At 42.2% G+C, this 973,627-nt stretch overlaps 14 protein-coding genes, 1 long non-coding RNA gene, 1 other non-coding gene and 2 pseudogenes across 43 annotated transcripts; 9 read left to right on the top strand and 9 right to left on the bottom strand.

Moving 5' to 3' along the window:
• The first annotated feature begins 882 nt into the window (after window positions 1-882).
• ETFA (electron transfer flavoprotein subunit alpha) lies at window positions 883-86,090 on the top strand. Its single transcript, XM_022580136.3, has 12 exons — window positions 883-1,005; window positions 14,571-14,717; window positions 16,954-17,035; window positions 17,129-17,211; window positions 21,809-21,908; window positions 23,004-23,114; window positions 23,762-23,863; window positions 25,039-25,107; window positions 30,670-30,752; window positions 68,024-68,089; window positions 75,070-75,150; window positions 85,786-86,090. The coding sequence occupies exons 1-12, from the start codon at window positions 967-969 to the stop codon at window positions 85,822-85,824; spliced, it is 1,002 nt and encodes a 333-aa protein (XP_022435844.1). The 5' UTR covers window positions 883-966; the 3' UTR covers window positions 85,825-86,090.
• On the bottom strand, window positions 70,718-238,615 carry TMEM266 (transmembrane protein 266). 3 transcript variants are annotated; one of them, XM_089906944.1, is made up of 12 exons: window positions 238,502-238,615; window positions 234,538-234,607; window positions 183,207-183,338; window positions 180,542-180,730; window positions 164,306-164,460; window positions 161,322-161,395; window positions 143,840-143,896; window positions 142,278-142,416; window positions 140,305-140,420; window positions 126,745-126,934; window positions 98,582-98,644; window positions 70,718-97,199 (listed from the first exon to the last, which is right to left on the bottom strand). In XM_089906944.1, exons 3-12 carry the CDS (start codon window positions 183,242-183,244, stop codon window positions 96,598-96,600), a joined length of 1,623 nt encoding a protein of 540 aa, XP_089763070.1. In that variant the 5' UTR covers window positions 183,245-183,338; window positions 234,538-234,607; window positions 238,502-238,615; the 3' UTR covers window positions 70,718-96,597. The 3 variants fall into 3 exon arrangements, with proteins under 3 accessions (XP_089763070.1, XP_022435841.1, XP_089763071.1); XM_022580133.3 differs by lacking the exon at window positions 234,538-234,607; XM_089906945.1 differs by lacking the exons at window positions 234,538-234,607; window positions 238,502-238,615 and adding an exon at window positions 222,790-233,523.
• A 98-nt stretch (window positions 238,616-238,713) lies between these two features.
• Window positions 238,714-371,255, top strand: NRG4 (neuregulin 4). Of its 16 annotated transcripts, none has more exons than XM_089906953.1 (10): window positions 238,726-238,878; window positions 241,451-241,512; window positions 246,877-246,967; window positions 283,224-283,397; window positions 287,380-287,455; window positions 288,344-288,387; window positions 289,360-289,453; window positions 343,995-344,144; window positions 352,305-352,384; window positions 361,994-371,255. In XM_089906953.1, exons 5-10 carry the CDS (start codon window positions 287,436-287,438, stop codon window positions 362,008-362,010), a joined length of 405 nt encoding a protein of 134 aa, XP_089763079.1. In that variant the 5' UTR covers window positions 238,726-238,878; window positions 241,451-241,512; window positions 246,877-246,967; window positions 283,224-283,397; window positions 287,380-287,435; the 3' UTR covers window positions 362,011-371,255. The 16 variants fall into 16 exon arrangements, 13 of the variants coding, with proteins under 13 accessions (XP_089763079.1, XP_089763083.1, XP_089763081.1 ...); XM_089906951.1 differs by having other exon boundaries at window positions 238,727-238,878; window positions 246,880-246,962; window positions 283,224-283,376; XM_089906949.1 differs by having other exon boundaries at window positions 238,727-238,878; window positions 246,880-246,967; window positions 283,224-283,376.
• On the top strand, window positions 252,883-275,975 carry LOC149750154 (surfeit locus protein 1 pseudogene; annotated as a pseudogene).
• Window positions 371,256-373,735: 2,480 nt separating the features above from the next.
• FBXO22 (F-box protein 22) lies at window positions 373,736-404,288 on the bottom strand. Its single transcript, XM_022580141.3, has 7 exons — window positions 404,128-404,288; window positions 403,618-403,756; window positions 393,340-393,427; window positions 392,438-392,533; window positions 388,279-388,443; window positions 380,274-380,439; window positions 373,736-375,203 (listed from the first exon to the last, which is right to left on the bottom strand). Exons 1-7 carry the CDS (start codon window positions 404,286-404,288, stop codon window positions 374,786-374,788), a joined length of 1,233 nt encoding a protein of 410 aa, XP_022435849.2. The 3' UTR covers window positions 373,736-374,785.
• A 2,308-nt stretch (window positions 404,289-406,596) lies between these two features.
• UBE2Q2 (ubiquitin conjugating enzyme E2 Q2) lies at window positions 406,597-477,951 on the bottom strand. Of its 3 annotated transcripts, none has more exons than XM_022580143.3 (13): window positions 477,510-477,941; window positions 466,991-467,092; window positions 462,585-462,689; window positions 455,320-455,376; window positions 452,319-452,459; window positions 449,358-449,442; window positions 447,958-448,018; window positions 447,118-447,208; window positions 425,312-425,370; window positions 416,032-416,080; window positions 415,482-415,577; window positions 410,121-410,187; window positions 406,597-408,249 (listed from the first exon to the last, which is right to left on the bottom strand). In XM_022580143.3, exons 1-13 carry the CDS (start codon window positions 477,696-477,698, stop codon window positions 408,218-408,220), a joined length of 1,134 nt encoding a protein of 377 aa, XP_022435851.1. In that variant the 5' UTR covers window positions 477,699-477,941; the 3' UTR covers window positions 406,597-408,217. The 3 variants fall into 3 exon arrangements, with proteins under 3 accessions (XP_022435851.1, XP_089763072.1, XP_089763073.1); XM_089906946.1 differs by lacking the exon at window positions 406,597-408,249 and adding an exon at window positions 408,256-410,006 and having other exon boundaries at window positions 477,510-477,945; XM_089906947.1 differs by lacking the exons at window positions 406,597-408,249; window positions 447,118-447,208; window positions 447,958-448,018; window positions 449,358-449,442 and adding an exon at window positions 408,256-410,006 and having other exon boundaries at window positions 477,510-477,951.
• Window positions 425,296-426,214, top strand: LOC111177866 (eukaryotic translation initiation factor 1 pseudogene; annotated as a pseudogene).
• A 103,830-nt stretch (window positions 477,952-581,781) lies between the features above and the next one.
• CHRNB4 (cholinergic receptor nicotinic beta 4 subunit) lies at window positions 581,782-600,268 on the top strand. Its single transcript, XM_089906943.1, is given in 6 exon segments — window positions 581,782-581,929; window positions 586,211-586,359; window positions 593,502-593,570; window positions 593,572-593,759; window positions 594,843-595,830; window positions 599,234-600,268. Coding segments are annotated over 6 exon segments (1,590 nt in total). The 5' UTR covers window positions 581,782-581,874; the 3' UTR covers window positions 599,375-600,268.
• Window positions 600,269-603,694: 3,426 nt separating this feature from the next.
• CHRNA3 (cholinergic receptor nicotinic alpha 3 subunit) lies at window positions 603,695-630,801 on the top strand. The gene is made up of 6 exons (XM_022580145.2): window positions 603,695-603,902; window positions 605,582-605,721; window positions 605,835-605,879; window positions 607,032-607,141; window positions 620,513-621,524; window positions 628,354-630,801. Exons 1-6 carry the CDS (start codon window positions 603,806-603,808, stop codon window positions 628,480-628,482), a joined length of 1,533 nt encoding a protein of 510 aa, XP_022435853.1. The 5' UTR covers window positions 603,695-603,805; the 3' UTR covers window positions 628,483-630,801.
• Window positions 630,802-631,377: 576 nt separating this feature from the next.
• Window positions 631,378-692,714, bottom strand: CHRNA5 (cholinergic receptor nicotinic alpha 5 subunit). 3 transcript variants are annotated; one of them, XM_089906942.1, is made up of 8 exons: window positions 692,339-692,714; window positions 682,301-682,311; window positions 658,357-658,463; window positions 644,714-644,865; window positions 639,973-640,017; window positions 638,304-638,413; window positions 635,827-636,658; window positions 631,378-633,021 (listed from the first exon to the last, which is right to left on the bottom strand). In XM_089906942.1, exons 1-8 carry the CDS (start codon window positions 692,486-692,488, stop codon window positions 632,860-632,862), a joined length of 1,569 nt encoding a protein of 522 aa, XP_089763068.1. In that variant the 5' UTR covers window positions 692,489-692,714; the 3' UTR covers window positions 631,378-632,859. The 3 variants fall into 3 exon arrangements, with proteins under 3 accessions (XP_089763068.1, XP_022435854.1, XP_089763067.1); XM_022580146.3 differs by lacking the exons at window positions 658,357-658,463; window positions 682,301-682,311 and having other exon boundaries at window positions 692,362-692,714; XM_089906941.1 differs by lacking the exons at window positions 658,357-658,463; window positions 682,301-682,311 and having other exon boundaries at window positions 632,894-633,021; window positions 636,365-636,658; window positions 692,362-692,714.
• LOC115802790 (small nucleolar RNA SNORD116) lies at window positions 661,998-662,090 on the top strand. The gene has a single exon (XR_004023340.1). It is a non-coding gene; the product is annotated as a small nucleolar RNA SNORD116 (small nucleolar RNA).
• Window positions 692,715-707,284: 14,570 nt separating the features above from the next.
• On the bottom strand, window positions 707,285-714,443 carry PSMA4 (proteasome 20S subunit alpha 4). Of its 2 annotated transcripts, none has more exons than XM_022580150.3 (9): window positions 714,155-714,283; window positions 712,914-712,940; window positions 712,646-712,688; window positions 712,202-712,364; window positions 710,801-710,878; window positions 710,388-710,476; window positions 709,816-709,946; window positions 708,953-709,076; window positions 707,285-707,833 (listed from the first exon to the last, which is right to left on the bottom strand). In XM_022580150.3, exons 2-9 carry the CDS (start codon window positions 712,914-712,916, stop codon window positions 707,679-707,681), a joined length of 786 nt encoding a protein of 261 aa, XP_022435858.1. In that variant the 5' UTR covers window positions 712,917-712,940; window positions 714,155-714,283; the 3' UTR covers window positions 707,285-707,678. The 2 variants fall into 2 exon arrangements, with proteins under 2 accessions (XP_022435858.1, XP_022435857.1); XM_022580149.2 differs by lacking the exon at window positions 714,155-714,283 and adding an exon at window positions 714,361-714,443 and having other exon boundaries at window positions 707,287-707,833.
• A 136-nt stretch (window positions 714,444-714,579) lies between these two features.
• On the bottom strand, window positions 714,580-744,134 carry HYKK (hydroxylysine kinase). Its single transcript, XM_089906940.1, has 4 exons — window positions 738,203-744,134; window positions 737,163-737,302; window positions 727,863-728,046; window positions 714,580-720,646 (listed from the first exon to the last, which is right to left on the bottom strand). Exons 1-4 carry the CDS (start codon window positions 738,546-738,548, stop codon window positions 720,186-720,188), a joined length of 1,131 nt encoding a protein of 376 aa, XP_089763066.1. The 5' UTR covers window positions 738,549-744,134; the 3' UTR covers window positions 714,580-720,185.
• A 1,976-nt stretch (window positions 744,135-746,110) lies between these two features.
• IREB2 (iron responsive element binding protein 2) lies at window positions 746,111-795,939 on the bottom strand. Of its 3 annotated transcripts, none has more exons than XM_022580151.3 (22): window positions 795,840-795,939; window positions 793,679-793,768; window positions 776,342-776,507; window positions 774,790-774,927; window positions 773,684-773,902; window positions 771,272-771,341; window positions 770,600-770,783; window positions 769,408-769,547; window positions 766,764-766,935; window positions 764,728-764,828; window positions 762,542-762,658; window positions 761,310-761,469; window positions 760,381-760,516; window positions 759,122-759,206; window positions 758,603-758,759; window positions 758,167-758,291; window positions 756,013-756,117; window positions 755,774-755,916; window positions 752,964-753,111; window positions 752,756-752,878; window positions 749,939-750,124; window positions 746,111-749,227 (listed from the first exon to the last, which is right to left on the bottom strand). In XM_022580151.3, the coding sequence occupies exons 1-22, from the start codon at window positions 795,856-795,858 to the stop codon at window positions 749,117-749,119; spliced, it is 2,895 nt and encodes a 964-aa protein (XP_022435859.2). In that variant the 5' UTR covers window positions 795,859-795,939; the 3' UTR covers window positions 746,111-749,116. The 3 variants fall into 3 exon arrangements, with proteins under 3 accessions (XP_022435859.2, XP_089763063.1, XP_089763064.1); XM_089906937.1 differs by lacking the exon at window positions 795,840-795,939 and adding an exon at window positions 780,586-780,656 and having other exon boundaries at window positions 793,679-793,766; XM_089906938.1 differs by lacking the exons at window positions 771,272-771,341; window positions 774,790-774,927; window positions 776,342-776,507; window positions 793,679-793,768; window positions 795,840-795,939 and having other exon boundaries at window positions 773,684-773,797.
• A 72,964-nt stretch (window positions 795,940-868,903) lies between these two features.
• Window positions 868,904-875,804, bottom strand: CRABP1 (cellular retinoic acid binding protein 1). Its single transcript, XM_022579477.2, has 4 exons — window positions 875,576-875,804; window positions 874,844-875,022; window positions 872,698-872,811; window positions 868,904-869,259 (listed from the first exon to the last, which is right to left on the bottom strand). Exons 1-4 carry the CDS (start codon window positions 875,643-875,645, stop codon window positions 869,209-869,211), a joined length of 414 nt encoding a protein of 137 aa, XP_022435185.1. The 5' UTR covers window positions 875,646-875,804; the 3' UTR covers window positions 868,904-869,208.
• Window positions 875,805-908,425: 32,621 nt separating this feature from the next.
• Window positions 908,426-925,873, top strand: SKIC8 (SKI8 subunit of superkiller complex). Of its 2 annotated transcripts, none has more exons than XM_022580159.3 (11): window positions 908,426-908,446; window positions 912,178-912,228; window positions 912,926-912,953; window positions 914,737-914,842; window positions 915,214-915,386; window positions 919,558-919,706; window positions 919,928-920,021; window positions 920,861-920,954; window positions 922,695-922,787; window positions 923,511-923,589; window positions 925,557-925,873. In XM_022580159.3, exons 2-11 carry the CDS (start codon window positions 912,217-912,219, stop codon window positions 925,644-925,646), a joined length of 918 nt encoding a protein of 305 aa, XP_022435867.1. In that variant the 5' UTR covers window positions 908,426-908,446; window positions 912,178-912,216; the 3' UTR covers window positions 925,647-925,873. The 2 variants fall into 2 exon arrangements, with proteins under 2 accessions (XP_022435867.1, XP_022435869.1); XM_022580161.2 differs by lacking the exon at window positions 908,426-908,446 and adding an exon at window positions 908,480-908,645.
• Window positions 925,689-943,490, bottom strand: DNAJA4 (DnaJ heat shock protein family (Hsp40) member A4). Of its 3 annotated transcripts, XM_022580154.3 has the most exons (8): window positions 943,297-943,490; window positions 942,770-942,908; window positions 937,333-937,513; window positions 935,312-935,416; window positions 933,974-934,201; window positions 932,732-932,962; window positions 928,894-928,994; window positions 925,689-928,797 (listed from the first exon to the last, which is right to left on the bottom strand). In XM_022580154.3, the coding sequence occupies exons 1-8, from the start codon at window positions 943,365-943,367 to the stop codon at window positions 928,582-928,584; spliced, it is 1,272 nt and encodes a 423-aa protein (XP_022435862.1). In that variant the 5' UTR covers window positions 943,368-943,490; the 3' UTR covers window positions 925,689-928,581. The 3 variants fall into 3 exon arrangements, with proteins under 3 accessions (XP_022435862.1, XP_022435863.1, XP_022435864.1); XM_022580155.3 differs by lacking the exons at window positions 942,770-942,908; window positions 943,297-943,490 and adding an exon at window positions 938,950-942,763; XM_022580156.2 differs by lacking the exons at window positions 942,770-942,908; window positions 943,297-943,490 and adding an exon at window positions 942,247-942,763.
• LOC149750153 (uncharacterized) lies at window positions 942,723-950,577 on the top strand. Its single transcript, XR_016392027.1, has 3 exons — window positions 942,723-943,750; window positions 944,058-945,435; window positions 945,612-950,577. It is a non-coding gene; the product is annotated as an uncharacterized LOC149750153 (long non-coding RNA).
• Window positions 950,578-973,627: the final 23,050 nt, after the last annotated feature.

Genomic DNA, 973,627 nt, shown 5'->3' with positions numbered 1-973,627 from the left:
GGAGAATAAAGTCTGGAAGGGAACGCCCAGTCAGTTGTGGATATGTGGGTCTGAGGTGTTGAGGAACATCCTGAGAAGATGCCCAGTAGGCAGGTGGATAAGCTGATCCAAAGGTCAGAAGAGATTTGGCAGTCAAGAGCACTGAAGCCAGGGTGTGGGTGGGCCTGTCCCGGGATAGGAAGAGTGGGGAGAGAAGAGGGCTAGGGTGGGGCCGCATGTTACTCCCCCATTCAAGACCTTTCCCAATCTGCGTCCTTCTACGGGCAGCACACAGCATCCTGCCCCTTGTCCTTGGACCTTCCTGTCATGTTCCTTCCCTGTTTGTGCTCCGGAGGTTCCTCCTTCTAGAACCCAGCTCAAATATCACCAATTCCAGGAATCCCTCCTCCCATAATAGTAATGATAGGTTTACTCGTATGTTTCCTCCAGAGTTTGGTGAGGTCAACATTTTATGCATACTTTTATTATATTCCCCTGACCTGGAAAATGTATTTAGCACATTGCAGGGGTTAACATTGATATCCGTGAGCAAATGAACAGGCAGAAGAATGATTAGAGTGAGAGAGGTGAACTTCGTCCAGAGGTCTGGGAAGCCAGGACAGTGACGTCATCAGCTCAGTGGGAAAGTTCAGTCTAACAAGCGTTGCACACTGGGGCTGGCAGACAGTCTGGGCTACGGTCAGCGGCAGTTTGACCGCTTTGCCCGTGCCTTTCTTTAGCCTGGCTTCCCCCTACGTCTCCTAGTTAAAAGCCTCACCTTTGCCCCACTCCCAAGTCCAGCCCCTAACTTTCCGCCGGCCCCATTGGCTGCGCGACCGCCCAATGGGCAGGCAGAAACCGCGGGCTTGCTCTCCTCGCCGGGGAGTCCGCTCTCGTTCCCGAGTCTCGCGAGCGTTACGGTGACTCGCGGAGGCGGTGCAGTTGGGTACGTTCGCGGCTAGTGTGAAGCGAACGGGTGCCGTGACCATGTTCCGAGCGGTGGCTCCTGGGCAGTTCCGGCGGGCGGTGAGTCCGGGCGGGAAGGGTCGAGCCCGGTGACGGTCCAGCCTCGATCTGCTGTCCCTGTGAAGGTCTGGGCGAAGGTCACCGCCACCCCCGGACCTGATTGGCCCTCGCGCTGGCAGGCCCAGCCCGGCCTGGGGCTCGGGCTCAAAGTTCTGGGGCCTGCCCTTGCCTCCTTTCGGGCCGCCAGGTGGGGGTCGAGGTCAGAGGTCAGGGTACTGAACCTGCGCTCCCGCTGCCCCTCCTCTTCCCCGTCTTCTTCCCAGCCCCTCTCCCAGCCTCCAGCACTGACAGGCCGCCAGTTTCTCCACCTTTGACGGGGAGCGAGCAGCTGAGTCCCCGGGGAATCTTTACCCGAGGGAGGAAAATGTCGCCGCCGGCATGTCCTCTTGGAAAAAGTTTAAAACCTGAATTCAGCTTGGAAGGTGACGTTTCTGGAAGAATTAAACATTTTCCCTGGATGCATTGCGGTTCTTCGAATCCACTCACTGTCAAGTGCTGGGGCGAGCGAGGGGCAATGTGGTTTTGGAAACTTGCTCTGCTCTCTGGCTAATGGGGCAGTGCTGCGTTTAGGTGATTGTGCTGACAGCTGTAGCCAATTTTGAAAGGCAGGCGTCTTTTTACTGCAAGCTGACCTGCTTTTAAACCAGCAGATTACTGGTTAAATAGCTAGGGAACGATATTGGTAGCGGTAAGTTTTTGATGCTTTCATTAGTTACAAATCATAAGTTTACCACATTTTGCTATTGTGAGAAAGACTGATAGAAAATATGTGTTTGTCCTAATGCTATGGGACAGTAGTATTTGGAGATTGACCAATTACAAGTCAAGTAACAATTTATATTGTAGATTCTGTAGATATTCTGATGGTTAAGTGACAAGATTGCTAAACTTGGGTCAGAAACTTTCCTGACATTTTGTACTTTTTCTACAATTTTTCTTGTGCATGCATGTTTTCATACCCACCGCTGGGATTTTCTCCCTGAAACATAGTTGGCAGTATTTCTAGATATCTGTAGGCCCTTTTCTTATGTATTCTTGTTCCCTTAAAAAAAAAAAATCCCAACCCCGCCCCCCCCATACACTCAAAGTTCAAACCCACATCCTTCAGGTCAGTGTTCAGTCTTCCCCAGAAATTTTCCTCAGATGACTCAGACATAAACAAGTTAAAGTCATGGATTTGGGAACGTTCCAGGTATCAGAGCCAGATTCTTACCTATACAGTAATTGGAAGGTAGTTATGTGGACAGGTTAGAAGTCTGGCATAAGTGAAATAGTTGTGGAGGGGGAATTTAGGACTCAGTTATTTTGTAGCACTAACAGAAAAAAATGGAATGACTAGCTTAAGTCATTATAAACACTGCCAATATACATAGGCAGTATTTCCAAATCTTTGCTGTGGTTTGCCAAAGACTTTGACCTTGACTTTATTTTCAGAGTTTGAAGTCATGCTAAGTAGAGTAGCTCCTCTAAAGTCATTAAGAACATTTGAGAGATTTGAATTTCAAGGGTATAGGAAAACAGCGGGAACACTTGTAAAATGGATACGTAAATACACATACATATTTAACTTTAAAAATTTAGAAATTTCAAGCTTACAGAAAAGTTGCAAGAATAGTACAAAGAATTCTCAAAACCCTTTGCTGAGTTTCACCGGCTATTAACAGTTTGGCACATTTGCTTTCTCTCCTCATATATACATGTTATTTTTCTGATATAATATGTATGTTGCAGACATGCTCTATACTCCTAAATAATTCAGTATATGTTCTATGAACAAGGAGGTTCATCTTTCATTATCACAGTATAATTGGCAAAATCAGCAAGTTTAACAATGATACAATACTATGATCTGTAGATATTACTCAAGTATTACCAATTGTTACTCATTTGTAGCAGTATTTTTTATTGTTGTTTTTTAGTTGAAGTATAGTTGATTTACAGTGTGTTAATTTCTGCAGTACAGCAAAGTGATTCATTTATATATGTGTGTGTACACATTCTTTTTTATATTCTTTTCCATTATGGTTTATCAGGACACTGAATACAGTTCCCTGTGCTCTACAATAGGACCTTGTTGTTTATCCATTCTCTATGTAATAGTTTGCATCTGTAGCAGTATTTCTTATTCTGGTCTAGGACACTCTGGGATCATGCCTTGCATTTAGTTCTCATGTCTCTTCAGTCTTTGTTAGAAAACTCCTCAGCCTTTCTTTGGCTTTGATGGCACTGGCATTTTTGAAGAGTACAGGCCTTCTATTTTGTTGACTGTCCCCCGATTTAGGTTTGTCTGGTGTTTCCTCTGATTAGTTTCAGGTTACGTACTGGCAGGAGTATCACAGAAGTGGTATTGTGTTCTCAGTGCATCATATTAGGAGGCTCATAATGTTGGTTTATCCCGTTATTGGTGATGTTAATTACTTGGCTAAAGTGTTCAGCAGGTTTCTCCACTATCAAATTACTACTCATCTGTTCCTGATTTTTAACTAATTTGTGGAGAGACACATTGAAACTATAACCCTTCTGTTTCTCATCAGACTTTCACCCATTAGCCTTATCTGTTGATGATTCTTGCCTGAGAAATGAGTACTGTGATGTAAAATAGCGATTTTTCTAATTTCATCATTCCTTCTACTTTTTAAAAAATTAATCAATTTTATTTTATTTTTGGCTGCGTTGGGTCTTCGTTGCTGCACGCGGTCTTTCTCTAGTTGTGGCGAGCGGGGGCTGCTCTTCGTTTTCATGAGCGGGCTTCTCATTGCGGTGGCTTCTCTTGTTGCAGAGCTTGGGCTCTAGGCATGCGGGCTTCAGTAGTTGTGGGACGTGGGCTCAGTAGTTGTGGCTCGTGGGCTCTAGAGCGCAGGCTCAGTAGTTGTGGCGCACGGGCTTAGTTGCTCCACGGCATGTGGGATCTTCCCAGACAAGGGCTCAAACCTGTGTCCCCTGGCAGGCGGATTCTTAACCACTGCGCCACCAGAGAAGTCCATTCCTTCTACTTTTATTAGCTTTGTATAATTATAAGAAAGAACATTTTCTTCTTGCTTATTGATGTATTTATTTATGGACTCATGTATCCTTACTTCATTCAGTAGGTTACTTCATCCATTACTACTCTTAAATGTTTTGGTGCTCAAGTTGTCCCAGATTTCTAAAGTGCAAGTCCCTCAGTCTGGCTCCTGTTTACTTATATTTATGATACCGTAAAGTCAAAATGAGTTATCTGAATCCCCACTCTTGCAATTTAAATAAATTGTTCTGTAGCTAATAAATTCAGGAAGATATGTTTCTACAAAACCACATTTTTAATAATAGATTTATCTATTAAAAGATTAAAAAGATTAAACTGTTAACATCATAATGTGAATATAGCTAACACTATTAAACTGTACATTTAAAAATGATTAAGATGGTAAATTTATTGCAACTAGTGAAAAGATACCTTAAACTGTTAGAATGTCTAACACTATTAAACTGTACATTTAAAAATGGTTAAGACGGTACATTTATTGCAACTAGTGAAAATAAAAGAGATACCTTAAACTGTTAGAATGTAAGTTAAATGACTCGCATTTGGTATCTAAATTCCATTTTCATTTTGATTTATCTGTGGCCTTGAGCAAAGTCTCTTGGTGGGGGGGGGTGGTCCTCAATGTTATCTGTTAATGAAAGTGTTTTCCACCTACAGTAAAGAGCTGGGGAACACAATAAGAGGAAAATAGGTAGTTAACGTTCTTGCAGGGTTATTGATTTGAATTATTAGTATTATTTTACTCATTTGCATTTGAAATTGATTTGTTGACAAAGATACCAAAGAGATGTTTTACATGGAGAGTGAAGCAACACTTTTCAAGGTTATTTGAGTCTTCCTGTTACTATATTCATTGCCAGACAGGAGGCATATCTACCTTGATTCAGAAGCTATGAAACTGGTATGAAGGAACATGACATTTTTCAGAGTCCCCGGTCTATCATTGATGAATGAGATTGAACTCTGTAATTCACATGCAAATTTTAATTTCTTTTGAAAGAAGAAAGCCAAGTTTGATGTGGTACTAAAACATTTATTGCATAAGGGGAATTCCGTAAAATTATGCTTCCTGCCAACGTGTCTACTTAAGGGTCTTGTCTGTTTTTAAAGTGAAGTAAATTGACTGTGTTTTTAATAATATAATCAATGTCATATGACATTTCTAGTCATGATTAAAAGCTATCATATTTTATTACTAAGGAGGTTAAAGTACAGAAATGTAATATACATTTTTAAATTACAAAATATATGTTAAAATAGGGATGGGTAACTTTAATTATATATTTATCTTTTTCGGTAGAAGTTGGAAAGATTTTATAGTTTGTTCCTGCTTTTTAATTTTTGAGTTAAGCAAAACGACCCCCACCCCCTTACCATTACCCCACTTAGTTTTCAGAAGTGGGGGAGGTAGATTAAACTTATTCTTACTACTTTAGGTTTTGAGTGGGTTTGTACAGTAGGGAGTTAGAGTCCAACTTTTTTTTTCCTTCTAACACCTGTGGTAGTTTGCTACCTGAACATACGGTTAAAGGCACAGCAGGAGCGCCTGAGCAGTGAATCTCCTTTGTTGCTCCTAAAAACACTGAAAAGCAAAAACAGTGTCAAAACTGTTAAGGTTGAATAAGAAAAGGACCAAAATGTGTTCACTGGACTTAGCTATCCCAGGTTGTTGGTGACTTTGAAGAGACTGGATTCAGTGTTGTAGTGGAAGTGAAAGCTGGTTTGCTGTGAGTAAAGGGGAAAGAGTGAGGTGAGGCAGCAGAGTTTATGCTTAAGGACGTTGTTTTCAAGAAGTCTGGCTCGGAAAGGGTGGAGAGAGGATGATGACCCCTTTAATCCTATCTTCAAGAATGCTGTCTAATTAAGGCCAGTCAACTTAACAAGGATATGTGGCAGGTATGCAGAAGAAAACTTCACATTTTACTGATGGGAACTAAGTCTAGTTAGTAGTCTAGATAAGTTCTGTAAAAGTATGATGGGGTATTTCTTTAGTGATTTAGCAAGTTTGCGTACTGTTCTTGGTAGATACACATATTAACTGCTTAGATAATTAAGTTATCAATGAGAGAAAAACGGTTGCTGTTTTAGATTTTGATCATTTAGGGGGAAACTTTTCAGTTAGTCGCTAAACATTCATTGAATGCCCACTATGTGTCACGCTCAAAGATAGATACTGAGTTCACAGTGGAGGATGAGACAGACCGAATCCCTGCCCACATGGTGCAAACAGACTGGGAGAGACAAATATTGAACACATTATTTTAAGTGTGATCATTGTGACGGAAAGGTGTATAGGGTGTTTGGGGAATATGTAATTGGGGAGAGGATTAATCTAGTTAATGGGCTAGAGAAACCTGTGAAATTACTTTGTAAACTAAGGTGCTTTACCACTGTTGTTATTGGCTGATGGAGTAATAGTAAGGGTGAAGGATTTTCTTTAGATAAGAAGGCCACTTCATTTTTGAGTTTTGGCTATCTTAAATCACCTGTTTACCATTGTTTTAATTCTGTACATATTGTATGTGTTCTTATTTGATCATATCTTGCTTTTTTTTTTAAAACATGGCGTTATTTCCAGGGTTGAATTAGAAATAAAAGAATGCGTCAGTCATGTTAGTTTGATTATTCTTAAAAAAAACCCAAAAAACCACCCAAAGTCTGTGGCCCCCTTGCTTCAGTTCTGGACAACTCTGAAGGGCCATCCTAGTTCCAGGGTTCCTTGTGAGATCAGCCGAGAGCTTTGTAGTGACTGCACTGCAATATTGCAGTTCAGCTTCTTCCACTGCCTAGTTCTATTTCCTTGATGCCTCCTGAGTGTCGTTCTCAAGAGTACTCCCCAATAAACTTCTTGCACACCCACACACACAAAAGGAAGATCTAAGTGTAAGGTGGCAACAAACATTTATAATCCTTAAGCATTCACTGTATGTAATTAAATAACTTCTTACCTGTGAATCTGGAATGGTCCTAGCTATGTTCATTCTCAGGAGAATCAAGAAAACAGTTATTTGCATCATTTTCTGTGGTTCAAATGAATAACCTTGAGGAGTAACTAATCTAGAGTCTTAAAATTGTTTTTTTATAGCTCAGTGTATAAAGTAGAAGTTTAAAAGGATGTTTTTAAAGCAACAGAAGATTTTTTAAAAATAGACTTTATTTTTTGGAGCAGTTCTAGGTTCATAGCAAAATTGAGCAGAAAGTACAGAGCATTCCCATATTACCCCTTCTTCCCTCCCTCACTATCAACGTCCTGCACCAGAGTGGTACATTTGTTACAATTGAAAAACCTACAGTGACACATCATTATCATCCAAAATCCATAGTTTACATTAGTGTTCACTCTTGGTGTTATACATTCTGTGGGTTTTGACAAATGTACGGTGATAAGTATCCACTGTTATAGTATACAGAATAGTTTAATTGCCCTAAAATCCTCTGTGCTCTTCCCTTTCCCTGCCAACCTCTGGCAACTACTGATCTTTTTCCTGTCTCCATAGCTCTTCCTTTCCAGCATGTCACATTGGTCAAACCGTATAGTATGTAGCATTTTCAGACTGTCTTCTTTCACTTAGTAATATGCATTTACAGTTCCTCCATGCCTTTTCATGGTCTGATGGCTCTTTTTTTTATTTTAAAGCATTGACTAGTACTCCATTTGCTGAGTGGTACCACAGTTTATCCGTTCACCTACTGGACTTTTTTTTTTTTTAATTAAGTAGGTTGCACTGGACCTTAGTTGTGGCTGACGGGCTCCCTCATTGTGGCTCGAGGGCTCCTTAGTTGTGGCTTGAGGGCTCCTTAGTTGCAGCAGTCAGGCTCCTTAGTTGCGGCTTGCGGACTCCTTAGTTGTGGCATGCGAACTTTTAGTTGCGGCATGCATGTGGGATCTAGTTCCCTGACTAGGGATCAAACCTGGGCCCCCGTGTTGGGAGTGCGGAGTCTTAACCACTGTGCCACCAGGGAAGTCCCCTGAAGGACGTTTTGATTGCTACTAAGTTTTGGCAATTATGAATAAAGCTTTCATAGATATCCGTGTGCAGGTTTTTGTGTGGATGTAAGTTTTGTTTTGGCCACACCACACAGCATGTGGGATCTTAGTTCCCTGACCAGGGATGGAACCCATCCCCCTACAGTGGAAGTCCAGAAGAGTCTTAACTGCTGGACCACCAGGGAAGTCCCATTGTGTGGATGTAAGTTTTCAACTCATTTGGGTAAATACCAAAGAGTGTGACTGCTGGATTGTATGGCAAGAGTATGTTTAGTTTTGCGAGAAAACGCCAAACTGTCTTCCAAAGTGGCTGTACCATTTTGAATTTACACCAGAGTTCCCATTACTTCATATCCTCACCAACATTTGGTGTTGTCAGTGTTTTGGATTTTCACTATTCTAATAGATGTGTAGTGGTATCTCATTCTTGTTTTAATTTGCAGTTCCCTAATGACATATGATGTAGAGCATCTTTACGTGTGCTTATTTACCGTCTGTATATTTTCTTTGGTGAGGTGTCTATTCAGAACTTTTGCCCATATTTAAATCAGTTTGTTTCTTATTGTTGAGTTTTAAGAGTTCTTTGTGTATTTTAGATAACAGTCCTTTATCAGATATTGTTTTTGCAAATATTTTCTCCCAATCTGTGGCTTGTTATCCTTTTGATGAAGAAGTTTTTAGAAGCAATTTTCAACTCATTTATTAGACATCTACTCTGTGCTAGACATTGAAGTAGAAGCTGGGGTTGTGGCAGTAAGAAGACCAGACATGACCTCTGTACTCAAAATCAAGAAGGGAAGACAAAGTAATCAGGTGCGTGTAGTCAAGTGCTGTAATGAAGTCGATTCAGGGTACTGTGTTGGTGCTAGGAAAGTTAACCAGTTGGAGGAGATCCAGGAAGCTTTCATGCTAACTTTTACTGAGCATTTATTATGTTCCAGGAACTATCCCAAGAGCTTCATTTTACAATTACTAATTTAATCCTTCCCAACAACTCTGAGATTATTACTGTTGTTATCATCATCTACATTTTATGATCTGGGAACTGAGGCACAAAGAAGTAATGGTGGAGGTGGGATTTAAACCCAGGCAGGAATTCCCTGGCTGTCCAGTGGATCAGACTCTGCACTTTCACTGCCCGGACCCAGGATTGATCATTGGTTGGGGAACTAAGATCCTGCAGGCCGCACAGTGCAGCCAGAAAATTTAAAAACAAAAACAAAAAACAAGAACAGGCAGGGGAGCTCTAGCGCCTGTACTCTTTACCACAGCACTGTACTAAAGTTTCTTGGAGGGGTTGGCATTTAAGCAGAAAATCTAAGGGTGATTGGAAGCTAATCTGATAATAGAGGAAGAGGTCCTTAAGTCAGAGGGAACAATGTGAGGACAGGCTAAAGGTCAGAAAGAGCAGGGCAAGTTCAAGTATCCGAAAGTAAGTTATAAATAGAGCAAAAGATATACGGCTAGGGAGGTAGATCAGGCCATAGAATAAATGCCTGGTAAGCCAATCTAAGGAGTCTAGTTTACCATATCCTAAGGAGGCAGGAAGCAGTTGACTTGTTTGAGCAGGAGAATAACGTTGGATTTTTATCATTTAAAGATCACTGAGAGAAGTGGATTGGATGGGAGCAAAGTTGGTTTGGGAGTCAGTTGGAGTAATAAGAGAGGGTTAATGGCCTGCACTAGGTAGTGGAATTAAAGATGGAAAGAAGTGAGTGGAGTTAGGAGATACTATATTTAGAAGGAAGAATTGTTACAGCTTTAGTGGTTGATTGGCTGTGAGAGTTGAGGAAAAAACCCAGATATGACTCTCAGATCATGGTTTGGGCAACTTGTTAGGGGATGGTGCATCCCCTGAAGAACTCCAGAGAAGCAGTATGGGAGGGGACTGGAGGATCAACGGAAAGATGAGTTAAGATTTGGATTTGCTGAGTTGGTGAGTGATTGATGAGTCAAGTTAAGCAATTGGATATGCAGGTGTAACCTAATTATATAGGTCTAGCACTTAGGAGAGAGATTTGATACCTCTATCTCTGTCTGTATATCTGTCATTTTTATATAGATGATAAATTATAAATTAAGCAATGGAAGTAAGAATGGACTAGTCAGTAATTTCAAACATTTTGAGAGAAGAAGTAAGCATGAAAAGTATTTGTTGGTAATTTTGGTGAGTGCAGAAGCCAGGATACAGGTACAGTAGTTGAGGTGTGTATGGGAGATGAGGAATTAGCTGGAGTGAAAGGTGGGATAATGGATTTTTAATTTTGGGTTTCATTAAAATTGGGAGAGCTTCAAACATGTTTTAAAGTTGACGGGAAGGAGCCCAGGAAAAGGGAGAGGTGGGAGAGGTTGGAAACGTTACTGAGAGGTGATTACAGAATGAAGTGTTTGACTAGATTTGAGAGGATGGAATCCAGAGTCCAGACGAAGGGATCAGATCCAGGAGGAAGGACCTGCAGCAGCTTCTACTGTGATAGAGCAGGGGTGGGAATTTCTGTGTTGGATATCAGGAAGGGGAAGCAGTTCTTTTCTGATGGCTTCAGTTTTCATTGCAAAGTAAGAAGTGAGGCTTTCTTCTGAGAGTAAGGAGCAGACTATGTTGGCAGTTTGAAAAATGTCAGAAGGGGGTATTGGAAATAGTTGCTGTGGAGAGTGAGTGAGAGTGCCAACAAGGATGTCATAGTAACATTGCCAGGCAGAGGGCCCAGATAAGGTTGATGACCAAGAATATATGGTGGCACTGGTCTGCATGAATTAATTTTAATTTAAGTAGCAGTGTTTTGAAGAGATTGAGATTCTTTTCTGAGCAGCTATCTTACTGATTTCAATAGTTACCTTCAGATGTTTAAGATTTGGCTCCTTTTTTCCCCATAAAAGAGAGGGCCCTAAAGTCTACAGATGCAATGAATGGGTCATAAGATAATGAAATGACTTTCATTTAAAAACCTTTTCAGTAATGGGACCTGTATTTTTTTTTTGCGGTACGCGGGCCTCTCACTATTGTGGCCTGTCCCGTTGCGGAGCACAGGCTCCGGATGCGCAGGCTCAGCGGCCATGGCTCATGGGCCCGGCCGCTCTGCGGCATGTGGGATCTTCCCGGACCGGGGCACTAACCCGTGTCCCCTGCATCGGCAGGCGGACTCTCAACCACTGCGCCACCAGGGAAGCCCGGGACCTGTATTTTTTGTATCTTTTGTGATATTCTATACCACTTCTATTTAAAATAGGATTTTAGGGTTACAGAATTTTTAGAGCTGGAAAAGAGGCCTTTGATATCATCTTTTTGTTTCTTTTTGACCAGTGCTATTTTTTTTTAAACGAGAATATTTGCTAAGTGAAACATTACAGGAATGACCCATATATAAAACAGCTAAAAATGATGGTGCTTTGATGAGAGCTGGTAATTAAGAACCCCAAATCTGGAGTCCAACTACCTGGACTTTAACCTGGCTCTGTTTCTTAGCTATGTAGCCACTAAGCTCCAATTCCCTCATCTGTAAACTCAGGATAATAATGGTACCTACATCATAGAGGTTTCTTGAATTTTAAATACAATTTTATCTTAGTACAGGGCTCTATAATATTAGTTTGGTTAATTTGGTTAAAGCAAAGCTGGGGACCATTCTGGCAGCCCTACCTGCCTGGTTCTCACTTTATTCTATGCGGTTGTTCCTGAGGTGCCTCCCTGGATGGAGTATAGTCTGAAAACCATTGATCTAGTTTGTCTCCTTCAATTTGAAGATGAAGAAACTGGGCTCTGGAGTGAGGAATAACATTTTAAAGGTCACAGACCAGTTTTTTCTGCTGTAGGCTACACACAGCTGTTATTGCTGAATTAAGCTACATAACCATGTTTAGATGCTGCAGCTTCTCTTTAGGTGGTATCTGAGAAATAGAAGATGGAACATTGAATTAGAAGAAAGCGTAGTATTAAAAAAACTATAAAGGAGTCAATTGATAAAGTAATATGGAGTGCCTTATGATATATGTAGTACTTAGTAAAGATTGATCAGATAGACGGACTGAGTAGTTTCTTATGTATATTCTTTTGTTGTTTATTCTTATAAATTTAATTTTGAATAGTCTTTTAGAAAGAATATGCAGTGATCCCTTGGAAGTTCTAAAAGGCTTGACAATTCCTTAGGACACTACCTAATTTATCTTATGTTAGAACTATAATTTATAGCAAATATGGGCCTTTTGCCACCAAATCTTGGATTTATTCTTTAAATGGTGATGAAAAGCTCATAATTTTTATGGCAAATGATGTGTGAAGCATAATCAAAAATATGGTGTCTGATATATATTGGTAATAAATAGTTTGTTACTGGCAATTCTTGTGAAATGTGATTTAAATCATAAATTATGCCATTGGGTCCTAATTACAAAGTTCTTTACAAGATATTGTGCTCTTCTGATTAAAAAAGAAGTACTGTATAATTCTACAGATGTATATTGGAAACAATATTGTTCTAGACTATGGGGATACAAAAGTGAACAGGCATGGTGTTTGTCTTCTAAGAACTTTCATGCCATCCCAGGAATTGTGAATTGTTGTGAATTGCTACAACTTTTCTGGAGAACAGTTTGCGTCAATCTGTATTAAAAGCCTTGAAAATGTGTCTATCTCTTGATCTAACACTCCTAGGAATTTGTCATAAGAAGAGAATCTTAAGAAGTGCATAAAGATTTCTAACCTTAACCATAAAGAATTTCACCTCTCGTGAGAAGGCAATTTTTTTTTATCGTAAAAAAGGAAAAGTTATACAAACAGCGACTTGATTTGGCAAAAACAAAAGTCTAATTTTCTCCCCTTTTCTTGCTCCCTTTGAGTGAACAGAAAGGGAGGAAAAAAGACAAGAAATGCTATCCACTGATACACAATGCAGCAATTTCTTCCTCTGGCATATTCTTCAGTGCTGTCCTCTTCCTCTTTCCATCCTCATTCTGTGGCTCTGGAAGCATTTCTGCCCTTGAAGGCTTGCCTTGGAGTCTCTGGCCCCCAGCTCTGGGATTAGGTTCAAGGATAGAGGGGGTTTAGGGGGCTGAGGAGAAGGAAGGGGTTGCAGTGGTAGAAGTAGGAGGCTTAGAGGAAGAAGGGCCTATTTTGTTGAAGGTTGCACAGAATCTGACTTAGTCATCCGTGGAAGCAGAGCAGGTAGAGTAACTTGGCTAAGTTTCAGCCAAAAAGGTCTTACTGGACTAAAAGGAACTCTTATCTGTTGAGGATAAGTGCAGAGCTTTGGCTATGAGGATGCTCGTCTCTGCATTATTTATAATAATAAAAAATTACTAATAACCCAAATGATTATGGAAACTAGTTGAACTGATATGCTCATATATTAATAAAAAGGTGAAGAATATAGCAATTGATATATACAATAGAGTAAACAAAAAAATATGTATTTTGTCAATTTAGTTGTGCAACCAGCATTATAGTCCTGTATGTACCTGGCTTCCCTTCATTCATACCCTCTTTGTAAATTTTAAGCTCTGGGTACATTTTACACTCTGCTTTGTTCACTCCAACTCCAGATCTGAAGATTATTGCTGAATTTAAAGCCACAGAACCATGACATTTGATCATCAGTGCCCCTTTTTCTCATTTCTCATTGCCGTTTTCCACAAGGATAGTTCCCAAAATTTTCTCCTTTCCTCGTGCCTGTGGTATGCTTCCTTATCCTTTCACATGATAGGAATACCTAAACTTCCTTCCATTCTTCCTCTTGATTCTCTGCTTCATGATCGGCAGCTGCCAACATTTTGGCTCTCTTCATTAATTGAAAACTTATAATTGTATGTGAACAAGTCTTATAATTGTATGTGAACAAGTCTTAATTTCTCTTGAAAACTTTGAGTGCAGGGACCATTCTTGTTCACCTTTGTGTTTCTGGTGTTTGAAATTATTTCAAATGACCATGAACTATTGGTGGTCTCTTGATAGTCCACAGTAGCTATGGATGGTTATTAGTTGGTTCCAAGATACTGTCCAAAAGCTTCTCTTTTGAAGTTGGAAGCATATTTGAACAATTGAAACTTTAGCAAAATTGCTGTGTAGTATTGTATTTTAAAGGCAGATTTACATTATCAGTTATTTTGGTATTCATTTTGCCTGAAGCAACAGAACTTTAGTAATTGATTTCATAATCATTATTTCTAGATACACTGTACTGTTTAGCAGTATTGCTGCAAGTGAATGTAATTGGTAGTAGCTGATTCCTAGTTTGATAGTTAATGTGTTCTAAGGATTTTAAATTTAGATACATTTATCAGTTTGTTATTGAACATGGATTAGTGGGAAAGTTGCTTGGAAATAATAAAATTTTTTTTCTAACAGTAGAATACTAATTTGTATTCTCTGTTTTTATTAGGTAAGACTATCAGTAATAGAGTGATAGACACAGCCCAAATTTTTGCTACTGAGCAAGTATTTTATAAATACATTTATAAAACTGAATATTGCATACAGTTTTCTTTAAAGCACACATGCTTACCAATTAGAGTAAAAATAAAGTTTGTATTACAACATTCTTTTTTTCTTTCTCTTTTTAGGCCTCATTGCTACGATTTCAGAGTACCCTGGTAATAGCTGAGCATGCAAATGATACCCTAGCACCCATTACATTAAATACCATCACTGCAGCCAATCGTCTTGGAGGTGAAGTGTCCTGTTTAGTAGCTGGAACCAAATGTGACAAGGTGAGAAATTTTTAAGGTCAACCATAGCAAATATAATCTCCATCAAGAGACAGGGAAAGATGGAGACAGAGAATTATGCTGAGGACTGTAACCCAAACTGGTCTCTGGTCCTCATTAAATGCTGAATGTCACAACCGTTACTACGTGTGAAAAAAGGAACTAAAAGGTTTGCTCACCAGGCATTTTATCTTTTGAAATGAGGTAGAATACTTAATTTAGTTCCACTGGCACCATCATGTACCATCAGGTACCAAGTGGAGTGATAATATTTGAGTCCCCTTAGAGGTTAATAGCCGATCCCTTTTTTGTATTGATGAATATACTTGCTAATTGCTTTTAATTCCTGTAAGTGGTAAATCTGGAAAAAGTATCATGCGTGTTAATTTTTAATTGGTGTAAGAATTCAAATGTAAGTGTTATGCTTTCTAAACTATAGCTGCTACTAAAAGGTGTTCTTCATTTTGGTTGTTGTTGAAATAAGACAGTGACAGCTTTGTAAACTAACCCCCTGGAAAGGAGCTCTAATGTGGTATGCAGAGTCTGTACCTCTGGGCTGTAGTGTAGTTGAAATTGTGCTTCAATTAAGCTTACCCAGCTTGAGCCGCCCGTTCCCTCTCACTATACAGGAGTTGCCAGTTGTATAGCTGGGGGCTTGGACCTCAGAGGAAGAAATCCCTAATAGAGCATGTTTCTTTTTAGAGGGTTTAATTTATTTTTTATTAAATGGCACTGTTGCAGAGCATGTGATGTAATGCAGGTTCAGAATGTTAGTGTTGCTTCTGTCCATATTCTTATGTGAAATTGGTATCTTAAAAGAATGTATTCAAGCAGGTTTGCGGTTATGTGGATTTCTTTACCAAAATCCTGCTAACACTTGTTGAATCTTATATAGTTATTAACCACAATGTATGATGATATAGCTAAACTATCTTTTTGGTTGCCCTACTTTCAGATATACTAGTTCTGGATTTGATTATTTATTTTGCTGTGATTTTAAATAATTATTCTAATATGACTTAAAAATATTTGATGCTATTTTATTTACATTATTTTGAGAAAGATCAAAACAAATCACCTTTTCTTCAGTTACAATTTTATTGTCGTGTCACATTTTAATCTTAAAGAAAAACAATCAGTACCTGTACATAGAGACTCTGTTAATAGCCTAGGCGTATTTCAGTTTTATATTGTTTTCTGTAGGTATCATAAACAGCAAGTGACTCTTCTGTGTAGTGCCTGAAGTTTTTGCTGGTTTTTGTTTTTTTTTAAAAAAAAGATGGTTTTGATAGTACAAGATTGTCTTCCAGTGAACACTTGATTCAGAAGAGGTGCTTTTGCACTGCATTCTTTCTTCAGTGAATATTGTTACAATCTTACCCTCCATCAAGGGAGGGGACAGGAGGCACAGCATTTTATGCCTACACCTCAGTGAATCAGCATGGAGGTAAACAAGAAGACAGTAGACCATAATATGATTACCATGTTTCTCCTAAAGCAGAAACTAGTTATGCTGTAATTAAAGAGATTTAAAAGGAGGAATTCTAATTGCCTTCTGTATACAGGAAGTCTGAGTGGTCAGAAAGCTTTCCCAGAACCCCATCCTGATTCTAAACAGAAGAAATGAGGATTTCAAATACAAAATATTTTGCTTCATCATAGATAAATATATATCAGTGAGTAGGAACTCAGTGGTTCACAGGGGACTGTTATATAAGATTTTCTTTATTGCCCAGATTCACTCACTAATTTTAAAATCAGCAGAAATTATTATTGCCAGATAAAGTGCAGTAGTCTGTATACCAATGTGGTTAACTCCTGTTCTTTAGCTCTAGGAACCCTGAGTCTGAAGTGTGTTGGCTGTGTTGTTATTGTGAAAGAATCTAACTGTTGCTTCATTTTCACCATTTCTAAAATGTGAATTTACATTTGCACTGAGTGAAAGGAAAGAGCACAATGTACAACAAAATTTGAGTAGACAGCCGTGTTGATTTTGGTTTATCAATTAGTACTTCTCTTTTTCAAGGCAGGAATTTTTGTTTAAGGTCAGTGGACAGTAAGATCAATTGGCTTAAGATTTTCTTTGTTAAATAATTTTTTAAATTCCCAAATAGTCCTTTTTCCCATAAGAACAGTTTTTACAGTTGGCCATTAAGATTTTATGCTCTGTTGATAATTGTAGTGGTGGATCTATCAATATCTTTCTGTTAGATGGATAATTGAAAACTTTTATTCATAGGTGGCACAAGATCTCTGCAAAGTAACAGGTGTAGCAAAAGTTCTGGTGGCTCAGCATGATGTGTACAAAGGCCTCCTTCCAGGTGAGTTTTTCCAGTAGAAATAAATAAGTTTATGAATTTATGAAATAAATAAAATACTATGAAATGTGTTTATCAAATGTGTTTAATTCTCAGAGGAACTGACACCATTGATTTTGGCAACTCAGAAGCAGTTTAATTACACACACATCTGCGCTGGAGCATCTGCCTTTGGAAAGGTGAGAAGATTGAGACTGTGGAATCTGATGTCACTCCTTGGAAGCATTAGATTTCATTGTGCTGAAAATGTACAGCAGACTTTGTTTAGATAGCTAATCCTGGCTTTCAGAATTAATGTGATAGTTTTGCTAAAATGTATTCTTTCAAGATTTTGTTATAATTTCTGTGAAAATGCTATCTCCAGGCTTTCCATTTTGTCACAGAGACAACTCTGTTCTTTCAAGATTTCGTCATAATTTATTAGAATGCCTCTTCCAGATTTTCAGATTTTGTTATGGAGAAAACTCTATTTAAAAAAAAATCATTTTTCTTTAAAAACAACGTTGAACTTTCTTATTGTGTGAATGTCATTTGTATTAGTAACCCATCATAAGAGATGGCTTTGTTTGGGTGACTGATGGATATTTAGAAAGGCCAAATTTATCTGCTTGGGGGATTTGGGAAGGGCTGTGTGGTGGCTGAAGACATCCTTAGGGTAGAGAAAGGTGTAATCTGATCATGTGCATTGTGATATGTCTGAAGAAAGAATGTGCTATGAGATGGGTCGTGGTCTGCATGAAGTTTAAAAAAAAGGGAGGGGGAATGTAGGGGGAGCCCAAGAGAAGGAATTTGTCAGTGGGTCTTTCTTGCTCTCCCTGTGACCATGGGTATTATTCTAGCTCCCTTTTCTTTTATCCCATTCTTAATAAGCTGCAGCTTGTAGCTTTTATTTTTACCTTTAAAGATGGTAAATTAAGTTGTACACAAATACATTCTTATTATAAAAGGTGCATACAGTAAAGCAGTATGCAGAGCAAGGTATCACAATTCCCCTTTCTTATTCCCAACTCTCTTCCCTCTTCCAAAGTACTGGTGTTAACAGTTGTACATTCTTTTAAGCCTTTTCCTGTGGATTTTCAAATTATAATAAATGTACTTTTTTTTTTTTTTTTTTTTTTTACTTCTAGAATGTGATAGTATAGCATGAATTGTTTTGTGACTGGTGGTTTTCACTTAAGAGTATATCTTGAAAATATTTGCTCATAATGTGTCTATCTCATTTTTTAAATGGCTGCATAATATTTCATAGTTAGCCAAGGATGGACAGTTAGGTTGTTTCTAATTTTTTGTATTTATGAACTTTGCTGTGAAGAAACGTCCTTGTATATACCTTTGTATACATGGGCTGGTATTTATTTAGAACAGAGTTCTAGAAGTGAAATAGCTGGGTCAAGACTACGTGCTTTTAAAATTTTGATGTATATTGCTAAATTGCTCATGAAAGGATGCCTCAGTTTGCACTCCACCAGTTACATAGCTTGCCAACACTTGCTATTGTACATTTTAACATTTCCCCCCAATCTGATGTGTGAAAAATTACATCTTTAACAATTTTGCATTTCTCTGATTGATAGTGAGATCAAATATCTTTTCATATAGTTATCAGTCATTTAAATTTCTTCTTTGAAGTGTCTTGATTTGACTTTTTTTCCTTTTACATTCACAATTGTAATTGATTTTTAAATATGAGTTTGGGGAATAAGATATAAGCTCTTTCATCAGCTAACCATGTCGAGTGGTATTAGCAGTGAGTTCCCAATAGATTGATCTCTTTTCTTGCAAAATGAATAGTGTTTGTGAATATTTATATGTAGTGCAATATTGCTTCTAGACGTGAATCACTGCAAACATGTAGGGATCTTGCACTGTCACCCATGTGAATTGCTCTAGTTTGTTTTTAAGCTCAGAATTATCACTTTGAATTCATTAAATTTTTTCTTTTAAGATTAGTAGAATTTCTAGGCAATAACAGAATTTGTAATCTACAATGTAAATACATGAGTTTAATGAATAATTGTCCTTTTACTAATAACAATGTGACAACAATTAGGTTGTCACATTGCAGACTATCATAAGTTTTCCCATTTTTGTGTGGGGTTTGGTAATTGCTAAGTAAGATGGTTCTTATATATATGATATATGACTCTGGGCTAGTCATTCACCTTCCTGAAATCTGTTTTCTGATATGTAAAATGATGCGGTTTGGCCAAGTGATGTCTATGATCTACCAACTAGAAATGTTAAAATGGAATGGGTTTTTTCTATGGCAGGTTTCACTTCCCTTGGAAATGATTAAGTCAGAGGCTTGACATCCAGCTCCTGTACTTTGGATTGTTGTACATGAGCATTGAACTAAAAGATCTTTATGGACCATTCCACCTCTGAGAGTTTGGTTCTGTGTTGGGTGATTTAAACAATTTCGTGAGTCTGAGTTTCTGTGATGAGAGTTTACCTAAAAGATTGTTAAACCAAGAAGGGGTGTTTGTTGTATCTGATTAGCTAGATTTTAATACTCTAGCCTTGGTTTGTATGTTGTGACATATGGGAGTTTTGAGAACAAAGGTCACATAATAGTAGCTGTTGCTGCAGCCTCTGAATGGATTTGGAATGAGGAAGAGTCCATCAGATTAAGCTAAACAATTGGCTGTATAACAGTTCTTCACCAATTGTGTTTTCAAGATACCACACCTTTGTACTGGTATGCTAGAGTTTAAAAATCTGTCATCTTTTTGTGAATCAAAAGAAAACTGTGTTAGTTATTGCCTCTCCTTCCCTGAAACCATGTGGTTGAGCCTGTTGGATAGTGTAGAAATAGATCTGTTTACCATCCATCCTCTCAGGACATCCAGACAGAAGATCAGACCTGGAAAAACATGTGCCTTTAAGTACTGTGGTAAATTTTTTTTCAAGAAGTGCTAAAATAAAACAAGGGATAATAGAAGTACAAAATATATTAAATTTCAAGTTTAGAAAGTTCTAAAACTTTAAAAAGAAGCACAGTCTGCATATCATAAAATTTGTAAGAGAATCTGCTCAGCCAGGTAACAATATTCCAGCAGTATTTCCTGAACAATTTAAAGAAGGTGGCTCAGGAAAAAGAGTTACTTACTGAAGTAGACTTTAAATGCTGACAAATTTGGTTTGTTTTAAAAGCACGTGTCTTCTAAACCTCTTATTTATCAAGTTAGAGCTATGTTTAATGGAATTTTAATTATTTTCCCAAGCCCTTTATTTCCTATGAAATCTTAATTTTTTCTAATTGTGGATTTATAAACTACAGTACTTTTCAGTAGCTCTTTTATCATGGTTGAAAGGGGATTACTATATAACATAGGTAGCAATAGATTGAAAATTAGAAAATCTTTATAGATTTTCAGATGCAACAGGAGGAAATTTGATTCAGGCTTTTAACACTTGTTAGCATCCATTTATGTAGAACTGCTTATTAGATACGGGGCAGAGACACAAGAAGCAGAAGACACACAACCTCTGTTCTCAGGGTGCTTTATAAATTTAGTTGAGGGTCATATAGTATGTATATTAAAAAGTATTTTAAAACAAAATACACGTTACTGCCAATTAAATAGTATAATTGTACATGCGTGCAAGAGGATGAAGAATAAAGGAGTGATTAGACGATAATCCTGAGAGAATTCTTAGAGGAACAGAGAGAGTTTGGGGATGGAGTGAGGAGAGGAACTTGAGTACTGTCATAATGAAAGTTTGCCTGCTAGAGGTAGTATCATGTACTGAGTTTAGGAGATGCCATGGAGTAAGCTCTCTGTAGAAAGTAGTGTACAATTCACCTTTTCTATTTATGTGATCAAAGCAACGCTTCACTTTTAAAATTACACTTAGATGGTGTCATCATCTAAGAGAACCTCTGAATCTAGAAAGCATGGATATTCATTCTTCACTAACTGATTCTGTTTTAGAGCCTTAGAGTCAGACAAATTTAGAGTAGAAGCATAGAGATTCTCTTCCTCTCTTTGTGAGGTGAAGTAACTAAGGCCTGGGAATATTGTGGCTTGCCCAATGGTCCCTGCTAGTGGGAGCAAAGTTACCACATGTATCTATTCCAAAGATGTTATATGCATATACAAGGAAAAGCACGTACATTAATTTTTGTTGAGATATATATGTGTGTGTGTGTGTGTGTATATATATATATATATATATATAGAAAGAGAGAGAGAGAGAGAGGCATTGTGCTTTACTTTTCTCATTTTTTAAAATTATATGGATGAACTATAATTTATAAACCTATCCCCTATTGATGGACACTTAGGTTAGTTTTGGTCTTTTTAAATGCAACATCACTTTTTAAAAAGGTGAAAATGTCTGCTTTGAAATTTTTTGTTTCATGTACATTAAATAAACATATACAAGTATGTTCTTTCTCAGTATTTGAGAATTTTACTACTACTCTGAATATTTTTCTATATTATCTAAATTCAGTAGTCTATAACTGTCACACTTCATAAATGATGATCATTAAAGCAAATATCGTATCTCATAATTCAGCATACTGAGTTAAGGTAATTTATTGCTATAAAACTCTTAATGTAGTTAGAGTAATCATCGACTCTTACTTATGCTCAAAGACAATCCAAAAAGTTGTGCTTGAAATTGTGGTATGTCTAAAGATGCATGTGAGATACAAAATATTCAAATTAAAATTTCTACAGAATTTCCATTTAGAGAATGTTATTGCTTATACTTTATAGCCATCCATCAGCATGTATGTGTGTAACTCACTACTTATTTTGCTTTTAGAACCTTTTGCCCAGAATAGCAGCCAAACTTGATGTTGCCCCTATTTCTGACATCATTGCAATCAAATCACCTGACACATTTGTGAGAACCATTTATGCAGGTGAGTACCCAAGGAAAATAATTAATCAGTATGTTACATTTTTGAAAACTTTAAAAGCAGAGATTAATCTTGAAGATAGGATTTTGAAATATGGACCATCTTAAAGATTTCTGAGGAAAATCTTAGTCTTAGAATTGCTGCTGGACCATGACATGACATTCTCTCTGGTAAATCTGGAACACACTTCTTTCCTTCCTGATCATTCAGTGTACAGAGTGAGATTTTTCCAGTGATCAATAAAAATTAGATTTACTATTTAGTATATTTTGTAAGTGGCACCTGGAAAAGAAAATTTTCTATTTTTTTTAAGTAGTACTTTTTTTTTTTTTTAACATCTTTATTGTAAAGTAGTATTTTCAGTCTTCTTTGCTGCTTCTACTTCATTTCCATCTGCATTACGATATTCATTTTGGTATCTCTTTAGTTGATCTTTTGGTAAGCATGCTGGTCTCTAGTGGGGCTGGAGAAGGCAGTGAACTCTTTGTTCTTTCTGATCGAAGTTGTGTGTTTCAGTATAAATGGGCAATTCTCAAATCAGATCTTTCATCGTTAGTAGTGTTTAAAGGAAAATATTTGGTCATAGTTTAGGTCACTCTTAATGTGATTGCTAATCCATAAGAAATGTTTCAAATCCTTTAAAAGTCTTGATGCATCACACTTCCTGTCCTTTGTGCCTGATCATGTTTTCACTTATTTTCCTCCCTTAGCAAGGCATAGTAGCTTCGTTCTTATTAAGTTGTCGCAGCTCATGTTGTTGAGTTACTGATTATGTTGTTTTTGGAGAAGGAAGCTTTTGTTTATATTCCTTTTAGGAAGAGTGTACCTGATTAGTGTGACTGCCTTTTCCAGTTTGTTTCTTCCACGCAGGTCAGCACTTGTTCTATTTTTAAAGACATCCAAGGTTATACAGAGAGCCACTGATATGTTTCTTCAGTGTGTAGTCCTTTATCCTATACTTAGTAAAGGTAGAAAACAAGTAACTGGTCTACAGTTTTTCTTCCTTCTCTTTGTGAAGTAAATTCTGAACCTCAAAGGAATATTTGGGAGGCTTTTTGCCTTTCATGGTGGTTTCTTAAAAATAAATGTGTATTACAGGAAATGCTTTATGTACAGTGAAGTGTGATGAGAAAGTGAAGGTGTTTTCTGTCCGAGGAACATCTTTTGAAGCTGCAGCAACAAGTGGAGGTAGTGCCAGCTCAGAAAAGGGTGAGTGTTCCTTTGAATTTGTTTGTATTTATTTCAGTTTTTTAGTTTTTAGCTCAGAGATTATATTAGAATAAGAGAAGGCTTCTAGTTAAATTTCTAATGCAGAGTGTTTGAGAGCTCAATCTAAATATTATTCCCAAGTTTATACAAAAATAAGAAATATTTATATCGTTTTTGGTCCTCAGATATTTGCTTTGGTGTACATCAAAAGGGTAGGAGAGAGGGGGGTGCATTAAGATTAATCCGTTATGTTGATGTAAAGAATTTTTACTCCCCTCTCACTGTTGCCTGTTATAATAGAGATTCAATATAATGGAATAATGTAATAATAGTAAACTTATGGAAGGTGTTATACTTTAACATATACAGTATCTTGTTGAACCCCATAGAGAGAGGCTTATTCCAGTTTTATAGCTAGACTCAGAGAGTTAAATGACTTCTCAATGAGCTAATGAGGTGAAGGCTGGAATCTAGTTGTCTTTCATAAAATCAGAGAGAATGAAATTAGTGGCATAAAAAATTCACAGTAACTAACAAAGTTAAATTTCCTGGAATTAATTCTTTGTGTATTTCTCTTAAAAAATTAGTTTTTACTGTAGAACTTGAATTCATGCTCTGTGTTTTGTTATATGTATCAATATATGCAGCGTCAAGTGCTTCCCCAGTGGGGATATCAGAATGGCTTGACCAGAAATTAACAAAAAGCGATCGACCAGAGCTAACAGGTGCCAAAGTGGTGGTATCTGGTGGTAAGTGGAATATTGTAATTTATTAATTTTAAAAAATAATGTAAACTTAAAATACTTTGCTTTTATTAGTTCTCATTTTAGAGGAGCACAGGTGTTTTTTCAAATGTAAGAAGTAGGTAAGTTGCGAATATTAGTCCCATTTTACCGATTAGGAAAATGAAATCATGAGTTTAATACACAGTTTGGACTTTCTGTTGCAAATCTGTGTCATTGGCACCAGGGGGAGCATGGTACAAATCTCTCAACTCCATAGCTTTGTCTTTTTGACTGACTTCTGTGTTATTCAGAAGAGTATGGTTGACTTCTGAAATCACAGAAAGAACTGGTTGGAATCTCAGGGCTGTGTTGTGTGATTCCCACCTTTCACTCTACTTTGAAAGACCTCCAGTGCAGTCCAGGTCTCTATGGATAACTCTTTGAAAGTTTTTTCACATTTAGTATCAAAGCTGTTAATATTGCACAAGACTTGCTTCTTTTTGTATGTCATGTTTCTTACTTAAAAAAAAAAAGACCAAGAAACAAACAAAAAGGCCCACATTTTATAGCCTGCTGGCTTTTTAAAAAAATAACTGCTGTGATTTAAAAATCTTCCCAAACTAAACATCAAATGAAATAATTAAGCTTCCATACAGCCTCCTATTGCAAGTGGCATTGAGAGGAAATAATTTAATATTTCAAAAAAGGTATATCTGACTAGTTTATTCACTTATTTTTTTAAGAAATGTTTATTGGGTATATGTTCTCTGCCAGGCGCATTGCAAAGTGCTGAAGAAACAAAGAGGAAAAGGCAGATTGTTCTTGCTGTTAGGGAGTTGAAAGTCTAGTGGAATGACTTCCATGAAAATAATAACTTCTTTCAGTTGTTCAGCTAAGTATTGCTAAAAATAGCAGTGACCAAGATAGGTAAGGATCTTGTATTGAAAGAGTTTTTCTTCTAGTGGGGAACACTGATTTTAAAGACTGATTATACCATTAGTTAACCAATTAGTTAATTACAGTAGTGTTGAATGCTTTATAGGAGAAGTACAGGAATATCATGGGAGAACTCAGGAAAGGCTTTATAGAGGAGATGGCAGTTGTGTAATATGAAGATTCACTCATGTATACGAAGTTCAAAATTTTTATGGAATGGAGTTTATATTTGCTCAATTTTTTTTTTCATCTTTTTAAATGAGGTCGGGGTTTGAAGAGTGGAGAGAACTTTAAATTATTGTACGATTTGGCAGATCAACTACATGCTGCAGGTAAAGTTACTTTCCTTAGTAGAAAAATGTTCCCATTTCGTTGGAAATATTTTTTCTTCATTATTTCTTTTGTATATAAGTCATTCAAAGCTGCAGATTTTTTGCTTTCTCTGGTTTTCAACTTTTCTCTCTGAAACAGTTTTTCTTAGTCTCCAAGTAAATGGTGTAGCATTCAGTGAAGAGAGGTTGTCTATGTTCTTTTTTATTATTTATATGACACACTTAACATTTGCCCCATTTTAGTAGTTTTTTCCATTAAAAAAAAATTAAATGTCAGCTTCATCGCCTACTTCAGATTCAGGAATGCCTTATTTTTCCCTTTATTGGTGGTCTAACATAAATCTCTCATACAAGTAGAAACTAACATTTAACATTATTTTTTAAATTTATAGGGAAGAGACATCTTGTTATTAAAAGTATATTGAGAATGGAATGATGTTTTTTGAAAAATCAGAAAACTAAAAATATTTTAGTTTTTAATTATACAACCATTACATGAATATGTTCTTCTTTTTATAAAAATATCTGTGTTGTTCTCCCCCTTTTGAGAGTTTTGTGTATAACTTTCGAAGCTTTTCCCGTGCTTTTATATTACCTAATATATGTACCCATAGAAACAGTTATGGTTTTGTCTGAATAAAGGCAGGATATCGACTCTTTATAATCAGATGGTGGTATTTGACTGAGGATATTTCATTCATTCATTCATTCACTGAACAAATATTTATCAAGTGTCCGCCATTTGGCAGGCACTATTTTAGGAGCTAAGCGAAAGCAATGAACAAAATAAGCGAAATTATTCTTTCACAGCTCTAGAGGCCACAGGTGTGTTGACATCAAGGTGTTGGCAGAGCCACACTCCCTCTGGGGGTGAATCTGTTTGTTTCCAGTTACCAGAGGCTGCCTTGGCATCCCTGGGCTTATGGCCGCATCACTCCAGTTTCTGCCTCTGTCCTCATATTACTTTCTTCTCTCTGTATCTGTTTCATATCTCCTTCTGTGTCCTTCTTACAAGGATACTGTGATGACATTTAGAACCCACCTAGATAATTCAGGATAAGTGCCTTCTCCCAAGATCCTTAATTTTTTATCCTATCTGCTGTCATACAGGTAATATTCACAGGTTCTGGGTATTAGAAAGTGACTATATCTTTGGAGAGGCCATTTTTCTGCCTACTACAGACAGTAAACACAATAAATTAGTAAATAATATAGTGTGTTAGAGGGTAGTAAATGCTATGAAAATAATAGAACAGGAAAAGGAGAAGGAGGAGGATTGGAGGGGGAGGATTGCAGGTTTAAATAAGCTGGTCAGAGTATGCCTTAATGAGGAGACATCCGAATAAAGGTTTGAAGAAGGTAAGGAAGCAAGCCATGAGGAAATCTGAGAGAGAGTGTTTCAGGTAGAGGAACCAGTAAAGTGCAAAGGGCTTTTTGCTAAGGCAGGAAGGTGTCTGGCCTCCGTGATGAATAACAAGGAGGCCAGTGTGGCTGGAATGAAAAGTGCAGAAAGGGAGAGTGGTAAGAGATAAGATTGGAAGTAATAGACCAGATCACATAGGGCTTGTAGGCCTTCGTAAGGAGATTGGTTTTCTCTGAGTAAAATGGGGAACGATTGAGCAAAAGAGTTGCGTGATCTGACACATATTAAAAGCATCAGTCTGGCTACAGTTTTGAGAATAGACTATAGGGTGACAAGTCCAGTAACAGGGAGATCAATTAGAAGACTGTTTCAATCATTCAGTGAGAGATGCTCATGGTTTGGACCAGGTTAGTAGCTGTAGAGGTGGGGAGAAAGAGTTTTGGGATATATATTTGAAGGTAGAACCATTGGGATTTCCTGATAGACTGAATATAGATTATGAGGAAAAGTTTTTATCTGGCAGCTGGTAGGATGGAGTTGCCATTAGCTGAGATGGGGAATACCCCAGGTGGCACAGTTTCCAAGGATAGACCAGCAGTTCAGTTTTGGGCATGCATTCAGGCCACCATATGTGCAGGTTCTGCATCCATGGATTCAGCCAACCATGGATCAAAAATATTCGGGGCGGGGGCTTCCCTGGTGGCGCAGTGGTTAAGAGTCTGCCTGCCGATGCAGGGGACACGGGTTCGTGCCCTGGTTCGGGAGGATCCCACATGCCGCGGAGCGGCTAGGCCCGTGAGCCATGGCCATTGAGCCTGCGCGTCCGGAGCCTGTGCTCCGCAATGGGAGAGGCCACAACAGTGAGAGGCCCACGTACCGCAAAAAAAAAAAAAAAATATTCAGGGGGAAGAAATTCCAGAAAGTTCCAAAAACAATATGAATTTACATTACACTGGCAGCTGTTTATATAACATTTACATTGTATTTATAATTATTTACATAGCATTTACATTATTCAGTATTATAAGTAATTTAGAGATGATTTAAAGTATAGGCATTGCACTTCGCAGATATTACATTTTTTACAAATTGAAGGTTTGTGGCAACCCTGCTTTGAGCAAGCCTATTGGTGCCATTTTCCCAACAGCATTTGATCACTTAATGTCTCTTGTGTCACATTTTGGTAATTCTCGCAATATTTCAAACTTTTTCATTACTGATATATTTGTTAACGATATGTGATCAGTGACCTTTGATGTTACTGTTGCAAAAAGACTGTGACTTGCTGAAGGCTCAGATGATGACTAACATTTTTTAGCAATAAAGTATTTTTAAATTAAGGTACGTACATTATTTTGTTAGACATAATGCTATTGCACATTTAATAGACTACAGTATAGTATAAACATAACCTTCATATGCAAAAAAATCCATGTAACTTGCTTTACTGTGGTGGTTTGGAACCGAACCAGCGATATCTCTGAGGTATGCCTGTATACGTAGGTTATATGCAAATATATGCCATTTTATTGTACATAAGGGATTTGAGCATCCTTGGATTTCAGTATCCTTGTGGGGCGGGGTTCCTGAAACCAGTCCCCTGCGGATACTGAGGAATGATTGTACTAAGTTTTGAGATGTCAAATAATAGACATCCTAATAGAGATGTCAGTTAAGCAATCGGTATAGGAATGTGGAGTTCAAAAGTTTGGGCTGGAGATAGAAATTTGGAAATCAATTGCGTTTATTTGGCATTTGAAGCCATGAGACCAGATGAACTCACCAAGGGAACTAACTGAGTGTAGATATAGAAGAGGTCCCAGGACTAAGCCTTAGACTCTGCAAGATTAAGAGGTAGGGGAGAAGGGGAGAACGAAGACCAAAAGGAAGGGGTAAGTAAGGCAGGAAAATCAGGATAGAGAGTATGATGTTTTGGAATCCAAATGAAGTGTTTCAGTAAGGGAAAGAGTGATGACCTATGTCAAATGCTGCAAGGACAGAAGGTCAAGGAAGGTGAGGACTGAAAGGTGACTAATTGATTGAGACACTTAGAAGTCATTGGTGACTTTGAGCAGTTTTAGTAATGGGGGTGGTGGGTAGTGGGGGCGAAAACCTGATTGGAGTGGGTTTAAAAGAATGGTCCTAGGTAGTAGTTACCTGGTTGTATTCACTTATGATCAGCCATTGAGCAGTAGCACATTTGTGATTTGTGTGCTTTTCTGTATGTGTGTTATATCTTAATAAAAAAGTTTTTAGAAATAGAATGGGAGGCCTGGCATTAGAGACAGTGAATGCAAACAACTCTTTAGAGGCTTTTAACTATATGGGAGAGCAGAGAAATAGCCAGTAGCTAGAGGGGGAGTGGGACGAACAGAGGGACTTTTCAAAGATTGGACAAATAATAGCATACTTACATGCTGATAGGAATGCTTCATTTAAGAGGGAGAGATTAATCATACACGAGATAGACAGGAGAGTTACTGGAGGGATGTTCTTGAGTAGATGAGAGAGAATATGAACACAGCTGCAGGTTGATGGGTGAATGTGTTAGTTGGAGCACGTGGAAATTCTCTTCTGATTGTTTCAACTTTTTCAGTGAAATAGGCAGAATCTTAAAGAGTATTGGAAGTTTGAAGAGAGAAGGAAAGATATGAAATTATATCGATAGTTTAAGAAAGATGGAGAGAATTAAGGCCTATTTATTTAAAGTAAAACCCAGTTAACATGGCTGAGTATTGGTGTTTTTCTCCAGCCATGCAGAACTATAGTAGGACAGGTATGGAAAAGGTGGAAAGATTGCTTAATCAGTAACCAGAGATGGAGGATTTCCACTTGAGTGTGATGGTATAAGAGGAGGGCAAAGAAATTAAAGACATATGCAAAGGAGTGATTAGAATCACTGATCATAGAAATTAAGCTGGGTAAAGAAAGAAGAGAGAACATGAGGGGAGAGAGGGACAATGAATAGAATTGTGGATCCCAGTGTGGTCAGAGGGTTGTTGGAGTAGGGTACTAAAAATAGTCAGCTAGAAAGGGGAGGTCACAGAGAGACTTTGGAAATCAAGATTATTGAGGGAGGTTGCTAATGGGCTGGTTGGGGATTTGACCATGGGCAGAGTGAAGGACAAGATGACTGGAGGAGAGTTGCTCAAGGAACTGAGAAGCCAGGGTGTCAAAGTCTTCAAGAATTAAGACTAGTATTGGAGAACGTGACAAAGACCCAGAAGCTAAAAATCATTGAGGGATGAAGGGGATTGACCTGCTGGTTGATAGATGACACAGCAATATATGGGTGACATCTGATGACATGAGATTCGAAGCTGAAGGGTTTTAAGGAGGGAGGAGGGGAAACTTTCTGAGAGTGGCAGTGAGGGCCTGGTGTACCACCTCTAGGCCCAGTGGTATGAAGATGGTGGCAGACAAAGCGACATCTGCTGGAGAGGGCTGCAGGGGAATCCTTGTCCTCAGGGAACATTTAGACAGATAGGTGGAAGATACAGAGACTTGTGGTTTGCTGGTATCAAGCTGTGAATTCCAGAAATCATAGTGTAAGGTTTCAGGAATTGGGGAGCAGTGGGAGAAGGGTGCAGATTGGGGAGCTGCAGGGCATTGTGGGGATCAGTGTATGGGTTATGAAGGATAACCTTTGAGTCTGGGGCTTGTTGCAGTGACTAATGTAAGTGAAGGGCAGAATGTGATCAGTCCTGACTGACTCATGATGGGTAGTGGAGGTGAATCTGTGAGTGTTAAGAGGTAGTGAGGAGTATTCACTAGGGCTCCCCCTTTTTGTCCTCTCTAGATGGAGATGAAGAGGACCTGAGGCTCATTGTTGACCCCTGCTGGGAGTGGGGTACCTTTTCTCCAAGTACAGGGCCCCTTTTGACTCCTGCTGAATGAGGATAGAAGGCTAGTTAAATTCTCATTTTTATTTTTAGATAGAAAATACTGGTTAAGCCTTTATCTTGTGTTGTATGTAACTCTTTTCTTTATCTGGTCCTAGGGGTAAAGATATTATAATACCTTTCTTTAAAAGCTGTGAAGTTACGGTGTAAAGGAGCATTATATAATGACGTCCCAAACAGGTTATAATGTATGTTTTATGTATGTACTATATCAGTATTTTTTTTTACTGTTATCAGTGAATATTCCAACTAGTTGAATAATAGAGCTTAAAAAAATGACAAATATTTTTTCCTTAGTTGGTGCGTCTCGTGCTGCTGTTGATGCTGGCTTTGTTCCCAATGACTTGCAAGTTGGACAGACAGGAAAAATAGTAGCACCGGTAAGTATCGCAATAAAATATGCCATGCAGAATTCTATGGGGATAAGAACTGTATATATTTGTGGAACAATCATACCTGTGATTGGTGCCCTATTCAATGTACCTAAGCAGTTAGCCATTACCATGGTGAATGTGTCCTTCTCACAGGTCTGTGGATTTCTTGGCCTCAGTAAAACACAGAGCAGTTCTTAAATCCAGCATTGTTTTTCACATTTTTTAAAGCAGTGGAATAGTTTGTCAAATTTATGTCACAACACTAAATATAAAATTGATAGAAGCAGCATTTTATTATTAAATGGATTTTACAAGTTCACGTTAACATTTATTTACCATAAAGCCTATATATTATAAAATCTATCAGTAAAACTGATGAATCTATATTAATGAACACAGAATCTCAAAATTGGGAGCTGTGAGTGACAACTGTGGTCTTATATCTTCCTGAACACCTAGTTTATTTCTGTATTATGTCTAGTTGCATGAAATTCAGAAAATTCTTATCCATATGGGTAAGTGATACTAGACTATTCAGTTAAAACTATCCAAAACTTACAAAAGGAATACTTTGGTTTCAAAGTTGAATCACTAACAATATCTAATGATTGTTCACATTTCTTAGATGATTCAGGTTTTCAGTGAATACAATTCTCAGCCAGTTTAAGTCTTTACTGTATGGAGGAAAATGAATTTTTTTATATATTTCAAAATTTTTTTAATGTATTTCAAAATTTTTTTAATGTATTTCAAAACAGGATATTAAGTCATATCCGTTTTAAAAAATCTCATATCTCAGTGCCCTGTTCCATCAGAGGTTCATTCCAAGTTTCAAAATAGGCAAAAAATTTGTCTTGCTTTTGAAGTTTGTTTTGAAGAGTGTTCAGTCTTTTGCCCATTTTAAAATTGGGTTCTTTGTCTTTTTATTGCTTCTTTATTCACTTTCTTTTGAAGAGCAGAAATTTTTAATTTTTATAAGATCTAATGTATTGATGGTTGTTAATACTTTTTGTGTTATTCAGCTTATTTGAAGTCAGATAAGATCTCAGAATGTAAAATAGTTACTAAATAAACAAAGTCACAAAACCATGTGACCTATTTGCTTGTGATACTGCATTAGTGAGGCTGTGAGAGCATTTATGGAGCAAGTAAGCTCAAGCCTTCCCTAGCATTTAATGAGGTGTGGCACATAGGTATTTTTTTGGTAGAAATCTTGTTTGTCCTAGTTTACATGAATAGATAATCTTTAGGCTTGAATTTATTTACAAAAGATCAGACCCACAACCTTCCTAATCAATAATGCTTCTACGAGGAAGTATGGTGAGAGGCAAACTTTTATTTACATTGACTTTTCAGTAACAACACACTTGTTATTAAGTAGGATAGCAGAATGACAGGGAATGACCAGTGGCATCCTTACCTGTATTGTAAATAAATGTCATACAGTCAGCTTTCTTCAACATTACTGTCATGAATATAGGATTATTGAAAATTTTTCATAAGGAATTTAAATACATTAAAGGCTTTGAAGACTTTCTTTAACATAAATCGTGTAAGCCCCTGAGATTCTGATTCATTAACTCTGAGTTAGAGTTTGACATGTATATATATGTGTACATATTTATTTGTGTGTGTGTGTGTGTAGTTTTCTTTAAGGCTTTAAAGCCTTTTTGAGATGATCTCAAGTTTACAGAAAACTTTCAAGGACAGAGTAAAAGCCTTTATTTTTGTGGACTATTTGAGAGTAAGTTGCTGAGATGATTCTCCATCATCTCCAAATATGTAGGACATTGTCCTATAAAGCCACAATACAACTTTTAAAATTAGGAGATTAACATCAATTTACATTAATACTATCTAATCATTAGCCCTTGTTCAGGTTTTGCCAGTTGTCCCAATAATGTCCTATATAGCAAAAGGATGTATTTCATACTGTCAGATGGTACACAATTTCATTGTGTCTTATTAGATTTTCACTTTGACCATTTGGTTAAATTTTTCATAAGGAATTTAAATATATTAAAGGCTTTGATATCTGTCAAACTTCTCCACTGTAAAGTTATTTTTCCCTTTGCAATTAATAAATGTTTTATGAGGAGGTACTTTGAAATGATGTGAATATTCCAGTTCTCCTCACTTTCAGTTTATATTTATTTATAAATGAATGTTAAATAAATATTCATTTCTTTATAATAGGACTTATGGTTCCTGTTTTATTCAATGGGTGAAAATCTGTTGTTATTATTTTAATTGATGTAAAAATTGTTCCACATTTGGCCAGTGAGAACCCCTTCAAGGTGGCTTCTGTATCTTCTTGACATGTTCCCATAATTCTTTGAGGCCTTTCTTACTTACTGGCAGAATAAGATGTTCCAGGCTTTTTGTACCTTTCCTATCCCAGCCCTGGCATTAGTCTTTTCTCCAGGGAGTCCTGGCTCCTTTTAGTGAAGAATAGTATGAAGCTGACATCTGGATATTAATTGTGCTCGTTGCTATTCCCAGGACCCCTCAGTGAAAAAAGCTAGGGAATGTGTGTAGGTATGTATATATGTATGCAGATATACACACATATGTATTCATATACACATACAAACATTTATATGTATTTCACTATCAGTCTATCTACATTGAAAACCATGAGTTCACAGTGACATCACCAATTCCAGTCCAAGGTCAATTCTGACTCTCCCTTTCCCTGTTTGTAATGCCTTTCATTGGCAGTAAAAAACCTGGACCCTGCCAATACGCTAACCTGCACAAATGCTCTCCTTGCCCCACTCAGGCTCCCACACCCTGCACTGAACATTCAGCCCTCCTATATAGATAACCCTACCTACCTTGCTTGGACTCTGACACCCCTCTGGATCATTTCTTCCCAAAGTAGTTGTACAGTTTTATATTTCCACCAGCTATGTATCTGGGTTCCACTTGCTCCTCATTTTCACCAACATTTGGTATTTTAGCTGTTCAGGTGCTTGTGTAGTGGTGTACTTTATTGTGGTTTTAATTTGCATTTTCCTGATATCTGTGATGATGAACACTGTTGTGTTATTGGCCACTCAGATGTCTTCCTTACAAAGTATTTGTTCAGATGTATGGCACCTTTTTTATTGAATTGCTTGTCTTTTTGTTATTGAGTTGTAGAAGTTTTTTAAAAAATCTATTCCAGATATGTTACTTGTCATATATGTTTTGCAAATATTTTCTCCCAATCTGTGGCTTGCCTATTTATTTTAATGGTATCAAGATGAGGAACTTCCCTTCTGTTCCCGATTTGCTGAGAGTTGTTATCATGAATGGTTGTTGAATTTTGTCAAATATTTCTCTGCATCTGTTGAAATGATCATGGTTTTTTTCCTTTTTTCTGTTAATTTGGTGAATTACATTGGTTGATTTTTGAATGTTAAACCACCTTGAGTTACTGTGGTAAACCCTACTTGATCATGATATGTTATCCTTTTAATACATTGCTGGTTTTGATTGACTAATATTTTTTTAAAGATTTTTAGGCCTGTCTTTATCAAAATAATCTGTAATTCCCCCCCGCCCAATATCTTTGTCTAATTTTGGTATTGGCATTATGCTGGCTTCATAAAATGAGTTGAAACATACTCCCTCCTGCTATATTTTCTGAAGGAAATATCTGTGTAAGATTGGTTTGTGTGTGTGTGGGCTGTTTTTACTTTTTGGCTCTTATGAATAATGCAGATAGGAACATTCATGTACAGGTTTTTGTGTGGACATGTGTTTTCATTTCTCTTGGATATGTACTGAGGAGTGGAATTGCTTTTCATATGGTAACTTTATGTTTAACCTTTGAGGAACTGCCAGACTGTTTTGCAGAGCAGCTACACCAATGAACCAACTCTTAGCTTTGTTAATTTTTTTCATTGTTTTCTTTTTATTGATTTTTGCTCTTAATTTTCTTCCTTCTAATTACTTTGGGTTTACCTTGCTCTTAAGGTAGAACTTTACTTCATTAATTTTGTATTTTCCTTGTTTTTAAATGTAAATATTAAAGATACAAATTTCCCTCTAAATAGGACTTTAGATGCATCCCACAAATTTTGATATATTTTCATCATTCGTTAAAAAAATTTTCTAATTTAGAAAATTAAGAATGTTTAATTTCCATATATTTGTGATTTTTTTTCCTAGATAGCTTTCTATTACTGATTTCAAATTTAATTTTGGTGAGCATCTCTTTAATATTTCAGTATTAGAATTCATTGAGTCTTATTTTATGGCCTAACAAATGCTCTATCTTGGCGAATATACCTTGTGCACTTGAAAAGAATGTTTATCCTGCCATTAGCCACTACAAGAATAAAGATTAGTGAACTTGAAGATATGGCAGCAAAAACTGTCCAAAATGAAACACAGAAAATTTTGAAAACACAGGAAAAAAATGGACAGAGCCTTGGTGAGCTATGGGACAACTTTAGGAGGCCTAATATATGTGTAATTGGATCAGGAAAACTATTGTAAGAAATAATGACCATAGAATGTCCAAATTTGATGAAAACTATAAATCCACAGATCTCAGAAGCTCAACAAACGCCAAGAACAGGAAACAGGAATGAAACTACAAGGCGTATAATAGTCAAATTGTTTACAGAATGATAAAAAGAAAAACATTTTTTTCAGAAAGGAAGTCATTTTATTTTTAGTACATTTGCTTTGGAGGGAGAGCCAACTAATTGGAAAGAGTCCATAATTTAACCAACATCAGATCTCCTTGCTGCATTCCCTATTGAAACTTTTTTCTTTTTCAAATTCTTTTCCCATTTAGGTTATTAGCAGAGTACTGAGCAGGGTTTCCTGTGCTATACAGTAGGTCCTTTTTGGTTATCTATTTTAAATATAGCAGTGTGTACATGTTAGTCCCAAACTCCCAGTCTGTTCATACCCCCCACCCTTTTACCCTGGTAACCATAAGTTGGTTCTATAAGTCTGTGAGTCTGTTTCTGTTTTATAAATAAGTACATTTGTATCATTTTTTCTTAGATTCTGCATATAAGCGATATCGTATGATATTTGTCTTTCTCTGACTTACTTCACTTAGTATGATGATCTCCAGGTTCATCCATGTTGCTGCAAATGGCATTATTTCATTCTTTTTAATGGCTGAGTAATATTCCATTGTATATATGTACCACATCTTCTTTATCCATTCACCTGTCGATGGACATTTAGGTTGCTTCCATGTGTTGGCTATTGTAAATAGTGCTGCATTGCACATTGGGGTGCATGTATCTTTTTGAATAATGGTTTTCTCCGGGTATATGCCCAGGAGTGGGATTGCTAAATCATATGGTAGCTCTATTTTTAGTTTTTTAAAGAATCTTCATACTGTTCTCTGTAGTGACTGTACCAGTTTATATTCCCACCAACAGTGTGGGAGGGTTCCCTTTTCTCTACACCCTCTCTGACATTTGTTGTTTGTAGAATTTTTGTTGATGGCCATTATGACTGGTATGAGGTGATACCTCATTGTAGTTTTGATGTGCATTTCCCTAATAATTAGCAGTGTTGAGCATCTTTTCATGTGCCTCTTGGCCATCTGTATGTCATAAATGTTTCCAGATTCACTGACTTTGCAGTTTTCTCCAGCTAATGATCAGCAAACACCTTTTATTACTTTAAATGAGAACAAAACGAAGACCTAAAATCTCATGATCAAGAATTGTTTTCTGACGGACAAGCAGAATTGTTTGGTCTATTTTTATGGTTGATATAATTGTATTCAAAACTCATAAACAATGTACATCCACTTCAATACTGATAAAAATAAATTCTTAAAAGCAGTGAGAGAAAAGTGTAAATGAACTCAATATTCCAGTCAAAAAGCAGAGATTACCAGATGTATACAAAGCAAGACTCAGCTATATGCTACCTAAAAGAAATATATTTTAGATAGAAAAAAATACACCATACAAATAGTGAGCATAAGAAATCTGGTTTGTCTTTTTTAATATCAGATAAAGCAAACTTCCAAGACAATGGGTACTGCCAAACATAAAGACGCCATTATGTAATGATAAAAGGATCAATTTATCAGAAAGAACTATCATGAATGTGTAACTGCCCAATAACAGAATTTCAAAATACATCAGGCAAAATCTGACAGAACTAAAGTGAGGAATAAACAAACCATAATTATAGTTGGAGGGTTTAATACCTTCTCCCAGTAATTGACAGAATAACTAGATGGAAAATTTCAGTAAGGACATAAAAGATCTAGACCAGGGGACAGCAAGCTATCTGTAAATCACATAGGAAGTATTTTTGGTTTAATTGGCCATAGTCTCTGTTGTAACTACTTAACTCTTCTGTTGTAGAGCAGAAGCAGCCATAGACTTGTAAGTAAGTGAATGAATTGTATTCCATTATAACTTTATGTACAAAAACAGATGGCGGTCCAGTTTTGGCCTGTTGACATAGAACACTATGCCACATTATTTTTCTCTACTTTTATTCTAGGACTCCAGTTGCACATATTTTAGATATCTTTATATTCTTCTGTAGGTTACTTAAGCTCTGTTCATTCTTTTTCATGTTTTTTTTCCCTCTGTTCTTCAGATTGAATAATTTTATTGGTCTATCTTCAAGGTTACTGACTCTTTTATAATTTCTAATATACTATTAAACCCATCTAGGAAATTTCTGATTTTGTATTTTTTAGTTCTAAATTTTCATTTGGTTCTTTTTATAGTTTCATTTCTCTGCTGAGATTTCTTATCTGTGCAGTCATTACAGGTATCTTGCTTTACATCCTTGACCATACTTGTAATAGCTGCTTTTAAATCCTTGTGTACTAATTCCAAGTTCTGGGTTATTTCAGGGTTGATGTCCTTTGATTGTATTTTCACGCTTTCTTGTTTCATTATGTGTGTAGTACAGTGGTTCTCAAATTTTTTGTCTTAGGGCTCCTTTTAAAATTTATTTAGGGCTCTCAGAGCTTTTGTTTATTTGGGTTATATCTATTGATATTTCTTATATTAGAAATTCAAACTGAGAAAATTTTAAAATATTTATTCTTTTGAAAATAACAACAGTAAAGCCATTTCTTTTAATATAAATAACATTTTAGTGAAAATAACTGTCTTCCAAAACAAATTTAATGAGAATAGTGGTATTTTTTTACATTTTTGACTTGATATCTGGCTTAGTAGAAAACTGCTAGATTCTCGTTTCTGCTAATTGTGTGTTGTTTTATATTGGTTTGATTGAAGTATATGAAGAAAATCCAGCATCACACAGATATATAGAAAGAAAGGAGTATTTTAATAGCCTTTTCATAAAATTGTAGATATTCTTCTTTTACACTACATCAGAACTTGACAAGGAGTAAATTCTTAAAGGGTATTGGCAGTGTGGAATCTGAAACATATCAATGAACTTTTCATACCCTTACATTAAAATCTGTTGGTCTGTATTGTACTTCGAATGGATCTTTCACTATCCTGTAACATTTAGAAAATAACCTTTAGTGAGTTTTGTAGATCTTTCAAATGTTGACACATTTTATCAATATCAAAACATTACCTTCATCATGAGTATCACCACTCATTAGAGGAGTCTTTACAGTTCATATTCATGGATACAAGTTTTTAAAAAATTCTAATTATCAACTTAATTCACAAATTTTGTCCATGGCAACAAAAACTTTGTTTTCTAGGAATTGATAAGCTCACCTCATTCATTTTCAATAAAATGTCTGCCAAAACTCCAAATATCTATCAGTTGTTCTTTGAAGTGGAAATGGTGATCCATGAAAATGTGGGTGGTTTACTCAAACCATCACACGAGCCATTTTCCTCAAGACAATCGTGCTTTTGTATGCAATGGAAGTACTTTGCATACTTCGTGATTTGTCACACAGAATACTAAAAAGATGTGTACTCAAAGGTCAAGATTTAATAAAACTAATAATTTTTACTACTTCATCAAGGGCATTGTTAAGTGAAACCAGGTTTTCTTTTTCTTTTTTTTAAACTGTATGTGGCCATGAAGAATGCAGTGACAACTAGTACAGTTTGGTGCAACTGTCTTGCTTAAGGCTAAGGCAGCAGCTTTACCCACTGTTATTTTTACATCATCAGTGCAAAAGTCAATACAGTTTTTCTAGGATAAACCATGAGATCCAAAAATGTTACTTAATACTTTGAGTTTTTCAGTACCACTTTTGTTTGTTGCCAAGCATTCACATAAAGGAATTTCAGTATTTAGTTGTTATTGATACTGGACAAATACAATTAAAACACAAAACCCAACTGTATAGATTTGTCTGTTTGTTAGGCAGAAGTACAATTTTGCAGATGATTTATTAACTTAATATTCATGTTTACAGTTAAATCTTTTATTCAGCAAGTTCCTGTATCATTGGAATGTGGCAGTGCCATAGTAGTTTCTTTCACTGATTTTTCATCTAGCAGGCATTTAGCAAGGTCACCTTTATTAGTCTTTTAGCAACTGTGCTTGTCTAGCCAATGAAATATGATAACCCATATGATGCTTCAGTGACTTTTTCCTTCCTGGTTTGAAAAGCTAAACAATTTTTTACTTTTAAAGTCATCACATCTGTGTTAAAAATAAAACATTCAATTAATTTTTCTCTAAATGGAATTATTTTCAAAATGGCCATCATTTCTGTTGCAAAAGACACAGTAACATAAATTATTAACATCTCCGAAGCCAAGAGAAAGATAACTTTCATCACGTTTTCACTTATTTTTAATTTTACACAATATTTTTTAGAATACATTCCTCTTTTCCATAAGTTAGAGATCTCTGTTATCAGTTTCATCTTTATCAGCATCTTTTGATGTAGATGTTGGAGCTGTGGGTTGGGAAAGTGAGTCTTCTCTATTTTAGTATAAATATTAGCAAAATCTAAAATTATAGTTTTAGATAAATTTTAAAATATGTAAAAATTTACAAAACATTTTTTATTGCCATATAAGGTAACAAAATGTACTTCTTGTGTTTCCTTGTAGGCACAGGGAAATCTTTGGGATTCCAAATATCAATTTATTGGATGATAATGAGGTTACAGAAATTACAACTATAAGAGCACAAGCTACTGTACTGAGAACAAACTGAGTTAATCTCTCTAAACATACATATTTATACTTAAAACCTACTACTTTAAACATTTTTAGGTAACACAGAAATACAGATGCATACCTTCTGGTAGTTACCAGAGAGATGACTTCCTCAAACAGTCATGTAACCACTGGAAAACTGCACTGTAGCATTGTGATAGAATGAGAGAGAAAAGGACAAATAACATTTTAGTATTACTATGAAAATATTTTTGACCTTGCAGACCCCTGAAAGGGTCTTGGGACTTACAGGAATATGCAGGTCACATTTTAAGAATCACTGGCCTAGTACTTTGGGATCATATTATGCACATTGAATAATATGTTTAGAGATTATGGGTTCTGTTATATTTCTATTGAGAATATTCATTTTTGTTTTCGCAGGCAATTAATTTGACTGCACTCAAACCTCAAATCCTCTTCTCTTTTGGCCTAGCCAGCTGGCTTAGAGGCTACCTGACACATGTCCAGTGTGTGTCCGGGGGTGGTCAGCCAGAGTTTTGAGCAGAATATGTATGCAGAGTTTGTGGTTGTCCCTCTGGAATATTTTCCTCACCTTCCAGCTAATGTTGCAGCCATACATACTGTCTTGTTTGTTCCCTCCACTAATAAGACTGCAGGTTTCTGTCTAAAGTGGCTGCTTTCTGAGGGGTTTTTATTCCCCTTGTGGGAGATCTGCATATGTCCCAAGGGAAGAAGTAGAGGTGTACAGTGGGCTGTTTTCATTGTGCTTCCCTCCCCAACAGAATTCTGGCTTCTCAAGTGTCCACTATCTTGGTTGATCTCCAACGTATTTAAACAGTTGCTGCCTTTATTTTCACCAGGTTTCACAGTTTTTCTCTGCAAGAGGGGGGTTAGTCTGATACAAACTATTCTCAGGGCCATAAGCAGGAGTCCTGAGGCTTAGAATTGAGCACATTACTTCATGTGTGCTCTGACTAGTACAGAGTTGGATTATTATCTTCCTAAATAATATTTTAATTAGTGCTACTTAATATTGCATTAGATTCTTGGCAGCCAGATCCTACTGTTGGCATTTGAAGACATCCAAAATCTCTCTTCTCCTTCCTCCATATTTTATTGTCTGCTGTTAAAACCGTGTCTAGTAATAATGCAATGTTTAGTAATAATGCAATGTTTCTTAGTGTTTAAAGCTGAACAAAGTACTTTCAGTTATCTTTATTAAATTTGGGTCTGTGTTGTCTTACCACCAAAACCTCCTGAATCTTTTAAAGCTTGATTTTTTTCATTCATATTCCTTTTAACTTTATATTATTTGAAGATCCTATGTTGTATTTTGTTGCCATTCTGTTACAGCTATGGAAAGAATCATCATAGTTCTCTCTGATGATGAATAGTAAGAAGTTCCTTATTTCACGTAAGGGGACACTTAAAGGCAAATTCTGTTATTTCACAAAATAATTTTACTTTTATTATCAATTTTTTAAGAAAATATCTGATACCTCAGAGATTCTATGAATTTAGTTATACTTTTAAATACATTTTTATATTATCATTCATAGTAGTTGACACGTACATATGGAAGATTACTGAACATTTATTTATATGGAACAATCTGGTATGTTTATGGATTCATGCTCCATGCAAGAATTCAGACCCAGTTATGGGGATCCACTAGTCTGTAGCTTACTGTTGCAACAAAGACTTCTTTTCCTTTCTTTTTTTAATTAACTTTTTATTTGGAAATAATTTCAAACTTATAAAAATTTGAAAATCAAAAATAATACAGTGTGTGTGTATGTGTACACCTATGTACACAGTTTTTTTCTGAACTATTTGACAGTAAGATCATGACCTGTAAATACTTCAGTGTGTATTTCCAAAGAGTAGAAATAGTCTCTTACACAAATGAATATGAAAACAACCATAGAAAATCTATGGAATGCAGCAAAAGCAGTTGTTAGAGGGAAGTTCATAGTGATACAGGCCTGCCTCAAAATACCAAGAAAAATCTCAAGTAAACAACCTAACCTACCACCTAAAAGAATTAGAAAAAGAAGAACAAACAAAACCTAAAATTGGCAGAAGGAAGCAAAGAATTAAGATCAGGGAGGAAATAAATAAAATAGAGATTAAAAAAATGATAGGAAAAAATCAACAAAACCAAGAGCTCGTTCTTTGAAAGGGTGAACAAAATTGACAAACCTCTGTCCAGGACCACCAAGAAGAAAAGAGAGAGATCCCAAATAAACAAAATAAGAAATGAAAAAGGAGAAATCTCAGCTGATACCACAGAAGTACAAAAAACTGTAGGAGAATACTATGAACAATTATGTACCAAGAAATTTGACAACCTAGAAGAAGTGGACAACTTTCTAGAAACATACAGCCCACCCAAAATTGAATCAAAAATAAATAGATAATTTGAACAGACCGATCACTAGAAGTGAAATAGAATCTGTAATAAAAAAAAAACTTCCTACAAACAAAAGTCCAGGACCAGATGGCTTCACAGGCACATTCTACCAAACATACAAAGAAGAACTTACACTGATTCTTCTCAAACTCTTCCAAAAGATTGAAAAGGAGGGAACACTCCCAAAGACATTCTCTGAAGCCACCATCACTCTGATACCAAAACCAAAGACACCACCAAGAAAGAAAATTACAGGCCATATCTTTGATGAATATAGATGAAAAATTTCTCAACAAAATATTAGCAAACTGAATCCAGCAACATATAAAGAAGATCATATACTGCAACCAAGTGGATTCATCCCAGGTTCACAAGGATGGTTCAAGATATGCAAGTCAATGTAATATACCACATTAACAAAAGAAAAGTAAAAAGCCACGTGATTATCTCAGTAGAGCAGAAAAAGCATTTGACAAAATTCAACATCCATTCATGATAAAAACTGTTACCAAAGTGGAAATAGAGGGAACATATCTCAACATAATAAATGCCATTTATGACAAACCCACAGCCAGTATAATACTCAAGGGTGAAAAGTTGAATGCCTTCCCACTAAAATCTGGAACAGGACAGGGATGCCCACTCTCACCACTTCTCTTCAACATAATAGTGGAAGTCTTAGCCATAGCAGTCAGACAAGAAAAAGAAATAAAAGGTATCCAAATTGGAAGGGAAGAGCTAATATTGTCACTATATGCAGATGACATACTGTATATAGAAAACCCTAAGGACTCTACACAAAAACTATTAGATCTAATAAATGAATTCAGCAAAGTAGCAGGATACAAGATTAACATTCAGAAGTTGGTTGCATTCCTTTACACTAACAATGAAATACTAGAAAGGGAATGTAAAAAATATATATACCTTTTAAAATTGCACCTGAAAAAATAAAATACCTAGGAATAACCTGATCAAGGAGGTGAAAGACTTATATGCTGAGGATTATAAAACATTAATAGAGGAAATAAAAGAGTATTCAAAGAAATGGAAAGATACCACATGCTCTTGGATTGGAAGAATTAATATTGTTAAAATGGCAATACTACCCACAGCAATCTACAGATTTAATGTGATCCCTATCAAATTACCCATGACATTGTTCACAGAACTAGAACAAATAATTCAAAATTTTGTATGGAACCATAAAAGACCCAGAATTGCTAGAGCAATCCTGAGGAAGAAAAACAAAGCAGGAGGCATAACTCTCCCAGACTTCAGACAGCACTACAAAGCTACAGAAATCAAAACGGGCATACGGATCAATGGAACAGAATAGAAAGCCCAGAAATAAACTCACACACCTACGGTCAATTAATCTTCGACAAAGGAGGCAAGAATATAAAATGGGAAAAAAACAGCCTCTTCAGCAAATTGGTGCTGGAAAAGTTGAACAGCTGCATGTAAATCAATGAAGTTAGAACACCCTCACACCATGCACAGAAATAAACTCAAAATGGCTTAAAGACAAACATAAAACATGACACCGTAAAGCTCCTAGAAGAAAGCATAGACAAAACATTCTCTAACATAAATCATACCAAAGTTTTCTTAGGTCCATCTCCCAAGGCAATAGAAATAAAAACAAAGGGCACCTAATCAAACTTACAAGCTTTTACACAGCAAAGGAAACCATAAAAAACAAACAAGCCCCAAAAGGCAACCCTCAGAATGGGAGAAAATATTTGCAAATTAAGCAAATATTAAGCCCAAAAGGGCTTAATCTCCAAAATATACAAAGAGCTCATACAACTCCATAACAAAAAACCAAACAACCCAATTGAAAATGGGCAGAAGACCTTAATAGACGTTTTTCCAAAGAAGACTTACAGATAACCAGTAGGCACATGAAAAGATGCTCAACATCACTGATTAATAGAGAAATGCAAATCAAAACTACAGTGAGGTACCACCTTACACCGGTCAGAATGGCCATCATTAAAAAGTCTATAAATAACAAATGCTGGAGAGGGTGTGCAGAAAAGGGAACCCTCCTACACTGTTGGTGGGAATGTTAGTTGGTACAGCCACTATGGAGAACAGTTTGGGGGTTCCTCAGGAAACTAAAAATAGAATTACCATATAATTCAGCAGTCCCATTCCTGGGAATATACCCAGACAAAACTATAATTCGAAAAGATACATCCACCCGTATGTTCATAGCAGCACTGTTCACAATAGCCAAAACATGGAAACAACTAAATGTCCATTGACAGATGAATGGATAAAGAAGATGTGGTACATATATACAATGGACTATTACTCAGCCATAAAAAAGAATGAAATGCCATTTGCAGCAACATGGATGCAATTAGAGATTATCATACTAAGTGAAGTAAGTCAGAATGAGAAAGACAAACACCGTATATTACTTATATGTGGAATCAAAAATGTGGCACAAATGAACCTATCTGCAAAATAGAAATAGACTCATAGACATAGAGAACAGACTTGTGGTTGCCAAGGGGGAGTGGGGGAGGGAGAGGGATGGACTGGGAGTTTCAGGTTGGTAGATGCAAACAATTACATTTAGAATGGCTAAACAACAAGGTCCTAATGTATAGCACAGGGAACTATACTCAAAATCCTGTGATAAACCATAATGGAAAAAATATTTTAATAAATGTGTACATGTGTATAACTGAGTTACTTTGCTGTATAGCAGAGATTGGCACAGCATTGTAAATCAACATACTTCAATAAAAAAAAAAAGAAATAGTCTCTTACATAGCCAAAGTACAGTTTACATTCCATATCTGGATTTTGTCAGTTGATATTCCAATTCCAGTTTTCCATATTCTAATGGAATATTCCTATTTTATTAGCCTGTTGATGTTCATGATAATATATTTCCCCTCTCAGTACAGCATCTAGTTTAGGGCCAAGTATTGCATTTAGTTGTCATATCTCTTTAGTCTTTGGTTGTGTTAAGGGGTGGTTCTCAGTTCTTATTTAACCTTATCTTAGGCAGGTCCTCTGCACCTGGGCCTCAGAGATAGGGATTTCTTAGTGTTCCTGCTCTGACTTTCCACTCCCATACTTGTCACAGCCAAACTCTGCCTTGTATCTCTTGGGGTGAGGTGGGGGGGTGGCTGGATAGCAATTTGAGTGGTTTTGAGAAAATTCAGGTGGAGGGTAAACAAAGGTTGGAGATATGTGTTGAAACTAGGAGAGAGATTTTAAAGAAAATAAATTCTGTATGTCCTTGTCCATTTGTTAGACCCGGGCTGCCAATTTGGCACTAGGTTTTCTAGAAGCCAGTTCATATTGGGAAACAAGATCAGTGTCTTCATTTACATTGTCCCTAAGGTAGAAACAAACTAATTGCACATGGGAAGCATAATTTGGCCTGGTATCAAGATCAGAGAAATACATTTATCCCTTGAGCCCTTATACAGAGGACACTATTGATTAACATCCTCAACAATATCTTTATTATAAATAGGACAGTGGTTTCATAGGGCAGGTTTTTTTTTAAAAAATAGTATTTTTCAGTGTCAGCCAATTGCCTAATATTTAAGTGTACTACTGTAAGGAGTCAAAATTATTTGCTTTTGGGCCTGTAGGTCTGGCTAGGATAAAATTTCATAGTGGTTTCGTTGTAGAGCCCTTCTTCATATGAAATCTTATCAGAAAGCTCCATACATAACATAAGAAAAAGTGGGATTGAATTGGGACCATGTATCTGGAGTGCTACTAACTCAGCTCCCTCCCTTTCTCAGTATTCTGAGAGATTTCCTATGGCACCTTTGCAGAGTGATTAGAGCCCTGAGCACGTTTTGAAAATCACTTGTCCAGAAAAAATTGGTGGATTGTATAGCCTCAGACAGTTTTCCACAAGTATATCTACCTGAACTGAATTTTGATTTGTTAGTATATATCAACTACGTTATTTTATATTGTACCAATCTTTTAAACCCCTTATTTAGTATCATTTCCCTTATTCTTGGACACTGACCTTTCCTTCTGCTTCACAAGTCAACTTATTGTCCTCTCTATGAAAGCAAAAAACAATACAAAACAAAAACCAAGGTTACCTGTATATATCAGAGAAAGAGGTGGCCCTTTTCTTATTTAATACTAATATGTCTACCTGTCGTTGGATCCCATCACTTCTTACCTCCTTTGAGATGGTATTTCATTAATTACCCCCATACTTTGGGTCCAGGGCACCTCTCTACTGGCTGCTATTTATTTATTTATTTTAGTTTTATTTATTTATTTATTTGGCTGCCTTTGGGTCTTCATTGCTGCATGCGGACTTTGTCTAGTTGTGGCTAGCAGGGGCTACTCTTAGTTGTGGTGCGTGGGCTTCTCATTGCAGTGGCTTCTCTTGTTGCAGAGCACGGGCTCTAGGCACACAGGCTTCAGTAGTTGTGGCTTGCAGGTTATAGAGCGCAGGCTCAGGAGTTGTGGCGCACAGGCTTAGTTGCTCCGTGGCATGTGAGATCTTCCCAGACCAGGGATCGAACCCGTGTCCCCTGCATTGGCAGGCAGATTGTTAACCACTGCGTCACCAGGGAAGTCCCTGGCTGCTATTTTATAACCTTAAAAAAAGAAAATTATTCATCTACCCACCCAGCAGCTCTTTTTCCCTGCTAGCTACCACCCTGTTTATCTCTCTTGCTAGGCTAAGCTTGAAAAATTAGCTTATGTTTACTAAATTCACTTTGTTTCCCATTCTTTTCTTTTTATTTAAAAAATATATATGTAAATATATATTTATATATAAAATAATACAGTAAACACCTACGTTTTTACCACCAAATTTAAAAAGCAGTATTACAATTGAAAACCCCTGTAACTCTTTGTTCAATGCATATCCTTCCCTCCCCTCAAACGTAACCATTACCCTAAATTTGATGATTATTTTTTCAATGAATTTCATTTTTACTTTTACTGTATATCGACAGATCCCTAAACAGTATATAGCTGAACTTTTCAACTTGAGTGCCGTGGATGATTTACAAGTTTGCCAAGATGTTGATCCTCTCAGTCTTTGGAAGAGTAAATATTATGACTAGCCTTGTTCATTTAGCCTAGTGTACCATACAAATATTACTATTTTCTGTGTGCCATGATATAAATAAGTTGGGAAGCACTGATACGTACTACTGTTTTGTATATTTTAAAAACTTTATGTTAATAATAACATGCTGTTTTTTTGTTAACATCCATCACCATATATCGTTATAGAATTTTTTTTCTTCTGATGAGTACTTTTAGGATTTACTCTTGTAGCAACTTTCAAATGTGCAGTACAATATCATTAACTATAGTCACCATGCTGTGCATTACATCTCCATGACTCATTTATTTTATAACTGGAAGTTGATGCCTTTTTGACTCCCTTCGCTCATTTTGCCCACCCTCTGACCCTTCCTCCCCACCCCCAGCAACCACCAATCTGTTCTCCATATCAATGAGCTTAGAGTTGTTTTGTTTGTTTTTTTAGATTCCACATTAAGTGAGATAATATGGTGTTTGTCTTTCTCTTATTTCATTTATCATAACGCCCTCAAGGTGGCAAGATTTCATTCTTTTTTATGGCAGAATAGTGTTCCATTGTATATATGTACACACCATATTTTCTTTTTCTTTTTGTTTTTTTTTTTTTTTGCGGTACGCGGGCCTCTCACTATTGTGGCCTCTCCCGTTGCGGAGCACAGGCTCCGGACGTGCAGGCTCAGCGGCCATGGCTCATGGGCCCAGCCGCTCCGCGGCATGTGGGATCTTCCTGGACCAGGGCACGAACCTGTGTCCCCTGCATCAGCAGGCAGACTCTCAACCACTGCACCACCAGGGAAGCCCCACACCATATTTTCTTTATCCATTTATCCATTGGTGGATACTTAGGTTGTTGCCGTATCTTGGCTGTTGTAAATAATGCTGCAATAAATATCTTTTCAAGTTAGTGTTTTTGTGTTCTTTGAATAAAAATCCAAAAGTGGAATTGCTGGATCATATGGTAGTTCTCTTTTTAATTTTGTTCTCCATAGTGGCTGTGCCAATTTACATTCCTGTCAACAGTGCACAAGGGCTCCGTTTTCTCCACACCCTAGCCAGCTGTCGTCTCTTGGGTTTTTGTTTGTTTTGTTTTGTTTTTCATAGCAGCCATTTCTAACAGTGTGAGGTGCTATCTCATTGTGATTTTGATTTGCAGTTCTCTGATGATTAGCAACATTAAGTATCTTTTCATGTACCTGTTGGCCATCTTCTGTGTGGCTTCCTTGGGAAGAATGTCTGTTCATAACCTCAGCCCATTTTTTAAATTGGATTCTGTTTTGTTTTTTCTTTGCTATTGAGGTGTGTGAGTTGTTTACATGTTTTGGATATTAACCCCTTATTGGATATATGATTTGCACATATTTTCTTCCATTCAGTGCGTAGCCTTTTCATTTTGTTGATGGTTTCCTTTGCTGCGCAGAAGCCTTTTAGTTTGATATAGCCCAACTTGTTTATTTTTGCTTTTATTGCCTTTGGTGTGAAATCCAAAATACCATCACCAAGACTAATGTCAAGGAGCTTACCACCTATGTTTTCTAAGCGTTTTATGGTTTCAGGTCTTATTCGAGTCCTTAATCCATTTTGATTTGATTTTTGTGTATGGTTTAAGATAGTGGTCCAGTTTCATTCTTTTGCCTGTGGCTGTCCAGTCTTCCCAGCACCATTTATTGAAGAGATTGTCCTTTCCCCATTGTACATTCTTGGCTCCTTTGTCATAAATTAATTGACCATATGTGAATGGGTTTATTTCTGGGTTCTCTGTTCTATTCCATTGATCTATATGTCTGTTTTATGTCACTACCATACTGTTTTGATTACTATAGCTTTGTAATATAGTTTTAAATTATATTACAAATTTCTGATATGGTACCTCCAGCTTTTTTATTCTTTTTCAAGATTACTTTAGCTATTCAAGGTATATTTTGGTTCCATACACATTTTAGGATTGTTCTAATTCTGTGAAAAATGCCATTGGAATTTTCATAGGGATTGCATTTAATCTGTACACTGCTTTGGGTAGTATGGATGTTTTAACAATATTAATTCTTCTAGTCCATGAGCACAGAATATCTTTCCATTTATTTGTGTCTTCTTTAATTTCTTTCATCAGGGTCATAGTTTTTAGTATACAGGTCTTTCACCTCCTTAGTTAAATGTATTCCCAGTTATTTTATTCTTTTTGATGCAGTTGTAAATAGGACAGTTTTCTTAATTTTTCTTTCTGATAGTTTGTTGTTAGTGTGTAGAAACACAACAGATTTCTATATATTGATTTTGTATCTTCCAAGTTAATTCATTTATTAGTGCTAACAGTTTTTTGGTGGAGTCTTTAGGGTTTTCTCTTTTTAATTTTCAGACATTATTTTATTTTTATTTTTTAACATCTTTATTGGAGTATAATTGCTTTAAAGTGTTGTGTTAGTTTCTGCTGTATAACAAAGTGAATCAGCAATATGTATACATATATCCCCATATCCCATCCCTCTTGCGCCTCCCTCCCACCCTCCTTATCCAACACCCATAGGTGGTCACAAAACACCAAGCTGATCTCCCTGTGCTATGTGGCTGCTTTCCACTAGCTATCTATTTTATATTAGGTAGTGTACATATGTCAGTGCTACTCTCTCACTTTGTCCCAGCTTACCCTTACCCTTCCCTGTCTCCTCAAGTCCATTCTCTACATCTGTGTCTTTATTCCTGACCTGCCCTTCGTTCATCAGAATCATTTTTTTTTTTTAGATTCCATATATACGTGTTAGCATACACTATTTGTTTTTCTCTTTCTCACTTACTTCACTCAGTATGACAGACTCTAGATTCATCCATCTCACTACAAATAACTCAAATTTGTTTCTTTTTATGGCTGAGTAACATTCCATTATATATGTGCCACATCTTCGTTATTCATCTGTCAGTGGACACTTAGGTTGCTTCCATGTCCTGGCTATTGTAAATAGAGCTGCAATGATCATTGTGGTACATGACTCTTTTTGAATTATGGTTTTCTCAGGGTATATGCCCAGTAGTGGGATTGCTGGGTTGTATGGTAGTTCTGCTTTACTTTTGTAAGGAACCTGCATACTGTTCTCCATAGAGCTGTATCAATTTACATTCCCACCAACAGTGCAAGAGGGTTCCCTTTTCTCCACACCCTCTCCAGCATTTATGTTTGTAGACTTTTTGATGATGGCCATTCTGACCTGTATGAGGTGATACCTCATTGAAGTTTTGATTTGTATTTCTCTAATGATTAGTGATGTTGAGCATCTTTTAATGTGTTTGTTGACAATCTGTATATCTTCTTTGGAGAACTGTCTATTTAGGTCTGCCCATTTTTGGATTGGGTTGTTTGTTTTTTTGATATTGAGCTGCATGAGCTGCTTGTATATTTTGGAGATTAATCCTTTGTCAGTTGCTTTATTTGCACATATTTTCTCCCATCCCGAGGACTGTCTTTTCTTCTTGTTTATGGTTTCCTTTGCTGTGCAAAAGCTTTTAAGTTTCATTAGGTCCCATTTGTTTATTTTTGTTTCCATTTCCATTTCTCTAGGAGGTGGGTCAAAAAGGATCTTGCTGTGATATATGTCATAGAGTGTTCTGCCTGTGTTTTCCTCTAAGAGTTTTATACTGTCTGGCCTTACATTTACGTCTTTAATCCGTTTTGAGTTTATTTTGGTGTGTCGTTTTAGGAAGTGTTCTAATTTCATTCTTTTACATGTAGCTGTCCAGTTTTCCCAGCACCACTTATCGAAGAGGCTGTCTTTTCTCCATTGTATATTCTTGCCTCCTTTATCAAAGATAAGGTGAACATATGTGCGTGGGTTTATCTCTGGGCTTTCTATCCTGTTCTGTTGATCTATATTTCTGTTTTTGTGCCAGTACCATACTGTCTTGATTACTGTAGCTTTATAGTATTGTCTGAAGTCCAGGAGCCTGATTCCTCCAGCTGTGTTTTTTTTTCTCAAGATTGCTTTGGCTATTCAGGGTCTTTTGTGTTTCCATACAAATTGTGAAATTTTTTGTTCTAGTTCTGTGAAAAATGCCATTGGTAATTTGATAGGGATTGCCTTGTAGGTTACTTTGAGTAGATTACTTTGAGTAGTAGAGTCATTTTGACAATGTTGATTCTTCCAATCCAAGAACGTGGTATATGTCTCCATCTGTTTGTATCATCTTTACTTTCTTTTATCAGTGTCTTATAGTTTTCTGCATACAGGTCTTTTGTCTCCTTAGGTAGGTTTATTCCTAGGTACTTTATTCTTTTTGTTGCAGTGGTAAATGGGAGTGTTTCCTTAATTTCTCTTTCAGATTTTTCGTTGTTAGTGTGTAGGAATGCAAGAGATTTCTGTGCATTAATTTTGTATCCTGCAACTCTACCAAATTCATTGATTAGCTCTAGTAGTTTTCTGGTAGCATCTTTAGGATTCTCTATGTATAGTATCATGTCATCTGCAAAGAGTGACAGTTTTACTTCTTCTTTTCTGATTTGGATTCCTCTTATGTCTTTTTCTGCTCTGATTGCTGGGGCTGAAACTTCCAAAACTATGTTGAATAATAGTGGTGAGAGTGGACAACCTTGTCTTGTTCCTGATCTTAGAGGAAATGTTTCAGTTTTTCACCATTGAGAGTGATCTTGGCTGTGGGTTTGTCATATATGGCCTTTATTATGTTGTGGCAGGTTTCCTCTATACCTACTTTCTGGAGAATTTTTATCTTAAATGGGTGTTGAATTTTGTTGAAAGCTTTTTCTGCATTTGTTGAGATGATCATATCGTTTTTCTCCTTCAGTTTGTTAATATGGTTTATCACATTGACTGATTTGTGTACACTGAAGAATCCTTGCATTCCTGGGATAAACCTCACTTGATTGTGGTGTATGATCCTTGTAATGTGCTGCTGGATTCTGTTTGCTAGTAATTTGTTGAGGATTTTTGTATTTATTTTCATCAGTAATATTGGCCTGTAGTTTTCTTTGTGACATCTTTGTCTGGTTTTGGTATCAGGGTGATAGTGGCCTCGTAGAATGAGTTTGGGAGTGTTCCTCCCTCTGCTATATTTTGGAAGAGTTTGAGAAGGATAGGTGTTAGCTCTTCTCTAAACGTTTGATAGAATTCACCTGTGAAGCCATCTGGTCCTGGGCTTTTGTTTCTTGGAAGATTTTTAATCACAGTCTCAATTTCAGTGCTTGTGATTGTGCTGTTTATATTTTCTGTTTCTTCCTGGTTCAGTCTTGGAAGATTGTGCATTTCTAAGAATTTGTCCATTTCTTTCAGGTTGTCCATCTTAAGAATTGGCATATAGTTGCTTGTAGTAATCTCTCATGATCCTTTGTATTTCTGCATTGTCAGTTGTTACTTCTCCTTTTTCATTTCTAGTAATGTTGATTTGAGTCTTCTCCCTTTTTTTCTTGTTGAGTCTGGCTAATGTTTTATCAATTTTGTTTATCTTCTCAAAGAACCAACTTTTAGTTTTATTGATCTTTGCTATTGTTTGCTTCATTTCTTTTTCATTTATTTCTGATCTAATTTTTATGATTTCTTTCCTTCTGCTAATTTTGGGTTTTTTTTTCCTTCTTTCTCTAATTGCTTTAGGTGTAAGGTTAGTTTGTTTATTTGAGATGTTTCTTGTTTCTTGAGGTAGGATTGTATTGCTATAAACTTCCCTCTTAGAACTGCTTTTGCTGCATCCCATAGGTATTGGGTCGTCGTGTTTTCATTGTCATTTGTTTCTAGGTATTTTTTAATTTCCTCTTTGATTTCTTCAGTGATCTCTTGGTTATTTAGTAGCATTATTGTTTAGCTTTCTTTCAATTTCCGTTTGCATGGAACATCTTTTTCCATCCCCTCACTTTCAGTCTGTATGTGTCTCTAGGTCTGAAGTGGGTGTCTTGTAGACAGGTTGTGTACGGGTCTTGTCTGTGTATCCATTCAGCCAGTCTATATCTTTTAGTTGGAGCATTTAATCCATTTACATTTAAGTTAATTATCCATATGTTTGTTCCTATTACCATTTTCTTAATTGTTTCGGGTTTGTTATTGTAGGTCTTTTCCATCTCTTGTGTATCTAGAGAAGTTCCTTTAGCATTTGTTGTAAGGCTGGTTTGGTGGTACTGAATTCTGTTAACTTTTGCTTGTCTGTAAAGGTTTTAATGTCTCCATCGAATCTGAATGAAATCCTTGCTTGGTAGAGTAATCTTGGTTGTAGGTTTTTCTCTTATCACTTTAAATACCTCCTGCTACTCCCTTCTGGCTTGAAGAGTTTCTGCTGAAAAATCAGCTGTTAACCTTTTGGGGATTCCATTGTATGTTATTTGTTACTTTTCCTTGCTGCTTTTAATATTTTTTCTTTGTATTTAATTTTTGATAGTTTGATTAATACGTGTCTCAGCATGTTTCTCTTTGGGTTTATCCTGTATGATACTCTCTGTGCTTCCTTGACTTGTTTTGACTATTTCCTTTCCCATGTTAGGGAAGTTTTCCGCTATAATCTCTTCAAATATTTTCTCAGTCCCTTTCTGTTTCTCTTCTTCTTCTGGGACCTCTATAATTTGAATATTGGTGTGTTTAATGTTGTCCTGGAGGTCTCTGAGACTGTCCTCAATTCTTTTCATTCTTTTTTCTTTATTCTGCTCCCTGGCAGTTATTTCCACCCTTTTATCTTTCAGCTCACTTATCCGTTCTTCTGCCTCAGTTATGCTCTTATTGATTCCTTCTAGAGTATTTTTAATTTCAGTAATTGTGTTGTTCATCATTGTTTGTTTGCTCTTTAGTTTTTCTAGATCCTTGTTAAATGTTTCTTGTATTTTCTCCATTCTGTTTCTGAGATTTTGGATCATCTTTACTATCATTACTCTGAATTCTTTTTCAGGTAGGTTGCCTATTTTGTCTTCATTTATTTGGTCTTGTAGGTTTTTACCTTGCTCCTTCGTCTGTAACATATTTTTTTGTCATTTCATTTTTTTTTTGATGGGTGTTGCTGTATTCCCGTCTCACTGGTTGTTTGGCCTGAGATGTCCAGTACTGGAGTTTGCAGGCAGTTGGGTGGAGCCAGGTCTTGGTGCTGAGATGAGGACCTCCAGGAGGCCTCACACAGATTAATATTCCCTGAGGTCTGAGGTTCTCTGTTAGTCCAGCAGTTTGGACTCGGGGCTCCCACCACAGGAGCTTGGGCAATACCTCCGGCCTGGGAGCCAAGATCCCGGAAGCCAGTCACTGGGGGTTCCTCCTGTCCTGTTAGGTGTCCATGGTCCCCCTCCGGTGCCTGATAGGTGCCCTTGAAATCACATAGAATGATGAGAATCTATTCAGGTCGATCTCTAGGATGGAAAGGAGCCCATTCATGAACATCTCTGGAAAAGACCTCTCAATATCCCGAGAGATCTGCTCAATGGACGTATCATCGCGGTGGGGACTCGAGGGCCTTGCTGGCAGTGGGAAATGATGCCACAGCTTGGGCCACTGAGGGGCAACCCGGAGCACTGCAGGGGCACCACTGAGGGCAGGGCGAGATGCTCTCACACACTGAGAGGGGTGCATGGTGGTGGCAGGACACCCCCGCCCTTACCCCACTGTGGGGAGGGCCTATCATGAGACATGCAGCGAGGCTAGAGTGCCCATGGCATGCGAGGCAGTGGTGGAAGACCAAAGGCAGGCCGGGGTCCACACCCCTGCCTTCCATGCACCACTGCCGGGTGGGCAGGAGAGCTAGGGTTTTCTGTATATAATATCATGTCATCTGCAAATAGAGACAGTCTTACTTCTTCCTTTCCAAGGAATGCCTTTGGATGCCTTTTATTTCTTTTTCTTGCCTAATTGCTGTGGTGAGGACTTTTAATACTATATCAAATGAGATTGGTGAGAGTGGGCGTCCTTGTCTTACTCCTAATCTTAGAGGAAAAACTTCCAGCTTTTCACTGTTGAGTATGATGTTACGTGTGGGGTTGTCATATATGGCCTTTATTATGTTAAGGTATATTCCCTCTATACCCACTTTGTTTACTGTATGTGTTCTTTATCCTGTTTTTAGTCAGTTTTGTTTGTGAGATTCATTCATTTAATGCAGGTAGCATTTTTTCATTTGTGTTTCATTGATTTATGGTATTCTAGTATATAAATATATCATAACTCCACCATTTTCCTATTAATGGATGTTTATTTAGGTAGTCTATAAATTCTTGCTATTACAAGTAATGTTGCTGTAAAGATTCTTAAATGTCTCCTTGTATGTTAGTATTTCCCTAGAGAAGTATGCCTAAGAGTGGAATAGCTTAGTTACCAGTAAATGTCTAGCTTTACCAGATATTGACAAATTATTTTCCAAAGTGGTTATTTACACTTAACAACAGTTTATAAAATTTACCTTTATTCTCATCATCTCTGTATTTTGGTATTTTCTCTTTTTTAAGGTTTTGCAGTTCTAGAGATAGATGATAGTTCCAAAGATAGGTAGTGGTGATTGTTGCAGAGCAAGGCAAACATACTTAATGCTACAGAACTACACTTAACAATGATTAAAATGGTAACTTCTTTGTTAGTTATGTTCTACTACGATTTTTTAAAAGTTTTGCTAGTCTTATGGGCATGAAATCTCACTGTGTTTTTTAATTTGCTTTTCCCTGATTATTAGTGGGGGATCTTTTCATATGCTAAATGTCCATTCATGGTTTTTTTCCCTGTCTGAGTTTCATGTTTATATCTTTTTTGCCCATTTTTCTATAGAATTGTCTGTCTTCTTATCAATTTCTGGAAGTTCTTTTATATATTCTAGATACTAATCTTTTGTTATGTGTGTTACATTTCCTCTCAGTTATGGCTGTCTTTTCCATTTTTTAAATCATATTTTTTGATAAACAGAAGCTTATAATTTTAACGTTGTTGAACAGTTTTTCTTTTCTGATATGTGCTTTTTGTGTCTTATTTAAGGAATCTTTCCTAAGACAGGGTCTTAACAATATTAATCAGTATTTGTTTTCTTTAAAGTTTTGCTTTTCCCATTTTGGTTTATAATCTGCTTGATCTGATTTTTTGTTTGGTGTGAAGTAACTATTTAATTTTTCCTCATGTAGCTAATCATTTATTACACATTTCCTTTCTCCCCCACTGATCTACAGTGTTACCTCTTACATATCAAGTTTACATATATGCACAAGTCTATTTCTGTGTTCCCTGTTCTGTTCTATCCATCAGTCGTTTATCATTGTACCAATACTGCACCTAAAGCTTTATAATAAAATTATCTAGCTGGGCAATACCCCTCTCCCTCATTCTTCTCCAAAACTGTCTTAGCCATTTTTGGCTCTCTGCCGTTCGCCACAGTTTTAGAATTAATTTGTCAAGCTCCACAGTTGGAGTTTTGATTGATAAACATCCCTACCTCTTATTTTCAAGGGAATTCTAGTGTTTCACCACTAGGTATGATGTTAAAGTAGCTTCCTACAATAGACAGTGTCATATAATGGTTAAAAATGTTAACAGTCCAGACTTTGTAGCCAGATTGTCTGAATTCAGTTCTTAGTATTACCACTTGCTTGCTCTGTGACCTTGGACAGATCACTTAGCTTCTCTGTGCCACAGTTTTTTCAGCTGTATAATGGTGATAGTAACAGTCTGTATAATTCATATGGTAGTTCTAAAGATTTAATGAGTTAGTATATGTAAAACACTTAAAACTGTGCCTGGCATATAGTATAAGTACTGTGAATTAGCTATTTTTATAATTACTATTATAAATCCTTGTTAGATGAAAGTTTGTTTGTTTTGAAATCATGAAGAGGTATTGAATTCTTTAACGAATACCTGATAGTTCGTTAGGACATTAATTAACATGTGTTGAGCTTAACAGAGTGTCAGATTTATGCTCTGACTAGAATTTAATGAATATGGCTTTTTAAGCCTTGTCATAGTTAGTGGTAGTTCCCATTTAACTTTTTTTCTGGATTGCCTTTTAGAAGCCCTGTTGATGACTTTATGTTCCTAATCATCCAAACATATAAACATATTGCAGTCATTAAAGAATCTGTTACCTAATGCCAGGAAAATGTGTTTTTACACTTAGTGGAAGTAGATTACTTTGTATTTTGGTATTTTACTAACAGATTAGTGGTTCATTTATAATTCTAAGACAAGGTGAATAGTTACTAGATGAAGAAGCAGTTTTGGGGAGAATTTAGCAAGACAAGAAATTTTGTTTTGGGGTTCTCTTGAAAAAATTCACTAATGTTGAAAAATCTGTGTATGAATAAATTTTATGGAGTTATTTGTACACAGCTGGGACTGAATTTATGGACTGCTTTTCTGACTTGCTAAAAAGCTAAAGATTGACAACCCCTTTCATACTGTATTATCCAGCTTGGCTTTTAACTCCAAGAGAACAGTGTTCACAAATTGATGCTCTGTTCCTTTGGGGTTGGTGTAGAAGCATTAAATTGTACTAAAATATTCATATGTGAATGCATTTAGCTGAAAGCAATTGATGTTCTATTCCCAAGAGGACAAAGAGAAATGCTGTATGGACCTGTAGTCCAGAAACACCCTAAGCATGCTTCTTAAAGGTAATTACATGGCCTGGATGATCGAAGCCCTTACAGTGAAGCTTAAAATGACAAAGGAGAAGTTGTAGAACTAATAAACTGTGATTTGGACGTATAAATAGTTTGGTTGTGCAATAGTTAAAAACTTCTTTGCTAAAAGTTAGTTGTAATTGTATCTTTGGGTTCTAATTATATCTTTGCTTTATTTTCTTAGCTAATTTTTATTAGACTGATTTCTCTAAACATTTATTTCAGAGGACAAATATCAGCCAGGTTTTTTATCCATTACTACTTTATATATAAAGTTAAATTTTTTAAGTTTTGGAGAGACAATTGAATTTTTTAATGTATATATTAGAACTTTAAAAAAAGATTCCACTGATATAATTGCCATGTAGGTGGTCAATCTCATTTAACAGCTGGCACGAAAATCAGTAAGAGTAGACAGCAAATCTTTGTTGTAGTTGTCGTGGTGTGGCAACTTGAATAAAACTATTCTAAATTTCTATTCTTATTCTAACTGTATTTTTGGTTCTTTCATATAAAAGCTAATTTTTTTCTCATGTGTAGTTTCTGATAAGATAAACTTGCACATTCATGTCAGAGAACATAAGACACTGTACTAAAAGGAAATGTTTATTTAATGATGGTTGATCAGTTAGAGTATGTAATTCAATCCTTGTGCTTACTTTAGGGCCAAAGACATGAGTACTTGGATCTTGTATAAAACATTTTAATAACTTATCTTAATATAATTATATATTAATATTAACTAAACTTAGTCTGAAAAGGAATTTGGGAAATGGTATTTGGGGCAGGGGAATATCTTCCATTTCCTTAAAGTGAGATTACTTAGAAGGTCTCCAGTAAGGTTGGAAGAATAGTAAATTTATTATTGTGTTATAGGCACTTTCCTTTTCTACATTACTAGCTCTGCTCAAATTCTTATAACTTTAAAATGTGCTTCAAGTGCTTCAAGGAGTCTTTGTGTAACTTGGGCTGAACTTCACAGAGAACTCTAGTTGCTTTTTAAAAAAACAAAACAAAACATTTTAGAACAGTTTTAGATTTACAGAAAAATTGCAAAAATAGTACAGATAATTCCCATCAATCTTTTACCTGGTTTCACCTATTGTTATTTTTTTAATGTTATGTTGAACTACTTACTTTTGATAGTTGTTGAAACCATAGGATTCTAGAATTAAGTGTTTTGAAGATGGATAATTATGTAAAGGATTCTGTCAAGGAAATTACTTTTTGATGATTTTATTGTGGTAAAATCTAACAAAATTTACCATTTTAACCATTTTAAAATGTACAATTCAGAGGCATTAATTATATTCAGAATGTTGTGCAACCATAACCACTGTCTGTCTATTCCCGAAAGTTTTCACGGCCCCAAACAGAAGCTCTATACCCATTAAGCAGTAGCTCCCCATTCCCTCCCACCCCAGTCCCTGGTAATGCCTAATCTACTTAATGTGTCTATGATTTTGCCTATGCTAGATATTTCATAAAAGTGGAATCATACAATATTTGTCCTTTTGTGACTGTCTTCTTTTAGCATGTTTTCAGATTTAATCCATGTAACGTGTGTCAGAACTTCATTCCTTTTTATGGCTGAAAAATATTTCAGTAATAGTCCATGAACATTTTTTTTTTTTTTTTTTTGCGGTACGCGGGCCTCTCACTGTTGTGGCCTCTCCCATTGCGGAGCACAGTCTCCGGACGCGCAGGCTCAGCAGCCATGGCTCACGGACCCAGCCGCTCTGTGGCATGTGGGATCTTCCCGGACCGGGTCATGAACCCGTGTCCCCTGCATCGGCAGGCGGACTCTCAACCGCTGCGCCACCAGGGAAGCCCCCATGAACATTTTGTTTATCCATTTATCTGTTGATAGATACTTGCGTTGTTTTGTTTTCACCTTTTGGCTATTGTGAATAATGCTGCTATGAACATTCACATACAGATATCTGTTTGAGTCCCTGTTTTAAATTCTTTTGGGTGGTATACCTAGGTGTGGGATTGCTGGGTCACATGGTAATTCTCTGTTTAGCTTTTTGAAGAACCTCCAAACTGTGTTCCTCTGGTTACTTTGTACCTTTCATAAGCTCCTTGGCACAGAAGTTATCTTAATAATTTTAGATTAAATAATCATCAAGAAAGGCTGTGCACAAACAATGGCCTTCTTAGTAATTTTGGGAAAGAGGTAGCTTGGTGAGTGAAAAGAATAGTACTTGGAAGTCAGGTTCAATTGCCAGCTTTGGTTTTGGGGGCCTCTGTTTTGTTATTGATTAAATGAAAAGGTTATGCCTAAATTCGTAGAGGTTCCTTACTACTCCAAAATTCTATATAGGTATATATAATTTAGCATGATCTAACTAACCATGTCAGTTAAAAAACCTTACTGATAAAAAATTTTATAGTCAAAATTTTTATTTGATCTGCTAAAATGCAAAGTTTGTAATAGACTGATTGTATATCTAAATATTTTGATGTCATACACCCAAATATTTCATTGTAATTTAATCATCTGAATAATTTTATATAATAATTTTATATAATATGCTTTGCTTTCTATCATTCTAGGTATACTTGAAGAATATCTCCCCACCGTAGAAAATCTGTGAATTAGTATAGAAGCTAATTACATAAATGCTAAGCATTTAATTGCAAAATAGTTAAATATTAAAAATTTATTGTCAAAATATTCTCTTAAGAAAAATTTAAGGTTAAGAAGCCTGCCTTTTACTAGGTGTATATAACTTTGAACAACTCAGCAGGCCTGCCTGAGCCTGTGCTTTCTGTTCTGTAAAATGAGAAGAATTTCCACCCCTTAGAGTTGTCATAGTTAAGTGAGTTAATGTATATAAAGTAGAATATGGTTACTGGCAATATCATAGACAGTTCATGTAGTTGTGATGATTACTATGCCATCTTGAATCCTGATAAAACCTGAGTTAGTCCTAGTATAGGAGCATTGTCTGATGGATGGGACATACCTTCAGCTTCAAACCAAGAGTATGGGTAAAGTTCTCTATTCATGTAAAATTCAGTTTAGCCATAATCCTGCCTGAGAATTTCATAATATAGGCAGAGAGCTGTTTGAGAAAAGAGCCACAGATAGTTGTGCTTTGCGTTTTGGGGCCTCTTCCAAATAGAGAAGAGACTTAAACACAATTTGGCAAACAGAGGAAATAGTTTGGCCTTTTAAATGAGTAGCAGGATGAAATATAGCAATATTAATGCACAGGAGACTTGCCCTAATTAGAAAACATAGTTCAGTTAATCTACTTCTCAAAGAGACGTTCATTATTTGTTATGATGAATTCCATTTAACTCCTAACCTGGCATTTGTCCTGTGTATGTGTTGTGTTTTAGCTGTAACAGTTGCTGTTTAAGTTTATGCCTCTGTAGTCTTCTGAGTAAACAAGGTTGAGAGAGCATGTGCCATTCCGTAAAACTTGTCCTGTCTGAGGTAGTCATAGGGTATTGTTTTTGAGCACGTAACATTGGATTGCTGAACTCTAGTGAGAACTACTTATATGACGTCTTTAAAATTTTTTATCTTTGAGTAAATGTAGTTTTTTACATTCCTTCCCCAACTCTATTTAGAAAGGGAGACTTGGTAGGAAAGATATTTTAAACCTGATTTTTAAAGAGATGGAAGTAATATTGGCCTGGTTTTTCTACTTGGAAAGCTCCAGATTTAACTACTCCTCTCATAGCCATATTTCATATAAACAAAAAAGTAAATGTTTAAATCTTTCCTTTCTACTTTGTTTAAAGTAAAGCAGATCTGAAGTTGCTGCAGCAGAATACTGTTCCAATTCTAGAAAAAAAAGTGTAATTTCAACTTGATATATGTATTTTTTGTATGACCAATTTGATATGTCTTGGTACCTGTATGAAGATTGTGTTAGAATTTTGTAAAGAAACTCACCTCAACTTCCTAGGCCGGCCAGCACTGTCTAGAAAGTTGGGCAGAAATTCAAACTTTACAGCTAGTACTAAATGCAAAACAGAAACTAACAAATATCAATAAAAAGAAATTTCCTCAGTACATTATCCCAGAAGAATTGTATCAAGTTAAGTAACAACTTGCCTTGAGATAGTAATAGTTACTATTACAATAGTAAACTACTTAAGTAGTTTAAAGTGGAATTTATATGGTAGTTGGTTGTCTAATGCCTTCTAGTTTAAAGATTTAGTGATCATTCAGTAATAATAATAATAGCATTAATGTCTAATATCTTGAGCACATCACATGCATTCTGTTATTTAATAATCACAGCAATCCTTATTAGCTGCAGGTATTTATCTCCATTTTACACGAGGAGATTGAGCCTTTGAGAGGTTAAGTAACCTACCTGAGAACACAGATGTTAAGTGGAAGAACCAGGATCTGAACCCATCTGTCTCTGATCTTATTATATTTGTTATGGTGATCTGTGAAGAGTCACCTTCAATGTTACTACTATGGCTTGCTGAAGGCTCAGATGATGGTTAGCATTTTTTTAGCGATACAGTATTTTTAAATTTAGATAGGTATGTTGGTTTTTTAGACATAAAGTTATTGCACAATTAATAGGCTACAGTAGAGTGTAAACATACTTTTATATACATTAGGAAACAAAATTCTTGTGACTCGCTTTATTGGAATACTCGCTTTATTACAGTAGTCTAGAACACGCAAAATCTCCACAGTATGCCTGTACCCTTTTTTAAGAATTGTGAGCTTCTCAGGATAGATTTTTCAGGTTTTTCTAAAATTTTAAGAAAAAATATCTTACTAGAGAACAAAATTTGATAATTAGTTTCAGAGTATAAATTTACTGTTTTTAAACCAGTCATTTTCATCTGCTTTTGGTTTTCCTGTGATGGTCTATTGTACCTGAAAATTGATGGATTTTTGTCATCTATTTGTGTCTCTATTGGCTGCTCCCTTGTTTAATCTTGCTGTCTCATGTCTCTTACGCTCATCTTTAGCTTCGTCATTCTGCTGACTTTCCTTTTTGGTTCTCTCAGAGTTTGAACAACCATAAATATTCTTGTTCTGAGATAATACAAGCAGAGCTGACACGAGACTAATGTTATTCTATCCTGAGGCCTACTATCAAACTATGCTCTGCAGTACCTCTTAGAGCTTACAAGAAGGCTCTTCTTTAGCGTGTTTTTGTTTGTTTTTGTTTGTTTGCTTGTTTTTTTGTTTGTTTTTTTGTCCATGCCTCATGGCTTGTGGGATCTTAGTTCCCTGACCAGTGATCAAACCCAGGCCCTCAGCAGGGGCCCTGGACCTCCAGGGAATTCCCTTCTTTAGCTTGCTCTTAAATCATCTTGGATCTGTGCTGTCCAGCATGGTAACCACTAAGCTACATGTGGCTACTGGGCCCTTGAAATGTGGCTAGTCTTAATTGAGATTATATTATTTAAATTGGTTTCACCTATTTCATTTTACTTTATTTAATGAGGCTAATAGAAAATTTTAAATTATGTAGCTCACATCATATTGTATATCTCTTGGATTTAATAACGTTAGGCAAAAATCACAATGAGGAAATAAGAAAGTTTTCTCCTTAGCTTTTGCACCAGAATCCTCTAGAGAGCAGCACTCAGAAATAAATACCTCTTGGAATTCCAGATTTCCTGCACAAGGTTTGGGTAAAGCAGGAGAATGATGTTAGCACATACTTTCTGAAGAGAGCAGCCCAAACCCAAATCATCCACCAGGGAATACTCTGACCATGTCGATTCCACAGGTTGGTTAGATTTCTGTAAAAGTGTTAAGATTTCATTCCAGTCTTTCTGTTCTCAGACATACAGATTTATCATCAGGCTAGGATCAATAAAACTTCTTCTAAAAGCTTATTTTGCTTGAAGGACTAAGGGAACAGGAACAGATGGTTATAAAAGTGGACTCCTGTTTGGCAGAGGATAGAAATGACTACAGAGGACTGTCATCCTGCGAACTGCTTCCTGCTTGTAAAGGCCTTTCCACTTCTCGGTGGCAGAAACAGAAAGTAAGGGGTTGCATAAGAGACCAGAGCTCTATCACACCCTGATTTTTTCCTGTAATGAATTACAGATTTTTATTATCTTACCTTAACCTACATTGTTAGACTGTGAGCTTCACGAGAACACAGGACAAAGAATTAGTTGTCTTTATATTGCCTGTAACGTATAACTGTACCAACAACAGTAAAACCATGTTATGGCATCCTTAAGACAATGACAGTGTTTGTACCACAGGGGGTTCTTGCTGCCCTGCACTTCTACTAGTCCATACAACTCTTCTGTATGAATTAGGAAAAAAATACCCCTTTCTCAAGTTACTTTACTGCCATCTGTTGGAAAATTATTGTAATAAAATGCAGGTCTTTAACAACTATGATATGAATGATACCTCCCTTCAGAGTTGTTCAGTATACAGCCTGCTCAGCTGTACATGGTAGCCCTGGGACCACCCCAGGAGTCCACTGGTCACCCAGTGGGCTGAGAAAATCAATGTTTGAGCAAATCTCAATTCATGAGTGGCACACCGGTGTCTTGGGAAACCAGATACTTATGCTAAGAACTGAAGCCTTACAGTAACCCTATGAAGTGGGGATTCTTAGAATCCCAGTTTTTCAGATGAGCAAGCTGAGGCATAGAGAGGTTAAATAATTGGCCCACAGTCTCATGTCTGTTAGGTGGCTGAACTGGCATTTAAACGTAGCAGTGAGATTCCAGAGCCTAGGTTCTAAACAACAATAATATGCTCCTCTTGCAAACCTCTGTTAACCACACTGGATGCAGAAGTTTCCAAGCCCCATTCTTGTTTTTATCTGAGCCCACTCTAGAGTAGTTTAGACATCTGCCCGTAAGTTCTTTGGATGAGTCTACAGCTGTAGTCTTTTTTAGGCTTTGGCAAAGGAAGAGAGATTTGTGTTTTCTTCTGCCAGAATTTGTTTGTATTGAAGAAGGTGCTGTCCCTTCTTTATATTTCAGAATAACCTCTGGTTCTCTTACTGCTCTGTGGCTTTATTTCTTCCCACCAGTCTCCATCCTTGAATTGCAGGATGATCCACCCAGACTGCTACCAGCTGTGTAGTTTGTCCTAGTCTCTCACTCTTCAAGATTTCCCTCCCTTTGTAAAGGCTACTAGGATTTTATCTCCAGGACTACCCCTCCTTCCTTTTGTGTCTGTTCCTTTCTTTAATCCCACCTCTTCTTGAAACCTTAATTGCTGTTCTCCCCTCCAACATCACCTCTCATTTTCTCTCCAAATTATCTTACTGATTTAGAAAGAAAGTGCCTCAGGGCAGGCATTGCCTTGTTATGTTGTGAAGCAGTGTCTAAAGTGCTCCATAAATTAGCATCTGTGGAGAGTTTTGTACATACTAATTATTATTATTGAAATACAGAAGTGCTTTCTGAACCCTGAGGAAGCATCCTATGACACTAGTCTAATTGCCTGTACATGTTTTTTAAAAAAGAAGAAAAAAGCCTCTCTTCCTGCCTTAGAGAGCTATCAGATCTCAGAACAGCAGCCAAAATCTCAGGACTCGTTCAGGGCTGTTGTTTCAAAGCTTTTATATTTATTAAGAGAACCATGTTTGCAAGATAGTATAAAATAAGGTCCTGTTGGTCATGTGGACCTATTTGGGCAATTTATGCTGGTCAGAAAGGAGGGAATGACCCTGGAACCACTTGCCTTTGGTTTCCTTTGCCCCAGAATCTGTTATTTCCTTAGTGACATTTATGGATAAAGCCAACAGTATTCATTTCTCAGGGGGTTTAAAGTAAATTTCATTTATATCATATTTATGTTGATGTGTAGTGCCAGAGTGAATCAGCATTTTTTATTAGCATTTTATAATGCAAATGGAGTAGCTTTTAAAACTGGCTGAATTTTCTTTTTTTTAAAATAAATTTATTTATTTATTTTATTTTTGGCTCTGTTGGGTCTTCGTTTCTGTGCGAGGGCTTTCTCTAGTTGCGGCGAGCGGGGGCCACTCTTCATCGCGGTGCACGGGCCTCTTGTTGCGGAGCACAGGCTCCAGACGCGCAGGCTCAGTAGTTGTGGCTCACGGGCCCAGTTGCTCTGCGGCATGTGGGATCTTTCCAGAACAGGGCTCGAACCCATGTCCCCTGCAGTGGCAGGCAGATTCTCAATCACTGCACCACCAGGGAAGCCCAAACTGGCTGAATTTTAATGAAGACATGTATGTCAGAAAGACTCATTTACAGAACTATTGATCCTTCCCGATACTTGCTTTGAGAATATACTTAAAAGAGTGGTTAGTGAGACAGTGTCTGTCTAAATATCTTACTTTAAAAATCTTTACATTAGAACTTTTTGGCCTGGTTTTCCTGAATGTAGGATTTAGTAAGTATATTTTGATTAATAATTTAATGAATGTTCTTTCTTGAAAGAAATGCTAGTCAGAATAAACTGAAATGATGCTAAAATTATCAATTGAAGTTACCTGTAAAATCTTCAATGGAAAATAGTGGTGCTTGTTTATTACTCATGTGAGTGTCCATGTCTAGTAAGACAGTATAATGACAGGGCCTTATTGTATTGTCCAGCTGTGTATGGTCATAATTGACACATTGGATTATGTTTAAGATAGAATCATGGAGCATGGGATTGCTTTTTATCCTCACCCATACATTTTACTTTCTGCAGTATACCCTCCACCCTAAGACACAGTCTCTTTAGGCCAAATTGCTCTTTCTCATCTTCAGGCTTTTGATGGTTAACTATAGAGCAAGTTGAATCAGAAAACAAGCCCAGCTCATTTTAGATTTTTAGATGATTAACTCACAATGGGGGCTAGGTTGTGTCCTTTCCGGGGTACACAGTGTATCTCACTGCTTTAGAAGCAATGGACACTTTATGCCTTTAAAGATGAGACCCAGAGATACGCTGTCAGTGTGCTGTGTCGAGTTACAGGTTTCAAGCTGCACAAGAACTGAGGATCATCTGTTTTACTGGGCCTCAGCTCTAGCTATACATTAGAGCGTCGTGGGGAGCTTTTTAAGAAAGGTCCAATGCTCATAAATAAGATTATGAGCAGTACAGAAAACAAAGTGGGACCACCTGACACTGTCACTGACTTCGAAGTATCTGCCCTGTAATAAAACTGAGTGTGACAGAGCCACCTTCAATGCCTTCCATGTTATTCATATTGAGGAGAAACTTTACTGTCATTTGTGACAAAACTGTAGTGTTATTTTGGTTACATGGTAGGTGCACCCCCTACCCAAGCCAGGACTTGTTAGTTCAGTTTATGTGTGGGAAAAGCTTTTCAGTTGAAGCTTTAATTATCCCTACTAGACAGAATAGAGCAGCTAAGCTCTTTTAATTAAGCACTTATTAAGTCAGTTTTCCATGATAATAGTGAATTTTACTTGTCAAACATGGATACTTTAAAAATTTTAGATAAAGGGACAGAGAGCAGCAGTAAGTCATCATTCCCTTTGTAATTAGTGGGGGCAGAGGGGTAGGAAGAGATGCAAATATCATCAACATTTACTTAGAAACTACAGTGCGGTGACCCACTTATTAGGCGTTAGAAATACAAAGGTTCATTCTATGCCTTTGAGAAATTTGTTATTTTTTAGTTAAGGAGGTTGTGTGTGTGTGCATGACTCTTGAGACTGATTTGTATTTTTGGTTTTTCTAAATATGAAGCTTAATAAATATACCCTAATTACCACTTCCACAAATATCCATGAGAAGGCAAACAATTAAGTCAAAATATATTTTAATATGTGTAAGTGTATGTGTCTATATGTTAATATACAATGTGTGTGTATTGTGAATGGTTACATACAGAGTGATGAGTTGAAGTGTGGTTATCCAAATGAGTAGCATAGACAAAAAAGTGCTACCTCACAGGAAATTGTGAGATTAAGTGAAACAGTTGATGTAAAATGCTTAGCACAGTGGTTGACACATAGTTAGTGCTCAGTAACTCTCATTATCCATGTATTTATTATTATACCACCACTACTATAGGAATTCAGAGGAAAATGAGGACTATGGGTTAGGGAGATCAGAGAAGGAGGAAAGCATAATTTAGGTAATACATATTGCATCTATTCTATTTAAAATACTTCTGGTGTAAGACTCAAGTTGCTAATAGCAAATACTTTGGAAGGTATAATATAATATAAATACATACTAATGATATGGTCTCTTTTGTTTCAGGAACTTTATATTGCTGTAGGAATATCTGGAGCCATCCAACATTTAGCTGGGATGAAAGACAGCAAGGTAACTACACAACAATAAAGATGCTAAGAGGAAAAGTTTTCATATTTTAAAACTTGGGTTTGACTGGTATGTTTCCATGTAGTTATAGTGTGTATAGTGGAACCATTCACATGAACACAAATCTAGGAACTGAAAGATAAATAAGCTACTGTACCCTGCCTGAAGATGTACCATTGGTAGGAGAGGCAGTGCTATGTCATGGAAAGAGGTGTGAACCTGAATCCCAGCTCCACTGCCAACTTACCACGTGACATGTCCTATTGGTACCTCAGTTCTGTGTCTGCCAAATGCAGGTGTTGGGTGCTGATCTCTAAGATCCCTTTCAGCTCTGACAATCTATGGATAGAAAATGTGGGGTGAAAACAACTTGATGAGGTTCTGACTTATCTAGTTTATGAGGTTCTGATGCCTGATTCTCTCTCTGCTTCACCCTAGTCCCCTAACGTTTCCACCCTCATACCTCAGCAAGGCCCCTCTTCTTGGGTTGTTACTAAACTGCGACTGACATGTTTTGGTTTGGAGTGTCTCAAAACCTCAGTAATTGTCAAAAATACAGAGTATAGAGGAAACACTTGATTTTAACTTGCTACTTGGACTCTATGTGTGATGACTCTGTGAACATATATTTCAGAATATGACACACTAATTCATGCATAACAATGCACAGTTTGAATTATGAACTTAGTCTTTCATGAAGTCAGAGATGCCTCTGACACTCCTGCTTTTATCCATTCAGATGGAAGTTTGATATAAAAGGTAATAAAACTTTTAATAGGTTTAACTTCTAACTTGAAAAGATGCGTGCACTACCTCCTTGTAACCTCTAAATGAATTGGCCCCAAATCAGTCAGATTTCACAGTTGGATGGCAGGTTTCTTTACTGAGCTCTGAAAACAGCAGTGCCAATGGGGAAAATGTTATTGCTGCATTAGAGGAAAAAAACCACTCCAACACCAGCAACCTTAAAAAATATTTTTAGCTGGGCCAGTTCAGACATATCTAGAATTCTGCTTCTCTAAAATAAAAGACTCTACCTGCCTAGATGATCTCGGTGAAGGTTCTCATTACATGCCAACAGGGCTGGATTGGGAGAACTGGACTAGATAGTCAAAGCAAAAAGAATAATTGAAGTAAGGAGACCAGTGTTGGGGAACAATCCATAAGAATAAACTTGAGCCAAGAATTTGTCTCTCCATGCCATCAACAAATATTTATTTAACATGTGTACTTTGTACTAGATGCTGGAGATGCTCAAATGAAAAAGACATAGTCCCTGCCATCACTGTCTTGTGTGGGAGACACAGCAGTCTTAGGTTGTAATTTTGGTTAAGCTCTAAAATGGAATATTAAGTGATTGGTTTAAATCTGATAGTTGCATTACATATAAGCTGTAGTTTTAGTTAGCATTGTGGTCTAGTTGAAAGAATATGAAATTTGATGGAACTGTATACATATTAATATGGTTGAATACAGTCTGTGCTTTAAAAGGTCTGTAAGGAAGAAGAACATGCATTTATAGGGACATATTAAAAGAGCTCTAAGGTGCAAGTAAGATTTTATCATAGTTATTTACAGTTGATAATTCAGGAATATTCTTTTAGTAATATGAAAAACTGTGAACAGCCCAAATCTTTTTTCTCGAATACTATATTGGTTCCTTTCCCACAGTTACGTGCTCTTTCTTTAAAAATAACTTTTATATAGTGGGATGAAAAAGCTTTCAGATGATTAAACTGTCAGACGTTTGACTAGGTGGCCTCCAGGAAAATCATTAACCATCGTTAATTTAATAAATCTCTGCTAGTAGCTGTGAAGCAGGCTACATATTCCCAGAAGAGAAACACCTCGATGCAAATCAATGCCTGTGATTCAAAATGTTTGTCCTTGTGACTTTGGATTTGAGGCTCATATTGAAACCCTCATTTATCGTCTCTGACCGTACTTTAATATATATGGCATGTTTCTCTGGATCACTAGTTACCTGGACTACAGTGTGCGCCAGTTTTAGATATTCTGGAATATTCCGCCTCAGGGCCCCTCTAGGGGAATTACACATAATGTCATGTAGCCTATATTTTAAGTCAGACTATATCAAAATACTTTAAAAAGGTGTTCCAGCTGTTTGCATGATGAGATGGTGTAATAGGCAGGGAAGTACTTAATTTTTCTTCTAGAGATTCACATTATTATGATCTTTTTATTAAAATAACAGCATGTTAGAGTCAAAACTCTAATTTTACTTTAATTGCAATGGTGTTAGAAGCATCTGTGGGGAATACCAAACTATTTGTAACTTATAAATAAGTCTGTTGTTAATCGAATAATTGTGTAAACATAACACCTTTTTTAGTGACTATTTCTCCTTAATCTGTTACTGATCTGTCATTATAACCTTTTACACTTAAAAATTTTATAGGGGATAAGAAGAACTTGTGGTAGTTTTTGTAGGAGATGTCATAATTTACTTGCTTTATCACATTTATTTATATTTGCTGCATACATAAAGACTTAAACTTTTTTGTTTTAAAGTTCATCTTAACAGGCTGACTAGATAGTTAACTTTTGTATTCTCACATAGACCCAGAATAGTAATTTTAAAATACTAAATTGAATGCAATACATGGAGGATAAATAGTGAGCTACAAAGCCTATTAGGATTAGGATATGGATTAGGAATTAGGATATGGATTTGTTACTTTTTTAAAGTTGAAATCTAACATTTATAGTCACAAGTTTAAATATATATACTTGTTAATAGGAGATAGAAAATACTAATCATTTTATAAGTGAAATAAGATGAGGATTGACTCTAATATGTATCTCATGATGATTTTATAAAGTAGACTTCTAACTGTCTTATTGAATAAAGCACTCCAAATACAAAATAATTAATTTTTCATCCATGGTTTTCATTCAGTATATCTAAAATTTTTCGATGAACTGCCAAACTTTCCACTTATATTTGGTTTGTTTGGTTTAAGTCAGATTATTGAGGTATAATTTATATACAGAAAATTCAAATTTTTTAGTACACTGCACTTAATATTTTTTGCATGGTAAAATACACAAAAAATTTACCATCTTAACCATTTTTAAGTGTAAAATTAGATGTGTACCCACTGTCAGTGGTATTAAATACATTCATAATGTTGTGCACCCATCACCACTATCCAACTCCAGAACTCTTTTCGTCTTGTAAAACTGAAACTCCATACCCATTAAACAGTAACGTCCCAGTCTCCCCCCACACTCTCCAGATCCTGGCGACCACAGTTCTATTATTTTTGTCTCCATGATTTTGACTATTCTAAGTACATCTTTTTTTTTTTTTTTTTTTTTTTTTGCGGTACGCGGGCCTCTCACTGTTGTGGCCTCTCCCGTTGCGGAGCACAGGCTCCGGACGCGCAGGCCCAGCGGCCATGGCTCACGGGCCCAGCTGCTCCACAGCATGTGGGATCCTCCCGGACCGGGGCACAAACCCGTGTCCCCTGCCTCGGCAGGCGGACTCTCAACCACTGCGCCACCAGGGAAGCCCCTAAGTACATCTTTTAAGTAGAATCATCATTTGGTATTTCTCTTTCTCTGACTGGCTTATTTCACTTAGCATAATGTCCTCAAGGTTAACCCATGCAGCATGTGTCAGAATTTCCTTCATTTTTAGGCTAATAATATTCCATTGTATGTATGCACCACATTTTGCTTATCCATTCGTCCATCTATGGATACTCGGGTTGCTTCCAAGTTTTAGCCTTTGTGAGTAAGGGTGCTATGAACATGGGTGTACAAATATGTTTTCAAGGCCCTGTTTTTAATTCTTTTGGGTATGCATCCATAAGTGGAATTGCTGGATCATATGGTAATTCTCTTTTTAATTTTTTGAGGGACCACCATAATGTTTTCCACAGCAACTGTACCATTTTACATTCCCACCAACAATGCACACGGGTTCCAATTTTTTCACACCCTTGTCAGCACTTGTCTGTTTTTTTGATGGTAGCCGTGCTGATGGATCTGAGGTAGTATCTTATTGTAGTTTTGACTTGCATTTCCCTAATGATCAGTGATGTTGAGCATTTTTTCATGTGCTTATTGGCCATTTGTATATCTTCTTTGGAGAAGTGGCTATGGAAGTCATTCACCCAATTTTTGAATCGTGTAGTTTGGTTTTTTTGTTGTTGAGTTTAGTAGGTTTTTGAATATATTCTGTATATTAATCCTTTATCATGGGACTTCCTTGGTGAAGCAGTGGTTAAGCATCTGCCTGCCAATGCAGGGGACACGGGTTCGAGCCCTGGTCCGGGAAGCTGCCACAGGCCACGGAGCAACTAAGCCCGTGTGCCACAACTACTGAGCCTGCGCTCTAGAGCCCGTGAGCCACAACTACTGAAGCCTGTGCGCCTAGAGCCCATGCTCTGCAACAAGAGAAGCCACTGCAATGAGAAGCCCGTGCTCCACAGCGAAGAGTAGCCCCTGCTCGCCACAACTAGAGAAAGCCCACATGCAGAAATGAAGACCCAACACAGCCAAAAACAAATAAATTAATTAATTAATTTTAAAAAATCCGTTATCAGATATATGATTTGAAATATTTTCTCCCATTCTCTGGGTTACCTTTTTACTCTGTTGATAGTGCCTTTGGATCCACAAAATTTTTAAATTTCCATGAAGTTCAGTTTGTCTGTTTTTTTATTGCGTATACCTTTGATGTCATATCCAAGAAATCATTGCCAAAACCAACATCATGCAGCTTTTGCCCTATGTTTTTCATCTTAGAGTTTTGTAGTTTTAGGCCTAATGTTTAAATCTTTGATCTGCTTTGAGTTAGTTTTTGTATATAGTGTTAGGTAAGGGGCAAGCTTCATTTATTTGTATGTGGATATCCAGTTTTCCCAACACCATTTTTGAAAAGGCTATCCTTTCCCCATTGAATGATCTTGACACCCTTGTCAAAAATCATTTGACCATATATGTGAGGGTTTATTCCTGGGCTCCCTCTTCTATTTCATTGGTCCTATTTAGGGTCCCTTGAGAGTCCATATGAATTTTAGGATGAGTTTTTCAATTTCTGCAAAAGTCACTGGAGGGACAGTTTTGATGGATATAGGATTATTGGTCGACAGTTTTTTTCTTTTAGCACTTTGAATATATCAGCTCACTACCTTCTGGCCTCCAAAGTTTGTGATGGAAAATCTGCTGATAGTCTTATTGAGGGTTCCTTGTGTGTAGCAAATCAATTCTCTCTTTCTGTTTTCAAGATTCTCTTTTTATCTTCAGCTTTTGAAAGTGTGATTTTGTGTCTTGGTGTGGATCTCTGAATTCATCTTACTTGAAGTTTTTTGAGTTTCTTGGCTGTTTCTATTCATATCTCTAATCAAATTATTTCTTTAAATATTCAGCTATTATTTCTTTAAATATTCTCTCTGCCCTCTTCTCTCTCTTCTCTTTCTGGGACTCCCACCATAGGTATTTTGGTCCTCTTAATGGTGATCCACAGGTGCCTTAAGCTCTGTTCACTTTTCTTAAATCTTCTTTCTTTCTGTTCTTCAAGCTTGTTAATTTCCATCATCCTGTCTTCAAATTTGCTGATTCATTCTCCTGCATGCTCAAGTCTGCCTTTGGGTCCCTCTAGTGAATTTTTCATTTCAGTTTTTGTACTTTTCAGTTCCAGAATGTCTTTTTGGTTTCTTTTTGGGTTTTCTCTTTATCACTATTTCCATTTTGTTCACACATTGTTTTCTTGACCTTCTCCTCATCTTCCTTTAGTTCTTTTAGCATCTGTAAGATGACTGTTTTAAAGTGTTTGTCTAGTAGATCTGCCATCAGGTCTTTTTCAGGAACAGTTTCTGTTGATTTTTTATTTTCCTTTGAATAGGCCATACTTTTTTGTTTCTTTGTATGCCTTGTGATTTTTTTTGTTGAAAATTGGACGCTTGAATCTAATAATGTGGTATCTCTGGAAATCAGGTTCTCCTTTTTCCCCAGGTTTGCTGGGTTTTTGGTTATTGTTTTTGCTTATTATTGTTCTTGTTTTTTTGATTGTTGTAGGCTGTCACTGTGCCAAGTATTTACCTGAGGTATAAACTTACTGTCTTCTTGGGTCTTTTCAGAGCCTGTGCCTTTCCCTGGGCATGTGTGGTCACTTTGTAGTTTTCTCCTGATATGCATTTGCTTTTCAATGTCCTAGGCTTTAATGTCTGGCTCCCAAAAGGGGAAAAAGAGAAAAATGAAGAGCACTGATCCTTTAAATCTCCTGGAAATAACTTTGACGGGAGAGGGAAGGCATGAACAATGTTGGTTAAGGTACAACAGCAGTAGCCACTGTCCTCTTTGCACCTTTGTGATCAGAAGCAGCATTCCATGATCAAAGCACAGATCCTCAATGTTTGGAGAACAGGGTCCTTTTTGCCCACTCTGGCTCCTGTAAGCTGTGTGAAAGCTGCCCCAGGAACATGTGCACAGCTACCTGCCACTAGGGCTGGGAGTTGGGGGGTGGGTAGCAACTATTTTGCTAAGAGCTACAGTTTACCATGCAAGTCTTCCCCTGGAAGTTGCAAACCTTTAATAGATTCCAAAGTTCCAAAATGGTTACATTAGAAAGATTCTGCCAGTTCAGTTGTAGTGTACGTGAGGAGACAGATTCCCAGTGCTTCCTAGTTGGCTGTCTTCCGAGAATCTGCTCCTCTGATTTGTTACTTACCTAAAACATTTATTTTTATAAGTAAAAAAATAACTTTAAAAAATAATGATTTAAAACCTTTTTAGTACTGCAGTGGGCTAGTGGTGGGGGTGGGAGATAATCTTGTTATGTTCCAATCCAGAAATTTCTAAACTTACAATATTGGCATACATTAATCAAACTAATCTTATATGGTAGACATTTTTAAGAATACAAATTTGTTGTTAGGGAAGTTAGAATAGAACCATCAATCTGTGTGGTATGTTTTCTTATAAAGGCCAAACTCTTTCTTTTTGTTTCACAGACAATTGTGGCTATTAACAAAGACCCAGAAGCTCCAATTTTTCAAGTGGCAGATTATGGAATAGTTGCAGATTTATTTAAGGTAAGTTGGCCTTGAGAGTGATGGCTGTTATCTAGGTTGTCATCCAACAACCTCCAGGAGTTGGTCAGGAGGAAGCTATTATAGGAAAACATTGTGTGTTTGTGTATCTGTGTCTGTCTGTGTATGTATGTATTAATATACGCAGTTTTGAACTACTTAAAGTGAAGAGTTGTTCTGCTTAATATATGATGTTTATATAGAGCATTATAACTTTCCCTTTAAGAAGTCAATATTATCTTTCAAATATCCACATGGCTCTTGGCATCTCATATGCCAAGTTAGTATACAGTGTGAAATGACTCAAGTAACTATAACCTAGAACCATATTTGGCAGGTACCTTAAAGAAATTCACATCATAACCCCTCATTCAGAGATTTACTAGTGATGCTGTAGCTTTTCATGGGGTGAGTGGGCACTCAAGTCGACTTTATCTACTCAGCAAGTATGCTCTGCTTGCTCAGTTTGAGAGTCACAGGCCTTCCTAACAGTGACAGCTGTAGAGAAGGACACTTATTTCCCACTCCTCGCACTCTTCGTTTCTTTGAGTGTTCATTCTACCCTGCTACCACCCCTGTATTTGCCCTCTCCGTGAGAGAATTACTTTAGCGATATTGTTGAGCACCTGATATTCATTTGGCCACATTTAAAGGTCATAGCTTATGCATAGCCTGGCGTCTTTTTGTCCCTCAGGGCCTGTCTACTGGCTTCCAGGACACCTTGTGCAGAAATCACTCATGCAGGAATTGAGGCTCTGAAAGTAGCATCCAACCCTGGGTTTACTGGAGTGAGGAACCCCTTGCATAGAAGTATAATGAGCTACTGTGGGCCTTAATGGAGAGGCTGCAACCTGAGAACAGAGCCGGGGTGGTCTCCCCAGCAAGAGGATTGGCCCATTACCATGGCTTCTCCAGCACTGTTTATGATCCAGATGAACTAATGAGTACACTTGGAGAGCACATCTGTATTTTGAAGTGTGTGTTCATGCTCAGTGAAAGGTGGGCCCTTCAAATGCTCAGAATTATTCAGTAATGGTCCAGACTTCATGGAGAGACTAGAATTGGGGCTATTGTCCTGGGTTAGCATAGGGCAGCTTTCCGCAGGGAACCTCCCCCCTCCCAAAAGAGCCTTATATTGCATGGGAAAAATACGCCCCCTCTTCTGTGATCCTGGGGTTCTGTATCTGAAATTTAGGGTTTAGGTAGGTTAGCTGCTCCTGTGACCTGGCCCAACTATGTAAGAACAAACAGTAGTGGCAGTCATTTGACCAAGATATCCCAGTGGGAGGAAAAGTTAGTATGAAAAAGATAAATGTTTTTGTATTTCTGTATAATAATACCTTTGTTCAAGTAGAAAGCATTTAGTTCCAGTGAGATACAGATAAAGGAATAAAGACCTTTTAATTTAAAAATGAAAGCAAACACTTTCTGAACCTTAACCATGTATCATGTTGATATGTTTGCAGACAGGCATCTACTGTAGTTAGCTTTTATTTTTCCTCGAGAATATTTGAGTAAATCTATAAGTAATTTTGTTTAAGTTATGTTATTCTGTCTGCTTGTGTACTGTGTATTGCTACTCACATGTGGGGCTTACTGGATAAAAGAATGAAGAGTTAGACAGTCGGAAATTTGTGATGTTCATACTGTGTGGGGCACCATTGCATCTATCATTGCTACAAAGATGCTCCTGCCTCAAGGCAGGATATCATTGCTATCTTTGTAGCAATGATAGATGCAGTGGTGTCCCACACATTGTGCATTAACATGAGAGAGTGTATGTATCTATATTGTATGTGTGTGTGTGTTTGTGCGCATGCACATGATCAAAGAGATATCTCATTGAGAGTCCTAGGACAGTAAAAGTGGAAAGGGACCTCAAAGATCATCCAGTCAGCTGATTTCCAACCTGAGATTCTCAAGCTATTTTTGGTGTTTTAAGAAGCGCACTTCTAAAAATTTTTTGAAAAAATTTTTTATTGAGATAACATAGTTTTATAACATTATATAAGTTTCAGTAATTAAGTTTACATAAGTTTCATATTTCTACTTCTGTATACCCTACAGCATGCTGACCACCAAAAATTTAGTTTCCACCTATCACCATACCATTGATCCCCTTTACTCATTGCACGCTCCCCCAAGCCCCTTCCCCTCTGGTAACCACTATTCTGTTCTCTGATTCTATGTGTTTGTTTTTATTTGGTGCGTTCATTTACTTTGTTTTGGTGGGGGGGGTATATTCCACATGAGTGAAATTGTCTTTCTCCCTCTGATTTATTTCTTTAGCATAATACCGTCAAGGTCCATCCATGTTGTCATAAATGGCAAGATTTCATCTTTTTTATGGATGAATAGTATCCCATTGTATATGTATACACCACATCTTCTTTATCCATTCACTGTTTGATGGCCACTTAGGTTGTTTCCCTATCTTGCCTGTTGTACATATACTGCAGTGAACTCAGGAGTCCCCATATATCATTTCTTTTCTTTTTTTAAAATTTTTAAAAACTTTTTGTTTTATATTGGAGTATAGCCGATTAACAATGTTGTGATAGTTTCAGGTGCACAGCAAAGCAACTCAGCCATACATACACATGTATCCATTCTCCCCCAAAGTTCCCTCCCATCCAGGCTGCCACATAACATTGAGCAGAGTTCCCTGTGCAATGCAGTAGGTCCTTGTATATGGGTCATTTTAAATACCCATATATCTTTTCAAGTTAGTGTTTTTGTATTCTTTGGATAAATACCCAGGAGTGGGATAGCTGGTTCATGTGGTAGTTCTATTCTTAATTTTGGGGGGAATCTCCATACTTTTTTCCATAGTGGCTGCACCAATTTACATTCCCACCAGCAGTGCAGGAGGGTTCCCTTTTCTCCACTTCCTCACCAACACTTGTTATTTCTTGCCTTTTTGATAATAGTCATTCTAACAGAAATGAGGTTTTGATTTGCAAGCCCCTAATAATTAGTGATGTTGAACATCTTTTCATGTGCCCGTTGGCCATCCATATGTCTTCTTTGGAAAAATGTCTATTCAGCTCCTCTGCCCATTTTTTAATCAGGGTGTTTATTTTGTTGTTGTTGAGGTGTATGAACTCTTTACATATTTTGGATATTAACCCCTTATTGGATATATGATTTGCAGATATCTTCTCTTGTTTCATAGGTTGTCTTTCCATTTTATCAATGATTTCCTTTGTCATGCAGAAGCTTTTTAGTTTGCCATTTGTTTATTTTTTGCTTTTGTTTGCCTTGCCTGAGGAGACATATCTGGAAAGATGTTGCTAAGACTAATATCAAAGAGCATACTGCCTATGTTTTCTTCTAGGAGTACTATGGTTTCAGGTCTTACATTCAAGTCTGTGATCCATTTTGAATTGATTTTTGTGTGGGGCATGGTCTATTTTCATTTTTTACCTGTGGCTGTCCAGTTTTCCCAGCACCATTTACTGAAGAGACTATTCTTTCTCCATTGTATGTTCTTTGTTCCTTCATTGTAAATTAATTTTCTATATATGTGTGGGTTTATTTCTGGGCTCTCTATTCTCTTCCACTGATCTGTGTATCTGTTTTTGTGCCAATACCATGCTGTTTTGATTACTATGGCTTTGTTATATAGTTTGAAATCAGAACATGGGGTACCTCCAGCTTTGTTCTTTTTCCTCAGGATTGCTTTGGTTTTGGGGGGGCTTTTATGTTCCATGTAAACTTTAGAATTTTTTGTTCTATTTCTGTGAAAAATGTCCTTGGGATTTTGATAGGGATTGCATTGAATCTGTAGATTGCTTTGGGCAGTATCAACATTTTAACAGTGTTAATTCTTCCAGTCTATGAGCATGGAATATCTTTTCATTTATTTATGTCTTCTTCAGTTTCTTTCAGCAATGTCTTACAGTTTTCATTGTACAGGTATTTCACTTCCTTGGTTAAATATATTACTGGGTATTTTATACTTTTTGTTGTGATTGTAAACAGGATTGTTGTCTTAATTTCTCTCTGCTAGTTCATTGGCGGTATGTAGAAATGCAGCAGATTTTTGTATGTTGATTTTGTACCCTGAAGCTTTGCTGTATTCATTTATTACTTCTAATAGTTTTTTGGTGGAATCTTTAGGGTTTTCTATATATCAAATTATGTCATCCACAAATAGTGACATTTTTACTTCTTCCTTTCCAATTTGGATGCCTTTTATTTCTTTTTCTTGCCTAAATGCTCTGGCTAGGACTTCCAGTACTATGTTGAATAAGAGTGATGAGAGTGGGCATCCTTGTCTTGTTCCTGATTTTAGAGGGATAACTTGGTTTTTCACCACTGAGTGTGATGTTAGTGGGTTTGATACATACGACCTTTATTATGTTGAAGTACATTCTTTCTGCACCCACTTTATTGAGAGATTTTACCATAAATGGATGTTGAATCTTGTCAAGTGCTTTTTCTGCATCTGTTGAGATGATCATATGGTTTTTGTCCTTCATTTTGTTAATGTTGTGTGTCACGTTAATTGATTTGCAGATGTTGAACCATCCTTGCATTCCTGGAATAAATCTCACTTGATCATGGTGTGTTATCCTTCTAATGTATTGTTGTATTTGGTTTGCTAATACTTTGTTGAGGATTTTTTCATCTATATTCATCAGAGAGATTGGTCTGTAATTTTCTTTTTTTGTGTTTTCTGTGTCTGGGTTTGGTATCAGGATGATGTTGGCCTCATAAAATGAGTTAGGAAACGTTCCCTCTTCAGTTTTTTGGAATAGTTTGAGAAGGGTGGGTATTAAATCTTCTTTGAATATTTAGTAGAATTCACCTGTGAGGCCATCTGATTCTGAACTTTTGTTTTCTGGGGAGCTTTTTATTACTGTTTCAGTCTCTGTACTAGTGACTGGTCTATTCACATTCTCTATTTTTCATGATTTAGTCTTGAAAAGTAGTATGATTCTAAGAATTTGTCCATTTCTTCTAGGCTGTCCAGTTTGTTAGCATATAGCTGTTCATAATATTCTCTTATAATCCTTTGTATTTCTGTGGTACCCATTGTTATTTCTCTCTTTTGTTGATTTTATTTATCAGAGCCTTCTTTTTTTCTTGGTGAGTGTAGCTAATAGTTTGTCAATTTTGTTTATCTTTTCAAAGAATCAGCTCTTAGTTTCACTGATCTTCTCTATCATATTTTAGTCTCTATTTCATTTATTTCTGCTCTGATCTTTATTATTTCCTTCCTTCTACTGGCTTTGGGCTTTGTTTGTTCTTTTTCTGGTTCCTTTAGGTGTGAGGGTAGATTGTTTACTTGAGATTTTTCTTGTTTCTTGAAGTAGGCCTGTGTTGCTATAAGCTTCCCTCTCAGTACTGCTTTTGCTCCATCCCATAGATTTGGGTATGTCATATTTTCATTTTCTTTTGTCTTCAGGTAATTTTTTATTTCTCCTTTGATTTCCTCATTGGCCCAACAGTTGTTCAGTAGCATGTTGTTCATTCTCCACATTTTTATGATTTTTTTCTAGCTTTCTTCTTGTAGTTGATTTCTAGATTCATACCATTATGATCAGAAAAGATGCTTGAAATGATTTCAGTCTTCTTAAATGTATTGAGAGTTGTTTTGTGTTCCAACATATGGTCTATCCTTGAGAAAACTCCATGTGCACTTGAGAAGAATGTGTATTCTGCTGCATTTGGATGGCCTGTTCTGTACAAATCTGTCAAATCAGATCTGACTTTTCATTTAAGGCTGCTCTTATTGACTTTCTGTCTGAATTATCTATTGGTTGATGTAAGTAGGATCTCCTACTATTACTGTGTTGCTGTCAATTTCTCCCTGTAGGTCTGTTAATGGTTGTTTTATATATTTTGATGCTCCTCTGTTAGGTGCATATATGTTAATAAGTTGTGTCTTCTTATGAACTGTCCCTTTTTCATTATACATTGTCCAGTTTGTCTCTTGTTAATTTTTTTGTCTTGAAGTCTTTTTGTCTGATATGAGTGTAGCTACACTTTCTTTTGGCTGCCATTTGCTTGGAGTATCATCTTCCATCCCTTAGGAAGTCCACATTTGACTATAGGGAGACTCTTTGGAGTAAGACATAATTTTTATTTGCCTTTAGCTAGAATTATGGTAGTGTCTATCTCATGCTGCTCAGAAGTTCTGAAGTACAGTTATATGCCTTTGATTAATACAAAGTGAGAAAGTTAATCAGTCCTTAAAAATGCAGTTTGGGGAAAAACTAGTAAAGAAGATACTAAAAATTCTGCTTGAGTTGCAGCCTCCCATTTATTACTATATGAGTAACATGCAGGGTGTGTTCTTCTTAAGTTGTCTGTGTCCCAGAGAGATGTGATTTGGGGAAGCTGCTCAGCAAGTTATTGGCACAACTAAGCCAGGCTCCTGATTCTGTTCGTTTTCTCATCACTCTGCCTTTCCAGCTCATCAGGTACCACAGCTGGGTGGTTCACCGCTACTCCTGTACCTTAGATAAGTTGCAGTAAATAGAACCACATCTTCGACAGACTAGCAGCCAAGGCAGAACTAGATAGAAATCAAATCGTTTTCTCAGTTGAAATCAGAATGATTCCAGATGAATATTATAGTAATTCTGACAGAAGAAGAGACAGGGTGGCTCAGTGAATATACTTCTCACTGGAGCCACCCTCTCTTTAAAAATCAAATATTTAAAGGTATAACAACTTGAAAAATACAAGTATGCAAATGATGAATGAAAATTATTATCTATTTGGGATTATGATCTTAACATCATAAATCAAATAATAGCTGTATAAAAAGGGCTTTTTTAGATCAAATTTTTGTTTAAAAATTAAAAATTTCAAACTGTATCACACATAACAAGTGTATATAGCTATTAGACTAATAATTCTCTAAGGGATACTGTGTCCACCAAATTTCATCATGTCTGGAGTAAAAATGTATATGCATAACATTTTATTTTCTTATATTCATCCTTTCAGTTTACCCTTCAACAATCATATGAGTTAGGACAAGGTTTTTTTTTTTTCTTCATATGACAGAAATAACATGGTATGGTAATTATGAGCTTTGTTTCATATTCTGTCTTGGGCACATTCTAATTAAATTATCTTAGCCAAGTTATTTAATCTCTCTGAATATAAGCTTTCTCATAGATAATATAAATATTATACTACCTTGTAATGAGAATTAAATGAGATTATACTGCACCTAGTATAGTCTGTGTTAAATATTAGCCTACCTGTTTGTATTTCCTATCATACATTTACAGAATAGGTGCTTAATAAATGGTAAATATCATAATCAGAGTTAGAGTGATAGGGCAGAGGGCACCACCTGACTGGTAGTGGGGTCTTTGTTTTTTTCTTAATATAATAGCTTTACTGAGATGTAATTCATATACTGTAAAATTTACACTTTTAAAGTGTACAGTTCAGTGGGGTTTTTTTTTTTTTAGTATATTCACAGAGTTATGCAGCCATCACTACTGTCTAATTCTGGAACATCTTCATCACACTGAGCGGAAACCCCATACCCATTAGCAGCCACTCCCTATTCACATTCTCCCCAGCCCCTGGCAACAACTAATCTACTTACTGTCTCTGTAGATTTGCCAGTCTTAGATATAGAATCATGTAATATATGGTCTTTTGTGGCTGGATTCTTAGCATAATGTTTTAAAGGTTCATCATGTTCTAGCATGTATCAGCACTTTATTCCTTTTTATTGCCAAGTAATAGCCATCATATGGATATGCCGCAATCTGTTTATCCATTCATCAGCTGATAGACTTTTGAGTTGTTTCCATGTTTTGTCTGTTGTAAACAATGCTGCCATGAGCATTCATGTATGAGTTTTTGTGCACTGATTCGTCTTGTTTGGATATATATCTAGGAATGGAATTGCTGGTTTACTTTATAACTCTATGTTTAACATTTTGAAGAACTGTCAGACTGTTTTACAAAGTGGCTGCCTCATTTTACATTCCTACCAAATAATATACAAGGGCCCCAGTTTCTCCATACGCTGGCTGACACTTGTTATTGTCTTTTATTATAGCCATCCTAATAATGGTTGCGAAGTGGTATCTCATTGTGGTTTTGATTTGCATTTTTCTGATGACCAGTGATATTGAGCATTTTTCATGTGTGCTTTTTGGCCATTTGTATATCTTCTTTAGAGAAGTGTTTATTCAAGTCCTTTGTCCATTTTTTAATTGAATTGTTTGTCTTTTTGTTGTTGAGTTGTAAGATTTCTTCATATATTCTGGATGTTAAACCCTTGTCAGACATATGATTTCTAAATATTTTCTCCCATTTTGTAGGTTGTCTTTTCACTTTCTTGATAATGTCCTTTGATGACAAAAGGTTTTAATTTTGATAAAGGCCAGTTCATCTATTTTTTCCTTTTGTTGCTTATGTTTTGGATGTCATATCTAAGAATCTGTTGTCATGATCCAAGAGTCTTATGGTTTTCGCTCTTATAATTAGGTTGTGGATCCATGTTGAATTAATTTTTGTATATGGTGTGAGGTGAAGGTCCAATCCAACATCATTCTTTTGTATGTGTGGATATCCAGTTGTCCATCTCCGTTGGAGAGACTATTGTGTTCCCATTGATTAGACTTGGCATATCTCCTGTCTTTTTAAACCTTTTTCACCTCTTCCCAGCATAGTCATTCACTGGAGTCATTCTAATCCCTTTACTGTCTCTGGAACCTGCCGTGTTTATCTGTTTGCCTCCTTATTTTTTTGCTCAGTATCTTTTTCTTCTCCATGGTAATGTCCTGATTTTTCTTAGTCTGCACCAGTCTCAACTTTCCTCAGGACTCCTGAATTTGGAGCTTTTAGTGCCGTTCTTCTCATCCTCTTACATTACAGTGGAAGATGAGCACGTTTCTAATTGGGTTGTTCATAGGCCTCTGGCTCTTCTCTCCAAATAGTGAGTGGAACTCCTCACGGCCAGGAATCAGGCCTGAACTTCTTTATCTCCCATAGTGCTTATCCTGAGGAAATACTAGGTAAATGAGTGAAATATAGTTGTGCTGTGACTTACATCAGTAGATTATCGTATTTTAAACATAAATTCACTCTCATTTGGTCTTACCTGAATAGGGAACTGCCTCTGCAGTATCTAAAATAGAATAAAAATAAGAATCCAGATCTTTCAGTGTGCTAAGACCATCAGATACTCAGTAAACTGAGTTGACGTGTTCTTTTTCCTAACTAAGGCATTGTGTGGTATGCTTGGAAAGTCTGAGGTTGATCTAATAAAAAGGATGTAGAGGATGGAGAGAGAAAGACCCTTCGACTCTTTTTTGGGGAGCGTGGCAGCGGGACATTCTGTAAGGTTTTTAAAAACTGTGTTCTAAACCAAATTAATGTTTTATTTAAAAGAAGTTGAGCTCTAGCCTATTTTTCATGAAACATGTAGGTCCCACATGAAGCTCATTTAGCATGTCATCTGTATGACTGGCATAAGCTCAGGGTCTCTCCACCGAGAAAAGCTGGGAGAAGTGGTGCCAGCACTTAATGCTGCCCCTGAGCTAATGCCTCCTGGCTCCATGGTAAACATGGGCCTTTAATAGTCTGGAGACGAAGTGACATTCGGAAGGAACAACATGTCGACAATTTCCTTAATAAATTTTGTACGAACACATTATTTCCACCTAATGGAAATGTAGCTCTCTTAAATAATTGAGAGGCTATATTCATCAGTGGCGAGTTCAGCTGGGATCTTTGTGAGCTAGGGCAGTCGACAGCTCCTTGGAAGACTGAGTAATTGATATTTTACATGAGTGGCTCAGCTAGTTTTCAGGTGGGCTCTGTGTGACATTCCCCTGCAGTCCCCACATGTAGCCCTCCTCTGTTGTCCAGGCTGTTACAAAGCAGCTCCACACCAAAAGCTCCAGTTGCAGCCACTAAACTGCCAAGACCAAGGGTTAGTAATTAATCCTTTTTAAGGTGGGAGCCAACTCGGTCAGTTTCCCTCACTGTGGTTTCTTACTGTGTCTGCTGACCAGCCACTGCATCAGCACAAGGCCTTGATTTTAATAAAGAGTGATGATGGGTAATGTTCAGCATGCAGCTCATTTTTATGTGCCAGAAGATAGTAACATATGCTGAGGAACAACAGCCACAGTGTTTGTTAAATGAATGATGAATGAATGAATGAACAATGAGAAAACAAGTACTAGAGGAGGTTGATAGGAGTCATGACTAAGCAAGAGACTCTGGTGTGGACTTTGAAGGAAGGGCAGGAATGCAGTGAGGGAAGGAAGAATGCTAGAAAACACGAAGGTAAAAAATATACACTATTCTCAGCGCAGAGAAAAGTTGGACTTCCTATTTTCTGTGGTGCCTTTCTGAGGTTTGGGGTTGTGTCAGAAAGGCTCCTAGGCCATGAGTGGGCTTTGGCCCTGCCAGCCGTGTGTCCCAGGTGACCTTTCCCTCCTAAGGTTTATAGTTTCCCCATGGATGGGAAGAGAGGCTGTGGGTGAACCGGGAGTTCCTGGGTCGGGGAGAGAAGGGGGCACTTTGTACCTCTGTAGTGATTCACATTGTTTCTTTTGGTCTCTTTTTACTTCTTAAGGAGCTGTGACCATATCACAGTGAAGACTCAAGTTGCTTAATAACATTTTTTTTTTTAATTTGCAGGTTGTTCCTGAAATGACAGAACTATTGAAGAAAAAATGAGCCATGACCATGTCTTAAGAAGGAAAATTGTATCAAAGTATATTCAGCTGAAATAGAAATTCATGGCTAACGTAACAATCATTGGAAAGCGTGGAGAGCTACATTTTGTAATTTGAGGGAAAATTCTAACAGGCGCCGGAATGCTTTTTTATGGGGTTATTTTTATGTTTCTTTTTAATTATTTGTGGTTCCACACAGTTATTTTTTGAAATTTTCTAGTTCTGTAATAAAATATATAATAAAGCCTTTTCACAGCTTTAAAACTATTACCAGAAATATGCCTATCTTTGTAAAGGAAGAGAGAAAATTGAAAAAAAGGAGTGAAAGTTAATTTATTATTTTATCTTTGCCTGTGTTGTTCATGGAAGGCTCTGTGTTTTAGGCAAAATTGTAAACATGAATGTTGCCACCAGCCTAATCAACATAATCTAGTAACAGATAAGGGAACTAGAATGGCAAATTGAGAGTTAAAAAAGCATGGCCACAAAGCATGGATATTATCTTAAATATATTCCAGTCTTCCGAAAATCATAGCTAATGTGACAAAAGCAGACCTGACTTAAACCTGAACCTGCTGAATATATTTAGTTGGCTGAAGTTAATTTAATTTTCCATTTCATTTTAAGGTTTTGTCAGCTGATAGGACTTTGTGTCTATAAAGGAGAGGGAAGTGGAGAAGGAGGGGCTGCTTTGAGACAGTATGGCCTCTTACGCTAACAGATAGTTTGATATTATTGTAAATGTTTAAAGTCCTGCTCAGAGAATGCTCTGGCTTTTCTTTTGCCCTCCTGGTGGCTTCCTTTGGGCTGTCTTAGAAAGCAGCCAGGTATGTGAGTTGGCCACATGTGTGGTGAGCACTGGCACTCTCCCTTTGCTGCCCTAGGGCATGGCTGAGGTTGAGAGTGTCGCAAGAGGCCAGAAGCTGGTGTGAATGCAGCCCACAGAACAGAGGCTGGTGAGGCTTTGGCCAAGCCTGCAGGAAGGCGTGGGCAGGTATCTGGGGTCATAGAAAGGCCAGGAGTCAGTAGGCAAGTTGAATGAAGAGAACTGCCACCCTGAAGCCAATCTGTAGAAGGTATAGTAGTTGACAAGGAAAATGGCAGGGAAGAGATGGGAAGTGACTAGTGATACATAAGGGGAAGGAGCAGAGGGGCCAGCCAGTCCCTTTGTGTGGCCAGCCTGGGACTGACTAGTTGAACCCTTTTTGATGTGTCATAATCATTTGCTGTGAAACACTGGCATTTCTGCCTTCTTTTAATGAGATGAGAGGAGCATCAAAGTGATGCTCTGCTAGAACTGTAGAATCCTAGAATGCAGAGCTGAATGATCATCAGGTTCACACCTCTTGGACAGGTAGGGATACTGAGGCACAGAGAAGAAGTGAAGGAGGTAAAGTGACTTGTCCAAGGCCACACAGTTTGAATCACCCTTGCAAAAGTAGTTCTCATATCTTTTTGCTATCTTTGGGGCTCTTCTGAAGAAAGCTAACCTTGCTCATTGCCTTCTCCTTTTACTCCTCATCCCTATTGGACACTGTAACTGGGGGAGAGGAGAGACAGCAAAGGTGATGGCTGCAGAGGTACCCCCAGTATATATAGGGTGTGCTGGCTCACGGAGGACCATCCCAGCTGGTATCTCTGTGTGGCTCCTAGCCTCAGGGTTGAACTGGTTGGCCTTTCTCCCTTTTGGCTCCCTCCTATCATGACTGCCCTGCCCCAGCTCTAGGCAGCTGTTCACTTAATTTACTGGGTACAACTCATCACCATCTTAATAGCATTAAATATGGCGCTTACTATATGTCAGGCACCATTCTAACACTTGAAATATATCAAACCCCTTAAGTCCTCACAATACCCTGTAAGATAGATGCTATTATTATCATCCCTGTTTTACAGATGAGGAAGCTGAGGCACAAAGAGGTTATATAACTTGCCCAAATTCAGACAGCTTATAAATGAGAGCCAGGATTTGAAACCAGGAAGTTTGGCTTCAGAGCAGTGGCTTCAGCAGTATGCGATCTGCCTCACTTCGGCTCACGGAACAGGGAGTCGCTGCACAGTAACCTCAGGTAAAGGGCACTCAGTGCTTGGTGCTGGGTGGGCAGGGCACATCCTGAGGATCCTAGTTGAGGAGAAGAGTCAGTGTTCTGGGCTTGTCTTTCCAGCAGGAATTCGTTCAACTCAGAAGCCCCTCTAAGTGCCCACTTAAAGTTTACCTTAAAAAGGCAGTTGTGTGAGATGGGGGCAAATTGTTAAAACTACCGTATATGCCAGAAGATGCAATTTGACGTGCCCTTTTTTTCCTTACGTTTTGTTGGAAACCAAGCTGTCAGTTCCAAATGACTGCCCCTGCATCTGGCTTGAGGACCCAGAGCAGTAGCTCTGGAAGCAGTGTGGGGAAAGGTGTTAGGAGTAGCTTTCTATTCTCCCTAGTTTTTTGAGGTCTTCGGTTAACCTCATACGGCCCCTGGGAATTTGGTTAATTAGGCAGAACCCGGAGTCCCTGAGAGAGCAAAAGTACGCATGTAGAAGGGCAGCCCTGTGAGGGCAGAGCTGAGTAGGTCCTTGAGGCCATTTAGATCAAGCGAACAACTCCTTACTCTATGGACTGAGGCCCAGTGAGGGCCCTGGTCTCAGCTTTCCAATAGTTGAGAAAGTACAGAACCCAGCTTTGCCCCGGTCCCACAGTCTCTCAGCAGTACTATGGGGCATATTCCCTGGTTCATCCGCCAGCTGTGCTGTGTGGGATGCTGGAGCAAACACCTGGAAGTCTGGCCCAGCCACTGTCCTGAAGCTTGTGGTCCTGACAGGGAGAACAGCTTCCTCCTGGGCTCTGAGAATACAAGCTGTCCCTGCCCTCAAGATTTGCAGCTACCAGGGAAGATGAGACCCAAGTGATTAGAAAAGCAGATAGCATGTAGTCAACGCATACAGGGAGAGCTCCCTCAGTGGGCCAGCTGTGGTTATTCCTTGGGCGTGGAGGCATTAATATTAGCATGTGGGGCAGAAGTAGAACAGATAAGGGCTCACGTGGATGCTTGAGGCAGTGACGGGTGGAAACACAGGGCGTCAGGAAAGGGGTTGATGGTGGTAGGTAGTTAAGGCCAGATTGCAGAGGACATTGACTGATAGGCTGAGGAGTTTGTCCTTTTTCCTTATGGGTCAGTGATTCTCAAACTTTGCCCTCAAGGAATACTGCCATTTCAGGAGCTGGGCTGGGGATGGTACTGTGAACGGTCTTTTCCTGATTTACAGGAAAAAAAATAATAGAATTTCCCAATCTAAGTCTTTCTTGCATACGTTTTTCTAAAACTTTGGTTGCTGCTATGTCGTCTTAATATAAGTAGATTCCAAAGTGAATGAACAGGTAGCAAATAGATATTAACTAAGGAGGTCAGCAGCCACTGACCCTCCACAGCTTTTGTTCAGTGGACATGTGTTGAATTCTTAAAAATGCTCTCTGCTGGTTGTTCTGTTCCTTGTTTGTATGTTAGAATTAAACATGTCAGTATATCCAGAATGTTCCACAAATAGCTGCATATGATGTCTTGAGGCCCTGCCACCTGAACAGGTCTTAAGAAGCACCCTCCGGGCAACAGGGAGATACTGACATATATAGAGGAAGGCCTGTAACCTGATCTGGAGGAATAACATAACCTAGAGGAATAAAATAACCTGGCAGTGTGTACAGGATGGAGGGAGGGAGGAGGAGAAGATGGAAGTGATTAGGAGGCTGTTGCAGGAATCCTCCGGCCTTATGTCCCGGATGGGCTTGGCTGAAAGCTCTTTGGGTACAGAATGGGTCCCCTGAGACTGTGGAAATGGGTCCGGTGCTGTGGGCGAGGCTGGCAGAGACTGGGACTCTTCCTCCCAGGACAGAGTGGGAGCCATGCTGCCGGCAGAGCCTGGGCGTGTCTGTACTGGGCTGGGGGGCTTTGAATGAAACCTCAGCCATAAGTGCTCTCTTTGCTGTCTTTCTGAAAGGGATAGTCAGCTTGGTTGCGTTTCACACTGTCTCTCACGGGGGTAAGAGGGGTTTTTGTTTTGGTCCACATAAAAGCGTGCTTAAGAGGCTGGGAAACGCGGAGAACACTATTGATTGTAACAGATGGATTTGGTTAGCTGTTGCTGAACTAAAGGAGACTTGACTGATAACCTGTAAAAAAAAGCCCATATAGGGTGATATAATGCCACAATTCGTATAGCCCTAGGGTTTTAAAAATACTTTATGGGAAACCCAAATGAAGAAGAGTTGCTGATAATCCTTGGTTTATAAAAGCACTTTCATGTAAGTTACTCCAAGAGGTGGAAAAGGTAGGAAACAGTGAAGAAGTCAGGGTCTCAGGAGAGGTGATTTGCCCCAAGGCACAAAGCAGATGGTAGAGGTAGAACACAAACCAGAATTTCGGCAAATGTTACTTGTTAAGAACCTACTAGGTGCATTGTATATCCTTCTCTAATACTGTGATCCCCAAATGGGGTATCATTAACCCCTACTTTCTGGCTGAAGAAATGGGCTGAGAGGTAACCGAGCAGAGGCAGTAATTGAGATGTGGAACCTAAGCTGACTCCAGGTTTGGAGGGCTTGGCCTTTGCACCGTGCCAGGCTGCCCCCCAGCATCTAACAGCTTCTCCAGGACTTATCCTCTGGCTTGCACTGCCTCAAAACAGCAAGCTCGTCATTAGAAACATGGATGTGTGATGGAATTAGGAATTTATTGGGAAGGAAGCTGGCATTTACCTTCTTTGGTGCCCGACTGGTGAGCAGTCAGGCCATGGTGAGGTTTTACTTGTCTGGGCTTCACCTTCTTTGCCTACCACAACTGGTCACGTGGTTAAAGGCAGCTTACTGCTGCCTTTTTGTGGACTCAAGTCCAGCTTGGAGGGCTGTTTCCCTTCCCAGCGTGGGGCCTGCACGGGGAACATTGGGGTCTGGGACCTGGGGACCACAGGAAGGGCTGAGCACTGAGTGGGCTGGTCACCAGGACCCTTGGATTCTTGTCCTTGTTCTGATATGGTCTCAGAGGTACCCTGGCCACATTCCTTCTCCTTTTAGCCTTCATTTTCCTCATCTGTAAAACGGCAAATTGCACTTGGTAATCTTCCAAGATATCTTCAAGCTTTGACCTGTGTGAATGTGTTGGCAGATATCAAGCAGCTTAGGTAAATGGAGACAGTAACCACTTTTGAGAGCTTTTTATGCCCAAGATGCTGTGCTGAGGGCTTTACAGACATTATATTTCATTTAAGCTTCATAACCCCACAAGGTATAGTAGTATTCTCCATTCTCCAGTTGAGAAAACTGAAGCCTACAGAGCTTAAAACATTTGCCAAAGGATTCATAGCTAGTGAGTGGTGACCTTGGGCCAAAGTTTACTCTCAACCACATGCCATATCCTGAGTCCCTCTTTGGGAACACAGAGGATGTACCTAATCCAGCCTGACTGGGGCAGGCTGAAGTGGAGGGGAGCAAGATGAGACAGCTAAGCCGAGCTCAGAAGGACCAGTCAGAATCAACCCATAAAGAAATGTATCCCAGGCAAAAGGCCCAGCGTGAACAAGGCACGGAAGCACCAAGAACGTGACACACTCTGGACCCCAATCCCTCAGTCCCCTTTTAACCTGATTCCTCCATTCTAAAACGTTCCTTGCCGAGGGAAGTAGGGGGTCTTTGTACTAGAATCTGGATCTAGTCTGCACACTGGCTATCTTTTGTGGCACTTAGCAAACCCAGGTCCAAGAACCCCATGCCTCTTCTTTATGCAGTGGAGGTGGAGGTGAGCCTACCTAGATGTGAGGCTAATTGATGTTGGGGAGGGTCCTAGAGCGCTTGGTGAAAGGTGCCCTGTAAATCTCGGACACTGAAGAATTCTGCCACATTCATCACAGTGTTTAATGTCCTGATTGATCTCCAGGGTAGTCCATTTCATTTGCTTGTTTCAGGATGAATAGGCAGCCTGCTCCCCTATGCTATATAGCCTGGGGCTCTGCGTAAAATTATGCCAGCCCTGTCTCTTTGGTAGCTTGCAATAAATTTAGCGGCAAATGTTCCATCATTTTCTTTGGATAATTAAATTAACTATTAACCAGGAGACAATACTAAACTTCTCAGTGCTGGAGCAAAAAAAAAAAAAAAAAAATTCCAGAGTAGATATGAATTCATCACTCAGTTTATGCCATGGAAATGTATGTTTTTGGCTTGTACTGGAAAAGGGAGAGGAAAGCAGATAAGGTGGCTCCTGTCTGGGGAACAACAGTGCTGTAACTTGGGGTGACTCCAGGGCATTACTTACAGGGGAACCAGTGGGGATACAGTGCCTGAGCTGGCTACTGGGGCTGGGGGGTGGGGCACACGTCCTCTCAGCACCCATCTACCACCCTCTCCCCACATCAGACTATCAGTGGCAGCAAATGAAATAGCTGAGCATCTCCTGGGAAGCCTTCCCCAGAAGTGCTGAACGTGGGTAGGCAGTGAAACACCCCAGGCATCCATTATTAATAAGGATGGTTTCTGTTTGTGTCTCCCTTGAAACATTCTCAAAGGGCTTTCCCTTCCATTATGTCATTAGCTATCCCAGCAACCCTCACGGGGATGGGGGCGGAGGGGACGAGAGTTATTATTCCTGCTGTACAGGGTGAGGAAGCAGGTCCAAGGATTCGCTTGGAGCCATGTAGCAAACCAGAAACAGAGCTGGGCTGAGAATCCAGGGCTTTGGCACACCCTGTACGCACCACAGCATCTGAGATGGAGGGTGGAGGTGGAGTGATCCAGACTTCTCTCCTGCCCTGAGATGTCCTTTCAAAACCTGGGGTTAACTCCCAGGGTTGTTGGGTATCCTTGTTAAGCAACTCTGTGCAAGTGTCCTATTGACTTGTTAGTAAGATACTTGGTTTTTAAGAAGGCTTCCTTGGACCTCATCTTATCTGAGGCTCTCCCCAGCTCACAGAGTGTATGGCCCCACCTTTAGTCTCTTTAGAGATGAGAAAATTACACCAGAGAGGAACGGAGGCAGCACCAGTCAGGAGCTTGGAGTCAGAAAGGTGTTCCTGAGCTGAGAGTCACTGATGGAATAAACACCCACCACGCCAAAGAGAATTCCTGGCCACCAGCCTCTAATTGTCCAGGGTCTGTGAAAAACCCCAGTCTGTGTGACTTGATCTGAAAAACCAGGGTTTGGGCTGGAGGACTTGCCCAGGGCTGACTGGAGAGGGGCCAGTTGTGTCATTCAGGGAAGGTCTTACAGCTCCCCAGTCCTGGGTGGACTTAGAGCCAGGCCTGCAGGTCTCTGGCCAAGCTGCCTTGGGGGCTGGCCACCAGTACTGGTGGCTCTCAGCCTTGCCTTCGCTGCCAGGTTTGGCAGGTCAGGGTGGCACCCTGGCCACAGGATTGGCTCCTCTCCAGCTTCGTGGCAGGGCGGAGCCAGGAGGCTGGCCCTGTGGAAGGAGCCACAGGGCTCTGCAGAGGGGGTGGGCGGGTCCCTCCAGCCTGAGGGGCCACGTAGGCTGATTTCTCTCTCTGGCTCTCCTGACGACACCTGGTTTATTTCCCCACAGTTCGTTTCACCATATCCAGCATGGCATCTAACCTAGACAGACCTGGGTTTGAATCCTGCCAGTAGTTTAGCTGTATGCCCTTGGGCAAGTCATTTAATTAATCATTCTGTGTCTGTTTTCTCCTCTGTAAAGCAGGGAAAACAGCACCCAGTTTGCAAGGCTGTGATCAAGACCCATCACAGACCCAAAGAACACCCATCACAACAGGAAATGAATAAATGGGAGCCATTACTGTTATCACCCTCTTGTTGGCTTATAGGAGACAGCAGCTGTTACCAGACCCTCCTGTCTCCTGGGAGATTACCAGAGTGGGCTCTCTGAATGGGCTGACGAGCAAGGGGAGCTATTTCCCAGAGCTGCAAACCTCCCAGGGAGTGCTCAGGCTCCATCTCCACCGGTCCCCAGCTGCCCGCCAGCCATAACTCTGGGCTGTGGCACCCGGGGGAACCGTGAAAGCCAAAGCTTTTACTCTCCACCTCCTGCACTTCAGGCTGTGAGAGACTGCCCTGCGCCTGTCCTCAGGTGAGTGGCTTCCTCTGTCTGTGTGCACCCTCTAACTCGGTGACTGTAGACTGTTCTCAGAGAGGTGGGACCACCTCTCGGCATCTCTGTCCCCAGTCTTCATCTGCTTGTGCGGCAGTTCTAACACTGCTACTGCCTGTTCAAGCAGGAAGGCAACAGTGAATGCTCAGGCAGAATTCCACCTCACAGCAATTTGTAAATACCCTGAGAAACCAGCTTTTAAAAGTGGAGGTCTTCTAGGTGGGGAAACTGAGGCAGAGAGCAGGGGCCACTTGCCTAGCATCTTACCCCATTGCTTTCCTCCCTGTCCTGTGGTTTTCTCTGCAGTAGAAGTCCACAGCAGAGGCGGTGCCAGCTAGGAGCTGGGTTTCAGCTCTGGCACAGGACGGGCTCATTTACCTGTTTGGGTAGCCAGCACTAGCCCATGAGCTGGGGTGACGGGAAGTCAGCAAAGAAGGCATCACAGCTTAGCAAGTTGGGCCTGGCCGAGGAGGGTAGCTGTTTCTAGTCCAGCAGGTGCAGACCGCTAATAACAGACCCTGCTGACTCCTGCCCTAGAGATTATAAATCAGGTAATGCCCTCCAGCCCATCATGTGACAAAACCTAAGAGTGACCACTTTACTTCCAAAGGCTCTAAAACGGGAGTCCTAGCACCTAGCACACTGCCAGGCAGATTTGGGCTCCAGTTTCAGTGCCTCTCTTATTAGTGTTTGACCTCAGAGAAGTTTCTTAAACCTCTCAGCCTTGGGTGCTACACCTGTAAAATGGGCCGTGTTACCACCTCACAGGGTCATCAGAAGGTTACAGGAGCCCAAGTGTGTAGAGGCCTTACAGAGTGCTCAGTAATGGAAGCTGTAACTATGCTGCTGGTGACTGGAATGCCTCAGATTACACCCCAAAACGGCTTGGTTGGACACTGCCCCCTTTAATATCTTTTTTGACAGGTGCTGATCTCCCCACAAATCATGAAGGTGTTCTTTGTCTGCATGTGGTAATTTCCCTCCTTTTTTTCCAATTCAGCCGTCTTTCCTGAGTGACTCCGTGCCCAAGCCTGTGGCCTTACGCGGGCTCTAGGGTTTTAGTGGGACTCGGGCCTGATCCCTGATCTTGAGGACCAAGGGGACGCAGATGCTGACCAAGCCAGGGGATCACTGACTGCACTGTCAGGGTGAGTCCAAGGGGCCACAGGAGCTGGGAGGACACCCTGACCTACTAGTGAGACACATGAGTAGTGAGAACCTGCACACACACGGAGGGGAGAAAGAGCAGGTTGGGAGGGGCGGCCAGGGGGCAGGCAGGTGAGCTCATTTAGGAGTTGTGACCCCACCAAGAAACTCAGTTGAGGCAATGGGAGCCCTTGAAATGAAAAAAATTACCTTCCCTTTTTCTTCTGGACATGGAAAATGAAACATAGTGGTCATAAAAATCCCTTGGAGGCTTTTCAGCAAGGGAGACAGTGACCAGGCTCAGCAGCCCGGGTGGGGACACACTGATTGGAGGCGGGTGGAGCCAGAGCTGGGCCTGGGCCTTAGCAAGGCTGTGATGATGGGGTCTGGGGCAGGTGACTTGGAGTGCAGAATGGCCAGCGTTCCTTGACTGCTTGTGGGGGATGAGAAGGGAGCCAACATTCATTCACGTTCATGGCTGGGTGGATGGTGGTGCCCTGGCTGGGAACCCGGGAGGAGGCGCAGGCTGCGGGCAAGATATCTTGCTCAGCTTTGGACCTGCTAAGTTCAAGATCCCTGAGGGATGGAGCCCTGGGTCAGTGAGCTGCGTCTGGGAGTTGTCAGCAAGGAACCCAGTATTCTGAGCTCCATTTTGGTGGGGAGATGAGGGAAGGGAAGGTACTAGTTGACAGTCACACAGGCAGGCAGTGTGAGCGCTTTCCTCCCGGGGTCCAGGGCTCCTTCCACTCTATAACGGCCTCGGGGACACCAGAGAGGGGTTGGGGCTCCCTGGGTTGGTTTTCAAGGCCAACTCGAACCCAAACAAGCTACGCTGGGGTCCTCACTTGGACTAGCAACCAAAGGAACACCTCTGCCAACTGGAAGTCTCAGTGCAGGTGGTTTTTATTATTAAAGCCAAGATTGGAAAATGGCTGTCCCCCCACCCCCCTGACCCTCCCACCCACCTTCAGATCCATCCCTTTATGTCCTGTGAAGGTGAAAACTAGATTTGTCTTGAAAAGACTCTCAGAAATGCTCATGCCTAAATGAGAGAATGAGGACAAATGAAATAGGCTCAGATGGTGGTCTGTGTGTGATTGTGTTGGCTCCACCCAGGATTCCTGGAAAAGACGGCTTGGGGTTGGGGCTGGATAGCCCCTGCTCACAGTGCTGTTCCCGGGGGTCCGGGGTGGGCATCAGGAACAAAGGCAACGGAAGAGGCTGAGCTGGCCCCCGCACTCTGCCCTGCTGAAGCTGGGCCACAGGCTGGTTTTTGTAAAAGTGGTTTAAAAAAACCCCAGCCACGAGCACCACCCTCCCCTGAGCAGGGTGAGAGGAGGCGCCAGCTCTGGGCTTTGAGGTCTGAGGCGTGTGGCCTCCTGGCCTGGCGTCACCTCCCTGGAGGCAGGCAGCACCCTGAGGGAGGCCAGGGGGGCTCCTGGGCCCCTTGTGTGGCCCCGGTAGCCTCCAGGGCCCTGGGAGAGCGTGAGACGGCTGGCTGCCCCGCTCCCTCCCAGCCTGCCCGGAGGCTCTAGGCTTCAGGGACCCTGTGCAACTTTTGCTCTTTGGATTCCAAAGATCTGAACTTCTCCTCCAGCACAGGTGCAGCAGGCTGGAAATGGATGACAGGCTTGATCTGAAAGACAGTGAAGCCCTCCTGGTTCTTCTGGTTGAACAGACTTACCCTGTGCTCCAGCTCGGGGCTGGTTTGGGCCAAGCCCGCTGTGCTGGGCCGGGCAAGGGAGGCTGGGTCCAAGGCCCTCCGGGATGGGCAGGGGTCCTCTGACAGGGAGGACAACAGTTCCTGGACTGTGGCCTCTGCCGTCTCCTGCTGAGGTGGTGGCGGCAGTGGCGGCAGTGGCAGGGGGGAGGGGCTAGGCTCAGAGGACGGCTCCTCGCGGGCGGTGCTGCAGTCCATGGAGGAGCCCAGCGTCTGGCTGCTGTCACTCTGTGCCTGGGTGACGGAGCCGTGAGTGGAGCGGGAGGCGCTCTCAGAGGTGGCGCTGGCGCAGGTACCATCGCTGCCAAGCTTCAGGGGCACATCGACAGAAAAGAGGTCAGAGGAGATGGGCTGGTGGATGTCTATGGCCGCCGTGGTGACCACGCACACAGCTGGCTCTGGGGCACCGCTGTCTGCAAGGAAGGAGGGGATGTGGGTCACACTCCGCCCTTGCCACACCTCTGCGTGCCCTGATGGGGGCGGGTCTAGGAATGGGGCTGGACGGTGGGCAGTGAGTGTGAATGGGCTTTGCTGGGAGACGTCTTGGTAGGCGGTCCAGTTGTCCAATAGTCACTGACCGCCCTGAGGGAGGATTATGCCTCCCCATCTTGCTGAACTCAAGTGCGGACACGTGACGTGACTTGGCCAATCATCTGTGAGAACTGACCAGTGGCATTTCCCAGAGAAGCTATGTAAACCAGACGTGCTTTGCTCTGGCAGTCAACACTGTTCTGGAAGGGGTGACAGGTGTTCTGCCTGCTGGGTGCTAGAGTAAAGATGACAGCCTGGGCACAGAGCCCCTGGCCAGTGTGCCATGGGCCTTTGTTGATTTATTTAAACCACACAGATGTGGGGTTATTGCCACTGTGGCATAACCTAGCCCATCCTAACTCAGAAAGCATGGTGTGCCACGACAAGGAATTTGAATTTCATGGTCAGAGGGGGTCAGAGTTTTAAATGGGTCCAGTGTGATAGTGACATGACCAGAGCTGTGCCTTCAGAAGACTGATTAATCTCTATATGATGCATTGTAGGGGGAGGGTGGAGGACGCCTCAAAATGTCTTTTCTCTAAGTGAGAAGTATCAAGGGGCTGAATCATAGTGGGTGTAGTGTGGTCAAGGTTTCTCTCTAAAGTGGTGGGGAGACTGTACTGGGAGATGGTGGTCTTTGAGATCAGCAGGTTAGATAAGGCTTTGGAAGAGGAGACAGAAGAGGGAGTCTAGCCTTACAACGGAGTTTACCAGGATTTAAGGGCTGTGAAACCCAAACTACAAGATTCAAGACATTGGCTAAGGAGAAACAAGACGTTGAAGGACTGAGTATTATTTTTAAACTCAACCTTTTCCATAAGTGAAGACCACTAGGTCCCCTAAGACTTTCTGAAGTGCAAGAATGAAACATAAATCAAGCAAGGACATGCCCAATGCCTGTGGCTTCTCGAGCCCAATTACGCTGCTATCTCACCCCCATCATGCTCATCCTGAAAGGTTCTCAGGTTGGGAGGCGCTGAGGTCACTTAGACGTCTAGATTCCAGCCCCCTTCCATTCCAGGGTCGCCCACGCAGCTCTCTTTGGCGATCCCAGAGCATTCCCACCCCGGCATCCACAGCTCTAGCGCTAGAGTTTGCTGGGAGCCTTGAACCCTGCCTGCAGTTATGGTTCACAGGTGCTGGGAGATGGACAGCCAGGTCGAGTTGTCCCTAGCCTGGATGTTAGGGGTTGCCAGGGTTACCTCTGGCACAGGGCCACACAGAAGTTCTGGTACATGCAGAACAGCCGCCGACACACACTTACCACTGCTGGGCCCATTGTAGTACTGGCTGATGTAGCTGTTCATGTCATCTTTCACTGCAGCTTCTATGGAGGTGGGGACAGAGAAGGGTGAGTGTGATGGTAAGCCAGAGAGTCCAAGAGGCAGGGGCTGTGGCCGGCTCTCGCTCCTCCCCCAGTATTCCTGCCCCTGCCCCCCATTACCACGAGGGGAGGCAGGCACTTGTCTCCCACAAGCTCTCTGACGCTTTGATCCTCCGTGGGGGACTGCATATCTCATCTGCCCCAGGGCTGGGCTGGACTGGGTATCAGGGAGCATCTCCAGCTTGCTGTGTGGTATGTACAGGCCCTTTCCTTCTCTGTCCTCAGTTTCCCCCTCTCTGAGATAAGGGGTGTGGAAATAGTTCCTCAGGGCCTTCCCTGCCTGGATGTCCTGAGTCTCTGAATCCATCTGAGGTTCTCAGGGTCACCGGGAATGCTGTCCTCAGTGCAAAAGCCTCAAAGCCCCATTTGCAGCCACACACAGCCAGGTGCTGATCATCAGCGACAGCCCCCTCGGTCTTCCACGCTGTACAGGAAAGGACATGGGCGCTGGGCATGCCCACCCCCTACACTGTTCCCAGCACATGGTAAGTGCTCACTAAACAGTTATTGAATGAATAACAAATGAGAAGGTGTAAAGCTGTCCAGGTCAAGAGAGATGGTAGGGGAACAGGGTCTCAAAGAAATGTTGGTTCATTTTCCTGAAGGGGTGGGGAAGGAATGGAGAGAGGAGAGGTGAGAACTTCACAGAGAGGCCTGCCCATAGGAGGAAAAGCAGATGACAGGAGACCCCAAAAGCCATCCTAAGGAGCTTAGCTTTGCCTCAAGTACAGTGAGGAGCCACCGGAAAGTGTGAACATGGTCAGGTGTGAGTCACTCCCAAGGTTGTGGAGAGAGTGGCTGGGAAGGTGTCAGACTTTAAGACAGGAGAACAGAGACCACAGTGCCCGGGTGAGGAAGACAGGCCCTGAGGGAGGCTGGGTGGTGCCTGATGGGGCAGAAGGGAAGGACTGGGGTCCACACCCCAAGAAGCCATGGTCTGCAGGTGATTGGGCCTGATGCTTTCTGTGCCCACCTTCCTGGGCACACCTGAGATGGCTGCAGAAGCCAGTCTGCCCTGACACTGGGAGACTAGGTGGCAGCACACACAGCAACCTGGCTCTTAAAAGCTTTTTTGGCCTCTTTTGATCGTTAAATGCCTGTGGTCATTTCATTTTTTTTTTAAATGAAAAAAGGTGTGTTTTTCACTAATGTCTGAGCTGAGGGAGGGGCCCCAGGCTGGCTCCAGGCCCTGCTTCAGGATCAACCAGCAACACTCCCTCAGAATCAGACAGCAACACTCTTCTCCATGGTCCTTCATAATTTATGTTGTAAATGCTGTCTAGCCCTGCAGGCCACCCTGGGTAGTGGGAGGTGGGAGGTTCTGGTCTCTTATCATCTTGGTTTTATCCTGAGGCCATGGCAGCAGGCACCTGTGATGGGGCTGTAGAGGGCCATGTGACATGGGCAGGACAATGAACTCAGCTAAAGTATCCACAGACCCATGAATCCCAAAGGGACCACTCTCAGGGGGTGGCCTGGAGTGAATGAGAAAAACCCAGAGCCTGGGCTCTTGCGCCCACCATGGGAACCTGGGCACGTCACAGCCCCTCTCTGGGCCTCAGTTTCTTTATCTGTACCACGAGGGGGCCAGCGGGGCTCTTAGAGATTGCAACAGCCGGCTCCCAACCCCTCTGCTAGCCCTGAAGTTCCAAGAGGTGGAGTCAGAGCAGAGTGGGAAGGGACCGGAGGCATCTGAGCTGTGTCCCGAACCCCCAGTGCAGGAATCACCTCAACATCTGCCTGACGGGGGGCTCTCCCCACCAGGGCCTGTGCACCTCAGGGAAGGGGACTCCTACCTCTTTGGTGAGCAGCTCTAATAATCAGGGTCATATCACTGATGAACATAGATGCAAAAATCCTCAACAAAATACTAGCAAACAGAATCCAACAGCACATTAAACGGATCATACACCATGATCAAGTGGGGTTTATTCCAGAAATGCAAGGATTCTTCAATATACGCAAATCAATCAACATGATACACCATATTAACAAACTGAAGGAGAAGAAGCATATGATCATCTCAATAGATGCAGAGAAAGCTTTTGACAAAATTCAACACCCATTTATGATAAAAACCCTGCAGAAAGTAGGCATAGAGGGAACTTTCCTCAACATAATAAAGGCCATATATGACAAACCCAGCCACAGCCAACATCGTCCTCAATGGTGAAAAACTGAAAGCATTTCCACTAAGATCAGGAACAAGACAAGGTTGCCCACTCTCACCACTCTTATTCAACATAGTTTTGGAAGTTTTAGCCACAGCAATCAGAGAAGAAAAGGAAATAAAAGGAATCCAAATCGGAAAAGAAGAAGTAAAGCTGTCACTGTTTGCAGATGACATGATACTATACATAGAGAATCCTAAAGATGCTACCAGAAAACTGCTAGAGCTAATCAATGAATTTGGTAAAGTAGCAGGATACAAAATTAATGCACAGAAATCTCTGGCATTCCTATACACTAATGATGAAACTTCTGAAAGTGAAATCAAGAAAACACTCCCATTTACCATTGCAACAAAAAGAATAAAATATCTAGGAATAAACCTACCTAAGGAGACAAAAGATCTGTATGCAGAAAATTATAAGACACTGATGAAAGAAATTAAAGACAATACAAATAGATGGAGAGATATACCATGTTCTTGGATTGGAAGAATCAACAAGTAGTAGATTGCTACTACTCAAAGCAATCTACAGATTCAATGCAATCCCTATCAAACTACCACTGGCATTTTTCACAGAACTAGAACAAAAAATTTAACAATTTGTATGGAAACACAAAAGACCCCGAATAGCCAAAGCAATCTTGAGAACGAAAAACGGAGCAAGAGGAATCAGGCTCCCTGACTTCAGACTATATACTACAAAGCTACAGTAATCAAGACAGTATGGTCCTGGCACTAAAACAGAAAGATCAATGGAACAGGATAGAAAGCCCAGAGATAAACCCACACACATATGGTCACCTTATCTTTGATAAAGGAGGCAGGAATGTACAGTGGAGAAAGGACAGCCTCTTCAATAAGTGGTACTGGGAAAACTGGACAGGTACATGTAAAAGTATGAAATTAGATCACTCCCTAACACCATACACAAAAATAAGATCAAAATGGATTAAAGACCTAAATATAAGGCCAGAAACTATCAAACTCTTAGAGGAAAACATAGGCAGAACACTCTATGACAGAAATCACAGCAAGATCCTTTTTGACCCACCTCCTAGAGAAATGGAAATAAAAACAAAAATAAACAAATGGGACCTAATGAAACTTAAAAGCTTTTGCACAGCAAAGGAAACCATAAACAAGACCAAAAGACAACCCTCAGAATGGGAGAAAATATTTGCAAATGAAGCAACTGACAAAGGATTAATCTCCAAAATTTATAAGCAGCTCATGCAGCTTAATAACAAAAAAACAAACAACCCAGTCCAAAAATGGGCAGAAGACCTAAATAGATATTTCTCTAAAGAAGATATACGGACTGCCAACAAACACATGAAAGAATGCTCAACATCACTAATCATTAGAGAAATGCAAATCAAAACTACAATGAGATATCACCTCACACCAGTCAGAATGGCCATCATCAAAAAATCTAGAAACAATAAATGCTGGAGAGGGTGTGGAGAAAAGGGAACCCTCTTGCACTGTTGGTGGGAATGTAAATTGATACAGCCACTGTGGAGAACAGTATGGAGGTTCCTTAAAAAACTACAAATAGAACTACCATATGACCCAGCAATCTCACTACTGGGCATATACCCTGAGAAAACCATAATTCAAAAAGAGTCGTGTACCAAAATGTTCATTGCAGCTCTATTTACAATAGCCCAGAGATGGAAACAACCTAAGTGTCCATCATCGGATGAATGGATAAAGAAGATGTGGCACATATATACAATGGAATATTACTCAGCCATAAAAAGAAATGAAACTGAACTATTTGTAATGAGGCGAGTAGACCTAGAGTCTGTCATACAGAGTGAAGTAAGTCAGAAAGAGAGAGACAAATACTGTATGCTAACACATATATATGGAATTTAAGAAAAAAAATGTCATGAAGAGCCTAGGGGTAAGACAGGAATAAAGACACAGACCTAGTAGAGAATGGACTTGAGGATATGGGCAGGGGGAAGGGTAAGCTGTGAGAAAGCCAGAGAGAGGCATGGACATATATACACTACCAAATGTAAGGTAGATAGCTAGTGGGAAGCAGCCTCATAGCACAGGGAGATCAGTTCGGTGCTTTGTGATCGCCTGGAGGGGTGGGATAGGGAGGGTGGGATGGATGGAGACGCAAGAGGGAAGAGATATGGGCACATATGTATATATATAACTGATTCATTTTGTTGTAAAGCAGAAACTAACACACCATTGTAAAGTAATTATACTCCAATAAAGATATTAAAAAAAATAATATAATCAGGTTCATCTGTGCTCAACACAGTCAGTGTGCCTGACCCTCTAGCTCCAAGGAACACAGTCAGGGCCTCCTAGGGACGTCCACTCCTTGGTCAGGCAGCCAGTCTCTGTCTCCTCAGGAAGAGCCTGCTATGTGAAGCCTTGCAGATCCTGCCCCCACAGGTACGAAGGCTAAGCCCATTTCTACTCACAGTCTGTATGACAGAACTTCCAGCACTTAAAAAGCCCTCACATCCCTCCTGAGAATTCTCTTCTGAGAAACCCCTGTCCATTTTTCACCCCTCCCCAGTTTTCCAGCCTCTCCACTCTGAAGCTTTCACTGTGGGCTCTAGATGAGACCAAGATGGGGGGAGGAGTAGAGAGGAGGGAGCTAGCGTTTACTGTGCCCTTCAATGCTCCAGACTGCAGGTTCGGCACTTCACACACCAACCTCCTTTAATCCTCACTGCTGTCCTGCAAGGCTGGGATTGTTCAACAGATGGGTCCTTCCCAAGATCCGGTGTGATCATTCCCCTAATGCAGCCTAACCTCCTCCAAGTGGGCTTAGCAACCACCCTACTCTGCTGACTCACGAGCTCGTGGCCAACATCAATGCCCAGGTCTTCTCTGCAGGAGCTGGGGTCAGGCCAGCCAGGCCTTTGCCATTCTGTAGCTGTGTAACCCCCCTCCGCCAGAGGACTTCATGTTTATCATCTCAGGCAAATGTCAGCTTGCTGGTTTCAGCCCAGAGCCTGCTGAAAGCATTCTGAATCTTGATTCAGTCTACTAAGGTATTCTCTCTCTCTCTCCTGTCTCAGTGTTGACTATTTGAGGATGCTGACATCTTCATCCAAGCCATTGATAAAAATAACGTAGGCCAGGTGACCTTCAGCCCAGATATCTCTCCTGAGCTTTTGACTTGTCTGGCCAACTGGACAGCTTCACCTGGATGACCTCCAGCTACCTCTGACTCAACATGTCCAAAATAGAACTCAGTTTCTCCCTCCACCTCCATCTTGGTGAATGGTTCCCTTGCCCACCCAGGCTGGGACCCTGGTCACTTCTCCATGCTTCTTCTCCATCCTTACCAACAATGCAACTGCTGCTGAATCTGACCAGCTGAGGGACCCCAGATACCCTCTGCTATGGCCCATAGTCCAGCCTTAGGTCAGACCTCTTGCTTTCCCCTTTGGACTCTCGTCATGCCTGCGGGATTAATGAATGGGATTGCTCACTCCATGCACATGCCTGACACAGAACCTAGGTCTCCAGGCAGCCACTGCAGGCCTGTCCAATCTGTATTTGCTCCTTCTGCTCCAAACATGTTCCCACACAGGGGCCTCAGAGTGAACTTTTAGACAAGTCAGAGCAAGGCCTGCCCGGGCTTCCCTAGCAGTGCTAATGCTGCCCGCCCACCCCCACCCCCGCCCACCCGTCTCTGCTTCAGGTAGGCCCCCTTCTCCACAACTGACCACTTGGGCTGGAGTTCTGTCCCCATCCACACAGGGGCCCAAGAGCCTTAGAGGGCAGGGGCCACATTTTACTCAGAGTCTCCCCAGCACTTAGCATGGGGCTTGGCGTATACCAGCGGCCAATAAATAGGATGACTGAACAGTGACTATGGCTGGGTCAGGGGCATGCAAGACCTCCCAGGACTATTCCCCTCACCCTCTGAGATGCTCTTTGCACCCTGCAGCACACAGCCTTGCTCTCAGTCCCTGGTACTTCCTGCCCAGAGACTAGTGACTACTGGGTGTCTGGGAGCTTGAGGGGCCGGGAAGAAAGGCAGGCACAGATGCTTGTGGCCAGGAAGAGGCCATCAGTCAGCCTCAACATGGGACTACCCACCTTCCATTTAAGAATAACCCCCTGCCCCACAGTTTGTTTTGATTTGGCACCAAGGAGCCCTAGGGCCATGTAGGAACTGCCTCACAGGGAGACTGGGTTGGCTGACCCTGGAGGGGTAGGAAAGAAGGGTTGGTACAAACACAGGCTCCAGGACAAAAGAGCCCAGATGCCAACCTCAACTGTGCAGACATTTGCTGTGTGGTCTTAGGCAAATCCCTAGCCACTCTGAGCTTCAGCTTCCTCATCTGTAAAATGGGAATAAGAAATATCTACATGCAGGTGAGCTGTATGTTTCACTGAGATAATGAAGGTCAAGTCTAACCTGAGGCTGTTTCTCACCTCCCTGAAAGCCCGGCCCATGGTGCTCCCTGCCAGCCCCAAAGTCTTGGGTCGTTTCTGTGGCAGCTGCTCTCAGCTGCCCAGCACCTTTCTTCCTAGGGTGTGAACATTCTGCGAAGCCATCCTGACTAATCCTCCTAAAGCCGGTCAGGTGCTGTGGTGGCAATGCTCATTATGTGGGGTTTGCTCCTTGGGCAGGGCCCCAACCTGCCCAGCGAGGCAGAGGTGGAGCAAAAGGGTGGTGAGTCAGCTGGGCCTCCCATAGGCGACAGGACTGGCCAGCCTGGGGGTGGGGGTCAGGACTGCACACCCACACGTCCTGTGTAGATCCAGGCCCCAAAGCCCAGAGGGAAGCCCTGATTGCTGGTCGGGACTCCCACTCCCAAACTCCAACTTGCTGCTCCACAGCTCAGCAAGCCTCACTGAGCGGGGACACTACTATTCACTGAGCACCTGCTATGTACCAGGCTGAGGGCAGAGTGTATGACTGAATGTTCAGTTCCTCTCAGTGAAGATGTGCTTCCACTACTATTCTCATTTTGGAAAAATTAGGGTTGAGACACAAGACCAGCTGCATAACTTGTGGGGCCCCTTGTTTAAAAATCATTAAGGTTAGGACTTCCTGGTGGCGCAGTGGTTAAGAATCCGCCTGGCAATGCAGGGGACACGGGTTCAATCCCTGGCCCGGGAAGATCCCACATGCCACGGAGCAACTAAGCCCATGCGCCACAACTACTGAAGCCTGCGTAACTTGAGCCCGTGCTCTGCAACAGGAGAAGCCACCGCAATGAGAAGCCTGCACACCGCAACCAAGAGTAGCCACCGCTTGCTGCAACTAGAGAAAGCCTGTGTGCAGCAACAAAGACCTGATGCAGGCAAAAATAAATAAAATAAATAAACTTGTTTTTTTAAAAAAAGCATTAAGGCTCAGAAATAAACCTACCCATGTATGGTCAACTAATTTACAAACAAGGAGCTAAGAATACACAATGAGCAAAGGACAGTCTCTTCAATAAGTGGTCCTGGGGAAACTGGACCACTCTCTTACACCATAAACAAAAATTTACTCAAAATGGATTAAGATTTGAATGTAAGATACCCTCATCCACCAGAGGGAAGACAGCAGAAGCAAGAAGAACTACAATCCTGCAGCCTGTGGAATGAAAACCACATTCACAGAAAGACACACAAAATGAAAAGGCAAAGGAATATGTACCAGATGAAGGAACAAGATAAAATCCCAGAAAAACAATGAAATGAAGGGGAAATAGGCAACATTCCAGAAAAAGAATTCAGAATAATGGTAGTGAATATGATCCAGGACCTCGGAAAAAGAATGGAGGCAAAGATCAAGAGATGCAAGAAATGTTTAGCAAAGACCTAGAAGACTTAAAGAACATACACCTAGAAGAATTAAATAACAAACAAACAGAGATGAAGAACACAATAACTGAAATGAAAAATACACTAGAAGGAATCAATAGCAGAATAACTGAGGTAGAAGAACAGATAGGTGAACAGGAAGACAGAATGGTGCAATTCACTGCTGCAGAACAGAATAAAGAATGAAAAGAAATGAAGACAGCCTAAGAGACCTCTGGGACAACATTAAATGCACCAACATTCACATTATAGGGGTCCCAGAAGGAGAAGAGAGAGAAGAAGGACCTGAGAAAATATTTGAAGAGACTATAGTTGAAAACTTCCCTAACATGGGAAAGGAAACAGCCACCCAAGTCCAGGAAGCACAGAGAGTCCCAGGCATGATAAACCCAAGGAGAAACATGCCAAGACACATAGTAATCAAATTGACAAAAACTAAAGACAAAGAAAAATTATTAAAAGCAACAAGGGAAATACAACACATAACATAAAAGGGAACTCCCATAAGGTTAACAGCTGATTTCTCAGCAGAAACTCTACAAGCCAGAAGGGAGTGGCATGACATATTTAAAGTGATGAAAGGGAAGAACCTAAAACCAAGATTACTCTACCTGGCAAGGATCTCATTCAGATTTGACAGAGAAATCAAAGACTTTACAGACAAGTAAAAGCTAAGAGAATTCATCACCACCAAACCAGCTCTACAACAAATGCTAAAGGAACTTCTCTAAGTGGGAAACACAAGAGAAGAAAAGGACCTACAAAAACAAATCCAAAACAATTAAGAAAATGGTCATAGGAACATACATATCGATAATTAACTTAAATGTAAATGGATTAAATGCTCCAACCAAAAGACGCAGGCTCACTGAATGGATACAAAAACAAGACCCATATATATATGCTGTCTACAAGAGACCCACTTCAGACCTAGGGACGCATACAAACTGAAAGTGAGGGGATGGAAAAAGATATTCCATGCAAATGGAAATCAAAAGAAAGCTGGAGAGGCAATACTCGTATCAGATAAAATAGACTTTAAAGTAAAGAATGTTACAAGAGGGGCTTCCCTGGTGGCGCAGTGGTTAAGAATCTGCCTGCCAATGTAGAGGACACTGGTTCAAGCCCTGGTCCAGGAAGATCCCACATGCCGGGCAGCAACTAAGCCCGTGTGCCACAACTAGTGAGCCTGCGCTCTGGAGTCCATGAGCCACAGTTACTGAGCCTGCATGCCACAACTTCTGAAGCCCACGCACCTAGAGCCTGTGCTCCGCAACAAGAGAAGCCACCGCAATGAGAAGCCTGCGCACCACAACAAAGAGTAGCCCACACTCGCCACAACTAGAGAAAGCCTGCATGCAGCCACGAAGACCAAATGCAGCCAAAAATAAATTAATTAATTAAAAAAGAATGTTACAAGAGACGAGGAAGGACACTACATAATGATCAAGGGATCACTCCAAGAAGAAGATATAAAAATTATAAATATATATGCACCCAACATAGGAGCACCTCAATACATAAGGCAAATGCTAACAGCCATGAAAGAGGAAATCAACAGTAACACAATAATAGTGGGAGACTTTAACATCTCACTTATACCAATGGACAGATCATCCAGACAGAAAATTAATAAGGAAACACAAGCTTTAAATGACACAGTAGACCAGATAGATTTAATTGATATTTATAGGACATTCCATCCGAAAACAGCAGAATACACTTTCTTCAGTGCACATGGAACATTCTCCAGAATAGATCACATCTTGGGTCACAAATCAAACCTCAGTAAATTTAAGAAAATTGAAATCATATGAAGCATCTTTTCTGACCACAACGCCATGAGATTAGAAATAAACTACAGGGAAATAAACGTAAAAAACACAAACACATGTAACACATGCTAAACAATATGCTAAACAATATGTAACTAAATAACCAAGAGATCACTGAAGAAATCAAAGAGGAAATCAAAATATACCGAGAGACAAATGACAACGAAAACATGATGATCTAAAACCTATGGGATGCAGCAAAAGCAGTTCTAAGAGGGAAGATTATAGCAGTACAATCCTACCTCAAGAAACAAGAAAAATCTCAAATAAACAATCTAATCGTACACCTAAAGGAACTAGAGAAAGAAGAACAAACAAAACCCAAAGTTAGCAGAAGGAAAGAAATCATAAAGATCAGAGCAGAAATAAATGAAATAGAAACAAAGAAAACAATAGCAAAGATCAATAAAACTAAAAGCTGGTTCTTTGAGAAGATAAACAAAATTGATAAACCTTTAGCCAGACTCATCAAGAAAAAGAGGGAGAGGACTCAAATCAATAAAATTAGAAATGAAAAAGGAGAAGCTACAATGGACACCACAGAAATACAAAACATCCTAAGAGACTACTACAAGCAACTCTATGCCAATAAAATGGACAACCTGGAAGAAATGGACAAATTCTTAGAAAGGTATAACCTTCCAAGACTGAACCAGGAAGAAATACAAAATATGAAGAGACCAATCACAAGTAATGAAATTGAAACTGTGATTAAAAATCTTCCAACAAACAAAAGCCCAGGACCAGATGGCTTCACAGGTGAATTCTATCAAACATTTAGAGAAGAGCTAACACGCATCCTTCTCGAGGAAGGAACACTCCCAAAACTCATTCTACAAAGCTACCATCACCCTGATACCAAAACCAGAGAAAGATACTACAAAAAAAGAAAATTACACACCAATATCACTAATGAATATACATGCAAAAATCCTCAACAAAAAACTAGCAAATAGAATCCAACAACACATTGAAAGGATCATACACCATGATCAAGTGGGATTTATCCCAGGGATGCAAGGATTCTTCAGTATACACAAATCAATCAGTGTGATACACCATATTAACAAACTGAAGAATTAAAACCATATGATCATCTCAATAAATTCAGTAAAAGCTTTTGACAAAATTCAACACCGATGTATGATAAAAACTCTCCAGAAAGTGGGTATACAGGGAACCTACCTCAACATAATAAAGGTCATATATAACAAACCCACAGCAAACATCATTCTCAATGGTGAAAAACTGAAAGCATTTCCTCTAAGATCAAGAACAAGACAAGGATGTCCACTCTCACCACTAGTATTCAACATAGTTTTGGAAGTTCTAGCCACAGCAGAGAAGAAAAAGAAATAAAAAGAATACAAATTGCAAAAGAAGTAAAATTGTCACTGTTTGCAGATGACATGATACTATGCATAGATAATCCTAAGGATGGCATCAGAAAACTACTAGAGGTAATCAATAAATTTGGTAAAGTTGCAGGATACAAAATTAATACACAGAAATCTCTTGCATTCCTATACACTAACAACGAAAGATTAGAAAGAAAAATTAAGGAAACACTCCCATTTACCATTGCAATGAAAAGAATAAAATATCTAGGAATAAACCTACCTAAGGAGGTAAAGGACCTATACTCAGAAAACTATAAGACACTGATGAAAGAAATCAAAGATGACCCAAACATATGGAGAGACATACCATGTTCTTGGATTGGAAGAATCAATATTGTGAAAATGACTATACTACGCAAAGCAATTTACAGACTCAATGCAATCTCTATCAAATTACCAATGGCATTTTTTACAAAACTAGAACAAAAAAAACCTTAAAATTTGTATGGAGACACAAAAGACCCCAAATAGCCAAAGCAATATTGAGAAAAAAAAACAGAGCTGGAGGAATCAGACTCCCTGACTTCAGACTATACTATAAGGATACAGTAATCAAGACAATATGGTACTGGCAAAAAACAGAAATATAGATCAATGGAACAGGATAGAAATCCCAGAGATAAACCCACGCACCTATGGTCAACTAATCTATGACAAAGGAGGCAAGGATATACAATGGAGAAAAGACAGTCTATTCGATAAGTGGTGCTGGGAAAACTGGACAGCTACATGTAAAAGAATGAAATTAGAACACTCCCTAACACCATACACAAAAATAAACTCCAAATGGATTGAAGACCTAAATGTAAGACTGGACACTATAAAACTCTTAGAGGAAAACATAGGAAGAACACTCTTCGACATAAATCACAGCAAGATCTTTTTTGACCCACCTCCTAGAGTAATGGAAATAAAAACAAAAATAAATAAATGGGACCTAATGAAATTTAAAAGCTTTTGCACAGCAAAGGAAACTATAAACAAGATGAAAAGGCAGCCCTCAGAATGGGAGAAAATATTTGCAAATGAATCAATGGACAAAGGATTAATCTCCAAAATATATAAACAGCTCATGCAGCTCAGTATTAAAAAAACAAACAACCCAATCAAAAATGGGCAGAAGACCTAAATAGATATTTCTCCAAAGAAGACATACAGATGGCCAAGAGGCACATGAAAAGCTGCTCAAACATCACTAATTATTAGAGAAATGCAAATCAAAACTACAATGAGGTATCACCTCACACAGGTTAGAATGGACATCATCAGAAAATCTACAAACAACAAATGCTGGAGAGGGTGTGGAGAAAAGGGAACCCTCTTGCACTGTTGGTGGGAATGTTAATTGATACAGCCACTATGGAGAACAGTATGGAGGTTCCTTAAAAACTAAAAATAGAATTACCATATGACCCAGCAATCCCACTACTGGGCATATACACAGAGAAAACCATAATTCAAAAAGACACATGCACCCCAACGTTCACTGCAGCACTATTTACAATAGCCAGGTCATGGAAGCAACCTAAATGCCCATCAACAGACGAACAGATAAAGAAGAAGTGGTACATATATAAAATGGAATATTACTCAGCCATATAAAGGAAAGAAATTGGGTCAATTGTAGAGATGTGGATGGACTTAGAGACTGTCATACAGTGTGAAGTAAGTCAGAAAGAGAAAAACAAATATCGTATATTAATGCATACATGCGGAATCCAAAAAAATGGTACAGATGAACCAGTCTGCAAGGCAGAAATAGAGACACAGATGTACAGAACAAATGTATGGACACCAAGTGGGGGAAAGCAGGGAGAGAGGGTGGTGGTGGGATGAACTGGGAGATTGGGATTGACACATATACACTAATATGTATAAAATAGATAACTAATAAGAACCTGCTGTATAAAAATTAAAATCAGAGTCAAAAAAAAAAAAAAGACTTGAATGTAAAACCTGAAACCATAAAACTCCTAGAAGAAAATATAGGCAGTAGGTAAACTCCTTGACATTGGTCTTGGCAATGCGTTTTTGGATTTGACACTAAAAGCAAAAACAAAAGCAAAAATAACTGGGACTATACCAAATTAAAAAGTTTCTGCACAGGAAAGGAAACCATCAACAAAATGAAAGGCAACTTACCGAATGGGAGAAAATATTCGCAAATCATATCTGATAAGAGTTAATATCCAATATATATAAAGAACTCATACAACTCAATAGCAAAAAATCCAATTAAAAAATGAATCTGAATAGACATATTCCCAAAGAAGACATACAATAAGGCAAAGGTACATGAAAAGGTGCTCAACTTTACTAATCATCAGGGAAATGTAAATCAGAACCACAGAGAGATATCACCTCACACTTGTAGAATGGCTATTATCAAAACGACAAGAGATAACAAGTGTTGGAGAGAAGACAGATAAAAGGGAACCCAAGTACACTGTTAGTGGGAATCTACATTGGTGTAGCCACTGTGGAAAACAGTATGGAGGCTCCTCAAAAAACTAAGAACTACCATATGATCCAGCAATTCTACTCCTTGGTATATATCTGAAGAAAACAAAAACACTAATTTGAAAAGATACATGCACCCCAATGTACATAGCAGCATTATTTATAATAGCCAAGATATGGAAACAACCTAAGTGTCCATCAATAGATGAATGGGTAAAGAAGATGTGATATATACATATACATACATACATACACATATACATACAATGGAATGTTATTCATCCGTAAAAAAGAATGAAATCTTGCCATTTGCAACAACCTGTATGGACCAGAGGGCATTATGCTTAAGTGAAATAAGTCAGACAAAGACAAGGTACGATCTCACTTTTATGTGGAATCTAAAAACAAAACAGGAGGACCTTCAAGATGGCGGAGGAGTAAGACGTGGAGATCACCTTCCTCCCCACAAATACATCAAAAATACATCTACATGTGGAACAACTCCTACAGAATACCTACTGAATTCTGGCAGAAGACCTCAGACTTCCCAAAAGGCAAGATACTCCCCACGTACCTGAGTAGGGCAAAAGGAAAAACAGTGACAAAAGAATAGGGATGGGACCTGCACCTCGGCGAGGGAGCTGTAAAGGAGGAAAAGTTTCCACGCATTAGGAAGCCCCTTCACTGGTGGAAATGGGGGGTAGGCAGGGGGAAGCTTCAGAGCCACAGAGGAGAGCACAGCAAGAGAGGTGCAGAGGGCAAAGCAGAGAGATTCCTGCACAGAGGATTGCTGCCGACCAGCACTCACCAGGCTGAGAGGCTTGTCTGCTCACTCGCCGGGGTGGGTGAGGGCTGGGAGCTGAGGCTTAGGCTTCAGATGTCAGATCCCAGGGAATGGACTGGGGTTGGCTGCATGAACACAGCCTGAAGGGGGCTAGTGCGCCACAGCTAGCCCGGAGGGAGTCTGGGAAAAAGTCTGGAACTCCCTAAGAGTCAAGAGACCATTGTTTTGGGGTGTTCAGAGCACCGCCTAAATGAGCTTGAGAGATGGTCACGAGCCACGGCTATCAGTGTGGACACCAGAGGCGGGCATGAAACGCTAAGGCTGCTGCTGTAGCCACCAAGAATCCTGTGTGCAAGCACAGGTCACTATCCACATCTCCCCTCCCGGGAGCCAGTGCAGCCCGCCACTGCCAGGGTCCCGTGATCCAGGGACAACTTCTCCGGAAGAACACATGGCATGCCCCAGGCTGTTGCAATGTCACGCCGGCCTCTGCGGCCACAGGCTCACCTTGCATTCCGTACCCCTCCCTCCCCCCGGCCTGAGTAAGCCAGAGCCCCCTAATCAGCCATTCCTTTAACCCCCTCCTGTCTGGGCGAAGAACAGATGCCAGAGGGCGACCTACATGCAGAGGCAGGGCCAAATCCAAAGCTGAACCCCAGGAGCTGTGCGAACAAAGAAGAGAAAGGGAAATTTCTCCATGCAGGCTCAGGAGCAGCAGACTAAATCTCCACTATCAACTTGATGTACCCTGCATCTGTGGAATACCTGAATACACAACGAATCATCCCAAAATTGAGGCAGTGGACTTTGGGAGCAACTGTAGACTTGGGATTTGCTGTATGTGACAGACTAGTAACTGATTTTTATGTTTATCTTAGTATAGTTTTTAGCACTTGTTATCACTGGTGGATTTGTTTACTGGTTTGGTTGCTCTCTTTTTTTTTATTACTTTTTATATTTTTTTTATTTTAATAACTTTATTTTAATTTTAAAATTTTTCTTTCATTTTTTTCTCCCCTCTCTTCTGAGCCGTGTGGCTGACAGGGTCTTGGTGCTCCGGCCGGGTGTCAGGACTGAGCCTCTGAGGTGGGAGAGCCAAGTTCAGGACATTGGATCACCAGAGACCTCCCGGCCCCACGTTATATCAATCAGTGAGAGCTCTCCCATATATCTCCATCTCAATACTAAGATCCAGCTCCACTCAATGACCAGCGAGCTCCAGTGCTGGACATCCCATGCCAAACGACTAGCAAGACAGGAACAAAACCCCACCCATTAGCGGAGAGGCTGCCTAAAATCATAATAAGTTCACAGACGCCCCAAAACACACCACTGGATGTGGCCCTGCCCACCAGAAAGACAAGATCCAGCCTCATCCACCAGAACACAGGCACCAGTCCCCTCCAACAGGAAGCCTACACAACCCACTGGACAAACCTTACCCACTGGGGGCAGACACCAAAAACAACAGGAACTACAAACGTGCAGCCTTCAAAAAGGAGACCCCAAACACAGTAAGTTAAGCAAAATGAGAAGATAGAGAAATAAGCAGCAGATGAAGGAGCAAAGTAAAAACCCACCAGACCAAACAAATGAAGAGGAAATAGGCAGTCTACCTGAAAAAGAATTCAGAGTAATGATAGTAAAGATGATCCAAAATCTTGGAAACAGAATGGAGAAAATACAAGAAACATTCAACAAGGACCTAGAAGAACTAAAGAGCAAAAAAGCAATGATGAACAACACAATAAATGAAATTAAAAATTCTCTAGAACAAATCAGTAGCAGAATAATGGAGGCAGAAGAACAGATAAGTGAACTGGAAGATAAAATAGTGGAAATAACTACTGCAGAGCAGAATAAAGAATGAAAAGAATTGTGGACAGTCTCAGAGACCTCTGGGACAACATTAAACGCACCAACATTCGAATTATACGGGTCCCAGAAGAAGAAGAGAAAAAAGAAAAGGATTGAGAAAATACTTGAAGAGATTATAGTTGAAAACTTCCCTAATATGGGAAATGAAATAGTCAATCAAGTCCAGGAAGCACAGAGAGTCCCATACAGGATAAATCCAAGGAGAAACATGCCAAGACACATAGTAATCAAACTATCAAAAATTAAACACAAAGAAAAAATATTAAAAGCAGCAAGGGAAAAACAACAAATAACATACAAGGGAATCCCCATAAGATTAACAGCTGATCTTTCAGCAGAAACTCTGCAAGCCAGAAGGCAGCGGCAGAACATATTTAAAGTGATGAAAGGGAAGAACCTAAAACCAAGATTACCCTACACACCAAGGATCTCATTCAGATTTGATGGAGAAATTAAAACCTTTACATACAAGCAAAAGCTAAGAGAATTCAGCACCACCAAACCAGCTTTACAACAAATGCTAAAGGAACTTCTCTAGCCAGGAAACACAAGAGAAGGAAAAGACCTACAAAAACAAACCCAAAACAATTAAGAAAATGGTAATAGGAACATACATATTGATAACTACCTTAAATGTAAATGGATTAAATGCTCCAACCAAGAGACATAGACTGGCTGAATGGATACAAAAACAAGACCCATATATATGCTGTCTACAAGAGACCCACTTCAGACTTAGAGACACATACAAACTGAAGTGAGGGGATGGAAAAAGATATTCCATGCAAATGGAAATCAAAAGAAAGCTCCAGTAGCAACTCTCATATCAGACAAAATAGACATTAAAATAAAGACTATTACAAGAGACAAAGAAGGACACTACATAATGATCAAAGGATCAATCCAAGAAGAAGATATAACAATTGTACATATTTATGCACCCAACATAGGAGCCCCTCAATTCATAAGGCAAATGCTAACAGCCATAAAAGGGGAAATCGACAGTAACACAATCACAGTGGGGGACTTTAACACCCCACTTTAACCACTGGACAGATCATCCAAAATGAAAATAAATAAGGAAACACAAGCTTTGAATGACACATTAAACAAGGTGGACTTAATTGATATTTATAGGACATTCCATCCAAAACCAAGAGAATACAATTTCTTCTCAAGTGCTCAAGGGACATTCTTCCAGGATAGATCATGTCTTGGGTCACAAGTCAAGCCTCGGTAAATTTAAGAAAATTGAAATCGCATCAAGTATCCTTTCTGACCACAACACTATGAGACTAGATATCAATTACAGGAAAAATTCGGCAAAAAATACAACCACATGGAAGCTAAATAATACGCTACTAAATAACCAAGAGATCACTGAAGAAATCAAAGAGGAAATCAAAAAATACTTAGAAACAAATGACAATGAAAACACGACAACCCAAAACATATGGGGTGCAGCAAAAGCAGTTCTAAGAGGCAAGTTTATAGCAATACAATCCTACCTCAAGAAACAAGAAAAATCTCAAATAAAGAACCTAATCTTACACCTAAAGCAATTAGAGAAAGAAGAACAAAAAACCCCCACAAAGTTAGCAGAAGGAAGAAGTCATAAAAATCAGATCAGAAATAAATGAAAAAGAAATGAAGGAAATGATACCAAAGATCAATAAAACTAAAAGCTGGTTCTTTGAGGAGATAAATAAAATTGATAAAACATTAGCAACAGTCATCAAGAAAAAAAGGCAGAAGACTCAAATCAACAGTATTAGAAATGAAAAAGGAGATGTAACAACTGACAGTGCAGAAATACAAAGGATCATGAGAGATTACTACAAGCAACTATATGCCAATAAAATGGACAACCTGGAAGAAATGGATAAATTCTTAGAAAAGCAAAACCTTCTGAGACTGAACCAGGAAGAAATAGAAAATATAAACAGACCAATCACAAGCAACGAAATTGAAACTGTGATTAAAAATATTCCAACAGGTGCTTCCCTAGTGGCGCAGTGGTTGAGAGTCCGCCTGCTGATGCAGGGGACACGGGTTCATGTCCCGGTCCAGGAAGATCCCATATGCCATGGAGTGGCTGGGCCCATGAGCCATGGCCGCTGAGCCTGCGCATCCGGAGCCTGTGCTCTGCAATGGGAGAGGCCACAACAGTGAGAGGCCTGCGTACCGAAAAAAAATAAACACCTTCCAACAAACAAAAGCCCAGGACCAGATGGCTTCACAAGCTATCAAACAATCCTATCAAACATTTAGAGAAGAGCTAACACCTATCATTCTCAAACTCTTCCAAAATATAGCAGAGGGAGGAACACTCTCAAACGCATTCTACAAGGACACCATCACCCTGATACCAAAACCAGACAGAGATGTCACGAAAAAAGAAAACTACAGGCTATATCAGTGATGAACATAGATGCAAAAATCCTCAACAAAATACTAGCAAACAGAATCCAACAGCACATTAAAAGGATCATACACCATGATCAAGTGAGGTTTATTCCAGGAATGCAAGGATTCCTCAATATACGCAAATCAATCAATGTCATACACCATACTAACAAACTGAAGGATAAAAACCATATGATCATCTCAATAAATGCAGAAAAAGCTTTCGACAAAATTCAACACCCATTTATGATAAAAACCCACCAGAAAGCAGGCAAAGAGGGAATGTACCTCAACATAATAAAGGCCATATATGAAAACCCCACAGTCAACATCGTTCCCAATGGTGAAAAAATGAAACCACTTCCACTAAGATCAGGAACACGACAAGGTTGCCCACCCTCACCACTATTATTCAACATAGTTTTGGAAGTTTTAGCCACAGCAATCAGAGAAGAAAAAGACATAAGAGGAATCCAATTCAGAAAAGAAGTAGAACTGTCACTGTTTGCAGATGACATACTATACATAGAGAATCCCAAAGATGCTACCAGAAAACTACTAGAGCTAATCAATGAATTTGGTAGAGTAGCAGGATCCAAAATTAATGCACAGAAATCTCTTGCATTCCTATACACTAATGATGAAAAATCTGAAAGAGAAATTAAGGAAACACTCCCATTTACCACTGCAACAAAAAGAATAAAATATCTAGGAATAAACCTACCTAGGGAGACAAAAGACCTGTATGCCGAAAACTTTAAGACACTGACAAAAGAAATTAAAGGTGAGACAAACAGATGGAGAGATATACAATGTTCTTGGATTGGAAGAATCAACATTGTGAAAATGACTATACTACCCAAAGCAATCTACAGATTCAATGCAACCCCTGTGAAACTACCAATGGCATTTTCCAGAGAACTAGAACGAAAAATTTCACAATTTGTATGGAAACACAAAAGACCCTGAATAGCCAAAGCAATCTTGAGAAAGAAAAACAGAGCTGGAGGAATCAGGATCCTGGACTTCAGACTGTACTACAAAGCTACAGTAACCAAGACAGTATGGTACTGGCACAAAAACAGAAATATAGATCAATGGAACAGGATAGAAAGCCCAGAGATAAACCCACGCACATATGGTCACCTTATCTTTGATAAAGGAGGCAAGAATATACAATGGAGAAAAGACAGCCTCTTCAATAAGTGGTGCTGGAAAAACTGGGAAAGCTACATGTAAAAGAATGAAATTAGAATATTCCCTCACACCGTATACAAAAATAAACTCAAAATGGATTAAAGACCTAAATATAAGGTCAGACACTATAAAACTCTTAGAGGAAAACATAGGCAGAACACTCTATGACATAAATCACAGCAAGATCCTTTTTGACCCACCTCCTAGAGAAATGGAAAGAAAAACAAAAATAAACAAATGGGACCTAATGAAACTTCAAAGTTTTTTCACAGCAAAAGAAACCATATACACGACCAAAAGACAACCCTCAGAATGGGAGAAAATATTTGCAAATGAAGCAACTGTCAAAGGATTAATCTCCAAAATTTATAAGCAGCTCATGCAGCTCAATAACAAAAAAACAACCAGCCCAATCCAAAAATGGGCAGAAGACCTAAATAGACATTTCTCCAAAGAAGATATACAGACTGCCAACAAACACATGAAAGAATGCTCCACGTCATTAATCATTAGAGAAATGCAAATCAAAACTACAATGAGATATCATCTCACACCAGTCAGAATGGCCATCATCAAAAAATCTAGAAACAATAAATGCTGGAGAGGGTGTGGAGAAAAGGGAACACTCTTGCACTGCTGGTGGGAATGTGAATTGATACATCCAGTATGGAGAAAAGTATGGAGGTTCCTTAAAAAAACTACAAATAGAACTACCATATGACCCAGCAATCCCACTACTGGGCATATACCCTGAGAAAACCATAATTCACAAATAGTCATGTACCAAAATGTTCATTGCAGCTCTATTTACAATAGCCAGGACATGGAAGCAACCTAAGTGTCCATCATCGGATGAATGGATAAAGAAGACGTGGCACATATATACAATGGAATATTACTCAGCCATAAAAAGAAACGAAATTGAGCTGTTTGTAATGAGGTGGATGGTCCTAGAATCTGTCATACAGAGTGAAGTAAGTCAGAAAGAGAAAGACAAATACCGTATGCTAACACATATATATGGAATTTAAGAAAAAAAAATGTCACGAAGAACCTAGGGGTAAGACAGGAATAAAGACACAGACCTACTAGAGAATGGACTTGAGGATATGGCGAGGAGGAAGGGTAAGCTGTGACAAAGTGAGAGAGTGGCATGGACATATATACACTACCAAACGTAAAATAGATAGCTAGTGGGAAGAAGCTGCATAGCACAGGGAGATCAGTTCGGTGCTTTGTGACCACCTAGAGGGGTGGGATAGGGAGGGTGGGAGGGAGACGTAAGAGGGAGGGGATATGAGGATATATGTATACATATAGCTGATTCACTTTGTTATAAAGCAGAAACTAACACACCATTGTAAAGCAATTTTACTCTAATAAAGATATTAAAAAATAAAATAGAAAATAAAAACAGAACAAAACTAAAAAGAAACAGATACAGAGGACTGATTGGTGGTTCCCAGAGGCAGGGGCTGGGGTGTGGGTGAAATGGGTGGGTGAAAGAGGTCAAAAGGTACAAACTTCTGGTTATAAAGTAAATGTCATGGGGATATGATACAGCCTGGTCACTATAGTTAATATTGTATTTTATGTTTGAAAGTTGCTAAGAGAATAAATCTTAAAAGTTCTCATGACAAGAAATAAAATTCTGTAACTATGTATAGTGATGGATGTTAACTAGGGTTATTGTGACTCTGCAGTATATACAAATATCGAATTATTACCTAGTATACCTGAAACTAATGTCAATTATATATGTCAATTATACCTCACTGAAAGAAAAAAAGCATTAAGAATTTCAAGAGTGACAGCAGAGCATCGAACCAAATGTGAGGCCCTTGGTGACTGTATGGGTCACCCCACCATAAAGCCAGACCTGCTCAGAGAGTTTAAGTAACTTGTTCAAGGCCAAGTTGAGATTCAAACCCAGCCCTGAGTCTTAAACCCACGTCCTTCCCTCAGTACCACCCACACCAGCTCTGCCCTGTCAGCTGTCTCGCTGCCCAGTTCTAGTTCTATAGCTCTGGGGCTCCCCGGCGTCCCCAGGGGCCCCCATCAGGCACACACATCAGGAGGCCAGTGATGGCAGAAACCCCGGCTTGCCTCCATTGGCACACAGGCCCCTCCTCTCCCAAGGTTAAACACTGGTGCCAGCTCTGCGGGCCTGGTGCACCTCTGGGGGAGTTTCTCTGAGCGCTGGTGCAGCACGGGGGGACGCCGAGGCTCACTGTGATATATGGTGAAAGCTGCGGCACTCCCACCAGGGGCTGTAATTCAGAAGTTATGGGTGAGCTTCAAGACTAATAAATTTGGGAGGGAAGTATTAATGACTACACAGGGGCACTGTGAACTTGGCAGGCCCCAAAGCCTGCAACTTTGCCGCCTGGGTTTTAAAAATGATTTGTGCTGGAGCAAGTTGAAACAGAAGCTGGTCGGCATTAGTCTGACTGTGACCTGCTGGCAACTGTTGAGACTGCAGGAGCCACTTCTGCCCGGGCTGAGGATGGCACTCCCGCCCTCCTGGGCTGCCATCCCCCACTGGAGCAAGGCCCTTGCCCAAGGGTCCTGAGACTTATCGCTGTTGTCTGCAGGTTAATCCCCAGATGGTCTGTGTACTAGTGTGATATGGTGAGCTTCAGGGCCCTCGCTGGCCTGAAGGTCATGGTGAGCAATGAACGTTGACCTTTCTCCGTCTCCAGCGTGGCCCAGAGCGCCCCTAGCTTGTCTAGCCGTAATTTCTAATGACGTGGAAATCCCTCCCTGGACACAGCTCCTGGTCAAAGAGAGATCAGCTGGGGTGCCCTGTCTCCCTGGCCCATCTGAGGCTGTGAATCATGCATGCCACTTGCTAGCCCCCCAGGCTTCTGCCCTCTGCCTCAGAGGCACTGCCTTTTCTATTGACAGCTCTGGGGGTTGGCCATCAAGTGGCAGACCAGGAATGCGCTATGCTCTACTGAGTGGGCTGGGGTAGGCAGGTGTGCATCTAGAGAGCTGGGAGGTAGGGGGTGTCACAGAGGAGATAAAGGAGAGCAGGGGTGGGATTCTAGGACTAGATGGGAAGGGCATTTGCAACTGCTCCCAGGGGTGCACGTTTGCCACCTCTATGGGAGGCCTGAGTGCCTCGTTCAGGCACACCTCTAGTTTCCGGGAGGGTCAGCACAGACCCCATAACACCCTAGCTGGCACATGCAGCCAGTCACTTTCTCCCTTCTTATTCTGTGTCCCTCCACTTCCTCCTGGAAGTTGCCCACTATGGGGACTGCAGAGAGAGGAGGAACAGGGTAGAGAGGGAGGCACTCAAAGCTTCACAGCACTAGAATGTGTGGGATTATTTTAAAGGCTTTGTTTGTTTGCAGACTCTCTGACCCCCGATCTTGACTCCCTGTGAATCCAAATGTGGCATCAGGTGTCCAGGGTCTGGAGGTCATTGGCTGGGGGATAGCAACGGGCCATGCTGTTATCTCAAGAGCTCAGTCTCCTGATGAGAGAGACAGAGAGGTGTTGCAGAATGTGTGGCTGTACTGGAGGTGCTCAGCTGTGCTCAGGTGTTTCAAGGTGGGCTCAGCTGAAGACAGAACAGCACCGGGCAGGCTCAAGCATCAGGTGAGCAGCTGCCATGGGCAGGGCAAGGAGGCTGACCACTAGGGAGAGCAAGGAAGCGGCTGCTCCCGCCCCCTCTGCTCCATCAGGAGGAAGGTCCTGTGATGGACCAGGAGACTGTAAACCTGCTCTTTGCATCCTTGGAAAGCAAGACAAAGTGGGCAACAGCTGCCACTGACTTCCAGGAGAACTTTCAAAAAGAAGATTCTTATATTCTTGTTATATTATATTCTTTTATTCTGGATTCCATAAGCACCAGCATGGGGAGCTGAAAGCCAGGAGTGGGGTTTTTGGAGTGGGCTATTGCCAGATGCCCCCGAGCTCCGAGAGAAAACCCAGGATTGCAGGACCCAAGGGAAACAAGTGATGTCCACAAGCCTTATTTTGTTCTTCGATCAGTTATGGGCTTGCAGATTACATTCCATGCAACAGACTTTAAGGGGAACCTGCTGAGGGCCAGGCGCAGTGGGCCCCGAAGGTAAAGTGTGGGAGCGACTTGGCATACTTGGGGCCTTGTGGGAGATTGTATAAGGTCTCAGGAGAAGGGCGTGGTGACGGGGAGCTCACTCTGGGACAGGTTTTAAGGATGTTTAAAGAAGTTTGGCAGGCAGGCCTGTCCTGCCAGTGAACAACGTGTGGAAAAGGCTCAGAGACTTACTACTGCGCAGAGCACTTCCCAAACGCAAAGATGTTTCACTCAGCTAGAGTGCAAGTGAAGACAGAGTGCAGACTGGAAGGAAATGAGATGGCGGGGGTCGGGGGAGTGGCCAGCCTGGGACAAGACCAGCAAGGGTCTTATATGCCACCTGTTATGAGTTGAATCATTGCGTCCTACCCCCCAAAGTCATATGTTGAAATCCTAACCCCCAGTACCTCAGACTGTGATCTCCTAATATGGAAATGTGATTGTTGCATATATAATTAGTTAAGATGAGGCTGGACTTCCCTGGTGGCAGAGTGGTTAAGAATCCGCCTGCTGGGCTTCCCTGGTGGCGCAATGATTGAGAATCTGCCTGCCGATGCAGGGGACACGGGTTCGAGCCCTGGTCTGGGAAGATCCCACATGCCGCGGAGCAACTAGGCCCGTGAGCCACAACTACTGAGCCTGCATGTCTGGAGCCTGTGCTCTGCAACAAGAGAGGCTGCGACAGTGAGAGGCCCACGCACCGCGATGAAGAGTGGCCCCTGCTCACTGCAACTAGAGAAAGCCCTCGCACAGAAATGAAGACGCAACACAGCCAAAAATAAATTAATTAATTTTTTAAAAAAAGAATCCACCTGCCAATGCAGGGGACACGGGTTCGAGCCCTGGTCCGGGAAGATCCCACATGCTGCGGAGCAACTAAGCCCGTGCGCTACAACTACTGAGCCTGCGCTCTAGAGCCCACAAGCCACAATTACTGAAGCCCGCACGCCTAGAGCCCATGCTCCGCAACAAAAGAAGCCACTGCAATGAGAAGCCCGTGCACCACAAGGAAGAGTAGCCCCTGCTCACCACAACTAGAGAAAGCCCGTGCGCAGCAACGAAGACCCAATGCAGCCAAAAATAAATAAATGTATTAAAAAAAAAAATGATGAGATCATACTGGAGTAGGATGGGCCCCAGACCCAACATGACTAAGGTCCTTATGAAAAGGGAAATTTGGACACAGACACACACTGAGGGAGAACACCATGTGAAGAGAAGGCAGAGGTCAGAGTGATGCTTCTACAAGCTAAGGAATGCCAAGGATTAGCAGCAAAGCACCAGAAGCTGGGGGAGAGGCCTGAAACAGATGCTCCCTCACAGCCCTCAGAAGGAACCAACCCTACCAAGACCTTAATCTCAGCCTTCCAGCCTCCAGAACTGTGAGACAGTAAACTTCTGTTGTTAAAGCCACCCAGTTTGCAGTACTTTGTTTCGGCAGCCCTAGGAGATACCAGCCAAGGTGTTAACTCAGGGAGCGACATGAAGGATTTATGAAAGATGACTGTGTGTGTGTAGGGGGGGGACAAAGGACTGAAGAGGGCATCTATGGGGGCAAAGCTGAGGTCAGGGAGCCAGCTGAGGTCCAGAGATAAGGAAGGCTGAACAATGCACATGGAAAAGGGGAATGTTTCACGATATATGTAGGCAGTAAAACCGGAAGGAACTGGTGACGAGTCAGGATCTACAAAGTCCTAGAAACCCGGAGTAAAGGCAGGAATCAAACAAGCTACAGCTAAACACAAATGAATGTCAAAATACACACAGGGGGTACAGAAAGTGCGCTGCCCAAGGATGGGCCACAGGGACACGGAGCTCGACAGAGCCATGTGGGCCTGGGTCACCTGTGAGCTCAGGCCAGGCAGCCATCACAAGGCTCAGGAGTTTTCTGGCCTTGTCACAGGGGTCTTGGGTCCAGAAAAAAGGCAGGGGTGGCCCCTCGACACTCTGCCCTGGTCTTGCAGCTCCCCAAGAACTGCGTGACTGAAACACTGGGATGCTCAGGGAGGGGCAGGACAGCAAGAACTTGGAGAGCTTGTCCCCTGAGGACTGGTTGTGGGAATGCAGGTGACAGTCTCTGGAGGAGAAAACACTCAGAGGCCAGTCTCCGAAAGGATATCTCAGCTGGGAGGGCACCCACCAGGCCTATATATAAAAGCTTCGTCCATGTGGGAGAGGTGGGTGCCGGGGGCGGACCTCAGCACAGCCTGAGGAAGAATTTTCTAACAGGCAGAGCCATCTGATGTTGGGTTGGCATGGGCTTCTCTGGGAGGTTCGGGGTACCTATTCTTAGAGGAAGGTAAAACTCTTGGCAGGTGTAATAGATGGGATTAACGTATCAGCTGAAGAGCTGGACTCAGAATTCCCTCCTACCCCCCAAATTCTACAGTTCTAAGGTTGGAAGTTCTCTCAAAAGATCATAATAGCAATCACCCCGCTCCCCAAAACCTGTTCACAGTGCCTTACAGCCTACAGAGCTTTCTCACATCCATCAGTTCCCCAGACTTCCTGTAAGGCAGACAGAGCTGGAGTGACGAGTCCACTCTGCAGAAGGGAACACGGAAGCCCCAAGTCACAGAGCCGGGGAGTGGCAGAGTCTGGAGCTCTGGCTTCCTGCTGCCCAACCTGCCCAGCCCTGCTGGCTGCCGCTGCCCTGGCAAGGAGCACACAGCATGCCAAGGCAAAGCGGGCCCCAGATCAAGCTGGAGTTTAGGATCCCACAGCCTCGGTTCCAAGCCCAGCACCTCCACTTCTTTTGTGTGACCCCATGAAATTCTCTCGACCTCTTTGGGTCTGAGTTTCCTCCTCCGTATGAGAGAAAGGAGGTGTGAGGACGAAATGAAATCACACTGTAAAAAGCTTCTCTTGGAGGTGTCTGATGAATCTTAGTTCCCTTACCTTTAGGTAAAAAATGGGGACCCAAAAATGTATTCTGAATTATTAGGGGACATCGATACTTTAAAAAAATATCTTGGTAAAGTGAAGAAATCCCTTAACCATCATTTTAGTGATAACATTTTCAGGTGCAAGTTGGGGCAGGGAGGACTCAGACATGAGCGTTCATGTTCAGGCTCCCAGGATTCCCCCGGGGCTCCAGCAAGACCACAGATCTCCCCCGCCGTGCCCCCTGAGCCGAGGCTGATTCCTGGCCTGAGCCCATGAGAACACAGTCTCTCCAAACCTCCCAAAGGCCCAGACCTGACACGGCTGCATCACCAGGTGAGGGTACTTTCACCCCCAATCACGAAATAATACCACCTGACATTTGCAGGACTACTTTGCAATTCTGGAAGCCACTTTCACCTGCTTCCTGGAGCCTCACAACAACCCTGTGGGGAAAGCTCAGCATTGTTCCCATTTGACAGCTGGTAAAACCAAGACCCAGAAAGGTTAATTCCCCTCTACAAGGTGACACAGCTGGTCTTCTACAGAGTATTCTGCCCTAGGGTATGGCCGGCACTCCCATTCCCACCAACATCACCTGCCCATCAATTTACTACCATCCCCAAAGCATAGGTTCTGGGGTGTTCTGGGCCCCAGGCCTGAACTTACTATCTGGGCCTTAGTGGGCTGGGCAGTCCAGTAGGAAAGTCCTAGGCATCTGGCCGGAAGCCTAGCTCTGCCATTTATTACTGAGGCACCTTTGGACAACTTTTCTGGGTCGCAGTTCCTTCATCCATAAAGTAGGAAAGTCAAGCCTCCTGCAGGCGGTTACCGCGAGGACTGGGGAAATAGTGCACGCAAAGCAGCCAGTGGCCCACAGGCATGAAATGAGTACACGCCACTGAGATCATGTAGAGGTCGGGTCAAGGGAGCTTACCTGAACGCTTTCTCCGAGGCTCAGAAAGGTGGTCCCGGGGGCACTGATCTGAGGGTCACCACCACCGCCACCGCCACAATCGTGGGCCGAGATGGGGGCACGGTCCTGCCAGGAGGCGTGCTCCAACTCCGGGAAGCTGTGCACAGAGCCCTAGGGCAGGGGTGGGGACGGGGCTCCCCACGACGGGACCGGGGAGGCCGCGGGCGGGCTCACCTTGCACGGGCTGCAGCTCCTCCACGACGCTCTCATCCGCGGTCTCCTCGGCCCACGTACCGGCCTCCACCACCTTGTAGCGGCTGCGCGGCTGGCTGAGCACGTGAGGGGCCTGCAGCGCCGCCTCGCGCTCGGCCGCCAGGTCTAAGTCCTGCTGCGCCAGGTGCGCCCGCAGCTGCCGGATCTCAAACTGCAAGAAAGAGCGGGGCGGTGGGTGGTGGGCTGCGGAGGGGCGGGGTGGGGGGGGGGGGCGTGGACCCGGCCCGAGCCCGACGTCTGGGCGCTTTGCTCTTGGGGGAGCGGGGAGGAATGGGCTGAGCATCCCAAGGCTGGAGGGGGCGTTCCTTACAAATCTCCCAACGACACTAGTCGCAAGAGTCTCTGACGTTTCTGGAGCCTTTTCCGAGTAATAAAAAACACGTTCCTGTGTCTCACCTCGGATACTGTGTAGTCTGGCCCCACAGTGAAGACAAGATGGCCGTGAGAGGAAACACAGCCGTGGTTTGCGGGAAGAGCATCGGAGGAAGAGGAGTCAGGGAACGGGATTCGTTCTGGTTACTTGCCTAAACGTGCCACCCAAGAGCCTTATTCTGGTGTCCCACACTGATGATTCGTGGAAGACGGGAAACCCCGCAATACTCAGGGTCAGTGTAACTAGCCAGTGGGAGCCCATTGTGGCTTACTGGGCTGCGCCTGACCCATCTGCCTTCCAGCAGCGCCCATATCCCCTCTTCTAGGAGGTGTTCCGAGGGCTGGCCAGACTACACTGGACTCTAGTTCCCACCCTGCGGCGTACTGCCATGTGTTCTCATCTGTAAAACAGGGGTTATCACCCCACAGAGCTCTCTGAGGACTTGAGGGCTTCATAAAGGCTTTGTAAAAAGCTGCACACATTTTTATTTTGGTTTCATTTGTTGTTGTTGCTGGGGAAGGCTGCCTAGAGAGGCTTCCAGATGCCTCTTGAGTCTGTGGCTGAGACGGCTGTTCACACTCGGGGGCCTCCCTGGGCCATCTGGGTGAAGGCAAAGTTTGGGTCTGACCCTGAAGGGCCTGGCCGTGGGCTCAGGAGGAAGGAGATCTTTCACTGCCACCTAGTGTTCCAAACACACATTGCATCGCTTTTGCATAACCCCACAACTTCCAGTCAAACCCCCAAAGGCCTGAAGCAGGGAGGCGGGTAGAGGAGTCCCAGGGAGTCCCCGGGCCTGGGCTCCCTACCTAGGAGATTACCTACTTGCCCATGATCCCAATCTCCAGCCCTGGCCCGTCCCTGCAATGTCAGATCAAATCTCCAACTGCCTACCTGACAGCAACACAGAATTGGGGCACAGGTGTCACAAACTCAACATAGTCTAAACAGGACTCTTCGCTCTATCCCCACACCTGCTCCTTAGGTGTTTTCATCTCATTTTAGCTGTATCCCCAAAAATGCAATCTCCTCCCTTGCTTCCGCACTTTCCCTTATCCTTGCCATCCAATCTGCCCTCAAGTCCAGCTCCCTAAGTGCTACCACAAGCCTGCCCACCTCCCTCCACCTCCACTGACAGCTCTCACCTGGATGACTGCAGCCCTACGGCCCTCTACCGTCCATTCGCCAACAGGGGTCAGAGGGATTCTCGTAAACCTAGATCAGATCATGTCACCCCCTTGTCCATAGACCTCGGGTGGGAGAAAACCCAAACTTTTACCCTTGGCTTACGTAACAGGTGCATGTTCTGGCTCTGCTTACCTGGTTCACTTCACCACATTCTTTCTCCCTTTACCTCCTGCTGTGACACAGGCCTTCTCGTCATTCCTTAAACACACTAAGTGTGTGTTGGTCTCAGGTCCCTTTCCCAGGGACCTCTGGTCCCATATCACACGGCTGGCTCCCCCTCTTGGAGGCCTTCCCCGACCCCTGACCTAAGGCAGCCACCCAGGCACTCCATCACATCACTCTGTTTGAATTCTCTACATTGCACTTAGCACCTTCTGGTATTTTTGTTTATTTTAATGTTTTATTATTTTTCTTTTGACAAAAGTGAAACACACAGTTGAAGCATTCACTAACACTAGGGTGGCCAGGCATCGGGGCAACTTCTCAATGTCAGTGTTTACAAATTTTGTCTCTGGGAACACTCAGGTTTTCCCAGAGTTCATCAGCCTCCTGCCAGAGGACACACCTCTGGCTGCCTCTGTGCTGGGAGCAGGGCAGAAAAATGGGGCAGAGGGTCCAGCCATTAGATGAAAGGACTTTCACCTAATCCTCATTTTCAGCCCTGAACCTCTCCCCAGGCCTCTGCCTCACCCAGTGCCCACCTGCAGAGCCCTCTGGTTCCATTTCTCCAGGGGACGAACCTCTTGCCTCTTGTATGATGGGGGAGTGTGCAGAACTTGGGAGGGGACGTGGAGGGTTCAAATATTATGTGTACAGACTTCTAGCCAACCCCTCTCCCCTGGGGTCAGCTTCACATTCACCCCGTTCCTCCCAAACTCTAAAGGGTACTGAGGGGGGAATTAGCCCATTTCCCTCACTATCCACCTCTTTAGACACTTTAGGTATAGATTCTCCACTCTGCTAAATCGCTCCCCGTTTCCCTAAATCCACTGAAATGTGTCCTCTTTGTCCTGATGGACAGGACTTAAAGAGAGTTTCTTAATTCTTATGTGTTTATGATTTTTTTCTTTACTATCATCTCAGTGGAGTTTGGGGAAGGAGATCAGATAAACACGTGTGGTCGGTCAGTTCAGCTGCAGTAGTGTGCTGGTATAGAAAAAAAGAGGCCTGATTTATAGTACATGCTAATCTCTGGTATAAATACTCCCACCATGGCCAATTGCAAACTACCAACATGATGTCATGCAGAATTGTGAAGAAATGTGCACAGCTGGCTCTCACGAGTCAGTGGGAGCTCCAGCACACCACTGCCACCCTCACCGCTCTGTAAGAGCAGGGATATAGAATATAATCTATATAAGAATAGAATATAGAATATAATCTCTGTAAGAGCAGGGATCTTGCCTGTTTTGTTGCTTGGTACACAGAAGGCACTCGGTAAATACTGCTGAATGAATCAATAAATCAATGTGTGAAACTAGTCAGCTTTGCCCAGCTTTTCTCTGCGGTTTCAGGCTGAGCCCTAACTCCAGCCACAAACTGGGCCCCAACCTTAACCCAAAGCTGAGGCAAAGCCTGAGCCCCAACACTGAGCCCCAAGCCTGGTCACACATTGAGTCCTGACCCAAGCCACACACTAAGACCACATCCTGATCACACACTGGGCCCTAACTCTGGTCTCAGACTAGGCTCAGACCTGGATCTCAACAACCCAGTACTCGAATGAGGCCACTGGTCTCAGAAAGTGAGAAAGCGAGACTAGCTTATTATAGAGTGGCCTTCTGTGCAGGGGGAGAGGGCTCAAGCCACCCTTCTTGCAGCAAGGTCTCAGATGTCACGTAGGGCCCATTAGGCAACCCTCCTTAGCTCTGCTGGGGCTGGGAGCCCCTCCTGCCCAGGCTGATCTGAACTTCCCATGGGCATACCCAGCCCACTTTCTCCAAGGCCGCTCATCAGGGCCGGCAGCCCTAGCTAATGGCCTCCTAGGCCACTCTGAACAGATGCATTATTGATAACTTGTAATTGATACAGAGCTGCCCATGAGTGTCCCACTGGAATTCAGGCCAGACGCCAGAGGCCATGGCTTGCCCAAGCCCACATGTGCAGACATAGGCATGTACACTGAAATAAGTTTTAGGCTAGAAATATGAACCCGAGTGTATGGTAGTTCCCCCATTCACTCCTTTATTCATTTATTCACTAAGAAGTCAGGTAAAGCATGGTGAGGGAAACGTTAAAATTCTGTTACGTGTATTGGAATGAAACTGCCTCTCCCAGCTTCATAGTGAGTCCTGGGTGGCCCCGGCGACAGGCACTGTCTGTGGCACTGCAGGGAACAAATGTCCCAGGAGAGTTCTAAGGGCTAGCTCTGGGTGACATTTGTGGCAGAAGAGGCACGGTGTGTCCGGGAGACAGAGACCGGGAGGTAAGAGGTGTTGGGGGAGGTCAGCAGGGGTCACACCAGGCAGAGCCTTGTAGCCATGGTAAGACATTTTAAGGACTTCAGCCCTTATTTAAAGAGAAACAATATACCACTGAAATCTTCTGAACAGAAGGGTGGAGGGGTGGAGGTGGAGGAGTGGTGATTCAGATGAGCATCTTGAGAGGACTGTGCTGACAGCTGAGCGGGGAATGAACTGGATGGGGGTAAGCCAGGGCGGACATGGGCATACCAGCTGGGAGGCTGCTGCAACAGTGCAGGCCAGGGATGACCAGAATTTGGACTAGGGTAGAGACAGTGGAGATGAAGATGAAGACTTTAGGAGGTAGAAGTGTCAGCATGGGCATGGATTGGAATGCGGGTGAGGGAGGAGGCAACCTGCTTTGGGGACATATTTTTACAAGCTTCACACCCAGAGGGCATGGGGTGGCTGGATGCTCTGATCCCTCACCCTGAGAAGGAATGGCTGACTCCTTACGGAGACACTGCAGATGGGTTAAATGGCTCTCAGCTCTGGTCACTGGCTGTGACAGCCCAGGGGACTGTCTGGATGTTCTAGCTGGGACCCTCAGAGCCTGGTTCCTGATTCCCATATGCTGAACATGGCCACATGTGCTTCTCCAGTTGATGAAGGGTTGTCAAGGGGTCCTAGGAGAGCAGGGCCTCTTTAGTCAGATGGGTGAACTGAGGCCCCGTGATGGGCAGGAGGCTTTTGTGCTGGGGGACAGTGTGGGGTAAAGGCTAGGACTACATGGTGCATCAGAGCAAAGTTGGGCCCAGAACCCATATCTCTGGCTTCCAGCCCCCCAGACCCTGTGTCAGGGAACTTGAAGCCTTAAGGGAGAGATGGAAGCGACCCAGCTCAAACAGAATATGGGGGAGCTTGATGGTAACGGGGGCCAGGAAAGAGCAGGAGGGCCCCCATGTGGGGAAAAAGCCAGGGCTGGAGGAGGAGCCTCAACTCTCGGCCCATCACCCCGCCCTCACTCTGACTTTGGTAAGTCTCCTTTCCTCTTTGGGCCTCAGTTTCACTGTGTGTTCAGTAAGGCTAACGGAGCAGCTGAATTCTGGTCTATAACAAGCTCTGGGACTCTAACTGGGAGGGAACAAACTGCAAGGGCCAGTTAATTCTTGGTGCTGTCTTCAGGGCCATCCCCTGCTCCTACGGAAATGCCTCACTGTCAGACAGCCAACTCTTTAGAGAAAGATAACATAACCCAGAGCCTCTAAAATGCATCAACAATGTGTAGCGTACAATAAGAATTACTATTCATGCAAACAAGCAGGAAAAAGGGATCGATTATCAAATCATAAAGCAGTTAGAGAAAAGTGTGGGAAAAGATGGACAAAATAGTTGTAGCATTTCAGTGGAGAAATAGAACCTAGAAAAAGAATCAAATGAAACTTTTAGGACCTTAATATACAATATTTGAAATTGAGCACTCAGTTGGATGGGTTTAACAGCAGACTGGACACAGTAGAAGACAGGGATGTTGAACTTGAGGATAGGTCTATAGAAAAATACTAAAAGTTACAGCCAGGGATTTCCCTGGTGGTGCAGTGGTTAAGAATCTGCCTGCCAATGCCAAGGACACGGGATCGATCCCTGGTCCGGGAATATCCCACATGCTGAGGAGCAACTAAGCCTGTGCGCCACAACTACTGAGCCTGCGCTCTAGAGCCCGTGCACCTAGAGCCCGTGCTCTGCAACAAGAGAAGCCACTGCGATGAGAAGCCCGCACAGCGCAACGAAGAGTAGCCCCAGCTCACCGCAACTAGAGAAAGCCCATGCACAGCAACGAAAACCCAACACAGCCAAAAGTAAAAATAAATTAATAAATTTATTAAAAAAAAAAAGTTACAGCCAGAAAAAGAAAAAAGAGAGAGAATGGGGGAACAAAATAGGGTATAAGGAAAAAGTGAGGCATGATCAGAAGGTCTAACATATGTAATTAGAGCTCCAGAAGGAGACTGATAGGATGGGACAGAAGCAATAAATAAATGATGGCCAAAAACTTTGCAAATCTAATGAAAACACCAACCCACAAATCCGAACCCTAAGGAGGATAAATACAAAAATCCCACACCTAGAAACCCTATAGTCAAACTGCTAAACACAGATAAGGAGAAACACCCATAGCGCTGAGGCTCTCCAGGTTCACGTGAGCCTGGGCCTCTGGGACAGAAAGTGCATGGTGGTTTTGAGGATAAAATGAAGCAAATTTTCCACTGACAAACTGGTCCAGTGGGGAAAAAAAGACCATCCTATGACTTGGGAAGAAGGAAAGTACAGTCACAGCCCTTCTTAATGCACATTATTAGCTAAGTATTTCTAATCAGATAACCTGACCAGATCTGCTGGGATCCACAGGGAAGCCCTCAGCGTGCATTACTGGAGTGAGTCAGGCCCCTTCCATTGGGCTGGGCTTTTAATGCATGCCCAGGCGGGGCCAGACCCCGGTGGGGGCGGGGGGGGGGGGCGGCGGGGCGGGCACACCCAGCCCATCTCTGCCTTTAATGGTCTGGTTTGTGAAGTACAACTGACAGGGCCTTGGCCTGATCGATGCACACTTTGGCCAGAAGCTCGATGGTATCTAATGCAATAGCAATAATTTTCTTCCATCCTATTAGCGCTGTCTGCACAGACTGCCCTGCCTTCAAACCCATCTGCTATTGGGATGGCATCCAATGTTTATTTCCATTAGTTTCGCCATTGTTGGTAACAATAAAACTCAGGAGACAGTTGCAAACTAATGATTTAGGAGCAGGGTGAAGCTGAATTCGACCTTGGCCCCTTTCCATCCACTGTGAAGATGACTGGTAGTTGGCCATAAATTTAAATTATGGCAAAAGGATAACATAAATTATTCCTCTGATGGCTAATTTTATCAGCTAAATAGGCTTGTCATTAAAGCTATCGGCTGTTTTACAAATCACTGCCCATGTTTAAAAAAAAAAAATTCACTTCCCACAGTGCGGATCTTGAATAATCCGGGTAACAAAGACTATTGTGCTGAGCTGGGGGCTTGTGGCCTCTGCAAGAAAAGAGGGGGCTCTCTGGAACAAGTCAGCATCTAGCGACACCCCCAGAGCCAGGATAGAACCCCTTTCCTGCTGCTCGTGACCTGCTGAAGGGGCTGCTGGCCCTCGAAGGACAGTGGAGTGGACACCGCCCCCCACCTGCCTCCAGCGGGAATGCCTATCGCTTAGGGTCCAGGTTATCGTCCTGTTTCTTCAGGAAACAGGCCAGGGAGACTTGCATCATCCAGGAAGGATTAATCATTGTGATGGTACCTCCTGCTAGTGGGAAGCGGGGAATGGAGGTAGAAACATCGTGAGCCTATTAGGTGACTGTGCAGGTGACTGTTTTCTCCTTGGGCACTCAGACTACTTTTGTCAGCATCTGGTGCCTCAGGTGTGACCGTGTAACTGAGTCCTCCCACGAAATGGGGGCAGAAACAATGTCACCGCTTTCAGGCCCAGCCAGTAAACATCTGTGCACAATTCTCTACCCTCCCTTTCTTCATCCCCTGGCTGAAGGGAGAAAACTCCAAACACTTAGAATAAGAAGGAGCCATGACACGGGAAGAGCCTGGAGGCCAGAGTGACTGTGTGGAACAGTGTCCCTTAACCCCCTCCCCAAAGTAATTGCATTGGGCTGCGGTGTGGGTGACAAACACGCTCCTCTTGTGTTCGGCCACTGAGATGTCTGGATTTGTTTAATGGAGCAGCTTGTGTTACTCATTCTAACAGTGACTTGTACGGATGCCCTATTTCTGGTGGAGGAAAATGGACACTGAACTCTGAGTTCCACCCCAGCCCTTCCTTCCATGACAAACAGTGAGACACTGGGCAGGCAGCAGCCTCTCGCAGACTCAGCCTTTCCATCTATAAAAGGATTAATAATACCCAGCCTGCCAACTTTGACCATCAAAGTCAAAATGAGCTAAAACACGTGGCAGCACATTTGTAAATGGTCACCATTATATAAATGATTTAGTATTATTTTTGTTCTCTCTCTTTTTTAACATTTACTGAGAGACTCCAGTGGGCCAGACTTTATATATTACTTGAATTAATCTGATATTCACAGCATCCTTGTGACATAAGCCTTGTTTCCTCCATTTTTCCAATGAGGATCCTGAGGTCCAGGGGTTAAGAGGGTTATTGGTGGAGCTGAGGTTAGAATCCCACTTGCTGATTCCCACGGTAAGAGGATGCTCTCCACCCTCCCAGCTGCCCCCGCACAGAACTCTTCTTTCAGAGACCACCGCCTGCCCCAGGTCTAAGGCTGACCTAAGGGGCTCACAGAGTTCCACTGGCCTCCTTGCTGGGCCTCAAGTCACCCTAGACTGAGCCCCATCTCCCTGGGTCTTTTGCCAGTGGTCTCAGGGTGGATGGTGCTGAGGAAGAAGAACTTAACTGGTCCCACAGGGCCCAGCAGGGAAGAGAAACAAACTTCGACCATGAGCTGAGTTGGATCATATTATTTTGGACCAAAAGTTGTTGCAAGGCTTATAGAGCAAAGAGCAAGTACAATGGGGACTTCAGAATATGTTTTGGAATCAGAGCAAGGTCCTGGGCAGGGATGTACTAAAACCTCAGAAGTGGTTTCTTAAAACAAGTTGGAAGAATATATCACTGCATTGATTTAACCACTGCATCTAAAATAGCTTTGATTTCTGAAGCAGTCAGTACAAAGAAAGAGACAAAAAGTTCACACCATCTCTCTGAAGGGCAGGAACTAGCACCCCACCTCTGGAATCCATCTGTGTACCAGAGAGATGAGTGCCTAAGAAAATTCTGGCTGGACGGGCAGAGAACAAAATCCAAATACAGAGCAAAATAAAAGTGAAAGGGCCTTCCAGTCGAAGGACTGTTGAATGCAGGGGTCTGAGGCGACCTGCTTCCACCACAGAAATGAGCCATCTGGAAGAAGGCTGCAGAAGGTCAGCCAGGGCTTGGGAAAGGTGAGACTGACCAACAGTGTCCCCCTCCCTCCCCCCGCCCCAACCCTGGCCCCTCTGGGCTCCTCTTTCCAGTAGGAGTCTGCTAAGGATGAGGTGAGCCAGTAGTCAGGAGAGATGAGGGAACGAGGGAAGTACTGAATCCTGTCTCCCTGTGAAGACCAGAAGGCCAGTGTGATCCGGGGGGAGGAAAGGATTAGAATGAGCTGTAAGAGACCCCTGTTCCATCCTAATCTCCTAACTGGCCTCAGATTCCTCCAACTGCCAAATCCAGGGGCCCCTCATCTATAACACAAGGGAGTTCTGGGGCACCTTGGGCGTGGCCTGTGGTAAGAATGAGATGCCATGTGGCACAGAAGATAAAATGTGCAAGATATTCATGCAAGAAGCTGGCAAAGCATGTCACCCAAGAGTCTCCACAGGGTCACAGTAAGAAGCAATTTAAGCTTTCTAAAAAAGCTAAGATGAATTTAAAAAGAGTCACTTTACAGCGGAGAGACCTGACAAACACTACGTCAGCGTCAACATCCACGGTGATGTCATAGTGACAGTATGTACCTTTGATATGATGGGATGAGAATGGCACGGGACCTCTGTCTCCCTCCCCAAAACCCAGAACTCCAATCTAATCACGAGAAAAGCATCAGTCAAATCCCAACAGAGAGACATCCTATAAAATACCTGACCAGAACTCCTCGAAACTGTCAAGGCCATCACAAACAAGGCAAGTCTGAGGAACTTTTATAGCCAAGAGGAGCCCAAGGAGACATGATGACTCAATGTCATGTGGTGTTCTGGATGGGATCCTGGAACAGATCAAGGACATTCGATAAAAACTAAGGAAATCTGAACAATATGTGGGCCTTGATAATAACATATCAATATTGGTTCATTAATTGTAACAAATGTATGATACTAATGTAAGATGTTAATAATGGGGGAAAGGGGTACAGGGTATATGGGAACTCTGTGCTATCATCACAATTTTCCTATAAATCTAAAACTGTTCTAAAAAATAAAGTTTATTTTTAAAAAGAGCTAAGATGAGTGAAGTGTTGGCAAACAGTTTTACAAATACATGCCAGGCAGAGAGCAAGGTGAACGCAAAGTGAGTGTTTTGTTTAAACTGAGATTCTACACACTTCATTGTAATTTTGGGTAAATTTCAATTTCTTAGGTAGCATATACAAATTCAGTTTGGAAATTGCTTCATTAAGCCCTAAGAATTCCTGCTGGCAGAGAGAGAGAGAGCGCATGAGTTTGTGACAAAGATGAACAGAATGACCTGGAATGGGGTTGGGGGAGGTGGGAGTGAGGGCAGCAGCAAGAGACTCTTTGGAAATGCTATTGAGAGAGCTGAGGGCAGCCAGGTTTGTGCCTGCAAGAGAAGAGTTGTCCTCAGGCAGTGGTTTAAAGACACCCTGGTGCACAGTCTAATCAATGTTTTCACCGAGCCCTGAGAAGTGACATGGGTATAAAAATGTCATAGAACATGATCCTTAGCAAGGTGGGCTGGGGAAGAGCACCCTTCACAGATAGGACGCCTGGATCTACTCCTGGCTCTAAAAGCCCTCTCTTAGCTCTGTGCTCTTGGGCAAGTCACCACTTCTCAATTTTCTTATCTGTAAAATGGGTGTACGTGGAGAAATGGGTGGTTAGTTCCCATAGAGTCACCATTTATCACGTGCCAGGCTTTAGGCTAAGCAATCACACAGCCATCCTTCAAGGATTGTATTATTATCCCCATTTTTCAGATTAGGAAAACCAAGGTCCACAGAGGTCCCCTTGGTGCCCAAAGCCACAAGTAGCCAAGCTGGCTTTGCACTCAGGTCTGTCCCTAACATCCTAACCATTCCAGGCACTATTCTCTCAAAGGGCCTAGCCATCCCTGGCATTCCACGAGCCAGCATTCACATTTCTTTAAGGGCATTTTTTGCTCAGTCAAGTCCCAAGCCTGGTCTTAAAATCCAGCTGAAAATGAGGTGTCTATTTGCTCCACCCTGTGGAGCGGGCACGGCTCTGGGAGAGCAGCGTTCGTGGTTTCTCTGCTGAACCCAGTGACCCAGCGTGTGGCTCTGGCCAGCCCCTCCCCCCTCCCTGGCAGCCTGCCATCTGGCCCTTTTTTGCTGTCTTAACTAAGATGACAGGCTTCAGGTGTTTTTTAAATTAAAATGGTTTGTTTCTGTTTATCTCTTTTCCAGATGTCACTACGTAGAGGGAATCTGTCTTTATTTATTGGCTCTTTCCTGTGCAGAATCCAAGGGAGTCTCCCTCTGGCCCAGATCCCTGGGAAGGAGGCCACATATAGAGGGTGACGTGAACCGGGACGGCAGGAAGGTGGGGTCCCAGGGGGCTCAGGACGGGGTCACAGTGGAAACCAGGAGGGGTGGCCTGCCATCAGCCACGCAGCACGTGGGCTGTTAACGTGGCCATGCATTTATGGAGGGCAGATGCGGCGCTGTGTCTGTGTCTTTCACGTGGCCAAATGCAACGAAGCAGAGCATTCATTTTCCTATTAGACAGCAGACTGAGAGCTGCCTGACCACGCTCTGGCCGGGTCCTAGACGACACTTGAGCTGTCCTCTCCCTGACCCCTCCACCTCCCTCTGCCCCAAGCCCAGGCCACATTCCCCTTGGTGGTTCTACCACCTCTACCGGGCTTCCCGTCTCCACTCCTGCCTCTCCCATCCGTCCTTCAAAGGCTTCCAGAAAGATGCACCAAAAACTCAAATCTGAGCAAATCCCCCCGGCCCTGCTTCTAACACTCCAGGCTTCTTCCCTCACAACTAGATGAAGCCCAAACTCCCTGGTCAGCCCTGCAGCCCTCCCCAAGCCTGCCTCCAAATCCCCGCACTCCCCGCCTCTGCTCACACCCTGAACAGCCTTGATTCCCCCAGCACAATGCCCACTCTCGTGTCTCACCTGTCCCCTCTACCTGGCGCCCTTCTCCAGGGGTCCATGGCTCAATGTCAGCGCCTCTGGAAACCCGTCCACCCCACCGCCCCCAGAGCCCCCGACGTGTCCTTGCTGAAGCATGCATTACACGGGACTGCTGCTGTCTATCGTGGGCCTGCTAAATGCCCCGAGTCACCCAGAGCCTCCTGAGGGCAGGGGCCTGTCCTGTGCACACTCCTGGCTGACCAGACGCACGGGTAAGCACGAAGCTGATGCCAACTGCTTCGGGACTGGAGCATCATTCTTCTCCCCAGCCTAGCACTCCGTGTAGACGGCCCCACTCCCGGGACCCCATGGACAATGTGCCCCTGGGGACTGTGTCCCCTGATGGCCCCTCCTGTCACTCATAAGCGTTTTGTGCTGAAGTGAAAGGCCGTGGTATTCCCCAAGTAGATAAAGAGATAAATGTTCCCGGACAGACATTCCAAGGGGATGACTTGGAAGACGTGGCCTGCGTGTTCCTGTGGGGTAATTCCACACACTCCCCACCCGCTCCAGCGCCTCCTCCAGCCACGAGAGCCTGGGGCTGGGGAGCCAGGAGACCCACACGTATGGGGTGCTGGGCTGGGGACAAACACGAGTTGGACGAAGCCCGCCCTAGGGGAGCATCCAGTTTAGAGGGAGAAGCAGCTCCGGGTGCGAACGAGCATGGCCCGCGGCAGTGAGTTCCCATGACCCCTGGAGGCTGACAGCGAGGGCTTCGGGGCTGGGGCCCATCCTCCCACACACGTTCCCACCACCTTGCGAGCTAGTCGCTCTGTGGCATTCCCACCCTGCACGGCTGGTACTAGAACATTCCCTGCACTTGAGGCTATGTTTCTACAGCGCTTTGCAGCCTTGCTGCAGGGCCCTGCTGTCCTCCGACCTCCTGAGCACCCCAGTCCCCTCCCCTAAACTCCTATAGAAGGGGCTGTCTGTCCCACTCACATGGGAGCGGTCCCCTCATCTTAGGGAGGAAAGAACTGAGGGCAAAGAAGTGTGTGACTTGGTTGAAGTCCGGGGGGAGGGAGCAGAGGATTGGGGGGCTGGACCTTGAGAGAAGCCTCTGGATTCCCAGACAGACCCTCTCCGAGCCCCGGTTGCCCGTCCCCCTGGCTCTGCCCAGCACAGCCTTGGAGGGCCCGTCCCTGTCTCTGAGTCTTTGCCAGGGTTCCTAGAGGGCAGAGGGCGCTGCTGAAGCCTCTCTAGTGTGTCTGGGGGTCCTGGGTGGCAACTGGCCCACAGCGGTGCCCAGCAACCTCTGTACACAGAATCCGACCCCTGCTTCATGAACCGCCGTGCCCAGAAGACCCTGATAACTGAGGGGATGACTCAGCCGGTTCAGGTTGGAGAGCTGACTGGTCACCACGGAGAGATGAAAAGAAGCCTGGCCTCAGAGCCAGGGCGGAGTCCGGGCCTGGCTGGGCTGGGCTGGGCATGAGTGACCTTAGAGATGCGTCTCCCCACTCTGGGCCTCAGGTTCCCATGTGTCTGTGAAGGGGCTGGAGGAGGTCGCTGACCGCAGGGCACCTGCAGCTCTGGCACCCTAGGGGACTTTAGAAACCACTAGGGTCCTCAGCCCTGGACGGAACTGGGCAGAACTGAGAGTGGCCACGTGTTACCCCTTGCTCCTGACAGATCTGCGTCAGTCTCTCCAGCTGCTCGTCCTGGATGACCTTGGCCTTCTCGTACTGCTGGATGACCATCTCCATCTCCACCTTCACAGGCAGGACGTAGGCTGGAAAACAGAGACAGCCCCGTGAACAGCTTGGCAGCGGCAGGGCTTGGTGGGGGAGGGGCTGGTCCCAGCATCCAGCCAGCAGCAGGCTCAGGCCCAGGTGTGGTTCCTGGAAGAACTGGGGCGGGGGCGGTGGTGTCAGGTACCCAACAGCACCCAGAAACTATAAGAGGGCTAGAACCCTAACCCATCACGACTAAGATATCGTTGTTTTTTTTTTTCCTTTTCCATAGTGATAGAAGAACCCTTAATTTTGGCTGTGTGCACAGCTGCCTGGTATGAGGACTATATTTTCCAGTCTCCTTTGCAGCTGTGAGAAGCCATGAGACTACATCCTGGACGACAGGATGCAAGTGCAGGTGTTGTGCAGCGGCTTCCAGAAGCCTTCCTTAAAAGGCACCTGGAGTTGAGGAGGAAGTGGAAATATTAGAACCCTCCCACATTGCTGGTGGGAATGTAAAATAGGGCAGCTGCTCTGGAAAACAGGAGTTCTTCAAAATATTCAACAAGGAGTGACCATATGGCCCCAGTAATTCCATACCCAGGAATCTAAGAGAAATGAAAACATATGTCCATACAAAAACTTGTACATGAGTGTCCACAGCAGCCCAAAGTGGAAACAGACTAAATGTCCATCAACTGACAAATGGATAAATAAAATGTGGTATATCTATACAATAGAATACTATTTGACAATAAAAAGGAATAAAGTACTGATGCATACTACAACGTGGATCAGCCTTGAAAACATTCTGTTAAGTGAAAGATGCCAAACACAACGGACCACATAAATGATTCCACTTATATGAAATGTCCAGAAGAGGTAAATCTATTCAGACAGAAAGTAGATTAGTGGTTGCTTAAGGCTGGAGGGGAATGGGGAGTGACTGCTAATTAATGGGTATGGGTTTCTTTTTGAAGTGATAAAAATGCTCCAAACTTAGATTTTGGTGATGTTTGCACAATTCTATGAATATACTAAAAATCATTCAATTGTGTACTTTAAATGTGTGTTTTACGGTGTGTGAACTATATCTCAATAAAGATGTGTAAAAAGAAAAGGCAGCTGGGGCTTTCCTTTTGCTTCTTTATCTTCTTCCTCCCTTCCTTTTTCCTATTGGCCGAAATGAGGATGTGATGGCAGGCACTGAAGCAGCCATCTTGAACCATGAGGGTGACTTTGGAAAGCAGGCCATGCGCAGCAAAGCAACAATACAAGAGGAACCTGGAATCATGACTTCAGAAGCTCCTTATTGGCCCTGGACTGCCTACCTTACTGGCTCAGGCTTTCATGTGGGAGAAATAAGCTTCTGTTTTGTCTTAGTCACTGCTATTCTGAGTCTCTGTTACTCACAGTGGATCCTACTTATAAAAGACATATATTGAGACCCAGAGAGAGAGCCTGGACTCTGGATTACGGGGCCCCATGAGCTCCCAGCCAGTGGCAGCCCCTCAGGGACAGAGCCAAGAGCAGAGCTTGTGCAGATGGGGGAAGCTGAACAGCTTCACAGCTGTTCACAGCTTCAGGGGTCCTGGGCTTCACTGCTGACTCAGAGCTGGTTTCCTGTGTGACCCTCATCCCTCTTGGCTTCAGTTTCCCCATCTGTGAAATGAGAGGAATGGACTAGATGATCTCCCAGTGCCTTTCCTGTGTGGGCCTTACAAAGCTGGACCTGATCACATCTCAGTTTGATGAGGACTCTGGATTAGGGGCTCCCTGGCAAGATGTCAAACCCCACAGTGTTCACAGGATGGGACATGGGGCTGGGGACCAGGGAGAGGGTACCCCGATAAGGGGATGAGAGACCCCAGAGACCATCCTTCCTGCCTCGAACTCACCCCTTTCGGGCCACTCACCATCAATGACCCTCTTCACCCGCCAGATCCGGAGCATGACGATGAGGCTGATGGCATCCCAGGGGCTCCTGGGCCCATTAGCCACAGTGGACGCCACCATCGGGGCCAAGGACAGGATGATCACAGCCCCATCAAACACCTGTGAGAGGAGGTGGATTTCAGTGCCCTGGGCCAACTTCCTGAATGTCCTGGGACCAGAGACCAGGTCAGGCAAAGCAGGGGTGCTGGCCAGTGATCCCCTGCACCCCCCCCAGAAGTTCACCCCCATCCCTGGCTGCCTCTCGTGACCCTCCTTAGTCTTTAGGGACCTCCCACCCCAGACGTGCCCCTGAGCACTCTCTCTCCTCCAAGTGACCTCAGCCCATCGCCAGCCTTGGTTCAGACGGCCTCGGGCTGTTCCAAGCTTCTTTTGCAAGCATATGTCTCCAGCATCTTGTCCCTTCTCGGGATGGGGCTTGCATCCCGTGTCGCAGGTTTCCTGTGCTGGCCTCACTGAATCCCTCACTGGCAGTGGAGGCTGAAGGCAGGCCCCTTCCCCCTGGGAAGCAACGGCCTAGAGCCCACGTCTCATCTGCATCTGGTGCTGGTGCTGAGTCTCTAACCCTGCGCGGAGGCAAAGCTCGGAGAGAAGGGGACCCAGCCTGTGCTTCAGCTCTGGGCCTTGACCTTCCATCTGCCTGTTCCAGCCTGGCCTGGTCTGAGACTTCCACAGGCCAGGCCCCTATGTCTGCTCCCAGCATTTGGCCCAAAGAGGCTAAAAAGGGTGTGTGGTGGGGAATGGGGTGGTGAGGAAGGAGTGGGCAGCAGACACTGACAGCCTTGCCTTGTCCTGTGCACACCAAACTCTGGGGGTCAGCCAGCCTCTCCCGCACCTCATCTCCACCCACCACACGCCACCTGCTTTTATACAAAACAAAGCAACCGGTTTGCTCTGCAGAAACCCAGGCTGAGAAACACTTTTATGGTTCCCCCACTCAGCTCTCTGATCATGGGGCCATTTTAGAGTGGATTTGTTTTAAAACACATTTCAAAAGCTTTCCAAAATGATTCAAGAATAACTTTTTATGGCATGGACATATAGACACCACCAAATGTAAAACTGATAGCTAGTGGAAAGCAGCCGCATGGCACAGGGAGATCAGCTCCGTGGTTCGTGACCACCTAGAGGGGTGGGATAGGGAGGGTGGGAGGGAGACACAAGAAGGAGGGGATATGGGGATATATGTATATGTGTAGCTGATTCACTTTGTTATACAGCAGAAACTAACACACCGTTGTAAAGCAATTATACTCCAATAAAGATGTTAAAAAAAAAAAAAGAATAACTTTAAAAATTTTGCAGAAAGTCAAGGAGATTTTTTAGACCATTCCTTTGCTGGAAACTTTCTCAGTTCACCCCCCTCCCCACCCACCCAAAGGCACAGCTGAACAGACTCCTGTGTCCAGTGTGGGAAGGAGATGGCCTTTGTTGATGTCTCCCACCCTGGGATGGATGGGACAGTGACATTTCCTGGCTTCCAGGATGGCTGGCTTGGGGGGTACAGATGGACATTGGTCTTTACCTCTATTTTGTTTTCAATGTAATCCCAGATCCCGAGCACCACTATCCGAAGAACAGTCTGAGAGGAAGTGAGAAAAGAGGTTATGGTTATTGTTCTCCCTCCCCCCTCCTCCCGGCGGAGAGGATTCCAGAGCTCGGAATCAAGGGCTCTGCTTCCTGTTCAATAATGGGAGAAGTCTTCACCACCCCCTAAGTGTTTCTCAGCCCACGTGCTCTCTCCACCCCCGCTTTGAGTGCCCTAGCTCAGGTCTGCGTCACCGCCTGTGCCAGCCCCTGGCTAAGCACCTTCAATGCTCCCATTACATACACATACACTCTGAATCCTTGGAATGATACGCAGGACCCTGCCTCCTTCTCCAGTCATCTGTTGCACTCCTGTCATGTCACAAACCACTTGCAAATCAACAAATATGCAAGCTCTTTCTCCTTTGCCTTGTCTTTGCATGTGGCTTTGACTCCCGCATTGACTTCCCCCCACCCCCAATCTCTCTTCTCTCCTTATACAATAATTGGAATTTCAGCATGGCCACCCAGATAAAGACTACATTTCCCAGCCTTCCTTGCATCTGTAGTGGCCATGTGACCAAGTTCTGGCCAATGGCTTATAAGGAGAGAAGCTCTGTGTACCACCTCCTGGTTGCGACCTTTAAGGGATTAGGCTCGTCCTCCTATTTCCTTCTTCCCAAAGACTAGAATGTGGGTGTGTAGGTGTGGTGGGGAGGTGTCTTCAGTTAGGGAGGGCTGGCAACAAGCATGCTGGGCCCCCACCAGCCCCAAGCCACCACGTAAGCCTTAACTGCCGACCCCACCTTGTTTAATTAAGTCCATGTGTTTTTGGTTTTCTTGTTATAGCATCTTGGCCTGTGTGCTAACCAGCAGGGCCTTTTCCCCTTCCTCTTCCTGGAAAGGCCTTCTCCTTCTGGCCACGGCTCAAACGTCACCTCCATGAAGCTTTTCTACCCTCCCCAGGCTCGGTGCCTCTTTCCTGGGTGTTCCTATAGGCCTTGGAACATCAATCACCACCCTCCCTCCCTTGGACTTTATCTTACTTTGTGGTGACTATCTACCTGATCCCCCAACTCAGGCTCAAGAGACACCGTCTGATTTCTCTCCTTTACCCCTAATCCCTGGCATAGAGTGACACTGAGTCATTACAGGTTGGGAATGAATGAACAAATGCATGCATGTCTGATTCCTTAAAGCCCTCAGGAACTCACTCCAATGCCTCCGCCTTCTGTGGCGGTTTCCTCACCAAGAGTACATCTTTCTCCAAAGAAGATACTTAAAAGCTGGTCTCATATGACCCTGGTACAATTGTCATAGGCCCTTCCTTGAACCAAGATGAGAAGTTCACAGTAATTCACGCCAGGTGAGGTCCCTGCTCCCGCATGCCTATAGTACAAGGCCAGCCATCTGAATGTGGCAAAGCTGTAGAAAGCCTAGGGATCTCTACCCACACTTAAGCCACAAAAAGGCTTGGCTGCTAAAATTTACCTCTTCCCCATAAAGGACTATCCTGAAGAGATGAGAAGGAGGGATGCTGGTGGCGGCCAGCTCTGTCACCACGTTTGAGAACACACAGGGACATGTGGCAGCCTGATGCCCATTCCACGTGGCTTCCCAATCTCTCGCTTAACTGCACCACAGCTTCGAGTGGGTGCAGAGAGATCTGGGTTGGAGTCCAATATCTTGAGGTCACAGCTCAGTAATCGGCTGGCGGTGTGGCCTTGGGCAAGTCAAATAACCTCTCTGGGCCTCAGTTTCCCCTTCTGCTAGAGAGATGAGTTAGAAGATACAAATCTTCCAATTCATTATGAGACTAACATTTGCCATCTGGTACATATCAGTAGGTTGCAGATCCTGGGCCAACCCTCCTCACACATGATCCTCATTTTACTGAAGGGGAAGCTGAAGCTCAGGGAGGTTAAGGAAGCTGCCCAAGGTCACTCAGGCATTGGGAGGGGAGTCGGCCTTTGGACCCGGAGGTGTTTGACTTTTGGGCCCAAGCTGCATAAGAACGCCAGATACTGTCCTAGTTTCTTTTGCTGCTGTTCACTCCCTCGAACTGTGCTGACTTTGAAACTCAGTATTTGTCTCCTCTGAAATGATACACCAGCCACATCCACCTCAAAATCCCAATTCTGGGGCTCCCACGGCAAAAAGTCCAGGCTAGCACAGAGAGGAACAGGGCCTGGTCCGGATGTGACACCCCCTTCTCCCCGCCCTGCTGCTGCTTCGTCTTTGGAAATTGTGGTCAAATATACAAACATGAATTATACCATTTTAACCATTTCTAAAACTGAACTGCGGCATTACGCACATTCACAGTGTTGTGTAACCGTCACCACCATCCACCTCCAGAACTTTTTCATCACCCCAAACTGAAACTCTGTGCCCATGAACCATCAACTCCCCCTTCCCACAGCCCCTGGCAACCACCATCTACTTTCCATCTCTATGAATTTGACTCCTCTAGGTTACCTCATTTAAAAGGAATCATCCTGCTTTATAAACAAAGCAGCATTTACTAAAAAGTCAGTGTGGGTATGAGAAAGGGAGCTGGCCAGGCTGAAACTCAGCCAGGAACCCCAGAGAGGGGATGAGCAGACAGCAGACAGCACCGGCGGGGCCTCTGTGCTCTAGGAAGGGATGGAGGTTGCATGGGCTTATGGGTCAAGGTGGTACCAGGTAGGCAAGTGGAACAGCGGGAGTACTGGCCACCTATTTGCCTTCCCTCCTTGCTGGCCCATCCACAGGGGACCCACCCTGTGAGGGAGACGTTCCTTCCTAGCCCAGCCCATGGAAACAGAACAGCCAAAAGGCAGTTGTGGAGATGGCTTGGGAAACAGCTCCTGGGCCAGCCTCCTGCTGTAGATGGGAAATGGCCTGGAACTGGCTGTTCTGAGTCAGGGTCAAAGGTGGAATGAGAACCCAGCTCTGAAACACTCCACCCAGGGGTTTTTCCCCTGCAGCATCCTTAGCTGTCCGTGGAGGTAGGGACCTGGCCATGCTGCCCTGCCGCGTCACGGCCCCCAGCACAGGTCTCATCCAGACTGACTAACCCATTGTTGGCCTGTGTGTCTCAATGTGCAGGCAAGGACCCCCTGCTTTAGCAACATCTGGGGATTTTGTTTAAAATGGAGATTCCTGGGCTCTCATGAAGATCCAGGATGTCAGGATCTCTGGGTGCAGGGCCCAGAAATACGCCTTTTTTTTTTTTTAACAAACTCCCCTGGAGTATCCAACAGAACGGCAGGGATGTGTAAGGTGACAATGCCCTGGGTAAACCCAGGGAGACCACATGCCCAGATGCAAGAAGGAGAAAGAGAGTTAGATCAGGAGTCAAAGGTCAGGTCCCCCTTTTGGGCTCTGACTATCCCTTACTAACCATGGGACATCGGCCGAAGCCCTCAGTCAGCCTGCAGGAAGGCAGAACTAGTGACCCCGTGCTGCCTGCCTCAGGTAGCCAGCTGCTACAAAGCTCTGTTGGAAAGAGCTTTGTTAACAGAACTGCAGGAGGACACTAAGGAGGGGTTATTTTTATCACCCACCCCCACCCCAGGGCCCATGGCCTTGAAATCCTGCCCCCAAGATTTGCAAAGGGCTTTGAGGGGGTTGGGACTGAGGGACCTGGACCCTCAGCTCCAGCTGCCTCTGTCCCACCTGGGACTAAGGGTTTTCGGCCTCCTTCATTCCAGTCTCACCTTCCAGAGATGAGGATGCTCTGACAATCAAGATAGGCCAGAGTCTTGGCAAAGTCTCCAGGATGGCACCATTTATTATTTACTATAATCCAAGCTCTTGTGCCATTTTACAGATGCACAAACTGAGGCTGAGAGGGGCAGGTAAACCTTCTGGTCCCCAGGCCCCTCTTCCTTCCCACCCCAGAGGCCTCATCTTTTCCCTCGGCAAGCCCCGCTCTCAGGAGGGACTCCCCTCATTTCTCCCAAGGGAAGGGGCTCAGGCTTCAGGCAGCACGAGGGGAGGATGGGAAGTCCTGACCCTCTGCATCTGCTCCAGGCCCTGCCTTGCTCAGGTGGCAGCAAGGACTCCTGGCCTCCTGCCGCCTGAGGCCTGAGCCCCTCCCCTTAGGGGAATCGGCCTCTTTCCCTGGGATGAGGCCTGATGAGTTTCCTAGGGTTTAGGAACCCTGGGAGATGCAGGCAGAAACACCTGCTAGTCTATCAGACGCCTTTGAGCAAATTTTTCAAAGGCACCCCTTCCCCAAGCAGAGGGAGATCCCCTGGCTCACTGCCTGGTGAGCAGAGTGGGGGCTGGCACCCTTGCTCCCTGCAGAGCCATCCCCAAAGCCAGGCCCACCAGCCAGGGAAAAGGGAGCAGCACACATCTCGCCCTGAGCTTGTGCCCCTGCAAGGCTGCAGCCGGTGGCGTTGGGGAGCGGGGTGCTGCACGGCTTAGGGGAACAGCCTGGCCTGAGGAAGACACACGATGGGCAGCAGGCCGCTGGGGGCTGACCCCTGGTACTTCCTCAAGAAGCAGATGTACCCTTGGGCAAGTTTTTGCTGCCAAGACGGCTACAGGCTCCCTCCTCTGCAAGCCCCCGGTTAAACTAGAGCAGCAAAAGGAAGACATGGAGTCCAGGATCCAGCTACAAGGAGAACTTAGGAAATGTGAGGAACGTTTGTGGGGGCTAAAAGCAGTCTTGAACTGGTTTGCAAAAGAAAGCTTTGCTGGATGACATGCACAGGTTGAGGGGTGATTGCAGGCAGCACAAGGGTGCCCCGTGGGGTTAGGCGTTGATAAAACAGGAGCAGAGCCAGCAGCCACCCATTCCCTCCTTCACCCTCATTCTTCCAAATCTGTGCGGAAGAGGATGGTGAATGGAGACTGCCTCCTCCCTAGGGGTCTAAAGAGGACCCCCTTCCGAGAGGCAGCAGCTCATATCTCCAGGGACCTGGGCTCCCAGGCACACTGGCTGCACTGTCTCCCGCCATGCTGGGTTCATTTTGGCAGGAGGTTCCCGGCTACCTTATAAGAATGGGTTCAAGACCCACAGGGTAGAGCACAGTGGTGACAACATGACCAAACGGCAGTGAATTAAGCACTGACATGCCCTGGCTGTGTGCTCACCGTGCAGGGGGCACCGTGCTAGGCTTGGGTGACGAAGAGAGAAACTGGAACCCACATGATGTGCAAGGTTTGTCCCAGAACTCCCTCTGGGCATATGAACATCTCCACTTCCTCCATCCTGAAACATCTCTCACTGACCCCATGTTCTCCCAAGTTTCTGAAGAGCTGCCTCCACTAAACCCACTGCAGTCTGATGCCAGCACCCAACATTCCAGGAAAACTGCTCGCCCCCGGTTACCAATGACCCCTCAGCAGCTTCAGGTGTGCTGCCGGCTTCCTTGTTCTAGAAGGCCTCCTTTTGTTTCCAGGATCCCACACCCTCTGGGTTCTCCTCCCACCTCCCTGGCTACACCTTCTCAGTCAGCTTTCCATCCCAAAATTGTTTCCTGGGGCTCCATTTCTTCTCCTCTCACGCTCCCTTATCCCCGGACAATTGCACCCTTGGCTTCAACTCGCACCCGACACCCTGAAGCCCCACCCAGTCCACGACTCCAGCTGAGACCTCCTCCTGCAGCAGTTCCCAGGCTTAGCACAGGGCATCCCCACCCCCTCTTAGGAGGCCAGCATCCCCCGGAAGTCGTGCTCACCCTCACTCTCGCTCGCACGTGCCCCCTCCCCCAGGGTGGCCGGTCCCCAAGTCCTGCAGAGTTTAGTTCCTTCAACTCCGTCCAGCTTGTCCCTTCCTCCGTCCCACTTCCACTGCTCTGGGTCAAACCTTTAACCTCTTACAGCTAAATGGCACCTCCTAAATAGTCTCTAAATTCCAGTCTCCCCCCACCTCCAACCCCTGCTCCTTACCAGCTGCCAGAGGGATTTCTCTAAAAGTCCAACTTCATCACCCGCTCCTCCTGCCTGGAGCCTCCTCCCCACTGCCTTCAAAACAAGACCCCCACTCCTGAGCAAGACATGGAAGGTATTTCATGACCTGGCCTGGTGCCCAGGACATCTCTCACCATTCCCTGCTGTAGTCAACAACCAGGCATGCTGTGGTCGCTCACGCTGTCCCTTGTCTGCTCTGTGACTGCTGCCTGAAGGTCCTCTATCCCCACCATGCACCTAGCACCTCACACATCCGCAAGCAGCCTGCTTCCCCTCTGAGGTCTCCTACTGACTGCAGCAGGAGACTTAAGCTCCATTTCCGGTTCTCTCATTACACACGTCCCCTTGGCGGCTTCCCAGTAGACTGCAAACACCTGAGCTGGGCCTGCATCTTGATTATCAGGGCAGAATCCTCACGCCCAGTACCACCTACAGCACCTGGCAAGGAGTCACTCAAAAATGTGGGCTGAATGAATAAATTAACAAGAGCTTCCATTTATCAAGTCTTTCCTCTGTGCCAGGCTCTGTATTAGGAGCTAGGAGGTTAATTTTACGTGTCAACTTGGCTGGGCCGCAGGGTGCCCAGATATCTGGCCAGACCTCATTTGGGGTGTGTCCGGGAGGGTGTTTCGGATGAGATTAGCATTTGAACTGGAAGAATGAGAAGAAGCTGATTGCCCTCCCCAACATGAACGGGCCTCATCCTATCCAATCCACCTGATAAAAACAAAAGGCAGAGGGAGGAAGGATTTGCTCTCTCTGCTTGACTGTCTTTGAATTGGGACATTGCAGACTCCGACGTGCACTGAGATGCATATCATCAGCTCTCCTGGGCCTCCAGCTTTTGCCCCCTACAGATCTGGGGCATTTCTTGACCTCCATCACCACGTGAACCAAGAAGTTGTAAATCTCTTTTATTACATAAATATACACATCTAGGTTATATTTGTTGGTTTTGTTTCTCTGGAAAACCTAGACTAATAGAGGAACTTTATACACATTATTTCATTTCTCACAGAATCCCTCTAAGATGGATATTTTTAACCTCCTCTTACAGACGAGGAAGGCTGATGTTCAGAGAAGCAAAGTGACCTCCCCAGGACCAGAAAGCTGGCAGGAGGCTGAACCAGGAGGCTCAGAGCCTGGGCCTGACCTTCCCTCTATGCCACTGGCCCACACGAATGAACTGCCACCTGGGTGGGAGGACCTGCCACGACAGCCAGAAACAGCCAGAAGTGGTGCCAGGCGAGGGCGGAAGGGAGAACTCTGGGCAGGAGAGGAGCAGGAGGTGGCGTCACACGGGCTCAAGGGTCACTGCTTTTAAACCCAAACTGAGTCACACTGAGATGGGGTGAGTCTTCAGGGCTGTTGCTGTTTATAACAGCAGAAAACGGGGAGAAATCCTACAAGTCCAAGATGAGGGTTAATCTGGGGACATTGTACAATGGCTGCGGACACTGTACAATGGCTGCAGCCATTGTATGGCAGGGGATTGCCAAAATGTTAGGATTTGACAAAGCTGGGTGGTGGGAACACATGTGTGCATTAAATGATTCACTATGTTTTTGATGTGTTTCAACTATTTGCTAATTAAAAAAAAAAAACACTAGGTAGAATCCCAAGCATGTGGTTGTAAAAGTATGTACATGAAAAGACATTTGCAAAATATTCATAGACAAAAAGTGGGTTCCAGAATATCAGGTCCACTATAACCCCGTTTTTCTTAAGGAAAAGGTGTGTACATACACACTTGGGCATTGAAAAAGGCTCACTGGGCGTAAACCAAGTTAATAGTGGTTGTCTGTGGGCGATTTGTTTTTTCTCATTTTGTCTTGTCTGTATTTTCTTAATTTTCTACAATGGGCAGAATTATCTTTGTAAACATGAGGATTGTTGTTATACATCAGGGTGATGAGATGGAGACTTGTGCTTATCCAGAGGAGTCACCAGGGACCCAAACTTTGGGTTGTCTGTGTGGTGGCCTCTCAGCTCCTTCTGAATGTCACCCTGACAGCCCGGCATGAGGTCTTGGTCTGTGTCTGAGGCCAAGGGTCACTGAGAATGTGCTTCTTCCCTACTAGGTCCCTCCTCCAGGAGGTAGAAGTATTAGCCCAGCTCTCCCCACTTGCACGGATCAGTTGTTGCTGAGAATGTGGTGTTAAGTGGAATGTTCTGGACCTGGGATTATTTCTAGAATCTCAGAGCTGGAGGGAGGACCTTAAAGGTTATGTTGCATGGCCCAACCACCTTCCAATGATTTTTCATCCCTTGTCTGGTAGCCCAATGAGCTGGTCATCTAGCCTGAGCTTGCAGACTTCCACCAACGGTGAGCTTGACATTGTCTAAAGCAGTACATTCCAACTTGTTTAGAAAATTCATCTCTATATCCAACTTTCATGCTCCCTAAGATCATTGTCAAGGTCATGGCAAATGAAGAAATGAAAACAAGATTTTGAAAAAGAATTTCTCACATGTTTAATTTATTCACGCCTTCATTGGTGGGTGTCAGATGCTCAGCCCTATGCCAGGTGATGGGGGAGACAGAAGACTATACAGGCACACCTTGGAGATATTGCAGGTTCAGTTCCAGACCACCTCAATAAAGCGAATATTGAGTATGGTAGCTCCTCAAAAAACCAAAAATAGAGTTGCCATATGATCAAGCAATCCCACTCCTGGGCATGTATCCAGACAAAACTATAATGCGAAAAGACACATGCACCCCTATGTTCATAGCAGCACTATTCACAACAGCCAAGACATGGAAGCAACCTAAATGTCCATCGACAGATGAATGGATGAAGGGGATGTGGTACATGTATACAGGGGAATATTACTCGGCCATAAAAAAGAATGAAATAATGTCATTTTCAGCAACATGGATGGACCTAGAGATTATCATACTAAGTGAAGTCAGAAAGAGAAAGACGAATACCGTATGATATCACTCATATGTGGGATCTAAAATACAACACAAATGAACATATCTAGGAAACAGAAACAGATTCACAGACATAGAGAACAGACTTGTGGTTGCCAAGGGGGAGATGGGTGGGGGAGGGAAGGATTGGGAGTTTGGGATTAGCAGATGCGAACTATTATATATAGGATGGATTAACAACAAGGTCCTATTGTATAGCACAGGGAACTATATTCAATATCCTATGATAGGGGAATTCCCTGGTGGTGCAGTGGTTGAGAATCCGCCTGCCAATGCAGGGGACACGGGTTCGAGCCCTGGTCTGGGAAGATCCCACATGCCGCGGAGCAACTAAGTCCGTGCACCACAACTACTAAGCCTGCACTCCAGAGCCCATGGGCCACAACTACTGAGCCCGTGTGCCTAGAGCCTGTGCTCCACAACAAGAGAAGCCACTGCAACGAGAAGCCCGTGCACCGCAACGAAGAGTAGGCCCCACTCGCCGCAACTAGAGAAAGCCCATGCACAGGAACAAAGACCCAACACAGCCAAAAATAAATAGACAAATAAATAAATTTATTTTAAAAAATCCTATGATTGGGGCTTCCCTGGTGGTGCAGTGGTTGAGAGTCTGCCTGCCGATGCAGGGGACACGGGTTCGTGTCCCGGTCCGGGAAGATCCCACATGCCGTGGAGCGGCTGGGCCCGTGAGCCATGGCCGCTGAACCCGCGCGTCCGGAGCCTGTGCTCCGCAACGGGAGAGGTCACAACAGTGAGAGGCCCACGAACCGCAAAAAAAAAAAAAAAATTCCTATGATAAACCATAATGGAAAAGAATATAAAAAAGTATATATATGTATAACTGAATCACTTTGCTGTATAGCAGAAATTAACACAACACTGTAAATCAACCATACTTCTAAAAATTTTAAAAGCGAATATTGCAATAAAGCAAGTCACAGGAATGTTTTGATTTCCCAGTGCATATAAAAGTTATGTTTACACTACACTGTAGTCTATTAAGTGTGCAATAGCATTATGTCTAAAGAAATAACGTATATACCTTGGTTAAAACATAGTTATTGCTAAAAAATGCTAATAACCCTCTGAGTCTTGAGCAAGTTGTAATCTTTTCGCTGTGGAGGATCTTGCCTCGATGTTGATGGCTGCTGACTGATCAGGGTGGTGTTTGCTGAAGGTTGGGTGACTGTGGAGATTTCTTAAGATAAGATAACAAGAAGTTTGCTGCTTGGATTGACTCTTCCTTTCACGAATGATTTCTCTGCGGCAGGCAATGTTCTCTGATTGCATTTTACCATAGCAGAACTTCTTTCAAAACTGGAGTCAATCCTCTCAAACCCTGCTGCTGCTCCATCAACTAAGTTTATGCAACATTCTAAATCCTTTGTTGTCGTTTCGGCAATCTTCACCAGCAGTAGATTCCATCTCAGGAAACCACTTTCTTTGCCCACCCATAAGAAGCAACTCCTCACCTATGAAAGTTTCATCATGAGACTGCAGTAATTCAGTCACATCTTCAGGCTCCACTTCTAAGTCTAGCTCTCTTGCTACTTCTACCACATCTGCAGTTATTTCTTCCACTGAAGTCTTGAACCCCTCAGAGTCATCCATGAGGGTTGGCATCAACCTCTTCCAAACTCCCATTAATGCTGCTATTCTGACTTCTTCCCATGAATCATGAATGTTCCCAATGGCATCCAGAGTAGTGAATCCTTTCCAGAAGGTTTTCAATTTATTTTGCCCAAATCCATCAGAGAAATCACTAACTGTAGCAGCTAGAGCCTTACAAAATGTATTTCTTAAAGAATAAGACCAAAAAGTCAAAATTACTCCTTGATCCATGGGCTGCAGAATAGATGTTAGCAGGCATGAAAACAACATGAATCTCCTTGTACCTCTCCATCAGAGCTCCTGGGTGACCAGGCACATTGCCAGTGAGCAGTAATATGTGGAAAGAAAGTAGGTATCAACAGTGGGCTTAAAATATTCACTAAACCATACTGTAAAGAGATGTGCTGGCATCCAGGCTTTGTTGTTCCATTTTACAGCACAGGCAGAGTAGACTTAGCATGACTCTTAAGGGCCCTAGGATTTCCAGAATGGTAAATGAGGATTGGCTTCAGCTTAAAGTCACCAGCTGCCTAAGTCCCTAACAAGAGAGTCAGCCTGTCCTTTGAAGCTTTGAAGCCAGCACTGACTTTTCCTCTCTTGCTATGAAAGTTCTAGATGGCATCTTCTTCCAGTAGAAGCCTGTTTCGTCTACATTGAAAGTCCTTTGTTTTGTGTAGCCACCTTCATTCATGATCTTAACTAGATCTTCTGGATAACTCGCTGCAGCTTCTACATCAGCGCTTGCTGCCTCACCAGGTACTTTTACGTAATGGAGATGGCGTCTTTCCATCAACCTCATGAACCAAACTCTGTTAGCTTCCAACTTTTCTTCTGCAGCTTCCTCGCCTCTCTCAGCCTTCACAGAATTAGGGCCTTGCTTTGGAGTAGGCTTTGGCTTAAGGGAATGTTGTGGCTGGTTTGATCTTCTATCCAGACCACTACAACTTTCTCCATAGCAGCAGTAAAGCTATTTCCCTTTCTCAGCCTTCGTGTGTTCACTGGAGTAGCACTTTTAATTTCCTTCAAGAAAGTTTCCTTTGCATTCGCAACTTGGCTAACTGTTTGATGCAGGAGGACTAGTTTCTGGCCTGTCTCTGCTTCTGACATGCCTTCCTCACTAAGCTTCACCATTTCTAGCTTTTGAGTTAAAGTGAGAGATGTGTGACTCTTCTTTTCACTTGAACACTTAGAGGCCGTTACAGAGTTATTAACTGGCCTGATTTCAATACTGTGTCTCAGTGAATAGAGAGGCTGAGGGAAGGGAGAGAGACTGGGGAACAGCTGGTGGGTGGAGCAGTCAGAACACACAAAACATTCATCGATTAAGTTCGCCGTCTTACAAAGGATTCATCTCCAAAATTTACAAGAAGCTCATGCAGCTCAATATCAAGAAAACAAACAACCCAATTCAAAAATGGGCAGAAGACCTAAATAGACATTTCTCCAAAGAAGACATACAGATTGCCAACAAACACATGAAAGGATGCTCAACATCACTAATCATTAGAGAAATGCAAATCAAAACTACAATGAGGTATCACTTCACACCAGTCAGAATGGCCATCACCAAAAAATCTACAAACAATAAATGCTGGCGAGGGTGTGGAGAAAAGGGAACCTTCTTGCACTGTTGGTGGGAATGTAAATTGATATAGCCACTATGGAGAACAGTATGGAGGTTCCTCAAAAAACTAAAAATAGAGTTGCCATATGATCCAGCGATCCCACTCCTGGATATATATCTGGAGAAAAACATGGTCTGAAAGGATACAGCACCACAAAGTTCTTTGCAGCACTGTTTACAATAGCCAAGACATGGAAGCAACCTAAATTCCATCGACAGGGGAATGAATAAAGAAGATGTGGTACATATATACAATGAACTATTACTCAGCCGTTAAAAAGAATGAAATAATGCCATTTTGCAGCAACACGGATGGACCTAGAAATTGTCATACTGAGTAAAGTAAGTGAGATAGAGAAAGAGAAATATCATGTGATATCGCTTATATGATACAAGTGAACTTATTTACAGAACAGAAACAGACTCACAGACTTAGAGAACGGAATTTATGGTTACCGGGGGGAAGGGATAGTTAGGGAGTTTGGGATTGACATGTACACACTGCTATGCTTAAAATGGATAACCAACAAGGACCTACTGTATAGCACGGGGAACTCTGCTCAATATTATGTAACAACCTAAATGGGAAAAGAATTTGAAGAAGAATAGATACGTGTATATGTATACCTGAATCACTTTGCTGTACACCTGAAACTACCACAACATTGTTAATCAACTATACTCCAACATAAAATAAAAAATAAATTTTAAAAAAAAGAAGCACAACCCTCTTGCCTTCCATCTGATGACTGAGGCTCACCAGGGCCCCCCTGGGAGGAGGAAGCAGGCAGGAGAGGGACCCCTCACAGATCCAGAATCTTGGGGTGGCTGCTGATGTGCACAGATGAGGGAGGCCCTGGCTCAGTTTAGTTTGGCAACGGCCCTCGCTTGGCACACAGCACAGGTAACCCAGCAGGCCAGACTCCCTCGAGACCCAGCGCAGCCGAGGACAACTTTAAGAGGCAGTGCCGGGGAGAACGAGGTGGCCCTAATAGCTGATGTTAAAGGAAACCTTGATCAACTGACAGGTGGATACACAAAATGTGGTCTATCCATACAATGGAATAGTATCGAGACATAAAAAGGAACAAGGCACTGATGCATGCTACAACGTGGATGAACTTGAAACCGTGCTGCATGAAAGGGCCAGACACAAAAGGTCATACATCGGGCTTCCCTGGTGGCACAGTGGTTGAGAGTCCGCCTGCCGATGCAGGGGACGCGGGTTCGTGCCCCGGTCCGGGAGGATCCCACATGCCATGGAGCGGCTGGGCATGTGAGCCATGGCCGCTGAGCCTGCGCGTCCGGAGCCTGTGCTCCGCAACAGGAGAGGCCACAGCAGTGAGAGGCCCGCGTACCACAAAAAAAAAAAAAAAAAAGTCATACATCATACAATTCCGCTTATATGAAATATGCAGAAGAGTTAAGTTCATAGAAACAGATTAGTGGTCGGCGGTGGCTGGGGAAAAGGGGGGATGGGGGAGTGGCCACTTAATGGGGACAGGGTCTCCTTTGGGGGTGATGAAAATGCTTTGGAACTAGGAAGGGGTGATGGTCACACAACACTGTGTGTGTGCTAAATGCCACTGAACCTCTAAAATGTTTTGTTATGTAAATTTCACCTCACTTGAATCCTAATGATAATAAATAGGAGGAGGACGAGGAAGAGAACGCTGCAGCTGCAGCCACTGCCTTGAGGCTCCTGTCTAGAAGGCCAGCCGTGGGTTGGCTTTCTCCTCTCCCAGGAAGAGCAGGGCCTCTCTGCATCTCCACCCCAATTAGGGGATGGGGCCGACACCCCATGACCTGTACTAAGGCCCAGCCTGGCCGGGCCCCAAGGCCTCATGCGGTCTCAGGAAGAGAAGCTGCTGGCCTCCCTGGTGGCAAGTGGTTGCTGGGCCTGGTCTCAGCCAAGGGCAGGGGGGCACTTTGGAAACACCGTTAGCACAATTCTCCATCTGGATTCCGAAGGCTCTGCCCCATCTCGGTGCTGCAGGGCCCCATGGAAGTGGGATGACCCTGCCTGACCTAGCACGGCAGGACCCAGAAGCCTCCCAGGCACCCATTTTCACCTCGGGCCCCTGTAGGGCACCCAGACAGCCTGACTGGGTGCGGGGCGCCTGCTCTCACCGCTTTGAAAAGCACCTGCCTCACTGGTGAATAGCTCGGCCTATTTGAATAGATGTCCTCAAACTGAGGCCAAACCAGCGCTGCACTTCTCTTCTGTGGGCCTAGCTCTGTCCTCCGGGGCATCTTCCCTGGAGCCGCCCTCAGAGCTCTGAGACGGGCAAGGATGGGCTGGCCCACTGCACACCCACCCCGAGGCCTGCATCTGTCCCACCTGCAGGCCTGGCAGGTTTCTGCTCCTCCTATAGGCCTCAGTTTCCTAACTCACAAAGTGTCCCGCCCAATTCAGGGGCTGTCCTGAAGCTCAGTTGAGACAAGGGGTGGAATATCGCTCAGCACAAGGTGAAAGGCTGCCTGGCATCAGGAGTCCTTTGGGTTGGACTTTCTTGGAATTTGCCTGTGACACCACACCCATGTTAAGTCATCTGGCTCGGACTGACTCCCACCCTTGGCCTGCAGCCATTTCCCAGAAGAAGAAAGGCCAGCCCCGAAGGGGTGGCATTCGCTTCTCCCTAGGTGAGGCGGCATGCCAGTTGTGCTGGGTTTGTAGTCAGAGGTATTCCAGGGCTGGGCTTTTTCTTTCTCAGTTGCTGGCCCAGGCCCTTCCCCCAGATACTTGGTCTGCTCCCCACCTGCCGGCACTAGGGCCATGGGGAGGATGCAGTGGTGACGGACCAGACGAAGAGTCCAGAGCCTTGGGCCGCTTTTGGTGGGAACTGGCTGTGTGACCCTGGGCTGCCGTCCTCGTCCATGTGGTTTTAAAGGGACATTGCTGGCATTTTCAGCAGGCAAATAACGCAGGGCCTGCTCTGTGGCTGAGGGATGTTTGGCTGCCCTGGCCCTTCCCACTAGAAAGGGGGAGTCATTGTGCCCCAGTCATTGTGCCCCAGTCATCGTGAGAAGCACAGACACCTTCGCACATTTCCAGCCCACCGGGGAGCAGGGGGAGGGGGCCTCTATGGGACTGTTCTAACCTCTTCGGATGCTAGGTTCTGCTGGGAGCTCCGTGGAAACCCCGGCTTGCTAGCTGGGCTGCCTCCTCACGAGATCACTGGGTACCAGCCCCTCTGCTCACGCTGGGCTGGGTGTACTGGGGGAGGCAGGTCTCCCTGGTTACTTTCCTGTTACGCCTCTGTTACCTCTCTGTTACTACTCTGTTACCCCTCTGTTACCCCTCTGTTACTCCTGTTACCCCGTTACTCCTCTGTTACTCCTCTGTTACTCTCACCTTACAGCTCCACCCCCACCCTCACCATCTCTAACCAGGTCCAAGGTCACAGTCATCCTCCGCCAGCCCCCAGCTCTCCCTGCTGAGCCTGTGGGAAGCCCAGCCTCTTCCTTGGCTTGGGGGTGGGGGCGGAGGGGGGATCTGAGGCCGCGATTCCTCTGCACTGGCGCTTGTCTGTTTCAGGTGGCTCGTCTTCGGCAGTGACAGGAAGGGAATGCCAAATTAACACTGGGTAATAAATTCTGCAAAGCCAATAAAACCAAAGCAGAGGGACGGACGGAAGAACCACAGCAACTGATGAAACATTTTTGTTGGCAGTCACAGACACATGGCACATTTTCCAAGGTCTGCATCAAGGAGACATCTGGCCACGGCCCATGTGTGCATGGGAGGGAATCCCAGTGAGCGGAGACAAAGGGGGCCAGGAGGGCAGGACCCTCCAAGGGGCAGCAGGCTGGGGAGCAGGCACTATTCGGGGGTCTGAGGCGCCTCCAGGGCAATGACCTCGGCGAGCTGTTAGGGACGCTTCCCAGGAAGGGCAGTGTTGGAGTCCTCGCCTGCCAACCCCGTGGGCTACGGGAGCCGAGGCCTGGGAAAGAATGTTCCATGCTTGGAATGCCTGCTGATCAGCCCCACCACACCCCACACCCCACACCCAGACTCAGGATTCTGGATTCAAGGCCTGAGGCCCAGGCCTCCCCTGAGTCTGAGAGAGAAAGTGCGTGCCATTAGATGGGGTCAGAGCCGGCCCAGGAGGACCCTGGGGTGCCTAACTCCTTGGGCTCCCTGATCACAGTACAAAAAACTTTTCCTCCGTACCTCCACCCACAGCATTGCTCTCCCGGAGCATCCTTCCTCCTTCAAGGCCCCGCTGGGCTCTGGGACTCAGAGCCCCCTCTGCCTCTGAGACCCTTCCTGGTGTAAGCTGTGTGTGTGTGTGCGTGTGCACGTGCACACGTGCAGGCATACATGCCACCCCAGCAGGCTCTGTACCGTATTCCTTTCTTTCCGCCCACGGTTGCTGACCATGCTGAAAGGCCCCACTGGGGCTCTGCATGGGCTAATTTGGACCTGTGGTCGTGGGGCTGAGGGCACACACAGGGAGTGGGCCAGTGGCCAGCTGACTTGGGCCTGTCTTCTGTTAGGAGGAACAGGATTTCCACACAAAACTCTCCAGTCCTTCAAAGACCCGCCACCGCACATAGGATGAAGCCCAGTCTTCTCGGCTTCCCCTGAAGAACCTGCCGGGAGCAGCCCCAAGTCAATGCCCCTGAAACACAGGCCAGGGGGTCACTGTGAGAGGCTGGGAGCTGCTCAGAGGATGCGTCATTCACCCCCATGTCAAGGTGGGGGAACTGTTCCCACACATTTCAGACCCACTCGGGGCTATCAGCTCCCACCAAAACCCAGGGTCCACGAGCTTCCAGGTGCTTTTTCCCTCTTACCTCACACATAGAGATACGGACTCGGGCTTCATCAGCTGGCTCTAGCAACGGCGCAGGGTGCCCATGCTCCCTCATCCCAGACACGTGCCCCTTTGCTCCCACAGAGGGGGCACAGCTCAGTCTAGCCAGACCGTGTACCCACTGAAGCACTGGGTCCAGTCCACTGCCCAGCCCTGCGACTCCGCCCTCTCTGCCCCCTGGGCCTCGGCCCCGAGGGGCAAGTCACCTCTGTACCCAGGACCATGGCCACAGCGTCCTAATTAGTCTCCCTACCTCCAGCCCCCTGGGCTTCAGCCCGGCCTCCGCCTTCTCCTTACCAGTCACACGAACTATTTGCTCTCCTTCAACTATGTCTCACTCAGTCTCACCTTCACAGATGTCACCATCTACCCTCACCTGGACGACACCTGCTCACCGTCTGGGTCACCCGCTGAGGCCCAGCACAGAACTCAGCTCCCTGCATCGTGTCTCCCTCTTTGCAGCCTCAAGGTCTGGCAGAGGGTCTGTCACTAGAAAGTGTTTAGAGAATAAAGTTTGGTCTCCCCGGGCCAGGAGTTGCCCTAAAGAGACGGTCACAGGGCCCAAGTCTCGACCTACCTCTGAGAAGAACACTGAGAGAATGACCAGACTGATCCAGTGTATCACGCCAGCAAACTGGAATGCACTGGAAACTGCAAAAGCACAATAACAGGGGCCAATTTTAGGAGCAAGGAATTAGGTGCAACTGTAGAGGGGGCCTCACAGCGTGGAGGCAGGCCTCCAGGAGCCCGGAGCATGAGTATTTAGAACTGGATGCATTCGGGCCAGAGAACACCAGGCAGCTTTAAGGGGTGTCTGTGATGGAGGTGGTGGGAGGCTGGTGGGCCGGTGATGCTGTTCTTCCCTCCATCCAACGGGCTGCCTCTCAGAGCTCCAGCTCAGTCCCATCAGCCACCGTGGGCTTTGTGCCCAGAAAGAAGCCTTCCAGGGGAGCCTTCCAGAGGGAGCAGGAAGACATCTCAGACCTGGGTGGGCAGCTTCGGTCAGATCTAGGCGAGCTTCCAGAAATCCCCACAATTCACCCCCAAAGCACTGTGCACTGTGAGTGGGGCTTAAGGCAAGCTTACTCTTCTCATTCTGAAAATTCTGAGTGGCTGAGACGGCGGCGTCAGCCAGGGTCTTCTGGGGGAGAAGGCAGGAGCCGGGACTGGCGAGGACACCAGTGGTGGGGCAGGGTGTCAGCCTCCCGAAAGTGGCAGAGCGAGCAGCTGGGGGCTGCCACACCTCCGGACGCCAGAGTATGAGCGGGGAGAGCTATCGGCCACTGAAAGCTCCCACCCCACCTTCCACCAGGCAATTCTTGGCATTAAGGCAGCACCTCTGGCAGGCCCTTTCACAATACAGGGGCCGTGACCAGCCTCTGAGCTGTAGCGGAGCATTGTTTATCAGGGAGTAAGGCCAAAAGTAGGGTGCTGGGGCCCAGGACAAGGTCAGGTGGGCTCTGATGGAGAGCGGGTGGGAGGGGATGCCCCCTCAGAGGGCCAGCCTAAAAGAGATACTGGTAGAATGTCCCCAGACAGTGGGGCAGGAATGCAGCTGGGAGCACACTTCCCTCTGGTCAGCACGCAGCTCAGATCCCCTGGGGGACAAGGAAAGATGCCCAGAGCTATCAGTGGGGTGGGCTGGCCGAAAGAGAGGAACCCACAGCCTCCCCCAAAGCTCTGACATCGGCAAGTCCTGGGGGTGGGTGGAAACAAGGTCCTGGAGCATGTCCTGGGGGAAGGAGGCTTCAAAGACAGGTTCCAAGTGGGAGACTTTGGGGTTCCTGGCTTTGGACCAATACGAGCTTCAGAAGGCAAGTCCTGCCACACTGTGGATTCTTTCCGTCCTGGGTCACATGAATACGAGTGGGAACCGGGAGGCTGAGGCCTGTGTGACTCTGAAAAGACCTCCAGATGATTCTGGAAGCATAAAATCTCTCCCCATTATTTCTCAAATGAATTCCTGTGCCTTTTTTTATGGTTTGCTTTAGAAGAGCAATAAATCTCTGATTGTGCATTTTATGGAATTTAAGATGCCTTTTATGAGCTGCTAGTGGATCTCCCACCAAAATCAATCTCCTGGATGCTTAGTTTTAAGCAAAATTCCAGTGTCGGCCGTGTTCTCAGTTCTACTCAATGCCTGAGTGGCCAGGAGCCCCAAGTATAACCCAGGAAAGAATGACTCTGTTATGGTCAGACCTCATAAAAAGCAGACATACCAATGAGTAGGAGGGAAAGTATACAACATGGTTTAATTGAAGACAGGTTGACTGTAAAATCAGTGCTAGTCACTTTCTGCTGGAAGATACTTTGATTGGAACCAAGGGGCCACCAGCTGTACAAAAGCCAACGAGGCTTATCAGACAAAAGCAATTCTGCACTCCCCGCCATCCTCTCTCAGAGAGTAGGGAAGGCTAATAGGACTTGGAACCCTGAATAGGACGGACCCTGAATACAGAGACTCCAGTAAAGGGTCTGGGGGCATTTGAGAATAAGCCTAAGATGACTGAATGGGTCCGGGGGTGGCCAGATCTACAGTCCTGGAAGTTGGCCAATGGCAGGAAAGGAAATCTCTCGGGTGGGGGGCGGTCAACAATTTCATTTCTTCTTTTAATTTGCACTTGAATGAGCCGTCTTCTGACTGGGGGACCTCTGGGGAACCAGGAGCTCTACCAGAAACCACTCACTCAGCCAAAGCCAAGAGTCAAGACCCTTGGCCCCCTGCTGGTGCACCAAACAGGGGTCTACAGGGTGGGAGGCAGGAAGAGGGCCCTCCGCTCTGACAGACGTGCTGCCAAGGGACACCTGGAAGGACAGAAGAGGTGGCAGACAAGCTATCTGCTGCCATGTGCGTCAGGCTCCCGTGAACATGAAACTAGGACGAACACCAAGAGGACCAGGTTGGGAAAGAAAACTGGCCTGATGGCTTGAAGTCCCAGCTCTAATACCTCTCAACTAGGAAAAGTCTAACTTCTCCCAAGTTTAATTCCCAAATCCATAAAAAGGGAAAATACCAGTCTTGCTTGTCTCATAGGGTTGCTGCTAGGGTCAAATACATGGAGAAGTGCTTTCAAAATGATCACGTTATAGATAAATAACACTGCCAACTTACAGATGGATAAAAATACAAGGAATCATAGCGTCATTGTGGCTGCTGTCATTATTAGTTACTACAAGGTGAGACGCCTCCACACATGGGAACTCTCTTTAAGCTACAGCAAATTCCAACCTGGAAAATTTCAAATGGGAACAATAAAAAAAAAAGGTGCACACAGGGGTCCCCAACATTTTGGATCTCATCAGTTTCTGATCATGGAATGCTGGGGAAGGGGAGTGAAGAGGCCACATTGGGCGGAGCAGGGCAAAGCGATGCTGGGGGTGGCAGGGAGAGAAGCTGCCAGATGCTTTCCTCCCAGTGGTCATACCCATGAGCCATGGGGCCGGGGTGGGCAGTGCCGTCAGGCTGGGGGCAGATCACACTGCTAGTTGGGGACCCCTGATGGATGCACATGGAATATTGACATCATATGTATTTACATATGTATCTCTCTTGCTACTCACACTGGAGAAGCTTTATATCTATTAGAAGTTCCAGAGTCAGGAGAATCACCACCAATATTACACAGGCTACCAGGAAACTGTTGACACTTGCACTGAGCAAAAATACCTGCCACACGGCTGCTCTCTTCCCACAGCACGGCTTCAGCCAGGTAGACCTGCGGGGACAAAAGTGGGGGAGGAGGCACTGAGAGGGGGTGACGTCCCCACCACAGCCCTGCTCTCAACACCTCCCCGGCTCTGTGCTTCCTGATGAAACACAGCTTTCTTCAAGGGACCACTAGGTAGAATGATGAAGACCAGAAACATCTCATTAAGAGATGGAGCTCGGTATACAGGCTGACCCGGGCAGCTCACAGCATCTCCCTGTGCTTCAGTCTCCTCATCTTTAAAATGGGTACAAAACCACATCTCATAGGCTTCTTGTAAAGATGGAAGACCACAAAGGTTAGTGGAGAGCCTGGCTATGTGGTAAGTGCTGCATGAATTATTATTATTACACTTATTATATTATACTTCCGCATAGGTCTCAGAACCTAGCACAGGCTCTGCATTTAGGATACCCTCAGCCCACCTCTAATAAATGCTCAATGAATTCGTAAGTGAATTTTCTGTTTTTTCAGCTATACAAGGAAAGATTTGAACTGATCCCTGTTTCTCAAAGTAGATTGTAAGGAATGCTAGTTCCACAGAAAGTTAATGATTGTTACTCAATAAAAAGTTACTAGGGTTGGATAAGTTTTAGAAAATTTGGGTCAAATTTAAGTGGATAGGGCTTCCCTGGTGGCTCAGTGGTTAAGAATCTGCCTGCCAATGTAAGGCACACAGGTTCGAGTCCTGGGCCGGGAAGATCCCACATGCCACGGAGCAACTAAGCCCATGTGCCACAACTACTGAGCGTGCGCTCTAGAGCCCGTGAGCCACAACTACTGAGCCCGCGAGCCACAACTACTGAAGCCCATGCGCCTAGAGCCCATGCTCCACAACAAGAGAAGCCACCTCAATGAGAAACCCGTGCACCACAATGAATAGTAGCCCCCACTCGCCACAACTAGAGAAAGCCCGCGCACTGGAACGAAGACCCAGTGCAGGCAAAAATAAATAAAAATTTTAAAAAATTATAAAAAAAAGTTAAGTGGATATTTTTCTCTGCAGGACCTTTTAGTGCCATTAATATGCTATCATGCATCACTGTGCTCCAAAAGGGATTACAGTATCAGTTTTTCCCAAACTCACTGGCCCACGCACCCTTTTCTCATGTAGCACCTGGAGGGACTAGTGTTCTATGGACCGTCTTTTGGGAAACCTTTGACTAGATGATCGCGAACGTTCACACATAGACATGAGGCCACCAACAATGAAATCTTTCCTGAGTAGGTTTGGAAGTGGAGAGAAGGCACAGAATCTCAGAGCTGGTGGGCCCCTTAGGGCATTTGATCCACTCCCTTCAGGAACACAAGATCCTGGTGAAAAGGGGGTGCCTCTAAGGGGGCATGGGGATGGTGAAGTCAAACCTCACCGCCTTGGTGGGTTGTTTACAAGCTGGACCCGCCTGCCTGCCTTGATGAGGAAGAATTAGGTGCCCTAGAACACCAGAGACAGCACTGGCTGGGGAGTCCTCACTTCTGGCTTGGCCTTCAGCCTCCCGGGACCATGTCAAAGGCACTCCGGACGTCAGCCTCCCCATCTGTAAAACTCCTTAGCCTCCAGGGTTATTGACAGTTAAATGAGAAGATGCATCTGACCTGTAAAGCACCATGTAGTTGATGGTGATGGTGATAATGATGATAAATTATCTGATGGCCCAAAGATTCGGCCGTCACCCACTGTCCTTCCTGTCCAGAGGGAGCAATTGGCTGGAGCCTGCTGCAAAGCGGCCGGTACCCATCCCTGAAGATCCCGAGGGTGTCTCTGGAAAGGGGAGCTCTGCCTTGAGGTGCTCCCTTCTCCTCGAAGGAATAAGGTAGGTGCTTCAGGGAGATTTCTTCCCCACGGTCCATCAAGGGAAAGCTTGAAGGAGGCCCCAGCTGTTGGAAAGCGGGACAAAGCTCATGGCTCTTCAAGGAAATTTGGCTTTCAGGTGACGGGGGAAGAGGAGGGAGGCATTTTTGGACAAGCAGAGGATGGCTGAAGGGAGACACCCTCGCCCATGGCCAAGAGCATGGGGCAAGAAGCGAGGAGAGCTGCCAGGCAGAAGAGAGGGTTCTCACTGAGGACAAGCAGAAGACAGGGGGACAAAGGTGAGCGGAGGCCAGACAGAAGGCCATCGATGAAGGCCTGCAGATGGGTTTCAAAGTCCCCCATGGAACCACTTCTCTCCACCTTCCTGCGGGTTCACGAGGGCCACCCAAAAGCAACAGGCTACAGGGTAAACCCCAAACTGATACCATGTGGAGCTCAGTAGGGTTGCCAGAGAAAATACGGGACAAGCAGTTATATCTCAGGTAAACAATCTATCAACGATTTTCTAGTATAAGTATGTCCCAAATGTTGTATAGGATATACTTACACTAAAAAAATTGATTCATTGTTTATCTGAAACTCAAATTTAAATGGGTGTCCTCTATTCTTATTTGCTAAACTGACAGCCCTAAATTCAGAGCAGAGGGGTCTTGAGGGGGCCTGGTGAGGGTGGCTGGGATTTGGTCAGAGGAATGCATGGGATCCCTGGGATACAGATTAGAAGACAGTGTCAGGAAAGGAAAGACCACGCGAAGGACACCTGTGGGAGGGCTGAGCGTGTCTGTCCAGGAGGCCAGGAAAGAAGGACCAGAGTGGTCAGGGACAGCCGCGCCCTACCTGGCACAGAGAATCCTGGAGGCTCCACCCACAGGTGCTATCAGCTGTGTATGCTTTTGCCTATGAAAGACCCTTTGAATTGTAAGGTACCTTTGGCCATCATTACTTGGCTGACCTCCTCTCCTCCTGATACATCCCGAGAGTGTCACCCCTCCTTTTCCCATAGTGTGACATCCCCGCCCCCTTCCGCTGGCCCTATTTTAATCTTTCGCACCTCTCACCCCAGTTCTCGCCCAGCCTCCAGCTGCCTCGGCACTCCCTCTGGAAGTTTCCTGCAGCCTCCTACCCTCCTGCCCTCCTCCCCGGTTCCCAAAGGAGACCCAGCTCCAATTCCACATCCTCTCTAAAACCCAGTCCAATCGTCTGTAGCCCCTACACTGATGCCATTTCACTGTCACCTGAAATCTGAGGCAAGCACCCTCCGCAGTGATAAATGAAAAGGGCAGCTGCCAAAGCCGTCTGCCTGGGCTGGGCTGCCATGCTGAGCAACCAGAGGAAGACTCGCCTGCACGTCCAGTGTGAGAAGCGGGGCACCTGATCTCATCTGTGTCTTGTGCACCCCAGAAGCGTGGGGTGCATCCCTCAGAGACCGGGCCTTCTACCCTGAGAGGAAGGTCCCAAGGGGAGAAAGGCAGAGAAAGGGATGAAACAAACCATTTGTTTCTTCAAGTGGCAGGCTTTGCCTCTAAAAAGGAGACTCCACACTTGACCTGCCTCTCCATGGGAACGAAAAGTCATTTTATGTTGCGGCTTCAAATGTTAAGATGTTGCTTTTGGGACTTCCCTGGCGGTCCAGTGGCTAAGACTTCACGCTCCCAATATAGGGGGCACGGGTTCTATCCCTGGTTGGGGAACTAAGATCCCGCGTGCTGCAAGGCGCAGCCAGAAAAAAGAAGAAAAGATGTTGCTTTTCATTTTCTTGTTTGATCAGAAAAACTTCCTAAGCAGACCCAGGTTTGGTTATTGGGAAGCAGTCGGTGCAAAGTGGGGACCTGTAGTCCAAAGCTGGCAATGCGAGCCTTGCCCTGGCACCACGGCACTCCTCGGCCTCAGGAAGCAGCCAGGGAGGGGCCAGGAAGGTGGCAGGACTCAGAAACCAGGCAGGGAGGGGAAGGTCTGGAAGTCAAGTGAACGCCAGACACCCCATGTGCTAGTCAGGCACTGTGCTCAACACAGGCCACGGCTCTAGGGCAGCTGACATTCCAGTGGGTGAGGGTCAAACAATAAACATAACGAATTAGGAAACGAGATGGTGTCCTACAAGGTGGTAGGTACTGTGGGAGAAAAGGGGGGCATGAAGGGTGACATTTTAAACTAGGTGATCAGGGTAGGCCTCACCCGGAAGGGCTTCCCCTTCAGGGCTGGGGGCAGCTGACCTAACCCCACCCCGAGCAGGTGTTGCAGGTGTTCCCACAGCCCACGGGGCAACCAACGCAGTTCCCAAAAAAGCCCAAGGCAGCTGCAAAGTGGAGCCCATACTCACTGCCCTGGTCCTGTGCTTCCACTCCCGCACCAGCCCAGTGGTTCCCCCCACCTCTGCTCTGCCTTCCACTACAAACCCCTCAACCATGCCCGTCTGGGGGTGACTTCCTGAAACCCCCTTTGTGCACAAGTTCAAGGGGTGCTATTTGCACACACTCTATGTGAACCCCAGGACAATACACACAGGGGAGGACTCAACTGAAGCAGAAGGAGGGAGACCACCCATCCAAGAAAGGATGGTGTCCAGGGATACAGTAGCGGCTGAGGAGTGGTGGCAGGGGGGCTGCAATCTGTTTCCAGGTCAGTGGTTCTCAACCCTGGCTGATCCGAGGACCACTAACAGAGCTTTTAAAAATCCCAGTGCCTGGGCCACACACCAGACCATGCAAACCACACGCTATGGGGTGGGACCCAGGCCTTAGCATGTTTTGATCTCCTTAGGTGATTCCAATGTGCAGCTGAGATTGAGAACCACTGTCCTTGGTCCTTGATGCTCAGTGGGCTCCGTAGACCAGCAGCATCAGCATCACGTGGGACCTTGTCAGAAATGCGGACTCTTGGGCCTTCCCATACCCACTGAAAAGTGTCTGCATCTCAGTGAGATCCTGGGTGATTCAGGTGACAACCACTGCTTTGGATTTAACAAGAGGTAACGGGTAGCTCAGGAGGTGGGCAGGGCATGGCAAAGGGAGTCTGGGTGCAGGAGAGATGAAGCAGTGAAGGCAAGCAGGTCCCCAGCCAGCCCTTGGGGCCGAGGTGCAGGACCCAACACTGAGGGAATGGGGAAGCAGGTAGGCTCCCTGGGGAGCAGAAAGTAGCACTGAAACTGAGCATATGTGTTTGGGGGCATCGAGGGCTTCTTAGCCTAGACCTGAGGCTGAAGCTGGAGTCCAAGCAGGCTCTGGGCTTCCAGCTCCCTGAAGAGCAGGACCATGGACCCCAAGACTCCAGAAAAGAGGCTGGGATGAAGCAGAAGACTTTCTGGCTGCCCCAGTGTTTGGAAATCCCAGCTACTAATAAAATTTCCTCTGAAATTCAAATGACTCAGATATTCCTAGGAGACTGGGTTTTAGTAGAAAAATAGAATCTTTCCAGCTTCAAAATATCCCTGAGTGATTAAATAATGACTCAAGGAGTTTAATGGGTCAAAAGGGAAATCAGCATTGACTCTTTAATTAGAAAAGATACCTTCCTCCATCTCTTGAGCGTTCAGCCCATCAAAGCCCTAGAGCTGGTTTTCAGGGTGGCGTTATCCCCAGGATCACCACCAGAGGGCAGGCGTCTCTCAATTTCCTATCGGTGCAGTGGCAGCGAGGGGACAGCTCCAGGAGGCCGGCTTCGGCTGCCAAAGTCTGTAAATACCAACCAGATGGCATCTCCTGGCAGGCAGGTGACTGTTCTGCTGTGTGGGTGCACCAGTCACTCCTGCGGCCTCAGAGAAACCCTGGAGAGGGAGGAGAGGCCGAGTACCCTTACTTCTTCTGCTTTCTATACTTAGGTGTCTTCATACAAGTTGGAGAGGATAACTTTTAGAATATTAAAATGAACTCTGGCAAGTTTCTGATGAATCCTTTATATGAGGTCAAGCCACGAGAGTGGCCCAGAAGGAGGCGGCTCCAGGTCACTGCTCCATCAGGCAGCATTCCCAAGCCTGGCACTGAAACAGCCCCGTTCTGAAAGGTAGAGCAGAATTGCTCTGTGCAGTGCCAGGATGGCAGGGGCTGTGTTTGCTCCTGGGGGGGTCTGGCTTCTCCCACCCTGGCAGTCCACAGTGTGGCTGCCAGGCTGGCGTGGCTGGGAGGATGCACGATGGGGGGAAGGGGCGGTGGCGAGGTATGGGGATTGTGGAGACCCCCAAGTTGCTTGCAAAGTCCACAGGCAGGGGACAGTCATGATGTCCCTGGAGGAGGCAGAAGATCACAGAAGAGCTTATTTCCCAGTAGGTGGCCAGACCAGATGGCCTGCCAGTCCTACTCAATGGAGACTTCCATCCATCAAGTCCCCAAAGAAAGGGCGTGTAGTTGAAGCCTTAATGAAGTCTGGGGTGCTGAGCCTCCCCAACCTGTCTCAACTATGACCTTGGGAGGCACTGCTAGATCAGAGCCTCAGAACCCTTCTGCGTTGCAGAGCTCTCCAGGGCATGAAAACCGTGGCCCCATACCTGAACAGTGCACAAAACCACAACACTGTGCATAACATTCCAAGGGGTGCACGGACCCCTTGATTCTCACTGATAGGTCTTCTAAGGATACCTGGGATCCGAGTTCAAACCCCGGGACTGGGCAGTTGAGACCCGTCCAGGCCCTGAGATGCTCCAATTCTGTGATGCTAAACACCTGCAGCCTGGAGCCACAGACTTGGTGGTGTTTTTGTCAGCAGAACCTCCTATGGCCCCACTTGATTTTTCTTTACTGTATTTATTCCCGAGGATTAAAATACTGTCAGAGAAAGCCACGAAGCTGACTTAAATCCAACTTCTGGCACTGACCTGGGTTTTATTTTTATTGATTTAGCAAACACTTATAAGGCACTTACTATGTATGTATGCTATTCCGAGCACTTTACAAATGTTAACTCATCTAGTAGTTTTAGAAGACAATTCCTTCTATTTTTTTCTCTGTTGACAAACAATGGGGAAAGCCAGACCCTTCCAACTGTCTAGGTTTTGGTGGTAACTGTAGCCCCACCACTGCCTGAACTCTGAGTGCGATCTTTGATCCCCAGTTTCCTAAGCTCCCAAATGGGAATAAGGACTATCTTACTGCAGAATCGTTGTTCTAAAATACTAAAAATAACATACATAAAGCCCATAACATAATGCTTACGACACGGCTACCATTCGTATGTACTATGATGATTTAGGCATGTGAGCATTAGAAAAGGGACTAATCATCTAGATATGGGCAGTTTCGACATCCGTTCCATTCTGCACGTAGTCATTACACGCTCACCAAGTGCCAGGCACTGTAGAGTGCCCAGGGCCTTCATCCGCATGGAGTCCGCAGCCTGATAAGGGAATTCAGACTATGCAATGAGCTCTTTGCCCCAGACTACCCTGAAAAGCTAAACACATAAAGGGAGAGGAAAAGGCAGGAGAAGGAAATGAGCTCACATGTGCAGAACTTCTTCAGAGAGACAAAGACCCACCCATGAGAACCATCAACCCAACACCCGCAGGGACACCCTTGGACTTCTTTCTCACTCTCGCAGGGAGAACCAGAAGAGCAGGAAAAGCACTGTCAAGCATCCCCTTTGTTCCTGTACCCAGTTCCAAGAGGCAAGCCACAGCAGCACAAAACGCCCAGAAATGGGAGCACACAACACACTGCAGTCACGAGGACTCTCAGGTTGGAGGTCAGAGGTGACTCTCCCAGCCCTTGGGGGAACTGAAGAAATTGAAGTTCCCATACGAGCAGCTTCCGTTTTGCAATCAGAGCTAAAGGTTAGCCCCACTGCCTTGGGGCGGAGGGAGGGAGGAGGGCTGTGTGCAGCTGGGGTCACGGGAGTCTGACATGTTCCTGTTCCAGAATCTCAGATTTCTTGCACCCTGGGAAATGCAAGGGCTGGGAAAGACAGCAGGGTGTGGTGGCAAGAGCCCAGCCCAGGAGCTGTCACCCCGCTTGGCGAGCCACCAACCCCCCTCTGGGAACACAATGACTAATACGCACCATCGACTGGCTGCCCCTACTTGGGGGAACCCAGGGCATTGCCCACACATCTCTGAAGGGCTTCCATGGGGTTCAAGCCTACTCAGGGGAGGGAGTGGGGCCCTGCTGGACCAAGGGGCCACAAGACCCTCTCCCACCTCGAGTCCTCAATTCTGGGAACTGGCCAGAAGCCTGAGAGTCTCCTTCACGCTATGCTTTGTAGGCAGGGCTGCCCGAATGAGGTCAGCTTCCTACCCTGGTGGGAACCAGTGGGCTACGGCTTTCAGGCACACCCCACGCCCACTTCTCTGTCCAGCTCTCTCTGGTTCTGAGATGTGGCTTGGCAAATCCCGGGATGGCCAGCTCCCTCTTCTTCTCTTTGGCTAAAGTTCAGATCTCAAGGGCCTCCGCAGATGACTGGAGACCCCCAAATCCCATAAAGTCAGCTCACTTTCCTTGGGCGACCTGGCCTTGGCTTCGAGTCCCCCACCCCATTCCATGCAGCGCTCACGCACCCACGCGAAGGTGGTCAGAGGTGCTCTGCCGCCACCTAGTGCTCTCCAGAGGCTGTACACCCTGCCCTGTGAGTAGGTGGGGACAAGAGGTTTATTTCGCTAAGAAATAATGTATCTGTGAACTTACTGTCTTCTTAATCAATACAAAATCTTTGCAGTTCTTGGACTACAGGAAATAGGCTCACCTGTGCTTACCAGAAAATACTTTTTGATCTGAATCAAATCTTTATTTCCTGTTTGGGACATCAAGAACCCTCACGGAAGCCTAAGCCTACAAAAAATATAAAGAGTCGTGGGTCACAGGGTCAGCTTGGGTCCAGGGACAGCTGGTGTGCCAGAGGAAGAGGCAGAATTTTATTAGAGACAAATCTCCTTGGCATCAAGCAAATGGAATAAGGAAGCTCTTTTTAACTTTTTTTCTTCCTTGAGGGAAAAATGAATCAAAGACTTCACAAGCCACGTGATGCAGAACTTCTGGACTTTGCACTTGCAAGGTCATGGCAGGGATGGAAATGCCTCTTAACCCTGAACCCCAAAAAGCCTTCCCTTCTTCTAAAAGGATGCTAAGATTGTACTAAGTGAAGTGGGCATGTTCTGAGGCAAATCCGATTTATTTCTTTTAGGATGACTTTATGGAGGGGGTGTGGAAATAGCAGGGATGCTCAAAGGTGGGCCAGCCACAGACCATGGCCTTGAGTTGTGGGGAGTGAGAAGCCTGGTCCCTTCCTGTGGTTCTTCCTGGATGCCACACAGGTCTAGAGCCAGCCCCCAACTCTCCCCAAATGGAAGTGGCCTTCCCCTTCTCTTCTAATCCTTATCTTAACCCAGCCTCACTCATCCACTCACTCGCTCAAGTCATTCCTTCATTTAATCAACACTCCTCACGTTCCAGGCTCAAAGGATCTGATCTCTGCCCTGAGGGAGCACTTGGTCCAGTACCAGAGTAGAGTTCAGTGTCATAAGTGCTGAGATAGAAGAAGGTCAAGGGCTATGGGTGCACCAAGGTGAGGCTCTGGCCTGGGTGGGGTGGGAGACAGAAGACTTTCTGGAGGGGGTGGTCCTTGGGCTGGACAGTATGGGAAAAGAGAAGGGAATTGGGGGTTATGGCTCAGGGGGTACCTCCCCTCCTCCCTCTTTGCCTCCAGCCTTTGTTTGCTGGCATATCTAAAATTATTTCAGTCCTTATTTAAAGATGTTGCTATATTGGACCCTGTCATCTTTTCCTAGCCTGACATCTCAAAACCATTAGGTTTTCTTTCTCTGATTGTTAAGTTCCAGCAGAAATGTGCCATTGGCATCATCTCCAAGCAATAACATCCCTTTCTGTCTACCCAGCCTTCCTCCAAGCTTCTCCCATCTGGGGGTCTGGCCCTGACCAATCAGGTCAGACCTCTTAGAACACTAAAATGTAAATAATTACAAAAGGCTGAATATCTTTCATTTCTTACTTTGTTTTTATATTTTGACAAAGACTATCCTACCTACTCTTCCATGACCCTCTCTGCACCCTCTTTCCACTAAAAAGATGGGTAGCACTATCTCTCGATGTGGCCCAGAGTCTCCTCTATAAAAGGGGGTGATGACCCTTGCCTTCACCGCCTTCCTCACACATATATTGTCACCATCATTTTTCCTATCGGCTGTGAGCTTCCCGAGGGTGGAGGTTCTGCGCTTCTCCGAATTTTCTGCCTGCTGTGGCCTCTTGTCTAGCCCAGACCCTGCAAACCAACCAGGCCTTCAATGTAGTGTAGCTGGTTGAGAAAGAGTAGAACTTCCAGTCTGTGCCATGAGTTAGCCTCCTGCAAATCCAGTGTCCCTCTTCCAAAGGTGGACAGTTGGTTCACTGAGAAGCAGTTCTGTGTCTAACTTTCCCACTGTTGAATGGGGTGATGTACAAAGGCAACCAGGCAGAAGGGGCTCTGGTTACATGGAAACACAAAGCGTTGTCCCCTGGGATAGTGGACACAATTCAAACTGTATCTGAGCGAAATAATCGAGCCAACCAAGTTACTGAAGAAACAGTCTGAGAAGGCAGACATGCTTCTAGATCTTTTCCAAATCGAACACTGACTAGAAAGGAAAAAGGGAAGTTCTAATTCTGGATCAAAAGCTATGAATGGAGGCTTGGCTCTCTTAGAGACTGTGGTGTATTGCAGGCAATTCTCCAATATCCATCCCACCCTTGACCCATGGGGTAACAGCAGTGTGTTTTGGGAAATGACACAGTTCAAGGGGTGGCCCTGACTGGGCTGTGGATTCCCATACCCCTTACCATGTGACCCAATTCTAGCCAATGGGACATGAGGAGAGAGCAACTAAAGGATTCTGGGAAAGTTCTTTGCTGCTCTTAAAAGAGAATGATGGGTAGCCATTCTCTGTTGCCAGACATGTATGAAGAAGGATGTGGCCAGATTACCAAGGGCAGCCCTCTCAAAAAATAAGGGGAACCTTACAGCATCAGGATGAAGCTAACACTGTTGACAGCAGAGTGGACAGATAGAAGGAATCTGGTCCTTGTTGCTACTGTTGAGGGTCTGGACCAACCTCAAAGCTGCCCTAGCTCTGGGCTCCATGGGCCATGGGCTGATGAAAACCCTCATTGTTTGAGTCTGAGATAGGCTTCCTGTGGTATGCAGTCCAAAGCACCTGGCTGATAGGGTTACCAATCCTTTGTGAGAAGGATGATGCAGTGGAGAGATATTAGGGCAGTAGAAAGGTACAGGACTTGGAGATGACAGAACATGAGGATGAAGGAGAAGGAATTAAGCTGCTCTCTCAGGGTACCGATGTAGTGGGGCGCTGTGGCTGGCTCAGCTGGGGCTCAGAAGTGCTCAAGAACGTCCTCTGTTCCCCTTCCCCCTCCTCTGTCTGTTCACATCTGCAGACATTCATGGAGATCCGTGTTTTAGCACTATTGAAGGAGGAGGAGCATGGCTGGGGGGAAGACGCAAGGAGGGAAAGGATGATAATGATGGTGAAGGTGATAATGATGGTGATGGTGATGATGATAACCATGGTGATGGTGTAGCTGGCATGATGTGTCAGTGCAGCCCCTTGGATTGAACCGGAGACCTGGGTGTAGAGAAGTGAAGGCCAGAAGCAAATAGGACCAGAGCAGTGGCCATAAGCAGAGACACTTCTGGGCTCACTGATAGCTTGGTACAGAGTCTGGGGGGAGGGGAGGCTTTTCTTGCCCACCTTGCATGGGCATCCTGTGGGATTGTGGTTTCTGAAAGGCCCTGAACTGGGCACTAGTGTTCCCACAGTGGACACTGTCAGTGTCAGCGGCTTCATGGGCAGTGGAACATGGACAAGAGGGAGCCAGAGCAGGGGAGGAAGAAGGATGCAAGTTCCAGTGGTGACTATGCCTGACCGACTGGCTTCATGGATCTTTGGTGTCTTGGAAGCCACTGGCTCCTGTTGAGGCAGGAAGGAGGCTGAGGGTCATTGTAAATGAGCCAACATGCACATGTGACTCCCTCTGGTAATGGGTTGGGGAGGCCAGCCAGGTAAGTCTAGATCCACTGACTGGGGCCAGACAGAATACGTTTTGGGAAAAGACAGTTCAGTTTGGGGCCTTGTTGGGTTTGAGATGGTCAGAAGTCCTGGTTGGGCAGATAATGGTTCCTCAGGCGGGATTTAAGTGCTGTCACCAAAAAGGCTATTTTTAGCAATGACTTGGGTGGAGACAAGAACATTTGCTCAATATTTGCTCAAATATGCAGCCAACTCAGAGGTAGAAGAACAGATAATTCCACAGACACTTGTTAGGATTCTAGGTGTGTCTGGGATCCTGTGGAGATGTCCAGGAAGTAGTTGGATGTGAGCCAGAAGTTTGAGAGAGAGAGAGAGAGAGAAAGAGAGAGCAGCTGTGCTAGAGACTCAGCTTTGAAAGTTACAAGCTGAAGAATGTGAATTTTGGTTATGGGGGTGGATGCAATTACCCAGTGGGTAGAATTAGTAGAGCTAAACTGGCCAAAGACAGAAAACGAAGAACCCCAACATCTAAGGACAAAGCAGAGAAAGAACAATTTTAAAAGGCCTAGAATGGACAGCCAGAGGGGTAGGAAGAAAATCCAGAAAGTGTGATAGAGCAGAGGACACACAAGGCTGTGTTTCAAGGGCAGGGAGTGGATGACGTTTTCAAATGCTGGACAGAGGACAGTGTAAGGACCCTAGCAACACGGAGGCCGTAGATGACCTTGAGGAGAGCAGTTTCCACGGTGTGGATGGGGCTAAAGCTGGACTGCAGCAGGCTGAGGAATGAATGGGAGAGAGCAAAGGGGGCATGGCTAGTGCAGATGAGGCTTTTAAGAAGTTTGGCTGCAAAGAGGAAGAGAGAGATAGTGGCAGCTAACGGGGGCATGGAGTCAAGGGGGGATGTGAGAGACCTTGTGTGTGTGACGAGTCAGTGTGAGGATGCAACTGATGCAGCACAGTTCATGAGAAGGTGTGAGGGGAGGGGAATCAGAACTGAGGTGAGGTTGGCCCTAGAAGGGAGGAAGCGAGGGACTGAGGGGTGGGGTGAAGCTCATCTGTGACTGCTTCTACTTTCTTAGGGAAGGAGGAGAGGAGGTCATCTGCTGGGGGCAAGAGAAGGCTTGGGGGAAATGGAAACAATCTGAAATGGCCACCTGGGGACCAGGAGTGAAAGCTAACCAGGACCACAGAGAACTGTTAGGCAAAACTGAGAAGCAAGTTGAGACTGGAGGCCTTGAGTCTGGGAGGTGCTTTTATAGACTGAATGTTTGTGTCCTCCCCCCCCACCCCCCCAGTTCGTATGTTGAAGCCCTAAGCACCGGACCCACCCCACCCTGATGTGATGGTATTTGGAGGTGGGGCTTCTGGGAGGTAATTAGGTTTAGATGAGGTCAGGGTGGGGCCCCTAATGACTAATGATGGGATTAGTGCCCTTATAAGAAGAGGAAGAGACCAGAGTTCACTCTTTCTCTCCACTCATGCACAATGAGGAATGGCCATGTGAGAACACAGCGAGAAAGCAGCTGTCTGCAGCCCAAAGAGAGAGCTCTCACCAGCCACTGACTCTGTTGGCACTTCAATCTTGGACTTCACACTTCCAGAACTGTGAGAAAATAAATACCTGTTGTTTAAGCCACCCAGTCTGTGGTCCTTTGCTATGGCAGCCCCACCAGACTAAGACAGCACCAATCTGCACAGTTGTCTGACTTTCCTACCTGAGCCCTCAGCAGTCTGTGTGTAGAAGCAAAGAGGGTAGACAACAGATAGCTCTGCAGTTTAAGATCTGCTAGGCAGGTCCACGAGAAGGACAAAGCACTGTTAGGAAAGTCAAGGAGCTTGAGACAGATGAAACTCTTCCACCTGTGCCTAGGGGTTTACCTACATCTCAGTGACTGCACGCCAAAAAGTTAAGGGCCTTTGACGGTATAGCCTAACAGCGGTATCATGTACAATGCATGCTAACCATAGTCACAACTGTGATGTTGTAAAGGGACAGGTGACAAATGGAAGCCCAGTAGTACCAGCCTGGATCAGGAGCCAGAGCTCTATTTTTGTCTCTGTCACTGTGTGACCTTGGGCAAGTTCCTTCCACTCTCTGGACTCTGCTATCCTATTAGAATATTTAGAATATATACTTTCTAAGGATTTTTCCAGCTCTAAAATTCTCAGATTCTGGGAAACTTAAAAGCACTGAAATACCACTGAGCTCAAAAGAAGTAAATGGTGGGGTGGCTGGGCACTATCTTGCTGGGGTCCCTGAGGTCCCTTCATTTCCTACAGAAAAGATTCATTCCTATATATAACACTTCCCTTACTAGGAAGAGGTGTATTTGACAAGACTTACACCAAAGCTTTTCGAAGACCTACCAGAACTGTAAATCGTGTTGTTTTGCATCATTTCAGAAAGGGCCAGGTTGGATATTTGGGGAAAACCCCAGGAAATGCAGCAAAAGCCAAGAAGCTTGTGAAGAGAGGCTTTTTCCCCCCTTCACAGTGTGCTTTTGTTCTGCTTCCTTGTCACCTGGCTTGTGTCCTGTGCCTGCTCTTCCTTCCTCCAGGAAGCCCTCTAGCTGCCAATGGAGCCCGCTGCCGAGAACTCCAGCAGCGAAGCAAATCTCCTCATCCGGCTGCTTCCTATTTACCCAACAGGAGCAGCTTTCCAGGGCACACCTGGAGACTCAAACCAAATCAAGAGCCTCTCTGCCTTGCAGGCATCCCATTTGTATTCTCCCTGCTCAGAAGAAATCTTGCAAGGGCCTGATTCAGAAGCAAATGGAATGACAAAGCAGAGACTCTGCCTTCTCCAGTTCAGGCTAAGGAGTGGTGCCCCCAAAGTCTGGACCACCTGTGGTGCGTATGCCTACAGGGTGCAGGTGTGGATAGGGTCTGGAACTAGATCCTCCAAGGTCTTCCCGCTTCTTTCCTTGCCTTCCGACTATAAACTTGAAAAGAGCCTAAAGGTGGCGCTGGTGGGGCGGGAAATGAGTCCATGAGAATGGCTGGGGCAGGATACCAGGCTGCACTACCAATTTTGACCTCCAGAGGGCAGTGGCACAGTAGCCAGGTGCTCAAGGAAGGCTTGACCGCCAACATCTCTGGCGGAGCCAAAGACCTGGAGACCTGGAGAAGCTGGTCGGATGGTGCTGCCCACGCTCAGAATGCTGCCACCCTCTGCCAGGCCACCCTGAACTATTTCCAACCCGTTTGCCTACCCTTGTTTCCAATGCCTTGCTGACTCTAAGCACAGTACTTGGAAAAAATTATATTTTCAGAGAAAGCCACTGGAGTGAAGCTTTTGCAAAAGGTGTATGGTTTCACAATTGTTAGGCAATTTAACTTAGGAAGGCGGGGAGGCCCTTCAAAAACACTTACAGGGAATCCAAGCTCTGAAAATTTAATTGTAGCTAAGGCTTCTCATTTGCTTCTAAAATAACCTGGCAACCCTTCGTTTTTATATTCAAAGCTGTCAGCATGTTCCAAAATATTTAACGGTGGCATCTGAGGAAGGAGAGTAGCCCAGAACTGGCTCCCAAGCTCCTGGCCAATGTTTAAAAGTCTATATCTAAGAGCAACAGGGTGGGGCTGGGGAAAGTCTGACCTGCCCTGTGACCCCAGGACCTGTTCTTGCCTTTGTCCAGCCTTCAGCTTCCCCCACGTGAATGGAGGGTGTCACTGCTGTGTCTCCCCTGTCCAGATTGAACAAAGGCATCCAATCTGATTGACCAGTTAAGTAGGAGTAGGTAGGGGCCGCTCCTTTGAATCAGGGGCCAGCATATGCTATTTGTTCTCACTGGAAAAAGCAGCAGACCTTTTTAAGGTCTGCAAAGCTCCTGGCTGAATGGTGCTAAATTCCCTCCCACCCTTAGCATGTTACTGCACACATGCTTTCTTCCCCATCTCGTCCCTGGTGAAAGAAGACTTGATAAAAAGAAAGTATATTCTAAATCCATTCTTTATAGGCACTGAGACCTTGGGTGAGTCACACTAAATCCTGTTGGTCTCTTGATTCCCAGGTGTCCAGATTGAGTATTGGATGGGCTATTATGCAGTGTGACAGCCTTTAATTTTATAATTCCCCGAGTTCCAAGCAAATGTCGCTTAATAGGTTGTCTAGCAGCGACAGATACTTTCTGTGCCCACAGCCTTTTTCTGAGGAAACAATATCTGAGGAGAAGAGCCGGGGTGGCCTGATGTGAACTTCTGGTCTCTTACTATTCAGCACCTCTCACCTCTGGGCTGCCTTGCTGTAGGTACCCATGGAAACCCAGGGAGTTATGCAAGAGACGTCTTAGCTACTCAATGGTACCAACACCTACCCTTCTCTTTGGTAATCTTCATCCAGATTTGACAGGAGCTGCGAGCCCACCGTGGAGAGGTCAACCGCAGCCAGGGGCAAGTCCCGATAGGCAAAGTTCACCAGCTGCACGGGAGCAATGCTCTTGGTTTCTTCGTCTACTTGTTGGGAGATGATCTCAACTTCGGAAGTTCCTCCTTCTGTGGCAGGCCTGAGTTGGGGATGGCAACAGGGCAGAGTCATCCCTCAAGAACAAAATGATTTTTCCATTCCCCAAGGCAAAGAGGGAGAATGCACCAGAATCTGTGCTGGAGGAGGGCAGGGGAAGTGTGAGGTCACCATTCTTCCCCGCTGGCCAACCCAGGGACTGGACTGAGGCCCTACCAGCCGCATCTCCCTCACGAGCTGGGGAAAAGTGGAAGCATGCTCAGATCTTAAAATATGAGGTTTGGGGGGCAGAGTCCTTCATCAAAGGGAGGTAAAGACCCAGATGGAAACTCTGCCAACCAGCAAAGCCAGGACTTATACTTTTAGGCTTCTCAATAACTAGACTTTATGTTGGAGTAATACATTCTTTTAAATTGTCTTCCGTGTTTCTTTGTAAAGGTCCTCGGGAATGTTTCTACCATCTGTACCACAATAGAGAAGAGAGGTGTTTGTTCACAACTGGATGTACTGCTGGTGCTTGGGGAGCTGACCTGGAGGCCTGTAGGGACCAAGTGAGCCTTGGGGCAGTGAGGACAGGAGGGGCCAGCTGTTCTGGGTGCCACTCCCTTCCTACTTAAACTGGTCCGACTACAGCTCCCTTTATAAGGTTGACAGTAGGAAATGGGGGTCACTTGAACAAATGTCTGAGGGGTTTTGGGTCTCCTACTAGGTTACCATCAGGCTCACCTAGGGCACTGCAAGTAACCCACAACTCCATTGGCATTACAGGGCATCTCAACCAGAGGCAGGACTACCTCCCAACCCACCAGGGGTATTTGACAATTGGTGGAGGCATTTGTGGCTGTCACATTACCAAAGGAGGTCACTAATGACATAACTAAGAAAGGGGACATTACACATCCTGCAGTGTGTTCAGTAACTAAGAACTCTTCTTCCCAAACACCAACAGCTACACCGTGAGGAGATGGTGGGCTGGATCATTTTCCTTTAACTTCCTGGGCTGCCATCTTTGGTTCCCCCAACACATCCTTGACCCTATTTCATCTGTAGAATCTGAGGGGCTGGGTCTTGTGCCTCTGGACAAACAGTGGAGAGGAGTAAAAATTAAACATTTGAGGGAACACTGAGAGCCCAGTTGTAATGCAGCCCAGTCTGCGATAAACTGTTCAGGGGCTCTGGTGCCGATTCCAATGCTGACTTCTGCGGACCTCCTCTGGGGCCTCAGTTTCTCCAGCTGAAGCATGAAGAGGTGGAATAGAGGCTCTATTCTTTCTCTGTGATCTGACATGGATGTGAGAAATATGGAGCAGGTGGGAGGGGCTCTGGAGTGATAAGTTCCTACACTTGGCTGGACAGTACTACATTCTAAATTTTTCCAACCACCATTGAAAGCTAACCAATAATACACAGTGGCAGTTATCCAGAAAGTTTGGAACTGAATCTGCCTACTTCTCTTTTGCTTGAATCATCCCAGATAATTGAGAAAAAAGTGGGATTTTTCCTTGAACACCACAGATTGGCTGCCTAAACTACCTGAATTCACCAAGTAATTTCCAATGCCCCACTTCTCTTTTGTAGGCTTTATTTAAACCTTAGCTCTTTGCTACCTGTCAAGCACAGATAATAGTACTCATCATGGTGTGGCATTTACAAAATGACTCAAGATCTTCAGACAGAACAGTCACAGGATGTGAAGCTTCTGTGTTTCTCAACAATTGAAATGAAAGTGTGGGTGTTCATGGGGGGAATCCTGGCTCTTCCAGATGTTTCCCAAAAAGTAGATGCTAGGTCGAATTTGTTCTTTTGGAAACTGTGGACTGCCAAACTGAACAAGTAGAGCTTTCTGATCAATGAGATGTTCATGGAGGGCTGGGGTGAGTTTCTGAAACTAACAGGATGTGGCTCTGAGAAGCATGGGATAAGCTACTCCTGCCTTCCTGCCCTCTGTTCCCCTCTTGCCAATGGTCATGGTGGCCCAGCACCATCTCTGGCCATGGATCATCTCAGCAGGAGGAGACAAGGCCTCCTTTAGGGGGAGTGAAGGTCTCACAGTTATAGCCTGAGTACTGGGACTACTCCCTGGTCTTGAATATGAAGAACAGTATGGTGGACAACACATATCAGTGGCTCTGCTCTGCACCCCTCACTTTGCCACGTGACTTTGGAGCTTCCCATCAAAGGGAAGAGTATATTTCTCCACCCTTGATGCTGTGTTCAGTCATGAGACTTGTTTCGGCCAATCTGATATTAGCAATCCCACTGGATTAGCAATGGGATTACAATCCCAGTTTTGGATTGCAGAATTCCTCTGCCTATTTGAACTAAAAGATGAGATGACATGAATAAGGTAACTCTGAGAAAAAGTAGATTTTAACACATTATTTTAATGTCAGGCTCAAGGACAAAACCACCTGGAGCCCCTCCATCTCTACAGGGCTGGGGAAGGAGCTATTGGCTGTACCCCCAATCCTGATGTGCCAACTCAGTATCCACAGAGAGCCGATCCCAATGCTACTTACTGCGGACTGGTCATGTTGAAAGATGCAACCAGAGCCATGGGTTTTTTGGGTGTCTAGTGGGGCTCAGCTGTCTTGAAGCCTGATGTCAGCATGTCCAAGTGTGGGTTCTATAAGGCATACAAATGTGGTGCCCTGAAAACAAATAATTGAATAGTAGGAATTGATTACACTCAGATGTCAAACCAAAGTCCTCCTAGGCTCATCTAAAAATGGAAGCCCTTAGAACATTCTTCCATATGGACTTTCCTTCAAAGTAATAGTGAACAGATTCCTACCATTACCTACGGCGGATAGCAATAGGCATAATTTTACTCTTTTTTAGAGATGAAAAAACAGGCCCAGAGTGATAAAGTGACTTTTCTGTGTCACACAGAGATGGCAGAGAGCCAGGTTGGACCACAGCTCTTTCTACTAAATAGACAAGGAAAAACCAGGGTAACTTTACACTTCAGCTTTAGGAATCTCAAAAATCAGGTTTGTCTCAAAAATCTCGTTTTCCGGGCTTCCCTGGTGGCGCAGTGGTTAAGAATCCACCTGCCAATGCAGGGGGCACGGGTTCGAGCCCTAGTCCGGGAAGATCCCACATGCCGCGGAGCAACGAAGCCCATGAGCCACAACTACTGAGCCTGCACTCTAGAGCCTGCGAGCCACAACTACTGAGCCCACGCGCTGCATCTACCGAAGCCCGCGCGCTCTAGAGCCCGTGCTCCGCAACGAGAGAAGCCACCGCAATGAGAAGCCCACGTACTGCAACGAAGAGTAGCCCCCGCTCGCGGCAACTAGAGAAAGCCGCGCACAGCTATGAAGACCCAACACAGCCAAAAATAATAAATAAATAAAAATAAATAAATTTTTTTAAAAAAAAATCTCATTTTCCCAGAAATTTCTTTCTCCTGAGATTTCCCTCTCCTCTGGTAGTTCTGTCTCTCCACTCTTCCAGGTGCTCCTCGCTTCTTCCCAATTGGGTCTCTCCAGGAGACAGGCAGCACACCCTAGAGCCAGCCTGCCTGTGGTCATGAGTGAGGAGATAGATGGGCCCCTGGGCTGGACAGCTGGTGTCTGTCAAGTGGAGTAAAATGGAAGCTTTGTTCTCACCCAGACGCTTCAAGGACAAAGCTAGTGTCAGACGCTGAGCTCTGCTGAAGTAAAGAGATAAGATGACCACTCCTGAGGTCAAGGAAAACTTCCCTGTCTGCACATGCACAGGAAGGCTCCTTGGGGGTCAAAAAGGGAGGGGGCGCCACCCCATAATAAGTGTGGACATACCCCCACAGGCCTCTGCGGTGGGATCCATCCTAGCAAAAAGTTGTGCAAAAAGTTGGGGAGGGTCCCAGGGCCAGTCAGGTGTGAGAAAAGAAACAAGATAATTGGACAAATGTAAACAAAGACCAGAAAGACTGCCATATATAAGCGATTTCAATCCCCTCTTTACTGCCTCCTCATTCAGGACGCCTGCACTCCTCTCTGGGTGTGTATTTCTGCCTTGCTTCTGACTTCGATAAATAAACTGTTTCTGGGCTTCCCTGGAGGCGCAGTGGTTGAGAGTCCGCCTGCCGATGCAGGGGACACGGGTTCGTGCCCCGGACCGGGAGGATGCCGCGGAGTGGCTGGGCCCGTGAGCCATGGCCACTGAGCCTGCGCATCCGGAGCCTGTGCTCCGCAACGGGAGAGGCCACAACAGTGAGAGGCCCGCGTACCGCAAAACAAAACAAAACAACAAAAAAATAAATAAACTGTTTCTCTCTGTGCTCTCCCATACCGTTGTGCTGTGCCTCTTATAATAAACTTTGTATCTGTTTTGCAGTTTTTGCCTCCTTGAAACATTTTTGCTTTCAAAGGAGGTAAGAACCAGGGAACTTTGCTTCTGGCCTCTAGCCCCTGGTGGACTAGCCACTAGGTTCAATCCCTGGGCAGGGAAATAAGATCTGCTTCAAGACTGCTGTCCCAAAAATAGTCAGAGCCTGGCTCCCACTCACTAGCCCTCTGTCCTCAGTTTGTCCACCTATAAAATGGGAATAATAATAGAACTAACTAAATGAGTTAATACATGTAGAACACCTAGAATAGTGCCTGGCATGTAGTGTTGGCTTTTATGGACATAGTTACTGTTTTATAAATTTAAATTGCACGGTCTGTTGAAAGCATTTGGATGGCCGAGTGTAAGATTTCTTCTTAAAATCCAGACTAGGTATATAGAGTATACTTTTCTATAAATGGATGCTGTGGTACCACCTAGAAGTCTTCTGGGAGACAGTAACAATCAGGCAGAATGTACAAAGACAAGGAGACAGACCCATGTTCTGGGTGATTTTGAACAAGTTACAAGGGAGGTTACTCCAAGGGGCGGTCCTTTTGTAAGTTATATTCTAATTGCAAACTGCTTTTCCTACAAGACATCAACCCAGGATGAATACCCTCTCCCAATCCTGAAGCTCAGGAGGGACAAAGGGATAGAACTGTTACATCACGCAGAAGTAAAAGGTGCTCCTGGAGTAAGCAGTGATGGTAAATTTACAAAGTGGAGAAGTGTCTCTAACTTCTGTGTAATTAAGAAAAGTGAGAGGCTTCCCTGGTGGCGCAGTGGTTAAGAATCTGCCTGCCAATGCAGGGGACACGGGTTTGAGCCCTGGTCCGGGAAGATCCCACATGCTGTGCAGCAACTAAGCCTGTGTGCCACAACTGCTGAGCCTGTGCTCTAGAACCCGTGCTCTGCAAGAAGAGAAGCCCACGCACCGCAATGAAGAGTAGCCCCTGCTCGCCACAACTAGAGAAAGCCCGCGTGCAGCAATGAAGACCCAACGCAGCCAAAAATATAAATAAATAAATAAATAAATTTAAAAAGAAAAAGAAAAGTGAGAGCTCAAGTTAAAGGAAACTGAGGAAATCCTGGGAAAGTCTGAACTTCGAGCAACCGGAAATAAGAGAGATGGAGAGCTTTCTAAAATCATAAGGGCTTTAATACAGGGGACCACCGTTTTCACACCAGATGTTTCTGAGGCAAAAACAATAACAACAACAACATGGAACCAAGAGGCAGGGACAACAGCAAAGAGAATTTGGCCAGACATTTTGTAGCCACACCTTGCCAGTGGTTTCACTTTACCTTATACTTTCGTAAAGAGGGTCTACATGTAAAAGCCAGAACTCTCCTGTAGTATTTGTAGTATTAACTGCATAGTAAATTTATAACGGTCTCCATTCCATAACACAGATTTAGTCAGTTTCAATCGTTTCTGTTCTCTCTACAAAGCCTCAAGCTAACCAACTCCTCCCACTGGTAGGAATGGTCGTGTGGACTGTCCATCCTCCACTAACAATGAAGTCGGGATGGAGGTGTCCACAAATAGGAGACCAGGTGAGCAATACTCCCTTCTGGAATGGTGCTTTAACGAGCTGTATTCCCAGGGTGGGCACTTTACACGCTCCACAAGGTATTAGCTCTGTGGAGAATATACTAGGAAGGTCTCTGCTTCCATGGACCTTCCAGTCCAGCTGGGCAGGCAAGTGTGAAAAATAAAAAGCTCCAAAATTTTGGGGTACGCTTAGCAGTGAAGAACAAGTAAAACTTGATAAATCTATATTTATTAAAAAATAAACATCAACTCCTATACTAATATATTATGGCTAATATAAAATATATATAAAAAATAGAAAGTGTTTTAATTTGACTTTTTAGGAAGGAAAATTTCAAATATAGAGAGTTGTAGGGAACTGTACAGTGAAATTCTAGTTAGTCATCACCCACTTCAACAGTTAACAGCTCAGGGACAGCCTTCTCTGTATCCTGCCCTTTCCCCACCTCTCATGATTATTTTGAAAGAAATCTCCGACGTCATTTCATTCACCTGTAAATGTTTCAATACATAGCTCTAAGAATAAGGATTCCTTTTAAAAGATGTAACCACAAAACTATCATCACTACTAAATCAACAATATTTTCTTCATATTATCAAATATCCAGGAATTGTTCACATTTCCTTTTTTTTCCTGTAATTTTTAAAGGTTTGTTGAATCAGGAGCCAAACAAGGTCCACACATTATGATTGGTTAATATGACTCTTCAGTCTCATTTAATCTATAGGTTTCCCCCTGTGTCTTATGTTTTCTGTGCAATTTGTTGGAAAAACTAGATCATTTGTCTTAGAAAGTTTCCCACAGTCTGGATTATGGTGATTGTATCCCTTCATTTTCATTTAACATGTTCCTCTGTCCTCTATATTTCCTGTAAATTTTAGTCTATAGACTTTAATCAGATTCAGGTGGAACTTTTTTTTTGCAAGACTATAGGCAGTGTCATGACTTCCATTCAGAGACACAGAATGTCTTCTTTTTTCTCTTTTTGTGACATAACAGCCATTGATGGTTGCCTCCTAGATCCATTAATTCATTAGGCCTTGCAAAAAGATCATGCTATGATTTCACCTTTCCTTCTTCATTTATCAGCTTCTATGAAGAAAAACTCCCCCTCATCAACTATATGATTAGCCTAAGGTACAGTTCATATAGAAAAGGAAGGATAAATGCTTAACTTTTCCCACTTTATTTATTGGTTTTCAAAATAATCTTCCAAAGTCAATCAATGAGGTGTTGTTGTTTATTTTCCACAGTGTCACGGATTTAAACACTCACTCAGGGGTAGAGTGGGGGAACAGGCTCGCTGGAAACAGGGACTGCAGTTTCCTGGAAGGAGATGTGGGAGTGGGGAAGAAATGATTGGCATCTCCTGTACAAGGCAGAGATGAGGTAGGAGAGAGGGTTAAAATCATATTTGGATGGACAGCAAGTAGGCTGCTTCAGAAGTTTTGATCCTTAACAAGTAGCACACTTTAGAAGGCAAGATGCCTTAAGATGATATTCTTTAAAAATAATATTTTCCAAAGGAAAGAACGCCCAAAGCACAAGCCTAGCGTGAAGCAGGTGTAGTCTAGCACTCTATAAATGAACATCTGAAGTGCAAACCTGCTGTGTCTCATAAACCCGGTAAAAGCAGAAGAGAAAACCTGTTTTGGATTTACTGGGTCTGGCAGTGGTGGGGAGCAAGGCTGCTGTTTAAACTTTAGTAAAATTCCAGTCCTTTCCACTTGTTGCTCATGAGTCTGTCTACGTAATTTGCCAAGACCATAGTTGCTTGTTCCAGCCAGATCTGCAAAGTTCAAGTGGGCATCCTAGGAACCTTAGAGCTGAAGAAGACTTCTAAGATCAAGCAGTCAGTTCCCTTACCTACCAGGTGAGAAAATCCATAATTCAGCTCACCTGTCCCCGGGGTGACCAGGTCTATTCCTCATCTCTTACTAGAGTGACAGCCCCTTGGCATAGGTGACCTGCTTTCATATGCATTCCATTGGTTACCAAACCTGGTTTCACTGTGAATCACCTGGGGGCCTTCTGGGAAATATAAATTCATAGGTTACACTACAGAAATGCTGAATCAGAACTCTGCCGGTGGAGTTTGAGAATCTTTTTAAAGTTCCCCTGGTGTTTCTGACATGCAACCACTCCAGTTGACCCTCAGTATCAGTGGTCTTACACTTTCCATTGCAACTGAATCACCTGGAAGGTTTATGAAGACACAGATTGATAGCTCTGGCCATGAAATTTCTAATTTAGTGTGTCTGGGGTGCAAGCTTGAGAGTCTACATTTTGAAGAAACCCCAGGGGATAATGATTTGCTGATCCACAGACCACGCTCTGATCTTGTGATTCAGAAAGTTTGCTTGAGGTAATAAGGTATTTTTTCCCAACATATTTTGCAGATGAAGTTAACTGGTTACAAAGCTAGTGTGGTGGAATTGTCAGCAAAACCTACCCTGGCCAGGCTGAAGATGACCAGATGTATCAGTTAGGAATACTTTTTATTTGCCAGTAACAGAATATCTGGCTAACAGTGACTTAGGCAGTGAAGACTTTTAATTATCTTACATAGCAAGAGGCCTGGAGGCAGTGGCTCAAAGGTATCACCAAGGACCCAAGCTCTTTGCATCTTTCCATTCCCCCATCCCCTGTGTGATGCATTATTCACACCTGTTGCCTTGTGGTTGCAGAATGGTTGCTGCAGCTCCAGCTTGCACATCCTCACACTAGCTCCCAAACAAGAAAAGAATCAAAGGTTTACTCCAATTAAGATGTAAAAAAAAAAGAATCAAAGGCTTTCTCCTCACGAAGCTTTGATCTTTTATTCAGTCAGCATTATCTCTCCAAGTCCTCTAGTCAACACCTGATGTCTCTTGTGCAGAGTGCGGTCACACGGCTGCAAAGGAACCGAGGACAACGCACAGCTGGCCAAGGGAGTAAGGAGTGATATGAGAGCCTAGACCAATCATGCTTCATCCTTTGGAGCTGTGCATATTGTTTCCATAAACAAATCTCAGTTCTCTTAACAAGCAAGGACAGGAAGGAGCTATTGTGTGTATAACCAATTGTCTGCCAGACCAGGTTTGGACACTCCGCTGAATAAGTTTCCTGGGTCTCCAAACAAGACTGGCCAAGTGTTGGTAACTGGTCGGCAGGAGATGTGAAAGATGTGTTCTTACCAAACCTTGGGGCTCTTTTAGTTTGAGAGCATTGCATGTGTGTGGGGTTCAGTTTTGACATCCTAAAGCTCGCTGTAGAATCTGCTCCTAGGGAGAAGCCACTCAGGCACCTTTCACAGACATGATGTTCCACACCCCCAGGCGGAGAAGGGTGATTCTTATGCTAGAAGAGAAAGGTTGGTGTATAACAACATGAAGTCATCCTTGTTGCTACCCTGACCCATTCACACCTTGCTCCGTTAACAAGAAGTGAAAATGAAGAAAATCAATCATGTCTCCGAGCATTCTCCCACTCTGATCTCCAGTCCACTGCACAATCCTTAGTGGCTAAGCAAGTGGGCAGGGAGCGCACAGTGGCTCTCTTTTCTAGGTGAGGCACAGTCTCCCGTGGACCCCTCTTACTTTCTATTGTTTGCGCCTCCTCACTTACACAGCCTCTCAACTATTACCAGTCTCATAAAGCAGGGGAAACACAAAACGAGATCACACAAAACTAGATCTGAAATTACTCAGGTATTCCGAGAAGAAAACAAAGAGGACTGTTATTCTAATCCTTCCCTTCCTCTCGATATTCTTTTTCCTAACAAACACTCCCCTAAGTTGTCCCTGCTGGGACAAAGGACCTACTGGCTCCTCACCCCTGGCTGGCCTGGGCAGAAAAGGATGCCCCCCCAGCAGGCATTCCTCAACCCCAGCCTGATGTCATTTTCCCTCCAGAATTCTGCAGAGCTCCTGGGGAACTCAAATAGCTGTGATATGGGGAAGCACCAACAATGAGCTAGGACTGCAAGTGGCTGCCCTGTTAACCCTACGTTTCGCCTTTTCCGTCCCAGTCAAGCAAATCTTAAGCGTAAGATTTAAGATCTTAAGCGTAAACGCCGCAATTTGCAAATCTCTGAAGCAATCTTCACCTGTATGTGATGTTGACTAAACATGTTAAGAACCCAGACATAATTAACTTGGCAACTGAATTCTACATGGCACCAGGCAAGTGACTCTTCTTTGGTAAATGGAGGGACAAAGTCCTCTTTCTTCAACACTTTTTGGACTACATATGGTATGATGCAAAAATGACCCCATTCTCACCCTTCCTGTATTTGTCATTGTTACAGACTGAACGTGTCCCTCAAAACTCATATGTTGAAATCTTAAGCCCCAACGTGATGATATTAGGAGGTAAGGCCTTTGGAAGGTAATTAGCTCATGGGGAACGAGCCCTCCCAAATGGGATTAGTACTTTATAAGAAGAAACACAAGAGAGATGACTTCTTAGCCATGTGAGAATACAACCAGAATACCACTGGCTGCAAACCAGAAGAGTCCTCACTAGACACGAGATCTGCCAGCACCTTGACCTTGGACTTCCCAGCCTCCAGAATTCTGAGAAATAAATGTGTGTTGTTGAAGCCCCCCAGCCTAAGGTATTCTGTTACAGCAGCCCAAATGGATGAAGACAAGTCACATAACTTTCCAATGCCCCTTCACCTGTCACTGGGCTTGGCCATATGACTTGCTTTGTCCACGTAGGTTGGAAACTGTGATGCTTCGTTTTACGTGTCACCTTGACACATAAAGGGATATTTGGTTAAATAGTATTTCTGGGTGTGTCTGCAAGGGTGTTTTGGATGAGATTAAAATTTGAATTGGTAGACTGAGTAAAGTAGGTTGCCCTCCCCAGTATGGGTGGGCCTCATCCAATCTGTCAATGGCTACAGAGAACAAAAGGCTGAGTGAGAAAGAATTCTCTCTCCGCCTCACTGACTTTCAGCTGGGGCACCAGCCTCTTGTTTTCAGGCTCAGGCTCGAATTTACACTATGGGCTTTACTGGGTCTGGACTTCTCAGCTTCCATAATCCTGTGAGCCAGTTCCTTATAATAAATCTCTTTATTCACACACACACACACACACACACACACACACACACACACAGACAATACACATATATATCTATCCTATTGCTTCTGTTTCTCTGTAGAACCCTGACAACCGTATAAGCAAACATGAAAAGCATTCATGTGATTGGGACTGCCCTCTCACGTACACATTTCCATGACAGCCTGCATGCCTGGTCACCCCAGCCAAGGACAGCCAACAGCCAGCTGCCCACCTCCCCTCCCCCCCCACCCCCAGGCATGTGAGTTGGATCAAGACCAGAAGAGTCACACAGCTGTGCCCAGCCTAAATCGCAGGCTCACAGACCCAGGAGGTGAATAAAACTTTGTTTTTTTAAAAAAATCATTCTTTAGTCATTTATCAGCACCTGTTGTGTTCTAGGAAGTATACCAAACATTGGGGTTATCAAGATAAAAGAGATGCACTCAAGAAACTAGTGGGCTAGTGATAAAGACAGACGCATAGATAGAAATTAAAATTCAAAGAGGTGAGAAGAATGAAGCATTACAAAGGAGTGTTTTGAAAGCTCTAAACTTCCTTATAAATATTAGGTAGCTAACGACTGCTCACACTGGCAGGAACAATCCTCCTCTTCCTTCAGCCATCTGTTAGGAAAGGTTTGTTTCTTTAAGCCCACCAAGTTTTGGGGGTGGTTTGTTATGTGGTATTATTGTGGCAATAGATCACTGATACATTATAGATAAATGTCCACTGCAACACATAAAATAATACAAAGATGTATATTTTAAAAAAGATAAACCTCTCTCCAGCCTCCATTTTAACCCTCCACTTCTCCCTTGAGGTCTTATGTTAATACCCAGGTGTGGAAACCCTTGCTCAGAATTATGCAAGCATGTACTCACATATATAGGCTAATTTTTGTGGGTTTGTGTTTAACAAAACAAAACCAACTTTGCAATTTGCTTTTATCACTTAGCAATATATAATGGACATCCTTTCTGATCAATAGGTAAAGACTGACATTTTTTCTAACTTCTTAATTCATATATATACACAGGTACAATATATAATTTTATATAAATTGCTTATCATAAAATTCATGTCTTTAGTGGCACCTGTGTTTTCCTTTTTGCCTGCTTCTCCCTCCCTTAATATACATATTCACAAACACACACCAGTGTTAAGCTTGTGTATATTTTTCCTTACTTTTCTTTGTGCTTACACAATTATGCAAATAAACATCTCATTGTTTGTTTTATTAAAAAAATACATTATTCAAACTTAACTGCTCTTTGCTTTTCACACTCAACAGCGGAAACTATAGAAATCCCCCTCTCCCAAGTCAGGCAGTAAAACTCAAACTCATTCTTTCTTTTATGCTACATAATATTCCATGGTATGAATGCTCCATAATTTAGTTAACAATGTTCCTGTTGATAGGCAGTTTTAGATGGGTTTTTTTTTTGGCCACTGTGAAAAATGCTACAATAAATATCCTTGTATACATTTCATTATGTACTGGTATTTTTATTTGTATGGGATAGATTCCCAGGAGTGAGACTACTGGGCTAAAGAGTATGTATCTTAAATTTTAATGGTTAAAACAAGACTGCTTTGCAAAGGGCTATAGCAATTCACACTCCACAGCAGAGTATGAAAGTTCCCTTTTGAGGGAGCGTCTTAATCATTTGCAAGCTGTAGAGGGTGGCTGTGGACCAAATAAGTCCAAATACTTGCTTAATTATACCCTCTTCTCCATGGGCACTGGAGTGAAAATGGAGGACAGGATGAAACCAAAAATAGCAATAGATATCCTTACACCACAAGAAAAGACATAGTTGACTTAGGAACTACCCTGTCACAGTATTTCTGAGCTGTTTCAGCAACAGTCAAGGCCCGAGGATCCTGTTTCCTTCCTTGTGCCATAAACCCTAACCTTTCCCAACTAAACCAACCACATAACCAGGTCCTGGGTTACCACCCGTGCCCATCTCCTGCCCACCCCCAGGAGTTACAAGCTGTGATCTATGGAAGCAGATCTGACTTTCCTGGGAATGAGGACAGAAGAGCACCACAGTGGAGGGGGAGACTACAGGAAATTCTGGTGCCACTTTCTAACAGTTTCCAGTAATATTTGGGGCACTAACATATATATTGATATACTTACTTGTTAAAAAGAGAGTGACTCTTGCTAAAATTCTCCTTTGATAATGATTTTTATCTAGTTGGTCAGGAACTATATCTAATTTAAGTCTGCTATATTTCCACCCACACTCTCTGCCAGCTTAGAAGTCTAAATGACATGGACCTCCTCAGGTGTACCTGCAGGGGCAGGTCCAATCACAGGAGAGACTAGGACCAACCCCATCCTTGAGGGGCTTTCTCCAACATGGCTGTTCAAGGGGAGGTAGGGGGACTTCCAGGGTGGTCCAGTGGTAAAGAATCTGCCTTACAATGCAGGGGACACGGGTTCAAGCCCTGGTCCGGGAAGATCCCACATGCCGCAGGGCAACTAAGCCCATGTGCCACAACTATTGAGGCTGTGCTCTAGAGCCCGCGAGCCACAACTACTGAGCCCGTGTGCCGCAACTACTGAAGCCCACGTGCCTAGAGCCCGAGCTCTGCAACAAGAGAAGACATCACAATGAGAAGCCCACACACCGCAACGAAGAGTAGCCCCCGCTTGCTGCAACTAGAGAAAGCCCATGCGCAGCAACGAAGACCCAACAACGAAGACCCAATGCAGCCAAAAATTAATTAATTAATTAATTTAAAGAAAAGGGGGGCAGGAGGTAGGGAGCTGTCAGGAACCAAAGGATGACCTTTGTCCCACTTTCAACAGGACAGGATGTCCTTCCAGTTCAGTGGAGAGAGCCCGGCCACAGCCTCACTCTGAGGGGTGAGGTCACGGGAGTCTGGCTTCTGGGGCCGTGATTTCCAGAATAAAATTCACAGACGCTAAGTTGGCCCACCTCATCAGTAAGCAAAGACACATAAATTCAAAACATTTTTTCTCCTAATGGACTGGGAAAGACTTATAATCCCTAGTGCTGAGGATGGTGTGCGAAAATGGCCATTCATGCACATTGTTGATAGAAGTGTAAATTGTTGCAAATTTGCCGATGGGTAATTTAACAATATTTATCAAAATTATCTTAACGTGCACACTTTTTGGCCCAGTCACTCAGCTGTTAGGGGATACACTTTAGGGAAATAATAAATGCATACACACATATATACATATAGAAGTTCACTGAATTGTTATAATAGCACCATGCCTAGCACATAGTAGGTGCTCCACAAATATGTGTTGATAAGGAATCAATAAAACAATAAATTGAAAGCAATGTAAGTGTCTATCAATAGGAGATTGGTTAAATACATTAAGGAACTTCTATATTATGGGATTGTCATACAGCTATTGAAAAGGATGAAGTTGAATGGTTGCCTAGAGCTGAAGATTGGGAAGTACTGACGGCAAAGGGACATGAGGGAACTTTTGGGAATAATGGCAGTATTCTAAACCTTTATTGTGGTGATGGTTCCAAGTGTGCATTTAAAATGGGTGCTTTTTATTGTTTATAAATAGTTCTTTCACCAATGTGGCTGATATTTTTTTAAAAAATGGATGAAGGTGTACTATTCTCATTAACATGGAAAGTTGTCTGCAATATAACATTAAGTAAAAACGTTACAAAATGACAAGTAGATGATGATCCCACTTACATAATATATAGAGAAAATATGTGTGTGGCAGGGTGTGCAATAGGACTTTTCCTGTTGTCTCAGAGTTTTGCAGATGCCCAAAAGTTGAGGACAAAATGGTAAGTACTCACATTTTCTAAAGAGAGATGTCAGACCATATATTTGGAACATACTAACAGATGGTGAAGCTGGTCCAGTAACTACTACTCCTGACAGCCTGCAGGAGAGAAGGCAAGAGAAACATATGCCAGACTCCCAGGCTGGCTGGGGCATGGGAGGTGGCCAGGTGGGGACAGAGAGCATTGGTGGGAGCAACCTGCCCTTAACCACCAGGCTAAGCAAGGATGTGGCATCAGTCAAGGATCTTAGTAAAAATTAAACTCAATAGTTTAAGCAGAGTACGCATTTTTAAAGGATGCTGAATGCCAGGTGGGTCAGAGAGCCAGGCATCAAAACTCTATGGTCAGGAACAGTGACTGGACCCTGGCGCTGCTCCAGCAAAAGCATCGCTGATGCCACTGCACCACACCAACATCCTCTCCTTCTCAGCTTCCAAATCCTAGGTCCCAGCTCCTTCTGATAGGCAGAGATAGAACACACAGCTGTATCCTGGCTGCAAGGGAGGCTACCACCTTGCACGGGGGGTGGACTCAATATGGGGATTTCCCCAGATCTAGAAAGGCCACTAAAAGGATGCAAGATGATCATATATATGGCAAGTGCCCTCTACAGTTATAGATTCCAGGGGACATCTTGACAGGACTCCACCCAAGAAGGCCAGAGGGGTTCCAGGGGGACAGTGTCAAAAGGAGGAACTGAAGGTAGCCCTCCGAAGTTAGGCAAGTATCCAGTGGAATAGTGCATGCAACTCCCCTACTGCTCCCAGAGGGGTTAGAGCGGGCAGAACACAGGAGGAGGGTTTCTAAGGAACTTACAAAAGCATCCCAGGATTAGGCTGAGTGAATTGTGGGGAAGGAGCAGAAGGGCTGATCTGCAGGTCAGGCTGTGTGGACTGGATGGAAGTTTTGATTTACATGGGATATTTTAACACCTGAAAATGAGCCTGTCCTAAATCCTGAAAGTGACTAGAAAAGCTAAGGCATCTTCCCACATTCATGTCAGGTGATGGGAAGAGAGAGACAGCAGAATATGTTGGAAGGACGTATTGCTTGATATGTTCATCTAAAAGGTCCAGATGCTGTATCCAAAATTATTAACAGGTAGGGAGGTAGGGAAGTGGAAATCTTGAGGAGAGGTCTTGTTTCTCAGTGCTTTTTGTTCATGAGCATCTTTTGTTTAAAAAAAAAAAGGATAATCTAGATATAATGAACCTTGAAAACACTGTGATAGGTAAAAGAAGCCAGATACAAAAGGCCACATATTGTACGGGTCCATTTATATGAAATTTCCAGAACAGATAAATCTCTGGAGACAGAAAGCAGATAAGTGGTTGCCAGGGGCTGAGGAGAGAGGAATAGGGAATGAATGCTTAATGGATCCAGGGCTTCCTTTCGGGGTTATGAAAATGTTCTGGAACTAAATAACAGTAATGGTTGCACAACACTGTGAATGTATTGTCAATAATGGTACATTTCATGTTATGCGTATTCTACCACAATTTTAAAAACTGGGAAAGCAAAACCAAAAACCAACCAAAACAACAACAGAAATCTAGAAATACTGATTGACAAGGAAAGATGTTCACTGTAAAGTAATTTTAAAAAGTAGGCTTTAAGGGCTTCCCTGGTGGCGCAGTGGTTGGGAGTCCGCCTGCCGATGCAGGGGACACGGGTTCGTGCCCCGGTCCGGGAGGATCCCACGTGCCGCGGAGCGGCTGGGCCCGTGAGCCATGGCCGCTGAGCCTGCGCATCCGGAGCCTGTGCTCCGCAGCGGGAGAGGCTACAGCAGTGGGAGGCCCACGTACCGCAAAAAAATAAAATAAAATAAAAAATAACTTCTAACTTAAAAAAAAAAAAGTAGGCTTTAAAACTATGCTCATATTTGTAAAAAAAAAAAAAAGCCAATATAGTGTGATTTATATAATGTGATCTGAAAGGATAGAGCCATAATGTTAACAGTAGTTATCTCTGGGTGGTGGGACTACAGGGAACTGTTTACTTTATATGTTTCTATGTTGTCTAATTTTCCTTAATAATGAACTAAATCTACTTTTAAACTAAAAAAGATACATAAGGTAAAAATTGATAAGTGTATACAAGAGATACAGGTAAAGGGATATGGGAATTGAGAGGCTGAAGAGACAGCTTCCAACTTCCTGGGTTCTTGATACTTCCTCAAAGTGGTCTTCTGACAAGTATCCTTACCTCCAGGCTTCTTTTCTCTGACACATCTTATATGCTGCTACCACATGACTCTTCTGAAGCACAGCTGGGGTTTGCTTGGTCCCCGCTGCTTACTGAACATGGTCTCAATTCCTTGGCCTGTGATTCAGAGGCTGCCACCAACTGGCCATAACCTTTGAAGCCATTCTTCCTCCTCTTCATGTGCTATGGTCCAGCCACCTTGTGCAGACACCACTTTTCCCAGGACATGGACACATGCACACACATTATCCACCTCCCTGCCTCTGCTTATGGAATTCTCTCTGCATGGAACATGGATTCCCCTATTCCACAGGCCCCAACCATAATACCTGCTCTCCCATCCAATCTTCTATAACCCAGTGTCACTGCTTCCACCTGAAGACAGTGTGGGGGAAGGGCATCTCTCTCCCAACCACTTTAATGGTACCTCACTCAGTGCATGTATCACTTTTCTATCTTGTGTTATAGTGGTTTAGGCTCCTGCACCATCTACTCTAGACTACAAGCTCACTAAGGTCAGGGTTCATATTAGCAAATTAAAAAAAAAAATCTCAAAGCACTTGAAAAAATGCTCAACATTGCTAATTGTTAGAGAAATGCAAATCAAAACTACAGTGAGGTACCACCTCACACTGGTCAGAATGGCCATCATCGAAGTCTACAAACAATAAATGCCAAGAGGATGTGGAGAAAAGGGAACCATCCCACACTGTTGGTGGGAATGTAAATTGATACAATCACTATGGAGAACAGTATGGAGGTTCCTTAAAAAACTAAAAATAGAACTACCATATGACCCAGCAATCCCACTCCTGGGCATATATCCGGAGAAAACCATAATCCGAAAAGATACACGCACCCCAGTGTTCATTGCAGCACTATTAACAATAGTCAAGACGTGGAAGCAACCTAAACGTCCATCAACAGAGGAATGGATAAAGAAAATGTGGTACATATATACAATGGAATATTACTCAGCCGCAGAAAAGAATGACATCATGCCATTTGTAGCAACATGGATGGAGATCATCATACTAAGTGAAATAAGTCAAAGACAAATATCATATGATGTCACTTATATGTGGAATCTAAAAAGATGATACAAATGAACTTATTTACACAATAGAAAGAGACTTACAGACTTTGAAAACAAACTTAAGGTTACCAAAGAGGAAAGAGGGTGGCAAGGATAAATTAGGAGGTTGGGATTAACATATACACACGAACATACATAAAATAGATAAATAACAAGGTCCTACTGTATAGCACAAGGAACTCTACTCAGTATTGTGTGACAAGCTATATGGGAAAAGAATCTGAAAAAGAATGGATATATGTATAACTGAATCACTTTGCTGTATACCTGAAACTAAAACAACACTGTAAATCATCTATACCCCAATATAAAATAAAAATTAAATTAAACCTTTAAAAAGAAAAGAAAAATCCCTCAGGCACATTTCTATGTGCCAGATTTAGTTCAGCAGCTTTTCTAAAGGCAGAAAAATAATTCAGGGCCCTTAGATGGCCCCCATGAGTATGCTTTCTGCATTCAAAAAGTATTCCTCAGTAACCCATAAAACTCGAGGACAATTCTCAAACCAAGTCAACGCTTTGAGGCAGGCAGCTTTTGGAGGGGCTGTCAGCAGTGAATGTGCAAGATCATCTTTGCACCTAAGGAGAAACATGGATGAGCAATTACCCAGCAACTGATCTCCCCTTGGAATTCAGTAGCACATTTTAAAAAATTTAATAGACTTTATTTTTTAGAGCAGTTTTGAAGTTTACAGAAAAATTGAAAGTACAGAGCATTCCCATGTGACCATCTCCCCACCACCCCATAGCTTCCAACGGTATATCTGTTGCAACTGATGAACCAGTATTGATACTTTATTGTTAGGGTTCAGTCTTTGTGTTGGACACTCTCTGGGTTTTGACAGATTCAAAATATCATGTGTCCACCATGACAGTACCATACAGAACAGATCCACTGCCCGAAAAATCCCCCCCACCAATATCCGACAACAACTGCTCTTTTTACTGTGTCTATAGTTTTGCCTTTTCCAGAAAGTCATATAGGTGGAATCGTACAGTATGTAACCTTTTCAGTGTAACCATATCACTTAGTAAAATGCATTTAAGCTTAATCCATGTCTTTTTGTGGCCTGATAGCTCATGTGTTTCTATTGCTGATTAAGTTCCATTGTCTGGGTACACCTCAGTTTGTTTATCCATTCACCTATCGAAGGACATCTTAGTTTCTTCCAATTTTTGGCAATAATGAATAAAATTGCCATAAACATTTGTGTGCAGGTTTTTGTGTGAACACAGTTTTCAACTCCTTTGGGTATATACTTAGGAGTGTGCTTGCTGGATCATGTGGTTAAGAGCATGTTTATTTTTGTAAGAAACTGCCAAACTGTCTTTCAAAGTGGCTTCACTATGCTGCATTCCCTGCAGCAATGAATGGGAGTTCTTGTTGCTCTATAGCCTCACCGGTGTTTGGTGGTGTAAGTGTTTTGGGATTTTAACCATTCTAAGAGGTGTGTAGTGGTATCTTGTTTTAATTTGCCATTCCTTCATGACATATGATGTGGAGCATCTTTTCATCTCCTTATTTGACATCAGCATAGCTTTTTTGGTGAGGTATCTGATGTTCTGATATTTTGTCCACTTTTCAACTGGGTTGTTTATTTTCTTATTACTAGGTTTAAAGAGTTCTTTGTAGACACTGATGAAAGAAATTAAAGATGATACAAATAGATGGAGAGATATACCATGTTCTTGGATTGGAAGAATCAACATTGTGAAAATGACTATACTACCCAAAGCAATCTACAGATTCAATGCAATCCCTATCAAACTACCAATGGCATTTTTCACAGAACTAGAACAAAAAATTTCACAATTTGTATGGAAACACAAAAGACCCCGAATAACCAAAGCAACCTTGAGAACGAAAAACGGAGCTGGAGGAATCAGGCTCCCTGACTTCAGACTATAATACAAAGCTACAGTAATCAAGACAGTATGGTACTGGCACAAAAACAGAAAGATAGATCAGTGGAACAGGATAGAAAGCCCAGAGATAAACCCACGCACATATGGACACCTTATCTTTGATAAAGGTGGCAGGAATGTACAGTGGAGAAAGGACAGCCTCTTCCATAAGTGGTGCTGGGAAAACTGGACAGGTACATGTAAAAGTATGAGATTAGATCACTCTCTAACACCATACACAAAAATAAGCTCAAAATGGATTAAAGACCTAAATGTAAGGCCAGAAACTATCAAACTCTTAGAGGAAAACATAGGCAGAACACTCTATGACATAAATCACAGCAAGATCCTTTTTGACCCACCTCCTAGAGAAATGGAAATAAAAACAAAAATAAACAAATGGGACCTAATGAAACTTCAAAGCTTTTGCACAGCAAAGGAAACCATAAACAAGACCAAAAGACAGCCCTCAGGATGGGAGAAAATATTTGCAAATGAAGCAACTGACAAAGGATTAATCTCCAAAATTTACAAGCAGCTCATGCAGCTCAATAACAAAAAAACAAACAACCCAATCCAAAAATGGGCAGAAGATCTAAATAGACATTTCTCCAAAGAAGATATACAGACTGCCAAAAAACACATGAAAGAATGCTCAACATCATTAATCATTAGAGAAATGCACATCAAAACTACAATGAGATATTATCTCACACCAGTCAGAATGGCCATCACCAAAAAAATCTAGAAACAATAAATGCTAGAGAGGGTGTGGAGAAAAGGGAACACTCTTGCACTGCTGGTGGGAATGTGAATTGGTACAGCCACTATGGAGAACAGTATGGAGGTTCCTTAAAAAACTACAAATAGAACTACCATATGACCCAGCAATCCCACTACTGGGCATATATCCTGAGAAAACCATAATTCAAAAACAGTCGTGTGCCAAAATGTTCACTGCAGCTCTATTTACAACAGCCCGGAGATGGAAACAACCTAAGTGTCCATCATCAGATGAATGGATAAAGAAGATGTGGCACATATATACAATGGAATATTACTCAGCCATAAAAAGAAACGAAATTGAGCTATTTGTAATGAGGTGGATAGACCTAGAGTCTGTCATACAGAGTGAAGTAAGTCAGAAAGAGAAAGACAAATACCGTATGCTAACACATATATATGGCATTTAAGAAAAAAAATATCATGAAGAACCTAGGGGTAAGACAGGAATAAAGACACAGACCTACTAGAGAATGGACTTGAGGATATGGGGAGGGGGAAGGGTAAGCTGGGACAAAGCGAGAGAGGCATGGACATATGTACACTACCGAACATAAGGTAGATAGCTAGTGGGAAGCAGCCACATAGCACAGGGAGATCAGCTCGGTGCTTTGTGACCGCCTGGAGGGGTGGGATAGGGAGGGTGGGAGGGAAGACGCAAGAGGGAAGAGATATGGGAACATATGTATATGTATAAATGATTCACTCTGTTATACAGCAGAAACTAACATACCATTGTAAAGCAATTATACTCCAATAAAGATTAAAAAAAATGATACAAAGGATCTTATTTACAAAAAAAAAAAGAGTTCTTTGTATAATATGGACACAAGTCCTTTATTAGATGTGTGTTTTACACATGTTTCCTCCAAGTTTGTGGCTTATCTTTTCATTACATATTGTTTTTTACCTTTATGAAAATAAGTACCACAGCACACAGACAGAGAGACTGGGGCCATCTTTGACCTCCAGCATTTATTGGGCAACTCCATTCGGCCCCCCAGGTCTATGGGCTTATGCTTGGTCCTGTGTGTGCCCTGAACAGACCTCGATTCACTGGGGTCAAAAGAAAAACTAATTTTTAAGTCAAATAGAAAAAGCCTGCCATTACCACTTTTGAAGTGTGCCAGGAAGTGTGTAAATCATCACTAAGCATGTGGAGTCTTTTAATATGTTTAACTATTGCTGCTGCATCTTTTTTGATCTTCATTTGTGCATTTATTCAACAAACGTTAGAGCCCCTGGAAAAACTCGGTGCTGGGCCTGGGTCCTTGCTTCCAAAGCAGCCACACTGCCTCTGCCCCACGCCCTGGGCACCACATAATGAGCTGAGCCCGCAGCCTTCCCTCTCTATCCGTGGACTGTGTTCAGAAAGACTCCAAGCCTCTGCACCTCTTCTAACTCCCAAGCTACAAGTTTCCACTTCCATCCTCACCTTGCCCCTCAGGTCTGGTACCTGCTGAGGTCTTTCTAGTTCCAACTTGGGCTCCACCTCACTGCGCCTCTGATCCCAGGAACACCTGGTACCAAGACCCTCCAAGGCACAGGCCCAGGTACATGGGCTTTCACAGCTCATGCAGCCTCTCAGAGGGGACTTCAAGGGAGATACACAGAAGAATAAGATATATCCTTGCTTCTAACAGTCTAATTGGAAGAAAAGGATATTAATACAAAGTAGTCTGTGATAAGTGCCAACAAATTCTGCAGACAGCAAATACAGTTGGTAAGTATAGTTAAAATTTAGAGGAGACTTGACTGTGAGTTTAATTAATCCCTCCCCCCTTAGTTTTCTCACCAAAATCCTAGCTTTTCTGAGTGTGGTCCCTAGACCAGTAGCAGCATTGACATCCCCTGAGAGCTTGTTAGAAATGCAGATTCTCATCTCATTCCAGACCTACTGAATCAGAAACCTGCATCTTAACAAGATTCCCGGGACACTTGTAGGACATTACAGTTTGAAGAGCAGTAGGATGCATGATGTTTAAATTCCCTTTCAGTTCTAAGCTTCTACAATTTGTGACCTTTACTATGACCTGATCAGGAAGGAGGCTGCTAGGAGTTCCCTGGGAGGATGCTGACTGGCTAGGCCTGAAGTGAGCCTCAGGGTGCCTCCCTAACCAGGCTCCACGGCAGGCATCCAGGCACGGCAGGCAGCTGCTGGCGGCTAGCTAGCGCGACCCTGTTGTAAATTCGTGCTGCCCTCCAGCCAAGGAAACAGCGCAAGTTGTCACGATGGAGCGTGACCCGAGATGAAAGCTGGGGGTGGTGCCCACGTGCAGTGAGCTTTGCCGGTTTATGCGGTTTCACTTGGAGACCTGGAGTCCCGGTCACGGAGCAGGCTCAACTGCTCTGCCCGTCCTTTGGGCTGCTGGGTAGGTGGAGTTAAGAGAGAAGGGAATTGCAAGGAAGATCTATGGCGCGTTCCGAGGCTGTGGAGATGGGGAAGAATATGCCTGCTAAAATCTGTCCCTGCAAATACGAAGAAAGCTTCAGATATCAAATTCCCATGCTGTTTTGGCGTTGACCATCTGCATGACAGAAGGACACAGAAAAAAAGCAGTGCGGTGGGAACCAGCAATGTGGGTTCTAGCTCCTGACTTCCCTCTTTTTTTTTTTTTTTTTTTGTGGTACGCGGGCCTCTCACTGTTGTGGGCTCTCCCGTTGCGGAGCACAGGCTCCGGACGCGCAGGCTCAGCGGCCATGGCTCACGGGCCCAGCCGCTCCGCGGCATGTGGGATCTTCCCGGACCGGGGCACGAACCCGTGTCCCCTGCATCGGCAGGCGGACTCTCAACCACTGCGCCACCAGGGAAGCCCCTGACTTCCCTATTTTGATTGATTTGGACAAGTCTCCCCGCATTTCTCAATTTCCACATCTGTGAAGTGAGACCAGATTCGCTCATTCAAGTATTTGAGCTCCTGGGATGAGCCTGACACTGGGGCTAGGTGCTGAGAACACACGTGATATTTATGGAGTTGACATTTGGATCATTTTCTAAAGAAACTTCCAGCTTAAATATTCTATTTTAAGGACAGGATTTGGACCGAGACCTGGGTTCAAATTTGAGCTTTGTGACTTAGCAGCTGGGTACAAGCAACCTCTTAAATCTCAGTTTTCTCATCTAGAAAATGGGATAACAGTTCCTCTTTCATATGGTTGCTGTGAGGGTTGGACAGTAGGTGTGAAGCACTTCACAAGGAGGACTCAATGCAGTCACTTAGTAGGCAGCTACCACCACGTGCCCTGCATGAACTACGTACTCTAGGGTAGCTAGCCCAAACTAAGATGTTCTGTCCATGCAAAATACACACTGGACACTGAAGACCTAGTATGAATAAAATCATTTTTATATTGATTACACGTTGGAATGATAATATTCTAGATATATTGGTTATATAAAATACATTAAAATTAATTTCACCAGTTTCTTTGAACTCTTTGTATGTGCCCCTAGAAAATTTTAAAATTGTGTATGTGGCTTACATTTCTATTGGACAGTGCTGGTCTCAGAGAAACAAAAGCACACGCTGCTGTCCTTGTGCTCTGTTAGCGTGCACTGTGATGGGGAGATGATATTTACATGCGAATCCACACCCAAGAGAACCCCAGTGCGGTGCAGAAGCACAGAATTGTGAAAAAGTAGAAAGGAAGGGGGAATCAGGCGGCCTGGGGTGGCTATGGCAAGCTTTCAGGAGGAGCTCAGGTGAGTGTGGTGTGGGTAGGCAGAGGGCGTCCCTGGAGGGATGCACAGACTGTGAGTGAGCTTCTTCAGGGAAGGGCCTATGATTCTCCCACCATGCCTTGCAAACGACTGATGACTGTTTGTTCTTTGCAGGGGCCGAGGGGTGGTGGGCTGAAGGGGAACACAGGAACCATGCAGAGGGAGAGTGAACACAGAGGGCTTGTTTGTGAAGAGGCTGGACCCTCAGAACTGGGGGGCTGTGCACCTGGGAACAAGTAGGAGCGAGGTTGGCTAGACAGGGTGGCAGCTTAGGCCATCTCCGATCTTTCCCGGGTGTCCAGGGCTCATGCTCTCGCGTGTAATCCTTCCCTAGTCGCAAGGTGACTGTAATGACAGACCACTGACAAATAGACCAAAACTTGCATGTCTGAGGGAGCACTGTCTTGTAATCTAAGCATCTCGGCAGGCCAAGTATTTATTTCAGCACATCCATTCATCTTTCATCCATTCAAACATTTCCTGAGCCCCTACCCGATACCCAGATCCGACAACAGATATGGGAGCCACAGAGGTAACTGAGACACCATCTCTGCCATCCCCTTGGGCAGGGGCTGGCAGACTATGGCCCGTAGGCAAAATCTAGCCCACTGCCTGCTTTAGTAAATAGCATTTTACTGGAACACAGTCACGCCCAATCTTTTCTGTATTGTCTGACTGCTTTTGTGCTACAATTTGTGCAGAATGAATAGTGTGACAGAGATCAAACAGCCCACAACGCCTAAAATATTCACTATCTGGCCCTTTGTAGAAAGTGTTTACTGACCCCTGTCTTCGAGCAACACCCATGTAAGCAAATAATGATAATGTGACACTACCAGAGTTCTGGGAGAAGGATGGGCACTGCTGAAAAGAAAGGGAAGGAGGTATCAGAGGGGCTGATGCTCAAGCTGTGCCTTGCAGGACCACGGGTTGGCTGGGCAGACAAGGGAGCAGAGAAATGGAAAGGACCCTCCTATGAGAAAGAGCTGCATATGTGAACACACAGAGGTAAAACAGGGCAAATTCTGGAAGTTGGCTCTGGCAGGACCACAGGCCTTTTCTTTATTTTAAAGATAGATTTTATTCATTAAAAATTTTTTTTGTTTATTTATTTTTGGCTGCGTTGGGTCTTGGCTGCTGCGTGTGGGCTTTTCCCTAGTTGCGGCGAGCGGGGGCTACTCTTCCTTGCGGTGCGTGGGCCTCTCATTGTGGTGGCTTCTCTTGTGGAGCACAGGCTCTACAGCGCAGGCTCAGCAGTTGTGGCACATGGGCTTAGTTGCTCCGCAGCATGTGGGATCTTCCCAGAACAGGGCTCGAACCCGTGTCCCCTGCATTGGCAGGCGGATTCTCAACCACAGCACCACCAGGGAAGCCCAGGACCACAGACTTTAAGCAAGCCCTTGGTGCAGCCTGGCAACCCCACATCCATCCCCTAATCCCACCACTCTCGCGCTTTCCTGGATGACTACTCGATGCCTTCCTCTCTCTCCTCACACCTCCAACGCCTCTGTTCACACTCAGCTGATGAACTCCTTACTGCCCTGGGGGAACTGAGGCAATCACAAGAGAACCTCCACATGCTCCCCAGCTTCCCTCTTACCTGCTGCCTTGCCACCAACTCTGCCCTCCCTCCATCCTCCAGATGAATTGTCCATATCTAACCAAAGACCATCCTACCGCTGGGGATTAGATCCTGTCGGCTCTTCCTTACTCAAGGCATGGTTTTCTCAACTGTCTCTTGCATCATCAATTTCTCCTTCTCCATTGGATTAATCTCAAGTGCTTCAAACATGCTATACTCCTCCTCTTGTCCTGAAAATTTCCCTTAACATCATAAGCCTCTGCCCCTCTCTCTGCTCCTTCACAGCACATTCATCTGAAAAGGTGTGTGCATGTGCTGCCTCCAATCCCTCTCTCCTCCTTCTCTCTGGAATCTATCTTCCTTCAAGCTTTTGCCTCCCCCTCCTCAAAACTGCTCTCACTGAGGTCACTGATGACCTACTTGTTGTTAAATCTACTGGTCAATTCTTCCAAACAGGCTTTTTTTTTTTTTTTGGCCACACCACATGGCATGTGGGATCTTAGTTCCCCCCCCCGGGATTGAACCTCTGGGTCCCCTGCAGTGGAAGCGCACAGTCCTAACCACTGGACTGCCAGGGAAGTCCCTCTACGGGTCAATTCTTTTTCTTTTCTTTTCTTTTTTTTTTTTGCGGTACGCGGGCCTCTCACTGTTGTGGCCTCTCCCGTTGCGGAGCACAGGCTCCGGACGCACAGGCTCACTGGCTAACAAATGCATTTGACCTCTTCTGCAGTACACTTTCTTTACTGGCATCTAGGAATCTATCCTTTCCTGGGTCTTCCTCCTCCTGTACAGGTCACTCTTCCTCACCTTGCCAACAGATAAATGCTCACTTTTCTCCATTTACTCCCCTGGGAATCTCATCCAGACATATACGCACTGTCCAACGAGCTTGCTGTGATGATGGAAATGTTCTATACCTGTGCTGTCCAGTATGGTAGCCCCTGCTCACATTTGGCTATTGAGCACTTGAACTGTGGCTAGAGTGCTTGAGGGACTGAATTTTAAATGTTAGTTAATTTTAACTTGTGTCAAATTTAAAAAGCCATTCGTGGATAGTGGCTACCATACTGGACAGTGCAGGTCTATTTGCTGATGACTCCCAAATACGTCTTTACCCTCAACTGTTCCCCTTAATTCCAGACTCGTGGAACCAACTGCTGACCAGACAACTGCACTTAGATGTGTCACCTGCCTCACCACAGCCTTTCCCGTCTCTGTGAACAACAACCCCATCCTTCCAGTTGCTCAGGCCAAAAGGCCTTGGGGTCATCTCTGACTCCTTCCTTTCATGCCCCACATCCAACCTGTCTGCAAATCTGTCAGTTCTGCCTTCAAGATACATCCCAAAATTTAACACTTCTCACCACCTCTCTACTCTGGTCCACGCCCCCCATCATCTCTCAGCTGGATTACTGCAATAAACAGCTCACCTGTCCCCCTGCTTTCTCCTTCGCCTGTCCTTCACCCAGCAGAAACCCTTTTAAAACCCAAGGCAGATTCATCACCCTGCTGCTCACCACCTCCAGTAGCTCCCTACCCTGACTGCCGAGTGACGGCCCTCAAGGTTCTGTACCCTGCCCCCTGGAGCCCCTGCAACTTCCACCTGTCTCCTCTGTGCTCACCTCTCCAGCCATGCTAGCTTCGTTCTTCAAACGTGTCAAGCACACTCCCCGCTCTGGGCCTCTTCTCTGCCTGGGATGCTCTTCCCTGAGACGTCCCAGGGCTTGTGCCCTCACCTCCTTCAGGTCTTTTCTCAAATGCCACCTTATTAGCAAGGTCTTTCTGGACCACCCTAATTCAAATAATACGCTCTGCCCACATTTCCTGTCTCCTCTACCAGCTTTATTCTTTTCACAGCACGTCTCACCATCTGTATAATATACTATATGATTAGTAATTATTTATTAAGTACCTCCCCCACTAGAACATAAGCTCCTTGAGAGCAGGGATTTTGTGTCTCTCTCATTTACCACGGTATCCTCAGCACCCAGAACAACAGGTACTCAAGAAATATTTATGGAATGAATGAAGTATAAGTGGCAATGAGCACAGGAATGTGGAGAGGCTTGGGAGGTAGATGGCTCAAGAACAGGCTGGGGGACACGACCCTCAGGGACTGGGCATGGATGGAGAGTCACCAAAGGTCGCCAGATCACCTTGCCCCTCTAGCCAGATGGCTTCTTTATCCTCCCAGCACTGCTCCCAGAACTGCTGACCTCCTGCCAGCCCCCATCTTCATGGAGTAGGAGACACACCCCCCGCTTCCAGCCAAGGAACCTGGCTCTTTGTTTACCACGCTAGTAGCTGGAGCGGTTCCCGAGTGCCTCCAAAGGGGGAGGCAGTCTCTGAAGAAGAGCACCTGCTCCTGGCCCCACTCCCACCTCACCTGAAGTGGGCAGCTGGCCAGGGTTGGGGGGTCTACCTGCCTTCGGGCTGCCCTCCCACTGCTCCGGCTGGCTGTCAGAGGGGAGCGGAGTCTGTGTGTGACAAAGGGGTGCAGGGAGGGATGTCTCCTCTATGTGGGTCTGAGGCTGGAATCCCAGCCTTTTCTGGATTCTGACGAGACATGTTGCAATTGGTGTGGCCTGCAATTGCAAAGTGTCAGGGCATTTTCACACTGGAAGAGCCCGTGGACATCACCTAGGCACTAGTCCAACAACCTCACCTCATAGGTAAACAAACCGAGGCCCAGGGTCCTGCCCAAAGTCACTCAGTGAGTTAGTATCTGAGCCAGGACTGGAATCTGGGTCCGCCTCCTGCATCTCTTCACCACATGGTGCTGTCTGGATAACAGTGTCCTTTGGATCCGTTTCCCTTGGCCCCTCTTTCAGACCAGGCGTGGTGGTTTCAACAAAATGCTGATTCCTGAGTCTAGCCTGGGCTGTGCCATCACAGCCTGGTAAGGAGCATCCTCCTTTGGGCCTTAACCTCTGAGCCTGTACGTAAGGGTCTGACCCTGATCCTCACATGCTCTGATGGAAATTAGAGGACTACTGTAGTTGTCATGGCAACTCAGAAGTGCTTTTGCGTCAGGTACTTGGCATCCCTCAGTGAGATGGTTTGCTACTGTCACCGACCAGCTATGTTATCCTGGGAAAGTCACTAATTCATCCATTTATCCACCCATCCATCATTCACTGACATCCAAACAGAATCTGTGCCAGCTTAAAATATCACATACAAAGCATGACCTCTAAGAGAAAAATAAAAGCTCAAAACCATGTTCAGGTAGAAATAGAGAGAGATTATAGGGGGTTAAAAAAAAAAAAATACCCAAGCTAAGCATTGAACATGTATTGCTTTGGTAATTAGGAAAAAAACCCTTAAGAACCTAAGCTGATACAGCTATTACAATTTAACTGTAGGTTTTCAAGTCCTTTCTGCTCCCTGGCCTTAGTTTCCTCATCTGTAAAATGATGGGGTTAGACATAATGACCTAAGGTTCATTTCAGCGTTGTCATTTTGTGACTTTGCTCTTATAGAAGAATGAGGCAGAGTGTCCACTCCATACCTCCTTCTCTTCCCACCTCCCTCTTCCCCAGTGGCAGAACAATGACTGACACATAGACATACTTAAGCTACATTTTCCAAGTTCCCCAAATTGAAAGAAATGGACATGATCTGGTGCTAAAAGAAGCCACTCATCCAGTTCATTCAATATTTACTGAGCATATACCATAGGCAGGGCATGGTGCCAAGGCTATGGTGATCAGTCAGATAAATCTGACAAAGATGCTGTCCTCAAGGCATTTTCAAAGGCAACTGTAGTAAAGTCAGAAGTAGTGGGTTCTAATCAACTATACTCCAATAAAAATTTTTTAAAAACACAAAAATTAATAGAAAAAATAAAGAAGCAGTGGGTTCTAAAGAGGGCAGAGACAGAGACAAAACCCTACAGGATCTCAGAGGATTGAAAGCCCATTTTTTACTAAAGGAATTAGGGAAGCTTTGGGAGGAAACTTTTACCCTAAAGGAAGGGTAGGAGTTTTTTTTTTTTCGGTACGCGGGCCCCTCACTGTTGTGGCCTCTCCCACTGCGGAGCACAGGCTCTGGACGCGCAGGCCCAGCGGCCACCGCTCACGGGCTCAGCCGCTCCGCGGCACGTGGGATCCTCCTGGACCGGCAGGCGGACTCTCAACCACTGCACCACCAGGGAAGCCCAGGAGTTTTAAATGATGAAACGAATCTATGCACATAGTAATAACAATTCAAATGGTACACAGGTATACAATATGACAGAAAGTAAGTTTTCCTCTCAGCCTCCCACCCCCCAGTCCTAACCTGCAGAGGCAACCACCTCAGGTTACTTTTTAAAATATATGTTTCCTGTCTGCTGCATCCATTTGGGTCAGTATCTCCTGTCCCTCCAGGATGTGTGATGAAGACATTGGCCTGGACACTTCTCTCGGCCTCTCCTGAGGAGACAGGACAGTGGATTGTATGTAGATGTAGGCTCTGGAGCCAGATGGCTGGGGTGCTAATGTCATTGCTTCCATTTTCTAGCTGTGTGACCCTGGGCAGGTTACTTAGCCTCTCTGTACTTCAGTTTTCTTATCTGGAAAATGGATATAAAAATAGCACCTAACTCATAGCTTTGTTATGAATTCAATAACCTATAGTAGGCTTAGGATAGGGACTGGGACATAGTGGAGAGTCAATAAATGTTAGCTATCAAATTACTAATACCCTTCTCCACATTCCAACTTTCGATTAGCTGATTGATTGATTACCAATGCTTCTTTACATGTCAAGGTTTAAATCATTCAGAGTGTGTTTTGGAGCTACAAGAATTTTTGCATGCTTTGCAAATTGCTCATAAATTGCATCTAAAACTTGTAGAGCAATAAGCAACATTTATATTTATGATTATATCCACTGCAGAATCAGGTAGTGTGATTAAATCAGGACAGAAAGGGATGTAACACTATTTCTATCGAAGTTTCTGGATGGAAAAAGTTCAAGTATATAGGTTTGTTTTTCTTTTCTTGTACGCCATCAAGCTGCTCAAAATCATTCTATACTTTAGTATGCTTCGCGCTTAGTCCAGACGTCTTCCGCAGGTTTTTCTTTATACTTCTGAAGTTTCTCACTGCCTTTTTTTCTTACAGAAAGTATATATATATATGTTTTCTTCATCTTATGGTAAGATCATCAAGATTTCTAATTTTCCTGTTAAATGGTCAATTTTGGACACATTACTCTATGGATCTGCTGCACAGCTGTTATCCTGGCTTGGTTCCGGACGCGCAGGCCCAGCGGCCATGGCTCACGGGCCCAGCCGCTCCGCGGCACGTGGGATCCTCCCGGACCGGGGCACGAACCCACGTCCCCTGCATCGGCAGGCGGACTCCCAACCACTGCGCCACCGGCAAAGCCCGGTTCCATTTTTTTCCACCTCAGATACCATGTCCTCCTCTTTGCTGAATTCCTTTTATTTACGCTGGCGTTACATCCTCAAGTAATTTTCCTGAGTAAAATTATGTGGAAAGGAGATGTTCTGAGTATTTGCATGCCTGAATGTGACATAATTTTACATTATGCTTTTTCTAATTTTTCTCTTCCTACTTCAACACTGTGGTTGCCACCCCTGCCCTGCAATAAAAATGATCTTGATATGTTAGTCAGGAGCCTCCTAACTACCAAACACAATGGACACCTTTAGTCCTAAAACTTTCTGTGAAATTTGACATTGCTGATGACCGTGTAATTATTAAAACTCTTTATTCTCTTGGTTTTGGGGATTCTTTGTTCTTTCCTTCCTTTCTGCTTTTATTTCCTTTAAAGTTTTTACTTCTCTTCACAACCCTTCAATGCTGATATTCTTTGATGCTCCATCTCTGCCCACTGATGGTCTCTTCTACATGGGCTTTCTGAAAAGGCTCATCTAACACCAGGACTTCAGCCACCATCTCTGTGTTGAAACAGAGCTCTAACTAAACTCTGCATAATAATTTCAAAATTAGTACGTCTAAGGAGACAAAAGACCTGTATGCAGAAAACTAAGACACTGATGAAAAAAATTAAAGATGATACAAACAGATGGAGAGATATACCATGTTCTTGGATTGGAAGAATCAACATTGTGAAAATGACTATACTACCCAAAGCAATCTACAGATTCAATGCAATCCCTATCAAACTACCACTGGCATTTTTCACAGAACTATAACAAAAAATTTCACAATTTGTATGGAAACACAAAAGACCCCGAATAGCCAAAGCAATCTTGAGAAAGAAAAACAGAGCTGGAGGAATCAGGCTCCTGGAGCTCCAACTATTCTACAAAGCTACACTAATCGAGACAGTATGGTACTGGCACAAAAACAGAAATATAGATCAAAGGTACAGGATAGAATGCCCAGAGATAAACCCCCACACATATGGGCACCTAATTTACAACAAAGGAAGCAAGAACATACAATGGAGAAAAGACAGCCTCTTCAATGAATGATGCTGGAAAAACTGGACAGCTACATGTAAAAGAATGAAATTAGAACACTCCCTAACACCATACACAAAAATAAACTCCAAATGGATTAAAGACCTAAATGTAAGGCCAGACACTATAAAACTCTTAGAGGTAAACATAAGCAGAACACTCTATGACATATATCACAGCAAGATCCTTTTTGACCCACCTCCTAGAGAAATGGAAATAAAAACAAAAATAAACAAATGGGACCTAATAAACTTCAAAGCTTTTGCACAGCAAAGAAAAACATAAACAAGACCAAAAGACAACCCTCAGAATGGAAGAAAACACTTGCAGATGAAGCAACTGACCAAGGATTAATCTCCAAAATTAACAAGCAGCTCATGCAGCTCAATATCAAAAAAACAAACAAGCCAATCCAAAAATGGGCAGAAGACCTAAATAGACATTTCTCCAAAGAACATATACAGACTGCCAACAAACACATGAAAGGATGCTCAACATCACTAATCATTAGAGAAATGCAGATCAAAACTACAATGAGGTATCACCTCACACCTGTCAGAATGGCCATCATCAAAAAATCTAGAAACAATAAATGCTAGAGAGGGTGTGGAGAAAAGGGAACCCTCTTGCACTGCTGGTGGGAATGTAAATTGATAGAGCCACTATGGAGAACAGTATGGACGTTCCTTAAAAACCTAAAAATAGAACTACCATACGACCCAGCAATCCTGCTATTGAGCATATACCCTGAGAAAACCATAATTCAGAGAGTCATGTACCACAATGTTCATTGCAGCTCTATTTACAATAGCCAGGACATGGAAGCAACCTAAGTGTTCATCAACAGATGAATGGATAAAGAAGATGTGGCACATATATACAATGGAATATTACTCAGCCATAAAAAGAAACGAAATTGAATTATTTGCAGTGAGGTGGATGGACCTACAGTCTGTCATACAGAGTGAAGTAAGTCAGAAAGAGAAAAACAAATACCGTATGCTAACACACATACATGGAATCTAAAAAAAAAGTTTCTGAAGAACCTAAGGGCAGGACAGGAATAACGATGCAGACGTAGAGAATGGACTTGAGGACACAGTGATGGGGAAGGGTAGGCTGGGATGAAGTGAGAGAGTGGCATGGGCATATATACATTCCCAAATGTAAAATAAATAGCTAGTGGGAAGCAGCCGCATAGCACAGGGAGATCAGCTAGGTGCTTTGTGACCACCTAGAGGGGTGGGATAGGGAGGGTGGGAGGGAGACGCAAGAGGAAGGAGATATGGGGATATATGTATATGTATAGCTGATTCACTTTGTTATAAAGCAAAAACTAATACCCCATTGTAAAGTAATTATACTCCAATAAAGATGTTAAAAAAAATTAGTATGTCTAAATCTTTTTTTTTTTTTTGGCTGTGCTGCACAGCTTGTGGGATCTTAGTTCACCGACCAGGGGTCGAACCCACGCCCTTGGCAGTGAAAGCGCTGAGTCGTAACCACTGGACCGCCAGGGAATTGCCGAGTATGTCTGAATCTTAATCATTAGTTTACCTACATTCAAAGGCTATTTCCATTCTTGTGGTTTTAATTTGGGATCATGGAGTCACCATTGACCCAAATCTCCCTATTTAAGAACTGTGCCGTCATCCTCAACCTCTCCCTCTTTCATATCTCCTAACCAGTTGCCTAATCTATTCAAGTCTATATCAGAAATATCTCTGGAATTTCATCACCTTCCCTATTCTCACTGCTACCTTAATTCGAATCCTCATCATTTCTCACTTGAATTACGGAAACAGCCCCCTAACTGGCCCCTCTGCCCCCAGCCTCCTCCCAGTCTCTCTATCCTTCATTCAACTAGTTACCTTCCAAAAATTTTTGTGTGTGTGTGATCATACCTTTCCTCTGTTTAAGACCCCAGCTGGCTCCCTACTGCTTATATATATAGAACAGTACTTAAACTCCTTAGGATTATACAAAATACTTTGCAATTTACCTCTCTACATTTACATTTCCAACCCTCCTCTCACCCTTCACCCCCACATTTTCTACATACACTTCAGCCATAGAAATTTCTGAGGATCCCATCCCTTCCTAGACTTTCCCCTTCACGGCTCTATGCATTCTTATTTACTGTTTCATTCCTAACTTTTTCAGGCTCAGTTGTCCTTCCACATTCCCAGACAACCCTGCTAATAACTTTCTAGCATACAATATTGTTGAGATCTATTTTCCTCTTCCTCTGTGGCTATGCTGTCAACTCCTGGGAAGCCAGGCGTGTGTTACACTTACTGGTATCATCAGCACCCAGCACAGATCTAACCATGAGAAGATGCTTCAATTCGATGTCAAGGGAAGAAAAGGCGGCAAAACCTCAGGGAACGAGTATGTTCAGGAGCAGGAAGGGGAACCATGGAAAGGGTTGCGTGAGGGTAATAAGGACCCTATAGAGTCACAAAGGCCTAGGGGAGAGAATTTCAAGGAGAAGGAGATGGTCAGTGATGTCAAATGCTGCAGGGAGGTTGAAAGATGAGGCTGGGAATAGGTCATGGTATCTGGAGACTTGGAGGTCTCTGGCCACCTTCAGGAAAAAGCATTCCAGTAGCATGAGGAAGGAGCTGATGAGATCTGAAGGGCTTAGGAGAGAGGAAGTGGTGTGGAAGCAGTTCTTTTCTGACCTGACTGCTACAGCATTTGACATCAACCCTGCCTATTTATTGAATCACTTTCCCCTTCTTTGGCTTCTATGAGGCACATTTTTACATCCCCTCAGATTCCTTCATGGGCTCCTTGTTCTCTACTGCCCTTTAAATGTCAAGGTTTCCAAGGTTCTGTTTTTAGGTCTTGTCTCTGCTCCCATTCAAGATGATTTCAATGATGCCTACCTCTTGGCGACCCCACATCCTTATCTCCAGCCTTGGAATATCCCCAGGCTTCAGACCCATATTTAACTCCACCTGTTGGATATGTAGATGCCCCAGGGGCACAGCAAGCTCACATTTCTGGAACTCAACTCATCTCCCACCACCAAAAATCTCCCTCGAAAACTTGCTTCCCAATTTTCACCAACTATACCTACCTACCAAAGGGTACAACCCAAAGTTTTCTTAACTCTTTCCTCTTATCACTTTTTAAGTTTTGTCATTCCTATCACCTTCATTTTATACACTAAAAAAGAACCATCAGAAAGAGAAATCAAGAAAGCAATCCCATTTACAATCACATCAAAAAGAATAAAATGCCTAGGAATAAATATAACTAAGGAGGTAAAAGACCTGTACTCAGAAAAACTATAAGACATTGATGAAAGAAATCAAAGATGACACAAACAAATGGAAAGACATACTGTGCTCATGGATTGGAAGAATTAATATTGTTAAAATGAATATATCACTCAAGGCAATCTACAGATTCAATGCAATCCCTATCAAAATGCCAATGGCATTTTTTCACAGAACTAGAACAAATAATTCTAAAATTTGTATAGAAACACAAAACACCCTGAATAGCCAAAGCAGTCTTAAGAAAGAAGACAAAGCTGGAGGTATCACACTCCCTGATTTCAAACTACAAATCCACAGTAATCAAAACTATATGTTACTGGCATAAAAACAGACACATAGATCAATGGAACAGAATAGAGAGCCCATAAATGAACCCACACTTATATGGTCAATCCATCTACGACAAGAGGCAAGAATATTCAATGGGGAAAAGACAGCCTCTTCAATAAATGGTATAAGGAAAACTAGGCAAAACTACATGCAAAAGAATCAGACTGACTACTCTCTTACACCATATACAAGAACAAACTGAAAATGAATTAAAGACTTAATTAAATGTAAGACCTGGGGGACTTCCCTGGCGGTACAGTGGTTAAGACTCTATGCTTCCAATGCAAGGGGTGAGTGTTCAATCCCTGGTCAGGGAACTAAGATCCCACATACTGTGTGGCAAAAAATAAATAAATAAAAGATCATCATAGAAAAAGACCTGAAACCATAAAACTTCTAGAAGAAAGCATAGGCAATATGCTCTTTGACATCAGTCTTAGCAATACTCCTTTGGATGTCTCCTCAGGCAAGGGAAACAAAAGCAAAAATAATCAAATAGGACTACATCAAACTAAAAAGCTTTTGCACAGTGAAGGAAACTATTAACAAAATGAAAAGGCTGCCTACTGAATGGGAGAAGATATCTGCAAATGATATAACTGATAAGGGGTTAATATCCAAAATACACAAAGAACTTACACAACCCAACATCTAGAAGACAAAAAGCCCGATTAAAAAATGGGCAGAGATGGGCTTCCCTGGTGGCGCAGTGGTTGAGAGTCCGCCAGCCGATGCAGGGGACGCAGGTTCGTGCCCTGGTCCGGGAAGATCCCACATGACGAGGAGCGGCTGGGACCATGAGCCATGGCCGCTGAGCCCGCGCATCCGGAGCCTGTGCTCCGCAACGGGAGAGGCCACAACAGTGAGAGGCCCGTGTATCGCAAACAAACAAAAAAAAAGGGGCAGAGGAGTTGAATAGACATTTTTCCAAAGAAGACACACAGATGGTCAAAAGACACATGAAAAGATGCTCAACATCACTAATCATCATGGAAATGCAAATCAAAACCACAATGAGATATCACCTCACACCTGTCAGAATGGCCATTATCGGAAAGACAAGAGAAGACAAGTGTTGGTGAGGATGTGGAAAAAGGGAACCCTTGTGCACTGTTGGTGGTAATGTAAATTGGCGCGGCTACTCTGGAAACCAGTATGGAGGCCCCTTAAAAAACTGAAAATAGAACTACCATACAATCAAGCAATTCCACTCCTGGGTATTTATCCAAAGAAAATGAAAAGATATATGCACCCCTATGTTAATTACAGCATTATTAACAATAGCCAAGATATGGAAGCAATCTAAGTGCCCATCAACAGAAAAATGGATAAAGAAGTGGTGATATACAGATTTATAGATACACACACACATACATACATACACACAATGGAGTATTACTTGGCCATAAAAAAGAATGAAATCTTGCCATTTGTGACAACATGGATGGACCTAGAGGTGCTAAGTGAAATAATACAGACAAAGACAATACTGTATGATTTCACTTACATATGGAATTTTAAAAACAAAGTAAATGAACAACATAACTAAATAACAGAGGCACTGATACAGAGAGCTGTGGTTGCTAGAGGGGAGGGGGTTGAGGGGAGAAGAGAAAAAAAATCCTATCACCTCAATAATCCAGAAATATATCCCCTCTTTTTCCAAACCCACAGCTTAAATCCCAGCCCTAAAAATTTTCAGCTGCATTGTTACAATCTCCCCAATTCAATTCTCAATCCCTCTTCCAGCATTCTCCAACTGCTTCCAAAGAAGTCTTTTTCCTCTAGTACTTAAAAAAATGGATGCATAATTTACACACAATAAAACACACAAATTATAAGTGTAAAGTTTGATGGGTTTAAACAGAACCACCACTCGAATCAAGATATACAACATTTCTGTAGTCTCAGAAAGTTCCCTTGTGATTCTTTTCAGTCAAGCCCCTGATACCCAGAGGCAGCTGAAATCTTGATTTCTATTACCATAGATTAGTTTTGCCTGTTCTGGAACTGTATATAAATGGAGTCACGTGGTATGGATTATCTTGTGTCTGGATTCTTTAGTCAACACAGTGTCTGTGAGAGTCATCTAGGTTATTGCATTTTCACTAGTTTGTTCCTTTATATTGCTGAGTAGTGTCCAACTGTATGGATATACCACAACTTATTTTTCTATTCATCTGTTGATGAAAAATTGAGTTGTTTCTAGTTTTGGCTCGTATGAAAAAACTGTCATGAACATTTTTGTGTAAGTCATTTTTGGACATAATATTTTCAATTTTAGAGAAGTATGCAGGAGTAGAATTGCCAGTTCACGGGATAGGTGTACGTTAAATTTTATAAGAAACCGCGAAACGGCTTTCCAGTATGGTTCTAGTATTTATAATTCCACCAGCCGTGTCTGAGAGTTCCAGTTGCCAAAACAAGTCTTTTTCAAATGCAAATCTGTCATACTATTTTCCTACTTAAAGACCATCTCTGGCTCTCTCCACACATGTTCACATTCCAAAGGAAACAGGCAAGGCTCTCCATTATCTGTGTCCCAATTGTTCAGCTTCATCTCTTGCTACTTCTCCACATGTTCCCTTTACTCCAGTCATACTAACCTCACTCAGTTCCCTCAACTCATGAAGTTCTTGCACTTCTTTGTTTAAGTCCTTCCCTCTGCTGCATTTGCATAGCGAATGCCCACTCATCTTTTCAGAGCTATGTGCTGATTACTTCACACCTGTACCCACACCCCTGTGAGTTAATTGCTGCTATTCTGTGCTCCCTTAACATACAGGATATAACTCCGTTAGAATACTCTGCTCAAAGCACTAGAACACATTATTTTCTACTTGCTGCCCGACTAGCTCCTGGAAGACACTACCACCACTATTTAATGATGGTCTACCACCAGACAGACACTATACTAGCTGCTATGCCTAGAATGAGTAATAACAGTCATGGCCCCTGCTCTCCTAGAGCTTAGGGTAGGGTGGAGAAGAATGCCAAGTAATCACACTCACAAATGCAGAATTAGAAACTGAGTTAAGTGGTCTGAACACAGGGAATGATGAGTCTACGAATACGTAACCAAGAATCTGTCCTAAATAGGGTGGGGAGGGGGCATGGAAGGCTTCCCTGAGCAAATAATACTGGAATCTAAAGGAGACACAGGAAGGAACTAATCAGGTGAAGTGTGTTGCTCCTTATTGTGGGAGAGAACCTGAGACTGTCCAGGAAACTGAAATTAAGCTGGCGGAGGTTTGAGAACAGAGACTAACGGGCCCCGTGTGAGGGAAAAGAGTTGGGCAAGGGCCAGACCGGAAGCTGCTCACATGTGGCCACCGTCTTGGTCAAGACAGAGCAGCAGCAGACCTGGCAGTATCATCCTCTGCTGACAGCCATGACGGCTGTCCACTGTCCATCGCTGCACCCGGCACAGGGTCACGTGAAACAGACATTTGTGAATTAGTCAATTTTAGAAGTGTTCAAGGAGTTGAAAGAGAGATTACATGTATCCTGGGTGGGCCGCAAAGTTGGGGGAAGAGTGTTTTTAAGCAAAGGCACAACTTGGGTTTGTTGAGGGAATACAGCCAACAGAGGTAAAGGGATGAAATATGTAAATACAGTTCTGCCATAGGTGGAAAGGAATCACGAATACAGAGATTTTCAGTTTTGAAAAGGAAGAACAATTCTTCCTTTGAGGTAAGAGAAAAGGGCAGGAAAATGGGGAAAGATCTAGAGAAAAGACACTAACCCTTGGTAGTTATTACAGTCACGTGGTTCACTGGACATTTTCCTGAATCTGCATGGTGCTATCAGACAATCACTTTTTGTCAGCTGTGTCATGGATTCTGCCCATAATCACGGTAGCAGGTTTATGGACTGGTGACTGTGCAACCAGCACAATGCTGGGAGTTTTCACATACATTCGCCATCTCACTAAATTTTCATAATTTTTCAAAGTATATAGTTTTAGGCCCAATTTACAGATAAATTACAATTTACAGAACTTGGGTTCAAGGAGGTTAAAAACCTTTCCTGGATCTACACTGTCAGTGAGTGGGTGACCTGGATTTGGAACTCAAGTCCTGTGGCAACCTGGGAGCCACAGAACTTGAGTTCTTGTCCCTTCTCACTGGTTTCAGATGTTTTGCTCCAATACAGCTGTAGCCTAGGCACAGTGCAAGGTGGGACAGGCAGTTTTTGCCTATAGGGTCGGTTTAATTTGCATAATGTGCCCTCCAGGGTCTCATACCAGTGTATGAGGAATAAGAAGACAGTTTGGGAGGCTAGAATGTAACACTTTGGCATAGAACACATTGTCTTCTTATTGAGATGGGAAGGATCAGAAAAAAAACCAACACTGGAGTACATCACAGGTTAACCTAGCTAAAGATGAGGTCAATAGCTTCTCCACAGAGTCCCATGGGGTCCAAGAGTGCCATGGAGACATGCCTTCATGTGACCTTTTGAGCTCGGGGCACAAATGCCAAGATGGCAATAACTTGGGTGATAACCAGAGTGACTATGGGTGGGGCAGCCCTTAGAAGACAAACCTATCCCAAGAGGAGAAAAAGAGCCTTTGGAAGAATTGCCAGTGTCCATGGAAAGCTACAAAGCTGTGAAGATCCTGCACCAGGAGACAGGTATCCACACCCACAGAGAACAGCAGGCGATGTGGGAACTTGTTCCACCTGTAGAGAGCAGTACTGCTGGAGTGATCTGAATTAGAGGAGGGCAGGAGAGCCAGATGGGCAGGTTCCCCGTTTGGAGAGGTGCCTTTAGGGATATTAACAGGAGACATCATTGTGTATCACTGCTGCCACCAGAGAGGGTGGTCTCTTGATCATTACCAAGCTTCCTTATTATCTTATAGCCCATGCACTTAACAAATTGGTATCTACTTAGTCTGTGCTGTAGTTGACTCACATTTATTTTAGCATAACCTAAGACTCATTCCAGCCCTGGCAGCTTTTCCAACTTGAGGAGCTATATAGTCAGTTGAATAGTGTCCCCACAAAATTCATGTCCACCCAGAACCTCAGAATGTGATCTTATTCAGAAATCAGTCTTTGTAATTAGTTAAGATAAGGTTATATGGAGTAGGGTAAGCCCTAATCCAATGACAGCTTTCCTTATAAGAGACAGAAGAGGAGACAGAGAAGGTCAAGTGAAGACAGATGCAGAGCTTGGAGCGATGAGGCCACAAGCCAAGGAAGACCTGAATCCACCAGAACTGGCAAAGAAGGATTCGCCCCTAGAGCTTCTGGAGGGAATATAGCCCTGTTGACTCCTTGATCTTAGACTTATGGCCTCCAGATCTGTGAGAGAATGAATTTCTGTTCTTTTAAGCCACTGAGTTTGTTGTACTTTGTTACACCATCCCTAGGAAACAAATACAGGAGCTGAGGTCATTCTCCCTAAAGGGCATGTTAAGGAGCTCTCCAGCCCCTAGCTACACCCCTATATGTGAGTGCCAAGAAAAAAATGTATGCTGAATAAATGCATTTCCCAGATCTTAAATAAATGCATTTCCCAGATCTTAAATGAGGGAGAAGCATGATGTCCCTGAGTTAGCATGGAGGGATCAACAATAACACTAGATAGTATCTGGAAGACCCGAAGGCTGTCTATCAAAAAGTCTCATCGTGTGGCTTTAGCTGCCAAATTCAGTAAGTGTCAGGATGCGACTTCTAGTTTTGTCAATCTCAAGGTTGAGTCAACCTTAGCATGATTAGCTAAATCATGCTAATCAAATTCCCAAGGAATAAAAACAAGGCTGCAAATGTATTGATCTGTATGTGTGTGAGAAAGAGAGAAAGCTTCTCTTTCAGGATCCAAAATGCTCAAGTTCACTGGCAGGGGCCCAGAGTCAGCACACCTGGAAGCTGATCAGTGACTGTAAGTTGTATGGAATGAAAGCAAGGAGGCAGGGCACCACCCAGCAAGCAAAGAGGAAGGGACTCCATCCAGGCCACAGAGAGGCCCAGTGGCCTTCCCTGTACCACGACAGACCACAAAGTTCAGGCCCACCTGTCTGCAGCATTCACTGCAAGTTTCTGGTTTTCTGGCTCTTCTTCTCCATGGTCTGGGGCCAACTGCCCCACTTCCATTCACATAGCTGTCCTCTAAACAGGGTGTTAAATGATTATGTTTAAACTTGCTATATTACAGTTATGTCTGCACTTGCCTCCCTAAGATCACAAAGCAGGTAATCTTAACTGAAGTTCCGGGTTCTTCCAAACCCACATTTACAATTTGTTTAATACCATAAGAACTAATACCGCCTGCATTAGTTTCCTGTAGCTACTATAACAAAGTACAACAAACTTGGTGGTATTCTTTTTTTTTTTTTTTGGCGGTACGCAGGCCTCTCACTGTTGTGGCCTCTCCTGTTGTGGAGCACAGGCTCCGGACGCGCAGGCTTAGTGGCCACGGCTCATGGGCCCAGCCACTCCGCGGCATGTGGGATCTTCCCGGACCGGGGCACGAACCGATGTCCCCTGCATCGGCAGGCAGACTCTCAACCACTGTGCCACCAGGGAAGCCTGGTGGTATTCTTTTTAAAGGATAGAAATTTATTCTCTTACAGTTCTTGAGGCCAAAGGTCCAAAACCAGTGTGTCAGTGGGGCTGGGCTCCCTCTGAAGGCTCTGGGGAAGAATCTGGTCCTGGCCTCTTCCAGCTTCTGGTCACTCCAGGCGTTCCTTGGCTTGGGTCTCATCACTCCAATCTCTGCCTCCGTGGCCACACTGCCACGTCTTCTTCTCCGTGACTTTCATACTGATAATCCAGAATTACCTCATCTCAAGATCCTTAACTTAATCACATCTTTTTCCAAATAAGGTAACATTTACAGGTTCTGGGGACTTCATGTGAGTATCTTTCGCAGTTGGGGGGATTTGGCGCCACCATTCGAGGCTTTTGAACACTGGACCTATCTATCTGTATTCATACATCTTCAGTGTCTCATACATGAATGAGACTGAAGAGCTAAATTAAGGCAATCTTATTTCTAAATTCTAAGGCACCTCACTACCTCTATATACCATCAATATCCCTCTGAAAGGAAATGTAGAATCTTGATATCATAGGCCTCTCAAGCACAGGCCAGTGTGAATGGGTTTCATGGGCTCATGATTCAATGTGAATTATCTCTGACATCTCTTCAGGCCAATCTGTCACTATAAACTGTAATTGCAATTAGCATTAAATTTGACTATGATATCAAATATCTGGCATGATTATCTTTTACTCTACCTCTTCAAATCCTTTCTACCTTTTGAGGCCCAGCTAACCCCTCACCTTCCCAGGGCATGACATTTTCTCACTCTCCACAGCTTCTCACAATCCTGCTTTCCTCTGAGGTCTTCCTACCCTGACCGTGGGAATCACTTGTGCCTGGGACTTGATAAACTCTTCCTGAGAGTTTCTTTCTCCAATTAGACTCGATGCATATAATACAGTCTATTGTCGGAATTTTGTTAAATAACTGTTGGTTGATGAATGTAAGGGGAACTAGTGTCGGTTAAAGCACAGATCACACCAAAACAAGACTGCTCTCCATTGTGAGGCAGGAAAAAAACACCTGTTTGCTTGGAAGGTCCAAGAGAAGAGAGAATACTTGTTTTGAGTCAACTGATTTAGAAAATTAGATAATTATCTCCTAGAGGATGAGATGTTTAACATTCAGCTAAAAGGTAAAGTTCTTTTACATAAGTGGTAACTGTTAAGACAGGGAATGTGATTTTCTATCAAGAAATATGGCATAGATCTTTCAGGAAGGAAAGTTAGAGGACCCAAAATGTCTTCCTCTCCTCCCAGACAGGATTTGGTGAAGCATCTGTGTAGACAAAATATAGCCCCAATTTCAAAATGTATGTGAATATCTGACAGAAGAACAGTAAGAATCAGAAGCACTAAAAGGAAGGAGAATTGCCTGATTCAGGAGTCCCCCCCGCATCATTGGTTAGACACAGACCCTGGTGACGGGAGCCGCATCCCAAGTACGAGCCATGACCTTCATGTTGCTAAATACAACACTCAGTTTCTCAGCCTCATTGGACACAACGGACCACTCCTTCCTTCTCCTTGAAATATTTTGTTCTCTTTTTCTCTGCCCTCATTGGATGTTCCTTCTCAGTTTCCTTCCCTGGGTCCTCCACCTCCTCTTGACCTCTAAATGGTGACGTGCCCCAGGGCTCAGTACTCAAGCCTCATATCTTATCCATCTATCCTCTCTGCCAGGGCCTAGGTGAGCTCATTCAATCTCACGGCTTAAAATGTCATGCACACAGGCTTTCTCCAAAATTTCTATTTCTGGCCCCATTCTTTCCCCTGAACTCCAGACTTGCATATCTGCCTGCCTACTTGAACTTCTTTAGTGAGACATCTAATAGACTGTAAAAGTTAACGTGATTGAAACAGAACTCTTCATTTCCCCCCACCTAAAATCTCCTCCTCCTCCGTCTCCACTTCGGGAAATGGCAATTTCATTCAGTTGCTCAAGCCCAGAACCTTTAAGTCAACCTTGACTCCTCTTTCTCTCCCACCCCACATCCAATCCATCAGCAAATCCTACCGGCTCTACCTTCAACATATATCCAGAATCCAACCACTTGCCTCTGCTTCCACTGAGAGCAACCTGATCCACGCCACCATCAACTCTCACCTGAAAGAGCCTCCCCACTGCTCTCCTGTTTCCTCTCCCAACCCGTACCAGTCAAGCTCCAAGGAGCAGCCCAGTGAACCTTCTGAGACTAAGTCATGTTACTCCTCTGCCCTCCACTATCCAAAGACGTCCCAGTTAATTTTAAATGAAGTCCAAGTGCTCACCATGGTCCACAAGGCCCTGCAAGCTCCCTTTCCAGTTTTCATTTCCTACCCCCTTCATCACAGCACTTTGGTTACACAGGCCTCCTTGCTGTCTTCAGCAGGTTATTAAACTGAACGTATACTACCTAAAAATGTAAGATATAAAGAGAAAATTTGTGACATCAATAACACAGAGTGTGTGTAGGGGGGTGTGGAGCTGCAAAGGAGTTTTTGTGTTTAACAGGTACAGAGTTTCGGTTTCACAAGACGAAAAGAGTTCTGGACGTGGATGGTGGTGATGGCTGCACGACAATGTGAATGTACTTAATGTCACTAAACTGTACATTTAACAATAGTCAAACTGGGGCTTCCCTGGTGGCTCAGTGGTTGAGAGTCTGCCTGCCGATGCAGGGGACACGGGTTCGTGCCCCGGTCCGGGAAGATCCCACATGCCGCGGAGCGCCTAGGCCTGTGAGCCATGGCCGCTGAGCCTGCGCCTCCGGAGCCTGTGCTCCGCAACGGGAGAGGCCACAACAGTGAGAGGCTCACGTACCGCAAAAAAAAAAAAAAAAAAATTAGTCAAACTGGTAAATTCTATGTTATGTGTATTTTACCAAAATAATAATGAAAAGAAAAAGATAATTAATATATGTATACATGTATAACAAGTCTGAAAGGATAGGAACAAAAGGGGAATAATAATTATCTTTAGGGTTACATATGATTACATATGATTTTCTTATTGCAGGAAAAGTATTTCTAATTTATGTATTACTTATGTGTGATTTTTATATATTACATATGTAATAAAATACATAAAGAGCTGTGTATAAAACGTATACCTAGTGTGGTGATAATATTTAACTACATACAAACTCTGGAAATAAATACGTGTCACTAGCTATGGGCCCCAAACTTCCTATTGAGTGTCATCAATTTCAACGGACCCATCTCCACAGGAACCAGACAAGAGGCCTTTAATCTAAATACAGGAGCCCTCAGGTTTTCAAACGCAGACTCAGGTGAAAACGTGGATGCTACCTGACACAGGCCAATCATGCTACAGATGAACAAGCTGTTGCAAAAACTCTGAATATCTCTACCATGTGTCATTTGATAATGTGGCATCTTTTGACACAGACCAAGCTACAGAGCTGCCTATCGTGTATAATTAAGGGTTTCGGGTGTACTAAGGTTTTCTCCTGCCAAATGCCATTCATCTATGCTTGAGTCTTCCAACAAATAGAACCGAAGTACAATTTGAAAAGCAAACTCACTGTGCGAATTATTTTGTCCTGCTGTTTTAAGTCACTGCACGGTTCAGAGGAGTAGAGAAATTATTCTGGGACACATAAACCACAAAGCACAATCCCATCATTTGGGAAGAGGATGCCAAGACCCAGGAGAGTAAAGTGACTGTTCTAGAGCTGCCCTCCTAGCGTGTGGAATAGCTGGGGCTGGACTCCAGAAATCCTCGTACCTTAGTCCCGTGCTTCTTCTCAAAAGTTGGAATGTTATCTTTGGAAAAGGAGAGTAACAACAGCCTGAATGTGGTTACGACTAGAAACAGCTTTATTTCTCTCCAACCTTTGCCTTCAAACAGACTCTATAGCTTTCTGGTTACACTTTGGAGAACCACCTCATTTCAGCCATTAAGACTAATTTTCAGGTGTTTCAAAAAAAAAAAACTCATCTGGTCTAAATCAAGTTTTCAATCTCACATCCAGCTCAAAGCTCTTCCCCTGATCGTGGCTCAGACTGTGATCATGGCTCACAGCTTGCGGTCTTGTGATGGGGAAGGGGGTGAAATCTGCTTTCTCTCCTCCTCCCCTTCTTCCATGGCTCTGGCTTCCCAGGATCACTGGTGGGCCTGGGGTGGGGGAGTTGTCAAGGGTTGAAGTCAAGGGACTAAAGTCTCTGCACTTGACTGTTTCTAGATCTCCCTCGGCTGACAGCATTCTCTGGGCTGGTGTCCAAATGCCGAATGTGCCGTGGGATGCAGCTATGGCTTCTGAAAAGGCCTTATGGGAATCTCCAAAGGATCTGAGTCAGGGGCACCAAACTGATGGTGCTCTGGGAGCCCTCTCCCTTGGCTGGGAGGAATCAAGGCTCTCCCCGCTCTCCCACCCCCCACCATCGCACTGTCCCTCACACTCTGCCCAGGGAATCAACTCTCCTTGAATGTCTAGTCTTTTCTTCACACAGGCTATATAGGTGGGTGATGGCAGCCAGAAAAGTTCAACCACCTTTACATAAATCTTGAGCGGTTGTGCCTAGCTGTTCCTCTTTAGAAGGTGGGGATACGTACCACCTAGTATCTTCATTAAAAAAGTCCCAGTCAGTATTCTCTTAGAAGAGTCCTAAGTGTTGTTTGCAAGGTGGGAGGGTAGTTCTTACTTTTGGAAAGGAAGACATTACACAAAGAGGAAGGAGCCGCTGGGAAGGTCCTAGGGAGAGAAAGGGAACTGCCCACGGACTGCTGGGAAAAGGAGGGGCTGCCTCCAAGGACAAATCCCCTCACCTTAGGGAATGTCAAGGACTCTGAGGGGAAGACTCTGAGGGGAGCTGCCTCCCTGGAACCAACCAGATCAGGTGCACGAGGATAAGACAAAACCCCGCCTCTGCCCTTCACCCACTCAGTGGTACAGCCTGAGCCCTTTCCTCCTTCTGGGCTCCAGGGTCCCCATCTATAAAATAGGGGGATGGTGAATATTTGTGGCTACAAAGCATTGGAGTATCCTCTCGTTTTGGAGGAATTCCAAGATGGGATGCAGGCAGACTCCCTCCTGGTCCATCATGGAAGCCCAAGAGGAGGCCATATAGTCTCATTCCCTACCCCTCCCATATACTACAGCATGGAAATGTGACCCAGGCTCAGCTGAGGACTTTGAATCCTTAAGAATGCAAAAGTCTAGCTGTGGTGGAATGAGAAGTCCAGGGGTATGGCATGAATGCTGACTGGAAGTGACCAGCCTAGAAGAGTACAGGAGTGCCCAGTGTCCTTGAGCTGTGCCTGGCCACCTTGCTTATTTGCTGAGGCTGGCTCTCTAGCCCCCTATGATTCTGCAGAAATGCCATGTTCTTCTGTGATAGTTATTTTAACTTGACTCACAAGCCCCATTCAAACTCTTTCTCCCTTGTTTCCCTCTACCCTAGAAGCTAGAAAGCAAAATACTTGAATCCCCAGATGCCTTTGCATTAAGAAGTGGTCATGTGATACAGTTCTGATTATTAAAATAAAGGAATAAGTCCCTTCCCCCAAATGAAGGCAAAACCTGGAGAGGAGAAAGCTTTTGCACTTCACATTTGTCCCTCTCCTTCCTCCTGCCTGGAATACAGATGAAATGCTTGGAGGTGAAGCAGCTGCTCATGACCACGAGGAACAAAATGCTAAATAGAACCCTAGCCTCTGATGATATCTCTGAGCAGCAAGGCAAGCCTGGACCACCACCTTTAGACTTCTTACACAATAAAAATAAGTTATTTACCTATTCAAGCCACTGTTTTTCAGACCTTCTGTTACTTTCAGATAAGCATATTCCTTCATGATATATTTTCAATAAATAAAAGTTGAGAATGGTTGTATTTACATTTATAAAATATTTTGTAGTTCATAAACTGTTCTGTTGTTTACCACCAGGAACTCCAAATGGTACCACAAGCTCTCTTTCAGCTCTGATATTCTGTCCTTATAAGAGGGACATTTCTCTTACTAGGCAAACTCACATCACCCACAACTTTTACAATTCAACAAAAAAGAGCAGTTGTCTTGCTCTCAGCTGTTCTTTGAGATGGTACACCACTGAACCAGGTGCCCTACCTCCTTCTGCCTTCTCCGTCCTCTGATTCATTCCCTAAAGCTAAGGGCCAGCCCCCCTACCTGAGACCTCCTAGCCTAATACTACCTCACAGAAGTTCCGACTTGACTAGAGGTCAACTTACAATTTTCAGAGCCAAATAGATTCCTGCTATCCAGGCACAATCTGAGTTGAGTATGATATTTATATTAGTAAAATATTTTGTAGTTCAGAAACTTAAACTGCCTTTTTTTGTACCATCTCACTGATCCTCACAACAATGCTGAGATAAACAGGGCAAGTATAAAGACTGTGATGAGCCACGGGTTCTAGAGATAATGAATAAAAGTGCTATATGACCCAAGGCAGTGGGGAAAGGGGAATAGACATTGGACTAGGAGTCAGGAAACCTAGGTTTTGTGTTCCAGTTCTACCATTAACTAGTAGCTTGACCGTGGGAAAGTCGTTTACCTCTCTGGGTCCAGTTTCCTCATCTGTACAATGAGGATGCTGGATGTATTAGTCAGCTCGGGCTGCCATAACAAAATACCATAGACTGCATGGCTTAAACAACAGAAGCTTATTTCCTCAGAGTTCTGGAGACTGAAAAGTCCAAGATCAGGGTGCCAGTATGGTCTAGTTCTGGTGAGAGCTCTCTTCCTGGCTTGCAGACAGCTACCTCCTAAAGATCCTATCTCCACATACAATAACACTGGGGGTTAGGGTTTCAACATATGCATTTTGGGGGTCCCCATCCAGTCCACAGCACTGACACGACACTGGAGTTCCTTCCACCTATTAGCACAAGTCTGGAACATTGAAGATGATCACAATTACCTGTGGAATCAGTAATTCCACCTGACCTTCTTGATTCAAGAAACTGCACAAGGCTTATTTCTCTACTCTCGGGTAGTGAGCATCTTGGGGTCTTCTTGTGTATGTTTTTCCTTTTCAAAGGCAATTAATACACCAAATGTGATCTCTGACCAAAGCAGGTCTCTCCTAAGGTTGGAGCCTTAACATTTTTCAGAAAGCTGTATATTTAACTATTACTTTCAGTTTTGGGGTGTGGCATGCAAATTAGCTACTGCATTTAGAAAGAACACAATGGTGACTGTCAGTTGGGGGTGGGTGTCAAATCACAAGTATACAGTTAAATTTTCTAATAGCCATGGAGATCGCTGATCAATTGTTGCCCTTCACCAAAGCCCAAAGTGCCTTGTCATTCCTACTTCGCCCCTGAAGTGCCTGAAAGTGCTGTTTTCAAGCAGGTTTGTGATCAGAAGCAGACTCTGGTGAAGAGAGCCAGCCTACCTTAGGTCAAATATAATTTTCTCCATTGGTAATCAACCAAGATTTCACTAGAGGTATTAATGATTTTTGGTTTAATATACTTACTGTCAAAGGCCTAAAAGTATGTGGGGCACTTAAATACAATTCCGACAAAAATACTCCAGGGATGATTGAAACAGTCCTAGAGTGTGCTGCTGTGTTCAGACCTGAATGGTCTCAATTTCTGTAACTGCTTCATTTGTTTACTTCTTCTTATTTATGATGGAATCTATAACTGCTTATTAACACTAAACTTTCTCTGCGTTAGTAATTTCAAACCCAAATTTACCTTTCATAGCTATTAAAATCTTTATCTTCAATTGCCCCCAACTGTCTAAACTCTGGTATTCTACAAAATGGTAAGATGCTGAGTTTTCTTGATTGATTCTATAGAGCAACGGTTCTCAAATGGGAGATGCCAAGTGTTCCCAGGGGGGCATTTGGCAATGTGTAGAGACGTTTTTGGTTATCACAACTGGGGGAGGGTGGTAGTGCAACCGGCATCTAATAGGTAGAGGCCAGGGATGCTGCTGAACACCCTACAGTGCACAGGACAGCTCCCCCCAACAAGGAATTATCCGGTCCCAAAAGTGCTGGTCCTTAAAAACCCTGCTATAGAATCTCAAGATGCAAAGAACATGGTCCTTAAGGCTTCCAGGGGAGCACAAATTCTATTGGTTTTATTGGTAGCCCAGCTCTGTGACTGTACACGACCTCAGATACACAGCAGAAACTGATGGAATATTTGCCATGCCAGCGAAGAACGAAGAACGTCAGGAATGGGATTAATTTTTTTTTTTTTTAAGTAGGCAGCCCTTCCTTTGATCTTCATTCAACCTCAATGTCCTCTTCACCTGGGTAGTAAGGGGAAAGAAAACAGGACTAGAGCACTGGCTCAGGAGCAGGCCTGTGACAAGGTCTGAAGATTTTCCACTTATACCCTCAGAACTCACTTTACTTGGGAGTGATGGTGTGAGGACAGAAAAAAGCTCCACACACTATAAAATCCTAACAGCTTCATGGGTTGGTAGGATTTCAAACTCCTTTTAAAAAGCATTAAATTACTCCCTGTGATCCCATTGTTTTAATGATTTCTGTATATCCCTCCTCATTCCAAAAACGTTGAAGTGGTTAACTCGCCCTGTGGTGTTGACTCAATTTTCCCATATAAAGCTTAAATGGGCTTTAGGACTGATCAATAGAAGTTTCAGTGTAGGAGGAAAAAGGATTTTGGAAGGACTAAGAAAACCTATAATGTTTTGGCAGTCCAAAGATATGAGTTAAATTCCTACTATGTGTAAAGTATAGTGCTAAATGTTGAGGCGTATATTTTTTTTTAAGTATAAATCACAGCTGGTGTCCTTAAGTAATTTATAATCTGCCTGAGAGGGATAGGCTTGGTGCCCAAGGGAGGATGTCTTTCATTACAAGGCGGTCTGTGCTCAGAGCCTCCAGGCAGGCACAGCCCTCAGCTCTCTTTCCCTCCTCTGGCCAGGGAAGGAGGGGCAGAGCAAAGGCTCGGAAGTGGGCACACACTGGAAAGGGTCAGGGGCAGGAAGCAAACTAACCAGGTGCTAAAGTTACGGTTTTATCTTGCAGCTACAAGAGAGTCTCCAAAGGCATCCAAACAGGAAGTTATAATGATAAAAGGTGACACTGACTGAGTGCTTACTGTTTTCTAGGCACACTCATTTCATCCTCTTCCTGACAGCCTTATGACATAGCCACTCTTCTTCTTCCCATTTTACTGAGGAGGAAACTGAGGCACAGGGTTGTAAATCACTCCTGCGAAGTCACACAGTTAGCAAGGGCTAGGGCCAGGATTCACCCTTTGGGCAGAGCCCACACTCTTAACTGCTTCTCCAGACTGCCTCTTGATAGAACAGGAAGGATAAGAGCTGAGGAAAGACCAGACACATTAGGAAGAAGCTGCCAGCATTTCAAGGAGTGGAGTCCATGGGGTCAGATGTTGCTGAGCCATCAGGAACGAAATCTGAGAAAGGGCCACTGGATTTGTGATTAGGCAATCAGGCGTGACCTTTAAGAGTTCTGTTTCGTAGAAGGGTGGGGACTGGGGTTCCTGGCAGGACATGAAGTGGGGAGTGATACAGTCCTGGGTAGAAACTGACAATGGAAGGACAGGGAGAGATGGGAGAGAATTTTCCAGGCTTTTCTTTTGAGACTATGCTCCCCCCCAAACAATGGAACATTTTCTTTATTTGAGGGATTACAAATATAATTCACCTTGTTCTTTTGTTTTGAAGGGCAAAACAAATTTTAGTAGCCATGGTTAAACGAGAATTAGCAAGTGTCACAGAAATTTTTTTTAAAAACACTGCGTTAAACTCAGGTAAAACCAAAGATTTAACTGTTTGAAGGGAAATCGTTATGGGAGAAAGGTACTTGACCATACTATATACGGCATTGGCTGGACATGATGGCAGTTCTGAAACTGGGGTGGGAGGCTGAGAGAATCACGGATGAAATAACTTGCTTCGGACTTGTTTCGAACCAAGAGTAGCAGAAAGCATTGCATGCCTTATGGCTTGAGAATGAAATCCAGAGAAGAGCTGCCTGACTGCAGTCTGGACTTCCAAATACCTGGGCTGCAAAAGGCAGAAATACTTATTAAAATTCTTTGCTTTAATGAGCTGTGGGAACTGAGTTATCAGCCCCTGTCCTAGCTACCGAGTAGTTTCCATTACAAATCAAAAGCAGTTTTAGGGAGGCTGCATTTTCTTGGAGGGGAATTCTGTCCTGGCAGATAATTCCGACTGCCTAAGGCAGCAATTAAAGACACGGAAGAGGAGGAGGAGGAGGGGGAAGAGGAGGAGGAGGGGGAGGGGGAGGGGGAGGAGGAGGTTGAGGGGAGGGGGAGGGGGAGGGGAGGGGGGAAGACACCAACAGGTATTTAAAAAAAAAAAGCAAGATGCTGATGCTTGGTAGTGCAGTGATTAACCTGCCTGTGTGAACGTCCACAGATTCCTTTTCCTTTCTAGTGACTCAGGCCATGGGAAAGTTGGTGGAATCTGGAGCACCATTCTTGGAAGTCTTCAAAATATTTTGCACTCCAAATAGAGGGGAACCCACACAGGTCTCCTCCCCAACCCAGGCCATCTCCGCATGTAGCTTTTGCTGCCTTGTTATACAGCCCAGCCCTCAGGAGACTTTCTTTCCATCTTTACGGGGCTGACTCTACCTGGGAGGTTCCTCTCTTCCTAACCTCGACTCAAGAGTAAGACAACATCTCTCCCAATTCTTCTCTACTTTCCTTGCTGTTCCCCCCGCCCCCAAACACATATAAAGCCTTTGCATTTGAGAGGTTTCACTGCTTCACTACCAGAACTGTAAGGGCTACAAAAACCAAAAAGTGTGGGAGGCTGGAAATACTCAAGGATGCCACTGTGACCTGTCAGTTCTTTTCCACAGCACCAGGATTAGGGGAGTGAACAAAATAGACAAAATCCCTGTGCTCTGGAGTGTTCATTCTCTGTGGGAGATTTATATAGTATATTTAGAAGGGCTATGAATAAAAGCAAAGCAGGGAGGAGGAACAGGAATGCCTGTGGGAGGGCGTGTAGTTTTAAAGGAGTGGTGAGACTTTGAGCAAAGCCAGAAAGAGGTGAGGGCGCAAACCATGCAAGAATCTGCGGGAAGGGCAGTCCAGGAGACGGAAGCACTAGTGCTAAGGCCCTAAGGCGGGAGAACAGTAAGGAGGCCCGTGTGGATGGGCAGAGGCAGAGGAGGATGGGAGGCCAGAGAACGATGGGACACAGCACTCTCCATCCTGCAATCAGAGTGAAAAGAAGGAGAAGGCCCAGATTTGGGGCGACACTGACCTGGGTCTGAATCTCAGCTCTGCTCCTTATGTCATGGACCTTGGGCTCTTCTCTCCTAATCTAGAAACAGCTGACCACAAAGGGTCATTGCAAAGGGTTAAAGGAGATATGGAATGTGAAACTACCTATCCCAGGACACAGCTAATGCCAGGTTCCTACCCAGCACACATTAGTTCCCTTCCTCTACCTCTGGTTACAGGGCTCCTCTCATCTAGTTCCCATTGTGGCCGTGTCTGAAAGTATGCCATTCAAGGGTCTTCTAGAGGTCCAAAGTCTACTACCAAGTGCAAGAAGAGGAACTACAAAATCGTGTGCATCTATGTATAGTATTGCTGGCAAACAGTAACATTTTAGTGTCCACATTCAAAAATCCAGAGAAATCTATACCAAACTATTAATGGTGGTCTCACTAAAGTATAAGAATATCAAAGATTCTAACCATGGACCTCTACCTTCTCTATTTATGTAATGATCAAACATTTTATAATGAATACATATTTGCAAGCAGAAATCACAATATAGACTAGTGTTGGTACAGGAGAAGTGATTTCCTGACTCTTTCCTACAAGTAGCCTCCATCCTACCTTGCACCCAAGGCCCACTGGTGTGAGCTCACTTTAGGACCTCTTACATCTTCCATATGGGGAAAATGAGCACATGTAAGTCCAGCAGGAGGTCTAGGGTTCTCTATAGGAGAAGGTCCTACGGTGGGTGTGCCTGGCCAGCATTTGTGAACTCTGACTGGTTCAGTCTGGAAAGGGGATGGCTTAACTTGCAGGTTGTGAACTGCTTTCTAAATAAAATTAAAACCCTTGCTATAGCTTCCATCAAGGAGAGAAAAAGAAGACTGGTGAAAATCAAGTATTTCAGAGTAAGCTGTGAACTACTGTGATTCAAGATTGTTGACACTGAAAAAAAAAATCTCATTTTAGAGACTACTGAGTTAAGAAATACTGTAAGAAAACAAGACATTTCACAACTAAGTAGCCTACAAGGTCAGTCAAGGAAAGACAAATATGCCAGTTCCCAGTGTCTTACTCAACAATGCATTAAAATGTGCATTACAATCAGTCACTGCAATGCATGCTAGTTATATAGCTTGGAAAAATTTTAGTTGCTTCCCCACTTCCAAAAATAAGAAAAAAAAACCCTTGATGAGGGGAATAAAAAAAAATAATGCTTAAGCATCCATAGTTGTTCATATGGCTTTTCCCAGTGTAAACATATGTTTCAAGAAAACAAATATGTAGTCAGAAACATTTTAACATTCCTCAAATTGACCATTGCACCAAAAAAGGGTGCTCAGCTCTGCAGTAAATAAAATCCTGCTTGAACACAGAAGAAAGTAGACTTCTTAGATGCTTTTTAATTATGAGATTTCTGACTGAAGAAGATAATGGTGCTCCCCATAGGAAAACCAATTTGCTCCCCAGAATCAAGCAGTACCTCTCTTTGCTTTCTGCTTTTTTTCCAGTAACATAAGGACTCATCTTGAGTTTATCTGATCATAGACTGGAAATCCCCAGGGCAGAAAGACTCCATCTCAGCATTTCCATAAGCACTGGGGCTGAGCTCTTCCAAAACCGAGTGATTTCCATGAGGCAAAATGGCTATAACAAATTGCTTTACTATCAACAGAATAGAGTATAATGAAAAAAGTAACATCATGGTGTCCTAAAACCAGTCAAGAAAGAAAACAGACCTTACAGAATTTACAAGAGTCTTTTATTTCTGACCTAATATTATTCATCAATTTATCATTAAAGCTGTAATTTCCATGGGATATAATTTTCAAATAACCCCTTCTACTTAGCTGTACTTTTCTCACCACCATCTCAAATATATGATCTGAGCATAAAACTTTGTAGCCCCCCTGAGTGAATTTCCCACTGATGCAACTACAGTGATTTCTAAGTCTGTGAGAACTGTTAGGAATGTGTAGCACAATCCAATACCTGCATTATAATAATGCATTTACAAAAAAGATTAAATTTATATCCATTGTTGACTGTACAAATTCCAAAACTTTCAAATGAAGAGCTGCTACAATCACAGAGACTGGATTATGGTTCACGACTTGTATGGATTCCTTCACCTGGTTAAGGCACTCACACACAAGCATGACAGACAATGTTGTTCTAATGACTGGCAGCGAGACCAGAAGATAGTGTGCAGGGCAGCAAGAAGATTGGAGTAGGATGTGATAATGAAAAACGTAATTCATTCTACCTGATGCATATACATTTTACAGATTTAAATCTGAAGGGAAACAACTTTTTGAACTTAATTGCTTGTTTGGGAGAGCTGAATGGAAACATCTTGAACCCCATGTTTATAGGCTCAGTGCCACCTTAAAAAATTCCACACAAACCCATTCTGAAACAACAGTTTCTCGTACTGGAGAGCCACAAAGGTTGATGTGAAATCTATGAAATGGAAAATCAGATCCAAGCTTGTATGCTCATGCATAAGCTTTGATCTTAATGAAAATGTAGATGGAACAGCAGCACCAGGGTTAAAGGCTACTCTCATCCCCCCCCACCCCCCAGCAATCAGATGCACTAGAGTTTGCATCCTTATCCTGTCCCTGGCTGTGTGACCTTGGGCAAGTCAGCTAACCTTTCTTAGTCTCTTTATCTTCAACATGGAGATAACAGGTTTGTTATGAAGATGAAATGAGATATGTACCAATAGCTTGTAGCTCAGTACCTGGCACATATGAGCATTTAAGAAATGTGTTCTCATTATTAGATGTGGCACTCTACTATATATTTTAGAAGAAATTACAGTCCTGCTGTCATACCCCAACATCTTGTGGTAACCATTTTCATTCTATATTTCTAGCTTTTACTATTTTTTTCACCACAGTATTTCGGGGGGTGGGGGAAGAAAGGTAATCAGTTACATACCTCCCACTTTTTGAACTGTTTCTTGAAGCAAGGTGAAAAGCTGGGGAAATAGGCAACATATACACTGAAGAGAAATTTACTCTTTAGGATATGATGTTATATGTGTATGGAATATAAACAAATCATGTAATTTCAACCTATAACCTACGGGGCATCAAATCATAGGTAGGTTTTATTTTAAAAGAGACAAAAGCCAAGCAGTATTAAGGAATATGGAAGGAATCAGTATGGGCCTATTGCTATCTCAGTATTAGTGACTGAAACAGGGATTGGTGGGCTAGATTACGGGGGATTTCATGGGGTCTAACTTCCAACAGGTGGCAAGCTTTAGTCATCTTCAGATGCAAAACCTTAATGAGTTTGAGTATGCAAGTCTCAGGGATTCTGTTCAAGGCCTCCTCTCGGCAATCAAGGGAAACAATTTACTGGTTTTAAGCCACCCTGGCAAGTTAGCAAGCAGGGAACTGTCCGCCGTAGCTTGCACCTGTCCCTAGAACGGGGTTTTGGCCTGACGGTGAAAACCCACCATCCTTTCCTATCAGTCCATCCTGCCGCTGTGGCGCCTCCAGACAAATGGGGGAAGCCCACTAGGAAGTGGTCACGACCAACAAAGCTACAAATCCCCAGGGTGTGGGATTTCCACCTCAATACCACGCCTGAAAACCTAAAATAGGCACCCGCTTGTTATACTGCAATGGGATTCCCCCCAGCAGCAATCCCCAACCCCCAGCTTGCATGTTTTATTAATAAATGCAAGATGGCACACAGAGGCAAAGAATGGGAGGTAAGGCATCTGCAGCTGGACCCGAACCAGGGCAGTTTGCAAAAATAAATAAGAAGCATGTGACAAGAAGCAGATCCCCAGGCTGGAGCTGAAGCCCTAGGCTGCCCCAGGCACCCTCGCCTTGCTACAGCGACCAGAGGGGATGAAGGTCAGTGGTAAGATCCCAGCCCTCCCGGACACGTACCCTGCAAACCCTGACCGGCCCCCACCCCCGGACCCGGGAAGAGTGGCAGGGGAAGCCCCGGCCACGGCCGGCTGCGGGGACACATACCTGCTGCCCGGGCTGTGGATTCGCTCGGCTCTGCAGCGGCGCCGGCCGCGGCTCGCGCTCCCGGGGCTCCCCTCTCCGCCCCCCCGCCCCCTCGCCCCCTCGCGGCCCGCCGCTGCCTCCGCTCACTCCGCTCCTCCGCCCACCGCGATCGGGGGCGCGCGCGGCCACGCGCCGGCGGCTCGCCCGGGCCCGCGCCTGCGCCCTCGCCTCCCGCCGTCGGCGCGCGCGCCCCGGAGGCAGCGGAGCGGCCGCGCGGCTGTCTAGGAAACGGCGGCCTCTGCGGGCCGGGCAGTCGGCGGGAACTGGGCAGGGGGATGGGGGCTGGGGACTCGGCCGGCGCCAGGGCCTGAACGGAGCGCGCCGGTTTCGTGGCGTGGGTGAGGGGGTCGCGGGGCCGGGGGAGGGGGGTGCTATGCGTGCGCTTGTGGAGAGAGGAGGGGGTCGCGGAGAGAAGGTCTGAGGTGGAGGCCGGCGGGGCCGGGAAGCAACAAGTGCGGAGGCCGAGGGGGCCCCACCCGGGGAATTTCGTGCAGCCGAGAATAGAAACCTCCTCTGGCTTTGGTGCAGCGCTTTGCGGTTTCCAAAGCTCTTTGCTAGTTGTTGGGCACATCCACACACGGCACCCCGTGAGGGAGCAAACGGCGGGCATTCACTGCCCTCTGAGGTTTGAGGCACGGAGAGGAAAACACCTCTTTGTGGCCGAGATCGAACCAGAATCAGAGACCCTTGACCCTTAGGCTTCTGTCTGGGAGAAAATTACCTGTCAGGACCTTCATTTGATGGTTTTAGCTCAGGACACTTATAGGACAGTGTTACTCAGCCTATTTTTTTTCTTTCCATTATCGTTCTCTTAAGAAAAGCCTTTTTAAACGTTTTGTTCACCAGTCCCTTCCTCCCCACCCGCCATGAAATTATAATACCATTCATATCCTGAATAGCTGTTTATGTACCATACGTGTATCTGTGCTTTATACATGAAAAGAGTAAGATTTCGCCCCTTGGAGATAACAACAACCCCGTGGAGAATGAATGCTTGCTTTAGGACCGTGGCTCTTGGTTTTAGCGGGTGGAGCAAGTGGAGTACGTGAGGGCTGTGGATGCACCCATAATACTCTCTGTAGGTTAAAGTCCTCCCATACAACTCTTTCTAATGTCTGCAGGTGCTGCTGTGAGCAGTGGAATACAATCACTTAAGCAGCTTCTGGATTCGGAATACGTTTTGTTACTCGTCTCAATTCAGGCTAAACTAGCCATTTTCCAGTAGGGTCCTGACATTTTTGCTAAAATACTTGAAAAGATTGGAAACCCTCTTTTCTAGAACGCTAAGTTCCAGGATGGGCTGTAGCTCTGCAGACAGCTTTGATTTACGGTTCTCACACCTCTTCTAGAGTGGGTTTTTTGTTTTGTTTTGTTTGTTTGTTTTTTGGTTAGGCCTATTTGGTCTCCCAGGAATGTCTGAGTCATTCTTGCCTCTTCCTCCTCCCACCTCAGCTTTTCTAGCTAGAAGATGGAAATCAAAACCCAGGTCACAGAATTGCCACAGGGGCTTGGATCATACTTTTCTTAGACACAGGAATTTCTAGGTAGGGAATGAGTATCGAATTTTGGCAAGTTGGGAAGTAAGTAAAATTCCTTCTTCAAGTCCTCCTTCATCTTTCAATGTTTCTTAACCCAACTGTAATGGAATTTCAGAGGAACACAAAGCCCTTGGAGGTGATATTTGTAGAAGCTACCTGGGTTGCCAGAGGATTTTTTTCTACATTTAATGTGGACTGGAAAAGAGAAAGTGGGGATGAGTCAAGAAAACTTGGGAGGATGGATGGGATTGCTGGGTGGGTGGGTATAGTTTTTTGACAGGTGGTGGCAAAATTTCAACTACACTTTTAAAAAGTGTTAAAAAAAAAAACAGAACCTCGGCATAGCTTGTTAAAGTTGTTTTCCACCCCATTCCCCCCCACCCTCACACTTAGTAGAACTCTAAAGACTTGATTAAAACCATTGAAAAGCATCCAGTTACAATGCTAGTTAAAAGAGTAGGACAAGTATTTTGAAACTTGCAGACAGAAAAATTGGAACACCACTTTGGTTTACCTGGAATCTTTGTAGTCTAATACCAGTTTTGGATTCAGGTGCAAGGCTACTTCAAGGGAAATGTTTTCTTATAACAGCTGTCAATGAAGACCCTCTAGAGAGAGAAAACTGGAAATTACATGCTAACATATTTTATCTGTGTCTTTTAAGTGTGCTGCTTTGGGGTTTTTGTTTGTTTGTTTTTGTTTTTTTGTAATCTGAGTTCATGGAAAATGTAGGTACACCATTTTATGTGGTAGTGTGAAGTCAAAAAATCCCCAAACATGTGTAATTTATCAGCTCTATGCTGCTCCCTGGTGGTGTCGTACTTCACATCACCTATCCAAACTAAAATCTTCCACTTCTTTAATTCTTTAGGATGTTGGAAACCTAAATCAGAGTTGTAGACAAGATGGTATTCTGCTTTCTCCAAACTTCTCCTGCTCTATTTTCAAATACCCTATGTCCTAACACCCAAAGGAGGATTAGCCCTTGAGACTGATCAATTTGGAGGAACTGTGAAGATCTCTGGCAGGCCTCTTTAGTTTATTCTTAAATGTGTCTGTAAGACTCTCTTGAGGATACTTGATTAAAATCAGATACCGGAGCCTCACCTCAAACCCATTAAAATCTAATTTACGGGAGTGTGGCCTGTTATTTTTATTTTTAACTGTCCCAGGTGATTCTTATCAATGGGAGAGGTTGGGGAATCCTAGAGCTATAAACGGAACAGGTGTGGCTTTAGTAGACTGTAGGTGACTAGTGAGAGGGATTTTGTGGGTGAAGGAGCCCCACAGCATAAAAGAAAATAGGACCTATACAGCAGGAGTAGAAGAAATTAACTGTAGTTTTAAGGCTTGTGTGTCACTTTCTTGCCAGATATATCTGCTTCTAATGTGGCTGTAATTGGCACGCTATCCCATACCAAAGTACCTTTTGAGGTAAGTCAGATTTTCTTTCAGTTAAAAAGACTGTCTTTTCAGGAGTACCAGAATCACATAACCAGAAAATTTGTGCATGTATGCAGCTGCAAGATTATGAGAAGGCAGACTGGAGATTATGTTGATCCTATGAATGAAAAAGATTGCTATTAGAGTTAAAATTTGTTCTCTTGAGATAGCTGCTTGAAAAAGTAGGACATATGAACCTGATGCCACATGAGTTGTGAAATTTTAAAATATCAAGAGATTTTAAGTTGTTAATGTTTATGTAAATGTTAATATTTTAAAACCTCTTCTGAATGTTGATTTCTGATGCACCCTCACTTATTTGGAACACACAGGGAGAAAGCCAATTTAAGTTAATGAAAAGCTTGAAAAATGGAATATATGTGACTCTGATAATTATTTAAAAATTTAAGTATACATAATAACTGCTAACAAAATAGCTTTAAAAATTCTGCTGAGAGGGCTTTAATGAATAAATGTGATTGACTTGTAACTAGCAAAATTCATGTGCTTACATTCTATGTGGATAAGACAAAGCACAGTACCGTGCACTGAATAGGTCCTCAATTAACATTCTTTTTAAAAACGTTTTCTCATAAGTAGCTTAAATACGCTTAATGTAGCGAGCCCATCTTCAAGGATAGTACCTCAGTGGCAGATTTCACCTTGAGCGGTGGCATGCCAGGAGTGGGGGCAATGAGAGCATCACTTGGGGTGTAGGCAACAAAAATTCTCATTGTCTGTAGGGAATTAAACTATAATAAACCCACTAAAAGTCTGTCCAATTTTTATTACCAGCAATTTCTATGTACCAGAAATTCTAAACAGTGTCAATGATAAAATATTTCTCCCTGAAAAATTTCTTATGAGTCTAGGTTCTAAACAATTACTGTAGTTACTGTTAAGTTTTAGTAATGTATATGTAAGCTTCAAATTAGCACATTTTAATTATTGATCCTTTAATAAATATCATATTCTACATAGAAGTTAAATCAGAGAACTCCCAGTTATACAGTTGGCCTTCAATAAACATAGACTCAGCTCTACAGATATTTTTCCAAATAAATTCATAAAAACTCAGGGTAATTCAAGGCTTCAGGTGCAGTTCATGTCTGCAGCCCCTTTGGTCCATATCTTTGCATTTATATAGTAGATTCTTAAGCAGTGATTGCATAGCGACTATAAGGATGAAGAAACAGACTTGATGACTTCAGTGTTGTCATTCTGTATGACCACTTAGGGTTTTCATTTTGCATGTAACATTTGAGGGAAACAAAGTCTAATATTTTTGGCTTGTAAGTACAAGTTTAGTTAATATGTGAAATTATTCTTCGGAATAATTGAATTAAAAAAATCTTTTACTTTGAAATTTGTTCTTTTTAAATTATTAATGTTTACTTCAGAACTGAAGAAGGAATCAATAGGAGGTGCAATGTTATTACTTAGTACTTCCACAAAACAATATGTAGGTTTAAGTTATTCCTTTTTTCAGAAACATGAATTCCGTTGCATTTTTCCTTTTTTGTACTATAATATTTATTTTATATCATATAAGTGGAGTTGAGTAAAAGAATTTTCACTGTCTGTTTCTTTCCTGGCTATTATTATTTGTTTCATTTCACGGTCATTACTAAAAATAATTTTGTCACGTAGAGGAGGGTGTGTTAGAAAAAAAAATGATCCTTTTGGGTGTCATATTCTGAGTATACCACTGGGCTCAAGTGATCACAAAATAAATGGTATTCAAATTAAGTGAGCTTTATTATGTGCTTAATATCTGGAATTTTGCATGTACTTCATGAGGAAACCATTTTGGGGGCACTGTTTGTATGGCAAAATGAAATATCGGTGATTGTATATGTATTTTAAAACAAAAATGATCTAGTATTCCAATTCTAGTCTAATTAGGCTATTTTAAAACCTAGCAAGTACATGTCCATGTGTTTATTGATAGACTCCTAATGATTACTGACATTTGTTAAATGCCTACAATGTGTCAGACATCATTCTGTGAGCTTTATTTGTATTAACTTTTTCATAAGTCCTGTTGGGAAGGTATAGTTGTTATCTCATTTTACAGATGAGAAAACTGAGGCACCGTGGGATTAAGTAGTTTGCTCAAGAACACCCAGATAATAAGTGGAGGAACTAAGATTCAAACCTGGACAGTCTGATTCAGAGACCTCAAGTTCAACCCTACTGCCTCACTGCCTCACATACACACACAAAGTTGTGTCTCAGTAAGCTTGAGGAATTAAGTGGGAAAAGCATTCTGGATTCCAGGGTTTCACCTCCAATTCATTCTTTAACTTTGAAAAAGGCAATTAAATGAATGTCTCTGATTTGGAGAGGATTGAACTTGGTACATCTAGAAATTCTCTAAATTTCTTTCTAGCTCTAAATTTTTCTGATTCTATGATTATTTTTATGTAAAGAAGAAAATTTGATTTTTCACTTATCTAACAGACTAAAAATGAACCAGAGGGGGAAAAAAAAACTAGCATGATTAAATTTGAAGGTAGATAAACTTTTGATATTTTGTAGTTACAAAATTATACTACTTTTTTTGAAAAAAATTTATTTATTTATTTTTGGCTGTGTTGGGTCTTCGTTGCTGTGGGTGGGCTTCTCATTGCAGTGGCTTCTCTTGTTGTGGAGCACAGGCTCTAGGCGCGTGGGCTTCAGTAGTTGTGGCACGCGGGCTCAGTAGTTGTCACGGGCTCTAGAGAACAGGCTCAGTAGTTGTGGCGCACGGGCTTAGTTGCTCCACGGCATGTGGGTCTTCCTGGACCAGAGCTTGAACCTGTGTCCCCCTGCATTGGCAGGCGGATTCTTAACCACTGTGCCACCAGGGACGTCCTATGCTACTATTAAACTTTTCATGTTCATTATTCTTGTGACTACAGAAAGACCATAAACTTCTTTTTTTTAATTGAAATATAATTGCCTTACAATATTGTCTTAGTTTCGTGTGTACAGCACAGTGATTTTGGTTTTTTGCAAATTATATTTCATTATGGATTATTATAAGATATTGGGTATAATTCCCTGTGCTGTATAATAAATCCTTATTGTATCTATTATAATTTATCCCTCACCCTCTCCCCTTTGGTAACCATAAGTTTGTTTTCTATGTCTGAGTCTGTTTCTGTTTTGTATACAGATTCATGTGTATTAGTTTTAGATTCCACATATAAGTGATAGGTAGTATTTGTCTTTCTCTGACTTATTTCACGAAGCATAATATTCTCTAGGTCCATCCATGTTGCTGCAAATGGCAATATTCCATTCTTTCTAATGGCATTGTATATATACATATACACACATATGTATATATATTCCACAATTTATTTATCCATTCATCTGTTGATGGACATTTAGGTTGCTTCCATGGCTTGGCTATTATAAATAGTGCTACTGTGAACACTGAGGTGCATGTATCTTTTCGAATTAGAGTTTTCGGTTTTTTTCCTGGATATATACCCAGGAGTGGAATTGCCAGATCATTTGGTAGATCTGTTTTTAGTTTTTTTAAGGAACCTCCATACTGTTTTCCATAGTGGTTGCACCAATTTATATTCCCACCAATGGTGTATGAGTGTTTCCTTTTCTCCATACCCTCTGTAGCATTTATTATTTGTAGACTTATTGATGATAGCCATTCTACTAATGTGAGGTGATACCTCATTGTGGGTTTGATTTGCATTTCTCTAATAATTAGCGATGTTGAGCATCTTTGCATGTGCCTATTGGCCATCTGTATGTCTTCTTTGGAAAAATGTCTGTTTAGGTCTTCTGCCCATTTTTTGATTGAGTTGTTTGTTTTTTTGATACTGAGTTGTGTGAGCTGTTTGTATATTTTGAATATTAACCCCTTGTGGGTTGTATCATTTGCAAATATTTTCTCCCATTCCATAGGTTATCTTTTCATTTTGTTGATGGTTTCCTTTGCTGTGCGAAATCTTTTAAGTTTGATTAGGTCCCATTTGTTTATTTTTGCTTTCATTTCTTTTGCCTTGGGAGACTGATCTATGATTTATATCAAAGAATGTTTCACTTATGTTCCCTTCTAGGAATTTTATGGTGTCATATCTTACATTTAGGTCTGTAAACCATTTTGAGTTTATTTTTGTATATGGTGTGAGAGAATGTTCTCATTTCATTGTTTTACATGTAGCTATCAAGCTTTCCCAGCACCATTTGTTGAAGAAGCTGTCTTTTCTCCATTGTATATTCTTGCCTCTTTCGTTGTAGATTAATTGAACATAGGTGAGTGGGATTATTTCTGGACTCTCTGCTCTGTTCCACTGATCTTTGTGTTTGTTTTTGTGCCAATACCATGCTGTTTTGATAGCTGTAGTCTTGTAGTATAGTCTGAAGTTTGGGAGGGTTATACCTCCAGCTTTTGTTCTTTTTTTCTTCAGGATTGCTTTGGCCGTTCTGAATCTTTTGTGGTTCCATAAAAGTTTTAGGATTATTTGTTCTAGTTCTGTGAAAAATGTCATGGATATTTTGATAGACATTAAATCTGTAGATTGCTTTGGGAAGTATGGCCATTTTAACAATATTAATTCTTTCCGTCGAAGAGCACAGGCTATCTTTCCATTTCTTTGAATCATCCTCAGCTTTCTTTATCAATGTTTTATAGTTTTCAGCATATGGGTCTAGAAAGACCATAAACTTCTGAGGGATTGATTATGCATTCTGATAATTGGCTTGATATAAAAATTTATATTATTCATATATGCCACTTTTATATACTTAAGGTGTTCTGAGCCTTGACCTTCTTCTTCATGCCATATAAAGTAAAGCTCTTTGGGAAAAGGAACTTTTAAAGTGGAAGATAGATCATATTTTATACCACTTTTTCCCTTTCTTTCTCATGAAGGTTACCACTTTATTGAAACGACAATCCTTATTAACTCTCTATCCATAATATTGTATGTAAAATTTTTTCTTGGTGGAGACATAACACAAAAAGTAACTTTCATAGAAAAAGAAATAAAATTCCTTGCCATCCCCCAAAAGTCTCTGTTTGAAAGGGTTTTTTTCCTCCCACACAATAATCTTCTAATAAAATTCTATTTCCCTCTTAATCCAGCTCCTAGCCTAGTATTTAGAAGTATTAACAATAAATAGTTTTCCTGAGGCTTAAAAAAGGGGAAGCAGGAGAAATTAAAAATATTAAAGTTTCTGTTACTTATTACGAAGTTCTTTGAGAGTATTACTAAGTAAAAGAAAAAGCCCATAAAATTTGTAAACAGATTCTACTCTTCTCTTCCATGTGTTGCTAAAATTGTTATATAAAATATTTTCTGTTTTTATTTTTCTTTATGGTGGCCACAATTTCTATCAAAGCAGAAGAAAAAGAGGTGAACTATAAAGTGAGAGCCAGTTTCATCTCTACTCTGCAATCTAGGAGAAAAACTTTCACCCGAGGACAGGTCAGGTAAGTAATTATTTGTTAATTTATTCTTTGTAATGTTTTGGGGCCATTTGTGGAGCCATAATTTGTCAACTCTAGCCATAGATCATTGTTTTAATTCAACTAAGAGAAAATAGTGGTAGACTCCACAATATGGAAAGTTCTTTAACTTTTAAATTACAGAAGCTTGGGTCTCCATTCTAAAGTTGGAAAGGTGTGTGTGTATAGAACCATGTTCAAGTATGTGTTAACTATTCATAAAAACATATTAAAAAAAACAAACTTGTAAGCTGGTCTGGTCTTTGTAATTTAAAAATAATATGAATAGAATTAAAGAAGATTAAGAAAGCCTTGGAGAACAAGAGTCTGGAAAATAGTTCAAGTTGTTGAGTTTAGAAGAGTGAAGGCTAAGGGATGATATTGCTTTTCAAGTAGTTGAGATGCTGACTTGCTGAGGATGGTGCCTGTCCTTTTTCCATCTCTATAGAGGAAAAACAGCAGGAGAAACTTAGATAAGAAGAGTCAAAGCTTTTGAAATTCAGGATGTGTAAGATTAGAATGATTTACCTTGGGAAGTTGCAGAATCCTCTTTTTGGAGGGTCTTCTAAGCACACTGATCATCTGCCAAGAACAGTTTATATATCCATCGTCAGGCCTTCTCATTTTCTGTTGCTACGGTTTACTTTGACAAACGTGGTGATTTATGTCTAAGGCAGCAGCTAACACGATATATTTCTAATGATAGAATACATGAACTAGTAGAACTTGACTTTAGGAGTATTATAGAAAATTATAAAGTTCTTTTATGAGCACAGAAGTAGTCATGTGTTTTATTCAGTTTGTTCCATTGCTGACCATGTGATCACCATTAACACGTTTAATTTTTCTGGTTCGTATAATGCTCTTCAAATACACATGTTACTGTCAACAGAAATTGAATCACCTCTATCAAGACTAGAGAGAAGGATGGGAGGATAAATTTAAAGATGAGTGCGTTCAGATAGGATTGTTGAGAATGGCTCTCTGTAATGTGAGATAAGGTAGAGATTTCAAACAGTGGAGAGTGGGCCACAGTGTGATGATCTGAAAATGGCATTTGGGAGCAAGGAAGAGGCTGTTCCTCACTTCTTCCCATCGATTCAGAGAAAGCAGAAAGTAAGGACTAAATAAGTTACAGTGGAAAAGGTACCTTGTGATCTAAGGAGGAACCAGATTTTTATTAAGAGTAAACTGCAGAGGGACTTCCCTGGTGGTGCAGTGGTTAAGACTCCACATTCCCAATGCAGGGGGCCCGGGTTCAATCCCTGGTCAGGGAACTAGATCCCACATGCACGCCACAACTAAGAGTTCGAGTCACAACTGAGGAGCATGCCTGCCACAACTAAGGAGCTGGTGAGCTGCAACTAAGGGGTCCTTGAGCTGCAACTAAGGAAGCCATGTGCAGCAACTAAGACCTGGTACAACCAAATAAATAAATAAATTAAATATTTTTTAAAAAGAGTAAACTGCAGAAAAGTGAAAAATAAATTTGGATAAAAGAGTTTTTCCTCAAATAAATGGACTGTCTAGTAGATGGGGGATAGGGCAGAGGGTAAAGAATGACAGAAGTTGAAGAATTGGGTGTGGAATGAGCATGGTTGGGGGAGTTTGAGAGTGAAGATGTGCCAGTCACATGCAAAAGGGAAAGAAGACTTGTGCTGATGGGGACGAGTAAATAAAACAGAAGGGAAAGAAGTATTTGAGTAGGAGAGAAGAGTAGACATAGGTTAAAGGAAAATCAGGGCCACTTAGGATAATATTTCTTTGTGAGCAAGGAAGTATTAAACTTGACCAGTTAGGGAGGGTGGGAGGGAGACACAAGAGGGAGGGGATATGGGGATATATGTATATGTATAGCTGATTCACTTTGTTAAACAGCAGGAACTAACACATCATTGTAAAGCAGTTATACTCCAATAAAGATGTTTAAAAAAAAAACTATGTACAGTAAGGAAAATGGGAATGGATGGTAATTACTCCGGGTCTGAGAAGGGTACACACATGTGAAAAACAACCAGGCTGAGTGACCCCTTATTTCAAGAAAAGTTTTCTGGGGCAGTGTTCAGAGACTTAATTCTGTTTGGATATTGGTTGTAGAGTTTCTAGGCTCCAAGGACATAGGTAACCTCCAGGAAGACCAGGATCAACACTGAGAGGTCAGTGGGGTTGGGAAGTGCTATGATTATTATCTCCTTCACATCTCTGTATAGAGCTGTAGCCTTTTGTAGGAGACATGCGTAATTCAAGACTATTCCTGGCAGCAAAGAATGGGAAGTTTGCTATTGCCATGTGGGCAGTAGCTTAAAAGAGTTTATAAGTCAATTACCAACCAGCTTTGAAAGAGTGGTTCTTTTTTTTTTTTTTTTGAGGTACGCGGGCCTCTCACTGCTGTGGCCTCTCCCGTTGCGGAGCACAGGCTCCGGACGCGCAGGCTCAGCGGCCATGGCTCACGGGCCCAGCCGCTCCACGGCATGTGGGATCTCCCCAGACCGGGGCATGAACCCGTGTCCCCTGCATCGGCAGGCGGACTCTCAATCACTGAGCCACCAGGGGAGCCCGAAACTGTGATTCTTGATGAATTATTAACTGGGGGGGATTTTGTGTTCTTTCATATTTTGCATATAAAGTGAATCTTTATTATCAAATCATTTTGCATTAAATGCAACCATATACTATTAGATTTTCCAGTGAAGAATAATGATAGCTAACACCTGTTGAGTGCTTCTTGTGTTCCAGGCACCTTATATATATAAATTCATTTTATTTTCAGACAACTCTTTGAAGTAGGCACTATTATTCTGTCCCTCACTACCTCAAGCCTCACATATGGATGAGGAAAATTGGCACAAAGATTTGTGCCCGATTCTATGGTAGAATGTTCTAATGTGGAACTAGGATTTGCACTCTAGCCTTCTGGCTCCAGAGCCCATGCCCATAACCCCTACACTACTTATCTTTTTATACATAAAAATGGTGATTTGAGGGTTGCTTGGAAACTATTTTACTTTGAATGGTTGGTGACTCGAGTATATTTATAGGTAGCACAATTTACATCAAAGAAAGTGGCTCTTGTGAGCAGCTACATGGAATGAAAATTGATTAAATGTTTTAAAGAAGTTCATGCCAATACACTCAGTGATGTAAAGGGCTATTGCTTGGGGCAGGCCAGCTGCTTTTATTCAAAAGACCACATTGGGTGGTATAACCTTAGTGAGTTTACTAGGGTCTAACTCTCAGTCTTGTGGTCTTAGAAACCTGATCTGGTCAGTAAGTGTCCCAAAGAGGATTAAATTAGTCTAACGACCTCATCAGCCTAATATGTAAAGCCAGAAAGCAAATTAATTTAAATATTGGGTTGGCCAAAAAGTTCGTTCGGGTTTTTCGGTAACATGGAAAAACCCAAACGACCTTTTTGGCCAACCCAATACAATGAGATAAAATTGTTACAAAAACCGGTTGTACCAGTATGATCAGTGTATTTTCTTCCAGGTGGTGGATATAGATGGGAAACCAAATTATAAGAGGTTTCTTGGTGAACAGCAGGCACCATGAATATTTCTGGTTTTGGCTTTTCACAGTATTTATCTGTTTTATACATTTCTCAAGGATTTCATCAATAATAGCTGCTATTGGCATGTACTGTCAGTTCTTAAATTATAAATAGCCTCCACCCCTGTGCCCTTCCACCAGGGGCTCTGCTGCCGTAGAAACAGCTGTTGAATAAACATAGGTATTTTAGAGAATCTGTGGGTTCAGAATTGAAGGAAGGGAAGAGTCTGTGAAAAGCCCAGTTACTAAAGTGTGTTAATTTAAGGGATAGACTCCTAAGTAGGATGGGTATGCCTGAGTAGAGATCTCTTTACCTAAAGTGTATTTCTATAGCACTGCCTGAGGAGCTTCCCCCTGCTTCTCTTATATTGCTTGAAATTTCACCAAATGGAGATTGCTTTTCATTTTTCAAACATTCTCTTAAAACTGTAAATGTCTATGTGTGGAGATATTCTTAGTGACCTTCCTTATACCCATTCCCTATTGCTTACCTTCATTTTGTTAGGGACAGCAATGTTCCCAGCTTCAAGCAAAAAATCCTGACTAGTTGAAGCCAGTCATGACAATCCCTTTCTCCTTTGCCAGTGGTCATGAAGGGAAGGCTTCCAAGTTCAGGGATGGCTTTTGCTTTCCTGATAAAGAGAACAGTGATGGCTGGTACTCTCCTCTTTCCCCCTTCTTTGTGCCTTAAATGCAGACATGAAGCCTGGAGATATAGCAGCCATCTTTGCAACTATGAGATGACAAGTATGAGAGAGAAAAGATGATTCTGACAAGCTGAGGACCATGAAGGAGAAGGATTGAAAGAGTCTGGACATTGTTGAACAGCTCTTCCAATCTTGGACTGCCTACCTCCAGACATTATGGAGAAAAATAAGGAAAGTTGTAACCCTTGTTATACAGTAGCAAAGCATTTGATTAATCTGTACCTGCTGTTCTGTGGAAGGCTGACTATGCAAACTGAGACTGTAGTGTTAGAAGAAATGAAAGGAAGCATTTGGAATATTGTGCTATATTGGTGACTTCTTGTGGCTTTTCAGTAGGATCCTACAGAAGGGAGTGAACTCAAATTAGTGCTCCTCAGCCTGAAAGCAGAGAGGGCAGAAGAATATAGCTTTGCTCCAGAGGTATTCTGCCTTTAGCTTGTACTCTAAATTGACAAAAGAGCCCTGTAATTTGGAATTTTCTAGGGATTAAGGGTAGGACCTTCTTACCTAAGACTATTGTTGGAATTGCCTTGTCTGTTATGAGAGCTCAGAGGTCAGCGGCTAAGAGATTAGAATCTCCAGGCTTAAAGATTATTTCTGGAAATGTTTTTTGGGTGTGGTTGCTCACACAAGGAATTGATCTGAAGCAGACAGACCAGAAGCTTGATATGTTTTTGAGGGAACCTGCAGTACAAAGCTGGCGATTCCTTGTGATTGTCTCTACCTTCCAAGCAATCCTCATCCTTTCCTCCCTGAGTCAAACCAGTATGAAGTAGGCTACAAAAGCTGTGGATCCCCTGGGAAAGACATCTGCTTCAAAACCTGCCTTAGAAATGGCTACAGAGAACAATGACAAAGCAGATCCTCCTGAGACTTAAAGTAGGCGCTGTCAGATTGACTGGCCAAGGGATTTACTTTATTGCCTGCCCAGGAATCTGTGATTTCTGTCTAGGAAGATATGATATAGATTGTGGATTGTTGACTACTGTGTACTTCCTCTTATCTCCCTTTCTTAATGGAATTTTTTGGGGGTCACTCTGTTCTTTCTTTTTCATCGTTGTATATATGTGAGGGGAGTGGTTAAGAGACAGCTTCCCTTTTAGCCATACAAATGGTCAGATAAGAGTTGTCATATTTGGACTTGATAGAGCAGACAGAAAATCAACCAAAGATCCTGCGTCATGCAGTAATTGGATGAGATAGTGGGGGATGAGTATGTTGAAGAGAGGATGAGTATGTTGTGTTTAACACATGTGTAAGAAGTATGTGTGTGCATATTGAGTTGAGGACTGGCAGACACTGTTGGCTGGCCAATCCATATCCCTTTCTTACCTCTACCATAAAAATTAGCAAAGTTAAATATTTGATTTTCCAGTCTTCTTTACTGCTACAGTAGTCATGTAATACAATTCTAGCCCATAAACCTGCTAGGGGACTTCATTGAAGGCTTTCCCTTTTTCTGATAAAAGGGTCAGACAGTGCTGGGGTTAACTTTTTTCTTGCTTTGACCTTAGATGTGATGCTTGGAGCTGCAGTGACCATCTTGAAAGCATTAGGCAACAAACACGAATATTAAAAGTAAATACACTCAGGATGGTGAAGCAAAAATATTGAAGATATGGATAGCACCATTGATGGGTAAACACCAACCTTAGCAATCACCAGTTCAAGATTTTTTGTCTTGTGAGAGAAGTGAATCCATATTTGTTTATGCTGTTGTGAACTGAGTTCTCTGTTGCCTGCAATCCAAAGCATTCTAAACTGATGCAGTATAAATGTCTCTTTCCTATACTGCAACCTCAAGGATAGTTTTTATTTGTTGGTTCATTTTTACCATGAAGTCTTATTAGTAAATAGTTATATGAAGTGAGGAAAATATTTTTTTTACAATGGATAATGGAATTTTTAATGGTATATTCACATAAAAGAACACTATACAGCAGTGAACAATCTACAACTGCATATGGCAATATGGATGAACCTCAGATATATAATACTGAGTGAAAGAAGCAGACATAGGACTTTCCTAGCAGTCCAGTGGTCAAGACTCTGTGCTTCAAATGCAGGGGGCGTGGGTTTGATCCCTGGAGGAAAAGATTTTTTTAAAAAAACTTTGACAATAGCCTGATTCACATATAAATTGCATTATTGATGCGTTACTGTTGACAGGCATCTCCTCCATATGTGACTTATCTTACATTTTTACTTTTTGGAGTAGAATATTGGCATGGCTCAGCATGCACATTTAATATAATTAGGGAACACCTTTTGGAAATTGGTTTCTCCTGGTGAGGTATACAGCAAGAAAAGCTAAAAATTGTTACAACCAAATAGAAGTCTTCAGGAAGAAATTGCTGACAGGAGTAGAACAGGTTCAATGTAAGTCTTGACTTTTGTATAGGACAATCTTTTATTTCTGCATCATTGACTACTAGTAAATGTTTACTACTTCCAAAATGATGTTTTACTCTAGAGCCTTTATATCAGAACATGTACTTTTTCTTCCAGTGTCCTTTTAAATGTTTTTGTTCATCATTTCAGAAAAATTTTTTATTCCAGTTTTTGACTCAACCATATGAGGTTCGTGATTGTTCTTTTCTATTTTTGCCTTTCTTAAAATTAATTAGTGGTAATAGCCATGTGTGCCAGCTTTTTATATCAAAAGGAAATGCTTGAACACTAACCAAAGGTAAATATGGAATTAAGGAGAACAGACATATTTATTTGGGTGTATTTTATAGAAAAATTACATTTGGCTTCAAGAAAAGGTAGCTTTTTAATTTGTGTTCACATATTGACAAAATGTGATCCAAATCATTTTTTTCACTTCCTAAAAAAGTATTTTAATATGAAAGTTTCTTTTAAAATACATTAAATTCTAAAAACAAAAGCTTTTATTTATTTATTTATTTTATTATTATTATTTTTTTGTGTGTGGTATGCGGGCCTCTCACTGTTGTGGCCTCTCCCGTTGCGGAGCACAGGCTCCAGACGTGCAGGCCCAGCAGCCATGGCTCACGGGCCCAGCCGCTCCGTGGCATGTGGGATCTTCCCGGACCGGGGCACGAACCCGTGTCCCCTGCATTGGCAGGCAGACTCTCAACCACTGCGCCACCAGGGAAGCCCTAAAAACAAAAGCTTTTAAATTATTTTTAGAATAAGCTGGAAAGGCCTGACACTGAAGATCCTATTATTACCATATCTAAATATACATGAAGTGATTTTGGCATATTGAGATATATTGGCCTCCACTGTGATTTTCTTGCTTGCTGGTTTCATACATAATATTTTGCTTTCCTTTCCTGATGTACCCTGAGTCAGTCCTGCCAAAAAACTACTAATATTGTAAGACTAGCAAGCTAACATCTAAGTGGGAAATTCTTAAATATATGATAAAGATATTTTTAGCCAACCGATGAAAGCTATTTTTGATCTATTTCTACTAAGATTTGAACACTCTATAGAAAGAGTTTGAAACAGGGTGTAAAGCTTGGGGATTTTCTTGATTTAAATTACTCTTATTTTTAAGCATGTATTATTATTGGAGTGGTGGCTTTTATGACTACTGTATAAAGTCTGCTGGGTGATTCTCTGTCTACTTTTTATGGTTAAGTTTGCTGGCTTAAATCCTATATGATGTACATGTGCCCATCTTCTTTCACTATGAGAAGCAGCCTTGCTAGGTGGATGCCTCCCACTCTGGCCTCATCTTATGCCATTATCTGTTCAAACTTCACAGGTGGTCTTTTAGTACAGGTACCCTAGTTATCTGACTGTTATCTAAGTTCCCACAGTTATGAGATTCCAAAGGGAAGCCAAAGTTATAATAACATTTCACTAATGAACAAACCACTTATAAAATTGGTTGTCCCTCATGCATGCATCCTCGTCTAGCTTAGAGGCATTGTTGGCCAGTCTTTTTATGATTGTTGAACACTCCTATAAAACACAAATACAATACAAGTGATTTTAGGGCAAAATTGTGAATCTTGAAAAGATGTAGGAGAGATGATGAAAATGATGTTGGTGAACTCAAATCACAAATGAAACCAATGACAAATGAAGATTTGGCAGAGTTAGGCCACAACAATTGAAAAATAGAGAAACTGCAATGATGATGACTCTCATCTCTTAAAATATTTGGATATCAGGATTAAAGGAGGGCCTTGGGAAAATTGTCAACAATGTCAAAATTTTTACAGCCTTCTTTACAACTGTCCATATGGAAACTAGACATTAGATGAAATCTGTTTATATATAACACAATTTTGTCAGAAAAATTATGCCCAAATCCCCACTTGATTTGTTCCTTCTAAGAATTAGCACACACTGGTATCGCTTATATGTGGAATCTAAAAACATGGTACAAATGAACCTATTTATAAAACAGAAATAGAGTCACAGATGTAGAAAACAAACTTATGGCTCCCAAGGGGAAAGGGGGGGTGGGAGGGATAAACTGGGGAATTGGGATTGACATATAAACACAACTATATATAAAATAGATAGCTAATAAGAACCTACTGTATAGCACAGGGAACTCTACTCAATAGTTTGTAATGACCTATATGGGAATAAAATCTAAAAAAGGGTGGATATATGTATATGTATAAATGATTCACTTTGCTGTACAGCAGAAACTAGCACAACATTGGAAATCAACTATACTCCAATAAAAATTAATTCTGGGGCTTCCCTGGTGGCTCAGTGGCTGAGAGTCCGCCTGCCGATGCAGGAGACACGGGTTCATGCCCCAGTCCGGGAAGATCCCACATGCCGTGGAGTGGCTGGGCCCATGAGCCATGGCCGCTGAGCCTGCGCGCCCGGAGCCTGTGTTCCACAATGGGAGAGGCCACGACAGTGAGAGGCCCGCGTACAGAAAAAAAAAAAAAAAAAAATTAATTATGAAAAAAGAATTAGCACATAATTACAATTATAACCCAAATTTGTTAAATAAAAGATGAAATAAACGTCAAAATTCTTACCACTATTTTTTTTAATTTAATTTAATTTTTATTTATTTATTTTTGGTTGCATTGGGTCTTCGTTGCTGTGTGCAGGCTCTCCCCAGCTGCGGTGAGCAGGGGCCATTCCCTGCCTCTGTGCGTGGGCCTCTCATTGCGGTGGCCTCTCCTGTCGCGTGGCACCAGCTCCAGGCACGCGGGCTTCAGCATCTGTGGCATGCAGGCTCAGTAGTTGTGGCTCACGGGCTCCAGAGCACAGGCTCAGCAGTTGTGGCACATGAGGTCAGTTGCTCCACACCAGCATAGTTGCTCCACACCAGCTCAGTTGCTCCGTGGCATGTGGGATCCTCCTGGACCAGGGATCGAACCTGTATCCCTTGCGTTGGCAGGCGGATTCTTAACCATTACGCCCACCAGGGAAGTTTCTTACCCCTCTTTTTATACGAAATTTTCATCTCTTTTAAGTAGACTTTTTTTTTGTTTGGCTGTGCCATGAGGTGTTCAGGATCTTAGTTCCCCAGCCAGGAATCGAATTCATGCCCCCTGCATTGGGAGCGTGGGGTCTTAACCACTGGACCACCAGGGAAGTCCCTACGTGGACTAACTTTAAATGGCTTTTTTTTATATAATAGCAATCCTCTTCAGAGAAAGAGGATCTCAGATACATTCTGTACCTGGGATTTAAAAGAATTTTATATATCCTATATCTTGGATTTTGAGAATATATTTACATATTCCATTTATAAGTAAATTCATAAGACTAAGTATGTATAGTTTATTTACCATGGCAAATTTTTTAAAATTCTGCCACTTACAAGCTGTACCTTGGGAAAAGCCACTTCACTTCTCTTAGCGTCAGTTTCCTTTGTAAAAAGAAGATAATCCCTACATTGTAAAACTATTGTTAAGTCCTGTATAAGGTACATGAAGCTTTTATTATTTTGTCTGGCATACTGTGAGTGCACAGGAAATGGTAGCCATTATTATTAACTCACATGGATATTAATGTCATTCACATGTGAACATTTTTTTGACTTTGATTTTTTATCCACAGTTCTTGTTCATAAAATACTGAGAGGGCATCGAGCAATTCTGTGAAGGCAAAATATCATAGATCTAATTTAGGTTCATTCTTTTTTTTTTTTTTTTACGTCTCTATTGGAGTATAATTGCTTTACAATGGTGTGTTAGTTTCTGCTTTATAACAAAGTGAATCAACTATACATATACATACATCCCCATATCTCTTACATCTCCCTCCCTCCCACCCTCCCTATCCCACCCCTCTACGTGGTCACAAAGCACCGAGCTAATCTCCCTGTGCTATGCGGCTGTTTCCCACTAGCTATCTGTTTTACATTTGGTAATGTATATATGTCCATGCCACTCTCTCACTTCGTCCCAGCTTACCCTTCCCCCTCCCCATGTCCTCAAGTCGATTCTCTAGTAAGTCTGCGTCTTTATTCCCGTCTTGCCCCTAGGTTCTTCATGACCATTTTTTTTTTTTTAAGATTCCATATATATTAGGTTCATTCTTGAGTAATCAGTTGTATTATCTGAATCTGATTCACATTTGGGGGCTAACAAAGATTTTCTTCTTGACCAGTCTCTAGCCAGGGTCCTCTAAACCCTCTTCTCGACTAAGCCTCATCCTTGAACAGAACAGTAACATACCTTCTAACAGCTGAAGGCCACATCCCTAGAATTACACTCCCTCCCACCCCCAAAGTGCCTGCCTCAGGAAACTCAAGGTTGCCAAAAGAATTTACCCAAAGATAGGGTTCCTATCTCCCACCCTCTATGGGAGTGTAGGAGCCTACCTTAGATAACTGACAGTTAACAAACCCAGATGGGACGCACATGGAAAAACCACCCCACCTTCTTGCTTTGTGTAATTTTTCAATTCCTCAACTCTATTAAGCCCCCATTCACCTCCCCTCCCTATTCCCTCATTCTCCCTTTAAAACACCCAGTCAACTTTGTCCAAATCAAAGTTGAATTCAGTTCATGTTACCTTTTCATTTTGTTGATGGTTTCTTTGCTGTACAGAAGTTTTTTAGTTTGATACAGTCCTACTTGTTTTGGCTCTTGTTGACTTTGTTTTTGGAATCAGATCCAAAAAATCATTGCCAAGACCATATCAAGGTACTAACTGCCTAAGTTTTCTTCTAGTTTTATGGTTTCAGGTCTTACATTCAAGTCTTTAATCAATTTTGAGTTAATTTTTGTGTATGCTATAAGTTAGTAGTTTCATTCTTTTGCATGAGACTATCCAGTTTTCCCAATACCATTTAGTGAAGAGACTGTCCTTTCCCATTGTATATTCTTGCCTTCTTTGTCATAGATTAACTTACCATATAGGCATGGGTTTATTTCTTGGCTGTCTATTCTGTTCCATTGTTGTATGTGTCTGTTTTTATGCCAATACAATACAGTTTTGATTACTATAGCATTGTAATAGAATTTGAAATTGGGGAATGTGATGCCTCCAGCTTTGTTCTTTCTCAGCGTTGCTTTGGCTATTCAGAGTCTTTTGTAGTTCCATACAGATTTTAGGGTGATTGGTTCTATTTCTGTGAAAAATGCCATTGGGGTTTTGATAGGGCTTGTCATATATAGCCTTTATTATGCTGAGAAACGTTTCATCTACATCCACTTTGTTGAGAGTTTTTATCATAAATAGATATTGAATTTACCACCGTGTTCTTAGTTTCTTTACCATAGAGTTCTTCATTTCTTCTTGTGGAATCAGGCTTCAGTCTGGGATCATTTACCTTTAGCCTGAAGAAATTTCTTTGTTGTTTTTTTGTAGAGTAGGTCTATTAGCCACAAATACTCTCAGCTTTCATTTTAAAGTGTCTCTATTTTGTGTCATTCCTTGAAGAATATTTTTCTTAGGTACACAATTCTGGGATAGAAGAATTTTTGTTTTTTCTTCAGCACTTGAAAGAGGTCCTTATTCTTCTCTTCTGACTTATTTTGTGATGAGAAATTAGCCATTGGTTTTTTTTTAAATAACATCACCCTATTTCCTGCACCCCCCAGTTCCTGGCAACCATTGTTTCACTTCCTGCCTCCATGAGTTTGACTTTTCCAGATTCCACATACAAGTAAGATGATGCAGTACTTGTCTTTGTGTGTCTGGCTCAGTCTACCCAGTGCTATGTCCTCCAAGTTCATCCACGTTATCACAAATGACAGGATCTCCTTCTTCCCTAAAGCTTAATAACATTCCATTGTTATACACCACACCAGCTCCAACCATTCATTTGTTGATGGACACCTAGATTGACTCCATATCTTGGGTATCATGAATAACGCTGCAGTAAACGTGGGAGTGCAGATATCTTCTCAAGATTTGATATCATTTCCTTTGGATGCATATCTAGATGGGGGACCACTGGATCACATAGCAGTTCCAATTCCAGTCTTCTGAGGAACCACCATACTGTTTTCCATAATGGCTGTAGCAGTCTACATTCTTATCAACAGTACACAAAGGCTCCTTCTCTCCACATCCTCACCAACACTTGTTATTTTTTGTCTTTTTGATAATAGTAATTCCAACATGTGTGAGGTGATATCTTACTGTGGTTTCAGTCTGCACCTCCCTACTTTTCATTGATGTTGAGCATCATCCCGTATATTCATTGGCCATTTGTATGTCTTCCTTTGAGAAATGTCTATTCAGGTCCTTTGCCCATTTTTAAAATCAGGTCCTTTATTTACAAAATAAGTTATCACTCAGAACCTTAATTCATTGGCCGTGTTAACAGGTTTAAGACATTTCAATTTACTAAAGATAAATAATTCAATCTTTAAATAAAGAACTATAAGGTGTTTGGGAAAAAACAAAAACAAAATAAGATCAGGTCATCTATCTTCTTGCTATGGAGTTGTTTGAGTCTCTCATATATTCTGAATATATTCTGAACTCCTTACCAAATGTATGATTTGCAGACATCCTCTCCTGTGCCATAGGCTGCCTCTTTACTCTGCTGAGTGTCTTTGCCATGCAGAAGATTTTAGTTTGATGCAGTCTCATCTGTTTATTTTTGCTTTTGTTGCCTGTGCTCCTGGGGGTCATATTCAGAACGTCCCAGACCAATGTCAAGAAACTTTCTTCCTATGCTTTCCTCTAGTAGTTCTACAGTTTTAGGTCCTATGTTTAGGTCTGTAATCCATCCTGAGTTGACATTTGTATGTGGTGTGAAACAACGTTCCAACCCCACTCTTCTGCACACAGACATTCAGCCTTCCCAACACCATTTATTGAAAAGACCATCTCATCTCTGTTGTGCACCCCTGTCAAAGATCAACTTACTGTAAATGTGAGAATTTATTTCTGGGCTTTGTATCCTATTCCACTGGTCTCTATGTCTGTCCTATGCCAGTACTACGCTGCCTTGATTACCATAGCTTTATAGTATATTTTGAAATCAGACAGTGTGATGCTTCCAGCTTTGTTCTTTCTCAAGATTGCTTTGGCTATTCAGGGTTTTTTTGTGGTTACATAGGAACTTTAGGATTTTTTTTTCTATTTTTTGTGGAAAATGCCATGGTATTTTGATAGAGATTGTTTTGAATCGTATATCTTTTTTGGGTAATATGGAGATATTCTTCCAATCCATGGAGATGGAACATCTTTCCAATTATTTGTGTCATCTTCAATTTCTTTCATCAGTGTTTTATGACTTTCACTGTACATTCACCTCCTTGGTTAAATTTGTTCCTAAGTATTTATTTTTTGTAAATGGGATCGTTTTCTTAATTCCTCTTTAGATAGTTCGTTGTTAGTGTATAGAAATGCAACTGCTTTTTGTATATTGATTTTGTATCTTGCAGCTTTACTGAATTCATTGATTAGTTCTATAGTTTTTTTGGTGGCGTCTTCAGGGTGTTCTATATGTGATATCATATATCTGCAAACAGAGAATTTTGTTTCTTCCTTCCTGATTTGGATGCCTTTTATGTCTTTTTCTTTCCTAATTGCTCAGACTAGGGCTTTCACTACTATGTTGTCTTGTTCCTGATCTTAGAGAAAAAGCTTTCAGCTTTTCACTGTTGGATATGGTGTTAGCTGTGACCTTGTCATATAAGGCCTTTATTATGTTGAGGTACATTCCATCTATACCTAATTTGTTGAGAGTTTTTAATCATGAAAGGACCTTGAATTTTGTCAAATGCTTTTTCTGTAACTGTTGAAATGATGGTAGGATTTTAATCCGTCCTTTTGAAACTGCACTCCTTCTTGGGTGGGACTCGAACCCACCCGCACCTCAGAGTGGGGCTTGAACACACAATCCCTGGCTTAGGAGGGGACTTGAACCCACTGTCTTTTGATTAGAACTGCTCACTTGGTGTCAATACTTACTGAAGCTCAGGTTCTTTTGTCTCATTACAGAAACAATTCAGCCTGAGGCAAAGAGTGAGTTTACTAGCATAGGACACTGGTGAGAGATACAAGGAGCCCTGCAAGGGAGCAAAGCCCCAAGAACAAAGAGGGATACATTTTTGTAATCAAAGAAAAAGTGGGGAGGGGAGAAGACCACCTACTTCCTCATTCTTTGGCAGACATCAAGACTTACATCATTAGTTCCTCCTTCGGCCCTCCATGGTTTAACCGGGACTGTCATGGTGCTATTTAAATCATACATATATTAGCAAAAGGGTGGTGACATATACTAAAATATGGTAATTAATGTTAGGTTTCAGTATAATGTCCCCTTTCACCTAATTTATTTCCCCTGTCAACTATATTTCTGTCTTGGCTACATGTAAAAATGCTACTCTTCAAGGACTATTAACTCTCTGACTTCACAAGATTGAGACCCTGTATCTATTGTCTTGTATTTTAACTGTCAGGGTTAGTGGCTTGAGTGTGTTGGCACTTGGACGCACCTGGTCTTCCTTCAAGGTAGTGTAGATTGTTGCTAGGTTACTGGATTCTTTTCTTGAGTGGTCATTAGCTTACAACAGTCTCCAAACCTCCCTTAACATTCCCTTTCTGTCTTTAATCCCCTAGTGGGATTTCTAAACTGACTCTTTAATTATCCTACTCTATCCCTATTGTTAATATAGTGAATCACATTGATTGATTTGCATATGTTGAACCGCTTGCATCCCAGGAATAAATTCCACTTGATCATGGTGTATGGTGACTTTTAACGTGCTGTTGAATTGTTTTGCTAGTGTTTTGTCGAGGATTTTTACATCTATTTCATCAGGGATATTGACCTGTAAGTTAAAATTTTTTTCTTGATAAATCTCAATAAATGTTAGTCAATTTTTCTAGTCTTTGCAAAGAATCAACTTTTGGCCTTGTTAATTCTCTCAGTTGTATGTTTGCTTTCCATTTTATTTTTTTTGCTTTTTATTTCCTTCTTTAAACTTTCTTTGATCTTGTTTTTCTTCTTATTTTTAGTTGGATGTTTAGCTTATCATTTGTAAGCAATTTTTCCCCTTAACATATGCATTTAAGGTTGTAAATTTTCCTCTAAATGTGGCTTCAGTTTCATCCACATGTTTTAATGTACAATATTTGCAAAATTGAGTTAAAATATGTTTTAAATTTCTTCACTGACCCATTTAAAATTTCTAGTTTATTCTCACTGTGGTCAGAGAACTTACTCTGTATGATTTTAATCATTTAAACGTTTCTGAGACTTGTTTTTCAATAATGATATGTTTTTTATAAATGTCCCGTGTATGCTTAAAAAAAGTATATTTAGCAGTTGTTAGGAGCATTGTTTTGTATATCTTCATTTGATCAAGTTTGTTTATTATGCAGTTCAAACGTATATCGTTGTTCTAACTTTTTACCTAAATGAAATAATCTGCCAGTTACTTTTCCAGCAACAAGAAAAGTGGGTTTATTTGGGATCAGCAGAGAATTTCAGTTTGGGGTCTGCAACCGTGGTGAGCTACGTGCAAGTCCCCACACAGCAAAGGAAGGAGAACACTTTTATAGAGGAGAGAAACAAGTTGGAAAGGCTATAGTAAACAGAGTCCGTGACTTTTTCATTGGCTGAGTTCCTAAGAGGAGAGGGGAGAAGTCTTCTTCCTGTTTACTCTGTCTCATCTGTTTCATATTTATTTTCTCTCCTTTGCCTTCGTTGGGATTTTTTTTTTTTTTCAGTTTTCCCCTCTGCTGGTTTGAACTTAAACAGTTTCTATTCTGCTGGTAGTTACCTTATTAAGTACAACATACATTCTTAACTTAGCAAAGTCTAATGTTATTCAATACTTTTGCTGTCATCCCAGAAAATAAAAGGACACTAGGATACATTTAACTTACTCCTTCCTAACTTTGATGCTTTTGTTTTCAGGTATTTAATGCTACATGCATATTAATTAAACCCAAAGGACATTTCCACTTTTTATATAGTGTTTATTTAGATTTACCACCATATTCACAGCTTTCTTTGCCCTTAATTCCTTCTCACATCTATATCGTTAGCTAGAATCATTTTCCTTTCTTGCATTCATTCTTCAGTACTTTCCATTCATACTTTAATGCAGTTTTTTTAGTGGAACTTTTTTCATGTTTGGTTTATCCAAAAAGTGTTTACATTTTAAAAAATAAATCTGCTATGAACATTTGTTTACAAATCTTCTAGTGGACATATGTTTTCATTTCTTTTAGGTAGACTCTTAGGAGGAGGATTGCTGGGTTGTATGATAAGCACATGTTTAAATTTTTAAGAAACTGCCACACTTTTCCAAAGTGGCTGTACCATTTTACATTTCCACCAGTTTTGTATGAGGCTTCCAGTTTCTCTACATCCTTGCCAAAACTGTATTGTCAGTATTTTTTATTATAGCCAAACCATTCTAGTAGGTATGTAGTATTATCTCACTGAGGTTTTTTTTTTTTAATTTATTTTTTTTTTATTTATTTATTTTTGGCTGCATTGGGTCTTTGTTGCTGCTTGCGGGCTTTCTCTAGTTGCGGCGAGCAGGGGCTACTCTTCGTTGTGGTGCACAGGCTTCTCAATTCAGTGGCTTCTCTTGTTGCAGAGCTCGGGCTCTAGGCATGTGGGCTCAGTAGTTGTGGCTTGTGGGCTCTAGAGCCCAGGCTCAGTAGTTGTGGCACATGGGCTTAGTTGCTCTGCGGCATGTGGGATCTTCCCAGACCAGGGATTGAACCAGTGTTCCCTGCATTCGCAGGCAGATTCTTAACCATTGTGCCACCAGGGAAGTCCTCTCATTGAGGTTTTAATTTCAATTTCCCTAAGTTGAAAAAGTGGTTGCCCATTTTTTGAAATAGGTTGTCTTCCTTTTATTTCATTTGTAAGAGTTATTTATAATCATCTGGATACAAGTCTCTAATCAGATATATGATTTGTAAATATGTTCTCCCATTCTGTGGCTTGCCTTTTCATTTTCTTAATTTTTTTTAATTGAAAAAGTTTTAAATTTTGATAAAGTCTACTTTGTCAATTTTTTCTTTTATGAATTGTGCTCTTGCTGTCATATCTAAGAAATCTTTGTCTAACCCAAAGTCACAAAGATTTTCTTCTAGAAGTTTTATAGTTTTAGCTCTTACGTTTAGGTCTGTGATATATTTTGAGTTAATTTTTCTGTATGCTTTAAGGTAAAGGTATAAGTCTGTTTTCTGCACGTGGATATTCAAATATCCCAGTACCATTTGTTGAAAAGACTATCTTTTCCTCACTGAATTACCTTGGTTCTTTTGTCAAAATAATATAAGGCTTTATTTTCAGTGCACAGTTCTTGATCTGTAGATTCGACACATTCCCTATCAGTATCCCAACAGCATTTTAAAAATAGCAATTGTCAAGCTAATTCTAGAATTTATATAGAAAGGCAAAGGACTTAGAGTAGCCAAAACAGTTTAGAAAAAGAAGAACAAAGCTAGAGGACTTACACTACCTGATTTCAAAATTTGCTGTTGTAGTAATAAGGGAGTATGCTTATTTCCAGGAAGAAAAGAGAAATGCCAACTTTAGGCCACTGTCTTTATTTTTGAATTCTTTTCCATTATGTTTTATTACAAGATAGTGAATATCGTTTATGTATTTTATATATAGTAGTTTGTGTCTGCTAATCCCAAACTCTTAATTTACCCCCCCCCAACCTTTCCCCTTGGTAACCATAAGTTTGTTTTCTATGTCTGTGAGTCTGTTTCTGTTTTGTAAATAAGTTCATTTGTATCATTTTTTAGATTCCACATATAAGTGACATCACATGATATTTGTCTTTCTCTGACTTACTTCACTTAGTGTGATCATCTCTAGGTCCATCCATGTTACTGAAAATGACATTGTTTCATTCTTTTTTATGGCTGAATGGTATTCCATTGTGTTTATGTACCACATCTTCTTTATCCATTCATCTGTCATCAGACATTTAGGACATTTACTTATTCCATAAATAGGACATTTATTTATTTCATAAATAGTGCTGCTATGAACACTGGGGTGCATGTATCTTTTCAGATTATGGTTTTCTCTGGTTATATGGCCAGCAGTGGGATTGCTGGAACATATGGTAACTCTGTTTTTAGTTTTTGAGGAACCTCCATTCTGTTTTCCATAGTGGCTGCACCAATTTACATTCTTACCAGCAGTGTAGGAGGGTCCCCTGTTCTCCACACCCTCTCCAGCATTTATTATTTGTAGACTTTTTAATGATGGCCATTCTGACTGGTGTTAGGTGATGTCTCATTGTAGTTTTGATTTGCATTTCTCTAATAATTGGCGATGTTGAGCATCTTTTCATGTGCCTTTTGGCCATCTGTATGTCTTCTTTGTAGAAATATCTGTTTAGGTCTTCTGCACATTTTTTGATTGGGTTGTTTTTTTGATATTGAGTTGATTGAGCTTTTTGTATATTTTGGAAATTAATAGACCACTCTCTTTAAAGCAGAAGTTTCTCTGTTTAATTTCTTGTTATCAGGACTGTAATCTATTTTGGATATTGCAAAGGCATAACCATCATAGGCATTGAAAAATTTCAGAAAGTTTTCTGGTTGTTGGGTTTTTATCTTTTTGAGATAAGACTAGTGGCAGCTAACATTCTTTTCTTGTGTTTGGGAGGTGAACCAGAAGAACCTGTAGAACCTGTAAGAATGAGATTTAAAGGTGTGTCACTGGCCAGTACATTCTTTTGTGCAGTTCCAGTTCATTCCATACAGAATTATTTTTTAGGGTTTATGAAACACACACTTCTATTCAGCTTATGTGTAAGAAGATGAAGTTTGAGGTGTTGATAATTTTTCTGTCTTATTTACATAAATTAAAATGAAATATGGGAAGATTGATATGCTCTTTTAAGAAATCCCCTTGATAATTATTAAAAAGCTTGTCATTTTTTAGTAAAACATAAGAAATTACAAGTCAGTCTAGCAGTCAACTATCAGCAATAAATTCATAACAAAATATTTGTTAAACATCTACTGTTAATAAGGCAGTAGGCCAGATTTAGCCTAGAGGGATAAAGATAAATAAGACACTATTCCTGTTTCAGGAAACCTATAGCCCAGTAAGGAAATAAAGCATCTTCATATAGAGACTAAAGAGAAATCCAGGGTAGTAAATTAAGAAAGTTATTGAGTTTCTCCCTTTTATCTTTTCTCTAGGTGATTCATTCTCCATTTTTCTTCCAGTGCATTCCTTAGAGTTTTATTCCCTTCATCAACCTGGTAGTATCCTGTGGATATGTTCTAGTTTCAGCCCTAAAAGATATTATACAGCACAGAATACCATAGACATTCAAATTGTAGACTAATGTGATGGTTCTCAAAGCGCCAAACTAGCACCATACCATCATCTGGGAACTTGTTATAAATGCAAAATTTCAGACCCCACACCAGATCTACTGAATTAGAAACTCTGAGGGTAGGGCCTAGCAGTCTATTCTTCAACAGACCTTCCAGATAATTCTGATGCTTGCTGATTTATCCCTTCACCTGTTGACGGACATTTGGGTTTTTCCAGTTTGGGGCTGTTACGAATAATGCTACTGTGAATACTCATGTACACATCACTCTGCAGATGTGCTTTTTACTCCTCTTGGGTAAATATGAGAGAGTGGAATTTCTGGGTCATATGGTTCTTTATTAGTTATCTATTGCTGCAAACAAATACTCAGAGGCTAAAAACAACAAAAATTTATCATCTCACAATTTCTTTAGGTCAGGAATCCAGGAATGACTTAGCCAGATAGTTCTGGCTCAGGGTCGGTCAAGGTGTCAGTCAGGACTTGTGCTCATCTCAAGGATGACTGGGGGAAAATCCACTTCCAAGCTCACACATGTGGCTATTGTCAGGCTTCAGTTCCTTGTCATGTGAGCCTCTTTATCAGGTCTGCCTCATGACATGGCAGCTGGATTCCCCCAGAGTAAAGAAATCTAAAAGAGGGAAAAAGAGACATCTAAGACAAAAGCCACCATCTTTATAATCTAGTCTTGAAAGCAGCACGTCATTACTTCTGCCGTATCTGTTCTGTAGAAGTAAGTCAGTAAGTCCAGCCCACCCTGAAGGGGAGAAGGTTATACAAGAGTGTGAGTATCAGGAAGTGGTGTTCATTGGGATGCACCTTAAAGGCTTTCCACCACAATAGATGTCTGCTCAAATTTCTAAGAAATTGTCACACTGTTTCCCAAAGTCTTTATACCACTTTACACTCCCACTAGTGATGATGAGAGTTACAGTTGTTCCACATCCTTGCTGACGTCTGATATGGACAGACAGCCTTTTTAATTTTAGGCATTCTAATAGGGATGTAGATTTTTATTGTGCTTTTATGTTGCCTTTGGTGATTAATGATGTTGAGCATGTGCTTATTATTTTCATATGTCTTTGGTAAAATGACTTCACATTTTTTTGCCCATCTTTTAATTGAGCTGTCTCATTATTGAGTTGGAAGAGTTCATTTATATATATATATAAACATATATAAAAACATAAAATATATAAATATAAAATGCAAATCCTTTGTCAGATACATTTATAGGAAATATCTTCTCCCACTTTGTGGCTTGCCTTTTCATTGTCTTAATGGTGTCTTTCAAAGAGCAAAAGTTTTGGGACTTCCCTGGTTAAAACTCCATGCTCCCAATGCAGGGGGCATGGGTTCGATCCCTGGTCAAAGAACTAAGATCCTGCATGCCACGCAGTGTGGCCAAAAACGAGCAACAACAACAAAGAGCAAAAGGTTTTATTTGCTCAAGTCTAATTTATCCATTTTTTTTCTTTTATGCCTCATAGTTTTTATGTTCTACGAAATCTGCTTTCTCCAAAGTTGCAAAGATTTTTGGAGATTTTCTTTTTATTAGTGTGAACTGATGGAGGATTGGGAACCTCTCAATAATGTTATAGCAAAATACTATAACAACTAACTATTTTTATAATTCATGTATATGTAACATGTAGAAACTGCTTTGTATGGCTATACATTTGCTGTTGAACTTTTCATGTTTCTCATCAGCTAGACTATATGCTTCTTAAGAGTAGGAAATGATTTAACTCTTTTGCGATTCTTTTGTTGTCTGCTACAGAGTAGGGACTCAGTAAGTATTTGTTGGTTTGAATTCTGTATTTTGAATTTAAATAGAAGTGGGATATTTATGTGTAAGAGTTCAAAAGTGGAGCTTATAAGAATGATTAGGGCTGTAAATAAAAATGAGAGTTTTTTCCATAGAGGAGTAATTGAAGCCATGGGAATGGACTAGATCTCCAAAGGAGAGAGTGTACAGAGTTGAACCTTGGAGCATAGCACCTTTAAGCTATAATCAACAAGGATGCTTTATATGATCTGTTCTTAAGAGGAAGGATGAATTTGGTTCAGTTTTTTGCGTTTTTTCTGACATCTCTGCTTGTACTATATCTATGCCATTGAATATTAAAATAATATTTTCAGGGCTTCTCTGGTAGTGCAGTGGTTGAGAGTACGCTTGCCAATGCAGGGGACACAGGTTCATGCCCCGGTCCGGGAGGATCCCACATGCCGCGGAGCGGCTAGGCCCGTGAGCCATGGCCGCTGAGCCTGCGCGTCCGGAGCCTGTGCTCCACAACGGGAGAGGCCACAACAGTGAGAGGCCCGCATACCGCAAAAAAAAAAAAAATTAATAATATTTTCAGTTCGAATAGTAAGAGTAAAATCTTTCAGTAGTCAAAAATTCATCCAGTTCAAGTACTGAATTATGAGGAAGCTTTAATTTGGCCTTAAGGCCAAATTTTAGCAATGTTTTCAACTAATTATATCTAATTGGTCATAGTATTTATTTATTTATTTATTTATTTATTTGTGGCTGCATTGGGTCTTTGTTGCTGCACGCGGGCTTTCTCTAGTTGCGGCGAGCAGGGGCTACTCTTCGTTGCAGTGCGGGGGCTTCTCATTGCAGTGGCTTCTCTTGTTGCGGAGCACGGGCTCTAGGCATGCGGGCTCAGTAGTTGTGGCACACAGGCTTAGTTGCTCCGCGGCATGTGGGATCTTCCTGGACCAGGTCTCAAACCTGTGTCCCCTGCGTTGGCAAGTGGATTCTTAACCACTGCGCCACCAGGGAAGTCCCGGTAATGCTATTGAATTCAGAATGCTGCTTTTGCATTGTACATTGTTTTAAGTTACAAGCCCAGCGCTTCTTAATGTACAGTCTGGGTATTTGGATGCTATTCTCTCTCTTTAGATGTTTCATCCTTGAGGTGTTTTGTTTTTGTTTTTTGGTTGCATTGGGTTTTTGTTGCTGCGTGAAATTTTTAGAGCAATTTTAGGTTAACAGCAAAATTGAGCAGAAAATACATGGAGTTCCTGTATGTTTCCTGCTTCTATACATGCACAGCCTCCCCAGCTATAAACATCACATTGACACATCATTATTACCCAGAATCCATGGTTTATATTAGAGTCCACTCTTGGTGGTGTACATTCTCTCAGTTTTGACAAATGTATAATGACATGTATCTACCATTATAATATCCTGTAGAATAGTTTCATTGCCCTAAAAATCCTCTGTGCTCTGCCTATTCATCCCTCCCTCCCCTGTAACTGCTGGCAAGTACTGATCTTCATACTGTCTCCATACTTTTGCCTTTTCCAGAATGTCATGTAGTTGGAATCATACATCGTGTAGCCTTTTCAGGTTGGCTTCTTTCACTTAGTAATATGCACTTAGGGATCCTCTATGTCTTTTCATGGCTTGTTATTGCATTTCTTTTTAGCACTGAATAATATTCCATTGTCTGGATGTACCACAGTTTAATTACCTGTTTTTCTACTGAAAGACATCTTGCTTGCTTCAGAGTTTTGACAGTTATAAATAAAGCTACTATAAACATTAATGTACAGGTTTTTGTGTGGACATAAGTTTTCAACTCCTTTGGGTAAATACCAAGGGATGCGATTACTGGATCTTATGGTAAGAGTTATGTTTAGTTTTGTAAGAAACTGCCAAATTGTCATGCAAGTGGATGCACCCTTTTACCTTCCCAGCAATGAATAAGAGTTCCTGGGACTTCCCTGGTGGTCCAGTGGTTACGACTCCATGCTTCCACTGCATGGGGCACAGGTTCAATCCCTAGTCCGGGAAGTTCTTCTGCATGCCGTGCAGTGTGGCAAAAAAAAAAAAAAAGAGTTACTGACATTCTACTTCCTCACTAGCATTTAGTATTGTCACTGTTTTGGATTTTTGCCCTTCTAATAGGTGTGTAGTTGTATCTCGTTGTTTTAATTTGCAGTTCCCTGATTACATATGATGTTGAGAATCTTTTCTTATGCTTATTTGCCATCCGTATATTTTCTCTGGAGAGATGTCTGTTAAAGCCTTTTGCCCACTTTTCAATTGGTTTGATCATTTTCTTATATGAATTTTAAGAGTTCTATGTATATTTTGGATAACAATCCTCTATCAGGTATGTCTTTTGCAAATGCTTTTTCCCATTCTGTGGCTTGTGTTCTCATTTTCTTGACAGTGCCTTTTGTAGAGCAGTTTTCATTTCCAGCTTTATCAAGGCATTATTGACAAATAAAATTGTAATATACTTAAAGTATACAATGTGATGATTTGATATATGTGTGCATTGTGAAAGGATTTTCAAAATCGAGTTAACACATCCATTACCTCATATCATATTTACATTTTATTAAAATGAGGACCCTTAAGTTCTACTCTCTTAGCAAATTTAAGTTATACAATACTGTATTATCAACTATAGTTGCTTTGTTATACATTAGATCCTCAGACCTTGTTATCTTACAACTGAAAGTTTATACCCATTTACCACCTTTCCTCATTTCCCCTACCCCCAGCTCCTGGCAACCGTCATTCTATTCTCTGTTTCTATGAGTCTGAGTTTTTAATTTAAAAAAACTTATTTTTAGACTCTACATATAAGTGATACCATGCAGTATTGGTCTTTCTCTGTCTGGCATATTTTACTTAGCATAATGCCCTCCAGGTTCATCCGTGTTGTTGCTAATGGCAAGATTTCCTTCTTCCTTTTTTTTTTTAATTGGAGTATAGTTGCTTTACAGTATTGTTAGTTTATACTGTACAGCAAAGTGAATCAGCTATACGTGTACATATATCCCCTCTTTTTTGGATTTCCTTCTCATTTAGGTCACCACAGAGCACTGAGTAGAGTTCCCCGTGTTATACAGTAGGTTCTCATTAGTTATCTATTTTATACATAGTATCAGTAGTGTATATATGTCAATCCCAATCTCCCAATTCATCACACCACCATCACCTGCCCCGCCCCACCCCTGCTTCCCCCCTTGGTATCCATATGTTTGTTCTCTACGTCTGTGTCTTTATTTCTGCTTCGTAAATAAGATCATCTATACCAGTTTTTTCAGATTCCATATATATGTGTTAATATACAATATTTGTTTTTCTCTTTCTGACATACTTCACTCTGTATGACAGTCTCTCAGTCCATCCATGTCTCTACAAATGACCCAATTTCGTTTCCTTTTATAGCTGAGTAATATTCCATTGTATATATGTACCACATCTTCTTTATCCATTCCTCTATTGATGGAATTTAGGTTGCTTCCGTGTCCTGGCTATTGTGAATAGTGCTGCAGTGAACATTGGGGTGCATGTGTCTTTTTGAATTATGCTTTTTTCTGGGTATATGCCCAATAGTGGGATTGCTGGGTCATATGGTAGTTCTATTTTTAGTTTTTTAAGAAACCTCCATACTGTTCTCCATAGTGGCTGTATCAGTTTACATTCCCACCAACAGTGCATGAGGGTTCCCTTTTCTTCACACCCTCTCCAACATTTATTGTTTGTAGATTTTTTGATGGTGGCCATTCTGACCACTGTGAGGTGATACCTCACTGTAGTTTTGATTTGCATTTCTCTGATAATTAGTGATGTTGAACATATTTTCATGTGTTTGTTGGCCATCTGTATGTCTCCTTTGGAGAAATGTCTGTTTAGGTCTTCCGCCCATTTTTGGATTGGGTTGTTTATTTTTTTGATATTGAGCGCATGAGCTATTTGTATATTTTGGAGATTAGTCCTTTGTCAGTTGCTTCATTTGCAAATATTTTCTCCCATTCTGAGGGTTGTCTTTTTCTCTTGTTTATGCTTTCCTTTGATGTGCAAAAGCTTTTTAGTTTAAAAAGCTTTGTTTATTTTTTGTTCTTGTGTTTATTTTTGTTTTCATTACTCTAGGAGGCAGATCCAAAAAAATATTGCTGCAATTTACTTCATAGAATGTCCTGCCTATGTTTTCCTGTAGGAGTTTTATAGTGTCCAGTGTTACATTTAGGTCTTTGATCCACTTTGAGTTTATTTTTGTTATGGTTTTAGAGAATATCATATAATATCACTTATATGAGGAATCTAAAAAAATGATACAGATGAACTTATTTACAAAACAGAAATAGACTCACAGATACAGAAGACATTGTTACCAAAGGGGAAAAGGGGGAGGGATAAATTTGGAATTGGGGATTAGCAAATACAGACTACTATATATAAAATAGATAAATAACAGGGACCTACTATATAGCACAGGGAACTATATTCAGTATCTTTTAATAACCTATAATGGAAAAAAATCTGAAAGAGAACAGATACATATATGTGTAACTGAGTCACTTGGCTGTATACCTGAAACACTGTATATCAACTATACTTCAATAAAAAAATACAAGTTAAAAAGATAGTGATTATTACTGATATGCTGAATTCGGTAATAGCTCTAGATTTGAGTAGGAGGTAGAAAGGGCTTTGGAAAGGATGTCTAAGAAAATGAAAGAAGACTACATGTAATAAATAGTATGATTAGGAAGCTGAATATCTGAGGGCTGTTGCTGTGCAGGGTGGGCACCAGGCCGGTGTCATCAGGAGGAACATTCTTGGGGTTGTCCTGTGCCCAGGTGAGGACTCATCCAGGTATGCCCTATGTACCTAGGAAAAGCTGCCCTGTCCCTGCCCTCCACTCTGCCCAGGAGGGTCGGTGAGTATGGGCATTGCAATACGCTCTGGAACTGCCCCCTGAGCCTCTGAATCAGGCCCTGGTTGCGTACCCGCTCTGGTTAGCACTCTCTCCTCATGAAAGCCCCAGGGCTGGCTCCTCCCGCACTCCTGTATTATACACTTGATTGTAGACATGCAGTAACTTCCTATGCCTCCTTGGGCTAGTGCCGGGCCAACCCAAGACTGAAACCCAGGTGTCTAGGATCCTAAAGGAAAGCATAACTAATCATCACAGTTGGCATGTTCCTCCCAAGTGTTGGCCTAGAGACCCAGTAGGTGTGGCAGCTCTTAAGCCGAAGCAACTGCCACAGAAACAGAAGACGACGCCTTTCTCTAGTGGCTCCTGCTTCTCATTCCTATTGCTATCTTTGGCCCAAGGACATGGCAGGTCCAACGTCAGAAGTGGAAGCTAAAGTTGATCACAGAGCTAGTCTAGAGTGGTGGCCAAGCCCATCTCACTGCCAGCAGACCCAATGGAACTGAAAAATCTGGAGTACAGGCCAGTGAAGGTCAGGAGGCACTTTGACCACTCCAAGTTGCTGTCATGATGTTTTGGACCATGGTGAACCCTGCCCAGGAGGCTGGCCTACTGGCTCTCTTTGTTTGGTGGTGCTACCTTTTTACTGTGCTGACCTGGGAATTACCATCCTGCTAAACAGGCGGTTTGTGCCCAAGAAGAAAGTGAATCCTGAAACATGGTGTAAAGGACAGATTGAGGGAGAAGTGGACCTAGTCGTGATGGTGAGGCTGACAGAAACCAGGAAGCCCTTTGTCTCTGAGAATAATCCAGACAGGAACCACTGGCATTACCACGACCTGGAGACCACGTCCAGGCTCCCAGGTGCAGACCCCATTTTCACTGATGCTGACTTCCAGAGCACAGTTCTTAAAAGACCTATTGGAGGGCAAACTAGAGTCACTCTGAGGAATGAGCACCTGCAGTACATCATTCACCTGGTACAGACTCTGTGCAGCCACGTCACACCTGTGGTTTAAGAAATTCCTACCTTGGACTCCTGGTGTGTGAAGAGATTAGCTGATGAGCCCTGTCCCTGAATAATTAGGAAGTCACGGAGTAAACATTTCAAGAGATTTGGTTTTATGCTGGATCATGTGCTATCGGTATAAATAAATCTCTACACTACAAAAAAAAAGCAGCTGAATGTTTGGGATGTTATGATAAAGCACATTATTTTTCAGTCGTCTCGCCCGCCCCCCAAAAAGAAGGAAACTGTAAACTCTAAAGCTGTGCAAAAAAAAACAAGATACAAATAAGATGCAAATTCAAATATAGCATGATTTTAATCAACCTAGAGTTTAAGAAAAGAGAATTTATTTTATCTTGCTTTTGGGAATATTATCTTATGAATGGCCCAGGTATGGTGACACTGAAACAATAGAAGGAAATGTTATTCCTTCACACTGCATGGATCTGCCGTGAATACTATTTACAGTTATATTGACAGAACTGTAGTTTATTGGTTTTCAAGTTTTACGTCAAAGGCAAAGTTATGAAAACACTTCATTAAGGTCACAGACGAGAATGTAAATGTTAAAAACCTTCATGATGTAAGAGTCAAGGCATGCTGCTAAGGCAGAAAGAGGAAGTGGGGAGAGAAAAGGTGGAAGCAAAGTTAGCAGTACAGTTACTTATTTTACATGTTAAGAAGTTAGTCTGTGAATTGACTCAAGTTCATTGATGAGGAAGGAAGTATGAGTATATTATTTAAAATTACAGATATAACAAAGAGAAGAAATAGATAATAGTGTAACTTATCAAACGTTCATATTAAAGAGGTAGAGGGTAGTGTAAGAGAGCTGAAGCCTCATCTTTCATCACTGGGAGTTAGATGTTGTCTAGAGTGCTAAATCTAGAAATAGAGAGGATAAGCATTTTGAATTATGGAAGAAGAGCTTGCCATTGGTCATATTGGTTCTTCTCTTATTTTTCTGATAATTTCTTAGTGGGCTCCTTCTCCAACCATTAAATATTTTCCAGGGATCAGTCCATGGCCTCTGTCTCACACATGTGCACACTCTGAGCTAATGACTTCAGCAGCCACCTGTGGAATTTGAGTCCCAAATCTCTTATCTCTAACCTCATTCTTATCGTACATGCAAGATCTGCATTTTCAGACATTTCCTTCTACATGTCCCAGTAACATTTTAAATATACCATGACTCGAGAGAAATCATTATCTTACTCATGACATCTGTTTTGGTATTCCTTTATTTTGTTTTTAGCAGCTTTATTAAAGCATAATTTATATACCATAAAGTGCACTTATTTTATATTTTACTTTTTTTTTTTTTTTTTGCAGTACGCGGGCCTCTCACTGCTGTGGCCTCTCCCGTCGCGGAGCACAGGCTCCGGACGCGCAGGCCCAGTGGCCACGACCCACGGGCCCAGCCGCTCCGCGGCACGCTGGATCCTCCTGGACCAGGGCACGAACCCGTGCCCCCCGCGTTGGCAGGCGGACTCTCAACCACTGCACCACCAGGGAAGCCCTATATTTTAGCTCAATCAAATTTGCGACCACCTCAACAATCCAATTGTAGAATATTTCCATCATTCTAAAAACATCCTTTATGCTCATTTGCATAATTTCCTTTTCCCAGCCCCAGTCCCAAGCAATCATTAATCTATTCCTGTCTCTTCTGATTTGCCTTTTCTAAAGATTTCTTATAAATGGAATCATACAATATGTGGTTTTTATGACTGGCTTCTTTCACTTAGCATGTTTTGTTTTAATTTTTATTAAACTTAAAGGATATTTTATTGGTTATAAATGTCTAGGTTCAAAATTCTATACCTTTAACACTCCAAATGTTATCCTATTGTCTTCTTTTTTTTTTTTAACATTCTTATTGGAGTATAATTGCTTTACAATGGTGTATTAGTTTCTGCTTTATAACAAAGTGAATCAGCTCTACGTTTACATATATCCCCATATCTCCTCACTCTTGCATCTCCCTCCCACCCTCCATATCTCACCCCTCTAGGTGGTCACAAAGCACCGAGCTGATCTCCTTGTGCTATGCGGCTGCTTCCCACTAGCTATCAGTTTTATATTTGGTAGTATATATAAGTCCATGCCTCTCTCTCACTTCGTCCCAGCTAACACTTCCCCCGCCCCGTGTCCTCAAGTCCATTCTCTACATCTGCGTCTTTATTCCTGTCCTGCCCTGGGTTCTTCAGAACCTTTTATTTTTCTTTTTAGATTCCATATATTTTTGTTAGCATATGATATTTGTTTTTCTCTTTCGGACTTACTTCACTGTGTATGACACACTCTAGGTCCAGTCACCTCACTACAAATAACTCAATTTCATTTCTTTTTATGGCTGAGTAATATTCCATTGTATATATATGCCACATCTTCTTTATCCATTCATCTGTTGATGGACACTTAGGTTGCTTCCATGTCCTGGCTATTGTAAATAGAGCTGCAGTGAACATTGTGGTACATGACTCTTTTTGAATTATGGTTTTCTCAGGGTATATGCCCAGTAGCGGGATTGCCGGGTCGTATGGTAGTGCTATTTTTAGTTTTTTAAGGAACCTCCATACTGTTCTCCATAGTGGCTGTACCAATTCACATTCCCACCGGCAGTGCAAGAGGGTTCCCTTTTCTCCACACCCTCTCCAGCGTTTATTGTTTCTAGATTTTTTGATGATGGCCATTCTGACTGGTGTGAGATGATATCTCATTGTAATTTTGATCTGCATTTCTCTAATGATTAATGATGTTGAGCATTCTTTCATGTGTTTGTTGGCAGTCTGTATATCTTCTTTGGAGAAATGTCTATTTAGGTCTTCTGCCCATTTTTGGATTGGGTTGTTTGTTTTTTTGTTATTGAGCTGCATGAGCTGCTTATAAATTTTGGAGATTAATCCTTTGTCAGTTGCTTCATTTGCAAATATTTTCTCCCATTCTGAGGGCTGTCTTTTGGTCTTGTTTATGGTTTCCTTTGCTGTGAAAAAGCTTTGAAGTTTCATTAGGTCCCATTTGTTTATTTTTGTCTTTATTTCCATTTCTCTAGGAGGTGGGTCAAAAAGGATCTTGCTGTGATTTATGTCATACAGTGTTCTGCCTATGTTTGATTCTAAGAGTTTTAGACTGTCTGGCCTTACATTTAGGTCTTTAATCCATTTTGAGTTTATTTTTGTTTATGGTGTTAGGGAGTGTTCTAATTTCATTCTTTTACATGTAGCTGTCCAGTTTTTCCAGCATCATTCATTGAAGAGGCTGTCTTTTCTCCATTGTATGTTCTTGCCTCCTTTGTTGTAAATTAGGTGCCCATATGTGTGGGGGTTTATCTCTGGGCATTCTATCCTGTACCTTTGATCTATATTTCTGTTTTTGTGCCAGTACCATACTGTCTTGATTAGTGTAGCTTTGTAGAATAGTTGGAACTCCAGGAACCTGATTCCTCCAGCTCCGTTTTTCTTTCTCAAGATTGCTTTGGCTATTCGGGGTCTTTTGTGTTTCCATACAAATTGTGAAATTTTTTGTTCTAGTTCTGTGAAAAATGCCAGTGGTAGTTTGATAGGGATTGCATTGAATCTGTAGATTGCTTTGGGTAGTATAGTCATTTTCACAATGTTGATTCTTCCAATCCAAGAACATGGTATATCTCTCCATCTGTTTGTATCATCTTTAATTTCTTTCATCAGTGTCTTATAGTTTTCTGCATACAGATCTTTTGTCTCCTTAGGTAGGTTTATTTGTAGATATTTTATTCTTTTTGTTGCAATGGTAAATGGGAGTGTTTCCTTAATTTCTCTTTCAGATTTTTCATCAGTAGTGTATAGGAATTCAAGAGACTTCTGTGCATTAATTTTGTATCCAGCTACTTTACCAGATTCATTGATTAGCTGTAGTAGTTTTCTGGTAGCATCTCTAGGATTCTGTATGTGTAGTATCATGTCATCTACAAACAGTGACAGCTTTACTTCTTTTCTGATTTGGATTCCTTTTATTTCTTTTTCTTTTCTGATTGCTGTGGCTAAAACTTCCAAAACTATGTTGAATAATATTGGTGAGAGTGGACAACCTTGTCTTGTTCTTGATCTTAGAGGAAATGGTTTCAGTTTTTCACCATTGAGAATGATGTTGGCTGTGTGTTTGTCATATATGGCCTTTATTATGTTGAGGTAAGTTCCCTCTATGCCTACTTTCTGGAGGGTTTTTATCATAAATCGGTGTTGAATTTTGTCGAAAAGCTTTTTCTGCATCTATTGAGATGATCGTATGGTTTTTCTCCTTCAATTTGTTAGTATGGTTTATCTCATTGATTGATTGTGTATATTGAAGAATCCTTGCATTCCTGGGATAAACCCGATTTGATCATGGTGTATGATCCTTTTAATGTGCTGTTGGATTCTGTTTCCTAGTATTCTGTTGAGGATTTTTGCATATATGTTCATCAGCAATATTGGCCTGTAGTTTTCTTTCTTTGTGACATCTTTGTCTGGTTTTGGTATCAGGGTGATGGTGGCCTCGTAGAATGAGTTTGGGAGTGTTCCTCCCTCTGCTATATTTTGGAAGAGTTTGAGAAGGATAGGTGTTAGCTCTTCTCTAAATGTTTGATAGAATTCACCTGTGAAGCCATCTGGTCCTGGGCTTACGTTTTTTGGAAGATTTTTAATCACAGTCTCAATTTCAGTGCTTGTGATTGGTCTGTTTATATTTTGTATTTCTTCCTGGTTCAGACTTGGAAGGTTGTGCTTGTCTAAGAATTTGTCCATTTCTTCCTGGTTGTCCATTTTATTGGCATATAGTTGCTTGTAGTAATCTCTTATGATCCTTTGTATTTCTGCAGTGTCAGTTGTTACTCCTTTTTCATTTCTAGCTCCATTGATTTGAGTCTTCTCCCTCTTTTTCTTGATGAGTCTGGCTGATGGTTTATCAATTTTGTTTATCTTCTCAAAGAACCGGCTTTTAGTTTTATTGATCTTTGCTATTGTTTCCTTCATTTCTTTTTCATTTATTTCTGACCTGATCTTTATGATTTCTTTCCTTCTGTTAATGTTGGGGGTTTTTTTTGTTCTTCTTTCTCTAATTGCTTTAGGTGTAAGGTTAGGTTGTTTGAGGTGTTTCTTTTTTCTTGAGGTAGAATTGTATTGCTAGAAACTTCCATCTTAGAACTGCTTTTGCCACATCCCATAGGTTTTGGGTCGTCGTGTTTCCATTGTCATTTGTTTCTAGGTTTTTTTTGGATTTCCTCTTTGATTTCTACAGTGATCTCTTGGTTATTAAGTAGTGTATTGTTTAGCCTCCACGTGTTTGTTTTTTGGTTTTTGGTTTTTTTTGCTGTATGCAGGCCTCTCACTGTTGTGGCCTCTCCCGCTGTGGAGCACAGGCTCTGGACACGCCGGCTCAGCCGCCATGGCTCACGGGCCCAGCCGCTCCGCGGCATGTGGGATCTTCCCTGACCGAGGTACGAATCCATGTCCCCTGCATCGGCAGGCAGACTCTGAACCACTGTGCCATAGGGAAGCCCCATGTGTTTGTATTTTTTACAGATTTTTTCCTGTAATTGGTATCTAGTCTCATAGCGTTGTGGTCAGAAAAGATACTTGATATGATTTCAGTTTTCTTAAATTTACGAAGGCTTGATCTGTGACCCAAGATATGATCTATCTTGGAGAATGTTCCATGAGCAGTTGAGAAGAAAGTATAATCTGTTTTTGGATGGAATGTCCTGTAAAAATCACTTAAGTCCATCTTGTTTAATGTATCTTTTAAAGCTTGTGTTTCCTTATTTATTTTCATTTTGGATGATCTCTCCATTGGTGAAAGTGGGGTGTTAGAGTCCCCTACTATGATTGTGTTACTGTCGATTTCCCCTTTTATGGCTGTTAGCATTTGCCTTATATATTGAGGTGCTCCTATGTTGAGTGCATAAATATTTACAATTGTTACATCTTCTTCTTGGTTTGATCTCTTGAAAATTATGTAGTGTCCTTCTTTGTCTCTTATAATAGTCTTTATTTTAAAGCCTATTTTGTCTGATATGAGAATTGCTACTGCAGCTTTGTTTTGATTTCCATTTGCATGGGATATCTTTTTCCATCCCCTCACTTTCAGTCTGTTATGTGTCACTAGGTCTGAAGTGGATCTCTTGTAGACAGCATATATACGGGTCTTGTTTTTGTATCCATTCAGCCAGTCTGTGTCTTTTGGCTGCAGCATTTAATCCATTTACATTTAAGGTAGTTATCAATATGTATGTTCCTGTTACCATTTTGTTAATTGTTTGGGGTTTGTCATTTTAGGTCTTTTCCTTCTCTTGTGTTTCCTGCCTAGAGAAGTTCCTGTAGCATTTGTTGTCAAGCTGGTTTGTTGGTGCTGAATTCTCTTAGCTTTTGCTTGTCTGTAAAGGTTTTAATTTCTCTGTCTAATCTGAATGAGCTCCTTGCTGGGTAGAGTAATCTTGGTTGTAGGTTTTTCCCTTTCGTCACTTTAAATATGTCCTGCCACTCCCTTCTGGCTTGCAGAGTGTCTGCCGAAATATCAGCTGTTAACCTTATGGGGATTCCCCTGTATGTTATTTGTTGTTTCTCCCTTGCTGCTTTTAATATTTTTTCTTTGTATTTAATTTTTGATAGTTTGATTAATATGTATCTTGGCATGTTTGTCCTTGGATTTATCCTGTATGGGACTCTGTGCTTCCTGGACTTGATTGACTATTTCCTTTCCCATATTAGGGAAGTTTTCAACTATAATTTCTTCAAATATTTTCTCAGTCTGATTCTTTTTCTCTTCTTCTTCTGGGACCCCTATAATTCGAATGTTGGCGCGTTTAATGTTTTCCCAGAGGTCTCTGAGACTTTTCTCAATTCTTTTCATTCTTTTTTCTTTATTCTGCTCTGTGGTACTTATTTCCACTATTTTATTTTCCTGGTCATTTATCCGTTCTTCTGCCTAAGTTATTCTGCTCTTGATTCCTTCTAGAGAATTTTTAATTTCATTTATTGTGTTGTTCATCATTGTTCATTTGCCATTTAGTTCTTCTAGGTCCTTGTTAAACGTTTCTTGTATTTTCTCCATTTTATTTCCAAGATTTTGGATCATCTTTACTATCATTACTCTGAATTCTTTTTCAGGTAGACTGCCTATTTCCTCCTCATTTGTTTGGTGTGGTGGGTTTTTACCTGCTCCTTCATCTGCTGTGTGTTTCTCTGTCTTCTCATTTTGCTTAACTTTCTGTGTTTGGGGTCTCCTTTTTGCAGGCTACAGGATCATAGTTCCCGTTGTTTTTGGTGTCTGCCTACAGTGGCTAAGGTTCGTTCAGTGTGTTGTGTAGGCTTCCTGGTGGAGGGGACTAGTGCCTGTGTTCTGGTGGATGAGGCTGGATCTTGTCTTCCTGGTGGGCAGGACCATGTCCGGTGGTGTGTTTTGTGGTGTCTGTGACCTTATTATGATACTAGGCATCCTCTTTGCTAATGGGTGGGGTTGTGTTCCTGTCTTGCTACTCATTTGGCATAGGGTGTCCAGCACTGTAGCTTGCTGGTCATTGAGTGGAGCTGGGTCTTAACATTGAGATGTAGATATCTGGGACAGCTTTCGCTGTTTAATATTACGTGGAGCCGGCAGGTCTCTTGTAGACCAATGTCCTGAACTCAGCTCTCCCACCTCAGTGGCACAGGCCTGACACCTAGCCAGAGCACCAAGACCCTGTCAGCCACACAGCTCACAAGAAAAGTGGAAAGAAAAGGAAGAAAGAAAAATAAAATAAAATAAGGTTATTTAAAAAATCGTTAAAAGTAAATAATTAAAAAGTAATTTAAAAAAAAAGAAAGAAAGAAGAGAGCAACCAAACCAAAAAACAAGTCCACCAATGATAACAAGCGCTAAAAACTATACCAAAAAAAAAAAAGGACAGACAGAAATCTAGGACAAATGGTAAAAGCAAAGCTATACAGACAAAATCACACACAGTCCACCACCTCAGTTTTGGGATGATTCGTTGTCTATTCAGGTATTCCAGAGATGCAGGGTACAGGAAGTTGATTGTGGAGATTTAATCCCCTGCTCCTGAGGCTGCACGGAGAAATTTCCCTTTCTTGTCTTTGTCCGCTCAACTCCTGGTGTTCAGCTTTGGATGTGGCCCCGCCTCTGCGTGCAGGTCGCTGGAGGGCGTCTGTTCTTCGCTCAGACAGGACGGGGTTAAAGGAGCAGCTGATTAGGGGGCTCTGGCTCACTCAAGCCGGGGTGGAGGGAGGAGTACGGAATGCGAGGTGAGCCTGCCACGGCAGAGGCCAGTGTGACATTGCACCAGCCTGAGGCATGCCATGTTCTCCCAGGGAAGTAGTCCCTGGATCACAGGACCCTGGCAGTGGCAGGCTGCACAGGCTCCCAGGAGGGGAGGTGTGGATAGTGACCTGTGCTTGCACACAGGCTTCTTGGTTGCTGCAGCAGCAGCCTTAGCGTTTCATGCCCGTCTCTGGTGTCCACGCTAATAACCGTGGCTCACGCCCATCTCTGAAGCTCGTTTAGGCAGTGCTCTGTCCCCTCTCCTTGCGCACACTGAAACAATGGTCTCTTGCCTCTTAGGCAGTTCCAGACTTTTTCCCGGACTCCCTCCCGGCTAGCTGTGGTGCACTAGCCTCCTTCAGGCTGTGTTCATGCACCCAACCCCAGTCCTCTCCCTGGGATCTGAACTCCGAAGCCGAAGCCTCAGCTCCCAGCCCTGACCCGTCCCGGCAGGTGAGCCAACAAGCCTCTCAGGTTGGTGAGTGCTGGTCGGCACCGATCCCCTGTGCGGGAATCTCTCCGCTTTGCCCTCTGCACCCCTGTTGCTGCGCTCTCCTCTGTGGCTCCGAAGCTTCCCTCCCGCCAACCCCCATCTCTGCCAGTATAGGGACTTCCTAGTGAGTGGAAACTTTTCCTCCTTTACAGCTCCCTCCCAGAGGTGCAGGTCCTGTCCCTATTCTTTTGTCTCTGTTTTTTCTTTTTTCTTTTGCCCTACCCAGGTACGTGGGGAGTTTCTTGCCTTTTGGGAAATCTGAAGTCTTCTGCCAGCATTCAGTAGGTGTTCTGTAGGAGTTGTTCCACATGTAGATGTATTTCTGATGTATTTGTGGGGAGGAAGGTGATCTCCACATCTTACTCCTCCGCCATCTTGAAGGTCTCCCCCCACTTAGCATGTTTTTGAAGTTAATTCATGTTGTAACATGTACCAATACTTCATTCCTTTTTACTGCTGAGTAGGATTCCATTGTCTGGTTGACCCACATTTTGTTTAGCTATTCATCAGTTGATGGACATTTGGGTTGTTTTCTAGCTTGGGGCATTATGTATAATGTTCTAAGCATTACACTCCTATCTTTGTGTGGACCCATATTTCCATATCTCTTGGATACATTTATGGCAAATTTATGTTTAACTTTTTAAGAAACTTTCAGACTATTTTGCAAAGTGACTGTACCATTTTAGTCCCACCAGCAATGTATGAGAGGTCTAGTTTCTCTTTGTTATTGTCTGTCATTTTTATTATAGCCATTCTAGTAGGGTGTGAAATGGTATCTCATTGTGGGTTTAATATACATTTCTCTAATGGATACTTGAAAGTTAGCCTTGATTTTTCTTTCTTTTGTGCCCTGCTCTCCCATTCTGTGGGTGTACCTATTAAGTATATCTTTAGTTCTCTCCTTTATCCTCATTCCCATTGCTTTATTTCTTCACTATTCTTGATTATTAAAATGTCCTCCAAATAGTTTTCTCTGATACCAGTTCCTCGGCAGGTTGCAATCTATTTTCCACACCACTATCAAAATGAATTTTCTAAAATGTAGATGTGATCATGCCACTTCTTTGCTAAAAACCTTTCAAAGTATCCCTATTGCCTTTCAGATAGAGTCACTATTTGAACCCTGGTTATTTTACAAGATCTATTCTTACCACTCCTTCCCCCACCATCCTATCCTCTTACGAACTCATGCACACTCCACACACATACTCTGCACACATCCTGACCTGTAATCTACCTGCAGTTATCTGAATACATTAGGATTTTATTTCTTCTGTGCCTTTGAACATGCTGTCACCTCTGTCTAGAATGTTCATCCATCTCTGTTTACAAACTCTTACTCATTCTTCAAGGCTCAGCACAAATAAAACTCCCTCTTGGAATCTTTCTCTGATTCTCCTTAATAGTTAAGCTTTGTTTTTGTGTGTGTTATTATAATGACATAAATAGGTGTCTTTGAGACTATATTTGGTTGAATTGCATGAAATTATCATTTTAAGCCCAATTATCATTTTAAGCCAAAATATGGTTTATATGTCAGCCTACAACATTTTTGTAGTTACCTGTTTTTGTTCATGTGTCTATCATTTGTTAACAAGAGCCTGCCACTTACAACATATTTGTTGATAGATGCATGAACAAATAAATTATTCTTAAAGACCATGGCTTTTATTTAGAGTGAAAAGCCAACTTGAAAAACATTAGGTCTTCTTTAGAATCATGTAACCTCAAAGGTTAAGTTTATTTGTATTGTGTGAAAAATTATTAATACCAAACCAACTGCCATGGTATGTCTCCTAATAAATACATCTTTAATATCCTGAATGAAGTCACAGATTATTACCTCTCACATACAATTTAGTAGTAATTTTCATGTTAGTGGACAGCATCATAGTTCCATAGTTCAAATCAAATAATAAAGGTTACTGATTTTTCATAAAAATACCATTTTAAAATCGAAACACTGTAAGCTAACAAAATTTTATATATGTGTGTGTGTATATATGTATGTGTGTGTATGTATAAGATAGTAACTATGTAAAAATTGCCTTTGAATGTAGAAGATAATAGTAATGAAAAGAATTGTTCTCAGAATATGAATTATATGAGATTATTTTAATATTTTCTTAAAAGAGCAAATGTACTCACTTCCATGTTTTACATCACACAAGGAGTCATGTCTGAATTGTGGTTTTAGAAAAGATAACCATCTGAATGGTTGGCATACTTTAGGTAATTACGTGCTGAAGAACCCCGCACTTCATTTTAAACAAAATTATAGTTTTTGTCAATATTTTAAGTTATTTATGATTTTTAAACCTCATAGCTTCCCTTAATGCATGTATTACAGCTTTGTTATAGTTTGCAGATGGTTATATTGCCATCAGTATTAGTCATGTTTAGTGATTATATTCACTTCATATTGCACATGGCATTGTACACATGCTGTATTATAAACATTACCTTCTTTCAGTTTTATAAGTACTTCAAATCACCGTTTGTATAAACGTTACGCGTTTTGTAAGGAAATTCCTTTTTTTAAAAAACCCCAGGGAATACTTGTCCACTAACTCCATATTCAAATTCCTTTTCTTCACAAAGTTGTACAACACTTTGGAATTATTCAGACATGCAGAGATAAATTAGCAGTCTAAAGAATGTGGTTTACTTTATAACTTAAAGAATTGGACAGTGATTTGAGAGCGCAGCTTTTAGTACAACTTCTTTTCTAAATAAAATTCTGCTCCATTTGCAACTCTGAACATGTGGACTGAAAGGGGTGGTTCCCTTGGCTGGAGCCTGACCTCTGTGCACACCTTGGTCTTTGTCTCCACTGCGCCCACACTGCACACTGCAGCCATATAAATCAGATTTTTGACGTGTTATAAAGGGCAAGGCACAGCTGCTGCAGACTGCATTGTTCAAAAACTTTTGAAGCGCTGCATATCCAACAAAATTTATTGTTTGTATGAATGTGAGTTTTTATTGAGGTAAGCCTTGTTTCTTTAGAAAAAGAAACTCATATGATGAGCCAGTGATTATTTCAAATTAAATAGGTTTAACTTCTGTCTTTCTCTCTCTCATTGCTTGTCTGTTTAAGAAAGAGTGACTGGCTTTGAGAGAAGGCCTTGATTATTACACCTGTGTTAATAGGAAGTTGTTGATTGAGATTTCTGTTACAAAGTCTTTCTGCTTAAGTCAGGAGTGAGTCTCTTTTATAAAAAGAAATTGAGAGCATGTAATCATAATGTAAGTATAAATCTGTCATCTTTTCAACTGTATTTTGTAATTCCTTTGTTTCTGTTACAGCAGATAACTTCATATATAGCTACTTTGCTTTGCTAGATGCCAGATATTTTTTAAAAGGCATTTGTATATTGGTAAATGTAGTGCAATCTACAGTAAATTTGAAAGTACTTTTATAAAATTTTTAAAGTTTCTATAGAAATGCAGACCTTTTAAATGCAGTTTTTTCTGTAGTGTGTTTTTTGGCCATTTTTAATAAACTGAAAAATAGAAAGTTGTTCTGTTAAAGTCAAATTAGAAATAGGCTTTATGAAAAAGTTGAAAAGTCAATTCAGGTTATTCAGTTTCACTTACTGACTCATATCTTTCATATATAATCTCATATAGTATACTACTAATTTAACAATGTTTATTAAAAGTAAAACATTAGATGTTTCTTCAAAGAGAGATTTAAGAGTACATTATATTATTTAGGCAATGATTTGTATCTGGTGCATTTATACTGCTTGTTGATCTTTTAGTTTTATCTGTTCAGATTTTTTTATTGATATGTGATAAGTATCTAAAAAAATAGATGCTCTAACCAAATAATTTTGTCCTAGCCTTTAAATGTCTTAATTATTTTCATCGTTTAAAAGAATATTACTGTTACAATATTTGACATTTTATAATGCTCTCAAAAGAAGATAATTTTTCCTGAATTGTTAATTTTAGGTGCTGTTTTTCAACCCTAAACTTTTGACCAAGAATGAAACTATTTAAAAATTAAGATGCCAACAGGTAATTTCTTGTAAGTTTATACTTTTGTCAATGTGTGTCACATAGAAATAGAACCAAAAAACAAATGTATATTAACACAAGACTATATTTTTCTCCATCTAAAATTGTCCTAGAAATATGGAATACCTTGGTTTTGAAAGACCTTCCTTTATAACATGAAACTATTTTATTTTAGACCTATATTTTATCACTTTTTACAAACTGACAAATTCTGGCTTACTCTAAATCTGATAACAACTTTACAAATAAGTAAATGAAATCAGAATAAAAATAGATTCAGAGATAGTGATTCAGGTTAGATGAGTATTCTTTACTGACAAAACAGCAAGTGCTGAGTCAGGACTGGTTGTAATCTTATTAAAAACAAGGACATTAATTTCAGCCACAGGAAGCATTCTGTGATAAAGTTGACACTCCACCCTCAGTGGAGAAACCCTATGTGATGACTTCCATGATTCTAGCATAATGTAATGTCAACTGGGATTTTATTTGTTAGCCAAATTATTCCTGAAGAGTTGTAAGAATTATCTTATTAAAAGTTGTTTGGTTGTAAAGAAGCATGACATTGTGTAAAAAAGAAAAAAATCTAAAAGATTAGTTCTGGTTGGTTTACTTTCTTCTTTTCCACTTAAATTCTTTATAGTTCTGTTTTCCTCTTTACATTTTTATACTTTTATAATTGTAATGTGATGGTGAAACAGAATCCTCTCAATTCTAAAGCAAAAGGAAAGTTTTAAAATTTCAAATTCTGATAGTGAAGACATCTGGTTCTACAGCAGTTATATCTTAAGGGTATTGATATCTTAGTGGCAAATAAATGCTAGATAACTTTTTAAAATTAGTATGCTATTTTTTTAAATGCTAAATTGGAATAATGCCATTTTCTTCTTCACAATAGATTCTATGTCACTTTCTGGACAGAACCAATCAGGAACCAACAATGTACGATTTTAAAGCAATGTGATTCCCCCTTCAGGACCAAAAGATAAATCATTCAGCAATTTGCTTTTCTAATCATAAATAGTAGTATACAGTAGTATAATTACTCAATGAATTCTACTATGTTAATTCTAAATTCTTCTGTCTGATGGTTTTGGTGGGATTTTTTTTTTTGATGGTGGAGGAGGAGGTAGAGGCTGGAAGGAAGGAGAGGTACCAAGAGAGAAAGGGAAGGCAAAGAGAGAAAGAACATAAAGGAAAGGTCAAAGATAAAGGAGGAAGAAAGGATGGAGAAAGAGGAGGAGAGAAAGGAAGCAAGAGAGAAATGGAGGTTTATTTTCTTAATATTATGAAAATTTTTGCTATTTATCAGATGATGACTTAGGTTTTCAATAGTTACTAGTTATTACCTAAAATTCCCTTGCAAACCAAAACCTAATAAGATTATATTTTTGTTTTTTTGATGTTAAAATTGTCATATGTAGAAATATTTAAAGATGATTTTGGACATCAGAATTTATTTAATAATCTAATTTTTTTCCCACAACAATTTCAGACTTTAATGTATTTGAGACCTTAAAGGAAAGATAGGAATCTAAATATACACTTGGGACAGAAAAACTCTAAGCAAAGCTCCAGAATCTATGTACTAAATGAGAAAAGCCACTATTTATTTTAAGATCATAATGTCCTCCTTTTAATCTATTATAGAGATTCCCTATTTCTGTAATATAGCTTTTAACTCCATCATAATTAATGACCATATCTTCAAGACAGATTAATTTTTTTCCTCAAAGGGATAGAAGTCCCTGCTTATCAAAGAAGGAATAAGATTAAGTCCTTCATTTTAAGAAACAATTCTTCATTCTAATTTTTAGAATTACTACTTCAGTATAAGATACTTGGTCCTTTTCCTTATTTTATTAGAAAAACTATAATTTGTTTTTCTCTATTTTATTTATGTATATGTTTTAGATCATGAAGAGCCCTGTGGTCCCAGTCATAGGTCATTTTGCCTGAATGGAGGGATTTGTTATGTGATACCTACTATTCCCAGCCCATTTTGTAGGTGAGTGAAATGGACTGGGGGAGAGGGTGATTTTATTTTTTATCATCTACTAACTTCTTTGAGAAGTGATAAATATTGAACAAAGGGTATAAGATGAAAAAGTGTGAGGAACAATCTTCATATTTATGTAGAACAAGATTATGGTTTTAAAATAAAAACAAAGCAAAGTGGCAAATCACAATCTCAAAAGTGTTTATTTTGAAAACTGGTAGTGGTAGCTTCAAGCCTATTCAGATTTTTTAATCCATTTTAGTGAATGCTCTATGATTTTAGCAATTTAGGGAAGACAGTCTATACTTATTACTGTCAAAACAGCTATAGAATTCACTAATGTAAGAAAAGCAACATGAGATATTTTGCTTTGATTTAGAATACATGATAACTGTGTTGGTACCAAAACTTCATTTGATATATTAAAAAGAAAATGAAGAGTTAAGTTTTTCTAATGGTAGCAGCAAATTTTAAAAAGAAGGGTATCTTAGCCATTATTGTTTTAAAATAATATTATTCACTTTAGGAGTATCGTTATAGCCAGTGATCAATAAAAGACTTGAAAATAGTACGTGTGTAGCTGGCTTCGTGTGAGTTTGGTTGAACAGGGTTTAAGGGGGTTATAATAAACCTCTTTTAATATGTGAATGAAAAACAGCACTACCAATAATGTCCACAGATTTTAGCAGAGCTAACATCTAAAGATACTTTGTAGCATGTGCATCAATTACTCTGTTTTTGTTACTTAACTGAAATGTGAGAGGTATAGAATCTAGATTTAAGATCTTACTAAAGGATAGGAAAGTAAAATTCACAGGAAAAATGAAAGGTACTGGGATTTAGTGTGGAGGAGGAGAGGCAGAGAAATAACCTTATAATTATCTCAGGATGTTTTTAGAAGTTTTCATGGAGGGAATAGTGAGTGACTGTTTTTAAAAATAGGCATTTTTTCCTCTCAGGTAAAAAAGGAAGGGGATAAAGGAACAAATTAGCAATTATTTCTCACCCACCAGGAGCTTCTACATTATTTTACATTTTTAAATCCATTTACTGAGATATAATTTATGTATGACAAACTACATTCATTTTTAATTTATTTATTTATTTATTTATGGCTGCATTGGGTCTTTGTTGCTATGCACTGGCTGTCTCTAGTTCTGGCAAGCGGGGGCTACTCTTCGTTGCGGTGCATGGGCTTCTCATTGCAGTGGCTTCTCTTGTTGCAGAGCACTGGCTCTAGGCGCACAGGCTTCAGTAGTTGTGGCTCGTGGGCTCAGTAGTTGTGGCTCACGGGCTCTAGAGCACAGGCTCAGTAGTTGTGGCGGACGGGCTTAGTTGGTCTGCGGCATGTGGGATCTTCCTGGACCAGGGCTCGAACCCATGTCCCCTGCATTGGTAGGTGGATTCTTAACCACTGCGCCACCAGGGAAGTCCCTACGTTCATTTTAAGTGCATAACTGATGAATTTTGACAAATGTTTATACCTGTGAAACCACCACCACCACAAAATACAGAACATTTCCATTATCCCCCCAAATTTCTTTACTGACCATATTCTTTATTTACATTTTCATGTTTCATTCTCAGAAAAACCTTAGAGAAAAGGGGGAGAGGAAACCTAAGGAAATAGAAAAATAAAGGGAAAATGAAAAATTAACTGACTTGCCAAAAGTCATACAACTAGGAAAAAATTAAAGAAATGGTCTTTGAGTACAACTCCCAGGGTTCACTTAATCTTATGATATATTCATTCTGGATTCTTTATAAGGGGATATGACATGTGACATTCATAGAACAAAACCAAAATGCTTACCAGAAAAAATAAATTTAATAATTAAAAAATAGTAACATTTTGTATCTTGATCTTGGTGTAGCTATATGGGTGAAAAGGCTATCCTTTCTCCGTTGAATTGCCTTTGCATCTTTGTCAAAAATTAATTGACCATATATGTGTGGGTCTACTTCTGGGCTATTCTAAATCACTGATCTGTATTTCTGTCTTTTACCAATAACAAATAGTCCCAATAACTGTAGCTTTATAATAAGTGAAGTCAGGCATTGTGAGTCCTTAACTTTGGTCTTCAGTTCATTGATCTTTAGCCTTCTTTTTAACAGACAGTATTTAATGTTAAAAATTTCCAAATACATTTTAACTCCTTCCTACAGATTTTATAGCCTGTTGTTCAGTACTGAGTTTAAAATTTTTTCCATCATGATTTCTTCTTTAATGTATGGGGTTTTTTTTTTTGGTTATACTTTAAGATTTATATCTAATTTAATTGCATGGTAGTCAGAGTATGTGTTCTATTTAGCTGTGTACTTAATACTTGTCTGTATACTAAATAAATGTCTGTTATGCTGCAGTGAATAAGTTGAAAGAAAGAGTTCAGAGTACTGAAATTTGGAGAATCATTGTAATGGGAAGAAATCTAGGGTCTTAGTTCAGGCTACTATAGCAAAATATCATAGACTGGGTGGCTTCTAAACAACAGAAATTTATTTCTCACAGTTCTAAAGGCCAGAAGTCTGAGATTAGGGTGCCAGCCTGGTTGGGTTCTGGTGAGTGCCTGCTTTCTGGTTTGCAGATGTACCTGGGTAGAACTTTTGACTGGCAGATTTATTTTCTGGAAGAGCTAGTAAGGAGCCAGCTATCAGACTGCAGAGACAACATATGACAGAACGAGGAGTACCTTCTTCTAGATGTAAGCAAATTACAAACCACAGACCAGATCGTTTTTGTATGACCCTCAAGCTAAGAGTATTTTTCTTGCTTTTTAAAGCGTTGTAAAAAACACATGCAAAAATATGGAAGATTATGCCATACATGGCAGGAAGAGAGAGCTTTCTAGAGCCTCTTTGGACTTTCTTTCAAACCAACCTCCTCTCATTTTTCTTACCTATTTTCTTTATTTGGTGATTTAGCACAGTGATTTTCTTTTTTTAAGCTAATATTTTAAAGTTGAGGAATACGTGACATCAGTTCGTTAGTGTTTGTTGAGATTTGCTCTGGAGCCTGGTTCATGTACAGTATTTTAAATGGTCTGTGTCTCCTAGAGAAGAATGTATATTCTTTAATTGACAGATGTAGGGTTTTATATATGTACCTAGGATCAAGCTTCTTATTAATGTGCTGTTCAAATCTTACATATCCTTACTAATTTTCAATCTTCTTGATTTATCAATAACTGAAGAGTTATGTCAAAATTTCTCACTGTTTTTGGATCTTTAATATCACAATTTCTGTTAATTTTTGCTGAAAATATTTTGAGGCAATGTTATTAAGGCTATATTAATTTAGAATGGTTATGTCTTCTGGTGAAGTATCCCTTTTTATCATGATATAGTGACCTTCTTTATCTCTAATGTTTTTTGCCTTAAAATCTATTTATCTGACATTAAGATAGCTGTACTAGCTTTCATTTTTCAGTATTTGACTAATACACTTTTCTCTTCCAATTTTTCAATGTGTGTCTGTAAACACATACAGTTAGTTGAACGTTACCTTTTCTGTCTTTATTGAAATGATTGAGTTTTATTTTTCCACCCTACATTCTATTTATTTTCATTGATATGTCTTGAAATTAATTTTGTTGTGTCTGTCTTTTTTAATGAAAAGAATAGAAAAAATATTAGAATAAATAGTGCATAATGAGTGTAAGTATTATTTGTGAAACTTGTGCTTCAGGTGTGTGTGTGTGCATGTGTTTGGAGTCATGGCTATTATTTTTTTGATTCAGTGGCTCAGTATTTTTTTTAATTGGAGTATAGTTGACTTACAATGTTGTGTTACTTTCTGCTGTACAGCACAGTGAATCAGTTATACATACACATATATCCACTTATAGTATTGAGTAGAGTTCCCTGTGTTATACAGTAAGTCCTTATTAGTTATCTGTTTTATGTATAGTAGTGTGTATATGTCAATCCCAATCTCCCAATTTATCCCTCCTCCTCTTTCCCTCTTGGTAACCGTAAGATTGTTTTCTACATCTGTGACTCTATTTCTGTTTTGTAAATAAGTTCATTTGTACCAACATCTAATTATTTACAAAGTCCTGGATTAAATGGAATTTATCCTTACTTCTGTATCTCTTTGCTTTTTCCTTAGTATTGTTTCTCTCCTGAGGTATTGCAGTAGCTTTCTTTCTTCTATCCTAGTCTCATTCACAATACTGCTGTAGTTGTCTTTGTCTTTTCTGTTCACAAAATATTTCAAAAGATAGAGTGTATCTCCAAATTTCTTAGCCTGGCATTCAAAGCTTTTCATCGTATTGGTCTGTTCTGTTGACATCCTCTCCTATAACTTCTTCATACATACCTTGAGTTCTAAACATCCTGAACAATGTGCAGGTTCCCAAACATGCTAAGCCTGATTCCATGCTTTGGCATATGTCAGTTCGCCTGCCTGAAATGCCTTTCCTCCCTTGTCTGTGAAGAGAGCTAATTTATCACTTCTTCTGTGGAGCCTTCTTTGTCTTAACCAGGCAGTTTCATGGGCTCTTTCTTTTGTACCCCATAATACCTTGTGCATTTCATGCATACCTTTATTATGCCACTGATTAATATTTTAACTGTTTATTTACTGCCTTCCTCAAAATTATGAATGCCTTGAGGGCAGAGATTTGCCATCTTACTGCTTTTTGTGCCTAGCAAAATACATAAATGAATAAATAAGCATAATGAAGGAAGGAAAGGAACAAATTATACCTATGTATTGCTGCAAGTAATTACAGAAAACTCAAATTTTAAATTGTTTAGTAAAATGTACTATGTTATATTAGCCTTACAAGATCAGTATATAATTTTTATGCAGTGATTATGGGTGGGTTTTTTTACACCTTTTTTGTGGTTTTCAGTATATTTCATATAAAAAAGAAAATGAGGCAGTATAAATGGCAGTATAAATATATTTTACATACTATTTATTAACTGAAGTTGTGAATTTTACTTTATGAAAGTATGATTCTTATTCACTATAATACTTAATTTAAAGGTTTAGGTGAATTCTAGTATTGTTTGAATTATTTTTTATTGTAGTAAAAGATAGATAACATAAAACTTACCATTATGACCATTTTTAAGTGTATAGTTCAGTGACATTAAGTACATTCACATTGTTATGCAGCCATCACCACTATCCATCTCCAGAACTTTTTCATCATCCTACATGGAAATTTGTGCCCATTAAACAATAACCTCCCATTTGCCCTCTTTCCAGCGCTGGTAAGCATTGTTCGAATTTGTAGCTCTATGAATTTGACTATCCTAGGTTCCTTAATAAGTGGAATCATAACAATACTTAGCTTGTATGTCTGTCTTATTTTACTTAGCATAATGACTTCAGGGTTCTTCCATTATAGCATAGTGTAGAATTTCCTTCCTTTTTAAAGATTAATGATATTCCATTGTATGTATGTAACATATTTTGTTTATCCACTCATCCATTGGGGGACATCTGGGTTGTTTTTAACCTCTTGGCTATTCTGAATAATGCTGCTATGAACACGGGTATACAAATATCTCCTCAAGACCCTGCCTTCAGTTCTTCTGAGTATATAACCAGGAGTGGGATTGTACGGTAATTCTATGTTTAATTTTTCAGGCACTGCCTTGCTGTTTTCTACAGTGGCTGCACCGTGTTACATTCCTACTAGCAATGCACAAAAGTTCCAATTTCTCCACATCTTTGTGAACACTTGTTATTTTCTGTTTTTTTGATAATAGCCTAATGGATGTGAAGCGGTATCTCATTGTGGTTTATTTTATTTTTCTAATTTTTGGCTGCGTTGGGTCTTCGTTGCTGCGCCCGAGCTGTCTCTAGTTGTGGCGAGCGGGGGCTACTCTTTGTTGCAGTGTGCAGACTTCTCATTGTGGTGGCTTCTCTTGTTGCAGAGCACGGGCTCTAGGCACGTGGGCCTCAGTAGTTGCAGCAGACGGGCTCAGTAGTTGTGGCTCACGGGTTCTAGAGCACAGCCTAAGTAGCTGTGGCACATGGGCTTAGTTGATCTGCGGCATGTGGGATCTTCCCAGACCAGGGCTCAAACCCATGTCCCCGGCATTGGCAGGTGGATTCTTAACCACTGCGCCACCAGGGAAGCCCTCATTGCGGGTTTTTTTTGTTTTTTACGTCTTTATTGGAGTATAACTGCTTTACAATGGTGTGTTAGTTTCTGCTTTATAACAAAGTGATTCAGTTATACATATACATATGTTCCCATATCTTCCCTCTTGCGTCTCCCTTCCTCCCACCCTCCCTATCGCACCCCTCTAGGTGGTCACAGAGCACCGAGCTGATCTCCCTGTGCTATGCGGCTGCTTCCCACTAGCTATCTATTTTACGTTTGGTAGTGTATATATGTCCATGCCACTCTCTCGCTTTGTCACAGCTTACCCTTCCCCTTCCCCATATCCTCAAGTTCATTCTCTAGTAGGTCTGTGTCTTTATTCCTGTCTTAACCCTAGGTTCTTCATGACATTTTTTTCTTAAATTCCATATATATGTGTTACCATACGGTATTTCTCTTTCTCTTTCTGACTTACTTCACTCTGTATGACAGACTTTAGGTCCATCCACCTCATTACAAATAGCTCAATTTCATTACTTTTTATGGCTGAGTAATATTCCATTGTATATATGTGCCACATCTTCTTTATCCATTCATCCGTTGATGGACACTTAGGTTGTTTCCATCTCCGGGCTATTGTAAATAGAGCTGCAGTGAACATTTTGGTACACGACTCTTTTTGAATTATGGTTTTCTCAGGGTATATGCCCAGTAGTGGGATTGCTGGGTCATATGGTAGTTCTGTTTGTAGTTTTTTAAGGAACCTCCATACTGTTCTCCATAGTGGCTCTACCAATTCACATTCCCACCAGCAGTGCAAGAGGGTTCCCTTTTCTCCACACCCTCTCTAGCATTTATTGTTTCTAGATTTTTTGATGATGGCCATTCTCACTGGTGTGAGATGATATCTCATTGTAGTTTTGATTTGCATTTCTCTAACGATTAGTGATGTTGAGCATTCTTTCATGTGTTTTTTGGCAGTCTGTATATCTTCTTTGGAGAAATGTCTATTTAGGTCTTCTGCCCATTTTTGGATTGGGTTGTTTGTTTTTTTGTTATTAAGCTGCATGAGCTGCTTATAAATTTTGGGGATTAATCCTTTGTCAGTTGCTTCATTTGCAAATATTTTCTCCCATTCTGAGGGCTGTCTTTTGGTCTTGTTTATGGTTTCCTTTGCTGCGCAAAAGCTTTGAAGTTTCATTAGGTCCCATTTGTTTATTTTTGTCTTTATTTCCATTTCTCTAGGAGGTGGGTCAAAAAGGATCTTGCTGTGATTTCTGTCATAGAGTGTTCTGCCTAGGTTTTCCTCTAAGAGTTTGATAGTTTCTGGCCTTACATTTAGGTCTTTAATCCATTTTGCGCTTATTTTTGTGTATGGTGTTAGGGAGTGATCTAATTTCATACTTTTACATGTACCTGTCCAGTTTTCCCAGCACCACTTATGGAAGAGGCTGTCCTTTCTCCACTGTACATTCCTGCCTCCTTTATCAAAGATAAGGTGACCATATGTGCGTGGGTTTGTCTCTGGGCTTTTTATCCTGTTCCATTGATCTTTCTGTTTTTGTGCCAGTACCATACTGTCTTGATTACTGTAGCCTTGTAGTATAGTCTGAAGTCAGGGAGCCTGAATCCTCCTGCTCCGTTTTCGTTCTCAAGGTTCCTTTGGCTATTCGGGGTCTTTTGTGTTTCCGTATAAATTGTGAAATTTTTTGTTCTAATTCTGTGAAAAATGCCAGTGGTAGTTTGATAGGGATTGCACTGAATCTATAGATTGCTTTGGGTACTAGAGTCATTTTCACAATGTTGATTCTTCCAATCCAAGAACATGGTATATCTCTCCTTCTATTTGTATCATCTTTAATTTCTTTCATCAGTGTCTTATAATTTTCTGCATACAGATCTTTTGTCTCCTTAGGTAGGTTTATTCCAGATATTTTATTCTTTTCGTTGCAGTGGTAAATGGGAGTATTTTCTTGATTTCACTTTCAGATTTTTCATCATTAGTGTATAGGAAAGCCAGAGATTTCTGTGCATTAATTTTGTATCCTGCTACTTTACCAAATTCATTGATTAGCTCTAGTAGTTTTCTGGTAGCATCTTTAGGATTCTCTATGTATAGTATCCTGTCATCTGCAAACAGGGACAGTATTACTTCTTTTTTTCCAGTTTGTATTTTATTTCTTTTACTTCTCTGATTGCCGTGGCTAAAACTTCCAAAACTATGTTGAGTAAGAGTGGTGAGAGTGGGCAACCTTGTCTTCTTCCTGATCTTAGTGGAAATGCTTTCAGTTTTTCACCATTGAGGATGATGTTGGCTGTGGGTTTTTCATATATGGCCTTTATTATGTTCAGGAAAGTTCCCTCTATGCCTACACTCTAGAGGGTTTTTTATCATAAATGGGTGTTGAATTTTGTCGAAAGCTTTCTCTGCATCTATTGAGATGATCATATGGGTTTTCTCCTTCAATTTGTTAATATGGTGTATCACGTTGATTGATTTGCATATATTGAAGAATCCTTGCATTCCTGGAATAAACCCCACTTGATCATGGTGTATGATCCGTTTAATGTGCTGTTGGATTCTGTTTGCTAGTATTTTGTTGAGGATTTTTGCATCTATGTTCATCAGTGATATTGGCCTGTAGTTTTCTTTCTTTGTGACATCCTTGTCTGGTTTTGGTATCAGGGTGATGGTGACCTTGTAGAATGAGTTTGGGAGTGTTCCTCCCTCTGCTATATTTTGGAAGAGTTTGAGAAGGATAGGTGTTAGCTCTTCTCTAAATGTTTAATAGAATTCACCTGTGAAGCCATCTGGTCCTGGGCTTTTGTTTGTTGGAAGATTTTTAATCACAGTTTGAATTTCAGTGCTTGTGATTGGTCTGTTCATATTTTCTATTTCTTCCTGATTCAGTCTTGGCAGGTTGTGCATTTCTAAGAATTTGTCCATTTCTTCCAGGTTGTCCATTTTATTGGCATAGAGTTGCTTGTAGTAATCTCTCATGATCTTTTTTATTTCTGCAGTGTCAGTTGTTACTTCTCCTTTTTCATTTCTAATGCTATTGATTTGAGTCTTCTCCCTTTTTTTCTTGATGAGTCTGGCTAATGGTTTATCAATTTTGTTTATCTTCTCAAAGAACCAGCTTGTAGTTTTATTGATCTTTGCTATTGTTTCATTCATTTCTTTTTCATTTTTTTCTGATCTGATTTTTATGATTTCTTTCCTTCTGCTAGATATGGGATTTTTTTGTTCTTCTTTCTCTAATTGCTTTAGGTGCAAGGTTAGGTTGTTTATTTGAGATGTTTCCTGTTTCTTAAGGTGGGCTTGTATAGTTATAAACTTCCCTCTTAGAACTGCTTTTGCTGCATCCCATAGGTTTTGGGTCGTCGTGTCTCCATTGTCATTTGTTTCTAGGTATTTTTTGATTTCCTCTTTGATTTCTTCTGTGATCACTGCGTTATTAAGTAGTGTATTGTTTAGCCTCCATGTGTTTGTATTTTTTACAGATCTTTTCCTGTAATTGATATCTAGTCTCATGGCGTTGTGGTCGGAAAAGATACTTGATAAAATTTCAGTTTTCTTAAATTTACCAAGGCTTGATATGTGACCCAAGATATGATCTATCCTGGAGAATGTTCCATGAGCACTTGAGAAAAATGTGTATTCTGTTGTTTTTGGATGGAGTGTCCTATAAATATCACTTAAGTCCATCTTGTTTAATGTATCATTTAAAGCTTGTGTTTGCTTATTTATTTTCATTTTGGATGATCTGTCCATTGGTGAAAGTGGGGTGTTAAAGTCCCCTACTATGAATGTGTTACTGTCGATTTTCCCTTTTATGGCTGTTAGTGTTTGCCTTATGTATTGAGGGGCTCCTATGTTGGGTGCATAAATATTTACAATTGTTATATCTTCTTCTTTGATGGATCCGTTGATCATTATGTAGTGTCCTTCTTTGTCTCTTATAATAGTCTTTATTTTAAAGTCTATTTTGTCTGATATGAGAATTGCCACTCCAGCTTTCTTTTGGTTTCCGTTTGCATGGAATATCTTTTTCCATCCCCTTACTTTCAGTCTGTATGTGTCTCTAGGTCTGAAGTGGGTCTCTCGTAGACATCATCTATATGGGTCTTGTTTTTGTATCCATTCAGCCGATCTGTGTCTTTTGGTGGGAGCATTTAGTCCATTTACATTTAAGGTAATTATTGATATGTATGTTCCTATTCCCATTTTCTTGTTTTGGGTTCATTATTGTAGGTCTTTTCCTTCTGTTGTGTTTCTTGCCTAGAGAAGTTCCTTTAGCATTTGTTGTAAAGCTGGTTTGGTGGTGTTGAACTCTTTCAGCTTTTGCTTGTCTGTAAAGGTTTTAATTTCTCCATCAAATCTGAATGAGATCCTTGCTGGGTAGAGTAATCTTGGTTGCAGGTTTTTCTCCTTCATCACTTTAAACATGTCCTGCCAGTCCCTCTGGCTTGCAGAGATTCTGCTGAAAGATCAGCTGTTAACCTTATGGGGATTCCCTTGTGTGTTATTTGTTGTTTTTCCCTTGCTGCTTTTAATATGTTTTCTTTGTATTTAATTTTTGACAGTTTGAGTAATATGTGTCTTGACGTATTTCTCCTTGGATTTATCCTGTATGGGACTCTCTGTGCTTCCTGGACTTGATTAACTATTTCCTTTCCCGTATTAGGGAAGTTTTCAACTATAATCTCTTCAAATGTTTTCTCAGTCCCTTTCTTTTTCTCTTCTTCTTCTGGAACCCCTATAATTCGAATGTTGGTGCATTTAATGTTGTCCCAGAGGTCTCTGAGACTGTCCTCAGTTCTTTTCATTCTTTTTTCTTTATTCTGCTCTGCAGTAGTTATTTCCACTATTTTATCTTCCAGGTCACTTAAGTGACCTGGATCAATAGGAATTCTGCTATTGATCCCATCTAGAGTATTTTTAATTTCATTTATTGTGTTGTTCATCATTGTTTGTTTCATCTTTAGTTCTTCTAGGTCCTTGTTAAGTGTTTCTTGCATTTTCTCTATTCTTTTTCCAAGGTTTTGGATCATCTTTACTATCTTTACTATCATTACTCTGAATTCTTTTTCAGGTAGACTGCCTATTTCCTATTCATTTGTTAAGTCTGGTGGGTTTTTAATCTTGCTCCTTCATCTGCTGTGTGTTTTTCTGTCTTCTCATTTTTCTTATCTTACTGTGTTTGGGGCCTCCTTTTTGCAGGCTGCAGGTTCGTAGTTCCCGTTGTTTTTGGTGTCTGTCCCCAGTGGCTAAAGTTGGTTCAGTGGGTTGTGTAGGCTTCCTGGTGGAGGGGACTAGTGCCTGTGTTCTGGTGGATGAGGCTGGATCTTGTCTTTCTGGTGGGCAGGTCCACGTCTGGTGATGTGTTTTGGGGTGTCTATGGACTTATTATGATTTTAGGCAGCCTCTCTGCTAATGGTTGGGGTTGTGTTCCTGTCTTGCTAGTTGTTTGGCATAGGGTGTCCAGCACTGTAGCTTGCTGGTTGCTGAGTGAAGTTGGGTGCTGGTGTTGAGATGGAAATCTCTGGGAGATTTTTGCCGTTTGATATTATGTGGAGCTGGGAGGTCTCTTGTGGACCAGTGTCCTGAAGTTGGCTCTCCCACCTCAGAGGCACAGCACTGACTCCTGGCTGCAGCACCAAGAGCCTTTCATCCACACGGCTCAGAATAAAAGGGAGAAAAAGAAGAAAGAAAGAGAGAGAGAGAGAGAGAGGGAGGGAGGGAGGGAGGGAGAGAAAGAGAGAGAGAGAAAGAAAGGAAGGAAGGAAGGAAGGAAGAAAGAAAAGGAAAGAAAGAAGGAAGGAAGAAGGGAGGGAGGGAGGAACGAAAGAAGATAAAATAAAAGAAAGTAAGATAAAATAAAATAGTTATTAAAATAAAAAATAATTATTAAGAAAAAAAATTTTTTAAAGAAAAAACAAAACAAAAAAAATGGACGGATATATCCCTAGGACAAATGGTGGAAGCAAAGCTATAGAGACAAAATCTCACACAGAAGCATACACATACACACTCACAAAAAGAGGAAAAGGGGAAAAAATAATAAATCTTGCTCTCACAGTCCACCTCCTCAATTTGGGATGATTCGTTGTCTGTTCATGTATTCCACAGATGTAGGGTACATCAAGTTGATTGTGGAGCTTTAATCCACTGTTTCTGAGGCTGCTGGGAGAGATTTCCCTTTCTGTTCTTTGTTCTCACAGCTCCCGGGGCTCAGCTTTGGATTTGGCCCCGCCTCTGCGTGTCATGTAGGTCGCCCGGGGGGTGTCTGTTCTTCGCTCAGACAGGACGGGGTTAAAGGAGCAGCTGTTTCGGGAACCCTGGCTCACTCAGGCTGGGGGGAGGGAGGGGTACGGAGTGCGGGGCGAGCATGCGGCGGCAGAGGCCATCATGACGTTGCACCAGCCTGAGGCGCGCCGTGCGTTCTCCCGGGGAAGTTGTCCCTGGATCCTGGGACCTTGGCAGTGGCGGGCTGCACAGGCTCCCCGGAAGGGGGGTGTGGATAGTGACCTGTTCTCACACACAGGCTTCTTGGTGGCGGCAGCAGCAGCCTTAGCGTCTCATGCCCGTCTCTGGGGTCTGCGCTCTTAGACGCGTCTCACACCCGTCTCTGGAGCCGCTTTAAGCAGCACTCTTAATCCTCTCTCCTCGCGCACCAGGAAACAAAGAGGGAAGAAAACATCTCTTGCCTCTTCGGCAGGTCCAGACTTTTCCCCGGACTCCCTCCCGGCTAGCCGTGGTGCACTAACCCCCTGCAGGCTGTGTTCACGCCGCCAACCCCAGTCCTCTCCCTGCGTTTGACCGAAGCCTGAGCCTCACCTCCCAGCCCCTGCCCGCCCTGGCGGGTGAGCAGACAAGCCTCTCGGGCTGGTGAGTGCCGGTCGGCACCGATCCTCTGTGCGGGGATCTCTCCGTTTTGTCCCCCGCACCCCTGTTGCTGTGCTCTCCTCCGCGGCGCCGAAGCTTTCCCCCTCCACCACCCGCAGTCTCCGCCCGCGAAGGGGCTTCCTACTGTGAGGAAACCTTTCCTCCTTCACAGCTCCCTCCCACTGGTGCAGGTCCCGTCCCTATCCTTTTGTCTCTGTTTATTCTTTTTTCTTTTGCCCTACTCAGGTACGTGGGGACTTTCTTGCCTTTTGGGAGGTCTGAGGTCTTCTGTCAGCGTTCAGTAGGTGTTCTGTAGGAGTTGTTACACGTGTAGATGTATTTCTGGTGTATCTGTGGGGAGGAAGGTGATCTCCGCGTCTTACTCTTCTGCCATCTTCCTCTCGTCTCTCATTGTGGTTTTGATTTGCATTTCCCTAATGATTAGACATGTTGAAATCTTTAAATGTGCTTCTTGGCCATTTGTATATCTTCTTTGGAGAAATGTCTATTTAAGTCCTTTGCCTATTTTTGAATTGGGTTGTTTTTTATTTGTTGTTCTTGAGTTTTAGTTCTCTGTACATTCTGGGTATTAACACATTACCAGATGTGTGATTTACAAATATTTTCTCCCATCTTATGAATTGCCCTTTACACAGTTGATAGTGTCATTTGACGCATGAAACATTTTAATTTTGATCAAGTCCAATTTGTTGGGTTTTTTTCTTTTGTTGCCTGTGTTATTGGTATCACTTCCAATAAATCCTTGCCAAGTCTATGTCATGAAGCTTTTGCCTTATGTTTTCTTCTAAGAGTTTATGTAGTTTTAGGTCTTATGTTTAGGGCTTTTTGTATTTTTAGTTAATTTTTATATATGGTGTAAGGTAAGGTCTTTTGCATATGACTATCCAGTTTTCCTAGCACCATTTGTTGAAAAGACTGCTCTTACCCCATTGACTGGTCCTGGCACGCTTGTTGAATGACCATATATGTGAGGGTTTATTTGGGGGCTCTCTATTCTATTCCATTGGTCTTTATGTTTGTCCTTATGCCAGTATCATACTGTTTTGATTACTTAGCTTTGTAGTAAGTTTTGAACTTGGGAAGTGTTAGTCGTCTAACTTTGTTCTTCACAATTGTTTTGTCTATGCAGGGTCCCTTGAAATTCCATATGAATTTTAGAATCAGTTTTCTTGTTTCTGTGGAAAACATCTATTTGGTTTTTAATCAGATTGTCTTGAGTACTTACATAGGTAGTTATTTTTTAATGTGTCAGACATTTTGTGTGAAAACTGTAGAGATATTTTAAGGTTTTTGATGGTGTTATCTTCTTTTAGAGAGGATTTACATAAGATTCTGACAAGTGGTTAGAGGCACTAGTAATCATAGATTACCTAATCCAATTAATGATTGAGATTGTTCAAAGCAGGGCTTCAGCTGCTGTGTAGAAACTAGTCTGTCTGGTTTACCATTTTGTCTAATTTAAATTTTGGAAGCAGCTTGTCAACTTCCAAAAAATCCTGCAAGGATTTTAACTGGGATTGAATCTTTAGGTCAAATATGAGAATTGGCCTCAAATAAAGTTGAGGACTTCCAATTCATGAACATGTTATATACCTTGATTTTATGTCTTCTTTTTTTTTTTATAACATCTTTATTGGAGTATAATTCTTTACAATGTTGTGATTTTATGTCTTCTTAAATTTCTTTCAGCAATATCTATTTTTTAGTCTTGGTGTTATGATCTTGCATATATTTCATTAGTTTTTAAAAATAGATATTTTAATGGTTTTGGATGGCGTTTTCAATGGCATTAAAAAATCATTTTCCAAATGCTAACTGCTTGTGTATGGAAATAAAATTATTTTTATACTGATTTTATGTGTAATGATCTTGCTGAATTCACATATGAATTATGATAATTGTGTGTCTAAATAGTCCTAAAGAATCTGCAATCTTGTCATCTTTGAAAATGGCAGTTATACTTCTATCAGATCTTTATACCTTTTTTTACTTTGTTGCCTGCTGTATTGTAGTGGCTAGAATCTGTAGTATATTTGTTGAATAGAAGTGGTGAGAGCGCTCATCCTTGTCTTGTTTCTGACCTCAAGGAAAGAAAGCTCAATATTTCATTTTTAAGTATATCAACTGTAGGTTTTTTGTTGATATCTTTTAACAGGTTAAGGAAGTACCCTTCTATTCTTTGCTGAGAGTTTTATCATAAATGTGTTTTATATTTTATTAAATGCTTTTTCTGTGCCTATCAAAATGGTCATATGATTTTCTTCTTTTATTTGACTAATGTAGTAGATTATATTAATTTTTTACAGCTTGATATGGTATATTTAAGGTATATTTTATACCTGTATTAAAGCATATTTAAAGAATACATATTTAAAATGTACAGTGTGAGTTTTGACATAAGTATGGAGCTATGAAACCACATGCGTAATCAAGATAATGAAAATATCCATAATCTCAAAGTTTCCTAATTCCCCTTTGTAATTCATCTCTTCCTACCATCCCTGTGTTCTCAAGTAAATGCTGATTTGCTTCTTGTCACTATTGATTGATTTTGCAGTGGCTAGAATTTTATATAGTAAATGGAATTATACACTGTGAACTCTTTATAGGGTAATGCTAGCCTCATAGAATGAGTTGGAAAGTTGTTCCCATCTCTTCAGTTTTCTGGAAGAGTTTATGTAGGGTTTGTAATATTTCTTTCTTAAATATTTGGTTGAATTTAAAAATGAAGCCATCTGGGCCTAGAGTTTTACTTGTGGGAAGATTTTTAAATATAAATTCAATGCCTTTAATAGATGTAAAGTTAAAGTTATCTGTTTCTTCTTGAGTAATCTTTGGTAGTTTGTGCCTTTCAAGGAATAATTCCATTTCATTTAAGTAGTTAAATTTATTGGCATAAAGTCATTCTTGATATTCCCTAATTTAGTATGAAAAATTCAAATTGGTAAAAAGCATTTCTATAAAGAATACAGGATTAGAAGATGCAGGGAGCAGCTACTACCTCTAAGCTGAGGGAGAGTACTCAAGAAAGGAAAAAACTTGGGGATGCTCCATCAATGCTGAGATTCAGATCTTGATGGAGAGAGTTTGGCTATGGCCTATTAGATGGTGGAGAAATTCTCAGGCCAAGGCTATTAAAGCAGAAATCACCCGTTGGGTTGCTGGTGAGTCTCACTGGGAGGCTGCTTGCTAGTGTGTGAGCAAGACCTGCTGGGGTGCTGTTGAAACTTTCTGGAGGGTGTGTATAACTGGGTATACCACCAGAAGACTCCAACTGGCCATCACACCATAGGAGCAAGAAAAAAAATCCCTTCTTACGGTGTCCTTCCAGTGCTCTCTACTGACAAGGCCTAACATTATGCCATCTGGCAAAGGAGAAATAGTATACTTTCAAGCCCAAGTTTCACAAAGCTTGGACAAAGTCTAGATTTAGAGGTGAGAGGCAGTAAATTGATAACTGGCATATCCCTCCTTTGGTTACCCAGCTTCTATATGTACATCTTACACTCACTTGAACTTCCACACACCAAGAAATTCTCATACTTTCCCCAAATTAAGAGGCATTCAGTCCCAACAGTAATTGCTTTTATAGCTGGCAATATTAATTACTCCTCAGATTTAGTCATAGTGCAACTGAATATACTATAGTATAAAGACTAATCACTAAGTTTAACCTCCAGTAATGGTAAGATGGAGAATGAAAAGAAAATGGTTAATATCTCCAAATAAATACATACATATAACAAGCAGAAAAGATACATATTACAATCTTTTTTGTAAGTAATTTGTTATGAGACCGTAGGTGATATCTGTGGCTTCCTTCTCCACTACCCATTCCATACTCCACTTGTCTTCAGCCATCGCATCAGTAGATTTCTTACCAAGTGGAGTAACCCAAACCTTCTTTCCTGAGGGATATGAGTCCTCAATATTCCAGCCTTTTTTTTGATTGCTGTAATTTGCCATTAACCTGCACTATTGAGAATTGACATAGAGTATTAAGAGGCGGCCCAGAGAATTCCCTGGGTTCCAGGTATAGTCTTCCTTTTCCCCATTATATGCCAATAGCCCAATTTCCTCTTGATAGTTGGGATCAACTGCTGAAGCCAATAGAGTAACCCCCTCTTCTTCCTTTTGGTTCAGTTGCATGTGGAGCCCAAAATGACCATGTGGAAGTCTTACCTTTCAATTCAGTAGACCATTTGTGTATTCCTTGATGGAATTGTTATCCTCTTTGGGTCTAGCATCTCTGAACTTCATAGGCATGAAGTTCAAAATTGTAAGGTGAGAATAAAATTCAGCAAATGGGTTATTAGGTATAATAGTGAGTGAAGCCACTATCAGTTCCACCTCTTGATTCCCAGACCCATGCATTCTAACTGTGGGGGAGTCAGCACCGTGTACAATGATATCTGTCTGATTCAAAGCACATAACCAAATCCTGTAAAATGGAACCCCATCCTTTCAGCTTTATTTTTCTCCCATTAGTTTTTTTTTTTTTTTTTTTGCAGTACACGGGCCTCTCACTGTTGTGGCCTCTCCCGTTGCGGAGCACAGGCTCCGGACGCGCAGGCTCAGCGGCCATGGCTCACGGGCCCAGCCGCTCTGCGGCATGTGGGATCTTCCCGGACCGGGGCACGAACCCGTGTCCCCTGCATCGCCAGGCAGACTCCCAGCCACTGCGCCACCAGGGAAGCCCTCTCCCATTAGTTTTATTTCATTTTTAATTAGGCCAGATGCTTCTAAGTGATAGCATATGTGGTAAAACCATTTTCATTCCATGGATATGCACTCAGAGCGGCACTTCCTTAGAAATGAGTTCCATGATCAGAAGCAGTGTTATGGAATACTGTGATGGTAGATAAGGCATTCTGTGAGTCCTTGGATGTTTGTGCTGGCAGACCATTATGAACAAGGAAGGCAGATCCATATTTGGACTATGTGTCATTTCCAGTGAGAACAAATCTCTGCCCTCCTCTGTGATGGAAAATGTACCATGTAACCAACCCACCACCAAGTAGCTGACTGTTCCCCCAGAAAATAGTTCCACATCAGGGACTCAGTGTTGGTCTCTTTGTTGGCAGACTTGGCACTCAGTAATAGTATTAGCCAAGTCAGCGTTGGTAAAGGGAAGTCCATGTTGTTGAGCCCATTCATATCCTCCACTCTGCCACCATGGTCACTTTGTTACCGGACCCTTTAAGCAAGCACTAGGACAGCTTGGGAAAGAGGGTGACTGACAGAGCATGTCATTTTGATTTGGAGCACATCACCTTATTATTAAGAGTACCCTCTGCAGTGAAGGCCATTTGATATGCAGTCACATGGGAACCAAATATCTTCACAGTCTGTGCCCATTCTGAAATACCCATCTACCTACTTCTCCACATTTTCTTGTCACCTATCTTCTATTCTTGTTACTTCCTTCCCTGACCATACAGCCAAATTGTTAACAACTGCCCGTGGATCTAAATAGATCTGTAGAGCAACTGCCCGTGGATCCATACTTCTCGCCATCTTTTTAGACAAAGTGGATAGGCAATGTACTGCTCAGAGTTCTGCCCACTGGGAGGATTTTCCTTTATCACTGAATATTAGTCACCCCTGAGTAGGGGTGTAATGCTGTAATTGTCCACTTTCAGCACCAGCATATTGTACAGACCCATTTATAAACTAGGCTTGAATATTTGCTTCCTTTGCTAGTTATTAGGAACTCCTCAGGAGACTATAAGCATAGATTTGAGAAGAGGTAACACAACAGGAATCAGAGTCTGAACTACTTGCTCATGTAACTTATTGTACCTTATGGATTTGCCTATACTTGGTCTCTTATATGCCATTTCCACTTGACAATGAATTGTTTATGCTCAAACACAGCTAGTTGAGTCAGACAGCACCCAGTTCATGATGGGAAGCTCAGACCATATGGTCATCTGATGTCTCATGGTGGCATCACCCATAGTCTATGTGGCCTACACAGGAGAGCAGCCACGGAGCTCCTCAGAGATACAGGTGCTGCCCTCACTAATGAACTTACCAATGCCTTAGTGACAGGAGTGCCTTCTACGCCTTCTTGGGAGATATAGTGGTGAGGTAGTCATGTAGCTCACACACGATAAATCCACTCCAGCACTCCTAACCCTAAGATTTCATGCTCTCTCATGTACAGCATGCTATGGGAGCTCCAGCATTTTATTTTCATTAAATGTAGGCTACTGAGTCCAAGTTTCAGTCAACCAACCAAGCTGTTAGCTCATACAATGGGAAGAAGCTCTAACACATTAAATCCAGAATCTCTAGTAAGTGCACCCATATCAATAAACTTATCCCTCTTTGGTCTTTTCTTAGAATCTACTCCTGCACATATTCCCCAGGATACACACACACACACACACACACATAATGTAATTCTTCTGGTATATAAGCTTTCTCCTCTCGGGTCATAGTGTATACATTATGTTTGGAGTATGCTGATGTTTGACCCTAGTTATTGGCCTAGTAGAAATAAGGGTTGATTTTGGTGGGTCTTGAGAACGAGTGTCCCCTTGCCAGGCATTTGCCCCATGTAAAGTTATCACAGAGTTCTTTAAACAAAGGAAAGCTCCTTTCCTCAGACACAGGAAGGCCAGCTACTTCCACAATTAAGGGACTAGGGTATTTAAGATTGCCAGTTTCATCTTGCCTACCAGATGTCCCCATTTCAAGTTTTAAGGGCTCATTCTTTATCAGTCAGTGCCCTGTTATTCACATAAGAAGCTTGGAAAGACCATAAACTCAACTAGTATTGTAATTCAATAGCCTGAACAAAGTAAATTTCACATTAGATTTTCAGCAAAATCAGCTCTGTGGCTATAAGAAATGGATTATTTTAGGGTGGCTATGGGAGCTTTTTAGTTCCCAGACTCGGATTTGAGTTTATCATTTTCTTTCTATAAGTGCTCTAGTGCATTCAAGACAATCTATCCCATACCTTGTCCTATGGTCAACATTACTGCCATAATACTTAAGAGCTCTTAATTTGCTTTAATTGGTACAATTACAATGAATTGTGATTCATCACAATTAATTGTGATGCTACTGCATGCTATGGATTAATAGCCTCCCATTTCCTGTTGTCAGGGAGTTTATTCCTACGCTTAAACCTAAGGGCATGACCAGATCAATCCCAAAATCTTATCCTTGAGGTTCTATCTCCTGCCATCACACCCAGTACCAATTCTGTTTTAGTTAGGTTCAGTCAGGAGACAGGAACCAAAACAGTAACTTGAACAGTAATCTGAGTGTTAAATATATAGAGAATTATTAAATATGTAAAAGAAGTTTAGCTTCTAAGAAGGGTATAGTGAAACCTAAAGAATACAGGAATAACAGGTGAAGAGAGCAGCCACTACCTCTAGCCTGAGAGAGCCTACCTAAGGAAGAAACAAACTTAGAGAACACCTTGCCCAATACCCCAGTTGTGGTTCAGATCTTCTTGAAGAGGGTAAGGCAGTGTCTTACTGGATGGGGAAGAAGTTTGCCAAGGTACCTTAGGCCAGTGTTGATGACCTTTCTTCTTTCTTAAATAAACATCTAGTGCTATAATTTCTTCTGAAAGCACTGTTGTTGTTTTTTTCTTTTTTGGCTGCCTCGTTGCTGCACACAGGCTTTCTCTAGTTGTAGAGTGTGAGGGCTGCTGTTCATTACAGCACGTGGGTTTCTCACTGTGGTGACTTCTCTTGTTGCGGAGCATTGACTCTAGGTGCGCAAGCTTCAGTAGTTGCAGCACGTGGGCTCAGTACTTGTGGCACACGGGCTCTAGGGTGCACAGGCTTCAGTAGTTGTGGCACACGGGCTCAGTAGTTGTCTCTTGCAGGCCCTAGAGCGCAGGCTCAGTAGTTGTGGTGCATGGGCTTAGTTGCTTCACAGCATGTGAGATCTTCCCGGACCAGGGATCGAACCCATGTCCCCTGCACTGGCAGGTGGATTCTTAACTACTGTGCCACCAGGGAAGTCAGAAGTCCCCTGAAAACACTGTTTTAGTTCCCATTATTTTTGATAAGTTGTGTTTTCATTTTCATTTAGTTTATTTACTTTCTAATTTCCTTGTGATTTCTTCTTTGACTCATAAGTGTGTTGTTTAGTTTCCAAAGACTTGGCGATTTTCTAGACACTTTTGTATTATTGATTTTTAATTTAATGCTACTATGTTCACATTTTATACTTTGTATGATTTGAATTCCTTTAAATTTATTGAGCCTTGTTTTAGGGTCATAATATGTCTAGCATATCTATCATTTACCATGTTCCATGCACACTTGAAAAGTACATGTATTTCTGATTTTAATGAGTGGAGTGTTTGATAAATGTCAATTAGATCATATTAATTGATAGTGTTCAGGTTTCTATATTTTTGCTGACATTCTATCTATTCCACTGAAATTCACAACTGTAGTTGTGGATTTTTCTATTTGTTGTTTCTTCTATTGGTTTATGTTTCATGTATTTTGAAGCTTTGCTATTAGGTGCAAAAGCAATTTAGGATTGTTATGTTCTCTTGATGAATCGGCTCCTTGATCCTTAGAAAATGACTCTCTTTATCCCTAGTAATATTCTTTGCTCTATGCCTGCTTTGTCTGATTTTAACATAGACATTCCAGCTTTCTTCCCCTTCGTTTTAGCATGGTATATATTTTTCCATTTTTTAATTTAAAGCCTATTTATGTCTTTATATTTTAAGTGAATTTCCTTTTGACAGCATATAATTGGATTTTTAAAATCCAATGGACAATCTCTGCCTTTTAACTAGATTGTTTAGACTGTTTACATTTAATGTAGTCATTGATACAACTGGGTTTAAATCTGCTATTTTGCTCTTTGTTTTCTACTAGTCCCTTCTGTTCTTTGTTCCCTTTTTCCTCTTTTTCTGCATTCGTTCAGATGGAATGTTTTTGTAATTCCACTTAATTGCCTTTGAATCAGCTACAGTCTCTTTGCTTTTGTTTTTTTTGGTGGTTGTTTTTGGGTTTTATAGTACATCTTATCATCATCTACTTTCAATTAATATTATACTACTTCAATTATAATATAAAAACCTTTCAATAGTACACTTATATTTCCCCTCTTTGGGCCTTTCTGCTATTATTGCCATATACTTTAAGTCATTATATGTTATAAACCACACAATACATTGTTATTATTTTTGGCATTAACAGGAAATCATCTCTTAAAGAGATTTATAACATATGAAAAAAAAAACTCTATATCTTTCCTTAACATGATTGTACTTTCTTCCACCTTTTTGGACATATGGGATAATTTGTAATAGCTGTTTTAATATCCTTGTTCACTAATTCTCTCCTGTGTCACGTCTGGGTTTGTTGTGTTGTTTGTATTTATTTAAATAATTTTGAGCTTTTTCCTAGGATGTTGTTAATTTATTTGAAAACAGTATGATCCTTCAGATTTACTTTTTAAACTTGGTGAGATTAGAGAAATTTTTAATCTAGTTAATAATTTACCCCCACTACTGAGCCAATGCCATTCTGAATACACTACCTGATACCTGTGTATTACAAGGTTTCTCTGTTCTGGCTGCCAGGAGCATGAACTGTTCAACCCTGTGTGAATTTCATGAATTTTTCCACCTGCTTTTTTCCAGTGTTTTCTTTTTTTTCTCCAACCTTGTTTTCCTTATGTGTGTGCTGATCGGTATTCAGTTGAAGACTTAAGTAGAACCCTCTGAAGATCTGTGGAGTTTTCTCTCTCTGGACAATTCTCTATATGGTGATGTGCCATGTGAATTTTAGCTTCCTTGGCCTCCTCAGATCCTAAACTCTGTCCCTCAAATCAGGAAGACCCATTTCCACGTGAATACCCCTCCCTGTGCTGTGGCTTGAAAATTTTCTCCAGCCAGTAAACTGTGGTAATCATAGAGTTTACCTCATTTATTACCCTTCTCTCAGGGATCACCATCCTGTGTTGCCTCTTGTCCACTATGTGTAAACATTGTTTTATATTTTTGTCTTTATTTTTTAGTTGCTTAAGGTAAGAGGATAAATTTAGTACCTATTACTCCATCATGGCTGAACAGAAGTCTCTACATTGATTTTCAAATGTTTAACCAATCCTGCATTCCTGTGATAAACCCTGTTTATTTATGTTATTCTTTTTATATATTACTAGACTTGATTTTCAAGTATTTTGTTTAGGATTTGTGCATATGTATTCAAGAGAATATTGGCCTGTAATTTTTTTTCTTCTAATACCCTTTCTGGGTTTTGGTATCAAGGTTATACAAATCTTATAAATTGAATTTGGTAGTGTTCCCTTTTTCTCTAGTCTCTTGACAGAATTTGTGTAAAATTGATATTATTTATTCGCTAACTGCTTAGAAGAATTTATAAGTGAGACCATCTGACAATAGCACTTTCTTTGTGAGACAGTTTTGAATTGTATACTTAGTATCTTTAACAGAAACAAGAAATTCAGCTTTTCTGTTTATTCAAGTGCTAGTTTTGGTAAGTTGTATTTAAGGAATTTTTCCATTTCATAAGATGTCAAATGTGTTGGCATAATGTTGTTTATATTATTCTCTTATTACCTTGTAAACATCTGAAGAGTCTGTAGTGATGTTCACCTTTTAATTTCTGATGTAGAGTTTTGTGTTTTTTTCTTTCTTTCCTAGAGGTTTATTTATTAATTTTTTTCAAAACCAATTTTAAGCTCTGTTGATTTTTCTCAATTGCATTTTTTTTCTATTTCACTGATTTTTTTTTCCATTGAAACTTTTCAATTAGAAATTTACTTCAGTCCCCATCCCAAATCACATAACTTCAAGTCAGTTCAGCCCTTAGGCTGAGCCTCATGACCAATTGTTTTTACATAGAAGAAATCAAATGGTGTAGTCAACTTTTTCCATTTAACATTATCTCATAAATGCTTTTTTACATTGAATCGTCTACTTGACAGTGATCACTTTAATGTCATTTTTTAATGAAGTATAGTTGACATACAACATTCCATTTGTTTCAGGTGTACAACATAATGATTCGACATTCATAAGCATGAATCTGGATGTCTGTGTCCTTCCTTCAGTTAGGGAAGTTTCAGCCATTGTTTCTTTGAATAAACATTCTGCCCCTTTTTCTCTCTCTTCTCCTTCTGGGACCCCTACAATGTGATTATTCTACTTGATGTTGTCCCATTGGTCCTTTAAGCTGTCTTCACTTTTTAAAATCTTTTCTCTTTTTGCTGCTCTGGTTTGGTGAGTTCCACTGCCCTGTATTCCAGACCACTGATTATTTCTCCTTCATCTAATCTGCTATTGAACCCCTCTAGTGTATTTTTTAATTCATATTGTATTCTTCAGCTCTGTGACTTCTCTTTGGTACTTTCCTATATTTTCCCTTTCTTTGTTGAAGTTCTCTCTGTGTTTATCCATTCTTCTCCCAAGTTTGGTGAACTCATTGTTGGATGTTATTGCTTGCACAGTGCTGAAGTATATAACCTTGTACATAAATCTGCACATGTATGAAGTTATTTATCTGTAAAATAAATTCCTGGAAGTGAGATTTCTGGACTAAAGGTATATACATGTTTGATTTTAATAGGTGTTGCCAAACTGTTCTCTGTGGGGATTATAATACCATTTTGAACTCCCACCAGTAATGTATTTGAGTACTTGTTTCCCTTGCAACAGAGTTGTCAAACTTCTGCATTTTTGCCAATATGATAGATAAAATCATGGTATCTCAGTGTTCTTTTCACTTATATTTTCCTAATTATAAGTAAAGTCAGGCAACTTTCATTGTTTAAATATTAACTATCTTTTTTGATAAGTATTTGTTCACATATTTGCTTATTTTTAAAAATTGTGTTATTGATCCTTTTTATTTCTAGAACTTTTCTTATATTAGGGAGATTAGCCTTTTCTGTGTAATGTTAATTTAAAATAATTATTTATAGTTTATTATGTTTCTTTTTACCTAGCCTATGGTGTTTATTTTTCCATGCAGTAATTTTTTTGTTTGTCTGCAGTCAAAATTTTCAATCTTTGTTTTCTTAAACTTCGAGTTTAAGTCATACTTAGAAAAGCCTTTCCTATACCAAAGTTGTAAAGAATTTTCCCATGCTTGTTTCAGCTTCCTTTTTTTTAATTAAATATTTTTTCTATTTGGAATACATATATGGTATGAGGTATGGATCCAGATTTATCTTCTTCAATATAGCTACCCAGTCCTTCCAATATTTGATTTAAATGTCATAATCCCCATTAGAATGTCATCCTCATGAGGGCAGGAATTTTTATTCATATGTTTACTGCTAGAATAGTGCCTGAAACATAGTAGGTACTCAATAATTATTTATTAAATGCACAAATGCCCCCACTGATTTGAAATGCCAACTTTCTTATATACTAAGTTTCATATGTATTTAAATTCTTACTGGAATTTCTCTCATTTTCCTTTGGTCTGTCCATCTGTTCATGTGCCAGTAGCAACCTCTTTTAATTGATGAATCTTTATAGTGAGATTTAATATATGGTAAGTCTAGTTTTTGTACCACCACACCCCTAACCATCCTTGCTTTTTAATTTTTTCATATGAACTTCAGAATTAGTTTGTTTGTCCAAAAAGAAAAACTGTGGACTTTTTGAGGGGGTAATTGCATTAGTTTGATACATTCACATAAGGAAAAATTTTTTATAGTGCTGAGTCTTTTTATCCAAGAACAGTACATATCTTACTTATTCAAATCCTCTTTTGTGTCTTTCAGGGGTGTTTTAAAAACATTTTATATAGGTTTTGCACATTTCTCTAGTTTTTTCCTATAGATTTTATTTTTTGCTACAAATGTAAATCAATTTTTATACATAAACTTAATAAATATCATGTTACTTCTATATTTAAAACTCTTCAGTGACTCTCCATCTCTGTCAAATAAAGATCAGAGGCCTATAAAACCCTAATGATATGGCCACAGTATTTCTCTGCCCTCATATCCTTCTCATGTCCTGTTGTTCAATCTACTTCAGCCACACGGACATCCTTGCTGTTCTCAATGCCAAGAAAATTCCTGATCATAAGATAACGTCCTGGTTTTTCTTTCCATGTGGAATGCTCTCCCCCAGGATATCCTTATGGCTAACTCTCTCACATCCTTCATGTCTTCACTGTCAACTTCTGGATGAAGCCTCCCAGACCACTTTTTAAAAAAATGAAACCTATTCTTCTCCCACTTCCACTCTTTCTTTCTCCAAATCTCTTATCATCTACTAACATGCTATGATTTTTTATTTACTTTTTTTATTATTAGTATCTCCCCAAGCTAGATTATAAACTCCATGGATTTTTTTTAATTTAAAATTTTAAGAATTTTTATTTTATTCAATGATGTTTCCCATGCATCTAGAAGAGGCATAGAGTAAGCACTCAATAATTATCTATTGAATGAGTGAATGCCCAACTACTCTGCTGAATTCTTTTATTGTTCGTAATATTTTTTTCAGTTGATTCTCTTGGCTTTCCCATCATGTATGGTGGAAACTGATAAAGTAGAGTGATCTGATACCCAGCTCAAGCGTTACATTTTCTATGAAGTTTTTCCAAGTAGAATTAACTGTTCTCCATTTGACACCCTGTGGCAGAGCCTGTTAGTGTTCAATAAATATCTATGGGGTCCTCTACATTTCCCAGCCTCACTTATCATTAGGTTGGGTCCACGTGATTGAGTTCTGGGACAGTATGCTTGCTATGGGAAGAGATTCAGGCCACTTTGAAACCTGGCCCCAAACAACCATCTCCTGAAAAACTCCAGCCTGTCTTTTTCCTGCCTCAGTGACCTTGGAGGCCATGTTTTCCAGGTAACAGATGTAAGAGATGGAGAAGTGCTGCCTGTCACTGGGCATTAGACTGTAATGTAAACGAGAAATAAACCACTTTTCTTGTATTAAACCACCAATATTTGAGGGTTTACCTTAAATGGCATCTAGTATTAATTTTACTGACTATTATATGCTCACGTCGTACTCAGACATGTTTCAGACATCTTTATAACTCTCTACTTCACTTAATGATTTATGTATATGCTGCTCCCTAATAGAATATAAGCTTCTTAGAAGAAATGCATCCTCTTATTTGTCTTTGAATTGCATCCATCCAGTATAGGTCCTGGAATATAATAAATGCTAAAAGAAAATGTTTTTTGAGTAAAATGTTGAGGAGGAAAACCAGGATGGAGAAGAATTTGGAAGTCTTATCACAGAAAAATAGGGATATTTAATACCAAGCAAACAAAGCTAAGATATAATAAGACATTCTGTGAGGAAGATCTTTGTAATAGAGTAGATTTGAAAATAAAAGTTATTTGTAATTTTCTACAGAGATGTTACTGAATTGTTTTTTTACCCTTCTTTTTTAGTTTACATATTGCCTTCTCTCATTAAGTTTATAACAAACCAGTGCTTCTGAAGAGATCAAAAACTTTTCTTAATCTCAATAGAGTATTAGAGTGGGAAAGGGCTCATATGGGGGGAGGGCCGTGGAAAAAAGTCTTAAAAATATCAATAAAATAATTTCCTTTGTTTTACACCTGCCTCATCCTTTTTACAAGGCATCTTAACCAATATGTGTTAAATGGAAATTCAAAATGTAGAGCTAATTCTGGCCATCAAGAGGAAATGTGTAATTCTGATATTTATAGATCTTTATGATGCAATTCTCATAACACATTTCACTGGGAATATTTGAGGTTTGATCTAGGACCTGTTCATTTTCACATTCTGATACAACCATTTTGTCTGATTTCTACCAAGACAGTACAAGCAGATGTAGTAATAATAAATATAATATTGAGATCTAGCACTATCATTATGTAGATGAATGGTCTAAGCAATTCACTAGTTGCTGTAAAAATAAATTATTATAAACAAGAATTGGGCACTATTTTCCAGTTTTGTGAATGAATCTCTTTTCTGTTACGTCTAAGGGATAGCTTATGTTAGGGACTATGTCTCATTTCCTGACCTTTTGCCAATGTTCTCTTTTGCCAGCAGTATCTCTTTATTCCACTGTCTTATGTAATCAAGCACATCTGTTAAAAAGCAAAGTTTTTTAATAATATGAAGATTTAAATTTCAAACTCTTGTAATTAAAAAGAAAATGATTTGAACGACTCAGTGAAGTTCGTACACCTAGGAAATAAATAGCCTCATGAAGTACTGTGTGACCATGGTATTATCATAGTCTGGAGATCTCTCAGCTTCTATGCTTAGGAACCTAATTAAGCATATTGTGATGGGGGGTGGGTCTCATCTCTCATGAGCACAAACTAGACTTACAGAGACCAATGTCTAAAATAACTATTCTAATTTATTAATTTATGAGTGGTAGTTTACACAGACCTGAGTTAATGTGAGTCAGATATCCTCTCTCTGTGTGACTGTCATACAAGGGAAGTCAAGTTTATAATTAGAATGTTATTTAGTGAATATAGAGTAGAAACAAGAAAAATTATATAAATTGAATTTGTCACTAGCCTGATGCATTCATTTCCACAAGAGGAATAATCTTACCTAGGACTGTACTTGAAGTCTTCGGGCCATAACTTCTCTGTTAGTGCTTAGATGAGCACTGCTAAGGTTTGCCTCTTGTGCCTTTTTTCCCTTGGTTTCTCTTGCTGACCAACAGCTCCTCAGATTGACAGGCTTTTTCTTTAGATATGTTAATATATATTCAGCCATTCTCCATTTTTTTAAAGGACCTTGGCTTTGTTCAGTTCTGACCCATAGACTTTATAATTTAGCTTTCGTTAAATAACCTTGTTTCCTTCATTTATCAGTAGTGTAGAGCATCTTACAGTTGTACCCTTGTATTTAATACACAATCTAAATGTAGTTGAGGTATGTTGCAAGTATTACATATTCTTGTATTGTTTATTTTTCTTTAAGTGTCCTTTAGCCCATGACTATCAACAGTATGATTCTTATGGCTAGTACCATTCAAACTGACTAAACATTAAAGTAGAATTTTAATTTATCTGTAAGCCTTTTAACTACCCCTGTATTATTATATTTTTAGTTTTTGCTCCAAGGCTTTGAATGTACAGACTTAACTTTACAGTTAATATAATTATATTAACTTTCATATAATTTTCACTTCATATAAGATGCAGAAATCTTGCAACCGTATTGTTCCATTTACTTCCCTGTTCTTTATGCCATCATTATTGTAGGTATTACATCTACATAAGTCTATAAACTCCATAATACAATGTTATTGTTTTTGGTTTAAATAGTCATTGTATTTTATCTAAATCGATATTTAAGTGACACTTCTTTTTTTAACTGTTTCCAATGCTTATCATTGCTTCCTGTAGATTCAAGTCTCCATCTAGTTATTTCCTCTCAGCCTGGAGACCTTCCCTTTACATTTCTTACTATGCAGGCTTGCTGACCATGAGTTATCTTAATTTTCTCGTATCTAAAAATGTCTTTATATTGCCTTCAGTCTTTTTTTTTAACAGCTTTATTGAGATGTAAGTCACATACCATATGATTTGCCCATTTAAAGTAAACAATTCAGTGTTTTTTCATATATTCACAGGGTTATGCAACCAGTTATCACTGTAATCTAATTTTAGAACATTTTCATCTCCTCCTAAAAGTATCACAAACATTAGTAATTAATCCCTATTCCCCACCACACAGTTAATCTACTTTCAATCGCTATAAATTTTCCTATCTTGGACATTTAATACAAATGGAATCAGACAATAAGAGTTACTTTGTGAATGGCTTCTTTGACTTAGCCTAAGTTATTTTATGTTGTAGACTTATCTATGTGTAGCATGTCTCAGTACTTTATTTTTATTGCCAAATAATACTGCATTGTGTGGATATACATTTTATTTATCCACTTATCAGTTAATGGATATTTGAGGGTTTTCCTACTTTTTGGCTATTTTGAATAATGCTGCTATTATTGCCTTCATGTTTAAGGCATATTTCTGCAAGATACAGAGTTCTGGGTTCAATTTTTTTCTTTCATCACTTTAAATATTTCCTTCTACTATCTTCTGGTCTCTATGGCTTCTGATACAAAATCAGCTGTCATTCATATTACTGTTTCCCCATATGTACTGTGTCATTTTCTCTGATGGCTTTCAAGATTTCCTCTTTTCCCCCAGCCCTTTAACTGTGATGTGCCTAAGTTTGCTAGGTGTAGGCTGAGTTTCAATATGCAAATTTGTCTTTCACTGAAGTTGGGAAATTTGGGGCCATCATTTCATTAAATATTCTTTTTTCTGCCCCATTCTCTCTCTTTTCTCCTTTTGGGTTTCCAATTACAAATATGTTGACCTTTTAATACTGTTCCACAGATCATAGGGTTTTTCTTTCTTTTTTAAAAATTTTTTCTGTATTTTAAACAGATAATTTCTACTTATCTGTCTTTAAGTTCACTGACTCTTCTGTTCTTTACAATCGGCTGTCAAGCCCATCCAGTCAGTTTTTTATTTCAGATATTGTATTTAATAGTTCTAAAATTTCCATTTTAATTTTTTTTCATATTTCCTATTTTTCTGCTGAGCTATCCTATTTCTTCATTGATTACAAGTATATTTTCTTTTATATCCTTGAGCATAAAGCCTTGAGATATAAAATTCTTGTCTGCTAATTCCAACATCTAGGTCATCTTGGGGTCAGACGCCATTGATTTTCTTTCCACTTGAGTGTAGCCATTGTAAAGTATGTATCCTAGTAGGGAAGAAAAATATTTTTCCTCTACCCATCTTAGGTTCATTGGTTGAGGCCTTGCAAATTAGACTGACAAAGACAGGTTAAAAAAGAGAAAAACAGAAGTTTATTAATGCATATATTGTGAAAAACACATGTTAGTATTGGTGATGGGTAACTCAAAGGGTTAGCTTAAATTTGGGGCTTATACAGCATCTGAACAAAGAACCACAAATTTGCAGAGAAGTAACGACGAGAAGGGATTTTAGGCTTTCAAGGGTGGCAACCTGTGGGAAAGTAAATATATGAGGAAAACTTAATGAAAGATAGGGACTAGTTAGTAAGTTTTGCTACATAGATTCCTCTGATGTCAACCTACAGGTTGATTAGAATCTAGAGTAGTCTGGAGATGAAGAATCGTCCTGCTCTTCCTGGTAGAGAGGAGAAGGACAGATAATTTTTCTTGTGTCTGGTTCTTCTCACTTTCCTTCAGCTGAAAATAATCCTTATTTCAGAGTGGCACATTTTGGGGTGGCATATTCTGCTACCCTTCATTCCTCTTGAGGACTACAAAGTTTTCATAGCCAAGTCCCAGCTGTTTAGATTTGGAGGTCTAGAGATTGCTTTGGGATTTGAACAGGCTTTTGACTTGTGGTTTCTTCGGTAATGCAGTCCACTTAAAAACTTAACTGATGCCGAAAGCTCAGCTTCTCTGTACACCGGTGCCGAATCAAATCTTGGAGACAGTTTTGGGTGAAGTAGAAAAGGATAGCTTTATTACTTCGCCAGGCAAAGGGGGACACAGTGGGCTTCTGCCACGAAAAACTATGTGTCCCCCCCCCTTGGAGAAGATAGAAGTTTAATAGTAATTGTTCAAAGAGGGCGTGGTCGGCTCATGGACATTCTTCTGATGGGTTGGTGGTGAGATAAGTAGGAGTCAGCATCATCAACGTTCAGGCCCAACTGGTCTGGGGTCTACATGCTTGTGGGCATCATCTGCTCAGTATCATTACTAGGCTCTAGATGTGTCCTTGTTTCCACTCAGTTCCATGTGCGAATAACCATAGCTAGAGACCTAACATGAACAGTTTTTTTAACTTTAAATTTTAGGTCTTTCACTTAATGTCCTCTTAGTTTATCCTTTCCATTCCAACTTTGCCTCTGAGCTGGCTACCAGTGTCTGGCAAAGATATGAACAACAGGCCTGGGGCATGGTCTTAACTCATGCTAAGATTATTCCGTAAGCAACCATCTCCTAAGGTTGCTTCAGTTTTGGTTACAGAATACATTGACATTTTAAAAATTTGATAATAAATTTACATGGTCCAACAATTAAGCAATAATAAAAGATATACAGTATAAATTGTTTTCACCTATTTTCTACTCACAGGTAACTAATATTATGTATTGTTTATCCTTAACATATATTTACACGTGTATAAGCCAAAACCAACGTGAAATCTTATTTTCTATAAATCATAACACTGTTTTCTACTTTGCTTTTTTCATTTCGTAATACATGTTAGAGGTCTTTCCATGGCAAAAAGCAACAACTTTATTAAAATTGCATAGTATTATGTTTTATGTATGGTGTATTTAACCCTTTTGATGGACATTTGGGTTGTTTCTCATCTTTTGCTAATGCAAATAGTGCTACAGTGGATAACCTTATATGTATGTAATTTTATAGAGTGCAAGTAAATTCCAAGATTTGACTGGGTCAAGGGTAGATGCATTTGTAATATGGGTAGATATTGCCGAATTGCTCTGCACAGGTGTTTGAATTCCTACCAGCTGTGTTTGAGAGTGCCTCATTTCCCAGCAGAGTATGCTGTCTAACTTTGGACTTTCACCAATCAGATAGGTGAGAAATGGTATCTGAGTGTTGCCTTAATTCACATTTATCTGTTTTTTTAAGTTAATATTTTTTGGAGTATAGTTGATTTACAATGTTGTGTTATTTTCTGCTGTACAGCAAAGTGAATCAGTTATACATCTTTCTACTCTTTTAGATTCTGTTCCCATATAGGTCATTACAGAGTACTGAGTAGAGTTCCCTGTGCTGTACAGTAGGTTATTAGTTATCTGTTTTATATATAGTAGTGTGTATATGTCAATCCCAATCTCCTAATTTATCCCTCCCTTCCTTTCCCCCTTGGTAACCATATGTTTGTTTTCTACGTCTGTAACTCTACTTCTGTTTTATAAATAAGTTCATTTGTACCCTTCTTTTAGATTCCACATATAAGCGACATCGTATGATATTTGTCTTTCTCTGTCTGACACATTTATCTTATGGTAGGTGAGGTTGAGCCATTTGTATTCCTTTTTCTGTCAATGTTTTTGTTTTCTTCTCAGTTTTTCTATTCAGTTCTAGTCTTTTTAGGGTTCATTTTTCAGGGCTTTTTATATAATAAGGATTTATAAAAAGATATAGTATCTTTTTGTCTGAGATGTGAGTTGTAAAAATTCTTTCACAGTTTCATAAATTTTCACTTATCTGTAAATTTACTCCTAGTGAATTTTGGCCACAAATAAGATTTTTAAAATTTTTACATAGTTAATTTTATCAATCTTGTATGGTTTTTGGATGTTGACTGATAATTAGGCTTTTCATATTCAAGAAGTGCAGAAAACAGTTAACATAGCAGTCCTGAGACTGCTGTTCTTAGAAGGACCAGTTTGTAAGGTTGACCCATTCTGTTGTCTGGGAACTTGGCTGGTAAACAGTTCCGTATATTTATATATACTTCTTATATGGTAAGGGTGTCTCACTGTGCCTAAATTGTTTCTATAAATAGTGTAGTTTATGCTGAATACATGCTTTCCTTTTGAGAGTCTGCAATTCTGGTATGTGTCCTGGGCACTTAGTCTCTGATGAGCTTCCGTGGCAAACAAAACTTCACATATATTGTCACAGTTCATTGCTAGAGGACTTAAGTATGTCCTTTGTGTCTCTGCTAGGAGAGCACTCTTGGAAGCTTTTGCCTGATTTCCTCTGGACTTCACTCGATGTGCCTTTTCCCTTTGCATGTTTTGTTTTGTATCCTTTTGCTGTAATAAATCATAGCCAAGAGTACAACTATATGCTGAGTCCTTTGAGTCCTCCTAGCAGATCATCAAACCATAGAATTTACCTATGTTTTCTTCAGGAACTTTATAGTTTCTGTCTTTGGATATTGGGATAACATTTACATTCGTAAATTAACTTAGAACTTGTGCTTCTGAAGTTGAGTCTGTTTTACTTAGAATATCTTTAAAAGTTTTCCTCAAATAGTTTTTACATATTTCTTAAATTTGCTCTTAGTTATTTCATTATTTTGTTTCTCTTGTGATTGAGACCTTTTCTTCCTATCTCTAATTATTGTTTATATGTAACAAAGCTGATGATTTCTATATATTAATTTTCCTCCACTCTCTTATTGAATTATATTACTATTTGTGGGAGTTTTTGATTCCCTTGGGTTTTCAAGGTATACAATCATAGCATCTATAAATAGTACTTACCTCTTTCTAATTGCTGTGACATTTATTTCTATATCTTATATAATTACACTGTTAGGACCTTCAGTACAATATTAAATAATAGTGATGGCAGTGGTGTCCTTTTTTTGTTTCGACTTTAGTGGGAATGCCTTTAGTATTTCCACCAGTAAACCTGACGCTAACATTTGGTTGTGAGGTAGATAAATTCTATCACGTTAGTAAGTACCCATGTATTTCTATTTTGTTGAATTTTTTTTTTAATTCGTTCTTGGATTTCCTTTTGTTTGTTTGTTTCTGTGTCTCTGCTGAGACCTCCCATTTTTCTGCTGAGATTTTCATGCACTCCAAACATGTTTTGCTTTACTTCATTAAAGATAGTCATATTAGTGGCTTAAAAGATTCTAGCCTTTTAAGGACTCTGCACTTTCATTGCCAAGGGTGAGGGTTCAATCCCTTGTCAGGGAACTAAGAGCCCACAAGCCAAGCCGTGTGGCTAAATTAAAAATAAAATAAAATAAAATTCTGGGCTTTGAGTTCCAATATATGATTCATCTTAACTTTGAACTCAGTTCATCTTTTTTTCTCTTGAAAATGTTCTCTTTTTTGGGTGGGGGGTTGGTTCTTTGTATGCTAGGTAATTTGGGATTGTTTCTTAGACATGAGTGTTAAATTGTGGAGATTCTAAATTCTGTTCTCTCTGATGAGCATGATTTTCTGTGTTTACTGCAAACGCTGTCTCTTATTTGGTAGCTTCAGTCTCTGTTCTGATACTTTGTTTTTACCTAGGTTGTTTTGAATTTGTTCTGAGCATGCATGGTTCAGGGGTCAGTTTGAGCTAGGTGTAGACAGAATTTGGGGATCCCCTCTCTGGCTTTTTCTCATCTAGGATTCTCCCACTCTTTCAGCATTTGTGGCTTCTTAGCTTCTTTTTTCTGGCTTCCCAGACCAGGAAGAGTTTTTCCATGCAAAGCCCCCACTGCTGCTCTACTCACTACTTAAGCCACACTCAGCCCCAGGCTAAAAGCTGCAGAAATAGGAACTTACACTATCTCATTGCCTCTCTTCCTTCAACAGAGCATGAACTCCCCAATAGACTCTGTATTTGTTCATTCTCTGGGACTTTCAGGTAGTTGCGCTTCATATTTTGTCCAGATCTTCAGAGTTTTCTGCAGGGGCTGGGAGTGGTGGTCATCCTGTAGCATCTTAGCAAGTCATACCCAGAAGTGAAACCTCTCACATTCATCAAATGTCGTTGTTGTCAAGGATGGCTATTGAATTTTATCAAATACCTTTTCAGAGTTTATGAACATGAGTGTGTTTTTTGTTTTTAACTTTACTTACGTGATGAATTATGTTGTTAGATTTCCTGATTTTGAGACATTTTTGTGTTCCTGGAATACAACTCACTTATTCTTTTAACGGTCTGCTGATTCTTGTTACTTAAGCTTTATTTAGGATTTTTGCTTTGATATTTGTAAGTGAGATTGGCCTATTGTTTTCTTATTTGTAAAATCTTTGTTAGGTTTTGGGATCAATGATTATCCTATTTCATTGAAAGAATTTGAGTATTTTCCTTCTTTTTCCTTCTTTTTTGTTCTGTAACTGCTTTGGAACAGTTTAGCATTAAAATGATCTAATCTTTAAAGTTTGGTACAATTCTCTATGAAACTGTCTGGGTCTAGTTTTTTAGGGATAGCTCCTTGACAAATTTGTTGTATGGAGAATGGTCTGTTTGGATTTTCTTCTTTGGAAATCAACCTGTTTAGATTTTGTATTTCATCTGGGGTCATTTTTGGTAAATTATATTTTGTTATACAATTATCCAATTCATCTAGGTTTCCAATGTTATGTGTAAAGAATTTATTAAAATAGGCTCTTTTATGATTTTAAAAAGTATTCTTCATCTTTGTGGTTATATTTCCTTTATCATGTCTTATGCATTTGTATTTTGGTTATCTATTTTGTATAACAAACCATTCTAAAAATCAGTAACTTAAAAACAACCATTTTATTTGCTCATAATTTCATGGAACACGAATTTGCACTGGTCTTATGTAGGCAGTTCTACTCCACATGGTATCAAAAGGTCACTCATTGGGCTACATTCAGCTTCCAGTAGCATTTCCTCACCATACTTGTAGTCTCTACCAACAGTCTCTGCCCCTGAGGCCTCCACGTATTGTTGGTGCAAATCTAATGCCACAGATGTTAGGTTTTTAGTTGCACCAACACCTTATTCTAAGGTTATCTGTTTCTGTGTAACATCCTAAAACTCAGTGGCTTAAAACAACAACCATGTTATAATTTGCACACAATTCTGTGGATTAGGAATTCAAGCAGAGTGATACTGGGTTTTTCTTCTCCTCTATGTCGTATAGGGCTGTGTTCAGCTAGGGGCTTGTTGGTTTCTGAAACATCCAAAGTGGATTCAAGTCTCTGTCCCAACAGGGTAGTCAAACTTCTCACATAGAGATCAAGAGGGAATATTCAAATAGATGCAGGCAGATCTCTTTCAAGGTGTAACTTTGAAAATTATGAAGCATTACCTCCTACGTTCTACTTGCCAAAACAAGTCATAGATTCAAGGGGAGGGGAAATAGACTGACACTCAGTGCGGAGAGTGACAAAGACTTTATGGCCATCTTTAATCCACCACAATGTGCTTTCTCCCAAAGTTATTTTACTGAGAACTAGCTCATAGATTTATTTATTGTTGGGTTTTTTTTTCTGTTTTCTAACCCATTTATTTCTGCCTTTATCTTAAGTTCTTCTATTTCCCTTTTAATTATTTTATCGTTTTTCTTTTTAATCGAGAGGACTTATTAACTTGTTTTCAGTTTTTCCTTCCTATTAATGTAAGTATTTAGAACTAATGAACTTTGCTTTGAACACTGCTTTAGCCGTATCCTATAGATTCTAATATTTGTGATTTTCTAGAAATGCTATAATTTTGCTCTTAATTTCCTCTTGACCCATGGAACTTCCACTTGGAAAGACCTTTTGTTTTCTGCTTTTATTTATCTCCATTTTTTCCCTGCAATATTATCAGGATGGTCTCTGTAATATTTCTCCCTTTTGGAATTTATTAAGGTTCTGTTTTGATTTTTAGTGGTTTAATATTTAGTATTTTGAACTATTCCTTGGATATTTATATAGAAGGATTATACTATTTTTAGGGCAAAAAGTTTAATGTATCAATCAGGTCATCTTAATTATATTATTTGGTTCTTTATTCTTACATAATTTTTGTCTATTTTATTTGTCATGGACTGTGAGAAGTAAATTACAGTCTTCTACTACTACTCTTATTTCTGGCTTTTCCTTTATCTCTTGCAATTTATATTTCATGGTTATTGCTGCTCTGTTATTTTCTGTGAAGATATTAATAACTGTTATGTCTCCATTGTGAGTTAGATCTTTGTATTATGGAAGTACCTTTCTTCATCTAATTTAATGCTTTTTGGCCTGAATTCTACCTTGTCTAATATTAAAATCATGACTCCTGGTTGCCTTTCCTCTATCTTCCACTTTCTTCCTTTCTAAATTACTTTATTCTGGATGTGCCTCATAAATGCAGCATAGAGTTGAGTTTAGCATCGTGAGCAATATGAGCATCTTTTTCTTTGAAACCCCTTTTTATTTATTGATGCAGCACGTGTTTGGTTTTAATTCAGCCATGTTATTTTTTGTTCCTGTCATCTTTCCAAATCCTCCCACCCCATTTCTTTAAGTAGCATCTATTAATTCCCTACTATGAACAGTGATGAAGATGAGCATCCTTTCTCTTCTCCCCGCCTCTCCCTTTAGTTTTAGACAGTGATATTCTTTTTCAGTTTTTTTAAATAACATCTTTATTGGAGTATAATTGCTTTACAATGGTATGTTAGTTTCTGCTTTACGTTTTCAGTTTTTTAAAAAAATCTTTAATGTGCTTATACTTCTCTACTACTTGATGTTTCAATGTTAAATACATGCCGTGACTGCCAGCCAACGTATGCTTTAGATCTCAGTCCTCACTTTACCCCTATCCTCCTTACTCTCTTCCCAGTTTTTGTAAATGGTACAGTTTCTACTTTGTCAGAGTATATGACATTTTCGTATGTTTTGTCACTACTTTCCTTCATCCGTTTTAGTCTTTGTTCTGTAGTTGAATATATTCAGTGCTCCTTGCTTGCGCTTTTGCCAATGCCTCTGCAATCATGTCACGATTAGCTGAAGTTTGTCTCCTAGCTGCCTTCCAGAAGTTGGGCTCACAGGTTCAATATTTCCTCCATGCTCTGCATACTTGCACATTTCTGCCACTGTGTCTCACCATTCCTGTGCTCCTGGTTCCTTCTCAGGCCACTGCAAACAAGAAACCAGATTCTTGGAAGTCAAAATGAGCCTTTCACCTTCCAGGAAGCAAATGGTACACACGGAGTTCTCCCTCCTTCATAGTCCCTCAAGCTCTTATTTTGTAGCGCCTGCCCCATCTCAGCTTCTTTTGATATTTCTCACAGATATTTTAGAATCTGTGGATTACATCTTTTCAAAAAGTAGGAGGGAAGAAAAGGAGACACTTCTACTCCTTTTAAGGATATTTTCTCGAAGTTGGAAGTTGCACCCATCACTTTTCTCACACTCTATTAGTTGGAACCTAGTCACATGGCTATACCTCAGTTAAAGTGAGATTTAGAAATGCAGTCTTTACTTCATGCAGCCCTGTGCCTAGCTAAGGATTCTGTAATTGGAGAAGAGAAAGGATAAAAGGATAATGGGGGTAGGGGATATCTAGCTGTTTCTGCCATATTTCCAGTCTTATTAAGGAAAAGGAGCATTATTGTCTCAAACACACGTAATTAAATGACAAAGAATAACATATATAACATTGGTAAGGATTAAAGGATAGATGTGTATTTCTCAAGCTAGAATATGAAATAGTCCTTTTTTTCTAACAATGATCTAAATTGAGAGGAGCCTTAGTTATATAGAAAGTTTTCCTTGATGATATCTAAATTCTTTAGGTGGTGATTAATTGCTCAACTTCCCTTTAGTGGGAATAAATGTAGCCAATTATTATTACCCAAATCTAGCTAAATGTGTAAAGATCTTGACTGATGTGACTTGATTATTTTCTGTGAATTGTGAGGTCCTCTGTTATATGCAAATAATCCTCCAAGGATTAATGCTTTGGTCATTAGTATTACTTAGTATTAGGAATCAATTTATCAGAACTGAGCAAAGTGTCTCTGATGGATGGAGGGGGCAGAGAGTGGTCTGGAGCATGGGATTTTTTCTGGATATCACTGCAGTAGGATGTCCTAAGTACCTTTTAAGACTCAAGGCTTTGGGAGTGGGTGCCATGTGGCAACAGAAAACTGAAAAGTGAGGTGAAATGATGCCAGAGATAACCCTGAAACAGTTTGCCATTTCGTTTGGGAATACCCCAGATTGTGTCTGACATTCATACTGGGGGTATTCTTCCTCATACTATCTATTGGTTTGCTGTATTTGATTATACTAATTAACATCAGTTAAGAAGTCCCCAAAGAAAACTTTTTTATTTATTTTGAATTTATCCAATATTTTTCAATACACCCCCACTATTCCTTTCACTAATCTCTATTTTCGCTTTTACTATCCTCTGGAGTCAAGATATTTTGGGAAAGCTGACAGTTTCTTATGTGCCTAGTAAAAAAATCCTTGAAATGCATTCTTATCAGTTAATGTTTGTTCTGAAACTAATTTGTTTTACTACCGAACAGTTGGTTCATGTTGTCCAGTTTTAGACTGTGGACTCTTTTGAAGCAAAATTCTTTCTCATATATGTGTTTTGAATGGGTTATAAGATTATCAGATAAAAATAGTAAAAAAACAGTTAAATTTCAGCTATTTTGGTCTTGACAAATAATATTTTCAAAATGGCACCAAGATAGAATTATTTGTTTGTGTGTTCTTACTCTAAACCTACATACTTAGGTTCATTAAAACAGAAAATTGTATTTCCCACATAATACATTGCTTGGAAATAGAGAAGTAAGATATGTTTGTGGGGATATATAAATGTATTTTATATGCAGAGAGAGAGAGTTATCCCAACTACAAAAGAAAGGGGGGGTGTCAAAATCCATGCAATTTGGAGATAAGAAAAGAATAATATAAAGAGTTTTGCTGATATAAGCACAGGCTAATGCTATTACTGCCTAACTATAGCTATGCTGAGCTGTTCCACTGTTATTCAGGTGTCAGCATTTCTATTATGGACTTATGTTGTCATTATAAGAGTTTACTGTAATTTATAGTCCGGAGTAAAAGGATACTATTGTTTTTGAACTTCAAGTGAGAATGTTAATACAATAGGAAGAAAATATAGCACAAGTTTTAGATTTTCAGTCATATCATTAGCTTTTTACTCACTTTTAAAGAAAATGTATGTGTAACTACTTCAAAGTTTTTAAAGAAATTTCAGAAAACTTGAGTAATTATTATACATCTTCATAGATTCATATGTATATAGTATATTTTGTAGTTAATCAGATACTCTATATAATTTACTCTGGTTTTACAAATAAATTTCAGAAATCCACATACTAGGCTTTTGTTTAGTGTGTCTAATTTGCATTATTCCTTTTTCCATTTATTTATTCATTTCCTTCTCAGACTTTCTCTGCTAACACCATTCATAAAATTAGGAAAACAACAAACAGTCAGGCCACAGCTCATATTCAAGAGTTTGTTCGATCATTTATTTGTTCATAAACATTTTTGATCACCTTGATATGCCAGGTGCTTTGAAATACATGATCTCATTGGATCATCCCAAGGTCCCTTTTAGAGGGTGTGAGGCCCCAAGTTTGAGTAACTTATTTCAGGCCACTAGCCCTTTCTACTGCTGTACTCCTTCTTACCTTTGTATACCCAAGACTTCTCTTAGGAACACGTATTCTAATTTCTGCCCAAGAAAAAGGTGGTTGTTAATCAGGGGCCAAGTGTGAAGTAGCAAAATTTTATCTTTTTACCTCTTTTTGTGTCATGATTCTTTTCCTTCTATTATACATTCTTTCCATGTTCTTTCTGTTTTAAAAATTCTTTCTGAAAATTACCGTACACATGGAGATTTAAATGACAGTGTAGCTTAATGTATTAGTTTTCCCAAAGATATTGGCGTTTTAACTTCATCTGCAGAAAGAGAATTGAGAGAAGCTGAATCTCATGGCACCAATTGCCTAGCTATTAGGAAGTCCTTTAACCATATCTCATCAAAGCTGCCACTAAATTTGTTAGGCCCACTCTAGATGGATTTTACTAATTTATCATTTACTTGTTTGTAAGATAAAAGAAATTACAGTTGATTTATTGCTTGACATTCCTTTTTATATTATTTTTGAGATTATTTTCCTGTTATATTACAGTGTACATGTGGCAGAAATAAACCCATGGCATTTTTTTTTAACATCTTTATTGGAGTATAATTGCTTTACAATGGTGTGTTAGTTTCTGCTTTATAACAAAGTGAATCAGCTATATGTATACATATATCCCCATATCTCCTCCCTCTTGCGTCTCCCTCCCACCCTCCCTATCCCACCCCTCTAGGTGGTCACAAAGCACCAGCTGATCTCCCTGTGCTATGTGGCTGCTTCCCACTAGCTATCTGTTTTACATTTGGTAGTATAAATGAGTCCATGCCTCTCTCTCACTTCATCCCAGCTTACCCTTCCCCCTCCCTGTGTCCTCAAGTCCATTCTCTACATCTGCGTCTTTATTTTTTATTTATTTATTTTTAAAATTCCATATATATGTGTTAGCATATGGTATTTGTTTTTCTCTTTCTGACTTACTTCATTCTGTATGACAGACTCTAGGTCCATCCACCCCATTACAAATAACTCAATTTCGTTTCGTTTTATGACTGATATTCCATTGTATATATGTGCCACATCTTCTTGATCCATTCCTCTGTTGACGGATGCTTAGGTTGCTTCCATGTCCTGGCTATTGTAAATAGAGCTGCAGTGAACATTGTGGTACATGACTCTTTTTGAATTATGGTTTTCTCGGGGTATATGCCCAGTAGCAGGATTGCTGGGTCGTATGCCATGGCATGTTTTGATTCTGAAAGAAATTACATTTTTCTTTACTTTTACATACTTAGTTGTTAAAAATAGGGTAGTAGAAAAAATTGCAAAAGTATGGTTCTTTTCTAGTAGAAGAGTTTGATCCAGGGTAGTTTGTTTTATCATGACTTTTATCTTACCTTTAATTTTCACATATAATATGTTCCTGAAAACATGTTTGAAGGTCATTGTCTGAAAGTCGAATGATAGTGTGGTGTAAGGTACCCTCAAGGCCTAATGTGTCATAAAATTCCCAGATATGATCATGTAGTTTCTGCTCCCCTCTATCTTTGCAACCTAATTGGAGGGATAAGAACCTTCCCAGGCTCTGTAGCCTTGGGTCAGCCTTCCTGATGTTATAACATAATTTTTTTAAAAAAACGGTGAAGGCCTGACCTCATACAAATGTAAATGAATACATGAAAGACATTGTTTAGTTCATTAATTAATGAGGGGACCAGTAAGATGTTAAAACCAGTTCAAAGCAACAGATGCATATATAATCAGGAATGCTGAAAGAAGTTTACAAATACATGCAAAACTATTCAGTATCTACAGGGCAATAATCGATTGTATTCCACCAGACAAAATTCATTTGAATTTCTATGGAAAAGAATCATTTGTATTACTCTAAGTTTTCTATAATTTACAGAGTTGTAAAACAGCTGGAAGACAATGAAAGATGCAGGCCCCTAAAGAATCAGATCATCCAGAAGGATGGATTGGACAGAACATCCAGTAGTCTTTTTTTTTTTTTGGTCTGTTTCAAAGTCTTTCATAATTTTTCATAACGGTCTTCCCCCTTGTAGTTATATAATCCCAAAAAATTATTCTATATTGGAAAGTGAAAATCCCTTGTAGTTATATAATCCCAAAAAATTATTCTTGGTGTAAAAAATGCTAGTGCAATAAGAGCATTAGTTAAATATATGGAATTACTGAATTTTGCAATTCAGTACTGAACATCCATGACAGTTACAAAATTAACTTCTGTTTGAAAGTTTTCATAAAGAATCTTGGAATTGACTTTATAAGCCTCTATTATTTGTTTTTGTGGGGCTAGAAAACCAAGCCTAAGAAACTAACTATACCAGATTTCACTTGTAGAGTACCTGTAAATTTGGTGAGTTTCTCTTTTCTCAGAGTCCCCCAAATTTGCTAAGGTTCTTGGCCTGCCAATAAGTGACTTCCTTACCTCCTGAGGGCTTGAACCTGTAAGCCAGGTACCAGGCCATTTTTACTGCTTTGTAGATTTTGGATCCATATGTAAAGTCAGCTTTTGTTTTGTAAAAGTGGCTTGACTTACCTAATTCAAAGAGAGTCATTCTCAGAAACGACAGTCCATGGGAGGCCTTGGTTGATCAAATGATTTGTCCAGTTTTGTCCTAATGAAAAGAAGAACGGGTTCTTGTTGGACATATGCAAATAACTATATTGCCATGAAGAGTAAGGAGACTCAGTAATAGTTTATGAATTTGCGAGTCAGGGGATGCTTAATGAGAATCAGATAACATTTCAAAGTATTTTGTTGCATTTTACAGAAGTACTATTTACTAAATTGTTGTGGGTTATGGATAGCTTAAGAAAAAAGAGAAGGGTTTTTTTTTTAATATAAGAAAAATAGATCATTACAGTATTAACACTGTTCTAAACAAATAACCACAATAAATTCTCATCAATTCATTCAGTCCTGTGCTCCTTGAGATCTTGGGTTAGCAACCTGCTTTCACGAGGCTGTCTGATTTTGAACTATAAAGAATCCTGATTCAGTCCAGTCACCTCAGAAGCTTGTACCCAAGAATCTTTTTTTTTAAGTGTCAGAAATTTGCAATCCTGGTACATTCTTTGTCCATGAGGCTCTGGGACTGTCCTTTTTAGTTCAGAATACAAACCCTGCCTTATAACCTGTAGCAGTGCCTTCTGACACGCATCACGTTAAAACAAAACTACATAGATGACAGATACGTAATGGCTGTGAGCCAGTTAATAATATCAGGGTGAATAAGGGTAAAATTCTCTGTTGGAAGTATAGTGTACAACTATTTAATAAGAGTTTTGATTGGCATTTGCCCTGAGATTAAAAACACTATGGACCGGGAATTCCCTCATGGTCCAGTGGTTAGGACTCTGTGCTTCCACTGAAGGGGGCACGGGTTTGATCCCTGGGAAACTAAGAATCTGTACGCTGCACAGCGCGGCCGAAAAAAAAAGAAAGTAAAAATTATGTGCAGCAAAGGCATTGACAGGTCTCCAGGAAATTTCATAGATTTTTGTTCATTATTTTACTGTTATAATTATTTCTATCATCTCTGTTTTTAAAAGATAAAAGACAAAGAAAATTTGTGATTTTCTGGTTGTTCTCTGAGAAACCTCAAATACAGTTTTGGGTGACTTTTTATTTTATTTCTTCTATATTTAGGATCCAGTTTTGAGAAGACAAAATCAAAAAAGTTGTCAGAGGAGATTTTGGCACTTGGTTAAGATAGGTGCCTGAGAACTAATATTTAATAACCTCTTTCATCAATCGGACAAAATAAAGTTTATTTTCTAAATTCTGTTCACTACACTTTCCCATATTCTAATTAGAACAAACTGACCTGGTTTTCTTTCAGGGGTTTTACCCGTCGAAGCCATTTTTATAATACTGAGCTGTTATTTATAACACACTGTGTGTTCATATTATTATCTTCAAATGAATCAATAAAGTATTTGTAAATTAAATAAAATAATAAAAGTATTTTTGTAAATTTATATTTCACTTTCCAATATAATAAATACCAATAGTTTCTTAACCCATGTAAACAAAAGCTCTCTGGAGTCCTCAGTAAGTCCTAGAGTCCTTTGGACTAGAGACTAAAAAGCCTGAGAACTACTGCAAACTGCTGCTTTCAGACACATCTACCCTTGGAAAACAAAAGTACACACAGAGTTGTGTTTCTCCATCACAGTTGTTCCAAGTATAGTCTCATTACTCATATCTTTCAGCCAAGTAACTATAACTAACTTCTGTTTCACAGAGAACACTGGGGTAGTGGATAATTTAGACCTGTATGGCATACACAAGCAATTTAGTAGACCTGCAAAGTCATGAACTCACATATTACAACTTTCTACTGCCACACACATCTCTTCTATGACTCCTTAAAGTGGCAAAAATGCATATGTTCATTAACATGACCAGAGCTGTAACCTTAAGAAGCAAAGTTATATAAACTTGAAATTATACTTCATGATTAATGTTTCAGTATTCTATCTTACTTAAAAATTATCTGTGTCTAATAATATCCATTAATTCAATTTAATATAAATTCAGAGTGGCAGGGACATACATACCTTACCAAATGTAAAATAGCTAGCTAGTGGGAAGCAGCCACATAAAGTAGAAACTGACACACCATTGTAAAGCAATTATACTCCACTAAAGGTGTTTAAAAATATATATATAAATTCAAGCTTTTACCTTAGAAATTATCTACTACAAAACATAAATACTACAGAACATAATTATGGTTGAAATAAATGTTTGTCAGAATAATGATTGAATTTAATTGAATACAGTTTTCATTTTTCATAGTTTTTAATAATATGTAGAGTAATATTAGCTTATTTGATCAGTAAACCTGTATAATTTTAGGAAAAGCAAACCCAAGTGGAATAAAATATATGCTTCTGTTATACTTAATACTGATAAAGATATAGCTGTTTTATTAAGCCAAAATTATTAAGCTAGTATTGTTTACCAAAGATTTACTGTTATTAATGTGAACTTGGATTCTTAAAATGTTTCTTAGTTTTAGCAAGAAGAATTTTATTTAAGTTTAGTATGTTTAAAGCATTAGAAGTTCAAACAACAAGGTCCTGTGTTTCGCACAGGGAATTATTAATATAGTCAATAAACTGTGATTAAACCATAATGGAAAAGAATATGAAAAAGAATATATATGTATAACTGAGTCACTTTGCTGTACAGCAGAAATTAACACAACACTGTAAATCAACTATACTTCAATAAAATTTTAAAAAATAAAGTATTAGAAGTTCGATTTCCTATTCTGGGAATTTTAGCAATACTGAATTTATTTAAGAGCTTATTTGTAAGTCAATCAGAACAGAACTTCTTTAATTTAAGAGTCTTTATACTATCATTTTTTAGTATCCTCTGGAGAAAGAAAGAAATTTCACACAGAGTAAGAGGTAAAGGCCTTTCTGAGTTTGACACATAGACACAGAGAGAGCTTATAGCTTCAGATCTATAACTTTGGCACAGATCAAGTAAACACAGAAACATAAAATCTCACTGGTCCAAATGTCCAAGAGGTACTCTCCTTCCCAGTGGATATGTAATTTTTAATTGATTTGAGCTAAAAAAATAGAGAAATAAATTTTTAATAAGAGTCTGACAAACCAGTTTCTCTATCCTTTCACCTGGTTGAGTAGATCTCTATCATCCATTTACAGAGATCATCAAATTGTCAAACTATAAAACCAAACTTCTTACCATTGCTCTTACTAATGGGAAAATAACTTATCAGTAGTAACTAAACCAACAACAAAAAAATAAAACATAAAGTTAGTGGAGAGGGGAAAAAAAGCTAGAGAAACAGAGAACCAGCAAATTTTAAGTCCTATTGCTGAGTGGGATTCACCTCTGGGAGCCAGGAAAAGACATGCCTGGGCTTAAGCTATTAAGGAGGTGCACTTCACTGGCAACTCCATTTAACTAGCTCTGTCAGATGAATCCATCTCAGTGGGCAACCTTCAAACTGGTAAAAAATTTTTATATAAGGGAAAATCATGATTTTCATACAAATATAAAATGAACATGTGTCAAAGACATATTTAACTCATTCATTAACAAGGGAACAAATAAGACATTACAACTGACTTAAAGATGAATTCAAACAACACATACTTGGGTGTTCCCTGGCTGTCCAGTGGTTAGGACTCTGGGTTTTAACTGCCGAGGGCCCGCATGGCATAGCCATAAACAAAACCAAAAACAACACACACATGTAAGTATAGGTGATCAGCCATGTTGAAATGAAATACTAAATACTTATCAATATCCACAGGGAAATCTCTTGTATTATACTGGATGAAATTTATTTATTGTAGGTTTTCTACAATTTACAGAGTTTGTAAAATAGCTCAAAGACAATGGAAAGCACAGGCCCCCATAGAATCAGATAACCCAGAAGTGTCGTTAGACAGGCACCTAACAATCTTTCTTGTCTTTTTCAAAGTCTTTCACTGAGAACAATCCAGGCAGAAGCCCTTTCCAGCCCTTGTCCTCTTCGCCAACTTGGGCACAACGTCAGAAAGCCCCTAATCTTTCAACCTTCCAACTAGAACTTTATAGGTTCGTGGAGCAAGGATGGGGGAAAGGATTTGTCTTCACCTATGTTTGCATCACTAGCTGGATGAGGCCTTTCCTTGCTGCCTCACTTTCCTCCAGGCTTCTTGTGATCACCGTGAAGCCAATCATTGCACAGTGTGGAGGTGGAGTGTTAAGACATCAGGCAAAGGGGTATCTGTTGGTATAGTTACCCAGAGTGACTTAGTAACCTCCAGTTCCCTGAGCCTGATTACCAGAATTCTCCCAGAGGGCCACAAGCTCAGACCAAAGCAGGCCCCTGCTGCCTTGACAGAAGCCAAGCTTTGTCCCCTATCCACAACAGTCAGTGCTGGCTAGGTAAAAATCATCATTTGTCAGGTGATAAAATAAAGACTGAGTTCTATTTAAGAGAGGCAATTTAGGAGTACCAACTTATAATATATGAACGGCTTGTTTTATGAAAGTAAAATAATTGAGGTTGAGAATCACAATTGGAAAAATGTAAGAAAATCAACATTTATTGTGCTTCTGCATTTGATACGTTGCCTCTTTTAATTGTATATTGCGTGTGTGTCTGTCCACAGTTTTGCTGGACCTCAGTGTGCTTTTTCCTAAACTCAGTTTCCAAAAGGAATCATCTGGGTTTTATGAGTTGTTTTATTAACCACATAAAATTTTAAAGTTTTCTTAAGGTCAGTTGGTTACCATAGGCTAGTTCTTGGCACTCTTTTTAGGTAAGACTTCTGTCTTTTCATCTGTAAATTTAGTAGAAGGTTATGGTTCAAAGAAAAAAAATTCAAAATGCTACTGTGATATTAATCAGAACAAAGTCCTTTTTACTTTGACTTTTGGCACTGTGCAATATGCTTTATTAAACATCAGGATTTAGATTGATCTTCAGAACACCTTTACAGAAAGGAAATCACAGCCTTGAAGCTGATAATAGAACAGTCACAAAAAGCACGAAACAACTGCTCTATTTAGCTATGCATTTTGTTAACACTTTTCATATTAGTAACCTTACTTCTGATAAAGCTTTTTCATTAGTATTCTCAGCAGAAACAACTGACATATCTTTCTTGACCTCACCATGCTTAGAACAAAAACTTAAAAGAGGATCAATCTTCTTGAAACCATGTTTTTCCAGATCATCTGCTTGTCAAACATAGCAGAATATGGTTTTGAAACAGCGGAAACATAACTGCTCTCTTAGGTCTGCTTGTCTTCCACCAGCATTTGTCTTACTCAATTGTGTCACTTGTTCAAGAGTAGAAACTACTCTTCAGAACTAACTAACTCAGGTTAGCTCATTGCTGTTCTAGGAAGCAGAATGCCAGTGAAAGATAATGAATGTCCTCCTTTAAAGCTCCTTCATTTTCTTCTTATTTGTTGCATAATAAGTTATATCAGATTATGCATTTGCTTCTGAATTTTGGTTATCCTTTTAGATAGTGTCTTTTCATCCACTATTTCCTTTGAAAGGCCCCTGAAAAATATCCCAGTTTCTCACCAGTAAGATTTCATTTTCAACATAGGAATACCATGCAAAGTGACAACTGTGACTTTTGTTCAGCTCTAATACTTAACTTCTTTTGTCAGGAAGTGAACTGATGCTGGCTTCTCTTTGTCTTATTCCAAGTTGGGGCATGAGATTTTCCCTGCATTAGAAGGTTGTTGAGACCTGAAGCCTGGGAAGGTAAGATGCCAGCATGAATATTGTCCATTTAGAACTGTGGTTTAATTGAGTGTCTGGTGATTTAAGAGCGTAAGTCTTTCCATTTGTTCCTGGATTTATGGTCTTGATGTCCTTTAAGTTTTATCAAAACATGTGAAAAATGTCTACAATTGGAAGGCCCATTTATCATTTATAAATTCTAAATATAGCTTTATATTTACTGAAATTATTACTTAAAGGAAGAACTGACCTATACCAGTTTTTATGTATAAATAAATCTTTGTATATACAAATATATGTGTATTTTTTACACCAAGGATCATAACAAAATAGAATACAAAATATATATATGTATTTTCTGCTTGTAGTTTTACTTTTCCTCCCTGATCATTTTTTTAAAACATATATATACCTTATCTGTCAAGAGCAGTTTTGGATTTCCTCCCTGATTTTTTTTTTTTTTTTTCTTGAGGAAAGCAAAATAGGGTGAGAATTGAGATAATTATTTTTCTCACATGGAGGAAGACAACATTTAAGAAACATTTTTTAATCCCAAAATTTTCCCCAAGTACTCTGGTGAACCCGGCAGCATTCTATGGGTGTCTCTCCCAAAAAGTCTTAATTGGAAAAGAATAGCCAATGCATGGATTCAGTAATGAAGGTTGTGTTTTAAACTACTGCTGCTCATCATTTGTTTACATGCTTCCTTCATTCACTGTGCTTTAGCTAGTTTCAGTAAGTAAAATATTTCACATTTTCACAGTGATTTACTTAAGCAAAATAATTATAACCCTTCACAATAAAATTATAACAATACCGTACATAATGACAAATATGAATTATTCTCTATGCAGGATGTTTTATTCATTTATATACAGATATAGTCTGTAGTCCATTTCAGCACATGAATTATCTTGTTCATAGTCAATCTTGGAAGAACCTAATAGATTTTGCTTTTTTACTAGACTTAGATTATACTTACACGCTTGAAGCGTACTAATTATTGGTTTTAATTGGTGCTAATATCATATAAATATTAAAACTTTTACAAGATCGAATATTAGCTAAGTATCTCTAGATACTATTACGAATCTAATAAATGCTTAGTGAAGTTACATTTATGGCACTAGCTAATAAAAGAGTCAGTCTTCCCTGAATTCTTGGCTTATAAAAATCCAGTAGGAGTTTCATAGGATGTTGGCATGTTTGTGTATTGTTATCTAGCCCTGGAATGCTAAAGGGATTTAAGCCCATGTGGTTGATTTGTGTTTCTTGAACAATCTAATAGTTTTATTTTATTTTGGTTTTGTTACCATTTTTCATGGGTTTCAGATTGAACTTTGATTACTACAGAGTAGGAATCAAACTTGGAAGTCAATTTTGGCATATGCCATTATTATACTTTTTCTTTCCAGGATAGATTAGCCCAAGTGAAGGGGCATTGACGTTGAATCACTATTTGGTTAGTGGACTCTTATAAAGTTGTTTATTGTTTCTGAAAAATATTTAATAATAATAACACATTTATTGATCTCCATGCTCTTAACTTTTTCTGGCTGTAATTTTTCTTGAGCATTTTATTAACTACTTTAATTTCAGTTTCACTTGCATAGTGTGTTTCAATGTTCAAAGCACTTTTAGACATTATTTGATTCTGACAGTAGCCCTATGAAATAGCAAAAGCAGGTGTTATTTTGATTTTTACAGTGTCTTAGAGAGTTTGAGTGGCCCACCCAAGGTCACACAGCCAACAATCATGAGTGGGATCAAGAAATCAGTTTTTTCTAGCTCATAGTCCAATACTCTTTCTTGAAGCTAAATGGCACTGTTTGTTTACATGACTAAAAACTTGGTTCTTACAACTTACCTGGAATGCTGTAGAATCTAATGAGTTCATTTCATGTCCAGTGTACTAAACATAGCTTCTGGGTTTAAGGACAAGATTGTTGGTGGTATTCAGCCAGAAAACCAGCACATATGACTTGGATTCTGAGTTTTGGAATTTCTCACCTAGTTGAGCATTTGTACCTGTTCCAGCATTCGTCTTTCAGTTCCAGGAGAATGTGTGTGACCCTAGTGCTTGGTATTCACCTCATTAGGTGGAACAACTGTTTGCTACTTGGCAGTCTGTGCAGAAGTGATGTCCGGAAATAATTTAGCAAGAAAGTTACATAAAGACTGAAGGCTACTTAGTTCTGCATGAAATGGTGGTACAAATGCCTCACCTTTCTGTTTTGCTTCATCTAGTACTACCATTTAGTTATCTATCTAAATCTTCTTAATTCACCCTTATTTATCCTTAAAGGAGCTGACTTTGCCTAAAGTTTGATATTTGTGTCATAACTGGGTCATAACATTTTCATAAATGAGCTTGAGCTTTAAAAGTGGAATCCTTGGGCTTCCCTGGTGGTGCAGTGGTTGAGAGTCCGCCTGCCCATGCAGGGGACATGGGTTCGTGCCCCGGTCCGGGAAGATCCCACATGCCGCGGAGCGGCTGGGCCCATGAGCCATGGCCGCTGAGCCTGCGTGTCCGGAGCCTGTGCTCCACAACGGGAGAGGCCGCAGCGGTGAGAGGCCCGCGTACCGCAAAAAAAAAAAAAAAAAAAAAAAGTGGAATCCTTGTACATACTCATCAGTAGGCTGTGTTTACTTTTTTGTATGATAAATATCTGAAATTTTTAAATTAATTTTTAGGTTAGCCATTTCTACTTCTTAGATAACAACATAATATTTAAATTTCTTTGCTTTTCTCTAAATTCTGATTTGACTAGTTAAATAATAACAAGATGTGTTTATTCTTCACTTTGCTTTATTTAAAGATACCATCAGCTTTTGACTTTCCCACAAGAGCATGTGTTTGCCTGGCCCTGCTGTAAGGCAACAGAACAACACTGTTGATTGTTTTCCTTTATATGCCTTTTTTGTTTGTTTGCTTATAGCCTGATCTGACCACTCAGCTTATATTTATACCATTCTCTTGACTCCTTCCAGCTCAAAGTAAACACATAGGGTTAGTTACATCAGCTAGTTTGTCATCTTTTTCCTTGAAGTTCAATCTTACCTAAACTTGAACAGCCTTGAGTAATGAGTTTATAGCATTTTAAAAAAGAAATCTTCCTTATAAAGAAAAATTATACTGTTTCAATTCAGAATTTATTTCTTTAGAGTTCTAGCTATATTCAAATGGAAACTGAACCCCATTTTAATATCATTTCAAAACCTGAGAGTTATTTTAAAATGATGACAGTAACTTTTCCAGTGGCTAAATCTTTTCTTTAAAAACCTTCGGAAGTCATAAATAATTACTACTTACTGAATTCTGGTTTTGAAAACTTTAGAACTTTTTTTTTTTTTTTTTACTGTGTGGAATGCCCCTTTCCTTCTTTGGTTATTTTGTGATGACATATGTATTGATTTTTTTGGTAGTCTCTATATTAACTTTCTAGGCCTGTGTGTGTCTGTGTGTGTGTGTCTCTGTGCGTTATTTATTCCCTTTTTTGGAAGTGGGATGTGGGGCTAGAGGAGAAAGAAACAAATTATTTTCATTTAATCTTTTTTCTCCTCATACTTATTTAACTGACTTGATCTTTGGAAAAAATAAGTATTTTTTATTTAGACGTTAGGTAATTGTGTTTTGTAAAGTATTTTACTTGCATTTCAGTTTGCCACTCATATTCTGTCCTTTCTTTTCCTTTCTATGTTTCCTCAACTCCATCTTTACAGTAGTTTGAGAGAATCAAAACTGCTTCTTTGCTCAAACTGACACCCCTCCCCCCTCAGTGGAGGCCGTAACCAATAACACCACTGCCTCACCATGGGTAGGGCTTGAGGTTCATAAAACATCTTTCATATGCTCATTTAAATCAAATCGATCCCTTGTGCTATAACTTGATATTCTTTTCTCTTATTTATTTGTATACTGCTTTATTAGCCTATTGCGTTAGTTGCCAAGCTTTGTTAGTAATCAGTTCAGCATGTAACTTTCTAGGACTGCATCCTTGTTAGACTAGGGTGGGAGAAAAGAAGATAACATTTGTAAATACTCCCTAAACTGGAAAGAGGTGAGGAGGAGAATTAATTTAGTAGAACAGATATTTCTATTTTGGGTAATACTAGCTTAAAGAATATATATACACACATATATATACACACACATTTTTTTTACGCAAAATTATTGCTAAGTGTAGTTTACTCCAGCGGTCCCCAACGTTTTTGGCACCAGGGACCAGTTTCGTGGAAGACAGTTTTACCACGGAGCCGGTGGGGAAGGGGGATGGTTCAGGCGGTAATGTGAGCGATGGGGAGCAGCAAATGAAGCTTCACTTGCTGGCCCGCTGCAGACCGGTACTGGTCTGTGGCCCGGAGGTTGGGGACCCCTGGTTTACTCTGTAACTTCATGGGTTGCTTTATAAACAAACATTAGTATATATTAAAATACTATTCTTTATTTTAACTGCAACTATGAAATAATGAAATTGATCTGGTGCCAAACTCATTAGTTCATATCAATCTCTAGTTTTATAATCTCTGAACATATTAACAGGGAAAAAGGAACTGACTGATATTACCAAAGATTATGGTTCTCTCTATGGTCACATAGTTTTAAAGAGCTGAAAGTAATTGGCTTTAAAATATTTGGCTGGCAAATGAAAATACCACAAAATCTCTAGAAAAGGAAAGTAATAAGGTAAGGAGTAGAACTACCAGATACTAAAGCATATTATAAAGCAACAGTATTGAAGCAATATGGTAGAAGCCCAAGATTAGATGTATAGATCATTGAAGAATAAAGAAATGCTGTTACTTATACAAGTTTGACATACATTAAAGGAGGCACTGTTAAACAGTAGGAAAGGGAATGATTATTTAATAAATGGGGTTGGAATAACTAGTTAGCAATGTCAAGGAAAAATATACTTAGAACCACATCTATACCAGAAATAACAAAATAAATTTCAGATAAACTTAAGTGTGGATAATTACATATTGAAAATCTAAAAGATAAAAGGACTGAATATTCTATAATTTCTCTGGAATTTCTAAACAATTTGAAAACTGGAAAAGGAAGATAGCAAAGATTAGACTGCACATGCTAATTTGTTTTATTATAACTGTAGCTCTGTGAGCATTATAGGAAAGCATGCCTATTCTATGTTCAAAATCTGAAAATTAGTCTTATTTTTTTTTCATACCAGCTGGAAACCTTATGCTTTCTATACTAGTTAATGGAACAGAGAATGCAGTTCTTTATCTAAAATTTTATTCTGTAGATGCATTGAAAATTATACAGGAGCTCGTTGTGAAGAGGTTTTTCTCCCAAGCTCCAGCATCCAAACTAAAAGTGACCTGTTTGCAGCTTTTGTGGCATTGGCTGTTCTTCTAGGAACTCTTATCATTGGAGCCCTCTACTTCCTTTGCAGGTAACCAAAATAAAAACATGCTTTTGAAAAGAAAAAGTAATGCATAAAGTAGTTATCCTACTAAATAATCAATATGCCCTTTAGCTCTAGATTATTTTTCCAGATTGTTTTTCTGTTTAGAGTTATTTCTCTAATAGAGTTACTGTTATTAAATTTTATTGTTTATTTATTTTTGTTATTAAATTAATAAGTCATTTTTGAAAGGATCTTAAGCAGTCTCTATTTATTCTTTGTTACTGTCATCATCATTATTTACCTTGACTTTTCTAAACTAGTAAGGTAGATCCACATTCACTAAAGTCATCATGCCAAAAACACCTAAATATTTGGACTAGGTCTATTTTAAATAGATTTTGTGAAAGAAAAGAAACAATTTATGCAACACGCTGTAAATATAAATTTAAGACATAGTTAATATCTAGGATCAGCTCTTTATTTAGTGCCTACTATGTGCTAGACACTTTATGCTGATAAGCATAAAGAATATAATAGTGAAGAAAATAGACATGTTCCCTAACTTCATAGAGATTTAAATCAATTTGGAGAGACAGATGAATTGGCAGGCAATTAATTTGAGAAGACTAGTAACTCATAAGACCAAAGGAAAATTTATTCACATGAAACAACGCTTTGCACTGAAGATTACTTTCATTCATTAGTTTTGGTCTTCAGCTTTTTCTGAATTTTTGTGAAAATAAGTGGATATAGAATTTATTAAATTTAGGAGTTATCTGGTATCATAACTCTCATTATTAATTTTTATTAAATGTACACTGTATGCTATCATAGATATTTGTGCAAATGGAAAATGGAGCTGAGGGTAGTCATAAAAGAGATACAGTGGGCTTGAGAAATTTATATTCTAAGAAAAGTAACATATGTAAAATTATATTTCATAAAATCCTCAATTCTGAATTACTTTACACCATGGAGTAAATAAAAATTGGAGATTGTGCTTTTAAAATATGTGGTATTGGTATTACATATTTTATTCTAAAATATATTATTTAGGCAATCTAATATGTTTTATCTCTCATAATTTTAGCATCTTACCACAGATACAAAAATTTAAATACGAGCTCATTGTGTCAGATTATATTTCCCAAAGATAGCCACAACAATATCTCTCATTCCCACATGCTCTTCTGCAGTGTGACCTTGCCACTCCTACATCAAGAGGAAGAGTTATTTCTCTAAATCTTTGAATCTGGGCAGGCATTCAGACTGCTTTGACCACAGAATATTGTGGAAATGGTGCTGTTCTAGTTAAGGGCGTAGCCTTTAAATGGCCTGGCAGCTTCCATCTCCTGTCACTCATACTTCCGCTGCTCTTTCACATAATCAGCTACCATGTTGTGAGAACAGAGAACCAGCCTCAGCTGATCTCCCAGCCGACAGCCAGTGTCAACTACCACCATTTGAATAAGCCACCTCAGACATCTAGCTCAGTTGAACCTTTAGTTGATCCAGATTTAGCTGCCAGTTGACTGCAACCACAGAGATCCCAAGCAAAAACTGCCCAGCTGTCAACCCACAGAAAACCATGAGAGATAAATTGTTTTAATCTACTAAATTCAGGTTGATTTGTTATACTGTTATAGATAACCAGAACACCCATGTTTGGAATTAGGTGTACTCTTGACTTTAAATCAAGTTTGGAAAAAGAATGAATAATGATTTATTATTTTATTCTATCCCTCTAAATATTTTGTTGGTCTAATATGCTAAGGAGAAGACCAACTGACTAATTCCCTCATTAATCACTCTAGTGCCAGGTTGGAAATATAGCATTTCATGTGTTATTGATTGGATAATAAATACTTTTGTAATATCAATCAGGATAGGCTAGGTAATTATCAACCCTAACAGTTTAGTGGCTTAAAAAAATAAGACTATTTCCCATTCATAGCGTATAATTATTATCATTTGGCAGACTGGCTTTTATAATCATAGTCACTTAAAATCTCAAACTGATGGAGCAGCCACCATCCTGAATGCTGTGGGTTGCTCTGCCAGAGGGTTTCATATTTGAGTTGAAATGATCTGTCTGGCCATGATTCATTGGCCAGAATGAGCTGCATGGTCCTACTTAATTACAAGGGGTACCAGGAAATGCAATTCTACCATATGCCTATAAGGTAGAGAGCTAGAAATACATGTCCTACATAATGACCAAAGGATTTATTAGGAAATCTAATATTCATTCCACTGGGAATTGTTAAGAGGGATTTTTTTTATTCCATAGAGCTTTAACATTGCTGTAATTGTCTAAAAATGAAACTCCTGTGCAAACCCATTGAGTTTGTGCCATGGTATGTTGTACCCCACAGGTGCTTAATGACACAGAGTTTCAGAGGAGACCTTCTAGAACACAGTAACTCTGCAGGCTTGAGCCAGAATTTAGCAATATTGCTAGTATGAGCAGGCTAAACAATACCTTTTTGGTAGAAAGTATAGATAAAAGGAAAATGAAAGTACAGTTGACCCTTGAACAACACAGGTTTGAACTGCATGGGTTCACATATATGCAAATTTTTTTCAATAAATACTACAGTACTACATAATCCATGGTTGGTTGAATCCCTGGATGTGCAATCGTAGATATGGAGGGCCAACTGTAAAGGGTATATGTGGATTTTCAACTGTGTGATGGTCAGCACCCCTAACTGCTGCATTGTTCAAGGGTCAACTGTATATAAGAACAAGAAAGGACAAAAGGAACATCCAATCACAAATATTATCTGGTTTGCATCCTGATGCAGTCTGAATGTCTAGGGAAAAAAAGCTAGGAATGTTGAATAATCCAGGCTGGCGGTGCCCCAGGTGGTTGACAGAAACAAATGCAAATTAATTCTTGAAGAACCCACTTTCATCCTTTACCTTAAAAAGTATCTCACAGTACAACAAGATTACCAAACATATAAGAAAAGAAGCACCATGAGTTAGAACCCACAGAAACAACTGATAGTAAAATCAGATATTCAAAATCTTTATTTTTTGGAAGACTCAGATACGTAATATAAAATACATATATTTAATATATACCAAGAAATAAATGAGAGACTTGTAAATAAGCAAATTTGACAAAGACCAAAACAGAAATGTAATGCATAAAATATAATAATTGTAATTTTTTAAAAGCCAATACATGTCTTAGTTCAATAAAATTTTTTAACCAAGAATATGTTTTTAATAGCAAACTAGACACAATAAAAGATTTAATGAAGTGAAAGATATAGATAAGAAATTACCCAGAAGGTAATTCTGAGAGGAAAAGAAATGGAAAATGTTATAGAGAGGTCAAGAGAAGTCAAGAAAAAGGGAGACCAGAGAGAAATTACCTAGAAATGTATGATAGAAGAAAGGGGCAAAGGCAGTATATGAAAAGGTAATGGCTGAGACCTTTGCAGAACTGATGAAAGTCAACCACAGATTCTAGAAGTCCAACAAATTTCAAGCAGGATAAAAATAAGTTTACATATGGGCACAGCCCAGTAAAACTGTAGGATGCTCAAAGAGAACACTGCAAAAATGTTACAAAAGAATGACAGGGGCTTCCCTGGTGGCGCAGTGGTTGAGAGTCCACCTGCCGATGCAGGGGACACGGGTTCGTGCCCCGGTCCGGGAAGATCCCACATGCCGCGGAGCGGCTGGGCCCGTGAGCCATGGCCACTGAGCCTGTGCGTCCGGAGCCCGTGCTCTGCAATGGGAGAGGCCACAACAGTGAGAGGCCCGCGTACCGCAAAAAAAATAAAAAATAAATAAAAAAGAATGACAGATTATCTTAAAAAATTTTACTGAAAGCTGGCTGCTCAGTAGGAAAGAAGCAAAACCAGAAGACAGAGCAAGCAATGATATTTTCAGTATCCACTGAAAATAACCATCAACCCCAAATTTCTGTATCACTGAAAACATCTTTCAGGAATGAGGGTAAAATGAAGATACTTTTATTTATTTTTTTTTAAATTTTATTTATTTTTGGCCGCATTGGGTCTTTGTTGCTGCCCGTGGGCTTTCTCTAGTTGTGGTGAGTGGGGGCTACTCTTTGTTGTGGTGCATGGGTTTCTCATTGAGGTGGCTTCTCTTGTTGCAGAGCACGGGCTCTAGACGCATGGGCTTCAGTAGTTGTGGCACAGGGGCCCTAGAGCGTGTGGGCTTCAGCAGTTGCGGCACACAGGCTCTAGAGCACACAGGCTTCAGTAGTTGTGGCACGCGGGCTCAGTAGTTGTGGCTCGCGGGCTCTAGAGTGCAGGCTCAGTAGTTGTGGTGCATGGGCTTAGTTGCTCCACGGCAGGTGGGGTCTTCCCGGACCAGGGATTGAACCCACGTCCCCTGCATTGGAAGGCAGATTCTCAACCATTGGACCACCAGGAAAGTCCCAAAGATACTTTTAGATAAGCAAAACTTGTAAGAGTTTGTCCTCTCATATTTTCAAGCAGAAGGAAATTGATTCTGTATGGTATATTGAGATGCAAGAAAGAAGACAGATCAGAGAAAGTCATTATGTGAATGAATCAAAACAAATATTGTATAGATTTTAATAATAGTACTGTACTGTGTCTTTGAAAAGAGGAATTAAAACACATGATGGCAGGACTTCTCTGGTGGCACAGTGATTAAGAATCCGCCTGCCAATGCAGGGGACACTGGTTCAAGCCCTGGTCTGGGAAGATCTCACATGCCGTGGAGCAACTAAGCCCGTGCGCCACAACTACTGAGCCTGCTCTCTATAGCCCACTAGCCACAACTACTGAGTTTGCATGCCACAACTGCTGAAGCCCGTGCTCCGTAGAGCCCATGCTCTGCAACAAGAGAAGCCACCATAATGAAAAAGAAGCCCATGCACCGCAACGAAGAGTAGCCCCCACTCGCTGCAACTAGAGAAAGCCCACATGCAGCAATGAAGACCCAATGCAGCCAAAAATAAATAATTTATTTTAAAAAAGAAACACATGATGGCGATAGCAAATAAGTTGAAAGGTTTGTAATTAACATATACTAAAGGTTTTTAAATGGGAGGAGGATAATATATAGGTTAATGTGAGACCTTGATATATTAGGAATGAACATGTCTAGGGTGACAATTGAAGAAAAAAATCAAAACACATAATTTACAAATTAGAGGAAGGACAAAAAGGAATAAAAAATGATCAATTGATTAAACATAAAGAAAAATAGAGAAAAAAGGATAAATAGAAAGTATGATATAACATGGTAGATTTAAATCTAAATATATCAGTAATTATTTTAAATATAATTGTACTAAAGATTCCAGGTAAAAAACAAAGATTGTCGTAATACACCTATATTTTAAAATCTAAATTCTAGATGCTAAATCCTTCCAGATAAGGGTACAAAAAGATTAGGAGTAAAAAGGTCATATAACTATCAGACAAAATAACTGTTATGGTAAAAGATTTAGTTCACTAGGAGGATTTAACAATTTAAAAATGTATGTGCTCTTATAAGCAAAATCTTAAAAAGTATAAATCAAACTTTGAAATACAAAGGAGAAATAAGCAAAACCACCATCACAGTTAAATTTTAATGTATGAGTCTCAGAAATTTATAAGAAAGGAGATAAAAATCAGTAAGGCTTTATAAGATTTTAGCAATGTAATTAACACATTTGATCTAGACTTATTCTAGAGCACAGTACAAAATTCTTTACAAACTCATACAGAATATTTATGAATATTATTCTGTGCTGGGCAGTAAAACAGTTTTCAACACATTTCAAAGGTTTGATGTTATACCACATGCTCAGTCTTTAGTGTGATTAAGAGGAAAGTCAGGGACAAGAATAACTATCAAAGACCTTCACATTTGGAAATTAAGAAATACATGTCTGTATAATTCATGGATCAAAGAGCTCACAATGGAAATTGGGAAATATTTTGACTGGAACTATAATGAAAATACTATATAACAAATCTGAGAGATGCAAATAAACCAGCAGAGGAAAACTTATAGCCCTAAATGCTTATATGAGAAAAGAAGAAAGCCTGGAAATAAATAAGCTAAGCATTCATCTCACTAAGTTAGAAAAAGAATAGCAAAATAAATGCCAGGAAACTAGAAGGAAGTAAAAATAAAGAGTAGGAGTTTAAGATAATAAATGTACAATAGGTGTAATAGAGAGGAACAACAAAGACAAAAATTGGTTCTATAAAAAGATTAATAATATTGACAAATCTCTTTCAAAGAAACGGGGGGAAGGCACAAATGAATAATATTAGGAATGAATAAAGATACAATAACTCAGGTGCCACAGACATTAAAAAGATCAAATAACCTACACATATCCTCCCATATACTTTAAATCATCTCTGAACACCTAATACAATGTAAATGGTAGTTAAATGGTTGTAAATATGATATAAATACTATGTAAATAGTTGTCAGCATTAGGCAAATTCAAGTTTTGCTCTTTGGAGCTTTCTGTATTCTTTTTTTTCTTTTTCAAATATTTTCGATTTGAGATTGTTTGAATCCACGAATGCAGAACCCTCTGATACAGCCGGTCGACTGTACAACAGAAACGGTTTACAGTGCAGTGGGGAAATAACGGACTTTCCAAAAAATAGTCTTGGCATTACTGTTTATCCACATGGAAGAAAGTAAAGTTGGATCTTTGCCTCAAAGCATACCTCAAAATCAGTACAGGTAGATTAAAGACCTAAATGTGAAATGCAAAATGAAAACTCTCAGAAGAACATTTAAAGAATGTCTTTGTGCCCTTGGGGGTAAGGATAGATTTCTGTAACAAGATTCAGGAAGTACAGATTGTAAAACAAATGGCAGATAAATTTGACTAAACTTCTAGTTATCAAAAGACACTATTGAAAAAAAGCCTGTCTACAAAGTGGGAGAAGATGTTTGCAACATGTGAAAATAGATGCATCATGAACTCCTACAAATCAAGAAAATAGTAAACCTGTAGACAAATGGGAAAAATAAAAAAACTTACAAAAGATGAAGAAAATTCCATAAAATAAACATGAAAAGATGCTCAATCTTCTTAGTCAGGAAACTGCAAATTCAGCCTGCAATTATCTCGCCCATAAGATTGGCAAAACTTTTTTTAAAAACCCAAACAATATAAAATGTGAGATTTTAGAGTTTGGACACTTTTGATTCAGTTTGCAAATGTCTTGTAAAGTTAAAAAACTATATGTGCTGCAACCAAGCAGTTTCACTTCTGAAATTCCTTTAAGCTGAGGGCCTTTTGAAATTTAGTAAGTAATTAATGCCATATTTGAATGAGGTCCAAAATGATAACCCACTAATGCTGAACTCCAGGCTAGAATCAGTTGTGTTTCATGAGGAGGAATCAGTATATTTTTACAAAACACTTTCATTTTGCTATGGTAAAAGTGGTTTTGAATTAATTTTTATTAATGTAAGGTAATATTTTAGGCACTGACTTATTGAAAAAAACTGAAAGGAAGTGTACATTCCAAAATCTCATTTAATATTAAAAGTAGTTGTTTTTGTTTTTGTTTTGCGGTACACAGGCCTCTCACTGTTGTGGCCTCTCCCATTGCGGAGCACAGGCTCCGGACGCACAGGCTCAGTGGCCATGGCTCACGGGCCCAGCCGCTCCGTGGCACGTGGCGTCTCCCCGAACCGGGGCACGAACCCGTGTCCCCTGCATCAGCAGGCGGACTCTCAACCACTGTGCCACCAGGGAAGCCCCAAAAGTAGTTTTTTAAAACTCTGTCATGACACCTGAATACAATTAGAACCTATATTAATTGACTCGATGACCAAAAAGATTGATGAACTGAAACCTTATAAAAGTGCAAATGAGTTTTTCAATAGTTGACTAAAGCCACCCCATGTCACATAAGGGTCCCAACGAATAATTAAAGCTAGTCACTTGGAGAAGAGCACAAAAACATTACACTAGAATACAACAGTCCTGCTGTCTTAAAGGAGGAAGACTAAGTGGCATCATCAGCGTCTGAGGTCCCCACAGATGACCTACCTGGCCTGGGGGATTTGTTAAATAATGGGGCATGGTTTTAGGGAAGCTCTGGCAGTTTCAGAGAGCTGTGGAAAAGAAAATGTACCTCCACATATTCAACTTTAAACTTTCTTTCCGGTTTTCCACTTACCCATTTTCCATTGGTGTGTTTCTTTCCTCTTTACTGTCAGGAAGGGCCACCTTCAGAGGGCCAGTTCGATCCAGTATGACATCAGCCTGGTAGAGACAAGCAGTACCAGTGTCCACCACAGTGAGTAAATTCAAAATGAAGTGCTTATTTTAAAGCCCTAGATTAGATGGTGGTTGTTACATGGGATTTGGATCTATGCAAAAAATGGTTAACCCAGAAGTTTTTTCTGTGGGTTTTTCATGTGAAGATGAATTTCTTACTAGCTATATGACACAAGTCACCTTTTTACCCCAAAGAAAACCATGTTATCTCAATATGTGAAATTACGATGTTAGCTATAATGTGTTACATAGATTACTGTAAGGGACTGATCTCTCCAGAAGTAATCTGAAGTGGGCTGGTCGACAGGGAGGAGGAGGAGGAGGATTTTTACCTACAAGTATAGGCAAATCTTTGGGAAGCTTGTAGGTCAGTTCATGTTTTAAAAGTATTGTGAGACTTCTGCTTCTGACCAAGATGGAGTAATAGGGCCTGGATTTACCTACTACTTGAAAAATTTAAAAATGGACATTATACATTAAGCAATGGTTTTCAAGACATTGGACGACAGGAAACAAAGGAGCGTGATCCCCGAGAGATGGGAAACAGTTGAGATGAGCCAATGATTGCCTCAGATTATTGCCTTGAAGGAGTTTCCAGGCTGTGGCACAGGGGTTTGGGGGGATGGCCCAGGCTGAGCTTGGTTGATTCCCTGAATTGAGAAGATGAAACTGAGAGTCCAGAAACATCAATGTGGCTATAGTTCACTGAATGGAGTACTGGAAAAGAGAGAGCTGCAAAGAGAGAGAATTTCAGAGATCTTCAGTTCAAGTATTCAGCTGAGTAATAATCAGCACATATATAGTAGGAAAATACTTGAGGTTAGGGTAAGAATTACCTGACAGGATTAGAGGTACCCAGTACTCACACAAGGCTAGGAAAAGTGCCTGTTCCCAATAATAAGGCTAAAAATCCTAAATATTCATTGGGTAGTAGGTAGCGTACACAGGAGAGTGTTTCCCCAGTAGTGGGGAATAATTAGCCCTAGATTGAGCACTGCTCCAGTCCTGCCTAACAAACCTTAAAAGCAAGAACTGAAAGAATCAACTTGTTTCCAAATAACTGCATCTGGGATCAAAGCTCAATAATACAAAAAAAAAAAAAAAAATCCAGTACCCAACAGGTAAAATTCACATATCTAACATCCAATCAAAAATTACAAACCTGTTAGTTTAACATATGAATATCAGTCAATGTGATACACCACGTTAATAGAATGAAAGATAAAAACCACATCATCGGGCTTCCCTGGTGGCGCAGTGGTTGAGAGTCCGCCTGCCGATGCAGGGGACGCGGGTTCGTGCCCCGGTCTGGGAGGATCCCACATGCCGTGGAGCGGCTGGGCCCGTGAGCCATGGCTGCTGAGCCTGTGCGTCCAGAGCCTGTGCTCCGCAACGGGAGAGGCCACAACAGACCCATGTACCGAAAAAAAAAAAAAAAACATCATCACAGTAGATGCAGAAAGAGCATTTAACAAAGTTTGACATCCATTTATGATAAAAACTCTCAACAAAATAGGTATAAAAAGATACTTCCTCAACACAATAAAGGCCATTTATGAAAATCCCACAGCTAACATTATTATCAATGGGGAAAAACTGTAAGGTTTTTCTCTAAGATTCAGTATAAGGCAAGGATGCCCATTCTCACAAGTTCTGTTTAACATAGTACTGGAAGTACTAGCAAGAGCAATCAGACAAAGAAAAGAAAAGAAGAGAAAGGAAAAAACATCCTGATATGAAAGGAAGAAGTTAAATTATCTCTGTTTGCAGATGACATGATCATATATGTAGAAAACCCTAAACACTCATTAATAAACTGTTAGAACAAATAAATGAATTCAGTAAAGTTTCAGGATACAAAAATCAGCATATAAAAATCAGTTGCATTTCTCTACACAGTGATCTATACAAAAAGGAAATCAAGAAAACAATCCTATCTTCAGTAGCATCAAAATGAATAAAATACTTAGGAATAAATTTAACCAAGGAGGTGAAAGATCTGTACAATGAAAACCATACAATTCCAATAGCATTTTTCACAGAAATAGAAAAAACAATCTTAAAATTTGTATGAAACCGCAAAAGACTCTGAATAGCCAAAGCAATCTTGCAGAAGAGGAGAGTTGGAGGCAACATACTTCCTGGCTTCAAATTATATTACAAAGCTACAGTAATCAAGGCAGTATGGTACTGGCATAAAAAGAAACACATAGATAATGGAACAGAATTGAGGAAACCAGAGATGAATCCCATCATGTACAGTCAATGAATTTTTGACAAGGGTGCCAAGAATACACAAAGGATAGTCTTCTCAATAAATGGTGTTGGGAGAATTGGATATCCACATAGAAAAGAATGAAATTGGACCACTATAGTGCATCATACACAAATATCAACTCAGAATGAATTAAATACTTACATGCAGGACCTGAACCATAAAACTCCTAGAAGGAAATATAGGAAAAAAGCTCCTTGGCATTTGCAATGATTTTTTGGATATGACACCAAAAGCTCAGGCAACAAAAGCGAAAATAAACAAGAGGGACTACATCAAACTAAAAATCTTCACACAGCAAAAGAAATAATCAACAAAATGAGAATGCAACCTAAGGAATGGGAGAAAATATTTGCAAACATATATCAGAAAAGGGGTTAAAACCCAAAATAAATAAGGAACTCATACAACTCAATAGCAAAAAAACCAACCAACCCATTTTCAAAATGGGCCTCTCCAGCATGCTAAGCTCATTCTTTCTTTGAGTTCTCAGAGAAATGTACATGGAATGCCTTTTTACCGCTATAATTCTAAATATATGAAATATTAAAATAACTGTTTATAAAGCAGTCAAACGGGATTTTAAGTGTAGGATTTCTTATGAGTTAATCGCAAGTTTTATTTTTTTTAAACCTTAAGTTCAAGTAAGATTCCTCTCTCTTCTTACTGAGTGTCATAGGACCAATTACATCTTAATACATAAGCCCATGAAGGAGACAAAAAATTTCCCAGAGTTTCCAGAAATTAGTTTTTTCCTTTGTGTATGTGACCAAAAAGGAGGAGAGGAGCAAAGGACCTGAATGGACATTTTTCCAAAAAAGATATACAAATAGCTAACAAGTATATGAAAGGTATTCACTATCATTAATCATCAGGGAAATGCAAATCAAAACCACAATGAAATATTACCTCATGACTATTATCAAAAAGATAAAAGATAAGTGTTGGCAAGGATGTTGGAAAAAAAGGAAACTTTGTACACTGTTGGTGGGAATGTAAATTGGTTAAGCCATTATAGAAAATGTTATGGGGCTTCCCTGGTGGCACAGTGGTTGAGAGTCTGCCTGCCAATGCAGGGGACACAGGTTCGTGCCCCGGTCCGGGAAGATCCCACATGCCACGGAGCGGCTGAGCCTGTGAGCCATGGCCACTGAGCCTGTGCGTCCGGAGCCTGTGCTCTGCAACGGGAGAGGCCACAACAGTGAGAGGCCCACACACCGCAAAAAAAAAAAAAAAAAAGAAAATGTTATGGAGTTTCCTCAAAAAATTAAAAATAGGACTACCATATAATCCAGCAATCCCTCTTCCTCAAACAGATAGCTGTGCTCCCATGGTTATTGTAGCATTATTTACAATAGCCAAGATATGAAAACAACCTGTGTCCATCAATGGATGAACAGATAAAGAAATGGTGGTATATACAACGAAATATTACTCAGCCTTTAAAAAGGAGATCCTGCCGTTTGCAACAACATGAATGGACCTGCAGGACAGTATGCTAGGTGAAATAAGCCAGACAAAGAAAGAAAAATACTTCATGACCTCATTTATATGTTTTTTTTAATCTTTTTTTTTTTTTTTTTTGGCCACACTGCCTGGCATGCAGCATCTTAGTTCCCTGACCAGGGATTGGACCCGCGTCCCCTGCAGTGGAAGTGCAGAGTCCTAACCACTGGACCACCAGGGAAGTCCCACATATGTTTTACCTACAAAAAGTTACACAGAAGCAGAGAGTAGAAGAAGGGTGGTTATGGGGGTAAGGAAGTGCGAGAAGTGGGGAGACGCTGGTCAAAAGGTTGCAAAGTTGTGCTTATGTAGGGATGAATAAATGAAGAAATCTAAAGTACAACATGATGACTGTAGTTAATAATGCTATATTGTATACTGGGAATTTGTTAACATGTATATTTGTTACATGTATATGTAAAAAAGTAAAATTGAGTAGTGGAAATCACCCAAGCTGAACAGAAAAAAGAAGAAAAGATTTTTAAATCAGGATAGTTTGAGACTTTGCGACAACATCAAGAGTACTAACACCCACATTATAGAGGTCTCAGAAATTGAGAAGAGAGAGAGAAAGGGGCAGAGAATTTATCTGAAGAAATAATAGTTGAAAACTTCCCTAACCTAGGAAAGGAAACACATCCAGGTCCAGGAAGCACAGAGAGTCCCAAACAAGATGAACCCAAAGAGGTCCACACCAAGACACATTGTAATTAAAAATGGCAAAAAATTAAAGGTTAAGAGAGAATCTTAAAAGCAGTGAGGGAAAAACAACTAGTGATGTACAAAGGAACTCATAACACTGTCAGCTGACTTCTCAGCAGAAACTTTGCAGGTCAGAAGGGAACAGCACAGTATGTTCAGTGTGAGGAAAGGAAAAAACCTACAACCAAGAATATTCTACCCAGGAAGGAGAGATAAAGAGTTTTTCAGACAAGCCAAAGCCGAGAGTTCAGCACCAGTAAACTGGCTTTACAAGAAATGTTAAAGGGACTTATATAAGCAGAAAAGAAGAAACCACAGCTAGAAATATAAAAATTACAAAAGGAAGAATCTATAAAAACAGACTCATAGATGCAGAGAACAAATGGGTGGTTGCCAGAAAGGAGGGATGGTGGACATAATAGGTGAAGGACATTAAGAGGTACAAACCTCCAGTTATATAATAAATAAGTCATGGGGGTGTAACATACAGCATAAAGAATGTGATCAATAATATTATAATCACTTTGTATGGGACAGATGATTACCAGACTTACCATTATTTCATAATGTATGCAGATGTCAAACCATTATGTAGGACACCTGAAACTAACATAATATTGTACATCAACTATATTTCAATTTAAAAAAAAGAAAAAAGAAGAAATAAATAGTATAGCTACTGTGGAAAACAGTTTAGCAGTTTCTTAAAGAGTTAAACATAAATTTATCTTAATATCCAGCAATCCCATCCCTAGATAACAACCCACAATAAATGAAAACATATGTCTACACAAAGACTTGAATGTCCATAGTGGCAATATTCATAATAAACCCAAAGTGGAAATAATCTAAATATTCATCAACTAGATATGGTATGTCCATAAAATGGAATACTGTTCAGCCATAAAAAGGGACAAAGTATTGATACACTCCGTAACATGGATAAATCTTTATGCTAAGTGATACCAGCCACAAAAGACCACAAATTGCATGCTGGCATTTATATTAAGGTTAATGCTATAACATGGATGAACCTTGAAGATCCTATGCAAGTGGTTGCCTAGGGTTGAGTTTGGAATGGGAAGTGACTGCAAAAAAATTAAACATAGAATCACTGTATGATCCAGCAATTCCACTTCAGGGTATATACATAAGAGAATCCAAGCCAGGAGCTCAAATAGTTATTTGTATACCACTGTTCATAGAAGCATTATTCACAATAGCCAAAAGATTGAAACCACCCAAATGTCCATCAAGGAATGAATTGACTGGACAGCTGCATGTAAATCAGTGAAGTTAGAACACACCTTAATACCATACACAAAAATAAACTCTAAATGGCTTAAAGACTTGAACATAGGACATGACATCATAAAACTCCTAGAAGAGAACATAGGCAAAACATTCTCTGACATAAATTGTACCAAGGTTTTCTTAGGTCAGTCTCCTAAAGCAATAGAAATAAAAGCAAAAATAAACAAATGGGACCTAATCAAACTTATAAGCTTTTACACAGCAAAGGAAACCATAAACAGAACAAAGAGACAACCCACGGAATGGGAGAAATATTTGCAAGTGATGCAACCAACAAGGGCTTAATCTCCAAAATATACAAACAGCTCATACAACTCAACAAAAAACCAAACAGCCCAATCAAAAAATAGGCAGAAGAACTAAACAGACATTTCTCCAAAGAAGACGTACAGATGGCCAACAGGTACATGAAAAGATGCTCAATGACTCTAATTATTAGAGAAATGCAAATCAAAACTGCAATGAGGTATCACCTCATACTGGTCAGACTGGCCATCATTAAAAAGTCTACAAATAACAAATGGTGGAGAGGGTGTGGAGAAAAGCAAACCCTCCTACACTGTTGGTGGGAATGTAAACTGGTGCAGCCACTGTGGAGAACAGAGGTTCCTCAAAAAGCTAAAACCAGAGTTGCCATATAATCCAGCAATCCCACTCCTGGGCATATATTCAGACAAAACTATAATTCGAAAAGATACATGCACCCCTGTGTTCACAGCAGCACTATTCACAATAGCCAAGACATGGAAACAACCTAACTATCCACTGACAGATGAATGGGTAAAGAAGATGTGGTACATATATATACAATGGAATATTACTCAGCCATGAAAAAAGAATGGAATAATGCTGTTTGCAGCAACATGGATGGATCTAGAGATTATCATACTAAGCGAAGTAAGTAGAAAGACAAATATGTGATATCACTTATATGAGGAATCTAAACTATAACACAAATAAACTTATCTATGAAACAGAAACAGACTCAGAGACATAGAGAACAGAATTGTGGTTATCAGGGGGTGGGGTGGGGGAGTGATGGAGTGGGAGTTTGGCGTTAGGAGATGCAACCTGTTATATATAGAATAGATAACAACAAGGTCCTACTGTAGAGCATAGGGAACTATATTCAATATCCTGTGATGAACCATAATGGAAAAGAGTATTTTTATAAAGATTGTATATATATGTATAATGGAATCACTTTGCTGTACAGCAGAAATTAACACAACGTTGTAAATCAACTATACTTAAATAAAACATTTTTAAAAAAAGGAATGAATTGATAAACCCAAAGTGGTACATAAATACAATGGAATATTATTTAGCCTTAAAAAGGAATCAAATTCTGATTCATGCTACAACATGGATGAACTTTTAAGACAGTATGCTAAGTGAAATAAGCCAAACACAAAAGATAAGTATTACATGATTTCACTTATTTGAAGTATCTAGAGTAATCAAATTCATAGAGGCAGAAAGTAAAATGGTTGTTACCAAGGGCTAAGAGTAGGAGAATGGGGAGTTATTTAATGACTACAGAGTTTCAGTGTGGGATTATGAAAAAGTTTTGGAGATGCATGGCGGTGATGATTGTACAACAGTGTGGAACTGAACTGTACAGTTAAAAATGGTTAAAATGGTAAATCTTATTATGTATATTTCACAATAAAAAGCCAGAAAGAGATGCTGTTATTAAATGATACTGTCACATGATTCATTTTAATATGCTCAAAATTAACTTTTGAGTTACCAAGAGATTGAGATGTGTTCCTCTACTTTGTAATTGAGTGAAATCATGTATTTTAATGGTTTGGTGAGTTTGTTGATTTTTGCTAAATTTGTAATGATATTGTCTGGAACTACATTCATTTGTAAAATGCCTGATGGTAAAGTAACCAGTGAAGAAATTCTCAGAGAACTGAAAATTTATTATTGAGCATGGTTTTAACTGGGAAGATTAACACAAATAAGGCTAAGTCTGACAAGAAAAAATGTAGGAATGGTTGACTGCACAAGGATCTGTGTTTGTAATTCACCAATAACATTTCTCTTCAAAAGGTTTGCCTCTTAATTTTTTTTTCAGAACGTTCAATGGGATGGTAAAAACAATTATTTTTTAGAAAATGTACACACATAAAAAACAAGTCGACCTCTTCCTGTTTATAAAGACATGTTTGTAATAAAATAGAAGCTACCTTGGAGCCTTTCCACACAGAGGTACTCTGGTTTCATTGAGAAAAGAGTTTTGGCACTCAAGTATTAATTTGCTGCTTTCTTTTAATGGAGGCAGAAAATGTCACAACAAAGGGTAAAAATCTAGATAAGGTATTGGGCATAGCTCACAAAATTAGCTGACTGACCACTTATTTTTTCAAGGTCAAACAGTCTATCAGTAACTGCAAGGCCATTACTTTAAGAAAAGCAAAAAGAAATGCCTTTTACCGCATGTGACAAGATGGGTGTCATGAAAATAAAGTTGATCATGCGGACTGGGAATTGCTTAATGCTATTAGCTCGTATTTGTTATGAAAATCACAGCATGATGGTACACTCTATTTTAAATTTTATTAATGACCTGCTTTCACCAGGAAACTCCTCTTGCCACCACACCATAAAGCTTTATTCATTTTATCACTCCATTCTGATAGGTTTGTTCGTGTCACCCTGTGTGCCTCTGGAATATAAACCTCCCTAGGCAATCTTTTCAATTCGTTCATTAAGTAAACCTACAGCCTAAAGTCCTAGCATACATTTAGATTGTGATTATGTATCCCTATTGCCATAATGCACTAGTTCTGAAAGTACAGCTCTTCGAATGAAAAGAAAGCAGTGTAATACGTAATCATGAACATCAGGTGTCTGTAGGTGCCAGGCACTGTGGTTGATATTTCATTTCGGAGAAGGAGAACTCTTTTAAGTCCTAACACCCATTGTGAGGCAGGTGATATTATTCTCACTCTACAAAAGAGAAAACTGAGGCTTAGAGAGGTTAACATCAAGATCACACATGAGGTGGTAGAACAAGGATTTAAACCCCAAGTCCAAGTTTTTTGTACTGCACTTATGCTTCCACAGATATGGGTTACAGACTTAGGGCTCATCGGCTATGGAGGGAATTGTCCCTAGATTAAATAGTCCTAGCTAGCCACAGGGTTTTTTTGTTTTGGTTTGGTTTGGTTTTTAGTCCTGATTTTTGTTTTGTTTTTGCTACTTTCTTCTGTTTTCTTGCCATCAGTTATTAATTTTTATTGCCATTAGAATGACTCACTCTAGCAATCTTTTCCCCTTACTCTCTTTATCATTTGTAATATCTTTTAAAAAATTCACCAACGGGGCTTCCCTGGTGGCGCAGTGGTTGAGAGTCTGCCTGCCAATGCAGGGGACACGGGTTCATGCCCCGGTCTGGGAAGATCCCACATGCCGCGGAGTGGCTGGGCCCGTGAGCCATGGCCACTGGGCCTGCGCGTCCAGAGCCTGTGCTCCGTAACGGGAGAGGCCGCAACAGTGAGAGGCCCACGTGCTGCAAAAAAAAAAAAAAAAAAATTCACCAGGCTTGTTAGAACTTCAGGTAACAGAAAACAGGCAGTGAGGAAAGGCAGGGACACTTTCCTCTGTGAGATCTGAATGGAGGTGCTGACACAACTCTTCTGTGTTCTGAGGAGTGTTGTGTGGCTTATTTGGATGTTCTAGGCTAGTTCACCTCAACTCTTCATATCACAAACAGAAGGGGTGGATGTATATGTGTGAATAAAATAAAGATGTGTTGGAAGGTGTGCATATAAAGAAAAATTGAGATGGAGAAAACATCTTAATTCTTATTTTCTATAGGTCATGGAGAACATTGAAGAAATATCACAGTGAACCCAAATCACTGCTTTTTTGTTACAAAGGCAGAAAATGTAACACCAAAAGGTAAAAGAAATTAAACCTTAATCCTTCCTTGTTCTCTAAATAAAAGACTGAAAGTTATCATACCCTGAAACACCGTCTGTCCTATTGCAAGGTATGTGTGTTTCTGTCACGTGTATTATTAGCTCATTTGCAGTAGGTAAATAGGGGAGTAATATCAATCCTATGTGAAAGTTGCATTGGTCAAACATGATTTTTCCCAGTAAGCTAATGTGTTGAAGCATCCAGAGGCAAACTTTCTCACAGCTAATGAGAAACTTTTAGCAAATATACCAAGACCCTAAGAGAAAAGATGAAAATCCTAATTAAGGGCAAGGAGTGGCTTTAGTGGCTTTCACTGTGTTAAGCTGTCTGGGGAAGTTGCAAGTACAGGTAAGGCATGAAGACATTTCACCCGGTGATTAGAAAAAAAGCATTGATTGATGAAGGTGAAACCACACAACTTGTCTCGGGACTTTAATGACTCACAGGTGCTTATGTCTCGGTGCAGAAGGAATTCGGTGAGGGACAAAGTGGGAGGTAAGAAGTGGATTTATTAGTATAGGATGCTTGTGAAGGATACAAGTGGGCAGGCAAGAGAGCTCTGCCCCAGGAACTAAGTGGGCTACGTTTTTATAATCAAAGGAAAAGTGGGAAGTGGCAGAAGACCACCTTCTTCCACATTCTGTGAGTAGACATCACGCTTACATCACTAGCTCCACCTTTGGGTGGGTCAGAGGAGTTTTTGACCCTATTTGGTCAAACGGGGACTGTCATGGTGCTATTCAAATCAGCAGAAGGGTGGTAACATAGACTAAAATATGTTAAATCATCTCAGGTTTCAGTATGAGGGTCTTCTACTTTGGAATGCCACCTTTCCCCTGTATTCCTGGCCTTGGTACATGCTCAGGTGCACGTCCTAAGGATCATTATCTTGCTGACCTTGACCAGCAGGCTGCAGGCCTTGTTTTTTCACTTAATGGCCTGGGGCATATCTCGTGCTTTTATTGCATGGTTTCATTGTTAAGCAGACCTGTTTTGTTTCACAGTGTTCTGATTGCTTTCTTGAGTGTTCATTAGCTTACAATGGTCTCTCAAAGTTCCCTTTGTGTCTATAATCCCCTAGTGGGACTTGTAAAACTACCTGTGTTAACTATCCTGTTCTATCCCTATCATTGGCAGCTACCTTTAGATCGTATTTTTAATATTGATGAAAATCATTTCTCTATGAGAAGCAATTGATTTCAAGGATCTATGTCTGAAAGAAACACAAGCCCCAAAGTTTAAGTACACAGAAGACGGACTAATGCTCAGTGGATTCTAGTGGAAATTTAGGATTCTAGCTTTTGTTACTGCTCAGGTTACAAAATCCCAAACTTATTTTCCCCATAAGGCTTTTAATTTTAGGGCATGATTTTGCAGAACGTTAGGTTTTCATCTTATTAGGAGCAAAATAAAGAATTCATTAGGCCAGAACAGTTTCTTCAGTTTTTCCAACTGTGTAGTTACCCTGAAATATAATAGAAAAAAACCAATGGCAACTTTCAGGACATACGAAGAGTTGTGGAGTAGCTTGGAGCAGTGGGAGTTCTGAACACCAAAGGTCTAGGGCTAGTAAATAGCTGAGGCAGAGGAGCAAGCTCTGGCCAAATGAACAGCCCACCTGTGAACAACTTCCCCTTCAAGCCAGTTCTCTACATCCTTGCCAACACTTGTTTTTGTTTGTTTGTTTTAATAGCCATCCTAATAGGTGTGAAGTGGTATCTCATTGTGGTTTTGATTTGCATTTCCCTAAATAGTGATGTTTAGCATCTTTTCATGTGCTTATTGGTCATCTGTATATCTTCTTTGGATATCTGCCTATTCAAGTCCTTTGCTTATTTTGAACTAGGTTTTCTCTTGCTGCTGTTGTTGCATTTTAGGAGTTCTTCAGATATTCTGGTTATTAATCCCTCAGTCGGTACACACTGACTTTTCCCAACAGTCTAGCCCAGTGTGAGCACTGTGAATTGAATCTGTCACTAGTGCCACTGATCCATTCATTCACTCATTCATTTACCCATCATTCACTTACAACTAATACTCATGAGCTTGAGGCACTAGAGTATACAAAACGAAAAACCCTCATAGAATTTTTAAAGACTATTTTTTAAAAAGGTTACACATTTATAGAATGATTGAGAAGACACTGCAGAGAGTTCCCATATACTTCCCTCTCCCACACAGCTTTCCCTACTATTAAACATCTGTGTAAAATGTACTAGTGTGCTACATTTGCTAATATAAATGAAACAATTATAAATTAAACAAATGAAACAACATTAACAAAAGTCTATAGTTTACATTAAGGCTCCTCTTTTTGTTATAGTTTTATGGATTTTGACAAATGCATCATTTTATGTGTCCACCACTACAGTATCATGTTGAATAACTTCACCACCCTAAAAATCTCCTGTGCTGCATCTACTCAGCCTTCCCAATCTCACAGTGATAACCACTAATCCCTTTACTAGCTCTATAGTTTTCCAGAATGTCATATAGTTGGAGTCATACAGTATGTAACCTTTTCAGACTGTCTTCTTTCACTTAGCCATATACAAATTAAACTTCCTCTGTGTCTTGTGGCTTGATAACCTTTGTGTTTTTTAAAAATAGCTAGGTTATATGACTTTTGGTGGTTTAAAGAAGTTTTTATGGTAGAAAAATATACGTAAGATGTACCATTTTTACATATACAATTCAGTGGCATTAAGTATATTCACACTGGTGCAACCAACCATCACCACCATCCGTCTCCAGAACTTTCTCATCATTCCATACTGAACACTGTACCCATTAAGCAATAACTCCCCCTTCCTCCACTCAACACCCTGGTAGCCAACATTCTACTTTAAGTGTTTGAATATTCTCAGTACTTCATGTAAGTAGAATCATGTATTTGTCCTTTTGTGTGTGGCTTATTTCACTTACCATGTCTGCAGGGTTCATCAGCACTATCGTATGTATCCAAATTTCACTCCTTTATATGACTGAATAATATTCCACTGTATCTATCTACCACATTTTGCTTATTCATTCATTAATCAATGAACATGAGTCATTTCACCTTTTGGCTGTTGAGATAATGCTTCCATGAACATACATGTGCAAGTATCTGTTCAAGCCCCTGTTTTCTGTTCTTTTGTATCAATACCCAGAAGTGGAATTGCTGAATCAAATGCTAATTCTGTATTTAATTTTTTGAGGAACTGACATACTGTTTTCTACAGCAGCTATACCACTTTATATTCCTAGCAGCAGTGAACAGAAGTTCCAGTTTCTCCACATCCTTGCCAACACTTTTTTTTTTCCCCAATAATAGCCACCCTAATGGGTATGAAGTGGTATTTCATCATGGTTTTGATTTGCATTGCCCAAATGGTTAGTGATGTTGAGCATTTTTTCACGTGCTTATTGGCCATACTGTATCTTCTTTGGATACCTGACTATTCAAGTCCTTTGCCCAGTTTTGATTTGGGTTGTCTTTTGTTGCTGTTGTTGCATTTTAGTTTTTTATATATTAATGGATATTAATCCCTCATCAGATATGTGATTTGCAAATATTTTCTCCCATTCTGTGGATAGCTTTTTTCACTCCATTTATAGTGTCCTTTGATACATAAATGTTTAATTTTTGATGAAGCCCAGTTTGTTTTTTCTTCTGATGCCTGTGACTTTGGTGTCATATCCAAGAAATCACTGCCAAATCCAATGTCCTGAAACTTTTCCCCTGTGTTCTTCTAAGAGTGGAGTTTTAAGTCTTAGGTTTAGGTCTTTGATCCATTTGAATTAATTTTTCTATATGGTGTTAGATAAAAATCCAACTTCATTCTTTTGCATGTGGATATCCTATTTTCCCAACACCATTTGTTGGAAACACTGTCCTTTCCCATTAAATGGTCTTGGTGCACTTCCCCCAAATCATTTGACCATATATGTGAGGATTTCTGGATTCTTTATTCTACTCCACTAGTCTATATGTCTGTTTTTATTCAGTACCACAGTTTTGATTATTGTACCTTTGCAGTAAAATTTGAAATCAGGAAGTGTGAGCCTTCCATCTTTAATCTTTTTCAAGATTGTTTTGGCTATTTGGGGATCCTAGATATTCTGCTTATTTTTCTATTTTCTGTTAAAAATGTCATTGAGATTTTGAAGTGGATTACATTGAATCTGTAGATCACCTGACATCATACCAGTATTAAGTCTTCCAATCTATGAACACGGGATGTCTTTCCATTTATGTGTCATCTTTAACATCATTCAGCAATGTTTTGTGGTTTTCAGTGTACAAGTCTTTCACCTTCATTAAGTTAATTCCTATGTATATTATTGTTTTTGATGCTATTGTAAAGGGAGGTATCCTAATTTCTGTTTTGGGTTGTTCGTGTTAGTGTACAGAAAGGCAACTGATTTTGTGTGTTGCTTCTGTATGCTTCAACTTTGCTGATTTGTTTCTAAGTTCTAACAGATTTTGGGGTGCAGGGAACATTAGTGTTTTCTACATATAGGATCATGTATTCTGCAGAGATAATTTTACTTCTTCCTTTCTAATTTCAATCTTTTTCTTGACTAATTACTCTGCCTCAAACTTCGAACACTATGTTGAATAGCAGTAGTAAAAGCTGCATCTTTGTCTTGTTTCTTTCAGTCCTTCTCCATTGAGTATGTTAGCTGTAAGATTTTCATATGTGGTCTTTATTATATTGAGGTAGCTTCCTTCAGTTCCTGGGGGGGGTGGTTTTTTTTTTTTAATCAAAAAGAACTTTGTCAAATTCTTTTTCGGCATCAACTGATGGGATCCATGTGTGACCCTCATTCTGCTAATGCAGTGTATTGTATTTGATTGGATTTTCATCTGTTGAACCATCCTTGCATTGCAGCAATAAATCCACTTGTTCAAAATGTATAAAACTTTTAATGTGCTCTTGAATTCAGTTTGCTAATACTTTAAGATGTCTGCATCAATATTCATCAGGGGTATTGGTCTTTTTCTTTTCTTGTGTTGTCATTGTCTGGCTTTGGTATCAGCAATACTGGCCTTATACAATGGATTAGGAAGTGTTCCCACCTATTGAATTTTTTTGAAAAGTTGGAGGACTGGAGTTATTTCTTCTTTAAATGTTTGGCTGAATTGAGTAAAGCCAGAGGTTGCAGGATTTTCCTTTGTTGGGAGGTTTTTGATGGCTGATTCAATCAATCTCCCTTCTACCTATAGGTCTATGTAGATTTTTTATTTCTTCATTAATCAGTCTTAGTATGGTTGTGCTTTTGTTTTTAGAAATATATCCATTTCATCTAGGTTATTCAACTTGTTTAAAACTGCTCATAGTACTCTTATCCTTTTTATTTCTGTAGACTCATTAGTAATAACCCTACTCTTATTTCTGTTTTTAGAAGTTGAATCTTCTCGTTATTGATCTAGCTAAAGGTTTTTCCACTTTGTTAACCTTTTCAAAGAACTAGCTTTTAGTTCAAAATTTTCTATTGATTTTTTCAGTATTTTGCTTATCTTAGTTCTAATCTTCCTTCTACTAGCTTTGGGTTTAGTCTGTTCTTCTTTTTCTAGTTCCTTAAGTTATAAAGTTAGAATGTTGATTTCAGATTTCTTTTTTAAAACGTGAGCATTTACAGCTAGAATTTTCTGTCTTATGGGGTGCAATGAAAGCAGTGCTGTTTTGGTATGTTGTGTTTTGCTTAATGTATTTTGAGGATGTTATTAGATGTGTAAATGTTTATAACTGTTACACTGTTGTATAAAACCTTTTAACATATAATGTACTTTTCTGTCTCTTTAAATCCAAAAAGGTTGTAAGTCTATTTGTCTCATAATAATATACTGTTCCCTTTTGGTTACTATTTGCATGGAATATTTTTGCTCCTTATTTTCTGTGTTAGTGTCTTCTTTTGTGTTTTGTTTTATAGTGAAACATTTAAATTCTCTTTTTTCCTTTTGTGTGTATTCTATAGCTATTTCTTTGTGGTTACCATGGGGATTCCATTTAACATCATGAAGTAATGACACTAATTTGAATTTACAGCAGCTTAACGTCAATAGTGCATAAAAACTTTGCTCTTATATAACTTTGCCCTCACTCCCTTTCAACTATTACTGTCACAAGATTACATCTTTAAGCATTGTGTCTAAAAACATAAACCAATTAACTGTATTTTTATATGTTCATTCCTAAATTGTGTGGAAAACAAAGAGTTACAAATCAAAGTTATAATACTAGCTTCTATAATTGTTCATGTATACCTTTACTGGAGAGCTTTACTTCTTCATATGGTTTCCTGTTCCTATCCTTTGTCCTTTCATTTCAACTTGAAGAATTTCCTTTAGCATTTCTTGCAGGGCAGGTCCAGTTGTATCAGTGTCCGGTAATGTTTTAATTTCTCCCTCATTTTTGAAGGAGAGTTTTGCCAGATAGAAGATTTTAGGTTGACAGTTTTTTCGAGAAATCTGATAATCTTATTGAAGATCCCTTTTTTTTTTTTTTTTAATGTGGTACGCGGGCCTCTCACCGTTGTGGGCTCTCCCGTTGTGCAGCATAGGCTCCAGACACGCAGGCTCAGCAGCCATGGCTCACGGGCCCAGCCGCTCCGCGGCATGTGGGATCTTCCCAGACCGGGGCACGAACCCGTGTCGCCTACATTGGCAGGCAGACTCTCAACCACTGCGCCACCAGGGAAGCCCTGAAGATCCCTTTTATGTGATGTTTCTTCATTCTTGCTGCTTTCAAGATTCTTTCTCTTTGTATAGCTTAATTATACAGATTTTCCTCCAGTTGCAATGGGGATGTATCTTGATAAACCCATGGTAAGTTGAAAATATAAGTTGAAAATGCATTTTATATACCTAACCTACTGAACATCATAGCTAAGCCTATCCTATCTTAAATGTGCTGTGAACAATTACGTTAGCCTATAGCTGGGCAAAATCAGCTAATACAAAGCCTATTTTGAAGTGATGTAATTTACTGAATACTGTACTGAAAAACAGAATAGTTGTACGTGTATTAGATGTTTACTCATGATCATGCAGCTGACTGGGAGCTGCAGCTTTCTGCCACTGCTAGGCATCATAAGTGCATATCTTACTGCATACTGCTAGCCTGGGAAAAGATCCGAATTCAAAACTTGAAGTAAGTATGGTTTCTACTGAATGCATATCATCTTTACACCATTGTAAAGTTGAAAAAATCCTAAGTCAAATTGTCCTAGGTCAAGGACCGTCTATAATGTATCTTGGTGTCTCTTTTGACTTTACCCTATTTGGAGTTTGTTGAGCCTCCTGATATGTACATCCATGTCTTGCATCAAATTTGGCAAGCTCTTTTGTCATCATTTCTTCAAATAAACTTTACGTAGCTTTCTCTTTTCCTTCTGGGACTCCTGTTTCTTCTTCCATTTGATGGTATCTTACAAATCCCTTCGATTGTTTACTTTGCTTTCTTAGACACAGTTACTTCAACTGTCCTGTCTTCAACTTGCTGATGAGTTCTTTTGCTTGCTCAAATCTGCTGTTCAACCCCTCCAGTAAAAATTCTGTTATTGTAACTTTCTGCTCCAAAATTTGTTCGGTTCCTTTTTATAATTTCTCTCCACTGGTATTCTCATTTTATTCATCACTTTCTTGATTTCCTTTAGTTCTCTGAGCATATTTAAAGGTCTTTTTCTAGTAAGTTCAATGTTCCATTGAATAGGCCTCGTTTCCCTGTTTCTCTGTCTGCCTTACAGACTTTTTGTTGTTGAAAATTGGGCATTTCACTATTACAGTACTGTAATTCTGGATATAACATTGTCTTCTATTCCCAGTGTTTACCAGTTGTTGCTGACTGCTGAATGCTGTTGTTCATTTGTTTTTGAGACTTCTCCAAGGTGCTTTTACAAAGACTATCCCTTGTGTGTGATCACTGAAACCTCTGTTCCTATTATCTCATGTTCAGCTGTTTTTAGAGATTTCCTTGAATGCCAGTTCTCCTTTTTGCATTTCAGCTGTGTGCTAAGGCACTCCTGCAGCTCTTAGCTTAGGCCTGCTTCTATCCTAGGGATCAGACCAAGATGAACACCTAAGGCTCTCTTAAATCTTTTCTGAGCATGTTTTGCCTGTACATTCATTTGGCATTCTGTATCTTCCCCTGGGTACAACTGCTTTTGAATGCCCGGTTTCTCAAAAATCTCACCCCAGCTTCTCCTCTAGGCCTTACACAGCCTGTTTTATGTCTTCACCAGGTGAAGGTGGCTGTGATTCTAGTCATCTTGCAGCTTTCACAAGCAGCGCCTACTCTTTCTTGCCTGATTTCCAAGTTATGCAAAACAGTGATGAGCACCTTGAGTCAGTCCTTCTAATCCCCCCCACAGATTAGAAATGACAAACAGTGATTTGCAAATAGTCTATTCTTCCTCTTCTGGTTTGAGGGAGGGAACTGGAAACCATCCTTCTGTCATTTTAAGAATAAGAGCACCACTGCATGGGAGGCAAGGGTGAGTAAAAAAATCACAAAACTTTCCTACCATTCTGAGGATGGGTTTTCTTCACTGGGCACTGTGTTAGTTGCTGTAAACCTTTGTTTTCCAGAGCACCAACAAATTTGGTTCACACAGTTGCTAGTTAGTGTCACTCAGCTCAATTATGTTTATTCCTATCTGTAATTCTAGTATCCTGACTAGGCCTTGAACAGAGTTATGTTTTAGATACATGTATGGTGACTGAATTTTGGTTAGATGTGGAGGTATTGTGAAAAGGTTAAGAAAATGGTCTCAATTATCTTCACTGATTTACATTTAAAATTAATGAATATATGTATTTTTTCCAATTTCTTGTAATTATCTTGCCTTTTTTACTGGCTGTGATGTCACTAGAGAACAGTAACTTTTATAAAAACTTTATGAAGTGAAATGCTCCATACACTCTTAGTACCAAGACATTAAATGAAGTTTATTGGGGCTTCCCTGGTGGCGCAGTGGTTGCGAGTCCGCCTGCCGATGCAGGGGACACAGGTTTGTGCCCCGGTCCGGGAAGATCCCACATGCCACGGAGAGGCTGGGCCCGTGAGCCATGGCCGCTGAGCCTGGGCGTCCGGAGCCTATGCTCCGCAACAGGAGAGGCCACAACAGTGAGAGGCCTGCATACCGCAAAAAAAAAAAAAAAAAAAAAGAAGTTTACTGGCCTCTGCCAATGTTTTCTACTTTAGAGTAGCATATATTCTTCTATTCTGTCTCCATCATGGCGTAAGGCAGAAATGAAACAAAAATAACATGTCTTGTAAATATTTGACTATTTTTCTCTACACAGGCTAATATTAAAAAAAACTTTCTGGTAACATTCTTTACATAGCACATGTATTAGTTTTGTTTATTTAACAAGGATGTTATTACTAATACTATGTTTTGTTATTTTAGGATTTTCATTAAGCAGACTCATTCCCTTTCTACAAATGAAAACCAAGTCAGTCATCTAAAATCTCAATTTCAAATCAAGAGGATTTAGTCTTCTGTTTTCATTAAAATGGAATTTATGGTGGTGTTCAAATGGGTTAGACTGAGCACAAAATGACAGAAGTAGATTTTTTTCTCAAAAATTTCTGCAGAATGCCTAGGAAATTCTCAGATTTGTAAAAGTTTATTTTACATTCTTTGCATGTTCATTGTGTTACATTTGTAATATAAATTAGTGGCAAAACTCTTGCTGTTTGGCTTCTCTTACTAGGTTGAAAAGTTGTTTTATTTACCAATGATGCAGGTTTAAGCAAAGTTGAGAATTAATTACAGTAGTGAACTGGCCTTCTGGACCTCCTTCATTACTCTAGCTCACAGACTATTAATTATAACAATGTGTAGGGTGTCTGTTTTGAGATCTTAATTCCAAGCTTCCTTACTCTTTTTTATATTGCTACTTGGCGTTTCAAGGAGTTTATTCCTTTGAAGCAGCCTTTAACAAGGCAAATTGTAGCTGCAGAAAGATTCTGCTTTGAAAGCACATTAAGGAAATCAATATTTTTTAAACACCTTGATTAAACTATCCTATCCTTGTCACTTGATAGAAGACAGCTCAGTATTGTAAAGAAAACAGTAAGGGTACATCTTCTCTTTTTGTGCTCATGTCAACTTTTTCATGTGATCATTTTTCCAGTTTCACAAATAACTACAACAGTTGCCATTTCTAGGAATTATGTTTTTAGCTGAAACAGTAACTTTTTCTTTAACGCCTGCTTTTAAGACAAGCCTTTCAAAACCATAATAAATTGTTTTAACTTTGGTTAAATTATCATCCCCCCCCCCACTTCCACAGAAATGTCAAAGCCTCTGAGAGGCAGGGCCAATAACTTTTGTTTTCATCAGTACTACTCCTTCAATTGGTTCAACTTCTTCCCTTTCTATTTTGCACCAGGGTTACAATCTTGTGGCCAAATGAATTTACTGTTCCTAATAAGCTCCAAAGTCTCAGCTATAAAAAGGAGCCATATATTAACCTCGAATACTGTATGAAATGACCTTGCAGCAGACTCTCCTTTGAGTAGTAATAAAACATTTTATGTATTAATTTGAAAAAAATAAAACAGTTCATTCAACCAGGTGCATTTTGTTCATATTTCCATTTTCAAAATCTTTTTTCCTCTACTGTTCAGTCAACTCTGGTTAATATCAAGGACAAAGAAAATTTACAAAGTATTTTCCTTATATGCTATGTAAGCATAACCAAGGACTTAAATTTTGAGATATTGTCTACTTGATAATGGGTACCAATGTCAAATAATAGAAGAGTTAATAAATAAAAATGGCTAAATATTAATATTCACAGATTAAAAGTTCTATGGCAATCAAACTTTTCTTTGGACTTTCTTCAGGAACTAAGATTGAGTATAACCATAAATAAAAGAAACTTCTTTTAAGTATTTTTATCATTTATATAAATAAACAGCAAGAAAAAAAATCTTTTGAAGTAAAAATTGGTTTAAAAAAAGTGATTAAAAATAGAAAAGCAGGGGCTCCCCTGGTGCAGTGGTTGAGGGTCCGCCTGCTGATGCAGGGGACACGGGTTCGTGCCCCAGTCCGGGAAGATCCCACATGCCGCGGAACGGCTGGGCCCGTAAGCCATGGCTGCTGAGCCTGCGCGTCTGGAGCCTGTGCTCCGCAAGGGGAGAGGTCACAACAGTGAGAGGCCTGCATACCGCAAAAAAAAAAAAAAAAAAAAGCAGGAATGTTGTTAACATATTTGATTTCACTTACCTTTCAAGTTTTCTTCTATCCCGTTAAAACCACTATTACAAAAGTGCCATATATTATATCATACTGTATTAGAATATGCTAATACAGATATCCTGTAACAAAGACCTGGAAAAAACAAGTGCCTTAGGCAAGAATGATGTTAATTTCTGTCTTGTAAAACAACACTCTGGAGATAGGCAGTCCAAATCAGTAATGGTAGCAGTCAACAAAACTGTATGGCAACCTATCATTCTGTGTGATCTCTTCCACAATAGAGCATTGCCTCTTCTGTAGAGTCTAAGATGGCTCACAATCATATACACTTCTAAGCAAAAGGATCGAAAAAAGGCAAAAAAAAAAAAAAAAAAACCAGTCTGTTTTAAAGGACACGTTATCATTTCCCTCACATTTCACCAGCCAGAACAGTCATACTTGCAAGGGAGACAAGGATGTAGTCTTTATTCTGGTGTGCATGTGCCTAGCTGAAAAAATCAAAGGTTTTATGACTGTGTGAAAAGGAAAGAATGGATATTGGGGGGTAAACTGGTGTTCTCTACACAGATTTCATTTTGATATTTACATAATGAGAAATTTAAACTTGAAAAACATTTTACTGGAAATATGCCAGGATTTGCTAACTAACAAATACCATTATTCTGGGTTTTCTTTTCTAAAGGATTCGTTCACTCACTCACTAAAAGCAATGAAGTACACAGCTATCTGAGTTTCCAAGGTATGTTTTATTGGTATAAAACCAAAATAAGGTGATGTAATTGTCTCATCTGCCAATTAGTTAGTTACATAGAAGTAGGTGAAAAAAAGAATTTTCTGTTGCAATCTCTTTATTGAGGGAAAAGGAAAATTTTTTTCCTTATAAGGTAATAAAATACTGATTAGTCTTGGCAATTTATTTGACTAAGCAACTTTAGAGTACTAAAACAAAAATAGTTCTTTAACGTTTATCAAATAAGTAAAAAGTCAGCAATTTGTTACAGCTTCTGAAAAAAATGGTAAAATTGTAAAGCAGAGAAAAATTTCCCAAGCCATCTGTGTATTTTTCTCCTTTATTAAGGGAGAAAAATATCTTCATGAGTCTGCTGAAAGATCATCTAACATTGCAGAGGCAGTCATGGAATGTCTTAAATCTCCTTTCTGTTGATGAATCCTTTTTCAGTCTTCCTATGCAGAAGACTATTTAAAGTCCTATCACACAGCAGCTACATATCTGGTGCAGTATAGCCATAATTGGTTCACTTGTGCCTGATGCAAAAGCTCTCAACTCCCGGTCTTGCATTACATTATGTACAAACTTGTCCTTCATCTAATATATTAAAAACTACCAAATAATCTTCAGAATGTCAAAGCTACAAAACAGATACATATAAAGTTTTTTGTTTGTAATATACATATCCCAAGTTTCCATTTTCTGGAAAAGACAGAGCCCAAAAGTTATACATTGTGAAAGCCACTTTACAGGTGGCTTTATTTAGATGACCCAAGATGAATTAGTGCCATTATTGTTGTATAGCTGTGAAATAGATCATCATCCTTTACCTCATTACATTTCTTCAATATAAAGTTTCCAGTGACTATGCGATCACATCCAATTTCTCCATTTCCAAAGAAGCCAAATAAAGGAACACTAGGAAAAAACTTTCTAAATGCATCAGCCTCCACATTCCCCTTGTCTCTATAATACTGAAAGCCCCTGCCAACACACGCAAACATGAAGCCAATGGTATTCTGCTCTGGAATGTTGGCTGCTTTGAGGCGCTGCATCGCAGCCTCAGCAGTCTTCTCGTCATTGACATCCTCATTGAGAAGCACTGTGGCACTCTGGATACGATGTCCACTAAATGATAGTCCAACCACACCGGTGGCATCAATATCCAGAGGGTTCCTAGAAAATTAAATTAGAAAAGTGGTAATATATCATGAAACACCATTCAAATTTACAGTATAAAAGAAAAATCCTCCTGATTCATTGGTTGGGAAGTGCTGCCTTAGTCTACAGTTAGTCTGAGGCTCTCTCTCCCTGATCAGAGGACTGTAATAAGGGTTAAAAATTAAACTACTGAACTTAATATATTAAAAGAATGCAGAAGGCAGATCTACAGAGAAGAAAGCAACCATTTCCTCAGTCACAGATACAAAGGGGCAAATGCATCATCTCCACAAAGATTTCTAAAATCCAACCTGAGCTTTAGAAGGGTACAGAGTATTCTTACCTTTCTCACTTCCCTGAAAAAGGAATCTTACAGTTTTATGCATATACACTATGATATAAAGATTTATATCATAAATCTTTATATGATATAAAGATTTTGGTATTATTTACCTCTTTGGTATCTTTTCTCCCCTACCTCAGCTGTCAAATTCTAAAAGAGGTGTATTAAATATTCAATCATGGAGGATAATTTTATTAAGAACCCATAATTCCAGAAGTTTTAAGCTCTATACTGTTTGGTCCATAAAGGAATAGACTATATTGCTGTGTCTTATTTATTGCTTTGACCTGATAATTTAGCTTAATCTGAAGGTAAAATCATACATTTTCTTTTTGTTTCTATTTGCCTGGTATTTTTTTTAATGAAATATTTTATGGCTACTACAGAAAATAAAAATAAAATGCCAATAAAGCTGTAAAGCATAATACAGTGAACACCCATTGGGGGAAAACCAAGTAAGTACCTAACATTTCTATCAGAGTTTACAAAATGGACAGGATTCACTGGGTTAACAGGAAACTAAGACTTAAAAAGCTTAAGTACTGAGCAACTTAAGGCTAACTAGTGGCAAAACCAGTTTCTGAGGGGCAGAATCCATCTTCTGAAGTCTGCTGCTGTTCCTTTAACCTTATTACATTTCCTCTTTGGTATACAACTGCAACACGAGTCTCCTGCCTAAAAGGAATTATTCACCTTTTTTTGGAGGGAGCGGGGCTCCTATCTGGACACCATTAACATGGAGCACTGATTTACTCAATGGCTTCCCTTACTCCATGACACAGTGTAAAGACCACGTTAAAATTAATGTGTCATGTAAGAGGTAATGATTGTTGAGGGTATATTTCCCACATTAGGTATAAAGAGTAGATTATATACAGACAGCCACGCTAACAGGCTAGCACCTCAGTTATATGTCTGAGTGAGTTGCATTTCAAAAATCAACTGTTTGTTAAATTGCCATTGCCCTATCTGTATATAATTTCAAAGTAAAAGCAAAGACAATAAGGAAAATTAGGCAAAAGGAGAAATAACCCACAGATAGCTAACAAGAATCAGGTATACTTATGCATGAAATCCAGTGCTTAGAGTTCAGTGCAGTTGGCTTTCCTCCCTTCTTCCTCAGGTTCCAGGGAACTCAACTTAGCTACCTGCTTTCCCTGATCCATCAGTGCTGACTACCAGGAGGGAGATGATGACTGGGACGATTTAAGCTGCTCTTAATGATACTGATCTCTAACAGTGTGCCTCCATGTCACCACTCTAGGATCCAAATACTAAACACAAATATAGAGAGAAACAAATAATAGTGCTTGCAGGAAACATCTGGAGAATGGGGGCGGGGGGGGGGTATCTCATTTTCTTGCTTTTGGAAACAGCTGATATTTATGTCCACTTAATTAGCTCAAACTCAAAATACTACATACTTTCATTGGAAATGGAAAAGTAAGTAATGGTTCAAGATAGAAGAGCAAATATTTTTTATCTTTGAAAACAAAAGCCCTAATAATAAAATGAAAGATGCATCATTTTTGAGCTTGAAAAAGCCTTTCAAAAGATCTAGTATAGTACTTCCAATAACGTGGGCCAAGTAATATTGCTATATGTGGAATCTAAAAAAATGGTACAAATGAACTTATGTACAAAACAGAAATAGAGCCACAGATGTAGAAAACAAACTTACTGTTACCAAGGGGGAAGCGGGGGGGGGGGGGATAAATTGGGAAATTGGAACTGACATATACACGCTACTATATATAATATAGATAATAAGGACCTACTGTATAGCACAGGGAACTCTACTCAATACTCTGTAATGACCTATATGGGAAAAGAATCTAAAAAAGAGTAGATATATGTATATGTATAACTGATTCACTTTGCTCTACAGCAGAAACTAACACAACATTCTAAATCAATTATACTCCAATAAAGATGTTAAAAAAAAAAGATCTAGTACAGTATTTCCAAAAATGTGTGCCAAGTAATACCAGTCAGCCTGCAAGATGCTCCATGGACAAAAGGTTTTGTGGCCAAACAGATTTAAAAAGGGCCACAGGTAATAATATTCCCCCTCCCTCTAAAAGATCCAAAGTACTGAGCACAGTATTAGAGGCTCTGAGAAGTTTTACCATAAAGATGTACTGTTGAACCATGCATTTCCTTTAGAGGAGGAAAACAGAACCAGAGGAAGTGACATACATATGAACCATACGAAGTCCCCTACGTACGAACAAGTCCCCTACATACGGACAAGTTCCGTTCCGAGAGCATGTTCTTAAGTCCAATTTGTTAAGTCCAACAAAGTTAGCCGAGGTACCCACCTAACACAATCGGCTATGTAGTACTGTACTGTAATAGGTTTATAATACCTTTCACACAAATAATACATAAACACAAAAAATAAAACATTTCTAATCTTACAGTTCGGTACCTTGAAAAGTACAGTAGTGCAGTACAACAGCTGGCATACAGGGGCTGGCATCCAGTGAACAGGCAAGAAAAGCTACTGACTGGAGGAGGAAGAGGAGGTGGGAGATGGTAGAGCTGAAGGATCGGATCGCTCTAGGAGATGGAGGGAAGCTGCAATTTCACTCACGCCTGACGCTGATGGCACAGGTTCTGGTTCCTTGCTGGATTCAATTCTATCTACCGTCTTGAAAAAGTGATGTCTGGGTAGTAGCTCTTTTTTTCTCGTCACAGATGACACGGTAGCACTGGATGGCATTCTGAACAGCTGCTACAACCTTTGTGTACCATTTTACGTCCGGGTCCTATGCCTCAAAAAGTTAACAGTGCCTCCTCAAATAAAGAAAATCCCCTTGGCCATTTCCTGTGTCGTGAATCTCTTCGGTTCTTCAGTTACTTCTTCTTCCTCTTGTTTCTCTGTGCCCTTTCTCTGGGCCCCCAATTCCATCAGGTCTTCATTAGTAAGCTCCTCATGTTGCACAGCAAGGAGTTCAGTGAAGTCGTCCTCTTGCAGACCTAGCTCCAGCTTCTCGCTGAGGGTCACTAAGTTGCTGAAGACCTCTTTGGATTCCTCATCCACCTTCTCAAATCCACAAAAGTCATGAACAAAGGTTCTTCCAAACCCCATTCATGGTGACGGCCGTAACCTCACGCCAAGCAAAGTCAATGTTTCTTATGGCCTTGTATATGTTATAGTCCTCCCAAAACTGTCACAAGGTTGTTCCTGATTTGTCACTTGCCTTTACTGCCTGACGAAAAGTGTGACATAAATAATATTTCTTGAAAGTCATTATAACTCCCTGGTCCATAGGTTGGATGAGATACATTGTATTCAGTGGCAGATGCACTACTCTGACGTGGGATGAAAGCCGTCTGTGAATGGGGGGGTGGCCCAGAGCACTGTCAAGGAGCAAAGGAATGCTGAACGGGATGTCCTTCTCCAAGCAGTATTTCTCTACCTTCAGGATAAAGTGGTGGACAAACCAGTCCTGGAAAATGGCCTATGTAACCCAGGCTTTGGGGTTACTCTTCCACACAACAGGAGGAGAGCCCCTGGCTATGTTTTTAAGGGCTCTTGGGTTCTCTGAATGATAAACTAAGAGAGGCTTCAGCTTCATATCGCTGGAAACACTGCCACCAAACAAGAGTTAGCCTATGCTTTGCTGTTTAGAGCCTGGCATCAACTTTTCTTCCTTACTGATGTAACTTCAGTCTGGCATCCTCTTCCAGTACAGTCTCATCCACATTAAAAACCTGCTCAGGTAAATACGTGCCTTCATCAGTAATTTCTCGAAGCATTTCAGGAAATTCCCGGGCAGCTACCATATCTGCACTCGCTACCTCACCACTTACTTTTACATCATGAAGGTTGACTCTAGTCTTGAACCAATGAAGCCAGCCGTGGCTGGCATTAAAAGATGTGCCCTCTGATTCTTTGCCATGTTTCTTCTTCAAGTCTTCATAAAGGCTCTTAGCTCTCTCTTGAATCAGCATTAAGCTGAGCGGGACTTGACACTGAGGCTGATGCTGCATCCACACACTGGGAAGCTTCTCCATCTCCTCCATCACTCTTCCACACTTCTTCAATAATATTGTCAACATCACCGGCACAGCAGACTTCACATGTTCTTGTCCTTGTCCTTTAGAATCGTGCCTATGGTTGAACGATTCATGTGATGATAATGAGTGACGTCTACCATCTTTTTGCCTCGCTCCACTCTCTCAGTTCTTTTCGCCTGGCGTTTCGTAGCAGTATCAGCTACATCACCACTGCTTTTACGCTTGCTTCCGGACATGCTGGGCTTTAATTAAAGACGCTCTACTCCTGTGCTCTATACAGTCCTGTACAGTACGCAGAAGCACCACCACCTGTAGAGGATGCACGCACGTGACAACGTATGCCCGTCACGTGAGCTAACTTACATGACTGGACATGCAAACGCACAAAAGTTTTGCAACTTGAAGGTTCGTTATGTAGGGGACTTACTGTATTGCAGTTACAGAGTACAGAGCTGCCAAGGGAGCTCAGTAGACAATGTTGAAAGTCAATTTTGAGGAGAGTGTAAGTCCAACTAAGTTCTTAAAGGATAACATATATAAATTTCATTCTTCAAAGATAAGCAGAATTACATTGTGTGAGCCCCTCAACCTATGTCTATTGCAAAACGGAATTAACTATTAGCAATTCTTTAAGCATGTTTTTTAAAAACCCAAACATCTCCCATGAGAACATTTCCCATGATGTGCAGAAGAAATCAGAAGCACATCAGACATACTTTTCAGAGGTCAGCGATGCCAGGTTGTCCACCTGGCCTCCAGCCAAGATGACATTCATGTCACTGAAAGTGCTCACTACGTGCTGCAGATAATTACTGGCTCCCACTTTACAGCAATTATAGCCAAATACAAGGACCACACGAAGCTCAGGGTTATCTAAAAGACCTGCAAAGAAATGAAGAGAAACAATTAAAGATAGCCTTAAAAGAAATCCTTAAAAAGGACTTCTTCATTTTATTATTTTGCAAAATGAAATGTTACTACTAATGTCCTGTAAGCCTAGTTAAGTGCAATTTACTGTTTAAGCTGTCAAGTCCTCCATTTTTTTTTGCAAACTTTAACATTACTCAAAATCTTTGCTATAATTAATTTTTCATCATTAAGAAAACTAAATGGCTATTTGAAAATAATACAATCAACACTCAACACAAATAAGGAAGCAGCTATGTAACTGAGCAGCACCCTTGGTGGGCCTTGGTGCAAGCCATTCCACACAGCCACCACCTGGAATGGAAGGGAACACTGGTTTACGAAGGACAGAGTTAGACGCAGTGGGAATTTAAACATCCAGAGAAAATGGACAGAAACAGCACTAACCACCTGTAGTGGGTTGAATGTGGTCTCCCAAAGACATATCCACACCAAATCCCTGGAAAGAAGAATGTGACCTAACTTGGAAAAGAAAAAGGGTCTTTGCAGATGTAATTAAATCTTGAGATGAGATCATCTGGATTATCCATAGGCCCTAAATGCTATACAAGTATCCTTATAAGAGAAATAGAGACAGACAGAAGAGGCAATGTGACCACAGAAGCAGAAACTAGAATGATGCAGCCATAAAGAATGTCGATGGCATCAGAAGGTGGAAGAGACAAGAGATTCACCCCTAGAGCATCCAGAGGGAATGCAGCCGCATCAACACCCTGATTCCAAACTTCTGGCCTTCTGTACTGTGGTAGAATAAATGTTTTAAGCCACTAAAGTTTGTGCTAATTTGTTACAGCAGCCTCGGGAAACTAATACACCATTAAAATACAGGCCTTATCCGTATATTCCAGGAAAGGGAGTGGGAGTGAAGGCGGTTTAACCATTGGAAACTCGTTCCAAAGCAGGGAAATACTCAATTCTGCAGCATATGGATGAAAAGCAGCTACCACTAGAGGGCAGCATAGTCTATCAGGAGGCCAGGCAGTACTCATGCTCTCCCCTACAAGCTCCCAGGCTTCCACATGTGCCTCTTGCACCTTGTTTATACACTATCAACTTGAAATTTGCCAAAGAGGTGGCTCTGGGACACAAAAAAGAAAAAAAATCGAACACCTGACTCACATTTGAGTTTCCACTGACTCAGCCACATGACTTCCATCTTCACAGACGTAAGGGTAAATAAAGGTTGCCAGAAATAAGGCTCACTTAATAAGGAAACGGGGTGGAGTGGAGGTGAATGACCAATTCCTAACACCAAATAATGATTTATCTAGGGAGACTGCCTCTGGTCCATTTCTAATTCTCTATACAGTACATCACTGATTTGGAGAGTAAGAAGGATATTAGTACAAACCAGTACTTTCAAGATACCACATACCCCAAACCATTACTAAAAGGTCTTTTTCTCCACACAGACCAGCCCAGCAAATTTTCAGGGAATGTTTTTTTTTTTTAGAATGAATTTTCAGAGTCAAAAGAGGCCCGCGGGATCAACAGTTTACGATTGTTTTACAAAGAAGGGCTGCTAATCCTAGAAAAGTGACTGGCCCAGGATGGCATCTTGGCAGGCTCTAGACCCACATCTCCTGACTCTCAGTTTTAAGTTTTAGAAACCTAAAAACTTCTAAGTCTCTCCCTTTCCTGATTTCTAAGCTCTAGGCCCTCTTTTACAATTGCCTACTAAAATTTTCATCTGAATGTTCTATAGGCACCGCCCTTATTCATCCAACGCACACTGAGTGCTTTCAACATCCTCCTCCAGTGGTCCTGTTCTGCAGCGGGACCACACACACAAATCCAGAAACCAGACTCACTTCCCCCACCCAGCTTAGAGAACAAATCTGCCTTAGCCCAGGCTGGCTGCCTGACAGAGCAGACAGGTCTGTATCATGTACCAGAAGGAAGGTACAATTCAAACTCCTTGCCACTAAAAATTGAGGCCTAAGGTACACGAGCCTGAAAAGACGACTACCCAGCTCATTCTGAGGGAAATCCTGGCACTGCCTTCAGTCCTGCCTCTGGGGAAACAAGAGGGCCCTCTGCTCACTACCAGCATCTGAGGACTTTCAACTTCAGGAAAGCACGCTAGCCGTATTTCTCAGCTCCGATGTTTGTTGGGCAGATGACGTACTCAACCAGCCCAACTATAAAAGGTGCAAGTTCCAGTTCACTGTTCCCTGAAATCCAGCATGAGATCTAAGTCACAGCAGACTGAGTGGCTGAAGAGCACGTGGGCCATCCATTCCTTTGGCAGCTCTAAACATTTTTAGATTTCGCAGAGAGCTCAGTAACCAGACCTCATTGGTTTGGATCCTACAACTGCTTTTATTTTAAGGAGACATAGTTGGGGTGATGCCATTGGTGTTCATAGAGCGACATGGGGTAAGAAACAGCTTGAAAAACAAGCTATTTTTTATAAGGGCATATGGATCCACTAGAATTTATCTCAGTTCTCAGAAAACTGGGAAGAGTTAATGCTTCTTCTGCCCTAGCTCAGCCAAACCTGTGGCCCGCATCTAGCAAATGATGGTCTGTATCTCATGTACTACCCTCCATCCTGGCTGCACTATATTCCTCCTACCCATGTCCCTCAACTCAGAATTCCTCCACTGATAGTCTATGTATCTTTGTATGCTGCCTTAAATTCATTTTCAAATAAGGCAGAATATAAATTCATTATAGCTATGCTCAAGCTGGAAGGTTAAATAAAAGGAAAAAAATCAAATCTAGACACCCAGAGCAGCATCAGATTCAGGAAAGCCAGCTATGAAGAACTATTCCAAAGATTGGCTAGGACTGCTTGAAAAGGCTTTAGGTCTGCATGTTCAGATTTCTACTCTTTTTAGGGAAGCCTCTCTGAAGACAGCTGTTTTATGGCCTGTTTGAAAGTGATGTAATCTAAATGCATGTAGAAAACCTACGTGAAAGATAATGTCTACTTGAAATGAGAGGCTAATACCATGAACAATTCATAGATAGAAGCTGTGTTCTCTCTTCCTCACAACCTTAGTTTTAGCATCACTTCCTTCCCTGTATCTTTATATCCATCTTTTTTACACTAAACATGTATAAATATGAAGTCAGCATGCTAGGACATGACTTTTGGAGTCAGACCTGGATCAGAACTCAGGCTCAACCCCTTGTAGCCATCTGACTGAGCAATTTACTAGACTTCTCCAAGTGCAGCTTCCTCCTCTAAAACCGGGGCAGGAGCAAGTCTCAAGAGTGGTTGTGATGATTAAATACGATAATGTCATAAAGAAGCATCCAACCCTGCTCAGTGCCTGGCCCCCGGTAAGGGTTCAATAGAGGAGAGCTATCAAAACATGTTCTGGCTAAACTGAGGGCCCCGACCACGAGTTACACAAGTTATCAAATAACAAAATGACACTCAAGATGCTATTTCCCCTTGAATCAAATGAATCTGAAGTAAACATCATATTTAGAGGGAAAATAAAGAAGCCATGCATCCTATCCTCCAAACCAGCTAGGGGTCACCTGTGCTGCTCTGGCTATCACGTAGTTGTCATGCTTTTTTGAGATGCACCTTATCCAAAAATCTCTCTGATATCGTTCAATGAGAAGCCGTGTCACTTTACGTACATGGTAGGGGATTAAAAAAAAGAGAAGCACCACACCAGTCAGCTCCATGAACATGAGCCTACGGCCCGGGGGCTCAGGGGCTGTATCCTGCCAGCACCATAACCTGGGAGCTGGCCCCCACCAGGCCCCTTACAGCTCTCTGCTAGTTCTCTGCTCTCTCCTAGCTCTTTGCTCCTGGAGCTGAGTGAAATCCACCACAAAGGGCAGGAAAGCCTAACAAAACACTGGCACCACCCTCCTTCTAAGTCACCTTCCTGCTTTAGAAGCTGCCCAGCTTTTTCAAGGGCTAGGCAGCTTCTAAAGCAGGACAAGTTCCGTCACTTAACTTTTAGCACCATTTTTCTCTGCTTTGCACCTGATCACTGACTGTGGCCCCCCTCAAGATTCTCTATGAAATCTCCAGATAATTTAAAAACTTAATCCCTCAAATTTTTTTTGGACTCTGACTTAACAAATAATTAAAATTTAGTTTTTACACCTCTCAGTTGCTGGCAGAGTAGTCATCAGAAGACCAAAATGAAGTAAGCAGAAAGGACCTGAACAACCACCATTAATTACCTGATATTCCTAAATTTGTATCTGTGGTCGAGACCATTCTCCTGAGCTCCAGACCCACATATTCAACTGTCTAATCAATGTCCCCATCTCAAATTCAATGTGTCCAACCCAGAACTGATCATCTGACTCCTCCAACCTGCACCCCCGTCTATTCCTTACCTCAAGGAGAAGGTACTGCACACCTGCCCTGGCAGAAACCTCGGTGACAACACTGCCATGGTCCTCATTCTCACCCCACAACGTTTTAACCCATCACCTCACCCTGTGGACTCACGTGGGAACTTCATCTTGAATCCGCCCATGTCTCTACAACACCACTGCAATAGCCACAACAGCCCCCCGTTCTCCCTGCCTCCTCTCTTGTGTTCCTCCAAAGCCATCACACCACAGCCAGAGGGGCATTTTCCAAACACCCATCAGTTGTGCCACTCCTTAGTTTAGAATCCCTGCTTCCGCTGCCCTTGGGCACGTCAAGATCCTCAGTGCTGAGCGGCCCCACCCTGCATCCCAGGTCCACCTCACACCACACCCCTCCTCACACCCACCACTCTCCAGATACGCTGGAACTCCTTACATTTCCTATGAGCCGGTGAATCCACAGCACCTAAATCCTGAAGGTGACATGCCAGGCCCTTTCTATGTCCTGTCCTTTCATCTATTTTTGTCAGTAAGCTGGAAAGAAGGTACAATACTCCTACGATACTCTTCCTGACTCCACATCTGAGGGACCTCTCCCCACTCTAGTTCACTTCTACCCAGCGCTCTGCCCAAATGTAACTTTCCCAACACCCCAGAGTGGATTAAGTCCATGATTACGCTTCCTAGCACCTCTTCTACTTGGTAACACTTACACATCTGTGGTACTGTATTCAAAGTCGGCCTGGCCTGCTAGACTGGAAGCTCCAAGAGGCAGGACAGTGTGTCTCCAACAAGCATCTCCAGAGCCCCGCACATACAGGGACTGGCATATGACATGCACGTGAACAATTTTTGAATGAATGGACATTGGCTTTTATGGCACTTAGGGAACAGAGGTATTTTTGCCTTCACTCCTTAAGAATTAAGTGCTAGCCCACATACACATACACACACACACACACACACACACATATATATATATATATATTTTTTTTCATTCCAGAGACTATTTTTAACACAGGATACCATACAGACTTTAAAACAACCTATGCCTTGTTTAAGAAATGCACCATTTTGGTAAGTTCTTCAAAAAGAATATAAAAGGAAGTGTGCATGTGTATGTATATATATAAATTTATACGTACCGTGACAGTGGGTCCGATTACGACACTCCCTATACACAGGGTCTGGAAAAACTATAATATCACACACGAGGTCCCTGCGCACAGAGGCACTGCCTATTTCACAGGAGGCCGAGCTGCTTTGTTTGCTCACACACCACCTTCTAGTCAGAGTGGCCAAGTCTACAACGCAGGGGGAGACAGACCACAGCCCAGGGGCCAAATCTGGCGCCCCTGCTTTTGTATAAAGTTTTATTGGAACAAAGCTGATTTTTTTACGTACGGTCTATAGCTGCTTCTGCACTCCCAACGGCAGAGTTGAATAGATGCAACTGAGGCTGTATCACTGGCAAAACCTGTAATATTCACTATCTGGCCTTTACAGAGAAAGTGTGCCGAGCCTGAGGGACACTACCAGGAACGGGGTGCCTTCCACTGTCATGGAACATAGATAAGAGCTGCTCCGGGTGTCTGGTTCAGGAGTGCAGGCTGGGACTCTGTGGAGAAGGCACGTCCCACAGGCTCCAACCACACTCCTTGCCCACCTCAGAGGCCTCCATCTTCTCGTCCACATAAAAGACAATGGTCCAATTTTAGAAGTGAAGAAAATAGTATGGGAAAGAATAGAGATTATCATCTCAATCTAGGCAAAGCCTCAATTTCCAGAAGGCCACGAACAGGATGAAAATGATGCCTTGGAATAAGCCAAACTTGTCGACAGCAAACAGCTTAGGGAAAGGACACCAATAAAAACGCTTCACACAGCAGAAAAACGTGGGGCTCTTTTTCATTTCAGTTTTCTGATTCCTATACTTACTTAGCACTATAATGCAAACAAGGTCTAAAACAAATCTAATAACTATTTTATCATAAAATAGATGGTTCCTTCCACTCAAGATTTTGGGTCTTTCTTGTAAATGGACAAAACTAGGCTTCTAGCTTCAAGCATACCATGAGGACCTCAATCATGGATTCCCCAGGTTGCTATAGGGCAGAGGGGAGCATGCCCAGGAGGCACCACACTTACTTCTGGACCCAAAAAGACAGTACAGAGGAGGCTTGGCAATACGACCTTCAGCAAAAGCACTGAGTCAAAGGCCAAACAAGCTTCTCTAACAAGTTAACCCCAATCAGTTCATCTGCAGAGGTAGATGCAAGGCCTTAACACTGCTTTGCTTGAATAATTAGTTTGTTGCTTACTATATTAAATTAAGCTTTCTTATCAGAGCTTAGAAACTGAGCTAACCCTTTACCTCTTCAAAATCACCTCATGGGGCTTCCCTGGTGGCGCAGTGGTTGAGAGTCCGCCTGCCGATGCAGGGGACACAGGTTCGTGCCCTGGTCCAGGAAGATCCCACATGCCGCGGAGCGGCCGGGCCCATGAGCCATGGCTGCTGAGCCTGCGCATCCGGAGCCTGTGCTCCACAACGGGAGAGGCCACAACAGTGAGAGGCCCACGTACCGCAAAAAAAAAAAAAAAATCACCTCATGCATGACCTGTCTACTCCAGCCAAGCTTCCTGCCTGACATATCCTACTAAACCGTTGTTTGATATACTCTGCCTTAACTTACACTACTTCTAAAACTTATCAAGTTCGTTACACTTATTCCCGTCTTTCTAATTAGTCAATATTGAACTAACCTGTATCTTTTACTTTTTGAAAAAACAAATGCTTATACTAGCATAAAAGAGAAATAAAACCTTAAACTTTTCAGCTTCAAAAAACAAAATAGGGCAAAATGATAAGAAAATGTTCAAGGGCTTCCCTGGTGGCGCAGTGGTTGGGAATCCGCCTGCCAATTCAGGGGACACGGGTTCGAGCCCTGGTCCGGGAAGATCCCACATGCTGCAGAGCAACTAGGTCCGTGAGCCACAACTGCTGAGCCTGCGCTCTGGAGTCTGCGAGCCACAACTACTGAAACCCACGCGCCTGGAGCCGGTGCTCCGCAATGAGAGAGGCCACCGCAATGAGAAGCCTGCGCACCGCAATGAAGTTTATGTAGCCCCTGCTCGCCACAACTAGAGAAAGCCCACGCGCGGCAACGAAGACCCAACACGGCCAAATAATTTAAAAAAAGATAGAAAATGTTCAAAGAGGAAGAAATCCTTCAAAATTCAGAATTAAATACAAGTAAGTTTATTATCAACAGAGTATTTATGGAAAATTCATCTCTGGTTCTCTCAGGCGTTAATGTAAGTAAAATAATTTAAAAAGTAAATCCTTTCTACCAAAAAAAATATTGCACTAGCCTCTGTTAATCACTAATTTGAATTATCCACATCTGAAGTAACGTGTACTTAATTCAGACTCTCTCAAAGTAACAAACAAAATCAATCAACAATACGGGCAATTAATGGTAAATAATAACAACTTACCTACTTCAGTGAGTTGATGCCTTTCTAGGGTTAATTTCTTTGGATCCATAATAAAATGAAAGGGTTTTATTTTTATTCCTTCAATTTGAGGAAATAATAGAGCAAAACCAGATTCTCCAATTTCTATTTCCTGAGGTGGATTGCTACTTGATCCCATTGGCGTCACTAGGAAAAAAGTTAAACAGTTTTGTGAACAGATTCAATAAAAACAGAAGTTTCATCTGGTGTAAATTACCCAGCCACATCTAGGTAACTTCAGTTTAGGTCACTAACATAATCAATAAGGTAACAGGCCACTATCTGAATAAGAGTTTCTCAGCTTTGAAATTTTTAGAGGTATAAGGTCATGATGCCTAAAATTTACTTTCAAATTGTTCAGAAAGAAATGTTTTCATAAACAAAGACAGAAAAAGCAAATGTTGCAAAAAGTTTTTACAACAGTGAATCTAGATGAAGGATATATGGGTGTTTATTGTACTATTCTATTATTCTTTCCCCTTTTCTATAGGTTTGAAGCTTTTCTAAATAAAAAGTTGGGGGAGGGTAGTAACTACATCTTCACAGCAATTCTACTTGTAAAATTTACCATAGAATATTTGACAATTATATACACTATATATATTGTGTGTATGTAGAACTGAAATACACACACACATATATATATAACTGTATTTGGAAATAAGGCCTTTAAATAAAGAGGCAATTAAGGTTAAATGAGGTCACACGGGTCAGGCCCTAATCCAGTAAGATTGGAAGAGGAAGAAACATCAGAGATGAAGGCATACAGAGAAAAGAGAAAAAGCTATGTGAGGACCCAGTGAGAAGGCAGGTGACTATATGTAAGCCAAAGAATGAAGCCTCAGAAGAAAGGAAAAATGCCAACACCTTGGACTTCCAGACTCCAGAAATGTGAGAAAATAAATTTCTGTTGTTTAAGCCATCCAGTCTATAGTATTTTGTTATGGCTGCCCTGGCAGACCGATGCAAATACTGCAGATTACAAGTTCACTGAAAACTGTATTTTATATAAGCATATAAATACATATTTTATGCACGCACATACATATACACACATATATACATATATCTATACTACATACCTATCTGTATCTATACTCTGTACTACATACCGAAAGTCCGGAAGGTTATGCATCATAAAATTAACAGAGTGGTTAACTCTACTTAAAGCTTAAAGTAGCTAAATTTTTTTCTTTTTTGCTTTTCTAATTTTCCTTTACTTTTTTTAAAAAACAGTAAATGGCTCTTACTAGTATAAAAAAGAAACTCTTAAAAAAAAGTGTCAATAAGCCTTTTAGAAACCAAAGATAGAACAAAATGGAAAAAAAAGTTTTCAAAGAGAAAATTTCAGAATCTAATCAAACCCCACATAACATATTCTGAATTTAAAAACATGAAAATAAAATTTCAGAGTTTATTATGAGGCCCTCTTCTACAAAAAAATATCAAAACATAAAAGCAATTTTTTTTGTCCGTAGCAGGCCTCAAGACAATCCGAATTAAAAGCCAATAGGCTTTGTTATAGAAATTGACAGGATGCTTCTAAAATATATGTGGAAATGCAAAGGACCTAGATAGCCAGAGCAATTTTTAAAAAGAAGGACATCAAGATCTATGGAAATCAATCTTTAAAAAGAACATCAAGACCTACAGTAATATGACTCTGGCTTAAGGATACACAAATAAATCAATGGAACAGAATCAAATCCAGAAACAGACCCACAAACATACAGCCAATTATTTTTGACAAAGGTGCTGAGACAATTTAATGAGGAAGAGAAGTCTTCAACAAATGGCATTGGAATACCTAGATAAACATATGAAAAAAAATTAACCCTGAACCTACCTTATACCATACACAAAAATTAATTCAAGTTAAGTCACAGAATACTACTCTAGAATTTTTTTAATTAATTACTCATATGCAAAATAACATGAGTCTCAAAAATATTACGTTGTTAAAAATATTTATGTTGAGTGAAAGGGCCAAGATAAAGAGAGTATATAACATGATTCCATTTATATTACATTCAACAACAGGCCAAACTAACCTATGGTCACTGAAACTGGAACTGGGGTTTCCTATGGAAGTAGGGAATGGCAGGAAGAGGGCATGAGGGAACTTCCTGGGGTGATGGAAACATACTAAATATTGACTAGCATGTCAGTTTCACCAGGATATGAATTTGTCAAAACTCATTAAACTGGGGCTTCCCTGGTGGCGCAGTGGTTGAGAGTCAGCCTGCCGACGCAGGGTATGCGGGTTCGTGCCCCAGTCCGGGAAGATCCCACATGCTGTGGAGCAGCTGGGCCTGTGAGCCACGGCCGCTGAGTCTGCGCGTCCAGAGCCTGTGCTCCACAACGGGAGAGGCCACAGCAGTGAGAGGCCCGCGTACCGCAAAACAAAAAAAAAAACTCATTAAACTGTACACTCAGGATTGTGCATTTCACTGTAAGTAAAGTTTACCTCAATTAAGAAAGAAAATGATCTTTGTATATATAAAAATGAACGAATTCTGAAACTTGACATTTTTCCAACCTAAAGAAGGAAGAATGGGTTAGTAGCCAATGGCTATTTTAGAAATAATCACTAACTGTGGCCTAAGAAAAAGGAATCCAATCAACTGTCTTGGAAGTTTTTCTGTGACAATATGTGGAACAAAGAAAGTGCTCAGCTGTGGGAACAAGAATCAATAAGAAGGGTAAGGAGTAGGTCCAAGAAAACACACGAGGACAGGTCCCGACTAAAGGGAGGTGGAATGATACTCACTCCCGACATGAAGATCGTTAAGAGAACTTAGAAAGATGACCAACTGCTCTGAAACATGGCAAACATGAGAGGAAGGCTTCAGGTAGACTGCCCACCCCTCACTATGGGGTCATGGAGGCAAGAGTGTTGCCTAGGTTGGCCCGCCCTCTCCTGTCCCTAACCCCCAGCTGAAATTTTAAAGAGGAGAACCTTAGTCATGCTTTGAGGATGCCACAGAGTGTAGGGTGGGGAGGTCTAGCCAAATGATGTAAGAAATGAAAGCTATGTTTCTATAGAAGCATTTGTTAATAACTAATAATGGTAAAAACTAGATCACTCATTTAAGGAAAATTCGAAAGTTAAAAGAAAATCAGTCACTGCCGTCATTTTTTTTAATCCAATGAGAAACAAAACTTGTGGTGATGGGGCTGATATAATAGTATAGGGGTGGGAGCTGATAGCAGGAGGGATGAAACAGTCCCCCATCAACCATACATTTACCCTTATTCATCTGTAAACACTTGAAATCCTTTGTAGTTCATTGTACAAGACTCCTAAATTCCAATCAAAAGTCTCTCAGTGAAGATTAAAAATGCCATTTACAGAGTGCAACAAGAAATAATAATAGCTAAAATTTAGTTACCGCTTATTGCATATCTTTATTCTAAATGCTGTACATGTGCTAACTCATTTAATCCTCAAACCCTCTGAAGAAGGTACTATCAATCACCCCCATGTAATAGATGGGGAAACTGAAGCCCCATGAGGTCAGCTAACTCGCCCAAAGTCATACCGATACTAAAGTGGTACAGCTGGGATCCCAATCTAGGGATGCGAACCACTGCACCATGACAGCTTTAACAGGATCTCGCTCCCCCCATTAGATACAGAAGTCAAAATAATTAAAACCAGCAAAAATTCACCAGTAGCAAACTTGGAAAAGGAAAGTTCCTGCTATAAACTTCAAACAGTGGCAGCCAAGCAGAGAAAGAGAAGTTTCCTAGTAAGGCCTACTGCAGCTCCTGATCCCAGCCCTACCTCACCCCATCCACCAGAAACAGTTCTGGCTGAACTGACAAAAGTAAGAATGCTTGCTAATACTTTCCAGTTTGTAGAAAGGAAGAATGAGATCTCTGTCCTCTTATGAATGGCTCCTGGAAAGATATGAATTAGATTTGGTTTACATGGACAGCCCTGAGACTTGAAATATTAACCACAATAACCTAAGGAAAATTAATATAAGTGAAATATAATACGATGGTATATATGACCAACTTTATTGTACTTTGGATGGCCAAAAATATAAACATGCTGTTAAGCTACAAATAACCCACCAATCTATAGGACCCCACATTAACGCAAAGCATGGAAATCAAGTTGGTATTCTCTCACCTACAATCCCTGGGGTCACAATCCCAAGGACTTGGCATTGTTTTGGAAATAGCTTCTCAAGGGCAAATGCTGCTTCCATAGAAGTTCTTTTCCTGGCTGTAATAACACGGGAAAATTATTCATTGTCATCCATTTAAGGTCAAATTTGATGAGGAAGGGGGAAAAAAAGCAAATATTAAATTATTTTACACCAGAACACTTTACAAGGAAGTCTAAAAGCTTTGATTAAAAACAAAAAAGTTTTTCTGTTTTGAGCCCTTGTTTTATATGTTAAATTCTAAATCTGACCTTAAACATTGCCAGTTTGCCTTCTTCTACTCGTTCACATACTGCTTCTGCCTCAATGACATCAGCAGCAGAGGCTGATTTTCAGATTTACTATTATACCTTTCTGTTCAGCTGATATTAAAGCATAATGACTTTTCTACCACACTGTCACCTGGATTCAAATCAGACAATGATAATCCACTATCCAAGTCTAACTCTGGGCGTCAGTGTGCCCAACATGGGATATAGTCTACTTCTTCGTTTAGCAAGCCAAGAATGCACAGTATCTACAGATAACCTTGGTAAATGGTCATCCAATACAATAAAAGGCTTGAATACCCAAAGACATCCTGTTTTAATAGTAAAAAGAAGTGCCTGGAGGATTAAAGTATTTCAAAAAGAGAAAAACACCTTACTAAAGAATTTGTTTCAATTGTACCACAAGGTTTAGAAATCAATCTTCAAAGCAAAAGGGCTTCTCAAAGTTCAAAGACAGCATATTCATGCATTCTCCAGGGAGTAGGCCCATAGCCTCAGAAAGTCAGTAACTCTCAGAATGAGAATAGTATTTATCTCCAGAAAGAGGTACATAGGGAACAAAAAAAAAATCCAAAACTTTTTCCTTTGATATTCACCTCTCTTATGGCCACGACACTCCTCCAGACTAATGAAAGTTTCTGAATCAGCCATGTAAAGAACTGTCTGTGGTAAGATATGGACATTCTGCAAAGGAAAAAAAAAAAAATCAGAACCTGATCACACAAATCTATGAATGCTTTTGTGGTCCCTTAAAGTTCTGCCCTGCCTGGTCCAAACTACTGTTGCCCTACCCTCCCTTCAGGTCAGTATTGGCATTCTGAGTCGATCCATTTCTCACTCATTTTTCACTCATGAGCTTTCATTTTCAGTTCATTCATTTGTTGAGCATCTATTATTTCTTCAAGTCAAACTCATTCCAGCTTGACTCAAGAAGTTCATTTTCACAATAATTTAAGCTCTTAAACAAAAACATTAAGTACCAGCAAAAGATTCCACTTGCTTTATGTGAACAGGTACCACAGCAACAGAAACATCTCAGCAACAGAGGGAAGGTATACAGACCGTATCATTCCTCTTTTTATTGCCTACCGAATTAAATAATCCAGGCCTTCACTTCCAGCTTGCCAACTAGTTTCCTACAGGAATCTATTGCTCACTACTATCCAGACAAGCCCGCTTCTGTATATATTCTTCTGCAGCTCTCTTCCTTTTGGACTTGATTTAAGATGGTTTCCCTTAAGAAACAGCGTTAAGTGCCAGACCCACTATAAAACCTTTTCCTAGACTTCCTTAGGACCTCTGACCTCATATGCGACATCCCTGACATCCCAGTCATTCTTGTTTGTGTCTTATCTCCACTTACTAGGGAGGGCTGTAAGCCCTTACAACCTGGGCTATTTGTTTTCCACCAAAATTCATAACAGACAAGTGGCAAAGTGGCTCAACTAAATGAAAAGGTGAACATATTTTTCCTCCTAAGCTGGTTATTTTCAAAGATTTTTACTATCAAAATGGAATGAAAAAGTGAGCATATAGCAAAGCCTCAACACTGACTAAATGAAAAAGAAATGTTGATTTCGGAAAGTTAAGATGTTTCAGAATAGATTCCATATAGACAAACTCATAAAACATACTGAGATAGAATGATGACCCTGAGGTCGCTTAAGGGCTGGATAAGACCTGTGGATATAGTTTCCTTGGTCCACAAGGCATTTTCAAAGAATATAATTTGGGGAGGAGTGGCTAAGATAACAGAGTGATAAGACCTTGACTCACATCCTACCACAGGCACTCTAAAATTACAACTATTTATAGAGGAACTATTGATGAGAACAACTTCAAGACTAGCAGAAAAAATTTTCCACAACTAAAGACATAAAGAAGGAACCACCATGAGAAGGGCAGAAGGGGGAAACTGGAGATACAGTATAGTCAAGACCCACACCCCTGAATAGGTGACCTACAAATGGGAGGATAATCACAATTGCAGAGGTTCTCCACAAGGAGTGAGGGATCCGAGCCCCACATTGGACTCTCCAGCCCAGGGGTCCTGCACCAGGAAGATGAGGCCCCAGAACATCTGACTATGAAGGCCAGCGGGGCTTGTGTACAGAAGAGCCGGAGGGCTGGAGGAAACAGAGACTCTATTCATAGAGGGTGCATGCAAAATCTCATATGCCCTGAGTCCCAGCTAAGAGGCAGTAATTTGAAAGGAGCCTGGGTCAGACATACTTCCTGATCTTGGAGAGCCTCCTGGAGAGGCAGGAGGCAACTGGGACTCTCCCTAGGGACAGAGACACTAACAGCAGCCATTTACAGGAACTTGTTCTAGCAGGAAAACACTGATGCTGGCTAGCACCATTTTGGAGTCCTCCCTCTAGTCTACTAGTGCCGAGGGCTTACCTACCCACCAGCTCCAGCCCCTTCTCCAGGCCACACAGCCAACTTCACCAGGACCCAGCCCCACCCACCAGCAGCTGGCAGCCTCCACATGAGGAGCACCTGGCAGCCAATAAGGCTGGGGGGCCAGCCTTGCCTACCAGCACACCCACAGTAATCAGCCCTGCCACAACAGAAGGGCCCTTGCAGCCCACATAAGGGGCATCCCTAGAGGATACAGCTCTGGTGACCAGAGGAAACTGTGCTCCTGGGCCCCACAGGACATCTCCTACTTCTCCAAGATCAGGAAGCATAAATGACCTGCCTAATACAAAGAAATAAAAACAGAAAAATCAGGCAAAATGAGGTGACAGAGGAATATGTCCCAAACAAAGGAACAAGACAAAATCCCAGAGGAAAAAGTAAGTGAAGAGAGATAAACAATCTACCTGATAAAGAGTTCAAGATGACGATCACAAAGATGCTCAATGAAATCAGGAAAAGAATGGACGCAGTGAGAAGTTTAACAGTAAGTGATAAAGAAGAATCAAACAGATCTGAAAAACACAATAGCTGAAGTAAAAAACACACTAGAAAGAATCAACAGTAGCTTAGATGATACAGAGGAATGGATGAGTGTACTAAAATATATAGTACAAACTACTCAAGCTGAACAGAACAAAAAAAAATTGTTTTAATGACAATAGTTTAAGAAACCTCTGGAACAACATCAAGAGTACTAACATTCACAATATAGGGGTCCCAGAAGTCGAGGAGAGAGAAAGAGGCAGAGAACTTATTTGAAGAATAGTAGCTAAAAGCTTCCCTAATCCGGGAAAGGAAACAGACATCCAGGTCCAGGAAGCACAGTCCCAAACAAGATGAACTCAGAGGTCCACACCAAGACACACTGTTATTAAAAGGGCAAAAATTAAAGATTAAGAGAGAATCTTAAAAGGAGCAAGGGAAAAGCAACTAGTTAGGTACAAGGGAATTCCAATAACACTGTCAGCAAATTTTTCAGTAGACACTTTGCAGGCCAGAAGGGAACGGCATGATATATTCAATGTGATGAAAGGAAAAAATACACAACCAAGAACAGTCTATCCGGCAAGGCTATTATTCAGATTTGAAGGAGCGATATAGAGTTTTACAGACAAGCAAATCCTAAGAGTTCAGCACCTGTAAACAGCCTTTATAAGAAATGTTTAAGGGACTTCTCTAAACAGAAAAGAAAAACACCACACTAGGCAATATAAAAATCTAGTAGGAAGGTTAAAAGACAAAAGTAATAAAATCATCTATATCCACAAAAAGTAGTTAAGGGACAAACAAACAAAAAAGGAAAATATAATGTAAAAAAACAATAAAAGGTGGGGGTGGATGCAGGTTTGTTAGAATGTGTTTGAACTTAAGAATCATCAACTTAAAAGAATCACAAATATATACATGGGCTGTTATATATGAACCTCAAGGTAATTACAAACCAAAAATCTACAACAGATACACACACAGGGCTTCCCTGGTGGCGCAGAGATTAAGAATCCGCCTGCCAATGCAGGGGACACGGGTTCAAGCCCTGGTCCGGGAAGATCCCACATGCCGCAGAGCAACTAAGCCCGTGAGCCACGACTACTGAGCCTGCCCTCTAGAGCCCATGAGCCACAACTACTGAAGCCCTCACGCCTAGGGCCCATGCTCCACAACAAGAGAAGCCACCATGATGAGAAGCCCACGCACCTCAACAAAGAGTAGCCCCCACTCGCCACAACTAGAGAAAGCCTGCGCACAGCAAAGAAGACCAAAACGCAGCCAAGAAAATAAAATAAATTAAAAAAAAATACACACACACACACACACACACACACACACACACACACACGATAAAGGAATCCAAACCTAACATTAAGGATAGTCATCAAATCACAAGGGAGGCAAGCAAAATAAGCAAAAAAGAACTACAAAAGCAACCTGTAAACAATGAACAACAGCAATAAGTACATACTTATCAATTATTACTTTAAATGTAAATGGACTAAATGCTCCAATCAAAAGACACAGACTGGCTGAATGGGTGAAAAAATAAGACCCTTATACATAGTGCCTAGAAGAAACTCACTTCAGATCTAAAGACACACACACTGAAAGTAAGGGGATGGAAAAAGGTATTCCATGGAAATGGAAATGAAAAGCAAGCTGGGTAGCATTACTTTGATAAATGGATTGATCCAACAAGATAAAACAATTGTAAATATATATGCACCCAAAAAGGGAACACCTAAATACATAAACCAAATAGAAACAAAGGGAGAAAGTCCCAGTAACAAAATAATAGTAGGGGACTTTAACACCCCACTTACATCAATGGACAGATCATTCAGAGAGAATATCAACAAGGAAACACTGGCCTTAAATAATACATTACGATAGACGGACTTAATAGCTATAACATATAGAACATTCCATCCAAAAGCAGCAGAATACACATTATTTTCAAGTGCACATCAAACACTCTCTAGGGTAGATAATATTCTAGGCCACAGAACAAGTCTCGATAAATTTAAGAAGACTGAAATCACATCCAGCATCTTTTCTGACCACAACACTATGAGACTAGAAATTAACCACAAGAAAAGAAAACACTGGTGGGCCAAACAATATGTGACTAAGTAACCAAAGGGTAACTGAAGAAATCAAATACCTGGTAACAAGAAAAATATACCTGGTGACAAATGAATATGGAAACACGATCCAAAATCTGTGGGATGCAGCAAAAGCAGTTCTAAGAGGTAAGTTTATAGCAATGCAAGCCTACCTCAGAATACAAGAAAAATCTCAGTACAAAACCTAACCTTATACCTAAAGGAACTAGAAAAAGAACACACAAACCCAGTTAGAAGAAATCATGAAGCTCAGAGCAGAAATAAATGAAATAGAGACAGTAAAACAACAGGAAAGAGCAAAGAAACTAAGAGCCGGTTCGGTGAAAAGATAAAACAAAATTTAGGTAAACCTTTAGCCAGGCTCATCAAGAAAAAGAGAGCTGAAATCAGTAAAATAAAATGATCAAGGAGATGTTATAACTGACATCACAAAAATACAAAAGATGTGAAGAGATTACTATCAACAATTACATGCCATGGGCTTCCCTGGTGGCGCAGTGGTTGAGAGTCTGCCTGCTGATGCAGGGGACACAGGTTCGTGCCCCGGTCAGGGAAGATCCCACATGCCGCAGAGCGGCTGGGCCCATGAGCCATGGCCGCTGAGCCTGTGCTCCGCCAACGGGAGAGGCCACAACAGTGAGAGGCCCATGTACCACAAAAAAAAAAAAAAAAAAAAACCAATTACATGCCAATAAAATGGACAACCTAGAAGAAAGGGATAAATTTCTAGCAACATATAATATCCTAAGACTGAATCAGAAAGAAACAGGAAATATGAACAGACCAATTAGCAACACTGAAACTGAATCAGTAGTTTAAAAACTCCCAAACAAAAGTTCAGGATCATGGAGCTTCACGGGTGAATTCTACCAAACATTTAGAGTTAACACCTATCCTTCTCAAATTATTCCAAAAAAAAGAAGAGGAAGAAATGCTTCCAAACTCATTCTTATGAGGCATCACCCTGTACCAAACCAGATAAAGACACCACAAAAAAGGAAAATTACAAGCCAATACCCCTGATGAACATAGATGCAAAACTCCTCAACAAAGTATAAGCACACCAAATTCAATAATACATTAAAAGAATTATACACCATGATCAAGTGGAATTTATCCCAGGGATGTAAGGATGGTTCAATATCTGCAAGTCAATCCATGTAATACACCACATGAACAAACTTAAGAATAAAAATATGATCATCTCAATAAATGAAGAAAAAGTTTTTGACAAAATTCAATATCCATTTATGATAATAACTCCAGAAAGTGGATATAGAGGAAACATACCTCTACATAATAAAGGCCACATATGACAAACTCACAGCTAACATCATACTAAATAGACACCATACTAAATAGTGAAAAGCTGAAAGAAAACATTTCCTCTAAGATTAGGAACAAGACAAGGATGCCCACTCTTGCCACTTTCATTCAACATAGTATTGCAAGTTCTAGCCATGGCAATCAGACAAGAAAAAGAAATAAATGGAATCCAAATTGGAAAGGAAGAAGTAAAGCTCTCACTGTTTGCAGATAACATAATACTATATATAGAATACCCTAAAGAAACTACCAAAAAAATATTAGAGCTATTAACTGAATTCAGTAAAGTTTCAGGATACAAAATTAATATACAGAAATCTGTTGTGTTTCTATACACTAACAAAGAACTATCAGAAAGAGAAATTAAGAAAACATCATTTACATCAAAAAGAACTGGGACTTCCCTGGTGGTCCAGTGGTTAAGACTCCATGCTCCCAATGCAGGGGGCCCGGGTTCAATCCCTGGTCAGGGAGCTAGATCCCACATGCCCCAACTAAAAGAGCCAGCATGCTGCAACTAAAGATCCTGCATGCTGCAACTAAAGATCCCACATGCCGCAATTAAAATGATCCCACACGCAGCAACAAAGATCCCACATGCCACAGCCTAAATAATAGATATTAAAAAAATAATAAAAGGGACTTCCCTGGTGGTCCAGTGGTAAAGAATCCGCCTTCCAACACAGGGAACGTGGGTTCGATCCCTGTTTGGGGAATTAAGATCCCACATGCCGCAGGGCAACTAAGCCCGCACACCACAACTATTGCGCTCACGCACCTCAATGAGTGAGCCCACATGCCGCAAACTACAGAGCCCACCCACCACAACTAGAGAGAAGCCCAAGCGCTGTAATGAAGAGACCGTGTGCCACAATGAAAGATCCTCCATGCCTCAACGAAGATCCCATGTGCCTCAACTAAGACCCAACGCAGCCAAAAAAATAAAGAAAATAATTAAAAAAAAAAACCCTAGGGATAAAATAACCAAGGAGGTAAAAGGTCTGTACTCAGGAAATCATAAGACACTGATGAAAGAAACGGAAGATGACACAAATGGAAAGATATGCTGTGGTCATCAACTGAAGAATTAATATTGTGAAAATGACCATATGCCCCAACATACTATAGGTTCAATGCAATCCCTATGAAAATACCAAAAGGCATTTTCATAAAACTACAACAAATAATTCTAAAATTTGTATGGAAACACAAAGGACCCGGAATAGCCAAAACAACCTTGAGAAAAAAGAACAAGGCTGGAGGTGTCACGTTCCATGATTTCAAACTATACTACAGTAATCAAAACACTGTGGTACTGGCACAAAAACAGACACATAGATCAATGTAACAGAATAGAGTCCAGAAATAAACCCACACTTACATAGTCAATTCACCTATGATGAAGGAGGCAAGAATATACAATGGGGAAAAGACAGCCTCTTCAATAAATGGTGTTGGGAAAACTGAAGAGCTACATGCAGAAGAATCAAACTAGACTACTTTCTCACACTGTACACAAAAATAAACTCAAAAGGCATTAAAGACTTAAATGTAAGACCTAAAACCATAAAATTACTAGAAGAAAACATAGGCAGTACACTCTTTGACATGAGTCTTCACAATATTTTTTGGATATGTGTTCTCAGGCAAGGGAAACAAAAGCAAAAATAAACAAATGGGACTATATCAAACTAAAAAGCTTTTGCACAGTGAAAGAAACTATCAACAAAATCAAAAGGCAGCCTACTGAATGGGAGAAGATATTTGCAAACAATATATATCTCTTATGGGGGTTAATATCCAAAATCTACAAAGAACTCAGATAACTTATCCAAAAAAACAAACAACACAATTAATAAATAGGCAGAGTAAAGCAACCATACTCCAATAAAAATTATTTATATATAAAAAAAGGCAGAGAACCTGCACAGACTCCAAAGAAGACTTACAGACAAGCAACAGACACATGAAAAGATGTTCAACATCACTAATCATCAGAGAAGTGCAAATCAAAACCATAACAAGATACCACCTCATACTAGTCAGAATAGGTACTATCAAAGAGAAGAAACAATAAGTGTCGGCAAGGATGCAGAGAAAAGGTAACTTCATGCATCGTTGATGGGAATGTAAAATGATATAGCCAACTGTAGAAAACAGTATGAAAGTTCCTCAGAAAATTAAAAACAGAACTACCATATGACCAGCAATACCACCTCTGGGTATTTTTCTGGGAGGAAAAAGAAAACAAACAAAAACACTAATTTGAATAGATATATGCACTGCAGCATTATTTACAATAGCCAAGATACAGAAGCAACCTAAGTGCCCACAAATAGATGAATGGATAAAGATGTGGTATACCTACAATGTGATATTACTCAGCCATAAAAAAAGAATGAAATCTTGCCATTTGTGACAATACAGTTGGACCTAGAGGGTATTAGGCTAAGTAAAATAAGTCAGAGAAAGGCAAATATCATATGATTTAACTTATATGTGGAATCTAAAAAAACAAAACAAATGAACAAATGTAACAAGTCAGAAACAATCATAGATAGAGAATAAACAGGTGGTTGTCATTGGGGAGGGAAGTTGGGGGATGACTAAAACAGGTAAGGGAGATTAAGAGGTACAACCTCCCTGTTACAAAATACATGAGTCCCAGGGATGAAATGTACAGCATGGGGAATATAATCAATATTATAATAACTCTGTATGGTGACAGAGGAGAACTAGACTTATGGTGATCATTCTGTAATGTATAGAAATATTAAATCACTATATTGTACATCTGGAACTAACTTAGTGATGTAAGTCAAGCATACTTAAATTGTAAAATAATTTTCCCGAAGAAAACAAAGCAGACAGACAGACAGACACACACACGTATTTCGGTTGCCAACATTTAAAATTCCCACAAAACATTTATATAAAATGTGGATTTATTTTGAAAAAGTAGACATTCTGGCAACACTTATTAGACTGCATTCCCCTTGACTGGGGCCAAGGAGAAGAAAGCACTATCTGGTCTGCCATAGCCCTATCACTTTTTATGATGTCACACTGAGTCATCCACCCACTGTGAGTTACCTAACTCTGGAGTCATTTGAGTTCGTGATGCTGGGTATAGTGAGTAAAGGAGAGAGAATTTAAGAGATTTAGGTGTTAGTGCTGACTCTGCCATAAACCAGCAGAATAACCCCTGGAAGTGCTTAGGCCCTGGGTTTCCTATTCTTAAAGTTTGGAAGTCTAACCCTGAAGTCTAACCCTGAGGTTTTATGATTCTCTTTTCTGGTACGTACTGAGAAGCAACTGCTGAATTTTCCTTCCCAAGTCTCACTAGAAGTGACAGTGGCAATCATCAACATGAAATGTTCTCAAAGCAAAATAGAAGACAACTAGAACCTCATTTAAAGAAGTTCCAAATGACAAGATGTCTTATAAAATTTTCAGTGGATTTTAAAATATTTCTAGTAAAAATGCTAAATCAACTTTCTTTATGGCTATGAAGTATCATGTCTACTAGATAATCTGGCAAACACAAAGAAAAAGAGCATGAATGATTTGGACAAGGTTTTCATGTTTTTGTCTCCACACTAGAGTTTTCTACAATGTATAAATTTCTTTAAGGGTATTAGTATATGAATTTTAGTAATGATATTAATAGAGAATAATACTTTCAATTATTGAAAACATTATATTCCTGGCACTGTAGGTAATGTTACATGGGTTAACTTTTCATTATTTAATCCTTACAACTCTGTAAGAGTGTAAACGGCATTATTTTCTTTTCATTTTACAGGCTCAGAGAGTTTAGGTAACATTTTCAAAATCACACAGCTAGTAGTATGTGCCAAAGCTGGGTTCACACCTATGTCTGCCTGGCTTTAACAGCCATTGCAATATATAAACTTTTAAAGCTAAATAAAAATAATACTTGCAGTGGTAAAAATCTGAAGGAAAAGAAACAAAAGTTTTTAAAAACACAGTGTACACACACACACACACACACACACACACACTTCTACCCCCAAAGGAAACTGTTGCTAGCATTTTGGCTTATTTCTTTTCTGTTCTTCCTTTTTTGCTTTTAATAATTTAGATTATACTAAACATATAATTTTAAACAGGACCAGGGATTGAAATTTTGGGGTTTCAGTATTGGTCCTTGGCATTTTTATGTGACACTATGCAATAGAGAGCCTTCAGTTACCACCCCTGCAAAACAGTGACAAGGAAAGCAGGTAAAAGTATGGTTCTAAACAGCATTTTCATAACAGTGGCAATCTGGATACATAAAGTGCCCAATACGTGAAGAACGGTCAAAGCAGCCATGGTACATCCTTACAATATAGTCATTAAAACTGATGTTTACAAAATCTTTTCATGTCACGAGAAAAACCTGCCTAGATTACAAAAAGTAACGTCATATACAAAATTGTTGCATTTAGTTCTCAACGACTGACCCACCAACCCTGCAAAGGACTGTACACAACACCTTACCTCAAGCTTTTCAGCTACCACGCGGACCAAGCAATGCTCCTCCAGGTGGCCGGCAATCGCCAAGCGCGCGGAGATCCAGGTCACACTCCGATGGGTCCGCAACACTCTGCGCACACACTCCCTCCATAAGCGACACACGCTGGGGACGCAAACGCACAAAGGGCTGTGAACGGACGTTCACTTCTCTCTCTCCCGCGGCTCACAAACCACCGGCCCCCACCACCCATTAGCGCAGCTGCAGGAGATTCCTGCGGGATCCAAAGTCCCCGGGAGGGGGAGGCGTCGGGCGCCGGGTCGGAGGGAGAGCCGGGGGCAGAGAAAACCTGGCTCCTCTGGGAAAGGTCCACGGGAGCACTACGGCCGGGGTACCTAGCTTATGGGGCCACCACCTGGGGCAGGGGTAGGGATAGGGATAGGGAGCCCGGGTCATCCCTGGGTCCCGACGGTATCCGCCCACCCCGCCAGCCCAGGCAAGTCCCGAGGTAAGCTTCCCGCCTCCTCTCCCCTCACCCGGCCACCCGCAGCAACGCCTTGGCGGGCAGGAAGGTGAGGACACGCTCCACCACCTCCGCTAGGTTACTCAACACGAAGGTGCTTCGCGGGTCTGCGGGGGAGAAGCCGCGGCGATCACCGCCACCGCCACCGCCACCGCCACCGCCCACCGGCTCCATGCCTCACCAACCCGACGGGGAAGCAGTACGGCGGCTCCGAGGGAGCGGCGTAGGCCGGGCCGCGCGCGTACTGAGCAGGCGCGCGCGCCACTTCCGGCCGGTCAGGGGAGGTGGTGCCGCTGAGGAGGCGCCCACGTGACTCCAAGCCAAAGCGTTTCCGGCGCTGGTCTGGGAGCGGCGGCAGGTTCTTGGAGGTGGTAGCCACGCGTCCTGTAATCCTCCCGTAACTTTCCAGGAGGCTTTCCACAGTCGAACCACATCCACCTCCTTCTGTGCCTCTCACTGCACTTGCAGCGGTATTTTCTTTGTCGGTACAGGTCTTTCTCTAATTCATGAGTTCTGGAAGGCACAGACTAAATAATGGGTCTTCACAGTCCCAATGCCTGTTAACAGCATGAGTCCAATTTTTGAACTGGCAGTATCTGCTTTAATAAACTGTGAAAATCACCATCTTTATTCAACACCGTGCAGCCCTCAAGTGCTGAATGTGTTCAACGGCTTAAAGAGCACCTACCATTGCTATGAAAGCACGCCCCCAAACACTAGTTCCCTGCTAGTAGCATCAGATTCACCTGAAAAATTCTGTTTGGCGTATTCTCGGTCCTCACCCCAGGCCTACTTAAGCACTTGGGGGTGGGGCCCAGCAGTCGTAGTTTTAGCTTTACTGTGATTTAAGCTTTCCCGTGATGCAAGCCCAGCTTGAGAATCACAGATAGAAGGAATGTAAGCACAGCAGATACTGCTGTATCCCCAGCTAACATCTATTCCTCTTGCCCCTTCCTGGCTAACAAGGGCCTGATCTGATGCCCAGCTCTTGACTGGTATATTTGGTTGGTCTAAACAAGCTGGTCTCAAACATTCTGGCCTCAGGACTGCTTCACAATCTTAAATATTGGCAACACTAAAGAGCTTCTTTAGATGGGTTATGACTATATTTACCATATTAAAAATTAAAACACTGGGGGCTTCCCTGGTGGCGCAGTGGTTAAGAACCCGCCTGCCAATGCAGGGGACACGGGTTCGAGCCCTGGTCCAGGAAGATCCCACACGCCTTGGAGCAACTAAGCCCGTGCCACAACTACTGAGCCTGTGCTCTAGAGCCTGCCAGCCACAACTACTGAAGCCCACGCTTCTAGAGCTGGTGCTCCTCAACGAGAAGCCACCGCAACAAGAAGTCCGCGGACTGCAACAAAGAGTAGCCCCCGCTCGCCGCAACTAAAAGAAAGCCCGCATGCAGCAACGAGGACCCAACGCAGCCAAAAATAAATAAATTTTATTTTTTTTAAATTAAAACATTGTAATATTAATTCACTTAAAATTTATGACACATAAACAAAATAACTTATGAAAAAATAACTTTACCAAATCTCCACCACTCTCCCCCTCCAATATTGAATAAGTGTAGCATCTTTACATCTTGCAAACCTCTAATTTCTGGCTTAATAGAAGACAGCTTGATCTGCTTCTGAATTCAATCTGTTGCAATATCACATCTATCACATCACATAGCCTCTGGAAAACTCCACTGTACACTTGTGAGAGAATGAGAGTGAAAATAGCAAATAATGCTTTAGTGTTAAGAGAATTGTTTTGACCTTAAAAACCTCCTAGATGGGTCTCAGGAGCCTCCAGCTTTCTCCAAATCATAACTTGAGAACCACTGGTCCATATTAATCATGAAGGTCTCATTCTTTTCACCAGCCATTAGTTTAGGGGTAGACACAGGCCCGAGTTGTAGCCAAGGAAAAGTGAGAGGCAATAATGCTTTGGGGGTGGGGGGGACTTCTAAAGAACTCCTCACTTCCTAAGGAGACACTAGACAACAGGACCATTATCTACCTCTGGATGGATTAAGGTGGCTGCACATCCAAGACAACAGTCTATCCAAAGATGAAACCAACATGGAAAAATCTCAAAGCAGCAGAGGTACCATGCCTAGAATTTTCCTACCTCTGGATTTCTTGTATGCGAGATAAACTGACAATTGTGTAAGAGGCTATGGGTATACTAAAGAGGGAGCAGATTACTGTAACTTGGAGAACTAGGGACAGCCATAAAGAAAGTAGCACTTGAATTTATATTAAAAAATGAGTGTGGGAGAAGGAATAGGTTGAGGAAGCCCTGAGTATGCCAAGTCTATACACACCAATTCTGGATTCTCTAGCTTTCTCTTGTGAAATCAATCTGCCTCTCTTCCCCTCAAGCCTCTCCTCACCGCATCCCACCATATATAATCCTATTCCAGAAACCCAACAGCCTGTAGAAACTTGAAGCAAAGACTATCTTTTATGAGGGAAAAGTGACAAAGTTACTTTTTAAATGGTTCTTTATTCATAAACTTGATGCAAGTTTACAAAATTTACTGTACATTGCCAAATAAATCTGCAATGAAAAATAAAGTCCCAAAAAAACCAAAAACCAAAAAAAAAAACCAAACAAACAAAGCATGCCGAATGTGCAGCTGTCAATCTGCTAGCCATCAGGATATTAAAGAATTCAATAACGTATTCAAGATTTAGCCTTAGGTTTAAGGAACTTTAATGCTTTAAAGAATTCTTCCTTTTCACTTATCTGAGCAACTGGCAATCATAACTTTATACAAATGTAACCAAGTGAACAAGAATGCCAGAAAATCTTTTTCTACTGTCTTCTTAACCAAAATAGAAAAAAAATAAAATAAAAGGAAATTAAACACAATAATGCAGAAGTGCCAAGTCTCTCAGATGTGGTTTACAAAGTTAAAAACTGAGTCTCAAAGCATAAGAAACACTTTTGAACTTTGTAATTGGTTTGTGCAGAAAAAAATGTGCTTCTGGATTTCTTTTTAAAAGTGCTTAATAACTAGAGTTTACTTTTAAATCAAATTTGGGTATATAAAAAAATCTACTACCAACCCAACAGGACTGATTCTGGTAAGGCAATAAAATGGAGAGTACACTGATTTAAGTCAGGTTTTATAAAAGAATTAATATATGTAGAGTTCCTATTAGTCTTTCAATGTAAAAGCCATTGTTATGACTATAGCAAAAACTTTAGGTCTCCAAATTAGATACTTTTTGTACTTAGCTGTGCAGTTTTTGTTCAAAGAATCTTTGTGCCAATCACTTTATAAGTTTATTAGTTTACAACTGATTGCAACATCCCGTTAATAAAATGGAAACGTAAAATGACTTAGTATTTAAAATAACTTCAAGCTCTATACTTCAAGCTCTTCTTCATAGTAAATATTGAACCAACAAGAAGCAGATTCAGCCCAGCAAGACTCTGATGCCCCAGTGGAAATGACTACTTACAAGCCTGAATTGGCACAGCCTTGCTTTGCTTTGCCTAAAAAGTACAACTTACTAAAGAGCAAATCTTGGAAAAACAATTCAGATCTTCATAGCCATAAAAAATAAAAAAACTTTAACAGTTTAATAAGTATGTTTCCTGTCATTATTTTGGCAATATCATAAAATGGTTTTAACCTGAAAAAGCTACTGTGATTTAGAACATCTTAAATTTTCTAAACCAATATTAAACATCAATTGAATTTTTATTGGCTTTAAATGGAACAATATATTGCAAATCCTCATAACACATGAGCTCAAAATGGGAAAGTTGCCCTCAAGTTGCAACTTCAGTAACCTGATGCTGACTTGTCTGCTTAACACATTTCACCTTTCAAAGAAAGAGATAAGGAGTGGCCAGTATGTGTATTTATCAGGAAAAATATAGTAAAGGCCCCACTGCTCAGTCCAAGATACCTAAAATGAGAAAAATGGAAAGGCTGTAACTTATACTGGATCAGTTGACAGATTATCCACTAAAATATCTATTAGCTAACATCTTCGGTACTGCTGTTATAGGGGCACTCAAAGCTTGTGTCTGCATGTTGGAAAGATTCTCTTTAAAGCAACATTGGTCCAAACATACAAAAGTCAACACATTTAGCCATCTTCCTTTGGAGGGGTGTACCAGCCTGAAAAAGAATGGGGGAAAAAACAGTTAAAATATTTTAATTCTTAAACCAACTAAGAGCAATGGCATTTTACCAAGGTTAGATACTTTCTCTACTCATAATTTTCCTCTGTAAGCCTACTTGGGTTGGTAACATAGCACTTTGATATTTATGTTCACAATATAAAGTTATTTTCTATGAATAAACTGTACTTGAGTTTTCAATATAAGATCTCTATATTAATGGCATTTCTACCAAAAGAGAACAGTGTGGAAATATTAGGCAACAAGCTAGGTTTTATATTTCATTTCAATTCGGTATTTGAAAGGAAACCACACTGAAAATAGCTATCCCCCAAACAAAATCCTGGTATTTTAGAATAAGAGGAACTTGGACTGTCATCAGGCAGTGATGTCATTTTACCAGTGAGGATGCCATCTCAGCAGGTGCACTGATTAAGTAAGCCCAAGATCAGATTTAGCAGAAGATACCAGAAGCCATCTCCTGAACCTGAATCTATCGCTCTTTCACCATAGCTAATTATACACACACCCACACTTTCTCAAATACAGTTTCCATAAACATTTTTGAATGCTGACTACAACATCTAATTTAACAAAAAATAAGACATAAGAAAAAAATATGTTTCTAAGCTCAACAAAAATATAAGCTCTCTCTAAAAAGGCAAATGAGATTAAGTATTGCTTGGTACGAAATTGCCATTGGAACAGTATGAATATACCAAGATTTGTGAAGCATCCACGTGGTTAATGAAGTAGCATACAGGAGTCTTTGGGTCTGTTAATTTAGGGTGCTGGAGATTATTATTATGAAAACCCAGCTTTGTCCTCAAGTTTTTTATCATTTCCCTCTTCAGAAGCTTGAAAATTGTTCTGAATACTACTCTTTCAGAAGTAAGCAGTCACTGCAAAAGTGGCAAGTTTGCTCTCTCATTAAAATAAAAGTGAGCACAGACAAAACACAAATCCTAAGCCACAAACTACCACATTCTAGCAAAGTAAAGAACACTTTACTGTAAATACTCTTGAAGAAAACTACTTCCTATCAATTTACTTACTCTGCACAAAAAAGCATCAGTTTCACTACCCCAGCTACCACGAATATCAGCACTTGGTTATAAAATGCTGTGCGTACACACTACTTGCTTTTTCCTCATGTTCGGCAAGACAGACATCATGCCAATTTTAGAGATGAGGAAACTGAGGCTGAGCAGTAATGGGACTAATTACCCATTAGCTAATGGGTGACACAAATGCCACTTGATAATAGGTCTCCTGATTCCAGGTCTACTTGTTTATTGCCTCACTATTAGAGACAAAAGCTCCAAACATGCATTGTGAAAATAAGCAAAATTTTAAAAGGCCAATAAAGTTTTGAAAGATATTTTAATATTTTTTTAAAATTTACAACTCAAATATTCTTATGTATAAACTGAAATCAGTACTTTTTTACTTGAATAATAAATGTGTACAATTGTCAAAAAGCATTAAGTAGTCTGAAGATGTTTCAGAAAGTGGTTCATGATCCTGATTGCATTTACTCAGTATTAACAGCAAGAACTCCACCTTTAGAGTTGCCTTTAACTCAATTCCTATCCCAATACCATACATTTCAAGTGAGTAAAGTGATCCATTCCTCAATCTACTCAAAAATCTTGACTCTGACTCAGAGGTTCGCAGGCCAAGTATTTAGGATACAAAGATTTTGAATGAAACACTGTGTGTGTATCCTCAGGTTAAACTTTTTCACTGTAGTGGCTGTACTTTGTAAGAAATTAAAGCAAAAACAGAAGAATAAAACATGATAAATATCAACAGTACATTATGTAAAATTTCATAAATGGCAATAAATACTTATTTAACTAAACATACCATTTTTCTCATGTATCTGTACAATGGAATTATAGGATTGTTGGGCTCTTGCTAGATTATATTGATTCTGAAAGAGAATTATACATTTTATATCAAAACTATAAGTAGATGAAAATCATTACAAATAATTTATGGATGCATCACTGCTGTACTTAAAAGAACACAGGAAACTAAGTTATATTTCCATTTCCAAAATAAATTTCTCAATTTCATTATTCTCTACCATTTTAGAGGGACAACAAAACCGTAACTGTTCTCTAGGAAAGATCTACAAAATTCACAGTTCATTTTTATAAGTCCTCCTACCACTGCACAAGTACAAGGCTTTATGAATAAACTTAAAGGATGCTATTTGGATGCAAGCAGAAAAACTCTTCCTCATAACTTCCATCAAAAAAAAAAAAAAAAAAAAAAAGAACGACAAAATATTACCTTCAGGTAAGGAAACATTAGGCTTTAAGGACTACACATATGAATGACATTTTGAGTTAAAAATCTAAAGAATGTCCAAGTGGCATCAAGCCATTACTAAAGGAGTCTTCTTTTGTTAACCTCTAGATCAGAACCTCTTTTAAGGGGCCAAGTTTAGCATTAATTTTATCCCCATGAGTACAACTGGCCTACATCTTAACTTCCAGTTAATACATCATAAGCATTCTCCATAGTGGTACACACCTATTATATTATGTCACAGAATTTTTAAATAAATTCACACAGCATAAGAATAAATGTATAAACATATTCTAAGTAACAACTCTCCTTCCTACCTGTCCTGAAACCACCCAGTTCCTCCCCTATCCACCTTCCTTCTTCTACCCAAATTAAATACTGTTATTAGTTTCCTTCTTCTACCCAAATTAAATACTGTTATTAGTTTCTTTCTTGTATAACCTTAAGGTTATACAAGAAAATTAATGTACAGCCTATTGTTGTCAGTCACTGTCCCCTGCTTTTTCCTCTCAACAAATGATAGGTAGCATGACAAAGTAAAAAATTATATCCTCCTGGTTAAATGAGACTTTCATCATTAAGTAGTTGCTAATGCTTTCTGTTCCAAAATCAAATTGTTTGATACTGCAGCTACATCATCTTTTTGTTAGTGTATACAGGCAAACCTCATTTTATTGCACTTCACTTTACTGCACCTAGCAGATATTGCCTTTTTTACAATTTGAAGTTTCTGGCAACCCTGCGTCGAGCAGGTCTATAGGCTCCATTTTTCCCAGCAGCACTGGCTCATTTTGTGTGTCTGAAATATTTTGAATTACCAAAATGTGACACAAACTTTTTCATTGCTATATCTGTTACAGTGATCTGGGATCAGTGATCTCTGGTGTTACTACTACAACTCACTGAAGACTCAGATGATGTTGTCAATGTTAGCATTTTTTAGCAGTAAAGTTTTTTTTAATTATGGCATGTACATTGTTTTTTAGACATAAGGCTATTGCACACTTAATAGACTGCAGTATAGTGTACATTTTGTATGCACTTGGAAACCAAAAAGTTCATGTGACTTGCTTTATTGTGATACTGGCTTTATCGAAGTAGTAGTCTGGCACTGAACCCATAACAGCTCCAAGGTATGCCTATACTGGCCTATCTTTATCGTTCTTCTTTAAAAAAAATTTTTTTTTCAATCTCTTTGTATCCTCACAGTTTAAATATACTTCTTGTGACAAACCATAATGTAGAAGAATATAAAAAATAATATATTTACATATGTATAAATGAGTCACTTTGCTGTACAGGAAAAAATTAACACAACATTGTAAATCAACTATACTTCAAAACAATTTTTTAATAAAAATAAACAAATACACTTCTTAAAGACCACTTTATTTTTCTTTTTCTGCGGTACACGGGCCTCTCACTGTTGTGGCCTCTCCCGCTGCGGAGCACAGGCTCCGGACTCGCAGGCTCAGCGGCCGTGGCTCACGGGCCTAGTCGCTCCGCAGCATGTGGGATCTTCCCAGACTGGGGCACGAACCCGTGTCCCCTGCATCGGCAGGTGGACTCTCAACCACTGCGCCACCAGGGAAGCCCAAGACCACTTTTTAATTTGAACTGTCTAACTGGTAACTTTAGTCCATTTTTATTTGTTATGACTTATTTATTTGGGCCTGCTTCTACAACTTCACTTTCTGGTTCCTATTTCTCTCTTTAATATAATTTTATTATCTCCTCCTGGGATTCGAATAAGACATGTTTTAGACCTCGTTCTGATCTCTACAACTTCTGCTGTACTGTCTACCCCCAGGTCTCTCTGTGCAACATTCTGAGTTATTTCTTCTAATCAATTAATTCTCTCTTCTGATGTCTAATCTATTGTTTCTCATTTCAACATTTTTCATTTCTATAAATTCTATTTCATTCTTTTTCAGATCTGTCTCATCATTCCTGGTCTTATCATTTGCTCAATTTTATGATTCTTTTTTCTTTACACTAGATTTTACATATAATTATTCATTTTCTCAAAATTCTAGTACCTGCTAATTCCAAAACCTCAAGTCTTTGGGAATATGTATCTCTTATTCATCGTTTCTGCCAGTTCTCATGTATGTTAGGTTGTCTACCTATGTGCTTGTCCTCTTTCGCTGAATTCGTATTTGCTTGATCTTAATCTTTGAGAATCTTACAGGCTTAAATTAGAAATGCTTTCCTCTGAAGATTGTGTCTGCTGCTGATGAGAACTGTGGATACAACTAACATGAAACCACTTTAGTCCCCTTGGAGAATCTCGGGATTATTCAAGGTTCCCAGATTCGGCTCCCCAATCTCGCTCATTTTATAATAGAAGACTGGAGTGCTTAGCATAGGTAACAACTTCCCCCGGGGCGGGGGGGAATCAGTTCTCTCATCTGAATGTGATCACTGACTAGGGGATCCTATAGGTAAATAACTGGAGGTCTATGTGCTGTAGAGAAGACAGATGCCTTTCCTGATGATAGAAATAGCTAGTTAGGGCTGTGTGCTCTAGGACTTCACTATTTAGCTCAACTACCATTACCCTCCAAACAGTGAACAGAAGCTTCTTAGAAGGCACTGTCTTGCCTATCTAAACCCCCAATTCCTGCTAAAAGTCATATGATCAGACCTCTACTTTAGAAGGCTTTCTCACTACTATAGCCTAGAGTTAATGTTACAGTCTATATTCTATTCCATGTTAACTGAATAAGAAAACCAGCTTTGCCAAGATCCTTCTGTCCCAGGCATAGCTGCAGATCCTCAGCTCTATCAATCTGACCCTATCTCCAAATTTCATGTGTGTGGATGGGCAACTTTTTCTGTTTTTCAGTACTTACGTATATTTATCTCATTTTAATAAGATTTTTTTAGGGTACAAACTCATTTATTTTGAACCAATAGCTGACAGTATTTTTTTATATTTTAAATATTTCTGAATAGTTGTATGGCAAAAAGAAATTCAAATAGCACAAATGATTTACAGTAAAGTCTCCCTCCCAATTCTAACCTGCCCCCTCAATATTTCAACACTCCCTTGTCAGAAATAATCGTTATTAGCATTTTCTTGAATATCCTTTCAGAGATATTCTCTGCTTATAAAAGCACATCTATAATATGTCCTTGTCTATCCCTCTTACACAAATGGTAGTGTATTTTTAACACCATTTAGCACCTTACTTTTTTGATAGTAGTATTTTTAAAGTTAACATTCAGACTATTCCCTGCTGAGTAGAAGGGAAGGTAAAACTCATATTACATCATGCAAAGTTTCTACATTCTTAACTGACAAATATTTCTTAATAAGAAAAAAAAATAGAAGGGTAAGGTTTCACCTTGACAATTAAAAAAATTCACCTTCTAAGACATACTCTAATATGCAAACATATTTAGCTGCCTAACTTGGCACTCTATATAAAATGGTTATATTTACTTGCTAATAAAACTACAATTATGAAAATGTAAAGGTTTAAGGCAATTATATTGAAATTGATTGATTCCAAGGGGATTACAGCACTGAACAAAGATAGCGTATTGTTATTACAGAATGTTAAAACTGGAAGAAACTTAAAATATCCAGATCAATTGTATTTCAGGTAAAGATACAGATGCCCAGAGAGGTAAGTTTACAGTGTGAGTTATTGGTAAAAATGGTCTTTCAATTACTCAAAAAAAAATCACTGTTCTAAGCCTTCTGTATTTTCTCTTAATGGGAAAACACGCTAATTAAAAAAAAAAATGATGAAATTTAACATCAAGTTCTACATATAAATAAATGCCAGGAAGAAAATTTAAAAGACTGGAAGTACACCAAAATGCTAATAGTATTTCTAGACACTCAAATTACAGATGACTTTTTTAGTTTGTATTTATTTCTATTTGTATTGTATAGTGAGCATAAATTGTCATTTAGAAAAACAAAGTTTTGATGTTCTAATACATCATTCTATTGCCGCATTTAAAATACCTAAAATACATACACTGTTAAGAAACACTAGTTAAATGTAGTTATAAGCAATTCACTACTTTTCAATTAACTTCTAGATTTTATACAAAATTGTACTTTGTTCTAATGCAAAGAAATAGCTGTTTAAAAAGCTAAAAGTAAGTTATTTGATAATATTATCCCAAGTATATAATTCTGTAAAACAGCCTTTTCAATTTTTTGCTTCCCCTGTGAGTTAAGATTCTAGTGGGCTCACGATTTGATGTGCAATACAGTTATAAATACCTATGTAGATTTAGTACTATTTGGATAGGCATTTAATACAAAATTCACAAGAAACTTTAGGAACATCCAGATTTTTTTCAATGTCAGGTCAGGATGATTTCCATCACATATTTTTGCAAAACATACTAACTTCAGAGTACATCCTTAAGTGTCCACTTAAGTGTTTATAGATAACTCCAATTAGACATGAAAAGATACTTCTGATATAGTAAGTGAATAAAGAAAAGAACTCAGTGGTTAAGAGCAGAGACTAACGGCCAGAAAGTCTGGTTCCAATCCTCACTCTGCCACCTGTGACCTTAGACGAGTTACTAACTTCTGTGTGCTTCAGTTTCCTCATCTACAAAATGAGGACAATAACAGCACCTACTTTTAGGTTATTAAGAGGACTGAAAGTTAATACAAATAAAAAGTTTAGATTACAGCCTAGCACGTATATGCTCACTGGGAATTAACTATTACAACATGATCTCAATTTTTGGAAACTTACAACTACATATAATTTTTTTTACTTATTAGTATATATAAACCAAGAATAAATTTCAAATTATAGACATATTTAACTATAGTAGAAATAACAAAGACTAAGAGAACAGAAAGAAGCCTCCTCATAAGATAACAGGAAATATATCTTATAGTTTATGTGACATTCTTAATAAAAGTACCTTATTTGCACCAAACTGCACTCTGGCTTTGCCTTTGACTAAGGTGGCATTGATTTGCATGATGACCGATTCTATTGAATAGGCACTGCTCCAGCCCTACAGAAAGAAGAAAACACTTTTTTAAAACACAGTGGTATTCTTGATTCCCAGTTAGGAAAGCTTAAGAAAATGGCATATAAATGACTCAATAACAGCAAATTAATGTTAAGAAGTTTGTGGTCAAGGAGTAAAAGTAAAGTTGGACCATTTCCAAAATCTCACAAAAAACGAAGCAAAGCAAACCAACATTCGAAGTGCTAAAAATGAGCAAATTACAACTTTAAATATACATCACTCTTATTGCCCATCCTAGCATAGATTAAGCAGCAAGTACAATGTCATTTTACTGGTTTAAAAAGCTTTCATTATTAAAAGTAGGTGCTTTTAGCAAAAAACAAAAATTATGTTAAAGTAGGTACTATTACAAAGAGCTCTGTCCACTTAGAATCTAATTTACATAGTTAAAACACTCTATGTTTGAAAAACACGAGTACCATAAGAAAATAGTCACCTGTTTCGTGAGTAGTTCCATGCATAATGCTCCACCACCCAACACATACCTTAAAAAGAAAAAGGAATCATACAAAATTCTCTAGATCTTGGTATTCCTTCTTCATCAATTTTTAAAGTACCATTACTAAGAAAGTATGCATACAAGTAAAGATTAGAAGATAACATGCAAAAATGAAAATAGTTGTTAAGAGTTACAGGACTATGGGTAATTCTAAAATTCTGATGTCATCGTCTAAATGTCTTTTTTTTTTAAAATAATAGTTCTTAATAACAGAAGACTTTTAAGGTATCAGAAACTAAGCCCTAAATATTCCAGAGAATGGGGGAGAAAAATTTCCTTATATGGCCTTCAACTGTTCTCCTCAACCAAAGATTTCTCCACCATCATGTTACACAGCCAAAAGTTTTTCCTCTGACAGGAGTGACTTTACCCTATCTATAATAATGAACATCTGCATTTATATTTATAGTTAAAAATTTTTTTCATTCTGTTTTGAGGATCAAATGGTTCTGACCATGGAGCCCCTCTCTGGGACTCCCCTATTTCTCTTCCCAGTCCTGAGGACTGTTCTCTGAACCAACGACAATTACTGGGGATTTCCCAGATCTCTGTTAGGAAATCATTATTTAGATCAAGATTCTTCAGCCTTTTAACACTTTCTCAAACAAAGTAATTCCTCCTTTAATGTTAAACTTTAAAACACATTAGGACTTCCCTGGTGGTGCAGTGGTTAAGAATCCGCCTGCTAATGCAGGGGACATGGGTTCGAGCCCTAGGTCTGGGAAGATCCCCCATGCCGCGGAGCAACTAAGCCCGTGTGCCACAACTATTGAGTCTGTGCTCTGGAGCCTGCGAGCCACAACTACTGAGCCCATGTGCCACAACTACTGAAGCCCATGCTCCGCAACAAGAGAAGCTACTGCAATGAGAAGCCTGTGCACCGCAACAAAGAGTAGCCCCCGCTCGCCACAACTAGAGAAAGCCCGCACGCAGCAACGAAGACCCGATGCAGCCAAAAATAAATAAATAAAAATAAATAACTAAATTTATTTTTTAAAAAAAGAGCTCGAATCTTTAAAAAAAATCATTAAATATCATGCTTAAAAATAAAATCAAAGGAATGGTAATTACAGAAGAAAAACTGTGGTAATCTTGAAAATACATAAGGTAAGACCACTGATCAGGTCTAGGTGAAAAGTGAGTCTACCACAAATATTTTTTGTCCTCTGGGACTTTGCCCATGCCTTTCCCTTCCTTGCCTGAGATTCCCACTGCTGCCTACTCTTCCAAATGCCATATTCCCCCCTGCCCCATAAAACTTTCCAAGACCATTCTAGCCAGCAAATTTTGCATTCTGGCTAACCAAATGCATCCTTGTGTTGACTAAACCAAATTACACATAAGTAAGCAATCTAAAAACTTCTACTGTAGACCATTAGTAAAAACAGTTACAGTGAAATTATTCACTATCATAAAGTAGTCAGTAACTACCCCCATCCTGAAGAATTTAGGCAACTGTCTCTCTTACTTGCTTGTCCCAACTTCTGGGAACTTTCAAAGTAAAAGTTTAATACAAAGGAAAGAAAAACACTCCAAAAAATTAAATTAGGGAGGAGAATCATGGGATTTTAAACTTTGTATATTCTCTTATGTTCCTGAAACTCAGAAATCTGTCTCCAATTCTCTGAATCTCCCACTGGGCTCAAAGTGCATCTTGTATATAGTCAACTTTAAACAAGCACTTGCTGATTTAACAGAATTACAAGATCCAAGTTCTCATTTGGATTTTGGCTCCTCCAAAACTGCTCAAAGTCTAGTAATCTGTTAATGAGTTAACACTCATTACACTCATTGGTCCTTACACTTCAGAAATGCTAAATAGAAACATTTTAGCAAAAGGAGATTTGTAGATGACACTGAGTCACGAATTATCTAACCACCACCTTCCCTTTTAGCACCCCACTCTTCATTTTGGGGTGGAGAGTCTTGTCAGGAGGGAAGAAGGGAAGTTTTCATACTTGTAGATCAAAACAAAGTACATTTTCTACAAGCACATAATAGCTACAAAAATGTTTGTTGGATGTCTAACAAGACAGAAGTAGTTCTAGTACCTATACAAAAAGTGAGCTAAGTATATATTAATGCATATTAAACTTTTCCTTAATATACACTTACTAAACTTTTCCTTAATATATACTGTCAGCAGCATTTACACCTAAAAAAAGTAGCCAATTCTACTTTTGTACTGTATCATTTTATCAACTCTACTTCTGTACTGTATCATTTTATCAATATGTTTTCCAAGCGCTTATTGCTCTTTGCCTCCAAAGAGTTCCTGCTGAATATTGAGACAATCCAAGAACACTACAAAAAAAATAATAATCTAAGAGTCATCTAAAGATAAAATGCCATATACATGGGCATAGTAATATTTTCAACTTAAAAAAAATTTCAATTGCCAAAGTTGTAAAGCAAACAGTATCCTAAGCTCAGCCTCTTCAGGCATTCAATTTATAGAATTTTTGTTTTACTAGAAGGTTCCTGCAAGAATGTTTGCCAGCTAACCTCCCCACCCACAGTCTATGATGATCACTTAATTGCTTTGAGGGGACAACAGATACCATTAATCAGTACTTAAGGGGACAACAAGTAACATTAATCATACAACATGATTCTTAAATCATATAACATGATCCAAAAAACAGAGATGAGAAATAAAATTTTTATATTATAGTCAAATTCTTGATAATGACATTAAGAAAAAAGACAGGCTTATCAGCCCACATAGAACAATCATAATCCTCCCCTTTCGAGGTAAGGAAAGGGGCAATGGATTCTAAGAACAGAGCCCTAAGAGAGGGATAAAGAAAATGCTGACATTTAAAACCAGTTTCTTAAGATAATGTTCTCTCAATAAAGACAGAAACAACCCATGGTCATCTAGAAGTAGAAGTATTTTCTTTGTGGATGACTGGGACACAAAGAATACTTCTTACTATATCAACCAATAAAGCATCTTCAGTAGCCTACAAACAGCTCTCTCACAATATATTGTATTATCATCAAATAATCTTTCTGATTCTCACTACACTACGCCCTGGACTAAGCAAGAAAGATGGTCAAGTTTCGATGGCTCAATAATATAGCTCATAAAAATACCAGTGGACTGGGAATTGTATATTACCCTAAATTGCCTACATCTTGCTAACTTACTATATTTTCCTATCTCGTTCATTCATTCAAAAATATCTACTGCATATATAGTATGGATGCTAAAGCACTGAACCAGACACAGAGCATACAATGAAGAAAACTGACATGACCCTGCCTTCATGATGTTTACAATCCAGTAAAGATAACAGATGTTAAACAAATAAAGTGGGGGATGGAGACCCAGAGTTCTGTGAGAAGGAAAAACCAGGAGGCTTATTTTAAATTTGCTGGTCAGGAACAGCATATCTAAAAGTGACACACAGGCTGAGACCTGCAGGAATTGAAGTGTGGGTGGGAATAACATTCCAAGCAGAGGAAATGTATATGGAAGTCATGAGGAAAGAGTCTGCTCGGCACTAGGGGCTGAAAGACAACTAGTGGGGCATTAGCTCAGAGAGGAAAAGTGTAGTAACAAGATGAAGAGGAAAGCAAGGGCAAGATCACAGAGGGCGTGCAGAATATGGTAAGGACATCAACCTGTAGGAGCAGTGGGAAGACATGTGAAGAGCTTAAGCAGGGGAGCAACATAATCAGAACAAATTTGTAAAAGCTCACTCTAGAGAAGCTTTATGAATGAGGGAATAGAAGCAGGAGTCTGATCAGGAATCCTCTGAAGTGATCCAACTGGGAACTGATGGTGGTAGCAACAAAAATGGAGACAAGTAATTGGATCTGAGAACTCTTTAAAAGGGAGAATCAAAGGAAAATGAGGAAAAGGTGATACAAAGAATGACTCCTAGGTTCATTAATTAAGATAAGCAAGACTGGGGAAGGGAAACTGAAAAGAAGATGGGTTCAAGTTTTTGTCCTGAAGAGTTTGAGGTGCCTGTATAAGAGACATTCAAGTAGAGGTGTCAAGAAGGCAGAAGGATATTGGAAGCAGAAAAGACATAGGGATGTGAGATACGAACCTGGGAGTCACTGGCACATAGAAATATTTCAAAAGCCATGGGAGCTTTTTCAACGAATCATGCTAGAGCAACTGGACATTAAGCAAAAATCTATGACCTACACCTCATACCTTATGCAAAATTTAATTCAGAATGATTCACAGACTTATCTGTAAACTGTAAAACCTTGAGGAAAAAAAGGTAGGAGAAAATCTTTGGGATCTAGGACTAGAAAAAAAGTTTTTAGATTTGACACCAAAAGCATATCTATATAAGGAGAAACATCTATAAATTTGACTTCATCAAAACTAAAATATTTTGTTCTACAAAAGATTCTGTTAAGAAGATGAAATGAAGCTACATACTAGAAGAAATTAAAAAACCACATATCCAGGGTTTCCTGGGTGGCGCAGTGGTTGAGAGTCCGCCTGCCGATGCAAGGGACACGGGTTTGTGCCCCGGTCCGGGAAGATCCCACATGCCGCGGAGCAGCTAGGCCCGTGAGCCATGGCCGCTGAGCCTGCACATTCAGAGCCTGTGCTCCGCAACGGGAGAGGCCACAACAGTGAGAGGCCCGTGTACCGCAAAAAAAAACAAAAAAAAAAAACAAAAAAAAACACATATCCAGCAAAGGACTATTATGTAGAATATATTTTTAAAACTTTCAAAATTCAACAAAATACAATCCAATTAGAAAACTGGCAAAAGACATGAACAGATATCTCTTGGAAGAGTATGTAAAGCTGTCAAATAAGTATGTGAAAGATATTCAACACTGGGGAATATTAGGGAAAGCAAGTTAAAACCACAATGAGACATCACTACACACCTAACAGAATGCCTATAATAAAAACAAGTGACATCACCAAATGCTGGCAAGGATGTGGAGAAAGTGTGTCACTCACACATTCTTGGTAGGAATGTAAAATGGTAAAGCCACTCTGGAAAACAGTTTGGTAGTTTAAAAACTCTATATGCAATGACCATATGACCCAGCAATTGCATTCCTGGACTTGTATCCCAGAAAAAGGACAATACATTCACAAAAAACACCTGTACACAAGTATTCATAGCAGCTTTACCTGTAATACCCAAACACTGAGATCAGTCTAGAAGTCCTAAAGCAGATTACTGGTTAACCAGACTGTGGTACATGGTGCACCATGGAATACTACTCAGCAATAAAAAGGAACAAAGTAGTCAGATGCTTAGATGACTCTCTAATTATGAGTTAAAAAAAAAAGCTAATCCCTAAAGTTTGCAATCCAAAAATGTATGATTCCATTTATGTAAATTGTTTTTGAAATGACAAAATACTAAGAATGCAGGACAGATTAGTGGTTGCCAGGAATGAAGGGAAGAGGGGGCATTACAGTAAAATGGGTATGGTTTAAAGGGGCCTCAAGAAGGATCCTCATGGTGTTGGAACTGTTCAGTACCTTGACTGTGGTGGCGGATACATAAACCTACTCAATATAGAACTTAATACACACATACACACACGAGTTATAAGTAAAACTAGGAAGATCTGAATAATCTCTACTTATCGTATCACTATCTCTGTATCACTGTCTCATACTGTATCACTGCCTCCTCGTAATATTATACTACAGCTTTGCAGAAATGTTACCACTGGGGAAAACAGGCAAAGGGTACAAGGTATTTCTATTATTTCTTACAACTGTGTGCAAATACAATTAACTCAATTAAAATTTTAATTTTTAAAAAAAGGCAAAGGAGGGCTTCCCTGGTGGCGCAGTGGTTGAGAGTCCGCCTGCCGATGCAGGGGACACGGGTTCGTGTCCGGGTCCGGGAAGATCCCACATGCCGTGGAGCGGCTGGGCCCGTGAGCCATGGCCGCTGAGCCTGCGCGTCCAGTGCCTGTGCTCCACAACGGGAGAGGCCACAACAGTGAGAGGTCCGTGTACCGCAAAAAAAAAAAAAAAAGAGGCAAAGGAATGACGGGAAAAGAAAAAAGGACCCAGTACTAAATTCTGAAGAACTCCAAGAGGTAGAAGTTAAGTGAACAAGGAGTTTCCAGCAAAAGAGACTGAGAAGAGGCAGTCAGAAGCCAAGGGAAAAATGTTTCAGTGTTGCTGAGAAATCTGATAATCAGATATGACAGAGCCTGAAAAGGGACTTCTGTCCAATACCAAAGTCCCTATCAGCTATACCAGTTTCTTAGGAACACTAACAGCCAATGCCAGACTACATGGGGCTGAAAAGTGAACAGGAAGTGAAGAGTGTGGTTATATACACATTGCTTGTGGGAATGTAAATGGCGCAGCCACTTTGCAGTCTGGTACTTCATCAAAAAGTTAGTTACCAAAGGACCTAGTGCCTCCTCACATAGGTATATGCGAAAGAGAAATGAACATGTGCACACAGAAGCGTGTACATGAATATTCACAGCATTATTCATGATAGCCCAAGGGTGGAAAAAACAAATGTCCATGCATAAATAAAATGGAATGAAGTATTGATACATGCTGCAACGTGGATGGACCTTGACAAATTTTTTTTAATATAAATTTATTTTATTTATTTATTTTTGGCTGCATTGGGTCTTTGTTGCTGCACACAGGCTTTCTCTAGTTGCAGCGAGCAGGGGCTACACTTCATGCGGTGCGCAGGGCTTCTCACTGCGGTGGCTGCTCCTGTTGCGGAGCATGGGCTCTAGGCACACGGGCTTCAGTAGTTGTGGCACGCAGGCTCAGTAGTTACGGCACACAGGCTTAGTTGCTCCACAGCATGTGGGATCTTCCTGGACCAGGGCTTGAACTCATGTCCCCTGCATTGGCAGGCAGACTCTCAACCACTGCGCCACCAAGGAAGCCCACAAATTTTGTTAAGTGAAAGAAGCCAGTCACGAAAGGCTGTAATTTGTTTGGTTCCATTTAAATGAAATGTCCAGAACAGGCAAATCCAGAGAGACAGAAAGGAGATTAGTGGCTGCTGGTGGGTGGGGTGTAGGAGGGAGGAATGAGAAGTGATTGCTAATGGGTACAGAGTTTCTTTTGGAAGGTGCTGGAAATTAGTCGTAAAGGTTGCACAACTCTCAGTATACTAAACCACTGAATTATATACACTTTAAAAGGTAAGTTTTATCATATGTGAATTGTATCACAATAAAGCTGTTATGTTTAAAAAATTTTTTTGACTATGACAAGAAACAAATAAGGGAGTAGCTAGGAGATGTGGGATATAAAATATCTGGAACAAAAATTGCTTAATAATCTATCCAGAGTCACAGTGTTCAAGCTTTAGCCTTATTCTAAGATTGCAAGCTCTGTTCTATCAGGCTTCACACTTTTTAGTTCTTCTTTAGTTCTTCCCGTGTCAGCCAGTAATTCTTCCTCTTTACTTAATAGTAGATTGTTATTTTGATTTTGCCTCAAAATCATTTTGATTCTGCCTCAAATCAGCACTCACCTTTCATTCATCTTTCCATTCCCATTACTACTGTACCAATTTAGGTTCTCATCACTTCATCCTAAGACAGTGGCCTCAGCTCTAGTTAACAAGGCTCGCATTCTTCCAGGTTTTGTGAATATAAGTTTGTCCTGTAGTCTCTTCTACTGTCACCATATTTATCTAAAACATTCTCTTTACTGTTATTTCCCTGTTCCTGAACCAGTTACAGAAAAATAAATTCAATATCCATGGGAAATAGTTTGCTCACCAATCCATGCTCCTATATAATTATAAGATATTGTCAACACAATTTCTTATAATTCTCCTATATGAATTCTACCCCTCTTGTGTTATAGCTCAAACTGATCTGGTACACTTTGAATACATCATGCTCTTTCCCAAATGAGTGACTGTGTTTACTTTTCGCCTACACAGACAATTTTCCTTCAACCTCCATCAGTTGACCAAACCCCACCGAATACTTCATGGCCTAGCTGAGATCCCACCTACTTGTCCAAGTCTTCCCAGATCACTATCGCCAGAAGCAATCTCCTTCTCCTTCAACCTCAGAGAACTTAAGTCCATATTTAACATTTGACAATCAGCTGAGTACTCAATACTTTTAATCTTTTACATTGCTGGCTTTTCGTATAATGGAAAAATACTTTATTAGAAGTTAGAAGATTTATCTGGATAAGTCACCAGCTTATTATTCCAGTTATTCACTTGAATAATGGGAAAATAACCCCATTTGGTAAAAGGAATCAATGAAGAGAAACTGTTCAATATATAACAGATTTTTAAACTGAAAATGGCATTATTCATAATTTCATGTGTTTTCTCTACAACAAGGTGGTAAACTACTAAGATCATAAATTCTTAAAATTCTTGGGATTTTTCACAACAGAATGTGAAAAATCTATGTCAAGTTTACATGAGATTTCAAAATGATCTGATAAAAATATTTTTATATATTTATCCTGAATTTACAAAAAGTTTCCAAATATTTTCCTCAATCATTTATAGCCACCCAGATTGCTTTAATCTAAATGAAACTATTACTATATCAACCATAGAGATGATCAGAGGACTGGATATTTTTAGGTTTTAATCACCATAATATGTCTCACAAAGTAGAATTGATTAGCTGAGCATATCAGAATTCTCAAATTAGTTTAACTGTTCTTACTTTGAGGATCTACAGAACATTTCACAACTAACCTAGGTACAAATTCTGATCTTTTCCCCATCCTTCACATGACTTCTAATCACCAAAAGGCAATATAAGCTTCAATTAAAAAATGGATGACAATTACCATTTGATCCTACCAAACTGAGACAACTACCTTTAGAAGATCAATGACCAGCTCCATAGGCCCATGAGATTTCCTGTGATTATTCCTAGGATCATAGGCATGTGGGAATCACTCTAATGCTAACTTTCTCTAAACCCTCAATCACATCTTACATTTGAAAAACTTTCGATTTTTCAAGGTGAAGTATATACAAATAGAGGTCATTAAAAACTCTACCTGTAAACATAATGGTTTATGCCAATGATTCTCAAATTATGGTTCCCAGCCTAGAACATCAGCTTCACCTGAGACCATCTAACACATGCAAATTCTTAGGCCCTACCCCAGTCCTACTGAATCAGAAACCTTGAGGTAAAGCCCACCACTCTAGGCATCCTAGCATTTAACTACCCCTCCAAATGATTCTGATGTAGACTATCAAAGAAAACAATCACTTAAACTTACCCTCCTGAGAGAACAGGTAACACCACTCGAACAAATGGAGGATCAAATGGAAAGTTATCCTAAAAAACAAATAAGCAAGTTTAATTTTAAGAATATCCTTAATACTGTATTATTTAGAAGATTTAAAAATACTCTACAGCCCAGTCACTGAGCCGCCACCAAGGACTCAGCAGCCTCCCCCTTGAGCCCCCTCACTTCCCAACACTCTGTCCCCACAACCCGCCTTCTCCAGCCGCCGCCTTCCACAGGCCGTTTCCACCGAGGAAAAGGGATTGCATCGTATGTCCACTATCCAGAAGCTCCACACTGTCTACCCCTTTGCTGATGCAAGGGTGATGATCTGCTTCCTACTGGCACTGAGGATTATATCCATATAAGAATTCAACAGGAAAACAGCAGGAAGACCCTTACTACTGTCCAAGGGATCACTGACGATTACGATAAAAAGAAACTAGCGAAGGCGTTTAAGAAGAAATTTGCTTGCAATGGTACTGTAATTGAGCATTCAGAATATGGAGAAGCAATTCAGCTACAGGGTGATCAGGGCAAGAACATCAAAAATATATGCCAGTTCCTCGTAGAGACTAGACTGGGTAAGGACGATCAGCTCAAGGTTCATGGGTTTTAAGTGCTTCTGGCTCACTGAAGCTTAAGACAGGATTTCCTTGCAATGAGTAGAATTTTCCTTCTGTCCCCTGTCACAAGTTTAAAAACCTCACAGCTTGTATAATGTAACCATTTGGGGTCTGCTTTTAACTTGGACTAGTAACTCCTTCAGGCAATAAACTAAAAACAGCCAAAAAAAAGACATAAACATTAAAAAGAAAAAAAAAAGTTTATAAAGAATGTATACATCTATTATCTAATGATGAATGAGGGTCATAAACATAAAAATAGTCCTCCAAAATGAAATGAAATGAAAACGAAAGCTAACATAAATGAAGTTAAGATCAGGCCCAACAAAAACAGAAATATAGAAAAAATATGGAACAGGATAGAAAGCAGAGAGATAAACCCACGCACATATGGTCACCTTATCTTTGATAAAGGAGGCAAGATTATACAATGGAGAAAAGACAGCCTCTTCAATAAGTGGTGCTGGGAAAAATGGACAGGTACATGTAAAAGTATGAGATTAGATCACTCTCTAATACCATACACAAAAATAAACTCAAAATGGATTAAAGACCTAAATGTAAGGCCAGACACTATCAGACTCTTAGAGGAAAACATAGGCAGAACACTCTATGATATAAATCACAGCAAGATCCTTTTTGACCCACCTCCTAGAGAAATGGAAATAAAAACAAAAATAAACAAATGGGACCTAATGAAACTTAAAAGCTTTCGCACAGCAAAGGAAACCATAAACAAGACCAAAGGACAACCCTCAGAATGGGAGAAAATATTTGCAAATGAAGCAACTGACAAAGGATTAATCTCCAAAATTTACAAGCAGCTCATGCAGCTCAATAACAAAAAAACGAACAACCCAATCCAAAAATGGGCAGAAGACCTAAACAGACATTTCTCCAAAGAAGATATACAGATTGCCAACAAACACATGAAAGGATGCTCAACATCATTAATCATTAGAGAAATGCAAATCAAAACTACAATGAGATATCATCTCACACCGGTCAGAATGGCCATCATCAAAAAATCTAGAAACAATAAATGCTGGTGAGGGTGTGGAGAAAAGGGAACACTCTTGCACTGTTGGTGGCAATGTAATTTGATACAGCCACTATGGAGAACAGTATGGAGGTTCCTTAAAAAACTGAAAATAGGGCTTCCCTGGTGGCTGACAGTCCGCCTGCCGATGCAGGGGACACAGGTTCGTGCCCCGGTACGGGAGGGTCCCACATGCGGCGGAGCGGCTGGGCCCGTGGGCCATGGCCGCTGGGCCTGCGCGTCCGGAGCCTGTGCTCCGCAACAAGAGAGGCCACAATGGTGAGAGGCCCGTGTAACACAAAAAAAACCACAAAAACCTAAAAATAGAACTACAATACAACCCAGCAATCCCACTACTGGGCATATACCCTGAGAAAACCATAATTCAACAAGAGTCATGTGCCAAAATGTTCATTGCAGCTCTATTTACAATAGCCAGGACATGGAAGCAACCTAAGCGTCCATCATCAGATGAATGGATAAAGAAGATGTGGCACATATATACAATGGAATATTACTCAGCCATAAAAAGAAATGAAATTGACTTATTTGTAGTGAGGTGGATGGACCTGCAGTCTGTCATACAGAGTGAAATAAGTCAGAAGGAGAAAAACAAATACCGTATGCTAACACATATATATGGAATCTAAGGAAAAAAAATGTAATGAAGAGCCTAGGGGTAGGACGGGAATAAAGACACAGACCTATGACAGCATGGACTTGAGGATATGGAGAGGGGGAAGGGTAAGCTGTGACAAAGTGAGAGAGTGGCATGGACACATACACACTACCAAATGTAGGGTGGAGAGCTAGTGGGAAGCAGCCGCATGGCACAGGTAGATCAGCTAGGTGGTTTGTAACCACCTAGAGGGGTGGGATAGGGAGGGTGGGAGGGAGGGAGATGCAAGAGGGAAGAGATGGGAACATATGTATATGTATAACTGATTCACTTTGTTATAAAGCAGAAACTAACACCTCACAGTATAAAGCAATTATACTCCAATAAAGATGTTAAAAAAATAAAAAGATCAGGCCCAAACAGGACAGTATATTGTAAACTTAAGAAACACACAGAGATAGCCTCACCCACCAGAGGGCAGCCAGCAGAAGCAAGAAGAACTACAATCTTACACCTGTGGAACAAAAAGCACATTCACAGAAAGACAGACAAGATGAAAAGGCACAGGACTATGTACCAGATGAAGGAACACTATAAAAGCCCAAAAAAACAACTAAATGAATTGGAGATAGGCAACCTTCCAGAAAAAGAATTCAGAATAATGACAGTGAAGATGATCCAGGACCTCAGAAAAACAATGGAGGCAAATATCAAGAAGATGCGAGAAATGTTTAACAAACATCTAGAAGAATTAAAGAACAAACAAACACAGATGAACAACACAATAAGTGAAATGAAAAATACACTAGAAGGAATCAATAGCAGAATAACTGAGGCAGAAGAACGGATAAGTGACCTGGAAGACAGAATGGTGGAATTCACTGCTGCACAACAGAATGAAGAAAAAAAAAGGATAAAAAGTAATGAAGACAGGCTAAAAGACCTCTGGGACAACAATAAACGCAACAACATTCGCATTATAGGGGTCCCAGAAGGAGAAGAGAGAGAGAAAGGACCCGAGAAAATATCTGAAGAGATTATAATCAAAAACTTCCCTAACATGGGAAAGGAAATTGCCACCCATGTCCAGGAAGTGCAGAGAGTCCGATATAGGATAAACCCAAGGAAAAACAGGCCGAGACACATAAATAATCAAATTGGCAAAAATTAAACACAAAGAAAAATTATTGAAAGAAGCAAGGGAAAAACAACAAATAACAAACAAGGGAATTCCCATGAGATAAACAGCTGACTTCTCAGCAGAAACTCTACAAGCCAGAAGGGAGTGGCATGATATACTTAAAGTGATAAAAGGGAAGAACCTACAAGCAAGATTACTCTACCTGGCAAGGATCTCATTCAGATTTGATGGAGAAATCAAAACCTTTACAGACAAGAAAAAGCTAAGAGAATTCAGCAGCACCAAACCAGCTCTACAGCAAATGCTAAAGGAACTTCTCTAGACATGAAACACAAGAAAAGGACCTACAAAAACAAACCCAAAACAATTAAGAAAATGGTCATAGGAACATACATATCGATAATTTCCTTAAACGTGAATGGATTAAATGCTCCAACCAAAAGACACAGGCTTGCTGAATGGATACAGAAACAAGACCCATATATATGCTGTCTACAAGAGACCCACTTCAGACCTAGGGAAACATTCAGACTGAAACTGAGGGGATGGAAAAAGATATTCCATGCAAATGGAAACCACAAGAAAGCTGGAGTAGCAATACTCATATCAGATAAAATAGGCTTTAAAATAAAGAACGTTACAAGAGACAAGGAAGGACACTACATAATGATCAAGGAATCAATCCAAAAAGATATAACAATTATAAATATATATGCACCCAACACAGGAGCACCTCCAATACATAAGGCAACTGCTAGCAGCTTTAAAAGAGGAAATTGACAGTAATACAATATTAGTGGGGGACTTTAACACCTCACTTACACCGATGGACAGATCATCCAAAATGAAAATAAGAAAGGAAACATGAGCTTTATATGACACAACAGACCAGACAGAACTGATATTTATAGGACATTCCATCCAAAAACAGCAGATTACACTTTCTTCTCAAGGGCGCACGGAACATTCTCCAGGACAGATCACATTTTGGGTCACAAATCAAGCCTCAGTAAATTTAAGAAAACTGAAATCATATCAAGCATCTTTTCTGACCACAATGCTGTGAGATTAGAAATCAATTACAGGGAAAAAAACATAAAAAACACAAACACATAGAGACTACACAATACATTACTAAATAACCAAGAGATCACTGAAGAAATCAAAGACGAAATCAAAAACTACCTAGAGACAAATGACAATGAAAATACAACGATCCAAAACCTATGGGATGCAGCAAAAGCAGTTCTAAGAGCAAAGTTTATAGCTATACCAGCCTACCTCAAGAAACAAGGAAAATGTCAAATAAACAAGCTAACCTTACATCTAAAGGAACTAGAGAAAGAAGAACAAAGTTAGCAGAAGAAATCATAAAAATCAGAGCAGAAATAAATGAAACAGAAACAAAGAAAACAACAGCAAAGATCAATAAAACTAAAAGGTGGTGTTCTGAGAGGATAAACAAAATTAATAAACTTTTAGCCAGACACCTCAAGAAATAGAGGAAGAGGACTCAAATCAATAAACTTAGAAATGAAAAAGGAGAAGTTACAAAAGACATCGCAGAAATACAAAGCATCCTCAGAGACTACTACAAGGAACTCTATGCCAATTAAATGGACAACCTGGAAGAAATGAACAAATTCTTAGAAAGGTATAACCTTCCCAGACTGAACCAGGAAGAAATAGCAAATATGAACAGACCAATCACAAGCACTGAAATTGAAACTGTGATTAAAAATCTTCCAACAAACAAAAGTCCAGGACCAGATGGCTTCACAGGTGAAGTCTATCCAACATTTAGAGAAGAGCTAACACCCGTCCCTCTCAAACTCTTCCAAAATATTGCAGAGGAAGGGATACTCCCAAACTCATTCTATGAGGCCACCATCACCCTGACACCAAAACCAGACAAAGATACTACAAAAAGAGAAAATTACAGACCAATATCACTGATGAATATAGATGCAAAAATCCTCAACAAAATACTAGCAAACAGAATTCAACACCACATTAAAAGGAACACATACCACAATCAGGTGGGATTTATCCCAGGAATGCAAGGATTCTTCAAAATACTCAAATCAATCAATGTGATAAACCATATTAACAGACTGAAGAAGAAAAACCATATGATCATCTCAATAGATGCAGAAAAAGCTTCTGACAAAATTCAACACCATTTCTGATAAAAACTCTCCAGAAAGTGGCCATAGAGGGAACCTACCTCAACATAATAAAGGCCATACACGACAAACCCACAGCAAACATCATTCTCAATGCTGGAAAACTGAAAGGATTTCCTCTAAGATCAGGAACAAGATAAGGATGTCCACTCTCACCACTATTATTCAACATAGTTTTGGAAGTCCTAGCCACAGCAAACAGAGAAGAAAAAGAAATAAAAGGAATACAAATTGGATAAGAAGAAGTAAAACTGTCACTGTGTGCAGATGACATGATACTATACATAGAGAATCCTAGAGATGCCACCAGAAAACTACTAGAGCTAATCAATGAATTTGGTAAAGTTGCAGGATACAAAATTAATGCACAGAAATCTCTTGCATTCCTATACACTAATGATGAAAAATCTGAAAGAGAAATTAAGGAAACACTCCCATTTACCATTGCAAGAAAAAGAATAAAATACCTAGGAATAAACCTACCTAGGGAAACAAAAGACCTGTATGCAGAAAACTATAAGACACTGATGAAAAATATTAAAGATGATACCAACAGATGGAGAGATATACCATGTTCTTAGATTGGAAGAATCAATATTGTGAAAATGACTATACTACCCAAAGCAATCTACAGATTCAATGCAATCCCTATCAAATTACCAATGGCATTTTTTACAGAACTAGAACAAAAAATCTTAAAATTTGTATGGAGACACAAAACACCCCAAATAACCAATGCAGTCTTGAGGAAAAAAATGGAGCTGGAGGAATCAGACTCCCTGACTTCAGGCTATACTACAAAGCTACAGTAATCAAGACAATATGGTACTGGCACAAAAACAGAAATACAGATCAATGGAACAGGATAGAAAGCCCAGAGATAAACCCACGCACCTATGGTCAACTAATCTATGACAAAGGAGGCAAGGATATACAATGGAGAAAAGACAGTCTCTTCAATACGTGGTGCTGGGAAAACTGGACAGCTACATGTAAAAGAATGAAATTAGAACACTCCCTAACATCATATACAAAAATAAACTCAGAATGCATTAGAGGCCTAAATATAAGACCAGACACTATAAACCTCTTACAGGAAAACACAGGAAGAACACTCTTTGACATAAATCACAGCAAGATCTTTTTTGATCCACCTGTTAGAGTAATGGAAATAAAAACAAAAATAAACAAATGGGACCTAATTAAACTTAAAAGCCTTTGCACAGCAAAGGGAACCATAAACAAGACTAAAAGACACCCCTCAGAATGGGAAAAAATATTTGCAAACGAATCAACGGACCAAGGATTAATCTCTGAAATATATAAACAGCTCATGCAGCTCAATATTAGAAAAACAAACAACCCAATGCAAAAATGGGCAGAAGACATAAATAGATGTTTCTCAAAAGAAAATATACAGATGGCCAAGAAGCACATGAAAAGCTGCTCAACATCACTATTAGAGAAATGCAAATCAAAACTACAATGAGGTATCACCTCACAGCAGTTCGAATGGGCATCATCAGAAAATCTACAACCAACAAATGCTGGAGAGGGTGTGGAGAAAAGGGAAACCTCTTGCACTGTTGGTGGGAATGTAAACTGATACAGCCACTATGGAAAATAGTATGGAGGTTCCTTAAAAACCTAAAATAGAATTACCATATGACCCACCAATCCCTCGACTGGGCATATACCCTGAGAAAACCATAATTCAAAAAGACACATGCACCCCAATGTTCACTGCAGCACTATTCACAATAGCCAGGTCATGGAAGCAACCTAAATGCCCATTGACAGACAAATGGATAAAGAAGATGTGGTACACATATACAATGGAATATTACTCAGCCATAAAAACGAACAAAACTGCGTCATTTGCAGGGACGTGGATGAATCTAGAGACTATCATACAGAGGGAAGTCAGTCAGAAAGAGAAAACCAAGTATCGCATATTAATGCATATCTGTGGAACCTAGAAAAATGGTACAGATGAACCAGTTTGCATGGCAGAAGTTGAGACACGGATGTAGAGAACAAACGTATGCACATCAAGGGGAGAAAGTGGCGGGGTTGGGTTGCGGGGGGTGTGGGATGAATTGGGAGATTGGGATTGACATGTATACACTGATGCGTATAAAATAGATGACTAATAAGAACCTGCTGTATAAAAAAAATAAAATTCAAATAAAAAAGAAATACACAAAGGTGTTCCATGTCCAACAGAACTATATAAAGGAACCATCCCAATAATGATAGACTAGGTAATTTGGATCGATCCTCTGGCTAAGAATTAGAAAAGATAGGCAAAAATGTACAATTACAGAGCTAAGATCAGGAAGAGAAAGGGAACCCCAGAGAGTGGGGCCTTTTCTTTCCCTTTGGGTTTTCTTTCAATTACAGGAGAGGAAGATAAGAGGTTAAGAAGCTAGGGCTAAGAAGATAAAAATTGGATCTCAGGGTCCACCAAGGGAGACCTTTATTAGGCTCCAACACTTTAGGCTGGGACCCTGAAGGACAAACCACAAACTGCCCTGATGGAATGAAGCCAATCTTTACATCATCTCAATGCCTTTCTGGATTCAGTGATCCTGGATTGCTACTGCCCAAGCACCTGATAGGGGCAAAGGTACATCTTCTCTGTAGAGCAACAGCATCTAAGCCTTTGAATTACCTCTCTAGTTTTTCATATATAATATCTATCATCAAAAATAACCAGTCATAAAAGACTTAAAGACGGCCATGTGAGGCCTGGTCTTCTTGCACTTGAGGCTCCACGTGAGTTGCTTACATGCAAAGAGCAGCTCCTCCAGGTTCCTTCCCTGTGCTAAATGTGGCCCTGCAGCTTGTCAGTACCCTGGGCGGTGCTTGTGGCCTCGGTGACCTGGGTGCCCGCGTGTCTGTGGTACACCCGAACCAGGGGTCTTTCTAGCTTCTGTAAAGTCTCCAGGGAAAGCCATTTTTTCAATGCCTACAATGGAATGGCAAGGCCTCTGATAAGCAGGTGTAGAAGATATGCTTGCTCTTCAGGGCACAGTTGAGAAGAGGGGACCTTCAACATGGTGGAGGACTAAGACATGGAGATCACCTTCCTCCCCACAAATACATCAAAAATACTTCTACAAGTGGAACAACTTCTACAGAACACGTACTGAACCCTGGCAGAAGACCTCAGACTTCCAAAAAGATGCCTGAAGGCAACCTACACGCACAAGGGGGGCCAAAACAAAAGATGAACAGCAGGAGTTGTGCGAACAAAGACAACAGGAAATTTCTCCGTGCAGCCTCAGGGGCAGAGGATTAAATCTCCACAATCAACTTGATGTACCCTGCATCTGTGGAATACCTGAATAGACAACAAATCATCCCAAAACTCAGGCGGTGGACTTTGGGAGCAACTGTAGACTTGGGGTTTGCTGTCTGCAACTGATTTGTTTCTCATGTTTACCTTAGTTTAGTTTTTAGCTCTTGTTATCAGGTAGATTTGTTTATTGGTTTGGTTGCTCTCTTCTTTTTTAATTATTTTTTTATGTTAATATATTTTTTTTTAATTTTAATTTTCTTTCTTTTTTCCCCCCTTTTCTTCTGAGCCATGTGGCTGACAGGGTCTTGGTCTCCGGCCAGGTGTCAGCCCTGAGCCTCTGAGGTGGGAGAGCCGAGTTCAGGACATTGGACCACCAGAGACCTCCCGACCCCCCATAATATCAACTGGCGAGAGCTCTCCCAGAGATCTCCTCCTCAACGTTAAGACCCAGCTCCACGCAATGGCCAGCAAAGCTCCAGTGCTGGATGCCCCATGCCAAACAAGGCAGGAACACAACCTCACCCATTAGCAGAGAGGCTGCCTAAAATCATACTAAGTTCACATACACCCCAAAACCCACCAACACACGGCACTGCCCACCAGAGAGACAAGATCCAGCCCCACCCACCAGAACACAGGCACTAGTCCCCTCCACCAGGAAGCCTACACAACCCACTGAACCAACCTCACCGACTGTGGGCAGACACCAAAAACAATGGGAACTAAGAAGCTGCAGCCTGTGAAAAGGAGACCCCAAACACAGTAAGTTAAACAAAGTGAGAGGACAGAGAAATATACAGCACATGGAGGAACAAGGTAAAAACCACCAGTCCAAACAAATGAGGAAATAGGTAGTCTACCTGAAAAAGAATTCAGAATAATGATAGTGAACATGATCCAAAATCTTGGAAAGAGAATGGAGAAAATACAAGAAATGTTTAACAAGGACCTAGAAGAACTAAACAGCAAACAATGATGGACAACACAATAAATGAATTTAAAAATTCTCCAGAAGGAATCAATAGCAGAATAACTGAGGCAGAAAAATGGATAAGTGACACGGAAGATAAAACAGTGGAAATAAAAAAAAAGAATGAAAAAAAAAAAAGAGTGAAAAGAATTGAGGACAGTCTCAGAGACCTCTGGGACAACATTTAACATACTAACATTCGAATTATAGGGGTCCCAGAAGAAGAAGAGAAAAAGAAAGGGACTGAGAAAATATGTGAAGAGATTATAGTTGAAAACTTCCCCAACATGGGAAAGGAAATAGTCAATCAAGTCCAGGAAGCGCAGAGTCCCATACAGGATATATCCAAGGAGAAACACACAAAGACACATATTAATCAAACTAACAAAAATTAAATACAAAGAAAAAATATTAAAAGCAGCAAAGGAAAAGCAACAAATAACATACAAGGGAATCCCCATAAGGTTAACCGCTGATCTTTCAGCAGAAACTCTGCAAGCCAGAAAGGAGTGGCAGGACATATTTAAAGTGATGAAAGGGAAAAATCTACAAACAAGATTACTCTACCCAGCAAGAATCTCTACCCAGCAAGGATCTCATTCAGATTCAGTGGAGAAACTAAAACCTTTACAGACAACCAAAAGCTAATAGAATTCAGCACCACCAAACCAGCTTTACAACAAATGCTAAAGGGACTTCTCTAGGCAGGAAACACAAGAGAAGGAAAAGCCCTACATAAACAAACCCAAAACAATTAAGAAAATGGTAATAGGAACATACATATCAATAATTACCTTAAATGTCAATGGATTAAATGCTCCAACCAAAAGACATAGACTGGCTGAATGGATACAAAAATAAGACCCATCCTACAAGAGACCCACTTCAGACCTAGGGACACGAACAGATTGAAGGTGAGGGGATGGACAAAGATATTCCATGCAAATAGAAATCAAAAGAAAGCTGGAGCAGCAATTCTCATATCAGACAAAAGAGACTTTAAGATAAAGACTATTAGAAGAGACAAAGAAGGACACTACATAATGATCAAGGGATCAATCCAAGAAGAAGATGTAACAATTGTAAATATTTATGCACCCAAAACAGGAGCACCTCAACACATAAGGCAAATACTAACAGCCATGAAAGGGAAAATTGAGAGTAACACAGTAATAGTAGGGAACTTTAACACCCCACTTTCACCAGTGAACAGATCATCCAAAATGAAAATAAATAAGGAAACACAAGCTTAAAATGACACATTAAACAAGCTGGACTTAATTGATATTTATAGGACATTCCATCCAAAAACAAAAGACTAAACTTTCTTCTCAAGTGCTCATGGAACATTCTCCACAAGAGATTATACCTTGGGTCACAAATCAAGCCTTGGTAAATTTCAGAAAACTGAAATCATACCAAGTATCTTTTGCAACCACAACACTATGAAATGAAGTATTAATTACAGGAAAAACAACTGTAAAAAACACAAACACATGGAGGCTAAATAATACGTTACTAAACAACCAAGAGATCACTGAAGAAATCAAAGAGGAAACCAAAAAATACCTAGAGACAAATGACAATGAAAACACGATGACTGAAAATCTATGGGATGCAGCAAAAGCAGTTCTAAGAGGGAAGTTTATAGCAATACAATCCTACCTCAAGAAACATCTCAAATAAACAACCTAACCTTACACTAAAGCAATTAGAATACTCTGATTTCTCTTCAGATAGAATAAATCTTTCGTCTTTTACCAAAAAAAAAAAAAAAAAAGCAATTAGAGAAAGAAGAACCAAAAAAACACAAAGTTAGCAGAAAGAAATCATGTAGATCAGAAATAAAGGAAAAAGAAATAAAGGAAACAAGAGCAAAGGTCAATGAAACTACAAGCTGGTTCTTTGAGAAGATAAACAAAATTGATAAACCATTAGCCAGACTTATCAAGAAAGAAAGGGAGAAGACTCAAATCAGCAGAATTAGAAATGAAAAACGAGAAGTAACAACTTACACTGCAGAAATACAAAGGATCATGAGAGATTACTACAAGCAACTATATGCCAATAAAATGGACAACGTGGAAGAAACGGACAAATTCTTAGAAAACCAAATCTTTCCGAGACTGAACCAGGAAGAAATAGAAAATATAAACAGACCAATCATGAGCACTGAAATTGAAACTGTGATTAAAAATCTTCCAACAAACAATAGCCCAGGACCCGATGGCTTCACAGGTGAAGTCTATCAAACATTTAGAGAAGAGCTAACACCTAGCCTTCTCAAGCTCTTCAAAAATACAGCAGAGGGGGCTTCCCTGGTGGCACAGTGGTTGAGAGTCCGCCTGCCGATGCAGGGGACACGGGTTCGTGCCCCGGTCCAGGAAGATCCCACATGCCGCAGAGGGGCTAGGCCTGTGAGCCATGGCCACTGAGCCTGCGCGTCCGGAGGTGCTCGGCAACGGGAGAGGCCACAACAGTGAGAGGCCCACGTACCGCAAAAAATAAAAAGAAATAAAAAATACAGCAGAGGGAGGAACACTTCCAAACTCATTCTATGAGGCCACCATCACCCTGATACCAGAACCAGACAAAGATATCCCAAAAAAGAAAGCTACAGGCCAATATCCTGATGAACACAGATAAAAACCCTCAACAAAATACTAGCAAACAGGGCTTCCCTGGTGGCGCAGTGGTTGAGAATCTGCCTGCTAATGCAGGGGACACGGGTTCGAGCCCTGGTCTGGGAAGATCCCACATGCCGCTGAGCAACTAGGCTCGAGAGGCACAACTACTGAGCCTGCGTGTCTGGAGCCTGTGCTCTGCAACAAGAGAGGCCGCGACAGTGAGAGGCCCACGCACAGTGACGAAGAGAGGTCCCCACTTGCCACAACTAGAGAAAGCCCTTGCACAGAAACGAAGACCCAACACAACAAAAATAAATTAATTAATAAACTCCTATCCCCAACATCTTCTTTAAAATACTAGCAAACAGACTCCAACAGCACATTAGAAGGATCATACGCCAGGATAAAGTGTGGTTTATCCCAGGAATGCAAGGATTCTTCAATATACCCAAATCAATAAATGTGATACACCATATTAACAAACTGAAGAATAAAAACCATATGATCATCTCAATAGATGTAGAAAAAGCTTTCGACAAAATTCAACACCCATGTATAAGAGCTCTCCAGAAAGCAGGCTCAGAGGGAACCTGCCTCAACATAATAAAGGCCATATATGACAAACCCACAGCCAACATTGTTCTCAATGGTGAAAAACTGAAACCATTTCCTCTAAGATTAAGAGCAAGACAAGGTTGCCCACTCTCACCACTATTATTCAACATACTTTTGGAAGTTTTAGCTACAGCAATCAGAGAGAAAAAGAAATGAAAGGAATCCAAATCGGAAAAGAAGTAAAACTGTCACTATTTGCAGATGACATGATACTGTGCAGATGACATGCTACTATACATAGAGAATCCTAAAGATGCTATCAGAAAACTACTAGAGCTAATCAATGAACTTGTTAAAGTAGCAGGGTACAAAATTAATGCACAGAGATCTCTTGCATTTCTATACAATGACAATGAAAAATCTGAAAGAGAAATTAAGGAAACACTCGCATTTACCACTGCAACAAAAAAAATAAAATACCTAGGGATAAAACTACATAAGGAGACAAAAGACCTGTATGCAAGGAATGAAGACACTGATGAAAGAAATTAAAGACAATATAAACAGATGGAGAGATATACCATGTTCTCGGATTGGAAGAATCAACATTATGAAAATGACTATACTACCCAAAGCAATCTACAGATTCAATGCAATCCCTATCAAACTACCACTGGCATTTTTCACAGAACTAGAACAAAAAATTTCAAAATTTGTATGGGAACACAAAAGACCCCAAATAGCCAAAGCAATCTTGAGAACGAAAAACAGAGCAGGAGGAATCAGGCTCCCTGACTTCAGACTATAGTACAAAGCTACAGTAATCAAGACAGTATGGTACTGGCACAAAAACAGAAAGATAGATCAATGGAACAGGATAGAAAGCCCAGAGACAAAGCCACGCACATATGGTCACCTTATCTTTGATAAAGGAGGCAAGAATATACAGTAAAGAAAAGACAGCCTCTTCAATAAGTGGTGCTGGGAAAACTGGACAGCTACATGTAAAAGAATGAAATTAGAACACTCCCTAACACCATAAACAAAAATAAACTCAAAATGGATTAAAGACCTAAATGTAAGGCCAGACACTATAAAACTCTTAGAGGAAAACATAGGCAGAACACTCTATGACATAAATCACAGCAAGATCCTTTTTGACCCACCTCCTAGAGGAATGGAAATAAAAGCAAAAATAAACAAATGGGACCTAAGGAAACTTCAAAGCTTTCACACAGCAAAGGAAACCATAAACAAGACAAAAAGACAACCCTCAGAATGGGAGAAGATATTTGTAAACGAAGCAACAGAGAAAGGATTAATCTCCAAAATATACAAGCAGCTCATGCAGCTCAGTAACAAAAAAACAAACAACGCAATCCAAAAATGGGCAGAAGACCTAAATAGACATTTCTCCAAAGAAGATGTACAGATTGCCAACAAACACATGAAAGGATGCTCAACATCACTAATCATTAGTGAAATATAAATCAGAACTACAATGAGGTAGTCAGAATGGCTATCATCAAAAAATCTACAAACAATAAATGCTGGAGAGGATGTGGAGAAAAGGGAACCCTGTTCCACTGTTGGTGGGTATGTAAATTGATACAGCCACTATGGAGAACAGTATGGAGGTTCCTTAAAAAACTAAAACTAGAACTACCATACGACCCAGCAATCCCACTACTGGGCAAATACCCTGAGAAAACCATAATTCAAAAAGAGTCATGTTGGGCTTCTCTGATAGCGTAATGGTTAAGAAGCTGCCTGCCAATGCAGTGGACATGGGTTCAAGCCCTGGTCTGGGAAGATCCCACATGCCATGGAGCAACTAAGCCTGTGTGGCCCAACTACTGAGCCTGTGCTCTAGAGCCCGTGAGCCACAACTACTGAGCCCGCGTGCCTAGAGTCCGTGCTCCACAAAAGAAGCCACCACAATGAGAAGCCCGCATACCACAATGACGAGTAGCCCCCGCTTGCAGCAACCAGAGAAAGCCCGCACACAGCAATGAAGACCCAACACAACCATAAATAAATAAATAAATTTATTAAAAAAACAAAAAGAGTCATGTACCACAATGTTCACTGTAGCACTATTTACAATAGCCAGGACATGGAAGCAACCTAAGTGTCCATCGACAGATGAATGGATAAAGAAGATGCGGCACATACATGCAATGGAATATTACTCAGCCATAAAGAGAAACGAAATTGAGTTATTTGTAGTGAAGTGGATGGACCTAGAGTCTGTCATACAGAGTGAAGTAAGTCAGAAAGAGAAAAACAAATACCATATGCTAACACATATATACGGAATCTAAAAAAAAAAAAGGTTCTGAAGAACCTAGGGGCAGGACAGGAATAAAGACGCAGACGTAGAGAATGGACTTGAGGACACGGGGAGGGGGAAGGGTAAGCTGGCACGAAGTGAGAGAGTAGCACTGACATATATACACTACCAAATGTAAAATAGATAGCTAGTGGGAAGCAGCTGCATAGCACAAGGAGATCGGCTTGGTGCTTTGTGACCATCTAGAGGGGTGGGATAGGGAGGGTGGGAGGGAGACACAAGAGGGAGGGGATATGGGGATATATGTATACATATAAGTGATTCACTTTGTTATACAGCAGAAACTAACACACCATTGTAAAGCAACTATACTTCAATAAAGATGTTTAAAAAAAAAAAAAGACTTAAAGACAACATGATCAGAAAACAAGAAGCAAACTACAGACAAAACTACAAGGGGTCAAAATAAGAGAGTTATCAGACACAGATTTTAAAATAACTATGCTGAGTATGTGTAAGAAAAGGCAAGACTGAAAACCCTGGCAGAAAATTAAAATTATAAAAATGAACTATATAGGAATTCTGAAGCTTAGAAATACAGTTACTGAAATTAATAACTTAATGGATGAGTTTACCACCATGGAGACTTGGAAGAGAAATTCAGTATGCTAGAAAAATAGGTCAGAAAACATCCCAAATGAAGCCAAGAGAGAGAAAAATGTGGAAAATGCAGATAATAAACAAGACATAGGGAAATGTATTGAAAAGGCTAATCATATATGTAGAGTCCTAGAATGGGACAGATGCAATATTTGAAGAGATAATGCCTGATAATGTCTGAAAAATTTCCAGAACTGATTAAAGACTTCATGAGATTTATGCTCTATAAATACTTCAAGAGAAACAATGGAAGCTATAATAAGGGAATGATATCTTTGAGGTGCTGAAAGAAAGGAATCTCCAACCTAAAAATCTATACACAATAAAAATACTTTCCAGGGGCTTCCCTGGTAGCACAGTAGTTGGGAGTCTGCCTGACAATGCAGGGGACAGGGGTTCGAGCCCTGTTCTGGGAAGATCCCACATGCTGCAGAGCAACTGGGCCCGTGAGCCACAACTACTGAGCCTGCGCATCTGGAGCTTGTGCTCCGCAACAAGAGACGCCGCGAGAGTGAGAGGCCCGTGCACCGCGATGAAGAGTGGCCCCCACTTGCCGCAACTAGAGAAAGCCCTTGCACAGAAACGAAGACCCAACACAGCCAAAAATAAACACATAAATAAATAAATAAATAAAATTCACCTCTTAAAAGAAGAAAATTTAGGGCACTGAAAATTATATATATAAAAAAAATACTTTCCAAAAGTGAAGTCCAAATAAAGATGTTTTCCTATAAGCAGATCCACACTGAAGGAAACAAAAAAGGATATTCTTCACGCAAGAGAAAGAAGATCCTAGATGGAAACCTGGAGAATAAAGACCATGAAAAGAGCTAATATGTACAAAGATCCAAATGAATACTGATGTATTATGTAACAATAATGTATAAGGTTTTAGATAAATATAGAACTAAATGCATGACAACAACAGCACGTATTTGGCAGGGTGTACATGTTCTCAGGTCTTTGTCTTGACAAGGAAAAGGAAAAACACAAATTAACAAATTTATATTATACTTTGACAAGCTAAGGATATGTATTATAATTGTAAGGTAGTAAATCAGAGTAAAGGATGATAAGCACCAAGCTAACAGAGGTGGGAAACTGGAGTAATAATAAAAAAAACCAAAACAACATCCAAAAGAATGTTGGGGAAAAAAGCATGGAGCAAGGACAAGTAAATGAGACAGATTTAAACCCGAATAGCAATACCAACATTAAATGCAAATAGATAATTGCTCCAATTAATCTGACAACGATCATCAGACCTGATAAAAATATATAATGGCAAGATGAGATACTAGAACCTCAGCTAACTCTCTGGCTGCACAATTCTCTGTTTCAAATTTTCAGTCCTGGAAACTGAGGTTTCCAAAAGAATAAAACTTTTTCTCTCAATGAACTGAAGTAAAGATGGTAGCTGAAGTGGCCAAGAGTGTTAGAGGTCAGTCTCTAGTGGCCAGGAGGCCAAGAAGGCTACCCCTCACTTTCCTACAACAGAGGAGCAGAGTAAACAGCATACTGCTTCCATGAAGATACGTCAGAAAGTCTAAGAGAAATTACTTCTGATTTCTGTGTTCAAATAAATGAGAATTAAGAAACTAACATCTCTTAAAAAATCAATTTGCAAGTAAAAGAGCTAAACAAACATTTGTTTCATCCAGTTATTTCTAAGGAACACAAAACTACAGTTTTAACTGGAAAAATAACCAGCATAATTCCAGTACCTTACTACCCATCCTCAAGTAAGATTCTGAGAAACATGTAAACTATGTAAATTCAATCCTAATAGGAGAGGGAGATAAAAAAGCACACTTCTGACCGCTAAAACAGATAATCTTAGCTATCTACTGCAAGGCAGAAAAAGAAGAAATCTACCCACACAAGAAACCAGCTTAATGACAGTTATTACAATCTACTTCCAAATAAGTAGCTTACCTTTTATCTACAACTTAACAGATAAAGAAAGGCATAGATGCAAAGCTTGGTAAAGTACAACATCATTTAATTTCCTATATTTCAGATCTTTAAATATGTGATCCCAAATGAGTGACTACCACACCTTGTTTTTATATATATATATTTATTTATTTTATTTATTTTTGGCTACACTGGGTCTTCATTGCTGCATGCGGGCTTTCCCTAGTTGCAGCGAGCGGGGGGCTACTCTTGGTTGCAGTGCACGGGCTTCTCATTGCATTGGCTTCTCTTGTTGCGTAGCACGGGCTCTAGGCACACGGGCTTCAGTCGTTGTGGCTCACGGGCTCTAGAGCACAGGCTCAGTAGTTATGGCGCACAGGCTTTGTTGCTCCACGGCATGTGGGATCTTCCCAGACCAGGGTTCGAACCCGTGTCCCCTGCATTGGCAGGCGGATTCTTAACCGCTGTGCCACCAGGGAAGCCCCAAAACCTCTTTTAATTGATTATGTGACAGTGAGAACTCCCTTCATTTTAAGTAATCCTTCAGATTAACTATTCTACATCAAAACACAAGGATTCTATTCCATAAACTCTGTACCTTGGAACTCAGTAATCAAGATTTTACAGAAATAAAAAGGCATGGGGTTGTGGGGGGGGTTGTTTACAGGCATTGGTGGGTGGGGTGGAGGAAGGTTTCTGTTTAAATAGATATGCAAGAGGGAATTCCCTGGTGGTCCAGTGGTTAGGACTCTACGCTTTCACTGCCAAGGGTCCGGGTTCAGTCCCTGGTTAGGGAACTAAGATCCTGCAAGGAACTAAGATCCCACAAGCCGTGCAGTGTGGCCAAAAAAAAAAAAAAAAAAGATATGCGAGCTATTGTGGTATACTAACTCAGAAGCTAAGAACCTCAGGTTTTACAAGGATGTCATAAAGTTATCCGATTTCCAAATCAACATCTTGGGCTTCCAAGCTATTCTCAGCCATGAGGCACATTCTATTTTTAAAAGACTAGAGCCATCATCAGATGGCTCTAAATAGTTATACATCACCTCCTTATATTGAATTGAAAATTGTCTCTTTACAGTTTGACTTACTAATTCTATTGTCATGCCTTGTGTTCATCAAAAACTAATCAAACTAATATTTATACACATACAGCCCTTCAAATAGTTGAAGACAAGATATCAGGAACCCCCATGTTCTCCTCTCCAAATCTATAATTTCACCTGCTATCTTAGGACACGGTATGGAATCTTTCTAATCCTTGCTACTATTCTCTAAATAAACCCAGATTTGTCTAAATAAACCCTTCTTAAAGTACTACCTCAAAATTCAAGTACTACCTCAAAATTCAACTCAGTAGATCAGATGTGGCCTGAAAAGCCAGACCACCACTTCCTTACCAAGTTGCTGACAAATCTAACAGGTCCCATTCCCTCCTACCCCTTCCCCTTCCCCATCCTTGTGTCATGTTACATCTCAAGTTTCATTTTCTTACTCTTCATGACCCTCAAGTTGTCACCATGGCCATCCAAGGCCCTAAATACTGTTCATGCTCCTTCTGTGACTCCTTCTTTCTGAGTCATACTTGCTAATCCTCCAAAGTCTATGAATCCCGATACTAGTAACTTGGCAATTGAGTTTAAGATCCTCTTAGTAAGGGTCAGTTAGCTCAAGGCAATCACATTTTTCCCAGGCCTCTCAAGAAATACTTCAACCCTAGCAAAGGCCCTTCTTTCTGGTATCAGGAACCATGGTTCAGAAACAAATCCAACAGAATTTCAGCCATTTACCTCCCAGATCATCCCCTCCCTGAAGTTCTACCTAGAGCAGGAAAATATAATGAAAACGCTATCTGCAGTCACAAGACCTTCAGTTTCCTGGTCAAGATTTCAGATTCCCTTAAAAGATATCTCTGAAAGACGAAGTAAGAGGGGAGGGGCCCACATCAGTCTTCAAAGATATTGATACGGTTCTATTTCTTAAGCTTGGTGTTGGGCCTATGGGAATATGATTGCTTAGATTTCAGGTTAAAAATATTTTGCACGTATTTTTTAAAAAGATACATTCCTAGGGTTTTTTTTCACCATATGCATCAGTAACAATACAGTCACTAGCAATGTCAGTAAATATATACCAGATTCACTCTCTAGGAAGACAACCCAGTTGACAGCCACAATAATTTCTACAATAACAAAGCTGTGGGAAAACAATGACATTTGGGCTATTTGAAGAAAGTTCAATCATAAATGAGGATATAAGCCCAAACAAGAATATACACACACAAAAGCTAAGTAAGCAGCTTTCAGAAAATTACCCTTTTTGCAAGTATAAAAGTATCCTTTCATGTCTTTTGTTTTCTCCCTTCAAAACATCTCATATCCATCTATTCTCACCTATTCCTACCACTACCAACCTTCATTGCTCTTTGCCCAGATTAAAATCAAAGTCCCCAACTAGTCTCCCAGAAATCTACTCTATCCTATCTACTCTGATGCTGAAGGCATACTAATTCTTTTTTAAAAATAAAATAAAAAGCCTAACAGATCGATCATGCCCCTGCCTAAAAACCTCTGTTGGCTTTTTACTGCATTAAGGTAAGCTCCCAGACTCTTCACCATGATCTCCAAAGCCCTATAGTTTTCCTCACAGATTTCTCCCCAGAAAGACTACAGGCTCTTGAAGAACAGGGATTATTTAGATGCCCCATGTCCTCAAGCCTTCTATAGCACCTAGTGCATTGAAGTCCACCTAACTGAAATGGGGGGGGGGGAGTTTATCTGCAAGACAACTGTTACACAATTTTTTCTCAATTTCAAAGAACAGGTCAAAAAGAAGCTCCAAATAATTAAAATATAACCCCTTAGAAACACTTCCTAGTTTTTTTAAACAAAGATTTAAAACCACTACATTTTACCTAGATTCCATTGCTTTAACCTTTATTTTTTAAGCATCTTTTAAAAACAAATATAACACATAAATTTAGAAAAGTGCATAAAATATAAAGGTACACCATTACAAACTAGCATGAAATAGTATCCATGCAACTACCATCCTGGTCAAGAAACAGACTACAGTCAATAAACAAGAAGCCCCCAGGTGTCCCTCTCAGCTCACAACTCCCTCCCCGCTTAGCTAGATGTACTTGCTATCCTAAACTGTATGGTAATCACATCTTCGCTTCTCTTGATAGTTTTATTGCCCAAGTATGAATCCATAAATATTTCTCATTTTTGTTCCACTAAGAAGCCTTTTTAGAATAATTTTTTCCTAACTCCTCCCTGTCCTGCTCCCCGACAAAACTTTTAATACCACAGACATACTGTGTATCTATTTATGTATTGTGGCCCTTTGAAGGGCTACAGACTATTGTAATATTTAAGACTTTTTCACTCCAAGGACCAATTTTCACCCCATTCGGGGGAATACTGCCTCCGATGAGAAGGCATGCTTAAATAATATAATTCCGTTTTACCTGTTTTTGAGCTGTACTAATGAAATTGTACAAAACATGTTTTGGGAATATGGTTTCTTTTGTGTTTAAGATTCATCTATCTTGTTGCACATAGCTCTATTCCGTTTTATGAATACCACAGTGCTCCATTCGATTGGAACAGACACTTGGGTTATTTTTATTTGAGGCTATTATAAACAAGGCTGCTTTGAACATTCTTGTGTTTGTCTCCTGGTGCATCTAAGTACTCATTTCTTGCAGGTTATATGTCTAGGAGGAGAATTCCTGGACCACAGGATATGAGTATCTTCTACTTTACCAAGTTATGCCAAATGGTTTTCCAAAGCAATTGTACAAATATACGTTGCCATTAGAAGCATATGGAGTCCCCTTACAATTTTCTTACCTTAAAAGAGAAGTTAAGCAAAATATATTCTATGCCTTCTTTTTCTTTTAAGATCTGAAGATCACTGTGCAAAGGACTATCAGGATCAACCCTAAGAATTACAAAACAAAAAACAGTTCAAACAAAAAGTCAGATTTTTTTTCTCACTAAACTCAAAAATGAACCATTCCAAGAGCTAAAACAGAGCCCCTAGGGTAAATTCCAAACAGAGAAGGTCTAAAGCTGCTCTATGGTTCCTGGAAAAACAAATTAACTATAGCCTCCAATGCCTTGGGATTAAATGTCCAAAAAGAGATCACAGTATTCTACACCTACTCTCCTAAGGGCATGCAAAGTTAGCAGTTATTCTAAAGGAAAGGGTCATATGTACATAATCTTCTCAAGAAAGTCTGCTTCTCTCAAACTGTATTATTAGACAAGGGGTTCAAGGAGAGAAATTTACCATGGACAAGACCAGAAAAAGTGAAATCACTAAAAAAATCTAAATTTGTCTACAACTGTTCTATATATTCAGGCCCTACTCAAATTTCTTATTTCAAATATAAACTGGTTGTCACAGTCAATCTCATCAAGTTATTTATACACTTTTGTTTGTATAGTTCCTAATTGTCTCATTAACTCCATGAAACACTTTTTCCCACAGCTGGCTCTTTTTCTCCTCCTTCTTTCTCACTTTACTTATTAAGCCCAAGAAACAGCTCATTTTAACAACCTAGGAACTATTTCTACAGAAACAGTAAGTAAAAACCACAGTAAATAGGTATCAAATTAAGGGGGAAAAAATCTCCACTGTGATAGTCTACCATTAAAAAGAGTGGGTTAGCATAAAAAAGCACTTACTTCTGCAGTTTAACATGCCAGTCATATAAACTGTCATTTATGAGTTCCACTGAATAAATCCCTGTAAAGGTATAGGGCATGTTAGTTACTCTTCATTTGATCTGATAACTATTGCTCTGGTGTAAATATATACACTAAATAGCCAACAAAAGCTACAAATTTTGCCATTAAAACATGGAACAACTAAGCTGTATTATAAATATTTTGGTGCTGGAGCTGAGTATCTTATACCGTTAACAGATGGACAACTAAAGCCATCAATGAAGAGGATTTTTGGGGTTGAAAAACTGTTTACCATTAATTGTAAGAGGAAAAAAAGCTTATGCAAAATCATATGTACTTAAGACTTTTCTCCTATGCATATATGCAAACAGTTCTATTAAAATGGAATCCCTCTACATACAGTTTTATAATCTTTCTTCAACTTTTTGGGACATCTTTCCATTAGAATATAAAAATTTATTGCCAATCTTTTTAATAACTGTAGTAATTTATTTTATGGATAAGCCATAACTTAATTCCACCATATAGCTGGTTATTAATTTAATTTTTTGCTACTACAAATAATGCAGTAACAAACAAGTGATGACTGAACATTTTAAGGTAAACCAGTATTCAAATATTTAACTTTATTATGTTTCTACACACAAACTTTTAGATTTCTTATAAGAGGAACTGTTAGGACACCAAAACTTCTAACAACCTCAGAAACAAATTTGACTTATCTTGGACTCTATAAAGTAGGGGGGTTTTTTTGCTTGTTTGTTTTTAAGTAAGCTCTAATGATTTAGACTTGATCACTCTGAAAAATTCTTAATGGATCATAATGCTACCTTTTCAAACAAACTAAAGTTTGGCTCTTTCTCTTATTCAGTACTGTTAGACTCTCTGCAATAATTTGAGGGAATTTTATTTCAATTAGAGAGATTCCATAATATTTAAGCCTTATTGGGTAAGAAAGAACTCTTAAGTCAAACTATAAATTGTTAATACCATTAACTACAATAAGAGTTGATTGTTGTTTTCAAAAAAATGAAAAAAGAACATAAAAATCAACTTGACAACAGTTCTCTGTTCATACAATAGAACATATACTCATTTATTTTCCAAAGCATATATTACTTGTACCTTTCCCAGAAGATAAAAATCATGAGTTAATCCCCATCAGCAAGAAGATAAAAAATTATGTGTCCATAAAAACATTTTTAAAAATCCAAACAAGTGAAATCATCCTATTTTACCCCCGTCTTTTGGTAACTTGATTAAATTTGTGTTTCACATTCCTAAAATAAAGTTAATAAACATTTCTGTTTCTGTCCAGTTATACTATAAGAAATGAAGTTACTATCTGAAAATTTAAAAGGGCATAAGGACAACAGCAGAGATCCAGAGGTCCTTACCTGTTTTATAACTCTGTGATCTGTATATGTCCCTGAGCTCTTTCATAAGTCTATCTGAAGCTTGTACAGACCCAGACACTGCACCCTGAAACATAAAATTTGCTGTTTACCAGGATCTACTGATTTCAATAACTAAAGATTTAAGGTATCTGAACCTGAAACAGGCGTTTACAATGATATCGTAAAAATGGATCACCACTCAACATTTTAAGAAGTCAAAAAAGTTAAGTTCAATTAAATCAATGATCATGAAGTTTCAGTAGGAATATAAATTTGGGGCAGGTCTGATTCATTTACTATTTGTCATCTGAAAAAAATAAATAAACACCTAACCTATGTTCAGATCACCATGGCCACTCCAATAGCCTAGAACTAGTAAGGGTCTATTTCAAATTCCATCAATTAAAAAAAAATTTATTAATTTTTTTCTTTTTTACGATTTTATTTGGGGTGGGCAGTTTTAGGTTCACAGCAAAATTGAGAGGAAGGTACAGAGATTCCCCATATAGCTGCCCCTCACAGTGCATAGTCTCCCTCATTATCAGCATCCTTCGGAGGTACATTTCTTACAACTGATCAACCTATTTGGACACATCATTACACCTGAAGTCCATAATTTACCTTAAGGTACCTTTACCTTTTCGTGCTGTACATTCTATGGATTTGGATAATGACAAGTATCCGCCCATTATAGTAACATAAAAAGTATTTTCATTGCCCTAAAAGTCCTCCATGCTCTGCGTATTCATCCCACCCCCCACCCCGAAACCCAGGGCAACCACGGATCTTTTTACTGTCTCCATAGTTTTGCCTTTTTCAGAATGTCATATAGTTGAAAACACAGTCTGCAGCCTTTTCAGATTGGCTTCTTTCACCTAGTAATATGGATTTTAGGTTCCTCCATGTCTATGTCCTGTCCTTGACAGCTCATTATTTTTTTTTTTTTTTTAAGCAGGGACTAATATTCCACTGCCTGGATGTACTATAGTTTATTTATCCATTTTCCTACTACTTCCAAGTTTTGGCAATTATGAACAAAGCTGCTATAAACATCTACGTGCAGGTTTTTGTGTGGACATAACTTTTCAATTCATTTGGGCAAATACCAAGGAGCTCAACTGCTGGATTGTATGGTAAGAGTATGTTTAATTTTGAAAGAATCTGTCAGACAGTCTTCTAAAGTGGCTGTGCCATTTTGCGTTCCCATCAGCAATTAGAAAAGTTTCCTGTCGCTCCACATCCTCACCAGCATTTGGTGTTTTCAGTGTTCCAGATTTTGGGCATTCTAATAGATGTGTAGTAGCTCCATGCATTTTTGAAAATACTAGAAGACCCTCAATGTGATACATTAACTAAAGCAGGTCCCTTAATCAGACTATAAGAATCTTATACTAACAATCTAGTTTACATATTAAGAAATTGAGAAACAACATGTCCACATATATGCAACTGGTTTCAGTTCTTTTCAGTGTTCCACCTTCTCTGAAGATGAAAATGCACCAGTATCTTATCCTAAGACTGAATATGAATGGAACTATTTATCATAAGACAAAAACATTTAGAATGTCTTCTGAATTAAAAAAACCTGACCTTGTAAAATTTTAAATGTTGCACCTTCAAAAGTTGCACTACACTTTGAGGTGGGGTAGAAAATCAGGTTTACAAAAGATATTACTTCCTGGCTGTGTGACTTTGGCTACGTTACTTGATAGGTTAAAACCCCAGTTTCACATCTATAGAATAGGAAGAATATTTCCTACAGCGGTTATGAAATCAAATGGGAAGGCATATAAACGTTAAAAGACTTTGCTTAGTTTGTCATGTGATAGTGTTCAATAATTTGTAGTTGTTTTGACTATAACACACAAACTGGAAGCAATCACAAGATACAGAAAGTATCGTAAATATCTTTAGCTTAGATACAAGCTTTTTTTTTTTAAATAATCAAGATATGGAGTTGGCTAAATTTCTTTGCTCTCTAAAGATTTGCCAATTACATTAATACAGTAAATAGGACTGAAGAAGTGAGAGTAATCTACCTGTTTACAACACTTGTCATCTCCTTGCATAACAATTCATTCCCTGTGTTTGAGAACCTATGCTCAGGACAAAAGAACTGGTTCTCAGGTTTCATGGGTTTGATAAATAGCTCTAAAACAAAGGCAGTAAGTAAATAATAAGTGTTGAGATGGATAGCTGGACTTTCATTTGATATTTCCCTACTCTGGGCATTTTATATACGTCGTTCTCATTTATTATTTACAGGAATCATCTAAATGGTACATAATGTCCACATTATAGAATTGAGGAAAATGAAGCCGCACAGCTGTGTTTGTCACCATGCTGCTTCACATAAAAGATGTTAAGTCAAAAGAAAAAATTACTTTTGGTTCAGTCAGGGCAGGATAAACCAGATGGCAGCTTCATGAAGAAGGAAGAATTTGAATTATACTTTGTACGAGACTGAATTTAAATTTGCACATCCCACAGGAGAAGGGTAAGGAGAGAAAACAGGGTAAACAAGTTGGAAAGTGAATGATTTCAGATGAACGGGGTAGAAAGTGGCTATCAATATATGAGAAATGTTGTGGGGGGGGTGGGAAACTAGGGCAACAAAACATATGGCTGAATCTACAACCAAGGCAGGGATGGAGGGGGGTGGCTTTGATTGGTATCTTATTGAATTGCCCTGTATTTATATTATTCCTATACAGCTGACTCTTGAACAACACAGGTTTGAACTGCGTGGATCCACTTATATGCAGATTTTCTCAATACGTACTACACAACCTGCAGTTAGTTGAATCCTCGGATGTGGAACCGTGGATATGGAAGGCTGGCTGTAAAGCTATACGTGGATTTCGGTGCAGGGTCAGCACCCCTAACCCCAGCATTGTTCAAGGGTCAACCATAATTACTTAACCACAAAAGTCCAGGTTCTATACATTTACACATACTTACATTTAGATGGTCTTGCCTTTGAGTCTTCCTAATTTTCTCTAATATTGCCAAATTTTCTTTTTCAATTCCTTCATCCTCTGACTTTTTCCCACTAATAGGCTCTTCTTCCTTCATTTCATAATGATCTAAGTCTTCTATATCCTATAAAAAATTTAAAAATTTAGCTTATTCAAGCTCATGTCAAAAGCTAAATTATTCCTGACTCAGAGAACAAAGAGGAGAGAATACATGTATCCTAAAAAAGCCTTCACATTCCATTCAAAAGGTTCTCTCCTTTTATATACTATACTTTAAAGCTAGAATCGGAGTAAAGCATATTTAATAGTTTTACAAAGCCATAACTACTACCAAATGAGCCATCTTAAATTGCTTTAAATCTCCTATTAAGGGGAACTTTTGCAACAGTTTAGCATGAGGTACCAAGAACCATAACTCGACTTCTAGAAATCTATTAGATTCAGTTTAGAAATTAGTCTAAAATGTGAACACAGATTTAGGCATAAAGATGCCTATTTCAACTTTATAACCACAAAAACAAAATCTTCATGTGCAAAATATCAGAACAGTTAACTTAATTCAATGGAATACCGGAAGACCATTAAAATGCCAACACAGCATAATGGTTTCTTCTGTATCAATAATGAAATGAAAAACACAGAATACAAAAATGAATATATAGAATCTTAGTTATGCCAAAATAAGCACAGAAAAAAAGAATAGAAGGACACATACTGAAATACTAATAATTATCAATAGAGACATTTAGTGCTTTTCCTTTTCCAAGTTTTCTGTAGTGAGCACCTATTGATTTTTATAATTAGGAAAAAAGTTAGAAAAAGAATTTGAATATCGCTAAGCCAACATCTTTAATCACTACATCATTCTTCTCCCTCCCTTCCCTTAGCATCAGCTCTTACAAATTTAAAAATTCTGCATAGATTTGTATAATAAATCCTAACCTTTTTTATTACCTTTCTTCTAACTTCACCTCAATCATCAAAATCTCTAAAGAAGTAGTTTATACTTTATCTCCACTTTATCAAGCAGACTAATTCACTGTGATTTCTAGACCAGGTTAATAATTTAGATCACTTTCGTCCAGACTCAATGGTCTTTTTCTTGGACTGCCATCTCTTCAACTCCTATTACATTCCTTTCTTATTCATACTGTGTCTATGACTGCATGCTTCATAGAGCTCCCTTCCCCTGGTTTGCACCTTTCAGCTACAATTTTCCGTCCTACACTTGTTTTCTTCAGAGTTCTCACAAATACCCTTGGCCTGTACCTCCTCCTCCTCCTCCAACTTCAACCTCAGTCATGTTCTAATCCACAAAATTTCTCCACTTGAGTATTAATCAACACAGAACAGAACTCATCATTATCATCTTTACAAAACAATATTCACTGTACACTACTCTCTGCTTAAGGCCTTACCAACAATCATACCAAATATAAACATATTCGTCTCTAATTCAAGACTTAGCCATCTGCCTTTTCTAGCCAAACTTGCTTTCCAAGACTCCAATACAGCAATGTCCTTCTCCCAAAAGGACAGCCTCCAATGCACCCAAACACAGCATGCCCAGGCTTGTTCTGGGCCTTTTTACCACATTATTCTAGTTGCCTAGGATATCTTTTCACCTATCCTAATTTGACATCTCCAAAGTCCATCCTACCTTTCTAGATTTCCCTAAATGCTGCTGTCCTTTCTTCATATTATCTTGTGAGGGGAAAAAAGAAAGGTACATAAACTCTTTGAGTACAATGTCTACTTTATTGTACATTGGACCCATGGTAAAGGTTTAATTTTTTTTTTCTTTTTTTTTTTTTTTACTTATTTTTAATTTATTTTTGGCTGTGTTGGGTCTTTGTTGCTGTGCACGGGCTTTCTCTAGTTGCGGCAAGTGGGGCTACTCTACATTGAGGTGCACAGGCTTCTCGTTGTGGCTTCTCTTGTTGCGAAGCACGGGCTCTAGGTGTGCGGGCTTCAGTAGTTGTGGCACGTGGGCTCAGCAGTTGTGGCTCACGAGCTGTAGAGCGCAGGTTCAGTATGTGTGGCGCACGGGCTTAGTTGCCCTGCGGCATGTGAGACCTTCCCAGACCAGGGCTCGAACCCACGTCCCCCTGCAATGGAGGGCAGACTCCTAACCACTGTACCACCAGGGAAGTCCCAGTTTCATGTTTTCTTGCAGTTTATTCCTAAGTTAAACTGCATGAAAACATTAAAAAAAAAATCTATCCCCCCAAAAATCATTCTGACTGGACAATGTTAAGAACTATTTTACTTCCAGACTCACAAAACAAACCAACAACTACTTTAGTTCTAAGGCATTCTAAGAAGTGTATTTTAGATTTAAGGTAATAACCTAAATTAATTCTAAGATCCAAACAGAAAAATGTTTTAAAACCAAGACTGTAGAACTCAAATCCCTTGTATCAGGTCAATGTAGAGACACAGATTCTTCATTATGAAGTTTGAATTTAAATGCAAAGACTCAGAGCCTGAAAACGTCTAAAATTTTATCAATGGCTGGCAACTAAACTGACTTAAGCTCAGTGTCTTTGGAATTTCCTCTTTGATATTCTTAGATGATTTTTCAACATGAGATAGTTTTCATTACTTCTAGTGAAGTCGCTGAAATGTGGTTAAATTCTCCTTTTATTCAAACACAAAAATTCTGAAACTTCGTAGTTCCTATTCTTAAACCAAATCAGGTTAAGTACTGATTACTATTAAATGTAAATATAATTTTAGTGCTAAATGTTAAGAGCTCTTATTTTCCATGAAATAAAATCCAAGGACATCAGATAAGAAATTTGCTAAAAAGTATACCATGAATTAGAGGTAAAGCCAGATTTTAGAAATTGTATTAAATTACAAATTCAATGTGCTTCTCATTATTCCACATTAACAATGGTTTATAAAGGAGATTAGAAAATTAATAAAATGTTCAAAAGTGAAGATAGTTATGAAATGTTATTCTTATATAAAATACCTACTTCAGCCATCTCTTCCTCTTCCTCCTCTTCTGAAGTCACTTCTTCTGCTGTCCCATTCTGCAAAGAGAAAAGAGTTTGCCAGGACTACACAGAATAAGTAAGCAAACACTGAGTACTTCAGAAGATTTTAGGGACAAAGTATCAATCATCTGTCACTGCAGTTCCACTAAGAGCTTATTAAATTTGAAACATTTACTCTTAAATTCAGCTTTGATTTGACAAATAATATTTATCAGCTTTTTAAGAAGAAGTAATTTTGAAAAATTCAACTTAATAGGTGCCTTAGAAATTAAGAAAGGCAATTAGTCAAATATAAAGCAAAACAGAAAAAAAATTTAAGCATATTCTAATTTAAAGTCAGAAAACATTTTACACATATAGCTACATGTATAAGGCTAATGGCTTCTTTTGCTTAAAATACCCCAGACGATGGGTTTCTTAAAATATCTACCTTTTTAGCTTTGAAAAGCCTGAATCTTTCCATAAATTCTACTGGCTTACATTTTAAAAGGTCAAATGTGTTACACACGCATAGACACTGTACAAAACTAAAAGTTATAAAGTGATCACCATTTCACTAAGGAGCTATTTTTCTTTTATTTTTTTAAACAACATGTCATTTAGCACAATATTTCTGTATAAGACACAACTTAACACTCATTCACAATGAATCTGACGAGGTTTCAAGAAGGGCCTTCATACCTAGTTTTGTCAGAGTTCATAAAGACAAGCTTCCTGGACCACAGCACAGTTCTCTACGACACAATATATAAAAATTTAGTAGGATTTTTTTCCCCTAGAAATTCTTGCTGTATTTGTTCCAACTACAGCTGGTAAGGATCACACTCATATAGGACGCCAACCTTGCTGGCCTCTTAGTGTGTCAGAACCAGAGAGAAAAGACAATTTTTTAATGTAACTCAATGCAGCAGCAAAATTTCTTAACAGATTTATCTCTCCCTTTTACTCAGGAGTTGTAAAAGTCCACCTGCCAGCACCTCCCCATTCACGTGCCACAGGCAGAGCACAGGTGTGCAAAACCAGAAAGGGGAGGCCATAGCACAGAAGACTGACAATTGCTGAGGACACTCATAACAACTGATACTGATCAACGGTATACCTCATCTATAAATGAGTAGATAACCAAGCATCACCAGATATTTGAAGAAAACTAGCAATCTGAAAGGCACCAAGTTGAACAAGCAGAAAAAGTGACCTGAAGCATTATTAATGAAGGCAATAAAACAGAATTTAAAAATCTAATAATTGGAATCTTTAGCAGTAATTGAGAAGATACTGCATCCACAAAACCTAACAAGATTATTATGTAAAGAACAAGAAAGTTCTGGAAAATCAAAAAGATCTCCCCTCAAAGAAAAAAAAAAACTCAGAGGGGCCAGAGAGAACAATGGACCTAAATGAACAAAATATTTATGACTGAAGAAGACAACCAAACTGTGACATTCCCCTAAAATGTGCAGAAAAAGGAGGTGGGGGACGGGGAGAAGGTGATTAAAATAAGAGAAGAGTTAGGGAAATGGAAATCGGAATACAGAGATCAAATATTCATCCAGCATTCATTCAGAAGATGAGGGAAAGGGACAAATGTTGCCAACCTAAAGAAGGACTTCATAATAGCAAGTGGCTCTGAATGCCCCAAAGGAATGTTGGAAATTAAAACCCCATACTTCACAGTTAAAGAAAAAAACCATGCCGACTTCCAGAAAGAAAAAATATAAACAGCTAAGAATCAGACAGGCATCAGCCTTTTCATCTCTAACAACAAATACCAGAAGAAAAAAGTGTAAAGAACTTGGAAGAGACTCAATTATGAACTTAGAATTTGATATCTAGTTCCATCAGGATGGGAGCCATACCTGTGTTTGTTCAGCACTGGATCCTCAACATTTACATAGAGTACATAGAGTGCTTTACACAGAGTCAAATAAATACTTGTTAAATGAATAATAAAAACAGACACAGTATTCAAGGAACACTCTTCATACACATCCCCACAAATCCTTTCTAGAAAAAAAGACATTATTCAGGGATATAGTTCAGAAAGGGGCAACCATGGAATACAAGAAACAGCAATAAGCGGAGACAACAGCAACATCAATGGTTAAGTCTAAGCAATTGCTGCTAATGCAGCTGAAAGGTTACAGGCCATATTCTCTGGCCACAGTGAAAAACGAAAAACCCCAAAGCTGTCTGAGAATCTCTAAAAACATTTTTTTCTAAATAATTCTTGAATTTAAGAAGAAATGGACCCTCATGCCCCAGTAATCCACTCTTAAATACATGCCCAGAGACATACTTGCACGGGTGTACCATGTACTACAGACAAGAATGATCATGGTAGCACTGTTCCTAATAGCAAACTGGAATTAACCCAAATGTCAGTAAACAGTCAAATGGATAAGTATGTTATGGTACATTCAAACAATGGAATAAATACAGCAATGTAAAAGAACTACAGCTACACACAATATAAATGAATATACTCACAATGGTAAGCAAAGACAAACATGAAAGACTACATAGTATAACTTAATATGAAGCTCAAAAAACAGGCAACACTAAACCATATTGTTCAGGGTTGCATATATGAGTGATAAGACTAGAGAAAAGTAAGGAGAGGATTAGCATACAAGGGAATGATAATCTGAAAGGAGCCTGCAGAAGATTCTGCAGTGCTAGCAATGTTCTATTTCTTTACCTGGGTGGTGGCTAGGTGGTATAGTTGTCAGGTATTCACCATAACTTTTATACTAAACTTATGTCTATATGCTTTCAATACATATTATTTCGAACTTTTTCTTGTAAAATATAAGAGTGATACGAACAAGAGATGGAATCAAACTACTTAGAAAACACAAACTATTTAGAAAATAAGTATACTAAATTTTAAAACCTGTGCAATAAAGTCAAACAGCACTCGGGAAAAAACAAACACCCTTACATGTTTGATAAAAAAGCACTTTAAATCATATTGATCCAGTAAACTAAAAATGTAAAAGGAGACATTATTAAGACTGGACTGAAAAATAAAAACATTCAATTTAACAAATAAAACTAAGGGCCAGTTCTTTCAATAGACCATTATAATAAAACAGACAAGCCTCTGACAAGTAATCAAGGAAACTTCAGGATTATAACCACAGATGAAGATGATGCAAAAAGTGAATACTCTGCACATCTTTCCAACAGCTTCAAATGTATAGATGAAGTTACCAATTTTTTAGAACCTAAAATTACTAAAACTGACAGAAGAAATGGAAAATCTAAATAGACTAATACACAGAAGAGAAAAATGGATCAGGTTCAGATCTTTGTTTAAATCAGGCTTTCTCAACCTTGGAACTATTGATATTTGGGGCCAAATAATTCTTTGTTGTGGGGAACTGTCCTGACATTGCAGGATATTTAGTAACATCCTGTCTACCCACAAAAAGCCAACAGCACACTCCTCCAACCAGGCCAGCTGTGACAATCCAAAATATAGCCAGATACTTCCAAATGTCCCATGGGAGGCAAAACTGCCCCCAGTTGAAAATTACAACTGTTCTAGATCTTAGGAAAAAAACACAAGGCTTGGGGCTTCCCTGGTGGCACAGTGGTTGAGAGTCCACCTGCCGATGCAGGGGACACGGGTTCGTGCCCCGGTCTGGGAGGATCCCACATGCCGCGGAGGGGCTGGGCCCGTGAGCCATGGCCACTGGGCCTGTGCGTCCAGAGCCTGTGCGTCAGGAGCCTGTGCTCCGCAACGGGAGAGGCCACAACAGTGAGAGGCCCGCGTTCCGCAAAAAAAACAAAAACAAACAAAAAAAAAACCACAAAGCTTCCCAAGTCATGAGACTGCTTATACCGTGATACCAAAATGAAACAAGAAGAGCTTAACGGGAAACAGACTATATTACAATCTCACTTAAAGTAGAAAAATCCAAAAATAAAGTATCACATCTATTGTGTTCCACCCCCAACTACCAACCTATGTAGGCGCCGAACGTTTACTATGGGACTGCAAGGATGACTCAAAATTGGGAAATTTCTTCATGTAATTCACAAGTTATATCTTGTGAATGGAATTAAATGCAGTCGTGAAAAACAAGGTAGATCTATATGTACTGTGTCCACGATATATTAAGTTAAAAACCTAAGTTGCAAATATTCTAAAGAAGCAGATTGAACATAAAATATATTCTTCTCCCATCTCTTTCCTGAGGCTCCACTAGAATTACAATGAAGACATACGATGAAGAATAAACACTGTACAAACACATAATGGTAACAAAAAATAAAAGGGGGCTACCAGCAGAAAAAAGAATTCACTCATGCTAGAAGATGACAGTGAATGGAAGAATGGTAATTAATGGAGCAAACAAGTAAAGCCATAGGATAGGCGATAATCAGGTGGCTAATTTGTCCCACAGCACCCTGGAGAGGCTCTAGACTCAGACACCAGGTACATTCGACAGCAGGAGTGATGGATAGGATTGAAAATGTAGATTAACTGAAAGCCTATATACAGAACAAACTGTCCAGCCACCAAAACACACTGCTCTCCTTAAGCAAAACTCAGGCATACATATCTACCTCAAGCAAGAGATTATAAGGTTTCATGTCCAGAGAAACCAAATAGTTCCAGCCATCATTTACGATTATGCCAGGAAATAGGGGGTGGGGGATAGGGGGTTGAAGTCAGCTTAAATTCCTCCTAAAAGCGATCAGTTGACAAGTCTTGGCAACAAAGAACTCCCAATCAGCCTTTCAGTACACCTCTCTCAAATATGAATGAAGAAAAAGAAGGAAAAAACATGAATAAGCAAAAGAGAATAAATAGATATATGAGGAAAGTCTTCAGAAAGAAAAAAAAGACCAAGATAAACTAAAAAAAAAATTATTAAAGACTTATTAAACTTATTAAAGAAAAATAGAGATGCTTGAGGGAGAGTATCAAAGTAACTCCTTAAAGACACTCACGAATATATTACATTGATAAAAACAAAAACAGAATGCTATCAATAAGGAATCATCAGAGAACAAGAACTTATGGTTCATCTTTGGAGAGGACCCACAATGAACGACACCTCCCAGCATTCATCCCTTATATGGACCCCTCCCACCATATGGGCTGGCCCTGTGACTTGCTTTAACCAATAAACATGGTAGAAATGACACTGGGCCAGTTCCAGATCTAAACCTTAAGAAAGCCTGGCAGCTTCCACTTTTGTGCTCTTAGAAGCCAAAAATAAAAATTCTGACTACCTTCCTAAATAAAGAGAAGCCACGTAAAGAGACCCTGGAATGAGGAGATGTCATGTGGACAGAAGGGCCATGTGAGGAAACAGCAAGGCACCAGACATGTGAATGAAGAAGGCATGCTGGACATTTCAGTGCAGTCATGTGTCCAAATAACTACCAGTCCCAGCCACTATCCGGCTGCACAGTGAAGTCAGCAGAAAAACTGTCCAGCTAAGCCTAACCAACTCACACAGTCGTGCGAGACAGAACTGTTGTTTTAAGCCATTAAGTTCTAGTGTAACTGGTTAAGCAGCAATAAATAACCAAAATAAAACTTAAAGTTATGACTGTTCAAATAAAATTTCTAGAAGTTGAAAGATAAGAAAAACGTTCCAGAATTTGAAATTAAGACAAAGAGACAGAATACAGTGATAATAAGAAATACAAAGACTCAAATGAGGAGGTCTAACATCCTATTAGTAGGCATTCCAAAATGAACAAATAAAGAATGGAAAGGAGAAAGTTACCACAGAAAAAAATACAAGAACATTTACCCAAGAAGAAAGATTCAAGAATCCAGATTTGAGAAGGTCCATCCATACTGCGTACCCAACAAAAATGGAAAAAACAAACAAACAAAAAAGCTCAGTCCACCACTGTGATATTTCAGAACAGCAGGGAAAGGACAAAGTCCTAAAAGCTTCCCGAAGTCGCACAGAGATGACTAAGACTCAGAATGGCATCAGGCTTCAATACCATTGACTAGAAGACAACAGCAGTTACCATTTATTCTCAGGGAAAATTATTCTCAACTTAGAATTATATATTCAACCACACTATCAGTCAAGTGAAGGCAGTTACCATTTATTGGGCATCTACTATGCATCAGGAACTGCTCTAAATGATTTACATGCACCAACTCATTTAATCTTTATAGCTCTCCCCAAATATAGGTATTACTACCATTTCCCCATTTTGCAAATGGGAAACTGATGTACATATTGCTAGGTAATTAGCCCAAGCTAATTAGGTAATTAAACCAAGATTCAAACCCATGGTGGTCTGGCTATACATATATATATTTTTTTTTTTTTTTTAAGAAGTTAGAACTCAGAAAACGTACTACCCCTTGACGTTTTTCTAAGATTTTACTTGCGTAAAATCATTTTACTCAGGCAAAATGAGAAAAGGTAAGCCAAGAAAGGAGACATGAAATCTGGAAACAATGGATCTACTACTCCAGCAGAGGAGACAAGAAAAATTTCAATATGACAGCTTAATAGCCAGCCCAGAAAAGAACCTGCCAAGACTGGTGCAGAAGAGCCAAAGGATCAGAAGAGAGGGAGCTCTCATAGAAAAGAGACAGAACATAAATTTTTTAACTAAGAATTATTATTATAAGGAAAACATTGCAAAACAAAAAACTGTACAGATGAAATATAAAACTCTACACTACAAAGTCCTAGTGATAAGTGGTGATTATTCATATTGCTAAATATAATGTTTTAGGAAGGGGAGGTGGGTGGGTAAGTGGGTGGTATAAAAGCTAAATCTTTATTATAGTACAAATCAATAAATTATGCCTAAATAGGTAAATCCAGAAATCCAGAGAGGTTAGAAGTGGTGGTGAGCTAGTGGGTACTTCTGCTGCCTGGAGGAGATAACATTTGAGTTAGGACTTAAGAAGCACAAATGGGTATAGAGAGATGGCATTCCAGGTGAAGGTAAGTGAATAAACAAAAGCAAACAACTGCAGAAGCAAGGAACAGTTATCGAAACCAGGAACATTAACAAAAAGGTGGTGGTAGGGAGGAGGCAACTGTTTGCCTGTCATAGTAAATAAGAGCAGCTCCCAAGAATGAAAAGGTTATTTTTAGTACCTAAAACAAACAAAACAATTCAACAGGAAAACAAAAACTAAGTTCTAAATAAGTTGTATAATAATGAGAAATCATCCTAGTTTTACTTGTGCTTGAGACGATTTATTTTAGCTCTTGAACACTAGAGAATTTTTACTTTACCTGACCCGTGGGTAGTGGTTGATCTAGCATCTCAACATCCAGGTGCTTAGGAAGGTTATATAATCTGCAGAGTTCACATATCAACCACTTCAACTGCTGACGAAGCTACAAAACACATTTCAGTAAATAAGCATTATGTTAAAGAGCCCTCAGAGACATGAATAACACTATAACTACCGTAACTAATCCAGTAGGAAATGAGAAAAGTTTATTACTGCTCAATTACAGGCTACAGATAAAATAACAGTCTTTAAAAAATATTTTAGGGGCTGCTAGTGTAAGAAAGTTACTATGGCTTAGTGCAATCCCTACAACTGATACCTAGCAGAATGACATCAACAAAATGGCAGAGGAAGTGGAGCTCCAGACATTGTCTAATTTTCAGTTGTTAACTTCTTTTCTTAGTAACTTACAAGAGTACATTAATACATTAATGAGGCTACAAAAAACAGAGGCAGTGTTGCTGCACACAGTTCATAAAATTATATATTTCAGTCATTCATTTGAAAGTAGAGGCAAATGTGGTCTAGCAAACAGAGCCTTGGAATCCAGGTGACCTTGGATACAGTATCTAACGCCCTGAGTTTTGAGTCTCCCCATCTATAAAACAAGGAAATTAAAACCTTCTCATAAGGGTAAAAATTAAACGAACTCTTCTGTGAAAACACTTGACATTTAGTAGGCTCTTAAGTGTTTGTCTAAACAAACAAACAAAAAAAGACCTTACTAGGAAAACTGCAAAGAATAACTCGTTTCCATTTTTAAATCCAGATTTTTAAGCATATTTACTTTAAGTAAGCAAGGTAAATTATGTGCACAAACATGTTTTTCATTGTTTAAAAAACTGTTTTCAATGTATAAGTTTAGAATTATGATTTAAGAAGAACGGTCACTATCAGTAGCCATGATTGGCAGCAAGTAAGGTAACTTACTTCACTTGGTCAGGAACAGTTTCCTGGATGTCTCTAACCAAGAAAAGAGATGAAGAGAAAGGAGCAGGTTTATGAAGGACTGAGGAAAACAGACACAGAATTAGAATGGGTTAAACAAAGCAAAGAACAAGGCTTTCCAAAGTGGACAATGGAGCAAGTAAAAATGAGGAAAGTTGAGCAGTAAATTAGTATAAAAAAATATCCTCAAGCTTAAAAAGCAGCAAAGCCCCACCGTGGATTTGTTATCCATCCAATAAGCTCTGTTTTGTGCTCAGTACATAACAAAGATGAGGCAGGGTGAGCTGGACACAGACCCGACACTCCAACCCCTGGTACAGGAAGAGCTACGGTAGCACTGTGGGAAAGACAGCAGCGTGGTGGAGATGCACCAAGCAGTAAGAAACAGGGCAGCACAGCTTCCAGGAATTTCAACTTCACACTCCACCCAAAAAAGTGTTTGAGGGATCGAAGGAAGTAACTAAGACCATGGGGAAGAATTTAAGAAATACTTATAGAAGGGAGACGGACAGGTCTTAGAAATTTACTAGATCGTCTGGGGTTGAGGGGGTGGGAGTCAGGAAACACTGGTATAAAAAAGAACTCTAAGGTAGTTCCCAGCTTCAGACATGGGTAACAAGTTTCATTATTTCATTTTGCCCCATTCACAATCACAGAGAGAATTTTAGAGGGGAAACATGATGCGGGAGGTGGAGTACTAAGAGGTAGATGAGTTTAAATTTAGATGTAATCATTTTGAACAGCCACAGCACATCTGAGTAAGATTCCCTGGATCTACGGGTTTCAAACTCAGGAGATAAATTTTATCTAGAGATACAGATTTAGGAATCACTGGAATATAGGCCATGATTTAAGTACTGGGGGTAGAAGAGATTACTCAGAGAAAGCGCAGAATGAGAAGAAAGAGGCAGACCAAGGAATAAGAGCTCAGAGGAGACCAAGGCAAGGCAATAATAAGAGATAAAAACAGGAGACAGTGATCTGATGGAAATCCTCATCAGATTATCAGTTCCCAGAGGACAGGGATATGACTTGTCTTTTATACCCACCACTTACCACAAAGCCTGGCATAGAAGCCAATATTTTAAAAAATACTTTTCTGCGTTCTACTACTAATAGTTTCCTGTATCCACCCAGGTGGAAAAAAAGGTACGTATAATCCAGCATAGATAGATTTATTTATTTATTTACTTCGTATACTAAAGGAGCCAGATTATAGACAATATGCTATGCCCTGCTTTTTCACCTTAGTATATCTTGGAACATTGTATGTGCTCTTGTGGAAAGACTGGCTGCATTCTTCTTAACTTCAACATGATATTCTATCATAAAACTATACAGTAATTTTTATTTAACCAGCTCTTTATTGGTGGACAATAAGGAATACGTGTTTGTTGAATGGAGGAATGTTTCAATAAGGAAAGAATCAACAGTATCAAAATGCTGCAGAAACTTTAGGACTAAAAAAGAAGTCCTGGATTTGGCAACTAGAAGTAAAAATTTTAGTACAACAAAGATGGCAGAATCCAGATTATAATGAATTAAATGAATTAAAGGTGAGGAAATATAGCTTATTCTTATTCAAGAAACTAGGTTATAAAATAACTGGCAGAGAGTATAAGAAAGAGTGAAGCATGAGTTTTGGCTTTTTTCTTTTATGTAAATATTTATTTATAAAATTGGATCCCATTTTATATCCTATGTCAATTTACTTTATGAGCATTTTTTTGATGGATACTTTAGACATCAAAAAATAACCCCACTCATTTCTACTATTACAAAACTTACACCTTTAGATCTTTAGAGGCAACCTCCTAAGCAGTAAGGGAGCTAAGTCCATCCCTCTTTACCTGTCCTGTTGCCCCCTCCCCTGCTGGAGATGTGAACATATGTCTGTCTAGCTTTTAATTTTTTCCTCTTTCATGGCTCTCTTATTACTCTTATAATACTCTATAAACCAATGTTCTTCTGTTCTTAATTTTAAGGATAGATGTGCTTAAACCACCTCTAACTTATGGTGACAAAAATCTGAGGTAAGTCTCTAAATTCCCCAAATCATTAGTTCTCCCATTTATTATTAATAGAATAATCTATCCTTTCCTTATTGAGTATTTTGGTTCAATTTAACTCATTCTAAATTCTCAATTGCATGACTCTGTTTCTAAACTTCAAACTGCCTTTACTTGTCCAGTTCGGTGCCAGTACTCAATATTTTACTTTATTCAATATCTGGTCAGACATGTCTCTCATTTTTTTTCAACTCCATTATTGTTTTTGATTATTTACTCTTCAAAAACTTTAGAGTCACTTGTCAAGTCCCAAAAATAAATCTGTTGGGATTTTTACTGGAATTGCATTCAATTTATAAACTAACATGAAGCTATACAGATAACTGACATATTTATAATATGGAGTCTGCCCATCTAGGAACACAGTAGTCAAGTCTTTCATTTTACTCAGCAAATTTTTGTAGTTCTCTTGATACAAAACCTGCACACCTAACCTTATTCCTAGGTATTTAGAGTTGTCAATAAAATACTTGTCCACCATATTTTCTGATTATAGCTGATATTAGGGAAAACTTGATTTTTATATAATAGAACTTTTAACCAGTCATCTTAAAAATCGCTTTTTCAGCTGACTCCTTTGGATTTTTTTTTTTAAGGTAAACAATCATGTCACCTGCAAATAATAATTGGTATTTTTCTGTAAGGACTTTGTGACATCGTGGCAAAATGTAATGATAATGTTAACTTTAAAAAAGCATTTAAATTATATAAAACATAACCTCAACTATTTAAACATATGTATAGGAGTATGTATATTTTACTAGCAAGGGAAAAAAATACCGATAAAAAATAGCCATCATGTCAACAATGGTTGTATCAGGTAGAGAAAGTAAGATTTCTATTTTCCTTTTTTTGTTGTTTTTAATTTTATTAGTTCTCTCACAATGGTCACTTATAGTTTTATAATCAAAGAAACCAGGTTTCTAAAATGGAAAGTTAGATTGTTTTATATATTAGAAAATAACTTTTTATTTATATACCTTTGACTTTTACCTCAGAGTTATAGAGTCTTGACAGAAACAGCAATTGGTGTCATTCTGTCATTATTTCCCCCTCACATCTACCTTGATCTTTTTCCCTTTTTCTACTTCCTACCTTGGCTAGTGGTCCCAACCAAAAAGGCCTGCTTAGTTTAAGGATTAGGATTCATGGAAAAGAGACCACCTAATTCCTGATCTAAATTAAGACTATACCTATGGGGAATAAAAATGAAAAACCAGGTATTAAACAGTAGAATATGAAGGACAAAAAAAAAAAGAAATCTTAAAGGAGCTAAAAACCAGGTTATCAAATAATCATTAATCAGGCTTCTATATCATATTACCTCTTAAGACTTAAATTCTATATGTTCATGAGAAACAAAAAGTAGTGTGGCTTATTTTCTCACCGAATTGTTGTTCTTAGTGTCTTCTAGACGTTCCAGAACTGATGTCAGATTTGGGTCATCAGAGTCCACAAACCATATTGGTGAAGAAGATGGGTAAGATTCCTGTTACAGAGACACCTACGTTAAACACATTTACAGACAAGATAACCTGGATATGCAATTAAACCTCACCACTAAATGGCAAGATGACCACAAATTTAAGTAAAGCATATCATGGAAAGAAAAGTAACACATTAAAATCCATGTGTGGAGAAGCAAAATTTTTAATGGATTTTTTAAAATAAAAATTATGTTTTACAGTTTAATCTTTCCTGTTCCATGTTACATAATTTATTAGTCTTAAAAAAAAAAAAAAGGACTTTAACCAGTAAGCAGTATGATTTAAAACAAACAGAAGAGAATACACTGCAAAAGTTATGTTTCATCAAAAGTATGCAAGCACCAAGGAAGACAGGCTTCCTTTCTTTACAAAGAAAGGTCTATCTTGGCCTGGATTCACCAGCTTTAACATTTAAGGGCTTTAAAATCTGGAATCACAATAAATCCCTCAAAAAGCAAAAACAAATTAAAAGCAAAAACTAAAAAACCCCAGCCTTGAAGTAGTCTACAGAGTTAAACCATACTACTTTTTGCCTTTTAATATAATAAAACTACATTTCTAAGATTTATCTAGATGAGATCTAACTCTGAATTTTTTAAAATAAAGCAAAGGGATACATATCTAGGCACATGTTTTTAAATCCTTACAAATGTTAAAAATGATTTTTTAAATCTTCTACTCACTATACTACTTGCCTTCTGAGTAGTGTAATTACAGAAGCTACTTTGAGATTTCTCTCCAATAGAAAATTGGCCCCTATTGGCCCCTAAAAATCAATCCCATTTAATTTTGCCTTTTTCCTAATAATTTCCCATCCCTTCTTAGACTGCAAGGAAGACTCTGGCTTCTAAAGGACAAATTTCTTAAATGAGGTTAAGATTACTTCTTCAAGACAGCAAGGTGTTAGAAAGGCAGAATAGACAGCAACATAGCTGTCTTAGGCCTACATTAGCCACTATGACATTAGTCAGAGTGCTCACTAGCCACTGGAGTTGGGCTCTGAGACAGGCATTCTCCTTGTACAGCTACCGTCTGCGTGCTCCAGCTCATCCAGGTCAATGATGTTCTTGAACACTGTAATAGGCTGCCTCTAAAATGGCTCCAATAATCTTAACCTCCTGGTAGTCACACCCTTGTACATGTTTCCACCTAATAACAGACATTTACTCTGTTCATTTGTACTGTTTTCTATTATATATTAGGGAAAAGCCATTATTATTAGTATTAGGTACAGTTAGATTCTAGTCATAGAGAAACAACAATTTTGCAGAAACAGTTTAAAGAAGCATTGCTTTGAGAACTCTAATCTCAATTATAATATAGTTGGAGCCACAGAAACTGACTATTTTTAAAGCATTTTACAAAATATTCTTTAAAGAAAGAAAAACTGTATTGAAGTAGGACATCATTATATCCATTCAGTAATGGTTTATTTTTGTATTCTCATTCCTCAAACTCTTACTGTGTCCCAAACCTCTTTAAGGCTAAAAGGTAAACAGACTGTCTTCAAAATTAATCCTATTCTTAAACAGAATTACTTATTACATTTTCTTTAAATTCTTCAGCCTAGTTTGAGAACACACCATCTAAACCATTTTTATTGTTTTAGATTTGTATTTTCTTTAGCCTTAAAAGAAAAAAAAAAGCACTAAATTCTCTGCTTCATTATGTAGATTAAACTTCTGCATAAGCAAAAGAAAATATATGAACTGTTGCTCTGGACTAAAACCCCTCAAAACCGTATTATAAGAATTGCAAAAAAAGAGAAAAACATAAAAGAAATACTGAGATCAGTTACTACCTATGCCGTATTTCTCTAATCCTGTACAAAAGAAGACAGGATATATACTAGGTCTAAGCAACTATGTTAACAGTTCTCAAGTGGGGCCCTTGGACTCCTAGGTCCAAACTATTTCTACAAGAATACTAAGATGTTAATTGCCTTTTTCACATTGACATCTGTACCAATGGTGCAGACATAATGGTGGGTAAAACTAACTGCTGGTACCTTAGCACAGATAAAGGCAGTGACACCAAACTATACTTGAAGACATGGTATTCACCACCAGTCATTCAAGGTGTTTAAAAGAAAAAAAAGGCATTTCACTTATGAATGTCTGTGATGAGGCAGTTATTTTACTAAATCTCAATCCTTATGTCTTTTTAATATTGCAAGTGATGAAATGTGAAGCACACATGAGCACTCCTACAGAACACATGAGAAAAAGCACTTGTATGTCAATTGTGAGCTGAACTAACCACTTTCACAGGACACAATTTTCACTTGAAAGAATGACTGACAAACAATGGTTATTCCAACTTGGATTTTTGATAGATGTTTTCTCCAAAAAGAATGAAGAGAGCCTGTCATTTCAAGGAAAACACACGACAGTATTTATTGCCAATGATAAAATTCAAGCTTTCAAGCAAAAATTAGAATTTTGCAAAACCTGTATCTACCACTGTGAGCCTGACAGCTTCCTAATAGTATTCTGATGAGGTTGATGGTGATATTAATGAATATAATGTTTCCATGTCACCTAACGAAATGTATCAACATTTAGAAGATTTCAGTGAACCAATATTTTCCAAATGACCAATGCATGATGTCATAATATCATGGGTAAAAGATACATTCAAAGTTCAAGAAAAAAACAAGTTTGGGTAGAGTATCCAAAATGAATATCTACAACTATCTAAAACAGCTGTTACAATATTCCTTTTTCCAACCAAGTATCGGTATGAGGCTGGATTTTCTTCCTATTACTTCAACCAGGACAACATATCACCACAGATTGAATGCAGAAGCAAATGATAGACCAGACATCAAAGAGATTCACCTCAAAAAATGTAAAATTGTGGGGCTTCCCTGGTGGTGCAGTGGTTGACAGTCCGCCTGCCAATGCAGGGGACACGGGTTCGTGCCCCAGTCCAGGAAGATCCCACATGCCACTGAGCAGCTGGGCCCATGAGCCATGGCTGCTGAGCCTGTGCGTCCGGAGCCTGTGCTCCACAACAGGAGAGGCCACAACAGTGAGAGGCCCGCGTATCGCAAAAAAAAAAAAGTAAAATTCTGCCACTATTCTCATTAAAACTTTTTGGTTTAGAGCATAAGGTCATTTTCCACAAAAACATTTATATTAACATGTAATGAGTTTATCTTAATGAATATTTTAAATATTTGTTTTAATTTCTAATGATAAATATTGACAACCTACATAAACAAAAGCTCCTTGGGACCTCAATATATTTTTAATAGTGTAAAAGAGTCTTGACTCCAAAAAACCTTGATAACTGCTGCCTGCCCCCATCTCCCAACCTTTCTCCCCCTCACTCTCAGAATTTCTTCCTTGGAAGAAACATCCTTTTATCATTCTATATTAATGTGGTTCTACTGAGGTTAGTTTTCCTATCTCCTTCCCATCTTCCTACCTGCCTCCCTTGACCCAAAACCTGATCACAGGTCTCTACCAGCCTATCCTACTCCCAGTGGTTAGCTGTCAGATGAGCTAAACCAGGCAAATCTGGGTCTTCTCTGGGACCAGAGCCGTCTTTCTTGGAGATCCAGCATCACAAGGACAATGTTGGCCAACTGGGGTAGCCAGCATATATCTTGCCAAAATAGAGAGGGTTAAAAGAAACCAGACTGTTTTCTAAAGGGTCATAGATACTTATACTATACTTTGTGCCATGACTGTGAGAACGCCCCTTCCACTTCACACCTGCTAACGTTTTTACCAATCTAATAAAAGCTGCTACCTGGAAGAAAAAAAAAAGTTCCTATACAATATAATGTGTTACAACATCTCCAAAAACCAATTCATCAACAAGAACAGAAAGCTATCACTTCTAGGAAAATTTCAAAGGATATTACCTATATGCACAAGGATTTAGCTCTAGCTATTAATGCTCAAAGCATTACTTAAAATAGAAGAAAACAGAAACCACCGATAGTAGCAGACACGACTGACTCAATGCTGTAGTCATGTAACAGAACAGCACATGATAATTGAAGACATTGGAGGAAAAAGTTTATGACAAAGGTCTACAATATTACTGAGTGAAAAATCAGATAACAAAATAACCTGATTTTTTTTTTAAAGGGAGAGGGAATCTACATAAACATAAGAGAAAAAAGATGACCAGATGACAAGATATGTACCATAATTTTGACAGTGGTGTCTTCTGAGTGGTAGAATTACAGGTGATTTTTTTTTCTTGTTTTGCTTATCTGGTTTTTAGACTTCTTAAATGTCTTATTTTCCACATTATAAAATATCCACTACCACCACCTCTGGAAACTGAATCTTCAGCACAAATTTCACATCATGGTCAAGGCTTGTTCAGTGTAATATTTAGAAGACAATCTACATACTTTGAAAGGCATCTAAAATTATCACCAATACTTAAAACTAAGCATTAATGCTTTCAACCTCTCATATACCTCAAGCTTTTAAATTTTTACAAGGTTAACAACTAAGCTTTGTATCTATCTTGAAAAGATAGTTTCCTTACTATTTCTCTTTAAAATGACCCATGATATACAATTTTTAAACAACAGATGGTGCTCTAAAATCCCAGTGTAAGTTCAAGCAGCTTTCCTTACACTAAATGTTTAAGTGCTTCTAACACCTCTCTTTCTCGCCAGTTATGAAAATTTTAGACAATTATCTAAGCATCTAATTACTCAGGGACCCTGTTTTTCCTCAATTCTACTATTAGTTTTATAGTGATTTTAAGGCTTGAAGGATGAAGTTGTCTGTGACCACCACCATAAAGGTTACCATAAGTGGACAAATTTCAAAGAAATTCACCACCACGGCCACTGCCACCATAAAATGTTGTGTTATCCTAATCTAAGGCAACATAACTCAAGGTTAATCAAACCAACCTCTTCGCTTGTCATTGCCTAAGGAGTTTGTCTTGTTCAGAAATAGCTTTACCTATTTTTCCACATAAACCCACTAAGAGACCGATGTGTGGCTCTATATCAAGCACCAGCCAGCAAAACTGCCTGCCAGAATGCTCAGTTTCTGGCATTTTTCCAAATGACATGAAATCCTTGGAGATGGCTGTATCCTAACTTTTTTTGAAAATTGATACACATACTTCTTGTTGAAGGTTCAAAGGTATTAACAGTTTTAATTCTTCTGGAGAACAGCTATGGGACACTCTATTTTCACACTTTGCCGTTCAATAAATGTGGGATGGAGAGTGAAATAAACTGACAGAATTACCATATGGTAGCTTAATAAAATTCTAAATGACCTGACAACATAAAAAAGCTACCCAAAAAAAAGAAGAAAGAAAAAGAGATTGCTCCCTGATAATCATTTTACAAGTAAATAACATACAACTAAATATCTAACATGACCAGAGCCCAGAGAAGCAGAGTAAAAACACTAACATTTGGTAAAAGAAAAATGCATATATACCCCTGTGATCTGAAAAAAATTCCTAAGTGTTTGTTTGAATAGCAAATTACAGCTAATCAAAACATCATTCTAAAGACACTGAGGCAGAGAAAACAAAAGTGCTGAAGAGAATTCAAACCACCTAATCTGCAGAAACCACTGGTTTCCTTGGTTCTGAGTCCGCTTTGTCTTTCAGAACGATCTTTCAGAAGAGAACACAGAACACTATTACAATGGCCTTGGAAAAAGGGACCTCTGCTTCACCACTCTGGCTCTCCAGTAATGCTTTATTTGGCAGGGACTATTTAAATTCAATTCCCCACTAAATTCAATTCCCCACCCCTCAACTAGCTGACATTTATCTAATACTATCCTTTTCCAGGCCTGAGGAAGTTTAACAACAACAACGAAAAAAAACAAGTTACTAAAGGATACACCATTCACAAAATGGAAATCTAAGTCTCCTCTCTTCATGTATCTGTTCCTTTCAAGGAAGGGCATAAAAATGGGGATGAGGGAAGAGAGATACCAACTAGGAATTTGACTCTATATTATAAATTGGTCAAATGAATGGAAACAATGATTCCTCTGGACTGAAAGTACCACTGAGGTGCTTAACATGACAGCTGTGATACTTCCAAAAGATTCTCCAGGAGTTCAATTTGGAAAAGTAATCTGTCCCAGGAGAGTAGACCAAAGAAAAGGTCTTGGGCTCTTTAGTCAAGTTTTGTTATTTTCCTTTGTATAACCTTCTCTGGGCTACTTTTTATCAATGTAAAGACTAGAAACAAGAAAAATTAAGAAATTAACAGCACTGGTTTATTTCCCATGAAAAGCTATTAAAAAGCATTTTCAAAAGTGTTATTCAGCTGCTAATGACACCATCACTTTTATATTTGTAGAGATCATTATCAATGTTAAAGAGCTTTCCTATATATGCTCTCATGTGGGGCAAAAAGTATTATCTATTTCATAGAAAAATACAGTGAAAGTAGTAATTTGCTTAAGGTCCCAATGACTAAAGACTAAATTTTTTTCCGTCTCCTAAACTCTCAGTTCTAACATTTTTAATTTAGTATCTTGCTGTTAGGGTTGGGAGGGGGGTAACCTTTTTGGCAATGATGAATAGAAATTTAATTAAAAAAATGTTCCACCACAAATAGCCTGGCAAATAGCCACTCAGGCAGAAAGAGTAATGATTTATGCTACACAAATAATAAAGTACTATGAGGTTTTATTTGTTTACCAGCTAATTTACTTCCTGGGGGGGATTTCTCACTCTAAAACAGCAATTCCCTACCAAGAGTTCCCAAATGCCAAGAAGTCCATAAAAGGAGTAATGGAGTTGCCAAGGTATGCTAAATATTTCAAAAGGACTAAAACAAAGTCCTACACTAGCTCCCAATAAGGCTGCACAAGTTATTAAAACGAGCTGCTTTGATTTTAGGTGTGATCATAACTGGATGTTAGCACTGACTGGCAATTAGATCTATTTACTGAAAATGGAAAGACAATACTTCTAAGTTTGCATGACAAACTTTCATATCATGAGTTCACAGAAAACAAGTTTTTTAAAAAAGACTCCTTGAAGTTGAAAATAGCACTCTTTCCCTTTCATACTTAAGATTAGGACAAATTTATAAAACAGAAAAAAAATTTAGCTTCATTCCCTTGGCCTAAAGAGTAACACATCTATGCCTTGTTTTTTTTTTGGTTTGTTTTTTGTTTCGTTTACTTCTTAAAACGCTTTCATGTGAAGTCAAATTGCAGATTTCCTATCGAACCCTAAGTGGCCTTTTAAATATTTATGCACTACCCATGACACTTTCTTGATGTTTTCTCTGCCCTTTTGACCAACTCTTGGCAGTTAACTTACATGGTAGTTAAGATTTTTGTTCCAACAGAATATAGCTAAAATGGTGGCCATATCATCAATAGTACAAATATTTACTGAGCATTTAGTGAGAGGAAGATGAAAAATATAACTACAGAATATTCCCCCCTGCCACCATAAAAAAGACTTTTAAAAACTACACAACTAAAAAAAAAAAAAACTCCACAACTATTATAATATTAAGAAAACATAACCAAAGCAATAAACAGTTAAGGACTATAGAAGACAGGAAAGGAAATAGATATCAGCATAAACAGCTTATGACTAGAAGAGCCTTGGGGATGGTCAGACATGTCAAGACAGATTGGGGTAGGGTAAGGGGCACATTCCACATGGGAAAAAATGCTGACGCAGGAGCCTGAAAGAAAAAGGGGGCACAATATCTTTAGAGGACTACTCAGAAATTGACATGCAGGTGTATAAGGAAACAACTAGTGAGGTACCATTCACTCAAACATTACAGAAACTGCCTAAGGATGCTTCTTGATAAGCATGGAGAAGACAGGGCCTGGCATGTAGAAGAGCTCAATAAATATATGGGAATAAGAGGAAATAAGAGGAAAAGTTTTTTAAAAGATAGATCAAAATTATTATTTTTTAAGAGCTAAAACTTTTTAGAGAATAGCAAATCAAACACAGTAGACAGGTCCTGACATATGAAATCCAGCCCCATTTTTTCCTTGCTCCTTCCCCTCTAAGAAAATGGCATCAGCAAGAGCAAACCATGGTGATTTTATCTAAACACTCAGCCATACTTAAAGAGTCTTTATCTTTTAGAGATACACACCGAAATATTTACAGATGAAGTGATATGTCTGGAATCTGCTTCAAAATAATCCGAGGTGGGGTATAGATGAAATAAGATTGGCCAAAAGTTTATCACTGTTGAGGCTGGGTACGTGGAGGTTCTCCACACTATTCAACTTTTTATATGTTTGATGTTTCTCCATAATAATGTTAACACACATTCGTATACACTGAGCATCTACCACGATAATGTGTCATAATTCACTAACATCTCAATTTGAATAGTTTGTATTAGTGGTACCATTATACTAGTCCCCACCAGAACCTCCTTTTGCCAGGCGCCTCTAATTCACTTCTTGTTCCACTTCCTAATCCAGGTCATCACTCAGTATCTTTCTGTGCAGCTGACTCCATCAGCCTCCAATATGGCTCTCAATAGGGCACTGCTGGCATTTGAAGTGGGATAATTCTCTGTCGTGGCAGACTGCCTGAACATTACAAGACATCTGGCATCCCTGTACCCCTGCCACTAAATGCCAGCACAGCACAGCAACACCACCATCCCACCCCCACTGGGATTACCAAAACCACACACTTTTCCTAATGCCACCCACTGTACAGAACCACTCCTAGTCCTGGATGGCAAAAACATCTTCCCATTTACCTAACTCAGCAGCTCGCCCACAAGCCTACAAGTTCACTCTATCATTGAAACCAGCCCTACTTTTTCCTGGCTACACCTGAACCTGTACCAGAGCAATCATCATTCAGACTAGCCAGTCTCTTTATTATCACCTACTTCATGCTCACTACTACTTCCTGTTTTCCATTCTTGGAAAATCTTCACCTTCACCAGCCTATATCCTGGGCTTCTCAAGACTCATTATAACTTCTCTACGCCTAATCAATCCACATTTTCTCAAGCTTTGCTGTCTTTTTTGGATGGAGTTTCCTCTGCCCGAAATGCCGTTTCCATCCCTTCCAAAATTCTACTCACCTGTGAAAGCCCAACTCCACAATCAGCCTCTCCTCAAGGCCTTCTCTGAAGCGACCCCACCACCACCAAAGTCAAAGTTAATTGCTCTCTTCGGCTTTCATGATGATACCATAGAACCTGGTCACACTTCGTTGTGTAAAACTCTTCCCCCGAGAAGACTAAGTTCTGAAAGCAGGGACTGCGCTACCCAGTTGTGCAAAACCAGCGCCTAGAAAAGAACACCTGAGTACAGCTCTTTACTGAACTTTTTTTTCCTGAAATATACACCTGTTCCCCAGTATTCTGAAAACTACTTTAATGTTAATTATCATAACTTCAAGGCTTTTACAGAGCGCCAGGTACGCTGCAGGGTAGGCACTTAAGTACCTACTAACTTAACAAAAGGGAGTTTAAAGACGCCAGACTCGGTTTTAGCCATATTTACAGAGGAACGTGAAACCTTAACTCCTGTTATAAGAGGCATATTCCGCAGTTTGGACCAATACCCTAAGTCAATTTCACAACGAACAGCCTCATCATACACTTTTATGAAGAAACTTATTTAACATTTTTTTTTTTTTACGCGTTTCTGACGAGATTTCAGATGAAGTTAAAGAGTGAGCTTTAAAGGGTCTTCTCGGCTTTGGGACATAAAACAATCCTACTGGGCAGCAGACTTGGGCACGTATCGCCTTTCGCCAGCTCCTAATCTGAACGGCTTACCCACAGGAGGGGCTGCACAAACATACTCCCAGAACACCTGCCGCATCCAAGGTCCAATGCGCCTTCGGAAAAGCGTTAGTGCGGAGCCAGGCCAGCAGGAAGGGGATAATTCAAACAGTGCCAGAGCCTGCATTCTAAACTTTTTTTCCTCAAATGCGTCAGTTTTCAATGTTAGCTTTTCCTTAAGCACAAACTTAAAATATAATTGGGGGAATACGCGGAACCAGGGAAATCTGACTCGAGAAGGACGCGCTCAAACTTGAGGGCCCTTCGCCTGCCCCGCCGGGGCTCAAACAACAGCCGACCCGCCGCACCGCGGCCCCGGAGGCAGGCCCCTGGCTGTGGGCGGCCATGGCGACCCAGCGAGGGCTCGGCCGGCAGCGGTCTCCCACCTCAGGGCGCGGCGACGGGGGCCGAGAGGGACCAGGAGTCCCAAACCCAGGCCGGCGGGAAGAGCCGGAGAAACGAGCAGCCCGCCTCCTCCCACCCGAGCCGCGCGCAGTCCCGGCGGGGCTGGGCCGGGCCCTTCTCCGGGGAAAGGGGCGGGCCCGCCCCGCCCGGGGGTCCGAGGGGCCTCTCCGGGGCAGGCTCCCCTTTGTCCAGGGACTCTGGGCGCCCCTTTCCTCCCCGGCCCGGCCATACAGGGCTGCGGCCGGGCGCCTCACCGTGATATTGCAGTGGAGTGTGAGCGGCGGCGGCGGGGAGTGAGGGCTGCCCGGCGGCGCCGGTGGCGGCACCAGGAACTGGCAGTGCAGCTCGTCCAGCTTCCAACTGACGATGCGGAATCTCTCGTGGTTCTTGTCGAAGATGGACGCCAGGAACTTCAGCTCAGCCTTGAGCCCTGACACGGACATCTTCCCCTCATCTCCGGCGGGAGGGGTGCGGAAGGGGAGCCGGGCCCGGAGCCGCCGTCACGGCCGCGACCGCCCCGCGGGGCCGGCCCGGGCCGCGCTCTCGCGGCTCCGCCTCTCCCCGCCGCCCCGGCCCGCGTCGGTCGGGGCTGGAAAATGGCGAGGGGCTGTGTGGCGGCCTGGGCGGCTGCTCCCTTTGTAACTGACTCCACCGGCAGGAGGCGGCTGCCCCGCGGCTTAAAAGGGCAACAGCGACACCACCCCCGCTACCGCCTTGGGAAAGGGCTGCCCCCACCCCGCCCCCATCCTTCCCCGCCCCGGCGCGTGCACGCGGCTAGCGCGCGCGCCCGCCAGGCCGCCCCCTCCTCGCCGTGACCAGCCCCCTTCCACCCGGCCCAACTGCTCTGCTCGCGCCCGCGGACGCCAGGCTCGGGCCAGCTGGCGCCCCGGCCTCTGATCACCAGGAACCTGAGACCCCCGCGCTGCCCTGTTCCCCAGCCCTGGAGCAGACACGTGCGCGGCCTACTGCGCCGGCCACGTCGGCGGGGCAGCGGACGCGCGCCGGCCCCTGGGGGCGGTGCTCCGCGAGGCTACAAGCGGGCCACCCACTCACCTGACCCAGCCCCGGGCCCTCCCTGGTGGGAGACTGCGGGCTGTGAGGAGCATTCGGGACCCGTATCGGCCCACCTAGCTTCATCTCCGCTATTCTCATCCTAGTCACCTAGCCACCACTTTAGCCTGAGTTCCTGCCAGGACCTTCTCGCCGGACTCTGCTCACTCCTTTGCTCTCAAACAATCCTTTTACCAAAAAATGATAATTTGGTCTCTGCCGGCTGCTCCCTCCCACCTCTCGCAATTTCATCCTTCCCCTTACCCACTACCTCTGTTCACTCTGGCATTCATTTTCTCTCCCTCTTTCCAGCCTTGAGCTTTTGTCATTGCCCAAGCTTAAGATAACTCTCTCCACCTCCCATGGAGGCAGGGCTGGCCTATTTTCAGTAAAGTCTTAGTTCAAATGTCATCTCAGAAAGGGCCTCCCTGACCACCTAATCTAAAATAGCCACCTAGGCATGGACATATATACACTACCAAATGTAAAATAGATAGCTAGTGGGAAGAAGCCACATAGCACAGGGAGATCAGCTTGGTGCTCTTTGACCACCTAGGGGGGTGGGGATAGGGAGGGTGGGAGGGAGAGGCAAGAGGGAGGAGATATGGGCATATATGTATATGTATAGCTGATTCACTTTGTTATAAAGCAGAAACTAACACACCACTGTAAAGCAATTATACTCCAATAAAGATGTAAAAAAATAAATAAAATAGCCACCTAGTCACCCTGTATCACATCATCCTATGTTAATTTCTTTCTCATCACCTGTCACTATCTGATATTTTTCCTGTTTATTTATTGTTTCTGCCCAACATGAATGTCTTATGCAGAGCCATAGTCCCAGAACCTAGAACAAGGCCTTTTATGTAATAGACACCCAATGTTATGAATGTATGCTCCTATCTGGAATCCACAGCACTTAACACAATCCCTGGCATATTCTAGATGCCCCCAAAATGGATGGAGGACTGCGTGGCAGTCCAAAGGAATATAACATAATTAGGCAGGTAATTAATAGTGTGTTTAGTGGTATGTCCTAGAGGCAGGACCAGTTTCATGGGTGTGCAACCTGTAGTTGCATAGGGGTCCTGGCTTAGAAGGGCCTTGTGCTTGGTTTAATGCTATGCTAATAATTTTCCAACAAGGGGCTCTGCATTTTCCTTTTGCACTGGTCTTGACTGGAGGTACCTAGCCTTCTCTGGTCCCTAAATGTATCCTACTTCATGATCTACAAATGGTTCCTTGTCTACTGGTCCTTTAGATAACAAAATTCAGAACAACACTGGGAGGTAGTAAGTCCACTGAATGGGGAACATTTTAAAAGTTTTTATTTTCATTTACTTTTGAGATATCATCTCATGTTATATTGCCTTTCAAGGGGTCACAGACCCCTCTGAGAATCTAATAAAAGCTATGATCCATCTTCCCAGGAAAATACCTCTGCATGTAAAGTGTTATATTTATGGGGATTCCTGGCCCTGGCACTAGAGGTATCACTATGAACTGGGACTGGGAGAAGAAGGGGTTCCAGTCCTGAGCTCTGAGCCAGAAATAACTAGGATACTGTATTGGCATTATTGCTGGGTTAATCACAAGTATGGCTTGCTGCTTTTCTTTCCTTCAGTCCCCAGTACTCTTGGGACCCTAACAGGCATGGCAGTCACAGACAAGGACTTGAGACAAAGAGAACAAATTGTTCAGAACTTGGTATGACTTTGAGAAATAAAATTCCCTGAATAAGTTATTTAATCTATCTAAACTTTATTTTGTTATCTCTAAATTGCTATGGGAAAATAGAGCTCTATAAATTGCAAACACTTTTACTAGTTATATCTCAGAAATATATATATATATATTAATTTCACAATCCCATTTTTTGAGTATGTGCTGTGTTCCAAGCCCTAAGAGAGCTAGAAATGTAAATAGATACAGTCCCTGAATTCAGGAAGCTTAAAATCTAGCATCAGAAACAAAACATTGTTTCCTGGTGCAAATAACAGAAAAATGTGACTTAAAGTGGCTTGGACAATAAGGAAATATATTACTTCACATAATAGGAAGTCCAGAATCAGGGCAGGCACTAGGATTGGTTGATTAAAGCTTTGATAATATCAAGAGCGCAGACTCTCTATTTCCTTTGTCAAGATGACAGCAAGGTGGCTGGAGCTGTTCTTGCAGGTCACATCCAGACATAACAATATCCAGAATCGGAAAGGACTGTTTCTTCCATGTCTCCTTCCAAGACATGGGGATTTTCCAAGAATATACCCAGCTGACTTCTCTTCTGTGTCATTGGCCAGAAATGTGTCACAAGCCTACCCCTAAAACAATCACAGGTAAATGGATAGGATCACTCATTGGACTTCCAGTCATCTGGGTTGGAATGGATATTGGGGAGTCAACCATAATGTCTACTACAGACTCATAAATAAAGACAACATCAGATCACATTTGATAAGAGGTTCAAACTACTGAACTATGACATATCAGAGGAGGAAGAAATTAATTCCAGAAATTATTTGCATTAAAGTATGGCCATGTTCAGAGAACATCCAAGAGCCCAGCTGATTATATAGTACAGCAAGGTGCCAAAAAGAAGATATAGTTGAGATTTTATTTGAGCCTGGATTTTGGAACCCTGAAATACCTGGGACTACTACAGTTTCATTTGGTGAGAGTCACCACTTTTAAGAAGATTAATCTGGCATTTGTGCACAAAATAGATTACAATGGGTTTAAAACTGTCAAGTAGCCAACGAAGAAGAGGCAGGAAACCCAGATTCTAGATCTGGCGTGCCATTAATTTCATGGGGCAAGTCACATCCAACTCAGACATTCTCCAGGTCCAAGCAATAGAGTCTTTTGGATTGGTCCAAGTCAATAGTGAGAAACACTGAAATAGAAATGGCGGTGGGCATGGAAAGACTACACTGATTCTAGGGATATTTCTAGAGCAGAACTGCTAGATCTTAGAGCTGATTCAGGGATAGAGGAAGGCAGAGAAGTGTTGCTTTATTTAAAGTAACAATTTGAAATTTCTACGGCAGGTGGCTGGGAAGGAGTGATACTATTGACACAGCCAGACAAAGACGAATCTGAGGTGCTGATGGGACCTCATACAGAGAATTGTATTATAGGTCTGGAGTTTATAAGGGAAGTCAGAGCAAGGGACATATACTTGTGGATCAGCCAAACGGGATGATAGTCGAAGTCGAAAGTCAGAGGATGACCCGTGTGTCAAATTATTTGTGGAAAGGGCAAGAAAGATCAGGACCAAGAAAAAGCCGTGGGCTTTAGGGATTAGGAGGTCAATGGTGTTTTAGAGAAAACAGTAGAATGATGGGCATGGGGTGGAAGTGGAGACAGTGTATGTAGACTACTACCTTGAAAGGTTTCAGAGTGATGAGGAAGAAAAATGAACAGTCACGTAGTAGCATAGCAAAGGGAAGCTTTGGGGTTTTGTATTGTTTTTATTATAGTATGGACAGAGGTGGATTTACTGTGTCACTTAAGATTTAGGGCCCCTTACACAGGCACGGGCCCCCTTCTGTATAAATATTAGCTTTTGGTTTTAAGTGGGTATTTGTAATTTTGTATTCTTTTTCTTGAAGAGAGCTCTCCAGATTGAATAAGCTTCAGGCCCTACAAAACCTGGATCTGCCCCTAAGGAGAGAGCCATTTACAGGCAATGAAAACTAAAGACACAAGAGGGGAGATGAGGCGTAGAACTAGGTTCTGGAAGAGGAGGGAAAGGACGGGATAAGGAGCTACTCATAGAGAGGAATTCCCCCTCCAAGGAGGATGGGGGTGGGGGAGAGAACTGGGGAACACACAAAGGAATGTTGAGTTAGAGTGGAGGGTTGTTGAGAGACCTCATGCTGAATAAATGACCTTGAATATAGCAAGGCACGTTCAGGGATGGGCAAGACAGATAAATACAGAAGCCAGAGGACAGCGGAGCGCTGACAAAAATGGGTTGAAAACTCTGACCACAGAGTCCCACCTGGATGCACATGAAGGACCATGAGAAGAAGCTGGGCTTGAGAGTCTGGAAGTCTCCAGGGAGACAGAGCAAGTTCAGTATGAAAGAAGAGTGGGAGAAATCACAACGTGTACAGAATTGCAAACTTCAAGAACTTGAATGTGGAGTAATTCCCAGTGACAGCATATTCCATGCATATTCCATGCTACGCTGTTTCAACATATCCTGTAGGGCTACGCTCAAATGCCTTTATCCTTTTTCAAGCCTTCCCTAGTCCTCTAAAATGAATTTAATCTCTCCTTTTCTCCAATTTCCCAGTACCTTGCCTGTTCCGGCACTTACTTCATTGGTTTTGCCTTGGTTATGACTTGCTGGTTTTAGGTTTGTCTCCTCTACTAGATTATAAACTTCTTGTCTTAATCGTCTTCATATCTGTAGCACTTAGCCCAATCCTTGGGACATAGAAAGCACCCAGTGAGTGATCACAGAGTGAACATAGCCTACTGGAAGTGAAAGCCATGTAACGTCTTCAATTAAAGAGACTGCAAGTAAATTGTGAGAGAAGTGATCTAGTTTCAGTGAAATCTCAGGGAAGCTGCGAGGACCTCTCTCCCTCTCTCCCTGTCCGAAGAGCGCACACATCATTATGTGGCCGCATATGCCCAAACCACAGTATGCCCAAACCACAGTATGCCCAAACCACAGGGCTCCTCACGAGGCACAGGAAACGGGGCCCATCCCTGTTGAAATGAACAAGTGACTCATTATTCTGCTGCAGCCAACTCAGCCAGAAACTGTTCTAAGCTGAAATTTTCACAAGTTTGGGCTCTGGCTTATAATAAAACTCCTATCTTTGATTTTACTTTTAGTTACCGATGCCCACCTCTTGCCTGTATTGTAAGGGGCTTTCACCAAGGTGCAAACACGCTGAAATTGTGTAAATTTGAAGTAGATATGCATATGAATATTATTCTGGGGGAAAGTCGAAAGCACCACTATCCTGTAGAACTTTCTGTAGTGATGGAAGTGTTCTGTATTTGCACTGTCCGCTAGCCATATGTGGCCATTGGGCACTTGAAAAGTGATTAATGTGACTGAAGAACTGAAAGTTACTTTTATTTAATTGTAATTAACTTAAATTTAAATAGCCACACATGGCTAGTGGCTACCATATTGGACAGCACAGCGCTAGGTTATTCTATAATACCTCATATTAGCTCAGTCCAGCACTTTTTAAAACATGTCTGTCCTTCCTTACTCCTTGAAAGCAGCGACCATCTGTTGCTAATTACCATATCTTCAGTGCCTGACAGACTCAGTGTTTAATAAATGTTAAATGAAGACCAAATTTCACATTTTCTCTGAACTTAGTTTTCTTATTTCTAACATAAAGACAGTGTGCACTAAGATTTCTTCTAGCTCAAAAAACAAAAACAAAAAACCCTAAGACTCTAGTAAGCAAATATTCACTCATTCAACAAGTATCTATTGAAGTAGCCAAGTTACTCCATCATTGTAGCAACCTGAGGAAACTATCATTATACTCCCGAACAACTGAATTTCAGAAAAGGGAAGTAATTTGCCCAAGATCATGCAGCAAGTAACTGACCAACTCAGAATTTGAACCCAGGTCGGTCTAGCTGTTTCCACTATAATCCTGCTTCTATATAAATTATAAATAAAAATGTAAATTTAGATAAATATGAAATAGCAAATAACTTAGCATTGAGAAGGCAGGGCAGCACAGAAACTTCACTGGAGTGAGATATAGATCTTCCTGTTAGGAAGATAACAGGTTCTACAGACAGATTCTTGATTGCTGAGTGAGGGCTGCCAGCTCCTTCAGGAAGACCACCTGGTCTATTGAGTAGGGGTACATGCTCCTCCAGAGAGGCTACTTAATACAATGGGAGGAACTTCCGACCCCTGATGCTGACGAAAGGAGACAGGAGGGAAATCAGCCTGAGGTTCATTACAGTAAATCCCTAGAAACCTTTCAGGGCATTATCACCCCTCCGTTATCAGCATATGAAAGATTCAAATAAAAAGATTCCCTCCTTATCCCATCCACTTGGGAATTCTGTCACATTCTTACAAAATGTTCTTTTGGAATGTTTAAGGCTAATGAGTGAGAACATCTTTCTAGAGCTAGGCATAATATACCTTCCACCCAGTAATTTTTCAAATGTAAGCATTTATCCTGAAGAGCTACTTGAGCACGTGCGTCAAGATTTAGTTACCAAAGGGAATGTTACTAAACGCATCAAACATTTATGAGCCAATTGGAGAAATCTGAACATTAAATATTTGCTGATATTATGGAATTCTTGTTTATTTTTTTGGTGTGGCAATAGTATTGTTATTGCTATTTTATTTTTCAAATGAGAGTTATCTTTTGGAGCTACTTATTGATGAAATAAAAAAATTCATTAAAATATTTATTCCAGCTCTTTTTATAATAGTAAAATATAAGGAGGGACCCAGTGCTTAGAATTGGATGTACCAATGTAAGTTTTTGTCTGTCCTCACAATGGAATAATGTGCAGCCATTAAAATCAAGTTGTGTTTATATATCTGGAAGGATATACCAAAATGTTAACAGTGGTCAATTCTCTTGAAAAGTGGCACATAGGCAACTATAGCTCATTCCCCTCCAGGGAACTCTGAGAACATTACAGAATATGCCTCAAAGTTATCCCGACCACGAGGGAAGACGCTGGTGTTCATTCACCAACTCCCCGTTTGCTGTTGGTCATGGGCTGAGTACACTGTGCATGACGGAACATGCCCCCCACAATAGAAGGTTGCATATGATCACAGATTTCCTTTTTTTTTTAGTTATTTCTGAGATATACATTTTAAAGTAATAACTAGAATCATGACTTATGACATTATACCAGAACATATACGATTTTTAGAAATTTCATGTAATGTTTGTAACATTTATATTAACATATTTACATACAAATAACCCAAAGAAAGTTTAGTATTAGTTGTTTGTTTGTTTGTTTATACTGCAGGTTCTTATTAGTCATCAATTATATACACATCAGTGTATACATGTCAATCCCAATCGCCCAATTCAGGACACCACCATCCCCACCGCACCGTGGTTTTCCCCCCTTGGTGTCCATACGTTTGTTCTCTACATCTCTGTCTCAACTTCTGCCCTGCAAACTGGTTCACCTGTACCATTTTTCTAGGTTCCACATACATGCATTAATATACGATATTTGTTTTTCTCTTTCTGACTTACTTCACTCTGTATGACAGTCTCTAGATCCATCCACGTCTCAACAAATGACTCAACTTCATTCCTTTTTATGGCTGAGTAATATTCCATTGTATATATGTACCACATCTTCTTAATCCATTTGCCTGTCGATGGGCATTTAGGTTGCTTCCATGTCCTGGCTATTGTAAATAGTGCTGCAGTGAACACTGGGGTGCACGTGTCTTTTTGAATTATGGTTTTCTCTGGGTATATGCCCAGTAGTGGGATTGCTGGATCATACGGTAATTCTATCATTAGTTTTTTAAGGAACCTCCATACTGTTCTCCATAGCAGCTGTATCAAGTTACATTCCCACCAACAGTACAAGAGGGTTCCCTTTTCTCCACACCCTCTCCAGCATTTATTGTTTGTAGATTTTCTGATGATGCCCATTCGAACTGGTGTGAGGTGATACCTCACTGTAGTTTTGATTTGCATTTCTCTAATAATTAGTGATGTTGAGCAGCTTTTCATGTGCTTCTTGGCCATCTGTATGTCTTCTTTGGAGAAATGTCTATTTAGGTCTTCTGCCCATTTTTGGATTGGGTTGTTTATTTCTTTAATATGGAGCTGCATGAGCTGTTTATATATTTTGGAGATTACTCCTTTGTCCGTTGATTCATTTACAAATATTTTCTCCCATTTTGAGGGTTGTCTTTTCATCTTGTTTATGGTTTCCTTTGTTGTGCAAAGGCTTTGAAGTTTCATTAGGTCCCATTTGTTTATTTTTGTTTTTATTTCCATTACTCTAACAGGTGGATCATAAAAGATCTTGCTGTGATTTATGTCAAAGAGTGTTCTTCCTATGTTTTCCTCTAAGAGTTTTATAGTGTCCGGTCTTACATTTAGGTCTCAAATCCATTTTGAATTTATTTTTGTGTATGGTGTTAGGGACTGTTCTAATTTCATTCTTTTACATGTAGCTGTCCAGTTTTCCCAGCACCACTTATTGAAGAGACTGTCTTTTCTCCATTGTATATCTTTGCCTCCTTTGTCATAGATTAGTTGACCATAACTGGGTGCGTTTATTTGTGGGCTTTCTATCTTGTTCCATTGATCTATGTTTCTGTTTTTGTGCCAGTACCATATTGTCTTGATTACTGTAGCTTTGTAGTATAGTCTGAAGTCAGGGAGTCTGATTCCTCCAGCTCCATATATTTCCCTCAAGACTGCCTTGGCTATTCGGGGTTCTTCTGTGTCTCCATACAAATTTTAAGATGATTTGTTCTAGTTCCATAAAAAATGCCATTGGTAATTTGATAGGGATTGCATTGAATCTGTAGATTGCTTTGGGTAGTATAGTCATTTTCACAATATTGATTCTTCCAATCCAAGAACATGGTATATCTCTCCATCTGTTGGTATCATCTTTAATTTCTTTCATCAGTATCTTATAGTTTTCTGCATACAGGTCTTTTGTTTCCCTAGGTAGGTTTATTCCTAGGTATTTTATTCTTTTTCTTGCAATGGTAAACGGGAGTGTTTCCATAATTTCTCTTTCAGATTTTTCATCATTAGTGTATAGGAATGCAAGAGATTTCTGTGCATTATTTTGTATCCTGCAACTTTACCAAATTCATTGATTAGCTCTAGTAGTTTTCTGGTGGCATTTTTAGGATTCTCTATGTATAGTATCATGTCATCTGCAAAGAGTGACAGTTTTACTTCTTCTTTTCCAATTTGGATTCCTTTTATTTCTTTTTCTTCTCTGATTGCTGTGGCTAGGACTTCCAAAACTATGTGGAATAATAGTGGTGAGAGTGGACATCCTTGTCTCATTCCTGATCTTAGAGGAAATGCTTTCAGTTTTTCAGCATTGAGAATGATGTTTGCTGTGGGTTTGCTGTACATGGCCTTTATTATGTTGAGGTAGGTTCTCTCTATGCCCACTTTCTGGAGAGTTTTTATCAAATTTGGTGTTGAATTTTGTCAAAAGCTTTTTCTGCATCTATTGAGATGATTATATGGTTTTCATTCTTCAATTTGTTAATGTGGTGTATCACATTGATTGATTTGCATATATTGAAGAATCCTTGCATCCCTGGGATAAATCCCACTTGATCATGGTGTATGATCCTTTTAATGTGTTGTTGGATTCTGTTTGCTAGTATTTTGTTGAGGATTTTTGCATCTATATTCATCAGTGTTATTGGTCTGTAATTTTCTTTTTTTGTAGTATCTTTGTCTGGTTTTGGTATCAGGGTGATGCTGACCTCATAGAATGAGTTTGGGAGTGTTCCTTATTCTGCAATTTTTTGGAAGAGCTTGAGAAAGATGCGTGTTAGCTCTTCTCTAAATGTTTGATAGACTTCACCTGTGAAGCCGTCTGGTCCTGGACTTTTGTTTGTTGGAAGATTTTTAATCACAGTTTCAATTTCATTACTTGTGGTTGGTCTATTCATATTTTCTGCTTCTTCCTGGTTCAGTCTTGGAAGTTATACCTTTCTAAGGATTTGTCCATTTCTTCCACGTCGCCCATTTTATTGGCATAGAGTTGCTTGTAGTAGTCTCTTAGGATGCTTTGTATTTCTGCAGTGTCTGTTGTAACTTCTCCTTTTTCATTTCTAAGTTTATTTTTTATTATTTTTTTTGCGGTACGCGGTCCTCTCACTGTTGTGGCTTCTCCCGTTGCGGAGCACAAGCTCCGGACGCGCAGGCTCAGCGGCCATGGCTCACGGGCCTAGCCGCTCCATGGCATGTGGGATCTTCCCGGACCGGGGCACAAACCCATGTCCCATGCATCGGCAGGCAGACTCTCAACCACTGCACCACCATGGAAGCCCATTTCTAAGTTTATTGATTTGAGTCCTCTCCCTCCTCTTCTTGATGAGTCTGGCTAATGGTTTATCAATTTTGTTTATCTTCTCAAAGAACAAGCTTTTAGTTTTATTGATCTTTGCTGTTGTTTTCTTTGTTTCTATTTCATTTATTTCTGCTCTGATCTTTATGATTTCTTTCCTTTGGCTAACTTTGGGTTTTGTTTGTTCTTCTTTCTCTAGTTCCTTTAGGTGTAAGGTTAGATTGTTTACTTGAGATTTTTCTTGTTTCTTGAGGTAGGCTGGTATAGCTATAAACTTCACTCTTAGAACTGCTTTTGCTGCGTCCCATAGGTTTTGGATCGTTGTATTTTCATTGTCATTTGTCTCTAGGTAATTTTTGATTTCCTCTTTGATTTCTTCAGTGATCTCTTGGTTATTTAGTAATGTATTGTTTAGCCTCCATGTGTTTGTGTTTTTTACGTTTTTTTCCCTGTAATTCATTTCTAATCTCATAGCATTGTGGTCAGAAAAGATGCTTGATATGATTTCAATTTTCTTAAATTTACTGAGGCTGGATTTGTGACCCAAGATGTGATCTATCCTGGAGAATGTTCCATGCGCACTTGAGAAGAAAGAATCCTCTGCTGTTTTTGGATGGAATGTCCTATAAATATCAATTAAATCTATCTGGTCTATTGTGTCATTTAAAGCTTCTGTTTCCTTATTTATTTTTATTTTGGATGATCTGTCCATTGGTGAAAGTGAGGTGTTAAAGTCCCCCACTATTATTGTGTTACTGTCGATTTCCTCTTTTAGAGCTGTTAGCAGTTGCCTTATGTATTCAGGCGCTCCTATGTTGGATGCATATATATTTATAATTGTTATATCTTCTTCTTGGATTGATCTCTTGATCATTATGTAGTGTCCTTTCTTGTCTCTTGTAACATTCTTTATTTTAAAGTCTATTTTATCTGATATGAGCATAGCTGCTCCAGCTTTCTTTTGATTTCCATTTGCATGGAATTTCTTTTTCCATCCCTTCACTTTCAGTCTGTACATGTCCCTAGGTCTGAAGTGGGTCTCTTGTAGACAGCATATATATGGGTATTGTTTTTGTATCCATTCAGCAAGCCTGTGTCCTTTGTTTGGAGCATTTAATCCATTCACGTTTAAGGTAATTATCAATATGTATGTTCCTATGACCATTTTCTTACTTGTTTTGGGTTTGTTTTTTGTAGGTTCTTTTCTTCTCTTGTGTTTCCCACTTAGAGAAGTTCCTTTAGCATTTGCTGTAGAGCTGGTTTCGTGGTGCTGAATTCTCTTAGCTTTTGCTTGTCTGTAAAGCTTTTGATTTCTCCATCGAATCTGAATGAGATCCTTGCCGGGTAGAGTAATCTTGGTTGTAGGTTCTTCCCTTTCATCACTTTAAGTATATCATGCCACTCCCTTCTGGCTTGTAGAGTTTCTGCTGAGAAATCAGCCGTTAACCTTATGGGAGTTCCCTTGTATGTTATTTGTCGTTTTTCCCTTGCTGCTTTCAATAATTTTTCTTTGTCTTTAATTTTTGCCAATTTGATTACTACGTGTTTTGTCATGTTTCTCCTTGGGTTTATCCTGTATGGCACTCTCTGTGCTTCCTGGACTTGGGTGGCTATTTCCTTTCCCAGGTTAGGGAAGTTTTTGACTATAATCTCTTCAAATATTTTCTCGGGTCCTTTTTCTCTCTCTTCTCCTTCTGGGACCCCTATAATGCGAATGTTATTGCATTTAATGTTGTCCCAGAGGTCTCTTAGCCTGTCTTCATTACTTTTCATCCTTTTTTTTTCTTTATTCTGTTGTGCAGCAGTGAATTCCACCATTCTGTCCTCCTGGTCACTTATCCGTTCTTCTGCCTCAGTTATTCTGCCATTGATTCCTTCTAGTGTATTTTTCGTTTCAGTTATTGTGTTGTTCACCTGTGTTTGTTTGTTCTTGTTAAACATTTCTCACATCTTCTCGATCTTTGCCTCCATTGTTTTTCCGAGGTCCTGGATCATCTTCACTACCATTATTCTGAATTCTTTTTCTGGTATGTTGCCTATCGCCACTTCATTTAGTTGCTTTTCTGGGGTTTTATCTTGTTCCTTCATCTGCTACATAGCCCTCTGCCTTTTCATCTTGTCTATATTTCTGTGAATGTGGTTTTTGTTCCACAGGCTGCAGGATTGTAGTTCTTCTTGCTTCTGCTCTCTGCCCTCTGGTGGATGAGGCTATCTAAGAGGTTTGATGGGAGGGACTGGTGGTGGGTAGAGCTGACTGTTGCTCTGGTGGGCATAGCTCAGTCACAGATTTCTTAACTTTGGATATTTGTGTTCTCTCTGTGACAGACCATAGTTGTCCATGCCTGCCCCACCCCAACGCCCCCCCATTCTCCTCTTTCAAAATAAGAATTTAAATTGGACATAGGGCTACCTAACCAGAGATGTCTTTTTCAACTTTCTTTGCAAATAACTGTGGCCAAATAGCCTAGTTATGGACCATGGCGTGTCGCTGGAAGGATGTACACTACTTCCAAGTTTTGCCCTTAAAAGGATGGGTCAGGCACTCTACTACTCCCCCACCCCGACTCCCCACTTTCCTCTGGAGGGGATGCTAAGACCAGAACAGCCAATCTGGACTCAGTGACAGAAACCACATGTTAATGATGGAGGAGCCACCCTTCCAGCTTTTGAAGGTATCTCCTGATTGTTATGTAAGAGACAAACTTCTTTCTAGTTTAAACATTATATTTTGGGGTCTCTATTTATACCAGCTTAGCCTGTACCCTAACCAAAACAATTCCTTTCTCTCAGGACTTTAAATTTTTCCTTTTTAGCCTTATCTTATCCCTCCTATTGGATAATGTCTTTTAGTATGTTTCCTTACCTCCTTCCTGGCAAGAGGCAAGTAATTTAAAAAAATAAAGAACAACAAAACCCCTGTGATATTTGCCATATCCATGGCTTCCAGTCATGCTTTAAATCATCTTTTTATATTTGGGAAGGTTCTGTCAAAGATAAATACAGCTGGACATGAGTAAAAGTGATCTAAACAGAGTTTATTCAGTAACTACTGACAGCACAGGAAATACTGTGCTCTGATTTGTACAGAGGTGACAGTGCATTTTAAAAGGAGAAGGAAGGAGCAGGGAGGGGGAGAAAGAGGGAACTCAAGTAGAAAGTTACAAAGGGTTGCCAGGTGTACATGTGATTAGCCCAGCTGTGTCTGATAGCTGGCAATTATGGAAGTTAGCATTCTCTCCTCCCACACAGACTGGGAGACAGAGGCCCTATCCCTCTTGATGATAACATTTTAGAGGAATTGTTTTCAGGTTCTTGAAAAAGACACTCCTGACTTGTAGGAGATACATAAACATCTGGAGGGGACAGAAAAATGATTCATAATTGCAAGTCCTTTCTGATAAATGCTCTAAGAAAGGGAGATCAGATGCCTTTCCTCAGGTATTGGCTAGAACAGATCGTAAATTCCTTGGACAGCCCTGAGCTTTTCCAGACAGGCACTCAGGAGGCAGCTGGGTTGTCCCAGGCATGCAGCCTTAGGCTGCTAGAAGCCATGTTTTTGCAGTTCTCAGTTCCCACTTTATGAATTCCACCACCTCAATGAAGGAGTCAGAACTCACAGCTCCAGACTCCCTTGCAGCTAGGTTGCAGGTGCTTGACGAAGTTTCTAACATATTCTTGGATGGTAACATGTGAGTAACATGATGAGGAGGCCAGACTCAGGGAAAATGATCTTCAAGTAAGCACAGTAGTGAAGATATTGGGATTTCGTGGCAGCAAGGCTGATGTCTCTGAGGGGTTGTGTAAGACTGGGTCTCAGAGCGTATAAATACTGCGTATGGAATTGCTTGCTTCTCCTCAAGACAACTGCCACCACCAGGATGAAAGACTGCTGCTGGGGGGATACTGACAGAAACAGGAAGCAATAACAAGGAAAGCACAGATCCCTTCTCCCTTCTCCAACCTTTCAGATGCCTTCAAGCAACTCCTACCACCCAGTACGCAGAAGAGGAATATAGTCTGTAGCCCCAATACCCCAAGCAGAGTATAGAAGGGTGGGTTTGAAACAGAGAAACAATAGCTTAATAATCAGCAATGATCTTAAAAACAAAGGTGTTATATGTTCTTAGAGGTACATTATTTCTTGCAATGGAATAGACCCTTTGGTTATTTCCTTTATTTGTCTCTTTTCTTCTTGTCCTCTTCTCTCTTCCTAAGTGATCTCCTCTATGGCTTCAATTACAGTCTCTATGACATTATCTCCAAATTTCTATTTCCAAGGCAGACCTCTTGTCTGCACTGCAGTCCTATATATTTGACTGTCCTCTCAGTATCTTCTCCTTTTGTCTCCCAGGCCCCTCAAACTTAACACATCCAAACTCTTGGTCTTTCCCTGGAGGATGCTCCTCCTGCAGCATTCCCTAGTTCCACGAATACACCATCATTTCCCCATTTCTTCTTCTTCTTTTTTTTTTTTTGGCCACACTGGGTGGCAGGCAGGATCTTAGTTCCCCGACCAGGGATTGAACCTGTGCCCCCTGCATTGGGAGTGTGGAGTCTTAACCACTAGATTGCCAGGGAATTCCCACCATTTCCCCATTTCATGCTAACACCTGAGAGCTACTCTTGATACCTCCCCTCTTCCCTCATTTTTCACATCCATTTAGTACCAAGTTCTGTGGGCGTACCCCCTCATTATTTTTGAATGTCTTCTTCACTTCTCTCCACATCTACTACCCCTGCCCTGGCCCAAGTCACCATCTTCTCTCACCTGAGCTGTTGCAATAGCCTCCTAAGTAATTCCCTGCATCCACTTTTGCTCCCCACAAGTGCAGTCTTCTCAGTGATCTTTTAAAAATCTGATCATAACCCCTCTAGGTTTAAAACCCTTCACTGGTTTCCTGTTACTCTTAGGATGAAGTCTAGAATCCTGACCATGGCTTGCAGTCTGCCTACCTTCCCAAACCATTTTACAGCCCTCTCCTTCTGACCATTTATATACTAGGCCATGAATCTGTTTTCAGTTATTTCAAAGTACCATCTCTGTCCTGCATCACGACCTTTGTACATGTCTTTCCCTCTGTCCAGATTTCTCTTCCCATCTCCTAGACCCTTTACCTCACTATCTTCTACTAATCCTTCAAGTCTCAGCTTAAATGTCACTTCCTCAGGGAAGCCTTCCCAGATCTAACTTCCGTCACTGTTGCCTGGGCTAGGTCAGGCCTGCTTTTATGAGCTCTAATAGTACCCTCAAATTATTTGTGGCGTTCATCACCCTTGTAATTGCTTATTTATATAATTACAAATAATTATATAATATGTAATATGTCTTCTCACTACACTTAAAGTCCATGAGGACAATGTCTGTCTTGTTCATTGCTATAGTCCAAGCACATATCATTTATCTATCCCAGCATATATACCACAGTGTCAGGCACATAGTAGTACACAGTAAATATTTGATGAATAAATGAGTGAGTGATAAGAAAGCTACTTTAAGAAGCGGCAGAGCATAGTAGAAATCACACTGAACTAATAGCCACAAGACCTGGGTTCTAACCTTGGTTTCATCATTTCCCAGGTAATTTTCAGCGATTATAAATTTCATTGAGTTTCATTGTCCTACTCTTTAAAACAAAGAGATAATGAACGGTCTCTGAGATTTCTTCAGTTTCCAAATGCAGTACTACTTTCTAGTGATGACTCTAGTGGCCACATGAAAGGGTGTCACTATGTTGACTGCAGTTCTGGAAAAGAAGAGCAGTATCTTTCCCCAGGTTTCTAGATTCACCTTTCCCAGGTCCTCCCCATCTCACCTCTCTTGGCTTGATTACAGAGTAGATATCCCTGTCATCACCACCAAACCAACAGCTGACCCATCTGTTTGGCAGATTAAGAAATAAAGAAGTTAAGGTGTGTCAAGCTTCTAGCGAAGACTGGGAACTGGTTCCCCTGAAAACAACTTTCCCTCTTGGGTTTGAGAATTAGAGAGTCAATTTATTTATTTTTCTTTGAATTTTATTTTATTTTATCTTTAATACAGCAGGTTCTTACTAGTTATTTGTTTTATACATATTAGTGTATATATGTCAATCCCAACCTCCCAATTCATACCCCCTCCACCGCTTTCCCTGCTTGGTGTCCATACGTTTGTTCTCTGCATCTGTGTCTCTATGTCTGCCTTGCCTTGCAAACCGGTTCATCTGTACCATTTTTCTAGATTTCACATATATGCATTAATATACGGTATTTGTTTTTCTCTTTCTGACTTACTTCACTCTGTATCCACATCTCTACAAATGATCCAGTTTCGTTCCTTTTTATGGCTGAGTAATATTCCATTGTATATATGTACCACATCTTCTTTATCCATTCGTCTGTCAATGGGCACTTAGGTTGCTTCCATGACCTGGCTATTGTGAATAGTGCTTCAGTGAACACTGGGGTGCATGTGTCTTTTTGAATTATGGTTTTCTCTGGGTATATGCCCAGTAGTGGGATTGCTGGGTCATATGGTAATTCTATTTTTAGTTTTTTAAGGAACCTCCATACTGTTCTCCATAGTGGCTATATCAATTTACATTCCCATCAACAGTGCAAGAGGGTCCGCTTTTCTCCACACCCTCTCCAGCCTTTGTTGTTTGTAGATTTTCCTATGATGCCCATTCTGACCGGTGTGAGATGATACCCCATTGTAGTTTTGATTTGCATTTAGAGAGTCAATTTAGTAAAAGTACCTGAACTTTCCTATACCCATAGCTCTCAGCGACACTTCCACGTGGGAAAGGCTGCTCAACGGGGAGTGTGGAATGATGCTGAGGGCAGAAGCAGCACAAACCCCGGGTTCATTCACAACAGGCTCCAGGATGGGTTTGGGCCTGCTTGCATGTGGGTGTGTCAGGCATTCTGGGAATTCATGTCAAACAAAATCACTTCTCTACAACAGGAAGGTCTGAATCACAAGACACAGACAAGTTGTCCGGTTATCCCCACCCTGCTCCTTGAACTATTCCTTCCCTGCCCCCCAGCCCACACCAGGGATCAGTGCACTCTCTGTGTGAGTGGTACCAGGCTCTAGCCAGAAAGAGCAGGCTCAGAACAGCACCCCGACCTCCCTGCCCCCCAGCTATTCTCAGTCACCAACCATGCAGTTTGGGGTTTTAAAGGCCTCTCAGGAGCAAAGCAATTATATCCAGAACTGCAAGAAGCATTTGCCCCCAGAGATTCTGTGGCCCAATTGCATTATAATACACCTATTTGAGCTCTGCCATCCAGGGCTCTCCTCCCACATTCAGGAAGCTAAGGAGGAAATGTGTGAAAAAGATCACGCTGCAAACAAAAATACCACATTTCCACAAAATCTGAGCTGTAATAGGCTTCCTCAGAGAATCGGTCACATTTCTAAGACGGAGTGACAAGCTGTGTTAAGATTATATGTTTTGTTCAAGAACAGGGTACCCGGTTTGGGGGACTGAAAGCCAGTCCACACTCAACGCTTCAAACCCTGTGTTTTGGGACCCACTTCCTTCCAGAGCCTGTGGCTTTTCCTGTTTCGCACAAGGGCAGTGTAGGAGCTAGTGGTGGCTCTGGCCTAGGACTCCAGATCTAGGAGGGATAATGACCATCTCAGAAAGAGACACACATTCATAGTGTGGCTTTGCCCCTCTCCTTTTCTGAATCTTCTGCAAAATACTATCTTATTTCTTCAAAGCAGTATTTTGTCATTCATTTAGGAAACATGTATCTTCTCTGTGTTGGGCAGACTGCTACATTAGGAGGTTGTATCAGAAAACATTTCCCAAGAGAAAACAGATGGCACTCTTAGATTCAGATAATTTAAGGAGGTCTATTAACAAAATAATAATGTGTAAAGGTGTATTTGTGGAGGACTCACGAGGAATAGGGCAGTAACCTAACGCAACCAAGCTGTTTCCACTCCTAGGCTTGAGGGGAGGGAGTGATTACTTGGGAGTTGGAATAAGAGAGAATCAGTGTTACCCCAAGTGTGATCTGGGGGCCTGTGCAGGTCTGTACACTGTTACCAGTCTATGAGAGACATGTAGGGCAATTGAAAGTAGACTTTTAGAAAATTCGATTGCATTTTGACATTACCATAACATCAAAGTATGTGATCAGTATCAGGAATTGTAGTCTGAAGTTTAGGTTTTGTGGAGGAATATGTTCTGCTGATGCAGCTGCAATGACAGGAAAACATTCTGGGGTACTTATTCAGATTAGGAAGCATGTGTCAGAATGTAAATCAACATGCTACTTCCTTCATTGAGAAAGTCATACTCTCCTCCCCACCACCCCACCCTGCAAGAAATAAATTAATACAAAGTAAGCTAAATTTTCTTGTGCTAGGTGACATAGTAAAAATTGTTCATTCCTTAAAGGCTAGTGAATGTGTTCAGTTTGAGACCATTTTCTTTATTTTGTGATAATCTGTAAGCTGATCATAAACAACTGTAATTATACCCTGAAGTATGATGGTTATCTAAGGGAAAAGTTCTGTCAAGAATGTTTGAACTACAGAATCAAACTCTGTTTCTGAAAAATAAGATACTAGTTTGATCCCAACTTTTTCAGGTTGGACAGCCAGACCTGCTTTTTTGTTTGATATCTTGAGTATTTCTAATGATCCTAATACTTTCATGCAAGGAAGGAATAGAAGCTTGGAAGAACAGTGTTTCTACAAATGGAATAGTATATTCCAAAACTTAACAATTATCCACAAAGTTGGTGAAAATGCTGATGTTGCATATCTGTGAAAAGTTAACACCAAATACCTTACAAATTTGATAGAACATTTTCAGTTCTATTTTTCATCAAAAGAAGTTCCATGCGTAGGAAATTAATAGATCCAGAACTATAACTCTATGGGATAAATTGTTCATGTTGGCTATTGATAAAGGAAAGGAGATGACTTTTGAAATGTAGCATCACTTGCCTCATTTTGTACTGAAGTAAAAAACAAATAGTCTGAGCCTGCTGAGATTGCTTAAAATCTCTTCCTCTACTCCTGTCAACATACCTTTTTGAGACTAATTACTCTAAAGTGTAATTTTTTAAAAACATTGAAACCGTTTATATATACATCATATCCTGTTGGTATCAATGTTGTTCATCCAACCTAGATTATATAAATTAACAAGCAAAAAGCAAGATATTTGTCACATTAAAAACTTAAAATTGACATATACATTGCTCTTTCCAATCATGTGTAGGCATTTAACATGGGCAATTACTACATCCTTCCTAATTTTGGGTTTAGATACCATTGTAGAACATCAAGAATTTATGTGTGGGGCAGCAATTCTTTATACTAACCACCTATATGCAGACTTTCAATGAGCAGTATGTATAGTGTTTGCAATTCTTTTCTTTTTTTCCTCTGTTATGTTTCTTCTGATTATATTTCTTTTGAATATAGCTTTATGACTTTAAATCTAGTCATAAAAATCTGGTCTTATATTTTATGTTATTACTTTTTAATCTTTCTAATAATTCACTTTTAAATAATTCATTTAAATTGTATTTCCTAAAAGTATCATTCTGCACTCAGTGGGAAATAAAACAAGCTGACTCTTCACCCCACATAGTTTGCAGAGGAAGAAGAGGGCCAGAAGAGCAGCTGTGAACTTCAGTGAGGGAAGCAGCCAGTCTGAGGCCATCTCCTAGGGAAGGAGCCAGGAACAAACACCAGGACCTCACTTCCCGTCCTCCTGTCTCCTGCTGGGGCCTCTCCCAACTGGCCCAAACCAACCGGAAGCCAGAGGGCAAGGACACCAATACAAGCAGTCCTTTGAGGTCAGCCTCCAGGGCAGAGGGCAGGATGGAGGACAGAGAAGGTATATCTTGGTGGGGGAACGGGGTGGACAGAGACACAGTCTGTGTCCCAAGGTGTGTATTGGCTTTTTGGGGTAATAGGCAAATAGATCATCACAAGGCAGTATAATCAGTGCCAGGATGGAAGGAAAAGTGGAATCCTGTGGGAGCACACATCTGATCCAGGGCACATCTAACAAGCCTGGGCATTCATTTGGGGCCAGAGGTAGTCAGGTCTGGAATGGCTTCCTAAGGCATGTGATGTGTGAGCTGAGGAATGAAGAAAGAACAGTAGTTAGCCAGGAGACAGGGCCAAGGGGAGTGAGGGTAAGGGTGCCCCAGAGGGAACAGCCCTCACAAAGGCATATATGTTGAATGACAGGAACAAGGAACGAAGTGGGTGAGGCAGGATGGGTAAGCCTAGTCAGATCATGGGGCAGCTTACTCTTGGGCAAGGAATGTGACTTTATCCTGACATAAAGCGGGTGTAAAGTTTATGCCGCAGAAAGAATGACTGAGAAGGTCTTGAATTTGAAAAGCCACAGGGAAAAGCAGGAAGCCTCAAAGTCTGGATTCAGGAAGGAGCAGAGATGATAATAATAATAGCTAACCTTTAGAGAGGGCTTACTCGGTGCCACATAGTGTTCTAAGCTCTTAATATGTGTTAATTCATTTAATACTCCCAGCCACACTGCCAAAGAGATGCTATTACTACTCCTACTTTGTAGATGAAGAAACTGAGGCACAGAGAGTTTGAGGAATAGCCTGAGTTCACACTTAGTAAGTAAAAAGACCTAGGATTTGAACCCAGGCCGTCTGGCTCCAGCATCTGTGCTCTTAACCACCACCCTGGGGCAGGGGAGCAGGCCAGAGTAGGGCATCTGGGGACCAGGGGCAGGGGGCGTTAAAGCTAACACCTGCCTTCTACTGTTTCCTGTATGGAGAGCCTGTTGAGCATGAAAACTGTGGCTACTCCACCTTCCAAATTGGCTGTTCCTCAGTACCTTATTTGTCCTTGCCCACACCCCTGATATGCACAAACCTATCATCTGTGCTGGATGAGCTTTTCTCATTTCCATTTGCATCTTGGCTTATGATATAATGGCAAGAACACAAGAGATGGGAGACATAGACTCAAGTCCCAGCCTGATCCTATGGCCCTGCTCAAGTCACCAACTCATAGGGTGACTGTGTAAAATGATTTTCCTTCTTCCAGTAGCTCCCCTTTTGTCTTTTTGTGCAATCTGATAAAAAATTGCTGTCTTTGTCACATTCCCTCCCATTCTGGACATTTTGTTGGTTGATAGCTACATTATGTTATTATTGGTCTCTGACTAGGGGTACTTGCTGTTTTAGTTGATCTGTGTTGCTTCTGAAGTGCTTCATCATATACTAATGCAGGGTAGGGCCTGGGTTCCTATCAGTGGCACAAACAAGCAACTCGATGTGCGTGCATGTGTGTGTGTGTGTGTGTGTGTGTGTGTGTGTGTGTGTCTGTCTGTCCCAAGGGAACAGGGCACTGCTGAGTTCAGGCTGATTATTAGCTCATGGTCTGTCAGGAAACTATGTTCACAAGAAAGCAATTTGCTCTTATATCTCCTGCAGTGATGCCATGTTGCTCATTTTTTATGTTTTTCAGAGTTCATTAGTTTTTATGCATCCTCGGTTAATATCTAGCTCAATGGATTTTGTAAGTGGAATGTCCCCAAACACAAAGTCACCCTCTTAAAATATAATTGAAAATATGTGCACATTAACTTCGAGTTGCTGACACTGGGTATTATAATGGCTAAGGGCACAGGATCCTGGAGTTAGACTGCAGGGTTCGAATCCTGACTCAGCAATGGCTAGCTAAAAAATACTTAACAGCTTTAAGCTTCAGTTTCTTGACCTGAAGAATAGAAATTATGAAATGAGGGAGTCTGTGTGAAAACTTTTAGCGAACTGCCTGGCTCAGGGTAAGTCCTCAATCATTGCTAGCTATGGTTTCTTATCATGCCAACTACACTTGCATCAACGAGGCAGGAAAATGCTCAAGCTCCACAGCCAAGCTAGGAGGGGTACACGTGTGTGCATTCTGGTGTTTTAGCTCAGAGCCCCTAGTCTAGTGGGACTCTTGAACTCAGAGCCCCCAGCAGCAACAAGTTAACTTTACAGTTGAGCTATCACTTCTGCTGATCAATGAAACCGACATAATGCCCCATTTTTTGAGCACCAGCCATGTGCCTAGAGCTGTCTGTGTCAAGGAGAGCAGCGTGCTTCAATTGGCTGGAGTGAGCAATCCAATTAGGGGAAGAATAAGAAATGCTGATGGGATCAGAAGTATAAACAGCCTGGCTAGAGATCATTGAAAGTCAGGAAAAGGAAATGGGGTGCAGTATCATGTTAGGATAGAGCCAGTCATCCTCTGGTCCTACAGATGGCTCCTTGGACAGGAAACTGAGCCAGGTCTGAGGCTGCAGATCCTAAAGGACGACCAGCAGCTCTAGGCTAAGTCAGAGGAGCAGAGGGGTGGCCATCAGGTTGGAAGAGAGGGCTGGGGGACATGGCTTGAGTCCCCTGAGACTGGGAGAAGAGATTATGCCCAGAACAAGAGACCTCACATCAGAACTCTGCCCAACCACACCCCCTTCTCCTCAGGGCTTCCTTGACCACAAACAATAAATAAACTTGCTGGAAAGCCAAGCAGATTCCCACAGGGATGCCTACCAGGCCAGACCTTGCTGCCCTTGACTGGTGACTGAGGATGCTGCCTGATCCTTCAGCACACCTTGGAGAATCTTTCCATCTGCAGACACACCGTGACCACAGAGGCAGCTCTGAAGGTTTCTTTTGGTTTGGGGAGCTGTCCCAGCAGTTGCCTTACAAATAGATGGGATTGAAACGGGATGCCCTAGAGCTTAGTTAACTTATTTTTTCCTCTAGAATGAAGGGGCTCCTAGTTCTGTTTGCTTTATGAAAAGTGGATCTGTGGTTGAGCTCTTAGAACATTTGGAGAAAGATTTGTCAGAAGGCAGCTAGCCTGAGCCCTCAGAGATGTTTCTCTCTTCCTAGAGCACTAGATTGAGAGTCCTGGATTTTCATCCTGGCTCAGCCACTCTCCAACCATGTGGCCTTCATGAACTTGCTTAGTACATTATCAGGCATATAATAGGTACTTGATAAATGGTAACCCCAATAAACTTTATAACGTTTTAGGGGAGCCTAATGGCAGAAGCATTTGAAAAGGCAGACTTGGATGATGACTATTTCTTAGAGATGTGAACCTCCCGCATCCACAACCCCCAGAGACCCTCGGCATTTGCTCAGTGGGCCCTTCATTCTCTTCACTCTCGTTCTGGGCTGAAGCGGTTGCCCTACGGCTGAGCAGGACTGCCTCCACAGCCTGTGTTGCTACAAGAAGGCTTCCTCTCCCCAGGCTAACCACAGGTTAGCCGCTTGCATCATATGGCTACAGGAACTCAAAGAGAATGAAAAACGTTAACACCAAACCACAATTTATTCATCTACTCTCAGTTGGTGGGCAGTAGGTTTTTGCTATTGTGACCAGAACTGTTAGGAATTTTTCTTGTACAAGTCTCCTATCTCACACGGGCAAGAATTCCTCTTGGACATAGAGTGGAAATGCTGGGTTGTGAGGCATGTGAATATTCAACTTTATGAGATAGAGCAAAACTGTTTTCCAAAGTGGTTCTACCAATCGACACTCCCAGCAAGGAACGCATAAGAGATTTCAGTATCTGCGTCCTCTGGTGTTGTCACATGGCAGTCAAAAAGGATGAACCAGCTACAAATGTTGTTTATATGAATCTTAGCAATATAATATTAACTGAAAAAAACCAAATCCCACAAGGATGCATATGGCATACTTTATGTAATTAGGAAAACAGCTAAAAAGAGAATATGTATATATATTTCGGATTATATAAGGGTAAAATAAAATAAAGCTATAGCAAAAACAACTCAAGGGGAAGAGGTATTTGTACACCCATATTCACAGCAGCATTATTTGCAACAACCAAAAGGTAGAAGAAACCCAAGTGTCCATCCATGGATGAATGATAAAAAAAATGTGATATAGTCTTACAATGGAATATAATTTAGCCTTAAAAAGGAAAGAAATTCTGATATATGCTATCACATGGATGAACCTTGAGGACATTATGCTAAGTGAAGAAAGCCCATCACAAAAACATACTCGGGGGCTTCCCTGGTGGCACAGTGGTTGAGAGTCCGCCTGCCGATGCAGGGGACACGGGTTCGTGCCCCGGTCCGGGAAGATCCCACATGCCGCGGAGCGGCTGGGCCCGTGAGCCATGGCCGCTGGGCCTGCGCGTCCGGAGCCTGTGCTCCGCAACAGGAGAGGCCACAACAGTGAGAGGCCTGCATGCCGCAAAAAAACACACAAAAAACAAAACATACACCGTATGATTCCACTTAGATGAGGTACTTAGGGCAGTCAAATACACACATACAGAAAGTAGAAGGGTGGCTGCCAGGGGCTGTGGGGAGGAAGGAAGGGGGAGTTGTTTAATGAGCACAGAATTTCTGTTTCTCAAGATGAAAGGCATTCTGAAGATCGGTTGCACAACAGTGTGAGTATACTTAACACTACCGAGCTGTCCACTTAGAAATGATTAGGATGGTAACTTTTACATTATGTGTATTTTAACACAAAAAAAGGAAGTCAAGGGAGCCAGGAACATGAGATTCAGGAGAGTGGCTACCTGTGGGTGGGTGAGGTAGGGAGTGGGTGTGATGAGAAGACAGGCACGGAGAAGTACCACATACGTAGCTCTAAGTTGCTGACAAGGTCCTAACTTTCATTTTAAGTGGTGAGTTCCCTTAAAAAATATATAACACTAATTACATTTTAAAAACAAACAAACACACAGAAATGCTCCTGCATGCACCAATGATGAGAGTGTGTCATCAACCAGAGATTAGATCAATCCAGTTCTCTACAATCAAGGTGCAAAAACATTTATCCTCAAGGTCCTCTATAGGAAATTATAAACTGTTTTTAATTTTACAATAGGAGTTTAAGCTTCCCCCACTAACATCTTCCTCTTGTCAATTTTATAAAGCCTTGAATTAAAGAACTCTTCCAGGTGTTGCTGCAGATAGAAGCCTGAACCAGAGAGACCCCCATCTGGCAATTTCAGTCAAAATTCTGGCACCCAGCAGAGGTAAACAAGATAGGAAGTTTGCTCTTATAGGTAGGTATATTTTAAAACAATTCAACAGAACGCTAATTTATTAATTAACCCAAGTGAGAATTTGGTTGCAAGTGGGCTAGTCAGTACTTCTAATTTTTCTATAAGATTAATCCATAAAAAATTTGATAACTAATTCTGACCTAAATTTGTTATAAGATGCTGATTTAACAAGGCTTTGTTCAGGTCAGTTTATATCACAGGGTATAACAACATGATTTTAGAACTGAAAGTAACTGTAGAGGTCATCTTTTCTCTTTGCCAGAGATGGCGAATAGTTGGCACATATGCCACTAGTTCCCAAGCTCATGCCCATGGCAGACATTGCTAATAAGTCGTGCCACACTTTCCCCTTAAGCCTGGTCTACCATAGAATCTTTTATAACACAGCTCTCCACATGAGATGACACCTATTTGGCATCTCTGATCTAGTCCAACCCTCTGCTTGTACAGATGGAGAAATAAGCAAAGGAGGTGACTGTCCAGGGTCACATAACAAGTCCAGTGTCTTTTCCACCACCCTGAGTCATCCTTTCCTTTGGGCCTCTGACAGAAATCAGACACTGTCATCACAGGAATCCCAGCCTTTGCTGCTCTTATGAGCTGAATCCAGCCCTCGTTATATAGCCCCACCCACAGACGATTTTCCTTCTGGGACTTGAAGGCCTCTCTCTCGCTCCCTGTCCTTTCAGCTGTGACTGCTGCTGTTGGCAAGGCTTTCCATGGAGGAGAAAGCATCCTTCTCATCTTTCATGATGTTCTGTTGGCATCTCCCCAAGCCAAGTCTTTACAAACGACAGTGCCAGGTCTGGGGCAGATGTAACCTGTCACGTCACTCAGCAGGGACATCTTCCCTCCAAGGCTGTCTTATCAACATGGAGCAGTTTCCCTTCATGGCATGAGATGATTCCCCCTCAGTAACTCCCTACCCCACTCCACCTCACCCCCACGAATAACCAGAACATTACTTCTCCAAGGAAACCTACAAACTTCAAATTTGGGGGCAAATGAAATAGAGGTAAAATTGTAGGAACAGATAAATTGGAGAAAGGCAGGCCACGGCTAAGTACCTTTCCCTTTGAAGTGCCACAGAATGGCAGCACGAAGGCCTTATTCCATTGAAAGTGTCACCGGGGCAGGTAAGGCATCATCACCTTCCCTTCAGTCATGTAAGGACATTTCACAACCTTGGCCAAGCTGCTGGATTTGATTTAAACTTCAAGTGGTTTTGCCAGACCCTCTTCCAACTGAGAAGTGAATACTTCATCTTAAGACCACAGGAAATGCTTTGAAGATAACTGGTACAAGTGTCTCGTTTCAGACCAGAGAAAGTGGAGCCCAGATCAGGCAGGGGTCAGCTTCAGGCCATATCCAGGGAGTCAAAGCCCAAAGTCAGAGTCCACAGCTTCTGCCTCTGGTCCAGGGCTCTTCCTCTGCTCCTGTTTCCTAACCAGTGGGCCTTGCTTGGTGCCCTGGGAAAGGGACATATCAAAGAGAGCAAAGAAACTCACATCTGAAGACTAGCCTCCATGGGTGAGTAAATGAAATTGAGGGATTTCAGCCTCGCAACTGGAGGGTGAGGTTGACACAGGCAGGGGCTGGAACCAGCATGGAGCCTGGCATGGTGCAATTGCCTGCGGGGATTTTTTCTCTTTTAATCCTCTCAGCAGATCTGGGCAATTTAGACCCATTTCATGAATGAGAACATGGGGGCTCAGTGACAGTAAGCAACTGGTCTAAGGCGGCCTCATCAGGAGAAGTTGGCTGTGCCATTTGAACCCAGGTCAGCCCTGTGACTCTGGGCTTTCCTTTCCAGTATCCACTCAGGATCACCTCAGGCCACACAGAGTCAAGCCAGTCCCTTGTGGATTTTTAAGAACCCAGAGTTAGGTAGAGGTATATTTCATTTTGATGATTCCAAGGAAACCCTGGGTAAGCAAACCAGATCATGGGTAGGTGTAGGGGAATTTTATTTTTTGTGCGGGGGGGATATATAATCCTCTTAGGAGAATAAAATGTTCTCAAGCCACTTGGCAGTAGCTATTTTTATAGATCCATTCTATTATAAGGTATTACTTCTAGCTCACTGGCCTACATCTTCCAGAAAAGAAAACTTTGCATTTAATGTTTAAAATGAAATAAATACTTATTTATATAAGGCATACTATTTATACCTTATTACAAATTTGGGAAATGCAGGAAATTGGGGTCTGCTGTAAGCCCTGTAAGGGCAGGAAGACCCATAGCTTCAAGCTGGGGCTCTTCTGCACATGCTGTTTCATAATGGGAATGTTGTTTAATAACTCAACCAAAATCTTATGGTTGGACATTTACAGCTGTCCCACTGTATCCATGGGTTCCACACCTGTGGATCAAAAATATTTGAAAAAAAATTCCAGAAAGTTCCAAAAAGCAAAACTTGAATTTGCCACGTGCATTTACATTGTATTAGGTATCATAATTTAGAAATAATTATAAGCATACGTAGGAGAGGATGTGTGTAGGTTATATGCAAATACTACTCCATTTTATATAAGGAACTTGAATATCCATTGATTTTGGTATCTACAGGGGTCCTGGAGCAAATCACTCACACATATGAGGGACCACTGTATATTGTTTTGTTTTTAAAATATGATCAACTACATTGTAACAAATAGCCTCTAGTTAAGTCATAGCTGATATACGACATTATTTCGTTATAATTAATTACTGGAAATTATGGGTCAGATTTAAGACTTTTGATAGATGTTGCCAAATTGGCCTCCATAAAAGTTGCTCCAATTTACATTCTCAGCAGTGTATGAAAGGCCTATTTTCTCAAATCATCATTAATGCTGGGTTTACTTTTTTTTCTATCACCAGTGAAACTGAATATTGTTTTATATATTCATTGGACATTTGTATTTTTTCTTTTCTGAACTACACTTCATTTCCTTGCCTCATTTTTTCTTATTACTGTACTTGTCTTTTTCTCATTAGTTGACAAGTACTTTTATATAGTGGAAATACTATTTCCACACTTTGATATATTTCATTATGTAGAAATCAAAACTTCTGTATGTTACGAGACACCAGAAACATAAATTAAAAGACAAAAGACAAATGGAAAAAACAAATTTACAACGATGTAACACTTTTTCTTTTTAGTTTCATGCTTAGAAAGTCCTTAATCATCCCCAAGGTTATAGAAAAATCCATTTTTGTTTTCTATTCATTTGTTAGTGTGTTTATAGTTTTCATTATTAACATCTAAGCCTTTACAAGAACTGGAATTAATTTCTGATATGAGGTTTAAAGCAGTAATGATCAAACTTGATTTTTTTCCAGGTAGGTAATTAATTGTTCTAACATAACTTATTGAATAATCCTTCCTTTCCTTGGGGATTTCAAATGCCATTTTATCACATCCTAATGTATAGCCTCATGAAAATTTCGGTTTGTTTCTGGACTTCCTATATTCTGTTCTGTGAATGCTGGCCTCTTCTAAATTCTAAAGCTATACCTATTCCAACAAGGGCTCCCAAGTTCTCAGAAATGGATTTTGCATTGCTTTGGAGGTTTCTGTTTATATTCTTGTCTCTTACTCTAGACTGTGAGTTCCTTGAGGGCAGAGGATCTGTCTTATTCCTCTTTGCACCCAGAGTGTCTAGTATGGTCCAATGAAAGGAGGACACATCAGCATCACAGAGAAGGGGACACAAGTCCTAGGCAGAGGGTTGTCAGATTCAGTAAATGAAAGTACAGGATGCCCAATTAGATTCTAATATCAGACCAACAATAAATAATTTTATATGCAATATTTGGGACATACTTGTCCTAAAAAATTATCCGTCACCTATCTGAAATTCTAATTTAAGTGGGAGTCCTATATTTTATCTCACAACCCTACCCGGACTGGATGTCAAGAGACCTGGCTTCAGTTCGGCCTCTGCCAGGACTGGCTAGGACACCTTGGACAAGCCATGGAACCTCTCCAGACCTCAGTCCGTCATTGTGTAATTAGGGACTTGGTTCATTCCACAGACATTTATTTATCAAGGACCCACGACACACCAGGTTCTCTAAGGCAGCTGTGTAGCAAAAGCACAGGTCTGGGAGGCAGAAGTTGGGTTTCTGATTCGAGTTCCCCACGACCAACATGGTAAGACACATACCAGGGAGAAATTAGGCTAGGTGAGCTCTCCAGTGCCTCCCACCCTGCATTTCAAGGGCCCACCCAGACATCCCCTTTGGAACGCTCACTCTCCCTGGACCTTGCATTTGGCCTCAGCCCTTGCTATGCACTCTGCACTGGCCAATAAGGAATTCATCTTTTACAAACTAAATGTTGCAACTGACACAGGATTGAGTTAGAAGTACCCAGCTGTCTGAGTGCAAGGGTGTGGAATGCAGCCTTCCACACCTGCAGAGGCAGCTTCACAGGCCAGGGAGGCACTAACTCACAGCCCGTCCTCCGAAAAGCCCCAGGGACCTGCACCCTAGTGGAGTGGGGCAGACCTTCTATAATTCTGCAGTGACTATTCATGCTCTTTAACCTTCCCTTTGCATGTGAAGGGAAAATAGGGCTCTTCTTCTCTGATACCACCCAGCACGTGAAGGCAGACTGGACACGCCCAGCAGATACTCAAACAAGCTGGTGAAGCAGTTATTCTGTTTCTCCTTTTTTCCTCTACACCCTCTCCTGTGTACACAGGTGACACAAGCCCACACAGCCTACGTACTTGGTCCAAATGGTCCCGAGTCTGTGCCAAACACAATGCTAAGCATCGGGGTTACAATAGTGTACAAAAACCATCCTGGCCCTTGCTGCCATGGAGCTTTCAGTCTAGTGAAGGAGATGGCCATGAAGCACACAATCAAACTTATTTAATTGGAAAAGTATAAGGAGGTATGAGGGCATATTAGTAGGAAATCTGATTTGATGGAATGGGTAGTCAATACCTCAAACAAAGGATATTTGAATAGGAGTTCACTATCTATTCTAGGAGAGGTCTTTCTGGCAGAAAGAGCGGTATGTGCAAAGGTCCTGAGGTGGGAGGGTGTACCCTCAAGGATCTGAGATGAGAGAGGGAGTAAGAGAGAGAGACTGAAGCAAGAGGAGACTGCAGAGGCAGGAAGGAGCCAGATCCTGCAGGCCGAGGGTGAGTCAAGGCCATTGAAGGATTAAGCAAGATGGTGATTTAATGATATTGGGTTTTTAAAGATGAGTATGGCTGTAATACAGGAATGGGTGGTTGGAAGGGGCCAAAGTGGAGACTACTGGGAGTGTGTCTGTGAGGGCTGATAGTGACCTAGTAGCAGAAATGGGGAGGGAGAGAAATAGACTGTACTTGGCTTGGTCATGATTGAAAGAGGCATCATTGAGATGGTGGCACAGCAGGGGAAGACTTCACCTATGGGAAGAGGGGTGTGGAGAGAAGCAGGAGCCTTAGTTGGGGGTGGGGGCAAAGGGGGTTGGGGAAGGGAGGGAGCAAGAGAGAAGATACAGGACCAGGAGGGCTGCAGCTGAGAGCTCAGAGGACCAGGGAAATCCTATAATACCCAGTCAGAGGTGGGGCAAAGGGAACACTAATCTTTCCCAGCTTTATCTCATTTTAGCCTCACAGAGATCCTGCCAGGGAGAGGCCTCATCCCCCATTTTGCACAGGAAGCAAGTACAGTTCAGAACTTTTCCCAGAAGGCAGAGTTGGTGCAAGGCAGAGTTGGGATTTAAACTCTGTTTAACTACACTCTTTCCCCTCTGCCAGGAGCTCCCTCCTGCCCCCTGATTCATGGGCTGATGATTTAACAAGGTCCAATAGTCAAAAGGGAGAGCTCACTGATTCTCCAGGAGGGGAGGAAAGCAGATTGGTGGGAGAGTTAATTCTCATTTCCTGTAGTGATCACCTGGGAGCCTGGGAGCCTGGGGCGGTATCGGGGAACCAAGGCAGCTGCAGAGTGGACACAGCAAAGGGCGGTGGTTCTCAACCCTGCCTATGCATTGCAGTCATCAGAGGAGCTTTGAAAAGTCCTGGTGCCCAGGCTGCCTCCAACCCATCACTCCCCCCAGGTGATTCCAACGTGCAGCCAGGTTAAAACCCACTGGCATATCAGCTGCTCTCAACTCCATCCTCTCTTGGCCCCTCAGGCTGGAGATTCTTAGAAAGGCCTCCCACGGCTGTGTCTGGGGATATATTGCCCAGGACCCCAGCCTTCTGAGTTTAGGGCCTAATTAAGATCTTTAAATGGCATAATTAAGGTCTTTAAAGGCCCAAGACACAGCAAACATTACCTGGCCTCTATCTCTTAAGTAATTCAAAATAAAAACCAGACTCAATCATAAAATAAAATTTCATTTTTTGGGGGGAAATGACACTTTCATGGCAGCTGAAATTAAAATAGCTTATTTCTAGGGAATTCCCTGGGGCCCTGGGTTCAATCCCTGGTCGGGGAACTAAGATCCTGTAAGTGGCGTGGCCAAAAGAAAAAAACCCAGCTTATTTCTAGATTTTCTGGGTGTGTGTGTGTATATGCGTGTGTGCACTCTGCCTTGGCTGGCGCCCCACGTGTGTAATTGCTCTGTGTACTGGGTCAATCTGCATAGTTTCGGACTGCTCAACTTCTAGCAAATGAAAACTCTACACAGTCCGATTTCTGGGCAGTAGAGATGGAAGCAGCAGTCTCCTTTTGGGTTTAATTTGAATTAAACTGCCAGGCTGTACTTGATGTAGGAAACTGAGAATTTTCAACAAGAAATCTTCAGGTGAGGCCTGTCAGCGTGAAGTGTAACTCTAGAGCCTGCTTGGCAAGGGAACCAGCTTTGTCTGGAGGCCAAGTCAAATGGGTTCCCCATCAGGAGCATGAGACGGGCTAACAAGACCTGTCCATTAGGGAAGTGACCCTTGGTCTGTCCAGTTTTAACAAAGGAGAATGCTTGGTGCAATGACCACTTCTAATGGGGGAATGAGTCAGGGACACGGGCACTGCCTTTTCCACTTGGACACCACTGGGTGCCCACACATGAGGGATGAACAGTTCCTGGAGATGGATCAAGAGTGGGGTGTACCTGTCAGAATGGCCACCATCAAAAAGTCTACAAATAACAACAAATGCTGTGAGGATGTGGAGAAAAGGAAACCCTCATATACTGTTGGTGGGAATGTAAATTGGTGCAGCCACTGTGGAAGACAGTATGGAGGTTTCTCAAAAAACTAAAAGTTGAACTACCATATGACCCAGCAGTTCCACTCCTGGGTATATAGCCTAAAAAAAACAAAAACACTAATTCGAAAAGATACATGCATCCTAATATTCATAGCAGCATTATTTACAATTGCTAAGATATGGAAACAACCTAAGTGTCCATCAACAGATGAAAGGATAAAGAAGATGCGGTATATACACACAATGGAATACTACTCAGTCATAAAAAAGAATGAAATTTTGCCATTTACAGCAACATGGATGGACTTGGAGGGCATTATGCTAAGTGAAATAAATCAGACAGAGAAACACAAATACTGTATGGTATCACTTACATGTGGAATCTAAAAAACACAACAAATTAATGAATATAACAAGAAAGAAGCAGACTCACAGATATAGAGAACAAACTAGTGGTTACCAGTGGAGGGGGGGGCAATATAGGATGTGGAGGAGTGGGGGGTACAAACTATTGGGTGTAAGATAGGCTCAAGGATATATCGAACAACATGGGGAATAGAGCCAATATTTCATAATAACTGTAAATGGAAATTAACCTTTAAAAAAGTATATAAAAACAAAATAAATTTTAAAAATAAATAAAAATATATTTCCATTTAAAAACAAAACAAACAAAAGAGTGGTGTGCATGTCAGGGGTGCCCAGGTTGGGCTCCTCCAACCATCCCTTGATCCTGCCCTCTGGAACTCTGGGCAGGCTGACGGAGAGGCTCCTCGGGGTCTTAGCTTCTGACCAGGATACCCACGTTCTCCTAGCACCCCAGTAGGGAAGCATGGTTTGAAGATCCTGAGACTAGGAGAACAACTGATCAAGTGAACTCAAGATGCAGCCAAAACTCCCTTTGACAGGCAGGCTTTGAGGACAAAGAATCTCACTCAAGGAGAGATGGCACCTCTGACCAAATCCTCACTCTGACGCACTGAGACAATAAGCCTAGCCTCGCTCACATTCGGGGCTGGAGGAAGCTATTTCGTCACCTCCTGTGTCCTCGTCACAGCTGATTTCACCCAACCCAGTCCTCTGCCAGAGCCAGACCAGCCTGCCACGTCCTGCCATTTCGGTCAGGACTCTTTTGCTGTGAGTGACAGAAAATTCACTTGAGTTAGCTCAGGCAAGAAGAGAAGCTCACTGGCTCAGTAAATAAACCACAGAAGGGCAAAGGATCAGCTGGGCCTGGGGGATACCTGGACCCAGGATCATCAACACAGTTAGGATTTGTAGTCTCCTTCGTCTGTCTCTGCTTCAGTCTGCGTATCAGCTTTGTTCTCTCAGAGCAACTTTTCCCATGAGGTAGGAATCAGGCTATTGGTGGTACTAGGCTCTCATCTTCCTGGCTTTACCACCCCGGAAAGGATGATTCCCCCCCACCCCATCTTAGTTCCTATTCAGAAAAATCCAGGGGAAGTTTTCTGGTTGGTCTAGTCTGGGTTGCCTGTCCAGCCCATGGCTGGGGAGCCAGGACACTACAGCTGCGGGACGTTCTAGTATCATATGGTTGGAGTAGAGTGGGGAGGTGTGTTTATTAGCCTACTGGGGCTGCCACAACAGAATGCCACAGACTGGGTGGCCTAAACAACAGAAACTTATTTCTCACAGTTCTGGAGGCTGAGAGGCCCGAGATCGAGGTGCCAGCAAGGCAGGTTTCATTCTGAGGCCTCTCAGAACGGCTGATAGGCAGCTGCCGTTCTGCTGTGTGCTCACATGACCTCTTCTTTGTGTGTGAGGGAGGAGAGTCTGTGTGAGAGACAAAGACAGAAGGGGCGGTGGCGTGGAGGGAGAAGGAGAGGGAGCACTAGCTCTCTGGTGTCTAGTTTTGTAAGGACATTAATCCTATAAGATCAGGGCCCCACGGTTATGATTTCATTTAACCCTAATTACTTCCTTAGAAGCCTCATCTCCAGATACAGCCACACTGGGAGTAGGGCTTCAACATATGAATGCGGGGGCGGGGGACCAACCATTCAATCCATAATAGGAGAGAAACACTATTTACCCAAAGAAGGGGATTTGGTGGTCAGACAGGAAGGAATTTGGGGGCTCTGGGCCCCCCAGTTATTTTATAAAGAACATCTTCGAAAATGTCCAGCACAATGGCTTCTTGTCTCCACTACCCAAGATCCACAAGGCCTCATGTTTGGACAGATTTTGTTTATCAAGCAAACAGCATTCACAGTCATGCTTCACTCATTTTCCTAGGAAATATCCCAAGTTACAAAAGAGGGATATGTTTGTTGAGAAAATTCCAGCCCAGAGGAAAGACACTTACTGTTTTTGTTTGCAGTGCAGCAGCCTTGTTATGGATCAATATTAGATTTCCATGAGGCACTTTCCATTTTGCAAATATTGCTCAAGTCAGAGACCTAAAAAGAATACCAGCTTTGGAGGCAAAGACCTTTGCATTCAAATTCCAGCAAGTCACTAGCCCACTCCAATCCTGTGTCCCTGTTGTATAGCCACCTACTTCCCGCCATTTACAAGGATGGAGATAATGTATGTAAAGTGCCCACTTTGTGCTCAGCACATAGTAGGAGCTTGGTAAGTTTAAGTTCCCTTCCTTCCCCACTATCCTAATGTATTTGTTAAAGATGGGGGAAGAGAGGTATGGGGGAATGGGATGGGGAGAACAGTACCAGGGAGGCTCCAGCTGTATGCTTCACAATCCTACCAGTCAAGTCTCTGAATTAGGCCTCAGCTTTCCGTTTATAAACTTAGGCAGGACAGGGGTGGGTAGGAAGAGGAGGAACTTGGCTTTGTTGGTTCCAGCAGGGCCCTTCTGATTCCATAACCTGGTCTTCTCTGCCTGGTCCCTGCCCACCCCATAGCCCCCGCTTCCCATGCTCTGAAGGTCTTTTGGCCAAGTTCAAGGCTGTGGAAAGAAGGGTGGAAGGAGGGAAGGAAGAGGCATTTCCCCCAGAGAGCCTGAAGGTGGCACCAGAGCAGCGCAGGAGCTGACATCGGTCTCTAGCCATCCCGCCCAGCAAGCAAGGTGGGATAGGGCAGGCAGAGGTGGTGAGGACTGCTCAGCAGGGCAGCGACACGTGGGCGGCAAGCCAGGCTGGGGCATCTGTCCACACCATTTGAAATCGGCACAAGGGCCCTCTGGCTAATTTCCTCTCTTTGGTAGGATGATCGTGTGATTTACCATTCAAATCCAGACACTGATTTATCCCTCAAATCCAGAGGCTTCAGAGTGAAAGGGGCACTATTAATAATTGCTTCCGGGACAGCAGGCTTAAACTCATCTGTCCCTGGCAAAGCAGAACTTCCTGTCACCTTACCCTCAGGTCACATTTTTCTTCATTGTTTTCACTATTCTTTTCTCCCAATCACCACTGTCTTTTTTTTTTTTTTTGGCCGCACCACACAGCATATGGTATCTCAGTTCCCCAACCAGGATTCAAACCGCACCCCCTGCAGTGGAAGCACAGAGTCTTCACCAATGGACCAACAGGGAAGTCCCCATCACTGTCTTTGAGGATATTGTCCTTGCAATGGGATATTTTAATATATATATATTATAAATTATTTTATTTATTTATTTTTGGTCGCGTTGGGTCTTCGTTGCTGCGCACGGGCTTTCTCTAGTTGCAGAGAGCGGGGGCTACTCTTCATTGCAGTGCACGTGCTTCTCCTTGTGGTGGCTTCTCTTGTGGAGCACGGGCTCTAGGCATGCAGACTTCAGTAGTTGTGACATGCAGACTCAGTAGTTGTGGCTCGCGGGCTCTAGAGTGCAGGCTCAGGAGTTGTGGCACACAGGCTTAGTTGCTCCGCGGCATGTGGGATCTTCCCCGACCAGGGATCGAACCCATGCCCCTGCACTGGCAGGTGGATTCTTAACCACTGCACCACCAGGGATATCCCACAATGGGATATTTTAGACCTTGAAGCACGTGCTTTAACTTCTTAAGTCTGAACAGAGTCTCTCTGAACCCACTCCAATAGCTGGTTTTACTTCTAGTCAGAAGATTCTGTGTTCCCTGGTTTGCCAACCCCACGGCTCAAGAGTTAAAGATGTCAGATGTGGAACAGTGACCCTTATCTCAACTTCAGTTGAGATTTATTTATTTATAAATTTATTCAGGAATAAATTTATTCCTGTAATTTTGTTCTGAGTGCTCACATCCTTTAACTCTTTGAATTTAACTCTATTGGTTTATTGAATTGCAAATAGACAAGTCCCATTAAGCAGGATTCTTAGATTTCCAAGATCATCCCGTTACTCCATTCAATCCCAAATTAGCATGTCATTTATCCCCTTGTTTCTGAATCCTCTTCACGTAATAGCCTCATAAACATCCACCCATTGCAAAAAGGGCTCAAACTTTTCTCACTTCCAATTTTGGTTGATTCATTGATATCCAAGTAATGGATTTGTCTGGGGGGGTCACTGTAGAGAACCGTGCCCTTAAACATATTTTTAGAGTTGGATTTTGCTAGTTAATAGCCTATCTCTCTGTCATTCACACTTGCCACAAATGACTAAAGATTTCAGTCTTAACCTAAAATCTAAGTTAGGCTTTTCACTTTATCTGAATAACGCAGTTAACGTGAGAAACAAAAAAGTTTTTACGGAAATTTTCTCAGCTAAGAACCTCATGGTCACAAATATGGTCACAAATATGTGTAAGCAAGAGGAAAATTAGGTTCGAAATATGTAAAATCTCAAACTGTTATTTTTAGAGGCAAGACTGTCCATGTTTATTTTTTTTCTTTATTAGTGAAGTACATTTTACATATGGTAAGGTACACATATCTTAAGTGTAAAACTTGATGACTTTTTGCATATGCAGTGTAACCATGCCCAGCTCAAGATATAGAAAGTTTCCATCACCCTAAAATGTTCCCTTATGCCTGCTCCCAGTCTCTACCCACCTCAAAGATAATTGTTCTGATCTTCACAATCATAAACTAGTTTTGCCTGTTCTTGAACTTCATATAAATGGAACCATACAGTATGTGCCCTTTTGTGGCTGGCTTCTTTCACTCAGCATAATGTGTATATGATTTATCCATGTCACTAGTGTGTACTGGTAGTTACTTATTTTTCATTGCTGTGGTTTCCCATATTTTATTTATTACTCTCCTATTTATGTGTAACACAATGTCTTATGGGGTCTGTTGTTCCCTTTGGCTAGACTGATATTAAAAATCTTCATATCAATGGAGCGTAGTAATTTTTAGAAGACAAAAGCCAAAAACATCCAGTCTTAAACCAAGTTTTCTCCTCATGCCTCCTTCAGTCAATCTTCTCCTTGTGCTACTTTTCCTCAAAATTCATAGAAAATTAAGGAACCTTAAAGCTCTTCATTGTGTTATCAGCGTAGGGAAACTTGTCATCTGGACAACAGGGTAGAACATTTACAATCCGAAATGCTGAAATAATTGTAGCAAACACATAACACTTACTAGTGTTCAAAGTGCTTTATATATATTACTTATCCTGAAAACAACTCTATGAAGTAGAGTTGTTTCCGATGGGGAAACTGAGGCACAGAGAGGCCAAGTAACTTGGCTGAGGTGGTAGAGCCAGAATTTGAATCTGGACGGTTCAGTTTCAGAGCCCTCACACCTCACCACCATCTTGTGCCGCGTGATACTTTCTGTAGCTGAAGTGTTTTCTTCTATGGGCTTGGTAGCACTTTCTGAATAATTCAAATCTTATAAATTTGCTTCAAAGAATACAACTAAATTGAATGGAAGATCTAATATAGAATGTGTGGCATTCATGAATAAATTATAAGGCTCTCTGGTTTTAAATAATAATTATTTGCTTATCTTGTGACTTCTGCCAGATGGGGCTGCGATGTGCCGAGCCTCATTTCCCTTCTCTTCAGTGAGAGGCACGATTTATCGTAAAATCTCATCAGCCTCATCAACTGGCAAGCTGGAGACAGGTTTTCTTTTTTTAATAGTTTTAAAATTTATTTATTATTTGGCTGCACTGGGTCTTCTTTGTGGCACTTGGGATCTTCGTTGCGGCATGCAGGATCTTTTAGTGGGAGCGTGCAGGCTCTTAGCTGTGGCATGTGGGATCTAGTTCCCTGACCAAGGATCGAACCCAGGCCCCCTGCCTTGGGAGCACGGAGTCTCCCACTGGAGAGAACCACTGGACCACCAGGGAAGTCCCTGGAGACAGGTTTGTGGAGTCTTAACTGGTTGAGACAGAGTTGAATGCCACTTGTAGCATCGTGAGTTCAAGAAAGATGATTTTCACCCTCAATTCTGTTGCACAGGGTCGTGTAAGCTTTGGCAATTAATATAGGTGATTGACAGTTTTCTCACAAAAATTATCAGGGTTCCAGGTGAAATTGTCTTCAAGTTTCCTTCTGCTGCTAAAGACAGGAGATGGGGGCAGACTGACTGTTCCACTTCTAGAACTCTGGTTATAAGCTTGATGGGGAAATGCCATGGTAATTGGGAGGGGGTATTTTTATTTTCTAACTCATCCTCTCCCCATGCTATACTCAGCACTGGAACTCAGTCCCTTTGAACAGCCTGAAGCCTGCACTCTGAGCCACATGTCTAGTTTTCTGGCTTGTTTCTCAGCCTCCAGCTGTGCTCACCTCTACCCACTCTGGTACCAGATCTATCCCCCAAATACCCCTTCCATCATGTAAACTTCCCTCCCACCCAAGGCATCTTCCACCCTACGAGAAATGACTCTAACCTCAGCCTGGCATTCAAGGCTCTTCCTGATGTGGCCTCACCTTTTACCACTCCACTGTGTCACCCCTCGGCCCCTGCCAAACTGGATCGATTTTTTCCCCTGAATGCGTTCTTCCTCCCACTCCCCAAGTCCAAATTATATCCATCCTTCAAGGGCCTGGCTTAACTACTAGGTCTCCAAAAAGAACTCTCTCTCTTTCTCTCTCTCTCTCTCTCTCTCTCTCTCACTCTCTCGCTCTCTCTCTCACTCTCTCTCTCTCTCTCAATACTGGCCCTGTATGTGTACTTTCCTTGGGCTTTTTTTTTGCGGTACAGGGGCCTCTCACTGTTGTGGCCTCTCCCGTTGCGGAGCACAGGCTCCGGACACGCAGGCTCAGCGGCCATGGCTCACGGGCCCAGCCGCTCCGCGGCATGTGGGATCTTCCCAGACCAGGGCACTAACCCGTGTCCCCTGCATCGGCAGGCAGACTCTCAACAACTGCGCCACCAGGGAAGCCCCTCCTTGGGCATTTTTTACAGTTAGCTTTGGGTTGGAGTTGTGTCCATGCTTCATGAATCCAATTAGGCTGGAAAGCTCCATCGGGGCAATGACCTTGTGTTTTCAGCTCTGAATACCCTACCATACCCAGCACACTGCAGGCATTCAAAAACTTGAGTGGACGCATGAATGAATAAATGAGTGGATGAAGTGAGACAGAAATAAACATTATGAGAGATCAGAGGAGACAATTCACTCCATGGTTGACCATGGTCAGAAAAGGCTTCAAAGAACAGCGAGGATCTGGACAGGCAGGGGAAGGGATTAGAAAGATCCCAGAGGTGAGATCATTAAGGTGTGCTGGGGACGATGAAAATGTGTCTGGCCAGAGCAGAGGTTCCCCAGAGAGGCAGGAAATGGCCATATTTGCACACTGGAGAGAAAGATTTGCTATCGTCACTCCCAAAGGCAAGAGGAAGGACTTGATGACCTTTGTACATAACGATTCAAAACTCATGGTCAATGCCAAGTTCTCACAATGAAACCTCTGGGGATGGCTCCTCAAAGATGAAGATTTAGCTATGTGGGAAAAGAATCTAAAAAAGAGTGGATATATGTACATGTATAACTGATTCACTTTGCTGTACTCCTGAAGCTAACACAACATTGTAAATCAACTATACTCCAATAAAAATTTTTAAAAAACCAAAAAGATGAAGTCTTACGTTGGAAAGGAGTGATTCCATTCCATCCAAAGTGGGATGTGTACTCACTTGTACATTCTGGAGGAGGAAGAGCTCTTAGAAATGATCTGGCCAAACCCTCATAATTGGCAGAAGGAGAAACTGGGGCCAAGAGAAGGGACGACAGCCAGACAGTGATGGAGGCAGGACTGGACCTAAGAGCTCCAGAGACAAGTGCTATGCATGCCTCCCTGCTGACTCTCCCTGGGGCAGGGTGGGGGTGGGTGGGGGAGGGGAAACAGCAGCAATTTGTGGGGTTTTTTTGGTTCAGCTATTCCCAAGGAGATGAGACAAGATGGGACAAGCAAACCCCACACACCTTCTCAAGGTGTTATGCGGGTTTCAGCCCCAAGGGCCACGTTCTGTAGATCTAGAATGTATCTGACCCACAGTCATGGTGGGATCAGAGAAGGCCTTGGATGCCTGCTGAAAGCTGGACCTTTATCAGACAGAGGAAGGTCTTTGGGGAGAAGGGGAAGGGCGGGGACTGGAGAGGCCCTAGCAGCTGGTGAGGGAGTAACTGTGGCAGGTTGGGAGGGGCTCCCACCTTGTGCATCCAGGTGGGCCAAAGGTAGCCACCTCCCATCTGGCCTTCTCCAAGAAAAGTCTGATTTCCTTTCCCAGTTCTGAGCTTGTCTCTGCCCTTACACAGTGATAAAATTGTGTTCCTTTCCCAGTGATCAGCCAGCAGCAGGGAGCAGCAGTTTAGGAAGAAAAGGCTGGCAAAGTGAATGCAGCATGAAACCACCCAAAGATCAAGATCCATTTTGCAGCCTTTGAAACCCCTGGTGTCTGGCTGATTTGGGATTGGAGGTTTGTGTTCCCGTAGTGGCTGTAACACCAAGCTGCTGTGTGACTGTGGGCCAATCACTCAACCTCTCTGAACCTCAGTTTCCTCATCTGTAAAGTGGGGAGAATGCCACTATCCTCTCTGGGCTTGGAGGAGGATCAAATGAAGGTTCAACTCTACCTAAATACTTGTCACTGTTCCATTTATAGTTTCCCTCAACCGCCCCCTGCAAGTGATCAGTTCCTGCTCTGCTGGGCTGGAGATAAGAGGACCAAGCAGGAAGCAGCTGGGACTTTTGCAGAAGTGCCGCTGGGTAGCAGATCATGGAGTGTGACCCATAACTGGAATTCTCAGTGATGAAGGAGAATGGCAGGAAGGAGGGGGGAAGAAGGAAGGGGAGAGGGCAGAATCCATTCCCTCAGCTCTCGTTTATTTGAGCCTACTGTGAGCCGAGCACCATGCTGGGCCCTGGGGCCTCAGATGAACAAGACCTTCCTTCACCCTTTGTTGCCCCTCCCCCTAACCCGTACAGCCTGCGGGATCAAATCCGGGGCCACGGCAGTGAAGGCACCAAATTCTAACCACTGGACTACCAGGGGATTCCCTTTCCTTCACTCTTGAACAAACTGTTGCTGAAGGACTTTAGGAAGATGCCAGGCCCTGGGATACCCCAGGATGGAAAGAGGGGCAGGAGGGAAAATGAGCAATTGGACACAGCGTGGGGTGGACAGAGAGGATGGCACAGAGTGCCCTGCGTACGGAGGGAGGCAGAGGGCGTTCCAGCCAGAGAGAGGCCCCTGTTCTGAGGCTACATGGAATTCTGTGGCTGGAGGGGAGGGGATGCGTCACGGGAAGAGGGGAGGCTGGGAAGGCCAAGAAAGACCCTGAATGCCACCAAAGATTTGGGCCACATGGTCACAGGGAGCCGCTGAGCCCCCTCCGAGAAGGGAAAGGCCAGGCTCAGATTCTAATTTGGCTGCACCGTGGCCAGTGGAATGGAACTGGGGGACAAAGCAAAGATGAAGGAGGAAGGAAGGGATGAGAGTCTGGAGACAGTGGGAGGACCCGGTGGCTGCTTGGCTCTCGGGGATGATGAAGGGGAGCAGGTACCATGACGGCGTGCGTTCACCGCACTGGGAGGGACAGCTGGGGCTGGAGGAGCAGAGGCTCCTCTAGCTCAGGCTCTCTACTCCCTTTCCAAGACTTTCCTCGCGGAATCAGAAGAGGGTGTCTGAATTGGCCTGGATGGCCCAAGCTGTACTGTCCTGGGGTGGGAGCGGGGGTAGGGTGGATGGGTCACTTCCGCAGGCCCTCCCAGCTCTGCCCCTTCTGTGCTTCTGTGGTTGTGACTGGATCTCCAGGCTGGAGCTTGACCTTTACCGGTCTAAGCACTGAAAATATGGTAGTTTTCCCCAGCAGGGGGAATTCAAAATAAAAACGAAACTATAAACCTTAGAACACAACATGTGTATGGATGCTGAACACAAGATGGTATCTTTCTAAATTTTCCAATCGTAAAAGATGGAGTAAATACTTGGCAGCTAAACCTCTTTTGCTCTTTTTTGGAGGGTATATGGGCTTTGCAGTGACCCTAAGCCTGCCTCAACTCACCCATTCGGGTGGGCTCAGCAGGTTCATCCAGGGAAGAAGGGCTTTGATGCATTACTCAGGGCTTGCCCCAACCGGCCCTCAGCTGACTCCCAACCTGTGACTCATGTGGGCTGGAGCTCAGTTGAGTTCAGGGGAGACCCTGGTGAACAGAAGCTGTCTAGGCCTGGAGTGGGAGACCCTGATCAAGGTCAGCTCTGCTGCATGGGCCACAAGGACCCAGAAGCTTGGGGATTTTGTGGCTGGCATGACCTGGAGCTCCTAGCTCAAAGACAGGCATTCAGGGAGAGAGGGATGTGAGCTACGAAAGCTAAATCAGAGCCAAGCCAAGAGACCTAGGCCACAGCACACGGTGGCAGCTGGTGTGATATGGGAAGCCTGGGCCAAGGCTTGTGCCTGGCACATGGTAAGAGCTCAAAAAGTAATGATAGAACCGAATTCCCACCAGCAGACCTCATGCACCCTGGCCCACCACACTGGGGTTCTGCCTTGTGATGTTAAACATATGAAGCCAGTACACAGACAAAGAGCCAGTGGCCCTCTCCCTGCCTGGTCCTTCCTGGCCTCAGGCCACACATCACCTCCAGGAAGCCGTTGGGGTTCACTGTAATCTGGCTTCCTCTGCTCGGAGTGTGGTCTGGGGGAGCCACACTGGGCAGACCCCAGCCAGCCCCATGGTGTGAGCTTGGCGTGGAAGTCTCTTGCCTGGATTCCGACTCTGGGTCCAAGCATGACAGTGGTGCTCACTCACCATGTGGTCTTGGGCAAGCTACTTAACCCTTCCAAGCCTCCATTTCCTCATCCATAAGTGGGGACTAATAATAGTACCTGTTGCTATTTCTCCTAGAGCCGTGTGAGGTTTCAGTGAGAAGTGCCTGGCATACGAGAAGCACTTAATATGTGTTAACTGGATGAATGAACAAGTGAATGAATGAAGAGGGGCTTTCCTAGGGTGTGGCCTAGGGAAACATCTCCTGGCTGGTTAGGACAAGAAGGATCTGGGCCAAACCCTCTCCATCACTCAGAAAACAACAGGGGCCAGCAGGTGAGGGCGTAGAAGAGAATGACCGTGAGGAGAACACCTCCAGGCCTGGGAGGAGGTCTGTGGGACCCCTTCTAGGCAGCAGGCGGGGAGGGAGAAGAGGGTTAATGGTGGGAGCCATCCCAGGACTACATGAGTCATCACGGGATTGAATTGCAGGTGCCCAATTTACATGATACATGATAAAGCTCCTTTTGGAAGGAGTGGAAATAACTCTGGTTTTAAGAAATGATTTAGCCATGAAGAAAGACATTGAGAGACAGAAATAAATGTGAATGCCCAGTCCAAATTCATTCCTCTCAAAAAATGGTCCGACTCCCTGGAAATTGGTGTTGTAAGAGGCATCTCCACCACTCCCACCCAGACTCTGTCCCAGAGGACCCCCCACCCAGAAGAGGTGAGGTGCCCAGTCGCCTAGGAGGGGAAACAGCTTCAAATCCTACAAGTCAGTTCTTTTGTTTAATTCTTTATTCTATGATCTTTATCACCCCACCCCTTTCAAAAGCTGTGGTCCATATGCGTCATGGGGTAACATCAAGGAGGCAGAAAGTAGCTTGGCCTGTGGGATCTTAGATTTTATTGCCATCTCAGGATGTGGACCTCCCTCGCCTGGAGCTGCAGGGGACATTTCAGTTGCACTTCACAATCTTGATTTCAATCCTCCTCTCTCCCACCACTATGACAACCAGGGTTTTTACTAGAAGGCCTCAGCATGACATCGTGGCCTCCACCCAACATTTATTGGGTGATGCCTCTCCTGGGAGCCCCCAACCCTCACTGGCCTCAATTTGTGAGCTATGGGGTCCTATGACATTCACCTTGATGTTTGAGTGCCAGCTCCTCCAGCATGATGTCCAGCATCAACAGGTCAGATGAATACCAATATATTACATAAACCCTACAGGTCAACCAGGAAAAAAGTAAAGGCCAACTATCCAAGGCAAAACAAGGGTAAATGATGATTTACCTGATTCGGGTTAATTAAGGGAATACAAGCTGAAATAGGACTCAAATATGGCCTGATCCAGGAGAAGTGTGGGAAGGAAATGTCAACTCTAGCAGCCTGTCCTTGGACCCTGACAGGGAAGCAGAGTCCACATCCGCTGTTCCAATTCCAATAGAAGGCATCTATGGGAGATCCATTGGTGACCCCTACAAACCACTGTTCCCAGTGTTCCAGCCTTTGTGTGGCCCCTCCCACTCTGGGCTTGGCCACGTGACTTGCTTTGGCCAATGGGACATTAGCAAGTGTGATACAAGCAGAGCCCACAAGCTCTTCTGGAAACCCAGCTGTCACGCTGTGAGGAACTCCAGGCTATCCTGGTAGAGAGAGAGAATCACATACAGAGGCCCTGGAAGGTGAGACACTTCATGAGGAAGAGTTCACATGGAGGAGAGAGAACCAAGACATTCCAGCCGAGCTCCCAGGTAAATTCAGTCTTGTGAGTGGCCCCAGCCAACTCCACGTGGAGAAGAACCGGTCAACCCATAGAATAGAGAGAAAGAATAAGTTGTTTTAGCCACAAAGTTTTGGGATGTCTTGTTATGCAGCAATAAATAACCTTAGAGATTTATAAAAATGAGGTGGTGAGTTCTCCATTCCTGAGGCTGTTTAGCCCTGTTGGGGCCAAACTGTGGAGATAATGTTTGCACTGAGTAGGAGGTTGGACTAAGATTACAGAAACCATCCATCAAAGCTTATCTAAATCATGCAAACATTCCATCCTCAAATATGTTAGCTAGGGCGTGAGTATAGTGGTCGAGGCCCTAGACTCAGACTTTCAGGATTCAAATCCTGGCTCTGCTATTTACTAGCCATGTGACCTGAGGCAAATTACTTAACCACTCTAAGCCTGGATTTCTCCAACTCTAAAATGAGATAACAATAGTATCTAGTTCTCACAAGGGGATTGTAAAGATTAGATGAAGTAATGTATATAAAGATCTTGCAACAGTGGCTATGACATAGAAGTTAGCTAATTATTACCCATAATAACACTTATTATCTCCCAGATAGCCTCTCACACAGCAACAGATCCAAAAGCTCTAGTAATGCCACAAGTCCAGATTTCTGGCTCATATAATATGGTCTCAGGAACTAAGGTGGTCTCCCAGGCTCTGTCAATGCTAAAACTCTGTGGCTCCCTCCTTCCCTCTCTCCCTTCCTTCCTGTCACACCACCACACTGCTCCATGTTGCAGTCTCTGTGACTTATTATTTTCATATTCCCTCTTTTCAAGGATGAGTCCAAGGATGCTGAGGGGTGTTGGGCCACTATGGCAAATAGTAGGGCATATAGGACTAGGCCCGGGAGCACTTCCCACTGCATCTCATTAAGAGTGATCCCAGAATGAGAAATTAAGAAAATAATCCCATTTACAATTGCATCAAAAAGAATAAAATACCTAGGAATAAATTTAACCAAGAAGGTGAAAGACCTATACACGGAAAACCGTAAGACATTAATGAGAGAAACTGAAGAAGATACAAATACAGGTTTCTTTCACTATACAAAAGTAGAGCATTCTTACGAAAACTTTTGTAAGCTGAAATGATGCAAAGAGAAGAAGCAATTACCTTAGGACATTTTTTACGTCTTATTTCGATGTAAAAAACAAATCTAGATAAGGCACAGATGCTCACAGACGCAGTTCAAAGCTACGATAGCTTGATGCTGAGATGCTGAGTGTAGTTCCCAGGGCAGGAGCTTGGTGGTGCCGCTCTCGCTGTCACTGAAAGGGCTTGCTACAAAAGAAACACTGAACACTATTTTCACTTTCCACCTTTTTATATAAAAGCAAAAGTCCTCTTCAGATTTCTTTTGGTTAGCAAAAACAGGTACTAATGTAGTAGTTCTTTGGTAAAAGCAAAGTAGCACAAAGCAAACTTTCAAAAAGAGATTTACATGTGATACCTGTAAATGGAAAAATATTCCATGTTCTTGGATTGGAAGAATTAACATTGTTAAAATATCCATACTACCCAAACCAATCTACAGATTCAATGCAATCTCTGTCAAAATTCCAATGGCATTTTTCACAGAAATAGAACACACAATCCTAAAATTTACATGAAACCACAAAAGGCCCTGAACAGCCAAAGCTATCATGAGAAAGAAGAACAAAGTTGGGGCATCACACTCCCTGACTTCAAACTATATTTAAAAGTTATAGTGATCAAAACAGTATGGTATTGGCTTAAAAACAGAGACATAGATAGTGGAACAGAATTAACAGCCCAGAAATAAACCCACACATATGTGGTCAACTAATTTATGAAAAGGAAGGCAAGAATATACAATGGGAGAAGGACAGCCTCTTCAATAAATGGTCCTTAAGAAACTGGACAGCCACTTGTAAAAGAATGAAACTGGACCACTATCTTACACCATACACAAAAATGAACTCAAAATTGGTTAAAGCCTTGAACATAAGATCTGAACTCACACGACTCTTAGAAGAAAACATAGGCAATAAGCTCCTTTACATCAGTTTTGGCGATGATTTTTTTGATTTGACAACCAAAAGCAAAGGCAGCAAAAACAAAAATAAACAAGTGGGATTACATCAAAATAAAATGTTTCTGCACAACAAAGGAAACCAACAACAAAATGAAAAGGCAACCGACTGAATGGGAGAAAATAATCATATACCTGAGAAGGGTTAATATCCAAAATATATAAAGAATTCTTACAACTCAATAGCAAAAAACCAAACAGCCCAATTTAAAAAAATGGGCAGAGGATCTGAGTGGACATTTTCCCAAAGACTACAGATGGCCAACAGGGAAGTGCAAATCAGAGCCACAGCGAGGTATCACCTTACACCTCTTATAATGGCTATTTTTGAAACGACGAGAAACAGGTGATGAGGATGTGGAGAAAAGGGAACCCTTGTGCACTGTTAGTGGGAATGTAAATTGGTGCAGCCGCTATGGAAAACAATATGGAGGTTCCTCAAAAAATTAAAAACAGAACTACCACATGAACTAGCAACCCCACTTCTGTGTATTTATCCAAAGAAAATAAAAACACTAATTCCAGAAGATATATGCACCCCCATGTTCATTGCAGCATTATTTACAATAGCCAAGATATGGTAACAACTTAAGTCCTCACTGATGGATGAGTGGATAAAAAATGTGATAGATAAACAAATATTATATATAATATAAATTTTGTAACTATGTATGGTGATAGATGTTAACTAGACTTATTTGACCATTTCACACTATACACAAATATTGAATTATTACATTGTATGCCAGAAACTAATATAATGTTATATGTCAAGTATACATTAAAAAAAAAAAAAAAAAAGAGTGACCCGGAGCCAAGACACTTGGGACTCCAGGATAAAGATCTATAGACCCTGAAGGGCAAACTAGGTCAGATGGAAGAGAGATGATAGGTGTGGGGGGGTCGTATTTGCTGCCTCTTAACTTCCTTCATACAGTCCACAAATGGACTGTGGCCTGGTGGTGACCACTCAGGGATAAGTAAGACACAGTCTCCAGGTAACTCACAGACTTGGGAGGACAGGAATATCACCAGATAAACTCAGAGGTTCCTTCTGAGTTTTGGGCTCCTGTATTCAAAACCTTGAAAATTTGGTTTTCAAATTCACTAACTCTCATAGAGCAGAATAGTGGATAAACTAAGCAAAGTTTGCTCCGTGCATGAGTAGAGTACATATAGCCTCAAGATCTCCCCCAGCTTCCCAGCCCATCCTTCCTGCAAGAAGTCGCTCTTAAGGTTGGTTGGATTCCAATATACTGTGAAGTCATGTTTACCAGTGAGCAGGGTCATTACTGTGAAAAGGTTCTGCACTTGGACATGGCATGCGAGGGTTCCTCTGCCTCCACGGAGCTCCCTTCACAAGACAGGCTGACACTGGTTGGCCAAGCCTGGTCATCTCGCTTCCATTCCTATCCTAGGCCACAGCTGTCCTGGTGCCTTGGTCTCCTGCCCCACGTGCCAGCTGAGGGTGGTACAATTCTGAGGTTCATGTCGGGTTAGAGCAGTGGGTTTCAACCAAGGGACATTTGGCCATGTCTGGATATTTGGGGTTGCCACAACCCTGGGGAGGGTGATACTGGCATTTAGTGGGTAGAAGCCAGGGATGCTGCTACATTGCATCCTACAATGCACAGGACAGCCTCTTACAACAAAGGACTATCTAGTCCAATATGCCAATAGTGCCGAGGTGGAGAAACCCTGGGATAGTGGCAGCAAGAGCCCTCCTAGGCATCCTCCAGAGAGCATGGCCTTAGGGTTTCAGCCCCTCTAAGAATGAAGTGGTCCTCATCTTTTTTCTACATCTCCCATGGGTCCATATGGGGATGAGAAAGCAATTAGAACAGCGTAGGATTCAGGCACTCCTGTATCTCTTAGCCAAATATGGTTCTCCAGGTAGCATAACTTTCCCTAACAATGCAGCTAGAATGGGGTGGATAGGAAAAATGCTTCCTTCCATCCTCTAGTAGATTGGATTTAAAAACTCACTTAGAAAATATTACAAGGGGGATTTCCCTAGTGGTCCAGTGGTTAAGACTCCACTCTCCCAATGCAGGGGCCCTGGGGTTTAATCCCTGGTCAGGGAACTAGATCCTGCATGCTACAACTAAGAACCTGCATACTGTATCTAAAAAAAAAAAAAAAAAAGATCCCGCCTGCCACAGCAAAGATCCTGCACATGACAACAAAGATCCTGAGTACTGCAACTAAGACCCAGAGCAGCCAAATACATAAATAAATAAACGAACATTAAAAAAATATGACAAGGACATTCACTGCAGCACTATTAGCACTATTGATACTGAAAAAGATCAAAAACAACCTAAACGTCTATTAACAGGGACCAGATAAATAATGCATTCAACAGTGAATGATATATTAACAGAGTGGAATTCCATGCAGTTGCTGAAAAGAAGGAGACAGCCCTAATAATAATGATATGAAACAATCTCCAAGACCTATTGTTAAGAATGCCAGTGAGATGCAGGAACAATGTGCTTGGTTTCCTAATACCTGTGTGAAAATATATTTGCAAATATTATTTAAATGTATGTGCTGAATATGCATTGACTCAAAAAAGAATCCAGTAACAGCGGTTGTCTGGTTGTCTCCTGGGAGGGGATCTGAGGCCTGGAGTGGGCAGGAACAGAAGACATTTCACTCTATGTCCTTTTGCATCTTTTGAATTTTATATTCTATTCATATATTATCTAGTCACAAACAAATACATGCTATAACATGGTTGAGCCTTGAAAACATTATGCTAAGTAAAAGAAGCCAGACATAAAAGGAAAAATATTACATTCCACTTATATGAAGTACCTAGAAGAGGTAAATTCATAGAGACAGAAAGTAAAGTGGTGGTTTCCAGGGGCTGAGGAGAGGGGGAATGGAGAGCCGTTGTTTAATGGGTACAGAGTTTCAGTCTGGGAAGATGAAAAGGTTCTGGAGATGGATGGTGGTGACGGTTACACAACACTGTGAATGTACTTAATGCCACAGAACTGTACACGTAAAAATAATTAAGATGGTAAATTTTATGTTATGTACACTTTATCACAATAAAAAAAATAACATAATCTATTTTAAAAATATATTTTACAAGTTCATTGTCTAATGATAGTAAATATTTTAGGCTCTGCAGGCCCTATATATATATAGTCTCTGTTGCAAGCAATTAATCAACGTGAAAGCTGCAACTGTTGACATTACATAAATGAATGAAAGTGTCTGTGTTACAGAAAAACAGGCAGAGGCTGATTGGATTCGGTCCATTGGCTGTAGTTTGCCAACCTCTGCTCCGTGGCACTCAGTCCCCTCATTTGTAAGATGGGGACAATAATGTACCTACTTCATAGGGTTGTTGTGGGAATTAAATGGAGTGATGTGTCAAGTACTTTGCTCACCGCCTTATACACAAGAAGCAGACAATAAATGTTAGTTATTGTTGTTGGTGTGGTTGTTGAGATAGGTGCTGAGCACACAGAGGAAGGAGGTCACCTTTACTCAGCACCTGCTGTGCACATAGTAGGACTGAGTATTAAAGGGACAGGACTTCACATTGTTATTTTTATGTTACTTAATAAAAACATCTCATGTTGGCAGAGAGCTTTGTGCATTTGGTCCATTATCTCATTTCATCTTCCTGATTACTCTCTGGGGTAAATTTCCAGGGCAGGAAGCCAGGACTCTAAGTTCACTCTGCTAGGAAGAGCAGAGGGAAGGTTTGAATCCTCAGCTATCTTATTCCAAAATCCGTGTTCTCAACCAGGGGCCGTACTGCCTACCCCTTCTCCACCCAGTCCCTACTGCCACCCTGGGAAATTTGGAAATGTCTGGGGTGTTTTGGTGGGGAGGGGTGTTAAAGAATGGAGAGACACTACTGGAGTTTAGTGGTCAGGATCCAGGAATGTCCTACAGGACAGCCCTATAAAATGGAGAATTATCTGATCCCAAATGCCAGTGGTGCCCCATGGGGGAGCTCCATTCCACATCATGAAGCCCGGACCAGCTCACAGTCATATGGAGAGATGGGCTCACCAAGAACACAGAGGGATTAGCACCAGCAGGGAGAGGGGGTGGGCAGCAACGTGGCATGGGGGTGTGCATTCAGATCTGCCGGGAGTAGAAGGGACAGGTGGCTCAAGTTGTTAAATTTTAAGTTCAGTGGATCCTTTAAGTTTTCCCCTAAATTTGCCTGAAAGAAGCAGTGTGGTATAGTAAAAAGAGCACTAAGTTTTCAGGGCTGAAAGTACTGACCAGCTGTGCAACTTGGGGCAACTGAATTGACCTCTCTGGGCTTTGAGTGAAATGAGGATAATGACCCGTGTCTGTCCCCTTGCAGGGCTGCAGAGAGGATCCAATGAACAACAGAGTGAAAGGGAAAGAATTTTACTAAATGAATCATAAAGCAATTGTCAACAAAATCAAGCTCTTCCCTTTTAAATCTTGATTTTGGCTTCCACAGGCTGTGTGGAGGTTTATCTAACAGCCCAGGTGCGGGCCTGCCACCAGCTGCCCCTCCTGCCGAACAAATTGAGATTTAGCTTTGATTGCATCTGCAGCAAAACCAGGCAGCGTGAAAAATGAGCCCAGGAAAGAAAACGCCCGTGCTTCCCGTTGGCTGTACCTCCTCGGAGCCGTGGAGAAGCCATCCGTATCCAGCCAGATGTTGAGCCAGAGAAGGGGCTGGAACAGCTTGATGGGGTCACCTACCGGTCAGGCCCCACAAGCTGTTTTTCCCCTGGGGAAAGGAAGGGTTAATAGTTCCTTTGGTCAAAATGTCAAGTTGGAATTAATCTATATAAATGTCAAGCCTGCTCTGTGAGCAAAAATGAGGAGGTTCGTCATTGCAGAAAGCCTGTCTGCACGATAAGGAACAGACATGTTATCTACAAAGCTCTGATTTCTATTTTTCTACCGAGAGACCAGGTGGATCCCCTGCCTCTTGAGATGCAGCGAATCGTGGTTCTAGCTCTGCAATTCCACACCTTCTGAAGCTTTCCCCAAGCTATCTGCAAGGGTCTGGGGGCTGTACTTCATGGCCTCTCTCCTCTGCCTCCCCTTTGTCAAACCAGCCAAGAAACTTGACCCGTTCTCTAGTTCCAAAAACACCACCAGAAAATCAGTCCTAGAAGGATCCCAAAACAAGAAGAATTTGTTTTGCCAACACAGCAGTCAATCTTGTGTTGCAGAAAACAGGTTTCGGAGTCAAAATTCTTCCGTTGAAACCCCAACTCCCTCACATACTAACAGGGTAACCTCATGAAGTCACTTAATCACTAGCTTCAGTATTTTCATCTGTAAAATGGGGTGGCCAATCTCTACATTAAAGAGTTGCTGTGAGGACTAAATTAGATTAGTCATGTGAATGGTAGGCACATATTATGCGCTCACTTCAGTTAGAACTCTTTTTTCTACAAATTGGTTTACATAGAAGGAATGTGTAGGCTGGCAAAACTTCAAAGTCTGGAAGTTGGTCAGGCTTCAGGCAGAGTTTGATCAGGGTCCTGGCTCTGTCTCTTTGCATTCTCTAGGCTCTGCTCTCCTCTGTGTAATTGTTTCCTTTTCTGTCCAGCTTCCTTCAAGATTACAAAATGACTACCATTGTTTTGGGTCTCACATCTACCCTCTGCAACATCCAGAAGAAGAAAGCTCCTTGTACTTTGACCATTGAACAAAAGTCCTGTTCACTTTGATTATAATACTTAAGGTCAAGTACTCTCTTCTGAACCAATCACTGTGACTGGGGCTTGCCCTGTTTGGCTTAGGCTTAGGTGGCAGAGGGATGGGATTACACTCAGTACCCTGAGGTACCCTGAGACCTAGGGATCATCCACATGGGATCCTGCTTCTTCATATTTGTGTCTGTAAAGCCTGGCACAATGTAAGAGCTTGTTGAATGAATGATTACTATTGAATGAGGATTATAAAATCTGAGAGAGGCTGTGTGTGGTTAGAACATCTAACCATTCTCTGAATCAGCTGCCCAGTTTGTGGTAATTTCCCAGATACTCTCTTCAATGAAATCCCAAATTACAAATGTTGACCTTCACCTTTCCCCAGAGAACAGCCTTCTTCTTCCAGTAACAGCACTGAAAGCCTAAATAACTCCCCCTTGCCAGGGCCTCCTGAGCTATCTTTACACAGCTCACTCCAATGGGGAGCACGGAAATCAAAACTCTAATTCCATTTTTAATCACTGGATCCAATAAAGCATATTAAATTTATCTTTAAGTAGCTTTTTAAAATTTTATTTAATGGAAGTGAGGAGGAAATTGAGGTTTGAAAGAGCAAGGCTTTTTACAAAAATCTTTTATCAGAACGTGTGGGGGCCAAACCCCAGGCAGCCGTCCTAAGGGACATTCCCCACTGCTCGCACAGAGATCCTGGCAGGGACAGAGTACAGTGTCTCGGGGGGGAGCAGAGCCACACTACCCAGGCCCTGGGGTACGACACAAGAGATGGAACAGTGGGGCCCTGCTCTTCAGAGATCCCCTGCCCTGGGCCCAGCTGAGCACCCAGCATGGGAGGAGAGGAGAGGGAGCTGAGCCAGGTCACACAGCATTCAGCCTGGGCTGCCCTGTACCTCCACTGCTAAGATCAAGGAGTGGGATGCCCATTCAACGGGGCCCTGAACTTGGTGGTGGGGGGACCCCAGACAAGTAACTACAATATATCCCTGGGATTCAGACCCACATATCCTGCTGGTAATTGCCTGGATGGCCCACTGCCTCCTCAAACTTACCTTGTCCAAATACGGACTCATCACCTGCTCCTGCCTGCTGCTCCCAGTCTCCTGTATCCAGCTCTCCCTCCCACCCCAAAACTTCCTAGCCAGCTGTTTGGGCATCATCCTAGACCACCACCACTCCGCTCTCATCTGCCAAGGTCATTGCTTACCAAGACCTATTCATTCTAACATCACAACATCTTTTGATTCTTCCCTCCTATGCTTCCCCATCCCCTCTCCCTGAATCGGTCTTTCTGGCTCCAGTCTCACCTCCTCCAGTCTTCTCTCGCTGGGGTCACCAGATCTGGGCTTCCAGCACACAGATCATAGCCTGCTCTTCACCTCCTCAAAAATCTTCAATAGCTCCCCATTGCCTACAGAATAAAGTCCAGGGCTTCCCTGGTGGCGCAGTGGTTGAGAGTCCGCCTGCCGATGCAGGGGACACGGGTTCGTGCCCCGGGTCCGGGAGGATCCCACGTGCCGTGGAGCGGCTGGGCCTGTGAGCCATGGCCGCTGAGCCTGCGCATCCGGAGCCTGTGCTCTGCAACGGGAGAGGCCACAACAGTGAGAGGCCCGCGTACCACAAAAAAAAAAAAAAAAAGAAAAAAAAGAATAAAGTCCATATTCTTTACCAGGTACCCGAGGCCCATGACTTGTCATTGTATCCACATGTACAATGCATGAGGAGCCCTATTCCCTGAACCAGATGATGTCCTGCCTTCGCCTGGTTGCTCTGGACACTGGGCTTGCCACCCCCTAACCCTTGCCCCTTGAAGTCCTCCTGTTTGCCAGGCTCAATGCTGCCTCCTTCAGGGCACCTCTCTGGGAAGTGAGCGGGTAGTTGCTTCCTCCTTTTGCTGCTGCCCTTTGCTGGTGTCTCTATTTCAAAATGTTTTTCATTTTGCCCAGGGCAGTGAGGAGGAAAGTGGCCGGCCAACATATATATTAAGCATTTGTGTTTGCACCAGGCACTGGTCAGGCGAATTTACATTTAATCTGAACAGCCAGGGGAGGTGGTTTCGTCCCCATTTCACAGTCAGGAACCTGCAGCTCAGAAAGGAGATGTGATCTGCCCAAGGATGTGAGAGCAGGCTCCATTCTGCATCTTCTAACTCTGAGTCCGATGCCAATTCTCCTCCACCTCCCCTGTGCAAGGCAGCCCTGGGGTGGGTGAACCCTCTAGAAACATATCTGTTCTCTGTTTTACTTAAAGGGCCCTTGAGTCCGAAGCCAGCTGGCAGAACACACGCCTGTGATCACTAATTCAAATTTGCCCTCCCTCCCAGTCCCTGCCCTCCTGATGCCCCTCATGAATCAGGGTCTCAGGCCCAGGAGCGAGCAGGTCTGCATAATTTCCTGAATGTCACCAAACATGTCTATCACTCTCAGAGCTTCCCAAACGCCATCCTGGATGCACACAGGGAGGCTCTGAGCCATATGGCCAAGGAGCCCCACTGTGAAATCCCATTACCACTTTCTGCTAATTGGCTTCAAAGCATGACTGGAAAGTACACCATCCCCGATGGGCCCTGAGAGCTTCCTCATCGCTCCCTCCCCATCGGGAACTCAGCTCTTTCTAAATGTCTTCCCTCTCTCCCTCCCGTGGCCTAGGCCACCTTGGTGAGGCAGAAGGACAGCTCAGTGAAACATTTATATTCAGACATATGGGTACTTGTGACAGGAGCAAGTTTGGAAATACTAACCCAAGCTTTTCTCTCTTTCCTGTCCTTCCCCCTCATTCTAGCTGGGAGCCAGCTCTGGACCCCACTGCCTGTCAGGGGAGGATATGGTAGAGTGGAGGGAGGAAGGGAAGGACAGAAGGAGGATGCCCAGCCCTCTTGCACAGCATTTCCTGCCACCACCAGCAGCAGAGGGAACTGCTCCCTGGTGGGTCTAGGACCATCCTGGGCCACAGAACAGAAATGATGGACAGAAAAGATGGACATCTCAGCAGTAATCTGGCTGGAAGGATGACTGAGGACGAGATGTCTCCTCATATCCCAACCCCCATGACTTTATATAAGACCACAGAACAGACGCACAGCTGACTGCCCAAGAAAGGGAATGCTGAGTTTTAGAAATTCAAATGTTGCATTTAAGAAGATAAAGGCCAGCGTTACTTCTTGTGCACCTGAGTTCTGGATTGGGATGCAATGTCCTACGGAGGGAGTGCATACTAGGGTTGGGGTCTTGTGTTAAGCACTTTGCATCCATTCTCTCCAGCCTCCCCAGCAGCCCCCAAGATGGGGGGCTGACAGATGGGTCAGAGGCCACAGGGAGGCCATGGGGAAGAAGGAGAAGCAGGTACCTAGAGTTTGAAACTGGGCTGGGAACCAGGCCAGGGATCCACGTCTCCCTCCCTCTGAGGGCTGGGCTCTCCAAGAGGCTGCCACAGGCCTAAGGGCCAGAGCTAGAGGAACGGACATGGAGTCATAGACCCTCCCAGGGTCACTGAGGAATTGCAAGAGCCTTCCTTATGGAGGGACCTTTCTACCAAGTGCTTCTACCCCACTGGGCCTGGTAGCACTTTCCGTGGCTGGAATGTTGTGATTGTCCCAGTGGCCTAAGACGATGATGTCCACTTCCCACAGGGTGCGAGGGAGACTGGGAGAGGATGCAGGAGCCCAGCCAGTGGGGAGCCCAGGGGAGAATGAGGGCTGGGGAGGGGTGAGAGAAGGGCCTCTGATGATGGCCAGCTGCCTCAGCTGACAGGTCACGACCCAGTTTCAAATATTATCCTCTGAATGGGGCCACCCATTCAGGAGACCCCAGGGCTGGGGAGACAGAGCTGCAGTCCAAAGAAGTGGTTTCTGAGGCACCTCCCTCTGCAGAAGGGCTTGCCAAGTGGTCAAGCACTTGACCACAAAGCAGGAAAACCAACATTTAGCTAACGGAACACTGACAAAACCTGCTGAAGATATGCAGCCCTGAGGGATTCAAATGGAGCCAGGCCAAGGCATTATTCAAAAAACAGAAAAAAAGAAAAGACATGAATCTCACCGCCAAAGCGCTGAAGTGTAACATAAATCGTTAGTCGCGGTTTCATGGGGACACGGAGGAGGGGTTTATGCGACACATCACAAGACAAAAGAACCCCAAATCTCCTCTAAACACTTCTCACCACGAGCCTGGTCCTTCCAGTCATTCCCCAAACCTCTGTTCCTCTTTTCTCCTGCTCACCCCAAACTGCAGCTATGCCCTGTCTTCCTTTACCCCACCCTCCCCTCCAGGGGCTTCTCCATCTTTCCTCAGACGGATCGATCTGGCTTCTCTTACCTTGTCCCACTCTGCACCTCAACCTTTCTCCCTTCACGACATAAGAGACACAATAACTTCCGGGAAGCCAAGAGCCCACAAACAAGGAATCCTTCCTTTAGAGAAAGGGCGGGAGAGGTGACTACAAGTCCTTTGCTATCATTTTCTTCCCTGACATACCTGTTTACATGGGAACTGGAAAGATCTTTCCAGCCCACTGGAAAGATCCCAGGACCAGCTCCCATGAGCGCTGGAGCAAGCAGGGCCCAGGAGCCTTTGATGAGGACCCTCACATCCCAGTCCTTAGCCACTCCCACCCTGACGTCGGGTGCTCCCCCAGCCCCCTCAAGCCTCCCCGCCACCCTGCCCTGTCCTGTCTTGTCCTGCCTCAGCCTGCCCAGGGAGGCCAGTGCTTGAGGCCCCCAGGAGACTCATCCCTTCAGATGGGGCCCAGTAAGTCCAACCTTCAGAGTGTGGTTGGGATTTGGGGCCAGCCAGGAAGCGGATGTGGACAGGGCAGGCTCAGGGCTGAGTGGTGGGCCAGGCGGGCCTGGTCTGGAGCCCTCAGCAGTGCCTCTTCCCCCCTCCTGGCTTCCTCTTAGCATCCAGCTCCCAGATTTTCTCTCACGCAACTAGAGCAGTGGACTTCCACTGCTGCACCAGAAGCTCGGAGCTGCAGAGGGCCCTGGAGAACATTAGCTGAGTCCGAATCTGGTGACTCAAGATGGGGATGTTGAGGCCCAGAGAGAGTCAGGGACCCTCTCAAGGTCACAGAGCTCTGACAGAAGGAGCTAGAACCGAGGTCTCTTGGCTTCCCCACTAGTGCTTCCCGCACAACACAATTTCTAAACTATGGAGCGGGGTGGAGGGCGAGTGTTGTAGAAGTGAATGAAATTAAAAATGCAAATTGTGGGTCCTCTCGCCGTTATTTGCATTTTAAGTGGAATACAAAGATCAAAACATCTTCTTGACTTAAAGCAAATCTATGCAGACAGTGGTGGCCAGTGCCTGAGGGTGGGGAATGAGGAGGGACGCCTTCAGTGGCGTGTGGTTTCCAAAAGTCCGAGAACTAGATAGTGGTGACGGTTGCAAGACCCTGTGAATGTACTTAATGCCACTGAATTGTACACTTTAAAATGGCTGAAGTGGTTGATTTTATATTATGTGTATTTTACTACATCAGCCTTTTGTATGCATGGGTTCCATCCAAATCCACAGATTCGACCAACCACAGGTCGAAAATATTTGAAAAACAAATTCCAGGAAGTTCCCAAAAGCAAAACTTGAATTTACACCAGCAACTATTTACATACATTTCACATTGTATTGACAACGATTACATGGCATTTATACTGTATTAGGTATTTTAAGGAATCTAGAGATGATTTCAAGTATACAGGAGGATGTGCGAAGGTTATGTGCAAATACTGCACCACTTTATATAAGGGACTTGAGCATCCGAGGATTTTGGTATCTGCAGGGGGTACTGGAACCAATCCCCCATGGATGCCAAGGGACGACTGTACAATTTTTAAAAATCTGCTTGACTCTATAAGTAAAACCTGTCATGAGGAAATGCCAGGAGTTTGTTTTGCTTCGTCTCATCTCTCCTCTTTCCCTCCCTCACCAGACGTGTGCTGCGAGCCTTCCCAGGCTAAGGGAGCTCTCCACACCGTGTACAGAAAGACCAAGAATCTATTCAAGGATAATGCTAAGAAACAAAACAAAACATAATAAAATGATAGAAGAAGCTGTTCCTGACAAAGCATCCAGGAAGAGAGAGCACAGGTGAAACCAGGGGAGGGGCCTGTGAGCCCCTGACGGCCCATTACTCACCTGGGCACTCCCGGCTCAGCGCAGAAGCTTTCTCCGAGCTCTGAGGGCAGTGGCAGCCGTGGAGCGGTCTGGGGGCCCCAGGCCACCATCCCCCGACTCTGCCGCTCACCACTGTACTTCCCAGGCACACCCCTTCCTCATCACCAGCCCCCACCCTGCCCTCCAGGAAAGCACTGCTTCCAGCCAACTCCCCCTTCCTCCCCCAGCCCACTGCCTATGTTCTTCTTACTTCTCTTATTAGGAAAACACCAGGGCCATGAAGATTTGTACACATTTACCTGCTTTTGTAAAGGTTTACATAGCAGAGAATTCCCCACAGGTTTACATTCTCATTTAAATGATAAATCTGTGTGTGTGTGTGTGCACGTGTAAGGGGTGGGGGGGCATTTCCATTTTAATCCCTTCCCTGAACCCCCCACGGTGCCCAGACCATGTCCTGCACACAATCAATCACCTGGCAGGAGGCTGGTACTCAGCCTGGTGTGGGGCTCTGCCCCTCTGCCCCATGGTGCTGGGGGCTGGTGGTGCTCCCTGGGGGTGGGAGGGGGCCCCAGGGCAGACAGAGGCCTCTGGTCACCTCCAGAGCTGACCTCAGGGAAGCTCTGCAAACACCCCATCGAAAGGACTCCATTAGAGCTCATTTCCCCCAACTCCATTTGGGGAGACGAGGACGTACGGTGAGAGGTTTAATTCTTCCAGTTACATTAGTCATCAGCTCTGGAGGTCTGAGCCCTGAAGTCCTGGGCAGAGCAGGGACAGGGAGGCAGGGGTCCACTTCACCCCAGAGGCTGCTATGTGCCTTGCCAAGGCCTGGACTCAGAGGAATTGACCACCCACCCGCCTCTGGGAGGCAGATACTTCTCCCAGAGACTCAGAGATACATACAGTGCCAAGCAGGGAGGTGGGACCAGTGGGGGTCTGAGGCCCAGAGAGGGGAAGGAACGGGCCAAGTCCTCCACAGTGAAGAGGGCACCTCATCTCCTCCAGTGCCTGGCCCCAGAAGGCCCTCAGCGCAGTGCTGAGCCACCGCCCCTCCACTTCCCTAAGTGTAGCTAGCGGGTCACCTGTCATGGTCAAGGGATTCTGCAGCCAGCAACACTTAGCTCTGGAGCTGTATTAGTTTCCTGTGGCTGCTGTAACACATTACCACCGAGTGGCTCAAAACAACAGAAATTTACTCACAGTTCTGGAGTCTAAAATCAAGGTGTCAGCAGGGCCACGCTCCCTCCTATGAGATAATAGAAAAAATATGTATCGGTCTCTGTTTCCAGTTCCTGAAACTGTTGTAATTTCTCAAGTGATAAGAGCACTAGTAGCACCTTTCGTTCCAGTATTTGGTCTCTGGCCCTGGTTCCTGACACACAGCTCCTGAAACCCTTGTAATTTCCTGGGTGATAGGAGCCTCTTCGTTCTAATGAGGCAGCTCTAGATGGGCTCCTGGATGGCTCCCTGATGGGGGCTGATCACCAGAAAGAACAAGCCTCAATCAGAAGCTTGGAAATTCCAGCCCCCGCCCCCCATTCTCTTGAGAAAGGAGAAGGGCTGGGAATGGAGTTCGTGACTCATCATGCCCATGTGATGAAGCCTCCATACACATCCGCCAATGTGTGGGGTTTGGAGAGCTTCTGGCTTGGTGAACACACGGAGGTGCTGGGAGAGTGGCACCCAGAGAGGGCATGGATGCTCTGCGCTCCTTCTCACATACCTTGCCCTGTGCATCCATGTACCAGGAGGGGGATGCCCACAACTGCACGGGGACAGAAGTTCCTGTGCTCAGGACCCAGACATCATGCTGTGAATCTCTTCACATGGCTGTTCATCTCTATCCTTTACCGTGTCTTTTAATAAACTGGTAAAGGTACTCAAGTGTTTCCTGAGTTCTGGGAGCCACTCTAGCAAATCATCAAATCCAGTGGGGAGGAGGTCACAAAGACCTCTGATTTGTAGCCAAGTTGGACAGTAGTTGTGGGTAACCTGGGGACCTACTGTTCTCGATTGGCATCTGAAGTGGGGTGGGAGGAATCTCATGGGACCGAGGCCTTAACCCATGGGAACTGAGTTAAACTGTAGGACACCCAGCTGGTGTCACAAAGAATTGCTTGGTGTGGGAAAAACTGCCACACATTTGGTGACCAGAAATGCTCTTCTTCATTTTTTTTTTTTTGGCCACTTAGCTTTTTAAATTCTCTTTTTAAATACTGTAGCATGAAAATAAATATGCCTTCTTATCTATTAGACAAGGTTGGTTCCCTCTCTCCTGGGTTCTGTGTGAAAGTAAAGGAGACACGCAGGAAAGAAAGACACAGGTGGAAGAAAGACTGCATTCTTTCCTAACACATCTCCGAAGGGGCTCCAGCTTCTGGTGGCTCCAGGCCTTCCTTGGCTCATGGCTGCATCTCTCCAAACTCAGCCTCTTCCTCACACCATCTTCTCTGTGTCTGTTCTTCTTCTGTTTTGTTTTGTTTTGTTTTTAATATATTTATTTTTATTTGGTTGCGCTGGGTCTTAGTTGTGGTAGGCGGGCTCCTTAGTTGTGGCAGGCGGGCTCCTTAGTTGTGGCATGCGAACTCTTAGTTGCAGCATGCATGTAGGATCTAGTTCCCTTGCCAGGGATAGAATCCGGGCCCCCTGCATTGGGAGCGCAGTCTTATTCACTGCACCACCAGGGAAGTCCCTCCTCTTCTGTTTCTTATGAGGACATTCAACATTGGATTTAGGGCCCACCCAGATAATCTAGGATGATCTCATCCAGAGATCCTTAATTACATATACAAAGATACTCCACCCCCCCCTTTTCCAAATAAGGTCACATTCTCAGGTTCTGGCAGGTAGGAATTGGACATATCTTTTTGGGAGCCACCATTCAACCCACTTCATATGTCACTGGGTTGCCCCACTCCCCCACATTGCCAATCAGACTCTGTTGTTTATCATTGGGGGTAATGAAAGCAACAGTAATACTAATAGATAACATTCATCCGAGGCACTTGCTAAGTGCCAGCCACCACGATAAGCCCTAAACATGTATTAACTCATTTAATTGTCACTCAGTGCTTTGAGGTGGATCCTGTTATCTCCAGATTACAGATGAGAAGGTCAGAAAGGAGTATATTGCTGGTAACAGGTTGATACAGAACTCAACCCCCAGACTCCCTGAGGCCAGAGCAGACTTAGAAATGCATGAGAGACAGAGTAGTTTTCCCCCAGGGCTGGAGAGCATGAGAACCCTAGGGAGGTGATGGAGGGGCTCTGGTGGGCACCGCTCTGCCCTTCCAGCCGTGTTACGGGAGGCAGGGCCCTGGCCATCTCTGAGCTTCTGTCGAGTGAGGTGTGGGGTGGACTCTTCCTGACTCAGCTAGCCATGGCTCAAGGACACTGGTCTTAACCCTGGATGCACAATAAGGTGCCCTGGGAGCTTTTAAAAATCCTGATGGCCAGGCCATGCCCCAGCCAACTGAAGCAGAGCCTCTGGGGGTGGGATCCAGGCCTGGGTGGCTTTTAAAGTTCCCCAGGTGATTCCACTGTGCAGCCCAGGCTGAGAACCACTGCCCCAGTCTGTCCTTTCTCTCCCTGGTTCATCATGTGCAGTAGGGAAGCTGAGTCTCCCTGTTCCCCAGCTGACTCACCTGATTGGGTACAGATGAGGGAAACCTGGGGGCAACAGTAGGGAGGGGGGTGTGGGGAGAACAGGAAATGGGTCCTTCAGGATGGGGATGGACACTGCCGGACCCCTGATGTGAGCAGTCTCTGCAGGCCTTCTGGGCCTAGCATCAGGAAGGAGTGGCCTGAAGCAAGGGCCCCAGTACCTGGGCCACGGACTGGGGGGCCTCTTAGGAACCGGGCCGCACAGCAGGAGGTGAGCAGCAGGCGAGCAAGCGAAGCTTCATTTGCTGCTCCCCATCCCTCCCCATCCCTCCCCATTGCTCCCCATCGCTCCCCATCCCTCCCCATCGCTCCCCATCGCTCCCCATCCCTCCCCATCGCTCCCCATCCCTCCCCATCGCTCCCCATCCCTCCCCATCGCTCCCCATCCCTCCCCATCCTCCCCATCGCTCCCCATCCCTCCCCATCGCTCCCCATCGCTCCCCATCCCTCCCCATCGCTCCCCATCGCTCCCCATCCCTCCCCATCGCTCCCCATCGCTCCCCATCTCTCCACATCCCTCCACATCGCTCCCCACCAGTCCCCATCACTCCCCATCCCTCCACATCGCTCCCCATCCCTCCACATCGCTCCCCATCCCTCCCCATCGCTCCCCATCGCTCCCCATCCCTCCCCATCGCTCCCCATCCCTCCCCATCGCTCCCCATCCCTCCCCATCTCTCCACATCCCTCCACATCGCTCCCCACCAGTCCCCATCGCTCCCCATCCCTCCCCATCGATCCCCATCCCTCCCCATCACTCCCCATCCCTCCACATCGCTCCCTATCCCTCCCCATCGATCCCCATCCCTCCCCATCACTCCCCATCCCTCCACATCGCTCCCCATCCCTCCACATCACTCCCCACTGCTCCCCATCGCTCCCCATCTCTCCCCATCTCTGGCATTACTGCCTGAACCACCACCACCACCCCACCACCCCACCCCCTGCTCCGTGGAAAACGTGTCTTCCACGAAACTGGTCCCTGGTGCCAAAAAAGATTGGGGACCGCTGGCCTAAAGGGCTTGTGCCTGGCAAGTTTGAAGTATCAGAGAGCAGGGCAGCATCCAGGGACACCACTGTGTGACCTCTGGGACGAAGGGCTGGCAGGAAACAGATGGAGGGTTAATGCCAAACAGGACCAGCTCTGGGGAGACCTGATCAATCAGGACCACAGGGGCGCCCGTGGGGGCCTTGCCCCGTCCTGTCTACCACAGCTCTGGCAGCTGAGTGGTGCGCCAACACCCAGGAAGAGGCTGCTGAGGGGAAACTGGGTCAGGACTGCAGAGAAGGTTGATTAGCCAAAGGCTGGAATTCCATGTCTGGCATTGGAGAAAGCAACCGAGAAGCAGCAAGGACAAAAGAGACGCAAGAGGGAAGAGATATGGGGACATATGTATATGTATAGCTGATTCACTTTGTTATAAAGCAGAAACTAACACACCATTGTAAAGCAATTATACCCCAATAAAGATGTTAAAAAAAAATCCACAGTTCCTTCTTTCCTAACAATTAGGAGATGGGGGCCCTCTCTGACCGTTTAAGAACTGGGTTTTAAGCCCACGTTAGGAACTCTTCTTGATTAAAAAAAAAAAAAAGGCTCTTATGTTGCTTGTCACTAACACGTAATAAAATTCCAACATAAAAAGGAAGGTACTGCTTGTCTTCCTGCCTTAGGGTCTTTCCTCAATTTGTCTCCTCAAGAACATACTAGACCTTTCCACTTCCCATCCTTCTGGGCCGAAATCTCACCTCCCCCAGAGAGTCCTCTCCCTCTATGTCAGCCCTCCCCTAGTCTCTCTGACAGTCCTCCACCTTTCTGAGGGTCTGTCTGTCTGCCTCCTTCTGTCTCTATGTGTCTAACTCTCATTGGCCCTCTCTCTCTCCGTCTCTCTCTTTCTCTGGCTCTGTCGCTCTCCTGTGTGTATGTGTCTCAGTTTCCCCTCTCCCCCTTAATGCTCATTTGGGGCAGACACTATTTTGTAGTGAAATTTTGGCTTCAGTCTCCTCTCAATTTCTCTTCCTATCTCTTTCAGTTTCCCTCTCTAAGTCTGTCTGCCTGTATCTCTTTCTCACTGTCTAAGTGTCTCTCTCTGTTCTCCCTAGGCTGTTTCTTTTTATCCCTTTTTCTCTTTCTCTGTTTCTCTCTCTTGGCCTCTCTATCTCACCATATTTTTATCTCCTACTGTCTCTCCTTCTCTGTTTCAGCCCCTCTCCCATTCCGAGTTTCCTGACTCCTTCTGTTCTTCCTAACAGATAATAACAGCCATAGAGTCACGAGTTAGTTCTGGAGACACACACACACACACACACACACACACACACACACACACACACACACACACACACACACACACACACACACACACTCAAATCCACTCTTATAGTAGCTGATCCCTATGTGGAGACCAGAGGCCTGGACCTCTGGATGCCCAAGCTGGGCTTTTTCCCTGACACTAAACCACCGCCCATCACTGGCTGTCAGGATTGGTGGTACCCAGTTGCTGGCAGAGGTCAGGTGTGAGGCACAGGGCCCACCCCACACAGGGCCCTGCCCTCCCATCCGGAGTCATGGCTCTCCAGGCCCACAATTCAGGCCTTGCAAGTCTTGTTTCTGGGAAGCCAGATTGAATTAGCTGCGGGCCCATCTGGCCAGCCCTTACCCTAATACCGCCTGGCAGCTCATGTTTCAATGCCAACCCCAGCCCCATGGCCTCACGGCCAGAAATCCAATTTGCCACAGCTTAATTGAGCCCTGGACTCCCGGGGGCATTGGCCCTCAGGCCCTCCTGCCCAGCCAGCAGCAGATTTTCTGGTGATTAGGAGAAGGAGGAAAAAATGGCAGGAGCCAAGTTCATCTCAATTACCCTCATTTTCTCCCTGGAGCAGCACACACTCCTCGCTAAGTGCAGCTTTGTGTCAGCTGCGGTGGACGCTGATAAGTATTAAGTATTTGGAGCACTTGGGGTGCCCCAGACACCTTGCATTTATCTGCTGACTGTTCAGGGAGCAGACAGTGCCCTCCAGCACTTAGTCCCATTTTACAGAGTCTGGAGAAGACGCTCAGAGATGCCATCAAAGCCAAGCTGCCATAGACCTGGGTCTCTCACAGTCCCGGTCCCTGGCTCCTGTCTACTTCTGGTGGAATCAAAGACTGGGCTCCAACAAGGTTTTATGACTCTGATGAGAATCACCCCTCTGGCTCCGCACTGCCCACCCCCTATCCTCCTGGAAGCTCAGCTAGAACAGTCACCTCTACCGAGATGGTGGCCTGATAGCTGTGGCCTCCTGCAGGCGGCTAGCTCAGTAGGAGGCAGTCACCTTTCTTACACCTGGAGATGCTAGGTGCAGACTGTGTCTAGAGCTGCACCCTGTCCAGACTCAAAAAGACACCAGCATCAGTCCTTAGGGATGATTAAGTCCAACACTGAGACCCAGAGATGGGAGGATTCTTGTTCAAGGTCACACGCCAGTCAGTGCCGAGGCTGCAGCAGGATTACAGTCGTATAAACCTCAGTCCGGGGGCCTGTTCTCCATCTGACTGGGGAAACGGACACTCCTGGCTGGGTCCCCCCACCCCTGCCCCTGCCCCCGACTGGGCACACTCACTCACCAATCTCTGGGAGGCGGGCTCCAAGCAGGGACAGCTACTGTGTCGGACTGAGTCCACATATCCAGGCACTTGGCTGGATTCATGAATCCACAAGCTAAAAGGAACTTCCACACGCAGCTGTAGAGCTGCAACTTCCACATAGGTGCTCGCTGTCTGCCAGGACCGCCCACCAGGACCGCCCACGCTGCTCTTGGCACAATGGCAAACACGAGGAACCTGAATCAGGAGTTGGAGAGAGTTCCCAAAGTGCTGCTTGACCTCAAGCTGCAGGGAGAGAGGGAGATGCCCTTAGGGCTGCAGCACAAGGGCCCAAGTTCCAGGGTCATCTGGATCCTCCGGGGGGTCCTCAGAGCTCCCCTGCCTCCTTCCAGCCCCCAGAGCTGCCCTGCTGGGAGTGAGGCAGATGACTGTCCCGGGCCCTGCATCCTGGGGGTGGGGAGGCCTCGGAGGCTCAGGGAAGTAGCCTGAGGGAAGAGGGGCTCTGTCAGGATCTGGGTAGGGACCTGGAAATGGCCTCAGGACAGAAGAAGGAGATGGCTGACTCTTTTTACCATAGCCATCAGCGGATTTCTTCCCATTGTGAGCACTGGTGAGATGCTGAAGGATTGTAATGAAATCTGTCCTGTTTTGAACCTGCCAGAACTGTATCTGGCTGCCCTTGGTCTTGACAAGGGGCCAGGAAGCCTCAGATCATCAGCGTCAGGTGGGCCTGGTTGGAGCATCCTCCCCACCCATATAGCTGGTCTCCTGACAGCCTCCTCTGAGATGTCCCAGGGCTACCTGTCCCGCCCACAGGAAGGAAGGCAGGCCCGGGTAGCTGTGAGCCCCTGGCCTCTCATCTCACCTCCCAGGGTGTGGACCCTGGCACAACAGACCCAAAGCCAAGCACCCTATCTGTGGCACCTCTGTGGCAAAAGTGCCACTTGGATCCACCCCACCCCACTGCCTCAGTCCTCTACTGCACTTCTGTAGGTCAGGGGGCTTCATATTGGGCCTCAGAACCCTAGAGGTTCCCCGAGATCAGCACTTCACAAACTCTTTGGTCTTGGGGCCCCTTTGCATTTTTAAAAATTACCAAGGATTCCAGGAGCCTTTGTCTCTATGAGTTATACCTATTGATATTTACCACGTTAGAAATTAAAAGTGAGAAATGTTTTAAAATATTTCTTAACTTATTTTAAAATAACAATAAGCCATTACATATTAACAGAAAACATATTTTTATGTAAAATAAGCATATTTTCCAAAATAAAAAAAGTTTAGTGAGAAGAGTGGCACTGTTTCCACTTTGCAAGTCTCTTTGATGTCTGGCTTTAATAGAAGACACCTGGGTTCTCATAGCTGCTTCTGCATTCAATCTATTGCAGTGTGGTGTTTCAGCTAAAGTGTATGAAGAAAAGATGACCTCAGAGATGTGTAGTAGGAGAAGAGAGGAATGTCTTAAGATTCTTCTCAGATAGTTATGGATATTCTTCTTAAACATTACACTAAAAATCAACAAGTTGTAGCTTTTTAAAGGTTAGTTGCAACATGGAATCTGAAACCATATCACTTAAAATTTGGTACTCTGTTACATTAAAATCCATTGGTTTATCTGGACTTTGAATGAATCTTTTACCGGGCATGGTTTTGTAACATTGTGCATTGGTCATTTGGAAAACATTGGTTCCCTGAGTTATGGGGGGTCTTTCAAATGTTGAAACATTTTATTATACAATATTAAAAAAAAAACACATTTGTTAATATTAGTACAGAGCTCATGAGAAAAGTCTTCAAGCGTTGGAAAGATGTTAAGCTTATGGCCATGGATACAGGTTTTCTAAATTTCCCATTTCTACTTGAAACGCTCAAATTGTATCATTACCAACAAACACTATCATTTTCCTTGAAATGACAAGGGACTTCCCTGGCGCTCGAGTGGTTAGGACTCTGTGCTTCCAATGCAGGGGGTGCAGGGTCGATCCCTGGTCGGGGAATTCGGATCCTGCATGCCAGGTGGCGCGGTCAAACAAAAAAAAATTACAAGCTTACTTTCTTCGTTTTTGAAAAAACTACCAGCCACAGACCCAAGTCTGAATCTAGAATTTGTCAGTCAGCAGTTCTTTCAAGCAAAAATGGTGTTTCACGAACAATGCAGCTAGTTCAGCTCGCAACTCAGATGACTGCACAAATCTTTTTTCTCGAGACATTCATCATATTTTGGAATGAAGCCAAAGTGCTTTGTCTGTATTTCCCATTTCTTCACATGGATTATTAAAAAGATGTGGACTCAGGAGATGGGACTTAACAAAATTACTCTTTTTTTTCTTCAGCAAGGACAATTGTAAGTGAAACTGGATTTCATTTGCTTTGAGTGCATGACGATGAAGAATACAATGTCCACCAGGACAGTTCGGTGCCACTGTGCTGGTAGGGCACAGCAGTTTTACTCCTGAAAGGAAAAACTCTCCATTTTCCTTCTCTACACTTACTACTTCTGGCCACCAAAATATGCGGGGAGTTTTCTCACACCAAGCAGTTCTCAGACTGGGTGTCCTACTTCAACTCAGTTCTGACATCTTCTACCTAGGGGTAGTGTCAGATCCCACAGGCTAAGGGCTGAGTCCCACATGATTGCCTCCACTTCAGACACCCATCACAAATCCAGGTTGTCGTCTGTGCTTCTGTTGACCCTCTCCGCAGGTTCGATAATTTGCTAGAGCAGCCCACAGAACTCAGGAAAACACTTTACTTACTAGATCACCAGTTTATTATAAAAGGATACAATTTAGGAACAGCCAGATGGAAGAGGTGCATAGAGCAAGGTATGGGGAAAGGGCATGGAGCTTCCATAACCTCTCCAGGTGTGCCACCCTCCCAGCACCTCCATGGGTTCACCAAGCCAAAGCTCTCCGAACCCCATAATTTAGGGATTTTTATGGAGGCTTCATTATATAGGCACGAGTGATTAAATCATTGGCCATTGGCAATTAATTCTACGCCCCTCCCAGGAGGTTAGGAGGTAGGGATGAAAGTGCCAACCCTTTAATCCCATGATTGATTCTCCTGGCAACCAGCCCACCATCTTTAAGAACTTTCCAAATGTCACCGCATTAATATTGATATAAACTCGGGTGTGATTGAAAGGGGTTTGTTATGAATAACAAAAGATGCTCCTTTAGCCTCTATCCCTCTTATCACTTAGAAATTATAAGGGTTTTAGGAGCTGTTTGTCAGGAACCATGAATGAAGACCAACATGTCTGTTTCTTATTATAGCACAATATCCCAACCCCCATTGCTTTTGTATTATCAATGCAAAAGGCAAACATCATTGCATATTATGAAAATGATTTGGACCTTGTACATCTCCTAAGAAGATTTTGGGGACCGGAGGTTCATTGACCCCACTTTCATAACCACTGCCCTATAGTGCTGTTTATCAAACTTCAGCGTGCATAAGAATCACCCAGAGAGCTTATTAATACGCAGATTCCTAGGCCTTCTCCTCCAAATTCTGAATCTGTAGGTCTGGGGTGTGGCCTATGCTTCTGCATTTCTAACGAGCTCCCAGGTGATGCTGATGCTGCAAACCCACAAAGCAAACTTGGAGGAGAAAAACCCAAGAGGACAACAGTAAATATTTTCAGAGGATGTTAGCAAATATCCCCCCCCCCGCCGCCCGCAAAAGCATTCTGTGGCCAAAGACATCTGGGAAACGCTAGGTTATTCAAAATAAACAGGTTTCTTTGCCATAGGACTTGTTAGAACACTTAATAAGCCAGTGTATGTTGGAAATATCCAAGAGGGGGATGGTGTGCGGGGTTCCAAACCTACTTGGCTGTGGGAACATTTTTCAGTGGGGCCCTTACTCACTGTGTCCTTCAAAGCATGCTTTCCGAAACGCTTCTGAAGTGGCTTGTTCGTGCATCACTCCCAGGGGTCTGGGTGGGGGCGGCCCCAAGCCTCTCTTCCTCCTCTCTCTCCCTCCCGGGCCAGCTCCACTCAGGCCACATGCCTCATCCATTTCCCAGGGGCAGGCAGTAGGCCCACCCACTGCAACTGAAGGGCAGCATGGCACCACACTTGGCATGTGGAGTTTCACTTGTTTTTAATTTCTCAGTCTGTGGCAGACCTATTTCAGACACGGATCACCACGATGCAGGCAGATCTGTTCCATATGCGGCTTGGTGTGTTTTTTTGGAAGTTTTCTTTTTATGTTTCCACACAGATGAGTGCTCTGCAGCTCTCTACAAGGTATGTGTGCACTTCCAGAGATCATAAAGACCATTCTCTGAAAAAGACATGGACTTGGAAGAGGAACCCAAATGGAGGTTCAGGGTTCATGCGGAACAATTCATATGGCTTCTAGGGCACAGGAGATCAGGGAGACCCTTCCTCTGGTGATATGACTCCAGGAATCTGGAGCCTTAGGGACAAAGTTCCATCTGAGAGAGGAGGCTGGTGTGTGGGAACACTGCTAACCAGTCTCCCTTGGCCCTGAGTGGGTGGGGCAGGAAGGGAGAAAGACAAGAGGATATAGGACTTGCCAGACGCCTGGGGACACACATTGCTGCCTCCATGGTGAATGGCACGGGATGAGCTCTTTAGCTGGGAGGGAGCTCAGTGTACAGGGCATTGTAGAGGACAGAGGAGGGACCCAACCCAGCCTGGCAGTCACCAAGGCTTTCTGGACGAGGTGACCCTGGAGTTCCCAAGGAGAGGTAGATAGTGAGGAGATGGGAGTCTGGGGCTGTTACACTAACAGATGTCCCTCCACATGGAAGGACGCCCCAAGAGGGGGCATGAGTGTCCCTCCCCCAACAGATGAATTTGAACCATCTAGGAATAGAAGGGGTGAAAGGCCGTTTGAGGAAGGGGGCCAGCATGGACCAAGGCTGGGACACATCCAGGAGAGCGTGGCTCCCCGAGAAATTACAGAGATGAGGCTGGAGACACAGGCAGAGTCCAGCTCAAAAAAGGCCTTGAATGTCATGCTAAGGATTGTGGTTTTGATCCTGCTGGCTCTAAAGGTCAACTGAAGAGTTCAAGCAGCGAGGCGCCACGCTCAGACCTGTGCATTTGGAAGGTGGCTCTGGCTGTGGCAGTACGTGATGGGGGAGGAGAGGCTGGAGGCGGCAGTGCCGTGATGAGCCCCACAGGACAGTGAGTCTGAGTTAGGGCAGTGGCTCTGGGTGTGCAGGGGAGAGAGGCCAGGAGCTCCACAGGTGTAAAGAACCCTGGAGAAGCTGACAACAGATGTGGCGTGTGTGCACAGGGACAGGGTGTGCAGAGTGTCTTCATGGAGTAGCCTGGTGATTGGGTATTCAGGGGCTCAAAGCCGAGGCTGGCATTGATTTCCCCACCCCGTGATGACTGGAAAAGTGGTTCTTAAGGTCTCAGGACAAGCAGAGATCAGTTCAAGATGGGAACTGGGAAGGTACCTTTATATCCGCTGCTTCATTCAAGTGATGGGTCAGTGAGCGAAAAGTCTAGACCTACCGCAGCAAAGAGGACGGAAGGGGGTTCTGGAAGATGGAAAGGAGGAAGAGACCTTTGGAAGAGGGAGGAGAAGCCCAGAAAATATGCAAAGGGGCTGGAACCAGGGGGGCTCACCCATCTGCCAGCGGAACTCAGAGCACCTGCTGGTGTGAGGGCAGGTATCACAGAGGGAAGAGTGAGAAGCGGGGCTGGAACAGGCAGAGCCAGTGAAGCTCCAAGTGCGAATACTTCAAGCTCTTTCCACCAAGTCACGAATGCAACCAGGCACCTACCTACCCCAGGGAAGAAAATCAGAGTCTCTTCTCTAAAGACAATTGAATGAGCTGCCTGGTGAGAGTGGGTGTTGCTAGCGCGGTCAGCAGTACTCCTAAGTCCCCCTTATTCCAGCATTTAGGGTCCCCTGGTTAACAGCTGGTTCCCCATTTGTTCACTCTAAGCTCTGCCCATGTGCGTATATCCTCAGGTCAGCCTGCTTAAATACTAAAAGATGCCAGGTAGCTCCACACATTTTGACAAAAGCTTCCAAAGTGAAGGTGAAAAAACAAAGGAAGTCCTCCGAGAAAATCCAGAGAACAAAAGACAACTGAAAAAGAAAGAAAATTAGTATCCTAAGGAATACTCAAGAATATGCTGCATCTTCAAAGAAAAAGACAAGATGTCACCAAAAAAGAGCAACTATAGAAAAAGAAATAACTTTTTAAAAATTGTGGTAAAGTACACATAGTATAAAGTTTACCATTTTAACCATTTCTAAGCGTGTAGCGCCATTAAATACTTTCACATTGTCGCACCACCATCACCACCATCCATCTCCAGAATTTTCTTTATCTTGCAAAATGCAACTCTGCACCTATCAAACACTAAGTCCCCACGCCTCCCTTCCTACCAGCCCCTGGCACCCACCATTCTACTACCTGTCTGTATAAATTTGACTACTCTAGGTACCGCGTATAAGTGGAATCATACAGTATTTGTCCTTTTGTGAATGGCTTATTTCACTTAACATAATGCCCTCAAAGTTTATCCATGTGACAGCCCGTGTCAGCATTTCCTTCTCTTTTAAGGCTGAAAAATATTCCATTTTGTGTGTGTATAGCACATCCATTGATGGACACTTGGTTTGTCTCTGCCTTTGGGCTATAGTGATAATGCTGTTATGAACATGGGTGTACAAATATAAAAAATAACTTTTGAAAATTTAAAAAATGCTTGCCATAATAAAACTTTTTTTTTTTTTTTTTTCGGTACGTGGGCCCCTCACTGTTGCGGCCTCCCCCGTTGCAGAGCACAGGCTCCGGACGCGCAGGCTCAGCGGCCATGGCTCACGGGCCTAGCCGCTCCGCGGCATGTGGGATCTTCCCGGACCGGGGCACGAACCCGTGTCCTCTGCATCGGCAGGTGGACTCTCAACCACTGCACCACCAGGGAAACCCCATAATAAAACTTTTAATAGGTGGTTTGAAAAACATATTGGTGAACTCTCCAGAACATGGAACAAAGTGTCAAAAAGAAAAATACACAAGAGGAAAGATAATCCTTAGTGAAATAAATTCAAGAAGTTCAACGTCCAACTGATTGCCATTATGGGAAGAAGACAGAAAAAAAAAAGGCTGGGGGAAGGGGTTATCAAAGAAATAATACACAAGAATTTCCCAGAGCCATGGTTGGCCATGTTGAGGCCCTATTATGTGTCACATACCATGTGGATCCTGGGGCTACAATTGACACAGTCCTGCCACGTGGCACTGAGAGTCTTGGGAGAGAGAGACAGAAACCAACCCGCTACATAAATTAATGTAAAACTGCAACTGGAATACACGTCATAAAGGAGCTATGGAAATGGGGAAGAGCTTCTGAGAGAGGGACATCTGAGCTCAGATATAATCAGGCAGGAAAGGGAAGGAGGAGCATCTGGGGCACAGGTGGTGGGAGTGGAGGGGTGGAGCTGACCACGTGGGTCTTCGAGGGCCCAAGAGTAGTAAGAAGCCAGGCCTTGGAAACAAAAGCAGGTCTCTAGGGAGACAGGAAATGCTTTCTATTCCTTCTGGACACCAGGACCAAGAAGCAAAGCACAAGTTAAATCTTCAGCAACCACCTGGCCCTCTCTGGTCTTTGGTGGTACATCCAGCTCCACCGGAAGGAGCAAACTCCAGCCCTGCCCTGCGTGCCACGAGGGGGCGCTGTGAGGCTCAAACCAGAGAAAGGCTGGGGACTCGTTTTCTCTTTAAGGGAAATCACAGGCACTCTTGCCCTAAAAGCTTGGAGGAGGACTTGGGTGACCGCTGGAGTTAGCTGGAGGAGCGGGGTTTGGACTCGTGGATGCATATTTAGGCACTTTCTATTTTCCACGCGTGAGTGCCACTGAGATGCATGCACATTAATGCATTCATTTCGTGCATCTGATTATTTCCTTAGGATCAATTTCTGGAAATGGAATTTCTGGTGCAAACAGATGGAAAGCTTTAAGGGCTTTCACCCTATAGAACAGTTGTACCAATGCACAGCCCCAGCAGCAGTATGTGGGCGTCTGTTTGTTCAAACTCTCCCCTGTCTGGGTGTCATTTAAAAAATATCTTCTGGGGCTTCCCTGGTGGTGCAGTGGTTGAGAGTCCGCCTGCCAATGCAGGGGACACGGGTTCGTGCCCCGGTCCGGGAAGATCCCACATGCCGCGGAGCGGCTGGGCCCGTGAGCCATGGCCGCTGAGCCTGCGCGTCCGGAGCCTGTGCTCTGCAACGGGAGAGGCCACAACAGTGAGAGGTCCACGTACAGCAAAAAAAAAAAAAAAAAAAAAAAAATCTTCTGATCTGTGCCCATTCAGCTGAGGCAGAAAGAGGTAACTCATGGTTTTAGTAGCATTTCTTTTATTACTATTAATGTTGCAGATGGGTTCACATGTTTACTGGTCATTTGTACTTCTCTCTAAATCACATGTCTGATAGGCTCAGTGCCCATTCCTGTTTGGCTGATGTCTTTTTCCTATTGTAGTGATATTAATGCTTTGTCAAATACATATTGAATCCTCCCAGTTTATCATTTGCTTATTAATTTTCTTTATGATATTTTTGATGTGTGAGACCTTTTCACAGTCACATTTTTCCAACTTTCCTTTATGGTTTCTGCTTTCAGTGTTAAGCTTAGGGTGGCCTCCTCTACACTAACATTATATAAATATTTTCCTCTATTCTATTATCTTTTTGGTATCATTGTTACATTTAACTCTTTTTTTTTATTGCTTTACAATGGTGTGTTAGTTTCTGCTTTATAACAAAGTGAATCAGTTATACATATACATATGTTCCCATATCTCTTCCCTCTTTACATTTAACTCTTTATCTCATTTGGAATTTATGTCAGTATGTGGTTTGAGGAAAAATCAAATCCTTAATTTTCTCAGCCATATTTATTCATTGTCAATGCATTTTGAAATGCCACATTTGTCATACTCTAAATATTTAAAGTATATTGGGGGACTCGTATGGAGGTTCCTTTAAAAACTAAACATAGAACTACCACATGACCCAGCAATCCCACTAGTGGGCATATACCCTGAGGAAACCATAATTCAAAAAGAGTCATGTACCACAATGTTCATTGCAGCACTATTTACAATAGCCAGGACATGGAAGCAACCTAAGTGTCCACTGACAGATGAATGGATAAAGAAGATGTGGTACATATATACAATGGAATGTTACTCAGCCATAAAGAGAAATGAAATTGAGTTATTTGTAGTGAGGTGGATAGAGTCTGTCATACAGAGTGAAGGAAGTCAGAAAGAGAAAAACAATACCGTATGCGAACACATATATATGGAATCTTAAAAAAAAAATGGTTCTGATGAACCTAGGGACAGGACAGGAATAAAGACGCAGATGTAGAGAATGGACTTGAGGACACGGGGGGGGGAAGGGTAAGCTGGGACGAAGTGAGAGAGTAGCATTAACATATATACACTACCAAATGTAGAATAGATTGCTAGTGAGAAGCAGATGCATAGCACAGGGAGAGCTCAGTGCTTTGTGACCACCTACCACCTAGAGGGGTAGGATACAGAGGGTGGGAGGGAGGCGCAAGGGGGAGGGTATATGGGGAATATATGTATACATATAACTGATTCATTTTGTTATACAGCAGAAACTAACACAACATTGTAAAGCAATTATACTCCAATAAAGATGTTAAAAAAAAAAGACACATGCACCTCAATGTTCATTGCAGCACTATTTACAATAGCCAGGACATGGAAGCAACCTAAGTGTCCATCGACAGATGAATGGATAAAGAAGATGCGGTACATATATACAATGGAGTATTACTCAGCCATAAAAAGGAACGAAACTGGGTCATTTGTAGAGAAATGGATGGACCTAGAGACTGTCATACAGAGTGAAGTAAGTCAGAAAGAGAGAAACAAATATCATATATTAACACATATATGTGGAATCTGAAAAAATTTGTATAGACGATCTTATTTACAAAACAGACGTAGAGAACAAATGTATGGATACCAAGGGGGAAAGAGGGGGTGGGATGAATTGGGAGATGGGGATTGACATATATATATATATTACTGATACTATGTATAAGATAGATAACTAATGAGAACCTACAGTATACACAGGGAACTCTACTCAATGCTCTGTGGTGACCTAAATGGGAAGGAAATCCAAAAAAGAGGGGATATATGTATACATATAGCTGATTCACTTTGGTGTACAGTAGAAACTAACAACTATACTCCAATAAAAGCAACTATACTCCAATAAAAATTAATTTTAAAAAGAAAGTATATTTGGGACTTCTGGGCTTTCTATTATATTACATTTGTATATCTTTTATAAGTATCATAGCCCCATACAATATTCTTTCTTTCATTATTTGACTATTTTCTCCCATTTACCAGTGATATTTAGAATAGATTTATTAAGTTCACTACCATTCTCCTCCCCACAAAGTAATTCCTTTAGGATCCTGCTTGGAACTTACTAACCTGAAGGTAACTTCCCATTCACAGATACTGTTCTGTGTCTGACTCTGATGCCTCACATTAGAACATGTTGACAATGAACAAGGTCAAAGGTGGTGCATCCAGCAGGCTCCCAGTCTTGCTGGGAAGCCCAGCTTCTCCCTACCCTCTGCCTGCAGGACTTGAAAGGTCCATTAGGAGGAGGCCATCCTTTGTCTTCATTAACTCCTGTGCCCTGCGGGCCGGGTAGAAGTTCTAGGAAGTAGTAAGGGCCTCTCCTCAGCTACCCCACAGCCTGTCCGCTCCCTCTAAGTGATGGACTCGTTGGGGAGCAGCTGCAGAGTCACCGCACCCTGGTCCCCACCCCAGCACGGGCACCTGGAGTTAGAGCCACAGGGCTGCAGGGAGAGGGAGGGAGCTTACCTGCCAGCACCCTGGGGTCCTAATTGGGGGGTGGACTCCCCTGGGCAGGACAAGAATGCAGATGTCCTGATGCTCAGCTACCTCTATACTATTGATGGGGGAGAAAGAGAGATGAAGAGAGGTTTCTAACCACAATTTACAAGAGTAGAACAGAAAGACAGGAAGGAGGATCAGCTTCTTTCCCTGCAAAGACGCCATACCACAGCTACCCAGACCTCAGCCCCTCCATTTCTCTCCTCTCCACCCACCCCATCCCACTCCCACCTCCACCGCCCTCTATAAAGTGTAGCAGGTGGACCAACAGCATCCGCTTCACCTGGGAGCTTGTTAGAAATTAGAATCTTGGACCCACTAGGGTCCTGCTGAGTCAGAATCTTCAGTTTAGTGGAATCCCCACGTGATTCACATGCATGTTAAAGTTTGAGAGCCGCTCTAAAAGACCAAGGGAGGTGTGCTGCCGGGATCCTGAGACTCACCTGAGCTGGAGGGAGCTCTCAGTAACCCCTGAGACGAGGATCCACCCCAGCATCCTCTCTCCTGAGCCAAGCCTGACCTCAGGATCAGCGCCTGGGCCAGGGCTGCAGGATCCCACCGCAGGATCTCCCCAGCTCTCATCACCATAACAATGCACACTCGTAATAAAAAATTAGAAGCATAATCAAGGGAAGCAGGAGGAGGGAGCTTTTTATGCTTTTCTTTGGGCCCCCATCAGTCATTCCGCTCTCCTTCTTTCAGACTTTCGACATCTTATCTGCTGCACTTGACAGTGAGCACTGCAAGAATGCGCCCTATATCCGGATGTTCCCAACATCTCTGTTGGGAAAGGAAGGAGAATTCACAGTGAGAGTTTTTAGCAGCAAGCAATTTGAAAGTGAAATTTTAGAAATCCCATTTAAAATAGCATCAAAATTTATCAAATACGTAGGAATAAATTTATCAAACCTCTACACTGAAAACTACAAAACATTGCTGAAATTAAAGATATAAATACATGGAGAAATATGCCAATTTTTGCATTGACAGATACAAAATGCCTAGTATAGCTTCCCCCCAACTGATCTATAAATTCAATGAAATTCCAGCAGTCACTTTTTTTTTAGAATTCAAAAGTCTGATTTTAAAATGTACATGGACATTCATAGGACCTAGAACAGCAAAAGCAACTTTTTTTTTTTTTTTTGCGGTACGCAGGCCTCTCACTGTTGTGGCCTCTCCCACTGCGGAGCACAGGCTCCGGACGTGCAGGCTCAGCATGTGGGATATTCGTGGACTGGGGCACGAACGCGTGTCCCCTGCATCGGCAGGCGGACTCTCAACCACTGCGCCACCAGGGAAGGCTCTGCAAAAGCAACTTTTAAAAAGAAGAACAAAATTACCCTACCTGATTTCAAGACTTCCTTAAAGCTACAGTAATCAAGACCATTTGGTACTGGTAAAAAGATAGAAACATAGATAAATGGAACAGAATAGAGCCCAGAAACAGACCCAAACATACACAGCAAATTGATTTTTGACAGAAATACTAAGCAACTCAATGGACAAAGGAAAGTTTTTTCCAACAACTGTGCTGAAATTACTGAACATCCAGTGGAAAAAAATGAATAATAATACCACATACCATATCCAAAGCTTTACTCAAAGTACAATCAAAGACTAAAATGTAAAACCTAAAAATATAAACTTCTAGGGCTTCCCTGGTGGCGCGGTGGTTGAGAGTCCGCCTGCTGATGCAGGGGACACGGGTTCGTACCCTGGTCTGGTAGGATCCCACATGCCGCGGAGTGGCTGGGCCTGTGGGCCATGGCCGCTGAGCCTGCACGTCCGGAGGCTGTGCTCCGCAACGAGAGAGGCCACAGCAGTGAGAGGCCCACATACAGCAAAAAAAAAAAAACTGTTGCTCTATAAGAAAATAAAAAGGCAAGTCATATTCTGGGAAAAAATATTTATAACATATATCAGACAAGACTTACATCCAGAATGTATAAAGAACTCTTACAACTCAATAATAAGACACACAACTCAATAAGAAAATGGGCAAAGGATTCAAAGAGACATTTTACAGGAGAAGATGTACAGATGGCTAATGAGCACATTTTAAATATCCCAACAACATTAGTCATCAGGAAAATAAAAATTATAACACAATGAGATACTACCTCACATCCAGTATAATGGCTCAACTTTAAAAAGTTGACTATACCAAGTGTTGGTGAGGACGTGGAGCAATTGAAACTCTCAAACACTATTGGTGGGAATATAAAATTGTACAATCGCTTTAGAAAACCATGTGATAGTCGCTTAAAAAATGAAACTTACACCTACCACATGACCCATCCATTCCACTCACAGATACTTACTGTGTGGAAACAACTTTCCACACAGACACTTGTTCAAGGAAGTTCACAGCTTTATATGTAATAGTAAAAGAATAGAAATAATTCAAATCTCCAACAACAAGCAAATAGCTGAACTGTGATATAGCCATGCAACGGAATAAAAGCAATAAAAGGAAACAAACTGCTGACACATTGGACGAAATGGAAGCACCTCAAAATCACTAGGCAGAGGCAAAGAAACCAGACTCCTCTCTCCACCTGCCCAAAGCATACATACTGTGTAATTCCATTACATAAAGTTCTAGAAAGTACAAACAAATCTATGGAACAGAAAGCAGATCAGTGGTTGCTTGGGGCAGGAGTGGAGGGAGGAATGGATTACCAAGGGGCACAAGAAACTTTAGGGGGTCATGGAAATGTTTGCCCTCTGAATGTTGCTTTCATGAGTATGTATATATGAATATCAAAAGTGACCAAATCGCACATTTTAAATATTTGCAGGTCATTGTTCTTCAATTAAACCTCCATAAATGTGGAATTTTTTTTAAACATGTGAAACTACACCATTAGAAGCCAGAATAGTGGCTCCATTTAGGGAGGGTAGTGACTGGAAAGGGGCACTGGGGGGCTGGTAATACTCTGTGTCTTGCATCTCTCCCAGTGCCACAGCTTCTCCTGGTGTGGCCATTACTTCCCAGTACTCCGTGGCTGGGCTGCATGCTTTGCCCACATTATGTCATTTAATCATCAGGACAGCCCAGTAGCAGAGGAAAAGGAGAAAGTAAGTTTTCCAAGGTCATGTAGCTCCCAAGTGGCAGAGCAGGGTACGGGCCCTGTCTATGGACTTCACGGCCCTAAGGTCTGAAAGCCATGGAGTCTAGGGTTTGGAAGGATGATGGAGAAAATTCACTCCGACCTGCCGTGTAACGGAGGAGGATTCTTTGAGACCAGGAAAATAGTTAGGCTGGCCGCCGCAGGCACTGAGATGGCAGCAGCCCAGATGGTGAGCCCTCAGAAACGCCTGGGGTGGGGCCAGCCAGAGGGGAGGGGACCAGCTGCTCCTCGTATCTGACACCGTGTAGAGGCCTGGCACATTGTGTCTTCCTCCCACCTGCCCCAGGAAATGAGGATCAAAGACCCCACCCTGTCCCTGAAGCCCTTTCAGACTAGTATGGGGTAGAGCCTTTTTACAAATGATTCTGCTAAGAGGCTGAATGAAGCAAGTCTCACTGGAGCTGCGAAGGGACAGAAGGGTAGGCTTCCTGGAGGAGGAGGGAGCATCCTGGTAGAGCACTTGCCACTTCAAGCCTGCCTTGAAGGAAGTGTCAGGGGTCAATCAGGGAAGAGGCAGAACCACCATGAGTTATGGGCTGAGGGATTTATTACAGGAATTAGGCCCTACTTGATTGTGGGAGGAGCTGGGGAAGTAGAGGTGCTGGAGGACCAGACAAGGGGTCACCAATCGTTCAGTCTGAGAAGTCATGTCTGGCCACCTAAGTGGGACTGCCAAGTGGACGCTCCTGGAGAGGACTCTGGGCAGCTGTGCCAACCCAGAGCTCCCACATCTGCGGGTCTGCCACTCAGTGTTGAGAGGTGGGCCTGGGGCCAGTGTTGGGCAGCAGGGTCAAAAGCCGGGAAGAAGAGCTGGATGCAAGGCAGAGAGCTGGACCCCACAGGTACTGCTACATCTATCACCACATATAACCACAGCAGCCTTCAGACAGTAATGGCTGCCTCTTCACATCTGCCTTCCAAAACTCATACAAATTCGTCTTTTGGCTGACTCAACCCAAAGCCAAACACAGAAGGGGATTCTGGGAAATGTAGTTCCAGCTTAACCAAGTTAACACAGTTTAAACCACCACAAAGGATGAGTGGGAAGCAAAGACAAGGAAGGGCATCCAGGCAGAGGGAACTGCACTTGCAAAGGCTCAGAGGCATGAACACTCCAAGCTGTTCCCACCTTAGTTCCACCCACATTCATATACACACCCTGTTGTTCTCTCCTGGAATATTCAGTAGTTTTCCTCATCATAATTTGTCAATCTTCTCTTCTTTATGTGTTTGTTTAATGTGTCTCTTCCACTAGACTGTTAATTCCATGAGGGCAGAGACTCTGCTTAGCCATCAATTTATTTCCAGCATCAGGAACAGATCCTGGTACAAAGTAGGTGCTTGGGGCATAGTCTACTATGCCCTATTTCCCCTGCTTCCACCATGGTAGATCCCTGATTATTTGCTGGACTACAGCCACCCAGAACAAAGACTACATTTCCCAAGCTCCTTTGGAGCCTAGCGTGACTAAGATTTGCTTAGTGGGATGTAAACAGAAGTGTTAAGTGGCAGTTTTCCAAGAAGTTTCCTTAAAAGACAGCTGGCCTATGCTCTTAGCCTTTTCTTCTTGACTCCTTACTCCTTTGGCTACCTAGAGTGCACATGTGATGGCTGGAGCTCTAGCAGCCATCTTGCAACATACAAACAAGAAATATTGCCTTAGGATCATACAGCAGAAAGCTAGAAGGACCATGTGTCCCCAGAAAATTTGAGAAATAAAGTGATCATATTAGTCCTGTATTGCCAACCCCCAGGTTTCTATGTAAGGGAGCAGTAGATTTCTATGCAGTGCTTACATCACTGTTACTTTTGGTTTTTACTCTTTACAATCAACCCAAACTGAACTGTTATAATGGTCAATAAATGTTTGTGGTATGAATGAAGAAGGGAGAAGATTCATGGTATGTCTGGGTAGTGTTTAGAGTGAGGAGGTGGTAGGAGGGCTAAGCCTGCTAAGGAGGGCAGTCCTTGAACCTTGGAAGGAGTCAGTGCTGAGCTAGAGGGGCTAGAACCACGACGCCACGGTCTGGAGCCTGAAAATCTGAGATCTTCCCAAGAGCCAGAACCTAGCCTGTTAAGCCCTGGGACCCTCCAGAACTCAGAGTGCCAGGAGCAGGTAGGAGAACTGCTGCTGCAGGAGCTCAGTCCTGGCTCCAGTGTCAAAGTGAAAGGGTGACATTTACCAAAATGGGTTGAATGTTTGGGAAGAAAACAGAACTCTTCACCTGGACCCAGCTCCTGGCCTCTGGAGTGTTTGGGTGGGAGCAGCCTGGATGCAGAAGCTCAGGGAGGCATCTGGGAAAAGGGGCTCTACCCATCCTCATAGCCCTCTCCTGCTCAGTCTTCTTCCTGCTCCCCTGGATCATTGCCACAGCCCCCACCCACAGCCCAGCCTGGCCTCTCCACCTCCAGCCCATGCAGTCTCCAGAGTTGTATTTCAAAAGTGCAAAGTGCAAACCTGAGCATAATTACATCACCCCCCGACCTTCTGTGGCTCCCCATTTCTTCAGGGCCAACTACCCTATCCCGGCAGACTATGCCTCTGCAACTACCTCTCTTCAGCCTCCAGTTCTCACCATTGCCCCTCATGCTCCATATCAAATCATAGTGAACTCCTTGGGGTTCCCTCACTGTGTCATTTTCTCCAAGTCAACCCCCCTGTTGTCAACTTTGCTTCCACTATCTGGAGCCCCCCCCTCCCTGCTCATCCCCTCACCAAGCTTGACAACTGCAGCCTTTTCTTTCAAGACTCAGCTTGAGGATCACCTCTTCCAGGAAGCCTTCCCTGACTCCTGCAGAATCAGTCTCTCTCTCCTCTGTTCTCCCAGGTCCTCCATGCTTTCATCGATTGCACATTGTAGCACTAACATCACTGACCTCGAATAGACAGTGAGGTCCTCAGAGCCAGGAACCACAATTATTTAAAATAATAAAACTTTTTTCCTTTTTTTGAGGTGAAATTCGCATAACAAAATTAACCATTTAAAGTGTACAGTTCAGTGGTATTTAGCACAGTCACAACGCTGTGCAGCCACCACCTCTGTCTAATTCCAAACCACCTTCATCACTCCAGAAGAAAACTGCACACCCGTTAAGCAGAGATTATTATAAGCAATCATATAATATTTTTAAATAGAGATAAATGCAGGTAGCATTAAATGTACTTATAATATTTTAATTTTTTAAAAGGGTCCATTACCCCCGAACCTCTATTTCCCTGTACTTCCGAAGAGGAACTTGAAAATGGCCTTCTTAAAAGTACTTACTTAAATTTTCAGCCCAAAGTCTTTCCCTTTGAATGCAAGGAGAGTGGGATGGAGAGGGAGTTCACTTACTTATCTGATTACTTGTCAAACAGTTAGAGAAGCATCAGGGGTACCTGCCTTGAGATAGGGTTGTCAGATAAAACACAGAACACTGGTGAAATCTGAATTTCAAATGAACAATGAATAACTTTTTAGTTTAACTATGTCCCATGAAATATTTGGGACGTATTTCATTTAATTTGGCAACCTTACTTGGGAGTTGTTCAGAGAATTGCAGGAGATGCCAGGAAGGACAGTATTTGGAAGTACTGGTGTTTACGGGGAGGCAGTTTGTACCAAGGCAGCCTTTGGGGGTGTTCCCATGCCCTAAAAACAGCACCCTCATCCCTCCCCTAAGACTGGACCAGCTCTAGACTCCCACCTTCCCCCTTCCCCCAGCTCAGGGCGCTGTGTGGAAGTCACAAAGACACGGGAAGGCTTTAAGGCTCTACTTGGTCTTCCGAAAGTGTGTCGACTTCTGACCTGATCCTTTACAGCTCTTGCCCACTTCCTTTTCACATTCCCAGCAGAGGACGATATGGTTTGATTTGGGGAGTGTTTTTGTTTGTTCGTTTTTCCTTCCTTGAATCTGTCCCGGGTACTTAAAAACTTTTTCCCCGACATTTTATTATGAACAATTTTAAACAAAAGTTGAAACAACTTCCAGTTTCAAAAGAAAATGGAATCGAAGCACTTCTCCTGACCCTTTCACTGATGCACCAAAAACCCCTGTATATTTTATACAAATGAAAGATAAGAGGACTCTGAAAGGTGGAGGGAAGAAGGTAGATTGGCCAGGAACCTCAGGACCTGAGGAATGACAGGGCAGGTAGTTCCTGGGTTTTCTTTTTTGCCTAATATATGCCCAACTTGGAGCTAGAGAAGCCAGCAACCTAAAAACACCAAGAGGCACAGACAAAAAAATGCCTTAACTTAGGCTACTCTCTAACCAAAGGACAGGGCAAGGAGCAGCCCAGCAAGATAGAAAGCTCTAGACAATAACAGCTCTCCTCCAGCCAAACATCCTTGAAAAGACTGTGGCCCCAGCCACATCCCATGAGCAAAGATTTCCATTGTTACCCTGCTGTAGCAAGGGGCCCCTAACTCCCGAAGAGGGTGTCAGCGGGGGTCACTGGGGAATGGTAATAGGATGCCCCTCCCCTTCCCAGCCAGACTGGTGTCAACCAAGGACACCGGAGGGAGCCTACACTTTCACCCACACTGAGCACTAAAACACAGGGTTGAAATAAGATCTGGAGTCTCAAAACATCATATCTAAAATGTCTAGGACACAACCTAAAATCACATGTCATACCAAGAACCAGGAAAAATTCAACTTGAATGACAAAAGACAATCAACAGACACCAATACCAAGCTGATACAGATGTAGGAATTATCTCACAAGGATTTAAAAGCAGCCATCATAAAAATGTTTCAACAGGCAATTGCAAACATGCTTGAAACAAATGAAAAAAAGAAAAGTTAAGAGAAGTTAACAGTAATCTCTAAAATACCCGTCACCTAGATTCTTTAATTAACCTTTTACTATACTTGCTTCCTCACCTATCAATCCATCCCTCCATCCATCCATTGCTCCATCTTATTTTTTGTACATTTCAAAGTCAGTGGCAGACTTCAGTATACTTCTGCTCATGTGGACTATGTTCACCCTGAGCCCAAAGGCCTCAGACGCAATGCTGGCCTGCAACCTCACAGAGTTCTGGGCTCCTTGGAAGCGGGAATAAGGGGAGAGTTATGTGTCTTGTGGCTGGGTGATGCCTATGAATGTGTCTCTGTGTGTGTGTGTGTGTGTGTGTGTGTGTGTGTGTGTGTGTGTCCAGTATTTGTCTCTTCTTAAGAGGGAAGCACTAACAGGAAAAGGCAAGTCCAGGATGGGGATGAAATGACAGGAATTGGAGGCGGACCTATGCTCAGCCCCTATTACCTTGGTTAGAGAGGCTGGAGCCCAGGGCATCAGCCACAGGCCTCAGGACCAACCCTGGACACAAGAAAATAGAGCTGGGTGAATCCTTGGAGACCATACAATCTACAATCTCACCACAGATGGAGAAACCAGGCTCTGAGTCTGCTGTAGATTTGTGCAGATCCCAGGCTGCTACTCTTTCTCTCTGGCCAGAACCACTGCAGCCTCAGTTGGTGAGCCAGCTGGCCCGACCCACTGCCAGGGCAACTACAAAAAGAGCACGTACCAGTCATGGGCAGAGCCCCAAGCCAGGACATCAGCCTAACTCTCTGGCCTTTGGAGAACTGCTCAGCCTGCAGCTGGGGCCAGGCCAGCCAAGGGACCTGGCACACAGAAGGGAGGGTGTTACTCATTTCGTAGTCATCGTCCTCCTGGGCCTACTCACCAAAGGCACTCTTTTTTATAAAAAAATTTTTTTTAATTAGGAAATATCTCAAACATACATAAATCTATAGGAAATCATATTATGAACAACTGTGTACCCCTATCCAGCTTTCTCAGACTTAATAACACTTAGTCATATTTGTTTCAGATCTCCTTTTCTTGTTTTAAGAAATAAAAGCATTTTTGATACAAGTGAAACCCCCAGAACCTCTCCCCAAGCTTAATCCTCTTCCTGTCCTCAGATGTAACCACTTCTCTGAACTTAGAGTTTATCACTCCTGTAATGTTTATACTTCTGTTACTTATGTGGGTATCTTTAAACATATATTTTTTTGTTTGTTTGTTTTGTTTTGTTTTGTTGTTGTTGTTGCGGTACGCGGGCCTCTCACTGTTGTGGCCTCTCCCGTTGTGGAGCACAGGCTCCGGACACGCAGGCTCAGCAGCCATGGCTCACGGGCTCAGCCGCTCTGTGGCATGTGGGATCTTCCCGGACCGGGGCACGAACCCGTGTTCCCTGCATCGGCAGGCGGACTCTCAACCACTGTGCCACCAGGGAAGCCCTTTAAACATATTTTTAAATGTTAGTGAATATGCATATACCCATATATAATATATGTGATTTGTAAAGATGGTTCAAATTTTACTTTTTTGCTTAACACTACTTTTTTAAAAAACTTTATTTATTTTATTTTTGACTGCATTGGGTCTTTGTTGCTGCACGCGGGCTTTCTCCAGTTGCGGCAAGCAGGGGTTACTCTTCATTGGGGTGCACGGGCTTCTCACTGCGGTGGCTTCTTTTGTTGTGGAACACGGGCTCTAGGCATGCGGGCTTCAGTAGTTGTGGCTCACGGGCTCAGTAGTTGTGGCACATTGGCTTAGTTGCTCCGCGGCATGGGGGATCTTCCCGGACCAGGGCTTGAACCCATGCCCCCTGCATTGTCAGGTGGATTCTTAACCACTGCAACACCAGAGAAGCCCTAAACCTACTTTTTAAAGACTTATTTAATGTTAATTAACATGACTCTAGGTCAGGGGTCAGCAAACTTATTTTGTAAAAAGCCAGATAGTAAATATTTTAGCTTTGCAGGCCACATGTGGTCTCTGTTGCACATTCTTTGTTCTGCTTGTGTTGCTGTTGTTTTGTTTCTTACAGCCCTTTAATAATGTAAAAAACATTCTTCTTAGCTCCCCAGCTGTACACAAACAGGCCATGGGCCAGATTTGGTTCTAGGTCATATTCTCTTGTATGACTATCCCACAGGTCATTTCTCCATGTTCCTATTACTGGACATTTCAGTGGTTTCCAAATTTTCACTGTTGCACACAGGGCAACTATGAACATCACTGTGTAAATGTGTGAGTACGCACCAAGACGTGGAAGGGCTGGGCTTCAGACAAAAGCATCTTTCACTTCGTGACACAGCACCAATTTCTCTCTGTAATCAGTGCCAGTTTTCATTCCCAGCAGCAGCATATGAGCATTCCTGTTGTTCTGTATCCTTACTATCACTTGCTATTATAGGGCTTTCAAAATCATATGAAATAGTATCTCATTGTTGTTTCTATTTGCATCCTCCCACTCCTATTGAGGATAAACATTTTTTCCTATTTTTTTTCCCACAGAACTAGAACAAATAATCCTAAAATTTATATGGAACCAGAAAAGACCCAGAATTGCTAAAGCAATTCTGAGGAAAAAGAACAAAGCTGAAGGCATAACCATCCCAGACTTCCGACAACGCTACAAAGCTACAGTAATCAAAACAGCATGGTAGTGGCACAAAAGCAGACATATGGATGAATGGAACAGAATAGAGAGCCCAGGAATAAACCCACACACCTACAGTCAATTAATCTTCAACAAAGGAGGCAAGAATATACAGTGGAGAAAAGACAGTCTCTTCAGCAAGTGGCGTTGGGAAAGCTGGACAGCTGCAGGTAAATCAGTGAAGTTAGATGACTCCCTCACACCATACACAAAATAAACTCAGAATGGCTTAAAGACTTAAATACAAGATAAGACACCATAAAACTCCTAGAAGAGAGCTTAGGCAAAACATTCTGTGACATCAACGTATTTTGAGTTCAGTCTCCCAAGGCAATAGAAATAAAAGCAAAAATAAACAAATCAAATGTATAAGCTTTTGCACAGCAAAGGAAACCGTACACAAAACGAAAGCACAGCCAACAGATTGGTAGAAAATATTTGTAAGTGATGCAACTGACAAGGGCTTAATTTCCAAAATATACAAACAGCTCATATAACTCAATACAAAAAATGAACAACCCAATCCAAAATTGAGCAGAAGACCTAAATAGACATTTCTCCAAAGAAGACATACAGATGGCCAATAGGCACATGAAAAGATGCTCAACATCTCTAATTATTAGAGAAATGCAAATCAAAACTACAATGCAGTATCACCTCACACCAGTCATAATGGCCATCCTCAAAAAGTCTTCAAATAATAAATGCTGGAGAGGGTTTGGAAAAAAGGGAACCCTCCTACACTGTTGGTGGAAATGTAAATTGATGCAGCCACTATGGAGAACAGTATGGAGGTTCCTTCAAAAACTAAAATTAGAGTTACTATGTGATCCTGCAATCCCACTCCTGGGCATATATCCAGAGAAAACTAATTAAAAAAGATACATGTACTCCAATGTTCATAGCTGCATTATTTATAACAGTCAAGACCTGGAATGGATCATTAGATGAATAGATAAAGAAGATGTGGTGTATATACATACAGTGGCATGTTATTCAGCCATAGAAAAGAATGAAATAATGACGCTTGCAGCAACCTGGATGGACCTAGAGATTAACATACAAAGTGAAGTATGTCAGGCAGAGAAGGACAAATATCATATAATATCACTTCTATGTGAAATCTAAAAAATGAAACAAATGAACTTACCTACAAAACAGAAACAGGAGACCTTCAAGATGGTGGAAGAGTAAGACATGGAGATCACCTTCCTCCCCACAAATACATCAGAAATACATCTACATGTCAAAGAATTCCTACAGAACACCTGCTGAACGCTGGCAGAAGACCTCAGACCTCCCAAAAGGCAAGAAACTACCCATGTACCTGGGTAGGGAAAAGAAAAAAGAAAAAACAGAGACAAAAGAATAGGAACAGGACCTGCACCTCTGGGAGGGAGCTGTGAAGGAGGAAAAGTTTCCACACACTACGAAGCCCCTTCCCTGGGGGAGACGGGGGGTGGGCACGGGGGAAGCTTCGGAGCCACGGAGGAGAGCACAGCAACAGGGGTGCAGAGGGCAAAGCGGAGAGATTCCTGCACAGAGGATCGGTGCCGACCAGCACTCACCAGCCCAAGAGGCTTGTCTGCTCACCCGCCGGGGCGGGTGGGGGCTGGGAGCTGAGGCTCCAGCTTCAGAGGTCAGATCCCAGGGAGAGGACTGGGGTTGCCTGCGTGAACACAGTCTGAAGGGGGCTAGTGCGCCACAGCTAGCCAGGAGGGAGTCCAGGAAAAAGTCTGGACCTGCCTAAGAGGCAAGAGACCATTGTTTTAGGGTGCGCGAGAAGGGATTCAGAGCACCACCTAAACGAGCTCCAGAGACGGGCGCGAGCCGCGTCTATCAGCGCAGACACCAGAGACAGACATGAAGTGCTAAGTCTGCTGCTGCAGCCACCAAGAAGCCTGTGTGCGAGCACAGAGCACTATCCACACCTCCCCTCCCCAGAGCCTGTGCAGCCCGCCACTGCCAGGGTCCCGTGATCCAGGGACAACTTCCCCGGGAGAACACATGGCGTGCCTCAGGCTGTTGCAACGTCACGCCGGCCTCTGCCACCATAGGCACACCTCGCATTCCGTACCCCTCCCTCCCCCGGGCCTGAGTGAGCCAGAGCCCCCTAACCAGCAGCTACTCTAACCCCGTCCTGTCTGAGCAAAGAACAGACGCCCTCAGTCGACCTACACACAGAGGCGGGGCCCAATCCAAAGCTGAACCCCGGGAGCTGTGCGAACAAGAAGACAAAGGGAAACTCTCCCTGCAGTCTCAGGAGAAAAGGATTAAATCTCTACAATCAACCTGATGTACCCTGCATCTGTGGAATATCTGAATAGACAATGAATCATCCCAAAATTGAGGCGGTGGACCTTGGGAGCAACAATATATATATATATTTTTTTCCTTTTTCTCTTTCTGTGAGTGTGTATGTGTATGCTTCTGTGTGTGATTTTGTCTGTATAGCTTTGCTTTTACCATTTGTCCTAGGGTTCTGTCTGTCTGTTTTTTTTTTTTAGTATAGTTTTTAGCACTTGTTATCATTGGTGGATTTGTTTTTTGGTTTGTTGCTCTCTTCTTTCTTTCCTTTTTTTTTCTTCTTTTATTACTTTTTAATTTTTAATAATTATTTTTTTATTTTAATAACTTTATTTTATTTTATTCTCTTTCTTTCTTTCTTTTTTTCTCCCTTTTCTTCTGAGCCGTGTGGCTGACAGGGTCTTGGGGCTCCAGCCAAGTGTCAGGTCTGTGCTTCTGAGGTGGGAGAGCCGAGATCAGGACATTGGTCCACCAGAGACCTCCGGGTTCCATGTAATATCAAATGGCGAAAGCTCTCCCAGAGATCTCCATCTCAAGGCTAAGACCCCGCTCCACTCAATGACCAGCAAGCTACAGTGCTGGCCAACCTATGCCAAATAATTAACAAGACAGGAACGCAACCCCACCCATTAGCAGAGAGGCTGCCTAAAATCATAATAAGGTCACAGACACCCAAAACACGCCACCAGACGCAGACCTGCCAACCAGAAAGAAGAGATCCAGCCTCATCCACCAGATCACAGACACTAGTCTCCTCCACCAGGAAGGCCACACAACCCACTGAACCAAACTTAGCCCCTGGGGGCAGACACCAAAAACGACAGGAACTATGAACCTGCAGCCTGCGAAAAGGAGACCCCAAACACAGTAAATTAAGCAAAATGAGAAGACAGAGAAACACACAGCAGATGAAGGAGCAAGGTAAAAGCCCACCAGACCTAACAAATGAAGAGGAAATAGGCAATCTACCTGAAAAAGAATTGAGAGTAATGATAGTAAAGATGATCCAAAATCCTGGAACTAGAATGGAGAAAATACAAGAAACGTTTAACAAGGACCTAAAAGAACTAAAGAGCAAACAAACAATGATGAACAACACAACAAATGAAATTAAAATTCTCTGGAAGGAATCAATAGCAGACAGAATAACTGAAGCAGAAGAACAGATAAGTGACCTGGAATATAAAATAGTGGAAATAACTACTGCAGAGCAGAATAAAGAAAAAAGAATGAAAAGAAGTGAGGACAGTCTCAGAGACCTCTGGGACAACATTTAACATACTAACATTCGAATTATAGGGGTCCCAGAAGAAGAAGAGAAAAAGAAAGGGACTGAGAAAATATTTGAAGAGATTAGAGTTGAAAACTTCCCTAATATGGGAAAGGAAATATTTAATCAATTCCAGGAAGCACAGAGAGTCCCATACAGGATAAATCCAAGGAGAAACATGCCAAGACACATATTAATCAAACTATCAAAAATTAAATACAAAGAAAAAATATTAAAAGCAGCAAGGGAAAAACAACAAATAACATATAAGGGAATCCCCATAAGGTTAACAGCTGATCTTTCAGCAGAAACTCTGCAAGCCAGAAGGGAGTGGCAGGACACATTTAAAGTGATGAAAGGGAAAAACCTACAACCAAGATTACTCTACCCAGCAAGGATCTCATTCAGATTTGATGGAGGAATTAAAACCTTTACAGACAAGCAAAAGCTAAGAGAATTCAGCACCACCAAACCAGCTTTACAACAAATGCTAAAGGAACTTCTCTAGGCAGTAAACACAAGAGAAGAAAAAGACCTACAATAACAAACCCACAATTCAGAAAATGGTAATAGGAACATACATATCGATAATTACCTTAAATGTAAATGGATTAAATGCTCCAACCAAAAGACAGAGACGGCTGAATGGATACAAAAACAAAACCCATATATATGCTGTCTACAAGAGACCCACTTCAGGCCTAGGGACACATACAGACTGAAAGTGAGGGGATGGACAAAGATATTCCATGCAAATGGAAATCAGAAGAGAGCTGGAGTAGCAATTCTCATATCAGACAAAATAGACTTTAAAATAAAGACTATTACAAGAGACAAAGAAGGGCACTACATAATGATCAAGGGATCAAGCTAAGAAGATATAACAATTGTAAATATTTATGCACCCAACATAGGAGCACCTCAATACATAAAGCAAATGCTAACAGCCATAAAAGGGGAAATCAACAGTAACACAATCATAGTAGGGGACTTTAACACCCCACTTTCATCAATGGACAGATCATCCAAAATGAAAATAAATAAGGAAACACAAGCTTTAAATGATACATTAAACAAATGGACTTCATTTATATTTATAGGACATTGCATCCAAAAACAACAGAATACACTTTCTTCTCAAGTGCTCATGGAACACTCTCCAGGATAGATCATATCTTGGGTCACAAATCAATCCTTGATAAATTAAAGAAAATTGAAATCATATCACGTATCTTTTCCAACCACATCGCTATGAGGCTAGATATCAATTACAGGAAAAAAATCTGTAAAAAATATAAACACATGGAGGCTAAACAATACACTACTAAATAACCAAGAGATCATTGTAGAAATCAAAGAGGAAATCAAAAACTACCTAGAAACAAATAACAATGAAGAAACGATGACCCAAAACCTAGGGGATGCAGCAAAAGCAGTTCTAAGAGGGAAGTTTATAGCAATACAATCCTACCTCAAGAAACAAGAAACATCCCAAATAAACAACCTAACCTTACACCTAAAGCAACTAGAGAAAGAAGAACAAAAAAACCTCAATGTTACCAGAAGGAAAGAAATCAAAAAGGTCAGATCAGAAATAAATGAAAAAGATATGAAGGAAACAATAGCAAAGATCAAAAAAACTAAAAGCCGGTTCTTTGAGAAGATAAACAAAATTGGTAAACCATTAGCCAGACTCATCCAGAAAAAAACGGGAGAAGACTCAAATCAATAGAATTAGAAACAAAAAAGGAGAAGTTACAACTAACACTGCAGAAATACAAAGAATCATGAGAGTTTACTACAGCAACTATATGCAATAAAATGGACAACCTGGAAGAAGTGGAAAAATTCTTAGAAAAGCACAAGCTTCCAAGACTAAACCAGGAAGAAACAGAAAATATAAACAGACCAATCACAAGCACTGAAATTGAGACTGTGATTAAAAATCTTCCAACAAAAAAAAGCCCAGGAACAGATGGCTTCACAGGCGAATTCTAACAAACATTTACAGAAGAGCTAACACCTCTCCTTCTCAAACTCTTCCAGAATATAGCAGAGGGAGGAACACTCCCAAACTCATTCTACAAGGCCACCATCACCCTGATACCAAAACCAGTCAAAGGTGTCACAAAGAAAGAAAACTGCAGGCCAATATCACTGATGAACATGGATGCAAAAATCCTCAACAAAATACTAGCAAACAGAATCCAACAGCACAGTAAAAGGATCATACACCATGATCAAGTGGGGTTTATTCCAGGAATGCAAGGATTCTTCAATATATGCAAATCAAACAATGTGGTACAACATATTAACAAACTGAAGAATAAAACTATATGATCATCTCAATAGATGCAGAAAAGCTTTTGACAAAATCAACACCCATTTATGATAAAAACACTCCAGAAAGTAGGCATAGAGGGAACTTATCTCAACATAATAAAGGCCATATATGACAAACCCACAGCCAACGTCGTTCTCAAGGATGAAAAACTGAAACCATTTCCACTAAGATCAGGAACAAGACAATGTTGCCCACTCTCATCACTCTTATTCAACACAGTTTTGGAAATTTTCGCCACAGCAATCAGAGAAGAAAAAGAAATAAAAGGAATCCAAATTGGAAAAGAAGAAGTAAAGCTGTCACTGTTTGCAGATGACATGATGCTATACATAGAGAATCCTAAAGATGCTACCAGGAAACTACTAGAGCTAATCAATGAATTTGGTAAAGTAGCAGGATACAAAATTAAGGCACAGAAATCTCTTGCATTCCTATACACTAATGATGAAAAATCTGAAAGGGAAATTAAGGACGCAAACCCATTTACCACTGCAACAAAAAGAATAAAATACCTAGGAATAAACCTACCAAGGGAGACAAAAGACCTGTATGCAGAAAACTATAAGACACTGATGAAAGAAATTAAAGATGATACAAACAGATGGAGAAATATACCGTGTTCTTTGATTGGAAGAATCAACACTGTGAAAATATCTATACTACCCAAAGCAATCTACCAATTCAATGCAATCCCTATCAAACTACCAATGGCATTTTTCACAGAACTAGAACAAAAGATTTCACAATTTGTATGGAAACACAAAAGACCCCGAATAGCCAAAGCAATCTTGAAAAAGAAAAATGGAGTTGGAGGAATCAGGCTCCCTGACTTCAGGCTATAGTACAAAGCTACAGTAATCAAGACAGTATGGTACTGGCACAAAAACAGAAATTTAGATCAATGGAACAGGATAGAAAGCCCAGAGACAAACAGACACACATATGGTCACCTTATTTTTGATAAAGGAGGCAAGAATATACAGTGGAGAGAAGACAGCCTCTTCAATAAGTGGTGCTAGGAAAACTGGACAGCTACATGTAAAAGAATGAAATTAGAACACTCCCTAACACCATACACAAAAATAAGCTCAAATGGATTAAAGACCTAAATGTAAGGCTAGACACTATAAAACTCTTCGAGGAAAACATAAGCAGAACACTCTAAGACATAAATCACAGCAAGATCCTTTTTGACCCACCTCCTAGAGAAATGGAAATAAAAACAAAAATAATCAAATGGACCTAATGAAACTTAAAAGCTGTTGCACAGCAAAGGAAACCATAAACACGACGTAAAGAAAACCCTCAGAATGGTATAAAATATTTGCAAATGAAGCAATGGACAAAGGATTAATCTCCAGAATTTACAAGCAGTTCATGTAGCTCAATATCAAAAAACACACAACCCAATCCATAAATGGGCAGAAGACCTAAACAGACATTTCTCCAAAGAAGACATACAGATGGCCAATAGGCACATGAAAAGATGCTCAACGTCTCTAATTATTAGAGAAATGCAAATCAAAACTACAATGAGGTATCGCCTCACACCAGTCAGAATGGCCATCATCAAAAAATCTAGAAACAATAAATGCTGGAGAGGGTGTGGAGAAAAGGGAACCTCTTGCACTGTTGGTGGTAATGTAAATTGGTGCAGCCACTATGGAGAACAGTATGGATGCTCCTTAAAAAGCTAAAAATAGAATTACCATATGACCCAGCAATCCCACTACTGGGCATATACCCTGAGAAAACCATAATTCAAAAAGAGACATGTACCACAATGTTCACTGCAGCACTCTTTGCAAGAGCCAGGACATGCAAGCAACCTAAGTGTCCATCGACAGATGAATGGATAAAGAAGATGTGGCACATATATACAATGGAATATTAGCCATAAAAAGAAATGAAATTGAGTTATTTGTAGTGAGGTGGATGGACCTAGAGTCTGTCATACAGAGTAAAGTTAAGTCAGAAAGAGAAAAACCATATGCTAACACATATATATGGAATCTAAAAAAAAAAAAAAAAATGTTCTGAAAAACCTAGAGGCAGCAGAGGAATAAAGACGCAGACGTAGAGAATGGACTTAAGGATACAGGGAGGGGGAAGGGTAAGCTGGGACGAAGTGAGAGAGTGGCATGGACTTACATATACTACCAAATGTAAAACAGATAGCTAGTGGGAAGCAATCGCATAGCACAGGGAGATCAGCTCGGTGCTTTGTGACCACCTAGAGGGGTGGGATAGGGAGGGTGGGAGGGAGATTCAAGAGGGAAGAGATATGGGGATATATGTATATGTATAGCTGATTCACTTTGTTATAAAGCAGAAACTAACACACCATTGTAGAGCAATTATACTCCAATAAAGATGTTTAAAAAAACCTAAAAAACAGAAGCAGACTCACAGACATAGAAAACAAACTTATGGTTACCAAACGGGAAAGGGTGAGGAGGGATAAATTAAGAGTTTGCGATTAACATTTATACACTACTGTGTATAAAATAGATAAACAGCAAGGACACAGAGTACTATACTCAATATCTTGTAATAAACTATAATGGGAAAGAATCTAAAATATATATATATGTATTTATATATGTAGAGCTGAATCACTTTTCCGTACACCAGAAAGTAACACAACATTGTACATCAACTATACTTCAATTAAAAAACAACAACAGGGCTTCCCGGGTGGCGCAGTGGTTGAGAATCTGCCTGCCAATGCGGGGGACACGGGTTCGAGCCCTGGTCTGGGAAGATCCCACATGCCGCGGAGAAACTAGCCCCATGAGCTACAATTACTGAGCCTGCGCGTCTGGAGCCTGTGCTCCTCAACAAGAGAGGCCGCGATAGTGAGAGGCCCGCGCACTGCGATGAGGAGTGGCCCCCACTTGCCGCAACTAGAGAAAACCCTCTCACAGAAACGAAGAGCCATACACAGCCATAAATAAATAAATAAATAATTTTTTTAAAAGGCAAAATTCCTTTAAAAAACAACAACAACAAAAACCCCACATCTTTTCCTATGTCTGTGGGCCATTTAAGTTTCCTCTCCTGTGAATTATGTGTTTGTGGCATTTGCCTGTTTTTCTCTTTGGTTGTTTAAATTTTTAACACATTAATGTTTATAGGAATTCCTTACATATTCTGGAATGTATCCTTTGTTGATTATATGCATTGCAAGGATATTCACTCACTCTGTGGTTTCTCTTGAAACCTAATTTTAGGTATGTTTGGTTGGAGAGAAGTTCAAATAGTTTAGTGAAGTCAGACCTAACAACATTTTTCTTTGGGAATTATGTTTTTAATATTTTGTTTAAGAAGTTACTTTCTACCTGTTATGCACTGAATGTTTGTGCCAACCCCCAAATTCATGCGTTGAGATCCTAAACCCTAATGTGATGGTTAGGAGGTGGGGCCTTTGGGAGGTGATTAGGTCATGAGGGTTGAGCCCTCATGAATGGGATTAGTACCTTTATAAGAAGATACATGAGAGAGCTTGCTTCCTCTCTTTTTCTGCTCCCTGCCATGTGAGGATACAAGGAGAAGGTGGCTGTCTGTGAACCAGGAAAAGGACCCTCACCAAGAACTCAACCATGTGGCACATCTGATCTCAGACTTCCAGCTTCCAGAGCTGTGAGAAATAAATGTTTATTAAAGCCACCCAGTCGATAGTTTTCTGTTATAGCAGTTCAAACTGACTAAGACATTTACCCCAGTCATCATGATATCTTCCTATATTTCCCTCTAAAAGTTTTTAAAGTTTTTCATTTCACAACTAGATCATTAATCAACCTGGTATTTTTTTTTTTGGTATGATGGGAGGTAGGGATCTAACTGTATTTACTTTCCATGTGGATAATCCATTGTCCCAGTGCCATTTATAGAACATTCCATCCTTTCCTCATTGATCTACACGGAAACATCTGTCTCATTTCACATTTCCATGTGTCACGAGTCTCTTGATGGGTTCTTGTTCTCTTCCAGTAGTCTATTTGTCCATCCCCTTGACAACGCTTCACTGTCTTAATTTCTACGGCACTATCATATGTCTAAATATCTTAGTAAGTTCCATTACCACCACCCCATATACCATTCTTATTCTTTAAAAATGTATTCATTTGGGTTGCCCTAGAAGCAGAGCCTGAGACAAGGATTTGGGTGTAAGAATTTTCTTTACAAAGCAGTCCCAGGAAGAACAGGTAAGACAGTGGGGAAGTGAGATAGGGAAAGGAAGAAAGTCAATGGAGGTGCATTAATGAACAAGATGGAAGGTCACCTGAGCGCAGTCTCACTGGGCACTTCAGAGTTACTCCAACTGAGGGGCAAAGAAACTGGAGTATTTATCTACTAACCCTCATTCCTCATTGGCTATTTTTAAAATGTACCCAGGATTTGTTTTAATCTGGTAAGGTAAGACATACAGACATAGAAATGACTGTCATAAAGGAAGAAGTTTTCCATACCCACAGATCTTTAGAAACAGGAGGCATGGCAATGGCATGTAGGGCCACAGGGGGAAGCACCAAGTTCAGTCAGGAGGCAGAGGGAGTGAGAGGAAACACAGCATGAGTCTTTACTGTGATTTCCGCAGGAGAGGCAAGGCAAGGTAAGCAGGCTTAGTATTGACTAGTGTGAATATTTTCAGTGGCCTCTGGGGCATATCAGCTATATCTGTAGCTGTCTAGTACTTGGCCCTAGGATGATTAGGGCAGATGGATAGTGGTCTGGAGTATAAGAGCCTGATAAGGAGGTGGTTGAGGGCCATGGGCTTTGGACGGTTGGTTTGCATATGAAAGTTGCACTTGCAGGTGAGTCCTTTATTAACTCTAGAAATTGGCTAACCCCTGGGAGGGGGAGTCTCTCCAGGATCAGCAGATCTTCAGATGTCAAAACATCAGAAAATAAAAAGGCATGATTAATACACTAAGGCTGCTCTTGGAGGCATCAACTCCCTGGCATGTATGGGGTTGGTGATGCTGAGGGACAGGGGCAGGGCACCACTGGTATCTGCTACACTATTCTTGGTCCCTTGATTTCTATAGGGACTTTGCAGCCCACGCATTAAGTCCCATGAAAAATTCTATTGGGATTTGTGTGGGAATCACATCAAATTTATAGGTTAATTTGGTAATAAGTGATATAATTGCAATATAGGTCCTCCTGTTCATAAATATAAGTACTTTCATTTTATAATTTGAGTCCTTACATTCATAAATACGTTATATATTTCCATTTAGTCAGTTCTTCCTTTAAGTCCTGGAGTAATTTTTATAATACTCTGCATGAAAGTTCTTGTGTATCTTTTGCTTGATGCATTCTCAGATTTTTGTTGCTGTTGTGAATAGAATCTCTTTTTCTATTACATGTTATAATTTGGTATTACTCAGGTATAAAATACTAATAAGTTTTAAAAAGTTGATCTTGAATTCATCAACCTACTCTCTTACTAGTCTTAATTATTTATCTGTATACTCTCTTGGATTTTCTACATAGACAATCATATTGTCTTCACATACGGGTAGTCTTCCTTTCCAATTCTTAAATTTCTTTCTTTCTTTTATAGGTTGAATCATATAAATTGCTGCTGCCTAAAAAAATGGCAATTTCATATAACTTAAGCTAGCACATGAAGGCCCAGGACCTCCAGTGTAGTGCTGAATAGAAACCATGATAGAAGGCATCCTTGTCTAATTCCTGACTTTGATGGAAATTGCTTTGAAAATTTTACCATTAAGTCTGATCATTGCTACATGTTTATTAGGTTAAGGAAGCCAGTTTGCTAACAGTCTGCATTGCGTGAGTAATCTGTTAAGGTACATTAGTGATTTATCTAATGTTGACTCACTCTTGTATTCTTGGAATAAACCCTACTTTGCCATGATACATTATTTTTGTGTGTACACTGCTGTTTTCAACTTTGGTATTATTTTATTTAGAATTTTTGAATCTACATTCATGAAAACTAATAATAGCTAACATTTATTAGGTGCTTTCTATGTTTCAGGCACCATTAAGGCATTTTCCATGAATTATTTCATTTCATCCTAGAAGGTCTATTGTTTTTTTGTTTTTTTTTTTTTAGAAGGTCTATTGTTTTGAAGGTTATTTCCTCCTCTGAAATATGAGAGAACTGAGGCACAGAGAAGTCAAGTCACCTCCCCAAGGTCACAGAGAATATTAGCAGTGACACCAGAATACAAATCCAGACTGCCTTGCTCCAGGGGCCACGTACTAACCACTAAGCCATGCCATCTCCCTGTGACAAATACCCATAAATCATATTGGTCTATAATTCTCTTGTTTGTCCTTGTCTGGTTTAGTACCATAATTATACTATCCTCAACAAATAAGTTTGGGTAGCACTTCCTCTTTTTCTTTTCTTTCTAAAAATTATTTGTCATACTTCTATAAAAATGTATTTCATCTGGAGTGAATTCGCCGATTTCTTTATTTCGTTTGCTACCTTTCTTAGCCTTTGATTGTTTACGTTTTCAAATCTTGGTTTGTAGGCTCACTTTGCTTTTTTAAAAACAATCTCAAATTTACAGAAAAGTTGCAAGTACCATACACAGAACTTTTCCCCCTTGCATCATTTTGAATACATTTACCACACAAGCTTCTGAACACTTTCGTGTGCATTATCTACAAAGATATCTCCTACATAGCCAAAATATAGCCATCAATATCATGAAGTTAACATTGACATAGTAGTACCATCTGATCCCCAGACCCCATTCAAATTTTGCCAGTTGTCCCCATAAAGTCCTATATAGCAAAAGGATCTGTTTCAGAATCAAGCGTTGTATTTACTGGTGATGTCACTTGAGTCTCCTTCTATCTGAAACAGTTCTTCAGTCTCTCCTTGACTTTCACAACCTTGACACTTTTGATGATAACAGATCAGTTATTTTATAGAATGTCCCATAATCTGGGTTTGTCTGATGTATCCTCATGATTAGATTCAAGTCATACATCTTTGGCAGGAATATCACAGAAGGAACTCTGTGTACTGCATCCTATCAGGTAATGTATAATTTTGATTTGCCCCATTATTCATGATACTAATTTTGATCACTTGGTTAAGGTAGTATATGGGTTTCCTAATGATGCTGTAAGAAATTACCACAAATGTAGTGGCTTGAAAAAACATAAATTTTTTTCTCTTACAGGTCTGAAGGTGAGAAGTCCAAAATCAGTCTTATGGGGCTAAAATCAATGAACTGGCATGACTGGTTCCTTCTGAAGTTTCCAAAGGTGAATCTGTTCCTTGCCTCTTCAGTTCTGGAGAGGGCCTTGGCATTCCTTAGCTCATATATACATCACTCCAATCTCTGCTTCCGTCTTCACATACATTCTCTCACTCTGATCCCCTGTCTCCCTTTATAAGGATCTCTGTGACTACATCGGTCCCACCAGGAAAATCTCCCCATCCCAAGACCTTTTAATTTAATCTCATCTGCAAAGTTCCTTTCACCATATAAAGTGACATCCACAGGTTCCAAGATTAGGATGTGGACATCTTTGGGGATCATTATTCAGCCTACCACAGGTGGTATCTGCAAAGTCTCTCCTCTGTCAACTCTTTTCCCCCTTATAATTAATAAGTATTTTGTGAGGAGGTACTTTGAAATTATGTAAGTTCCTCATTTCTCATCAAACTTTCATCATTTATTTACTTCAATATAGTCTTAAAGTTTCTAATTTTATTCAATGAGTATTCATCATTATTATTTATTTTAATGCTAAAATTGTCCAGATCTGGTCAGTGGAATGCTTTCTGGACCATTCTCTGAGCACTTCACTTATGTTCCAGCACAAGTTAGGCTGTTTTGAATGGACATCATACCCTCTCCCTCTCTCTCTCCCTTCCTACCCTCCCACCTTTGCTTACCTAACTTAAGGTTTTGCAGATGCCTCCAAGTTTTATGGCATTTTCAAGCTCCCATACTGTGGTACATGAGGGATAATACACATCCTATGAAGTTAGGGCCTCAGACAATAGATCAGCAGCAGCACCCCTACCCTAGCATCCTTTCAGGGACTGGGATACATCCAAGCCCCCAGCTTCTAGCCAGGAGTCTGTTAGTCCCTTTTTATCCCTAAGGACCTGCCACTGCCTTTGGCTTCTAGAGCCCAGCAGGCTCCAGGCTTCAGCACCCCCATCACTTTGCATTTCTTTTTTGATTTTAATTCATGGAGATCTTATTTTTTCAGGCTGGCTATGTCTTTTTGGTTTGCTTTATATTTTTCACCTATTTATTGCTGCAGTTTGGAGAAGAGAGGATGCACTCAAACCTTAATTCTCCAAGCCATCTTAAAGGGAAAGTCAGCTCCATTTCAACAGTGTTCATTTTAAAAGAATATGTCAACATGTCAGATTATAGCAAAAAAGACATTGGGGGAAGCAATATGATAGCAAGACTGAGAGTCCTGGAGAGAAGGTGGCAAAGCTGCCGTTTGTAGGCAATCACTCTCCCAGACCCTGCTCTTCCCACCTTCCCTCCAGTTGTTAGCTTTTCTTTTTTTTGGCTGTGTTGGGTCTTCATTGCTGTGCCTGGCTTTTCTCTAGTTGCCGCAAGTAGGGGCTACTCTTCGCTGCGGTGCGCGGGCTTCTTATTGTGGTGGCTTCTCGTTGCGGAGCACGGGCTCTAGGCCCGCGGGCATCAGTAGTTGCAGCACGTGGGCTCAGTAGTTGCGTGTGGGGCTCTAGGGTACGTAGGCTTCAGTAATTGTGGCTCATGGGCTCTACAGCACAGGCTCAGCAGTTGTGGCGCATGGGTTTGTTACTCCGCAGCATGTGGGATCTTCCCAGACCAGGGCTCGAACCCATGTCCCCTGCATTGGCAGGCGGATTCCTAACCACTGCGCCACGAGGGAAGTCCCAGTTGTTAGGTTTGCCTGTTGGGACCCAGACAGGGGAGGGGGTGGGTGGGGAGCTGGAGTGCGAGCAAGGAGTGCCATGGTCTACAGGAATATGCCAAAGGCTCTTTTGGATCCTGGATTGAGGCACCACTTCTGGCCAGGTCCAAAAGTAGGGCTGCGCTGGCGATGATGCCTATCCTGTGAGGTCCCCCAGCTCCCAAGGGAATGATACTGATTCCGACACTTACCCAGGACCACCTGGCTGGAGGAGGGGGTGCTTGCTCCCTTGAGTCACCAGAGCTGCCTGGGGTCAGCACAGGTTGTAAGGCTCAAGGGGGAGGACACAGCCAGCCCACTCTGGCTCCATCCTGTCCCTTCCCCAGTCACCCAATCTAGGTAAGGGGACCCTGAGCTATTTCACCCTCCCGAATTCCACACACTTTTCCTAAGCTCCCTTTCCCCAATGTCTGCAGATAGCTGCACCCCACTCCAGCTGGCTTACTCCCCACTCCCTGCAGTGCTCCTTTTTTTCAGCAAACCGCATGAGCATAGACTTGAGATCTTTTTCTGAAAGACCTCCTGAGTCCTGACGGCAGACAAAGCCCAGGGACCTCCCGGCTGGAGTACAACCACTTTCCCCAACAGTAGAGGGATCCCGAGCCAGCGTCTGCCTCAGTCTCCCCAACTGTACAAAGGGTGCATGCACGGTCCCGCCGACCTCCCTTCAAGGAAAGTTAGAGGCCGGAGTAGGTCGGGAAGCGCAGAGGCCAGCCGCAGGGAGACGGCCCTAGGCAGTTGGCCGAAAAGAGCCAGTCCTGCCGGGTTGTTGCCGGCCCCGCCCCTGGGGTCTCTTCTGCCCCGCCCCATCCCCTTGTGGGCGTAGCTCACAGCTGCTACCCCCAAGCGGGCTTGGCTGGGCTCTCCCCGGGGTCCTAGTGCCCGCCGTCACCACGACTTCAAACCTCCGAGGCCGTGGGCACCGGCTCTCACTCGCCTGCCCTCGGCCGCCGGTGCCCGGGTGGTCCGACCGCTGAACTCGCCTCGGCTGCCTCTCCAGCCCCCGCCCGTCATGAGAAGCCCGCTCCCCTTGCTCCTTTTCTCCCTGGTTGCCCTTTGTGGGCGAGGTGAGTTCTCTTCGGGGCAGGAGGGAGGGACGCCTGGGTCGGCCAGAGCCCGGCTGGACTGGCCACAGGTGGGAGGGAAGGGAGGGTGTCGAGCACCCAGGGGAGTGGCCCGAGATTGTCCTGGACGAATGGGGGCGTGGGCGGGGCTAAGCCCACTCGCGGCAGCAGGGGCGGGTCAGGATGAGTGGGTCTGCGACGTTTGGGGTGGGGACCGCCTGTCCTCTGCGCGGCCGCCAGGGCCACCCTCCATATGGAGCGCCTTTGGGCTGGTCAGCGGGGCTGAGTGGTACCCGCTTGACAGGCAGCTCTGCTTAATCCCTGTAGATAGGGAAACTTAGCCTGAGGGTGGGGGGTGGGGCTACCCAACTCGCCAGCCCAAGTGTGTTTGGGGGTGGATCTCCTAGAAAACACACTTCTATGGCACCTCTGCCTCTGGTCACCCACTCCTAGGGGTTGGCCGGCCGGGACAGCCAGCTTGGCTGAGTGAGGGGCTGGTGAAGTGGAGCCTGGCCCTCAGGAACCTGCAGACACCCGGAAGGGAAATCCAGTCAGCTCTTCCCAGGCAGAGTCCAGATATGGTGAGGATTGTCTGCACCCGGCCTCAGTCTCCCCACCTGAGTTCCAAGGACTCTTTCAGCTCCTACCCTCCAGCCCAAGCTTGTCCTCCAAGCCCTAGTCAGCCTAGAGGACCAGGGCTATATATTCCTTGGACAGAGACACACCACCAGGGGTGTTGGAGGTAAGGGGTAGGGGGACATATGAAGTTCCTATAAGGAAGCGGAGATCTCACCAAAGATGGTGTCTGCACTCCATGTGTGCATCCTGGATCTGTCACCACTTGCTCAGTGACCCTCTCTGGGCCTCAGTTTCCCTATCTGTTCTATGGGGATGATATGCCTTGACTACATACTTAGGGACTCAGATGTGAGTCAGTTGCAGTGTTTCTTAAGTACGGTCCTGGGGCCACTTGCATCAGAAACACCCACTATACATCCCCGGGGCCCCATCCTAGGCTCACAGGATCAGAATCTCCGGAAATGGAGCCTGGGTATCTGCATTTATACAAGCATCCAGGTGATTCTTGCACATGATTGGAGAAGCTACTGATAATATATTGTGAGCTTTTTGTAAAACGTGAAAACCTCAACTTTTTGAAAAGAATCCATAGCTGCCTTTTAATAAATACAAATCTCTTGTTCCCTTCCTCAGGTAAGGACAAACATCCCCAACTGAAAATCACTCTGCCTTTCAGATGCCCACTTGCCAAGATTCCACTGACCCTTTACTTTCTATGGTTTGTATTCCAAACCAATAGGTATTGCCTTTCTGTTTTACCAATATAGATTTTTACCATTTGCTCTGCTTTTTCAGTCTGTACACACACTCACACGTTTTAGAATTCCAGCCATGGCTTCCTCTCAGACTGTTAACCCCTTACTGGTGGGGAGCAGTTTTTCCAGAGAAGGCCAAGGAAGGCAAGGCCCTGGACAGAGGCAGGGCGGGCCCACTCCTTCTCAGAATCACTGGGTCATGACTGACCCCTAGTGGTGGCCTCTTTGTGTAACTGTGCCGGCCCCAGGGCTGGGAGGTGACCCCCAACTGTGCCCCAGAAGCTTCCACCTCTTCTGGGCCACCCCTGTCATCTGGGGGTGAGAGGCCTGTTCCTTGTCTTTTGAACCCGGCAGGCCTCACAGGCATAAAGCAGTAGACTGAAAAGCCTAAACAAATATAGTTTGGAAACCCCTCTGCCCCCCACGCATGTATACAAGTACAAACACAGGCACAGGCATGAGTACACACTTGGCTGTGGACACCAACATGGCTTCTGCAGGGACAGGCTCCTCACGGGGAAGTTAGCAAGGGCACGAAAGAAGACACAGGGGTTAGGGGAGGGCCTCTAACTGGCTCTGCCTCTGACTTGCTGGGACTCCTTTAGTAAGTTCCTCGCCCTCTTTGGTGTCAGTTTCCCCAGATAAGAAATAGAGAGTGGGCTAAATTGTCTAAGGTTTTCGGAACCTCTTTCTCTGGATCCCACAACTGGTCCTCAAGATGGGTGAGGGTCCCTGGGGGCCAGCTGAACGACTGAGAGGCAGGACAGGCCCAAAGGTGTGCAACCTGAGCATCCCAGGTGGGCTTGGAGCAGGAACACAAGCCCCCGCAGCCTGCAGAGCAGCCCATGCCTCTCAGGTACCTAGGTACACCAGCCTCCTGGGGCTGCAGAAATGTGGGATGCAGCCTCCCCCAGCACTGCAGGGCTGGGGACCAGAAGCCTCAGATTCTGACCCGAGCTGTCCCAGACATGCTTGATGGACTTGGGCAAGTCATACCCTGCTGAAATGATGGGTCAACTCAAATATATATAATAAAGAGGGGCTATGGGAGAGACCCAGCTATAACCTGGGGCTACAGACTGGCTTCCAGGGTATTTAAGCAGCTGGCCTCTGGGAGGGGGTCCAGGGTATGAGAGACAGGGCTCAGTATGTAGGCCAAGCATCCACAGGACCCCCTCTGGACAGCCTGGGGCAGGTTGGGGGAGGGACAGTGGGCAGCAGGTGCCCTGGGAGCATCTTTCACAGGCATTAAATGCTGCATTTGCTCCAGATAGGCAATGAGTTGGAAAGTGCATGGAGCAGGCAGGGTGGTGGCTGCTCCCCGTGGCCTCGTGTCCAGCCCAGCACCCACCCAGGAGTCCACCTCAGACTTGCTCTGTCAGGCAGTTCACACTCTGGGCCCTCTGGCCGCATCCAGAGGGTGGGCTTTGGTAAAACAGAGTGAACTGGCCCCTCAGCAGAGGATGTAATCCCAGTCCTGGGCCTGGTGAGCCGGCAGACCCAACCCCACCTCCTCAGCCTCCCTTATTCCCTTATCCTTTTCCCACTTTCTTGCCTGCCCCCCGACACTGTTTCCTCTGCACACCTGCATCTCTTCCCCTGTTCCTGGGGTCTCCTGCTCAGGTGTCCTTGACCTTCCTCTGAGGCTCCCTCTTTCCCAGGCCCCTCCCCAAACTGCCCTTACCTGACGTCACCAGAGTGAACGATGGAGTTCCTGAACCTCCCCTTCACTCCCAGACGTGTGAGGGAGATGGGACAAAGACCCAAACGCCACATGGCAAGAGATCTGGGCTGTGAAAAGGGGCAGATCTGGGGCTGTGGGAGCTCAGTGGGGCTCCTTGCAGGAGGCTGCGTTTGCTGGCTCGCAGGTATGGTTCTGAGCCCAGACCTCTCCTTTAAGCTCCAGACAAGGAGCCAGCTGCCATCTGGACCCCTCCATTTGGTGTCTCAAGGTACACCCTGAACGCTGTAGGGCCAAGTCTGATCCCAGCAAACTCCTGCTAGCCCAGGCCTTTGCTCTTTCAGTGAAAGCGCCACCATCTCCCCAGCTCTGCACACAAACCCACGTTTGAATAATATCTCTCCTCCACTACACAGGAGGCTCCCTGAGGGCAGGAGCCAGGGTTTTTGCTGGCTGTTACCCCCAGCGCATAACACAATGCCTGGCACAAGAAAGACTCTCAGATATTTGACGGCTGGTCGCCGGGGGGCTGTCCTGGCAGAAGAAAGAGTGTGCTTGAAGATTTAGAAGTGAGACAATGAAGGCCACATGGGGAAAGGAAAGCAGTATATATGGCCAAAATATACAGTACCTGGGCGTAGAGGTGGAGAGGTAAGAAGAGATCAGGTTGAGGAAGAAATGCTGGTGCCAAGGGGCTTTGGATGGCAAGCCGAAACGTTTGGATTTGAATTCTGCCGACAGCTCTGAGAGGTTATGGGCAGGGATGGGCTGTGGTTCAGTAGCTGTAGGAAGACCACTCTGGCACTGAATGGGACATGATGACAGGGGCAGTGTGGGGGTGGGAAGACCAGCAAGGAGGCTACTGGAAGAGCCTGGGGCAGGGTGGTGAGCCAAGACCAGGAGGGATGGAGAGGGGAGGACAGACTGAGAGATTTGGAAAGTAGAATAGATAGAACTGGGTGGCCCCTTGGATGAACCAAGGAAAGGGTCAAAATAGATGCCCAGGTTTTGGACTAGATGTCTAGAGTGTGGGGTGCCATTCATTGCTAGACGGAGCAGGAGGAGGAAGATGTAGGGCGTGGGAGGAGAGAGCTGAGCTCTGTCTTGGGTAGATTTAATTTGAAGTCTCCAAGGAGAGGCAGGCCTGCCAGCCCCTTAGCTGCTCCAGCTGGCCCCGAGGGCACCTGTGCTCTCTGGCCCTCGCAGCTCTCCCTTTCACTGCCATCAGCTAGATGAGGACCCAGCAGATCTGACTATGTGTTTTCCCAGGGGACTGCCGCGTGGCCAACGCGGAGGAGAAGCTCATGGATGACCTCCTGAACAAAACCCGCTACAACAACCTGATCCGCCCAGCCACCAGCTCCTCAGAGCTCATCTCCATCCAGCTGCAGCTCTCCCTGGCGCAGCTCATCAGTGTGGTAGGTACAGGGGGCAGCTGTGCCTTCCCCACGGCTGGACACAGTATGCTACATGCTCCTCATATGCATGCTCCCCTCAGAGCTGCTTCCAGGGGCAGGGCTCCAAACCTGTGCGTGGGGATGTGGAAAGGGCCACAGGGAAGATTAACAATGAGCCATGGTTCCCTCAGGCACCTTCCTCAGCACTCCCTACGAGGCCCCACATCCACACATCAAGACCTGACAACCCTACTTTGGCACTCTGGAGTCCATTCTTCATTTCCATACCTGCAGTGACCGCCCTCATTTACCCAGACCCTCAGTTGGCTAGACCGATGCAGCTGCCTCTGGTCCTGTCCCTACACCTGGGCCTCTGTACCCATCGGTTTCTGTACCTAGTTCCTATCTCCCCCCAGTAGGTAGGGGGTATGTGAGGTCATCTGTTGAGCAGACTGGGGGAGATGATAGGGTAGAAGGAGGAGAAGCTTATGGCCATGTTGGAGGCCCACCTTGTCTATGGCAGGCCCATTGGCGGGCTACCCAGTGGACATTCCTGCCTCACAACTTCTTTGTTAATAAAACTATGACTTGATATTGGATACTCACGAACTTCATGGGCCCTTCTCCGGCCTCCTTGCCACGTATTGTTAAGTCGTAGCTAACCATGGTAATTCTATTCCTCCAGCCAATGATCAGTTAGGGCTTAGGCAAGAGCTGTAGCCCTGGCATTGGGATGTGGGGGCTGCCTAAAAGGGTGGGGGTCTCTGGGAAAGTTTTCCTCATACTCAAAAAGGGACCCAAGAAAAGATTTGCCATTTCCTGCCATAGACATTGTCATGTGAAGGTTTTATATTTGGAACTATGGCCTCCATCTTATGATTGTGGGGGAAAAACAAGAGAATCACAGAGTCCTAACATCACTGTCAACAACCTAGAATCCTGACATCATTGAATTACTGCATTAACCAACGCTGAAATGACTGGCCTGCTCTCTTATGTGATATAACAGATGTCCTTATTGTTTTAGCCACTCGTAGTTGGATGTTTTGTTGAACATCCAGCTATGCTTGAAGCCAAAGCATTTTAACTGGTTCTGGGATATGGATTGGCAGGTGACTCCAAACTGGGAAACTAGAGTGCACAAAGTGGGCAGGATATCCCTAGCAAAGAGAAGAGCACGTGCAAAGGCACAGACGGCATTTCTGGAATGAAAGAATCATGACTTAGAGGCCAAGTCAGGGGTCTCAAAGTTTAGGCAAATTCCTTAATTTATGCATATGGAAAAAGATCAGATGAACAACCTAGGACCTTGTCCAGGAGTTCTGGCGATGCCAGAAGTAGATCCCACATTGCCTGACACCCAGCCCTGCACACTGACTGGCCGCTCCTTTTCCCAAGACCTTGCCAGCGCACTGGAAATCCACCGTGCCTCTCCTCCTGAGCCTTGGGAAGCCAACCAATGCGGCTGAGCCTCCTCTGGTCTGGTGGCTGCCTTCTTACTGCCACCCTCTCTCTCTAGCACACTCAGCCCTCACAAACCCAGCCCCTCCAACCTACAGCCCTCACCAAGGCTTTGGCCAGATTAATGGCTGGCTTCCTCCCCTGGGAGGAAGCACAGCCCAAGAATGGGGGAGGGGTGAAAAGCCTGTGCTCTCTGTCCCTCTCCCCTCCGAAGGCCAACTGGAAGGAATAAGTGCTTCCAGCCAGGCCGCTCCCAGGCTGGTGTCTGACTGTTATTGTCCAGCCAAAGGCTTTTTGCTTAATGGAGTGAGCCCAGCTGCAGCCTTGCAGCTGCTGCCTTGCAGCTGCTGCCCTGGTGAGGGGGACGAGGAAGGCAGCTCTAGCCACACTTCCAGGCTAAGGCTGCCCCTGCCAGATCTGCTCTGTGGTCCCTGTGGGATAATAGAAGTTACCAGAAGGAGGAGGACACACAGCCTCCAGCCCCATGCCTATGAGTGTAGCACTGTGAGCTGTCATAATCCTGAAAGCTGTGTACAGAACAAATATGAGGTTTGGGGGGTTATTTTTCCTTTTGTATTTCAGGGTTTGCTTTTCAAGGAGGGAGGGTTATGGGCATAACCAGTTTAAAGATGGAAGTTTTTAGGGAGCAGGCAGGGAGTTTGTGCTGTGTAAGGCCAGCAAGCCTTCAGAAGCAGCTCTTTGGGAAGGCCAGGACTGCCTTTGGGAAGGCAGCTGTGGGGGAGTAAAGGGGACTAAGGCACCGGACTAAAGAAGGAGAGAACTTTCTGGGTGGCAGAAATGTTCTATACCTTGAAAGGAGGTGGGTTACCTGAATAATGCATTGTTAAAACTGATCAAACTGTACCCTTAAGATCTATGCATTTCACTGTATGTGAATTGTACCTCAACTTCACTGTATGTAAATTGTACCTCAACTTTAAAAAAATTAATTTTTAAGACAGATGAAGGTTTTCAACTTTCTGTAATGACAGAGTATCTTGTTGCAGATTAACTTTTCCGCAAGAACAATTAGAAAAGGGGGACAAAAATGCCTGTCCTCCGCCAAATCTGTTTGAAGGTCTTAGAGAGCTTAGCCAGGACTTGAAGGACCAGGATCCAGGAGGTGACCCTGATAGCTTCTGGTGCTTTTCCTGTCGTTTGATGATTGGTAAACAGTATAGAGCCAAGGGGCTAGGGAGCTGAGTACAGAGTGGTGGCTAAGAGGCTGGGAAGCCTAGCTGAATGCTTGGCACTCTTACAGGGCTAGGATGACACAAATTGGAATTGGAGCCCCACTAAGGAGATGGGGCCTTGATGAGGACCTTGCAAGGAGCATCGCTAAGAGTCAAAATGAATCAAGAACAGACCAGCCCTCACAAAAACTAAAACCTGCTTTGAACCAGCTCAGTCACAGACTAGATGAAGGTGATCTGTCCCTCCTCTAACTGCCTGCCATAAAGCCAAAGTAAGTCATCCCTGGAGGCAGATAAAGTCAGATAAAAACTTACTAGGCAGGCAATAAGACAAGACTAAATAAGAAAAAATGAAGAGAGAAAAGAAGAGAAACAGACACACAGATGATTCAAATATTGGCGTCATCAGACATAGACTTTTAAACAACTGCCGTTAAGATGGTAAAACTTATGTGTATTTTACCACTATTAAAAATAAACAAAATAAATAAACATTCTTGAAAAGAAAATGTGATGCATTAATATGTTCAAGAAACTTATAATGATGGAGAATTTAAAATTTATTAGATGGGTTTAATAGCAGATTGGTCATAGCAGAAGAGAAAGTTAATGAACAGGAAGAGAGGTTGATCGAAAATATCTAGACAAATTATAGAAAAAAGAAAGGAAAATACAGAAAAGAAGATAATATGATACAGGATAAAAATGTCAGGTCTAACGTGTATTTGGAGTTCCAGAAAGAATGGGAATAAAAATAAGAAACAAAGGTTGAAGTGATACTGACTGAGATTTTTCCAAAACTGACTAAAGACATTAATCAACACATGCAAGAGGCTCTGTGAACCCTATGAGGGGTAAATACAAAGAAAATCATACCCAGGTACATCATACTCAAACTCCTGACAACCAAAGACAAAGCAAATCTTAAAAGCAGTCGGGGGAAACAAAAGTCAGAAGCAACAATAAAACTAACAGCTGAAAATGGAAGCCAGAAAATTGAATGACATTTTTTAAGTGCTGCAAGAAAAAACTGCAAACCTAGAAATATACCACCAGTAAAAATATAATTAAAAATGAAGGTGAGGGCTTCCCTGGTGGCACAATGGTTAAGAATCTGCCTACCAATGCAAGGGACATGGGTTCGAGCTCTGGTCTGGGAAGATCCCACATGCCATGGAGCAGCTAAGCCTGTGGGCCACAACTACTGAGCCTGAGCACTAGAGCCCGCAAGCCACAACTACTGAGCCCACGTGCCACAACTACTGAAGCCTGTGCGCCTAGAGCCTGTGCTCTACAACAAGAGAAGCCACGACAAGGAGAAGCCCTCACACCACAAGGAAGAGTAGCCCCCACTCACTGCAACTAGAGAAAGCCTGCGCACAGCAACGAAGACCCAACACAGCCATAAATAAATAAATAAATAAATTTATTTTTTAAAAAAATAGGAAGTTGAAATAAAGATGTTTTCAGGAGAGAGAGAGAAAGAATTTAATACAAGAAGACTCAATACGGAAAATGATCCCAGATGGAAATACAGAAATGTAGGAAAGAATGAAGCACAACAGAAAGGGTAAATATATGGGTGAATTTGAATTGATATTGACAGTATAAGAAAACAGAAAAAAATATCTTGCAAGGTTTTAATTATATGTAGAATTAGATACATGACAATAACCCAAAAGTAAGGAGGGGGTAGATGAAATTGAAATGTTCTAAAGTTCTTGCCTTGTTCTGGAAGTGATGAAAGAACTAATTTATATTAGATGCTAAAAAGTCAAGTATATGCATATTGCAGACTCCAGAGTAACTACCTAAAGAAGAGTCACATTAATATCGGGAGAAATGGATAATAAAATCGTTAATCCAAAATAAGGCAAGAAAAGAGAGAAAGGGAATAAACAGAAAACAGATAGATGGTAGGTTTAAACCCAAATTTATCAGTAACTACACTGAATGTAAATGGCCTACATACTCTAATTAAAACAAGACATTTGGGGTTGGGGGGAGACAATTGGCATGCATCCTCTCTCCTCTTCCCATCTACCCCTCAACAGTCTGGAATGTGGGTGTAATGACTGGAGCTGCAGCAGTCACTGTGGACCATGCAGATGAGAGCCACACTCTAGGTGTGGTAGAGAAGAAATCTGGAAGGAACCTGGGTCCCTAAGGACTTTGTAGAGCAAAGCCACCGTATTATAGGTATACCTCAGAGATACTGCAGGTTTGGTTTCAGACCACCGCAACACAGTGAATATCACCATAAAGCAAGTCACATGATTTTTTTTGGTTTCCCAGTGCACGTAAAACTTACGTTTACACTATGCTGTAGTCTATTCAGTGTGCAATAGCATTATGTCTAAAAAACAATGTACATAACTTAAGTTTAAAATACTTTATTGCTAAAAAATGCTAACCATCATCTGAGCCTTCAGTGAGTTGTAATATTTTGCAGTAGTGACATCAAAGATACTGATCACAGATCACTGTAACAAATACAGTAATAATGAAAAAGTTTAAAATATTGCAAAAATTACCAAAATGTGACACAGAGGCACAAAGTAAGCAAGTGCTTTTGGAAAAATGGTGCCAATAGATGCTCCACACAGAGTTGCCACAAAACTCTGATTTTGAAAAAATGCAGTATCTGTGAAGCACAATAAAACAAGGTATGCCTGTACGTCCAAACTGTTACAAGAGAGAAATAAACTTATTTAAGGCAGTGTTACTCTGCCTCTCTGTGACTGGCAACTGAACCTTTTTCTACTGATGCGCTTGCCTAGTTAAAGGAAGTGATTTCCAAGCTGGTGTCAAGATGCTGGAAGTTATCCTGGTGAAGAGGAGGCAGGGAAATTGGTACAGACTGAGAGCACAAGACACATTTGGAGAACTAAAGAAGGCCAGGGCGGATGTCGGGGGAAGGGCATAGAATAAAGGTGAAATGAAGCCGGGAAAGTTGGCAAGACCTTGCAGACCCTGTGAAGGAGTTGGATTTTTATTTTATATGTGAAGGAAGCCACAGAAGTGACCTAAGTAAAAATAGGATTAAGGGGGAAATGGCAGGAACTTTGGAAGTTTCTTCTGGCTACAGAGGAAGAATAGATGTGTGTCTGTATGGGGTACGTGTGCAGAGTGGTCATAGACCAGTTGCGAGGGTCTTGCAGTGGTTCAGGTGAGGGATGGATTATGGTGGTCTGGATTATTGTGGTAGGATTCTTATATTCTTCAGAAAATATTTATTTCACATCTGATACATCCCAGATACCCTTCTAGGTGCTGTCTGCCCTCAAGGAACTTAGATGCTAGTAGGAGGTGGCATATAATACACAAATAGAGGTGGCCAGTGGTGATAAGAGCTATAAAGAAAAATGAAGCAGGGGTGACGCAGTGGTTAAGAATCCACCTGCCAATGCAGAGGACATGGGTTCGAGCCCTGGTCCGGGAAGATCCCACATGCCGCGGAGCGACTAAGCCCGTGTGCCACAACTACTGAGCCTGCGCTCTAGAGCCCGTGAGCCACAACTACCGAAGCCCGCATGCCTAGAGCCTGTGCTCTGCAACAAAGAGAAGCCACCACAATGAGAAGCCCGCACACTGCAACAAAGAGTAGCCCCTGCTCGCCACAACTAGAGAAAGCCTGTGCACAGCAACGAAGACCCAACGCAGCCAAAAAATTAATTAATTAATTAATTAATTATTTTTAAAAATGAAGCAGGGAGAGAGGGGAACGGGGTGCTATTTTATGTAGAAAGGTCAGGGAAGACCTGAAGAAAGTGAGGAAGTCAGCTGTGTGGATTTCCAGGAAGAGAGAATAACATGTGCAAAGGCAGAAGCAAAGAGACACGTATAGCTGAAGTGGGATGAGCAAACAGGAAAGTGTTGAGGTAAGAGGTACTAGAGCTAATAGGGATGGAGGTGGGGGAGGGGGGCAGATCATGGATGTCCTTGCCGGGCCCTGGGCAGAACTTTGGCTTTCACTTTAGATGAGATGGGAGGGGAGTGGAGGGTTTCAGCAGAGAGATGTAGTCTGAGGAGCTGAGATTTTAAAAGGATTACCCACGTTGCTCTATAGAGAATAGACTAAAGGCAGGCCAAGGCACAGCAGGAAGGCCAGTTGGGAGGCTACTGCAACAGTCCAGGTAACAGATGATGGTGGCAGAGGAGATGGGGAGAATCAGACAAATTTGAGACTCATGTAGGCGGTACAACCTACAGGACTTACTGATGGATCAGAGGGCAAGGGATCAGGGCCGACTGCCAGGTTTCTGGCTTGCGGAATTGTATGGCTGGGGGATGCCATTCACTGAGATGGCAATGCCAGTGGAGGCCCAGGTCTGGGTGAAGATAATGAGGTTTGTCGCAGGCATGTTAGGTGGGAAATACGTCTGAGCCCTCCGAGGAGGTTAAGTTGGTGGTTGGTCATATGGCCCTGGAGCTCAGAGACTTTTGCTTGATAAAGTGTGGTCTATCACCTCCTAACAGGTGAACTGATAACCTCATTTCCCTCCCCAGAATGAGCGAGAACAGATCATGACCACCAATGTCTGGCTGAAACAGGTAAGTGCCCTGCAGGGTCCCCAGCCCAAGGAGGCGTTTTCTCCAGGGCTGCCCCTTGGCGGCGAGGGACCTACAAGTGACGGGGCCTTGCCTGTCTGCTCAGGAATGGACAGACTACCGCCTGGCCTGGAACAGCTCCCGCTATGAGGGTGTGAACATCCTGAGGATCCCCGCAAAGCGCGTCTGGCTGCCTGACATCGTGCTTTACAACAAGTTAAGTGGCAGGGCTGGCCAAGGTGGTGAGGGCCAGGCCTCCAGTCCTGTGCTTCACCCAGACTTCCAAGCTGTCAGGCTGCAAGAGGAATTAGAGATGAGCAGAGCCAGCACCCTCAGTTACAGATGGGGAATTGGAGGCCAGAGATGGGGAGGGCCTTGCGACTCACTCAGGCACAGCTGGGACCCGGGCCACCATCCTGACCCCAAGTCCAGTGCTCTTTCTGTCCTCCATACTGTCCTCTTTCTTTCTAAACTTGCTTTTTAATTAATTAATTTATTTATTTATTTTTGGCTCTTCGTTTCTGTGCGAGGGCTTTCTCTAGTTGCGGCAAGCGGGGGCCACTCTTCATCGCGGTGCGCAGGCCTCTCACTATCGCAGCCTCTCTTGTTGCGGAGCATAGGCTCCAGACACGCGGGCTCAGTAGTTGTGGCTCACGGGCCTAGTTGCTCCGCAGCATGTGGGATCTTCCCAGACCAGGGCTCGAACCCGTGTCCCCTGCATTAGCAGGCAGATTCTCAACCACTGCGCCACCAGGGAAGCCCCATACTGTCCTCTTTCTGACCTTCGGTTGCTCTGTCAGTGTTGGGTGTTGGTAGCACTGACTTGATATGCATAAGTATCTCAGGTAGGTGGAGGGGGATAAAGAGACTTCCCAGGTCGCAGTTGTACCAGCAGAAGCGAGAAATGATTAGGAGTAGGTGATCTAAGGACAGAAAGACCTGACTTCAAATCTTAGCTGTACTGCTTACTAGTTTTCTGACCTTGAAGAGGACAACTAACTTCTCTGAGCCTTGTTTTTCCCATCTGTAAAATGGGGATGATAATAATATCTACTTCATTGGACTGTTGTGAGGCTTAAATGAGCGAATCTATGTAAAGCCTTCACGCTGTTTCATGGCAGGGCTCTCGCCACCAGGCAGTTGCCAAGTAAAGCAGGCCTTTCCAGTGAGGGCATGGGTGTTTGGAAGAGTGATTAGTGAGAAATAATCCTGCAGGGCTCTTTGGCGAGTTCTAAGAACAGCCAGGCATCATCTATGGATTTCATGATATTCTCCTCGATGCCCTGTCCCCACCCCCAGTGCCGACGGTACCTACGAGGTGTCTCTCTATACCAATGTGGTGGTCCACTCCAATGGAAGCATCATGTGGCTGCCCCCTGCCATCTACAAGAGTGCCTGCAAGATCGAGGTGAAGCACTTCCCCTTTGACCAGCAGAACTGCACCCTCAAGTTCCGCTCTTGGACCTACGACCACACAGAGATCGACATGGTCCTCAAGTCACCCACGGCCAGCATGGATGACTTCACCCCCAGTGGTGAATGGGACATAGTTGCCCTCCCTGGGCGAAGGACAGTGAACCCGCAGGACCCCAGCTACGTGGACGTGACTTACGACTTCATCATCAAGCGCAAGCCGCTCTTCTACACCATCAACCTCATCATCCCCTGCGTGCTCATCACCTCCCTGGCCATCCTCGTCTTCTACCTGCCCTCCGACTGCGGCGAGAAGATGACGCTGTGCATCTCCGTGCTGCTGGCGCTCACCGTCTTCCTGCTGCTCATCTCCAAGATCGTGCCGCCCACCTCCCTCGACGTGCCGCTCATCGGCAAATACCTCATGTTCACCATGGTGCTGGTTACCTTCTCCATCGTCACCAGCGTCTGTGTGCTCAATGTGCACCACCGCTCACCCAGCACGCACACCATGGCGCCCTGGGTCAAGCGCTGCTTCCTACACAAGCTGCCCACTTTCCTTTTCATGAAGCGCCCTGACAGCAGCCCCTCCAGGGCCCCCCAGCCCAGTCAGGCTCACCTGACCAAGTCCAAGGCCGCCACCACCGCCTCGGCCATGGGCCCCGCCAGCTCCTCCAACCTCTACGGGAACTCCATGTACTTTGTGAACCCTGCCTCTGCAGCTCCCAAGTCTCCAGCCGGCTCTGACTCAGCGGGTATCCCCAGGGATTTCCGGCTGAGGTCTTCTGGGAGGTTCAAGCAGGATGTGCAGGAGGCTTTAGAGGGTGTCAGCTTCATTGCCCAGCACATGAAGAGTGACGATCAGGACCAGAGTGTAAGTTGCTAGCCCAGCCCCCAACAGCCGCCCATTGGAAGAGGCTGGGATAATATAGTCAGTTTCCCATTTCCTGAAGTTAATTCATGAGACAAGGGTTCTCAAACTCTTTGTGTGAATAAGGAATCCAAGACTGAAATGAGTTTTATTCTAGTTTCGTGCATGGAGGGATAGGAAGGAAGTACTAGTGATCCTTTTTGGTTTGTTGTGGGTTCCCCACAACCTGATATAAGCACCTGGGCAGAGGGAGTTTTTTTGAGAAGTGATCCCCAGGAAGCACAGTGAGGAAGTGGAGAAAGTGAGACAGGGAAAGGTGGAAAGCCAATGTCGGTATCAGTGAGCAGGATACTGCCACGGGCTCTGGAGGCTAGTCCAGTCAGAGAGCCTCTGCGGAAGCCGGAAGCATGGAAGCAACTCTCAGAATCATCCCCCAGGAGGGAGGAGGGTATTTGCCCATTAGCTCCCATCCCCAAGGCTCTAGTAACCTTGGGGGCATTAACTCCCCTGCACTTCCTGGTTTTGCCAGCTGGTTGTGAAGCAAGCAGTTTGGGTGCTAGAGAAAGCCCTGGGGCAGAGAAGAGAGGAGAAGCAGGCAGAAAGTGGAAGGCTGTCGTGGGCTGGAAAATGATCCTGCAGCCTTTAGGGACACAGGTGGGCCAGGGCACCAAGGGCATATGCTCCCATCCTTGTCAGGCTTGCCAAGAAGCCATACAAACATTTATAACTCTTAGGAGTATAGAACCATCCATTTAAATATTATTGCTACCAGGATAATAAATTATCAAGTACAATTACAGATTTCTAAAAAGAGGTTAAGTTTACTTCCACAGGACAAAGCCGTGAGCTCTAGAGTTTAGGTGTCTTGACTGACTCCTTTGAAGTTAATGCTTCAAAGGACAATTTTATAACTAAACACAGAACGTGATGGTACGGTTAGAAATTTTCACACACATTTCCAGACTGGGTTGGAGAACAAGTTTCAGACTCTTGGGAATGTTCGCATTTTAACACCTTATCAAATCAGATTATTTGAACAGGTTTTTACGCCACGACAAGCAGCTGCATGTGAAAAAGAGGGCATCGCCTTGCTCTTACCTTTCTGTGATTCCTTTTCACTAGCCACATTCTCAAGGGAAAGCACGGGGATTCCATTATTTAGTGCCAAGAGAAAAGAGCAGGGTGGAAAAGCTCCAAAATTACACTGTGAAAAAAAGAAAGAATTGCTAACAAGCGGAATATAGCACACAAGTTCTTCTACACCCTTGTCCTCAGAGTGTGGTCCTTGGACCAGCAGCACCGGTCTCACCTGGGAGCTGTTTAGAAATGCTGCATCTCAGGCCCCACCCCAGACCTGCTGGCTCAGCAGCTACGTTTTCACCAGATCCCCAGGGGATTCCTAGGCTCGGTCCAGTTTGAGAAGCACAGCTCTATAGGATTATCAGATTTCACTTTCTAAAAAATTAATTTAATTATGCTTGCTTTAGTTCAGAACCATTCAGTAGCTCAGTATCACCTAATTCATTGACTCCCAAATATTAATATACAGACTGGGGCCCTCCTGGCTAATTAGGAACCACTTGGGCAACTTTTCAAAATACAGCTTTGGGGCCACCTGTTCTGACTGAGCTGGGATCTCTGTGGGAGGTGGTCCAGCAGCTGCATTTTTCACCGGATTCCCGCTGGTTCCTGTGCATATGCAGGTTGAGAAACTGGTCTCCTGCAGCCCTGGCTGAGCCACCCGCCTCCTGAGCTCTCTCTTCTAAAGGTCTCACCACCCCCTAGACACTCACAGGCCTCTGCCTCTTTCTAACTCAATTAATTAAAAGCATTTTGTGGGAAGGAGCCAGGCAGGGCCCACAGTTATTATATTTGCCAGTGTTCATTGAGCTCCAACCACACATCAGGCACTCTACCAGGAAGTGACATACGTTACTGCTAATTCTGCCAGGAACCTGTGAAGTGTCATTTACTTGAATCCCGATTCTACAATAGAAAAAAAAGCTAGGCCCAGAGAGGCTCATTAACTTGCCCAAGGTCACACAGCTGGCACAGAGCAGAGCCAAGCTCCATACTCAGATCTTTCTGATGTCATTAACATTCCTTGCCCTTCGCAGTGCCTTGCCCTGAACTGACACACATGGGGGCCTTACTGGTTGATCGACTTTCTCATGTCTAGCTGGAGAGAAGAGGCCTTCTTCCCTTCCAGAGCATGCCCACCCCTAAGCCGGCCTGGGCTGTTTCTCATCTTCAGCACTTTCACCCTCCCTGGTGATTAACTGGTCACTATAAATAGCACAAAAATATAAAAAGAGGGGAAAAGGAGCGTACACACACTCACGCACACACGTGCGTGCACACACACACGGTTGTTTGCAATCAGGGCTGTCATAAAGAAACCCAAGAGTGCCGTGTGGAAAGTGGGCGGTGCCTGCTGCATCTAGGAAACAGACAGCAGCTGTGTTTGGCTGGGGGTGTGTTTGGTGGGGCTGGTTGAGCAGGGATCATCCTGGAGGGGAGATGCACACCACTGACCAGGGCTCTGACGAATTGGGTCACTGACATCGCTTGCCCATTGCTGCCCGAATTTCCAGCTCCAGAGCCCCTGCTGAGTTCTGCTGATGCAGCCATTCTCCACCAGGACAAGTACGCATGCAGAAGGATCCAGACAGGCTGGGGTGTGCAAGCGGGTGAGGGGAAGGGAGACCACAATGCTGGCTCTCTCTGGGGGCATCTCCCCCAGGCCAAGGAGGCAGGCACATCTGTGGTGGCACCTCAGGAGGCTAGCCATGTTTCTGCCAATCCTATACCCCACACCTGGGCCTGAGAAGATGGGGGGCGGGGAAGGAGGTGGAGAGAAGCCCAGATGATGTGGAAGGAGGCTGGGTCTTAATTACAGGAACTAGCAGACACTGCCGTTAATGGAACTGAGCAAATTAAACAGGATTTCCAGGTGTCCTGTGGGTCCCATTGCCCAACCCCCTCTCAGCTAGGTGCACCTCAAGTCTTCCTTTGGGCAAAGCCAGCTCAGGCAGGGGGCTTGGGGTGAAAATGAGAGCAGGGGCCTTGTGATCCTCAGGTTTCATTCCCCTTATTTATAATCCAGTTTAGTTTCGAATCACATATGTGGCGTTAATAACCCCTTCCATTCCTAACCTTCTCATACAGCCTGGTTCCCAGTGGCTCCCTGATGCCATGCAGGGTGGGTAGGGGTGGATTGAGGACCTGAGAAGCACCCAGGTACCCAGCTGAAAGACCAGCCTCAGACTCAGAACTTACCACTCCATGTTCTAAGTGGCCTACGGGGTCCCTGGCCAGATAGTGAGGCCCCAGCTTGGGGAAGGAGGGAAAGCAGGGAGAACCTCCGCGCTCGGTGCCTGTAACCGGCCCCTCTGTCTGCCCACAGGTCATTGAGGACTGGAAGTACGTGGCCATGGTGGTGGACCGGCTGTTCCTGTGGGTGTTCGTGGTTGTGTGTGTGCTCGGCACTGTGGGGCTCTTCCTACCTCCCCTCTTCCAGACCCACACACCTTCTGAAGGGCCCTAGGCCGCCCTGCATGTCTGAGGCCCCCAGGATGTGGGGTGAGATGATGTGAGTGGCCAGACGGACAGTCTGCTGCTTCCTTCTGGGTCACGGCTGATGAGGCCCTAAATAAATGAGTCTGTCAGCCATCAGCCCCATCAAACAGCCATGGTCATGGGAGGGGCAAGGATGGGGGGGCCTGGACCGTCCTCTCTGAAGGCCTTGGAGGAACCCCAGGAAACCCGCTGCAGGAGGGTCTTTGGACACCTTAATTCCGGCTTGGCTTCCTTCCCTGCAGCAGGCACTGGGGATAAAGATGCGTGTAGCAGTGGCACCCACAGTGTGCCAGGCATCTGATCTGCATGCCGACTTACCTCTCACTCCATCTCCCTGCACTCCTCCTTGTCCACTAGGTTCACTGGCCTTCTTTTAGTCCTTCACATGCTTCAAGATCTTCCCAGCTTAGAGCCTCTGCATTTGCTGTACATTCTACCCAAACCTTCTTCCCCAGATGTTTCATAAGCTCTTCCCACGCCTGCATCATTCAGGGCTCTGCTCCGATCCATCATTTGTCCAATGTCACCTACCCCAGGGGCCTTCCCCAGTCACTCATCCCAAAGCATTCTCCCCACAGCCACGTTACCCCGACACCTTCCTCCAGCAGCCCTCGGTACCCGAGACTCTCATCCGCTAGAGTGTGAGCTCCGTGAGAGCAGGGACCTGGCCCTTCGTATTTGCTGCGGTATCCTCAGGGCCTAGGACAGAGCTCGGCCCATAGTAGGTGCTCAATAAATGTTTGTTGAATAAAGACATGGCTCCTATTCCTCCTTCAATCTCAGATCCCCCCTCCCCTCAGCAGCTTTCCCTTGTTCCCCACCTGAAAGGAATGGCTCTCTCCTCCATGCTCCGCGGCCCTGGTCATGTTCTGCTTTTTATCCTGGCTGGGTCAGGTGTGTCTCCCTCACAGGTGCTCTGATTGGTTTCCCCTACATACTGCCTTTTGAACAGTGCCTGGCAAGTCGTAAGCACTCAAAATACTTGTGCGATGGAGGAGGACTTTTCAAAAAATCTATTTTAAAAATTATTATACAATAAAACTGACTTTTTAGGTACTGTTCTATTAATTTTAACATATGTATAGAGTCATGTAATCAGGATGTAGGAGTCACTCATCACCCAAAACAGCTCCCACCTGCTACTCCTTTATGGTCACGTGTCCCTCCACCCCTAACCCCTGGCAACCACTGAGCTTTTCTCCATCACTATAGTTTAGTCTCTTCAAGAATAACCTCTAGGGCTTCCCTGGCGGCGCAGTGGTTGAGACTCTGCCTGCCGATAGCAGGGGACACGGGTTCGTGCCCCGGTCCGGGAAGATCCCACATGCCGCGGAGCAGCTGGGCCCGTGAGCCCTGGCAGCTGAGCCTGCGCGTCCGGAGCCTGTGCTCCGCAACGGGAGAGGCCACAACAGCGAGAGGCCCGTGTACCGCAAAAAAAAAAAAAAAAAAAAGAAGAACCTCTAGGGACTTCCCTGGTGGTGCAGTGGTTAAGAATCTGCCTGCCAATGCAGGGGACATGGGTTCAAGCCCGGTCTGGGAAGATCCCATATGCCGCAGAGCAACTATGTCCGTGAGCCACAACTACTGAGCCCGCTTGCCACAATTACTGAAGCCTACCCACCTAGAGTCCGTGCTCCACAACAAGAGAAGCCACTGCAACGGGAAGCCCGCGCACTGCAACTAGAGAAAGCCTGCGTGCAGCAATGAAGACCCAACACAGCCCAAAATAAATAAATTTATATATATATAAAAAAAGAATAACCTCTAATGGGGACTTCCCTGGTGGTCCAGCTGTTAGGACTCCATGTTCCCAATGCAGGGGGCCCAGGTTCAATCCCTGGTCAGGGAACTAGATCCCATGGGCCACAATTAAAGATCCTGCACGCACCAACGTTAGTACGGAACCACTGGAGAGTGGTTTCTTTCACTCAGCATAATGCCTTTGAGATTCATCCAAGTTGAAGAGTGTAACAATAGTTTGTTCTTTTGCATCCATCATATGGCTGTTGAAGCACATTTAGGTTGTTACCAGTTTGGGGCAATTATCAATACCGTTACTATAAACATTTCACTTATAGTATTTTGCGTGAACAAAACTTTTCATTTTTCTAGATAAATACTCAGTAATGTGATTGCTGGGTTATATGGGGAGAGTACGTTTATATGCAACTGTCAACCTGTTTTCTGGAGCAGCCATACTGTTTTGCATTCCCACCAGCAAAGTATGAGAGGTCCAGTTGCTCTGTTTCCTCATCTGCACTTGGTATTAACAGTATTTTTTTATTTTAGCCAACCCAGTGGCTGTTAAGTGGTATATCACCCTGGTTTTAATTTGCTTTCCCTAATGGCTAGTGATACCAAAATCTTGGCTCTCTGTGCACCAATGCCAAAAAGAAATATGGAGACAGAGTTTTGGAGAAACGAGAAAAATGGCTTTAATCTTTGCCTGGCAAAGGGGGTAACACAGCAAGCTAGCGCCTCAAGAGCTGTGCCCCCTTCCCTGGGGAATAGGGAAAGGTTATATAGCCTGGGGCTCATGGTCTGGGGTAGGTGATAAAGCTCAAAGTAATGAAGGTCTTGCATTTCTTTTGTTCTACAAATTCATGGCCAAAGCTGTCATCAGGTGGCTCAACAACCTGGTCTGGTGTCCCTGAAGTTTTCGGTCCGTGACCTCCCGTCCCAAGTGAAGAGTGCTACAAGGGAGTGTAGCGGGAGAAGAAATGCCAGGTGCAAAGGGTAATTCATATGGAGTCAGAGAGTAATCAGCTTTGTGAAGGACGTCTAGCTACAAGTGTTTGTTAGAAGTAACAGCTAAAGAATAACCACGATTGATTAACTCTTTCAGGCCTGTTTATGTTGTTTCCCCAGCCTGTTCATTGTTTCCTTATTTTCCTTGTTTATCTGAAAACAGAAGTCTCATTTCTATTTTTGCTGCAACATTAGCAGCAAACGTTGGACATCTTTTTGTGAGCTTTTTGTCTTTTTTGGTCAAGTGTCTGTTTAACTCTTTTGCTCATTTTTAAAACTGGGTTTTAGTTTTCTTACTTCTGAGATCTTAAAAATAACTAAGTATAATTTACATATCATAAAATTCACACATTTTAAGTGTACAGTTCAATGAGCTTAATGTTTATCACTATAACCCAGTTTTAGAACACTGACATCACCCCAATAAGATCACTCATACCCATCTATTCTTCCTTTTGAGTTTTGAGGGTTCTTTATATGTTCTGGATACAAGTCCTTGGTTAGATATGTGATTTGCAATATTTTCCAGATAAAGGGATTCTTGTCAGGAAAATGAAAATTCTCTAAATGGGGGCCTGACAGTAAGTCCCAATTGTTACAAACATTTTCTGAATCCTGCAAAATGTCTCCTTTTGTTTGGCTTTAATGTGGGTAGGTGACCCATTCTGGAAATAATAAAGATGACTGACCTGTCCTGTGATAGAGGAATTCCAAGGAAGCCTGCAGGTACCCCACCCCACTCCTGGTGGGTGGTCCGAGAGACCAAGGGGCCCCAGGGTGGTCTGCTCCCTCACAGAACCATCCTGGTGCACCCAGGGCGCAGATGGGCCGGTGGGCAGAGGAGGTTCTGCAGGGGCCAGGAAGGGCAGTGCTTTCTCTGATGGCTCCATCTCCAAGACTTATTTTTAATTTGGTTATTTCTTTCTTTTGTTTTACTTTTTATCAAGATATTGCAACATATTCGACAGTAGACTGGAATAACAAACCTCCAGGTGTTTCTCATCTAGCCTCATCAATTACCAACTCAATGGCCGACATTGTTTCAACTGACTCCAACCCTCCTCTTCACGGTAACCCTAAGGACTCTTAAACACACAAATACCATTATCACTCCTAAAATATTTAACAATTACTTAATAGTGTCAAAATCTTGAGTCCTCGTCTCAAGGATGTGTTAGAACCTTTCAGGCAGGCCGGCGACCGTCCGTCTAGCCCGGTGGTCCCCAAGCCCGGGGAAAGGAGAGACTCGCACCCACCCAGGAAGCCAGGAAAAGAGATTCGACCCCTATTCTTCCCCGTGGTTTGCCAGTACCTGCTTGGATTGGCCCGGCGCGGAGCCGTCCGTGGGCTACACCGACCACAGAGGGAGGGATGAGACCGCCCAACACAGCGCACTAGAGGACCAGCGCATCCCTGTTGTCGGACGCTAGCGCACCTCTCTCCCCCGCAGAGGCTCGGAAACCCCACGGCGGCGGGCGGGGCTGCGCCCGGTATTGGGGGTGGGGCTGGAGCAGCCGGGGCTCCGCACGCCGCGCCCTGGTCCCGCTCCGAGTGGGCGGGCAGCCGACCGTCCGGCTCTGCTCGGTCTGCCCTCCGCCCCACGCCGCCCGCCCGGTCAGCGCGGAACCTCTGGCCAGAGGGCAGACCAGCCATGGGCGCCCAGCCGCGCGGAGTCCGCGTCGCGAAGCTCTTGCCTCCCTGGGCGCCGCCGCCGCTGCTGCTATTTCTGCTGCTGCTGCTGCTGCCAGGTACGCGCGCGGGGCGAGGGGGACTGGAGGGACGGGCGCCCAGCCCGAGCGGGGTCCGAAGGGGATGCGGCCCGGAGCGCAGCGCGAGGAGGTGGGGAGAAGGGCGCCGTGGCTGGGGACCCGAAACTCGCGTGGACTGGCTCCCGGCGGCGAGTTAGGTGGGGGGTGCGTGTTTTCCCCTCGGCGGGCCCCTCCTTGAGAGTGATTTGTGCGCTCCCCGGAGGCGCGGGGAGGGCCCGCACTGGGGCTCTTCCTTCCACAGCCCAGCGTTACAGATTCGAGTCTCGGCCCTGCCCATTGTCCTGCTTGGCGCACTGGGTGCTGAACTGACGCGCCCAGGCCGCGGGTTCCACTGTCTGCATCCCGCCCATCTCCTCGTTTTAAGAATAGCTGGGGAAGCTGAGGCCAGAGAGGGCTCAAGATTTGCTCAAGGCCACCTGGGGCAGAGGGGAGTCGTTAAGGGGCGCCAGCCTCTCCTCCTTGTCCTCGCCTCTCCGCACTCCTGGCACCTCCCCGCCTTCGCCTTCTGCCCGGTCTCTAAGAGGAGCCTGTTAGGGAGAAGCCGGCCCTGATAGAAAGGCTTTTGAGTGTCCTGGGAGGGGTGGTAGATACCAGGGGACGAGGGATTTGGCAAGGCTGTAGGCGGTCCCTGCAGCTGGGAGGGTAAATGTGTTGGGAGACCACGTTGTGACCATGCACTCAGAGCGCTGTTCCTGCCCCTCCGGTGCTGAGGCCCCCACTACTCAGAGCGCTGAACACTCCCCACGGAGCTCCTGAATGTGGCCCCTTCTTTATTTGGGGGGGGGTTTAGGGGTCAGTCAAAATCCCTGGAGAAGTTGGGTTGGACTTAAAGGATTCCCCTCGTCCCCTCCCAAGATTTTTCCCAGATCTGTGAGAAGCAGCAGACAGCTGACTCAAGATGCCTGGAGTGTGGCTTATAAACAAAGAGGGTCCCCAAGGGTTTCAGAGAGGGAAGGGTCTTTGATCAGGATGTGAAGACAACATCAGCAGGAACCGTGGGTCGCACTCTGAGAGCATGGGAGCCACGTAGGCACCCGCTTCTAAGATGTTTGGTGGCCAAACCCCTACAGGGTCCTGGGTGGGAAGAAGGAAAGCCCCAGTCCTAGGTTGTAGTCTCCCTCAGGCCCTGGGGTACTCCTGCCCTGGGAGCGGACTGGTCGTCTCTCCATTGTGGCTGTATGCAGGCAGATTGCATTTGGATCACGCTGCTGCCGTGCAGTAACAAAGATGGTGAGGACGGTTCATGAACTCTTACCCTATGCCTGCATGGAGCTAAGCACTTCACTCATAACAACCCTAAGAGGTGGATACATTTATAATCTTTCACAGATGAAGGAAATGAGGTTTAGAGAGGTTAAGCCACTTGCCTAAGCTCACACAGCTCACAAGGATTCTGTCAGGATTTGCACCAGATCTATCCAAATTCAGAGCCCAGGCTTGTAATCATTGTGCTTCTCAACGAATGTGTGTGACCTGATGGAATCCCTTCTCTCTTGGGCCTCAGTTTCCTAGTCTTTAACTTCAAGGAGTAGGACTAGTCTGAAAGTCTGGAGTTCCAGAGAGTACCCTCAGCAGATGGAGGGAAGCTGTAGGTGGATGGTGTCCCTGGTGAGGGGAAAAGTGACTTCCCCAGGATCTGACAGGGCTACTTCCCTCAGTGGCCAGAGCCTCCGACGCCGAGCATCGTCTGTTTGAGCGGCTGTTTGAAGATTACAATGAGATCATCCGGCCAGTGGCCAATGTGTCTGACCCAGTCATCATCCAGTTTGAAGTGTCCATGTCTCAGCTGGTGAAGGTGGTGAGTGCCAGAGCCACAAGCTGTGGCCGTGGGGTATGGAGCTTCTGGAATAGCCTTTCCCAGAACCAGCCTTGTTTTTGTAATTCACCATCTACTTTAATCTCTCTTTCTAGGATGAAGTAAACCAGATCATGGAGACCAACCTGTGGCTCAAGCAAGTAAGTGACCAGACCCTGGGCACTGCTGCCCCCTGGTGGTGACTGCTTTATTTGCTGTCTGTGAACCAAGGGCTAAAACGCCTACTTCACTCCTGTGGACCCAGATTGAGGTCCACTGACTGGCTGGTCTGTCTCTACCTGGGCTTGGGGTCATATGCACTGCTCTACACCCCTGTGGAAAGACTGCAGGGCCCAGCCCCTCAAGTCACAGACGATAGACTGCGTCCTGGAAAGAGAGACCTCCATGCTCAGACAAAATGGGGCTGACCCGGGCCTGGAGCCCTGGCCCCGACTCTAGGGTGGCGCCTGAGGCACCTCTTCCCCTTCCTCTTGCTAAAAACTCATCCTTAAGTCAGAATCATATGCCGTTGTTGTTTATGGGAGGGTGGGAGCTGGGGTTCTGGATTTTCCTGTTCAGATTGGGACCAAAGAAATGGGCTTCCACATGTTCTCCCCAGGGAGGCTTTGTGCAGACATGGACAGATAACTCACTGGCCTAAGGGTGATCCTTCCACCAGCTCAGCCAACTGGACACTCAGCTCATGCAGCCTTCCTTCCTAGGAGGCTGGCAAGCCAGAGGGGCACGGTGCCCACTCAGCGCCCTATGGTACACGTTACCTCCAGCCACAGCCTCACCTCTCTCACCTCATGTGCTCAGGACTCACATCTCCCAGCCTCTACACCCAAACAGTTCCTGGGCCCTGGTGGGATCATGGTTCCTTCCCCAGACCCTTCAGAGGCCAACCCTGCTCAGCCCGGAGGTGGAAGAGGGTTCTGTGTGTCATTAGCGCCGTTACTGGGGCCTGATGGCATGTCCAAGCCGTTTCAGGAATGTAAACAGCAGGAGCTTAAGGCAGGGACCTGGACCTGGCACTGGAAATGACTGGAGAAAGCCCTAGTGGTCCTGACTGATTGATGGGGGCTGGGCTTGCCCCACTCATGGGGGCAGCTAGGAGGCGGCCTGCACACTCAGCCCAGTGCTGTCTCCCCACTAGCACCCACATGAGGAATGGGCCAGTGTGGTCTGCATTGCAGAGGCGGCTCTGACGTGCAGCCGAGGTGGGGAGGTCACCAAGATGAGTGGTGTCAAAAGAAGTAAAACCATGCTTGTCCTTCCACTGCCCCCCCTCCCTCCTTGCCTTCTCCCCCCAGATCTGGAATGACTACAAGCTGAAGTGGAACCCCTCCGACTACAATGGAGCGGAGTTCATGCGTGTCCCTGCACAGAAGATCTGGAAGCCAGACATTGTGCTGTATAACAAGTAAGGTGCTGGGTGGCCCCCACCTCTCAGGGCTGTCAGCCTGGACCTGGGTCCTTGGCCTGCTGTGCTTTACAGCCTGGTCTTCCTGGGACCTTTTCCAAGAGAGCTCCATTCATTTGGTTCATTCTGCAGGTATTTATTGACCTACTATGTGCCAGGTCCTAGAGATACTGTGGCACAAGATAGATACCCTCCCCCTTGCCTCTAGGAGTTTATCAGACACACCAGGGAAGACAGGAATGAGTTACAGTATCCAAATATGCAATTACAGACTGGAGGAAGGGCAAGGAAGGAAACACATGGGGGTGGGCTTCTGTCACCAAGGCAGGACCTGACCATCCCTGTAAGTCAGGCTGTAGCCACGCCCCATGGTTAGACCACAGGAAAGCTTCATTCTTTTTTTTTAATGGATGACCACAACAAAAGCAACAATGATTGCAACTACCAAACACAAAACACACTCATACTGTCATAATGTTGACATTCAGTCCAGTAATCCTCCACTGTAACAGCTCCTTTACTTTGCAGTGAAAATTGATTTGTATATTTTTTGCCTCTGAGTCCTTGTGGGATTTTTTTTTTTATTATTCAAACAGAAAGTCACAAAAATTATAATCAACCTCATCACTTCACTCAGTCCCATGTAATTAATTTTTTTTTCATCTTGATCTTTTGTTAGCACTTTCATGAGTTCATCAGTTTTCCATTAGAGTTCTGAAAATGCTTATTCATTCAGTTCAGCAGTATAGTCAGTTACCAGAAACCTGTACTTGTCAGAGTCTTCTCCATGAATTCCTTGAAGATGAAACCCTTTTACAGGAACATTTTGCGAAAGCATCAGAGTGCACCCAGAACTGTCTGTAAATTACAAAAGACTTAAATATTACCACGGTTAAAGATACGATGAAAGTTCATAATAATACAGTTGACAAGGAAATTTAGTTATTTCTGAGATATACATTTTAAAGTAATAACTAGAATTATGACTTCTAACATTATACCAGAAAATATAAGATTTTTAGAAATTTCATGTAATGTTTGAATCATTTATATTAATATATTTCCATACAAATAACCCAAAGAAAGTTTAGTGTTAGTTGTTGTGTTTTTTTTGTTTTTTTGTACTGCAGGTTCTTATTAGTCATCAATTTTATACACATCAGTGTATACATGTCAATCCCAACCACCCAATTCAGCACACCACCATCCCCACCCCACCATGGTTTTCCCCCCTTGGTGTCCATATGTTCATTCTCTACATCTGTGTCTCAACTTCTGCCCTGCAAACCGGGTTCATCTGTACCATTTTGCTAGGTTCCACATACATGCGTTAATATACTATATTTGCTTTTCTCTTTCTGACTTACTTCACTCTGTATGACAGTCTCTAGATCCATCCACGTCTCAACAAATGACTCAATTTCGTTCCTTTTTATGGCTGAGTAATATTCCATTGTATATATGTACCACATCTTCTTTATCCATTTGTCTGTCAATGGGCATTTAGGCTGCTTCCATGACCTGGCTATTGTAAATAGTGCTGCAATGAACATTGGGGTGCATGTGTATTTTTGAATTATGGTTTTCTCTGGGTATATGCCCAGTAGTGGGATTGCTAGATCATATGGTAATTCCATTTTTAGTTTTTTAAGGAACCTCCATACTGTTCTCCATAGTGGCTGTACCAATTTACATTCCCACCAACAGTGCAAGAGGGTTCCCTTTTCTCCACACCCTCTCCAGCATTTGTTGTTTGCAGATTTTTTTTTTTTTTTGCTGTACATGGGCCTCTCACTGTTGGGGCCTCTCCCATTGTGGAGCATAGGCTCTGGACGCGCAGGCTCAGCGGCCATGGCTCATGGGCCCAGCCGCTCCGTGGCATGTGGGATCTTCCCGGACCGGGGCACGAACCTGTGTCCCCTGCATCGGCAGGTGGACCCTCAACCACTGCGCCACCAGGGAAGCCCTGTTGTTTGCAGATTTTTGATGATGCCCATTCTAACTGTAGTTTTGATTTGCATTTCTCTAACAATTAGTGATGTTGAGCAGCTTTTCATGTGCTTCTTGGCCATCTGTATGTCTTCTTTGGAGAAATGTCTGTTTAGGTCTTCTGCCCATTTTTGGATTGGCTTGTTTGTTTCTTTAATATTGAGCTGCATGAGCTGTTTATATATTTTGAAGATTAATCCTTCGTCTGTTGATTCGTTTGCGAATATTTTCTCCCATTCTGAGGGTTGTCTTTTCGTCTTGTTTATGGTTTCCTTTGCTGTGCAACAGCTTTGAAATTTCATTAGGTCCCATTTGTTTATTTTTGTTTTTATTTCCATTACTCTAGGAGGTGGATCAAAAAAGATCTTGCTGTCATTTATGTCAAACAGTGTACTTCCTATGTTTTCCTCTAATAGTTTCATAGTGTCCGGTCTTACATTTAGGTCTCGAATCCATTTTGAGTTTATTTTTGTGTATGGTGTTAGGGAGTGTTCTAATTTCATTCTTTTACATGTAGCTGTCCAGTTTTCCCAGCACCACGTACTGAAGAGACTGTCTTTCTTCCACTGTATATCTTTGCCTCGTTGTCATAGATTAGTTGACCATAGGCACGTGGGTTTATCTCTGGGCTTTCTATCTTGTTCCATTGATCTATGTTTCTGTTTTTGTACCAGTACCATATTGTCTTGATTACTGTAGCTTTGTAGTATAGTCTGAAGTCAGGGAGACTGATTCCTCCAGCTCCGTTTTTCCCCTCAAGACTCCTTTGGCTATTCGGGGTCTTTTGTGTCTCCGTACAAATTTTAAGATGATTTGTTCTAGTTCCGTAAAAAATGCCATTGGTAATTTGATAGGGATTGCACTGAATCTGTAGATTGCTTTGGGTAGTATAGTCATTTTCACATTATTGATTCTTCCAATCCAAGAACATGGTATATCTCTCCATCTGTTGGTATCATCTTTAATTTTTTTCATCAGTGTCTTATAGTTTTCTGCATACAGGTCTTTTGTTTCCCTAGGTAGGTTTATTCCTAGGTATTTTATTCTTTTTGTTGCAATGGTAAACAGGAGTGTTTCCATAATTTCTCTTTCAGATTTTTCATCATTAGTGTATAGGAATGCAAGAGATTTCTGTGCATTATTTTTGTATCCCACAACTTTACCAAATGCATTGATTAGCTCTAGTAGTTTTCTTGTGGCATTTTTAGGATTCTCTATGTATAGTATCATGTCATCTGCAAAGAGTGACAGTTTTACTTCTTCTCCAATTTGTATTCCTTTTATTTCTTTTCCTTCTCTGATTGCCATGGCTAGGACTTCCAAAATTATGATGAATAATAGCGGTGAGAGTGGACATCCTTGTCTTGTTCCTGATCTTAGAGGAAATGCTTTCAGTTTTTCACCATTGAGAATGATGTTTGCTATGGGTTTGCCGTATATGGCCTTTATTATGTTGAGGTAGGTTCCCTCTATGCCCACTTTCTGGAGAGTTTTTATCATAAATGGGTGTTGAATTTTGTCAAAAGCTTTTTCTGCATCTATTGAGATGATTATATGGTTTTTATTCTTCAATTTGTTAATGTGGTGTATCACATTGGTTGATTTGCGTATACTGAAGAATCCTTGCATCCCTGGGATAAATCCCACTTGATCATGGTGTATGATCCTTTTAATATATTGTTGAATTCTGTTTGCCAGTATTTTGTTGAGGATTTTTGCATCTGTGTTCATCAGTGATATTGGTCTGTAATTTTTTTCTTTGGTAGTATCTTTGTTTGGTTTTGGTATCAGGGTGATGGTGGCCTCAGAGAATGAGTTTGGGAGTGTTCCTTCCTCTGCAATTTTTTGGAAGAGTTTGAGAAGGATGGATGTTAGCTCTTCTCTAAATGTTTGGTAGAATTCACCTGTGAAGCCATCTGGTCCTGGACTTTTCTTTGTTGGAAGATTTTTAATCACAGTTTCAATTTCATTACTTGTGATTGGTCTGTTCATATTTTCTGTTTTTTCGTGGTTCAGTCTTGGAAGGTTATACCTTTCTAAGAATTTGTCCATTTCTTCCTGGTTGTCCATTTTATTGGCATAGAGTTGCTTGTAGTAGTCTCTCAGGATGCTTTGTATGTCTGCCATGTCTGTTGTAACTTTTTTTTCATTTTTAATTTTATTGATTTGAGTCCTCTCCCTCTTGTTGAGTCTGGCTAATGGTTTATCAATTTTGTTTATCTTCTCAAAGAACCAGCTTTTAGTTTTATTGACCTTTGCTATTGTTTTCTTTGTTTCTATTTCATTTATTTCTGCTCTGATCTTTATGATTTCTTTCCTTCTGCTAAATTTGGGTTTTGTTTGTTCTTCTTTCTCTAGTTCCTTTAGGTGTAAGGTTAGATTGTTTACTTGAGTTTTTTGTTTCTTGAGGTAGGCTTGTATAGCTATAAACTTCCCTCTTAGAACTGCTTTTCCTGCATCTCATAGGTTTTGGATCATTGTGTTTTCATTGTCATTTGTCTCTAGGTATTTGTTGATTTCCTCTTTGATTTCTTCAGTGATCTCTTGGTTATTTAGTAACATATTGTCTAGCCTCCAAGTGTTTGTCTTTTTTACGTGTTTTTCCCTGTAATTCATTTCTAATCTCATAGCATTGTGGTCAGAAAAGATGCTTGATATGAGTTCACTTTTCTTAATTTCACTAAGGCTTGATTTGTGACCCAAGATATGATCTATCCTGGAGAATGTTCTGTGTGCACTTGAGAAGAAAGTGTAATCTGCTGGTTTTGGATGGAATGTCCTATAAATATCAATTAAATCTATCTGGTCTGTTGTGTCATTTAAAGCTTCTGTTTTCTTATTTATTTTCATTTTTGGATGATCTGTCCATTGGTGTAAGTGAGGTGTTAAAGTCCCCCACTATTATTGTGTTACTGTCGATTTCCTCTTTTATAGCTGTTAGCAGTTGCCTTATGTATTGAGGTGCTCCTATGTTGGGTGCATATATCTTTATAATTGTTATATCTTCTTCTTGGAGTGATCCCTTGATCATTATGTAGTGTCCTTTCTTGTCTCTTGTAACATTCTTTATTTTAAAGTCTATTTTATCTGATATGAGTATAGCTACTCCAGCTTTCTTTTGATTTCCATTTGCATGGAATATCTTTCACCATCCCCTCACTTTCAGTCTGTACGTGTCCCTAGATCTGAAGTGGGTCTCTTGTAGACAGCATATATATGGGTCTTGTTTTTGTATCCATTCAGCAAGCCTGTGTCTTTTGGTTGGAGCATTTAATCCATTCACATTTAAGGTAATTATCGATATGTATGTTCTTATTACAATTTTCTTAATTTTTTGGGTTTGTTTTTGTAGGTCCTTTTCTTCTCTTGTGTTTCCCACTTAGAGAAGTTCCTTTAGCATTTGTTGTAGAGCTGGTTTGGTGGTGCTGTATTTTCTTAGCTTTTGCTTGTCTGTAAAGGTTTTGATTTCTCCATCGAATCTGAATGAGATTCTTGCCGGGTAGAGTAATCTTGGTTGTAGGTTCTTCCCTTTCATCACTTTAAGTATATCATGCCACTCCCTTCTGGCTTGTAGAGTTTCTGCTGAGAAATCAGCTGTTAACCTTATGGGAGTTCCCTTGCATGTTATTTGTCATTTTTCCCTTGCTGCTTTTAATAATTTTTCTTTGTCTTTAATTTTTGCCAATTTGATTACTATGTGTCTCGGCATGTTTCTCCTTGGGTTTATCCTGTATGGGACTCACTGTGCTTCCTGGACTTGGGTGGCTATTTCCTCTCCCATGTTAGGGAAGTTTTCGACTATAATCTCTTCAAATATTTTCTCTGGTCCTTTTTCTCTCTCTTCTCCTTCTGGGACCCCTATAATGTGAATGTTGGTGCATTTAATGTTGTCCCAGAGGTTTCTTAGGCTGTCTTCATTTCTTTTCATTCTTTTTTCTTCATTCTGTTGTGCAGCAGTGAATTCCACCATTCTGTCTTCCAGGTCACTTATCTGTTCTTCTTCCTCAGTTATTCTGCTATTGATTCCTTCTAGTGTAGTTTTCATTTCAGTTATTGTATTGTTCATCTCTGTTTGATCTCTAATTCTTCTAGGTCTATGTTAAACATTTCTTGCATCTTCTCGATCTTTGCCTCCATTCTTTTTCCGAGGTCCTGGATCATCTTCACTATCATTATTCTGAATTCTTTTTCTGGAAGGTTGCCTATCTCCACTTCATTTAGTTGTTTTTCTTGGGTTTTATCTTGTTCCTTCATCTGGTACATAACCCTCTGCCTTTTCATCTTGTCTGTCTTTCTGTGAATGTGGTTTTTGTTCCACAGGCTGCAGGATTGTAATTCTTCTTGCTTCTGTTCTCTGCCCTCTGGTGGATGAGGCTATCTAAGAGGCTTGATGGGAGGGACTGGTGCTGGGTAGAACTGACTGTTGCTCTGTTGGGCAGAGCTCAGTTAAACTGAATCCTCTTAACTGTTGATGGGTGGGGCTGGGTTCCCTCCCTGTTGGTTGTTTGGCCTGAGGCAACCCAACACTGGAGCCTACCTGGGCTTTTGGTGGGGCTAATGACAGACTCTGGGAGGGCTCATGCCAAGGAGTACTTCCCAGAACTTCTGCTGTCAGTGTCCTTGTCCCCACTGTGAGCCACAGCGCCCTCCCCCCACCCCTGGCCTCTGCAGGAGACCCTCCAACACTAGCAGGCTGGTCTGGTTCAGTCTCCCCTGGGGTCACTGCTCCTTACCCTGCGTCCTGATGTGCACACTACTTTGTGTGTGCCCTCCAAGAGTGGAGTCTCTGTTTCCCCTAGTCCTGTCAAAGTCCTGCAGTCAATTCCCACTAGGCTTCAAGGTCTGATTCTCTAGGAATTCCTCCTCCTGTTGCCGGACCCCCAGGTTCAGAAGCCTGACGTGGGGCTCAGAACCTTCACTCCAGTGGGTGGACTTCTGCAGTATAAGTGTTCTCCAATCTGTGAGTCACCCACCCAGCAGTTATGGGATTTGATTTTACTGTGATAGCGCTCCTCCTACCATCTCATTGTAGCTTCTCCTTTGTCTTTGGATATGGGGTATCTTTTTTGGTGAGTTCCAGTGTCTTCCTGTTGATGATTGTCCAGCAGCTAGTTGTGATTCTGGTGTTCTTGCAAGAGGGAGTGAGAGCACGTGCTTCTACTCCAGCATCTCGGTTCCTCTCCAAGCTTCATTCTTTTACTCACCCAACGAATGCTCCCTGCCCCTGCCTCACACTGCACACGTGCATCTGCCCACCACCCACAGGAAGCTGCGCCTTTTTCTCTCTTTCAAAGGTTCTTCCTCTGCCTGTCTGAATCTGCCCATTGTGGCACCTACAAAACCTGCCTCTTTCTTAAGCCCATACAAACCTGACACCTTCCACATTTAACCTCTGTTATTAGACAAACATAATTTTAATTGATATTTTACAGTATGTACTAGTTTGTTCTCCAGGTATTGACAGACTTCAATTTTGTAACTGTGCTTTATCTCTGGAGTTCTAATGTCTTAAAAAACCACTGAGCATTTTTCAACAAAACACTTGTATAGAATTAGTCTAATCAGATTTTAAAGCATTCTGTGTTTAGGTTTGTATGCCACATTAGTACGAATCAATATGTTTTACTGTTCGTATTGGGACTAGAGAAGCTACATTTTTGGTTGAATCCCACTTTCTATTCATGGGTTAAAAGAGAAGTGTTCTTTAACTACTCCAAAGATGGTCCATGTTTTTATTTTTTTTATTTTTTTACTTTTTTAACATCTTTATTGCAGTATAATTGCTTTACAATGGTGTGTTAGTTTCTGCTTTATAACAAAGTGAATCAGCTGTACATATACATATATCCCCATATCTCTTCCCTCTTGCGTCTCCCTCCCTCCCACCCTCCCTATGCCACCCCTCTAGGTGGTCACAAAGCACTGAGCTGATCTCCCTGTGCTGTGTGGCTGCTTCCCACTAGCTATCGATTTTATATTTGGTAGTATATATATGTCCATGCCACTCTCTCATTTTGTCCCAGCTTACCCTTCCCCCTCCCCATGTCCTCAAGTCCATTCTCTAGTAGGTCTGCGTCTTTATTCCTGTCCTGCCCCTAGGTTCTTCATAACCTTTTTTTCTAGATTCCATATATATGTATTTGTTTTTCTCTTTCTGACTTACTTCAGTCTGTATGACAGATTCTAGGTCCATCCACCTCACTACATATAACTCAATTTCATTTCTTTTCATGGCTGAGTAATTCCATTGTATATATGTGCCACATCTTCTTTATCCATTCATCCGTCGCTGGACACTTAGGTTGCTTCCATGTCCTGACTATTGTAAATAGAGCTGAACATGAACACTGTGGTATGTGACTCTTTTTGAATTATGGTTTAAGCTACAGTAATCAAGACAGTATGGTACTGGCACAAAAACAGAAATATAGATCAATGGAACAGGATAGAAAGCCCAGAGATAAACCCACACACATATGGTCACCTTATCTTTGATAAAGGAGGCAAGAATATACAGTGGAGAAAAGACAGCCTCTTCAACAAGTGGTGCTGGGAAAACTGGACAGCTACATGTAAAAGAATGAAATTAGAATACTTTCTAACACCATTCATAAAAATAAACTCAAAATGGATTAAAGACCTAAATGGAAGGCCAGAAACTATAAAACTCTTAGAGGTCCGTGTTTTGTTTACTGCTTTTCCAAGAAAAGACAGCATTCATAAATGTGTTTCTTTCATGCAACTTGTAAATTGGTCCTTAAAGAACTGGGACAGGAGATAAATTAACTGGTTTGTAGAAATCTCCTGGTCCAAAGGCTCTTAAGGAGCTGAGCAGGGTGGTAAGAATTTTTGCTAAGCTAGAATTAAGAAAGTGGGCACAGATCTTAATCTTATGATTTGAATTTCGTAGCTGTTTTCTTACTGGCAATCTTGGGTGAACAACTGGGGTACTTTAGGGATGTGCGCTTTTAACAATACTGAGAGACATAGTGAAAAGCTTCCATCGGATATGGAGAGGAGCAAATATCATAAGGAATTTCCTTGGAATCTGAAGCTGAAAATAAGATTTAGAGACTATCCTTCAATTCCTCTCTCCTAACTAAAACTTCAGTTTCTCTGAACCTCTGGTGAGAGTTTCTTTTCGTTTCAACACACTAGAAACACTTTTTACCTTCTTTTGCCAGTTTCTCCTGCCATGTTTTTGTTCTTTGAAGTTCTTTCTCTAGTAGAATCCTCAGAAAATGTTCGTGGACACAATGTACCCTAAGTTCTTACAAGTTCATAACTCATTGTAGCCTTTTTAGGTAATACTTTTAGGTCATTTGCTGATATAAAATCCTTCACTCATATTTTCCTTCCATGAAAATCTTAAAAATGCTGACTCATGTTCTGGTATGAAGTGTTGCTGTCAAAAACGATTGCCAGTCTAATTTTCTTTTTTTCTTGTAAAATCTGGTGACTTTGGGGAGAGTAAAGGGACTCTATTAATACGTGTGCCAGGACCACAGATGTAAACCAGGACTGTCCTGGATGAATTGGGATGCATAGTCAGCTTGTTTACAAGGGCATTGTTCTTTTTCTTGGGTAACCCAAAGATATTTTACCCTTTATCTTTAAAATCTAGTTGTTTTACTCTGTACCATATACATAATAAGTCTTCTTTTATTCCAGTAAATGTTTTGTGAATTAGAGTTTTTCAGATCTGTTCTATTGCTTTCTCTCTCCAGGAACTCCATTTTCACATATATTTGAACTGCTTTACCTATATTCTTTCCATATTATTTTCTCTCACATTCTTTTTCTTTGTCTCTTTTTGATTTAAAAGAATTTTTTTCCTCCTTTCTGTTTTTTATTTTCATCACAATACTTTCCATGGTGTCTGCTTGTTGTTACGTTTTAGTTTTTATTTCTAAAATGATTTTTTAAATTTCTTTCTTCCCATTCTTTCCTAAGTTCTGTCAGTTCTTTATTCATCCTCCTATTGCTTACCCAAATTCTTAACTTTTCTATTTCTAGTTTAGCTGCTCTTTCAAAGTTTCTAAAGATCGTTCTTTCTATTAGCTTAATTTGTAATGTCAGATTATCAGTTTCGTCTGCTCTGACGTTATATTTTTGCGGTGTGCACTTGTCTGCTTGTATGTTATTGTCATTCAATTACTTTTCATATTTTTCTTACAATATGTTAATATGAGGTTCAGTCTAATCCTTTTCTGTTGCTCTTATTTAAATAGATGGCCTTTGTTGTACTTTTAGGACAGGCTCCCAGAGGGGATGGGAGTGGGTAAGGGTGGGTCTCTTGTGTCACCTGCTTGGGAGTTCCCTCCTCAGGTCGTTCCCTTGAAGCATTTAAATACTCCGTGTAGCCACCTCCACAGTCTGAGAGCTGCCACTTCCAGACACCTGCTTCTCTACTTTCTCAACCATCTTCTTTTTCTTACTCTCAGTTTCCCACGCTGTTGAATTCGAAGCCTACCCTATGCAGCTTTTTTCTGGGTGGGTCTCTGCCCTTCTGGAAGGCAGTTGGGGTGGGAGGTGTTTCTGAGATCGAGCCCAGCCCAGCCTCCTCTGCAGACCCTGGTGGCTCCCCATCGTTTTGTCCTCTCCTACAAACTGGAACCTGTGGTGCCCTCTCTGTTTCACTGTTCCCCTTGCTGAAGATGCAGTGCAGGGCGGTGTCCTCTTTTTTGAGGGGCAGATACCTCTTGGTGATTTCTGTCTGGGGCTCTCGGGACAGGAGAACTTCCCTTCCTCTTCCCTCAGCCACCTCCACAGCAGCTAACCCCACCCGAATCCCACACAGGTCCCACTGGTGGTGGTGGTTCAACCCCACTCTCTCACACCTGAGGTTCTTGGAGTTCCACGTAACCTAACTTTGTTGACCACGTGGGCAGCGGGATTTTTCTTTTGCTGTCTTGTTGCCCTGTTTTTCTGAGGAAATTTGGAAAGGTTAAAGAAACGGATGCCATCGTGATCTTTCTCATACCACTCACCACCCTCGCCCCACTTCAGCTCTTCCTCTTTCCTTCTATTAAAGTGATACCTCAACTAATCATTTGCACCCACCCTGCCTTTTCTTTTTTTAATCAGCTCACATGGTTCAGCAACACACTGGCTGAGTGAGACCTTTCCCCCTCTGCTGACCCTTGCTGCCAGCCATCTCTTGGGCAGCCAGGGGGGTGAGAGCTTCATTTATCTTTTTGGTCATCTGTTCAGTCAGCTAGTACTTACCGAGCGCCCTCTCTGTGGCTGTGGCTCTGCCAGACCCTGGTACCCAGCGAGGTCTTCATCTTCGGTCTCCTGGTGGCAGAGATAGGCCGCTGACGCTGTCAGCAAGCAGGCCTCCTGGTCTGGACAGACACAGCTGTAGGGGTCTGTAGGCAGCCGCCACAGTGACCAGGATCCCTGGAAAATAGCAGACATGTGCACCAGCAACCAAGGTAAGCTGATCTCCAGTGTTTTGGCCTTTTGGACACACAGACTTGAGGACTCAAGTTCCAACTGGTCAAGGCCCTGCCACAGACTCTCTGTGGGACCCTGAGCAAGCCAGTCCTGCTCTCTGACCTTCAGTTTCCTCGTCGGTAAAATGAGGGGATCAGACTAAAGCAGGGATCATTAAGCTTTCCTGTGAAGGGCCAGGTAGTTAAGTATTTTAGGCTTTGTGGGCCTTAGAGTCTCTGTCGCAGCTACTCAGTCCTGCCCTTGTAGCTTAAAAGTAGCTGCAGACAATAGACCACAAATGGGTATGGCTGTGTGCTCCAATAAAAATTTATGTACAGAAATAGGGGGCAGGCCAGTGGACCATACTTTGCCCTGGACTAGTCTCTGGGCTCTGAAGGTCCATTTTGTTGATCCAGATGCCCTAAGGAAAGTTGTTCTGGAGGCCTCTGCCTTCCCAGGGGTCCTCTCAGCCCTCTGCGTCATGTAGGCCAGCCTCCCAGGACTCCTTGGTGCCCAACATGGTCAAGTCCACTTGGGGCTGTGTGGGTCCCCACCCCCTCCCCACTTCTCATACCCCTCCTTTCCTCCTGGAGCTGGGAATCATCTTCTTGTGGGGAATTGAGGGCCCAGTAGGATAAAGTAGGGCTAAGAACATATAAACACAGCAGGGCACCTTTGGGACAACCCAGCCGGCTGGAGTGAAGGCGGGTAGTGGATTTGACATCAAGTCTTCACGTGTAACGACTATCCTGCTCGACAGACGCACGTGACGGTGGGAGGGCCAGAGACCAGCAAGGAGACACGCCCCGGACACACCCCCTCCTGTCTTCACACAGTGCTATCCAGTAACAACCAGATAGGATATCCCTAAATGTATAGGTTTGTCTTTTTTATTTTTTTCCCAGCTCTTCAGGCAAATGGGTATAGTGGTTGCTCCCTTTAGAAGGACATACATGCCTTCAAATGCAGAACTCTAAGAAATCAACAGGGCTGACCCACGGAAATGTCAAGAGCTTTCACTGGGCAAGGCCATTGTCATGAGGACCGGCTGGCTTCATGCTCAGATGTGAGACTGGACAGGGTGTTGAGCTGGTCGTCAGCAAATCTTCCACTGCACAAACCAGCTGATAAATGCCAACAAGCCAATTCTAGGAATAATGTATGTGTCTGCATAGAAAGGGTGCACATAGCTAAACAGAAGGGAGAAGGAACATGGGGAAGGATAGGGACACAGAAGGCAAAGGAACCTGTCATGCTGGGTTTGAAAGACAAGGAATCAGAAAACATGATTATTCATTCTAAAACAGTGCAGGGAGGAATGGTGAGTTTGGTAAACGGTAGAACCAGGGTCCAGAGATAGGGCCTGGTGATAGACCCATCTAACAGGCTCAGTTTAATGGCAGTGGGCTCCTACGGGGGTCTCTGCAGCCCCTTCCAGGTCCACGGTCTGGTTTGACATCCGTGTGTGTACACACATTGGGCTCCCAATGCAGACAGAATGAGGAGGCATTACCAGGGCCAAACCATAGGGACAGCGAGTGGCAAATATCCCCAGAGGTCACCTAAACACCTGCCTCTGGTGACCACTTTCATTCATTTCTTTTATTTCTTCAATTAAAGGAGAAAAAAATCTCTGGCATTTGGGAGTGTCTCCATAAATATCAAGCTGGGAGTTGTATGGTGTGGAATGAACCCATGACGTGCCCCAGCACAGGGGGTGATGAGTGTGTCAGATCGTTGGGGGTTGGGGGGTCCTGGGCCTCAGTATCCCCATTGGTAAATGGGATGGTGAACTGTGAGACCTTTTACAGCACTTTGAGCTCTCATATTCTGCAGTTTTACAAATCGTTACTTGCCGTTTACCTGCTGGCGGCGTGAGAAGCTGGGCTAGCTGACCACATGGTAATGACCTATGTGCCGCACACCTCCTCTTTGTCTCCGCAGTGCTGTTGGGGATTTCCAGGTGGACGACAAGACCAAAGCTTTACTCAAGTACACGGGGGAAGTGACTTGGATCCCCCCGGCCATCTTTAAGAGCTCGTGCAAAATCGATGTGACCTACTTCCCATTCGATTACCAGAACTGCACCATGAAGTTTGGTTCCTGGTCCTACGACAAGGCAAAAATCGACCTGGTCCTGATCGGCTCCTCCATGAACCTCAGGGACTACTGGGAGAGTGGTGAGTGGGCCATCATCAAAGCCCCAGGCTACAAACATGACATCAAGTACAACTGCTGTGAGGAGATCTACACGGACATCACGTACTCGCTGTACATCCGGCGCCTGCCCCTGTTCTACACCATCAACCTCATCATCCCCTGCCTGCTCATCTCCTTCCTGACTGTGCTTGTCTTCTACCTGCCCTCCGACTGCGGTGAGAAGGTGACCCTCTGCATCTCGGTCCTCCTCTCCTTGACTGTGTTTCTGCTGGTGATCACTGAGACCATCCCATCCACCTCTCTGGTGATTCCCCTGATCGGCGAGTACCTCTTGTTCACCATGATTTTTGTAACCTTGTCCATCGTCATCACCGTCTTCGTGCTCAACGTGCACTACAGGACCCCCACCACACACACGATGCCCATGTGGGTGAAGACCATATTCCTGAACTTTCTTCCCAGGGTCATGTTCATGACCAGGCCGGCAAGCAGTGAGGGTGACACTCAGAGGCCAAGACCCTTCAATAGCGCTGAGCTCTCAAACCTGAATTGCTTCAGCCACATAGAGTCCAAGAGCTGCAAAGAAGGCTACCCCTGCCAGGACGAGCTATGTAGCCACTGCCACCACCGCAGGGTAAAAATCCTGAATTTCAGTGCCAATCTCACGAGAAGCTCCAGTTCTGAATCTGTCAATGCCGTGCTGTCCCTCTCTGCTCTGTCACCAGAAATCAAAGAAGCTATCCAAAGTGTCAAGTATATTGCTGAAAATATGAAAGCACAGAATGAAGCCAAAGAGGTAAGGATATGTCTGTTATTACATTGGTCATTCATTCATTCAACAAACACTTTATTGGTTTCTTGTGGGCAAGGCTTAGGGTGGGGTTAAGGAATTAGACTGGCATCAGTGGCTTGTGTTCAGACCAGCTCCTCATTTACCAGTTATTTATCCTTGGATACACCGCCTCACCTCTGTGAGTCTGTCTTTTCATCTGTAAAATGGGATGATAAAGGTTGTGAGCATTTAGCTGCCGGGCTGCCAGCAGTTTGGGCCATTGGAACACCTGATGCTGAGTGAGTGGATTAGGAGGTAGGCTGGAAGAGGGCATGAGGCCAGATGATCTCCAATTAGTATTGATCAGCTGAGCTGACATTTTAAACTTTACTCGTTGTGTCTCCCTACTCCCCTTTAAGAGTAATTTACATAAAGTACACACCTTTTAAGTCTACATCTCAGTGAATTTTTACATTATGTGTACACCCACGTAACCATGATCTAGGTAAAGGTATAGAACATTTCCAGTGCCCCAGACAGTTCCCTTGTGCCCCTCCCCAGTCAGTAACCCCCTCCCTCCCTCCTCAGTAACCACTGATCCCGACGTCTTTTATGTTAATTTTACCTATTCTTGAACTTCATATAAGTGGAATCGCATAGCATAAACTTTCATATCAGACTTCTTTCATTCAGCAAAGTGTACAAAGATGTCTGAGGTTTATCCTTTGGTTTGTTATTGGTGTGTAAGATTCTACAGTATGACAACACCGCCTTCTGTTTATTCATTCTACGGTTGTTGGACATTTGGTTATTTCCAGTTTGGGGCGATATGAATAAAGCTGCTATAAATTTATACATATCTTTTGGTGAATATATACACTTGTTTCTCCTGGCTACATTCCTAGGGGTGGAATTGCTGGATCACTGGAGAGGTGTATTTTTCACTTTAGTGGACACTGTCAGGTTTCCAAAGGGTTTGAGCCGATTGACACGCCCCCTGGCAATGTTTGAGAGTTCCAGCTGCTGCCCATCCTCGCCAAACGGGGGTGAAGTGGCCTTTCTTGTCCCTGTGGACTAATGATTAGGGCTCTTTTTCATATGCTTATTGGCCATTTGGATATCTTCTTTTGTGAACTATCTAGTCACACTCTTGCCCATCTTTTTTTAATTGGGTGAACTTCTATTTCCTTCAAAAATCTTATGCTAGAACTAGTGATAGGTATTAGTAATGGGGAAGCTTTACACTTATGTGTTTGGCTGTTCCCACACTGTTTACCCCCAAGGTTACCAGAATCACGTTCAATAATTTTTTAAGAAGCTCTGCTTTAAAATTAACTGGTTCTGTTTTAAGTTGATTATTAGCAAAGAGCTAATTACCAGATAATTTCAGCTCCTGATGCACTGTAGGTAATTAATGTTGGTAGGAAATGTCTGGAGCCTCTTTTATTCAGCTGTGAACGGCATAGTAAAGTAGATGAGACAGGAGGGAGATAGCAACAGTGGCCCCGTGTCCTCACCCCACCCATCTGAGCAACTCTGAGCCCGTCTTGTGACTGTAACAATGCAAAACCACCCACTGATACCAGAAATTGAGCGAAAAAGTCAGGCCCTCCTTTAAATTCAGTTGAAGCAGTTGGTTGGTTGTGTTTTTTTTCAAGTCTTCATTGAATTTGTTACAACATTGCTTCTGTTTTATGTTTTGGTTTTTTGGCCCTATGGCACATGGGATCTTAGCTCCGGGACCAGGGATCGAACCCACACCCCCTGCACTGGAAGTCGAAGTCTTAACCACTGGACCACCAGGAAGTCCCTGAAGCCGTTTTTGGACATTAAGTACATGATTAGAGAATCTCATTTGTCTAACACTACTCACTTTTGCAGATATTCTCTACCCTTTCTTTTTAAAATAATCACTTCTTTTGAGTGATAATTTACTAAAGATTGAGATCTAAGTACCCATCGTCTTTGTCAGGCTATTAGAAATTATCTTTATTCCAAATATTATTTACTAGGAACCATACAAGGTGTTAAGAGTTTCACGAGGGTTTTAGTTAGCGTTAGAGTTTCCACAAGATGTGTGACGGAGGCAGACAGTAAAAAAAAAAAAAAATGTTACTGAAAGGGAAGTCACAGCTGAAATGCCAGGAAGGTAAATTAGTGAAATAGCCTGAATGTGGCCAGCGAGAGGCACATGGTTCATCTCAAGGGGCAGCCACTGCTCACTTCTGGTCATCTGTTACCACAGGTGAATGTGGTCCCATTGTTTTTCCAGAGAAAGCAGAAATCTGGACCACCGTCCAGTGGATTGCAACCTGTTTATGAAAGGGTGGCAAATGTTAGAATAAAGATGCCTATTCAGTGCTCTGAGGAGAGTCGGGCTGTCTGAAGGATGCCTTCTTTCTCTCTTACTGTGTGACGGACATGCTGCTGTTTACATAGAGTTTTCTAGAGGTATTTTAATTTCCTAATTCCCTGGCTCCAACTTGGTTGGTTTTAACTGTCCTGGGCTCCTAGGCACTTGGAATGAACAGACTTGGTTCTCCCAGAGCCATCTCCTGAGGGTGCTGAGAGCCTGTGAATGACTGTCCCTGGACACACCACATCCCAAAGGGACAGGAGTGTCATCGTGTCACCTGCCTTGGCTGTTCTCTTTTCAGGTTGTGTTGGTCACCCCTACTTGCTCACACTTGTGAGGTGTTTAATACTCTAAATTCAGAGTTAGGGCTAGGATTGGGTTACAAGGTAGAAAACTAGTTAGGGAGCTTGTGGTCTCATGTTAATACTCTCCGTTTTACGGTTTTGACGGCTGATCGTTCGAAGTTGGTTCCACTGTATGAGTTGTTCTTGAGGTCTTGGAGGTGTGCATAGATCAGAGCCATGATCTTTTGAGCTAATAACCCTGATACAATTTGTTTTGTTTGGTTCAGATACAGATACAGAGATATATCTATATATCCATATGTATGTATATCTGTTAGTTCATTCATTCCAACTAGAGTCGGACTTCTGATCAATGATTTATTTACATGTGTTGTAATTACTGTTTTCTAGGGTTAAATTTTTGCCATCTTATTTCACGTTTTCCATTTACTTTTTTTTTGCCTCAGTTCTTGCTGTTTACTAGAAAGTTTGAATATTTTTTGCTGGTTGAAAGTCATGTGCTTTATTTTTATTCTTCTACTAGCTCTTCCTAACTGATTTAAACCCATGCTCAAGTTCCGTTTTCCATATCAGTCGGTCTCTGACATTTTTAAGTATCTGTGTTTTGTCCCCCACCCCACTGTCCTTCCCCTCTGATCTTCCTCACTGCTTTGGTTACCTGGGTGTTACTAGAGCTTTAGTTTTGGTTTTTCATGAATATATGTTTTGGTTTTTGACCTTCCTTTTTTTTTTTTTTTTAGTCTATAGTCACCCCTCACATCTATCTTATGGTGTCCTCCTGGATTTATTTCTTTGTGTTGGCATGCCTTCTCAAGAGTGTTCATGGGTAAACCTTTTGGGGCCTGTAAGCTTAAAAATGTATTGTGGGGCTTCCCTAGTGGCGCAGTGGTTAAGAATCTGCCTGACAATGCAGGGGACATGGGTTCGAGCCCTCATCCAGGAAGATCCCATACGCTGCAAAGCAACTAAGCCTGTGCGCCACAACTACTGAGCCTGTGCTCTAGAGCCCACGAGCCACAACTACTGAGCCCATGCGCCTAGAGCCCGTGCTCCACAACAAGAGAAGCCACCGCAATGAGAAGCCCACGCACCACAACGAAGAGTAGACCCTACTCACCGCAACAAGGGAAAACCCGCACGCAGCAACAAAGATCCAACACAGACAAAAATAAATAAATTTTTTTAAAAAACTGTATTGTGCCCTCACTTTTTTTTTTTTTTTTCTGCGGTATGCAGGCCTCTCACTGTTGTGGCCTCTCCCGTTGCAGAGCACAGGCTCCAGACGCACAGGCTCAGAGGCCATGGCTCACGGGCCCAGCTGCTCCGCGGCATGTGGGATCCTCCCGGGCCAGGGCATGAACCCATGTCCCCTGCATCGGCAGGCGGACTCTCAACCACTGCGCCACCAGGGAAGCCCATGTGCCCTCACTTTTAAGTGCGAGTTTAGCTGGGTACGAAATTCTAGGGTTGAAGTTCTTTTCCTTAAATACTTAAATAACACTCCATGGCCTTTTTGCCTCAGTGTCGTTTCTGAAAAAGTTTTAAGTTAATCTGAATGTTGTTCCTTTGCAAGCAATCTATTCTATCTGGAAGCTATTAGAATTTGCTGTTTGTAGAGAAATCGAATGACACCAAACACAACGTGTTGGTGTGGGTCTCTCCTAGTCTGTTTGGCATTCCTGTGAGCCATTTAATTCCAAGGTTTTTCATCTCACTTTAACTCTGGGGAAGTCAATGTTATTTCTGTAAAGATCTCCTGTTCACCCTTCTTTTCTCTTTCCCTGAACTGTTGCTGTTGCTGTACAGATGGGATACCTCTGCTCCCAGCTTCTCCATCTCCTAGCTTTTCTTTTACATCGCTGCCCCAAGTGAGGTCATTACTCTCCTCCCTGTTTCTTTCCGGGGCTGTATTTACCCTTGCCAGTCACCCCAGCTATTGAGTTCTTTATTGCGACTTGTCTGTTGTTCACACTTGTATTTCCACTTGATTCTTCTATAACACTGCTTGTTCCTAACTTCGTGTTTCCAATATTCTCTCCTATCCAGTGACTATCTGGATAGTCTCAAAAGACTGTCTTGTTTAGTTTAAATCCTTAACCTATCTGTTCCATGAATTTTCTTTCAAATACCTAAGTTTGTGTATTGGGGGCCTGTAAACTCACCTTTTCTGGGGGTGTCAGCCATCCTTACTGAACTGTGTTTGAGGGGCCCAAACCCAGGCTTCCCAAGGCAGAGGACCCACATGGCCACAAACTGGGCTAGACGCCCCTTCAGGGGCGTTTCCTCCCCTCCAGCTGACCTTGTCCGTGAGGATCTCCTCCACGTCCCTTCCACTCAACTGCAGTTGTTCATCTTTGATGTGGGGAGCGAGGAGGGAAGCCTCAGGCCCCACCAATCAGTGGGCACCTCTGCTCTGCTCTTCCCCTCAGCCAGGCCCTACTTTGCTGACAAGTGGCCCTGCCTGCATCTCTGGGCTAGGAGTGGCAGGCTGGAAAGAGGCACAGGGCTGGGGGAGAGAAGAGCACAACCAAGCCTTCCCCAGTCCTTCCCTCCACCGAGACCCTTCTCTTCCAACCGCGTGCTCACGCTCAGCAGGCCACACCTGCCCAGGTTTCTGAGAGTCTTTAAGGCATGGTCTCCTCTTGTTTCTGGGTCATCTCCAGGGTTGGGCTGGGAAACAGAGCCAAGGGCTTGGGCTAGTTCACCATTCTGCCTGACACTCATCTACCTGTCCATGCATCATTAGTGCCAAAGTTTCCAGAGAATGACCAGTGTCATTGTGCCTTAAAGACTCAGAGTTAGACATAAAATTAAGTTTCACCCAGCTCTATTTGCAGCACTGTTTGTATTCATGTGTAAAACCCAAGTCCCCTCTTTCTTCACCAGGCTAAAACCATGTGAAGTGCTCTCAGAGGGAGATTTATACTTGGTTAATGGTCATTTTTTAAATCAGCAGTAATATCAGTAGGTATTATTCATTAAGGACCCTGTGCTTCTTATCCCCGATTTACCAAGGAGGAAATTGAGGCTGAGAGAGGTCACATAATTTACCCAGATTCTCGTGCCTAGAAAGGAGCAGAGCTGGGATTATAACAAGTCTTGGTTTTCCCACCCCACTGCCTCCTAGGCCCTAGGAGGTTTAGCCAGTAGGGGGTTGGCAGGAATCACAGGGTCTATTGTATATTGGAATCTTTTACACCCAAAGTCTTAGGAATTCAAATAACTAACCGGTGGCAAATAGGGCATTATAGCTCTAATCCACTGACTTCTCAATGTCATCGGAGGGACACATTCACTCACGCTCATAATGGTGAAATAAAATCCTTGTCTCCCAGCCCCATTTCAGTGCACTTAATTAAATTACTAAGTCACATGCTGCCTCTTTATTATGTGATTATTTCTTCAAAATCAGTTGATTCATGGGTTCTCTTTTTCTCAGTCCAATTATGGTTTCCCTTCTGAGTTGTCTAGTATAATTAATGTGCAGTTCTCCTTCCTATTTCAAGCCTAAATTGAAGCTGTCTTATATACAATTAGTCTTGCTCTTTCTTCCATCTTTTACTTTATGGTCAGCATTTATTTCTGATTCTGAACCTGTTCTGTAACTGTACGGAATTCCATGATACTTTGCCCTTCTAATTGAAGATGATATTTGGATAGTTGGGCATTGTGGAGAGAGGGTGGTGGGAGAGGAAGAGTGATGCTGGGCTTACCCTGATGTGCTTATTTCATTTTTGAAACAGACGTTACAAGGAAATTAGTATCTAAAACTGGATAAGAGCTAGTACTTTGAATTACGTTGGATTGTATTAGCTATTCTAACAAAGGCCCAGAATCCTCCTGCAGAGGTGTAAATCAAGTAACTGGTTTTAACTAACTTTATAAATTGGAATTCAATTTGGGGGGAAAAAAAGGGTTACGTAGATGTTAAGAAATTTCTGATTTAAAACAGATTTAATATGACAGATATTTTATTCCTGTTTCTCTAGTGCATAAAGAGAAACTTGAGAATGGTAGATTTCCTCAGACTACATCAATTAGAATAAAAAGGTTTCTTGCACATTGGCAAGCAGAATGGCTTCTTCTACTGAAACACATTTATTAGATAGTCAATATTGAAAATGTGTTCACCTTGCCTCTTCCTTCCTGCTTTATTTTTTCCTCTTTCATGATTTTTGTTTTTGTCTTTCAGATTCAAGACGATTGGAAGTATGTTGCCATGGTGATTGATCGTATATTTCTGTGGGTTTTCATTCTGGTGTGCATTTTAGGGACAGCAGGATTGTTTCTGCAACCTTTGATGGCCAGGGATGATGCATAAGCACTAAACTGTGTGTTACTTATGAGGTTACTTATGTGTATTGGGGGAGAGGGGGGTCACTTGTCTTTTTAATTTTATTTTTTGTTGTGGTAAAATTCACTTAGCATAAAATTTACCATCTTAACCATGTTTAAGGGCACAGTTCAGTGGTATTAAATATATTCAGGGCTTCCCTGGTGGCGCAGTGGTTGAGAGTCCGCCTGCCGGTGCAGGGGACACGGGTTCGTGCCCCGGTCCGGGAGGATCCCACATGGCGCGGAGCGGCTGGGTCCGTGAGCCATGGCCGCTGAGCCTGCGCGTCCGGAGCCTTGTGCTCCGCAACAGGAGAGGCCACAACAGTGAGAGGCCCGTGTACCAAAAAAAAAAAAAATATATATATATATATGTATATATATATTTTTTCCACATTGCTGTGTAACCATCACCACCATCCATCCCCATAACTCTTCATCTTGTAAAACTATAGACCAAGTTAAACAATAATTCCCCATTCTCCCCTCCCACCAGCAACCATCATTACACTTCGTCTTTATGACTTTGACTACTCTAAGTACCTCATATAAGTGGAATCATACAGTATTTGTCTTTTTGTGACTGGCTTATTTCACTTCACAGAATGTCCCTAAGGTTCATCCATGTTGTAGCATATTGCAGAATTTCCTTACTTTTTAAGGCTGAATAATAGTCAATTTTAAGTATATACATTTTGCTTATCCATTTATCTGTTGATGGACACTTGGGTTGCTCCCATGTTTTAGCTGTTGTGGATAATGCTGCTATGAACATGGGTGTACTCTCTCCGATACCTTGCTTTCAGTTCCTTTGGGGATATACCCAGAAGTGGAATTGCTCGATCATATGGCAATTCTATTTTTAATTTTTTGAGGAACTGCCATACTGCTTTCCACCACGGCGATACCATTCTATATTGCCACCAACAATGTACAAGGGTGGATTCTCCCCAGTTTCTCCACATCCTCATCATACTTTTTTTTTTTTTTGCAGTACGCAGGCCTCTCACTGTCATGGCGTCTCCCGTTGCGGAGCACAGGCTCCGGACGCGCAGGCTCAGCGGCCAGGGCTCACGGGCCCAGCTGCTCCGCCGCATGTGGGATCTTCCCGAACCGGGGCACGAACCCGTGTCCCCTGCATCGGCAGGCAGACTCTCAACCACTGCGCCACCAGGGAAGCCCTGTTTTGTTTTTTTGATAATAGCAAACCTATTGGTTGTGAGTCAGTATCTCATTGTAGTTTTGATTTCATTTCTCTAATGATTAGTGATTTTGAGCATTTTTTCACGTGCTTATTGGCCATTTGTGTATCTTCTTTGGAGAAATGTCTATTCAAGATCTTTGTCCATTTTTGAATTGCGCTTTTTAAGTTTTAGGAGGTCGCTATGTATTCTAGATATTAATCCTTTATCAGATATATGATTTGCCAATATTTTCTCCCATTCTGTGGGTTGCCTTTTTACTGTCAATAGTGTCTTTTGATGCACAAATTTTTTTAATTTTCATGAAGTCCAATCTGTCTGCTTTTTCTTTCATTACCTGTGCTTTTTGTGTCATATCCAAGAAATCATTGCCAAATCCAATGTCATAAAGCATTTGTCCTGTTTTCTTCTAAGAGTTTTATTGTTTTAGGTCTTACATAAGCTTTTTCTCAATAGAGCTTCCTATCATCACTTCCTATCAAGCTACTGGCTTTGCTTTTGACATTTCAAGGTTTACGTATTATCCAGTTGTCTTGACTTTTGTTAAAAAAAAAATTCATGCAAGAAAAATGTCAAGAGAATTATGGCTAAATGAATATTGAACCAGCCTTTTGGGTAAGGTAATGTCAGAATATAATTCTTCTACAGTGATAAGTAGCATGCTGTGCTATGGACCATGTAAAAATGGACTAAATATGAAAACTTTTTTTTTTTTTTAGTGGTCGAGATGTAACTGGATTTTTTTTAAAAAAACCTTACTGTTCATAAATGCGAAAAATCGTTTTGTTCAGTATCACAACAGATTTCCCAATGGTTTTCTTGTTTAGCTCACAATCTCCTTGCAGTTTATACTATTTCAGTAAGGTCTCACTACTGTCATTTCTTACCATGCACCACCTTTTTTTTTTTTACTGTTTTTCAAGAGTCTAAGGACCATGCCCTCATTATAGATGGCCTCAGTTATTTATCTTGCATAATTCTAAATTATTATACTATGAGAAATTATGCCTAGTCACATAGTCATTGTTAATGAACCTTTAGAACGGGGCTTCTCAGCCTTAGCACTAGTAACATTTTGGGCCAGATAATTCTGTGTTGGGGGGGGGGGGTCTGTCCTGTACGTTGTAGGATCTTTAGCAGCACCCTGGCCCCTACCCACTAGATGCCAATAACATACCCCCCATCCCTTGCCAGGTGTGACGACCAGAAATATCCCCTCAGGGGCAAAACTGCCCCTGGTTGAGAACCATTGCTTTAGACAAATTATTAAGGAGAGAGTATCCCATACTCCACTTCTGAATCTGAATAACCACTGGCAAGAGATGATTCACAGAGACCATTTTAATCTTCTCATTAGTCATTATGATGTTTTTCCTATGCAAAAATAAAACTGACAAAATTGCAGCCCACTGTGGCTCATGTTTCAGTAAGCCAAAAGATTTCTATAAAATGTATTTACATGTAAAATTTTAAAGTAATAGTAGTGGAGACATAATAAGAGGGATCGGGGATATATACATGCTATGACAGCCAAATGGCAATTTAAACTCATCGAACGAGGAGACTTTCACTCACTAAATAGCATTAAACACCTGCCTAAAATAAAAGGCAAATTAGACAGGATCCCTTCTGCCTTCTAAAGAGTGTTGAATTGAACTTAGACCTGTTACTATAAATAAATAAGGCATTTGTTCTCTCAAGAGCTAAGAGTTCGAAATCGAATACAAGATTTCTGTCAGTATTTTCTTCCTGGTCATAGCTGAGTCAGGGACATTAAAGATGAAAATTGTTTTTTTTCTGTTTTTGTTTGTTTGTTTGAATTTTATTTTATTTATTTTTTTATACAGCAGGTTCTTATTAGTCATCAATTTTATACACATCAGTGTATACATGTCAATCCCAATTGCCCAATTCATCACACCCCCACCCCCACCTCCAGCCCCGCTCCTTTCCCCCCCCGGTGTCCATACGTTTGTTCTCTACATCTGTGTCACAATTTCTGCCCTGCAAACCGGTTCATCTGTACCATTTTTCTAGGTTCCACATATATGCGTTAATACGCGATATTTGTTTTTCTCTTTCTGACTTACTTCACTCTGTATGACAGTAGAGATGAAATTTTAACTTGTCTACCTGTGATACATGATACTGTACTGAATAAGTAAGTAGTAATAGGCTAAGACCAGATTACGTCTAAAGGCCCTTGCAACACTAATATTCTAGTACTGTAACTGTTGGAATGAAAGAGATAAAATTGAAACATGACAGGTATGTAACAATGTGCTTATACATAATTACAATACCACCTTTAATTTTAGAAGATGGTTTTCTCACAGAACAATTTGGTAGTATCCACAGACGTGTTCTTAAAACGGGATTCACTTAGTTGTCATGGACACTTCCAAGATCAAAGATAAAAAGATGCTACCAGAATTTATATAGAAGGTGGTTCTATTAATTGTGGGAAAAAGTGGACAAAAGGATTGAAATGAATGTTAAGGATATGCTACTGCATGTCGACACGAGTTATCTATTGTATGATTTCACAATGGAAGGTAGGCTGTAAACATAGTTAATAATTATTCAGCTTACGCATCTACAAAATAAAGTAAGCCTTAAAGGAGTTCCCAATTCCCATTCTTCATTTTTTAAAAATGTTGCTTATAGAAAAGTAGCATCACATTCAACCATTATCATACCAAGTAGTCAGCTTATTTAATACAGCAACATATTATACTTAAGATTAGCTCTTACCCAGTGAATACAGGACAGAGAAAATTTTTAAATGTGTACCTTTACTAAATGAAATCAGTCTTCAAATACAACAGGAATTTTCCAGCACAGTCAAAAGATGAACTTAACTGTTGATTACAAAGCAGAATTAATTGACAGGATACAAACATTAGATTTCTACTAGTACAGTTTAGATAATATTTTGTGCTGCTATTTTTAAAAGATCAAATGTTATTCAGCCAGTTATTACTTCAGTCATGCAGGTAGATGTTCTAATGGGCAATCTATTGAGATCAACTGATGTTAGTGTCTGTTAATCTGTTGAAGCTTGCATCAAATTTTAAACACAATTTACATTTTCATAATTGTATAGGTGCCATAAGAGATATGTGCCTTTTAACTAAATTCCTACTACAGCCCCTAGGGAAGTGTCACTTATTTGCATTTCCAATATGAATTGGTACTATTATACTTGCCCATTTATAGATAACGGGAACAAAAAGCCCAAGAGATCCAACAATTGAAACCAGAAGAAAAGTCCACAGAAACATCCGATCAAGAACCTGGGCTATGAATTTCCAATCTTCAACAACCTGTATCAAAAAACAAAAAACCCATGTTAAATAGTTAAGACACAAAATTCGTAAATTTACACGTCGACTTGTAATATAAGTGGGTTATTTTGATAGTTTTAATAAAATATAGTACTTAGATATTTTATAATAAACTTTAAAACATCTTTTTAATTCTTACTATATACAGTTATCTTTATTACTTGTTCGGCCCAGTAGTGTTTACTTCTTTTAATTTTTGAAGATAATCCAGCCTGAAGTTAACTTCATGACAAAAGTTGGTTCAGAATAATATGTATTCAACAGCTGTTAATCTTCTTCCTCACCTCACCTGCTTTATTTTCCTAAGATTTCCTAGGGACCATTTTAACCTAAGCTCATGAGTTCAGAGCTTCTGGTGAGCTCATTCCCTCCCTGTTTTCTCAGCCCAAGCAGGGAGCTGGCTCAGCAGGTGTGAGTGACCTCAAGGGAAGGGCAGGCTGAGACCAGGCCCCAAGCACCAGGGGTTCCCTCCCACCAGGCCACTTCCTTGACCACGAGCTTCCCTAGCCCCTGTTCTCTATGAAGCACCGGGTCTTCTATAGGAACTGTGCCCCAAGTTTCAGGATAATGTAGAATTTAATGGATTATAAACACCCTACTGCTTCTCTACTTATAAGTTTTTCCCCTGAAAATAAACCCCATTTACTTGGCCCTCTTGGAAGGAGCCCGGATCCTTTTGCACAACACTTTGCAGACATTCATTAAATCCCATCTCAATCCATATCATTATCTAATATCTGTATTTTTAAATTTTTATTTATTTATTTTTGGCTATGTTGTGTCTTCGTTGCTGTGCACTGGCTTTCTCTAATTGCGGCGAGTGGGGGCTACTCTTCATTGTGGTGCGTGGGCTTCTCGTTGTGGTGGCTTCTCTTGTTGTGGAGCATGGGCTCTAGGCATGCGGGCTTCAGTAGTTGTGGCTCGTGGGCTCTAGAGCACAGGCTCAGTAGTTGTGGCGCACAGGCTTAGTTGCTCCACGGCATGTGGGATCTTCCTGGACCAGGGCTCGAACCTGTGTCCCCTGCATTGACAGGCGGATTCTTAACCACTGCGCCACCAGGGAAGCCCCTAATATCTGTAATTTTTAAGACTCCATTGACAGCTTCACCTTATAAACTAATTATACTTACACCAAATAGAAACTTTATGATCCACAAGCATTAAAAGTTTATTAGATTAAAACAACATTGTAAATCAACTACAATAAAATTTTTTTTAAGTTTATTAGAAACATATGTCAAATGTCCCTTTGGGGGGAGGGCTGTTATTTTACCGGATTCATTCCACCTGCTTACCACGCCTGCTAGAAATTTTTCCATTTAAAAAGGCTTTAGAGATTAGAACTCATATACATTTTTTATTCTAGGTACTATTTTATTATTTTTTGATTATATTATATTAGTTTCAGGTGTACAACATAGTGATTCTAAATTTTTATAGATTATACTCCATTTAAGTTATTATAAAATATTGGCTGTATTCCCTGTGCTGTACAATATATCTTGATAGCTTTTTTATATATAGTAGTTTGTACCTCTTAGTCCCCTGCCCCTACCTTTCCCCTCTCTTTCCTTTCACCACTGGTAACCACTAGTTTGTTCTCTATATCTGTGAGAGAATTCATATAATTTTAATGCGACTATTCAAAGTAAATTCAATTATGAAAATAGTACTATAGTCGTAGCTTTAAAAATATTACACAGGGCTTCCCTGGTGGCGCAGTGGTTAAGAATCCGCCTGCCAATGCAGGGGACGCGGGTTTGAGCCCTGGTCTGGGAGGATCCCACATGCCTCGGAGCAACTAAGCCCGTGAGCCACAGCTACTGAGTCTGCATGCTACAACTACTGAAGCCTATGCGCCTAAAGCCTGTGCTCTGCAACAAGAGAAGCCACCGCAATGAGAAGCCCGTGCACCGCAACGAAGAGTAGCCCCCGCTTGCTGCAACTAGAGAAAGCCATGCGCAGCAACAAAGATGCAACGCAGCCAAAAATAAATAATTTTTAAAAATTACACAACAGAAATAAAGAATAGTGACAAGACTGAAATTTACATGTTTTGAAAGCAAACTCCAGTTCAATATGATCACATTAATAAAATGTATTCATAGTTCAGTTCTTGCATTTTAAATATTAACCTTAAATAAGGAGCCAGTGAGTTATTTTTCTATAACAGTTTGAGCAAATTTTTGTTTTTAAGCAAATTAAGCATTATTAAGTACTACACTACGCTTCACTTGTACACGTTGACGTATAATATATAACACCTGAGAATACCTTACTGCTTTTGATTTCGCTTAAATTCTTATAAGTGAACAACAAAGAGATTTATTCTAGAAAAATATCTTGGCTGTATTTATAAAGGCTCCATTAGACTCATTCTTTAAAAAATGAAATCACTTTTGATAAACTATAATGCAGTTGTGCCTGCAGATTACTATAGAATCCAGAAACAAAGTTACTGAAGATCAAATTAAAACAGTTAATCATTGTCAGAGCCAAAAACCAAACGGCAGGATTACTACGCCTTAGAATAACAGAACAGTCAGCATAACACAAAGTGTTTTCAAAAGTCATCCAAGATGCTGATGGGGGAAAGGGAGACGTGAGATTTGTGTACATGCCACATTTTGCAGGTGTTTTAACTGAAATTTTAGTAAAGATCTTTTACAGAACAGTGTGTCAACATCTCTGGCCCTCAATCTAGGCTTAGCGTTAAGGGTCATGCTGTTTGCCCGACTTAGAATTAAAACAGATCTGCATTTGTAAATATACGCGGTCACAGACCTCACGGACATCATTCTCCTTCATGACGTGTCTTGTGATGTAGCGAATGGAATCAAGTGCAGCTTCGAGTGTGTTTCTAGAAGATTTTGGTCCACGGCTGCTCTCAGTTTCCTCCTTCTGACTGAAGCACCTATCTACATGACTTTGCATGCAAAGCAGTGTTGGAAGCTTCTGAAGAAATATCTTGCGGACCCACGGAGCCATAGCGTTATGTGTTGAGGAAGAACGGTGATGGATGTTGATAGCAAAGACAGTGACCATGATGGATAGTGTCACAAAGATCATGGTGAACACCAGGTACTCTCCAATCAGAGGTATGACTTTGGAAGATGAGGGTATGATCTCTTCAATAACAAGAAGGAAGACAGTCAGAGACACGAGTACTGAAGTGCAGAGACAAATCTTTTCACCTTCACTTGAAGGAAGATAGAAGACAAGTATGGTTAAAAACGAGAGCCCAATACAGGGTATAATAAGGAACAAGGTATAAAAGAGAGGCAGACGCTTAATTACAAATGAGTAAGTGATGTAAGGATACCAGCAACAGCTGTCTGTTCTGTTTCCTTTGCTTCCTGTTGCGCTCACAATTTCCCATTCTCCATTATCAAAAAAATCTCTCTTGTCAACATCTTGGTCCTCCAAAATTATATCAACCTGTGATCCATCGTAAGTCCAAGAACCAAATTTCATGGAACAGTTTTGGAGATCAAATGGGAAAAATGTGACATCAATGGTACAGGAACTTTTGTAGTTTGCCGGTGGAGTCCAGGTAACAGTGCCGTCGTACCTGACGACAGTTTTCGTACTGGCCCCTTCAAAACGTCCATCTGCACTGAAATACACACATGCACAGTAACAATGCAGAGATTAAACAACCGGGGCGTGCGTTTTACAAGCCTAATATAAAAGAAAACCTATACCATAGCATGAAATACTTTTTAAATTATTACACTTGAGATATACCTGCTCCACATAGGGGACTCTAGTTTAAAGACACTGCCCTTAAATATCTAACTCCATTGAAACTAAACCCCTATTTCCATATCTACTCCAGGACTGACAGATCTATATTCACAGAATCCTGAGATTCAAGTGGTTGAAATGATTTCACTTTGATTACACACAAAATGTAATTAGGCTAATTTATAACAAAGGGTGTGCACAGAGCCAGAACCTGAATCCACATTCCTAGACGTCCCCCTCTCCCCTCAGTGCTCTTCTCCCTCCATGACAGATACTGGACGCTTCCTACACTGACAGGGAAAGAACAATAGCCCCAAACTGGGCACAGCCCTGGAAAACAGCCGTCCCTCTCCAACTCTGCCATCGTGTGAACTCACGCACTGGAGAAGTCTAGCAGGAAACATCACCACCAACATGAGCTATCTTCGAAAGATTGCTCTCTATCTTAAAATTCGTGTGACTTTTGCACACTCCTGTGTGATATATCCATGTTAAATATCCAAATGTTTGCAATGACTTAGAGTAAGATGATGCTCCAGGAAGCTGCATCATGCTTTGTTCACTCCTTCCATGTTGAGAAGCATGGAGGTAAAGGTTTGAAAAGTGAAAGGTATTTTTTGCTTAGCATTTGCTCTGTCCTCATGTCAATGCCTTCTTGCAAATGAGACAAAGTGCACTAGGATAAGCACAAATTCCCAGAAATGTCCTGGAGTGGTTGGTCCCAGAAAAAAGTGAAACTGGCACCCAGAAGTATCCTCTCCCCTAAGTTAAAAACCATCCTCAAAACACACTTAGGTAGAATACCTACAAATATGAGTTAATAGTTAATCCAACATTCCTCATTGTGGGAGATTCTTATACAGTATTTAAAGCAAAATTAGAAGGATGCATATTTAAACATAAAGCATGACCTTAACTATTTTTAACCATTACCAAAAAATCTGGAAGGCAGTCTGCCAAATATGTAGTCTAGAAAATAAGAGTGTAAATGGGGATGTCAGGCTACTCCCCACGCACCACGTGTGAGCTGTGTGATCCTGGACAAGTGTAAATATCTTCGGCCTCCATTTTCTCATCTGTCAAATAGATGTGATCGTACCTAGTTCATAAGGTTATCTTGAGAACTGAATGAATAAAGATAAGGCACCGAGCGCAATGCCAGGTACAGAGTAAGTCCACCATACGTGTAAGTTTCTAACAGTGGTTGCCACCAAGTGATGGTAATAACGGGATTGATTATATTCCCCCCAACTTCCTTATACCTTTTTGGACTTCCCAAATGTTTTACAAATTTTTGAAATCCAAGAACACTTATGATCAGAAAACAATATACCAAAAAAGGGAGAGGATCCACAGAACCTATCCGTAGGTTCATGAAATGAGAGAACACAAGATTAAGTCCTCTGACTTTATAGCTAAACAATTGTCAAAAGGAAGAAAAAATTACTAGTGCCTAATAGTAATACAGTTGTTTTCTTTTGAAAACAGAAAATGGTATTCTGGATATAACTTACTTATCAAACAAAACAATGTCTGGAGTCCAGAGAGAGTCTGAAGGGACTCGTATAACTTTTATTCCACTGTAGTCATCAGGGTTCCATCTCAATTTTACATCTATCCATTCCTTTAAAACAAAGAAACCTGACTCAATTTCAATAAAATTAACAGTCAAAAACACTGAAAGCTATACTCTCTTTGCCAAATCCAGACATTTCAGACACGAAGTCACCTCTGCTCCCAATAAAGAAAACTCACCTCCACGTCCTTCTTATGGGCACTGGAGGATATAGCCCTGTCCCCTCACGTGGTGGCTCTAGCCATGGTCCTCAGGAGACACAGGCGAGGACCAGAGCTGCGTACATTCATGGATCTGCTCAACACCTCTTCTCCCACCAGCTGACCATGCCCAGGAGCTGCAGCCATGGGCACCTAAAGTCCAAGTTCAAGGGAAACATTCTCTTTTCTAGCTGTCTTGTCAATGACTGGCTGGACTGGTCCATGCAAAGAGCAGTTGGATTTATTACACATTCCACATAGTTTAACACCTTGTCCCACCTCCACACAGTAACAATTCTGTGATCACGTCAAGACTTGCACCCCGGGCTTCCCTGGTGGCGCAGTGGTTGACAGTCCGCCTGCCGATGCAGGGGACACAGGTTCGTGCCACGGTCCGGGAAGATCCCACATGCCACGGAGCGGCTGGGCCCGTGGGCCATGGCCACTGAGCCTGCGCGTCCGGAGCCTGTGCTCCGCAACGGGAGAGGCCACAACAGTGAGAGGCCCGCGTACCGCAAAAAAAAAAGACTTGCACCCCAAGGAAAGCACACATGTCTTTCAGGAATTGGGGGTTAGGAAACTGGCAGTAGGTATTAAAAATCAGCAATAATAAAGAACAAAGGGAAGCACTCAACAGCAGTTGGGGACATCTGGCCCAGAAAGAAAAGAAGTCCTTTATATAAGAGAGACTATGAACATAAAAATAAATCACTACATTCTTGCCTGTTCCCATCTCACTGAAGAGTAAAAGCCAAAATCCTACAGTGGCCTAGAAGCCACTACTCATAACCTATGCTAGGAACACCCATCGGCCTCCTGTTCCTTCACTGACCTCATCTCCTACACCCGTCCCATGGCCACTCACCTCCAGCCAGCTGGCTTCTTTGCTGCTCCCTGAACACGCCAGGCACCTTCCAGCCTCAGGACCTTTGCACGTTTTTGTCCCCTCTGCTTGGAACAGTCCTCCTCCAGATACTCACATAGCTTGCTTCTCCCCCTCCTTCAAGTCTTTGTTCAAATATTACCTTCTCAGTGGTACTTCCCCTGCCCATCCTATTTAAAAGTACAGTCCCCAACCCTCCCTATCTGCTCTCCTGGTGTATTCTTCTCCAAGCTTATCAGCTTGAGGGTACTATACAACTTCCTATCTATTCCCCCCATTGGAATGAAGTTCATTGAGGGCCTAGACTTTTGTCTGTTTTGTTCACTGCTGTTTCCCCAGTGCCCAGAACAGTGCCTGGCATATAGCGGGCACTCAAATAATATTAACTGAATGAATACAAGACTCCATCTACCTCATCCTTCTGCCTCCTGCCAATCCACCAAGACCAGATACTCATGCTACAAACCCTGTAATAACAGTGGCACCAGTCAACAGTTGGGTGGCCCTTTGAATTTTATACATACCTGCTTCAACCAGACATTGGTTGTCATTAACTGATTTTTCTCATCCTATGAAATAAAAATTTAAATAAGGCTGATTATTTCAATTACAGAAACAATAATTCTTTAAATAAGAATTTTCTCAGTTTTATATAAACACTCCTCTCTATATAGTACCTATGTTCTGTTCATCAATCCAGTTCTCTAGAAAAGCAGGATCTTTTTACCAGCCTAATTTCACATTATTCCTTCCAACATACTCTGTATTTCAGATAAGCTGCCCGAAAGGACACCATTGGCATTTTTAGATTTAATATTAATAGTCTCAGCTACTACATTTCCTCAAATCTAAGATGCAATCTAAGAATCACAACATTATTTTATGTACTTAGCACTAAGAAAGAAAAAGGCTGATAATGAATTGTAAGTTGTCATTAATTATAAGACATCTTGACTTCAGAAGTGCTAAAATGTGGAAAAATGTGCATCTTACAATCAGTGAGATACAATGTGTGCATTCTTGAGGGACTATAGCTTCTGCTGAGGCACATATTTGAGTCTCTCCATGGAGCTGTTACGTAGAAAAAAATATGGATGTCAGAGCCTTGAATGGCAACTTCATAAAGCTTTTACATCCTACTTTTCTAGAGGACCAGGGATCCTTGCTACTTACACCTTCCTGTTGTCTTATCTTCACTTACGCCAGTCCTTCACTGAATTTTCAAAGCCTAATTAAAGTGATAACTCTTTCATTAAGTTTTACTGAAATATCATGGAGCCAACTGAACCAGTAAAAGATCACCATGATCATCAACCACAAACAGACCCTGTGTAGGATACAATGCCCAGAGCACATAGACACACAAAAGCACGAGGCAATCCCTACAGTTCGGTAGAGAGGATGGGATATAAATAGCTTAGGTGACCAGAGTGTTTCCATTCCCTATCCCATCCGAACAACAGGTGAATGACCTAGGAGAAAGGAGGAGGCCAGAAGGAAGCACATCCCTAGGGACAAAGACAGCTGTTAGGTCCCTACATGGAAAGAATGGGTCCTAGGAAATACAGCATGGCCATCCCTCTGACACTGTCTTCCAGTGAGCAATTTTCCTTGATTAAAACACTAGAGCTGGAAAGGGCCTAGAGATTTTATCTACTGTAATCCCTTCATTTTGCAAATACGAAAACTGGCCCAGTGAGGCAACTTGCTTAAAATCCCACCACCAATTAGTGGTAAAACCGATTCTAAAACTCAAAACTCCTACATTTAAACGCTACGCCACCAGCTCTACCGTCCACCCCAAGGTCACACACCATCCAGGATAACTGCTGAGCCCTGTATTAGAATATGCCTTTCAGACCAAAGTTCTAACCAGAGGCATTACAAATTAGGAAAGTTCTGGTAAACATATTACCTGTGATGCTGCATGGCAGTAGGTCGTCTTTGAGAATCTAATGAAAATTATAGACCTTTTCACCAGAAAAATGTGAACACACATAGATTTTGCTCTGTGAGCTAGGACCTAGTCCATACTTAGTATCTTTAATAGTAACAGAGATAAAAGAAAAACCCATAAGTTCACAGCTGGCCCCAAAGATGTGGGTTAGCCATTGCCTTAGGGGGGATACAGCCTCTTTTAACCTCAAGTATCTCTTGAGCATCTATCACGTGTTCAACACAGTGGAGGATGCAACAAAAACCAAACTGAGGGACTTCCCTGGTGGCACAGTGGTTAAGAATCCACCTGCCAATGCAGGGGACACAGGTTCGAGCCCTGGTCCGGGAAGATCCCACATGCCGCGGAGCAACTAAGCCCGTGCGCCACAACTACTGAGCCTGCACTCTAGAGCCCATGAGCCACAACTACTGAAGCCTGCGCTCTGCAAAGAGAAGCCACTACAATGAGAAGCCTGTGCACCACAATGAAGAGTAGCCCCCTCTCGCCGCAACTAGAAAAAGCCTGCGTGCAGCAACAAAGACCCAACACAGCCAAAAATAAATAAATTAATTAATTGATTAATTTTTTTAAAAAAACCAAACTGAGTGAAGACAAATGTATGATGACACTCAGGAGGAAACCACAGATAAAGAAATGTTAACTACTCATAAGCATGGCAGAAAAGTTTTAGGGGTAATAGGGTTTTTTTTAACCTGACCATAAAAATAAAATCAAAACAAGCCAACACTGATATTTTAAAAAGACAGAGTGAGAACACGTAGGAAGTAAGATAGGAATCTGAGGAAACTTCAAGGAAGAGCCACTAAACATGAACACAGGGTTGCGGGGCAAAGACCTTAGAGATTAAAAGGAACATAAACCCACTGAGAAGCAATTCAGTGAAGCTTCTATCAATGTCCAGGGCCCTTGACCCTCATCTTCCTTGACTCCAGTCCTCCTCCCCTCTCATTGTCACTGACCGTATATTTTCTGGGCTCTTCTCTCAAGAAGCAACCCTTCCTCAACGTCTCTGCTTGGCTAACCCTTGCTTCTACCACGTTCTGTGAATGTTCTTCAAGGATCAGGCTCCTGCTCTCTCTGCTTTAAAACTGCATCAGTTCAAAGTTTTCAACAATCATCCCCGGGCCAGCAATTCCAAACCGACATCCTCAGCCTTGTCTCTCACCTCGGAGCCAGTCTTGACCTTCCAAGTTCCTCAGTGAACATTTTCTTTTGAATGGACCACAATGACCTCATACCAAAAGCAAACCCATCGTCTTCTCTGCCCTGCCCCCATAACAACCAATTTTCTCTTTCAAATTGGTTACCCTTCTAACCACCTAGGCTTCAAAATAAGACACTTCCCTCCATATTCAGTGGTCAAGTCCTGTTCCTTCTTATATTTGGTCTAACTTGCCTCTCAAGCTTCTAATCTTTCACTCTTTGAAGCCACATATTTAATTATCTTATTGATCCTCTTAAAGTACTGCTTTTACCATGTCTGTTACCCATCAGATCTCTCATTCACTCAGCATTTACTACGTGCCAGACACCATGCTAGGCTCTGGGACAGACACAGGACTAAAGCTCACTCTGCTTTGAGGCAGCCCTGCCAGCACATGAGTGCCAGTCAGTGTAACTGGAACAGAAGAGAGACTGTCTTAGGAAGTTCGGATTTCAGAGTCTGACAGATGAATTTGGCCTTGAAGGATAAATGGCTTGTGCTGAGAAGGAAAGTTCTCCAAACAGAAGCAATGGCAGGAGCAAAGGCACAGTGGCACACAGGCATCACTCCTCACCTCCTCTACCATCCAGTCAGACCATCGATCTAAACAGCCGAACAAAAAAAAATGTACCTGTGATTATACTGTTCCTTGTTATTAAAGTTCTTTCCTCTCTGCATGCCAGATCCTACACTTAGCACAAGCCCAGCTCAAGTGCCACTTCTTCTACCCAGGCTTCTTTGATAATCTCAATCATCAAGATCCGAAATCCCAGATCTCTGTGACATCACGATTTAGTACTGCAGCATTCTACACTTACTCCATTTACATGCTGACAGTCCCAGCTAGAAAGAAAAGTTGAAAGCAAGCCCTACTAACTTACTTCCTACTTCCCTATGTTTAATTTATATTTAAAATCTTCCTGTGTTGCCTAGCAAAGGATCAAGCACAGAGTCCATATTCATTGATCTTTCTGGAAGCAATTAGGTTACATATATCAGTCAACAGACTTCAAAAATGTATATCCTTTGATTCATCACCTTTCTTAAGGAAAGGAGAAATTCAAACATTTATGTACAAATATTCATCATTGTCCTTTATAATAGGAAAAATTGGGAGCAAGCTTCTGCCAACAATAAGAGAATGTTTAAATAAATTATAAATGAAATACAGCCATCAAAAATTACATTTGAAGATTATATAATAAGAAAATGTTCATCATGTAACAATAGGGGAAAAAGCAATAATCAAAATTATATCTAAAATAATACTTCAATTTTGTAACATATTCACAAAGAAAAAACTGGCAAGAAACACAACAAAATGTTACCAATGGTCATTTCTGGGTGGTAGAATTACAGTCAAGTTTTATTTTCTTATTCTTATTTTTTTGAACTTCCTAAATTCTTTCCAAAAATCATGCATTGCTTCTCTAATCAGAAAATAAAGGCACACCTATAAATGTTATCTGTATCCATCCATACATACACACACACATATTTGACTATTCTGGGAACACAACAGGGAAACAATTATTGATTGACATGATCAGAAAAAGAAGAAACTAGTTTAAAAATTAGCGTGAACCTTTTAGTCTAAAATAGAAATAATCTCTTGACAATAAGAACAAGTTACAATGGGGAATTTACTACCTGGTAAATGTCACATGGAAAAACCTAAGAAATGTTTTAAGTGTGATACTGAGGCAATGATCTGTTGAGATCCCTTTTCGGTCCTAAAAATCTACAACTCTAACTCTTGGGTTTTTTCTTTTAAATTTTTTGACTTTTTGGTCATATTTTTTAACATATTTAAGGAGAAACTTCCATATAAAGGGTTTAATATCTTTGAATTTATTAAAAAATAGACCTATTTTAATTACCAAATGAGATAAAATGATTTCTAAACTACACAAGATTATATAAACATACAGCATTCCTATGTCTGTGGTGTAATAATTGTTTTTCCCTGGTGAGTTCCTGGAGGAAAAGGACTATGTTCATTCAACTTTGTAATCTTTGCAGCCGAGCACGGTGCCTGGGCACACAATACGCTCTCCACAGACCTGTGTGAAATTGAATATGGAATGATATGCACACCTACCACATCCACTAATTGAGATATTGCAAGGCCAAACTTTATTTTTATTTTGTCATTCAGGTGTTCCACTGGACGAACCCATCTCTCGTAGTCTTGAAATAAATCCTTAAACAAACTATCTTCATGTTTGGCAACAAAGGATGGTTCAGCTAATCCTGTATAACAAATTTTTAAAAGTTAGTGGATTGGCTTCTCTCCCACCAAATACCTCTACTTTAAAAAAGTTTTGCATTACTAATGAACCAAAGTATTATTTAGGCTATTGTCAAAGGTGATTTTAAAATGAAGGAGATTTAAAAATGTTTGTGATCAATAAGGGACACTCTGGTTCAGATATATTTCCTAGTTAAATCAGATTATTCACATGGAAATATGCTGAATTCCGAAAGAAGCACTCAGTACTTAATACAGAGTAATTTAAAATCTAAGTAACAAAAGCTTTTAAATTACCAGGGCTAGGGGGGTTGCTTGTCATAAAATTCCAAACCTAGAAAACAGATATATTAAAGTTTATTTATCAACTATAAATGTAAAATAAACATGCTTTAATTTACATGCTTTTAATATACAAATATATAAATATTGAACAAATTTTTCAGATTTGTCATACATTTGTTTGCTAGACATTTGTATACAATTACCTTAGGGCCTAAGACTTAAAAAAAAAAGATAAAATTTAAAAAGTTTTAGATGCCATAAGCCAAAGACTGGTTAGATTTATGGATCACAGTTATGTTTACACTTCTAATAAACTTAAGTAAGCCTCTTTAAAGAAATGAGTTTTCAGTGTTTTATGGACACTGGAGTCTCTATTAAGGAAATGTGGAATGTGTGAAATTCAAGGATGACATTTACTCAAGACTCATGATTCTACAAAGAAAAAACATTTATTTAAAACAAAATGTCACTGGCTTATTTATCATAAAGTATATACATAGGGATTTAGAGTAGCTAGTGTTGGCCTTTCTCTAACCTAAAAGAAATGATTTAACAGAAAATTAGCACTTTCACAAAATCTTCTCTTTTTGTTGTGATAGACCATGTTTTCTATTTGGAGCTATTAAAAAGTATCTGGTTACTCTAGCTAGAGGAAACCCATTCCCTGATTTTCTTTCACTGCTTATTTCTTCATGAATAGAGCAGCTTACCCCTCAGAGTTTATGTCTTGCTTCCCTGGGCAATTTAAGATATTTGATTTGATCTATAAATATCATAGAGTTTGTGCCATGCCTCTGTAAAAGCCTCCTTATGCTGAAATGTACAGCACTGGAGATATTTCAGTTCAGTTAGAATGTTATACACTAGAGAGGCATTCTTTTTAATGTTCAAAAGCTGTTAATTTCAGAGGTTCAAGTTAAAATAGCATTACTGAACCATTTCTCCTATTCTGATCCTATTTTAAAATGGAAACAACAAAAGTTTAAGGTTGTTTAAAGGACAGAGATAACAAAATGTTTTTTAACAGAATCTAAGGAAACTTTGCCTTACGGAAAAAAATACTAACTTGAATTGCCACCTCAAATTTTGTTTGAAAGAAAGTAGATAGGGTATAAATAAATAAAATGATAAATTTATCCTAACATTCTACTTAATGAGAACACTTAAGATACTACCTTGTGAATACCTTCTTAGTACATCCAATACTAGAAATACCATTTTCTTAGCACAACTTTACAGAAATGCCAGGTGCAAAGGTCAGTGGTATTTTAGCACAAAACCTTAATGGTGCACTCAAATTCTAGTTAGAGGTCATGTTTCTTTAGTTGGTTCTAAATGTTTTAAGCTTATACTGCTCATAAACCTCAAAATATTAAGAGGGAGATGATCCAATACATTCCCTCACTTCACAAATGAGGATATATGACCAGAAAGGCCAGTGCTACAGAGCTCATCAGTGGCAGAGCTCTGAAGGCCTCCCCTCTACCTTTTGCTCTTTCCACCCTAACATCTTCCACCTTGTGACAACTTTCTAAAAGAGCTTAATATCACATGCTGAGACCTCAAGCCCACACCAGTGTTTGTTCATTCATTCATTCAACAAACATTTAACAGAATGTGCCTTGTATCAGGCACCATGCCAAATGCTGGAAATACACTAGTAATCAAAGACAGCATCCACATTTACAGCCCAGTAGTAAGGACTGGCTCCAAAAATGTGATACTGTATATAAGCTAAATTCTATAGAAACTGAATCAAACTAAAAAATTATATTTTGAAAGTTGCTGTGAGGACTTCCCTGGTGGTGCAGTGGTTAAGAATCCGCCTGACAATTCAGGGGAAAAAGCTTGGGGCCCTGGTCCAAGAAGATCCCACATGCCATGGAGCAACTAAGCCTGTGTGACACAACTACTGAGTCTGCACTCTAGAGTCCACTCTAGAGCCCACAACTACTGAGCTCACATGCCACAACTACTGAAGCGCACACGCCTAGAGCCCGCGCTCCACAACAAGAGAAGCCACCACAATAAGAAGCCCGCGCACCACAACGAAGAGTAGCCCCTGCTCACTGCAACTAGAGAAAGCCCGCGCACAGCAGTGAAGACCCAATGCAGGCAAAAATAAATAAATTTATACATATAAGAAAAAAGTTGTTGTGAATAGTGAACGTGTGCTCATCCTACTCAAAATAAATACTTTAAATCAATCACTTTCAACCTAGGTTCCTTGGAATCCAGGGGCATTTATACTATACTATTCTCATTTATATCATACTGCTCTGCATTATTTTTCAATTACGTCACATAAGTCTTGGGTCACCAAAGAAACCAATATCCTGGAATGTAGGAATCCTTTCTTTAGTTTGGCATTCCTAAAGTATAATACTTAGTATTGATCACAGTAGTTACTTAAGAGTAGTTTTTCTTCCCTCACTACTTAAAGAGGAAATGAGGGGAGATTGGTTCAAGATGGCAGAGTAGAAGGACGTGCTCTCACTCCCTCCTGTGAGAGCACCAGAATCACAACTAACTGGTGAACAATCATGAACAGGAAGACACTGGAACTCACCAAAAAAGATACCCCACATCCAAAGACAAAGGAGAAGCCACAATGAGACGGCAGGAGGGGCGCAATCACAATAAAATCAAATCCTATAATTGCTGGATGGGTGACTCACAAAATAGAGAACACTTACACCGCAGAAGTCCACCCACTGGAGTGAAGGTTCTGAGCCCCATGTCAGGCTTCCCAACCTGGAGGTCCAGCAATGGGAGGAGGAATTCCTAGAGAATCAGACTTTGAAGTCTAGCAGGACTTGATTGCAGGACTTCAACAGGACTGGGGGAAACAGAGACTCCACCCCTGGAGGGCACACACAAAGTAGTGTGCACATCAGGACCCAGGGGAAGGAGCAGTGACCCCATAGGAGACTGAACCAGACCTACCTGCTGGTGTTAGAGGGTCTCCTGCAGGGGTGGGGGGTGGCTGTGGCTCACCGTGAGGACAAGGACACTGGCATCAGAAGTTCTGGGAAATACTCCTTGGCATGAGCCTTCCCAGGGTCTACCATTAGCCCCACCAAAGAGCCTGTGTAGGCTCCAATGTTGGGTCGCCTCAGGCCAAACAACGAACAGGTCGGGAACCCAGCCCCACCCATCAGCAGACAAGCAGATTAAAGATTTACTGAGCTCTGCCCACCAGAGCAACAGCCAGCTCTACCCACCACCAGTCCCTTCCATCAGAAAACTTGCAGAAGTCTCTTAGATAGCCTCATCCACCAGAGGGCAGTCAGCAAAAGCAAAAACAACTACAATCCTGCAGCCTGTAGAACAAAAACCACATTCGCAGAAAAACAGACAATATGAAAACACAGATGGCTATGTACCAGATGAAGGAACAAGACAAAATCCCAGAAAAACAACTAAATGAAGTGGAGATAGGCAACCTTCCAGAAAAAGAATTCAGAATAATGATAGTGAAGATGATCCAGGACCTTGGAAACAGAATGGAGGCAAAGATCGAGAAGATGCGAGAAATGTTCAACAAAGACCTAGAAGAATTAAAGAACAAACAGAGACGAACAATACAATAACTGAAATGAAAAATACACTAGAAGGAATCAATAGCAGAATAACTGAAGGAGAAGAACAGATAAGTGAACTGGGAGACAGAATGATGGAATTCACTGCTGCGGAACAGAATAAAGAAAAAAGAATGAAAAGAAATGAGGACAGCCTAAGAGACCTCTGGGACAACATTAAATGCAACAACATTCACATTATAGGGGTCCCAGAAGGAGAAGAGAAAGAGAAAGGACCCGAGAAAATATTTGAAGAGATCATAGTCGAAAATTTCTCTAACACAGGGAAGGAAATAGCCACCCAAGTCCAGGAAGTGCAAAAAGTCCTATACAGGATAAACCCAAGGAGAAACATGCCGAGACACATAGTAATCAAATTGGCAAAAATTAAAGACAAAGAAAAACTACTGAAAGCAGCAAGGGAAAAACGACAAATAACATGCAAGGGAACTCCCATAAGGTTAACAGCTGATTTCTCAGCAGAAACTCTACAAGCCAGAAGGGAGTGGCAGGATATACTTAAAGTGATGAAAGGGAAGAACCTACAACCAAGATTACTCTACCAGGAAAGGACCTCATTCAGATTCCATGCAGAAATCAAAAGCTTTACAGACAAGCAAAAGCTAAGAGAATTCGGCACCACCAAAAACTAAGAGAATTCAGCACCACCAAAGCTCTACAACAAATGCTAAAGGAACTTCTCTAACTGGGAAACAAAAGAGAAGAAAAGGACCTACAAAAACAAACCCAAAAAATTAAGAAACTTGTAATAGGAACATACATATCGATAATTATCTTAAACGTGAATGGATTAAATGCTCCAACCAAAAGACACAGGTTTGCTGAAAGAATACAAAAAAAACACCCATACATATGTTGTCTACAAGAGACCCACTTCAGACCTAGGGACACATACAGACTGAAAACGAAGAGGTGGAAAAAGATATTCCATGCCAATGGAAATCAAAAGAAAGCTGGAGTAGCAATACTCATATCAGATAAAATAGACTTTAAAATAAAGAATGTTACAAGAGACAAGGAAGGACACTAAATAATGATCAAGGGATCACTCCAAGAAGAAGATATAACAATTATAAATATATATGCACCCAACATAGGAGCACCTCAATACATAAGGCAACTGCTAACAACTATAAAAGAGGAAATTGACAGTAACACAATAATAGTGGGGAACTTTAACACCTCATTTACACCAATGGACAGATCATCCAAACAGAAAATTAATAAGGAAACACAAGCTTTAAATGACACAATAGACCAGATAGATTTAGTTGATATTTATAGGACATTCCATCCAAAAACAGCAGATTACACTTTCTTCTCAAGTGCGCATGGAACATTCTCCAGGATAGATCATATCTTGGGTCACAAATCAAGCCTTAGTGAAATTAAGAAAATTGAAATCATATCAAGCAACTTTTCTGACCACAATGCTATGAGATTAGAAATCAATTACAGGGAAAAACCCGTAAAAAACACAAACACATGGAGGCTAAATAATACGTTACTAAATAACCAAGAGATCACTGAAGAAATCAAAGAGGAAATCAACGAATACCTAGAGACAAATGACAATGAAAACACGACAATCTAAAACCTATGGGATGCAGCAAAAGCAGTTCTAAGAGGGAAGTTTATAGCAGTACAATCCTACCTCAAGAAACAACAAACATCTCAAATAAATCATCTAACCTTACACCTAAAGGAACTAGAGAAAGAAGAACAAACAAAACACAAAGTTAGTAGAAGGAAAGAAACCATAAAGATCAGAGCAGAAATAAATGAAATAGAAACAAAGAAAACAATAGCAAAGATCACTAAAACTAAAAGCTGATTCTTTGAGAAAACAAACAAAATTGATAAACCTTTAGCCAGACCCATCAAGAAAAGGAAGGAGAGGACTCAAATCAATAAAACTAGAAATGAAAAAGGAGAAGTTACAACAGACATGGCAGAAATACAAAGCATCCTAAGACAGTACTACAAGCAACTCTATGCCAGTAAAATGGACAACCTGGAAGAAATGGACAAATTCTTAGAAAGATATATAACCTTCCAAGACTGAACCAGAAAGAAATAGAAAATATGAACAGACCAATCACAAGTAATGAAATTGAAACTGTGATTAAAAATTTTCCAACAAAGAAAAGTCCAGGACCAGATGGCTTCACAGGTGAATTCTATCAAACATTTAGAGAAGAGTTAACACCCATCCTTCTCAAACTCTTCCAAAAAATTGCAGAGGAAGGAACACTCCCAAACTCATTCCATGAGGCCACCATCACCCTGATACCACAACCAGACAAAGATACTACAAAAAAAGAAAATTACAGACCAATATCACTGATGAATATAGATGCAAAAATCCTCAACAAAATACTAGCAAACAGAATTCAATGACACATTAAAAGGTACATATACCATGATCAAGTGGGATTTATCCCAGGGATGCAAGGATTCTTCAGTATATGCAAATCAATCAATGTGAAAAACCATATTAACAAAATGAAGAATAAAAACCATATGATCTGGCTTCCCTGGTGGCGCAGTGGTTAAGAATCTGCCTGCCAATGCAAGGGACACGGGTTCAAGCCCTGGTCCGGGAAGATCCCACATGCCGCGGAGCAGCTAAGCCCGTGTGCCACAACTACTGAGCCTGCGCTCTAGAGCCTGCAAGCCACAACTACTGAGCCCATGCACCACAACTACTGAAGCCTGCGTGCCTAGAGCCTGTGCTCCCAACAAGAGAAGCCACGACAATGAGGAGCCCATGCACCGCAACGAAGAGTAGCCCCTGCTCACAACTAGAGAAAGCCCGCGCACAGCAAGGAAGACCCAACGCAGACAAAAAAAAATTAAAAAATAAAAAATAAAATTAATTAATTAATTAATTAAAAAATAAAACCATATGATCATCTCAATAAATGCACAAAAAGCTTTTGACAAAATTCAACACCCATTTATGATAAAAACTCTCCAGAAAGTGGGCATAGAGAGAACCTACCTCAACATAATAAAGGCCATATACGACAAACCCATAGCAAACATCATTCTCAATGGTGAAAAACTGAAAGCATTTCCTCTAAGATCAGGAACAAGACAAGGATGTCCACTCTCACCACTATTATGCAACATAGTTTTGGAAGTCCTAGCCTTGGCAATCAGAGAAGAAAAAGAAATAAAAGGAATACAAATAGGAAAAGAAGTAAAACTGTCACTCTCTGCAGATGACATGATACAATACACAGAGAATCCTAAAGATGCCTCCAGAAAACTACTAGAGCTAATCAATGAATTTGGTAAAGTTGCAGGATACAAAATTAATGCACAGAAATCTCTTGAATTCCTATACACTAATGATGAAAAATCTGAAAGAGAAATTAAGGAAACACTCCCATTTACCACTGCAACAAAAAGAATAAAATGCCTAGGAATAAACCTACCTCGGAAGACAAAAGACCTGTATGCAGAAAACTATAAGACACTGATGAAAGAAATTAAAGATGATACAAACAGATGGAGAAATATACCATGTTCTTGGATTAGAAGAATCAATAATGTGAAAATGACTATACTACCCAAAGCAATCTACAGATTCAGTGCAATCCCTATCAAATTACCAATGGCATTTTTTACAGAACTAGAACAAAAAATCTTAAAATTTGTATGGAGACACAAAAGACCCCAAATAGCCAAAGTGGTCTTGAGGGAAAAAAACAGAGCTGGAGGAATCAGACTCCCTGACTTCAGACTATACAACAAAGCTACAGTAATCAAGACAATATGGTACTGGCACAAAAACAGAAATATAGATCCATAGAACAGGATAGAAAGCCCAGAGATAAACCCATGCACCTATGGTCAACTAATCTATGACAAAGGAGGCAAGGATATACAATGGAGAAAAGACAGCCTCTTCAATAAGTGGCGTTGGGAAAACTGGACAGGTACATGTAAAAAAATGAAATTAGAACACTCCCTGGGAACATATGTATATGTATAACTGATTCACTTTGTTATAAAGCAGAAACTAACACACCATTGTAAAGCAATTATACCCCAATAAAGATGTTAAAAAATAAAATAAAGTAAACTCAAAATGGATTAGAGACATAAATGTAAGACCAGACACTATAAAACTCTTAGAGGAAAACATAGGAAGAACACTCTTTGACATAAATGACAGCAAGATCTTTTTTGACCCACCTCCTAGAGTAATGGAAATAAAAACAAAAATAAGTGGGACCTAATGAAACTTAAAAGCTTTTGCACAGCAAAAGGAACTACAAGCAAGACGAAAAGACAACCCTCAGAATGGGAGAAAATATTTGCAAACGAATCAATGGACAAAGGATTAATCTCCAAAATATATAAACAGCTCATGCAGCTCCATATTTAAAAAAGAAACAACCCAAGGCTTCCCTGGTGGCGCAGTGGTTGAGAGTCTGCCTGCCGATACAGGGGGCGCGGGTTCGTGCCCCAGTCCGGGAAGATCCCACATTCCAGGCAGTGGCTGGGCCCGTGAGCCATGGCCGCTGAGCCTGCGCGTCCGGAGCCTTGTGCTCCGCAACGGGAGAGGCCACAACAGTGAGAGGGCCACGTACCGCAAAAAAAAAAAAAAGAAACAACCCAATCCAAAAATGGGCAGAAGACCTAAATAGACATTTCTCCAAAGAAATGTCTTAGCCATACAGATGTCCAAGAAGCACATGAAAAGCTGCTCAACATCACTAATTATTAGAGAAATGCAAATCAAAACTACAATGAGGTATCACCTCACACCAGTTCGAATGGGCATCATCAGAAAATTTACAAATAACAAATGCTGGAGAGGGTGTGGAGAAAAGGGAACCCTCTTGCACTGTTGGTGGGAATGTAAATTGGTACAGCCACTATGGAGAACAGTATGGAGGTTCCTTAAAAAATTAAAAATAGAATTACCATATGATCCAGCAATCCCACTACTGGGCATATACCCTGAGAAAACCATAATTCAAAAAGACACATGCACCCGAATGTTCAATGCAGCACTATTTACAATAGTCAGAACATGGAAGCAACCTAAATGCCCATTGACAGATGAACGATTTTAGAAGATGTGGTACATATATACAATGGAATATTACTCAGCCATAAAAAGGAATGAAATTGAGTCATTTGTAGAGCCGTAGATGGATCTAGAGACTGTCATGCAGAGTGAAGTAAATCAGAAAGAGAAAAAAAAATATTGTATATTAACACATGTATGTGGAACCTAGAAAAATGGTACAGATGAACCGGTTTGCAGGGCAGAAATTGAGACACAGATGTAGTGAACAAACGTATAGACACCAAGGGGGGAAAGTGATGGTGGTGGGTGGTGGTGTGATGAATTGGGAGATTGGGATTGACATATATACACTAATATGGATAAAATGGATAACTAATAAGAACCTGCTATATAAAAAAATAAAGAAAATAAAATTCAAAAAAAAAGAGGGAACCAGGAGAAAGTTTTTGCAAATCATACATCTGACAAGGGATTTGTATAATAAAAGACCCAACAACCTAATCAACCCAATTTTAAAATAGGTAAGTTATCTAAAAGAAGAAAGGCTAAGTACATGAAAAGATGTTCAAAACCTTTAGCCATCAGGAAGATGCAAATCAAAACCATGAGATACCACATCATACCCACTAAGATGCCTATAATAAATAACACAGATAATAACGAGTGTTGGTAAAAATATGGAGAAATTGGGACCCTCATACACTGCTAGCGGGGAAGTAAAATTGTACTATTGCTTTGGAAAACAGTCTGGCAGTTCCTAAAAAGTTAAAGGGTGACCAAAGACCTAGCAATTCCACTCCTAGGTACATACTCACGAGAAATGAAAACCGACGTCCATACAAAAACTTGTATATGAATGTTCATAGCAGCATTATTCATAATAGCCAAAAAGTAGAAACAATGCAAATGCCCATCAAATGATAAATGGATAAAACATAGTATATCTAATAGAATATTATTTGGACATAAAAATGAGTGAATTACTGATGCATGCTAGAACCTAGATGAACCTTGAAAACATTATGCTAATAAAAGAAGCCTGTCACAAAAGACCACATATTATATGATTCCATTTACATGAAATATCCAGAATAGGCAAATCTATAGAAACACAAAGCAGATTTTTGATTGCCTAGAGAGGAAGTGCTTTGGGGGTGATATGAAAATGTTCTAAAATCAACTGTGGTGATGGCTGCATGTGAATATAGTAAAATCCACTGAATTATACACTTTCAATATTGAATTGTATCTCAATAAAGCTGTTATTAAAAGAGAACCTCTTTATGACTAATGACTGAGAAATATATGTACAAATATAGTAGTATATCTGAATTGAGAAAATATAACAAACAGTATAGGTATAACCTTCAGAAAAGCTATTTGAACAATTACCCCATAAGTTTTCTTAATAAACATAAAACTTAATGTGCAATGCCACTGCATTTATTTTCCTTATTTCTTTTTGATGTTTTATAACTTTCCCAGGAATAGTCTATTTTTTAAAAATTAAGACTTTGTTCCTCCCAACAAACAAAATCCAGGACCAAACAAGCACTTCACTGGTGAATTCTACCAAACATTTAAAGAAGAACTAATACCAGTCCTTCTCAAACGCTTCCAAAAAATAGGAAGGAACACTTCCAAACTCATTTTACAAGGCAAACACTACCCTGATACCAAAATCAGACAAGGATGCCACAAGAAAAGAAAATAACAGACTAATATCCCTGATGAACATAGATGCAAAAATCCTCAACAAGATATTAGCAAACCAAATTTAACAATACATTTAAACAATCATACACTATGGTCAAGCAGGATTTATTCAAGGGATGCAAGGATGATTCAATATCCAGAAGTCAATCAATGTGATACACATTAACAAAATGAAGGATAAAAATCATATGGTTGACACAGATGGAGAGAACAAATGTATGGACACCAAGAGGGGAAAGCGGGGTGTTGGGGGGTGCTGGTGGGATGAATTGGGAGATTGGGATTGACATATATACACTAATATGTATGAAATAAATAACTAATAAGAACCTACTGAATAAAAATATCAACTTAAATTAAATTCAAGAAAAATCATATGGTCATCTCAATAGATTCAGAAAAGCATTTGACAAAATTCGGCATCCATTGATGATTAAAAACTCTCAACAAAGCAGATATAGAGGGTACATACCTCAACATAATAAAGGCCATATACAAGTCCATAGCTAACATCATACTCAATGGTGAAAAGCTGAAAGCTTTTCTTCTAAGATCAGGAACAAGACAAGGATGCCCATTCTCACCACTTTTATTCAACATAGTGTTGGAAATCCTAGCAAGAGCAATTAACAAAGAAAAAGAGATAAAAGGCATCCAAATAGGAGAGGAAGAAGTAAAACTGTCACTATTTGCAGATGACATGATATTATACAAAGAGAAAACCCTAATGACTCCATCAAATAACTTTTAGAATAAAGGAATTCAGTTTAAAGTTGCAGGATACAAAATGAATATACAAAAATCTGTTGCTTTTGTATACACTAATAACAAACTATCAGAAAGAAAAGTTAAGAAAACAATCCCATTTACAGTTGCATCAAAAAGAAAAAGATACCTAGGAATAAATTTAACCAAGGAGGTGACAAACCTGTAGAATGAAAGCCATAAGACATTGATGAAAGAAATTGAAGAAGACACAAAGGGAGAGATATACTATGCTCATGGATTAGAAGAATTAGTATTGTTAAAATGTCCACACTGCCCAAACCAATGTACAGATTTAATACAATCTCTATCAAAATTCCAATGGCATTTTTCACAGAAATAGAATACACAATCCTAAAATTTGTATGGAAACACCAAAGACTCCAAATAGCCAAAACAATCTTGAGAAAGAACAAAGCTGATGGGATCATGTTCCCTGGTTTCAAACTACATTACAAAGCTATAACAATCAAAACAGTATGGTATTGTCATACAGACACATAGATCAATGGAACAGAATAGAGATCCCACAAATAAACCTACACATATATGGTCAACTGATTTATGATAAAGGAGACAAGAATATACAATGGGTTATAAAATGAATAAGTCACAGGGATGTAATATGCTGCACAGGAAACATAGTCAATACCTTTATATGGTGTGTAATGTATAAAAATATTGAATCAGTACATTGTACACCTGAAACTAATATAATATTGTAAGTCAACTATACTTCAATTTTTAAAATGTATATAGATAGATAGTTATACACAATGGGGAAAGGACAGCCTCTTCAATAAATGGTCCTGGGGAAACTGGACAGACATTTGCAAAAGAAAGAAATTGGACCACTATCTTACACCATACACAAAAATTAACGCAAAATGGATTAAAGACTTGAACATAAGACCTGAAACCATAAAACTAGAGGAAAACATAGTAAGCTCCTTGACATTGGTCTTGGTGATGATTCTTCGGATTTGACACCAAAAGCAAAGCCAACAAAAGTGAAAATAAGCAAGTGGAACTACATCAAACTAAAAAACTTTTACATAGCAAAGAAAACTACCAACAAAATGAAAAGGCAACCTACAGAATGGGAGAAATTATTTGCAAATCATATATCTGATAAGGGGTTAATATCCAAAATATATAAAGAACACATACAATTCAATGGCAAAAAAACCCCCAAACAATCCAATTAAAAAATGGGCAGAGGATCTGAATAAACACTTTTACAAAGAATACATACAGCTGGCCAAGAAGTAAATGAAAAGGTACTGAGAAGCACTGGTGAGGGTGTAGAGAAAAGGGAACCCTTGTGCACTATTGGTGGGAATGTAAATCAGTACAGCCACTATGGAAAACAGTACAGATGTTCCTCAAAAAATTAAAAATATAACTATCACGTGATACAGCAATTCTACTTCAGGGGCTTTACCCAAGGAAAACAAAAACACTAACTTGAAAAGATATTTGTAACCCATGTTCATTGCAGCATTACTTAGAATAGCCAAGATATGAAAACAACCTCGGTGTCCACAAATGGATGAATAAAGAAAATGTGATATATATATATACACACACACACACATAATATGTGCGTGTGCACATGTACACACACACACAATGGAATGTTATTCAACCATCAAAAAGAAGGAAATCCTGCCATTTGCGACAACATGGATGGACCTTGAGGGCATTATGCTAAGTGAAATAAGTCAGACAGAGAAAGACAAATACTATGTGATCTCACTTATATGTGGAATCTTTAAAAAAAAAATAGGAAAAAAAAAACAAACCCAGTTCATACAGAGGAACAGGAAGTGGGGGGTGGGAGAAATGGGTGAAGGGGCTCAAAAGGTAAAAAATTCCCGTTATAAAATAAGTCATGGGGGTGTAATGTACAGCATGGTGACTGTAGTTAATAAAACCATGTTACATATTTGAAGGTTGCTAAGAGAGTGAATCTTGAAAGTTCTCATCACAAGAAAAAAATTTGTAACTGTGTATGGTGGCAAATGTTAACCAGACTTACTATGGTGATCATAAACAATTAAAAAAAATAATACCTTTTAGAGCAGTTTGAGGTTCATAGCAAATCTGAGGGGAAGGTACAGAGATTTTTATATGCCCTGCCCCCCCCACATGCATAGCCTCCCCCATTATCAACATCCCCATCAGAGCAGAACATTCCTTGCAACTGATGAACCTACACTGATATATCATTATCACCAAAATCTATAGTTTACATTACACTTGCCTCTTGATGTTATATATTCTATGGGTTTGGACAAATTTATGATGGCATGAACCCATCATTACGGCATCCTACAGTATTTTCACTGCCCTAAAAATCCTCTGTGCTCTGCCTATTCATCTCTCCCCCTTCAACCTCCCGCAATCACTGAATTTTTTACTGTCTCCATGGTTTTGCCTTTAACAGTCTATTTTGATAACTATATTAATAACAGATTATGGTACTTGAATGGTCTGAATGTTTGTTTCTTCCCAAAATTCATGTTGAAATCCTAACCCCCAAAGGTTATGGTATTGGTAGGTAGGGCCTTTGGGAGCTGCTTCAGTCATGAGGGTGGAATCCCCATTAACAGGGCTAGGACCTTATAAAAAGGCTCCAGAGAGCTCCCTAGCACATTCTGCCATAAGAGGACACAACAAGAAGTCTGAGACCTGGAAGAGGGCCCTCATCCATCCACACTGATCCCAGACTTCCAGCCCCCAGAAGTGTGAGAAATCAATTCCTGTTGTGTATAAGCTACTCCGTGTGTGGCATTTTGCTATAGCAGCCCAAATGGACTAAGCCAGCATTTGAGTAATATCAACTGCACACTTTTTTTCTTTGTAAACCTCAACAGTACATTTTTAAAGTGTCAACAGCAAATGTGCGAACATCCTTTATAAGTGAAGAGACTAAAGTTCTGAAAGGTTGTCATTTGCCCAGGATCATACAGCAAAAGGCTGGGAAGCTGACTTGTCACAAGGCTTTGAAGCCAGGTTTGTCACCCAAGTCCATGGTTTTTCCATATCAAGTGATTCCACCTTTATAGGTTAAGTGCCAGTTAATCATAGAACTCTAATTGCAACCCAGATCAATCCTCTTTCCTCTTACTCAGTAGGCTTCTTGAGGTTATGGAAAATGAGAATAGGGGACTCTTTATGCATTTAAATGTTAAGCGCTAACATATATAACGATATAGAGAAACATCTTTATTTTTCTTAGTCATATATGTGATCCCTCCCCTCGGAGAGGCCTTCCTGATACCAATGGTCCTAGGATAAAAGAAGAATCCTGCTGCTCTCAAACACTGCTGATAGAAATGTAAAGTGTTACTGCCTTTTGGAAAAGTAACCTTGAAATATTTTAATCTTGCAAAATTTATCAAAAAATAAAAGTATATATTCCCTTGATTCAGCAACCCCACACCTAACTCCCATAGCAATAAAAGCACCAGTACATAAGGACATATGCACAAGAATGTTTACCACAGTAAACGCTGTAGCAAAAATCTGGAAACAAAACAAACAATTAGAGTATAACATATCCATTACATGAAATATTATGAAGTCATTAAAAGGCTTACAGGACAAAGGTGCCAGGACCACTCAATGTGGGAAAGAAGAGTTTCTTCAACAAATAGTGTTGGGAAAACTGGTTAGCCACATGCAAAAGAATTAAGTTGGATGCTTACCTAACACCATATACAAAAATCAGCTAAAAATGGATTAAAGACCTAAATTTAAGACCCCAAACCATAAAACTCCAAGAAGAAAACATAGGGGAAAAGCTTCATGATACTGGATTTGGCAATGATTTCTTGGAAATGACACCAAAAGCACAAGCAATACAAACAAAAATAGACAAATGAGACTATATCTAACTTAAAAACTTCTGTGCATCAAAGGATGTAATCAATTTTCTAAACAAGTATATACAAAATCTTTATAAATTCACATATTTCTCCAAAAGTGTACAAGCAGTCTCAATTCATTGGGACAAAAATCAATATTTTTGTGCTCCACAGGTGACTGAATGAAGTCTTTGTACAGTTCAGGGAAGCTATGGATAGAAACTGAGCTAGGTTTGAAAAACAATACTGTGTCATGTAAAAACAACAATTCACAGCTGTTGTGGACAGCCACTTGCTCCCTTTCAGGGTTCCAGGTCCCTTTGTGTGGCAGAGGTCTTAAATTTGAAGTCTTTCTGTGGTCCTCATGGACAGCGCCTTGGATCTCTGTGAGGTCCTCAGTAGTGTCTCTGTGTCGGAGGAGAGGTGCCAGGATGCATGGGGTGGGGTTGCCGTCATCAAAGTGGACATGCTTGCTCTCTTCCCTGGTGCTCAGTGTCCGTGTGTTTGCATGGCATCTGTGGCTTTCAGTCGGGTCGAGTTGCCCTGTGGGCAGGAGGATGGCACGTGTGACAAGGCTGTCGAGCATTTGAGCGTTTCCTTGGGGGTCAGGGCCGCAAGTCCTGCCAGCTGGAGAGCTGGCTGGAACGTGGCCGGGAAGGTGGCCTAGTTTCTGCTGTGGGGTTTGACCCTGGGTCATGGTTGCTGAAGACCACTGCTTCCCATGGTCGGTGTCCCTGCGGGTCCCCAGAAGATGATCTGGCCTAGTTGGCCTGAAGTGGCACCTGGGCTGAATTCCTTTGGCCCCTTGAGAGGAAGACAGGCTGCATCTTGCCTGTAGCCAGCTGCAGGGTGGTGTCAGCCTGCCCATGGGAGGCTCCCTTGTTCCTGGAAGCGCTGGCAGTGGCCCCAAGTGCACATCAGATGTGCTAGTAGCTGGCAGGGTCTCCAGGTCCACATAGATGTCACATCCACGGCCGGGAGGCTGGTCCCTCAAGTCTATGTGCTTTGGTCAGAAGGCGGGGCTGCTGGAGAGTGGGAGCCCATGGCTATTTCAACAGCCCATCGGGGTCAAAGTTCGCATGCGGCCTCTTGAAGGCGGCTGGGGTCTTTCTCCATTCAGTAGGAGGGTCCGAGGCCAGGGCTCTGTGTATAAGGTGTGGCTTTTACTGTTCAAGGCACTGCAGAGGAGCAAAGGGACACACAGAGACCAAGACGCAGATACAGAGGCACACACAGAAACCCGCAAGCATGTCCACGCGCGCAATCACAGACGCACGCATGCGCACACACATACACCCTCTCACGCGCAGGCCCACCTACGTGCCTACCTTCCTGCAGTTGTGCTGTCAGACATGCATTCAGTTCTCCTAAGTGATAGAGGTACTTGGGAAGCAGGTGCAGGGCTCACGCCCAGGTAAATGTTTGCATTAATCGTGTTTTCTGAGAACCACGGTCCAATTCTGAAGCCTGTGTGATTTCTGTCTACTTCTCAGGTGCACTTGCTGGGCAAGGCTGGCTGTTGGTGAGGACAAGAAGACCTTCGCGTGGTCTGAGGACTGGAGGTGGTAGGGAGACCTGGAAGAAGTGAGGTAGGCCCAGGGTGCCGAGCGTGGCTGTGGATACCTCAGGACAGTAGGCCTTCAAGCACCCCAAGATGTGCCACTGGATATTAGGGTTTCCTCAGACGGGCCCAGTGGCTGCAAGCATGGATTGACTGTTCCTCTTGCTGAGTGGCCTGGGGGCTGTGGATTCCCCAGGCTGTTGGAGTACTTGGGGGTCACTGGCTCCTCGGCGGAGCCACGCGGCCTGCCCTGTCGGGTTCTGCAGCGTCCCAGCACGTGCTCGGATTGATGATGACTCCCTTGTATGCATTCCTTGGAAAATCTGAACAAAATGAGGGAGAACACTCTACCGTTTCCTCATCGAAACTGAGGTCCAAAAAATAAAAACAACAATTCACAGTTGAACTGAAACACTGTGAATGCGTTAATACCTGCCATAAAACAACAATTTATCTAATACAGTATTAACCTGCTTGTCATGTAACACAATGTTCATTGCAGCACTATTTACAATAGCCAGGATATGGAAGCAACCTAACTGTCCATCAACAGATGAATGGATAAAGAAGATGTGGCACATATATACAATGGAATATTACTCAGCCATAAAAAGAAATGAAATTGAGTTATTTGTAGTGAGGGGGATGGACTCAGAGTCTGTCATACACAGTGAAGTCATAAAGAGAAAAATGAATATTGTATGCTAACACATATATATGGAATCTAAAAAAAAAATGGTTCTGAAGAATCTAGGGGCAGGACAGGAATAAAGACACAGACGTAGAGAATGGACTTGAGGACAGGGGGAGGGGGAAGGGTAAGCTGGGACGAAATGAGAGAGTGGCATGGACACATATACACTACCAAATGTAAAACAGATAGCTAGTGGGAAGCAGCCACATAGCACAGGGAGATCAGCTCGGTGCTTTGTGACCACCTAGAGGGGTGGGACAGGGAGGGTGGGAGGGAGAGGCAAGAGGGAGGGGATATGGGGATATATGTATACGTATAGCTGATTCACTTTGTTATACAACAGAAACAAACACAACAATGTAAAGCAATCATACTCCAATAAAGATGTTAAAAAAAAATTAACCTATTTGCTAAACAGGCTTTGATTTATAAGATGCATATATTTCCAAAACTGTTCAACATCTCTACTTATAAATTAATTCACAGGATTCATATAGTTGCTTTTTAGTTTCAAAAGGGTGTTAGCAAAAATAATACGAGGAGACCTTCAAGATGGCAGAGGAGTAAGACGTGGAGATCACGTTCCTCTCCACAAATACATCAGAAATACATCTACATGTGGAACAACTCCTACAAAACACCTACTGAACACTGGCAGAAGACCTCAGACTTCCCAAAAAGCAAGAAACTCCCCATGTACCTGGGTAGGGCAAAAGAAAAAAGAGACAAAAGAATAGGGACGGGACCTGCACCAGTGGGAGGGAGCTGTGAAGGAGGAAAGGTTTCCACACACTAGGAAGCCCCTTCACTGGTGGAGATGGCGAGTGGGCGGGGTGGGGGAAGCTTTGGAGCCACGGAGGAGAACACAGCAACAGGGGTGCGGAGGGCAAAGTGGAGAGATTCCCACACAGAGGATTGGTGCCGACCAGCACTCACCAGCCCAAGAGGCTTGTCTGCTCACCTGCCAGGGCGGGTGGGGGCTGGGAACTGAGGCTCCAGCTTCGGAGTTCAGATCCCAGGGAGAGGACTGAGGTTGCCTGCGTGAACACAGCCTGAAGGGGGCTAGTATGCCACAAGTAGCCTGGAGGGAGTCTGGGAAAAAGTCTGAAACTGCCTAAGAGGCAAGAGACCATCCTTTCGGGGTGTGCGAGGAGAAGGGATTCAGAGCACCGCAAAAACGAGCTCCAGAGACGGGCGCGAGCCGCGTCTGTCAGCGCAGACACCAGAGACGGGCGTGAAGTGCTAAGTCTGCTGCTGCAGCCACCAAGAAGCCTATGAGCAAGCACAGGTCACTATCCACGCCTCCCCTCCCGGGAGCCTGTACAGCCCACCACTGCCAGGGTCCCATGATCCAGGAACAACTTCCCCAGGAGAGCACACAGCACGCCTAAGGCTGTTGCAACGTCACGCTGGCCTCTGCTGCCGCAGGCTCGCCCCGCATTCTATACCCCTCTCAGCCCCGGGCCTGAGCGAGCCAGAGCCCCCTAATCAGCTGCTACTTTAACTCTGTCCTGAGTGAAGAACAGACGCCCTCTGGTGACGTAAACGCAGAGGCAGGGTGAAAGCCAAAGCTGAACCCCAGGAGCTATGAGAACAAAGAAGAGAAAGGGAAACTTCTCCCAGCAGCCTCAGGAGCAGCGGATTAAATCTCCACAGTCAACTTGATATACGCTGCATCTGTGGAACACCTGAATAGACAACGAATCATCCCAAATTGAGGCGGTGGACTTTGGGAGCAACTGTAGACTTGGGGGTTTGCTTTCTGCATCTAATTTTTTTCTGGTTTTATGTTTATTGTAGTTTAGTGTTTAGAGTTTATTATCATTGGTAGATTTGTTTATTGATTTGGTTGCTCTCTTCCTTTTTTTAATATATATATATTTTTCCTTTTTCTCTTTTTGTGAGTGTGTATGTATATGCTTCTTTGTGTGATTTTGTCTGTATAGCTTTGCATTTACAATTTGTCCTAGGGTTCTGTCTGTCTGTTTTTTGGGGGGGTTTTGTCTTTTTTTAGTATATTTTTTAGCCCTTGTTATTGTTGGTGGATTTGTTTTTTGGTTTGGTTGCTCTCTTCTTTATTTTTTTAATACTTTAAAATTTTTAAAAATACTTTTTAAATTTTTTTATTTTAATAACTTTATTTTATTTTTTCTTTCTTTCCTTCTTTTTTCTCCCTTTTCTCCTGAGCCATCTGGCTGACAGGATCTTGCTGCTCCGGCTGGGTGTCAGGCCTGTGCCTCTGAGGTGGGAGAGCTGAGTGCAGGACATTGGTCAACCAGAGACCTTCTGGCTCCATGTAATATCAAACAGCAAAAGCTCTCCCAGAGATCTCGATCTCAATGCTAAGACCCAGCTTCACTCAACGACCAGCAAGCTACGGTGCTGGACACCCTATGCCAAACAACTAGCAAGAAAGGAACACAACCCCACCCATTAGCAGAGAGGCTGCCTAAAGTCATAAGTTCACAGACACCCCAAAACACACCACCAGATGTGGACCTGCCCACAAGAAAGACAAGATCCAGCCTCATCCACCAGAACACAGGCACCAGCCCCCTCCACCACGAAGCCTACACAACCCAATGAAACAACCTTAGCCACTGGGGACAGACACCAAAAACAACAGGAACTATGAACCTGCAGCCTTCAGAAAGGAAACTCCAAACACAGTAAGTTAGGCAAAATGAGAAAACAGAAAAACACACAGCAGATGAAGGAGCAAGGCAAAAACCCACCAGACCAAACAAATGAAGAGGAAATAGGCAGTCTACCTGAAAAAAAAATTCAGAGTAATGATAGTAAAGATGATCCAAAATTTTGGAAATAGAATGGAGAAAATACAAGAAACGTTTAACAAGGACCTAGAAGAACTAAAGAGCAAACAAACAATGATGAACAACACAATAAATGAAATTTAAAATTCTCTAGAAGGAATCAATAGCAGAATAACTGCGGCAGAAGAATGGATAAGTGACCTGGAAGATAAAATAGTAGAAATAACTACTGCAGAGCAGAATAAAGAAAAAGACTGAAAAGAATTGAGGACAGTCTCAGATACCTCTGGGACAACATTAAACACACCAACATTCGAATTATAGGGGTCCCAGAAGAAGAAGAGAAAAAGAAAGGGACTGAGAAAATATTTGAAGAGATTATAGTTGAAAACTTCCCTAATATGGGAAGGGAAATACTCAACCAAGTCCAGGAAGCACAGAGAGCCCCATACAGGATAAATCCAAGGAGAAACATGCCAAGACACATATTACTCAAACTGTCAAAAATTAAATACAAAGAAAACATACTAAAAGGAGCAAAGGAAAAACAACAAATAACACACAAGGGAATCCCCATAAGGTTAACAACTGATCTTTCAGTAGAAACTCTGCAAGCCAGAAGGGAGCGGCAGGACGTATTTAAAGTGATGAAAGGGAAAAACCTACAACCAAGATTACTCTACCCAGCAAGGATCTCATTCAGATTTGATGGAGAAATTAAAACCTTTACAGACAAGTAAAAGCTAAGAGAATTCAGCACCACCAAACCAGCTTTAAACAAATGCCAGAGGAACTTCTCTAGGCAAGAAACACAAGAGAAGGAGAAGACCTACAATAACAAACCCAAAACAATTAAGAAAATGGTAATAGAAACATACATAGCAATAACTACCTTAAATGTAAATGCTCCAACCAAAAGACCCAGACTGGCTGAATGGATACAAAAACAAGACCCATATAAATGCTGTCTACAAGAGACCCACTTCAGACCTAGGGACACATACAGACTGAAAGTGAGGGGATGGAAAAACTTATTCCATGCAAATGGAAATCAAAAGAAAGCTGGAGTAGCAATTCTCATATCAGACAAAATAGACTTTAAAATAAAGACTATTACAAGAGACAAAGAAGGACACTACATAGTGATCACGGGATCAATCCAAGAAGAAGATACAACAATTGTAAATATTTACGCACCCAACATAGGAGCACCTCAATACATAAAGCAAATGCTAACAGCCATAAAAGGGGAAATCAACAGTAACACAATCATAGTAGGGAACTTTAACACCGTACTTTCATCAATGGACAGATCATCCAAAATGAAAATAAATAAGGAAACACAAGCTTTAAATGATACATTAAACAAGATGGACTTAATTGATATTTATAGGACATTCTGTCCAAGAACAACAGAATACACTTGTTTCTTAAGTGCTCATGGAACATTCTCCAGGATAAATCATATCTTGGGTCACAAAACAAGCCTTGATAAATTTAAGAAAATTGAAATTGTATCAAGTATCTTTTCTGACCACAACGCTATGAAACTAGATATCAATTACAGGAAAAAATCTGTAAAAATACAAACACATGGAGCCTAACAATACACTACTAAATAACCAAGAGATCACTGGGGAAATCAATGAAGAAATCAATAAATACTAGAAACAAATGACAATTAAAACACAACAACCCAAAACCTAGGGAATTCAGCAAAAGCAGTTCTAAGAGGAAAGTTTATAGCAATACAACCCTACCTCAAGAAACAAGAAAAACCTCAAATAAACAACCTAACCTTACACCTAAAGCAATTAGAGAAAGAAGAACAAAAAACTCTCAAAGTTAGCAGAAGGAAAGAAATCAAAAAGATCAGATCAGAAATAAATGAAAAAGAAATGAAGGAAACAATAGCAAAGATCAATGAAACTAAAAGCTGGTTCTTTGAGAAGATAAACAAAATTGATAAACCATTAGCCAGCCTCATGAAGAAAAAAGGGGAGAAGACTCAAATCAATAGATTGAGAAATGAAAAATGAGAAGTAACAACTCACACTGCAGAAGTACAAAGGATCATGAGAGATTACTACAGGCAACTATATGCCAATAAAATGGACAACCAGGAAGAAATGGACAAATTCTTAGAAAAGCACAACCTTCCGAGACTGAACCAGGAAGAAATACAAAATATAAACCAACCAATCACAAGCACTGAAATTGAGACTGTGATTAAAAATCTTCTAACAAACAAAAGCCCAGGACCAGATTCCATCAAACATTTAGAGAATAGCTAACACTTCTCCTTCTCAAACTCTTCCAAAATATAGCAGAGGGAGGAACACTCCCAAACTAGTACTACGAGGACACCATCACCCTGATACCAAAACCAGACAAAGATGTCACAAAGAAAGAAAACTACAAGCCAATATCACTGATGAACATGGATGCAAAAATCCTCAACAAAATACTAGCAAACAGAATCCAACAGCACAGCAAAAGGATCATACATCATGATCAAGTGGGGTTTATCCAAGGAATGCAAGGATTCTTCAATATACGCAAATCAATCAATGTGATACACCATATTAAAAATCGAAGGAAAAAAACGATATCATCTTAATACACGAAGAAACATCTTTCGGCAAAATTCAACACCCATTTATGATAAAAATCTTCCAGAAAGTAGGCACAGAGGGAACTTACCTCAACACAATAAAGGCCATATATGACAAACCCACAGCAAACATCATTCTCAAGGGTGAAAAACTGAAACCATTCCCACTAAGATCAGGAACAAGACAAGGTTGCCACTCTCACCACTCTTATTCAACATAGTTGTGGAAGTTTTAGTCACAGCAATCAGAGAAGAAAGAGAAATAAAAGGAATCCAAATCAGAAAAGAAGAAGTAAAGCTGTCACTGTTTGCAGATGACATGATACTATACACAGAGAATCCTAAAGATGCTACCAGGAAACTATTAGAGATAATCAATGAATTTGGTAAAGTAGCAGGGTACAAAATTAATGCACAGAAATCTCTTGAATTCCTATAAACTAATAATGAAAAATCTGAAAGAGAAATTAAGAAAACACTCCCATTTACCACTGCAACAAAAAGAATAAAATACCTAGGAATAAACCTACCTAGGGAGACAAAAGACCTGTATGCAGAAAATTATAAGACACTGATGAAAGAAATTAAAAATGATACAAACAGATGGAGAGATATACCATGTTCTTGGATTGGAAGAATCAACATTGTGAAAATGACTCTACTACCCAAAGCAATCTACAGATTCAATGCAATCCCTATCAAACTACCAGTGGCATTTTTCACAGAACTAGAACAAAAAACTTCACAATTTGTACAGAAACACAAAGGACCCTGAATAGCCAAAGCAATCTTGAGAAAGAAAAATGGAGCTGGAGGAATCGGGCTCCCAGACTTCAGACTATACTACAAAGCTATAGTAATCAAGACAGTATGGTACTGGCACAAAAACAGAACTATAGATAAATGGAACAGGATAGAAAGCCCAGAGATAAACCCACACACATATGGTCACCTTATTTTTGATAAAAGAGGCAAGAATATACAGTGGGGAAAAGACAGCCTCTTCAGTAAGTGGTGCTAGGAAAACTGGACAGCTACATATAAAAGAATGGAATTAGAACACTCCCTAACACCATACACAAAAATAAACTTAAAGTGGATTAAAGACCTAAATGTAAGGCCAGACAGTATAAAACTCTTAGAGGAAAAAATAGGCAGAACACTCTTTGACATAAATCACAGCAAGATCCCTTTTGACCTACCTTCTAGAGAAACAGAAATAAAAACAAATGCGACCTAATGAAACTTTAAAGCTTTTGCACAACAAAGGAAACCATAAACAAGACAGAAAGACAAGCCTCAGAATGGGAGAAAATATTTGTAAACAAAGCAACTGACAAAGGATTTATCTCCAAAATTTACAAGCAGCTCTATATCAATAAAACAAACAACCCAATCCAAAAATGGACAGAAGACCTAAATAGACATTTCTCCAAAGAAGATATACAGACTGCCACCAAACACATGAAAGGATGCTCAACATTCCTAATCATTAGAGAAATGCAAATCAAAACTACAATGAGGTATCACCTCACACCAGTCAGAATGGCCATCATCAAAAAATCTACAAACAGGGGGACAAGGGGAAGATGGCGGAAGAGTAAGACGTGGAGATCACCTTCCTCCCCACAGATACACCAAAAATACATCTACACGTGGAACAACTCCTACAGAACACCTACTGAACGCTGGCAGAAGACCTCAGACCTCCCAAAAGGCAAGAAACTCCCCACGTACCTGGGTAGGGCAAAAGAAAAAGAATAAACAGAGACAAAACGATAGGGATGGGACCTGCACCAGTGGGAGGGAGCTGTGAAGGAGGAAAGGTTTCCACACACTAGGAAGCCCCTTCGCGGGCGGAGACTGCGCGGGTGGCGGAGGGGGAAGCTTCAGGGCCGCGGAGGAGAGCGCAGCAACAGGGGTGCGGAGGGCAAAACGGAGAGATCCCCGCACAGAGGATTGCTGCCGACCGGCACTCACCAGCCCGAGAGGCTTGTCTGCTCACCCACCGGGCCGGGCGGGGCTGGGAGCTGAGGCTCGGGCTTCTGTCTGAGCGCAGGGAGAGGACTGGGGTTGGCGGAGTGAACACAGCCTGCAGGGGGTTAGTGTACCACGGCTAGCCGGGAGGGAGTCCGGGGAAAAGCGTGGACCTGCCGAAGAGGCAAGAGACTTTTTCTACACTCTTTGTTTCCTGGTGCGCAAGCAGAGGGGATTAAGAGCGCTGCTTAAAGGAGCTCTAGAGACGGGCGCGAGCCGCGGCTAAAAGCGCGGACCCCAGAGACGGGCATGAGACGCTAAGGCTGCTGCTGCTGCCACCAAGAAGCCTGTGTGCGAGCACAGGTCACTATCCACAGCCCCTTTCCGGGGAGCCTGTGCAGCCTGCCACTGCCAGGGTCCCAGGATCCAGGGACAGCTTCCCCGGGAGAACGCACGGCGCGCCTCAGGCTGGTGCAGTGTCACGCCGGCCTCTGCCGCCACAGGCCTGCCCCGCACTCTGTGCCCCTTCCTCCCCCCCGGCCTGAGTGAGCCAGAGTCCCTGAAGCAGCTGCTCCTTTAACCCCTGTTCTGTGTGAGCGAAGAACAGACGCCCTCCAGCGACCTACACGCAGAGGCGGGGCCAAATCCAAAGCTGAACCCCAGGAGCTGTGCGAACAAAGAAGAGAAAGGGAGATCTCTCCCAGCAGCCTCAGAAGCAGCGGATTAAAGCTCCACTATCAACTTGATGTACCCTGCATCTGTGGAATACATGAATAGACAACGAATCATCCCAAACTGAGGAGGTGGACTTTGTGAGCAAGATTTATGATTTTTTCCCCTTTTCCTCTTTTGGTGAGTGTGTATGTGTATGCTTCTGTGTGAGATTTTGTCTGTATAGCTTTGCTTCCACCATTTGTCCTAGTGTTCTATCCGTCCGTTTTGCTTTCTTTTTAAATTTTTTTCTTAATATTTTCTATTTTAATAACTTTATTGTATTTTATCTTACTTTATTTTATTTTACTTTAGCTTCTTTCTTTCTTTTTTCCTTCCTTCCCTCCTTCCTTCCTTCCTTCCTCACTCCCTCCCTCCTTTCTTTCTTTCTTTCCTTCTTTCTCTTTCTTTCTTTCTTTCTCTTTCTTTCTTTCTTTCTTTCTACTTCTACTAATTCTTTCTTTCTACTTTTTCTCCCTTTTATTCTGAGCCGTGTGGATGAAAGGCTCTTGGTGCTGCAGCCAGGAGTCAGTGCTGTGCCTCTGACGTGGGAGAGCCAACTTCAGGACACTGGTCCACAAGAGACCTCCCAGCTCCACATAATATCAAACGGCGAAAATCTCCCAGAGATCTCCATCTCAACGCCAGTACCCAGCTTCACTCAACGACCAGCAAGCTACAGTGCTGGACACCCTATGCCAAACAACTAGCAAGAAAGGAACACAACCCCACCCATTAGCAGAGAGGCTGCCTAAAATCATAATAAGTTCACAGACACCCCAAAACACACCACCAGATGTGGACCTGCCCACAAGGAAGACAAGATCCAGCCTCATCCACCAGAACACAGGCACTAGTCCCCTCCACCACGAAGCCTACACAACCCACTGAACCAACCTAAGCCACTGGGGACAGACACCAAAAACAACGTGAACTACGAACCTGCAGCCTGCAAAAACGAGACCCCAAACACAGTAAGAGAAGCAAAATGAGAAGACAGAAAAACACACAGCAGATGAAGGAGCAAGGTAAAAACCCACCAGACCTAACAAGTAAAGAGGAAATAGGCAGTCTACCTGAAAAAGAATTCAGAATAATGACAGTAAAGATAATCCAAAATCTTGGAAATAGAATAGACAAAATGCAAGAAACATTTAACAAGGACCTAGAAGAACTAAAGATGAAACAAACAACGATGAACAACACAATAAATGAAATTAAAAATACTCTAGATGGGATCAATAGCAGAATAACTGAGGCAGAAGAACGGATAAGTGACCTGGAAGATAAAATAGTGGAAATAACTACTGCAGAGCAGAATAAAGAAAAAAGAATGAAAAGAATAGAGGATAGTCTCAAAGACCTCTGGGACAACATTAAATGCACCAACATTCAAATTATAGGGGTTCCAGAAGAAGAGAAAAAGAAAGGGACTGAGAAAATATTTGAAGGATTATAGTTGAAAACTTCCCTAATATGGGAAAGGAAATAGTTAATCAAGTCCAGGAAGCACAGAGAGTCCCATACAGGATAAATCCAAGGAGAAATACGCCAAGACACATATTAATCAAACTGTCAAAAATTAAATACAAAGAAAACATATTAAAAGTAGCAAGGGAAAAACAACAAATAACACACAAGGGAATCCCCATAAGGTTAACAGCTGATCTTTCAGCAGAAACTCTGCAAGCCAGAAGGGAGTGGTAGGACATATTTAAAGTGATAAAGGGGAAAAAACCTACAACCAAGATTACTCTACCCAGCAAGGATCTCATTCAGATTTGATGGAGATATTAAAACCTTTACAGACAAGCAAAATCTGAGAGACTTCAGCAACACCAAACCAGCTTTACAACAAACACTAAAGGAACTTCTCTAGGCAAGAAACCCAAGAGAAGGAAAAGACCTACAATAAAGAACCCAAAACAATTAAGAAAACGGGAATAGAAACATACATATCGATAATTACCTTAAATGTAAATGGACTAAATGCTCCCACCAAAAGACACTGATTGGCTGAATGGATACAAAAACAAGACACATATATATGCTATCTACAAGAGACCCACTTCAGACCTAGGGACACATACAGACTGAAAGTAAGAGGATGGAAAAAGATATTCCATTCAAATGGAAACCAAAAGAAAGCTGGAGTAGCAATTCTCATATCAGACAAAATAGACTTTAAAATAAAGACTATTACAAGAGACAAAGAAGGACACTACATAATGATCAAGGGATTGATCCAAGAAGAAGATATAAGACTTGTAAATATTTACACACCCAACATAGGAGCACCTCAATACATAAGGCAAATACTAACAGCCATAAAAGGGGAAATCGACAGTAACACATTCACAGTAGAGGACTTTAACACCCCACTTTCACCAATGGATAGATCATCCAAACTGAAAATAAATAAGGAAACACAAGCTTTAAAGGATACATTAAACAAAATGGGCTTAATTGATATTTATAGGACATTCCATCCAAAAACAACAGAATACACATTTTCCTGAAGTGCTCATGGAACATTCTCCAGGATAGATCATAGCTTGGGTCACAAATCAAGCCTTGGTAAATTTAAGAAAATTGAAATTGTATCAAGTATCTTTTCCGACCACAACGCTATGAGACTAGATATCAATTACAGGAAAAGATCTGTAAAAAATACTAATACATGGAGGCTAAACAATACACTACTTAATAACGAAGTGATCACTGAAGAAATCAAAGAGGAAATAAAAAAATATCTAGAAACAAATGAAAATGGGGACACGACGACCCAAAAACCTATGGGATGCAGCAAAAGCAGTTCTAAGAGGCAAGTTTATAGCAATACAATCCTACCTTAAGAAACAGGAAACATCTCGAATAAACAACCTAACCTTGCACCTAAAGCAATTAGAGAAAGAAGAACAGAAAACCCCCAAAGTTAGCAGAAGGAAAGAAATCATAAAAATCAGATCAGAAATAAATGAAAAAGAAATGCAGGAAATGAGAGCAAAGATCAATAAAACTAAAAGCTGGTTCTTTGAGAAGATAAACAAAATTGATAAACCATTAGTCACACTCATCAAGAAAAAAAGGAAGAAGACTCAAATCAAAGAATTAGCAATGAAAAAGGAGAAGTAACAACTGACACTGCAGAAATACAAAAGATCATGAGAGATTACTACAAGCAACTGTATGCTAATAAAATGGACAACCTAGAAGAAATGGACAAATTCCTAGAAAAGCACAACCTTCCGAGACTGAACCAGGAAGAAATAGAAAATATAAACAGACCAATCACAAGCACTGAAATTGAGACTGTGATTAAAAATCTTCCAACAAACAAAAGCCCAGGAACAGATGGTTTCACAGGCGAATTCTAACAAACATTTACAGAAGAGCTAACACCTATCCTTCTCAAACTTTTCCAAAATATAGCAGAGGGAGGAACACTCCCAAACTCATGCTACGAGGCCACCATCACCTTGATACCAAAACCAGACAAGGATGACACAAAGAAAGAAAACTACAGGCCAATATCACTGATGAACATAGATGCAAAAATTCTCAACAAAATACTAGCAAACAAAATCCAACAGCACATTAAAAGGATCACACACCATGATCAAGTGGGGTTTATTCCAGGAATGCAAGTATTCTTCAATATACGCAAATCAATCGATGTGATAAACCATATTAACAAACTGAAGGAGAGAAACCATATGATCATCTCAATAGATGCTGAGAAAGCTTTCGACAAAATTCAACACCCATTTTTGATAAAAACCCTGCAGAAAGTAGGCATAGAGGGACCTTTCCTCCACCTAATAAAGGCCATATATGACAAACCCACAGCCAACATTGTCCTCAATGGTGAAAAATTGAAAGCATTGCTACTAAGATCAGGAACAAGACAAGGTTGCCCACTCTCACCACTCTTATTCAACATAGTTGTGGAAGTTTTAGCCACAGCAGTCAGAGAAGAAAAGGAAATAAAAGGAATCAAAATTGGAAAAGAAGAGGTAAAGCTGTCACTATTTCAAGATGACATGATACTATACATAGAGAATCCTAAAGATGCTACCAGAAAACTACTAGAGCTAATCAATGAATTTGGTAAAGTAGCAGGATACAAAATTAATGCACAGAAATCTCTGGCATTCCTATATACTAATGATGAAAAATCTGAAAGTGAAATCAAGAAAATACTCCCATTTACCAATGCAACAAAAAGAATAAAATACCTAAGAATAAACCTACCTAAGGAGACAAAAGACCTGTATGCAGAAAATTATAAGACACTGATGAAAGAAATTAAAGATGATACAAATAGATGGAGAGATATACCATGTTCTTGGATTGGAAGAATCAACATTGTGAAAATGACTCTACTACCCAAAGCAATCTACAGATTTAATGCAATCCCTATCAAACTACCAGTGGCATTTTTCACAGAACTAGAACAAAAAATTTCACAATTTGTATGGAAACACAAAAGACCCCAAATAGCCAAAGCAGTCTTGACAACAAAAAACGGAGCTGGAGGAATCAGGCTCCTGGACTTCAGACTATACTACAAAGCTACAGTAACCAAGACAGTATGGTACTGGCACAAAAATAGAAAGATCAATGGAACAGGATAGAAAGCCCAGAGATAAACCCACGCACATTTGGTCACCTTATCTTTGATAAAGGAGGTAGGAATGTACAGTGGAGAAAGGACAGCCTCTTCCATAAGTGGTGCTGGGAAAACTGGACAGGTACATGTAAAAGTATGAGATTAGATCACTCCCTAATACCATACACAAAAATAAGCTCAAAATGGATTAAAGACCTAAATGTAAGGCCAGAAACTATCAAACTCTTAGAGGAAAACATAGGCAGAACACTCTATGACATAAATCACAGCAAGATCCTTTTTGACCCACCTCCTAGACAAATGGAAATAAAAACAAAAATAAACAAATGGGACCTAATGAAACTTCAAAGCTTTTGCACAGCAAAGGAAACCATAAACAAGACCAAAAGACAACCCTCAGAATGGGAGAAAATATTTGCAAATGAAGCAACTGACAAAGGATTAATTTCCAAAATTTACAAGCAGCTCATGCAGCTCAATAACAAAAAAACAAACAACCCAATCCAAAAATGGGCAGAAGACCTAAATAGACATTCCTCCAAAGAAGATATACAGACTGCCAACAAACACATGAAAGAATGCTCAACATCATTAATCATTAGAGAAATGCAAATCAAAACTACAATGAGATATCATCTCACACCAGTCAGAATGGCCATCATCAAAAAATCTAGAAACAATAAATGCTGGAGAGGGTGTGGAGAAAAGGGAACACTTGCACTGCTGGTGGGAATGTGAATTGGTACAGCCACTATGGAGAACAGTATGGAGGTTCCTTAAAAAACTACAAATAGAACTACCATATGACCCAGCAATCCCACAACTGGGCATATACCCTGAGAAAACCATAATTCAAAAAGAGTCATGTACCAAAATGTTCATTGCAGCTCTATTTACAATAGCCCAGAGATGGAAACAACCTAAGTGTCCATCATCAGATGAATGGATAAAGAAGATGTGGCACATATATACAATGGAATATTATTCAGCCATAAAAAGAAATGAAATTGAGCTATTTGTAATGAGGTGGATAGACCTAGAGTCTGTCATACAGAGTGAAGTAAGTCAGAAAGAGAAAGACAAATACCGTATGCTAACACATATATGTGGAATTTAAGAAAAAAAAATGTCATGAAGAACCTAGGGGTAAGACAGGAATAAAGACACAGACCTACTACAGAATGGACTTGAGGATATGGGGAGGGGGAAGGGTAAGCTGGGACAAAGCGAGAGAGAGGCATGGACATATATACACTACCAAATGTAAGGTAGATAGCTAGTGGGAAGCAGTTGCATAGCACAGGGAGATCAGCTTGGTGCTTTGTGACCGCCTGGAGGGGTGGGATAGGGAGGGTGGGAGGGAGAGAGACGCAAGAGGGAAGAGATATGGGAACATATGTATATGTATAACTGATTCACTTTGTTATAAAGCAGAAACTAACACACCATTGTAAAGCAATTATACTCCAATAAAGATGTAAAAAAAAAATCTACAAACAATAAATGCTGGAGAGGGTTTGGAGAAAAGGGAACCCTCTTGCACTGTTGGTGGGAAGTAAATTGATACAGCCACTATGGAGAACAGTATGGAGGTTCCTTAAGAAACTAAAAATAGAACTACCAAACGACCCAGCAATCCCACTACTGGGCATACACCCTGAGAAAACCATAATTCAAAAAGAGTCATGTACCACAATGTTCATTGCAGCTCTATTTACAATAGCCAGGACATGGAAGCAACCTAACTGTCCATCAACAGATGAAGGGATAAAGAAGATGTGGCACATATACACAATGAAATATTACTCAGCCATAAAAAGAAATGAAATTGGGTTATTTGTAGTGAGGTGGGTGGACCTAGAGTCTGTCATACAGAGTGACATAAGTCAGAAAGAGAAACAAATACTGTATGCTAACACATATATATGGAATCTAAAAAAAAAAAGAAAATGGTTCTGAAGAACCTAGGGGCAGGACAGGAATAAAGACACAGACGTAGAGAATGGACATGAGGACACTGGAAGGGGAAGCGGAAGCTGGAATGAAGTGAGAGTGGCATGTGCATATATACACTACCAAATGTAAAACAGATAGCTAGTGGGAAGTAGCCACATAGCACAGGGAGATCAGCTCAGTGCTTTGTGACCACCTAGAGGGGTGGGATAGGGAGGAAGGTGGGTGCGAGATGGAAGAGGGAGGAGATATGGGGATATATGTATTTGTATAGCTGATTCACTTTGTTATACAGCAGAAACTAACACACCATTGTAAAGCAATTATACTCCAATAAAGATGTTAAAAAAATAATAATACGAAACAGTCTCTTTGCAATCAACCTTTGGAAAGGGACAAAATATTTGAAAATCATATATCTGATAAGGAGATAATATCCAGAATATGTAAAGAACCCCTACAACTCAACAAGAACAAAACCCCCAAATAACCAAATTAAAAAATCGGCCAAGGACTTGAATACACATTTCTCCAAAGATGACATTAAAATGACTAACAAGCATATGAAAAGATGTTCAACATCACTAATCATTAGAGAAACATAAATGAAAAATCACAAGATGGGGACTTCTCTGTGGCAGAGTGGTTAAGAATCTGCCTGCCAATGCAGGGGACATGGGTTTGATCCCTGTTAAGGGAAGATCCAACATGCCACGGAGCAACTAAGCCCATGTGCCACAACTACTGAAGCCTGCGGGCTCTAGGGCCCATGTGCCGTAACTACTGAGCCCGCATGCTGCAACTACTGAAGCCCACGCGCCTAAAGCCTGTGCTCTGCAACAAGAGAAGCCACTACAATGAGAAGCCTGCGCACTGCAACGAAGGGTGGCCCCTGCTTGCCCCAGCTAGAGAAAGCCCATGTGCAGCAATGAAGACTCAACACAGCCAAAAAAAAAAAAAAAGATAGCTACACCATCTTTAAAAGAAAAATCACAAGATATCCCCTCAAACCCAGTAAGATGGCTACTATTAAACAAACAGAAAGTAGCAAGTGCTGGCAAGGATGTAGAGAAGTTAGAACCCTTGTACAGCATTGGTAGGAATGTAAAATGGTACAGCCGCTGTGGAAAACAATATGTCAGTTCCTCAAAAAATTAAAAATAGAATTACATATGATCCACAAAATCCAATTCTGAGTATATTTCCCAAAGAACTGAAATCAGGATTTTAAAGAGATATATTAGCACATCCATGTACATAGCAGCTTTATTTACAAGAGGTATAAGCAACACAAATGTCCATCTATAGATGAATGGATAAACAAAATGTGATATATATACAGAATGGAATATTATATAAGCCTTAAAAAGGAAGGAAATTCTGATACAGGCTACAGCATGGGTGAACCTTGAGGACATTATGCTGAGTGAAATAGGCTAGTCACAAAAAGACAAATACTGCATGATTCCATTTACATTAGGTATCTAAAGTAGTCAAACTCACAGAAACAGAAAGTAGAATGTGGTTCCCCAGGCCTGGGGGAAGAAAGAAATGGAAAGTTGTTCAATGGGCATAGAGCTTCAGCTCTGCAAGATGAAAAAGTTCTGGCGATCTGTTGCACAACAACGTGAATATACTTAATATTACTGAACTTAAAAATGGTTAAGATGGTAAATTTTATGCTATGTATTTTTGAAACCACCATTAAAGTTTTTAATTATTAAAAAAAACTACAGTTGAAAATATCACCCACAGAGATGGCATCTGAAATTTCAACAACAAAACAAGGAGTTTGTAATAAGTTTTATCAAATAAAAACTTGAACTGAACAAACCACAGCAAAAGGCTTCAGGATTTTCATGAGGCATTGTTAAAGGGAAAAAAGGGATAGAAAAGAGACTATAATGTAATCCTACTTTTGTAAAATAATTAGTTATTAAAATCTATCTATATCTATCTACCTATATAATTATATACGCCTGAGGAAAATTATGGCATTTTGCATACTAAATCAACAAGGGTAAAAGGGTTATATGGGGGGATATTCATGTGGGTTAGGGAAGGAGGGAGAGAGAAGAGATGGGAAAGGGAGGGTACAAAAAAGGAAAGGGGGAAAATACCACACTCAATGAAAAAAATAATTCTCAAGTAGCCACACTCCTCAGATAGGCTACAAGTTTCTTATACTTTCCCACATCTCAGTGTGTGTTCAGCACACAGGAAGACTGCTGACATTAGGTAAAGTTTTGACATTACTTAGTTATTGGAATAAAAGTGAAAAAAATATATATATATTATTTTTTTTTGTAGAGGGAAGGATTATTTATTTATTTATTTTTGGCTGTGTTGGGTCTTCATTTCGTGCGAGGGCTTTCTCTAGTTGCGGCAAGCGGGGTCCACTCTTCATCGCAGTGCGGGGGCCACTCTTCACCGTGGTGTGCGGGCCTTTCACTATCGCGGCCTCTCTTGTTGTGGGGCACAGGCTCCAGACGCGCAGGCTCAGTAATTGTGGCTCACGGGCCTAGTTGCTCCGTGGCATGTGGGATCTTCCCATACCAGGGCTCGAACCCGTGTCCCCTGCATTGGCAGGCAGATTCTCAACCACTGCGACACCAGGGAAGCCCCATGAAAAACTATTTTTATATAAGAACTGGACCTTAGTAGTAAGGTGGATGGTGCTATCATCTTTCACCATCTATCTTTGTGATTGGTGCTTGAGCCATAGGTCAGGCCCCTTGGTTAACTGATTTTTTTTTTTTTTCGGTACGCGGGCCTCTCACTGTTGTGGCCTCTCCCGTTGCGGAGCACAGGCTCCGGACGCGCAGGCTCAGAGGCCATGGCTCACGGGCCCAGCCGCTCTGCGGCATGTGGGATCTTCCCGGACCGGGGCACGAACCCGTGTCCCCTGCATCGGCAGGCAGACTCTCAACCACTGCGCCACCAGGGAAGCCCGGTTAACTGATTTCTTATTTTTCATTTCTACTAGTTAAGAAAATCCTAGCTCTCAGGAATGGCAGCAAGCATTGGTAGATCTGGAAATTCAACTTAAACAGGGACCTGGGGACTTCCCTGGTGGTCCAGTGGTTAAGACTCTACACTCCCAATGCAGGGGGCCCAGGTTCGACCCCCTGGTCAGGGAACTAGACCCCACATACCACAACTAAAAGATCCTGCATGCTGCAATGAAGGTCTTGCACACAGCAAAGAAGATCCCACGTGCCGCAACTAAGACAAGGCGCAGCCAAATAAATAAATATTAAAAAAAAACAGGGAACTGAAAAAAGACCTTGAGTGCTGCATCATATGGGCTTTATACGGGCTTCTATCCAAGTGTCCTTCAAGCCCAGTCCCTTCACCCTGAGTCCTACTGACTCTTTCTCCTGTCTATCTCTTATGTCTTTTCCTCCTCCGCAAGCCCAAGGAATTATTTCCTCCTATCAAGGAAAAGCTGTGCTCTAACATTATGTAGCCTATGCTAAGTTGCCCTCCACGGTCCAAGTTTTTGAAACTGAAAAAGGCAAAAATGAACTCCTAGACCCACTGTCTGCTGGCACATCACGTTCCTTCTCTGAAGTATGAGCACAGAATTAGCTAGCTTGAGCAGGTAGGGGGAAGAGCCAAGAGGTAAAAGGAAAAACCAGGAACAACATAAAGAGGGCATTAATATTTCAAAAATATTATCTTGTCACATTGACATCCTCAAAACTAAATTTGATAGATCACTTCTAACTATTCAAGATATGACTGTACCAAGGAGCTATGCTACTTGAGAACATGAGAAATCAGAAAAAATGGCATTATTAATGTCATGAAAAAAATGTTTCTCTCAAATCCCACAAGTTTAAGAACTCATGTGTGCACTTTTCCCCTTGAGAACCAGGACAGTGCAATGCAGAAAAGCAGAGGCTTACACAGAGTGCCCGTTTCTTCATTCACCAGGCTGAAAGACACGCCTGTGCCTGTGATCTGCTCTTATTCACAACTGTTTAATATCTCCTTCAACACTGAACTGAGATCAGGAAGCATGCTGTCCCCACCAGCTGCTCTCTGTGAATGAAAGTGCAGGACCCGGCCACGCCGTGCAACACCGCTTACTTGCAGAGCTACACCCTTCCCTGCTGCCCACAGACTTGGTGCTGTCAGAGCTGTTCTCAACACACTTTTCCAGTCTACATCAGAGATCACAAAAGGATCCAAAAGAAATTTAAAATCTCTTCTTCTGTAACCTGAGTCCCCAGGGATAAAAATAAAATGTCACCCGGCACACCTCCCTCATACATACCAGGCATAAACCAGAGGGTGATTCGTGCTCTGCATTTAGTGGTTTTGTCTAACCAAAAAGCAAAATACCAGAAAGCACACAAGTGATAGTAATAGCTCTTCCACTTGGCATGCTATTAACACCATGCGACAGGGCTTCCCTGGTGGCGCAGTGCTTGAGAGTCTGCCTGCCGATGCAGGGGACACGGGTTCGTGCCCCGGTCCGGGAGGTTCCCACATGCCGCGGAGCAGCTGGGCCCATGAGCCATGGCCGCTGAGCCTGCGCGTCCGGAGCCTGTGCTCCGCAACGGGAGAGGCCACAACAGTGAAAGAGGCCCGTGTACCACAAAAAAAAAAATACCATGCGACATCTAGCACTGTCATTTATTAATTAATTTATTTATTTATAATAAATTTATTTATTTATTTTTGGCTGCACTGGGTCTTTGTTGCTGTGCGCGGGCTTTCTCTAGTTGCGGAGAGTGGAGGTTACTATTTGTCGCGGTGCGCGGACTTCTCATTGCGGTGGCTTCTCTTGTTGCAGAGCACGGGCTCTAGGTACCCGGTCTTCAGTGGTTGTGGCTTGCGGGCTCTAGAGTGAAGGCTCAGTGCTTGGGGCACACAGGCCTAGCTGCTTTGCAGCATGTGGGATCTTCCCAGACCAGGGCTCGAACCCGTGTCCCCTGCACTGGCAGGCGGATTTCCAACCACTGTGCCACCAGGGAAGTCCCTAGCACTGTCATTTAATAAAGGGACTTTAGTAATAGTCACTCTGCTTTCTCTTCTAGCAGAATAACTTGTGCCTGGCTTCACAAGCTGCTTACCACTAGCAGGCCTTAAAGCCCTTTTGGGCGCATGGAACTCATTCTACTCTGAATGTCGTCTCTGGGATCTCGGCCTCTTCAGCAAAAAAATTCATCAATTTTGTACTGTAAAGTTATTTTATATTTATTCAAGAAAATAACTGGTTCACCAGAGAGGCTGCTATCCTTTGAAAATGTCACAAATGCTTTCCGGGCTGCCATTATTTGACAAAGTTTCACAATAAAATAACCCCTGGGTACTGGGGAATGGATTACTGATAGGGTGAAATCTGATTGCCAGCTAATCATTGTTTTGCTTTCCTTTGCGGGGAGTACATGTGAAATCACCATATCTGCAGATACATTTGTCCCAACACGTATAGATTTATACTCTGTACACACACTACATTATAGCAGAATTCTGAATCGTACATTACTATTCATCATCACTATTTTCGAGTCACTCATCCATTTTTAAAAAATGGAATATAATGCAATAGCTAATGTCAATAACTACCCTTAAATTACATGAAGCCTAGCGAAACTCCACAAGGTTAACATGTTAGCAAGGACAATTCGTTACATATACATTCTTTAAAAATGCAAACATTAAGAACACAATGGCACACACATCTTTAAAAAACACAATTAATCTTACATTTCAAGTATGTAAAATGTATGCAAAAAATATTATTCCAGTGCTGACCACCTGATAGACCTTAGGGATGCTTTGCGTTTTCAGGACACACTTTCAGAAACACCAATCAAGCATAGTCTTTCAGAAACTACTGGCTTAAGCACACCTAATCCTTACTTTGGCAGGGAATTTTTTGGGGGTACCCAACAATTACTTTTAGTAATTTTTCAGGAGGCTTATAAAATTGCACTCAACAATGCAGATTCTAGAAATTCTACTCTAGTTCTCCATTTAATTACAACAGAGAATCCCAAAAGGTCATTTCGAAGGGTACAACAACTAAAATAAGCTTAAGGAAAAAGAGAGATTGCTTTCATGGAATCTGTACCTCCTATACAGACCTCTCCTCTCGGTCCACACCTGAATACCCATTTCCCAAAAAAATTCCAAGTCATTTAGTGAAACCACACATAGTTTCAAAAAAATGTAATCTCGCTCATTAATTTTAGTATGAAGAGGAAGGGACATAGAACCACAAAGCTGAAAGCTTTAATTTGAATACTCAGCACCACTAGTTACCTGTTAACCTCCATACGTCACAGTTCTCTAATCTATATGAAATCAACATGCGCAAAACCAAATTCATGATCTTCCCCAAAATGCTCCCCTGATGGTGTTCCCCATCACAGTGAGTGGTCCTAGCATCTGCCGAGTTCCACAACTTAAAAACCTAGGAGTCATCTTTCATACCACCTGCATTGCCAATCCACAAGGAAACTATTGATTTCACCTCCTAAATATTTCTCAAATCCATGCATTTCTTAACAGCTTCATGGCCACCATCCTAGCACATGCTATCTGCAACTCTCATCAGGACAAGGGCAAGCCTACTGCCCTAAGTGGTGTCCACGCAATTTCTTAGCCCCCTCCAATTGGTTCTCTGCACTGATACACAAGTGATCTTTTCAAAACACAAAGCTGATATTATACCCTGGCTTAAAATCCTTCTGTAGCATTCCATTAAGATAGACCAACATCCTTAAGGCCAAACGCTGCCCGATCTGTCCCCTGTAGCCTCTCCCCTTTGCTCTCTCCAGCTACCCGGCCAGTTCAGCTTCTCAAACACACAACACTATTCCCTCCTGTAAGGAGTGCTCTTCTTCCCTTCTGAGGTGTCCTCCCTCCCCTTCACCTAGCTAACTCCTACTCATCCTTCAAATCTCAACTTCTTCAGGACTCTGTCCTGCCCCCAAAGTCTCCATTAGGTTCCTCTGCAGAGAACCATGCTCCTTATCTGGGGTGTAATTATACAATCTTGGATGTATCTGATTAAAGTCTGTCTTCCCCACTGTGGTGGAAACTAATGGCAGCAGGTAATGTGTTTTATTCACCATCATAACCCCATCACCCAACAACATACTGGCACATAGTAGATGCTCCATTTGTTGAATGAATATATGAATGGGTAAAGGAGTCAGTACCATCTGATGATTCCCATTTACCTGTAATAATTCAGAATTTCATCATTGGCTGTGAAAGCAACTGTCACAAGAGATACACAATTTTGCTGTTAAGGATTACGAGTCACTAGACAGCTTCTTGAGGTTAGAGAGACCTTGTCTTACTCAGATTTGAATATGAAGAGAGTTAATATAACATACTGGCTAAGAACTCAGGATTTTAAGTCCACAGGTTGGCTTCTATCTAGCCTCTAATACTTACTGTCTGACCTGAAGGCAAGTTACCTAACCTCTTGGCATATTAGTTTTTTCATCAGTAAAACTGGTCTAAAACAATACCTACCTAATAAGGTTATTGTGAGGATTAAATAAAATTGTTCCTATAAATGCCCCCACAGGGTCATTCTTATTAGTCCATAAATGATTGCTAAAGTAATGATACCTGATAGACCTCAAAGGGCAAACACACAAAAATATTACCACAAAAGCAATCACTGCCTGCAGAGCTACTGATTTCTACCTAAAACTTCCACGATAGCCCAAGAAAGATCATCTACCTACAGATTAATCTAGACAACAGGACCTTGCAAAAAAAAAGAAGGAAGAACATAACATGTCTGTGGCATCGGGCACTCTCAACACAGTGCAATGACAGTTCAGTGAACAGCTCTCCTCAAGTCTATATCCTTTACAGCTAATAACAATAAGTAGAATACCAACCTACTAACAGCACATAAATCACATATCTCAGAAAAACAAAGAGAACCAAACTGTGAAGCACACTGAAAATAGGACAAGAACAACAATAAAAATAATTAATGGGCAATTCTTCTGAAGTAGTTAAAAATACAAGAGAAAAACTAAATTGAATACGTAAAAAGTGCATATATATATACTGCCATTAACTCTGAGAAATTTAAATTTGGGTTTTACAAATCCATTTGTAACTCCAAGTATCATTACTCTGGTATTGTCTCAGGTTTGAGGAATTAAAAGAATGACTTATCGAAGAAATTTCACTTTTAAGTCACTTACTGAAACCACATATATTTTCAAAGAAATGTAACCTTGATCCTTAATTTTAGTATGATGATTAAGAAACGGCACAAAACCGCAAAGCTGAAAACCATAATTTGAACACTCGGCACCACTAAATAGGTGTTAAATTCCATATGTCCCCATTTTCTTTTCTTTTTCTTTAATATTTACTTATTTATTTATTTGGTTGCACTGGGTCTTAGTTGCGGCTTGCGGGCTCCTTAGTTGCATCCAGTGGGCTCGTTAGATGTGGCATGCAAACTCTTAGTTCTAGCATGCATGTGGAATCTAGTTCCCTGACCAGGGATCGAACCTGGGCCCCTTGTATTGGGAGCGCAAAGTCTTAACCACTGCGCCACCAGGGAATTCCCCCCATTTTCTAATTTACAGAAATAAGGATATCTGTTGGCAAAATGTTGAAAACTGTTAAATGGCAAGAACTCTTCAGTTTGTTTTACTTGAGGATTTTTGTGTATGTTTGAATTTTTCCACTATAAAACATTAATAAAAAGGATAACTTCTGCTTTGTTGCCTCACTGTTATGCGGAAAAAATGAAAAAGTACATTATCTCACTATGTCAGGTAGTGTCTAAGGTAGTTTAAAACTCTTTTTAAAGTTTGTTCCACTAAATTCAGTAGGTAGCTAAATAGATAAGGATTTTTAAAACCAATTCTAAGAAGATAAGACACAATAGTGTCCTCTACTGGCATTCTTCCATGAAGAATCATGATTTTCTTATCAAAAAGTATTGAAAAAAGTCAGCCAAGGTGTTCTGCAGCTAAATATGAATAATAGTAGTCCTTTGCCAATCTTTAGATAAAGATAAATTAACAGACAACACCTGCTATAATTTTAAGTTTTTTCCATAAACTCTTCTTAAATCTTTAGCATCTGCTACAACCTGAGTATATTAGAGCCTAACATGTAATACCTAGTTTAGCTCATTCATTCATTCAACAATTGTTGAGTGCCTACTTCCCATGCCAGCCTCTGTTAGGTGCTAGAGGTAAAGCAGAAAACTCTGGTGCCTGCCTTCCTGGGGACAAGTTTGCATATTTATTTACTTTCATCATATCATAATTATAAACTGTATGGCTATGCCGAGAACACCTCACAATGTGAAGGGCACCCCCTGCATATGTGAACATGGCTGCAGCCCTGAAGTCTAACAAAGAATTTCTCAACTCAACACTATTGACAGTTTGGGCTAGATAGTTCTTTGTTACAGGGGGCTGTCCCATGCACTACAGGATGTTTGGCAGCATCCCTGGCTTCCATCCACTGCATATACCACCCCCTCAATGTGACAACCCAAAACATGGCCAAACATCGCCAAATATCCCCTGGTGGTGGGGAGGGAGGGACGCACAAAACTGCCCCTGGTTGAGAGTCACTGGTCTAACAACAGTAGCTAGTAAGCAGCAGATGTAGAAGTAGAACCCAGATTTGTTTCTGTTCTCAGAATAATATTTAGGGACTTCCCTGTCCATCCAGTGGTTAAGACTTCGCCTTCCAATGCAGGGGGTGCGGGTTCAATCCCTGGTTGGGGAGCTAGGATCCCACTTGCCTCGTGGCCAAAAAACCAAAACATAAAAAACAGAAGCAATGTTGTAACAAATTCAGTAAAGACTTTTAAAATGGTCCACATTTTAAAAAATCTTAAGAAAAGTAATACTTTAATGACAAAAGTAATGTATGATCATTGTCAAGATTCCAACCAAAAGCACATTAAGAGTAGGAAATCTCCCTCTCCTCCTATCTCCCTTCCTGCAAGGCTAACCACTGTTAAGTCTGTTGTGTACACATCTTAAAATACACACACACACACAGAGGAAGAACAAATGTTTTCTTTTCAACTTCTGCGGCTTGCTTCTGTCATTCAATTCTCTAGGTCAATGTACATCCATCCATCTCACTCTTTCTTCATAAGCCGCAAAGCGGTCTGGGTTATGGGTGTATCATAATTTATGTAAGCTTTCACCACTGGTAGGCATTTATACAGTCTTTAGTTTTTGGTTATTTCTAACCATGCTACAGTGGAAAAATGCTGTAGTTAACATCCTTGTACAAGGACTTCTATGACACCAACCCGCAGGAGTAGAACTGCTGAGTCAAGGTATACATGTCGTAAATTTTGCTGGTTACTGCCAATAGTCTTCCCTTTCTCCTTTACAGGTCACCATAGGAAGAAATAACATAATGTATCTAAAAGGTTTGTAACAGTGACATATATTATATATACTCAATTCATAATTAAGGCATTCCTGGAGTAATCTTTCTCTACAAGTCTGCTTGTATGTTTTTTAAGTTAACAAAGTGTCTTGTATACCTTTTTTAAAGATCCTCTCTGCAGCAGTGCTAGGAGGGCTATTTTAAGCAATAGCAAGATAAAAAAGTGAACGTAGCCAACCATTTTGTAAATGAGAAGAAATGCATACTATAGCCAACATTTTCAATGTGACAAATAGGTATGCTTACCAGTCATTATTTTAAGTGTTACGGATGAAATGCAGAGGGTTTTTTTTTCACTCTAGGATTTTCATTATATTTTCTATTGATTTTTATCACAGAATTATCGGATAAAGTTTCTCTGTAACTGATACGCTTTAGCAAATCTAATTTAACATCTTGCCCTCTCAGAACACTTGCAGTAAGAAAACGACCCTAGGCAGTGTTAAATTTAGGTCCAGTCAATGGTTTTCAAGAAGAGACAACTTGCACACTTTAAAAGTTTAAGCATCATCAGATTGAATAAATGCAGAATTCACTATTGTAATTTGACACCTCTCAACAGGCCATAAATATGTATTATGAGCTAGTATATTTACAGTGTCATGAACTAAAACACCCGATGGAACATGAAGTTGCCTCAGTTCACTATAGCCTGTGTGACCTTGCAGGGCTTCCCTGGAGGTGCAGTGGTTACGAATCCGCCTGCCAATGCAGGGGACACAGGTTCGAGCCCTGGTCCAGGGAGATCCCACATGCTGCAGAGCAACGAAGCCCATGAGCCACAACTACTGAAGCCCGCGCCTAGAGCCCGTGCTCCACAACAAGAGAAGCCACCACACTGAGAAGCCTGTGCACCGCAACGAAGAGTAGCTCCCGCTCGCCACAACTAGAGAAAGCCCACACACAGCAACGAAGACCTAACGCAGCCAAAAATAAATAAGATGAAATGAACTTAAAAAAAAAAAAAAGGCTCTTGCAAATTTCCTCCTTAGGATTGTCCAAATATGAATGAACAGTGGGGACTGGAAGGAAACATGGAAATGGGAAGACAGCTCTATTTGTTAGGCTGGTGGGATAGTGCTTAGTTTCTATTGGCCTTATCCTGTTTGGGCTATAGTTCATTGTAAATTCTCTGTTTCCATAGGTACTATCACTGGATCCTCTTAAAAATCCATCCAATTCATATGAATGGGAAACTGTCTACAACCTTGCTACTCAAAGTGTGGTACGCTGACCAGCAGCATCTATATCACCTGGGGTCTTGTGAGAAATGCAGAACCTCAGGCCCCACCTCTGAACCAGTGCCTGCATTATAACAACATCCCCAGAGGATTCCTGTGCACATTAAAGTTTGAGGAGCCCTGGTCTACAAGACTTAGAGCAGTGATTCTCAAGGGTGGGGGAAGAGGGAGACAATTTTGTCCCCAAAGGCCCATTTGACAATATCTGGAGGTATTTTTTGGTGGCTGCTACTGGCATCTTGTGGATAGAGGCCAAGCTTCCTGCCAAACAACCTACAAGGCAAAGGACAATCTCCCATAACAAAGAAATATCCAGCCCCAAATGTCAGAGGTTGAGAAGCGCTGACTGAGAGGAAAAGCAGTTTTGCCGAACTCCATATATACACTGTTGATTGTAAAATAAAAAGAAATATCAGAAGTTCATATTGTCCTTTTTGTCAGAATTCAAATATTCATATTTAATTCCTATTTTTATTGGTAAAAGGCTATATTTTATAATTCTTCTTTAGAAGAAAAGAACATGAGGTCACTGAATTAAACACAGGAGAAATAATATCATCCTTCCCCAAAATGGAAACAGAACATTTAAATTAAAATTTTAGTCACAGAGCAGACTGGTTTTATATTGTCATTATAAAATGATACCTATGCTGTTCTGGAGAGCAGTTTTCTAAAGAAACAAATTGTAAACTTTTTTCCAAAACTATTCCAGTATTTACCAACTCTCGTCGTCAAGACATGCTTATTTAATATTAAACTTAAAATTACATCTGAAAGAATTTAATTGCAATTCTTAGGGGAGAAAAATAATGCTTTTAGAAGAAAAATGTTTTGTACTTAAATTACTGTGCTAAAAGCTCATATCCTAATTATAAAAATTACTTACTAGATCTAATTTGTAGATTATAGGTTAAAAAAAACCCTATTCTGAGAAATGACTGAAAACCTTTTCGAAGTTCCATCCATAAGCTACATTTACAAACTCGTCTGAAACGTTTCAGGAGATACACAAATAAAACCCTATCTTCCAGGTGCTTACTCTAGCTCATAAAGCATACTTAGTATTTGCAAGGAAACAAAAATAATTTTTAATTTCAAATTAAACTGCATGAAAAGTTTATATCCTTACATAAGGCATCCAGATACTCTTTTGGATATAATCATAACAAAAGTAGAGAGGACAGTCGCTATATGTGTATTTCTATTAGCTTCTTAAGATGTTAATGAAAATGACTAAAGGTGAGAAGAAAAAGAATCTCATAGCTCTCATTTTCTATGAAATAATTATTTTATTTTCCTTTGAATGAAACAGAACTCAGCCCCTACATATACTAATAATAAAGTTTCAACCGTTGAAAATGTCACACAACTACACAGCTAAGAAATATAACTGACTAATGACTATCTAATTTCCATAAATCACTCTTGTAATCACGGTCAGGTCAGTTTAAAAGGCTCGTATTATCTTAATATACTAGGTTAATTATCTATACTTTAATACAGACAAAATTGCCTCCTGAGTATCTTTCACAGCTCTGTAACCTTCCACCAGCCAAATAAGTATGGCTGCTGGCAGACTAGACATTTTCTTTTCCTAGAGATTGGTTCACAGAAAAACACAAAGAAGAGTTATTAAGATCCTGAGATGAATATGAAAACAATAAAATGTAAATATAAAATTAATCATAGTTGGAAGGACCTGAAATCCATCTACTACCACCTTCTAATTTTAAAAATGGAGAACTAAAGGTTCAGCAAGGTCAAGCAATATGCCCAAGGAAACACAGCAAATTAATGGCAGGTCTCCCAATTCCAGACAGCACTTCAGCAGTTTTACACAAAAGCATATTAACAATTAGGAGCAAGTGTGCAATTCCATCATTCTTTCAACATCACTTTGTTCTTCAAATGATCACTTACTAAGAGCATCAGAATCTTGGCATTTTAGAGTCTGAGAGGGAAGCTTTTCATGATCCCTCCTTTCACAGCTGAGGAAACTGATATCCAGAGAGATCTTACTGTTCCATTCATTCATCCACAAACATTTACTGGACTGCTGCAATACGCTAGGTTTTAGAGATACAAAGATACACATAAGATCACAGTTCTTAAGGAGCTCGTGTGGGACCAAGAGAAAAAAATATATAAATGTAATCCAACAAGATGGTTATTATAAGAGAGGTATTCACTAAGAAGAGTGGGGGCAGGAAGGAATTAATCAGCTCGGATTGTTTGGATATAACACTGTACACCAAGCATGAACAGATAGCTATTTACACCATTTAATCTTGGCTACAATGTTTTATATTAAAACAGATGAAAGAAGTTCCACCTTCACCAAAAGGAGTAGAGACTACTGTTTTCTAGAGTGCCAGGCAGAGTGCCTGGCATTTCACACGTATTATTTAATCCTGAAAATGACTCAGAGGTAAGCAGTATTATCCCCATTTTTCAAAGAAGGAGGACTGCTGAGACAAGCTTGTCCAAGTCAAGATACACCAGAGTTATAATTTGAACCCAGGTTTGCCTGGCTCCAAAATCACATTCCTTTCTTTCTGTTAAACTATGAATCTCTCTGCACAGGATTTATTTGTTTAAATCATCCTCCACGTTCTTTCTCTACAGTCTTCGTTAAGCAATACACCCTGCAATAAATAATTCTAGTCTTCAAGATTATCACTTCCTAGAATCAGGAATCAGAGTTTAAAAACCTTAAGGAAGGAAAGACAAGAAAAGGTTCTGCTTATATCCAAATAAAGTTTCCTCACTCATAAAAACTGAAATACTGGTGTAGTGAACTTCAGCTTTTACCTCTTGCTTAAAGGAGTCGTACTTTTTCTATGTTTAGATCACACCATAGGTGCTCCATAAATAGTAGTATTTTTCTTCAAGGTGTTGAGAGGGCAGACTCAAACTTTCTGAAGCTTTGAATTTTAAAAAGAACTAAGCATTTTCTTTTGTTGTTTCTATTCCTGTCCACAACATTTTGAAATAGAGAAGGCTGGGAAAAAGCTCTATTCCAAGATGCTAAGGAGGAATTTAGGATGCAAATGGTTAGTCCTCTGCCCAGCCTTCTACAGCTAACATGTTTCATCTTCGGGCAAAAGGGAAGATTTCAAATGCTAAGGGGCGAGTTGGGGAGGAGGAGGGGGCCAAGGGGTAGAAGATCAAATCCTAATCCCTAGTATTAAGTCCAAGGAGCCTTCATAGTTGCCTGTGAATAAAGTAACTACGTGGGAAGCCCAGCTGAAACCAAGAAAGGAAAGCCCTGCTGGATAACGACAGCATCTTTTATTGAAAAAGTTGTATCGAAGTACACAGCAGTCTCCAGTGATGCGGGTCATGGAACAAAATTCAAAGAAGCCTTTTCTCTGCATTTAAATGAACACATCTGAGCATTTAAACTGAAACCTCACCCCAAGCCCCCAGGAGAAAAATATAACCGCCCTCCGTATAACAAGATTTTCGGTGCGGGCCGCAGCCTCGCGGCTCTCTGGGCACAGGCGTGAAGCTGCCCCGGCCTCCCCGCGGTCCCCGCCCGGCGCACCCCGGCGGCCCTGAGCCCCGCCGCCCGCTCCGAGGACGAACCCACGGACCGCCCTCCGTCGCCCAGGCTCACCTCCGGGCACGCCGCCTCCCGCGCCCTCCGGACCCCAGCGCCCGGCGACCAGCTGAAAAACGAGGAGGAAGTGGAGCGGGCGGTGCCCGAGGCTGAGGACCCTGCGCTCCGACCCCCGCGCAGCCATCGCCCGGGACCCGCGCGGGAATGCAGGGAGCCGCCTCGCGACGGCCGCGTGGGGAACGCGGACTCGAGGGGCCGAGCCGGGACTGTGGGTTGGAGCCAAAGGCTAGCAGCGGCTGCGGAGGGGCTGAGCGGCTCCTCAGCTGGAGCCAGGGTAGCCTCCACAGCCCGCCGGATTTGGGCGGGCTCTGGGCGCGAGAAGAGGCTCAGGAAGCCTAGCCCCGCCCAAAACCCGCCCCCGCCCACCTCTTGTTCCGCCCAGCCCCGCCTCGTCGTCTCTGGCCCCGCCCCTCCTAGTCATAGCCCCGCCTCCGTTCCGCCCAGTCGTTCCCCAGGCCCGGGTTTTGGCCCCACACTATCCATTCTAGCTCCGCCTTTTTCACACCTGGCCCCTCCTCACCACTCTGGTCCCGCCTCCAGGCCCGACACCTGGCGGGTGAGATGCTGGAGCTCAGAGTGCCAGGAAGGGCAAGGCCAGAGGATGGCATCACAGGCGGGTCCTTAGTCTAACCACAGAGTGACCTTGGGCAAGCCGCTGCATACCTATGATAACTACCATTAATTAATGTCTGCTCCGTGCCCAGCACCAAGAGGGGGACCAGAGAGACAGACCGCTCTCAGCAGACAGAAAACCAGTAAACATAAATAAAGTTATTGAGTTGTGATGAGAGACGCAAAGGAAACAGGCGGGAGGCTGAAACATAGTGGAAGGGCACTTACTCCTAGGCTCCTGGCTGAAGCTCTCTCCACTCAACACTGCTGCCCACTAAATTCCTCCTTGCGAGGTAAATACCAGTCGCAGCTTGCTGTCTCAAAAGGCTGTTATGAGAGCCAAGTGATCCCCAACAGAAGACCAGCGAGGCGACACTGGGCAAGTCACCCTCCCTCTCTGGGCCTATTTCTTCATCCTTAAAAGGAAGAGGATAAGCTAAAGGACTTGGAAGGTCCAGCTCTGACACTCATTCAAGCCATCCACAGAAATGATTTGCAGGTGTCTCAAATGTGGACAATGCCCTCCATGCTGCCATCAGTTAACGTTAGCAAATATTAGTGACTCCATCTGCCGCTGACACTAGCAACTCCGATGATGATTGATAATGATTGCTAGAATTCCATCTCAAATCGCACTAGATCATCCATTTCATCCCTTCTATTCATAATTGATTAGAAAGCTTCATTTGGCTGAAGAGATTCAGGTAAATCATCTTTAAACTTCAATGACAGTGCGTTTCTCTGATTCTTCACAGAAAGCTTTACGGATTTGACACCTCTAAGACTCCTTGTAAGCAGAAATATCACTCCAAGCTCCAGACTCTGAATCTGTTTAAAAACTAAACCTGGTTGCAAAGAATCCAAAGGTGAAAATTAGTTAAGACATTTTCCCCCAACTAAGTACCACCAGGAAAATGGAAACAATATCCATTGAAACTAGTCTGCTTAAGCTGGACTTAGGGAAAGAAAGGGGCCACAGAAAATGATAACCAGGTTGTCACTAATTACACTTCTACATAGGAAGGAAAGACAGTATTTATTGTCCCCTATTTCTATTTTGCTCTGAAGAATTTATGGGGCATGTAGACACTTATGCAATTCACCCTAACGGTATTTGGAGAAAGTAAAGTGTTATTCTGCTTCTACAGCTAGGGGATTTGAAACTGAGTGGTTGAATAACCGTTGAAGGTCACAGCACCTGTCAGTGGAAAAAATAGAATTAAATGGCTGTTAGCTGAGCCATGGCAAGCATAATTGGGACTCCTAGGTCTCCCCAGAGTGTTATATCAATAACCATGAGAACGGACTTCCCTGGTGGTGTAGTGGTTAGGAATCCGCCTGCCAATGCAGGGGACACGGGTTCGAGCTGTGGTCCAGGAAGATCCCACATGCCATGGAGCAACTAAGCCCATGTGCCACAACTACTGAGCCCGCGTGCCTAGAGCCCGTGCTCCGCAACAGGAGTAGCCACTGCAATAAGAAGCCCGCCCACCGCAACGAAGAGTAGCCCCTGCTCACCGCAACTAGAGAAAGCCTGCGCACAGCAACGAAGACCCAACACAGCCAAAAATAAACAAATCAATAATTTTAAAAAAATGATTAAAGGGGTAAAATTATTTTAAAAAATGACCATGAGAACAACAGTTATTTACATAATCTGTGAAAAAATAATACTTGTTTTTACTGTTCTTAAGTGAAAGGCAAAGTGTGTAATTTGTTGGGCACTTTAAAATCCAAGCAAATAATTATAGAGTATAATGTATGCATCTTGGATGGTTTTTTCTAGAATGATAGACCAATTACTCTCGGTTGCTGGATACGGTGGCAGCACCTGACTCTGATAACAGACGTTTTCACACTGCTAGGAAATGCTGGCTGATCAAATGACAATGAAAACTGGTGCTATTTCTATGGCCACCGCCTACAAAGGTTCCCTAAAGTAGCATCTGTCTACCAACTTTCTGAGATTTGACCAAAGGGACTGTCATACAGTCTACAGTGCACCCATATCCCAGACACCACATTTCCTCTGAAGATTATGGAATTTTTGTTACACTTTCCTGCCTTCGCCCATCGTACTCCTCCCTTTCCCTGAATATCCAAACCCACCCTTTCTTCGAGACCCATTTCAAATGCCGCTTGCCCCTTGAAGCCTAGCCTGGTTCCCCCACCAGACACAGCCTCTCCCTTCTCTGAACTTCCAGAACACTTTTATTTCTCTCACAGCACTTACCACGTTCCATCTTTTGGTCCATTTCTCTATACATCTTATGTCCTCTACTAGATAATGAGGTCCTAGGCTTAGAGCCTATGTCTTATTCATCTTTATAATACTCACTAGCCAGTCAGTGCCTTGCCATAGAAAGTGGAATATGATAATTATCATATTAACCTTGCTAGGTAGTGGGAGAATATAATACTCTAAGCACTTTTTAATATACTAGCACATTTAAACTCCAGCAGTATTAGAAGTGTGGTACTTTTATTACCCTTGTTTTGTTTTGACCTCTCCTTCTCACTGCTCTTGGCAGGTTCCTCTTCTTTCACCCAGGCTCCGCATGTTGGGAATTCCACAGGCTGAAATCTGGGACCTATCTCTTTCTCTGTACACTCTGCCCCTGCCTCCACCCTACTCCCCCCACTTCTGTGGTCTTATCCATTTCCCTGGCGTTAAATACCTTCCACATACTGGCAATGACCAGATTCACACTCAGGTGCTAATCTCAACTCTGTGTCTCTGTGTATGTGACATCATCGTCACTTGGACATGTCAGTTAATTATGTCCCAAAACGTTTTGTCCTCTTAGTCTCCCCATCTCAATCCATGGTACCACCATCCAACTAATTATTCAAGTGAAAAACCTGGAGGTCATCATTGGTTCTTCCCTCTGCTTCACCCACCAAGTCTAATTCAACCTTAAGTGCTGTTTACCTTGAATCTATCTGGAATCCATATCTTAATCCTCCTCTCCTACTACTATAGTCAAGTCCATGCTTATCTCTAGCTTAGACTCCACCTGCACTCTCCAGCACATTCTGGGGGCAGCCTGAGTGATCGTCTTAAAACACAAACAAAATCCCAAGTCCTTGCCACCCGTTAGAGTGGCCCCTGCTGCCTGCATTGACAGGTCCCCCCCACCCCACACGCACACACCGTGCTCCTGGGTTATTGGCCCCTTTCAGTCTCTGGAACCAGCCAGCATGGGCCTGCCTTGACATGAACTGCTCCCTCTGCCTGCCCTGTTCCCTCCCCAGCCTTCCTCCTCCCCCGCTTTGCCTAATTCCTACTCCTCCTTCAGGACTGAGCTTATTTGTCACCTCTTGAGAGACAAACCAACCTAAGCTGGGTCTTCCACTCCCTCTGTCTATTACTCTGTATCAGTGTGCCCTGTCCCCTCCCCTCACCACATTTGTCACAATTTTTAATGACATAATTTTAGTGTGCCTGATTCCCCCTGTAGAAAATTAGCTCCAGATGGGCAACAGCTGTGTCTGGTATCCACCGGTGGGTGCCCAGTATATGGAGCACACAGTTGATGCTCAAAATGTTTGTTGGATGAATAAATGAATGTTAAGTAGTTTGCCCAAGATCTCTGAGCCAGTGAGGTAGAAAATGGTGAGCAGGGATTCAAACCCAGGTGGCCTGACTTCAAACTAAACTGAATCTCTCTCTGTAGATCTTTAAACCAGAGCCTTAAAAGCTGCCTGGCAGGACATAAAGCTGGTAAAGCGAGCATTCAGCTGCAGGGCCCAAGTGTTCAATAGCTGGCAGCTACTATTGTTTGTGTGGCAGTTATTCTCTGATGTGCTTTTGCACTTACGAAACCCTTAAGCAGAGGGGAGTTGGTGCTTTGGAGTTAAAAAAGAGCACACGAGAAGGGAATTAGGGGGCCAAATAAATAAGAGGAATCAAAAATAAACATTGTCGTTTGCAAGTGGTATGACCTAATGAGTTGTCTTTTATGTCAATGTTGTTGTTCACTTTTCTTTTTTATAACGGGGTCAACTGAGCTAAATTCAGAGCTCGGCAGATTCTCTGAATCTTCCATTCAGCATTTCCATTATGGCTTGGTGATAAATTCTGCTGTGAGCCTTGGAGAGCCAAACTGAAAAGGTAATTAAAGATAAAAATGGATGCTGTCAATTTTATTGTTGAAGTTAAATGCATTTTCACAGATTAAAGGAAAAAAAGCAAGTATTGATAGGATATTAAAATCCAATTCTTCAAAAGAAATGATATAAAAATAAAAGGTCCCTTTCAGGGGCTATTTCAATGGCTGTGATCAAAATGTAAAAGAGCAGACATATTTTAATGCAGGGAGCTTTCAAAGAAAATTAATTGGCCACATTTGTATTAGATTGTAATAGCTAAATAGTAGCACATAAAATCAAATATCACAAAAAGTACAAACCATGTATAACACTGAGCTGTCTCAACAGAATTTAATAATAGCATATATGCATATACGTATACACCACAATGTCACGGACCCAGTTAACAACAGAAAAACACAAGAGAACAAAGAAATGGCAGTTCATTACAAAACAAATTATAATGTGCCCTGAACAAATACCAGCTCTTGTTATAAATGAAGATATTGTTTTCCATCTTAAGAAAGTACACTGTAATATCCCATGCCCTCTAAATGTCGAAAACTTTTATATCTGGAAGTGATGAATCATATCATGAAAGAATTTTTTTAAAGACAAATATGAACAATACTCTATTGTGTACTTGTAACTTGCAAAAGGATAGATCCTAAATCTTCTCCACACACACACACAAAATGGTGACTATGTAGAGGTAATGGATATGTTAATTAGCTTGATTGTGGTGATCATTTCACAATGTATATGCATATTAAACATCAAATTTGTATACATCAATGACAGCTCCATAAAGCTGCTAAAATATAATTTCTACAGTAAAAAAAACACAAATATGGATTTCTGTAGATAGATTCCTTCAGCAGATTTGCAATTACTATGCAAAAGCTCAACATTTGTGTATTAGGTCAACACAATTTATTAGAAATATGTAAATATTGATTGCATTAAATGAAATGTTCTTCATAGGTGACATACTATTATAAATTTTAAAAAGAAACTTATGCCCTTACTTAATGACCACAAAACACAATTGCAAATGCTTGACTCTGTGCAAAAGGTAGAATTTAAATATTCTTATCAAATATACAGCCTATATCTCACTCTTTTTCTATTCTAGAAATGAGAGGTATTTATAGACACTGCCACATATACCAAAAATAAATCCAAAGGACAAATTATGCTGCAGGTATAGACCACAAATGCTCCAGAAATTTGTAGCTATGCACCAGGAGAATTGTCATCTTAGAATTTAATCCATTGATTGCCAATTTAATTGTCCCTAGACTATTCCCACCTCAATCAAGGGATATTAAGGAATTATGATCCTCAAAAGCACTCAAAAAATTCAAAATTAAATATATTTCTCTTCCATTTGTAATCTGTAAGCTGCCATGTAAGGCATTTAGGGATGTGAGGATAAATTAAAACCAAAATGGAGCTGTTTCTCTACTACGTTTGGGACTCTGCTGTAATTATCTGCTCCTCTAATTTATGTAGCAAGGTTCACTTTCTCATCTATCTAGTGATTACTAACTGATGTCAAGATTTCTATATGCATAAGAAGACCAGATGAGCAACCTTTTAGCAATACAAAAAACTCCCTCTGAAAGTTAATGTATGGCACTGATTGTTCCAGACAATCGACTTTCTTTAACCTAATTCTAAGCCACCTGATCCAAGTCTCTCAAAATTGGAAATCATTTGGTAATTTCCAGTTCCACAGCTGTCTCACACGAGACACAATCTCTCCTTGTTCTTCTATAACACGCTTGATTAATAATCTTATTTATTTTCTGCTTTCCTCCCCTACACACAGTAAGTTCCATGAAAGCAGAGATATTACCTATCTTGTTCACTGTATCATCCTGAGAACTTGACAAATAGCTGATTCTCAAATAATTGTTGAATGAATAGCTAGGAGGTGACAGAGCAAGGATCCACACTGGTGTTTATCTGACATCAAAGACCAAAGACTGCACTCCCCAATATGTCAAGAACTTTCTGTATTTCCCAATCGACTATCTCGCAGAGTGTTGGAGAGATCAAATGGGCATCAAAAACACAACAAGCAATTTCAACTCTGCTTCACCAGTGACTGAGAAGATCTGATGTAACCAAGGATCACATATATCCTTTTTCTTACAGGTGACTTCAAGTATTCTTTAGTTTTCAACAAATTGAAAACACTCTAGAAGTTAAGGGGAAAAGGGCTGGAGAGGGACAAATGGGGGAGGCTCCCATAGAAGCCCGGGCCAGGGATGACAGCAATGGCTTGCACTGCAGTGGTGGCACTGGAGCTGTGTGGCTCGGCACAGGTGACTCACCTCTTCTGAGCTTTGGTTTTCTCAGCTACATAAATAGAAAGTTTGCCTCTAAATCACTGGGCACATTGTAGGCCCTCAATGCTACAATTATACTAAATGTTTTACAAGGTTATGGTGAGAATTAGCACTGATAACTGACATATTTGTGTACTGAACAAATGATAGCTTCTACTCTGTTGTATTGAGAAACAGCGTGTTCTAAGGCTGCAAAATGCTTTAGAAGAGCAATGAAAAGGAAAAAACTTATTTTAAATTCTCATTTAAGACTATTTAAAAATAGCTTTTCTACCTACTGTATACCTCAGGGAACTCTACTCAATGCTCTGTGGTGACCAAACTGGGAAGGAAATCCAAAAAAGAGGGGGCATATGTATACATATAGCTGATTCACTTTGCTTTACAGTATAAACTAACACAACATTGTAAAGCAACTATACTCCAATAAAAATTAATTTAAAAATAAATAAATAAACCTCACATTAAACCTAAAATAAATAAATAAATAAAATAGCTTTTCTGTAATTTGCCAGAGTCTACCAGTACACTTATTCTGCAGCTAAACTGGGCCAGTGAAATAAGCTAACAGTGGCTAACTCTGGGCAAGATAGTAAGGGCAATTATTATTTAATTTGTTGTGTATTTTCCAAAGTGAGCATGCACTGCTTTTGTGATCGGGAAAAGTAAATTGTTAGATTGTTTAGGACTCAGAAGACAATTCACCCCGGATTCTCTCGTTCTGTATTCTATCAAAGTCATTCGGACTGACGTTTTCAGAGAATGTTGTTATATAAGGCTCTTGGGTACAGAATCAAAGACGTGGCCTTTCCTAGTGTTAGGCATAAAAGAACTTAGAGAAGACATTCTTCCTGCCAGGATGAAAGGAAGCCAAAATCCTCTCCAACTGTGAGACCTACTTCAAGGATAACTAATGAATTCATATATGTACATTTACTCAAGGGGTCAATCCAGTTCCCATTTTTATTGGGCTCTTACAGGAGAAAATAGCAGAAAGTAGACTCCTTTTAAAATCTGAATTGTTAATATGAATGCATGGTATAAATATGGATTAAAAATTAACCAAGATATGACCCATCAATTCCACTACTAGGTATATAGAGAAAGAGAAATTGAAACACATGTCCACACAAAAACATATACATGAGTATTCAAAGCAGCAATACTCATAATAACCAAAAAACAGAAACAAACCTAATGTCCCCAAACTGATGAATAGATAAAATGTGGTATAATCACACAATGGAATATTATTCAGTAATAAAAGGAGATGAATTCATGCTATTATTTCTCTCATCCAGTAAACAAAGAAATGAAATACCAATACATACTACAACGTGGATGAACCTTGAAAACATTACACTAAGTGAAAGAGGCCAGTCACAGAAGACCACTTAGTATATGATTCCATTTATATGAAATTCCCAGAATAGGCAACTCTGTATTAGACAGAAAGTAGATTAGTGGCTGTGTAGGGCTGCGGAGGGACCTGGGGGTGATGGCAAATTGGTACAAAATTTCTTTCCCAGATGATGAAAATGTTCTAAGGTTGTGGTGATAGTTGTACGACTCTGTGACTATGCTAAAAGTCATTGACGTGTACCCTTTAAATGAGTGAATTGTATGGTCTATGAATTATATCTCGATAAAGCTGTTACCAAAAAATAAATAAGTAAATAAACCAAGAAAGGCAAATAACTATCTTATTTCATGTCATTCTGAATTCATTCATTTTCTTTTTCCCCCATTAATCAGCTCATTAGAAATATTTTAAATTCAACTATTTTGTGAAGATATGAGTTCTGGAAAGGAAAGGTAACATCGGAAGAATTATCAGAAGCTATTTAAAGCAGCTATAAGATGGTCTTTCTCTCTTTTTTTTCTCCAGTTGAGTCATACCTTCAAACTTTTTCTTTGAAAGTTTAGGGAAGACTCATTTTTTTTTAATACTGGAAAAAAAATCAGGCTCTCTTCCTCCCCCCAAATATCTTGGACAAATCACATCTGTTTAAAATTTATTCTTGTACTTATTTGTTTTGCAAAAGAAGGCATCGTCTTACACAGTATTTGTAATTAAAAGCAAATCATTTGTTTAAAAAAAGGGCAGTTTGCAAAAAAATGGTTTTGGTCTTTTATAATTCTCATTAAAACAATATCTAGCCAAAAGAAAAAGAATGGACAATTCCCAATTAGCCTGAACAATGGAATTAAAGTTGCATGATAAACTTAAATAGTGCCTTTTAAAAATAGATACCAATTATATACTTAAAATTGCGCATGATAGGGGCTTCCCTGGTGGCGCAGTGGTTAAGAATCTGCCGGCCAATGCAGGGTACACGGGTTCGAGCCCTGGTCCGAGAAGTTCCCACATGCCATGGAGCAACTATGACCAGGCACCACAGCTACCGAGCCTGCGCTCTAGAGCCTGCGAGCCACAACTACTGAGCCCACACGCCACAACTACTGAAGCCCAAGTGCCTAGAGCCCATGCTCCACAACAAGAAAAGTCACCAGAATGAGAAGACTGCACACCACAACGAAGAGTAGCCCCCGCTCGCCACAACTAGAGAAAGCCCGCGTGCAGCAACGAAGGCCCAATGTGGCCAAAAATAAAATAAAAAATAAATTAAATTAAATTAAATTCAAACAATAAATAAAATTGCACGTGATAAAACCACAAATTTACTAGAAGTATGTTATAGACTTTGGCATGGGGAATATCTTTATATGCATGATACTAACAACAAGAACAATAAATGATTGATAGTTTTGCCTGCATAAACACAAAAAGCCTTCAGTATACCTGCATTAAAAATGAGTTTTTTAGAAGTTAAATGCTCTGATAGAAAACTGAGCAAAGGAGATGGACAGTACACAAAAGAATACAAATGAACAATATCTGGAAGAAAAAGAAAAAGAAAGCATTTGACATGGTTTTACTCACTGTGTAATGTGCAATATTGTTTGCAGAATTCTTCCCTCCCAGGGATATTGGTTTTAAGCCAAAACAGCAATAAGAAAAAAGACGTTAGGAAATTTTAAGAGTAGTTCATCATATTCACTTAATGTCTTTTTAAATTAGATTGTAACTACTTATCTGAGTTAGAGACCCTAGTCATCCTCTACTCCCTCTCTCTCATCCCTCACTGTGTGGGAGCCTCCCTCCTCTCTGTTCTTAGACCCTCATCCTTCCTTGCCTGACTATTTAGGTAGCCTCCTCTCTGGTTTCCCTGCCTTATGTCTCTTCCTACTTAATCCATCTTCTGGACTCCAAGAGTTCGAGTGTTAATTGTTTCTCTCCTTTACTAAGAATCTCAGCAGCCTCTGCATTGTATCAAGCACAAACTCCAAGATCTGTGAAGCTGTCTTCTCTCCTTAGCATACGTGTCCAACCTCATCTCTTGTTCCTCTTCTTCCCCTAACGAGCTATGCTCTAGCTCTGCTCAGCGATGGATTTTCCATAAAAATGTGAAGCTTTCCCACTGCCAGGCCTTTACACAGCAGTTCCTTCTGCCTTTCCTCCCTAACCTCAGTGTACAGCCACCTGGAGTCTAGCACATCCTCCACATTGTTAAGTAGTTGAAGACAGCCCTGCCTTTCCTGCAAGACTGCACATTAAGAACTGAGGATGAGGGGAGGGGTAAATTGGGTATTTGAGATTAACATATACACACTACTATATATAAAATTGATAAACATCAAGGACCTAGTGTATAGCAGAGGGAATTATATTCAATGCTTTGTAATAACCTATAATGGAAAAGAATCTGAAATAGAATATATGTATATATGTAACTGAATCACTTTGCTGTACACCTGAATCATTATAAATCAACTGTACTTCAATTAAAAAAAAAAGAACTGAGGACATGTCTTACTCATCCATGAATCCACATCACCTAAAATTACCAGGAACATGGTAAATATAAAGAAATAAAGAAATGAATCCACTTTCTGATTTTTTTCCAGAATGTAGAATATTTTTACATTGCTAAAACAAATACTTTCATGGAACTTTCAAAGTGCTGGACTGTAGAAATTCCAGAGTCTTATTTTCTGATTAACACCGGCAATAAAATTATATGCAGGAACGTGATTTTTTTCCACGATTTATTTTTAAAAACGTGATTTGTAACTCACCAAAATGAAATCAGCTTAAGATTTTGATTTTAAAGTTTGACTCAAGATTTGAAACTTTTAGCTTTTTGGTTTCCTATTTGTTTCTGTTAAGGTGCTCTTGAACCCGTAGTGCCCCTGTGAGAACCCACAAGTTTTGCCCAGGTGAGAGGATGAAATGCCTGCTGTAGGTGGAGGAGTGGCCCTGTTAACATGAGGATTGCTAAGCTTATATTTGGATGAGTCATCAGGAACCAGAGGGGTCTGAAATCTAGGACTAAAAATACACCACAGAACAGAGGAAAAAGAAGCTGGGTGAGAATCTAGGCTAGCAGTCAGCCCGAGAGCAGGAAAAAACCCAGTTATAGAATAGCCCCTGCTGCAACCCCACCTTCTACTTTTCCCCTACAGTATGAAATTATTTCAACAAAAGGGCGAATATGTCAAAATTTGCCCATCTTTTGGGTGAAGTTCTGAAGACTTGCTTCTAATGTGGTGGTGAAATATGCCAAGCTGTCTTACCCACTACAGTCTTTGAAGTTGTCACAACTTTAAGCACGTGTTGAAGGGGTGATGAGAATATGGAAAAGCCACCAGTTCTACTGACCTGGATGGAAAAGAGGTGTATTTTAGGATTTCACTCCACCATATCAAGAGCCACTATTCATTCCTTCAACAATGTTTATTTGTTGCCTAATAGGTACCAGTTTCTGTTCTAGGTACCGGAACATAGCTGTTGAATAAAACAAAGTCCTTGCTCTGGAAGCTTATATTCCAGTGTGGTAGATGGACAGTAAACAGGCCAGATGGCGTTGAGTGCTATGGAGGAAACTCAGCAGGGAGAAGGAGAATGTGAGTGTGTGGGGAATAGACTGCTCTTCTGTAGGAATTAGCCAAATAAGGTGACATTGAGAGAGAGACCTGCACGAGATGAGTGGGCCATACTGATGTTCCCAGGGGAAGAGTATTCCCAGGTCAGAGGGAATGGCAAGTGCAAAGACCCTGGGATGGAAGAGGGCTTGTTATTTCAAGGAACAAGGGGGCTCATCTGATGAACAGAGTGAGGAAGGGAGCACAAGGTGAAAGAGAAGGTAGCAGAGGGGCCAGAGTATGGGGCACCTTGTAAACCAGTGTAACGAATCTGGCTTTTACTGAGCAAGAAGGGAAGCTACTGGAGAGTTTCGAGCAAACCAGTAGCACAATCTTAATTTTGAAAGGCTGCTGTGTTGAGGATTGGCTGAAGGGAAAGGAAGCAGATGGAGCCTGTAGCAATAGTCCAAGTGAGAGAGAATGGTGGCATGGATCAGTGTACCTGCAGTGGTAAATGGTTGGATTCTAGATACATTCTGGAGATAAAGCCAACAGGATTTATCAATTCACTTCTCCATCTACCTCTACTTCTGTGCATAGCGAGACTGAAAGGTCATTTTACGACATACAGTCAACCCTCATTATGTACAGATTCTGCATTTGCAAGTTTGCCTTTAACCCCAAAACCAATACTCACAGTGCTCTCCTGGTCACTGTGGACATGCACAGAGCCATGGAAGTATTTGTTTCCTGATGTCCATTTTCCCAGCTGAAGTCAAACAATGGGCCACTCTGCCTTCTTGCTTCAGCTCATACTGTAAACAAGTGTTCTTTTGGTCATTTTTGTGCTATGCTTTTTGAATTTTTGTGCTTTTTGTTGGTGATTTCACTTTTTAAAATGTCCCTTCAGTATAGTGCTTGCCAGTGTTCCTAAACACAAGGCAGCTGTGATGTGCCTTACATAGAAAATATATGCATTAGATAAGCTTCATTTAGGTATGAGTTAAAGTGCTGTTGGCCATGAGTTCAATATTAATGAAGTACCAACGTACATTAAATGTCTCTAAACATAAACACACATAAAACAAGGTTATGTATTGATCTGTTGATGAAAGTGTTGTAACCAGAGGCTCAAAGGAAACTAACCTGTTATTTTACTAGGAGCAATGGCTCAGAATTTGCTAATTCAGCGTTCATGCTGACTTTACAGAACATGGCTACCACAAACAAGAATCAACTGTATAAAGAGAAATTTAGAAGATTCAAAAAGCACTATGTCAAAGGGGCTTGGAAATAGCTTGAAGACCATCACGTGCAGAAAACTCCAAGACACTGCTATTCCTTAAGAGCACTTAATTAGGGATTAGGCTGGGACCCCATATCTGATTGACAACACTGCTATGGCTCAATGCACTGGTTCTCATCCCTGATGTCCATTAGATCACCCGGGGAGATTTCGAGCAATGGTAATGCCAGGGTCCACTGCAGAGGTTGCTTTAATTGGTATGGGGTATAGCCTGGGTACAAAGAAATTTAAAAGCTTTTCAGATGACTCCAATATGCAGCAAAGCACTTCTCAAACTTCAGCATGAATTAGAAACACATGCAGAGCTTGGTTAAAACGGATTGCTGGGCTCTATGCCAAGATTTTTATTCAGGAGGCCTGGGATGGGACGCTAGAAGTTGCATTTCTAGCAAACACCCAGGTGACGCTCCACAGACCACGCTTTTAAGTAGCACTGCCCTACAGCACTTCCATCAGAGGATTCTATTCTAAGTGCCAGCATCCTAAGCAAAGCTCAGCGGCGGAGCTCCCTTTGGCCAAACTGAACTATTCTCATCTTTTGGTTCTTTTTCCTCTGTAGCCTTAGTTTCTCTTGCATAACCTTTCACATGGCTTGGGCTGCCGACTGGGAGAGCTGGTCCTAATGCAGGACCTTCAGTATTCTTTCCTCATATCCACACATCAAGTCTGGCTTGGCTCAGCCCACACGTTCATTCTCAAACCCATCCCTGCAGACAGACATGGTAATCTGGCCAGACTGAGTGATGTGCTCACCTTTGTGAAAGGCGTGGGATTATCTGATTGACAGATCTACCAGGACCACCTGGAGTAGAGGGGCAGAAAACCAGAGTGGAAAACCCGTAGCTTACAGGAATGATGAGCTCAAGGCAGTGGTCACCTCTCGGGGGTAGAGGGAAACAGAGAAGAATGAGACCTGAAAGGGACACACAGGGGGCTTCAAAAGTACTGATTAATTTGTTTCTGAAGCTCGGTAGTGGATGCACAGGGCTTTCATTTTAATTCTACCTTTCGCGTTTTACTATGTTTGCAAGTATGTATGTGTACACACACACACACACACACACACACACGAGTTTTAAGTCCAGTATGAACACCCATCAATATCAAAGGTTGGCAAACGACTCTTATTTCACTAGATAGGCTTCGGATAGGGTAACATCAGACGAGACCTAGGAGAAGGACAGCTCTCCGTTTTGCTCAAATTGGGTTACAGGTTCTCCAAGACGGTAGGGGAACAACGAATAGAAAATCTTCACTGCACAGTTCCCACCTTTCTTTTTTTATGATGTTTACATTTCTGTCCATTTTAACATCTTATTTAAAAGTAACTGGGACTTCCCTGGTGACGCAGTGGTTGAGAATCCGCCTGCCAATGCAGGGGACATGGGTTCGATCCCTGGTCCAAGAAGATCCCACATGCCGCGGAGCAACTAAGTCTGTGCGCCACAACTACTGAGCCTGTGCTCTAGAGCCCACGAGCCACAACTACTGAGCCCACGTGCCACAACTACTGAAGCCTGTGGCCTAGGGCCCATGCTCTGCAACAAGAGAAGCCACCGCAATGAGAAGTCCATGCACCGCAATGAAGAGTAGCCCCCGCTCGGCGCCAACGAGAGAAAGCCCACGTGCAGCAATGAAGACGCAACGCAGCCAAAAAAAAAGTAACTGCAAGAGTAGCCACAGTACACATAAAGTGTGAAAAGACCACAGCCCTATTAATCCTGGTATCTTTAACAGTTATTGCTAGAGAATGTTTTCCTTCACCATTTCCATTCTTTCCAAGTTTTATTCAAAAAAAAAAAAAAAGAGGGGGAGGGTGATTAAGATGTGCATAAAGAGTAATCATCATTACAATATTCACCTGGACAGCAATAAAAAGGACCCAATTCAGCTGGCACCATCCTATTTTCCCACTAGACAAGTTAAAAAAAAAGTCAAAGCTTTCTCAATGTGGAAGAATAGGACAGCTTTTACACTGAAATGGTGCCCCAAATGAGTTACAAAATCCCTGATGTTGTCTTCTATTTATCCTTTTCTTTCTGTTCTTTTTCTTTCTTCTCACGCTCAGCTTTCGCTTCTTCTTCCTCATGTTTTTTGATCAACTGTTCCACTTCCTTTTGTTTGAGAACTCTGATGACTGTCTTCCCATTCTCTCTTGTTAGTGTGGCGATTTCCACTGGAAGCAAACACACACACTTGTAATACAGGCAGCCATACTTAGCCAAAGCCCTTAACGAGCAGCCACAGTTTAACCTCTTCACACCGTGTGAGCCTTAGTACACCACTTTCCCAAGTTTTCTGCTGAATATAATTCGTGGATACTTTCATGGAAACAAAATACCTTCAATATTGTAATGTTTTTATGAATATTTTTATTTTACTGTCATCTTTATCTTCATCCATACTAACTTTCTGAGCTGCTGTTCTGTTACTTTTGTGGAAAAAGTACAACCAGCCAATTGCTCTAGCTGGCCTGACCAGAAAGAGCCAGTTTCCTCGTTAGAACCTCTGAGGGCTCAGCCAAAATCTTTAACCAGTACTTACACTTATTTTTCATGAACTTTTCAAATCTCTTTTCAAAACAAAGGCATGAAAAGCAGCTCCCATGACTATGGATGAGAAAAGCAGACTAATGCCAGAAGGAGGAGAAATTTTGAGAAGGGAAAATTGAGTAGTGCCTCCTTGAAATTAGGTAGAAGTAGACAAGAGGACAATCTGCAAGTAAATGGCATTTTTTAAAGCAACACCAGGAGCTAAGTTATCCTAAACTAAATCAATACGTTAATTTACCACAATTTTTGAAAAACATTATTTACAAATATTGTTTTATATGGTCATGTAACTTTAGTTAAATAAAGCATTTACAATTGCAAACATGGGCTTAACGTAAGAGATCAGTAGATTCAGAAGAACAAAGGGTACAACTCATGCAAATGTTATACCTCTGGTAAAGGACACCAAACATATATAACCATATAATTACTTTCATATTCTTTATCATATGTACACATGAGCACAGATATCATTGTCAAGAAGTCGATAAGATAAAATAGCATGGATCAGATTTAACTATGAATATTGAGAACATTCAGGCTCAAGTCCTTAAGCTTGTTATGTAGTGTGGGACGGTGGCTCCAGAACTTGTCAGTGTTGACCTTGTCAAGTCTTAAAAAATAGCTGTAAGGTCACCTAACTTATAAGGCTGCTGTTTCAGTGCACTATGATAACATGTTAAAGGCCTACTCAATCAATTCCCTCACTAAGCAAACAAATTAGAGGAGTGGACATAAATTACCTTTTTCAGCAGAGAGCTTACTAACATCCATGGTCTTATTTAGGACTTTGATAGCTAAAGCAAGAGCTGACTTCAAAGTCATTTCTCCTTCTTTGTAATCTTGTTTTAACATTGACACAGCTGCCTATAAAACATAAGGAAGAATCAACATAGAGAACTTCCTTTAAATTTTTGCGATTTTTAGGAACATGAATAATGCCTGAATTATTATTGGCATTATAACCAACATAAACAATTTTTTTTAACATCTTTATTGGGGTATAATTGCTTTACAATGGTGTGTTACTTTCTGCTTTATAACAAAGTGAATCAGTTATACATATACATATGTTCCCATATCTCTTCCCTCTTGCATCTCCCTCCCTCCCACCCTCCCTATCCCACCCCTCCAGGCGGTCACAAAGCACCGAGCCGATATCCCTGTGCCATGTGGCTGCTTCCCACTAGCTATCTACCTTACGTTTGTTAGTGTGTATACAACATAAACAATTTTAATGGCAGGGAGGGTTGACATGGGATAGGGGTGCAAAGGAGGGATGTTGATGATCTATGAATGAATCCCAGGTATCCATGACAGAATTCAGGGGGTCTGAACTAGTATGTGGGAGACGGGGGAACCAGATCTTATTTTCACAACTTCTAACTGAAAATTAGCACTTCCTTTCATTATTACTGTAGGCAGTAAACCCTAGTAGTATTAGTAGTACCTGTGACTTCATCACCAATAGAAATCACAGATACTTTCATATCACATTAAGGCTGTTGCAGCTACCTTAAAATGTTGTTTACACTCAGCACTACTTTAAAACCATGGCAGTTACTAGACCCTTTGGTACATTCTATAGCAACACAAAAATACTCACAGCGCTATTATTTCCAATGCATGTAGCTTTCCATCCTCCATAATTTCCGCTAGGGTCACTCTGATAGAGCTGAAAGCCATAGTGCTTATCCCAGCCAATGTAAAGCAATGAAACACCAAAAGGACGTTTTCCTTTAACAGAGAAAAAAAAAGCTAAACATACCAACAATCTAAATTTAGTATCACTATGGTTACTTGAGCTCAGTGGCTAACCCCTCTTCTGTGAAGTTAAGCATTCATAAACTGTTCCGTGTTCTGGCCACCATAGATAAGCTCCATCAAAAATTCCACTTTTGTTTCTAGGATTTGGATGCAGCTAGGAGAGGGAATAAAGACAAAGAGGACCAGTGCTAAATTTCATCATTATGTAAAAAGCAATTTGTTTCCTGATTTAAAAATGTTATTTTGGCCTTCCAATAGTCTACATAGTGGAAGCCAGTTAGTTCATGAAGTGAGAATGGATGAAAAGTGTCTATTTATTTCATTTTTCAATTTCATTTTACCATCTCAAAAAGGTTATTACTCATAAAACGTTTTATCTTTTGGGAATAAAATTTCCAAAAGTTTCAGTACCTCCAAACTGCGTATAAGCTTGTTTGATATCACACAGTGCTGTGACCAACTGCTCACAAGGAATTGGCTCCTGATACTGCAATAAATACCTAGGATAAAGAAACTGGCACATGAAGAGTTTTCTCTAAAACACTCTATATACACACTCTAAGCAAAATACCCTCTGAAAAGAAATCTCTGTCATGGGGTCAACATAATAGTCACTTACAAATAATCTAAAGGGGGAGAGTAGAGGGCATGGCAACATCTTAAAAATCATACAGTAACTAATATTTTGCAAGTTTGGTTAAAGAAAAAAACACTGTAATTTGCAATTAATAGGTTTTTAATGACTCTAATCTTTACAAAAAGGAGTTCTTAGAAACATCAAAACTAATTTTACATATCATCAATTATAGCATTTATGACCATACCTTTGAGCAATGAGCCTCAGTTCATTAGTCAGAACATTAGCATCAGAAGTTATGCCTGCCACACTGCAGGCCATATCCCTTGAGGAAAAGAAAGACATTTATCTTTAAGCAGAGAAGATGTTTACCAGGGGTATTTTACAAGTTTTAGAAAGTACTAAGCTCTATTAGAAATTCACCACGCTTCCTCTCAGCTGCTACACCCTTCAGACAAAACCTATGTGTGTTTTATCTTTGTAGGAAACTTTCAACTTGATGTCATTCAACACATAAGATAAACAAATGCACACTTAAGTTCTTCACAAGAGATGTATTTACCATCATCACCCTGTGAACAGGGCAAGAGAATAAACACTAGGAAGCTAGGGTAAATCCCAAGAAGATTCAACCACAAAGAAGAAAAAGGTTTTGCCAGACAGGAAGACAGACTACCCCACGCTCTTGGGTAGTAAGTACTCTCACCTCCTAAGGCCTAACTTGATGGGGGTGAGGGTGAGGGGACCCGAAGGGCGGGATATTTTATGAGCCTGCCTAGGAAGCTCAGGGCTAGGCTTACAGGGAGGGTGCATTTCCTTTCACTACCCCCCGTTCCCTGAAAGCTGCCCCGGCTCTCCTACAGCTTCGACACCCTCTGGCACTGTGCCTAATCAAGCCTGCAAGCTGCTGAGGGGCCCAACAGTGACTGTAGAGGGATGACACTTTCTTGGGTGAGTGTATCAGAAAGGCCCTATAACCAGAATTCACCTGGCTCACCACTGAAGGGAAAGTCTCCAATGAGCAAACCCAGCTCTCTGCTAGCTGCAAAGCCCTGAACACCCAACTGTAACAGAAACTTCACTAAGTGTACAGAAAAGTCTAAACTTTTCCCAGACCTTCAGGAGGCCTGTTCTTTGGTAAGATTCAGTATAATTCAAAATAATTCCTGAGTAACCATTATAAAAAATACCTTGAGGGCCTCCTATATGCCAAACACTGTGCTAGTTTATCTCATTCATTTTATTTTATTTCATTAAACTGCCACAACCACTCTAGTAGGCACTGAAGCCCAGAGAAGTGAAACAATGGGTGTGAAGTCACAGCTTTCATATTCTTTCATATTCTTTGGTGAATATGAAAGTCCCAGTTACGTTCATATTCTTTGCATTGGTGGAGCCCAGATTTAACCCAAAGCTCTGTGACCACCAAGCCTCTTATCACTATACAACGCTGTTTCTCCACTAAGTACTTGACCCTGCACTTTAAAAGAATAACATATGGTCCTGGGCCTCAAGGAAGTTTCAAGCAAATAAGTTAAAAGGAAAAAATTTCAGAAGTAAAAACAGAACAAGCTGTTCAATTCTATCATGTCACATGGAATAGCCCTCCCAAAATATGATGAGATGTTTGCCCTAAGATTTCACTTACTCATTCAGTTTATAAATTTTTTCAGAAAAAAAGACTTCATCAAGAAGCTTGTGGATGTTACGTCTCTCTGCTGCAAGCAGAACACCATCATTTGCTAAAATTCCCAAACAGGTGCCTGCATGTCCTATAGCTTCCATGGCATATTCAACTTGGTACAAGCGACCTACAAGACAAAAGCAGTGAGAAACCAAGACTCTCTTCCTTGTTCTTGCACCACTGGTTCAAGAGAAATCAGCAACAACACTGGAGGGCTACAGACGAGAGTCCTACTTTTACTCATAGTCCTGTGATGTACATAATCAACCTGGTGATCATTACTTCAAACTACAGAAAGGATGAACAACTTAGTCTTAAAAAAAGTTTGTAGATTCCCCACCCACCCCTAAAATTCAAACACTTAAAATTTTTTTTTATTTGAGACAGATCAAACAATTTATATTTTACCTTCTGGAGAAAATATAGTGGTCCTGGAGTCATATCTTCGAGACTGCAAAGGAAAAACATACAAATGATTCCTACCCACTTTTAGTAAGCCAACTCCTGTAAACCCACAAATCATTTTACAGAACACATCCTGGTATACAAAATTCAGAGAGTGGGAGGAAACTGGTAAGACATCATTCCATTTCAATTTTCTCATGCAAGTCTGTAAGCTGAGTACAAGCAATACAATTTATCAGGCAACAGCTAACTGGCATGTGTATTAACTCACCATGTTTTCTGAACTTTATGATAATTCCTGTAAAAAGAAAATAGGATAATTATTAAAATGAAACTTACAATTTAAAAAGCATTTCTTGACTTGAAAAAAAAAAGTTTTCTTCACTCTCTTCATTCAGCCAACATTTACGGTGCACCAGGCACTATGCCAAATGCTGGAATGCCAGCATGGGTAAGAGCAATCCCTTTCCTAAAGAGCGTACAGTCTGGTGGCCAGGTGAGGGAGAAGACACAGAAGGACAATTATAAAGCAATATGGTAACAGGGGCACTAAGGGTAGAGTGGGAAGAGGGTTGGAGAAAATCAAAGTATTTTTTGCGAAACACATACAGAAAATGAGCCCAAATTAGAGATGGGAGAGGCAGAAATAAGGCTGAGAACATTTAGGTCTAAGAGGAAGCACAGGGGAAGAAAGAAGGGAAAGGCATTCCAGGCAGAGGAGAAAGCTTGGGCAAAAGGCACTGAGACAGGATAGCTTAATGGGCGAGAAAAATTGCTGAAGTTAAAAAAGATATGAAAAAACTAAAGAACTAAGCAAGTATCCAGGCCATGTAGAGCTTTCAATGCCAAGCTAAGAGGCTTAGGCTTTCTCCAGAGAATGATACGGGGTCCTGAACTATGAAGGGGAGGAGCGGGATGGTAATCTTTGGCATCATAACTATTACTGCAAAAGACAACAATGGGGCTCAGCGTGATTTGGTGAAAAAGCCAAACTTCGGCCTCCAGAGCCAATTTTCCCAAATTCTAGAATATCGGTAATTAAAAATGGAAAGATAAGCAGGGATCAGGTCCCGAAGGCCCGCGTGCCCAGGTAAAAACTATGAATGCTATCTCTTATGCAATGGGGCTCCAAAGAATGATGCTGGGCCAAAGAGCCACAGGAGCTGACTGGCATTTTAGAAAGATCGCTCTGGCTGGTGAAGAGTGGGGCAGGGTAACCAGCTATGCGGCTGCTGCAACACGCAGGTGAAAGTTAAGGCTGGCCCTGAGCAGAGCGCCAGGAGAGCACAGAGAGGAGACCGCCGGGGCTTCTGATTCGCGAGAGAACACAACTTTCTCATCTCCACGCCAGACGCAGGACAACGGCCCGAGGCGAGTTCACCTGCACCTCCTTTCCCGCAGGTTCACTTTCACTACGGACTCTTAACAGTGACGGAGGCAGCCCTACAACTCTGTCCTGCCCACCGGCCCCGCGCCCGCCTCGCCGCCCGAGCGTCCCCAGCCCCGTGGTGCCTGCTCAGTGCAGAGAAGCCCGACGGCGGCCGTCCGGAGCCAGTCCCGCGGCCGGTCCATCACCAAGGAGCCGATGCAGAGTCATCGTGTCCACGGTTCCTCGGCGGCCGCTGCAGGCCGGGACCAGCTCTGCCGCGACGCTCAGGATCCCCGCCCGCGAAGAGAGCGGCGAAGCTTCCGCGAGTGCGCAGGGGGTAAAGGCTCACCGAGGGGAGACGCTGAAGAGCCTACACGGAGATCTTTCTCTGCGAGAGAAAACGCACCACCACTGCCTGAGTATCCGCTGCTAATATGGCCCCCGCGCGTGCGCAGAGCCACCGGCGGGGGCGGGGCAGCCGAAGACGCGGAACTCCTTCTGGGGGGCGGAGCGAGCGCTGGTTGTCCTCGTGGGAGCTGCGGAGTTGAGGTTCGAAGGCACTGGCAGGGACCCTCAGCACGATGAGGGGGAGCTAGAACACGGGGAGCGGGGCAGGAAGACCCTGGTCAAGGAGGAAGTGGAATTATAGCTAATGTCCCTTTTCCACTGTTTGCGCTTTATTGTCACTTTCGCTTTCTATTCAGCACTAAGTCATTGGCCCAGGAGAGCACTGGTGTGGGACCGCCTGTTAATTGCTTGCCTTTCCTGCCCTGTTCTCAAAACGGACCCAAGCGCGTCAGACGTTACCCTTCACTCTGCCTTTTCTCACCATCTCCCTTCTTGAATCTGTCTTCCACTTTTATTGCTGATACATGCACTTTGGGGCATAAAAGCATATTATGAGGGGGTTTACACCTTTGGGAGAACTTTCACCTTAGTCTCCTCCTCTTGTCTTTCACCTCGTTAGAAAGGATTCCCCTGACCAACCTAGTTAAAGCAATACCCTACCATCACCGTACACACGTTATCTTCTATACAGAAATTGTCATGTTTATTTATGTGTTCATTATGCATCTCTCCTTTCCACTCTTTTTTTCATCTGGCTTCAGTCTCTATGTAAACTATCTACTATTCATGTTTTAAGTTTCTCCGAGCTAGACGCTTGACTAGGTCTGAATTAATGTGTAGTCATTTGCTCATAGTCTCCTCCAAGAAGAGGTCCACAGGGTAGGGACTTTGTCCTCTTCATGTTGGGCAAAAAATTATTATTTACGGATCTGGGCTTTGAAAAGGAGGTAACCTGGGAATGAGTTGTGGTTTGAGGTCTCTCCTTTCATTTCTGCTTCCCAGGCACATAGGGAGGTGAGCCAAGGCAAAATGGCAAGGGCCACAGCCAGACAGGTGGTGTTCTGAAAGCATCCTTAGGTGGCAGTGTAACTTGTGTAATCTCTCTGAGGATCCCTGCCACCTTAGTTCATTCTGACGAATTCAGCATTAAGAGTTTTAAATGAGAGGTAGAATTTATTAGGTCAAAAGAAGAGGGATCAGTTGAGATAAAAGAGCAGAAGTAAAAATGAGTTTAACAAGTTTGGGTGACAGAGTAGCTCAGTCTGGTCAGAGTGAAGAAACGTCAATAAAGGGAGGAAAGGAGGAAAGGCATTTTAGGCCAAACTGTAGAATCCCTTCAATGCCAGAATTTTTTCTCTGTAGGTGGTGGGAAAAGAGGATTAAAGTGATGTTTTAGGATGAGAAGCCTCATGATCTCCCATCCCACATGTTCCTCCTACAATGTGGCATGGATGCTTCCCACTGAGAGGTTTTGTGTCCCTTTACCCTGAATCTGGGTGGGCCTGTGACTGCAACGGAAGTAACATCATATGACTTCCAAACGCAGGTCATAAAAAATAAATTTCTGTCTTGTTCTCTTGGGAAGGTGTTTCTTGGAACCCTGGCACCATGCCATGAACGAGCAGAGACCAAATGGAGAGATATTCCACCAACAGCCCACATGAGGTTCCAGCATGACTGGCCAGATTTGTGAGTGAGGATTCCTCTAGATGATCTTAGTCCCCCATCATTGAATCTCCCCCAGCATTGAGGTCTTCCCAGCTGAGGCCCCAGGCATTGTGGAGCAGAGACAAGCTGTCCCAGGGCCTGTCTGAATTCGTGACCTGAAGAATCCATAAGATATAAAAAATTGAGCTTTCAATCTACTTTTTGGTTAAATTGTCACACAGCAATATATTGTAATGAGAGTTTTTATGTGGCCCTAATATGAAGGCTGTAAGGTGGAGAGATTAAGGATAATAACACCAGAAAGTAAAGTTCTGTTGCAGTCTAGAGGGGATAAAAGCCCAGACAGAAAAAGATACTTGCAAGAGTAGAGTCTTTGCTGGAGGTATGGTATTGATTCCCAAATCTAGAACTGGTTTTCCTCCTCATTGGTGGAAAGAACCAAAGACCAGCACTTGTAGACGTGCATTCATTCTAACAGTTCATCAGATGGTTCTCTATTAAGGCTGTGCTAGGGGCCTGGCACCAAGCTAGGTTCTGAAGATAATGAAATAAATATTATTCAATGTATGCCACCAAAGAGTTTATAAACTACATTGACCTGATTGATTGGAGGTAAGCTAGGGCAAACACCAAATAGTAAAATAGCAATGCAAGGCAGCCCGTATTTAAATATCTGAAGAGTTGGTTAGCAATATTTGCATTAAGATAATTCAGTGGAAGAGAATCCATGTTAGCAGAAGGAGCAAGCAAGCAGGAAATCTGTAGAGTTTCATGGTATAAGAAAATGAACATTGGTCTGGGAGTGAAATGCAAGTTTTAGTTCATTTTTCTAGTCCCCAGTTTCCTGAATGGTCAAGGCAGATAAAAATCACAACCCCTTAAATTTGAGAAGCATAAGTGCTTTCCTGTGAATGATCTCATTTGATCCCCCTAACACAGGTGTGTATGTGAGCCCATAGAGAGGAGAGGAGGGGAGGGGAGAAAGGAGGAGAGGAGAAAGTGGTATGGGTCCCTGGCTCTTTTGGAGCAAATTGCTTCAACTTTTAAAGCATCTATTTCCTCATCTGAAAATGGGGATTAATCACAACAGTACTATTTACATTCCCACCAACAGTGCAGGAGGGATCCCTTTTCACCACACCCTTTCCAGCATTTATTGTTTCTAGATTTTTTGATGATGGTCATTCTGACTGGCGTGAGGTGATAACTCATTGTAGTTTTGATTTGCATTTCTCTAATAATTAGTGATGTTGAGCATCTTTTCATGTGCCTCTTGGCCATCTGTATGTCTTCCTTGGTGAAATGTCTATTTAGGCCTTCCGCCCATTTTTTAATTGGATTGTTTGTTTTTTTTTTATATTGAGCTCCGTGAGCTGTTTGTATATTTTGGAGATTAATCCTTTGTCTGTTGTTTCGTTCGCAAATATTTTCTCCCATTCTGAGGGTTGTCTTTTTGGCTTGTTTATGGTTTCCTTTGCTGTGCAAAAGCTTTGAAGTTTACTTAAGTCCCATATATACACTACCGAATGTAAAATAGATAGCTAGTGGGAAGCAGCAGCATAGCACAGGGAGATCAGCTCAGCGCTTTGCGATGACCTAGAGGGGCGGGGTAGGGAGGCTCAGGAGGGAGGGGATATGGGGACACATGTATGCATATGGCTGATTCACTTTGGTGTACAACAGAAACTAACACAGTATTGTGAAGCAATTATACTCCAATAAAGATCTATTAAAAAATCATAACAATACTTTTCTCACAGTTTTTTTTGTGGAGATTAAATGAGATAATGCATGTAAAGTCCTGTGATATAATATGAAATATATGTTTGGTCTTTGTCCCCGGTTCTGGCACAAAGCTTCTAAAACTCTTGTCATTTCCTGAGTGGTAGGGGAGAGAGGAGCTTCTTTTTTATTCATAAGAAGCCCCTTTCGGCTACACATGAATTTATGCTAATGAAGTGAGTCTTGGAGGATGGGAGCTGATTATTAGAGGAACCAACCAAGTGACTAGAGGGCTGGAACTTTCAGCCTCACCCCCCACCTTCTGGGGAGGGGAGATGATTTGATCAACCAGTGGTCAATGATGTGATCAACCGAAGCCAGCATAAAAGCCCTAACCAAAGAGGTTCAAGAGCTTCTGGCTTGGTGAGCAGATCTACATGCCAGGAGCATGGTGCACCCCCCAACTCCACAGAGGCAGAAGCTTCTGTGCTCAGGATCCTTCTGGATCTCACCTTATGTATTTCTTCCTCTGGCTATTTATTATTATACCCTTAAAATAAACTAATAAACATAAGTAAGCATTTCCCCGAGTTCTTTGGGCTGTACTAGCAAATTATAGAACCTGAGGAGGGGGTCATGGGAACCCCCAACTTACAGCCAGTTGGTCAGAAGTACAACCTAGGACTTGAGGCTGGCATCTGAAGTGGAGGCAGTTTTGTGGGACTGAGCCCTTAACCTGGGGGTCTGCTCTAGCTCCAAACAGTTGGTGTCAGGATTGCTTAATGCGAAGGAAAACTCCACATGTTTAGCGTCAGAAGTGTTGTGAGAGTAGAGAGAGTTTTCTTTTAAATACTTAGTACTCAATAAATATTTGTTTTTATTATTTATTGTTAAACAGTAAGGCAGGAAGGACAGGGATTTGATCATCATTTACTGATCTAAAATTCTGATTCCTAAGAATCAGATCACTGATTGAATATTAGAGAGGCAAAAAGAAAACTTCTCCAATATTTTGAGTTTGGGTAACCTGGTTCATTCATTTAGTAAGTATTTATTAAGTCTTTTCTATGTGCCAAGCCCTGTGCTAAGAACTTTGCATTCATTTCTAAGAAGTCCTCACAACTAACTCTATGAGGTACTACAGGCACTATAAGATCGGTACTACTTCACCCTTACAGATAAGGAAATTAAGGTGCCGAGAAGTTAAAGGTGAATATAAGAATGATACAAGAGTGATACAAGAAAATTCAGAGAGAGACCTAGTTTGGGGAGTATAGATAGCTCTACAGGTAGGTCATTAGATGGAGAGATATAGAATCAATGTGTTCTCATGTATATGGAAAGAGATAACTACTGAGAAGGTGTTTGAATGGCCAGGGTTCTAGACTTGAGTCATCTCTAGAGAATGGAGGGTTAAAATGACAAGAAGTAAACAGCTATTTACTATATCATACTAAGGGGGACATGAAGAGAAATCAGTGAAGGAAATACAGTGGTATGATTAAAGTCAAGTAGTACATGTGAGCTATGTTCTTCAATATTACATATTCATATGAAAAGAAACATAAATTGTAGAGAATTTTAAAATATCCGCTTAGGGTCTTTCTTAGTATCGATATGAAAACTATTTCGGTACTTCAGGAGTTAGTGGCCTTGCCTGGGTGTGTTATTTGCTTACTTGCAGTTCCAGTGAGTTCTGGCATCTATCTCTGGAGTTACAGTTTCAATTGCTCTCTCAAACAAGTTAAAGCTTTCTCTTATGAATACCATCTGTGTTTCCTCCTAAGGCACTATGTGTGCCTTATTTTCTCCAGCCTTTCTTCTAGGATACATTAATTTTGTAAATATTTTTAAAGACCATGGGAAAGGCACTATACCAGGTGTAAAAAGGGGTGAAAGACAAAAAAAGTTTTACATTGTTTCTGACCTCAAATAGCTCTTAGGCTAGATGACTACACAGCCGTCATCCATGATACCAAGTGATGTGCCATACAGAAGACAGGGTACAATGGGATTCTGGACAACAAAGAGATGGGAGAAGGCTTCATAGAATTGGTGATATGTTAACTAGGTCTGTGTGTTACATCCACTTATTTAAAATATGTGAATATGTCTATACATATATATTCCTTTCAAAGTTTAAAAAAATCATTGATCTCAGGGCTGCAACAGACCCTGAGAGATTATCCGATTCAGAATATCACTCTACATGTTTGATACACAAGGCAAGTGAGACCCATAGAAAGACATGCTTGTTCATGTAGTACTTTCTTAGGTTTAAAAAATGGTCATGAAATTGCTAGAAGACCTTAGTGGTTTCATGTGCATTGCAGTGTTTCATCAATTCATCTTTAATTATGCAGGGAAACCCTTTATGGAATTAGATTTGGTCCTATTGGTTTTTAATTACCCAAGTTAGTGTGCATTTTTATCTGTTCACATGGAGATCCCAGATTCATAGGACTTGGCAATTTCAAACCAGATTTCTTCTACAGCTTTCTGGCCCATGTCAAACATTTGCTGTAAGTGCTTCCACCCAGTTTTTGCAGTAATCATGAGATACTCTTTGTTCTCTGGGTATAGCTGGCAAGAGTATGCAGCTAAGACAAGTGACTGACAAAAACGACTGCAAACAAGTAGAAACAAAGCACCCCTCTCCACAGGTGTCAGTGGGACTACACTTTCAAACCCTGCAAGGACATGACCTCCTACTTGTATAGGAGTCTTGCTTTCAATCATCATGTACATGATGGTGATTGCCACTTCAAACACATAGTAGCCATAGCTCATATCATCAAAATCTAAAATCCCAGACACTTGATATACAGCATCTCCAAAGGCTGACTTGCTGGACTCTATTAAAATGTTATGGTCGTTAAGATCTCCATGATTGATACCTGAAAGGAGAAAAATCAAGCCAAGTAAAAACAGTTGTTCAATACCCTAGTTCATTCTCTTTCCACTTCTCTTCCTCAGGTCTGGACATTCAGATAATTTGATAAGCAGTCAGAGATAAAGAGCTAATCCCTCTTTTTCTTGAAATAAAATAATTTCCTCTGAAAAGGATAAAAGCAGTTAATTTTGGTGGTTGTTTTTGCTTTTGCTTCTCATCAATACAAGGCCAGAAGATGGAGACTGTAGTCATTGTGAACACCTGATTTTGGCTATGAGCCAAGTAAAGGGAAAAGAACTGTACACACACGCACACACACACACACACCTACGTGTGTGTGCATATTCATATTATTATAAGAAGCAAAGAGTCCCAGAATGAACCAGATGTGCCTTTATTTTAACCTAGGATTTCTAAAAGAAATTTCTGATGACAAGGTAATTCCGAATGTCCCCAGTCTTTTGATTACTGGAATAGGTGGTGTTATTTTAAGACAGTACCACTCAAAGTGGGGGGCCTGTGGCTAGTGCTGGCCCACAAACTGTTATTAGTCTGCATCAAATAAAAACAGAAATTGAGACTGTTTAGATAATTTCATAGTGGTTTTTCATCAAAGAGTATGACAGGGGCCTTATCTCATTAACAGTATAGGCCAGTTTGAGTGTTGTCAAATGTGCATGGTAAATCATATGTGGTGTGAGCCATGAACTAATCTTGAATAGTAGGGCCATGTATCAGGCTGCAGTGGGTTGGGAGAAAACCCCAAACTTTTACCATGGATAGTTTGAGAAGCACTGATTTAAACCACTGAGTGAGGGGACTTCCCTGGTGGTGCAGTGGTTAAGAATCCGCCTGCCAATGCAGGGGACACAGGTTTGAGCCCTGGTCCAGGAAGATCCCACATGCCACGTAGCAACTAAGTCCGTGTGCCACAACTACTGAGCCTGTGCTCTAGAGCTCACGAGCCACAACTACTGAAGCCTGCACGCCTAGAGCTCGTGCTCCACAACAAGAGAAGCCACCGCAATGAGAAGCCCATGCACTGCAACGATGAGTAGCCCCTGCTCGCTGCAACTAGAGAAAGCCCGTGTGCAGCAACGAATACCCAACGCAGCCAAAAATAAATAAATTTATTTAATAATAAATAAATAAACCTCTGAGTGAGGATTAGGAGGAGATGGGGATGTCCACGCCTACTGAAGCAGTTAGTCATGTACTTTATAATAAGTACATGAAATAAAGTCCACAATATTAGCTTCTAAATATAATGTTGATTTCTTCTATATGAGTTAGTATTGTGTAATTCATGTTAAGTGATATGGCACAGTTGGTGGCCTGTAAAAGCAATGAATATTACTGTAAACTACACGCTTCTGATTTTGGGGTTCATCATACAATTGATGCCATGTCATAGTTTCACTGGCAATATTTTTTCTTCCTAGAGGTTCATAAAGTAATTGGATATCTTGTACAGTCAAATGGCATTTTAGAATCAATGAAATGTTACTTCACTAATGCAATCTGTATATGCAAGAACCTCTCTCATTTTGTTGCTTCTCTTCACATGTCCAATGGCCTATTAAGAAATGATACAGCTACTCAATGCTTGGAATAAAATGACAAAAGTTGTTGAATTTGAGAATTAACGAAAGAAAAGAAAGAGTTCTGATCCAGATGGCAGAGTGAATTCATTCTTTGATAACCCCAATATACATAGCAATGATAAAAGTAAAAAGAGAAAACAATAAATATACAGCCAGCCTCAAAACCAAGATAGATTTATACACTAAAAACAGAATAGAAATGCCAAGCACAAGCAGTGCAGTGAGCAGGAATAAAGCCACAGGCTTGTCTATTGTGTTCAGATCAGCAGTGTGCTTTCCCCCTTTGGGAGAAGGAACTTAAAATGCTACCTGCTGGTTGGGAAACAGACTCACCACATGAAGCTGGAGGCAGTGATGAGGGCTTCCCAACTCTTAAAAGGATGACAAAATCTGCTGCAACCCATTGTTTAGACTACTGCAGGTCGAAGGAGGCAGAAGGACAAAAATATAGCCTTAAAACCAAATGCCAAACCAGGCTGCTGTGTGACTATATTCTGTGCCTGATCATTCGAGTTACTGAAGTCTTTGGTTCAGTTTCTATAGTCAGTTTCTTGTTCTTGCTCATGATACCTTATTTCCCTGTGTGCTGATATAGAGTATGTTCTCTGGCCACAAGGCAGTTACTCTAGAAAAATAATCAAGAAGAACTTCTAAAACTGAAAAATACAATGAAAAAATTAAAAACACAATGGTTGGGTTTAAGAGATTAGACATAGCTAAAGAGAGAATCGATAAACTAGAAAATTGTTGAAAATGCAGCACGGGCAGAGAAAAAGATTAACACACACACACACACACACACACACACACACATGCGCACGCGAGAAGGTAATATACACAGAGGATTCAGTGAGAAGGTCTAACATGAGCTTAATTGGAGTCTCAAAAGGAGAAGAAAGAGAGAAAGGTGCAGAGGCAAGAATTCTCCATAAATGGTGAAAAACCATGTACACACACAGATTTGAGAAACCTGAGTAGATCAAGAAAAAAAATATTTTAAGAAAACATCTGAAAAGCATCCCAAAGGAGAAAAAGACAAAAGCAACAGACTGACAGCTGGCCTTTCAGCAGCAATGGAAGCTAGAAGACAGTGGAATTCTAAAATTCTAAACCCATGAAATCTAAAGTTCTATAGGCTGTGAAAATCTCCTCAGGGACGAAGACAAAATAAAAAACATTTTCAGACAAAATCAGAGAGAGTTCACCATTAGATAACTGCATTAAAGGAAATTCAGAAGGTTGTATTTCAGGCAGGAATAAAATAACTCCAGACAGAAGGTTTGGGGTGCTGGAAGATAAAAAGGGAATATATAAGTAAATCTAAATAAACTAGACTCTAAAACAAAAATAATAATGTCTTTTGTGGTGAAAATATAGAATTAAAGTTTACTAAAACAGCAGCATATGAGTCAGGAAAGAGATAAATGGAATGAAAGTATTTTAAGGTCCTTGTATTGTCTTGAATAATATCAGACTTTGATAAGTTAAAGTCACATGTTAGAATTCCTAAGGTAATCATTCAAAGAATAGAGAGTATATAATTTTCAAACTGCGGGAGAGAGAAAAAAAAAACGACAAAAATAATTAACACAAAAACAATTCACTCAAAAGAAGGGCAAAAAGGAAAAGAAAAAATGGAAAAGAGAAAAAATCAAGAGAACAAAAATATGATGGGATAGCTATATAATGTCAGATGGAGTAGACATTAAGGCAGAAAACAATGGCAGAGATAAAGAAGGATACTTTATATTGATAAAAGATACAATTTCCTAGTAAGACAACAATTCAAATTTTATATGCATGTTGCCTTGAAATATATAAAGCAAAATTTGACAGAAATACAAATAAAAATAGACAATCCACAATCAGACTGGGAGATTTTATATATACTTTTCTTAATAATTATTAGAACAAGCAGACGAAAAGATAACTCAACAGTATAGAAAACTTAAACAACATGATTAACAAATTTGACCTACTGGACATATGTATAACTCTGTACCCAGCACCTACTAAATACATTCTTTTTAGCACACAGGGACCATTTTTTTAAAATTACCAAATGCTTCATTATAAAGTAAATCTTAACAAATTTCAGAGTACTAAAATCATATAGAGCTGCTCTGTCCCACATAGTAGCCACTTGCCGCAAGTTACCATTTAAATTCATTAAGATTAAATAAAAAATCCAATTCCTTAGTTGCACCAGTCATTCAAGTGCTCAGTAGCCACACAAAAGCTAGTGTGTTAGACATCACAAATACAGAACATTTCCATCATTGAAGAAAATTCTGCTCGAAAGCACTGATACAAAATACGTTCTCTGACCATAATGCAATTACAGTAGAAGTCAACAGTAAAAGGACAATCAAAAATTTCATCATATATATCTTTTATTGATCTATATCAATGGAGAGGTAGACCAGTGTTCATGGATTATCTTACTCGATCTTATAATATAAATATATATACCCATTTTCTCCAAATGTGTATATAGATTCAATTCTAGCCAAAATCTAGCCAAAATCTCAACAAAATTTGTCTTTAAACATGACACGCTGATTCTACAATTGATATGGAAATGTAAAGAACCAAAAATACTCAAGACCCTCTTATAGAAGAACAAGAAGGTGGGAGGACATGTTCTACCAGATATGAAGACTTAAAAAGTTAAAGAAATTAAGATACTATGGTAATCTTTAGGTATGCTCAAAAATATTCCAGTTATCTTCCTTCTAGGAACATGCTGGGTTGCAATTCCCTGCTTCTCCAAAAGTTGTATGCGGCCGTGCGGCTTTTTTTGGCCACTTACATATGAACAGAAATGACATCACTTCAGGGCAGAAGCTTTAAGATCCAGCGTACAATTTACTACATTTTCTTTCCCCATAGCAACATTCCAGTTGATGAAAGTTCCATCAGTCTAAATCCCAAAGTGAGAAAACACAGAGCCCTAGTGAATCCATGATAGACCTGCAGCTTGAGTTGGAACTAATAAACCTTTGTTATTATAGTCCACAAGAATTTGGGGGTTATTTGTTACTGCAGCATGACCTAGCCTAGCTGATACACAGTGTGGTATGGGTGCAGAGACTGACAAATAGACCAATAAAGTAAAATAGAGTCCAAAGACATATTTGATTTACAACAGAGGTAGTACTGGAAAACAAAAGGAAAAACATGGCTTTTCAATAAATGTTGGTGAGAAAATTTATCAGCCATAAGAAAAATTCACACCATATATAAAAATAAATTCCAGATGGATTATAGGCCTATTATGAAAGGCAAAAAACTAAAACTTTAGGAAGATAATATAGGGTAATATCTCATGACCACAGGTAGGGAAAATTTTTTTCAGAAAACACTTACCATGAGGTAAAAGACTGATATATTTTAAACCAATAAATTAAGGATTATTCATCAAAACATATCATGAAGAGAGTGAAAAGACAAGCCACAGAATGGAACAAAATATTTGTAACACACATAACCAACCAGGGGCTTGTATCCAGAAAATATTTTGAACTTCTAAAATCAATGAGAAAAAAAATCCCAATAGAAAAACAGGCAAAAGACTTGAATAGGCACTTCACAAAAGAATATATCCAAATGGCCAATAATTGGGAAATGTATATTAAAACCACAATAAGCAACCATTACACACACATCAGATTTGCAAAAATTAAAGTCTGATAGTACCAAGGTTGTAGAGGAATATAAATTTTATTCTCTGCTAGTAGTGGTACAAAGTCATACAACCACCTTGGCATTAATAATGCCACCTTGTTTGGCATTATCTCTGAAGTTGAAAATGGACATGAACTATGATTCAGCAATCCTACCCCTGAGCTCATGAAGTCATATACTCAAAGAACTCATGAACATGTATAGCAAGAGACAAGAATATTCACAGAGCACTGTTCTTAACAGACCCAAACTGGAAAGAACTCAAATATCTTTGAAAAGTAGAATAGCTAACGTGTGGTATATTTATGAATCACATACTCTACAGTAATAAAAGTTAAAAATAAGCTATAGCCACATGCAACAACATGGATAATCTTACAGAAGTACTATTAAGAAAAAAAAAAAGGTAAGACACAAGTGAATATATACTGCAGGGAGACGGGACAGGGAGACCAGTTAGGAGGCTACAGTAATAATCCATTTGAGAAATGATGGTATTTTGGACCAAGTGGTGGTAGTAAATGTGGGGAACAGGGTTAGAAGTAGGGTATTCTTTGAAGTTAGAACTGATAGAATTTGACTGGATGTGAAGTGTGGGAGAAAGAACAAAGTCAAGCTGATGACTTGTAGGTTTTTGGTCAGATTAACTAGGCGAATGGTGGATACTATTTTAACGGAATGAAGATGACTGGGAGGGGGAAACAGGTTTGAGGGGGAAAAAAATCAACTCCTTTTTTTTTTTTTTTTTTACCACATTGTGTTTACACAAAGTAAGTGCTATTGGACTGAACTGTGCCCGCTCACCCCCCCACCCCGAGTTCCCTGCAAATCTATGTTGAAGCCCTAACCCTCAGTGCAATGGTATTTTGGAGATGAGGCCTTTGGGAAATAATTAGGTTTAGGGGAGATCCTGAGTGTGGGGCCTTCATGATGGGATTAGTGTCTTCATGAGAAGAGATACTGGAGAGCTTGCTGGCTCTCTCTCTAGCATGTGAGGAGGACACAGAGAGAAGAGAGTCCTTACTAGAACCTGACCATGCTGGCACCCTGATCTCAGACATCTAGTCTCCAGAGCTATGAGAAACACATTTCTGTTGTTTAAGCCACCCAGTCATTTGTGATTTTTTAATGGCAGCCTGAGCTGACTATTACAGAAAGCAGAGGACAAAAAGGATGTTCAAAGCCTATCCCCGGCTTTATTAGAAATGCCCCCTCAGTTCCTTGCCCTTTGACCAGTACTTCATTCTGGGTCAGAAGGTTTGTTACACCCTAAAGAAATTGTTGTGCATGTGCATAAGGAGATATGCCCTAGATTGCTCATTGCAGCATCATTTATACAGAAAAAGAAAAAGGAACCAACTAAAATTCCATTAACAAGAGGATAGACCCAAAAAAATTACATTAAAATAAATTATGGAACACACACACACACACACACACACACACACTATGGAATATTATTCAGCAGTTAAAGCTAACCAACTAAATGAACTAGAACTACACATATTAAATGGATCAATCTGAAAAACAATGTTGAATAAAAAAGCAGGTTGTAGAATGATAATATACAGCGTGATGCCATTTATCTAAAGTTTGAAAGCATGCAAAATACTACTGTAGGTAATTTATGAATATATACATATGTAGTAATATTAAAACATATGCAAATTTAGTAGGGAGGGGAGAGGTAGAATCATGTAAAGTTTAGAGGGGGCTTCAAATGTAGCAATTTTAAGGGATTAGAGGGGGCTTCAAATGTAGCAATTTTAAGGGAAGTGAAAGTATTATTCTTTAAAAGCAACAGGAGCAAATCTGACAAAGTTTTAAGATTGGATAAAGCTAAGTTGTACCTCCATACTTTGCTGATGGTTTGAAATTTGACAATTTAAAAATCAAGAAAAATACTGATTTGAAAGGGGGGATACTCACATTCTCGAAAATGACTTAATTTGGTCATTACTTCATCCTTGAACAGCTGAACAACCTGTTCGACAATCTCTCGATTCCGATTCTGGCCCAAGGCATACAGGTATTTCTCCAAAAGAGGAACATTTTTCAGATTCCAGATGAAGTTCTCCCGATGAAGACTACTTAACTTTGGGTGATGGAATTTCTAAATCAAAAGCAAAGAAACTCTTAGACTTTTAACAGCACAACCACTATGGAGAGGTCCGCACCCTCCAAAGGGTGGGCTGGGTGTGCCTTAGGGAAAGAGCTGGCATTCTCTCATGGTCACTGACTTGCTCCATTTACCTTCACCCACAAAGTGGTAATAACACCATATTTCTAGAGGATCTCATAGTTTTGAGAACACATTCCCATCTTCCCCGATCCTCACAACTGGGCAAAGATAGGTGTCGCCATCTGCAGCCTACCAAAGGAATGGAGGCAGCTCTAAAGAACTCTGTGCTGGGCCCCCTGCTCCCTCTCCGACTTCATCTTCAACAACTTTTTTTCACTCTCTTCTAACCACACTGACACTGGCCTCCCTGCTGTTCAAGGAACATGCCAGGCACGTTCCCACCCTTTTACGTTTGCTGTTTCTTCCTCCTGGGGACCCCAGGAATCCGTATGGCTAATGCCCTCGTTTCCACCAGGTCTTTACTCAGAAATCACCTTCTGGGGGAGGGTTCCTTGACCACTCCATCTAAAATTTCAACCCTTTCTCCAATATTTCATATCCCTCCTCTCTGCTTATTTTTTCTTTGTAAGCACTTGGTACAAAATGCTGTCTAACAGTCACCATGATTCCCTTACTTACCTTGTTATCCTTGCTAGAACGTAAGCTCCATGAGGGTCAGGAGCTTGTTTTGGGCCTGTTTTGTTCACTTCTGTATCCCCACGTCTGGAACAGTGCCTGGCACATAGAAGGCACTGCTCAAGCAATATCTATTGAATAAATGAATGTTCTTGGCATAGACAATTCTAGAATTGGAAAGGCCTTTAGATGTTGACTACTCTATCTAAAGTTCTAAATGGCTTTGACCATCATTGCACAAATGAAGAAAAGTTCAGAGAAGGATGATGAGTTGCCACTATGGGGCTGAGGGAGGACCCGGGTCTGCAGACTCCAGTCCAGATCCCTTTCACACAGTGAGTGCCTGAAGGGGTCTTGGTGTCCACCCAGTGGAGTAGCTTTCAAATTTTTTTGACCATGACTCGCAGTAAGAAATACATTTTACATTGCAACCTGGTATACAGGTAACACACACCTAGGGGAAAAAAGTTTCTGTAACAATACTTACAACCTTACATGTGCTGTATTCTGAGATTTTTCACTTTATTCTATTTCTTTAAAAATGTTCCTCTAAATTGATTTTAACACCCACTCTCATGACCTGGAGTTTGAAAACCTCCCCCTGATGCTCCTGTTACTATTATCATGTCCTTGCTAAGTGGTCATGTAGCCTCTGTTTGAATACTTCCTGCAGGAGGTACTTTTTACCCTCATTGAGATGGCTCTGTGTTCTCTCTTTTGCAGAGCTAAAAGCTGCCTCTCCCATAGTGTCTATGCAGTGGGTTCCAACTGTGACCTCTGGGGCCACGGGAACAGGATTAGTTCTCCCCCACATGACTGTCCTCTTGATATCTGAAGACAGCACTTCCGCCCCACAGTCTCTTCTGTAGAGTAAACCTTTCTAGTTCCTTCAGTTGTTCCTCACATGACATGGTTTTGAATCTCCTGACCATCTGCTGTGTTAAATGTCACTGTGGATCACAAAAATACTCTACACAGTAAGCACTGAAAAACACTGTTAGGAGTTGTGACTTCTGGGGAGTAGGACTGGAAAGGAACTAATAATGAAAATGATGGTAGAGAGAAAAAAGGTTCATTTTACACCTTTCAGTACTGCTACAGTACTGATACTTTTACCATGTGCATATATTACTTTTATTTTTAAAGAAGGCAAAATATAACACTCTTGTTGTGTTTGCAATAGAGCAACCGTCCGTTCAGGGAAGGCTCCGAGTCAGTTTCTAAAATGGTAGCACTGTTACCCCGTGCATCCCACTCTGGTATGGAGTAGTGGGAAGAATACTTGGGATCTGGACTTGGAATCAGACAGATCTGGGTTTCAACTGGTTTTATCACTTAATATCTCAGATATTAGCTTCCTTAACAGTAAGATCAGGTATCAATACCAACCTCACAGGGAATGTAAATTGGTGTAGCCACTATGGAAAACAGCATGGAGGTTCCTCAAAAAACTAAAGAGTTGCCATAGGATCCAGCAATCCCACTCCGGGTCATATACCCAGACAAAACTATAATTTGAAAAGATACATGCACCCCTGTGTTCATAGCAGCACTATTTACAATAGCCAACCTAAATGCAACCTAAAGCCAACCTAGGAAGCAACCTAAATGTCCATCAACAGATGAATGGATAAAGAAGATGTGATACATGTATACAATGGAATATTACTCAGCCATAAAAAGAATGAAATAATGCCATTTGCAGCAACATGAATGGACCTAGATATTATCATACTAAGTGAAGTAAGTCAGAAAGAGAAAGACAAATAGCATACGATATTACTTACATGTGGAATCTAAAATATGACAAAAGTGAACTTATCTACAAAACATTAACAGACTCACAGATAGAGAGGGAAGACTTGTGGTTGCCAAGGTGAAGGGGAGGTGGGGGAGGGAAGGACTGAGAGTTTGGGATTAGCAGTTGCAAACTATTATATATAGGACGGATAAACAGCAAGTTCCCACTGTATAGCACAGGGAACTATATTCAATATCCTGTAATAAACCATAATGGAAAAGAATATGAAAAAGAATATATATACACAAGTATAACTGAATCACTTTGTTATACAGCAGAAATTAACACATTGTAAATCAACTATACTTCAATAAAATAAAATTTAAAAAATACCAACCTCATAGTCATCTGTTGATAAACTAAGACATGAAATAAAGATTTCATACATAATAGGTTCTCAATAAATGTTTGTTGAATGTGAACCTTGCAGCTTATGTGCCTGACTTCTCTGGCCTTTCCATCCTTTGGCCCCGTAGCACACCAACCTGAGTTTCTGATAGTTTAATCACTACCCTTTATTAGCCTATCTAAACCTACCCCTTTTCAGCTTCCTCACTCTACCTCTCACACCAATTCCCATTTCTCAAGCACCTTGTTTCCTCTGCTACGAAGCTCTGACCACACCCATACTCATAAGCCCACCCTATATTTTCTTCTTTCTTATACTTAAATGAATCTCCTAAGATTGACCTCCAGCCCATTTGTGAACCAAGCAGCAACCAAATTCCAGTACAGATCAGTTGGTCCCTTCACTTGTGAACGCTCAGTTATGGCAACAACCAGAACTGCGTTGTACTCTGGGCTCCTTGTACTCTGGGCCCCCCAGGCCTGCCCAGCCACTGGAAGCTTCAATGGCCCAGCCACATCCCCAGCAGAGCAGTCACAGCCTCTGCCACACCCCTGGGATTAAAATTCTGCACCTGTGTGGTATCTTGTGCAGACTCCGTGGTTCCTAGTGCTTATACAGAAATTAAAAACTTACCACCTGCAAAGCCATGGGGGGAGGTTAGGTGAGGGGATGAACAATGGGAATAAAGCATGATAAAATGCATTATAATACCTAGTGGGAAATGCTTCTCTTGGTTTTCTCTAGGACTCCCCTGTCCCCTGCGAGACAACTTAAGTTGCACAGCAGAGTGGCAGGTGGTTAACTACACAGCAGAACTCACTGTCAGCAATAATGTGGTGCTATCTCCCCCTGAGAACTGTATTTTCCATTTCAGAATTTAGCAGCAAAAGTTGAAACCTCAATGGCAACGGGCATATTAATAAAGGCCACAGGTAGTGTAGAAGGAAAGGTCAGTAATAAAGAAGTCCTCTGTAACAGACACTCATCTCAACAGCTCATTTTGTAGATTTGATTCTGAGGATGGTAGAGAGACTTTCCTGAGCCTTCCAATCCATTCAAAGGTCTTTCTAAATAAAAGTAATATATGAAGAAAATTTCCTAACTGTACACTTAATTAGGAGAGCCTACTTCAGTCCAAATTATATTAATGTTCAGAAATTGATGTTTTTAATGGATGTCCACAAATGGATTTGCCCCAAATTAATTGAAAACTATTATGAAAGAAATGCTTAAACATTTACTAACCAAACCCTCAGTAAATATCTATTGAATAAACAAATAGAGTGCAAGGTGAAATGGTAATTATTGTCAACATAGAGAAAAGTCTTTCAATTGGCAAACATTTACTGAGCACTAACTATGGGATAGTGTGGTCTTGGACTCACAGAATGTATAGTTTAGTGACTCATTTTGGGGTGATGGGATTACTATTAACTTTAAATTTTTTTGTATGTTAATCTGACTTTCTTTAATGAGTCACTGAAAGGGCTTTTAATCAAAAAAGAGTTATTTCTATTTGGGTATAAAAAGGTAAATAAATACTAAATATTTCGAGTGTAATATATATTTCAGTTTCTGGCCAAGAGGGAGTAACAGGGTTTACCCTCCTGGTTGAAATAGTTACAACATTGGACAAAATATATAAAACAATAGTTTTAAAGTTACTAGACATCAGGCAATGAAGGACAGGGATCCCTGAGAGATGGAGAACAAATGAGGTGAGTTTGTTTCGGATTTTGGCCTTGATAGAGGTGGAAGCGCAGGGAGGGGAGACCCAGGCAGAGCCCAGGGAACTCTCTGAGTTGAGGAGGCAGAGCATCTAGGAAGACCAAAGCTGCTAGAGTTTTCAGGATAGATGACCAGAAAACAGGTTGCTACAGAGAGAGAAAGCACTCTAGAGATCTGGAGAATGTTCCCTTTGAGAATCTGGCAGATCAGTGTATGAGTATGAGGAAGCTACTCAATGCTGGGGAAAGAACCACCTGAAAGGATTAGAGGGAACAGTACTTGGATACACAGGGTCAGGAATAGCACCTGTTCCCACCAATCATACTCATAGTTCATGGGACATTGGGTAGAGAACTCAGAAGGGTCTTGCATTAATAGCGGGAAATAATTGTCCCTAGACTAAACCCAGCCCTGGTCCCAGGAAGTATTGAAAGCAAGACACAAAAGCACCAAACTGCTTCAACTGCATCCACTCAAGGAAGCTCAATGAACACCAAGCACAAGAAACATGACCAAAACTATACCAAGACACATCATGATCAAAGTGCTCAAAAGTAGAGATAGAGAAAATCTTAAGGACACACACACACACACACACACACACACACAGAGGACATATTACGTTTAGAGGAACCATCTGACAGCAGATTTCTTGTCAGAAACAATGCAAGAGAAGAAAGTAGTGCAATGTGTTTAAAGCATGTTGGAAAAGATAGTCAACCTAGATGTTTATGTCCAATGAAAATATCTTTCAAAAACGAAGGTGACGGCTTCCCTGGTGGTGCAGTGGTTGAGAGTCTGCCTGCCGATGCAGGGCACACGGGTTCGTGCCCCAGTCCGGGAAGATCCCACATGCCGCGGAGCGGCTGGGCCCCGTGAGCCATGGCCGCTGAGCCTGCGTGTCTGGAGCCTTTGCTCAGCAACTGGAGAGGCCAAAGTACCGCAAAAAAAAAAAAAAAAAAAAAAAAAAAGAAGGTGAAACAAAGACATAAGAAAGCTGAAAAAAATTCATTACCAGCAGCCCCACACTGCAAGAAATATTAAAGGAAGTCCTTCAGGTGGAAGGAAATAATATGGATCTACAAAAAGTATGAAGAGCACTGGAAAAGGTAACCATATAGTCAAATATATCATTTTTTCCTAATTAAATCTCTTTAGAAGATAATTGAAAGTTTAAACAAAAATAATAACAATGTATAAGTGAAAGGTATGACAACAATAGAATAAGGACAGGAAGGAAGAAACAGAAGTATACTATGTCAGGTGCATATACCATACATGAAATGATATAACTTGAAGATAGACTGTGATGTTAAAGATGTATTCTATAAACCCTAAAGTAATTACTAAAATAAACAGAGTTATAGCTATAAGCCAACAAAGGAGATTAAATGAAATAAAAAAATACACGAACCAAAAGAAGGCAGAAAAAAAAGCAAATTCGAGAATAAAGAATAGATGTGACAAACAGAAAACAAATATCAAGATGATAGGCTTAAACCTAACCATATAAAAAATCATATTAAATGTAAATGGTCTAAACATCCCAACTGGAGGTCACAGATTATCATATTGGATAAAAAAGCAGGACTCATGTATATGCTGCCTACAAGAAATACACTTCTACTATAAAGTACCAAAGAATTTTTCCCTTGTTCCCAGAAGACTATAAATATCAAGTCTCTGAAGGTAGAGAGAATTAAAAAAATCTCCTAAAGCTTATTGTTAAAGTGTTCTCAGCCCTGTCTCATCTCTCACTTAACTCTCCTTAAGGTTCTACCTTACTCTTTTCTCTAAAGCACCAACCAGATAGAAAAAAAAACTGTGGACAGAATCAGGGAGTGGGAGCAGGCAGGCTGATCCCACCGGGTACTAATGGAGCACATGTGAAATGCGTAGAGGCTGATCTGCTTTCCTGTACGGCAGGAAACCTTAGCTTCCACAGATCTCAACACTTTCTAGACCCCATCTCTGACATTTTCCCCTCCCTCTGGTCCTTTGTTCTAGGCTGTGGAGGCAACCACTTGATTGCTACCAGAGAGAACCCTGCCTACTTTAGAATGGAGCTGTGTCCCAGCAGACCCAGGTTACAGTCCATGTCCTGCTCAGTCCTTTCCTCTCTCACACCCTTAACATTAAATCAATCACCAAATTTGGTTGGCTCTTTCTCTCTTTTTTTTTTTTTTTTTTTTTTGTGGTACGCGGGTCTCTCTCACTGTTGTGGCCTCTTCCGTTGCGGAGCACAGGCTCAGCGGCCATGGCTCACAGGCCCAGCCACTCCGAGGCATGTGGGATCCTCCCGGACCAGGGCACGAACCCGTGTCCCCTGCATCGGCAGGCGGACTCTCAAACACTGCGCCACCAGGGAAGACCTGGTTGGCTCTGTCTCTTAAATATATCTTGAACCTTTTCTTGGTTCAAGCCCTCAATCAGCTTTTTCCTGATTATTGTATTAGCTTCCTAGATGCATTCCCTGCCTCCATTCTGGCTTTCTGCCAATCATATTGGCCCTCAGAGGGCTATAAATTAGAATTTTTTTTCCTGTTTAAAAACCCTCCAAATCTCCCTACTGGGCAAGCAAATAAGACAAAGTCCAAACTCCTTAGTGTCATATATGATAACATATTTTATAATCTGACTCCACCCTATGTTTCCAACTTTATCCCCTGTCTCTCTCAGGTTTAACCCCTATACTCCAGCCATAGTGAATTATTCAGAGGTTCTAGAACATAGTCATTGTACTGCCATGATTTTTTCATGCTCTTTCCTTTCACTGAGCACCCTTCCTCCTTTTCTCTGACTGACTCATGGATTTGAAACTTTTAAGAACTAGCTCAAAAGTTTTTTTTTTAGTTAAAATTTTTTTTTATGAAGCCCTCCTTGAATACGTACTATGTGTTTGACACTGCTAGACATGAAGGATAAAAGACGAGTAATTAAGATGTAGACCAATTTCTTAAAAAGGTCATTTCTTCTTATGTAGCATATGTAACAGGAAGCACAAGCAACAAAATTACAATACCATACATGATAGCCTGTTACCCTGATGGCTCCCTATGAACCATGCCTCCTGGTGTGCATGCCCTTGTGCAGCTTCTCCCGGTTGACTTTGGGATTAGACACGTCACATGCTTTGGCCAATGGAATATGAGCTAGCATGATTCAAGCAGAGGCTTGATAAGCATTTGTACACTGGGGCTTGTCCTCTTGGCACTCTCTCTTGGAAGACAGCAGCTGTGTTGTAAGGATGCTCAAGGCCATCCTGGAGGATGAGACACCAGGTGAAGAGAAGAGGACACATGGAGAGGATCTGAAGCACCACAGCTGAACTCCCAGCTGAATATAGCTGTATGAGTGACCCCAATTAACACCAAGAAGAGCAGAGAGGCCAGTCAACCACAGAATCATATGGGTTGACAAGATGTACAAGTTCTGATGAAGCAAAGAGAAGGAAGTGATCCTCTTCGTACAGCCTGGGAAGAGAAAGAAGGGTCCAGGGAAGATTTCACAGAGGAGGTGGTGCCTGAGCTATGTGTTGAAGGATAAGTAGGAATTTTTCAGAGCAGGGGAAAATGTATTACTGGTTGAGAAGATGGCATATGCAAAGGCGCAGATGCATGAAACAGAAAGGCACATTCAGGGAATGACGGGAAGTTCTATTGTGGTGGTAAGAGAAGCATGAAAGGGGAGACATGGACAATGAGACTGAGCAGGGGAGAGGCAGGGATGAGGCCACACAGTGCCTTGTCTGAAAGAAACGCTGAGGACCTCGGCCTTTACTTTGAAGTCAGTGAGAGGCCACCGAAAGGTTTTAACTATAGAACTGACATAGTCAGATCTGTAATTTTAAAAAGTAACTCTGAACTGGTATAAAGAATACATTGAAGGAGAAAAACGCCTGAATGCAGGGCGGGATAGTCGAGGCAGGAATGGAAAGAAGAAGATGGATTGTAGAGACATTTGAGAGGTAGACTGGCTAGGATTTAGTGAGTAATTGGAAATGTTTTACTCATACAAACTGTTGTTTACTTTTTCAAGAAAGTGTCTATCTGTCCCCCTGGAACACACTCGTCTAGGACAGGGGAATCTTTACCTTTCCCGCAGTGCCTGCCATAGAAGAGGTACTTAGTGAACATTTGTTGATTAAATGAAGATGTTTTGGTAGGTCTGGAAAAATATTTGTCAAACAAGGTACCATTTCTATAGGACCACAACATCCTTAACACAAGTCATTTCAATCCATTTGTAACACAGCTATTGCTTCATATAGAGGTCTGGCTATGTCTTATCTGGATGAAAACTTCAGGTTTTAATTTGTGAATGCAGACTGTTTTCAGTGAGCAGCATAAAGAATACCATGGATTTCTAAAGATGTAGGTAATCTTGCTAGTAGACTAGTAAAGTACAGACCTGGGCAGAAAGAAATCTTTTACTGTCATAAAATGTATGCATCTACTACCCTATGTCCTTCGTAACACATGTTAAGAGGCGCCATATAAAAAGAGAGTCTGACCCTAGGTGTATTTAAAATAAAATAAATCAAAACCAACAAATAAAAAATTCTTATAAGCAAAATAAAACTCCAGATCTTACCTCCAGTGTTTTATCCAATTTGGCAGCTACTCTTCCAATTTCATATAATAGCTGGGGGCTGATGGGAATCTCAGCTATAGGCCTTCCTGGTAGATAAGTCAGCAGCCTCACCAAGTAGCTTTTGATTTCAGAGCCGCTATCTAGATGGATGGAAGTATATATCCTGTCAATTATTCTTGAAAAAAAAAAGAGTAGAAGCTATTCTGCCTTTCCAATTACTATTGCAAAGAATAATACAGAACAAGAGAAAAAACAGGCTAACCTAGGACAAGTCAGCAGGATTCTGTGAAGCAGGGCCGAATGGATCAAGCAAGCAGGTACAACAGACAGACATTAGGACATTGGGACCAGCCATTTACATACTAACATAACTGTGGCCCCAAGTCTGCTGGCCTTAGCTCTAAACATAAATCACCTGCTCTGGTAAGTGAAGGCCTAAAAAACATTTTTTATAAATTTAAAATCGAGGAAGGTATGATAAAGAAATGAGTGTTTCAGAATCACAGGCTTCTTTAGGGACAAACTACTGCTTGGAGAACTCTATTAGATACATCTTAAGAAAAAAAGAAAGATACATCTTAGCATTTAGAATTGAGAGGAACCAAGTTTCACAGATGAGGTTTCCTTAAGAATTTAAGTTGTGTACCCAAGGTCACATGTACAGTAATTACAGAGCTGGGATCTAAAATTCCTGATTCTTTCTACAAGATCACAGCACTGAAATATACAGCTGATCTAATGAATAAAAATATTTAATTATTTTCCTAATTAAAAATAAAAGTTCCCTTAGTTTCCACATGTCCCTTTAGTTGTTCATCCATCAGATCCTTCCCAGGCAGAAGAGTTACACCAGACCCAGGCTCTAACCACTTCTGAATCACAGCCCCAGTCTCTACTTGGGTGATGCTGTGGCTTCTCCCAACTGCTGAAAAAGTAACCCTGTCTACACTTGGAATGACATACCTGTTCTTGATATTTCTACTTGTAGCCAAAATGCAGTAATGCACATGGACAGGTGACGACCAGTGGTAGTCTCGTACCTACTGATATGAGAGAGGTTAAGTTGTCTCCTTTAGTACGACACATGGAGGCCGTTGGAAATCCAGCTGCTCTCAGAAATATGATGATGTGACTCTGCACTTCAATCAGGTCTGGAGTTTTGCTTGACTCGCTGTTGCTTATTTTGAGGACATACTCATTTGGGCCATCTGTAGTGTCTTTGGTTCTTAAAATGCATACATGAAAGTTTTGGTCATCATAGCTAGGAAGTGGCTGGATCTTGCAAACTTTTAATCCAAATACCGATTCCACTAATGCAGAGGCTTGTACCTCACTGAAAGTGGGTTTGGTAAGAGCCTGTGATTGCTGACCACCTCCACTTGACATTATTTCTAAGGAAAAAAAAAAAACCCCAAACAAATAAACTAGAAAGGGGACATATAATGAATATACTTATTTAAAATATTTTTCTTGAGACAGACCAATAATGTTTCCCAGTACTGATTCTGTATTTCTCTTGATTATGAATTTTCACTCATAAAGTTAAAAAAATCAAATGAGTGTATGAGATAAAAAAGCAGTGAATAAAAATCCTTGTACCATAAATGATTTCTAAACTCACCTCTCAAGCAAAAGGTATGTTTCCAGGGACAGAATGAAGACCAGGAAAGCACCTTGGTATCACCAATTCCTCCACCCCTCCCAGTACCATGAACTTTATTTAAAGGGGGAAGTTAGGTCCTGAGAGGTTAGTGTCTTGCCCAAAGTTATATATAAAGTTACAGTGAGAACTCAGCCCTCTAGACTCCTAATCCATAATTATGTACTTTGGACTATATTACCATCAGTTTTGGTTTAAAATATAAATTCAAATACAGTGATCTTACTTTTCTGTGTTAAATTACAAAGGTCATCATCTAGCTTATTGCACATACTTTGAAGGGTGGGCTGATGTGCAAAGCATCACGTGAAGCACTGTGGGAGACAGGAAATGCACTTAGAGGGCTCTGAAAAGTTAACTCATGGTCACAGATATCCCAAATAATAAAAAACATAAAAGCTGTTCAAAACAAGTTATAAGGCAGTAAGTGATAAACTGATAGAATGCCAAAGAAAACACTGAATTGAGTATAAACCTGAAATGACTGAATTATCACTGAAGTGACTAAGTTTACCTTAAATTGTAAAGAATAAAATTTCTACTGTTAAGCAGAATAGGGGCTTAAAATAAAAATTAAGGAGGCTTCCCTGGTGGCGCAGTGGTTGAGAGTCTGCCTGCCAATGCGGGGGACACGGGTTCGAGCCCTGGTCTGGGACGATCCCACATGCCACGGAGCAACTAGGCCCGTGAGCCACAACTACTGAGCCTGCGCGTCTGGAGCCTGTGCTCCGCAACAAGAGAGGCTGCAATAGTGAGAGGCCCGTGTACCGCGATGAAGAGTGGCCCCTGCTTGCCATAACTAGAGAAAGCCCTCGCACAGAAACGAAGACCCAACACAGCCATAAATAAATAAATAAATTAATTAATTAATTAAAAAAAAATTAAGGTCGCTTACAAAAAGTAAAGGTGCTTCTGAGTTTATGCCCTATGAAATTAATATCTACAAAAACTGTGGTAGAAATTCAGGGGAGACAGAAATTACTACAGCCTAAGGATATTCCTGAGAAGATGGATTTGAATTGAGTTAGTAAATATGAGTTGGATATATAGGATGGGGGAGACTGTTTTCTTCCCCTTGATAATGCCACCCTCTGCTGCACATACTTGGCATATTTCCTGAGTATATATATCCAGAGAGAGAGAGAGAGAGAGAGAGAGAGAGAGACAGGAGGCAATGTAAGGCTTCTGAATATACTTTAGGACCCAAATATTTAAGATCTTTGCAATCTCGCTTCCCCCTTTTCCCAAAATAGTTTTATTCCAACCCTTCCTTCATAGTAAATTGTAAATAATTAATAACATCTTGGGGATGGGTTGCATTTTAGGGTGCAAGTTAGATTGCTGTTCAAGGGATGTAATGTTTTACAAAAAGAATCTCATAAACAGCTCTCGTTGTTTAGAAATCAGAACAGCTGTTGCTTCTGGCAAGAAGGTGGCATGAGGGAACAACTTTCTGGGAGGAAAATGTTCTGTATCTTGACTAGGCTTTGGTTACATGGGTGTAAACATTTGTCAAAATTTAGCTTAAAACTTAGGTCAGAGTAAGATCTGTGAATCTCACTGAATATAAATTTTACCTTAAAAAAAAGGCTTTGTGAGAGACTGGCTAGGACAGATGGTGGGGTGGGATCTTAGGACTTTCTCAGAGCTCCCCAAATCAGAGCATATGCCTGTTAATGTCTAATCACTTCAGATCTATGACAAAGTCCAACTTATTCCAGTGAAGGGAAAGGGATAAAATTCAGGGAGGTACACTAGGACTCTCCTATATGACCCCCTCCCTGACTCAGCCCCAAGACTATAGCTTGATGACTCAAGTGATAAGAGTATAAACCCCAAATGCCAGTCCCCTCCCCATCCCTCCTTGCCTGATCCTCCTAAGTGATTCCTCCTGCCTCTAAACTTACATAGCCCCTTGTGCCGCTGTAGGTTTCCACCGCCTGTTATAGTTATTGCATTCTTGCCAATTGCTTCTCATGTCTGCTTTCTGACCAGTGCATTTGCTTTCACAAGCAAATTAAGTCGTTCAGATTTTGTTTACTAAAGACATGTGACAAAGCCTACATGGGGTTTGAAACCATCTTTGCACCTGAAACTTCTGGGAACCAATATATCCCGTCACATTGTATATGGGCTTAAGACTTCACATGGGATTTTAACATTCCTTCTGGAGATTTATAAACAGGTGTAAGGCCCATATTCAGAATGTAATATGAACTAAAGCTTTAAATTCAGGACGAAATCCTGGAGTAATTTTTCAAATCCTAAAGCATTAAAGATGTCAGGATAACTCTGAATTTGATATGAATTATAAATACTTAAAGTTGGAAGGACGCTTAGAGGCAGTTAGTGAAGGCCAATCTGCCTTCCAGTCTAGAAAATGTTTCTGTAACATTCTTGAATGGGGTTTGTTAAGCCTCTACATGAAGCGCCCTTGTTTTCTAAAGCAATGTAAAGCAATGTTGGCAGCTCTAGCCATCAAAAGACAGCCTGGTGTTAACAAAAAGTTGTGCTGGTTAAGTGTATTTTACCACAATTTTTTTTTTTTTAATGAAGAAAAGAGGTGCTCTACTGGGAGAAATAAAACATATTTTATGCCTAGCGTCTGAAATTTTGGACTATTCACATCTCCTTTAAAAGGGAGTTGGACTAGATCATCCCTAAAAATCCCTTCTAGTGCTAACATTCTCTTTCTAAAGTTCTTTCTTTTTGAGCTTAAATTTGCCTTTTTTTCTTTGTCTACAAACACTCCAAATTATGGAACTAATGACACAGATCAAGTCAGCTGCTGTAAGTAAGTAAATACAGAGAAATATCTGTTAAGAAATGTCTGTCTTAACCAAATGTCTTTTGCATGGGTGGAGGGGGCAAAGAAGGGAACTCAAATCCTGTAGGTAGTTGATCTATATTTCCTGCCAACAGTGTTTCACTTGGCTTCTGAGAAAGCACTCAGGAAGCAAATGTTTTCCAACTCCAGGGCTTATGCCAGAATCTCAAAACCTTTGTCCTACAACCAGGGGAGCTGGACCTTAAACTCTGCACTTTGTGTAAAGTATACCAGAAAATAAACAGGAGTCATTCTTGATTCCCCTCCCTCACTCTCAAAGTGTTACCAAGTCTAGTAAATTCTACCTTCGCATGTCTTCCAAATTGCCCTTCTTGACCTGCAATTCTTTCTGCTATGCCCTTCCAAGGTTGGAGAGCAAGGATTATACCCAGTAAATCTCTGTACCCCCAGCCCAGACTCTTATTATATATCAGAGGAACTAATGAAAAGAGGGTTGCCTTTACTCGATAGGCTCATGGGGCCGTTTACCCTCGAAGGGAATCAGGAAACAGAAAGGCAGGGAAATTAGAATCTGTAGTTTTTCGTTGCGGAGCACAGGCTCCGGACGCGCAGGCTCAGCGGCCACGGCTCACGGGCCCAGCCGCTTCGCGGCATGCGGGATCTTCCCGGACCGAGGGACGAACCTGTGTCCCCTGCATCGGCAGGCGGACTCTCAACCACTGCGCCACCAGGGAAGCCCTAGAATCTGTAGTTTTTCAGAAGACAACAACAGGTGCTGTGAGTGTCTTCCTTCTGGGTGAGAGGGAAAGAGTGGTGGGCGAGCGGGCTGCAGAAGAGTCAGGAAAATAAGGGAGAAGGAGGACACACAAGTTCAGAGCGTTATTACTTTAGTGAGGTCCAGTTGAGCCCTAGAAATTGTTCCCACCAGACACCTGGCCGTGAGTGCCAGGTGCCGTACCTCCCCTCTGTCAGGGTCTCCGCACAGGTCTGGCAGAGTTGGACCAGATGGCTTCTCGGGTCCTTCGCCCCAATTCTGGGATCTCAACCCAGCCCTTCTGGGTTACAGGTGCGATCCAGGGAGGAAGGTGACTTGTGCATCACCTACGCAGCGAGTCTGACGTGGATCAAGGATGGGAGAAGCCCGAGGCTCATGACTCCTGGCCCGACTTGCAGCAAGCCTCCCTGCTCTCTGGGCCAGCCTCCCAGAGGGTTCTGGGGTTCGTCTCTGCTTTCCCCACCCAGCTCACCCGCAACGACCCGAGGTCCTGAGGTGACTCCCGCTCTCCAGCAGCCCGGGACTGTAGCCGCAGTCCTCCGCTCTAACTCGCAGGTCTCGCCTGACTCGCAGCTCCTGGGCCCGCCCCTCGTCCGGGACCGAGAGTCCTGACTTCTGATTGGCTCCTCGAAATCCCACTGCCGCCAATCAGCGCAGACTCTTGGAAGGCGAGGCCCGTCCAGGCCGACCGGGGCTATTCCAGCCCTGTCCCCGGCCTAAGAGGCTGCGAACAAAAATTTCGAGATCGGGCTTCGTATGGTCTTTCTGCAATCCCACCCCGCCTTCTCTCGGTGGTCACCCCAGTCAGAACTCGGCCACCTCACTACAAAACTGGATTTCTTGTTTATGATTGGCTCTTCCAGATTCCGCCCCGCCCCTCCCTTAGGTGAGTAGCCATTTAGCAGGCTTTCAGCTCTTGAGTGGCACCCTGCAGTTCCTCCCAGTCCACGTAGCTGTGGAGGCTTCTTGGCCTTATCCCAGGATTCTAGTTGTCTGGATAGAATTCGCGTCCTCGTTTTTCTTTCCTCGCCCTCCCTTCTCTCCTGCTGGAAACACGTATCCCAGAGGCTTCGCAAGCGTGGCCGAGGTGGCCTCAAACCCATCCGGTCGCCCAAAACATCAAGAGCTCGGAGAACCTGGGAGTTTGACCTGGCAGCGTTCTGCACAGGACCTGGTTCTCCCGGGATACTGGAATGTTAGAATGTGAAATTGTCTAATTTATCAGTTATGTCCACACGTTCCTTGTATTGATGGGGAAACTGAAGTCTAGAGGGCACAGAGCCTCAACCAGACCTGGTCACCCAGCTTCTAGTTCAAGCTCTTGCACAGTGCCGAGTTTTCTATTCTCAACATGTAAAGGAAACGTGAAGGCCGCCCTAACAGGTCATCCCGGGGTCTGAGGTGACCACAGTTCAGGTCTGCTGTGATAAGTGATTCATTTACACTGAGAACTGGTAATTGGATCAGAATCCTTATTTAGGTAGTTCAATCAGTGTATTCTCCCTCTGCAGGGAAGTGTAGAACCACATGATTATCAGGAGGCTGCCTTGGGAATCATAACAGCCAGGCTGGTTGGGTGACCTTAATCGTCAAGGTCACCTGGCTCTGATAGCCAGTTTGATATACGTCTGCAACCAAGCAGAACCCGATAGTACAGAGCACTCTCTCTACTGGAGGAGAATTCTAGACATCACTCATGTCTGCAACTTGGTCTGTTTTTGTCCATGCACATCTCCCTCTCCCCGTGTGCCCCCGCCCCCCCCCCCCCAGGATACAGCACACTCTGGTTAGAGTGACCTTGATTGATTGACTTGGTGGTTTCCCAAACCGCTATCAACCACCTATTGAGAGATCACCTCTTTTCTCCCTTTAGATATGCTTCTTATCTGCTTCACTTCTAATTTCCAAGTAGCAGGGCTTTTTTACAGCCCCAGGGCGGCATTCTTGATGTCTCATTCCTTTAGGGTGTCAAAGACAAACTTTGATTTGGATTATCTGTAACCAGAACCTGACTCCCAATGGCCTTGTTAGGCCCCTCTGCATTCTCTTCCGTCAGGCAGGTCCTGAATTCTCTCCACCCTCTCACTATTCCACCTCTATTGATCTGGTTAATATCTTTAAGATACTCTGCTCAGTCATATTACTGGGTCTAAGAGAATGAACATTTCTAAGGCTCTTAATACGTGCTACCAAATCATGTTTTTCCTCAGTAATGCCAATACCGGATACCATGATAATGAAAAACGTTCCACCAATCTGATAGACAAGAAATGTCATGTCACTGTTGTATTAACAAGTTTTTTCCTTCTCCACCTGGCCACTAGGACACTTAGGTACTGGCTCTCAAAGAGTTTAGTGATCAAAAATTGGAGTGAAACAAAATGAACAATCTGAAGAGTGAGATTATAGATATGATTTTATATTATAAAACATCCTATAAAACTTAATAGCCCACTAGTTTTATGATACAACTATATATTGCAGGTTGTTTAAAAGGCTAAAAATTCAGTGCCATCATCATGTCAACACAAAATTCACAGAGACAACACAATTGTCATTACACAAGCAAATTCTGTGGGGATTACATCTGCTTCTGCAATAAATGTTCCCTTTTTGTATACTAAACACAAGCTTTATAATCTGATATCTTGGAAAACTTACCAGCCAAACAACTCATATCAAATTAAAACAAGCTGAAGCTAAACTTATAATTAAAAAGCAAAAGTGGCATCAAGTGAAAACCATAAACTAAGAAAACGCAACACTGGTGTTGCACTAGGCTTCCTTGAAAACTCCGGATATTCAAATATTCAAACTATCACCATGTGTCTGTGTTGATATTGTAAAGCAAATAAGTCTTAGGATACTGAATTGGAATCCTTAGAAAACTAATAATGTACTAATTTTAGTTTATGAATACCAAATTTTAGTAGATTTCAATTACTCATTTAGGTTGCTATTAAGAGTGGGAGAAAGGGCAGATATTTTTAGATCAGTGGGCAGCTGACCATACTTACAAAACATTACTTTAGAGGCTCATGGCCCTGGCTCCTGGCTCCTGGCTCCAGATGACTTGCTTCAAGAGAGCGCTGATGAATAGCCAGTGGAAGGAGGAAGTGACACCACCAGCTGGTCCTAAAGCATAGAGGCTCATGAAAACATAGCACCTCCATCCTGCATCCATCAAGAAAAGGCCCTTTCCTCCTGTAATACACAACTTTGTAGCATGAGACGTATTCAGTCCTAAATGTTCACTTTAACATAAATTACCTCCATAAAAAAAGATCTAGAGTATGGAGGTTATGTTCAGGGCAACTTGTGGAGGGTCCAACTTATTCATCAGAATGGGTTGCCTAGCACAGTCTCCCATCTCTTGAATGTTCAAGAAAAGGTCGCCCAGTTAGATGTTATGTAGACAAGGGATCCTGCTTTGGGTGAGAGATTAGTCTTTTCAACTCTAAAAATGTTATTCCATGAATCTAAGTACCTGTTGGAACAACCCTTGAATCAAGTTCAACTTTACTTATTGTTTCCTCGAGGCTATTCCTACTGCAAACTTTATCTTGGTTTTCATTCTCATTTTGGCAGTTATATTGGGAATAACTAATGTCTGAACATTTAACTAACATGTTTGAAGAGAAATTTCTGGATGGTATCCTATTTCTTTTTAAGTTATCATATTTTATTTTTCAATTACCACAAAATATTTTATAACAAGAGTCAAATATGTGATAATACAATTTTCTTTATTAAAAATAATTTACAGCATCAGTAACATATACACAATTGTCATCAACTGAACTTTGCCTCCAATATATTTCTATACAATACTTAAAATTATTGAACTTAAAACTGTTATACTGTTTTGTTGGCTTTAAATAATAGACAATGATTTATATTTACTTAAGTGAGATATATGGTTTCATAATTACATACTATGTGTAAAACTGATAGAAACATCAGCACTATCACACTTTAGGGGAAAAGTCACTAAAGAAGACTAAGTCCACCTCCTTCCCCTCTCTTTTATAACTCCAAATCAAACTAAGATAGGGTCAACATCCAGTATCTTAGCACTTTCTCCTAAACCTAAAGGCAAAAGAAAGGTGTCTTTTAATTCAACCACAGAAAAATGTCAAATAATTTCTCCTCATCCTCTCACTCAACACTGAGAAGGCAAATGCACACAACACTGTTACCATATATGCAAACAACTAGAATTCTGATTTAGGTCTTAGCTGTACTTTTTGTCCTTTAGTACCACTGAAGTTTGATTCCCAGTGAAAAACTGAGCAATTTAGCTAAAGGGAGTCTAATACCTCTCGTTCAAACGTCAGCTTGGAGATAAAACAGGAAGTAACAACTGTCATCTTGGAAACTTTTCAGGTATACTAATGGCAATTCAGTGACTGGATGACATTTTCAGCGATTAGCAACCCAAAGGCATGAAATATGGCAATGGTATGTAGCATAATGTTTCTTAAAATATAACAAAAATGCTGCTGTTGATAATGACCTTTGAAATTGTACTTTTAAATTCACAACACTAATTTGCTTCTCTAAGGGGCCTATTATACTTCCTGCCACAATATTTGTGTATTCGTTTTAGAACACCAAATTATCCAGATATATTCAACAAAGGAGATAAGTAAAACAATAAAAACCAACACGGGCCACATTTCTGCAAACACAGAATTTGGCTGGAGGCAGAAATATAGGTATGCTTTGGGACACACATCCATGACTCTCCTCACAAATTGACAGCCATTGCTTACCAAGCTTTTTGGTTCATTGTATATAAGCAAGAGATTAAGAGAACCTTGATTTTGTTCCTGAAATACAAGATCTGCTTGTATTATTACTGGACTAGGTAGACTGGAAATTTAAATGCTTAATTCACAGCTGGCTAGCTTTATCATCTCTTCATCTCCTAGATGTGCTGTTTATGATGATGCCCAGGCCTCTGCCCGTAGGTTACATATTATATTATAGTATGGCTTAAAAATGAAACAGATGTTTTCCCCACACGTAACAATCTGGATTATCATTTCTTCAAAGCCTGTAACAGATATTTTAATGTTCAACTTGTAAATTCTCCATCCCTAATTCATGTTTTCATGTAAATTAAAAACATATGCACTGACAAATACACAGCATTATAAAATATCAAGAACATGTGATTTGAAAGTATCAAAGAAAATATTTATAAAAAATTTAGATAAAAGGGAAATCATTTTGCAAACTCTAGTCCATCTAATTGTCTAAATACATATTTGCAGAATATTTTCAAAAGATTGTATGATTTGATTATGTGCAAAGTTCTCAGTGGTCTTTACCCACTGGTTTGGTAATTTCAGCATTTTAGCTTAAAACAATTCTTTATTCTGTGCAATGTGAGCTAATTCTGAATTGCAGTAACTTAACTAGGTCATATGATGATCTCCATGTGGGAAAAAAAATCACTACAATTAACCTTCTGCCTGCTAAGTTTAATTTCTTAATTAAAAAAAAAAGGTATAGGACTTTTTGGAATTAATTATCCAACCTTTTTCTTAAAAGTTGACAAACTTCTTGTTGACATAACATTTGATGTGATAAATAGACATGCAAATAGAGAAAATACAGTATTCAGACAGCAATAACTTAAGTGTTTTATCCTGACGGTTAGCAAAAGCATACATAATTAATAGTATCATGCTTCCCAGGTAAAATGATTCAAAATGACAGGAAATCGATTTAAATAATTAAGAAGTAACCAACATTTAAAAACTGTTTAGGGTTGAGCAACCATATAATTTAGGGTGGATAATTTTAAAATCTAGAGGAAATCATGTTAGCGTTTAATGATTAAAGTTCTCTTTAGCAACCATAAATGAGTGTGGAATTTTAGTTAATAATACCTAAAATATTAGGTTATAGGAAGTTACAGTATCACACAGAGTGAGCAAAATAATCCAATTGATATAATGCCATCTGAGGCTTGCCAGGGTCACAGCAGCAAATTACTGAAAAATTAAGGGCTGCATATGTGATACATATTTTCACTGCCAATACATGGTGCTACGCAATCAATTGTATTCTGTAACAGTCCACCTTCTGATGTGGAGGAAACCTTGGCTGGATTGGACAGAATGATTGTGTATGGGGCAGGTTCTATCCCTTGCAGTTAGACTGAGACTTAGGATAACCCTGGCTTATATTACAAACTAAGAATGACAACTATGTGCAACTCAATTCTGAAAAGGAACGAATATATCTGAAAATCCACTTATAAATCAGATTTCACCTTCCACAATTTTAAAGTTATCTGGCTTGTTATATTTCAATCTGCTACTCTTAAACCAACAAACAGTAGTATACAGTTTTATAGGTGCAAAACTAAACGAAAGACTTCAGGAAGGTTACTCATATAAGAATCTTTAACACAAGTTCAAATTCTGCCTTTATTTACAAAATGGTCTGATAAAATATCCCCCCATACTTACAGGCCTCTTCCACAACACACTTCACACGCTGATTTTAGCAATGTTAATAGCACCATTCGTATATTATTTAAAATCAAGAAGATTTCATTTCAGTCACTACGTTGATTCATAATCATTTACATCCATGGATGAGATAAGTGAGCATACTGGGACTACCTGCAGCTCCATGGTAAGGATTCCTGGGTCCAGCACAAAAGGCTTTGTTTGCAGTTACCAGTTATGAAAGGTATCCATGGTGAGTAGATACTATGAGAATTTTCGTGCCACAAAGTTTAATAATCCTCCATGTTTGAACAATGTTATTTCCACATCATTTTCAAAGGAAGCAATCACGCTGAATACTTTTCCAGTGCTTGTCTTTAAACAAACAAAAACATCTCACATGAGTGGTAAAATCTACAAAGTTTTACTTAGTGGTTAAGACCATCTGTCTTCATATTCAATGGCTATACTCATATTCTGTCTGAGAAACATTTCTCCTGCTTGAAAACACCTAAGATACCAAACCATAGGCTTCACACCTAAGTAGAAAAACATGTTATTTTAGTCCCTAATTCTAAATAACAAGTATCGCATCACCTAAAACATTAAATCAAATGATTTAGATTTTGACTTACTAATTAGGGAAGTTGTTACTCATGGTCATTTTATGTTAAATATTCATCGCATATAATATTGCTACTTTTTCCTTTCTTCTTGGTTGTAAAGTCTGTGTTACTCTAACCCTGAACACTCAATTTTGGCTTCTCCTAAAGTGGTGTACGTGCCTGGGATAAAATTAGATCAGGACAGAGAGAGCTGATAACGAGGAAAAGGAAGTTAACGTGTGTAATTGGAAGTCCATGTCTTCTTTCTGGACTAAGTATACAGTGTTTTCTACTTTTCCTCGGAGAACATCAACTATATTAACATCGGTTTAAGTACAGAGAAAACAGAGCCTTCTCAAACTACAACTTGTTCACTAACTGACATTAGTATGCAATTTACAGTAATTGTTTCTTACTCAATTTACAACCATCTATTTAAATATATAGTACACAATCATATATTTGAGAATTTTAGATATACCTTTATATTTAATGTAACTCCAGGAGACAGTTCTTCAGGAAATGTTAAAGAAAATGTTTCTCTGCCAGAGAGGCCCAAAGAATCTGCATTTTCTCCTGGAAGGAACTGAAGTGGAGCTATGCCAATTCCAATCAAATGATCTTTGTGAATTTTTTCATAACTTTCAGCCAAAACAGCTTTCACACCCTGTAACAAACATGCATTTTATTTCCTCCATTCATCTCTGAAAGTTGCTTTACTGAGCATTTTAAAAGGAAAAAAATTCTACTTTTGGCTTTTCTGTAAAAACTTTAAACCCAACACCCCATACTAAAGGTCAGTGTTATATCAAAGTATTTAAAGAAATCTTTTATAGGTTATTTTTCTCTAAGTAGCTCCTTAACTCCTAACTGCCCCTCGGCCACTCCAGGGTTAAGTACTGCCAATGCCTACCATATAGTAAGCGCTCTCTATAATTGGGGGCGGCTGCTTTAAACTCAAAAAGGGCTCAGGAGGATTTCTGTTTAATTATGGTAGATCTAACATATGTGTTCATCAAAACTCCCTTTTAAACTGCCACTAAAATAAAAGAATAAAGAAGTGTAAACCCATAGCAACAAAGGGAATAGGATGTGCAAATTCTATAAATATTTAGAAAACAGAGACAGGTAACTGACTTAGCAGACAATGTTGAAACTACAAACTGATAAACTGAAACTAGGGTGATACCAGTAAGATTTGAGTCAATTTGCAACAAAGAACCTAGAAAAGGCTTGAGACTCAGAGGCATGAGGTTCTCAGAACACTGGGATAGTAGTCAGAAGTCTATAAAAAGCAGTAAGATCTCCAGCTCAGTTCCCATGTTTCTCTACTCTTTTTCATTATTATCCTCCTAAGGAGTTTTAGACATTTCCCTTCTAATCACATCTTCCTCCTCATTGCCCACCACCCCCCCAAATTTAATGTCACAAATATACTGTGTATCTGTTTATATATGTATATGTATATCTATACTTCATACATAAGAAGAGTAAGATTTTGTTGCACCCCTTGGGAGTGCCATCACCCTATAGAGGATGGATGCTCTAGACTGAAGAGGAACACTAGGCTCACGGGAAGTCTGGGTGAGAATACTATCAGAAATGGGGGGAGTAAGTCTGTTTCTTCAATGGGTCTCACTGAATGGCCCAGAGAAAATATTTACAGATACTAACATATAGGGCTATCTCAATGAAAAAGGTAGCTTATCATTAGTAAGGCCCACTAACAAAACGTAGCTCACAACTACAGCTTGTAATCAGTTTTTTAATGTCTAACTGAATGGACAGCCAAGGATCAACAGCTGTATGAGGAAAGCCCGCGACAACAAAAGCTAAAAATCTTGAGGAAAAGATGGGAACCTATCCCTATGATTAATATTCACGATATAGACATACCTTGATTTTATTGAGCTTTGCAGCTACTGTGTTTTTTAACAAATTGAAGTTTTTTGGCAATTCTGTGTCAAGCAAGTCTACAGGCTCCATTTTTCCAACAGCATTTGCTCACTTCATGTGTGTGTCACATTTTGGTAATTCTTGTAATATTTCAAATGTTTTCATTATTATTTTATTTGTTATGGTGATGTGTGACAAGTGATCTTTTTTTTTTTTTTGCGGTACGCGGGCCTCTCACTGCTGGGGCCTCTCCCATTGCGGAGCACAGGCTCCGGACGCACAGGCTCAGCGGCCATGGCTCACGGGCCCAGCCACTCCACGGCATGTGGGATCTTCCTGGACCAGGGCACGAACCCGTGTCCCCTGCATTGGCAGGCGGACTCTCAACCACTGCGCCACCAGGGAAGCCCATCTGTGACAAGTGATCTTTGATGTTACTATACGACTTGCTGAAGGCTCAGATGATGGTTAGCATTTTTTAGCAATGAAGTATTTTTTAATTAAAGTATGTACAATTTTTTTTTAGATATGCTGTTGCACACTTAATAGACTACAGTACAGTGTAAACATAACTTTTTATATGCACTGGGAAACCAAAAAACTTGTGCAGCTCGCTTTATTGTGATAATCACTTTCTTGCAGCGGTGAAGAACCGAAACTGGAGTATCTCTGAAGTATGTTGGTACTTAAAATTATTATCTTACAAAGACAAAAGAATTAGACTTATTCTCACAGTTCCTTAGAGTATTTACATTTTAAGGGGGAGGGGAATTAAAGGTTCAAAACCAATGACGTTTGTATGATTATGATAGCTGTGAGGGCTGTATTTTGACCAGCCTCTTCAACAACTACAATTGTAAAGAGAAGCACAGTATGAGTATGAAACGGCAGAGAGCACACGTCACAGGACTATTCTCTCCAACAGATTCCCTATTTGCTCTTCAACAAGGAAATAGTTTCAACAGAAATGTCTTCCTAGCAGACAGCCAGGGAGCAATATCACCTATTAGGAAAAAGATAAAAGTAAAATGTGGCCCACTATCTCTGAGTCGTTAACCTTTGATGGAGCAAATCAGAGAAAATTAAATGAAAAGGGGGCAAGTAAAACTACCAATGGGTATAATTATTATTATAAAGCAATAATTTAAGACGGAATATCCTTTCCCTCTACCACATTTATTTTCACAAGTAAGACTGATGTAAGTTTAATTAAATTCAGAGTATTAAAATGCAACTAGATTAGTACAACGTATTATATAAGGTCACTTAAAAACACCCACAGATGAGATCCAAGTAGGCATACAAAGTCTAAGTGAACAAAATGAACTTTGACAGGATGTTACTGACAAAAGGGAATATTTAAAACTCTTTGAAGTTTAAGATAAAATTTAAGAATCAATACCAGCAAGTATGGTCCTTTGGCAGCCCAATCTCTTGAATTTCCTGAACCATATTTCTTCCCTGCTAAAATAATCAGTGGGATACCTTCCTTCTGGTACAGCTCTGCAGCCTCAAATACATCTAGCTGTAGATTAAAACAAACATAAGAAATTTTAATACAAATTTTGATCTAGTTAGCAACTGCCTAAATACTCTGTATACATCCTTACCGTCTGTCCTGATGGAAAATGAACTGTTTTGGGAGCTGGTTTTCCAATGAACTTATTAAAAAGCTTGATATTTGCGAAAGTGCCTCTTGTCATCACAGCATCATTACCTCTTCGGGCTCCGTAAGAGTTGAATTCACGAGGGGTAAGGCTGCAACAAAGTTATGAAAGTTAGTTTTTATTTTAGATGGAAAATAATCACATTATTAAATTGTAAAACTTACTCATAAACACTTTTTTATTATGGAAAATTTCAAGCATGCACAAAAGTAGAGAAAACAGAACAGTGAATGCCCAGAAGCCTATCACTACTCTACAATAATCAATTCATGGAATCTTTGTTTCTTCTATAATCATCCTCCATTAGACTGTTCTGAAGAAAACTCAGATATCATATTTTAACTGTATACATTTCAGTATGTTTCTCTAAAAGATATGGACTTAAAAATACTACCTTGTTACAGACAAAACCCTCCGAACTTCTTAATACCAGCGAGCCAGTCAATATTCAAATGTCCCTGGTTTTCTTATTACTTTTTTAGTTGTTGGTTTGCTCCAATCAGGTCCAAATATGGTTTATAAATTCATCCAGCTGATCTTAAGTCTTTTTTAATCTATATGTTCCCTCTCCTTTTTTGTCCCCTCTTATACTTTATCTAAAGAAATTAGGTCATTTGTAGTGTAGTTTCCTATATCTAGACCGTGCTGACTGCATCTCCACAGTATCATTTCATATGTTGTTCTCCCTCCTGTATTTCTTGTTAACCAGATGTCAAATCTAGTGACTTGACAAGGTTTGGGTTTTTAATTTTTGCAACAATGCTGCACAGGTCGTACTTCCATCAGGAGCACATGATACCCAGTTTTCTCTTTCTGGAATGCTACCAGTGATTGACCATCATTGTCTAGACTACACTAGGGACTGCAAAATGATGATACTCTATTTCTCTTATTCCTTCTTCATTGTTTAGCTGGAAAACTTCTATGAAGACAAACTTTCCTTCATCAATGATTTGGTTATAATGAAATACATTCCATACAGAAAAGACTTTATTGTTAAATAATGAGATGGTTTCCCATCATCTTTCAAAGGTAACTTGGAGTTTTAAATTTTTCTCTTTTAGTATTATTATGAACTCATGGATTTAAACATATTCATTATGTTTCAACCCATTCCAGTTATATTCTTTATTGATGCTCAACATGTCCCATCTTTGAGCAGTGACAGATTCAAGTTGGCTCCTGAGACCTTTTGACAGAAAGCCTGGAAGTTAATTGTAGTTTGGTGGGAATTAAGACACTCCTTGGTAGTCTCTATAGCTCCTTTGCTTTTGGTATAAGACATCTAGAATCATCTTGTATATTTTCCAGGGCCAAACCTGGAATCAACCATTTCCCTAAGATGAATTGGTTGCTTGTCCTAAGAATTGGTATTTAGACACCATTATCTGTGTGCTATGGGTATTCATTGCTACTGGATTGGTTACTATATAAATGATCTTTTAGGGACAAGAGAAAACTGAGCATAAGCATCTCAACAATCAACAACCAACTTCCATCAGTCTCTAATTTGGTCTTTTATGTGAAGACAACAAATATTCTTCTAATTTAAACATCTTATCTCAGGATGTACATTTGAACACTGTACTTCAGGATGGAGATGGTGAGGGGTTTGAGTGTCTTTAAAAATAAAATTTTTAACTGACAAAAACTACGGTATTAACTGTGCTAAGAAATCCATATCAGCAATTACAATAAATATAAAAATTGTGTATTTGAGAGAAGTGGTGGCTTTTTCTTTGGGAGGGGGTTGGAATCTTTGTCACAATTACGACCAAGATGGAAATCACCTTTTCAAAAATATTTGGGAGAAATAAAACTTATTTTATTTCTCACCACTATGAACAAAAGCCGTGTGTAAAACAAACTGATTTATCTTCATCAAATTACACCAAATGGAGTTGCTATTAGCAATTTCTACCAAAAAGTGTTTTAATTCCCACCAAACTACAATTAACTAGAAAATAAATTCAAACACAGATTTCACAATAGCACTAATGAGATTATAGTAAGAGCTATGCAGTATTACATGTCAAACAAAGCTATGTAGCACTGATTTTTATAAGATATTTCAATGAAAAGTCTTATCATTTGCATAGCTCAAGCATCAAAAAGCTAATCAGGCAGCAATACCACAAATTCTACCTTTAGCAAAATTTTGTCTCTGGTGTCAAAACAGTTCTTTGATAACCGAGCAACTCTACGTTATTAATCACACAGAAATGAAACAAAATCTTTCTAGTTTTGGATTTATATATCCTATGTAAATGATCTCCTTCACATTCACATTTATTATTCTTGTGAAATTTTACCCTCAAGAAGCAGAAATTCATTGTCTTTTGATTTGATACAGATCAAGCCTAGCCTCACGCAAGTACATTTTATAGCCCAAAATACACACATTTAAATTGTGCAGTCCAACACTGGAAGATGGTTAGAACCATCAGGCTTTATTTGGTAGGTCAAACCAATCTGACTTTTCAACAAAGTAGCACTGAAAAAGAAAACTCCTGTTTCCAATTAGTTGTTTATTTAATGGACAAGGGCTCAATTTAAAATAGTAATTTCAATTTCTAAAGTTACAAGCAAAAGCAGGTACAACAGGTATCCCAGTTATTGCTTAGGTCAAATACATAGACAATCAGACACCCATGATAGCATGTAATTTACTGGATAAAGGAACATGACCAGTAAAAGCCTCTTAATTAATGAGAAAGATACAACAAAAACAGCCTATAACCATGTACACATACCCTCTGTTTGTCAAATACTTAGCAGCAGGACTACTCCTAGCAATGCTTCCAGCAGGTGATATATGATCTGTCGTGACAGAGTCTCCCAGATATAATAAGACATGGGCATTTTCAATAGGCTGGAGTGCAACTGGCTCTTTGGTCTAAAAGGTAAAAAATGTTGAAGGCATTTAACTCTTCATGAGGTTTTTTGAACTTCAAACAATTTTTTAAGTGTCAAATAGTAAAAAAGTACTTACAAGCTTATCAAAAAATGAAGGACATCTGATATAAGTAGACTTTAAATCCCATGGAAACAAAACTGAATCTGGTACTTCTAAAGAATTCCACCGTTTATTTCCCATCTGTGAATATGGTTTTGGTTGATAAACCAAAAGAGAGATAAAATGGAGTCAGAAAAAGAGGTTTATGAAAATGAGGAAATTAACATAGTACTTAGGTTAGAATTAAAAAAAGAAAATAGGCCTCATCCATTTGGAAAGAAAGCTAAAATACTGCATTCTATAAAATTATGACATTTTTGGACTGAATTGATAAAATTTGCTCATCGATAAAATTTCCAGCACACCAGATTTTCAGGAATGCCCTAAGAGTTAAGTTTCAATACAAACTGAATGTGAAAGGCTTTACAGAACCCCAGAAAAGCTAAAGAATTTAGAAAGATCTAAACATGTTGCTTAACTTAAAACATTAAGCGTGTTTTGGGGTATACTTTTAATATTTAAGAATATTATCATGGAGAAAACCTTTTTTTTTCCAACATATTTGTCCTACATCACTGTATTATTAGTCCTGCCTTCAAACTATGTTCAAAATCTCACCATTACTCACCACCTCCACTGCTACCCCAAATGTTCCATGCTATTACCATTTTTTACTTTGTACTACTACATACAATAGGTCCTCCTGACTCTATCCTTATTACCCAACCCTCTTGCCCCAATATAGTTTCAATTCAAAGACAGTGTAATCTTTTTGATTATGACACTCCTGTTCCACACCTTCCAATGGCTCCCCATCTCACTTCAGAGTAAAAGAAAATTCCCTATGTAATCTGGACATCATTTTCTACCACGATCCTTCTTACTTCCTATGTTCTAGTCACATTGCCTTCATTACAGTTCCCTCCTTAAGGCCTTTACACTGGTCCCTCTACCTGGTAAGCCCTGTTCTTTTTTTTTTTTTTTTTTTTTTGCGGTATGTGGGCCTCTCACTGCTGTGGCTTCTCCCGTTGCGGAGCACAGGCTCTGGACGCGCAGGCTCCGCGGCATGTGGGATCTTCCCGGACCAGGGCACGAACCCGTGTCCCCTGCATCGGCAGGTGGACTCTCAACCACTGTGCCACCAGGGAAGCCCGAGCCCTGTTCTTTGTTCAGATATATGACTAACTTGTTCACCTCCTTCAAAACTTTGCTCAAATACCATGTTTTCAACTATCCTATATAAAACTGCAATCTACTCCCCAAATTTTACACAATTGGTTCTCTTTACCCTGTTCTGTAATTTTCTACAGCACTCATTACTTTTTAACATATTGTGTAATTTACCTAATTATTCTGTCTACAGTTTACTATCTGCCTCTCCCCTTGAGAACTTTGTGTCTTCTTCACTGATATATTCCAAACAGCTAGAAGAGTGCCTGGCACATACTAGACTCTCAATAAATATTTGTTGGGCTTCCCTGGTGGCGCAGTGGTTGAGAGTCCACCTGCCGATGCAGGGGACACGGGTTCGTGCCCTGGTCCGGGAAGATCTCACATGCCGCGGAGTGGCTAGGCCCGTGAGCCATGGCCGCTGAGCCTGCGCGTCCGGAGCCTGTGCTCCGCAACGGAGAGGCCACAACAGTGAGAGGCCCGCGTACCACAAAAAAATAAATAAATCAAATAATAAATAAATAAATAATTTGTTAAGTGAATAACTATCATTTTTGCTCTATTTATATTCTAAGTTCTTTTTCAAAAGTGTGAATACATGTATTAGCTTCTAGATACACAAGACATCTCCGGAACGATGCTTAAGAAACACATAACTGGTTGCCTTTGAGGAGATAAAGTAGATGGCTAAGGAATGGGTGGCAGGGAGATTTCAATGTCTGCTCTTATTTCTTTTGAATTTTGAACCATTTGAATGGGAACAACAACAAGGGCATTTTCTATGAACTGTGTCCATGTTCAGAATGCCAAATATAAATGTTTGCTATACATTTCTAATGAGTAAATAAATCAATTCTGATACTCTTAGATACTAGAGATTCCAGATACAAAATGTCACTCATTAAAAACTGTGTATTCAAGATAATGTAATTTTAATTTTGATTCTATTCAGAAAGATACATGAAATAAAGAAACACTGCCACTTTATTAAACCTTTTAAGAAACAAATGAGAGTCTTACCTCTGTCTTCTCTTTTAATGCTTTAAACATGGATAATACAACATGTTCTTCCTCTATCTGATGAACTTCTTCTCGACTAGGCCAAATATCATGTAGGTAAATATTCCTGCCAGTAGGGTCAGTACCTGGTTAAAAATTTTTCATATGAAATTTAATATAAAAAGTAACTCCCTCAAAATGTTCACATCTTTTCAAAGACACATCACAGAAACCAAGTATATTATTCAACAAGAGTGCTTCACGTGTAAGCAGCTGAAAGAACTAATTACTTGCACATTATATATTCTTCACATGAATCAAAAATTAATAATGCATCGTGATAAGATTTTCTGCAATAATTCAATAAATGAACAGTCTAGGAAACATTTCCAAAGTACAACTTTTGGGGAAAAAAGTGTGTGCAGGTATATATGTATACATATAAAGGAAAAGATACCTAAAGGCTCCGTCTGGAAATCTATATTCACTGTGCCTGCTATGGCATAAGCTACCACTAAGGGTGGAGAGGCAAGGTAATTGGCACGAACACAATCACAAAGACGACCTTCAAAATTTTTATTTCCAGATAAAACTCCACAAGTAACCAAATCACCCTGAAAAAACAAAAAACACAAATGAATATATTCAATTCAAGAGATGGTACAAATTTCGATAATCACATATAAGAAATCTCAAATATTACACTTCTGAGGGCATGATAACCAAAAGCATTATTTCCAATTATTAGGTACAGAACTATCAATACTGCAAATAAACTAAAATAATTCCTATACTATTAAGGAATTAGTTCAAGGTTCTAAAAATGACTTCAAAGAATCATTTTATGATTGATAGGTTACTCTTCCCAAGAGATGCAAGGACTACAGAAATATAAATACATTAATATATATTTTTGATAATAGTGAAATACAGTTAGAAAAACCATTTGGATGTCTTACTGATCCACACAGTTTACCTGTTTTACTGCATTTAAAACTGCTTCTGATAAGGGTGCTGTATTTCCCACACATGTTGAACATCCATAGCCAACTATTTCAAATCTGCATTTCAAAAAATAAATGGATTGGACAGAAAATCACAACATTTGTAAAGAAAGGACAAGTCTTATCTTTCATTTCCATCACTGTAGTAAGATTGCTGAAGAGAATATTCACAACACAGGAACCTTCTTCAACACGTTCATTCACAGCTTTTGAGCAATCAAGTCTGACCCTCAGCCATGCTATCTGTACTGAATGCAAACCTCTGAAGAGCCCTGATACTTAGGACACTCCCTAGTTAAATTTGGTTAACTAAATCTGACACAAAACTTATCACACTACGCAAGAAAATTCTTCAGATACCACTCGCTAGGAATATAACATGACCGTTCAAAAAATCGATATTATACTGTCCTCCAAAGGGGTTTAAACTGTCAAATATCAAGAGGACCTGGCTGCAACAATCTGACCAAAGGCCCCCAAAGAGGCACTGTAATTGGGTACTCTGATAGGAGTAATCTTTTAATTCTCAACCAACTAAACCCAAGAAAAGCTCCTGACAAAAACTCCAAGATGATATAACTTAAAAATTACAGGTATAATCCTCAAAATTACTTTCAACTGCTCTTCTAAACAAAGAAAAAAACCTAAAACTTGGCAGTTTTGCAAAAGAATTGATTTACGTAAGACACTATGTTCCAAGATACACAGTGAAAACACAGCTAGCATCAATTATTTTTTTGAGTACATAAACAATATAAGTTATTTTCTCCAAAGTTCAGGGACAACTTAACCTATGCTTAATGGATATAATAATCTCACAAAACCTCAATTAAGACAATTTATTCAGTTAATAATAAAACCTATATCTTACTCTGTTCTGAAAACTGATGATCTACATGACTCATGCAAATTATGCAGTACTTGGTACCATCCCTTACCTGTCTGTCACTGTTACTTGGTTTTACTTGTTTGTCTTGTGTTTCCATCTTTAAATTAGAGATCACATCTCCTACTTCTTTGTAGCCAACACGATGCCTTGCTGCTCATTGAATATGCCTAGTAAATGTCTGCTGAGTGAAACGGCCTCAAAGATTTTGTGGTAATGGCAAGGCAACAAGTAGAACTAAAGCGTTTTTTTCTATCTTCTTTTTGTATATGAAAGGTCCTAACAAGTAGTTTCAATCACTGCTGAATACCAATGTCAATATAAAGAGTGGTAACCGTCACTTACCCGAGCTTACTAAGATATGGTAATACTCCACTTGAACTGAGGTAATGTGTAACCATCCCACTGCCTGGAGATAAACTTGTTCTTATATAAGGTTTAACATGCAGACCAGCTTCAACAGCTTTTTTAGCCAAAAGACCTGCAACAGTAAATAAACAATAATTTATTATGGCCATGTTTCTCTCCCTCTTTCCCTCATATTAAAGTAGGAAGTAAGAAAGGGTTTATGGTTTATTTTACAGGTCATCTCCAATACAGGACAGGGTAAAAGTCTAAAATTCACACATTTATTGTCATTATTTTGTTCACTTTATTCTACTGATTTGTTTCATTTAAAACAAATAAAAAATTGTGGTAGATATACTAGCTTTTACATTATAAATTATTAATATACAATCTGATATCATGGCATCATGCACACAAATGGAAAAGGATATATAATAACATCATGTACACATGTAACACGTATCATTAAATGAACCATTTTAAATGCTATAATCATAATGAACTAATAGCAATTTAACATCTATTATACTGATTTTATACGATTAATGAATTGCTCCATGTACATACAATTGATTTCATTTATATTCCTTGTCAATAATCTTTTACTTCCTTTGTGTCTCAACTGAATCTAATACACTGCTGTGGTAAATGTCTAGTAGATCAAAAGATCTGCTAATTAACTATACTTCTAAATTGACAGAAAAAACAGATACAACCTAAAGCTCATAGATACATGTTATAATTTTAAAAATTCACCTTCTTTGTAATAAAAACAAAATTAATAACATAAATCAAACTTAGGCTCCTTAAAACCTAATTAAAAACTCAGGTTCTCAATATAAAACACAGGCATCAATACTCATGCATAATCTAAGAAACAGAATGTGAATATAACAGAAAATGTATGGCTATAAACCACAACCTACCTGCAGCGAGCATGACAGATGGATTGCAATTATTGGTACAACTGATAACGGCAGCAATGACCACAGATCCATGAGACAGCTTATATTCACTTCCTTCATAATGAATAGAGACGATATCATTTTGCTTTTCAGCTGCAATTTGGAAGCCTTTAAATCCAACCTATACAAATTTGCACATAAATATAAACTAAATATTCTGGATATGTATAGAAAAAAAGACTGGTAGAAAATATGGCAGACCCTTGACTTTTGATAAGTTCTGACTATTTATGAGTGATGCTGAAGTTCCGTGTCATTCAGTAGTTATAATTCAGCTGAAGCATGAATTTGAATAATCATGACAGGAGTCTGGTGGTGTTCCTAAGCTTTTATCTACTGAGTCCAGCCAACTACTCATGATCCAGATCTTATTTGGCTTTGCTGTTCTTTATTCATTCCTACTTAACAGTAATTCTCAAGAGATGGTACAAACATTTTCTGTTAAAAATGGCCTTGAACATTTGCTTCAAAATGATCCTGTGTGTCTATATGTATGTAGAATAGATGAAGCAAGATGGGTTATGAGTTAGTAATTGTTCAAGTGAGGGACACAGGAATTCATTACACTATTTTATTCCTGTAGAAGTTTGACATTTTCCTCAAAAAAAAAAGAAAAAAGAAATAATAAAAAGAAAGGCTCTGAAAAGCCAGCTACTAGTTCTCAGAATAGAAAAAGTGACAAGATTGAAGCCATGATTCTCAAGACGGGAAGTACAAACCCTGAAAGTCAAAGAGGTCACTTGGCATTTAGTTAATTTACCAGACTTTAAGAGAGTAATCACAACAGTGTAGTGGTTTTGTCCTAGTCTGGGAAATCACAAAAGTCTAGAGCAGTGCTGCCCAACAGAACTTTCTGTGATGATGTAAATATTCAATAGTTATGCTGTCCAATACAAGAGCCACAGCCACATGTACCTATTCAACTTGAAATGAGGCTATCATGACCGAGAAACTCTATTTTTAACTTTAAATTTTTATTTAAATATACCCAATCAACCTCTGGTCCTCACAGTGGATCTGGGAACAAGCTCATGAAATGTCTGACTTGCACTTTGGACAGAGGCAAAGGAGGGGGCTGCTGGTGTGTGCCAATAACATATAAAAATACAGCAGTTGACTGAGTTCATGGGTCATCCTGCTAGTTCTTCACTACTTACTTAGCATGAAGTGTATTGACAAATAAGGTAATCTACCTTTTCATTTAAGCAAGCTTGGAAATCACTTTTCATATCTGTCAAAGCAACTCTATCTTGAGGTCTTTTTGGACCACTGACAGATGGAACTATTGAATTCAGATTAATCTGGATCACCTAGGAAATGAGAGAAAAGAGGGAGAAAAGTAATTAGAATTCGTAAGTACAGATTCCAACATGAGTACTGCTTTCTGATGCAGAATGAATATGCTCACATTTGTTTTAATGCAATTTGTTTTAATGGTGATATACACTCCCAAGAAATATTTTAAAACAACTCCATTTAATTTATGAAACATAATATATAAAAATTTGCTAAAAGACTAGCAGACCAGTATGCAAACTAGCACAACACCAACCATACAGTCTATATAAAATTTTTTCCCCCCAAATGGTTTTTTCCCACAAAGATAACACTGTCTTCACACATGCCTGATGATAAAGTAGATGCCTGTGCCAGCTAAGTTTATTGCTTCTGAGCTCCAAATTCATCCTTCTTTGCCTGCTCTGTGATAACAGAGGTGGGCTTAGTAAACATTTCTCCTTTCTAAGCTTGTATGATGTTAAGTCTGGTCAATAGAGGGTGCTTAGGGGACGCAGCAGAAAAGGGTTTTTCTACTCCTGGTTCTAGTTTAGCTAGCCAGGCCCCTGCAGACCATGCTTTTATTCCTTGGTTTTAAAAAAATCATATTTTATAAAAATTCCACCTCCCAGCTAGGTTTCTATTAATTTCTTCTGGTATTTCTACCATTTCCCTATGTACATTTTATTTGTGTATAATCAATTCAAACAAATTTTTTTCACTGTGGCTTTCATCATTATTTAACAGCCCTGTTTATTCTGGTTGAGCACAACTGAAACACCTGCTTTTCCTACACTTTTATTTCATGGATCCAGGTGATCCTAGTCTGTGTATGTATTAGTTTCTCTTGAAATCAACATCCTGGTGAATTTTAGTTTTATTTCTTATCTATCTGGTCAGGTTTTTAATAGGCACATTTATTCCATTTCATTATACCACCAAAATGTTTCCATTTAATTGTTCTTATTCTTTCCCTTTTTAAAAAAAATGTGGACAGAGCACTAGATTTGATAAATGGTGCTGAAAGGGACCAGAAAATAATCAGAGAAGTTAGAAGATTTGCCCAGAACGTCACACAAATTCAATTCCTATGGGTTCTATATGGCACTCAATATACTATATGTATTCACTTATTCAACTAACATGTTACTGAACATCCACTATGTGCCACGCACTCTTCTAGGAGCTTGGGACAGAGTGCCAAACAAAGCAGGTGAAGTTCCTGTCCTCATGGAACCTACTTGTATTCATTCTAGTGAGGGAAAGACAGGCAAATAATTATACAAATTGACAGGTATCAGGCAGGGATACAAGCTGTGAGGAAAAATAAAGCTGGGTGAGAAAATGGATTTCCCAAGAAAAAAAGAGCTTAACAGTTAACCATACCAATGATGACACCAAGTTGATTTAGATCCCTGACACACTTTTAGAAAGTGAATTTTATTACAACTTTCCTGAAAGTGAATTCTATTACAACTTTCCTGAAAGTGAATTCTACCTACTTCAATATAAATTTCCAAAAGATAAGAAATATTTACTTAGACTGTAAAAATATCTTTAACATTTAAGATCACATAACTGTATATCCCCTTCATAATGGTGGATTTTTTTACAAAGTATAGATATTAACCAGGTGCAGACATCATCAAAATTGATATTTGGGGAGTAGATTATAGTATTCTTATCCTAAAATAGAAAAAAATTAGACTGATAAATTGAGTCAATTTTATATTTTAAGTACTAAAAATTGAGACTTGATAAAATGTCACAAAATTTACTGTAATATAAATTTATGTAAAATTAACGAATAAAATCAGAGTTGGGTCACAAATAACATTAACTTCTTAAATAATAACAGCTATCATTTATTGAGGACTTACTATGTGCTTGAAACTGTCATAATGAATTTGTACTTAACCTCTTAAGAATCCTATGAGGTAGATATTATCTTCATATTTCAGAGATGAGGAAACTGAGGCAAAAAGGTTAAAAAAGTGCCCAGGTTGTATAGCTGGTAAGTCTTAGAGGTGGGATTCAAACCCAGGTGGTCAGGCTCCAGAATTTACAGTCTTAACTACTATTAGGTGGGTTATTGTGTATATACCTGGGAATACTCAGGTTCTCTTGAATTATCCTGGTCATTTCGAAACAATTTCACAGCTTTAAGGTATGTTTCCATTGACTTGAGTTTGGCTTTGTCAAAACCTAAAAAGATGATTAACAACAATAAAAATCCTTTCAGAAATTTTTAAATCTTTGGGGGTAATGATGCCGAATTTCAGTGATGAGCAAGAAACAAATATTACTTATTACTAAGCACTCAGAAAAGATTTCTTTACAAATTGATATTATTCTCAATAGTAAAAATTTTACCCTTCATGAAAACACTTTATAAAAGACATACCAGAACCCCCCCTTTTAAAAGTTACTCAATCACAGACAAGATCGGAAATACTGAGCCAGTTATATAAAACTCACAAAAATATTGTTTCCAAGAGAAAAGCCAATAACAAAATTCAACATAATAAATCACTAGCCACCATGAAAGATGAAATTCATTACTTTCCCTAAACAACAAGCAACATTAATATAATAGTCAAAATGAAAGAATAAAGTAAATGAAAGTTAAGAATAGTTTTACAGAGCAGGATAGAGATTTAACAAGATCTTCCAGAAATTAAAAGAACTTAGATGTTAACAATAAAGTTTCCAATTAAACATTCTGGTAGTTATCTGTAAGCTTGATGAGAAGTAAGTAACTGTGGCAGGTTATATTTGCCAATGATTGCCGCAACAATATCTATCCCAAGTTACACGTTCTCTTACAATGTGACATTGACATTCATCCATCAAGAGGTAGAATCTACGTTCATTCCCCTTAAACCTAAGCAATGTAATTTCTAGCCGGCTAGCTGGCTAACTGGCATGTACCTTCTCTCTCCCCAACCCCCTACACCCCTGCTCTCTCAGGTTACCAACTCTTGAAAAGCCACCATGTAAGAAAGCCCAGATTATATATTCAGAAACCATAAATAGGTGTTCTGGCTGACAGTCCCAGCTGAGTTCCCAGCTGACGGCCAGCATTCACTGCCAGACATTCAAGTGAACAAACCTTCAGGATTCCTGGCCCTAGCTTTTAAGTCTTGCAGTTGAGGCTCCAGACATCATGAAGCAGAGACAATCTGTACCTGTATGAATTACTGACCCACTGAAACTATGCAGCAATAAATGATTATTGCTGTTTTAAGCCACTAAGTTTTAGGACAATTTGTTACACAGTGACAGATCATTATGACATTAATTAATATCAATATGTAAGGAATAAGGCATTTCTCTCTTGAACATTCTGCCACCCAAAATCCAGTTTAGAGAAAACTCTGTATTCTATGAGGACCATTCCTTCCAAGGTTCCAAAGGACCAGTCATCCATTTTGCCATTTGACTTATCATAATCTGCCCCCAAATTGAAGAACACTAGGATATATCTCCCCAATATACTTATGATGAGATTAGTAGTTCAGTAATGATCTCTTAAAAAAAGAAGTGGATCAAATCAAGAGACCCTGCTTTTTAAAGAATGGGGGTCTTATAAAACCAACACATTCTGGTTTTGCAAGTATTTTCTATATTAGTCAACAGAAGAGTGGTCCAAGTTCCTAGTTAATCAGGCTACAATAAGAATTTGGAACCTGTAACCCTATGCTGCTTTTCACAAAATTATGTACTTGTTCTTTAGATAGAGCACTGGTTCCCAAACTCTGTCTCGTGGCTCCTCTCTTCCTGGATGTAGAAGAGAACAGCTGTAAATGTGCGCAAGCCTGACTTCCATTAAATTGCAACCTCTGATCACTAACAGGGTGGAGGTATCCATTATTAATTATTGGGAAAACGTGAGGCAAAGATCAGCAGTTTGAATAACTCCTCTAAACTGCTGTAAATGGGTTACAGTGGACTAGGGTTTGAGGACACAACACTCTTTAAACACATCTGATGCAGTTTATTTCAAAGCTGCTGTTTTAAAATAAGACAATTTCATGAACATTAAATAACATGTACCAGGTAGTAATTTATTACACAATATTTCAGATAGACACATTGGAAATGTAACACATTTATCCTAGTGATCTTATACGTTCTTACCTGTATGTTCTAAATGTTTTAATGTCACATTGTCAACAGGGAAAAAGCTGAGGATAGCACCATATTCTGGACACATGTTTGCTATTGTAGTTCGATCTACTATAGATAACTGTGAAACTCCACTTCCAAAAAACTCAACAAACTTTCCAGCCACTCCTACTTGTCTGAGGTGCTATATAAAGAGATACATAGAAACACACACAAAATTAGCATGGATTTTCTGAAAACTATAAAATCTAATTTTTAATCCATTACTACTGACAGTGAAAGAGGTCCTCTGTTATTTTTATGAAACATCAACTCATTCTGGTTTTCCAGGTATTTTAAGGTAAACAGTCAATAGAAGAGTGGTCAAATGTTACTATTAGGGTAGAAAAGGGCTTGAAAGTTCAAAATGGCTAAGATTCCCATTTTAACGTCTCTGAAATCAGCATATACCTTAGACTCTATGGTGTGTCTGTTAGCTGGCAGTCTTCTTTCTTTCTTAGCAGCATATAAAACAGTGGTGCTTCTAACAAATGATGGCATCTTAGATTTAGTGAAATACTAATATACTGAAGAAACTGTGTATTTAAATTCAAAAAATTATATACTGCTATAAAAATTCTTCGAATTCCAACTACTGATCCAAATATTTACAGCATCACTAATTATAGGTAAATTTCTTTTTTTTAAAAGATATTTTGTTTTTGATGGGGACCATTTTTAAAGTCTTTATTGAATTTGTTACAATACGGCTTCTGTTTTATGTTTTTGGGTTTTTTGGCCACGATGCACGTGGGATCTTAGCTCCCTGACCAGGGATCGAACCCGCACCCCCTGCACTAGAAGGCGAAGCCTTAACCACTGGACCACCAGGGAAGTCCCCCTAGGTAAATTTCATTTTGATAGGATTTAACATGTGGCCTCAAACTTAATTCCTTCTAAAATCATTTTTCTTATTACTCATTTTTAAGTAACCAAAACAGCTACCCACCTTCTCTCAATTTTAAAATGGTGTCAGAATGGTATAGAGGGACTGCTCAGCACAGTGACGATGTATGAAACAACATTCAACCTATGAATAACATTAAGCTCTAACATTTTATAAGTGCTAAGGATCACTTAATCCAAACGTTTTATAGATGCAGAAACTCAACCCTAAAAGAGAGATGTTTCCTAATTTTCACTGTTTTATTTTTGAGGATAAGAGCCATATAGATTAGATACGGCAAGCCAAATGCTGCTTTCCCCAAATTAATGAGGTACCACAATATACATTTTGAAAAACAATATATGATTAATCCTACAAAGATCATGAATAGAACAGGACCTCAAATATGGGACAAAATAATCAAAAAGGTACACCTACATAATAAATTTAATTTTTGCATCAATAAGCCAAAATGTCAAAAGTATACGTAGAACATTGTTAAGAAAAAATATAGCTGGAGGAATCTAAAAAGCACCATTAATTTTCAGGATGTGTGAAGGAAAAGAATTGATTTTTCTAAAATTATAATGGGATATCCCTTTTCCTGTAGGAATAATCCTTCAATTCTCTATTTAACTTCTTGATCTTTTGGTACCACACACTGAATCAATCATTTCTGCAAGATGTCAATTTTTTTCTAATTAGGGAAGAAGGATCAATACTAAATGGTGAGAGGGAGGCAATACCATTTACTTTCCCTGCGGAGTATTCTGAAAGCCTTCAGACCAGTAACCTAACAGAAAATGCTGAGACGCTGGGATCCAAATTGGAATTATTTGTGGAACATTTCCCAGGTTCATTCATTTAACGAAATGGGACTTAATCATTACAATAAAGTTAGTGAAAACTAGAAATTTAGGATGGAGAGTTACAAATTATTGTCTTTAGGAAACCCTACAGTACATATATTAAACGCATGCAGCCAATGTTTTAAAAATTCAGAGAAAAAATTTCTATATAATACTTTTATCATTTCTTTTTATTTTTAATTGAAGTATAGTGGATTTACAATGTTGTGTTAGTTTCAGGTGTACAGCAGAGTGACTTTTTTTTTAAATGTTAAAATAGCCAATAGAAAAATTTGACACTACCACATTTTTACAGCCTATATTTTTTAAAGTACTAATACAGTAATAGTTTTCAGGGGACAAATGATTCAAATTTGTCAAATTAAAGGAGATGCAATTAGACATTTCCTAAATACGACTTTTTTTTTTAAATTCACGAAGGCAACAAACATTCACTGAGGCAATAAGGCATAATGGTTAAGAGCATGGACTTAAGAACCTGGCTGCCTGGGTGGGAAACCTTGTTCTACACTGACCATTCAGCCCTATGACCCTCTGGTTAAGTCATTAAACCTTACTGTGTCTCAGTTTTCACAGAATTAAAATAAGGATGGCAATAGTAACAATCTCATAGGCTTGTAATGAGGAATAAATGAGTTAACATGTCAAGAGAACAATGACACAACAAATTGTTTTGTACTTACTAGTATAAAGGGTTAAATTTTGCTATTATTACTATGATGATAACTATGATGACATAGCTAATAACATCACAGTGCTGAGGATGAGCTGATGAACCCAAATCCCTGCTCTTATGGGGCTCTTCTACTTACAAAAAAAATCATGTCCACTAAGTTATACAGCTAGCAAAATTTTAACTTACCTTTGTAATGCCAAGAACAACATCTATGGATGTAACAAAAGGATTCGATGAGCCAGTTAATTCACATCCAACCACCTCTGGTAAAGTAAGAGAAGCTGGCAGACCAAGCATAACTGCTTCTGTTTCAATACCTCCAACCCCTAATGTAATAAAGACAGGTATATGAGTATAGCGCATTTAAAGATAATTTATCTTTGTAGCATCTAAATCTCTAGGTGTTTCACGAGCTTGTCTTACACAGTACCTTGCACAGAATTACTATAATGCTATTACTATAGATATGGAACTCAAGTCTTCTAAAAAGAATGACTCCACTCATATGGTTGGAAAAAACTGATTTTTACCTTTATTTTAAATTCAGAAAACATTTAGTATCTATTATGCTAGATACTATGCTATGCTCAAGATACAGTATGAATAGAACCCAGCCCCTGTCAACCTCAAGAAGCTCAGTCTAACGATAAAGACAAAAAGCCAACAATTATAGCACCCTATAAAAGAGTACATGCACTCTGCCAGAGGGAATAGCTGATGCAAGCCGTGAGGTGCAATAGCACAACCCACTCGGGTAAATAAAAGATGTGTTTGGGTAAATGGCTAAAGAGGCAACAGGCTGTGATGGGCCCTATAAAAAACATGAAGAGGGGGCTTCCCTGGTGGTGCAGTGGTTGAGAGTCCGCCTGCTGATGCAGGGGACACGGGTTTGTGCCCCGGTCCGCGGCATGAGGATCCCACATGCCGCGGAGCGGCTGGGCCCGTGAGCCATGGCCGCCGAGCCTGTGTGTCCGGAGCCTGTGCTCCGCAACGGGAGAGGCCACAACACTGAGAGGCCCGCGTACCACACACACAAAAAAAACATGAAGAAATTTGGATTTGCAAAGAATGCTAGGAGAAGCCACTGAAGGACTTTAAATAAGGGAGTAAGCACATTACCTTCACAGACATCGTCATCATCATCACTAACCACTCCACAAATGGTAGTGCTGTGCTGGGCACGGTCCACATTTCTTTTCATAAATTCTCTCTTATACCACACTGTCCACAAACACTTGAATTAAGATTTACTTTTGCTCCTGCTGTTATACGTGAAAAAACAGCCTCAAAGAGGCTATAAAGACCCTGCTATTTATGTCCTTTTATAAATTTCCTGACATCCTCTCCCCCAAAGAATTAAATATAGTCATTTACTTACCCCACCCCAGAATCCCCAAACCATTCACCATGGTTATATGAGAATCTGTGCCAATGACACTGTCTGGAAAGAGGAGGTCCTTTTCTTCAAAAACCACTCTCGACAAATACTCTAAGTTTACTTGATGAGCCATTCCAGTTCCAGGAGGGATTACAGCCACATTCTTAAAAACTCTTGAACTCCACTGTATTTTATTTAAGAAATCCAACTGTTAGCATATATCTGAATTTGCCTCATAATCAACATATAAATAAATACTGACACTAAAAATATTTTACCAATGTTCATCATGGTCAAAGTTTACAGTACATAAAAACAAATACACAGATACTAAACCTAAATATATTCATTTTGCAGATTAAAACAAAATTAAGTCAAAGAAAAATGTTCCAATAGTCCAGATAAACAGCAGCTTTCAACTACATTCCAAGGATTCTCAGGGATGGGAAAAGGGGTAGGCCCAAGTAGACGACCCTCCAAGCTCACTTGAATTAGAGCCACTGTTTTTAATATTTTGTTATACACTAGCGTTTCTGATTAAGATTTTATTTGAAGGAAAAAAGTAAAAAAGGGTTCTACTGCTAGTGTTTAAAAACTTCTAAAGATATAAAAATCAAACCTTTCAATATTTCATAAACTCCTATTAAAAAATTTCCCCCCAGTCATTTATACCTTGAAAAATTGAAGCCTCTCTCGATTTCTGCCAAATTCTACTTCTTGATTTTTTAATACTGTTTCAGGTCTAAAAAGAAGAAGAACTGGCATTAAATATATGTATTACAGAAAAGACTTGCCTTGTTTCTAAGTCTACATATTTTAAAAATTCTGGGAATAGCAGTTTACTAGACTTCTCAGAATCAGTTATTTTCTTTTCAACAAGGAAGCTCTGCTTTAAGTAACACTAGAAAGCTACTGCAAGGACTTATTATTTAAGCCAGGGTCCACACCAGTGTCCCAAACTGTACTTAACATGTAACACTGTGAGATTTGGCTAAAATATTAAAAGTAGCATGGTAACCTTTGTTGGATTTTCCACTGCAAGGAAAAAGAAGGGTTGTAGCTTAATGAAAAATAAGCATGTACATCTCCACCCACTTAACTCTAGTACCAGTTAAACTAGGAGATACTTGTTGATTATCACAATGTAGCAATGACAAACAACTCAACATCACTTTATAGTTTAAAAAGAGCTTTTGGTAAAAATTTTAAATTCATCTCACCCAAAATGGAAGGTTCTATTTTATATAAAGTAGCATTTTACTTTAAATGGATTATAAATCTATTTTACATGAATTATGTAAACTAAGAGATGAAAACAATTCACTGCCAAGCAGTAAATATAGTGCCATTTTTAGGAAGCTATTTTTATCTAATGAATATTTAAAAAAAAATTATTTCTAACAGCTTTAAGTTGTTTATTTCACTTGCCAGCTGGTGATTTAAGTGTTGACTAGAATATCAATATAACTTAAATTATACATGTCCTCCAGGGTCCAGATAATTATAGTTGTTTGTCAACTTTTTTAAAAAAAACAAAGATTAATAATTCATTGCTGATTGATCATTTGAAGCCATAGCACATCTTAATGAGATTTTTCTTAGGACCTCAGGGAACATAGCTTTCTAGAGCCACTCCAATTATCTTACCTTTTCATAGTATATATAGCTACAAAGTACTACACATTTATTAGCTCATAACCTGACTTCAAATCAGGCAGTGATTTCAAGTGCCAAATGTATGCTCTCAATTCTCTATCCCTCAATTTCTTGTTTGAGTCTATAATTAATATTTCACTGATGCATTAAAGCACATGAAAGAGTTACTATTTTCATACAACCAGGGACTATAACATATCTGATCTTAATACTTCGTAATTTAGAGTCAAAATTGAGGGGAAATGTTACACCAGATTGGATTTTTAGAAATAAAAACATACCATCTTAGCACTTCATACCAGTTATAAAAAGATACCCAAGAAAATCAATGATTTTTTGAATCAATAAATCTTCCTTTTCAGGAAATTAATTTCTAAATAAGAAGAGAAATTAATCTCAAAATTCAACATGTCCCTAACCATCAGGACAGCCAGGTAGGGAATAAGGAGTACTTACATAAATGTAAAACTGCCATGATTTGATGGCAAAGGACCCACAGATTATACTGAATTCTTAGAAAGGAAGAGCACCTGAGTTCACTTATAACCTGAGGCTTTACAGCTACATTGAGCACAAAATTTAGAAGTACCCAGAATTTGAAAGATCCAATTTAGGGACAAATGAACTAATATACTGTTTGGTACTTACGATGAAATATGTATTGATATTACTCTTAGCTAGCCTAAATCTTAAATGTGTTAATTTTTTTTCAATTTGAAAAAGTGTAAGTCATTTTTAACTCGTCTTTAAAAAACCTGACAGTCTAGTAAACAATGGGATAAACAACATAACTCTCTTAAAATAAGACTAAGACTTTGGAAACTTTATAGCATATAAAAATTCAAATTATAGAACTCTTTTTTTTATTTTGAAAAATTACCTATTAGGAAATTTAACCAACTCTTAAGAACGGGATTCTTTTCCAGGCAGGTTTACTACTTTCCATGGTACTATATAGGAAATTGCTTATCTAAAAGGGCTCATTAAGTTTATAACATATGATAATGATAATATTCTTAACATATCTCAATGCAATAAGAAAGAATAAGAAATCTCCTAATAGGAAAATAAAGCTAAAAATAAATAGATTTCATAAAAGAAATCTGAATGAATAATGAGCATGTGAATGGTATAAATTCACTAAAATAAAAAATTTACTGTTCAAGATAATTTTCTGTCTACATTAGTTACAAAAATTAAATATATTTATAGAAAATTCTTAAGAAAAGTTTTCTTCAAAGGAACAGAAATAAATCATGGTATTTAGAGACTACCATTTTCATTAACTTTGCTTCGTTCAGTACAATAGGAAGCACAGTAAATATGAAGGCAATGTAATAGGAATCAGGAAGGGAAGGAGAATAAACATGATTTCCTTAACTGAAAAATAATCTGGTACTAATAAATATTTTTAAAAACATCTCATACTCAGGCACTGGTTGCAAATGAAAAGGACATAGAATGGGTGTATTTTCGATCTGCGAAGAAAATCTTCCTGAGTTTCGGCCTAGTTCTCCAGAATCACACGATCCTCGGCAGGTAGTCTGGCCTCTGCAGGGAAGCTTCTTAGGCTGCACTCTAAGTGGAGAAAGCTTTCCTGCTTTCTGTAAGTCACCACCTCCAGGATTTGGAGCATTCTGTATTGCACTATCGTTCCAAAAGGAAACAAAATAAAACCATTTAAAAGTTACAGAAATTTTGCTCTTCAAAAAGCACACAACAGCAATGCTATCTGGAAGTAACAACTGAAATGTTATTCAAAGGTTAATATATCATTTATTTCAGGTTTCAAAAGCAAATCTCAGATTACCAAAAAAAAAAAAGTTGATTTATTTAAATTTATGGAGATTAAAAAAAAATTGTGCCACTAAAATCATTTTCATATAGTAACTTTTGGCAAGTAGCAAAATCGATTTTTTTCCCCATCTAACAACTTAAAAGAAGTTCAGAGCCATCGTTTAATCTAGAGGGCAAAGGCTCTCACAGGTTTTAATAAATTGTAGCCTTTTCCATTACTCCAGGGAATGTAAAAAGAAAGCTGGTACATGAAAATAGAATCATGTCTTCTCTAGTTTGACTTTGGTCAAAATGACCTTTTAAATATAAGAAATTTATTTCAGTGGAAGGAAAATACAGCTGTAGTAAGCTCAGTGTTTTCAACCACCAATTTAGACATTAAAGGCTCACATCTTTAAATTCTCTCTGGAAGTTTAAAAACAAAAAGGAAATGAAGGCTTAATTCAGATATTCACTCCAAAAAGCAGGTTCCAGGCTTACACATATCTATAAAAAAATGGCAGCAGAAATATACAAACATGAAAATCAGTTTAAATTTAGATTCAGTTAAAAAGAAAATTCACCAATACATAAAGTTTTCATCAGTTTTTTTTTGTATATTAGTCAATACTAACTGTAGCAAACTTTACTCTGGCACAAATTATCTCTATTCCCTTTCTTCTATACCACACACTCCCAGTGGACTGGCTGCCAGTCAACGTGCGTGGCTGTCTTTATAAATATGTGTATTAAAGTACCATTTGCTGAAGTCAATTTGTAAAGAATGATCAACCGTGAGATCTGTCGGACAGGCAGGATGGACTTTCTTAGGGTCACCTCCAAGAGTTTTCACTGCCTCCCTCATAGCAGCAAAATCCACCATTGCCGGTATTCCACTAAAAAATAAAGAATGATCAACTTCTAATTCTTCTTTTACATTTGCTCAAATGATCAATATGCATTTTTAAATTTAAAAAGTATCCCTTTTTAAGTTGCATTCATGTTTGATAATGTACAGGTTATCCAAAGTTAGATGTATCCTGGTTTAATGAGAATTAATATTAAATATTATCTGAGAATTTGAGGGCTCAAAGGTAAATGTGCCAAAAATACAACAGATGATTTTTAGAGGCATAAGAGAACTTCAACGGAACTGCCTATGGAATTCTTTCTCTTGCCTTATATTTTAAGATACCCCTCCCTTTTCCCCAGCTCCAGCCCCTTCACTCCCAGTGCCTTCTTGTCTCCAAAGTTATCCACTAAATATATGGATATAGCTATAGATGGATCTATATCTATACCTACATATATATCTCCAGCCAACTATATAAGGAGCATTTACCAAATGCCTTCAATGTGCTAGACACCAATGGTTTAAGACCAAATAAGGGAGAGTAACTGTTCTCAAGGAATTTGTAGGGAAGATAAAGTAGCAATTATAGAATAGTATCATAAGTACTACAGTAGCAGCATATACAGGGTACACAGAGCAGTAGCTTACAAACCAGATTTAGGTGGGTGGGTGAAGGGGACGTTCTTATTTGTCTAGCTAACTCCTACACCTCCTTCAAAACTCAGCTAAAGGTTAATTCTTCCAATAAGTAATCCCTGGACACACAGATTAGGCAAGCTATGGTAAAGACTTTATTGTAAGTGCAATGGAAGCCAATTGGAGAATAGGGGAATGATATGACCTTGATTAACATCTTTTAACCAAGTCACTTCACCTACTGTGAAAAGACAAGACTATACATTCCAAGTATGGAAGCAGGGATACCAGTTAACAGATTATTATAGTTATAGTCCAGGTAAGTGAGAATGGGGCTAGAATCAGGATGACTGTGGTGGAGATGGTAAGAAGTATTTGGATTCAGGATATGTATATTTCAAAGGTAGAGTTGACAGAACCTGCTGATAGACTGGATTATGTACGAAGGACAGGAACCAGGGTTAACTCCTAGATTTTTGCTCTAAACAAACAGGAGACTATAGCGCCATTCAATATGACAGAAAAAAAATTGGAAAGAATACATGAGGGGGGCTGAGCAATGAAGTTCTGGATATGTTAAGATTGAGAAGCCTATTGGCTATGTGGAGATGACAGGTAGGCAGTTAGATAAAAGTAGTTTTTAAATAAATGGTACAAAAAAAAGTGCCTAATTTTTAAGAAATAGCTTCAGTTTAGAAAAAGCAACTTTTTAAATTTATAAACTAATCTTCACAATTAAAAAACAAGAGAGCCATCAGGGAGTCTGAATTTTAAAAAGCGAACACTGAAAATTCATCATGAAAAATAAACCTATCACTCACGTAAAATCTTGAAGAAGAACACGGGCAGGGAAAAAGGGCACTTCAACATTGCTTTGTTTGGTTTTCCAGTCTAAAATGTTCATAACATCTTCCCTTTTCATTAAAAAGCCATCACAATTTCGCACAGCAGCTTCCAACAGGACCCGTATTGAGTAAGGCAGAACATCTGATTCAAGAGAAAATACTACTATTAATAAGCGAATAATCGTAACTACATATTGTAAAAATTACAATAGCAAAATGATAAAGACACAGATGCTTTGTTTTCTCAATTAAAAAAATTTTAGTCAATAAGCAACAAGGATTTGCTGTATAGCACAGGGAATTATATTCAATATCTTGCAATAACCTATAATGGAATATAATCTGAAAAATATATATATAACTGAATCACTTCGTGTACACCTGAAACAAAATATTGTAAATTAACTACGTTTCAATATAAAAAAAATTTTTAGTCTAGTAAACAGGGAGTGAAACACCATTCTTGTTAATACCAGGCTTTCTATAAATTTGACTTTCCTGTATGTAAGCTGAGGCCCTGAAAAAGCAGAGATAAAACCTTCACCTAAACTTTAGTAGAATAAATGAAAAATTAATTAACTAATTAATTTAAAAAAACTTCACACAACAGCTGACTTGGGCATATGAGACTGACAAGTACTTAACATTCAGGGAAAACACAGAAAAACTGAAAAGCACAGATAATTAGAATTAAATACAATAATGAAAACATCCCAATTATGGCAAAAAATGTTTAAACTGTGTAAAAGTTTGTAATAAATTTAAAGGATTTCCATCAAAAATAGTTAAGGTTTAAAAATAAACCAGGGTGCTTAGGTGAATAAAATTCATTTCATGAAAATTGTCATTAACTCTTGATTTCAAGTTTACGGAGAGAAACAGATTTCAATATTTAAAAATTTTTTGATCCTATTAAATTCTCACACTGGATTTTGCCACAAAGAAGTATTTCCTTAGGACTTAAATGGAAGACGAAATCAGTATGAAATTAGCTAGGTCATGGTAACCCACATAATAGATTACTATGCAGCTGTTTAAAGGAATGATGATCTCTGCATGCTGATAAGAAATGATCTCCAGGGCTTCCCGGGTGGCGCAGTGGTTAAGAACCTGCCTGCCAACACAGGGGACACGAGTTCGAGCCCTGGTCCGGGAAGATCCCACATGCTGCGGAGCAACTAAGCTCATGTGCCACAACTGCTGAAGCCCGCGCATCTAGAGCCTGTGCTCCACAACAAGAGAAGCCCGTGCACTGCAACCAAGAGTAGCCCCCGCTTGCTGCAACTAAAGAAAGCCCGCACCCAGTAACGAAGACCCAATGCAGCCAAAAAATATAATAAATAAATAAAATAAAAAAGAAGTCATCTCCAGGCTGTACCATTAAGAGAAAAAGCAATGCAAAACAATGTTTATAGTATATACCTTTACAGTAAGAAAGGGAGTAAAACAAAATATGTATTATTATATATTAAATATAAAACTAAAAACTATAATTTTAAATATATAATAATATATACTCCCCCCCAGAAAGAACAATGAAAGGATAAAATTAAAAACTTTATATATATATATGCCATATAGTATTTTGGTTGTATCTCCCTACCAGGATATATATTAAGGGCAAAAAGATCCACAAAGAAAACAAATTATGTTCAGTCATTAGTACTGATATTGTAGTTTTGAAATTGTCATATATACAATGAGAAGCAAGCAAAAAGTACTTTTGTTACTATAGTTGGGAACCAAGATTTAAGAGTAATGACGTACAAGTATAAAATCAGAGTAGCTAAGTTTTAAAAAAAACTTACACTTCAATAGGTATCATCAGTACAAACTCATGATTTTTCTCTTTCTAAAAAATATGTACGTTATTTCCTATCTCTGGTCAGTGAAAATGCCTAAAATGATGACAATGCAATAGTACTGAACCACTAGCAACTCCGGTTGCTGTTTCTAAATATTATTTCCCATTTTTTAAAAAAACAGAGTTCCTTGGAGAAATGGTTAGTTCCGTATTTGGGGAAGGATATGCACAAAATGAGCCTGGAACATCCTGTGTCAGAAACCAAAGAAGTTATCAAAGACTAACGGGGACACTAATGGATCAATCTGAGCAACAAAATGAATAATGACTGTAATACACTAAAACATATCAAATATATAAATAGCCCTGAGTTCATAATGACTCCTTTGCTACAGAAACTCGTTACTCTGAAAACTGACAAATAAAGGGGGGAATATCAATCATTAATCTTGTCTTTCCTGATTTCAAGTGGCAAAACAGTAAAGAGGAGAAAGTTCCTCATAATAGCAGAATTACAGCTAATAAATGTAGAAGGGCAGTGATATAATTAGAAAAATCACCAATGTGCAGCACCTAATGAAATAATGGATCTGTACAATGATCATAAGTGGATGCTAAAATCCTGAGGTGATATATGAATGGGGAACTTATAATGGATGGATGAAGCTGAGAAAAATTATACCCAACTCAGCATCACCAAAAGTAGGACATTAATAGATATTACTTGCCTCCTGATGAAGTAGGAAATATAAGCTAGGAGATATTCTTTCCAAAAATACATACATACATAAATAAACCTGAATCTAATGAAACATCCAGCTCTAACTTCTAAGTTAACAAGAAATACGGGGGACAGTACAACAATAAAATAAAACCATGAAGAAGCAATCAAATCCAGAATGTAGTACATTCTACAGAACAAAGAACCTGATTTCTTCAACATAAAAATGGCATGGAAAAAGGAGAGAGGATGAATATTATAGATTAAAAGAGATTTAAGAGACATAAAGACCAAATGCTACATGTGGATCCTATTTGGATACCGTGTGAACAAACCAACTGAATAAATGTATTTTTGAGACAACCAGAGAAATCTGAACTTGGACTGGGTTTTAGATCATGTTAAGGAGTTACTGTTAATTTTGTTAGTTATAAGAAGTCCTTTCGTACATCAGAGATGTAAACTGGAGTACATTTACAGATTTAAAAAAAGGTGGAATATTTGAAACAAAAGATTGACAAAATGTTGATAACTAGCTGACAAATACATGGTGGGTTATTATACTATTCTCTCCCTACTTTTATGCTTGAAAATTTTAACACACACAAACTAAAGATTAATGAAGTTGTAAGTAAAGAGGATAAAGGACTACATAATCAGAAATACTAGATTCAAAGCCAGTATTTGCTATTTACAATAGGTATGACCTTTGGAAAGCAACTCAAGTTGATGCATTTTCCATTTAAAATGGGAATGCCAGCTACCTAACATATGTGAAGAATATCTTACCTCAGCACCTACCTAGTACACGTAAAACCCTCAAACAAACATACTATGACAAACAGTAGGTACTTAACAAATATTAGTTTCCATTCTTACCTCAATGAGAAACATAATGAAGCCCCCCAAACCAAGAGGAATTACAGGGGGGACATTTTTTTTTAACAGAACATTTGGAAATGATGAGAAGTAAAATATTATCCCAGAAGCAAACACAAAATTAACTTTGGTTAATTATTCTGGAAAAACAATCTCAGGAATATTTTTTGTTTTAAATATCTTTATAAAAAGCATTTTGTCAGATTTCTAGTAAAATATGGTAAAATAAACACCAGTAATTATCTCCACTCTCTCCTGCAACCCACTAAGATAATAGTAAAGAAATAAAAAAAATTATAAACTCGCAAGAACAAAGAAAGAAACAGAGAGAAGCAAAACTAACAAAATTTTGGAAAATAGTCCTTGGTTGACTGGTAATGGACTGAGCAGAATAGAGAAAGCTGAAACTAAATGTCTACATAGGGGCAAGGCAATCAGAAACAAAGACTAGGAATCAGGACAGCCTGCAATTTCTTAAGAGGAGTGTAAGAAACTAGAAGGCAATGTAACAATGCCTTCAAAATTCCAAGAGAATTTCCAACCTAGAAATCTGTGAACAGGTAAACTATCAATTAATCAGGCAACGTCTCAAAAATTTACTTCTCAGGCACCCTTTCTTAGGAAGCTACTGGGATATGTTCTATAAAACAAGGAATTAAGTGGAAAATAAAAAATCATGATATCTAGGAAATAGTCTCTGACACAGGAAAGCACAGACTCTTCTAGGGCAACACCGTGTAAGCCACAGTGCAATCGAAGATGGAGTCCAGATGGTATGCTGCTAAGAGAAGGGAAAAAAATTAATTGATAGATTACCTGATTATACCAGAAGGAGTTTAGTTCTTTTGGAGAGTTTGGAGATGAAGTATTGATAAAGACATAGAAAACTAAGCAAACAAAAAAAGACAGTCATTAATTCCAGGAAAAAAATACAAAGTTGTAAGAGAAACGAGATGCAATCATCATTTACTACATGGATTGGCTGAGAATATTTACAGTCATAATATAAGCACTGAACATTGATTTAACCAAAAATTATAACTATACTAGGAAGAGGTACATGGGATATATGTAGGGGAGAAGAAAAGTGCCAAATTCTCATTTTCCATAGTAAAAAATAAAGTCTAAAATTGAAAAGTCAAGAAACAGCTGTATATGCAAGGCTATTTAATAATATGGAGGACATTACCAAAACAAATAGCCAAAAGAATTAAAAATAAGTATTCTCTGCAGAGTAGAAATCTGGGGCAGGGTTACTCTTTTGGTTATAATTTCAGTGGTCTTACTGTTTTTTAACTCTATCATTTGAAAATTAATATTAAGTTAAAAACCAATATCAGATAAGAGTGTGCTAAGAAAAAAAGAATCACAAATGTTAACTGGACATTTTGTCACTAAGGAGCACTAACTTGCAGATTTGTCTAATTTCAGAATAACTACTAGAGGCCTACAGCAAGGGAAGATGCAAATAAACACCCTCTCCCCCAAACAAAAACAATTTATTTCTTATTTCTCTCTGTGGTAGCCAGCCTCCAAGATGATACCAGTAATCTTCACCTCCTGGCATTCACATGCTCTCACAAAACCTACACTGAAGATCAGTTGTTTGTATGACCAAGAGTATGGCAGAGATGACAGTGGGGGACTTTCTTCCCCTCTCTCTCTCTCTTTCTTTCATTGAAGTACAGTTGATTTACACTGTTGTGTGAGTTTCCGGTATACAGCAAAGTGACTCAGATATAGATATACAGATGTATTTCTTATTACAAGATATTGAATCTAGCTCCCTGTGTTATACAGTAGGTGCTTGTTATCTATTTTATATATAGTAGTACATATCTGCTAATCCCAAACTCCTAATTTATCCCTCTCCCTTGCCCTTTCCCCAATGGTAACCATAAGTTTGTTTTCTATGTCTGTGAGTCTATTTGTTTTGTAAAAAAGTTCATTTGTATCATTCCTTTAGATTCCACATATAAGTGATAACATAATGTATTTGTCTTTCTCTGTCTTACTTCACTTAGTATGATAATTTCTAGGTCCATGACAGTGTGTGACTTCTAAGGCTAGGTTATAAAAGTATTCCAGCATTAGCCTTCCTCTCTCAGACTGCTCACTCCAGGAGAAGCTGGCGGCCTGTTACAAGGACAATCAAGCAGCACTGATGAGAGGCTCATGTGGAGCAAACCTGAGGCCTCTGTGCCAACAGCAAGCACTGACTTGCCAGCCATGTGTGAATGGGCCGCATTAGAAGCAGATCCTCTAGCTCCAGTCAGGCCTTCGGATGACTGCAGCCCCAACTAACCCCTGCTGTAACCTCAGGAGAGATCTTGAGCCAGCACTATTCAACTAAGCCATTTTTGAATTCCTGACCCACAGAAACTGTGAGATAATAAATGTTTACTAATGCTTTAACCATAAAGCTTTTGGTTTAATGTATTACATAGTAAGGGAAAACTAATACAATTCTCTTCCTCAACTTTTAAAACAGTAACATCTACAGTTATTTACTTAGGATCTACTAAGGAGAAAATATCAATGTGTTTTACCTACATTATCTCATTTAATCCTTAAAGTAAATCTATAGGTAGATACTCCAGAGCCCTACCAGTAGAGAATAAGCTGGCAGGTGTGGAAAAATGGACACAGGTGCTCTAGTTTGTTTTTAGCAATATTAATTCCATATCCCTACTCTGGATCAGGCACAAAGTTCACCAAGGCCCTTAACCTCTTTCTTCTTCCCTATTCTCCCTATGGCCCCCCACCACACACTATCTCATGCTCCAATTACACCATCGTAAAAGTTCCTTCTCCAAACCTCTCTGATCCCCATTCTCACACCTTTTCTTCAACACCATGAGGACTTACTTTCTCCCTTATCCATCAGCACCTGCTTGTCTGTACATCCCCTCACATAAGCAGTTTAGGTTCTATGTGGTCAAATCTCTCGTTTCCCCAAACTGTACACTTTTTCCCCTTTGTTCTTCTATCCTATCTGTCCATCAAAACACACCAACCTGTTTTGTCCTTTCAGTTGGTGAACCCCATATCACTTTCCCACTTATGAAGAACTGTTCTTTCTTTTTAAGAAGAACTTCATTGAGGCATATTTTACACATAATTCACCCTTTCCAAGGATACAATTCAACGATTTTTTAAGCAAATTTACCAAGTTGTACAATCAGCACCATAAATCAGTTTTAGAATATTTCATCACTTAATTAGATTCCTCATGCCCATTTGCTGTTAATCCCTGTCCTCTCCTTGCCCACACCTGGAAACTACTGATCTACTCTGTCTCTATAGCTTTGTCTTTTCTGTATATTTCATACAAATGGAATCATCCAATAAGGTCTCTTGTGTCTGGCTTATTTCACTGAGCATACTTTTGAGGTCTGTCCATGTTGTAGCATGTATCTATAGTTAATTTCTTTTTATTGCTTAAGAGTATTCCATTGTATGGCTATACCAAATTTTGTCTATCCATTCACCCAGTGAAGGACATCTAGGTTGTTTCCAATTTTCAGCTATTATGAATAATGCTGCTGAGATGATTCATTTGCCAATCTTGTTGTAGAGAACGTTTCTATTTCTCTTGGGTAGATTCCTAAGAATGGAATTGCTGGGTCATATGTTAAATTTATGTTTAATGCTTTAAGAAACTGTCAAACTATTTTCCAAAGTGGCCACATCACTTTACATTCCCACCAGCACTGTATGAAGTGACCTCATTTCTCCATATCCTTCCCAACATTTGTTATTGTCTGTTTCTTATATAATACCCATTCTAGTGGTTGCGAAGTAGTTCACTGTAGTTTTACTGGTGGTGATGTGTAAAGGAGGAGGAAGGAAAAAACAAATCCCTAAAACATCAACCAGAGAAACTGGTACCAATATAAATACACAATTACAACCTCATTTGGGTCCTCACCATTCACCCAGAAATTCTACTTTGTTTCTCTGATTTGCTTGTTTTCCCACACTCCACAATAATTCATTCATACCTTCAACTACTCTCCTTAAAATCAAATCTCTATTTGCCTCCTACAGGATCTAGCCCCACTTCCTACATCCTAGATAAATAAAAACTAATAGTTCCTATCTTCACTTCCTCCTACTTTACACACAAGCCTAGATACCTCTTGATTTATCCTTTTCCCAGTTAAGAAGGCAGCTGTGGACCTCCTCCTACTAAATGCCAACTTTTATAGGAGTTCTGCATCCAATTCCCAGTGATACATTTTAGGACCCATGAGTCATCAATTCTCTCTCCTTTTTCTGTAATCTATCCTTCAATTGGATTCTTCCCATCAGCATTTGAAGTCTTTAGCCCCAGTTTCACACACACACGTGTACACACACACACACACAGCTTCCAAGTACTATTTTCTTCAAACTCTCAACCAAGTTTTTTTGAAAGAGTCGCCTATATATATTCCCAATGTCCACTTTCCTACACATTTCATTTTATACTTCTACACTTCCATTCACTCTTCAGCCCAGCCCAATCTGATTTCTTAAAATATCAATGAAACAGCTCTAACTAGTGTTTCAATATTCTCTCAACAATATTAAATGGAGCTAACAATTTCCTCCTTCTTGAAACACTCTTTCTACTGGCTTTCACAATACCATTCTCCATGTCTCCAATCTCACGTTTCTGCCTTACTTGCACGCAGAAGCAATGACTTGCCTTTGTTCCAGACTATCTTGAAAAAGATGTTAATATAGTGAATGGCCTTGGAAGATAAAGATAGTGTCTCTTTCTGGAGCAAAGGGCAGGCATGCTTACTGTCCATTATAAAAGATTTGGGTTCCCTAAGTCAGACTTCATTTTCTGTAACACAATCTCTGTGTGCAGGTATTACCTGGCCTTCTGCAACAAATGTTGGTACCAAGCACACTGCTTTGCTGTGGGTAATAAACTGTCCATTGTCTCTGATTCAAGAGTTTTGTGTCTTCTGCCAGCATCTATGAAACTGTCAGTTTAACTTAAAAGGAGAGTGAAATTCTGGCACTTTTACAGTTCTCAACACTTTCTGGCAGTCCTGTTGCGGTTTCCTGGCTGACCTCTACTCCTTTACCTGATCTTTAAATGCAGGAGCTCCTCAGAGTTCATATCTAGGCTTACTTCTTTTCTCACTCCATATCGTCTCCTCTCAGGAGTTTTAACTGATCCTATGGCTTCAACGGACTATCTCTACACCAATAACTCCAAAATATTTTTCTGCAGTCCAGATCTGTCTTCTGAGCTCCAGAACCATGCAGCTAATTGCCTCACAAACATCTCTACTTGAATACTGATATGTTTCCAAATTCACTAGTACCTAAACTGAACTCTGATTTCCCCTCTGCCCCTGTCCCATATTACTACCACCTCTGTGTTCCCTAGCTCAGTAAACAGCACCACCTTCCACCCAGATGCTTATGCCAAAGTATCTAGGCAACATCCGTGACACCTCTTTCATATATTTTGAATTTGTCTACTTCTATCACCACCACCACTAACAAGTACAAGCCACCACTATGTCATCTCTCACCCAGATTCTTTAGTTCATCGTTCTATCTCCATACATGCCCCATACCAGTGGTTTTCAAAGTGTGGTCCCTGGACTCCTGGGGGGCCCTGAAACTCTTTCAGGGAATCTGCAAGGTCAACTAAGACATTATTTGCTTTTTCCACCATTTTGACATATGTGCTGATGGTTCAAAAACAATAGTGGATAAAACTGCTGATGCCTTAGCAGGACTCAAAGCAGTGGCACCAAACTGTACTTGTACTCACTGTATCGTTCATTTTCAGGCAAAATACCAGTTTCTCTTAAGAATGTCCTTGATGAAGCAGAAAAAGTGTTAATTTTATTAAATCTCAACCACTGAGGTCAAGTCTCAATATTCTGTGTGACAACAATGAAGTGTATACAGCATTTCTGCTCAAAACCAAAGTACAATCGTTGCTCAAGGGAAAAACACTTGTGTGATTGAATTACAAGCTAAATTAGCCACTTTTTCCAAAGAACACCATTTTCACTTGAAAGAACAAACGACCAACTATGATTATTCAAATATGGATATCTGGCAGACATTTTCTCAAAAATGAATGAAGTAATAAGCCTGTCTGCTCATTATCTAGTCCCACCACTCTGCTCACTGTGTTCACTGAAGATCTTTGAGAAATAAAGGTTCACTAAGTTATGCAGATCTTCCAAATGCGGACACATTTTATTATACAATATATAAAAAGTACAGACATGCACGTTTGTTAGTATCACCGCAGCCCTTTCAACATGGGAACCAGAGCTCCCATGAAGCTGTGCACTCTAAAAGACTCCTCCTGCCTGTGCCAGAACCTGGACCAAGACGCTCTGCGCAGAAGACCCTTTGTCCTGCCACTGCCTGGACCTCCCCTGCAAGCTGCCTGTACGGTCACACAACGAGCTGCTGCTGTTTCTGCAAGCCCCCATGTGTCCCACGCATCGTGAAGGGCTCTTGCCCCTGCCAGCATCTGTTCTCTCAATACACGTTCACAGTACCAGTTGCTGGTTGCCTACTCCCCTGCATGTACTGAAGATGATGGCCTACTGCCTGCCCAGCAACTCCAGACCAGCTCCAGTCTGACCAAACCAGCAAACTTCTCTGCGATCTAATGAGCTGAACCACACCTTCTCCAATGGTACCTGACCCCCTTCCAATTTTTCCTTCCTTGGGTATTCTCTGTCAGCCCTACAGGTACCATAAAGAATTTCCTTACATCTTACAATTACTCTTGTATCACTTAATAATTATTTACATTAAAGTTCCCCTATTCTATGCCCCGATTGGACTGAGACTGCTACAACATACTAAGGCACTGTACTTACATTTTCCATTACTAAACTGTGTGCTTTCTTTAGCACAAAGATGCTATCTTAGCCATCTTTCACCTGCCAGAAACATCTGAGTACTCAATCTTAGCTGAATGAGTTAAACAGCATTGTTGAGAGATGCATGCACCAAGTATCAATAGAAAACTGGGCTGGATTAATACCACCTCTTCTAACCAGGAATTTCCAGAATCCTATGAATCTGGAAAGCTAATCCTCTAAAGATAGGTAATCAAAAAGACATGCAGGGAACCAGAACATGCCTGTGACTTAAACTGAAAAAGTATGATAACGTCTTATCATACTTCGGAAATGAACTGCTAACAACAGATATCTTTTTGATCAATTACTCAGTGTAAGATCCAAGAGGTGGTTCAGGCTTTAAAAAAGGATGCCGAGGTCTGCTATTTTATATGGGAGGCAGCTGATGAAAGGCATATCCAGGTTTCCAGGACTGCAGATCTTACCACTCAAGGCTAAGTGGCTGCTACTATGATTAGGCAATAAAATTTCTCTCTCAGGGCAGAGGTCGCAAACTGTTGGCCTGCAGATGTGTTTCGTTTGTTCTACACAGTTTTAACATTTTAAAGTTTAATTGCCAACACTGAAAAGCCAGAGATTTTTTTACATGAAAATCCAAATTTCTGGCTTAAGATAAATAGAAAGTTTTACAACACCAACCTCACATTTCTGCTGGAACTGAGTAGCACCTACTCTTTTATATAGGGCATTTGCTCTCCTGCTTGCCACAATTCCAGCCAGGGCCATTTCACTTGTTTATGGTGCCTCTATGGTCCTTATAAGCATGAGCATCCAACCCCCAGTGTAGCAGTTTTATAAGCATAGATTTTGGAATCTCAAAGTTTCATCATGTTTTGATCAAGTTTCTCCTCTATCATTTATTAGGTAATGGTACTTAGTAGCGGGACCCTGGCTAAGTGGGTAATAACAGAACTTACAGAATGGATATAGTAAACAATCAATAAATACTAGCACTTTATTACTGCCCTTATTAAGCTGGGAAACAGAATGGTATTAAGGGGGGCAAAGTGTTGGTCTGAAGTCAAAAGATATGAGTCTAAGACCAGATCTTCTCACTTAGAAGATATGTGACCTTAGGCATATTACTGAGATTTTTAGCCTCATTTTCCTCATGTGCATAAAACTATCCTCCCTGCCTAACATTAAGCAATGTAGTGAAGACAGATAATGTAAAAGGGTTTTGTTATTTCTCAAAAGTGATTAATTCCAGGTTTAAACAGTAGATGGAGAAAATACCCATAGGAAATATCAATATTAACAACAGGCTTTAGATAAACTAAATATGAAAGAGAAATACACTGAAGACTGATGGAAAGGGGAAACAAACACTCAAACACTCTAGGCCTGCCTAAAGCCTCAAGGAGGCTATCTTTGGAGTCCGGGCTAAGAGAGCAAGGGGACTGGTAGAGTAGCTTTAGTGTAAACCTAAAAACCCTGTTAAGGCCAGGAACCTGGAGAAAAAATTAAGAAACTGTTCTAGAAGGCCCTGTAACCCCAGACTTTGCAACAGGATTAACTCACACCCATGTCTCACTAGTCAAGGTACTGTTTATATCTCTAACGGGTACCAGGCTGGAATGGAACTGATTTCCAATAAAGAACTCTGACCTTTTTTGTTTTGTTTTGTTTTTTAATATCGCCATGGAGAGTCCAAGAAGGCAGAAAGAGAAAACAGATTCCTGCTTCTTTAAGATTTTTTTTTTCACTCACTGACAAAGGTAGAGGAAACCAGAAAAATAATATCTATTATTGATAAACGTACAGACACACTCACTCTTCTCATTTGCTCTCGGTAAGCATGTCATCTAGCACTATCTGCTAACATAACAGGCATACTTCATGGTGCCTGTCCAAACTGCCATCCATGGAATGGACAGTGCTCAGTGTCCCGTTACCGCCCTGGCTACAGTGCTGAAGCAAATGCCAACCCCTTGGCAGGTGAATGGCCAACAGCCTGGTAGAAAAAATATAGATTCCTCTCTCAGGAATTTGCAATCAGGTCACAGGCTGAACCAGAAAGTTGTTAAGAGCTAAGCCAGACACAGAGGTTGCCATTTGTGGCCATGTATAAAGTTAGTAAGCAGAGGCAGCTTGTCTGCAGTGAAGTAGAGGGAGCAGAAGAGTGGAAGAGGGCCAGGAATCTGAAGCCCTGAGAGAAAAAATAAAGAGCTCCCTCACTTCTGGCTCATTGCCCATTTTCTTGAGATACAGCCACCTTTCATTTGCCCGGGAGCTCTGTATCATTACAATAAATCTTTCTTCACTTGAGCTAGTGGGTGTCTGTTCTCTGCTACCAAAAGGACCTAATCTAGAATAGAAATTGTCTACAAAGGGGCAGTTAAAACCAACAGATCGTTGGACAAAATGTGGAGGGTTGGTGAGTGCATGATTGTAGATGGAATAGAATCACATTAGGTAAAGGTAATCCTTAGAAAGTTATGTATTGTGTGTAAATATTACAAGCAAACTATTTCACTGCTTACCAAACTTACAGCCCTTTCCAGAGTCCATGGAAGAGACAAGATTAGAAAACATGGACTTGTGTTCCTACCAGCAAGATAACTGACCAGCAATAGACGCCCGACTTGCCCAGCCAAACCATAGGTTAACTATAGGTTAAAACAATAGGAGAAAAAGTCATCTAGAGATACAGTCTTAACTGGCTGGTAAGCTAATCATAACACACAAAGAATGGCTGGTAGTGGCTATATTGGGTATTACACAATACCAATAAGTAAAGTGGGCTGTGGAGAGAGAAGACTGGAGAGTAGATCTTCAAAAAGAAACAGGTGACAGAAAGAACAGCCTCTGGCTTAGAAATTCTAGTTCCCATGAGGCCTGACTGTGCTTTCTTCCTTTGCCTTTGGATGTTTGGAAACTGTAACAGCATCTTCTTTCTTGAGTGCTGAGTTAAGCGAGTTTCTGTTCCTTATATTCAAGGACAAAGACTGGAAAAGACAGTACATATTCAGTAAAAGTGAAAAAGAAAAGTGATGCGGGTGGAGGGAACAATACTTTCAATCCGGTAACTATATAATAAGGTTGCATCAAAATTTAACTACTACACACACAGCAGCAGCTTTATTTATAAATAGGGAAAAGTTGGTTAACAACCTCAATATTCAAAGATCTGCTAACTAAACCATGATGCATTCATATAGGTAATACCGGGCAGCCAGTACAGTAGAAGCTGTGGAAAAGTACAGGTATCCCTTTCTACTCAAACTCATAATCCCTGACTCAGAAACCAAACAGATTCAGATAGCAAGGGATACTTATATTCAATGACATGGAAAGATGTTCATGATATACTAAATAAAAAAAGGTTACAAAACAATATATACTGTATTTTTTGTTAAGTAGCACATTTACATATACTTGTATATGCACGTAAAAATGAAACTGTTTCTACACTGCCTATAATGTTTTTGTCTTTGATTACCAATCCCAACCTAATTTCTTATAATCAATAAAAACTCTCCTAAAAAATTAAATACAGATTTTCTTTCAGAGATTACAAGGTAGGATTAGGAAAACCAAGTCCTGGCTCTACTACAGGACTAAGCAGTACCATGGTTAAAAAGCAAGCAGTTAGGAAGGAAAAAAGAAAGATGAATGAAATAATGTGAGGTAAAGAAGGGGACCTGAGGCTTTACACCAGGCTGAAGGCCCTCTTGCCCAATAACAGCTACTCTCTAAAATATGTTTCACTAGAGCCAGGCCAGTCTCTTCACTGTCTTCCCCCTTACTCATTTTCCATTATGCTTGCTGGTCATTCTAATTCCCCAAGTGTTGACTGGCCTCTGTGATTCCTCTGTTTAACATCAATTCAAGTCCTCCTTCCTTCAGAAAGCAGTCTAACTATTCCAGGCAACAGTGATTTCTCTCTTCCTTGGAACCAGGTATATTTTCAAAATCAGAGATCCACTTAAGAGAGTCACTCAAAATCTCTAAGGTTGTAGTCAATGCCCTGGAGTGCCAGACAGGCAGCTCCAGATCATTAAAAAGGCATTTTGCCACTAGTGAAATTATGGAAGTTTAAAATGTGGTCAACGTGAACAATATGCCCACTTCCATAAAGATACTTTGAGTATAGGACTTCCCTGGTGGCACAGTGGTTAAGAATCCACCTGCCAATGCAGGGGACACGGGTTTGAGCCCTGGTCTGGGAAGATCCCACATGCCACGGAGCAACTAAGCCCATGCACCACAACTACTGAGCCTGCATTCTAGAGCCTGCAAGCCACAACTCCTGAGACCGCGTGCCACAACTACTGAAGCCCGAGCGCCTAGAGCCTGTGTTCCGCAGCAAGAGAAGCCACCGCAATGAGAAGCCCGCACACCACAACAAAGAGTAGCCCCTGCGCAGCAACGAAGACCCAACGCAGCCAAAAAAAAAAAAAAAAAAGAAAAAAGAAAACTAACTGGCTCTCAAAATATGGCCCCAGGCCAGCAGCATCAGTATCACCTGGCAACTTGTTAGAAATCCAAATTTTCAGTCTCTACCCTAGACCAGAACTCCAGAGATGGGGCCCAGCAAGCCTCCAGCTGATCCTGATGCACACTGAAGTTTGAGAACTACTGACTAAGGAAACAGTTGGTATTAACTAATTAAAAAAAAAGATACCTTGAGTATAAACTTGGGAAGTAAAATGATAAAATGGCAATAAAAAAGGAGAAATCAAGTAATTTGTGTTGTACTCTATCTAAAGACAGACTTAATAAGGGAAGGTACTGTTAGTGAGGCAGATAGTCCAGGCTAGTTCACTCACTACCCACTCCCAACCACTTCAACCACTTCTCCCTTGTCTTTCTCTACTGCAAAATCCAGAAAGCTAAATACACCATCTTTCAGCCTTTAAAGCCGAGAGTGGAGATGACATTTTGGCCAAGGAGATACAGGCAAAAGCTCCTGGAGTGGGCTTTTCTTTCTGTTTTGCTCTTCCAGCTGCCTAAAACATGGACCTAATGCAGGTACATCAGCTATTTGCAACCCAAAAAATGAAAGCAAAACAGAAAAAAGTGAGGAGCCTAGGTCCTTGCTGATGTTGGTGCTATACAGTCCCAGTATGTCCACATCCAGACTTCTTGTTAGCTGAGAAAAATAAACCCCTATTTGTTAGTCACTGTACAGTACGTTTTCAGTTCCTTGCAGCTGCAGGCATTCCTGATACAGTTAGCAGGGAGCTTAGAAGAGTGTTGTCAACTATCTTTCCTCCCCAACATATAGGAGAGCTAGAACACTTGCCCTTCATTAAGTTACTCACTACAACTGTGATTCTCAGCCTGGAAGGCATCCAAATGTGGGAAGCAGAGAGGGCAGTGGTCCAGAACCCTGGTGATTACCAAAGCAATGTCTCCTAAGCACATGTCTGGGAGGCCATTCAATCTGGTCCCTCCAAAAATGCAGCAAGGATTTTTTGTTTTTCTACTCAAGTTGCTCCTTTCTTTCAAAGTCAATTCTTCTTCCAAATTTTATTCCTACTAATTACTAAGAAATTATGTAGGTAATTACTTAGTAAACCCCTCATAAAACCATTCTATTAAAAACAAAGTTTTAACCCCACAGAAATAAAAACCAAATTTCTGTTTTAAAGGCATTTGTATTTACAGGCATTCTCTTATTATATTTATCATGGTTATAAAAACCCTGGTATTCTGGAACTCAGTTATGTACAGATGCCTGTGACAGCTCATTTTCCAGAGATAATATAGCTCTTACTTTATTAATCACTCTTTCAGTGCATTTTACAGTTGTTTTGATAGTTTCCTACTGATTTCCTGCATTTGGGAAATACAGGCTATCTTCAAGTAGGCACATTTCCACAAATTATCCATTAAAAGAACTTATACTCAAATTAAAAAACATCCTCATATATGTTCTTTTACTTTACTAAGCTATAAAATGTGGGTTAAGAAACTTCCAGGCCAGAATCACTAGATATTTGAGAGAAGGGAAATAAAAGATCTCTCTTATATATAATCAACTTAGCTGTTCCCTTTTCAAAATTAATACAAATTCATCATCAGTGAAGATATAAAATAAATGTGAATGAAAGACACATGGCACTAAGAAAAGACCAACCTCTCAATACAAATCACAGCAACTAAACATGCAAGGTAAAGGATTTTGGTGAACTGTTTATTTTGAAATGGCAACCTAATTCTAGGATAGGGATCTTCTCCAAAATATACTCTAAAATATCCAAATATTCTCGGAATGTACAAGAAAATACTGCTAGTCTAGAACATTTAAACCCACCAAAATCTACAGAAAAATCACAAAAGCAATCTTCTTAAGTAACACGAGAAGGAAAAAACAAAAACCAAGGTTAAGGGAAAGCTCCCTCCAAAACTGCAACAGATATGGCATTTAATTCTTCTTTTCACTGAAAAGTCAGAAAATAATAATCTAAATCACTCTTCCAAACAGGTCTTCCCTTCACCGGCCTGGTTGAGAAAATTACTTAGTTGTCAATAAAGTAAAGACTTCCATCCAATACTCTGGGGTTCCGCCAAGTTCACTCTTCTGAAACCTCAGTGAAAGGTTTGATCCAGGTCAGGCGCCTGCAAAGGTCTGCCAAGAGTGTCAGGGTACAAGCCAGGGCAAACCATGCCCTGGTCAACAACTCAAATCAGTGGGCCCTGCTGATGATTCCTATTCAAAGGATAGTGACACTGTTCGCTCGGAAAATTAAAATATACATTTAATAGCTCTAGAATATCATCTGGCAGGTTTCTGTTGTTTTTAAAATTGTATTAGTAATTTCCTGGGGGTAAAAATCATTACTAAACTTAGATTTTAAAATGAGAAGCTATGGTATGGGCTTACATCCTCCTCAAACAAAAGCTAGCCCAAGAAGCTTTTAAAATGTTAGACATATGTGTAGGTGTACCTGCTACGACATGGTGGGAATAAATTTAAAATTTCTTCAACTCAGCTCGACAAATCCATTTTTATTATTAGAAACTAAACAAATCCAAGAAAATTTAAGCAACATTACCATACTTGGTGCCTCCAAGTCTAGGTACATTGAAGAACTTCTTATGTGAACTGTCATTTAATGTTTCAATAAGGTACTCAAAGGCATATCCTGAAAAAAAAAAATTATACTTTCATTAAACACTGCTACAAATTACCTTATTCAAAGTGAAAATACCTAGAAACCAGCTTTGTCCAAAAGTATTTTCTGTAATGGCTCAAATTTTCTATATTTGTGCTATATTACCTATATTTTCTATAGGTAGCCGTGGCCATTGAGCACTTGAAATGTGGTTACAGCGACTGAGGAACAGAGTTTTTAATTTTATTTAATTAATTTAAATTTAAATAGTCACATGTGGCTAGTGTCCATTGTATTGGACAGTAAAACTCTAAGCCATGACTCTTGTCAAATAAAAACTGAAAAAAAAAATGCTTTCATTAAACACTGCTACAAATTACCTTATTCGAAGTGAAAATACCTAGAAACCAGCTTTGTCCAAAAGTATTTTCTGTAATGGCTCAAATTTTCTATATTTGTGCTATATTACCTATATTTTCTATAGGTAGCCATGGCCATTGAGCACTTGAAATGTGGTTACAGCGACTGAGGAACAGAGTTTTTAATTTTATTTAATTAATTTAAATTTAAATAGTCACATGTGGCTAGTGTCCATTGTATTGGACAGTAAAACTCTAAGCCATGACTCTTGTCAAATAAAAACTGAAAAAAAAATGCTTTCATTAAACACTGCTACAAATTACCTTATTCAAAGTGAAAATACCTAGAAACCAGCTTTGTCCAGAAGAATTTTCTGTAATGGCACAAATTTTCTATATTTGCGCTATATTACCTATATTTTCTATAGGTAGCCGTGGCCATTGAGCACTTGAAATGTGGTTACAGCGACTGAGGAACAGAGTTTTTAATTTTAATTAATTTAAATTTAAATAGCCACATGTGGCTGGTGTCCACTGTATTGGACAGTAAAACTCTAAGCCATGACCCTTGTCAAATAAAAACTGGTAAAATAATTAACTCGTGAAACTGTGATAATAAAGAATACCTAGAAAGGGACAATAAGAATGATTTAAAGGATGAATAGGCATGTTTTGTGAAGACATGTCCTGAAAATTGCATAAATACAGACAGGACAACGCCACAATTATGTTAGAAGAACTGATTTTTAAAAAAATAACCAAAAGATGGACTTTTACACAGCATTCAACAACAGGAATAAAATCAAAACCAAATAACTTATCAGGTAAGACTTTCACAGGCTTTAAGACTAAAGGTAAAGGTGAACAACAAAATATCTGGGCAAATTAGCAGATTCTCCCTAAAAGACACGTCTTTCTGGTTTTGTATGAATTGAAGCTTAACTACCAAGTCGAAGACCCAGGGGACTTATTTGAATGTGCCCCAGCTCCTAAGGTTCTTGGGGGAAGTGGCGGAGAGGCAGCCTTGAGGTTAAAGAACCTTCAGATCTTTTGTGCAGATTCACTGCAGTAGGTGGGCAGGACCCCCAACATTGCTAGGACCTTGGTCCGAAATGAGAAGCGATAAGCACTGTTCACTTTTTGAGAATATATAATGTTTTTCCTTTCTTATTGACGGTTAAGCGAGGGAGGTGGATGGGGGGAGGAGACCCAGCGCTGCAATAAATGGTCCGAGAACTGGCTGACCAGTGTTCGGCCTTGACCACCCCCCACTCTGCTTCTAGAGGCAAAGAGAGAGAGAGGGGCTCGAGGCTGGACAGCGGAATAAACAACTAGCTGCGTGAGACGCCACCAAGGAGACACTAGCCCCCACCCTCATCTCTTACAAATGGGGGGCGGGGAGAAGATGGTGGGCCTCTCCTCGACCCTAGTGCTACTGAGGAGTACCGGGAAGCCGCTGGCAGCCAGCAGTGGCCAACGGGCCGAGGCCGGTATGGGTCAAGGCCAGCGGCGGAGCGGACGGCCCTGCTGGGGTCACGCTGAGGGACGAGGGCGGCAAGGCCGGGCCCTCGAGGCCTGGGCGCACAGAGTGCGGCCCAGCAGGCAGGCCCCAAGGGAGCACAACCTGAGCCCGGAGGGCCCCGGCGCCGGCCGAGCAACTCCAGGAGAGAGAAGCAAAGAACTCGGAGCCGGGGCAGCGCGCGTCTACAGCTGCCAGATCCAGTCGGTGAACTGAAACTAACCTGCACTTGGGGCGTCCATCGCCGGAGACCATATTATCCCTGCGGGGAGGGGGCCCGCGGGGGAAGGAGGGGGAGGTCGGGCGGGGAAGAGGGGGAGGAAAGCAGCCGGACCGGCAAAGGAAGCAGGAAAGGAGCAGTCTCGCGCAAACACCGCGAGAGCCGCAGAACCGGCCCCAGGTCTCAGCTCGCGGGATTTGCCGCCCAAGTCTCGCGAGCTCTTCGGGCTTGGAGACAAAGAAAGAGAAGGGGCGGAGCCAGCCAAGCGGCGATTCCTTGCGTAATCGCTTCTGTTCTCGCGAGCTGGGGCGAAACGCCGGGGAGGCTGTGGCGTTGGCGTCACTAGTTTGGCCCTCTTAGAGATCCGTTAGTTGTGGCTTCAAGTGTCCAATTGAGGTTGTGAGATCCAGGGGTGTTGGGGCTCCTTTCGGGTATCCGGTGATGTGGGGGTGGGGGGTTGGGAGGAGGGGCAGAGGGGCAGAATTGGAACTCCTATGAAAAACAGCTTGAGAACCTCTTTCCCCTGAAGATAAAGCCTTTGGTTAAACCTGTCATATGTGTAGCCTACACTCGTGTTCTCTGGAGAGGATGGGAGAACTGATCTGGCACGTAGGAAGCGCTCAACTAATTGTTGCATGAATTTCCTTACATTCCTGTAGCTTCAGTCTCTCCCGTTCTACTGGCTCCTTCCCAGTGGCAGTTAATCATGCTTAAGCCTCTGTCCGTCCTCCACCTCCGCTCCTCAAGTCCCTACGTTCTTCTCTACCGTCTTATCTCCCGTTGGCAGCCAACTTTGCAGAAAGAGCTGCTTGTGTTCGTCCTTCCCCTCCCACTCCTTATCTCTCTCCAATCTGCCTTCCACCCCCTAGAAATGCCTCTGGTCAAGGTCAGCCATAACTCCACTTGTTAATCTCACGTTTCTCAACCCTTACTCTACTTGATCTCTCCCCTTGTTGAGAAATATTCTATCAGCTTTCGTGATCTCAGACGCTACTTCTTGTTTTTTCTTCCTATCCTTAAGGGTGCTCCGTCTCAGTTTCCTCTGCAGGCCCCTCTTCCTCTGCCCAGCCATTAAATGTCCTGGGTATTACATATACCTCAGGGCTCTGGCCTTACACCACCTCTCACCAGTTGTCCTGGCACGTCCCACCTTCTCCTTTGGTTTCAGTTATTAGTTATATGCTGTTGCTTCCCTGTCTACCTGCAACCCAAACACATCTCCTAAGCTCAGAGGTGTATATTCTAGTACCTATTGGATGCCTCCACATCCCACAGGCACCCCAGACTCAAAATCTGCAAAACGGAACCCCGTAATTTCCCCCTTAAAATCCACTACTCCTTTTGTATTGCCTGTAACAGTGAATGACACATCAACCACTCAGTTACCCATGCCAGAAACCGACACATCATCCTTGATCCTGTACCCTCTCCCTTTAAACACTGACTCAACAAGCCTTGTCGAAGCAAACCCCAGTATGTTTCCTCTACTTATGCGCCTTTATAACCACCCAGGTCTAGATTTGAACATTTCCTGTCTAGATGATTGTGACAATCTTCTCAAAAAGACCCTAGGACATGAGAACTACCATAACTGTCATTTTCATGATGATGAAACTGAAACTCAGAGAGGCTAAGTAACTTAGAGTTACCAAGTGACTGAGTCAGGATTTGATCTGGTATCTCATACCTATTGTTTATACCTTTTTCAGGAAACCTACTTTCTGGCAGAATCATTGCTCTGTCACTCTATAGTATTTCACTTGCTGTTCTCTGTATATGGAACACTCTCCTGTGCCCTGTCCTGCTAACCCCCTACTCATTCTTCAGGCCTTAGACCAGGTATTTCCTACAGGTAATACTCACTGACAATCCCCCAACCCCCAGTTTGGGTTGGGAATGTGAAGAAATGTTTCCCTATCTTCCTCTATTTCAATTAGAGCACTTTATTATACTTAATTGTAATTGCCCATTTACCGTATTCTCCATATATTGGTTAGATAATTTTAGCTGCGTGCAAGAGAATACCCGACTAACAGTGGGTTAAACAATGCAGACCTATAATTATCCACAGTCGGCAGTTCTAGGATTAGTGCAACAGATCAGTGACACCATCAAATACCCAGGCTCGTTCCATATTTTGGCACCGCACTTCTCAGCATTTTAATTTTTGTTTCTCAGACTTGTTGCCTCCTGCTTGCAAGATGACTGCATCATACAGAAGCATTATGTTGTACTAGAACTTCCAAAAGAGGGAGGGAAAGTGGTGCAGAGCCCCTCTCTTTTTTTTATCAGAGAAGAAAATACTTTCCTGAAGATCCTCCACAGACCTCTCATTGACCAGAAATTAGACTAGTAGTTCTCCACTCTATCAAACTCAACACCCTCTTTTCAAGACACATATTTTGTAATGTCTCCTTTACTCATCCTGGCATGAAACTCATAGATAATATAACTTACATATATTACAAATATGTGTAATGTAATGTGTAATATTACACATATTACAAATAATCTATATAATGCCCTAACTGTAATATAAAAGTAATTTTTTAGAAATTTATGGGAAAGTATTAGAAGTATTTTAATAGTATTTTTAAAGTATTAAAAGTAATTTATTAGAAAATAACATGTATTACAATACGGTGGTACAAGGCACATCTACATTACACAACATGATGTAATCAGATACTTGCATCACTTATAATGATTTTACAGAACAGAAGATAATATTTAACCAAATATAGTCAACGCTTTATATCTGACATTTCAAACCAAGGACTAAATACATGTATCATTCAAAAATATATATCATGGGACTACCCTAGTGGTTCGGTGGTTATGATTCTGCACTTCCACTGCAGGGGGCATGGGTTTGATCCCTGGTCAGGGAACTAAGATCCTGCATGCCATGTGGCAAAAAAAATAAAAATTAAAAATAAAAAAAATATATATATAATAAATGCATTTACATAATAAATTACATATGTGTATATATATCATGAATGACGAGCTTAAATGGAGGCTAATGAAATGTATTGGTGACTCAAATATTATTGGAAGCATTGTCACTGTTGATTTTCTGGAATGAGGAATAATTCTTGGCAAAGTTCCAAGCAAAACAAAATAACAACTTTTCCTCTTTTTACACGATATTAGTTAGCATTCCTGGAAAATTCAGAGTGTATTAAAATAATACACAAATTACTTTTACATTTATTTGTAAATGGGATTAAATTCTAGGTTCAGATAAGTATAAACATATATGTTGTTACTGTTCTTCTGTTTGTGTGTGTGTTATCTACCTGAATATCTGGCAGCGTGTTCCATGGGGGAGGTTGATTCTTTGTTGTAAAATTCTGTCCTATGGAATATGGGAATCTCACATCCATTAAATTCTAAAAGTGCTTCCCTCCCATGGTGACAATCAAAAACACCCTCCCGTTTTCTGTCGTGTGTGTGTGTGTTTTAACAGCTTTCCTGAGATTTAAGTCACCCATTTAAAACACTTTTTATTTTGTGATAATTTTAGATTTACACGCAGTTATAAGAAGTAATGGAGGGCTTCCCTGGTGGCGCAGTGTTTAAGAATCCGCCTGCCAATGCAGGGGACACGGGTTCGAGCCCTGGTCCAGGAAGATCCCACATGCCGTGGAACAACTAAGCCCGTGAGCCACAACTACTGAGCCCATGTGCCACAACTACTGAGCCTGCACTCTAGAGCCTGTGCTCTGCAACAAGAGAAGCCACCACAATGAGAAGCCTGCACACAGCAACCAAGAGTAGCCCCCGCTTGCCACAACTATAGAAAGCCCATGCGCAGCGCAGCCAAAAATAAATAAAATAAAAATAAATTTAAAAAAAAAGGAGTAACGGAGATTCCATACAACACTTCACCCAGTCTTCCCCAGTTCTTAAACAGATTTCAGCAGTCTTACAAGCACTATTTTGTTGGGAACATGTGTGTATTTAATTCTATGTGATTTTATCACATGTGTAGATTTCTGTGACCACCACCACAGTGAAGATACAGAACATTTCCAAAGATCCCACATGTTGCCCTTTTATAACCACAACCACATTTTTTCTAGGCTATACTCCATCGTCCCCTAACCCGTGGTAACCACCAATCTGTTCTCCATTTCTATAATTTGTCATTTCAAGAATGTTATACAAATGGAATCACACTGTATATAACGTTTTGGGATTGGCTTTTTTTCACACAGTATCATTCCCTGGGGATCTATCCAGGTTGTTGTATCACTAGGTGGTTCATTTTTATTGCTGGATGTATTCCATGATATGGTTGTACCACAGTTTGTTCAACCACCACTGAAAAACATTTGAGTTGACTTAAGTTTGGGGCTATTATGAATCAAGCTGCTTTGAACATTCATGTACAAGTTTTTGGGTAAACATAAATGTTTACTTCTCTGTAATAAATGCCCAAGAGTGCAGTTGTTAGTTGTATGGTAGTTGCATATTTAGTGCTTAAAGAAACTACCAAGCTGTTCCAAAGTGACTGCGCCATTTTACATTCCCACTAGCAAGATATGAGTGGTCCATTGATCCAGTTTTTCCACATCCTTACCAGCATTTGGTGATGTCACTATTTTTTATGTTAGCCATTCTGATAAGGATCAAGTGATATCTCATTCTGGTTTTAATTCCCAGTTTGCTAATGACTAATGCGATTGAACACCTTTTTGTGTAGTTATTTTCCATCAGTATATCCACTTTGGTAAAATGTGTGTTATGTTTTTGCCCATTTTCTAATTGGAGTGATTTCTTTCTTTCTCCCTTCCTTTCTTTCTTTCTTTCTTCCTTCCTTCCTCTCTCTATCTCTCTCTCTTTCTTTCTTTCTTCCTTTTGTTACTTTTGAGAGTTCCTTATACATTCTCGATACTAGTCCTTCGTCAGATATGTGGTTTGCAAGTATTTTCTCCCAATCTGTAGCACACATGGCTTATCCCCCTCACACATTGCTTTCTGCAAAATTGGAGTTTTATCAGCAAGGAAGAAAAGGAAATTCCTGTAATGTTGGCAACACCTAGTATCTGTCATATATTACTGTTCTGTAAACTCCATGAGGGCAGATGCCATATCTATGTTATTCCTTGCCAAGTCTCCAACATCTAAACAGTACCTGGCACAGAGTGGGCACTAAATAAACATTTGTTGAATGGATGAAGTGACTTGTTCAAGGTTGTACAGCTGGCAGAACCAGATTAAAAAGAGAGGCTGGTAATTTGGTTCTCTTTTAAACATTAAAAAAATATGTAATTCATTTTTATTTAGAAGAGAGACTGAGAACTTCACAGGGGAATGGTAGAGAAGGAGGACCTTCCCTAAAAAGCCAAAAATGACAGTAACTGTCCACGGATCCTTCGCTTTGCCCTTAGGAACTTCATCTCTCAACCACAAGTGAGTTGTATAAGCATTTTTTCCCAATCACATTCGTATTCTCCAAAGAGAAGTTTTCACAATACATTTTTTTCAAGTTACATTTCTAGTTAGATTTTTAACACTCCAGTAATACTTTTGCACTTTTTTAGTTCAGTGTCTTGGACAATATCCAGTCTGGTTCATCTCTTCTTTTTTAATTAAACTTTTTATTTTGGAAAAATTCAAGGATAGAGAAAAATTGTGAGAAAATTCTAATAAATTTTCTAATACACTTCACCTAGATTTATTTAATGTTAACCCTTTGCCACATTTGCTTTCTCTCTCTCTCTCTCTCTCTCTCTTTATATATTACATAAATAAGATCCTCATTATTTGCGGGGGGTTATTTATTTATTTTTCAGCTTAATTGATGTACAATTCACATACAACACTGTGTAAGTTTAAGGTGCACAACGTGATGATTTGATAATACATATATGATGTAAAATGACTACTACGATAAAGTTAGTTAACACATCCATCACCTCACATAGTTACCTTTTTTTCTGGTAGTGAGAACTTTTACGATTTACTCTCTTAGTGACTTTCAAGTACCAATACAGTATTTTTATGTATAATTACCAATCCTCATTATTATTATTTTTTTGCGGTATACGGGCCTCTCACTGTTGTGGCCTCTCCCGTTGCGGAGCACAGGCTCCAGACGCGCAGGCTCAGTGGCCATGGCTTACAGGCCCAGCCGCTCCGCGGCATGTGGGATCTTCCCGGACCGGGCCACGAACCCGCGTCCCCTGCATCGGCAGGTGGACTCTCAACCACTGCGCCACCAGGGAAGCCCACAATCCTCATTATTTTTTATTCTAGTTTTCTTCCTGAACCACTTAAGAGTAAATTACAGAAATTACAACGTTTCAACCCTAAATACATCATGTATCTCCCCCAAACAAGGACCATCTCTTACACAACCACACTATGATGATCAAATTCAGGAAACTTAACATTGCTACAATACTATTATCTAATTTATAATCCGTATTCCAATTTTGCCAATTTTCCCAATATTGCTCTTTCAAGAAACTTTTCCCCCCAATCCAGAATCTAATTCGGGATCAAGTATTCCATTAGATGTCATGTCTCTTTAGTCTCCTATAATCTGGAACAGTTCCTCTACCTTTCATTTTCTTCTCTTTTTTAAATATTTATTTACTTATTTGGCTGCACTGGGTCTTAGTTGTGGTATTCGGGATCTAGTTCCCTGAACAGGGATCAAACCCAGGCCCCCTGCATTGGGAGTGTGGAGTCTTACCCACTGGACCACCAGGGAAGTCCCTGCCTTTCATTTCCTTTTATGACATTGACATTTTTGAAGAATACCTATTGTTTTGCAGCATGTCCTTTAATTTGGGCTTGCCCAGTTGTTTCTCTATGATTAAATTTAGATTATGCGCTTTTGGCGGGGGCACTATATAAGCAATGTTGTGTCCTTTTCAGTGCATCATATCAGGAGGCACCTGATTTTACTTAGTTCCCTTTTTGGTAACTAAGCCAACTCTTAATGTAAAATCAGGGCAGAGTTTCAAGCCCAAGTCTGTGGGACTCTAGAGCCCATGTTTTTACCCATCCACAGCTTTGTGGTTAAACACGGTCTCAGTTACTGTGAGTGGTGGGGTGTAGGCTCTCACACTTTTCTAAATCTTCTCAGCAAAGCCTCTCAATAGCTAAGCCCTGAGTGTCCTTCTAACCTACATTTTCATTCTACCCAGAGAAAGCCTGTTTAATTATTGATAGTTCCAAAATAAAGGCCATATCTTAAAAAACCAACATCATGATGAATAGGAACACCTGCCATTCCTCAGCTCCCCTTGGAAGCCACTGCTGAGCCTGATCACAGGTAAAGTAAGAGCAGTTGGCTGCCTGCCCTTGGCATATGAAATCAAAGGGAACCATTGTACACCCAAAGCAGGTAACCACATGTTCTGCCCATCTAGTCAAATGGAATGCAGTTAAGAGTTTTTTCTTTCCACCAATACGAGTAGACCACACAGTAAAATTTTTAGAAACTCAGTGAAATCCCTGTCTCTTGCCACCAGGTATGTCAACGCAGACTTGTAGGGTAGAACACTATCCTTGGCATTGTGATAAGATATAAAGGAAAGAGAAAAGACTCTTATTCCTCAGATCCGTATTTCCTTTCCCAAGGGAAAAGACAGAATTACCACCAGTAACATGACATAGGACTTTCAGAAGTAGTGTTATGAGTTGAATTGTGCCCCCCTCCAAATTCATATGTTGAAGTCCTAACCCCCAGTATCTCAGAATGTGAACTTATTTGGAAATAGGGTCGTTGAAGATGTAATTAGTTAAGATGATGTCATACTGGAGTGGGGTGGGTCTTATGACTGAGTCCTTATGACTGTGTCTCCTGTGGGGACACTAAGGACTCGTGTCCTTATAAGAGAAAACAGGGACGTGGATATACAAAGTGGAGGCAGCCATGTGAAGAGATGGGCACACACACACACACACACACACACACACACACACACACACACACACGGAGAATGCCATGTGAACATGAAGGCAGAGATCAGGGTGATGTGCCTACAAACTAAGGAAAAAGGCCTGGAACAGAATCTCCCCCACAGCCCTCTGAAGGAACCAACCCTATCAACACCTTGTTTTCAGGTTTCCAGCCTCCAAAACTGTGAAACAATAAATTTCTGTTGTTTAAGCCACCCAGTTAGTTGTATTTTGTTATGGTAGCCCCAGGAAACTAACACAAATATCTTCTTGGGATATCCAAGGTGCAGTGAAGCTAGAATAGTAGAATAGTCAGGAGACCTGGGTTTCAGTCCCAACTCAGCCCCAAACACACTGTGTTGTTGTGTCAAAATGAATGAATTTATCAGGCCTCAGCTGTAAAACTAATTGAAGTAAGTGTTCTTCTAGGTTCAAGAATTATTTTATATAACCTGTGATTGTATATTTCCAGTTTAGGACAAATGCCCTTTCCTTTGTCCCTCTCACCAAAGAAATCATGGTATCCTATCAAATTAGACTTCCTAAATGTCTCTTGGTTTCATCTCCTCCGCCTCTGCCTTCATTGGGACTCTGATCATTTCTTACCTGGACCACTGTATTAGGTTGAACCGTATGGAATTGATGACATTTGACCATTTTCTAAAAAAAAAAAAAAAAAATCATGATTTTACATGGTTCCACCTAACAGTCATTTCCTCACTGGTCTCTCCCTAACTGCTTGAGGCGTGCCTCCTCCACCCTCTTGCCACAGCTCCAATCAACCTTTTTATCACCACCAAGGTAGTCTTTCTGAAACACGAATCTGATCATGTTTGCTTAAAATCCCTCAAAGTTCTCCCCATTGTCTCCAAGATAAAATCTGAACTTCCCCGCACAGCATTTGAGGCCCCTTGGACCTCATTCTCGCCTATTCTCCGTCTTACCTCTTGACACAAGTGCCATTCTTACATAAGCTGTACCCAATCAAAACCAATGCTGTCAATACTTGGATTTCCCTGAAACTAAGCTTTATGTTACCTCAAGCCTTTGCACATTCACCAGCTAACTTCTAGTTGTACTTCAGAAACAGTAGAGCCTCCTCTTGATGAAGTGTTCACTGCTTTCACCCACTTCCCACCACCTCTGCCCTGGGCTTCCTCTTTCTTGCCCTCCTAGCCACCTTGCTGTAATTCTTGGTTTATTGTCTGTTCATTCATTAGGCTGTGAACTCCCTGAACACAGGGGCCAAGTTTTAACTCTGTCTCCCTATGTCCTAGCACAGGGCTTGGCATATGACAGTTGCTCCAAAAAGTTGCTGAGTAAATGAATGGATGAGTGAACTACTGAATGAATGGAAGAAACCTGATCATGCATATAAGAATTTCCAAATTTGTACAATAGGCGAATTAAACATAAATGATTTGAATTATGAAATGATTTATCTTTGAAAAATAATTTTCTACAGGAAAATTCTGTAAATAGCAAGTTAGCTTAGTGAATTTGAAAATATAACTCGCATTTAAAAATTCGATTGATGGAAACTTAACCCTTGTAAAGTGGTGCCCTGGATACTTCAATTTGTTTCAACCATTACTTAAATATTATTTACTACATTCCAGAATGGGCAGTATTCAACCTGCCTTTGAGGAACTCATTAATAATGTCATTATAAGTGGTAATAAAAATAATAATAGCAGGCTTCCCTGGTGGCGCAGTGGTTGAGAGTCCGCCTGCTGATGCAGGGGACACGGGTTCGTGCCCCGGTCCGGGAGGATCCCGCATGCCGCGGAGCGGCTGGGCCCGTGAGCCATGGCTGCTGAGCCTGCGTGTCCGGAGCCTGTGCTCCGCAACGGGAGAGGCCACAACAGTGAGAGGCCCGCGAACCGAGAAAAATAATAATAATAATAATAGCTAACACCTGTTAAATGTGTTTAAGTACTTTACATGCATTATCTCATTTAAATCCTCACAACACCCACCCCATAAGGCATTTGTATCTGTTAGGATGTTTTTAGCTGCAAGTAAAAGAAACATCCAACTCAAACTGGCTTAAATCCAAGCCACTGCTTATATCCATTGGAGTACTTACATTTTCTCAGAAACATTTAGCTTGCTTGGGCACCATCACAGCTTCACACAGAATCAGAGAAAGGTAGCACTTCCTGAATGGCTCACTTCCCTGGAGAGAGCAGCCCCAGTGACCAACAAACATTTCTCTGATGATCGATCTCAGCTAGGCCATGGGCTAGGGGCTGGGAACACGGAGGAGATTAGGATGGCTCCAGGCTTGTCCCTTAGTCTCACTGAAAGATAAACAGACAATGACCATGTGTCCAAAGAGTCAGAAAATGACTTTACTGGGAAGCAGTAGTGTTTGAACTCAGAAACTTTGTGGTGGACCTTTCCTAGCCAGCACTGTGGACATTTGATATCAGTTGCCTGTTTCTCCTGCCCAAAGGACTCTGATCTCCTTTCAGGCAATTCAACCCTTCCCCACCCCTCATTCACAGGTCCACCATGGGGCTCAGTATTTAGCCCAGGAATTGGGGTTTAACATAATTAGAAGCAACAAATCACTACAAGAGTTTTGCTGGGCCGTCTGAAAAAGCGAAGATTTCTTTTTTCCTCTAGAAGTTGTGGGGAGTGAGGTTGTGACATCTGGAATTGCTGTAGCCATTTTTGCCACCACAGCGGTGAGCCTGGAGCCATGGGGTCCATTGTGTGGAACCTGAGAATGAAGCCAAGATTCTGGAAAACAGACACAAGAGATAGAGAAATACTGGATTTTTGGTGTCATCCTTTTAGCCTGTGGGTCAAGACTTGCCTGGTCTCCACAAGTACCTCCTCTGGAATTTTTTTTCAGTTATATGAGCCAATACCCACCCACCAACAGGTTGAGCCAATACCGCTCCCCCCCATAGGTTGAGCCAATTTGTGTCTTGTTTGTTTCTTTTTGTAACTTGCATTGAAAGATCTGATAGCTATTTATTAGCTGTGCAGTTTTCGACAAACTACTTCTCTGAGCTGCAGGTTTTTCAATTGTAAAGTGGGAACAATAACAGTGATGACTTGGATAATTGTACAAATTAGATGTATGTGAGGGGTTGTATTAGTTCCTAACAGTGGCTGTAACAAATTACCACAAATTTAGTGGCTTAAAACAACACAGTTTTATTATCTTATAGTTCTGGAGACCAGAAGTCTGAAATGGGTCTCACTGAGTTAAAATCAAGGAGCCAGCAGGGCTGACTCAAGTCCAGCTTCCTGCTGGAAGCTCTAGGGGAGAATCCATCTTCTTACCTTTTCTGGTTTCTAGAGGCTGCTCTCATTCCTTGGCTCTGGGCTCCCTTTCATCTTCAATGCCAGCAATGGTCTCACTCAGACCTCTGCTTCTGTCATCACATCTCTTCCTCTGACTCTCCTGCCTCCCTCTTTCACTTTTTAAGGAGATTTGTGATTATATTGGGCCAACTGGGTAATCCAGGATAATCTCTCCATCTTAAAGTCAGCTGATTAACAAACTTAATTCCATCTGCAGCCTTAATTCCCTCTTGCCATGTAATGTAACATACCCCCAGGTTAGAGGGATTAGGAAGTGGACATCTTGGGAGTGGGGGATAGAGGGTATTACTCTGCTGACCATAGGTGTCTAGCCTGCTGTGGACATATATCCAGTACTCAATGAATTATTTCCATAGTCTTTGAAGCACAGATGACAAACATTTAACCCCACTTGGTGGAATCAAAGATTTCTTAGAGAAGATGATGTCTAAGCTGAGTCCATTCTAAACTAATGTCTGCCATTTATCGAATACCTCAGACACTCTGCCAGACAGTTTGCATAAAGAATTTGTAATCCTCATAATAACCCTGAAGATAAATATTATTATTAGCTGTGTTGTACAGATTTAAAAACCGAGGTTCCAGAGATGTGGAAAAATATGATCCCTCATTAGCACTCATTAGTTAGTTGATGGAACTAGGGGTGATCAGTTTTGATGAGCAAAAGAAGAAAAAAACTCCAAAAATCTTGGGGCACAGGCAGGAAAGGCAGGCCCAGAAGGAGCCTCGCAGTGTGGTTTCCCAGGTTTCCTTGGGTGCCAGGAGGGATGTTTGGGGAGAGAGAGATGAAGGGTGCAAGAATCCCAAAGGAATTGGGGATGATATGGAGACCATACTCCATTTAATGTACAGATTCCATAAGCACTTTTAAAATGTCAGAGCAGGAAGGGAAAATGAGAAACTGCCCAGTTTAAGGGCTTGCTATTTGAGCACGGGTCTTGCTTGAGTTCCACGGTGAGTTATCCAGTGAGATGAGAGCCAAGCAGGAATGGGAAACCAGATTCTGGGCCCCCAGTCCCGCATCCCTTATGGGAATGCAGGCCAGATGCCCCGGGGTTGGGCATCTTAGAGTCACCTCTCTGGTCTCAGTTCTCTGAGGGCTCTGCCATGCTGCTCTGCACGTGGAGCCCATGGTTTGTGCTCAGAAAACGCGGTGAAGTTTGGGAGGTACAGCCTGGTCTGCAATTAGGCTAGTAGCCTCTAGGGGGCAGCAGCATGAGACATTGTCCTTTCGAATGACAGCGACATTAAGGACTGAATGTCCTTGGTCCCAGTGGTGAATGAAACGCTGAGGGAGCAATCAGGGAATGAAGTTCCCAATTGTGTCCTCTAACGTGGCAATGAAAACTGATTTTCTTTTTTACACTTAGGACACCCAAATAGCCCTTTCAAAGCAGCCATCCTGCTAGGCTTGATATCTATTCTAAAAGAGTTTGTCCCTGAGCTTCCCTGGTGGCACAGTGGTTAAGAATCCGCCTGCCAATGCAGGGGACACGGGTTCAAGCCCTGGTCCGGGAAAATCCCACATGCCACAGAGCAACAAAACCCATGCACCACATCTACTGAGCCTGTGCTCTACAGCCTGCAAGCCACAGCTACTAAGCCCATGTGCCACAATTACTGAAGCCCGTGTGCCTAGAGCCCACGCACTGCAACGAAGACCCAATGCAGCAAAAAATAAATTAATGAATTTAAAAAAAGAAAAAGTTTGTCCCCACTCAAAACACTGCAGCAACTCTTCTCTCAGAATAGCCTTCAGAGCCCAGGGCTGGACTAGAAGGGTCAGGCTTGAGGGCAAACACATGTTTGGGGGCTGTTCATCTAAAGCTCATAATGTTAAAATCTGACCTTTCCTCCCCAAATTTCAGGTGCCCTGGGCCTTACTCCCAGAGATGTCTGCTCTTCCCCCACTGATAAGATCACCCTGATCTGAACTACCACCAGATTATCGTAGTGGCCTCCTGACTGACCTCAAAACAACAGCCAGAGGGAGTCTGTCCAGATGGGAGCCAGCTTTTATCATCCTCTGCTCAGAAGTTCACACCGGCTCTCATCTCACTTGGAGAAAAAGCCAAAGTCCTTACCATGACCTCCAAGGCCCTCCGCCATCTGCCCCCTCCTTCTTGATCTCACCTCCTACCCCTCTCCCCCGCTTACTCTACCTTAGCCTCACTGGCCTCTTTGCTATTCCTTGAGCACCCAGCACAATCCATTCTCCAGGCCTCTGCACTTGCAGGTCTCTCTGCCTGGAACACTCCTCCCAGACACCCATATGACTTGCCCTTCACTTTCTCTGGGTCCCCGCGCCAATTTGACCTGCTCATCGAGGCCCATCCTGACCACCCAACACAAATGGCAAATCCCAGCATTCCTTATGCTTATTATTCTGCTTTATTCCTCTCTGTAGCACTTATCATGATCTCACATGCTGTACATGTAACTCACTCTTTGTTGTCTATCCCCTACTAGAATGTGGACTCCATGAGGACAGGGACTTGATTGTTTCATTCACTCTTGTATCCCCAGTTTCTAGAATTGGCACATCGTAGGTGTTCAATTCATATTTGTTGAGTGGATACATGAGTCAATTCACCCCATACGCAAGCTCAGAGAGTACTTAATTCGTTTCTCTGAACGCAGAGTGGAGAACATCAGAGGCAGGGACCTCTACTGATCTCTGGTCAGATCCGTCTCTGTGACCTTAGTTAACTGAGCACTTAAAGTTTCAAATTGGAAAGGTTTTTCCCAGTTGAGAGTATGCCTACGGTGTCAGCAGCAATGATGGTGGGAAATTGTTTAAAAGCAGAAGCCAGACAAGCTGAGACTCCTCAAATCCATGCAGCAGAGAGCCCCATAGCTCTAGGGAAGACTTCTCAGTCCTGGGCCAGAGGTCACAAAATCTCATACTCTCTCTTAGTTTTAGGACCCAGAATACTTTTGTGTGTTTCTAAAGCAAGAAGCTTTGTCTCTGGAAATGGGGTGACTTGGTCCTGACATTCAGAAAGAACTGTAGGGGATCAACATAGTGTTACATGGAAGGAATTGAAGTTTGGCTCCCAGGTACCTGAGCTCAGAGCATGCTGCATCCTTCTCCTACCTTCCCCCTTTCCATGCTCTCACCACTACCCCATATGGGACCTGGATTATCTCTAGCCTGGGTTCCTGTCTGACCTCCTAACTGGCATCCACCTGCACCCCACTGACCAGCTGGGCTTCCAGGAGAATCAACTTTGATTACAGTAATTTTCCTGCTCAAAACCCCTGGTCTCTACACAAAGGCCAAAGTCCAAAGTCTCTAGCCTGATATTTGAGCCCTCTGGTACCTGGCTCAGGACACCTGTTTCCATTCCTGTTAACGTCTCACCTTCCAGGCTCATCTGGCCATCTAACAGGTCCTGAGCTTCCCCACTTCAGCATTTCTGCTTTTGCTATTTTTGCCCCGCCTCCCACTTGTCTCCCATGCCAGAATGCTACCCCCATCCTCCCCGGCTATGCAGACCCACCCAGCACCCTCGTTCTCCCCGAAGTCTTCCCAATCTTCCACATCTCCGTAGGATCACTTCTCTCTCAACGTAGATAACATAATTATCTGAGCCTTTTCTGAAGATCTCTTTGCAGACCTAGGAGAAGGGCCCTTTAAGACCAAGCAGTGCTGAGCAGAAAGGTGGTTGGGTTGGAGGGCGCTTGGCAGGGTTGCTGAGGACCCCTTCAGCATCACTGTGTCACTTTGGCCTGATCTCTGGAGCCCCTCCCCCAACCTGCTGGCCTTTGACCTTTTGGAGTCCCACCCTACACATTCCCCTTGCTCCTGGTGTCAAGGACCATTCCTGTCCTTCCTCTGGACTTCGCTTTGCCTGCCCAGCCCCTGCATCTCTCCCCTCAGTGGAACTCAACCTTTCATAACATGAGCATCTATCTCCCAGCACTGGATGTGTCTATAGCACTGAACATTTTCTATTTTCATACAACACAGTCCCCAGACACAAGCCCACTATTATATTTGGTGTTCAAATATCCCAAACTAGAGGAAAAACTGGCTGTACTGATCTTATTGAAAGATGATATTGTCATGCAATGCAGATATAATCTTGGGGATTTTCAAGGGTAATTTTGACTAAAGAGGATCTTTAAGTCCTGACTTTAGGACCTAGCCCTGCATGAGCTGTGAGTCCAATATGTATAGTTCGTGAGATCATTAGAAATGAAGACTCTGTTTGAACAAATAGCTGCTCTGCATAGGTAGAGACCTTTGTATACTATCTCCTGAGTCCCAGGATGCTTCCCCTCTAGCGGGTGAGCCCACCATTAAGCCTTGGAATCACAGATCTGAGCACTGGGAGGGAGGTGGGGGCTGGCACGAGAATATAACAGTCTTCTAGCCCTCTTTTTTTTTTTTTTTTTTTGGTGGGGGGGGGAGTGGCATGCGGGACCTTAGTTCCTGACCAGGGATTGAACCCGTGGCCCCTGCAGTGGAAGTGCAGACTCTTATCCACCAGACCACCAGGAAAGTCCCTCTAGCCCTAGCCCTTTTTGTTAGATGAAGCAACTGAGGCCCAGAGAGAGAGAAAAGGGGAGGTGAGATCCAGCTTTCCAGTGATTCCTGGGGCACAACTCTTTCCTCTGAGCCTCACCAGTTGTCCCTGGAAAGAATAAGAAAGAAGTCAGGGTTGGGAGAGCCTGTGTTTACCGTGGGAAGCATCAAACTGCACTAAGTTGAAGGCTTCCTTTGGTTCAGCCCCAAGTCATACATCTTAGGAACAGTTCTCAGTCAGTGTGTGCTCCTGCAACAGGACCTAATGGGCCTCCCTTCTGCTTCATAATGAATAAACACCAAATTTATGGAAGGCACTAAACTTTCCCAGTAACTCTCATCTTAGATATAGCTTACACTGGGGTATTTGCCTGAAATATTGCCAACATAAGAATGGGCCCGGAGATGTTTGCAGGCTTATGCAGTAATTGAAGGGTTAAGTTTGCATGGCAAATTCTGAGAATTCTAAATTCTGTTGCTCTTTTAGGAAATATCTTCATGTTGCATAAAAATATAACTACATGTTGACTGAATACCAAAGAGTTGGGAATCACAGGACTAATATTTATTGAGCACTTACTGTATGTCAGGTGCTTTTGACATTTCACGCTTTGCAAAAACCCATTAAAACAGACATTACAATTGCCCACTTTGCTCAAGAGGAAACTGAAGCTCGGAGAGGGTAAGTGACTTGTCTAAGGCCACACAGACGACATGAAGCGGTCAGGATTTGAAACCAGTTTAGCCTAACTCAGAGGAAAGAAGTTTTCCAAATCCCATAGTGTTTCCTTTTGGAAAAATAATATGGATCCCTGGACACTGGGTATATATGGTCTAGACCCCCAACAAATGCAGGAATTCCTTCCGGAACCCATCAGAGTTTCAGAGAGAGAAAGTGGAGCAGGTAGACAGGGCCAGATGTTCGTACTCATGGATTTTGTCTCTAATCAGCTGTAATTTTGACTCTAACTTGGACAACCCAAGTTCATCTGTCTCTGGAGGCTGAATTATCCTCCTCTCTAAGATCTCTCCCAGCCCTAAAAGTCAGTGATTCTGTAGTACATACTGTGGACTGGCTCACATGATTCCTTTCTGAACTGTAGAGGCTAAACCACTAATGACTACATTTCCAAGGCTCCTCTGCAGGTCAGGATCTGGTTGTGATTCATATTCTGCTGGTCACATGCATCTGTGTGAGACTCTGTTTCAGAACTGAATTATGTGGAGAAGGAGGTGGAGCATGGACATCTGTTTTGCTGGCACAGGACGGGGTAGACTTGGCATGATTCTGGGGTGAGCAGGTGAGGACAGTCCTGAATGTCACATAATAACAGTTCCCTTGGTAGCTCAGATCTGCAGTGTGGTTTTGTGAATTGTTCCCGTAAACTTGCCCTAGACAGAGTCCCAGTGATTTGTCAGGCTCTATGTATCTCTTTGTATCGGCTAGGGCTCTATAACAGAGGACAGAGTCCATTCTAGTTCATTTAAGCAGAAAATGATTCACTACAGGGTATGAAAGGGCTTAGAGTTGATGGCAGAGCTGTAGACACGACTCTAGGCTGAAGTCGCGTGAATGACTCTCAGAGGGGCCAAGAGAGCTGCTATCTCGTCTGTGATCAGGACGCCACTGGTTCCAGCACCACACGGATGCTGCCACAGTCCAGAAGCCTCTATGGTTATCAAACTGTCACAGTCAGGACGCCACCATGATCAGAAACCACAACCACCGCTGCAGCTCCACCACCGAGTCACACTGTGCCTGTTAGTCTACACCAGTGAATGCCTTGTGCTCTGCTTCCCAGTACTCGTAAAGCTAGTGATTGGACACTGGAATTTCTGCAGGGGCCACTGAAAAAATCAGTAGACCCAGTAGAATTGTAGCTTCCTCCTCACCTCTACCTTCTGTGCCAGCCCATCTGCCAGCCTGGGAAACACAGACTAGATTCCCGGCCTTGCCATTAGAGGAAGGCACACATGAAGGCGGAAGGGAGTCGACGTTAAGCACAGCCCACCTGTATAAACTCTTTTCTGTTAAAACTCACTGGAGCACGTTTGAATGTCTACAAACCAAGAACCCTTGTCAAACAGGCTCTGTCTCTGGGGACAGGGCACTGACTACGAGATGCCCATTGAATATGCAAGTATGGCTATGAAAACTTTTTCTATGTTGGGCTGAAACCTGTGCTTCTCTGTCTCACCTGTGCCAGTTTTGCTTTATGGCACCAAACAGAATGAATCAGTTCCTGTGTCCATGTCCAGAGATCTAAGGATGGTGACGATGATGCTCCCCAAACTGCACAGCGGCACTGAAAAGCCTGGCTTTCAAATGGAAAACTGTCGAGGAGAGCAGAGCTCCAAAGCAAAGGCAGAGAGATGGCCCGGCATGAAAAAGATGGCAGGGCTAACCACCAAGAGAATATATTCATGGTGGCTCAGCAAAGGCATAGCTACTGTCATTTGGCAACTCCCAGTCTACCGAGAGGCTGTAGAAACTAATTAATTCAGAATGTATTATATACAGTATGCTAAATTGGTCACCAGAGGGAGTCTAGATATAATAGGACTTTTGGCTAAAACCATCATTATAACAGTTAGTATCCGGAGAGCTTTTTCCTCCTTCTTTCATCCAAAGTGCTCCAAGAACCTTGCTATCACTGGTCTCATTAATGAACTAGTGCCTCAGTGAGCTAGGCAGGTGGCCACTCTCATTATCCCACTTTTTAAAGAAGGGCACCTAGAGGTCAAGTGACTTTTTTTTAACATCATGCTAATTAAAACCTTCTGTAGCTGTTATTTACAAGTTCATGGGCTCCTTAAAAGCTTGGTTAATGATTTTAAAAGCCTAATTCACTCACTCACTGCTTTGGCACTCTCACTGAGCCAAAAATGAAAAGAAAAGGAAAGAGGCAGTTTTCCCCTCATTTTGGTTATGTATGAAGGCCAAAGAATTTGGTAAAATAAATTAATGAATTTGGTAAAATAAATTAACTGCCTCTGGTGCCAAATGTATGTATTTATTTATTTATTTATTATTATGTTTTGCGGTACGCGGGCCTCTCAGTGTTGTGGCCTCTCCCGTTGCGGAGCACAGGCTCCGGACGCGCAGGCTCAGCAGCCGTGGCTCACGGGCCCAGCCGCTCCGCGGCATGTGGGATCTTCCCGGACCAGGGCACGAACCCGCGCCTCCTGCATCGGCAGGCGGACTCTCAACCACTGCGCCACCAGGGAAGCCCCCAAATGTATTTATTCGTAATACTTCTTGGTTGCCTATGTTGATAAATATTATAGGTTATATAGAGACCGAGAACTTGACCCCGAAGAAACACAGTCTAGCTGGGAAGGGCTGTATGTGTGAGCCACTTCTGCCTGGGGTGATGTGGAAACGCTTCACAAAGAGATGGCAAAGGACGGGAAAAACAGCACAAAACAAAGCAGTGGACATTTACTCCTTGCCCTGGGAGCATTCTGAGGAAGTGACCAAGGAGTTCTGGATGCCCTGGCCCTTCTCCTGGCTCCTGCTCTGCCTCCTGGTCTTCCCACGGATTCTAGTGCAGTTCAATAGCTTTCCAGTAAATTCCGTTTTAACTTAAGCTCACCTGAGTCTCTGGCTGATAAAGAATACTTTCTGGGCAGAAGCAGTGAGTGAACAATGTCCTGGAGAAAGGAAAGACCAGGCCTTTCAGGGAGGGATGGAACAGAAGATTTGCAATGACAAGGTTTGAACCACTAAATCTTCTTTCTATACTAGATCCTTGCCCAGATGGTACAAGTACCAAACACATATTTTATTTATTTATTTAATTTAATTAATTAATTTATTTATTTTTGGCTGCATTGGGTGTTCGTCGTTGTGCCGGGGCTTTCTCTAGTTGTGGCGAGCAGGGGCTACTATTCATTGTGGTGCGTGGGCTTCTCATTGGCGTGGCTTCTCTTGTGGAGCACGGGCTCTAGGCATGCAGGTTTCAGTAGTTGTGGCACCACGCCAGCTTCAGTAGTTGTGGCTCACAGGCTTAGATGCTCCGCAGCATGTGGGATCTTCCCGGACCAGGGCTCGAACCCGTGTCCCCTGCATTGGCAGGCGGAATCTCAACCACTGTGCCACCAGGGAAGCCCAAGCACATATTTTAGAAGTGTAATGCTGACATGTAAAATGTCACCATAGGAGGAAGCTGGGTGGAGGGTACATAGGACCTCTGTATTATTTTTGCAAATTTCTGCAAGATTATAATTATTTTAAAATAAAAGGGCTGTTTGTTTGTTTCTAAAGCGCATTGCTTTTGATATGACTAGTGGAGACAGGGTCTGAATTTCCACCTCCTCTGCTAAGGTGTGTGGTTGGGGAGGTTCCACAGTCAGACAAAGGAAGAAGCCAGCACCAGAGGTGTAAGCCAAACCGAAACCACACGGGGGAGCTGGCTGGGGGCCCTGTCAGGAAGTGGAGGAAATCCAGGCGCCTAAGGCAAGGATCAAGCCAACTCTGTACCAGGCATTCAGGACCAGGGGGAGGGAGGGAGGGCAGAACAGGTTGGAGCTTCGGGCTAAGACATGAGCCATTGCTTCTTGGGTCCATCACTGTCTGAAATATGCTCTTCCAAGTTGCTGGGGTGTGATGCAGGGGAGTGTTGGCCACAACTACAAAAAAGGCAACAGAGAGGTGAAGAGAAAAAGATAGGAAGACGGATACACGGATAAACTGGAGAAGAGAAAAACCTTCACTGCTTGCTGGCCAGACACTAGACACTGAGCCAGGTCCTCCTGTGGATTTCATTTAATCCTCACGTCAACTCTTCATGGAAGGTGGTACCATCTTCAGTGAGTAGATGGAGAAAAGCAACTCAAAGTGACTTGTGTTAGACCACACAGCTAGTACGTAGCAGAGCAGGGACGAATGGACAGGTCTGCCAGATTCCAAGCCCTCCCAGAGTGGTCCCCTCGTGACCAGGAGCTGCTCCCCGGCCCCAGCCCCAGCCCCCTCTGCAACTCAAGTGACACAGAACTGTTTCCCCTCAAGGTAGTAACAACGCCCATCACCTCACCCACACCCCAACAAGTTCTAAGTGAAGCTCCCTCTGCCCACTCCGCGCTCGAGTGTGGGTGGCGTGTTTTATACCAAAGGAGCCCAGGTCGTTACCGCACTGGCGGAGGGGTCCTCTGCAACAAGCTACCACTAGTTCAACTGCTGCACCCAACAGCGTGGACATTACTGATTTTGATGACTCTTGCCAACTTGCCCTCCTCGGACTTTGCACTGGATGACCCCACTTCCCCACACCCTTTGATACCCGTCTGTTTCCAGGAATTTTGATCTTTACCAATTTCAGGGTAGTTATTTTTTAATTAGCTTTATTGAGGTATGATTTACGTATGATACTCAGGGTAGTTTTGATTCACACTTCTCCCTTTAACAATGAGACTCCTGTCTCTTCATACGCTTAAGTGATGGGGAGTGTTTTAAGGTCCTTCAAGTAAAAAGAGTCCTGTCCTGCTAGGTATCTTACCTTAACCCAAATTCCCTGTTTCTGTGGGGCAATAACACTTCCTCTCTATCCCCATTAAAGTGCCAGCAGTTGTCACTTGGGTCTTTTCTAGTTTTAAGCCCAAGGCAGCATGAGTGCCCTGTACATTATCCCGTCTGATGCTCACAGTTCTGTGAGGTGGTTATTATTTGCATTTCAGGGACGAGGAAGCAGAGGAGACACAGTGAGCCAGTGGCAATGCTGGGTTTAAATTCAGGTCGGTTTGGATCCATAGCCCAGACTCTTCTGACTCTCTCACTCTGATAATTGGACTTGGAGTCAGACCACCAGAACTGACATCCCAGTTCAGCCTTAAGTTGCTGTGAGACACTGAGAAAATCTCGTCCCCTCTCTAGGCCTCTATGCAAAGGGTGGTTGCAGTTGCCAACTGAGTGGGAGAACGGGGCAGGAAATAATCCAAGACTGTCTAGACCCCAATCTTTTCATTGCTTATCAGAGTGAGTGAGTCACAAAGCCGAGGAAAAGCAAAACTTCTGCTCCTGCAATGCCAACAGCAGAACTTCTTGATGCATTCAGCTCTGAACCCTGGGGACGGGTGGGTGAGGGGGGAGAAAATCCATATTTCAAGCATTTATCCATTTATCCAACACACGCAAGGCAGCCCAGCCTTGTCAAGAGGCTTTTCTTGTCCCAGGAACCAATTACAAAGGCAGGTGGAAGTAGTTATCCTTGTTGAGAGAAACAGGGCACAGGAACTTGCTCAGAGGCCCTGAAAGATGATGAGAATGAAAACCAGATTCCACAGGGTTATGGGAGCGAGTAAACGAGAGCTGCCATTTAATTTTAGAAACTGGGGTAGCGGGGGGAAAGCACACATTTTAAAGGAGGGGAGAATGAGGCATAGACAGTCAAGCGTCTTGCTCAAGGTCACACAAGCTTTAAGAACACGGGTCTCTCGATCCCCGGTGCAATGCTTACCATCTCCCCACACCCGCTGCAAACAGCCAATCTTCTCTTCCACCAGCACACAGGGAGACTTGGGAAGGCCTGTACTGCTGGAGAGGAGACACAGTTTGGAATTAAGTCTTGGTGATGCTAATAGGATACATCTGCTAGGCTTCACAATTGGGCTTTTATTATTTGCACATTGGTAATGCCGTTGTATAATTACCTTTGGATGTTTGGTTACAATGACTCTGTGTTTTGCTCCGCAATTTGCTGGAATCTGTAGAGTCAGAAGTTTACTATAAGGGAGAAAATAAATGAAAAATTCTAAAGATGTGGTTCAGCCTAGGACCACATGATTTTTATCCAAAGCTTGTAAAACATCTCCATCCTTTTAAGCCTCTCTCAGCTGTGCAGCACATGAACGTTTCTTCCTTAGGGAAGCCTGGAGACTAGCAGTCTCTGAAATGTGGTGCTCCATGTTGATCACAGTTCTGGTTGTATTCTATCATTGGACTGGGCAGGGGAGCTATGCTGGGGAAGGTCTGGTGGTGCTAAGAAACGGCGGTATGGAAGGAGAAATAGCAGCGTGAAGACCAGCCCACAGGTTGCTGAGCATTGGGTCAGCTACCTTCTGTTTTTACTATCCATGCGTTAGGTTGCTAACACCTGGAAAATAAGACACAGTCTCTGACTGTAGTTCTGAACCAGGATTCAAAGGTTGAGCCCCAAGGCTTTGGAGTCCTAGCTCTGCTTATCAGCTGTTGACCTTGGACAAGTTATTTCACTTCTGAGTCTCAGTTTATTCACTAGCAAAATATGAACAATAATAGTACATACAGTATAGAGCTGGTAAGAGGATTAAATGAGGTAATATATACAGTCTGATTAGCACATTATAAGGACTCAGTAAACGACAGTATGATTATTACACATTTCATCAAGTCTATGATGTCATAAATTGTAAGATGCACCATTATTTTATGTACCCCTAGAAAAAGAACATTACCTAGTAAACTATGGCACAAGGTTTTCTCATGTAGAATTTTTAAACATGTCCTTATTAAAAAATCTCATTTATTTAGACATGGGTGTTTGATAATATATCACTTTTGTACATACATAAGAAGAAATATGTAAGCAATGATAATATATCACTTTTGTACATACATAAGACATAGGTAAGCAAAATGAATTCCCTTCAGAAGAGCGCAAATCTTGGGTCACTTTTTGATTCAGCATCACTAATGACCATATTTTCACATAATATTGTCCTCTGAGCCATCAATAGTGAGTGATGCACCATTTCTTTCTTTTTTAAAAAAGTTTATTTATTTATTTTGGGCTGCGTTGGGTCTTCGTCACTATGTGCGGGCTTTCTCTAGTTGCGGCGAGCGGGGGCTGCTCTTCGTTGCGGTGTGCCGGCTTCTCATTGCGGTGGCTTCTTTTGTTGCTGAGCACGGGCTCTAGGCGTGCGGGGTTCAGTAGTTGAGGCATGTGGTCTCAGTAGTTGTGGCTCGCGGGCTCTAGAGAGCAGGCTCAGTAGTTGTGGCACACAACCACTAGTTGTTCCGCAGCATGTGGGATCTTCCCGTACCAGGGCTCGAACCCGAGTCCCCTGCACTGGCAGGCAGATTCCTAACCGCTGTGCCACCAGGGAAGCCCGATGCACCATTTCTTAAAAGGGGGTCTTCTCTGCTGTCTCCAGAATTTCCTTCCAAGTTTTATGCACGTGTGCAGACAGTGACAGCTCTGTGTGATGGCCACCTGCCAACCATGATTGTATGATACACCCTGAGTACAGAGAGGTCAAAGTGTGGGGAAAGTGTGCACTTAAGAATTCATAACTTGTGAAGTATATTGTGAAATATTTGTAACTATTGAAGCTTGAAGTTTGTGAGTGGCTTCCTTAAAAAATATTACCATGTTCAATGTTACTATTCTCCATGGCAGAGTTACTACTACTATTATTACTATTACATTCTCGAAGTGACATTCACTGACATAAATTATTAATGTATTTAAGGGACTTCCCTGGTGGGGCAGTGGTTAAGAATCCACCTGCCAATGCAGGGGACACAGGTTCGAGCCCTGGTCTGGGGAGATCCTGCATGCCACGGAGCAACTAAGCCCATGCACCACAACTACTGAGCCTGCACTCTAGAGCCCGCAAGCCACAACTAGTGAAGCCTGTGTGCCTAGAAGCTTGTGCTCTACAACAAGAGAAGCCACCACAATGAGAAGCCCGCACACCGCAACGAAGAGTAGCCCCTGCTTGCCGCAACTAGAGAAAGCCCACACGCAGCAACGAAGACCCAACACAGCCAAAAATTAAATAAATAAATAAATTTATTTTTAAAATTATTAATGTATTTAAGTATTAATACATTTAATTCTCACAACAACCATATGAAGTAGATACAATTATTATGCTCTTTTTACAGATGAGGAAACTGAAGCACAGAGAGGTGAAGTAACTCATCTGAGGTCACACAGCTAGTCTTTCTAGAGACTTTGTTCTTAACCGCTACACCAGGGTTTCTCAACTCCGACACCATGGGCATTGGACCAGATGAATCTTTACTGTAGGGGGGCTATCCTGTGCCTTGTAGGCTGTTTAGCAGCATCCCTGGCCTCTTCCCTCTGGATACCAGTAGTACCCCCCCCCACCCAGGTCTAATGACCAAAAATGTCTCTAGACATTGCCAAATATCCCCTGCAGGGGGAAATCACTCCAGCTGAGAGCCACTGCATTATGCCTGGCCCCTTTGGGCGGCCACTGAGGAAGCCAGACCCCAGGCCCTGCTGCAGATCCCAGGTTCTGTTTCATTCAAGCCCGGAAATGATGGGAGAACCCAAGATTCTGGGCATGCGGCCAGTCAGCCTCAAGTGGAACCAGGTGGGCCTGTGGAGCGTCAGTTGCTGTGGAGTGCCAGAGGCAGAGCAAGTGGTCAAGGGTTCAGGAGACAGGGGAAGTCAAGAGAATCTGAGATTCATCAGGTACAACTGACATGATAGCTTTACAGAGAAAGCGAAGTTCCCTTCGTCCTTCAGAACATCCCACTCCTTTCCCCCTTTTCAGGGAAAACAACTATCATGTATGTGGTATGTTCCTATCAGTCTGTTTTTTTCTCTTTTACATTTATAAATTTGTATACACCTATGATAAATATGCAGCACTGATTTTTCTATTTGAGAATTTATATAAATAGAATTTAAATTTTGTATCAAACAGTAATTTTCTGTTTTCACTTAACAATATATTTTTGGGATCTATCCCAAATGATACATATAGATTTAATTCATTCCTTTTAACTGCTGTGAAATATTCCATTATGTGACTATACCATATTTTGCTTAGTCTCTCTCCTATTGATGGACATTTGAGTTGTTTTCAGTTTTCCATGAATACCAACATCCTGTAGTGACTGTCCTTGGAGGTGTTTCCTGTGTACATGCTGAACTCCTCTCTGGAACATCCTTAAAGATGGAATTGCAGGCTTATAGGGAATACAGTCGAAAGCACATGTTTTGTTTCATCAGGTGCAGCCACGTTTTTCTCTATTGGGTCCATATCGATTTACACTCTCACTAGCAATGTATAAAAGTTAACCTTTCCCACCAACACTTGGGGCGGCCATTCTTTACCATTTTTGCTGATCCGAGGGAGTCTATTCCCATTGGGGGTGGGTCAAGCATGTGGATAAACATCATCCATCATGTGCATCTCAAAGGGGAAAAGGTTGTGAGTCACTCAGTCTGTGAAAATAATCATGTTTGACCACAAACATCATACTGAGGTTTAAAAGTTGAAGAATTGCTTAACAACTCCTCAGAGTAATTCACCTTAGGCAGTGAAACACAAGCTACTCTTAAAACAAAGCAGTCATCCAATTAACTGCCGTGCTGAAAGAACTTCCCGGTGGACTTCATATATGGGGTCTGATCTGCCCAGTGAGTCCCTGTGGCTATTCTCTGGCGATGGAATAACACTGAACCTGGAGGTCCGCCCTCCATTCCACAGGGCTCTGCACATGGGCAGGTGTGAAATGAGGGGCAGTACCTCTGGTACCTCCTCTCTCATCCCACCCCCACTGTTTGACCAAGATTGGTGGGGCAGACGGATGATGGCCTGCAGCTCAGCCCACCACAGGATAGGACAGGATTGGCCCAGAAATACTGCTTTAGGAAGTGAGGTCAGCCTGGTTTGGAGCCTGTCTGTACTGAGACCACCTCCTGCCCCAGGCCTTTCAGACCTTCCTTGCTCACCTGCTCCCTCCCAGTCCTGTATCTCATTCCCTCCAGAGTCACAGTTTTTAGGGTATTAAGAAAATACAGCAGGAAGCCAAGGAATCGGATCTGAGTTCCACTTCTGCCCATCACCCTGTGTCCAGGGGACTGTGTCTGTACAATGGAGAGGATCCCTTTCCTTGGGACCTCTCAGGGTTAGCGTGAGGAGAGCCACAGGTGACAGGTTAAGTGTGGGGGAGAAGTTGGTTTAGCAGAGGAGGCTCCAGCTGGGCTGTTCAGTGACCTGGGCTCCACCACTTAACCAGCTAACTTCAGGAAGCCTTTTCTGTTCTCTGGGCCTCAGTTTCCCCATCTATGAAATTAGAGCATTGGGCTAGGTCAGCACTTCCACAACTGTATTCCACAGAATGCTCTACATGCTCCATGGAAAAGGGGTTCCTGTCTACTAAGCCTGGGACATACTGAATGCCATAACTACCCTAGAAATCACATTGGAAGGCAGCGTTTAAAGGTTCAGAGATATCTGGCAGGAAAGAAACTTGATGGTTCCCAAACATCTCTGGCTTTGGAACACTTTTCCTGTTGAATGAATAAAAATATTTTAACATCTCTGAAATTACAGATGTCTCACAATTGATGTATCTTAAGAGACTTTGAAATACAGTTTAATAAATAATAGCTACTGGGTATCAGCTAAATGCTGGCACTCGCTAAGTTTTTCACATGTAGTATTTTATTTAATATTCCCAGTAATCCTGTAAATTAGGGACTATTATTATTCCCACTTTGCAAATGAGAAAACCGAGTCACAGGGAGATAGATAAAGAAACTCACTCAGGATCGTACACCTAATAAATAGCGGAGCTGGGACTTAAGCTCTGATGATCCTGAACTCTTTTTTTTTTTTAAGATTTTTTTTTTTTGAAGTGGACCATTTTTAAAGTCTTTATTGAATTTGTTACAATATTGCTTCTGTCTTATGTTTTGATTTTTTTGGCCACGAGGCATGTGGGATCTTAGCTCCCCGACCAGGGATCGAACCCGCACCCCCTGCATTAGAAGGTGAAGTCTTAACCACTGGACCGCCAGGGAAGTCCCCTGATCCTGAACTCTTAAACACAGGTAACACTGACCTTTGGAATTGGATCTGTGATGCAGTGACCATGAAGGACATAAGGCACGGTCATCAAAGGCCTTGAAAGGACCACATTCCATGAGAAAGAGCAGAATCATAAACAAGCAGACGCTGTTTTTGTGCCAGTATCAGGAGAGAGGAAACTGGTCCAGGAATGCCCTCGAGTTACTGCGAGGAGCGGAGGGGAGTGGGGCTAGCGCTGAGAGGGATCCAGATCTGGTCTTTCAGCAAATAATTTTATAACGTGGCTTTGCAGGGCAGAGCGATCAGGCACCTGGTCAACCTAATAATACGGATTGTGCCCTAGACTTGTGCTCTACTCTGAACCCTGTGAACCGTTTCCCACACTGGCAGGTGTTAAATCACACCTGCGAGGGAGGTGGGCAGGATTATGATCCACACCAGATAAGGTTGCTGAGGCCCAAGGAAAGTGAAACTCAGAAATGCTTTCTTGCATCTCTTTCTCACTGGTGTCTGCAGGGGCCATCAATTCTCCAGACTGCAACATGCAGAAAACAAAAGCAGGCACAACTTCACCCCGGGAAGGCGGATTTCTAGGACAATGTGTTTCTAAAGAAGGCATGCACTCCTCTCCCTCTGTCTCTTCCTCCCTTCCTCCCTCCCTCCCTCTCTCTCTCTCTCTCTCTCTCTCTCTCTCTCCCTCTTTCCCTCTCCCTCTCTCTCCCTCCCCCTCCCTTGTGTCCCTCTAGAACCCGGTGCTCCCTCTGGGTTCCTAACATCCTGCTCCCCAAAGACAATCTGAAACATCCCTGTTGAAGTGTCTCTGACTTATATCAGCTGTGTCCCTCACGCGAGTGGGATTTGCATCATTACAAGGGAGGGAGGCATTTATAACCAGGCATGTTTCTCAAACTGTAATGTGCATATCAATCCTGGGGGATCTTGTTAAAATGCAGAGTCTGAGTTTGTAAGTCTGGGTCCTGCATAACAAGCTTCCAAATGGATGCTGAAGCTGCTGGCCGTAGGACCACGCTCTGAGTACCAGAGACAGTGGTTTGGTGGAGAAGCTGGAGTCAGGATGTCTGGCCACCTTTCCATCCAGCTGACTTTTGGAAAGCTACTTAACTTCTCCTAGTCTCAATTTCCCCATCGATAGAGTAGTAAATCCTAATAGTATTTAGCAAATGCCTAATTATTAGTGAAAACCCAAAATAGTGCTATCTACTTAATGGAATTGTTAAAAGGATTAAGTGCAAAAAGTAGACACATAGTACTTAACCCAGAGCCTGGCACAGAGTACACTCTCACTAAATAATAATTAGCAGCTATTATTAATGGGTATGGAAAGGCTAGTCTGATAGAATCAGGCACCAGGAAGCCAGCAGGGAGATGGGAGAGAAAGGGATTATTTCTGGTGTCATGAGGATAAAGCCATTCAAATTCTGGCTTAGAGCCATCAGAGGCAAGGTCCTCTCCTATAATTCATCACCACTGCTGCCCTGCTGGTTTCCCTGGAAAGAATGAGAACCCGGGTCACCATGGGCAGACAGGATGACAGGTCATGGGTCCAGCCTCCTGTCTCAGCAGCTTTGTCTTCCCAGGAGTGTCCCTGCGGGTATTTCACTTGCTTGCAGCCACCCTCAGCTGCTTCTCCTTAAATCATCTCCACATCACAGAGGACTGGGAGCCTGCCTGCATTTCGAGGGCCCCAGCTGTCTCCTGTGGAACATCAATATTCCCATCAGGCTGTTTGTAATGTCGGCTTTGCAATCTGCTTTCTGCACAATGTCTAGGTGGGGCATGTTTGCAGGCTTAGTGAAGCCATTATTCTTCTCGGCGACATTTTCTGGGAGTAGCATGGATTCATGAAGAGATGAGGACAGTCCTTGCTTATGACGGGATCTATGTGGCCCACTTGTCATCTGCATCTATTTGTCCTAGAGACCCATCCATACTCAGACCAAAGAATCCCAGGGCTGGAGCTCAGGTGTCAAACTGTATGGTACATGTGAACCCCCTAGGGATCTTGTTAAACTGTGGAGTCTGATTCAGTAGTTCTGGGGCCAGGCCTGAGATTCGGCATTTCTAACAAGCTTACAGGTGACCTGATGATGTTGGTCCGTGGACCACACTTTGTGTAGCCAAGTGGTTCTCAAGCTTTAACGTGCATCCGAATCACCTGTAGGTTGGTGTAAAACACATGTTGCTGGGCCCCACTCACAGATTTTCTGATTCTGTAGACCTAGGGTGGGACCTGATAATTTGCATTCCTAAGAAGTTCTCAGGTGACCCTAATGCTACAGATTCAGGACTGCACTTTGAGAACCATTGTTCTAGTTTCCCAATTTTTTCATTACCTTTATTAGTATTCTTTGAGTTCTGTGACTTTTCCTAGAGGTCTGCAGTCCTAATTGCTTGCGAAAATTCAGTGCTGCTGAGGGCCTTTAGTCTGCCATATGCATAGCTGGCAATGCCCCAAACTTGGCCAATGACACCCTTGCATTCATATGACTCTGTCTTGAACTGGTTGTCTTGACTTGCCTTACACTCTGCAAGCTTGCTGGCCTCATTTTCCCACTGACAACTTCTCCTGGCCCTTTTTTTTAAAGTTAAGCATTTTCTCTCTTTTTAAAAAATTTATTTATTTTATTTTTGGCTACGTTGGGTCTTCGTTGTTGCACGTGGGCTTTTCTCTGGTTGGGGTGAGCGGGGGCTACTATTCTTTGCAGTGCGCGGGCTTCTCATTGCCGTGGCTTCTCGTTGCGGAGCACGGGGTCTAGACGTGGAGGCTTTAGTGGTTGTGGCCCGTGGGCTCCATAGTTGTGGCTTGCAGGCTCTAGAGCGCAGGCTCAGTAGTTGTGACGCACGGGCTTAGTTGTTCCCTGGCATGGGGGATCTTCCCAGACCAGGGCTCGAACCCGTGTCCCCTGCGTTGGCAGGCAGATTCTTAACCACTGCACCACCAGAGAAGCCCTCTCCTGGTCCTTTTGACCTGAGCCCTACCAACAGAACCTCCAGCCTTGGTCTTTGTATCAATGCTCTGCCACCCCCAGACTTCCTGCCCTGGCTGCCCTGGGCAAGCAATCCACTCCTATCTGCACCCCGCCCACTGCCCTGGGGTATCCCCCTCTTTTCCTGGCTCCTCTAAGGACGCCAGGCAGCTGCCAGGGGCCTGACATGCGAGGCTCTGCCCAAGGCAAGAAGAAATCATGGAGCTAATTAAACCAACATGGACACACTGCACTGGAACTCAGGAGCCTGCCCTCTCCCACGCCCCCTGACCAGAGCCTCACAGAGCTGGAATGAGTTAGTTGACCTTCTCAATTGATGTAGTTAATTATGTGGTTGTGCAATGCTTTGCTTAACAGGACTGGTTTCTGGGCCTGGCCCAAGGCTAGGCTGGACTCTGGTGGGCTTCCACATCCCCAGCCCTGCCTGCTCCCTTGAGCCTCACCCTGGCCAGTGCCCTCTAGATACTCAGGCTGGAATTATCTTGTTGCCAGCATCCCTGAACTCCTCTGCCTCCGCAGAGGAACCTGAGGACGATTCCTGTGACCTTTCCCTGAAGCTCCATCTCTGTGAAGCTTTCAGTTTTACGAGCTGGCCTTTCTTGGCTGGAGAATCTGTGTTTCTGTGTTTGTAGTCAGAGCAGAGAAAAGCTGCCCAGAGAGGTTATGTGACCACCTGGGGTCTTGGTAACCTCTTAACACCTCTGCGATTAAGAATCTCTGGCCTCACGCATGGCACAGGGATATCGGCTCGGTGCTTTGTGACCGCCTGGAGGGGTGGGATAGGGAGGGTGGGAGGGAGGGAGACGCAAGAGGGAAGAGATATACGTATGTATATGTATAACTGATTCACTTTGTTATAAAGCAGAAACTAACACACCATTGTAAAGCAATTATACCCCAATAAAGATGTTAAAAAAAAAAATCTCTGGCCTCAAAATGCCATTTTCTCTCTCTTCCTAGCTATAGTTCCCAAAGTTCTTCCTAACCTTGTATGACAGCTTGTGCCTCAACTGTACCAGGTGATCTTCCCTGAGCCTAGCACACTGGAAGGGCAAATGCTTGGGGTCAGATTGGCCTGGGTTCGAATCACATCTTCACTACTTTCCACCTGTATGACCTTGGGCAAGTGACTTAACCTCTTTGAGCCATAGTTGCGTCATCTGTAAAATAAAGAACACGAGTCCCACCACCTCCTAGGAGTCTAGGGAGGAAGTGAGAGGATGTGGTAAAGTACCTGGCACAGTGACCAGCATACAGGGTTGTCACTGGTCCCCCCCGCCAACCCAACCCTAGCACCCATCAAGGGGCTGAGCTTCCAGTAGCTCAGCTCCTCAGACAAGGAATGAGTGGGTAGGATCCCAGCCTGGCTTGGTTGCCTCTTGGCTCTAAACTGGGTGAGGATGGCCAGGTGGGCTAACAGCACCAGGACAGGGGCCTGAGACCGAGGCGTGGCTGAGCCCCTCCCAGCCTGTATGATGCCAGGCAACCCACCTTCCTTCTCTCTGTCTTGATGGTCTCATCTGTAAATGAGGCAGTTTTGACTGCGAAACCCAAGTTCTCTCCAGCTCCCTGATTTTAAAACAGGTACTCAATATAACGCATCTGGGCCATAGATGGGACTTGCACGAGATGTGGAGTTGCTAGGGCGCATTCTGGGCCCTCCTCAAGCCTCGCCTCTTGGAGAACGCTGAAAACCAAGACCCAATCCCTCTTCCCCTGGGCTCACCCTACAGTGTCCCCGCCTCCATCACAGAATTCTCAAGCCCTGCCCTGCTGAACTGTGCTGTTATGGAGTCTGTGATTTGCATCTTTCTCATCTAAGTGCAGCTTCCTGGTGAGCCCAACATCCATCGAGCCACATGTGGGAGAGCGATGAAAGGTTCCAGGACCTGTAGGTGGTCCCTCCCCAGTGGGCTTGTAATCACTTTCCAGATTCCAGAGGCTCGTTATGTGAAATCCAAGCTGGAAGCCCCAGCCGGGGTTTGCCTCTCCTATCTCAGCTGTCAGCGGGTGCTTGAATTGTTTAGATTTGTGCTGGGGGGAGACAGGAGGACCAAGGCCCAGGAAGGTCTGTTTGCAACCCCCCTCATCCTTTCCCTGTTGATGTTGGCCCCGTTGGAATCTGCCCAAGAGCCGTGGTCCCGCCCTTTGGGTGCACCTGCTGCGGACCTGCCAGCCCTGCTGGGCTTGGGGGCAGAGCATTTGACTTGGGCCTGACCCTCCCATCGGGGGTGTGTGGGGTGTGGGGCAAAGCATCGGGAAAGAGCTGACAGCACAGTCACAGTACCAGAATTGAACTTGAAATGGGTCTGGACCTCGTTCTGCCATTCCTTCCGTTTTTCCTTTCATAAGGAGGGCTAAATGCCTCTTACAAACCCAGAGGCAGGTACTGTGGGGGGCTTCGAAGAATTACCACACACAAATCCTGCCCATAAGGAAAGAACAATCTAGAAAGGGGTCAGAGAGAGTCATCCCTCCGTTCATTCTTTCATGTTCTGGGTCAGTAATCTGTCACCAAGTCCCTCTCCTTCTCTAGAGCTCTCAGGTAGAAATGGATGTTTGGGGGCGGATGTGGAAGGACTGAAGCTGAAGAGAGTCTGTTTTCATACTTGTACTCCCTTCCTGGGGGCTGGTGCAGATGGGAGATACTGAGATGGGAAGTACAGTCCCTTCCTGGGGTTGCACAAGGCCTAGTCATTACACAAACAACTATAACACAAGGCTGACTCCGGGAAGTGCCTTCATGAGGCAGAGAAAGAGAACCTGGAGTTCCCAGGAGGGAAGGGTCACACGCAACAAGGGCACCCAGGAAGGCTTTGAGGTGTGCCTGAAAGGATGAGGGGTTTCTACAGCTAGAGGTGGAAAGGAGTGAATGACAGGTACTCGCAATGTGTGAGAAACCCACAGGAAGGCTGGAAAAAGCAGGATGTGCAAGTTCACTAGAAATTAACTAGGAGAGATTCCCCTTCTCTTTTTAATGGCTGTGTGGTCTTGGACAAGTCACCTAACCTCTCTGGGCTTTATTGCTTTGTGTACACAATACAGAGAAGGCAGAGAGCTCCTGTGAGGCCCTTTCATCTCATCTTTCTTTCATAAAGCCATGAATAAGACCGACAAAGTCCCTGCCCTCACTGGGTGGAGAGAAAGAATAAACAATAAATAGGAGAGATGGTGCTAAATGCCTTGGAGAACAATAAATTAGGGAAGGGCGTGGAGAATGGGGAGGGGTGGGCTAACAGTTTGAAATAGGATGCTTAGAGAAAGCCGCACTGATAAGATGACAACAGATCAAAGATCTGAAGGTGAAGGAGCCAACCATGTGGATATCTGGGGAAAGAGCTATCAGAACAGAAGGAACAGCTAGTGCAAAGGCCCTGGGGTGGTCACAAGCTTGGTGTGTTCAAGGCCCCGTAAGGAGGACAGTAAAGCTAGAAAGGAAAGGAAGAGCTGTAGGTTTCCATAGAAACTGGCTCTAGAAGGATGTGTATAGCTGGTCCTCTCTGCTAGGGGTAAGTACCATTGTGAAATCAGAACCAGCTTGATAGGGCTGGTTAGCAAGAAACACTCTGCAATGCTGGCATCAGCAGCTGGCAGAGTGCCCAGTGCACCTGGGAACAATCATTGGCTGGACCAAGTGGCTGTGCTGAGAACATGCTTCCTGACACACTGACTGTAGGGATGCTCAAGTGCTCCCACCTTTGACTTAAAGGGCTCTGCAGCTCTGTTTGGAGTGTATAGAGGTACAGCATGGTCCCGTAGCAGCAGGCCTCCAGCACTAACACCACTATTCCTACAACCAGGCACTAGCCCTGAGCAGAAGCCTCAGTAAGGTGACAACACATGTGGGGAGAAAACATCTGACATCTTTGTTGGGCCCTGTTTCCCCAACCCCCAACGTTTCCTTCCACCTCTTGGCCCTTCCCCTTTCCACCAGTCAAAGGATTCCTTCCCTGCTCCTTGTTGGAAGAGATGACATAGCAGAACCCCCAAAACAGTCTTTTTGGCTATGAGTCACAAACTCAAGCCAAATATTGCTGAGGTCCTGGCAATATTTATGGCACTAAGACATGAGGATGAGTGAGGAGAAACAAGTTTATGGTTGGGAGGTGGGAGGGGAGGCAGGGGAATATGAGGACTGTGGATACTGGAGGCTGGGTGGTGGCATTGAATGGGGTCTGTGCTCTGCCCTCTCCTAGATCAAGTGCCCGGTGTGGAACAGGGGCAGAAGGGGTGGCTGTGGGGTGTGTCCAGGCCAGCTGGGGTCGGAGAGAGTCTTCCCCAAGCTCTCTGCGTCCAGCTTGTTGCTGGTACCACATTTAGTCCTGTGTAATTAAAAATGGCCTGGATGGGGTCCTGGGAACGCAGAGAGGCCAGGCCACTGGGCATGGGAGAGGATAACAATGTCAAACCCCCATATAAAGAGGAGTAAATATTCATTATATATAGCATTTATTCTAAAGCACTTCACATGCATTAACTCATTTAGTCCTCACAACAATCCAGTAAGGTAGGTACTATTATTATCTCCATTTCACAGATAAGGAAACTGGGAGGATAAATAACTCAGCTAAGGTCCCAGGGCCAGTAAAAGAGACGACTAGGTTTTACACCCAGGCAGTCTGGCTCTGGCATCTGTTCCTTTAACCACTCCACTATATTGCTAAGATCAGGCCGCCTTGCTGGATGATGCCCACGTGGATCCTTGACCACACGAAGGATCAGGTTCCGTACCGAACCACCCACTCCCCTCCCCCCACCCCTGGTTCCCCATCAACCTCCCCAAAGCTTAGGCACAATCCAAATAAAACAGGGAGGGAAACTTCCAAATTGACTGAGATTGAATTTCTACCACCTGCTAGAAGGGGGCTCACCAGTCAAATTTAGTTCCGTTATAGATTAATAAAGTGTTTGTGGGTTAACATTCATTCCCATTCCAATAACCACCTAGTACCGGCGCGCTACTCCCTGTTGTTGCTGCTTCTCCTGCCACTGTCACCACCATTAGGCCGCCTGCTATGGAGCAGGAAAGGGTGCCACCACACCTAGGGTAAGAACAAAGATATACCTATTACTGGGAATACGGCTTCCTCTTCCCCGGTCAAGGGTTTCTCATTCTTAGGTTAAGCCATTCCAAGTGGGTTGGGTTGAGGCACTTCTCTTGTCTCCAGCAGAAAGCTCCCTCCGATTGGCTGGAGGCATCAATCACCCCACTCACTCATCCAATTATGCCTGCAGTCATGAGGGTATGCCTACCCTCATCTGGAAAGAATGAAGGCAGCAAAGCACTATGGTCGCCTAATGCAAACCATTTGTGTAGTCAGAAGGAAAATGGGATGTGATTCACATGGACTTTCCGTCTTCTTTTTCAAGAAGCCAGTATGGAAAGGGCAGGGCATTTTGCAGAGAAGGGACATTTCTGGTCAGGCTGGGTTCATTCTCCGTAACCATCCCTGGACTTCTTTGGGAAGCTGGGTCTGATTCATTCTCGCTTCCTTGCAGATGAGCTAGGTGTGTGTGTAAGAGGTCAGGGGTTTTAGAAATTCCAAGTGGGCAAGTTTGACATCATCTTAACCTCTTACAGGCCATGGGCCAAGATGCAATAATGTCTTTGATACACCAAAGAACACTGAAAGGAAACTTTTAACAGTTATCATCCTGTTTTAATACATTGTAAGCTCCTTGAGGGCAGGCATGTTTATAATCGGCTTGACCTCCAAGACCTAGCATAGGGCCCTAGGAGGTAGATGCAGAGTTTTATCTCAATACCCTTTCCAGTCTCTCTTCCCTCCATGTGTCCTCTGACTCACTGATCCTTGGACAGCCAAGTACTCTTCTGCCACAGGACCTTTGTACACATCTTCCCTAAGCCTAGAGTGTCCTTCCCCACCACCCCTCACTTGCCTAGTTAACTTGTATAACTTTTGAGCTCTCAGTTCAGTCATCACATCCTCAGAGAAGTCAGCCTCCCTGACTAGGTCAGTTTCCCCAAGACAGATTCTCATTGCAGGTTGTTGCTCTCCTCGTTGCATCTGCCACAGTTGTCATTTTATGCTTTTTCATGTGCCTTTTTGATGAGTGTCTGTCTCCCTCTCCACACAATCAAGTCTATGAGGACAGGGGCTGTGTCACCATCATCTCCCCCACTGTCTTGCCTAGCACCTGGCACTTAGTAAGTATGGAATGGGTAGGTCAAGCTTCACTGAGCATGTGGTCCTGTGTACCAAATGCTGAATAACCCCGAAAAATAGGTATTATCCTTCCTTTACAGAGAAGTAAACTGAGGCACAGAGAGGAAAGGAGAATTGCTCAAAATCCCATGCTTTGTAAGGGCCAGAGGCGGGCTTTGAATCCAGTTCTTCTGATTCAGGCACCAGCATTCTTTCTGCTACATCTCTACTGGTTGGTTGAAAGATTAACCTGACTATTTGGGTTGGATGGCCTCAGCCTTGCTTGTGAATCTATAGACATAAGGATGCAGTTCCAATGCAAATTAGCAGAGTCCTTGCCCAAGGAAGGAGGCTGCTTGGGTTCAGCTCCAGGCCAGTCTTTCACTGCTTAGCTGGGGACAACAGTTCCCCAGGCAGACAGCGAGGCTGCCCCATTCTCTGGTCCTTTCCAGCCCTGCTGGGCCATGAACTCTGAGGGCGGTGAGGCAGGCATTTCTGGGGCCCCGAGTTATGCGCCTCTCGGGGTGATTGCTACAGCTGGCCACATGTTCACCAAATGCACTTTGGGCAATTGCCCCAGGTCTTGGTTCACAGAATTGCTGGGAAAATGACAGCTCTGGGTCCACATGAAAGGCATTCTTGGAAAATCTCTCCGCCCTCCCTCATTCCCCTGCTGGAGAATTTTGTGCTGTGAATTACTGCAGCAATTGGCGGCCCAGATCGGTTTGAGTGGTGGGGGCTGGGTCTCATGGCTTTATTGCTCCAATGTGTGTGGAATCAACTCAGTTCTCTGACATTCTCTTCTCCCCTCCTCTTCGTGGAATGAAGATGCTCAGAGAAGTGGAAGCAGTAGACAAAGGGCCTCAGTTTCTTTGCAGTTTGTGCTGTAAACTCCCCTCCACATTCCAGACCCTCTAGCAAATAAAGACGGGAAGGGAGGTGGGGTGGGGCAGGTTATAAGCCTTCCCTCTGCACTGAATCACTGCTCCACGTCTCCCAGAAGTGACGGCCACGGTCATGACTGACAAGATGCACCTATAGTGGTGGGCCTGGCCGTGAGGAAGAGGAAAAATGCAGTGTAAGACCGAGGACTTCATCTGGACAGAATGATACCTGTGCTTATGCATTTGATCTCAGGTAGATTTTGGTCTGCCCTTGGCCACTCTGGGGGTGTCAGGGAATGTCACATATCACACTTTGGGGGTTATATTTCCAACTCCTTCAGCTCTGGAGAGCACTGCTGTCCAATTGGGCTTCCTGCAATGATGGAAATGTTCAACATCTGTGTTGTCCAGGATGGTAGCACCTGGCCACATGTGGCCGTTGAGCCCTTGAAATATGGCTAGTGTGACTGAGGAACTAAATTTTGAATTGCATTTAATTTTAATTAGTTTTAATTTAAATAGCCACACATGACTAGTGGCTATCATATTGGAGAGGGCATTTCCAGGGTTTTGCTGCTCGACGTGCGTTCCAGTGACCATCAACACCTGCAGCACCTGAGAGCTTATTAGACCTAAGCCCCACCCAGGCCTATTGAATCAGACTTGCATTGTAACAAGATCCCAGGTGATGCATATTTACAATTGAGAAGCATTTTTCTGGAGCACAGTCAAGAACAAAGGAGGTTTTAGAAGAGAAAGAAAGGAAAAAGGCCAGTGGTCGGAAAGAACAGCTATCATGAAGTCTTTGTGTCTTTCACGTAGAATTCTCAGCTCTCACTTGGGGGGTCTTGATGCTTACTTAGGAGTCCATTCTAACGTCGTTGGCTACGGGATTTTTTTTTTTTTCCAGCCTGCAGTAGATTGGAATCAGCAGTAGATAGAAGCAGCTAGAGGCACCATGGGAGCATCTTTGCCGCCTCTAATGCCACATGTTAAATCAGCACAAAGTGCCCTGCGAATGTAAGAGTCACGATGACCAGTGCCGTTTGGGAAGGTGAAATCTGGGGCATCTCTCTAAGACCACACTGGAGGCTCTTTGCTAGAATTCTGCAAGCCAGGGCTGCATTTCAGAATTTCATTTTTAAGTACATGTTAGTGTCTGCTGTAATGAAACACATGCTGTAGACCGATGAAATTGAATGTTGAAGCTAAATAATAAAATCTTTTATTTATGGGCAAATTTTGCATCTCCCTGTGGGGAGATTAGTTAGTGTAGAAGCCTTTCCCACTTCTGGGTCTGATGTGAAGCCAGCTTGTTTCCCCTTGACATCACAGGGGAAATATGGGGAGAGAGGGAGAGGAAGGGTGGGGGGAGAGGAGGCTTTACATTTACAAGCCTGTAGTACGACGCAGCAAGATGCAGATTCTACTGGGTTTGTGGGTGTGAGGACAGTGGAGGAAGGAGTTAAATAGGACTACCTTTCTGACCTCTGCCAAGTCTCTGGTGGGACTGTTGGGGAGGGTTGCGCTGGAGAATTTTTTTAACTCTAAAGAGACCACAGATGATCTGACAGTGCTCGGAAGGGCTCCCAGCCCCTACAGACCCTACCCTTCACTGATAAGCTTGCTCTTTCATTTTAGGAGTCAATCAGCAAACATGGATTGAGCTCCTTCCATGTGCCAGGCACTGTTGTTGAGGGATTAAAAAGTATGAAACAAATCACAGACCCCGTCCTCAAGGAGTTTGCATTCCAGTGGGGCATAGACATGTACACAAGTAATTTCAGGAACTGAGAAGGGTTGTAAAGAAGAAAAAAACAAGTCGAGAGGTGTGACAGTGGTCAGAGAGGGCTTCCTGGAGGAAGTGACATTTGAGTTGTGTCCTTAGAAGTAGTGAGAAAAGGCAGCCCCTGAAGGTCTGAGAGAAAGGCATTCCATGGAGAATGACAGGGGACGGGTGTGGAGGGTTGGTGGAGGGGGGAGAGTAGGGTGGATCATGCTAGGCCACAGTAAAGTGGTGGGATTTTATTCTAAGCAAAACAGGAAACCATTAGAAGGCTTGTGTCTCAAGCAGAGGAGTGATATTTTCCAACTCACTCTGGCTGCCGTGTGGAGGAAGGACTGTAGCTTTGGGGGGAAGAGCAGAAGCAGGGAGAACAGGGAAGAGGCTCTTGTGTTCCAGATGACAGAAGATGGGGACTTGGGTTGGGGGAGTCATAATGGAGGTGTAAGAAGAGGCTGGATTCAAGATATATCCTGAAAAGGGGGCAGACAGTTCTTCCAGTGAATTGGATGCTTGTGGGAAGGTCAAGCTCAGTTGTCTGAGCAAATGGGTGAATGATGCCATCACTTCCTGAAAGGAAACCATTTGGAGCAGGAAATCAGTATTTCTCTAAGTCAGAGATGCCATTCAGATATACAAGGGGATTAATATTTAGGAGTCTGGAGCTCCAGATCTTGGGCTGGAGATTTTTAAAATGTGGTTGTTGTCAGCATATAGAAAAGATATGGAGCTACAGGGTCACCTGAGAACAGAGAATGCCTAGGGAGGGATAAGATTAAAGACTGAGACTCGGGGCACACCACCACTTAGAGAATGAAAAGAGATGGAGGAGTTAGTGAAGGAGACTGGGAAAAAATGGCCAGAGAGAGGAGGAAAATACAGTAGAAATGGTGGACCATGTCAAATGCTGCTGAGAACTTGAGTAAGACACAGACAGAGAACTGTCTCTGGCCTGAGAGAGGTCACTGGTGTGGGTGGAGATAAAAGGAGATTCAGAATGGATTGAGGTATTTACTTCTATATGGAATGAGAAACAAGGCCTATCAATTGCCTCTGGGGAGGGAAACTGGGTTGCTGGCAGCAGCGGAAAGGGATAACCTTCCTTTTCACTATCTCATTTTGTGTTTTTTTTTATACGCTGTTACAAGCACCTATTCCAAATGCCCCAATGGGTTGAGGAAAGAATGGGCAGTGGGCTTCCCTGTTGGCGCAGTGGTTGAGAGTCCGCCTGCCGATGCAGGGGACACGGGTTCGTGCCCCGGTCCGGGAAGATCCCACATGCCACGGAGCGGCTAAGCCCGTGAGCCATGGCTGCTGAGCCTGCGCGTCCGGAGCCTGTGCTCCGCAACGGGAGAGGCCACAACAGTGAGACGCCCGCGTACCGCAAAAAAAAAAAAAAAAAAAAAAAAAAAAAAGAATGTGCAGTAAAACAAGAGGGGGGTATCAAATAGAGACAACACTCGGGAGATGTTTTCCTGTGAAAAGGATGAGAGAAATGGGTTGCTGTGGCATCAGGAAAGGTTTCTTTAAAGGATGTTTATACATTGATGAGAGCGGCCGGGCAGAGAGGGGGAAATGGGTAATACAGGAAGGGGAGGGGATGGCTGCAGGAGCAAGATCCTGAAAGAGGCCACAGAGATGGGATGGGATCCAGAGCGAGGGGTGAGTGGGGGGTAGGGGCTGCCATTAGACCGACAGTTCATCTCACGTAACAGAAAGGAAGGTGGGGTGTAGGCTTAGGTACAGTGGGATGGTGAATAGATGGTGGGGCGATGAGACCATCAGTCAAGTGTGACTGGCTGTGGGAGAAGATATTGGAGATTCAAGAAGCGTGTCTGAAATGGTTATTCTAGGGAGTGGAAAAGTAAATTCCCTAGGGCAGCTGTGATAGGTTTGTTTAGCAGTACTGAGTGCCCACTTGAAGGCTGGGGTCATAAAATCGAAGTGCAGTAGTCGAGGGGAGGGTGTCTCTGAGAGCAAGGGGTGGAGTTACTTCCTTTTCATTTGGGTCCCTCTGCATCTGGAGGTCTGCCTTGATTCTTCTTTGGCAGAGAAGTCTTTCGTCTGTGCTCTTTTGGCTCCTTGGATACTTATTGGTGGTGAGGGACTGTCAGAAAGTGGGGTGGCATGGAAACACATGAGTGGGACAGAGGTGGCATTACCAGGCATTTAGAAGAGCACCTGGCAGCAAAGGACTGCCTAGTTCTTGGAAGAGCTGTTGGTGATAGGGCAGTGGGATATATTGGTAATGGGATGGATGTGTGGATTTGGGGTGCTGGCTGTGAACATTGGCACTGGGTTGGTAATGATGGCATATGGGCAAATGGATATTGGCATTGGGCTGTTGGCACTGAGGCGTTAAAGGGCCAAGGATTGGTATGAATGCCCTGAGCGACACCAAGAAGGGCTGCCATTGTGAGGTACAACCCAAATTGTGCAAATGAAGCGATCAGAATGAAGCTAAATCTATAGAGACAGAATCGCTTAGCAGTTGCCTGGGGCTAGAGGTGGGAATAGAGACTAACTGTAAGTGGGCACAGGGATCTTATACATGTTCTAAAACTGGATTAAAGTGGTACCTATACAACTCATTAAATCTACTAAATATCATCGAATTGTATACTTGAAATGGATGAGTGTTACAATATGTAAATTATACCTAAATAAAGTTGAAAAAAAAAAAAAAGAATGACCTAGCATCATGCCGGGCACATAGCAGGTCCTCAATAAATAATGACTCCTAGAGAAATGGAAGTAAAAACAAAAATAAACAAATGGGACCTAATGAAACTTCAAAGCTTTTGCACAGCAAAGGAAACCATAAACAAAATGAAAAGACAACCCTCAGAATGGGGAAAATATGTGCAAATGAAGCAACTGACAAAGGATTAATCTCCAAAATTTACAAGCAGCTCATGCAGCTCAATATCAAAAAAACAAACAACCCAATCCAAAAATGGGCAGAGACCTAAATAGACATTTCTCCAAAGAAGATATACAGATTGCCAACAAACACATGAAAGGATGCTCAGCATCACTAATCATGAGAGAAATGCAAATCAAAACTACAACGAGGTATCACCTCACACCAGTCAGAATGGCCATCATCAAAAAATCTACAGACAATAAATGCTGGAGAGGGTGTGGAGAAAAGGGAACCCTCTTGCACTGCTGGTGGGAATGTAAATTGATACAGCCACTATGGAGAACAGTATGGAGGTTCCTTAAAAAACTACAAATAGAACTACCATACAACCCAGCAATCGCACTACTGGGCATATACTCAGAGAAAACCATAATTCAAAAAGAGTCATGTACCACAATGTTCATTGCAGCTCTATTTACAATAGCCAGGACATGGAAGCAACCTAAGTGTGCATCGACAGATGAATAGATAAAGAAGATGTGGCACATATTTATACAATGGAATATTACTCAGTCATAAAGAGAAACGAAATTGAGTCATTTGTTGAGATATGGATGGATCTAAAGACTGTCATACAGAGTGAACTAAGTCAGAAAGAGAAAAACAAATATCGTATATTAATGCATGTATGTGGAACCTAGAAAAATGGTACAGATGAACCAGTTTGCAGGGCAGAAGTTGAGACACAGATGTAGAGAACAAATGTATAGAGACCAAGGGGGGAAAACCGCGGTGGGGTAGGGATGGCGGTGTGCTGAATTGGGCGATTGGGATGGACATGTATACACTGATATGTATAAAATTGATGACTAATAAGAACCTGCAGTATAAACAAACAAACAGACAGACAAAAAAACAACTAATACTAAACTTACTTTGGGTTATTTGTATGGAAATATGTTAATATAAATGTTTCAGACATTATATGAAATTTCTGAAAATCTTATATGTTCTAGTATAATGTTATAAGTCATAATTCTAGTTATTACTTAAAAATGTATATCTCAGAAATAACTAAATTTCCTTGTCAGCTGCATTATTATGAACTTTCATCAAATCTTTAACCATGGTCATTTTTAAGTGTTTTGTCACTTACAGACAGTTCTGGGTGTACTCTGATACTTTTGCAAAAATGTTCCTATGAAAGGGTTTCATCTTCAAGGAATTCACGGAAAAGACTCTGACAAGTACAGGTTTCTGGTAACTGACTATAGTGCTGAACTGACCGAATAAGCATTTTCAGAACTCTAATGGAAAACTGATGAACTCATGAAAGTGCTAACAAAAGATCAAGATGAAAAAAAAATTAATTACGTGGGACTGAGTGAAGTGATGAGGATGATTATAATTTTTGGGACTTTCTGTTTGAATTAAAAAAAAAAATCCCACAAAGACTCAGAGGCAAAAAATATACAAATCAATCTTCACTGCAAAGTAAAGGAGCTGTTACAGTGGAGGATTACTGGACTGAATGTCAATATTATGACATAGAAAAATATATACATATATGTGTCATCTTGGGCATGTTACTTAACTTCTTGTCTCATATGTAAAATGGGATAGTAGTAGTATTGTTGGGAAATTATGTGAGATAGTATATGTAATGTAGAGCACTTAGAATGGTATATGGTTCAACCAAAGACTATAAATGTGTTTGCTTTCTTCATGGTATTTTATTGTATATATGCAATATAATTAATTTAGCTAGTTTCCCATTGATCAATGTATAGCATTTTCAATTCCTCTGCTATTCCAATGTTGTTGTCAATATCCTTACATATCCATTACCACTGGCAAAAAAAAAAAAAAAAAGATACTATTTACCATTTAGTGTTTCAATCTTCAATTCACTTTCCTCACTGCCATGCCCTAGATATTGGTTTGTAGAAATGCAATGACACAGGATAGCTCTTTTTGTAGCAGAATATCTTGCAGCTGTTGCTTACTGTAAAAAAATGTCTCTCAAACTTACTTCTGCTGACATCTACAGACCAGGTGCATCTTCTGACATACACCCAGAATTTGATGACGTACCTTCAAAATACGAAGAAAATAGTACTTCAGAGTTTATGTTTTGTGGTGGTATGAATGAACACATGTCTAACAATGAGTAATAAAATCAAAGATGAAAAAATTATTTTTATGATAAAGTAAATACACATGGTTAAGCTAAGTTTTAAAATATTATAATTTATTTTTTAATACGAGTAGTAACTTTATCCCGACATATTTCTTTGGTAAAAATGTGATCAAGTGTATTCTATTGGAAAGAAGCAAAAATAGACCATATTTACTGTCTAAATTATATAATAATTTAATGATATTTAGCATCTAAAAAAAAAAAGAGAAACTAAATTGAGTTATTTGTAGTGAGGTGGATGGACCTAGAGTCTGTCATACAGAATGAAGTAAGTTAGAAAGAGAAAAACAAATACCATATGCTAACACATATATATGGAACCTAAAAAAGAAAAAAAAAGGTTCTGAAGAACCTAGGGACAGGACAGGAATAAAGACGCAGACGTAGAGAATGGACTTGAGGACACGGGGAAGGCGAAGGGTAAGCTGGGACGAAGTGAGAGAGTGCCATGGACATATATACACTACCAAATGTAACACAGCTAGCTAGTGGGAAGCAGCTGCATAGCACAGGGAGATCAGCTCCGTGCTTTGTGACCATCTAGAGGGGTGGGATAAGGAGGGTAGGAGGGAGACGCAAGAGGGAGGAGATATGGGGATGTATGTATATGTATAGCTGATTCACTTTGTTATACAGCAGAAACTAACACACCATTGTAAAGCAATTATACTCCAATAAAGATGTTAAAAAAAAAACAACCATATATTTTTAAATAAATAAACAATGACTGAATGAATAAGCAATCTCTTCACAAACAAGGAGGGATGCCAAAAAACTGGCCTCATTTTTTTTTATAATGAGCATGTATTATGCTTACAATCAGAAGAAAATGGAGTGTTTTTAAAGTGGTGGTGGCCCTTGGTGCTCTGCCTCAGTCCTCTATTCTCATACAAGATGCCCTTCCTGTGCTGAGACCTTCACACCTGGGTTTCTACTAGCACCTGTCTGCTGTCGGTGCACACAGTACCCAGCTGGGCCTCTGCTCCTGAGATCCTATGTTCCCAGGAACCATGTTTCAAACATACCCACCATCTTCAACCCTCCCACCCCCCACCTGCACCTTTTCTTCTTCCCCACCTCGCTGACTAACCTCTCCCTCCACCCTGTGGTCGAGCCAGCATCCTGGAGGCCTCCTGGACTCCCCCCAGCACGTCCAACCCACCGCCATGCCTTGACCTCCACCTCACGCCCCACTCCCCTCCCCACTGCCACCCTTGGTCTGGGGCCCCCGCTGTCCCATCCTTTCTCCCTGCATCTGCCTCAGCTGCCTCTGCTGCTATTCCTGCCTCGGCCAAGCCCTCCTCCACACTTCAACCGGAGTGAACATCCCAAAGTGTAAATATGGTCACCTGACACTCAAACTTCTCTGATCCTCAAAGTCCGCAGGATAAAGTCCAAATTCCATTGAAGGGCCATTTCAGGGTTCTCCACCTACCTCCCCGCTCTATTTACCACGCTCCAGATGCTCCCCTGCACGGAACGCCTCCAGGCCTTTGTGTCTGTGTTACCTCTGCCTGGAACTCCCTTTCCCTCTCCCACTGGAAAACCACCCATTCCGCAGGGGTTCAGCTCTGGGAACCTTCTGCAGCCCATTCGAATGGAGGCGTGATTCTCTCCTCTGGGCTCCCTATCGCTGTGCACCCTTGTATATGTACCCCCGAACCCCCTCCAACTGTGAGCCATCTCGAGGGCAGGAGCCCTGCCTCATACCTGGGTAGCCTCAGCACCTGGTACTGGGCCTGGCACAGAGTTGAATCCCAGTTTCCTGGGAACCTGCATTAGCTGCCCACGGCCAGGCTGCCCAGTGGCTGTGAAAAGGAGAGCACAGTAGCACCTTGGAGGGGGCCTGGGCTGGACCCTGTAGGGCCCTCCTTGTTCTTGGCCATGTCCCCACAGGGCCTGGCCATAGTGGTGCTCAATAACCAGTCGTTGAAGGGACAGAGGTTTGCAGGCATGAATAAAACAAACCCCCGTGGCTGGAAAAACCCAGAGATTGTCTGGCCCAACCTGTACCATCCACATGTGTCCCAACATTTCACGAAGGAAAAAGCTGAAGTGCCCCATGGGGCAGGGACTTGCTCAAGGATGAACAGTGGCCTCTTCCCACAAAAAGCCTAAAACCCAGGCGTCCTTCAGGTCTAAGATGGTTTCCTCTCCAAAATTTATAAAAGTGAAGAAGGCTTCCAGGAGCAGGTAGGGCTTGTTACTAGCGCTCTCCACCATGCCTGAGCTCATACTGTGTGCCAGCTTGGTGCTGGCTGTCTTCATACATCAACTCACTTAATCCCACATGAGCCCTGCAGGGGAGGCACTATCGTTACCCCCACTTTACAGCTGAGGAATTGAAGACTCAGGCAGCTGAAGTTGGCAAGAAAGTGCTGGAGACAGAATTTGAATCCTGATTTATCTGCCCCCAAGACTGGTATTCTTAGAAACCACACCCTCAGGCACTGGAAAGGAGTGCCTGAGGAGTGGGGTTGACTGAGCAGTGTGTCCTATGTGAGGGAAAAGGCCCAGCAGGGTGATGACCCCTCGAAGACCTGGCCCCTGGCCCCCGGCTCCTGGGGGCAGAGTTGGGAGCAGGTAGCACTTAGAACCTGGGAGAAGAGGCCTCCCTTTCTGAAGTGCTAATTGCACAGGGTGCAGGCCCTTCTCCACTGTGGCCTCTGATGATCTTAAAACTGGGGTGGATTTCCATGGGGTTGAACCTGAAGGACTTCCATTTGGGTGCAGAAAAGATAGATGCCAAATGAGAAGTCAGGTCATGCCCAGAGCTGACACCTCCAAACCATGACATTTAAAACCTTTATCAGGGGCACTGGGGGCTCTTCCCTCCATGCCCTGTATTCCCATCCAATTCCTTCTTCTCAAGCTAAACTGGCCCACTTCTGGCCCCAAACCAGCCATGGCTGTTGGTTGTCAACTAGATAAAGTCCAGATCCCTTAATTTGGCATTCATGCTGCTCTTTGGTCCCATCCTTTACTATTTGTCCTACCTTATACCTCTCACTGACCTCCTAAGAAAACTCTTTGCAACATTACCCTGCTCATATTCCTCTAAACATTCCTGCTGTTTTTCTGCCTCTGGGCCTTTGCTCATGCTGTTCCCTCTGCCTGGAAGGCCTTTCATTCCCATCTTGTCCTATGGAAATCTTACCCACTCTTCAAAGTCCAGTTTTATTGGTACCATCTCTTTCCATGGATTTTTCCTCCATCTCTCAAACCTGAAGGGCTATTTTTCTCTGTTAAATCCCAGGGCACTTTGTACAGACCTTAAGGCCCTTAACTTACTGCCTCAAGTATGGATTATCTGTATGTATGTGTCCTTCTCTTTCTGTACAGTGTATGTGTGAGGGTCCTATCCATCTCCGTACCCCCAAAGGCCTTGCACGTGGCAAGTGCTCAATGAATGCATATTGGCCTAATAAAGGCCTGAACGGACTCCTAAAATCAGTGAGAAGTATTCCTGGCCCAGGGGCATTTGAATTTTAACAGGGACCACCACTTGCCCTAATGTAGAGAAATTACCCAAAACTTGGAAATAAGACAAAAATGTGCCCTTTAAAAGTCCCCCTAGAGTATTTTCTAAGGGTTGCCTAAGGGTTACTGGCTCTAGGGATGTAACTTTGTTTGACTTACTATTTATCATTAATTAGGGACCAGACTTCGTAAAAATTGATATTAACTTTAGAAAATTGATAAGCTACAAATGATTTCCAGACATTCAGAAAAGCATAACCCTAAAGGTTATGGTTTGATTGTCCTGTAGGACATAACCAGTTTCCTATCTAATTTAGCAATCTTATTCCAGCTTTTTTCTTTCAGTAACTATATATACTCCAGTGTCTTGCGCCCTCCTTTGAACAAGTTTTGCCATTCTTCTGGGTTCCCTCATTTATGAGTTAAACAAATCTTTGACATGTGTTATAAGTTTTGTGTACATTGACACAACCTTTGGAGCGTATTAGAATCATCTGTGGGGCAGTTAAAACTTTTAGATACCCAGGCTGCACCTCAGTATTTTGATTCAGAAAGTCTTGGGTGAGGCCCTCATGCCTATTTTTTTAAAATTACTACCTCTCCTTGACTTTTTAAAAAAAATTATTTATTTTCTTTATTATTATTATTATTTTTGGCTGTGTTGGGTCTTATTTGCAGCATGCGGTCTCTTTGTTGCTGCGCTCAGGCTTCTCTCTAGTTGTGGTGTGCGGGCTCCAGGGCACTTAGGCTCTGTAGTAGGCGGCAGGCCGGCTCTCATTGAAGTGCGTGAACTAAGTAGTTGTGGCACAGGCTTAGTTGCCCAGTGGGGTGTGGGTTCTTAGTTCCCCAATCAGGAATCGAACCTGCGTCCCCTGCATTGGAAGGTGGATTCTTTACCACTGGATCACCAGAGAAGCCCCTATTTTTTTTTAATACCCTAAGGGAATTCTAATTAATATTCAGAGCTGAGGACCTCTCTACCAAAGGGAGACAGGCTTTATATTAAAGCACTTAACCACAAACCTGGCACGTAGTAAGCGCTCATTAAAGTTAGTCATTATTCCTGGTAGCCTTGATGATCAAATTTTAGATATTGAGAGTGAAGTTTTGACATAGGGCAACTCTGGGTGTTTCTGAAGCCATACCAGCTCCACGCTGGGCCTTTTAGATCATGTATACCAGGTTTATTACTGTATTCATTTTTTATTGCAGCTGTAATAAATTACCACAAATTTAGTGGCTTAAAACACACAAATTTATTCTCTTACAGTTCAGAAGTTTAAAATGAGTCTTAGGAAGCTAAAATCAAGGTGTCAGCAGGGCTGTTTCTCCTGCAGGCCGAGGGGGAATCAGTTCCTGGCCTCTGCCCACTCCTGGTGGCATCCAGCATTCCTTGGCTCCGGGCCTTATCACTCTAGTCTCTGCTTCCGTGGTCACATGGCCTTCTCCTACCACCTCTGATCTCCTGCCTCTTCCTCCTATAAGGACCCTTAGGGTTACACCGGGCCCTTTTGAATAATCCAGGTTAATTTTCCCTTCTCAAAATCCTTAATGTAACCACATCTTCAAATGCCTTTTGTCCTAAAAGGTAACATTCACAGGTTCCGGGGATTAGGATATGGACATCTAGGGGGACATCATTCAGTCCACCACAGTTCCCATTCCCCTCAGCCCCTGGGACCCGAGATACCACCCCTTGCCGAGAGCTGGCTACCCTTTCCCCCAGCCACCACATCCCTTGTAACTATGGGGGACTGACCCTGTTCTGTGTCGGGGATCAGAAAGAGCAAGGGAAAGTTTTGCAAACCTCCCAAACTAGGATTTTCATACTGAAAACAGTAATATGTTGGGGAATCAGGAAGCCAAGAGGGAGAATTTAAAGGCAGCTCCGATGATCCGGTTGCCTGTGGGTAGTCCACAAAGCAAGTGTGACATCTGCCTGCCACACAGCCAGGTCACAGCCACCTCTCTTCAGTACTGGACAGTCTGTCCTCTGAACTGCAGCTGCATTTACTATGTACTAAGCTGTAAAAAAAAAAAAACAACCCCCCCATCTACTGTTTTTAAAAATTATCTCTATAGATAACAACAGAAACAAGTTGAGATTGTTGCGGTTACGTCTCCACTAAATAGTTATAGTCTAAGAGCGCCACAAAAGCCCATTAGAGAAAAGGCAGAGGTTCACTTCCCTCCCTCCAGCTGGATGTAGCCTGAGTTTGCAAGGGCAGGCAGGGACACTCTGTGTACCATAAAAAGGCATCCCTCCACGGTCCTGTGCCAGGGTGAATGGCTTGGCAAGTAGGGTAGGAGCTGGATGCCAGACTCTCTTGAACAGTCAACAACATGTAGATTTGGACACAGCGGCCCCGCTCACCCAGCTGTATCACCCCTGCCCCAATATATGAACTTATTTCACAGAAGTTCAGTGTTTACAAAATCTCAAAGTATTCCCCGACGTCCTCTCACTCAATCCTCACAACAACCCTGCGAGATTGGCCACGTTGGTATTACTGTCCCATTTTAGAGGTGAGAAAACTGATGCTAAAAGACGTGAATGACTTGCCAATGTCAGCTGGCTAGTAAGAGATGGGGCTGGTTGTAGAACTGCCACCTTTGTGACATCATTCAGTGCAAGGTGGCCCTGGAGCAGGGAGTGGGGCGTGCATTGTAGCAGGCAAGCTTTCCATCTTGTCACTTGCTGCCAGAGGCCCAAACTTCAGGAGGCTCCTCTTTAGAAAGCTACCCACTTTCCCCACCCCTCCCTGCCCTCTTCAGCATTCTCACTTTTTCCTCTTTTTCTGATGGATCACACCCCCCCACCCCCCCACCCCCGCCCCCAGCATCATTACATTAGTTTCCACATTACAGGCTTCAGGGCAGATAAATCACAATTACTTATTCAAAGGAGTGAGGGAATTAACATGCCCTGAATGGATTTTGCCCTTAATTTAACAAGCCAGTGCATTTGCTGTGGGTCTAGGCTAAGGGCCGTCCCACCTGGGCAGGAGCTGGCTGGCCTTTCATGGGGCATCAGGGCCAAAAGCAGATGAAACTCAACCCCTGCTGACAGGAGGAAGAGGTAGCCCAGTTGCAGGACTTGGAAAACATTTTGGCGCCTTGTTCTGGGTGTAACCAGAAACCTGCTCTAACAGGGAGGCGTGGTTTCCCCCGCACTGATGAGCGATGATGCTCTAGGCTCAGCTTTCTCTGCCGGCTCAGCTTTCCCTGCCTGCTCCCTGCCAAAGGAGGCCCCCAGAGGCCCCCAGACATCCCACCCATCCTTTGTTTAAAAACCTTCTGCCCTCAGTTTGGCAGTAGATCCCACCTGGAGACTTACGGAGAGAACAACCACTAGACCAAGGGACCCACTAGACCAAGGGACCCACTGGAGTAGGTCACCCACGGGAGCAGAGATTTGCAGATAGAATTCAGAGGGATCTGTGGATTTAGACACACAAAAGTGACACCCTTATTTTCCCTAACCTCTAAATGTAATTCAGCATTTTTTCCCATTGTGAATGCAAGCAACAAACCCCAATAGTATTAGCAGCACTTGGAATTCTGTCCCCACAGAAGTCACCGATATTTTCATATCACATTACAATTGTCATGGGTATCTTGAGATGTGGTTTATGCTCCTCACTACTTCAAAATTAGGGTGCTTGTTAGATGTGTTGCTGGATCCTAACTGAGGGGTTAATAAGGAAACAAACATGACTATATCAGAATTCAAAAAATATTTTGATTACTGTATTTCAATATAATTGTTTTCATTTGCAATCCTATGTATTTTACTTTTTGTATTTAAAAACATTATTCTGAGAAGGTGGTCTATGGCACCAAGAAAGTAAAACCATTAAGATCTCATACATCCAAAGTAACCTTCACAGTGGGCAGAAGCTACAGGTCACATCACTGAGGGCAGAGGGTGTTAAGATACAGATTCCAGGGCCTTGTCACAGGTTGGGTCTTTGGGAAGCTAACTCTGAGATGGGGTTTATTAGGAAGTGCCTTCGGGATCAACACCTGTGGAAGGGAGAGGATGGAAACAGGATTGAGCAGAGGGAAAAGGTGTAGTCTCCATAGAAGCCTCAGCTGGCCCTGTGTACAGTTCTGAGGCTGCGATGACTCTTCAAATTTGTCATGAGTTGAAGTATCAGGGCCAGGCCTTTATATCCCCACGTTGACCAGTTATTAGATGCAGTTGCCCCCGGAAAGGGATATGACCTTGGGCAAGGCTGCTCTTCCAGCCAAGACATTTTCCAGAGAGAGCTGGCAGCTGAGGACTCCCTGCCGGCAGCACTCCCAGAAGCCGGGGGGAGAAAGCCATTCATTCCTGAGGGGGACCTGGGTGATGGTTCACAATCCACCAGAGGCTCCACCCCAGGCCCATTGCTGCTGAATCCCTGCATGGAGTCCAGGACCTTTCACTTTTAAAGCGCTCCCAATGATTCTGATGCTCTGCCAGGTTTGGAAGCCCTTGATCCCAGAGCTGGAGGGAGCTCTGATATCATGACATCCAAGGGACTTGTTCAAGACCAGGAGTCTGCTGACCTGGCCTCATCCATAGCACCTTTCAATTTACCAATTTCACTCAAAAATATTTATTGAGAGTCTTTCACCATGCTGCGCACTGGGGGTGCACTAGTGAGCAAAAGAGACACAGTCTCTGCCCTCAGGACACTTATAGTCCAGGGTTTCACAAGCCTCTCAGTGCAGCACGCTGCACAGGGGACTGAGTTGGCACAACTTCTCTGCAGGGCAAGTTGGCATCATTATCAAAATTGTAAAGGTACCTACTCAGCATGTCTACTTCCAGGCATTTATCCTGCAGCTAGATCTCCATATGAGTGAAGTAACATAAGGAAAGGATATTAACCAAGAAATTATTTATAATAGTAAACATCTGGAAAAGCCTCAGTGATCATCATAGGGACTGGTTGAATAAACTGTAGTGCACACAAAGGAGTCCTATGCAGCTATTAAAAAAAAAAGACGTAACTCTATATATGTTTTATATATATATATATTATATATATAAAACCCAACAACAATTCTACAAGGCATATCAGTAAACAATAAAAAGGGAGGGGAAGATGCAGAACCATATATAACATGTCAAAATCTGGGTGAAAAAAGGGGAAATATTTACGTGAACCCATGAGTTTTCAGCTGCGCAAGAGTTTTAAAAAATGAGGGAATCAGTCTGTCCAGTTAGAAAAACAGAAACCACCCAAGGTGTTTTAGACAGAGAGAATTTAATTCAGGAAATTGATTAGACAAACAAGGCAAGAGCTGAGAAACCAAATAGGGGAAGGCAAGGCAGCTCAGAAACTAGCGGCTCAAGGAAGCTGCTGGACCTGTCCGCTGGAAGGACAAATGGATGAGGCTGTCCCTGGGGCTGAGAGGCTGGAGTCTCAGTGGGTCTGGAATCCTGGAAGACCCGTCCCCAATCCATGGAGGAGACGCAGCTGCTGCCAAGAAACAACCCAAGGCAGAGAGGGAGGGGAAGAGAGGACCTTTTTTCTTCCCCTTCTGCCCTTTATCTCCTGCCAGGTGCCTCCCCTTGACTTGTGCTCAACCTGAAGCCAGCTGACCCAGTACCTTGGAAACAGTAGCCTGTGAGGGGCAGCCTCTTCGGGTACAAAGAAGAGCAGGGGAGAGCGAGGCGTGGACCTGTGGGCTAGTGTAACAGTGATGAGCATAATGAGTACATGCTTATAAAATGCAGAGTATCTCCCAGAGGCCACATAAGAAGTAGTAATGGTATGGCCTCTAGGAGTTGGGGACTTGGGAAGGAGACCTAGTTTGTATTAAGTTCCCCCGGTACTTTTAAATTTTGTAGCATATTGCCTATTTGGAATAAGATGCCTGCCTGACATTCATATTTAGTTCATCAGAAAGGGCAAGGCTGTTAAATGTTTTCATTGGAAAACATCCTGGAAAAAAAGTGCCAGCAGGGCTTCCCTGGTGGCGCAGTGGTTGAGACTCCGCCTGCCGATGCAGGGGACACGGGTTCGTGCCCCGGTCCGGGAGGATCCCACATGCCGCAGAGCGGCTGGGCCCGTCTGAGCCATGGCCGCTGAGCCTGCGCGTCCGGAGCCTGTGCTCCGCAACGGGAGAGGCCACAGCAGTGAGAGGCCCGCGTACCGCAAAAAGAAAAAGAAAAAAAAAGTGTCAGCAAGATCTCCCCCCAGACCTCCTGTGATTACACAGCCCACCCCGAGACAGCACAGCAGTTTTTCTGTGGGTCTTTTTCACACGTGTCTTCTTCCCATCCCTCCTTTCACTGCCCCATCCTTGAGAGGTGGAAGTGCAGCCCTGAGTGGAGGCCTGTGAGCTGGAGGATCTTTTCCTCTCATCAGCAGCTGGCCTGCTGATGATCTCACGCCACATCTGTAGCCACTTAGAAAACTGCCTGCCGGAAGGCCTCAGCTCACAGCCCAGAGCGGCGCCTGCCTGTCAGAGCACAGGGCTTACCACCTCCGTGGAGGGGCGGCTGCTCGGACGTGGGGCTCTTACCCTTCCCCAGGGATCAGTGCACACTGTCTGCCACGGCCAAAGCCCCAGATGCCCACGGGGAGGATGGTGTGGGTCCCTGTACTCTTGGGCTCTGCCCTGGACTGATGCCACGTTCTACATTCAATACTCCATAAAGATGGGCAGTGGAAGAAGGGAGGGGCCCCCTCTTCTCTTTGAAAATTAACTCTTGTTGAACTCTGTGACGAGAAAGCAGAGGCACAGGAAGTATGAGCGACTTGCCCAAGGTCGCACTGCTTGTGAGTGGCAGAGGTGGGATTCAACTGAGATCGGGGTGGAATCACAAGTCCAGCCCTCTCTCTGCGCAGACAGGAACTCCGAGGCCACCAAGGGGGTCACAGAGACATCGGCCCAGGGGTCTGTGCCCTTCTGTGCTTCCTCCCTTGTCCGTTAGGGGATCCCAAATCAGACTGCAGCAATTCCTCGCTGAATCTCAGTTTTCTTGGCTGTAAGGTGGGACCACAAAAACACGTCTAAAAGGTTATAGTGAGGATCGTTTGCAACGACTGCAATGCTTCTGGCACATATGTCTCAACAAATATGAATCCCCTTCTTCCTTCTCTTTAGTATCCTTGTTCTGAAACCTCACAGGTTGCCTGAGGCTCAAACAAGAACACTGCCCTCTCTCCAGAAGCCTTGGGCTATGCCAAAAGGTCCCATGGGCAGGCCTGGGAGCTGGGCTCTGCATCCTGAATCCTTCTACCCTGAAATCCACACCCAGATCCAGATTCACTTGGCATGCCGTCTCTCCTCCTAACTCAAGGCAGCGAGTGCAGGTTGGGTTAACTTTTCCTGCTATTAACATTTCCAGGACTGGGTTCCCAAGTAAATTCTGAACAATTTTCCTAAGGAAAAGAAATGAAAATGCTCTCTCAGCTTGAGCCTCCCACTGCTCAAAGGCAGGGCTAAGTGGGTTCTCTGGCAGATGAACTTCTGTTAGCATATCTGGGGCTCTGCTCAGCTCCCTCATACCTGCCCCCTCCCCACCCCCAGATCATGATGATCTAAATAAGCAACCAGATCTATTATTGAACGGGGCTGGTTGTAACCTTTGTTTCTCAAATGAGTCTCCCTGGCTCCTGGCCCCAGAGCTCTCCTTTCTGTGTTGACGGGAGGCCACGTCACCCTCATCGTGGGCTCAGCCCCTCTCCAGCCTCTGAGACTGATTCTGTCAATGGCTGGTACCAATGGAAGGAGCCTGAGGCTGCCACTTACCTCAATGGCTTAATTTCAGGTCATCCTTGCTGTGGGTCTCACTGTGGCCTCCCGCCTAGAGTGCTGCCTCTGCTGTGTCACCTCCCACGGGATCCTGCGGCTGCTCACCTGGCTAGACTTCCCTTGTTGCCTGTAACAGCTGGACCTGCCGAGGGCTTCCCCAAGCCATCCTCATTCTCTCTCTCTCTCTCTCTTTCTCATCTGCTAATGTCTGATAACTGCAGCTCCTGGACGTGGAAATATGGAGATGAAGGAGATACAGCCCCTGGTCCCCTACCTCCCCAGGACTTCATAGTTGAGCAGAAGAGACAGGCATGTAATGAGACAACTACAGCCCAGTAGGCCAGGGTTCTGTTGGAGCAATGCACGAGGAACTCTGAAAAAACAATAAGGGAAGACGCATTGAAGTTTGCCCAGAGGAGTCAAGGGTGGTGTTCCAGTTATCTCTTGCTCCAAAACAAACCACCCCCAAACTTAGTGGCACAAAACAACCATGTGTGTTTGCAGATTCTGTAGATCAGGAATTTGGACAGGGCACAGTGGGGCTGTGTCTTCCCTGCTCTATGATGCCTGGGGCCTCACTGAGGGTGACTCTAATGGCTGGAGGTGACTTGAAGATTGGGTGTCTGGGCTGGGCTGGCTGAAGAATGAGCTCAGCTGGGACTGTCGACCAAAGTGCCTACTTGTGCCCTCTCTAGAATGGTGGTCTCAAGGTAGTTGGACTTTTTACATGGTGTCTCAGGGGTTCAAGAGTGAGTGTTCCCAGTGAACAAGGCGGAAGCTGCATGGCCTTTTACGACTTAGCCTCAGAAGACATGCAATATTTCTTTCAATGTGCTCTATGAGTCAAGCAGTCATAAGACCAACCAGAGGGACTTCCTTGGTTGCACAGTGGTTAAGAATCTGCCTGCCAATGTGGGGGACATGGGTTTGAACCCATGAAGAAGAAGAATCTTCCCATGTGGGAAGATCCCAAACGCCATGGAACAACTAAGCCGGTGTGCAACAACTACTGAGCCTGTGCTCTAGAGCCCACAAGCCACAACTACTGAGCCTGCGTGCCACAAATGCTGAAGCCCACGCACCTAGAGCCCATGCTCCGCCACAAGAGAAACCACCACAATGAGAAGCCCACGCACCATAACAAAGAGTAGTCCCCACTCACCACAACTAGAGAAAGCCCGCGCACAGCAACGAAGACCCAACGCAGCCATAAATAAATAAATAAATACATTTATTAAAAAAAAAAAAAAACGACCAACTAGATTCAAGGGATGGGGTTGTAGAATCTACCTCTTGATGGGAGGAGAAGCAAACAAACAAACAAACAAAAAAACCCATTGCAGCCATGTTTTCAAACTGTCACAGAAGTTTCTTGGAAGAGATACTCTCTGAGTTAAATTTTGAAGGCAAACTAGAAATTTACCAGATGGACAAAGTGTGGACGGTGTCCCAGGCTGAGGGATCAGCATATGCAAGAGCCCAGGGACACAAGAGTGGATTGTATTACATGAAATAAGTCCTATCAGATTTCCTAGGAGCTCAGCAAAGTTATCCTTCCTGCCTCTCACCAGGCAGCCATCCTCTGCTGGTCCTCCCCAGACTGCTGGGGCCCAGAGCTCAGACACCAGCTCCTCAACAGAGGGCTTATCCGGATCAGGGTTTAAGTGGCAAATCCACATCCCAGCGGTCCCACTTGGCTCCCCATGCCATAGTGAGCACACAGGGAGATGCCACCTGGGAGAGGCTTGAATAGAGTCTAGTCCTTGCCCACATCCATGTTCTCATCTCAGCTCTTGATTTAGAAGCCACTGAGGCCCAGCCAAAATTTTCTTGGTTTGGTTTTTCAAAGCACTGAAGGCTCTGTGTCTGTTGGCTTGAATCCCAGCAATCTTTCCATAATGGTTAGTTCTTTTGATTCCAGGCATAAAAACTCAGACTAGATTAAACAAAAAAGGGAAATTATTGGTTCTTGTAACTAGAATGTTCTAGAAATGAATCATGGAGTTTAAACAATACCAGAATTCTATCTCTTCCTCTCAATTTCTCAGCTGTGCATTTTTTCTGTGTTGACTTCATTTTCAAGTAGCATCTCCTCAAAAGTAACGACCAGTGGCTTGGAAAACTCTAGGCTTAACTATTTAATACTGAGAGGCAGCAAACGGCTCGTCTTCCCCAAATGCTCGAGCTTCCTTCCCAAAGAGGGTTCTGATTGGCTCAGCTCCGATCATATGCCCTTCCCAGATCCAATCACCAGGGCCACAAACGTGTAGTATTCTGACTGGCTATGACTGAATCAAGCTAACCCCTAGTAGGGGTTAAGGGTTAGTTTTTAGCCCTGCAGTAACTACATAGAATCACTTCATTTCAAGAAATAAGGGTTCTAGGGACTTCCCTGGTGGCTCAGTGGTTAAGAATCTGCCTGCCAAGGCAGGGAACACAGGTTCGAGCCCTGGTCTGGGAAAATCCCACATGCCACGGAGCAACAAAGCCCTTGTGCCACAACTATGGAGCCTGTGCTCTAGAGCCTGTAAGCCACAACTACTGAGCCCGTGTGCTGCAACTACCGAAGCCCATGCACCCTACAGCCTGTGTTCTGCAGCAAGAGAAGCCACTGCAATGGGAAGTGCACGCACCGCAATGAAGAGTAGCCCCCGCTCGCTGCAACTACAGAAAGCCTGCACACAGCAATGAAGACCCAACGAAGCCAAAAATAAATAAATAAATAAAATAAATAAGGGTTCTAGATTTTAAGATATTTTGTATCATTTTTTAGTCATTTTCAGGGTGTTTATTGTTTAAAATTACCTGCTCCTTCACCATTCTTAGAAGTTGAACTCATGGCCTCTGTGTTCACTTTTGAAAATGGTGTCCTTGGCTGAATAACTGCATTAAATTTTTCTTATAACCTAAAAAAAAAAAAAAAGAAAGAAATAGGGGTTCTGTAACTAGAATAGAAAAGGAAAATGTGAAGGGCGGACAAAAGTTAGCTGCCATGGTCCCAGGGCCACTAGAACAGTTGCACAGTTTGTACACTGTGCAAGGGAGGATGGGTTGCCTTCCGTATTTTCCCAGAGGGCGTTCCTTTTTCTAATTCACACAAAGGTGGCCATGTGGACTACTGCCGGGCTTTACAAAGTCGACCATGCTTTCCTTTCGCCAGTGCTTCAGTACTGCCTGGAAAACCCCTCCTCATTCTTCATGTCCTTGTTCGAATGCCTACTCCTCCATGAACTGGCTGGGATGAGCCATGAGTTCCCCATAAGCCCTCAGAATTATGACTTCTGCCTCAGTCATGATCTTACAATTGAACAGTTGTGATTCCTCATCTGTGTCTCCTCATCTGGCTGAAGACAGGCTCCACGAGGACATGGAGTGGGTCTGAGCTCCCCTTCCTGGCTGGCAGGAGGGATGCACAGGTGGGAAATGTTCAGTGGATGGGAAGAGAACAGAATTGTCCTCCTTGCTGCCACAGCCTCTCTCCTAGCTGTGGCTGCCCAAGTCAATTACAGGGGAGCATGAGCCCTGCACTTCGGTCACAAAAGACTGTTGCCTGATCCGTGCACCTTCTGTCTGTCTCCCCTCACCCAGCCTCTGGACATATTCCCCAAAGGAAGGGGCCTTGAAAGGTGCATCCACAGGGCCACCACCAAAGGCGGAGGCTCCAGAAATCAAGCACCCTTCTCCAGGAAACCTCTGGGGAAGAGAAGGTGGTTGGCCTCCATCGGGGCCTCACCGAGGACTGCCAGGCAACTGCTCTAGGGCTCAGCTCTAGCTCCTGATTAAAACCAGATCCAGGAGCTTGGAGGCTTTGGTGAAACTGGATACCTATCAATGTAGGCAAAGGAAATATACTGCGGGAGGGAGGGAGGCTGGCCGGCAGCCCGGCAGTGCTGGACTGGGAAGTAGGTTGAGCCTTCCTTCTGAAAGGTCCCCAGGAGCCCTTGCTAGGTGGGATGATGACAGCTTTGAGAAACTGGAGACCAGAACACACCCATTGCTCTGTCACTTTCTTCCCACTTCCTCTCTCGTTGTCTGCTTCTTTTCTTCAGATAGGAGACTTGGGTTCAATCCCACTACCAACTTTTATCCATTTGGGTTAGTTATTTAACCTCTCTGAGCCTCAGTTTTATCATCTATAAAATGGGGGTGAAAATAGTACCTACTTGATTGGCTTATTTTAGGATTAACAGTGATACTGCGTGAAAAGTGCTTAGCACAGGACCTGGAACAGAGTATAAGCCCTTATTAAATGTCAGTTATTGTTATGCTTTCTGTCTCCCTTTTTTTCTATGAAAAGCTATTTTATACCATTAAACTATAAACATATTCTTTGATGATCACAGTAAGGAAAACATTTCATGTCCCCAATGGCAGAAAAAACATTGGCTGTGGGGTCAGACAGCCCAGGACTGTAATCCCAGCTCTGCCATTTACAAACTGAGTAAGTCATTCCAAGGACTTAACCTCTCTGAACCTCAGTGCCCCCATCTGTAAAATGGGATACTGATAATACCTGACCTGCCTACACCCCAGGATTGCTGTGCATGTCACATGGGATACATGTGTGAAGGAGCACTGGAAACTGTACAGAGCCATATACCTTGGTAATCATGATTTATGCTTCCATTATTGTGTCTTCCTTTTGGCTGTCTTATTTTCTCTTCTTTGGTCCTTCTCTTCTTTTTCCCAAAGTTTTGAGTCAAAAAAACTTCGTGGGACCGTAGAGTGTTAGAGCTGGGAGACCTTTGTGACCATGGGTTCAGTTGTTCTATTAGAAATCACGGGACTTCCCTGGTGGTCCAGTGGTAAAGAATCTGCCTTCCAATGCAGGAGATGTGGATTCGATCCCTAGTCAGGGAACTGAGATCCCACATGCCGCAGGGCAACTAAGTCCACGTGCTACAACTACTGAGCTCACGCACCTCAACTAAAGAGACCGTGTGCCACAAACTACAGAGCCCATGCACTCTGGAGCCCACGCGCCACAACTACAGAGCCCACATGCCCTGGAGCCTGCGTGCCACAACTAGAGAGATAAAACCCGTTCACCACAACTAGAGAGAAGCCCACGTGCCTCAATGAAAGATCCCGTGTGCCACAACTAAAGACCCGACGCAGCCAAAAATCACTTGGAGAAACACAAAGAAATTCAGATTCCTGGGCTCTAACCCAAACCTCAAGAATCAGAATCTCTTACTTTTTTTTAAATTAATTTTTATTGGAGTATGGTTGCTTTTCAATGTTGTGTTAGCCTCCACTGCACAACAAAATGAGTCAGCCATACACATAGAGACATCCCCTCCCTTTTGGACTTCCCTCCCATTTAGGTTGCCACAGTGCACTAGGTGAGTTTCCTGTGCTGTACAGCATGTTCCCATCAGTTGTCCGTCTTATACACAGTATCAATAATGTATGTGTGCCAATCCCAGTCTCCCAATTCCTCCCACCCCACCCCTTTCCCCCTTGGTATCCATACACTTGTTCTCTACGTCTGTGTCTCTATTTCTGCTTTGCAACTAAGATCATCTATACCGTTTTTCTAAATTCCACATATATGCGTTATTATACTATATTTGCTTTTCTCTTTCTGACTTACTTTATTTATTTTTTTGCAGTACGTGGGCCTCTCACTGTTGTGGCCTCTCCCGTTGCAGAGCACAGGCTCCGGACGCGCAGGCTCAGAGGCCATGGCTCACGGGCCTAGCCACTCCGTGGCATGTGGGATCTTCCCGGACCGGGGCGCGAACCTGTGTCCCCTGCATGACCCAATTTCATTCCTTTTTATGGCTGAGTAATGTTCCATTATATATATGTACCACATTTCTTTATCCATTCGTCTGTTGATGGACATTTAGGTTGCTTCCATGTCCTGGCTATTGTAAATAGTGCTGCAGTGAACGTTGGGGTGCATGTGTCATTTTGAATTATGGTTTTCTCTGGATATATGCCCAGTAATGGGATTGCTGGGTCATATGGTAGTTCTATTTTTAGTTTTTTAAAGAACCTCCATAGTGTTCTGCATAGTGGCTGTACCAATTTACATTCCCACCAACAGCATATGAGGGTTCCCTTTTCTCCACACTCTCTCCAGCATTTGTTTTTAGATTTTCTGATAATGCCCATTCTAACTGGTGTGACGTGACATCTCATTGTAGTTTTGATTTGCATTTCTCTAGTAATTAGTGATGTTGAGCAGCTTTTCGTGTGCTTCTTGGCGATCTGTATGTCTTTTTTGGAGAAATGTTTATTTAGGTCTTCTGCCCACTTTTTTTTTTTTTTTTTTTGCGGTATGCAGGCCTCTCACCGTTGTGGCCTCTCCCGTTGAGGAGCCCAGGCTCCGGACGCACAGGCTCAGCGGCCATGGCTCACGGGCCTAGCCGCTCCGCGACATGTGGGATCTTCCTGGACCGGGGCACGAACCCATGTCCCCTGCATCGGCAGGCGAACTCTCCACCACTGTGCCACCAGGGAAGCCTCTGCCCACTTTTTGATTGGGTTGTTTGTTTTTTTGATATTGAGCTGTATGAGCTGCCTGTATATTTTGGAGATTAATCCGTTGTCAGTTACTTCATTTGCAAATATTTTCTCCCATTCTGAGGGTTGTCTTTTCATCTTGCTTATGGTCTCCTTTGCTGTGCAAAAGTTTTTAAGTTTAATTAGGTCCCATTTGTTTATTTTTGTTTTAATTTTCATTACTGTAGGAGGTGGGTCGAAAAAGATGTTGCTGTGGTTTATGTCAAAGAGTGTTTTGGGGACTTCCGTGGTGGTGCAGTGGTTAAGAATCCGCCTACCAAAGCAGGGGACATGAGTTTGAGCCCTGACCCGCGAAGATCCCACATGCCATGGAGCAACTAAGCCTGTGTGCCACACTACTGAGCCTGCAAGCCACAACTACTGAGCCTGCCTGTCACAACTACTGGAGCCCATGAGCCTAGAACCAGTGCTCCACAACAAGAGAAGCCACTGCAATGAGAAGCCTGTGCACCACAATGAAGAGCAGCCCCTGCTCAACGCAACTAGAGAAAGCCCGCACATAGCAATGAAGACCCAGTGCAGCCAAAAATAAATAAATAAATAAATAGAGTGTTCTGCCTATGTTTCCTCTAAGAGTTTTATAGTGTCTGGTCTTACATTTAGGTCTTTAATCCATTTTGAGTTTATTTTTGTGTATGGTGTTAGGGAGTGTTCTAATTCCATTCTTTTACATGTAGCTGTCCAGTTTTCCCAGCACCACTTATTGAAGAGACTGTCTTTTCTCCATTATATATTTTTGCCTCCTTTGTCATAGACTAGGTGACCATAGGTGTGTGGGTTTATCTCTGGACTTTCTCTCCTGTTCCATTGATCTATATTTCTGTTTTTGTGCCAGTATCATACTGTCTTGATTACTGTAGCTTTGTAATATAGTCTGAAGTCAGGGAGCCTGATTCCTCTAGCTCCGTTTTTCTTTCTCAAGATTGCTTTGGCTATTCGGGGTCTTTTGTGTTTCCACACAAATTGTAAAGTTTTTTGTTCTAGTTCTGTGAAAAATGCCATTGGCAATTTGATAGGGCTTGCATTGAATCTGTAGGTTGCTTTGGGTGGTATAGTCATTTTCACAACATTGATTCTTCCAATCCAAGAACATGGTAGGTATATCTCTCCATCTGTTTATGTCATCTTTGATTTCTTTCATCAGTGTTTTATAGTTTTCTCAGTAGAGGTCTTTGCCTCCTTAGGTAGGTTTATTCCTAGGTATTTTATTTTTTTGTTGCAATGGTAAATGGGATTGTTTCCTTAATTTCCCTTTTTGCCCTTTAATTGTTAGTGTATAGGAATACAAGAGATTTCTGTGTATTAATTTTGTATCCTGAAACTTTACCAAATTCATTGATTAGCTCTAGTAGTTTCCTGGTGGCATCTTTAGGATTCTCTATGTATAGTATCATGTCATCTGCAAACGGTGACAGTTTTTTGTTTTATTTTGTTTGTTTGTTTGTTTCTTGTGGTATGCGGGCCTCTCACTGTTGTGGCCTCTCCCGTTGTGGAGCACAGGCTCCGGACGTGCAGGCTCAGCGGCCATGGCTCACGGGCCCAGCTGCTCCGCGGCATGTGGGATCTTCCTGGACCGGGGCACGAACCCGTGTCCCCTGCATCGGCAGGCGGACTCTCAACCACTGCGCCACCACGGAAGCCCTGTTTGCCAGTATTTTGCTGAGGATTTTGTGTCTATGTTCATCAGTGATATTGGCCTGTAATTTTCATTTTTTGTGATATCTTTGTCTGGCTTTGGCATCAGGGTGATGGTAGCCTCGTAGAATGAGTTTGGGAGTATTCCACCCTCTGCAATTTTTTGGAAGAGTTTGAGAAGGATAGGTGTTAGCTCTTTTCTAAATGTTTGGTAGAATTCACCTGTGAAGCCATCTGGTCGTGGGCTTTCATTTGTTGGAAGATATTTAATCACAGGTTTAATTTCATTACTTGTGATTCATCTGTTCATATTTTATATTTCTTTTCGGTTCAGTCTCGGAAGGTTGTACTTTTCTAAGAATTTTTCCATTTCATCCAGGCTGTCCATTTTATTGCCATACAGTTGCTTGTAGTACTCTCTTATGATCCTTTGTATTTCTATGGTGTCAGTTGTAACTTCTCCTTTTTTGTTTCTAATTTTACTGATTTGAATCCTCTCACATTTTTTCTTGATGAGTCTGGCTAAAGGTTTATCATTTTTGTTTATCTTGGGCTTCCCTGGTTATGCAGTGGTTGAGAGTCCACCTGCCGATGCAGGGGACACGGGTTCGTGCCCCAGTCCGGGAAGATCCCTCATGCTGCAGAGCGGCTGGGCCTGTGAGCCATGGCCGCTGGGCCTGTGCGTCCGGAGCCCGTGTGTCAAGAGCCTGTGCTCCGCAACGGGAGAGGCCACAACAGTGAGAGGCTCGCGTACTGCAAAAAAAAAAAAAATTTTGTTTATCTTCTCAAAGAACCAGCTTTTAGCTTTATTGATCTTTGCTACTGTTTTCTTCTTTTCTACTTTATTTATTTCCTCTCTGATCTTTATTTCTTTCCTTCTACTAACTTTGAGTTTTGTTTGTTCTTCTTTCTCTAGTTGCTTTAGGTATAAGGTTAGGTTGTTTATTTGAGATTTTTCTTGTTTCTTGAGGTAGGATAGTATTGCTATAAACTTCCCTCTTAGAACTGCTTTTGCTGCATCCCATAGGTTTTGGGTTGTCATGTTTTCATTGTCACTTATTTCTAGTATTTTTTAATTTCCTCTTTAATTGCTTCAGTGTTCTCTTGGTTATTTAGTAGTATATTGTTTAGCCTCCATGTGTTTATATTTTTTACAGTTTTTTTTCCTGTAATTGATTTCTAATCTCATAGTGTTGTGGTCGGGAAAGATGCTTGATACAATTTCAATTTTCTTAAATTTACCAAGGCTTGATTTGTGACCCAAGATGTGATCTATCCTGGAGAATGTTCTGTGAGCACTTGAGAAGAAAGTGTATTTTGCCACTTTCAGGTGGAATGTCCTATAAATATCAATTAAGTCTATTTGGTCTATTGTGTCATTTAAAGCAGGGGTCCCTGACCCCTGGGCCACAGTCCTGTACCAGTACTAGTCCGTGGTCTGTTAGGAAACAGGCCACTCAGCAGGAGGTGAGCAGCAGGTGAGCGAGCGAACTTCATCTGCCACTCCCCATTGCTCCCCATCACTCACATTACCACCTGAACCTCCCCCCCACCCCATCCATGGAAAAATTGTCTTCTACGAAACCAGTCCCTGGTGCCAAAAATGTTGGGGACCACTGATTTAAAGCTTGTGTTTCCTTATTTATTTTCTGTTTGGATGATCTGTCCATTGGTGTAAGTGAGGTGTTTAAGTCTCCCACTACAATTGTGTTACTGTCGATTTCTCCTTTTAAGGCTGTTTGCACTTGCCTTATGTATTGAGGTGTTCCTATGTTGGGTGCATAGATATTTACAATTGTTATATTCTTGGATTAATCCTTTGATCATTATGTAGTGTCCTTCCTTGTCTCTTGTAATAGTCTTTATTTTAAAGTCTACCTTGTCTGATATGAGTATTGCTACTCCAGCTTTCTTTTGCAGAATCTCTCACTTTTTAAATGAAAATTTGTTTTAAATTACAAAAGTAATCCATGCTCATTCTAAATGAGTTCCAGCAATACAGAAATAATAAGAGTAAAAATGGCCAATCCTCAGAGGTAACTGCTATTAACAGTTTGGTGTGTGTCCTTGAGGGTTTTGTGTTTTTCCTGGAAAGAGCTGACCATTTTTTTTCCCCAATTAAACAAGGTCATCACTCATTTTTTTAAAAATGTAATACAGCTTGGACATCTTTCCACATCAGTACACATATGTCTGCCTCATTCTGCTTGACAGCTGCAGCGAATTCCATGATGTTGCTTATTGTGGTTGATTTAACCACTTCCTTGTTGTGGACATTTTGGATTCTCCCTGGTGATTCATATGCAGCCAGTCCAGCCTCTGTCCACATTTGGCAACCTTTGCTTTGCAGAGGTGGGGAGCCAGAGGCCCAGGGAGGGGTTGCAAGCAGGCCAGTGTCACAGAGCAAGTTAGTGGCAGAGACAGGCTTACAATTCTGGTCTCCTGATGTGCTCTTAGCATTGAACTATATCATTACAATTATTTTTTTAATGGTCAAAGGAACTTAATATTTTTCTGAACATACTCCTGATAGGAAGAGAAAAAACCTCAGCGTTAATTTCATCTTGTGTATTTCTGAGAATTGGATTTTTCCCCAAACTTTCTCGGAGCTTTCAGTTTTCATTATGTTCTTTGTAAGAGTTCATGATTCAATATTTTTTTCCTGCACATTGTTTCTGAAGCCAATGTTTTTAATGCTAGAAGCCCCAAATCCCACTTCCCCTGAGTATGACTATTCTTGGAGACCCTGATCAAATTCCACTTTAGGGACCCAAACCCTTCCCCATCATTCACCATAACCGATGAGCCTTTCTCTCAAGGAAACAAATGTAATTATAAAATTGTGACTGTGATCTATGTTCTTATTAAGTTAATTTCTCCAAGTCCTGTAGCTAATTTTCTGAGAAAGATAAATTACCCAATTGTAACAAGTATGACATGTAATGTTTGCAGAACCCTTGTGAGAATTTGCTCTTTGCCCAGAAATTATGCTTAATTTTCCTACTAAAGGAAGGAACATTAAGCCCGCCTCCCATGGGGTAAGAGAAGTTTGATTGTAAGTGACAACTGCCCATCAAGTCATGTCCTCTTTAAAGCAGATGCCCTCAGAGCTTGGTGCTGAGTTGCAGACAAATGTTTCCAAGTCTACTGCCTCTACCACAAAGGGGTTGGTCAGAAACTGCTCAGATTTGTGAGTAAGAAGGAAGAGATGTCATTCTCAGAAAACTGACCACAGTGTTGGCAACATCTGAACGTTGTTTAGCATTGTCTTGGGCAAAAGATAAAGGGAACACAGGACTACAGAGTAACTCTTTTGTCTGATACCTGCTTCTTGGGCCAGATAGAACTCTGGCTTCTATCTTAGAATCAGAAGTGGACCCCTCTCCTGGCTCCTAGATTGTGGCTTCAAAATATCATTGCCTCCTATAAGGACTGGACTCCTTGGAGAAATGGCTGATTCCAGGTCTGGAGCAGGAAATGTACAAAATGAGCCTGGAGCATCTTGTCATACCAAATGGCAAGGAATTTATCAAAGATGACTAGGATCCTACCGAAAGACTCAAGAGGGAAATTGAAGAGGCTCCTACTGGCCAAAGACAGGACACTTTTAGCATCTATAAGGATAGCAACTGCAATGAATTAAAACACATCAAATATGTTTCGATCCGCAAATTCATAGTGACTTTCAAAAAGAAACAAAAACAAAAATACAATGGTCATCTTTAAAGGATGCCAGGAGGACCAATTCATTAGTCTGAAAACTAGTAAATACATGGAAAGAATCATTCATTCTGCTTTTCCTATATAAACTATACCTCATGATAACCACATAGTAGATGAGAGAAATTATCTTTTAATGGAAATATTCCAGCTCATAAGTGAAGAAAGAGTGATAGATTTAGAATAGGCCCATGTTTCAACCTCTAGTGAAACCATGGATCTAGGCAATGATCACCAATGGCTGCTAAGATCACAGAAAGAGAGGCAAACAGACATCACGAGTCCTCTAAGGGAAGTACAGCAGACCCACCACCGCTGCAGTATTCTTGCCAAGAAAATCAAACCTGAATGTGAATGAGCTTTTAGATCTACCAATTTGCAAGGAGACAGAAAACATGTTAAACAACACCCTGGAAATGTTATCATCAAAATTCAGACTATGGGAAACTTTACAAGACAAACAACCTGTTCCTCCAACAAATATACTATAAAAAAATAAAATGAGGTAGTGGGGAACTTATAGATTCAAAGAGACTTAAGAGATGTATCAACCAGTCACAAAGGATGGATATTTCAATCCTGATTTGAACAAATAGGAAAAAAATGTTATGAGACAGGAAAATTTGAACACTCACAGGATATTTGACGATATTAGGAATTATTTTTAAATTTCCTTGAAATTCTCTATAATAAAGAGTTAAAAAAAAAAACAAAAAAACGAACAAAACAAACCTCAATCCAGAGAAGGAAGTCTCCCTGATCTTGATGAGCACCTAAAGTGATGACCCTGGGCAAATCATTTCCCCTCTCTGAGTTCCATCTCTTCACGGTTGAGTATGCTTACAAGTGATGGGGCTCTGATGGGTTGGGATAAGCACAACTGTCCATCCAATTTAAGGGTTTTCAGTCAGAGAAGATTTCAAATCTACTCTGACCTACATTTATCTGACCCTCGTGGAACTTTGTGAAGATTAATTTTTCACCCAGCGACATACTGCATTTCTTTTATCTTAATGCAGAGTGTTTGCTGGACATTGGGGAGGGCAGATATAGAGGCAAGGGATGTTTTTGACAAGATCCAAGGACTTTCCTGACACAAATGGGCAGTTACAGTAAAGGAGGGGAGAGCCCTGGAGTGTATTCCTAGAGGAGAGATGTCTGTGAAAGTGGTGGGTGGTGTTAGGTTGGTGGCGCGAAGGTTGCATCTGTAGGTTGGCTGCCCTACATTTTCTCAGATAACATCCGCTGTTTACTTGGAAATGTTGGCTGTCATGAGGAGGAGAAGGGGCTGAAGTAAAAGGGAATTGAGAAAGATGTTATAATATGCATGGGGTCTTAACTTCCATAGAATTTTTAAAATTTATTTGTATTTTGGCTGCGTTGGGTCTTCGTTGCTGCGTGGGCTTTCTCTAGTTGCGGTGAGCGGGGACCACTCTTCGTCGCAGTGCGCGGGCTTCTCGTTGTGGTGGCTTCTCTTGTTGCAGAGCATGGGCTCTAGGCGCTCGGGCTTCAGTAGTTGTAGCACGTGGGCTCAGTAGTTGTGGCTCGCAGGCTCTAGAGTGCAGGCTCAGTGGTTGTGGCACACGGGCTTAGTTGCTTCGTGGCATGTGGGATCTTCCTGGACCAAGGCTCAAACCTGTGTCCCCTGCATTGGCAGGCGGATTCTTAACCACTGTGCCACCAGGGAAGCCCCCATAGAATATTTTGACATTATTTATTCCTTTGAGCAAGATGACACATTGTCCAGTTCCACAGCACTGACGGTCATCATCAAGACAAGGCTTCCTAGAAATCTGCAAGTCAGACAGACCCCTGTCCTTCTTTCCATGTATCAGTTAGCAATGCTTTTACTTGCAAGTATGGAAGCCACTGAATAACGGGCTTAAGTAAACAGGGTTTTTTTCTTTTTTTTTAATCACATAGCGGTACATCCAAATTAGGGGCTGTATTATCTCAGTGACTCTGAGCTGGCATCTCTTTTCCTCATGGTTATAAAATGGTTACACCAGCTCCAGGCATCACAATCTCACACCATATTAGAGGCAGTAAGGAGGAGTTACCTTCTCAGTCTCTCGTCTTTTATCAGGAAGAAAAAGTCTTTCTCAGAAGCCCCCTAGAAGACTTCCATTTATGTTTCATTGGCCAGAACTGGGTCACATACTCAACTCAATGCAAGCTGGGAGAATAAGCATTGACTTTCCCAGTCTATACTGTGGGAGGTGGGCAAGAGAGAGAGGGGTTTGGGACAGCTGTTGGGACAGGCAATCAGTAAGTTTGCTTCTTCCAAGTTTTCCTGCTCCTGAGCAGGGTTTCCTGCACTATTCACCCTTTTCTTTTAAATGGGTCTTGTAATCTCTGCCCCCCTGCCTCTGAGATATAATATGGTATGTGTATTATACCATCTACCTGAGGGTAGAGACAACTCTTGCTGTTGGATGGTGTTTGAGTTGAGCACTGCTGTTTACTCCCTACGTCTGCCTTTCCTTGTGGACATCCATTCAGGAAGGCTTGGATCTTGTAAAAAAAATGTTGGGCCTCCATCAGTCAGATAATCAGCACATGTTTACAGAGTAATCTCCATTTGCCAAGCCCTGTGGAGGGCTGGGGTAGAGTCGGTGGGGGGGTGGCGGGGAGCAGGGATGTTTAAGCAGCCACTCCTGGACTCTGGGACCACACAGGCTGGTTGGCGGAAAATGTCAGAAACCAAGGAGATGTGGAATGACAACACAGGACCACAGTAGAAGCCCTGCCTGTACAAAGCAGTCTGTAATTGTGAGCCTAATGTGGGGGCAAGAGACAGGGAGAGAAGATGCCCTAAAGGAGGTGGGTGCTGGCCTTCAAAATAAAAAAGATTTGAGAGGCTCAGAGGAGTGGGATCAGGGTCTGGACCCATGTGGCTGGATGGCAAGGATTATGTAGGACTCTATAAAGCTCTTGGTACTTTACAAACTTTAACTCCTTTCATCTCCACACCAACCAGGCCAAGTGGGTTTTATTGTCCTCATTTTACAATAGCAAGGGGCCAAGGCTCAAAGTGGTTGAATAATTTACCCAAGGTTTGCTAGCCAGCATGGAGGATAGCTTAATCACAGTTCCTGCCTACCAGTTCATTTTCCCCTATTCTCCCTTTCCTAACAGTTTTGCCCACTAGCCCAGGAGAGGTCATATGACTCAGGCCTGGCCAATCATTGTACCCTATTCCCCTCAGTTGTGATTGGTCCAGGGGTGGTCATGTGACCTGAACCAGTTCTGTAAGGAAATCAAAATGGAGTAAGAGATGGAGGGAGAGGTATGGAAGGGGCTCTGCCTTCTAGGCCCTAAGGCCCAGCTCCTGCAGCTTTTGCTTGAGTCCTGAGAGCTTCCCTAGCATTCCTCACAACCAGGGAGGTCAGCACATTCCTTAAAAAAAAAAAAAAAAAAAAAGCTTTATTAAGATATAATTCACATTACACACAATTCATCTATTTAAAATGTATAATTCAGTGGTTTCTAGTGTATTTGTACAGTTGTGCAACGATTACCACATCAGTTTTAGAACATTTTCTTCACCCCCCCCAAAGAAACTCTTTACTCCCTTTTTCCCCCAACACCCCCAGCCTTAGGCAACCACCAATCTACTTTCTGTCTCTATGGATTTATCTGTTCTGGACATTTCATATAAATGGAATCATACACTACGTGGTCCTTTGTGACTGGCTTCTTACCCTTAGCACAATATTTTCAAGGTTCAGCCGAGTTGTGGCAGCGTACATTCTTCTTTGTTGGGACTGGTTGGGGTTGGGTTTCTAGCACTTGTAAACTAAAGGTGTGGCCAGGAGTTGGAGCCACGTCTGACAGACACCAAAGCCCTCATTCTTTCTGTTTTACCTGGTGAGGCCAAGTCCTGGAGGGCTTGAAGTCCAGGCCAGAGTTTGACCTTTCTGTTGCAGACCATGGGGATTACTGAGCAGGGGAGTGACATGTTTAGAGCAGCATTTTCGTGAGACTATTCTGATGACAGTGATATTTTGTGTAGGTGTTCATCCTACACGTATGTGTATATTATATATCGTATGCAATGTGTGTACACACAAATATTTGAATGAGAAACACTGTGACTTTTCCTCTGGAAAATGAAGAAGGAACAGGATTCAAGAGAAACAGGCTACGGACTATGTTCTGAGTCTAAGTGAACCAGTGGTGCTGCATAGAAGCCCAGGTCCTCCCCTTCCTTAGGGGTCCCACTCCAGCCCCTTTCCTCCAAGAAGTCGTCAGACAACTCCTCTTAGATGTAAGCAATAGAGTCTTTGAGGGGAGGCTGAGGTCCCCCATGAGCAAAGTAGGGTTCTGGGCTGCAGAGGTGTGAGAAGTCAGGTAAAGGTGTCCTCATTTAAACTCAGGTGGTGGCACCTGGGCCTTAGGTGTCGGCTCCATCAGCTTAGGTGTGAGCTCTTTAAGGGTCACTGTCTTCTGGCTTCATCCATGCCCAAACACTGTTGATCAGCCAACTCTGGCCTGGCTTTGCCAAGAACCCTTGTGCCTAGGATGGCAAGGAGAAACGCCCAAGAAGCCGGGCAGTCAACGTAAAGGAGGGCAGGGGCAATGGTGGGGTCCATGGGGAGGCAGAGGGTGTAAGTTCCACTTAAAAAGGGGGAAGCTGCCAAGCCACCTGTGGCCCCATGAGAGATGCCAGATTTTCCCAATTTTTCTTCTAAGGAAAGAGAAGTCCAGATTTTCATGTAAAATCTAATTTTCAAATGTTAAAGTTGGCGACTGTGGATTATTGTCCTGTTGCATGTTGGGATCCATTCTTCTCCTGGCTACGTCCTGGGGGGGTGACTCTTGTGGGCAGCACCCTCGCCCTCCCTCCCCCTCCCCACTCTCTTGCCCTCTAGATTCCAGATGGGTTTGGCCAGTGGTTAGAATAGATAGATCAGAGATTGAAAATTGGGAGGTCAGGATATTTAACGCCCTTGTTGCAAGCCAGAGACTCTCCCCCGACCCTCTGAACCGCCATCTACCCACATACTGGGGCCATTGTTTTGGCAGTGATCACATTCCTCTGTGTACTGCCACAGCTCCTACACGGTGGTGGTCTCTCTCCCAGGCTATAGCTCTTGTGGTCTGGTGACCCTTCTGTCCCTCTGTCTAGGGGAGTACCGGTTCCCTGCTGCTTGTCTCTGAGTGTCTCACCATCCTTCGTTGGTTCTCTTCATCCCGTCCACGTAAATGCCTGTGTAAATAGTCCCTTCATTCTGAGCTCTCCTCAGTTAACCCTTTTGAGCATGCCCTCCCTTTCCTGCTGGGAACCACCAATATATCAGCTAATTCAATTAAAAAACAACACTGTGAGATCCAGACACACCTGGATCTGCTGTGTGAATCCTGTCAGAGGAAGCCCAGCTCACAACCCCTGCCATATGCTCCAAGCACTGCACCTGGGCAGCAGGCAGAAGCAGAAATCACTACGCAGACCAATGCAGTGCTGGGGTCAACAGGTACACCATGACCTTGTGTGGAAACCGAAGAGTCAGTCCAAAGAAGGAGAAAGCCTTGAGGTGTGTACAGCCAGTTTAATGGTTGATGAAACCATAGAGATGCCAAACTATGGAGCACCAGGGACACAGAGGCACGAAGCCTTGGGGGGAAACACTACAGCATTATCGTGGGGGAAAACAGGATCACCTAATGTTGATACTGGGAAAGAGGAGGTCCACTGGCAGCTCAGAACTATGACATTCCTCAGGGGAACATGAATCCACCCCCAAAGCAGGAGCAAGCCAGCCGCCTTCACTCCCGAACATAAATCCTCGTGCAGACCACATCATCGGCGCCGAACGTCTGCAGAGAAGGAAAACCAATCAGTGCAGATGTCTGTGCAAAAATGTTCAAAGCAGATCGCTAATAAGGCCACTTGCTGCCCTGTTAAACTCTGTAACAGACATTCAATTTCCTGTGTGGTGCGCTCACGCTCAGCCCTAAGGGTTTTTTTCTTTCTTTCTTTCTTGTTTCTTTTTTTTTTTCCCTCCCTTACACTCTGTATTGGCAGAGAGGCAACAGGGGTATAGAATTATGTTGTATGCAATTTTCCACTACTTCTGGAACCTGGGAATGCTGACGTAAAAAATGCAAGTTTCCTGGCTTTGGTTTTTTAAATTAAACTGAAGTGGGTGGCGGGGAGTATGCCATATTGGACATTTCTGAAATGGTTCTGTCTCTTTTCAAGTGACTTCAAGAGAGCAAGGGGCTTGGGCAGCTGGAACCCTGGGGTTCAGCACTGACCAGCCAGGTGGGATAGCTTCAGAGAGGGTGTAGAAGTACCTTCCAGGAAGCAATTGTCCAGCCTGGGAGACGCCTGAGATGTTGTATAAGTAATACTCAGGTTACCTGCAAGCTAGAAACATGGTCTCAACTGCAAAAGCACAGTGTCATTGGCACCCAGACCCAGCTCTGCAACTCACAGCTGGGTGAGCTGGGGCACTGCTCTGGTCTCTTGGACAGTTTGGGGATGGAGGGGGGAGGGAGTTGAGGGGAGGGGTGCAATTGAACAAGATCCCACAGCTCTTTCCAGCTACTATTCTGTGACTGTTTGTTTGTTTGCTGTGGGGAGGACACAAATCATTCCACGAATGGAGGAGCACTGTTTCTTCTGGCCTCTGAAATGATATCACTGTAAGTAAGCTGTCTCAACTCTTCCAAAAACTAGCAATTATTTATAGGCCTGCTCTCCTAGGTCTCTCACAGGCAATTGGAACAGAGACAGCAATATGTATGTTAAAAAAAACACAAAATAAAAAAAAAAAAAAAACAGAATTTCCCCACTCTGTAGACTGACGTAGATATGTTTGTTTGCAGACGTACATTTTTCTGTGGGAGGGTCCCTATCTTTCAGATTGTCAAAGGGGCCTGAGGTTAAGAGCCCTGAACTCAGAGCTTGAATATACTTGGATCTTCCCCTGGGTCCCTCAGTTGACCATGAGATGCTCTCAGGGAACATGAGTTGGGACGTTATTCAAACATGTGTGTTTCAGGGAAATACTAGTCATTAGTGATTATGAAGGAAGTAAATGCTCATCACCAGCCTCTTTTCTAAGTAGGGAACTTCTGATCACACCGGCACAGCTGTGCCTGCTCTGGACACCTTCTCTGTCCTATTCCCTTTCCTCATTAGTGAGGAATGCAGATGTTGCCGGGTGCTGGGGCAGGGTGAAGCAGGGGTTCCCGTGGAAATTCACCTCTCAGATGTCCAGACCGCTCAGAACCTTGTCAGTTTTCTGAAACTCTGCCAGCTCTATGGCCATGGAGTGTCACGTGGAAGGGCAGAGTTTGGGGACTGGACTCTATACCTGTGCTGGAATGACCGACACCTCCCCCAGGCCAACAAATGGCTTCACGAAACAAGAAGAAATCGCTACATTTCCAATCACATTTGAAATGTCCTTCTCAGCCTGCAAACTATGCTCAGAGGTTCCTGAAAGAAACTCTCGTATAATGTGCCCGAGTCGTTTAAGGGACTACACTCAATTTTCAAAGTAAGGCAATTTACAGCTGGGGGTGCTGGGAGAGCTTATTTAAGTTAACTAGAATAAATTTCCTCTTGTTATACAGAGACAGCATCTCCCTACATTTGGATTTATTAATGATAATAACCCTTGGAACAAAAGCCCACATTTTAGAACCCAAATGCCAAGAATTAATCCTCCCTTTGAGGCTCATATGTATGTCTGCTGAGCCAGGGAAGGATGCACGGGTGGAGCTGTAGTGGGAGATTTGGAAGTGGTGGAGTCTCCTAGCAGAACTGTGTCCATGCGCTGGCTGCTCAGATACTACTGAGATTAATAAAATCACACTTTCTCACGGACCACACGGAGCCTACTTAACCCTTAGCTACACTCAAGAACTCTAAAATCATCTCCCTATTTTCTATCCCTGGACCAATCAACCATATGTGCCTTTTCCTCTTAAATTTCCATGTCTCCGCCTCAAATTGCTCCCCCAACCCCATCAACTATTCCTGCCCTTGAAACAACATTAACCAGATTGCAAATGAAGCCAGTTCTTTCTCACGAAAGAATGTGAAATCATCTCAGGGAAGGACAAGAGGAGAGAGCGAGTGAGATCAAGCAGCCTCCGTTAAAGTAATAGAGACAGCTCAATTTAGGGTCTTCTTGCAGAATAAACACGTAATTTCAGGGCTGAGAGAGACCTCAGGGATCAAACTTTAGCCCAACCCCTCATTTTACAGCTCAAGGAGGGAAGGGCCATGCCCAGGTCACACAGCGAGTCCTGTCCTAGCATTCCTTGCCACCTCCTTTTCCGACATTTCAGGGTGACACTTGCTAGGGTGGGGCAGGCAGGCAGTCTTCGAGTGGAGATGTTAACAACAGGTCTGATGGAGAACAAAGGATATCATTTCCTGGTTATCCACAACAGCGTTCCCCTTTTCTAGTGGGAGCACTGGGGGGACGGGGAAGGGTATTACAAGGAAAGCTTGGTCTCTGTTCTGAAATACAAAGGGAGAGTGGCAGGGAGGTGTCCTTTCCTCTATCCTCTTTGCCCCTGTACCTAAATAAAGGGGGAGGAGGTGTGTGATTAAACTACAGGGGTTTCTAACTTGGCCTCACCAGGTATATTTTGTGTGGCCAGGGATGTTTAAAATGTTTCGATCTGATTACCTTTAAGGTAGAGCCCACCCCCCTCAGTTCTAAAGGCCCCACCCTCCACATTGTGTTAACACTGTGACTGCCCCAAATTAGCATCACTATACTTGTCTGGCTCCCGAAGGCCACTGGCGTTTATAAGTCCGGGGGTAAAAATGTTCTTTAAGGCTCTCAGTGCAGGCATACTAAAATTTCTGAAATCTTTCCCAGGCAGCAAAATGGGGAATGAGGAGGGGGTGGGGCGGTGGGGGGAATCCCTTCTGCAGAGTGAACGCTGGGACCTCCCAGAGCCCAAGCATTCGGAGCCCGGCTGGAGGGGAGGCCGGTTTAAGCAAGTCAGCGAGTCACCACAGGGATGCGTGGGTTTGTATAGAGGCTGGCAAGGCAGCCTGTCTCTAGGCCCTGCTCTGCCCTCTGAGCCACTCCTCTCTCCTGCCAACCATCTAACAGTGATTTCCTCTGACCTAAACTGTCATCTCAAGCTTTCTGCTCACATGTTAACCCAGGGCAAAGAGTGTCTCTCCCTGAATGCATGAGTGAAGATGATGATCTTGGGGCCCGCCACAGGCAACATCTGGAGAACTGTGGGCTTGTTTCAGGGTCAAGGGGCCTCGCTCACCAGGATGAGCTCGTCGTTGGCCAGCTCGCGGGTCCAGTAGGTTTTGGGGCCGTCCCCCTCGAGGAGAGTTTGTGTGCAGTGGATCTTGTTCTCATTCTCCCAAGTGGCTAAACTCTGCCGGCAGGAAAACCATTAGTGACGTTAATTACACTCTTGGCAGTGGGAGCAGAGACAACAATGAGCATGGGAGAATAATTGCTGTGCAGAGAAGCAACACATGGTCCCTGTCAGCGCGGCTCAGAACCTTCTGTGCTGTGCTGTATTGAGCCTAAATTCAGAGGGCTGACCGCGGATTTTATGGGGTATAAATATACCTTGTATTACACAAGTACACACACACACACACTCACCGAAGCAGCAAAGCCTCAGGCACATTTTACATCTCCAGGAATAAAACGGACGGCACACAATGATTCCTTTATGTCAAAATGGACGACCCCTTCAAGCAATTTGGCTATTCAAGGCACGAAGCTTCTCATATCAGAAGTACAAAATTTTAGAATGGTAAAGACACCATGTTTGTAACCACGTCTGTAGTCAGCGGATCAGGAGCTCTGTTCCTTGCATGGATTTGGGGATGAGGCCTTCCTTTCTGTTTGCCCTCATCAGACACAGCACACAGCCTGCTCTGAGAAGCCTGAGCGTCTCTGGCTCTGAGGATAAAAACACAGCCACTTCCCAGGTTACATGTCTCTAGAAAAAAATTTTTTTAAGTCTGAAGGGTCTTCATTCTGTTGTAGGTGGGAGGCAAAAGGAGGGATTCCCTGCAGTTTTACCCAGCGTCTGCACAAAGCAAAATGCTGAACAGCTGGGTTCCGAGGCTGTACTGAATGCGCACATACTTGCTTTTTAACTAACACATGGGACACATTCACTAGGCAGGGCAGGAATAAAGCCCCACTCTCCAGGCTGTCGTGTGAACCTTTGATTTTTCTTTTTTAACCAGAATTACTGTCTCTGGCAGTAGTCACCATTGGATGTCCCCAAACTGAGTCCTGCCTATCGCCAGGGCTTCTACCTTAAGACTCCCAGACCTTCCCTCTAAGCTGTCCTGCTCTTTTGTTTTTATAAACGGTGCAGTGGCTGGGGCTCCAATCCTGCCAGCTCCAAGCCCGGACATCATTTTCAGGCTGTGCTAATCTGGGGGCCAAATATTGCTTTGTGGGACAGCGTGCTCCTGGGGGTCTGTGACTCTGTGTCCTCCCAAACCCCATGCCCAGAGAGTCCCACTCTAGATCAGACAGGCACCACTCAGGAAAGGTGAAAAACAATTTCTCACTCTCTGGAATGTTATTCATTCTTTCTTTAAACCTTGGGGAGGGGAGGGAGACATTTTGTCACTTTTAAACTAAGTGCTAGCAGCAGCAAATTGTTTTTCCATCTGTCCTCAAAATGCATGAGGGGCCAACCCTCCATTCTACTCCAGAGACCAACCAAAGGCAATTTTTGCCCATCTAAAAAAGGAATTTACAACCCCTTGCTTCAGTCCACCCGTTCATCCACCCTGGGACCTATATACAAAGAAATACAGAATTCTTGCCCTTGAGGACTAAGAGAGAGCACTTAGTCCATTTTCCAGGCAGAATCTGCCTTGCTTTTGGAAAGATTCCGTCGTTTCCTTTAAGAAACCAAACTGAGGGCGGGCGGGAGAGGTCCCGGGGCCATCGAGACTGCTGAAACTGGATCCAGAGCATTCTCAGGGCGCCCAGGGACCCGGGCGGGCGGGACTCGAGAGCTGCCGCTCCACCTGCGGCAGGAAACGTGGCAGCCTCGGGGAGGGAACCTGGTGGCCCTGAAACCTCCTCCTCCCCGCCGCCTCCTGCGCTCGCGCTGAGGATCGCAGCAAAACGCTGCTGCGGAAGCCCCTGCAAGGAACGCGGTGCAACCCACAGCCCGCACTTTAGGCGCGGCTGTTAGCACCTCGGGAGGCGACTTAGGGATAAGGTTGGGGAGGGGTTGGGGTAGGCCTTTCTCTTGAGCCCAGGGCAACGCGGTGCACAGATCCTCTCTTCAAACAGCCGGTGCACACGCCCCGCAAGGAAAGGGCGCCACAGGCTGCAAAAGGAGCCGGGGGTTCGTCTGGCTGCAGCGGTTCACGGGTAGGGAGCGGGGACGCGGGAACGCTGCCCAGACTCTGGGGCCTCACCCTGCACTTGCGTCCGTCCACTGTCTCCTCCTCAAAGCCTTCTCCGACCTTGAAGTTGATCTCAGTCGTGCGCACCGTGGTGGATGTCTTGATGTAAAACTGATCCCCGTCCTGGCGGATCTCCACGTGCGGCTTGGACGCAGCCGCCACCGCCACTTTCCTCAGCATGGCGTTCACACCTGCGCCGGGAAGAAAGAGTGCGACTCACGGGGACTCGCCACCCGCTAGTCATCCCAGGACTGGCCCGGCACTTCTCAAACCCTCTGACTATATATAGATGGGGGCCTTAAAACTGATTCATTCCTCCCCCTGCCCTCGCCCTGATTTTTTTTTTTTCCGAGGTGAGCAACTGAGGCTCAGAGAGGGTAAGCGGCCTTCCCTGAGCAGCACAGTGTATTTCGTGGTAGGGCCTGATCTCAAACTGAGTCGCCAGTTTTAAAGTCCCTGACCCACCTAGGACTTCAGTAATAACCTCTCCTCGCGATTAGCTAGCTCGAGATAAAGGCCGAACCGTCGGGGAAAGCGCCAAGCATCCAGCAAACGCTCTCTGGATGCGCGGATCCCGGGCTCTACTCGCCACTTCTAGATGGGGTGTGCCTTGGAATTCGCCCCAATCTATCGCACCGGGGACTCCCTCTTGCCTGGCGTTGGTCCCTAAAGCCCACCCTCTGCGGGTCGGGGGCACCGCCGGCTGCTACTCCCCGTCGGGGCGCGCCGTCCGCGCCAGCTTACCCAGAGCCTTGAGCAGCTCGTCGAAATTCTCGCTGCTGCGCATCTTCCAGGTGCCGGCGAAATTGGGCATCTTGGCAGTGGTGGCGGCGGCGGGAAGGTGGCGGCAGGCACGGACAGCTGCGGCGCAGCGGGCACACTCCAAGCTGCAAGGCGGAGACTGCGGCTCTGCGCCCAGCCCCACGCGCCTTGAGTCTCCGGGAGAGCGCCCCCAACCCCCGCGCTGCTCCAAGCACCGCCCCGCCAGCACCGCCCCTGCCCCCCGCGGCCCCTACCCAGCGTGAGCCCTGCTCCCAGCCCTACCGTGCCCCACTCTGCCCTTTGGCGTTCCAGTCTCCAGTGGTGCAGGCTTGGCACCAGCTCTCCTACAACTCTGGGTGGGGGGTGGCGCCTCTGCCACCCCCAGGCTACTCACATCCTTCTTTAAAGTGGGTGGTGGGAGAGGGTTAGCTGAAACAAGATTGGCCAAGAGGGGCAAATTGTTGAAGCTAGGCGGTGGGGACTTGGGAAAATCATTATACCATTCCCTCTACTTTTGCATTTGTTTGAGAATATACATAATATAAAGTTAAAATAAGTGGGTAGTGGGTCCACCAGGGGCTGAGAGACTTTCCCCACTCCCAGTCGCCTCCACTCGCAGTCTGGGATCCTATTCCGCACCCCTCCTACCCCCCCAACCCCCCAACCTCCATAACACCACCACCACCAGCATCACCACCACCACAAACAGGACCATGGGAGCAAGTGGCGGAAAAACCTCAAACCACTCCAGCACCGTCTGGGCGCTGCTGTGCAGAACCCAGGATCGCGCGAGATTGTGGGTCCTCCACGTTGGTAGGGCGGGAGGGAGCCCAGGCTGCTGTACCCTTGTGGGTAGCTCAGACATACTGCGGTTCGAGAGGGGTGGACTGAATAAGCTCCAGAACCCTGGGTAGGAGCGACCTGTTTTGCAGAAAAGTGAGGCTTTGTGCTCGCAGGCAAGCTGGGAGGGCCAAGTGGAGGAAGTCTTCTCTCTTCTCCCTTTGATCCCAAATACGTACCATAGCTAAAGCCCCCTCAGTGTCTCCTCTACGGAAGTACAGGAGTACAGACGCTTCACCGCAGCTCTTAGAGCTGTCTACAGCAGACCCTAAAATTCCCTTCCAGTCTCTTTCCACTATTCGGCCATCAGTATGCCTTGGCAAACTACGTAACTCAGGATTCTAGAACCTGCCATGCATCTTCCCACCTCCAAGCCTTTGCCCCTGCTGTGCCCTCTCCCTGGAATGCCCTTTTCCTCCTCGGGTTAATAAAATCTTGCCCACTCATGAAAGTCCATCTTTATGCTGTCTCTTTTGAAATATCGTTTCCTAATCAAATATGATTATTTTTCTCTGAACCCACAGAATCCGTGTTTGGTCCTGCTCTTTTTTCAGTTTTAATCCTGCTATAAACTGAACTCCTGGAGGGCAGGGACTGAGCGTTTATCAACTTGTCCTCTCTTCCACAGGCTTAGCCAGGTGGGGCTCAATCAATAAGCACTGATTTGAGAAGGGTGTATGTGTCCTGCAGCCCAGAGGTAGTGTGGGTGTGAAGATTTCCGGAGGGACTGTAGGAATCTGTGCTGAGTGCCTGCTGAACAGGGCTCTGGACCTTTGGAGGTGTCTGGGGCTGGGCTCCTGCCCTGAGGCCCTGAGGAGCTGTCCTAGAAAGCAGCTGAGGACAGGAGAAGGGAGAGGAGCCATCACCAGCTGGAAAGGGGTGTGGGCAGAGCCAGCTTTACGGACGTGAGACCTATGTAGTCACACGGGGCCATGCACTTGGAAGGGCCCAGTGGTTGGTTCAATGATCTGCTACTGCCATCTTGAAATTCTTAATCATTTTTGGGCAAGGGGTCCTGTATTTTCATTTTGCACCGGATCCACAGATTATGTACCTGATCCTGAGTGTGGGAGGCAGAGGATAGGGCTGCCACAGAATCAAACCCACTTGAGAGAGCGTCTGGTATCCGTACAGTGAGGAGGCAAAACAGGGGTGCCATCCATCTAACACAAGCCTCTGCCCCCATCCAATTCTCCCCCGCAACATGGCCTCCACCATTTTCAGATCAGGCTGGGGAGGGGCTGGAGCTGGACAGTGGAGGGCAGCAACGCTGGGAGTCAAGACCATAGGGGAAGCTGTAAGGGTGACTGAAAGGTGTGCAAAGGGGGAAAGAGGAAAAGAGGCAGGAGGGGAAGTCATGGTATAGGAATAGAGAGGATGGGGCCAGAGGGGTCAGATGAAGGGGCCCACCCCCAGGTTGGGGCTGGTATGATGGAGGACATTGGTGCATTGTCCAGGCACAGAGCAAGGGTGGGAGAAGGATCCAGGAAGGGGAGGGCACAGCCAGGTCAGAGTGTGAGATTGTCCTGGGGTCCTGTGAACCCACCGTCCTTGTTAATGAAGTTCAGAGCTGGCCAGGGCAGACAGGAGGGGCTAAGACTTCTCAGATGCCCCAAACGTTATGAATGGTCACATGGAGGGGGGGAGGGCAGCTCCTATCACTGGCCTGGCTACTAGGGGAACCCGAGAGCCAAAGGGCAGCGCAAACCCTACCACTGTGTTATTTCTGAGGACCCAGCCTGAGGATCCAGAGCAGGGCTCCTGCCGTGGGGGAAGATCTAACTCTTGGCCTGGGACTCAGGACAGATCGGCAGAATCACCCCAAATCCTCCGCACCTCCCTGCCCTCTCTCATTCCTTCTCTCGTTTCCCCCTTCCATTCACTAACCTTGCCAGGCACCTCTCTGAGCTGGGAACTGGGTTGGGCCCTGGAAATAGTGACCAATCAAAATCCAGGTCCTGTCTTGAGGGTCCAACATTTAACTGGGGGAAAAAAACCTAGAAAATCTGCAATCTCCATGTGGGCTAATAGTGCCTATGAGGCAGGCTTTTAGCCCAGCCTGTTTTGAGCCTTAAGAGTCTATCAAGGGAATTCCCTGGCCGTCCAGTGGTTAGGATTCCATGCTTCCACTGCAGGGGGCCCGGGTTTGATCCCTGGTGGGAAAACTAAGATCCCACAAGCTGCACACGCAGCTTAAAAAAAATAAGAAGATTCTATCCAGAGAGGCTAAGGGAGTGAGGGGGTATGATCAGGAAGAACATGTGCAAAGCCAGGAGCTGTAGAACAGGGCTACGTGTTTGGGGACCACGTGTCCTTTGGCATGGCTGGAGCGCCTTGTCTGAGGGGCGTGAGGCCGGAGGTGACATAGGAGGTGAGCAGAAGTAACTCCACTAAGTGCACACAGCCACGAAGCAGTGCTCCTGGGGGGCACATAGAAGGGTTTTAGCGGAGGCGAGCCATGGTCCTATGGCATTTTGGGGAAAGTAGATTTGCCACTGCTTCAGTGTGGAGGATGGATCAGATGGGGCAAACATTGCCGGAGGCCCAGGGAGGAAACTGTGCCCTGCATGGGCAAGCAGAAGTGCTATTGGCAGTGGAGCCTGGAAGGGGACGGGTTAGAGAATGGTGGTTCCTGATCGCCAGTCTGTGACTTGAGCCAGGCATCCCAGCAACCTGGAGGTGCTTTCTAGGAATCAGATTCCCAGGTCTGGCCCTGGAGCTTTGGATTCAGTAAGTCAGGGAAGGGCCCAGGGAGCTCTGTTTGACAAGTCTTCAGGGTGATTCTCCTTGTACAGCCAGGTTGGCCTTACCATATTGTATGACCAGCTACGCCTGGCAGGGAAGGGGAAGGGGAAGTAGATGGAAGGGACCAGGGTGACTCCCTGGTGTCTGGATTGTACACTAGGTGGTCTGATTTGCTGCTAGGGGAGCACACGGGCAGGAGATCAGTCCTGTTTGGGATGTGTTGGGTGTGAGTTGTCTGGGGCATCCAGGACGTAGCGGGCAGCAGGCAGTGTGGTCCTAGAGTTCTGGAGAGAGATCTGAGATGAAGACAGTGGTGTGGGTGTTGCATGCGGGGGGCAGTTGAAGCCATGAGTGTGGGTGAGATGTCCCAGGACAGGGCACAGATAGGGAAGAGCAGACGGCTGAGGTGGAGCTTGGAAACTCTCAGCGTATAGGGGGCAGGTGAGCAGGGGAGAGCCAAAGGAAGCAGGAAGAAAAGCAGAGGGGGATGTCTTACCAGGTAGGAGCACAGCATTGTACAAAACGAGGGATGGGCCAACAGTACCAGCTGCTCCAGAGAGGTTCATGGAGGCAGGGGAGGGAAGAGGTGACTCAGGTGACTGCAACCAGAGCAGTGTCAGAAGGTGGTGGAGTCTGAAAGCAGGCTGCAACGGGTTGAGTTTGGAATGGAAAGAGTGAAATGGAAGCAGAGAACGTAGACTCTTCTTTAGAAAAGCAAGGCAATATGGGGGAGAGGAGAGAGAGAGATTAGCAGTTATGAGAGGAGGTGGAATCAAAAGGACTATTGGGGGGGTGTTTGCATTTTGGGTGGAGGAGATTTGATATTTATAGGCTGAAGGCAGAAACTAAAGGAAAGGTAGAAGATGCAGGAGAAAGAGAAGATGGACACAGGTGGTAAAGGGGAGAGAAGATGAGACCCAGAGTGCAGGTGTGTACCTTCAGGGTGAGGCAAGAGGAAAGGGAGCTAGAAGTGAAGGGAGCTCCTCAGTTCTCTCCTTTCCCCATTAAGTAGGGGATGGTCTTCTGTAAAGAGTGAGAGGAAGGTTGCAAGGTTGGGCTCTTGGCCTTGGAATAGCCCCTTCTGGAAATGGGAGAGGTGACTCAGGCTGCACAGAAGGGATGCTGGGCACGAAGCAGGCTCCAGTGAGGTCTGACAGGACTGGGGCGGGGAGAAAATGGAGGGGCTCGAGCTCCGGATGGCCCGTGAAGTTGAAGAACGTGTATCCTGGGGGCTGGCAGGAAGGTGGGCGTGGTTAGAGAGCAAGATGCTGGACTTTAGGATAATGAAACCATCTTTAAGATGCTGATGTATGCTATGAATCTTAAAGAAGGACATTTGGTATGCAGCATTTCCGGAATCTCATATCTGTGAAATATCCTGCAAGACTGGTGTGGCACCAAACCCACTTTGATCGATTCCACTAAAAGACAATGGGGGCCGCGGAAGATTTTTAAGGAGAAAAGTGACTTCGTCAGATTACATTGTAAACAGATCCCTCTGGTGACCTGTATGGAGGATGAATTGAAGGAGACTGAGAGCTAATGCATGGAAACCAATGAGGAATTTACTGCCACAGTCCAGGCAGGAGATAAAGAGGGCTCAAGCCTGAGAAGGGAGCAGATTGAGAAATATTTAGAAAGTAAAATCAGTAGGGCAAGGGGACTGAAGGAGAAAGCTATATATGTGTGTGTTAGGGGGTCCTAGCTTAGAGGTGGCATGGAAGGTGAGAGACCCAACCCAGATAGATAATTTCATGAGAAGAATGTTGAGGTCCACATTGGATGATATAATAGCTTTGAGGTTCATGGGGACATACAGATGGAACTATTAGGAGGTGAAATTCCGTAAAACAACAGCAGGGAGCATTCGGGAGGGCCTCTGCGATGAGGAATTCAGTCTGTCATAGTGTGGGGCTCTGGGGGTAGAGAAAAAGCCTGGTCTGGGATGAAGGTCTGGGTTAATATGCATGACAACATTTGAATTTCAGGCTTCAGAGTGGGTCTCTGCTGGGGCAGTGGGAGGCCAGGTGACAGGGGCCTAGAGTTTCAAATGGAATTCTGGTGACAAATGGTCTGGGAGCGGGTTAGTGCCCTGCCTGGGCAGCCAAGAAAGGGTGTCAAACTCTGGCCCCTTACTCCTTAGTCCAAGGAGATTCAACTGGCACTGGCAGGTGGGCAAAGGTGACTTCTTGGCTGAACACAGCTACACACTGTCAATCAAATCTACATCTACGGGATTCTAGCATATTCCCAGGGTGCCCTGTGTATTTGTTGCATGCTCACACACACATGTGCTTACCGTCAGGATCCTCTTTTTGTTTTGATCTTTGAATCTCTAGAGCAAAAAGACTCTTTTGGAACATAAGATGCATGGGTAGATTCATCCACTCAGCATTTTGGGAGGGGATACTGTGGGCCAGACATGGGGTTAAGAGATGAAGGGACATCGTTCCAGAGCTCACAGCCTGGTGGGGAAGACACATGCACCAAATAAAGTTTGAGACAATGTGGTAAGTGCTATGAAGGGGGAAGGGGAGGCACTTTGGGAGCCCAGGGGAGGGCGTCTCACTTCCAGGGCATCTGAACTTCCCAGAGAAGGTGACATTAAGCTTAAGCGGGGCTCTGAAGGGTGAATAGGATTTCAACAGGCAGACAGAGGAAAGGACAGAGGAAACAGCAGAGGCAAAGGGCTGGAGCCAAGCAGGGCTCTGAGGCCCCTTACACCTCCAATGGGGAACCGGTCTCTCTCTCAGAACCAGATGGCCTCACTTTAGGATCCAGGGACGCCGGAATCCAGGCCAAGTGTGGATGTCATCAGCTACCTGCAGTCGCCTATGGGATGAGGCCAATTCCTGGCACTTCCTCCCTGACGCAGATTTCTCAGGGGCCTGGGCCGTCTCTCCAAGACCCCTTTGTTCTCTGGCTGGCAGCTCTTGCCTTCGCAGACCCCATGTTGCCAGCTCCTCCCAGGCCGCTGACCTGCATCCCTGTCGGGGGGTATTTCTGCTGAGCTTTGCTACTTTTGCCTGGAGGCACGCCAGGGCCTCAGCCTCCCAGGGGCCCTGCTGGCCTGGCCCCATGCCCTTAGGCGGGCGGAATTCATGCTGGAAGAATGGAGGTCAGAGTTCAGTCCCGAAAGCTGGGGCCTACGAGAGTCCCAGTGGGGGTCTTCAGGACAGCTCTCTGTAGTGGGGGCTGGGGACACTGAGCCGGACAATCTGGAAGTCAGCAGAACAGGACAAAGAAGAACTGGATTCCCGGGCAAGGCTGGGGATGGAGCTGCACTTGCCCTGCTGGGTAGGTTTCTTCTAGGTTAATGGAGTGGAAGGAGCGCTGGACTGGGAGTCAAGGAGCAGAGGCAGCACCAGGGCTGAAGGGGTCCTGGGGATCATGGAGACCCACAGTAGAATTAAGGCAAGTAGCTAACATTTATTGAGCTTTTACTATGTGCCAGGCACTGTAGTAAGTGTTTCATGAGTATTCATTCCTTTTTTTTTTTTTTTGCAGTACACGGGCCTCTCACTGTTGTGGCCTCTCCCGTTGCAGAGCACAGGCTCCGGACGCACAGGCTCAGCGGCCATGGCTCACGGGCCCAGCTGCTCCGCGGCATGTGGGACCCTCCCGGACCGGGGCATGAACCCGCGTCCCCTGCATCGGCAGGCGGACTCTCAACCACTGCGCCACCACGGAAGCCCCATTCATTTTTTACTACTGTCCTGTGAGTGGTACTCATTTATAGATGAGGGAACTGAAGCACTGGAGATGAAGTACCAGTTCAATGTCACTCAGCTAGCTAAGACAGATCTGAGAGGTGAACCCAGGTGGGCTGGCCCCAGATTCATGCTCTTACCACCCCGCTCCACTGGTTTATTGTACAGATGGGGACCTAGAAGCCCAGAAACAGGTGCCTGGCCCCAGGTCAAACAGTGGAGCAGGGTGGAGCCCTCATCCTTGCCCGCCAGCCCCAGCGGTCTTGGGCTTGTGGAGGTCTCTGGGGCCTGGGATGTCTGATCACATGAATGCTAATGAGGACAACTCTGCCTAAAACCAGAACCAGGAGAAAGAGGTGTGGCAGGTCCATGTCTCTGTGGACCAGGACTTCAGTCCTGGATTGCCACTGAGTGGCCGTACAACACGGAGCAACACAGCAGCTGCCGGGAACCTGTGTTTCCTCCTCTGTAAAGTAAAAATGAGAATACCAACCACGCCTGCCTAAAACATCAAATGAATTAATACATTCACCAACAGGCTATTGGGAGCTCTGGCTTCTCCTTTAAGTGATCGTTTCACTCATTCATCAAATATTTATTAAGCACCTATTATGTACCAGGCTCTGAAGTTCTCAAAATAACTCTGTGGCTTTTGTTATACCCATTTTATAGATTTAAAAACTGAGGTGAGAGGTTGGGTGACTTGTTCAAGGTCACAGAAGTCAGGCAGAGCCAGGAATTGAATCTGTGATCGTCCGAGCCTCCTAGGAGCTGATGAGTGAGGCTGGTTCCCAACCCCCATGGTGCCACAGAATAGCGGGGAAGGGGGAAGACAGAGCAGAAAGCAAACCTAATAACTTCCCTGTAGCAGGCACAGTGACAGAAGGGGGTTTTAAGAGGTTTAGGAGGAGGAAGAAAGGATGGTGCCAAGGGCAGTCCCGGAAGGCTTCAGAGAAACGACGACCCTTGAGCTGAAGCTTAAAACTTCATTTACCAGGTGAACCTTTCAGACAGAGGGAACAGCAAGAGCACAAATCTGGTAGCTTGAAAGGCAGGGAAACGAAGGAAAGGAAGGGAGAGGAAGGTAAGCGGAGGAGGGGATCTCTCAGGTGCGGCAGGGGAGTGGGTGGAGCTGAGAGCTGGGAGACAGACTGTGAGGGGAGCAGGGAGGTGCTGGGGGGAGGCTGCCACACCTGCCGGAGGATGCTGCAGCCTGTCCTGGGGCATTGTTGCTACGGGACAGGGAAGGCGAGCAGCCCAGGTACAGAGGTCGCATGCAGATGTATAGCATGAGGTCCCCACAGTGTTAGTCTAAAATGGAAGACGTTGCCAACATTAAAAATCAGAAGATTTCACACGTAAATCCAGATTTCTGGCTCCTCTTGAAAACTCAAATGATTGAGTAACATGGGGCTGACTTCCTGTATAAGAAGCTGTTATGGGTTACATTGTGTCCCCCCCAAATCATATGTTGAAGTCCAAAATGAGGTCATTAGGGTGGACCCTGATCCGATATGACTGGTGTTCTTACAAAAGGGGAAAATGTGGACAGAGACACACATAGAGGGAAGATGATGCGAGGAGACACTGGGGGAGGATGGCCATCCACCAGCCAAGGAGAGAGGCCTGGAACAGATTCTCCCACACAGCCCTCAGAAGGAACCAGCCCTGCCAACACCTGATTCTGGACTCCTGCAGAACCCTGGACAGCAAATTCCTGTTGTTGAAGCCCGCCGGTTGTAGTACATTGTTACAGCAGCAGGAGAGTGAAGGCTAGCTGAGCCTCCCCTTGGCCCTGCCCCCATTCCCCGCCCCTGCCTGGTCCTTGCAGTGGTGGAGGTGGAGACTCTGCCATTTCACCCCATGTCTCTGCCCCACTGTGATGCAGGGGCTCTGAGGACACCCCAGCATAACCTGCTTCACTGAGGAGCAGCAGAAGGGACGGAAGGACTTGGTGGGCCTGGTCGGTGGGCTAGCGGCCCATCTTGTCTGTGAGGTTTGAACTCAGGAGAACCACAGTCAGTACTTGGAAGGAAGGGAACAGTCTCTTTAGATCATCTGAGCTTCAAGGGACTTCCTGATTGACTGGGCTCTGTGGTCAAGCGTCAGAGTCACCTGGGAGCTTTTGGGAAATGCAGAATCCCAGGTCCCAGCATAACCCGCTGAATCAGATCCTGCATTTGAACAAGATCCCCAGGTATCATATTCAAATTTGACAAGCCCTAGTTCTTAAACTTGGCTGTGCATTGGAAACTGGGGACTCCAAGTGAACACTAATGCCTGGGTACCTCCCCAAGAGATGCTGATATAATTGTTTTAGGATGTGGTTTGGACATCAGATTTTAATATTTTTATGTATTTGTTTGTTTGTTTATTGCCTGCAAGTAAAGGCATGCAAATATTACTAGTGCATATAACAGAAGTTCTGAGAACTGAGTACAAATATTGCGTTCTCGCTGTTAGCTCTTTATTCACCAAACTCACCGGCATCACAAATAAACTTCTTCCATCCTCGTTATTGCCCAACACCCAGAGGATGCTCTTCCTAATACGGATGCCTTCCCTTCCCCTGTCATAGCTGTCCTGGGATTCTATTTAAGTGCTAACTTCAGTGCCCTCCTGGACATATTCTGGGGGTATTTCATCATGTGTTTGTCTAGTGCCATTTTTAAAGCACAGTAAATAAACTAGCTCAGCTAGGGTAAAAAAGATTAAGTAACAATAGAAAATTAAAAGAAAAGAAAAACATATTGATCAGAGGGCCTCTCACAGGCAAAACAAATTAAAAAGGACCTGTAAATATGAGAATGATTTCTACACCTATAATGGAAGAGAAATGGGGAAAGAATCAGTTGTACCACATACAGTTTGTAAGAATTAAATGACTATTTATTAAGTGAATGAATAAAACTTGGCTGCACATTGCAATCACTGGGGTCTCCAAGTGACCACAAATGCCTGAGTGCCTCCGCCAGAGGCTCTGATACAATCATTCTAGGGTGTGGCTTGACATCAGATTTTTAATAGCTTCTCAGGTTATTATAATGTACAGCCAAATTAGGGAACTGCTGGTCTATTGTAGGTATTTTAAAAAATATTTATTTTATTTATTTGGAGAAATGTCTATTTAGGTCTTTGCCCATTTTTGGATTGGGTTGTTTGTTTTTTTGTTATTGAGCTGCATGAGCTGCTTGTATATTTTGGAGATTAATCCTTTGTCAGTTGCTTCATTTGCAAATATTTTCTCCCATTCTGAGGGTTGTCTTTTGGTCTTGTTTATGGTTTCCTTTGCTGTGCAAAAGCTTTGAAGTTTCATTAGGTATTTATTTTCTTTATTTTTTTGGCTGCATCGGATCTTAGTTGTGGCACGCGGGATCTTCGTTGAGGCATTTGGCATCTTTCATTGCGGCACAGGCTCTTCGTTGTGATGCACTGGCTTCTCTCTAACTGTGGTGTGCAGATTTTCTTTCTCTAGTTGTGGCACGTGGGCTCCAGGGTGCATGGGCTCTGCAGTTTGCAGCACTCAGGCTCTGGTTGAGCCACGCGAGCTCAGTAGTTGTGGCGTGCATGCTTAGTTGCCTGTGGCATGTGGGATCTTAGTTCCCCAACCAGGGATCGAACCCTCGTCCCCTGCATTGGATGGTGGATTCTTTACCACTGGACCACCAGGGAAGTCCCTATTGTAGGTATTTACACCAACTCCCCTTCCCATCAAAAAACGTTTATATCAAGTAACAAAACTAGAGCTGGGAGGTCCAGCTAGAGAACCCCAAGATGACCCTGGCTGTCTGGGGAGGGGTCCCTGAAGATGGCCCCCTGACCAGTGAAAGGCCTGCTCAGGGCACCATTTGGGTGAGTTGAGAAGGCTCTTGTCCTTGGACTGTAGCATTTAAGTCCTGGGAGGGACTTGGAAATATTGTCTAAAGCCCAAAGATGTTAAGTGATTTACCCAAGATCCCATGACTATTCTTGGTAGAGCTGGGACCTGTGGGTGGGTGTCTGAGTCCCTGTTGGAAAACTCTGTTGCTCAAAGTCAGTGGTATAGTCTCTCCCCTGGGGCCTGGAAACCACTGTCATGTGTGCTGTCATAAAAGGGTCATGGCCTGAAGCACTGGGTCAACTCTGGGCCCCTGCTGTGAAATCCAAGATATGTCCAACTCTGATGAACTTCAGGAAAGGAAAACAGGCTGCAGCTGACTCTGAAGACCAGATGGTTCTAATGAAGGTAGAAGGGAAACCATTTCTTCTTGGAAACCATCAAGGGACCAGCAGAGGTAGTGGAGGCAGGACCCTGCTCCCAAATTTGCGGGGGGTCCCAGTCCACCGCCTGCACTGTGGACATTAGTCAATGTGATAGGCAGCTGGGGCTTTCAGGGTGCAAATATTGGACTTGAGGTTGAAATTACTTTTCATTTGCTTCCATTGATGCCCATCAATGTTTTTCACTAAGTAGCTGAGACAGTTGGGGGTAAGAGAGTGTAAGGGAAAGAACATGGGCTCTGGAGTCCTGAGGACCAAGGTTTGAGACCCGTGCCTCTTTAACTAGCTGTGTGAACTTGGGCCAGTCACTCAACCTCTCTGAGGTTGGTTCGTGTCTGTGAACTGGAGGTATAATAATGCTGATACTCGTAGACCTCCCCTGGTTCTGGGAGGATCACATGAGATAATGTATGTGAACACATACTGTTAAGGGCAATGCCTGTTAGACAGATGCCCGTGCTTTGTACACTGTTAAGGGTGATGACTATGTTAGGCAGTGCATGCATGCACATGTAATGACAAACCATCTATCTGAATTCGAATGTGTACATATATGCACAGGTCCAAGATCCCTTATTTGAATCCCTTGGGACCAGATGGGTTTCAGATGTTGAACTATGCAGATTTTCAAAATTAATATGATTCCCCATAATCAAGCACCTTAAAATTACCACAGAGAAACATGCATAGTCACACGAAATTGGATAAAGAATAAACGACCTCATGTCAGTTTGGATCTGGTTATGCCTCCTAATAAGTTAGGAAGAAGTGTTCTGGTTTCAGAATGTTTGGGGTTTCAGAATTTTGAAAAAGGGATTGCAGACCTGTGTCACAACGGCTGTGATGTATTGCACATAATGTCTTGTGTGCCTGGCACTATGCCTGGTGCTTCACACACTTTTGCTCCTTAATCCTGCCCATGTCCTGTGAGGATGGAAGGTGTTGTCAGCTTCATGGGGTGAGCTGTGTGCAGGACTCCCCCATGGGCTTGGCTGTGAATGGCCGCATTGGCCAGTTGAGTCAGGGTGGAGAAGACGCCCTTGCTAGGAAGACATCCTGGCATGGGGCCCTGCCATGGTCCACTCACTCCTGTTCCTCCGTTCCCTAAAGTATATCTTTAACACTAAAGCAAGGCCCATGTCCTGTTAGCCCACTGATTCAATTGTTGCTTTTGTTCTTTCTTAAATTCGCTTGGCCTTTGCTTCAGTGGTTTAAGTTTTGGCATTTCTTTTGTTCTGTAGGTGTGTGTGTGTGTGTGTGTGTGTGCGTGCACACATGCGCCAGCCCTTGTGTGTCTGTATCTGGGTGTGTGTTTGTGTGCACTTGGTCTCTGGGGTGGGCTGGGGCGTGTCTGCCTGCCTTGTGTCTCTCTGCTCTGTGTGTGACTCGGTGTGCCTGCCCAGGTGTGTCTATGTCTCCGTGTGTTCAGACACCTGTGTGTCTTGCGTATCTCCGTGTTAGGGTGACAAACTGTCCCAGTTTGCCTGGGGCTGAGAGGGTTTCCAATACATAGGACTTTTTTTTTTTTTTTTGCAGTACGCAGGCTGTTGTGGCCTCTCCCATTGCAGAGCACAGGCTCCGGACGCGCAGGCTCAGCGGCCATGGCTCACGGGCCCAGCCACTCCACGGCATGTGGGATCTTCCCGGACCGGGGTACGAACCCGTGTCCCCTGCATCGGCAGGCGGACTCTCAACCACTGCGCCACCAGGGAAGCTCGGACATAGGACTTTGAGTGGTAAAATGGGAAAGTCTTGCACAAGCCGGGATGAGTTGGTCACCCTATTTCCAGTGGAGTTCTATCTGGATAATCATGCTCCGTGATTGTGCTAATGTGTACGCTTCCTCTGCGAGTCTGCAAACTGTGTGTCTGCAAACAGATACATCTCTGTGTGTCCATCTCTGTGTGCTCAGTCTCTACGAGTTTGTATCTGCATGCTCTGGGGGGTTCTCTCTGTGTGGGTTGTCTCTGTATATGTCTGTGAATCTCCCTGCCTGGGAGCCTGTGTCTGAGGGGCATGTGAGACTGGGCCCTCTCTGGGGGGCCCTGTCCAGTCATGTGTGTCCCTGCTGTGGGATTGTTGCCAAGATGTCCCCTCCTGTGGCTCAGCTGCCCTCTCTTCTCATCCCCACTTCCCAATGATGCTCTCTTTCAGCCCATCCCCTCCGCATCCTCAGGCCTGGGCCCAGCCCAGAACCATCACAACAGATGATTCACTCTCACATTCCACTTCCCAGCACCCTCCGTCCTGCATGAGATCTTTCCTGGTATCCCTGTCTCTCCTCCATACCCCTTGTCCCTATACCCTCCACTTTCCCCTAATGCCTCTTCTTGAAGTCTTACCTCAATGTCCTCCTGCTCTGTGAATACTTCCCTGTCCATACCAGGCAGAGTCAAGCATTCCTTCCTCTGCCCTCCTACAGGCAGAGGAAGGAAGCTGGGTCAGTTTCCCACAGGTGGAGGGAGCAGAGGAGAAAGGAAGGGAACTCACCATTTATTGAGCACCTCCAGGTGCCAGGGACCAGGCTAGGCCCCTGCCACATTGTCATTTCATTCTTACAACCATCCTGTGAGGTAGCTGTCCTCATGGCTGCTTTTCATGTCAAGCAACCAAAGCTCAGAGAGGCTGAGGTACTGGCCCAAAGCCACACAGCTAGGAGGTGGTGGAGCTGGTCCCAAAGTCCAGACTCCTTCCACCCGGCCACCTTGTCGATGACATTTGTAAATGCAGGTGTACATCTGCCTGCCCCATTGGCCCGTGGGCCTTTTGTAGGCTGAGACCAAGTTCAATTTGTCTCCATGGCCCCAGCATTCAGTGCAGGCGCGGGCACTCAGCGGGCACTTCATAAACGTTTACTGAATGAATGCCTGCTCTCGAAGATGACAACCTCAGCTTTCATTAGTCTGATTTATACAAGTGCTGGGATCCTCTGGGCTGCAAGGTTGGGGAAAAGTTGGCTATAATTTATCAGAAAACACAGCAACTGTCCCAGCTTCCCTTTCAGTGCAAAGAGAAGGTAAATTGATGGCTAACAGCCCTGCACCGGGAAGGGCCCCCATCCTGGCTAACAGTGTGCGCAGCAGGTGATAGAACTGGTCCCCAGCCATCCCCCATGTGGGCCCATCCACCTGCTGCCTGGAGGTAGCCACAGGGGGGTCAGCTGCCTCTCATCGATCACCCTGCTCAGGATGCCAAATGGTGCCTTTGAAAGTCCATAAAGGGAGAGACACCCGTTCATCCCTGATCAATCACCTCTTGCCGCCCCTTGCGCGGCACGTGCGGGCACAGCACAAAGCCTGCTCGTCACGGGTGCTCAATCACCATGGCGGGATTAATGGTTTTTCAGATGAGAGCAACACCCACCTCCTTCTCCCTCATCCCCCAGCCAGGCGTCTCCAGGACAATGCTGCAGTGGCCGGAGCAGCTCCCAGCTCCCTGCGGCCCTCCTTGATTGAGATTGACGGATGTGGGGTGTGTGGGTCTATAGAGGCCCCTAGGCTCCTGCAGGAGCCTGAGTCAGCTCCTCCTGGGGGCGGGTGGGCAGGACAGCTGCCTCAGCCTTCCCAGATGTCCAGGAGAATCCATTCTCTTCTCCCCAACAGTGAGGCAGCTGGGTGAGCCCTGGGAGCCCCATCTGAGGGGCCTTGGGCCTCAGGCCTCCACTGGACCGAGGGATCAGGCCTTCGAGCCTGAGAGCTGGGGCACTGTCTTGCTTCTCTCTCTTCACCCGGGTGACAAGCTCAGTGCCCCTGCAGGATTCAGCAGCATCTGGGGGCCCCAGGGCTGCATGCAGCCAGCCTTCCCTTCCACAAAACCCAGGGTGGAAATCAGAGGCCACGATTCACGTGGCGTCTGGACCGCAGTTAGTTAATGGGTTTTTGAGGAGGGCCCCCCGGGAGCAGAGGCCTGACTCAGGCCAGTTATTCTAGGGAGCCGGGGATGACCCCAAGGGGAGGCACGCCTCCTGCCCAGCCCCACTCAGAAGCAAACACACACAAGAAAACTGGACGACAGTTACCGGGCATCTTCCCACCAGTGTGAACGACGCAGATGGCATTGCTTTGAGGGGAAGGCGTCAGATGCGAGAGCAGCAGACCAGGGTTCTTTTGTGGGCTCTGCCACCATGCGCTTCCTGACTTTCGGTAGGTCATCAGGCCTCAGTCTAAACATATACATTGTGCATTCATTAATACCTATTCTATTAAACTCACCGGATAATGGGATGCTGGGGAAACCATAAAGTTCTGTGTGCATTTGAGGAATGCAACACAGTCAGGGCTGGGAGAGCTCACCTTCTCACCATACAGATAAGGAAACTGAGGCCCCGAGAGGGAAAGGGACTTGCCTAGAACACAGTCAAAGCTGGGACTAACTGTGGATCTGCTGACTCTCAGCTAGAGGGTTTTTTTGGAACAGAGTTTAGAAATGAACAATTTCATTCTTTCACCTCAGTTCCCAGATTTGCTCAGTAGTTATCACCCTAGGGGACCAAGGAAGGGCACTTCTCTTAAGACACAGTGCAGGCTGGGAAACGTCAGTGGGTTTGCCCGGGGTGGGGGTGGGGCGTTGCAGCCTGGGGGTTGGTGGTCACATGGTGGGGACCAAAGGCAGCTGGCTGTCTGGGCACATCCTCAGTTTTGGGGTCTATCGTGGAGGACTGTCTCAAGCTGCCCTTGCACCTCCCTTAGAATCCAGACAGAGCTGACCTTGTGGGGTATCCATCCAACACATGGGAACATGCCCTGGGGACACTGCTGTGGACGGGCCTTTCCTGTCCTCACACCTCCCTGTGTGACCTCAGCCGCTGCCCCTGCCGGGCCTTGTCCCCGTTCTCTAGGAGCAGTCTCCAGCATCTCCCAGTCTTCAAGTCAGTCTTCACTCAGCAGCTCACAGATTTGACTGTGGCCTCCCCTGCCTGAAACCCTTCTGCAGTAGTCCCCAGCTTCCAAATCGAGTCCTCGGCCTGGCCTCAATGGCCTTTGTGTTCTGGGTCCCTCCATCCCACTTTGCCTCATTTCCCCCGTGGCCTCCCCCTTTTCACTTCTTTTGCTTTGCACTGCTCTCCCTTCTATCTGCCTGGCAAGACTCCCTTCTCACAATTCAAAACACAGCTCACATCTCCCCAACTCTGGAAGCTTCCCAGACCCTTGCCTCTGGAACCGGCAGCCCCCATCATACCACTCTCAGAGCGTTGTCCTATATATTTATACACCTGTCTTCTCTCCCGGTCTGAGAGCAGCTCCGGTCCAGTGCCCAGCCCAGGGCACGGTACAGAGTGGACTTTGGTGATGCCCAATGAGTAGATAACATGGTGTTTGAATGAGAGGATTTTTCTAGCTTGGTTCTCAGCTGACTCCACAAGTATACACGTCATGCACATATAGCAGCTGTTCGGGGTGTGGGGGGTGGCGCTGCATACTTCCCTCCCTTCCCAGGCCTTTGTCTGCCCTGTTCCTCAGGGCCAGGAGCCAAGAGGCCCTGGAGAAGGGATTGGATAGGACAGAGGAGGAGAAGAGAGAGGGGGAGTCTGGAGCCCCATGCATCTGGGGCTCAGTTCCAATCAATGCCACTTCTTGGGCATCCGGTGGGAGGCCCTGGGATCTGAAGAGCTTTTCAGGCTCCTAATCTATGTCCCTCCCCTGGGAGGTGGGGCAGGTGGTAGTGGTGGTCAGGGGCTTTTGTCTGAGGCCTTTGATCAGTCTCTGTGTCCTACTTTCCCCATGGTAGAGAGAAGCAAAAATATTGATACGATCCCAGGAAGCAGGGCAGCACCTGGCTTTACGAGGTGAGACCCTTGGGATGGAGCTCCTGCCTCCACCCAAACTGGAGGCTCTTCTGGGCCCAGGTGACCTGGTACCTAGGCTGGGGAGGTCTTTACCTGCCTCCTGCCCTTCCCCCTCCTTGAAATGCTGCCATTGTTGATTCTGCTTTTGCCTTGCTCCTGGCAAAGCTCAGATGCCTCTGTTCCTATTTGGCATGGATGCCTCAGAGAGGGGGAGACTGGATCTTACAAGAGGTGGGGGCTCCCTGCCACAGGCATTTTGGGGGGCACAGATGAAGGATAGCAGTGATTGGGCTACTGGTCTTCAGAGAGGCCAGGGCCAGCACTCATTAGAGCCATCCGCCCAGCCCATGAAGGGAGTATCAGACTCACTAACTCATTAACAATGGCCCATACATCTTCTTTCTCTGCCCTGACACATCCATTGCCCCTGACAGCTGACACGACTGCCCTGGAGGCATCACCCTCTGTGTGGGGATGGGGGACAGGGTTGTTGAGTGGGAGAATAAAAAGTCTGCTTGGGAAGTTTATTGTTTCAACCACTTCAAAACCATAGAATGCTGTGGGGTCAGCGGGAAGCCTGTGGGTGGACTTGTGCGGCAGACTCGGGTTTGATGTAGGCTGTATCTCTTGCCATGGGGCTTGGGGCAAGTCACTTCCCCTCTCAAGGAACCTCAGCATCCTCCTCTATACAATTTGGCGACCAACCCGTCCCTCGATGGGTTGTTTGTAAAGTTAGGTAAGACAATGGATGGGAACACGGGCACTGCCCACTTTTTAGACACCTGGATTGTTAACCTGAAAATGACAACACCGTCCTGCTGTTCACATGCCCTGTGATGCCCTGTTCACATGTGAACCTGCCCTGACAGGTTCACATCCTGGGAAGCAAGTCCTTGTGCATAACTTATGAAGAGCCTTTGGAAACCGCGTCTAGGCATTGCCAACTTTTTGGAGGGTAACAGATGAGACTGATGGGCTGTTTCATGTTGCCCAGTTGTATTGTGGCTCAGTCACTGGGATGGGATTCTGCTGGCCCTTGTGTAGATGTGGCTTTGGTTTGTCGAGCTGTTTTCTGAGTTTACTTGCCCTGGACCTCTTCTCCCCAACCCACAGCAGCCCTTAGCACTGCTCACCAGAGACCCTCCAATGGGCAAGTCCACTCCCAGGTATTAAGTGGCATGGGCACAGAGGGGCTTCTCAGCTCCATGTCTGGAGCCTCACAGATCCCCAGGCTGGACTAGGCCTCAGGCACCTAAGGCAGATCCTCCCCATTACATGTGCATTTTGCCTGCATCTAGGGGTGTCCCCGCAAGGCAGCCCAAGCCACTAAGGGTCAATGGCACAGCCTGTGAGATGCCCCTGCTCATCCACCTTTCCCTGTTCAGCTGGCTCTGCCTTTGGTGGCCTTGGGCCTCAGCCCATGGCAGCAATGCAGAAATTTCAGCCAGAGGCTGTGACTGGACCATGCCATCTCCTCCCCAAGATTTCTGTCCCCAGCACCTGCAACATCTTCTAATGGTATGCATTTGAGTTTCTTCCTCACCCTGGTCTTCCTTTTGGGGATATGTTCTACTTTGTCAACGTCCTTTTTTAAAAAATATGTGCACATATTTTAAAAATTAAAATATTTTATAGAAAAATTAGAAAATGGAGAAAAGAAAAAAATAACCTGCTGTTTGCATTTTTGTATTTCCTTCCAGTTTCCCCCTCACATCTGTTACGGTGTGATCACATAGTACATACAATTATGAGCCATATTTGTTTTCTTACTTGTATAGCATAAACAGTTTCCATGTTGCAGTATGGTGTTCGCTTTACTTTTTTTTTAATTTTCAAAAATAATACAATGGGATGACTCAATATTATAAAGCTTTCTATCCCAAGATATTCTATAAATTCAAGTCTAAACAAGATACTAATAGGATTTTTTATATTTGGCAGGCTGGCTCTAAAATTTCTGTGAAAGAATAAATATATGAGGATCACCAAAATAGCTTTGAAAAGGAAGAGCAAAGAGGAGGAACTTATCTCACCAGACATAAAATATTATCTTAAAGCTTTAGTTGGAATTGGCATGGGAGTAAGCAAACAGGAATTGGCATGGGAGTAAACAAACAGATCAGTAGAACAGAATTGATAATCCAGAAAAGTATCATCCATGCATATGTAGAAAAGCAGTAGATTAAAAGGTGGCACTTCAAACATAATGCACTTATACAATACTCAAACGTTCCAGAATTAAATACCTGTCTCCTCCTCCCTTTTCCTCCCAGCTTCAGAATCTCCAGTGTGGATAATTCCATCATATGGACTTACATTAATTTACTTAACAAACAAATCCCCTTCTATTGGACAATTAGGACTTGCCCATTTTTTAACACCATGAGGAGCACTGCAATGAACATCTGTGTCCCTGAAGGTTTTTTTCCCTTCTGTTTTCGGATTATTTCCTTAAGAAACTGTTCCAGGAGTGGGATTGCTGAGGCAGAGGTAGGGCCATGCGAAGGCTCTTGGCAAGTATCCCTGAAATGCTTTCCCGAAGGGTTGGGCCTTTTGTTGCTTCATTCCTTCCTCATTCATTGAGCTCTTATGCTGATTTTGGGAACTGGGAACCCAGGCCAGGCACAGAACATATACAATTCAGTTGAAGGAGAGGCTTGGAAACGATCTTCAAAACCAGGCAGTATGTCAGCGCCTGGAGCAGTGCACTGTGAATCTAGAGGAAGGTTCTTCAGGGCCAGTGGCATTGAGGCTGGATGCCTTCCTGAGATGGGCACAGGAGGTGGGCAGAGGTAGATCACAGAGGGCCTTCGGTGCCAGGCCAAGGAGTTAGGACTGTGCCCTGGGTCCATGGGGAGCCATGGGAGATGGATAAGTTGGAGCATGCTGACGGAGGCAGCCTAGAAGCAGCTCCCCCGGCTTCAGGTCCTCCATTCCCATCTCTGCTGGTCTGCTGGCCCTGCCTAAACCTCTGAAACAAGACAGCCTCCTACATCCAGAGGCCAGCCCAGCCTCAGGCTCAACCCCTAAAAGCCCCAAAATGCACAAAAGCTCCATTCTGCCCTCTGTTGCCCTTGGGCACATGAACTTGTCTCAGGGTCATCAAGGGTGTGTTGAGCTGGATCAGTGCCGAATGGGGTGGGGGTATCTATGGAAGTTCATCACAGTAGTTCTTGTCTTGGTCCTGCTGCTGATTCCTGAAGTGACCCTGGGCAAGTCCCTGGCTTTCTCAGGCCTCAGTTCCCCCCCCATAGAGTGGGGAGTTCGAATCAACTGGTCTGAGAACTTTGTCAGCCTGGACTTAACATGATGCAAATGGAACCCCAGCTCCATCAGATCTCGAGCATCAGCTGTAATGGAGGAAGCACTGACATAGGTCAAGCAGAAACCCCACCTGACTCGGATGGCTTTTCTGGGGCCCCTCTTCACTATTGGCTCCTTCCAGCTGTCTCTGTTCAAGCCTGATCGATCTGGTTCTGTCCGCGGAGGTGAGCACAGGCCACTTTCCCCTTAGTACCCAGCCCAAGGTCTGTCCCAGGTCCCTGACGTCCCCCAGGCAGCAGACGCTTAGCGACAGGCCTCATTCATCTTCCCCACCACATCCAGAGACAAAAGGCCGAATGTGTGTGCAGATGGGCCTCCCCTCCATCATCCCTCACAACCAACTGCCGATAATGGGCCTCCAACGAGGCCCCTGTGGCCACCAGCTGACCAAAGTGTGGCTGGGCAATGATGCATGCAAATCCAGGGACTGGATGACAAAGCAAGCCTGTCGCGGGAGGGAATGGAGCGGGGAGGAGTGATCGTGGCCCCATGGTAAATCCCATAGCTCATTCTGACACGGATACATTATGTCTCTCAAAGACCACTTGCTCCTGGACAGTGAGCTGCCAGATTAATTGACAAGGGGTCTGCGGAGGCAGCCACTACAGAGCAGGAACCCCATCCCCAAAGGCCTGGCGCCCAAGGAGCCATCACTTTCTGTGAGGACAGAATTATCCCCTGCCAGTCCAGAGCTCAGTACCCTTCTGGGCTGACTAAAACCTTGGCCACTGCAGAGGGCCCATGTTTGTGTGACTAAGAAAACTGGATCTCAGGGAGAGCTGTGATGTGCTCCAAGCACACAGCAGGTTGGTGGCAGAGCTGAGGTCAGAACCCAGATCTCCTGACCACCCTCCCAAACCCTTCCCCTCACTCCTTGGACAAGTCCCAGAGAAGGCTGTGTAGGGTTCTGGGGCACAGTTGGTCTTCCCCATCCTCTGAAGGGCAAGGCCAGCATCACCCTCCCACAGAGCCAGCAAAGGACCTGGACCTTCCCTAAAGCCCAGGGTCTGGCCTCCCTCCTTGGTGAAGCCCCCGAAGGCCAGGTCCTTCTTAAAAGCAGATACAGAGCAGATACAGATACAGAGCAGATGGGGAGGATGGGAGACGGGATGGAGGGAGTGCCAGCAACCTTGAAGTCATAGCTGGCCTCTCACTGGAAGCCAAAGGACCTGCCCTAGAGGGACAGAGGTCTGCAAACGGAGTAGGCATCAGGGGCTCAGCTCTCATCCCGCTCGTCTCAGTCAGTCCTGCCCTCTCTTTAGACCTCAGTTTGCCTTTCAGCAAAATGAAAGATTATAACAAAAACTAATGACTCAACCACGAATAGCTCCTATGTATGGAGCACTTTCTGGGAACCAAGCACTGTGCTAAGTGTGGCACCGTTATCTCATTAACTGAATCTTCGTAACAACGCCGCGAAGTTCTCATCTCTTTTACAGATGAGAAAACTGAGACGTAAATAGCTGAAGGCACTTCTCCCAGTAGTGGCCAAGCCCAGGTTAGAACCCAGCCTGACACCAAAGTGCGTGTCATGACATCGGGCTGCCTGGGGACACTCCTCTGGCTTAGGGACAGAGAGGGGCCAGGAAACAGGGAGGGATGGATTTCTAGAGGCCCAGCTCCAACCAGCAGGGCAGGCCAGCGTGGGTTCCAGAGTGGGGAGGCCCTGGGCCCCGGAGAGAGGCACAGCGTGGAGGGGAACAGTGTGGCTTCACCGTTCTGAGCTGCCCGGCCCACCTCCCAGCAGGACTTGCTGAAGCCCTTCTGTTCCCCTGCTGAACCTCTGCCTCCAGCCCCCTTTCGCACCGCAGGGATCCCTTACCTGTCCCCCTCCACAGGGTTAGCCACACCCTGGTAGTCTCAGCCTGGCTGTCACGGAGACTTCAACAGCCCCAGGCCTGAGCCCTGCTCCCCACTCTACCTTTCTGGTTCCCTGTCCTGAGGCTACGTCATGGAGCGAGGTCACCTTGTGGGGCAGAGCTCCCCCAGCACCCAGAAACCCCACTGGTCCATCACCTGAGCACATCTAATTCTATTACTGCCCTCCCTCCACCTTCCCCTCAGAGTGGCTTTGTCTCTCTTCACTCCTTGGCCTGCAGGAAAAGGCACAAAAAGAGCCCCTGCAGGGGCCTCAGAGAAGGATTCCTGCATGGGCCGGGCAGGGCATTGAGTGGCCAGCTGGATTTGGAGAGTGGGACAGGAGGAGCCAGTGAGCGAAGAGAGAGGGGTCTGATTGTAAGGGGAGCCAGCACTGAGGCCAGAGAGGTAGGCCACGGCCCAGACTGAGGGCCCCAAACGCAGTGGGTGGGGACTTTGCCTGGACCTTACAGGTCTGCACAGCAAAAGGCCCCAAGATCTGGGTGCCGACTTGGCTGGGGTGCCCGGGGAGATCCTGGTGTGGATTTGATGATCTACGCGGAATGGAGGAGTGCCAGGCTTAGAGCCTGTCCTGGTTCTAATGTTCTTTCAGCCGCTGTCAGCAGCTCAGAAACGGGAGCAATTCCAGAGTGACTGCGGAGGAGGGGACAGTACATACAGAGCAGGGAGAGCCTGGAGGCTATGCTGTGATCCTGGGGTCTGCTCTGCCAGCCCTGCATCTGGCAGTTTGCTACGACGGCTTATACATCCCCCGGAACAGGAGGCTCACCCCTCCTAGGCAGTACCTGTCCTGCGGAATCGTTGTGCTTTTGACAAAGAGCCTTCTGGCTGTGGGTCCAGACACGTCTTCGGGGCCCCACCTCGAGGTCAGAGCCCGCATTCACTCCTCTGACCAGCACTGCCCTGCAGAAGTCTGCGGAGGAGGCTCGGGCACCCACCCCTGCCACCCGCATCCCAGCTCTCCGCAGGTCAAAGATGCTATTATGTTTTAGCTATTCCAGGGAGTACAGCCTCCTCACCCCACCTGAACACTGCCTCTCCCCTGGAGACCTCAGCTGGGTAGGACCTGTGCTCTCGTGACTGAGGGCTCACAGCTGATATCTACTGGCTGGGGGCCTCGTTTACCTGAGCCCCTTCCCCAGCCTTGGTCTCCCTGATTCTGGAATTGAGGTCCATGGAGGACCTGGGTCAATTCCTCTCCATCTAGGCCTTTGTGCAGAGAAGAACTCAGCTCTGCAGGCACAGGACACCCCCAGGAGCAACTACCCACACCCCCGCACCAGTGTGACGGGTTTTGGTCGACACCCCCACCTACCAGCACAGGTTTCTCACTTATCTCCCCCAGCTACAGACCTTCTTCTAACACCCCCTCCCTGGGGCCGAGCAAGGCTCCTCAGAGCTTCCCCCATTCCACAGGCCTTCTTCTTCTTTTCAAAAAAATATTTATTTTGATTTATTTTGTTGTGTCGGGTCTTAGTTGCGGCAGGCGGGCTCCTTAGTTGCAGCTTGCCGGCTCCTTAGTTGCAGCACGTGGGCTCCTTAGTGGCGGCATGCATGTGGGATCTAGTTCCCTGACCAGGGATCGAACCTGGACCCCTGCATTGGGAGTGCAGAGTCTTATCCACTGCACCACCAGGGAAGTCCCTCCACAGGCCTTCTTACCCCTCCAGAAAGCATCTCTGAATGCAGGGGAGTGAGAACTTCACACAGGAGTTACTCCACTTTATCAAAACAGTAGATTATTCTCAGCTATGGGCCTTTGGAAACTCAGCCTGGATTCCCCCCAGAGCAGAGCCTGAGGCAGACTCCCAACTGGGGAGCTGATTTAGGAACGTGATCCCCGGGAGCAGGAGGGAGAGACAGGTGAAATGGGGAAGAAGAAAAAGCCAAATCGAGGATGCATTACTGAGTCGGCCCCCAGTGCGGCTGGCATTTGACCCCTGGGGCCTTCTGAAGAACCATGTAACAGGTGTCTCAGAACTTTCCCTCAGGGGAAAATGGGAGAACATTTACCCCTCAGCTTCCACCCCCCATTGGTCAGGGCTGCCCCACCAACCATAATTCCCCCACCCTTCCTGGTGAATGTGGAGCAGCCCCCCCCAGGCAGGAGGGTAGAGGTGGAGAGTCGGGGGGAGGGGAGGTGCCATCAGCTTACACAGAGGCCAAGCTGGTTGAAACCTGGGGTTAATAGGACCTGGGTGGGCTGTGCAGAAAGCATCCAGCACAGTAAAGAATACAGTTTAATTGTGTGCAACACAGGCAGCTCACAGCCAGCATGGCAAACCAATGGGCAGAACACCTCAATTAGGACAGCTGAGGTGGAACCAAACGTTAAGACTGGAAGGTGCCCCAGAGCCTATGGTCTCCCTGGACAGACAGATGAGGAAACTAAGGCCCAGAGAGGGCTCTGGCAGAGGCCAGCCAGAAACTTTCCCTTCCAGAACCTCCAGTGGTTAAGGAGAAAATTTGGGTGAAATGCCTTCATGCCTGTCACGCAGTAAGTGCTCAGAAATAGGAATTATAACAATAACAAGGGCAATAATAATAACAGCTCCTAATGTGAGGTTCCGTGTTCTGGCTGCCACGCCACACAGCCTCTTGGGGCACTTTTGACATAACCGCACAGCAAGTTCTCCACATGCTTTAAGGCTTCTGCTCTTAATTTTGGTTCAGTGGCAGACAAGGAAAAAAGTTGGTGCGTTCAGCTGGAAACGCAGCATCACAGGAGCGCACTTGAAACTCTTCTCGGGTGTGCGGCTTGGACCTTAGCTGCCTCTCTGAGTTAGGGCTCTAGGAGGGAGGAGCTTTGTGGTGAGGCTGTTCTAAAGTTCCCTTTGTTTTTTGTTTTTCAATTCTCTTTGTCCTTCAGAAGTGCATTCAATACAGGATACCTGGTGCTTTCCCAAGCTTTCCGCCTTAGTGCTAGCACCTTTCTGTCCTGGCAAGAGACTTTGGGCTTAAGCTGTGGAGGGGAAGGGATTCTCAAGTTCTACTGGCAGTGAGCTCTCTTCCCAGGGCTTGGTTTGCCCCCTTGGCTCCCAAGTCCAGGCCCCTCTGCTCAGCATTGCCTTGCAATCCTGCCTTTCCCACCCTGCTCTCAATCCTTATTCCCCCTAAATTTGCAAATAGAAGTCTCCATATTTTCAACTCTTTCACAGTCCCTTACTCCAACCCTGCTTTTCCCAGAGGATACTCCTTCCCAGCAGCCTCTGAAGCGGACACCGTAAGGTATTCGCACCCCTTGCACACCCTGGGTCACGAATCGCTAGGGGTGTGCTGGAGCCACACATACCAGCTTACTGCAGCAGACTCTGTGCATTGGTCAGTGACATCAGGTCTGTAACTGAAATCGTCCGCAGGAGCTATAGTTACACCACAGCAATTGGCCTATGCTATGAACCAGGTTTAGATTCCTTCCCTGAAGACCCTGTTGTTGTTGTTGTTGTTTTTTAAAAGAAGATGTTGGGGGTAGGAGTTTATTAATTAATTTATTTATTTTGCTGTGTTGGGTCTTCGTTTCTGTGTGAAGACTTTCTCTAGTTATGGCAAGCGGGGGCTACTCTTCATCGCAGTGCACGGGCCTCTCACTATTGTGGCCTCTCTTGTTGCGGGGCACAGGCTCCAGACGCGCAGGCTCAGTAGTTGTGGCTCACGGGCCTAGTTGCTCCACAGCACGTGGGATCTTCCCAGACCAGGGCTCGAACCCGTGTCCCCCGCATTAGCAGGCAGACTCTCAACCACTGCGCCACCAGGGAAGCCCGACCCTGTTGTTAAACGTTGACCAGCACACCACGGGTCCTCCTCCTTCTGCTGCTCTGAAGCTCTCATCATCCAGGTAGACCCCTCTCCACCTTCCTCCTCACCCTCACCTACCAACCTGTCCCGTCTCATTCTCTGCAGGCTGTGGCTCACAGCTTCCCCACCCAATTCCCACCACCCTCTGGGGGCACGCAGCCTCCTCCTGGCAGGCCCACCACTCTGGCCTCCCTGGCTCACTTTCCAACACTCTCCATTTCTTCAGCAGCCTGTTTTTACAGCCTGACTTTGCTGCTTTCTATGTCAGTCGGTAGATGCCAACAATGCCCGGAAGGTCGTGGTGTGGGGGCAGAATTCTATGTCCTGCTGGGCTTGCCCAGCCCCTGCCCCTCCCCCAGCACAGCTGCACTCCCCTGGGTGTGTGACCCAGTCTCCCAGTCTAGGGTGAGTCCACTCCTGGCTTCTGCCCCTTCTTGAGGGGTGTGGGCACTGCAGGCAGTTAGAGGTGGGGCTCCAGCCCTCAAGGTCAGGGAGGCAGCCTGCACAGGGCCTCAGGGAGCCTGGGTTCTAGTTCCCATTTTGCCACAGCTTTTCAGGTGCTCTGGATTAACCTTGATCTCTGTGCCAACTTTTCTCTTCTATAAAATGGGGATATGTAATTCCTAGACATCTGGTGTAGGGAGAAGCCGACGGGCTACAGCTTTTCTGATTCGAAGGCAGATCCCTGTTGAGGATGGTTTAGAGGCCTGGCAAGAATCACTGGGAGCTCCTTGGCAGCAGGAGCTCCATCTGATGCCTTTGTATGTTCCCAACCTGACCCCATACAAGCCAAGATGGTGACACTGGTATAGAAGCCTTGGGCAAGAAATGAGAGTCAACCCCTGGCCAGCAGCTGGTGAATCAAATAGAACAGAACCACCCTGATCAGTGCTTGGGCACAAGGCCATTCAGTTCCCAGGCTGTGCCCGCAGGCTGCAGCCCTTAGGTCAGGTGTATGTGGAGGGTGAGAGGGCCTCAGCTGCCTCTCCCCAGGCTCTCTCTCCCCTGCTTCTACAATCTGCTCTCACTCCCTTGGGGGAATCTCCCTAGCCAGCACCTGCAGGGATTACCAAGGGGAATCCCATAGCTCGGTCTCCAGGCCTCCAAAGGATATGGCGTTTCCATCCTCCTCACCCCAGGTTTTGTGGGAACCACTGCGCCATTGCAAGGAGCTTAACAATAATCCTTGGTACCCAGCTTCCTCTTCCATCTTCTCATTTGGTTGAGATCAGTGGTTCTCACATGTTAGCCTGCATCATAGTCACCTTGGAGGGCTTCTTTAAACAGATTGAGAGGCCCAGCTCCAGGTCTGATCTGGAGCCTGAGAATTTTGCATTTTGAACAAGTTTCCAGGTGATGCTGATGCGACTGGTCTGGGAACCACACTTTGAAAACCACTAGCAGTTTAGGCCATGGTATTATGACTTCCATTATGTAGGTAAGGAATTTGAGGCCTAAGAGGCCCCTTTGCTTGGGGTCCCATAGTGGCCGAACAGTAGGCACTTTCTGCCTCTGGGGTCTGGAGGAGCCCAAGAGAGCAGATACCAGCTGCTCCATCCCTGTCCGCAGAACCGGTCACGTTACCATGGGCAGGCAGTGACTGCCACCCTGTGGCCAACGTCGGTAATGCCCCGAGCTGGTGGCCTGCAGCTTTGGACTGTGTTCTGCAGACTGGGTGGGGCCTACCCAGGGACTCTGGTTGCAGAGTAGGAAGCCAGTTCCAGGAGGTTCCCTGGCTCAGCCTCCCCAGACCACCTGGAGAAGGAGCAATGAGTTCCCTATGGGTTTGGATATGAACCGAGACTCCTGCCTCTGGCCAGATAAGAACTCTGTCCACACCCTCTCAGCCACCCCTGTCCTTCTTGTGACCTCCTGTGCCCCACCTTTCCCTCTCCTAAAACTGTGGAATTGGGAATAAAAAAAGAAATAACCATCTCCCAATTCGACCTGGGTTTCAACCTTACTCTGCAATTTGCCAGCTGAGTGACCCTGGAGAAGTCACTTTACCTTTCTTAGGGTCAGTTTCCTTCTCTGTATAATCCCTATGCAGCATGATCACAAGTATTCTGTGCAGTTGTGTTTCTCAGTGCGTGACTCCATCCATACATTCACCAGTGCAGCTCTCCAAATGTTTGAAACCAAAACAAAAATTTGGAGATGTTAGGATCTCCAAAGTGGGATTTGTGTACCCCCGATAGTGGGCAAGACCATCCACTGGGATATGGGAAGAAAATATTAGACCTTCTGGCTATATTTTTTTTCATCTTTTTAAAATTCTAGTTTTGTATTTGGTCCATAAGATATGCAAATGTATTAGCAGGGTAGTACATACACATCATTTATAAATAATATACACATATGGGGGGGTGCATGGTAAAAGTTTTTAAATGGTGGGTATGTGAGGACACTGCTTTAGAGGAGGAAAGGTTCCCATAGCTTTCTAGAAGTTTCCTTGTGAGGAAATGCACAGCGTAGATCATTTCTGGGTGATGTCTAGGGGTTGCCCTGGCTATGAGCTTCAGAGATGCAAATGCCCTTAGCTGTCCAGGGAACCAGTGAAGGAAGGAGACCTTGGGACTTTCAGGGCCTTCCTAAAGGTGAACTGTGTGTTTCTGACTTTCCAGAAAATAATTGTAAGAGTAATAATAGCGGACGTTTATTGAGTGTTTACTATGTGCCAGGCACTGTTCTAAGCACTTTACATATGTTAACTCTTTTAATCATCATTATCAACCTAAAAGGAAGGTACCATGATTATCCCCAATTTAGAGATAAAGGAATGAAGCCCAGTGAGGTTACATAATTTACCCAGAGCTGCAGAGTGGAGCAGACAAGATTGAACCCAGGCATTCTGACCCTAAAGCCCGAGTTGTTTAACCCCTATTTGCCCAACCTGAAAACAAGAAGGGCCTGGGAGACTGTTGGTGGGAGCAAGGAAGACAGAAGGAGGTGCAAATTGATCCTAGAGTGGCAGAGTCTTTGGGGGTGGAGTGAGGGGAGTGGCCATAGACGGAGAGGGCACCATGTGACGAGCTGCAGCCTGCAGAACGCACAGGAGAAGGGAGAACAGCAAGGGGGAGAGTTGGGGTCAGCTGTGGGAGCCAGTGGGGAGCCTGGGATGAACCGCAGAAAGGTGGGGTGGGGGTCCTGACATCAGGCTTTGCCAGATGGGGTTCAGAGGAGGACCGCAGGGAGCCCATGTGGAGTTCCTTGAGAGCCCCACACGGGGCAGACACAGCCCGCAGACGCCTACCCCTCTGCCTGTGCTGAGCAGAAAGCAGGACCTACACCTGCGCCCCACTCCACACCCACTGACTCTCGTGTTTTCTAGGAAGTCAACGAAGGCTTCCTGGAACTGGAGCAGAAGTAGCCCTTCCTCTCAAGGAGGTGGTGAGCTCCCTGTCTTTGGAAGTGTGCAACCAGAGGCCGGATGACTCCGTGATGGGTTTTCTAGAGGAAGATAGGTGTGGGGTAGACCCTAAAGGCTCCTTCCCTTCTGAAATGCTCAGACCTGTGACTCTGAGTGAAGGGAAGAGGTATAGAGTGGAGAGGAGAGGAGTCAAGGGTAAGTCCTTGGACACTGTGACCTTGTATCACTCTACTTATCTCAGCCTCTCTCTGGGTCTGACTGGCTGGAAAAACAGTGAGCCACTCTCTGGGAACAGCTCTATCCCTGCAGGGCTGCTGCCCTTCAGGGTGGGCCTCCTTGTGCTCTGCAGAGCTTTTCAGGGCAGGCTATACACCTGAGTTATTTCACAGTGAGCTTGGATTTTTCACTTGATTTTATTCTAAAATTCTTTCCATCCCTCCTGATCTGTAGGATCACAACTTACAGATATTTAAATGTCATGCAGTTGCATTGGCAATTCTCTCTAGATTTGCTTTGCAACAGGCTTTTGAAGGATCTGTGATTTTTGGTAGAAAATAATTATATCTTTATTTTCTTTAACCTCTAACTAGAATTTAATATTTCCTTTAATAATGAATGTAGGCAATAAACCCTGAAAGTATAAGCAGTAGCGGTGGCTTTGTCGCCAAGACAAATCACAGATATTTTCCTATCACATTACAGCTGTTGCAGATCACTTGAAATATTGTTTATGCATATTGCCACTTTGAAATTACAGAAGTTATTTGACCTGCTGCGTTCATAAAGAAGCACATATACTACTATTTCACAAATATTTTGATAACTATTTTGATATAATTGGTTTCCTCTGTAATCCTATGTGTTTTGTTTTGATGCATTTAAAAACATTATGCTGAGACTTCATGCGATGCCAAAGATGTTCATGGCACAAAAAAGGCCAGTTATCCTTGCTTCACAGTCCTGACACTAAGGCCAATGACCTCATGTGCCTGGCGCTCTAGAGGTGCTTTAGAGATGAAAGCAGGTGCACAATACATCCTTTTTGAATGAATGATTTGGAGTTCCTATCACAATTATAGAACTATAGAGCTGGAAAGTCTTTAGAAAGCCTTTACTGCAATGATTTTCAAACTTCTTGGTCACAACCCACAGCAGGAAATACATTTTCCTTTGTGATCCATTACCTGCCTATGTGAAACAAGTTTTTTAATAAAATATGACGTATCTTTAAGTGCATGATACACTCTTACAACTTCTATTTTTTTAATCTATTATATTTCTTTTTTGAGAGATGATTAATTGAATTTTCATTCAGAACAACTATAATGGCTGACAAAAATTGAATTAATACCCAGAACAATTTGCTTCAATTGGAAATTAATAGTAGCAGATTTGGAAGCAAGCAAACAGAAGGCAGAAAGCCTTAGTATTCTGACAACAGATAAAAGGCATAAAAGTGATCAGTGTGCTCTCAGAATAATTTAGAGGTGGAATATTTACAGTTAATGTGCAGGGAAAATTCAAAAATACTTCTTTATATAAGCTAAAAGTAAGTAAAGATGGCCCACTTATCCTGGTTAGGGAGAGATCACATAATAATCAGTCTATATTCAAAATCCAGAGAAACCCACAAACTCTGCCAATAAAAATAAAGGGGCAAAAACTAAGACTGGCCAAAACTGGCAATCAGTTGCACAGGGAGGCAGTGGATCACTCCTCACTTCACTGCTAAAAGCCATTGCACTGGGGACCGACGTTAAGTCCTTTCTACACTTTAGGAACCTGGATGCCAGCCATTACAGGGCCCGATTTCTGTGAACCAAGTTCTGTGGAATTTGCCTGAACACTGGGGTCCACTCAGCACTTAGGTCAATGTGATAGGAATTACCTCCGGTTTCAAGACAAGCTTCCTGGCCTGAGGATATAATTTGTACATTCTTCCTTAGCTTCAGAGGCAAATGCCCTGTGGTCAAACAGATCCAGAATGGTTGCAGGGATAACTTGACTTTTACAAGATGCCACGTAAGACTTTTGACAATTCAAGGTAAGTCTTGAAGCCTGCTCACTTTGACCCAAATTTTCTAAACCCATGACATGCAGGGGATCCACTGGGGCTGGATGAAGTTTCCATGGACAGAGGTGTCACTGAAGGGATGACTGAGGACCGGAGAATTGGCCCTGGGAGACTCGTGAGTGTATTCAGCAAATTTCTGGGCCACACAGCCTCCTCAGAAAGACCTCAAAGATGAACTTTATCCAGTTGTATGGATAACAGATATACGGTTTAACAGTTTCCTGAAATCATCATAGAACTCAAGATGGTCCTAATAAACTAGATACTGGGAAACTCTAACTTGGGGTGGGGGTGGAGATAGGGTAAGAGTACGTGGATACTTCAGAGGGTTGCATTCACTGTGACTATACTATCATCACGTCCTACTAGAATCTTTTTGGACTTCTAAACCAGTTTTAATCAGGAGACACTGTACTCTCTCCCACGACTAGCTGAAAGAAGGCTTAACCCTTCAGGGGCCGCCCCCAGACATTCCGCTCCCCCAAACATCTGTTCCCTCCTGCCCAGAGAGCCTTGGGCAGTGACCAGCAGCCAGGAGCAGCCGGGCGGCTTTGCGAGGATGGGGTGCGTGCCTCCACCCTTCCATCGCCTTGTTTTAAAATGCTGGTCGCGACCTAATAAACTTGATATCCGTCACAGTAACAGGTTGTGACTTGCAGTTTGAAAAACAAAGCTGTATTTCACTGAAAAATTTTTGAAGCAACAGAACTCTTGCAGTCATCATGTGTAGTTTAATCTCAAACTACAAATGAAGAGACTGGAACGCAAACGGCCAAGAGCTCGGCTGCTAAAACCTAAAACTGCGCTTCCGGAAGCAGGTTCCCAGTGGCCCCGCCCCCCGGGGGAAACCAGCGTGACCGGGGCGTAGCCTCTTTCCCCCTCTACCCTCCTACCCTCCTCCTCGTCCGCCCCGTTCGCGGCGTAGCGACGGCAGGGGGCGCTGCGGCATGCGCCGGCGCCCTGGGGACCAGCGAGATGCCCCGCCCCTTCGTGAGCTCATCGCCGCGCGTCGCGGTCGCGCGGAGACTGGCGTCAGACGAGCCGCAGGGCAGTACAGCCCGGCAGTGAAGCGGTGAGTTGGTCCGCGCAGACGATGGGGATGGCAGCCGCTAACCGCCCGGGCTGGAGGGCGGGTGAGCGAGGGTGGGCCCGAGGCTGCCTCTAAGAGGGTTTGCTCAGGAATGCTCTAGGCTGCGGGGCCCGAGGGTAGTGGCTTCCATGACTCCATTTATCCTGGCTGCCTCTCGACGTGCGGGGCCTAAGGGGAGAGGGTAGGTTGCCTCATCTTGCATCCTGAGGGTGTTCTGTGCAGCCTCGAGATTAGGGCTGCTTTCTCTGCAGTAAAGGTCTCCGTGTCCATAGACGGAACGACTGTCTTAACCGAAGTTTTCCAGTGGTGGGCCACGCTGTCTTCTTAGGTAGCGAGCTGGACAGGTACAAGCACAGGCTGAGTTATCTTTACTTCAAGTACCATGTAGTGTTATGGGTTACTGACCTGCCTGAGTACTTTAATAGGGACATGTGTAAAGTTCTTTAGAAACACTGAGGAGGGAGGAATGAATTCTGCCTAGGAAGTGGGAGGAAAGTTCTCTAAAGAGAGAAGGTAGCAAGAGAGGGCTTTGGGGTCCTCTTAGCTCTTAAATTATTAGAGGATAAGAAACTGATATAAGAGGTAGTGTATCTTGGTGGCCTATACTATAGCTTGTATCCACCTTCTACTGTCAGACTAACCTTAGGAAGCTTCCTTAACCTCTCTTGAGTCTCACTTTCCTTATCAGGAAGGTAGAGGTGATAATAAGAATATCTACTAAGTGGGGTGAGAGGGTTCAGTGAGCTAACCTATGTGTAGAACGTAAAACAGAGCCTGACTCATGGTACATCCTCAAACGTGCATTCATTGATAGAAGCACACCTCTGTCTTGAGGAGGCTGGCTTCATGGAGTTGGCTTCCTGCAAACCTTCCTACTCTTTTGTTTCTCTCTGTTGCAGGGATGTGAGGCAGGTTTTGGAAGGGGAGAGGGCAGGCCTCTGCTTCACTGGGCAGAGGGCTGGTGCCCAAGCAGAGTTGTAATACTGTTCATTTCAGCAAAACTGGCTTGAGCTCCTGCCTGTCTTTCCTACCCTGGCCAAGATCCTGTTCTTGGGTCACAAATTAAGCACTACCAACTTGATTGAGATCTTCACAGGCAAAGATTATTTACAAATCGTTTGTTTGTTTTTTCTGTTATCCTTGGAAAACCTTCACGGTAGCCTTTTTGGGTTTACAAATTTAAAGCAAGTAACCTGAACCTGGATGCCTTAGCTGTATGGTCTCCTCTGTCGATGGATGGAATTGAGGGGGCCATGAACTTGGATGAGAAGAAAAATTGCATCCTTATGTTCTCTAACCTCTAACTGAAATTTAGCGTTTCTTTCGATTATGAATGTTGTCAACAAACCACAGTATTGACGGGTTGACTTTGTCACCAATAGAAATTACAGATATTTTCATATCTTAGCATACTGTGTAAGCTCATGACAACTTTGAAATTACGGTAGTTATTAGACTTGCTGCTAGATCTTGTTATGTAATGTGTAAATTAAGAATCACATATGTTATGCTATCACAAATTTAATTTTTGTATTTGGTAAAATTTTATTTCGGTATACAGTTGATCTTTATTCTCAGCTTCTGTATTTGCAAATTCATCTACATGCTAAAATTTATTTGTAGGCCCTAAGTCAGTACTTGCAGTGCTTTTGCGGTCTTTCTTGGACATGTGTGAGGTGGTGAAAATTTTGAGTCAACTGACACACATTCTCAGCTGCAGTTGAACAAGGAAACATTCTGCCTTTTTGCTTCAGTTCTCATGCTGTAAACAAGTGTCTTGTTTTCAGTCTGTTAGTGCCATGATTTTTGGATTTTTGTGCTTTTATTGGTGATTTCAGTGTTTAAAATGGCCCCCCCAAGCACAGTGCTAAAGTACTCTTAGTGCTCCTAAGTGCAGGAAGATTGTGATGTGCCTTATGGAGAAAACGCACGTGTAGATAAACTTCATATAGGCAAGCATTTTGGTGCTGTTAGCCGTAAGTTCAATATTAATGAATTACCAACGTAAAATAAGGTGTCTTTATTATTTTAATAGATCTTTATTGGAGTATAATTGCTTCACAATATTGTGTTAGTTTCTGTTGTACACCAGAGTGAATCAGCTATATGCGTACATGTGTCCCCATATCCCCTCCCTCCTGAGCCTCCCTCCCACCCTCCCTATCCCACCCCTCTAGGTCATCTCAAAGCGCTGAGCTGATCTCCCTGTGCCATGCTGCTGCTTCCCACTAGCTATTTTACATTCAGTAGTGTATATATTTCGATGCTACTCTCACTTCGCCCCAGCTTCCCCCTCCCACCCCGTGTCCTCAAGTCCATTCTCTATGTCTACATCTTTATTCCTGCCCTGCACCTAGGTTCATCAGTACCTTTTTTTTTCTTAGATTCCATATATATGTGTTAGCATACGGTATTTGTTTTTCTCTTTCTGACTTCCTTCACTCTGTATGACAGACTCTAGGTCCATCCACCTCACTACAAATAACTCAGTTTCATTTCTTTTTATGGCTGAGTAATATTCCATTGTATATATGTGCCACATCTTCTTTATCCATTCATCTGTCGATGGACACTTAGGTTGCTTCCATGTCCTGGCTATTGTAAATAGTGCTGCAGTGAACATTGTGGTACATGACTCTTTTTGAATTATGGTTTTCTCAGGGTATATGCCCAGTAGTGGGATTGTTGGGTCATATGGTAGTTCTGTTTTTAGTTTTTTAAGGAACCTCCATACTGTTTTCCATAATGGTGGTGTCAGTTTACATTCCCACCAACAGTGCAGGAGGGTTCCCTTTTCACCACACCCTTTCCAGCAGTTATTGTTTCTAGATGTTTTGATAATAGCTATTCTGACCGTCGTGAGGTGATGCCTCATTGTAGTTTTGAGAAACATGCATAAAACAAAGTTACGTATTGTTCGGTTACCAAAAATATTATCAGAGTCTTGCAGGAACCTAATGCAGTGTCTCCCTTAGGAGCAATGGATCAGTCAGTGTTCACTAATTCGGTGTTCAGTGATGTTATAGAACATAACTGCCTGGAATAACAAGAATGGGCCATACTTGGTTTCCTTTCTAATCCTATGTATTTTATTTTATGTATTTAAAAACATCCTGAGAAGGGGTTTATAGGCTTTACAAGGCTGCTAGAGGGTCTATAGCACACACAAAAAAGATTGAGAACTCTTATTATAGCCTGAGAAATTAAATCTATTCCTATGGTTAAGTTTGTGTTTAGCTGAGCTAAGTCCTTAAAGACTTCAGCACCTTTTGGGAGACATGTGTCTCCCTCTAGCTCATGTCCTCATTTACATGCCTGCTGGCTCTTATAGGCATTTTTGGCTGAGATCCCCGCATGAACTCTAAGAACTTTGCTCCCCCATATTTGCTTGTTGAGTTTTGAATAAATAAAATTTTAAATTAAAAGGTCCTGTGGTTTTTATCTCTCTGAAGAGCAGCAAAGGAGGGAGACTGGTCCCTCTCTGTAGTCAACTTGAGGAGAAGAAAACATGAGAGGTGATAGATACTAGTTGAGAAAGAAGTCCGTGCCACCTGGTAGGGCTTGTGAAGGGGGCCCCTGGGACTGATCCACAGAAGAGTGTCCGGGCAACTCTGCCAAAGAGTTGCCTTATTTTCTTGATCAAGGGGAACCTTCTGTAGCCCCCTCTGTCCTGATGACACCCCCTTACTGAAACCCTGGTATTGTTTCCACAGAGCTGTCTGGCCTTTAGCCCTTCATCCTTGGTTAAGGAAATGACCAACCAGGTAAGGCCTATGGAGAGAAAGAATATCAGTTGGTCTCTTTGGCAGGTTCGAGCCCAGTACGTTGTCTGGGTGTGTAGTCAGAAAACTAGCATCTGATTCCTGCTCTTCTCCTGAGGAGTAGGGTGACCCTGGGCACTTAGTCACCAGAGGGGTAGGTGGCACTAGTAAACTGCACAACGCTAAGAGGAGGATTATTTTATCTAAGTCTATACCACAGTTTACAAAGGGATTGAGGAAGCTTAAAAGAATTTGTACACAAAAACGAGAAAGAAACAAAGATCAGAAAAGGAGAAACATATCTTTGTAATAAAATTAGGGACTGAGTTAACAGGTTATGCAGACTGTGTGGTTTTATACAGCTGCAAACTGGACTCTGAGCTTCCTGGTGATCAGAGCAGGAAAAAACACATAATTTATTACTCTCCTTTTTGGGTTGGTAATAGCGGTTAGGGAGAAGAGACTACAGTTTGTCTAAAATTAAAGAACTAATTTTTTTCTGGTATGACTCTACAAACCTTGTATGAGCAGGAATCAAGGAGCTCCTAAGAGATCAGGCAGGGGAAGTAGCTAACACTGTGGTGACTGTATCTACCGGAGGGCAGGGCGGTGAGTTGGGTGCCAGGGGGTGTTTTAGGGAAGGGATGGGACACATCTGAAATCTGACCATTGGTTTAATGTGTCTTCTGTTCTTTTTTAGTACAGTATTCTCTTCAAACAAGAGCAAGGTAAGCAGCTTGCCTGTTCAAGCAGATTTACCTATGAAAAACTGTTGTCCCTGGCGTAAGGTTTTTGTCATGCTCACCAGACATGCAGTTTCCAGCTGTATGCTGCAGAAACATTGGCAGAAGCAGCTGAAAACAAATACACTTAAAAACAAACGACAGCAGCAACAAAAACCAAGCCACTAACTTAAAAGAAAAAGCAGGAGTCAAATGACAGACCGGAGAACTCCAGGCTGAGGAAAGCTTTCCCACCTGAGGAACTCTGAGATTCCCAGCTATCAAAGTGAAAGGAGGAAACGCTTTGAGTCTCAGAAATCTGTTAGTGCCACAGCTCATCTGGGGAGGTAAACTTGAGCCTGGCCCTGAACTCAGAAGTTCTCTTGGGGGTTTTTATTCGGGCTCCTTCATTTACAACAAGTGCAGGGACTCTCACAGAGGACCTTTGACCCTCAATGAAAGTGAAGGATATAGTAACAGCGAGGTGAATTTCTGTCAAGACTACTGAGTGTGGGGGGTGGGCTGGGGGCTGTGCGGCGGAGGCAGTGGTGGGAATGGGAGCAGGAGGCAGGTCAGAGTTCAGTCTGGAAAGGGAACTGGCCAGTGATACCGGACTTCGTACCTGAAAAGGAGTATGTGCCTGGACTATTCACATGTATCTCATTTCTCCACCACAGCCTGGATGAGTTAGGTAAAGCCTGGAGGAATTTGTGGAATGCCTAATAAAAGCTCTTCCACTTTAAGTAGGTGACATTTAGGTAGTCTAAAATTTAAGCCAAAAGCATTCTTTCAGGTTAGCTAGCATAGGTAACTGGTAGCTAGTCAGGCATGCCAGTCAGCTACCTTGTATGCAGCGAATGCCATCCGGCTGGCAAGCTAGCAGGCTTGGGTCGGGTGGGGATTGTAACGGAAGCCATGTATGTAACTCACAGCTGTTTAAGTTGAATGCCCTTGTATTCATATCTTGGAAAGGTGTTCCTGGAGAAATGCTGCCAGGTATGAAGAAAGCCACCTTGTGCACTTGTCACATTTATATTCCTGCACCAGGTCTGCAGACCCACCGGCATGGCCTGCCAGATATGCAACTTAAAGACTTAGAATTTAAAGTGGACGTTAGTTAATAGAGAGGTTGGGTTTGAATCCCAGTTCTGCCTCTTCTTAGCTTTTGACTTCGGGTGAGCTACTAGGCTTCTCTAAGCCTCTGATTCCTTATCTGTAAAATGAAAATACTATTCACAGTACCTATTTCATAGGGTTGTTGTGGCTGAGGTAATACTTATAAAAGGATTAAAGTAATAACTGGCGCATTAAACATAATAGACATTGTGGCAAAAGGCAACTCATGCGTGGAAGCTGCTTTATTTATTTTCAGACCTGTACTGTTTACAGTTGACCTGCCTACTGGTTTCCAAGGATCTCTAAGAAATAACTCTTAATCAACTTTAGATCTCTTTTTGGGGTGGGTTTCACTTTAGCTAAGTGAGAGCCATTCCAAACTAATGCATGTTGGACAGCATGCTAAAGTAGAAAGGACATTGGATTACTCTGGTACTGCTGCCCCACCTGGTAACCTGTGATTTGGGGCAAGTAGCTTCTTCAGAACCTCCAGTTTTCATATCTGCCTCCACACTTATAATAAAAGCTGTATGAGAAAGCAGTTTGCAAAACAATAAAATGATACAGGTAGATATTACCTCAGAATTGTTGTAACAGTATTTCAGCTTCCTCTTAGCACATTCAGTTTAGAAGTTGCATGAAGACTTTTAAAATGAAGCGCTTTCCATTCTAGCCCATGATGATGCCATTTGGTCAGTTGCCTGGGGGACAAACAAGAAAGAAAACTCTGAGACGGTGGTCACAGGATCCCTGGATGACCTGGTGAAGGTCTGGAAATGGTGAGTGCCCTCTCCTCTTACATGCAGCCTTGGAAATTGGGGTTTTTACTTCTGGGCTCCCAAATTGCAATCAGAGAAGTATTAACTGTTTTCTGAGCAAGAAAGCAATAGTAGTATGGTGGTATACAAAGGCAGATTATTTTTCTCTCACTCGTTTTCCTGTTATTCACTGTTCAGGCCCTATAGTTTAAGAAAAAAAAAAATAATCTCATGGCTAAAAGTTGGCTGCATTTGGTGTTCTGTGGCTCTTGATTTCCTCTCTGATTCTGCTTTTCACAGACCATTGGTAATGCATACTTACAGGGGCCCAGAATTTCAGATGCCAGGTACAATGTGTGTGAAGAAATCCATTTCTCTGTCCCCCATTGAAGGCGTGATGAGAAGCTGGACCTACAGTGGAGTCTGGAGGGCCATCAGCTGGGTGTGGTGTCTGTGGACATCAGCCACACCCTGCCCATTGCTGCGTCCAGTTCTCTTGATGCTCATATTCGTCTCTGGGACTTGGAAAACGGCAAACAGATAAAGTCTATAGATGCAGGACCTGGTAAGAGTTTTACTCTTAGAGAAGATACTAGAGGTTTACAATCCCTTTTTGAAACCTTTAGGGATAGATGTATTTTACAGTTCAGAATTTTTTGGATTTGAGACTGGTAATATGGGTGCATGAACTGTATGTCATGTAATACCTTCAGTGGGGCTGGGGGCAGCACTCTAATCAAATAGTAATACCTCAGCGACTAAACATGAGTATTTACACTAAGAGAGGTATATACAGGCTATAAATAGCCTTACATCAGTTCAGGTCAGGTTTTATTACCAAATGAATTTTGGTACTAAAATTATTTTTTTAGACTTACAGTTTTCATCGCCTTTGGGTTTCAGAATTGCTGATTTGGGATTGTGGACTTGTGTTTAAATGGTCCAGAGGTCCTCTGTTTGCTATATTCTGAATTGATACATTCACTGCCTTATAGAGGTCTAGAACATAAAGCACTGTGTCCTCATAGATCTGTATCATGGTAATCTCTACTAATTATGATTAAAGTGCCTGTTTCTAGTATATGATAGATATATGAAACTTCTAAAGAAACAAATCCATTGTTTGTTTGTTTTTTTAAGTTCTATAGGACAGCATAATCTTGTCCATTAGCCTTGATAAATATCTGAGGTAATGGAAGTTAATGATTTCAGTAGGTTGGATTAATGTGGAACAAGCAACATGACATTTCAGGATTCCTTGTAGCCTTATATTTACTTGTAAATGACTGCATAGCATTCATGAGCAGAGCCTGTTCTACCAGAATAGGTGATGACCGGTAGAGAGTACAGAGAGTCTGGTCCCTCTCTGGCACACCCCTCTGTGGGTTGACTACAGAAGAGCTGCTCAGGGATTTCCTTAACTTAATTCCCTTGATTGGAGGCCCAGGTGGATTTGTCTCCCACTGGTTATGTTCAGTAGACCCTATAGGCTGTACTTATTCTGGAAAGAATGATGGTCCCAGGGTTTTAAGGACTCTGGGTTGTCTGGAAACTGAGTTCATTTCCCCTCAGTGGCAATGTTCCATGTCTCTGATTCTTAACTATTGCAGCTTTTTAAAGAATGCATATGTCCAATCCCTATTTTGGATCCACTGAATCACAGTTATTGGGGTGTGTGGGCTGGGATATGTATTTGAAAAAAGCTACCCAGACACTCTGACTCCCCAGATGATTGTTTTTGCATGTGTCCTTGCCCTGTTGACATCTCTTACAGAGGACTTGGGTCCCCAAACTAGCCCACAAAGTCTGTTAAGACTCTGCTTTATAGCTGAGAGGAGGAAGAGGCAGATCTGTTGCTGCCTTTTCGTCTTGGACACCCAAGCCCTCCCATGACGCCAAGGTCACTGCGTGGTTTTGTGCCCCCCACCCCACCCCGGGCACACCACAGCTGAAGAAATGATTACTGGATTGGTTCCAAGGAAAAGGATGGTGTCTGTATCCAACTTGCCTTCCCTGACAAATAGTACCTTAAACTACATACTGGTTCCATGTGTGGCAAATGATCATTGAAAGATTACTGTTAGGAAAGAAAAAAGATACTGAGACGAGTAGAGGGTTGGGTTTATTTTCTTTTGGGATAGGAATATTCCTAAAACTATACCAGACCATTAAACAACAGTTATTTGGGTGAGTAATAAAAGCAAGCATTGCTATTGACAACTAAGGAGCGGCTGAATTGAATTCATCTGAAGGTAAAACTAATAAGTCTAGGTCTAATGAATGTAGGGAAATGGACATTTACATTATACCTATCTTGAAAATATGCCTGGAGAATGTGAAAGGACGAACAGAAGAAGGAGAAAAAGAGAAGAAAGAAAATCTCAGATCCTGAAGAGGAAAGTGAGGAAGTAGAAGAAAGGGAAGATGAAGGGGAAGATCCTCCATTGGGCACCTCACCCATCCTGTAGCTCCAGCAAACTGACATTGAAGAAGAACAAAGGCGGAAGCAGGGGCCTCTCAACAGCAGATGGTTCAAGATGTCCCAATGTAAAGAAAAGTTACTCTTTTGCTGATGAGGTGGAACTTAGTGATTTATTATGCAAATGTTAAAATAAATTTTAGAGTGCACATTTTAATTGAGGAATAAAAATTCCTTCAATTTCGGGTATAAGGATATTTGCCACTAAAAGTTCTATATTATCAAACAGTTAATAGGCAAATGTAAAAATAATTGAAAAGTGATTTTATTAAACTTCAAGGAATAAAAATCAGATTTTCTAGTAACTATTATTCCTGTAAGCAGCTAATTATAATAGGAATAAGAAAACAATCCTGTTAGAATAATGTTTTACTCACTTAGGAGTAAAGATAGATATTAAAAAGCAGTTATTTGAGAGATTGATTATAAAAGCTTTTTCAGATCTTCTTGGTTAATTGAGCACTTTTGAAGTTAATTTCCTTTTTAAAACAAATATTTCATAAGAAAAGTGATAGAGCTAAATTATTTATTATTACTTTGAATATGTGTGTTAAAATTTGTGAGAGGGCTTCCCTGGTGGCACAGTGGTTGAGAGTCCGCCTGCCGATGCAGGGGACATGGGTTCGTGCCCCGGTCCGGGAGGATCCCACATGCCGTGGAGCGGCTGGGCCCATGAGCCATGGCCGCTGAGCCTGCATGTCCGGAGCCTGTGCTCCGCAACGGGAGAGGCCACAGCAGTGAGAGGCCCGCGTACCGCAAAAAAAAAAAAAAAATTTGTGAGAGATTTTTATTTTAAAACTCACCCTGGAACATGGTGCTGACCCATCTGTGCTAGGAGCCCCTGTCTACCATGAGTTGAGCTCAGAGAGGCCTTCACTCTCCCCTGGGCTGAGAAGGGCATGACCTCTTTGAGCCCTGCCCCAGGAATAAGGAGAGTGACATGGGCAGGAGCCTTTCTCTCCTCTCCCTTTGATCTAACAAGCACTGTTTCTGGGCAGGAGCAGGAGGGGCAGGACTTAGGGTACATTCCCATATAAGAGTGGGTATGGGCAAAGGGACCTAGACTAGCACTGGACAACTAGATTATTCCTTGGCCTCTAGGCTCTGACCCCAAAAGCTCCCAAAGCTCTTTGGGGTTGCCTATGAAGAGGTTCCCATGTAGCTGAGAAAAGAAATGCTAAAATATTATCAGTGGTCCAGATGGAAATATAAAGCACATGTGTTTACCCAGGCTGCCCATGAGTCTGGAGACTTTTACACAGAAGCACTGTGGTACACAAATAACATTTGAATAGAACGCTTGAAATTAGGCTGTGTTGTATAACTTAAAAACTAGCTGATTTTTTTTTAAACAAGCAGTGCCTCTTTCCAGTCCTTATTCTCTGTTAATTTGTGGTAAATACTTTGTCATATTACAGTTTTATATAAGAGTATTTCTGGTACCTTTTCATTTATTTACAGTTTTATTGAGGTAGACTTTCACCTCTATATTTGCACTCTGAAATTAACCCATTGTAAGTATACAGTTTAACAAGTTTTAGTAAATTTCCACAGTTGTGCAGCCACCACTCTAATTCGGTTTTAGAACACTTCCATGCCCCACAAAAGTTCCCTCATGCCCATTTATAGTTAATCTGTGCTCCCACCCTCAGCCTCAGGCAACCACTGATCGGCTTTCTGTCCCTATAGTTTTGCCTTTTTGAAAAATTTCACATAAGTGAAATCGTATTGTCTTATACATCTTCATTCTTTCTTTAGCATAATGTTTTTGAGGTTCATCCGTGTTGTAGCATGTATCAGTAGTTGGTTCCTTTTTATTGCTGAGCAGTGAGTATTCCATTATGGGATATTCCACGTTTTGTTCATCCATTTACCAGTTGATGGACGTTTCGATTCTCTCCAGTTTTTTAATATTCTGAGTAATGCTGCTATGAGTATTCAGGTACAAGTCTGTGTGTGGACATGTGTTTTCATTTCTGAGTGGAACTGCTGGGTATTATGGTAAGTGTTTTTACTTAAAGTGTCAAACTGTTTTTCAAAGTAGCTGTACCATTTTATTTTCCCACCAGTGTATGAGGATTTTGGTTTCTCCACATCCTTGCTAACACTTGGTATTGTCCTGTCTATCTACATTTTTAGTAAAAATTTAAGACGCCCTTATACTAAATTGGTATAGAATTAATATCTTCACAACGTTTTTAAAATTAAAGTCACGTCTTTTCTCACTATAGTTTTTTCCCTTCTTTTTTCTGTTCAGTGGATGCCTGGACTTTGGCCTTTTCTCCTGATTCCCAGTATCTGGCCACAGGAACTCATGTGGGGAAAGTGAACATTTTTGGTGTGGAAAGTGGAAAAAAGGAATATTCTTTGGACACAAGAGGAAAATTCATTCTTAGTATTGCATATGTAAGGAAACGTTGCTCATTTTTTCTCTCTCTGATTCTTTCAGTTTACTCTTCTAGCCCATTATATTCCTTGGTAAGCGTTCTGCATTGGTCTTGTCAGGCAGCTACTGGCATGGTTTGCCAGTCAGCCAGTTAGACCTGCAGCCAGCAGATTGCTTGTGTTTGGTGGGGATGGCTTAACAATATGGAGTTTCAAATGATCTCAATATGTTCTCTGCGCAGAGTCCTGATGGGAAGTATCTGGCCAGTGGAGCCATAGACGGAATCATCAATATTTTTGATATTGCAACCGGGAAACTTCTGCACACGCTGGAAGGTGTGGTTCATCGTTTATTTTGTGCAAACTGGGCTATCAGATTACAAAGGAAGACGTATTCTTTCATTAAAATGCTGCTAAATGGCAAATGAGCATTAGATTTGCAAAACATCAATCTCAGTTGGAGATCTCAAATGCCTCTAAGGTTCAGTTTTGTCACTAGTTATAACCTAGACATATTAGCTCTTGTACCAGTGTTAAATGCTTTTTTTGGTGAACAGGCCTTTTTATTTGTGTGTTAATATATCCTAGCTATATGAGTGTCTTATTTCTGTCATGTTTGGTTCTAAAGAACTTTGTGATTAGAAAATAACTGCTTTTTGTCTGTAATTTGAAGGTAGATGAAAGTGCTGTGCCTACCCTTTGCACTGATGACCTCTGGGCAGGAGAACTGGGTACTAGAACAGGGGAAGGGTTGGAGGGCGACTTCTACTCTGTATTCTTTTGTACTATTCTGAATTCTAACCAAGAGAATATATTACCTCTTCAGTGTATCCTTTACCCTACAACAAAGGATTTGGTAGGGAAATAGCATCCTATTTGTTCAACCTTGCAAATCAGAAACGATGCATATTTCCATGTTTGGCCATACCTGTGGCAGAGGAGTTTCTTCTAAGCAATGTGTGCTGAGGTCCAGTTGGTCAAGGAAGGGATCTGAGGAGAAATGGCTCCAGCAGGAGGGGTTATGTGCATGTTTCTAGAGCATTAGAAGGAAGCGTCCAGTCAGTACCCTCTCTGACTGAAGCACCTGGGCAGTGCAACTCAGTGACTTACAGTCATTAAAAGTGACATAGTTAGTGGAAACTGTATCAGTTAACAAGCGTCTTTGTGAATTTCAGGCCACGCTATGCCCATTCGCTCCTTGACTTTTTCCCCGGATTCGCAGCTCCTTGTCACTGCTTCAGATGATGGCTACATCAAGATCTATGATGTGTAAGTTACCTGTTGGGATTCAAGGCTTCTCACTTAATACCAGTGCCTGTTTTGCCTCTTATCATTAGGAGGAGCCCTAGCAAGTGTGCTGCTCCCTCTCTGGGTCTAGGAAAGACTTCTGTTCAGGTCCTGTCAGACACTCAGTCTCCCCAGTCATTCCTCCCCTGTCAGCGTCCCTGCTTTGAGCTTAGAATGTTATGGAGGAAGACGTGCATGGGTTACCTACTAGGATCACATACTTGCTACTTTTTTTCAGGCATCCTGTCTGTTGTGATTTTAAATTCTTTTGGGTAGGTAAGTAGTGTACAGTTGAGGAGATGGAGCCATGGGCTGTAGCTGGCTTGGAGTGATGGTAAACAATTAGAACATCCATTTTCTAGGGGTGTTCTAGAAGGTACTTCTCTGCCCTAGTTAGGGAACTGTCAGTTCATAAGCCAGCTTGCAGCAGGTCTAGATGAGGGAGCTTTTTTGTTGTTGGTTTTTGACCACAGGTATAGAAGTGAGTTAATCTTCAGTTCACGGCTCTGTTTCATTGGAAGCCTGTGCAAGGGCCCTTTCTCTTGTTGTTTCCCCCTGTCTTTCTCAGTCCCCACTCCTTTACACCCCTGAGGTCTCCCCTATACGGTGTTTGACGTGTGTGTGATGCTTTGACTCAGTACTGCAATCAGTGTGCCTCTGGTTCCTGGCTTCCAAAGGTAGCATTCTAATCCACTGGGTGCATACGTTACACTTCTTCCCAACGACAGGTGCCACAACCATGATCATCCACGTGCATGTCCTTTTATGGGCCTGTGAGAGTTTTTCGGGAGTTTAAACTTGGGGGCTTTTGGAGGACGAAAAGTTGTCAAAGAGACATGGAATTAGAACTGAAGCTTCTGGAATTAGAGCTGAATGAGGGTGCTAGGGTCTGGGGGGAAGATGCCTCTCTCAAACTGTGCTTGCCTGTCAGTAGCAGAGCCAATATAAATAACAGCAATTCTTTAAGTATCCAGTTTTCTTTAATAAGGCCTTCAGTGCTACCATTCCATCATCCGCCCAGCAACCGGTGAGGTAGCGCGGATCAGCCTCCCCATAATGCAGGCGACAGGCCCAAGCTGAGGCCACCTCTCCTCCGCGTACCTAACTGAGGTTTGCTCTACTCTTCTGGGTTCAGAGGTGAAACTGCTGGCCTCAGTCGGGTCTTAGGATTGTTTTCCAGCCATAAGTGATTTCATTTCACTTTTTTAAAAAGTGAAAATGACTGTAGTAATCAGACCTGTCTTGTTCTTGGTTAGCTTAAAAATGGTCTATCCAAGCCACATCTGTTGTAAAGAGTACATCTTGAAACATTCCTTAGACACAAGGCACTGGCCCTATGTGGAAAGGGTACTGGGTGGGCAGGGGTCAGAACCTGCAACTGCCCTGAGATGGCCTACTTGCCCCTGCTGGTTCTGTTTCCTCATCTTAGGAGTTGGCTTGCTGAGCCGTCTTCATTTTGAGCTTTTTAAGCTCTGCTTGTTCGGGATTTTATTTTTGGCTCTTGGTGACATTGACATATTTGGGGTTAATGCTGTTGAAAATTTCGTTTCTGCAGTGTGTGATGCTACTTCATTGAAAAGGGAATTTTTAAACTAATACTGTGGTGATTATAAGGATAGCAGATTTGGTCCAATGAAACAGGCAATTAAGAGTATACCTTCCATTTCAGTGATTGTATTCCAAAAGCTAACCTCTCCATTTTATTTGAAACTCCCATTTCAGACAGCACGCTAACTTGGCTGGCACATTGAGTGGCCACGCATCCTGGGTGCTGAACGTTGCATTTTGTCCTGATGACACACACTTTGTTTCCAGGTACTTATGATTCTTATCAGTTTCTAAAATGTTAGGAAGATGAAGATGGTCATCTTGTATGAATTGCCTTAAAATTTGAAGACCCTTTTTTAATTCAGATAGCCTTTGTTTTCTGCAGTGTTTTTTAAATTGTGAAGTTAATTGTCCTTAGCTGGAACAAAAGTGGATTCTTTTGAACAGTTCAGCTCTTAGTTCTTCCTTATAAATCTAGGCTTCTACCTACAGTTACTTAAGGGATACCTGTGTTATAGTAGTAACTTCAGGTATGAAAATCTGTTCTTAAAATGTTGTGCTTTGAGACCCCAATGTTGTTTAGGCCCAGGATGGCCAAGACAGTTGAAAAACAGGAGATGGATGGCTTAATAGCATTGCACAGAGGTTTACAGAAGCCTCTGAGAACCTTTATTTTGAAGCTTTCACGGGCCTCCCTCCCATCCGGATATAGGACTCTCATCCGAGACTCCTGATGAGAACATTTAATATGAGGGCCAGGCAGATCAGAAGTTCAGGGAAATAGCTGCTCTGTGAGAGGGGAAAGCCAACCAGTGATGCCAACATCCTTGGCCACCTTTTGGGGCTCTGGATGGCCACTTGTGTACCCAGGCACCAAGGGGGCCTCTAGGTAGGCTGAGTGAAGGAGTGTGGGATTTTTGATCAGGTTCTTTCCAACTTCAAACCAGTCTGAGAACTTTTCTGATACTAATGTTCCCTTTTTTAAAATAGCTCATCTGACAAAAGTGTAAAAGTTTGGGATGTTGGAACGAGGACTTGTGTTCACACCTTCTTTGATCACCAGGATCAGGTATGGCATAATTAACGTTCAAATTCCTTTGGATTGCTAGCATTGTCTGACCACTGTGCCAAAACTCATTCCTTTTCCTAACCTTGCTGCTTGGGTTGTCAAGACCAGTCGACCCTTGGGGCTGAGCTACTCTGATTGCTTGGATGTCCATCCAGCCCGTGTTCCTGTGCGCACTCTGGGGTGCAGAGGCTCAGGACGTGCTGTCAGCCTAGCACCCTACAAGGCATGACATGTCCCTGTGTAGGCCAGAAAACGGGTACTAGCCAACAGCCTTTAAATGCCTTCTTTGAAACATGCTGCAGCTGGTGCCTGGGGCGTGCCTGGGCCCTTTTCTGGGTACAGCTGGGCCATGGCTGGCTCAAGAAGAACCTGCTTCCTCAGAAGCTTCCATTCCATTCCACAGCCATCACTTTTCTCTTTTGGAGTGGCCCAAAGAAGTGAAGTGATTTTTTTTTTTTCTTTGAATATACTTGAAGCCAGAAATTCTTACAGGTTGTTTGAAGTTAGTGATATTACTAACTTTTGTTTCAGTCTTTAAATTAGGGAGAAGAGGCTTTGTTTTCATAGGAGTCTTACCTTTCCAAGATGAATGTGAAGTGATAAAGGCATTGTAGTGCGGGGCTTTTCCACCTCTAATGCGCACAGGAATCCCCTGGGGATCTGGCAACACTGCAGATGCTGACTCAGTGGGTCTGGCCTGGGCCTCAGTTTTTGTGTTTGTCACAAGCTCCAGGTGAGGCTAGCATTGCTGGTTCCAACCACTTTGAATAGCAAGGGTCTTGGGGAAGTAGTATAAAACATAAAATACCCGGGGCTTCCCTGGTGGCGCAGTGGTTGAGAGTCCGCCTGCCGATGCAGGGGACACGGGTTTGTGCCCCAGTCTGGGAAGATCCCACATGCTGCGGAGCGGCTAGGCCTGTGAGCCATGGCCGCTGAGCCTGTGCGTCCAGAGCCTGTGCTCCGCAGCGGGAGAGGCCACAACAGTGAGAGGCCCGCGTACCGCAAAAAATAAATAAATAAATAAATAAAATACCCATGGCAGTATAAAGTTGTCTTTTAAGATATTTTAAATGCTCTTATGGCAATCTCATAGAATCTCTTTGGAATGCAGCTTAAAGTTAACAGTTGTTCATGCTTTTTTACATTTAATCTTAAATTGTTGCCAACAAAGTTGAGGGGGTTTAATTTTGACATTCCACTACTGGATTTAAACATTTAATTCAGGGAGTAAGACCTGGCTGGCTGTGTTGCTTGGCAGGTGAAGGTCAGTGTGTGGTGCTTTCCTCAGAGGAAGACGGTTGGAGTGGAAATGAGGCCATCACCTGGCCCAATCACAGCACTGAAATCAGGGCTAGAACACCCAACTAAGGGGTAGGGTGACAGGCTGACGTGATAAAGCTCCTGCCACATCAGTTGTCTGGGAAGGAGGTGTGAATCTGTTAATTCAGTACATAGCAAATGAAAGCAATGACGTGTGAGGCCAAGTTATCTAGCTCCTAGGGACAGGCAGGTTTCATAGGCCTCTAATAAGAGAGTGAGAAGTACTGACCGTGGTGGGGGCGAGCCCGAGGAGGTAGGTTAGGAGCACAGTTTGCAATGATCCCCATAGGCAGCGACCTCAGGGTAGTTGGGCCTTTTCCTTCCTGGAAACATAAATGAGACCACATGCTGGTCCCTTGTGGGTTCCATCTTCACAGCATTAGGTCACTTCCTAGATTGTGAATCTTTGAAAGGTTTGTAGATATCTTGATTTGTGTTTAGAAATGAAATTTTCTTGAGTTGGGAGGTGAGTGGAATGATAATCAAACAGTAGTAATAGAAGATCCCTGGTTAGAGGAAAGGCAGAAAGCATGAGAACATCCTCATCTCAGTGTTTTTCTAGATTCAGTATAATGAGAATAGAATAAGGATGTTCATTCATAAAGAATAAAGGTGTTAGTGGAATTTTTTTTTCTTTTTATTTACAGGTCTGGGGAGTAAAATACAATGGAAATGGCTCAAAGATTGTGTCTGTCGGAGATGATCAGGAAATTCACATCTACGATTGTCCAATTTAAACATCAATCTTCCAGGCTAATGCTGCAGAAAGAATGTATAGATTGAAAAAAAAAAAAAAAAGAATGTATAGATTGATCATGACATTCCTTACCTTTCTAGCTTGTTTAAAAGAAATATAGCATTTATTGTAGCAAACGCTTAAATTTTGTAGATACAGTATAAATCTTTTCATGTTTTATTGGAAATGCCATTCATACTGTAACATAAAGTGTTCTTAATGCAAACACCCATGTTCTTGAACATGCTTCGTTTTCATTTGCCCTGTTACTGGTAAAACAGTGAGAGAAATCAGCATCCTTATGTGAAACCGAGTATCTGCCTCAGAAATGAATACATCCAGGCACTTACTGAACTTTCCAGTACAGAAATTCAGGCTCACTCTTCCAAGGAATGAGTCATGCAGAAGCTGTAAGAGAAAAGCTAATCTATTTCAGAATGGGATCCTGAGGGAAACAGGATATGTGACTGGGTGGGGACATTCTGTAGTCCTCTCTGGGCATTCTTCTATTTGATAGATTAAAAAATGTCCCCTGTCACACTCTTTTTCACCCTATTAATTTTAGAGAAGCTGTAACTTGCTGGGTGGGTATTACTGCCTTAACAGTGTCTACAGGCTCAAACCTGTACTTATTCTGGTTGACCTCTTGCCTGGAGGTACGTGTACCTCAGTTTTCTCCTCAGCGGCCCACTTGAGACATGGTCTTCGGGTAATGGGAAAGGTGTAAGTAGCTAACCCTCCAAAGTTTGTTGCTTTTTACTGATCATAACTTCATGTGATTCATGTCAGGTCCTGTGCTTTTCTTCCAAACTCCCCATAACCCTTAGAATCAAGCCCATGCTCTTTAGGTAGCCCCTCGCTTCTCTCTCCTGCCTCTTTGCCTTGTTCACCATCCTGTAACCACATAGCCCTGGCCGTTTCCTCTGCCTAGAATGTTTCTTCCTCAGACCTTTAGAGGTCTCACTGCTTTCAGGTAGCTGCTCAGGGGTCAGCTCCCAGTAGAGGCCTTCCCCTGGTCCCTTTCCCATTACTCTTTCTTCACTGCAGTCATCATTGTGTGATGTTTGTATTTATCCCCACCCCCAAAATATAAGCTCCGTGAGAGTGGAAACTTCATTCCGTTATATCGACCAATATGAGGCAAACTGGCACTTGGCACTGGTCACTGGAGCTCGAGAAAATTAAAAAACAAGCAAACAAAACCATCTGTCTCTCATACCAGCTCAATTTTAATTTTAAAGTGACAAATATACAGGTGGAATAAATTTTAAGCAACACCCTCCAAATTCTCTACATGACAAGGAGCTGAATGTAATTTTGCCTCATCATCAACTAGACAGTTTTCTAGCAATAATTTATTAGGAAGTCACAGCACAGAAACATCACCCTGGAGTTGTGGTCCATTCGTCAATTGATTTTCATATAGGCTTAGTTGGAAGAATAGGTTTTATGTCTTTCCTGATCAAAGTGGGACAGGTGGGCTCTTTCTATACCTATTTTGAGCAAATTATGCCCACCCACTAGCCAGCTGGAGCCTGGTCCATCCGCTGGAACTACCTGCCATGGGTCTCATCTACCCTTTGGCCCTCCTGGGGAGGTCCCTGGTCTGAGTCAAACTCTCAGATACTGTATAACCAATAAGGGTGGATCTGAAAAGTGGCCTCTGCTTTAACCCAGCAGCTTAGAAGGCAGGAGTTTTTCTTCATGACTGTTGTGGGAAGGAAAGGAGCAGTAATGGCTAAAGGTTGAGGTAACCCTAAATTTAAATTGTAGTCTACCTGCCAGGAGTTAATGAATAATATCCCTCCCAACAAGTTAGCATTTACAGTGGTAGTCCATACAGACTGCGGTCCAGAGTAGAACTTCAGTTCTCACTAAAACATTATTATCCCTTGAGCAGGAAGCCCTTTGTGATATGGCTGTGCAAGGAGAGGAACCATCCTTTGGAAGGGAGTTCAATCTGGGAGAATGAGGTGGTGCCTTTCCAGACCCTCAAGTCATCCAGGATCACTGGTCAGACAGGGAAGCTGGCTGTGCCACAGGGCTGAACCACCAGCATCTCCCTTGGATTCCGTTGCACTGAGGCTGCTGCGGACATGGATGGTTTCGTTATCTTTACAAGTAAGCACTTTGGTGGGAGAGCACTGCAAAGGCTGTCAACAGAAAATAAAACAACAAAAAACAAGGTGCGGAGGGCGCAGGCAAACAGTTTTATCAGCGTTTCATTTAAAACACTGGTTTGTCCTCACCGCAAGGCCTGGAAGGTTCAGGAAGCTTCCAAGAGAGATGATCAGACACACACCCCGTTCCAAGCATTCAAGGGCACAGGACAGTAGGAACCAAGTTGGCCCTGAAGCCCACTCAGCGTGAACCAGGCACTGCAGCCAAGCCCAACCCACAGATGTGCTTTTATTCTTGAGGAGAAGCATCTAGAATCTAGATTCAGAAATGTCACATGAGCAGCCCTGAGATCATACCCTCAGTAACTGCCATTATGAGGGAGGTGGGGAGGGGAAGAAACCGCAGAGCTAGACTTGGGCCAGGTCACCCACTTCATGCCTGGAGGTTTGCTAGGGGGCTGTCATCTGGGCTGTGCTTTATTGGTGGAACTGAACTATGGCAAAGCCACTAGAAGCACAAAGTGTCAGTGCGGTCACTGGCATCTCAAAAATATCCTGAAAATGTAAATAAACAGATTCCATATGCAGACTAGAGTGATTTACACTTAAAACATTTAAATATAAATTAAGCTATAACTTAAGTTACAACCAAAAGAAAAAAAAAGAAAAACCAAAAGGACACTCAGCAGTTGAGAATGCTGAACACATACACAGGACACCCCAAACACGAGGCCATTAAAGCGATGCCATTTTCATTGTGCCAACTTTACATTCATCACGTGCTAGTCCGGCCGGGCCACGCTGCACCGGGCCACATCATGCCGTCTGGCACTGCACTCCGGCCCGGGGCCCGTCATCATCCTCCTCGTAGGCTTCCCTGTGCTGGCGCCAGTTCTGCTCATTGGGATTAAACTCCTTCAGCTCCACCTGATCCATGTCATCTGTAATCCTGACTTTCTGTCGAGGAGGGAGCAGAGCTTCCAGCTGGAGAAGGTTGTCTTGAGACAGCCAGTGTTTTTCAGGAAAAATAACCTGTAAAGGGTGAGGTGGGAAAGAGCAGTTGTTTCTTCCCTTCCCAATTAAGGCATTTAATTATATGTCCCATGAGAATAAAACACATGCACTTACTAAAAACTGTATGATCAGAGCCCCTTTCTCCAGGGGTGCTTTGTAGATTGGCATTCCTTCATTACGCACACATTTCAGGTCCCCGTGCTTTACCACCTCACCTGCCGCAGAGAAGGTTTACTTATGAAACAGGAAGATGGAGGGCAGCCTGGAGAGGTCAGTCCCCGTGTTGGGAGAGCCTGGGGCAGACACCATCACCCCCACAGCAGCAGGCAAAGGCAGGGGTCACAGGGCATCTGACTAAAAAGCTGGTCCCGACCAGAATGATGCTTGTCAGAGGAACCGGCTGGGTGAGGGGGATGAGAGGGAGGGGGGCGGGAGTGGAACCCTCTCTGACCCACGCACTGGGCTCCTGCAGTGTATCCAAGGAGGAGCGGGCTGAAGCCTCCATCATAAGGTTGGTTTAAAAAAGTGAACTGGGAGTCAACACTCAGTCCGGGTAAACAGGGGTGATACCTGTCAGCCTGCCTCTTGCGTCAGGCTGTCACTACAACCTTCCCATGAGTGGGAGGAGAGTGTGCTCCTCACAGACTCAAGCAGAGCTTGGAGCAGGAATGGGCCTCAAAGAGTCCAGCCAGATCCCACCTGGCAGGAGAGCCAGCCTTCTGGGTGGGGGGCTCACAAGGTGGCTCCGGCCACAGGCAGTCTCCATGAGCTGGTGGGCTGGAGCTGGTCTGGCTTGCACTTGCTGGATCTTAATTCTACACTTTTTCAAAAGGCATTGTGGGAGTTTAGTCCCCCCAGAGCTCTTGGTTCGCCCCCAAATCTAAAAATATCATTTCCTTCCAAACATGAAAAGAAAAGGGATAAAAGGGTCTCTTTAAAAAGTATGTTCTTCAGCTCAGTAATGAAAATGGACAAAGAAACAAATGTTCATAAAAAATGGTTGGGGGGAGCCCAAACACTCATTAATTCAGCATCCCACTCCCCTGGATGAACTCTCTCAAGAGGAAATCTTTTTTTTGTTTTTTTGCGGTAGGCGGGGCTCTCACTGTTGTGGCCTCTCCCGTTGCGGAGCACAGGCTCCGGACGCGCAGGCTCAGCGGCCATGGCCCACGGGCCCAGCCACTCCGCGGCATGTGGGATCTTCCCGGACCGGGGCACATGCATCGGCACGCGGACTCTCAACCACTGCACCACCAGGGAAGCCCCAAGAGGAAATCTTTTAAAGTATCTCATCGGAGTTTTTAAAATAAAGGGTGTGGAGGACTCTCTCCTTGGGGGTCATTCAGTGCAGGGCTGTGATTCACATGTGGCCCTCAGAGCTGCTGATTGCAGGAGGAGCCCATTAGCTAAATGGCCCCAGGCTGCTGGGCTTGTTATGGTCTTTGCTTTGTTTTTAATAGCTTTTCTGTCTCTTTGCTCCTGTCAGGTGTCACACTTCTTGTTGCTCTCAGCACAACTCCTCAGGCTTCTGCTTCTAACTCACCGTGGGGCAGGGAAACTGTGGGACCAAGCATGGGCAACCACGTGTAAGAGAAGGAAAGAGATGATGAGCCAGCTCTTCCGTGAGGTACATATCTGCCTTCAGTCAGGGGGATCACACCCTGGCGAAGCTCTTAAGGCACTTTTTTCTTTAATCTCCTGATTCTCAGCCATGCTCAAGACAGCCTAAAGGCCTCTGGCGAGGAAGGCACTTCAGCAGCAGAAGAGAGAAGAGGAAATGAAGGAAAGAGAAATAAGCCAAAACAAGAAAAGAGGTGAAAGAAAAGGACTCAAAACAAGATAAATGAGCAAAAAGAAAAAGCACAAGAGAAATCTCCAGCAGAAGGTTTTCTGGACATCCTGCCCTTCCTTATAACTAAGCAAGGAAATGGGTTTCTCGGGGTTTACGACTTCCTTCCCTCTGGGGCTCACTTCCTCTCTTTCGTCCTTGGCTCCCAGTTTCCCTGTGGCTGGGATCAGCTGGGAGGCAGCAAGGAACACTGGGTTCCAATCCCATGGCAGGGGCCCCTGCTCCAGGGAGCTTGGCCAAGGACTAGCTTTCGCAAAGAAGTTACACAGCACCCCAAAGATGCTGCCCAGCTCATGCTCCCCGAAGGACTGGAATCAGGTCTGAGACAATGTTGGGGGTCTTGGACATGATACCAGGGGTCTTGGGCACACACCCTCTCACAGCCTGTGGCCTAGGGCTTTGTGTGAACTATGATCCCCAAACTTTCCTACAGAAGTGAGGGGAGGAATTGGGTACCTTGGGAGGCTTACAGAATGGAATCTAAAGGAAGGTGCTGTATTTTAAATTTTCATGCATATTTTCATTATACTGCAGTGCTTTTCCACAATCCTTAAGTATACCTATACACAAACACAGAAATGAAAAATCAAACAGGGTAAAATTTTAACAATAGGCAAATCATATATGCGTGGTCTTCATACTGTTTTTATTTTTTACAACTTTTTGTTAGTCTGAAATTGTTTCCAAATAAAAAGTAAAAAACAAAAGCAAAAAAACCCAAAACAAACCTCTGATCAAGACTTGGATATATAATTCCATTTCACTTATACCCAGAAAAGAGGAAACAGAAAAAGCCAAAGAGGAAAGTGGCAGAGAAAGAGAACAGGCCAGAAAGGGGAAGAGAGAAATGGACACAGAGGCAGGAAAGCCCTGGATGGAGGCTGGGGAGGCAAGGTGGCTCACTCTACTGGACTTAGGGTCTTAATTACACTGCCCTCGGACAGGCTTATTGGCTGGTTACCTCCCATCCCAGCTCTGAGCCTATCCCTGTAGCCTAAGCCTCAGATACCCACAGGAGAAGTCACTCCCTAACCCTGTGGCCAGCGAGGGGACCAGAGCGGCACTGCTCATGGCCAGTGATGGGGTCACGGATGTCTGGGTGGCTCAGCCACCACCGCACCTGTCCAGACATTCTTTGACATGGACAACTGACCTGAAGTGCTATTCGGAGGCAGCTTCAAGTCGAGGGCCCCAGCCTGGCCTCTCTCCCTTCTCCAATTTGCCTGGCCTCCTCACAGCCCCTTCCAGGCATGGACTCAACTGCAGTGAACGCTAGCCCTCCTGGGAGCTGGGAGCCTGGCATCTACACACGTGCTGGTAGGCTGAGCTCTCAGGCCTTTGCGAACCCTTTGGGTCCAGAGGCAGCTCCCTCAAGCTCCTGTGCCTGTGTGCAGACGGGCGGTTCTCTAGAAGCCGCCAAGGATAAGCTGGCAGGCGATGTCTTTTTTTTTCAGGAAAATTCTATTTTAAAATGTCTCTCGTATGTAATCGACAACACAGAGGCTAGAGAAACATGGATGAATCAGCACAGATCACCATTTGATAGAAAAACACCACCTATTATCAGGTGTGTATTATTATACGAAAGTTAATTTTTAGGGCTTCCCTGGTGGTGCAGTGGTTGAGAGTCCGCCTGCCGATGCAGGGGACACGGGTTCGTGCCCCAGTCTGGGAGGATCCCACATGCCGTGGAGCAGCTGGGCCCGTGAGCCATGGCCATTGAGCCTGCGCGTCCGGAGCCCGTGCTCTGCAGCGGGAGAGGCCACGACAGTGAGAGGCCCGCGTACCGCAAAAAAAAAAAAAAAAAAAAGTTAATTTTTAAAAAAATTTAAGTTAAATTGGAAGGTTCCAGGTAGAAGTTTAGATCCCCAAGATTCCTGTTTTGAGGCCCTTTCCCCAAAACTGAATTTTTTTCATGGAGATTATAAAAGAAATTCATAAAATTCTCAAAAGTCCCTAGTGATGACTTTAAATTTAGAGAAAATCAAGTCACACTAACTTGTGCAACAGAAGTCAACCTTGAATGTGAAACCAGGCCAAGCTGCCAGCATCATTATGCCAAACATACAGAAGAACTACAACGAAACACATGTGAAACATTACCTGATTTGGATGTAATAATAAGGACTCGATCATCCAGTGTTTTTATCATCTTCTTGAAGCCACAAAGGGCTTCAGAAAGCTGAATTTTCATTTTCATGATCAAGTCATGGCCTCGTCTCTGAAAGACACTATGATCCTTCTGATCAAGCACAATTATGACATCACCAGGCTCCAGCTCAGGCTCCTGATCTCCTTCTCCATGAAACAGTATCTTTTGCCCATCTTTCATACCTATGAAACATCATCCCTTTCTGATTAGCCACTTCTCTTTAAAACCGTACTTCCGACAAAGCTTTTGAAGAAGGCTCACAGAGAGCCCTTTGGGGGTTCTTTATTCATCAAACCTCCCAACCTCGTGCAGGCCTGGGGCTGGGATTACCACTGACCAAGAGGCCTCACTCTCCTCGGCATAACGAGGTTCCTCAGCCAAGTGTGCAGCAGGGAGAGTGGGAAACAAGGCCGCCACATCGCAAGTTCGCCGCGCACTCCCCGCCCTCCTGGCCATGCGATGCCGCAGCTGACAGTGCACTGTGAGCAGAAGGTCACCACCTGCTTCTTGACGCACAAGCAGCACTGGGCTCTGGGGGCCTTCTACTAAGTCTCTGTGCACACAGGCACAGTGTTCAGTCCCTCCACGTGTGTGCTGGTTTGGGTGTTGATTTGTGTACTTTGGTCTCTCACCTAAATACATTTGCTGGATTAGGAAGCCACAGAATGATCAGGGGGAACAACTAAGAGGGAAAAAGACCCTAAAATGATGGCCCCAGGCAAAATGAACAGCAGGAGGAAGGTGCTGGATTTGGGAGAATCTGCTGCAACCAAGGGGAAATGTGTGGAGAAAAGGGACATACAGCTATGAAGACTTAGATAAGCTTTTACGGCCAATGAGCGACAAAAGCCATTAGGAATAACACTCCCAGTGACTCTAAAGTAATAGTTTGAGAAGGGCAAGAGAGGGCAGTTAACCAAAATCAAGGTTAAGTGACTTCCAGGGCATTGGAAAACCTTACAAAGAAGTTTTGTAAACAAGAAAACTTTGGCAGGTGACATGGATGGAAAAAAAGCCAGGGAGGGTCAATGGAAGATGCCCTGGGAATTGGAAGAACTGACGGCACACTCTAACGGCATTTAAATACCAGTTGTGCTGTGTCTCATTTGCCCGATACCTAACCCTTGTGCCCCACAATCAGCACCTCAGATGCACGTCCACCAGCGTGGGGCGCTACTGCTGCACAGACTCACCTTTTTCCACGTGCACCTCGATAATCTTCTTCTCTCGGATGACCTTGGCACCACTGCAGCTTTCACAGCGGTCCTTGGGGTTGATGCGCTCGCCCTGGCCCTTGCACTCGATGCACACGGTCTGGATCTGCTGCACCATGCCCGGCCCGATCTGCTGGATGTGAATCTGCATCCCTCGCCCCTTGCACACTGGGCACTTCTCCACAGATCCCTTCTTCCCACCAACGCCTGTGGGGAGACAGGAACAAGGCTGTGCTCTTCCCTTAGAAGCGTCTCTGCTGGGTGCCACCAGAGAAGGATCATGAGCCATGAAACTGGACACTGGGACTTGAATTCTGACTATTTACAATCATGAAAAGCCATGTGGAAGAGCCTGGATGATTCTAGCCAAGCAGACAATATCCAGATGTTAACATGTAAGCGCAAACATTTGTGCGTTTGGCTATACCAAGATAAATTCATTGCTTTAACTTCACCAAATGTGTTTTCTTCCACCCCAGGGTGGAAGAACACACATGCCTACGTGTGACCAGTGGAGACTGGAGGAAACAGCCCTGTCCACAAGGGTGGCTACCCAGCCCAGCCACTTCTCTGTGGGACAATGTGTGACCAAGTCACCAGATCTGACTTTTCTTGAAAAATCAGATTTTTAAAAATTACGTTAATTACATTTACACTTAAATCAAGGACAGCAAACTATGGCCAGCTGACTGGTTTTGTAAATAAAGCTTTATTGGAAGGACAGGTATGTCATCTGCTTGTTTACGGTCTATGGCTCCTTTTTTTTTTTTTTTTTTTTTGCAGTATGCGGGCCTCTTACTGTTGTGGACTCTCCCGTTGCAGAGCGCAGGCTCAGCGGCCATGGCTCACGGGCCCAGCCGCTCCGTGGCATGTGGGATCTTCCCGGACCAGGGCACGAACCCATGTCCCCTGCATCGGCAGGCGGACTCTCAACCACTGCGCCACCAGGGAAGCCCGATGGCTCCTTTTGCGATAAGAGTTGAATAGTTACGACAGGGACAGCATGGCTCACGAAGCCCAGAAATACCTATCATCTGGCCCTTTACAGCAAAAGTCTGCCGACACCTAGGTTGGGTCAACCATTCTTGATTTTTATATTTTTAAAATAATTGTCAACATATTAAATAAATGTGCAGTCCAAATAAAAAATGTACAGGGCCAAATGAAATGGATTTGGCCCTCAGGCTACCTGTTTGCAATCTCTGACCTTCACATTTAAAAAGATAAATTATTTTTCCCTGAATTGTAAAACAGTAAGAATTGTTTCCAGATCTAAGGGACCAAAACTATGAGACTCATTCAGAAATTAATTCTTACCTTCACATTTCTCACAAATTACATTTTTCTGGAGCGCCAATTTCTTTGTGACTCCATTATACAAATCTTCCAGAGTTACAGACAACTGATGTACAACGTTCTTGCCTTACCGAGGGAAAAAAAAGACCAATTAGCAATACTGTATTAAATACTACCCATATGACCTTTAGTGGTATGAAGTCTCAGACTGTGCCTGTGTCATTCATTCCCTTCCCTGTGGGAAGCAATGCTTGCTTCTGTTACACCTGGCCCATCCTCTGGCCCTTTGCCAGTATGAGAACTAATACCCTTTCTAGCTATGAGCTAATTATTCAATCATTTATAGATGTCAAAGACTTTCATCTTTATTTGCTAAAACAAATCTGAGAATGAGAGATCAATGAGGAAACCCAAGGCAATGTTAACCAATGAGATTGGTTAACTAGGTTCTCCCCATGAAAGGAGCCCTTTCCTCATAGATGATGCACGAAGTCAGTCTCTGGACCTTTAACTGAAACTCTTCCTTGAACATAACGTCCTTTAATTTTTGAGCCCTTCTGTGTCTTGTGGCCAAGTGGGAACTCTTTCATCTGTGGAAATCTTGTCTGTGCATCCAGGACAGTGGGCCTTTCATCTTCAGGGTGGGAGTCTGTCTGCTCTGGCACCATACCAGCCTGTCAGGACCCACAGCATCAGGTCCCTCTCTGCTGCCCATAGGGCTCTCGAAGTCACCGAGATGCTGTCCTTGTTTATTGGCTGTCAACTTTGAGAGATGACTTAATTAAGGGCGTGAAGTTGTTCACCTCAAGACAGTGAGAGAGCTAGGCAAGAGGATACCCAAGGTTTTAATCACATCCACACTGTCAATTATATGAGCAGGCAACATACCCAGAAAACAGGGTAAGGATTTTTCCCTAATAAACCCTTTGTGATTTTCAGCACACTGTATTCACAGAATTGACAGCCAAGCTTTTCAAAGCTCAAAGTCAATTATAATGTGAGAACAAGTACAGCCTTATTTATCCAGGGGCCTCTTGTTGACCTCAAACCACCCTTCTTAAACCTCAATGCAGAGCTTATCTTGATTTCACCCAGGATTTTAATAAGCTTGATTATCTATCTGGTTTTGAGGTCCAAAGCAGAGGATCAACCGTAAGCAGGACAGGGGAAGGGGGCTATTAGAGACCACTGGTAACAGAGGTGACAGTCCAGAGCCTGGCAGGAGGTAAGAGGTATAGAAAAATTAGGAAGAACAAACCCAGAACTCAAAAACGGGGGCCTGGGGCCATTTCACCAATAGCTAAGTCTCTCAATTCACCTCTGGGGATGAAGCTGCTAGTCCTAATGCATTCTGAAGAGACAGGCAAAGTAGTTTCTTTTACAAAGATGTTCAAACATCAAGGGGTAAATTTTGTTACCTAGAAAATCTCCTGAGCAGGCTAAGAAAATGAGGCCACACTGCACATGGCAGAGCACCAGCCAGAAATAGAGCCCGCGGGCCCTGGCCCAAGTCAGGAGGCATGGGAGGAAGCGTGCAGGAGGGGAGAAGAGCACTCTCGGCAGAGGTATCACTAATAACCACAGGAGGTGCCATTTATGTCCCTTAGGAACATAAACGGAACCTGACCCCAACAAAAGAGAAAAAGGGCAAGATGAACTTGAACTTCCTCCTTTCTCCTTACCGCCATTTGCTCCTTTTTTTTGCAGTGGGAGGGGGCGGGGCGGGGCACACCATTTGCAGGATCTTAGTTCCCTGACCAGGGACTGAACACAGGCCCCAGCAGTGAAAGCACCCAGTCCTAACCCCTGGATCACCAGGGAATTCCCCATTTGCTCCTTTATATGTGGTGTTGGGAAGGTGTCAGGCAATTAATTGCTAAATGCACTAAGAGATTCCAGGTAGACTAAACAAGCGATGAACTAAAGCTAATGATCCCCAAACATGACAACTACACCCTTTTAAGGCATGATCTGTCCTGATTCCAGCAACACGTACAATTTGGAAACTATAAAACTTGCTTAACGTCTTTCAAAGCAGTTACCTCTTCTCTCTCTAGCCATCCGTCCTCCGCCACCAAAGAACATGTCAAAGATGTCCATGGGGGAAGAGAAGCTGGGGCTGCCTGAGCCTCCTTCCTTAATTGCCTGCTCGCCGCCCTGGTCATAAATGTCCCTTTTCTTTGGATCTGAAAGCACTTCATATGCCTGGGATATGAGCTTAAACTTCAAAAGAAAAAAAGAGAGATTAAAAAGAGAAGGTTTGAGTTGTTCATGAAGCAAACCCACCATATAAATGCAATGACAGAGGGATTCTACACCCAACCCCCCAAACTAGCAGGTCTATATGTTATCTGAAACCTGACTTTTCCATTTAATCCCTTTGTAGAGTGGAATACATAGGGCAAACATTACTAAGGGATGAGAGGCAGGGCCACTGCAGAGAATAAGGATACAGAGCAGTAAGGAGGAGTTTCTCCCTCCTCAGGCTGCACCAGACAGGAAGAAGTAGAATGGAGCTAAGATATAGTGAGACCAGGCCAGGGCTTAACCTACAACTGGATAAAGCCCATGACTGCTGCTTTCCTAGGTTACTAGCATAAAATGCAACTACAGACATCCTGTGAGCATCCATCCACATGCAGGCTGCAGACACTGTGAGCAAATCTGTCCTGATCTCCCCCGCAAAGTCCTGCCCCTCCCATAGTCTCCCCCATAGCTCACTTATTGGCAATTCCAAAACCTCATTTCCTCTCCCTCACATCTTATCTGTCAACAAATCCTTCTGGTGCTACCTTCAAATGTCCATCTCCAGTACCCTAAGACAGAACACCCCATGTGTCACATGACTGCCAAAAATGTATCCTGGAATCCAACTGTGAGAAAAGAATCAGAAAACCCAAACTGAAGTATATTCTGCAAAACTAAAAGACAGGAAAACTAAATGCAGTGTGTGACCCTGGATTGGATCCTGGACTGGATCTTGCACTGGGGAAAAAATTGCTACAAAGGACACTGGAACAACTAGAAAAATGGGAATGTTTTTCTCAATGTTAAACTTCTTAAATTTGATAAATGTACTGTGGTAATGTACAAGGATGTTGTTTTCCCAAGGATAAACATTTAGGGCTGAAAGGTTATGATGTACGCAACTTACCCTCAAAAGCTTTAGCAAATAATAATAATATAGGGAAAGCAAATGTGATGACCTATTTATAATCAGTGAAGGTAGGTGAAAGAAAGGCAGGTGTTCATTGTACGACTCTCACCTTTTCTGCAGATATATGGAAGTTTTTAACATAAAATCAAAACACCATATAAAATATCCAAAATCCATTCCTTCTCACCACTATCACCACCACGCCCGCCCTGGCGGAGGACACCCTCCTTGGCCTGGATAGCCACAGTGACCTCCTCACTGGACTCCCATCTTCCGCCTTCACCTCAGCTTTCAGTCTGTTCTCTGCACAGCAGCCAGAACTTGCCAGCCAATCATGTCAGTCCTCTGCCCCAAGCCCTCCAAGGGGCCCGGCTCACTTGGAGCAAAAGCCAGTTCTTATTCTGGTCTACAAGCCCAAACTGACACTTTTGCCTCCAGCTCCCCGCAATTCTGCTCGTGTGCCATTGGCCTCCTTGCTGTTCCCCAATACCAGAGCACTTACTGCTGGGATGGTGTCCCCACTGCAGTGTCAGCTCCATGAGGACAGGTGGTTAGGTCAGCTTTGTCCACTGCCATATCCCCAAACCTAGAACACTGTCTGGCCTGTAGAAGGTACCTGGTAAATACTTGTTATATGAATGGCTCAATTCTGGGAATTGAGAAATGAAGAAGTGAGATAGGGTCTTCGCCCTCCAGGGGAATGGTTTAGGAAGAAAAAAAAAAGTACAGAACATACAGGAAAAAAAAAGTACTTTGAATATACAAATATGGAAACTGACAGACACTAGTTTTTCTCTTGTACTACAGATCCCCAATAGAGATCTAATGAGTAACTAATAAATAATAAATGATACCTAATAAATAATAGCTAACAACTGGGTAATTTAAAAAACTGTCTTAGAGACATCAGAATCATACTCAAGGTAGTTAGGTCTTTTGGTGCGTTGATTCTCCCACCATTTCTGTAAAGAAGTAGGTATCGTTCACCACCACTCCTTTCCACAGAAGGAAAATAAGGTGTAGGGATTAGGTGCCCGGTAAGGAAGATCAGAAAACAACCAGGCCAGGCTGCCCCCAGGGAGTCTCTGGGCCTGTCTGTACTAGGTAAACATGCTTCAAGAGAATGTCCATTAGAAACACTCTGGATAATTGAAAGACTTTTGCACTTAGCAGAACGGGATGATTGATCTAAAAAGGAAAAGTAATGCCCTGTCACTTGGAGCATTCAACCAGAGGCCAGACCTCACAAAGGGGCGGGACTCCCACTACCCTGGGGGTGGGGGTGGGGTCTCAGCACTCCAGAGTCTAATTCAGTCCCTGCCTGACCCTCACCCATCTCACAGTTGGAGACTAGTACTCTGACCAGCTCACCTTTCAGACTGTAATAATGTGCCACAGTTCCTTTAATAAGATCATTACGCAGCTGGAAAAATGGCTTTGGAGACTATGTAGCAACTGGGGAAAGTATTTACTATAAAATATTCAGTAGCGAGGAAAAAAAAAAACCCTGTGTGCCAGGATGACCATGTACAATCACCCTGGAGAAAGCCTGGAAAGAAACACAGGGACAGCAGTTAGAGTGATGTGTACTTGGTGGGTTTTCCTCAATATTCTGAAATTTTCTGCCCTGTTATGCTCTATGATTTTTTAACTTAAAAATCTATTATTCAAACTAAAAGTTACAGTAGGGCTTCCCTGGTGGCGCAGTGGTTGAGAGTCCGCCTGCCGATGCAGGGGACACGGGTTCGTGCCCCAGTCTGGGAAGATACCACATGCCGCGCAGCGGCTGGGCCCGTGAGCCATGGCCGCTGAGCCTGTGCGTCCGGAGCCTGTGCTCCGCAATGGGAGAGGCCACAGCAGTGAGAGGCCCGCGTACTGCAAAAAAAAAAAAAGTTACAGTAAAATTGGCCAAAAGACCAAACTCATCTCAAAAGCTGGCTGGGGTTAATAGCCAAGAACATACCCCCTATCACGACCCCTGAAAGGGACTCGCTTACTGACCCGCTGCCCGTGTGTCTTTCAGAAAACCAGCTGCAGAAAAGTAGAGACTCCATACAGAACACCTGACAACAAACACTGGCCGCCCAATGCTTAGCAACACAGGACAACAGGCCACAAAACAAAGACCAACACCCTAATAGCCTTCTCAGTTGCCCCGGAGCAAGGGGGAACAGACTGGCTCAGTCTGTTTTTGAAGAGACATTAATAAAGTGACAAACTTGGGGGAAAAAAATTAAAAGGTTCCACCTATGAATAGATAAAGTGGACAAGAACTACACACAAACTTGCACAAAAAAGAAAAGGCCTACACAGTGTGCCCAGCACACAGCAGGACCAAAATGGAGGTATCTGGTGAGTGAATGAATGAATGAATCCTCTCTAGGGAACTTTACAGCAGTTTCTATAAATTGTGTCCCCAGTCTCCTCAAACCCTTTCGTTTCTACGGAACACAGGTAGCAAACAAGGAATCATAATTAAATGAGGATGAGGACCAGACCAGTGGTTCAGCCTATGGTCAGAGGTCGGAAGAAGTTCTAGCTGAGAACTAAATTAAAGGGTTTTATCCCCTTCATGGAAGGTGGGAAGGGAAAAGTATTCCTGGAACATCACAGAACCCCCCACCTCTAAGTTGAAAGGGACCCGCCAGACACTTCAGGAGCCTCACTTAAGTGACACTAATTCAGTATCTGGCTATAAATAAATATTAGTTTAAAACAAATCAACCACCTCTGCCCAGGCAGGTACATGCAGGGCAACACCTACAGAAATGTAGTACAGGTTAAGTCCAATTTAAAAAAAGCTTCAGAACACCAAGAGCAGACTCACTCCAATGGCACACAGCCATGACTTACTCTTGGAGAGATCTGACCTGAACCAGGGTCAGAAGGCTTTCCCATGTGCCGCCTCTGAAACGTGAAATTAGAAGCCTGGGTGCGCTCTCCTTAAAGGCTACTCATAGAAACAGCCTACAGTGAATTTAGGGAGCACATCTATGAATCACCAACACCACGTAGAAAGCCAGTGACTTTAAAAGCTACAGTAAGCCACCTAAATATAGATGAGAAAGAACACGAGTAACAGACAAATGGTCTTCCAGGAAAGCATTTTAAACTTGTGACAGCGACACTCGGCACCTGTGGCTAAATATAAATATCCTATCACTGTTGCCACCCAGCCAACCTTCTTTAGGCAGGTTTCTCCAGCTTGGAAAAGCTAACACAGACAGGTATTTTGATACTACACGCGTTTCCACGAGTCTAATGCTAGACAGGTAATCTATGGCTTCAAAAGTGGCCCAGGTGTCACTGCTATCAGCTACCACAAAAGCCCCACCTCCCAAAAGCCATCCAGGATATCCCAAGTTTTATAAGAAAATGGCAAGAAGTCAAAGGAGGAGTGGGAAGGCCAACAAGCTTTCCCAAGGATCAATGCCTGATCTTTCTAATCACCTATTCTGGTGGGTAATGAGCTTCCTTGGGCATAAAAAACAGGTTGACTCTTTTCCTGTGAACTGGATGAAAAAGTTTAATTTAGGCTTCTATGATACAGAGCATTTTTCAGCCTATTATTATTGGTACTTAGGATCCACTGCGGGTCATTTGTCACAGGAAACCTGTAATGTTCATATAAAATGATGTGTCAGGTTAAAGATCTCCATGTCCCTGTTTAATAAAGAAAAGGTGATTATTCAATGTCTGACAACCTTGATCAGGCAGGAGACAGGCACACAGAACAAATCCAGTCTCAAGAAGGACACCGGGTTTGTCCAAGGTACTAACTCAGATTAAAGAAACTCACCTCTAGGGCTTATGCATCAACAGGGAATATGAGCACAAAAATAATTCAACCCCGGTCGTCCCCAGCAAGTACACAACTTCTTCTGGTCGCGTGTGCCTCAGTTTCCCGGCTTGCTGGCTGCCTTTCCGACAGGAATGCCCGCAAACCCTAGGAGAACTGGGCCCCCACGTTTCAGTCCCGGCCCTCCCCGGCGTCCGGAGGGGCCCTTGTGGAGCGAAGGGAGGAATGAATGGGCTGCGCGGGGCCTCACGAGGGGTCCCGGCGCCTCGGGCCCCGGCACCAGCCCAGATGCTCAGCCCGGCGACGCTGGGGCTCGGCGAAGCGCCCTCCAACTGACCGCGCCGCGCCCCCTCCGCCTCGGACCACCCCCAGCCCCGGCCCGGCCCCGCGGCGTGGTGCGCGGCACCTGGCGACCGCCTCTCCAACAAACGCGGCTCGGGTTCCCGCCGCCTTCAATAATTCACAGCCCCCGAGCTCCGGGCTGAATAATTGACGGCGGGCCCCGCGCGAGCCCGGCCCGCACCTTCTCGCCCTCATCCGGGTTCTTGTCCGGGTGGTACTTGAGCGCCAGCTTCCGATAGGCCTTCTTGATCTCCTCCGGGGAGGCGCTGGGCTTCACCCCCAGGATGTCATAGTACTGGGTCTCCTTCACCATCTTTTCTCTGCGGGGCGGGGCGGGCAGGACGGTCAGCGCGCCCCGGACGCCCCAGCCGGGCCCCTGGCCCGCGCCCCCGCCGCCCGCCCGCGGGTCACGGTCACGGCTGCTGCCGCTGCCGCTGCCGCTGCCGCCGCCGCCGCCGCCCGGGGCTCCCTCCCGCCTGCGCCAGGATACCCTCCTCTCCTAGACCCGCCGCACTCGAGCCGCCGGCTCCTCCGCGGCGGGTTTTATTCGGCGCCGGCGGAAGGTTCCGCAAGGAGACAGTGACGCCACAAAGGCCCAGAACCTTCGCGGAGGTTCCGGCGGCGCCTGGAGCTGACTGGCTGGGGCACTGCGGTGGGTTAGCGGCCCGGACCCCCGACGCCCCGGCCCGGCGCGACCTCGTGGCTCACCCGGTCGCCTGTTCCTCCGGCCTGCAGTCTGAGTACCCGGAACTCCAGTTCTGACTGCCGCCCCGGGCCATGTTGGGGGGCTTGGAAGACGGCTTCGGAGTGGAGGGCGCCTTCCGACGGCCGCCCCGCCACCCCGGGGCTGTCCCTTTTCCCTTGCGCGGGTCCGTGGGTCCGGCTGGCTCGAAGATCAGGTTGCCTGGAGGGCAGCGTCGGCGGGAACCCTGCCCCGAGGGGTTGGGCTGGGAGGGCAGCGCCCTGCTGTCCCCACCCGGCCTCTCCCTGGGGGTGTGGCCGCCCTCTGGTTATGTCCCGGATGCGCCCTGAGGCATGCCTCGGATTGTTGCGTTTTTGAGGGGTTTGGAGTGGGTAGGGGCCCTCTACCGTGCTGGAGTCGCATTTCCTGAGGCCATTTCCTGAAGCTGCTGGCGCCCCCCGGGGCATCTTCGAGGCTGAGGTGAGCCTAAGCCCTTCCAGATACGTACAGTGGTGCTTTGCTGGCCCCAGCTGTGGACGGTGCTCTCTCAACTGCCCACAACTGGGAACACTTGACGTCCCCCAGTTGTGGGGAGTGACGCCTGTTAGATGTGAGCAGCGACGTCCCCCAGGTCTCCCAAAGGTGGGCAGTGCCCCCTCCCCTCCAGACCAGGCTCGTGGGCACAGTGGGCGTGGGGGTGGGGTGGGAGAGCGGTTCTGGAGACTGCAGCAGGACCCTCACTGCCTGGCACAGTAACGGGTCCCTGACTTCCTTCGGCTGTGCCCAGTTCCCAGCAGGTGCCTGGTAGCAAGGATCACCACCCACTGCAGGAACGTGGGCGTGGGAAGCAGCACTATCAGAGAACTGCAGGCCTTCTTGCTCCGGCCCAGCCTTGACTTCTGCCGATGGTACACTGCCAGGGAGGGTTGGCCACTGCTCACCTGTCTGGGATCCCTTGGCCTCGTTTTGGGTCCTGTGGCTGAGGCAAGTACTATCCCTTCCTCCACGTGTTCAGTGGGGGTGAGAAATGACTTTTAACTTGCAAGAGAAAGTAAGCTGCTCATTTCTGTTCTTGGAGACATTGCTTTTTCCCTCTCAATTAGACCTCTGAAGAGCAGTAACCTTTGGCAGAGAACTCAGAGCTGGAGGTCAACAAACTTGATTCCATCCCCAGATGTTATTAACTATATGAGCCTTAGCCTCTCTGAGCTTGTTTCCTCATCATCAGGACACGGTCATTGCCACCTGCCTGCCTGCCTGCCTTCCTCACAGGGCTCTTGCAAGGATCACATGGGATGATCACTGTGAAGGCTTCTAGCACACAGTGATTATCCAAATCTCAAACCTGGCTGTTCATAGGGATCACCTGGGAGCTTCTAAAAATCCCAGTGTCCAGGCTGCACCCCAGACCAATTGCACCAGCACTTCTGGGGGTGGAACCCAAGCATCAGTACTTTTAAAGGTCCCCAGGTGATTCCACTGAGCAGCCAGAGCTGAGAACCACTGCCCTGCACCACGCATTTATCCAGACTCAATAGTCTGGACCAGTGACACTGGCAGGAAGGGCATTTGTGGGTGGTCAGAGCCTATAGGCATAGAATGGGCCTATGAACTCTGGAACCAGTGAGACCTAGGTTCCAGTTGCTACCTCTGGCTGCCTGACCTTGGGCAGGTGATTTAACCTTTCTGAGCCTTAGATTCCTCAACCTTTTTATGGGGATAACATTAAGAGTATCTACCTCATAAGCTCCTGATGCACCTGGCTCATAGTCTCATCACACGACAATGCATTATGTTCTTTTCACTTTTATCTAAGCTGAAGAAGCTGACAAAGATTCTCTCCTTTATGAAATTCAAGCCAGGCTCCTCTGAACCCTCTTCTCAACTAGACCTCAGCCTTGGCCTGTAAAGACTTGAACAACCGCTAGCATAGTTTCTAATAGCTCAAGGCTGCCTCCCTAAGATGACTGTAACACCGCCCCCCCTTAAAGTGCCTGCCTGAGAGAAGGCTGCCAAAAATTTTTACTGTTTGTTCCAGCCAACACCTGAGGACACCTGAGGACAGAGCCTCTGTCTCCCAGTCTCTGTGAGAAAGCAGAATTCTAACTTCAGTAATTCCAGCTAGCAGACACCACTGGCCTAGTTGCATTTACACTTGACCTTTGGTAAGTTTTCATTCCTCTGACACTACTGAGCCCCCAGGCGCCTCCCTCCCTTCTTCATTTTCACTTTAAAATCCCCAGCTATTTCTGTCCAAATTAAAGTTGAGTTCAGTTCATGCTGGTCTCTTTTCCCTATTGCAATAGTTACTACTGATTAAAATCTCTCTTTACCACTTCAGCCAGCATCCAGATTTGTTTACGTTTGACCAAGCCTCTGATGTTCTAGGACATTGTTTCCTCGAATTATGCATGGGAAGATTTGAGGCTGTGCACAGACGTTTCTTACTTTATCAGCTATGTGTTTGTTTTCATGGTTCACTTTTTCTGTATTGCAACCTTTATTGCAAGTGACATTGGTTTTCGAGTCACAGAAGGCAAGGTAAAGTTTCATTTTTATTTAGGTTAAAAAAAGTAGATGGGGACTTCCCTGGATCCAGTGGTTAAGACTTCACCTTCATTGGAAGGCAGGGGGTGCGGGTTCGATCCCTGGTCGGGGAGCTAAGATCCACATGCCTCACAGCCAAAAAACCAAAACTAAAAAAGAAGCAAAAAACTAAAAATAGAATTACAATATGACCCAGCAATCCTACTACTGGGCACATACCCAGAGAAAACCATAATTCAAAAAGACACATGCGGGGCTTCCCTGGTTGTGCAGTGGTTAAGAATCTGCCTGCAAATGCAGGGGGACACGGGTTCGAGCCCTGGTCTGGGAAGATCCCACATGCCACGGAGCAACTAAGCCTGTGCACCGCAACTACCGAGCCTGCGCTCTAGAGCCCGTGAGCCACAACTACTGAGCCCATGTGCCACAACTACTGAAGCCTGTGCGCCTAGAGCCCGTGCTCTGCAACAAGACAAGCCACAGCAATGAGAAGCCTGCGCACCGCAATGAAGAGTAGCCCCCACTCACCACAACTAGAGAAAGCCCATGTGCAGCAACAAAGACCCAACGCAGCCAAAAAAAAAAAAAGACACATGCACCCCAGTGTTCATTGCAGCACTATTTACAATAGCCAGGTCATGGAAGCGACCTAAATGCCCATCGACAGACAAATAGATAAAGAAGATGTGATACATATATACAATGGAATATTACTCAGCCATAAAAAGGAACGAAATTGGGTCATTTGTAGAGACATGGATGGACCTAGAGACTGTCATACAGAGTGAAGTAAGAGAAAAACAAATACCATTTATTAATGTATATGTGTGGAATCTAGAAAAATGGTACAGATGAACCGGTGTGCAAGGCAGAAATAGCGACACAGATGTAGAGAACAAACATATGGGCATCAAGGGGGGAGAGTTGGGGGGCTGGGGTGGGATGAACTGGGAGATTGGGGTTGACATATATACACTAATATGTTTAAAATAGATAACTAATAAGAACCTGCTGTATAAAAAGTAAAAGCAAACGAACAAAAGGTATGTGTATAGGCACTTCCCTGGTGGCGCAGTGCTTAAGAATCCTCCTGCCAACCAGGCCGCAGCACAGCCGGGGCTGCCACTCGCAGTAATCACTATTTTTTTTTTTTTTTAATAATCACTATTGATTGAAAGCTTTATTTAGCCTTCATCTGCACCCTCCTAGTGGATAAGGTTTTGCCACATTTTACTAGTGAGGTTGAGAGATGTATCATTTGTTTGTTGTTCTGTCCCCTCCCCCAGTATTAAACTGAAATTTGTGATTTGTTTAAACTCTGGGTGAATCATAGCTTAGTTTGCATGTCCAGCTAATTTGTTTCTATACATTTGTTTGATTCTTTTTCTCCTCTCAGGGCTTTTACAAATATATATATATATATGGATCTTCTGAGAAGTTTTTTGAGGTGCACATTTCTCTCTTTTGTTTTTCTCTTGATTTCTGGACACGATGCTGAGATTCAATCACTACATGAAACTCCCAGCTGTGAAAACAAAACAAAGAACCCAAAGGGCTATTTTTTCCACCAGCCCTGGGGAAGCTATGTGACGGTCGGATGCCGGTTTCGGAAAGTTTCACCATTCTTTCCACCCTCTGTTCCTCTCTTCCCTCCAGAAGGAAGTTGATCCTAGTGATTTCAGCCCATGCGTTAAGCAGGAAACAATAATAAACGTGCAGAATTCATATTTTTCTAAAGGGAACTTAAAAACTTCCACTACATTATGTACAAAACTGGTTTATGCCACATGAACACAGAATCACAGGTTCGGTTTGGGTACTTTTCGTTCCTCTTTGCGTTCAGTTGTATAGTACTTACAAGTTCAAAATGAGGAAAAAAAGCTGTTCTGTATCAGACCGTCTAAGCAATAAATGTTATATTTTAAAGATGGAAAAAAAAAATCTGCCTGCCAATGCAGGGGACGCAGGTTCGAGCCCTGGTCTGGGAAGATTCCACATGCCGTGGAGCAGATAAGCCCGTGTGCCGCAACTACTGAGCCTGAGCTGTAGAGCCCACGAACCACAACTACTGAGCCCACGTGCGCCTGGAGCCCGTGCTCCGGAACAAGAGAAGCCACCGCAATGAGAAGCCCGCGCACCACAACAAAGAGTAGCCCCTGCTCGCCGCAACTAGGGAAAGCCTGCGCGCAGCAACGAAGACCCAGTGCAGCCAAAAATAAAATAAATTTTAAAAAATAAGTAGATAAATATGTAAGGTAAGCAATATAAGTATATGATAGTACAGGTGATACAAGGATAAAGCAAAAATGACGGTACTTGGGAATTAGGGAAATGCTGATCCAATTCCACACCCCTCACTTTACAGCTGAGGAGACTTCTACACAAAGAGGCAAAACTAATAGTCATAGATTGGGCATTTTCCCTGACTCCCAGTACCAAACTCCCCGTGTGACCCTGGGTGGAAGGAGAGTCAAAGCAAGCACAGAAATAGCTCTTGCAAAGGCAGCCTGGGACAGGTTCTCCATGGAATCTACTGAAGAGGGAGAGCCGCCTGTGATTGGGGAAGGGGTCTGGAAGGACTTCCAGGGGGAGGCTATGTGCCATAAACCAGGCAGTGAGAGCTACCTGGGGCAGAGGTGGGAGGGAGGGGGGTCCTGCTTGAAGGGACAGCAGAATAAAGGCAGAGAGCACAGTGCTGGCATGGGTGAAGGCTCTGAATTGGGAGAGAAGTGGAGATAGGTACAACAGAGCCCGGAATGCCTCAGGGAGGAGTTTGTTCCTCCTCTGATGGCCCCTGGGAGCCACTGAAGGTCTCAGAGCAGGAGCAGCCTTCTGGGAGGAATAACCAGGGGCTGGGAGAGGTCTGAGCTGGGCGTGCAGATGTGAGAGTCCCCTCCAAAGAGGGGTCAAGGGGTCGACAGGCTGGCCTAGAGGGAGAGTGTAGAGAGAGGAAGAAGGTAGCAAGGAGAAGCTACGGGGAACACCTGCCTTTAGGAAGTGGGAGGAGGAAGAACAGCCATCAGAGAGGCAAGAGAAACAGGAATGTGGAGAGGAGCCCAAACCATGAGAGGCTAGGGTGGTGAAAGGAGCTGAGGGCCAGTGCCCAGGCGGCACCCAGGCCGGGAACGGTGGAGCTGGTGCTTGCGGGGTGCAGGGGGTGTCACAGGGTTTCTCCAATGGGAGGATGTTAATTTGTTGGCCCTTAAAATAGCAGTTGTCACTCCAGGCCACTGTTTGACTATCCCTAAGGACTTCTGCTTGGAGAGGCCCTGCCTCTCACTGGCTGTGCAACTTTGGGCAAATTACCTCTCCCTGAACCTCAATTCCCACGTCTGTAAAATGGGGATAAGAACACCGACTTCGTGGGCTTATTGTACAGATTAATGGGGACAGTACTAACCTGTGCCTGGCAGAGAGCCAGTGCTCTCAGATGGAATTTCTTGGTTGCACCAGCGCAGAGGGTCGGTGTGCACGTGCTGAGTGCTGGCTCTGTGCTGGGCACTGGCAGTACAGTGCTGCGTGCAGGCCGAGTCTGCCCTGGAGGAGCTCACAGTCTGGCCAGGCTTGAGCACCTGAATCTCGGCACTCCGGGGAACCCCCAGCATGGGCCCATTTTGCCAGCACTCCAGCCCCTGGAGTTTTTCCAAGAACTTGTACTGAAATAGTTATCCACAGCCACATTGCTTTGACAAAACCCAAGGTTCTGTGATGTTTCTGTGGGTGAGGGCATGGTCTCTGAGAGCCCGCTTCCCCCGCTGGAGCTCAGCCTTCATCCAGAGCGGCTGCCCCCAGAGGTCGGGGGTGCCTCTCACTGGGGGAGAAAGAACTAAGAAAGTGAGGGAGTGGTCATCCTGCTGCATATCTGTACTTTACAGACAACGTCCCCATCAGGGCACCCCTCTCATGAGGTCACAGAGTCCAGAGATAGGACATGGATCCGTCCTTTCAGCATGTCAGGAAAGCACCTTCTGCATCCCAGCACTGTGGGAGGCTTGGGAGCACATCTGGGAACCGACAGAGCCTACACGGGCCAGTGGGGAAATAAACCTCTAACTCCGCATTTTGATGAGAGCCACGAAGGAAGAGTATTCATTCTCTTGAGTTCTGGGTGGTCAGGGAGGTCGTGTGTGTGTGTGTTGTGATGTTCACGTTGAGACCTAGAGGTTGAGAAGGAGGTTTCTCTGCAGGGCCTGCGGTAGAGTTCCAGGCCCAGGCAGCAGCACAGGTGAAGGCCCTGATACGTGTAAGACCTTGACCTCTTCAAAGAACCAGTGTTTCTGGAACAGAGATGGAGTGGGGTGTGGACCACTGGGCAGAGTTGGATTCTACGAGTTGAAGCCCCCAAAGGGCTTGAAGTGGTGCACTTTAAGAAATTGTATATTTATTCAATAATATTTATTGTTTTCCTTTATTTCAGCAAAATCGCTATATTATTATAAACAGCCTCATTGCATACTTTGTGTTCTGTTTTCAGTAATGCCAGATGACAAAACATTTCTTGAGTCATTGTGGCTCTTAGTTTTAATTTGGAGACACTTTGCTCTTCTGAGGCAGAGCAAAATTCTCAAAGCAACACTTAGATTCAGAAGTGAATCATGAATTTTATACATCATGCTTGAACATTGCAATGGGGTCACATAAGATAAGAGTTCCTGTAGAAATATTACAGATATTTTAATTTCATCATATAATTGTTATCAGTTCTTTAAAACAGCTTTCTTGAGGTATAATTGACATACAGTGACTTGCACATAATGAAATGTACCATTTGATATAGTTTGATACATGTATATACCCATGAAACTATCACCTTAAGGTCACAAACATCCATCACTCCTCACCCTCATGAGAGAGTGTGCATTTAAAAGATGACCTGCCCCACCTTGCCCTGGTCAGCTGCTGAGCTGGGCCCAGAAGCCTATTCTGCTGTCTCCTAATTTGGTTCTTTCTGGGAAATAAACCCATCAGCACCCTTGGGTGTGATGCTGGCTCTCCCACTCCCTAGCTGTGTGACCTTGGCCAAGGGTTACTTAACTTGGCTGCCTCAGTTTGTCATCTATGAAAGAGTACCTACCTCATAGGGCTGTGGGGCATATATAAGATTATATATATGATTATACACACACACGTATATATGAATTACCCAGTAAAAAGGTCTTAGGACAGTACTCGCACAACATGCAATAAACGTCGGCTGCTGTTATTTGATGCAAAGAGCTCTGTAAATGCATTTGCCTAGAAGTATCACATTGGGAAATACAAAAAGCCCAGTGGGATGGAAGGCTGAAATCTCTCTCCCTTCTCCAGGAGAACTGAGCTGAGACACTCACCTTAATGACGCCACTGTTACAGGATGCCCTGTGTGTCTAGTTAATGCCATACTTATTTAATAGTTTCTTCAGATCTGTCCATGTCCTTGACCGGTCCTGTCTCATATTAAGTATGGTTCTTAGCAAATTACAGACTATCCCAGCCCAGGAGGGAGGAGTTGGTGTCCCCCTTAGACACTCAGGCTGTCATCAATTCCTCTCTCTCTCCTTCCTCGTCACCGGAGGCTCTGGCTACTCCTCAGAAAAGCCTCCCAGGTCTGCCCTCTGCCTTAAGACGAGCCCTCATCCTCCTTGCCTAGCCCCCTCTAATCACTCTCCTTCAATGCCAGCTACTTGTGCAGCAGCCAGATGGTGAAATTTCCAGAAGCCCAGCTCTGTTCCAGTCACAGTCCAGCTCTAAAGCCTTTGATGGATCCCTGAACGGAATAATCAAATCCAAATTCTTTCCCTTGGCATTGAAGTTTCTCCATGGTCTGAACCCGGCTCACCCTTCTTGGCTCCAAGTCCCACTCAGAACCCTTATTTGCACTGTCAGAATAGCACAGTGCTGTTCACTAGCTCAGGACTTAGGAGAACAAGCCTGGAATCTGTTCAGAAGCAGAGACACCGCAACTCTATTGTGATGACAGGAAGTAACATTTAAAGAAACACGGACATCTAAGTAGATGACTTTGAGTTCTCAGAATAGAAACCACCTTTGGAAAAAATGTTAGTAAACACATTAGAGAGGAGTTTGAGATTCTCTGGGCAGGGCCTTAAAAGATGATGGCAAATTTCCTGGCATGACACAGAGGAGGAATTTATGTCCTGGGGAAGGAAGGTGGAGGCAAATGAGAAGAGAGGAGGGAGGAGAGCTGGCAAGATGAAGAGCATCTTGGATGAAGGGGGCTGTCAGCTCCTCCTCTGTGTCCTCACCTCCATCCCAGCCCATCTTTAGTCTGCTAAACTCACAAACATTTGGTGGGGGTGGGGGTGAGTGAGTGTACATGCACACGTGCATGTGTGTGACGGGGTGTGTGCGTGTGTGTTTGTAGGGTAGAGTAGATCTGGAAGGAGGGGTTGAGCATATTATACAGAGAAGGTCGCAGGACCTTCAGCCTCTGGGAAGGCATCGAAGTTATGGGGAGAGTTCTGGAATGCTACCGGCTGTCGAGTTTGGGGGATTTGAGCCGATTTTACCTACTTTAATGATCATCTGGTTCCATTTATAATTATTACTATTGTCATTACCAAAAAAACCCCTCTAAAAAGATACTCCCTCCTGGGAGAAACACAGAAGAAAGAACAGAATTTTGCTGCAAAACAGAGATCCTTTAGAAATGCTTGCTAGGGCTTCCCTGGTGGCGCAGTGGTTGAGAGTCCACCTGCCGATGCAGGGGACACGGGTTCGTGCCCCGGTCCGGGAGGATCCCACATGCCGCGGAGCAGCTGGGCCCGTGAGCCATGGCCGCTGAGCCTGCGCGTCCGGACCCTGTGCTCCGCAACGGGAGAGGCCACAACAGTGAGAGGCCCAGGTATCGCAAAAAAAAAAAAAAAAGAACTGGAACTAGAAATGCTTGCTTGTCAGAAATATATCTTTCCTTTCTGGTTAGTGGATGAGTGGTTTGCAGAAGAGGGCCCTGGAAAACATCAGGCTCTGAACAAAAAAACTGAAAATTGCCAGTAACCATATTGTAAAAGTTCAACCTCACTGCTCATCAAGGGACTGCAAATTAAAACAGCAGCGAGGTATATATACTGTTTGCCAGTGAGGACCAAGAGAGCCTAGGTCTTTACAGAAACCTCTGGTCGCTGTACAGTGGGGAGAGAGAGCACCATGTCCCCCTGCTTCAGGCCTCCCAGAGACCAGATGACAAGTGTCCCAAACTTGGGTCCAAGTCCCACTCCCAGCAGCCACAGAGAGCACGTACCTCTACACACCCAGAGGCGGGGGGCAGAATTCAGAAAATCCCAGCGTGAACCTGGGAGGGACCACTGTAACCCCCAAAGAGGCCAACCTTGATCATGTTTAGGTTTTCATAGTACTTTATTAAAGTATAAATTACACATAGTAAAATACACAGAACTCCAGTGGACCGATCAGTGACTTTACACATGTGTATACCCATGTGACCGCCACCCAGATCAAGAGATGGAGAGTATTTCCATCACCCCAGAAAGTTGCCTCATTACAGTAGTCCCCCTTATCCATGGTTTCGATTTCCATGGTTTCAGTTACCTGTGGTCAACCGAAGTCCAAGAATATTAAATAGAAAATTCCAGAAATAACTCATAAATTTTAAATTGCGTGCGATTCTGAGTAGCATGATGAAATCTCGCGCCATCTTGCATATCCCACTTGCTAGTCACTTAGTGGCCGTCTCCATAATCAGACCGACTGTCACATTATCTCAGTGCTTGTGTTCAGGTAACCCTTATTTTATTCAATAATTGCCCCAAAGTGCAAGAGTAGTGATGCTGACAATTCATATATGCCAAAGAGAAGCCATAAAGTGCCTCCTTTAAGTGAAAAGGTGGAAGTTCTTGACTTAATAAGGAAAGAAAAATTGTATGCTGAGGTTGCTAAGATCTTTGGTAAGAACGAATCTTCTATCTGTGAAATGGTGAAGAAGGAAAAAGAAATTTGAGCAAGTTTTGCTGTCACACCTCAAACTAAAAGAGTTATGGCCACAGTGCCTGGTAAGTGCTTAGTGAAGGTGGAAAAGGCATGAAGTTTGTACAATAAGAAATTTTGAGAGACAGAGGCCACACGCACATAACTTTTATTACAGTATATTGGTATAATTGTTCGATTTTATTATTAGTTATTGTTATTAATCTCTTACTGTGCCTAGTTTATAAATTAAACATTATCATAGGTATGTATGCATAAGAAAAAACAGTCTATATAGGGCTCAGTACTATCTGTGGTTTCAAGCATTCACTGGGGGTCTTGGAACGTATCCCCTGTGGATAAGAGGTGACCACGGGATCCTGAGCTGTCACCACAGACTGAGTCTGCCTGCTGTTGAACTCCACATCCATGGGACCATATGGTATGTATATTTTTTGGTCTGCCTGTTTTTGCTCATTATATATTTTTTTGAGATTTATCCATGGCTGTATGTGTATCAGTAGTTCATTTGCATTGATGAGAAGAATTCTGTTGTATGGATAGACCACAATTTGTTTATCCATTATCCTGATGATGGACTTCTTTTCCTTATTTTTTTTATTTTATTGGAGTATAATTGCTTTACAATGTTCTGTTAGTTTCTGCTGTACAACGAAGTGAATCAGCTATATATATACATATATCCCCTCCCAAGCTGAACTCCCTGTGCTATACAGCATGTTCCCGCTAGCTATCTATTTTACACATGGCAGTGTATATATGTCAGTCCTAATCTCTCAGTCCATCCCACCCTCCCCTTCCCCCACCCCAGTATCCATCCTTCCGTTCTCTACGTCTGTGTCTGTATTCCTGCCCTGCAAATAGGTTCATGTGTACCATTTTTATAGATTCCACATGTATGCATTAATATACAATATTTGTTTTTCTCTTTCTGACTGACTTCACTCTGTATGACAGACTCTAGGTCCATCCACAACTCTACAAATGACCCAGTTTTGTTCCTTTTTATGGCTGAGTAATATTCCAGTGTATATATGTACCACATCTTCTTTATCCATTTATCTGTCGATGGACATTTAGGTTGTTTCCATGTCCTGGCTGTTGTAAATAGTGCTTCAATGGACATTGAGGTACATGTGTCTTTTTGAATTATGGTTTTCTCAGAGTATATGCCCAGCAGTGGGATTGCTGGGTCATATGGTAGTTCTATTTTTAGTTTTTTAAGGAACCTCCATACTGTTCTCCGTAGTGGCTGTATCAATTTACATTCCCACCAGCAGTGCAAGAGGGTTCCCCTTTCTCTACACACTCTCCAGCATTTACTGTTTGTAGATTTTTGGTGATGGCCATTCTGACAGGCGTGAAGTGATACCTCATTGTAGTTTTGATTTGCATTTCTCTAATTAGTGATGTTGAGCATCTTTTCATGTCCCTCTTGGCCATCTGTATGTTTTCTCTGGAGAAATGTCTATTTAGGTCTTCTGTCCATTTTTTGATTGGGTTGTTTTTTTGATATTGAGCTGCCTGAGCTGTTTGTAGATTTTGGAGATTAGTTCTTTGTCAGTTGCTTCATTTACAAATATTTTCTCCCATTATGAGGGTTGTCTTTTCATCTTGTTTATGGTTTCCTTTGCTGTGCAAAAGCTTGTAAGTTTAATTAGGCCCCATTTGTTTATTTTTGTTTTTATTTTCATTGCTCTAGGAGGTGGGTCAAAAAAGATCTTGCTGTGATTTATGTCAAAGGGCGTTTTTCCTATGTTTTCCTCTAAGAGTTTTATAGTGTTTGGTCTTACATTTAGGTCTTTAATCCGTTCTGAGTTTATTTTTGTGTATCGTGTTAGGGAGTGTTCTAATTTCATTCTTTTACATGTAGCTGTCCAGTTTTCCCAGCACCACTCATTGAAGAGACTGTCTTTTCTCCATTGTATATTCTTGCCTCCTTTGTCATAGATTAGGTGACCATAGGTGTGTGGGTTTATCTCTGGGCTTTCTATCCTATACCATTGATCTGTATTTCTGTTTTTGTGCCAGTACCATACTGTCTTGATTAGTGTAGCTTTGTGGTATAGTCTGAAGTTGGGGAGCCTGATTCCTCCAGTTCCATCTTTCTTTCTCAAGATTTCTTTGGCTATTTGGGGTCTTTTGTGTTTCCATACAAATTGTAAAATTTTTACTTCTAATTCTGTGAAAAATGCCGTTGGTAATTTGATAGGGATTGCATTGAATCTGTAGATTGCTTTGGGTAGTATAGTCATTTTCAATTTTTTTTTTTTTTCAGTACGTGGGTCTCTCACTGTTGTGGCCTCTCCCGTTGCAGAGCACAGGCTCCGGATGCGCAGGCTCAGCGGCCATGGCTCACGGGCATAGCCGCTCCATGGCATGTGGGATCTTCCTGGACCAGGGCACGAACCCGTGTCCCCTGCATCGGCAGGCGGAATCTCAACCACTGCACCATCAGGGAAGCCCATTTTCAAAATATTGATCCTTCCAATCCAAGAACATGGTATATCTCTCCATCTGTTGGTATCATCTTTAATTTCTTTCATCAGTGTCTTATAGTTTTCTGCATACAGGTCTTTTGTCTCCCTAGGTAGGTTTATTCCTAGGTATTTTATTCTTTTTGTTGCAATGAAAAATGGGAGTGTTTCCTTAATTTCTCTTTCCGATTTTTCATCATTAGTGTATAGGAATGCAAGAGATTTCTGTGTATTAATTTTGTAACCTGAAACTTTACCCAATTCATTGATTAGCTCTAGTAGTTTTCTGGTGGCATCTTTAGGATTTTCTATGTATAGTATCATGTCATCTGCAAACGGTAACAGTGTTACTTCTTCTTTTCCAATTTGTATTCCTTTTATTTCTTTTTCTTCTCTGATTGCTGTGGCTAGGACATCCAAAACTATGTTGAATAATAGTAGTGAGAGTGGACATCCTTATCCTCTTCCTGATTTTAGAGGAAATGCTTTCAGTTTTTCACCATTGTGAATGATGTTGGCTGTGGGTTTATCATATATGGCCTTTATTATGTTGAGGTAGTTTCCCTCTATGCCCACTCTCTGGAGAGTTTTTATGATAAATGGGTGTTGAATTTTGTCAAAAGCTTTTTCTGCATCTATTAAGATGATCATATGGTTTTTATTCTTTAACTTGTTAATATGGTGTATCACATTGATTGATTTGCATATACTGAAGAATCCCTATATCCCTGGGATAAATCCCACTTGATCATGGTTTATGATCCTTTTAATGTGTTGTTGGGTTCTGTTTGCTAGTATTTTGTTGAGGATTTCTGTGTCTATGTTCATCAGTGATACTGTTCTGTAATTTTCTTTTTTTGTGATATCTTTGTCTGGTTTTGGTGTCAGAGTGATGGTGGCCTCGTTGAACGAGTTTGGGAGATTTCCTGTCTCTGCTATATTTTGGAAGAGTTTGAGAAGGATGGGTGTTAGCATTTCTCTAAATATTTGATAGAATTTGCCTGTGAAGCCATCTGGTCCTGGACTTTTGTTTGTTGGAAGATTTTTAATTACATTTAACATCATTACTGTGATTGGTCTGTTTATATTTTCTATTTCTTCCTGGTTCAGTCTTGGAAAGTTATACCTTTCTAAGAATTTGTCCATTTCTTCTAGGTTGTCCATTTTATTGGCATATAGTTGCTCGTAGTGGTCTCTTATGATCCTTTGTATTTCTGTGGTGTCAGTTGTAATTTCTCCTTTCCACTTCTAATTTTATTGATTTAAATCCTTTCCCTTTTTTTCTTTATGAGACTGGCTAAAGCTTTATCAATTTTTTTTAATCTTCTCAAAGAACCAACTTTTAGTTTTATTGATCCTTTCTATTGTTTTCTTTGTTTCTATTTCATTTATGTCTGCTCTGATCTTTATGATTTCTTTCCTTCTACTAACTTTGGGTTTTGTTTGTTCTTCTTCCTCTAGTTCCTTTAGGTGCAAGGTTAGATTGTTTATTTGAGATTTTACTCATTTCTTGAGGTGAGATTGAATTGCTATAAACTTCCCTCTTAGAACTGCTTTTAATGCATCCCATAGGTTTTGTGTCATCGTGTTTTCATTGTCATATGTTTCTATGTATTTTTTGATTTCCCCTTTGATTTCCTCAGTGATCTCTTGGTTATTTAGTAGTGAATTGTTTAACCTCCATGTGTTTGTGTTTTTTACAGTTTTATTTTCCTGTAATTGAGTTCCAAGCTCACAGTGTTGTGGTCAGAAAAGATGCTTGATACGATTTCAATTTTCTTAAATTTAATTTTATTTGTGACCCAAGATGTGATCTATCCTGCAGAATGTTCTGTGTGCACTTGAGAAGAAAGTGTATTCTGCCACTTTCAGGTGGAATGTCTTATAAATATGAATTAAATCTATCTAGTCTACTGTGTCATTTAAAGTTTTTGTTTCCTTATTTATATTGTCTGGATGATCTGTCCATTGGTGTAAGTGGGGTGTTAAAGTCCCCCACTATTATTGTGTTGATTTTCCCTTTTATGGTTGTTAGTATTTGCCTTATGTATTGAGGTTCTCCTATGCTGGGTGCATAAATATTTATAATTGTTATATCTTCTTGGATTGATCCCTTAATCATTATGCAGTGTCCTTCCTTGTCTCTTGTAATTGTCTTTATTTTAAAGTCTATTCTATCTGATATGAGTATTGCTACTCCAACTTTATTTTGATTTCCATTTGCATGGAATACCTTCTTCCATCCCCTCACTTTCAGTCTGTATGTGTCCCTAGGTCTGAAGTGGGCCTCTTGCAGGCAGCATATATATGGGTCTTGTTTTTGTATCCATTCAGCCAGTCTGTGTCTTTTCGTTGGAGCATTTAATCCATCTACATTCAATGTAACTATCAATATGTATGTTCCTATTACCATTTTCTTAATTGTTTTTGTAGGTGTTTTTCTTCTCTTGTTTTTCCTGCCTAGAGAAGTTCCTTTAGCATTTGTTGTAAAGCTGGTTTGGTGGTGCTGAATTCTCTTAGCTTTTGCTCGTCTATAAAGCTTTTGATTTCTCCATCAAATATGAATGAGATCCTTGCTGGGTAGAGTAATCTTGGTTGTAGGTTTTTCCCTTTCATCACTTTAAATATATCCTGCCACTCCCGTCGGGCCTGCAGAGTTTCTGCTGAAAAATCAGCGGATAACCTTATGGGGATTCCCTTGTATGTTATTTGTTGCTTTTCCCTTGATGCTTTTAATATTTTTCTTTGAATTTAATTTTTGTTCATTTGATTAATATGTGCCTTGGCATGTTTCTCCTTGGGTTTGTCCTGTATGGGACTCTCTGTGCTTTCTGGACTTAGGTGGCTATTTCCTTTCCCATGTTAGGGAAGTTTTCAACTATAATCTCTTCAAATATTTTTTCAGACCCTTTCTCTTTCTCTTCTTCTTCTGGGACCCTTATAATTCAAATGTTGTGTGTTTAATCTTGTCCCAGAGGTCACTGAGACTGTCCTCATTTCTTTTCATTCTTTTTTCTTTATTCTGCTCCTCAGCAGTTATTTCCACCATTCTATCTTCCAGCTTACTTATTTGTTCTTCGCTTCAGTTATTCTGCTATTGATTCCTTCTAGTTTATTTTTTCATTTCAGTTATTGTGTTGTTCATCACTGTTTGTTTGTTCTTTAGTTCTTCTAGGTCCTTGTTAAACATTTCTTGTATTTTCTCAATCTGTTGCCTCCATTCTATTTCCAAGATTTTGGATCATCTTTACTATCATTACTCTGAATTCTTTTACAGGTAGGTTGCCTATTTCCTCTTCATTTATTTGATCTTGTAGGTTTTACCTTGCTCCTTCATCTGGAACATATTTTTTTGTCATCTCATTTTTTTGATGGGTGGGGCTGTGTTCCTGCCTTGCTGGTTGTTTGGCCTGAGGTATCCAGCACTGGGGTTTGCAGGCAGTTGGGTGGAGTGGGCTCTTGGTGCCGAGATGAGGACCTCCAGGAGAGCTCACACTGATTAATATTCCCTGGGGTCTGAGGTTCTCTGTTAGTCCAGTGGTTTGGACTCAGCACTTCCACCACAGGAGCTCAGGCCCGCCCCCTGGCCTGGGAACCAAGACCCCACAAGTCTCATGGCATGGCAAAAAAAAAAAAAAAAAAGGCAACAAACAAAAAGGAGCAGAACAATAACAAAGAATAAAAAATAAAATAAAATAAAATTAGAAAAATATAAAAATAAAAATGAAACAGCAAAGCAAAACAGAACCACAGCAGCAAAAAAAAAGGCCCAGGTGGCAGGGGGCAGAGCGGGGGGCTTAGGCTCAGGACCTGTATGGCTGGAGGGGGCCCTGGAGGGTGAAGGTTCAGGCCTGGGACACCAGCAGGCTTGCTGGGGCCCAAGCGAGCAGGGGAGATGCTGGCCACATTCCCCTCCAATCCCCTGATCCCCCGAAGGTCTCTGCCTGTCCCTGCTAATCCCCTCACCATGAATGGGCCCCTCTGAGTGTGGGAACCCCTCTTCTCCTCCAGCCACCCCGCAGGGGCACCGGTCCCATCCCACCTCCACTTTTCCTCCCCCCCTCCTTCCCCACCACTTCCTACCTGGCTGCACGGGGATTCCTCCCACCTCTTAGGTGTCCAAGGTTGCCCACCAGTGCCTGGTAGGTGCCCTGGTTGTGAGGAGGGACAGGCCTGGGACATCAGCAGGCCTCTACATCCTCCTACTCTGCCATCTTGACTCCACCCCCCAATGATGGACTTTTACATTGTTTCCTATTCTAGTCTATCATGAATAAAGCTGCTGTACGAATCTTTGTGTAAACATATGGCTTCATTTCTCATCAGTAAATACCCAGGTGTGGGCTTACTCAGTCATAGAATAGGTGTATGTTTAACTGCTAAACAATTTTCTCCAGTTACTCCCATTGTATACACCAGCAATGTGTATGAGTTCCAGTTGCCCTATATCTTTGTCAGCTCTAGGTTTTGTCAGTGTTTTTTATTTTATTCCTTTCTGGTGAATGAGTAGTCATACCTCATGGTTTTAATTTGCATTTCGCTGAGAACCAACAATGCTGAGCATCTTTTTATCTACTTATTGTTTCAAAACTTATTGGGGTAGGTCAAGGACCCAGGAAATCACGGAGTGAGATCCCCTGAGGACAAAACACCTCCAAATTGGGGAGTGGGAGGTAAAATTTACATTTGTAGGCTTTTTCTTTCCTATCCCTTTTGCTTTTATGGGCTCCCCCCAGGAGTTGAGGAAGAATTGGAGGCAATTCTTGGCAGCCCTGGTAGAGGAAGCAGTGGCCAGCCTGCCTGGCTATGAGGTGGTCGCCATGTTTATTGCTTCCTGCTTCTTTGCTCCCTGGAGCATCTTGAAATACCTCCCAGTCTCAAGGCGGGGGGCCCAGCATCCTGTCAATTCCACAAGTCCTCCTACAGCCTTCCCATTAGGTGGGGCCACATGATTGAATCCTGGCTAATGGAATGTAAAGGGAAAGTATGGACACCACTTCAGACCCACAAAATCCTCCTGCATAATCCTCCACTCTGTCTTCCTCTGTCCGCTGGCTGCATATTGGCTGCTGACCTTGGAAGCCATGTATTGAGTGATGGAGCCAGCTTCAGCCTGGGTATCTGTACATCTGTGTGAAGCAGAGCTTCCCCCCCACATGCCCACACCCCTCAGGAATAGCTATTTGGGGCTTGATGTGAGCAAGAAGTAAATCTATGCTGTGTGAAGCTATTGTAATTTGAGGAGTTTTCCTAATACAGCAGCTAATTATGCCTTATCTAATAGCAATCACCAGAGCCAGTTTCTGTTGCCTGGCACCAAAAACTCTGACTGATAAAATATATCTGGTTATTATTATGTAAATCTGAAGGATATACACAGAAATCAGCTATCTCTGATGATGAAATTATGGGTGATTTTTATTTTCTTATCTTGCTTTCCTATGTGTTTCCATTTTTCTTTTTTTGCCTGAACATATATTGTGTGTGTGTTTATGTGTGTGTGTATAATTAAAAAATAAGTCATCAAAAAATAAAACTCTCTCAGAGATTTGGATTCTATGAGAGAGTTGGGGCTGGGAAAATACTAGCCTCCACACAGGAGGCCAGGAAATTCAGAGAGCCCATTAGATTAGCAAAAGCGATGACCCTAGGCCCTCTAGAGTCTTCCCTGAGCTACACTGCCCCCACCCCAGCAGTTTCTCCAGCTGTCCCTCGTGTGTCAAGATCCTTCCCCATTCCCCAGGACTCTTCGTTGGAGTCCTGTTTGTCAACAGCCCCTCATAGAGGGGCCCAGAGTTGAGCACATTATGAAAGGTTGGACCTCCGAGCACCTGCTGTTAGCACATCCACAAGGCACTGGAAAGGCCACACAAGGAGTGAAGACAGGCCCCAGAACACTAGCCTGTACCCCTCGCTCTACTCTGATCCCTCTCCAAGCCCCAGCTTCCCAAGGCCTCACGGGCAGGTGCCTGGGTAGGGGGGCCTCCATGACACAGTCTCTGTACCACGTGTAAAGGAGGGCCCTGCTCCCCAAGGGCTCCCCAGCCATCTCTACTTGCTTTGTTTAGATTGGATCAGCAAAGTGTCAGAATGGTCAGATAGATGTCTTCTTTGGCCTGGTCCCAGCAGGACACCTACCTAACTTTGGGACCTCATGGAATATAGGGAAAGCAGCTACACCTACCAAGGGCTGGGCATTTTTTTTTTGGCTGCACCGCGAGGCAATGCAGGATCTTAGTTCCCCCACCAGAGATCAAACCTGTGCCCCCTGCAGTGCAAGTGTGGGGTCCTAACCACTGACCACCAGGGAAGTCCCTGGGTACTTTTTACTTAACCTTCACACCTGCCCAGCAGAGAGGGCACACTCACCCTCATTTTACCAGTGAGGAAACTGAGACTCAGAGGTTAAGTAGCTTGCCCAAGTTCACACACAACTAAGACAGGGACCCTGCCAGAACTGTAACCCACACTGAATGATCCCAAAGCCCACCATGTTCTTTCCAGTCCACCTCACACCTGCTTCTGTGGCCAAGGTCAGATAGCTGGGCCATTAGCAATGGAGCCAAATCTTCACATGACCACTTTAACAAGGAAACAGGAAAATATCTCCAGCTCTGACCAAGTCTTAGGTTCTTTTTTCTTTTTTTTAAATAAGGAGTCAGGTTAGCCACAGTTTAAGCATTATGCCGAGTTTCTGAAAAAATCGTATAATTCACACACACACCCTTCTAATTTTTGCATGAGGAAACTGAGACCCAAAAAGGGGCCACAGGGTCACATGGCATCTTCGTCCAGGCAGGTAAAGTCTAGAGCCTGGGCCTTGTAACTCCCAACCAATGTCCTCTTCATCACACAGCCACCAAAATACACCAATCTCTGTACTGTGCTCATTGATAATTTTAAAAATAAACTTCTCATTGCAATCTAATACTCCCAAAGACAATACAAAAGTCACAAGTGTACAGTCCAATGCATTATCTCAAAGTGAACACTCCTGTTTTACCCCTGTCCAGAATTAGAACATCGCCAGCACTCCAGAAGCTCCCTGTGCTGCCTCCCAGTCACTGTGAGCTCCCACCCTCCCCCCAACCCCAGGGGAACCCCTGATCTGACTTCTAAAAGAGATCCACTTTTGCCTCTCTGTGAACATTTTATTAATGGAGTCACGTAATAGGTATTCTTTTGTGTCCGGCTTCTTTTGCTCAATATTAAGTTGGTGGGAATTATCAGTGTTGCCGGGTTTAACAATAGTTCATTCATTCTCATTGCTGTGTAGTGTTCCAGTGTGTGACTAAAGCCCACTTTAGCCATCCATTCTACTACTGACGGACATTTAGGTTGTTGCCAGGGGCCATTGCAGCGCTGCCATGAGCATTCTGGTGTATGTGTTTTGGTGCATGTATGTTCACACTTGTGTTGGGTACACCCCTAGGAGTGAAATTGCTGGTGAGCTGGGGGTGGCTGGCCCCTCTTGCCTTCCCCCAGCACACTTCCCCTACCATAGAGACTCCTACTTGGTGCTTTGAGAAATCCCCTGTGGGAACCTCCCACACACACCCCCCGCATTGCCCATGAGACTCTCTGGCTGCACTGTGGAGACAGGGTGGTGGGCAGCAGTGGGCACAAGCTTGCTGTACCAGGTGGCCGCCCTGGCTGGCTCTGGCACATCTGCTGAGAAGAGCTTCTCCTTAGAGCTCTTCAGATGACTCCCTTCAAACATAGGCCCTGCAACTGCCAGTTGGGAACTGGTTCAGCCTGCAAGTTAGTGATAATCTGCTCATCTTGCACCAGCCTCTACCCTGATGCGGGGGCTAGAGCAACTTCAGATGAAACTGTAGCTCCACCCAGGGCAGGGGCTGCCCAGATCCTTTTGCCATTATCTCCCCACGGCTAAGCGCAGTGCCTCTACGTGGGAGGTGCTCCGTTAACATTTTTGGGGTTGAATCCAGCTTTCTAAAATGGCAGTGAGACAATGTTGATGAAAGCCCTGGTACCCCACGCAGTGCTCAGCCTACAGACCTGTATTCATTTCCTACTGCGGCTGTAACAAATTGTCACAAACTGAGTGGCTTAAAACAATACATGTTTCTTCTTTTCCAGTTTTGGAGGTCAGAAATCCAAACTGGGTTTCACTGGGATAAATTACAGTATGGGCAGGGCTGCATCCTCCTAGAGGCTCTAGGGAAAGGATCCATTTCTTCGCCTTTTCCAGTTTCTAGAAGCTGCCTACATTCCTTGGCTCCTGGCCCCTCCCTCCATCTTCAAAGCCAGCAGCACAGCATCTTCAAATCTCTCTCTCTGATTTTTCGTCCATCGTCACATCTCCTCCTCTCACTCTGACCCTCCTGCCTCCCTCTTTGAGGACGCTTGTGATTACAGTGGGCTTACCTACATAATCCAGAATAATCTTCCTATCTCAAAACCCTTCACTTAATCACATCTGCAAAGTGCCTTTTGACATGTAATATATTTGTAGGTTTTTGGTGTTAGGACATGCACGTCTTCAGGGGCCATCTTGCTTCCAGCCACAAGCCCCAAACCCTTAACCTGGCAGTCAGGGCCTCAAACCTATGAACTTGCGTTTCCTTCCGGTCCGTCCACACCCACACCCCCCTCTCCTGGCCCACGTGCTCCTCCTCGGTCACCCTACACGTCTGTCACCTTTGTTCCTAGAATGTTCACAGCCCAAAACCCAGTACCTCTAATCCAGTCTCTCCTTCAAGGCCCCACTGAAAAGTCAGCTTCACAGGAAGCCATTCCTGACCCCCGGATGAGTGTGGCCCCCTCTCCTGACTCACACACATGAAGACACACCTGACAGGTGGCACTGCACGGCCTCAAAGCCTGGCTCTGTCATTCGCTGCCAGTGTTACCTTAGGCAAGTTAACGTCTGTGTGTCTTAGTGTCCACATCTATAAAATAATAATTTTTAAAAGTTTTTAGAATAATAATGGTGGTTTTATAAGATTGTATGAGGATTAAATGAGACAACGTACATAAAATGTTTTCAGCACAGAGCCTGGTATGCAATAAAAGCTTGATTTAAAAAATGGTCCTGTTTCCATTGTTACTGATGTGCAAGGCTTCCTTCCTAGCTGGGCTATAACTCATAAGTAAATCGGTGTTACTCAACCCTGTGCCCCCAAGGGGTCCACCTGGCACAATCACAGATGCTTGTTGATCTGCATCGAAGGGATGGAGGGACGGACACGTGGCCACATTTATTTGCAATCGTCTAGCTGAGCGAGTTATCAGACCCTTGGAGCCAGCAGGAAAAGCAGGCTCCCATGGCTCTAGGCCGAGCAGAAGTGGCAGTTAGCTGTCAGTGGTGGGGGGACGTCTCCATGGAACACACCAAAGAAAGTTGGAGAAGGTAGGGGTATCTGGGAGACTTCCCAGGGAAGGTGAGTGTGGGAAGCCTGGAGTAAGGAGAGGCATGGGGACGGTTGGCCCCTCTACCTGGGCCCACCCCCGCTCCTCTGCCTCTTTACATCACCTTCTTCAGCCTCCCAGGCCCTGCAGCGTGAATGTCCTTTCAAACGGTGGCAAAACCCAAGAGAAGTCAGTTGTAGGTGCTGAGAAGGTTCCTGGGGTTGAGATGGCTCTTCTGTGACCAGGGCTCCACAAAAGGGCTGATCAAGGTCGACTCACCTGTCCCCACTCAGCCAGGGTGAGGGGCTCTTTCCTGCAGGGCTTCTTGGGGGTGGGTGGGTCAAGGTCTGTCTCGGTCCTGCCTTAGGAACACCTCCTTAATGAATGGAGCTCCAGGAATCCCCTGGCTGCCCAGTGGTTAGGACTCCGTGCTCTTACTGCCGAGGGCGTGGGTTCAATCCCTGGTTGGGGAGCTAGGGTACTGCAAGCTGCACTGCACGACCAAAAAAAAAAAGAAAAGGAACAGAACTCCTAAAGTCCTACCAGTCAAGAGTGGTCTATTTGGGTGATCAGATCCCTATTTGGGAAAAGAAAAAATTCATTTTTTAGACACTTTGGCAGTATTACAGAAAAGAGTTCCAGCTTATTCAGCTGTAACTGTGCCCTGCACTGTGAGTTCCACTGGGCGTCTGGAGAACAAGCAGGGAAGACCCCATTCCCCGGGTCACTGCACCCCCTCATCATCCTGTGGCCACAAAGGCCTCATCTGAGCTCCCACCCACAGCCTGGCCGGCCCTTGGTGCTGGAGACCGAGCCCTGGGTCAGAGGTCAGACTATCTGGGTACTGGCCCCACGTCCATGATGGCTAGCTTTGGGACCTCGGCATGTCCCACCCCTCAGAGTGTCCCTACCTGTAGGACGGGGGTTATAATAATGCCTCCTGGCAGGGCTGTCACGAAGCACACACGAACCTTGGATATGGCTGCCTGGCATCGCTCTGGGCACCGTGGCACCAGTGTAACCTCCCTCCTGCCCTTGTTTTGGAAGGCCAGGCTCCCAGCACCATTAGGAAGCCACCACTCACAACTGAGTATGAACATCTCTGGGCACAACTCATGCCCTCTGGATGTCGAGGAGCAGGGTCTGGGAGAGAAAAGGGTCAGCTTGAACCTGAGAGGGCCCCAGCTTGACTCAGCTAAAGATGCTCCCTCTTTACCCCCCACTACCTGGCCTTGGAGGTTTGTCATTAAGCTGGACACTGGGTCTGAGCGGAGAGCAGATTCTCCACGCTTGGGTGTTCAGCCCCCCTGGGGAGCAGCGCCGACCTGCCCCAGCCTGCCTGGGCCTGGCTCCAGCTCCGGCTGCCTGGGCCACTCGCCAGGACACTGAGGCCTTGGTTGATTGTCTCTGCTCCCCATTCCTGGCCATCCCCTGGGGAGGTCAAGCAGCCCAGGCAGATGCTGGAGAGGTCCCCAGACTCAGAAGAGACCCCACCCCCCACTCCCTGATGTTGGGGTCTGTACCAGAGGAAGGTATTCCCAGGCCAGCCCCTAGGCTCAGAGAGGGGGACTTGTGTGCCCCTCCCCCCAGGGCACCCATCTGTCCCTGTTTAATGCCATAGGCCCTCTCTCTCGCATCAACCAGCTTATTTCCTCTCTCTGGGCCTCAGTTTCCTCATCTGTACAATGGAGCAGAGGGCTGAAGGACGTGGGCTCCAGGCCTTTCAGGTCTGAGATTCACAGACCTCACCTGAGGGAGCGCTCACTGGGTTTTTGAATAATTAAATTTTTGGAGCACCCTTGGCCCCTGCCCAGGTGAGGGCCTTCAGAGACAGGTGTGTATGTCAATGTCACTTTTCGGTGAGGAAATGGAGGGTCTGAGACGTGAAGGCCGCGTCCAGAGTCATGAAGGCTGAAACCAGGTCAGGCTAGCTCTCAGTCCAGTGCCCCTTCCCCACCCCAGCCCACTCTCCCAACTTCAGGGGCAGCCAGCCCAGGGGGGTGCAGACCGGGCAGCAATGAGCACCCTCAGCCCTGAGGTTCTGTCGCTGACGAGAGCCCTGGAGGTCCAAACCTCTATTCTTCTCACGATGACCTGCCTCTGTCCCAATTTAGAGAGCTTTGCCGGCTTCAGGGTAACAAAAGTAATAAACACTGGCTCTTATTGAAAGCTTCCACTCTGCTCTAAGTGCTTTCTGTGTATTAACTCACTATAACCCTATGAGTTAGTAAATTATTATGACTCCATTTTACAGATGAGAACTTTGAAGCACAGAGAGGTTAAGCAATGTGCCCAAGGTCACACAGCTTGTAAGCAACTATCTCATCCCAGGTTACCAAGAGCTTATGCTCTAAGGCTTTGCTGGGAGTGCATCCTAGGGCACAAAAGTGAAGGGGTGGGGAGGAAGGAAGGCAGAAAAGGGAGGAAAGCAAGTACAAGGCAGTGCAAGCATTTCTGAGCTGGCCAGCATCCCACAGGAAAACATAGCTCTTTGCTACATCATGGAGGACATCTGGACAGGCCCTGTGCCCTGCACTTTGGACCATTTCATTGAGGGGAGGGAGGGGAGGAAGGGAAGGAACTTACTGCATCCCCTCTCCTGTTGTGTCCACAAGAGGGAGCCCGTGCGGAGTGAGGAGTGTGGTGAGCAGGAAGAAGAGAGGACCAGAGAGGTGAGACCCGCCCTGGCGGCAGACCAGATCCAGGTCCCAGCCCGCCACCCTCACCCCCCCATGTTTAGTTGTTAACCTCTGCCGTGGACTGGCTGGACGAAGAAGACGAGACCGACCAGAGCCAGAAGGGAAGGGGTAAGGAACTGAAACAGCACCGACGAATGGGGTCAGAAGGACCAAGACAACTGATGGTTGCAAGGCAAATTTTATTGTGCTACAGTTGCAGATTATATAGACTAGAAAAATGGAAGGTTGCCAGACGGTTGTTTACATTATGTAAAGACTGTCTCGGCTCAAGGTTAACTTCCCTGGGAGAAAACCCATAAACCCAGAATCATCAAAAATAACCTGCACGTGCAGGGGGGACACAGCTTTGCTTATCTCATTTTACATTCTTTCTGATCTCTGGGCCCTGCTGATTTATCTCCCATGGACTGGAACAAGGAGGGGAACAAGTAGGAACAGTCCCTTCGAGCAGTGGCGGCATGCCTGCCATATCCGCAGCCTGCTCTCATGGCTGACTGCTTCCCACAAACCTCGTCTTGGATTGTATGAGTCAGTTTTGTTGTCCTTTTTGCCTAAGCTGGTCTCAGTTAGGGTTTCTGCCCCTTGCAACCAAGAGTCCCTGTTTTACAGATGAGGAAACTGAGTCTTAGAGAGGTAAGATAACTTGGCCGGAGTCACACACGCTAATCCAAAAACTGGTGTGCTCCACCTCGGCCTGTCCCATGCAGATCCTGGGCACGCAGGTCACACGGCCCTCTATCCAGGCCTCTCCAGGTGAGGGAAGATCCCAGTGAAGGAAGAAGGTGTCTCCTCTGCAGACATGGGGCAGGCATCTGGGTTTGCTCCCTTCCTTCTCCTCTGCCCTAACTTGCACCACCAAACGACTTGGTCCTAGGTGGCACCTTTGCCCCCTTCCAGACCTCCCCCACTTGTTAGAATCCTCTATGCACCCACATTCCTCTACCCCTGCTCTCAGGAAAGTTCTACCCTGGTGGCCTCTCAGAATCTGAGTCCCTGGAGAAGAGGTTGAGCCTCAGAAATCCCTGGCTTCTGTCTACAGCTGGAGGAAACTCAGCTCTGATGCTGGGACCTGTACTCCCCCCATTCATCATAGAAAGGGACCCGAGAGGACACAGCTGCAGCCCAGGGCCACGGCACCCTCAGGTGCACAGGGGTCTTGCAGCTGAGCCTTGGAACCCAATGTCCAGGGCACGCTGTGGTGGCTGACGCAGGCATCCTGTGGGGGATGGAGAAAGGCGTTTTCGGTGGGTGGCGGTGGTGATGGCAAGATCCATGGTTCTTGGGAAAGGAGAAGGTGGGAGGCGGTGCGGCCAGCAGGGGCCAGTGGAGGCCCAAAGTTCTCCTGCTCTTCTGAGGCCTGGGCCCATGAAGCCTCAAGCCAGAGCCCCAGGATGCAGCATTTCGGAAAAAAAAAATTACATCCTACTAATACATACACATGGTAACAAAAAAGTAGCCCAGAGGAGCTGATACTGAAAATATACAGCAATGCTCCCCCTGTGCCCAAGCCCCAGAGGCACAGGGTAGGGGCAGGGCAGGGGTGTTTGTTTTGTATTGTATTTATTTATTTATATTGAAGTTGATTTACCATATCGTGTTAGTACTATATGATATCACTCATATGTGGAATCGAAAAAACAATACAAATGAATGTATACACAAAATAGAAACAGACTCACAAACATAGAAAACAAAGTTATGGTTACCAAAGGGGAGAGGGGCGGGTGGAGAGGGACAAATTAGGGGCATGGGATTAACAGGTTCAAACCACCTGGGTTTTTTTTTAACCGTTTCTATTCTTTATTTTGCTTTTTAAAAAATTGAATTACAGTTGATTTACAATGTTGTGTTAGTTTCAGACATACAGCATAATGATTCAGTTATACATATATGTATTTTTTTCAGATTCTTTTAAATACAAGATATTAAATATAGTTCCCTGTGCTATACAGTAAATCCTTGTTGTTTATCTATAACCATTTCTGTGTTTATCTATAACCTGTCTCTTGAGAGGGTTCCACAGGTTTAAAGCATGTGCTTATATCTCGAGACCTTGATTTATCACCACAAACGACACCACTTAGCTCCCCTCCCCGCCTTCTTCCAATGCTTGAACATTTATTCCAAGTTTTGGTTCTACTATTTGTTTCTGTACCTTTAAACAGCATCTTATCCCTCTACTTCTTGTTCCATCCACTTTTCACAGTGTCTCAAAGCCCTCAGTGTAAGATGAGGGTCTGAGGGACCCCTACTCCTGTTTACCCTGCGTCTTCTGTCAGCCGGCACTTAACTCTGGTGTTGTTCAGATAAACAACATTTACATTCTTTAATGAAACAAACTTGAAACTTCCAAGCTTTTTCTATAGCAGATTCCAAAAATGTCCTATGATCAAATATTATAGGTGGTACATGGACAAGCATTTTACAAAATAGTTTTATAATTATTTTAATATGCATTGGGAAATATAGGTATGCATGTATATAATGAGTCCTTCAATGTGTGATTTCACAAATCTAATTGCTTAGGATGAAGCTAGAGTGAATTCCTAAAAGTTAAAACTGAGTCAAGGTGAAGAAAAATATGAAATGCTGTCCAATACCCGAGGCATGCAGATATGGAAAAAATCATGACGGGAGCTAAGAGAGTGATTGGAAAACTGGTTTTGATTCTCAAAGTCGAAAACCAGCAAGCACAGCAATTGCTTTGCTATGAGAGTTCTTATCCTCCACTGCTGAGCCTGGCGGCAAGCTGAGATGTTTCCTTCCGTAGGCCGGAGCCCCAGAGCCTGAGCTACGCAGGAAGCAATGTGCCGGCATTGAGGACATTGTACTGTCAGGCCATTCAAGATGGCTGTTCTGTTGCTCGTACATCCCCTTCTAGACCAGGCCCTGCTTCACTCACATGACTATCCAATCCTCTTAATTATAGGGGCTAATTAGTCCCTGGTAACTGATGAGCTAACCTGAGTCAAATCTCCCCTATAAATGGTAGCCTGTTTCTCCCCTGAGTAGTGAAGGTGGTTGCCACGTCCTGCTTGCCAGCTGCCATGTCTTGCCAGCTGCCATGTCTTGCCAGCTGCCATGCACAGAGGGGTGTCGCCCCAGGACCCTTTGTTTCAGACATGTAAGATCCCTTGTCCAATAGATCATTGTTGTCTCTGTTGCTGTCTTCAGGCTCTTTCTTCGGTCTCAAGGCTGGACAACTACCAGGCTTGCAGGCCTGTGGGGTGCAGCCCAACCCCCATGTAGACTCTGTCTTCTTCCAATTAATTGTTTACAATCGTTCCACGTTCATCCTCGTACTACGATTTGTTTTTGCGAGTTGTTTATCTTGGTATTCCTAGTCATCTTTTTTTTTCCCTCATTAACCAAACAGCATATCTTCAGGTTGAATCATCATCTCAGTCATCCCACCTGTTGCATGGAGGGCCCCTTTTTGCCTGGAGACACCCAGGAACTGTTGATGCTGCTTCGGTGATTGGGGTCCACAGCTATTCCACATCTACACTCACAGGTCAGAATTCGTTCGTTTGATCAGTATTTATTGAGAACCTACTCTCTTCCAGGCACTGTTTTTTTGTTTTTTTTTAATGCAAAGGGTTACATTTTGTTTTCCAAAATTACCCCATAGGACTTCTTTTTAGGAACTCACTTTTAAGCAGTTGTATTATTTTTTTATTGGAGTATAGTTGATTTACAATGTTGTGTTTCTGCTGTACAGCAAAGCGAATCATTTATACATATATCCACTCTTTTTTAGCCTCTATTCCCATATAAATAATTACAGAGTATTGAGTAGAGTTCCCTGTACTATACAATAGGTTCTTATTAGTTATCTGTCTTATATACAGTAATGCCAGGCACTGTTTTTGAGGAAAGAACTAAAGAAACAGAATCCCTGCCTTCCAGGAGCCTGCATCTTAAAGGACAGATAGATGATAACACAGAGTATCCTGGAATTAGATGATGGTGAGAGCATGGAGACAATAAACAGAAAGAGGATGGGGAGTGCTGGGTGGGTGTGTGGTTTTAGCTGCAGTGGTTGGGGAATGCCTTACTGAGAAGGTGATGTCTGAGTAAAGACGGAGGGAGTGAAGAGAGGGTCGGTGGATGTATGGGGACAGAGTGTCCCAGGCAGAGGGAACAGCCATACAGAGGCTGTGGGGCAGGAGGGAGAGCACAGAGGCCGATGTGGCTCACTGGGGCCCAGGACCGGGAAGGCCAGTCATCCACATCCGATGGGGACGGGGGCTCTCACCTCAGCACATGCTGTCCTGAGTCCCTCCAGCCTCCTCCCTTCCCAGGTCCTCACTCTCCCCCTCCCCACGTGCCCTTCACTGTCCCTTTCAACTCTCACTTCACCTCTCTCTCCTTTCCAAGCCCTGTTTTATCTAATCTCAGGGGGAGGAAAAATTGGCTCTGGGCGCGTGTTTGCATCATCACGTTCACATCATCACGTTCTAGGTCAGATGTTTCTGGGAACCTTTGTTTCTGCCTTAGTATGGACCAGTGGAGAGAACGTGGTCCCCACAGGGCAGAGAGGAGGAGGCAGAGAGGTACACAGAAAACCAGGTTATTACCAGAGATACAGCAGTGCCACAAGGAAGCCGCGACTGGCCCCCTCTCCCCAATCTTCTAGTTCATTCCATAGCCTACAACTCCAAGAAGCAGTGATTACTAGCCCCCCTCACTATGACAAAGCTCAGACTCAGAGGGATGGGGCCCCTTGCCCAAGGTCGCTCAGCTCACAAGCAGAAGAAGCAGGATTTGAACCCAGGTCCGTGTCAATCCAAAGCTTGGGGTTTCCCACTTCCTGTGGCTCCTCACTGTTAGATACAGAGCTCAAGGATCTACAAAGAGCTAGGAGCCCTCTCCTAGAAAAATGCAAACAAATGGACACACACACACACAACGTTGCCTGTGACTTCAGGGGGTTCCCCGACTCCAGGTAAGAACACCTATACTAGCCAGTCCACGGCCTGTTAGGAACCGGGCCACGCAGCAGGAAGTGAGCGGGGGGCAAGCAAATGAAGCTTCATCTGCCGCTCCCCCAGCGCTTGCATTCCTGCCTGAAACGCACCCCCACCCCCCGCCCCCGTCTATGGAAATATCGTCTTCCACGAAACTGGTCCCTGGTACCAAAAATGTTGGGGACCGCAGACCTACACCATCTGTGGCTGTCTCTCTGGAGGGCCCTGCGTGGCAGGGCCGTCCTTGCCGCAATGCACTATGCCTCTGAGCATCCTAGAGAGGCCTTTTCCCAGCCAGTAACCCCTCCCCACTCTACCCACTGCAGCTGGAGCAACAGGAGAGCCCTC

Source organism: Delphinapterus leucas, chromosome 2 (genome assembly GCF_059928025.1).
Source record: "Delphinapterus leucas isolate spDelLeu-1000000601 "Yukka" chromosome 2, BTC_Dleu_Yukka2, whole genome shotgun sequence".
NCBI lineage: Eukaryota > Metazoa > Chordata > Mammalia > Artiodactyla > Monodontidae > Delphinapterus > Delphinapterus leucas.
Note: the sequence above shows the minus strand (reverse complement) of the source record. Positions and strands in the feature narration are given on the sequence as shown.

Coding starts and splice junctions, on each gene's coding strand:
- IREB2 (XM_022580151.3), bottom strand. Junction 760,517..761,309: donor ATCTGTCATGCTCGCTGCAG/GTAGGTTGTGGT, acceptor TTACTGTTGCAG/GTCTTTTGGCTAAAAAAGCT. Junction 755,917..756,012: donor CTTCATTTTTTGATAAGCTT/GTAAGTACTTTT, acceptor TTTACCTTTTAG/ACCAAAGAGCCAGTTGCACT.
- FBXO22 (XM_022580141.3), bottom strand. CDS start 404,288: ATGGAGCCGGTGGGCGGTGGCGGTGGCGGTGGCGGTGGCGGTGATCGC. Junction 392,534..393,339: donor GTGTCGTGGCCATAAGAGAG/GTGAATATCAAA, acceptor GTGTTATTACAG/CCAGGAAAAGAACTTCTATG. Junction 388,444..392,437: donor TGTGACCCCAGGGATTGTAG/GTGAGAGAATAC, acceptor CTTTTTTCCTAG/TGACGCCAATGGGATCAAGT.
- UBE2Q2 (XM_089906946.1), bottom strand. CDS start 477,698: ATGTCCGTGTCAGGGCTCAAGGCTGAGCTGAAGTTCCTGGCGTCCATC. Junction 455,377..462,584: donor AACCACTACCCACGGGTCAG/GTAAAGTAAAAA, acceptor TTCTCTTTGCAG/AATGGGACAGCAGAAGAAGT. Junction 449,443..452,318: donor AAAGGCAAGACCATCTAAAT/GTAAGTATGTGT, acceptor TTTATGTTTCAG/GGTGCAGTGTCTGGGTCTGT.
- ETFA (XM_022580136.3), top strand. CDS start 967: ATGTTCCGAGCGGTGGCTCCTGGGCAGTTCCGGCGGGCG. Junction 14,718..16,953: donor CTGGAACCAAATGTGACAAG/GTGAGAAATTTT, acceptor TTTTATTCATAG/GTGGCACAAGATCTCTGCAA. Junction 30,753..68,023: donor CAGGAAAAATAGTAGCACCG/GTAAGTATCGCA, acceptor CTTTTGTTTCAG/GAACTTTATATTGCTGTAGG.
- DNAJA4 (XM_022580154.3), bottom strand. CDS start 943,367: ATGGCCCGGGGCGGCAGTCAGAACTGGAGTTCCGGGTACTCAGACTGC. Junction 942,909..943,296: donor CCGGAGGAACAGGCGACCGG/GTGAGCCACGAG, acceptor CCCGCCCCGCAG/AGAAAAGATGGTGAAGGAGA. Junction 928,995..932,731: donor TATTATTACATCCAAATCAG/GTAATGTTTCAC, acceptor TCTCTGCGGCAG/GTGAGGTGGTAAAGCACGGG.
- CHRNA5 (XM_089906942.1), bottom strand. CDS start 692,488: ATGGCTGCGCGGGGGTCGGAGCGCAGGGTCCTCAGCCTCGGGCACCGC. Junction 638,414..639,972: donor CCAATGTCTGGTTGAAGCAG/GTATGTATAAAA, acceptor TTTGTTTTAAAG/GAATGGATAGATGTAAAATT. Junction 636,659..638,303: donor GACATTGTTTTGTTTGATAA/GTAAGTTATATC, acceptor TGTGTATTTCAG/TGCAGATGGACGTTTTGAAG.
- CHRNA3 (XM_022580145.2), top strand. CDS start 603,806: ATGGGCGCCCAGCCGCGCGGAGTCCGCGTCGCGAAGCTCTTGCCTCCC. Junction 607,142..620,512: donor GACATTGTGCTGTATAACAA/GTAAGGTGCTGG, acceptor TTGTCTCCGCAG/TGCTGTTGGGGATTTCCAGG. Junction 621,525..628,353: donor CACAGAATGAAGCCAAAGAG/GTAAGGATATGT, acceptor TTTGTCTTTCAG/ATTCAAGACGATTGGAAGTA.
- SKIC8 (XM_022580159.3), top strand. Junction 912,954..914,736: donor TCTCTTCAAACAAGAGCAAG/GTAAGCAGCTTG, acceptor TTTCCATTCTAG/CCCATGATGATGCCATTTGG. Junction 920,955..922,694: donor TACATCAAGATCTATGATGT/GTAAGTTACCTG, acceptor CTCCCATTTCAG/ACAGCACGCTAACTTGGCTG.
- TMEM266 (XM_089906944.1), bottom strand. CDS start 183,244: ATGGCTCTGGTTGCATCTTTCAACATGACCAGTCCGCA. Junction 143,897..161,321: donor TCTCAGTGTTCTTCTCAGAG/GTAGGTCGAGAC, acceptor ACTTCCTCTCAG/ACTGTTCTTCGGATAGTGGT. Junction 98,645..126,744: donor GGAGCTGCAGCCCGTGCAAG/GTGAGCCCGCCC, acceptor CCACCTCCATAG/AAGCTGCAGTGAAAGATGAC.
- NRG4 (XM_089906957.1), top strand. CDS start 287,436: ATGCCAACAGGTAATTTCTT. Junction 288,388..289,359: donor ACCAATCAGGAACCAACAAT/GTACGATTTTAA, acceptor TATATGTTTTAG/ATCATGAAGAGCCCTGTGGT. Junction 344,145..352,304: donor GCCCTCTACTTCCTTTGCAG/GTAACCAAAATA, acceptor CTTTACTGTCAG/GAAGGGCCACCTTCAGAGGG.
- CRABP1 (XM_022579477.2), bottom strand. CDS start 875,645: ATGCCCAATTTCGCCGGCACCTGGAAGATGCGCAGCAGCGAGAATTTC. Junction 875,023..875,575: donor CGAGCTGCTCAAGGCTCTGG/GTAAGCTGGCGC, acceptor TTCCCGGCGCAG/GTGTGAACGCCATGCTGAGG. Junction 872,812..874,843: donor TGGACGGACGCAAGTGCAGG/GTGAGGCCCCAG, acceptor TCCTGCCGGCAG/AGTTTAGCCACTTGGGAGAA.
- PSMA4 (XM_022580149.2), bottom strand. Junction 712,365..712,645: donor CACTATATTTTCTCCAGAAG/GTAAAATATAAA, acceptor TTTGTCTTGTAG/GTCGCTTGTACCAAGTTGAA. Junction 709,077..709,815: donor GCATTGGAAATAATAGCGCT/GTGAGTATTTTT, acceptor TATGTTTTATAG/GCAGCTGTGTCAATGTTAAA.
- HYKK (XM_089906940.1), bottom strand. CDS start 738,548: ATGTCAAGTGGAGGTGGTCAGCAATCACAGGCTCTTACCAAACCCACT. Junction 737,303..738,202: donor AACCTCTCTCATATCAGTAG/GTACGAGACTAC, acceptor CCATCCATCTAG/ATAGCGGCTCTGAAATCAAA. Junction 728,047..737,162: donor AATTGGATAAAACACTGGAG/GTAAGATCTGGA, acceptor CTTTTGATTTAG/AAATTCCATCACCCAAAGTT.